This window comes from Balaenoptera borealis (assembly GCF_965194805.1).
Source record: "Balaenoptera borealis genome assembly, chromosome: 7".
NCBI lineage: Eukaryota > Metazoa > Chordata > Mammalia > Artiodactyla > Balaenopteridae > Balaenoptera > Balaenoptera borealis.
The window spans coordinates 52,936,114-54,089,546 of NC_138864.1; the positions used below are offsets into that span (position 1 = coordinate 52,936,114).

The following is a 1,153,433-nucleotide window of genomic DNA, read 5'->3' on the forward strand; positions in this document are numbered from 1 at the left end:
GACAATCAAAAATGTCTCAGGAATGGCCAAATGACCCCCTGGGGCCAAATTCACACACCCACCACTGACAGCCACTCATCTAGTCTACTTTCTAGGAGTTCTATTCAGGTTAACTGAAACTATATTTACAGTATATGACAATTCTGATTCATTGGCTCATCAATTTTTCATAAGCCAAATGTAAAATATGTATATATAACAACCATATATATAATATTTATATGTTTTATAACAACCTATTTTACCAAATATTTTTTAGTATTCCATAGCTTCTTGATTGTTTTTTCAAAGAACCTAAGGCAACTATAATGCCTCATAACCAACAGGAACATCAAGCTACAGGTGTAGGAAAGTGACAGTTAATAGAGAGTGGTGGTTAATGGAGAGTTCTGGAGCGTTCATGGTTTAAAAAACATTTTTTCTTAAATATATTTGCATTTTAGTGAGGTTAACAAAAAATAAAAGTACCAAACTAGTACTCCTATTTCCATCCCCTCTCTTCCTAATTCTGCTATTATCCATTTTGACAGCTGTGGAACAGAGAAAAAAAGAGACACCTAATAAATTACCCAGCCTATATCAGCCAAGAAAAAAAAACAGCTGACAAAGCCCCTACTTTGGTACCAAAAGCATTTCCTTGGCATTTCCCAGTGTGGCCACTTAAGAACATCAAGCGTGTAATCCTACTTGATTTATGCAGAGTATTCAGTACTTTGATAGTCTAGCATTTTTTGGAAACAGAGTTTGTTTTCATCACAATGTCACGCGCTTTGCTCTGCTACAGGAATAAAGAAACCTCCCTAACAAAAGACCTAGAAGTGAGACATGAAAAATGAAACATGGATACCCTCATCAGTAAACTCTCTAGGGTAACTCTTAACTAATTTTAGTAAATGATATATTCTATCAATTACCAGCTTGATTATTCAACGATAAAAATCAGGGGAGTATATAAAATGCAAAGTAAAGAATACAGATGACTTGAAAGGAGAGCTTGAAGTAACAGATTAGGTTAGTTCCCACAGTCGTGTGTGCTGGATCACCTCTCCGCTCTGTTCATCAGAATTCTGCGACTGCTTCTGGAAACAGCAGAGCCAGCTTTACCAACACCACCTACTAAAGCCCGGAGCCTCCCCAGGGAAGACGGAGCCATAACAAGCCCTGTCTATGAAAACAACATTCATACAGTTTTAGCACCGTGTTTTGCCTGTTTTAAGAGGCTGAATCTAGGTTACATAGAACAGATTCTGTTCCCCGATGTGAAAGCCTGTGGCTGAGAATAATTTCATGACCTAAAACACTGAGGGATAAACTCTTTGCATTTTCATAACAAAGATCCACGCCCATGATATGACTGATCCTCCTTCACCCTGCATTTGTTTTCATAACAGACTGATTTCATGTCTAAAGGTCAATACCTAGCAAAGATGATGCAAGAATAAAAACAGTGCCATAAGGCACTTCCTGAATTTGACTGAAAAACACATCCACAAGAGCCAGATTACCCTTGCAGAGAACACATTACTGTCCATATGCAAGGCAAAAATGCCGTGTGAACTATCAAAAGCTCCATGGGACACTGGATGCCCATCCCTGCAAGCCGTCACATCACCTCTTATGCAACTGTCCTAGTGACTACTCGTCAACAAAGGCTGGGCTCCCTTTTTTAAAAGAAAGGGACAGAAAGGGAGGCATTTCTGTGGTTTAATTTTTATTTTATATTGGAGTATAGTTGATTTACAGTGTTGTGTTAGTTTCAGGCGTACAGCAAAGTGATTCAGTTATACATATACATATATCCATTCTTTTTCAGATTCTTTTCCCATATAGGTTATTACAGAATATTGAGTTTAGTTCCCTGTGCTATACCGTAGGTCCTTGTTGATTATCTATCGATATTTTATATACAGTAGTGTGTATATGTGAATCCCAAATTCTTAATTTATCCCTCCCCACCCCGAAAGGGAGGCATTTGTAAAGGAAGTTGTGAGGTCAAAGCGGCACATCCTGGGGACTTCCCTGGTGGTGCAGTGGTTAAGGATCCGCCTGCCAATGCAGGGGACACGGGTTCGAACTCTGGTCTGGGAAGATCCCACATGCCGCGGAGCAACTAAGCCCGTGCACCACAACTCCTGAGCCTGTGCTCTAGAGCCCGCGAGCCACAACTACTGAGCCCGCGCACCACAGCTACTGAAGCCCACGCGTGCCTAGAGCCTGTGCTCTGCAACAAGAGAAGCCACCACAGTGAGAAGCCCGCGCACCGCAATGAAGAGCAGCCCCTGCTCGCCGCAACTAGAGAAAGGCCACGTGCAGCAACAAAGACCCAACGCAGCCAAAAACAAACAAATAAATAAATAAATACATTATTATTTTTTTAAAGTGGCACATCCTGGGTGACTGCAGACTTCAGAGGTGACTATTTAGGAAAAGCCCCTCGTTGTCCCCACACCATAGTCTGAAGCTTGGTTTTCCAAGCCAGAGAAGGAAAGCTCCTGAACCCCTGTCCCAGTCAACAAGGTGTCCTGTAAATTCAATTCATGCCAGAGATGCCTGAAGGAGTCTAGAAAAACAGAGCGGCATGGATTCACTCGCTGGCCCAGACTCAGCGTCTGACTCAGCCCTGCAGTGTCCCCGACTTGCTGGGGTACCTGGGCCAGCTATCTACTGTCGTCATTCCTCTGTCTCTGAAATAAACCTAAGCAAGTGCCAACCACATTCTACATACTGTACAGAACAGACCTGAGGGAATGAACCCCACTCGTCATCGGCTTCAGTACAGTACAAGCTTCGGCTTGGCGAAGTGAAAACCCAGGAAAAGCACTATCATTTCAACGTTTTCAACAAGAGAACGAGGCATCATCCACCGACCCACGTCAAAAAGTAGCTGCACTGCTGAATATCTGGCCAAGGTCACTAGAACAGCTGACCTAGAACAGCAGCATGTGCTGGGGAGGAGGATGGGGGCAGCACCACAGACTGAGGAGTTCACATCTCAGTTCTATCTCTTAATAGATGGGTGACCTTGACTTCTCTGAGCTTCATCTAGAAAAGATTCCTTATTATCAGAAATATTGTCGCTCAGCACTGGGGGAGGGTTAAATGAGACAATGTTTACCAGGGATAATAGTGCCTTGTGTATTGTTTTTCTCCATAAATGAGGCTCCCTGGAAACCACACTGCCAAGAAATGACAAAAAGGAAATCTTGGTTCAACTGGAAGAAGGAAGCCCCCCACATCAGGCTCCCAAATTATTGTGAGGAGAAAAGGAGGCTGTGCAGGAAAACGGTGAGACAGGTGTGTCTAACGCCCCCTCGGTGAAGCTGAAGTCCCACAAGGGGTCGATGTGTCATTGGACAGACTGAGGAGACTCCGGTATGAGAAACGAAGCCGCTTTATTTTCCGTGCACATCTGAACTTAATGGAGTAAACTGTGATCCACCAGAGCTACAGGTCAATGCGGATCTATTCTGGCAGATTTGGCTGAAGAGTCTCAACACAGTGCCGTGTTTTTTTTCACGAAATGTTACTAGTCCCAAAGTCAAGGGTCCTATGAGTTGGGCGAAGGTCAAACTAACGTTCCAATTAGGAACATCTCAGTCCAATCCAATGTTTCTAGTCACTTCTAGGCTAAAACTGAGTCCAATCCAGTGCAAAGCCAAGGTGCCCGTCCCTTCTAACACAGACTGCACCTGTGCACAGGTACTAGTTCCTGCTGTGATGGGGAGGGAAGGGTCTGCTCCACCCTCCCTGCCCCACATGCCGGCTCCATTGAGGATGGCAAGGAGAAAGCAAGGGGGTAGGGTCAGCTTGTGCAGCAGTGGTCTTCATTATGTTGGTCACTGCTGCTTCTCCCTCCTATGCCAGTGACAAGTAGCTGTTGCCATTAGCATAGCGTCTCCCCCTATATGAGTGCTAAATACCGAAGCTTTCTACCACTCAAGTATTCTTGGTGTAGGCAAAGCAGGCCACCAGGCATTGTTCTCTCCACAAAAGCACACAAGATGCTGCGAGGGGAATTTCTGCATCTCCTCTAGACACCAGCAGTGAAAAGAACAACACTCCCTCATCAAGCGTGTGCATCCTCACTTAGCTGGGGTACATCTACCAGAGAAGCCCAACGATGCCTCCCACTCATCTAACGGCGCCGTCCTTAACACGGAGGTCCTGAGGAAATCACAGCCCCCCCCAACCTCCAGTCTGGGGGGATGCTGTAAAGCTCTGGCATGTGGGGCTAGATGCCTCCACCCCCTCCACACCTAAGTGCCCCATCCTCCAGCTCTTCATGCCACGATAGCACGGGACACTTTTGTGAGCTGCCAGCCAGGAAGAACTCCAGATGAGACGTGAACCACCCTCCTTCGAAACCTCCGGTGCCACACACTGGATTAGATGTTCTCTCTGGCATTGGGGCTTGGTTTTGGAGAGGAAAACATGATGAATGACCCTCCCAAGAGGAGGGAAAGACGGGATTACTACATCACAACCTCATTCTCTCCAAAGGCTTTCTATTCCTACATAGGCGAGTGAATAGAGAATTACAAAAGTTCTACAGGTCTGCCCTCTCTTACCAGGCCCTGCTTTGTGGGACTGGTAACACAGTCCTTTCTCTGATGTAAAATATAAGGGCTTACACTCCTCAAAAGAGAATAATACCATCTGCCCTGCAAATTGCACAGTATGACAAAGACTGATGAAGGCATTTTGAAAACTATGAAGTTTTAAAAACACATGTGAATATGCCAACACAGAAACACCACCCTGATTATTTTCAAAGAAGGGTAAGAAGAAGTGAGGTGTTGGAAGGTGCAGCCCTACATTTTCACAAAGGCAAAGACAGACTAACGCTGCAGGGACCAGCTGAACCCACCCTTTTCCCAAGGGCACACATGCATGGTTCCAGCCCTGGTACCTGGGTACTGGTACCTTGGGTCCTGGATTTCTGACGTTATGGCTTACAAATCTCCAGAACCTCAACATTCACTGAGACTTAAGAGCTCAAAAGTGCCTGAAAGCTCTTTGTGGTACAAATGCCTTGTTTTAAAATGAAGGAGCTGGACTCCTGAGCATATATCCAGAAAAGATGAAAACTCTAATTCGAAAAGATATAGGCACCCCAATGTCACAGAAGCACTATTTACAATAGCCAAGACATGAAAGCAACCTAAGCGCCCATCAATAGATGAATGGAAAAAGAAGACATGGTACATATATATACAATGGAATACTATTCAGCCATAAAAAAGAATGAAATAATGCCATTCATAGCAATATGGATGGACCTAAAGATTATCATACTAAATGAAGTCAGACAAAGATGAATATCATATGATATCACTTATATGTGGAACCTAAAATCTGATACAAATGAACTTACTTACAAAACAGAAACAGACTCACAGACACAGAAAACAAACTTATAATAACCAAAGGAGAAAGTAGGGGGGAGGGATAAATTAGGAATTTGGGATTAACAGATACAGACTACTTTATATAAAATAGATAAACAACAAGGACCTACTGTATAGCACAGGGAATTAGTTAGACTCAATATCTTATAAAAACCTATAATGGAAAAGAATCTAAAAAAGAAGATATATATATGTGTGTGTGTGTAACTAATCACTTTGCTGTACACCTGAAACTAACACAATATTGTAAATAACTATACTTCAATTTTTTAAAAAATGAAGGAGCTGGAGCTCTGAGAATAAAGCATTCAATAAAGCATTCTCTCCGAATTCGAGCCGTGCTATGCTGGAGTAACGAGCTGGTTTTTCTCCGAATCTGGGAAAGGTAAAACACAAAGGAACCACATGAAATAACGCAGAAAGCAGCCTCTGCCTCTTTGGCAGGGTCAGACAGGAATAGCGGTGCTGAGGACATGTGCACTTCGCTCAGCAGCTGTGAGAGTTGAACGTGGCTCTAAGGAAGCAGACACCTCCCAGCTTCTCATGTTGCTATAGAGGTTCTTATCTACAAAGCCATCTTAAGAACTAAGTGTGAGGCGCTGCCTGTGCCAGGAGCTCACTAATTGAAATGTATTAACACCATTGAGTCCGATTATCCTTTCAAAAGGGAGAGAGCCAAATCAGGCGTCCAGCAGCAGAGAGGATAATTAAGTAAAACTGTTTCTCACAGATAAATAATGGATATGACAACAGATGCCCCTCTTTCCTGCATGGGTGGGGACAACAAAGGAAGAATGTGCTTGTTTCCAAAATGAATGCAGAATAGCTGCAGGCTAAAGATCAGCCCCCACTGAAACATCAGATCCGAGAATAGACCTGGCCTCTGTGCCCCAGTATGAAATAAAAATCAATGTTTCTACACACGCTACTTATTTCATTATGTATTTGCACTTTGCCTTACAAAAGAAGCTAATACAAATTCAATATATGTGTCCACATTCCAAACATAATGCCGCTGCCTTGTCAGCCAAGGGCTCTCACCACAAACTCTAAGCATCTTTGACGGGCCTATGTACACAAGATGCTGCAGAAACCAACTCTTCCTGGGAGCCTTAAGCCTGCCTGCCCTGTCATTTGCTATTATTCTTGCTCAGCTGCAGTGGATTAGAGATAACAACAGTCACCCAACACATTTTATCCTAACACACACTGTCAAGGTCACGCGCTGATGGCTACTGAAGGCCCACCATCAGCTGCAGGCCTAATTACGGATAGCGCATTTTCACCATGAAAGCCATGGGGTATACTAATGGGAGAGGAAGCCCTAAAACTGCCATGCATGAAAGGTCTAAAACGGAAAAAAATGAGATAATTTCAAGTATTTTCCTCCAAAGAATAAATACTAAGACTACAAAAGAAAATTGCTAACCTTGGGAAAATGAATCCTACACAGTAAGCCAGAGAGAGAGCTATGATTCCTCTTCGCAATAGCCCGGAGCTACTAGTAATGAGATTTCTAAGGCAGCTTCCTAATTCTTCCAAATAGCGGAGGGAATGTACTTACATGTGTGTGCGTATTTTATGGGCTGAGTGCAGGTACCCAGTAAGGCAAATTTCAGCCCTGTCTGTGCTCTACAATGTTTCCAAAGGTTTATGAAATGTGATCACAAAAAGCCAGTTGCCATTCATCCTAGGGGCCCACAGTGAGGCAGCTTACAATAGGAGCTCAAGACATACATGCTGAATAAACGAACAAAAACAAAGGGGGCGGGGGGTGGGGGGGGTGAAAAGCATGCCAATTGCTTCTACTTTTTAAAAATTTGTTTACTATCAGCATCATGGCATATAATACTTCAATAAACATGAAAGACTGATTTATTACATTATTGAAGTCTTTATTTCCTAAACAAGGTGAGAAAGAAATCCTTTTACATTTGCAAAAGGACAATATTGAGAGAAACAAATGGTACATGTGTTAGATCCTAGTGATAGAGGTCACCCCAGGGCGAAACACACACCAACTTATCCTGGCATTTGATGAAGAGAGTGGTCAAACCACAACAAACTATCCTTATAGGTGAAAGCTGAGTAAAAGTTTTTATGAATGCTGCTTAAAATATAAAGTAACAGCTCAATGAAAATCAAAGCCATGTTTGTACATAAAATTATTCCGGGAACTCACATTTACACAGGCAACTGATTGCCCAAACAGTGCCAAAGTAATTAAATGGGGAAAAAAAGAGTCTTTTCAACAGATGGTGCTGGACAACAAAATACTCAGATGGAAAAATACACAAAACTCAACCCCTATGGTTAAAGCAATATAAAAAAATTAATTCAAGATGGATCATAAACCTAAATGTTAAAGTTAAAAACTATAAAACTTTTAGAAGAAAACAGGAGAATATCCTGGTAGGTAAGATTTCTTTGGCAAGATACAGTATGCAACAATTTAAAAAGAAGGAATAAAAGGTAAATTAGACTTCATTGAAATTAAAAATTCCTGCTCAACAAATGATAACATCAAGAAAAAAGAATAGGCAAGTCATAGACTGGGAGAAAATACTCTGGAAACATACTTCTGGAAAAGAATTCACCTTAAGAATATGAGCTCCTACAACTCAATAATGAAAAGAAAAAACAACTAATTTTAAAATCAGCCCCAGACTTCCACAGAAACTTCACAAAGATATACAAATGAGCAATACACATATAAAAAATTTTTTCATCATTGGTCACCAGGGAAATGCAGATTAAAACCACAGTGAGGTACTACTACTCATCCACTAGAAAAGCTACAATAGACTAAAAATTCAGAAAGTTGACAAGGATGTGACACAAATGTAATAGTCATATCTTGCAGATGGAAGTGAAAAGTGGTACAACCATTTTGGAACAAGAGTTTTGCCATTTTTGATACAGTAAAATAAACACCTATCCAATGGCTCAGCCATTCTACTCCTAAGATTTTACTCCAAAAATATAAAAACAAAATGTCCACCAAAAAAAACTCTTGTACAAAAATGCTCATAGCCACTTACTTTATTCATAATAGCTAAAATCTAGAACCCACCCAAATGTCCATCAACAGAAGAATGGATAAGCAAACTGTGATACAATTACACCAGGGAATACTGCTCAGCAATGAAAGAAACTGCTGATATATACAACACTGCAGATGAATCTCAAAAACATGATGCTTAGTAAGAGAATTCAGACACACAAAAGAAATATGTACTATATAATTGCATTTATATAAAGCTCTAGAAATATGTACTATATAATTGCATTTATATAAAGCTCTAGAGTCAGAAAAGTTGTTGCCTCCTAGCAGCAGTGTTGAAGAGAGGATTAACTGGAAAGGAACACAAGAGAGCTTTTTGAGTGATGGAAATATCCTCTGTCTTGACAGAGCTATGTGTCATATGATACGTGCATTTGTCAAAACTTAAATTGTACACTTAGGATTTGTACACTTGATTGTATGTACATTGTACCTCAAAAAAGTAAACACATATTTAACTCTAGTTAGTAGGTTTGCTTTTTCACAGTGGTATGGGCTAGCAATTCTGGAATACTTTCTGTGTGTTCTAGACTTGAGCAAGTGAGTATAAACACTGGATCTACTGAAACCAGGTTTCTCACTATTGGAAAAGGGAGTTACAAATACAGAAAGGAGAAAAATGTGGATGTACTCTGTGTTGTTTAATTGGAATTGAAGTTACCAGCCTAAACTTGTAGTTTTTAATATGAACAGATAAATGTAGAAATAAATAGGATATATATGTATATATGTGCCTGTATATACATACACACAAACACATATTTTCTAGCTTCTTCTACTAAGAAGATCTAGAAAAAAAAAATGTAGAACAAACATGCTTGGCTCCCAGATCTCAGTTTCTAAATACCATCCTCCATTAAATGAATCAGGGTTCCTTGGAGAAATAGCTAATTCAAGGGCTGAAGCAGAAAAAAGTATACAATAAGCCTAGAACATCTTGTGCTACAGGAAGGAAATGATCAAAAAATGAATGGAACCAGTAAAAGTGACACAGTAGCTAGCTTGCAGGGGTTTCAATTGGCAGAATCTGGGTCAATGTGTGAATGAAAATAAATAAAATTACCAACTAAAATAAGATCTATCAGCCCATAAATAAATAAAGCCTTTTTAATTGCAGTATAATTGACATAACATTAAATTAGTTTCAGGTGTACAACATAATGATTTGACATTTTTATATATTCAGAATGATCACCACAATAAGCCTACTTAACAGCCGTTACCACAGAACAAAATTTTTGTGATGAGAACTTTTAAGATTTACTCTTAGTAACTTTCAAATACAGTGTTAATAACTATAGTCACCATGCTGTGTCCTACATTCCCATGACTTATTTATAACTGGAAGTTTGTACCTTTGCATCACCTTTACCCATTTCACCCACCCACCCACCTCCTCCCTCTGGCAACCACCAATCTGTTCTCTGTGTTGATTAGTTTTTTTTCTTTTTTTTTTCTTTTTTTTTTCTTTTTTTTTTTAATATTCCACATGACTTATCTCACTTAGCATAATGCCCTCGAGGTCTATCCATGTTGTCTCAAATGGCAAGAGTTCCTTCTTTTTTGAGGCTGAATAATATTTTGCTGTATTTACATACCACATCTTTACCCATTCATCCATTGATGGACACATGTTGTTTCCGTATCTTAGTTACTGCAAATAATACTGCAGTGAACATGAATTTTCGAGTTAGTGTTTTTGTTTTCTTCAGATAAATATTCAGAAGTGCAATTGGTGGATCATATGGTAGCTCTATTTTTAATTTTTTGAGGAACCCCCATACTGTTTACATACCTACCAACAGTGCATGATGGTTCCCTATTTCTCCACATCCTTGCCAACACTTATTTCTTGTCTTTTTGATAACAGCCTTTCTGACAGATGTGAGGTGACATCTCATTGTGGTTTTGACTTGCATTTCTCTGATAATTGATGGTGATGATTGATAGTGACATTGAACATCTTTTCATGTACGTGTTGGCCATCTACATGTCTTCTTTGGGAAAATGTCTATTCAGTTCCTCTGCCCATTTTTAATCACATTGTTTTTTGGCGTTGCGTTGTATGAGTTCTTCATACATTTTGGATATTGATCTCTCATCAGATATATAATTTGCAAATATTTTCTCTCACTCAGTAGGTTGCCATTTCATTTTTTGATGGTTTCCTTTACTATGCAGAAGCTTCTTAGCTTGATGTAGTCCCACTTATTTATCACCTTTTGTCACCTTTGCTTTTAGTGTCAGACCCAAAAGTATCATCCAAGACTGTTGCCAAAGAACTTAATACCTACATTTTCTTCTAGTTTTATGGTCTCTGGTCTTAACATTCAAGTCTTTTATCCATTTTGAGTTAATTTTTGTGTATGGTGTAAGATAGTGGTCCAGTTCCTTTCTTTTGCATGTGGCTGCCTAGCTTTCCCACCACCATTTATTGAAGAGACTGTCCTTTCCCCACTGTATACTCTTGGCTCCAATAAAGGCCTTCTTATCCATAGAAGCTCAACTAATAAGTATAGAAAGAATAATGAAGTTAGAAAACCATTAATCGTTGCTAAAATAAGTAGGTAAAAGTGGGGTTTTTAAAATTGAGATATAGTTGATTTACAATACTACATTAGTTTCAGGTGTACAGCAAAGTGATTCAAAATTTTTATACATTATACTCCATTTAAAGTCATTATAAAATATTGGCTATATTCCCTGTGCTTTATAACATATCCTTGTAGCTTATTTATTTTATACATAGCAGTTTGTACCTAGCAGGTAAAAGTTCAGTAAGGACCAGCATATTTACAGAGTCTAAATGTATCAACCACAAATTACTAACTGATTCCAAAGGGGAAACAGTAATTTTAGAGTGGAGGGTCCTGGCCAACTTAATGAAATGATCAAAGTTATGTCATCAATACTGGGGCAAACTGATATCACATGTTTCCTGATAAGATGTACTGGGAAGGACATAATATTACATGTGCTATTTGGGTCCAAAACATATAACCTCAATTTAATCATAAAGAAACATCCCAGAAACCCAATTTAAAGGACATTCTACAAAATGACAGGTCTGTACTCTTCAGAAATGTCATAATCAATAAAGACAAGACTGAGAAACTGTTCCAGATGGAAGAAGGCTAACGAGACATGACAAGAAAAGGCAATCTGGAATGCAAGACTATATACTAGATTGGGGGGAAAGTAGCTATAAAGGTCATTCTTCAAACTGATGAAATCTGATTATGAACTGTAGATTACACAGGAATAAAGTGTCAATGTAAAACGTCCTTTTTTGATCATTATACTATGGGTGTGACAGAGAAGGATCTTATTCTTAGGAAAGGGACACAATGTCTCCAAGTTCAGAGAGAGAGAGAGAGAGAGAATAAAGCAATTGGAACAAAATGTAAACAACTAGTGAATCTGGATAAAGGAGTTCCTTGTACTATCCTTTCAACTTTTCTTTAAGTTTAAAATAATAAAAGTAATCAGAGAAACATGAGTAAGCCATATAAAAGCTATTTAATAAATAGAAAACAATATATACAAGTAGTAGTACACTGAATTTAGGATAATTGGGAGGAAAACGAACATACTGAATTCAGTGATTCATGAATTCAAAAAATATTTACATCCCTAATTTTTGTTAAGCATTACTGGGTTAAAAAAAAAAGACTTACAAGACATGAGAGCATTTATCTTCATTACAGGAAAAATAAGACTAACCAATACACAGGATGAATTGTGATAATTACTACAATAAAGGTACAAGTTTAACCAGTACGCAGAAAGGGTATTTCCCTCAGCTAGGGAGATCCCAGGGTGGCTTCATGGAGGAAGGAGAGATCTGATCTATGGGCAGGATTTCAAGACACAGAACAGAAGTAGAGAACAACGGGCAAAGATGTTCCACACAGAGGGAACATCATAGAGAAACGCATTGCGGAGCAAATGTGGGCTTTATTGCGCAAATTGTGAGGAGATAATTTGGCTTGGAGTAGAGAGTATGAGAAGGAGCAGCAGGAGAAAAGACTAGAAAAAAAATGTGAAGGCAGGTCATATAGGAGTTTTGAATGCCAGAGGTGTCTGAATCTAATTTTACAGTCAGTGGAGTATCCCAGCATTTGGGGGATTAAGAATCAAGGGGAAGGAATGGCTATTTCACGCAGAAAGTCAGGCAAGAGGCTAATCTAACAGTTGAGGAAAGCGGGCATAAGGGTCTGCACCAAGGGAAGGTAGAGAAAGAGAGTGGTGTTCCTAAGTCTTTCTCTGGTCTTCTCACCTCTAGCCATAAAAAGACTCAAGGTAACCACCAGCTGTCAAGCGAGCTAATAAGCATGAAGTGTGTTCACAAAGCGTTTTATAAGTTCATCTTTAAAGCAGCCTATTAACAGTCTCCACAGTAGAATGGAGATATTTGTACAGATTTATTAGCTCTTCTGTTTTTCTCCAATAAGCCTAGGAAAAGCTTTAAAGAACATCCTTTAAAATTCCAGTGTATACTACCAAATGTAAACTAGATAGCTAGTGGGAAGCAGCCACATAGCACAGGGAGATCAGCTCGGTGCTTTGTGACCACACAGAGGGGTGGGATAGGGAGGGAGGCTCAAGAAGGAGGGGATATGGGTATATATGTACACATACAGCTGATTTACTTTGTTATACAGCAGAAACTAACACACCATTGTAAAGCAATTATACTCCAATAAAGATGTTTAAAAAAATTGCAGTTTATAAAACTCTTTCTATAAACAGGACCTTTGAAGTCTCTTTTCAAGGAAACTCATTTTTGAAAAAAAGAAGAAAAGCCTAAAATCAAAGCATTTCATTCCTCCAAGTCTTTTTTTCTAGATTCAGAAATAAAACCTATGCCTGTGGCTATTGCCAAACTTCGCAGTAAAATTTACATTGAATATTTCCTACATCTCATCCCTCCACAGCTAATTTTAATTCTTATAAACAAATACATTCTTTCCAAGCGGGGAGGGGAGCAGGGTGGAATTAAAAGCAGGATTCTTGATACTCCCCCGTGCCTCACCAATAGTTTTGCCAACTTTGCAACTGGAAATCTGTGAAATTAGGATTCCAGTAGTGTTAAGCTGATTTTACAGATATAAATGGAGTAAAATAAAGCTCCAAGGTAGGGAGTAGAAACATACTAGCAGAAACACTATCTACAACTTCCACCTGTGCTCATGTTATCATAGAACTAAAATGACAGGCTACATAGGAGAAGGTCCAGCACACTCTCACTTTTGTTTGGGAAAAGCTAAACAATATAGTATTATACATTTCTATTGAAAGCCACCAAGAGCTTTTAAAATTTGAATTCACTGGGGAATTCTCCTGTTTTTAGGAGATTCCATGAGAAATGAACCTTAGGGTAGAAGAGAGGAGAGTCTCGTTCTGCTACCACCTTTATTATTTCTCTAGGGATAATACTACCACACAATTTACACAGTCCATAAGTGGGTGCTATTACAGCTTATAAATATCAAACCAATGGTGCTATTACAGCTTATAAATATCAAACCAATCACACCAATTATATAATACTGCCACTCTTTAAAGTTTTCAAACAAAAGGAAGCATGAAGAATCACAGAGATTTTCATTCATCTTATTACGTTCTATAATTTGGTAACCAACAGCATGATTATGGATTGTCTATCTTTATTTCTCTTAACTCCTGGCCATAAAACTAGTACAGAAATCAGGTGATGGCAGGTAAGGGCGCAGACTTCTAGCAACACCAATCGAGGCATGACTCCCCAGCCTGCCATTTGCCGGCTATACAAGTAACTACGCGACTGTGCAAGTTACTTGGCCTCTCGGAATTTGTTTCCTCGTCTGTGGAAATCAAAATTATAAGTGGTAATAAAAATCATTATTTCTAGTAAAATAAATAACTGCCGTTGGATCTAGTGCTTGGGTAGATATGAAATGTCTGAAAGATAAATTAGCTAATGTATACAAAAATAAGATGCTCCATAGAGAATCCTTGCATGGCTGTGCAGTTTGAACACCGTATAAACACACCCTCCTGAGAGGGAGAGTGGGGTCTTAAACCCCAGCCTGCACGGCCCTGATAGAGTCATGTGTCCTGGTGAAGGCTGCGCCCTCAGAGAAGGCACCTTCTCCTCCTCCTTTTAATTCACACAAAGCCACAGGATTAGATTAGATGTTGTCCCAAATATGCATTCACTGGTACCTATTATTCTTAAACATCATAAAGCCGTGGGTAGGACCAGAAGAACTCAGAAAGCTTTCATTCTCAAGAATATCTTCTAGTCTGTAACTACAATATTTTACTAATGACGCAATAAACCTAAACTTTCTAATTTAACAGATGTAGTTACCCAGGCCTCCTAAAAAAAATTAAGAGAATGAATATTCCTGGGTGAGGGTTAAGGGTCAGCTGCAGAGACGGAACACTAATCAAATCAAGTTATTAAATCAAAGAAAGAAAGCTGGCAAAATGTAACTGTTTTAAAGTCCCCCCCCCCCCGCCTTCCTCTGACCAAAAAAAGATGGAAAAAGCCATATAAAGCAAATAAGGACCAACTCAGACCTCAGTGCTGAGTCTAACTTTGTACCTACTCTACCTCGATGACATTTCAAAAAACACTGATCCTGCACAGAGAAAAACAAACAGGCACCCAAGCTGATCGGTTGTGATGTATAAGAAATTAAACTATCAATTATTTTGTACCAAGTCACTTGTGCCTAATATAATTAATCGAATCTAAAACAAATCCCATAGAACAAATGAAAATCCAAAGACATCCTTATCAAACTGTTGAGAAGAAATGATAAAACTCAAAGTAGCTCTCTGAGGAAAAAATCACAAAGAGCACTGTAATGATCACTAAACCAACATTACTGCTGACCCAGAATGTACTATATTTCCCTCTACAATCAGAAAGTGGATGAACATTTTTTTCATCCATCACATTGTACCAAACATTAAATTTGCCAGCAAATAGTAGAGACTGATTTCCATTGCCACCTAAAAGTCCTTACATGTGCTCTATTTATTGTCTATTAAAAACTATATATTAGTATATTGAATATACATACAATTATGAGACATTACATTAAAATTAGGTATTTATAATTTGGCACTGTCCAAGTTCACAAGAGTAAAATGTTACTTTAATAATTAAGGCTTTAGAAATTTAAAAATACTGCCACAAAACAAGTTGGCAAATAAACCATGTGCTAGATGCTATACCAAGCAAAATAATAAAGGGCAGAACGTTTCCTGTACTGAATCCACCACCTCTGTATACCTGAAAACAGCAGCCAGCTTTTTAAAATGCATAATACTGCTCAGCACTCTGGTAATATTCAATACCTCTTGACTGATAGTAACAAGGTTGAAAAGAATTCATACTTGAAAACAAGGATTGCTGAAACTTATTTCAAACTCCTTTTACCAGATTCTCAACACATTTTTTCCAGTTTCGGTGAGTTCTCAAAATTGCCAGTTGGCTTTTTAACTTCAGCACATAAAAAATATGGTCTCATATTATCCAGCTTTTACTAATTTGGTATCTTGGTAGTTTTCACAGAAGTGCATGGCAACTACCTATAATGAGAAGTGTGGTCAGTGGGTCACTAGGGAGTTGGTCATTGAATAAGCATATTATATTTCTTACCATCTCCTCAACAGGACAACATTACAAATATATTTATAAGAAGGGAGGGAAGATGAGAGAAGAAAATAAGAAATAGGGTCTATACACTGTAAACATCTATACCAGTTGTATATTATACACTATCCAACAGAAATATAAGCTACAGATGTTAGTCACATACATAATTTTAAGTTCCCTAGTAGCCTGATTAAAAAAGTAAAAAGAACAACACAAATGGAAAGATATACTGTGCTCACAGATTGGAAGAATTAATATTGTTAAAACAACATACTACCCAAGGCAATCTACAGATTCAATGCAATCCCTAACAAAATACCAATGGCATTTTTCACAGAACTAGAACAAATAATTCTAAACTTTGTGTGGAAACACAAAAGACCCCAAATAGCCAAAACAATCCTGAAAAAGAAAAACGAAGCCAGAGGTACCACGCTCCCTGATTTCAAACTATACTACAATACAAACCTGCAGTCAACAAAACAGGATGAGGCTGGCACAAAAACAGACACATAAATCAATGGAACACAATAGAGCCCAGTAATGAAGCCACACTTATATGGGCAATTCACCTACAACAAAGGAGGCAAGAAATACAGTGGGGAAAAGACAGCCCCTTCAATAAGAGGTGTTGGGAAAACTGGACAGCCACATGCAAGAGAATCAAATTGGACTACTTTCTCACGCCATATACAAAAACAAATTCAAAGTGGATTAAAGACTTAAATATAAGACCAGAAAACATAAAACTTCTAGAAGAAAACATAGGCAGTATGCTCTTTGACATCAGTCTTAGCAATATTTTTTTGGATATGTCTCCTCAGGCAAGGGAAGCAAAAATTTAAAAATGGGACTACATCAAACTAAAAAGCTTTTGCACAGTGAAGAAAACTATCAACAAAACAAAAAGGCAGCCTACTGAATGGGAGGAGATAGCTGCAAACGATATATCTGTTAAGGAGTTAATAAACAAATTATACCAAAGACTCATACAATTCAACATCAAAAAAAACAAAGAACCCAATTTAAAAATTGGCAGGAGACCTAAATAGACATTTTCCCAAAGAAGACATACAGATGGCCAATAGACACACAAAAAGATGCTCAAATCACTAATTATCAGGGAAATGCAAATCAAAACCACAATGAGATACCACCTCACACCTGTCAGAATGGCTATTACCAAGAAGACAACAAATAACAAGTGTGGTTGAGAATGTGGAGAAAAGGGAAGCCTTGTGCACTGTTGGTGGGAATGTACATTGGTGCAGCCACTATAGAAAACAGTATGGAGGTTCCCGAAAAAATTAAAAAAAGAACTACCATAGAATCTCGCAATTCCATTCCTGGTATTTATCCAAAGAAAATGAAAATACAAATTTGAAAAGATATATGCACACCTATGTTCACTGCAGCACTATTCACAACAGCCAACATAAGAAAGTAACCTATTTTAAATTGACATTCATCCTGTATCCTGATTTTCTATTTTCTATTATTATATAAACAAGTTTCTCTGCTGGCAAAAAAAAAAGAAAAAAAGAAAGTAACCTAGTGCCCATCAACAGATGAATGGATAAAGAAGATATGGTACATATATGCATGCATACACACACACACACACACACACACACACACACACACACACACACACACAATGGAATATTACTCAGCCATAAAAAGAATTAACTCTTGTCATTTGCAGCAGCATGAATGGATCTAGAGAGTATTGTGCTAAACGAAATGTCAGACTGAGAAAGACAAATACCATATGATTTCATTTATATGTGGAATCTTAAAAACAAAACAAATGAACAAACACGACAAAACAGAAACAGGGTCACAGATACAGAGAACAAACAAGTGGATGCTGGAGGGCAGTGAGGTGGGAGGATGAATAAACAGGTGAGGGAGAATAAGAGGTACAAACATCCAGTTACAAAATAAATGCGTTATGGGCTTCCCTAGTAGCGCAGTGGTTGAGAATCTGCCTGCCAGTGCAGGGGACATGGGTTCGAGCCCTGGTCTGGGAAGATCCCACATGCCGCGGAGCAACTAGGCCCGTGAGCCACAACTACTGAGCCTGCACGTCTGGAGCCTGTGCTCCGCAGCAAGAGAGGCCGCGATAGTGAGAGGCCCGCGCATCGCGATCAAGAGTAGCCCCCACTCGCCACAACTAGAGAAAGCCCTCGCACAGAAACGAAGACCCACACAGCCAAAAATAAAATAAATAAATAAATAAAATTTTTTTAAAAAAAGAGTTATAAGGATGTCCTTTAAAAGGATAAAAATGTAAAAAGAAACAGTTCAAATTAATTACAAGAATATATTTTACCCTAATATCATTTAAACAGGTAATCATATAAAACTATTCATGGAAAACTTCATTCTTTTATTTGTACTGTATTTCACACTGACGGCGCGTCTCAGTTTGGACTACCCACATTTCCAGTGGTCAACAGCAACACGTGGCCAGTGATTACAGTACTAAACAGTACAGAGCTATACTTTCTGCATGTAATCAGTTAGTTTTTATTCAATTATATCATGCCTCTCTATCCTGAGCTAGTAATTGTTTTTGCATTTAGAATGTGAATAACACTCTGAACACATACTGCACTGCAACAAAAATATGATGGGAGCTAAATCTAATGTAGGCAAGGATTAAAAGAACATTCCAACTGGATATGTTTCAGATACAAAAGTCGTATCTGAAATGGGTCCGTTGGCAGAAGGTAGCATTAAATCTGCAACTGTTCATAGCAGAGAAGAAAATTCTCACAGCCTGGCACTGCTGAACAGACCAGGGAGTGAGGCACTAGACTAAAACCCAAGAATTTTTTTTTTTTTTTACACTAATGACCTTTTTTTTCCCTAACATCGTTATTGGAGTATAATTGCATTAAAATGGTGTGTTAGTTTCTGCTGTATAACAAAGTGAATCAGCTATACATATACAGATATACCCACATCCCCTCCCCTCTTGCATCTCCCTCCCACCCTCCCTATCCCACCCGTCTAGGTGGTCACAAAGCACTGAGCTAATCTCCCTGTGCTATGTGGCTGCTTCCCACTGGCTATCTATTTTACATTTGGTAGTGTATATATGTTCATGCCACTCTCTCACTTCGTACAAGCTTACCCTACCCCCTCCCCGTGTCCTCAAGTCCATTCTCTACATCTGTGTCTTTATTCCTGTCCTGCCCCCAGGTTCATCAGAACCTTTTTTTTTTTTTTTTTACATTCTACATATATGTGTTAGCATACGGTATTTTTCTCTTTCTGACTTCCTTCACTCTGTATGACAGTCTCTAGGTCCATCCACCTCACTACAAATAACTCAATTTCATTTCTTTTTATGGCTGAGTAATATTCCATTGTATATATGTGCCACATCTTTATCTATTCATCTGTCAATGGATACTTAGGTTGCTTCCATGTCCTGGCCATTGTAAATAGTGCTGCTATGAACATTGGGGTACATGACTCTTTTTGAATTATGGTTTTCTCAGGGTGTATGCCCAGTAGTGGGATTGCTGGGTCATATGGTAGTTCTATTTTTAGTTTCTTAAGGAATCTCCATACTGTTCTCCATAGTGGCTGTATCAATTTACATTCCCACCAACAAGGCAAGAGGGTTCCCTTTTCTCCACACCCTCTCCAGTAATTGTTGTTTGTAGATTTTCTGATGATGCCCATTTTGACTGGTGTGAGGTGATACCTCAATGTAGTTTTCATTTGCATTTCTCTAATAATTAGTGATGTTGAGCAGCTTTTCATGTGCCTCTTGGCCATCTGTATGTCTTCTTTGGAGAAATGTCTATTTAGGTCTTCTGCCCATTTTTTGATTGGGTTGTTTGTTTTAAAATATTGAGCTACATGAGCTGTTTATATATTTTGGAGATTAATCCTTTGTCCGTTGATTCATTTGCAAATATTTTCTCCCATTCTGAGGGTTGTCTTTTCGTCCTGTTTATAGTTTCCTTTGCTGTGCAAAAGTTTTTAAGTTTCATTAGGTCCCATTTGTTTATTTTGGTTTTCATTTCCATTACTCTAGGAAGTGGGTCAAAAAAGATCTTGCTGTGATTTATGTCAAAGAGTGTTCTTCCTATGTTTTCCTCTAAGAGTTTTATACTGTCCAGTCTTAATTCAGGTCTCTAATCCATTCTGAGTTTATTTTTATGTATGGTGTTAGGGAGTGTTCTAATTTCATTCTTTTACATGTAGCTGTCCAGTTTTTCTAGCACCACTTATTGAAGAGACTGTCTTTTCTTCATTGTATATCCTTGCTTCCCTTGTCATATATTAGTTGACCATAGGTGCATGGGTTTATCTCTGGGCTTTCAATCCTGTTCCATTAATCTATATTTCTGTTTTTGTGCCAGTACCATATTGTCTTGATTACTGTAGCTTTGTAGTATAGTCTGAAGTGGGGAGTCTGATTCCTCCAGCTCCATTTTTTTCCCTCAAGATTGCTTTGGCTATTCGGGGTCTGTTGTGTCTCCATACAAATTTTAAGATTTTTTGTTCTAGTTCTGTAAAAAATGCCATTGGTAATTTGATAGGGATTGCATTGAATCTGTAGATTGCTCTGGGGAGTAGAGTCATTTTCACAATATTGATTCTTCCAATCCAAGAACATGGTATATCTCTCCATCGGTTTGTGTCACCTTTGATTTCTTTCATCAATGTCTTATAGTTTTCTGAGTACAGGTCTTTTACCTCCTTAGGTAGATTTATTCCTAGGTATTTTATTCCTTTTGTGCTAGCATCTCTTAAAGGGAAGCTCTGACACGGGTCTGCTGCCCCAGTATTTACATATGGTGTCCAGTCTTGGTGCCCGCTGCACAGGGGATGCTCCTTGATGGCCTTGCTCTGTGGCCACGTGGCTTGCATTCCTGGGTCCCACAGGACTGTAACAATCAGAGAGACAGGTCTTGGCAGGCTACCAGCCCCAGAGCATTGCACAGACAGCAGACTGAAACACACCCCCAACCTTTCTGTGAAAGAGGCCTATTTGCTTGTTCTGGAGTTCAGACTGAGGGGCAAGCTTCAGGTTTGGAATGCATCTGGAGGCCAAGAGGTGCTCTCGGAGAACACAGGCCAGGGGATGCCATCTTTCCACTCTCTCTCTGCTTTGCCACAGCTCGCTGGTACCTCCCAAAAAAGAGCTTCTACACTTGTCTGGACCCCCAGTTTTTACAACTGTCCCACAGGGGGGTCCTCCAGATCACCCCGATCTGGAGGCCAGCAGGACTTATGATTGTGGTCCCATGGGACTGGATATATTTGTAAAAGCTGCTGCCTGAGGGTCTGGCTTCCAATCAGCCTGAAACTAGATGCCAACTGAGATCCCTCCCTTTGGACCACGGACGGGGCTTAGCACACCCTCACCCAATAGGAGTTATTAACAACAAATCAAGTTGCTTGGACAATCACAAAGGTTCGAGAGACACCAGGAGCTAGGGCAAGGGTGAACAATAAGTTTCAGCTCCTCCACAAGGCCACTCCTCCAAGGCTGGGAGAGGCAGCTATTTCACCTAATACATAGAAACAAACACAGAGATTCAAGAAGTGTTTGGCAAACTTCCTCATCAGCTCTGCTATTACACTAAGCTACTTAGCTTGTGTTTCCAGACCTCAGCATCTAGTCTTATAAGATGAAGATAATGTTCTTATAAGCAGGAATGTATGCAAAAATGACCAAGACTCTGCTTTCTATCAGAGTTTTTATACAATCACCAAAAGAAAAGAACAGAGCTCAAGATATTAACTCAAGCTTGAGTGATCCTCCACACTAATCTAATGGCAAAAACTGGCATTCTAAATCATCGCATACAACATGGAAAACAATGTTAACAAAACAAAAGGCTATGAGTCAGAAGGGAAGTAGCTGTTGCAAAGGTAATGTACTGAAGTCCTTTTCTCACTCTCACACTCACATTTATTGAGTTTAACTCATATCTACAAATGATTCTTAATCATTCAATGAGAGTGGTTTTCTACTTCCTCCTAAAATCTCCCGGTTTTCCCTCGGTTATAGGAGACAGCAGATTAAGAGCAGCAAGAAAGGGAAGAAGGGGGTTAGCTACCTAAAGCTGCAACGTGGAGAAGTACCAGCTGCGATGGTGTGAAGGAGGAACAGGTGATGAAGAAGATAATGATAAACCAGGGGTACAGAGTGGGAGTAGCAATGACAGACTCTCAATAAATGTTGGATTAACTTCATAAGCATCTTCATAATGATGAGCCTACAACATCAAGATAAATTTAAATTAAGTTCAATTCTGTTTTATTTTTTTTAAAGTTCTACCAAAAAGAGCTACAGTAGATTCTCATTATTTGCAGATTCCTTACTTGCAACTTCTCCTACTCACTAAAATTTGTCTGTAACGACAAAATCATTACTCATGGCACTTTGGCCATCATTCACAGACCTGGACAAGGCGGCAAAAATTTGAGTCATCCAACATGCATCTTCCCAGTTGAGGTCAAACAAGATGAGGCTCTGCCTTCCTGTTTCAGCTCTCATACTGTAAACAAGTGTCCTTTTCATAGCATATGCTGGGCCAAGTGTTTTGTGATTTTGCCTTTATATGGGTAATTCTGCCCTTTAAAATGGGCCCCAACCACGGCGCTGAAAGTGCTGGCTAGTGTTCCTAGAAGGGTGCGATGTGCCTTATGGAGAAAAAACATGTGTTAGATAAGCTTCAGGCATGAGTTAGTGTTACTGGCCATGAAGTCAATACTAATGAGTTAACAATATATATTAAACAAAATGTCTTTAAGCAGAAATACACATAAAACAAAGCAGGGTGGCGAGAGGGAGGATTTAGACTGCACGAGTGGCTGGACAGTTTCCCATGACCACCATGGCACATGCCCCACCCTGAGCCATGCAACCACTCCAGCCACGTGTGCTTCACCCTGTGGCAATGACTGCCACAGCTGAGGTGAGAGCTCAGCTGTGAGACACAGAGGTGAGGTGGCTCAGACCCAAAGCAGAGTCTAAGCAGGGCACGAGCAGCCATTACTGGTGCTTACACAGGCAGTGCATCAGAAGCACTACTAATCTCGTTCTGCGACCAGACCACCACAGCCCACACCCCAACCAAGCAGAGTGCTGGCATCAGCCCTTCTTGCCCTGCTGCCCTCTGGGTCAAGAGCGCTGGTGCTGGGAGAAAGGAGAGCACACATTTAAAGGGCATGGAGCCAGCTCAGACCCAACCCTCAGGAATTCTGCTCCAGCAACTTGGGATCCGACCCTGTCTCAGATGGGGCAGTGATGGCCACTGAGCAGACGGGAAGCCCTGGTTTACACATGGCTCCAGCCCTAGCTCCTCCACTTCCAGCCCCACCTCCTACCAAGGTGATAGCTGCCAGCACACCCTGAGGAAAGATGTGACTTGTGTTCATATCAAATCCAGGTCTCCCACCAAAGGCATTGGGCACATGCAGACTGTACAGAGACACTCCCGCTTAAGGACACCCCTACAAAGCCACAATAGGTAACTATTTCACCTAATTTCATAGAGACAAGAGAAAGTTTAGCAAAATGAGAAGACAGAGGAATTTGTCTCAATTGAAAAAGCAAGAGAAAACCCCTAACAACAACTAACAAAACAAATTAACAATTAGATAAAGAGTTCAAAGCATTAGTAATAAAAATGCTAAAAGAATTAAGAAAAAGGATAGATGAACACAGTAAGAATTTTAACAAAGAACTAGAAAATAGAAAAAAAAAGAACCAGTCAGAACTGAGGAATACAATAACTGAAGTGAAAAACACACTAGAAGGAATTAACAGCAGATGCGGTGATACAGAAGAATGAATAAGTGATCTGGAAGATAGAATAATGGAAATCACCCAATCAGAACAGTGAAGAGAAAATTAAATTTTAAAAAATGAGAACAATTTAGGGGATCTCTGAAACAACATTAAGTGCACCAACATTCACATTATAGGAGTCCCAGAAGGAGAAAAGAGAGAGAAGAGGGTCAAAAATGTATTTGATGAAATTATGGTTGAAAATATCCCAACCCTGAAAAATGAAACAGATATTCAGGTAAAGGAAGCACAGAGGGTCCCAAACAAGATGAACTCAAACAGACCCACACCAAGAAATGTCATAATCAAAACGGCAAAAGTTAAAGATAAAGAGAGGGACGAACTGAGAGAGTAGCACTGACATATATACATTACCATGTGTAAAATAGATAGCTAGTGGGAAGCTGCTGTATAGCTCAGAGAGATCAGCTCGGTGCTTTGTGACAACCTAGAGGGGTGGGATGGGGAGGGAGGGAGGGAGGGAGTCTCATGATGGAGGGGATATAGGTATACATATAGCTGATTCACTTGTTGTACAACAGAAACAAACACAACATTGTAAAGCAATTATAATCCAATAAAGATATTAAAAAAAGGAAAAAAAAATTTTTTTAATAAAAATAAAGAGAGAATTCTAAAGCAGCAAGAGAAAAACAGTCGTATACAAGGGAACCCCCATAAGGCTATCAACTGATTTCTCTACAGAAACTTTGCAGGCCAGATGAGAGTGGCATAATATATTCAAAGTGCTGAAAGGGAAAAACCTGCTACCTAGGATACTCTACCCAGCAAGATTATCATTTAGAATTGAAGAAGAAATTAAAACAACTTCTAAGACAAGCAAAAACTAAGAGTTCATCCAAACTAAACCTACCCTAAAAGAAATGTTAAAGGGTCTTCTCTAAGTGGAAAAGAAAAGGCTACAACAGGAAGTAAGAATCTATAGGAAAAGGAAAACCCCACTAGTAAAGGCAAATAGAGAGTAAAGGCTAAGGATCAACCACTTAAGTAATCTAGTAAGAAGATCAAAAGACAAAAAATTGTAAAATCAACTATAACTATAAAAATCAGTAAAGGATAAACATGAAGATGTAAAATATGACATCAAAACACAAAAAGTGAGGGAGGGGAGTAAAAAATGTAGATATTTTAGGATGTGTCTGAATTTAAAAGACTACCTGTTTAAAACAAGTAGATATAGTTATAGGTCAACATATATGAACCCCATGGTAACCACAAATCAAAACCCTACAAAAGGTACACAAAAAATAGAAAGGAACCCAAGCATACCACTAAAGAAAATCATCAAACCACAAGGGAAGACACTAAAAGAAAAAAGTACAGAGAACTACAAAACAATCAGAAAGCAAGTAACAAAATGGCAATAAGCACATACCTATCAGTAAGCCCTTTAATATCAATGGACAAAATGTTCCAATGAAAAGACACAGGGTGGCTGTTTGGATTTAAAAAAAACAAGACCCATCTATATGCTACTTAACAAAGACTCACTTCAGATCTAAAGACAAAGACTGAAAGTGAGGGGATAGAAAAAGGTATTTCATGGAAATGAAAACTACAAGAAAGCTGGAGTAGCAATATTCATATCAGAAAAAGAAATAAAAAGTATCCAAAATTTTTTCCAAAGGGAAACACGTCACTATTTGCAGATGACTTGATACTTTATATAGAAAACCCTAAAGTCATCACTCCAAAACTATTAGAATTAATAAATGAATTCAGTAAAGTTGCAGGATACAAGATTAATATACAGAAATCTGTTGCTTTTCTATACACTAATAATGAACTATCAGAAAGAGAAAGCAAGAAAACAATTCTTTTTAAAATTGCATCAAAAAAGAATAAAATACCTAGGGATAAACTTCCCAAGAAGGTGAAAGACCTATATTCTGAAAACTATAAAACATTGACGAAAGAATTTGAAAATGGAAAGATATCCTATGTTCTTGGAATGTAAGAGTTAATAATGTTAAAATATCCATATTACCCAAATCAATCTACAGATTTAATGCAATCCCTATCAAAATACCCATGACATTTTTCACAGAACTAAAACAAATAATCCTAAAATTTACAGGGAACCACAAAAGACCCCAAATTGCCAAAATAATCTTGAGGAAAAAAGAACAAGCTGCAGGTATCATGCTCCCCGACTTTATACTGCAAATCTACAGTATAGTCTAAAACAGCATGGTACTGACACAAAAACAGACACAGATCAATGGAATAGAATAGAGACCCCAGAAATAAACCCACACATTTATGGTCAATTAATCTATGATAAGGGAGGCAAGAATAAACAATGGAGAAAAGACAGCCTCTTCAATAAGTGGTGCTGGGAAAAATGGACAGCTACATGCAAAAGAATGAGATTAGAACATTTCCTCACACCATATACAAAAATAAACTCAAAATGGATTAAAGACCTAAATGTAAAACCTGAAACCATAAAACTCCTAGAAAAGAACACTCTTTGACATAAATCATAGCAATATTTTTTTGGATCTGTCTCCTAAGGTAAAAGAAATAAAAGCAAAACTAAACAACTGGGACCTTATTAAACTTAAAAGCTTTTGCACAGCAAAGGAAACCATCGACAAAACAAAAACAACCTACTGAATGGGAGAAAAAAATTTCAAATAATATGATCAATAGGGGTTAACATCCAAAATATATAAACAGGTCATACAATTCAATATCAAAAAAACAAACAACTCGATTAAAAAATGGGTAGAAGCCTGAGTAGACATTTTTTCAAAGAAGATTTACAGATGGTCAATAGGTTGTGAACTGCAACACTTTAAAGATCGTTGGACACAAATAGGATATCTGTTTTAGAAGTTCTCTGACACCAATTTTAATCCCAGTTCTTTCCTACTCTCTGCCTAAAGTTTTTCCAACAAACACGAACTACTCAATTCCTCACTAGCAAAAACTCTGTTTTGAAAGGCCACCCGTTTCAAATCATTCAAAAATAAAAAATACTTTTCTAATATCAATCAACATCCCTTTATTCCGTATTTCAGATTGAGTGCTTTACACAACAGGTGTTCTTAAAGCAGGTTGTTTGTCCGTTGACAGGCTGCAGTGGCCAGATTCTTCATTAAAGCACTGGACATAACAGCAGCAATTTCCTTTCTTGGCAACAAATCTCTCTCTGAAGGTGTGATTACCCTCATACTCTCAAGTCTTTCCTAAATTAGTGGAATCTGTGCTTGATGATTCACTGTGAAGCTGAAACCTGAGACAAACAAATCTAAACCCACGAAAGCAAACAGGTAGAAAATTCTTTAACCTTCAAAACGCAGAGCCACAGTCACCATTTATCAATGACTTTGATAACAATGACACTGTTCGGTATCTTAGCGTTTAGGTGTAGAGGAATATTTTAGCCCCAAACTATATCTTTGTTTTTGGAATGAGGTTATTTATCACTGATAATAAAGTTCTAAGTTGGAAAGTTTTAAGACTTGCAAGGAAGGGGGCACAAGATAGTCAGAAATCACAGAAAACAGTGGGGCAAGGCCAAAATAACTTACAGTTCATGTTTCAATTGCTTTTGTCAGTTATGTAAGAATTGACCCTACTGAGTTATTGGTCACAACATATCAGGTGACTATCCTGAGCTGCAGAACCTATGCTCTCTCCATCCCCATTATGTTGACCAGCGACTGCACAAGGTGGGCTCTTCATGTCCACAGGAAAGGAGAAGGTTAAAGTTGAGAACAAAGTGGGTAATCATCTGCACACTGTAACACCAACAGTAAAAACTTTTCTAAACGCCAAAGAGACAGACCAGACATGGTCAGAAGAATGTAAACCTCCATTCCAAAAACTTGCCCTCAAAAAGTAACCAAAAAAGAAAAAAATCAACTTTCCAACAAGTATACAGATAGAAAGAAAATCTTCTAGAATTCCTATCCCACTGAGCCCCTCACGTTTGTTTTCCACAGAAGTGAAAATAAATTACAGTGGAAGATGAATTGCCAGAAAGAGACGTGTAGAAAGATAAACAATGTCTTTACAACGAAGAGAAATTTTTATTTCATTTCATGTATTAAATTTGAAAAGACACCTAGTGTAGACTTCTCCATTCCTGACAATCTCATTTCTCAAAAAAAAAAAACTTGTAAGATTCGGAAATTGGATACATTCCATTTTGGGGAATTTGTCCTAAGGAAATATCTAAAGATAAATATCTAGATATAGAAAAGATAGAGCTACAACAATGTGTATTACATAACTGTAATATCAAGAAGTGGAAAACATTCTAAATGACTGACAATGGGGAACTGCTACAATATATTTTGATAGATCCACACAGTGCAAGTCTGGGTACTCATTACAAACTGTGTACATCTACCCCTGATACGGGAATATGTCTCAGGATGTGATAAGTGTAACATGATTCCATTTTTATAAAATGCATGAATGACTGCATATATATGGAACAGATATACACAAAAGTATTAACAGTAATCATCTCAGCATGTTTCGCTTGCTTATATTTCCTGATCTCTTTTATAATAACCATGTATTATTTTTATACAAGGAAAAAAAAAGATCATTCAGAAGTAAAATACAAAAACAAGCAGATAAAGACTAAATGACTTGTCATTAACATCCTCAGCCTACAGTAAACAGATGTTCCATTTCATACCATCGGAAAAGTCACTTCCCATTCTGACATTTAATGCAAGAAAAATGCTAAATGCTTACCTAGGTTGCCATCGATTCATACAATTTGTTTCCCTAAGATATAAGAATATTTTACCTATGTATAATAAAGACAAATCAACTGAGATGTCTAAGAAATGAGGTGTTCTAGTTAAATGATCTTCAAAGGGTAAAAACAATTTCCCTCAAAAATGAATCAGTTCAATTTCCTCTACAGGTGAATAAAGTATAAGGAACAAAATTCAATCTGCCTTTGATGAATGAGGATATGAGTACCTCAAAAGTCAATGCAAGTTATAAGACTCTGGACACAAAAAAACTATGGAGAAAAAACTAAGTGAATTTGTTCTGACTGGAACACATGCCATGGAAATGGGTTCCCTGAATAAATCCCAAATGTACCCTTGTTTTCCAGCGATCTATGTCTGTCTCTAAAGTATAACACAGAAGATCCTAGGCAGATGGTTCAAGAAGCTCTCAGTTAATGGCAGTTTTTTCTAAGTCATTGGAGAAAGTTTGTATATAGCAAAATAAATACAGAGACAAGAAGCATTTGTGAACAATATGTAAGTTTTAAGCCACATTCATACAAGAGAATATAGGATTTTTGCTCATTATCAAAACCATATACCAATCACTTAAGGAAGACCTGGAAAAACATCTGAGCAAGGCAGAAACCAAAAAAAGCAAAGAATGATAGACTTCACTACATAAAGACGTCTAAGTCCCCTGTGACCAAAATACCACGGACAAAATGAGAAGACAAATAGCAAACTAGGGAAAAACGTTTGTAACAGATTGTAACAGATCAAGACTTACATCTTCATTATATACTTTTTAAATTCTAGTTATTAAGCAAAAGACAAATTCACTTAAGGCCATGAAGCAGGCATTCAAAAAAGGACAAAAACAGTAAATATGGTAAAATATTTTATATGAATAGAAATAAAAATATAATATAAATAGTTATCATTCTTGTTAAAATGACAATGATTATGAATTTTTTAAACGAGCAAAAAAAGAGGAAACAGACACTGGAATATTGCCGGTAGGAATGTAAATCAGCCTAACATTTCTGGACGGAAATTTGGCAATGTGCGTCAAAAGCCTTAAAAATATTTACTCTGACAAAACAGTTCTATTCCTAGGATTTTAACCTTAGAAAAGTAACTAAGCACTACTTGACAAAAATAAAGAGATATTCATCATAGCATTACTTTAAATAGGGATCAAAAGCTAAGCTTTTATCACAATAGAGATTGGCAAAAAAATTCTGTTTATTAAAAATCATGATGTACCAGAATACTTATAGACATCAGAAAATATTCTGAAATGTTAGGTGGTAAATACTGCCATAAAACGGAATATATAATATGATTCCCCATTTTTCTTTTTCAAGAAAGTTATTTTTTTACACAGTTGTGTTTTTATATACATATGCATACACGTATGCATTAAAAAAATACTGAAAGGACCTACGCCAAAATGTAAATTGGGATTATTTGCATTTCTGTATTTTCTGAATTTTCTATAATAAATAAACCACTGTTGACAGAAGAAACTATTTTTTAATAAAAATAAACAATTCATAGCAGCACTATTTACAATCCCCAAAGTGTGGAAACAACTCAGGTGTCCATCAGTGGATGACTAGATAAACAAATTGTGAGACATACATAAAATAGAATATTAGTCAGCCGTAAAAAGGAATGAAGTACTGCTACATGCTACAATGTGGATGAACCTCCAAAACATTATGCTAAGTCAAAGAAACTAAACATAAAAGGTCACGTATTATATGATTCCATTTCCATGAAATATCCAGAATAAATAAATTCATAGACACATAATGCAGATTGGTGGTTGCCAGGGAAGGGGAAAATGCGGAGAAACTGACTAATGGGCACAGGGTGTTACTGTGGAATGATAGAAATATTTTGGAACTAGACAGAGGTTTGTTGCACAACATCATGAATATACTAAATGTCACTGACTGTTCACTTTAAAACAGTTAATTTTATGTTATGTAAATATCACCTCAATATTTATTTTTAAAATTTAAAAAATAGTAACAGAAAAAAATTAAACACCTAATCATCATATTCCTCTTTAAAGTTTACCAGATTGTTTCAATCACTTGATACTCTAAGAGACCATTTCCTCAACCAGTGAATTCCAGGTATGCTAGTTTGTCTGTCTGTCCATCAGTCTCTCACTCACTCACTATTTTTATTACACAAATATTAATAACATAAATATAGTACTTACTATGAATTGTTCTAAAAGAGTTCACATACGTTAAGTATACCGAATCATCACAGCAACTCTATGAGGAAGGTATTGTCATTATTACTGTTATTTACTGTTATCTCTCAGATGACAAAGAGAAGCAAAGAAAACTAAAATGACTTGCTCAAGTGACAGCTAGTAAGTGACAGGATTGGTATTTAAACCCAACCAGACTGGCTGCGGAGTCCTATGCTCTCAACTGGTATGTTCTACCTCCTCTCAAAGAATCCATGGGTCTTGGTAGAAAAATTAGAAACAGAGGTTAAGTGTGTAAAGTTGGGGGGAAACTATCCATAATCTTCCCATGCAGGAATAATCACTGTACATCTGTTGCACATTTTTCCAAATCAATACACACATCTAAATAGCTACACCAAAGTCTGCATAACATACTTTTTAATCTGCTTAATATATTGTAAACCTTTTCTATGTAAATATATTAATTACACTGCTATGTCATCACATTTAATGGTCCCACGGTATCCCATTTAATAGAAGAAACAATCTATTAAACCAGCCACCTATTAAATGTTTGGATCGTTTATGAATAATGCTGAGATGAACAACCTTATCCACACATCATCGTTCAGTTAACCAATTTACTTAAGGTAATTATAGAAGTAGATATAAAATACTTGGTGAGAATATGTTTTAAAGTTCTAGACAAACATTACGCAATTGTTTATAGAAAGTATTTAATAGTTTATACTCTCATTTGTAGATTATCAGAGTAACTTCTCTTGTCACACTTCTTTTTCAGAATTTTCCCAGCTGACTTCAAAGATATATTCTATCTTACGAACCTGAAGATCATTTTATTCCCTACTCTACCTCTCCAACAGACACACACTTTCAGTGGCGGGAAACTATATTTGGATCTTGGAGGATTCTTTTAACAGTATAGCTCAATTTGTGGAGCATAGACATCTTTACAATGTTGAGCCTTTTTGTCTAAAAGTATGGTATAACTCTATTCAGGAGTAATTCTTATAAAACATGCCTGTGTGGCATGATCACTTTCAATAAGAAAACAAGGTCTCAGCAGGTGAAGTAAGGCCATAGGTCAGTGAATAAACTAAGGAGAATTAAAATAAAAAGCAAATTTCACCCAAGCCTGCCTCACATCACTAACCTGTGACTCCTTTCCTGCAAAAAAATCCTAGGCTAACTGTCTTGGATTTAATTTACCACTGAGATTGAGTCCTCCTTATTCTAGATCACCTTATAACCCAAGGCAGAATTACAGAAGGCAGAGACCTTCTAAGTCCCCGAAATCTTGTCTTAAGGAATGTTAAGTATCTCATGCTCAATGTCTAAACCCAATTGACTTAGATGACTCAATGAAAATTACAGAACCAGTCATCTGCTGGTAAAAAATGCCAACACGTGTCTGGGTCAGGGTCAAACAAAAGTAGCACAGGCTGGATTCACTAAGCCTTCTTGTTGACTATTTGTAGACAATGCCTATTTTCTAGAAACTACCAGGTTACGCCTCTCTGCCCAGTATGACCATACTGGACATGAAAAATTCCACATTCAACCAAAAGTATCCAACAAGAAGCAAAGATATAATCCCTGTTTCCATAAAATATAAAACTAGACAAAAGAAATTCATAAAATGTTGAGTTTAGAAACGCCTTTACAGATTATCTAAATCAATCTTCCTTTTCCAAATGAGATCAAGTTCAAGAGAAAGCAAGCTACCCAAGGTCACACAGCCAACTAGCAGCAAGAGAAGTCCCATAATTGGGTCTCTTGACTCCCTTGGTCAATGACTATCCCACCACACTTTGGCGCATGCAGATCCAGTTGAACAATACCTCTCTATTAACTGATTTCCAAAAAATAATTGCAATAAATAGAAAGCCTTTCTTCTGAATAATTAAAATTAGACTATACGCTTTTTAAGTTGTTGTAAATTAAGGCTGATTCTGTAAACAATACTTAAGAAACACTAAGCCTTTATCATTAAATAATTTTAATAAAATAAAAACATTTCCTTTCAAACAAAACCAAATTTCAGCATAATTCTCCAAAACTCCTCAATATTCTTAAAATATACATGTTAGACATATAACACATTTTTCAAGGAGCCAATTAATTCACTGAAAAAATTATCAATTGGAAATTGTCAAATAGTGCAGGAATAAAGGTGTACATCTCTGGCAGGCCAGCCTCGGAAAGAGAAAGCAGCAGCTGGTACAAAGGAAAACCTTAAACAAACATATTCTCCTGTTGTATTTGCTTAAATAAACCAGTCTACCAAAATATGAAATCAAGACCTACGCATATATCTGCTTCCATATGCTCTCTGTATTACATCAGTACAGTCACTGAGAAAGCGCTGAGAAAAACATGTCTTTCTACAGTCACTGAACATGAGAAAGTAAAGGGAGAAGCTGGAAGGGTTGTGATTTTGTGAATGCAGAAGAACATCGAATTCAGATTTCACTGAGCTGTGGTCATCGATGAAGTTAACTGTGGAGCCAGAACAAGAATCCATCCTAACAAATCATCTGCTATAATATGGTTAGTATTTGAACTACTGCCAGGTTTAATTTGTGGAAAACCCGCTGAGGAGAGGCCTGCTGCTATTTTACTTTAGAGAAGAACTAGCTTTCTTATTCAGAGGTTGTTTTTTTTTTAATGTTTAAAGTTAAACAATATGAAAAAAGTTGTAATTATTTAAACCAAATATACAATGTTAAAAAATCAAGGCTGTCTCCAAGAGATTCACTCAGTGGTTATCTTAGGGCACTGTCAAAAGTTAGGTCTCCAAGCCAAAAAGTAACTCGAAAAATATTCAAATAAGTACTCTATTTAACGCTAATTTCTGCCACAGATTTTTCTTCATTTTAAAGCATTGTCCTCTGCCTTAATACTGTAAGGAAGTAATAAGCCCACAAAAAATATTTGCTATTCCTCAATTAAATTTACACTTCTCCCTTGCTGCGCTAAGAATTTAGAGCTAATGGGTCCATGTACTGATAACTGCAATCATTAGTTATGAGCTGTATTTTAACAGCTTCCAAATGAAATCCACTATAGTCACAAACTGTTTTATGAGGCTATCTTAATGGCATATATTCCAACTAAAGCCTGATGCTAGAAGAGAAGCAACTCTTTAGAGAGAACAGGATAGCCAGAAATTTGCTGGAAACATTTCATTAGATCATACACCTAGATACACAAATAGAGACAATTTATATGATGCTTTTTCTTAGTGCAACACAAAACTTCTTAAAATAAACAATTTAATTTCTCTGTATAAGGGTGATACATCTTGGGGTCAGATGTTGGCCTTTATTTAGGGTTAGGCTGTTCTGCCATCTTGATAAAAGCAGGGAGATAATACACAGAGTTAAGGTAGGTGTTTTCCTAGAGAAGGCACCTTGATTTATCTCTTCACCCTAAGGTAGACAAAGTTTGCATCTCCTAACGTACTTGTTCTACTACTTTAAACATGAGAGTAAATGAGGAGTCTGAGAAAAGTCTGACCTTGTGTTCATATAAAGTATTTTAAAAAACCACCTCTCTAACTCATTTTATATTTCTTTTCAAAAGGGTGATTCACAGAAGGTCCAATTCAGCACGTGTTTATACATCAGGAAATCCACCTTCCTCGCCCCACTCTTCTAAGTGACACCTACTGCTACCAGGATGACTACGTTAAGTAGCCAATAACTATGCCTAAATATCACCCAGCAGAAAAATGTTAAATATTGTTAGATTAAAACTTCAGAAATGAGCCTATGGGAAAGTAAAGCTGTTACGTGCCCCCCCCCAAATTTTTGAGTCCTAACCCACAGTACCTCAGAATATGAGCTTATTTGGAGAGAGAATCTCTACAGAAATAAACAAATTAAAATGAGGTCGTTAGGGTGGGCCCAAATCCAATATGACAGATGTCCTAACAAAAAGGAGAAATTTGAGCACAGAGAGAGGCAAAGAGAGAAGACAGATGTGAAGAGACATATGGAGAACATGACCATCTACAAGCCACGGAGAGAGGCCTGGAATAGATCCTTCCCAAGAAGGAACCAATCTTGCCAACATCTTGATTTAGGACTTCCAGCCTCCACAACTGTGAGACAACCAGTACCTGTTCTTTAAGCCAGCCAGTTTGTGGTACTTTGTTATGGCAGCCCTAGAAAACTAATACAAAAAGATATCCCCAAGCTAGAGAGGAGGGACAGTCATGTGACATTAAAAAGTGTCTCAAGTTCAAGAGGATAGAAAAACAAAGGTGTGCTTCATCTTCATTCTTAAAAAATAAAAAATAAAACCAGAGTCAGTAATCGTAGAACAAAATCTTGCTATTGGAAAGAACCTTAAGTATAGTCCATTCAGCATTACTGTTGGCAAGTAACCATCTGCACATCCCCCTTCAGCTCCTGCCACTTTGCTCTTCTCCCTTTACCAGCAAAGCTCCTCGAAAGAACTGCCTCTTCTCACCGCATCTGCCTCCTTTCTTCTCACTCTCTCCTGAACCCACTCCCCATCAAGCTGGATGACTGACTGATTGCCTCTACCACTCAACCAAAACTGCTCTTTCAAGATCACTGACGACCTCCACTTCGCAAAAGCCAAGCATCAATTCGCAACATTCCTCTCACTAGAGACAACAACGGTGTTTGATTCAGTCCATCCCTCTCCCCTCTTTCAGCACTTTCTTCATTTGGCCCCCGGGACACCACTGTCCTCCACCAGCTCTCTGAACCCTCCGGATGTGCCCCAGCACTTGGTCACTGACTTCTTTCTCTACCTAAAGTCACTTCCTAGGAGATCTTAGGAAAGCCTATCACCTCTTTCAAATACATAAAAATATATTTTGTACACAAAATATACACCGAATCCAATCGCTTCCCATGACTCCACCCCATCACCCTAATCTAAGCTGCTATAATGCCTCGCGAGATTGTTGTGATAATCTAACTGATCTGTTCTCACCCATGTCTCCAGCATCTATTTTCCACATAGCAGCCAAGTTGATCTTTTTACACATAAAGCACTTCACTTCTTGTAATACCCGTGGAGGGTTTTGAGCACAGAATAAAAAGCAAAGTCTTTAACAGGCCCTAAAAGATGCCATGTCATCTGCCATACCCCATCCAGATGTGTCCTGTGCGTCTGCATCTCCTGTCTTGTCCCCCTCACTCATTCCACTCTAGCCACAAGGGGTCACTCTCCTTTGAAAATGGCAAGAGTACACTCGTCTCACAGCCTTTGCCCTTGCTACTCCACGTGCCTGGAAGCCCTTTCCGCAGATGTCCACATGGCTTGATCCCTCTCTCCATCCAGGTGCCACTCAAATGCCATAGCATCAAAATCCCTTTCCTGACCTCTTAGATACCTCCTGTGTCCCCTCACCTCCCTTATTTTTCTTCTTAGATTTATCCCCACCCATCATATATTTGTGTAATGTCTATTTTCTACCATTTTATAAACTCCATAAGAGCAGAAACTCTGTTTTTTGTTCACTGATGAAGTTAAACAAAAGAGGAGCTGGATAAATATTTGTTCAAAGAGCAAACGAACATTACATGGCCAGCCAAAGAGTAGGTATTAAATAAATGGCATTTTGAAAAATAACCATTAGACAAGTGATTCTTAACCACAGCTTTACACTGGAATCTGTTTCCTGGACCCTGTCCTCAGAGATTCCTAAATTAGAAACAAATTATCAGTCTGTGATTCTAATGTGCAGCCAGGTTGAGAACCACTACATTAGATTATAAACTTCTTGAAGGATTTTTTTTCATCTTTGGTACCTCTGGCACAGTGGTTGGCAAAGTGATTAATAATGTTGATTAAATGAATGAATCCATGAGAAATAGTCATTTATAGTGTTTGCCTGTTTACTTCTATGGATGAAGATCTAAGTAGTTTACAAAGTCCTTTCCATTGCTACACATCTTTAAAGGTTACAATTCTTCCTTAATCTGAAGAAAGATGTTCCTCACTATAACCTCTACTCACTAGCCCCAGGTCTGCTGTTTGAAATACACTTGAAGTCCATTCTCTGAAGGTAGCTGGTCACACATTTTAAAACAATCATAATGAGCCCTTTCATTGGGCTGCTTCTTTAGTCAGGACAAATGAAAGCAAATGTAGGCAGAGTAATGCTCCAGATTCATTCTGCTGGGCAGTGTGTATCTCAGCCACAAATAAGGACATTTACTCCAGGTTTTGAATGATAATTAAAGGTTAGCTGTCCTGGAAAGAGGAAATGGCTTTTCAGACATGGCCATGAGCAAAGCAACCAAGGATGGAAGTGCATGATAATCTCTGGAAACTGAGATTTGTGGTTAGGTTGCAGAATAAGAAAGAGGCTGAAACAGGAAGGGAGTAAAAGGCAGAAAGAGAAAGCTAGAAAGGTTGCCTAAGGCCACATGACAAACAGCCTTGTATACCATATTAAAATGACTTATTGGGCTTCCCTGGTGGCGCAGTGGTTGAGAGTCTGCCTGCCAATGCAGGGGACACGGGTTCGAGCCCTGGTCTGGGAAGATCCCACATGCCACGGAGCAACTGGGCCCGTGAGCCACAATTACTGAGCTTGCACATCTGGAGCCTGTGCTCTGCAACAAGAGAGGCCGCGATAGTGAGAGGCCCACGCACCGTGATGAAGAGTGGCCCCCACTTGCCACAACTAGAGAAAGCCCTCACACAGAAACGAAGACCCAACACAGCCATAAATAAATAAATTTTTAAAAAAAACTTATATAAAATGACTTATTTTATGACTAACTGGATCCACCTGGAGTTTAGAGATGAGAAGAGGACCAATGAAATCAAGTCAACCACTATCAACCAATCAAAAATGAAAGCAAGAAGAAAAACTAGTTTCCATTAGAGAGGAAGATAATGAATTTGGTTTGGGATGTATTTAATTTGAAGTAGTCCAGGATATCCTACTAGAAGCATCTTTGAAGGAGTTGTCAACATGCTTTTGGAACTTGATGGAGAATCAAGCACTGGAGGTTGCATTTAAGAGTCATTTAAACAAAGGTTGTAGGTAAGACAAGCAGTTGAATGAAAAATATTAACAATGGTTCTCCATAGTGGGATTGCAGGTGATTTTTCATCTTTTTTGCTTGTTCAAACTACTCAAATTGTTTATAAGTATGTATTGCTTCTATTTAAAGAAAAATAAGAATTAATAGAGTAAAATATGGATAAGATCATTCAGGGAGGACATGGACACATGCAAAGAGAAGAAGATAAAAAGCAAAAACCTGGGAAAACCAGCATTTAGAAAGAAGTAACAGAAGAGTAGCTAGCTAAAGGAATAAGGATATAAGACTGAGTGATACAAGATTTCAGTATCTCAGAAAACAACAGAGGAGCAGCCTGAAAACAGATCCAAATGCTGCAGAGAAATAGAGTAGGATGAGGATTAAAGAAACCACTGGTAATTAGGAGATGATTACATAACAAGAAATTTAGGGAAATGACTGAGACAAAAGCCAGACTACAGTGAGCTGAAGAGAGAGCAGGAAATTATAGAAATAAAGGTAAAGAGTCTGGTTTTGAAGGGAAGGTCAGAAACAAGTCATAACTGAAAAAAAAGGTCAAGTTAAGGACTAGCCTACCTTTACCTGTGTCCACCTTGGAGACTGCAGAACTCACTACTAGGAAGTCAAGTGAATTACATTCATACTCTCTGTCCTACCAAAGTCATCATCTACTGCTACAGAAGAAATAACCCTAAATGGAACAGGTCAGCCAGTGTCACAATCATAGTTCATATCAGTACCTTCTGTCTTTCTGGAGAAAAAAAAAAAAAAAGACCAGAATATGCAGGGCCACTATTATTCAAAAGAGTTCTTACCTTATTCTAAATGCAAACATGTTAGTCAACCAAATTCCCATCACCTCCCACAAAAAAAGAAAAAAGAAAAGAAACAACTAAACCTAGCTATCTTGCTGTATTTATGCTTAGAGAAATATAATTTCAAGGCTTGTTGTCAAGTCTGTTGACCTTGTCAGAAGCTCGGCGGGTGTCCCTTCTTGAATGAATGAATGAATGAATGAATAAATAAATAAATAAAATCTAACTAATAATGAGTATATTTAGTTGTCCTTCCAAATGAATACAAAGACTGTTCTCATTATCCACAGAGTCTGCAAACGCTCATCACCATAAATGAAAAAAAAAGTCCTCGTTTTAGCCTCTGAATGAGCGGTGGGAGGTCCACCTTTCTCACCTGCACTCTGAGAGACATGTGTTCATTAACTGATAATGAAATCATCCACAGGCAGACAGGCAGGCACGTGGAAGCAGTTCCAACAACAAGTTTATCTAACTGACTGACTAAATGATTAGCTCTTGCAAAAAATCAAGATTTGTCTGAAATAGCACTAAACACTGAGTAAAACAGAAAACTCAATTAACTCCCAGAATATCTCAGAACGCCAGAAGTCCCCTAGTGCTTACACTTACATTTTAGGCTGCTGCTGTTGCACTTTATAAACAACCTATTTGGAGTACTCACTAATGAGTCCTTGATATTCATAGATTACATTATCATACTGGAGCTTCAGAATATCAAGTCCTGTGATGACAACTGTCATGTTAAAAATAGATGGGCGTATGTGGTAGAGCCATACGATGAAATGTTACTCAGCAATAAAAAGGAACAAGCTATTGATACAGACCACAGTGTGAATCTCAAAATCATTATGCTAAGTGAAAAAAGCCAGGCCAAAGAAAAAACAAAAACAAAAACAGTGCATGGTTATATGATTCCCTTTATATAAAATTCTAGAAAATGTAAGAGAATCTGTAGTGACAGAAAGCATATGAGTAGCTGCCTGGGGCAGGGTAGAGGAAGGGCTGCATTACAAAAGGGAAGCAAGAAGCCTTTGGGGGTACTGGAAATGGCTATCTTGATTATAGTGATGGTTTCATGAATGTATACATATGTCAAAACTGACCAAATGCTATACTTCAAATATATGTTGTTTAGTGTACTTCAGTTAGTCTCCAATAAAGTTTAAAAACAGACTGAGGCAATTGTTCAATCTTCCCATAAAATATCTGAATAACACTTTAAAGCAGTATCATCTACATATGAACAATGAATAGACTAATAACAAATGATTATTTTTAAATGCATGAATATGTCTAAATACTTAGAACAATGTCTGGCTCATATAATAGTGATTCAAGTCTTTAAAGAAAGAGGAATAAGAAAAGGAAAACAGAACCAAGATGGCGGAGTAGAAGGACGTGCTCTCACTCCCTCTTGTGAGAACACCAAGTCACAACTAACTGCTGAACAGCCATCGAAGGAAGACACTGGAACTTACCAAAAAAGATGCCCCACATCCAAAGACGAAGGAGAAGCCACAGTGAGACGGTAGGAGGGGCGCAATCACAATAAAATCAAATCCCGTAACTGCTGGGTGGGTGACTCACAAACTAGAGAACACTTATACCACAGAAGTCCACCCACTATAGTGAAGGTTCTGAGCCCCACGTCAGGCTTCCCAACCGGGGGATCCGGCAACAGGAGGAGGAATTCCTAGAGAATCAGACTTTGAAGGCTGGCAGGGTTTGATTTCAGGACTCTGACAGGACTGGAGGAAACAGAGACTCCACTCTTGGAGGGCACACACAAAGTAGTGTGCACATCGGGACCCAGAGCAGGGAGCAGTGACCCCAGGGGAGACTGAAACAGGCCTGCCTGCTAGTGTTGGAGGGTCTCCTTCAGAGGTGGGGGTGGCTGTGTCTCACTGTGAGGACAGGGACGCTGGCGGCGAAAGTTCTGGGAAGTGCTCCTTGGCGTGAGCCCTCCCAGAGTCTGCCATTAGCCCCACCAAAGAGCCGGGGTAGGCTCCAGTGTTGGGTTGCCTCAGGCCAAACAATCAACAGGAAGGGAACCCAGCCCCATCCATCAGCAGTCAAGCGGATTAAGGTTTTACTGAGCTGTGCCCACGAGAGCAACAGCCAGCTCTACCCACCACCAGTCCCACCCATCAGGAAGCTTGCACAAGCCTCTTAGATAGCCTCATCCACCAGGGGGCAGACAGCAGAAGCAAGAATAACTACAGTCCTGCAGCCAGTGGAACAAAAACCACATTCACAGAAAGACAGACAAGATGAAAAGGCAGAGGGCTATGTACCAGATGAAGGAACAAGATAAAACCCCAGAAAAACAACTAAATGAAGTGGAGATAGGCAACCTTCCAGAAAAAGAACTCAGAATAATGATAGTGAAGATGATCCAGGACCTCGGAAAAAGAATGGAGGCAAAGATCAAGAAGATGCAAGAAATGTTTAACAAAGACCTAGAAGAATTAAAGAACAAACAAACAGAGATGACCAATACAATAACTGAAATGAGAAATACACTAGAAGGAATCAATAGCAGAACAACTGAGGCAGAAGAATGGACAAGTGACCTGGAAGACAGAAAGGTGGAATTCACTGCTGCGGAACAGAATAAAGAAAAAAGAATGAAAGGAAATGAAGACAGCCTAAGAGACCTCTGGGACAACATTAAACGCAACAACATTCGCATTATAGGGGTCCCAGAAGGAGAAGAGAGAGAGACAGGACCCAAGAAAATATCTGAAGAGATTATAGTCGAAAACTTCCCTAACATGGGAAAGGAAATAGCCACCCAAGTCCAGGAAGCGCAGAGAGTCCCATACAGGATAAACCCAAGGAGAAACACGCTGAGACACATAATAATCAAACTGGCAAAAATTAAAGACACAGAAAAATTATTGAAAACAGCAGGAGAAAAACGACAAGTAACATACAAGGGAACTCCCATAAGGTTAACAGCTGATTTCTCAGCAGAAACTCTACAAGCCAGAAGGGAGTGGCATGATATACTTAAAGTGATGAAAGGGAAGAACCTACAACCAAGATTACTCTACCCGGCAAGGATTTCACTCAGATTCAATGGAGAAATCAAAAGCTTTACAGACAAGCAAAAGCTAAGAGAATTCAGCACCACCAAACCAGCTCTACAGCAAATGCTAAAGGAACTTCTCTAAGTGAGAAACACAAGAGAAGAAAAGGACCTACAAAAACAAACCCAAAACAATCAAGAAAATGGTCATAGGAACATACATATTGATAATTACCTTAAATGTAAATGGATTAAATGCTCCAACCAAAAGACACAGGCTTGCTGAATGGATACAAAAACAAGACCCATATATATGCTGTCTACAAGAGACCCACTTTAGACCTAGGGACACATACAGACTGAAAGTGAGGGGATGGAAAAAGATATTCCATGCAAATGGAAATCAAAAGAAAGCTGGAGTAGCAATACTCATATCAGATCAAATACACTTTAAAATAAAGATTGTTACAAGAGCAAGGAAGGACATTACATTATGATCAAGGGATCAATCCAAGAAGAAGATATAACAATTATAAACATATATGCACCCAACATAGGAGTACCTCAATACATAACTGCTAACAGCTCTAAAAGAGGAAATCGACAGTAACACAATAATAGTGGGGGACTTTAACACCTCACTTACACCAATGGACAGATCATCCAAAATGAAAATAAATAAGGAAACAGAAGCTTTAAATGACACAATAGACCAGATAGATTTAATTGATATTTATAGGACATTCCATCCAAAAACAGCAGATTACACGTTCTTCTCAAGTGCGCACAGAACATTCTCCAGGATAGATCACATCTTGGGTCACAAATCAAGCCTCAGTAAATTTAAGAAAATTGAAATTATATCAAGCATCTTTTCTGACCACAACGCTATGAGATTAGAAATGAATTACAGGGAAAAAAACGTAAAAAACATGAACACATGGAGGCTAAACAATACGTTACCAAATAACCAAGAGATCACTGAAGAAATCAAAGAGGAAGTCAAAAAATACCTAGAGACAAATGACAATGAAAACACGATGATCCAAAACCTATGGGATGCAGCAAAAGCAGTTCTAAGAGGGAAGTTTATAGCTATACAAGCCTACCTCAAGAAACAAGAAAAATCTCAAGTAAACAATCTAACCTTACACCTAAAGGAACTAGAGAAAGAAGGACAAACAAAACCCAAAGTTAGCAGAAGGAAAGATATCAGAAAATCAGAGCAGAAATAAATGAAATAGAAACAAAGAAAACAATAGCAAAGATCAATAAAACTAAAAGCTGGTTCTTTGAGAAGATAAACAAAACTGATAAACCATTAGCCAGACTCATCAAGAAAAAGAGGGAGAGGACATAAATCAATAGAATTAGAAATGGAAAAGGAGAAGTTACACAGACACTGCAGAAGTACAAAGCATCCTAAGAGACTACTACAAGCAACTCTATGCCAATAAAATGGACAACCTGGAAGAAATGGACAAATTCTTAGAAAGGTATAACCTTCCAAGACTGAACCAGGAAGAAATAGAAAATATGAACAGACCAATCACAAGTAATGAAATTGAAACTGTGATTAAAAATCTTCCAACAAAAAAAAAAAAAAAAAAATCTTCCAACAAACAAAAGTCCAGGACCAGATGGCTTCACAGTGAATTCTATCAAACATTTAGAGAAGAGCTAACACCCATCCTTCTCAAACTCTTCCAAAAAATTGCAGAGGAAGGGACACTCCCAAACTCATTCTATGAGGCCATCATCACCCTGACACCAAAACCAGACAAAGATACTACAAAAAAAGAAAATTACAGACCAATATCACTGATGAATATAGATACAAAAATCCTCAACAAAATACTAGCAAACAGAATCCAACAGCACATTAATTAAAGGATCATACACCATGATCAAATGGGATTTATCCCAGGGATGCAAGGATTCTTCAATATATGCAAATCAATCAATGTGATACACCATATTAACAAATTGAAGAAGAAAAACCGTATGATCATCTCAATAGATGCAGAAAAAGCTTTTCACAAAATTCAACACCCATTTATGATAAAAAAACTCTCCAGAAAGTGGACATAGAAGGAACCTACCTCAACATAATAAAGGCCATATATGACAAACCCACAGCAAACATCATTCTCAATGGTGAAAAACTGAAAGCATTGCCTCTAAGATCAGGAACAAGACAAGGATGTCCACTCTCGTCACTATTATTCAACATAGTTTTGGAAGTCCTAACCACGGCAATCAGAGAAGAAAAAGAAATAAAAGGAATACAAATTGGAAAAGAAGAAGTAAAACTGTCACTGTTTGCAGATGACAGGATACTATACATAGAGAATCCTAAAGATGCCACCAGAAAACTACTAGAGCTAATCAATGAATTTGGTAAAGTTGCAGGATACATAATTAATGCACAGAAATCTCTTGCATTCCTGTATACTAACGATGAAAAATCTGAAAGAGAAATTAAGGAAACACTCCCATTTACCATTGCAACAAAAAGAATAAAATACCTAGGAATAAACCTAACTAGGGAGACAAAAGACCTGTATGGAGAAAACTGTAAGACACTGATGAAAGAAATTAAAGATGATACCAACAGATGGAGAGATATACCATGTTCCTGGATTGGAAGAATAAACATTGTGAAAATGACTCTACTACCCAAAGCAATCTACAGATTCAATGCAATCCCTATCAAATTACCAATGGCATTTCTTACAAAACTAGAACAAAAAAATCTTAAAATTTGTATGGAGACGCAGAAGACCCCGAAGAGCCAAAGCAGCCTTGAGGGAAAAAAGCAGAGCTGGAGCAATCAGACTCCCTGACTTCAGACTATACTACAAAGCAACAGTAATCAAGACAATATGGTACTGGCACAAAAAGAGAAATATAGATCAATGGAACAAGATAGAAAGCCCAGAGATAAACCCACGCACCTATGGTCAACTAATCAATGACAAAGGAGGCAAGGATATACAATGGAGAAAAGACAGTCTCTTCAATAAATGGTGCTGGGAAAACTGGACAGCTACATGTAAAAGAATGAAATTAGAACACTCCCTAACACCATATACAAGAATAAACTCAAAATGGATTAAAGACCTAAATTAAGACTGGACACTATAAAACTCTTAGAGGAAAACATAGGAAGAACACTCTTTGAAATAAATCACAGCAAGATCTTTTTTGACCCACCTCCTAGAGTAATGGAAATGAAAACCAAAATAAACAAATGGGACCTAGTGAAACTTAAAAACTTTTGCACAGCAAAGGAAACTGTAAACAGGATGAAAAGACAACCCTCAGAATGGGAGAAAATATTTGCAAATGAGTCAACAGACAAAGGATTAATCTCCAAAATATATAAACAGCTGATGTAGCTCAATATTTAAAAAAAAACAAACAACCCAATCAAAAAATGGGCAGAAGACCTAAATAGACATTTCTCCAAAGAAGACATACAGATGGCCAAGAGGCACATGAAAAGCTGCTCAACATCACTAATTATTAGAGAAATGCAAATCAAAACTACAACGAGGTATCACCTCACACCAGTTAGAATGGGCATCATCAGAAAATCTACAAACAACAAATGCTGGAGAGGGTGTGGAGTAAAGGGAACCCTCTTGCACTGTTGGTGGGAATGTAAATTGATACAGCCACTATGGAGAACAGTATGGAGATTCCTTAAAAAACTAAAAATAGAATTACCATATGATCTAGCAATCCCACTACTGGGCATATACCCAGAGAAAACCTTAATTCAAAAAGATGCATGCACCCCAATATTCATTGCAGCACTATTTACAATAGCCAGGTCATGGAAGCAACCTAAATGCCCATCAACAGATGAATGGATAAAGATGTGGTACATATATACAATGGAATATTACTCAGCCATAAAAAGGAATGAAAGTGGGTCATTTGTTGAGATGTGGATGGATCTAGAGACTTACAGAGTGAAGTAAGTCAGAAAGAGAAAAACAAATATCGTATATTAATGCATATATGTGGAACCTAGAAAAATAGTACAGATGAACCGGTTTGCAGGGCAGAAGTTGAGACACAGATGCAGAGAACAAACGTACGGACACCAAGGGGGAGAAGTGGCGGGGGTGTGGTGGGGGTGGTGTGATGAATTGGGCGATTGGGATTGACATATATACACTGATGTGTATAAAATGGATGACTAATAAGAATCTGCTGGATAAAAAAATAAAGAAAATAAAATTCAAAAAAAAAAGGAAAGGAAAACATTAAAACAGTTGTGGTAAAATGACAGAACTACAGTCCATCAATTTTTATTCTCAATTGTCTTTGGTATATACTGTTCTTACAACAGAGTTTGACCTTTTATTTTTGAAGTTTTACAGGTCTCCGGTTTAAGATGTCATCAGACTAACACCCCTCGCCCTCAATTTCATCTCCAGGACCATACAGATAAAGATAGAGTCTGAACATGCCCTAGGTCCAGTGCCTGTCATGTGCTGCTTACTGTGGAAAAACTACAGACAGCTCTGTTACTTTAAAATTCTAAAAACATTCTCCTAATCAAGAATCTAGTACAGACAGAATGAGATCCCCTCAGTTGATCAGCACAGCATGGGAAGAAAACGTGCCTGACAGCAGAAGTTGGTCTAGGGACGCTGCACAGATGCCTCATCCCAGAGGCGAGAGGACTAATGGCCACACACACAGCTGTGTGTGGGTTAAACTCAGTGGAACAGGAAGCGCCCCTGGTGAAGACAGGTGCAACACTAACATCTGCCCTGGAGGAGATGGTGGATTTCTGAAACACAGGAAAAGGGGATTAATACCTTGAGAAAAAGAAACAGTCTGAAAATGATTGACTAAAGGAGAAAAAAATTATAAATAGCTGCTTGGTGCACTTTAATAAGATTCAGTACATAGCCTCTTGGAAGCAGCTGTAGAGAGCCATAAGCACAGGTACCAGTTCTGTGTAGGCAGAGTGGAAGGCAGTGGGGTTCTGTGGGGTTCAATGAGGTCTCCGGAGACAAATACATCCCAGCCTCATGGCTCATGAGCTTTGTCATCTTTTGCAAGTTATTAATTGCCTTTCACCTTCAGTTTCCTCATCTCTAAAAGCAGAGGCATGGATTGCTGTGAGGATTACTGGTTTTTTTGTTTTTTTTTTTTAAATTAGTCTTGCAAGATGATTCTTTTCTTTTTTTAATTTATTTATTTTATTTATTTCTTTTTGGCTGTGTTGGGTCTTCGTTGCTGCACGTGGGCTTTCTCTGGTTGTGGCGAGCGGGGGCTACTCTTTGTTGCGTTGTGCAGGCATCTCACTGCAGTGGCTTCTCTTTCTGCGGAGCACTGGGTCTAGGCATGCAGGCTTCAGTAGTTGTGGCACGCGGGCTCGGTAGTTGTGGCGCGCAGGCTCTAGAGCACAGGCTCAGTAGTTGTGGCACACGGTCTCAGTTGCTCCACGGCATGTAGGATCTTCCCGGACCAGGGCTCGAACCCATGTCCCCTGCATTGGCAGGCAGATTCTTAACCACTGCGCCACCAGGGAAGCCCAGGATTACTGTTAATATAAAGTGTTTTACACATTTAATTGCTCAATAAATGGCACTTGTTATCAAGAAAATCGAAGATAATTAACTGACAAAATACTAGAATTAACAAGGCTGCTTTGTAAGAGACTAGGTATGCAGTTAATTTTCAAAACACAATGGCTTTTCAACACAGGGAAAAATCAAAAGGTAAAATGGTAGGGGAAACTGCCACAGAAAACAGTAACAAAAAAATAGGTATACAAAGACTGTGCTGGTGAAAAACACAGAATGCTTCAAACACTGAAGCAGATTCTACCTTCAAATATGAAAATAATACTGTAAAGATGACATTTTTTCCCAAATAAATGAAGAGATTTAACAGAATCCAAGAGAAAATTCCAGGGAGAATTTTTTTTTAATTTTTCAAAATTATTCTAAAGTTGAACTGGAAGACTAAATGGAGTGAGAACAGCTGAGAAATCCTGGAAAGAAAAGCAAAAGTATTGTATAAAATCATATTATAAAACTCTGTGAGCAATCTTGGCACAAAAAAATCAATAGATATAAAGTAGCCCAAAAGATATCAAATAAATGTTTGTGTGTTTATATAATATGCCATATGTTATACATAAAATAGATTATAAAGAATATATGTGTGTGTGCATATATATATATATATATATATATATATATATATACACACACACAAACACCCACACATACGATAGATGGTATAGAAAACAAATCAGTGGAGAAAGGATGGATTATGGATTGTTTGAATACTATTTGTGAAAACTGGCTATTCAGAAAATAAAGTCCAAGGTCTACCTGACAACAAGCACTGAATAAAATTCTACATGAATTAAAATGTGGGAATAAGTTCACAGCATATTGTTAAATGCAAAAAAAAAAAAAAAAGATTATCAAACTGTATGTACAGAATAGTCCCATTTTGTCAACATACATGTAAATTCATAATGAAATACATGCTAAGATATCTGATATATGTGATAGAGGCAGTAGAGCCAGATGGTTAAGAGTGTGGACACTGCGGGGGTTAGCCGGGGCTCACAGTAATTTAACCATGCGGGAAGTATTAGGACTGAGCTCATCAGAGTCTGGAGGATTGGGTACGTGAGTTAATACATGAAATGCCTTTAAACTGTACCTGGCTATTGCTCTTTTTATATGCTATTCCTATTACAAATACTAAGATATTAAGAGTGGTGTGCTTATTCGGTGGAATTAAGGGTGGTTTTATTACTTCACTTTTCTAAAATGCACATATGGGCTGGTGCTGCAGTGGTTAAGAATCCGCCTACCAATGCAGGGGACACAGGTTCGAGCCCTGGTCCGGCAAGATCCCACATGCTACGGAGCAACTAAGCCCCTGCGCCACAACTACTGAGCCTGCACTCTAGAACCCACGAGCCACAACTACTGAGCCCATGCGCTACAACTACTGAAGCCCGTGTGCCTAGAGCCCATGCTCCGCAACAAGAGAAGCCATCACAATAAGAAGCCCGCGCACCACAACGAAGAGAAGCCCCCGCCCTCCTGAACTAGAGAAAGCCCGCACACGGCAACGAAGACCCAACGCAGCCAAAAATAAATAAATAAAATAAATAAATTTATTTTAAAAAATAAGTAAATAAAATGCACATATACTGCTTTTCATTTTAAAAAGGTCAAATGTGAAAAGTGAAACCATAAAAAAAATGTTAGAGCAAGTGATGTTAGCATTTATCTGCTCTTTAGCTAGCGAAGCACTTGCTAGGGTACCAAGCTCAGATCTACTTAAGCATCTACTGATTATCTTGGCTCAAGTTATCTCCTAGTATGCTTTATTGATATGCCCAAGAATTATCATAGAGCAGTCTGTGCTAAACTTACCTTTCAAATGGCCCATTCCTCCCGTTCTCAATTTTAGAATGTTAAACGTCAAAGGGCATTGCTTTATGTTTACAATGTAGCTATCTTAGAATACAGTGCTAAGGATGACAGATTAAGAAAGAACGTGTCCTAAGATTAAATCACCAAGGAGAAAGATTTATCTTCTCACGTGTTACAGTAGGAATGTGTATACATTCATTGAACTGCCCCTTAAATCTACCACAGTAATATAGGCACAGTGCAGTAAACCAGAACTCAGGACAGCAGTGACCCAGGACAGCAGTCTGTCCCAACAAAACAGGAACCTTGCAACTTTCAGAGTTCAAAGCAGCAGCACGTGGCTCTACAGATATAAAACATCTTCTTGGATGAACTAAATTCTGCTTTCTTCTATCTATTACCCACTAACCCTAATCTTGTCCTCTAAATGAGCATTATACCAATGCCCCTTAAGCATGACTGCACTTACTGTTATTTGAAGCTCACTATTACGGTCCCCTTAAGTCTTCTTCAAGCTAAACAGCCTCAGTTCCTTTGATCAGTCCTCAAGTATTTGGAGATACTCTGCAAATAGTTCATCTTCCTAATTCACACCTTAAACCAACATCTCCCTATTTCAATGTCCCTCTTCAAATATTGCACCTAAGTTGTATTACTGACCTGTTAAATGTCCACTTTCTATGAGCCAAGCACTCTGCTCATATTAATAGAAACTAGGAACCCTCCCACCAGCCCATCATTGCTTTTAGCAGCTACATGACATCTGTGGCTTCAAAATTACTTTTTAGCAAGAATTCCTCACCTTATGCTTGAACATCTAAATTTCAGAACCAAAAAGGACAGTCTACATTTTGAACAATTATGTTTGCCCATTATTCTAGCCTTTTGCAATCATTTGAATCCCAGTTCTGCTTTCCAACTCATTAGGCATCTTTCCCAGCTTTCTGACTTTACAAAATTTGGTTAAGCCTTCTCAAAACCAAACTACTGATTCAATAGTAAAAGCAGAACAGTAACAGGACAGAGACTAGATACTAAGACCAAAGGTATTACATTGGAAAACTTCCTTCACCTTAGCACCAAGTCCTTAAATTAATAACCTCAGGGTACATTTGTTCAAATATCCAAGACTCTGCCTAGTTATACCATCATTCAGCACACACTTCTGCATCTTGTCCACAAGGATATGATATTTCTAATGCCTAACCGAACATCAGGAATCACGTGTCTGTATCACACTGCAGATTTACTGGTCATCTATCCCTTCGACCCTCAGCCAGTTTCTGTGCTATCATTCTCTCCTGGTCGTGCCTTTTCCGTCTCATTCTCAATCGCTTCTTGCTCTGCTTGCCTCTTAAATGCTGGTGTTTCCCTGAGCCCTCTCCTCAACACATGGTGCTCACAGCCTAGGTGACCCCATCAACACCACTGGCTTCAACTACCTCTTATGTGCCCCTGGCTCCCAAGTCACCTCTTGGTTATACTTCCGAACATCCAACTGTCTCTGGGAGAGCACTTTAAACTCAGGATGCCAATAATGAACTCATCCTCTTTCTTCCAGCAGCCTCATTCACTTCCTAAATTTTCAGTCTCAATGAAAGGCAGAGCGTCTACCAAGTGGCCCAAGGCAAAAACCGTAGAAGTCGGGTAGACTGAAATTTATCACTCAGCTGTCAAATCCATCACCTAACCTACCCCCCATTCTGTCATTTGCTTAGCTCTGACATTTCTTTCTTCCCCAGGAGAGAGGCAACATCCCCTAACTGATCTTCCTGTCTCCAGTATTACTCCCCTTTTATATCCCTCCACTCGCAAACAGAATAATCTGTCTAATCTAATGTCAGTGGTTCCCCAAAGCTTTTCTCACAAAACCCTCAGTCTCTGCCTTCCTCATAATCTAGTCATCTCTTGTCATTGTCACCCAAGTGCCTTCACTCTAGCCCGTGAAATGGTCACATGATTTAATTCCTCTGTGCAATCATACAATCAGTTTTCTTTGACCGAGATAGGCTGGCCTCTGTGCATCCTGTAAAGCACTTCTAGAAATCTTTCCAAACTCAGCTCAGACAGCACCTCCTCTGAGACCAGGGCTTCTTAGTGTGATGCAGTCCCTCCTCTCTGTGCTTCTGTAAAACTGTCCGTAACTCCACCACAGCACTTAACCCATCTCTACTACAATCATAGACTTCCGTATTATTAGTTTACCTATGAGAGAAATACATGACCTGAACTCATTAAATGCCACAGGAACAAATTAACATATGAATGGCCACTGAAAAAGAAGTAACAGAATGAAGTAGGGCTGTTTTGAAATTTCAAAAGCACACTCTTAGAACAAAGGCTCAACCCAAGCCCGAGAATTCTTGATCACTTTGCAGTTGCTTCAGGATTTTTCTTTGCCAATCACATGAAAGACTTCATATATCATATATATTATATGTAAGTGAAAACACCTAAACAGAAATTCCACAGAAAGTGAAATACAAAAAGCTAAGTCACATAAAAAATACTGACCCTCAGCAGTGATTAAAGAAATGTAAATTACACCAGTGAGATAGCATTTTCCACCATCAAATTAATATTAATAAATAACAGTTTTTCACAGACATAGAAAACAAACTTATGGTTACCAAATGGGAAAGGGGGGAAGGATAAATTAGGAGTTTGGGATTAACATATGCATACTACTATATAAAAAATACATAACCAACGAGGACCTACTGTATAGCACAGGGAACTATACTCAATATTTTGTAACAATCTATAAGGGAAGAGAATCTGAAAAAAATATTTTTTCATATTTTTTCATACACAAAAATAAAATACATACATATATACATATACAAAAAAACATACATATATAACAAAACTGTAAATCAACTATATACTTCAATTAAAAAATAAGTAAATAAATAAATTTTTAAAATAAATAAATAACACTTTTCACTGTTGGCTAGGGTATAGCTCATATTTTTCAACCTAAGATTTCTGCTTCAATTTTATCTTCAATAATCAGAAATTCAGACAACATTCTGTGTTGTTGCTTATGACGACCTTTTTATGCTACAAAGAATTAAAAACAATCTAAGTGCCCAAAATTAAATTTACTCATTCATTCAACACAGTGCCAGGCACTGTTTGAGGTGGTAGGGATACAGTAGCTTATTTAAAAAAAGAAACAGGAAGGGAAGAAGGGAGAGGGGAAGGGAGTATGGAAGGAAGGAAGGAAGGAAAGGAGGGAGGGAGGGAGGGAGGGATTGCCTTGTCTTTATGGATCTTTGCTGAGAGTGGGCTCCTAAAAACTATCAATAAATAATTTAAATGTATATTATGATGGATGCTGAAAACTACTACGGAGAAAAACAAAAGCATGAAATGGGGATAGACAGGAAGAGGCTGCAATTTCAAGTAGGTGGCCATCTTATGAAAAGATGACAACTGAGTAGAAACCTTAAGGACATAAGGGAGAAAGGCAAGCAATACCTGAGAAGAGAGCTGCAGGCAGACGAAAGAACCAGGGCAGAAACCCTGAGAAAGAGCTTCCATAACACGTTCTGGAAAGAGCAAGGAGACAGGGGAGGCTGAAGAAAAGTGAAGAATGGGGGGAATAGTAAGATGACATAAGAGGCTTAAAGGAGGCCAGATCATGTTGGGCCTGCAAGCCACCATCAGAGCTTCGGTTCTGAACGAGGCCTTAGAAGAGCTCTGGGCAAAAGATAACAGCTTTTGACTTATGTTTAATGTGACCTCTTGACTGCTCTGCTGAGCTCTAACTGGAGATCAAGATGGAAAGTTATAGCCATAATCCAGGCAAGATATTATGGTGCTGTGGCCCAGAAGGTACAGGCCAAGGGGTGAGAAGTTCTGACTCTGGCTATTTTGAAGGCAGAGACAAGAGAGTTTGCTACTAGACTGGATATAAGACATGGGAGAAAAAGAAGTCAGGGAGAGTCCAGAGTTTGAGACCTGAGTTACTGGAAGGCAGGACTTGGCATTCAAGGAAATGGGGAAGACCACACTGGAGTCGGCTTGGGGCAGTGGCAGGACCCTGGTTTTGGACGTGACAGGTTTGAGGTACTTATCCAGGCGGAGTCGTCGAGGCTGTGCTTGTCAGGAAGCCACGGGATGGTCCACGCAGGAGACGTAAATTTGAGAGTGGTCCATATGCAGATGGTATTTAAAACCAAGAGACTGGATGACATCACCAAAAGTGTGAGAAGTCAGGGTGACAGAAAAGATAGGACAGGTAAGGATTGAGGCGGGGAATCCTCCATGTAAAGAAGTCAGGGAGACGAGGCGGAACCAGCAAAGACAGAAGGATCACAGTGGAGCAAGAGAAAAACCAGGAGAGCATGGTGTGCTTGAAGCCAAGTAAATGTTTCAGCAGTGACGGAACAGTCAGCTGGGTCCGGTGTTCTAATAAGGCAGAGAAAGGTGAGGAATGACAGCTGGACTTAGCAAAGAGGGGGTCACTGCTGACCTAATAGAGCATTTTCAGTGAAAGGCTGAAGTGAATGGCTCATAAGTAAACAATGGTAGATATTCAAATGATGCTATATTTTGCAATATATCACGTATTAAAATATTTTATAAATATTACCAAAATACTTATAAAGAAACATTAATGTCATTGGGAAATGCTTACAATAAGAGGAAAAGATACAACTTCTCCAAAAAATATGCACTCACTCATGGTTTTTAAAAAGGAAAAAATATATAGGTAGGAAATGTGCTGAAACATTAAATGCAAGATATCCTTTAGTGGAAGAATTAGAACTGACATTTCTTTTTTTATACCTTTGCTCCTCTAAACTCTTCACAATGCACAACTTCCATCGTTAGAAAAAATACGCCTATAAAATGCTTTTGCCAGTAAATAAATTTTCCTACCCACATCCCAGTCCTTTCACACCTCAATCCATCCCCTTAGAAATATAGTGTTCTTAGCTTACACAAGAATAATAATATATGGCAGTGCATTAAAATTTACAAAGCATCTTCAAATACATCAGCTTGACCCTCACAGCAACCCTAATGGGGGTAAGGCAGAAGTTACCATCTCCATCTGCAGATGCAGAAAGACTCAAAGAGGTTCATTTGCTCAAGGCCACACAGGGCTCAGATTGGAATAAGTTCTTCAGTTACCTTCAAGACTACTTCTTCTATAACAAGGAGATGCTTTGCAGTTGGAACAAAACGTAAACAACAGTCCTCCCTCATAAGTAACAAACACTGGAAAACATTTACCAAGAAGGTTAGCCATACCCTCTTAATATTACCATGCTTTCTATTCTAATGTCTATCTCAGAGAGAGGTACTTAATCATTTCCATGTTCGCTTCTTTCCTCAGGCTGTAAGCTCCTAGAGAGGGGTGACCATATCGTCTGCATCCTGTGTTATCACCAGCATCTTGCCTCGTACCTGGTGTATAGAAGATAGTTGAGTAGCGCTTGCTGATGTGCTTCATGGTGGCGGGGAGGAGCTCAAGCTCTATTTGATGGGATTATTTTAGGAGTTTCTAACATGCCCTGCAGAAGGAGGAAGTCAGCAAGGGTTACAGTTGAAGGAATTTTAGCACTAAAACAGGTCCCTGGGTTTCAGACAACTGTATCCCTCACTCCCTCACTTTATACCTAGGGCAGTGGTCTCCAACTTCAGCACGCCTTGTAATCCCCTGGAGAGCTGGCTGTGACAGATTGCTGGGCCTCAATCCCAGAGTTTCTGATTCAGGAGCGTGCGTACGGGGCCTAAGAACTTGCATTTCTAACAAGTGCCTGGGGAATGTTGACAGTCCTGGTCTTAGGATCACACTTTGAGAACCACTGACTAAGGGAAAAGAACCTCATAAAAGTGAAGTTTTGAATAAGTTAAATAGTATCCTGAACTCCAGAGCCATAAATTGACTTGAGAATAAACTTCAATATATTCTGATCACTGGGCTTTTGTTTCAGAGTCTTAAATCTGGTACAATTAAGAGAAGGTGTCAGATATGGGGATATATGTATATGTATAGCTGATTCACTTTGTTATAAAGCAGAAACTAACACACCATTGTAAGGCAATTATACTCCAATAAAGATGTTAAAAAAAAAAAAAAAGAGAAGTTGTCAATCAGGATTAAATGCATTATAAAGATCAATTCCTTTCTATAGTTGAAAAAAGTGGAAGCCACTCACTCTATGATATTTTCAAGGCAGTGATTCGTGCTCCCAGAGAAGAGGACCTGCACCTTACTCATTTTTAAAACCCCCAAAATGCCTTAAACAAAAAAGACAGTTAATCACCGCTTGCTGAATAGGATGAAATTCCTACCCTAATGAGTCTATTATGTGTTGGGTGGGGTGAGGGCCAGGTGTTCAGAGCCTCTGGTAAGGCATATGGCACCTCTGAGTGACTTAGAAAATAGCACCCCCTCTGGGCATATGACTTCGAAAAAGGTCCTCCTTCCTCTGGATGGATGCAGACCTCCTTCCTCTGGATGGATGCAGACCTGTGCCAAGGCAGCTGGCTGGGCACCGGGAACACTGGCCGGATTCCAGCTCTGACGTGACCCCACAGGTGGGCACCACTCACCCAGCTGTACAGGGCGGGCCTGCATGTGGAAAGCCTTTGCAGGACAGTGTATGGATGCCCAAGAGCCAACAATGGGCCGGGACTGGGATCCAGGGAAGGGAAGAGAACATCTGGCTGTAGTACTCCAGGAAAGCTTAGAGGAGCTTAGAGGAACTGACCCAGGCCAAAAGGCTTCCTCCGGATGAGGCATTCTAAAACCGCCACACACAACCGCCTACTCATGCTTTGGGTCTTAGTTTCAACATCTTTTCCTTGGGAATCCCTCCCACCCCAACCAGACTAAAAAGGCTACACATGCCGACTGCACACAGCTCCCATCACAGAACTTATGACAGATGGAATTACCTGATAGGTGGTGTTGTTTTGAGTCTGCCCACATGAGATTATACAGCTCAGTATGGGGAAGGACCACACATTTTATTCAACATTTTACTGCTAGCACCTGGTACATGAGTACATAATAAATATGTGTTTAAGGTAGAAATATTACCTATAACTTCAATTAAGAAAGGCAAAAAGGAACAAGAATTAACCACGGTTTCTTCAGGGGGAAGGGAAAGGCCAGCAAAATTTAACTGGTGTTTTCTGACAAGCAAGAATTATTCTAAGATTCAAGGCACTGCTGAGGCATACACTCTAATAGGAATACGTGCCACTCTATACTATGCTCTGCTATTTCCATCCCTTGCGCTAAAATATGACACTTCACAGATCTGTCAACTCTCGGTTTTATATTGTAAATATTGATGGTGTGAATACTTGCTCACATTTGCCTAAAACATGAGAAATCGTTCTGAGCATAAGAGCTTGAAATGGAAAATTCACCTTCACAAGCATAACAGGCAAGATTAATTATGTTAACAGCTTGAAAACAGAGGCCAAGTCCTAACTTCTTCAGCAACAGTGTGGCTTTAGACTCTCTAACCCCTTAACCCACAGCCCATGACCTTCAGAGACTTCCTGCAGAAAGGCTAAAGATTATTTCTCAGCTATGCCCATCAAAGTCTAAAACAGAAGATATGACCATTTACAAGTCTACTGACTTATGTGGACACGGAAGACCCAAATTCTTACCAAATCTCGGAAGGCTATAATAATAAAATCTACTCTATCACTACTGCCTCCAGTTAATTATTAACTGCCCCCCAGTTAATACCACCCCAACCACTCCACAGGAACCACTGGGGCGTTAAGCACCAGGGAACTGTCAAACTCAATCTTCTCTTCTCAGGTCTCATCTTATTCGAATTTCTTTGGACCACTGACACCACAACCAACCCCTTTCTTCATCAAAGGCATTTCTCCCTTTCCCCATAACTACACTGTTGCATTTCCCTGAAACTTGCCATTCCTTACATGTCACCTCTGTGGGCTGCTTGGTTCCTGCCCCATTTAATGGTGGTAAAACCCAAGTTCTATCTTTCGTCCTTTGTTCTCACTCCCTGGATGATCCCATCCAATCCAGCAGTGTCAACCTTGCCTTTCATTCAAGTGATTCCTGTATCTCCACACCGGCCCAGACCGTGGCCCTGAGCCACTGGACCTGCTACCTAACTGCCTACTGAACTCTCTAAAGGTCAGCTCTCCAGAAGCAAGCTCCTTATCTCATCTTCCTCACGCGCCTCCTCATACAGGGTGCGGGTACCATCCTCTAGACAAGGCAGAACCTTCCATTCCCTCACCCTCCACATCCACCCACTGTCAATTCTATCTTCTAACATCATCCCTCTTTTCCATTCTCACTGCTACTCATCAACCGAGGTTCTGCCATCCTTTACCTGTACTCTTACAATTGCACCCGGCAGGTCTCACCTCTTTCTATTTCCCACCCCTCTCATGTGACCTCCAAACTGTTGCCGAACTAAAGTATACTGCATTACTCCTGATTTTTAAATCCTTCTATTGCGCCCTATCACCTACCAAAAGAAGACCCGCTTCTTAGCATGACAGAAGGTCCCCTATGATCAGGCTTCCGCCTGCCTCTCAGCCTCCTATCTCATTAAGCTCCTCGTAGCATGCAGCACTCCAGTTATATAACTAGTTACAGCACAACTGTTCTGTGCTTCTGCCATTTTCAATCTATGCTCTACGTCAGAAGTATCTTTCCCCCAAACCAGCCCAACCTCACATCTGAGCCTTGTTTGCTTGGCAAATTCCTACCCATCGTTCCAGGCTCACTCACTTCCTCTACAGGGCCGTTTCTGATTCTCCCCACTAGACTTATGGCCCCCTTTTTCTCTCATAGCACCAAATCACTTCACTGCAAATGTTAGTTTACATATCTGGCTCATCCTTAGCCAATTAAATTTTATTTTTTTAATTTGTAATTTCACATCAGCTGCCATTTCACCTGGCACATAGTTTAAGCTCAGTAACTGTGGAATAAAAACTGTTGGCAAAAAAAGTCATCACTGAATCAAGATTCAGAGAGACCAATAGAATCACATTACGTAGGACTGTAGAGAAGTGAACTAAGAATCAAGCTAGTCTGTGATTTAATTTTCCAAATTTAAATAATGCATACATAATCCACTTAGTTCTGTTCTTTTCATGCACTTTTCTCTCACGCAGTCTATCTTCTAATACACTCCAACTCTGAATCATCTGTTGGCTTCTATCTTTTTTTTCCTCTGGCAGCCCCATTAAGTCCTATTCTTCAATGAGTCAAACATTCCATTGCATTCAACTCTTGGATAAGCCTATCCTCTGAACCTCTGAAGTCTCATTGTAGACCCTTCCTGAAACATCAGGATCTAGGTCTACTAATCTAGCAATCATCAAACCTCATATATATACATATGTGTGTGTGTGTGTGCGTGTGTATATACACACATACACATATATGTGTGTGTAATTTCTTTTCCTTTAACTTATCTTCATCCCATCTTATCCTCACAGTAGAGATAGGCAGGTCCCTTTTTACTACTATCATTTTACAAGTGAAAAGTAGATACCCAGAAACCCAGAAGATATTTATCCTTTGTAAGTTCCCCCATAAATAGTTTGAAGAAAATTAATTCTGTACTTTCTGATATCCAGTCCTCATTTTTTTTTTTTTTTTGTTTAAACACCATTTATCAAAGTCACATCCTATTGTTGTCCTTCAACTGCTGACACATTGACTGTACTTTTATTGCTGTCTCCCCTTCCGGTTTGTCCTTGTATGTCCACCCTGCTGACTGGGTCCCCAGCTGAGCATTCCGAAGTAATCATTTTTCTCCCCTTTTCGGCTCCATAATCCAATGACTTTGACAAAGGAAGCTGTATTGTATTTGAGTTTCACCCCAGAGTCCAATCCTATGCAAAGAATCTAAGTGAAACTTTACCCACATCCCATCTGTCTTTTGGAAGGGCCTCTTTTCTGGACTCAGGCAATCATAACTAGATTCCTCCCAGGCCAATTTTCTCTGCTTCTGGTCCTTCCCGTTTTCCTGCTTTCCGCCAAAACCAGGCAAGGAAAATGAGAGTCCCTGTAACTTAGTTAAACGTGATTACTTTTTTAAAAATACTGATAAATGAGGACGAGACTGAAACTACTGGCAGCAATAAGGCTTAGAATTACCTGCGGATTTTCCCTTCAACATCCTCTCCTGTTATTAAGAGTTGGCTTTAGTTTCCAGCCTCAGAACCCTCACTTTCACGGCTTTCACTGTCCTCCCCACCACGTGCTGCCGTCCCTTCCGTGGCGCATTCATGTCCTTTTCTGTTACTAAAGAGGGGAAAGGGATAAACTGGCAGGAGTGGGCACCAGAGAGTTACTTTAACTATGTCCTTGTTCACAGGAGTTTGGCCCACATTTCCATAGCTGTATCTCAGAGGAAGGACCCTCCCTACTGGTAAGCAGAAGCAGACCCTTACCCTCAACACCTGAAAAACACCTGCCCTTCTCACATTCCTCTTAAAAACAGAGAGAAACAATGATCAACTCTGTTAATTAGCTCAGTGGGTTAGACCGGATGCTGAGAAGCAGATTCAGGCCCTTGGCCCCTCCTATGTCCAAAGGAACCTCTAACTCTCCATCATCTTCCAACTGCCTGTCAGTCATAAAGAAGAATATAACTGGATCTGTGCATCACCTTTCTAAAAATACAACTAGCCACAGGCAGGCTCTGGAGCATCCTCCCATATATTCTATTTATTTCCATAAATTCAAAATTGAAACCTCAAGGAACTGAGCCGCATGCAATTTCTAAAGTCAGTACAATTAATTGAACACAGCCTTTCTGAACCTTCCGTCATCTCCCTGCCTCTGGTTTCAAGATTTGTCTCAGGTGGCAGACTCTTACTCCATTCTGCCTGGGTATACAGGGGTAGAACATGTGCTCCCCTAAAGGATCAGTCTAGCTATAGTGGCCAAGCATCACCCCCACTGGCCCTGACTTTCACCTGTTTCAAGTAGAGTCTCCAATACTAAGAATTAATTTTACAAGAATCTTAAGACTTTTCACTTCAGAAAAAAAAAAAAAATAGGTTTTGCATATTGGGACTGGGGGCTGGAGGCAAGGTTTTAAGTTTGTCCAGTTACTATTCAGTCTCAAGAGGCCCAAGAAGCAGCTTTCTGTGGAAGAATGGACTATTCCCAGGTGATAGGAGAATACAGATTAAACAACTAATTATACTAATAAACTCTGAAATTAAACACAGCTGTTCACTGAGTTCTTGCCCTGATTTCCCCAATTATAACACTACTGTGTGCTCGCACACATGCCTTTGATCTGATTCTCTTTCATTTCAGTCTGTCCTGGGACTGAGACTATGGAAGAGGAAGGTGAAATCCATGGATGATGGACGATGTCTAGAACGCAGATATTCTATAATTCAAGCCTGGGTAAAATTCAAAAGTGACACAAAGGAACAAGGTCTGGTCTTGGAACAAGGAACAAGGTCTGATCCAGTAACAAGGTCTGGTCTTGTTTCCCAGAGGGGCTATTAGCTAACCCATTTTTGCTCTGTTAAATTAAAATGACCCATCACCCTGATTCTTAGCAATCTCCCTAAAAACCATAACCACTCCTCATATCCTCCCCAACATAATCACTCAAAGTAGGTCAGAAATGCTGCTTCCTTCCCCTCACTGATTTTCATTAAGAGGATGCACTTTCTGGAACACTAAAGGGAAAGATAAACACCCAATACAAGTACCAATGACACCCCTTGTAAATTTTTGGCATTGTTAAGTCCAGTTCCCCTAAAAGCAGGAAAAAAAAATCACATCACCTATAATTTATCTTTCTTGGCTATATATCAACAATAATCTCAAACTTTAAAATACACAGTAGCAATGCTTCAGCCAGATGATGAACATCTCCCAAAAGGAGCATATTCACTCTGTCTTTTCTAATTTCCTAGATCACCAACCCACCTCTTCCCTAAATACACACTTTTTTTCTTCCTAATTCACATCCACGTTTTGCCAGAAGGATGCCAAGTGACACCACACACTGGCTTAGCAAGTCCCCAGGGCCTTATCTGGAAGCTGAGAGCAGTGGAAGAGGAGGAACGGGCTTGTACACACTGGGGAGTGGAGGGAGGGGGAGGGGGAGGGGAGCGGGACGCCCTCGGCGGCCGTATCTGGCTCTCTGGAAGAGCTGTGAAGTGAGGGGTCTCCAAATCCCACTGGCGAAGCTTCCCCAGTCCCCTGCCCTTGCTGAAAGCTCTCCCTCGGCCCCAGGTCCTCAAGCCTGGCACTCCAAGACGGCGCCGCAAAGTCCTTCAGAGCCCTCAAAACACAGGAGCGCGAAAAGCATCCCCCCAAAGCCAGCAAAGCCACACGCCCTCTCTCGGCCAGCTTCCCGGGTCGGGCAACTTCATCCCTGGAAACAAACGAAAAGCACGGTCCTCCAAGGAAGGAAAGAGGGAGAGAGCAGTAAACGGGCACGACCCTCACCCCACATCTCCCGCGCCCTTCTCTCCCCTCCCCCTCAAACTCCAGGTAAAAGACCAGGTGCGACTCACCTCCAGGCAAGGAGGAAGCGGGCGGCTGGAGGAGGAGGGCAGGTCCCCAGCCCAGGCCGCTTGACAGCCGGCGAGCGCCCAACAGCAGATCCAGGCGGGGCTCCAGGGAGGCGAGAGCCCGCAGCGGGGAGCCCCGGCCGGCCGCCCCCGGCCCCTCCCCCGCGTCGGCCCCGGGCGGAGGAGCAGCATCTCCGTCCCGCTGTGGTCGGCCCGCCGGCCGGCAAGAGGGCAGCTTCCCCGAGTGGGGCGCGCTCCGGCTCCCGGGCCGCGAGGGCTGCGCGCTCGGCTCGCCACTCGCTCGCCCCCTGCCCGTCTGTCCGCTGTCAGCTCCGCTGCGCTCGCGGCCCGGGTGGCCGGCGCCCGTGCTCCCGTCACGCCGGAGGGAGGGACCGCGGGGCGCGGGCGCGGCGCGGGGGCGGGACGCGGGGCGGGGATGCGGGAGCCCTGGAGCAGGTGGCGCGGGCGGGGCTGCGGCCCTGCCCGGCGGCTCCTGCGGGGCTGAGCGGCCCCCGGGGGGGGCGGGGGGGAGCCTCATTACGCGAGAGAGGCCGGGGTGCCCTCGTGGTGTCTCCCGTCCCCAGTCCCCTTGGCCCACCAGGAGGGGCGCTCCGGGGGAGGGGGGGAAGCCAGAGTAAAATCCAGGACATCAGGACATTGTTTTCCGGCGGCGGGTGTTTAAAATCTTCCTACTTCCCGCGTCACACACAAACACACACGGATGCGCCCCAGGAGCTTCCCTTCGTAAGGATCCAAGCTAGCTGACGTCAGGCCGAATTTTGGGTGGTTAGGATTTGCATGAAATGGCGGGGAAGAAAGGGGGAATGAAATTAGATGCAGTTTGTGACTCCGTTTTCTCACCTATTTTATGAAAATAATTACAATACCTAACCCATAAGGTTATTATAAGGATTAAATAAGTTGATGCACGTAAAGCCCTTGAAGAGTGCCTGTCAAGCAGTAGATATGGTGCTTACTGGAAGTAGTAGTAACCGTAATTATTGCTACTGTTGATGTTACTTCATGGGGATAACATGTAAACTTGGGCAAGTAAGTCCTTTTGTTTCTGCAGGAAGCAGGTTCTCCAAATGTACAATGACTGGGGTGGTCTTCATTTTTTCTTTCATTCAAAAATACACTGATCCGGGTGGTGGGCACCAAGTGGTAAGCAAGATGAACATTAAGCCTTTGTTAGTGTCAGGGATCTCAAGGGTCCCTTCGTCTAAAATTCTGTGAATGGGTGAGTTATCCTGTTGTTCAAAAGGAGCACCCGAATTTCTGATAATTATGCACCTGGAGAAATCTACCTAGCAGATCCAATATAAGTTGACTTGAATTTGTGGTACGGTCTCTAACGTCCTTTTTTTTTCTTTTAATTAATTTATTTATTTATCTTTGGCTGCATTGGGTCTTCGTTGCTGTGAGCAGGCTTTCTCTAGTTGCGGCCAGGGGGCGGGGCTACTCTTCCTTGCAGTGCGCGGACTTCTCACTGCTGTGGCTTCTCTTTGTTGCAGAGCGCGAGCTCTAGGCGCGCAGGCTTCAGTAGTTGCGGCTCGCGGGCTCTAGAGCGCAGGCTCAGTAGTTGTGGCGCACTGACTTAGTTGCTCCGCGCCAAGTGGGATCTTCCCGGACCAGGGCTCAAACCTGTGTCCCCTGCATTGGCAGGCGGATTCTTAACCACTGCAACACCAGGGAAGTCCCTCTAATGTCCTTTTAATAAACATTTCCACGTGAAATGTGAAAGTTCTTTTCTCTCTCTCCCTCTCTCTCAATCTCTCGCTCTCCCTCTCTCTCAATCTCTCTCTCTCCCCTGTCTCGTGTGTTCTGGTTATAACAATAATGCATGTTTACTGTAAACATTTTGGAAAATACTGAAGACTATCGGGAAGAATATAAAAATCACTTGGGATTCCACCACCCAGAGATGACACTATTAGTGGTATTAGCATGTTGAGGAATTTCCTTCCTGGTGTTTGTGTGTGTACTGCAAAACGGGAATTATCATTTGTAACCTGCTTTTATTTCTTCCTTAACATTAATATTTTCTCAAGTCATTAAAGTCTCTGACAGCACAACTTAAGTAACCATATAATATATTCTGTTTGGATTATTTGTAAGTTACTTTTGGATATTAGGCACTGTTTCTCAAGTATTTGATGTTATTAATAATTCTAGAATGAATGCCCTAGTACATAATCTGTGCATACATCTTTTAATTTTCTATGATGCCTTTCAGAATTGAAATCACTGGATTACATAGCATGTGCATTTTTTAAGTTTTTGATGAATAGTGCACAAATTCCTTAAAAAAATTTTATGTCAGTTGTTACCAGCAGTTTATGAGTACTTATTTCACAGCATTCTAGATTATAATACTTCAGATATTTGCCATTTTGGTAGAAGAGAAAAATGCTAGTGTATTAATATTTTTTAAATGTATAGCATTTTTATAATTAGTAGGGTTACTGAACTCAGGTTCAGCTGCTCGACGCTCAAAACCCAGTCCTGGAGAGGCAAGTGTTGGTAGAAAGGAAAGGTTGCTTTAATCAGAAGGCCAGCAATCTGGAGAGAAGGTGGACTCGTTTCCCAGAACCAACTCCCCAGATTCTGCTCAGCCATGAGAGTTTTTAAAGGGAAAAGAGGGAAAGAATCTCAGTGAATCACCAAGGCACGAGGTTAGATTCTTCATCATTCTCCACTGCGTGCAGACTGGCTGACTCCTCAGTATCTTTCTTCAGACATTATCTTGCCCATGTGATCTGCCTACAGGATTGCAAAGGGGGCTGCTGGGGGTAGAGAGCTGGTCATTCTTTAACTACTTAATTCTTCATTCTTACTACTTTTAATCTAGGAAAAGAATCAACAGGTTAGCCAAGGCATGGTGTGCATTCAGTAGAACATAAGTCAGGAGTAAAGCTAAATTGCCTAGTGATCTCATTTCTATAATTACATTCTTTTAGGGTTAGAGAGGAACAGGAATGGACAAACAGGAAAGGGGCAAAAGAGCTGCTTTCAGTAACACTGAATAATTTTTCATATATATTTACTGGCTATATATTTCCTTCTCTTGTCAGTGTGTGTGAATTTTTCACTGGCACTCTATGACCATTTTTCTATTGAATTTCAATCTTTTTTTATTGATTTGTAAGCAATCTTTGTAAGTTTTATATATTACACCTTTGCTTACCATATATGTCACAAATACTCTTCTCAGTTTGTAGTCTTCCTTTTAATTTTGTTTCTGGTGACCTTTTCTGCAGAAGATTGTCATTTTTATGTACTTAACTATTTCCTTTTGTGATTTCTTCATTTTATGCTTGGAGGTACAGTACTTCTGCAAGATCAAATAGATGCCTATATTTTCTTATTTTGTTATTACTTTCTTTATATGTTTTTATTATTTAATCCATCCAGAATTTGAGTCAAATTACATTATTATTTTTGTCATCTAAGTGAGACCTAACAACATGGCTAATGGATTGAAAACAATTTCTTTCCTTGTAAAAACAAAGGTCATCCCCGTCAACCTGGGTTAAATGACAATTACAGATTTTCCTAAATGGGACAACTTGCCACTGTCAATAAATGATTTTCTCATAGGATTCTCACCTAGAGAAAACATGTTGACCTTAAGTAATTAAAACCAGCATACAGACTGACAGAGAAAGGAAAATTCCAAGAAAATTTTGTGGTTCCTTTGTAGCTGTTTATTTTAGAATTTAACAGCAGATTATTCAAATGGTTTCTGATTACCTGACCAATAGCTTTATTCTTAAAAGTCTAATTTTATTAAGTACTTTAATAGAAAATTCCCAATGGAATTTTTTGGGGAGAGGTACAACTATGAAGGTTTAAAAAGTTTAAAGTCACTAGATGGTCATCAGTTTTCCACTTTATTTTGTGCCATGTGTACCTGAAAATTGAACCAAACTTTGTTAACAATCAACAAAAGCCATAGCTATAGCCCAGTGATGCTAAACACAGATTTATTTTCTTTTTTTAACTTTAAGCAGATTTTGGTCAAAATAACCCCAACTTTTTAAAGATTGCCTAAGCACACGAAGGTTAAAAAAAATAAAATCTGAATGAATCTAAGTAGCAATTTTTTAAAGTCAATTTTAATCAGTCAAAATGAAAAAAAAAAATAATGGAAAGTGTTTTCTGTATCTAATTAGCAAAAGATAATAATCTTGGCAAATGTATGTTGTGAGTTATACACTCAAGAGAACAGGTATTTCTGGAGAGCAATTTGACAATATGTATAAAGTATCTTTAATACAGTTATCCTTAATTTAGTAATTTTTATTTCCAGGACTCTCATTTAAGAAACCGATTAAGTAAGGAGCACAAAGTTTCTCTATAAGAATACTCACTGTTGTCTAATACAGTTCAAAATGAAGTAATCTAAGTGCCCCAAAATAGGAGACTGGCTAAATGAATTATGCTACTTCACATGGTAGGATTATACAGACATTGAAAATCATGTTTCCCAGAGAATATGAAATGAATTGAGGAAATGGGATCATTTAATGTTAACGTAAATCTTAATAAACAGTATATTCCCAAGTACAGTGTGTGTCAGGGGAAAGGAGGGGATTGAAGAACGCTTTATGGACGGAATATGTCTAGAAGAAGATAAACCTGTTAGCAGTTATAACCTTTTAATGGTGGCATACAGACATTTTTTTCTTTCATTTTTACAGATGTTTTCAATTTCTCCATAATTATCAATATTATATATTATTTTTTTAATCATTATGAATTACTTTAAAAGTTTCTATCCTTTAATGCCAATCAATCCTGCTTGAAAAAATCATCAAAGATGTATACCAGAATGTAAGAACAAAAAGTTTCACCAGTGTTATTGGTAAAAGAAAATAAATGAAACCTAAATATCTAATACTAGGGAAACTTTAAGTGAATACTGATATTTAATGGTATATTATCCCAACACAAAGAATTTTTAAGAAAAGTGTCTGACAGAGGGATAAGCTTTTATGAAAATGCTTTCAATTAAGTGGGAAAAATCATGATATAAAATTTATATACAATAGATACACTCAATATAGTAAAGGTATAAGACATGGACAGAAGGATATGAACCAATTTCAGGACAGTGATTGCCTAGTGGAAAAGACAGGAGAGTGGGACTGGGGAGGAGTATGAAAGGACTTCACTTTCACCTCTAATACTTTATTTCTGAAAAGAAAGAAGGATGAAATGGAGGTACTCTTATTAACCCCATTTTACAGATGAGAAAATAAAGGCACAAGTTGCTCAGCAAGATACTGTGTGAAGTTTCAGACACAGGCAGTCTGATTCTAGGACTCACCCATTTAGGAGGTTGATTTTTTACCCTCTGTATTTTTCTATATTTTTGAAATATTTAAAAATTTAAATTATTATATAGAATAGGATCTTAACTAGGTTTTAAAATCCATATTAAAAAGACTGAAAAAATAAACCAAATGAGGGACTTCCCTGGTGGCGCAGTGGTTAAGAATCCGCCTGCCACTGCAGGGAACACGGGTTCAATCCCTCGTCCGGGAAGATCCCACATGCCGCGGAGCAACTAAGCCCGTGGCCCACAGCTACTGGAGCCCGCATGCCTAGAGCCCGTGCTCCTCAACAAGAGAAGAAGAGAAGCCACTGTAATGAGAAGCCCGCGCACCGCAACGAAGAGTAACCCCGGCTCTCCGCACCTAGAGAAAGCCCACGCGCAGCACCGAAGACCCAACGCAGCCATAAATAAATAAATTAATTAATTTTTAAAAAATAAACCAAATGATTAATAATGGGTGTTTTCTGGGTAAGATGAATATGGGTGATTTTTTTTCTATTTCTTTTTACTTTTCCATATTTCCAAATGTTTTACAGAAAATACATATTAGTTCAATTTTTTAAACAAGAAAGCTGGGGTATATTAAAAAAGTATGATACTTAAGCTATTCTATCATATTCTGCATACTACACATCAATTTGTTCATCATATTTTAAATAACTGTGGGAGAAGAAGAATGAGGAATTAGTGAGGATAAATGGAGAGGATTCTAAAAGCAACAAAAAAGATGATTCAAAAAATGGAAAATAGGTCATATGCGGAAAGGTTAGGGTAACTTGATTTACTGTCTCTAAGTCCATGAAGGCCCTTCACCAGTGAGAAATCTCCTTTGCTCTCCATGTCCTTCAGGCATCAAGTAATAGTGTGGAGTCAGACAAACTTGCTTTTGAAACTGAAACTCCACTACTTACTGGCTGTATGATTTGGGGAACAGTGCCTAATCTCCCTTGGCTTCAGTTTCCTCATCTGTAAATTAGAGCTAAAAATACCTGACACTGTAGGCTTGGTGTGCAATGAGTTAATATACATAATGAGTTAATGTACCCAAAGCATCACCATGCTTATTGGTATATTTGTAGCTCTTTATAAATGTTCCCTTCTTAAACTATTTACACAGTATTTCTCCACTGGAGTCCAAAAACCACCAGGAAGAGGTGAGGGAGGGGTGCCTCCAACGTCTTCACAGGAGAGTAGCAGTTTTCTCTGAAAGTTTTTGTATTTTGTATTTGCACTTTGTTGATAACAAGGAAAAAATTATATATATATATAGTCACATATACAGTTTGATTACTTGTATGTAATCTTCAGCATGAAATGTTAGTACCTTTGTTTGCACTTGACTTTATGATCCCAAAGGCACCTGACTCCCTGCAAGCCAGCCACACTGGCCTCCTTGCTGTTCCTTCAACCTACCAGACATGCTTCTACCTCAAAACCTTTATGTTTGTTTGTTCCCTCTGCCCAGAATGCTCCTCCTTCTTTGGGTCTTTACTCAAATGTCATTTTACCAGTAAGCACTAGCCACGTTTTCTAAAAACCCTGTCATTCCCTATCTCCCTTCCCTGCTTCACTTTTCTCCCTAGCGCTATCATCATGCTGCCCATTTTACTTGTCTGTTTCTCCTTACTAAAATGGAAACTCCATGAAAACAGAATTTGTGTTTGCTTTTAATGGCTATATTTTCAGATCTAGTACATGGACACTCACTAAATATGTGTTGCGTGCACTGATGTGTTATGTAATCACCATAAATGAGAGCAATTAATTTTTTATCGTTAATATGAAATATTTCAGACACACAGCAATTAATTTAATAGGTTCTAAAAATTATCCAAAGATCAATTTGGGGGGAATCCCCAAATTCTCAATTTCAGAAACAAAGGATCAGTTGCAGATAATGGAATCCAGTTTATTCAGTATAAGGAGAAAGGAATTTATTACGCAGTATTGGGTACCTTGCAGATCTTCTTGGAGGGCCAGTAAACAAAGTTTGGATCTATGCAGCCAGGTAAAACACATCTTGGAGTGATACCCTACCACTCACAAAACTACTGTAGAGGAAATTCCACGGCAGCCTTCACATACCACTCAGTGCATGTGACGCCAAGGACTAAACATACAAACCTCTATGCCTACTAGAGCAGAAGAGCCAAATACCCCTGATGCCGTGTCAGCCAGAAAAATAAATCTCGCTCATGCAGCTGCCATCTCATGTTGCTCAATTACCCCTTCTGAGTCTTGTGTGAGTACATTTCCTCGGCAAACCTAGTTTTAATGTAGAATCTAGCTATAAGGGAATCTTGAAAATGTTTTAGCTGTCTCACCTCTTTGGTTCAGAAAGGCACACTAAAAGTGGGACAGTTTGCAGAGAAGTGAGTCAAACTGCAATTCTGCAGCTGTCCACCCTCTTGCTACTCAACATGCATGAACACTCTTATTCCTGCATTCAAGCATCCATCTCTGGGTGATATTCATTTCTCGTGTATCTCAAAGACAAGCCCATTGCGATATCCCAAAATCTATCAGATAAATTATAAAATTATCACCAATCCACCATATATTAAAAACTAGGGGATTACTCTTCAGCAATAAAAAGGAATGAACTATTGACACACCTTATAACTTGGATGAATCTCATAGGCATTATGCTAAGGGAAAGAAACCAATCCCAAAAGCATACATACTGTATGATTCCACTTATATGACATTGTCAAAAAGACTAAACTATCATGATAGAAATCAAATCAGTGTTTGTTGGGGGTTACGGGTGGTGGTAGGGAAGTGTGACTACGAAAGGATACCACAAGGGAAATTTTGGCAGGGGTGATGCAATTGTTTTGTATCTTGATTTTGATGGTGGTCACATAGATGAACATATGTATTAAAAGTCACAGAACTGGGCACCAAAAAAGTCAATTTTCCTGTATGCTAATTTAAAAATTATTTTTTTTAAACAGTACAATTCAGAGAATACTAAAGTTATCAGCCACTAAAGCTGACATTAATTAAGTTCTATAGACGTTAAATATTTATTAATTTTGAAAAAATAGGGAAACAAAAGAGGAAAAGATTAATATGTTAGAACAAGGAAGAAAATATGAGCAGGGACAATCACTTTCATTTCTGCAAATGCTTCTGAGATTATCTTTGGTATTGATAACTTTCTTCCTCCAAGTTCCTCTTGTGCTCAAGACAGCACCTCAGCTGGTCATGGTTCTTTGGCTGGTGAGCTAATCCGAAGCTTAATTCCTGAGTGGTCTGAACCTTGGTGATACTAGCTGTATGGGGTTGCTGTGGTCTGCCGTTAACTTTTGGCACTGGATATTACAATACTAGGAGGCACTCCAGAGGAATCCCTGAGCTCCATCTTAGAAAATTACAGTAAACCACTACAGTAAACTTTTTTTTCCTTCCTGGTCCCTTGGCAGGAGGGGCCCAAAAAAGTCAAATGGCAGTCTCAAATCCCAACTTTCAGTTCAATTTTCTCCCCTGGTGGAATATTTATCCACTGAATACTAAGACCTTCAAAGTAGCAGGACTTGGACTTGAGAAGGAAAATTTTGTGCTTTGGTCATTCAGTGCAATAATGAGAGATACCACCCACACTTTACTCCTCAGTTTCTGGACCAATGTGTCCTGGTTTGGGGAGAAACAGCGTCACACGTTAGTCACTAGTTCAGAGAATGTATTTTATACTGAAGGATACCACCCTAATGTCAAAAGGTGTTATTTCCCAGCTGACACAGTAAATCAGTTCCTTGGATCATTCTGCTATGCCATAAGTCAGGTGCTTTTGGGTGAAGGTTTTATGGAAATACCAGTGAACCCCAAGAGCCCTGAGCTTAATTATTTTGCTGTGAAATGAGTCTCTTGATTAAAAACAATATTCTGTGAGAAAACATGATGTAATAAGGCATGATATAAATAAGGCATTAAGTCAACAGAATCAGCATAATGGCCCAGGAAAACAAACCATAACCAGATTGTGTTTATTCCAGTGAGGACAAAACACTGTTCACTCCATAATGGAGGGGACCCAGTATAATGAACCAGCAGGGAGGCTGGCCCCCTCATTATGTTATGCAATATCAAGAGCTCCCTATTGGTCTCCATGGCTGGCTGATTGGCATTTAGCCATAGTGGGAGAGCCAGGTCAGCCTCAGAGAGAGGCAATCGGTTTTTTTATTGACGCATATGCAGTCAGCATCCCTGCTATGATGGACCACTGTTCATGAGCTCACTGACACAGTAAAGTCACTAGGGAAAGAAGGTGACTGACATCAACAGTGGGTCATCTGGTTTACCTGGTTATTGAACACGCGGTGAAAATTCACATGGGACATTAATATTCCCTCATGCTAGGCCCATTTCAAGAGACTCATTCACATACTTCTTCCCCAATCCTCCTTATCAGCGAGCCTCAAATCCTGTTCTTTCCAACTCCTTCACCATATGGCCGAACCTTTAGCTATCACCCGTGAGCTGGTGTAGAACTGACATCATGTCATCTCCCTGGTTAAGTTCACCATAAGGTTTTGGAGGTAAAGGAGCAGGAGGAGGAGTTCCCTTCATTGTCCTTCAGAGCCACTCATGATTTATTTGTTAATCAACATAAAAGCAGAGGACCAATCCTTGAGTTTTTCAGCACATAATTCTAAGGCCAGGAAGCATGAACTAAAAATCAAAGAAAAATTAAACCACTTGGAAGCAGACTATTACGCTGAGTGAGATACTAAATGTCAATACAATTTTTTCCTATGACATACATTGTGCCAAGAATCCTCTGCAATAACAAGCTTGCCTGTGAACCATATACTCAATATTTGCATGCCTATTAGCTAATATTGATATTAGTTGGGACAGGAGCATTGCTAGCAACTAAAGCTTAGCCATCAGAAATCCTGTGACCTGACAATTCTTTAATCATTTTATCCACTTCCCTACTTTAAAAGAAATGCAAGTATGATTGGCATGCACAGCTTCTGCAAATCCATTTACCCAGATACCTCAGATAAGAGCAGGGAAGGAAATACATTTTAGCCCTTAAAGGTCAGGGATATGCAATTCTTATTTCATGTGAGAGGCTTCAGTCAAATAATTTGGGAGAAAAGACTAGGTGACTGGATGCAGATTTTTTTTTAAGGTTTTAAATGTTAAGCACTGTAAAGAAGTCAACAGCTGAACCTCAGGAAAGGACTGGCCTTTAAAGATCACTGAGCCAAATCCCATCTCAAATCCCTGAATCCTCTCGGCAACTCTCCCTCAAATGACTTTTCAGACTTGAAAAAAAACTTCAGTAACTGAGAAATCACTACCTTCGCAGGCAGCCATGTAAGGAAGTCCTTCCTCAGGGGAACAAAATATCTGTCTCATTGTCAGAGTTCTAACTCTGGGGCCCAAACAGGGCCAGCCCCATTCCTCTTTCAATGACAACCGTTCCGGTAGCTTCTTCTATCATAATCTTCTCTTCTCCAGAATAAATGTCACCAGTTTCTTCCATCATTTTTCACATGACTTGACTTTACATTCACCTCAATTTTCCAATATTCCTCCTGAAAGTATACATTTAAACTGAAGTAGTAGCATAGATTTAGTCTATAAGAGAGAAGTATAATTTACCATGTTCTAGAGAGGCTCTAGTTGTTTTTTTTTTCAGTTTCATATCCAGGGGGGGTTTCTGAAAGTTGCACTAATGTTCACGGTAATTGTTAACATTCATTAGGAGCTCAGGATATGCCAAGCACCTTGAAGAGGGCCTCACATGCATCATCTCACTTAATTCTCCCGACGTCCAACTGTGAGGTAGATACTATTTTATCCCCATTTTCAAACAAGGCGAATGAGGCTTAGAAAGAATAAGTACCCTACCCAGGGTCAAATACCCCATAAGTGGAAGAATTTGGATTCTATCCCAGGATTTCTGGAAAAGTAGTAGCACCTATTGAACACTTAGTATGTGCCATCACTGTGCTGAGCTCTCACCTCAAACTAAGTAGCTAGTATTATTATTCCCATTTTACACATAGGGAAACTGAGGCTTAGAGGGGTATAACAAAATGGTTAGAAATGATGAACTAGGTTATCTGAACAAGTTCACTTTATAAACCCAGATTCAGGATTTTTATTTACCCCTTATAAAATTAATCTTACTAGATTCAGTCTATTACTCTATTCTGTCAAAAATTTTTAGAGATACTGATTTGATCCAAAGTATTTTTATCCCTGCTCCATTTTTACAACTGCAAGTCTTATAGGAAAGTTTTCCATGTGTTCAAATTACCAACAAATTACACTGCATGGAAGGAGACCTAGGAAAGAGTCATGCACAAGCCACTGGAAACCTCTCTCCAGATGCCATCAACGCACTCACCAGACCATATCAGCCAGTCGTTCAACCTTTAATACACTATTTATTTATTTATTTTAAAAATTTAGTTTTATTTATTTTTGGTTGCATTGGGTCTTCGTTGCTGCGCACGGGCTTTCTCTAGGTGTGGCGAGCGGGGGCTACTCTTCGTTGTGGTGCACATGCTTCTCATTGCGGTGGTTTGTTGCGGAGCACGGGCTCTAGGCACGTGGGCTTCAGTAGTTGTGGCATGCGGGCTCAGTAGTTGTGGTGCATGGGCTTAGTTGCTCCGCGGCATGTGGGATCTTCCCGGACCAGGGATCAAACCCGTGTCCCCTGTATTGGCAGGCGGATTCTTAACCACTGCGCCACCAGGTAAGTCCCTAATACACTATTTAATCTAGGCCATATTTCTCCATTTTGTCCACAAGAACACAATTTGTTAAGTGTCCTACTGAAATACAGATTTGTCATCCCAGCTCAAACTTAACAACACTACCAAGAGAATATCATATTAGTGTGAAGTAATTCAGAGATAGTAAATCTATCTTGGATCTTAGTGATCACCATTTATTTCTAAGTATTTGTTATGTTTTCAGAAATGAAACACTAAATTAAATATATTTGAAGTTGCTTTCATGCTCATGATACTATATTTTTATTCGTGTAATCAGAGATAGCATTTTCTCCATGATCAAAATGATGTGTGAGTTCCAGTGTCTCCCCACTCAGTCTTCTGAGTTGATTTTTGACTTGAGTTGATTTTTATAATCCATGCTTGTGATCTTGACCCCTTGGGCATCTTTAAGATTGGCAGTATAATTTTAGGGTTTTGCTTGCATTTCGGATTTCGTTAAGCTGACAGTTTTACTTTTTCCTTAATTGAATTACCATTAACTGTAATTAAATTACCTTCTCCTGCAAGTCATCCAGAAGTTTTTCATAAATAGATGCTTGGCACCTGAGTAATAATCCTTTAAGACTACAAATCTGTCATACAATCTTTCCGGGCTTTGAAATGCCATAATATATTCAGTAGATATGGCAGTTTTCTGCTACCTCTGATTTCATTGCTTGGCATTTAATAGTCCTTCTTTGTATAAAATCACGTTTCCTTTCAGTTCTGTACTACAATGTTACCTCTTTTTAAAATATTTAAAGCAACATTACAGATTCAAACTTAAGTTAATTTAGGCATCCGAATGCTACCACATATGACTGTAATGTTATTCACAAAGATAATGACCACTAAGAAGCATAGGAACTGGGGCATATTGCTTTTGACACTGTTTTTAGGAAACACCCAGATTCCAAGTATGTCAAAATGTGAAAAATACGTAACTCTGATAATTGAAGAAAAACAATAGCTATGCTAATTATTGAGTTTATGTGACAAATTGTGCCCATATTTCAAAGCAGTACAAAACTGAGAATTTTCAACAGTATTATCCTGCCCTCCAGTCCCCATTTACAACCTATAACAGAAGATAAAGATGTTTGATTAGGAAATAAAAAAGGTCAGACATCTAACATTATAAAATGCTTTGTTCAAGATACTTTGTATTTTTCAACTGATTACCAAATTTCCTCACATGTTTTTGTAAATCTGGTGTCCTGTCCCAATTAGTTTTATTTTAAATGTATCTGTAGAGCTATTACCCCTTTGAGAGATACAAAAGGTCACTTTCCTTTTCTAAAACACAGAATTATTCAACAGAGCTTAATAACTGCATTGCTAATGAAATTCTTACTATACCTCTGAAGGAGAAAATGCTCCTTCAGATACATTCGGACCAAGTTTCATTTGTAATGTTAATGTATTTTGCCTGAGAAAGCCTCAGCTGTGTCACTTCCCCACATGCTGGCCAGATCCTAACGAGGTTTTGGTACTACAGTGAAGAAAGACACACATTCTCATTTTTCATCTCAATTCAGAAATAAAAATTACATTAGCCATTTGTAGTATGCCTATTAGTGTTCCTTCGATAATTTTCTGATCCTTAGCATTTATAAAGTAGACCTTGAATTTTGATACTACAAATCCTGATTGACATTTAATGATTCTTTTTCTTATTAATAAAATGGGGTGGCCTAAGAAATTTATGGAGATGCTCTGTTAAACTAATATCATAACCTAAAAAATAAGATAAAATAACCAAAACTATCTGAGCAGGAACCAGCCCGGTTCTTCCTCTTTAAAATGAGGGGGGAAATTTGTTTCTAAATATTGTGTCCTCAGGGTTAGGACTCAGGCTTGAATCTTATTCATGGAAGGAAAAACCAAGATGTGGTTTCAAACCTATTCAGAAAATAAAATTTTTTATAAGCAATGGAAGCAAGTAATTATGTAAACCACATCAAGCCATCGTCAGAAATGGAGATTATTCATATCAGACCCTGAATAAAACACCAACATGTTTCACACTCCCATACTTCATCCCATTCTCATTTACCCCTGTTTATAATTGCTAGAGTTTAGCTAGGTCTTGATTCTACTATTAGCCTCCCATAAAGGACACATTTTAAACTGCATAAAATTGAGAGGTTTATGCATCTATTAATAACTCTCAGTCCCCCTACTAATTTAAGCTCAAATTACATGGCTTAGAATTCACAGCCCTTCTTGCTCTGCCCTCAGCCTAACTTTCCATTCTTGTCATTAACCATTTCCTTAAAACTGCTTATGATCCAGTCAAACATAGTTATCTCGAGCCATTCCATGATTTTTTATCTCTACACCTTTGTCCATGCTCTTTGGTCATTTACTGGAATGAACTTCCACGCAGCTCCCTCTGTCTATCCTATAAATTAAGGTAAAATAACACTTCTTAAATAATTATTTGTTTTAGTTCCCCATTGGGTATGAGCATTTAGTTTATACCATCTTTATTGAATTTATTATTCATACCTATAAATGATATAAATGATCTTTGATATCCAGGGACCTTTCAGTATACTTACTGGCATCTTCTGCAGTGTAACACAGCACCTCATATTACACAGTGCCCAGTAAACATGTATAAGAGAGTGAATAAATGAATAAATGTCTAGTCTATGATCTTACATTTATGTTATCTACTATTCAGAGGATCCCCTGCATTCTTTTCATGCCAATCTAAATTTATTATAGGAATATATTATTTTCGAAGACTAAAAAAATCCATTTTCAGTAATATGACACACAACACCGTGACCAACCCTCCCACTGAAAATAATTAAAATACTAAAAAATATTTTTAAATACACCTTGTATTAGCAAGAAAGTAAGGACCCTCAGAAACCAAAAACTAAGTAAATGTAGGAATCCAGAGAGGTAAGCTGAGCTTTGAATCTGGCTTTCACTTTGTGTACATTTGCCCATGAAGGTGAACTTGAGTTTCTGTATTCACAGGTAACAACTCTGGGAGCTACCTGACCAAGATGAGGCGTCTGAGAGGCCATGCCTTAATAAATCAGGTACCCCAGAGGCCTAAACCCTCAAGGTATATGTGAACTAGAAATAAATCCAGAGGACAACAAGGAAAATGGCCTATTATAAAATGTGTCATTGTAGAAGGAAACACTAAATCGTCCCTTGGAATTCCTACCCACAAGCTGGCTCTCACTTGAGCTTGTAGCCCAATCTCATACTAGCCCAATCTCATATTTTCTGGATATACTCATACATCCAGAAAAATCCTCCGGCAAGAAAATTTACTTTAAACTGTTTCTATTTTGGTAGAGTTCCCCAATATTCGGCAGGAGCAAAGGCAAATAGTCAGTGGAGCTATAAATGACAAACACAGGGCTTAAAAAATTCGAACAGATAAAATTCCCAAACATATGAACTTATAGTTTAAAAACTCACAAAATGCATCAGGAAACAAGCCACCTAGAGTCAGAGGTAATAGAAACAACAGACAGCAAAGTTAGATATGTAAAGATTCCAGATATTGGAATTAGAAGACAAAATATAAATATTAAACTTATCTATTTTAAAAGTTAAGAGGACTCTGAAAATATAAGGGAAAAATAAGAGAATATATTTTAAAAAGACAAAACTGGTTTTAGAGAGAGAGAAAGAAGGAAGGAGGAAGGAAGAGAAGGAGAGAGGAAGGGAAAGAGGAAGAAAGAAAGCAAAGAAGGAAAGAACAGAAGGAAAGGACAGAAGGAAAGAAAAAAGAGGGTGGGAACTACATAGAACACTTAGAAATTAAAACTATTAAAATTGGAATAAAAAACTCAATGGACTCTCCTTTCCCATTCTATTTCCCTTTCTCTTGGTCCAGCTCAATAATTCAACCTTGATTTTTTTTCAATTAGCAAACTCCCCTTACCTAATAAAGAGTACCTACCAAAACAACTACCACTAAATATCATACTTAATGATAAAAACATTCCTTCTGCAATCAGGACAATGACTAGAATGCCCAATTTTTCTCAACTTCGTACTGGAGTTTCTAGCCAATACCAAAAGGGAATAAAAGGAAATAAACAATAGAAAGAACAGAAGGGAAGAAATTAAAATATCATTACTTTCAAGAGATATGAGTGTTATGAACATCCAACAGTACTATAGATAATTTCTGGAATAAGAAGGGTTTAGTAAATTTGCAGGGCAAAAATCTGTTACATTTTATACACCAATAATACAGAGTTGAAAAATATTTTTTAAACTAAAATAAAATTTATGGAATACTCAGAAATAGACTTAATAAAAATATGCAGAATCATTATGGACAAAAATATAAAACTGTACTGAAAAACATTAAAGAAGACCTAAATAAATCAAGAGGTACACCATGCTCATGAACTCAAAGACTAATATCATACAGATGACAGCTCTGTAATTGTTATGTAAATTCAGTACAGTGCCAATAAAAATCCCATCAGATGTGTGTGTGTGTACAAATTAACATGTTGAGTCTAAAATTTGTAGTGAGTTTCAAGGATCAAAAAATTGTCAAGACACTATTCAATTGAGAAGAAAAAAAGTTTGGAGAAGTTGCCTTACTAGATATCAAGATTTTTAATAAAGTTATAGAAATTTAAATCAGGTGGTGTTTACACAGATTGACAATTAGAGAAATGAAATAGAATGAAATGCTTAGAAATAGACTCATCCATTTATCAGTTGATATATGACCAAGGTGGTTTTAAAAATTCATGGGAGACAAATGGAATTTTCAACATGGTACTGGGATAATTGAGTATCCGTAAGGGGAAAAAAATGATAACGTATCCTTACCTGATACCATAAACACTCAATTTCATTTGGATTAAATATCTATGTGACTGTTAAAAATATAATTAAAATACAATATAGGAAAATATTTTCATGACCCCACAGCACAGAAAACTTTCTTAAATGTGCAACATAAAGGAAATGATTGATGGAATTGACTACATAGAAATTAAGAACTTCTGTTTCTCAAAAGATACCATAAAAAGATTAAAAACAAACAAAAAGACACAAACAGAAGAAGATATTCCTGGAAGAAGGATTTGTAGCTAGAATATATAAAGAATTCCTATGAAACAATAAGAATGCATAATCCAACAAAGTTTATTAAAAGTATCCCTCCAACAGATTTAACCTAACTATATACAAAAACTTCCTAAATCTCTACCTCAGTGACCTCTAGCTGTATCAATTTTAGTAAATTTAACATTGAAATAATCTTGTTTTTCCTAAAACCTGAGTCATCCAATCTCAAAACTTGTAGTCACACTTAACATTTACCTTACTTTACTTTCCATATTCAATTATTTACCAAATACAGTCAGTTCGTTTTCTGCAAGTTTTCTCACATTTTTGTCCTTTCCACTGTCATATCACCGTCATGATTCAGAACCTCATTTTCTTGAACTTGTGGTAAACTCCTAACTGGTCTCCCTGCCTCAGTGCTCTCTTTTACATCTTTCCTGCTTGCTGCTCAGCAGATCTAGATTAACCCACCTAAGCCACACTTTATTTTTCAATGCAAATACATTTAATCATAACCATATAATAAAATGTTGTTGAATCTGATCTAAGAAGAGGGCTTTTTGATTATACAAGTCATGAAACCTGATATATGACAGTGTTAGCACCCCAATTTGGTGGAGAATGTAGGGATTCTAATTGGTTAACCATATAGAAAAGAATAAATTATATTCCTAAAGCACACCATATATATCAAGAAAATCGTGTATTGAAAAATAAAACATTTTTTATATAAACAGCTCATGCAGTTCAATGTTAAAAAAACAAACAACCCAATCAAAAAATGGGCAGAAGACCTAAACAGACATTTCTCCAAAGAAGACATACAGATGGCCAAGAAGCATATGAAAAGCCGCTCAACATCACTAATTATTAGAGAAATGCAAATCAAAACTACAATGAGGTATCACCTCACACCAGTTAGAATGGGCATCATCAGAAAATCTACAAACAACAAATGCTGGAGAGGGTGTGGAGAAAAGGGAACCCTCTTGCACTGTTGGTGGGAATGTAAATTGATACAACCACTATGGAGAACAGTATGGAGGTTCCTTAAAAAACTAAAAATAGAATTACCATATGATCCAGCAATCCCACTACCGGGCATATACCCAGAGAAAACCGTAATTCAAAAAGATACTTGCACCCCAATGTTCATTGCAGCACTATTTACAATAGTCAGGTCATGGAAGCAACCTTAATGCCCATCGACAGACGAATGGATAAAGAAGATGCGGTACATATATACAATGGAATATTACTCAGCCATAGAAAGGAACGAAACTGGGTCATTTGTTGAGACGTGGATGGATCTAGAGACTGTCATACAGAGTGAAGTAAGTCAGAAAGAGAAAAACAAATATCATGTATTAATGCACGTATGTGGAACCTAGAAAAATGGTACAGATGAACCAGTTTGCAGAGCAGAAGTTGAGACACAGATGTAGAGAACAAACATATGGACACCAAGGGGGGGAAGCCATGGGGGTGGGGGTGGGGGTGGGATGAACTGGGAGATTGCGATTGACATGTATACACTGATGTGTATAAAATTGATGACTAATAAGGACCTGCTGTATAAAAAAATAAATAAAATAAAATTCAGGACTTCCCTGGTGGCGCAGTGGTTAAGAATCCACCTGCCAATGCAGGGCACACGGGTTCGAGCCCTGATCCGGGAAGATCCCACATGCCGTGGAGCAACTAAGCCTGTGCGCCACAGCTACGGAGCCTGCGCTCTAGAGCCCACGTGCCACACCTACTGAGCCCGCGTGCCACAACTACTGAAGCCCGCACGCCTAGAGCCCATGCTCTGGAACAAGAAAAGCCACCACAATGAGAAACCCGCACACCACAAGGAAGAGTAGCTCCTGCTCACCACAACTAGAGAAAGCTCACGTGCAGCAATTAAGATCCAACGTAGCCAAAAATAAATATAAATAAATAAATAAATAAATTTTAAAAAATAAAATTAAATTAAATTAAAAATTTCTTTAAATGATTAAAATGCTAAAATGAAAAATAAAACATTTTTGAAGATATAAGAGATTATCTCTTCAACATTAGGATAGAAAGGGTTTCTTAACTAAGACACAGTAAGCACAAGTTATACAAGAAGCAATGATAAAGTTGACTACATTAAAATTTAATACTTGTGTTTACCCAAAAAATTATTTTAAAAATGAAAAAGATAAATCATAAATTGAAAGGAAAGATTTGCATCACAAACTACTATCAAATTAGTATCCAGAAGATACGTTTTAAAAAAAACAACAACACGTGTTCAAATCAATGATCAAAAGACAACCCAGTAGAAAACAGGCAAAGATCCTAGAAAGTAACAGAAAAGTAGAAACAAGAATGACCAAAAAACGTAAGAAACAGTGTTTAATCTCATTAGTACTTGAGGTATACTAATTAAAATTACACTGAGCTACCAGATTAGCAAAAGTAAAAAAATGACAATAATAAGTATAAAAAGTGGTTGTGGAACAAATAAAACTTTTACATGGCTGTTTGGAGTGTAAACTGATACAAAACTCACTCTGGAAAAACACTATGACATTATCTGATAAAGTTGATGCAACTTTATTATCTAATAAAGTTGACCCAGCAATTATACTCCTAAGAATATATATCCCCTACAGCAACACTTGCATACATGCACCAGGATACATACATGCAACATTGCATACATTCATACCAGCATTTACTTGTTATGGCAAAAACCTGGAAACAACCCAAATGTCTATCAACAATACAAAGGATAAACAAATTGTGGTATATATGTGCAATGGAATTTCACATACAACAGTAAAAATTAAAGAACTACACCTACACAAAACAATAGGGATGAATCCTAATAACATAATCTTAAACAAAAAAGCAGGCTATGGAAAATGCTTATAATATGACTCCATTCATATAAAGCATAAAAGCATGTACTACCTACATGGATTTTTTTTTTCATTTATCAGTATTGTTGGTTCTTCACAATATGAAGGCAACCAATGTATTTTGCTAAACTGTGAAAATAGTTTCACTATATATTACTTTCCTGGGAGTCAACCAAAGAGCCTCCATCAATCCTTCTCCAGAAACTGATGAGATATAAATCAGAAAGGAAGAGAAAGAGAATGAGAGCGTGAATGGTAGAGTGAGATCTACCATTCTGTGATCAAAATCAATACATTTCAATATTTCACCTTTCTTTGTTTTACCTTTTCTGTGGAGTTCCAGCAAGCAATCTTTTACTCTCCCTTACATGGAGTTATAAAATGTATAAAATATCAACCAGAGATTACAATAATGTTATATTCGTGTCACCATTACAATGCAAAGCAATTTAAAAAAAAAGTCCAAAGACTTGCTTTCCAGTTCCAGTTCCGCAATTAGTCACGTGTCCTTCATCAAGTCATGCAACTTCACTGGGCTTCAGCTTTCTCTTCTGTTAAAACAGGGGTAATCATGCCTGCCTCAGAGCATCCTCGTGAGAATTAAAACAGTAAGCTTATCTAAAAAAAAACAAAAGCACCTTATGGTTCTCAACATATAACAGGCATTCAACAAATATCAGCTCCCTACTACCATCATTGTGCTATCTAAACACCTGAATCATTTATAAATACAAACGGGGGCAGTGAGGGGTGAGCAAAATTGGACCTCAGAAGGCACGCAGGTGCTTAATTTGCTTTCATTCCATAATTACAAGGTCACCAGGTCTTTTGAAAATATATTTATGTCTGTTGCAACAAAATGGAGGTCATGGTAATTCTAACTTATGTTTTCTTTGTCTATTAACGTCACTACATAATAATTATGCTAGTTCCTTTCCCCTCTTACTTTATATAGCAGCCCTTGCCAATTGGATGATAATCATCATGTCCTGTCATTTGTTTCCTGTTCTTTTATATAGTTTTCTCAGGACCCAAATCCCAAGTCCCAACTCCATCCTCCTTTAAGATGTCACTGACTGCTTCATATGCAGTACCTTTTTTATGCTTATGAAAAAAAATTAACCTGTTATACACAAGTTCTTATGACTGGTTAGGTTTGCCCTCTTCAGCTGTTGAACATGGAAAGCAGTCTGCAATCCCTACCAGTGATCTGGGCATCTGAAATTTGAACCTGGAATACATGTTATCTAATACATACACCATAATTTATACACTATTTCTGGGAGTCAAATGTGCCCCTATTTCTAAACAACTAACTCACAATGGAGCTTTGGATTCACCCTATTACTAAATCATTTATTTAACAGAATGAGTCAAAAAGACTTCTTGCCTTAATCCATTCTTTATATCCATGCATAGGAAATTTTGACTCTCTTTTTACTTTCATAGTACCTAATACAATGATATGCACCAAGCTGATCATCAATAAATAATGTTGACTGATAGATTCTTATTAAAGAACATGACAGAGACAATACGAAGGTCACATTTCCCTACTCTTTGCATCTAGGTCAGGCCATGTAACTACTTTTGGCCAGTGAAATGTGGGTGGTCATATACCTCACTTTCTGGCCTGACCCCTATAATATCCCATCTGGTCCTCAACCCTCTTTGCTAGTTAGCTGACCAAATGGAGGGCACTGAAGGACTCTGGAGGCCCTACTGGAAAGTAGAACCACCAGATGAAACAGGCCTGGATCCCTGACTCAACATTGTAGGAGAGAACCCCTGGGAGAGCCATCTGACCTGCTTTGGTCTGTGACATGAGTAAGAAACAAAACTTTTTGTATTATGTCACTGAAACTTGGGAGTTGTTTGTTAGCAACTAATGTTAATTACCCTAACAGCATGAACCACCTTACTCCCTGACAGTGTACATGTCAAAATAAAACACCAAACAGAGCTGTAAAATATTCCTAAAAGAAATTTTGAGAATTCAGGTAAATGCAGTCTTTAGATTGTGATTGTCCTAGTCAAGACCGTATCTGTGTGTTACAAGCACCATGTAGTTGTGGTCTTCCTAAATTTTAAATAGGAAAGATATACAAATGTAAAGTCAATAGATAATTTGGGAAATATTTGGCAGATATCAAACCAAACTATTTTCTTCATAATAATCTCTAGTTTCTGGTAGTTCCAAAGCTCTTATAACTTTAGTCAAGGCTTTAAGACTCTGAGCATAGTTTCTTCCATAATGTAGAACGAATACCCCTTCTACCTTTAAGGCTGAGCTGGGAAATTTAATTGTTATGGTTAAGGATGCGTGCATTGGGAGACAATTCCCCATTTATTTTTGTGTTTCTTTACATCATGTAAGCAGAGGCTATCTTTTCTGGGATGCTTGTGTAGAGAGCAGTCTTGAAAGATAGAGATAGTATGTCCTTCTGGAGCACAAGGTAGGTTTGTTTGGTGTCCAGATACCATTTTGGAAAGGTATAGAAGGAGGGGAAATAAGTTTTAAATCTAAGAATCTGAGTCAATCAGAAGAAAATATTTAAACCAGAAGATATTGTAAACTGGCAAATTTAAGGTTTATATCTCATCCCGTTCTCCCCCCACTTCTTCTATCAGAAGACATAGGAAACTTGAAGCCTTCGTTTTATTGGCACACTGTACAGATGGTCCTTGAACACACAGGTCTGAAAGGCACAGGTCCACTTATACATGGATTTTTTTCAACAGTGAATACTACAGTACTACACGATCCAAGGTTGGTTGAGTCTGCAGATGTAGAACTCGTGCATATGGAGGGCAGACTGTAAGCAGATTTTTGAGTGGGTGAAGGGTCAGCACCCCAACCCCGGTGTTGTTCAAGGGTCAATTGTATTAGTAAATTTGCAACCATTGGTAAATATAGGTCTATAGCAATTCCATTAAAAAAAAAATCCCAGTTTTCAAATCCTAATGTTTGTCAATGATAACATAGCTACAAAGGACTAGAACCTACATGGGTGGTTTGAAAGTCCTCTGATGCAAGAATATGAATTTTAAATTGACCAGACTATCAACTCCTTGAGAATGGCAACTGAGCTTTACTCTGAACCCTCGCAGTGACAACCAAAGCACATAATGAACAAACATTTGAATATAATTTACTATCAGCCTATTACGGATCATTTTGGAACCTATAGCTCCACTCTGTGTCTTTAAGTCTTTGGATTTTCGAAACCTTTTTATAATGTGAAAATATCCTCAGGAGGGTCATTTCTTTAGCTCCTATTACAAAATATTTTATCAGGATTAACCTAAGACTGAGGGTAAGAGAAGAGAGAAGAGTTCTGGGAAAGGATAAGTAAAACTGGAAGGAAAAAATTTGACAGGTCAGACAAATTACATCACCATTTTGCCTTGGGCCAGCCCTGAAAAAGGGCTTGCAAGAATAATAATTTTACTCCTGAAAGGTATTTTACACTACAACAGCTGAAGTAGTAAACTAGTATGACTGAGAAATAGTAAAAGGAAAACAGTATCTCCCCAGTGATTCTGTCCCATTTCAGACATTATCCACTCTTTTGAGTTACAGTATTTGTGGTTGGTAGAATGATGTACCCCACTGGAAAGATGTCCATGTCCTTATCCCTAGAACCCGTGAACATGTTGCCTTAGATACCAAAAAGGACTTTGTGGCTGTGATTAAGTTAAGGATCTTGACCTGGGAGATTATCCTGGATTATCCAGGGTGGGCCCAATGTAATCATGAGAGACCTTAAACGTGAGAGACACATGAGTGTCAGTGTCGGAGTGATGCACTATGAGAAAGACCGGACAGGCCATTGCTGGCTTTGAAGATGGAAGGGGATGTGGGAGACGCCTAGACACTAGAAAATGCAACACATCAGATGCTCCCCTAGGGCCTCTGGAAGAGAACACAGTCCTGCCAACACCTGGATTTTAGTCTAGTGAGAACTATTTCAGACTCCTGACCTCCAGAACTGTAAGATAGTAGATTTGTGTCATTTTAAGCCACTAAATTTGAGGTAATTTGTTTCAGCAGCTATACTAAGAGACCAATCTAGTGTTGACTGAAGATTTTTTTTAAAATAAATTTATATATTTATTTATTTATTTACGGCTGCATCGGGTCTTTGTTGCTGTGCGCGGGCTTTCTCTAGTTGCGGCGAGTGGGGGCTACTCTTGGTTGCGGTGCATGGGCTTCTTATTGCGGTGGCTTCTCTTGTTGTGGAGCACAGGCTCTAGGCACGCAGGCTTCAGTAGTTGTGGCACACAGGCTTCAGCAGTTGTAGCACGTGGGCTCAGTAGTTGTGGCGCACGGGCTCTAGAGCGCAGGCTCAGTAGTTGTGATGCACGGGCTTAGTTGCTCTGCGGAATGTGGGATCTTCCCGGGCCAGGGATCGAATCCGTGTCCCCTGCACTGGCAGGCGGATTCTTAACCACTGTGCCACCAGGGAAGCCCCTGAAGATTTCTTTTAAAATGTTAAGGTAATCCTGGGGAAGAAAAGCAAGGCTGACATAAGAATCAAACTATGATTCAGCCAGTATACCCGTTTAATCCCTTGAGAAGAGGTGTGTGAAACAGGTCTTCAGACAGACATTATCAGGAAGCACTCCATCATGGCATCTCTCCAGAAGACACATCTGACTGAGCAGCCACAGTGGATTTTCCCACGGGAGACAAGAGGCTAGACAAGGGCACTTGGTGACAGAGGCACTGAAATGGAGAAGGATCCTAGGGGCTTTTTGTTTCCCTTTTCCTGAGAGATTTTTTAAGTGTAAATGGTGAAAAAGGATCACAGCAGTAAATATTCAGGCTGGTGGGATAATGAAAAAAATCAGTCATCTCAAAACAACTTCATCTCCAGGGTGATTTCAGTAATTTAGGAAATAATGGCCTGTCTTAGATATGAATAGGTTTTTCTTGACTTTTGGAAAATACATGCAATCTCACATTTCACAAGGTAAAAAGAGGCAGGTGACAACTAATTATTTATTGACTAAATATTCTATAAATATTACATTTGAAGCTAAGCTACAAACAGCCAGAAAATAATGATGCGTCAATTTTTTCTTTCTATTCATTGAGCATTTTTCAATTAAAATTAATGCTAAGAAAGAAACCAAATTAACAATGGTTGTCTTTAGGTGGTTGGTCTAGAGAGTTATGTTTTTTCTTTCTACTTTTTTATACTTTTCCAATTTTACATAATGAATGTGTATTAAATTTGACAAATTATCAGGCCCTAAACAATTAGTGAGGAAAGGTTTTTTTTTTTCTTTTTTTAATGTAGTGAATGTCAATAGTTGAAAAAATAAAGTCACCTCTTAATCATCAGGAGGCAACTTTGCATCAGTGATCTGTAAAAGTTCTCTGTAGTAATTATAATCCTTAAAATATGCTGTGAAAAGGGAGACCAAGTAGCCTACCTTTCTTTAGGAGACAGTCATTCTGCTCTGTCTTCTGAGAACTTTGCCCCATCTTTCCTAATGACAGAGAAATCATAGATTATTTAAATCTACAAGTAATCTACCAACATGAAAACATAATATTATTGAATTTATATTGACAAAAAGAAGGGTGATCATGAAGAACTTAAGCTTTATATGCAATGTTTTCATTTTTGGAGCAGGGGTGGGCAAACTTTTTCCATAAAGGGCCAGAGAGTAAACATTTTAGGCTTTGCAGGTCATAAGGTTTCTGTTGCAACTGCTCAACTCTGCCTTTGGAGTCTGAAAGCAGCATAAACATGCATGCAGCAGAGTTACTGTAATGGACTGCAATTTTTGTTTTTGCATGTTATGGGATTGTCTCTTGATTTTCTACCCATGGGTCAAATGTGAGAGAGAAAACAAGTATGCATGAATATAAATGTGTAAAATCAAAGTGGTCTTGAGTCTTGAAGTACACACCAAAACAATGTGATGAATTTTGGTCTAAATGAAGTTTAATAAAGAAGTCTCAGACCGGAAATCAACATACACGGGCTCTTGTTCTACATCTACTCCCAACAAACTTAAATTTTGGGGGGCCCTCAGTGTTTTCCTGTGTAAAGTGTGTCAAAGCATTCTGAATCCCTCATCCCTAGCCTCCAGAGAACAGCCATCACAGTCACACAGTTATTTTTATAGATGCTGGAGCTCCTCTCACTAATATATTTCTTAATGCCTTAGTGAAGGGAGTAATCGCCGGACGTTCTCTAACATTACAGTGGAGGGAGCAGGGCAGTATGAGACTGCATATGATTAATCCACTCCAAAGTTCCCACCTCCCTAAAACTTTGAATTTCTTCCTTAACATTAGGCCTGGAAATTCTGACATCTCAACCTCAATGAATGTAGACAACCACTGAGTCCAAGTTTCATTCAATCAACCAAGCAAACTGTTACAGCCACTTCCGGTTGCTTGAACCAATGCATTAAATCCAGGCTTTCTGTGAATTCATATCAATAAACTTAGCCTAATCCAATGTTATAGTCCATCTATCTCAATCTAACAAGCAGAAAATCCATTCCCACATAAATTCACCAAGTTTCTGCCAGTATATAATAGCAAATTTTGCAATTCTTTTGAGCATAGCTATGTAAGCAGCTTTTGGCAGGAAAGCGCCCTTTGCAGGAAAGAGCTCTCTGCAGGAGGCCCCTTGGTCTTGCCACTAACCTTAAACCAGGCGCCCCCATGCTCTACTCATCTCCGGCCCTAGCACACCTTTCAAATCTTTTGATCACACAATACTTTGCCTAACTTGTTGGTCTTTCCATAGATCAAAGAAGTAGAAATGCAGAATAAGTAATTAACAGAGGACCAGGTCTCTTCCCTAGCTTCCCCTTCAGTAATCTCGTGAATAAACTGTGTGAACAAGACAGCATCTAAAGATCACAAGAAGTCGACAAGCCTGCACGCAAGGCTGCACGCGGTGGGGGAGGGCGATGGCTCTGACCCCCTACCTCAATGATTAACTGAGGTTACTTCCCTTTTTCTCTTTAATAGCTTTCATGGCTGAATAGAATCTTTGGAGATGGTTTTTGGGGGACACTGAGTCCACCATCTCCTCAGATTGTCAGCATTCTGATTAAAAGCAACTCTCCTTTCTACCAACATTTGCCTCTCTCTTGGGTATTGATTTTCAAGCAGCAAGCAGCCAGACCTGAGTTCAGGAACAGTTACACTCTCCTTGTACTCATCCCCTGTACTTGTTCTGACTTGAGTTGTAGAGGTCATCAGAGATGGTGCTGGTGGGTCTTGACAAGGCTAGGCATCCTTTTTTACTGCAACCAACTTAGGTGAGGTTATTACAGGACCTTGGAATAAGGGAAAGCCAGTTTCCTCAGTTACAGCAGGAAGTAAAGGAGGCTCAGAAAAACTCAGGGGTTCTACACTCTCTGCTCCATCTGAATTCATACAGGTACCCCACTCCAGGTCCCACTCCTTCCCAATCAATGTCTTAACTTTCAAGTAACAGATTGGTACTTTATAAATCCAGCTTTTATTGTAATTCTGCAACCAATTAAATTATGGCCTGATCTTCAGCAAAGTCAGCTTAGTGGCTACAGAAAGTAAAAGATTCTTTTAGGAGAGCTATAGAAACTCTCTGAATCTCCAACAGTGTCTAGTTGAGAGTTAAAAGGTCTGAATTTATCATTTTCTCTCAGTAAGCTCATCAGTTCAATCAAGGAGTTACCCTACCTTCTAGATTTCATAGTTTTCACTGCAACCAAAAAGATATGTATGACAGCCACTTGGTATCCAAGATGTTTGCTTCAGCAAACACTTCATCATAATCAACCACAAGAGATCATTTAATTAATCATGATACTAGTGCATGTCATGGACTATTAACAACTCATTTTTTATTGCCAAGGCATTAAGAAGTAATTCAAGGCCAAGAACATAATTGAACCAGCTCCAGAATTCCACCTTTTAGGATATGTTTCCTGGGACCATTTCTATTACTACAGGTCGGGATCTAGTTAGGAAAAGACACCAAAGTAAATATTGCAAGAGGGACTTAAATATTATATAAGGAATTGGTTACACAGGTATTGGTGGGCTGAAAGGGCAAAAACACTTAAACACTGAGGTAACCCAGAGATAATAACTATAGCTACCACCCCTTAGGCTAGGGAAATACAAAGGAGAGTTTAGATTATCAGAGCCTAGAAGCTCAGAGGAGGGAGACCTGGCTGCTCCAGGAATCTCTAAGCAGACAAAGGAGCAAAATACCCAAAGAAGCTGGAGCCTGGAACGAAATGCCCATGTAGGTGCCTTATCAACAGGAATAGCAAGCCCACAGGATGATAATCCCTTCTCTCCTCCTCCTAACTTCCAATTTCTTTGAAAGGCCTGCTACTCAAGGAAGCTGGCAGGCAAAGGATTCTGGGAAATGTAGTTTGCAAAGCCCCAGCTACATCATCACAGAGCAGACTAGAATAGGTTAAACGTGGAGTGAAATGACAATAGCTAAGTAACTGGTATACTGCCATCTCCCAAGGGTAGACTCATATGAATGAATTCAGGAGACTGAAGCATTAAAAACCAAATGCCCACTTAGTATTATACAGTTTTTTTAATTGCCATATAACTAGAAATGCATGACACCAATAGGATCAGCACATTCTCTCTCTTTAGAGGCAGACTTCCATGAGGGTACACAAAAGAAGTTTTGACCCTCAGTTCCAATTCAACCTTTACACTTAGAGCTTTAGATATGTGTAAATACTAATACCCTCCATGAATGACTCTGGTGTCAAAATCCTGATTCATCTTCTCATTTTTAATTAGTCCATCCAGAATACCGCCTGAGCCTTTGCCCGTTAAAATCAGGGAAATGAAATCTACTACTTCTTCAGTTCTTCAGGTTCCTTGTATTTAACAGAAAAAAAATTAATTTCTCAAATTATGTGGCATGACCAATCAGGATTCTTTGTGGTTAGAAATGACAGAAACCTAACTCAAACTGGCTTATACGCAAAAAGCAGAATTCATTAGTTCATGCAAATCTGTCTATATGTGTCTATCAGGTACACCAGTATTCAGTTATCCAGGTGAAGAATATAAAATGAAAAGCTCTTCCTCATTGTTCTGGCCTATTGTTGACTTTAGCTGCCTGCTCTTGATGCTTGACAGTCTGCCTGTGACCATATAAAAAGGACCTACCACCTCCCGTGCTCCAGTTACCTCCTCTTCCGCCTATGCTCAAGCAAAATATAGTTGTCCCTTGAACAACACAGGGTTGAGGGGCACTGCATTATCCAAGTATGACTTATATAACTCCATTATCCGCAGTTCCTACATATCCCCAGTTCCACATCCGAGGATTCAACCAACCTCAGATGGAATAGTACTGTAGCATTTACTATTGAAAAAAATCCACCTATAAGAGGACCTGCGAAGTTCAAACCCATATTGTTCAAGGGTCAACTGCATACAACCACTAGACCCTAAGGATAGTTTCAGCAGTTCTTTATTCAATGGTTCAAGTGAAAAGTGCCAATTGTAGAGGACAAGGGAGTGAAGGACACAGGATTTGTCACTGAGCCTCCAATGCAACTACCTCATTCCTCTGCACTACAGTCAGCCCTCCATATGTGAGGGTTCCACATGCACAGATTCAACCAGCCATGGATCGAAAATATTTGGGAAAACATATTCCAGAAAGTTCGAAAAAGCTAAACTTGAATTTGCTGCATACCAGAAACTTTTTATATAGCATTTACATTGTATTAGGTATTATAAGTGACCTAGAGATTATTTAAATTATATGGGAGGTTATGCATAGGTTACATGCAAATACAATGCCATTTTATATAAGGAACTTGAGCATCAGTGGATTTTTGGCATCCATGGGGGTCCTGGAGCCAATCCCCAGGGGGTACCAACGGGTGGCTGCACTTAGAGGGGGGAGGCCTCTTTGCTAGCTGGGGCCTCTGGATGAAGGAGGCCAAGCACAGGGCTCTTTCCGTGCTCTCTCCCTTCTCTCCAACAATACCTATGGTCCTCTTTTCACCCTACTGGTGTCGCCAATTCTCTCCATATTCTGAAAAGCTGCTTCCCCTGTCTTCTTACTTCCTACAAATCATGTTGAATACAGAAGTTTTCTCCACCAGTCTCTTGGCTCTGCTAGAGAAGGAGTGAACACAGGTCTCAGGTCTTTTGGCAGAAGGGGTAGAAAGAGGTGAAAACTCTAGCTCTGTCAGTAGAAGAGAAAGAACTGGGAGAGGATCTTCTAAAATCTAAAATCAAGGAATCATAATAATAATTGCTAACATTTATATAATATTTACTATGGGCCAGGCACAGTTGGCTCACAGATACAAATATCAATTCACTTAATCCCCACAAAAATCTCATCAGAAATCCTGGGTCCTCTACCTATTAACCATGGGATAGGCAGGACACCCCTTACATCACTGAACCTCTGCTGAAAATGTAGATAATAGAAGTAGCTACCCCATGGCTCATGGGGTTGTTGTGAGGATGAAATAATAAAATACATAAAACTCTTGGCTGGCCCCTGCCTAGAACAGAGTAAGCACGGAACAAATCATTAACATAGTTTTAAAAAAAAAAACTTATGAAACACATCTTACATTGGCTAATTAATTTCCTTTATAAATTCCCACCTACCTGGCATGAATGAATCTTATAACTCCCCATAGATTCCCCACATTTCTCTTGGAGTTCTGCTTCTCCCAACCAGGGAGTGGCGGGAGGGTAGGAGGGAGAAGGGGTCTTCTTAGGGACACTGATTTTCTTTGCAATCCAGTCCAATTGTATCATGACTTCTCTCCAATCTTTACATTTTTTCCTAAGTTCTTCCCTTTTCCCCCAAAGACCTAAACTTTTGAAACTCAGAACTCAGGAAAAGATTCCTTTGTCTCTGCTATACACTGTTTCCCTCTGAAGGTAGGAGCATAAAATAGTGCCCCTGAGTGCTCAAAGTATGGTCCTCAGACCAGCAGCACTGGCATCTCCTGGGAGCTTGGTAGACACGTGCAGATCTAAAAAAACAAAAAACAAAAAAACAAATCTATGAAATAAAGCAATATGCATTTGGGACTCTGAAAAAAAAAATCTAACTGTAGTCAAATCTAACTGTAATCAATTAAAGTTAAATATTGAGATGAGGGGAGGTTGTTTTGCATTAATATCTGTGATGGTTAATTTTATGTATCACCTTGAAGAGTATTTTTGAATGTGATTCATATTTAAATTGGTGAACTCTGAGTAAAGCAGATTGCCCTCCATAATGTGGATGGGACTTATCCAATCAGTTGAAGACCTGAACAGAACAAAAACACTCGCCTCCCAAGGAAAAGGGAATCCTCCAGCAGACTGAGTTTGGACTTCATCTGCATCACTGGCTCTCCTGGGTCTTGGGTGTACCAGCCCACATTGCAGATTTTTGAACTTGCCAGCCTCCATAACCACGTGAGCCAAATTCTTATAATAAATCTCTGTACACACATAATCAGAATATATATGCATCCTATTGGTTCTGTTTCACTGGAGAACCCTGATTAATACAATGTCTAAGTTAGGAAGTAGATTCCTCCCGGTAAAAATGTTTCAGGGAACCACTCAGTAAAGACCACCATCTTAATGCCACTCCAATGCCTCCTCTTAAACGGCTGAGAGCACCCCAGTCTGCGCTAAATGTCTACACAGATCTCATTTCTTCAGAGACTTTCTACTTTGAAAGCAAAGAGAACTGGAGACAGATTGGTTAATTGATTGATGCTTGCTGATTCTTACAATTTAATTGTGTTAATATGTGTAAACTCCTGCCATTCTACCTTGTTTAATGTTGATTAAACATTAGACTTACAATGTTGGTCATTCAAAGTCAAAATATTCTTCAGATTCCTTCATTGTGATTCTCACTGCAACTTAGATTTTTCCAGCTGTGCTCTAATCCGTTTCTCAATTGTTACAGAATATGTTATAATGCTTTGCACATAATAGGCAAAAAACATTTACTGGTTCACTTACTTCAATCCCATATAAGAAAAGCTCTCCATCTGTCTTCAGTCATTTGATATGTATATATTTCCAGTATAAAAATCCTGAGATGACAAAAAACAAAACAAACTGATTCTTATTCTCCTTCAGTGACTTTCAAATTAGCTTATTTCAAGTTTTAAGGTCCAAAGGCACTCTTTGTTGGAGGAAAATTGACTTTAGGAAATATACTAATACCTCTAAAGTTAACACATAGAAAAGTTTGTCTCATTCATTCATTCACCGAATATGTGTTAAGCTCACAGGTTTGGGCAGCGCACCAGGCTAAATGCTAAAAAGATACCACTAAAGACTGACCCACAATCCCTTATCTACAATTTGGAAGTTCTCAAAACTGCAATTTTCTTCTGAAATTTTGTGCCAAAATTCATTTGGCTGCAAAACTAGATCTCAGCTAACACAAGGCTATTTATGGTCTTTACAGTTTCCACTCAACTTGAATGTTTAGGTATGTCATTGTCAAAATATTTATGTATTTGACTGCAAGGGAAAGATCCAGACCCACCAAGCCTATTTCATATTAATGATTTATGCACCATTTTACCTTTTCAAAAGGTGGGGGTGGGGGAATCTGATTCTGAAACATTTCTGACTCCAAGCATGTCAAATAGGGATGGCAAATCTGTTGTCAAGGAATTTATAGACCTGTGCACATTAGAATCACCTGACCAGCTGTTAAAGCGTGTCAGTGCTCAGTTGTCACTCAAGATCTTTTAAAACAGAAGCGCTGGGGTGGCATCAGTATTTTTTTAAACTCCCCAGGTGATTCTAATATATATCCAGGTTCGAGAACTACTGTAATTGATATATAGAATGATAGGATGCTGATTCGGTGACTTTGGGGGTGCCTGCCAGAGTTCAGAATCCCATCCTTTAAGGGGTATGCTGAAAAAGTGCAGTATGTTGAGAAGAGAGCGACCAGGAGAGTAGGGGGGTGGACATCAGGACCTAAGAAATCATGATATCAGAAAATAACTCAAGTAATTGCAGACATTAGATGGAGAAGAAAAGACTTACATAAAGTGTATGTAACATCAGCCTATAGGATCTGATTTTGTCTGCAGGGTTCCGGAAGATAAATCAAATTCTAATTCAATAAATATTTATCAAACACTCAGTGCTAAGATCTATGACAGAGACTTTCATATATGTCCTCATTTAATTACTTTAATTCTCAGTTAATGCTATTCTTACCACAATATGAAGTAGGTATCAGCCCTCTTTTACAAGTGAGGAAACTGAAGCCCAACAGAAGTAGAGCATTTTGCCCAAGATCACAAAACAATTAGCGAGTGGAGTCAAGATTCAAAACTAGTTTTTCCAGACCCTACATTTACTGTTCTTTCCGTAACTCCCTCCAAGAGCAAAAGACACAAGAAGGCAGATTTGAGGGCTTTTAATAAGAAAAGATTTTCCTAATCATTAAGACGTAACTGGGAATGGCATGGTCAGTCATGGGATATAGTGAGTTCTCCATTATTGGAGGTAATCAAATAGAAGTTTATTGACTATTTAGAAGAATATTGTAGAAGGGTTTTGATGTCAGATAACACATTGGATGACATATTTTGAGACTCTCCCAACTCTGAAACCCTTAAATCTATGACTTTAAAACACACAAGTAGAATGTTAAATAATAAAGCAAGCCAGCATACAACTAGGACCCAAACATATAAGTGACATAGGAGTTTCACAAACAGGCAAGGGTTCTGTGAACAGTGTGCCCAGAAACAACTTCCTGGAGGTGTCTTAAAGAATGGTTTGGGGGACTTCCCTGGTGATGCAGTGGTTAAGAATCCACCTTCCAATGCAGGGGATGTGGGTTCGATCCCTGGCTGGGGAACTAAGAGTTTGCATGCCACAGCTAAGGAGCCCAAGAGCCGCAACTAAGGAGCCTGCCTTCCGCAACTAAGACCCTGCGTAACCAAAAATAAAAAAATAAAAAATAAAAATTCATTTATTAAAAAAAAAAAAGAATGGCTTGGGTGTGGGCAGGGCATTTCATGAGGAGAGAACAGCATACACAGAGGCACGGAGGCAAGGAGATGTGTTTGGGAGGCTAGGATTATTTCAGCCCATCTTGAGTAGAAAGCTCATGTAGAGAGGTAAGATTGAGTACCAAGATTAGAAAAATAGAATTGGCTAGAGGGCTCTGAGGGTTTGTTTTTTTTTTCCTCCTAACAATGGACAGTCTCCAGAATGTTTTTTTCCAAAGGATCACATATGAATAATACATATTTTTTAAAAAGACAAGAAATAGGAGATGGCTACAATCATACAGGGCCCAAAACAGGTCAGTAGCAGGAAGATTAGAAAGAAACTGACAGAAAGAATCATCAGAACTTTTATATGGATTTTAAATGGATGAAAAATGTACTTGTAAAAATGAAACTATGACTGTACTAAAAGAAAATTTAGGTAAACTCTTTTATAGTCCTGAGGTGGAGAAGGATTTTCTGAGCATGATTCCAAAGTAAGAAATAAAGGAAAATATTGACATTTTTGATTACATAAAACTTAACATTTCTGGTTGGGTAAAATACAGCATAAGTTAAAAGACAACTGGTAAACTTGGAAAAATATTAGCAATATGTATATAACATTACTAGGACTTAATATCCAAACAATATCCTTAATAAAAGTGTTTAAAAAACCACTTTGAAACAGATGAACAACCCGAAAGAGAGAATATACAAAGTACATGAATAGGCAATTCACAAAATAAGTGAAATATTCAAAACATCAAATAAGATCTAGGAGAAAGAGGCACTTCCATAAACCAATGGTAAAAGCAAAATTTTGTTAATTTAGCAATAGGAATAAAGTAATAAAATCTGTACATTTTTGGCCCAATAACTTTACTTCTAATAATTTAGCCTAAAGAAATCATCAGTTAAGTGTACATGTATAGAGATATTCATCATGGTGTTGTGTAAAGTAGTAAAAACTAGATATAAGCTAATGTTCTATAACAGGATATTGGTTAAATACATGAAGGTACATCCATTTATTTGGATGCCATGAAACCATTAAAAATTATTTTCTACACATAGATTTATGAACATGAAAAGACATACACAATTCACAAGGCAATTAACAAGTTAAGAAGACTACCAAAAAACATATATAGTATAATCCCATTTTTGAAAACATATTTGCAAGCACAAATGTATACTGTCTGGAAGAATGTACATTACAATACTGAGAAAAGGTATCTCTGGATGGTGAGATTACTGATAATCTTTTACTCTCTTCTCTATACCTGTTAAAATATATGAAATCTTATATCTCAATGAATTCTTTAATATTTATTTTACAAAAGCACAATAAGGCCCTTTTTACTTAGGAGATAGGGAAAGAATTAGCCTGACTTAACAACTGGATATGGGTGACAAGAGAGACAGCAGAATTAATAATGGTACTGAAGTTTTGCCCACAATTAATGTGAGAATAAAGTGGAACTGAAGAAAGGGTGACAGCAAGGGAATCACTTTGGAGTTGAGAAATTGAATTTCATGTTAATCTTTGTGTTCGAGATAACATGAAAGACAGGAGGAACTATCTGGCAAGCACTCTTTCTTCATTTCTCTGGCCAACAACAAAACAATGAATGTGGGAATCACACAGGTTTCAGCCTACTCTGTGTTGAAAGTAGGGTCCTATCCTCAGTGGATGGTTTTGAGGCAGGGCAAGGACTAGGGTGAGGCAAGTGAGATGTAAAATTTAAGGAGTGCCAAAAACCTCAGAGATCAAGATACATAATATTTTATGCAATATTTTAGAACATCAAAAGTATCAAAAAATCCACGATGAATAAAATATCTAAAGTTTAAATAAAGATATGATCTTATTATTAATTTTTCATTCCTTTTGCCCCAGGCTCTGATATGCTCAACACAAAGCTACCACTGTTCCCATCCCTATTTAAACTTTTGATATTCGTTTGGCATTGATTTTTTTGCATTAATTTCAATTTTTTAAATACTGCATGAAGATGTTATGCATATTCATTACTGAAGGGTATTTTTAGTGCCCCTTAAATGTCGTGCCTGAGGCAGGTGCTTCATTTGCTTCACCCTAGTCCCAGCCCTGTTTCAGAGAAACGGAAATAATTTTACCTGTGTGTATTACTTTACTAGCGCTGTCAAAACAAAGTACCACAAACTGGCTGGCTGAAATGAAATTTATTGTATCACAGTTCTGCAGGCTGTAAGTCCAAGATCAAGGTGTGGGCAGGCTTGGTTCCTTCTGAGGGCTGTGCTACAGACTCTGTTCCATGTCTCTCTCCTAGCTTCCTGTGGTTTGCTGGAATCTTTGGTGCTCTTTGGTTTATAGATGCATGACCCCAATACCTGCTTTCAGGACTTCATGGTGTTCTCCCTGTGCCCATGTCTGTCTCCACATTTTCCCTTTTTTAAGGACACTGGTCATATAGGATTAGGGGCCCACCCTACTCCAATATGACCTCATCTTATTTTAATTAGTTACATCTGCAATCACCCTATACCCAAATAAAGTCACATTCTGAGGTACTGGGGATTTAAGACTTCAACATATGAATTTGGGGGTGGGGGAACACAATCCAACCTATAACACCGTGTTTAGTAAATTTTCTATTTGCTTTAGTCTGGTATCCTTTAGAAGCCTCAACACAGTTAATCGCAGAATCTCTGCTCTGCACTCAGTAATGAGCAGGATCGATTTACAGCCTCTGGCTTCCTTTTGACTACAAAATGCTATGACTATTTGGACTATGAAATCTATGTCTGTTGAGAAGCAAATATCTCGTAGGCTGGAGGATATGTACGTGCCGCCTCAGTATTACCTACGCACCAGTCCATTATTTCTGACTCTTACAACTCAGGCTCTGGAACAGAAGGAAGCAAAGAAGAGTTGAAAAGCCAGTGAGCAGCACGAACCCCGGGAGCTATGGGAAATCCTAGGGGGTACCCCAATGCTATCTCCAGTCACACACTCATCCTCCACTCCCTATAGCTCATATCCAGTCTTTAAGAAAAAATGGAAGCATCGTGATTTGCATTTTTACTTTTGCCTTACGTCACTAAAGTAACAATGACCAGCCTTAACTGAGTGCTTTTACAGACGTGACTTGACGTAATCCTCACGAAAGCTCTAAAAAGTAATACAAATGTGGAAACTGAGGCTCAGAGTTCACACAGCTAGTAAGCAGCAGACCCAGGATTTATATCCAGATCTCTCTGACGTCAGAGCCCGGAAACAAGAAACTCTACTGCATGATGGATATAGATCTCCGACCCTATTCTAGAGCTCTGTCAAGAGAGTAAAGCCAGTGCAACCAGGGTCAGACACAGAAGATGACCCTCCAAACAACCCTCACTTCCACCCTTTTCTGCCGCTCACAGAGACTGTCCACGCGCTGACTGCCCAATTACACAGAGTATAAATTTGGAGCCCTTTCGTAGAGGCACTCCTGCTGAGTCAGTAACTTTCTAACAGATGCTTAACAAACACGATCTTAACAGGAAACTAGTATATGTTCCCTGGACAGTGTGATCATAGTTTCCATGAAGGTCAAGGCAGTGAAGCTCTGGCCATAAGCTCACTCAAACTCTATTTGAGTACCAAGGGGTTCACTCTGAGCCAACAATGGTGGAGTTGATCAACTGTGTTTTTATAAAACCTATAATCTATAAGACTTTCTTCTCTTCCCTCATCAAGATCTTTGCACAAATGGTTTTTCATAAAGAGAGTTAGCAAGGATGGTAGATAAATGAGCAGAATGGACAAATGTTTTTCACCTAATATAATTTAACATTTTGTTTGTTTTTAATTTATTTATCTTATTTATTTTTGGCTGCGTTGGGTCTTCGTTGCTGCACGCGGGCTGTCTCTAGCTGTGTCAATGGGCTTCTCATTGAGGTGGCTTCTCATTGCAGAGCATGGGCTCTAGGCGCACAGGCTTCAGTAGTTGTGGCACGTGGGCTCAGCAGCTGTGGCTCACGGGCTCTAGAGCACAGGCTCAGTAGTTGTGGTGCACGGGCTTAGTTGCTCTGTGGCACGTGGGATCTTCCTGGACCAGGGCTCAAACCCGTGTTCCCTGCATTGGCAGGCGGATTCTTAACCACTGTGCCACCAGGGAAGCCCTAATTTAACGTTTTAGTGAAGCCACTTAATGATATGCAACAGATAGCACAACTTGGTCTCTGTAACCCATGATAATTAACTCAAGGGGTAAACAACTAGAATATTAAATAATGTTGGCCCAAGGGAAAAAGAGGAATGAGAGAAAGAAATGCAAAGCTTGAGACATCTCAAGCCATGCTGTGGTATCATTCATTTTTTGAGGGGATTTGCAGGAAGGAACAGCAACAAAATTAAGAAAGAATAGTAAGTGGGCTTATCTCCTTGTTATTTGTTTTTTATTGTCATCCTTTCATGACAACATAAAATTAGACATGGTAACCCTCATGGAATTTTGTTTTATGTATTAAAGGATATTCCATATTTACTCAACTACCTTTACCATGCTGATTTGTATTAAGCTTTGTCACCACTGACATCTTAACGTTGTCATTCTTCATAAATTGTTTGCAAATTCTCTAGAAAGCATTATTCTGGAATGTTCAGGATAGGAGAATGAAATATCCCCTCTTAAAGTAATCTTCTGTCCCGTTATCGTTGCCTCCTTGACGAGTTTTACAATACCTGCTCTCCCCTCCCATTATGCCACCATCTCTCAATCTAGTTTTAGTCAAAGCGTAAGAATACTGTGATGTAGATCTGAAATCATTTTACCACTGTCTGCAGTGATTCCCCAGTGCCTGACGTACTCTTTGATTCTAACCTTCAAGAGATGCACAATTTTTCTTTTAAATCTTTTAGTCAAAAATAATTTTAAAGTCATTTCGGAGCTTTGAAATAGAGCATAGAACCAAAAATTAAGCACGAAAATATGTCTTTGATGTAAAATTTTATTCCTGTAGAGAAGATATATATTCACTATGTACTGTGCTCATGTATGCTCACAACATTATTTCTGATGGGATATCTGAAACCAGACTCAAGAAATACCCTCTTTCGTGGAAGAGTAGCTCCATCCTTGTACTATATGCTCTAGGCTCTCCTTGTCACAAGGAGGGTCATAAAACTCAATCTACTCCTGTTTCCTGTAATATTCACCTCTTTACTCCCTTCCTTCTAGGATAAAAGAGCTGTGACTATCCCTTTCTAAGGTGAAATATACTCAATAATAGAGGAAAAATGTACCTAGCTTTAAAAAAAAAACTTGATAAAATAAAATGGAAACAAACAAAATAGAATAATTCATCAGAGCCCTAATTATGATTCAACTACCTATAAAATTACATTTACAAACTTATAAAATTATGTTTATAAACAATTTTTCCATTATTATTGGAAGGAATATATCTATAATTATGGGAGTAAAGTTTTGGACTTTCAGACCTCACTACTGCCCCATCAGCAGTAAGCAAAGTTATAAAAGGACCTATAAATCATTAACATTAACAATGGGTTCTTTAGAAAAAATTATATTCAGTCTTCCCATTTTGAAGGGAAAACACTACATTATCATTTAATGAGTAAGTAGCTTTTTTATTATAACATCTTGGTGAAATAATGGCAATATTCCCAAACAGAAAATGAACAAATGCCTCTAGTCTCCACTAACTGAACCAGCCCTTTCTTCCTAAGTATCAGGTCCTTTCAGAGTCTTCTGAATACACTATGAAAATAGACAAGAGTCTGGCAGACAGAATCTTTGGAACTATTATGCAGTTCAGTCTACTGTCATCATGGGAATAAATAATGAGATGTTCAATCCTGGCTCAAAGGCAAACATTCCTGCAAAGGTTCATACATAGGTTAAAAACCTGTCCACATTTCATTATATCCTCAAAGTTCAATACTACACTAATTACCATTCAAACCTCCCATAGTAAACACCATGATATAAGAAAATGGGTGAGAAAAAATCTTACACTGTGATTTTCATCTACAATTCTGAAATATTGTCCTGGGTGGGGAGCAAGGGAGTCTCAGCCAGTGACCTCATCTTCTTTCTGAGGTGTTCTGGCAGCTCATGGAACCTTAGCCATTAGCACTGGAAAAAGGCCCAAGACAGATCAGAATACTCCTGACATCATATAACCAAGCATGTTATATACTTAGATCTATATGTGGACTTCCCAAGATCTACTTAAAGAAAAAGAAAGAAAAAGGTATATATGAATATGTAGATACACATGTATTTAATGTAATATATACACATTATATCTGTGTTACATATATATATATTACATTAAAGCAGTTCAGAAAGACAAAAGGGTGAGGAACACAGAACAAGGTGGGTTCAAAATATTCCCTATCTTCAGACTTCTGTTCCTTAAACGAGTTCTAGCATTTCCACTTGGAAAAAAATCTTTTTAAACTTAATCCAGATATAGAAGAGGAGATATATCTGCCAGTCCAACCACCTTATGCCAACCCCTATCTTCTCCCCAAGGAAGGAGGAATTGCTAAACCAGATTGATAAGGCTCAAAGTACTCATTTGGCCACCCTTAAAAGTATAAGCATTCATCAAGCATTTAAACGCATAAGGCGCACACAGATGCTCTTTTGGCCTTCTTTCTTCTTGGGGTTGGGTGTGTAAATAAACCTGGAATTGCCACCAAGGAAAGGCAGGTCCTTCCAGGTCTCAGAGAACTGGTTATTGCTTCTCGCTACGGTAACTTGTGGCTTCCCAAAGGGTAGTGACATGTCAAGATATAGTTTGGGGTTGGGAACAACAGGTGGGAGGCCCTGCTTAGGCTTCCATGAATGCTTTTAAAATAAAGACTGATAAATTGGAATGTGTCCAGAGGTCCAAAGAGGTACAAACGTAACCCTCTGGGAAACACCGACCTAGGCTATTGTGGATCAGATAAATGACCGTGGGCCAGCTGTCCTCCACCTTGTTCTCTCCTCTTGTGAAAGATGAATTGTAATTCAAGGAAGCATCCATGGGATGAGGCAGGAGTTGGTTCTGCGGGCTAACCGGACCCGAGTCTCACATACACTCGGTCTTCGGAAGTGCATCTTATTCCCACCCACAAAGCTCCGCTGGAGGATGGCACCTCTCCTCGCTTCCTGGTACCATCCTCAGGCTGTAGCCCTTTTAAAAACTCTTTTCGCTTTCTGTGTTCCTTGTGACCTGATATCACTAGATTAACAAGGCTGGTGGAGCAGAGAAGGAGACACACAGCATGATCCACCTAGGCCCTGCACCCTTCACCCCACCCCAAGGACTGCCCACTTCCTAGAACTAATAGAAAAAGTACAATCAATAATGCATTAGCCAGCCTTTTGAAATTCTCATGGGTCAGCAAGCATGGGCACTGCTGAATTTTACACTTGAGAAATTAACCAATTCTTGATTTTATTTCAAAAGTCAGAGTAATAAGGAAAATACTTTTTTCTTTTCCAGGAAATTCATTTAAAAATTGGCATCTCACATATAATAATATCACTTACAGTAAATCTGGAGCTAAAGTAAATAAGAACATTTCTCCCTAATCCTCCTATCAATCTTTGAAAATCCTTAGGTATTAATTTTAATTAATAATATCTCCCTCCCACCAGCAATAACAGTCACATAATATGGTGATTCTGATAAAATATTGCTTATGTATGCATCTGAAATATTAAAATTTTAAAATTGAGAGATAAAAGTACTCCAAGACACTAGTATGATTATATTCATTTCTGTATTTTTGAAATGGCAAACTCCTGGAATCAACCTAAATATCCATCAATGGGGGTCTAAATAAACGAATCACAGTACATCCAAGAAATAGTATTACATTATGCCCTTTGCTTTTTTATTTTTAACTAAATTTTATATCCTGGAGATCTTTAAACCGTAAAAAAAAGAACTAGGTAGATCTGTGTGTGTTTTTCTGGGAGAATCTCCAAGACACATAATTAATTTTTTTAATGGTAACATGATCCCATTGTTGTAAATTTCTTAGAGTGTGTGTGTGTGTGTGTGTGTGTGTCTGTTCCTCTGTATGAAAGGCATATTCTTTCGTTCAACAAATATGTACTATGCCCTGTTATGTGCCAGGCACTGTTTTTTTTTTTTTTTTTCGAGATATTGTGGAAACATAGAGGAACAAGACAAAGTCCTTATTCTTATGCAGCTTATTTGTGAATGGAGGAGAAAGACAGTAAGCAAGTAAATAAATAAGATACTTTCAGATAGTGATCAACACCATAAGAAAGTAAAACAGACTAATGGACAAACTGTGTAAGATCATCTAAGGTAACACCTGAATGCTAGACAAGATCGGGGGAGAGTCTTTCAGGCAGAAAAACCATCTGATGCAAGACCCTCAGACAGCAAAAAGCCAGTGAGGTGAAATACGGTTAAAGGAAATGGTAGAAATAGTAGAAGAAGCAGGCAGGGCCAGATCAAGAAGAGTGTTTTAGCTCATGTAAAGGAGTTTACATTTTATTCTATATGCAGTGGAAAACTAACAAAACTGGGATTGGGTGATGCGGGAAATGACTCAAAACGACATACATTTTAAAATGTAAGTCTTAAAAAGTGCATAAACACTCCCCATGCCAGTCCTTAGGATGCATTAGAAACATCTAATATTGAGGGAGAAACTTTTTCTCCATTGTTTTTTTTAACTATGTGCAAATAATACTTAAAATGTTTAATGAAAAAAATGGGTTAATAATGTAAGGTGGCAAACCAACGCTGAGGATGTTTTCTTGCTTCTTTGTTTAATGTGCAATACTTTTTTCTAAGCATACCTGTCTATAATGTCATCAATCTTCTCCAGACTGTGAGCAAGAGTAATGTCATATTAATATCAACTAAGATCTTCAAGCTTCTAAACTCCCCACCAATTCAGGCAAAACTTACTTTTTAAGTTCTCCCTCTCTTCCAGCCAACTCACACCAATTACTTAACCTCTCTGAATCCTAGCTTGGGCTTCTGTAAAGAGAGAAATGATAGCAACCTTAGATATAATGAGTTAATGCAGGAAGCATTCAAAGTTAGGTACATACTAGACCTACCCAAAAAGTTAGTACAAGATACAGAGGCTCACTGAAATAGGATAAGACCTGAACATCTGCATTTTATTGAAAGTTTCCAGGTGATTCTGATACATACCCAAGCTTGAGAACCAGCAAGTTAACATATTTGCCTAATCTAGTGCAATTCCTGGCATAGCAAGCTCCAATAAAAAAGTGTTTGCTCCTCACCCTTCCTTCTTCTGCCTGAACTACAGAGTAGGTGGTTTCCTTTCCATTATCTGTCTCACCAACTCTTCAGTGAAATTAACAGAATAAAAATTAAGAGAGACAAAATGTAAGACCCTGCACAAATAATAAAAAGTCATGTGTGCAAATATTAAGTATTATGTGCCCTACAATTACAGCCATTTAAAAAATATGCATATGCATGAGATGGGTGGGAATAATGTGAGACCTAGCCCTCTCAATGAGTGGTAGTTGATGGTACTGGATTTCCTCCAGGCTCCCTGTGCTTCCTCAACATGGGACAGTGATGCACTTGCATCCAGACTTATCCACACCTTTGGCAGTGTCTCCCGACACCACTGGCTGACTCAGCCTCCCTGGAAGTAAAGGTCAGACACTGATAAGGCTGTCGCTGTGCTCATCATAACAGGGCCACCGAAGTTCCTGTGTCCCACCCAGACCTGGAGGTACCCCTTGAGGCTCTGGCTCTTCCCACCACCTCAGCTCAGAAGAGCTGCACGAACTCTGGGGTTCCCAGTGGAGGGGTCAGATAAACACAACTCAAGGTTACATCCTCTGAGAGATGAGACACAGAAAGGAGCCAGCAGGTAAACTCCTTGCTTTTCTGGGTCCTCCCCCTACCCTCCTATCTACATCGTACCCCCATTCCCCAACCCCCATCCCCATATCAGATTGGCGGTTTCATGAATCAGCCCCTAATGCCATCCTCAGGCCCCCAAATACACTAGAAGTGAGCTGCTAAAACTAGGCAGTTGACCTCACTCCTTGTCACGAAATATGATGGACAAGGAGGATCCCCTACTCCCACCTCAGGAAGAAACAGAGGCATGAATGGAAGGACGGAGGGATTTCCCAGAAAACAGAAACAAGGTCTGTTAGATTGGCAGCAACTTCCTTGACACCCCAGAGTCCTTGCCACTCCTGCTCATCAGGGTTTGAATGTCTGCTGTGGACCAGTGACAGGTGGATGTTTTTACTCTGTCCCTTTTCAAATGGAAGCTTATTTTGCAATTTTTCCTGCTAATGTTTAATTATTGCATATGTCTGTGTTGAAATTAAGAACTTGTATTTAAGTTTTTACATCATTTGATGCTGGGGATACACAAGGAGACCAGGTGGAAAGGAATGAACATCACCCAGAGACCTTGGACTTTAAAGAAGAGAGTGAGAGGGTTATTTAAATGGGAAGAAAAATGTGACATTGGGGTACCAAAGAGGTGGACTATGAAAATTCACTTCTACTAGCGTGATGAGTGTACCCTTGGTTTTTTATCTCTGCTTGCAATAGCTGTTATCCCTTTTTAGATTTTTTTTTTTTTTAAGTACTTGCTAGTCTGGGAGATGTAAAGCAATGTATCAATGTTAGTTTGCATTTTTATGACTGCTAGCACATTAGAGCATCTTCTAATATATTTATTGGCTGTTTGGATTTGCTCTTGTGAATTGCATATTCATATCCCTTATTTTTCTGTTTGTCTTCTTTGTCAAATTTTAAGACCTCTCTGTATGTTATAGTTATTAACCCTTGCTAAATCCATCATCTGCTTTGCAGATATTTGTTCCAAATTGTCTGCAGGCATTGCTTATAGTTTATTTTGCATAAAAAAATTTTAGTACTTATATGCTCAGATATATCCATTTTTAAAAATAGATGCTAGAAAAAATTTTTATTGTAAATTTTTAAAAAATAGATGCTAGGCTTATTTAGTAGTAGCAGTAGTAGTAGTAGTAATAGTAGTAGTAGTAGGGTCTTTCTCTCCCCATAGCCTGTAAATGTTGTCTCTTAGATTTTTTTCTAAAATTCTTAACAATTTAATTTTTATAGTTAAGTCTTTTAACTGGAATTTACTTTTATATATGTGAAACATAGGAATCCAATTTCATTTTCTTATAGATGGATGACCAGTTGTGCCAGCACCAATTGTTAAATAAACCTTTCCTCCCTGAATTAAAATACTCCTGTCATATGCTAAATTTTAATGTTTCCTGCTCTATGTCTGAATGAACAATTTGTCTACTATGCCAGTTTCATATTACTTGGGTTGTAATGGCTTTATACTATGTTCTGATATCTGCGAAGTCTCCCTCACTATTCTTTTAGATATATTTCTTGACGTTTTTAAGATTTTTTTTTCTTCCAAATGAACCTTCCAGTTACTGTGTCCAGTCCCACAAAACAAATGCAAGTTGGTATTCTAATTGGAATTGTATGAAATGTATAAATTGATTTGAGAATAGTTTTTTATAATTAAATCTTCTCATCCAAGAACATGCTATGCCTCTCAATTTGTTCAGACCTTGATTTTATATTGAAAATCTGATAGTTTTCTTCATGTAGAGCCTTCATTTGTTTTGTTAATTTGGAGGGTAAATTGATTGCTTTAATGGCATCATAGAGACCGACTACCTTTCCCCACCCCATGTAACTTGCTTTGTCCAACAAAGGGGGCAGAAATGATAGAATGCTAGTTCTAAGCCTAGGTCTCTATATGCCTTGCATACTTCTGCTTGTTCTCTCTTTTTTTTTTTTAATAAATGGTTTCTTTTTTATAATTTATTTATGTATTTGGCTGTGCCAGGTCTTAGTGGTGGCGCGCGGGATCTTCGTTGCCATGTGTGGGATCTTTAGTTTTGGCATGCGGGATGTTTTCAGCTGTGGCATGCGGGCTCTTAGTTGCGGCAGGCGGCATCTAGTTCCCTGACCAGGGATTGAATACGGGCCCCCTGCGTTGGGAGCGCAGAGTCTTAACCACTGGACCACCAGGGAAGTCCCTCTGCTTGTTCTCTTGTACCTTTCCCATAGCCATGAAAAGAGCTTCCTCTGTAGCCACTGCCCCTTCAACCTAGAGACAGACCTTACAGCAAAGACCATGATAAGCAGGAGGTGTAGGGTTCTGTGACACAATCACAGCAAGAAGGAATAAGTGTGAAATTTATGGGATCCACTTGGGTAACTCTTGGTTTCTCTCTTTCCCAGTTGTGACTATGATTGGAGAAGTGTAGCAACCCTAGCCTGAGGAGGGTATGATTATCGGGAACTCTGACTCTTTGGGAAAGAGGGTGGGGTGTCACACCACCAGGGAGCTCACTAAGACCAGCAGCGATTATATCTGAGGTTGCAAAATGATTCCAATAGAGAAATGTAGCACAAGAATTGAGTGATCAAATGATAGGCATACTAAATTCAAAAGAATGTGTATTATATGGTTCAATACCATATTTATGTTGCAAGTAACAATGTCCTTCTAGGAAAGGAATAGCATCTTTCTCATTAAGTCTTGTTAATTTGAACTGAATTGGTTTTCATTATTTTTTGTATTTAATTTGTGAATTTACTTTGAGATTATGAATGTGCAAGATCTATATGCATAAAGAGCTTAAATCTAGTTTTATGGTTGTATTTATATAATAATATTTGTCATCACTGAGGGTCCATGGAAACTGGTTTCTCTGAAGGAGATTTGTTTTATATTACCGGGGTTTGAGAAACACTTTACACAGCATTAGTACCTGAGTGATGATCTGGTCTCCCTGAGTTTTCTCTGAATCAGAATACAGACAACTTGGAGTCTGAGCTAACACAGCTTTCCAGAGAAAATTACATGACTCTGGGGGGAGGCTAAAAAGGCTCAGCAGGCAGGCCCTGGTCCAGCTGCTGCCCTAACGAGCTTTCTTGATCCTAGTAAAACAAAAGTGATCTGTGACAATTTGGTACCACTGAATGACTGCTACTCAATGTGGAAAGTTTAACTTTCTCAACGTTAACAAAATTAGAAGTAGATCTATTCTTGTAGCCATTCCACATGGACTTTTCTCTCACGTTAAAGTTGAAAAGTTTCATTTAACTCATTTCTGGCAGTAAACCTAAGAGTATTCTCCCATATGAGTTGGAATGTGATCCTTTCAAAAATCCACATAATACTATAATCATCAATGAGTTAATCCATCAAATACTCTGTTTTTCACTTAGATTATGGGCAATTGAAATCTAAACAATTTAATTATGGTCATAAAATATCACTGAATAACACAGTAACACAGCCAAGATAATTATTTTGGCAATCTAAACATAGGACAGATTATGATGCTGAAGAGACTGGGTGGTTATCTACATCACAGCAACTAAAACAGTTGTACATTGATACAGATGTCTCCACAGAGAAAGGTTGGAATGAAAGGAAATTACCTAGGTTTCTCTTATCAATGTGGAATCAGGAATTTAGCAAAACTCAGAGGAAGTTGCATAAATTAAATAAATAAACATCAGTTTCCTATATTCACGCCTAATTTTGTGAGAGAAAACCCACCCCCAAACCTAAATAGTAACTGGCAGAGATCCTTGCTCAGAATCATACATTTAATATCAGTGGGAACAATAAACTTGAGGATCTGTGGACTAGACAAAGAGCTATTTCATGCAAACTGGTACCTAAACTCTTTTCCTAAAATAAATAAATAAAATTACATTGAAATAAAAATAAAGCAACAAAACTTTTCAAAGGACACGTTAGGAAATCCTTTCTTTTATCTAAATTCCCACGTGTGATCATAATATCCCTCTGTTTCCTGTTGATATGTTCACCCCAAAATGGAAAAAAGACAGAGATGGTGAAAGTACATGGGTACTGGTATGGCATTAATACTTACACACTTGACTAATCAGAGTTCCATAGACAAGAAATCTGAAGAAAATGTGCTCACAAGCATGGCAGCGGTTGGAGAAAAGATGACTAGGGTAGAGTAGCTAGCTACTCCTTCAGCTCCCCACAAGGTGGCGTGACCTTGGTAAATGCCTCACAAGTCTTCGCTGTCAGTCTTGAAAGCTCAAAACCCTGATCTGTCTCAAAACTACAATGATGCACCACTTCACACTGGTCAGAATGGCCCTCATTAAAAAGCCTACAAATAATAAATGCTGGAGAGGGTGCGGAGAAAAGAGAACCCTCCTTCACTGTTGGTCAGAATGTAAGCTGGTGCAGCCACTATGGAAAACAGTATGGAGATTCCTCAAAAAACTAAAAATAGAATTATCATATAATCCAGCAATCCCACTCCTAGGAATATATCCAGACAAAACTATAACTCAAAAAGATACATGCACCCCTATGTTCATAGCAGAACTATTCACAATAGCCAACACGTGGAAACAACCTAAATGTCCATTGACAGATGAATGGATATAGAAGACATGGTAGGGACTTCCCTGGTGACGCAGTGGTTAAGAATCCGCCTACCAATGCAGGGTACACAGTTCGATCCCTGGTCCGGGAAGATGCCACATGCCACGAAGCAACTAAGCCCACACACCACAACTACTGAGCCTGCGCTCTAGAGCCTGTGAGCCACAACTACTGAGCCAGCGTGCCACAACTACTGAAGCCCACACACCTAGAGCCCATGCTCTGCAACAAGAGAAGCCACCGCAATGAGAGGCCCACGCACCGCAAGGAAGAGTAGCCCCCGCTCGCCGCAACTAGAGAAAGCCTGCGTGCAGCAACAAAGACCCAACACAGCCAATAAATAAATTAATTAATTAATTAATTAATGAAAGAAGACGTGGTACGTATATACAATGGAATAACACTCATCCATAAAAAAGAATGAAATAATGCTATTTGCAGCAACATGGATGGACCTAGAGATTATCATATGAAGTAAGTCAGAAAGAGAAAGCCAAGTACCATATGATATCACTTTTATGTGGAATCTAAAATATGACACAAATGAACCTATCTGTGAAACAGAAACAGACTAACAGACGTAGAGAACAGACTTGTGGTTGCCAAGGGGAAGGGGGATTGGGGAGGGATGCAGTGGGAGGTTGGGGTTAGCAGATGCAGTAACTTCAAACTACTATATACAGAACGGATAAACAACAAGGTCCTACTAACACAGGGAACTATATTCAATATCCTGAGATAAACCATAATAGAAAAGAATATTAAAAAGAATGTATATATATGTATAACTGAATCACTTTGCTGTACAGCAGAAATTAACACAACATTGTAAATCAACTATACTTCAATAAAAAATTAAAAAACCGGGCTTCCCTGGTGGCGCAGTGGTTGAGAATCTGCCTGCCAATGCAGGGGCACGGGTTCGGGCCCTGGTCTGGGAGGATCCCATATGCCGCGGAGCAGCTGGGCCCGTGAGCCACAATTGCTGAGCCTGCGCGTCTGGAGCCTGTGCTCCGCAACAAGAGAGGCCACGATGGTGAGAGGCCCGCGCACCGCGATGAAGAGTGGCCCCCACTTGCCACAGCTGGAGAAAGCCCTCGCACAGAAACGAAGACCCAACACAGCCATAAATAATAAATAAATAAATAAATAAAATAAAATAAAAGACAAAACTGTAGTTCCCAGAGGCTCTCATTATAAAAAAAATAAAAAGCAAAAAAACCTGATTTGTCAGTACACCATGCAGCATTTCATTAATCCAGCTCGTAAAGACTGACACATAAACTCCATTTCAAGTATATTAATTTGCAAAGGAAAGGTTTACTGCTCCTGGGTGCCATGGCCTACATATCCTTTACCTATAGGAACAATACATGGGAAGCTAAATTATAATCAAAACATTTCTTGGTGACCATAACCTTGGAATGAGTGGTGTCAGTTCTATGCTGCCTCTGGGCCAAAGTGTCCTGTCCCTATGCACAGTCAATCGTTGTTTCTTTTCTGAAATTTCAGGGCTGGCCAAGCCCCCACACCATCTGACTGTCATGTTCTTTCTTTAGCTACTAAATATAGTCAATCAAGTTACAGTTCAATGTTACCTGCTGGGCAACCATCCTTCCTTTTTAGAGAAGATTTTTCTATTCTGTTCTATGATCTTTTTAAAATTTTAATTCTCAACAAACAATCTAAAGTCTTACTGAGAAGGAAGGGAGCTCACCTTCCCTGCTAAGTATTCACAACACACAGAAACCTTGAATTTCAAAAATTCCTCCTTCTTTAGCCTTCCCTCAGATGTCTCTGAACTGTCATCTGGGCAAAAGACTATTTTAAGCAGAAGAGAATTTGTGAGAAAAAGGGGGATGATCAAGAAGGGTTAGTACCTGGATATGGAATAAAAATTAGCCATAGTTTGTTCCCAGATGAATATATCAGAAGCTCAAAAACATATACAAGATGAAAGTAAGGATAAGAAAACCAAAAAGAGTGAGAAACTAGAAAAGCGAACAGAAGTCACAATTCATGCATAGTGAAACCTAGAACATGGAGTCGGTGAGAAAACAGTGCAGGCAGGAACCAAGAGTCAGAGTAGGACTAGGGCTGCCCCACTGTACATTCCAGGGGGTGCCTTTCACATCACCATCTATGTGAATGGTACCTGCTACAGTTTTGCTGTGTGCATGCTCAATATTTACATAAGCCCTGGACATCAGATCAGAAGCCCAGATCAGCAGGAATTAAGGAACTGAAAGGGAAGAGCAAAACAGGCAGGACAGATGTGAGGCCACTGCACTGAGAGGATTTAAAATTCTTCTATCTCTCTGTCTTAGGGAGCTTTTCTATAGTTCTGCCAAGGCAAGAAACACATTCTTTAAGTAAGATTGGTCTATGACAGCAAATTGAAGCCAGCTACATAACCTACTGAAGTGAGGAGGGGTAGGTGGGGAAGATGGCCAATCCCAAGAAATGTTGTTTACAGCTAGCATTTTATTCCATGTCTCACACTGGACGATGTTTCCAAACATATATTCTGATCCAGCCCAATGCACCATGGAAAAAATGCTTCAGTGACTAAGAAATACTTCAGAAATGAGTAGAATGTATTCCCCTGGTGGGAATTTACAATTCTCAATAATTTATAATGACTCATACATAAAAGCCTAATCTAGTTTATCTGGATATGAAATATCTTTCTTTTGTAACACTGACATTCTGTGGATCACGCTTTAGGGACAGGCAATTACTGTCATGTGTGATAACTGCTTAATTCTCCCTCGGGACTTAAAGTACATTTAGGTTTAGAAATACTGTACTCCTAACCAAACAAGATGAGAGAAAAAGAGATCAGGGGAAGTTTATCCATTGGGAAATGGTTTGGGCTGCTAGAACCGAGGCTCAATTATAATAGCTAAAACCCATTAGGATCTCAATCTCTTTCTCTCTCTTCTTTCTCTGTCTCTGTGTTTTACTGTCTCCGTCTGTCTCTCTGTCTCTCTCTCACACATACACACACACACACACAAATTCTGGAGGTACACAGCTGGGGAATGCTATGTGGTCCTACAAAGTTATAAGGAACTTACATTCCATCTTTTAATTCTGCCCTCCTTATGTCATGGCTTCCACACTCAACGTTACGTAATTGTTCCTAGGAAGAAAGAGCAAGACAAGGCATAAAAGGCTCTCTGCTGAGCTGAGTCAGCCCACCACTTATGTATTTTTGTTTTTTTAGTTGGGTTAAATTTTACATACAGTGAAATATACAAATCTTACATGCACAATTCAATGGATGTACTGTATAACCAATTTCCCATTAAGAGAAAATATTTTCATAACGGTAGCAAATTCCTTTGTGTATCTTCCACTTAACTCCAGTCCTCACAGGGAGCCACTGTTCTGGTCTACTTTACCATAGTTTAGTTTTGTCTGTTCTTGAACTTCATGTAAATGGATTCATCCAGGGTATTCTTGTCTGTGTCTGGATTCTTTCACTCAACAAAATGATTTTGAGATTTATCCATGTGATAGCATGATCATTTGTTCATTTATTTTTTGAATTTTTGCTAAGCAACATTCCATTGTATGAATATAGCACAATTTTCATGCACTCTCCTGTTGGTAGACATCTGTGCTGTTTCCAGCTTTGAGCTTTTATGAATAAAGCTCCATAACTACTCTTATACAAGTCTCTTTGAGCTGACATTATAAATTTCTGTCCACTGAGAGGCCTGGGAACAGCAATGTTCCAAGAGTAATGACCACACTTAGTGCCCAGTTCTTGATTTCTAAATACTGCCCTCCACTAAAAGAGAACCAGAGCTTTTTGGAGAAATGGCTAATTCATAAAGTGGGGCAAGGGAAGTACAAAATGAGCCTGGAAAAGAGGTTTGTTTGTTTGCTTGCTTACTGACTTTATAATTTTTATAAATAACAATTTTAAATTTTATTTTATAATCCATAAAAACCCATGAGTCAAAGAAAGAAAGAAAGAAAGGAAGAGAAGGAAGGGAGGGAGGGAGGAAGAAAGAAGGAAAGGGAGAGAGAAAGAAAGAAGGAAAGGGAGAGAGAAAGAAAGAGGGACAGAGGGACTTCCCTGGTGGTCCGGTGGGTAAGACTCTGCACTCCCAGTGCAGGGGGCCCAGTTTCGATCCCTGGTCAGGGAACTAGATCCCGCATTATGCCACAACTAAGAGTTCGCATGCCGCAACTAAGAAGTCCGCATGCTGCAACAAATATCCCACGTGCCTGCAACTAAGCCCCGGAGCAGCCTAAATAAATAAATAAATATTTAAAAAAGAAAAAGAAAGAGGGAGGGAAGGAGGAAGAAGAAACAGTGGAGAAAACTGGCAGGCTCCACCTTCATCAGGTGATAAAAGTGAACATTATCAAAAATAAGTGTGATAGGTAGAATAATGCACCCCTACATAAAACTCCACATCCTAACTCCCAGACCTGTGAATATGTTACCTTAAATAGAAAACGGAACTTGGCAGATGTGGTTAAGGTTAAGGACCTTGAGGTGGGAAGAGTATGCTGGATTATCCAGGTGAATCCAGTGTAATCAAAGGATCCTTAAAAGTGGAAAAGGGGGTCAGGAGAAGGAGTCAGAGAAGAAGATATGATGAAACCAGAGTTCAGAGTGATGTGATTATTGTTTTTAAAGATGTAAGGGAGGGACTTCTCTGGTGGCGCAGTGGTTAAGAATCAGCCTGCCAATGCAGGGGACATGGGTTTGAGCCCTGGTCCAGGAAGATCCCACATGCGCGAAGCAACTAAGTCCGTGTGCCACAACTACTGAGCCTGCGCTCTAGAGCCCCGGAGTCACAACTACTGAGCCCGCATGCCTAGAGCCCGTGCTCCACAACAAGAGAAGCCACGCAATGAGAAGCCCGCACACCGCAACGAAGAGTAGCCCCCGCTCGCCGCAACTAGAGAAAGCCTGCATGCAGCAACTAAGACCCAATGCAGACAAAAATAAATAAATTGTTTTAAAAAAAGATGGAAAGGAGCCATTAGCTGAGGAATGCAGGCAGCCTCTAGAAGCTAAAAATGGAAGCAAACAGATTTTCCCCAAAGTCTCCGGAAGGAATTCAGCCGTGCTGATACCTCCATTTTAGCCCAGTGAACCCATTTCAGCCTTCTGATCTCCAAAAATGTAAAATAAATTTTTGTGGTTTTAACTCACTAAATTTGTGCTAATTTGTTACAGCAGCAATGAATACAATGAGATAAATCAAAGTTTTGTGCCACCTGATAGGATTCAATGAGAGGAACCTGGCATTATTTCTGTGATATTTCTGAGAAAGGCACAGAACCTAAATTTAGTGGTGAGGACATATTAGACAAACACAAACGGTGGGACATTTTATAAAACTGGTCTGTCTGATTCCTGTGGCTAGGACTTCCAATACTATGTTGAATAGAAGTGGTGAGAGTGGGCATCCTCGCCCTATTCCAGATTTCAGCACGAAGGCTTTCAGCTTTTCACTGTTGAGTATTACGTTAGCTGTGGGTTTGTCATAAATAGCTTTTATTATGTTGAGATATGTTCCCTCTATACCAACTTTTCTAAGGGTTTTTATCATGAATGAATGTTGAATTTTATCAAATGCTTTTTCTGCATCTATTGAGACGATCATGTGGTTTTTGTCCTTTCTTTTGTTGATGTGGTGTATCACATTGATTGATTTGCATGTTGAACCACCCTTGTGACCCTGGAATGCATCCAACTTGGTTGTAGTGTATGACCATTTTTACGTGTTGTTGAATTCGGTTTGCTAATATTTTGTTGAGAATTTGTACATCTACATTCATCAAAGATACTGACCTGTAATTTTCTTTTTTGATAGTGTCTTTGTCTGGTTTTGGTATCAGGGTGATGGTGGCTTCATAGAATGTCTTTGGGAGTGTCCCTTCTTCTTCAATCTTCTAGAAGAGTTTTAGAAGGATCAGTGCAAGTTCTTCTTTGTGTGTTTGGTAGAATTCCCCAGTGAAGCCATCTGGTCCTGAACTTTTGTTTGTAGGTAGTTTGTTTGTTTTTTTTATTACAGATTCTATTTCATTTCCAGTGACTGGTATGTTCAAGTTATGTATTTCTTCCTGATTCAGTTTTGTTGGGATGTATGTTTCTAGAAAGTTGTCCATTTCCTTTACTTGTCAACTATGTTGGCATATAATTGTTCACAGCATTCTCTTATGGTTTTTTGTACTTCTGTGGTATCTGCTGTGATTTCTCCTCTTTCATTTCTTATTTTGTTTATTTGGGTCTTCTCTCTTTTCTTCTTGGTGAGCCTGGCCAGAGGTTTGTCAATTTTGTTTATCCTTTTACCAAGAGCTGATTCTTTGAACTAGAATTTGATTTATCTTCTGGAACCCTGCGGACAAAATCAAATCCTATAGGCTGATATTATACACACTTTGCTTAAGTCTTTTCTGCTCCATCTAATATTTCCAATTACTTGAGTTATTTTCTGATATCATGATTTCTTAGGTCATAATGTCCACCCCCTCTACTCTCCTGGTCACTCTCTTCTCAACATACTGCACTTTTTCAGCATACCCTTAAAGGATGGGATTCTGAACTCTGGCAGGCGCTCCCAAAGTCACCCAATCAGTATCCCATCATTTATATGTCAATTACAGTAGCTCTCAAACCTGGATACATATTAGAATCACCTGGGGAGTTTAAAAAAAATACTGATGCCAGCCCAGCACTTCCGTTTTAAAAGATCTTAAGTGACAATTGAGCACTGACACACTTTAACAGCTGGTCAGGTGATTCTAATGTGCACAGGTCTATAAATTCCTTGGGAACAGATTTGCAATCCCTATTTGACATGCTTGGAGTCAGAAATGTTTCAGAATCAGATTTTCCCCCCAACCTTCTGAAAAGGTAAAATGATGCATAAATCATTAAGATGAAATACCCTTAGTGGGTCTAGATCTTTACCTTTCAGTCAAATACATAAATATTTTGGCAATGACATACATAAACATTCAAGTTGAGTGGAAACAAAAAAGACCATAAAAAGCCTCATGTTAGCTGAGACCTAGTTTTGCAACCAAATGAATTTTGGCACAAAATTTCAGAAGAAAATTGCAGCTTTGAAAACTTCCAAATTGTAGATAAGGGATTGTGGACCAGCCTTTAGTGGTTATCTTTTCAGCATTTAGCCTGGTGCACTGCCCAAACCTATGAGCTTAACACATATTTGGTGAATGAATGAATGAACGAGACAAACTTTTCTATGTGTTAACTTTTAACTTTAGAGGTATTAGTATATTTCCTGAAGTCAATTCTCCTCCAACTAATAGTGCCTTTGGACCTTAAAACTTGAAATAAGCTCATCTGAAAGTCATTGAAGGAGACTAAGAATCAGTTTGTTCTGCAAGGCCAGAAGCATAACTCTCCCAAACTTCAGACAATATTACAAAGCTACAGTAATCAAAAGAGTGTGGTACTGGCACAAAAACAGACATATGGATCAATGGAACAGAACAGAGAGCCCAGAAATAAACTCACACACCTATAGTCAATTAATCTTCGACAAAGGAGGCAAGAATATACAATGGAGAAAAGACAGTCTCTTCAGCAAGTGGTGTTGGGAAAGTTGGACAGCTGCATGTAAATCAGTGAAGTTACAACACTCCCTCACACTATACACACAAAAAAACCCTCAAAATGGCATAAAGACTTCAATATAAGATATAACACTACAAAACTCCTAGAAAAGAACATAGGCAAAACATTCTCTGACATAAATTGTACCAATGTTTTCTCTGATCAGTCTTCCAAGGCAATAGAAATAAAAGGAAAAATAAACAAATGGGACATAATCAAACTTATAAGATTTTGCACAGCAAAGGAAACCACAAACAAAATGAAAAGACAACCTATAGACTGGGAGAAAATATTTGCAAATGGTGCAACCGACAAGGGCTTAATTTCCAAAATATACAATCAGCTCATACAACTCAACAACAAAAAAAACCAAACAACCCACACTGGTCAGATGGCCATCATTAAAACCTCTACAAATAAATGCTGGAGAGGGTGTACAGAAGAGGGACTTACACTGTTGGTGGGAATGTAAAGTGGTACAGCCACTGTGGAAAACAGTATGGAGCTTCCTCAAAAACCTAAAAGTAAAGTTGCCATATGATCCAGAAATCCCACTCCGGGGCATATACCCAGACAAAACTATAATTCGAAGGGATACATGCACCCTTATGTTCATAGCAGCACTATTTACAATAGCCAAGACATGGAAACAACATAAATGTCCATCGACAGATGAATGGAGAAAGAAGATGTGATATACATATACAATGGAATATTACTCAGCCATTAAAAAAAGAACAAAATAATGCCATTTGCAGCAATATGGATGGACCTAGAGATTGTCATACTAAGTGAAATAAGTCAGACAGAGAAAGACAAATATCATATGATATCACTTATATGTGGAATATAAAAAAAAAAGGGTACAAATGAACTTATCTACAAAACAGAAATAGAGTTACAGATGTAGAAAATAAATTTATGGTTACCAGGGGATAAAGGGGGGGAGGGGCAAACTGGAAGTTTGGGATTGACATATACACACTACTATATGTAAAACAGATAACTAATAAGGACCTACTGTACAGCACAGGGAACTCTACCCAATACTCTGTAATGGCCTATATGGGAAAACAATCTAAAAAAGAGTGGGTATATGTATATGTATAGATTCACTTTGCTGTACACCTGAAACTAACACAACATTGTAAATCAACTATACTCCAATAAAAATTTTTAAAAATTAGAAAAAAAAACTGGTCTGTAATCTTCATAAATGTCAAGGTCTAGAAAGTGAAGGAAGAGACGAAAGAACTCTTCCATATTGATGAAGAGTAAAGAACAATGACAACTAAATGCAACACATGGTTTGGACTGGATTCTTTTTCTGTAAAGGACATATTAAGACAGTAGGTGAAGTTTGAGGATTAGATAGTAATATATTTATTATGATTATGTAGGAAAATGTCACTGTAGGAAATACACAGAGAAGTATTCATGGGTGATGGTGCATCACGTCAGCAACAGACTCTCAAATGGCTTAGGAAAAAAAGTGAATTATACTGTACATGCAACTTTCCTGTAAGTTTGAGATTAATTCTATTTCAAATAAGAACTAAAACAAAACTACAGAGAAAAACCTTTATCCATAGATTAAGTCTTCAGAACCCTATGAATAAAGAAACTTCCTAGTATGAATTAACTTGCCCAAGAACAGGTAACTAGTCAATGACAGAAGATAACATGAAATGATAGATACAAACTTCTGGCCTAGATTTATAAAGATTTTTCCCAGCTGGAGACAATTCTGTTTTGTTATTTTGGGTCATTTTAAATTGTCCAGTTCTTCACCTCAAAAATTTCAGGTATTTCTGCCTTCAAAGTTGAGTTTAAATCCAGTTTCTGATTCTGTTCTCATTGTGTTGCTCAAAGCAGGCACATGGAGATCATTGATCTCTTTTTCACCCTAAGCCAGTTCTCCAGTAGTGGCAAGGTTGGGGGCGGGGTGGGGGAGGTAAGAGATAAGTAAGGGAGCGTATGCTTTTTCTTCAATTTAATTCTGTCTCTGCTTCTCAGAGCATTCTTCCCACCTCCCATCTCTCCCCAGATGAAAACCCCAAATGAGAGATACGTACCAAAATGTTTTGGGAATGTAGAGTATTGTGGGAGAAAGAACCATTATCTTTCCTTCTCCCCAACCTAAGAAAGTATAATGACATAGTCCATATATCATTCTATAATTTTTTTCACATATTGTAAAAAGTCATTTGCATTATGACTTTTTCATGTGAATATTTAAAGCACCAGTGTTTCCGGTATTCTCTGAATACAGTCCATGAGACAGCGGTTCTAATTTAATATCCTTCCATTTTTGTCAACAGCTCAGCTAAGTACTGACAACTCCAATAAGCAGCATATGCTCTTCATTCATCTTATCCCAAATAATTGTTTGAGCAAACAATTATTAGTCACTAATTTGCCATTTGTCGGAGATATTTTTATTCATGTATTTAACTACCAAATCCCTACTCTGGGGCTCATACTGATATATTGTAACATCTTATCTTATAAGTACCCTTTTGATTCATGAACCTAAATCTCCATCTTTTCCCCTCCCTCTTCCCCAGTCTCCCACCTCTGCCGAGCACTTCACTAGCCCCTTCCACTGCATTCTGTGGCATCTCTGTTCAATTGTAAAAGCTCTCTGCACCCTCAAACTCTTCCAGAAGTATTTTTTCAGCTATAATAACACAGTCAACATCTGGCTTTTCCCTGATGATATCTTTAACCTTAAAATCTGTCATAATGGGATAATTCTTATTTTCTCCAATTTATATGAAAAAAGAGTTAAGCATTTCCTTGGGCTTCCCTGGTGGCGCAGTGGTTAAGAATCCGCCTGCCAATGCAGGGGACACGGGTTCAAGCCCTGGTCTGGGAAGATCCCACATGCCACTGAGCAACTAAGCCCGTGCGCCACAACTACTGAGCCTGCGCTCTAGAGCCCGTGCTCCACAACAAGCGAAACCACCACAATGAGAAGCCTGCGCACCGCATCGAAGACTAGCCCTCACCCTCTACAACTAGAGAAAGCCCACGTGCAGCAACGAAGACCCAACACAGCCAATAAGTAAATATATAAAAATTTAAAAATAAAAAAAATTTTTTTAAAGAAGTGGGAAAAAAAAAAGAGTTAATAAGCATTTCCTTAATTCCCACCACCCTTTGGCTGTCCTCACGCAACTTCCATTTTTTGCCTTCCATGCCTTATGCAACCTGCTCCCTATACAGGTACAGCCTGGCTTTCTAGGCTACACTGGCCTATGATTGACGAGGGTATGTCAAAGGGGCACAGAAGCCAACTCAAATCTGGAACAATTTGAGCAAAAAAATAAAAATTAGTATCAGGTTATAACCCAAAGTATGTAAGTGCCCATGAGTTCATACTGATATAAAGATATTACTGAGTAAAGTAATAAATGGAGAAGAAGAAATAAATCTCCCATGTAGAGCAATTCCAAATAACTGATGTAGATATTCCATCCTCAAGAACAGGGAGAATAACATCCCACTACTTAAGTGTGGGCTGAGAATAGTGACTTCCTTCCAAAGAGTACACGGTTGGGGGCAGGGGGTGTTGGCAGGAGGGTGACTTTACAATGGAGGAACCTGACAAAAACTACCTCAGCCAGGTGATCAAGATTCACATTAACAGCGGGAAGTCATGAGGACAGTATGTACCTTTGATATGTTGAAACTGGCACTTTACCTCTGTGGTCTTCCTTCCAAAAACTCATAAACCAAATCTAACTATGAGGAAAACATCAGACAAATTCCAATAGAGGTACATCCTACAGAATATCTGACCTGTACTCCTCAAAATTGTCAAGGTCATCAAAAACATGGAAAGTCTAGAAGCTTTCACAACCAAGAGGAGACACTACAACTACATGTAATATGGTATCCTGGGATCCTGGAACAGAAAAAGGATATTAGTAAGTGCTAAAGAAATCTAAATAAAGCACAGATTTTAATTAATAATACTGTATCAGTATTGGCTCGTTACTTGTAACAAATATACCATATTAATGTAAGACCTTAATAACAAGGGATACTAAATGTATGGTATATGGGGATTCTGTACCATCGTCTCCATTTTTCTATAAATCTAAAACTCTTCTAAAAAGAGAGTTTTTTGGCTACATCTAAGGTTGGTCTCTAAATCTGTGCCCTTCCTTTCTCACTGTCTACCAATTAAAATTCCAAATTTCTTAGTTTAGTATTCAAGGATCTATCAGATTATAAAATACTGTCCTCTGATCATCTGCAATCCTTCCTACCAAGAGGTGAAGTATTATCTATACATGTGGGCTTGGCCACTGACTTGCTAATATGAAACAACTAGAGGCTTAGAAAGTGAGCATTGAGACTTGTCTTCTTTGCTGCTCTTGGAACATTGCTGCCATTTGGACAATCTGAAGTCAGACGCCTGAAGTGACAACATGGAGGAGAACTAAGCCACAGCAGCCATCAACCTATCAACTAGACATGTGAATGAGGCCACCCAATCCCAGTTAATCTTCCAACTGATTTCAGCTGCAGGAGTAAGCCCAGGTGAAACTGACCAACTGCTGCCAGCCCCAACTGCCAACCCATTAACAGTGAACTAATAACTGTTTGTAAGACACTAAAGTTGGTGTTCTGTGACACAACAAATTAGCCAAGGCTCACCGATATACTCCTCCATTACCTTACCTCACTGAAGTCACATTTCCAACCTTGTTTTCCAGAATTCCCCTATGCTCCACTCAAATTGCAGGGTTTTTATCCTCTAGAAGTGCTTTACACTTTTCTGAATATTACCTCATGAAATATTACCTCCCTCCACCTAAAGTACCTTTACTCTCACATCTCTACTTAAGGAAATGTCACTCATCTTCCCTTTCTACACAAAGTTTAATATATAAATATTAAGAGGGGAGGAAATTTGGTTCATCAGAGTTCTTCTTAGAAAGTGTCTAAGAAATGCCTTGGTGTGAAGGGTAAGAGCTTGAAGGCTTTGTATGGATTAGCATATAGACTCAGCTGCAGAAACAGAAACCCAAAATACAAATAGATTAAGAAGAAGATAGAAGTTTACCTCTCTCCCATGTAACAGGGCATAATCAGTCAAGGACAGGCATGGGAAAAGTCAGGTGTGTGGAACTCCGTCATGTCAATCCATCTTGTCACTCCACTATTCCTATAGCCTTTATCTGTGAGGTTAAAAATGACTCATTACCACCACACCCACATTCCAGCCAGAAGGAAGAGGTGAAAGCAAAAAGGAGGGCAGGCTCATTCCTTTAGGGAAAATACCCTGATGTTGTAAACATCAGTGCTGCATACAACACTTTGGCCAGAGTGACAGTCATGCAATTAAACCTGGCTGCACAGGAGGCTAGGAAATTATTACCAGGAATTATTATCTTGGCACACAAATATTCTACTATTACTACTGAACAAGGGAAGAATAAACATGGGGATCAGTAGCAGACTTCACCACAAGTAAGATCAAGAATATTAGCCTGCTAAAATGCTATGTCTGAGGCAAGAAGAGGAACTGGCTTTGTTCTGAGAAGTAAGAGAGAGAGTAGAAGAGAAAAAGAAGCCAGGCAAATGTTGGAAGGGTATGACTCCTTTCTTAACGTCGCTAAAATCTTGGAATGAGAAGCCCTGTGATAACTGGTGAAGACACTCAATTCTTTAAGGTAAAATCGATGCAAGAATTAAAGGAAGAGAGAACCATGATAGCATAAAACTCTGAGAACCTGCAGAAGACTATGGAAAGCTTTCAATGTAACTGGACTTTGGAACTGGGCATTTGAGACAATCTTACACTGACTTCATGAGATAGGAGACAAGAAACCCTAGCTGACATGTGAGTACTGCCACAGCTCCTTTTATTATTTATTTTTGAAATATAGAAACATTATTTATTTGGAGATTTGCCATGCATGTTAAAATGCATGTTAGCATTTTTTCTTTTTCTCATTAAAGTACAATTGACTTACAATATTTATTAGTTGCAGGTGTATAACATAGTGATTCAATATTTTTATACCTTATGAAATGATCACCACTATAAGTCTAGTTACCATCTGTCACCATGCAAAGTTATTACAATATCACTGACCACATTTCCTATGTTACATTACGTCCCCATGACTTATTTATAACTGGAATTTTGTACCTCTTATTCCCCTTTACCTATGTCACCCATCCTCCCAGCCCCCCCCACACAACCACTAGTTTATTCTTTGTATCAATGAGTCTCTTTCTATCTTGTTATGTTTGTTTTTCAGATTCCGCATATAAGAGAGGTCATAAGGTATTTGTCTTTCTCTGTCTGACTTATTTCATTTAGCATAATACTTTCTAGGTCCATTCATGTTGTCACAAATGGCAAGATTTCATTCTCTTTTATGGTTGAGTAATATTTTATATATATATATATATAAAATATATAATATACATACATCTTCTTTATCCATTCATCCACCAGTGGACACTTAAGTTGCTTCCCTATCTTGGCTATTGTAAATAATGCTGCAGTGAACACTGAGTGCATACATCTTTCCAAATTAGTGTTTTCATTTTCATTGGATAAATACCCAGAAATGGAATTACTGGATTATATGGTAGTTCTATTTTTAATTTTTTGAGAAACCTCCATACTGTTTTTCCATAGTGGCTGTACCAATTTACATTCACACCAACAGTGCACAAGGCTTCCCTTTTCTCCACATTCTCACCAACCCTTGTTTTTTCTTGTCTTTTTGATAATAGGCATTCTGATAGGTGTGAGGTGATATGTCATTGTGGTTTTGATTTGCATTTCCCTGATGATTAGTGATGTTGAGCATCTTTTTATGTGCCTGTTGGCCATCTGTATGTCTTCTTTGGAGAAGTGTCTATTCAGGTCCTCTGTTCATTTTTAAAACAGATTGTTTGTTTGTTTGCTTATATTGAGCTGTATGCATTCTTTAAACATTTTGGATATTGACCCCTTATCAGACAGATCATTTGCAAATATCTTCTTCCATCTGGTAGGTTGCCATTTCATTTTGTTAGTGGTTACCTTCACTGTGCAAAAGCTTTGTAATTTGACATAGTCCCATTTGTTTATCATTTGTTTATTTTTGCTTTTGTTGCCCTTGCCTGAGGGGACAGATCCAAAAAAATATTGCTAAGACCAATGTCAAAGAGCAACCTGCCTATGTTTTCTTCTAGGAGTTTTATGGTTTCAGGTCTTACATCTAAGTCTTTAATCAATTTTGAGTTTATTTTTGTATATGGTGTAAGAAAATGGTCTAGTTTCATTCTTTTGCATGTAGCTGTCAAGCTTTTCCAACACCAGTTATTAAAGACACTCTTTTCACCATTGTATACTCTTGCCTCCTTTGTCATAGATTAGTTGACCATGTAAGCATGGGTTTATTTCTGGGCTCTCTATTCTGTCATTGACCTATGTGTCTGTTTTTGTGCCAGTACCATACTGTTTTGATTATTATAGCTTTGCAGTATAGTCTGAAATCAGGGAAGAAGTAAAACTGTCACTATTTGCAGATTACATGATACTATATATAGAAAACCCTAAAGACTCCACCAAAAAACTATTAGAACTAATAAATGAATTCAGTAAAGTTGCAGGATACTAAATACACAAAAATTGGTTGCATTTCTATACACTAACAACAAACTATCACATAGAGACACCACTACATATTAATAGATAATCAGGGACTTCCCTGGTGGTCCAGTGGTAAAGAATCTGCCTTACAATGCAGGGGACGCGGGTTTGACTCCTGGTCAGGGAACTAAGATCCCACATGCCACAGGGCAACTAAGCCCATGTGCCACAACTACTGAGCTCACGTGCCTCAACTAGAGCCCACGTGCCACAAACTACAGAGCCCACGTGCCCTGGAGCCTGCGTGCCACAACTACAGAGCCCACGTGCCCTGGAGCCTGCATGCCACAACTAGAGAAGAGAAAACCCGCACGCCACAACTAGAGAAGAGAAAAACCCCGCACACCACAACTAGAGAGAAGTCCACGCACCACAACGAAGAGCCTGCGCTCCACAATGAAAGATCCCATGTGCCTCAGCTAAGACCTGACGCAGCCAAAAATAAATAAAATAAATAAATAAATAATAAATAAATCTTTAAGAAAATAAAATAAAACAAAATAGATAATCAACAAGGACCTATTGTATAGCATAGAGAACTCTACTCAATATTCTGTAATAACCTATATGGGAAAAGAATCTGAAAAAGAATAGATATATGTATATGTATAACTGAATCACTTTGCTGTACACCTGAAACTAATACAACATTGTAAATCAACTATACTCCAATATAAAATAACAATTACATTAAAAAAAAAACAAAACTGACCAAGCCTGGCCAGATTAACCCTAAGCCCTACAGTAAAATCTATCAGTCAATAATCTCTCCCTCTGCTTCCTCCCCATAGCTTCTAAACATAGGTTTTCATTGTCTTGGTCTCATGAGACAGAGAGCCAAGGAAGGCCAGGTATTTTAAGAACACCTCCAGTATGAAAGAGAAAAAAGAAACAAGAAGAAAGAAGGAACTTAAAAAAAAAAAAAAAACTACCAAAAAGAGAAATTAAGAAAATCCATTTACAATTGCATCAAAAAGAATAAAATATCTAGGAAAAAATTTATACTCTGAAAACTATACGGCAACTGACAAAATTAAAGATGACACAAATACAGTATGTCCCTTACATATGAACGAGTTCTGTTCCAAGAGCGCATTTGTTCATAAGTCCAACAAAGTTAGCCTAATAATACAATTGGCTATAAAGTACTGTACTGTAATAGGTTTATAATACTTTTCACACAAATAATACATAAAAAACATTTTTAATCTTATAGTACAGTACCTTGAAAAGTACGGTAGTACGGTACAACAGCTGGTATACAGGGGCTGGCATCGAGTGAACAGGCAAGAAGAGTTACTGACTGGAGGAGGAAGAGGAGGTGGGAGATGGTAGAGCTGAAGGATTGTCAGCAATAGGAGATGGAGGGCAAGCTGCAACTTCACTCACACTGACGTTGATGGCACAGGTTCTGGTTCCTTGCTGGATTCAATTCTATCTACCCTCTTGAAAAAACAATCCAGTGATGTCTGGTAGTAGCTCTTTTTTCTCATCGTAGATGACACGGTAGCATTGGATTGCATTCTGAACGGCTGCTGCAACCTTTATGTACTATTCTATGTTCGAGCCCTGTGCCTCAAAAATTAACAATGCCTCCTCAAATAGAACTAACTTACATGACTGGACACATGAACGCATGTTCGAATCTTTGAAAGTTCTCATCTTGAAGGCTTGTATATAGGGGACTTATTGTAAATGGAAAAATATACTGTGCTCATGGATTTGAACAATTAATATTGTTAAAGCTTCCATACTATGAAAAGCAATCTACAGATTTAATGCAATTCCTATCAAAATAGTCATGGCACGTTTCATAGAACTAGGACAAGTAATCCTAAAATTTGTATGGAACCACAAAAGACCCTGAATAGCCAATGCAATCTTGAGAAAGAAGAACAAAGCTGCAGGTACCACAGCTCCTTTTAAAGTCCACAACTTTTAAACAAACAAGGGTTCTAGGGGCAGGATTAAGCATGGTAGAAAAAACATGGTTTCTTTTAAAAAAAAAATCAGTGTAGATTTCCTAATTGTGCTACTTACAGCAACTTTGAAGTTAGCAATTTGAGAGAGCTTTTAATTAGGCTTAACATAGTGTTAGTTTTGGCTACTGGAAATAGACATGAAGTATGAATCACTTTCTTAACAGAAATGTAGGCTAAATGTAACCATCACAGATTTTAAGAACTTCACCTAAATTTCTTCTCAGCCACATTTTCTGTACTGACACCGAGACATCAGTAAAGGAAACAGGATGAACTAGCCAATTTCTGTCTTTCCAAAACAGTCCAAATAGACTATAGTTTATAATGTCAGTGGAAATGACACAGCAGATGGACAACTGCACTTCTGACAGATTGCAACATGCCTGATTACAAAATAATTCGTTGCTGAATAGGCCTCATCACCAGTAGAAGCTCTCATGGAGAAAGTTTCTTTAGAATCAAATAAACATAAAGCAAGAGTCATCAGGAAGCCCTATGTGAGCCTCCATGTGTCATTTTTCCAGATTTAACCAGGTACAAGAAGGCCCTCTTAGAAGAAATTCCTTGTGGAATAAGTTACACCCGCCCTTCTGATGTAAGCTGTGGGAGAAGGCACGTTAAAAATGTCTGGTCAACCAGGAAATGTAGAACATTACTCTGCCTCTTTGAGCTACTGGCGGAACTTCCATTTCCTGCCCAGATATTCAGGTAACCTCTATGTTACTAATTACTGACATGTAGAATTCAGGTAATTTCTATAACTATTTCATATTATTAGTAATGTAATAAATATGGGAACATCTATTGCATCAACATTTCTTTTCTGCACCACCATGGCTTGCAAGTGCTTGCATCAGTTATATTTTAAAATATGTTGAAAGTAATATGTAACAAGAATTTTCAGCTTCTAACCTATAAGATTTTCAAAATCCTAATCTTTTTAATCCTTCATCTCCTGTGAGAGGGCTCAACACCTCTGAACTGTGCCCTATTACCACTTCTGTGCCCTCTTGCCACTGTCTTATCTCCCTATCATTGGAAAGGACTCAGGTGGATACTCCACTTCCAGCCTTTTGAAACCCAGAAGCATCTCTGTAGTCTTTGGAAAGCACTCTGCTGAGTTGCTTGTCTACTAAAAATACTGGTAATTCCCAGGTACATGTTTCCTTCAGTCTCCATTTCCTATGGTACAATTTTGTAAATTGGAACTCCAGTCCTGGGTATACATTCCATACCTCCCAAATTTCAAAATCTATCACAAATAAATAAATAGATAAAAAGATAATGAACTATGACATGTACACATACTTTGTGCAAACTTTTATTATGTAAAATCAAATACCACTTAATATAAATGCTGTATGTTAATTATTCCTTTAGTATAATCATATCTTTGAGCTATTAATGAGTTGCTGTTCCTTCCTGCACTTTCTTATACCTGTTATCCTTCCCCCACCATAAAGGCAGCTTTGATAGTTTTCCATGCTCTGATTCAGAGGAAGAACATACATACAGGCTAGAACTAAGAAGTCAATTAAATTTCTGAATGGATTTTTATAAATTTATGTGAGACCATATTGAAATCCAGAACTTTTCATCTTTAAGAGCCAGGAACTATAAAGGAAAAAAAAGGATTTTTGAGGATTCTAAAACCTTTCATTTAAAAAGTAAGAGAAGGGTCTAGACCACCTAGATCAGAGTTTATATCATGAACCAGAGCATGGGGGAAATGTTAATGATATAAGAGCAGTTTTTCCAACCAAAAGGAAATTAAAATGTTTATAAGCTAACAAGTGCTAATAGGTACCTGAGAAGGACCCCCCATATGCTATTTCTTTCTTGGAGTCAAAATCCTAGGTTAGAGGAAGAAAAAGAAATAGAAACCCCAGGTAAGTCTGTGGGGATGCCAAAGAAGAGGGGAATACTTTCTGGCTTTCCAAGGTTTAATCCAAAAGACTCCATGCTATGGTTAGCTAATGCTGAAAAAAAATTACTCTAAAACATAGTGGCTTCAAACAACAGTAATCATTTTATTACCACTCATAGTTTCTATGGATCAGAATTTTAGGAAAGGCTGGGATAGGCAGTTCCACCTTGCAGGTGTCTCATGCCTTTGCAGTCAGATAATGGTGGGCACTGTAACAATGGATGGAGGGTGCCCACAAATTCCTTCAAAAGGTGGACCCCAATTCCTATCCCCTTGAGTGTGGGTTTACCATAGTGACTCACTTCTAATAAATGGATTAAAATATAAGTGACAATGTGTAACCTCTGAAACTAGGTCATTAAAGGCACTGCAGCATCCTTACTCTTGGATCACTTGCTCTTGGGGAAGCCAGCTGCCCTGTGCTTGAGGACACTCAAGCAGCTCTATGGAAAGGCCCACATAGTGGGAACTGAAGCCCCCAGCCAACAGCCAAGGATGAAGCCTCTTGCCAACAGCCATATGAGTAAGCCATCTGGGAACTAGCTCTTCTAGTCTCAGTCAAGCCTTCAGATGACTGAAGCCCCAGCTGACATCTTGATAGCAAGTTCATGAGAGTCCCTAAGAAAATCACCTAGCTAAGCCCTCTTGAATTCCTGACCCATAGAAACTGTGAGATAATAAATGCTTGCTGTTTTAAGCCACTACATTTTGGGGTAATTTGTTAGGCAGCAATAGATAACTAGTTTGGAGGGGAGGCTGGAGCAGCTAGGGGATCTCCAATCATCCTTCTTTTTTATGTTCTTAGTGCCTCTCCACGTGGTTTTTCTGAATGGGCTAGTTTGGGCTTCCTCACAGTATGGCAGCTGGACTGCTTATATGATGGCTGCTTACTTGTTGGCTGCCAGGTCTTTTATAACCTATCTTCACAAGTCCTATAGCACCACTTCCTACATACTTTATTGGTTAAAAACGGCCACAAAACCTGTCCAGTTTCAAGGGGAGAAGTCATACACCTCCACCTCTTGATGGAAGGAGTATCAAACCGTATTATATGAAGAGCACATTGGATGGGAAATACTGTTGCAGCCATGTTTAGAAAATGCAACTTTCCACACTGTAAGCCTTCCACATTTAAGCCAAGTACCACATCCAACAAGGCATTTGAATAATAGATTAACAGAGTTATAAATTTAGGAGTCATCAGTGTATAGAGAGCAACTGTAGCCACTGGAGTGGATGATATCACTTAGAAAGAGGATAGTGTGAGGAAGAGATGTAGGCCTAGGAGGTCACCATGAAGAACTATGAAATTTAAAAGCCAGGCCAGCTAAGAAGCATTTAGAGAGGCAGAAAGAATGCCAGAGTACTGTATCTCAAAGCCAAGAAAAAAAGAGTATTCGAAGAAGAATGACATAGTCATTTAAGGAGCAAATGCTGCTAAAAATTAAGGTAAATGATAATAGAATATTTTCATGGATTTAACAATGTGGAAGTCGTTAATGATCTTCAGAGGCATGTTGGAGGCAGAAACCAGGCTATAATGGTTGAAAACATAGAAGAAGGAATGAGCATAGTCCTGGGAGGGAGATGAGATCAAAAAACACAAAAGAAGGGATTAGCTTTGAATAAGAGAAGGAACATCTCCAGGATTGGAGGAAAGGAGTTTAGGATGAGCTCAGATGAGCACATAAGCAGGGGTGGGGGCAGCAGGCTGCTGAGGAAGTTAATGCTTAAAAGTCTCTGTAAAGGTCATTTGTTGAGAGAGTAGAACGAATAGCTATTAGAGTCTGAGGAGGTCTCCGAAGGCCTGTTGCTGAGGAAATGACAGACTCATTCATTGCAAACCTATAGTGTATAATCTATGACTTTAAAAAAAGTTACTTGGGGTTGAATTTCACCTTTTGTTTGCTTAAACAACAATAAAAATAAGTGAACTCAACCATTTTGATTCCTATTTTCAATTTAATAAAAATAAAATATCTGATAATATCAGATTTTCCTACCAAGTGAATATGGAAATGGTAGGAAAACACTGGTCACTTATTGCATCCTACCATTAGGTATAAGCCACCTATCCTAGGAATATCTAATTTCTAAATCCTTCATTCAATTTATTACTTTATAAAAGTGTAGTTGTGATGACAAGAGAGGTAGGAAAGGACTAAAAGCAGAGGGTTTCAGGTTTATTTTCATTTTTACCCATTTCAAGAGACAGACTGCTTATACTATACCTACTACAACATTTTCAAATAACATAGTTATTTATAACATTATATATGAGGCACTGTTGTATCACGTATTTCCCTGCAATTGGTCTACAACGGGAAAACAGCATGGGTTCCTCTGAGACTCTTGTGAAAATTTATTACAGGCTCAAGATCAAGAGTGTGCTCAACAGAGAATGATTCCACAGCAGATGGCTCTTTGGAAAAGGAAAAGAGAGAAAAGACTGCAGTATCATGTGAAATGGGCTCTTGTTCAACAAAAGTGAGCTTATCCAATTATAATGGAAATAGAGAAAGGGGTAACAAAGGCTGTAATAGCCTTATGTCTTGCTACACCAGGTTGAACCATCACAGACTAAAATTCAGCATAAATGTTAACCTTCTGGTAAGAAACACAAAAGACACAGGAAGAAAACATTAGTGATACTCTCACTGCTGAAGTTACATATCTTTTTTTTACCCTAGGTTTGCTAATATAAATATAATACTGCTGCAGTGGCTACAATTATATGATTATATATAATAATAATATTCACAAGTCTGAAAGATGGCCCATAGAAACTCTGCTTTCCTAATCCTGTTATTCCCAATTTCATTAAATTAACAATTATATATTACATGTCTTCACCAGGTCTGTCCACTTAAGGTGCAGTTGTTATAACAAAGGTATTACGCTCTGGAATTTAATTTACTATGGTTATACTTAATATAAGATAGATATTCTTTATGAAACAGAAACAGACTCACAGACATAAGAGAACAGACTAGTGGTTGCCAAGGGGGGTGAGGGTGGGGAAGGGAAGGATTGGGAGTTTGGGGTTAGCAGATGCAAACTATTATATATAGGAGGGATAAACAACAACGTCCTCCTGTATAGCACAGGGAACTATATTCAATATCCTGTGAGAAACCATAACGGAAAAGGATATGAAAAAGAATGTATATATATGTATAACAATCACTTTGCTGTACAGCAGAAATTAACACAACATTGTAAATCAACTATACTTCAATTAAATAAATTTTTTAAATATATATATATAATGTAGATATTCTTAAATTAGGTAGGTATTATAAGACTAGGTTGATATTTCAGGTAATTTGGGGGGAGGAATAGCTTGCTTGAAAAACAGTGTTTCCTACTGAGTTTAGATTTTACCTCTAACAATTTCAGGTCAAGAAAAACCTTTACCTTGCATGTGTCTGTATGTATCTGTTGCATGTATATTAAGGGTATCCAATGCATCCTTAAGTAAGAGGCCATATCACTTTCTCTAGTGCTTAAAACACTTTGCCCAGAAACATGAAAACAGGCCAATTTCCAAGAAACAGTTTCAGAGAAACAAAAAATGTAAAACAATGGAACTTATAATATCCCTTTCCATACCTTTCAGCAATAGACTGCCACTATGAAACACAGTTTAAAATAAGTTTAAAAGATATCTAGAAAGACTACTTGCTAGCTATTATGATTTCAATACAAATCTTAATATATTAAAGAATTTTTTATATACCAATCCTCTTCACTGAAATAAAATTGTTGCCCTAAGAAATCCTACTCAACAAATAAGGCAATTCTCTTTTCCTGCTTTTCATTATTTGTTGTTATGATGGATAAAGACAAATAATAATAGCTGACATTTTTGAGCACCTACTATTTGCCAGATATGTTTCAAAGTGCTTTGACTAAGCAAGACCAAGAGATTGGTCCATCTTTCCTAATATTTGCAATTTAGATCAATCTGATGATACTAAGTGATTTGATTCATATTTTGTCTTAATCCCTCATTAAGTTAATTATGAGCAAGTTTCATGGGCAGTTGCAATAATTTAGTAAATTACAAGAGTTAACCAAGAGTTTTGTACAAAGACACGTTGGAAAAAAACTACTATAATGTAAGCTCCTCCATCCCTTGTCTCTCTTGACCACTTCCATATTCCTTATGCCTAGGATAGCGCTCAATACAAAGGACATGCTCACGGAAGGTCTGCTGAATGAAAGGAAGGAATGGGTGTATCACAAATGTGCAAACTTCTGGAAGCTATAAAGGTTACACAGGTTCCTTGTTTCTTTCTCTGTCACTGCATTCTGGGCAAGAGAATCAGATATACATCGAATAAAAGAGAAGGGAATTAATCAATGACAAGTCATTAAATGCTAGAGGGCCTTTCACATTTGAATTTCAAAGCATAATCCCTTTGGTTTTACTATTGTTGAGGCTTGTCATTTGTCTACCACAGCTTATCACTAACAAATTCAAGGCACAGAATTCCCATCTACTGTTGTAGCTACTGGTCTGGGGGAAAAAAAAAAAAAAATCTTGCTGAACAATAAGGACATCTGCTGGTTAAAATGCAACACTTCTATCCTTAAAATACTGCATCTAGATGGACAAGATTTGGGTAATAAAGTTTAGAATAAGGCCGAACATGTGGCATCTTGTTAAAATAACCTCCTTCTACTAGAGTAATAATAAAGGTAACATTTGTTTGTTTCATTCCAGAGTTGCCCGAGTAGTGACACCATCTGAAAAAAGACTGAGCTCTCCTGCCAAAAAATAAAAATGGCTAGGTTTCTGATCTCCTGGTTTAAGACACAATTATCTTTGAACTCAACAAACATCTAAGTGTCTGCTAAGTTAAGGTACTGTACCAGATGCTGGCAAACTGAAGCTATAAGACAAGGCAGAGGCAGCAGATGGTCCAGCCTTAGAGGAATGGGGTATTAAACTCAGTTAACATCAGCAAGAGACTGAGCCTACTACTTACCAGCACTGTGCTCTCACCATTTTATAAACATTATAGACCAGCTGCTTTCTACAAACACACTCTTTCCCACAGTAGCTGAACAAATGCCTTCCCACCTCCCGCCCCCTACTCTGGTAATCTGTCACCTTTCCAGTCCCTGCTCAAGTGTCTTCTCAGAAAACCCAGCTCTGAACTCCCTACATAAAGTTCACCTTCAGAGTTTAGAACTTACCAAATTGGCAATTACCAATTGATTTACCAATATATGGTCCCTCTCCCTTCTAGGCCAGACTATAAAGGAACAGATATTTGAATCTGGGTTCAAACATTCTCCCAATTTTAGTAAAGTAACTTAACTGTTTCTGTTTCATTTTGCCCACAAAATTTTCAAGGACAGAATGAAAACTTCCATCCTCACTTGCTGGGAAGATCTGAAGTCTTACTTCTCCATTCTCCTAACTGGAAGAGGAACCAATTTTTGCTAATGTTCCATGAATAGGCCTCAGTAAAGATCTATTGCAAAAGAAAATGAAGTGAAGAGGTAACCAGGCTGAAAGATTAAAAGAGATGTAGAAGATGAGACACTGACATGAAATGGAGAGCAGGAAAGGGGTTATGAGATGGAGTGCCATAAGTCCCAGACAAAAGCCTGGAGGAGGAATCTCAGACAGAAGAGGACTTGGAAGAGCCTGATGTGTTGGCCTAACTAGGGAGTTCGCTCATTCCTCTCTTAGCACAGGAATCCCCATCAGCTTGCCGGAAATTCTGGCAGGGCTTCCAGCGTATACACATCACTTGTATTAATAGGACTCAGAGACTGTGTAGAAAGAAAATGGGCTACTCAATAATTATATTTTTCATTTACTTTGAACAGAAGTCCTTGCAAACATCTCTTTATTCTGAATCATGACATCCAGGACATGAGACAATTATTAAACAATAAAACCTGCCTCTCAGTATTTGAAACACTTTTATATTAACATATCAACCTTTCAAAAAAGGAAGGTCATTTCATCAATACTCTATTGCTGATGAGCTTCATGAAAGTGTTATAAAAAATCTGAAGTCCAACAGAGTTAATCATAACTAGCAAATGCAGTAAATACCATAACTGTGCTATACTTTTATAATACCTTCTATTTATGAAAAAACTATTCTTCACCATTTTTCTACAAAATATTTAATTACTAATTAGGAAAATCCTACGATAATATTAAAAATCTCATGCATTCCCTAGGTACATATTGACTAAGTAATGAGGTAGGAAACACCGAGAATTATAATTGCAGAAAGTTGCTCTAGGTTTAAACTTATGTTTGGATAGTCTTACGTTGATAATGCAAGTTAAAGATATAGAGGTGTTACTATTATAGGTTCACTTTTAAAATTATGTATTAAACTAATACTAAAATACACTTGTTTTCCCCAAGAAAACACCAATTGACCTTGGGAAAAGGTAATTATGAAAGAAACTCACCCAGAAAGGAAGAATTAATTATGAGGATGCACTTGACTTTTTTTAGGGAATTAACAGCGAAGTGCAGACTAACCTAAGATTTTTCAGAAGAGAATGGGTAGCAACTATAATTTAGATAACACTCTCTTATGCCTCAGTGAAGAAGAATCCTACACTGTAATGCTTTGTGGAAAATGTAGCTAATTAAGAACCAACTCCTCATAAATGGTAATGTTAACAATTTTACATATGTAACTATTATCTCATTAGAACTCCACTTTGAGTAATTTAATTGTTTTTCTGGTTCACGGGTTTATTAGTTTCCATATTTAAGTGCTTACTACATATGACAGGCTCTGTGCAAAGCATGTTGCCTAGATTATTCTGGGAGATAGATTTTAGTATCCCCACTTTTCAAAAGCAAACGAAGCTTAGAGATGCGAAGTACCATACCCACCGCTAAGCAATAAAGTCAAGATTCACACTCAGGTCTGACTTCAACATCTATACCACAACACTCTCCTGCCTCATGGTGTTGGTTACCTATTATTTATGTACTCATTTAAAAATTGAACGATATATGCCATAACCACAGTGGGATGCAGAGATTACCACAAACTGATAATAAAGTTAGATGCAATAACATGCTGCTCTTGACAGTTATTTTTGAAAACTAGTCAAATGTATCCTTCTTCCAGTTCAGTAAAGACTCTGGAAACTGGCTGTAATAATTTTTCATTATAAAAAGACTGCTGCCAAAGTGCACTTTTTGAGCTGCAGAAGGGTAGTTCAGAGCATAGGCTCTGGAGCTGAGGCTTTCATTCTGACTCTACCATTTATTTGCTGTGTTTCCTTGGACACATTCCTTCACTTTTTTGGTTCTTGTCTAAAGTGGGAATCATTTGTAATAACTATACTGAAGCTTTGGCAATTGTGAACATTACATGTGTTTAATATACGTAAAGCATTTAAATGACACATAAGCACTCAAAAAATGTTAGCTAACCTTGTCCAAATCCAGGCCCTTTCATATTTTCTTTTTTTTAAATAGACCTTATTTTGGGGGACAGTTTAAGATTCACAGCAAAATTGAGGGGAAGATACAGAGACTTCCCACATCCTCCCTGCCCTACACATGAACGTTATCAACATACCCCACCGGAGTGGTACATTTATTTGCAAATGATGAACCAACATTGACATATCATTAACAACCAAAGTCCGTGGGTTACATTAGGGTTCACTATCTGTGTTGTACATTGTATGGGTTTTGATAAATATATAATGCCATGTATCTACCATTACAGCATTATACAAAATCATTTCGCTGCCTTAAAAAATCCTCTGTGCTCCACCTTTTTCTCTTTCTCTGGCCTCAAACCCTGGCAACTACTGACCTTTTTACTATCTCCATAGTTTTGCCCTTTCCAGAAAGTCAGATAGTTGGAATCATTCAGTAGGTAGCCTTTTCAGACAGACTTCTTTCACTTAGTGGCATGCACTTAAGATTCCTCCATGTCTTTTCATGGCTCGACAGCTCAATTCTTTTTAGCACTGAATAATACTCCATTGTATGGATGTACCACAGTTTATCCATTTGCCTATTGAAGCACATCTTGGTTGCTTCTAAGTTTTGGCAATTCCAATGAAGTTGGTATAAATATCTCTGTGCAGCTTTTTATGTGGAGGTAAGGCTTCAACTATTTGGGGTAAATATCAAGGAGCAATTAATGGATCACATGGTAAGAATATGCTTAGTTCTCTAAGAAACCACCAAACTGTCTCCCAAAGTGGCTGTACCATTCAGCATTCCCTCTATCAATGAATGAGAGTTCCTATTGCTCCAAAGCCTTATCAGCCCTTGGTGTTGTCAGCGTTTGGGATTTTAGCACTTCTGATTGGTGTGTGATGGTATTTCGTTTTACACTCTTTTTTATGAAATGCAACATTTATGAGTAAGACAGTTACCCCAAAGAATAAATAATGTGGACTACTGGTGAAAACTGTGTACATTTGGCTTAAAATCGAAACAAATATTTATCTATGTAAACCCATTTCAGTGTGTACTTTTTCCCCTTTCTTCAATGAATTAGTGTCACTTCCACTAAGTCTTCCAACTACATTTTGTATTCAAAAGAAACCGGGGTTACAAAAAAAAATTTTTTTATGCCAAAAGAGAGGAAAAGAAATCACTAAGCATTATCAACTTCATTAGTTAAGACCAATTCAAGACGTACGTATACACACTCTTGACGGCCTTCATTTGACCTTTACAACCGATGCTCACTACACTCCCATTGTGACAATGTAGTGTAAGTCTACACATAGTTGCTGGATGCAAGAATATCTGTCAAATCTAATTTCTAAACTCCTCTCATCCCACAAGCAAAAGAAAAGCAGCGTACAATAAATCAATTTTATAAACAAGTGAAATGAATCCTAAGAAGAGTCGTAACAGGGTTCTGACCACTAAATCTTCGGAACTCTTTGGGAGACTGGGTTTGACACATACACACTACTTTATATAAAACAGCTACCTAACAAGAAGCTACTGTATAGCCCAGGGAACTCTATTCCCAACTCTGTAATGACCTATATGGGAACAGACTCTAAAGAGTGGATATATGTACAAGTATAACTGACTCGCTGTACAGCAGAAACTAACACAACATTGTAAATCAACTATACTCCAGTAAAAAAAAAATTAAAAAAATTTTCAGGACTCTTTCAAAAGAAAAATCTCTGCAGGAGTCTCTGGAAGCTTAAAGACTCTCTGGGGGCGGGGCCGAGTATTGGTCTTCCCTGAAAGCTCCCCAGGCTAACTGAAGAGCATCCACTTTAGAAAAGCCATGCTTTATAAGGCGTACTGTGCACTACAGAACAGCATATTCCTACATTCACACAGGATACATTTCACCAAGAAGTGCATCATACGCCCAACGGGTAACACCCCTACGCGCCTACGGCAAGGCAGACCAAGTCAGAAGAGCCAGACAAACAATTCCCAGTTATCGTCTGCACCCAGACCCGGCTTTCTAACAGTTCCACACGCGAGGCTCCCTCCGCTCCGAGGCCCAGAATAATTACGAAAGTCGGCTGGCGAGGCCCAACTGTCGCCGAGCCAGGAAAACCACAGTTGCGCCAAAGAAAGAAGGTCCTCCTTCATGGCATCAGTCAGTACCTATTTCCTTGTAGGAGGAGGAGAAAAGAGCAGACAACGAACAACTCCCACTCAGACGGGGCTCGAAGCTCAAATAACCAGGGACCTTTTTTCGCGCTCCGACTTGGCCGGAAGTGACGCCACGGCCGGCGCGCAGGGCCGCCCCCAGGGAGAGGAGGCCGGGCGGGGGAGCGCGCGGGGGCTGGGGGCGGGGCGCGGCCGCAGCTCCGTTTCCGGTGGCTTGTCGCGCTCGCTCACTCCAGCTGCAGCCACTCTTGCCCGTGGCTGCTTCCTCCATCCTGGTATTTTTTGGAGCCTCCATCCTGGTTCTTCCAAAGTGCCCGGACCCAAAACAGGAAGTAAGTGCGATGGAAGCCTCAGGTCCCAAGCGCCGCTAGGGCCGCTCCGCCCAGTGGAGCCTGTCCGGCCCCCTTGCTGCCCGCCTGCTCTCGCCGGCCGGCGCCAGCTGCCGGCGCTCGGGCACCGCGGGCGGGGTGGGAGCTGGGCCTTCGTGACGCTGAAGCTGCAGTCCCCTCACGCTCACGCCAGGGCCTCCCTCTCGGGGCCGGGCCTGCGGCGGTGGCGTGGGCTGCAGAGCAGGGTAGCGAGCGACCGCGGAGGCACAGCTAGCGATCCGGCGGGGGCGGAAAATGGCGGCGGCTTCGGAGGAGCTAAATGGCGCCGGGACCCCTGGGGGTGGGGTGGGCCGGGAGCTTGGCGAGAGAATCGGGCCCGGGAACCCCGAGAGTAAGGAAGCCCGCCTTGCTTTTTCGTAGAGTTCCTTTTTTACGTTTTTGTTACCTTTTCGGTTTTATTTGGTACAGTGAAGGAGAGGGGAGGTTGGATGGGATCGAGAGTTGGGGCTTGTCTCGCGCCACCCCACCGCACCCCCTGTTTTTCCTCTTACCTTTTCGCCTCTTCGACTCTTCTCCCACCTTTTGGGGTTCACTCTCGCTCAGCTGTTCATGGCCCAAGCGGAAGGGATCGGGGTTGCTCGCCGAACCATCTCTGTCAGCCTGAGTCTCTTTTAAAAGGGAAAGAGAGGAGCTGGAGTGCGGGGAGACAGACCTAACCCGGCAGAGAACAGGAAAATGAGCGTGCAAAATAGGGATTGTCGTATTTTGACGAGTTCTGAGGAAATTTTTAAAATTTTTAATTTTTTTCGTCCTTTAAAGTAGACTTTGAGAATCTTCAGGCAGTCTGCGGCATAGGTTTGAGGGTAGAAGTGGCCAATTCTCTGCAGTTGAATGGTACAGCATGTGTTTTTAGAATAAAAATAATTCGGTGTAGATAAGGAGAGGTGATAAATCTGTGAAATGCAAAAGTCAGGGCTCCCTTTCCCTGATTGAATTTGGAAATTCACATTCAATGGTTATTTTCTTGTAACTTGATTCATCGTTGTGCACCTTCTTTCTGACCGTAGGTGAGGCTGCTTGTTGGGACATTTGACAAAAAGCGTATTCCGTAGGAGTACTTCCTAATGTTCAGTATTTTAAACTTAACAGTAATATCGTTGGGAAGTATTTTATCTTTTACGGATTTTACCTTTATTTTGATTTCCCGAAGACAACCATTTTTAGCTTTTAAGCTCCAGTTCAAGTAAGACATTCTTGCATTGTGTTGAAAGTTTTACAGACAGAAAAACTATTTTTCAGGGAAGGATTTTCATATTTTTCCATTACTTCAGTTTTTTTTCTTTGAGCTGCTCTTAAACTTGTGTTTCAAATAACTTTGAGTGTCGCTGCATTTTTTTTCTATTTATTTATTAATTTGAATAATTTACCAGCATTTAAACGTTTAAAGACCGTGCTGATAATACATCAAAAACTTACCTTTTTACTGTGATGCTGTAGTGGTGGTAAGATACATTTATTAGGTTAAGATTTAGAGAGTTAGTTAAGGTTCAGGAAGAAATTAAGTTTATGTTCCTTACCGTTACAAAAATTGTCAGTCCGTTTGACTAAAATTTGGTGTGAGAATAAAGTTTTTTTCCCTTCATTCACAAGGGACAAAAACTAGCCTGATCATTTCTGGGGAAAAAATTACGTGTTAGTTATGAAGAAAAAATATTTCATGTTTTGTGATAATCTTATTATTTTAACTCCCATATACTAAGTACTTTATGTGCCACCAAACAACCTAATTTTTTTTTTTTTTTTTACTATTTTAGTTGATAGGCTCACCCCAAAATATGCTTTTTGGGACTGATCTAGAACCTGCATATTCTCCGTGAATCTCTTTAATTGATTGCAGTTGAGCTAGATGGTGGAGCCAAAATGCTATTGCCCTGTCTTCATCAACAGTTAATCAGTAAGTACTGGGCATTGCATACTTACATAGAACTTTTAAGTCCACACTTTGAGCAGTTATATGAATAAATATATGCTATATAAACATTTTTCTCTGGGTGTTCAGGTTTTAGAAGTATTTTGAGGGGAAACAGTCATGGGAAATGGTTACTGGTAGAGAATTATACCCCAAAAGAAGGTAGTTGTCTTCTTTAGTCTTTTTTTTTTTTTCTTTTTCCCAAGTTCTCTTCTTTTAACAGGCTTTTTTTAAGATGTAGAACAGTTACCTCATTTCACCCCAAGGCAGCGGGAGAGATAAGTGTATTTGTAAAGTTAGCTAGATGTTACTAGTTAATATTGAAATAAAAACAAAACTAGTCCTTACTTTTCCCACATAATATTTATCTTTCTGCTCACTTATTTATCTCTCCAACAACTACAGACCCTAATTTTTATTAATGTTGTAATAAACTTGTATGTCCTGAAAATAACATCTCATTATTTTAAACAGTTGTTGTTTTCATGCTCCATTAAGAACATTGACTTAACACTTGTGAGGATGAGTAAGATAATGTGAAACAAGTGTCCCTAGGAATTTACAGCCTGGCACATAGATGTTAAAATATTGAGGGGGCGTGGGAGCTGTGTTTTGTTGTAAAGACATCAAAACTTTGAAAAGATGAGGAAGAGTTCCAGTTTTTTAATACCGTATATAGAGGCTATCTATTTAACACTGAGTTGTTAACCTGCCTTGTCAAAATGGAGTTTTCTTTTTTAATCGTTTTCTCTTACCACCATCATTTTTAGCACCGTTTTTTCCCCCTCATATAAGAGGATTCCTTAGGAATTGGTATGCTTCTAAATGCTTTGCAAATTCAGCTCCAAAGCCTTTTCTGTCCTTAAATGGTAGCAGTGACCTGAGAAAGTGATAAACCTATTGCCAAGGGCATTAACTATAAAATACAGAGAGTTATCAAATGTATGTGGTATTTGCTCTCATATTATTTCTCCCCTTCACTTTTTTTCCTTTTGTGAAGAGGATGCTTGTAATAGAAATCACAAGTAGGCTTTGTTTTTTTTTTGATTCCATTAAGGTAAATGATAAACTTAAATAAAAGAAGAAACCTGTCTATCATGTCTCCTTTTTCAAGTTTATAGAAAGATCCCATTCCACGAATGAATACCAGAAAGAAGTTGTCATGAAAAAGCACACTGGAGAGCTCTTTATGAACAATTTAATTGTCTTTTTGTTTGGTGGGGTGTGTGTGTGTGTGTGTGTGTTTGTGTTAACCTTATGCCATTTTTTTAGCTGTCATTTTAGTTGTGTGCACTGTTGTCAAGCCCTTCCAAGTAACTGGTTGTCAAAGCTAATCTTTTTTGACCATCAGGTGTTAGGCAGCAAAAAAATGCTCTTTAGGTTTATTTACTGTCTATGTGTATTTTAGTATCTGTTGCAGAAGTGTGGTTTAAAAATCGGCTTCAGTGTATATCAGAACCATAGTGATAATTTAATGTATTTCCTTTAGAGAGCTTCTGATGATGCCTTGCTTAAAGGGCTCAGTTTTCAATGGCTGAAATCTTAAAATGTAGCCAGATACACATTATATAGCTCTTAAATCGTGCACTGGGTAAAAGACAACATTTTTGTTTTTTAATAAGCAGTATGGTTGTATTGCCAAACCAGGTATGAAATGCTGTACCTTGAAATGAATCATACTACCAAGTAATTTTTTTTACTCTAATAATGTCATTGTTTTCAGTAGTTGGTAATTGAAATCAACATCTTAAACAATTAAAGCCTATTATAATAAACCCTGTTAATATCTTTATTGACGTTTTATGGTATATAGTCATATAATCTTAAAACCAAGCCATAATGAACATTAGTTAGGTACCTTAATTCAGTATGCTTGTATGTTCATTTATAGTTCTCTTTCTCAAACTTTTCCACAAAGTATACAGAAGAACAAATCACCGGGGGCCTGGGACCATAGTCCAAAGCATTCAACCTCAACTGTGAAGTGACCCCATTCCTATATTTAATAAAATCAATATTTAAGATGTCTGTGGCTTTGTCTGTTTCCTGATATCCCTCTATGTCCCCGTGTTCAGGATATAGGATTTTTTTTTCTTATTATTAACTTTCATTATTTTTACTTTAAAAAAATATTTATTTATTTATTTTTGGCTGCGTTGGGTCTTCGTTGCTGCACATGGGCTTTCTCTAGTTGTGGTGAGCAGGGGCTACTCTTCGTTGCGGTGCGCGGGCTTCTCACTGCGTTGGCTTCTCTTGTTGCGGAGCACGGCCTCTAGGCACGCGGGCTTCAGTAGTTGTGGTACACGGGCTTAGTTGCTCCATGGCATGTGGGATCTTCCCAGACCGGGAATTGAACCCGTGTCCCCTACATTGGCAGGCGATTCTTAACCACTGCACCACCAGGGAAGTCCAGGAATTTGTTACCTATTCTCTTCCACTAAGACTTTCTATTTAGCAGAGTTTTCATTCTTTCAAAATAAAAATATTTCAGAACATATCTTTCAGGTTTTTTATTGTATGTTACTAAGCAAATCCCCTTATAAGCATTTCCTAAGGCGTTAGTTACGTACCACTTAAGGTATGGTAGTGGCCAATATGGAGTCTATAATAGCAAGACCTTGAAAACAAAAATGTTCAGTAATAGGTTAATGGTTAGATAAGTTTAGGTACCGTGTACCCATTTAAAGTGCTATGGAAGAATAACTAGTAATATCGGAAAATGCTCCCCATAAAGTTAAGTGCAAAAAAAAAGTTATAAAGGATGTGACAGTATGATCGCAGTATCGTAAAAACAATTAAAAATAGATAGGTATGTTGCTATATGGCTGAAAGGTTTGGAAGATTATCACCAAAAAAAAAAGGAAAATGAGTAATTTTCTTATTATATTGGGGCAGGAAAAAAGACATCTGAAAACTAAATGTTTCCTTACTGTCTTATTAGTTGAATTATGCCAAAAACTTTGCGTCAGCTAGTGTTTCTCAGTCTTTGCCTCATCCAATAAAATTCTGGTGCTTTATGTTCTGTAGCTTGCTTGATTTCCCCTTATAAAACTATTTTATAATACTGAATGTTTTTCACACCATGTAGTCTCATCCCACCTTGCAATGAAGAATCACATCTTCAAGCATCAAGGGTCAGCAAGTGCTCTGTGCTTCTCATGATCTCTAATAATAGAATCTGCCCTTCCCCATTTGTACTAGTCCTGTGCTTGGGAACCAGTAAACATCTATCTACAGAAACTAGTCCCAAAACCAGGAAGAAATGCCACTTTTCTTGGTTCGATCTAGTTTTTAGAAGATTATGACACTTAGTTGCCTGGTAAACCAGGACGATTATGTAGACTCAATTGATGGAAATACCAGTTTAAGATAATCTAATGAATAAAAACTTTACATCAATACTGGAATGAAGTAGAATAAAGGATTCATGTCTTTAAAGTCTATGTTAAGTAACAGATCCAAGAGTAGTAGGTTTTTTGGTTCTACATTGAGTAGGGTCATCTTGTTCATTGGGAGCTATAAATGTAAACAAATACATTTCTCATTTAAATGTGAGTATATATAAGTACTGTATTATAACTGTCCTGTACCACATTTCAGGTATTCTTTTCTTGATTTCACTAAGGTATTATTAAGATATCCACCAAATGATGGAAACGTGCCAGAATGCCATTTCACCAATTAAAATGGCTGTTAAAAATTTTTCCTTTCATGTTCTCACTTCTAGTTGGTTAAAAAAAAAATAGTGCATATGGTATAACCCATTTGAGAGAAAGAAAGGAAGATCTAAATAGGCTGATGGTGGACTTGGCTGATGGTGGACTTCCCTGGTGGTCCAGTCGTTAAGATTCTGCTCTTCCAGTGCAGGAGCCGCGGGTTGATCCCTGGTAGGGGAACTAAGATCCCACATGCCTCGTGGTGTGGCCTAAATAAATAAATATGTAGACTGTCTTTAAAAAATGTTTAAAAAAAAAACAGGCTGATGGTGTGTATTTATTTGCCCCAAAGGGAACCAAAATATTGATGTTAGAATTGGAGATCTTCTTAATATATTTCCCTATTAAACCAAATGCGGAATGGGTTTTGAAGTTAAGCATAGTTTCATGTATAATGAATTACAGTACAAGGCCCTAAATTACTCAACTTTGTACCTTACTATTGTAAGTTGATTTATTTACCAACATTTTTCAGTTACTCTAATAATCATATTAAAATACAGACGTACTCTTCCTATAAATAACAGCTGTCTTGACGCTACCATAGATCTTCTCACTCTGCTTACTTTGAGAGCTAAACCTTGTAAAAGACCTGTTTTGTATTACCTTCCGTACTTCCAATTCTCTGTATTCCAGCAGGTCAGCAGTGTTCTACTTATTGCCAAATCAAGTAGTCACTTCTCCATCTTATCCTCTCAGCAGTATTTAAGTCAGCTACTTAATGCTCCTTGAAAAACACTCTCAAGCCTTTTAAGTAACATCTCTTAGTTTTCCTCCTGTATCCCTGGCTGGTCCTTCTCAGTCTCCTTTCCTTGTTTGTGCATTGCTTGACTTCTGCTTCAGAACTCTAGGCTGTCTTCTCTAACTTCTCTAGGTGATCTTATCTTTAAAAACAATTTGCATGCCACTAACTCAAATTTACGGGTCTAATCCCTGCCTTTTGAATTCCAGCTTCCAACTGGCAACTTGACATCTTCATTTGGGTGCCGTATATCTTAACTTGTTGATATTAACTGTAATAAAAATATTTAATAAATATCTTCTAGTGCCCCAAGACTCAGTCAGTTATTCAAGCCAAAAGTCTAGGAATCATCTTGAAATAGCTCCTCATCTCTTAATCTACTTTCAGCAAATCCTGTCAACACTACCTCCAAAATAAATCCTCTGTCCAGGCTCTTTCCTTTGATTTCTGCCACCTATTCCAAATGACTATCATCTCTTGGACAGCTGCTTGTTTCATGACTTAATCCCTTATCCATTCTCCGTATTGCAGTCTGAATGGTCTTTTCAAAATGTAAATTATATTTCCCAATTTAAAACAGTCCAAGGATTTATAAGCCCTTGTGAGATGTGCCCCTGTCTTTTTCTCCAGCCTTAAATTCAGCTACTCTCCCTCTTGCTCAGAAGCCTCTGCCATAGTGGCTTTCTTTTTTAATCCCCTCCTGCCAGGCCAAATCAGGTCCCACCTTGGGGACTTTGCTATTAATCTGTTGGCTGGCTTACAGTACTTGCTGTTGAAGCAATATAAAGTAGCCATTAGGGTAAGCTTCCCTATTTGTAGTATGATGCTATTTCTGTTAAAAAGTGTATGTAGCAGGGAGGAATATATTGACATATATGAGTAAAATAACTGCAAGGAGGCATGAGAAATTGACAGCATTGTTTACCTCCAGGCAGGGGGTCTAGGGAACTAGAGTGGAAAGTAGGCTTTACCTTTTGAATTTTGAACCATGTAAATGTGTTACCTTAAAAAGTAAATTAAAAATAAAATTAGGTGAGTTTCTTAAATATTAATAAATCCAGACTGTGTAGCTCTAAGTACAAGAGGGGAAAAACCCCAGGAAGGTAAGTCAAGAGCTTATCTTTGGGGGTTAAAAATAAAGTAGCCACTATATCCCAGTGCCTAGAGAGTCCCTGGCACATTGCGCGTGTGATATATATTTGTTGATTGAACAGATATGCTAGTTAATTTGCAAAGCAGTGTAGAAGCATTTACTCATCTCTAACATGAATTATCAGACTTTTTAAAATGAACCTAGATTCCTGATTTAAAGCTAGTACACTGCATGGGATCAACCTCTAACCCCAGTACAGATTATCAAGAATGAAATACTCTCATCTAGCTATTTCAGACTCCTTTTTCCTTGTATCTTACCTTAAGATACCTTTCCTTGTATCTTACCATATTTTCTCAAATCCACCTTTATTTTCTCTTTTTCCCGAAGTTTTAGATTAATTTGGGTCCTAAGATGACAGTCATTAAATTGCTAAACCAGTAACGTTTTGTACCTATCAAATGAGGAGTTGTGCTGGTTTTTTTTTTTGCTTTGTTGTTTCTTTTTAAACAAAAATACTAGTGGCAGGGTATTTTTATTTACTACCAGGAGTAGAGTTTACACCTCAGTGGTTGGAATATAAATTTGTACATCCTTTCTGGAAAACAGACTGCAGCATGATTTAAGAGATTATTTTGTTTTATTCTTTGATCTAATAATTTTCAGTAATTAATATTGTTTAAGGAAATAGTGTATGAATGTTTCAGTGTTTTACGGAAATGAAAAATTGGGAAGAATGTAAATGTCCAGTTATAGGCTATTTGTTGGATAATGTCATGTTTTTTATGCAGTGGAAGTTTTAAACAATACAGAAAACTTCAGTTAAATACCTAGCTTGGTTTCCTTCACATGTTTCAATGTGAATGAACTCTGAAATGCAGGATATAAAATTGCTTCTCCAGTATAGTCTCATACACAAACACACACACATCAACAAGAGTGAAGTATGATTTTGGCAAGTTTATGGGTGGTTTTAACTTCTTTTTTCTTTTTTTAACATTTCATTTCTCCATCTTCTGCAGTAGGTATTACCTTACAAACCAGCTTTTAAGCTTTTTAATGGATTCTGAAGTGAGAACAACATGAAATCTTATTAAATGACTGGATGTTTCTCTAGCAGGGTCTGTACCTGTTGCACTGCAGACTTATTTATATACAGCAGTTCTCAAAGATACCCATCCTAGAGAGGAGTTCTAATTAGAATACTGCAAAAATTAGAATTTTAATCATTGGTTTTTGCTGAAACATCCCCTTGAACCTTAAATCTTACTGTGCTTTTTAATTTTCGGTTGATCCTTTGGGATGAAGATGAGAAGTTTATTGAAAGAAACCTTTAAAAATCAAATCATTTCAGATTTTGTAAGTTTTACAATACATTCAAAAGCTTTCTTGTAATTTATGTTTTCTGGCCTGATTGTTTAGGATTCCTTTTTTCCCCACAGATCCCTGGGCAGAGCTGTTAACAGATATTATATAGTTTCTAATGCTTTAAGATGAAATATGGTACTACATTTAAAGAGAGATGTTAATTGTTATAAAGAAAAATATAGTTACTGGTAATATTTGTGGTATTGTTGGTTGGTATACACCCTAGGTCACGTTACATGTACCCAGGTCTACAGTTCATAGAACCACTGGTGTAATTCAACCTATTTTTTCCGAGAAAGTTTGACTGCCGGATGAGGGGCAACTTGGACTGAGAAACTGCCTCTAAACTGACTTAGTAGGCATAGGATCCCATCATTTCTGCCCTTCACTGGAGAATTCTTTTAGAGGCTGATTTCCAAAAGGTCTACTTACGGAAGAATTCTGGTTTTGTCCTTCCTCTTCTAGTTGAGACGTCACAGAGGCTTGAGGCTAGATTGTCATCAGCATACTGCTAGCACACAGTTGTTTGTTCTCAGTAAGCCTTATTGTATAATGCTGTTACTTTTTCAGTGTTGCAGAGGTAGGAACATGGAGGAGAAACAATCTGGATAACATGAAAGTGATGCTGGTGGCTAAGGGAAGGCAACTCGATTCTGTGGGAAGGGCTATAGCTGATCCATCTGTTTTCTAGGTAAGCATTCCTTTGTTCCAGGGACCTTACCTCATGATTTGCAAATTTTAGTCATAACTAAATCATGACCCCCACTTATCTTTAATTGGGGAATGGCATCTTTACCATTGTAAAATGAATGATGTCCTTTTAAAATAGTAATTTGTACAGTAGAACTTGAGTGAATCAGTAGATCTTCACCATGTAAATGTTAATAGTTCTTAAGTTTTTCTGCTAAGGGAAAATGCATTTGTGTAAATGGCAAATATATGTACAGACTAATATCTTGTATATAGCAACCAAATAAATATTGAATGATTAATACACATCAAGGCTTATGTCCTCTGTATTATTTAGTTGGTAAAAAAGTATGTGGACAAGACCAAAATTGAGTATTGAGGCAAGAACTTCATTGAACATTACAAGGTAAGCCCGAAGACTTCAAGCAGGCCATTGATTACAATTCAGGGCATTTCCCCCTGTCAGCCATGAGATACTGTATTCAAAGTGCTGCTTATTCAGTCTGTCTGAACAAAAGGAAAATTATATATGTGTAAAATAGCAGGTAAAGGCACTTTAAGCAAAATCCAGTTCTCTATTTCAAAAGAAGACCTAGATCCATATCTATTAGGGAAACAGTTTGGTCAATGACAGATATATGTACTTGTTAAATATTATGAAAAAAACAGCAGGAAGAATTATTTAGTGTTCCTGTTTTTCAGATAATAATAGAGCTTAAATACTTGTAAATAGTGTTTTAGAGAAGTAATTCTTAGATTAAGAGAAAAGTTGTGATGGATCTTCTGGTAAAGAATCAGAAGTTAAACACCTATTTGAATATATCAAAGCTGTCAATAAAAAATAACTAAAAAGTGGTGTGAGTTTTTGCTGATATGACAGACAACTTGGAACAGGTTGTCTTTCATTGGATGTGGTAAAAACAACTCTTAAAAAAGTAAATGCTGTAGGTTTTTAATTAATCATCACATTTAGATTCTTGCAGATTATTACAGCTAATTCTAAATAATTGGTATAAACTTTTGAAAAAAAGTTTTGAAACCTGAAGCATCATTGCAGTTTCACATAAAGAATACTATAGGCAGATACAAATTGGGGGGGCGGGGTTCTGTGGGCTACTTTATGTTCATACTTGGAAATAACTTTTTAAACCCTAATCTGAAACCTGTTCTTATACAGATTTGAGTATGAGCACAGTTGAAGAGGATTCTGACACAGTAACAGTAGAAACTGTGAACTCTGTGACTTTGACTCGGGACGCAGACGGGAACCTCATTCTTCACTGCCCTCAGAATGGTAGGAGAACCTGCTGACATAATTGTATTGGGTTGGCCAAAAAGTTTGTTCGAGTTTTTCCGTAAGATGTTACGGAGAAACCCAAATGAACGAACTTTTTGGAAGTTTTTTTTAATTCACTCACAGTATAGGAAGTTGTTTTTTTTTAATAAGCTTCCCATGGTTTTTAGAATATAGTTCAGGTTCTTTAATTTGGCACACAGGCCTCCCATCATCTCAGCTTTCCTTGCAGCCTCATTTCCTGCCACATTTCATGTATCGGTATTCCAGCAGTTCACAGCTATTTTTATATTCCTAACATACTTTAAGCTTCTCGGACCTCAGTAGGACTGCATGTATTACTCCTACTGCCAGTAATAATCATTTTCCCCTGGCTTCTGTTTCGTTTTGAAGTTTAAGACACCTTTTCTAGAAACCTCCCTTCACCTCCAGTCTAAATTAAATGCCTGTGTGCTCATATAACAGCCTCTTCATTCCACCTTCATAGTTCTTATTACACCATCTTGAAATTGTTAGTTTAGTCATCTCCTACACTGTACTATGAGCTCCTTGACAGTCAGGGTATCTCTTATTGTTCTGTTTCTCAAACTTAGCTAATGGTAGGCATTCAGTGAATGTTGTGAGTGAATTAAATAACCGACCCTTGTCTTTACATGTGAAATATTTGGAAAGCCAGGTAGTCAACAGCACAAAAGTGTGATGTTTTAAAAAGTGGCACCTTTGTTCATAGTTCCTTGTCATAAGAATAAGAGCTGAGGTGCTGCAGTAGGCGTAGAGAGGGCAGTGCGTCTCACTTGCACGACTGGCTTTAGTTGACATAGCGAATCAGTAAGAAGATTATTTTACAGTCATTACTTGTTGAAGATTTTGTTTTCTCCCTGTTGGTTTGAAGATTTTGAGATTTTTGTTTTTGTTTTGTTTCATTAGAAGCTGATGAAATAGACTCAGAAGATAGTACTGAACCTCCACATAAAAGGCTTTGTCTGTCTTCTGAGGATGATCAAAGTATTGATGATTCCACTCCTTGCATATCAGTTGTTGCACTTCCACGTAAGTCACTGAGTATTAACATAGTTTCCTTCTGAATCAAAATTTAGATTCCAAGAGATTAAATTGGCATTTCAAGGTAGACTTGGACCCATTATTTTTCTCCTCTTAGTCCAAAAAACCTCCTTTTAACCAGCACTTAATGAGTGCTTATTTATGTGCCAGGCATGGCTCTGAATACTTTTACATATATTGCCTAGTTTAATCTCTCAACCTTTTTTTTTAATTGCCCCCCACTCCTGAGAGCCTTTTTAGACATTTTTTTCATGATCATGCTCTCCCCCATGAAATTGTAATACCACAAATATACTGTTGTTGTTTTTAATGTACTATATATATATGTGTCCTTGCTTTCTTAATAAAGAGAATAAGATCTTTTCACCTCCTCCCAAGAAGCATATTCACCCTCATTGAGAAAGCACTCTCTAGAGTGTTCCCTGTGTTATAAATGAGAAAACTAAGGTATAGAGAGGTGTAGTAACTTGTCTAAGGTCGTACCCAGGCATTCCGGTTCTTGTAGTTTATGTTCTTTTCCTGTGGTATATGGCTAGATGGAAGTTAGACCGAAGCCTAATAAGTTTATTCTCATTAAGAAAGTTCTTAAGGGACTTCCCTGGCGACCCCGTGGTTAAGACTCTGTGTTTCCACTGCTGGGGGCACGGGTTCGATCCCTGGTCGGGGAACTAAGATCCCACATGCCGCACAGTGCGACCAGAAAAAAAAAACCCAAAACAAAGAAAGTCCTTAAAATGTTTATATTCCAAGATCATTTAGAGTAGACTGGTTTCTAAGAAGATGTAGTATTTTGGGTGGAATACTGTTGGTGAAAGACTACAACCCACCAACTGTAATGTTAAATTATATTTCTGGTTTGTTTAGCAAAGAATATGGAATCTTGTTGAACTGTGGTGGCCCTCCAAAGCTGGAGTAGATATCTTAGTCCTTGGCGATGGGGTTGGGGCACAGGGCTGTTGGGGGCACTCTCTGCACAAAGGAGGGTCTTGGCATATCCACGAACTTTTATTTTGCACTCAGCATCAAGCAAGATCACATCATCATCTAGTGGAAGAAAACTAAGACTAGGTTTTCATTGTGGAAAATCATGTCTTCATAAGGAGATATGTACTCTGTATTTGGAGTTAATTGCTTATTGAATTGAGCAGAAAAGAAACCATATTATATAAGTTTACTATGAGACTTTGTTGAAAAATGGTGTTAATGTTAATATTGCTAATATTGCTTCCACTTGTGGAATATACAAGCATAATGTATTTCTAATTAAATGATCTTTCCTTCTAATGATGATTCATATGATTTTTAAAACTCTCTCCTAATTTGACTATTATTATGTTATGACTCAATTTTAGAACATGATTAGCCTATCTGTACAAATACAATCCTATATAGACATTTTCTAAGCTAGAATTTTTTTAATTCAGATATAACTGACATTAACATTATATTAGTTTCAGGTGTACATAATGATTTGGTATATGTATACCAAATCATTATGCATATGTATATGCAAAATGTTCAGCACAATAAGTCTAGTAATGTCCTTCACCACACAGTTATCAATACAGTTGTTTTTCCTGTGATAAGAACTTTTAAGATCTACTGTCGTAACAACTTTCAAATATACAGTACAGTATTATTAACTGTAGTCACCATGCTGAACAGTACATTCACAGGTTATAAAATAAAGTAAAAATATTTAATTAAGCCAGAATTTTTGATTACTTTAATGTAAATTTTGACTGGTTAATTGATTTGGTTAGAGTGCCTTGAACATTATTGTAGGTTTGAACTACACGATATTTTGTTCTATTTTATGGTGTGTTGACATAAAAGCACATGAGCTGTTTGATGTTGGGTCATAGCATCACCAAAGAGGACATTCTGAAGCCTAATTTACAATAAGACTGAATTTATGAAGAGTGACTTGAAGTTCCCTGGATTTGTAAAAAGTATGTTGATAAAATCAACTTAGGAAAGTTTCTGCATTTAAAAAAAGTCACACAAAAGCATGAAGTCCTGTATCCATCACCATCATCTGGGACTGATTAAATGCACGAGTAATTTATGCTGGACTTCATGGAGATGAATATTAGTTTTAATGATTTAATTTTAATATTCAGGTTTTCTTTACATGCTTTATAAAACTGATAAAAAGTTATCTGTCTGAGCCTTAAAAGTTCTCTTAACTCTCATGTTAATCAGTGTAGATAACTTACCACTTCTTTTTGCAATCATCTACACATTTATTCCATTACCTATTCATTGTTAAAACTCTTGGTGATTATTCGTTTAGAGGATTGTTGGAGTTACTAAGCCTCTGATTCCTTTTGTTCTTCACACGGCCTCATTTGTCATTCCCATACCACTCTTGCTATTGCATATTAATTGGAGTCTATTTGTAATCTACTTCAGATTTTGTTTTCCTACCACTAATTCCTATCTTCCAAATTACTTCCTCTCATACTTTTGCGATCCTTTGCCCCACTGGGACCCATTGACCTTACCACTTTTAAATGATTCCTTCTTCACTCGTATCCTTGTTTCCTCCTTACCTAGTTTCAGTTTTCATGGTTAATCATTATAATCATTGTCTTGCATTTACCCTCAGATCCTTTTTTCCTCCCCTCACTTCATCATTCTTTGATGAAACCACAACCCTGTTTCAATTTGTCTGCCTATTTATGTCTATACTGGTACAGCTAACTGAAAGAGATTGGAGAAAGACAGCACAAGTAAGCTGACCAGTCTCACTTTAAATTTATGATCATTAACTTGAAATGGACTCTTAATGTTGCCTGCCAGTCATACCATACTTATCTAGTGTTCTTTCTCCCACTCTAAGATGACTGTTTAATACATTCTGAAATCTCCAATACTTCTTCCACCTTTTTCACTCTCAACTGATAGCTTTGCTTCCTACTTAGAAAATTTAAGTGGCCAGAAAATAATTTCTGTAAGTTTCCACTACCATAGATACACACTGACTTGTATCTATGTCCATATATTCTGTCATTTCACCCAGCTAAGGCCAACCCTTCAGTGTACTAGATCCCACCCCTTTTGTCTACTCAAAGACATAGTTGTAGCAATTCTTTCCTTTCTCCTCTGAATCATCAATTTTTCATTCTCTATTGGATTAATCTCATCAACGTTTATAAACATACTATAATTTCTTCTTCAAAACGTCCTGTTAGCCCACTTTGGGCTCCCATCCAATTTCTCTCCTTCCCTTCAGAGCAGAGATCCTTGGAAGCATTGCCTATCCTTGCCTCCGTTTCTTCTTCCCTTGTTCTGTAAGCCCACTCCAGTCAGTCTTTCACCTCTATCACTACACCAGAACTGTTCTCCCCATGTCTCCAGACACTTTCTTTTTTTTCTTCTTCTTTTCTTCTTTTTAGTTTTTTCCAGAGACTTTCTTGTTGCTAAATCCAATGGTGATTTTTTTAGTCTTTGTCTTACTTGATCTGCTGACAATTTTCAACAATTTTGTCACTCCCTTCTCCCTGAAACATTTTGTCACTTGGCTTCCAGGGAAGACATTTCTCTAGTTTTCTCTCTGTCCATTCCTTCTTAGTCTCTTACGCTGACTTGTCCACATCTCCCCAACCTCTGAATGTGGAGTGCCCCAGGACTCAGTTCTTAGATTGCTTCTCTTTTCCATTTTTACTCACTCCCTAGAATTCATGGTTTTAAGTCCTGTCTCTGGTAATGACTCCCAGATTTATTCCAGTCCAGACTTCTCTTGACTCTAGAGGTTTAGTGGCTATCTCAAACGAATATGTTTAAATCTGAGCTCCTGAAACGTCCTACATTTTTAAACTTGCTTCTTCTGCAATCTTCCCCATCTCATTAATGGCAGGTACATTCTTCCAGTAGCTCAGATAAAAAACTTTAATTCCATCGTTGACTTTTCACTTTCATATTTGGTTTATCCGCACATCCTATTGGCTCTACCATCAAAATGTATCCACAATTTGAACTACTTCCTATCACCCTCACTTGCCTTCACTCTAGTCCAAGCCACTGACCTCTCTTATCTAGATTATTGAATTAGCTTCTTCACTGATTTCCTTCCAGCCTGTGCTGCCCTTCAGGCTATTTTCCCCTTAGCAGCCAGAGTGATCCTGTTAAAATAAAACTCAGTTTATATCACTCCTCTACTCTAAATCTTCCAATGGTCAACCCATTGGAAGAGAGTTAAAGCCAAAGTCTTTACAGTGGTCTGTGAGTCCCCACATAGTATCTTGTTTGGTCTGCTCTGGCCAGCTACACTGTCCTCCTTGCTGTTCCTATGAACAATCTAGGCAGGCCCTCATCTCAGAGCCTTTTTGCACTTGGCTTTCCATCTGCCTGAAGTGCTTTTCCTCAGTATACCTGCATGATATATGATATATGGACTTTATGGATAAAGTCCAAGTGTTGGTGACTTTTCCTGCCCTGCTATCTAAAATTCAAACACTCTCCCCAACTCCCAACACATTTCCTTTCATGCTTTATTTTTTCTCCTTAATACTTCTCCAGCATAATATCCTGTTCATTTTGTATCTTCCCCCCTGGGCTATAAGTGCTGTGAAGGCAGAATTTTTGTTTTTTTGTTTATTGTTGCCGAGAGCAATGCCTGGCATGTATTAGGTGCACAGTAGATATTTGTTAAGCAAATATATGTATATGAATGTATACACACACACACACACACACACACACACACACACATATATATGTGTGGATATATTGGCAAGGAATATGTTAAGAAATTAGATGATCACATACTTGTTCCTTGGGTATATTTTTAAATAATTAGAACCTGCCATTATTATGCTGGAGTTGAACTGTTCTTTTTCTTGAAGTTTCAGAAAATGATCAGAGCTTTGAGGTGACCATGACTGCAACCACAGAGGTGGCAGATGATGAGATTACTGAGGGAACTGTGACACAGATCCAGGTATAGTAAGTCTTTTTACTGGATACAAGAAGAGTATCCTTTACACATACCTTAGGTGATAAAATGATGAGAATACATTCTGTCTGACAAAAGAGCAACCACAGAACAGAGGTTGGACTTATTCATTCAGGTTTCCAGTCCCCACATATGTGAGTCTCAGAATTGTAAGCAATGATAGAATTTTAAAATTTATTCCCTGTAGAGTGGTTCACATCTGTTGAAGCAGATGATGCATGGGCATTCTTTATCCACTTGGAGTGATCTCATTTGAGCTGTTAAATAACTTTAAATTTTATCTACCAGTTATATATGCTATTGATTGGGATATAAAACTTTTTCAGATAAGTTTTACCCAGCAGTTATCTGTAGTGACAGATTTAGAACGGCTCCATGTATTCTCTGCCCTAATGTGAATGAAAGCTGGTTATTTCAAATAGATTTTAATTATAACAGTTGTAGGTAAGGTAGTTCCTTTTGTGCCTGTAGGACTAGATACATTTTACCGCATGTTAAGAGGTTAAGTAATAATTAGCCCTTTTTCCTACATGAACTTCTTTATTTGTCTCATGACTTATTTCTGCCAAAAGTAATCAGAATTCTTTGCTGTCTTCAGTAACCAACAGCTTAAATATATTTTACTTGTAAGTTTATTTCTGGCTGATTGTCCTTTCTTTTTACTAGCTGTCCTTTTGCTTCATCTCTTCATTTAATAAAATACTTCTAAGTAGACAGTAGACATTGTACCATTATTTTTTGTATGTGAAGCATCACAGTGACCCTTCAGTTAAGAAGTAAAGTAGTTACAAGTTGATATGTAACATCAGGGACTAAGGACATCTCAGGTAGGTGTACTGTGAATGGTTTGCAGTGGGGAGCTTCAGAGTGGTTCCAGAATGACAGGATTTCCAGAGAAGCAAGTCTCCAAAATGCTTCAAACAGCTTTGAGCCAGGCTGGAGATCTCATAATCTACCCTTGGGTTTCAGTGGGAATTTGGACAGAAATTTTTTTCTAAACCCTCAGAAATAATAGGGCACATTCTTTCTTCAAAATGGGTCTTGTCAAATTCATTTCAGATTCAAAGACTATGTAGTCTCACTTCCATTCCATTTTTAGCACATTGAAAATAACTATATACATATGTGTGATTTGGTTTACAACCTAGCTATTATAAGGTTAAGCAGTAGCAGTGCTAGTTAGACAAGTTATATGGTTTTGTTTGGATTATTTCTGAAGACTTAATGAATTACAATTTAATATTAACCTCTTGGTTTGTTATTACCATTTTAATGAACAAAATAATTAATAATTTCTGAATTTTTTTAATAAGATTAATATTAGGTTGGGAGTGAAAGTCAGCACAGTTAGATGTTCAGAAATAGTGTGCTTTTTGCTGTGCCCTTTTGTGTCAATCTAGGTGTAGTTATTTCACGTAGTTTAGTAGCTAATGCCCCTTCCCTCATTCCACTGGTGGGATGAGCTTGAAAAACAATTAGAAACTAAAAACATTCCCAATGTATGTAGTACTTTGTGGTTGCAAGAGGTATTTAGTGAATGAAATACTTATTTTTAGATTTCTAAGCCTGTATATATTACAGATAGGAAACCCTACAACCAACTCAAAAAAGCTTCATTTAGAAAGCAACAGCATGCTAATAAAGCCTGAGTAACTTTAAAAGATTTATGTATAAAGTAGCGAAAAATGGGGGTAAAATACTATAAAATTTATTACTATTTACAATACTAAAATACTTACTACTAAACTTATTACTAAGTATAGATAGATAGCCTTTCAGGTACCTAAGTCTCCTTCTATACTCACTTTTATTGACAGTGCTGAATATTACTGCTAAAATTTAATAATTATTTACTTCATTTCCTGGCTTTTCATGTTTAACGTTATATGGTTTAAGTAATAATTGTAAGTCTTCTTCAGAAAAATTTGAGCCATAAAGCATAAAGTGTTTGCCCAAAGACAGTGATTAATTGGCATGACAGATTTCTTTGTGAGATTCATAGAGTGGGCTTTGCTGTATATTTAGACTCACTTTGGAAAATGGTGATTTTATTCTTTTAACGAACTAATTAATATAAGAGATCATCTCAGGATATTTTCTACATTACATTTCTTAAAAGTAGGTATTATATGTATCAAGGTCTTTTGATAGGTCTCTGTATTGCCCTTGATGAATAACTCCTGTGTCAAATCTTACAGAATTGTGATCTTCATAATATAAGAGGCCTTGGATATCATCTTTCTAGTCTGTCTCAATTCTCAGCTTTATAAAGTCCTCTTAATCTTTAAAAGAAAAAGATCTAAAATGTATGATGCATAAATACAGGGTTATAAAACTTTTCATGTTTGTTCCAGTGATGTCTAGCTTTTGCCTATGGTTTTAAAAAACAACATTTTCATAAATACAAAATATTCATTACCACCAAATATAAAAATAAAGTAGGTGACAGTAGAGGCATGGCTTTTCTCCTCATTGTGCTTTGATTGTTCATGGACAATTTCTCTGTTTTCGAAGTGAGATGGGTTTCATATCTTCTTGAAAGTAGAGATCCAGTTTCTGCCTACTCAAAAAACAGTTCAAACTTTGTTAGGACTTACCTCCAGAGAGTGACATAGGTTAGTAGTTGATCCAATCCAGAGACAAAACTGGGTTGAGTGGTCACTAGGCATGTGACTCTCCCCTTATCCTGGTCTGCCTGTAATAGGTTCATACCTGATATGGTAGCACTGTTGCTAAATCTTCTTCACTTACACTATAGCTCTCTTTAGCCCAAGGCCAAGTCTCTTAAAAACAGCTTTGTTCCTGCAGAATTTGCTGGATTAGGTATGTCCTTAATTGAAAATGTACCTGGTGGGCTTCCCTGGTGACGCAGTGGTTGAGAACTGCCTGCTAATGCAGGGGACACGGGTTTGAGCCCTGGTCTGGGAAGATCCCACATGCCACGGAGCAGCTGGGCCCGTGAGCCACAACTACTGAGCCTGCGCGTCTGGAGCCTGTGCCCCGCAACGGGAGGGGCCGCGATAGTGAAAGGCCCGCGCACCGCGATGAAGAGCGGTCCCCGCACCGCGATGAAGAGTGGCCCCCACTTGCTGCAACTAGAGAAAGCCCTCGCACGAACCGAAGACCCAACACAGCCAAAAATAAATAAATAAATAAATAAAGTAGCTATAAAATTAAAAAAAAAGAAAATGTACCTGGTGAGCTTCCCTGGTGACGCAGTGGTTGAGAATCCGCCTGCCAATGCAGGGGACGGGTTCGAGCCCTGGTCCGGGAAGATCCCACATGCCGCGGAGCAACTAAGCCTGTGCGCCATAACTACTGAGCCTGGGCTCTAGAGCCCACATGCCACAAGTACTGAAGCCTGTGCGCCTAGAGCCCATGCTTTGCAACAAGAGAAGCCACCGCAATGAGAAGTCCACGCACAACAACAATGAGTAGCCCCTGCTTGCCACAACTAGAAAAAGCCCGTGCACAGCAACGAAGACCCAGCACAGCGAAAAATAAATAAAATACATAAATTTTTTAAAAAACAAAAGAAAATGTACCTGGTGATAGCTTCATAAATATACTGAAAGCCACTGAATTGTATACTTTACAGGGTGAATTTTATGATGTGTGAATTGTATCTCAATAAAGCTTATTTTTTAACTACACATTTCTCATGCAGACTGTTTTACTACAATAATAATAGAAAGTAGTACCATATAGTTCTTTGAAAGAAGGTACATTAAGGAGGGTAGGAATCAGCTCTAGAGGTTGGCTAAAACAAAGTTGTCAGTAAACAATAAGCAGATCATGATTTTGCAGTAACATCTTTTGAGTTAGCCTGTTAATCCTTTAGATTTAGCAACAGATTACATTACAGATGACTATATATTTAGGTAGCAAACTACCTGTGAGGATATGAATAATCATGACATCAACCCCAGCATTTTCATTTTATTTTATATGTGAGTTTGTTTTACATATATAAACATACAAATGGCTTTGAGTATCCTGTACTGTATTAATTTAAATGCTTAATGGAATCTTAGCCAATATTCTCTAAAATTCAAGCTACTAGTACTGACTTACTTGCTTAAATGAAGGTCATATTTTGTTAATGCAGATAATTTTGTTTTCATACTTGTCTTATTAAAAGAGCAAGAAAATATTTGTCTTTATAAATTCAATATAATTTTATTATATCTAAAACACATGGATTTCACATTATTAGAGTTTTATAGTGCTTAGCATTACAAACAAAGATGAATCAGGTTGGGTATTAAATCAGGCTGCTACTTTTTTTTTCTCTTTTACCTTTTCAAGATTCTACAGAATGAGCAACTAGATGACATATCTCCCTTGGGTAATGAGGAGGTTTCAGCAGTTAGCCAAGCATGGTTTACAACTAAAGAAGATAAGGATTCTCTAACTAACAAAGGTAAGAGATACTGTGAATTTTAGTGTCCAGCGGAAAAAATTGACGTTAAGAAGAGCTTGTAGTCATAAGGATTCTGAGTTGGGCCTTCATAATTATGGTTGAGTAGTTACAGTAATTGAGCCTTTTCTAATTAAATTTGGCTCTGAATGGGACCATGAAACCAATATTCATTTTTCAATAATTGATCATTAGTTCTCTGATATGAAGTAGGTTATAAACAGATGCACAGTGGTGTCATTTAAAAGACAATTCAGTTATTGCTTATGGGACTGGGAAGTCAAGCCTTTTTTCAAAGTTCTGCTACTAACTTTGGTCTCATAAGTGGCTTAGAGGTTTAAAGTAATGGTGTTTATAGTGCTGCTGTGCTCGTAAGGATTGCTAAGGAAGTTACTGCAACAAAGTGGAGGTTGTATATATGCCACTCTGAAGTAAGGAAAGGAAACAAAAAGTATGTAAATTGATTGTTTTCAACCACTGTACAGTAAGTACTCATTAAGAATAAATTATTCACTTCACCCACTGTACAGTAAGTACTCATTAAGAATAAATTATTCACTTGGTATCCAATATATTATGTTTACCTTGTCCTAGAATCTTTTATACATGTTTTTTGCCCATAAAATTTATTTTTCACTGGGGAAATTTTTCAGAAAGTTTTGAGGGTGATTTGGCTTTTGTACTTGTAAGTCCTATACTGCTGAAAGGATAAGAGATGTAACTAAGAGGAAGTGATATTTTTTATGAATCTTTTACTTATCATTATCTCTACTTAGTAGGGTCAAATGTATTCTTTCTTAAAAACCAGAGGTCACAAAAGCAACTTTACCTGGGGATTTTTCAGATTTCAGATGAGTGAGACATTAAATTAGCTACATTTTATTCCTCTCAAGGAATAATATTTTCTATAGCATTACTTGTTTTCTTTTAAAGGACATAAATGGAAGCAGGGGATGTGGTCCAAGGAAGAAATTGATATTTTGATGAACAATATTGAACGCTATTTGAAGGTATCTTATGGCATATTTTTTTGTTTCACTAATTTTTTCATCGCCAATTGCAAAAAATATCAAAGCAGCGTATTGTATATAGTACTTAGGAGCTTTTCAGTAATTAAGTAATGGATGACTGGCTAATATGTTGTAGATTAATAATTCTCAGTTGTATGATTACAGTATATTTTTAAGCACATTTTGAATTCTCAGTTTAAAATAGCTTTATTGCTTTAGTTAATACCCTGAAGTTTAGACAAAATTTTAATAGCCTCTCAGAATCTTAAAGCCCCATCTTTTCAAGCAACCTATAAATTAAGGTTTAAATTTATGTTGTATAAAGTCTAAGATATGCATCTTCTTTGAATGAGTTTATGACATCACACTAGTCTTTCCCCTTTAAAAAAAAAATTTAGTTCATTTTCATATTCAAGCTTATATCCTGTTACCTTAGTCATCCTCTTCATTAAATGTCTGATGAGAACAGAATTTTTGAAGCACTAGAAATGTGAATTGCTTTAACAAATAGTGTTGGCCTTCAAATGCCTGCCAACAGTCCATGTGGAAATTCTGAAAACAGGTGAAGAATGATATAAGGCTCTGTACCCTGTGAGTGATAACATGTTGTTAATTCTTCATGAGAACAAAGAAGGAAGAGTTTATTCTCAGGGTTAGGACAGTTATGGAAAATATTTGGAAGAGCAGGATTTGAGCTAAGTTTTAAAGAAAGGGGTGGGAGTTAGGGGTAGAATAGGGCTGGAGGGAACAGCATAAGTAAATGATGAGCGTCGGGGATTCAGAGTTCAAACCCAGAGTATGTTAAATTAACCGCTTTAACCCGAACCAAGATAACTAGCTTCTAGAACTTGGGCTTTGAAGTCCAGACCAAAGAATTAGAATTCTATCCTATAAGAAATGAGAAGAACTGGTAACTCAGTTTAGGGAGAGTTCGGTCGGGTAGATCTGTGCTCTTCTCAAGGAAATCTTTCCAGAGACTTGCTGACCATCCTAGTAATGGAGTTATGTTCAAATAGTGCATGTTTGAAATGGAGACCATTACCATTGTTTGGGAATGGGAAGTGTACAGAGTTTATTTAACTATTCTCCTCTTGTTTGATACTTAGTTTATGTACAATTTTTTACTATTTTAAATACACTGCAGCCTAGAATGTCCATGTTCTTAAGCTTAATTTTAAGCTGCACTCCTCCCTAAACTACACTTTATAAATTATAAAGAGTAAAAAACTTTAATTCTTTATTAGTGAAGAAAGATCCTTCCCACCAAGCTAATTGTTTTAAGAGAAACAGAAATATAGTGACCATTGAAATGTATCTAGAAGTGTATTAAAAGTTGTCCACTGATCACAAACACTTAAGTTAAAATTTGAAAAATGCTACAGGTATGGATAAGGTAGCAACGAATTGGTAAAAACACTGAATTTGGGGAATTAAGAAGCTGGTTTCTTGTGTAGGAGATTGGAGTAGATGATTTCCAAGGACTCTTTCAGCTTTATGATTAAGACTTTTAGATACCCATTTCAGGTGACCAGGTGAGAGTAGTAAGGACTTTACGATAGTTGAAATAGAATTGGCAGGGAAAGGCAGATAAGCAAGTAGTCTCTAAGGAAGCCTGGTGACTGAATATTGGTGAAGAAGGAAAATGAGGAGTGGGAATAATTAAGGGTTTTTTAAAAATTGAAGATGTTTGGGAGAATGATGATAGAATTGTCAGAAATAGGAAATGTCCATAAAGATATACTGATCTTGGGAAAAGCTAATTTGTTTGATTTTGATTTTTGACTGTGATTTTCATTATGTGGTGCTCTTACAGGAACATTGTGGAGCTATTTTTAAACCAATTAATTAGGTATCATATATTCCATATTTTGGGTAAAAGGATAAGGTATTGTCACAAGCAACAAGAAAAAAAAGGGCAGAAAAATCTTTTCATCTCACTATAATATCATCCCACAACACAGTGCCTTGCATGTAGGTACTTGTAAATATTTAGGTTTAATTGTTTGCAGAATTGAAAATGCGTAAAACAACTTTAGAAAAGATTCTAAATTTTTAAAGTTTTTACTGTGAAATTTAATACATTCAGAAGAGTGTTTAAAATGCATATCAGTGTAATTTTACCTGTTTTGAAATTTACGTAAGTTGATTGATTCTCTGGGTATTCTGTAACTGGCTTCTTTTGTTCAATATTGTGATTTGGAGACCCATCCCCTGTTGATTTTTTTTTTTTAGCTTTCATCATGCAAATATATATACCATAAGTTACACGTTCCACAGTTAATGGTCATTTGGGTTCTTTTTAGTTTTTTGCTATTAATTTGTGTAAATGGTATTTTATTATGGGTTTGATTTTTATTTCTCTGATTACATATTTTTATATGCTTGTTGGCCATTTGTGTTTCCTCTTTGAAATTCCTGTTTGTGTCTTTTATCAGTTTTTTCTGTGGGGTGGTTTATGTTTTTAATTTCTGTGACGTTCTTAATGTATGCTGGATACTAATGGTTTTTTGGTTGTGTTACAGATATCTTGCCCCATTTAGTGGCCTGTCTTTTCCTTCTCTCTAGGTATCATTTGATGAAAGAAGATTCTTAATTCCAGTGTCAAAATTATCATCTTTTTACTTCTGTGTTTTTGCATGCTTGTTTAAGAAATCTTCCCCTGCCTCAAGGGCATAAAGATATTCTCACATATATAGTTTTGCCTTTCACACTAATTTTTTTCCTGTGGGTATGAGATAGGGTTTCAATGTTATTGTGGGTTGTGGTTGTTTTTGTTTTGTTTTGTATGGATGATAATTGTCCCAGCATCATTAGGGAATGTCAGTCTTTTCCCAGTCTACAGTATCCATTCTGTCCTACTCAAACTTCCACAGATGTTTCTAGGTTTTCTAATTTGTTCTTAGGTTCAGTTTCATACCTGCACCAGTACAGCTCTGTCTTCAGAAGTCCCAATACCTGACGGGGCAGGTCTCTTCATGAGTGTCTTGGCTGTTCTTGGCCCTTTGCTCTTCCATTATAAATTTAGAATCAACCTGCAAAGAATGAAAAACTGTTGGAATTTTTATTGGGACTACATTGAATCTGAATCAGTTTGAAGGGAATTAACATCTTTGTAATATTCTGACTTCCTCTTGAAGAACATTTTATAGCTCTCCGTTTTAATTAGTTCCTCTTTAATGTCAGTTGATAGTTTTATGTTTCCTCCTTAAAGGAATTGCATAACTTGCCTAAGATTTAGTCTTAATGCTTTTTTAATTTTGATGCTATTATTAGTGGGAAGTTTTAAAGATTTTTTATGAGCTTTGTCTAGAAATACAAATGACTTCATTGATTTTGTAACCAGCATTCTTGCTAAGTACTCTTAAATAATTTTTGATTATAGATGTTTGGGTTTCTACATATATAACATCTGTAAATGATTCTTTTCTAATCTTTATGCTTTTTTAAAATTGGGGTATAATTGATGTACAATATTATATAAGTTTCAGGTGTACATAGTGATTTACAATATTTAAAGGTTATACTCTGTTTATAATTATTACAGTCTTTATGCTTTTTGAATGTTGGATTTTATGATTGCTCTTTCCATACCTATTGAGATTTTACTTTTTTTTCCATAAATCTCATGTGATTAATTGCTAATTTTTCTGAAATTAATACAAACTCATATTCCTGGAGTAAGCTTACTTTTTGCATTGATTATTAACCTTTTTATACATTACTGAGTTCAGTGTGCTAAAATATTTTGAGGATTTGGGGGATCGATTTTAATGAATGAGCTTGGCCCGGAAGATCTTTTCTGAAACTCCCCTTGTCTGGTTTTGCTATTGAGATTATGCTAGCCTAATCAAATGAGTGGGGAATTGTCCCCGCTTTTTATCTTTTTTTTTTTTTTTTAAATAAATTTATCTATTTTTATTTTTGGCTGCATTGGGTCTTCGTTGCTGTGCGTGGGCTTTCTCTAGTTGCAGCGAGCGGGGGCTACTCTTCGTTGTGGTGCTCATTGCGTTGGCTTCTCTTGTTGCCGAGCACGGGCTCTAGGTGCGCAGGCTTCAGTAGTTGTGGCACGTGGGCTCAGTAGTTGTGGCTCACAGGCTCTAGAACGCTGGCTCAGTAGTTGTGGCGCACGGGCTTAGTTGCTCTGCGGCATGTGGGATCTTCCCAGACCAGGGCTCAAACCCATGTCCTTGCTTTGGCAGGTGGACTCCCAACCACTGTGCCACCAGGGAAGTCCCACCCCCTTTTTATCTTTAGGATAGTTTAAAATCAGAATTATGTTTCTCTTAATTGTTTGGTAGGATTTACCTGTAAAGTCATCTTGGCCTGGTGTTTTCATTGTGGGAAAATTATTAATAACTGATTAAATTTTCTTCATGGTCTGTGTTTATTAGATTTTCTTTCTCTTCCTGAGTCAGTTGGTAAGTTGACTTTTTCTAGGAATTCATACATTTATATAAGTTTTCAAATTTATTGCCATAAAATTTTCACAATGTTCAACTATCTAATCTCTGTAGCATCTCTCCTTAGGTGCCATTTTTCATCTCTAATATAGTTTTGTCCTTTTTTTTTTTTTTTTTAAGTTTTGCCATAAGTTTATCTTTTTGTTTTTATTTAGTCTCATGGATCTTTTCAAAGAACCAATTTTTAGCATTGCTCATCCTTTCTATTCTTGATTTGATTATATTAATTTTGTTCTTATGATTTCTTCCTTTTCTACTTTCTTTAGATTTAATTTTTTGTAATTTTAAAAGGGGTTGGCAGGACTTTATTGAATTATATACAACTTATTTTTGGAACATTTAAGTATCATTGTATTATCTCTTGCAGCATTTTAAAGTCTATATTTGACTTATTAATGAATTATCAATATGTTATTTTTCTAAATGCCATTGATGATTTTAACATAAAAAAACTTTTAAAAAGCATAGTATATCCATATGCATTTTATCAGAAATCCCTAAATCAAAGAAATGTAACCCATTTAGGCACGCGGAATAAAAGATGCTACAGAAATCATCTTTGAGATGTCAAAAGACGAAAGAAAAGATTTCTACAGGACTATAGCATGGGGTCTGAACCGGCCTTTGTTTGCAGTTTATAGAAGAGTGCTTCGCATGTATGATGACAGAAACCATGTGGGAAAGTATGAAAACTTGTAATGCTGCATGTTTTCATGTAATTTAGGGGTAATATTTAAGGAACTATTTTTTTAAATAAAATTATGATCAAAGCCTTAATTGAAGATAGTTATGAATTACTGTTGAGTGATGTTAGTATTTTTATTGTCCAGGTCCATGTTGTAAATACGGTGAAACCTCATTACAATAAGGCCTCTTTTAGAAATTAGAATCTAAATTACTTTATATAGGTTTAAGACCTAGCTGACTTAATACATCAAAGTCTGCTTTGTAGTAAAGTAACATTATAAAAAGTATAGTAGTGGTTAAAGATTTAGGAAGTATAAAAAGAACTCTAAATTCATTGGTAACATTTTTCCTGTTCATTTCTATAGTATAACATTTCCTAGGTCAGTGACTTTTTTTTTTTTTTTTTTTTTTTTAATAAAACCAGAGTAGAAAATAGCTAAATTTCTGGATATAATGCGTGGATTTCTGTTATCGGTAATATCTGTGGGAAGCCATCATATCTTCAATGCAATGATAATATGGTGTTGTTGACATATTTTAAATTTCTCTTTGGGAGTTTTAGGTGGTAGTAGTGTGGCTTACTAGATACTGCTTTTAAAAAGAACATTGCATTGGCTATATTGAGTACTTACCCACTAAAAAGAAAGCCTTTACATGGAGCAAGAATATGTCAGTTGTCCATGCATGGGTAGAGAAAATAAAGAGAACTTAAAATTTTTCAGTGACTTGTGAGAATTGACCATAGATTTTCTTTTTAGCTCCAGTTTACCATGTCATCCATAAGTCTTTCAGAATAACTATGATATTAGAGTACCTAAACCTAACTTGAAATAATGCAAGAGTTAGGCAGCATAAGAGAAAATATGTTTTAAATGTTGAATTTTCCTAGAGAAAATTGTTACAGTGCTCACTTTTATTATAGCTTAAAATATTTGTTGTGGGTTTTTTTAATAGAGGCATTAATTTTGATTTTTATTAATCTACTTTGAAATTGGTTACTTTAAAAATGTTATCAATATGCTAAGTGACTTAACATTTGGCTCCCTAAGTGAAATTCTGATTTTTATTAAGTTTGTTAGCATTCTTTGTTTTAATTGATCTTTTAAAAATTTCTTTAAATTTCTAGATACACACCTGAAGAAATTGAAAAGCTCAAGGAGTAAGTTTAACTTTCTTTTTTTCATTAGTTCTGATAGTTGTGTTTTAATTTTTTAAAATATTTTGTGTTTTCTAAAGTTTTACTTTGAAAATGTCAAGAGATTTTTGGTAGACTGGTATAATTTAATCCTGCTGTTAAGCATAGTTGACCGTGTAAAGAACTTATCAAATCTATATCTGCACAGAGTAGCCATGTCCATACGTTGTCTTCTCTTGTTGTTAGTAACCAAATGAAATGTGTCCTTAGACCACTAATAGGGGTTACAGAAGAGATTAGATCACCATTCTTGGTGACCTGAAGACTAAGTCTGGGGAACTTACATACCAGGATCAAAACCAGGGTTGTGCTAATGGCTTAGTTTAGAATGGCGAGTTGGCAAATGTTTCACTGGCTATCTGGGCTGACTCTACCTTATACAGTCTTATTTTGCAGGAAACATAATTTTGGGACCATAAAGTATGGGTTAATGGATTGTATGGATCATGAAAAAAAAAACCCGAAGGCTGATCCTGTTTATGATAATAAGGACTTGTGAAACTGTTTCAGGTGTCTGAGAAGAGCTTGTTAGGAGTGCTCAAAAGGGAAAAATCTGGGGATTGCCTGGGAGATTGTGTCAATAACCTGAGGGGAAATTTGGTCTTTTTTGAACACATATCCAAGTTACTTATTTCTTCTCTGACCCAGGAAAAAGGCAATTGCTGCCTGTTTTTTTTTCACCCACAGACAACTGTGGACCCCAAAAAAAGGCCACACTTTCAAACTTTGGCTCTCAAAGTATTGCTGCCCACAACTTCCAAACCAGTCAAATGGGAAGAAGAAGAATGAAGAATAAATGATGAAATTAAAAGGGAGAAAACAGTTGAACCAAATGCTGATTGGCAGACTCTTGTTTTAGGCTCCGGATAAAGCATGGCAATGACTGGGCAACAATAGGGGCGGCGCTAGGAAGGAGTGCCTCTTCTGTCAAAGATCGGTGCCGACTGATGAAGGACACTTGCAACACAGGTACTGTGAGTGCCACTGGTGTTTTTTGTCACCATTTGAGCCCCCTGCCCCTTCAGATACTGCTTTCTCTTCTGTTCTGGAAAGAGATTTGCCATTCATTGTAGTTGAGGTTTTATTTTCTAGTGTCCTTTTTCTTTAGATAGACCCAACTAATCCTTTATTTTTGTGCTCTGTGTAGTAAGGTGATATTTTTCACAGGGACACATCTCCTCAGTTTCAAAGGTTTTATTTAGGTCTAGCATGTTTCCATTTTGTAGCAATTCAGAACTGCTCCAGTTGGGGAAGTAATTATTTTTAAGTCTAATAGGTACTTCTAAGGCATATATGTAGGAAGTAATTTTAATTTAAGCCCATCTAACTATTGAACTTATGTTGGTAACAGCTTATCAGCTCATATTTATGAAAAACTGTAGTTCCAGGCAGGTCCCAACTTAGGAAGAAGCTGTGTTCCAGAGGTTTGTATGTATTTTGCTTATTTCAAATTCAAAGTACATTTTTCCGTAGAAAAAACTCGTGATTGGTGTTTCAGACCACAGATGCCCAGTCAATTCGTAATGTATACAGATGTACTAATTGATGATAGATACTGTTAAACCTAACCTTTATATGACCAACAACAGTATTCAGGCTCCACCACCAACTCTCACTTACCTTTCTGAGCCTCAGTTTCCTCTATAAAATGAAGAAGTTAGAATAGATGATTTCATAGTTCCCTTTTTAGCTCTAATTTTTTCTGAAGGATCCATAATCTGTGCTCAGTCTTTCAATTAGAAAAATAGTTCTCAAGCTAGGCTTGAGCTTCCAGGGAATATAATTTTTGTCCTCACCCCCTACCCTGCTGAAGTGGAGTCAGGAACGTTTCCTCCTTAACCACTCCACCAGCACTATTACCTATAAGGCAATGAAAACATAAATTCCACCAACTCTAATTCTGTAGTGAATGACAGCTTAATGAATGAAGCAGGAATGGGAGCTTTAGATCTACGATGGGACCCCAGAGGTTCATGTAAGACACTGAGTATAGAACCCCTTTTGTGAGCATAATGGAAAAACACTATGCCATTCCCTGATTGCCAGCCTCAGGGAATGCTCTGCCTGTTAACTTGCCTTGTTGCTATGTATCCTTTTGGATCAGGAGTTTTCTCTTTGGACCATGCCATGAGATGGCAGTCTGAGTTTCCCCTTCCTTTTTTGCCATGCTAAAATAGGAGAGCAGGACTTTGTCTTGAATCCATGATATCCAGAACGGTGCCTAGCACATAGATATTCAGTATATATTTGTTGAATGAATGAATACCTGAAAGGCAAGCACATAGCCTTTTTGAAATTTTCCAGAAGTTTTCAGCTACTAGTAACAAAATGGAAACAGAGTGGAAGACATTTTTAAGAGGTTTTCTTTTTTTTTTCCTGTTTTTCTGCTTAAGCTTTTTTAAGAAAAAGGCTAATAGGAACATGTGATATTATTAGTGGGTTTATGGGTTCAAAAAAACTGAAATAGAAATATGTTTGGTTACCAGTCTCAGACTTATATTTTATCACAGTAGCTTGGAGTTGGGAAAGGAGATGGTATAAACCTAGTTTTTATTTTTACTGAAATGGGTGGGAAGCCATAGGTGTTACTCTACTTGTCCCTCCTCTTTCATTCCTGTAAATAATGGTCTCTATTGAGCTTATTACTTCACTTCTGCAGAGCAGGGAATCTTAGGTGGGACTAAGAAAAAAGTATGAATTTTTGTGTCCATCAAGCCATCAATGGAACACTTCCCAGTTAGGACTTAGTATAACTTGAGAAAATATAATTTTTTCTAGCTATGTTTTGAGTAGTTTTTCTTTCCTTAAAGAGTCAGTCAGTGCTTTCTATTAGGAGTCTGTATTTTCTTTTGTAGTACTAAGAACCTTACTGGGTTAGTAACTGTCTTAGCAGGTATATGCAGGTTTTCCATGTTTCTTTCAGAAATAATTCTAATACTACTGCATACTTCCCATCAGTCTTTTGAAATACAGGGCTGAATCTGATTTGCAAAACAAGGAGAAGGTAGCAGTGGTAGTCTGGATGATTTCCTTCTTTCAGGGAAGTGGACAGAAGAAGAAGAAAAGAGACTTGCAGAGGTGGTTCATGAATTGACAAGCACTGAGCCAGGTGACATAGTCACACAGGGTGTGTCTTGGGCAGCTGTGGCAGAACGAGTGGGTACTCGCTCAGAAAAGCAGTGTCGTTCTAAATGGCTCAACTACCTGAACTGGAAACAGAGTGGAGGTACTGAGTGGACCAAGGAAGATGAAATCAATCTCATCCTCAGGTTTGTGTCCTAAATCTTTTAATAACAAAAGCTGCTTAATTGCTGTGGCTATCTAGATTGGCTTTCCTCTTTTGGTTTCCATAGATGCCTAATGTCTGAAAAGCATCCTTTCCATAGAGAGCCACTGTTTAAAATCCTAAATATTTCATATTGAGCTCTTTTTTGTTTTGTTTTGTGTTTGTTCCTTTTTTAGTGGATTTAGTGCTCGTGTAAAGTACCAGATTGAAGGCGTGGAGACTGAAGTCCTCTCTATATCCGCAGAACAGGTATGGCACAGGCAGCGGCAGTGCAGCTTTTCCACTGTCCCACCAATGTGCCTCAGTCCTAGCCAAGAGGGACCATGTTGAGGGTAAGAGGGCTATCAGTCTCCATGCCCTTCAATCTTTGGCTACTATGCTAAGATTGCCCAGTCCACAGTTACCCCACACCTTCAAATTGGACCAAATTAGACACTTCCATTTCATACATATCCAAAAATAGCTTTAAGATAATCCCAAGTTTATTTTTTACATTAGTTAGTTTAACCATTAAGACTCAGAAACTCAAATGAGCAAAAATACCAGCAAGAAAATATCTGAGACACTTAAGTAGTAGAAGCTGCTTTTGTGGCTACACCCTACTGAAAATCAAGATCCTGACAGTTAAAACTAGAAAACAAATAGACATTAAAACCCCAAATTTAGTTGTACTATTTTGTATTGATTGTGGTTTTTTGGGTTGCAGCCTGAGTATTGTTTTTATCTTTTTATCACTTCGTTTTGAGTTTCGTTTTTAATATAGTTTTTTCCAGCTAGTCATCTTTATAAATAGTTCCTTTCTAAATAATTTTGTTTATTTTACAAATGGAAAAGCTCAGATCTAGGAAATAACTTATTGTAACACACTATAAAACATTGTAGAACACTATACAACTAAACCTGTCCTTATCTTATTCTAACCTTTAGCTATTCCCTTTCCTTCACTGTGCTTCCTCTGGTTCTGACCATTTATGGTACAGCCCATTGGTGGTACCATTAACAAGGCTGCTACTGTGATGTCATAGCTCTTAGCTCTGGAAGCAGGTCTGCACTCCTGCAATCCATCCTTTCCTGTGTACCTGAACGGTAGCATCTCAGTGACACAACCTGCCATTCCCTTTATTGCCAGTGCCGTCACCTGTAGTTAGAGGAGGGTTCTTATGGAGAAACAGACATCTAACAGATGCTTATTTTGTAACTTGTAGGATAGCAGAGCTTGATGTAGCTGATGAAAATGACATAAACTGGGATCTGTTAGCAGAGGGATGGAGCAGTGTCCGTTCACCACAATGGCTTCGAAGTAAATGGTGGACCATCAAAAGGCAAATTGCAAACCATAAGGATGTTTCATTCCCTGGTAATGTATTATTTGCTTCTTAAGTCCTTCCTTTTGTCTTACTCTATTTAGTCCTCAAGGAATTAGAGGTTAGAAGTTCTTTGCCTCAGCTGAAGAGATATGAATCATAGTAGGTTTTTACTTCAACCTCTGCCCTATTTCTTTGGGTAACTGTCTTCCCCTGAGAAGAGTTGATATGATTTATAATTCTCAAAGCACCAAAGATAAACTATACACATCTACACACATTCTTATCCTCTCACATAAACTATGAAGAGGAAATAAATTTTACATGTATATTTTCACTGTATACAAAGATGTAAGAACTTACATTTAAATCAACTTTTACGAATTGAATAATTTCAGATATCTTAACTGAGTTAGAGAAATTCTGTGGTGATGTATTTTGTAGAACAAAAGCTTGCAAATTTCTAATTTCATTTGTTATGTAAATCTAGATATCTTAGGTTTGCTTAAGTGAGATATAGCATACTTTCCACTTCACTGTCTGCTTTGTTCTTAGACACGGAACTAAATTGTAGAGTCTGTGTGATTTAGGTAATCAGATTCCCTCCCATTGGTATAGTGCTCCAACTTCCATTTTTGCAAAGGAAAATTAAATGCTGAGGAATTTGGCTTGATGAAAATGTGATTTTTTTTCTTTAAATACCCAGTTATAAATTTATATTACATTTTAAAAATTATAAATTCTGGTATAACCAGGAGAGTGAATGAATACTAATGTAACATGAACCCAGCCAGATTGCAGCATTACCTGAGAGGATTGATGTAGTTTATCATGATTAGTAGAGGAGTTGGCTTTCCTGTACAAGAACTCAAGGCAGTTGCATACCGTTTGGAAAAGTTCAGCTGCTACTCTGGAGTTGTAAGTTAGACTCACAGCCAACTGATTATGTTCTTGCAGTGGCTAAAAAGTGCCCAGGGTTGGGGGAGGGAGAGTAGTAGACTATTCATTGCTGAATGAAAATAAGTTAATTAGCATTACCAATATTCTCCCTAAATAGTAAGAATTTTATCAAGAAGTCCTAGGGCATAGAAAATGTCTTATTTCCATGTTCCTTACAATGGCTATTAATTCATCTTTGATGGCAAAAACAGTATCATGTTATGAATTTTTTTAATCTCTTTTGACGGATGTTTCCAAAAATTTCCAGACAGGTTGTAGTTTTTAAATATTTTTATTGTTATTTTGGTAAGATCACATATCCAGTATACAATTATTTATTCCAAATACTTTCCCTCCTTACCCCCCACCTCCCTTGCTGCTTAGATGGTGGTCTGTCGGAGAATCAATGTTCTTTTTGTCTACCCATCTCCCTTCAGTCTTGATAAAAGGTCTTAAACAGTTACATGAGAATCAAAAAAACAACCCAACGCTTTTGGAGAATAAATCAGGATCTGGAGTTCCAAACAGTAATTCCAATTCCAGCGTACAGCATGTTCAGATCAGAGTTGCCCGCCTGGAAGACAATACAGCCATGTCTCCAAGCCCCGTGACGGCCCTGCAGATTCCAGTCCAGATCACCCATGTCTGTAAGTAACATCCAGACTCCATGCTGTTTGAACTATATGATTTCGTTAATGGCTCTGACACCTTTCAGTCTTCTAGAATGTTGACAGAAATTTATCCAAGTTGAGAAATTAAAGGAGATCTAAGGCATTTTATGTTTATTAGCTTGATTAATATTTGCACAAAGGATGAATGTGTGACAGGAAAGACTGATAACCCACTGCCCAGCCATTATAAACCATTTTAAATCATCTTACTTTCTAGGTGTTATAAAGAATTAATGGTTAATAGAAAACTACCTAAAATACAGTCAACTAAGCAAAGACATAGAGTCCCTAGGATGGCACATCATTTGTAGTAATTCACCAGAAGACACACAAATGAAGAATGGATTTGAAGTGAAATGTAGAAGACGTGGGTTTTGGTGAGGTTGAAAAACATTTTCTTCAGAGAGTAAAGAACCAGTGTCCTACGGGAACTGTTCTGTTTACCCCTCTCTTCTCCTTAGCCTGTGACATTTTTTTTGTGCTTAATGAGATGAGAGCCCAGTGATAGTTATAGGGAAAGGAAATTTATTTCCTAAGATCTAAGCCAAGTTGATCTTTCTCCCTTTCCATTACAGAGGGACAGGAAAGGAATGAGGATAAAATTCTCTGAACCATATTATTTTTCACTTTTACCTCACTTTTTTTCCCCTACATAATGTTATTTGCCTATGGAAAGGCCATTGCCAAGAGTTTATCAATCACTTGGTGTTATTCTCAATCAGGGGATTATTGGCATTTTAGGTGGGACAGTTCTTTCTTGGCAGGGATGTCCTCCTGCACATTGCGGGATGTTTAGGGTCCCCTGACCTCACCCACAAAATGCCAACCGTGCTTTCCAGTCAGTATGACAAATACAAATACCCTGCAGATTTTCATATATACTCTATGATCCCATCTGAGAATCACTGGGCCACTTATTGGCATTATTAACACTGTATTTCTGGGAATTCCATGGCAGTCCAGCGGTGAGGACTCCGTGCTCTCACTGCCCAGGGAGTGGGTTCAATCCCTGGTCAGGGAACTAAAATCCCAGAAACTGCGCAGCACAGCAAAAAACAAACAGACCAAAAAAAAAAAAAAAAAAAACAACAAACCTATATTTCTGATGTTTAAATTAATTATGCTTGTCTTATTCTTAAAGTTCTAATTTAAATTTGGTTATTTGCTTTAGCTTTCTACCAGTGCAGTAAAGCATGAAGAATTTATTTTCTTTAGCCCTGCTTGTTTTGTTTGGTAGTCTTGAGCATTGCAAAGCAACTGAAATTACTAGTCCACCATAAATGTGAGAGCTCCTGTTGGCTAAAAATTTTTTGTGCATGGAGAATGTTACAATTTTCCTTGGCTATTGGGTTGACAATACTTATTGGGAAAATAGCAAACATTTTATAAATGGTACCTTAATATCGTTCACAGCATGGCTTTTTTTTTTTTTTTAAGTACTAGAATAATTTTATTTCTTCCAGCAAGAAATGTGAGTATATTAAGAGTTTAACAACATACCCATTATTCTTGGCATTCGGGCTAAAATCTCACAATTGTTTCTTCCTTTAGGTTAGAGGTCAGGGATTAGCAAACTTTAGGGCCAGAACAGTAAATATGAATATATTAGGCTTTGCAGGCCACATAGATCTCTATGGAATTTTCTTTTTGTTTTTAAACAATCCTTTAAAAATGTAAAAACCATTCTTAGCCTTGAGCCACATTTGTCTCCAGCCATAATTTGCTTACCTTTCATTTAGGTTATTTATCTGAAATCACTTCAAATTATTCTAGGTATGATCTTAAGAATCCATCAAATAGTAAGAGAACTAACATGAATTCAGTGCATTTCTTTTAAACTGAGAAGCATTACAGTCAGAGTATAATAAACTAACAAACATTATACATTAAAAGTCAATTTCAGATCATTTTTCACATAGATTTACCTACAGGTGGGACTGAAAACACCAAAAGAGATCACATTTCTTCTCATTAGCCCTAGTTCTGTATAACCTTGAGCAGACACTGATCAAGTCTGAGCCTCAGCTGACATATCTGTAAAGAGATTATACTGTCTGATCTCTGAAGTGCTATTTAGTCTCCCTAGTACGGTCATCTGAAACTATATATATTTCATGTTTCTGATCCTCACAACAACTATATGAGGTAGACAGGGCAGATAAAGTCTCTGAACATTAGTTTGGGTTAAAGTAAGTTATTTGCCCCGGTTTACATTGCCAGAAGTGATGTCACTACAACTAAAGCCTAGTGTTATAGGACACCTATATATTCCAGACATTTATACTTCTTACCAGAAGGTCCAGTAAAACTTACTTTTTTATCAAGTTCCTGTCTCTTTGCAGGTTAGCCTTAGTGTATTCCTCTTACTTCCTAACATTAGAAGTATTTTATGATCTATAGCAGGGGTTAGCAAATATTGTCTCTGTCATAGCTACTCAACTGCCCTCGTAGTGCAAAAGCAACCATAGAAAATACATAAACGAACAGGAATGACTGTGTTCCTATAACACTTGATTTATAAAAACTGATAGTGGGCTGGATTTGGCTGTGGGTCATGGTTGGCTGACCCTTATATCTATGCCATCCCAGACAAGTCCATTAGATTTCTTATCTCTTATAAGAAATTTAAATGACTTTGGGTTTCTAGGCAAATTATTCAATATGAGATTGCCCTCATAATTAATTGAGTACACTAAGAAAATTTATATTTACAAAGTGTTTATTTATTGTCCTTGTTCTTACCACAGCTTCAGCAGACTCCCCTGCTGCTACTGTTGACTCGGAAACAATAACACTAAACAGTGGAACACTACAGACATTTGAGATTCTTCCAGTGAGTAACTACTTTAAAAAGCAGATATTGGCCATTTTATGCATAAGAAAGATCAGTTGGTATCAGTTTTAGAAATGTTATATAGGCAAATGAAATGTAAAAGTTAACCTGATTGTCATTAAGTGTAACTATATCCATGGCTTTGACAGCCAAGATGGTTACAAGACAACATAAATCAGACTTCCACTTTTATAATTAGTCTTTTTTTTTCATCTGTATATAAACCAATAATATGTTCTTTTTATAGATGAAAATGACAGTGCTAACAAGTAGGGTACATGCTATGTATTTTTATTGAGTCATAAACAAATATATACTCAAAAAGTTCATATTGGTTATTTGAGGAAAAGTTTATGGAATGAATTATTTAACGACAGTCAGTAAACACTGTACTAGCCCATTGGGGGATAGAGGATTTAAAAGTCCTAGTCATAAATGATATAGCCACTTAGGCAAAGAATCTTGCAATCCCTAAAAAGGTTAAACATATAGTAACCATATGACCTACCAATTCTAATCCCAGGTATACCTAAGAGAAGTGAAAATATATGTCCACATAAAAACTTGTACATGAATGTTCATAACAACTAAAAAGCAGAAACAACTCATATGTCCATCCGCTGATAAATGGGTAAATAAAATGTGCTGCAGCCATACAAATGATTATTTGGCAGTAAAAAATATGCTACCACGAGGATGAACCTTGAAAACATTATGCTAAGTGAAAGAAATTAGACACAAAATATATAGTGTACGACTCCCATTTATCTGAAACGTCAAAAATAGGCAAATCTGTAGAGACAGAAAATAGATTAGGGGTTAACTATGCTAAGACGTTTTGGGGAGAGATGGGGCATGACTGCTAATTTAAATGTAATTCCTTGGAGGGGTGGTGATGAAAATTGAAAAGAAAAATGCCCCAATTCTTTCCCTGCTTTCTAAAATAGGTAAACCCAGAATTATTAGCTCATTTTTCATGAAGAAAATATAAAGTATATTTTATTTAAATTATGTCAAGATTTATTTGCTGTGAAGAACATAAGGGGTATTAGTGCAAGAGTTTATTTATCCTATCCAAAGCCAAATCTCATAGGAATGGCCCACCTAGCAAAAGGTTCTCTTTTGGAACTCCTACTAGGCCACTTGCTTAAGTTAAGCCTCGGTTTCCTAATCCATTGGTCTCCAAAATACGGATGTGTAAGAAGACCATTTGCCACAGGTAGAAAACAGAACTTCGCTTTACATTTTTTGCCACCTCACCCTCCCTTTCCCCCGGCCAAATAAACAATATATACACATGTATTTAGGGTATGTGTTCAGGTTTTAACTTACAGGGTCACAATCAAATATTTAGAGACTCTTATTTATAAATAAAACATGATAATAGTGCCTCAGCTTCAAAAACTTATGAACGTTAAATGTATTTAAGCATATTAAATAAAATACATGTATATGACATACATGTACATGTAAAGTATTTATTATACTGCCTGATCATATGTGATTAATAAATACAACCTTTAGGAAAACTTTTATAGAGCGGGAGGGAAAAAAGTGAGTTGAGTCCCCAGTGTGTGCCAGGCACAGTCACAATCATTTCTAATCCTCAACAATCCTTTCCATGAGAAGTAGTTACTATCTCTGCTTTAGCATCAAAGAAACCTAGATTCAGTGAGTCAGTAGCCAGGAGCGCTGTTGTGGCCTAAGTCCACAAGACCACATCAGACTAAAGAACCCAGGCTATATGACTTTAACTTCCAGCTCTATTCTAAGTGCAAAAACTTTTCCTTCATAGTGTTAGGATAGACCAAACTCAGATTATCACGTAGAAGCTTATGGTTGTGAAACATGTGTTGTTGTTCAATAGTTTTGTTACACTTTCATAAAAGATCTCAAAAGATAAACGTACTGTCAGTGAACCGGCTTTTCAGTTAGGAGCTTTTTCTCTCAACGAACACTAATTGCTATTTCTATACATTTTCTCTGAACATAAAAAAATTTCCTAAAATTATACTATGAAAAAAATCTATTCAAGTAAGTAAACACTGCCATAGTGCCTTTTGGAAAATGTGAAGCTTTTTTAACTGGGAGACTGCTAGTTTTTATGTGCTACAGAGAAGGGATAAAGAGGGAAGACGAGGCATGCTGAATTACTGTGCTAGAAACAATGGCTTATGAGACCATGTCTTGGACCTGAAACAGATAGCTGAGACCAGACCATAGACATACAGGGAGTGAAGAGTAGGATCAAGCCTTTCCTTTGTTAAACCTGCAGGCCGAGAAATGACTTACAACAGATGAATAGTCCAGAATATTATACCCTTCATTTTATTATTTGCCCCTTCATGATTGGTAAGTACATTTGTGGCTAGTAAATTAAAGTCCCCGTTTTGGATGTCAAGCTAGACTTAATGGGTACTCAGTGGTTTGGCGCACCTGTGTTGATCTTGTTTTTCTTTTTCCTTCAGTCTTTCCATTTACAGCCTACTGGCACTCCAGGCACCTACCTACTTCAGACAAGCTCGAGCCAAGGTCTTCCCCTAACTCTGACTGCTGGCCCCACAGTAACCCTGGCGGCTGCTGCTCCCGCCTCTCCTGAACAGATCATTGTTCATGCTTTATCTGTAGGTCACCTCACTTAAACTCCTTCTTGAGTTTTCTAGTTTCTGTAGAAAAGACTCGCTAACTGATAAGTACCACCCGAGAGGGGCTCATGTGCCTTCAATTACAGTATCGTGGGGGAGGGGGAAATAAATTTTGAGCTCCGTTCAAACACTTTAGTATCGATACCTGTTAGGGACCAGGATTAGTTGATACAAAATATAAGAGCCAATACTAATGTAGTCCATTTATTTAAACAATTCTTCCTACCACTGTTGTTCCAGGAGCAATGTTTTACACCTTCACCGGGGTACATCCCTCCTTCCCTGGGTCTCCTTACATGACATGGACTTCCGTTAGGGGAAAAGGGATATTATGAGAGCGGAGGCCCCAGTGTGTAAAGAATAGGGGTTCTAGAAAAACAGTGATAAGAACACTGAAGTTCCAGAGGTGAGAGAGAGGCATGGAGGGGACAATAGGGTACCACTTATAAATATCATTTGTTGTCTATAACTTTAGTCTGGTGGGTACTTTTTCATTTTGCCACTGATCGTTTTCTTTAACATTTTATAGCCAGAACATTTGTTGAACACAAGTGACAACGTCACAGTGCAGTGTCACACACCAAGAGTCATCATTCAGACAGTTGCCACAGAAGACATCACCTCTTCCATATCCCAAGCAGAACTGACAGTGGATGGTGATATTCACTCATCTGATTTTCCTGAGCCTCCAGATGCCCTAGAAGCAGACACTTTCCCAGATGAAATTCATCAGCCTAAGATTACTGTAGAGCCGTCATTTAACGATGCTCATATATCCAGATTCAGTGACCAAAATAGCACAGAACTGATGAACAGTGTTATGGTCAGAACAGAAGAGGAAATCTCTGACACCCACCTTAAACAAGAGGACGCACCCTCCCCTTTAGCCCGGGCTTATGTTACTGAGGTAAGTTGCACTTAAGGAAATAGCCTTAAGCCTCAAACCTGCAGTTTGGGAAAAGCCTAGAAATTAATTATGGAAAGATGTCCTCAGTACCTCCTATTTTCTTTAGACACACAAAATAAAGCACAGACCCCTACGTGACCTGAAGTATCATTCAACCAGCAGTGTTGCTTTTACCACAGTTCCTCACTAAAACCTTTCCTTCTCCACCCCCTATAGACCGAGAAATGTTTGTTGGAACCCGTGGAAGCATTTTCCTGAGGGTGGTCTGTAACAGGTCTTTGTGGTTCAGTGTAGGAACCTCATCCCACAGTGCTACAGCATTGTTTCTTCTGTATTCAGGACCTATAACTGAACTGGTTCTTTTAAATTATTTTTTGCTAGTATGTAATACATTGGAGTATGAGGTTATCACTTTTGTCCATTTTAAGACCTTAACTTTGATTTCTTTTAATTTTAACTTTAAAGTGGGATAATATTTGAAAGTTAAGTCCCTTCAAGCCTAAATGTGTTTGGGGACTTAAGGAAAACTAATAAGGAATATGAGACAGAATCTCATTTTTTTAATTATTATTACTTAGGATTTAGGGTCTCCTACCATAGAAGAACAAGTTGATCAAACAACAATTGATGATGAAACGATACTTATCGTTCCTTCACCACATGGCTTTATCCAGACATCTGATGTTATAGATACTGAATCTGTCTTGCCTTTGACAACACTAACAGGTACTGTAACTCCCTCGAGTGCCTGATAAATCTTAAGGCGGAAATCTTCTTGTTAAATTTTCACTTTGGTAGAAGAACACTGACTCTAAATTCTTGACATGGATTAGAGGATATATACATTTAAGATTAACTTGAAACTTATCTCATTACAGATCCCATATTCCAACATCATCGAGAAGAATCAAACATCACTGGATCATCTCTGGGCAGTCCTGTTTCAGAAGACTCAAAAGATGTTGAGGATTTGGTAAACTGTCATTAGGTAATTCTTAGGAACAGGTAGTTCAGGCAGAGAAGCCACACTGTTAATTACAACATCTCCAAAGAAATAGGAGCAACCCCCAAGAGGCTTAATTTACCATTCCTCTGGCTTTTAAATAGCTACAGTGCTCAAGCCACATACAGTGTTGCTGCTATGACTTTTTACCTCCTTTAAATATATCATCTGAGGTCTAGTCTTATGACAGAGTGTAGTTGAGTTGGAGCACTGGGGTCTTTCTTAACTGTAGAGATCCTAGTGATTAGTGTTACTTGTCAGCAGGGAATTTCATTCACTTTAGCTGAGAGAAGTTTAAAATCACCAAAGCTTAACTGCTGTTTTAAAAGCAGTAATATTCATCTCTAAAGATCAGACATGGCACTCTATCCAGTCTCAAATAGGCCTGTTTATATTTCAGAGAAGTTACATCAACATGGTCTAGAGCTTACCAGTGACCTTCTCCACAAAGATTATCTTCTAAATAGTTTGAGACTTGGGGTGTGGTGGTTACTTTTGGTTTACCCATTGCTGGCAGTGGGAGCTGATTTAGGCTGGGCAAAGAGGAAAGCATTAAGAGAGTTAAGAAAATTCACTACAGGCTTGTTTGTTTTAACATGGATGAGAGTAGGAAGACAAAATTCACGAGAAGCTAAGAGTTTTCACCCCCTCAGAACCCACTGTCATCAGTTTACAAAGTTAGCACTTTGAAGTAAAACTAAATGGGAAAGGAAGTAAAGTTGCCTGTCCTATGCCATGACCTTTTATGACATGTCTTGCTATATAAGTTACCCAGGAAATAGTTGAGGAGAGGATCAGAGTTTTCCGTTCACTTAGTGCATTAACTGATGGGGGTTTGATATAACTTCTCCCTCTCAGGCAATTTAAAAAAACAAAATTTGCTTCTGTAATGAAAGGAAACAAATCAAGAGTCATTCCTATACCAGAGAAGGTTAAGCCAAAATTAGCCTCTAGGGCTTTAATGAATATGACCCCTATAGAAAAGTCAAAAAAAACTTGTATAAATTATTTTATTTATTATTGTAATTAGATCTACACAATCAAAGTTGTCTTTTCACCGTCTGTGTTTTTTGTTAACGTGAAATTGTAGTTATAAGCAAAAGTTGGTTGCCTAGGGAACAATAATTGTATATTCAGTTTAACAGAAATAAAAGAGTATTTGTCTTAAAATGCAAGATTGTTTGTTACATAGCCTTTCGCCATGCAATTCCATTATAAAAAATTTTAATTTCAAAAGTGAAAATGACTTGTGCTGTTTGAGCTTTAAGGGGGAATGTTTAAGTGCAACATCAGCTCCTTAAAGAAAAAGCAAAGTGATCTAGGATATGTCTCCCCTGCAAGAGGGAATTTAGATTTACAATTAACATGAAAATCATGTATCAGACTTATGCAGGAGATTGTTCAGCATACCTTATCCAGTTCTTATTCAAGTCCAAATATATAGCTTTGATGAAGAGACCTGGTAAGTATTTCTCCTTGGCAGACTCACTTTCCCACATCATGGAAGTACAAATTTGCACATATACATAACATGATGATAGAAAATAAGATATAGTAAATTAGGTTTCTAAATTTCGGTTCTAAGTCTCCTTGTCGATACCAGTAGATCTAAAAGAAGAAGAATTAAAGTTTAAGTAATAGCACTGGGCTGAATATTAAAAATTTTAAATACAACTAATTCTTTTCCACTGTGACCAATTTCATCCATATATACTTTTTCCCCCTAAATTTTGAGACTAATGCAGCCAGAATTTTATTCTTATTCTTTATAATTCAAGTGGTACCAACTGAGTTTCTATATCCAAGACCATACTTTATTCCTGCATTCTCAGTTAACTCTGTTCAATGTTTAAACCAAGAGTCCACAGTCATTTGGCAGGTCATCCAAGAACAGATATTTTAAATATATTTGAGTAAAACGTACAGCTCTTTTAGGTACTGGAAGGGAGGACAACTTTTTAATTCCTTTAACTGATTCAAACTGCCAACAAAACTAGGGCTTCACACGTGCATGTATTTGGTTTAAACTAGATCACTGTCAGTCACTTCTGGCTGGGAGTGGGAGGAGAGCATCTCTGGTAGCTTTTTTCCCAAGGCTCTCAAAGTGGGATGGGCCAATTCTTCCCTCAGGTCATAGGAATATAGCAGAATCATTGAGTTTGAATCTGGGAAATGTCCTCTGGTTTAATTTTAACTCAGATAAGCACAAAGCCTTATGTGAGTCAGAACAATTATGTTTAAGAGTTTACTGTTTTGAAGGAAAAAAAAAAAAAAAGTTTACTGTTTTGATTCTGCCTCTCCTCAAGGGAAATGAAAACAACAGCCAACTAATGAAATGACCGAACACTTGGCAAATACCTAACTGGGAGTCCACCACCATCTTTATTTCTTTACCTAAAAGAAAGGCTTCTCTGTAGTAAAATTGAACATTCTTGTGAAAAGGGTACAACTGTAGCTTTAGGTTTGCAAAGAGATTTTGGTGTTAATTACTTTTATTTGGGGAGATAAAGCTCAAAGATTAAAACAGACTAGTTTTGAAATTATTAGAAACAGAGGAGTAATGGCATTTCCCAAAGCCTGTTGGGCTCTGTATGTAGTTCTTGAAGGAAGATGAATTAAATACATGACATCAAATCTTTGGCGACCTAAGTCTTTTTTTTTTTTTTTTTTTTTTTTTGCTATCAAGGGAGCAGGGTTTCCTTTTAGGGTTACAAGATTACAACTTTGGGATTTAGGAGAAAAGTAAACTCAGATTCAAAAAAAACCCCTGCAATTTAACATTGAGAACTGTGACAGGCTTTGGGGGAGAGGGATGGCATATAATTAGAGACACCCTTTTATACAGATTGTCTACCAGAGCTGGGAATTCTGCCCTAGGCACCTTCAGCCCTCAAGGATACTGAATTTAAATTCTAAATAGTACTCACAAGTATGCAGGCAGTAATACTACTCAAAGAGATGCAGACAGCAAAAAATATATTCAGCGGTTTTGGAGGTAGTTGAGGGAAAACAAAAGCACTGATCAGCGTTACCTGTATGAAGAGAAATTATGTCAGGCCTCAGGAATAATTCTAAGACTTGGTTAGACTGGCATTTAGGCAATGTAATAGTATAAAATGCTCCACATTGTAAAACGATATCTACCACCAGGTTTGCCTTCTGGAATGTTAATATTTAATAAAATATTAAAATACCTTCAATTGTGTTATTTCTTTCAGTATTTCTACTTAATCTTCCTAACCTTTTCCTCCTTTATGAGAGGAGACAAACCACCACAGGACAGTAAAACTGGCTAACCTCAAAATAACCTCTTTATCAAAGATTAGATAGCATTTAAACCTCATCCCCAGGATTAATGACTATACTGAAAAGTTCTAAACTTTTTGTTATTTTGAATACTCCAGCAAAAAAAAAACCAAAACTGTTTTTGCTTAACATGAAAAATTCTAAAAATTAGGTTTCTAATATCCTATAGTTCTCTTTCTACCTTAGATATAACATTTTACCCATTCTTTTTTTTTTTTTTAATTTTTATTTATTTATTTTTGGCTGTGTTATGTCTTCATTTCTGTGCGAGGGCTTTCTCTAGTTGCGGTGAGGGGGGGCCACTCTTCATCGCGGTGCGCGGGCCTCTCACTATCGCGGCCTCTTTTGTTGTGGAGCACAGGCTCCAGACGCGCAGGCTCAGTAGTTGTGGCTCACGGGCCTAGTTGCTCCGCGGCATGTGGGATCTTCCCAGACCAGGGCTCGAACCCGTGTCCCCTGCATTGGCAAGCAGATTCTTGACCACTGCGCCACCAGGGAAGCCCATACCCATTCTTTTTATTAAGAAGTCATAGAAACAAACTTCACTAAAATTCTCTTATATTTAATGAAAATGTGCCAAAGAAATGTCATTCTCAGACTGGGAAATGTAGCTTTGTTTTATTTTATTGTGATAGCACCAAGCTGTAGTATACAGGATGAAAAACTAAAATCTCTTAAAACCAAAGGATAATGAACATGCTTCAAGAACAAAATAAAAGTAAAGGCATTAGCAGAAATGGGGAAGTTGTGGGTTATGTACAGAAGAGAGTTACTGGTAGCCACTGACATAGTACAGATTTACTAGGCAAACCCAGAAAACCAAGTTATTTGACTTGTGCTATTTCACCTTCAACCAGGGGGTGAGAGTGGAAATCAATTAGCTACTCCACTTACCAAGTGCAGTTTTGTTTAAGTGTCAACAAAATTGAAAGCATTACTTTAACTATGATTGGAATATTTCACATGCTCATGTACTGGCCCCTTTTAACTTTTTTTTTTTTTTTGGAGAGTTGATTGAACCACAATATTAAGGTTTTCAAAACTTTGGCTAAGAGCCCGGGTGAGACACAAATAAAGATACTTACTAGAATCAACAAGGATGTTAAGCTGCCAACAACTAAATTGATGATTCTATCCTGAAAGAGAAAAGAGTTTTTGAGCCATATGATAAACCCATGGCACTTTAGAAAGATACAGTGCAAGGCATTATGGTGTTTCAGAATGGAGGAACCAGGATCCTGCCCCTCTGAGCTTCACACAAACACCTGCCAGAAGGACAGAGTGTACTGAGCCACCAGAGTAGAAGAGGTATTTGGGGAAGATGGACAACTAACTGGAGAAGGTTTTTGGTTTTTATTTGGCTGCGCCAGGTCTCTTAGTTGCGGCATGTGGGATCTTTTAAATGCGGCACGCGGGCTCTCTTTGTTGCAGCATGTGGAACTAGTTCCCTGACCAGAGATCGAACCCGGGCCCCCTACATTGGGAGCACGGAGTCTTAACCATGGACCACTAGGGAAGTCCCTGGAGACGGTTTCTTGAAGGGACAGGACATTTTTACATTAGGGCCTTTTGAAGATTGGGAAGGCCTGGATGGGGAAGGGAGGCTTACAAATAATCCACAAGCTGCTGGGAACAGTATGAGCAGAAGCAAAGGGACAGGAGCCCTGGGCTGGCCAGCCGAGAGCCTCGGTGAAAACAACAAGAAACCAGACTTAGATGGTGTCAAGTGCCATCATGAGTTTGGACCTATTTGTGATTCAGCTTAAGTGTCCTTGTTTAATGTAATCTAAAAGTAAATGCAACGTAGAATCATCTGAATGAGGAGCCTGAGGTTCTACCCATCGAGATTTCTTGTTATTCCCATCCCTACCCCAACCAACTCCAAAGAATGGTTTGAAAAACTGATCTAATCCAATCCTGATTTTACAGGTTAAGGTAAATTTAGGTCCAGTGAGTGCTGTTAAATTATTTGCCTAAAATCATACAGCAAGTTAGAAGCAACTTTGAAATAGGATATCTAAATCAGGGTCACTGGTTAGATGGTTTCAGTTATAGGAACTGAAAAGTTAAAGTATCAATAATATATAAATAGTAGTAGTATATACTAATATTATATGTATAATATGTATTAGATTGACAGAACTTATTTACAGAGCTTACAGAATAAGGTGGTAAGGGTTTAAGACCTGATTAGGAAACACTACCTTATGGCCAATGAGAATATCAAGTAATCTTAGTTCTGAAAAGTCAAAGCTGAAGTCTTTAAAGAATCAGCCTTAAAGACTGTGTTGGTAACGTCTGAGCAAAGAACAGCAGGATATGGAATATGAGCAGCCAGAAAACAAAAGCTCAGGGACGGGAAGGGCACAGGAACCTGCACAGAGCAACTGAGCACTCATTTCCAAGTTGTCTGCTTCTAAAGATAAGAATCCAAAGAAGAGCCAGGCAGGCAAAGCTGGGAGGGAAGAGTGAAGCAAAGCCAAGTATATCTGGTGTCTCTGACCTCACCAGGGATAAACCACACTCCAGACCAAGGCCACTGCAGTTCAAATGTTATACAGGACAAAGGAAGCTGAACTACTCCAGCTACACCCTTACTAAACTTGAGGGCTCAGAACAGGTCTTAATCACCACGTCAGCTAGATAAGACAACACAGCAGACACAAGAGTCGGAAACTAGGACCATCCGTTATGCAAGAGACCCAGGGACCAATCACTGATCACTGTTAACTTATTCCCACACAAGACAAATGTGTATTTAACATAAAATGTGTTAACAGACAATCCATTTATGAGAACCCCACTGTTTCTGCCTTGTGAAAAAGTTTCACCTCAACTCTTCTGGTCTATTCTAAGAAGCCAAGAGTATTTGCTCCCATCTCCTTATGAGCTCCAGGTATTTGCAACAGTCTGTAAAGGTCTGCATACCTCACAAGAGCTCTTACCAATAGAAAGAGGCCAGTGAAGAGGTTCAGGTGAGAGGTAGCCAACATGAATCACTATTCTCCAAATGGTACAGCAAGTTTGCCAACCAGGATCGAAATGGGGAGGGGAGAGGGGTATAATGGTGAACAGATGGTGCCTACGCCAAAAGCTTTTGTATATCTCCTAAAAAAAATCCTGGGGTGAAATGATATTATGACAATTCTACAGGTGGCCACACAGGCTCGGGGAAATAGCTTGCCCAAAATCTCAATACCAATAAGTGATGGAAACAGGATTCAATGCAACAGCAGATTCCATTTATACTTCTCAGTGAAACAGCAGCCTAGCATGCTAACTGCTGGTCTAGACAAAGAGATCAAGTTGCAAAGAGCACCCCCATTAGCAAAGTACTACAGTAAAGTGTTTACCTTTCAGGAATGAAGACTTCCTCGTAAGTGGTTGTTTTAGATTGTTGAACTTATCCATGGAAGCCTAACTGGTTTCAATCATTCATGAAAATACATCTAATCTTTAATGAATACTTCTCTGCTTGCCTTCTAGACAGCCCACTGTCTAGAATCCCAAATCATCTTCATGAGTATCAGGTATTCTATTGTTAGGATACAGTCTCTCTGGGACTCCCAAGATGGGACAAACTATTCAGAAGACGGCAGAACTGTTTCTCACAGGGTCTCCTTTCTCCAAGCCAAGGCCTTGGCTTTAGGCCTTCTGCTGTTGAAGTAACCAGGAATCCAGACCAAAGAAATAGCAGAGTTAACTCTGGAAGACCTCCTACTTCCTTCTAAACTCTTGCTACGCAGAGTGGTCTGTGGCCCAGCAGCACCGGCATCACATGAGAGCCTGTAAAAAATGCAGAACCGGGCTTCCCTGGTGGCGCAGTGGTTGCGAATCTGCCTGCCAATGCAGGGGACACGGGTTCGAGCCCTGGTCTGGGAAGATCCCACATGCCGCGGAGCAACTAGGCCCGTGAGCCACAATTACTGAGCCTGCGCGTCTGGAGCCTGTGCTCCGCAACAAGAGAGGCCGCGATAGTGAGAGGCCCGCGCACCGCGATGAAGAGTGGCCCCCGCTTGCCACAGCTAGAGAAAGCCCTCGCACAGAAATGAAGACCCAACACAGCCAAAAATAAATAAATAAACAAAGTAAACAATGCGTTAAAAAAAATTCTAAAAAAAAAAAAAAAAATGCAGAACCTTGGGCCTTGCCCCAGATCTACTGAATCAGAATCCACATTTTAACAAGAGCCTCACATGATCTGTGTGCACGTTTAAATGTGTGAAGCACTGCTCTAAAGTTTTGAGTCTAAGCTAAACCATTTTGAATATTGCTAAGTTCATATCACAGAGTGGAGACCCCTCTCTAGGCCCAGAGATGATTTTTCAGGGCTTTAGCAGCTGAAGCCCTGGGAGCCCTGTTCCCAGTCTCCAAAGATAGAATAAGAGAGAATAATTAAATCGCCCATTAATTACCATTTCAAAGGGCAGTGTTAGAGCTAATAGCTCCAAGTCAGAACCAGAGTTATCTCCACATCAGAAGCTAGTTTCTATTAACTCAGTTTCTCTATGTCTCAGAAAAACTAGCTGTCTCCTCCCCAGTTTTATTATTGCCCTATTTCCATCTAACAAAACCATTCTCCCTACCAGAGCTTTACACTTTGTACTGCTGCTTATTTTCACTCCCCAAGGAAGTTCAGCAGGATCAGAATCAGCCTTAATCTTTACCCACAGAGATGACAGGACAGGGAATTAGTTGTCTTCCCACAGACATCTACTCAGCAACAGGCTGAGAGACAGTCTTACCTCATGTACATGAATTTATATATGTGAGCACTTGAACATAACAACATACATATACAAACATATATAGTTTCAAGAGGGACTCAGCATATATTACCTCTTAAGGCATTTATTTATTCACTTAAACATTATCTCAATAAAGCTGAAAAAAAAAATTATCTACTATATCCCAGATGCAAATACAACCGCAAATAAAACCATCTCTACTCTCCAGAAGTTCGCACAACGCAGAGCGCAAGTGGGCACGAAGGAGAAAGGAGAGGTATCTTGGGCAATCAGGGAGAGACTATGAGAGAAAGTCAAACCTGGAGGGGGAGGACTACCAGGTGGGCAAGGAGGAAAGAAAAGGGAGCTCAGAGTGAAGGGACTCCACAAAGACCCCGGGGAGAAAAAACGTCAAGAAGCTGCAAGGATTACCAGTGGGAAGCGGCCACATAGCACAGGGAGATCAGCTCGGTGCTTTGTGTCCACCTAGAGGGGTGGGATAGGGAGGGTGGGAGGGAGACGCAAGAGGGAGGAGATATGGGGATATATGTAAACGTATGGCTGATTCACTTTGTTATAAAGCAGAAACTAACACACCATTGTAAAGCAATTACACTCCAATAAAGATGTCAAAAAAAAAACAAACAAAAAAAAGCTGCGAGGGAAGGGGCTGGGATGCGATGTACAGGTGGAGAGAGCAGCCTGAGCCCAAAAGAGGCACGTCTTCGTCTTCCTTTGAAATGGGGAAGGAGAAAAAGATGGTTGTGCCTACCAAGTGTCTGTACCTGGGATGAGAGAAGGTTAACTCTGTGAAGCAGTAAGGAATATGTTATCTCCATTTACCAATGAGTAACTAGGTTCAGTCAGACCGATTTGCCCAAGGTCATACAGCCAGATAATGGCAAAAGTCTCCTATTCAATGCTCTTTGCAAAACGCGAGCCTAGTGAGCAGTTCAAAAGGTCTAAGAATCCTTAGACTAATACATATGGGCCCTGAAATGAGAGTTAAGGGACCAAGGTTCTCATCTCACTGACTAGCGAGGTGACTTCAAAAGGATCCCTTAACCCATTTGGATCTATCAAATGAGAGGACTGGGCTGATATCCGGTCCTTTCCAGTTTTAACAATTTATGGTTCTGGATCATCAGCTTCAGGCTGCACCTGGGCCAGAGTAGAAGACCTATTCCCCAGCAATCAAAAAGCACAGGAGGCCCCCCAGATTGCTTGGTCAGTCATTAACCAGCATCCTGATACAAGACAAAGCTCCAAATTCATTTCAAATGCTCCGGTGGTAATCGTGGTTCTGGGAACATCCCAAATAACCAAAAGCTGGCATTTGTCCTCAGCAACCAGGAAAAATCCTGGCTCTGGACAGCTTGGAACGCTAACAAGCAAAATCACGCTTCCATTTCCACAGTAATTTGTTTTGCCTGCTTCCAAAATGGATCTAAAGCTTGGGCTATCACAGCAAAACCCTAACCCATTCAAGCAACAGTAAAAAGAGCATGGCAAAATTCCTAAAGGGATCTGGGGACTAGAAAGAAGGAGTAAAAGGATTTACAAGGAAAAGTCTGAGTAAAGAAAACTTCTCTAAGTTCAAATGTTAGTACTAAGATTCCTGGCAGCCAAGAAGGAAGTACAATGGGTTTCAAAGCTCTCACTAATGACAGTAAGCACACTGCATCATCAGAACAGGCAAACTTCTCCTGGATCTAAGAAGAGTTTGTCGCATGGGTCTATGCAAATTCTGCGAGGCAGAAAGTGCAGCTACTTCATACATAATTGCTTCTTATATTGACACGTAAAAATAGCTGAAGGCATAATGTCCCCAGAAGAGTGAGATGAGGGCTGAGAAGTAGGATGGCTGAAATGCCACACACCCAATTTAACTGCTCATCCTTCAGGGCGCAGCTCAAACATCGCCTCCACTGTAAACCCTTTCTGGACGGCTTCCTTGGGCACTTCTCAGGATGGGAGATGCCCCTGCCTCAGGGCTCCCGGGTCACATGGCCCAGACTTTACACTTTACGGATTCACTGGCCGTCTCCTCCATGAAGACTGGCAGTTAATTAACCATGGGGGGGAAGGCAGCCGGGAGCCTGGCACACTGCCGGCCGGTGCTCTGTGAATGATGCTTAAATAACAGAACCATAAATACAGGTGACCGATGGCATTTTCCTTAGAGCGCCTCTCACCAGGAGAGGCTACTCACCACTCATCCGGGGCCTGACTTGTCAGAAATCTCAGCTTCTGGTCAGAAGACAGCCCGGCCTCACTAGTCCGGGACAGACATGCAACACCACCACAGAAGCCACAGCCTGGCCCCGCAGCCCAAGAGGTCAGGCTCTCACCAGCCACGGAGGCCCGAGCCCTCACGGTGCCTCCCGGGCCAATGACCCCACGGTAATACCAGGAGTAAACCATGGGCACCTCCAGGTCTGGGTTTCCCGAACCTGAGGACAGAAGCCCAGCCACTCACTTCCTGCCACAGCAGCAAGCACTGGTTTCAGAGGCACGACAGCAACTCCCGCCCAGGAGCTGGTCCTTCCGCAGTGCTGCTCAGCACTCCCAGGGAGAAGCCATGCAAAACAGAAAGCTCCTTGCGGGAAAGGAAAACCCTGCGTGGACAACAGCACGAGAACATTCCCTTACACGCCCTGGAGGGAGGGGCGGGGGAAGACTGAGAATTCCAGTTTTGTGTTACTTCCACCTTCCTCTGCGACTCCATCAAAGTCCTCAGACAACATCACAGGCAGCCCTACAGACCCCATCCCTCCCCAAGTGCACTCCGGGTCAATCTTCACCCTCCGCACCTTCGAGTTCTCCGTCAGCCACCCCACCACCCCTTGAAACCCGTTCTGTGTGAGCAAAGTACTTCCTGGACCACACAGAGAGTTCTCCCGCGCCCTGGACTTCCCCTGCTGCCTCTGCCTCTCAACTTTCTCCCCAACAGAGCCTGTGCCACCCACATACTCATCCCAGGTGTCACCGGGCCAGGAAGGAGTCGGGAGGGGGGGTGGGGGGTGGGCAAGGCATTTCCTGCTCCCCAGGCCGGAATGAGATGGCAATTTCAGTAATATCCTCTGCTATGGTCTGAAAGTTTGTGTCCCTCCAACACTGGTAGTTGAAATCCTAATGGCTAATGTTGACAGCAGTATGAGGTGGGGCCTTTGGGAGGTTCGTAGGTCATGAGGGTGGAGCCCTCACGAGTGGGATTCGTGCCCTTATAAGAGAGGCTCCAGAGAGCTCCCTACCCCTTCCACCAGGTGAGGACACAAACAGAAGTCTACAACCCGGAAGAAGGCCCTCATCCAACCATGCTGGCATTCTGACCTGGGACTTCTAGAACTGAAAGAAAGAAATGTTTGTTGTTTGTAAGTCACGCAGTCTGTGTGGTATTCTGTGACAGCAGCCCAGACAGACAAAAACATCCTCTATTTTTAAGATGTATGTCCCTGGCAGTCTCATGGCAACTTCTTCCCTTCCTCTTCTCAGCAAGCTCAATTATTTCAGCACCCGTTTTGCCAAATCCCTCTCCTCCAACCCTCTCCTCCACTGCCCCTGAGCCTGGTCTTCCCCGGCATCCACTGACTAGATCATTCCCAATCTGTCACACCAAAGCCCTAACCTGACCATGGAGCCGGCAGTTTCAGCAATGCCCAGAGCCTCTCTGGTGGATGTGTTCATCTGCTCTTGATGCTTTGAAAACCCAGTCCCGAGTCACTCCCAAACCCTCAGCCACTTCCAGGCTCTGGTGCTAAGCCTTGCTGTGAAGCCTTTCAACTATCCTACCTGTTAACTGCCAGTTTACTTGTCTGTCTCCTCCTCCACACTGTAAGGCCTGGGAGGCTAAGGGCCATGTCCTCCTTGTTCACTGCTGGGTTCTGGGCCACTGCCCATGGCTGAAACCCAGCCCAATGCTGCACTCTCCAAGCTGTGTACCCCACAGGGCCTGTGTCCACCCAGAGGCAGGAGCACCTCTGTCTCACTCAGACAAAGCCAAGCCACGCGGCTGTGGGAGCTGCCACTACCCAGAGTGGAAAGACTCTTCTTCTGAATCTACAAAGCTGCCACCGTACCAGTGGGTGGGGGGAAACCGGTCATTTCCTTCTGCCAACCCTCTAAATATTCCCAGCATATATGAGATATTCAAATATTAGCTGAAAGAACAAACTAACTGTGTTACTACAAATTCATGTATTCAGCTGGGCCTTCACTGTATTTTCATGGCCTTTTATTTTGAGTTGACTTTCGCAGTCGCTCTCCAGGAAGTGGTTTGAAGCTCCACCTCCACTCAGGTTCCCAGTCTCACTCTTGAAGCCTGTCCGTCAGCAGACATCTTTACAAAAAAAAAAAAAAAAAAAAAAGATGCTGAGAAAAAGAAGAACTCCCCCCCACCATTTCCACTCCTTCCAGCCTGAAGAGGACCGGAGGGCAGCCTGTTCCTCTGCCAATCCTGCACCCATTCCCTGGCCTTATTAGTTATCTCTGTCCTCATATCTATGCTGAATCTCTCCCTCATGGAGTCCATCTCTGGCCCCAAAATCTCAATCCCTCCAACATCAGAACAGCCTTCCCTCCATCCTGCTTCCCACCTTGATGTTTGGCATCCATTCTCCACCCTTTTTACATGCTTAGTGTGAGGAAGTTAGGAACGAAATAAAACAGGGTAAATGAAGAGTGACCAGAGTGGAGCTGGGGGCTATTTTTAAAAAGGAGGTCAAGGAATCCTCCTGTTTGAGCGGGGACCTTTTAAAGAAAAAGGAACGAGACATGCAAGGATCTAAGAGAAGTGTACTGCAAACAAGGCAGTGCCCCAGGTGCAAAGGCCCTGAGGCAGGAGTGAGCTCGGAAACTGGAAGACAAAGTAGGCTAGGATGACTGAAGCTTAGTAAGGAAAAGAAAGGGAAGAACAAGGATTTGTGTAGTGCCTTTCTATCCTCCTTGTAGTACATATATGCTCCATGAGAAAAGATGCCCTCTCCAGCCCACGGCACATGCCCCAGGATGCAGTACACACACAATTAAGCATTGAATCAAAGCACACACACATGCACACTCAACAACCGACAGCCTCCAGAAGACAACTGTACTTAGCACAGCACTCAGGGCTCCTCCCCCGGCCCAGGCTTTCCTCTGACCATCCCTCCCAAGTTCTAGAGTCTGCTTGCAATGGAACACTCACAGTTCCCTCCCCCTTCCCGGCACTTTCCTGCTCCCACCTCTTCAGCACAGTTGGACCTCCTGCTTGGGATTCCCAGTCACCTCCTCCTGTCAAATCTTACTCCTGCTTCTGGGTCTAAAAATCAAAAGCAGTCTGACCTGATGCCCCCAGTAGAATTATCCCCTTCCTCCATGCTCCCTGGCACTTTGCTCCTCCTTTCATTAAAGGGCTCGACCCCATGTTCATCTTCCTTGTGCACAAGATCTTCAGGTCCCTGAAGACAGTGATTATCTTCTCTTGTGAGGGAAAGAGAAGAAAGGCAATCCAATCAGCATGTATTAAACATACAAGGGGGGGGACTCCCCTGGTGGCACAGTGGTTAAGAAACCGCCTGCCAATGCAGGGGACACGGGTTCGATCCCTGGTCTGGGAAGATCCCACATGCCGCGGAGCAACTAAGCCCGTGCGCCACACCTACTGAGCCTGCGCTCTAGAGTCCGCGTGCCGCAACTACTGAGCCCACATGCCACAACTACTGAAGCCTGCACGCCTAGAGCCCGTGCTCCACAACAAGAGAAGCCACCACAGTGAGAGGCCCGTGCACTGCAACGAAGAGCAGCCCCCGCTCGTCGCAACTAGAGAAAGCCCACACGCGGCAACGAAGACCCAACGCATCCAAAAGAGAAAGAAAGAAAGAAATTTATTTAAAAAAAAAGAAAAAGAAGAAGAAATGATTGTCCTTTTCTTCTTCCAAGTCCCAGTGGAAAACGTCTTGTCAGGAAAGCTCTGGAAATGGCCCAGTCAGCAGGCTAAGGGGCAGCTGTCTTGGGACAGACACGGTGAGAGGACGTGACACATGGGAGGAGGTCTGGGCCCCTCGGAAGCAAGAAACCTCAGGCCTTGCCAGTGGGTCCCCTCGGTTCCCCCAGAGCTGCGCGGCCCTGAACAGGCAGGAGCTTCCCCCCACGCCGTGGCCGGAGGCAGCGCTGGCGACAGTGTCCCCGGGGTGAAGCGAGGAGACAGCTGGCCTCCCTGGCTGACTGCGAAATGGCGAGCCCGGATCACGGGGCTGCTGTCCTGAGGCTTCGCAGAGAACCCTAGGAGTAGCTGCACGTGAGGAAAGCTTGAGACTCACACACACCCATACTCGCCCACTCTCATGCTCTGAGCTCTCAAATGCACCGGGGTCTCCACGGCTGCCTGTAGCTCTGAACACCGACCTCTCCCTCGGGTCCCTCTAGAGAAGGTACATGTATGGACACTTTGAAACATTTCCCTTATTTCACAGATTCACGTTCTGAAGCATCTTTCAGTTGTGAATATTTCTGTCATACCCACCCTGCCAGATTCTCCTCCCCACAGGAGGAGAATACTTGAAATATATTATTCACAGTTAGGCATATTTGAAATAGATTATTTTCATTGAAGCATCACTTAGGGAAATGAGATCACAGTAAAAATACAAAACAAACCTATTCCCCATGTTTTTTTTTTTTGGTTTTTGTTTTAAAATATTTATTTATTTATTTATTTGGCTGTGCTGGTCTTCCCTGTGGCACGTGGGATCTCTCAGTTGCACATGCGGGATCTTTTAGTTGCTGGCATGCAAACTCGTAGGTGCTGCATGTGGGATCTAGTTCCCTGACCAGGAATCGAACCTGGGCCCCCTGCATTGGGAGCGCGGAGTCTTAGACGCTGGACCACCGGGGAAGTCCATTCCCCATGTTTAAGGACCAAAATGATCCCTAGAGTTGGTACCACAGGAAGTGCCGGATCTTTATGTGCTCCGACCTTCAGAACTGGGAGGCCTACAGCAAGGCCTAGGACGTCAGGAGCCTGACAGACCTGACTTACACTTATTCTCCCACCACATGCCTGCCTGTGGCCTTGGGTAAGCCACTTAACTCTGAAGCCGAAGTTTCCATATTTGTACAAATAAATCCGTATTTGTACAATGGTCGAACACGCAGGGTTGCTGTTAGGAATCGGAGATGATACACGTAAAGCCCTAGAACAGACTGCCATTTAGTAGAGTCAGTAAACGGCTGCTCACGTTAGTATTATTTCTACCTCATCTATTGGGGCATCTTACCAACAAGGTTAGGTCCTCAGAGATGAGTGGGAGTTGAGTGGGCCCCAGACCCTGGCCCCCATTTCTACGGCAGCCCAATTTCAAACGCATTCCATCATCCCCATAGGGACACTCAAGTTTGTCAACCCACGTGTCCTTATGGCAGTGCAGAAAATATGGTCATTATACCTACACATGAACTATGGACTGACCCCAAGAAAAAAAAATGACTCAATTTAGTAGACCCAGTCTATTACCACAGAACTGCAACAACCTTGTCTACAGAGGGAAAAACTCAGCAGACCACCAGCTTCTGAGAGACCAGGTCTCAGTTTAAGTTTTTTCTACGGTACTGTGTTATGTTTACGGCCTCTTTGCTGAAGCTCAGCAAGGAGAGGAGAGAGTGAAGCCCTTAACTGCACGAGAGCCTGAAGCACCCCTTCCTGTTTTGGTACCCAGTGCTCCAGGTTTCTGAACACGAGCCCCTGCCTTCTCCTGATGGTTTAGGATGTCCCAAGAAAGCAGGTTACTTTTTAGTGATGCCAGATGCTCATTTCACTTAAGATTTAATAAATATAACAAAAAAGAAGCAGACTCACAGATACAGAGAACAAACTAGTGGTTACCAGTGGGGAGAGGGAAGCGGGGAGGGGCAAGATAAGGGCAGGGGATGAAGAGGTACAAACTTTTAGGTATAAAATAAGCTACAAGGAAGGAAATATTGTACAACATGGGGAATATAGCAAATATTTTATAATAACTATAAATGGACAGCAACCTTTAAAAACTGTAAATCTCTTTATTGTACACCTGTAACCTACATAATACTGCACATCAAGTATACTTCAATTAAAAAAAAAAAAACTTAATATATATAAAATCCAGAACTAGGTAAGGCACTGTGCCGAGTGCTAGAAAGGCTGGAGAAATAAGGCAACTGGCTCCTACCCTCAAGGAGCTTAGACGCTGGCCGGGGAGGCAAGATCTATACAAATCCCTCACAGCACAAGGAGTAAATACCAGGAGACGTCTCTGACCACCAGGCTCGTAGGAGGGAAGCATGGGTGCAGGCTGGGTTGTGAGGGAGGTTCGAAGGTGGGAAATTAGACTGGGCAGGATTCAGATATGTGGGGAAGAGAGGGTGTCACAGCAAGAAGAAGAGCATTTGCCAAGAGCTCAAGGAAAGGGATCCGTGGAGAGGTGCCAGTCTGGACTGGGTATCCACAGAGCAACGGTGAAGACCAGGGATGTCAGCCTCCCTATGCGCCAGCATCCTCTCAAGAGCCTTCTCAAAATACAAATGCCTGAGTGCAACCCCCAGAGATCCCCAGTCCTCTGGTCTAGGGGTGGGGGAGGAAAAGACTGATTAGAGCAGGAGAGAAGGAAGTCCTGGCGTCTATCATCCTGAACCGTTTCTCCTGCACAAGAAATGGCAACTAAAAGTGGTTTGGCCGCCCGGATGAGAGGCAAGGGGACAACAGATCCGATCCCTTGGGCGACTAGCTCTGCTTTGAGGGAGATAGGTGTTGTGCTCAGAGAATCACCCAGAAGCTGTGTCAAGAGGCCGGAAGCCCGCACCCCTCGGAGGACAGCCTTTGGGGGTCTGGGCAGGGGTAAGGGCGGCAGGCAGACACAACAATCCTAACCCCAGCTTTGTTCTTAATTAAGCAACAACCCTCACCTCCAACCCGAAAAAGGCAAGAAGTAGCATTCTCATCTTACACTACTATTTGCAGAAGCCAAATGCTCCAATTCTGAATGGTCTGAATTCGACTACAGGTCATCAAAAGACCTTGTTTTTCACTGTTTTTGTTTATTTGCTTTTTTTTTTGCAGGGAGGGGAGGTAAGGATCAGGAAAGTGCTTTAGAACATGGAACTTCCGCCTTTGGAACCAAAGATCTGAGCCTCAGGACCCACTAACTTGCTCCCTACACGGAAGGTCCCCCTATATTATCTGACTCCAGTGTATGCGCCTTCCTCCAATGTCACTCACTTTTCTTACATCACATCCAAGTAGGAATAAAGGGACAAGAATGGTCACCACCGTTCTCAGACGATGAATCACTTATTATTAGTGAAAATCAATAGAAGAGGCTGGTCCAGGAACCGGCTTACACTACATTCCAAGGAATGAAGTATTCCCCGCTCGCCCATTCGCAGTAGCTGTCGGATACTGCTTTGCCCTCTTCCCCAGAGAGAACCATCCTCCCTCTCCCCGCTAGGTTCACCAATCCACTGGCTGAAACTGAGTTCGGATGATTCCGCAGCCAGCCAGCAAATCAAGAAATCAAGATCGACTCACAAGCCCTGAGGATAACTTAAAGCCTTTCCATTACCCAGACAGAAAGACAGCCCAAAGGAAATTTTAAAGGCAGCCGTGGACAAGAGTGGTGGGGGGAATACCTCCAGGTTATAGTTCGTACTAGGAAGGGAGGAGCAGGGGATAGATTCCTAGAGTGACATTTCCCGAAGCGGGCTCTGTGGACACTCAGCTCAGACCTGCTGAGGGCGAGGGGCGTGCAAGGTAAGAACGGAGTTAAGGCACTGACTGTGCCAGTGAACAAAAGGCCAGCCGCGGAAACAGCACAGGAAGTAGTACTCGCCCTCCCGCTCCAACCACAGTCTCAGTGAAAATTAGCACATTTTAAAGGTTCTGAAAAGTCCCGCAACAAAGAAAAATGTTTCACGATCGTGACTATACAACCACCGTGACTAATAACTCACTTGCTTTAGAACTGCACTACCGGACACGGGAGTACCAGCTGTATGTGGTCACTGAGCACCTGAAGTAGCTAGTCCAAACTGAGACGGGCTGTAAGTGAAAATCCACGCTGCATTTCAAAGGCTTAGTGCGGAAAAAAAGGATGGAAAAATATCTCCACTTTTCATATTGAGTACATATGGAAATGATAGTATTTTAGATGTATGGAATTAAATAAAGCATAGTATTAAAATTAACTGCATCGGGCTTCCCTGGTGGCGCAGTGGTTGAGAATCTGCCTGCCAATGCAGGGGACACGGGTTCGAGCCCTGGTCTGGGAAGATCCCACATGCCGCAGAGCAACTAGGCCCGTGAGCCACAACTACTGAGCCTGCGCGTCTGGAGCCTGTGCTCCGCAACAAGAGAGGCCGCGATAGTGAGAGGCCCGCGCACATACTTTGTAAATATATGGCTACTAAGACATTTAAAATCACATACATGGCTCATCTTATATTTCTACTGGGTAGCGCTCCTTCAGAAAGTGCTAAGCAACAGCACATGCTCAGAAACCTCAGATACATTGTACTACCGTGGCATTTGTGCCACATTTGTTTTCCCCCGAAAGAGATGTATTACATCCCAGAACTGGGGATGGAATAAAAACAGACGAAAAAAGCATCTGGATATTCTGACCAGGATTGATGCGACAGCCCACCTAGCAATATGTAATTCCAAAGGTATCAAGGAATGAATATGTTTCCTTTTCTTGTCTATTATCCCTTAGATGTTTAAGTAACAACAGAAAACTGTTTTGCTTTACCTTTCGCTCCATGGCTGTGTCTGTAAAGTTATTCCTAAACATCACGCTAAAGACTGAATGAATCTGGAGTTTGGTATCCTTCAGGGACTGCCCACAAGGGTGCTGCTAGGGGCCCACTGGGTTGTGTATTTCTATAGCAGATGCTAGTATCTTTCACTCACTCCATGACTTTGGGCAAACCACTTCACCTACTTCCTGTGGAAGAGCCAAGTATGTGAACGTCCACAGTGACTTCTGGAGCATGTGACCCAGACTGTGTAAGTCACCTCACCATTTACTATCCTAGGCAACTCGTGAAACATCGCCAGAGGAGAGCCAGTTGTGCGACTAAACACGTAGCCTGCTTCGTAGTTCAGCTTCCCTGCGTGTGAAATAGCAGTAACAACACCCATCTCACAGAGGAACTGGGTGATCAAACTAGGGAACGCTGAATGCAGAGCACGCTGCCTGGCACTGAGGAAACACGACTTCCCTCCACACTCTGCTCCGTGCACTTCAGTCATCTCGGCCACAGAGGGAGAGGCTGGACCTAAAGCTCTGGTCCTTTCTAGGCTTAAAATTAAGAGGCTATCTCTGGTCAGTTGTTAAAAGGCAGATAAGATTACTAAAAGCTCAGAAGACCTGTCAGAATAGGACAGGAAGTGGGCTTTCCCCTTTCTCGATTCCCTTCCTCAGAGGCGAAAGCACGCTGGGAGCGCACACATGCAGGGGCCAGTGAAGGGTTTCCCAGGGTCCCGGGGAAGCCTCCCGGCTCTGGCAGTGACCATCCTCCAGCGGAATGGCTCCACTGTAACGTGTCCTATCCTTTCACTATTGAGGCCCCATCCCTGTGCGCTGCCCACTCAGGTCCTCAAAATCATTTGCTGTCATTAAAGACACACGCCTCGGGCTTCCCTGGTGGTACAGTGGTTAAGAATCCGCCTGGCAACGCAGGGGACACGGGTTCGAGCCCTGGTTCGGGAAGATCCCACATGCCGCGGAGCAACTAGGCCCGTGCGCCACAACTACTGAGCCTGCGCTCTAGAGCCCGCGAGCCACAACTACTGAAGCCCGCGTGCCTAGAGCCCGTGATCCCCAACAAGAGAAGCCACAGCAACGAGAAGCCCGCACACCACAACAAAGGGTAGCCCCCGCTCGCCGCAACTAGAGAAAGCCCGTGTACAACAATGAAGACCCAACGCAGCCAAAAATAAATAAATAAAAATAAATTAAAAAAAAAAATAAAGACAGACGCCTCTCCCTCCTCAGATACGGCATCTCAATTTATACAAAACATGATGCTTCTTCCCATCCTCAGACCAGAAGTCTCTCTCCTTTCTCCATTCTGTACAATTTCTGTATGTCCAATCATACTGTCAGCCCCACACAGGAAGCTCAAGGAAGCAATTCTGAGAGATCTGGAAATATATATTATTCTTATTTTTTTTTCCTCCGAGTAGCTGATTCTACTGTTATGATGCCTAAAATTGCCTAAGTAATGCTAGGGGTGTATGCTCTTGGATTAAATAAATCTGCAGTAAACAGAGATACATTTGGAATAGTCAATTTCTTGGATGGGTTTCAAATGGATCATAGGCAACAGGGAAACTTACAGTCATTGACTATTTGGGCCCAAGTGAGTCAGAAACATCAATATTTCTAAGTGTCTCTATAAATCAACAAGTCCCTTATGGAGTCATCTACCTCAGTATTCAAGGGTCAAAGGAGGTCAGAGGTCTGCATCACCCAGAACCCCAACCTGTGCACCAAGGTATGTAGAGGAGACACTGAACTTCTTGGCTCTCAGGACAGCTGGGCAGCCAGATGCCCTGGGTCCGACCCCTTCAAGCAGCTAGCTGCCTCCATTCTCCAGGCCCCAAATCCTCTCCTAATCAAACCCCAATTTAGGGGCATCCATATCTGAAAGCCGAAGGCTACCGGACACTCTGAATGTAGAATCCATCCTCTAAGATCTTCCCCAAGCTTCCCAAACAAAGTGACCACTCTCTCCCCTGTACCCCAACACGTCCCCTCTATGCCCTCTCAGAGCACAGATCCAACCGCATCACGTTTGCTCACATATTTCCCCCATCTACCTGGGTTCCTTGGACACCCCAGGGCCTATCACATAATGCTCAATAATGTTAGCAGACTGGAATTCCCTGGAGGTCCAGTGGTTAGGACTTGGCACTTTCCCTGCTGAGGGCCTGGGTTCAATCCCTGGTGGGGAACTAAGATCCCACAAGCCATGCGGCCAAAAAAATTAAATAAAATTTTAAAAAAATAATAAAATGTTCGGGACTTCCCTGGTGGTGCCGTGGTTAAGAATCCGCCTGCCAATGCAGGGGACACGGGTTCGATCCCGGGTCCAGGAAGATCCTACATGTCACGGAGCAACGGAGCCCGCGAGCCACAACTACTGAGCCTGCGCTCTAGAGCCCACGAGCCACAACCACCGAGCCCGCGTGCTGCAACTACTGAAGTCTGCGCACCTAGAGCCCGAGCTCCGCAACAAGAGAAGCCACCTCAAGGAGAAGCCCGCGCACCGGAACGAAGAGTAGCCCCCGCTCGTCGCAACTAGAGAAAGCCCGCGTGCAGCAACGAAGACCCAACGCAGCCAAAAATAAATAAAATAAAATAAATTTTAAAAAATAAGTAAATAAAAAATAATGTTAGCAGAAACAGGAATATCTACTGGACCAGGGCCGTGCTTCTCAAAACCAGGTGTACTGTGGGCTGGGATTATGCAAAGTCACAGGATAAACAAGGAGCAACTTCCTAGACATAAAGCTTAAAACATTTTCTTATAAAGTCCCTTTGAGAAGAGAAAGCAAAATCCACATGGAGTTAAAAAAAAAGAAATAAAGTAGTAGCCTCCTGGCAGGCTGGCAGCTTCCAAATTCAGGGTCATGCCCCAGGCTGTCGGGTGTACAAGTTCCCTATCCTTTCTGCTAAAGAGGTCCCTGACAAGCTGAGAAACCCAAGAAGCTCTGGACTCCATATGTGCCCTACTTTTTGAGAGGCTGAAAGTACTTTGTCAGGGGTCAAAGATCACCTATGCCACTTTCTAGGTGAAAAAAAAAACAAACAAAACTAGCTAATCTTGCCCAAATGACTCAGAAAGTTAATGTTGGGGACAGGAAAAGAGCTCTCTTCAATTACTGGCCCAGGACATCACATGATTAAGCTTGTAAGAAGACATTATACTTTTTAAAAGCCTAAAATAATGTACTACTAGCTTCTTTGGGCCTGAGACACTTTGATCACTTCCTGGAATGGAGTCCCATCAAAGAAACCCTCATTTCACGCCTCCCTTTTTCTCTGCTCGGCTGCCTCAGCAGTAAACTCTTAAGGGCTCTAGATAAACACGAATCAGAAGCACCTCTCTTGGGCTCTTACGGAAGCCTCAGGTGCACACCTGAAGCCTCTTGAAGGTCAGCACTCCAGCTGGACCAGCGGATGTGCAAACACCATGACCACCTGGCCTTGGGGAAGAGGGCTTCCGCACTCCCGTTTAGGACCCCCAGCAGCCCAGAACTTTCTGAACTTTTCTCCACTCCCCAGCCTTCAAGGCTCTTGGCCAACCCTGTACCAAAGAGGAAGCCGAGGGGCAGCTCAAGTTATCTTGAGAGGGATGAAGCGGGGTTGAAGGCACTTTCTTGCTCCAAGGGCCTTCAGGGGCCGCAGAAGGACCCAGCAGGGCTCCGGGTCGGTAGGGGGCGGGGAAGGGGAGGGTGCGGACAGACCCACAAACACAAGCACCCAGGCCCCGAGTCCCGGACCGCACTCACCTTGGCCGACGTCTCTCCGAACAGTGGTCTGTTGTCGAGGCCACTGGTGCCGTAGGTCCTGTTGGAAAAGTCCTCCATTTTAGGGGTTTCTTCACTGTCCCGAAGCCACTCAAAGCCGAGCCAGCATTGCCTCCCGAAGTCCCGGGTCTACGACTCGCGGCGCCGCCGGTCACCGAGCGCTCATAGCCGAAGCCCAGGGGGGCCGAAGTCCCGGCGGCGGGGGTGGACGCTCAGACCCACGGGACGAGGCCGCTCCGCCCGAGCCCCGCTCCCCTCCTCATCTTGAGCAGCTGCCGCAGGAAGTGAAAAGAAACAAACACAGCGTGGCCGCCCCGCCCGGCGGCTCCCGCTTCCCCAAATCTCAGCGCCCGGGCCGCCGGGCTCGCGCCGCAGCTCGCGGAGCAAATCGGCTTCCCCGGAGCTCCCCGCTTCCCCGCCCTCGCCACTCCTCTCCGTGACACGGTAACTTCTCGTGCTTTCTAAATGTTCTGGTGATCCCTTCACTATCGGGGGGGGGGGGGTAGTTTTTCCTGGGAGAAGGCATTACCAGCCGTCTGCACCGCTCCACCCCTCTCGCCCCAGTGGCCAGCGGCCGGAGAAGTGAAGCCGCCGGAGCAGAGCCGAGCGCTCCGCGCGCCCCTCCCGCAGCGCTCTGGGATCAGGTCGCGGCGGCGCCGAGCGACTCGGATCCCCGCTCAGGTGTTGCCTGTACCCGAGGGCCGGCGCGCCTCCCGCAGCTCCCCTGGAGCTCTCGGGGCAGGAGGAGGGGATCCCGCCCCGGCCCGGCCACCCTCCCGGAAGCGCCCCGCGCCCGCAGGCCAAACCTCGGCATCCCCAGCCGCCCGTTCGCTGGGGAGTCCCGGCCGCACTAGGGAGCACGCGTCCCGGTCCACGCCGACGCTGGAAGGCGGAGCAGAGCCTCCGGGGCGTGGCGGAGCGAAGGACCTTCCCTGCTGGCAGAGAGCCAGCACGCGGGCCGGGCGGTGCGCGGCGGGTCCCCGCTCCGCTCCCCCAGCCGGGACCCGCGGCCACCGTCGCAAACCGACTCGGCCCGCCCAGGCCACGTCACGGCCGAGGCCGCCAATCCCGCGTGCCGAGGCGCCGCATTGGCTGCGGAGCTTTATTTCTAGAGGGGCCAGTTTATTCCCCGCCGGGCGGCCGTTCTCCTCCGCTCCTTGTTTCTCAGCCTCTTAGTAATTAGCGCCTGCGCGACCCACGTGGGCTGAGCAGATTTCGGAAGATAGCCTTGCAGTGGGCTGAAACTTTTTAAAAACAACCAGCCTGCTTTAACCACCCCAGTCTTTGCACCACTAGCACGGAAAGGGGGTCGTTGATAAATATGGTTTGGGGTTGTTTGTATGTTTGTCCTGTGATAGGGAACCTATGTCCTGGACAGTGACGGTCGGGAGGTAATACGTGCTTAGGTATGTCTTGGACTTGTCCACTCATCCTGCTGATGATGATGCTGATTAAGCATATATATGCAGCCACAGAGAACCAACCCGTCGTTATGTCAGCCTCTTCGGGTTTGAGAACGCAGAGAACCGGAGGTGGACAGGCCCCCTAGGCAACATAGCGTCACTCTACATTTGGGATCATTTATAAGTATTAGGAAACAAATGCAACCACGCTAGGTACCCTGGACACTACGGTTCCTACACTGAAGAAAGCTGTGACTACATTTGTTGGCAAGGAGAGCCCGTGTTGCAACATTGTAGCCCTGTGACACTTAGAATCCAAGCAAAGATTCCACGTGGTCCCTCTAGAGTTTGGGACAAAGGATTAGGACAAGGGATGCACTAAGAGCCACAGAGCTACAGATGTGAAATTTGCAACACTGAGTAGAATTGGGCATGGTGCCTATCTGATCTACCAGTTATATATTTTATGAATGATCTTCTCTTTGTTCAGGACTTTTTGTTCTGAGAGGAATGCTACACAATCTTGCACCCAGTTCTATTAGAAGTTTGACCCAATAAATAATTTCAGGTCACTCACATGCTGCCACATTCATTCAACAAATACTTCTGAGAACCTGCTCTGTACCAGGCAACCACCAGACAGGGTAATACAGTAATCAAGAGATAGTCAAGGTCATATTGTTGAGGCTGGAGTACAGATAGAGACACATGATTACAGTGTAGAGAAAGGAGGAGGTACAGTGGAGTGACTAATAGCACAAGCTTTGAGGTTGATCATATCTGCCCTCAAACCCTGATGCCACCATCTACAAGCAATGTGATCTTGGGAAAGTTATCTAACATCTAAACTCTCTTGAGCTCCTTCCTATGTAAAAAGTGAAGATAATAAAAAATGGAACCAGAATATCTAACTTCAACCGTTTTGCTTTTTTTAGATAATCTAATAGAGAATATTTCAGACACCTGGCAAGTAAGTATCCAAATGGTAGTTGTCATCAATGGTGATGAGTGCTGTGATCTGGACACTAGGGGCACCATGGACATACATGGGAGGGCACCCACCAGATTCGGGTGGCAGGGAAAGCTTCCTGGAGGAGCCTTCTAAATCAAGACCCCCAAAGAAAAGCATTTGTTAGCCAAGGTGAGGAGGAGAGTCAAGAAGACAGGTCAGAGAGGCTATATATTCGTGTAGGGTGTATTTGAGGAGGAAGGTTGAATCAGGAATGGTGACCCTTTTGCTCAAGAGCTGCTTATTCTCTTGTCTCATCAATTTCCTGTGCCTCTGTTCCATTGCTTTTCCTAAAAACCAGCTTCCTCGTGACTACTACTCACCCCACACTATAACATACCAGTGGCTTTAGTTTGTTTTTGGTGCTAAACTCGGGGAAAATGGATCTTACCACTCCAGTGCCCACCAGTGCTCAGTGGGCTGAGTCTCTATCTTCGAGTTCAGATTCTCATGAGAAATTTCAACTGGCTGAGTCCAGATGATGGACTGATTTCAAGTTGCATGAGGTCTTCCACCGCAAACAGCCAACAGGTGGGACCAAGTAGAACATATTTTCTAGGGACCACCCCCTTGAGGAGGGTAGGATAGAAGATTGTTTAAATAAGGAAGAGAGTACGTATGTATCAAGTCAATGATAGGATTATCCAGTGTCTTGCTGCTCACAGTGTGGTCCCTGGACCACAAGCATGGCATCACCTGGTAACTTCTTAGAAATGCAGAGCCACCCCAGATCTACTAAATCACAATCTGCATTTTAATAAGATCCCCAGGGGATTCGTACACACATTGAAACGTGAAAAGCGCTTCTTGCATATGCCTCTATTTTTACAAATTGGGCCACAGGCCACATAGATGACCCTCCCAATAACCACCACTTCTTATTTCTTGATCTTCATTGTGCTTCAGCCACTCATTCCAATGCAAATTCTGGACTTTGGCAACACCCGTGTTTGAAATAAGCCCAGATACACCATTTAGTAAGCCTTCTCCTCCAATCCTTTTAAATCTTTTACTCCTGGTCAATATATCAGTCCTTTGGTCACTTTAGTGTCTCTGATCCTTTGGTCTCTTGACTTTTTCTCAGTGGATCTACTCTCCCACTTTCACTTTCTTCCAGCTTAAATTCTGTGTTCTATCGCTGCAATTGATCTTTTGATATCTTCAGTTCCCTTGTCCCATTTATTTTACCACACCTGGGCAGAAAGTCCCCTGAGATATTAATCCTTCTGCTTTCTCAACACCTGTGGCCAGGTGTCTAGCACAGCTGGAGGGGAAAAAAATCATAAATGCCCCTAATTAGAGTAATTTTAGATTTAAGGCAGTCAACCTCAACTGTGCCCTTAGAACCATCTGGAAATCCTGTGTTGCCTGGACAACTCTCTTTTGTGTTGTCTACTCTCCCTGACCCTCAGCAGATGACTCAGCTGCCTACTTCACAGGGAAGAAACCAAAGCCATCCCACGAGAATTCCCTCAACTTCCCAGCAAACCTACACATTCACCTCTGTCCACCCTCTCCTACTCCTCCTTCCGTCCAGTGAGAATGGAAGAGATGCCTGTCTTTCTCTCGTGTTTTACATCCCATTCCATTCCACGGTCATAGGGGTCTCACTGTTATGATTATATTTTTTCTGTGAAAAGCATTTAAACATGCTCAGTTTCAATCATGTTAAAACAAACAAGCAAGAACCTCGCATGAAGCCTGCGTCTCCCTCTGGCTACCACACTCCTTCTCCACACCCTCCTGGAACTCTTGGTTGCCTTGGTAGCCGTCTTACCCCTCCCCCTTCTCCCTTGACAGCAAAGCCTACCTCCCACTATAAAGGGAAAAAACGCCAGATGTTCACTTGTAGCTGGGGGAGGGGAATGTGAGTTTTAGGGCCAGTGAGTCATTAGGGCAAATCTACTGGGGGCTTTTAGGAAGGTTTCCTCCCTGATAAAAGGAGAGAGGCGTGTGAAGAGAGCTATCCCTCTAGACAGTGTCATATGATGATGTGGTATTTAGAGATGCTTCTACCGTCTTATGACCATGAAGGGCGGCCGAGAGTATCCCAGAGAAACCAACTAGAATCTTAACTGTGAACTGCCCACCTCTGGGCTTCTTATATGTGGGGTGTGTGTGTGTGTGTGTGTGTGTGTCTGTGTGTCTGTGTGTTGAATGGGAGTGTCTCTATTGTCTAAGTCATTTTTATCTGGGTATTCCCATGCTCACAGCTGAAAGCATATTGGCACATTTTTAAAGCCAAACTTTCTGTGGAAAGGTCCATAGAGATTATATCCACTTCCTTCCCTCCCACCTTTGCCTCAATCACTGAAATCTGGTTTAGCAGCCTGCTTCCCCGGTGTTCTTTCATGAAGGTTCCCATGGGGACTTTATTGCTGAATCCACTGGACCCTTTTCAGGCCTCCTCCTATCTGGCCTCTCGGCAGCACTTTGCATTTTAAAATTCTGGAAACAGCCTTTACTATAGCTCTTCTGCTCTTCCTCTGCATGGCTCTTAAATATTAGCCCCCAGGGCTCTGTCCTTCGCCTTTTTCTCTTCTCACTACATGTTTTGCAAGGGCCAGTTCACATATATCCATGGCTTCCATTTATATCTCTATGCTAATGACACACAAACCTATACGAATGGACTTCGGCAATTTGTCAGGAGACAGATAATTTATGAAGAAAGCCACTTTTGAAGTTAAATAACTCATTCATTTCAGGTATGATTTAACCATGTTTCTCCTCTTTCATTGTCTCTACAGTAAAGCTCTCCTAAAGAGCAGTGCCTCTCAATTCCGGCTGGACATTAAAATACTCAGGATTTTCAAATACCCTGATGCTTGGGGCCACACCCCAGGCCAATTATATCAGAATCTCTGGAGATGAGACTCAGCAGCAGTATTTTTTAAAGCTCTCCAGATGATTCTGGTGTGCAGCTAAGTAGAGAATCACGGTTTAAGAACAGAGTATTGGGCTCAGAATCTGGGCCTGGGTTTCACTGTGGATCCTTATTATATTATCTGACAAGTCAATAGTACACCCTGTAGAGTTGACAGACCTCGTCTGAATCCTGGCATGATTTTTTTTTTTTTATTAACCAATTCTATTTTTATTTCCTGGGAACTGTTAATGGACTTTGCCAGTGACACTTACATAATTGGTGAACTGGTTTGAGATAGAGCTTCACTTGAGGGGTCATTGGCAGTCATAACATCAGGTCCAATGATTCTAAGTAAGTAGAATAGATGCATGATTTTGAGCCAAGTTACTTAACCCCTCTGGGCCTCAGTTTGGACTTTCGTGAAATCAGCAAAACAATACTTGCCCTGTAGGGTTCTGTGAGAATTAAATAAAATATTTTAAACACCTGACACATAGTTAAAACTCTGTAAATTATGCATATTACACATTTACTACAATGAACATAATGAAGCAAAATGGAAAAAATATGACAATGTTAAAGGGAAAAACTAAATATAAAATAGAATCTTTATAGTATACAGTTGACCCTTGAACAACTGCACCGGTCAACTTATTTGTGGATATTTTTCAATAAACACATATTATACGATCTGTGGTTGGTTGAATCCTCAGATGTGGAACCAGGGATACAGAGGGAAGGCCAACTGTAAATTTATACGCAGATTTTCCACTGCACAGAGGCGTGGCACCCCTAACCCTCGAATTGTTCAAGGGTCAACTCTAATTGTGTAAAATATCTTTGCATGTGAACCAAGACTGGAAAGGAACATGGAAAACATAAAAACAGTTTTTTAAAACTCATCTTTCTCTGGTTTCCTGAATGGTCGTGAAGTTCCAGGCTTTTGGAGAAGACAGGAACACTGGAAATAATGCAGTTGTGCTTCTTTCTTGTTTTCCTTTCTTCCCTTAATATATGCTCTGTAGAAACGGGCATCATATGCTCCTTCATAGCCAAGGGCAACAGTTTTCAGAAACTGAAACTAGATAGAGGTCAGGAAAGGATGAGGCAAGAAGCAGCGTCCAAAGTCAATCCAGGAAGTGAGAACTAGGAAAAAATCAGAATCCAGTACCTGTCAGCAAGGTGGGTTACAGCAGGAATGAAGTAATAACCCCCAGGCCATCTTTATGGTATATAGAATGATTTCAAGAGCCGGATGGAGGAAGGGTCGTCCAGCAGCATTTTGAAGAGATGTGTTTCTCCCTGTTCCCAGGGCTCAGGGACCAGAGGAGGGCGAGGCAGGGAATCCGTGCCTGAGTCTGGTGGGACTGGATGTCCCTTTAAGGGCAGGGCGTGGGAGAAGCACACATCTTCGAAACTCTGCTCTGAGTATGACCGTCACAGCCTCACTCAGCTGACTCCAGAAAAAAGGTAAGGGGGTAAAACAAATCAAGACGGAATAAAGGCTGCAGTACCAAAGAAAAGCAACAAAAGAACAAGAAGGAGGGAGAAAGTGTCTTCCTACAACACGGGGGACCAGATGGAAATAACTTCTGGGGGCCTTTTCAGGTTAAACAGGAGACAACAGGCCCCTAGTGGAGTCACCTGTACTAAACTCCACGTAACAAACCAAGACTTGATACTTAACCTAATTGCAGTTTCGGCCCCCAGGAGTGTAGTCTTTAGCAAGTCCACCTGGAATAACCTGGTCAGCACTGGTGAGGTAATCCCCCCAGAGGCCCTCAGCTTCCCCTTAGGAAGACGACCTTGCCTGAAACAACGCATTCCTTGCTAATAATTTCCTTTTTCCTCCACCGTGAAAAACCTTTCCTCTTCTACAACTTGGTGACAGTCCTTTCTGTTGCTACATGGGAGGATGCCCGATTCATGAATCACTGAATAAAGCCAATTTGAGCTTTAAATTTACTCGGCTGAATTTTAACAAGGCACACATAGTTTGAACAGTCATGTGATAGGAAAATGGATTCACAAATATAAAGAATTTAGGCATTGCAGCAGATTGCACCTTGCAGTCTGAATGTGCTCCCAGGAGTGGGTAGGATCTGTGGGTTTATTGCTCACATTTTTTTGAATAGAAGAATGAGATTTCCACACACCCCCTGCAAATCAGGCAGGTGTCATGAAAGAGCCAGCTCAGTGATCGGGAGTCACTTGCTTGGTCTGAGCTTAAAAAAGTCCGCTTGGGCACTAGATTCCTCAACTGTAAAAGGAAACATTATATTCTACCCTGACAGATCTAAAATGCTAACAAACTGTGAGAATAACTGGAGGATATATTTTTAAAATATTTTTCTATTTTGAAATGCTTATAGATTTACAAAAAACTTCTAAGGGTAGCGCGGAGAGTTCTAGTACATACCCTTCCCCCCAGCTTTCCCCAATGTTATCATCTTACACAACTACGGCACATTTATCAAACCTGAGAAATTAGCGTTGCTATAATACTATTAACTAAATCACACACTTTACTTGGAGTTTCCTATTTTTAAATAAGGCTGCTGTGTAGTACAGAACTGTGGCTTTGTCAGAGGCTCAGTTTTATACACAATAAAAACTAAGGAAGGGACTTCCCTGGTGGCGCAGTGGTTAGAAATCCACCTGCCATTGCAGGGGACACGGGTTCGAGCCCTGGTCCAGGAAGATCCCACATGCCACAGAGCAAGTAAGGCCGTGCGCCACAACTACTGAGCCCGCGAGCCACAACTCCTGAAGCCCACGCGCCTAGAGCCGGTGCTGCACAAGAGAAGCCACCGCACTGAGAAGCCCACGCACCGCACCGAAGAGTAGACCCCACTCGCCACAACTAGAGAAAGCCCGCGCACAGCAACAAAGACCCAATGCGGCCAACAATAAATAAATAAATAAATTTATTTTAAAAAAAAACAACTAAGGAAAATAAATTTCCCCAGAGGATGTGAAAATTAAATGAGATATGGTAGGTGAAATTGATTTTTATACTCCGAAGTGCTATTCATGGGAATGAGTCACACAGGATAAAAAGACATTTTTAGGTGCTTTAATAATTGATTTAGCACTGCTCCTGAAGTGGATAAAATCTGAAACAGGGTCTATTGCCCACAGCTGAAACACTGTTCTCAATGTGAAAGCGCAAAATTTGCACAGAGAAATTAGAACAAAGAAACAAATATGCTAATTTAAGCCAGTCCTCTTGAATAAGAGCAAATAGATTTTTTTAGCCGATGAACAGTTTACTGAAGTTCCTATAATATTGTAACTTCTGAGTTTTAAATTGTGTGTGCGTGTTGTTTTTAACTAATCAAATTCATGATTTAGAAATTTGAAAGCACAGTTTCATGGACAAGGTAAAGAATTTTTTAGGTTTTGAACTAAAATACATTTCTTAAGAAAGCTCAGGAAAAAATGATGGGAATGACATTAGGCAGTTATTTTTTGTTACCATTTCATTCAAGATTTAGAATATTCCTGATAATGATTTTGAGTAAATTATTTAAAATTCAGGCATTTAGCTTTAGGAGAAGTGTGTGCTATGCCCTGGCTTTGTCACTACTTGTGTCACGTTCAGTTATTTATTTAACCTTACCGGTTTCATTTCCTCATTATAAATGAGAACGATGGGACAGATCGCTTTTTAAAGATCTGTGGCACTAACATCGTGTGACTCTTTGGCCATAAGAGAGGAAGTCCTGAAGTTAAAGAGGAGAAAGAAAGAAAAATAAAATGTAGTTCACAGATGCAATGTAGTTGTATTAGCTTTTTATATAGTGACATTGGATATTTTTGATCTTTTGGGGGGGGTCAGAGTTAAGATCCTTTTTCACAAAGGTATTTTCTCTGTGACAATTAGATATTTTTAGGGCCGTAAGCACAGCATCGCACACGCTCAAGCCCTAACCTGCTAGCCTTTCTGAGGGTGCCCTTCCCATGTGGCTTAAATTGTTCTCTAAATAGACCTAACAACGGGGTAATCACACTTCTTTTCTTAGAATAATGTCATTTTAATTTTTTTAAGGGAGACTAGACAGGAATCCAACTATCTCATTGCTTAGCAATCCAGGTTCATAGTGAAAAACATCTGAAGAAGTAAACAGTATCGCTTAAAAAAATATCTATGATGTCTCCTGTTAATAATGGGAAATTTATCAAATTAACTTTAATTGCAAAAATACAGAAAAGTTTAAAAAAATGAAAAAGTTAACCTTTTGTCATTCTTACTTCTGACTTGTGAAATAAAATAAATAGAACATTACAGAACAGGTTTATTTTACAGGGAAGAACTTTAGGGAAGTTTTTTGTTTTTTGTTTTGTTTTTTGTTTTTTTAAAGAAACACATTAAGATGCAAAAGAAAAAAATAAATAACAACCAAGGTAAAGAAATTCTCGTACAACGTGTCCATCCAACAGCACACCCATTCTTCCTTCTTGGAGAGTCATTTATATTCTCCCCCATGAAAATGTTAGCACCACTTCCCCTTGGCTGGATTCCTTGACACTGTAGCAGACATCTGTTACTGAGCCTCTATTTAGGGAAAAGGTATGAACACTCAGAATACACAAAGGAAGAAATCTCATCTATAACACGCAGCATGGTATTTTTCAATCAACCCCATCCCCTAAAAGAGCGATCTGAGCAGAACCTCTGAATATCTGATATAATTAGCTTCTCTTGCCAACAGTGTCTTCTGTTCCCTCCTGTAGTGTGGGTTGCATTGTGGATTCCCAAAAGATATGTTTACCAAACACCTGTGAAGGTGACCTTATTTGGAAACAGGATCTTCGCAGGTAAAATCAAGGTAAGAACCTCGAGATGAGATTATCCTGGATTAACGTGGCCCTACATCCGATGACAAGCGCCCTTGTAAGAGATGAAGGCTATGTGAAGAAAGCCCAAGGTTGGAGTGATGCAGCCAATGGATGCCAAGGGATGTTGGCAGCTACCAGCAGCTAGGAGAGAGGCATGGAACAGATTCTCCCTCAGAGCCTCCAGAAGGAAACAACCCTGCTGACTCCCTGATTTTGGACTTCTGGACTCCAGAGCCGGGAGAGAATAAACATGTGCTGTTGTCAGCCGCCCGGTTTGTGGTTATTTGTTACAGCAGTGCTACGAAACTAATACTGGGCACTTCTACTGGGAGCTGCTTCCTCTCTCACTAGAGATGTTGCAAGAATTTAATAAGGTTGGCAAAGCTCTCTCCTGTAGTAAGTGCCCTAGAAGAACCACTTGTTCCAAAGTGAAGAGGGTCCTAAGAAAACCATTAAGTAGGAGTACAGAGAAGGAAACCTATTGCCTGTAGAGAATGACACTTTCCTGTAAAATAAGGACACTGAATTTTTAATAGACACACAGAACTTTAGTGTCTTCCTACAATGCTATCCTTACACGCTACACCTAATTCAAGTTGCTACCTTCACTCACACTTTTGAAAGTCTTCTTTTGTAATTGGCTTTAGAACCTGTTGGGAAGTTGTATTAGTGTTCTCTAGAGAAACAGAGCCAGTAATTTATATATATATATATATATATATATATATATATGGATAGGGGGGAGAGAGACAGAGAGGGAGAGATTGATTTATTATAAAGAATGGGCTCATGCAATTTTGGAGGTTGAGAAATCCCACAATCTGCCATCTGCAAGCTGGTCGTGTGGTTCGGTCTGATCTAAAGACTTGACAACGAGGAGAGCTGATAATGTAGATTCTAGTCCAGATCTGAAGGCTTGAGCACCAGGCATGCTGAAGGCAGACGAAGGTGGACGTCCCAGCTCAAGTAATCAGCAGGAAGGGCAAAGTTCTTCCTTCCTCCACCTTTTTGTTCTATTTGGACCCTCGACAGGTTGGATAATACCCACCCACACTGGAGAGGGCAATCTGCTTTACTGACTCCACTGATTCAAACACTAATTTCATCCGGAAGTACCCTCACAGACACACCCAGAAATAATGTTTAGCCAAATATGTGGGCACCCCACGACCCAGTCAGGTTGACAGTTAAAATAAAGCATCATACAAGTTATGCAAGCAAAACAATACCATTCATTTATAGTCACAATTCCAATGTTATTATCCAATCTTTCTTCTTAGGCAATTTAAATTACAATTAAAGGAACGAATACTGAACTTGAATCCACACGACTTTTAACTTAAAAAATTAGACAGATAGATAGATCGTCAAAAAATGAAGAAATTTCACTATTTATAATTTTATACCAACCAGACTGGCAAAAATTAAAAGTGTGACAGTACCTTTTTTTTTTTTTTTGGCCATGCTACACAGCAGGCAGGATCTTAAGTTCCCTAACCAGGGATCGAACCTGCACCCCCTGCAGTGGAAGCGCGGAGCCTTAACCACTGGACCACCGGGGAATTCCGACAATATCATTTTTAAGCAAAGATATAAAACTTTAGGACATCTACATCTCTGCTGCTGGCACTTCTACCGGAAAAACTGCTATACTCATTAGGTCATAAAGATGCAAGTGCCAATACTTCTCACCCCAATAATTCTAAACCTAGGTGTGTAGAAGTAGCTCTTACACAAATGCAGCAAGAGACTTGCAAGTTTCAAGGTAACATTATTTGTGATAACAAAAGAGTGCAAACAGCCCAAATGTCCATTAAGTAAAGAATGGATAAGTCAGTGGACCAGATCTATACAATGGAATATAGCACTCAAAGTGAGTGAACCGCAGTTATATACATGTATCAACATGCCAATATGGATGAAGCTCACAACCATAATGGTGAAGAGTAACCAAAAAATGTAAGTTGCAGAATGCTCATGAGTATGTAACACACTGGAAGCGCCCTGCTCATAAACCCTTAGGCCTTATCATTTCAGCACAGGCCAGTCCAACCCCTAACTGTCAGTAATTTCAACCCTTTGCCAGAGGGGTTCCTTTGTTTGCAAAGCCCACTCTGCTTGCACACGTGGCAGGCCAGAAGTGCCAGGGAATTAACACCCTCCAGGAGCCAGCCCTCAGCCAATGATCCACAGGACCTGTGTATAAATACTTGGGAGGATTAATTCCAAAGTGTATACTCTACTCCAGCTCCTCAGTGTGATTAAGATATAGGTGCCCACAGGCCTAGTAACTTCTTTGTTGACTGCTTTCTCTTCCTTGCCTCAGTTCCCCACTCCCTTGCTGGCCTTCTGTGGCTGTGATGGTTAATTTTATGTGTCAGCTGAGCTAAGGGATGCCCAGATAGCTGGTAAACACTTTCTGGGTGTGTTTGGGAGGATGCCTTGGGAAGAGATTAGCATTTGAATGGGTAGACTGAGTAAGAAGGTGGCCCTCACCAATGCAGCTGGGCATCACCAAATCCGATGAGGACCTGAACAGAACAAAAAGGCAGAGAAAGGGCAAATTTGCTTTCTCTGCTTGAGCTGATAAACCCATCTTCTCCTGCCCTTGGACACTGGCGTTCCTGGTTCGTGGGCTGTCAGACTCAGAACAAGATTTACACTATTGGGCCCTGGGTCTCAGGCTTTCAGACTCGAACTGAATTACACCACCAGCTTTCCTGGTTGTCAAGCTTGCAGACGGCAGATGGTGGCACTTCTAAGCCTTCACAACCACGTGAGCCAATTCCTATAATAAATACAAATCACCTCTTATATATATCTATATTTATCCTATTAGTTTTATTTTTCTGGATAACCCTGACTAATACAGTGGCTTGCCACCCAACTAAACTACTTGTATTAGAATCCATGTCTCAGACTGTGCTTCTGGGCGAACAAAACTCAGACAGTAGGGTTCTATTTGTATGTGATTCAAAAATAAGTAGAATGACAATATATTGTCAAGAACAGGTGCAGCAGGGGGAGTTAATTGTAAATCGGTACAAGATGGTGAAGGGGGACGAGGCAGCGCGGGGACAGCAGTCACACGAGGGGCTGCGAACCAGCGACCCAAACACTGGAGTTAACCATGTCTCGTCCACGACCCTCCTCGGTGAGAATTATGAAGATGATGACCTAGTAAACTCTGATGAGGTTATGAAGAAACCATGTCCAGTACAGATTGTTCTTGCACATCAAGATGACCGTAACTTTGAGCTTGATGAAGAAGCTTTGGAGCAGGTATTGCTACAGGAGCACATAGGAGATCTTAACATAGTAGTGGTATCCGTGGCAGGAGCTTTCCGTAAAGGGAAATCATTTCTACTGGACTTCATGCTTAGATAGATGTATAACAAGGTGAATAGTGTCTTTTAAATTGAACTGAGTTAAAAACAAAAATTACCAACCAATGCTGTTTAAAAATAGTAGACAAAAAACAATAAGAGCTGTATCTTTAATTTTATGAAAATACAGTTCTTGATAAGACTTCTCAGTTAAGACAGTAATGTAAGTGTGTTCGAGCTCTTGATTCTTCTTCATCTCCATAATTCCTTTTTGCATGTAGTACATATTGAGGCATATGATTGAGCACCTGTGTTCCAAGCATTGTAGCTCTAACCTAAGATGTCTGAGTATACTCTGAAGTCTCTGAAGCACTGTTCGGTCTCTCGCTTTCTGTTATTTCCTCACACCTTCCCCTTCTTGATCGCCTTTACAACAATGGGTGAAGTGGGCTGATAGAGACTTCTGTAAAGGTATACTTATGCTCCTCAAATAAGTCTCCTTCAGAGACTTTTACTTTTTGAGATAAGGTTCAGTTCCTTAAAGTGACTTCCATGGTCTTCCATTATCTCTGAGGCTCATTCCTTGTCTCTGTATGTCAGGTATACTATAGTTTTTGCAGTTCCTCGAATATGTCGTGTTATCTCTCAAATGTTGCTGTACTATTGGCTAATCTTTTCATAGGAAGCCTTCCTTGGTTTCTAAGACTGTGTTATGACCATACGGCACAGGTCCTATGTTTCACTGATACTACTTTAGTTACTTATTTTTCCTGGCTAGTTTACTGTCAGCAGTGGGCCTTATCTTGATTACCGTATCTCCCATGCCTGGCACAATAATTGGCCCGTAGTAAGCACTTATTTTCTGTTTTGACTGATGAATCACCCTTTCTCTACACATTTTCACTTTTTGATGGTACCAGACAATTGTTATTTCCCTCCCCCTCCCTGGCTTCAACTTTCTCTGCTAAACAAAAGCAAAAAAAAATTTATTTTTTCACTTGAGTCAGAATATTTTTCTAACAGTTGGAAGTTAGGCTGAGGGAATGAGAGTTTGATAGGGACCAAGAAGGAGGAACTGGAAATTTGTAGTGGAGCACATAGGGGGAAGGGCCTTATAGGAGGAGGCTTTAGACATTCAGAAGGCCACATGAAGGTGCTAGAAATAACCCTTTGACAGAATTATGTAATTGTCTAAACATCTGTCAGGGTGTTCACCTTTATGAGTTCTGTGTAAATCTGTAACTGGCTATGCATCCTACTTGAGATAAGTAATAAGGCAAACATTCCTAGTTGACTTTCAGGAAGCTTTTCAATATTCTTTCCATAGGGAGCTCTTCAGGCATGTTCAAGCATGCCTGAGTATCAAGAATGTAGTTCATGATAAAGAACACTATTTTACACAATTTGGAAATTGAGAAAGATATAGTATTTTAAGGTTTTTCCACTTAGACTTGATTATTTTCCAGAATTTTACATCTGAAATAGAGAAATGTATAAATAGTGACTTATTCTTTAAAAGAAAAAAAATCTGTACATTGAAAGATGATAAAGAATTTCTGTATTTTGAGGCTCTAACTCCTTAAGTTAGCTTGTGTATATTGTTTCTATCTGTGTCTGAGCTGTTCACTGCAAATGTATTTGATTCCAAGTAGGTCACAGACAGAATGTTAGAAGGGGCAGGAAGCTTAGATCACTTGTCTAGCAAGTTTCACCTTAGGTGCCATTTCTTATTTGATCTCTGACCAATTAGTAGTGGCTGTTCAGAGGGGGAGTAGCAGGCCACACGTGTCATATTTTTGTAATCTCTGAACTAATAGAATTTCCTCCTTTGTGGGGAAGATACTGAAGCCACAGAATGGTAACGAGGGCCTGAGGCTACACACCTAGTTAGTGGTTTCTAAGCTAAATGTCTTTATTAATTTTCATTCATAAGGTTTCCATATAGTATTCCTGATGTAAATAATCTTATTCTGTTAATTGAAAATCACATTAAACAGTGTTTGATTTGGAGGATTAACAGGCTTCTACTTATACTGACTTAGTGGTGGGTCATGCTTTTCCTAGGAGATGAAAGTAAAGAAGAAAAAACAGTGGGATAGTTTTGGAATGTTTCATTAACCTGTATGCCTGCAAAGATGGGATGGTAGTTGAAGAAGGTAGGAGATGAACAGTGGCTTTATACAGTCGTCCCTAGGTATCCCAGAGTGCAGGAGGGATTGGGGGGGCGGGTGTTGATTCCAAGACCTCCAGTGGATCCCAAAATCCCTGGATGTTCGGGTTCCTTATATAAAATGGTGTAGTACAGTCAGCCCACTGTATCTGTGGGTTTCACATCCGGAGGACCTACTGTACTGACGTCATATGTCTTCTGTATTGACCTGAATCAGTTTATGTAAAGGGGCAGTTCACTAAAGGAGCCAAATGTAAATATTTTACTTTATGATTTAGAAATAGATACATTTTTTTTTTTTAAGATGACTTCCAACTTCCGACCTTCTCTTGTTGCTTTTTTTTTTTTTTTAATTATTTATTTATTTTATTTATGGCTGTGTTAGGTCTTCGTTTCTGTGCGAGGGCTTTCTCTAGTTGCGGCAAGTGGGGACCACTCTTCATCGCGGTGCGCGGGCCTTTCACTGTCGCGGCCTCTCTTGTTGGGGAGCACAGGCTCCAGACGCGCAGGCTCAGTAATTGTGGCTCACGGGCCTAGTTGCTCCGCGGCATGTGGGATCTTCCCAGACCAGGGCTCGAACCCGTGTGCCCTGCATTGGCAGGCAGACTCTCAACCACTGCGCCACCAGGGAAGCCCTAGATACATGTTTTAATTTTGATTAGTTAAGAAAGGAATCATAACAAAGCTGAATGTGAGCTCTTTTCTGCTGGATAAAAACAAAAACTTCAGTAGCTAACTTCTTAAAACCAAGACTATTCTGAGATTGTTACCAAACGTTTCCAAATTACAGGGGAAATTCTGATTTTTAGGTCTTATTTTCTTGCAAAGTAAACAGCTTCTTACACAGGTTTTTTTTTTTAAGCTGCTACTTGTATTATGAAAATAGGTTGTTTTGCTTGAAATATAGGAGGAAAGAAATCAGTCTTTTGTAAACTTGAGAAGTGAATTAAAAGTTTTTCTAGAATAAAATTCCTTCATGTCATGATGGAATTAATCGGTTATTTATTTATTTTATTTATTAAAAAAAAAAAAAAAGAACAGGTGCAGCAGGTAGTTAAGGGTACAGAAGCTAGAGCAGACTGCCTGGGTTTGAAACCAGAGTCTGCCACTTACTAGCTGTGTGACTTTGAGCAAGTCTCTTAACCTCTTTGTGCCTCAGTTTCCCCATTTGCTGATTGAGGATGAAACAATATCTACCTTTTATGGTTGTTGTGAGGACTAGAGTTAAAACATGTAACGAATTTAGAATAGTGCCTTACAAAGACCAAGCTCCCAAAGACTGTTAGCTCTTCCTATTGCATTCGCAATAAAACCATAAGGGAAATTTTAAACACAATATTCAGAACAATGGTTATTTTTGGAAGGGAGAGAGCTTGATAGGTTCAGAGTATATGGGGGTCTCAAAGGTATTAGTTATGTTCTATTTTTTTTAAGTTGGGTAATGGATATATTTTTGTTGTTTTATTATTATGCTTTATAACTTACATATAAATTACATCTTTTAAAATATCTATCAAATAGTGCATAATTTTTAAAAGTTGAAAAAATAAAATAATCTCCACCAAATATATTCAAATTTATATGTCTTTTATGATTTCAGGGTACTCTCTGCTTCAGCTAAGGCCAGTCCTCCCCCCACCAACCCCACCTTTCCCAGCATTCCCTGGAAGCACTGGCCTCTCAGGCTTTACCAGAGTGGTCCCTTTAAGGAAAGTTTGCCAGACACCTGTACCTTGCAATGCCCTCAGGCGCAGCTCACATCACATGATCCTCCTGCAGAGACTCAGCAACCTTGTACTGTTATCTTTAAACATATCTTGGTTTAAAAAATTCTTTCCTGGTACTTTCCTGGTGGCGCAGTGGTTAAGAATCTGCACGCCAATGCAAGAGACACAGGCTTGAGCCCTGGTCCAGGAAGATCCCACATGCCGCGGAGCAAATAAGCCCGTGCGCCACAGCTACTGAGCCTGTGCTCTAGAGCCCACGTGCCACAACTACTGAAGCCTACGTGCCTAGAGCCTGTGCTCCGCAACAAGAGAAGCCACGACAATGTGAAGCCCGCGTACCGCAACAAAGACCCAACACAGCCAAAAAGTTTTTTAATTAATAAAAAAAAAAGAATCGACCTTCCAATGCAGGGGACACGGGTTCGATCCCTGGTCTGGGAAGATCCCACATAACACGAAGCAACTAAGCCCGTGCGCCACAACTACTGTGCCTGCACTCTAGAGCCCGCGAGTCACAACTACTGAAGCCCATGCGCCGAGAGCCCGTGCTCCGTAACAAGAGAAGCCACGGCAGTGAGAAGCTCGCGCACTGCAGCAAAGAGTAGCCCCCGCTCGCGCAACTAGAGAAAGCCCGCGCGCAGCAACGAAGACCCAACGCAGCCAAAAAATAAATAAATAAATAAATAAATCTATTTTTAAAAAAGGTCTAGCTGTGACCGGCTGAGGCGGCGCGGCGGCATAGGGACGGCAGCTTTGCCAGGCTACTGCAGCACTAGGGTGTCAGTTGGTCCCGCCCAGAACACTTCAGTTCTGCCCTGCAAGGATATATTTAATAACTGATTGGTGTGTCCCTTTAATACAAGAAAATGGAAACTGAACAGCCAGAGGAAACCTTCCCCAACACCACAACCAATGGCGAATTTGGTAAACGCCCTGCTGAAGATATGGAAGAGGAACAAGCTTTTAAAAGATCTAGAAACACTGATGAGATGGCTGAATTATGCATATTCTGCTTCAGAGCAAGAATGCTGGGGCAGTGATTGGAAAAGGAGGCAAGAATATTAAGGCTCTCCCCACAGACTGCAATGCTCGTGTTTCAGTCCCAGACAGCAGTGGCCCCGAGCGCATACTGAGTATCAGTGCTGATACTGAAACAGTTGGAGAAATTCTGAAGAAAATCATCCCTACCTTGGAAGAGGGGCTGCAGTTGCCATCACCCACCGCAACCAGCCAGCTCCCGCTCGAATCTGAAGCTGTGAAATGCTTAAATTACCAACACTATAAAGGAAGCGACTTTGACTGCGAGTTGAGACTGTTGATTCATCAGAGTCTGGCTGGAGGAATTATTGGGGTCAAAGGTGCTAAAATCAAAGAACTTCGAGAGAACACTCAGATAACAATCAAGCTTTTCCAGGAATGTTGTCCTCAATCCACTGACAGAGTCGTTCTTATTGGAGGAAAACCTGATAGTGTTGTAGAGTGCATAAAGATCATCCTTGATCTTATATCAGAGTCTCCCATCAAAGGACGTGCTCAGCATTATGATCCCAATTTTTACGATGAAACCTATGAGTGTGGTGGTTTAAAATGATGTTCGATGACTGCCGTGGACGTCCCGTGGGATTTCCCATGCCGGGAAGAGGTGGTTTTGACAGAATGCCTCCTGGTCGGGTTGGGCATCCCATGCCTCCATCCAGAAGAGATTATGATGATATGAGCCCTCGTCGAGGACCTCCTCCTGGACGAGGTGGCTGGGGTGGTGGCAGAGCTCGGAATCTTCCTCTTCCTCCACCACCACCTAGAGGAGGAGAGCTAATGGCCTATGACAGAAGAGGGAGACCTGGAGACCGTTATGATGGCATGGTTGGTTTCAGTGCTGATGAAACCTGGAACTCTGCAGTAGATGCATGGAGCCCATCAGAGTGGCAGATGGCTTATCAACCACAGGGTGGCTCTAGATATCATTATTCCTATGCCGGGGGTCATGGCTCATATGGTGATCTTGGTGGACCTATTATTACTACACAAGTAACTATTCCCAAAGATTTGGCTGGATCTATTATTGGCAAAGGTGGTCAGCGGATTAAACAAATCCTTCATGAGTCAGGAGCTTCGATCAAAATTGATGAGCCTTTAGAAGGGTCCAAAGATCGGATCATTACCATTACAGGAACACAGGCCCAGATACAGAATGCATAGTATTTGCTGCAGAACAGTGTGAAGCAGTATTCTGGAAAGTTTTTCTAAGACTAGTGAAGAACTGAAGGAGTCCTGCATCATTTCTTTTTATCTGCTTCTGTTTAAAAAGGCAACATTCCTCTGCTTCATACGTGTTCTGCATTTGAGGTGTAGTGAAATCTTTGCTGTTCACCACATGTAATCTTTTAGTTCCTTACTAACAGGGTTGGGGGGTGAGGGGGGGTGTGCAAAAACTAACTTTGAAATTTTGAAACAGCAGCAGAGTGAGTGACTTTTCATTTTTGTTCACTGTTGGTGGTTTAAAAAAAATCCCCCCATGTAATTATTGTGAACTCTTTGCTTTGTGGTCACTGTAACATTTGGGGGCGGGGGTGGACAGGGAGGAAAAGTAACAACAGTCCATATGTCCCTGGCATCTATTCAGAGCAGTGTGCACAATGTAATGCTATTTTGTAAGAAATGTTTTATGATTTTTAAAATAAATTTAGTGAACCTATTTTTGCTGGTCATTTTTTTTTTTAAGACGGTCATTTTTCAAATGACTGAATTCCCCACAACCTGCCCCCAAACTAAACACTAAGTTCAATTTTCAGTCCTCTGTTGGATATAAATAAATGCATCTCTTCTTGGACTTAGGCAAAATATCTTGACACATTCAGTTCCGGTGATTTCTTAAGTGATTTCAAAGTCCATTGCTTGGGAGGAAATTCTACCACACATTCATGCTTATAATAAGTTGGGGATTTTTGTTTATTTTTGCAAATGCTTGCCCCTATCTTGCAACACTTTTCTGTTTGTAATTGTGAAGAAGAACCAAGGTGGGGAGCAATACAACAGATGGAGTAGTTGGTATAAGTATATACCAGAAGCCTAATTAATGGCGGCAAGTTTTGTTTTGTTTTGTTTTTTAATTAATTTATTTTTATTTATTTTATTTTTGGCTGCATTGGGTCTTCGTTGCTGCACGCGGGCTTTCTCTAGTTGCAGCGAGCAGGGGCTACCCATCATTGAGGTGCACGGGCTTCTCATTGCGGTGGCTTCTCTTGTTGTGGAGCATGGGCTCTAGGCGTGCGGGCTTCAGTAGTTGTGGCACGTGGGCTTCAGTAGTTGTGGCTCGTGGGCTCTAGAGCGCAGGCTCAGTAGTTGTGATGCACGGGCTTAGTTGCTCCGCGGCATGTGGGATCTTCCTGGACCAGGGCTCGAACCCGTGTTCCCTGCATTGGCAGGCGGATTCTTAACCACTGTGGCAAGTTTTATTAATCAGAATAATACTTGGTTATGGAAGTGACTGATGCTAAATTCTGATTATTTTTTATTAGATAATTTTTCTCCTATAGACTTAAACTGTCAGCTTGGTAGTGTCTATTAGTTAAACTTTGTGAAAAGAAATATATATATATATTCTTGTTTTTCCATTGTATGCAAATTGAAAGAAAAAGATGTACCATTTCCCTGTTGTATGTTGGATCATGTAGGAAATGTTTGTGAACAATCAAAAAAAGATGAAAAAAGTTCCTGTGGATGTTTTGTATAGTATCTTGGCATTTGTATCGATAGTTAAAAGTTCACTTCCAAATAAAACTCCCATAATGCTAGATTTGAGGTGGGTTTGAACAAGGGTTGATTGACACCTGTAAAATTTGTTAAAACATTCCCCTTGTAAGGAAATACAATAATCTTAAATTATAAAAAAAAAAATTCTTTCCTTTTGAATGAGCATTGCACTTAAAACATTTAACTATTAGTATATGCTCATTTTAGAAAAAGAGCTTGTGCAATAAAAAAGAAAAAAGTATTCTCACTATATCATCTATATTCATCTATAACCACTGTTAATATCTTGATGTCTATCCTTCTGGACTTTATATTCTATTATAGATTTTAAAACAAAATTACGTTATAAAGAAGTGCTACTAAATGATATCCTTTAAAAACTTAATATACTGGGAACATCTTTCTTTTTTGTTTGTTTTTTTTTTAATTAGATTCCTTTGCAGGAATAAACAGAAGAGATTCAACAGCTGCTAGATCAGCAAAAGGAAGAAGAGTTTACTGTAAGTATGCCTGGCACTAAGGGATACAGGATCCATGAGACCCTAGAAGGGACACTGGCAGCATGAGCTTGAGAAGCTCCTTCTAGGGTTCCACCGCTAAAGTGACTACACATCAATTTGTATTGGGGCGGCGCTCTCGTCTTTATATTGACAGGCTTCCCTGCCATACGTATCTTTTTCAGGTCCTTATAGCTTCTGCTTCTTCAGTTTCTTCTTTCCCGTGACTTCAACCTATCAAAACCTTTGGCTTTTTCGTGACCCACTATTACCCTTCTAGCCTCTCCTTATCTGGTGGAGTTTCACCTTTAGCCTCACTCTGTCAACCACTTAAATCTCTCTGCAGTTTCCATTTCAGGTTCACAAGACTGAGATTCTGATAGATCCTGATCGTCTCCTTAGGGGTGGGACTCTTGTGTCAGGACTTCAGATACGTTAACGGTCAAGAGACTGGCTGTCCTCGGGCCAGATGCCTGCCCACTCGTGGTCTGTTTGGTTGTGTCCTGCCCCTGCCCCACGGCCTGCGCTTTATCCTTTCCTATAAAATGTCTCTGGTTAGAGTTGTGGTGCCCTGTTGTGGAAACTTTAGGTATTACAGTCACCATAATTTTCTTCTAGAATTGTTTTCAAATTACGGGTGCATTAATTTAGGATGATAAAATCAACTAGAGGCTGACAACCAGAATTTTAAGAATGGAATAGAGTGGAATGGAATGGAACAGAACAGAATGGAACTGAACAGAAAGGAACAAAACAGAATAGTATAGCATAGAATAGAGCAGAATATATGAGTGCATCACACGTCTTATGATTGAGTATTGTTTCATGAAACTTATTTCAGATGTGTGTGTGTATAAAACAATGTATATGATATTCAAAAAAATTTACAACCTGGCATGACACAGGAATAGACACCCACCGTAAATAACTAGTACAATTGAACTGGTGGGAGACAGCTGACCCTCAACCTGTTATGGATGGGCATGGTGTGATAAACGTGTTTATTTCTTAATATCAGTCATGTCAAAAGAATTTGAAAGACACTGTTCTAGAACTCAACGAAGTTATACATCAAAATTTTAATGAGTGCGTCCTATTTGTACAAATGTGCTATAATTCATGCAACCTAATGGTCCTGTCTCTTTTTTATTTTTCCCTCCTCTTTACTCCCAAGGAATACGAAACAGTTCCGCCACTACAAGAGGCCCTAAGTGATTTGGATACACTCTTAGGACACAGCTCTCCTGCATGTGACACACACATTCATTCTCTCCAACCCTCCTTCCTTCCATTCTTCTCCTCCTCCTCCTTCTTCCCCTCGCCACCCCCCTCTCTCTCTCTCACACACACACACACACACACATTGAGCATTACTGTTTTTAACCATTTTCCTATTACTGTCTGTTTAGATTGGCGCAGTGGTGGAGTGGGCTGGTTAAGGGCATGAGCTCTAGAGTTAAACTGCTGGAGCTCAATCCTGGCTCTTCCATTTACTGGGTGTGTGACCAGGTGACTTAACCTCTCTGTGCCTCAGTCCTTCATCTGTAAAATGGGCATGATAATAATAATAGTACCTTCCCCTCAGAGTTGTCTGGGAGGGCTGAATGAATCAACCTATGTAAAGTGCTCAGACGAGTGTCTACGACATAGTAAATACTCAGTTCAATGTTAGCGCTTAACATTATTTAAATTGTGTCCAGTTTTTCACAATTACAAGTAAAAATATTGATTCAATGAATACTTCTGTAGCGAAATCTTTGGAAGCAGACTTTATTAAGTCTACTTAGGGAAATAGAATTGCTAGGTGAAATGTGTACATTTTTAAGGTTTTTTAAGAATTTTGCTATATCTACCTGACAGGATCTTCTACCACCAATGTTTGAGAGCCCATTTCCCAGAAACTCTAGTCAACACTAGGTGTTATGATTTAAAACAAAAAGCTCTGGCAATTTGACTGGGAAATAATGATATCCATTATTGTATAAATTTGCTTCTCTTTGATCACTAGTGACATAGAATAATTTTTCAAGTGCTTATTCGTCATTTACATTGACTCTCCAGCAGAGCACGTTGAGAGTGTGTCTTGATGTTGAGTTACTTTTACATGTGACTATGTCCCCATTAATCTGTGAAAGTCTCACTTTTGAATCTTCCACTCTAGCTGAGCACAAGTCCTGCACACAACTGGTCCCAATACATCTTAGTTGAATTAAGTATCACAGTCACCACATCTGATTTCTGCAATGGATTTTTGAGCAGAATTCTCTAGCAGTCAGAAAAGGGAAAACATCAGATTGATCTACTCCGAACTATCTTAACATGGCCTTGGGCAAAGGGAGGCGGTGTCCTTCCTTTGTGTGTCTGAGAATTGGATGATTACATAAGAGCATTTAAATACATTTCTTTTTTATTACTGCTTCTCTCTGGGTGTTATTTGTTCAAATGTTCCCCTTCTCAAAGAAAAGAGAATTGCTTTCATATGTGAGACTATGCAAAGACTATAGTTCCAAATGGGATGGCCTTTTCATCATCGAAAAATGTGTATAAAGCAACTACTGTGTGCTAGGCATGGAAAAGGTGTGTGTGAGCGTGAGTGTGTGTGTGTGTGCGTGAGCGAGGGCAGGAATGGGTATGTGTACAACGTACAAAAAACATGCTCTTCCTGCAGGAAATTAGCCTTTAGTTGGTGAAGGAAGTAACATAGTGTAGAGAGAATGATGCTGAAGGGCATCCAGAAATTGACATGCAATACCCAGGCAGCTCCAACTTACTTTGTCAACTTGGGCAAGTCCCTTAACCTCTCTGCACTTTAGTTTCTTTACCTGGGAAATTAAGAACAATGCAATTGTGTTTCTAACAACCTCCTGCGAGCGATAGGGTGTAAGAGGTACAGGGATGGGATGAGAGAGACACAGTAAGACTCCTAAGTGGTCATTGTCAGGCAGTGAGAGAAGGGCCAGGCAAGGGAGAAAGGCTTAAAGGAGGGAAAGGGCATGTCCAGGTGAGGCGATCGAGGGGGATTTGTGTGAAGTTAGAATCTGAGCTGACCTGGCCAGTAGAGAAGAGGGTGTGGGAAGCAAAATTGGGGAAACAGCATGAGCAAAGAGCAAAAGCCAAGGTGAAAAACCGCCAGACGTATCCACGGAAGGAGAATGAGCAGTTTGGCTGGAACAGAGGGTTCGTGCAAGTATTCACCGAGATTTCACTGGAAGAATGAAAGTGTTATGGGGGAGGGCCGTGACCACGCGCAGGAGTTCACCCTCGGGGCTGTGGGCCACTTGCAGGAAGAGTGCTTCAGGATTTCCAGGAGCACCGGGTTGAGAAAGGAGCGTGCGTGGGTCTGTTAGTGCATGTGGTCGGGTGAGAGTGAGAGGGAGCAGCAGGGCATGGAAAGGCTCTTCTGTGACACGGGTTTGTCATTTCAGCTATGAGTCCTGGGTTGACTTGAAGGTTTTTTTTTTTTTTTAATTTTTATTTATTTATTTTTTATTTTGGCTGCATTGGGTCTTCGTTGCTGTGCATGAGCTTTCTCTAGTTGCGGCGAGTGGGGGCTACTCTTCGTTGTGGTGTGTGGGCTTCTCATTGTGGTGGCTTCTCTTGTTGCGGAGTATGGGATCTAGGCTCACAGACTTCAGTAGTTGTGGCACGCAGGCTCAGTAGTTGTGGTGCACGGGCTTAGTTGCTCTGCGGCATGTGGGATCTTCCCGGACCAGGGCTCGAACCTGTGTCCCCTGCATTGGCAGGCGGATTCTTAACCACTGCGCCACCAGGGAAGTCCGACTTGAAGGTTTTTGAACAGAGTCAACACAGAGCAGTGTTTTAGGGCAACTAACCTGGGGGAAATACAGAGTAGGCTGGAGAAATAAGAGATCGGAGGAGGGAAGTCAGTTAGGAGGCTATTATAGTATTCAAGGCCTCATGCCTAACTTTGGGTCCTGGCAGTGAACATGAAGAAGTTATGGCTACCAGAGCTGGTTGTGAGGAATGGCTGATCGAAAATTCCCCACAGGAAGTTGGTGACACAGACCCTGAAGGTGGAGGAGGTGAGGAAAGGATCCAGTGAAGGGCAGACAGTGGAATCACAAAACAGGGGAGGGGAAAGGAGGAGAAACACTTCCTCCTCTGAGCTGAGGAAGATTTCCAAAAGGAGAAGGAGGTCACGCCTTTGTCTTTTTCTTTCTTCTCAGTAAAGTCTGGTGCAGTGGGAGGTGATCTCCGGCAGTGGTTCGGGCAGGAGTTTTGCAGTCAGACAGACACAGAATGCTTTTTAGTCATAGATTTTTAGTTAGTGGCTCCACCACTGATGGAAGGGATGATGATCAAGAAGTTACTTTTAATCTAGTTACGCTTCTGTTTCCTCATCTGTAAACGGAGATGTTAACGAAACCGTCTGACTAGGTCCCTTGTGAGAATATTTACCCAGAGCAAAGATAATAAATAATAGCTATTGGTAAAACTGTAATTATTATTTTCATGTATTTCTATTTTTATATGTACTGAGAGTGTAACCACAGAACTAGCCCTCTTCTGAGTTGTTCTTTAGAGACAACAGAACAAAACTGTAAGTCATGCAGCCAAAGTATGCAGAGGTGACAATTTTGACCTCAAACAAGACCTGGAACCAAAGTTTCTCCCCTCACGGAACCAAAGGATCAGACATGACCTGAACCGGAGCACTGGAACCCTTTCAGAAACGAACGGTCCGCTGTCCAGGAAGATCCGGTGCTGAAGCCCCATTCCCGCACCTGACCATAAATGGCCTGCCATTCCAAAGCCTGCCAATCAAAACCTGCCCGCCAGCACTTCCTCATACCAACCCCCTCGCCTAATTCTGTAACGGGTGAGGGGTTCCCAGATGGGGAGAGAGATCTGAGGTTTGCCTCCTGTCTCCTGACTCGGCCGCCCTGCAAGAAAGCCTCTTCTCCCTGCAAAGACCGTTCCCTCGGCATTGGTACCTGGGCATGAAGCCCACTCGCTCCCATACAAGGATTGAAGGGGTTCAGCATTGTGGCTGGAGGTTAAAAAGTGGTGAGGGTTAGACAACCGTGAGGGAAAAGGAAAAGGGAGGGAGACGTTTTGTGATCAAACATCTGATTTCTCCTCTTTTCTCTATGTCTCATTAAAAATTTTTTATTAAAGAAATTTTCAAATACAAATGAATCGGTATACAAAATGGAAACAGACTCACAGACATAGAAAACAAACTTGTAGTTACCAAAGGGGAGAGGGAGGAGGAGAGGGATAATTTTAGGAGTATGGGATTAACAGATACAAACTGCTATACATAAAACGGAGAAGCAACAAGGATCTACTGCATAGCACAGAGAACTATACCCAATATCTTGTAATGACCTATAATGGAATATAATCTGCAACAAACAAACAAACAAACCACAAATCACTATGCTCTATACCTGAAACTTAACACAATGTTTTAAGTCAACTGTACTTCAAAAAAAACTAAGAAAAAAAGGTAAAGAAAATTTCAAACACAAAAGTAGAAAGAGTAGTATAATGAACCCCTTTGTACTTAACACCCAGCTTCAACATTTTGCCAACCTTGTATTATTATTTTTTGGATGGAATTATTTTAAAGCAAATCTCAGATATGATTTCTTGTAATCTTTTAAAAAGAACATGAAAATCAATTCCCAGCAGTATTATGGATGAGCTATCTTTTATATTTTTTTATTTTTCAAAAACTTTATTTATTTATTTATTTATTTTATTTTTGGCTGCGTTGTGTCTTCGTTGCTGCGCGCGGGCTTTCTCTAGTTTCAGCAAGCGGGGGCTACTCTTTGTTGCGATGCGTGGGCTTCTCATTGCGGTGGCTTCTCTTGTTGTGCAGCACAGGCTCTAGGTGTGTGGGCTTCGGTTGTTGTGGCACTTGGGCTCAGCAGTTGTGGCTCGCGGGCTCCAGAGCACAGGCTCAGTAGTTGTGGCGCATGGGGCTTAGTTGCTCTGTGGCATGTGAGATCTTCCTGGACCAGGGCTCAAACCCGTGTCCCCTGCATTGGCAGGCGGATTCTTAACCACTGCGCCACCAGGGAAGTCCCAAGCTATCTTTAAGAAACACTCCACTAGTTTTTTTTTTTATGCTGAATTAAATAAGGGAAAAAAGTCAAAATGCATTGAAGAGTTAGCAAGCAAGAAAGGACTTCTCAGAGTCAAAAAGCTAAGTAAAACTAAAAGTAAGAGAAGTATGCAAAGAACTAAAACTGGTTTTCACCTTGAGGATTTTAACTTAACCCAGCTGAGCATGAGTTTGAATTCTTAGTGGTTTTTAAGAATGCAGGGGACAGTGCCCCAAGCCCAGGATCCACACAAGGCAGGGAGCATAATAAGAGATTTCTATTTTTCCACATTTATGCTGGGTTTGTTTTTGTAGGTCTTTTTCTTCTCTTTGTGTTTCCTACTTAGAGAAGTTCCTTTAGCATTTGTTGTAGAGCTAGTTTGGTGGTGCTGAATTCTCTTAGCTTTTGCTTGTCTGTAAAGCTTTTGATTTCTCTGTCAAATCTGAATGAGATCCTTGCTGGATAGAGTAATCTTGGTTGAAATCTTCCCTTTCATCACTTTAAATATGTCATGCCACTCCCTTCTGGCTTGTAGAGTTTCTGCTGAGAAATCAGCTGTTAACCTTATGGGAGTTCCCTTGTATGTTATTTGCCACTTTTTCCTTGTTGCTTTTAATAATTTTGCTTTGTCTTTAATTTTTGTCAATTTGATTGCTATGTGTCTTGGCGTGTTTCTCCTTAGATTTATCGTGCCTGGGACTCTCTGTGCTTCCTGGACTTGGGTGGCTATTTCCCTTCCCATGTTGGGGAAGTTTTTGATTATAATCTCTTCAAATATTTTCTTGGCTCCTTTCTCTCTCTATTCTCCTTCTGGGATCCCTATAATGCAAATGTTGGTGCATTTAATGTTGTCCCAGAGGTCTCTTAGGCTGTCTTCATTTCTTCTCATTCTTTTTTTTAAATTCTGTTCCAAGGTAGTGAATTCTACCTTTCTGTCTTCCAGATCACTTATCCGTTCTTCTGCCTCAATTATTCTGCTATTGATTCCTTCTAGTGTATTTTTCATTTCAGTCATTGTATTGTTCATCTCTGTTTGTTTGTTCTTAAATTCTTCTATGTTTTTGTTCTTTAATTCTTCTAGGTCTTTGTTAAAAATTTGTTGCATCTTCTCGATCTTTGCCTCCATTCTTTTTCCAAGGTCCTGGATCATCTTCACTATTATTTTTCTGAATTATTTTTCTGGAAGGTTGCCTATCTCCTGTCTTCATTTAGTTGTTTTTCTGGAGTTTTATCTTGTTCCTTCATCTGGTATATGGTCCCCTGCCTTTTCATTTTATCTATCTTTCGGTGAATGTGGTTTTCATTCCACAGGCTGCAGGATTGTAGTTCTTGCTTCTGTTGTCTGCCCTCTGGCAGGTGAAGCTATCTAAGAGGCTTGTGCAAGCTTCCTGATGGGAGGGACTGGTGGTGGGTAGTGGTGGGTGTTGCTCTGGTGGGCAGAGCTCGGTAAAACTTTGATCCGCTTGTCTGCTGATGGTTGGGGCTGAGTTCCCTCCCTGTTGGTTGTTTGTCCTGAGGCAACCCAACACTGGAGCCTACCCCGGCTCTTTGGTGGGGCTAATGGTGGACTCCAGGAGGGCTCACGCCAAGGAATACTTCCCAGAACTTCTGCTGCCAGTGTCCTTATCCTCACGGTGAGACACAGACACCCACCCCGCCTCTGCAGGAGACCCTCCAGCACTAGCAGGTAGGTCTGGTTCAGTCTCCCATGGGGTCACTGCTCCTTCCCCCTGGGTCCCGATGCACACACTACTTTGTGTGTGCCCTTCAAGAGTGGATTCTCTGTTTCCTGCAGTCCTAAGTCCTGCAATCAAATCCTGCTCGCCTTCAAAGTCTGATTCTCTGGGAATTCCTTCTCCCATTGCCAGACCCCCAGGTTGGGAAGCCTGATGTGGGATTCAGAACCTTCACTCCAGTGGGTGGACTTCTGTGGTATAATTGCTCTCCAGTTCGTGAGTCACCCATCCAGCGCTTATGGGATTTGATTTTATTGTGACTGGCCCCTCCTACCGTCTCATTGCAGCTTCTCCTTTGTCTTTGGATGTTTTCTGGTGAATTCCAGTGTCTTCCTGTCGATCATTGTTCAGCAGTTTGTTGTGATTCTGGTGCTCTCACAAGAGGGAGTGAGCTCATGTCCTTCTACTTCGCCATCTTCTGTTTAGGCTTAATTCTCTGTTTCCATGGAAACAGGATTTCTTTATTCTTTCAGAAGCACCTTTAGAAAAATGTCCTGACTGCCTTTATTTTTAAGCTCCTCTCAAAATGAAAATTTGTTCCAACATGGATCCTGAAGGTTCAGCAAAACTGTTCATGAATGACTGGTTTTATTTCATTTTTTTCCAGCTTTATGGAGGTATAATTGACCAATAAAAAGTGTATATATTTAGAGTATACAACTTGATGATTTAGTATATGTATACATTGTGAATGATTACCACAATCAAGTTAATTAATACGTCCATCACCTCACATAGTTACTTTCTTTTCATTTCTTTTTTTTTGGCAGTGAGAACACTTAAGATCTGCTTTCTTAGCAAATTTCAAGTATTTCAATATTATTAACTATAGTCACCATGTTGTGAGATCCCCAGAATGAGTTCATCTTGTAACTGAAAGCTTGACTAGCTTTGGAAACATCCCTTGAAGTTTTAGAAATTCCTATTAATTAAATAGCTATCTCTGGTCTCAAGTGTTCCTTTCATATTCAAACTCTGTGAGTTACCTTATTTTTTTTCTTTAAGAGATGTAGGCTGCGTCTCTCCTTTTTTTTGAACCTCCTTTTATTATCCTAAAAATGTTCTCTTCCCTACAAAAGAGGAATTGCTATCTAAATTATATTCTCCTATGAATCAGATTGTTTATAAATGTGAGTCTGATAATTAATCAGTTTAAAATGTCATTCTTTTTATCCTGTATTTCTAACACTCAAAAATAAGAATTTGTGAGAAGAAACAAATTGTGCATATGATTATATTTAATAATCCATTTTTTTAATTTCAAAATTTGAGCTATAATTCACATATCATAAAACTTACCCTCTTAATTATACAATCCAGTGTTTAAAAATATATATTCACAAGGTTATGCAACCATTATCACTATCTAATTCCAGAACATTTTTATCACTCCAAAAGGACACTCCACTCCCACTAGCAGTCTTTCACCTTTCCACTCACCCCCCAGCCTCTGGTAACTACAAATTTACTTTCTGTCCCTATGGATTTGCTTATTCTACGAATGGAATATTTATGGAATCATATAAATGGAATCTCATGTATGTGACTTTTTTGTTTGCCCTCTTTCACTTAATGTAATGTTTTCAAGGTTAATCCATGTTTTATCAGTACTTTGTTCCTTTCTATTCCAGTCTCTTTATCCATTTGTCTGTTGACAGACTTTTTGACTTGATTCCACCTTTTGGCTACTGTGAATAGTGCTGCAATGAACATTTGTATGTAAGTGTTGTTGGAGTACCTATTTTCAACTCTTTGGGGTATATATTTGGAAGTGATATTGCTGGGTCATATAGTAACTCGATGTTTAACATTTTAAGGAATTGGCAAACTGCTTTCCAAAGTAGTTGCACTATACTACTTGGCCATAAAAAAGAAAGAAATAATGCCAGTTGCAGCAACATGGATGCAACTAGAGATTATCATACTAAGTGAAGTAAGTCAGAAAGAGGAAGACAAATATCATATCACTTATATGTGGAATCTAAAATATGACACGATTGAACCTATCTACTAAACAGAAGCAGACTCAAGGACATAGAGAACAGACTTGTGGTTGCCACAGGGGAGGGGATTGGGGGAGGGATGGAGTGGGAGACTGAGGTTAACAGATGTAAGCTATTATATATGAAATGGATAAACAACAAGGCTCTACTGTATAGCACAGAGAACCATATTCAGTATCCTATGATAAACCATAATGGAAAAGAATATATATAAAAAGAATGTATATATGGGTATAACTGAATCACTTTGCTGTACAGCAGAAATTAACACAACATTGTAAATCAATTATACTTCAATAAAAAAAAATGTAGCTGCACTATTCTATTCCATCAGCAATATGCAAGGATTCTAATTTCTCCACATTTTCCCCAACACTTGTTATTTTGCTTTTTTTTTTTTTAATAGTCATCCTAGTGGGTATAAAGTGGTTTCTCACTGTGGTTTTGGTATGCATTTCCCAAATGATAATGATTTGAGTATCCTTTCATGCTCTTTTTGGTCATTTGTATATCTTCTTTGAACAAATGTCTTTGTAAGCCCTCTGCCCATTTAAAAAATATATATTTATTTATTTATTTGGTTGCACCAGGTCTTAGTTGCAGCAGGCAGGCTCCTTCATTGTGGCAAGCGGGCTCCTTAGTTGCAGCTCTAGGGCTCCTTAGTTGTGGCATGAGAACTCTTAGTTGCGGCATGCATGCGGCATCTAGTTCCCTGACCAGGGATCGAATCCAGGCCCCCTGAATTGGGAGCATGAAGTCTTACCCACTGTGCCACCAGGGAAGTCCCCCTCTGCCCATTTTTTTAATCGGACAGATTTTTAAAAAGTTTTGTCTCACTGTTTTAAGAGTTCTTTATATATTCTGGATGCTAGACCCTTATCAGATATACAATTTGCAAATATTTTCTAACATTCTGTAGGTTATATTTTCACCCTCTTGATAGTGTCTTTTGATGCAAAAGTGTTTTTAATTCTGATGAAATCCAATTTATCTGGTTTTTTCTTTCCTTTGTTGCTTGCGCTTTTGGTGTCATTTCAAAGAATCCTTTGCCAAACTTAAGGTCTTTTAAAAAGAAACCTTAATAGAATCCTTTCTTCTTCCTCACTAGTACAAGCAGTACTCATGTACTAGTCAAGTACTAGCAGTACTTTAGTGGACCTGTGGATCTTTTATTTACATGTTGTTATGAACCGATTCTATCCCTTAAAATTCATATGTTGAAGCCCTAATCCCCATTATCTCAGAATGTGACTGTATTTAGGGACAGAACTTTTAAAGAGACAATTAAGTTAATATAAGGCTGTTAGGGTGGGCCCTAATTCAATATGACTAGCGTCCTGGTAAGAAGAAATTAGGGGGCTTCCTTGGTGGCACAGTGGTTAAGAATCCACCTGACACGGGTTCGAGCCCTGGTCCAGGAAGATCCCACGTGCCATGGAGCAACTAAGCCCATGCACCACAACTACTGAGCCTGCACTCTAGAGACCGGGAGCCACAACTACTGAGCCTGTGTGCCGCAACTACTGAAGCCCGTGCACCTAGAGCCCCTGCTCCTCAACAAGAGAAGCCACCGCAATGAGAAGCCCGCGCACGACAGCAAAGAGTAGCCCCTGCTTGTCACAACTAGAGAAAGCCTGTGAGCAGCAACGAAGACCCAACATAGCCAAAAATAAATAAAATAAATAAATTTATTAAAAAAAAATAATTCTAAAAAAAAGTTCTAAAATTAGCTTATGGTGATTGCATAACCATGTGAATATAGTAAAAGCCAGTGATTTATACACTTTACATGGGGGAACTTTATGGTATGTAAATTATATCTTGACAAAGCTGTTAATTCATGTTCTGTTTAGTAATACAGAATTTTTCTGAGATATAAAGACATAATAGTTATCTTAACTCTTCCCTAGGATTTTGGTGGTAAATTTTTATATACAGTAAATATCACTAAAGGCAAGTCCAAACCACTGTCTAGTACTAAGAAGAGGCCCTTTGTATGCTCATCTGCTGTTGGTGGTGGAGTTCTCGGCATCCAGTATATTTTAATTTGCTGTTAGCTGCTTTGTGAAGTGACTACCTGTCTACTGCCCCCATCCCCTCATTAAAAATAAGAAAATATCACAGAATTATTTCTTCAATATGTTCATTTTATACATTGGGATGAAAGTAGATTAAAGATCTGTCTCATAGGTTAGAGCTATTTATACTACAACTCATTACTTCTTAGAGCCACAAGTCTTAGCAGTAAACTAGCTATGCAGATCAAAATGTAAATTCCTGGTTTTTTTATACTTTTTATGGTGGAACTAATCCAGACTTGTCTATAAGATTTTTGTCTATAGACTTGTCTACAAAGAGCTTTTTCTATTTGTGGTAGACTGAGAAAGAGCTACATAGGATTAAAAATGAAAGATCTCATGGGAGTAAAAATGGAAGATCTTTTATGGCTACTTAAAAACCTTATTATCACCACTGGTAATACTTACAAGTTTTTCTCTAGAAAAATATTTTGACTCAACAATCAATTTTTAATCTTGGGACAACTTCTTGTTAACAATCTATGTCATGTGCCTCCTCACTAGCCACTATCACCCATCCCACTCTAAGAGATGAAAACTAGTTCAAATTTAACCTGAACAGAACATAATTTGGAATCTGCCAATAAAACACATATTATGTATTTTGAAGAAAAATCATTTTAAAATATATGCTTTGGGGGATTATTAGTACCTCTGCTTATCAGTATATTTTCTGTTTTATGATTTTTCAATTTTCTTAATTCTTGTACTTTTTAAAAAAATTAATTAATTTATTTTTGGCTGAGTTGGGTCTTCGTTGCGGTGTGCGGGCTTCTCATCTTGGTGGCTTCTCTTGTTGTGGAGCACGGGCTCTAGGCGTGCGGGCTTCAGTAGCTGTGGCTCACGGGCTCTAGAGCACAGGTTCAGTAGTTGTGGCGCACGGGCTTAGTTGCTCCGCGGCATGTGGGATCTTCGCGGACCAGGGCTCGAACCCTTGTCCCCTGCATTGGCAGGCGGATTCTTAACCGCTGCCCCACCAGGGAAGCCCTTATCAGTATATTTTTAAACATCACCTTTTCTCCCCCTGCATACCCAAGTCTCTGTTCCACTCCTTTTCACTCAGTACCACAGGTTTTTCTCTTTCTAAGAATCCAGGAATCTTTACAGAAATATCTTGTTTCCCTTTAAATAAACATTAAGACTAGGAGAGAGGCAGTGAAGCTAAGTGACCCTAAAGCACCCACAGTCATTAAACATGCATAAACTTTAAGAGGTGCCAAAATTCTCTAGGAAGGAAAAAAAAAATACAGTGAAGGTTTTTTGACTATTTTTAAAATTCTGTTTAAGAATAATATCTTGTAAGCCAATTTGAACATTATCCAGAACACAGAACTTAAATACTATGAGAGAAAAGTTCTTTACCGCACCTTCAGAAATTACTACTACAACTTTACAATCCCTTATCTGAAAACTTTTTTGGCCTGATGTTTCAGAATTCAGAACTTTTATCAGAGAAGTGTGTCTGCCACATATTAAGTAACATCTCCAGCAAGTGGGGAAGCTACACTGTAACCAAACTCATTAATATTTCTGTAGAGAACTTATGAATATTCACACCAAGTGAATATTCAGTTATACATAGCCTCAGTTCCCTTCTGGTCAGATTTTACTATTAAGGGACTTAGGAAAGACAGATAAAGGACCTGTAATGACACGTTAATTTGGAATCCAGTTATTTATATTTGATATCCAGTTCAGAGCCACTGTAAACTATTTGTCTTTTCTTCCACAAAAATGAAAGTGTATTTAAAATGAAAAAGTATATTTCAGGAGGTAAATGTAAAAAGGATTTGCCTGTGAAACTAAGTTAACTATATTATGATCTTCCTCTAGAACTTGCCTAGTTCCCTCTGGTTAAAAACTTCTTTTCTTGGTGCGATAGTAAAAGACATCAGGTCAACCTCAAGCTTGCAGTGTGAGTCCTGGGAGCTTCGAGGACCTTGCGCAGCATGAAGACCTGTGGAAAGGTAGGGACGCCCCGACGGAGCAGAGCGCTGCAGCCTCTCTACGTTGGGCAAATTTCAGCCTCGGTGGATGAAGGAAAAGAGAGGTCAAGTAGGGATTTATGTGGTTACTGTTCTCTTCCTAGGACACGGAGTGAAAAATAGGATTCCTTTTTAAGGCGCTGGTATATATTCTTACTTGGGGGTTACAAAAAGCGTCACACTGGGAACGGGGTAAGAGCGGCTGGTAAGCCATAGGTGGGGCTAGAAGAGGAACAGGGCAGTTGGGTGAAAATGGGCCATCTGTTCCTACATCCGTTCCAGAGGGTTAGGTAACTGCGTGAGCGAAGCACGGCCCTTAGCGCTCTCCGTGTCCCTGGCAATGCGCTGAGCTCCACCGGCAGCAAGCAGTTGACTGCTGCCGGGCTGGGTTTGGACCGTTTCTCTCGTCCGCCCCGCCGAGCCTTTCCGAGGCCCGCAGCCTTGACCCCTAACCCCGACAGAAGACGGGAGGCGGAGCTAGGTCGCACCAGAGCGCAGGCCCGGCCCGCCACCCCCGCCTTCAAGCGCGCGGGGGGTGGGGGGGAGGAACCGTCGCGGCTTCCCAGCCAATCCCCGTTCCCCGGTGCCCGGGGGGCGGGACCCTAGCGGGTCTCCGTCCAATTGCCGCTCCGGGGCTGCCTCAGGGAAGCGGGCCTGCGCAGCTGAGCGCTGCGGCGGCGTTTATCAACCGCTGTGGGTCGGGAGTGGTCGGCCCGCGGAGTAGAGTTCCCTCCCTCCCTTTTTCTTCCCTCCCTCCCCGGCTAACCCTCGAGGGGTGGGGAAAAGTTAAGGCGTTAGAACAGCGTTAAATAGTGGAGAGCGTCAGAGGTGTCAGGACTGGCGGGGGTGGCATCAGGCATCTCGCTTGCCGGGGTCTGAGAGGTATCCTTGAGGCTGGGCCGCTAGGCTGGTCCGTCGTGGTGCTTGGTTGAATTTCTCTCACCTGGTGGCTTCTGGAGTATGCGGAGCTGCCTTTGCGTTGGTGGGAGGAGTCTCCGACCTCCTCGCCCTCTACCCCTCTTGTCTCTAGAGCCAAGCTTTGAACTTGCAGCCCTGCGACAAAGCGCCGGCACCAGATACCCGGGCACCGGGAGGTACATCGTTTCTGGGGACTGTCTCATGGAAGGGAGTGTAGTTGTCCTAGTAGTTAACCTAGTTAATAGTGTAGTAATTTTTATCCAGCTTTCTGGCAGCTGGACTGCGTGTGTTTGCTGTGATTGCCAAAAGTTTGAGGCTTGGGGCCTCCAACCCCTAAGTTGTTTGTCTTCCACCTTCTTTTACTAGTTTCTGTTAATTTTTTACCCCTGCAATTGTTAAACTTGTTTTTCTTCCTGCCCACAGTCACCAGCCCAGTTCAAATCTCTGTGATTCCAAAATAGATTTGTTGCAACACGCTCTTGGAAGTCGTAAACAATTGATCTTGGTGTACCGGTATGTGATAATCTGTTTTACTTGTTTCTGTTTCTTGTTTACCTGATTCTGTTTTCTACTTTGAGTTTACATCTTATTGCTCCCAGGAGGCCCACTGTAATTAAATCTAGCGTCATCATTTTCTTAATGCATTTGTAGGTTAGTTTAGAATTGTATTATTTAATCTTTGTGATTGAGAGTTCAAAACAATCCTCCATGAAAGAATCTGTTAATTCTTGTTTTTACTGTGTACCTTTTGGTGAGTTAAGACTGTAGTGAGTATGGTACTGGTAGTCGTGGTCTCAGATTCCTAGAGTCTAGTGAGTGGCAGGGATGTATACAGAGAATAGCTTATTTTTTTCTATATATGTGTGTTAGTTTCCTATTGCTACCATAACAATTTATCACAAACCTAACAGTTAAAAAAACACAAACTTATTAACTAGCAGCTCTGTAGATGGGAGGTCTCTGTAGGTTTAGCTGGGTACGCTGCTTCGGATCTCACAAAGCTGAAATAAAAGTTATGTTGGTCTGGGCTTTCTGAGGGAGAATCCATCTCCAGGCTCACTGAAGTTCTTGGCAGAATTAATTTCCATGCAGTTGTAGGAGCGAGGTTCCAGTTTCCTTACTGGCTGTCAGCTGGGGCCTCTCTCAGTTCCACAAGACCACCTGCATTTTCAAAGCCAGATAGCACCTCCAATCCTTTTCATGTGTTTAATCTCCCTGACTAGTCTTCTGACACCTCCTGGAGAAAGCTTTCTGCTCCAGAGGGCTCAAGTGATTAGATTAGGGCCACCTGGATAACCTCCCTACTTCAAATAAGGTCAATTGTGCAATAACACCATCACAGTCAAGGAAGTGATAATCTCATATTCACAGGTTCTGCGTATTAGAGGGGTCAGAATCATGGGAGCAGCTCATAGAAATTCTACCTAGCCTGATATGGTTGTCTCAAAACTAGATTATTTTTACAGTGCAGTTTTGCAGGTATTAAAAAAAAAAAAACTAAAACCCTAACAACAACTCTGTCTGATTCTTTGAGTATCCTCTCTACAGATGAAGAAATTCAGGTAAAGTTATTTGTGCAGGGGCATATGGCTAGAAAATGGCGAGTTGGTATTTGGACCCAGATCTACATTTCTATTCGATCTAAAGGCATGTTTACGGATGGTGAAAGTGAAGTGCTTCTTCCTATTTAGAAAGGAAGAAGCAGAGAAATTGAGATCTTTGTTGTACCTCATTTTTGGGGTTATCTTTTTATATTAGTGGTGTAGGCTAAGCTCTTCTCCCCTAACAAAGAAAGCCAAACTACAATGGCGTTAATAAAAGATTTTTTTTTTTTGATATATCTAGAAGAAGGAGTCCAGGGCTAGTAGGAAGATTCTGACAGCCTCAGTACGTGGCTCCTGGAAATGGGTCCAAAATGCTGTTCCAGTTGGGACTTTCCTGATAGGCAGTGAGGAGGAGAGAAAGCACAGGAGAACACCTGTAGTTCCTTACAGGGGAATGATCTGGAGGCAACATATACGTCGCAAAGCCATACTGAGCTCCAAGGGAGAGTAGGAAAGATACAGCTATATGGCTGTCTACCCAGCTGAAACTCAGGATTCTGTTAAGAAAGAAGGGGGAAAGTTATATTGGCTGAAAACAGTCTCTGCCACACCATTGTTTTTTATGATGTTTTATCCTGTAACTTTCTGAGTTGAATATTTTATTTGGCTTTGCTATTAGTTTTAACAAGTAGTATTTGAAAGGACAGGAAATTCTTATTCAATATTAATGTTTCTTCATTTCTCAACTGCTATTTTAATATATAATTTATAAAGGCTTCTTTGAGGAATCTCTTTATTCACATTTTGTATTACTTTGATTTTTCTGAAAATTAATACATCTGTGGAAAATGTACAAGATTGCTTTGGGATACTTGAGATCATTCTGTATAGGCCTCACACCACTGCAGGATTAGGTTACAGCAGCCTGTCATATGATTTATGTACTCTGTAACATTTTGTAACTCTATAGTTGGATGACTCTTCCACAACTTTTCGTATTTTCCTCTTCAAAGTTCTTTCTCTCAGCCCATTATCCTTTTCTACACATCTGAATTCTACCTACCCATTTAGACCTACTGTAAGTCCCCTCACCCACTATCATGTAGCCTTTGTATGGGAGGAAGATTGTGGTCAAACAGATCTGGATTTGAGTTGTTCGTTTGACCTTAGGCAATTTACTAAATCTCTCTGAGTTTCGACTTCTTATGTAAAATGGCAGTGAACGCCACCTTTCAGAGATAGTATGAATATGAGAGAGATAACACATTTTCTATAACACTTATTGCAGTACTTGGCAAATAGTAGGTGCTCAATAAATGATAATTATACTGGTCTCACTGATCACTCCTTGACCTCTAGCACGTTTGACTCTACACTTTTTTTTTTTTTTAATTGGTTTTCTCTCTCTGACAAGTTCATGAATTCCTAAGGACTAGGACCAAGTCCTAGATATACTGTGGTCACTAAATAGTGATGTAGTGAGTTGACACTAGCATCTAAAAGAATATTTATGAAATTGAATTGTGAGGTGAGGGCTTTTTTTTTCCTTTAGTGTTCCTATTGTGATCGCATCATGGAAAATCAGTTGGCTAAATCAACTGAAGAAAGAACATTTCAGTACCAGGATTCTCTTCCATCACTGCCTGTTCCTTCACTTGAAGAATCATTAAAGAAATACCTTGAATCAGGTATGTTTGTAATCTTTTAGCATATATTAATATTGCTAGCAACTTAGAAAACTGCGAAATTATTAGAAGTTGATGAGGGTCTAATTGCTTTTTCCTCTAGGCTTATGATAATTAAAATTATCCCTAAAATGTCCAAAACATTTCTGTCTTTCTCTCTCACGTTAATTTTTCCATAGTTTAAAAAGCCAGGGAGTACCTTTAGGCTTACAATAAGAAGTACTAGTCCTCTGCCTCATTTCCCCCACTGCCAATCCCATGCCCTTAGGCAAGCATTTTCAAATATTTTATCTGCTTCTTGTGTTTACCTCCAGATTTAAACTAACATTCTTATATACTACTATTTCTTGGATTTTTTTTTTAGTCGTAGATGTTATATATTAGTTCCTAAAAAGATGTAGATTTAGCTGTCCTACACCCCCTAACCTCCACCTTCGCTTCCCAACGTTTATGCAGTCTAACATATCCACATTTTCCCTCTCATTTTCTCTGTGTAGTTGTAAGAAATCACCATTTGCAGTTAAATTAGTGTTCACCTGATTTAAATCAGTATTTACCTGAATTGATTTACCTGACCATTGAGGGTTTGTGGTTATGCAGTTATTCACAAGAGACCCATTCAGTGTACAGTACTTTGATTACCTTTTTGCTGCATTTTTGGGTTTTTCCTCATTTTTCATTTGCTTAGTATGCTTTGTATCCACAACTAATTCACTCCCAAATACTTCACTACACCTAAAATCCCTGAATCCATTTAAATACATATGATAGTCCGTCAGTTTTATTTCTTCTTGGAGACATCCCTCCTGGGGCCCCTTACCTTCTTGTTCCAATCAGTGTTCACTTTTCTCAAGCTGACTGGACAACGCTTACCCTGGGGCTCTCCCGTAGCCATCATCCTGGCTGTTCTCTTCACCTTTGTCTCCTGTGTTGTATTCCATGGTTCCTGGGTTCTGTCTTCCTCTTTTATTCCCTTATTTTGGTGAAGTAAATCTTCAGTAGCTATTTGAGAAAGGGTGTCTGGGAGGAAAAGAATGTTATGACCTAAAAATGTATTTATGCTACTCATACTTCACTGTTTGGCTGAGTATAGAATTCTGGGTTGGAAATGGCTTTTTCGTAAGTTTTGAAGGCACTGTTCGTTTGCTCCTCTTGAGAAATCTGATGCCATTCTGGTATTTGATCCTATAATGTGACCTGTTGTTTTTCACTCCCTGGATGTGTTTGGAAACCTTTTCTTTATCCCTGTTATTCTGAGTATCTCAGTGATGTCCCATGGTGTGTAGGTTTTGTCATTTATTTCTCTGAACACTCAGTGGGTCCCTTCCATGTAAAAAATCATGTTCTTCAGTTGTTGGAAATTTTTAAAATTTCATTTCCTTTATAGTTTTCTCCTCCCTTCTTTTCTCTTTCTGAGAGCAACTCCTATTACTTGGATCTGGGTCCTTCTGGGCAAAGCTTTTAATTAAAAAAGTGTTTTCCTTTCATTTTTAGTACCTGTCCCTTTTTGGTCCATTTACTGTTTGATATCATTAGTCCTTTTTTGGTTTGTTCTGCTCTCTGACTGTTATGTTAGAGGCTTTCCTCAAATATCTGGCAATCCTTAGTCATTCATATTTGAGTCAGACCCTGAGAAGCTGACTGGGAGCTCCGTGTGCGTGGGTAGACCTTGGCGACAAGTGGGCCTTATAATGAGCCTTGAAGGGTAATAGGGCAGAGATCTAGCAGTTCCATTGGGACATATCCAAATACCAGTACTCCTTTCTCGTGGACTGATTGATAGCTTCCCCAAAGAAGAATTCTCTCCTCTTTTGTTGAGAAGGCATAAGCCTGACTGCTAGTGTTTTGGGAGCTGAGTGGAGAGGGGCGCAGGAGGGCTCATTGTTCTGGTGTGCACTTTCTTTGTAATCCCTCTTTTTAAAATATGAGCTAGAATCCATGTATTCTGCTTGTTTGGTACAACTTCTCCTAAGAGTAAACCTTCAGATTTCTAGTGCCATGGGGAAGGAGTTGCCTGGCTTTCTAGAATGGAGAAGATCTACAGGGACGTATGTGGATGGGGTGGTTGTCTGCTGCTTTTACCGACCACGTTGAAGCAGTTGTCCTTTTTTCAGCCTCACTTTGTCCCTTGCCTTTAGAAGTCCATGTGTCTTGAATTCTTGAACTTCCCTGGGGTTCTGCTGCAGGAGTTGGCTTGCTTGTTGGTTTGCACCTAACCCTCCCGTCTCCCACTACATTCCACTTTCCAGGCTGTCGATGCTTTCTCCATTCTGCGGTCAGTCACCATTTTCCTACGTGTTTTTTAATTTGTAAAATGTTAACTTGTCTGCTGTCCTCTCTTCTTTCATTTTCTATGTCCTTATGAATTTATGCCTTTTTAATTACTCTCATTTTAGTGAGTTTCTAGAAGTGAAGATAAATTTATGACCTTAGTTCCCTTTGTTTAATTGGAAGCCCTCTGATTTTTTTTTTTTAATTCTTTTTTCGCACCTACTTTCATCTTGGAATTCTAGTTTCTTTTTTAAAAAATTCACTGATTATTCACTTGTGCTCTCTGAATGCAACTATTTAAATTAACTTTAAGAGAAGACTTTGAAGTGACAAAAATAAAACAAAAAGGAAGATATTAATGTCCCTTGATTTCTAATTTACTTTCATCTATAGCTTAATTTTCAGAACACTTGGTTTTCATGGACTAGGTATAATTCCTAAGTATACCCCTGTATACTTTGTGTGTGTGTGTGTGTGTGTGTGTGTGTGTGTGCCTCTGTGTGAGGGAAATCGTTATTGGCCAGAAGGGACCCTACACTGCTCTGGGAAGGCTTTACACTGAAATTTACATACATATTGCACTTACATTCATAATGTTTAAGGCTCTGCTTCAACATTAATGGAAAGAAGCTTTAATTTCTCTCAGTCATGGCTAAACAGGATTTACTTTCCTATTGGACTAGTAGCTAGATGATAGTCCTGTATGTCATTTTAACTATCATCGTCCAGAATGATTTTTAAATAATTTTGGGGGAAGTAGTTATCAGACTACATAGTATCCACTGTTTTATTTTTTCCAGTATTTTGCATTATTGCTTTTCAGCCATTTTCATGTTGTAAACTCGATTATAATTTAGTGGACTGCTCTAATACATAAGTGTTTTATATAACTGAGTCAAGATTTGTGTAAGAATAACTGAGGTGAGTTTGTGGTACTTGATATCTAAGTACTTTAATGCATATTTTTTTCTTTATAGTAAAGCCATTTGCAAATGAAGAAGAATATAAGAAAACTGAAGCAATTGTCCAAAAATTTCAAAATGGTATTGGAGAAAAATTGCAGCAGAAATTACTTGAAAGGGCAAAAGAAAAAAGAAATTGGGTATTTATGTTATTGTACTTAGAATTAGAATATTGATACTTAATGAAAAAAGTGTATCTGGCTTTCTTTTTAAAATTATTACCGTACTGTAAAATCCTTACCATTATTGTTGTCTTTATCATCATCCAAAAGAATGAGTGAATTGGTTAACTCTGGGGAGTTTTAAGTGTTGTGTGTGGGCTCCTCTCCTATTTGGGAACTTGTTAAAATGCAGAGTTCCTGGGACCAGTGATTCTGGTTCAGTATCTCTGGAATGGGGGCCCAGAAATCCTTATTTTAACAACTACTCCATGTGGTTCTGATGCAGGTCATCTGTAGACCATGCTTGAGGAAAACCTTTTGCCCAGATAATCAAAGTCCCACAACACTAAAATACACATCACATTGGTGGCATACAAATATTTAAACAGTACGTAGGAGAAAAGGGCCATTACAAAAGTGGAGTGGAGAATGGTTATGAGTAGTCTGTGTTTCAGTTAGGTAGACTGAGGAGACAGTGGTTTAATAATTACTGAGGATCTCAGTAATTTGCCACAAGGAATCTTCTTTGACTTTTTCGTCTTAACTACTCTGCTTCTGTAGTACAAACCAGAGCATGAGTTTTCATAATTTAAGATATTGCCTTAATCTAGAAATAATTATTGTAACTGTCATTTAGTTTTAGAAATAAAAAGCAAGTTGATCTTCTCATTGTCCTTTGATACCTATGATGGAATAATAAAATTTTATACCTCAAGATTCCTTTTTTCTCAATCTTGAGCCTTGAGTGACTTTAATTAGGGTAAAGGTAAAGAAGTTGTTGTTCTGCCTGTATCCTTTTCACTTATATCTTTTTCCAAATGACTGATTATAGTTTATAACATCAAATTCTTCAAAAAGAGCTCCAGGTAATTTGATGAGATCCACTTACTTATACATGAAATTCAGCTGAATGTTGTGAAAGAGGGACACATAGAAAGTGGTATCAGTGAAAAATCCAAATTAGTTTTAAGCCTACTGAAAAGTTTTCATATTTCTATGAAAAAGGAAATAGGAAAATTATAAGTGCCTTAATAATTGTTATAATTGAGGATTTGTTGAATATCTATTGTACCCCAGGTACTCTGAGAAAACACACCTAGAGTACTTTGTTGGGTACTCCTGGTACTCTGAGTACTTGGTGATTTCAGTATGATCGGTCTGAAGGTGTTTGTTTCAGTGCTTTCTTGTTTCACGTTTTTGATAATGTAGTTGAACTGAATAGTACTTAATTCAGATCCCATAATTCTGAAAGAAAGAAATGATCACAGTACCGTATTTTAATATCTGTGATGATTTAAAACGAAACATGTTTTTAAGTGTTGAAGACTAATTAAAGAAAAAAGGACAAATAGAGCTTTTTTCCCCCAGCAGTTACACACTGAAGTATTATCAGTAGCATTAGGCTGATGTTCTTAATTTCTTTTAGCTGGAAGACTGGTGGCTGAATGTTGCCTACCTGGATGTTCGTATACCATCACAACTGCATGTCAACTTTGGGGGTCCTGCAAGCCATATTGAACACTACTGGCCTCCAAAGGAAGGCACGCAATTGGAAAGAGGAAGTATAAGTCTTTGGCATATCTTGAACTACTGGCAGCTATTAAGAAAGTAAGGATGGTTATGTCAATTTGGTTACATACTTACCCAAGATCTCAGGTCGCACAATGTTGAGAAGCTTAATTTACTCGTTTGGGGATGAATACTATAGGTGTGACTGTTTGGTTTATAAATTTTATAATGATTTCTTGGTCAATATACTTTTTTGGTTTGTTTTAATAGAGAAAAATTGCCTGTTCATAAAGTTGGAAATACTCCTCTAGATATGAATCAATTCCGAATGCTGTTTGCCACCTGCAAGGTTCCAGGAATTACTAGAGATTCACTTATTAATTATTTTAGGACTGGTAAGTAGAAAACAAACACATGTGCTTTTTCTCGTAAAAGCATTGGGATTTGGGTAGTTTTGCTGCAGTTTCTTCTGTGATGCTGTGGAACATCCTTTTTCTTTCTGGCTGCTCCGCGTGCCTTGCGAGATATTAGTTCCCTGATCAGGGATAGAACCTGGGCCCACAGCAGTGAAAGTGCCGAGTCCTAACCACTGGACCACCAGGGAATTCCCATGACACTGTGGAGCATACTTTTTTTTTTTTTTTAATTTGGAACATACTGTTTTGAAAAATATTTCTTACTGGATTTTGACTAATCAGAAGATTTCTATGAACCTTTTCTTTCAGTCATAGTGATTAGCTGGAAGTAATTTTTGGGAATGGATTTTTTTTTTTTAAACCAATCATTTTAGGGATTCTTTTTTTATATAAATTAATTAATTAATTAATTTATTTTTTGGCTGTGTTGGGTCTTCGTTTCTGTGCGAGGACTTTCTCCAGTTGCGGCGAGTGGGGGCCACTCTTCATCGCGGTGCGCGGGCCTCTCACTGTCGTGGCCTCTCTTGTTGTGGAGCACAGGCTCCAGGTGCGCAGGCTTAGCAGTTGTGGCTCATGGGCTTAGTTGCTCCGCGGCATGTGGGATCTTCCCAGACCAGGGCTCGAACCCGTGTCCCCTGCATTGGCAGGCGGATTCTCAACCACTGCACCACCAGGGAAGCCCGGGAATGGATTTTTTGAAACTGTCTTACATGGTTCTGTACAAACCTGTTGCTTATGTTGCATCATTTGAGAGTTTAAATTTTAGTTAAAGGGTAGAATTGTGAATCCGTTTTAGGAGATCTGGAGCATATGATCTGGATCCTTCTCTTTCTACCCTCATTTCTTACATGAATTCTCTTTTTGAGTGTTTGTATGTGCTCATCATGTCCCATTTGTCTTTGTGAGTATGCTTTCCTCCCCTCAACCCACCCCTATTCCTCGTATGAGGTAAGAGCCTGATACCAATCTTCTTGAAGGCACATGAGTTCAGATTGACTCATCAGAGTTTTTGTTTTTACAGTTAGTTTAATGGCACTTTCTGCTTGGTGTCCTAGCATATCTTCAAAGGGAAAATTCTGTTGTAGTAACTGCTGGTTTCCAGTTACTTCAGGAATTTTTCTTATAAATTTAATAACATAGTTTATATTACTGCAGAATGTCATTATGAATGGATATTTTTCTTATATAAAATTTTATTTAAAAGTAAAATTTCAATACCCAATTTTGCTTATAGTGTGAGAAGTATAAGTTTACTTTCATGTAGAACTCAACTTCTTGCATGTAAAACTCTGTAGGAGCTTGAGATATTTAATGTCCTTAAGCCCAGACACATTTACCTTGATGTTGCAAGAGAAAGAATTAAAAGAAAGAATTAGGAACCTGGTTGTTTATGGCATAAAGTTGAACGTCCAAATGTGAATTGAAAAGATGAACAGGAGAAAATTGATAGGAGAATAGCAGTAGCAAAGAGAAATAATAGTTAAGAACTATTATCAGTAGACCTGGTTTTGAATTCAATCTTTTATCGCTTAGTAGGCATGTCTGTAGATAAGGTAAGTTCTTTAAGTTACAGTGCATAAGGTTCATTAATTTAATAATGTACTTCTTGATACAGTGGTTTAAGCTGTCATGGTTAGCATGTTCTTGAACTTACAGTTAGGTGAAGAGGTGCAAATAGGGATAAAGCTGAGGGAATCAGTAAACATGAAAAAATATCATAGAGTTTGTGACAAATGCTATATAGAGAATTCAAATCACATGAGTAACTGGGTGGCTGTTTTAGATTAGGTAGTCAGGGAAGACCTCACTGAGGATCTGAATAATAAGATGATCTGGCACAGTTTTTTTGCTTTTCATTTTTGTTTTTGTTTAGTTCAGTTTGTTGGTGCTGGTGGAGGTAGAGGTGGTAGTGGGGTGTGTGTGTGTGTGTGTTGAGGGGTGAATCTTCTGGGCATGAATAAACTTGGCATGTTCGAAGGGCAATGTGGATGGAGCAGAGTAGGCAAGAAGGAGGGGGCAGATTGTAAAGATGTAAAAGAGTCTGGATCATATAGTATTTTGTAAGCCAACTAAGGTTTTTTGGCTTTTATTTAAAATGTGATTAGATACTCTAAGTGGGTTTTGATAAAGAGAGTGATGTGAACAGTTTATGTTTTAAAAAAGATCATTCTGCCTGCTGTTTGAAGAATAAATTTTTAGGAGAGAGACATGTAGCAGCAGGGAGATGAATTAGAAGCTTGTTTTAGTAGTCCCAGTGAGCCATAATAATGACTTGTCCTAGGGTGGTAACACGGAGGTGGTGAATAGTTACTAGATTCTGGAGATATTTTGGATATGGAGTAAGCAGAATTATTCATAGACTGGTTGTGAGATGTGAGAGAAAAAGAGGAATCAGAGATGACCTCAAGTTACTGGGCTTGAGAAGCTAACGGGGTAGATAGGTGTGTTGGTTCATGAGGTGGGAAAAATTGGGAGGAAATATTTAGGGAAGAAAATAAAGAGTTCCCTAGACTGCATTGAATTTAAGGTGCCTTTTAGACATCTAAGTGGAAATGTAAATAGGCAGTTGGGTACAGAGTTTGGGGTACTGGGGAGAATTCAGGACTGCAGATAAAGATTTAGGAGTCATCATTAGCAGGCATAGAAATCATTTCTACCCCCATAAAAATAGGTAAGATTACTTTTGGAATACATACAGCTGAAGATGATCAGGGGGACCAGTACTGATCCTGATCACAGTCACATATAGTATTTGGTGGTCAGAGAAGGAGGAACCAGCAGAAGAGACCAAAGCAGGAAGAAAACAAGAACAGTGGTCTCCCAGAAGCCACAAGAAAGAACTATTTTACCTCATGCTCCCATGAGGTCAAATGAGGTAGAAATTGAAAGTGACCATTGGATTTGTCAGAGTGATTTGGACAGAGGCTGCCCCTGACAAGAGCAGTGTTAGTGGAAGTTGGGGAACGGAGCTCAGTTGGAGGAGATGAAAGCAAACTGAAGAAGTGGTGGCAGCATTTGGAAATAATTCTTACAAAAAAGGTTGGGATGTGCAGTGGGAGATTTTGTGTGTGTGTGTGTGTGTGTGTGTGTGTGTGTGTGTGTGTGTGTGTGTGTATGTGTTATTTTTTTTAAAAAGATGGGTGATACATCATAGGAATGACGTAGGAGAGAAGGAAAAATTATCTTGCAGGGGAAAGGATAAAGAACCAAAGACATTGAGACTTTAAGAGCAGAAATGGTGGAAGGACTGGTCTTTGGCAGGAGCAAGGATGAGAGGCACTGCAGGAGGTGTGCGTCTAGACGCACACAGATGGGCCGATCTTGCTGTAGGAGGGTGAGGCGGCTCCATGTACTGCTTGTGTTTTCCTCGGTGAAATAAGAACTGAGGTGGGGGTGGAATATTTGAGGAAAAAAGGAGATGGTTTGAAATGGTCATTTTGGAAAGTGGGAAAAGCAAACTTTGTTCTGTGGAAACATAGGGTAGCTAAATAGTGTTGAGATGTGTTTTTGTGAATTTAAAGTTAGACTGTATGGTGTGTTGTGTTTTTTCCTTCAGCAACGGGCAGGTGCAGGGGAAGCGGGAGTTAGGATTTTTGCAAGGGAGAAATTATAATGTTGGCTCTAGAATCTATCCTGGGTAAGGAGAAAAGTGAAGAAATTATGTGTGTTGAGGGGGACGGCAGCACGCAGGCTGCTGCAGATAAGAGGCTAGTCTCAATAAGCAGGCAAGTTAGACCTAGTTTTGTTTTTTGTTGTTGTTGTTGTTGTTTTTGACCTTAAGAGACCATTAAGACTAGTTCCGTTTTGCTTTTCATCCTGTGCACCTCATTTTGCCCAAGAAGTTCAGACTTCGAATGTCATCTCTTGTCATCTAGATTCATGGATTTGTGCATAGCCTAATTTGACTCAAGTTCTCCACTGCTGGGACCCACCCTCCACTCCTTCCCCAATCCCTTCTGCTGTACTTGATGGAGCTCATGGTCAGCAAAATCCATTATATCCTCCACCGTTTCTCTGAACGTTCCCCTTTCCTTCTGAAAGGTGCTGTTCATGAAACCTGGTTATTTTTTTACACTGCTTTTCCTGTAACCATCTCAAATGGGGATTTTGTTTTTCTCTTACACTTTGGTACTGGAGGGCAAGTAGGAGATGTTGGTGTTTTCTTTATTTCCTATTGCCCTTTCCACTTTTTCTTTTCCCTTGCAATTTGAGCTCTTGAAAAATAAAAAATGCTAACAGGTTATGTCACCCCTGCTTGTCATCGTCATAGTGACTTCCCTTTTGATCACTTTCCTTCATTCATTGATTGCTTTAGCACCAGTCTCACTGTCTGTCTCTCCATTACTACCTCAGTCACATTCTTGCTGGCTTCAGCCTCCATTTGTGGATGACCCGTGGCTTCTCCTTCCTTCCTCTCCTTCCTCTCCTTCCTCTCCTTCCTCTCCTTCCTCTCCTTCCTCTCCTTCCTCTCCTTCCTCTCCTTCCTCTCCTTCCTCTCCTTCTCAAGCAGCAACCCACTCCCATGGCCCAGCCATAGACCTTGTTATAATCAAAAACTCTCACCTCTAATAGTGTGGCTGTAGGCATCTCACTCTGACCTCCACCTTCTCTTCACAACTCGCTTCCTTTCGGTACACCTCAGCCATTTCTTTGACCACATCTTGACTTAAAATTCAGTTACTCTGCAGTTCTTCACTGTTTCATTTCTCCCTCCCTGCGGCCACATCTTCACATCTTTCTGTGGTTCTTTACTGTCACCACTCCTTACGTATACATTCAAACTTTTGCTCACCTGCTCCCTCCCCACTCCACCCCCGCCTCAACACTTTAAATTTCAGTCTTCTGTCTTTCCTCCACATATTAAAGACACCTACCCTAGCAATTTACTTGGCCAAAGGAAACCACAAAACATCACTTAACTTTTCTCAGTCAAACCTCAAGTGGACGCAGAGCACTACCTTGCTGTATTCTTTTGTCAAGCTATTCTCTCACTTCCGGAGAAGACTGTTTCACACCCTTCTCCTTCTTTATTCCCAGCTAATGAACTCTCTTATTTCTCAACAAATGTAAAGCAATGTTTCTCTCACCAAAGTTGCCAACCTATCTGGTAGGCAGAATAATGACCCCCAAATATGTCCACTTCCTAATCCTTGGAACCTACTGAATGTGTCACCTTAAATGGTAACGGGGAATTAGGTTGCAGATGAAATTGTTTGCTAATCAATTGACCTTGAGATGTGGAGATTATTCTGGATTATTCAGGTGGGCCCAGAGTAATCATAAGAATTCTTATAAGTGAAGAAAGAGGCAGAGGAGAGAACCAGTGGGATGGAAGCATGAGAAAGTCATGATCCTCTCTTGATGGCTCTAAAGATGGAGGAATGGAGGGAATTCCCTGGCGGTCCAGTGGTTAGGACTCAGCACTTTCACTGCCGGGGTCCAGGTTCGATCACTGATTGGGGAACTAAAACCCTGCAAGCTTCGTAGGGCAGTCAAAAAAAAAAAAAAAAGGAGGAATGGGGCCCTGAGCCAAGGAATGTGGGCAGCCTCTAGAGGCTGAAAAAGCAAAGGAAACGGATTCTCCCCTAGAGCCTCCAGAAGGAACACAGACTTGCTGACACTCTCATTTTAGCCCAGTGAAACACATTTCAGACTTCGGTCCCCAGACCTGTAAGACAATAAATTTGTGTTGTTCGTGGTGATTTACCACTAAGTTAGTGGTAATTTATTACAGCAGTCATAGAAACATTCATTCAAATATTGGCCCATTCTGTAACCTCCTTGCAATACACTACTGCACATTCATATACTTTGTCTTCTCTTTTTAAGAGTGTGGAACTGTTCTGACTCCTAAGGATAACCCTTCTGTAAGGTGCCCTGGGCCCCACCACCTCTTGTTTAATCAAGGACCTTGCTTCTGCATTATCCTTTCTCTCTGTGCTGCATTAACAGTTTTCCCTCTTTAGTGGGTTGTACCAATTTGTAATATCTCCCTTCTTAAAAAGAAAAAATTGACCTCTTGCTTCCTTCAAGTGTCACACCCCAGTCAAAGCCACCATCAACTCTCACTTAGGTGGTTCTCCCCTGGACCACTTCAGTTACCTCCTAACTGATCTTGCTGTATATTTTCTTCCCTCTTATAATCTCTTCTCCATATGGCAGCTAGAGTGCCCTTTGTAAAGTATTACTTAGGTGACATTATTACTGTCCTGCTTAAAACCTTCCATTGGCTTCTTTTCCATCATACTTTAAATTGCAAGCCCTTTCTAAGGCCAATATGGTCGGGCCCCAACTTTTTCTACCATTCTACCCATTTCTCTCTGCTGCAGCTGCACTGACCTTGTTTCCCTTTAAGCAGACCAGCTCATTTTTGTCCTAATGCCTTTGTACTTGCTGTTCCCTCTACCTGGAACTCTCTTCCTGCAGGTATTTCTGTATTCACACCTTTGCTTCATTTTGTTCTCTGCTCAGATATCCCCTCTTATGCTCATCCTGTGGTAGCACCCTTCTGTCATCCTCTTCCCAAATATTTATTGATTAACTTGGCATCAGGTTTATTTTATTTTTTCTTTTGCAGCCTGAAATTTTAGGTAATAGAGGACAGCAATAAAAGGTAGTGGTGGTAAATGTGAAAGGGTATGGAGGTTTTTGAAGGGGAAGAAAGAAGAAATGGTTTGGAAATAGCCATGAGGGACAAAGGAAATACATACCTCACCTACAAGGACTTGAGGAAGTAGGATGTAAGAGAAAAAATAATAGTGCCATCAGGAAATGGCTCTTCCTCTTAGCTGATGAATAGATTTCATTAGATAATCTGTGTAAAACATTTAGCACAGTTCCTTGTCTGTAATGTCAACCAATAAATTAACTTCCAGTGGCAGTATATGTCTTTCCTAACTTTCTTCCTCTTCTTTCTTTTTTGAGAGGGAAGGAGCAGAGATCTTATAGGAAGACCCTTGTCAAAGGGACTAGTACTTGAAAAATGGGACTAAATCAGAGTAGTCTGAGATTTACAAATCTCAAAAATAAATAGTTCTTGGGGAATTAAGATGTGCCAAATGAGTCATAGAATCAATTATCAGTGGCTTACCAGGTGTCATCAGAGCCTTAAGTAATGCTGCAGATTGGGCAAAATGCTTTCTCCTTGCCACCCAGGCATACAGTGTCCTTATTCTACTGAAAATTATTTTATTGAGAAATCACAGCTAGATACTATTGCAGTTAAATTATGTGATGATCAATAAACATTAAAATAATCCCCAAGCAGGACAGGAATAAAGACGCAGACGTAGAGAATGGACTTGAGGACACAGGGAGGGGCAAGGGTAAGCTGGGATAAAGTGAGAGAATGGCATGGACTTATATATACTACCAAATGTAAAATAGATAGCTAGTGGGAAACAGCTGCATAGCACAGGGAGATCAGCTCAGTGCTTTGTGACCACCTAGAGGCGTGGGATAGGGAGGGCGGGAGGGAGACGCAAGAGGGAGGAGATACGGGGATATATGTATATGTATAGCTGATTCACTTTGTTATAAAGCAGAAACTAACACACCATTTTAAAGCAATTATACTCCAATAAAGATGTTAAAAAAAAAAAGAAAAGCCCCAAAAGAAACTTAAATAGCTCTCCTCCAGGATTTCTCTGCGACCCTTTTCTCTTCCCATGCTATCCATAAATAAAACTAGAAAGCCCTGCAATAGTATGGAATTTATATGATTCTTTTTTTTTTTTTAAATAGGAAGTTTTTTGTTTTTTTTAAATTAATTAATTTATTTATTTTTGACTGTGTTGGGTCTTGGTTTCTATGCGAGGACTTTCTCCAGTTGCGGCGAGCGGGGGCCACTCTTCATCGCGGTGTGCGGGCCTCTCACTGTCGCGGCCTCTCCCGTTGCAGAGCACAGGCTCCAGACGCACAGGCTCAGTTGTTGTGGCTCACGGGCTTAGTTGCTCCGTGGCATGTGGGATCTTCCCAGACCAGGGCTTGAACCTGTGTCCCCTGCATTGGCAGGCAGATTCTTAACCACTGCGCCACCAGGGAAGCCCTGTATGATTCTTAAGGTGTACAAATATTTGAAACTTTCGTGGATTTCTAGATGTTTTACATGGACGGGTTTCAAGAACATGTATTTATGACATAATAACTGAAATTTTATCACCTTATTAAAATGTTTTTATTCATGTGACATATTTGATGAATATATGATAGATAAAATATTGGAGGAATTTTTTTTTCTGTTGGATATAAATATGCAACTTTACTCTTGCTTAACTTTGAGAGATTTGAGTCTTCTGTTTTCTTTTTCTTTTTTCCAGAGAGTGAAGGGCATTGCCCAAGTCACGTTGCAGTGATGTGTCGAGGCCGAGTTTTTGTGTTCGATGTAATGCATGAAGGATGTTTGATGACCCCACCAGAGATCCTCAGGTTTTCACACTACTTTCTTTTTTTTTTTTAATCTGTATATATTTTTAAATTTATTTTATTTATTTATTTTTGGCTGCTTCGGGTCTTAGTTGCGGCAGATGGGATCTTCATTGCAGCATGCAGGATCTTTCGTTGTGGCGTGCGGGCTTCTCTCTAGTTGTGGCACGCGGGCTCCAGAGTACGTGGGCTCAGTAGTTGCGGTGTGCAGGCTTAGTTGCCCCGTGGCATGTGGGATCTTAGTTCCCGGACCAGGGATCGAATCCGCGTCCCCTGCGTTGGAAGGTGGATTCTCAACCACTGGACCACCAGGGCAGTCCCTCATCCCTCAGACTACATTCTTTTTTAATTTTATTTATTTATTTATTTTTAATTTTTGGCTGTGTCTGGTCTTAGTTGCGGCACACGGGATCTTCGTTGCGGTACATGAGCTTCTCTCTAGTTGTGGCACAGGGGGCTTCTCTCCAGTTCTGGCGCCTGGGCTTCTGTCTAGTTGTGGTGTGTGGGTTTTCTCTCTCTAGTTGTGGTGCCTGGGCTCCAGAGCATGTGGGCTCTGTAGTTTGTGGCATGTGGGCTCTGTAGTTTGTGGCATGCAGGCTTTCTAGTTGCAGCGCGCGGGCTCAGTAGTTGCCCCGCGGCATGGGGGATCTTAGTTCCACCCAGGCATCGAATCTGCGTCCCCTGCATTGGAAGGCGGATTCTTTACCACTGGACCACCAGGGAAGTCCCTCAAACTACTTTCTTGAGTCTCATTAGGTCTTTTTTTTTTTTTTTTTTTTTTCTCATTAGGTCTTAAGCTTTTGCTTGAGTTAAAAAATAAATGTTCAAAATTATCTTTTTAGAAGGTGACGGTAAGGTGAGAAATAAGAATTTTATATATGCTAATGTTTAAAAATCTGTTTTTATTTTATTTTTAATTTAAATTAACTTTAAATTTTACTAGATGTATATGAATATATTCTCCTTGGAGAAAAGGTAAACATTACAAATATTACTCATCCCATTCCCTGTCCCCAAATTAATCACTTGCTAGCTTGGTATGTTCTACCCTTCCAGATCTGTTGCAGTGAATTTATATGCACATACAGATTTTAAAAGAAGAACATATATGTATATTTTATATGTAGTATATATTACATATATACAAATAGTATGTACATATAATAGTGTATACAGAGAGAGTATTATTTTGTATGTTTTTTGTTTTTTCTTTAATAAATTTGTTTATTTATTTTTGTCTGCGTTGGGTCTTCGTTGCTGTGCGTGGGCTTTTCTCTAGTTGTGGCGAGCGGGGGCTACTCTTCGTTGTGGTGCGCGGGCTTCTCATTGCGGTGGCCTCTCGTTGTGGATCACAGGCTCGAGGCTTGCAGGCTTCAGTAGTTGTGGCACGTGGGCTCGGTAGTTGTGGCTCCCGGGCTCTAGAGCGCAGGCTCAGTAGTTGTGGTGCATGGGCTTAGTTGCTATGGGGCATGTGGGATCTTCCCGGACCAGGGCTCGAATCTGTGTCCCCTGCATTGACAGGCGAATTCTTAACCACTGCACCACCAGGGAAGTCCTGGGTATAGTTGTTTTACAATGTTGTGTTAGTTTCTACTGTACAATGAAGTGAAGTTCCCTGTGCTATACAGCAGGTTCTCATTAGTTACCTATTTTATACATATTAGTGTATATATGTCAATCCCAATCTCCCAATTCATCCCATCCCCCCTTTCCCCCCTTGGTGTCTATACGTTTGTTCTCTACATCTGTGTCTCTATTTCTGCCCTGCAAACCAGTTCATCTGTATCATTTTTCTAGATTTCTGACTTCACTCTTTTTTTTTTTTTTTTTAAAAGAGATTGGAGTTTATTTATTTATTTATTTATTTATTTTTGGCTGTGTTGGGTCTTCGTTTCTGTGCGAGGGCTTTCTCTAGTTGCGGCAAGCGGGGGCCACTCTTCATCGCGGTGCGTGGGCCTCTCACTATCATGGCCTCTCTTGTTGTGGAGCACGGGCTCCAGACGCACAGGTTCAGTAGTTGTGGCTCACGGGCCCAGTTGCTCCGCGGCATGTGGGATCTTCCCAGACCAGGGCTCGAACCCGTGTCCCCTGCATTGGCAGGCAGATTCTCAACCACTGCGCCACCAGAGAAGCCCCTACTTCACTCTTTATGACACTTTCTAGGTCCATCCACGTCTCTACAAATGACCCATATTTGTTCCTTTTTATGGCTGAGTAATAGTCCATTGTATAATTTGTACCACATCTTCTTTATCCATTCATCTGTTTATGGACATTTAAGTTGCTTCCATGACCTGGCTATTGTCAATAGTGCTGCATATGTTTATATTTTTAAAGTTAGTATTATGGAAAATTTCCAGATGTAGCAGGAATTGTATAATGAAGCTCCTCCATGTACTCACACCCAGCTTCAACAGTTATTAACTCCTAGCTTCAACAATTATAAATTCATAGCCTCGTTTCAGCTATACCTCCTGTGCCCCTCCCGTCACTCCCCCATGGATTATTTTAAAGAAAATCTCAGACGTAATATCCTTTCACTATAAATAGTATGACTCTCTAAGATATAAGGAGTCTTAAAAACATAAATATACATTACCATTATCACACCTAGTGACTTGCTTATTCTAAAAAGTTATCAAGAATTCTTTAATATGTTAATATATCAGTACAGTCAGTTGTTCAAATTTTCTAGATTGTCTTCTAAATGTTGAATTGTATGAAGGTATATATATTTTATATTATTTTTATTGAGTATTACAAACATGTACACAAGCACATACAGAAGTACATAGCTAATTACTCATGCAGCCACCACGCAGGTCAAGACACAGAACGTTCCCATTACTCCAGAAATCCCCCTTATACCACTTCCCAGTTACTGGGCTTTTGTTCCTTCTCAAGGATAATCACTTAGCTTGCTTGCAATTTTTATTAGTACAAAAAATGCTGCTGTGAAAATTCCTGTACAAGTCTTTGTTGTATACATGCACGCACTTCTGTCTGATTACACTCAGGAGAGGACTTGGGGAGTCATAGTGTATGTGTATGTTCAGCCTCAGTGGTTGTGCCAGCTTTCCAAAGTAGTTGTGCGAATAAGCACTTGAACTAGTGTGTTCAACACTAGGAGTGTTGTAGGAGTTCCTTATACATTCTGGATATGAGCTTTTCATGGGTTTCAAAGTGTCTTTTTTTTTTTTTTTAAGAATTTCACATTTATTTATTTATTTATTTATTTATTTTTGGCTGTGTTGGGTCTTCGTTTCTGTGTGAGGGCTTTCTCTAGTTGCGGCGAGCGGGGACCACTCTTTATTGCGGTGCACGGTCCTCTCACTATCGCGGCCTCTCTTGTTGCGGAGCACAGGCTCCAGACGTGCAGGCTCAGTAGTTGTGGCACACGGGCTTAGTTGCTCCGCAGCAAGTGGGATCTTCCCAGATCAGAGCTCGAACCCTTGTCCCCTGCATTGACAGGCAGATTCTCAACCACTGCGTCACAGGGAAGCCCCCAAAGTGTCTTTTTGATCAACAAAAGCTCTTCATTTGAATGTAGTCTAATTTATCAATCTTTTACCATACAGATTGTACTTTTTGCGTACTGTTTAAAATTTTTTTTTCCTAACCCAGTGTTAGGAAGATATTTTCTTTTTTTAAAAATTAATTAATTAATTAATTAATTTTTGGCTGCGTTGGGTCTTCGTTGCTGCACACGGGCTTTCTCTAGTTGCAGCGAGCGGGGGCTACTCTTCACTGCAGTGCGTGGGCTTCTCATTGCGGTGGCTTCTCTTGTTGCAGAGCATAGGCTCTAGGTGCACAGGCTTCAGTAGTTGTGCTGTGTGGGCTCGGTAGTGTGGCATGTGGACTCAGTAGTTGTGGCTCGCAAGCTCAGTAGTTGTGGCGCATGGGCTTAGTTGCTCCATGGCATGTGGGATCTTCCTGGACCAGGGATTGAACCTGTGTCCCCTGCATTGGCAGGTAGGTTCTTAGCCACTGTGCCACCAGGGAAGTCCCTTGCCTATTTTTCTTTCTTTTTTAAAGATAGAAAAAAAGAAATAACACTTTATTTCCAGATAATTAAAGAATCTAAAATGATCTGTAGAATTAGAATTAATAAGTGACTTTAGCAAGCTGGATATGAGGTCTTCATATAAAAATTAATATTTCTATATACTAGCAATTAGTAAAAGAAAATTTAAGATAGAATTTACGAAACCTCTTTTTTTTTCCACACACACACACACACACACACACACACACACACACACACACACACACAGACTGTATTTTATTTTTACAAGAGATAAATAAACTGACACCAGGCATTGTAAATGGATGACCACAACAGAAGCAACAATGATTGCAATTACCAAACACGAAACACACTCATACTATGTCATAATATTGACATTCAGTCCAGTAATCCTCCACTGTAACAGCTCCTTTACTTTGCAGTGAAAATTGATTTGTATATTTTTTGCCTCTGAGTCCTTGTGGGATTTTTTTCTTTTTTTTATTCAAACAAAGTCACAAAAATTATAATCATCCTCATCAGTTCACTCACTCCCATGTAATTAATTTTTTTTCATCTTGAAAAAAGATGTTAGCACTTTTATGAATTCATCAGTTTTCCATTAGAGTTCTGAAAATGCTTATTGATTCAGTTCAGCAGTATAGTCAGTTACCAGAAACCTGTACTTGTCAGAGTCTTTTCCATGAATTCCTTGAAGATGAAACCCTTTTATAGGAACATTTTTGCAAAAGCATCAGAGTACACCCAGAACTGTCTGTAAATGACAAAAGACTTAAAAATGACCATGGTTAAAGATTTGATGAAAGTTGATAATAGTGCAATTGACAAGGAAATTTAGTTATTTCTGAGATATACATTTAAAAGTAATAACTAGAATTATGACTTACAACATTATAGCAGAACATAAAAGATTTTTAGAAATTTCATGTAATGTCTGAAACATTTATATTAACATATTTCCATATAAATAACCCAAAGAAAGTTTAGTATTAGTTGTTTTTTTTTGTTTGTGTTTTTATACTGCAGGTTCTTATTAGGCATCAATTTTATACACATCAGTGTATACATATCAATTCCAATTGCCCAGTTCAGCACACCAGCATCCCCACCCCACCGCGGTTTTCCCCTTTGGTGTCCATACGTTTGTTCTGTACATCTGTGTCTCGACTTCTGCCCTGCAAACCGGTTCATCTGTACCATTTTTCTAGGTTCCACATACATGGGTTAATATACGATATTTGTTTTTCTCTTTCTGACTTACTTCACTCTGTATAACAGTCTCTGGATCCGTCCACGTCTCAGCAAATGACTCAATTTCGTTCCTTTTTGTCGCTGAGTAATATTCCATTGTATATATATACCACAACTTCTTTATCCATTCGTCTGTCAATGGGCATTTAGGTTGCTTCCATGACCTGGCTATTGTAGATAGTGCTGCAGTGAACATTGGAGTGCATGTGTCTTTTTGAATTATGGTTTTCTCTGGGTATATGCCCAGTAGTGGGATTGCTGGATCATATGGTAATTCTATTCTTAGTTTTTTAAGGAACCTCCATACTGTTCTCCATAGTGGCTGTATCAACTTACATTCCCACCACCAGTGCAAGAGGGTTCCCTTTTCTCCACTCCCTCTCCAGCATTTGTTGTTTGTAGATTTTCTGATGATGCCCATTCTAACTGGTGTGAGGTGATACCTCATTGTAGTTTTGATTTGCATTTCTCTAATAATTAGTGATGTTGAGCAGCTTTTCATGTGCTTTTTGGCCATCTGTATGTCTTCTTTGGAGAAATGTCTCTTTAGGTCTTCTGCCCATTTTTGGATTGGGTTGTTTGTTTCTTTAATATTGAGCTGCATGAGCTGTTTATATATTTTGGAGATTAATCCTTTGTCTGTTGATTCGTTTGCAAATATTTTCTCCCATTCTGAGGGTTGTCTTTTCGTCTTGTTTATGGTTTCCTTTGCTGTGCAGAAGCTTTGAAGTTTCCTTAGGTCCCATGTGCTTATTTTTGTTTTTATTTCCATTACTCTAGGAGGTGAATCAAAAAAGATCTTGCTGTGATTTATGTTAAAGAGTGTTCTTCCTATGTTTTCCTCTAAGAGTTTTATAGTGTCCGGTCTTACATTTAGGTCTCTAATCCATTTTGAGTTTATTTTTGTGTATGGTGTTAGGGAGTGTTCTAATTTCCTTCTTTTACATGTAGCTGTCCAGTTTTCCCAGCACCACTTATTGAAGAGACTGTCTTTTCTCCATTGTATATCTTTGCCTCCTTTGTCATAGATTAGTTGACCATAGGTGCGTGGGTTTATCTCTGGGCTTTCTATGTTGTTCCATTGATCTATGTTTTTGTTTTTGTGCCAGTACCATATTGTCTTGATTACTGTAGCTTTGTAGTATAGTCTGAAGTCAGGAAGTCTGATTCCTCCAGCTCCGTTTTTTTCCCTCAAGACTGCTTTGGCTATTCGGGGTCTTTTGTGTCTGCATACAAATTTTAAGATGATTTGTTCTAGTTCCGTAAAAAATGCCATTAGTAATTTGACAGGGATTGCATTGAATGTGTAGATTGTTTTGGGTAGTATAGTCATTTTCACAATATTGATTCTTCCAGTCCAAGAACATGGTATATCTCTTCATCTGTTGGTATCATCTTTAATTTCTTTCATCAGTGTCTTATAGTTTTCTGCATACAGGTCTTTTGTCTCCCTAGGTAGGTTTATTCCTAGGTATTTTATTCTTTTTCTTGCAGTGATAAATGGGAGTGTTTCCTTAATTTCTCTTTCAGATTTTTCATCATTAGTGTATAGGAATGTAAGAGATTTCTGTACATTAATTTTGTATCCTGCAGCTTTACCAAATTCATTGATTAGCTCTAGTAGTTTTCTGGTGGCATTTTTAGGATTCTCTATGTATAGTATCATGTCATCTGCAAACAGTGACAGGTTTACTTCTTCTTTTCCAATTTGTATTCCTTTTATTTTTTTTTTCTTCTCTGATTGCTGTGGCTAGGACTTCCAAAACTATGTTGAATAATAGTGGTGAGAGTGGACATCCTTGTCTCATTCCTGATCTTAGAGGAAATGCTTTCAGTTTTTCACCATTGAGAATGATGTTTGCTGTGGGTTTGTCATATATGGCCTTTATTATGTTGAGGTAGGTTCCCTCTATGCCCACTTTCTGGAGAGTTTTTATCATAAATGCGTGTTGAATTTTGTTCAAATCTTTTTCTGCATCTATTGAGATGATCATATGGTTTTTATTCTTCAGTTTGTTAGTATGGTGTATCACATTGATTGATTTGCGTATATTGAAGAATCCTTGCATCCCTGGGATAAATCCCACTTGATCATGGTGTATGATCCTTTTAATGTGTTGTTGGAGTGTGCTTGCTAGTATTTTGTTGAGGATTTTTGCATCTATATTCATCAGTGATATTGGTCTGTAATTTTCTTTTTTTGGTAGTATCTTTGTCTGGTTTTGGTATCAGGGTGATGGTGGCCTCATAGAATGAGTTTGGGAGTGTTCCTTCCTCTGCAATTTTTTGGAAGAGTTTGAGAAGGATGGGTGTTAGCTCTTCTCTAAATGTTTGATAGAATTCACCTGTGAAGCCATCTGGTCCTGGACTTTTGTTTGTTGGAAGATTTTTAATCACAGTTTCAATTTCATTACTTGTGATTGGTCTGTTCATATTTTCTGTTTCTTCCTGGTTCAGTCTTGGAAGGTTATACCATTTTAAGAATTTGTCCATTTCTTCCAGGTTGTCCATTTTATTGGCATAGAGTTGCTTGTAGTAGTCTCTTAGGATGCTTTGTATTTCTGCAGTGTCTGTTGTAACTTCTCCTTTTTCATTTCTAATTTTATTGATTTGAGTCCTCTCCCTCTCTTTCTTGATGAGTCTGGCTAAAGGTTTATCAATTTTGTTTATCTTCTGAAAGAACCAGCTTTTAGTTTTATTGATCTTTGCTATTGTTTTCTTTTTTTCTATTTCATTTATTTTTACTCTGATCTTTATGATTTCTTTCCTTCTGCTAACTTTGTGTTTTGTTTGTTCTTCCTTCTTTAGTTCCTTTAGGTGTAAGGTTAGATTGTTTACTTGAGATTTTTCTTGTTTCTTGAGGTAGGCTTGCCTTATTTTTCTGTTGGCTATTTTTTTTTTCTTATTGATTTGTAGTAATTATATTTCGGAGCACTGATCCTTTATCAGTTATACAGATTGCAAACATTTTCTTCCAGTTAACAGATTTTTTTTGGTAATTGAACAGACATGGTTAATTTTGACATAGGCAAAATTATCCATCTTTTAGGTGTTTTGCTTTTGTGTCTTGGATAATCTTTCTGTACGTTCCAGCTATTTTTTAAAATTTCCAAAGTTGACATAAAATTATTAGATCAGGCTTGTTAATTGTATTACTAAAACCCACTCTCCCAGAAACATGTGATCCATGGGCTGAATTCAGCCTGTGGCCTGTTTTGCTTGGATAACAGAGAATTTACATTACTATTTAAAAATCAGGAGAATTCAGAGAAACATATGGATTTCTGGTTGAATTCACACAAAAATTTTGATTTCTGGTTTCTTTTAAAAAAGTACATCAAAGTGTTGTTCAGATCTTTAACTCTCTGTTGATTCAACTTCACAGGTGGTTTTCTTGCTTCCCTACATGCTCTACAGTCATCTGTCCTATGACTTTAAAATTCATATTTGATTGTATCTCAGTTTTGCTTAATTCTTGAATGGTTTCTTTGGGTCTAGAATACAGTCCCAGTTTATTTATTTATTTATTTTTTAATATTTTATTTCTTAAATTTTTATTTATTTATTTATTTTTGGCTGTGTTGGGTCTTCGTTTCTGTGCGAGGGCTTTCTCTAGTTGCGGCAAGCAGGGGCCACTCTTCATTGCGGTGCGCGGGCCTCTCACTAACGCGGCCTCTCTTGTTGCGGAGCACGGGCTCCAGACACGCAGGCTCAGTAGTTGTGGCTCACCAGCCTAGTTGCTCCGCGGCATGTGGGATCTTCCCAGACCAGGGCTCGAACCCGTGTCCCCTGCATTGGCAGGCAGACTCCCAACCACTGTGCCACCAGGGAAGCCCAAGTCCCAGTTTTTTAGTGGTGGTCTGGATTTCACCTTCACCTGTCCCCTTCAGCCTTGTCCTGCTCTTCCTCCCTGTGCATTCTATACTCCTACCCCATTTTTGCTTGCAGTTCTAACATGTTAAGTTATCTGTGATCTTTGCTTGTGCTCATGCTTTCTGTTTGGATTGCCTTCTCCTGCCTTGTCCACTTCTTTTTTTTTTTTTTAATTTATTTATTTATGGCTGTGTTGGGTCTTCGTTTCTGTGTGAGGGCTTTCTCTAGTTGTGGCAAGTGGGGGCTACTCTTCATCGCGGTGCGCTGGCCTCTCATTATCGCGGCCTCTCTTGTTGCGGAGCACAGGCTCCAGACGCGCAGGCTCAGTAATTGTGGCTCACGGGCCTAGCCGCTCCGTGGTATGTGGGATCTTCCCAGACCAGGGCTCGAACCCGCATCCCCTGCATGGGCAGGCAGATTCTCAACCACTGCGCCACCAGGGAAGCCCTGCCTTGTCCACTTTTAAGTAAGAATTCCTTCTTGTGCTTTATGTTTCTGTTCATAGGTCACCACAAGGTCACTACTTCCTATTTTATGTCCTATTTCATGCTTTCCCATTCCCTTTCTTCTCTTCATGGCCCAAGGACTTAGACTCCTTTAGACTCTCTGTACGCCTCGTATTTATCTTTATTATATTGATTATTAAATTGTATTGAAGTCATTTCTGTATTTTCACATGCAGATGGAGCTCTAAGAGACTACTTACCAGGTCTTTTTTTTTTTTAATTCCCTCTGCTTAGTACAAAGCAGAAGTGTGTGGGTGTGCATGTGTGAGTGAATTGAGTGATTAGGCCAGTCCTATGCATTAGGAAATTTTATTTAGAAACATAAGATACATATTAGAAGTGTAACATAGATTGGTCAGATTCTGAATCTTAGTGAGTTGGAGTCTGAAAAGAGATGTATTAAAATTTGCAGTAATCCAGTAAAGAAGTAAGAGGTTGGGGCTTTAAAATATGGGACACTCTACATGAACAATAAGGTCCTACTGTATAGCACAGGGAACTATATTCAGTATCTTATAATAAACTATAATGGAAAAGAATCTGAAAAAGAATATATATATGTATAACTGAATCAGTTTGCTGTACATCAGAAAGTAACACAACATTGCAAATCAACTATACTTCAATTAAAAAAATTTTTTTTAAAAAGATGGGATAAATGCAGAAAATGTTTTGGAGGTAAAGTTAATATGAATTGGTCACTGGATTTAGAAAGAAAGGAAGCTGTTAAATGTGACTGAGTAAGCAGATAGTATTGTAACGGGAGGAGGCAACAGACGAGGAGGTACCTTTTCAATTTTTTTCTTGTTTTTAATAATAGCTTTGAGACAGTTCACACACCATGCAGTTCACCCATTCAAAGTGTACAATTCAGCATTTTTTAGAATATTCAGAATTGTGCTATCATCTCCACAATCAATTTTAGAACATTTTTGTCACCCCCATAAGTAACCCTGAGCCCATAAGCAGTAACTCATTTGCTCCCCAACTCTTACCCTGTCCATTAGCGGACATTTCTCATATTTCCCAAACACTTCCACCCCACCAGCCCTAGGCAACCTTTCTATCTTTCACTTAACTTTCTATCTTTATGGGTTTGCCTATTCTGGACATTTCATATAAATGGAATCTTAAAATATATGGCCTTTTGTGTCTGCATTCTTTAGTTTAGCATATACGATGTTTTCAACATCCATCCATGTTGTAGCATGTATTAGTACTTTCTTCCTTTTTTTGGCTGAGTAATATTTCATTCTGAGGCTATGCCACATTTTATTTAATCATTCATCAGATGGACATTTGGGTTGTTTCTACTTTTTGGCTGCTGTGAGTAATACTGTCCTGGACGTCGGTGTATAGGTTTTTGTGTGGACCTGTGTTTTTATTTCTCTTGGGTATATATACCTAGGAGTAGAATTGCTGGATCATAACTCTATGTTTAATTTAACCATTTGAGGAACTGCCAAACTGTTTTCCAGTATGACTGTACCATTTTACATTCACATCAGCAGTATTTGAGGATTCCGATTTATTTTCATTCTCACCAGCACTTGTTATTGTCTGCCTTTTTGATTGTAGCCATCCTAGAGGGCATGAAGTGGGATCTCATTGTGGTTTACAGCTGCATCTCCATAATGACAATGTTGAACATATTTTCATGTGCCAGTGACCATTTGTATATCTTACTTGGAGAAATGTCTATTCAAATCCTTGGCCAATTTTTAATTGGGTTATTTGTCTTTTTTATTGTTGAGTTGTAAAACTTCTTTAGATATTCTAGATATAAGTCCCTTATCAGATATATAAACTACAAATATTTTCTCTCATTCTAGAGTTGTTTCTTCACTTTCTTCATGGCCTCTTTTTTTCCAGAAAGTCTGTCTGTCTGTCTATCTATCTATCTATCTATCTATCTATTTATTTATTTATTTATTTATTTATTTATGGCTGTGTTGGGTCTTCGTTTCTGTGCGAGGGCTTTCTCTAGTTGTGGCAAGTGGGGGCCACTCTTCATTGCGGTGTGCAGGCCTCTCACTATCGCGGCCTCTGTTGCTGCAGAACACAGGCTCCAGACGTGCAGGCTCAGTAATTGTGGCTCACGGGCCTAGTTGCTCCGTGGCATGTGGGATCTTCCCAGACCAGGGCTCGAACCCGTGTCCCCTGCATTGGTAGGCAGATTCTCAACCACTGCACCACCAGGGAAGCCCTTCATGGCCTCTTTTGAAGGACAAATGTTTTAATTGACCAAGTCTAATTTATCTATTCTTTTGTTACTTGTGCTTTTAGTGTCATATCTTAGAAACCATTGCCTGATCCAAGGTCATGAGGATTTATACCTATGTTTTCCTCTAAGATCAATTTTTTAAAAATTTGTATTAATAAGGAGGGGTCAGGGAGATAATTTTTAAATTCCAAATTTAATTGGGAATGTTGACAGAAATTGAGGTAGATATATCCAATAAGCATTTGGAAATTTGGTACCAGAAATTTAGAGAGAAAATGGGGTTGAAGTTAGAGATTTGGTTGCCTTTTATATAAAGGTGATGGTTGAAGCTATTAAAGTAGTGGATGAAATTACCAAAGGAGAAACTTGTAGAAGAGGTTGGGGGAGGCCAGTGAGAGAAATTTGGTGAAACACACATTTGGCAGTGGAACGAGAACAAATGGTTAGTGAAAAAGACCAAGTAGTCAAGAGAGTTAGGGAGACCACAGTGGAACAGTGCTACAAAAGCCAAGGCAGAGAGAATTTTAAGATTGACTCCTGGGTGTTAAACACTTTGCAATGAGAAAAATAAGACTGAGATAAAGCTGCTAGGTTTTATGGGATGCCATTGGTAACATTCAGAAACGTACTTTCAAGATAATCACTGGAGGACAAAACCCGATTATGGTAAATTAAAGAATGAGTGGGAAGTAATGAAGGCAGAAACAAGATTATGAGGACATATCAAGGGTAGAGTATTTTAAAAGTAGGTGATTCTGAAATATAAATATTGTTAATACAAATCTTTGTGCTTTTAAATATCAAAAATTGCATGTGTAGCTGAAAACAGGTGCATAGATAGCCAAATTAAAGGAAAAGAGGGGTTATTTTAGTTACCAAATCTGTACCTCTTTTTTTTCTATGAATAGAGAAGTTATTTTTAAACCACTTTTGAGGTATGATTGACATACAGAAAGCTGTACATATTTATTGTGTGCAACTGGATGAGTTTGGAGATAGTTTCATCAGTGTATACTTATCACCACAATCTATGTCCTAAACATATTCATTACCTCCAAAGGTGTCCCGCCCTCTTAATTTATTTTTAATAATTTTTTTTGTGGTAAGAACACTTACGTTAAGATCTCCCCTTTTAGCAAATTTTTAAGTGTACAGTACAGTATCATTAACTACAGGAACTATGCTGTACAGTAGTTCTCTAGGACTTACTCATCTTATATAACTGAAACTTTGTATCCTTTGACTAATGCCTCCTCATTTCCTCCTTAGATCAGCCCCTGGCACCCACCATTCTATTCTGCTTCTAAGAGTCTGACTATTTTAGATTCCACCTGTAAGTGATACCATGCAGTATTTGTCCTTCTGTCTTTAGCACATTTCACTTAGGGTAGTGTCCTCCAGGTTCATTCACATTGTTGCAAGTGGTGGGATTTCTTTCTTTTTTAAGGTAGAATAAAATTCTGTTTGTATGTGTATATCACATCTCGTTTATCTATTCATCCCATCATTGAATATTTAAGTTGCTTTTGCCTCTTGGTTATTGTGAATAATGCTGCAAGGAACATGGGAATGCAGATGTCTCTTTAAGATCCTGATTTCAGTTCCTTTGGATATATACACAGAACTAGGATTGCTGGATCATACAGTATTTCTATTTTTAATTTCTTGAGGAACCTCCATAGTTTTCTGTAGTGGCTACACCAATTCAGAGTCCCGCCAACAGTGCAGAAGGGTTCCCTTTTCTCCACATCATCGTCAACACTTGTTATCGCTTATCTTTTTGTTAATAGCCATTCTGACAGGAATGAGGTAATATCTCATTGTGGTTTTTACTTACATTTCCCTGATGATTAGTGGTGTTGAGCACCTTTTCATATACCTGTTGGCCATTTTTATATCTTCTTTGGAGAAATGTCTATTCATTCCCTTTGCCCATTTTTTAATCAGGTTGTTTGGTTTTTTGCTATTAAATTGTAGGAGCTCCTTGAATATTAACCTCTTATCAGATGTATGGTTTGTAAGTATTTTCTCATATTCTGTAGGTTGCCTTTTCACTTAGTTGTTAACTGTGCTGAAGCTTTTAGTTTGATGTAATCCTACTTGTCTGTTTTTACTTTTGTTGCCTGCGCTTTTGGTATCATGTCTAAGAAATGCTTTCTAAGGCCAATGTCAAGAAGCATTTTTTCCCATGTTTTCTTCCAGGAGTTTTATTGTTTCAGGTCTTACATTTAAGCCTTTAATCTATTTTGAATTGATTTTTCTGTATGATGTAAGATAGGGGTCCAGTTTCATTCTTTTGTATGTGGTAATTTTCCCAACACTGTTTATTTAAGGGGCTCTCCTTTTCCCATTGTGTATTCTTGGCTTCCTTGGCACCTCAGTTGACTGTATGTAAGTGGATTTATTTCTAGGCTCTCTATTGTGTTCCGTTGACCTGTATGTCTGTTATTTGTGCCATACTATTTTGATTACTGAAGCTTTGTAATATATTTTGAAACCAGGAAGTGTGATGCCTCCAGCATTGTTCTTCTTGCTTAAAACTGCTTTGTCTGTTTGGAGTTTTTTGTGGTACCATATGAATTTTAGGATTTTTTTTCCTGTTTCTGTGAAAAATGCCATCGGATTTTAATAGGGGTTGCCTTGAATCTGTAGATCACTTTAGGTAGGATGGACTTCTTAATGGTGAAGATTTGGCAGTTACTATCTGACCTTTTATTATCAAACTTAAAATGTCATTTCAGGTTTAATACATTTTTCCTGGTGATTTCTCTCTGATAATGACTGTTTTTTTATGACGTGGTCCTTTCCCACTGAATATTAAAATGGCTATATCGGGGAGTGGGGAAAAGTTTCATAGTCAAAACTGGTGCTCTCAGGTGGTAAGAGAAGGGCAGCAACTCATACCATATGGAGAAAAACAGTGAGGTAGATTTAATTCCTTAAGCATTCAGAATTTATCCTAGTTATTATGGCCGCCATGTAACCACCAACTCTGTAAGCTTTATTTGTAATTGAAGCAAAATCAGAGTTAGCAAAGACAAGTAAGCAGGAAGAGATAAGGCAAGTTGCTCCCACCATAGATGCAGATTGTTTGGTATAGAAGGCCTCATCTGCTCCACAGGACACCATTAGTTTCAAATAAAGAGGGAGGAATTTTGCAGCAAGGAATTCATTCCTTGAATGATAAAGTCACAAATAAGGGATGGCTACTAGTGGTGCCTTTTGACCATTTATTAAGCTACATTAGCTCACTTTCTAAGAAACCTGTGGAAATGTTTAAATTGAGGTAATTAGCATATCGTATGAGGAAGTAGGGATGAAAATAAGCTGTGGATTTTTGATGAAAATTTCTTTGTGGACGAACCCTGTTACTTACCTGCTATATGTTTAAAGATACATGAAACTCATCAGACTAGGATTATAGAATGCTATGGGGGGAAATAATTTATCCTTAGCTAATAGTCTTTGTAATGATTTTAAGTAAGAATGGCATATGTGAAAACATTTAAAACTAACTACATGGTATTTCTGTTTTGGGGGTTAAGCCCAAGTATTAATTGGGTATAGAATAAGTCCTCTGTTAATATATACACATAGTTTTTAGTTAGATAAAATGTACATAATATTTGTGAGATTTGTCAAGTATACTTACGGTATTAATAGGCCACATAATCACTTTAAAAAAAAAAAGTTGGGTAGGAAATAACTCCATTGCTGTTGAGACCATAATCTCTTTCTTTGGATAACATATCAAAACATTTAAATATGTATAAACTTTATAACCTATTAAAGGCCAAAGTAGCTAGTGATCCTGCCTGTGCTCTTTTTGAATCCTCTTTATTTAATGTTCCAAAGGCAATTGACATACATCCAAAAGAAGTGCCGTCATGAACCTGATGGACCTGGGGTAGCAGCGTTAACTAGTGAGGAGCGAACTCGATGGGCTAAGGTTGTAATTTAATTTTTCTTTTCTTTTGAGCTATAATTGACTTACAACATTATATTCAACTATACAACATAAGGATTCAATGTTTGTATATACTGAGAAATAATCACCACAGTAAGTCTAGTTAGCGTCCATCACCATACAGAAAACTAAAAAAATATGTTTTTTGTCATGAGGACTTTTAAGTTATACTCTCTAGAAGCTTTCAAATATGCAATACAATATTATTAACTATAATTTACACTTTTGGGGTGAGGGTATGCTATTTTTATTTTATTTACATTTGAATTTCAAACACTGAGCTCAAGTATATGCTGTCCCTTTGTTCAGATTTTTGAAATAAAGATAAACGGACAGACAGCTTTAAGCTTTAAGCAGCATTAAATACATTGTACAATATTAAACTACTAGAGAAAATCTAGGCGGTGGCGTAACTTTATACGTTTATGCATTTAGTAGCACAGGTGTAGGGACCAGCCATGCAGTTGGAGGAAAAACCTGTTCAGGAGTCAACACAGAGGTCCTTGAATTCACACTTTTCTTGAAGAACCTTTTCTGTAACTTTTTGAGAACCTATTGAGATTTTCTGGATATTTTGTATTTAATTTGTAACATTTTATTATTATCTCCTTGCCCTTTAGGCACGAGAATATTTGATTAGACTTAATCCAGAGAACTTGACTATGTTAGAAAAAATTCAGAGCAGTTTACTGGTATTTTGTTTAGATGATGGCAGTCCACGTGTAACACCGGAAGATTATTCTCAGGTATTCAACTATCTTGTTTTGTTATTTCTTCCCACAGATTTTTCTGGGGGACTCTTGTGTAAATTGAACATGAGAAGAATTTTGTTACATGCAGGCTTTTTTTTTTTTAAAACCACTTTATTAAGGTATAATTGACATACAAAAAGCTGTACATATTTAATGTATACAACTTACTGAGTTTGAAATATACACCCATAAAACCACTGTGAAACATAATTGTGAAGACAGTTGTTTCCTGTATCTTGGAAACATCTTTTATCTTAGAATGGGGAAGCTAAGAAAAGAAAGTGCAAATACTAAGTCATAAAATATAAATATTTAATGCAGGCTCTTAAAACATTTTCTTAGCTATATATATATATATATATATATATATATATATATATATATATATACACACACACACACGCACAGACACACACAGAGACACACGTATCAAATGAATCTTATACATAAATAATGCTCTGTAAATTCTTGCCACATTGTTTAGCTCCATTTAGACATATCTTACATGTTGTTTAAAGAAGTATGTCTATTATTTGCTTATCAGATGTCAGTGGTTCCCAACCTTTTCATTGATTATATATACAGGAAATTTGCATAAGACGCTAGGCTAAATGAGATTTCATACCAAATGTGACATGAGAACCTACCTATAACCCACACCAGTGGGCCTTGATACCTTAGTTGGTGAGGTCTGTCCTAAGAATTATATCATTCTTGTGATTTATTTTATCATTTGGTTTTATAGAACACACTGACTTTAGTGAATTTAAGGGTAATTGTGGCCTACTTTTTTTTTTCTGGGGCAATATCATTTCCTGGGAAAAAAATAAAAGGTAGTAGTCATATTTGTAGGAATCTCAGAGTCTTTTGAAAACACTGAAGTTACTTCATAATACATTCATCAATATTAAATGATAGAAATAAAATAATATAGGACTGAAAAACCTTGTAGCTAGAAAACAATTTTTCCTCTTCCTTAGATGCATTTTTTTTTTAAGTAGAATCAACAAGCTTCTTGAGGAAGAATGTGTTTTAATGAAGTGTTGCTCAAACTTTTTTGCTGCAATCTACAGTTAGGCATATTTAGATTGCAGCCCATTACACACACACACACGCCCACAAGCGTGTGCACACTTACACATACATACATAATAGAAGTTTCACAAAACGGTAATAATTACTTTGACTATCTGCGATGTACTCTGATATTTATGTTCTATTTTATTCTTTCTTGTAAAGAATGTTTACTGTGGTTTCATGACTCACTTATGGCCAAAACTTACCATTTGAGAAACTGGCTTAGTAGGATATGAATTCTTGAAATATTTTTCTTGTAACTAGACTTTAATGACTAAACTTATCAATGCCTCTTATCCTATTCAAGTTGCAAAAGCCTTGTCCTTTCAATTGTATATTCTCTAAACATTCATGAATGTTGTGCCATCACTCTCTTTTCTGGTAGAATTTCTTGGATTTTGAGTACTATTTAAAGTCAGGGCCAGAATTATTATCTCTTGAGTATAACTAACATTTTATTAAATTTGGTTTACCTGAAGAGGAAAAGTGAGATCATGTGTGTGTGTGTGTGTGTGTGTGTGTTTGTGTCTATTTAAGATATAAATACTTAAAAACCAATATTAAAATCCTTTAAATTTGGAAATATTACATTTATTTTAGGTTGCTACAAAGGTTCTTACTGGAGATCCAACAGTACGCTGGGGTGACAAATCTTATAACTTGATTTCCTTTTCTAATGGAGTATTTGGCTGTAATTGTGATGTAAGTAAACTACTGAAATTATTTTTTCCTTTTACTCTTTTAGGTTAATTTAATGGCAGTAATCTACAATACTTACGCTGTCCTGTGGTAGAATAAGCAAACACTTATTTAGCTTTATGGCATTAGAGTAAAAGGTTTAGTTATGAATTCTCAGTGAAAATAGAGTATAGGACAAATTATTTTCATCTGTAGTCAGGATAACAGTGTGGTGTGTATCTGTAAAGTGGAATTTGCTTGCATTTTTATGTAGTATAAGCTCTTTTAAAATCCACTGTTACCTGTTGTTGAAAATTACAACCTATTTTAAAAGATATAGCATTAGTATTTGTTTTATGCACAGAGAAATGTCTGTGGATATATTTCTACATTTACCTAGTAATTTTGTAACCTTGTAAAAAAAAAAATGACACATGATCTTCGGAACATTATTCACTTCTGGATATTAAAATGTCTGGTACTGAATACCATTTTTTATCTTCTTCATAAAACAAACACATGCATACACACACACACACAACTTTTCTTGTTTCTTTTCTGTTCTCCCATGGTTGTCTTCATTAGCTCTACTTTGCCATTTTCTGATGGACATTCAGGAGGTCTATGAACCAAGAAAATTAAAAAGTCAACCTAAGTCAGAGTTGCAATATATACTTATAACCTCATTATAATACTTTTCATAAAGTATATGATTAGGTATAAAGTAGTATGAGGTAGATATTTTGTTTGTATTTGGGGGCTTTCCTCCAAAATATTGATATGTAGGGACTGTAAGATACTAAAAAAAATCCTGTTACGTTGATCTGGGTTCAATAGTTGTATTAATCAGTATTTATTCAGTTTTAGGTGATAGAAACCTAAGTCAAACTGGCATTAGCTTACGAAGGTATTTATGACATAGGGGTACAGCTAAATTTGGGTAATGCTGACTTCCAGTGTCCAGATGCTTTCATTAGAAATTTCTCTTTCCATTTTTTGGCATTAATTTCCTATGTTTGGCTTTATTTTTATGTAGACTACACCACGTGATGGTTGTACCTACAGTCTCATGTTTTCACAGCTCTCCTCGTAGATTAGTGTTCTCTGTGGAAATAGCCAGCTTTTTTTTTTTTTTTTTTTTTTAACCCCAGTGGTTCCAGCAAAAGACCTGGGAATAATGCTCATTGGTTGTATTGGCCTGTGTCAGTCGTGCACATTCCAGGGAGTTAGCTGCTCTGATTCGCCTGGCCTGGGTCACATACCAAACCTTGGGACCTAGCTGGTAGAATCACTCATTCAAACCACCACAGAGATGTGTGCTGATTGCCTAAAGAAAAGTAAAGTAGCTGTTATTGCCGAGGAAGGTGGTGTGGTTGATGTGCAGGTAATAGAATGTCTTCTACAGTAAATCATCAGGGTGAAAGGTTGCCTTGAGTCATTTTGAAGATTTGTTGTCTGTCCTCTTCCTTACGAGTCCAGTGTTGACAGAAGATTTTGTGTTACTTGCCTCAGCTTTTTTCTCTTCAGCTCCTTGTTTGATTCTTCTTGACCTCCTCAGTTTGGTTCATAGCCTCACTATTCCCTGTCTGTCCTTCGTAAAGTAGCTAACTACCTTCTGGCTTCTTCCCTCCATTTCTCGTTGACTTATCAGCTGCAGTTGGTTCCCTCTTCTTTATATGCATCTGACACTGCCTTCAACCTCCTAACAGTCTTTTCCTGTCTCTGGATTCTAAAACTGAGCTTAATATTATTCATAACCATTTCCCCCTGTGTCTGCTCTTTTCTCTGGTTTAATAGTTTCATTGACCATTTCTACATAGGTAGCTTGCAGTTATATTTTTACAGTTTTTACCTATTATTCTCATCTTGAGAGTTTTGTTTCACCATATGTTAAATTGTCCAAACTGGATGTTACATTGTTACGTAAGGGTTAGTTACTCTCATCATCAAGAACTCATCATCTTGCTTTCCTCCCTCACTCCCAACCCCCTAAAAAAACCGCCTTGCACTACTTGGATTTTTACTGATGGCATCAACATCCTGCTGTTTGCTCAAATTCAGGAGAAAATAACTTTAATGATGTTTCTATCTTTGAATAAAAATACTGGTCCCATAATGAGCATATATCTTTGCACAACTGAAATGCTTTCCTTTAGTAAAGTGTATGGACATGTTTCATGTGTATGCATTGTCACCCATATACTTATCAGATTGATCTGATGATCTCCACTTAACAATATGCTTTTAAAATTCCATGTAGGTTCCCCTTGCAACCTACGATGATTACTGAAAATGCTATTTAACCAATGTAAAACATTATTAGTAAAGTATATATACTGTAAAGTTAAGTTGTTCTTAATCCAAATTCATATTGCTGCTCTCTTCCATTGGTGCTTGAATATATACTTTTGTGATTATACTACATAATAGCATTTCCCTGTTGGGATTAAAAATCCTGGGGTCAACTATTTTGTCTTCCTTATAGAGGCTTTGTTGTAGGCTTTTGTAGAAGTACATAGGAAGCATGTAATAAACATTAGTTGTTAATAACAATAGTTACTAATTATTGCTGTGGGCCAGGATCTGTAGTAAGTACTTTATAAGCATTATTAAAATCATTTTTCACAGCTGCTGTATGCGACTAGGTATTGTTTTCCCTACTAACAGATGAGGCAGTTTACTTAAAGAATTAAGTAACTTTCTCAAGTAACTTACTTGAGAACTTAACTTACTTATGTAGCTAGTAAGTAGTAAGGTTTGGACTCAGAACCAAAGTCCACATTATTAAACAGTATATTACACATATTGCCTCCATATAAATGAAAAAAAAAAGATAAAACTTATGTGAACAAATAAAGCATCAGGAAAGCGTTTGAATTTTTTCTATTTCCTAACATTTTTTTTTTAAATTGATGATTAACTTTCCGCCAGGAGATGAATGGATAAAATTATAAGTCAAAGAGATTTATATCTTTCAGTCATGCTCTTTCTTACTGGTTCCAGTATAATACTGTTGTCTTCAATGAAATAATATATGCAATATCTGTGAAAGTTCTTTGTAAAGCTACAAAGTACACAGTTGTGAGATGCTGTTAGAAAAGGGTCTTGTCCATGACCTTTGAGTCTTGTTATACGTGCTGTTGCTGGCAGGCGGGATGAACTGCTCTTGCATCTTGTACTGACCTCCCTACTAAGCCCTTCCTGGTGCTTTGGTAGCTGCTTACCTGGTAACGGTATACCGTGTTTCTAGGCTCCGTGGGGCTGTAATACAGGGCAGCAAAGCTGTGTAGTGTTAAGGCGATATTTAAGACTCCTAATTACACCCTCTGAAACTGGGCCCAAGTGTGCTGGATTCATATCTTAAACCTCCCTTCTTTCTCTCCAAGGCTAGCGGTGTCGCTTTCAGTTCATGAATGGTAATGGTGTGTAATGTAAAGTGGTAGCCTTAACCCAGAGGGGAAAAACCCCATGTGATGTAATTGTCATCAAAAGAACATGGAGAAGATAAGGCAAAAAGTTTATCCTCCAGAATAAATGATGGGAAAATTCACTAGCCACAGTTCCTGTCTCTAAATACAGCTGTCAAAACTATGACATCCCTGTAACTCAGCGCATCTTCCCCACATTCCTTAAACATTGAGAATTATTTCTGCCACATTGAACACTCTTATAGATATGTACACAAAATCATTATGCTTTTAAATACTTATCTAGTGGACTGTGTGTTTACCAAAAGAAGTTCATACCCATCCTCCATTTAGCCTTCAGATTTAGTCTGCCACCCCCATCTGCTTTTCCATAGTGCTTTTACAATTCCAGAACATTTTAGCATTGTATATGTACATATGTATACCTCCTTTGACTTCCAATACAGATAGCAGTTATTTTCTCTAGATTATTCATGTTTACATCCCTTCCCATTACCTCAAGAGCCCTAATTAGGTGCTTCCGACTTTAAATATTTGTTCTTTCTCAGAAAATAAAATACATCAGTTACTATACTGTGGAATATCCATCTCTTTATCATTACAAGGTGAGGCATTTGAGAATTCTGCATTTTATTATGTGTTAAGAGTGGAGGGAAGGTGAAAATAAAATATTGGGTCAAGTTTTTTTTTTTTTTTTTAGTTAGTAGACTTTACTTTTTAGAGCAAATTCCAGATTTACAGGAAAATTAAGCAGAAAGTACAAAATGCTCACTTGCTCTCTTTCCTGCACCCCGTTTTTCCTTTCATTGATATCTTGCATTGGTATATGTTTTTACATTCAATGAACCAATACTGATACATTATTATTAACCGAATTACATAGTTTACATTGTTTCACTATTTATGTTGTACAACTTTATGGTTTTGCCAAATGCATAATGCTGTTCATTTCCCATTACACTCTCTTTTTAACTCAACACAACCATCAGAGTGATCCTTTTAAATTGTAAGACAAATCATGTTAGTGCTCTGTTCATAACCCTTCAATGTCTTCCACTTTTTATAAAGTAAAAATTTAAAGAGATACTTTGTTTTTATTTTATTTTTTTAAAACATCTAATATTTATTTTTTATTTTCTCTAATTTTTATTTATTTTTCCATTTTAAAAAATTTTTTAATTTTTTTAACATCTTTATTGGAATATAATTGCTTTACAATGGTGTGTTAGTTTCTGCTTTATAACAGAGTGAATCAGCTATACATATATCCCCATATCTCCTCCGTCTTGCATCTCCCTTCCACCCTCCCTATCCCACCCCTCTAGATGGTCACAAAGCACCGAGCTGATCTCCCTGTGCTATGCAGCTGCTTCCCACTAGCTATCTATTTTACATCTGGTAGTGTATATATATCCATGCCACTCTCTCACTTCGTCCTTCGTCCCAGCTTACCATTCCCCCTCCCCGTGTCCTCAGGTCCATTCTCTACATCTGTGTCTTTATTCCTGCCCTGCCCCTAGGTTCTTCAGAACCAATTTTTTTTTTTTTTTTTTTTAGATTTCATATATATGTGTCAGCATACGGTATTTGTTTTTCTCTTTCTGACTTACTTCACTCTGTATGACAGACTCTAGGTCCATCCACCTCACTACAAATAACTCATTTTCATTTCTTTTTATGGGTGAGTAATATTCCATTGTATGTATGTGCCACATCTTCTTTATCCATTCGTCTGTCGATGGACACTTAGGTTGCTTCCATGTCCTGGCTATTGTAAATAGAGTTGCAGTGAACATTGTGGTACATGACTCTTTTTGAATTATTGTTTTCTCAGGGTATATGCCCAGTAGTGGGATTGCTGGGTCGTATGGTACTTCTATTTTTAGTTTTCTAAGGATGGGTCAAGTTTTAACTCACAAAACTTATTCAAAATCTTGTGTATTTTCATTTTAGCATGCTCCTTATGATGCAATGGTTATCGTAAGCATCAGCTATTATGTTGATCAGAAAATTTTTGAGAGTGAAGGAAGATGGACGGTATGTTAGAACAAATATTTCATCCCTTTCTCCTCATAATTTTTTAAATAAATTTATTTATTTTATTTTTGGCTGCATTGGGTCTTCGTTGCTGCGCATGGGCTTTCTCTAGTTGTGGTGAGTGGGGGCTACTCTTCGTTGCGGTGCGTGGGCTTCTCATTGTGGTGGCTTCTCTTGTTGCGGAGCACAGGCTCTAGGCGCACAGGCTTCAGTAGTTGTGGCTCACAGGTTCTAGAGCACAGGCTGAGTAGTTGTGGTGCATGGGCTTAGTTGCTCCACAGCATGTGGGATCTTCCCAGACCAGGGCTCGAACCCGTGTCCCCTGCAGGCAGATTCTTAACCACTGCGCCACCAGGGAAGCCCTCCTCATATTTTTATAGATATAATATTTTTAAGTTTTCCCTATTTTCAGGGTTCAGATGAAGTACGGGATATACCACTTCCAGAGGAGCTTGTTTTCACTGTGGATGAAAAAGTATTAAATGACATCAACCAAGCTAAAGCCCAATATTTCAAGCAGGTAGATTTTTCACTTTTCTCTTTGATAGTAATACTTTATCTTGTAACTACTATATATGAATATTTGGCTATCATCCAAGTATGACGGCATAAAACATTTAAAAATTACAACTTTAATACCTTTCTTTATGTCTGATGATTATTTTAATGCAAATGATATTTTGCTTATCTTTGGGGTATTCTCCTTAGGTGTTTTTTCACTGTTCGTATTTAATTCTTTTTGTTAGGCATCTGATCTGCAGCTTTTGGTCTATGCCTTTACATCTTTTGGCAAGAAGCTAACCAAGAAGAAGAAGCTTCACCCTGATACCTTTGTTCAGCTGGCACTTCAGCTGGCCTATTATAGACTTCATGGACGGTGAGGACCATTCATTTTCCATTTTCATAGTCTTGAAGTCCAAGGCTGTCTTTACTATAGCTATTCTGTCGTAACTCCCCAGTGTTTTTTCTTACGTTTTTCCCAGTTGGCACTGTGCCCTAATTTGTACTTTCATCAACAGTGTTATTAGAGTTTCCATCTGTGACACTTTAACAGTCTTTCCTTGTTTTTCATTACCTTGATACTTTTGAAGTGCCTGCTCTCTTCTGAGAGAGATGTGTCATTCTTTGGAATTCAGATCGCTTGGTTTTCTTGCAGCCTGTTTTCAAGTGGTTTCATGAAAAGGTATGGTTTTATAGATTAGACAGTCTTTACTCATTTTTAGGATAGGAGAGATGGTATGTTATGACTTTCTCCATCCTAAGCAGAAGTGGAAGCTCTTTGATATTCCTTTTTAAAATTTTACCTGAGAATATGTATCTGCAAATGTGGTGTTTAGATCATTTACATTTAATATAATTATCAATAAGGTTGGGTTTAAGTCTACAGTCGTGCTGTTTCTCTTTATCCCATCTATTTTTCGTTTCTTCTTTGTTTTTTTATCTTCTTTTGAATTCCTAGTTTTTTTAAATTTTTCCTTTTATCTCCATTATCAGCTACACTGGTTTTTTTTTTTTCTATCAGTAGGGTTTTACAAAATACATCTTTAAACTTGCAATCTACCTTCAGATATTTTCCACTTAAAGTATAATGAAAGAATCTTAAAACAGAATGTTTCTATTATGCTTACCTCATTCTTTGTGCTATTGTTGTCATACATTATACTTGTACATATGTTAACAACCTCATGATGCACTACTAATTTTGCCTTCAACAGTCAGTTATCTTCTTTTATTGTGGTAAAATATAAATAAAATAAAACTTGCCATTTTAACTATTTTTAAGTATATAATCCAGTGGCATTAATTACATCGACTCTGTTGTGCAACCATCACCACTATCTATTTCCAAACTTTTTTTTAACCACCCCAAACAGAAACTCTAAGCAAAAATTTCCTATCCTCTCTTCTATCCCAACCCCTGGTAATCTCTAATCCACTTTCTGTCTGTATGAATTCGCCTGTTCTGGATATTTCCTCTAAGTGGAATTATACATTATTTGTCCTTTTGTATCTGGCTTGTTTCACTTAGGATAGTATTTTCAATGTTTGTTCTTTTATGGCTGAATAATATTCCATTGTATGAATATACCACATTTTGTTTATCCATTCATCTGTTGATAAACGCTTGGGTTGTTTCTGCCTTTTGGCTATTGTGAATAACACTGCTGTGAACATTCACATACATGTATTGGTTTGAATCCCTGTTTTCAATTCTTTTGAGTCAATAATTAGGAGTGGAATTGCTGGGCTGTGTGGTAATTCTATGTTTAACTTTTGAGGAACTGCCCAACTGTTTTCCACAGTGGATACCGTTTTTACATTCCCACCATCAGTATACAAAGTAATGTACAATTGTTCCACATCCTTGCCAACACTTACTTTTCTGTTTTAAAAAAAAAAAAAAGCCATCCAGAGTACTTGTGAAGTGGTATCTTATTGTGGTTTTTATTTGCATTTCCTTAATGACTAATGAGGCTGAATATCTTTGTGTGTTTATTGGCCATTTGTGTATCTTCTTTGGCAAAATGTCTATTTAAATCCTTTGTGCATTTGGTAATTCGGTTGTCATTTTGTTGTTGAATTTTAAGGCTTCTTTATGTATTGTAGATACGAAACCCTTATCAGATAGGTGTTTTGCAAATACTTTCTCTCATTCTGCAGGTTGTCTTTTCATTCTCTTGATAGTGTGCTTTGATGCACAAAGTTTTAAATTTTGATGTCCAATTTATCTGTTTATTTCATTTGTTGCCTGTGCTTTTGGTGTCATATCCAAGAAATCATTGCCAAATCCAGTATTACAAAACTTTCCCCATATGTTTTTTTCTAAGAGTTTTATAGTTTTAGCTCTTACTTTAGGTCTTTGATCCATTTTGAGTTAATTTTTGTGTAGGGGGTATGGTAAGGATCAAAATTCACTCTTTTGCATATGGATATCCAGTTTTCTTAGCATTATTTGTGAAGAGACTGTCTTTTCCCTATTGAGTGGTCTTGACACTCTTGTCCAAAATCAATTGACCATAGATGTGAGGGTTTGTTTCTGGGTCAATGTGTTGTTCAATGTGTCTCTTCTTGTGTTCATACAACACTGTTTTGATTATTGTAGCTTTGCAGTAAGTTTTGAAATCTGGAACTAATGAGTACTTCACCTTTGTTCTTTTTTTTTTTTTTAAGATTTATTTATTATTTATTTATTTATTTTATTTATTATTTTCGGCTGTGTCGGATCTTAGTTGCGGCATGCAGGACCTTCATTGACGCATGCGGGATCTTTGCTTTGAGGTGCGTGGGCTCTTCGTTGTGGCGCATGGGCTTCTCTCTAGTTGTGGCCTGTGGGTTTTCTCTTCTCTAGTTGTGGCGTGCAGGCTCCAGGGCACGCGGGCTCTGTAGTTTGCAGCATGCAGGCTCTCTAGTTGAGGCACGCGAACTCAGTAGTTGTGGCACACGGCTTAGTTGCCCCAAGGCATGTGGGATCTTAGTTCCCTGACCAGGGGTTGAACCTGCGTCCCCTGCGTTGGAAGGCGGATTCTCTACCACTGGACCACCAGGGAAGTCCCCTTCACCTTCGTTCTTGAAAAGAAGATTGTTCTGGCAACTCTGGGTTCCTTGAAATTCCATATGAATTTTAGGATGGGTTTTCCCATTTTTGTAAAAATGTCGTTGGGATTTTGATAGAGATTGCGTTGCATCTGTAGATCTCTTTTAGTAGTATTGTCATCTTAACAATGTTAAGTCTTCTAATCCATGAACATGGGGTCCCTTTGCATTTATTTATGTCTTTTTAAATTTCTTTCAGTGTTTTGTAGTTTTTGGTGTACAGGTTTTTTTGCCTCCTTGGTTAAACTTACTCCTAAGTATTTGATTCTTTTTGATGCTGTTGTAAATTGTTTTCTTGATTTTCTTTTCAGATTATTTATTGCTAGTGTATGGAAATGCAACTGATTTTTGCATGTTGACTTTATATCCTAAAACTGCTGAATTCGTTTATTAGCTCTAACAGTTTTTTGTGGACTCTTTAGCATTTTATGTATAAGACCACATATCTGTGAATAGAGATAGGTTGGATTTTGTCAAAGGCTTTTTCTTTATCAGTTGCGATGATCATATAGGTCTTTTTCTTCATTCTATTAATGTAGTATATTACATTGATTTTCATATGTTGAACCATCCTTGCATTTCTGGGATGAATCCCACTTGGTCATGGTGTATCATCCTTTTAATCTGCTGCTGAATTCAGTTTGCTAGTAATTTGTTGAGAATTTTTGCATCTATATTCATAATGGATAATGGTCTATAGTGTCTTTTCTTGCAGTGTCTTTGCCTGGTTTTGATATCAGGGTAATGCTGGCCTCATATTATGAGTAAGGAAATGGTCCCTCCTCACCAGTGTTTTTGGAAGAGTTTGAGAAGGATTGGTGTTAATTCTTTAAGTATTGGAATTCATCAGTGAAGCCATCTGGTCCAGGACTTACCTTTGTTGGGAGGTTTTTGATTGCTCATTCATCTTGTTACTTGTTATACATCTAGTCAGATTTCTATTTTTTCTTGAGTTAGATTTGGTAGTTTGTGTGTTTCTCAGAATATGTCCATTTCATCTAGGCTATCCAGTTTATTGTATACAGTTGTTCATAATATTCTCTTACAATCCTTTTTATTTCTGTAAAGTCAGTAGTAATGCCCTCTTTCTCATAGTTGATTGTAGTAATTGGAGTCTTCTCCCTTTTTTTCCTTAGTGTAGCTAAAAGCTTGTCAATTTCATTGATCTTTGCAAAGAACCAACTTTTGGTTTAGTTAACTTTATTTTTCATTTCTGTATTTTGTTTATCTCTACTATAATCTTAATTAATTTCTTTTTTTGCCAGCTTTGGGGCTAGTTTGCTCTTCTTTTTTTTAATTACTTAAGGTGTGCAGTTAGTTTACTGATTTGAGATCTTCTTCTTTAATGTAAGTATTTAGAGCCATAAATTTGCCTCTGAACAGTGCTTTTGCTTTATTCCATAAATTGTGGTATGTTCTACTTTTCATTCATCACAAGGTGTTTTCTAATTTACCTTGTGATTTCTCCCTGAACACTTGGTTAAGAGTTTGTTGTTTTATTTCTACATATTTGTGAATTTTTCAGTTTTTCTTGTTACTGCTTTTTAGCTTTGCTTTTTAGCAAATCCCATTGCCATTGAAGAAGATACTTTGTATGATTCCAATCTTTTTAAATTTATTGAGACTTATCCTGTGGCCTAATATACGGTCTATCCTGGAGAATGTTCTATGTGCACTTGAGAAGAATTTGTATTCTGCTGTTCCTTCGTGGCATATTCTATATATGTCTTTTAGGTGTAGTTATTTATAGTGTTGTTCAAGTCTTCTCTTTCCTTATTAGATCTTCTTTCTATGTGTTTTATCCATTATTGAAAGTTGGGTATTGAAGTCTGCAACTATTGTTGTGGAGCTGTCTAGTTCTCTCTTCAATTCTGTCAGTGTTTGTTTCATATATCTTATAGCTCTGTTGTTTGGTGCATATATTTTTATAATTGTTATATCTTGATTAATTAAACCTTTTATCAGTAAATAATGTCCTGTTTGTCTCATTCAACCTTTTTACTTAAAATATATTTTGTCTGATATATATATACAGCCACTCCTAATGGAAAAAAAAATTGTATAGCCACTCAAACTCTCTTTTGGTTACTATCTTTTTTCATCATTTTACTTTTAACCTCTTACTGTCTTTGTTTCTAAACAGAATCTCTTGTGGACAGTATATAGATGATGTTTTTTGTTCATCTTGCCGATCTCTGCCTTTGATTGGAGAGTTACTGATAAGGAGGGAGAATTCTGCCATTTAGCTGTGTATTCTGTAGGGCATACATGTTTTTGTTCTTCAATTCCTCCATTACTTTCTTTTTTGGTAGTAGTGATTTTGATTTTTTTTGTGTAGTGTACCATTTTGATTTCCCTATTTCTTTGTATTTTTTAAGCCATTTTCTTTATGGCTACCTTGGAAATTACATTTAACATCTTAAATTTATAACAACCTAGTTTGAATAATACCAGCTTACTTTTAATAGTATACAAACACTGTGCTTTTATCCATCTCTGTACCGCCCTCTTTATTTTATCACAGATTACATCTTTTTACGTTGTGTGTCCATTAACATAAATTTATATTACTGTTTTACGTATTTGCCCTTTAAGTAAAAAAAACTGTTAAACATTGTTGTTCTGTCTCCCATGTTTCCTATAAACTGGTAGTTAGATTTGGCAACTTGAGACTAGTAATCGATTATTGTTATTATTTTTTATAACAGTAAATCAAATAGTTAATATTATTTGTTTCCTATCGCATCCTGTTCAGATTGAGGTTGAGTTCAATTGTTAGCCAACATCCATTATAAAGTTTCCTCCCTGATTTTTTTACCTAATGGTTTTAGTGGCCATTGATGATCATTACCAAGATCTATTATTTCATTACAGGTTGCAGAGTAGTGCTTTTTTGTCATTCATTCTTACTGCGTTTATCTTTGTTTTTTAAAGAATGCTATTTTAGTGGTGGTTTAAATTTTTATTTACACTTTCTCCTTCACATTTTGAAAGGATACTATTTCAGCTCAGGGAGACAGTCTTATAGAAACACTGAACAGAGGAGGCTCAATAACTGTTTGCAGGAATTCCCTGGCGGTCCAGTGGTTAAGACCTGGTGCTTTCACTGCCGTGGACCTGGGTTCAATCCCTGGTCAGGGAACTAAAATCCCACAAGCCGCATGTCACGGCCAAAAAAAAAAACTGTTTGAGCACTCTTAGTGCCCACATTCAGACCTTTTACTCTTCCATTTGATTGCCTTAACTCTAAATTCCTATCACCAGGAAAGTAAGAGAGCTTTGTACCAAAAATTGTTATATCATTCTCCACCCCAGGAAAACAGTCATCATTCTAGGGAACTTCTTAAATAATGCTTTTACTTAATTCTAGAGTCATTCATGTTCTGTAGGAGGAAACTAAAGGCCAAGGACTCTGTTACCCCGTATCTTAGTAGCTTAGAACAACAAACATTTATCAACTTACATTTTCTGTCTGTCAGGAGTCCAGGCACAGCTTAGCTGGGTGCCTCTGGCTTCAGGTCTCTTGTCAGGTTGTAGTCAGGGTGTCAGCCAGGACCGTGTCTTCATCTGAAGGCACCCCTTAAAGAGGATCCGCATACAGTCTCACTCACATGGTTATTAATAAGGTTCATTTCCTCCCAAGCTGTTGTCCAGAGGCCTCTCTCTGTTTCTTGCCACCTGGGCCTCTCTACAGGGCAACTCCCAGCATGGCAGCAGGCTTTCCTCAGAGTAAGGAGATGAGAGAGCTCTCTTTGTAACCTGATTTCAGAAGTGACATCTCATTACTTTTGTCATATTCCTTTCATTAGAAGGAAGACACTAAATCCATCCCACACACAGCATGAGGGGTTATACCAGGGCATCTGCAGGAGGCAGGGATCACTGGGGGCATCTCAGAGGCCACCTGCCACAGACGCCAATGTACACAACCTGACAGCAGCCAAGCCTTTGAAACATTTCCTGTTATACCAGGCCACAGTACTTTTTGCTCTTTGATGTTGAAAACAGCCTCGTTGTTATTGAAAATCTCAATCGTAGTCTGTATTGTAGAATTTAGTCTCTGACCAAAGCCAGCTTTATTAGGTAAACTCTCTTTGTAATAACATTAGAGCATTTTCTTTCTCATGATACATTCTCTTATTTTCATTTTTTCTTGTAGCCCTGGTTGCTGCTATGAAACAGCTATGACAAGATACTTTTATCATGGCCGTACAGAGACTGTGCGATCGTGTACAGTAGAAGCAGTCAGATGGTGCCAATCCATGCAGGATCCTTCTACCAGTGTGAGTATTTGAAAAGAAAAAATTAACAGAATTTGTCTGTTCTAAAGGAAACTTGGCTCTTAAATAACTAACTTCTTCAAATCCCTGGATCAGTGAAATATTTTCAAATCTTTTTTTTCTGGAAACTTTCAAACATTTCTTCATTTGCCAATGAAGTGTATACTTGGAAAGAATAAGAAACAGGGAAGACCTGATAAGAAACCCATTTGTGTCATATTCTAGGCAAAGTAACTTCAACACCTTGAGTATTTCACTACTGTTAATCTACCTTTAGATAACACCCATAAAATGTAGACTTTCCTAAAGTGCCTTTAAAAGGAAGCTTTTCTTGATGTGGTTGAACGTTTTTGAAATCAGATTTTTTTTTGTATATTAGAACCAGTACAGCTTTATATGTTTTGTTTTATACTTTAAGCATTTACACAAAAGGGTAGTTCCTTCCCACTGCTATTTTGGTATTGCATTTGTTTCTTTAGTTTTGATTGACATAGTTATGTATGTTAACTTATTTTAATTTCATAGAGCTGCTTCATTATCATTTTTGTACAACTATGCTTTAGTTTTGAAATCGTAATTGCTTCTGTCTTTACACTTCTTAATATCACTTCAGTGCTGCCCACAAGTTTCTATTTTCTCGTTCTGGGAAAGAAATAATCAAGTTGCAGGGCATATAGGAAAGAAAAGGCAGAGGAAAAGGTAAGGGTAGGTAAGGGTAGGGGGGACGGATAGATTGGAAGTTTGGGATTGACGTATACACACTGCTATATTTAAAATAGATGACCAACAAGGACCTACTGTATAGCACAGGGAACTCTGCTCAATAGTCTATAATAACCTAAATGGGGAAAAAAAATCTGAAAAAGAATGGATAAATGTGTATGTATAGCTATATCACTTTGCTGTACACCTGAAACTAACACAACAACTTACAACTATACTCCAATATAAAATAAAAATTAAAAAAGGCAGTGGAAGAAGTCAGGAAAAAGACAGAAAAGTTATACATCTCAAGGTCTTCCTCAGAATCTTTTTTCTCTCCCAAATTACCCAAATTCTAATTACTTTTTTAAAAAATTAATTAATGAATGAATTTTTTGGCTGCGTTGGGTCTTCGTTGCTGTGCCCGGGCTTTCTCTAGTTGCAGCAAGTGGGGGCTGCTCTTTGTTGCGGTGCGCGGGCTTCTCATTGCGGTGGCTTCTCTTGTCGTGGAGCACGGGCTCTAAGCGTGCGGGCTTCAGTAGTTGTGGCACGTAGGCTCAGTAGTTGTGGCTTGCGGGCTCTAGAGCGCAGGCTCAGTAGTTGTGGCGCACGGGCTTAGTTGCTCCACGGCACGTGGGATCTTTCCGGACCAGGGCTTGAACCCGTATCCCCTGCACTGACGGGCGGATTCTTAACCACTGTGCCCCAAGGGAAGTCCTGCCAAATTCTAATTACTTTGAGCTCAGGTTTTTTGTTTGGTTTCTGTACATTTTGTTATTGAAGTATCTCTTGATTTTTAACACAGCTTTTTGAGCAGCAGCACAGGATGTTAGAAGCTTTTGCAAAACATAATAAAATGATGAAAGATTGTTCAACTGGAAAAGGTACATATACTGTTTTTTTTCTGACTTAAAAAAAAATTCTCTTGTGCTGAAAACATTTTTCTAACTTCAGGTTTGGGGTTTTATTGCAGGATTTGACCGTCATCTGTTAGGTCTCTCACTCATAGCAAAAGAGGAATGTCTCCCTGTTCCAGAACTCTTTACAGACCCACTTTTCTCCAGAAGGTAATATAACGTAGTGTTTTGTAACCTCATCAGTTTCTTTCTTCCTGAATGTTAAAAGCTTTTTAGAAACAATGTAAGCTTCTGTAAGCCTAGTAAAATATCCTTTCTTTGTGCCATACAGTGGAGGAGGTGGAAACTTTGTTCTCTCAACAAGTCTGATTGGTTATTTAAGAGTCCAGGGAGTGGTGGTTCCCATGGTACACAATGGCTATGGATTTTTCTATCATATCAGAGATGACAGGTGAGGCTGCTCTTTTTATTTTTTAATTTTTTTTATTTTTTAGTTTAGTATATTTTATTTGCATCTATAAATTTTTTTTTAGAATAGTGTTTTATGTATTTTATTTTATTTTTTTAACATCTTTATTATTCTTAACTGTGCTCACTCTTGTTGTTTGTCTTTCCTACACTGTGATTCTGATGGTGTTGTCATCTGTCACTTGCTGCATGGGCAATTATTTTTTACCACTTAGGCGTTTAATGCGTATTTGTTTCTCTTTCCTGCTTTTGAGACATTTGTCAAATCAGTCCTTTAGGTGTTTTGTGCAGAGCGCTGTTTCAGGTTGACTCAGAGATCACGTCATCATCATCCTCCAAAATCAGTACACATATTACCATATTTGTTCTACCCAAGATATTTGATGACAAGTTCAGATAAAATTTGATGGTCTGTAAATATGTGGTGGTTAGTGCAGTCATAGACAATACTAATGAGACCAAGACACGAGACAAGGTAAATTAATTTTTGTTCAGAAAAGGATGTTTTACCAATTCAGATGCATTTCATTTTGGTTGTATGGGGTTTGACTTAAATTTGTGGAAAGAATGAGAAAGAAAATACTAAAACCTGGTAGGGGAAAGAGAGGTGGAGAACAAGGTAATAGCGAATTGCCAGAAAGGCATGGAAAGTCCCCTTTCACAGAGTCTGGCCGTCTCTTCACAGGGGTCTGTCAGAGCTTGGGAATTAAGATAATGGGGCTACATATAGCACCGTATGAATAAGAAGAGAGCAGGCTTCGAGGCATTTCAGGTGGAATGTGAAAAATGGGAAAAATAATATGTGTGACACCTTATCTTTGATAAAGGAGGCAAGAATATACAGTGGAGAAAAGACAGCCTCTTCAATAAGTGGTGCTGGGAAAACTGGACAGCTACCTGTAAAGGAATGAAATTAGAACACTCCCTAACACCATACACAAAAATAAACTCAAAATGGATTAAAGACCTAAATGTAAGGCCAGACACTATCAAACTCTTAGAGGAAAACATAGGCAGAACACTCTATGACATAAATCACAGCAAGATCCTTTTTGACCCACCTCCTAGAGAAATGGAAATAAAAACAAAATAAACAAATGGGACCTAATGAAACTTAAAGGCTTTTGCACAGCAAAGGAAACCATAAACAAGACAAAAAGACAACCCTCAGAATGGGAGAAAATATTTGCCAATGAAGCAACTGACAAAGGATTAATCCCCAAAATTTACAAGCAGCTCATGCAGCTCAATATCAAAAAAACAAACAACCCAATCCAAAAATGGGCAGAAGACCTAAATAGACATTTCTCCAAAGAAGATATACAGATTACCAACAAACACATGAAAGAATGCTCAACATCATTAATCATTAGAGAAATGCAAATCAAAACTACAGTGCGATATCATCTCACACCAGTCGAATGGCCATCATCCAAAAATCTACAAACAATAAATGCTGGAGAGGGTGTGGAGAAAAGGGAACCCTCTTGCACTGTTGGTGGGAATGTAAATTGATACAACCACTATGGAGAACAGTATGGAGGTTCCTTAAAAAACTAAAAATAGGGCTTTCCTGGTGGTGCAGTGGTTGAGAATCTGCCTGCCAGTGCAGGGGACACGGGTCCGAGCCCTGGTCTGGGAAGATCCCACATGCTGTGGAGCAACTGGGCCCTTGAGCCACAATTACTGAGCCTGCGCGTCTGGAGCCTGTGCTCCGCAACAAGAGAGGCCGCGATAGTGAGAGGCCCGCGCACCGCGATGAAGAGTGGCCCCCGCTTGCCGCAACTGGAGAAAGCCCTCGCACAGAAACGAAGACCCAACACAGCCAAAAATAAAAATAAATAAATAAATAATTTTTTAAAAAACCCTAAAAATAGAACTACCATATGACCCAGCAATCCCACTACTGCGTATATACCCTGAGAAAACCATAATTCAAAAAGAGTCATGTTCCAAAATGTTCATTGCAGCTCTATTTACAATAGCCAGGACATGGAAGCAACCTAAGTGTCCACTGACAGATGAATGGATAAAGAAGATGTGGCACATATATACAATGGAATATTACTCAGCCATAAAAAGAAACGAAATGGAGTTATTTGTAGTGAGGTGGATGGACCAAGAGACTGTCATACAGATTGAAGTAAGTCAGAAAGAGAAAAACAAATACTGTATGCTAACACATATATATGGAATCTAAAAAAAAAAAAAGAAGAAAATGGTCAGAAGAACCTAGGGGCAAGACGGGAATAAAGATGCAGACCTACTAGAGAATGGACTTGAGGATACGGGGAGGGGGAAGGGTAAGCTGGGACAAAGTGAGAGAGTGGCATGGACATATATACACTACCAAATGTAAAATAGATAGCTAGTGGGAGGCAGCCGCATAGCACAGGGAGATCAGCTCAGTGCTTTGTGACCACCTAGAGGGGTGGGATAGGGAGGGTGGCAGGGAGGGAGACGCAAGAGGGAAGAGATACGGGGACATATGTATATGTATAACTGATTCACTTTGTTATAAAGCAGAAACTAACACACCATTGTAAAGCAATTATACTCCAATAAAGATGTTTAAAAAAAAAAAAATCGGATGGGGCCAGATGTGGCAAGGCCCCCAACGGTAACCAGAGCTCTCACCCTTGGTCCACTCTAGGCTGCATTCAGTGTTTAAATGCAATGCTAGGAGACCAGTTCCAGTCTGCTGTACATGATGGAGCCATAAAGTTTTACTGAAGATTTTTTGGAGAAGGTGTGGAAGAAGAGTGACATTGCATACCACGTGGCAAACATCACAGCAATTCCCTTTAAACATCTATATGTTCCATCGGAATTTCCTCTCTAAATATCAGCCTCCTGGGACTTCCCTGGTGGTCCAGTGAGCAAGACTCTGTGCTGTGGTGCTCCAAGGACAAGGGTGCTTCAAGGACAAAGGACCACCCTGCCTGAAAACGTTTCAGCGTCACACCCCCTACTGGACTCTTAATCACCCTCCCCACCATGTTGCGATGGTTATGAAATTCCTGAGCCCACCTGGGCGATGGGACCTGTCCCAAATAAGGAAAGGCATCTGCCCTGTCCCACTCCCACTCTATAGAAGGAAGGTATATGTGCCTCGACCAATCAGTAAATGAAATTTTCACCTCGGACCATTCCTTTGTTCTCTTGCTATAAAAACTGACTAATAGCACATGTTCGGAATAGGAAGTCAGCCCACTGTTCTGGCAGCGACCCTTCCCTCTAATAAATTCTATCTTCTTTAAAAAAAAAAAGGGCTTCCCTGGTGGCGCAGTGGTTGAGAACCTGCCTGCCAATGCAGGGGACACGGGTTCGAGCCCTGGTCTGGGAAGATCCCACATGCTGCGGAGCAACTCAGCCCGTGAGCCACAACTACTGAGCCTGCGCGTCTGGAGCCTGTGCTCCGCAACAAGAGAGGCCGTGATAGTGAGAGGCCCGCGCACCGCGATGAAGAGTGGCCCCCGCTTGCCGCAACTAGAGAAAGCCCTCGCACAGAAACGAAGACCCAACACAGCCATAAATAAAGATAAATTAAAAAAAAAAAAATGTGTGACATAGTTCAGTTTCTAAGGTACTGTTTTTCTATTTTTCCTTTTTTAAAGAGTTTACAGTCAGTGTTATTTTTTCAAAATTTTATCATCTGTCTCCATGTCAAGCGTGATTTGTGCATACCAGGGGTGCTTTTATTCGTTGGCATCTAAGTCTTCATGATGTATTCCCATAGTATTCAGTTTCTATACATTAATCTACAAATTAAAGGTTGAATGATAAAGGTTAAACATGGATCTTATTAGCCATGTTTATCCTTTACCAGGTCCAAAATCATCATCATATACAGAGAATAACTAAGGATTCTAACATATTCTCTGACAAGTCGTGGATGTTACATTGCATGCAGTGATAAGAGTTTAAGCCAGATATGCCTCAGCTCTTTGACTTTTTGGAAAATGTATTTTTAATGATCCTGGGACAGTTTCCATTCACTTATTCAGGAAATATTTAATGAGAACTTACAATGTGCCAAGGATTGTTTTAGGTGGTAAGGACACAAGACAGACAAAACCCCTTTCTTAAAGATAGTATTTTCTACTTGGGAAACAGGAACAAGAGCAAACAAATAAGCAGGATAACTGCAAATAGTGATGAATGTTGTAGAGCAAATAATCAAATTGTTGTGGTAATAGAGACAAACTGGTAGAGAGACAGAGCACTGCTTTATATAGTATGTGGTCAGGGAAGGTGTGTGAGGGAGGGATAATGAAACTGAGATGTTAAGGAGGTGAAGGAATTTGTCATACGAATAGCCAGGAAGACAGTGCTCCAGAATCTGATCCCTGCTTGCTCTCTCCAACTCTGCCACCCTGGCTGAGCCACTGTCTTCTCCCACTTAGGTCACTGCAACAGGTTCTCTGCGGTCTTCTTGCTTCCACCTGTCCTTCCCTAGAGACCATTCTCTACACAGCAGCCCTGATGGCCAAATGGAACTCAACTCATATTGTTCTCCTACTCAGAACCCTCTGAGGGCTTTTTCTTTCACTCACGTAAGATCCAGAGTCCTCCTGAGAGACCCTACATGATCTAGGTCTCATCTACCTCTCTGACCTTGTCTCCTACAAGGCTGCTCCTGATTCCCTTGTACCTTGAACATGCCAGGCAAGCGCCCTCCTCAAGGCCTTCACGGTCGGTCATGATTTCCTTTGCTTAGTAGTCTCTTCCTTGAAATACGTGCAAGGATGACTCCCTTATTTCAGATAGATATTTGCTGTCATCTGAGAGGCCTTCCCTGACCATCTAAGATAGCATTTTCCCCCCTTCCCCACACACACCTGCTGCATTTTAACATTTATAACCACCGTGTGTGTGTGTGTATATGTACTTATTTGCATGTTACCGATCTTTCCTTCCTAGAATACAATCCCACAAACATGGTCTTTGTTTTTGTATCCCCAGCTCTGTAACAATACCTCATAAATATGTTGCACTCAGTAAATGTTTCACAATGACTTTGTTGTTTAATGTAAGCATACAGGTCTGAGGGTAGGGAAGAGCTTGGAATTCTAAGGGACAGAGGCACTATGGCTATACATTAACAGTTGAGTGGGAGGGTGGTAGAAGAAGGGATTGAAGAGCGGTAGACAGGAGCTAAATCTGGTAGGGAGGGCAGTGTTCTCAGCCCTGAGTGCACATGAGAATCACCTGGAGAACTTTAAAAACAGCACTCCTGGAGATACTGATTTGCTTGGGGTGGTCAGTTGATGTAGGGCCTTGTAACATGCTAAGGAGTTTGGACTTTCTCCTAAAAATAATGGGAAGCGTTTTACCAATTTTAAGCATGAAAGTTACATTTGATTTACATGTAAAAAGGATCCTTGGCTGTTACATGCAATATAAATTAGGTGGACCGTACTGTGAGCAAGAATGAGATGAAGGAGATCAGGAAGCATGGATGATACATTGAAGGAGGCAGTTGATACTGAGAGTGGAGAGCAGTGGAGGTATTTGAGAGGTATTTTGGAGGTAGAACCAGTAAGATTTACTGATGGATTGCTGATTCCGATGGTGGCATTTATTGGGATGGAGAAAATTAGGGGGGCAATGGCCATGTTAGGGTAGAATCAACAATTTTGTTTTGTACATGGTGACTTCAAGATTTCTGCTAATACACGAATTTATTATAATTTATATACAAGAGAATATGCCAGTAGGCAGTTGGATATATGTTTGGAGCTCAGAAAAGAGGTCAGATCTCAAAGTGTACATTTATGAGTCATTACTATGTATACACCCAAAATAGTTTTCAAATGAAATAACAATACATGGAAATTCTCTGAAAGGAATTTTTTCATTCACTGTTAAGCTTGAAAATGTGTGACCTAAAGAATATTGGTTTATTTTTGAAATAGCATTTTACTTTATTTTATTTTTAGAACTACAATGCCATGTTTGTTGTGAAGTGAAATTATTTGTTAGAGGAATTAATGAACACCCAGCATGTGGATATTCAGCCAATAATTTTTTTTTGAATTTTATTTTATTTCTTTTTTTATACAGTAGGTTTTTATTAGTTATCTGTTTTATGCATATTAGTGTATATATGTCAATCCCAATCTCCCAATTCATCCCACCATCCCCCGCCCCCCCACTTTCCCCCCTTGGTGTCCATATGTTTGTTCTCTACATCTGTGTCTCTATTTCTGCCTTGCAAACCAGTTCATCTGTACCATTTTTCTAGATTCCACATATATGCATTAATATACGATATTTGCTTTTCTCTTTCTGACTTACTCTGTATGACAGTCTCTAGGTCCATCCACGTCTCTACAAATGACGCAATTTCACTCCTTTCTATGGCTGAGTAATATTCCATTGTATATATGTACCACATCTTTATCCGTTCATCTGTCGATGAGCATTTAGGTTGCTTCCATGACCTGGCTACTGTAAATAGTGCTGCAGTGAACATTGGGGTGCATGTGTCTTTTTTGAATTACGGTTTTTTTCTGGGTGTATGCCCAGTAGTGGGATTGCTGGGTCATATGGTAATTCTATTTTTAGTTTTTTAAGGAACCTCCATACTGTTCTCCATAGTGGCTGTATCAATTTACATTCCCACCAACAGTACATTTGGTGGGAATGCACTGTTGCATTCTCCACACCCTCGCCATCATTTGTTGTTTGAAGATTTTCTGATGATGCCCATTCTAACCGATGTGAGGTGATACCTCACTTTAGTTTTGATTTGCATTTCTCTAATAATTAGTGATGTTGAGCAGCTTTTCATGTGCCTCTTGGCCCTCTGTATGTCTTCTTTGGAGAAATGTCTACTTACGTCTTCTGCCCATTTTTGGATTGGGTGTTTTTTTTTTAATATTGAGCTGCATGAGCTGTTTATATATTTTGGAGAAAATCCTTTGTCCGTTGATTCATTTGCAAATATTTTCTCCCATTCTGAGGGTTGTCTTTTCGTCTTGTTTATGGTTTCCTTTGCTGTGCAAAAGCTTTGAAGTTTCATTAGGTCCCATCTGTTTATTTTTGTTTTTATTTCCATTACCCTGGGAGGTGGGTCAAAAAACACTTGCTGTGATTTATGTCGAAGAGTATTCTTCCTATGTTTTCTTCTAAGAGTTTTATAGTGTCCAGTCTTACATTTAGGTCTTTAATCCATTTTGAGTTTATTTTTGTGTATGGTGTTAGGGAGTGTTCTAATTTCATCCTTTTACATGTACTGTCCAGTTTTCCCAGCACCACTTATTGAAGAGACTGTCTTTTCTCCATTGTATATCCTTGCCTCCTTTCTCATAGATTAGTTAACCATAGGTGCCTGGGTTTATCTCTGGGCTTTTTATTCTGTTCCATTGATCTGTATTTCTGTTTTTGTGCCAGCACCATATTACCTTGATTACTGTAGCTTTGTAGTATAGTCTGAAGTCAGGGAGTCTGATTCCTCCAGCTCCGTTTTTTTCCCTCAAAATTGCTTTGGCTATTCAGGCTCTTTTGTGTCTTCATACAAATTATAAGATTTTTTGTTCTAGTTCTGTAAAAAATGACATTGATAATTTGATAGGGATTGCATTGAATCTGTAGATTGCTTTGGGTAGTATAGTCATTTTCACAATATTGATTCTTCCAGTCCAAAAACATGGTATCTATCTCTCCATCTGTTTGTGTCGTCTTTGACTTCTTTCATCAGTGTCTTATAGTTTTCTGAGTACAGGTCTTTTACCTCCTTAGGTAGGTTTATTCCTACGTATTTTATTCTTTTTGTTGAAATGGTGAATGGGATTCTTTCCTTAATTTCTCTTTCTGATCTTTCATTGTTAGTGTATAGGAATGCAAGAGATTTCTGTGCATTAATTGTGTATCCTGCAGCTTTACCAGATGCATTGATTAGCTCTAGTAGTTTTCTCGCGGCATCTTTAGGATTATCTATGTACAGTATCATATCATCTGCAAACAGTGACAGTTTTACTTCTTCTTTTCCAATTTGTATTCCTTTTATTTCTTTTTCTTCTCTGATTGCTGTGGCTAGGACTTCCAAAACTATGTTGAATAATAGTGGCGAGAGTGGACATCCTTGTCTTGTTCCTGACCTTAGAGGAAATGCTTTCAGTTTTTCACCATTGAGAATGATGTTTGCTGTGGGTTTGTCGTACATGGCCTTTATTATGTTTAGGTAGGTTCCCTCTATGTCCACACTTTCTAGAGAGTTTTTATCATAAATGGGTGTTGCATTTTGTCAAAAGCTTTTTCTGCATCTATTGAGATGATCATATGGTTTTTATTCTTCAATCTGTTAATATGGTGTATCACATTGATTGATTTGTGTATGTTGAAGAATCCTTGCATCCCTGGGATAAATCCCACTTGATCATGTTGCGTGATCCTTTTAATGTGTTGTTGGAGTGTGTTTGCTAGTATCTTGTTGAGGATTTTTGCATATGTATTCATCAATCATATTGGTCAGTAATTTTCTTTTTTTGTAGTATCTTTGTCTGGTTTTGGTATCAGGGTGATGGTGGTCTCGTAGAATGAGTTTGGGAGTGTTCCTTCCTCTGCAGTTTTTTGGAAGAGTTTGAGAAGGATGGGTGTTAGCTCTTCTCTAAATGTTTGGTAGATTTCACCTGTGAAATCATCTGGTCCTGGACTTTTGTTTGTTGGAAGATTTTTAATCACAGTTTCAATTTCATTACTTGTGATAGGTCTGTTCATATTTTCTATTTCTTCCTGGTCAGTCTTGGAAGGTTATACTTTTCTAAAAATTTGTCCATTTCTTCCAGGTTGTCCCTTTTATTGGCATAGAGTTGCTTGTAGTAGTCTCTTAGGATGCTTTGTATTTCTGCAGTGTCCGTTGTAACTTCTCCTTTTTTCATTTCTAATTTTATTGATTTGAGTCCTCTCCCTCTTTTCCTTGATGAGTCTGGCTAAAGGTTTGTCAATTTTGTTTACCTTCTCAAAGAACCAGCTTTTAGTTTTATTGATATTTGCTATTGTTTTCTTTGTTTCTATTTATTTCTGCTCTGATATTTATTATTTTTTTCCTTCTACTAACTTTGGGTTTCGTTTGTTCTTCTTTCTCTAGTTCCTTTAGGAGTAAGGTTGGATTCTTTATTTGAGACCTTTCTTGTTTCTTGAGGTAGGATTGTATTGCTATAAACTTCCCTCTTAGAACTGCTTTTGCTGCATCCCATAGGTTTTGGATCGTCATGTTTTCATTGTCATTTGTCTCTAGGTATTTTTTGATTTCCTCTTTGATTTCTTCAGTGATCTCTTGGTTATTTAGTAACGTATTGTTTAGCCTCCATGTGTTTGTGTTTTTTACGTTTTTTCCCCTGTAATTGATTTCCAGTCTCATAGCGCTGTGGTCAGAAAAAATGCTTGATATGATTTCAATTTTCTTATATTTACCGAGGCTTGATTTGTGACCCAAGATGTGATCTATCCTGGAGAATGTTCTGTGTGCACTCGAGAAGAAAGTGTGATCTGCTGTTTTTGGATGGAATATCCTATAAATGTCAATGAAATCTAACTGGTCTATTGTGTCATTTAAAGCTTGTGTTTCCTTTTTACTTTTCTGTCTGGATGATCTGTCCATTGGTGTAAATGAGGTGTTGAAGTCCTCCACTATTACTGTGTTACTGTCGATTTCGTCTTTTATAGCTGTTAGCATTTGCCTTATGTACTGAGGTGTTCCTATTTTAGGTGCATATATATTTATAATTGTTATATTTTCCTCTTGGATTGATCCCTTGATCATTCTGTAGTGTCCTTCCTTGTCTCTTGCAGCATTCTTTATTTTAAAGTCTATTTTATCTGATATGAGTATTGCTACTCCAGCTTTCTTTTGATTTCCATCTGCATGGAATATCTTTTTCCATCCCCTCACTTTCACTCTGTATGTGCCCCTAGGTCTGAAGTGGGTCTCCTGTAGACAGCATATATATGGGTCTTGTTGTTGCATCCATTCAGCGAGCCTGTGTCTTTTGGTTGGAGCATTTAATCCATTCACATTTAAGATAATTATTGATATGTATCTTCCTATTACCATTTTCTTAATTGTTTTGGGTTTGTTTTTGTAGGTCCTTTTCTTCTCTTGTGTTTCCCACTTAGAGAAGTTCCTTTAGCATTTGTTGTAGAGCTGGTGTGGTGGTGCTGAATTCTCTTAGCTTTTGCTTGTCTGTAAAGCTTTTGATTTCTCCATCAAATCTGAATGAGATCCTTGCTGGGTAGAGTAATCTTGGTTGTAGGTTCTTCCCTTTCATCACTTTAAATATATCATGCCACTCACTTCTGGCTTGTAGAGTTTCTGCTGAGAAATCAACTGTTAACCTTATTGAAGTTCCCTTGTATGTTATTTGTTGTTTTTTCCTTGTTGCTTGAAATAATTTTGCTTTGTCTTTAATTTTTGTCAGTTTGATTACTATGTGTCTTGGCGTGTTTCTCCTTGGATTTATCGTGCCTGGGACTCTCTTTGTCCTGGACTTGGGTGGCTATTTCCTTTCCCATGTTGGGGAAGTGTTTGATTATAATCTCTTCACATATTTTCTCTGCTCCTTTCTCTCTCTCTTCTCCTTCTGGGACCTCTATAATGTGAATTGTTGTGTTTAATGTTGTCCCAGAGGTCTCTTAGGCGGTCTTCATTTATTTTCATTCTTTTTTTTTATTCTGTTCCGTGGCAGTGAATTCCACCATGCTGTCTTCCAGGTCATTATTCGTTCTTCTGCCTCAGTTATTCTGCTGTTGATTCCTTCTAGTGTATTTTTCATTTCAGTTATTGTATTGTTCTTCTCTGTTTGTTTGTTCTTTTATTCTTCTAGGTCTTTGTTAAACATTTCTTGCATCTTCTTGATCTTTGCCTCCATTCTTTTTCTGAGGTCCTGGATCAACTTCACTATCATTCTGAATTCTTTTCTGGAAGGTTGCCTATCTCCACTTCATTTTGCTGTTTTTCTGGGGGTTTATCTTATTCCTTCATCTGGTACATAGTCCTCTGCCTTTTCATTTTGTCTATCTTTCTGTGAATGTGGTTTTTGTTCCACAGGCTGCAGAATTGTAGTTCTTCTTGCTTCTGCTGTCTGCCCTCTGGTGGATGAAGCTATCATTGTGCAAGCTTGTGCAAGCTTCCTGATGGGAGGGACTGGTGGTGTGTAGAGCTGGGTGTTGCTCTGGTGGGCAGAGGTCAGTAAAACTTTAATCAGCTTGTCTGCTGTTGTGTGGGGCTGGGTTCTCTCCCTGTTCGTTGTTTGGCCTGAGGTAACCCAGCCCTAGAGCCTACCCGGTTGTTTGGTGGGGCTAATGGCAGACTCTGGGAGGGCTCAAAACAAGGAGTACTTCCCAGAACTTCTGCTGCTAGTGTCCTTGTCCTCACGGTGAGAGACAGCCACCCCCACCTCTGCAGGAGACCCTCCAACACTAGCAGATAGGTCTGGTTCAGTCTCCTATGGTGTCACTGCTCCTTCCCCTGGGTCCTGATGCGCACACTACTTTGTGTGTGCCCTCCAAGAGTGGAGTCTCTGTTTCCTCCAGTTCTGTCGAAGTCCTGCAATCAAATCCCACTAGCCTTCAAGTCTGATTCTCTGGGAATTCCTCCTCCCGTTGCTGGACCCCCAGATTGGGAAGCCTGATACGGTGCTCAGAACCTTCACTCCAGTGGGTGGACTTCTTTGGTATTATTGTTCTCCAGTTTGTGAGTCACCCACCTAGCAGTTCTGGGATTTGATTTTATTGTGATTGCGCCTATCCTACCTTCTCACTGCGGCTTCTCCTCTGTCTTTGGATGTGGGGTATCTTTTTTGATGAGTTCCAGTATCTTCCTGTCGATGATTGTTCAGCACTTAGTTGTGATTCCAGTGCTCTTGCAAGAGGGAGTGCAACATTTTATTTTAAATGTACTGCATGCTCAATGTAAAAAAATTTGTAAAATATGGAAAAATATAGGAACAAAGTTAACATTTCCATTATAAGACATAAGACCATTATCTTTCTAATCTATAATATACATAGATTGTGTGTAATTATTACAAATTTAGATCATATTGTACATATTTTAGTGTCCTTTTTGTGAATTGCACTCTCACTTAATATTACTTCAAGAATTTCCCAATGCCATTAAATATCCTTTGAGGTATTTTAATGGTTGAGTAATGTCTAGTGTTATGGATTTCATAATTTAACCACTTCCATACTATTTCCAGTTTTTCTCATTACAAATAATGATAATATTATATCTTTCCTTATTTCATCACATCATTGCCAGCTTTAGACATTATGAAGCAGTCTGTACAAATTTTATAGGGAAAAATAACCTAACCTGAATTCTATGAAGCAAAACATTTTCTCTTTGTTTATTGGCATCTGTATATATTCTTCTGTGAATTGGTCATGTAGGAATGATTGTTCTTTCTATAATTTAAAAATAACTGAATTTTTAAAAAATTTAACACATAAATAGAAATCGTTGCTCTTTGCAAAGAAATATTTAGATCTTGCTAAATATTTGAGAAGTATATGCACAATGTAGCTAGAAAATGCCTACTGATCATGAATCACTACGTGAAAACAAGGCAGGACTTTCTGTAGGTTGCTGTATATATTTCAGCAAATATAATCCACTCAAACATTGGTTTCATCATTATATACTGGACCAGAACATGTTTTTATTTTGTTCTGCTTAATCTGAAGTACATGTCAAAGATACGTACTTTCCGGTCTTAATCTTTAGTGATGTGAAAATTGCATGGTTATCCACAAGCTTTACATTACACAACATTTTGATTTTAACTTGAGCATAATGCATGTTTTGCTGTAGAAAATTTGTGTGCCTGGAAAGGGGAAGGCTAGTTCCAGGAGTGTTAGTAGCAAGGTTTCGGCTCTGAGCCCACCAGAAGCCACGCTTCTTTCCTGTTTGTTTCACCTTCCTGGGACCACTTTTATCACCTGCCAGATAGGGGATTTCTTCATCAGGAGGATCTAGAAGGACATGGTGGTGGAAAGCATATTTTGGTTCCAGGAGAGTTTCTCTCTGGTTTTTCTAGAAACAGCCTTTCTCTCCTCTTATCCTTCTTTCTGTATTTTATTATTATTTTTTTACTCTCTTCAAGCACTGTATTCTTCTTCTTTAAAAATAGTTCAAGTTTTATTGCAGACAGTGGCATGAATTCATATTCTAACTCACTCCATTTGGGGCATGTTGGGAAGGTCTTCTATGGGAAGAGGTGAGGTTGTTTAACACAATAAGACCTGACTCCAGAGCACTCTTGAGCTCTGGCTAGTTTTTTGTTTCCTTTTTGTCCTTAGGCTCTAGTCACGCAGTAAATTAAGTGTTCCTAGCATTATATATAAATATGGCTATACTTTCTATTGTGTCAGTTTACATTTACCTAATGTGAGCAATAAATCATATTTCATATGTGAACAGCCAGATGGAATAAAGGTCATGGCTCTATTCACCATCACTATTTGGAGCCTTTTTGTGTTGATTTTTGTGTTGTACTTCATCATTTATTATTTGTGCTTCACAGGTTTATTGTGGCCTGTACAGCCTGGAAATCATGTCCAGAGACTGATGCAGAAAAGCTAGTTCAGCAGACTTTTCGTGCTTTCAATGATATGATGCAACTGATGGACATTGCTCATCTTTAGAGACTAATCAATCATTTAGTAAGCACTTAACAAAACATATCATAAAACTGGATGCCGGGAGTGGGTTGGTGATGTGAGATAGGAAGGGATGTTGACTGAAGGAAACTTGTTGAATGTAGAAATTAGTAGAATTATGCTCTCCAAATTTATTCTGACATAGAAAATAGAAATATTTTTAAGCTTCTTCTGATGCAGCAGCAATGCAAATTATGATATGACTATAGAACTATGCAAACTTGAAGGTTAGCCTCAACAATGCAAATCTACAGATTTTAACAATGCAAATCTAACTTTTAAGTATCTTTGTTGGTACCTGTGTAGGTAATAAATCTTCTCTCTGAACATCATCATAGACTCTATCTTTCAAGCACTTTAACATTTTCTAGTTGCCAAAGGATATGAAATACAGGATTGGATGCTAATTTCCCTGAAATCAATGATTCCACAGTCACCACAGGGATATAAGTCTACTATGTTTGGGAGAGACCACTACAATTTAGTCTAAAAAAAAGTTTATGTTGAACAGACAAAAGAATTAGGTTGTAGTAAGGAGGTTTACACCCTCTGACATACATGAAAAACCCTAAAAAAATTTATTATAGTATATTGTTATAATTAGTTTTGTGAATATGAAATTAAAGCATTTATATTTAAAATCAGTGACTTTAAAAGGATTAAATACTAAATCAGATTCTCAGGATTTATCTTTCCTTTGTTCTGTTTTGTAGTTTCTATTCTCAGAAAATAAAATTCTCAAAATCATATAGCTTCTTGTTTAGTGTTTTAGTAAGTGCTTCATTCCTGTTGGACATTGTACTTTCTGATCAGTTATGTATTGTGTAATAAACCATGCAAAACCTACTGTCTTATGATCATTTCTCGTGACTCTGTCAGTTGGCTGTGCCCATTTGGATGGCTCTGCTTCTGTCTTGCCTGAGTGAGTTATGCCGCTGCCATCACCAGGCTGCTGTGTGAGGCTGGGAAGTCTGAGACAGCCTCACCACTGCCTGGGGACTTACTGGCTGGGACTCTATCTGCATGGTCTTTGATCATTCAGGATTCTAGCCTGGACTTCATACTGGGCAGTGGGAATGTTCCAAGAGTGAAAGGTAGAAGTTGTAAAGCCTCTTTGGTTGTTTTTAAATAATATCTAAAGAATTGGGTATTTTAGAAGCTGATCACCTCCTGCAGAGAAACCTCTTTTCACTCATGCTTTTAACATGTTCCTCTAACCTGCCCGAAGTTACGAATCGTCTGGAATGCTTTTTACATAGAGATTCCTGGGCCTTACCCACACCTACTGAGTCAGAATTTCTAGGAGCAAATGCCCCATGATCCTTACCAGGCAAGATTGAGAATAATTACATAAGAGTAGGTTGAATTCTCACCTTGAGTCACTGTGGTAACGTACCCTTTGCCCCACTCCTCTCTTGGTTAACTGAAATTCAGTCTACTGCTACACATGGTTACATTTGAAAAATTCCTTGGTATATATGATTTATTACATATTGAAGACCTGATTTGGATAGATTACTGACCTAAACAACCTGTCACAGCAGTGAGAATGGTTATTGCTGCAGTAAATTAAGGAAAAAACATTTCAGAGTGGCTAACTTACAAGGGTTGCCTAGAATATTCCTTTTTGGTCTCCAACTAAACATATTCCTTCTTGTTGAAGTGGATCAGTCTTCTGGGAAAATAAAATTATTTGTAAAAGTAATGCAGTTCTATAGAAACAGCATTTTATTGATGTTTCTTTCAAATGTTTCAAATTGCACTGAGATAATATGTACAATTTTTATGAATGTGTTTTAAACATTTAAAAAATATGCCTCTTTCTTGCTTTATATGGAAGAAGTGTGTGCCTACAGTTAGCTCGTCTAAGAACAATTCCATTTTCTCTTGGAATTTGATGATAAAGCTGGGAATACATTCCTTTTTTTAAAACCTCAATTCTCTAATAGAATAACTTGAAAATTTACCAATGAAGAGAGTACACTATTGAACAATATATTTTAACTTTGTAACAAGGAAAATTGTTCCCAAACTACCCTATTATCTACCCAATGAATCAGGACCATAAGAATTTTCCCTATGTCTGTGGCTTCGTCTAATTCTACAGGTTTATTTAATTAATATTTAACTGAAGTATAGTTGATTTACAATGTTAATTTCTGCTGTACAGCAAAGTGATTCAGTTATATATATTTTTTTCCATTATGGTTTATCACATGACATTGAATATAGTTCTCTGTGCTGTGTAGTTGGACCTTGTTGTTTATCCATTGTGTATATAAAAGCTCACATCTGCCCACCCCAACCTCCCACTCCATCCCTCCCCCAACCCCCTCTGCCTTGGCAACCACCAGTCTATGTGCATGATTATGTTTCTTTTTCATAGATAGGTTCATTTGTGTCATATTTTAGATACCACATATAAATGATAACATAATGGTATTTTTGTCTTTCTGACTTATTTCACTCAGTATGATAATCTAGTTGCATCCATGTTGCTGCAAATGGCATTATTTTGTTCTTTTTTATGGTTGAGTAGTATTCCATTGTATATCTGTTACACATCTTCTTTATCCATTTGTCAATGGGCATTTAGGTTGCTTGCATGTCTTGGTTATTGTGAATAGTGCTGCTATGAACATAGGGGTGCATGTATCTCTTTGGATTAGAGTTTTGTCTGGATATATGCCCAGGAGCAAGATTGCTGTATCATATGGTAACTCTATTTTTAGTTTTCTGAGGATCCTCCATACTGTTCTCCATAATGGCTGTACCAATTTACATTCCCACCAACAGTGTAAGAGGGTTCCCTTTTCTCCACACCCTCTCCAGCATTTGTTATTTGTAGACTTTTTAATGATGGCCATTCTGACCAGTGTGAGGTGATACCTCATTGTCCTTTTGAAATGCATTTCTCTGATAATTAGTAACGTTGAGCATCTTTTCATGTACCTGTTGGCCATCTGTATGTCTTCTTTGGAGAAATGTCTGTTTAGGTCTTCTGCCCATTTTTCGATTAGGTTGTTTTTTTGTTGTTGAGTTGTATGAGCTGTTTGTGTATTTTGGAAATCAATCCGTTGTCGGTCGCATTGTTTGCAAATATTTTCTCCCATTCTGCAGCTTGTCTTTTCATTTTGTTTATAGTTTCCTTTGCTGTGAAAAACCCTGTAAGTTTGAATGGGTCCCATTCATTTATTTTTTTTATTTCTATTGCCTTGGGAGACTGACCTAAGAAAACATTGGTACAAGTTATGTCAGAGAATGTTTTGCCTATTATCTCTTCTAGGAGTTTTATGGTGTCATGTCTTATGTTTAAGTCTTTAGGCCATTTTGAGTTTATTTTTGTGTATGGTGTGAAGGTCTGTTCTAGCTTCATTGATTTACATGTGGCTGTTCAGCTTTCCCAGCATCACTTGCTGAAGAGACTTGTCTTTTTCCCATTGTATATTCTTGCCTCCTTTGTCAAAGATTAATTGACCATAGGCGTGTGGGTTTATTTCTGGGCTCTCTATTCTGTTTCATTGATCCATATGTCTGTTTTTGTGCCAATACCATGCTGTTTTTTTTTTTAAACCTTTACATTTAAGTACTTTTTAAAATTAATTAATTTATTTTTATTTTTGGCTGCGTTGGGTCTTCATTGCTGCAGGCGGGCTTTCTCTAGTTGCGGCAAGTGGGGGCTACTCTTAGTTGCGGTGCGTGGGCTTCTCATTGTGGTGGCTTCTCTTGTTGCAGAGCATGGGCTCCAGGCACGTGGGCTTAGTAGTTGTGGCTTGTGGGCTCTAGAGCGCAGGCTCAGTAGTTGTGGCGCACGGGCTTAGTTGCTCTGTGGCATGTGGGATCTTCCCAGACCAGGGCTTGAACCCATGTCCCCTGCATTGGCAGGTGGATTCTTAACCACTGCCCCACCAGGGAAGTTCCACCATGCTATTTTGATTACTGTAGCTTTGTAGTACTCTCTGAAGTCTGAGAGGGTTATGCCGCCTGGGTTGTTCTTTTTCTTCAGGATTGCTTTGGCAATTCTGTGTCTTTTATGGTTTCATATGAATTTTAGGATTATTTTAGTTCTGTGAAAAATGTCATGGGTAATTTGATAGGGATCGCATTGAATCTTAATTCTACAGTTTTATATACCTAAACTCTGCTCTTCACTTTCTCCATATGATTTTTAAATTTTTTTATTCAAGTATAGTTGATTTATAGTGTTTCAGGTGTACAGCAAAGTGATTCCGTTTTTTATATATATATATATATATACATTTTTTTTTCAGGTTCTTTTCCATTATAGGTTATTTCAAGATATTGAATATTGTTCCCTGTGCTATACAGTAGATCCTTGCTGTTTATTTTTATATATAGTAGTGCATACCTGTTGATCTTAAATTCCAAATTTACCCCTCCCCCTTTCCCTTTTGCTAACCATAAGTTTGTTTTCTGAGTCTTTTTCTGTTTTGTAAATAAGTTCATTTGTATCATATTTCTTTTTTAGATTCCACATATAAGTGATATCATGTGGTATTTTTCTCTGACTTATTTCATTTAGTGTGATAATGTCTAGGTCCATCCATGTTGCTGCAAATGGTGTTACTTCATTCCTTTTTATGGTTGAGTGATATTCTCTCCATATGTTTTTGGTAACTCAGAGCTAGGCTGTTTTCATACTTCATCAAGCCAGGTATTACTTTTAACTCCTAAATTTCAAATGCTGTAATATCCAACCCCAAATTGGATGTTCTAAATTGATATGGAATAAGATATACCTATATTTTATGATGACTTAGAAAAGAAGTCTCTAAATCAGAAAAAGTTGTAGAATGATTTGTATTTATTTTTAAGATACACTATAACAAGAGTTCATCAGTTCTGTGTCCCAGCCTGGACACTGACCATAGAGAAATAGATGCCTCTCTGTGCTAGCAGCTGCTGGTGCGTGCCGTGCTCCCTGACTTTGCCGTTCTCAATCACCACTATCAAGTCTGCATTCTGAATGGTGGACAGGCGGTGAGCGATCACGATGCAGGTACGGCCTTCTCGGGCTTTGTCCAGAGCTTCTTGGACAATCTATTGATAAATCAGAACAGAAGCCTTATCTTAAAAATTGTAGAAATAAGTTTTAACTGTAAAGGAAATCTAAATATTTTACCATCTGTACAAAAGAAAATTACCTTTCTTGTCTCATTTTGAATCTTTAGCTTTATGCATGTTTTTACATAATCCATCTTTTTTTTCACACACACACACTGTATTTTATTTTTACAAGAGATAAATAGACTGACACCAAGCATTGTAAATGGATGACCACAACAAAAGCAACCATGATTGCAATTACCAAACACGAAACACACTCATACTATGTCATAATATTGACATTCAGTCCAGTAATTCCTCCACAGTAACAGCTCCTTTACTTTGCAGTGAAAATTGATTTGTATATTTTTTGCCTCTGAGTCCTTGTGGGATTTTTTTTAAAATTCAAACAAAGTCACAAAAATTATAATCATCCTCATCAGTTCACTCACTCCCATGTAATTAATTTTTTTTTCATCTTGGTCTTTTGTTAGCACTTTTATGAGTTCATCAGTTTTCCATTAGAGTTCTGAAAATGCTTATTCATTCACTTCAGCAGTATAGTCAGTTACCAGAAACCTGTACTTGTCAGAGTCTTTTCCATGAATTCCTTGAAGGTGAAACCCTTTTATAGGAACATACTTGCAAAAGCATCAGAGTACACCCAGAACTGTCTGTAAATGACGAAAGACTTAAAAATGACCATGGTTAAAGATATGATGAAAGTTCATAATAATGCAGTAGACAAGGAAATTTAGCTATTTCTGAGATATACATTTTAAAGTAATAACTAGAATTATGACTTATAACATTATACCAGAACATATAAGATTTTTAGAAATTTCATGTAATGTCTGAAACATTTATATTAACATATTTCCATACAAATAACCCAAAGAAAGTTTAGTATTAGTTGTTTTCTTTGTTTTTTTATACTGCAGGTTATTATTAGTCATCAATTTTATACACATCAGTGTATACATGTCAATCCCAATTGTCCAATTCATCCCACCACCATCCCCACCCCACCGCGGTTTTCCCCCCTTGGTGTCCATACGCCCGTCCTCTACATCTGTGTCTCAACTTCTGCCCTGCAAACTGGCTCATCTGTACCATTATTCTAGGTTCCACATACATGCGTTAATATATGATATTTGTTTTTCTCTTTCTGACTTACTTCACTCTGTATGATAGTCTCTAGATCCGTCCACGTCTCAACAAATGACTCAATTTCGTTCCTTTTTATGGCTGAGTAATATTCCATTGTATATATGTACCACAACTTCTTTATCCATTCATCTGTCAATGGGCATTTAGGTTGCTTCCATGACCTGGCTATTGTAAATAGTGCTGCAATGAATATTGGGGTACATGTGTCTTTTTGAATTATGGTTCTCTCTGGGTATATGCCCAGTAGTGGGATTGCTGGATCATATGGTAATTCTATTTTTAGTTTTTTAAGGAACCTCCATACTGTTCTCCATAGTGGCTGTATCAATTTACATTCCCACCAACAGTGCAAGAGAGTTCCCTTTTCTCCACACCCTCTCCAGCATTTGCTGTTTGTAGATTTTCGGATGATGCCCATTCTAACTGGTGTGAGGTGATACCTCACTGTAGTTTTGATTTGCACTTCTCTAATAATTAGTGATGTTGAGCAGCTTTTCATGTGCTTTTTGGCCATCTGTATGTCTTCTTTGGAGAAATGTCTATTTAGGTCTTCTGCCCATTTTTGGATTGGGTTGTTTATTTCTTTAATATTGAGCTGCATGAGCTGTTTATATATTTTGGAGATCAATCCTTTGTCCGTTGATTCATTTGCAAATATTTTCTCCCATTCTGAGGGTTGTCTTTTCGTCTTGTTTATGGTTTCCTTTGCTGTGCAAAAGCTTTGAAGTTTCATTAGGTCCCATCTGTTTATTTTTGTTTTTATTTCCATTACCCTGGGAGGTGGGTCAAAAAACACTTGCTGTGATTTATGTCAAAGAGTATTCTTCCTATGTTTTCTTCTAAGAGTTTTATAGTGTCCAGTCTTACATTTAGGTCTTTAATCCATTTTGAGTTTATTTTTGTGTATGGTGTTAGGGAGTGTTCTAATTTCATTCTTTTACATGTAGCTGTCCAGTTTTCCCAGCACCACTTATTGAAGAGACTGTCTTTTCTCCATTGTATATCTTTGCCTCCTTTGTCATAGATCAGTTGACCATAGGTGCGTGGGTTTATCTCTGGGCTTTCTATCTTTTTCCATTGATCTATGTTTCTGTTTCTGTGCCTGTACCATAGTGTCTTGATTACTGTAGCTTTGTAGTATAGCCTGAAGTCAGGGAGTCTGATTCCTTCAGCTCCTTTTTTTTTCCCTCAAGACTGCTTTGGCTATTCGGGGTCTTTTGTGTCTCCATACAGATTTTAAGATGATTTGTTCTAGTTCCTTAAAAAATGCCATTGGTAATTTGATAGAGATTACATTGAATCTGTAGATTGCTTTGGGTAGTATAGTCATTTTCACAATATTGATTCTTCCAATCCAAGAACATGGTATATCTCTCCACCTGTTGGTATCATCTTTAATTTCTTTCATCAGTGTCTTATAGTTTTCTGCATACAGGTCTTTTGTCTCTCTAGGTAGGTTTATTCCTAGGTATTTTATTCTTTTTCTTGCATTGGTAAATGGGAGTGTTTCCATAATTTCTCTTTCAGATTTTTCATCATTAATGTATAGGAATGCAAGAGATTTCTGTGCATTAATTTTGTATCCTGCAACTTTACCAAATTCATTGATTAGCTCTAGGAGTTTTCTGGTGGCATTTTTAGGATTCTCTATGTATAGTATCATGTCATCTGCAAACAGTGACAGTTTTACTTCTTCTTTTCCAATTTGTATTCCTTTTATTTCTTTTTTTTCTCTGATGGCCATGGTCAAAACTTCCAAAACTATGTTGAATAATAGTGGTGAGAGTGCACACCCTTGTCTTGTTCCTGACCTTAGAGGAAATGCTTTCAGCTTTTCACCATTGAGAATGATGTTTGCTGTGGGTTTGTCATATATGGCCTTTATTATGTTGAGGTAGGTTCCCTCTATGCCCACTTTCTGGAGAGTTTTTATCATAAATGCGTGTTGAATTTTGTTCAAATGCCTTTTCTGCATCTATTGAGATGATCATATGGTTTTTATTCTTCAGTTTGTTAGTATGGTGTATCACATTGATTGATTTGCGTATATTGAAGAATCCTTGCATCCCTCGGCTAAATCCCACTTGATCATGGTGTATGATCCTTTTAATGTGTTGTTGGAGTGTGTTTGCTAGTATTTTGTTGAGGATTTTTGCATCTGTATTCATCAGTGATATTGGTCTGTAATTTTCTTTTTTTGTAGTATCTTTGTCTGGTTTTGGTATCAGGGTGATGGTGGCCTCGTAGAATGAGTTTGGGAGTGTTCCTTCCTCTGCAATTTTTTGGAAGAGTTTGAGAAGGATGGGTGTTAGCTCTTCTCTAAATGTTTGATAGAATTCACTTGTGAAGCCATCTGGTCCTGGACTTTTGTTTGTTGGAAGATTCTTAATCACAGTTTCAATTTCATTACTTGTGATTGGTCTGTTCATATTTTCTATTTCTTCCTGGTTCAGTCTTGGAAGGTTATATCTTTCTAAGAATTTGTCCATTTCTTCCAGGTTGTCCATTTTATTGGCATAGAGTTGCTTGTAGTAGTCTCTTAGGATGCTTTGTATTTCTGCGGTGTCTGTTGTAACTTCTCCGTTTTCATTTCTAATTTTATTGATTTGAGTCCTCTCCCTCTTTTTCTTGATGAGTCTGGCCAATGGTTTATCAATTTTGTTTATCTTCTCAAAGAACCAGCTTTTAGTTTTATTGATCTTTGCTATTGTTTTCTTTTTTTCTATTTCATTTATTTCTGCTCTGATCTTTATGATTTCTTTCCTTCTGCTAACTCTGGGTTTTGTTTATTCTTCTTTCTCTAGTTCCTTTAGGTGTAAGGTTGGATTGTTTACTTGAGATTTTTCTTGTTTCTTGAGGTAGGCTTGTATAGCTATAAACTTCCCTCTTAGAACTGCTTTTGCTGCATCCCATAGGTTTTGGATCATTGTGTTTTCATTGTCATTTGTCTCTAGGTATTTTTTGATTTCCTCTTTGATTTCTTCAGTGATCTCTTGGTTATTTAGTAACGTATTGTTTAGCCTCCATGTGTTTGTGTTTTTTACGTTTTTTCCCCTGTAATTCATTTCTAATCTCATAGTGTTGTGGTCAGAAAAGATGTTTGATATTTCAATTTTCTTAAATTTACTGAGGCTTGATTTGTGACCCAAGGTGTGATCTATCCTGGAGAATGTTTTGTGCACACTTGAGAAAAAAGTGTAGTCTGCTGTTTTTGGATGGAATGTCCTATAAGTATCAATTAAATCTATCTGGTCTATTGTGTCATTTAAAGCTTCTGTTTCCTTATTTATTTTCATTTTGGATGATCTGTCCATTGGTGTAAGTGAGGTGTTAAAGTCCCCCACTATTACTGTGTTACTGTCGATTTCCTCTTTTATAGCTGTTAGCAGTTGCCTTATGTATTGAGGTGCCCCTATGTTGGGTGCATATATATTTATAATAGTTATATCTTCTTGGATTGATCCCTTGATCATTATGTAATGCCCTTCCTTGTCTCTTGTAACATTCTTTATTTTAAAGTCTATTTTATCTGATATGAGTATAGCTATTCCAGCTTTCTTTTCATTTCCATTTGCATGGAATATCTTTTTCCATCCCCTTACTTTCACTCTGTATGTGTTCCTAGGTCTGAAGTGGGTCTCTTGTAGACAGCATATAGATGGGTCTTGTTTTTGTATCCATTCAGCAAGCCTGTGTCTTTTGGTTGGAGCATTTAATCCATTCACATTTAAGATAATTATTGATATGTATGTTCCTATTACCATTTTCTTAATTGTTTTGGGTTTGTTTTTGTAGGTCCTTTTCTTCTCTTGTGTTTCCCACTTAGAGAAGTTCCTTTAGCATTTGTTGTAGAGCTGGTTTGGTGGTGCTGAATTCTCTTAGCTTTTGCTTGTCTGTAAAGCTTTTGATTTCTCCATCAAATCTGAATGAGATCCTTGCTGGGTAGAGTAATCTTGGTTGTAGGTTGTTCCCTTTCATCACTTTAAGTATATCATGCCACTCCCTTCTGGCTTGTAGAGTTTCTGCTGAGAAATCAGCTGTTAACCTTATGGGAGTTCCCTTGTATGTTATTTGACATTTTTCCCTTGCTGCTTTCAATAATTTTTCTTTGTCTTTAATTTTTGCCAATTTGATTACCATGTGTCTTGGTGTGTTTCTACTTGGGTTTATCCTGTCTGGGACTCTCTGCGCTTCCTGGACTTGGGTGGCTATTTCCTTTCCCATGTTGGGGAAGTTTTCAACTATAATCTCTTCAAATATTTTCTCTGGTCCTTTCTCTCTTTCTTCTCCTTCTGGGACCCCTATAATGCGAATGTTGTTGTGTTTAATATTGTTCCAGAGGTCTCTTAGGCTGTCTTCATTTCTTTTCATTCTTTTTTCTTTAGTCTGTTCCGCAGCAGTGAATTCCACCATTCTGTCTTCCAGGTCACTTATCCATTCTTCTGCCTCAGTTATTCTGCTATTGATTCCTTCTAGTGTAGTTTTCATTTCAGTTATTGTATTGTTCATCTGTTTGTTTGTTCTTTAATTCTTCTAGTTCTTTGTTAAACATTTCTTGCATCTTCTCGATCTTTGCCTCCATTCTTTTTCCGAGGTCCTGGATCATCTTCACTATCTTTATTCTGAATTCTTTTTTCTGGAAGGTTGCCTATCTCCACTTCATGTAGTTGTTTTTCTGGGGTTTTATCTTGTTCCTTCATCTGGTATATAGCCCTCTGCCTTTTCATCTGGTCTGTCTTTTTGTGAATGTGGTTTTTGTTCCACAGGCTGCAGGATTGTAGTTCTTCTTGCTTCTGCTGTCTGCCCTCTGGTGGATGAGGCTATCTAAGAGGCTTGTGCAAGTTTCCTGATGGGAGGGACTGGTGGTGGGTAGCTACATAATCCATCTTGCATATAGTTATGTTCTTTATAAGAAAAATGGATTCTCACACTGGTCACAAAATGATTTAAACTTAACTACTTCACTTTTGAGTATTTTATTTCCCAGGTTTTCCATTATTAATGTGCTGAAGCAAATGAAAAGTGCAAAAAATAACATTACTTTTTTTGTTTATACAAGTAATATGTGGTCATTTTTGAAAATATGGAAAATGCTGGAAGGTATTCAAAAAAATATTCTACCTCAAAATAACTGCTATCTACATTTGTTTACTTTTTCTGTGCTTGCCTGTTTTTAAAAATTTTATTGAAATATTTGATTTACAGTGGTGTGTTAGTTTCAGGTGTACAGCAGAGTAATTCAGTTATACATATACATGTAACTATTCTTTTTGAAATTCTTTTCTCATATAGGTTATTACAGAATATTGAGTATAGTTGCCTGTGCTATACAGTAGGTCCTTGTTGGTTATCTATTTTATATAGTAGTATGTACACTTTTAAACCAGACTAATTTATCCCTCCCCCCTCCTTTCCCCTTTGGCAACCATAAGTTTGTTTTCTATGTCTGTGAGTCTATTTCTGTTTTGTGAATAAGTTCCTTTGTATCAGTTTTAAATTAGATTCCACATTTGAGTGATATCATAATGGTATTTGTCTTTCTCTGACTTAACTTCACTTAGTATAATAATCTCTAGGTCCATCCATATTGCTGCAAATGGCATTATTTTGTTCTTTTTTATGGCTGAGTAGCATTGCATTGTATATATGTACCACATCTTCTTTATCCATTCATCTGTCAATGGACATTTAGGTTGCTTCCATATCCTGGCTATTGTAAACAGTGCTGCAATGAACATTGGGGTGCATGTATCCTTTCAGAGCATGTTTTTCTCCAGATATATGCCCAGGAGTGGGATTGCTGGGTCATATGGTAGTTCTAATTTTAGTTTTTTAAGGAACCTGCATACTGTTCTCCATAATGGTTGTACCAATTCACATTCTCACCAACAGTGTAGGAGAGTTCCCTTTTCTCCACACGCTCTCCAGTATTTGTTATTTGTAGACTTTTTTTTAAATAAATAAAATTTTATTTATTTTATTTATTTATTTATGTATGGATGGCTGTGTTGGGTCTTTGTTGCTGCATGCAGGCTTTCTCTAGTTGTGGCAAGCAGGGGCTACTCTTCCTTGCGGTGCACGGGCTTCTCATTGCAGTGGCTTCTATTGTTGCAGAGCATGGGCTTTAGGTGCGCAGGCTTCAGTAGTTGTGGCACACGGGCTCAGTTGCTCTGCAGCATGTGGGATCTTCCAGGACCAGGGATCAAACTTGTGTCCCCTGCATTGGCAGGTGGATTCTTAACCACTGTGCCACCAGGGAAGTCCCTGTTGACTTCTTGATAATGGCCATTCTGACCAATGTGAGGTGGTACCTCACTGTAGTTTTGATTTGCATTTCTCCATTAATTAGTGATGTGGAGCATCTTTTCATGTGCTTGTTGGCCATCTGTATGTTTTCTTTGGAGAAATAACTATTTAGGTCTTCTGCCCATGTCTTTTTTTTTTTTAATTAATTAATTAATTTTTGGCTGTGTTGGGTCTTCATTTCTGTGCGAGGGCTTTCTCTAGTTGTGGCAAGTGAGGGTCACTTTTCATCGCAGTGCGCGGGCCTCTCACTATCGTGGCCTCTCTTGTTGCAGAGCACAGGCTCCAGACGCGCAGGCTCAGAAGTTGTGGCTCATGGGCCTAGTTGCTCCGCGGCATGTGGGATCTTCCCAGACCAGGGCTCGAACCCGTGTCCCCTGCATTGGCAGGCAGATTCTCAACCACTGCGCCACCAGGGAAGCCCTGCCCATTTCCTGATTGGGTTTTTTTTTTTCCCCTGGATATTGAGCTGCATGAGCTGTTTGTGTGTTTATCTGTTTTTTTCATGGTTGACTGCACAAAGAAGTTCTATTTTATAAATTAAATGGGACATGAGGTAGGAGGCCATACCTTTTCACTTTCAGTATCCAGAGCTGACGTAGCTTCATCCAACAGTAGGATTTGGGGGTGTCGGATGAGGGCTCGGGCAATAGCAATCCTCTGTTTTTGACCTCCTGAAAGCTGAGTCCCCTTATCTCCCACTCTTGTTTCATATTTCTGCAAGTTAGCCATTAATAAAGTTAATAAAGTTCTAGCTCAGAAAAATTCTAATGACATACTGAATAAACTTTTACTTCTTAACACTTGATAGTTCTAATTATAAGAAAAAATTACTTAGAATCACTAAAAAGTTTCTGTAATGACTACCAAGTTGTCCATTTAATTTTTTTTTTAACAGGACATTCATTTTCAAAATCAAACTAGAAAATTAATGACCTTAGTTTTCAATGGTATGCTGCAACTAATTCTCCAGTTCCTACCATTATCAAAATGTCAGTTGATCTGCTATCATTGGAGTCCTAAAAAGGTTACATGTTAATGTTTAAGGTATAACATTTTTATTTTATTTATTTTTTAAAAATTATTATTTATTTATTTTTATTATATTTTTGGCTGTGTTGGGTCTTCGTTTCTGTGCGAGGGCTTCCTCTAGCTGCGGCAAGCGGGGGCCATTCCTCATCGCGGTGCGCGGGCCTCTCACTATCGTGGCCTCTCTTGTTGCAGAGCACAGGCTCCAGACGCGCAGGCTCAGTAATTGTGGCTCACGGACCTAGTTGCTCCGCGGCATGTGGGATCTCCCCAGACCAGGGCTTGAACCCATGTCCCCTGCATTAGCAGGCAGATTCTCAACCACTGCGCCACCAGGGAAGCCCTAAGGTATAACATTTTTAATTTGAAATATTCACATGACCCACATGGAGCCTAGTTTATTCTTTTTTAAACTCATTCATTCACTTAAATATTTACCAGCTACCTATCATGCCAGAACTGTGGGAAGTATAAAAATGAATCTCTGTTCTTACACTTAAGGAATATATAATCAAGAGAAAAAAATACATACACAGCACTCAAAATAAGATCAAGTTACTAGTCACTGTGAAAATTGTTTCACTGAACTCTTACTTTTCAAATCCATATTGATTTCACTGCAATTTGGCTATAGTCATAGCTGCTATAATGAGGTAATAAATAGGGAGTGTTGGGGACCGTGGAAATTGGAGAGTACAGGTCCTCTCCAAAGAAATAAAACACTAAAGAAAAACAACGTTATACCAAAATTAACTCAAAATGGAGTGTGAATTTAAAAGTAAAATGTAAAACCATAAATTTAGAAAATAAACAGTGGAGAAAAATCTTCAGGACCAAGGGCTAGGCAAAGAGTTCTCAGACTTGCCATCAAAAGCACAGTCTGTAAAAGGAAAAAATGAATTGGACCTCATCAAAATTAAAAACCGAAGCTCTGAAAAAGACCCTGTTAAAAGGATGAAAAAATAAGCTACAAACTGGGAGAAAATATTTGCAAACTACATTTTCAACACAGGACTAGTAACATGAATATATAAAAATCTGTCAAAACTCAACAGTAAAAAATAATCCAATTAGAAAATGGGCAAAAGACATGAAAAGACATTTCACCAAAGAGCAAATATAGATGGCAAATAACTATATAAAAAATGTTCAACGTCCTCTGCCATTAGGAAATGCAAATTAAAACCACAGTAAGATATCACTATACACCTATCAGGATGGTAGAAAAAATAGTGGCAACAGCAAATGTTGGCAAAGATTCAGAGCAACTGTATCCCTCATACTGGCTGGTGGGAAAATGAAATGGCAGAGCCACCTTGGAAAACAGTTTAGCAGTTTTTTATAAAATTAAACAAGCAATTACCATATGGTCTAGCAATTGTGCTCCTGGGCATTTATCGCAGAGAAATAAAAATTTAGGGTCACACTAAAACCTGTACACAAGTATTTATAGCAGCTTTACTCTTAATAGCCCAAACGGAAACAACCTAGATGTGCTTCAACAGGTGACTAGTTAAAAAAGCTGAGGACCATATAGTAGCTCTATTTTTACTTTTTGTAAGGAACCTCCATACTGTCCTCCATAGTGGCTGTACCAATCTACATTCCCACCAACAGTGCAAGAGGGTTCCCTTTTCTCTGCAAAACAGAAATAGAGTTACAGATGTAGAAAATAAACTTATGGTTACCAGCGGGTAAGGGGAGGGGGATAAATTGGGAGATTGGGATTGACACATACACACTACTATATATAAAATCGATAACTAATTAGGACCTACTATATAGCACAGGGAACGCTACTCAGTACTCAGTAATGGCCTACATGGGAAAAGAATCTAAAAGAGTGGATAAATGTATATGTATAAGTGATTCACTTTGCTGTACACCAGAAACTAACACAGCATTGTAAATCAACTATACCCCAATAAAAATTTAAAAAGCTGTGGGTCATCCAGACCATGGATCCACCCTACTCAGCAATAAAAAGGCATGAACTACAGTTATATACAACAGCTTCAGGGAATTATGCTGAGGGAAAAATCTAATCTCACAAGGTTATATACTGTACATATGTTTACATAACATTCTTAAAGTATAAGATTGCAGAAATGGAGGACAGTTAGTGGTTGCCAGGGGTCGTGGGGAGTAAGGGCAGGGAAGAGGGGTGTATGGCTATAAAAGGGCAACGTGAGGAATCTGTGGTGATGAAAACGTTCCATATCTTGACAGGGGTAGTGGATACATGAGTCTACACATGGAATAAAATTGCATAGAATTACAAACATATACAAATGCAGAGAAGTATAATAAAACTGGGGAAGGGCTTCCCTGGTGGTGCAGTGGTTGGGAGTCTGCCTGCCAATGCAGGGGACACGGGTTCAAGCCCTGGTCTGGGAAGAACCCACATGCCGCGGAGCGACTGGGCCAGTGAGCCACAATTGCTGAGCCTGCGTGTCTGGAGCCTGTGCTCCACAACAAGAGAGGCCGCGACAGTGAGAGGCCCGCGCACCGCGATGAAGAGCGGCCCCCGCTTGCTGCAACTAGAGAAAGCCCTCGCACAGAAACGAAGACCCAACATACAGCCATAAATAAATAAATAAATAAAATTTAAAACAAAAAAAAACTGGGAGGGAGGAGAGAAGATGGCGGAAGAGTAAGATGCGGAGATCACCTTCCTTCCTACAGATACAGTAGAAATACATCTACACGTGGAACTGCTCCTACAGAACACCCACTGAACGCTGGCAGAAAACGTCAGACCTCCCAAAAGGCAAGAAACTCCCCACGTACTTGGGTAGGGCAAAAGAAAAAAGAAATAACAGAGACAAAAGAATAGGGACGGGACCTGCACCAGTGGGAGGGAGCCGTGAAGGAGGAAAGATTTCCACGCACTAGGAAGCCCCTTCGCGGGCAGAGACTGCGGGTGGCAGAAGGGGGAAGCTTCAGAGCCACGGAGGAGAGCGCAGCCACAGGGGTGCGGAGGGCAAAGCGGAGAGACTCCCGCACAGAGGCTCGGCGCCGAGCAGCACTCACCAGCCCAAGAGGCTTGTCTGATCACCTGCCGGGGCGGGCGGGACTGGGAGCTGAGGCTCGGGCTTTGGTCGGATCGCAGGGAGAGGACTGGGGTTGGCGGCGTGAACACAGCCTGAAGGGGTTAGTGCACCACAGCTAGCCGGGAGGGAGTCCGGGAAAAAGTCTGCAGCTGCCGAAGAGGCAAGAGACTTTTTCTTCCCTCTTTGTTTCCTGGTGCTTGAGGAGAGGGGATTCAGAGCGCCGCCTAAACGAGCTCCAGAGACGGGCGCGAGCCACGGCGATCAGCGTGGGCCCCAGAGACGGGCGTGAGACGCTAAGGCTGCTGCTGCCGCCACCAAAAAGCCTGTGTGCGAGCACAGGTCACTCTCCACACCGCCCCTCCCGGGAGCCGGTGCAGCCCGCCACTGCCAGAGTCCCGTGATCCAGGGACAACTTTCCCGGGAGAATGCACTGCGCGCCTCAGGCTGCTGCAACGTCACGCTGGCCTCTGCCACTGCAGGCTCGCCCCGCCTCCTCTGTACCCCTCCCTCCCCCCGGCCTGAGTGAGCCAGAGCCCCCGAAGCAGCTGCTCCTTTAACCCCGTCCTGTGTGGGCGGGAACAGACGCCCTCAGGCGACCTACATGCAGAGGCAGGTCCAAATCCAAAGCTGAGCCCGGGGAGCTGTGCGAACAAAGAAGAGAAAGAGAAATCTCTCCCAGCAGCCTCAGAAGCAGCGGATTAGAACTCCACAAACAACTTGATGTGCCTGCATCTGTTGAATACCTGAATAGACAATGAATCATCCCAAATTCAGGAGGTGGACTTTGGGAGCAGGATATATTAATTTTTCCCCTTTTCCTTTTTTTGGTGAGTGTATATGTATATGCTTCTGGGTGAGATTTTGTCTGTATAGCTTTGCTTTCTAATAGCTTTATTTTACTTCACTGTATTTTATCCTCTTTCTTTCTTTCTTTCTATTTTTTCTCCCTTTTACTCTGAGCTGTGTGGATGAAAGGCTCTTGGTGCTCCAGCCAGGCATCAGGGCTGTGCCTCTGAGGTGGGAGAGCCAACTTCAGGACACTGGTCCACAAGAGACCTCCCAGCTCCATGTAATACCAAACGGCGAAAATCTCTCAGAGATCTCCATCTCAACATCAAGACCCAGCTTCACTCAACGACCAGCAAGCTACAGTGCTGGACACCCTATGCCAAACAACTAGCAAGACAGGAACACAGCCCCATCCATTAGCAGAGAGGCTGCCTAAAATCATAATAAGGCCACAGACACCCCAAAACACACCACCAGACGTGGACGTGCCCACCAGAAAGACAAGATCCAGCCTCATCCACCAGAACTCAGGCACTAGTTCCCTCCACCAGGAAGCCTACACAACCCACTGAACCAACCTTAGCCACTGGGGACAGATACCAAAAACAAAGGGAACTACAAATCTGCAGCCTGTGAAAAGGAGACCCCAAACACAGTAAGATAAGCAAAATGAGAAGACAGAAAAACACACAGCAGATGAAGGAGCAGGGTCAAAACACACCAGACCTAACAAATGAAGAGGAAATAGGCAGTCTACCTGAAAAAGAATTCAGAATAATGATAGTAAAGATGATCCAAAATCTTGGAAATAGAATAGACAAAATGCAAGAAACATTTAACAAGGACGTAGAAGAACTAAAGAGGAACCAAGCAATGATGAAAAACACAATAAATGAAATTAAAAATACTCTAGAAGGGATCAATAGCAGAATAACTGAGGAAGAAGAACGGATAAGTGACCTGGAAGATAAAATAGTGGAAATAACTACTGCAGAGCAGAATAAAGAAAAAAGAATGAAAAGAACTGAGGACAGTCTCAGAGACCTCTGGGACAACATTAAACACACCAACATTCGAATTATAGGGGTCCCAGAAGAAGAAGAGAAAAAGAAAGGGACTGAGAAAATATTTGAAGAGATTATAGTTGAAAACTTCCCTAATATGGGAAAGGAAATAGTTAATCAAGTCCTGGAAGCACAGAGAGTCCCATACAGGATAAATCCAAGGAGAAACACGCCAAGACACATATTAATCAAACTATCAAAAATTAAATATAAAGAAAACATATTAAAAGCAGCAAGGGAAAAACAACAAATAACACACAAGGGAATCCCCATAAGGTTAACAGCTGATCTTTCAGCAGAAACTCTGCAAGCCAGAAGGGAGTGGCAGGATATACTTAAAGTGATGAAGGAGAAAAACCTACAACCAAGATTACTCTACCCAGCAAGGATCTCATTCAGATGTGATGGAGAAATTAAAACCTTTACAGACAAGCAAAAGCTGAGAGAGTTCAGCACCACCAAACCAGCTTTACAACAAATGCTAAAGGAACTTCTCTAGGCAAGAAACACAAGAGAAGGAAAACACCTACAATAACAAACCCAAAACATTTAAGAAAATGGGAATAGGAACATACATATCGATAATTACCTTGAATGTAAATGGATTAAATGCTCCCACCAAAAGACACAGACTGGCTGAATGGATACAAAAACAAGACCCATATATATGCTGTCTGCAAGAGACCCACTTCAGACCTAGAGACACATACAGACTGAAAGTGAGGGGATGGAAAAAGATATTCCATGCAAATGGAAATCAAAAGAAAGCTGGAGTAGCAATTCTCATATCAGACAAAATAGACTTTAAAATAAAGACTATTACAAGAGACAAAGAAGGACACTATATAATGATCAAGGGATCGATCCAAGAGGAAGGTATAACAATTGTAAATATTTATGCACCCAACATAGGAGCACCTCAATACATAAGGCAAATACTAACAGCCATAAAAGGGGAAATCAACAGCAACACAATCATAGTAGGGGACTTTAACACCCCACTTTCACCAATGGACAGATCATCCAAAATGAAAATAAATAAGGAAACACAAGCTTTAAATGATACATTAAACAAGATGGACTTAATTGATATTTATAGGACATTCCACCCAAAAACAACAGAATACACATTTTTCTCAAGTGCTCATGGAACATTCTCCAGGATAGATCATATCTTGGGTCACAAATCAAGCCTTGGTAAATTTAAGAAAATTGAAATCGTATCAAGTATCTTTTCCGACCACAACGCTATGAGACTAGATATCAATTACAGGAAAAGATGTGTAAAAAATACAAACACATGGAGGCTACACAATACACTACTTAATAACGAAGTGATCACTGAAGAAATCAAAGGGGAAATCAAAAAATACCTAGAAACAAATGACAATGGAGATACGACGACCCAAAACCTATGGGACGCAGCAAAAGCAGTGCTAAGAGGGAAGTTTATAGCAATACAAGCCTACCTCAAGAAACAGGAAACATCTCGAATAAACAACCTAACCTTGCACCTAAAGCAATTAGAGAAAGAAGAACAAAAAAACCCCAAAGCTAGCAGAAGGAAAGAAATCATAAAGATCAGGTCAGAAATAAATGAAAAAGAAATGAAGGAAACAATAGCAAAAATCAATGAAACTAAAAGCTGGTTCTTTGAGAAGATAAACAAAATTGATAAACCATTAGCCAGACTCATCAAGAGAAAAAGGGAGAAGACTCAAATCAATAGAATTAGAAATGAAAAAGGAGAAGTAACCACTGACACTGCAGAAATACAAAAGATCATGAGAGATTACTACAAGCAACTCTATGCCAATAAAATGGACAACCTGGAAGAAATGGACAGATTCTTAGAAATGCACAAACTGCCGAGACTGAACCAGGAAGAAATAGAAAATATGAACAGAGCAATCACAAGCACTGAAATTGAAACTGTGATTAAAAACCTTCCAACAAACAAAAGCCCAGGACCAGATGGCTTCACAGGTGAATTCTATCAAACATTTAGAGAAGAGCTAACACCTATCCTTCTCAAACTCTTCCAAAATATTGCAGAGGAAGGAACACTCCCAAACTCATTCTACGAGGCCACCATCACCCTGATACCAAAACCAGACAAAGATGTCACAAAGAAAGAAAACTACAGGCCGATATCACTGATGAACAAAGATGCAAAAATCCTCAACAAAATACTAGCAAACAGAATCCAACAGCACATTAAAAGAATCATACACCATGATCAAGTGGGGTTTATCCCAGGAATGCAAGGATTCTTCAATATACGCAAATTAATCAATGTGATACACCATATTAACAAATTGAAGGAGAAAAACCATATGATCATCTCAATAGATTCAGAGAAAGCTTTTGACAAAATTCAACACCCATTTATGATAAAAGCCCTGCAGAAAGTAGGCATAGAGGGAACTTTCCTCAACATAATAAAGGCCATATATGACAAACCCACAGCCAACATTGTCCTCAATGGTGAAAAACTGAAACCATTTCCACTAAGATCAGGAACAAGACAAGGTTGCCCACTCTCACCACTATTATTCAACATAGTTTTGGAAGTGTTAGCCACAGCAATCAGAGAAGACAAAGAAATAAAAGGAATCCAAATCGGAAAAGAAGAAGTAAAGCTGTCACTGTTTGCAGTTGACATGATACTATACATAGAGAATCCTAAAGATGCTACCAGAAAACTCCTAGAGCTAATCAATGAATTTGGTAAAGTAGCAGGATACAAAATTAATGCACAGAAATCTCTTGCATTTCTATACACTAATGATGAAAAATCTGAAAGTGAAATTAAGAAAACACTCCCATTTACCATTGCAACAAAAAGAATAAAATATCTAGGAATAAACCTACCTAAGGAGACAAAAGACCTGTATGCAGAAAATTATAAGACACTGATGAAAGAAATTAAAGATGATACAAATAGATGGAGAGATATACCATGTTCCTGGATTGGAAGAATCAACATTGTGAAAATGACTCTACTACCCAAAGCAATCTACAGATTCAATGCAATCCCTATCAAACTACCACTGGTATTTTTCACAGAACTAGAACAAAAAATTTCACAATTTGTATGGAAACACAAAAGACCCCGAATAGCCAAAGCAATCTTGAGAACGAAAAATGGAGCTGGGGGAATCAGGCTCCCTGACTTCAGACTATATTACAAAGCTACAGTAATCAAGACAGTTTGGTACTGGCACAAAAACAGAAATATAGATCAATGGAACAGGATAGAAAGCCCAGAGATAAACCCACGCACATATGGTCACCTTATCTTTGATAAAGGAGGCAAGCATATACAGTGGAGAAAAGACAGCCTCTTCAATAAGTGGTGCTGGGAAAATTGGACAGATACATGTAAAAGTATGAAATTAGAACACTCCCTGACACCATGCACAAAAATAAACTCAAAATGGATTAAAGACCTACGTGTAAGGCCAGACACTATCAAACTCTTAGAGGAAAACATAGGCAGAACACTCTATGACATACATCACAGCAAGATTCTTTTTGACCCAGCTCCCAGAGAAATGGAAATAAGAACGCAAATAAACAAATGGGACCTAATGAAACTTAAAAGCTTTTGCACAGCAAAGGAAACCATAAACAAGACCAAAAGACAACCATCAGAATGGGAGAAAATATTTGCAAATGAAGCAACTGACAAAGGATTAATCTCCAAGATTTACAAGCAGCTCATGCAGCTCAATAACAAAAAAATGAACAACCCAATCCAAAAATGGGCAGAAGACCTAAATAGACATTTCTCCAAAGAAGATATACAGATTGCCAACAGACACATGAAAGAATGCTCAACATCATTAATCATTAGAGAAATGCAAATCAAAACTACAATGAGATATCACCTCACACCAGTCAGAATGGCCATCATCAAAAAATCTAGAAACAATAAATGCTGGAGAGGGTGTGGAGAAAAGGGAACACTCTTGCACTGTTGGTGGGAATGTAAATTGATACAGCCACTATGGAGAACAGTATGGAGGTTCCTTAAAAAACTACAAATAGAACTACCATACGACCCAGCAATCCCACTACTGGGCATATACCCTGAGAAAACCATAGTTCAAAAAGAGTCATGTACCAAAATGTTCATTGCAGCTCTATTTACAATAGCCAGGACATGGAAGCAACCTAAATGTCCATCGACAGATGAATGGATAAAGAAGATGTGGCACATATATACAATGGAATATTACTCAGCCATAAAAAGAAATGAAATGGAGGTATTTGTAATGAGGTGGATGGAGTTAGAGTCTGTCATACTGAGTGAAGTAAGTCAGAAAGAGAAAAACAAATACAGTATGCTAACATATATACGGAATCTAAGGAAAAAAAAAAAAGGCCATGAAGAACCTAGTGGCAAGACAGGAATAAAGACACAGACCTACTAGAGAATGGACTTGAGGATATGGGGAGGGGGTGGGGTGAGATGTGACAGGGTGAGAGAATGTCATGGACATATATACACTACCAAATGTAAAATAGATAGCTAGTGGGAAGCAGCCGCATAGCACAGAGAGATCAGCTCTGTGCTTTGTGACCACCTAGAGGGGTGGGATGGGGAGGGTGGGAGGGAGGGAGATGCAAGAGGGAAGAGATATGGGAACATATTGTATATGTATAACTGATTCACTTTGTTATAAAGCAGAAGCTAACACACCATTGTAAGGCAATTATACTTCAATAAAGATGTTTAAAAAATAAAGTTGGAGAGACCAAAAAAAAAAAAAAAAAAAAAAACTGGGGAAGTCTGAGCAAGATCAGTGGATTGTGTCAAAATTAGTATCGTAGTTGCAGTACCCTATTAGTTTTGCAAGATGTCATTGGAGGAAACTGGGTCAAGGGTACACAAGATCTCTGTATTCCTTACAACTGCACATGAATCTATAATTATCTCAAAATGTTTAAAAAAGAAAGTACCATAAGGAATAAAGCAAACATGGCTACAGTACAAACCCAGCCCTCAACCAGCAGTTTGAGGTGACTTAACATGACCTCGTTTGCTTCTCACGACATTTGTACAAGGTAGACACCACGCCTAATTTCCCCGTTTACCAGTAAGGAAACTTGGTATCATGGACTTCAGTGTCTTGTCCAAGGTCACAGTGCTAGTACAGAGGCAAGTTCTGTTACAAGACTTTGAAGCATAACTTTGGGAGCTGTTGGAGGAGGAAAACAGTTTGCAGTTGAGTCTGGTATCAGCCCAGGAGGCTACCAGTTCACTTACTTTGGGTAAGGTCTCGATGAAAGGATGGATGTTGGCTGCTTTGGCGGCACTCACGATTTCAGGCATCTTGACAGACCGGCTGTTGTCTCCATAGGCAATGTTGTCGGCAATGCTGCAGTCAAACAGGATGGGCTCCTGGGACACAATGCCGAGTTGGGCTCTGAGCCACTGGATGTTGAGCTTCTTTGCTTCTTGACCATCTAGGAGCTGAAAACCAAAGTCCACAAACTATAAGAAGGGCTTAAAAAACAAACAAAAAAACAACTAAACAGTATGTTACTAGGAGGACTGTTGCACGTGGGCATCAGCAGTTTGTGAAATACCAGCCCTCACAGCCTGTAAGCTCTTACACTGCTGGAGGCCAACACAGCCAACAAAACGATTTTTTTTTTTTATGTTGACTAGGCCATCCCTTTCTTGTTCTACCTGGGAAAATGGTGGCACGTTTGGCCCCGTCTTTCCACGTTACTTTCTTTGTTCCTACCTGCCCTCATCCAGGCAAGTGTACCGTCCTCTGCCTTTAAGAAGTATGCAGTTAGGTGTCCTGCTCATATCTGCTGTCGCCTGAACAACTGCAACCTTTCACCTTGACTGTATCCCCCTCCTCCAGGCACACCAGGAAAAAAAGCAGATTGGCAGCATGGCCCCAGATTTTGAAAGTTGGTTATCTCCTTTCCTACCTCTACCTCTCTTTCACTTGAGAACTACCAGCCTTCAACTTCCCCCATTTCTCTTTCTGATAGCACTAAGGACAAGAGTTCAATGGAAAGTGGACAAGCTCAAAGGGCAGTATCTTTATCTTTGGGAAACTGGCTTTGTTGACGGTGGTTTTGATTATTTTTTGTTTGCTGTAAGCAGGAGGCATGGTGCTTCTAGGGGAGCCTTGTGATGGGCTGAGAATACAGCTTCCAGCAATGCAGGGGGCACGGTGAAGAAATACACACAAGTCCAACTAGTCTTGCCCTCTAGAGAAAGAAGTTCCCACTGTAGTATTAGCACGGCACACCTACAGAGTACTGTTGAGCTGGTTTGCCCATATTCATACCTTCAGAGTAATTGTAATAGTGGAAGCATAAGATTTTCCCCAAAGAAACAACTCAACAAGGTTTAACATTCTGGTGACTGTCTAAATGGGGGTGGGCTTCCTGGGCTAGGTCAGTGGGTACCATCCCAAGGTAATGGGAAATGCAGGCATTATCGGTAAGAGCCAAGTCTCCACTCATGGAAGAGGGCCAGGGGCTAGACACCACAACATCAATGCTGAAAGCCAAATATGAGAAGGCTGGAGTTCGGGTCAGAGAGAGATGGCAGGGCAGGAGGAGGAGGGGAGGCAGTCCTGGGAGTCTACTCAGAACTCTGGCAGGCCTGTGCGGCTTACCTTTATAACCCAGGAAGCGAGTGAGTGTTCACGCAGGAGGCTCCAGCTGGCTTAGAAGGCCCAGGGCAGGGCACAGATCAACTTCATACTCAGAACCTTCTGAACTACACTCAATTCCTGATGTTCTACCCTGTTGTCCCCATGTATTTGTCTGACTATGGGTGCCACCTTGGGGTTTATAGAATGTGGTCATCGTATCAGTTAGGATTATAGGTCTTGTCCAGTTTTTTCTGTTATGGGAATATTGGTTTAGCCACTTGAAATATTGCCTCAAATCAAGTTACCAATTTAAGAAAGTGTGCTCACCACTGTTCCAGCCAAGGGGTCGTAGAACCGCTCCAGGAGCTGGACCACCGTGCTTTTCCCACAGCCGCTGCTGCCCACCAGGGCCAGCGTCTGGCCCTTCTTCACCTCGAGGCTCAGCCCCTGAAGCACGGGCACGTTTGGCCGTGTGGGATAGTTGAACACGACTTCATTAAGTGTCACATTTCCTTCAAACTTATCCTAAAAAATAGGCATTTTTATGTTGCTATTGTAATTGGTCTGATAATGATTGGAATAAAAAGTATAATTTCAAGGGCTTCCCTGGTGGCGCAGTGGTTAAGAATCCTCCTGCCAATGCAGGGGACACGGGTTCGAGCCCTGGTCCGGTAAGATCCCACATGCCGCGGAGCTACTGCGCCCGTGCGCCACAACTACTGAGCCCGTGAGCCACAACTAATGAAGCCCATGCACCTAGAGCCCGTGCTCCGCAACAAGAGAAGCCACCGCAATGAGAAGCCCGCGCACCGCAACGAAGAGTAGCTCCCGTTCACTGCAACTAGAGAAAGCCCACGTGCAGCAATGAGGACCCAATGCAGCCAAAAATAAATTAAAAAAAAAAAAAAGTATAATTTCAAGGAAGCTTTACCAAACACTATAGCAGAGAAACATACAATTCATATTCAGTACAGGTACTGGCTGGCACCAGTTAGTATTGGTAGCAAGTTGTTATATAAAATGAAGATGGGAGCCAGGGGTACAGGTTAAAGAGAGTCATATTACACAGTTGTTAACTAAACTCAAAATTTCTGGTTCATTGAAGACAAATACTTAGTTTTCCCAACTGATGATTTTGCGGCTGGAGCCAAGTCAATGGCCCAAGGCTCAGAGGCTTGGGGATTTAGAGCAGTTTCTACCTGCCGTCTCAGTGGACAGCCCTTGCCTGCAGCCCTGGTGGCCTCTTTATCTCCCTCACTGGGCACAGCTTTTTTCTCAGAACAGGAAATACCTGGTGAAGTTCCAAAACGGTTGTGTTAAGTCCCCATCGCTTTACCCACGCTGCTTCACCTGCATTAAAACGTGCAGCGGCTTGTGTTATGCAAGGAACACAAAGAACACTGACATCTAAGTTTGGGGATAGTAAAGGACTATTCCTCCTACTCTGAATAAAGTGGACTTCTCACCAGTCGTAACGCTGTGACGACAACATGTGATGAAAGCCAAATTGCTAATGCAGTTACACACAGAGCTACAGGCACATACCTTCCATGCAGAAATGACTCACAATTTTCGTGGAAATTATTCAGTTCTAGTACATCTGGATTTGGGGTTCTTTACTTTTGACGTGCTCATCCTTGCAACCCCCTATGAAATTTGAAAATGCCAGGAAAGTTGGCCAAATATTATTAGCCTTGTAACTATCACAAAGCCAGTGAAGTGAATGTCAGTGTAATCACTACAAATTTATCCTGTGGTTACGACTGCCAACTAAAAATTACCACTTGCCATCTGCCTCTACAAGGACAAAGTCACAGACTGCGGCAGCCGCCAGCCTTCAACACACCCTGAAAGGAGTTCAGGGCGGAGATCAGGAGTGAGGCACTCTGTGCTCTGGGAAAAACTGGCAGAACAGGCCTTCAGATAGATATTTTCAGGAGAAAATTTTATGAACCCAATTTCTTGCATCTTCTCGTACCTAGAAAAGCACTACAATCGTTAATGGGGGCATCTGCTCCTTGTGACCAGTAGCAAGGCTCTGCCAAAATGCGTGCTTGACTGCACGTGCCCCCTTCACTAAAATCCTATGGAACTCTGACCTTCCCCCGCCTCCCCCTTAGGAGCAGTTTCTCCGAGCTCTCTGAGATGCTGTCTCCTGGGCTGCAGTCCTCATTTTGCCCCAAATAAAACTTAACTCACAACTCTCACGTTGTGCCTTTTTTTGTTGGTCGACATGATCTAGCAGACAGCAAACCTTTAGGAAAAAATTAACCAAGTGCTGATCAGACAGCAGAGAACTCACAGGCCTCAGGCCTTCCTCACTGTGGCTGTCAATCAAAGGTTGTCTTTCAAACAGATTGAATAAGTGCGCTGCAGACAGCTTGGCTTTAGCATAGTCTGGAGCAAAGGAACTCGCGTGTCCTAGAGCCACGGCGCCCAACACGATCGCTGAAAACACCCTAGATGGGAGCAGAGGAATTTTAAACATTAATTTATATAATTTAACCCCAGGATGTCTCAAAGCCCAAAGACATACTGCTGGCCAGTACTGATGTTTTCACACCCTTACTCATCCCCCTCCTCCCTCCCCCACACGTCACTAGAAAATTCCAGGACCAAAGGACACCGGGAGGGGAGGCAGCACCGGCTGCCTGAGGGTTTCCTTTTTTCTACTGCCTTCTGGCTTCCTTTAGGAGCTTCTCATTTCCTAGATTTCATGTCACTTTGTAAAGCTCTCCTCTCTCAGGAAGTATCTGCTAACAGAATCTTGAGTTGTGATCGCAGGTAATTCTAGTAACAAGCCACATACCCCGTTTAGAGTTGAGGGAACTGAAGCTCTGGGGGCTGAAGGGACTTGATCAGTACCAGACAAGGAGTGAGGTTTCCTCCTGACTCTACAGCCCTGATCTCCAGAGTGTGGTTTCTTCTGCAGCCCCGCACAAACAATAATTGTCGTCACTGTGGTTAAAGAATTCTTACTGGGCAAAATAAGCCTTTACTACAAATAGCTTTGCTCTTACAAATAAAATAACTATGGCTATGACCCTGAAGAAACAATTAAGCTAACGGTCTATTCTCCAATTAAAAGAATGGATATGGATTATCACTTCTAGGGGGAACTGAAGATTCTGAGATTTATGCCTCCACAAAGTTGTTTACTTCTGGCACCAGAGCTCCCTAGACAGAGGGGAGGGTAGGAAAATCTCTAATAATAGAGAACTTAAAAAAATTTCCCCCAAACTTCTAAATCTAAGATTTTGGGGGGAAACTGTATTTTTTTATCTTTTTTGGTCTCTTTGAGCTACACTCAAATAAGAGAGACCAAAGTTCCACAAGTTTGAAGAAGTTAAATCAAATAAATTACATGCACTGAATATTTTCTGCTTTGCTTCTGTATCCCTGATACAGACCAGATAAATAATTCTGGATTGGGTGTCAGGGCATTTGGCTCCTTGTTTTGGTTTGTAATTTAATGCATTATTTTTTTAATTCTTTTTTTTTTTAATTGAAGTATAGTTGATTTACAATGCTGTATTAATTACTGCTGTGCAGCAAAGTGTAAATCTAAGGTATTAAAATGTATTTTAAGTACATGGGGGGTGGGGGGAATGGTGGGTAGAGTAAGGCTCTCCCTTAAATATTTGATGAGGTTAATTATCAAAAATCAAATTTTAGAAGAGTGATGAACAACTCACATGTAGCTAGCTGCCTAGCTTTCCTGTACAGCCTGTAATGCAGCTTTAGTATGAAAGATTTTAAAAGCTATCTTCCAATTATCCAGAATTTAACATTTTAATGATAAAAACAGTTTTTAAAAGCAGGGCCAATTTTTTCATTGGTATTTTTCTAGACAATGAATGTCTCCAAGTGGTAATTCCCAGCTGGCTATTTCCATCTATCCCTCCAAAACCACTTTCTACTCTCCCATCTCTATCTTATACCATCCTCCTCTATGCCTGACAGGCTGACCTTCAGGGTTTGCATCGAAAGCTTTTCTGGTCCTCTGGCTCCTGATGGGGTTTGGCAAGGAATAGCACAGCAGGGAAGGAGGCTGGAGGAGTGGGACCAGGGCGTTTGTTGTGTTGGTCTCTTTCCTGTTGGAGAGTTGTGGTGTTGGGGTCCTTCCACCAAAGACCACAGAAGGCCCCTGCACTGGCTTCTGAAAATCGTTCCCTCCTCTTGCCCTTTAGGCTTAAGTAAGGTCTTAGTGGTGCCTAGCCGGGCACTGCTGACCTTAATACTTCTCACACCTTTATAAACAGACCCTTTAGCAAACTGTCCTCCATTACCCCATCTGCGGGGCCATTTGTTCCCTGCTGGGATCCTGATTGATGCAAAGATATATATTCTTTTTGCATGGTTATTTTAATTTTGGATGAAAACAAAAGTACAGCTTTTAAACACTTCCACTCTGTCCGTCTTGACCCTGGGTTTTTAAGTTGTTTGCTACTTTTTAAAAATCATCCCATCAGAGCAGAAATACGCCGAAGTGATCTTAAAAGAATGGCTTCCCTTTGGCAAGACTAGACTGCAACCTAATTGAACGTATTTAGCATAGTTTGAAAGACCATTGGTTAGCCTTGGAAACCAAGAAAATAGGAAAGGCTAAGAGGCAACAGTTGGCAGGGTCATCCCAGGGCTGGTTAGGGAACAGAGTGTTTACCAGACTTCAGTCAAGCGTTCCCATCCCACTGTCAAGGCCATCTTTGGTTGCCCTTAAATAGTAAGCTATTATAACCTCTGTTTTGGGTCCATGGTGGCCAGCAGTTTTCTAACTATGATTTATCTCTGCATTGAGAACATTTGCTGTCCTCCTGTCCTTCTATGTATTACTGAAATTCTGGTTTATGATCATTTTCATGAGCTTGGTTGATTTTAGTCCACTCGCATAATGAAACTGTCCTTGGAGTACCGACAACATTCGATTTCTGGGGTTGATTCAACTCTCTGACTTCATCATAAAACAAGTTAGTTTTTCGCTCTACTCCAAACCTTTGCATAGACCTATTGAAACGTTATTATGGAATAATCTCAATAAATTAAAAGTTACTTACATAATAACATCTCTGAAGTGCATATGTCCATTCACAATGAGATAGGCACCAAACCGAAAACAACCGGCATGGGAAAAATACATAAATGCTTGTGAAATACTAAAAGTAATTCCATAGATGTGTGCTTTCCGCACAGAATTCCTGAAAAGCAAATCAGTATATCTGTAACCATTATCTTCAACCTCTCTTAGCACTGGCTTGTACAAAGAGCACAGCTTCTAAGTCTAGTCAACCTGTGTCTAAATTCTGCCCCCAGTTATAATTAGTTTAAGTGACTTAACCTCTCTACGCATCAGTTTTCTGACTTGTAAGAGGCGGATAACCAGTATGATACAGAATTGTTTTGAGATCTAAATAGACAATACAAATGTCTAGCGCAGTACCTAGCTCATAGTGGTTGCTCAAATGATAGTTGCTGTTATTATTACACAGGAATATCTGGGAACTCACACATGATTGTTGTTATCAAAAATAAAGGATGTCAAAGTTAGGACTAAAGTTTGAATTGTCTAAATTCAGTTGTTTAATATTATTATCTTGTCTTCTGTGATGAGTTATAGTCTCTCATATCAAAGTTCACATTTCAGATTCAGAAAAGTAGGGTCACCGAGGTTTATCTAGACACACATCAGAAGTTCTTCCCGGAGCTAGATCCCACCATCCCCAACACAATTTGTTTTGAACCATTTCTAATTAAACCTCTTGCTATCCTCTATTAGTTTAGCTACTTTATTTTACTTTATTATTCTAAATCCTCCAGAAGAACATTAATTTATTTATTTTCAGATTAGAAGGCAGGCACTTGGCAAGAGGAAAAATTTGAAGTATTACTAATCTGGATAGTTTAACTTCTGTGCTGTGAGCATGGTGTTACAATACTTAATGTTACTGAACAATTTACAATGCTACTGACAGATATATGTCAGACATCAAATGACCAGAAAAATGTAATAGCTGCATGAAGTATACATAACTAGGAAGGTGGATACACTGAGAAATTCAATTATCCCTGTTCAAATATGTAAGTGTTCGAAACCATTGTTCTAGTCTACAAAGTTGTGATTCAAATTGTGTTCAATTTTGTTAGTGTTAAAACATATTCATTTATAAGGACAGGCCCTGGTTGGAAACAAGTGGCAAACAGGTGCTGGAGGTTTGTCGAATTGCTCAAGTATAAACCAATCAAATAGGCTCCGTGTCTTTGTTTTCAGAGTAGCACAGATCTGGTCCTCACCCAGACAACAAAGGAAACACTTTAACCCAACAACAAATCTCATCTTTGGTTCAGTCTACACGATGCAAAGAAAACAAAGGTTTGAGCAATTCCCTAAAAGAATGTTCATCCTGAATCACCACATGGGTTGTTTATGTCGCCTGCAGTGGTGAACAAATACTTGTGTGGCCCTCTGTACCTTTTAGCTCTTAGAGACCCAATCTTACTGTTTTTTTATAAGAGATGTAAAAATCCAATCCTGTGGTCCAGCTGCATCAAAAAGTTACTTATTTTCACTGAGATAATTATTGAAAAAAATGTCATCCTTACAATCATCTCATTGTTTGCAGCAGGAACAAAAATTGGAATCAGTAATTCAGCCTAGGAAAACACTACGCTCTTAATAACAATCATACGCTCATTACCTGTAAGCTCCATACAAGTTTTCAACATACATTGATTCAAATTTTCTTTCCTGGGTCAAGGACACAACTGTCCTAATATTTTCTATTGCCTCTGTTGCAATCTGTAATGTAGAACAGATCATGATTAGAAGTGGGGCTTTTACTTCTGAAATAATAAAAATATATATATAAGCCTGAGGGTTCTGTCAAAAGAACCCTGAAGGTTATGTTGACAGGTTTTCAATTCCTTTAAAATTTGGAAAGCAAAGGCATAATGTGTTCTTCAAGACAAGCTCCATGAAAAAACTGGCAATCTTTTTTTTTTTTTTTAATTATTTATTTATGGCTGCGTTCGGTCTTTGTTGCTGCACGCAGGCTTTTCTCTAGTTGCGGCGAGCGGGGGCTACCCTTCTTTGCAGTGCGCAGGCTTTTCATTGCAGTGGCTTCTCTTGCTGCGGAGCACGGGCTCTAGGCGTGCGGGCTTCAGTAGTTGTGGCACATGGGCTCAGTAGTTGTGGCTCGCGGGCTCTAGAGCACAGGCTCAGTAGTTGTGGCGCACGGGCTTAGTTGCTTCGCGGCATGTGGGATCTTCCCGGACCAGGGCTCGAACCCATGTCCCCTGAATTGGCAGGCTAATTCTTAACCACTGTGCCACCAGGGAAGCCCAAAACTGGCAATCTTAAAAGCACCTCTGGTTGTGCTAAATCTGGTGGCAAGTCTTCTATGCCCTATGGTGGGAGACAGACCAGCTTAGGGCAAGAATGGTGGCCCAGGCGCCAGAAGCCTGATTCTATTCCTAGCCCTGCCACCAGGCAGTTACTTGACTGGCTTTAGTCAAACCCCTTTGTGGCTTTGTTTTCTTCATAGGGTAGTAGCTTAGAAGAGAGAATCAGGCTGATTTCTATGGGCCTACTGAAGGTGCCAATCATTTCCTCCTTAAAGCATACCGCTTCTTAGAAAACAATGTTTACCCACATTTGAGAACATCCCAGTTGTAAACATCAGGACCCTGCCTTAAATTCCTGATGAAACCGGGGACAGACACCTGACACATTTAGGCCTTTCGGATTCAGTTTCCTGGACTTGGAGGCAACTGTGTGTCCTGGGAGGCGCCTGCAGATTCAGAGGTTAAGGTCACCAGGGTATGTGTAGGAAGCTGGTCTGAATATTCAGCGACTGAGGAACAGAACAAACGTGTAGACAGACTCTGAGACAGTGCGCTTATGGCTCTAAGAGGGGAGCTGCTGGGGACATTGCAGTTGCCACAAGCCATCTGTACTCCCCACACTTCCGTGTGTCCTTACATCAAACCCCTTTTACCCAAACCAGCCAGAGCAGTTTTCTGACAGCCAAATCACCCCTGACTAATGTTAGTTGTCTGTGATGTGTCTATTTAGTCTAAATCACAGTTTGGCAATTGATTCATCTAAACTATTGGCACAAGGAGCATAAGACAAAAACCCAAAATGAAATCTTATCAGCTTGGAGACTTTTATCCCAGTTCTCAGCTTTTTAACCAGATGAAAGCAAGATATTTAATACCTTAAGCTGAACAGCCTTATATCTTTATTGTATATATTTTAAAATATTTATTTATTTATTTTTGGCTGCGCCAGGTTTTAGTTGTGGCACACGGGATCTTCACTGGGATCTTTAGTTACAGCATGCATGCTGGATCTAGTTCCCTGATCAGGGATCAAACCTGGGCCCCCTGCATTAGGAGGGTGGAGTCTTACCCACTGGACCACCAGGGAAGTCCCTATCTTTATTTTTTATTATTATTTTTTAAATTTATTTTACTTTATTTTCGGCTGCATTAGGTCTTCGTTGCTGTGCGCAGGTTTTCTCTAGTTGCAGCGAGCGGTGGCTACTCTCTGTTGTGGTGCGCTGGCCTCTCATTGCGGTGGCTTCTCTTGTTGCAGAGCACGGGCTCTAGGCGTGTGGGCTTCAGTAGTTGTGACACGCGGGCTCACTATTTGTGGCTCACAGCTCTAGAGCGCAGGCTCAGTAGTTGTGGCGCACGGCCTTAGTTGCTCTGTGGCATGTGGGATCTTCCGGGACCAGGGCTCGAACCCATGTCCCCTGCATTGGCAGGTGGATTCTTATTTATTTATTTATTTATGGCTGTGTTGTGTCTTCGTTTCTGTGCGAGGGCTTTCTCTAGTTGTGGCAAGCAGGGGCCACTCTTCATCGCAGTGCGCGGACCTCTCACTATCGCGGCCTCTCTTGTTGCGGAGCACAGGCTCCAGACGCGCAGGCTCAGTAATTGTGGCTCACGGGCCCAGTTGCTTTGTGGCATGTGGGATCTTCCCAGACCAGGGCTCGAACCCGTGTCCCCTGCATTGGCAGGTGGATTCTTAACCACTGCGCCACCAGGAAAGCCCCCTATCTTTATTATAAATGAAACATCTAACAGTAATTGTAGCCAGACTAGAGAGTACTTACTGGCTTTTACTCTGTGCCAGGTGTTACCTCATTTGACAGCACTGTGAGGTCCATGTTCTTATTCCCGTTTGCACAGGTGAGGAGCCGAGGCACAGTGACTTGCCTAAGACTCTAGAGTTAATAAGCAGGCGGGACAGGATCCCTGCAAGGCTATCTGATGCCAAGTCCATGTTCTTAACCCATTATGCTCTTCTGCTTCCCCTGCTTTGTCATTTACACAAGGAGACACTCGTTGTTAGGACTTTACAGTCAACTCTTGATTTTCTGATCACGGGTTAAGCGCTTTGAGGGTTAATTCTGGTTCAGCAGGCCCCTAATCTGAGTCATCAGGCAGGGCCGGAGTCAAGAGGGTGATTATCCAGCCTCCCTCCCCTCCTCCCAGCCCAGCAATCACACCCTCATTACTAAGCCTTTTCCGGAAAATGAAAATGGGAAGTTATCCCAAATCCCCATGTTCTTGAACCATGATTAATCTGCACCCAGGTCAATGAGAACTTTTTTGTTGTTGTTGAAAAAACAGTGATGTTGGGGGTGGGGGGGGGTTGGGTGGTATCCAAGACCTTTCTAACCCTCATTTTGGATTAATCAGGAGTTGACTGAGTGAACAAAATTGAACTATGATTGAACTGCTGATAATTAACATTTAACATTTCCAATCTCTCATTAAAAAAAAAACAAACCCTTATCAGGTTAAAGTAGTTACTAAAAATATTTCAGACTGATCAGTCTGAGTTATTCATTCTCTGATCCCTGGAACGACAGTGTATTAGCTGAAAGGAACCTGGGACACCATCTGGTACAATTTCTCACGTTACAGAAGTGGAAAGTGAAGACCAGAGAAGCGGGGGGTCTTCTCCAGTATGATATACTGAGCAGCCGCAAGGCCAGGACGGATGGTCCAAGGTGGTGTTTTGTTTGCCAAGCTGCTCCATTCTAACTGCCCTGCTCCTGCCAAAACTCTGGCAACTTTCAGTGTCATTAGCCATTTTTAATAGAATTAAGATTCTATTATCTTAACTAGACTCATGTGACTAGTCTAAGAAAAATTGATCTTCATTCTACCTACTGACAATTTCCCTTCGGAAATGTGAAAAGCGGTAGGGTTCAGGAGGAGAAAGGAAACGAACACTACAAGGTGTTTTTTCAGTAGTTAGTTGTGACAGACAGAAATCAAGGAAATGATGCCCTAAAGCAGGGGTCCCCAACCCCCGGGCCGCGGACCGGTACCGGTCCATGGCCTGTTAGGAACTGGGCCGCACAGCAGGAGGTGAGTGGCAGGAAAGCGGAGCGAAGCTTCATCTGCCTGTCCCCATCTCTCGCATTACCGCCTGAACTACCGCCCCCCCACAATCCCTCTCCGTGGAAAAAGTGTCTTCCACGAAAGCAGTCCCCGGTGCCAAAAAGGTTGGGTACCACTGCCCTAAAGTACCCACAGCCAGCAGCCAAGAGGATCTTCAGGGACTCTGGATACCCCAGAGCTTAAGTGTGGGAATCATGCTAACTGCTTTCTAACCCATGAGCGAGACATACTATCTGGCCCACCCTGTGTAACCATAAATGTATTAAGGCCTATGCAGTATTGTCTGTGAAAGGGCTTTGCAAGTGTTGTGCTAGAGAAACTCTATCACAATTTATATACACTGTCTGCTTCACCTCCTAATGTTTCAATATAGTATAATATTTACATAAATAAGGGTAAAAAAAATTCCCGGCTGTTATCTACATTTAAACATTTAAATACATGTACGTGTAAATAAAATGTTTATATGGAGATTTAGACACATTTAAACCCATATGAAGAGGTAATATAGTAAAGAACTTTGAAATTAGACCAGGACTTGAAACCCAGCCATGCCTTTAACTTGTTTCATTCTCAGGTTCCACATATGTAAAATTGGTGTAACATTAGTATTTGCCTTATAGGATTATTGTGAGGATGAGTTGGTGCATATAAATACTTAGAACAATAATTGGCACAAAGTTAAGTGTGTGCCCAATTGCCATTATAATTAGAACCAGAAATCAGAGCATTACTGTCCTCTGGTGGCTGCCTAGCTTAATTAACTATAGAAATCACAGCCAAGAAGAACAGGACTGTCTTTTAAGTACTGGCAAATGTCCTACTTTGAACAATACACTTACAATTCTCTGCCTTAAGGACTCTTCATCTGTAAAACAGGGGTAACTTCTGTCCTAATAATGGCATCGGTATACAAAGTAAAAGGTAAAATGAACTTTGAAAATTCAGAAATTTTCTGAATATAACACCTTCTATAGGATAAAAGCTTTACATTAATTATCCCATTTTCAAGTTCTAGGCATTGACACAGTAAAATATTTCATGCACAGCGTTGACCATTATTAGTTGTAGGGAGTACTAACATTATTAAAACATGCGTGTTGTAATAAATCAATCAAATAAAACCCATGTCTAAAAACCATACTTATACCAACTGAAGCCGTATTGGACCCACCTTTCCAACAGTTTCCAGTTCTTTTTTATCTCTTTTGGCATTTCCAGCCAGCAGTTTCATTTCAACAATTCCTGATACAGCAATAATTGGAACAACCGATAACATCAAAAGGGTTAATTGCCAACCGTAGACAAATGATATGATAATACCAGTTCCAAGGTTGGCTGTGTTCTGTGCAATTAAAGCCAACCTGGTCCCAGTGGCCTGGAAGAGCAAAAGAAGAGAGGCAGCTGTATTTTAAGTTGCAAATCCATGAGCTGCAGCCTTCAGCTTCTGGGTCAGAACCACGAGAGAGGGATCTGTGCCTGTACTAACATTTGCTCCCTTTTGTTACAATAAGCCCAAGACACCTGTGGGTAACTTGGGAGGCTCTGCAGGTTTTTCTTCGTGCCTTTCAACTCTCCTCCCTCTCCTGCCCATACGGATTCAGTACTGCAGAAGCAAGTCATCAGCTGCTCTGCTTTGGGGAGAGGCTGTGGGGTGCACACTTTTTCATGAAGGCAACATTCAAAGAGGAAACACACCACGGGCACTCTGGTCATTTTAAAGCCTGTTCGCTTCAAATGTGTAAGAGGGAGATTCACGAGCCCCAAGAGACCATCTGTTACCAAGGGTACAGATCCGAAGAGACCATCCCCCCGTAAAGCATGCATAAAGATGCAGTCCTGTTTGCACCAGTCAGAAAACGAGGGCTCTCACAGGGACACTGCAGGGGACTTGCTGCTCTCCTGCGCTATGCAGAAGCAGTGAGTTCCGAGGTAACAGACCTGAGCTCCAGAGCTGGGGAGGGAAGCCAGGAAGATGGCGGCACTCCCTGGGCCAGGTATTAGTTAGGGTTGGGCATGTGACCCAAATCAGTCTTAATTAGATGTAAGGGAAGGGTGTTTGTTTGGCAGTCGAGGCTTAGGTGTGCGCTCTCTTTCGCTGAATGGGAAACAAGGAAGCTTGTAGCTGTGGTTGCTCCTGGCAGCTGCCCTGTGGCCACGAGGGAACAAGCCACAGGATGAAGCCAACCCTGAGGACTGAAAGCCACTCAGAGCCAACAGACAGAAGGCGCCTGAGTCCTTCGGGCCACCTGTGAGCCAGTGGATCCACCAACCCTGAAGTCTAACCTTCCTCTTTATTGTTTAGGCCAGTTTGACTTTTCTGTTGTTTGCAGCTGAAGGCAGCTTAAAGGTTGCAGCTATGCCATATGTTTATTCCAAACCATGTTAAAGAAAAACAGTAGTAGAGTGCAGTCTACATACCCCTTGGACTTGGGAGGCATCCATCGCAAGTCTCGTAGAAAGCACACCAGTACTGTTTTTATGATCATCAAACCAGCTCATGTCCTATGGCACAAAATACACCTTTAAATTCATTCCGAATTAAAACAAGCAGAGAAAATCAGATGAAACATCCCAAACATGCAATGCCGAGGACATATCCACACTTCACTTGGGCGTTGGAGTTGAGGGGAGACCTCCCATGCAGTGGGGAGCTCTAGTCCCTGCCTTGGGCGTACACCTCGGAGCCCCACCAGGACGCAAGCCCCATCCCCACCTGCATCTGGCTCTGCTGTGCCGGGAAAGCACACTGACGGGGGGCGGGGCTTATCCAGATTGCAGCTGTGCTCGCCGCCAGCTTCCCCCGAGCCCGTGGGTGCACGTGGGTCCATCCCCCAGTCCTCACAACTTGTACTACGGATACTCCCGTAGTATCCTGATGGGGTGGTGTCTCTCACAAAGGAGTTGTGCTGGACACGGCTCTTTCTTGCAAATCCTGGGCATGAGATCCATCAGCCCTGGTTTCTCACCACGTTTTTGTTTTGTTTTGTTTGAAGCAAGGATTAAAAGAGTCTATCTTAGATATGATTTTAATTATAAGCCACTCATCCACGGCATCTTTAAGCTTCATATAAAGTAATTTTTCCTCCACAGCAACAGTTTAAAAGACACTGAAAGAGGTCTGCAAATTCAGACTTGCACAAAACATGATACCTGCTCTGTGCCCTTTTGTGAACAGGAATGTAATCAATTCCTGCCAATTGGTTGGACAATATTCTGGCCCTCTCTTGAGCCTTCTCTATAAAAATAGAGAATTCATGTTTGCACATTTTCCCACATGTCCTGCACTGGGCTGTGACCTTCCCAAGAGAGCAGATAATGCATTTTATAGGCCCAGCTACTAGCACACTGTCTGGTACCTAGCGGGTAATGACTGAGTGAATTAACAAGGGAATTAATGTGAAAGCAGAGCTCTAACAAACTCAATTACCAACATTTGGTAAAACCTATAGTTAGTATGGTCAGTCATGGGACAGGAACACTGCCAACCACCCTTTCCTTTGTTGAAAGGCATCCTGGAGTCTCAAGTGACTCACCAGGGCCTGCGTAGAATCCAGAAAACAGACACAGGTCCTTGAAATGAGAGTATCCACATGGATAGAGATAGTTGCAAAATAAGCCCCAAAAGTTACCTAAATTAAGCCTACTCCCACGGAAACCCTGAGAGGTCTTTGGACCAGGACCATTAGCAGGGCCCAGAGCAGTCCTTGCATGAACACCTGGGACACACAACATGCAGGGCAGCACGCCAGCCAGAACAGGAAGAGGCTCGAAAGGAACACACCTACCTGTCTCAGCATTGCTTTAAAAGCCATGGACCGAAGCCTTGTGGTGAGGATCTCGCCAGCCTTCCCAAATGTGAAGCCCTGGGCGAGAAGAAAGGCTTTTGTCCCTTTTGATGATCACAAGCGTTCTGACACAAGTGGGTGTATTCGCGTGGATTTCTATAACATTTATTTATGAATCAACTATTCAAATGACAAAGTCTATGGCCAGATACTAATTCAAAGTTCCAACTTAAAGTTCATGCACTGCTAGATGTAAGCTATTATATATGGAATGGATAAACAGCAAGGACCTACTGCACAGCACAGAGAACTATATTCAGTATCCTATGATAAACCAGAATGGAAAGGAATATTAAAAAAAGAATGTTTATATATGTATAACTGGATCACTTTGCTGTACAGCAGAAATTAACACATTGTAAATCAACTATACTTCCATAAAAAATTTTTTTTTAATTCATATACTTCTAAATCATTGGTATACAATAAAATCCTAAGACCAAAATCCTTAAAAGTATCCAGTTCTGGCTTCTGAAGCATTCTAAATAGACTTCCTTTTCAAAACTCTCAAGGACAACCTCTCAGTGAGAAGAATACTGTATTTAATTACAACGTTCAGTGTGTTCCTAATGCTTTAAGCAAATCAGTCTCCAACAGAAGTAACAAAATTCCATGCAGGGATGCGTTTTGGCTCCTGTAGTGTAGAGGGAGGGAGGGAGGACGTCTGGAGTATCAAGCTCCAGGTGAGTTTGCTGCTTCCCCGTCACAGCTCCACCTGCTCTCAGATTAGCGAACAATTAGGCTACTCCGTCTCCCCCAGCATCCTTGCCAGACACTTTCCCTCTTTCTAATTATATCCTGTTCAAACTGGAGACCAGCCCAGATGTCCACAGCTGGGTTTGCTTCCCAGGTGCTGGCATGGGTGTGAACCTCCAGCCACGTGGAGTGTTGGGGTGGGCACGTGGGGTGCTCTCTGGGGAGGATGCATCCAAGGTCTTCACTAAACCAAGAGGATCAGTGGTCAGTGCTCAGGGTGAGTCTGCCCCAGGGATCCAGGCCTAGACTGCTCTGGTCTCCTCCCGCCTTTGCTGGCAGATTGCTCAAGGCTCGTGAGGGCTCCGTAGTTCCGTCCATCAGCCCACTGTTGGTGCAGCATATGTATGCTCTACTCCCTAACACACCAGGGCTTGCGGCTGCATTGGACATTGAGTTGCTACAAGCAAGGCTCTGATTTCTAAATAAAAAGCTAGGCTTACTTTTACCACTGGCTCGACAATAATCAAAGAGAAGCACACTGGGCATGACTAGGAAATATTCTGTGGCCTTAATGGATTGTACTAGAAAGGCCTGTGTGTACTGGAAAGGCACTGAGTTAAAGAGACAAAAGAAATTTGGTAATTAAAAGTCTAGGTAGACAAGTACAACCAGAGCAAAGTTTACTAGTTCATTTTGTCCGGGTCTACAATTCCTAAATGCAATATAATGTGCATTCTTTCAAACAGTTCATCAATTAAGGAAGAAAATATCAGAGAAGTTACTTGATACTATATGAAGAGTAAAAAAAGAGAATGCTGGGCTTCCCTGGTGGCGCAGTGGTTAAGAATCCGCCTGCCAACGCAGAGGACACGGGTTCGATCCCTGGTCCGGGAAGATCTCACACGCCGCAGAGCAGCTAAGCCCATGCGCCACAACTACTGAAGCCCGCGAGCCACAACTACTGAAGCCTGCGCACCTAGAGCCCATGCTTCACAACAAGAGAAGCCACTGGAATGAGAAGCCCGTGCACCACACGAAGAGCAGCCCCCGCTCGCCACAACTAGAGAAAGCCCGTGCACAGCAACGAAGACCCAATGCAGCCAAAAAATAAAATAAATTTATAAAAAAAAAAAAAGAGAGAATGCTATTGTACTGATTTTTCTCCAGTTTATGACTAGTGGAGTTTAACTGGGACTTATGTTGTCCTGTGAATTCAAGTCTCTTTTGTCCTTGCTAATGAATGTTTGCTGAGGGCCAACTTGTAACATGACGTAATTTAGCACACAGGGAAGTCACAATTCCCCCTGCTGAGGACACTGCCCTCTCAAAGAGCCTTGTGCCAACTGTGTCTGCAATTCATTTCAGTCTAAGATTTGGAAGTTCCAAATCCAAGCTAAGGTTTTGATCACCTGTTTCCTTTATCGGATTTTGATTAATCAATAATTAATCTATATTAACAGATAATTAACAAAAATCTAATTAATAGGTAATTAATCTATATTCTCTAACTGAATATAGACTCGATGAGAAGATCAAATCATAGGTACCCACCTGAAGGAAGAAAGTAAAAAAAGAAATAATTCCCAGACCTAAAAAGAGCAATGAGAACATGTTGCATTTCTGCTGCTTCACTTCATCGTCCCCTGGTCCAAAAATCTACAAAAGAACATTTAAAACACCCACTTTTATTACATGATCTTTGTTTATTCCTCCCATAAACAATGGCTTGAGCATCACATTTTAAAAACTAGGTTTTGAGTACGTGTTTTTTTAACTGCGGTAAAATATACGTAACATAAAAATGGCTAAACGGTAGATTTTAAGTATACTAGGCAGTGGCATTAAGTGTACTGACAGTGTTGTGCCACCTCCACTGCCATCCATCTCCAGAATTCTTTCATCATCCACAACTGAAATTCTGTACTCATTAACCAGTAACTCCCATGACCCTCCCCCCAGCCATTTGGGAGCCTGTCTCTATGAATCGGAGGAATACAATACGAGTTCCGTTCTGAGAGCGCGCTTGTAAGTCCAATTTGTTCGTAAGTCCAACAAAGTTAGCCTAGGTACCCCACTAACACAATCGGGTATATATCAAGAGTGCTGTACTGTAATAGGTTTATAATACTTTTCACACAAACAATACGTACATAAAAAACAAACACGAAAAATAAAGAAAACAGTCTCAATCTTACAGTACAGTACCTTGAAAAGTACAGTAGTACGGTACAACAGCTGGCACACAGGGGCTGGCGCGCGCGTTCACAAGTGGAAAGTTCGCATGTAGCGGACTTACTGTTTGCGGTTATTAACGTGGGTTGAAACACTGCCTGCGGACTGTGTGTGGCTGCACATCGTCGTGTTTGTGCCTCTTCCTCTGCGTTTGCTGTTCCCTCTGCCTGAACTCCTCCCTGCCCCCTACCTGCTCGCCAGCCTCCACCCCACGGGGCCTCTGCCCCGACAGGCCTCTCCTGACCCACCCGCATGAAACAGCACCTCCAGCTCCAGCCCCTGTACTGCCAGACCCTGCTTTTAAAATGCTTGCTATGCTGTGACACATTACGTATTTGCTTTCTGGCTGTGTTCTGTGTCTGTCCCAATAGAAGGTAAACTGTTTGAGGGCAGGACTTAGTTTATTTTGTTTCCTGCTTGACCTCCAAGATCAGCATTTGACACAAAGGAGATGCCCCCAAATATAAATACAATCCACACAAGCTCTCGAATTGCAGGAGAGCCAGGGATTGTCTTATTTTGTAATGTAAGAACGGTTGGAGGGTTCTTCCTGATTTATTTTTTAGCTTGTGGTCTTAAACCAATGTTCAAAGTCACAAGCATAATAAACTCTTAGCAACTACACTCCAATAAAAATTAATTAAGAAATAAAATAAAATAAAACCTTGAAGGATAATACATTATATGAAGCTCAAAAAATAAAGATAGAAAAAAAGCTGAAAAACAGCATAATAAAGTTGTAATGTGATGGAGAATAATTCATCTTTAACAAAAAAGTCTCTCCAATAACAGAGATTGACTAAGGTTATAAAATATAAAATATTAATAAATAAATAAAATATAAATGTTGGATTTTATGGAGCCTTAGATATTTCTGATCACTTCTGATAAATATCCCCCAATGAATTTAACAACTGGATGGTGTAGCTTTTCCTTCTTAGCCTCCCCAAGCCTTGTAAGGATGGCTAAACAATGATGTAGCAATTGCTAAACAATGCTGAACATTGCTACAATTGCTAAACAATGATGTAGCAACTTATTGAATACAGACACTCTTAAATAGTTACCTAAATCATCTCTTAATCCTCAGCCATCCTAGGAGGTAGGTTTATTTTGCAGATGAAGAAACTGAGGTACAGCAAGGGAAAGCATTTGCCCAATTTGCACAGCGATTAAGTGGTGAGGCTGGTCTGTCCCCAGAGCCTGGCCTCTTGAACACTTGAGACTTGAACTCTTCCCCTTCCCCGCCACCCAGCCATCCAGTGAGACATGCATCTCCTCTCCACAAACGGGATGGGGACCATTGCCTGACACCAGTTCATCCAAACGAAGAGAGTGAATCAGAATGCCTTCTTCAGGGATTTTACAGTTTCTAATTTCATTGATAGCATAACTTGCCTATTTTTTCTTTTGCCTCAAACAGCTTTCCTCAAAAGGGAATTAAAACCTTGGGCTTAGTTTAACTTGAGGCTGCTTTACTGCAAAATGGACCAGGTTGGCATGAGAACTGATGTAATGGTGAAGTGATTTCATTCAAGCTGTCCAGTGGTGTTTTCAGACTCACCTCTATAATCTCTGAGAAGATGACCGAGAAGGCCGGCTGAAGCGCCCCGTTGGCAACAGCACACAGAGTTCCCACCACAAAGTAGGGCCATTCTGTTTTATTCAGTTTCAGGATCTTCATAAAAGACACCGGCGGCACAGTTTCATCCTAGAACACATACATATCAGGACAAAAAGGTGACAACACTACAGTCACTGGAGTTTATGGACATAGAGGAGGCCTGGCATCACCCTCAAGGAACTTGCAGACTACATGCAGAGAATGACCAGGCTACAGCAAATTACTAGAGGGTTGGACAGGATGTTATCAAAATGGTAAGTATGTCCACTGACTACACAGCATAAGCTGAGTATGAGTCCTTCACCCAAGAGGCAATCTTCATGGTGTGACCAGCCCATCTCTATTCCAGCCTCAGCAGAGTGAGCGGAAGCAGGAACTGGGCACAAAATGCCCTAGAATTCAAGTCCAATTCAACTCCGGCATGATGTTGGGGTCACATGAGACAAGACCCGTGAATAGATGGGTAAGTGGCCTCACCAACACAAGGCGCCATGATTAACCTGAGGACCTGGGCCTGGTCTCCTCACCCCGGAACCCTGCCCAGCGCTGCCTTTTCTGTGACGTGTTCCCAACACACAAAACTAAAGTAGCTACTCCCCTTTTCTTTCACCACTGTTCCCTCTGCGGACTTCTTCTATTTCATAGCTTAGCTTGTTTTGTGATCCCCCCACCCCGTTTGTTTACATGACTCTGCTTGTTTGTTTGTTTTTAAGGTGAAGACTATGTCTTTATATCCCTACAAATAGCCCAATGCCTGGCACACATCAGGTTCTCAGCAAATGCAGAACTCAGTGTCTGGTCAAGCATGAAGGATTTAGGCCACATAAAGGAGAATATTCGGACTACAGAGGTGGTTTAACAGTAAACTAGATACAAAAGGTGCCTATGGAATCCCATAGCCTTACAGTTGTTTAAATAGGTCATGTTTGCGTCTCTATGAAAAAGAGAACATGGGAATAGTTTCTATTCAGCCGTCTTCTTTCAAGCCACCCATTTTCTCTGTGTTTTAGGGTGTTTTTTTCCTCCCTAGTTAACATTATCTTTTAGCCCTGGTCTCCAGTCTGTTAAACGAACTGAGGCTGCTCTTCACATGCCAGCAGGTCTTCCAGGCCCTTCTAATCAGACTTAATTTCCCCTGCTCCTTGGGCACATCGTTTATCCCTCTATGATGGCACTTAGGACAGTCTTGTTGATGTGTCATTTTCTGACTCCCACTCTTCTCTGTGCATTTCTCCAAGAGAAGTGCTCCTCTAAAATACCAGACTCTCAAGATTTAGCAGCGTAACTGCCCAGATAAATGAGGAAATGAGAAGTAAATACTTCCACAGCCAAAAAGGGGGAAATTGTTTATCTTACGTATGATAATGCAGCTCCACAATAATTCAACTGTTATTCTCTTTCCATAAATACACCAAGATTGAGACCTCTGAGAGAGCCCTCGTAATCTCTGCAGTAAATAACATTGTGGGCAGAGAAAAACAGATGCAGTGAATTCTCGGTAGGATTACTGTCTTCAGGCCAACACAAAAGTAAAAATAAACTCAGCTTTTATCAATAAATAACATCAAAAGGTATTCTCAAACCATTTCTTAAAATCATAAAATATCTTTTCTTGGAATGGATTCCCCTTCTATCAATATTATAAAGGCTTCTGTTAACTTGAATTAGTAACATCCCAAGTCTTCAGGTGAGAGACGTTAAAGAATGTACACTTTGGCTATTTCTGGTAATTCTCCCCTTTTTCTTAGTAAGAGAATTCCAATCTTATTCAGAGTAGCAATGCATATAGCAAAAATATTCAGTTATCTACCCTTCCTTGTAGCTAGGTAGCGCCATGTGATTAAGTTATGGCCAGTGACATATAAATAAAAGTACTGTATTGGACTTATGGAAAATCTTTGTTTCTTCTTGCTGCTTGGAACACAGATGTGATGGCTGGAGCTTCAGGAGCCATTTTAGATCACTGAGAATGGAAGCTACATGCCAGGATAGTGAGTATAAATATGAAAGGAACCTGAATCCATGGTAACCATGGTGGAGTCACCATTCTAGCCCTGGGTTTCTCACCTTTAAGATTTTTTTTATGTGAAAGAGAAATAAAACCTCTTATTTTTCTTAAACTGATATTAATCTGAGTTTCCTAGCATAGAAATCAAAAGTAATCCTACCTAATAGAGCATGCAAATATCAGGGCCTCTTACTTTAGACCAGCCTTATTTATCTCTGGACCTCAAAAGTAAGCGGAGTATCTAGTTTTAATTTCAAGCATCTAAGCACAAAGACTATGTTTTTGGATCTTTTTTTCATTGGAAATCCAATTTTAATTGGAATTGATTTCAATTTTTGACAAATACATTTAAAATTTGATGTTTCCTTTTTTTAAGAAGAGTATGGCTCATGGCAGGAATCCTCTGTGCCTGCAATATACTTGCAAGACTAAGAATTTCAACAGCAAAACTAAACAACTAAAGATTTAAGTGAAAAACAACTTACAAGTTCAATGGTTTCCACATCAAAGGCATTCTGATACTTTCGTGAATTCCTCAGGCTTTTATGAAAAGAACTCCTAACGATGGGATGAGCCAAACCCATGGCAGGTTTTTCATCAGTTAGTGCAACTTTAAATTCTTCTGACTGGATCTGGCTTCCTAATGTCTATAAGAAGAACAAAACATTGACTTGTGTGTGTGTGTCTGTGTCCAGATGGATGTAACCTCCAAGTTTAGAACCATACAGCCATTTGAGTATCACGTGTCAAGACTTTCAGGTTCCGTCACAGCTTCTCAGTCAAAGTTAGCTGCAGAGTGTCAAGAAGTATATCAACACATGGAAGTAAAAGAGGTTACAAAGGACAGAAAGGTTAAATTCAGTTTGAACAATATGAAACCTGGAGTATAAAAATATTCTCTAAAAATTAAAAGGCAAAGTTTTCATTATCCAGCAGGTAACTGGGAATTTCTTCAATACACCAGGATCCAGAGAACAAGTTAGAGACCACCACGGTGCAGAAGAATAAACAGAAACATTACCAAGGGCTCATTTTTACAAACAAGGAAAAGCTGGCCACTGCCCAAGGGAGGCTGTTAATCTGGCTGAGTACCATCATCTTTCTTCCTCAGAGTCCTGCAAAGATTCATCCACACCTCACCCCAGGGGAACAGTCCTGCAGGTTCAGCCTCATTGCCCACTTTGGGATCAACTCTCTCCTTAAAGGGTCAGGGAGAGGGATAATTTAAGGACCTTTAGCTCAATGCTAGATGAGGGAATATCAACCCAACCTTCCTGGAGTCTAACTTTGTTCTCTGTTTGCTTCCGCCATGTCTGAGCCCACATCTTAATGGTTTGTCCAGGACCTCAGTTCTTGTGGTATTGTCTTTTTCCTTTGAGGTCCTGTCCCCAAACCCAATTATCTGGCTAGTGCCTTACTGTACCCACAGAGGCTGTCTATCTTGAGCTCTTGATCTAATCTGATCCTACTTTCCAGTTGTGCTTTCAGCACCTGACAGAATATTGCGCCCTTGTGCCTTGAACCCCACTGCAGGTACGCTCTGCTTGGTGGACTTCCTTGTTTCCTACTGGAACGGTTTCACACCATCTCCCAACAAAAGCCAACCTAGTGGGACTTCCCTGGTGGCGCAGTGGTTAAGAATCCACCTGCCAATGCAGGGGACACGGGTTCGATCCCTGGTCTGGGAAGATCCCACATGCCGCGGAGCAGCTAAGCCCATGCACCACAACTACTGAGCCTGCACTCTAGAGCCAGTGAGCCACAACTACTGAGCCTGTGTGCCTAGAGCTCGTGCTCTGCAACAAGAGAAGCCACCGCAATGAGAAGCCTGCGCACCGCAACAAAGACCCAAAGCAGCCAAAAATAAATAAGTAAATAGATTTATTAAAAAACAAAAAAACAACCTAGCTTAGAGACTTAGTCTTGTAACTGGTCCCTACATCCTCACTTCCATCCACTCCCACACTGCTATCAGAGTCACTTTCCTGAAGGGCAGTCCTGCTCAAATCACACCCCAGCTCAACAGTCTTCCACAGCTCCCCACCACATGCTCAAGCCTGGCTCCCCCAAATTCTAGCACATGGCAAGTCAAACTGAACCACTTCTCATCAATCCTTTTCTTATCTTTTTCTCCTTTTGTCATCTTGTCCATGCTATCTCAATAGACAGCTCTTCCAATAAGCCCATTCTGATTTTAGACTTCCTCTATGACCAAATGCATAATCCCTCTCTCTATCTCATAATATACTTTTCTGTGCCTTACCTAAAGCCCTCATTTACTGGGAGCTGAGGTCATTAAGCTCCAAAGCCAAGATGGCCGCTTTTCACCAGTTGATAAAAAGTATATATTTGAAACCAATAGCCCTTATTTCCTACACCTGGATATACTTCAGCTGCCTCAAATATTCAATCGTAAAAAATAAAACAATAACTGTTGAAAGGAAATATGGGTGAATATCCTAAGAACAACCCCAAATCCTGAAGACATGGAGAGGAGAAATGATAATCTAATTACATACAATTTTAAAGCTTTTTTTATGGCAGCCAAACAAACAACAAAGTGAAGTTGAAAGAACAAAGCAGGAAAAATACTTCCAATACATGCAAGAGAAATGTGTATTTCCTTTTTATGCACAGTGTTCTTATAAATCAATAAGAATATCATGAACAACTCAACAGAAAACAGCCTAATACAGGAACAGACACTTTCACAGAGGAAAATATACAAACAGCCAAGGAACATGTGAAAAGATGCTGAGGACCCATTAAAATGATAGAATCTGGATGATGTGCATCTGAAATGGGAAGAAAAAAGAACAAAATTATGTACATACTAGTTACAGTTATATCAAAGCAAATGTATATACTTTTACAAATATAAGAATCATGTTTACAGAATAACATATTTTTAGGTTATTTATTTTGCAAAGTTGCTCAAGAAGTTCATTCCCCAGGCAATTAAGAATCTCTGTCCTAAAGAATAAGTTCAAAATGTTTTCGGCATTTTCCTCTATTTTCCTCTCCCGTCACCTTTCTCTTTAGAGATTCTTTCAACGACTCTGAATTAAAGTCTCAGATGTATATTTTAGGCATCTTCCTGAAAACTTCTTATTTCTCAACATGGCATTAGCTACGTGATATTTTAATAAATAAAATAAAGAATACTATATTGAGGAGAAAACAGCAGAAAAACTTCCCAAGAGGCAGATACCTGCATGTTAACAAGCCTGAAGTACACCCCTTCCTTCTTCATTAGTTCTTTGTGGCTTCCTTGCTCCACAATGACTCCATCCTCAAACCCAGCAATGACATCTGCATTTCGGATTGTAGACAATCGGTGTGCTATCACTATGGTGGTCCGGCCTTCCCTGGCCTAAAGGGGAAAAGGACAAACATGTAGGGCAGGAGGGTTACAATGTCCCGCACTGTCAATTAACACACAATTAAGCACTTGGATGGAGGTGTTTGCGGATGATGCGAGAATAGCTCACCATCCCCGTGTGATTAGGGCACAAAGGCATCACTCACCTGTGAATGGCCAAAAGGAGACTTAAGTTCTGGACCAGACAGGAGGCCACTCCCTCCAGGATGAGGATGGATAACTGTGGAGGTCTACAACCCTTCTCAAATGTTTTCATACCTGTGTGAGGAGCCCTCGTTCTGAGTTATACGATATGCTAGAGACTTCACCAGAAGCATGTTCAGAAGTTGTTGCCACATACAGTCTTCTCCAGAGCACTTCTGTAGGATTTCTTTTGAAGTGCCTGATTTTGACTGTAATTCTAATGGACTCCATGCAGGCAGCTGAGGTGAAAACATACCCTGGGATCTGGATGGTTCACGTTATGGTTCAAAGACCATCTGAATTACAAACTCTGGAGTGGGGCCATTAACTATGATTTTTAACAAGTGCTTCAGGTGATTTTTATGGATGCTGAAATCTACAAATCACCCCCCCACCCCCCCACCCCCCCGCTAAGTAGTTCCCTGAACTCACATGTTGTTGGCTTGGTGGGTTTATGAACGGGCATTTACAACCTGGAAAATGCCCATCAAACTATTCATGTTATGTCATTAACAATGGTTATTTTTTTAAAATATTCATTAGCCCTATCAAGACTAACAACTTCTTAAGACCACTCCTACTCTGAGGCAATAAAACCACATCCTTAGGATGGTTATTAGAGTATAGCCCAATTCACCTAAGTAGTTAAAAAGATAGAAATGAGAGGCTAGTCATCAAAAAATCTACAAACAGTAAATGCTGGAGAGGGTGTGGAGAAAAGGGAACCGTCTTGCACTGTTGATGGGAATGTAAATTGATACAGCCACTATGGAGAACAGTATGGAGGTTCCTTAAAAAACTAAAAATAGAACTACCATAGGACCCAGCAATCCCACTACTGGGCATATACCCTGAGAAAACCATAATTCAAAAAGAGTCATGTACCACAATGTTCATTGCAGCACTATTTACAATAGCCAGGACATGAAAGCAACCTAAGTGTCCATCATCAGATGAATGGATAAAGAAGATGTGGCACATATATACAATGGAATATTACTCAGCCATAAAAAGAAATGAAATGGAGGTATTTGTAGTGAGGTGGATGGAGTTAGAGTCTGTCATACAGAGTGAAGTAAGTCAGAAAGAGAAAAACAAATACTGTATGCTAACACATATATATGGAATCTAAAAAAAGAAAAAAAAGGTTCTGATGAACCTAGGGGCAGGACAGGAATAAAGACACAGACGTAGAGAATGGACTTGAGGCCACAGGGAGGGGGAAGGGTAAGCTGGGACGAAGTAAGAGAGTAGCATTGACATATATACACTACCAGATGTAAAATACATAGCTAGTGGGAAGCAGCCGCATAGCACAGGGAGATCAGCTCGGTGCTTTGCGACCACCTAGAGGGGTGGGATAGGGAGGGTGGGAGGGAGATGCAAGAGGGAGGCGATATGGGGATATACGTGTGCATATAGCTGATTCACTTTGTTATACAGCAGAAACTACCACACCATTGTAAAGCAATTATACTCCAATAAAGATGTTAAAAAAAAAAAGACTAGATTCATAATAGCCAAAAAGTGAGAACAATCCAAATGTTCATCAGTTGATCGAAAGATAAACAAGGTGGTTTAAACAAGGCAAGGTGGTACATCCATACAATGGAATAATACTGGGCCAGAAAAAGGAATGAGATTCTGATGTGTGTTTCAATATGGATGAACCTTGAAAACATTATGCTAAGTGAAAGAAGCCAGTCACAAAAGACCATGCCTTGTATGATTCTATTTATATGAAATGTCCAGAATGGGCAAATCCATAGAGAGAGAAAGCAGATTACTGGTTGCCAAGAGCAAGCGTGAGGGCGGAATGGAGAGTGACTGCTAATCGGTACAAGGTTTCCTTTCAGGATGATGAAAATATTCTGCACTGAGACTGTGCTGATGGTTGCAAAATCTTGTGAATATACTGAAAAAGCCAATGAATTGTGCATTTTAAAAGGGTGAACTTTATGGTATCTGAATTATATCTCAATTTTTTTAAAAAGAGCATCCATGAAAATTCTGAAAAAGTTAATGAGTATCTGGGTAATATCTCCACCAGATACTAAAACATAAAAAGCTACAGCAATTAGGGCTTCCCTGGTGGCGCAGTGGTTAAGAATCCACCTGCCAATGCAGGGGACACGGGTTCGAGCCCTGGTCCAGGAAGATCCCACATGCCGCGGAGCAACTGAGCCCGTGCACCACAACTACTGAGCCTGCGCTCTAGAGCCCGCGAGCCACAACTACTGAGCCTACGTGCCACAACTACTGAAGCCTGCGCGCCTAGAGCCTGTGCTCCACAACAAGAGAAGCCACCGCAATGAGAAGCCCACGCACCCGCAATGAAGAGTAGCCCCCGCTCACCGCAACTGGAAAAAGCCTGCATGCAGCAACAAAAACCCAACGCAGCCACAAATAAATAAATTAAATTTAAAAAAAAAAGCTACAGCAATTAAAATAGTAAATTCCGGGGGAAGCTATCACGTGAAAAGACAATTTGATCAATAGAACCATATACAGAGTCCAGAAATAGACGTAAAACATTTAAGAATTAGTATGACAGTATGAATAAATATGCTTTGTCTCTCCGTAGAGAAAAGGTGGACTATGGAGGCAATTTCATAGCCACCTGGAAAAAAATAATGTGGTCTTTCTTCTTCAGTCCGTACTCTAAAATAACCAGATGAATCAACTGTGTTTAAATAAATATAAAAGAGTTACACCATAAAAAGAGAGAGAGACTAGAGCATAACCACTGGACAACATTTAAGACTGTTCTTTGATTTTTAGCATATGGGCCCCAAAGAAACATTCATAAATATTTACTGAATTACTGATACGGAAGCTGCATGGCTTTGTCCATGTATGATGAGGCCCAGAGGAAACACTTTGATCAACCTAATAATATTCATGATACTAACAGTGACTGGGTTATCATGATGATCATAATAGGTTGATGCTATATCAACTTAAAAAAAAAACAGAGGGGGGCTTCCCTGGTGGCGCAGTGGTTGAGAGTCTGCCTGCCAACGCAGGGGACACGGGTTCGAGCCCTGGTCTGGGAGGATCCCACATGCCACGGAGCAACTAAGCCCGTGAGTCACAACTACTGAGCCTGCGCGTCTGGAGCCTGTGCTCCGCAACAAGAGAGGCCACGACAGTGAGAGGCCCGCGCACGGCGATGAAGAGTGGCCCCCGCTCGCCGCAACTAGAGAAAGCCCTCGCACAGAAACGAAGACCCAACACAGCCAAAAATAAATTTAAAAAAAAACAAAAAACAAAAAAACCCAGAGGAATCGGAGTCAGACTTGCGAGTAAATGACTGGTGTGCAGGAGAAACAAAGTGGGCAAAGTTGCTAATTTCAAAATTAGCAACTGTCACCCTTGACCGAGATTCTTTGGCCAGAGTAGAGGAGATCTGACACAAAGGACTATTTTCAAAGGGCTATTTTCAAACACCCCAGTGATGACAAAACATTGGCAAATAAATACCCTAGATTCAAGGACACCAACTATTAAGAAATTTGGAACTTCTACTAATTTTGGATGTGTAGGAATGAAAGGCAGGCCCAAACAAAGGAAGTTCTATTCCATGAGCCTTTCTGGAACTTCTGGGAAAAAAAGCATAAAATGAAACTTTTGGCAATCATTTCATTAAATCACTACTCTGGTTCTTTTCTTGCCCCTCCAGTATGGAAACACTATGAGTAGGAGAGTGTGTGTAGGTATGAAACTTTGTGATTATTGACTTTCTTTAAAAAATCAAAATACCAAGTCTGCTTTTCTATTCTTCTTTAAGACCTTATATTGGAAAAACCTATTATTATTTTGATGAATAGCTGCTATCTATTGAGCCAAAAGCAGAAATGGTCATTAATAATTTTTTTAATGTAGACATGTATTATCTCAATGAGCTAGGCCATGGTAATCAATTCAGTAAAAATTTATTTAGGCTTTACTATGGGCAAAGCACTGGAGTAGGTGTTATAGAGACACAAACATGAACCATTTATTAATTCTGTCTTTTAGGGAGTTTATTCTTATTCTTATTATATAAATAAATAGCTAACTACAATAGCTTGGTGCCACAAGAGGTATTGATAAATGTATAAAGGATCCACAAAAGGAAAATATTATTCTTCCAGGCTAGGTAATCAGGGAGGAAAAACAATAACTATAATAGTAGTATATCCTTATGCTCCTCAGAGGAAAAATAATTAATTACAAAATTCAACTTTTCATTGTTAAAAGAGAGGTGGTATATAAATAGATGGACCAGCCAATTGACTGACTAGTATCATTGGGGGGAGTACAATAATGAAGGATTTCCCTTTTAAAGACATAGTTTATTGTCTGCAAAATATATCAGTTTAGTTATCTTGCAATGTATGGAGTCAATTGGGTAGATTATAAACTATTTGTAGCAACTACGGTAGATAAAACATGGTCACAAACACTTTGCAGCTACTCCCTTTCAGAGGTAGAGTCTATTTTTCCACCTCGTCAAATCTGGGCAGGCCTTGTGACTTGCTTTGACCAAACAATATGAAGGAATTAATGCTTGTGCAATTTCTGAAGCATAGACTTCAAGAGGCCTTATAGCTTGTGTGTTTGCCATCTTTGAAAGCTACCTGGAAAGGAAACTTGTCTAGTCTACTTGAGGATGAGAAGCCTGCTGGAGGAGAAGCAAGCTGCCTCAGGCAACAGCCATCACCAATTACCAGGCACATGAGTGAGGCCATCTTGAAAATTCCAGCCCAGCTGACCCTGAGCTGAGAGTAGCTGCCTGGGGAGACTAGGCAAAACCAATAGAGGAGCCACACCAGCCAACCCACTAAGTGCTGGATTAAGGCAACTGATACGGAAATTGGTAATTAGACTGGGGTGCTACTGTAACAAAACCCTAAACATGTGACATTGGCTTTGGGACTGGGTTCTGAGTGGCAGGCAGTGGCTAGAAGGGAGGTGATAATACTGTTAGTGGAGACTGGAAGTACGGAAATTGCTATTGGAGGCTGGAAAGACAGTGACCTGTGTTACGTAACCTTAGAATAACTGGAAAAACTGTTCCCTGTAGTAACTTGGAAGAAAGATATTTTATCTAATGAACTTGTACATCTGGCTAAGGAGATTCCAGAGTTCTCTAAACAGAATGTTGAAAGTGCCAGGCTGTATATGATAAGGTATGAGAAGAGAATGATGAGCTAAAGAAGAAGCCATTTGGTTTGCAAGGTGAATTTAGAGGCTACAAAGAAGACCCAGTACTTGCTGGGTTGGAAAATGAATTGTTAATCATCCAGTCAAATGAGACCAAAGATCAAATCAGGGTGTAGGTGTAAGATTTTTTTGTTAAAATCTCTGAAAAATTTAAGGCAAATTCTAGTAGACACTCTCTGCTACATAAAAGGGCTTCTAAGGCTCTAAAGGGTTTTCTAATGGCAGTTTCATATACAGCCCAAAGTAGAGAGAGGCTTGCCCCCCCCAAAAATTAAAAATGTAGCTTTTGGGGGTTAAGCAAACTACAGTCAAATTCTAAGCAAACTCACGAAGTCTTTAAGAGAGTCCATCAGCTTGGACTAAAAGAGACTGAGAAAATTAAAAATGTAAAGAGGCCTCTGGGTCTCAAATTTCTATGAGCAGAAAGCATGCTGAGAAAGTTACTTAGCTGCAGACATGGGCCATTTCTTATGGAAAAGGAAAGAGCTCTCAGAGGGAGAATCTGAGAGCCCAGAGGTTGAAGCCCCAAACCAAGCAGAAAAAGTGCACTAGGGGACCCATTCTACTAAGGGTAGAATTGAGCCTTAATCAAGGAACATTTCCTTTCCTTGGAGCAGTGGGGTAATTGGCAACATGCATCTGACTGCGTTTCAAAATTGCTATGGAGCAGTAACTGCTATGTGCTTCCTGTTTTCCTTTTTGAATAGGAGTGTCTGCTATAATTAGCCTGTCCCTGCCTCACCATTACACGGTGGGTATATGTGTGGAAGATAACATCTCTTTAGTTCATAGTTCTCTGGATCAAGATAAGCTTAACATGAAGAATCTCATCCATATCTGGACCACATTCACGTCTTCAGATACTGACTTTGAGCCTGATCTCGTAACTGTACGAAAATTTTGAGGGTCTTGGGAAGAGGTGGATTTATTTTGCACTTGGGGAAACATAAATAATTGTGGCAGAGAGTGTGCTGTGGAAGATTAAATACGGTCACAGATCCTTTACAGCTCACCCATCAAGAAACAGAATCTATTTCCTCACTCCTTCAATCTGGGCTAGCCTTGTGACTTTCTGTGACCAATAGAATGTGGTGAAAGTGACATTGTGTGAGTTCTGGAGTCTACGCCTCTAGACGTCTTATAGCTTCTGTCTCTGGATACACTGGCCTGAGACTTCTGTGTAAAGAAGCTGGGTTAGCCTATTGTATGAGTGAGTACAAGCCTGAGTATGAGATGCCCAACCAACAGCCAGCACGTGAGTGAAGGCCATCTTGGACCATTTTAGCTAAGTCAACCCTCCAGGTAAATACAGCCATATGCTCAGGTAAAAATAGCAGAAGATCCACCCAGCCAATCTACAGAAGTATTGTTTTAAGTCTGAATTTGGGTTTGTTATGCAGCAATAGGTAACTGATTCAGCAATCAATAAAATGAATAATAATCATGGTAATGGTAATCACCATAATAATTGCATTGTTTCTCATGGGCAAGGTATGTGCTAATAACTTTACATGCAGTATCTCATTTAATCTATTCAATCATCCTATGACATTATTTCTCCCCCTGCCCCCCACCCCAATTACTTCTGCAATATCTCAGGCTTAGAGGGGTTAGTTAATTTGCCCAAGGTCATGTAGCAAGAAAGAGGCAAAGCCAGGACTCCCACCTCAGCCTGTCTGGCACCACAACCTGTGCTCTTAAGCACCACCCCAAGCTGCTAATGGCTTTTCTTGGAGATTTAAAAAAACTGTGAGTGATTCGTCAGCTATTTTTAAAGTAAATATGTAAAAGGTTATCAGCTGAGGAGTGGGCCATAATCCTACAGAACACAAATTGCTAAAACTGAATGAAGTAACCTGTCCAAATATTAATTAAAACTTGCAAGGCTATAATTTTTGCTGACCGAATTCATATCATGAAAAACAACATCTCCAGTAATTCTGTTCATTTAGCACAGCAAGGGCTAACGTATTGAATGTTTCTATCCTACAAAGTATTAGGACATGGGTCCTAGGGCTGAATAGGACTTTTTTTTTTCACATAAATCTCTCTTATCCTACCTAACTTTATGCTAAAAAGTCTATATATTGACACATGAATGACCATTTATGTGTTTTGAGTTAAAATTAATTGTTTAATTTATGCATGTATTATTTTTATGATTTCTTGATTTAAGTCACTTCTAATTAACTAAGCAAATACAATTCTCCTATGTATTATATTTTGGTTCCTTAATATTGAGACTTAATATACATGAAAGCAATGTAATTGAGTATAAAAATTTGTGAGGAATAATTATCATAATCTTTCATTAATTATTAAATTACATTATATAAGATAAGCCAAAATATTAATCTGATAAACCAGGAAGCATGAATTAACTACAGTTTATAGCACACAAGGCAACTGTGTTTACTTAGGATTCAGGTATAAATTTTCCTGAGAAAATAAGGTTCATACAGTTCATGTCTAAAATGTACGATGATAGATACTATGTATAACTGAGTCACTTTGCTGTATACCTGAAACTAACACAACATTGTAAATCAACTATATTTCAATAAAAATCAAAAAATAAAACAAAATAAAATAGGTCAATTCAAAAAAATAAAATTTCAAGAGGCAGGTTGGATAGACTAAGTAACTTGCACATCTTATTACTAAACTTCCTCAAATCAAATATATTTATGATATTTATGTGTTTGAAACCCATTTACATGATGTCATCTGACTCTGGTTTTAATACTGTGTTGTTATTACAGATGACTTCAGCACTGACCTTGAAAGTGTCCCAAGATAAGGTTCTTCCTTTGAAGCTTTAGTTTAGTAAGGATAACAGTGAGAGATTTAGAAACTCTGAGCCGGGCCCATGAGCTCAGCAGCCTTAAAAAGTGTTGCTTATTTATATGCTTAGACAAACACGCAAGTTGAACTTTATTTCCAGAAAAGCATCCATTCATTTTCATGAATAGATAAAGACGATGTACTGCCTACAAAATAAGGCAAATATTTGAACTGCTTTTCAGCTGGACCACTGCGTAAGTAACCAGATTTTTCTTTGTACATTTTACCACAACTACTTTTGATCAAAGCCCTAGCCTATATGCAAGAAAAAAACAAAGCTAAGCGGCTCACTGCACAGGTTTGGATTAGGGCTCACTGCACCTTGGTCAAAGCAAGCCAGTTAATGGGCTGCCCACCTCTCTCTGCAATGTGCCTTGACAGAAAGGAGAAACCAAGAAAGCCCCACGGGAGAGCTTCATTTGCTCTTATGTTTATGTTTTTCAACCTAGACTCGCAAAGCATTGGCAAGAATTTTCAATAAAGTCTCAACTGGCTGGCCTTCAGGTGTTTAGGGTCCACTGACCTTATCCAAAGCTGCCTGTACCTCAGCTTCACTCTCAGTGTCCAGGGCTGAGGTGGCCTCATCCAGCAGCAGGATCTTGGGGTTGCGAACCAGAGCCCGAGCGATGGCGATTCTCTGCTTCTGTCCACCACTCAGCTGGGCCCCTCTCTCTCCAACCAGGGTGTCAAATTTCTACAAGAGAAAGCATGGTGGAGCTCTTGAAGTATTTCAGATAGAAAAAGCTATGGAGTCTAGAAATTCATGAAGACAACAGGGAGCTTCATTTTGACCATCGTAATGAGTCACAAATTATAATAAAATAAATAATATCGAATTCTGACAAACTACTAACATACTCTGTATAAAATTTTGTATGCTTCATGTACCAAGCTATACGCTCCAACTGGATAATTCAAGGGACTTATCTAGCAAAGTTGGACAACCTTGTACCTCAAACATTATTAGCTTGACCTTTGAAGAAAGAACTCACATGAGTTGAAATTCTCATTTCGAGGGCAACTACATTAACAGAGGCTTTACCTGTGGTAGTTTCATGATAAACTCATAGGCGTTGGCTTCCTTGACAGCTTTCTTTATTTCATCCATTGTTACATTTCCACGGCCATAACGAATATTTTCAGCAATGGTGGTAGAAAATAGCACCGGCTCCTGACTCACCACTCCAATTATTTCCCTCAGATACCTTACGTTAAACATCCTAATATCCTGCCCATCGATGGTAATCTGAAAAAACAAAATACCTCCATTGAATATTTTAAACCTTCTGATGTATAAAGCATCAAGACTCTTTAATTTGTTACCAAAAAAGCCTTAGCTAATATTTAACTTATTTCAGTGGTTAGAAATGAGAATTGGAAATAAAACAATGTGGAAGACTAGAAATAAAAAGTGTATTCTCTCTTTTGATATTTATAATCTTACATATACATTTTTATGGATGGATTATTCCCCATAAGTGATTATATATTTGGTTATACATTTTGGGCATAACTATTAGTTTTGCTTACCATTACTAAATCTGAATAAAAATGTCCCTTTACCTACCTAGTCCACATATCATTTTGATGGCATTATGATGTTTTACTGCATGTAATATATCATAATTTACTTCAGCATGTCCCCCCTGCTGAATATCTGGCTTCCTTCAAGGAACACTGAAGGACAAGCATTGTAAAAGCACAGAAATACCAGGCCGAAGAGTACGATTTATTTTTTCTTCTCCGATAAAAATTGCTTAACTTATACAATGACTGGCATATGTTGGGCATTTATTATTTGCTGAATAAAGGTTGAATAAACAACCCTCTAAAAAGATTTTTAATAATTTACTATGTCAGCAGGAATATATAAATATATATCTGCTTCATTATAATTTATTAGCTTTTATCATTTTAATGTCTTTTCTAATTAATAAGTGTGGGGTGGTAGCTTATATTTATTTTAATTCACATACAATTATAAGTGAGGTTGAACATTTCTTTCAACTTTTTACAAATCTACATTTATTCTTGAAAGATTTGCATGTTCATATCCTATGATAGATTCATATTAATTTCTAAAACAGTGATTATAATAGTTTTCCCACATATATCATAAATTATTTGTTCCAATTTATTGCTTTCTTTTATTATAGTTTTACTGATTTTTACGGGGAGAGATTTAAGGAAAAACTGAATCAGTCAACTGTACCAGTGGGCATTTTTTTCTATTATTTCAGCAGTAAAAAAATGGCTAAATCACAATGTGAACAGTGAATATCTCTGAGTTATAGAATTTCTGAAGACTTTTTTCCCTGCTGACATGTATTTTCTTTAAAAAATGTATTACTCCAATAATAATTTAAAAAATAAGATGTTTTCAAATGCTTATCCTCAATGGTTAGTATTTACTATGTATGTTCTTTTTAAAAAATGAATAAAACTGTTTACACTTGAACCAACCTACAGTTTGCTTTAGGAAATGAGGATGGCCCTATGTTCCTCCTTGGTGTATCAGATTTTTCAAAGAAGGTTTGTTAATTTTATTAAAGTAAATAAATAAATAATTTGTGTATCCTAGAAAACTTTGTATTCATTCCTGCAATCTCTGTTCTATCTCAATGCCTTTTCAGGTTTTTTTGTTTTTCTTTGTAACTTGTAAACTTCTGTTTTCATTATTGTTGAATTATAATACATTTCAATGTCAGGTAAACTCAACGTCCAAAAGTTGGTGCAGCTGAGGAAATTTGAATATATACTGTGGGCTCGTATTGTATTAACATTAAATTTACTGATTTTGATGATTGTTTTGTGATTACGTAAGAGAATGTCTTCTTCTCAGAAAAGGTATTCTGCTTTGCAGTACACCTGAAACTAACACAACATTGTAAATCAACTATACTCCAATAAATATAAATAAGTTAGAATTTATAACAAAATTTTTAAAGGCCAAAAAAATATTCCCTAGGCCATTACTGTTCCCCATGTCCCCAGAAGCTTCTTAGAGACTAACCCACTTTCCCCTTCAGATATTCCAACATTTAAGAAAACTCAACAGCCTTTGATGAATTTAATTACTGTCCTAAGATTTCTTGTGATCCTGAACACAAGGTTATTAATAATTGCTATATGGAATATTTTTGACCAAACTTAGTAAGTCCTCCCAGTGGTTTGGATGACTATTTTCCAGTGACCTAGTGGGTTATGAAAAGCTTAGTTGGAACAGAGGAGAGTGTTGTCTAGCTTCTTTGGCTTTTATCATCTTGAATACTTTTGTTAAAACAGCCCAAGGTTTTGAATGCATTATCCAGATGCACTACAATTCTACAGCCTTTTTACCAAAATTGGATTCACATGCAAATTTGTTACCAAACCAAACAAAGCAAAACAATTTCAAAGGGCTAACTGGTATCCAGCTTCCCACTTTGGAGAACATGGCTCTTCCCACTTACCATGCCCTCTGTGGGGTCATAGAGCCTCTGTATCAGCTGGACCACCGTGCTTTTCCCACAGCCACTGTTCCCAACCAGGGCCACCATCTGACCGCTGTCAACCTTCAAGTTGAGGGCCTTTAAGATCTATGAGGGAAAAGAGAGAAAAAGAACACACTTCACAACAAAAGCCTAAAAGGGGAGTAATCTGATTCAATTTTAGATTTGGAAAAAAAGTACCAAATAAGGGAATATAATCTCAAAAGGAAAAAAGCACATACATATCAAAATAATAGAGACTATGGATTCTTTAAGATGATTAAACAATCAGTCTGAATTAGGAATTCCTATAAACATTACTTACAATACCTTGACATCAGGTCGAGCTGGATAACAGAAATGAACATCTTTGAACTCCAAATTCCCTTTGATGTTATCTGGTTTGTGTCCTCTCTCTGAAAAACTGTCAATTTTAGGTTTCTAAATAAAACAAAATTCAATGACTATTCCATCATAGGACAAACAATTGCATTTTTAAGGAATCTGCTTCAGCAAATTCCAAAAATAGGACCCAGAATGGCATCTCAAGTTGAAGACGGTGTGTGCGTGTTTGTGTGTTTAAGGAAATATTCCTTCTCAGAAAATAGGCTTTTCTTGAAAAGTACATAAGGGATGTATTCATTTCATTTCATACGATATTTCACTTTAAGTTTCTGGCATATCCTCATAAATTTTCTAAATGGTCAAACATGCACATTCCTACAGCTGCAATAACAAAAACATACTATCATGGATATATCCAGGTATTTCAGCATTTAGTGAAAATTAGCTTATTCCTAAACAACAAATGTAATGGACTGGGTTGAGAAGATTGAACAATTGGTTAGAGCCAAGTTATTTAGGAACGATGTAAATTTTCTATATACGCAGAAGCTGAACAATTTTCTCATGACTTAGATTAATGAAATAGGAATTACTTGGATTAAACAATCACATTTCAGTTACCTAGTTTGCATTTTCTCTGTGTAAATGCAGTGACATACTTATGTCAAAATGATTTTCTTTATTTCACCGCAGTCAGTACAACTTATGCAATATAGTTGATTCAAAATTATATCATATGCACAGGGATCTTTTTTTTTTTTTTTTTGACAGGGGGCAACCCACAGCAAAGCATACTATCAATTTTGGTCCCACCAGTAATTTTTCCATCCACTCATCCTGTATACAAATCATAATATTCTTAGTCTGGCTACAAAATGAAAGAGAAAAGGCGGAAAACTAGGAAGACAAACATCTTTGCTTTGAACTCTAATAATAACACACTAGTGCAGATGTACTTTCCCAAAATGAGATCAGTGCTATTTGATTATTTAAAGATAAACTTTCAGAAATATTAATAAGAGGCATTTGATTTCATTCATTACTAAGGAGAGGTTGTTCACTTGGCATAATTTTCACACGACATTTAACCGAAAGCCAGATTTAATTAGCCAGACCTCAAAGAATTTTTCGGCATTAAAATAATAAATGACTCACATTGTCAATAATAGCAAAGATCGCATATGCTGCTCCTCTTGCATTGGCAAAAGCATCAATACAAGGAGCAGCCTGTCCAATGCTGAAGGCTCCGATCATGATTGAGAAAAAGACCTGAGCAAAAAGAACACAAGGAAAAGTTATAAGTCCTATTCTAGAGTCCACCATCATCTCAAATATGATTTGTGTGGAACATACACTACCCAAAGGATCGAGATTAGGTTTATCCCTTTAAAAGTTTTTTGGCAAAAGAGTACAATTTACAAGGTTACTATAGCATTTTATTGCACAAATGGGTTTCTTCAATCTCAAAAATATTTTTTTTGCCTAGCTTGCCAAACTATCTGTTGCTCTTCTCCTAGACTTAGACAAAGTCAGAAAGATTTTTCAAACCTATTTCCTTGATTCTGAAGCTATTGCCACCAGAGGAAAACATTTTCCATCAGTATTATTTTTCAGTCCTATATGATTTTCTCTAACTATGCATGGAATTACACAGAATGTTCAAGATAAAACAGATTTTGGCCCCAAGAAATTTTCCTTAAAAAGTACTATGTTATGTATTAATACATATTTTGGTAAGACTTTTAATATAAAAAGTAATAGTTCACACATTATAAAACACTAAATCACACCTGTGTGCGTTGATTAATAATTCCATTATACAATTATTCTGTACTATAGCACACAAACTTAACACATTTCCCTTTATATTTTTTTCACTAGGAAAATAAATTGACATAGAAAAGTCAACACTATAGCTTCAGGAATCCAGATTATCAACAAACGTTAACTGAAGAAAACATAAATGAAGAGAAATGACTCCTTTATCTCTGGGCATGCTGAAACATCTACTTATAGTTTGTCTTTTCTCAGAAGACGGTAACAGTAACACTTCACATACCCAGAACTCAAATATCTCTCAAATATCTATCCACTATCTGCAATACAGAGAAAGACCACTAAGAGAGCAAAACTGTCTCTACCAAAAGCAATGCTATGAAGTCAATGTGCTAGAGTTCTCAGTCTTTATGCAGAGGGCATCGCTGGGCTCCCTGCATCATGGGTATCACGCTGTAGCCCTACTCGGGAGAAGTCACTGTCTGCATTCTACATATGGGGAGACCAGGCCAGAGAGGGCACACTCATCACAAAGGGTGAATGGCAGAGTCAGGATTCAACCTCCTTTCTTCAAAAAATTTAGCAAAGGAGGAAGTAAAGAGAGGTGGAGAGCTTCCGAGCTGACAACCAGAGAGGAGACCAAAAGGAGAAAACAACAGACTCAGCAATGACGAAAGCTCATCCAGCCAAACAGCCCCAAAACGTCAATGTAGTCTGAAGGTACCACCCTAGAGAACATTTTGAAATGATAAATGTTCATAATGTCCCTAAGTCATCATCAAGGGGTCAAATAGTGCTCCATGTCCTCTGTTTAGAAAGATAGGGAAGTGCAGGTTTTAAAACATGGCTAGTTGAATGGTTACGTGTTGCCCTGACCGTCACTGACGTGGAAAGAAGGTCACAATACATTGCTAGTTTATCAAACGTTTACAAAGAGGTATGCATAATACAATCCCAGTTTTGAAAGGAAAAAAAATCCACATACAGAAAATAATCTGGAAGATATACACCATAAGTTATCATTAAGTATATATGGATTATTAGATCATAAGTAATTCTAAGTAATTTCTAATTTTTAAAATTATTCTAATTCTTTGTATAACTAGTATATATTTTTATAATCATAAAAAGGAAGCTATTTTCATTTTGTAAAAGAAAAAGAAACAAATAACTTTTCATCTTGTATTTGGATAGCTGATGTTTTATATCATGTAAATTTAACATTCTCTCATAGTATGACCCATGTATAATAATGTTTACTTTCTTATATAATGAAACTCAAAGGCAGAATGAGGATGGCGCCAATACATATTTGTTCATTCATAAATTCATTCCATTTTTTAAAATTTATATGCTCCATATGTTTCTCAATTGGTCTATCTACATGTTATGCCCTGTGTATTCTAGAAGGTCAGCTCTGTCCACAGGACAGAGCAAAGATTTACAGAATGAAAAAAGCCTATAACCATGGCTCATCCTTCAAAAAGGAGGAGAATGAAAGAAAAGAAAAGGTAGATGGATAAACAACATTTTCAGATTCTTCATAAATATTAGGAAAACAACTTACCGTCATTGCATTTCCAACAGTGTATTCTTTTGCTATAACTAGAGTGGATGCATACCAGAAGGCCAACGCATAGGACGCGTATATTAACAGGAAGGCGATGCCCATGGAAATGTTCGCCGAAATAGCTTTTTTAATTCCGACCTTTTTGGCATTTTCTAGATGTTTCTGATACCTACCAGAAAATGAGGGGAAAACATGATAATAAGAAAACAATCCATAATCTGAGCCATATTCACCTCCTTGATAGTTGGAGGTTTAAGGCACAAAGCCATAAAAGTAAGAAACCCCTGGTGAGACCCAGCTTCCTGAGAACTCAACCGATTCAGGATCGGCCAGGACTAGAACCCATCTGAGCCTTTTCTTTTTTAAAAAAATTTTATTTATTTATTTATTTTTGGCTGTGTTGGGTCTTCATTTCTGTGCGAGGGCTTTCTCCAGTTGCGGCGAGCGGGGGCCACCCTTCATCGTGGTGCGCGGGCCTCTCACTGTCGCGGCCTCTCTTGTTGCGGAGCACAGGCTCCAGACGCGCAGGCTCAGTAGTTGTGGCTCACAGGCCCAGTTGCTCCACAGCACGTGGGATCCTCCCAGACCACGGCTCGAACCCGTGTCCCCTGCATCGGCAGGCAGACTCTCAACCACTGCGCCACCAGGGAAGCCCTGAGCCTTTTCTTTACTGGCCTGGACCCATCTCCCTTGGTCCCTACCAGTCCCACCAATGTTCCCATAGCTGTTCCAGGATTGAACTCCCATCCCTGGGAGAACCTCACCATCCCTTCATGGCCAGCATCACAAGTCAAGGTAAAGGTGGAAGAAGAGAAACCAAGCCAAGCCAACCAGGAATGATGCCAAAATGTAAATACTATTTGGGACTCTTAAAACAGATTCTTACCACAGGCCAATTTGTCTTCTCCAGAGAAAACCCTCCTTCCACAGCCCCATTGGGTGAGGGACAGGAATTTTACATGTTTGTGTACTTATACTTGGGCTTTTGCTTTTTTGTTTTGCTTTGGTTTGGTTTTTGTTTTGTTTTGGTTTTGATCAGGCTGACCTTCAACTGTCAAGCCTGGGTACAAGGTTATAAAGTGGTCACTACTTATGGGATATAGGCTCTCACTCAACTTTTCTAGATTTTAGTTTCATCACTTGTAAAATGGAGTTACTCTTTTTTTAATTGAAGTATAGTTGATTTACAATGTTGTGTCAGTTTCAGGTGTACAGCAAAGTGATTCAGTTATACATACATATATATATTCTTTTTCAGATTCTTTTTCCTCATAGATTATTACAAGATATGGAGTATAGTTCCCTGTGCTATACAGTGGGTCCTTGTTGGTTATCTATTTTATATATAGTAGTATGTATATGTTATTCCTAAACTCCTAATTTATCCCTCCCCTCCCTTTCCCCTTTGGTAACCAGAAGTTTGTTTTCTATGTCTGTGAGTCTCTTTCGCTTTTGTAAATAAGTTCACGTGTATCATTTTTTTAAAATCCACATATAATCGATATCATATGATGTTTGTCTTTCACTGTCTGTCTGACTTCACTTAGGATGATAAGCTCTAGGTCCATTCATGTTGCTGCAGATGGCATTAAAATATGGAGTTACTAATGCCTACCTTGCAAGACGATTATGAGGTTGACAGATAATGATAGAAAGTTGTTAGTACAGTGCTGGCATACAGTTGGCAAAACCTGATAATTCCTATTCCTATTATTATTACTATTGTTTTAGAATTTAATGTCTTCCTAAATATGGCTCTTTATTATTGTCATATTTTTGAATATTAATTAAAATTCATATTACTGCCTTCTAGGATTTGACATAAAGGTATAAATGTCTAGAATGGTTCTGTCAAATAACATTTTTTCCATCAATTTCAGTTAAGCCTTCCATGCTAGATGCAAAGAGTCTATAAATTTTGATTTTGGCTCCCTAAAATCAGAAAAAAAAAATCCACTGATATACAATGAGACTTTAGAGAAAATACCACATACATTAGAGCGTTTCTATTTCTAACAAAAGACAAACAACATAATATCTTTTTCAGTTTAACCAAATAAGATGTTGAGAATTTGTTCATTTTTTTAAAATGTACGTTGCCACCAAAACTTATGTCTTTCAACTACTTAAAGCACCCTACTCTCCAGTGTTGTTTCCTCAGTGTTGGACGATGCATACATTTAGCTGAGCTGCGTCCCTGGGGAGACAGCCAGCTTGCCATGCCCAGCACTGCTTAGTCCCAGGCGGCCCGGCCGCAAAGTGCGGGCACGTCAGCCCCAACGTGACACGGGGCTCCAGGGACGGTGGTGGACATGCTGTAATTACCTTCGCTGAGGCGGCTCGCTTACTGCTGCTAATGGAGAGGCACTGATTACACTCATCCTGAGGTGCGTGGGCTACTGTGTACAGGAAGCAGCAGTGAGAGAGAAAAAGGAAGAGTCAGAGAACCAGGCATAGGTTGGCTTTGAAGAGGGCTTAAGGAACAGAAAAATAGAAAATGAAAAAGAGGGGAGTAGGGAACCTCTGCTTTTAAGGCTGGAGAATTTCCAGAGAATTTCTCTTTCAGAGTTTTGGGTATCAGGAGTCCCATAGGATGGCAAAAGAAAATACTTCACATGGAGTCATACTTCAGCTATATTAGGGGATGTTATGATTTAAAGAAAACTGTTTGGGGCATTTAAGTAGAGCTGAGTAGCCTTTATTAGGGGGCTTTGTTCTGGCATATAGGTTTTCGCCTATCGAGTTCCTTTAGAGCAGGGGTACTCCACCCTAAATCCCTGGTTAAGGAACTTGAAAGGGAAAAAATTTACATATTTAATTTCACTAACCTCTAACCGGAATTCAGCATTTCCTTCAATTCTCAAGGCAGGCAACAAACTGCTGTATGATTAGCAGTAACTGTGACTTTGTTGCCAAAAGAAATCCTAGATCATTTTCATACCACTGTTCTAATTGTTACAGATATCTTAAAGTATCTTTTACCTGCAATCCTACTTTGAATTACAGTAAATATTTGACCGTATTTAGTTCTCAGTATTTAATAGGTTAAGAATAGAGATATGTAATTACATCATCACAGTTTTAAAATGTTTTGATAACTGTACTTCACTATAATTGGTTTCCTTTGTAATCCTACGTATTTTGTTTTATGCATTTAAAATCATTACTTTTTATTTTTTTAAAAAATTTATTTATTTATTTATTTATTTATTTATTTATTTATTTATTTATGGCTGTGTTGGGTCTTCGTTTCTGTGCGAGGGCTTTCTCCAGTTGCGGCGAGTGGGGGCCACTCTTCATCGCGGTGCGCGGGACTCTCACAATCGCGGCCTCTCTTGTTGCGGAGCACAGGCTCCAGACGCACAGGCTCAGTAGTTGTGGCTCATGGGCCTAGTTGCTCCGCGGCATGTGGGATCTTCCCAGACCAGGGCTCGAACCCGTGTCCCCTGCATTGGCAGGCAGATTCTCAACCACTACGCCATCAGGGAAGCCCCTAAAATTATTTTATGAAGGGAGTCCATAGGTTTCATCAGACTGCCAAAGAAGTCCACGGAACATAAAAAGGTCAGAACCCTGTCGTAAAGTCTGACGTTAAACTCTAGCCATCAGTAAAGGGTGCCTATATTTTGTGGGTGAGGGGTTAACATTAGGTAAAGGAAAGCAGCAGACACATATCACAAACGAATAAGTAACAAAATGTAAAAGTGGGTTCTTTGAACTAGTGGACAAAGAACGCTTCTGACCTTTTCAGCTCTCTGTTCTGGCCTCCAAAAGCTATCACGGTCCTGATGGCCCCCAGAGCCTCTTCTGCCACAGCACCTGCTTTTGCATACGCAGCTAGTTCTTTGTCACTAAATGCTGAGAGTATCTGGAAAAAAGAGAAACATTGCATGCCTTTTGTATGGGGAGAAATGTTAAAAGACAGTCTGATCAACTCTTTCACTTACTTTTTCTTCCCAAACCCTGTCCTTTATCAAACATTGTAGATATGAAGCAAACCATACTCACTGCACCCGATCCAACGGCTGTTTCCACTCCCTACAAGGGGCGCATTTTCCGCCCTGGTGATATGCTCCCCAAGAGGAGTCGTAAGCAGCTTTTTGGCAGGAAAGCGCCCTTTGCAGGAAAGAGCTCTCTGCAGGAGGCCCCTTGGTCTTGTCACTAACCTTAAACCAGGCGACCCCATGCTCTACTCACCTCCGGCCCTAGCACACCTTTCAGATCTTTTGATCACACAATACTTTGCCTAACTTGTTGGTTCTTTCCATAGATCAAAGATGTAGAAATGCAGAATAAGTAATTAACAGAGGACCAGATCTTTTCCCTAGCTTCCCCTTCAATAATGTCGTGAACAAACTGTGTGAACAAGATAACATCTAAAGAAAGATCGCAAGAGGTCAACAAGCCTGCACGCAAGGCTGCACGCAGTGGAGGAGGGCGATGATTCTGACCCCCTAATCTCAACAATGAACTGAGGTTACTGCCCCTTTTCCATTTAAAAGCTTTCATGGCTGAACAGAATCTTCAGAGATGGTTTCTGGGGGACACCAAGTCCACCATCTCCCCAGACTGCCAGCATTTCTGATTAAAAGCAACTTTCCTTTCTACCAACTTTTGCAAGTATTGATTTTTTTTTAAGCGGCGAGCAGCCGGACTTGATTCGGTAACAGAGTCAGCAAAAGCAAATCCACATGTAATTCTCTAGATAGCGTTTCTGGGAATAGTGTCGAGTTCTGTATCTACTACTGTTTTTCCTCTGTTAATTGCAAAATAAACTAAAATAAAACCTTACTGCTTGGAAAGGATGCACCATCCTTTTTTTTTATTGTGTCACGATTTTTAATCACTTTGAAAACCATACTTCCAGATCTACTCACGGGCATTCTACTGAATAAGATGGCTAAACAAGATGTTGCAGGAGAACAGTAAAGGAAGAATCGAAACAAAAGAGATGCCAGAGTCTACTAAGTGCATCATCAACCCCAGAATGAGCAAAAATTGCCAGTAAAGTTTCTCAACTCTGGAGTGCTGGTTGAAATAGAACAGGTTTTGTGGATTTTACTGCAAGGCAAAATTGTCAGAGTGCCATTTAACTGTCACAGGTAACAATTTAAAATAAATAGGACAAATCTAAACTTATTTAAATGTTTTATATTCATGCAGTAGTTTGAAGGAATGTCATATTTTTAAATTATGTTTCCTGAAATAAGGACATGATCATTTATGTAATTTAAATTAGTATGACAGAAAATTTACCTAAAGTAGTAACAGTTCCAAAAACAAAATTTAACTGAGGTAATAACTGTGACATTTTGAATCACTTTAAAAACAATCTTCCTTATTAGAGCACCAGATTAACAACATGCTCCTGGGTGTGGTTTCAAATGACATTTAACATGGATCTGCACAAGTACCAGAATCCTGCATACTGAAAATAACTCTGTCTGCGTGGGTTAACACACATGGAAATGCCCACGCTTCACATACCTTTGCCCAAACAGCTGTAGAGAGTCCCAGGATAGGGCTGATGGCCATTATCACAAGGGTGAGCTTCCATCCTCTGAGAAACCCTACTATGAATCCTGCAAAAAACGTGGCTATTGCTTGAAAGAACATTCCAACCTTGTCACCAATTCCTTCACTGATTTTGGAGATGTCACTAAAAAAGATCACACCTAAGTGGTTACAGGCAGGAGGTCTTCAGTCAGAAAGGTGAAGCAGACATCTAACAAACACAGAGACAGGCAACACTTGTTCAGACTCCTGCAAGCCTCTTTCACAGTCTTAGCCTCTTGAATGACATTTTTCCCCACCTAAATACCGTACAAAGGAAGAAATTCAGGATTAGTTCACGCTTCTAAGAAGTTAACATCATTAAAAGTTGATGCTATTCAATTAGTTAATCCTGTTAGAGAAACATTAGCATTTTGAACGTAGGAGTCAATTTGTTTAAAAGCAGGAGCTAGGAAGGGCATTGCAACAGGAATAGGGAAGGGCTCCTTGCTTCTACCCTTGATGATATTTTCAACCCACTCTATTCTCAGTACAGCAGCCAGTGTGATCCTTTGAAAATGGAAATCTGAACATGCTACTCCTCAGATCAAAAATGTCCAGTGGCAAAGCTGAGGCCAGCCAGGCCCTACATGCTCTGATCCTGCCTCCTCTTGGACCTCATATGCTCACTACCCTCTTGCCAGGACCTCCAGTCAGAAAAAGTTTATCATCTATCTCCCCCTGCTGGAACGTAAGCAACAAGAGGATGGAGATCTTTGTCTCATTCACTGGTATATCACAAACATCTAGAACACTGTTTGGCACATAATAGGCCCTCAAATATTTGTTGACTAAGTGAAGAGTCAACAAGTACTAAGACAAGTCTCTTGGTGAATTCATTCAATCATTGATTCACTCATTCATCCATCTTGAGGGTCATCTTAATATCTGTCAGGCCCGTGATAAATATCTGTTTATCTCCATGAGAGATAAGTAAAGGATGTAAGCTCATTCCTCAAATACGCCTACTACATAACTAAGGCAAAAAAAACTAACAGATAAGGAAAATACACTGCGGCATAGGCTGTAATTGCTAAAGATGGCTATCAGATGATCTATTCCCAATACACACCAAATGCTTAATCTAGGAAAAAAAATTTTTTTCATTTAAAATCTTCCTTTGACAAATTTTCACATACTTAGCAGTTAATTTCTTTATGAAAGTGTGGTGCTAACAATATACTTACTCTGTTAGCCGAGTGTTGAGTTCAGTGGTATCATTGATGTCAAACCAGCCTATTTCCTGTCGTAGAATAGCATGAAAAAACTCTTGCCTAATTTTCTTAATCTGTCGGCCAGCTGCCAAAGTCCAAAATGAAACCTGTATATAGGCAGCAACAAGAACGCCAGCACCTAATCCTGAATAATAATATGCATATCTGGAAAATAATTCAAAAGTTTCATTTAAATATAGTCTTAATCTCTTTGGGGAGAAATATTCAGAACTGGGAATTAGGAAATTTACAGACAGACAGATCACAAAGACCGTGTAGGACATTGTAACAAACACACATTAATTTTTTTTCTCTTTTCTTAAATTATAAGAGGATAATGGCAAATCTATCCACTTGAATTATCAGCCAAAGGTAAAATAAAGTTTTGTGGTTAACTGCAAAAAATATAATGGTGTTCATGAACCATGTTTAAACTGATATTGACAGTTTGTAAACACAATTTGACTCTTTCACAATTCATATTCTAGACTTGCATATCTTACTGTACTGAAAAAGTGCACCACGTTGCAAATACAGGACTAAACAGACTGAGCATGCAAAATGGTTCTTAGTATAAGTTTTCCCGTATTGTTTACACAAAGAACAAAAAACCCTGTTCCTAATTGGCAGAAGTTGAAAGGTGTTTTAAAAAATAGAATGCTAAAATGTCATGAATTCAAACCAATTTCGAGTAAAGTCTTAACTAAATTAGAGGAAAGTTAGTATCTTTATTTTTTTTAATTTAATTAATTTATTTTTATTTTTATTTTTTTGGGCACGCCCCGCAGCATGTGGCATCTTAGCTCCTCTACCAGGGATGGAAATTGTGCCCCCTGCTTCGGAAGTGCGAAGTCTTAACCACAGGACCACAAGGGAAGTCCCAAAAGTTAGTATCTTTAAAAGTAATAAATTCAATTTCAATACTCTCAAATATATTTTCTATATCATTTTACAAACTGTTTCCAGATAGAAGCCTTTCAGGCCTGCTATGGCAAACAGACGGTATTCATTTACGTCAGCAGCATTAATTGATAAGTAAACATACAAACGTTATGTGACAGGCTTTTGGGATTTCTACGAAGAAGGCTGAATGAGGGGAAAAATGCCATAAATGACATTACTGGATCAATGGACAAAATTGGAATACAGATGGTAGATTGGATCAAAGTGTTGTATCAATATTAAATGTACTGAGGTTGATAAGTGTACTGTGGTTGTAAGGAGAATGTCCTATTCTTAGGAGCCATGCTGAAGTATTTATGAGTAAAGGGTCATACTCTGTGCAGCTTATTTAAATGGCAGGGGAGGGGGAATAAATGAAAACAATAGGTTAAAGAGTCTAAAGCGTATATAGGGACCCTTTGTACATTCTTAAAACTATTCGTAAGTTTGGAATTATTTTCAAATAAAATGTTTTTTAAAAGTACACCATAAAGAAGTACATATGTATATATACATATATTAGCCAATTACCTAGTCATTTCTTCTTCCAGAATTCTGGCTGGATTTAGCATTAACAAGGAAAAATTCACTAAATAAAAACAAAACAAAACAAAAATAAGACATTTTTGAAAGGCACTGCCAGGTTTTAAAAATCTTTTTTTCTCTTTCCTTTTCACTCTCAAGTCACTCTTGTCATTTGACTCATGGAAAGGGCCCAAGGGTTTAGGTGCATTTAGGGTCCAGCTAGGGGAAGTTAAGCCCTCCCAGGTTCAGCCCCCTTCCTAGAGGTCTTGTGCCTTTAAGCAAAGCAGCTTCCTAAGGCAGCAGAGAGGAGCTGATGAAGGGCATGCAGAAGGCAGAGGAGGAAAAAAGAAATGGTCCACATAGAAGACACAAGATTTAAGGGGCACTTTTTTTCTTAGAGGCGCAAAGCACTTTCCAGATACTTGCTTCTTTTGATTTTACTTTACTATATGTGTGTGTTTTCCCTTACATGCTTCCTCACGACATAAGTAATAGAAAGGCTGAATTACATTCATTGCAAAGAAAGAAAAATTAAAGAAAAGAAAGATAGCTGAGTTGCTCAAAGACAAGTCAGTGGATCACTGGCGATCAGTCACCATCCTGCATTCCCTGTCCTGGTTATCAGCAGTCCTGTATTTTGGTATTTTTAAAGCAGTATTAACTGGAAGGAAATTGTCTTTTAATTTGAACTAATTTGATAAAAATGTCCATGTGCCTTTTCTGGTTTACATGTTTTAGTAATAGCTAGGATTTATTGAGCATTTATTATATGCCAGGCATTGTTCTGAACACTTTACATGCATTACTTCGTTTAAGTTTCACAGCAACTCTATGAGGTAGGACTATTTCATAAATTCCCATTTTACAGATGAAGAAATTGAAGCACAGGGAGATAAAGTAACTTACCCAAAGTCACACAGCTAGCAAGTAGGCTGAGAGTCCTAACACTATACCATACAGCTCCTGACACTATACTACACTGATTGATTCATGTGGTAATGACTTATTTTCACTTTTTCAAAAACACAAAGTGAAAAAATAAAAAGAAAGCAGCCCATATCTACTGCGTTCACAAAATAATAGGATAAAATGTCACCAAAGCATTGATGAGAAAACACACCAGGGTAGGCATTTCCCATTTACCATGATGCCAGGAGAGAAACTAGTCTTTGTTCTAGCCTTAGATCATGTTTTCTGGGTGCTGTGTTATCATTCTTATCTTCCTCCAAAGGAAAATAAGGTAGAAATTTATTTTAAACTACTGTCAGGATCAATTACCAGGCATGTGGCCCTGATGGTGGCATAATTTTTCCCTCAGGGTTGTTCTTTCTACGGATGTTCATAGTGAAGTGTTTCTACTTATTAATCTAGCTCTTTATCAGCTACTAGATCCTTGAGGAATCAGACCGTATTTTACTTCTGTTCTTATCCGTTCAGTTTTGCATGCTCATTTCCTTCCTGAGTTCATAAATCTGACACCTTTGATATGCCACATTGGAACCCGTGTTTCAAATTAGAGGCAGACAAGCTATCCTAAAGCTGTGGTATTTGTAGAAACCATTGTTCAAAACCACAGGAAACCTGCAGATATATGTGTACCTGGCTATTTTTTCCCCCTGAACGTAGAAATCAGGTGAAATCCTAAAATGAGTTTTACTCTCCTCCAACACCAATATTGCAACTCAGATTGACCCTCCCTCCTAGGAAATAAGAATCTACAAACATTCCAAGTTTGACCTGCTCCTTTCTCACAGTCCCAGGCCAAGAATGGCAATCTAATTCTGGGTTAGTAACCGTAGGAGCCCCAAAGCCCTCAGGAAACCAAGAGTTTCTGCTGCCTGATGACAAAGGTGAGGCAAATGTGTGTTGATGTCTCGTTCCTGGAAGAGTCATGGAATGAAATCTGGAATTCTAGACCTGGAAATCTCATGGAATTAGATCTGGAAAGGGCCTCAACCTGGTCTTCTCAGATGCTACGTATTAGGCTTCAGTCTCCTAAACAGTCTTTAAGCAGTTATGTGGTTGAACGCTTCGCAATGCTGTCTGCCTGTTAGAATCCCATGGGGAGCATGAAAAAATACAGATCCCCAGGCTCCATCCAAGACCAGCTGAATCAGAACCTCTGGCTGAGTCTAGATCATAATTCTAAAAACTGTCCCCAACTGATTCTAATGTTCCAGGATGGAGAACTCCTACTCTAGCCTGCCTGAATGCCTCCCATAATGAGGAAACGGGGAATTCTAGAAGCCGCCTATTCATTTTAGAGAGCGCCCATATAATTCATCCATTTTATAGATGGGGAAACAGAATCTTAGAGTGGCTGTTTCATTTCCAAGTTCTTACAACTAGTTTTCCCCCAATATTTATGTTCCAGACACTTGACATAAATTGCCTCATTTAATTCTATCAGTAGGTCTACCTTTCAAAGGTGAGAACAGTAGGGATTATAGAGGTTAAGTAATTTGCCCAAAGTCATAAGCTGGTAAGGGCCTAAATAATAAACATATACCTTAAGGATTACATGGGGAGACATTACATAAGGTCACTTTGAGTCTCAAAGTAAATCAATGTCTGCCTTCCTTGATTCTGCCCAGCACTTCTTTTATTATATAGAAACACTCAGCACAGGACAGAGTTGGTGCATGTCCAGGCAGCTTTGGTAGTGTGGGTAATTAATTAAGGTAACTGGGGCTCAAAACTGCCTTTTCCTCTCATCTGTGTGGCAAAGGGCACGCAGGGCACATCGATTTCTCCACAGAATCTCCTACATTATTACAGTCACATAGACTTGGCATAAAATATCAGGTTCCTAATACTCTGCAGAAAAACTGTTTCCTATGACTCCATTCTTAAGGTTTGGACGAGGAATGTTTTATGCATAGTTTCCGCACAACCGAGTCATTGTGAGGGAACAGCCTTGTCACGGAGCCTTTATTCTGTTGACAAGGATGGTCTCTGTTCACAGTAAGTCACTGTCAGGCCCTCTTGTAATTTAAACCTTTTTTTCTTCTAACATTCCCTTCTCATTTGGCTCCCATTTAGTCTAGCTGTCCAAGAATCCAACGATTCTAAAGAATAGACTCTAAATAAACATCATCTCTCTGAGATGAGCCAGCGAGCTCTGCTAAGTACAGCTGAATACTCTATCTACTCTCAATCCCCAGGATATTTGCTAAACTCTACAAATGTAAACATACCAATGAGCTCTCTGAGTATGAAATGTAACAATTTCGTCTTCTCCAAAGAGGCACGGGAATACTAAAGAGCGGACATTGGAATTAATAACATCTGAGGGACTTCCCATTCCAAACCCTCCAAGACAGCTAATATGCCTAGTGACAAATGTGGCTGTAGAGGACCAAGTGTCATTTAATTTGGAGGCCACTGAAACTGAGTTGGCAACTCGGGTGAGTTTATCACTCCAGCTATTACAGGTCTGTAAGTGACTTGCTCGTGCCATTCCCCAGAGAGACCTTGAATTTAGCCCTGGGCACAGTACATGGTACCTGTCTGCCATTCCAGCTTCAAAGCGATACGGTTGCATAATTAGAAACACAGAAAAGACAAGCAAACTGCTCCAAATAAGAAAGTTGTGGAATTACTCTGGTGTTAGCAAAAACAAAAATAGGACGAATAAAACCGAACCAAATGCCAACTCCCCTGTGATAAGAGCACTGCATCAGATTTTTAAAAAAATTCAATTGTGATAATATACACAAAACCATCTTAACCATTTTAAGTGTATAGTTAAGTAGTGTTAAATATATTCATGCTGTTGTACAACCCATCTCCAGAACTTTTTCATCTTCCCCCAACTGAAACTATGCCCATTAAACAACAACTCCCCATTTTCTCCTCCCCCACGCCTGCTACCACTATCTTACTTTCTGTTTCTATGAATTTGGCTACTATAGACACCTCATATAAGTGGAATAATACAATAATTGTCTTTTTGTGACAGGCTTTTTTCACTTAACATAATGTCCTCAAGGTTCATCCATGTTGTAGCAGGTGTCTGAACTTCCTTATTAAGGCTGAATAATATTCCCTTGTATGTATATAACACATTTGGTTTATCCACTCATTTGTTAATCTGATTTTTTAAAATCCTGAGTTGAAACCAATTTTTTATTGATGTTCAAATATAGGCATCATCCTACTGTATGTGTGTGTGTGTCTTATAGATCTATAGATCTTATAAGAAGTAAAAGGAAAACAAATAGAAAATTCCTCATTTCCTTGAAGGCTTTTTAAACTATCCTATCTTACTCCAATTTTACCTTTATGGTGTTTGTGTTGAAGTTTTGGCCACTGGTCAAGCACAAGTAATCCATTTAAAACTTTCCCAAACACATTTTTTTAAAGGAGAAAGCTATTTACATTGGCAGTATAATGTATATGGGCATGAGCATGGCTGGGATGGCAGAAAGACCTGGGTTTGAATTCTGCCCTAATACTGTATAATTTTGGACAAGACTCAGTGTCTTCATGTGTCACAGAAAATAATATTACCTGCTGTGTGAGACGGTTCTTGTGAGGCTTAAGTGAAATAACACCTAGCACCTGATACACACAATGAAAGGTTACTATTATTGGTGTTATTTTTATTATAAAGAGGTTCTTCTCAGAGACAATAGTACTGGAGAGTAAATAAACTATTTTTGTAGGAGCTTGATTTAACTTTCGAAGGATGCTTTTACTAGACTTCTAAAAGGCATTAATATCCATCAATGTTTATGTAAAGTACAGCTTTTTTTCCTGTTGTATAAATTAAGCAATCATGTTCTCTTAGGTAATTACAATTAAGTCCTACAATGCTAACCAAATATGTAGTTGTCAATCAGTGAACACTGAAAACTCTTACTGAGTGTCATCTAAATTACAGAGTCCACTTTTTCTCAGATATCTTTACTATGAAAGCTGCCTTTCCTTTATCAGTTGTTTTCCTTCTATTCCACCATCTGTGTGCCAGTAAAGCTTCACTCGGTCTTCTCCAGCCTAGTGCCCACAGGTCTCTTGGGAGGAACTGAGCTATCATGCTTTGTAGAAAGCATGAATATCTTCCTTTCTATGTTAAATCTGGCTAATATGAAAATAACTTTGTCCACTGAAACTGCACTCCAATGCTGTTGACACAGCCTCTCACATAGATGACATTAACTTATGGGATTCCTTTGGCTCTTCAGTAATGATAGTCCTTTGAGTGAGTATCAAAGCACATCATTCTCACATTGAGTCCATTCACTCTTTAGTAAAGTATTCTATCAAGTAACAGTCAACCTTGTTGATCCAAAAATTAGAGACAGAAAGTGGGTCTAATTTTAGCAAAAAGGATGGGGGGAGATAAAAAAGAAAACCAGAAACAGACCTACAAGCTGAGCATAGCTAAGAAGTACCACCACGCAAACTGATGTATTCTGAAGCTCATCAGTAATCACTAATGGGATGGACACTGCCCAGACATACTCTGTTATAGTTCCACCGTCCTCACGTAGACTGACTTCCTTACTTTATTTAAATGCAAAACTTTCTGGAGATGGATATTTCCTTACTCTATATTTAAAGTCAAACAGCATACACCTATTTGTTGAAATTTAAATGAGTATTTGAGGAAGTTTTCTGAGAATGTTACAACCCCTTCTGTGATATCTGGAGTCACCCAGATGTCCGAACCATGAAGCAAGTAGTTGATGAATAGAAAAATCAATTTCTAATCTTCCACTCAGTTAAACATATATGTAAAATACACATATATTTTTTAAATAGAGAAATGCTTACCTGGAAAGGAGAAGTTTCCTCCAATATTAACAAATCTGTCAGTCATTTCTCCAAATACTATCATCATGAGGGGGAGACCTGACCCATGAGCTATGGCCATGATAGTGCCAAAGGACATAAATAATTTATCCTGCCAATCAGAATATCGAAACTAAAAAAAAAAGAAAAAAAAGATAAGAATACTTAGCTTGTGTAACAGGATTTCTCTTTTGTCACAATGATATGTTCTTCAGATTTTTATTTAATGTCAGTACTTTTGTAACGGTTGCAAATAAAGGTATTAGGGAAGAAAGAATTTCAATCCAATCACTGACAGATTAATTTCATGATTCTATTTATTTTGTATTCTGTGAGGAAATCAATCTAACTCCATTTAATCACTATCTTATTTGGATAAGTGCAATATAATCAGAAGGGACAAAGGTTTGGTTCCATTAAGAAATATTGTTTGATTTTCCAGAGCTCCTGAGGTAGTGAATTAAGAGCAACTAGGGGTAGACATCATTTACATACACACACATAGTATGTCCTTTAAAAAGACATTCAGGGCTTCCCCGGTGGCACAGTGGTTAAGAATCCACCTGCCAATGTAGGGAACACGGGTTCGAGCCCCGGTTTGGGAAGATCCCACATGCCACGGAGCAACTAAGCCTGTGCTCCACAACTACTGAGCCTGCTCTCTAGAGCCCGCGAGCCACAACTACTGAGCCCGCATGCCACAACTACTGAAGCCCGCATGCCTAGAGCCCATGCTCCGCAACAAAGGAAGCCACTGCAATGAGAAGCCCGCGCACCGCAACGAAGAGCAGCCCCCGCTCGCCACAACTAGAGAAAGCCCGCGCACAGCAACGAAGACCCAACGCAGCCAAAAATAAATAAATAAAATTTAAAAAGAAAGACATTCAGAATAGTTCAAAGGGAGAATTATAAAGGGGTTGGGGGGAACAGATCCTCTGGGTTTTGAGGATAAGATCCCTTTAAGAGGTTTAAGTTAGCTTTTAGAAGGCAGCTCCACAGTGAAGTGCAACAGACATTAAGGAGTGCATGAGTGTGTGCTTTAGGGAAGTCTTGCTCATGGAGATGACGCTCACTGTAGAATCTTGAAAGGTAAGGGGGGATTAGCTGAAGAAGAAATGGGGAGCTCAGAGGAAGTGGAGGATGTTGAGGCTTAGAACAGCAGGGTGACCAGAAACCACACGAGTGCTCAGGTAACTCCACGCAGTGGAACTCCTGAGTGTACGGTACAAAGCGTGGAAGACGATATTAGAGAAAGGTCTACGAGGCCTGGTGGGCCACACCAACAATCTTGGACTTAGTACCACCTATAGAGGAGAGGGGTGATACCAGTTGTTACAGTGAAGTGCACAACACCCAAGAACTAACCAGCCAATCAGTGTCATAATACTCCAAAACACTTTGTCCCTCGCCATCTTTTTTAGTCCTCTCCAATTTCGCACTTTTTCTCATCATTTCTGATCGACTGAACTATGGCTCTCTCTCTTTGATCTTCTTTCCTCCTCTGCCTTCCAGACTACATCTTCCATCTATAAGTTTTCCGTTTCTACACCTTCCTCTCTGTCCCTTGCATCTTTCCTGTCTTTTTAATCTTTCCTGCTGCCCGTTTCCCTCATCCCCCCCCCCCCCCTTTGGGAGACAAGAATCAATAATCAGGAGAATGGATGATGAGTCAGGCTTGGTGGAGTGGGGTCCTTGAGAGTGCAGGCTGAGTCAGACGGGGTCACTATGCAGGGGCACCCTGAGGTCAAAAGCACAAGGTGGGGAGTGAGGGGTGTGTGTGCAAACTGTTCTCAAAGAGTTCCAAGGGTTCAGTCTGGGAGACCACATTCCATCATCAAGCACACAGGGCAAGCAAGAGTGCTGAAAGAGTCAGAAGCCAGGTGGGGCCTGGAATGGAACAAGGGGAGCAGGTAAAGTCAAGGACAAGTGGGGAAGGGCCCCTAAAACTGCTACAAAAGGGACCAGTGTCCCCAAGGTTCGTTTTATGGCTCCTGGGGAAGGGAGATAGAGCACTCGGGTCTATGGGCCACAGTTCAAGCACAGGAGCAGGTTGTCATATAATGTTCCTTTAGTGAACATTTATGTGAAATTGAGGAATGTTTTAAGTGCTTTTCATGGTACATCTGAAACTCATATAATGTAATATGTTAATTGTACCTCAATTTTTAAAGTTTTTCATATTAATTAAATAAAACTTTATTGTCTCCAAGCTTCAATTTAAAACTCCATGAATTTCACAGCAATATCCTAAGTAAACCTAGATCTGTTTTCAGTGATTTTTCAACAAAAGAATACATTCTAACTCCTATTAAAAAACACAGTTTTGTCCTGAACCTCTATCAGAACAACAGCAAAAAAATCTATTCAGAGGGTGAAAAAGATTACACTTAAATTTAACTTAAGGTTAAACCTTTAGATTCAAATGATTTCTACTTTAACGTTCATGACATTTTGTTTTCTCTAGGAGGCAGATTTAAAACTTGTGCACTGGATTTCCCTGGTGGCGCAGCGGTTGAGAATCTGCCTGCCAATGCAGGGGACACGGGTTCGAGCCCTGGTCTGGGAAGATCCCACATGCCGCGGAGCAACTAGGCCCGTGAGCCACAACTACTGAGCCTGCGCGTCTGGAGCCTGTGCTCCGCAGCAAGAGAGGCCGCGATAGTGAGAGGCCCGCGCACCGCGATGAAGAGTGGCCCCCGCTTGCCGCAAATAGAGAAAGCCCTCGCACAGAAACGAAGACCCAACACAGCCATAAATAAATAAATAAATAAATTAAAAAAAAAAAAAAAAAAAAAAAAAAGAATCTGCCTGCCAATGCAGGGGACACAGGTTCGAGCCCTGGTCTGGGAAGATCCCACATGCCACGGAGCAACTAAGCCTGTGCACCACAACTACTGAGCCTGCGCTCTAGAGCCCGCGAGTCACAAGTACTGAAGCTCGCGCGCCTAGAGCCTGTGCTCCGCAACAAGAGAAGCCACCACAATGAGAAGCCCACGCATCGCAACGAAGAGTAGCCCCCGCTCGCCGCAACTAGAGAAAGCCCACGCGCAGCAACAAAGATCCAATGCAGCCAAAAATAAATAAAAATAAATGAATAAATAAATAAAAATAAAACCTATGCATTAAAACCAGATTTAGTTTCACAAACAATTTATTCTCTAAAGTACTAAATTGAAAAAATGTTACCCTTACTGATACTTTTAAACAAAAACATCACAAGCATAAGGGAGAAGAGAATGAACAGGGGGTTTATGGCGACATGAGAAGAATGTAGCAGGCTCCAGAGTATGGATGTTTTGGTGTCCTCTCATCCTTTACTTCATAAGTTGGAGGTTTCAGCTAACATGCCACTTAATACCAACTTCTCTGCTATCAAAAAATAGCCGGCATAGTTTGAAACACATCATATTCACCAACAGTGGGCAAACACTTTCATGGGTCCCCTCTCTAAGACATATTACAAATGAAAAACAGATTCGACTTCTTCCAAAAGTATGTTGGCTTGCCTTGGACCAGCAGAAAACCACTGAGAATTGTTGTAAACATATCTGAGTCCATAATAGTAACTCCATATTTAATTAATTTTCCTGGAAGCCAACGTGAACATAATAAATTTCTTAATCATTGACAATTTTCTGTAGTTAACAATCTCTTTATATGCAAGCTTATTTTAAACTAAATTTGGGGTTTTTTGTGAAACAAGTGCTGAGATGCATTTTCCTGAAATCGGTTGGTTTGTATGCCGCTACGAACACAAGTCCTATTTTCAATTTCCCAGTACACCAGTAAGCTCTGCTCTCATGGCCAGCCTATCCCTACCTCTTTTATCATCCATCTTGAGAATGTGGGCCATTAACTACAATGAGCCAATCCAGGACAGCACAGGTGCAGCAGGGAAAACCTATTGCTGCCTGTAGACAGTCTTGAAGTACTGCTATGGCTATGGATCTAAGACATCAAATTTAAATGAAGGCAGGAGTTATTCATATTTAATATTTCACAGCTTACCAATGTTAATGGTCCAATCAAATTTACTTTCTTCGTTTTTTCCTTATCTTGTTTGCTGTAAAAAAAAATATAATTGACTGAATTTAAAAACTGTTACAAAATAATTCAATTGAATATAAATTTGAGTAGTTATCATATTAAATATTATATATATATTTAACATCTTTATTGGAGTATAAATGCTTTACAATGTTGTGTTAGTTTCTGCTGTATAACAAAGTGAATCAGCTGTATGTATACATATATCCCCATATCCCCTCCCTCTTGCGTCTCCCTCCCATCCTCCCTATCCCACCCCTCTAGGTGGTCACAAGGCACCGAGCTGATCTCCCTGTGCTACGCGGCTGCTTCCCACTAGCTATCTATTTTACATTTGGTAGTGTATATATGTCAGTGCTACTCTATCACTTTGTCCCAGCCTCCTCTCCCCCCCGCCCCCATGTCTTCAAGTCCATTCCCTACATCTGCGTCTTTATTCCTGTCCTGCCACTAGGTTCATTAGAACCTTTTTTTTTTTTTTTTTTTTAGATTCCATATATATGCGTTAGCATATGGTATTTGTTTTTCTCTTTCTGACTTACTTCACTCTATAGGACAGACTCTAGGTCCATTCACCTCACTACAAATAACTCAATTTTGTTTCTTTTTATGGCCGAGTAATAGTCCATCATATATATGTCCCACATCTTCTTTATCCATTCATCTGTCGATGGACACTCAGGTTGCTTCCATGACCTGGCTATTGTAAATAGTGCGGCAGTGAACACTGTGGTACATGTCTCTTTTTGAATTATGGTTTTCTCAGGGTATCAACATTATACTTTCAAATATAAAAGAGTGATGTCCACAAATTGTCGAAATTATCCAGTTTCGACTGCAAGGCAATCACCAAGTGCAAAGGTAACCGTCCAAGTTACTATAGGAATCTCTGGATAACCGGGAGATGGTCACCTGTCTTGCAGAGCTCATGCACAGAGGGAAGATGAATATGTTAACAATGTCCTCCAGATCAATTAATCCTTCACTTGCTAAAATCATACATACTGATCTAAAATTAGTAAAGGCCAGGACTTCCCTGGTGGCGCAGTGGTTAAGAATCTGCCTGCCAATACAGGGGACACAGGTTTGAGTCCTGGTCACGAAAGATCCCACATGCCGCGGAGCAACTAAGCCCATGTGCCACAACTACTGAGCCTGAGCTCTAGAGTGCGTGAGCCACAACTACTGAAGCCCGTGCACCTAGAGCCCATGCTCCGCAACAACAGAAGCCACCGCGATGAAAAGCCTGCACTCTGCAACGAAGAGTAGCCTCAGCTCGCCGCAACTAGAGAAAGCCCGCGCGCAGCAACGAAGACCCAACGCAGCCAAAAATAGATAAAATTAAATTTAAAAATTTATATTAAATAAATAAATAATAAAATAAAATTAGTAAAGGCCACCCTTCTGAATGATTACAGGGAGTGGTGTCAGGAAATCCTCTCAACTCTGCATTCAAAATACATCTAGAATTCAACCACTGCTCACCAATTTTATGGCTATCCCAATAGCCAGGAGAACTCCTGCCTTGTTTCTCCACTTCCACTTATGCCCACTTTAGTCTTTCCTCAACACAGTAGTCAGAGTAATCATTTAAAAACTCAAGTCATGTGGTTGCCAAGGGATGTGGGGAGAGGGATGGATTGGGAGTTTGCGGTTAGCAGATGCAAACTATTACGTATAGGATGGATAAACAACAAGGTCCTCCTGTATACCACAGGGAACTATATTCAATATCCTGTGATAAACCATAATGGAAAAGAATTAAAAAAGAATGCACATATATGTATAACTGAATCACTTTGCTGTACAGCAGAAATTAACACAACATTGTAAAGCAACTATACTTCAATAACGCAGATTTTTAAAAAACTCTTAATTCATATCATGCTGCTCCTCTGCTCAAAGACTTACAATGGCTTCCACTTTTCTCAGAGTAAAAGCCAAATCCTTACATCAGCCTCTAGGGCCCCACATGATGTTTCCTTGTCACCTCTCTGACCACAGTGCCCACTCCCACTCCTGCTTCCTCTGCCCCAGCCACCCTGCTGTCTCTGTTGTCGCTGTTCTGTGAACATTCCAGCCATGTTCCCATCGCAGAGTCTTTATTACCTCTGCCAGGAATGGTCTCCCTCAGATGCCACACACCTCCCTCCTTTCTTTCAAGTTCTTGCTCAGATATTGCCTTCTCAGTACGACCTACCTTGACCACCCTACTTAAAATTGCAAACGACTTCCTTTTTGCACTCCTGATTTCTTTAGCCTTGATTAATGCTTTTCCATAGCATTCATTACCTTCTAACATTTGCTGTAGTTTACATATTCAGCATATGTATTATTTATATCTATCTTCCATACAATAAATGCAAACTCTAGGAGAGCTTTTTTTTTTTAAAACATAAAATGAATTTATTTAGCTTAAATGTCCAGGTAGGTGATAAAGTTTTACTCATAGGACTTGATCCCAAATTATCTAGAACATTCGCTAAAATCAAAGGACAGACATCTGCAATGAAATGTGTTCAAAAGAATGTGCCATAGGCAATAACAGCATGATTGGAACAAGCATGCAACTAACTCTCAATTTTCCCTAGATAACTGAAGTGAGCTGAACTTCCTTTAATGTATAAGCGTTAGTCTACTTTTTATAAAAATTTGTCTCCTTACACTTAATTTCATAATCTTACAGTTTCAACTTATTCTTAGCTTTTTGTATTTCTCTTTTGAACTGTCCTCTTTCCAACACAAGGCTGTGAGCTCCACTTCTGAGAACTTCCTTGAGTTCTGTTATGTCACTGCATCTTTTGCAGGAAAACCCCTCTGTACATTCATCAAATGTTCAGCCAGTGCAATACATAAATAGCCTTCTTCCAGAAAATGCCATCTATTTATAGATTCACAGTCAATCCCAGCCTAAATTGTCAGCTGACGAAACCCACATTTTTCTAGTAGAAATAATATCAATTATTTTCTAGCAGAAAAAATACCAATTTTATGCGTCACGCCAAACTTTCTATGAATGAATACCATGGTATGTAGAAGGAATAAGGCAAGATCACTGTATGAAGACGTTAACAGACAAAAATAATGCCTCAGTTGAACCACCAGATAGGCATGTTTTCCGTTGACTAATCAGGTCCCTTGCAGCTTGAGGACACACTACAGAACCTGATAAAATTTGTCCCTCGGGGTGATCGCTGGATGACACAGGTCAATTAGTTTTGGGTGGCTTGGCATGAACTCAGAGACCACAACAGCCTCATAAACTGAGGCTGAAGGCGAAAGTGATTCACTATTCCCACGGTGAAAGTGGGACAATGGCAACATGTCATTGACTGGTTTGCTTCTGCCCCTACTAAGGTCCATGAAGCGTGGGCAACAAGGGAACTCTGGGAACCGAAGAGCCATCACAGGAAGAAAGACATTCAAGAAAGAGGTTTCCCCCTTGCATGTGAACAAAAATTTCTTTGGAAGCACAGGTTAGGAAGAATGAGGCTGCCCCAGGTCCCCCTCCCCCCTTCACCCCTCACCACCCACAGGGGAGAAAGAGGAAGCAGCCTGGCGCTGGGAGGAGGGGGGTGGGATGGGTAAAATGAGGAGGAAGAGGAATAACGAGGGGGAGGAAGGAGGCTTCTGCTTCACTACACTTGTTTAAAAAGCACAACCATCAACGACAGATGTCTGATGCTCTGCAGGCATAAAAGATCAAATGATGTTTATGAAAGTTTTTCGGAAAAGTTTTGGGTTACATAACGCAAGGAATGTTATGCCACACATATTCATCGGATCACCCTGCACAAAGAGAAGCGGGCACTTTTAAACACATCCTCTTCTTCCTGAGCCTGTTGCAAAAGAAGCCTCAGTGACATTCCTTGGGTAAGGTCAGAACCTCAGACAAGACGCTACGGAAGCTCCGAAACAAAGGCCAAAGGCATCGTCAGATTTTCTCAACTTCTTCCCTCAGCCAGAGCTGGCCCTGCTGATTCACGGGTCGCGGGAAAGCGGCGGCTGCGGGTTATGTACCTGCTGCTGCTGCTGCCCCGTTCAAATTCGTCCTCCGTTTTCCTGGGGACCCGGACTGTTCCGATCCTTCCCGCCTCTAGATCCATCTCAGCCTAGGTGAGAAACCACAGTCTCAGGTCCAAGAACACCCACCCCAGCACGGGGAGGTCGACCAGCCTCCTCGCAGACCCTGCCCGAGGGATCGGGGCCGGCTGACAGGTCGCGGGGACCGGGGACGCCGCGTGGAAGTCGCGCTGCCGCCGCCCGGAGCCCACTGTCCCCGGAGTCCCGCGGTCGGAGCCGGCGCGCCCAAGCTCCCCTCACCTGGGACCTCGTGTGTCTCTGGCGGAGCTGCTGGGCGCACCAGGGCTGCGGCCGCGGGGCCTGGACTTTGTTCGCAGAGGCGGCCTCGCCCCCGCTCACCCCCGCGCACGCGTCGGCCCCGGGCGAGGGCCCCCGGGCCGCAGGAGCCGCTCCCGCCGCCCGCCCGGCTCACACGGCGGGCCAAGCACGGAGAAGGGCCCGGCGCGCCGCCCTCGCTGCCCGAGGTGCCCCGCCGGCCGCCGCCCACCCGGGCGAGCAGCCAGCCCCGGGCCCGCTGCACCAGCTACTGCTGATAAGCCCTCGACCGGCCCGGTGCCGCCGGGTGTTCCGAAAGCCTCGCCCGGCGGGCCACCCGAGCCCTACAAAGTGACTGTCACACTCCCTCGGCGCTCAGTGTTCTTTTTAAACCCATGCGCGGGACAGTTTCTAGACGCTCACTAATCATGGGACAGTCGAGGACCAAGAGAGACCCCTAGGCTCGCCTCCCGCTTCTGCATCCCCAGGTCTGGTCCCCGGGCCACCAAACCCAACCATCTCCAGGGACGACGAGAGCTGGGCAGGGCCACCTGGAATCATCACATTAAGCTTCTCTCTGTCGGTGCCCTCTTAATTCTTAGAGACACAGAACTTTAGGGCTGGAAGGGACTTTAGAGATCGTCTAATTCAAAACCCGCTGTTTTTTTTTTGTTTGTTTGTTTGTTTTAAACAATAAGAAACTGATGCCCAGAGAGGTTAAGTCCCGCCTGAGGCTGCATCCTCGAGACCAGGGTCCAGTCTCCAGTGTCCTCCTGTGGCATACTGCTCTAATCTTGGACTTCTCCCTGTGCTAAATTATCTCTACACCTAGCGCCCACTTGAGTCCCCCGTGTGGTCTTCTTGTCGCTTTTCATTGACCTCTCCGCACTCCTTTGCAAAGGAAGAATCTAAAACAGGGAGTAATATGTTATCATGGCTTTGAAGCCAGTGGGATTCAAACTCAGAGCTTCACATCTTATTAGCTATGTGACCTTGGACACTTTCTCACTTGTCGAAACCTCAGTTTCCTCATATGTAACATAAGGATAAAACATCTCTTTTACCAGGTCACTGTGAGGAATAAATGAACTAAGAAGGTAAAAGGAGCTAGCATTGAGCCTAGAACAGAATACACTCCATAAATATGGCTTTCCTTCCTCCCAACCAGGTAGCAGGATTACCTGCTGGTCCTTGCTCCTGCTCTGTCTTATTAACACAGAAGTCATCCCATGGCTTTCTTGGGTTCCCAGAGAACCTTAAAGCAGAGGATCCTATAAGAGGTGGTGTTGTCGGCAGACCTTGGAATGAATCTCACCTCTACCACTTACTAGCTGTCTGGGCTTCGGCAGTTTAATTCTTGATTCAGTCTCCGAAACCATAAAACAGGGGTGTTGTTAGGATTAAACATAATGTGTGCAAAGTGCCTGGCATATAGGAGGTACCTTATAAATGACAACTAGCATTAATAGTTAAAAGATCAGAAGAGGCTTAGGAGAAGAGACTGGGATAGGAACCAGCAGCTCTAGCACTCCCTCTTAGATATGCCACTCATCTTCATCCTGCTCTGCCTGTTACCTTGAGCTAGGCAGAAGTTGATTTGAAGAGATGCTGGGAGTTGATTAAAACTATGGCACTGGACTTCCCTGGTGGTGCAGTGGTTAAGAATCCACCTGCCAATGCAGGGGACACGGGTTCAAGCGCTGGTCCAGGAAGATCCCACATGCTGCGGAGCAACTAAGCCCGTGCGCCACAACTACTAAGCCTGCGCTCTAGAGCCCGCGAGACACAACTACTGAGCCCGTGAGCCACAACAACTGAAGCCCGCACGCCTAGAGCCCGTGCTGCGCAACAAGAGAAGCCACTGCAATGAGAAGCCCGTGCACCGCAACGAAGAGTAGCCCCTGCTTGCCACAACTAGAGAAAGCCCGCGCGCAGCAACAAAGACCCAATGCAACCAAAAATAAATAATAAATTAATAAATTAATTAAAAAACAAACAAACAAAAACTATGGCATGCTCTGGAATTATTAGAAATGAATTTATTTACGGATTTTCCTTAAAATATTTTTTCTTCTTATCCCATCCAGCACAATCATGAGGATTCTCTTTGATCAACCAGAATTCCTCTTCCTCACAAGTCTAACAGGTGGTCAGATCACTAGGTTAAAATACTCTGAGATTAAAGCAACTGGAATTGTTTAGCTTGAAAGAAAGCTTGGTGGTGACTGAAGGACATTATAAAACTCCGTAGCCTATAAGGAGATGGTAGCCTGTTCAGTTTCTATAAAAGACAACTTGAGGGAGAGAAAAGGCGGATACGTGAGGAAGTAGGAAGCTTCTGAGCTAAAAACGAAAACAAAAAAACAAACAAAAGGACCCAGGAATAAGATGTGTGTGCCTGTCTGTCTGTCTCTCAGAGTCTATTCACAAAGTTGTCCCTATAAGAAGTGTTCATCACGTGTATTCTGCATCTGAGGCATGTTTGTGGGGAGAGAGGAGCCATGTCCACATGACTGTTTATGTTTTTGCCTGTGTTACAGCCCATTCCAAGGGCCACTTTTATATTTATTTGATAACAATAAAACAACATTACCTGGTGCATCCATGTGGTTGTTCATTCAAAAACAATATTTAAGCCACTATGATACACTGGAGATTTCTCAGTGATACTCAGGCTGTAAGAAATCTTAACTTTCTTTTGTTGGTAGGATATTGAGATACTTCTGCTTTGCTCTTGTTGATGTCGGGTTAATGTCCTTCCCCCACTCTGTCTTACTTTTTCTACATGTTCCACTAGTTCTTTCTTTTCTAATCTTAATTTTTGCTCTCTCTTGGAGTAATTAAATATTTTTATTCTTTGTTTCTTTTCTCTTGATTTATTAAGTCTATAGTCTTCTATTTTTCTATTTAACAGTTAACTCCTTCCTAGAGATTATGACGTATCTTTGACTAATCAGTGGTACTTTTTCCTCTTCCAGGACAATGCAAGAACTTTAGAATTCTCAAACCACATTTATCCATCTCTGACTCACATACTACTATTGTCATGGACTTTAATTTTTTCTTTTATGACCCTTATGAGAATATTACTTTATAGTCACTATTATTTAGATTTATATATTTATTATCATTTTCTTTCTCTTTATTTCTTCCTACGTCTCAGAGCCACTATCTTGGATCATTTTCCTTTTACCTAAAGAACATTTTTGTGTTTCCTTTAAGTCAGTGATACACTTTCTCAGCTTTTTTTTCCCTGAAAATTTAACTCACCTTCATTTTGAAAAATTATTTAAAGATTTGCCTTACTGGGTATCAAGACTTTTATTATGAAACTATAGTAATTAAGGCAATGTGTTTTGGACAGGGATAAACAAAATTAAAATGAAACAGAGTAGAGATTTTATAATTGACACAGCTAGAGTTCTAATCCTGGCACTGTTCTAAGCCACTACATTAAACTAGGGCAGGGAAGTGGGGATAGAGGAGATGGATCAAATGCTTTGGATGGTTAAACATCTTCTTCCCCCAATCCATTGATCTTACCACCTTTTAACCCTTCCTCACTCTTCTGGTGTTCCGTGTTCCACCAATCTTGCAAACATCTGCAACTCCCTTGCCTTCTCTCTTTACCAGGCTTGCTTGGTAAAACTACAACCCTGCTTATTTAAATTATCCAACTACTACAAGCTTCCACCATGCAACAGAACATGGCTAAAGAAAAACACAAAACCATCTGAATGGTCCCACCACGAAACTAAATGGCCCTTTACTATATACTTAATGTATTTATTATGCATATTATTTATTGTCCACTCTGCGGGATGCAAGATTCCTACGAACAAAGGTTTTTTTTTTCCTGTCTTATACACTAGTATATCCCAACCTTTGCTGCCCAACAGCAAATGTTTCCTTAGTGCCTTTACTCTTCCACTTTCCTGGATCATTATTTCATAGTTCCTCTTTCCTCCAACGTCTATCATCCGTTCCATATCTTCACCTTCTGTTTCACATTCCATATCGTCACATGCTTCTTATTTCATTGATGGAAATCGCGGTGCTCAGAAGGGAACTGCCATTGTCTCCCGCCAGGACATGTGCCCGCTTACTAGAGGCTGCACCCAACACTCTGCCTTTCCCCCTGCTTCTCTAAATGAACTATCCATGTGTCTATATGCAGGCAGTCCTTTTGTTTGTACTTTTCAGCGATAGATCTCATCTCCTCAAAAATGACTTCATTAGGAGCCATTACTCCCCGTCTCTCCTGCATCGTCAACTTTTCTGTCCCAGCCCTGCTGGTACACATGCTGTTATTTCTTCCACCTTAAAAACAAAAAATCTTCTTGACCTCACTTTTCTTACCGACTACTATCACATTTCCCTCCTTCTCTTTGCAGCTACACTTCTTAAAAGAGTTATCTCTATCACTTTCTCCATTTCCTGTCCTCCTGTTCTCCCTTAAACACACTCTAATCAGGAGTTTGACCCTTTCACACTACCAAAACTGCCTTTGTAAGTCACTGATAACCTCTACGTTGCTAAATCCAAAGGTCAATTTTTTGTCCTTATCTGACTTGACAAATTCAAGCAGTTGACAAATTTATCTCTCTCCCTTGATACATTTTCCTCACTTGAACTCCAGAACATCACATATTTCTTGGATTTTCTTCTGCTTTACTGGTCACTCTTTCTCAGTCTCCTTTGATGTTGTTCCTCTTCTTTCAGCTTCTCAACCAACATTGGAGTGCTAAGGCTCACTGCTCAGACTTCTCTGTCTATTCTCACTCCCTCTGTAATCTCAGCCAGTCTCAGGGCTTTAAATACCATTGGTATCCAACAATTTCTAATGTTTTATTTACAGTCTAGACTTCCTTCCTGACTTCCTGGCTCATATATATCAATATAACTGCATCTTTGGTGTCTCTACTTGGATGTTTCAAGTGCCCAACCTTGACTCATGACCTTTCCCCCAAACCGGCCCCTCCAGCAGGTTTTTCTCCTTCTCAGTTGGCACCTCCAGCCATCCAGTTGATCAGCAAAAATATTAGAGTCATCCTGCATTCTTCTTTCTTCTACAGCCCATACTCTGTCAGGAAATCTTATTGGTTCTACCTTCAGAATAGATACAGAATCAGGGACTTCCCTAGCGGACCAGTGGTTAGGACTTTGTCTTCCAACGCAGGGGTTGCAGGTTCGATCCCTGGTCAGGGGGCTAAGATCCCACATGCCTTGTGGCCAAAAAACCAAAACATAAAACAGAAGCACTATCATAACAAATTCAATAAAGACTTTAAAAAAGATGGTCCACATAAAAAAAAAAAAGGTTAAAAAATATATATATATCCAGAATCTGACCACTTGTTTCTCTCCAGTTCTACCAGCATGGTGCAAGCCGTTCTCATCTCTCACCTGACTACAAGAGCTTCTTAACAGTCTCTCTGCTCCTGTCTTTACCTCCTCTCCTGCCTCTGTCCATTCTCAAAGCAGCAGCCAGAGTGATTCTTTTGAAAAGTGAGTCAGATCACGTGACGCCTCTGCTCACAATTCCCCAGTGGCCCCCAGTTCATTTGGAGCCATGGCCTGCAGTGGCTCACCCTCTCCGTAACTTCTCTGACCTCGTTTTCTACTGCTCTCCCTGCCTCTCTCCCCGCCAGCCACACTGGCTTCTTGGATGTTCCACAAACAAGAGAGGCAGGGTTCCACCTCAGGGTGTTTGGGCTAGTTGTTCCCTCGGCCCCAAATTCTCTTCCTCCAAATATTCACACGGCTGAAACCTTCACCTCTTACAAGTCTCTTCTTGATTACCATCTTGTCAATGAGACCAGTCCTGACCTCTTTAAAAACGCTTATCCCCAGGACTCCCAATTCCCCTTACTCTACTCCAATTTTTCTTCCCATACCATTTTACACCTTCTAGTACACTATACAATTTATGAAATGATTATGCTTGCTGTTTATTGTCACCTCAGTAGTATGTAAGACCCACAAGAATAAAGATATTTTCCTCTGTTTTGTTCAATGAGATATCCAACATTTGCTGCCCACACTTACTATGTACCAGACCCTGTGCAAGGGTTTGAGGATATAAAGAAAAACGGGGCTTAGCTCCTGCCTCAAAATGAACTGAGAATAAGCCAGTAGAAAAATCAGATCTGTATAGTGTTTTATAAAGTTACAGAGCCCGTCACACATATATATCACCTCATTCAAATCTCAAAAGAAGAAGCATGTTCAAGGAAAACAAGCGAGGCGGTATCATTCTCGGTTTAAAGGTGTGGAAACTGGAATTCCTAAAAAGTAAGTGAATGGAATTAGGACACCCTGGGGAAGACTGCTGCCAGGCAGAGGCCATGCCTATTTCTGGATCTAGTACCCACAGCACGAGAGGCTCATCAAATGTGTACTGAATAGATCAATAGTTTTAAGATATAGCATAAAAGATTTATATGTAAAAAAGAGTGGGGGCTTCCCTGGTGGCGCGGTGGTTGAGAATCTGCATGCCAATGCAGGGGACACGGGTTCGAGCCCTGGTCTGGGAAGATCCCACATGCCGCGGAGCAACTGGGCCCGTGCGCCACAACTACTGAGCCTGCGCGTCTGGAGCCGGTGCTCCACAACAAGAGAGGCCGCGATAGTGAGAGGCCTGCGCACCGCGATGAAGAGCGGCCCCCACTTTCCGCAACTAGAGAAAGCCCTCGCACAGAGACGAAGACCCAACACAGCCAAAAATAAAATAAATAAGTACATAAAAACTATAAAAAAAAAAAAAAAAGAGTGTACTGTAAGTAAGGGCCAAAGGGAAGAGCAAACTCCACCTACCAAAGTATTTTAAAATATTTAATATTTTCTATAGTGTAATAATATTATATTACAATAATTGGATATACTATATTATATATTTTATATTATATTTAAATATAAATGACTTTGCAACAGTTTTCTCTGAAGAGAGAATGATGGACTCAGTTCTCTGTCCAGTCGACCTTTAGCTTGACGGTAATATGCTCTCCGGTCTTTCTCCCACTATATTTTATTTGTGGCTAACAGTTCCCTGACCTCTCATCTCTGAAGAGAGACGGTTAGATGCTATCTTTGACTATTATATTTGCATGTTGCCACACTTTACTACATTCTGTTTCCAAATTTTCTGCCACCAGTACCTCTGCTTAAATCTTCCATCTTCCTCTCAGAGTTGATGGATCTTGATTTCTCCTGTCTTCACTGCCTTCAAACCATGTTACATCTTGTAATTTTCTCCCCAAATTCTTTTCAAAACCCTTCTTAACCTGCGTGAAAAACAAAACAAAAATCTCTCTCCACCTCTGACCTCTTATCTCCTAAAAAATCATTTCCTTTTGGTCTCACTTTTCTTTTCCTCATTATAAAACTCATCTAATTTGGCCCCAGCACATTGGAAGGCATTCATAAGATGTTGAAGATGAGGGTAATGCTGATTTCCAATGAAACTGGTTTTCACTGGTAGTTCCAATGAACTTTTCCAATGAACTCTTCCTTATACCCTCTTAAACCAGGGTAGGCTTGCAAAGGTACCACGACAAAATTTAAAGCAGTTGGGAAGAGTTTGTTATCAATCACAAGGTCATCTCATTTCTACCAGGATAAAGTAATGGCACATTGAGAGTTCCAAGGTCACATTGCCTAATGGAATTCTTGTGCTCTGTGAAAGTTATGGTAACTGTTGGGTGGACAGAAGGGCTGCAGGGTGCCAAGGTCAGAGATTAAATGAATAAGCACCAGCTAGGGTCACTGTGCTTTAGGTCATTAATGTTGACTCTTAGGGTTATTCTAAAACCATACCTTTTCAAAATATTGTACGTACTTTGCTACAGATTAAAATATTTGCTCATATCATACTAAAATATCTATAGATAATATAACAAAGAAGAACAGGAATGTTATGTTGGCATTTGATGTTAGTTCTCACTTACTCACAGCACTATTTCCTAGACCTAAAATTGTGGCATCTTAAGGGCTCTTCAATCACTTTAAAGAGTGTTGTGAAATGTTCAGAAATCTACTGAAGCAAAATTAACTTGGGTTTGCAATCACCTGTGCATTATTTATGGAACCCTACTAATATTAGGTAGAATCTATAATTCTCTTTATCCTGCTCCCTTGCTGCCTTCTTTTTAATTAAATTTTTAATTTTGAGATGTTTATAGATTCACATACAGTTGTAAGAATAATACAGGGAGATCTGATGTACACTTTTCTTAGTTTCCCCAATGGTAATATATTGTATTTTTGTGTCCAAATTGATAAGGGATATTGGTCTGTTGAGTAATATTCCCTTGAAACCTGGACATTTAAGGTATTGTGAGATTCTAGATCTTAATTAAACCTTTTATTTTCCTTGATTTGGGGACACTGCTCTACCAGGGAAAGGGGTATCATTACTGTAAGTGAGGGTAGAAGTCCAGATTCCTCACTTGGTCTCCGCTGACCCCTGAGGTGGGAGGGGCTCCTTGTTACTGCTAAGCAGAGGCGGGGGTTCTGACTCTCTAACTGTCTCCATTGATACTTTCCTAGCTGGGCAGAGTGGGAGTGCATTGTTACAGCTCTCCACATGGTCTCCACTGACACCACAGGGGGGCGGAGGTGGCCTTGTTACTGCTGAACAGGTAAAGTCCTGAGCCTCCACTATGCCCCCTCTAATACCATCCCAGAGGAGAGGGGAGGAGGTACCTCATTCCTGTGGTAGGGATGAATAGTCAGCTCCCTGCTTGGCTTTCTCTGACACCACCGTGGTGGGGCGCAGATGGTGAGGTTAGGGTGCCTTGTTACAGCCTCTCAAGGGTAGAAGTCAAGGCTTGCCACTCAGCCTTTTCAGGCGTGGGCCTGGATGGTGCTATACTTTTTTTCCTATGATGTTTGGCTAGAGTAGAGAGGCTAGAAAATGTCTAAACATTTTCTATCTTGCTGTGCTGCCCCTTTCCTGGTCCTTTGGTTAGAGAGAGCAGGCTTTTGTTGGGGCTCCTTTTTGTCTGTGCACATTGGCATTTCTGGGTTTTCACTTTCTTCAGCTCCAAGTCTGGGATATACGAAGCAAGAATAAAGCAAAACGAGACAAAACATCAGACAAGAAAAAGAAATAAAAGGTATCGAAATTGGAAGGAAGAGGTAAAACTGTCATTATATGCAGATGATACGATACTCTATATAGAAATCCCTAAAGACGCCACACAAAAACTATTTGAACTGATAAATGAATTCAGTGAGGTAGCAGAATACAAGATTAATATATAGAAATCAGTTGCATTTCTTTACACTAATAATGAAATATCAGAAATCAAAAAAAAAATACAATCCCGTTTAAAATCACATTAAAAAATACCTAGGAATAAACCTAACCAAGGAGGTGAAAGACTTATACACTGAGAACTATAAAACACTGATAAAGGAAGTCGAGTATGATTCAAGGAAATGGAAAGATATCCCATGTTCTTGGATTGGAATAATTAACATAGTTAAAATGGTCATACTACCCAAAGCAGTCTACAGATTTAATGTGATCCCTATCAAATTACCCATGATATTTTTCACAGAACTAGAACAATTTAATAATTCTAAAATTTATATGGAATCACAAAAGACCCAGAATTGCCAAAGCAATTCTGAGGAAAAATAACAAAGCTGGAGGCATAACCCTCTCAGACTTCAGACAATACTACAAAGCTACAGTAATCAAAACAGCATGGTATTGGCATAAAAATAGACATATAGATCAATGGAACAGAATAGAGAGCCCAGAAGTAAACCCACACACCTATGGTCAATTAATCTTCAACAAAGGAGGCAAAAATATACAATGGAGAAAAGACAGTCTCTTCAGCAGGTGGTGATGGGAAAGCTGGACTGCCACAATTAATTCAATGAAGTTAGAACACACCCTCATACCATACACAAAAATAAACTAAAAATGGCTTAAAGACTTTATATTTAAGACATGACACCATAAAACTCCTAGAAGAGAATGTAGGCAAAACATTCTCTGACATAAATCATAGCAATGTTTTCTTAGGTCAGTCTCCCAAGGCAATAGTAATAAAAGCAAAAATAAACAAATGGGACTTCATCAAGCTTATAAGCTTTTGTACAGCAAAGGAAGCCAAAAACAAAACAAAAAGACAGCCTACAGACTGGAAAAAAATCTTTGCAAACCATGCGACCAACAAGGGCTCAATTTCCAAAATATACAAACAGCTCATAGAAATCAATAACAAAAAAACAAACAATCCAATCAAAAACTGGGCAGAAGACCTAAATAGACATTTCTCCAAAGAAGACATACAGATGGCCAATAGGCACTTGAAAAGATGCTCAACATCACTAATTATTAGAGAAATGCAAATCAAAACTACAATGAGGTATCACCTCACACTGGTCAGAATGGCCATCATCCATAAGTCTGCAAATAACACAACATTTTAAATCAACTATACTCCAATAAAAATTTTTTTAGAAAGTCCACAAACAATAAATGCTGGAGAGGGTAATGAGAAAAGGGAACCCTCCTACACTGTTGGTGGGAATGTAAATTGGTGCAGCCACTATGGAAAAGAGTATGGAGGTTCCTTAATAAAACTAAAAATAGAGTTACCATATGATCCAGAAATCCCACTCCTGGGCATATATCTGGAGAAAACCATGGTTCAAAAGTATACATGCAGGGACTTCCCTGGTGGTACAGTGGTTAGGAATCTGCCTGCCAAGGCAGGGGACACGGGTTCCAGCCCTGGTCCAGGAAGATCCCACATGCTGCAGAGCAACTATGCCTGTGCACCACAACTACTGAGCCTGCACTCTAGAGCCCGCGAGCCACAACTACTAAGCCTGCACGCCACAACTACTGAAGCCCGCGCGCCTAGAGCCCGTGCTCCGCAACAAGAGAAGCCCATGCACTGTGACGAGGAGCGGCCCCTGCTTGCCACAGCTGGAGAAAGCCCGCGTGCAGCAACGAAGAGTAGCCCCTGCTCGCCGCAACTAGAGAAAGCCCGCGTGCAGCAACGAAGATCCAACACAGCCAAAAATAAATTAATTAATTAATTTTAAGAAAAGTATACATGCACCCCCAATGTTCACTGCAGCACTATTTACAATAGCCAAGACAGGGAAGCAACCCAAATGTTCACTGACAGATGAATGGATAAAGAATAAGTGGTATACATATACAATGGAATATTACTTAACCATAAAAAAGAAGGAAATAACATCATTTGCAGCAACATGGATGGATCTAGAAATTATCATACTAAGTGAAGTAAGTTAGACAGAGAAAGACAAATATTATATGATATCACTTATAGGTGGAATCTAAAAAACAGTACAAATGAACTTATTTATAAAACAGAAACCAACTCACAGACATAGAAAACAAACATATGGTTACCAAAGGGGAAAGGGTAGAGGGATAAATTTGGAATATGGGATTAACAGATGCACACTACTTTATATAAAACAGATAAAAAACAAGGATTCACTGTATAGCTCAGGGAACTATACTCAATATCTTGTAATAAACTATAATGAAAAAAAGAATATATATACATATACATGTATGACCAAATCACTTTGCTGTATACATCTGAAACTAACACAATATTATAAATCAACTATACTTCAATTAAAGGAAAAAAAAAAATAAACCTCACAGGCCAAAAACAAAAATGAAGAACTCACCACCATGTCATTCTTTGGATTCCAAGGTCCTTAGCTGGTTTGTCTTCTTCTCTTCACTTTTCGGAGTATTCTTATGATTGTTTTACAAATAACGTTCTGTATTTCTGGTTGTACTTAGCAGGAGGAATAGGGAAAAATATGTCTACTCCAGCTTCTTGGAAGTTGCTACCAGATTTTAAAAATCCATTTTCTCTAATAGGGTGCCGAGGCAAAGGAAGAAGATTCTAAAATCAAATTAGCCAATCTTTGTATTTGTTCATCAATAGAAAAAGGGATGTGAAGTATTAGATAAAAAGATTTCTCTAACTTATCCACTCATTCCCCTCCTCCACACTCTCTCACCTTCTTAGTAACCTCCAGTAGATCATGGCTACTTATAAAAATCTGTGTTTTTCTATGTAAGACATGCAGGTAGGTGGACATTGTCTCAGTCTGACCTTAAACTTACTCTGCAACAAAGCATAAAGTCAAATGCTGTAACTATAGACCTTGCCACAGAATAACGAGGTACCCCTAAAGAAACCAGGGTATAAGCTCTTTGTTCATTATAGCCTTATGTTACGTTATATTATATATTACACTGCATTAATTATTCTTACATCTTTTTCTTCCTACTAGACTGTGAGCTCCTTTAAGAAAGGGGATGAACTAAATTTAGTACCTGGCACATTGCAAGCACCTGATAAACACTCCACTCTACCTTCTTTCCCACCTCTTTTCCACCTCCAGCTAGTTCAGGAATCAAGGCAGAAAGCCCAAAGGAGAAACTGCATCCGCAATTAATCTAGGCTTGGAGAAGACCTCTAATTGAATATCCATCAATCAGTACCTCAAACTAGATCTTGCAGGAAGTGCTGGCTACCTCCCACTCCACCACGCACACCTTTGAAGATTCTGACACAACAGTCACCGAAGGATTAAAAGGGAAGGGTTGTGGAACCTGTCTTCCACGCCCTGTCTCTTAGAGGTCTGACCAGTTGTGTCAATATTTGTTCATTTGTTCAAGAAATATTTATGGAGGAAGAGAAGGATGGATTTTAAAGATCAAGGTTTTCCAAACTGTGACCCGAGGAGTACCAGCAGGTACTTAGATAACAAGGGTTCCATGGTCAAATAAGTTTGAGGAATGCTGGTTACCATGCTGCTCTCTCAAAGGTCATCAGGCACATCAAACTCTTTGAGAGTTCTATAGTAACAAGGCCATTTAACTTTTTTTAGGTGTGTTTCTTCCCTCCACTCCCAGCCCACAATACCCATTGAAAATACAAAATTCGTATTCTCTAATCTCACATATGAAGTTACATCTAAGAGAAATAATTCTAAAAGTCCAAAAGCAGGGAAATAATACAAAAAATAGATAAAAGTCAAGAGTGGAGCCCTGGAAGGAGGTATGATCTTCATTTGAGGCAAAAGGCAGATAAGGATGTGGTGGGATATGTGAGAGGTTTCATACATTAAGTAGGAATCTAGACTCACAGACATAATTGAGAAGGTTTTTAGAAAGCAATCATTACCTTGTCAAGAATGGTGGCTTCTTTTTGAAATAAGTGGAACTGTCTTTTATCAGTTGAAGTCCCAGGAGGAGAGGAAAGGCACATTTGAATTAGGATATTCAAGGAGGATTTAATGAAGTGACTATTTACAAAGGTAAGGGCAGAACATAGAGTATAGTGGATACACCATAATGGATAGTGTAGTATGTTGGAGCCACAAAAATGGGGTGGGGCACTGCCTTTCCTAGGCCAGCATGGGTGCGGGGAGGGAGAAGTTACCAGAACTTCTCCCTCCCCACACCCTTATGAGTGTCATGTAGAGAAAACTGCTTTGAAAAGGACAGTGATCCCCTCCAACTGTCCCCCAGGTTTCCTTTTAGCTGAACCCACAGAAGTCAATCTCCCGGGCAGAGAGCAGTGTGGAGAGAAGGGAGGAGAGTAAATATGGAAGGGCAAAGGGAAGATATTTGACAAGTCTCAAGGTGGAAGAATCTGGAAACTGGCAACTCTACCATTTCCTGCCTAGCTGTGTCTATTCATGATCCTCACAACACTTTTGAAGAGGGCACATGCTATGTCAAGATACTGCCCTGAGCACAGAGAAGATGTATAGACTACAAGATAAAGACTTCGCCCTCAGGTATATAAAATACCTATAAACAGAGAGAAAAAATAAGCAAATATTTTAAATATAGTGTGAAACATAAACTTGAAGAGGTGTAGAAAGTATATGGGAGTTTGGTGCAGAGGATCTGCATAGCTAACCTATGACCTTGGCCTTGATATGCAAGGCTAAAATTGTTGGCCAAAGTAGACTTTCCAGTGTAAATGCAAATTTTGAAAACTGAAAATGTACTTGAGGGCTTCCCTGGTGGCAGTGGTTAAGAATCCACCTGCCAATGCAGGGGACACGGGTTCGAGCCCTGGTCCAGGAAGATCCCACATGCCGCGGAGCAACTAAGCCCGTGCGCCACAACTACTGAGCCTGTGCTCTAGAGCCCGTGAGCTGCAACTACCGAAGCCCAGGTGCCTAGAGCCCGTGCTCGGCAACAAGAGAGGCCACCGCAATGAGAAGTCTGCGCACCGCAATGAAGAGTAGCCCCTGCTCGCTGCAACTAGAGAAAGCCCGTGTGCAGCAATGAAGACCCAACGCAGCCAAAAATAAATAAATAAAATAAATAAATTTTTAAAAAAATAAAAAAATAAAATGTCCTTGAAATTTAATTTCATCTACTAATAGCCAATAAAAAATTTAGCTTCTCCAAAAACTCACTTTCAGAATTGAAATATATGCAAAAGACTTATTCACGAATGCAAACTTTTATGAAACATCCAGTATTTTATATTTAGCCTCTGACATTCTTCTAAGTATTTGTTCTCACAGAGGGAGTCCATAAAATTGTTTTTTTTCACTTTAACCCAACCATTTCCCTTCAGCATATTGCTCTCCAGGTTTTATCTATATGTACATGTTCCAGACCTGGCCTCCCTGATCCCAAAGAATTCTATACCATTTTTTTTTAGTCTAAGGAGGCAGATTACTGTGGCCATACTGTTTTCTAAACAATTCAGGTAGTCTCAGCCATAGCTTGGCTAGAACTGCCACTTTTCCAAGCAACATAGACAATCCATGGAAAAATGACTCATTGCCTGAGTCATCTATTTAAACTCTAAAGAGTGGGAGTAGTGGGGTCATTGCCCACACTGACAGACACGTTTTGCATAAGAGGGAATTGAACAGGGACAATGAACTCTTTGGGAAATGCAAAAACTGTCATACTCAAATTCTGATAGAACAGGAAAGCCTCAAATGCCAACTGTTTAATAATAGAATTAAATATTAGAAGTATGACTTAATAACATTGTTTAGCTTTCTCTTTCTATCTCTTCACTAAAAAGAAAAAAAAAAAAAAACCCTCTTTCCCTCACCTTGCCTTTTCCCCTCCTTCCCAAAAAGAACAGTGTGATTTCTGGCCTGAGAGGCTAGGATGTTGGGGCCCCTGATGCTTGTGGTTGAAATACTCCAGTCGCAGAAGCTCTCTTGCAGGTTTCCCACATGTGCAAGGGTTACACGGTAGGTTTCTAAAGTGTGTTCTTTTCTTCCTTAAGGAGTTTGTAAAAGGGTGATATGTCCATCTGCATAACAGAAATCAAAGTTAAGTTAAATGTGATTTATTTTATAAAATCTTACTGCACAGGTACCTTTGTAGGAATGTGGACACTCAAAAAAGTAGGGCATATCTCAACTCTCTATTTCAAATAAACCACAGCAAGAATAAAAATACACCTATTCTGGCACACCAGACCCTTCAGGCTTGGTTCCTACCTGACTTCCCAGACTCATCCCGGTGGTGGCCACCACCCACTCCTCCCAACACCCAACACCTGAAACTGAGCACCATGAATCACTTCTGGTCCAGCCTTCCAGGCTGTTTACACTGCTCTCCACATGCATAGATTTTCTCTACTGTCCATCTGACAAGTAGATTCTCAGTTCTCTAGGAAGTTTTTTTTAAACCCTCAAAGCACTCCCAGGAGAAGTGATGGCTCTCTTCTTAGTTTCCCAAGAAGTCTTGTGTTATGACACCTACACACATCACTAAACTTATTTCCTGTCTCCTTAAACCGTGGCTCCTTGTCTTATCATTGTGCTCCTAATAATATCTAGCCCACAGGCACTTAAGATAATTCTTAGGTGAATAAATATAAAACAGAACTTCCTTTTCATGAGAATTGGTGGCCTTGAAGAGCAAGAAACACACGAAGTGAAGGCAACCAACATTTTTCTTTTGCTATATTCTATCTGTTGAGTATTCTCCTAAATACTTTATTATAATATTTAGTGCTCAAGTAATCCAATGAGGTAGCTATTGAAATTCCTTAAGTCCCAATGAGGAAATAAAGGTTGAGAGAAAATAAGTAACTTGTCCAAAGAATCACATGTGTAACAAACAGGCAGCCAGAAGAGAAACCCAGGTTTTCTCGCTGGAGCGCCTTGGTGCTTCTCCACGTAACAAGCGACAATCAATAAGAGGGAAAACATTTAAATTTTGCTGCCTAGTGCCGAAAGCAAAAATGTTCAGTTTCCAATTCAAAGGTCACTTTTCCTTATGACCAAAACTGGCTCTTTTGAAAGAGTCCTGGTAAAAATATTTCATCATGTATCTTTGCCTCTTGCACATATCTGTAAGCACTGCTGCTCTTCTCTTTGCTATTCTGATTTCTCCTGACGCCAAGGGCAGAGGTCTTTCACCTTAGTGTTAGAAGTTCCAAGTGGGACAAAGGACTACAGTTACAGACGGTGCTCCAGAAAATCTGTTGTCTAATCTTTTTTTAAGACTGACAAATCTTTTTTCGTTTTCATTTAACAAAGATTTTTATTGAGGACTTTCTACATCGATGGAGGTGTTGGATTACTACGGTGAACCAGATGCCCACCAAGATATTACAGCCTACAGCATACTTTTGAAGATCGAGAGTTAAGGCAAGCGAAAATCCTTCATAGGCTCTGCAACTAGAAGGGTTATTACTCATTCTAGTTATCAATTGGTTTAAAATAATGGTTTTTTTGATCCCTTATGGTTCTGCAGATTGACTGGGCTCAGCTGGGTGGTTCTCATCTCATGAGGGTACAGTCAGATGCTGGCGGGGGCTGCAGTCATCTGAAGGCTTGACTGGGCTGGATGTCTGAGATACCCACTCATGTGCCTGGCACTTGATACTGGCTGTGGGCTGGGGGCTCTGCTGAGTCAAGTCACGTGGCCTTCCCATGTAACTCGGGCTGCTTCTTGTGGCACAGTGGCTGGGTTCTGAGAGGGAGGGGTAAAACACTCCCGAACTCCACTTTGTCAGGCAGGGCTCCCAGAGGTAGCCGGCCACAGTGTCACATGCCACTCTCCGCCTTGATCAGCCAGCTCCAATGACAACATCCTTCTTTCGTACTTCAAATCCTTTTGGAACAGGCTGTTTCCTCCACCTGAAATGCTGTCCCTTCATCCCTATATCCTGTCTTCCACACTCACACCATTTCCTGGGTAACTCCTCATTTTTCAGATTTTAGCCCAAATTATTATCACTTCAAGAGCAGCAAAATTTTTTTTTCTTGGCCACGCCATGTGGCTTGCAGGATCTTAGTTCCCTGATCAGGGATCGAACCCATACCCCCTGCAGTGGAAGCACAGAATCCTAACCACTGGACTGCCAGATAATTCCAAGAGCAGCAAGTCTCTAAGTAAAGCTTCACCATATGTTTCTCCTATTTCTCTTTTAACTTTTTCTTGTTAAATAATCATAGACTCACAGGAAGTTGCAAAAACTGTAGAGTCCTGTGTACCCTTCATCCAGCTTCCCTGAATGACAGCAGGTAGTAACTATAATACAAAATCAAACCCAGGACGTTGACATTGGTATAATACTGTTATCAGACTACTCTAACTTCTTAAAAGTATTTTTTTCTTTTACAAAATTATGGACACAATTCCCATACAGTTTTCCCTTTTATTTGGTAGAGTAGGTAAAGGTGGGTCACAGGTCTTATGGTAATGATGAGCTTCTCTCCTTATTTTTTATGTAAAACTATATGGCCTTAGATAAGAATACTGTTAATATATCTTATATTAACAAATTACTTTTCAGATGTTAATTTTTGATAAAGCAAAACTGACCCAGAGGAAAGTTCATACTGGATTAAAAAAAAAAAAAATTGGCAAAAGAGCAGACACTGATCCTCGAGTACATACTAAGGATGCTGCCAGACAAAAGAGCAAAGTGATGCAAAGACATAATACTTTCCTCAAAAGGTTCACAAACTAGAAGCAGGCATCTGAAATGAAGATGTGAGTAAGAAAAATGAATCAAAAAGACTTCTTATTATTGAGACCTGGAAACAAGTTGCTGCTTTTTGTGTCAGGAAACAGAAACACACTTTGGCCTGAATTCAGAAGTTCGTTCTGGTGAACAAAATCACCATCATTGTTTAGAGTTGGACAGAGCTGGAGAATCGTAGGATGGAACTAAGAAAATAAGAGTTGAATTCAAGCAAACAGCACACAGGGGACTCATCTGTGTTTAGTTAGTACCCAAGGGCCATACTTTTCAAAACCTTCTACTATGATGTCACCTTCAAGCCATATGAACACATCATCTTCCTCCTAAGAGTTCCTCACCTCCATCAATGTCACAGCATTTTCCTAGCCAGTTTTTTTCCTCCCTCCACCTTTCACATCTAGACTATGGATATTTCTCACAGCCACCCGTTCTTCTCTCTTTTCGCTAGCCCAACTCAGAGCCTCATTACACTTTTTAAAAAAATAAAATAAAATAAAAGCATTATATTTAGCTTTCCTGATTTGAAGCCTGTAACAGTTCCCCAAGGCTACTGTAACCAATTACCACAAATTTGGTGGCTTAATATGGAAAACAGTATGGAGGTTACCCAAAAAATTAAAAACAGAACTACTACATAATCCAGCGATTCCACTTCTGGGTATATATCTGACGGAAATGAAATCAGCACTGCATGTTCATTGTCACATTATTCACAGTAGCCAACATTTGGAAACAATCTAAGTATCCATCAAAGAATGACTGGATAAAGAAAATGTGGTATATACATAAAATGGAATACTGTTCAGCCATAAAAAGAAGGAAATCCTACATTTGTGGCAACACAAATGAACCTGGAGGGCATTATGCTAAGTGAAATAAGCCAGGCAGAGAAAGACACATTTTTTGGTAGAAACTTTAGGACATTCTGTATGTGTATATGATCATATCATCTGCAAAGACAATTTTACTTCTTCCTTTCTGATTTGAATGCCATTTTTTTTTTCTTGCCTGATTACTCTAGCTAGAATGCCCAGTACTATGTTGACTAGGAGTCGGGAGTGGGGACTCTTATCTCATTCCTGATCTTAGAGGAAAACCTTTCAACCTTTCACCAATGAGTATGCTGTTAGCTGTAGACTTACAATATATGGCCTTTATTGTGTTAAGGTATATTGCCTATATAACCAATTTGTTGAAAGTTTTTATCATGAAAGGATGTTGTATTTTGTCAAATTCTTTTTTGCATCTACTGAGATGATCTCATTTTTATTTTTCATTTTATTTAATAAAAATAATTTATTAATAAATTATTGATTTGCATATCTTGAACCACCCTTGCATCCCAGGGATAAAGCCCCCTTGATCATGCTGTATGATCCTTCTAATGTGCAGTTAAATTCAGTTTGCTAGTATTTTATCAAGAATTTTTGCACCTATATTCATCACAGATATTTGTCTGTCGTTTCCGTGTAATGTTCATACTTGGCTTTTTAATCAGGACAATGCTGGCCTCGTACAATGACTTTGGAAGTGGTCCCTCCTATTCAATTTTTTGGAAGAGTTTGAGAAAGATTGGTGTTATTCTTCTTTAAATGTTTGGTAGAATTCACCAGTGAAACCATCTGGCCCTGGGTTTTTCTTTGTTGGGAGGTTTGGGTTTACTGACTTAATCTCCTTACTCATTATTGGTCTATTCAGATTTTTGACTTCTTCATGATTCAGTCTTGGTATGGTGTATGTTTCTAAGAATTTATAAGTTTGTTTTTATCCAATTTGTTGGAGTATAACTGTTTAGAGTAGTCTCTTATGAACCTATTTCTGTGCCATCAGTTGTAATTTCTCCCCTTTCATTTCCAATTTTATTTGATTTCTCTGTTTTTCTTTCTAGCTAGTCAATATTGCTTATCTTTTCAAAAAAAAGTTATTATTTTCATTGTTCTTTTCTTTTGTTTTTCTAGTCTTTATTTCTGTTCTGATCTTATTTCCTTTCTGCTGATAACTTTGGTCTTAGTTTATTTTTCTTTTCCTAGTTTCCTGAAGTGTAAAGGTAGCTTTTCTGAGATCTTTCTCATTTCTTAATGTAGGCATTCATCTCCATAAACTTCCCTCTTAAAACATCTTTTGCTGCATCTCATAGGTTTTGGTATGTTGTGTTTCCATCTTCATTTGCTTCAAGATATTTTTTAAAATTTCCCCTTTGTTTTTTTCCTTAACCTATTGGTTGTTCAGGAGTGTTTAATTTCCATATTACTGTTAATTTTCCAACTTTCCTCCTGTCATTGATTTTAAGTTTCTATCACTGTGGTTGGAAAAGATACTTGCTATCATTTTAATCTTAAATTTACTAACACTTGCTTTGTGACTCATCATATGATCTCTCCTGGAGAATTTTACATGTGTACTTGAGAAGCATGTGTATTCTGCTGCTGCTGGATGGAATGTTCCCTACATGTCCGCTAATCCATTTGGTCTAAAGTGTAGTTCAGATCCAACATTTCTTTGTTGATGGTCTCTTTATTGTTTAAAGTAGGATACTGAAGTCCCCTACTATTATAGTATTGTTGTCTATTTCTCACTTCAGATCTCTTAGTATTTGCTGAATATATTTAGGTGCTCCAATGTTGGGCACATATATATTCACAACTGTGATATCTTCTTGATGAATTGACTCCTTTATCACTATATAATGACCTTCTCTGTCTTTTGTTATTGCTTTTGGCTTTAAGTCTATTTTCTCTGATATGTCTATTTTCTCTGGCAGGCGCAAGCAGATCTGTTCTCTTTTGGTTTCTACTTGCATGGAGTATCTTTTTCCATGCCTTCACTTTGAGCCTATGTGTGTCCTTAACGTTGAAGTAAGTCTCTTGTAGTCAGCATATAATTGGGTCTTGTTTTGTTAACCATCCAGCCACTCTATGCCTTTTAATTGGAGAATTTAATCAACATACGTTTACAGTAATTATTGATAGGTAATGACTTCTTAGTGCTATCTTGTTAATTGCTTTCTGGCTATTTTGTAGTTCCCTTGTTCCTTTCTTCCTCTCTTGCTGCCTTCCTTTGTGAATTGATGATTTTCCATAGTGGTATGCTCTGATTCTCTTCTCTTTTGTGAATGTGCTGTAGGGTTTTGCTTTGTGGTTACCATGAAGCTTACATAAAACATCCAACACATATAATAATTTATTTTACACTGATAACAACTTTGCATACAAAAACTCTAACCTTTTACTCCCCCCTTTTATGTTTTTGATGTCACAATTTACCTCTTTTTTAAAAAATTTATTTATTTATTTTTGGCTGCGTTGGGTCTTCGTTGCTGCACGCGGGCTTTCTCTAGTTGCAGCGAGCGGGGGCTACTCTTCGTTGTGGTGCGTGGGCTTCTCATTGTGGTGTCTTCTCTTGTTGCGGAGCATGAGCTCTAGGCACGCAGGCTTCAGTAGCTGTGGCGCGCAGGCTTCAGTAGTTGTGGTGCACGGGCTCAGTAGTTGTGGCACACGGGCTTAGTTGCTCCGCGGCATGTGGGATCTTCCCAGACCAGGGCTTGAACGCACGTCCCCTGCATTGGTAGGCAGGCGGATTCTTAACCACTGCGCCACCAGGGAAGCCCACAATTTACCTCTTTATATTGTGTATTTATTAATAAATTGTAGCTATAGCTATTATTAATACTCTTGTCCTTTAACCTTTATACTGTCCTATAACTTTTAATACAGCACCATATTACAGTATCAGAGTATTCTGAAGTTGACTACATGTTACTAATTAGCATCCTTTCATTACAGCTTGAAGAACTCCTGTCAGCATTTCTTGTAAGGCAGGTCTTGGTGGTGGTGAATTCTGTCAGCTTTTGTTTGTCTGAGAAAGTCTTTCTCTCTCCTTCGTTTATGAAGGACAACTTTGCTGGACAGAGTACTCTTGATTGGCAGGGCTTTTTTTTTTTTTCCTTTCAGCACTTTGAATGTATCATCCCACTCTCTCCTGGCCTGTAAGGTTTCTGCTGAGAAATCCACTGATAGCCTTATGGGGGTTCTCTTGAAAGTTATAAGCTTTTTTTCTCTCTTGATGCTTTTAAGATTCCTTGTCTTAGATTTTTAACAGTTTTATTATAATGTGTATTGGAGAGGATCTCTCTAGGTTGATTTTGTTGGGTGGCCTAGAACCTTCGTGAATTTGGAGATCTAAATCTCTGCCCAGGTCTGGAAAATTCTTAGCCACTATTTCTTTAAATAAGCTTTCTGTCCTCTCTTCTCCTTCCAGCACACCAATAATTCACAAATTGGTTCTTTGGATAGTACTCTATATATCATGTAGGCTTTCTCATTCTCTCCTCTGACTAGGTAACTTTCAAGTTCTTCTCTTCTGTCTTCTGACTGACCTATTCTGCTACTGATGCTCTTTATTATATTTTTCATTTCATTCACTGTATTCTTCAGCTTCAGAATGTTTGGTTCCTTTTAATATTTTCTATCTCTGTTAAATTCCTCATTTTGTTTGTGTATTGTTTTTCTAATTTTGTTGACTTGTCTTCGTGTTTTCTTTGAACTCACAGAGTTTCCTGAAAACAGCATGTTTGAATTCACTACCAGATAAATCACAGATCTCCATGTCTTGGGTTGGTTACTGGAAGATTATTGTGACCCTTTGGTGGTGTCATGTTTCCTTGATTTTTCATATTCCTTGAAGTTCTGCATTGCTGTCTTCCCATTTGAAGTTAAAGTCACCTCCTCCTGTCTTTATTAACTGGCTTCAGGAGAGAAATATCTTCCATCAGCCCCGCTAGTGATTCTGAGGCTTTCTCAGACCTTCTCTGGTTACACCTGATCCACACTTCTTGCTCCCTCTTGTGGCAGAATCCTTAAGCTTATATGCCTCCCCTTGATCTGCAATGCACCAAGCCATGTATTAGCTGCCTCCCTTTTGTTTCTCAAAGGTGGCCCTAAAGGCTCATTTGTGGTCTCTCCCTGGCCTGCAGATTCAAGCCTGCATTCTTTGTGTGCTTGAATATCACTCACCATCTGCCACATCTTGCTCTCACCACTGCTGCTGGGAGCACACACAGAGAGCCAGCCACAGGGTCAGAGGGTTTGTGTGGGTGAGGCATACTGAGCACTGGGGACACCCGTGAGCCCATTGGAGGATCTCCAGGTGAGGCATTCCCAGCGGCTTGAGGGCAGGCTTTTGGAATGTGGTTAGCAGGCTCTGTGTCCCTTTAACACCCTCTGAGGGAGCTATGTGCCATTCTCCATCTCTTCCTGCCTCCCAGTCATGCGGTGCATGTTTCAGTACTCTGGATGTGGGGAGAGAGAAAGGAGCTCCTTTGGCAGCCTCCCGTGAGCCACGTTTCATTCACAAGCTCTCACTTTCCCTGAAAGAAATCACAGGCTGAGATCTCTCTTGGCCCTAAGCTGTGTCCCCTTGTGGGGAGGGGTGGTGCAAGTCAGGTCAAGCTTTTCCTCTCATCCTCTCAATGCTTCCAAACTCAGAGTTCTTTTGCTCCAAAGGTGTGCTGGAACTTCTCATCTGGAAACCAGGACTTGTACAAAGGCTCTCTGGTCTGTGGGTGATTGTCTTAGACAATGTTTTCCAGGGGCTCCTGGACCAAGGCCAAGGGGGGCTGGAGCCAGTTCACAGGTTACTGCAGGCTCCACAGCCAGGACCCAGGTCTTTATCCCTATTAGTTGACTCACGGGGAAGCAAGACTCCTCTTAGGTCCCTTGGCATATGATGCTGGATCCCACAGCTCCCAAAAAGGTACTTTTGTCTGTGCTTGGATGCCAAATTATGTCACTGAGGGAGAAACAAAGGATGTCTTATTCCGCCATGGGGCTGATGTTACCCCTCAAGGGTTTGTTGTTTTAATCTACATTCCTTTGAGAGTGTGCACTTTCTTTCTCCTGAATTTCTCCTTTGGGATTTACTGGACCATGTCCTCCGCCAATTTTTCCTTGGAGGTGATGGCATTTTTTTCCTTTTAAAATTCTTTATATATTAACAATACCAATTATTTATAATAAATATGGCAAATATTGCTCCCAGCTTGTGACTTTCAATCATGTTTATAGTGCTTTTTGGCTGGTCTTTTTATAGTCAGAGTATCATTTTCTGGTGATATTTTCCTTTTTCATCATGTTTTCATGATGATGTATTTAAACTTATGGCACATTTTAATGACCTGCCGCCAGAAGGATCAACTTTGGAAGAGACCAATTACTGGGAAAAGTGATGCATTATCAAAACAGAAAAAGAATTGTATTTTTAAAAATGCAAAAGTATTAAAATCCTGTAAGAGCCCTTTATAAGAGCAATGCAAGATATTCAATGTACATCAGAGTATACACTTCACAACTGTCCATCCTCTGCCCCATCTCAGCCCCTAAAATCCTGTATTCATCTACGTGGTCGGTTTGACAGCCAGCATAAAGTGGAAATGCAAGAATCAGCAGGATCAAGTCCAAGAGGAATGAAGCCAGATGGCTTTGTAGAACCCAATGTGAAAAGACATGTACAATAGGAATTATTACACTGTTTAACCATTCTTACAAAAATTAATGAGAGTTTTTAAAGAAGTCCTTTTTTTAAAGCGCAGAAACGATCTTCAGTAGTCCAACTGGGAGATGATAGATTTACAGGCACTTTAGACAAGATGACTCCAGTCATATAAAAGTTTAGTTTTATTATAGGCACTTTATGCAAACATTCAGTACTTTTTGCTACTTCTATAATCTTTTAGCAAGGTAGTCAGTTACAGTCTGAATAAGAACATATAAACAAAAATTATACACTTTATTAACAAAATCTACTTTGAATGATTCTATACGTTTTATAATGCAATTCAAACCATTACTTTTCTCCAGTTGATGCTGTTTCTTTCTGTTCCTTCAATTATAGTCCCCGAAGACTGTGAACTGGGTGGAATGATCTTCCACCGCAGCAGGAAATGTTAAATAAGTAACTCTACATAGTTTTCCCAGGGAGTGCTCACTTTTTAAATTTTGATTAAATGCCATATTTTAACACAAATATTAGGCAATATTTAATAGCTCATACGGTCACAGTTCACTGGCGCTTTGCTCCAGCCTGGACACTGACCATGGAGAAATAGATGCCTTTCTGTGCCAGCAGCTGCTGGTGTGTGCCGTGCTCCTTGACTCTGCCGTTCTGAAACACCACTATCAAGTCTGCGTTCTGGATGGTGGACAGGCGGTGAGCGATCACGATGCAGGTGCGCCCTTCTTGGGCTTTGTCCAGGGCTTCTTGGACAACCTGTTCAATAATCACACAAATTAACTCTGATCATGATAATCCACTCCCTTGAATTTCTCCTCCGTAACAAGCCTCACAATTAATTTCTCCAATGATACGTGCTTCTTTAACAGTTGTGTCAATGAAATATAACATAGATTTTACAAAGCAAGGGACCTGTCATATCAGAAGAATACTGAATCCTAGTTTGGTTTATCTCAAAGTCATGACTGTAAATACAGCCTATGCAATCATTTAGAAGCACTTAGTAGTGTGCCCAGCCTTGCGGCATCCTTCTGGTCTAGCACTACAGTAAATTCAGGAAGCCTGAGCACAGGCCAAACACAGCCTCCTTGAATTTTGTTATTTTTAAGATTAAAAAAAATCAGAATGAGTTTATCTTTCAGATACCTGAATACTCAACTTTCTCTCAAACTGAAAACAATTGCTAGTATTTACCTGCAAGTACAGTCAGCTTTTAACATTGTTCTGTGCTTCCACTTTTTTATATAGTTGTTGAGGAAATGCTGCCAGTAGAAATGGGACTATGCCTCCTGAATGCAGCTTCTTAGATCAATACAAAGTGATCTGGGGCTGATTTTTGGAGCACAAGTGTTATAAGACTAATCTGCCTTGTTTCATCTTAGTTCTCTTGAATAACAGCTACTGAAAATGTTTAAATTCCACTGAAAGTAACAAAACTCAGTATCTGGCTGAATTTTGCTCTCTACTGTAGAAGATAGAAGCATAATTTAAACCTTTTAAGGGGCAACTGCTTCAAGTGTGAATGAGTCCACGTTAAATTCTTACCTTTTCACTTTCTGTATCCAGAGCTGATGTAGCTTCATCCAGAAGCAAAATATGAGGCTGTCTAACAAGGGCACGAGCTATTGCAATGCGCTGTTTCTGGCCACCAGAGAGCTGAGTTCCTTTGTCTCCTACTCTGGTGTTATATTTCTGTAAATAGGGTTTTGTTATTATGAAAAGTAGAACTGATAAAGTTCTGAAAGAGAGTTTGCTTGCAGAAAGTAGGATAACCACTTCCATATCCCCAAAAAGTTTAGGTTCAGAAGCTAAGAATGGGTTGAAGGAGAGTTAAACAACAAAAACATAGCTCTAAATGGCAGGATTAACCTCTCTTCTTGAAAACAGACGTTTGGGTCTTAAAAGTTATGCTTTAGTGTAGACAAGTCAACATATTTATGAGGAAGATGACTGTTGCAATGTGAGGCTCTTCCAGCCTTCTGGTTTCATTGCATTTGGGACAAAGATTGGTAGGAGGAAGGAATTTTGATTTTAACAGTCTATGCATAATAAAATAATTGAAACTCATTTTATTTATAACCAGCAGGTGATGCTCTCTGCATTATTTTAAAGTGAGAAAGGACGCATAGAGGGAGGGGATATGGGATGTATGTATACGTATAGCTGATTCACTTTGTTATACAGCAGAAATTAACACACCATTGTAAAGCAATTATATGCCATAAAGATGTTAAAAAAATAAAATGTCAATTATGATAATATCCTTTAAAAAAAATAAAGTGAGGAAGGGAAGAAATTCTTGGGATGCTAGCCTTTTGTTGTCTGTTTTTATAAGACTATCTCCAAAGCTTCAACAATTTTAATGGATGCCATGAAATTCTATTCAATATCTAACTTGAAAAGCTGAAATCTCCTGATTTACTTTTGTTTTCAGAGTTCTCCTGAAATTTTTCACGTATTGTTTCCCAGAGTAGATAATGCTCACTAAGTATCCAATATGACGATAAGGACAGGAATTAATAGGGTATGTAGGGGAGAGCAGAAATGTAATGTGTAACCTAAAAAAACCATATTATCTTTTTATTTTCAGGTCCTTGCCAGGCTGAAATGTTAGTCAAACTGTGGGCTCTGACATCCGGAGTTTGACTTTAAAATTCATGTTCTACTTCCTACACTGTTGGTGGGAATGTTAAGCTGGTGCAGCCACTATGGAAAACAGTATAGCGGTTCTTCAGAAAACTAAAAATAGAATTACTGTATGATCCAGCAATCCCACTGCTGGGCATATATCCAGAGAACACTATAACTCAAAAAGACACATGCACCCCTATATTCAGAGCAGCACTATTCACAATAGCAAGACATGGAAGCAACTTAAATGTCCATCGACAGATGAATAGACAAAGAATATGTGGTACATATATACAATGGAATATTACTCAGCCATAAAAAAGAACAAAATAATGCCATTTGCAGCAACATGGATACAACTAGAGATTATCATACTAAGTGAAGTCAGAAAGAGAAAGACAAATACCATTATGATATCACTTATACATTTCCGGAATCTAAAATATGACACAAATGAACCTGTCTACGAGACAGAAACAGACTCATAGACATAGAGAACAGACTTGTGGTTGCCAAGGGGGAAGGGGGGAGGGGAGGGACAGAGTGGGAGGCTGGGGTTAGCAGATGTAAGCTATTATATATGGAATGGATACACAACAAGGTCCTACTGTATGGCACAGAGAACTATATTCAGTATCCTATGATAAAGCATAATGAAAAATATTAAAAAAAGAATGTGTGTGTATATATATATATATATATATATATATATATATATATATATATATATATATATATATATATATATATATATAGGGCTGAATCACTTTGCTGTACAGCAGAAATTAACACAACATTGTAAATCAACTATCCTTCAATTAAAAAAAAATTCATTCTATGTAGGGTTGCCTGTTTTTACTTGCTACTTCTGGCAACCTTAGTTCTATGGCACTCAACATAGAGCTCTCCACCTGCAGGTGGAGTAAGCGAGCCCAGGGGAGGTTCCGGCAGATGCTAGGGACTGGCCCAACCCAGAGCTGCAGCCACCAGGGAGGCCAGAGCACTGGAGCGAGTCCCATGAGGGTGCAGAGGTTGCCAGGCTGCATTGCCACAGTATCGATCCTGTTGAGGCAGATAAAGGCAGGGCTGTATCCCTGAGAGGAGGAAACTAGACCAGCCCCCTGCAGGGTGAGGTAAATCCTAATGCAAACCACTCAGGTGAAGAAGTAGGTCCTTGGACAGAAAATAGGACTTAAGTGGTTTTGCCTTCTCTTTCCAGGTCTAGACACTGAGGAAAAGAATTATGATGTCTACAGGTATGCTCTGTAGACAGAGCCCAGAGCCCAGAAAGGTAGGTCCCGGTGGTAGACAAATGTGAGAGGGGCAAGGTATATTTCATAAGCTAGATAATAATTACTCTCTGCATTTGCCTTTGTTAACCCCTAGCCCAGTGGTTCTCAAACTTTACCTGCATCAGTATCACCTGGGATATTAAAACACAGATTGCTAGACCCTACCTCCAAGTTTCTGATTCAGCAGGTCTGGGGTCAGGCCTGAAAATCTGCATTTCTTACAAGATCCCAGGTGATGCTGATGTTCTGGCCCACGCCCAGACTCTGAGAACACTGACTTCGCCATGAGTAAAGGGAATTAAAGTTACATGCTAGCCCTGGGAAGGGCCAATTATCCACAGATGGGCTAGAAGGTTAAAGGAGGAGAGGGGACAATGCCTCTTCCCTGGGGCTTATGATGTGTGGTGACAGCAGTTACCCAAAGAAGAGCCTCCAGAAAAGGAAATCTTGGGAGAGGGTTGGGGCCATAAGGCATTGCCATCTTTCCCCATGAGGAGAGGACCTTCTCCGCCAGTTTCAGGCTACTGAGCTTTATTTTTTAAGGGGGGCACTTCCTTAAAATAAAGAACATAAACTGTGATAATGGGGGCGGGTGGGTTAGAGAAGATAGGTCTAGATTGCAAGGCAAAATACAGGACCTAAGAGGCTTAAGAGAGGGCAAGAGGTTCCATTTACCTAACTTCCTAGGAGGAATTCAGAAGGCATCCGTGGGACAACAGCCCAGGGAAGGTTTCAATCATCAGCCCTACAAGCAGAGGTTGGGGCGCATGGAACGTGCAATGGTGAGAGACGACACGACACCACGGACACTCCAATGGCTCAGCCTTACTCAGAGCCTTCTTTCTGGCATGGGGCCAGTTCCCTGGCCTGGCCTGACTCCACAGAGGGAGGTTTGAGGCTTGGGGGAGAGCGGCAAGGAGGTGGAAGGAAGGAAGGTTGGGAGAGAAATGGTGGGGGAGGGTCACGCTTGCTTCTGTGCGCCCTGCATCCAGACTTGGAGGGAAAGGTCTCCCAGGCATTATGTACTTTTTGGTCAGGCTGCTCACAGTGAGTGAGTCGGGTGATCAGGTAAACATCACATCCACTGGGGATGGGAAGTGCGGGCAGATGCTTGTAGACGGGTGGACGTGTGTTTTAGTTGCTCATTTCACCTTTGGGATCCAGCCCTTTAGAAGTCACAAGCATAGGCCAGGGGGGCTGCCACAGGCTCCCAGGCACCTTATTTGGAGAGAGACTTACATCAGGCAGCGTCTCGACGAAGGGGTGTATGTTGGCCTCCTTGGCTGCCTGCACGATCTCCTCCTGTGACACGACCCGGCTGTTGTCCCCGTAGGCGATGTTCTCGCCGATGCTGCAGTCAAACAGGATGGGCTCCTGGGACACAATGCCCATGTGTGCTCGGAGCCACTGGACATTCAGGTGCTTTATTTCCTTGCCGTCAATTAGCTGGAAACAAGAGATCACAGATCATCTTCAGAACCAGCACATTTTTTGAATTTAGGAAAATTAATATCGTTATTTCATACATTAAGACTGCCAAGTTATTATGAGAATTTTGTTGTTGTTTTCAGTTTGGATTGTCAAGGTTAACTGAATAAGGTCATAATTGTATGCTTTGAGGAACCATCATATTTCTTCTGTTTTAACCCTATGCATGTGGTAGGCAGAATAATGCACCTCTCCTCCATCCAAGATATCCATGTTCTCATTCATGAAACCTGCGAATGTTATTCACAAGTGTAGATGGAATTACGATGTAAGGTTGCCCATCAGCTGACCTCAAAATGACAAGGTTACCTTAGATTATCCAGGTGGACCCAACATAATCATAATGGTCCTTAACTGTGCAAGAGGGGGGCAGGAGAGTGGGTATCGCAGTGGAGCAATATGAGGAAGACTCAACCGGTCATTGCCGGCTTTGAAGATGCAGGAAGGGGCCACGGGCTAGAAAAGGTAAGAAAGCAGATTCTCCCCTAGAGCCTCCAGAAGGCACACAGCCCTGCTGACACCTTGACTTTAGCCCAGTGAGATCCACTTCGGACACCTGACCTCCAGAATTTGTAAGACAAATCTGTGTTGTTTCATCCCACTAAATTTGCTGTAATTTGTTATAGCTGCCACAGGAAACTAATAAAATGCATTCTAATTCTGGGATGTATTCTGGCATCCTTATTCTTATGTACTGATTTTCCGCAGGAAAAGTAGCCACCATTAGATTGGAAATAACTAACTGCTATACCATATAATAGGTGTGTAGGTCACGTTTCTGATCTGACCCGTTAGTTAGGATCTAACTGACCTGTTAGTTAGGATCTAAGTTTTTTGAGGACTTAAATGAAACAGAGGCGAGCGTCGGAAGGTGGCTGTTGTATCTCTAAATCACTGTTGACTTTAGGAACGTGGATTAAGGTCTCTTAGCTTCTGTGTGTGTAAAATGGGAATGATAATTCCTAAAGTCGCAGAATTGAGGATTAAATGAAGTCATGTATAAACCCTACTGAGCACAGTGCTGGGCACAGGGTATGTGAAGGACTGGCTGCGATTTGGATGCTGACCCAAAGGGGCAGGAGGGAGAGGCTGCCTTTTCTGTAGTGACCTGTCTCCCCTTGGATTATCCTGCAGAAGCCTGGGGCGTACCCATACAGCCTGGCCGATAAAAATCCTTACTCTCTGATGCAGACGTGTCTTCCCCAAAGATCTACTTTGCAAGAGAACGCTGGCATTCAAGTGAGAGCTGTTCATCCTCGCTGAAGGAGACATCAGTGACTCAGCTTCGAGCTTCTATAATAGTGGTGATGAGTATATTCTGAGCTATATATACACTTTGAATCCCACGTACCTGGCTGGGTGCCTCTGGGAGACAGCTGGCCAGGGGTAGGGTACAGTCTTGGCTGCAGGAAGACAGCTTCTGTTTGTGAAGCTGGCAGGCGCAAAGATGGATGGAAAACACACCCATGACCTTATTCGTACCGAGCCCGGTTGCCATGGAGACTATTCCAAGCATCTATGCTCCAGGCTTCCTCACAGCATTAAGTGAAGGTGGAAAGTAGACAGTGAAGAGAGGAAGGAAAAACCATACAAGGATGTGGCGAAAAAGCAGATCTTGTTAGATAGAACAGTGTGAAAAACGGAAATCTGAGGAAAGAAAGAGTAGTTTTTTAAAAAACTTTTTTCCAGGCTTATACCCCTGGGAGAAAAAATAGACATTGTCGAACGAATACAGTCAGACAAACATGACTGATCCCAGCAAGTTTTAATGAGTTTCTCCATCACACTGCATACAAGAAGATGCTTGGGCCTCCTCATCCCCACGCTATACACAGCAACTACAAACTATTTAAAACCTGTGTTTGCTAAAGAATCCTTTCCTTAGGGAAAACATGTTTAGAAGACCAAATGTAAAAAGATCAACGCAGAGCTTCTTTGGCTGAGGCATGGGTGGCCATCTGAGGGAAGACCAAGGAAGTCCAGGGAGTCAGTGAACACTGCGCAAAAGATACTGGCCCTGGGACTTCCCTGGCGGTCCAGTGGTTAAGACTCTGCACTTCCAATCCAGGGGCTTTAGGTTTGATCCCTGGTCGGGGAACTAAGATCCCACATGCTGTGTGGCATGGCGGAAAAGAAAAAAACAGATACTGGCCTAAATAAAAACTTAAAGTAACACATTGACAATAACAATGAAAGGCCAAAAAACAAACAAATAAACAAAAACAATGAAAGGCTAAATTAAAATGACGAGCTATCTCTGTTCTAAACTTAAATCTACTACCTGATTTCAGTAGCACAATCAAATGTTAAATATGTATGATCCTGCTGTATGTATTTACTCTGAAATGGTAATCATAGATAAAATATTGAGCATTGACTATATTATAGGTCCTGCTGTTAAGTACACCTCATGCCCTCTCTCGTTTAATAGTCACGACAACGCTCGCGAGGTAGACGTGATTTTAATCCCCATTTTACCGATGAGGACATGAGCAGAGTTAAGTCGCTTGTGCAAGGTCACACACTCTTAGTGACTGAGGGAGCTCGGATCGGATCTACACACGACAGGTTGGATTTTAGCAACACAGTGTCTCAGAATTGAAAAATACTTTCTGTCTTCCCTCAAAAGAGCAATGTCTCCATCTTAGCCCAGGTACCCACTGGGTAATACCCAGACAACAGTCTGCTAACTGATGTCCTAAGGGGGAGAGAGAACTCTGGTGGCCGCACATAGCATGGGCTGGCAAGGGAAGAAAGGAAAGGTCAGGGGAAGACTCAAACCAGAGTGGGTCTCAGTGAAGCTAATGAACTTCAGCTTCAAGGACGCCCATTTGCAGGCAAATGCTGGGAGCTGAACGGTGCTCTGGATGGGAGAGAGTCCAGGTCTTCTGGGTAAGCGTTTAGGATAACCTGCCTAAAAAGGGGAGGGACCAGACTCTTTAAGGTTTTAATATTTTGTTGTGAATTTTTCTCATTTGAAGGAAATATTCACTTTCGTATCTAACTGTGTGTTCATAACTTTGTATTCTTTCAAGTAGAGTCCCTGAAATTGTACAACTTTCAGGCCCCACCAAACTTGGAAACTCCACTCTCTGAACAATTCCATAGCTTGGTTTTGCAAGACTCGCCACAATTTGATCTAAACCTTTTAAAGTTATCAGTTCAGAGGTTCTCCACCTCTGGTTGGCATCAGAATCACCTAGGAAAAATCATAAAAATGAAAAGGCTAGGCCCTGACCTTCGTAAATGAGCCGGGGTGGCTGTGTTCTCTATTAGCTCTCTAGGCCATTATGATCCACGCCAGCTTGAGAACCTCCGCTCAGGTCAATGTTTCTCAGAGTGTGATTCGAGGCTCGTTGATGGTCATGAGGATTTCCCGACCTCCTCAGGGTCAAGTCCTTGCTTCAAATGATCATTATGATCAAATGACGTTCAAATGCATAGACTCATTTTTTATGGCAACAAGAACTAATCACAGGACTTCCCTGGCGGTCCAGCAGTTAAGACTCCGTGTGCTTCGGGACTTCCCTGGTGGCACAGTGGATAAGACTCCAAGCTCCCAATGCAGGGGGCCCGGGTTCAATTCCTGGTCAGGGAACTAAATCCCACATGCATGCCACAACCAAGGAGCCCGCATGCCACAACTAGGGAGCTGGCCTGCCACAACTCAGGAGCCCACATGCCACAACTAAGAAGACTGCATGCTGCAACTAAGGAGCTGGCAAGCTGCAATTAAGGAGCCCACCTGCCACAACTAAGACCCGGGGCAACCAACCAAATAAATAAATATTTAGAAAAAGACTCCAAGCTTCCACTGCAAGGGGTGTGGGTTCAATCCCTGGTGGGGGAACTAAGATCCTGCATGCCACGAGGTGTGGCCAAAAAAAAAAAAAAAAAAAAAAAAAAGAACTAATCACTAATAACCTATTAACTGAGTTATTCAGGGTCACTAATTGACATTCATAAATAAAACTTGGCACATTTACTAATGTTTATTGAGGACACTTCCACTAAGAAGTCTGGCTGCCGTGGGGCACTTGGCAGTATTTCGAAGCTCTAGTGTAAATGCACAGGAGCAGATCGTCGTATTCCCTGCAATGGAGGAGGACACTTTGTTTTCAGGGCATGATCAGTGTTGTCTTGAGACGGTTACTCTCCTATACACTCAGCATTCATTTCCATATTCTTCTGTGTCTGTCCTTCCACATATCAAGGGAGTGGAGGACTAAAAACTGTTTCCCAGGCTCGCTTCTGGTTCTAGAAGTAACTGAGGTCCTACCAGTGAGATGCAGTGTGCAAAATCTGGGAGACAGAGGCCGTGGTAAACTAACACTTGTGTTTCGGCAGACGGGAGTTTTTACCACACCCACACTCTGGTCTTGTGTCTTCAGGTTTGGAGCAGCTGTGACGCTGGCCCAATTTCCCGCAACCTCCTGGCCACAGGACCCCCAGCTGCGACGCTGTGATTTGAACGTTGGGAGTGCTGGCTTTTACTTTCACTTCCACTCTTCCAGCCCTTCCAGTGATTCTGCAAGCACCGAATTCCCCTTATTGAATATGTATCTGCTTGAAAAACCTAGAGCAGTTTCTGTTTCCTACACTGAACCATAACTGATACGGTCCATGTTTTAAATTTCGCTCCCCTTGTGCTTCTGTACATGGAGAATAATCATTAATTTCTTTACTTTCTTCTTGTCTAATTACTGCACGTATGTTTACCATTGTTGTTTTCAACTCCAACACTATTAACGCCAAGTGTTTTTTCCCACTACAATGACTGTGAGTGTAGTAAGGGTGGGGAGGGAATTCTTTTGGTCTTTCCTAAGTGGGTTATAATCAAAAAAGTTTGAGAACCATTACTCTAATTAAATCTGCTATTTCAGCCAAACTGGCCTATATGCTGCATTGGGAACAAATCAATCATCAGCCACAGCTCACGTTATCTCTTTCATCGAACGATGTCTTGATTGCTCACCCTTACAACTTTATGCAACCAGCTCTAGTTACCCCTTAAGAACTAGCTCTAGGCCTATCTTCTTCTTTAATAGAACTCATGGAAGGATATGTCCCATCTCTTCAGTAGAAATCTTTGAGGACAGACACCTTCCCCTATAACTCATTAGAGCTCAACATTTAACACACTGCTTAATAAATGTCTCTTAAGGACCACAATCAGTGTCTGAGAGCTAAAACTTCCTCCTCTGATTGCTTCATGTGTCAGCAAGGTTTTCATTGAGAGTTCTCTGTCCAAACTTTAACCACAAAATTGAAGCAGAAAGTCAGAATTCACAGAAAATATAAAACAAGGTAGTACAAATGAAGAACAAAGCTTAAGGAAGAACAAAGCTTCCACAACTGTCAGAGAATGGACTGAGTAAAGGCATAACTGTCTGTGAATACAATATAAGAAATATTTATGATAACCGTGATTACCGTGGGGAAGTGAAAAGGGCCCTGGCCTACAGGATGAAAATTCTATTTTCACATCAATCATTAACGCAAGTAGGGCCCATATAGAACTGGCAGGCATCGCTCTGACTACACAAAGTAGGTGTCCATCCTGGATGGGCAGTGCCCAGGCCCATTCCAGTTGTTGAATATTTTGAATATCACCTCTGAGTTTGACCAGTAACTCAGTGCCTACATAATGAAAATGTTTCCCTCTAAATTCCATTCCTTCCTAGTTTGATTCTTTTCCTAGCCCCCATTATAGTCATTTAAAAATCCACTACTCCCGGGAGTTCCCTGGCGGTCCAGTGGTTAGGACTTCGCACTTTCACTGCCATGGCCCAGGTTCAATCCCTGGTTGGGGAACTAAGATCCCACAAGCTGCGCAGCACAGTCAAAAAATAACAATAGTAATAACATGTCACTACTCCCTTCAAGACTCCTATCTCATTCCCAGTACCTAAGACAGTCCCTGACAGGAACTCACTGACAGTTTATTGAATGTTGCATGAATAAATTTGACCCTTCACTTACTCTTTTAGTTCAGGAAACAAAAGAGAATCCCTCTATGTTCTTTATCTGTTTCCCAAATTTGTTGATCTCGCTTTTTTTAATTTGCCTTAGAAGGTGTTTGAATTCCCTCTCCATCAATGGTTTTATCTCATCCTCAGCCATAAAAATGTTCAAGATTCCCCATGCTAAACATCTTCCCTGGGCTCTGCCTCCCCATTTTTATTTTCCTTGCTTTCTCCTTTGATCTTCTAGTCTACACTTGGCTCAATCCCCTCCTAACCACACCTCAGCCATGCTCAACTGTTTCCTACCACCATCACTTCACTGAGAAGACTGTGAAATGTCAGAAGCAGCCCATTAATTGCCAAATCCTCCCATGTGCTTTCAGTCTCCGTCTTAGCCCATCTCTCCATGGCATTTGTCAGTGCCGACTACCTTCTCCTTGTTGAAACCCTTCCCATCCCTGGCTTCCATCTTACTAGTCTCTCTCAGCACTCCTCCTCTGTCTTTCTGGCTTTTTTTCCTGCAACTGCTCATGTAAACTGAGACCTAACCAAGGGAAGGGGGATGGCTGGTAAAAAGGCTGCTTGCAGAGGAAGGTAGAGTAGCAGGGTTGAGGGAAAGGCTGGAGAAGTTGGCTGGGGCAGTGGACACAGCTTGGAGACTATATCTAGGATGTCAGACTTTAAGTGGGACCGTTGTTTAAAAGTTTGTAAAACCATGGCTTATAGTTGAGAATTAAATACATCTAGGCAGGGGTTTCCCTGACAGTCCAGTGGTTGACACCTTGCCTTCCACTGCGGGTTCGATCCCTGGTCGGGGAGCTGGGATCCCACATGCCTCACGGCCAAAAGGCCAAAGCATGGAACAGAGGTAATATTGTAACAAATTCAATAAAGACTTTGAAAATAGTCCACATCAAAAAAAAAAAAAAACTACCAAAAAAAATACATCTAGGCATTTAGAAGATGAAAAAACTGAAATGAGCTGAATAAGAAAGTGCTCAGAAGTACCTAGAGATTATGACACTAAGTGAAGTAAGTCAGACAGAGAAAGACAAATATCATATAATATCACTTATATGTGGAATCTCAAAAAATAATACAAATGAAATTATTTACAAAACAGAAATAGACTCACAGACATAGAAAGCAAACTTAGGGTTACCAAAGGGGAAACATGGCAGGGAGGAATAAATTATGAGCTTGGGATTAACATACACACACTACTATATATAAAATAGATAACCAACAAGGACCTACTGTATGTGTTCCCTATAGTATAGGGAACTCTACTCAGTATTCTGTAATAACCCATACAGGTAAAGAATCTGAAAAAGAATGAATATATGTATATGTATAACTCAATCACTTTGCTCAGTGATTTACAATACTGTAAATCAACTCTACTCCAATAAAATTTTTTTAAAAAGAAGAAAAAAAGTGTGCTCACCACTGTTCCAGCCAAGGGGTCGTAGAATCGCTCCAGGAGCTGGACCACCGTGCTTTTCCCACAGCCGCTGCTGCCCACCAGGGCCAGCGTCTGGCCCTTCTTCACCTCGAGGCTCAGCCCCTGAAGCACTGGGATGTCTGGTCGAGTGGGATAGTTGAACACGACTTCATTAAATGTCACATTTCCTTCCACTGTATTCTAAAATCAGAACAATAACAGTAAATTTGATTGCTGCAATCCTGAAAATTCACAATTAGCCAACCCTCTCTACCGCCAGGTATCAGAAGGTAGTGAACTTGTATTACAGTCAGGCTTCATTTGTAACTGCTAAAATGTAATACATAAGATCTAGAAGGGTCAGTGTTTTCACAGCACGTCTCGTTAACACAATACAGATGTGAAAACTCAAATCTGTTCCCCAAGAATAGGGTAACCCACATATAATAAAACCTCATTAGCAGGATTTGTGTATAAAATGGGCAGTATTTCTACATCCGTGTGGCTTTGTTCTACAAAAGTACTAGACGTTAACGTGTATTATCAGCATTTACTAAAAATGAACTAAAATGACCGAGAAACTTTCATTTTATTACCACCAAATAAAAAAAGCACAGATTTTATTAAACTTCCACTTAGAATACTAAAATTCATCAGTTAGGAGCAGATCATATAATCAAAACATCAAACTGACCGGCTTTAGGCCTTCCGTGCTGTAGCTGTCGATCACAGGGGTTTTTTCAATGATCATGATGACGTGGGCTGCTGACACTTTGGCCTTGGCATAGTCAGGAGCAAATGAACTGACCTGTCCCACAGCCATCGCGCCAAAGACAATGGCTGAGAACACTCTGCCAACAACAAAGACAAAACGTGCAAAGAGTTAGGATTGCAACGCTAGGAAGGTGACACTCCTACACCCAGAGCACGATCTCAAACAGTCACAACACGTTAGTCAAAAAGTTTCAAAAAAAAACCACTTTTCCTTATAAGTTCATATCAGTGTAACTGACTGATTGTAAAATGACCCCATGTTTCATCTCTCTCTGTGTCCTCACCTTCTTGTAAGTGACTTTGCATCTCCTCTACTGAAGAAGTAGAGTTTGTTTTCCTACCCTTTGAATCTGGTTTGGCCTTGGAATTTGCTTCAGCCAACAGGATGTGGCAGAAGTGACTGTTGCCAGGTCCAAGCCTATGACTCAGGGGGCCTTGCATGCTTCTCTCTCTCTCTCTCTCTCTCCCCGCCACTACCACAAGCCCACCTAGCTGCTGGCAGACAAGGCACAGACAGAAGAGTGCCGTGGGCCCCAGCCAACTAGCCTGTTACTCACTGCACACAAGAGCGAGCCCAGCTGAGATCCACTATGCCCAGATCAGCAGAACTGCCCAGCTGACCCCCAAACTTAAGGGCAAAAATAAATGTTTATTATCGTGTGTCACTGGGGGGGGTAGTGGGTGGCTGTCATGCAGCGTTATTTGTGGCAATCAATAACGGGTATAGGCAGTTTTGCTGGATTACATCAGATTCTTAGAAAACCTGTGAACTGTACTGCAAACAGAGTTCCTTAAAGAGCCAGATATCATGCTGCTCTCAAGATGCATCGACTTTTTTTTCTTGGCCATGCCACACGGCTTGCAGGATCTTAGTTCCCCCACCAGGGATCGAACCCAGGCCACCACACTGAAAGCGCCAGGTCCTAACCACTGGGCCGCCAGGGAATTCCCTTCATCGGCATTCTTTTTTTTTTTTTTTTAAAGGTGAACACTGAATTTCATTTATTATGTATTTCTTTCTTTTTAATTTTTTAAATTAATTTATTTATTTATGGCTGTGTTGGGTCTTCGTTTCTGTGCGAGGGCTTTCTCTAGTTGTGGCAAGCGGGGACCACTCTTCATCGCGGTGCGCGGGCCTCTCACCGTCACGGCCTCTCGTTGCAGAGCACAGGCTCCAGACGCGCAGGCTCAGTAGTTGTGGCTCACGGGCCTAGTTGCTCCGCGGCATGTGGGATCTTCCCGGACCAGGGCTCGAACCCGTGTCCCCTGCATTGGCAGGCGGATTCCCAACCACTGCGCCACCAGGGGAGCCCTCATCGGCATTCTTAATCTACGACATGGGAGTCACAGCAGCTTAAAGTTGGGAAGGACTTCACAGAATGTCAAGTCCAGCTCTCAATGCTTGTGCCAGGGCACATCCCCCCTAAGCTAGCTTCCATCCTTGGTTTTAGGACGGAGGAAGTTTGATTGAGGAAGTCTATTGTTAAAAACTTCCTTTTCAAACCAAGAAAAATGTACATCCTTTTGCATAATACATCCCTTCAAAGTACTGGAATATTATTTTCAAAACCCTTTGCATCTTTGGTAACTCCCTTCACTTTCAATATTTCAGCTGCCCTTCTCTGGACACATTTATCAAAATGCCTTTTTAAACAGTGGACCGGGACTGACGTAATATTAGGAATCTCCCAGAATAATGCCATGAGTCCATCAAGTCCATTCCTTTGGACTCTATTCCTGAGTTAATGGAGCACACAGTGTTTTTTTCTTTTTTCTTTTTAATAGCTCTAAATAAATCGCACAGATGGTTCATCTTGGACTTGTTATCATTTAGACCTGTGGAATCTGTTTAAAATGGACTGCTCTTCAGCCAGGTCTCCCCATCCCTTACTTGGAAGATGGATTTTCCAAATCTGAAAGTCCACGAGTCAGCAATTTCCATCAATTGAATACCTTAACCTCGGAGTAAAGCAATATATCAAATAATTATCTAATCAAAGCACCAATGCCAATGATGCCTGGTTATGATCTTTTGGTTATAGTTATAAATAGTACCTGCATATCAATTATCAGAAAGATGTTGAGTGGAAATTTTAAATCTTCTGTTGGAGTCATCCTGAGAAAACTGTAATGCACGCACAAGTCAATGTCCAAATAGGATGGAAATATTATACTAACACATATTCCCAGGCTTCAATGATGCTGCTTTAAATGTAAAACTGTATCACCATTAATTATGGTATGGTATCAAAGGGCAGCTCAGCCATCACCAAACCTAGACACTCAGAAAAATTACACATAATTTTCACTACCAAACTACATATTTTAGTATTTTAGAAATATAAGTTAAGTCCAGGTCTGTCTTCTGACTGAGGTACAATTTTCTGCATTCACAGTGATGGAGCAGATACTCCAATCGAGCTTTCCTTTGTCATTTCTGCATTTCTCCAGCTCTTACCTTCTAACTGCTTTTCTCTTATGAAAGAAAGCAAATTTATCCTGGAATCTTCTGGGGCTCTCAGAATTCAGTGCTCCACACCCATTCTTTGGCCGCCCTGTTTAGAATCCTTTGAAAGGAACCAGGTACTTGGCTCCGGGTTAGGCTTCTTCCCAAACACCCAGGCCTTCTGGAAACTCCTCATTGAATCACCACCCCAGCTAGCCATGGATTCAAGAAGGTCAAATGTGTGAGTCAGCATCGGGGAGAAGGGTAGACACACATTCCCCAAATGAAATGAGATGCTTCCAGGATAATACGCGGAGACTCAGAGGCAAAATGCCATCTTCTGAATCACCAAAATCTCTTCATGAAGCTTCACAGTAAGGTTTTCTATCCAGGCATGAAACTGTGCACCTTGGTTTGATTTCTAGAGTTTAACTGTAAAGACGACCCCCATACTTACAAGAGAACATCCTGAAAGTCCATGATGCCATGTCCCACCAAGTAGGCGCCAAAACGGAAACAGCCGGCGTAAGAAAAATACATCATTGCCTGGGTGATGGAAAATGTGATCCCAAAGATGTGTGCTTTCCTCAAAGAGTTTCTGAAAAGAAGACATTCTGAAACTTACTTGACTTTCAATTCTCAGTCCTTAAAACGTAACCTTTCATGGGTTAGCAGTGGGGTGTGGAGGTGCAGCAGATAAAAATGGGTTTCGTCTCCAAAACACTAAGTTTGGTCCTCACATCACCACTTGTGAGAATTCAGGAAAATGCCTAGTCTCTGAACCCCAGTGTCTTCATCTTTAATGGAGAATTAACCACACCTCAAAGCACTGAGGTCAAGTTAAAATAAGCCAAAAGACAACAAGAAGAGCTTGTTAGGGATTAATAAATTCCTCCCCTTTCCCCCACCCATGGACATATAATATGTACGTACTCTATAGTGAACATTCGTTCAACACACGTTGACCCAACACCACAAGCTGGAGGGACCACGAAGGGCCAACACAAAGGAACCAGGCATGTTCTTGCCCTTGGGGACCCAGGAGTCAAGTTGGATTGTTATTTATGCAATGGAAGTATCTTATGAATCATGTGTTAAAGGAAGAAAGGAGAAGCACTAACCCTCTAGGGGAGTTAGAGAAGGCTCTGCAAAGGAGTTAACACGTGGATTTTTTTGATCCACATGGAACTGGGCGATGTGGAGGTGCGAGAGGCTGGTAAGGGGGCCGCCTACTCCTGCTTCCATCAGATCAACTTCTGCTTTTATCTGTTTCATATACTGGAATTTCAAGTGAATTTTTTTCCATAAAAAAAGACTCTACTCTCATTTTAAAAACTTTGAAAACCCACTGATAAAAGAAGAAAGGAGACTCAGAGAGGATGGGCTTGCTTATGTTCACATCACTTTTTAGAGCCCTCACTGTGAGTTCATTAAAGGAAGAACAGAAGGTCTGCACGAGAGAAGGGTAAAGAGAAGAAGGGTGTACCCAAGAAGACCACCCCCTCAGGCTCCACAGATACCTCAAATTCCATGTTCCACAAAAAACTCATTCCCAGTGGGAACATGTAATAGCGCCATCACGCAAATGCAGCATCAGGGTCATTCTCAACAACCTCTCTCCCTCCCCTCCCCTCGGTTATCTGCTCTTACAGGCTCTACCTCAGAGATGTCCCTGCCTTAGGTCAGGTCTTGTGATTCCTCTCTTGGATTAATTACAATTGCTTCCCAATTGGTTCCCTTCTAGAAGTCTCTCCACTTGTTCCCTACCTTCTGGCCAAAGTAATCTTCCTGAAAACAAATCTGATGATTGAAAAACTCCCCATACTTCCCTCCCACTCTTCAGTGGTTATTACCTGTATGGTACCTGCAAACTCAGGGCATACATATATTCAAACTTCTCCTCCCGAGTCAAAGAAACAACAGTTCGGAAGTTTTCTATAGCTTCCGTGGCAATCTGTAACAGAGAATGTCCCGTTACTGAAGGCACCAAGGCCAACAGTGGCAATTAGTTTGAATTCCATATAAGAGATTCATAAAATTAATTTTATTAATAAGTATTATTTACATATTACATATTAAATAATATTTATTATGACTCCTGAGTGTCTTTGCTATAGAAAAGGATACCAAGTGATTTATCAAATCGAGATTTAGATCTGGAAGGAAGATGGGCTAATTCAAACTCCTCTCTACAGAAAGAGAAACTGAAAACTTCAACAGATAAAGGCCCTTACCTAAAGCCACATGGCTTTACAGCAGCAAAATTAACCTAAGAACTCAGTATTTTATCTCGATTGCAGTGCCCTTTCTTCTATGATGGTCACATTTTAAGTTTATAATTATTATATATATAAAAGTTATTATAATGTCATTAAATTATAATATTATTAAAATACCTATAAAATGTAATGTTTACATTTTTCTCTGTATAATTGTCATTTGAGACAACTAAAGAATATTTGGAAAATATTGAAAAGAGAGAAGGTAATGAAAAGTTACATACTGGTGTATTTTACATAATAGTTTACATGTTATTTTCTAAACTGTACCTGTTTAACAAAATTGGGCTCAAGTTCTATGTTTGGCTTCATAGCCTTATTTTTTACCTTAACAAATAAAGAGACTTTTCAAAGGTCATTAAATATACATTAACAACGGGATGTTTAAAGGGCCACTTACTATCCCAGCCAGCTAAGCAGTCCTTTATTGCTGAACAAAGCTTTCAATTCTTATTAAAAATAATGTTGTGATAAAATTCCTCATACATAAACCTTTGTCCATATTGAATTATTTTCTTAGGAGAAGTTCTTAAAAGTTAAATTACTAGGTCAAAGGGAATAAACTACTTTTTAAGGAGCACAGCACATATTATCAATTGGTTTTCCAGAAAGTTTCTATCTATATTTTAATTGAATTTAACTTCCAACAAGGCTATTTGACTAGGACAAATACATCCTTTACCACTTTTTGGAGTCTGGGTAAAAGGGCTATGGAAAATACAAAAAACATCAGGGTACAAAATGAGATTTCAGCGTGCATCAGCATGAGACCTTGAAATGCCCTTCTATCTCGTTCTCCTCATCTATAAAATGAGGAGGATGGACAAGAGGGTCTCTGAAGTCCCTTTTAACTCTAATTCCAAGAGAAATAATTTTTAGAATTGTAAGTCTAAATTATAAATCAGTAAGAGAAATTATCCTTATTGTTTAAGATGTTCTTCCTTTCTCTGGCCTCTACACTGGTCGGAACTGATTCTAATACAGACACATTCAATTACATGAGAGTGAGTTACAGCATAAAAAAAATCACCAACCCAAAATCTTACTTATTCTTTACTGAATCCTACACAAATACCTAACTTCAAAGATAAAAGTGGATATTTGATATGACGTTGTTGGTTTTAAAGACTAATGCAAAAAATATTAGAAGAAAAAAATTAATACCATAATCTTCAAAACAAAAACATATTTAAAAAATAAAGTTAAAAATATTATACTCTGACCCAGCAGGCCAAGAAGATTGTACTATGTTTACCATAAGCTACTAACAATACAGGAAAATGTCCAGATTCAAGTTATGTCAAAATATTTTATAAAATTCTTTACATATTATAAAAATAGTATATACTCATTTTAGAAAATGCTAAAAGTGCAGAAAGCAAAAAGTTAGAGGAAAAAATTCACCTCCAGTCAAACCCCCAAAGACAATCCTTGTTCAGACCCATGGTAGAAATATTTTCAATTATAAGGCTTCAAACAAAGAGAAGAGGTTTTTTGCATCAGTAAGAAAATTCAACAAACTATAACAATGTCTGCTGAAAACCAGACTTTACTGTAAATTTCAATGTAATGATTTTAGGAAATATTTTCTGCGCGCATTCTTCTAAGGCAGGTCTGTTTTGTTTGTTATTGGTTTGTAAATGTCATTGCTTTTTAGAGTGAACAGCCCAATAAAAGTGAGAGTTTATGAATTACAGACCTTGAAAAGTGAGTAAAACAATATAATCACTAAACAACTGTCTTTATCTTGCCACACGATGAAGCAATTAGGAAAAGGATTAATTAGTACTCTGCATTCTCACAGCTTCATTTGCTCCAAGACTTTTAAACAGAGATTCAGTAAACACTATGAAGAGAGACAACTTGTAATTCAAGAACAGGAAATAGCACTGTTTTCCTCAGAAACCATCATGTACTAAATAATTTTTAAGAAAGGAAAAAATACATATATATTTCTAGAAAAAACTCACACTTCTCTTCCTACCCTCAAATAAACTGATTACAGCTTTTATTTCTAAAAAGAAAAAGCATCTATTCTATAAAAATGTTCATTCGTCAATAATAACGTGACAAATCGATGGAACACAGATCACAGGCAAGGTAGAGGTTATCAGCTGGCTCTGACATCACACAGTCCTGCTCTGGAATCCTGGGCCTGCTCTGTCCCTCTAAGGGCAAACCAACAGACACGGTCCTGGTCCCCATTTTAGTAGGGAAGACAGACCATTAATCAATAAAGAAATAGGAAAGAAAGTGCTGAGAAGTGTCAGGAATTAATTCAAGGGCCAGGAAAGACCTCTCTGAAGAGTAATAATTCTGAGATATGAAGACCAGAGGGAACCAGCTTGGAGTGTTCTAGGAACTGAAAGCAGGCCCATGAGGCCAGAGCAGGGTGAGGGAGACACTAGTGCAAGACAGGGTCAGAGAAGTCATCAGGGGCTGATTCATGCAGAGTTTTACAGCCCAGGAGAAAGGGCAGATTTTATTGCAAGTGTGATCAGAAGCCACTGGAGGATAAAAGTGATGACTAATAAGAACCTGCAGTATAAACAAACAAACAAACACACAAAAAAACCAACTAATACTAAACTTTCTTTGGGTTATTTGTATGGAAATATGTTAAAATAAATGTTCCAGACATTACATGAATTTCTAAAAATCTTATATGTTCTGGTATAATGTTATAAGTCATAATTCTAGTTATTACTTTAAAATGTATATCCCAGAAATAACTAAATTTCCTTGTCAATTGCATTACTATGAACTTTCATCAAATCTTTAACCGTGGTCATTTTTAAGTCTTTTGTCATTTACAGATAGTTCTGGGTGTACTCTGAAGCTTTTGCAAATATGTTCCTATAAAAGGGTTTCATCTTCAAGGAATTCATGGAAAAGACTCTGACAAGTACAGGTTTCTGGTAACTGACTATACTGCTGAACTGAATGAATAAGCATTTTCAGAGCTCTAATGGAAAACTGATGAATTCATAAAAGTGCTAACAAAAGATCGAGATAAAAAAAATTAATTACATGGGACTGAGTGAACTGATGAGGACGACTATAATTTTTGTGACTTTCTGTTTGAATAAAAAAAAAAATCCCACAAGGACTCAGAGGCAAAAAACATACAAATCAATTTTCACTGCAAAGTGAAGGAGCTGTTACAGTGGAGGATTACTGGACTGAATGTCAGTATTATGACACAGTACAAGTGTGTTTCGTGTTTGGGAAATGCAATCGTTGTTGCTTTTGTTGTGGTCATCCATTTACAATGCTTGGTGTCAGTTTATTTACCTCTTGTAAAAATAAAATATAGTGTGTGTGTGTGGAAAAAAAAAAAGAAAAGAAGCCACTGGAGGAGTTAAAGGTTAGCATGATTTTGTTTGTGTTTGTAAGAGATGAGTGTGGCTTCTGTAAGAGGAATATAGAAAGTAGACAGATCAGTTAGGCTGCTGCTGTGTGACTTTGGGCAAGTTACCTGACTTCTCTGAACCTTGGGTTTTATTACCTAACAGGGATAATTCCAAAGGGTTATTGAGAGTGTCAAATGAGGTAATGCATGTAGAGCTCTTAGCATGATTCCTGGTATACAATAAACAGGCAATAAATGGTAACCTGAGAATTGTGATCAGGTGGGAGTTGATTTTTACTATTTCATGGACCCGCTGGTACAGCAACCACCACTTTCCCTACCTGCTGTTTCCTCTCTCATGAACCACCAATGGAGCAGAACATTTACCTCACCCCCAACCTTTACCTAGAAAACCTGCCACACTCACATGTATCTATTTCCGTCTGCACCCCTTCCCCTGTCCCCTCTGACAGAACTCCCAGAGTCTTAAACCTGATGCACCACTTCGAAGGTGCCAACCTGTGGTTTGCAGTGAATTAGCTTCCGATCTGTCATCTTCTTCCTACGAACAACCTAAGACTCCTTTCTGGGACATTTTGAACACCTCAGTAAACAATGACACTATAAAAGAGTAACGCACTTTCTTTTTATACACATTTTTTCCATCTTCTCATCAGATGAAGAGTCAACACCATAGGGGAGAAACCAACAAAGGACAGGATTAAATGAAGTGACTGGTCACAGGATGGACTCCAGACACCTGGGGGCCGGCACCATCCTGCTGAACCTCGGGACCGGGGCTCTGACGGCCTGAAGGGAAACTTCACGTGAGGTCTTTCCCTCATTGGCAATCGCTGAGAAGCACTAAAGCTGGTCCAGAGGAGCTTCCTGAAGGAATCCCAAGGACACAGGGTAGAAAGTCTGAGGAGATGGCAGGGAGGTGGAGGACAAAGTGTGAGTGGTGATAACCAACCTTCAGGACCCCCTCCATCATCCTATTCGTGAGCTGCCTGGTCCAGAGGCAAAGTACCTCAGACACCTGGGCCACTGGATCTGCCTGGGTCCCTGCCCTGACTCTTAGGAACCTTGAAGGGTCCACTGATAGATATATCCCTATCCTAGATGGTAGGCCCAGTTTTGGGGGTGCTCTGACCACTCATTTCTACAATGATACAGATCACATGATATCAGATTATGTGCCGCCATCTGCAGACCTCTTCGTTTCTTAACAGAGGCACAACTTGGGAGCGCGACTGTCTGGGTTTGAATCCTGGCTCTGAAACTTAAACTCACGAGCTCTAAGGCATTGGTGGCATTACCTGCCTGTGCCTCAGCCTCACCTGAAAAAGGAGCTATAATAGAACCTATCTCACAGGGTCACCCTGAGAGGTAAAGCAATTGCCATATAAGCATTTGTTCAAAACAACAACTCTGCTCGATACTCTGTAATAACCTAAATGGGAAAAGAAGCTGAGAAAGAAAAGATACATGTATATGTATTACTGAATCACTTTGCGGTACACCTGAAACTGACATAACATTGTTAATCAACTATACTCCAATGTAAAGTACAAATTCTTTAAAAAATAAAGGGAGATGCAAAATGCAAATCAAAAACAACAACAGACAAGCATGCAACACCGCCCCTCAAAAAAAAATGTATTAGGGTAAGGGTAAACAGAAATAACACAAAGGGAGGAGGTGTATGAAAGGAAAAGAATGATAATATTTTAAGCCAGATAGAATAAATACCTTTAAGACTTTTCCATTTTTTAATGTCCCCCCTCATATGTAATTAAATGGGCCTCCTTTCCTCAATAAAGCAATGGATTTCTGCTTGCTCCAGAGAAAGAGGGAGAGGAGTGTGAAGACAATCGCCTGAAACTAGAAAAGCCTGACAAAATTAGTTGTCAGTCTGTGAGTCTAAGAATTTGTTTTGCTACTTTTCTTCAGTTTTCAACCCGCTGAACAAGCGTCAAATAAGACCGCTTTGAGGAATGGTTATAAAAACATTCTCGGAGCTTAGGAAGTAGTCGTAACAGAACGACACCGATTAGAATATTTTACTCTACTTAGGTCAGCGATTATACTCCGTCTGACTCACCTTCCCGGCACCTTCTAGTTCTTTCTTATCTTTCAGTGCTTGTCCAGACAGCATTTTCATTTCAATAACTCCTGCTACTGCAATGATGGGTACAATTGCTAACAGTAAAAGTGTTAACTGCCAGCCATAGATTAAGGATATAATAATGCCTGTCCCAAGATTTGCTATATTCTGGGTAATTACAGCAAGCCTGGAACCTATAGCCTGCAAAACAAACAAACAAAACACTGTCAGAGAGACACTTTCATATTTCATATTATCTTTAAAATCCATGCTTATATATTTTCTTAAGGATTATGATAATTCAGCTTCGTGAGAATCTCATCTCCTCGGTTATGAAATAAAAAGTAAAGGTTTACTTATAAGTCTATCTGGTTTCTAAAATGAGGATCTCCACAACTTCAGAATAAATACTAAAAGTAGATCAATAATTCAGAGTTCAATTACATATTTCTCTCTCATCTGATTTTTTAATACCAAGAAAATTTTCATTAAACAATGACACTGTGATCCCTAATGCAAGCTCAGCAAATTAGCAGGATAAAACAGTCTGACAATTATATTCAACTGGGACTGTTGGAAATTTCCAGTGTTAGATATATAACTACCTATAACTTAAGCCTAGTATTTGTCATGGAGGGTATGCAAATATTGGGTTGGCCAAAAAGTTCGTTCAGCTTTAAGTAAAAATAAAAAACATTTTTCATTTTCACGAAGAACTTTACTGAACAATGTATTCACTAACTGAATGAACTTTTTAGCCAACCCAACATCTCTTGGCCTATTTGAGATGCTTATAGTGTTTAGAAAAAGTACACAGAGCTGAAAGTTATGGAATTTAAATTTAGAATATTAAGCAGGCATCAGAACCTTCAGCTTATACGCCAGAGGGAGCCTGAAGCATGATTTTCAGGAGCATGCAGTTATTTCCAACTCAAAAGCCAGAAGTCAAAACATAAAGTCAATTCACTCCACTACTCTATACTTCTCTCCTTTACCCTGGAAACACCCCATGCCCTCAAGCCTTTCCCAATTCCTGCCCTGGCCCCCCGATCTGCTTTTTTGGAAATGGCCCATGTTTTTTCCACTCCCCAAATGTCCTCTGCCTGAGGGGGGCCAGTCTCAGGGAAAGATTATGATGGAGTACAGTCTAGAATGGTCACTGCCACTTCTGTGACTTTGGACAAATTCTTCTCAACCCCAAAATGAGCAGGTACATTGATTAATAACTAAAGCTTCTGTCAGCTCTGAATTTTTAGGACAGAATTCTTTACAAGCCCCGTGTCTCAATATCGACCCTCTGAAATCATTCAACACCTATGTTGATATAAACACCAAACCAGTAATCAGGGGAAAATGCTGTTAAAATAAACTACCAGTAACGCTACACATTAAATTCCATACCAGGGAACTGCACCAGGGCTGAAACAAACAGCATAAATAATAGAGCATTTATTTTTGTTTGATGCAGTCACTGAGCTTATGATAAAGGGATGCTTAGCCAAACTTGGTGTAAGTCAAGTCATCCCCCAAGTTCACGGCAGACGAATTACCCCAATACCTAAGGTTTCACAGATATAAACGTTCAGCTGTGGATGGTAGCCAAGACCACAGAAATAAGTAAAATGTATCATAGATGACAAATTCTTCTTTAGTGTACATGAAAGATGACCTAAAAGACCTAGAACCTTAAGCTGGAGGGAAAGTAAGCCCCTTGGCTTAATGTGATTTAATGCTTCCAGTGACATTGCACTGGTCACCAATCTTTAAAGACTGACACTCACTGTCGCATCATCTATTCCTCACACAGAGAAGGTGTCTCTAGAACGCTCCACGGGAGAGCACGGATTATTAGTAGTAGCCAGGTCATTTTCATTTTGAAAGTAAGAATGAGAGTAGGTAATACTCCAAAACCAGAGCCCAAGAGTGAAGCAAGGTAAGACAAGAATGCTTTAATACCTGAAACCCACTAAGACTCTCCTCACAGTGTCTTTATCCCACTGTGCTATCACATATTTGTAACACTTCCTCTCCCACTCATTTTTCTCCCTGTTTCCCCCTCTCTGGCTATTTATTTCCTCCTCAAAGCACCACCGTATGGCTTGCAGTCCAATTTTAAAATATGTGTGCTTATCGGGGAAAAAAAAGCCTATTTCCTGAAACTCCTTTTGAAATTAAGAACATTTACCTTCATCTTTCCCTCAAATACCTTCTCCCAGGGGGAAAAAAATTTTTATTTTATTTTTTTATTATTCAGTCATCAATTTTATACACATCAGTGTATACATGTCAATCCCAATCGCCCAATTCAGCACACCACCAAAAAAAATTTTTTAATACATAGTTGCTTTTGACGTCTATGTGGCTCTCATTTGCTTTTTCCTCAGAATTCTAATCCTTACATGAAAATTAAATTTAAAAGCCCACAATTTCATAAGCAAAATATTGAAATATATTTTCTTCTGATTTATGGTTAGCAGGATTAAGCTACTTGCTCAAAAATACATCGGAGAAAATGTTTCATTGATGGTGAAGTTAAATAAGAAAAAAATTTACACTTAGATAAACAGCATCACTAACTATATACACACAGACTTGAGTTCACCCTGTTTTAGGTGGCAATGATCTTTGACAGGACTGTTTGGCTTAGGTATTTATATATATAAAAATTACACTACTTCCTACTATGAAATAGATATACACACACACACGTGTGTATGTATATATATGTATATGTGTGGATATATATGTACAAATGTATATACATACACACATGTATCCACTATCATAAACAGGTCAGCTGGTGCCATAAAGGGGATTCAACTGCCCTCTCTCAGCCAATTTGTGGTAACAGCTATATTGGGCTTTCCTGGTTCCCATGATGCTTCCCAGTCTGATTGCCTCCTCTTCCCTGGTCTCTCTTTTTTAGCCCCTGTTTTAACATTCTGGAGAACAGTTCTGACTCCGAGTGGCTCATACAAGGTGTGCAGGTGTCGTCCGTGCTACTGGGGCCATGAAAGTGGGAGTTTGAGGAAACAAGCGAGAAGCAGACGGCTGACCCTGATAGGCAATTAAGCAGAATGGAGTTCCTGGATGTGGTCAAGGCCCTCACAAACACCACTGCAGAGGGGAAGGACTGAGCACTAATTCTACGAACACAGGAAAGGCATGACTTAGAGGAATTATGAAGGCCTGACGGCCAGTGCACAGTGGACAGACAGCATCTGCTCAGGGTTTGGCTGCAAGGGGCTGAATTAGTGTGTTTCCTCCAGCACGTGTCCCCCTGTGCTAAACGGGATGTGGGACGTGTGTGTCGGTGAAAGCACATGAGCGCACACGACAAGGTCTATGTGAAAGGGATACTAAAGTTATGGCAGCAAAGTTTAGCTAGGGAATTCAGGATTGAGGAAATTTCAGGACATAATTTGTCCCCGGTGATCACTATCCCCAGGCAAGGCTCTTCCAAGGAGCTAGCCGAATGGATTAACCCCAAGCTTGTTGATTGATTCTCATGGTAATTTAAATAAAAAATAAAATAGAGTAATACTTTACGTCCTCCTCCACCTACCAACCCATTTCTCTGCCCCATTTACCAGAAAACCCTGTCATGATTTGTCCAACTGTGTCCTAATCCTCTTTCCATCTTTCTCGTAAACCCATTTCCATCAGGCTCTTGTTCCCATCACACCCCTTAAACAGTTCTTGTTCGAACCATAAGCACCGCTGTGTGGCTACAGCATTGTACAATGTTTGCTCGTCCTACAAGCTTATCAGCAGTATTTGAGATCCTAGACTCCTCCTTCCTTAAAATGCTTTCTTCATGTTGTTCTTGGACATTGCCCTTCTCCCTCACTGGCCACTTATTCTTGCTCTTCTTCGCTGGGTCATCTCATAGCCCTGAGCTCAGGGCCCAGACCTTGCCATCTTCTCTATCCTCCCACGCTTCCTTGGCTATCTCCTCCTGCCTCATGGCTTTAAAAGCCACCCATGTGCTGAAAAATCTCCAAATGTGTTTTTCCAGACCAGACTTCTCTGCTAACCTCTAGACTTGCAAATCCACCTGCTGTCTGGACATCTCCACTTGGACGTCTACTGTGGGCATCTCAAACTCAACATGTCCCAGACACAACTCTTTCAACAGGTTCCCGGTTTCATTAAAAATCAACTCCATTTCTTCAGTTGTGCAGGTCCAAAATTTTGGAGTCATCCTTAAATCCCTTTTCTCTAATATCTCGTACCACGTTCAGCCGACCAACAAATTCCATTGGCTGTACCTTCAAACTATACCCAGAATCTGATTACTTGTTATCACTTTCACTATGACTCTCCTAGTCTAAAACACTATCTTCCCTCCCCCTGGATGATTGCAATAGACTCCCTGCCTCTCCCTGACCCCTTCAGCCTATTCACACAGCAGCCTTTAAAAATTTAAGATCATGTCCCTCCTATATTCAAAACCCTACAATGGTTTCTCATATAATTTCAGATATGATGCTGATCTCAACTCTTATGACTTTCCCTTTCACTCATTTTATTCCAGCCACACTATCCTCCTTGCTGTTTTGGGAATAGTTGTAGAAATAAATGCTCCAACCTCAGGGCCTTTGCACTTGCTGATCCTTCTGTTCAGAATATGCCACCCTAGACATCTATAGGGCCGGCATCTTTCCCTCCTTCATGCCTCTTGAATATGTTGCCGCATCATCGAGATTGCGGCCTTTCTTCCCTGACAACCAGCAAGCCCCTACCAGCATATCCTGCTGCCATTTTCTTCCACAGCTCTTATGACAATCTGACATCCCATAAGGGCTCAGGAAGGGCATGGTTGCTGTCTCTTTTAGGAAGTCCCAAGTTATTTCAGGCAGTGTACGTTCTGTTCTGTTAGATTCTGCACAGCTTGAGCTAAACCTCAATTTCTGTTGATTTGTTTGCTTTAAGTATTAAAGCAACAATGCTCAAGGTTTATATTGAGATTTTATAACTGTATCTGCTTCCACATTCATAACCTAATTTATTTTTTACAGAAGCCCCATGTATTAGTTATAAGAAATGTAATCATAGTACTCTTACAGAAAGATTAAAAGCTAAAGATTGCTAAGGTTCAAGGGAGGGAAAGACATGGCAGAGATCACATGCTTTTTTTCCCCCAAATTCCACATCATCCTGTAGATTTTTGTCATAAACAGTTGTAGTTAAAGGAGCAGTTGTCACTTTATCCACAAATCAAAATCTGCTGGTTCAATAGTTTCTAGTTATATCCCTTAAAGAGATTCACATAGTAGCAGAATTTAAGTTTTATAGTCTGAGCGAGTTGTTCCTTCTACCCTTGTTTCAATTTTTTCATGCTCTTTTCAATTCTTTCAATCTTTTTTTTTTTTCACATCTTTATTGGAGTATAAATGCTTTACAATGTTGTGTTAGCTCATGCTGTACAACAAAGTGAATCAGCTATATGTATACATATATCCCCATATCCCCTCCCTCTTGAGCCTCCCTCCCACCCTCCCTATCGCATCGTTCTAGGTGGTCACAAAGCACCGAGCTGATCTCCCTGTGCTATGCAGCTGCTTCCCACTAGCTATCTATTTTACATTTGGTAGTGTATATGTCAGTGCTACTCTCTCACTTCGTCCCAGCTTACCCTTTCCCCTCCCCGTGCCCTCAAGTCCATTCTCTACGTCTACGTCTTTATGCCTGCCCTGCCACTAGGTTCATCAGAACCGCTTTTTAAAGTTTCATATATATGCGTTAGCATAGGGTATTTGTTTTTCTCTTTCTGACTTATTTCAATCTGTATGGCAGACTCTAGGTCCAGCTACCTCACTACAAATAACTCAATTTTGTTCCTTTTTATGGCTGAGTAATATTCCATAGTATACATGTGCCACATCTTCTTTATCCATTCATCTGTTCTGTCAACCTTTTTAAGATTTTCTTTGCTCCCCTCTGAACTTCAGTGCCCCTTAACTTTCTTACAGCAACTACACACATTCTTTTTTTCAGTAGCTATTATAATTTTCTGGGGATTAGCAAAGCATTAAAACAGACTGAACCTTCAAGATATGATGATAAATACTTCCTTTTCTAAATAATTATCCTTCCACATGTATTTTGTTAATAGCATGAATAAGATGGCAAATAACAAAACAAAGCTTATAAGTTATCTATACACTATACAGGGCATGATATTTAAATAGTTAACATTTTTTGCCATAAGGCACATGATATATTGCATAGGTTAAAGTTTAAACATTTTCTTAATGATGATGAGAATTAACTGCAGGGAGAAAATTAGTTTCATGCTGAAATTCAAAATGGCCCATTACGACAATCACAGCAGAAAGGAGGCAGTCAGTACCCCTTGAACTTGAGCAGCGTCACTGGCAAGCCTGGTCGTCAAGGCTCCCGTGGTGTTTTTAGGGTCATCAAACCAGCTCACATCCTGTGACACAGAAAATGATTTCATTATCTTAAAGCCCGATGCATGAGACCCTCAGCTCGGAGGGCAGTGACAGGGTCAGGTTTATTTATCACTTATCCTCCTGCATTAAGCGTTCAGGATTTGATACTGAATAGACAAGAAAGGGACTTATTAGACAAAGTCATAAATAGACCATTTCATTTGTCAAAGAAATTTTTTGAGTGCTTACTTTGTTCCAAACATAATTTCTAAGTGTTGGATCTATTCAACACTGAACAAAAAAGACAAAGTCGCTATTTTCATGAAGCCCAGATTCTAGTGATGGAAACCACAGATAAATATATACCATGCCAGGCGGTAATAAATGGTAGGAAGAAAACAGACTGGGGTAAGAAGGAAAAAAAAAGTGAGGGAAGGCACTACTTTATAGATTGGGAAGGGGACAGAGAAGTCCTCTCTCAGGTGACATTTGAGCAGAGACTTGAATGAAGAGAAGGATGAGAATATCTGAGACAAGGAAAAAAGAGCATGTGCAAAGGCCCCGAGGAAAAGGCATATTTGATCTGTTCACATACAAGCAAGAAAGCTGTAAGGGCTGCCACCAGTCTTAAAAGCACCTCTGGAAAAAAAAAAAAAAAAAAAAGCACCTCTGTGGGAATGTGTAAAGCCGCCTCTTCCTCTGGACAGACTTCTATCCTCACTGGGCTGTCCCTCTCCTCCTCTCATACCCGCATGCAATGAACCAACGGGTATAGAGTAGACTGTGTATGGGAGAGGGGGCGAAGCTACAGGAGATGAGGTCTGAGAGGTAGTGGGGACCACATCGTGTGTGACCTTATAGGTAACTGTAAAGATTCCAGATTTGGGGACTTCCCTGGCAGTCCAGTGGTTAGGACTCCGCACTTTCACTGCTAAGGGCCCAGATTCAATCCCTGGTCGGGGAACTAAGATCCCATAAGCTGCGTGGCGCAGACAGAAAAAAAGGAAATAAAGAGTCCAGATTTTACCCCGACAGATATGGGTAGCTTTCAGCAGGTATGGGGCAGAGGGATGTGATTTGACTTTTTATCTTAGAAGAATGATTCTGGATCTTGGGCGATGAACCCACTGAACTGGGATAAGGACGGAGGCAGCGGGACCAGTTAGGAGGCTGTTGTAATACTAAACAAACTAGAGGAGTCGAGGACGACTCCAAAGTCACTAGCCTGCACAACCGGTAGAATGGAGGTGCCATTTACTGATATGGGGGAGGACTAGAAAAGGAGTAAGCCCTGCGGGGAGGGGAGTCAGAAGTTCAATTCTGGAAATATTCGGTATGAAATGCTTAATAGACATTCACATAGAGAAGTCGAATAAACACATAACTGTGGTTCAGGGCAGAATAAACCAATTGGGTTTAAAAAAAAAATCAACAAAAGAAATCTAGATTAAAATTTAGCCTTCAACATAAAATAGGATTTTCTTTGTAAAACCACTTACACTTTTCAATACAAAAATACTAGAAAGACTGTGAGTTTGAAGTACCAGTTTATGTCTGTTACAAAAATAACTATGGTCCTAAGAAGTTACCTCGATAGTTGATTGGCAATGAAAGCAGTATCTATCATTTTCCCCAAAAATATTGAAGGAAAAAAACACAGCATTATAATTTCTTATAGTATGTATCCATTTGCTTTTAAAAATTGTTCAGTGCTTAAGTGCCTCCCCCACTGAAATGTAACTTCCGTGTACTAGGGACCGTTCTGATGTGAAGGCCTTACAATACCTAGTATTGTGCCTTGTAAACAGAAGGCACTTAATGCATGATGGCTGGACTTAATAATTTATGGAGAGGGCACTACACAAATCATCAGCTCAGCTTCCAAAGAATAATGGACCTTGGAGCTGGCCTGGGGGCTGGCAGGGCAATGGGGCATTTAGCCCTGGACCAAAGCCTTGAGTCTAAATCGAATGTCAGTTATAAATATGGTTTGACTGAAAATCCTAACACAGGGCCCTCCACCAAATAGTGCTCTTTCACTCACTGGCTTCAGTCCTGGCTCTGTCAGTCACAAGCTAGCAATCCCCATGAATATGTCTTCTTTTTAAGTGGCCGGGGTAGGAGTAGGAAAGGACTGAAGAATGAAAGACAGCTGGGAAAATGTGAATGTCATCTAGAAATCAACACAGCCAAGTGAAGCTCCTCAGCCAGGGTTCAAGTACGCCCAGCATATCCGGGGCATCCAGATGGAGCATCTTTGTATTAGTGATTTTAAAATGGAAAGTTATAAAGTCACAGGCAAAATTTGCATGATTGTTAAAGAAACTTTCCCCTTTGAACTGGGCTGCTTTGGGTTGCAAGTCCAGAATCCCCTTCCCCCTTGCCCCAGAAAAACATTCACATCTGTCTGTTGTTAGGGTTCTGAAGGTGTTAAGTGTGAGAGACATTCCATTAAATCATTAACCGCCAGTAACACTGCAGCTGGAATTAATCTATCAGTCTAGCCCCAGCGAAGAACCTGAGCAGCAGGGAACGGGCCATGGGGATGACTTTTGATCTGTGGAAAGAAAGGGTACAGAAGGCATTTCCTGGTGGGAAGAAGCACAAGTATCCTGGGTTTCCCAGGGGAAAGAAGGAAAGAGAGGAAAGGGATGAGGAGCATGGAAGATCGCTTCCACCTACTCTGCCTACAGCTGCTGAGACACAGGCTGGAGGCGAATCTGCCCTGGAGACTCCCATTTGTCTCGCAGGGACCCCAGTCCTTGTGCCCACCCACAGGAGACCTCCCGGGGCAGGGCTCTGAGCCTGACCTGGTGGGCGGTTCACCAGCATCTCTGATATGCGATTGAGGGAAGATCAATACAGGGGCTCTGAGTAACCTGACAGCCTCCCCACGGCTTCCCCACAGGGCACAGCGGGGAGTTCTGCATTTCCCAGGCACAGCCCTCAACAGACATACCTGTCTCAGCATGGATCTGAAAACCATGTATCGGAGCCGCTTGGTGAGGATCTCTCCGGCCTTGCCAAACGTGTAGCCCTGTGAAGAGTAACATGCCCCAAAGGGAAAAGACTTGTCAGAGACCCAGCCGCTGATGACACAGCAGGAGGGGGACTTGGTGTCACTGCTAAAGCAGGACACCAGACAAAGTCAGAAAGCCCGATTGCAAGGCTTGGCTCTCTTTCGGCGACAGTGTACTATGGCGCGTGGCCGCACTGCTGGAAGAGCCGGGAGAGTTTTGAAATCGACACTGCCGCTCCCCAGCCAGCTGGTGGGCCTGTCGGGGATTTATTAGGACGTGGTTTCTCTGTCCCCCGTTCCCCCTCCTGCTTATTTCTCCCCGTGAACCAGGGTCTGTCACTCAGGAAGCTGGGGAGTTGTTCCCAAGGCAGAAGGCACTCTAAACCAGGGGTTTATATTACATATCATCCAAACCAGAACATTTTTGAGCGTGAGAAGGGGGGCTGTATCATAATTACACCAGGACCCGAGGTGCAACCTGGGAAAACAAAAATATACAGCCACCCCAGCCATAAAAGATACAGACAACAAAGATATCAAATTCTTAGTTTCCAAGTTAAAAAAAAAAAAAAAAAAAGCCAAAGTCTAGGAGCGAAATAGTTGGAAAGGAAGGCTTACTGAGAGAGAATTTTCTGCACTGCCCTTCCCCTTTCCCCAAGGATATAATCTGTGTCTGGGAGGAAAGAAGAGTTTTGGGAAAGAAGAAAGTAAGATGTGATTGTACGGCCATGCTGGGCCCTGTCTGGGGAGGAAGGAGGACAGACCCTCATTCCAGTGAGTTTGGGGATACAGGACCAGAAGGAAGCACTGCTCCCCTTTCTATCTGGAGCGCTGGGGAGCGCTGGGGATGAGGCTTGCCACACAATGGCCTGGAGAAAGCAGAGTGGAAATGGCTGGATGGTGTATCAGAAGAGGAGAAGCCCTAATAACAGCCTAGTGTGTTGGACATTACGGAGAGAGAGGGAAGAAACACGTGCAAAGAGCACTCTTCCACGTGGTCCTGACCAACGAAGACAGGTGGGACCATGTAACGGAAGGCCACCAGTCCCTCGGGTCACCAACATGAGGCAGGGGGGCAGCGGAGATGCACAGACCACCCCCCTCTGCCCAGTGCTGTAACGCTGCATAACCCTCCTGCGAAAACAGACACCAGTCCAGGGAGAAGGGGGAGAAGGAGAAACCCTGGATTAACTGAGCTGACGCCTGAAGTTACCAAAATGATTAACTTTACTTGGAAACGACCAGATGAAGGTTTCTGCTATTAGACTGAATGAAATCTGAACTATCTTGCCCACTACAGGAATATTACTGTTGTTATTTTGTTGACAACTTTCATTGTTAAGTACTTCACAAACACTGTAAGGCCTCAGGACAAACCCATAATCACCACTTCACAGAAGAAATGGAGGTTTGGAGAGGCTGGTAAATTGCCAGAGGCTACAGTTCTAAGGTGGCAGAGCTGGAATCTGAATCTTCGTCTAAGAGAATCTTAACCAGAATGAGAACCCAGAGCCTGGGATTGAACCCCACAGTCAGCTCCTTCCTTGCATTTCTAAATGAGGAGTTGGCATTCTAACATCACCGTTAGTCACCGTGCCACCTCTGCACTTCTGAGGTCCTGGGATTCAGAGCCTTTGTTTTCACCTTGGTTTGCCAGGCAAACCAGGCTTCAGTTTCTCTGAGCATCATTATGTTACAAAGGTACCACTTTAACTGCCTTTGCTTCACCAATTCAAATCTCCAGCTCAAAGCCTACCTCCCTCCAAATTTCTTAACCAACTGCACCCTCAGCAATCTCTACCTTCTCCCAACTCCTATGGCATTAATAGTTGGTAAGGCAATCTCGCATACAATTAGTGTCACATTTATTCTAGTATGATCAAATTCCCCAAAGAGACCTGAAGTACTCAGTAACAAAAGAGTCCAGAGCTTTGGACCTCCTATCATGTCCAGAAAAGTGTTCTGTCTGTTCAAAATATGAATACATGCTTACACCATGTAAAATAAAGAGACCTACTGAGAGTTCTATATTAAAAAATTACATGTGACTAATCATTCATTCATTTAATAAGTGATTATGTTTACAACTGCCTCACACAGACCTAGGAACTTAGTCTTATCATCTCTTTTAATCATCAAGCATCAGCTACCATTATCCCCATTTTACAGACGAGGAAACTGAGGCTTACACAGTTTAAGTTACTTACTTGCCCAAGGACACAAAATTAGCAACTGGAGTAACTCATACTTGACCCTAAGCCTGACACCAAAGCCTATACTGTCTTACCATGCTGAGCTTTTTAGAGCACTTAATTCCTTGCAATTTCATCTCAGCCAAATGATTTGCAACTTGTAAAATCTGACTATTTACAAATGGTTCCTACAGTTTTTGTTTGAAGACTGACATTTTTCCATCATTAAAAGCGTTCCTTCTCCTTTAGCAAAAGATAAATGATAAACTCTTCAAACATTTTTAAAATCAGTGTAACTGGCTTATGGGGTTCTGGGTTTTGTTGTTGCTTTTAGAACATTGGAAGACATTTCTTTAAGTATTTAAACTGACTGGCAGTACTTATATCCAAACATATGTCCAAGGCTCCCCTAAATCCCATTTTTTAGAGCCTAGTGTCAGCAACAAATTGGTACTTGCCATCTACCTCTACAAGGATTAAATCCTGCTGCAGCTGCTGACTTTCAACACCCCCTGAACGGAGTTCAGGGTGGAGAGCAGAAAGGAGGCACTCTGTGCTCTGGGAAAAACTGGCAGAACAGGTCTTCAGATAGATATTTTCAGGAGCCAATTTTATGAGCCCAATTCTTGTATCTCCTCATATCTAGAAAAGCACTAAAATCCTTCATGGTGACAACTGCTCCTCGTGACTAGCAGAAACCTGCAAAAAAATATGTGCTTGATTGCAATGTACTCCCCCTTCACCAAAATCACATATATACTGACCTTCCCCCCTCCCTCCTAGGAGCAGTTTCTCCAAGCTATCTGAGATGCTGTCTCCCTGGCTGCAGTCCTCATTTTGCCCCAAATAAAACTTAACATATGGGACTTCCCTGGTGGTGCAGTGGTTAAGAATCTGCCTGCCAATGCAGGGGACACGGGTTCGAGCCCTGATCCGGGAAGATCCCACATGCCACGGAGCAACTAAGCCTGTGCACCACAAACTACTGAGCCTGCACTCTAGAGCCCGCGAGCCACAACTACTGAGCCCGCGTGCCACAACTACTGAAGCCTGTGCGCCTAGAGCCCGTGCTCCACAACAAGAGAAGCCACCACAATGAGAAGCCCGTGCACCGCAACGAAGAGTAGCCCCCGCTCGACGCAACTAGAGAAAGCCCGCGTGCAGCAACGAAGACCCAACGTAGCCAAAAAAACTTAACTCGCAACTCTCACATTGTGCATTTTTTTAAGTCAACACCAGCTTTCATTTCCAATCACCAGATTAGATCAAATACTCTCTGCTCCCTCTGACTTCATTAACATTTCCAGTTGGGGGAGGAGAAGGTGGGAAGGAAGTAAGCAAGGGAGCCAGAGGAAGCAAAACATCTTTGTTTTAAAAATGTCAAAGAAACTGGCTGCTAACAGCCCAGCAACCAGAGGAGCAATTCTACTAAAAAGCAAGTTATTACACAGATGTTTAATAAATTCCCCCAGTTGAACAACGGTACATTTCTCAAAGTGAAAATGTAGACACTTACCTGAAGGAAAAACGTAATAAAAGAAATAATTCCAAGGATTAGAAACAAGAGTGAAAACAAGTTACTATTCTGTCGTTTGGTTTCAGGATCGTCATCTCTGGTAAAAACCTGTCAAGAAAATATTTAAAGGGTTTTCAGTACCACTGAATAAATCATTCAAAGTCTGACCCATTTTGCATCTAGCAGAGTATTCGGTCGGGGTCAAGGGAGCCTTAGTATGTGGCGGTCAGGCTGGCTTCCCTAAAGGGGGACATATTCTGCCTTCCCTGGGGACCAAGAGTGGGCCTGTCATTCATCAGTCTATCCAGCTCTTTGTCTGCTCATATTCCTTCTTGGAGTAACGAGCGCCACAAGGGAGCGCCACACCCACCACAGCAGAATTGGGAACAAATACTCTCCTCTTCCTTTGATGGGAAACTACGCTGTATGGTCATCTGTTGTTTTACAAGTTGGACATTTCGAACTGTCCCAAGGTGTCTGGAGACACATCTGCTGATGTGGTTTTGGTGAACCCAGGAAAGGTGCTCATTCATTCAGCCCAGGCCTCTCCAAAGAAAGGAGGTTCCTTGAGCCAGCCTCTGTAGGATGGCCAGTTAGATAGCCAGTGGGGAACTGCAGCCAGCTGACCTAGAACCACATGTGGAGATCTGGGTTAGAAGAGCTTACAGGATGCCCTGGGCTTGAAGAACAGAGAATAACCACGCCACAGGGAAAGAAAATCACCCCCCTTCACAGTGGGCCAAAATCAGTCTTGTGAGAGCCATATTCCTAAGCCAACCCAGACAACTTTATTCCTTATAAAGGAAAAAAAAAAAAAGCTTTTTGGAAGAAGTTAAATTAATTTTTCTTGATGAGTCATTCCAACAAAAATAAGAGCCAACAATCAGTGAGCTCTTACTCTGTACCAGACGTTATTGTAAACAAACTCACGTATATTATCCTTTACCCTCACAACCACCTCCTGAGGTTTGTTATAATCACCATTTTACATAGAGGGAAACTGAAGCACAGAGAAGTTAATTAACTTGTTCAAGGTAACACAGCCACCAAGTGATGACCCAAGACTATACCCCCAAGCAATCTAACTCAGAGCCCACAATCCTAAATTCTGTGTTACAAACCTTCAATGAGGCAAAGAGCTTGTTGCCTACCCAATATCTAGGAGCTAATGTGTCTGCCTTGGACCACCTGTTTGCAGGTCTATTGTTACATGAGGAATGAGGAAAACATCAAATCTGTAAGTTTTTGTTATACACAGCCAAACCTATTCCTAACTAATCCAATTCCTTTTTTTTCCCTGATGATGCCACTGTCTACCCCTGTGCCTGCAAGACCAGTGTTAGAACAGGGACTGGCCCCAGCCAATCTATGGTGGCTACGGAACACAACCATGATCCTTTGCTTCTGAATGGTTACCTGTGCACTGCAATGGCAAGGCTGAGCATTTGCAACAGAGACCATTTGGCCTGCACAGCCTAAAATATCTACTCTCTTAGCGTTTATAGACAAAGTTTGCTAACCCCTGGCCTAGAACATATGCTCCATGTAATCAGACACATCCTCTCTTTCCTGGTACTTTTTCAGCACCTAGAACAGTACGTGGCACAAAGCAGACACTGAAGATATTCCTTGAAGGACTACATCAAACATGTGAACGTCAACCTGAAATAAGTTAGCCAGGCACAGGTGGACCGGCATATTTATGTATCTTTTAGTATAATCAAAAGTTAGCGTTTGGTCTATATTTTGTGTAGTGATCCATCTCTTTCTCTACAATGTTTCTAGCAGTTATGGCAAAGGTGTCCTCAGCTTAATGTCTGAACATTTGCCATTAACAGAGGGCACTCCTGCCTGGATTGTAACTTTTTTGTTGAAAATGCCAAAATGAAAAGCAGGTGCAACCAGCATCTGTCAGCCTCAATCTTTTGGAAGCCATCCCATTTGTTTTCATCTTAACACGTGGGACGGACACCTCACAGAGGCCAAGCGCTCGGCCTGCTCACGTCCTGACAAGCACATGAGTCAGAGAGCAGCTCTCTCTTGAGCCGGTGTGATGAACATACGAGGAACTCTCTTCGCACCCTGGTGATAGGACAGTTCCTGAGGTTGACTCAGAGTCCAATGATGGCAGGTAGGGGACAGTCACCTAGTCAGTTTCATGCACTCTTTTTCAGGGATCTCGTTCCCAGGGCCCTAGGATAGAAACCAACTGCCACGACAAAGGAAGCTTTGAACAATTAGTTTTCCTATCACAAACAAGACTTCTATTCCTACATCTACAAGCTGCTTAGTGTCATATGAAGGTGAGCTGCATATTTTTGTGGTTTCTATATAAAGTTACAAATACAAACAGTTCATTCTTTAGTCAGGACTCACAAGTAAATCTCCAAAATGGACATAAACACTTACCCCTATAATCCTTGAAAATATTACTGAAAATGCTGGTTGCAGACCTCCATTTATAATGGCACAAAATATACCAACCACAAAATAAGGCCATTCAGTTATATTCAGCTTCAGAATCCTCCAAAAGGAAACTGGAGGTACATTTTCATCCTGGAGAATACAAAATAATATAACAGACTGGTCAGGAAAAGAACTGATACTTAACTGATTTCATTGCTGTACAGTTCTTCTGTATGCACAAAAATTTTTAAATGAATATATCTTATACCTACTTCCTTATCAATTGATGGCTATTTACCTTTAAAAAAAAAAGTGCTGACAGATCCTGTTATATTGTTCCTTTATTTCTTAAGAAATAAATGATGATTCCATAAACATTTAAGTCTGACCTGACAGAACGTGACAAGTATATTTTATAAGTAAGGATGAAAGAACAGAAATGTTTGTATTTGAAGACCCACTATAACCTATCTCTTTACATTATAAATTCTAATTCTAAAATTCTTGTCCTATAAATTCCAACTTGAGTCTTAAATGTTGAGATTTGAATTTGTGGAATAGGCTAGGGGATAGGACAGGAGGATTCTGGATAAGCATTTCTTGTTCCCACTCGTATCCCAGCCTTAGCCCAGCAGCCTCCTCCATACCAAAGTCTCTTCTTTACTAAGCTTTCTGTTTTGGCTTTGTGGTCCGTGGATACTCTTGCGAGTTGATTTTCTTCTTATTAGACTGGATCCTAAATCTTTGGGGGACATGTCCAAGGCATCAATTTCACTTTTGGATCCACCAGCTGCATTTTCTAATTCAATTTCATTTCCTTTTGTCTAAAATAAACAAGAAATATTCATAAGCTGGTTAGGCTCAGTTAACCAACAAAAAACTAGTCGCTTAACAGCAAATATCAAGGAAAATGGCAATTTAAGTCTTTATAGGAAAAGGATCAAGTAAAACTGCTATTTTCTGGTGTGATTATATTTGAAAATTAAAACCACTAAATGAGTATTCCCATAAAATATGCCGTTCCATGTTATCTAGTCACATCCTTTTTGTGGGTGTTTCTGGCTCAATCATATTTGCTTTGGACCAGTGTTATCAACAGAAATACGGTGCAAACCATACTGTGAGCCACAATTTTCTTCAGTAGCCACGTTAAAAAAAGTAAGAGAGGTAAAATCAATTTTAATTATATATTTTACCTAACCTAATGTATCCAAGGTATTAGATCAACATGTAATCAGTGTAAAGACTTTTTGAGATATCCTGCTTTTTTTTTTTTTCTTTTTTTTTGGTGGACTAAGTCTAAGTCTTTGGACTCTGGTATGCACTTTCAACTTACAAACACTTCAATTCAGATTAACCACCGCTGAAGTGCTCAATAACCACATGTGGCTAGTGGCTACTTGAGTGGATAGCTCACTTCCAAGCCTTTTTTAACTTTACTTTTCTCTAATTATCCTTCTTTATTTTCCCTCCTTTCAAGAGAAAGAAAAAACCTCTAAAACACTGGTCAGATCCTGAATCCCCCCCGCTTCCCACCCAAGTATTTTTTTCCCTCTTCTCAAGATAATCAACGGTAACATTTATTTATAGCACTGAACACAGCAAAATCAGCTTATGCCTAACATACTGTGCTTTAGGAAAATGCCAGAGTTAGACTATACCTGCATTGTGACAAGTTTGAAGTAAATGCCTTTCTCCTTCATGAGTTCATCATGACTGCCCTTCTCCACAGTGACTCCATCATCAAGACCAACAATGACATCAGCATTACGAACCGTGGACAAACGATGCGCGATCACAATGGTGGTCCGGCCTTCTCTGGCCTGAAGAGAGAAAAATTTGGTTTTGGAATACATGAACAATTATATGGAAAAACTCATTAATTCAATTTATATTTACTGACCACCAATGCCTTGGACATTGCAAAACGGTGTAAGCTATGTAAGATAGTCTCTGCCTTCAGTAAATGTACAGTTAGTGGTTTAAAATGATGTTCTATTATAACTATAAACACAAATATTTCATTGCAGCTCTATTTACAATAGCCAGGACATGGAAGCAACCTAAGTGTCCATCATCAAACGAATGCATAAAGAAGATGTGGCACATATATACAATGGAATATTACTCAGCCATAAAAAGAAATGAAATGGAGGTATTTGTAATGAGGTGGATGGAGTTAGAGTCTGTCATACAGAGTGAAGTAAGTCAGAAAGAGAAAAACAAATACAGTATGCTAACACATATATATGGAATCTAAGGGAAAAAAAAAAAAAAGGTCATGAAGAACCTAGTGGCAAGACGGGAATAAAGACACAGACCTACTAGAGAATGGACTTGAGGATATGGGGAGGGGGAGGGGTGAGATGTGACAGGGTGAGAGAGTGTCATGGGCATATATACACTACCAAACGTAAAATAGATAGCTAGTGGGAAGCAGCCGCATAGCACAGGGAGATCAGCTCGGTGCTTTGTGACCACCTAGAGGGGTGGGATAGGGAGGGTGGGAGGGAGGGAGAGGCAAGAGGGAAGAGATATGGCAACATATGCATATGTATAACTGATTCACTTTGTTATAAAGCAGAAACTAACACACCATTGTAAAGCAATTCTACTTCAATAAAGATGTTCAAAATAAATAAATAAATAAATAAAAGCCCTATCTATGGTCAAAAAAAAAAAAAACACAAATATGATAGTCTCATATTAATATTATGTAAGCCTCTAAGTATTTTACTCAATCTCTCGTAGCCTGTTTATAGTAATAATCGGGGGCTTATACAAAGTAAAACACCCTACAGCCCAAGAATTGGTCAATCAGAGCAGGTACAGGCCAGTTGCTATACTGGTGCATACGAGCTAGCATCAGTCCTGGGAATCACCATGTCCTATCTAACAGGACATTTGGATGATCAAGACACATAATAAATGTGAAGCAACAAAGTGCAGACTTCAGCGTTACATTGATCTGAACTCAAATCTTAGTTCTGCCATTTATGAATTCCAGGATTTTATACAAATCTTTTAACCTGTGTGAGGCTCAACTTATTCATCTATAAAATGGGGATAATAATATAGTGGTAATTTTTAGAGTAGTTGTGATAACTAAACACAATAATGCACAGGAAGCACTGTGATGTACACAGTAAGTGCTTAATAAATGATGCTTATTCCTAGGGAGAAGCATTATGGAAAAACTGAAGAGCTATGTAAATGCTTTAAATGCCCAATCTCATTTTTATTTTCACTTGGAACAGAGCCAGAGAACTAGAACTCGCCTGAGATTTCTTTAACCTTTGTAACTTTCCCAGTGCTTATAATGTTTGTTACTCTACATTTCTCTCCGGAAACTAGCAATAAAATTCTCAAAACAAACTAACAAAAAAAAGTTATCAGGATCAGTATGAAAACGAGAAGTGAAAAACTCTGAGAAGAAAAAAAAATACATGTCAGAAAAATACTCTCTAGGTGGTAGCAACTAGAAAGTAGAGAAGACAATGTATCAGCTCCATGGATGTTTTCAAAAGTTGGGGATGTGGTATTCCCCCCCCCCAAATGTGCATGCTAAAGAAAAGGTATTTTTAAATGCAACCTTTCTAAATTCATTTTATTTATAATTTAATACATAGTGCCATGGTAGAATTATAAGAAAATACAGATGTGAAACTATAGATAAGCAAAGTGAAGGGGGAAAACGCAGCCACAATCCCATCTCTTTCTATTTTGGTTCACAGAAGTTTTAGTGACCTGCTTTTTCTTCTCTCAACAATCTATTACTCACTATGACAGGATGTTTAGAGAAACAGTGTTGTTTTGTTATTACAGAGAGGAGGAACTGGAGCAAATATGAGTTCATCTTTGAATTCTACTGGGACACTTCAACTCGGAGCACTTATGGGTTAAAAGGTTTCCCCGTTCCTTGTCCTCACAGAGCTGGCCTGATTACCATCATACACCAGAGACCAAGCACACAGTGCCTGGCACAGCACGAGCACTCAAGTCCAAACTGGTGAATGAGTCACACAGACTCGAGAACTGCTGGGAGGTCAAACTCTGTTGATGGTCAAGGACATTTCATGGCTCAGGTAAGCTTCCAACACTCGCAGCTCTCCGGCACTTTCCTGAAGATAAGAGGTTTCCCACAGAGTCTTCAATAGGCATTTAACATCTTGGAAACTGTAAACCTTCCCCTCGTTGACAACAGCAAAACCTCACAAAACCTAAATAACAGGGTCATCGCTAAGGCTAATAAGTTTTCAAGATCACAGCGAAGACCAATTTTCATCTGAGTCTTTATTTCTCATTGTTCAATTTTAGAAATTCGCAAGTAGGGACTTCCCTGATGGCGCAGTGGTTTAGAATCCACCTGCCAACACAGGGGACACGGGTTCGAGCCCTGGTCCGGGAAGAAACCACATGCCGCAGAGTAACTAAGCCTGTGTGCCACAACTACTGAGCCCGTGTGCCACAACTACTGAAACCCGCGCACCTAGAGCCCGTGCTCTGCATCAGGAGAAGCCACCGCAATGAGAAGCCCGCGCACCACAACAAAGAGTATACCCCCCTCGCCGCAACTAGAGAAAGCCCGTGCGAAGAAATGAAGACCCAATGCAGCCAAAAATAAAGAAAAAAAAAAATTTGCAAGTATCTTTCAATGAAAGCTTATTCATCTCTACCTAAAAAAATACCAGAGAAATAAAGAGAAGTTAAACAAACAGACCCAAAGAGGCCTGATGGTTTTAATAGCTTAAAGAATCACTTTAGAAGAGATTTTTTTAAAAATATTAAGAAGAATTAACAACAGAATGCTCTTGTGCTTATAAATCAGCTAGGTTTGAAATGAGGTTCACCCACCTTATCCAGGGCCACCTGAACCACCGCTTCACTCTCAGTGTCCAGCGCTGAGGTGGCCTCATCCAGCAGTAGGATCTTGGGGTTGCGAACCAGGGCCCGAGCGATGGCGATCCTCTGCTTCTGTCCACCACTCAGCTGGGCCCCTCTCTCTCCAACCAGGGTGTCAAATTTCTACAACACAGAAACCACAGGAGGATTAAGCAACAGAATAAGCTATCTCAGCTCAGATTTTAAGATGGCAATCTTCCCTGGTGGTGCAGTGGTTAAGAATCCGCAGGCCAATGTAGGAGACCCAGGTTTGAGCCCTGGTCTGGGAAGATCCCACATGCCACGGAGCAACTAAGCTTGTGCGCCACAACTACTGAGCCTGCGCTCTAGAGCCCACGAGCCACAACTACTGAGCCCGCGTGCCACAACTACTGCAGCCCACGTGCCAAGAGCCTGTGTTCCACAACAAAGAAAAGCCACTGCAATGAGAAGCCCACACACTGCAACAAAGAGTAGCCCCCACTCGCCGCAACTAGAGAAAGCCCAGGCACAGCAACAAAGACCCAAAGCAGCCAAAAAATAAATAAATAAATAAATAAATAAATTTGTTTAAAAAAAAAAAAAGATGGCAAGCAATCCCATAAACAACCCAAGCTTCACAGGCAGTATGGTCCAGTTCCTTAAACTTAGTAATAACCAACCCTAATTAAAAAAAAATATGTACATCTACTACTAGTTGATGCTGCTAGAGCTTTAAAATCTGAAGTCATCTTGACTTCCCTTCTTAGGAGGTTTCTCCCATTTAGGGTCATTTCCTAACTTCCTATGCATCAGGCCAGCATTTTATAACCCTCTAGCATGACAAAGATCGAGAAGGACTTACATTAGGCAGTTTCATGATGAAGTCATAGGCGCTGGCTTCCTTCACAGCTTTCTCAATCTCATCCATGGTTACATTTTCACGGCCATAGCGAATGTTCTCAGCTATCGTGGTAGCAAACAACACAGGTTCCTGACTCACCACACCGATAATTTCCCGAAGATACCTTACGTTGATGGTCCTGATGTCCTGTCCGTCAATACTGATCTGAAATAAAAAGTAGGTGTGATATTCACACACTGCAGACTTGTGACGTATGATCTGCAAAGGTAACTCAGTGCCGCAGCACCTAGTTCAGCAAGAGTCATCTCACCACGCCCTCCGTGGGGTCATAGAGCCTCTGTATCAGCTGGACCGTCGTGCTTTTCCCACAGCCGCTGTTTCCAACCAGGGCCACCGTCTGCCCGCTCTCTACCTTCAAGTTGAGGCCCTTCAAGATCTATCATGATGAATGAGAAATAAACTTAGAAGCAATACACAGATTTTGGGACTATGAACTGACAGTTCAATTCACAACTAGGTTTAAATACACTTTTTTTTTTAAACAATCTCTAAAGGAAAGTATCAGAAACTCTTCATCCAATACATTGTTGAATCACTGATTAATCATTTATCACTGTACCTTAACTTCGTTTCGAGATGGGTAATTGAAGTGAACATTTTTGAATTCCAGATTTCCCTTAATATTATCGGGTTTGTGCCCACTCTCCGAATAGCTGTCGATGCTGGGTTTCTGAACAGAATAAAATTTCAGAAGATGACGAGGTTACAATAACTACTTTTAGTGACATCTGTGGAGAGTTGAATAAAGTGATAAAGGAAATCGACTTTTTTAGACAGATAGATAAATGGTCAGCCCAGACTTACGTTATCAATGATCTTGAAGATTTCATAAGCTGCTCCTCTTGCATTTGCAAATGCCTCAATGCTTGGAGACGCCTGTCCAACACTAAAAGCCCCAATTAATACAGAAAAGAAGACCTGAGGAATGTGAAGGAAAAACATCAAGTTACTTAGTGTTTAGTACATTTTTTTTCATACTTCTTCTAACATCGCTAATTAAATTTTTAAATGGCAAAGGCAACATATGAATACTGGCTGTTAAAAATATTTTTTAAGTTGAAGTACTTTTCAGTTTAGAATGCTGAATTAGTCTTACCGGCTCAGTGAAACAATAAATTCTATATGACTAAAATATTTTTATATGTCTTCAGTGGCCAAGAATTTTGGTTTAGGTCATCAGTAGGGTACAGTGGAAACAAATCCTATTATGAGAGTCAGAAGCCCAAAGTCTGAATCCTGGATTGAGCACTGACTGGCTTTATGTCTTCAGGCGATTCTCCTAGATCTTTGGGCTTCAATTTCTTTATTTGCAAAAACAGGCAAGATTCTATCTGTTTTCCCTACCGGGCAACCTTAGTATTCTTGTATCAACTGAAACGGTACATATGAAAATACTTTGTAAACTATAAAGCACACATTCTTTATCAGATGGAGTCTTTCTGCCCTCCACCAGATTGTATTCTCTTTGAGGTCTGATGAACCGTTTGTTTTTGTTTGTTTTTTTTTCATTTTGCCCAAATCAGTTTCTTATTGGTAGACTTGACACTGTTTTTCTTCAGGGGTTAAAGGGAACTAATGTCACTATGCATTTCTTTCTAAATCACACAGTAGTTATATTACCCAACAACTTATATAGAAGGAATTTTGCTAAGTGATTCTATATTCATGTTCTCGGTTAGTCCTTTACAACAACACTAAAAATTATGGCACCTTATTCCTGTCATTTCCATTTTGCAGAAGAGGTAATAGAGTCTTGAAAAGTCTACGGGGCTGAACCAAATCATACAGTTAGTTAGTAAGTGGCACAGCCGGAATTTGAACCAAGATGGCCTGATATCAAATCCCAGGCTCTTGCTCGCTATTCTTTGCATTATTTAATAATTCTTCGAAAATATATTCTCCAACAGTAAAACCAACACTACTAAATTTCATTGGCATTTTAATAGTGAGTCATCTCTTAATATAACATCACTTACAGTGAGTACTTGTCCAATAGAATATTCTTCTGAGAGGACTAAGGAGGTCCCATACCAGAATGCCAGAGCATATGATGCATAGATCAACAGGAAAGCAGCACCGATAGAAATGTTGGCTGTAACAGCTTTCTTTATTCCAATTCTTTTAGCTTCTTCCAAATTTTTGTTGTACCTGGGAGAAGTAACAAAAATTAGCACACATACCTATAAATCTTATGAAACGGGTCAATACAGCATGATGGTTATTGCATAAACAGCATGTGCCACAGCCTGGGGGAGGTGTTTCACATGTCTTTTCTCCTTTTGTCCACACACTGATCCTATGATGTATTATGTTAATCCCTTCTTGTAGAAGACGAAACTGAGGCCTTATGGAAATTAAGTAATTTGTCGAGGGATGTTCTAAAAAGCACCTTCTCTGACTTTAGCAATAGTGAAATAAATGAAGTAATACTTAACGAACTTCCAGAACTTGCATCATTTCATACGTAAAACAAAACAGAAGCTATGAAAACACTTGTGTTTTCCCTTTAAAATCTGCATGTGTTTTAAATGTACTACTAAAATGAAGATATAATGCTAGAAAGTGCTCAGTACAGGTGAGTCCTTTAAACCTCTGAACATCAAGTCTGCTGCCCGCCCTGCTTCCCCCTGGGCCTGCTGGAAGAACCAAATGAGAAAATACATGTGTGAGAGCATTTTAAGAGCTCTGAACTGCCATCTAAGACTTTTTACATGTAAATAAACTGTCTAGTTTATCTCACTTCCACAGATGTTTATTTTAAAAATCACTGACCTGAAAACATTATTTGGCTTTAAAAGTATATAATAATCCATCACTATGTATCAGTGTCCCCCTCCTCAGCCTTTCTATACGTTGCCTACTACCCATCCCCTCTGTCAATGCTTCCGACGTTGGTCCTGTCATGGCTACTCACTGCTGGAGGGAGGGGCTCTCCCTGGTGGCTTGGGCCACCCAAGGCCTTCTGGCTGCCTCAAGGACGGAGCAAATCAAGATCTCAGTACTATAACCCTGTAATCTGTTCACAGCACAAAAATCTGAACTACATTAGCCAAACTTGGAGAACACCTGTTAATAATTCTTACAGCAAATACAGGGAATTACACAAAAGAAGGCAAAAGCAAGGAAGCAAACAAAAACCAAAGCAATGTTAGAGACCAGACAGATATTTCTCTCTCTTTCTAATACGTATACGTAAAGGCAAGGGATAGAGATTTTAAACTGGATTCGATTCCTTTAATGATTATAGTTCAACTCAAGTTTTCTTCTTAAGAGAATTTTAACCTACATTTTTCTGGGATATTGTCTATTTCATCAGGATTTTACAATTTATTGGTATAAAACTGTAATTTTTAAAATAGATTTTAAAAAATCTGTAGCAATTTTTTCCTTATTCATTCTTATTTTGTTCCTCATTAAACTTGCAAAGGGCTTCCCTGGTGGCACAGTGGTTAAGAATCTGCCTGCCAATGCAGGAGACACGGGTTCGAGCCCTGGTCCCAGAAGATCCCACATGCTGCAGAGCAACTAAGCCCATGCGCCACAACTACTGAGCCAGCATTCTAAAGCCCACGAGCCACAACTACTGAGCCTGCGTGCCACAATTACTGAAGCCCGCGTGCTTAGAGCCTGTGTTACACAACAAGAGAAGTCATCGCAATGAGAAGCCCTCACACTGCAATGAAGAGTAGTCCCCACTCGCTGCAACTAGAGAAAGCCCACGCGCAGCAACGAAGACCCAACACAGCCAAAAATAAATAAATAAAATAAATTTATTTTAAAAAACTTGCAAAATACTACTTCATTTTTTATCTGTGTTTTCAAAGAATTAGTTTATGGATTTTTGTCAACTCTGCTTTTTTATCTTTTTTTCTATTAAATTATTTTTATGCTCTTATCTTTATTATTTTCTTCTTGTACTTCCTGTTCTCTGTTGTTCTTTTTCCAAGTCCTTTATGTGGCTGTTTGGGTCATTAATTTTCAGCAATTTAAAAATTTCTTCTACCAAACACCCTAGTGGTAGCACTGGACTTGGATTCATTTTTAATGCGAAATCCTCAGTTTTAGGAAGAGATAGTCCACAGAGTATTAGAAATTCAGACTCTAGCAGCACCTGAAGGTGAGCCTGAGACTTTGATTTCTATGGAGAGATGCTTTCCCCCAGCTCAAAAACTAGGCAGAAGCAGATAGACTTTGTTTGTCTCCCTATGCTGGTGGATGCATTCTTTTCCTGGTCCACCTTTCCACTGAGGAAAATTGGAAACAAATCCCAAGTTTAAAACCTCATTCTGGGGAGGGTGGGAGGGAGGGAGATGCAAGAGGGAAGAGATATGGGAACATATGTATATGTATAACTGATTCACTTTGTTATAAAGCAAAAACTAACACACCATTGTAAAGCAATTATACTTCAATAAAGATGTTTAAAAAAAAAGTTATGAAACAGATGTACAACATCATAAAAAAAAAAAAAAAAAAAAAAAAAAACTCATTCTGGGGCTTCCCTGGTGGTGCAGCGGTTAAGAATCCACCTGCCAATGCAGGGCACACGGGTTTGAGCCCTGGTCCAGGAAGATCCCACATGCCGCGGAACAACTAAGCCCGCGCGCCACAACTACTGAGCCTGCGCTCTAGAGCCCGCAAGCCACAACTACCGTAGCCCGCGCACCTAGAGCCCGTGCTCCGCAACAAGAGAAGCCACCGCAGTGAAAAGCCCACGGACTGCAAGGAAGAGTAGCCCCCGCTCGCTGCAACTAGAGAAAGCCTGCGTGCAGCAACAAAGACCCAAAGCAGCCAAAAATAAATAAAAATCAAATAAATAAATTTATTAAAAAAAACAAAAAAAATTTCATTCTGTGTCTATTCAAACATTAACTATTCAGAAAGGACTTTGCTGAATAATCTCCCTAAACAGTAAAGACCCCCCACTATGACTCTCATAGAGTATTTTATTTCCCCAAATAGTATCTACCCCAACTGGTATGTTAGATATTTTGTTCATTTGTGGTTGTTTGTACCTGTCGCCTCCACCACCAAGAGAAGAGGGGTTTCATTTAATTGGATGTTTGCCAGGTAATTAAGCAAGACTTCACATTTTATTAGTCAGGCATATTTTAAGGCAAAAGCAAAAACCTTAGCAAAAATTGAGATAGAGCACAGATATTACTTTCCTTTGAACTATGGTAGGTACATAGCCATCACAAATTATTCTCAGAGGATATCTTTGTGGGTATGAAATATATCATATGAACAAAGTGCACTCCAAACACATATATACAGTTTAAAGAATATACAGTGAACACCCACATAAGCACAACTGAGGTCATTGTGCACAACTGAGCAAACCGTCAGACCCACAGATGCCCCCGGCCCCGTGTCCCTCTCTTATTACCAACTCCTCATCTCCCCCAGAGGTAACCATTATTCTGGCTTAATGACCCCATAGATCTAACACAAAATACTCATTCATTCTTAGAGAATCAAGAATTATTATGTTTCAGCCTTAAGGAATTATTTTATGTCACTAACGACCTAGAAGACTCTAGAAAATGCTTTGAATAAGCAGATACAAGAAGAGTACAATTAGAATTACAACTTTTCCAGAATATTAACTATGCTGTAATATATCCATGAAGCTACTTAAGGAAACATATATATCAGAGAGTACTCTTACAGTCATCACCGTCAACCGGAAGGGCATATAAGATGACAGAATTTAACACCTCTATGAACTTAAAAAAAGAGACTCACACCTTTCAAGTTCTTTCTTTTGTCCTCCAAATGCAATCACAGTTCTAATTGCTGCTAAGACCTCCTCGGCTACTGCTCCAGCTTTTGCATATGCCAAGAGTTCCTTGTCAGTAAATGAAGATAGTATCTGTTAAAAACACAATTGCAGATAATTTAAAATTTAACAATTGTATCTTTTGTAAAGAAAAAATAAATATATACACAACTGCTGCTTGTATGTTACTGTATATAAATCTTTTACTCATCTTTGGTCATCATGTCCTACTTTTTAGTATACATATTATAAGGCACTTCAAATTCTTTTTGGACTGAGATGGTATACAACAAATTAAATTAAAATGTTTTTTTTTCTCACTATACCCCATGGATCCTCATATAAATAAATAAATCTGGGACTTTAAAGCTCAGAAGGAGGTGTATACTATAAACCAATATAGCAAAAGGGGCAGTACATCAAGGAAATAGGGTGTGTACTCAACACAGCAATTGCTAATTGTACTCTAGCTCAGAAATATCAAGGGAGGAGGCCCGAAGAACGCAGGGGACCAAGTACTGAGTAGTGACAGGACTTCAGGAAGCTTTCACATGCCAGGGAAGCAGAGTTCTCTTTGCCGATGTTTCTGAGCAATACATTAAGCCACCAGGAAGGTCTCTGTTCTATGGACGCGCTTTGATCCTTCTGTTTGGTCCCTGAGCATTTGTTCTGCGGAAGGAACAGTACTGGGCCCTTTATATACACAGGATCTCACTGATTCTTCCCATTTGCACAGTGAAGTAGGTATTATTTTCCCCATTCTATACATGAGGAAATGGAGGGATGAAGAGGTCATTTCCTAATATGTGAAATATCCAGGATTCAAGGCTTCAAAGCATGAATTAACAGCCACTGGAGTGAATCTCTCTCTAAAACCAGCCACTGACATGTGGACCCCTCTGGGATCCCAGAGGGCCCTGTGATAAAAATTGGATCAACTGGCATGGGCAAAGGACTAAGGTTCATATTTTAACCTGGAATACCTGACTAGTCAACCACCTCACTAAGTATTACACACAAGCAATTCAAATAAAATTCTGAGTAAACAGTATTACACTCTTTCAGTAAATAATTTACAGCATTTGTGGACTCGTTTGTGTACGTAATAACAGTCTATTCCTTCATGTCATAAAAAGCTCAAAGTTATTTTGATTTTAATCGTGTATCTCTTCCTTTGCTGTGTGTGAAAGTAAAAGGAGCTATGATAGATGCAGGAATGGGTGGGTGAAGGCAAATGAACATTTATTAACTAGATTCTATGTGCAGATGTTGTGCTGTATGTACCTTCTTCTTTGGGACCCAAAACAACAACCCACTGATGCACTAGACCTTCCTGACCTCTCAAAGTGACCTGCCTAGGGCTGCCCCAGAACACTTGCCAGAATCACTCACAGCGCTGGGGCTGAGTCAGGGAGGTCATTGTCATTCCTGAACAAACAGGTCTGCATAATGCACGAGGTGCATACAATATGCTTTGGCTATTTTTCTCTGCTCCTTTGAAAGCTCACCCCACAACTATCAACCACACCAGAGGCAGCTGACAACAGGAAGATGACTAGAAATATTTTTGAATTAGGAGTTTCAAAACATGCTATTTTAATTTACTGTTAAAGTATCAAAGTACCATTCCAATTGATTCAATATACCTGGCTTCTCTACGACCTTCCATAACTCTAAGCATATGATTAGGCAAGACTATGGTAGAATCTTCATTAAGTGTTTTGTTTTGTTCTTTGTTTTTTAAGATACCATGCCTGTTGAAAGAAAAAAACCTCCAAAATATTCTGAGGGATATGGAAAGCCAACTTGCTGTTCCTCTAGTATAAAATAATAGAATGGTGACACTTCACAATTACCCACATAAACTATATAAAATATCACTAACTCATCCCTTATTCCAAAGGCTGTTAATTTCTTAACAAGGCCTAATTGTATTAGTGTGAGACACATGAAATTGTTATTCCTGTTAAGTTAAAATCTAATATAGGCCACTTTATATTGTTCAAATTAATATACTCAGAAGCAACAGTTTTGACCACTACAGATGTTTTGACCTTCATCTTCGTCCCTTTTTTCCAATTCTCAATGTAGGTTTTTGTTTTATTTTGTTTGAGATAATTTATACATGGTTTATTTTTTTAAACTTGTTATTTTGAGATAATTGTAGACATAAAAGCAGTCATAAGAAACAATACAGTCGGAGCCCATATCCCCTTCATCTAGTGTTCCCCAAATAATAACACCTTCAAAACTTCAGAACAATATCACAGCCAGAAATTTAACATTTATTAATCCATCAACGTTATTCAGATTTACCAGTTTTACATGCACTCGTGTGTGTGTGTGTGTGTGTGTGTGTGTGTGTGTGTGTGTTTAGTTCCAAGCAATGTTATCACCTATGTAGATTCGTATGACTACAGTCATGATACCGAACAATTCCATCACAAGGATCCCTCGGTGCTACTTTTTGTAGTCACAGCCTCTTCCTTCCCTACTCCTCACTTCTCCCCTCCCCACCATCCCTAAGCCCTGAAAACCGCTAATTTGCTCTATCTATAATTTCGTCATTTCAAGAATACTATATAAATGGAGTCATAAGGTATTTGACCTTTTGGGACTGGCTTTTTTCACCAAGTACAAATCTCTGGAGACTCATCCAGATTGGTGTGTGTATATCAATACTTCTTTTTATCACTGGATAGTACCCACAGTATGGATGCACCACAGTTGTTTAACCATTAACCTGTTGAAGAATATCTGGGGTTGTTTCAGTTTGGGGCTATTACTAATAAAGCTTCTATAAACATTTGACTATAGATTTTTACATGAACATGATTTTCTTTTCACTTAGATAAATGCCCAGTACAATTTGCTGGATTGTATGGTAATTGCATGTTTAGTTTTTTTTTGTTTTTTTGGGTTTCTTTGTTTATTTATTTATTATTTTTTATTATTTTTGGCTGTGTTGGGTCTTCGTTTCTGTGCGAGGGCTTTCTCCAGTTGCGGCGAGTGGGGGCCACTCTTCATCGCGGTGCGCGGGCCTCTCACTATCGCGGCCTCTCTTGTTGCGGAGCAGAGGCTCCAGACGCTCAGGCTCAGTAGTTGTGGCTCACGGGCCCAGTTGCTCCGCGGCATGTGGGATCCTCCCAGACCAGGGCTCGAACCCGTGTCCCCTGCATTGGCAGGCAGATTCTCAACCACTGCGCCACCAGGGAAGCCCGCATGTTTAGTTTTATAAGAAACTGCAAACTATTTTTCAGGTTGCTGTACCATTTTACATTCCCACCAACAATCTATGAGTGATCCTGTTTTGCTGCATCTCAGCAGCATTTGGTGTTTCACTATTTTTTAGTTTAGCCATTTTGGTAGATGTATAATGATATCTCATTGCAGTTTAATTTGCTTTTCACTGATGGCTAATGATGCTAAACTATCTTTCATGTGCTTACCTGCCTTGTGTATATCCTCTCTGATGAAATGTCTGTTCATGTCCTTTGCCCATTCTCTAATTGGTTTATTTGGGTTTGTTTGTTTTTTTTTTTACTATCGAATTTTAAGCGTTCTTTATATCTATATTATAGTCGATACTAGTCCTTTGTCAGATATATGATTTTCATATTATTTTTTTCCTAGTGTGTAGCTTGTCTTTTCATCCCCTTTACATGGCTTTCAGAGAGCAAAAGCTATAAATTTTGACGAAGTCTAATTTATAATTTCTTTTTAAGGATCAAGCTTTTAGTATCAAATCTAAGAACTCTTTGCCTAGGCCTAGATCCCGAAGATTTTCTCCTATTTTCTTTCTAAAAGTTTTATAGCTTTACATTTTACATATAAGTCCACAATCCATTTTTAGTTAATTTTTGTGTAGAGTGTGAAGTTTAGGATGAAGTTTTGGTCTTTTTTCTTTAACCTCTGGATGTCCAATTGTTCCAGCACTATTTTCTGAAAAGACCTTTCTTCTGCCATTGAATTGCTTTCGTACCTTCATCAAACATCAGCTGGGCATATTTGTCTAAGTATATTTCTGGGTTCTCTATTGTTTCATTGACCTATGTGTCTATCCCTCTACCAATATACTATAGCTATATAGTAAGTTTTAGTATCAGCTAGACATATTCCTCTCACTTTAATCTTCTTTGTCAAAATTGTTTTAGCTATTCTAGAGCCTGTATCTTTCCATATAAATTTTAAAATAAACTTGCTTACCTATGTCCACAAAAAAACCTGTCTGGAATTTTTTATAGGAAATGCCTTAAACCTACAGATCAGTTTGAAAAAAGAAATCAGCATTTTACTGTGTTCAGTCTTCTAATCCATGAACACACTATGTCTCTCCATTTCTTTAGCCTTGATTTCTTTCATCACATTTAATAATTTTCAGCATACAGATCCTATATATGTTTTGTGAAAGGTACACTTAAGCATTTCATTTTACTTGGAGTGACTCTAAATGGTATTAATTTTAATTTAACATTTAAATATTGGTTTATGCATGTTCATTGTTAGTATGTAGAAATGCAATTGATCTGGTATCCTCTGACCTTTCCAAACTCAGTTATTAGTCCTAGGAAATTGTTTGTAGATTCCTTGAGATTTTCAACTTAGAAAATTACATTATCTATAGTTTTATTTCTTCCTTTCTCATCTATATGCCTTTTATTTCTTTTTCTTGCCTTATTGCAGTGGCTAGAAGTTCCAGTACTTTGTTGAAACAGTGGTGAGCATGGCCTTCCTTATCTTCCTGATTTCCAATTTTTTTTTTTAAACTGAAGAGAGGGGTTGTTTATTTATTTATTTATGACTGTGTTGGGTCTTCGTTTCTGTGCAAGGGCTTTCTCTAGTTGTGGCAAGCGGGGGCCACTCTTCATCACGGTGCGTGGGCCTCTCACTATCGCGGCCTCTCTTGTTGCGGAGCACAGGCTCCAGACGCGCAGGCTCAGTAATTGTGGCTCACAGGCCCAGCTGCTCCGCGGCATGTGGGATCTTCCCAGACCAGGGCTTGAACCCATGTCCTCTGCATTGGCAGGCGGATTCTCAACCACTGCGCCACCAGGGAAGCCCCTTATTTCCAATCTTAAGGGGAAAACATTAAATCTTTCACTATTAAGCATGATATTAGCTGTAGAGTTTTTACAGATGATCTTCATCAAGTTGAGGTAATATCTTTCTATTCTTCACTTCCTGAGAGTTTTTTGTTTTCATCATCAATGTGTGTTAGGTACTGTCAAATGTTTTTTCTCTGTCAACTGATATGATCACACAGGTTTTCTTCTTTAGCTTATTGATATGGTAATAACATGGATTCATTTTTCAAATGTTGAAGCAGCCTTGCATAGCTGAAACAAATTCCACCTGGTCATGGTACATTATTCTTTCTATACATTGCCAAATCTGGTTTGCTAATATGTTATTGAAGAATTTTTATTCTTAGTCCATGAAAGATACTGATCTGCCATTTTTTTTTTTTGTATTAACTTTGTCTGGTTTTGGTATCAGGTTAATACTGGTTTCATAAAATGAGCTGGGAAGCATTCCTGCTTTTGGGGGAAAGAAGAAAAAGTCTTCTTTCTTCTGGGGGAGACTGTATAAAATTGGTGTTAATTCTTCTTTAAATGTCTGGTAAATCTTTCCAGTAAAATCATCCATGCCTGGAGAATTCTTTCTCAGGAGTGCTGAAGTTACAAAATAAATTTCTTTAATGATTATAGGGCTATGCAGATTGTCTATTTCATCTTAGTTGAATTTTGGTAGTTTGTAGTTATCAAGGAGTTGATCTCTAAGTTTTCGAATTTATGAGTATAAAGTTTTTTGTAATATTTCCTTTACCTTTTTAATATCTGTGGGATTTGTAGTAATATTCTGTATTTCAGTCTTGATATTGTGATTTGTGTCTTCTTTTTGTCAGTCTTGCTAATTTTATTGATTTTTTAATTTGAAGAACGTACTTTCTGTTTCCTTGATTTTCTCTATTACTTTCCTATTTTCAAGTTCAGTGATTTCTGCTCATACCTTTATTGTTTCCTTATTCTGCTTGCTTTTGTTTTATTTTGCTCTTCTTTTTTCTAGTTTCTTGAGGTAGGAACTTATACTATTGATTTTAGATCCTTGCTCATTTCCAATGTAGATATTTAATGCTATAAATTTCTCTCAACACTTCTTTAGCTGCATCCAAATATTTTGGTATTTTATGGTTTTGTTTTCATTCAGTTATACGTTTTTTCTTTGAAACTTCTTTTACAATCCATGGATTATTTTAAAATGTATTGTTTAATTACCAAATATTTAGAGACTTTCTCAGTGTTATTTGTTTCTACTGGGATACCACTGTAGTCATAGAAAACACCTGATGGTTTCAATTCCTTTCAATTTGTTGAGGTTTGTTTTACAGCCCAGGATATGATTTATATTGGTGAATGTTTAATGTGTATCCTACTGTTGTTGGGTACAATGTTTTATGAACGCCAATTAGATCCTATTGGTTGACTGTGTTGGTCAGATCTTCTATAGTCTAGCTGATTTTTTGTCTAGTAATTCTATCAATGCTGAGCAAGGATAATAAAATAATTGTGGTTTTTCTATTTCTCCCTTCAACGTTCTCAGTTTTTGCTTCATTTATTTTGAGTCTTTGTTACTTGGTGCATACATATTTAGAATCATTATGTCTTCCTAGTGGAATGATCCCTATTATCATTATGTAATGTTCCTCTTCTTTGTAGTAATTTTCTTTGTTCTGAAGTTTATATTATCAGATATTAATATAGCCATTCCCTAAAAAAAATGTTTGCATGTATATCTTTTTCCATCCTGTTACTTCCCTCTACCTATGTTGTTGAATTTGAAGTTTCTTGTAGGCAGCAGATAGCTGGTAGGTCATGATTTTTAAATCAACTCTGCCAATTTCTTTTTTGATTTGTATATTTTAACTATTTACATTTAAGGTAATTAATATGTGAGCCATTAAGTTTACCATTTTAGTATCTGTTTTCTATATATTTCCTCTGTTTCTCATTCCTCTGCTTCTCTTTTCTTGCCTTCCTGAGAGTTATTTGATCAAGTTTTAGGATTCCATCTTGATTTATTTATAGTGTTTTTGAATATATCTTTTCGCTTAGGTTTTGTAATGGTTGTTCTGGATATTATAATATTCATATGTGACTTATAAAAATCAACATTTTACCACTTATAATTTTTGGTTCAATCATCAAATATGATTTAGAAATCTCCTGGAGAAGGAAAAGCCCAAATTTCTGTTCTTTCTGTTGTTCCTTTTCCCTTCCTGATGCTCCAGTATTTCTTATATCACTTCCCTTCTGTTTGAAGAACTTCACTTAGCCAGTCTTTAATAGGAGGTATGCTAATGGAAGCTTCTTCTATAGTTTTCCATGATCTGAGAATGTTTTTATTTCCCCACCATTCCTGAAAAATACTTTTACCAAGTATTCAGTTGACAGTTCTTTTCTTTAAGCACTTGAAAAATATTTTGCCACTTCCTTCTGGTCTTTTGTGGTTTCAGATGAGAAATATATTGTCATTCAAATTGGTGTTCCTTAGTAGGTAATGTGTTGTTGCTCTTTAGCTGCTTTTAATTTTTTTCTTTGTCTTAAATTTTCAGTAATTTAATTACGATTTGTTTAATCATGGATTTCTTTGAGTTTATCCTGTTTAAGGTTAGCTTAGCTTCTTGGAGCTCAAGGTTTTTTGGGTTTTTTTTTATTTTTGGCTGCATTGGGTCTTCGTTGCTGCATGCGGGCTTTCTCTAGTTGTGTCGAGCAGGGGCTACTCTTCGTTTCGGTGTGCAGGCTTCTCATTATGGTGGCTTCTCTTGTTGTGGAGCACAGGCTCTAGGTGTGCGGGCTTCAGTAGTTGTGGCTCACAGGCTCTAGAGCACAGGCTCAGTAGTTGTGGCACATGAGCTTAGCTGCTCCGCAGCACGTGGGATCTTCTCCGACCAGGGATCGAACCTGTGTCCCCTGCATTGGCAGGCACATTCTTAACCACTGCACTACCAGGGAAGTCCCGGACCTGAAGGTTTGTCTTTCACAAATCTTGGAAATTTTCAGCGATTATTTCTTCCAATACTCCATCAGCCTTACTTTTCTCCTTTCTTTTGGGACTCTGATGGTAACAAATATTCTATCTTTTGTTATTGTCCAACGGGTGCCTGAGGCTCTTTTCATTTTCTCTGTTTGGGGGTGGGAGTGTGTGTGAATTCTATTGTTCTACCTCCAGGTATACTGATTCTTTCATGTCATCTCCACTCAACAAGATTAAGCCCATCCATCATGATTTTTATTTCTGCTGCTATATCTTTCCGTTCTCTAATTTCATTTTGTCCTTTTTTCATAACTTCTTTTTTCATTGCTAGTATTTTCTATTTTCTTTTGTTTCAGGAGAATGTGTAATTGATCAGTGAAGCATTTTTATGATGACTGCTCCAAAATCCATGCCAAACAATTCTAACACATGAATTACCTCAACAGTGGTCAGTTAACTGTTTTTTTCTCATTCAAGCTGTGATTTTCTTTGTTCTTGTGTTCTTCAAGTGATTTTTTATTATACCCTGGACATTTTGTCTATTATGTTAGGAGACTCTGAGTCCTATTTAAATCTTTTATTTTAGCAAGCAGTTACCCTGTTTGGGTTTAGCATGCAATTCTTGACCTACTTTTGTGAGCTGTGGTTCCAGTAGCAGTTTTACATTCAGAGTCTTTCTGGTATTATTTTTTGTCAGCATGGTTTATCTAGAGTTGCTGGGGCTCCTGCTTCTGCTACCTGAGGGAGTGGAAGTGGTTTCTTAAGGTCAGACCACCAGGTATCTCTTGTAGGGGCAGGATACGGTAGCTTCCCCTCCCTGTGCCCTCTAGCTGACCCAGTGTCTCTGGGTGGGGTTAGAGAGTTGCATGCAGAGATCAAAAGAGGCTTCCTGGAGTAGGAAGCTTGCTGGGACTAAGTCCCTTCCTGTTCTACACTCTTGCACTGGTGCCTCTGGGTTAGAGAAGACAGCCTCAGGCTCACAGGAGCTTCCTAAACTGGGCCACGTTTCTTTTTTAATATGGTTGACAACCAGATAATTTAAGAAATTTGTTTGAAACCATACCAAAAGCTTATGGCAGAGTAAACTTAGGTCTCCAGCAATAAGCCTAGGGCTCCATTTATTAAATAAATAGTTTCTGAAGCAATGCACAATTACTTATTAAGAGATTAACTTCCTGCTTTTCCCCGTAACTTAACTAGAACAAACATGAATATATTTTAAAACTGTTTCAGCAAATCCTGATATGAAGCATCTGCCACCTGACTTGCTTAATATCCTAGGAAACAGGAAAATCAATTAACACAAAAGCTTTTGCCAAATATTTCAACAGACTAATGCAGAGATACAATTTAGCCACCAAGAACACCACTTAAACACTGTGTTAGTCTCAGCAACAAATAACAGAGTTCTCAGAACTTCAGTTTCTTCCTCCATTAAATGAGATAATATCTCTACTTCAGAAAAATATGTATTTCATGCCTTTGAGGAAGAAGAAAAGATAATATGATAGAGTGAGGGGAAAAATATTCTGTAATATTCTACAACCTCCTTCTTCATATATAGAAAATATTACAGTTAAATACTGCAAAAGGCATAATATTTGCTAATTCCGGGGGAGATTAAAATATGTTGTTATTTTATTCTCTGAAATTCCCTGGGATTTTTTACACTAAAAAGCGGGATCTGGATGACAAGGTCCTATTGTATAACACAGGAAACTATATTCAATATTCTGTGATAAACCATAATGGAAAATATGAAAAAGAATGTATATATATGTATAACTGAATCACTTTGCTGTACAGCAGAAATTAACACATTGTAAATTAACTGTACTTCAATAAAATAAGTTTCTTAAAGAAGAAAAATATGTATTTGCCTGACACAGTTGATACTAAAAAAACGGCAGTTATTGTTTACAATAACAGAACAATATCCACCCTACAGCATTAAGTTTTTTAAATTTCTTAATATTTACAGCCTGATTTATTTTGTGTTAGGCTTGGCTTTGGCTGGCCCTCCGTTATTTTATGACCTTTTGCCACATGAATGTGTAGTGCTTTCTCTAATTTTTCTTTTTCTCTAAGAAATTACATACTGGGCCAATCTCTCCACTGCCATCCACTCTTACATGAAATCAGTTTAAAATGAACACCACACCCAGTCTTGAAAGAGAAAGGCCTGTGTGCGGAGGTAGGGAGGGCCATTTGTACTGCTTTGCCTTTGTGACTGGGAGAAAGAACTGAAGACTCTGGATTACATGCATATGGGACTAGAAGATACTTCTTTTTAAAAAACTGTTTTCACACCAAGGGATTTAAGTATGTATAAACACAGTCATTTGTAACGCTGACAAAACTGTTCAATCAATTTTCAAATTAAATAAAATCTATAAAAACATTCAAATCAATAATGGTTATTGAATGGGACCTATGTGTTGTTCACTGAACTTGAAGCTCTTCCTGGATCTCTCTACTTATGAATATGGAACTGCCTACCAGGGAACACAGCTCGCCAAAAGCTGAGCATGCCTTTTACATGAAGGCAGAGGATGAGATGGGAGAGCTACTTCCTTCTTTCTCATCCCTTCCCCAAATAACTGCAGGGCAAGGACAGCACAGAGTCCTGGTAGGTATAGGACTCAGGGAGATTGCACCTGCTTATTCCCACTGATTGTGAAGAGAAGGTTAGAAACCAAGTATCAAATATAGAGTCAGGGTCATCATGTGAGAAAAACAGCCTTCCGCTGCGTGGAGTTATGGGGTGTCTCGGGAGTGGAGACAGCTTAAAATCTGGATTCACAGGCTTCACCTACCTTTGCCCAGATAGCAGCTGACAGACCAAGAACAGGACTGAGGGCTAAAATCACAAGGGTTAACTTCCAACCTTGTGTAAATCCTACTATAAAACCGGTGAAGAATGTTGCCATTGACTGAAAGAATATTCCAATTTTGTCACCAATTCCTTCATTAATTTTGGAGACGTCACTAAAAGAAGAGACAGTGTTAGAAATAAACATCAGAATTGTGAACACAGAACTTTTCTCCTGAATCTAGCTGGTTTTTTTGTTTGTTTCAGTGTGGGGTAAATTAGTTTACATCTAGGATCTTGCACAGTAATGTCCCCAGCAAGCATCATGTTGCTGCTCTAATGCACACTCCCAGAGGATTTTCCTGAGTCTGGCAAGTCCAACCCCTCATTCACCGCTAGTCACGCGGGTCCCCTCATACCCTGCCAGCGTTCTGGGAATGAAAAGATGAGTGAGACACGATTGCGGCTCAGAAGGAATTTCGTTTCATAATTACTTCTGAGGGATGCACTAACGTCTCCTAACAGATCTGATGACTTCTCTTTCATTTTTTAAGAATAAGAAGCACGTCGGAGTTCGACATAAACCCAGGTACTTACTCTGTGAGCCGGGTGTTAAGCTCCCCAATGTCATGCACATCAAACCAGCCTATCTCCTGCCGCATGATAGCATGAAAAAACTGTTTTCTAATTTTGTATACTTGTCTTCCTGCTGCCAGGCACCAGAATGAAACCTGGATGTAAGCGGCGACAAGCACGCCAGCACCGATTCCACTGTAATAATAGGCGTACCTGAAAAACGACAAGAAAACTGCACATGCTCTGCTTTCTCATCAATGCACCTTTCCACAACAGACCACTCATCCTGCCTTTTTTGGTTATCTGGCTATCTTGACCTCCTTCACAAGCAGAGTTGATGGTCGGCATCCAACTATGGCTGCCCTGTTACAGTGTAATGGTTAAGAGTGTGGTTTCTGTTCTGGCTCAAAGCCCCGCTCTTCACTTAACTGCTGTGTAGCCTTGTTTAACCTATCTAAGCCTCAGTTTTCTGACTGGTAAAACGGAGATAAGAACTATAACACAGACACAACAACAGTCAGCTCTACCCACCACCAGAGCCTCCCATCAAGCCTCTTAGATAGCCTCAACCACCAGAGGGCAGAGAGCAGAAGCAAGAAAAACTACAATCCTGCAGCCTGTGGACCAAAAACCACAGTTACAGAAAGACAGAGAAGATGAAAAGGCAGAGGGCTATGTACCAAATGAAGGAACAAGAAAAAACCCCAGACAAACAACTAAATGAAGTGGAGATAGGCAACCTTCCAGAAAAAGAATTCAGAATAATGATAGTGAAGATGATCCAGGACCTCGGAATAAGAATGGAGGCAAAGATTGAGAAGATGCAAGAAATGATTAACAAAGACCTAGAAGAATTAAAGAACAAACAAACACAGATGACCAATACAATAACTGAAATGAAAACTACACTAGAAGGAATCAATAGCAGAATAACTGAGGCAGAAGAACGGATAAGTGACCTGGAAGACAGAATGATGAAATTCACTGCTGCGGAACAGACTAAAGAAAAAAGAATGAAAAGAAATGAAGACAGCCTAAGAGACCTCTGGGACAACATTAAACGCAACAACATTCGCATTATAGGGGTCCCAGAAGGAGAAGAGAGAGAGAAAGGACCAGAGAAAATATTTGAAGAGATTATAGTCGAAAACTTCCCTAACATGGGAAAGGAAATAGCCACCCAAGTCCAGGAAGCGCAGAGAGTCCCATACAGGATAAACCCAAGGAGAAACACGCCGAGACACATAGTAATCAAAGTGGCAAAAATTAAAGACAAAGAAAAATTATTGAAAGCAGCAAGGGAAAAACGACAAATAACATACAAGGGAACTCCCATAAGGTTAACAGCTGATTTCTCAGCAGAAACTCTGCAAGCCAGAAGGGAGTGGCATGATATACTTAAAGTGATGAAAGGGAAGAACCTACAACCAAGATTACTCTACCCGGCAAGGATCTCATTTAGATTTGATGGAGAAATCAAAAGCTTTACAGACAAGCAAAAGCTAAGAGAATTCAGCACCACCAAACCAGCTCTACAACAAATGCTAAAGGAACTTCTCTAAGTGGGAAACACAAGAGAAGAAAAGGACCTACAAAAACAAACCCAAAACAATTAAGAAAATGGTCATAGGAACATACATATCGATTATTACCTTAAACGTGAATGGATTAAATGCCCCAACCAAAAGACATAGACTGGCTGAATGGATACAAAAACAAGACCCATATATATGCTGTCTACAAGAGACCCACTTTAGACCTAGGGACACATACAGACTGAAAGTGAGGGGATGGAAAAAGATATTCCATGCAAATGGAAATCAAAAGAAAGCTGGACTAGTTATACTCATATCAGATAAAATAGACTTTAAAATAAAGACTGTTACAAGAGACAAGGAAGGACACTACATAATGATACAGGGATCAATCCAAGAAGAAGATATAACAATTATAAATATATATGCACCCAACATAGGAGCACCTCAATACATAAGGCAACTGCTAACAGCCATAAAAGAGGAAATTGACAGTAACACAATAATAGTGGGGGACTTTAACACCTCACTTACACCAATGGACAGATCATCCAAAATGAAAATAAATAAGGAAACAGAAGCTTTAAATGACACAATAGACCAGATAGATTTAATTGATATATATAGGTCATTCCATCCAAAAACAGCAGATTACACGTTCTTCTCAAGTGCACACGGAACATTCTCCAGGATAGATCACATCTTGGGTCACAAATCAAGCCTCAGTAAATTTAAGAAAATTGAAATCATATCAAGCATCTTTTCTGACCACAACGCTATGAGATTAGAAATGAATTACAGGGAAAAAAACGGAAAAAAGACAAACACATGGAGGCTAAACAATACGTACTAAATAACCAAGAGATCACTGAAGAAATCAAAGAGGAAATAAAAAAAATACCTAGAGACAAATGACAATGAAAACACGACGACCCAAAACCTATGGGATGCAGCAAAAGCGGTTCTAAGAGGGAAGTTTATAGCTATACAAGCCTACCTAAAGAAACAAGAAAAATCTCAAGTAAACAATCTAACCTTACACCTAAAGAAACTAGAGAAAGAAGAACAAACAAAACCCAAAGTTAGCAGAAGGAAAGAAATCATAAAGATCAGAGTGGAAATAAATGAAATAGAGACAAAGAAAACAATAGCAAAGATCAATAAAACTAAAAGTTGGTTCTTTGAGAAGATAAACAAAATTGATAAGCCATTAGCCAGACTCATCAAGAAAAAGAGGGAGAGGACTCAAATCAATAAAATCAGAAATGAAAAAGGAGAAGTTACAACAGACACCGCAGAAATACAAAGCATCCTAAGAGACTACTACAAGCAACTTTATGCCAATAAAATGGACAACCTGGAAGAAATGGACAAATTCTTAGAAAGGTATAACCTTCCAAGACTGAACCAGGAAGAAACAGAAAATATGAACAGACCAATCACAAGTAATGAAATTGAAACTGTGATTAAAAATCTTCCAACAAACAAAAGTCCAGGACCAGATGGCTTCACAGGTGAATTTTATCAAACATTTAGAGAAGAGCTAACACCCATCCTTCTCAAACTCTTCCAAAGAATTGCAGAGGAAGGAACACTCCCAAACTCATTCTATGAGGCCACCATCACCCTGATACCAAAACCAGACAAAGACACTACAAAAAAAGAAAATTACAGACCAATATCACTCATGAATATAGATGCAAAAATCCTCAACAAAATACTAGCAAACAGAATCCAACAACACATTAAAAGGATCATACACCACGATCAAGTGGGATTTATCCCAGGGATGCAAGGATTCTTCAATATACGCAAATCAATCAATGTGATACACCATATTAACAAATTGAAGAATAAAAACCATATGATCATCTCAATAGATGCAGAAAAAGCTTTTGACAAAATTCAACACACATTTCTGATAAAAACTCTCCAGAAAGTGGGCATAGAGGGAATCTACCTTAACATAATAAAGGCCATATATGACAAACCCACAGCAAACATCATTCTCAATGGTGAAAAACTGAAAGCATTTCCTCTAAGATCAGGAACGAGACAAGGATGTCCACTCTCACCACTATTATTCAACATAGTTCTGGAAGTCCTAGCCACGGCAATCAGAGAAGAAAAAGAAATAAAAGGAATACAAATTGGAAAAGAAGAAGTAAAACTGTCACTGTTTGCGGATGACATGATACTATACATAGAGAATCCTAAAACTGCCACCAGAAAACTGCTAGAGCTAATTAATGAATATGGGAAAGTTGCAGGACACAAAATTAATGCACAGAAATCTCTTGCATTCCTATACACTAATGATGAAAAATCTGAAAGAGAAATTATGGAAACACTCCCATTTACCATTGCAACAAAAAGAATAAAATACCTAGGAATAAACCTACCTAGGGAGACAAAAGACCTGTATGCAGAAAACTATAAGACACTGATGAAAGAAATTAAAGATGATACCAACAGATGGAGAGATACACCATGTTCTTGGATTGGAAGAATCAACATTGTGAAAATGAGTATACTACCCAAAGCAATCTACAGATTCAATGCAATCCCTATCAAATTACCAATGGCATTTTTTACGGAGCTAGAACAAATCATCTTAAAATTTGTATGGAGACACAAAAGACCCCGAATAGCCAAAGCAGTCTTGAGGCAAAAAAATGGAGCTGGAGGAATCAGACTCCCTGACTTCAGACTCTACTACAAAGCTACAGTAATCAAGACAATATGGTACTGGCACAAAAACAGAAACATAGATCAATGGAACAAGATAGAAAGCCCAGAGATTAACCCACGCACCTATGGTCAACTAATCTATGACAAAGGAGGCAAAGATATACAATGGAGAAAAGACAGTCTCTTCAATAAGTGGTGCTGGGAAAACTGGACAGCTACATGTAAAAGAATGAAATTAGAATACTCCCTAACACCATACACAAAAATAAACTCAAAATGAATTAGAGACCTAAATATAAGCCTGGACACTAAAACTCTTAGAGGAAAACATAGGAAGAACACTCTTTGACATAAATCACAGCAAGATCTTTTTTGATCCAACCTCCTAGAGTAATGGAAATAAAAACAAAAATAAACAAGTGGGACCTAATGAAACTTCAAAGCTTTTGCACAGCAAAGGAAACCATAAACAAGACGAAAAGACAACCCTCAGAATGGGAGAAAATATTTGCAAATGAATCAACGGACAAAGGATTAATCTCCAAACTATATAAACAGCTCATTCAGCTCAATATTAAAGAAACAAACACCCCAATCCAAAAATGGGCAGAAGACCTAAATAGACATTTCTCCAAAGAAGACATACAGACGGCCACGAAGCACATGAAAAGATGCTCAACATCACTAATTATTAGAGAAATGCAAATCAAAACTACAATGAGGTATCACCTCACTCCTGTTAGAATGGGCATCATCAGAAAATCTACAAACAACAAATGCTGGAGAGGGTGTGGAGAAAAGGGAAACCTCTTGCACTGTTGGTGGGAGTGTGAATTGATACAGCCACTATGGAGAACAATATGGAGGTTCCTTAAAAAACTAAAAATAGAATTACCATATGACCCAGCAATCCCACTACTGGGCATATACCCAGAGAAAACCGTAATTCAAAAAGACACATGCACCCGAATGTTCATTGCAGCACTATTTACAATAGCCAGGTCATGGAAGCAACCTAAATGCCCATCAACAGACGAATGGATAAAGAAGTTGTGGTACATATATACAATGGAATATTACTCAGCCATAAAAAGGAATGAAATTGAGTCATTTGTTGAGACGTGGATGGATCTAGAGACTGTCATACAGAGTGAAGTAAGTCAGAAAGAGAAAAACAAATATCGTATATTAATGCATGTATGTGGAACCTAGAAAAATGGTACAGATGAGCCAGTTTGCAGGGCAGAAGTTGAGACACAGATGTAGAGAATGGACATATGGACACCAAGGGGGGAAAACTGCGGTGAGGTGGGGATGGTGGTGTGCTGAATTGGGCGATTGGGATTGACATGTATACACTGATGTGTATAAAATTGGTGCTTAATAAGAACCTGCAGTATAAAAAAACAAACAAAACAACTAATACTAAACTTTCATTGGGTTATTTGTATGGAAATATGTTAATATAAATGTTTCAGACATTACATGAAATTTCTAAAAATCTTATATTTGTATTTGTATGGAAATATGTATGGAAATATGTTAATATAAATGTTTCAGACATTACATGAAATTTCTAAAAATCTTATATGTTCTGGTATAATGTTATAAGTCATAATCCTAGTTATTACTTTAAAATGTATATCTCAGAAATAACTAATTTTCTTGTCAACTGCATTATTATGAACTTTCATCAAATCTTTAACCGTGGTCATTTTTAAGTCTTTTGTCATTTACAGACAGTTCTGGGTGTACTCTGATGATTTTGCAAATATGTTCCTATAAAAGGGTTTCATCTTCAAGAAATTCATGGAAAAGACTCTGACAAGTACAGGTTTCTGGTAAGTGACTGTACTGCTGAACTGAATGAATAAGCATTTTCAGAACTCTAATGAAAAACTGATGAACTCATAAAAGTGCTAACAAAAGATCAAGATGAAAAAAAAATTAATTATATGGGACTGAGTGAACTGATGAGGATGAGTATAATTTTTGTGACTTTCTGTCTGAATTAAAAAAAAAAAAATCCCACAAGGACTCAGAGGCAAAGAATATACAAATCAATTTTCACTGCAAAGTAAAGGAGCTGTTACAGTGGAGGATTACTGGACTGAATGTCAATATTATGACATAGTATGAGTGTGTTTCATGTTTGGTAATTGCAATCATTGTTGCTTTTGTTGTGGTCATCCATGTACAATGCTTGGTGTCAGTCTATTTATCTCTTGTAAAAATAAAATACAGTGTGTATGTGTGAAAAAAAAAAAAAAAAAAAAAGAACTATAACACAGTGGGACTTCCCTGGCAGTCCAGCGGTTAAGACTCCACGCTTCCACTGCAGGGGGCGCGGGTTCGATCCCTGGTTGGGGAACTAAGATCTTGCATGCCGCGAGGCACGGCCATTAAAAAAAAAAAAACTGTTACACAGTAATGTATGAATACACTTGGGCCCATGCCCAGCACATAGTTAGCACCCAGAGAATGCCGGTTATTGTGAAAGACTTGTGTGGTGCCTTGAAGCATCACAGCATCAGGTAACCTACCACTGTCATCCTGCGTACTTGGATTACCTCCATATCAGCTGATGAGCACTTGGGGTGGTTTCTGCACATTGGAGAATGGAAAGAAGTGACAGAATTTGCCAGAAAGTGGAACCAAGAGATGGAAATGGTCCCCTGATCTTTTGGGTTATTAATCTGGCAGAGCTTACGTGCCACGAGACAACTGAAAATGAAAAGTATTTTTATATCATCTGCCCAACTGGCCATCATAAGTTATCCTGAAATGCTTAATGAATCAAGTAGCAGTCCTTCCAGTTTAAATTCTAAAAATAAAGAACATGAGCATCTTCTAAACCCAGACCCTTGACCATCTAGAAATGCTAAATTTGTGTTTCCTCATCTGAGTCTTCATGCTGAAAAAAGCAAGCAACTCATGGGCTTCACTAAGCACTTACATTTTAGGTAAAGACAAACATGCTAAAATGAAATACAGGATTCCAAAATTCCCATTTTTAAAAGTTCACTACTTGCCACCCTCAAAGAAAAATGCTTGTATAAACCATGCAGAAGCTATAAAAATGGCAGTGTGAAAAAGAAACGAAATTGAGTTATTTGTAGTGAGGTGGATGGACCTAGAGTCTGTCATACAGAGTGAAGTAAGTCAGAAAGAGAAAAACAAATACTGTATGCTAACACATATATATGGAATCTAAGGGAAAAAAAAGAAAAAAAAGGTCATGAAGAACCTAGGGGCAAGACGGGAATAAAGACACAGACCTGCTAGAGAATGGACCTGAGGACACGGGGAGGGGGAAGGGTAAGATGTGACAAAGTGAGAGAGTGGCATGGACATATATACACTACCAAACGTAAAACAGATAGCTAGTGGGAAGCAGCCGCATAGCACAGGGAGATCAGCTCTGTGCTTTGTGACCACCTAGAGGGGTGGGATAGGGAGGGAGGGAGGGTGGGAGGGAGATGAAAGAGGGAAGAGATATGGGAACATATGTATATGATTCACTTTGTTATAAAGCAGAAACTAACACACCATTGTAAAGCAATTATACTCCAATAAAGATGTTTAAAAAAAAAAAATGTCAGTGTGATAACCAGATAGTTGCTGATGTCAATGTTTGCAACTTGGTGTAAACATATCTTCCCCAAGCTATACCTGGTAATTTACAATGTATTTATCAGGGAAGATGTAATTAGAATACTAAATTTTAGTTAATAGATAACAATATTTAATTATTATCCAAGTGTTAATGATATAGCAAGAGATAGTTAAAAAGAAACCTCATTTAAGAAGTAGAATGCGTGCTTTGAGAATGAATTAATGTATTGTAGGCCGTCAGTCTATGTTTACTCAAAACACACTTGTGTTTAAGCATTTATAAGATGATTACAAGACATTCTGTTTTTCATCAATATTTTTAAAATGCCTCTCTATAGGAATATTTGGAGGTAATTCTCATCTTTCAAAATATGGTCAAATATCTCCATTTTCCTCAAATCTACAGAACCATTTATAGGATAATGTGGAATAATCATCTTCTGAATCACCAACTAATACGTTTGGACATGTTTTATAAGCTGTTCTGAGAGCAAACTTCAAGATAAGCAAATCATTAATGAAAGCTTCCCCAAGGTGAGTTAAGGTTAAAAGGACTATATTTATTCTGGGATGCCTTGTTTCACTGTTTAGAATTAGACGCTGTGTTAAAAAAAAAAAATCCTGTTGACTGATCTCATCATGTCACGACAAAATATCCAGGAATCAAACTAATAGTTACAAAGCCATTGCAAATAATGTGATTCTTAATTTAACTGCATTTTAAATAAGGCCACTTTGAACTCCTCTAATTTCCCTATACATGATATTCTATATTTACTAATGCATACATCAGTCTAATCCAGGCTGAACCTTAACTTTAGCACATCTTACGCAGCAAATTATTTTCTTCAAACAAAAAATCCTACATTGTATCCTCCTAGAAACAATGATGTTGCTCTCCTCAAAACTTTGAATCTTTATTATAATAATGCAAAATTTTAAACATTGCTACAATTGGATTGAGACTGAAATGCTTAGCAATAGTAAGGAAAACATCTACTTACGTGGTCATTTCCTCCTCCAGCTTTTTGCCAAAATACGTACTGTTCTTAAAACCTAGATCACCACAAAGCATATACCGTTATGTCTCTTTGTTTTCCATTAAAAATAAGCATATAAAAATGAATCAAACTTGTGTCACTTAACAATTTACACAAAAATAGGTCAAACTGATTTAATTTCAATTATGTGTAAGCACCATGGCATCCATTCAAATCTTTTACTACCAGCTGTGTGCAACCACACACACACTAAATTCAATGAAGCTTATTTGCAAGAAGAAAGCCACACTGATTAAGAAGGAGTCTGTCAGCAGAAATACTAGTGTCCCTGGATTAAAATATTTTATGAAATATCACTGCAAGATGACATAGAGAAAAATCCTTTCTAGGTGCCTTTGTCCTGATAAATATCAGTGCAGACTTGACACTAAAGCGCTTAGTATTTCAAATCGAACACTGCATTTCTCCAGTTTTTATTTTTATTTGAAAAATATAAAATACAGGGACTTCCCTGGTGGTGCAGCGGTTAAGACTCTGAGCTCCCAACACAGGGGGCCCGGGTTCGATCCCTGGTCAGGGAACTAGATCCCACATGCATGCCGCAACTAAGAGTTCACATGCCACAACTAAGGAGCCCGTGAGCCACAACTAAGGAGCCGGCGAGCCGCAACTAAGGAGCCCACCTACCGCAACTAAGGAGCCAGGGAGCCGCAACTAAATAAAAAAATATAAATAAAAGAATTGCTAAAATAAATATATATATATAAAACACAAAGAAAAATGTCATAAATACCAGTCGGCTCATCATGCAGTATTAGCAAATGTTAATGTTTTGGGACAAGGTACATTAAAACTTTAACACCCCGGCCTAAATACACACACACACACACACGCACGCACGCACGCACTAGCCACTGTTCATTATTCTGGGGTGAATTCTTTTCAGATTTTCTTTTCTGTATACAAGTACACACATACACATATACACATACATGCTTAAACACAGTCCACACTCTGGCCGATTTTCCACGTCAGTATGTGTGTATATATGTGTACCTTTATTTTTTCTAAGTTGCATCTATTTCAGTTGCTTCCAATATCTTACTTTTACAAGCAATGCTGCATTAAACCTGTACCTATATATTAAATACGGTGAATATTTTTGCAGGATAAGTTGTCATAATCAAGATGGCTGGATCAATAGGGAGGCACACTATAAATCTTGTAGTCATTTCAAAAGTTACAGTATAACGTGAGAGAGCCTGGGTCAGATGAGTGTGATTTTGACAGGTGTGGGAAAGAGGAAGAAAAGTTTTTCTGGCAAAGGGAACGACATAGACCAAAGTTCAGTGCATGTCTGAAGAATGAATAAGCCGCTTTGGCGGTGGGGTGGGTGTGTTGTCTGGATGGAAGCAGGTGGACATATGGTTGAAAGATAATCTAGGCTCCACAGGTACGGTGTATAAAAACTAGTAGGCATTCCGTGGTTTTGAGCAGAAAAGGACAAGAGTAGAGGTTTGGTCTAGGATGACTTAGCTACCAGAAATGTGTAAGTTTAACTGGAACGGGGGAGACTGACAGATGGAGCTACTGCAATTACGCAAGGAAAGAGGGTGGAAATGAGAATAGGAAAGAAGGAAAGTACCCGTAAGATTGAGAGAGTGAGAAGTTACAGGCTCTAGCAACCGATGGAACAGAAGTAGCTAGAGTAACAATAAAAAACGACCAAGACCTCGAGTTTAAGCATCGGGAGAATGGTGATGTCGTGGTGGGAAATAAGAAGTCAGCAAAAAGAGGAGATCTGGGCAGACGTGAGCAGATTATTAGTTCAGTTCTGAAGATCTTTATTCTGTGGTACCTGGGACATTCTACTGAAGATGTCCAGTAAGTATTCAAACTGTGGCCCTCCAGTTCTAGACAGAGTTAGGTCTTAAGATGTAGGAGTCTCACATCTTAAGAGGTCATAGCTAAATTCAAGAAAGAAAAAAGCCATCTATTCTCATCTGTGAGGACAGGATGGCAGGTAGGGAGGAGATGACAACCAAGCACAGGACCCCACGGAAGACTGCATTTAGGAGTAATAGAGAAAGTAGGAAGTCATACAGAGATGCAGAGATGTAGCAAAACATGCAGGAGAGAAACTCGACAGCTTTCACCTTATGTCAACTGGAATAAGTGTACAGATTAATTTCTAATCAGTTATGAGATTGCCTCTGCTCCATATTTTCAAAGATAAAACAGGATATTAAATATTGATAGCTAGGTGAGGATTTTTCTCCAAATCAGTCTCAGAAGATCTCTCATTGCAGATGATCTAGGCAGGAAAAGTCAATAGTTTGCATCACAACCAAATCAAGATAAATTTTCAAGTCTAACTAAATATCTGTTTTCTACTCATTGCTACTACCGGTTTTCTCAATTCTAGAGATAAGGGACCAAGAGAATTTGAACAAACATTCTTTGGCAATGGTGGCTTCTAGGTCTACTATCACATTTATTCAGCTCAGAAAGTAAAAATTATGTTCAAGGTCAAAACTGAGTCCTTTATGTTTATGTGTACAATATTCTCTCTCTCCAAGTGTGCGTGTATGTGTATATATATATAATTTCACGGGGGCTTCCCTGGTGGTGCAGTGGTTGAGAATCTGCCTGCCAATGCAGGGGACACGGGTTCGAGCCCTGGTCTGGGAAGATCCCACATGCCGCGGAGCAACTAGGCCCGTGAGCCACAACTACTGAGCCTGCGCGTCTGGAGCCTGTGCTCCGCAACAAGAGAGGCCGCGATAGTGAAGAGGCCCGCGCACCGCGATGAAGAGTGGCCCCCGCTTGCCGCAACTGGAGAGAGCCCTCGCACAGAAACGAAGACCCAACACAGCCAAAAATAAAATATAAAAATAAATAAATAAATATAATTTCGGTCATCAGAAACCAACTCTTGCACCAAGTACCTTTTATTTGTGCTTCGGTGCTGTCAAAGTGCACCAGTAAATTTAAAAATGGAGCATTCAAGTCCTCTGACAGACATGATCTCTACTCACCAAAGAATGAAATAAAGATATGTTCTTTAGACTCCCTCCAATCAACTTTTCTTTTCCTCCAATCAACTTTTATTAATTAAGAGCTCTCTGGCCCAGAGATTTTTCTTTCCTCTATGAGCCTCTCATAAAATTCTTATCCTGAAGCATTTTTTTTCAGAAAACCAAAACTTTTAGGCCGAAATGACTTTAGAGATCATATAATCCAATAACTTTTTACCTGTGTGGATCTCAAAGGGTTACAGCCCAGACCAACCGTTATAAAGAAGAATACTGGAAAAGTATCCAAAAATTATTATTATTTTTCAGTGAGAAAATCCAGAAACTCTCTGGGCTGTATAACAATATCAGCCAAATAATCAGTAGAGAAAAGCCAAATTTTTTTTAATCCTAAAACCAAATCTTTTTTTTTATAAATTGAAGTATAGTTGATTTACAATGTTGTATTAGTTTCAGGTATACAGCACAGTAATTCATATATATATATATTCATATATATATATTCATATATATTCATATATATATTCATATGTATTCATATATATGTTCATATATATATATATATATATATATATATATATATAACTCTACTCAATATTGAGTAGAATTCCCTGTGCTATACAGTAGGTCCTTGTTGGTTATCTATTTTACATACAGTAGTGCGTGTATGTTAATCCCAACCTCCTAATTTATCCCCACTCCCCCAACAAGAAAAGGCAAACATTTCAGTGTAGCTTTTATTTTAATGAAATACTTGCTTAGACTCTTGACCACTTTCTCCTCTTCTGGCTTCCAGAACCTCATTCTCCTGGTTCTCCCACCACTCTGACCCCTCTCTCTTGGTCTCATTCACCGGTTCCTCATGCTCTCCCTCCTCTCCCCATGCTGGTGTCTCCCAGAATTTTATGCTCACTCCCAGGATGACCTCGACCACTTCTGCAGCTTCAGTGACTCCTGCATCTGTCCTAAAGCCACTAAAATGCTCTGCGTCCTCATGGCTAGCGCTCTGGTTCAGGTCTCCGTCATCTCTTACCTCTGCTCTAACAAGAGCTTCCTAACTGGTCTTTCTACTCCAATCAGATCTTTATATTGCCACCAGATTTTATCTTTGAGAAGAAGAATATAATTATATTGCTTCTGTTAATAACCTTCAATGACAGTCCACTGCATGAAGGATAAAGTCCAAGATCCATCACATGCCCTATTGGTCCCTTTGCAATCTTACCACAGTAAGTCACACAATGACTTTCCAGATGATTTTTAACCCCACACTTTTCTCCTCATCCCAGTAGCCAGGGCACTGCGCAGTCACCATCTCGGGGTCGGGGTCGGGGAAGCTGCAGCATAAAAGAAAACAGTGCCCAAGTCTCTGCTTGACTGTTGTGTTCCTGAAGCCTTTGCCCTTGGGGACTAGAGAGGAAACCGGGTACGACAAAATATTTTGCTTAAATTTCATGAGACTAAGCTCCGCCCTTTCAGACTAAAAACTACTTTCCACATACTAAGACGAGATGCAGTAGAGAAGTGATGACAGCTTTCCTCCTCCAAGCCTTTATTCGTTCTCCTCTCTCTACCCTTTTACCACGATCTTGCTCCTGGAAAAGACCTCTCCTCCATGAACGAGCTCAATATGACCTCCTCCCAAGTGGCTTACCCCCAAATAGGGTGACTGACAGGATTCCAGAGTAACTGACACACGATTCAATTTACTAAATCAACACTAGAATAGACATATCATGGTTTATATCCATCTCCTCCTTCCATTCCCATTGGTGTGAGCTCCTAGAGAACAGGAGGGTACATTTATCTTTGTACCCTCAGTGCACACCCTGCTCTATCTGCTGTACGCAAGCTTGTCCCAAAGATGTACAAGGGTTTCACAGAGCTACCACACACACAGACCATTTATCAAAATACTCCAACCAACCATTCTCTTATTTTGTACATGTGTCTCACATGTTGTAGAATTAAACAGAAATACAGCAGACCACTACCTTACTACCTGGGGTAAGGAAAGCCTTTTCTAAAATCAAGTAAGGGACTTCCCTGGTGGTCCAGTGGGTAAGACTCCACACTCCCAATGCAAGGGGCCCAGGTTCGATCCCTGGTAGGGGAACTAGATCCCTCATGCATGCCACAATTAAGAGTTCACATGCCGCAACTAAAAAGTCTGCATGCTGCAACTAAAAGATCCCGCATGCCGCAAACTTCCTGTTTTACCTGGCAAGCATCCATGACAGATGTAATTTACACCCAGGGACTCCCTGATTAAAGACGTTAGTAAACCACTGCTTTCAATGGTCTGCAAGGTCCGTTCTAACTCAAGAATGCTAGGATTCCAGTTTTCCCAGTCTTGTGCAGGAAACTCCATCAAACACAAGCAAGAGGATTAGGACTGACATATATACACTACCATATGTAAAATAGATAGCTAGCAGGAACATGCTATAAAGCACAGGAAACTCAGCTCCGTGCTCTGTGACGACCTAGGTGGGTGGGATGGGGGGGAGGGTGGGAGGGAGGTCCAAGAGGGAGGGGGTATATGTACACATAGAGCTGATTCACTTCATTGTACAGCAGAAACGAACACAACATTGTAAAGCAGTTATACTCCCATTAAAAAAAAAAACACACACAAGCAAGAGGAATTTGGACCTTCTGCCTGGATCAATCCCTCTGGCACTTGCCTGCCACTCAGTGTGGCTGAGCTGACTGCAGGTGACAGAGGTGACTCTGGGAGCCACAGTCACCTCACGTGTGCTGCTTTCACACTGGCCTGAAGAGCTGTGCCTTGGGGCTGACCTGCCTGATATACCAATACGTAAGCCTACAGGATGGCACCTTAGGGAGAGAAAAGACCAAGTGAAAAGTACTAGCGTTTGCTTCAATTTTAGGCAGAGTTTGAAACCACAAGTAGAGTGGGAAAAATACCAGAATAAAAGGCAGGATTCCTGACCCAGGAACTCAGCTCTGTCCACTAACAAGCAATTCCATTCTGGTCACTTTGTCTCAACTTCCTGAGCATTGGTTTCTACATCTATCAAATTATGGGTTTGGGCCAGATAATTTTCTAGGCTCTTTTTCACCTACAAAATTCTGTGATTCCGTCTTTCATTTATTCATCCCACTTCTTAAGCACCTATAATGGGTCAGGTGTTGTCTATCTTCATTTTTTTTGCTGACTTTTATAATATATTGTAGAGATTACATTCTAACTAATCTACTTTTTGGCTCGAGGAAACATTTCCCCAATAGTAACCAAAAAAAAAAAAAAAAAAAAAAATCTGACCATACTACACTACAACTACTATTCTAGAAAAACTAGTCATATTTTAAGTTTTAACTCAAACTTAAAAATAAACTACCACACTGGGACTTCCCTGATGGTTAAGACTCCACGCTCCCAACGCAGGGGGCCCGGGTTCAATCCCTGGTCAGGGAACTAGATCCCACATGCATGCCGCAACTAAGAGCCTGCATGTCACAACTAAAAGATCCTGCACACCACAACTAAAGATCCCACATGCGGCAACTAAAGATCCCGCACGCAGCAACTAAAGATCCCACGTGCCATAACTAAGACCTGGTGCAGCCAAATAAATAAATAAATAATTTTAAAAATAATGAAATAAATAAATAAATAAACTGCCACACTAAACAATATACTTCTAAATATTCTGTCATTATTTGGTACTCAATTTTCCAGAAATTTATCTCTCAGAATTTTTCCCATGAAATGGTTAGCAGCAGAGGAAAGCCTTGAGCAAATGAAAAGAAAACATCCATCACAGAAATTTTTATGAAGTACTTACAACTGAAGTATTAGCTAACATTCTAGTCTGGAGAATACTCATAATGCTAGCCTTGAGGACACAGATGGCAATGTTTTTCTGTTTACAACACCAAAGTCTTGAAACACACATTCAAGATCTGCGCGTGATTTATATGCTCATAGTTTAAGCAGCAAAATATAGATATTATTTTGAGAACTGGCATTTTACAAATAGTTTCCATGTTCCTCATATGAGTTTTAGAGAAGTGAGAGTAGAAATGGTAAATGATAAATATAAGTTATAAATATAATACAAATATAAATATATTTCCACATTTTCCCTTTTTCTCTGAATTATTAACTTGTACTAGAATTTGAGTATCTCATTTGCTCCATTCCTCAGCCCACAATCTGGTAGGAGACTAAACAGAACCAACCATGATACAGTTATGGAGAAAGAGGGAAGCCATTCATGTGGCTGTACCATCAACTGAACCATTAGAGACAATAAATAATGAAGAGTTTATTTGAAGAGTACTTCTGGGTGTTACCCACAATGAGGCATGGCAGATCTCCCCCACGTACTTTCATTTCTCGATTAACACATAATCCTCACTGTCTTCCTTTCTGGGTGTCCCTCTGTCTCCTTCGGTGCATGGACTTGGGACTGGTCTGCATGGGTTCAAATACTGACTAATTACTAACTCTATGACCTCAGGCAACTTAAATATACTCAACCCTCTGGGCCCTGGTTTCCTCATCTGTAATGTATAGATAATAATAGTATCAACCTCATGCCCATGAAAGAAATAAAGGAGTTAATATATGTAAAGCACTAAGAACAGTGCCCGGCACATATTAAATGCTCAATAAAAATTGGCTTTAGTTATTGCTAAAAACTGAGTCTTCCTCAAGGCTTAGAACTCCCCATTCCTTTTACTTTTCTCCATATCCTATCCCAGGAGATTTATCATTCCTTCAACTCAAAATCTCTAGTCCAATTCTTTATGCCAAGATTCAGTCTCATTTCTTAAACTGCCTGGATATCATTTACACTTGTACCCAACTTGTCACCTTTAACACAACGTGTCTAAAATCACAAGCACCTTTATCCAGGCTCATTCGCTTGAAGAGAAGCAGACTCACAGATACAGAGAACTAACTAGTGGTTACCAGTGTGTGTGGGAGCAATATAGGTGTGGAGGAGTGGGAGATACAAACTACTAGGTGTAAGATAGGGTCAGGGATGTACTGTACAACATGGGGAATATAGCCAGTATTTTGTAACAACTGGAAATGGAAAGTAACCATGAAACATTGTACAAAAAAAATTTTAGGGGCTTCCCTGGTGGCGCAGTGGTTGAGAATCTGCCTGCTAATGCAGGGGACACGGGTTCGAGCCCTGGTCTGGGAAGATCCCACATGCCGCGGAGCAACTGGGCCCGTGAGCCACAACTGCTGAGCCTGCGCGTCTGGAGCCTGTGCTCCGCAACAAGAGAGGCCGCGACAGTGAGAGGCCCGCGCACCGCGATGAAGAGTGGCCCCCGCTCGCCGCAACTAGAGAAAGCCCTCGCACAGAAACGAAGACCCAACACAGCCATAAATAAATAAATAAATTTAAAAAATTTTTAAATTAAAAAATAGAAAATAAAAATAAATTTTGAAGACCAATCCACATAGCACAAGTAAGTTTACTGTGGCCCATCCAAGTTCAGCTCTGCTAGCTTCAGGCAGCCATGTAACAGTCTACTCTTCCCAGACTGGGCCAATTTTCAACAGTTGTGTTAGCAGCCCAATATTTCCTGATGAACACAGCCGAGTTCAGCAGCTGGCCCTCCATGGGGTGCATTCAGGTGCACAGCATGACAAGTAGAACACCTCCCACAGTTAGATCAACGTGTGTGTCTGGGTTTCATAAAAAGTGGGTAGGATCAGAATGGGCATAGATGTACATATAAAGTCAGCTGAGCTACCACAGAGCCCTGAAAAGCGGTGAGAGAATCAACTCCAAAGAATATTGCTAAATTATAGCATGCCTGGGAACCAATGAACTCAAGAGAGCACCAAGCGCTTCCTTCTGGTGAACGGTATGAAAGAAAGGTGCCAGTCCAAATGTGGTACATCTTTTGCCAGGTCCCTTTGAATGCCATGAAGGGGCATAATACATGCGTTAAGAATTTTACAGAGCTCAGACATACTCTAAAATTTTCTGGCCCAATTCATTACCTGTCTTCACAGAACTGAAGCAGTCCCGCCTCAGGGTAAACAATGTGCTCTTCAGAATCACAAAAAAGAGTTCCCCGGATGCACAGACAGGTCTCAGAGGATCCATAAATACCCCCAACTGGCATGCATATTTACTGGCATGCATATTTACTGGCATGCATATTTTCTGGGGGAAAGGATTCATAGTATTCATCAGAGACTTAAAGATCCTGCAAAAGCTACATCACTTTATTCTCCGGTGTGTTCTCAAACAGGCCTTATCAAGGTTTCTACCCCTTGACTGCACAGCAGGTTGCAAGTCTTCGGGTATGCTTGACCAAACGTGACTTGGGAGCTCACAGCTATCAACCAGTCCCCTCTTGAATCAAGTTCGAGAGTGTGAAAGTGTGTGTGCGTGACACCCTAGTCCATTCACTTTCTCACTCTCCTAAGAAACTTGTTTTAATTTTTTCTTTTGGCCAAGCCACAAGGCTTATGGAATTTTAGTTCCCCAGCCAGGAATCAAACCCAGGCCCTCAGCAGTGACAGCGCAGCGTCCTAACCACTGGACTGCCAGGGAATTTCCATAAACTTGTTTCCGATCTCCTTTCTTTTTTCAGCCAAATGTCTTACTTTTTATTTGACTGAGAAAATTGAAGTTATCAGAAGAAAAGTTCCACAAATTCTCATGTCCTCGTCTACCCACCTTTGGGCACTGACACTCAAATACTCTCTCTCCCCACCCGTTATTGTGGGTGAACTATTTGTGCTCCTACCTCAAGCAAGTATTCCATCTTGAGCATAAGATTCCATCCTTTCTCAAGGATATCACTCAAATTTCTTTCCTTTCTCGCAGAGCACCACTTTCTCTTCTCTTTTGGATCATTTCCATTAGCATACAAACAAGATGTTATTTCTCTCATCCTAAAACACACACACACACACACACACACATACAACTTCTCTTGTCCCCATTTCTCCATTTTCACATGTTTCCAAGGAGTCTAACCTGGGACTTCCCCAGTGGCGCAGTGGATAAGACTCCAAGCTCCCAAGGCAGGGAGCCTGGGTTCGATCCTTGGTCAGGGAACTAGATCCCACATGCATGCCGCAACTAAGAGTTCACATGCCGCAACTAAGAAGCTGGTAAGCCACAACTAAGGAGTCCGCAAGCTACAACTAAGACCTGGTGCAACCAAATAAATAAATAAATGGTTTTTAAAAAAACAAAGAGCCTAACCTGTGGCAAAGTCCAAAATTAAATTTCTGGTGTGTACTGCCAAAATACTCTCCCCTCCATCTTTCTCATCTCAACTGATGGTAACTGCATCCAGTTTATCCAGTTTCTCCAGCTAAAAACCATTGAATCATCTTAGACTCCTGTCTCTTATACCCAAATCTGATATGTCAGAGAATCTCGCAACTGATTCCTAGTTATCATTCAAAGTCCAGATTAGGTTCCTAAACCTCCTCCTGAAACTGCCTGGGATATTTCTGACTTCACAGAGCTCTCTCTTTTTCTATATATCTCTATCAGCACTTCCACTGTATACTCTAATGCTTGTGAATATTATCTTCTGGGATTCATTACAAATATGAACTATAGCTCAGATCCCTCCACAGCACTAAACACACTACTGCATATTTAGTAAGAGCTCCACAAACTTCATTCTGAGCGAATGATTTTTCTGCAAAGATTCCAACAAAATCAGTACAGCAAACAATACTTACTTCCAGCAGTTACTTTTGAAGTATTTAGGTTTCCTAAATTTCCTGCATTTGCAAAGCTATCCGTCATGTCTCCAAAAACCAGCATCATGAGGGGGAGTCCAGCTCCGTGGATGATGGCGGCCATAGTCCCCAACACCATATACAACTTATCAAGCCAATTCGAATAGCGAAACTAAAAAATGAGAAAATACAGAGAAGAGGAACAATTAGCACAATTTCATGGATGGTTAGCTCTACTTTCCAAATATATCTGAAATCTAAACAGTTCTCAGACTGCTACTGCGACCACCTTGGTCTGATAACCTAATTAGAAATAGGCATTTGGGACTTCCCTGGTGGCACAGTGGTTAAGAATCCGCCTGCCAATGCAGGGGACACGGGTTCAAGCCCTGGTCCAGGAAGATCCCACATGCCACGGAGCGACTAAGCCCGTGCGCCACAACTACTGAGCCTGCGTGCCACAACTACTGAAGCCCACACGCCTAGAGCCCATGCTCCGCAACAAGAGAAGCCACTGCAAGGAGAAGCCTGCACACCGCAACAAAGAGTAGCCCCCACTCGCCACAACTAGAGAAAAGCCCACGCACGGCAATGAAGACCCAATGCAGCCAAAAATAAATAAATAAATAAATAGACAAATAAATAAAAATAAATGTATTGAGGTAATTAAAAAAAAGAAAAGAAATAGGCATTTGTTTCTTTTTTTGAGTTCTGACCTGCTTCTTTATATTGGACTCACTCTGTCTTCTTTTTTTATTTTATTTTATTTTTATTTTTATTTTTTTTTAATTTTATTTATTTATTTTTGGCTGTGTTGGGTCTTCGTTTCTGTGCAAGGGCTTTCTCTAGTTGCGGCGAGCGGGGGCCATTCTTCATCATGGTGCGCGGGCCTCTCACTAGCGTGGCCTCTCTTGTCGCGGAGCATAGGCTCCAGACGCGCAGGCTCAGTAGTTGTGGCTCACGGGCTCAGTTGCTCCGTGGCATGTGGGATCTTCCCAGACCAGGGCTCGAACCCATGTCCCCTGCATTGGTAGGCAGATTCTCAACCACTGCGCCACCAGGGAAGCCCTGTCTTCTTTTTTTAAATTGAAGTTTAGTTGATTTACAATATATTAGTTTCAGGTGTACAACAGTGATTCAACAATTTTATGGATTATACTCTATTTAAAGTTATTATAAAATATTGGCTATATTCCCTGTGTTATACAATATATCCTTGTAGCTTATTTATTTTATACACAGTAGTTTGTACCCTTTTAATCCCTACCCCTATCTTGTCCCTCCTACCTTCTCTCTCCCCACTGATAACACCAGTTTGATCTCTATATCTGTGAGTCTGTTTCTGGTTTGTTATATTTATTTGTTGTATTTTTTAGAGTCCACATGTAAGTGATAACATCCAGTATCTGTCTTTCTCAGGACTGACTTATTTCACTAAGCATAATACACTCTAGATCCATCCATGTCGTTGCAAATGGCAGAACTTCATTCTTTTTTATGACTGAGTAGTATTCCACTGTGTGTGTGTGTGTGTGTGTGTGTGTGTGTGTGTGTGTGTGTATACCACATCTTTATCCATCCATCTGTTGACGGACACTTAGTTTTGCTTCCATATCTTGGCAATTGTAAATAATGTTATTAAGAATACTGGGATGCATACATCTTTTCAAATTAGTGTTTTTGTTTTCTTTGGATCTATACCCAAAAGTGGAATTACTGAATCATATAGTAGTTCTATTTTTAGTTTTTTGAGGAACCTCCATACTGTTTTCCATAGTGGCTGCACCAATTTACAGCCATACCACCTTGAACATGCCTGATTTCATCTGCCTTCTTCTCTTACATATGCGGGTTTGATGAGAAGCATAGGACATTCTGGGAAATTACAAAAATCTATAATGGCACAATAACAGAAAGATTGTATTTGTGACTCTGATTTCCAAGAATGGAAGCGACTTTTCAGCTCAAGATTTTTCAACCAAGAAAAATCACCATTGAGGAAACATGTGTTGTGGCTTTAAACAAGTGGCTTGGGTCAAAGATCTGCTGCCTAACAGCATTAGCACAAATGTGAAATGATGTTAATTTAATTAGGTCTCCATAGTAAGAAGGAAAAGGAAAGAGTTAGATGCATGCTTCCCAGAGACCAGTACAGATGTGCATAATCTCTTTAATTGCAGGCAAATTGAAAGAAAGACGGGAGGAAAGGAAGGGAGGAAGGGAGGGGGGGAGGAAGGGAGGAAGAAAGAAGGATTTGTAATCAAATGAGCTTAAATTAATGACGTATTTTCCATAATCTAAAAACAGCCTATTTACAAATTAAAACCTTTAAGGGAGAATATGTTTTGCCTTTTTTTCGTATTTCATTGAAACACAGGCTAAATTTTGCCACTATTTACTTTGTCTTAACTAAGCGTTCATCCACCTAAGGAAAAAAAATAAAAAGTAGTTAGAGATGAGCAGAAACCATTTAGTATCTAGTATTTTCTATCAGAGACTATAAAATGGACAAAGTATCAAATTCCTCAGTAGAGGAAGAGAAGATGGTTGATATACAAGGATTTCCCTCATCACCAACCCCACAGGACATTTTACCTCGAAAACTAACACTGGCTATTATAATAAAAGCAAGCAGGCCATGAATATAAACATTTACTAAATGCCTACTCAATGACTGAAAAAAGCCAGAAATAAATACCAAAGTTACAACTCCCACTTCCAGAGTGTTTAAAGGATGAAGGCAAAGCAAAAAAAGTATATTCAATATATATTCTGCATGCCTTGACAGCATGGTATACAGAGTAGAGCAGATACAAAATTGAGCGAATGGGTCATTCCCTCCTTTGTGGAAAAGCTTCATAGAGAAGGTGATGCTTCCTCCCAGCTTTAACAGTTTAGCAAGGGCTTAAAAGCAAGGAGGAAGGCATTCCAACCAGAAAGGACAGTTAAGTTGAGGCAAGAATGATCACAGTGTGCCCAGAGAAGACTGGGGTCTCCCAAGCTTGGGGTGTGAGGTATAGAAGCAGCAGGAAGAAGCTAACTGACCAAGAAGCACCCTTCACTGAGACAGGGCAAACCAGAATAGGCAAAGATATGGGGGGAAGGGGACAGAGAAGGGGCAGAGAAATCTCATTCGGTCCTGTTTCATGCCCATCCAGGGAATACATGTAGAAAATTCAGTTTGAAGAGTACTTTTGTGACACTAGCGTATGTAGCAGAAGTCATGGGCGTGGACAAGATCATCTAGCAAGAAATAATGAGTGGGATTAAGAATAATTTGGAGACGAAGTAAAGTAGATAGCATGCTGACTGTCCTTTTCATGATCTTGGGACAAAAGCAAGAGAGAGAATGGTTACTAGAGGGGGATATGTCAAGGGAAAACTATTTCGTGAAATCATATACACATTTATAGGTAAATCAGTCAAAGAGACCATTGGTGAAAACACAGGAAGAAAACTGAGATAGAGCAACGTCTTAGGAAATAAGAGAAGTAATTATTTCGAGAACCTGGGGTGAGGGATCATCAATGGGCACGATAACTATTAGGAGAAACAAGATATCCCCTGATGCCCCAAGACCCCACATAGTTGCAAAGGGGTAGACATCCTTCTACAGTCGAGGGATCCAATCTGTCATCACCTTCACCAAGTGATCAAACTTGGTATCATAGAAAAGTAGAATACCCTGACATTTGATGTTTCCAGGTGTGATGAGACATGAAGTACACAGCATCCCCTATACAATTTCTTACCAAAAATACTTAACATGAGTGTATTAAAACCTTTAGACTTAACTTTTAGCATATAAGAAATGCAAGGCATGGAATAACAAGTTAAATGACACCATAAGGAAGTAATAAAAATCACCCAGAAAGTGAAGCGTTCTATAGGACAATTGGTACCTCGTTTCACAGGTCAATGTCATTTAAAAAGAGAAGAAAAATTTGGAATTCCCTGGCAGTCCAGTGGTTAGGACTCCACGCTCTCAATGCCAAGGGCCCAGATTAGATCCCTGGTCGGGGAAGTAAAATTCCACAAGCAGTGCAGTGCAGCCCAAAAAAAAAAAAAAAAAAAAAAAAAACAGGAGAAGTGTTCTAGACTCAGGAGACACAGTATTCAAATATCATCACTGACTGGATCCTGTTTTGAACAAATCAACTGCAAGAGACATTTGGGGGAGCTAACTGGAAAAATGTGAATATAACTGACTATTAGATAGTATTATGGAATTACTGTTCATTTTGTTAAATATGATCATTGTACTATGTTTTAGAGGAAAATGTTTGGTAGGAAAATTTTTAAGAGATGTAAACAGAGGTAGTTACTTACAAAACATCATGAAATCTCTAATTCCAGGTGAAATGTGTGGCAAAATGTTAACCATTATTAGTTATAGATAATGGTTACATGAGTATGAATTTTACTATTGCACCTTTCTATATGTTTGAAAAATCAAAATAAAACTTTGTAAAAGCAGGATGGTTCTCCAACAGACAAAGGTATGTCTGTCTCTTCATCTCAGGCTAGAAGAAATGAGCTAAAAGTGAGCACAGATACAAACAAGTATCTGAGAACGAGGACAAAGTTGAGAGAGTTCAAACCTCATATTTATTTGTGAGGTGAGGCAAGACTGATTTCTGGAGGGAAAGTGGCAAGAAGATTTGAGGAAAGTGGTAACATAATGCTGAGTAGGACAAAAGCCTCAGTGCAATGTCCCACCTCTGTTATATACTAGGAAGGAGACTCTGGGGAAAAAAAAAATCTCTTAATAACCTTGAGCTTCAGTTTCTACATTTATAAAATAAGGAAAATACTCATATACACAGAAAGCTTCACATAGCTGTAATGAAGCTAAAAACGATACTTAATGAAAGAAACTTTATTAGGCATAGGATATAATAATATACAACACAAGCAGGTACTGTTATCAGTTTTAGAAACGTAAAAGTTAATAAAACTTTTCAGGAGCTTACAGTGAGGGAGCAGGTAGACAAAAAAATGTTGTAACACATCAGGTGAAATGTAGAACAGGAGTTTCATTATAATCAGAGCCCCTTTAAATACAAGGAAATGGAAACTGTTTGGTCAGATGTTGACAGGGAAGAGAGGGGGTGAACCAGAACCATACAGGAGGAAGAATGTTCAGCAGTGAAAGCCAAGGGATGGACTTCCCAGGGCAAAGAAGCAGAAGGTCCTGGCAGGGGAGTGGTTTAGGTAATATTCAGCAGGCAAGAGGGCAAACATGATCTTACCATGGTGCCTGGGAGGAGGCAGAAGTCAGCGAATTCATTCATTCATTCACTCAACATTCAAAACATATTTATTAAGCACCAAACAGGGATCAAGCTCCGTTCTAGGTACTGGCAACAAGTAAGACAAGCTAAGACAAGCTAAGACAAGCTTTACGAGGACAGGTAGCTTGAGTAAGACAAGCTACCTGTCCTCATAAAACTTACATTACATTTTACTAGTATGCAAATAGTACAAGAGGGAACAGACGCATTCGACAGTCATTCAGTATCTAAGTACCTATTAAAGTTCCAGGCACTGTTCTAGGTACTTGGAGCACAGCAAGGAAGAAATCACACAAAACCACCTGCCCTCATGGAGTTTAGATTCAGAAAGAAGACAAACATAAACAAGAAATCAGACAGTGGTTAAGTATTCAGAAGAAATATCACACAGGATGATGTGCCACAGTGACAGGCAGCGCCAGCGGGTTCGGATGGGCTGGGCGGGGAAAGTCTCTATGAAAAGGCAACATCTGAGCTGAGTCCTCAGTGACAGGAAGAAAAAAGTCATGTGACAATCTGGGGACAGAGGTTCCAGGCAGAAAGAACAAATGCAAAGGTCCTGGGGTGAATACAAGCTCAGTGTGTTTCAAGGACCAAACATAATTACCACTGTGGCAAGAAGAGGGTGAAGGAGATCTGCCTGCCATGAAATCAGAGATGAGACAGAGATCAGATAACAGATTACAGAGACAGAGGTCAAACTTCAGCCAGAGGAGGAAGTTTGGTTTTACTGTCAACTTCCCATCTATGTGTAAAGGAAAGGCATTCGAGGGTTTGAAGGATGGAACGGAGGTGATCTGATGTGGCTACTGTGGGTAGAATAAGTTTTAGAAGCGCTAACATGGACGAGGGGCACTAGGAGGTAAGAGAGTGGTTGAGAGAGTCAAGTCTTGACCAGGTGTAGGAGGGCAGAAAAATGCTCCGGCTTCCAAGCATGTGCACGTCTTAATCCCAGGGACCTGTGAATATGTGTCCTCACATGGTAAAAATGACTCTGCAGACATTAAGGATATTGAGATGAGCAAACTATCCTGGATTACCCAAGTGGGCCCAATGTCATCATAAGCGTCCTTATAAGAGGGAGCCAGGGAGATCAGAGTCAGTAGTAGGAGGAACACTAAGTAAGAGGGTGGAGTGAAGTAAGGAAAGGGCCACAAGTCCAAGAAGGCAGGAAGCCTGTAGAAGCTGAACCAGGAAGGAAACAGATTCTCTCTTAGAGCCTCCAGAAGAATCCAGCCCTGCTGGCACCTTGACTTTAGCCCAGTGAGACTTTGGGCCCCAGAACTATAAGACAATACATTTGTGTTGTTTTAAGCCGCTAAGTTAGCGGTATTTTGTTCCGACAGCAATAGAAAATGAATACACAATGTCAAAAAATGGATAATAAGGAACAATGGCCAAGCAAGAAGGATCATAAGCAGGGGTAGAAGAAGACATCCATTTGAGTTTACAGCATTAGAGGTGGGAGTCCACCCAGATGATAAACCAAAGGTCTTTGTCCACAGTGTAATTTACTAAAGGAAGGCAGGGATGAAGGTTGTTGGAACTGAAGAGGTCAAAGAATGTGGAGCTTAGGAGGCATTAATAAGGTTACCAAAACAGAAGAATGATGAGAGCATAGGCGAACGAAGTAGAAGCAATCAAACGACAAGGTCCTCAATGGAGGAGCAAAAGTAACTAGAAATTAGTAGAGGGTATCACTGAAAATGGATAGAAGGTATTATAATTGTCCAGAACCAAACTCAAACAGGGATGGAGTTTTGCATGAAAACGATTTGGAAATGGTCATGTGAAACTAGAGAACTGCCAACACTATCACTGGCCCCTGGGATTAGGGGTTGAGAACTCTAAGTTCACCGGCAAAGATGACACAAGAAAAGAACCAAAGAACTGGGAGGAAAATGAGCAGACTGTGGCATCACAGATGCAAACAAGAGGAATGAATACGGTGCACAGTGTCAGGTGCTACTTAAAGGTCAGGAGAGACTGTCCACTGAATTTGGTGAGTGTTGGAGATAGAAGCCAAATTATAATATGTTAAGAAGTGATTTGGAGGTGAAACAGAGAGCAAAGGCAGCTCCTATTTGTGAAGCAAGCTAGAGGAGATGGCTTTAAGGAGGACATGAGTGACATGAAAGACAGGTGACATGTAAATACCAATTGGAAAGACCCAGATGAGAGGAAGAGATTGAGGATACAGAAGAGAAAGGATAATAATAATAATAACGTAAGGTCCTTGAGAAGGCAGAGGATATAGGAGCCAAAGTACAGTGTACAAGTGGGTGATTAGATTTAAGAACCAAATGTTTCCTGTTATAAGAGGAGGGAAGGAAGAAGCAACTGATCCAGGTACAGGTATGTTTGTCAGACTGGGAGAGAAGACCTGAGGAACTTCTGTCAGGTGGCTTCCAATTGGTTTGTGAAATAAAAAAAAGAGGTCATCCACCAAGAGTTGGGGTTAGGTGGGGAGAAGTGGGAAATTTGAGTAGAGGTTTAACATACTCAGCGAGAAGAGGAGGAATAGGATTTGTGTGGGATACAGCCTATTGCGAGATTTTTCTCCAGCACCAATCAGCTGTCGGGGTTCAGGCACCAAGAAGGCAGATGGCTGATTATGCCTGGGCTGGGCATGACAAGTGACAGGTGAAAGGAAGTTTATAGTTCAGGCAAGAGTATCACTAAAGTGATGACCATTGCTCTAAACTGATAAGAAAGGGAATGGAAACAGGAAGGGGCTGATGGGAAACTGATGGGTCAGTGGACTCAAGATCCAAGGAAAACAGTGAGCATACTGAAGAGAGATGAGATGGCTGGCTAATTCAATCTGGCTGCTTCAGAATGGCACTTTGGAGGTAGAACAGTTCCAAGTAACAGCAAAATCCAGGATGTGAGTGGGTGGCTGGACTAAAGGGGAGGGAAAAATTACTGCCGCTGTGAAGGTCAAAGAGCGGTTATCCTTATAACACCATAAAACTCACCCAAGATAGTAGGAGTACCAGGGGTGGAGAGGGAGACACTGAGCAAGGTGGTAAAGTCTCCAGTGAAGAATGACCAAGTGGCCAGAAGATAACAGCATCAACAAAGAACCCTTCAATCCCAGGCAAATAAAATTTTAACCAACCACATACTATCATAAATGATTAAAGTTGTTAAAAGCTCTGGATGTAGCGTAAGCAGATCTTGGCAAAATTCTGGGCCTTTCCCCTTACTAGCTATGTGACTGTGTGACTGAATACATCGCTTAAACCTCTCTTGAGTCTGTTTCATCATCTGGACCATAAGAATAACACAAGTTCCTACATCACAGGGTCACTGTGAGGATGAAGTTAAATAATACACATGGGTGCTTAACAGATGCCTGGCACAGAGGAAGCACTTAACATTGCCACCTATTCTCTATTTAGAAAAAAAATTAATGTTTCAGTAAGATACATAAAGTAGAAAGATCAGAGTTGAATCTGCAGCAAGAGTGTTTGATCCTTAAGGAGTGCTTTGTGTAAGAAGTGTAGCCCAACTTGTATTTTTTCCGCCCTAATTTCCAGTTGTCCCATTTCCTCACTTGTTTTAGATTTTATCCAACTTTTGTGTTTCTGTAAATGTTGAAACAAAGCCTGACAGAAATAAAATAAAGGCCAGTAGAAAAATTTGAATCTATTCCTTACCTCTTTTTCATCATTTTTCTCAAGACTGCCAAAAAGTCTTCTAGTAGAAAAAAGTTAACAGGGATGGTATACAGAAAACAGTGAACGTTGCAAGCCTGAGACTGCATTCAAGGTTAGCCCTTGGCTGGCATCTAGAATTTGGATTTTGGGGAGAGTAACCATAACCCTAACTGATAAAAGTGGCCAAACTATTTGTACAAACAATGTGCTTTATGCTGAAGGTCTGCCTTCGTTCTGTGAGTCTGGAATTTTGGTACACGCTGCGTCTACATGATCAGCCCCCAGTCAAAAACCCTTGGGCACTGAGTCTCTAATGAGCTTCCCTGACAGACAGCATTTCACACGTGTTGTCACAACTCATTGCTGGGGGAATAAAGTTGACTCCACTGGGATAAGACATTGGGGGCTTCTCTTGGACCTCTCCCTCTTTCCTATGCCCATTGCTGATTTTGCTGTAAATCTTAGCCACGAGTATGGCAATATGCTGAGTCCTGTGAGTCCTCCAAGTGAATCATCAAACCTGGGGTTCTTGGAAAGCCCCAACACATATCAGTTTTTGTCTTAGCTGGAAATTTTTATTAATCAGCAATGCCAATAGCATCAGCATTTTACTGTTAAATGTTCTTAATATGTCCCTGTCTATATGGGTTTTATACACAAGTTCACAGTTAACTATGTCAGCTCTTCAAGAAAAAGGCATGAGAAAAAGCCACTTAAATAGTATAGCTTTTCCTCAAAAGGCTTAGAATATATTCCTTCTATGCCATCCTGAGCACTGAGATTTACAACATGAATTTCCTAGGTCTGAATCTTGGCCCTGTTGAGGATTCTTGGGCAAGTTAGTAAGACTCACCTCACTTTCTTTATCTGTAGAATTAGAATAAAAATAGTATCTATCTTCAAGGGAGTTGTAAAGATTAAATGCGTTCATATAGGAAGTACTTAGTGCAACACATGGCATAAAGAGCTGTATTTATGTTATAATTATTAGCCTTCAAACTCCAGATGTTTACTCTTTCGTGGGCTCAATTGTATTGATAGTTATTACTTCTATATATTAGGTCTGTTAAATTTTCTAAAACAGAAGACTAATTTTTAAAGTTACTTATAAAACAAAATTACAAAAGAAATATTTTGGTCTCCAAGTGATAGAACGGAAATTAATAGAACTTGGCAATAAACCCTATTTTAACATCAAAGCTTCTTTTAGTATAAGAATGAAATCTAAAACAAATAAAAACTGTCACTTGATTATTCAAGTAGTCTTTCTGAGAAGGACCCAAGTGCATAGCCTCATTTCCCCAAAATTCCAAAGAGAGTGGAAACAGACTCAAAGGTGGAACTTTAGCAAGAGCAATTGCAGCGCAGGAAGAGGAAGTTCAGAGTGCTCAGTGTAAAAGGCAACTCTTTTTTCCTGCCTATAAGCTTTTTTTTGTTCAATTTACTAATATTCATTTTACAAGATGGACTATCCCCCCTAACACCACACACACACACATTTTAGAATTGTTTGGTGTGTTATGCCTGAATTATAAAGTGTGCACTCCAAGACTTAATTGGTTCAGTAGTCTTCCAGGTTCTACTTGCACAGTTCACCTAAATCTGTATTCTCAGGGAGAAAAAAAAAAAAAAGGATCCAGGTAGAGAAAGACCATCAACCAGCCTGTCTTAATCCAAATCTGATTAAAGAAAAGCTTCTAAGCAGCTACATGAAACCAGAAAATAAGATAAAGAATTAATTATATTCCATGAAACCAGAAAATAAGATAAAGAATTAATTATATTAAGGTTTTCAAATTCCAGATTTTCAATTATTCAGCACAGAAGAATAATGATATGTACTAAGTCATACTAATAAATAATCCACCGCTAACTTCTATCATATGAGTGTCTGGGACTTTGACCTCAAACCCGCCAGGATTAGAGCCCTTGTCGACAGGGTACCCCGTTTTTTCTTTGATCCACGCTCCACATGGCTGGTTTCCTCTATCTAGATGGCTGAGACCATCACTGGGAGAAGTGCTTGCATAGGTAACATATCACTGGCGACATAACTAACTAGGAGAATACTGAAATCCAGGCTAGGAAGGGTGAGTCTGGAGGCTCAATGTACACGGCAAGTTATGATTGGCATTCCCCTGAAAACAAACTAAATTAAACGAATTCATTTTACCTCTCCATTAACAAATACAAACAAATTTCTCTCCAAGAAAGTATTATACCAGATGAAATACCTCTTATCTAGATCAGGAGAAGTCAAATTTCCAAAGCACTTTGAATAGTGAATACATTCAAACTCACCACTGCAAAAGTACTGACAGTTGGTTTCTTTTCTTTCTTCTCATCTTTTTTACTGAAAAACCTAGCAATAGAATTACATAAAACTTTAAAAACTATATAAATCTTTAATTACCCAATTAACATAGAGCTTATATTTAATAACAAATAGGACAAAGAAACATGTCTACAATGTTATTAAAAAAACAGGTTATAATATGATCCCATTTATGAAGTTTAAGTATGTTTACATATACCTTAGAAATCTATACATGTGGTTATCACCGGGTGTTGAGATTTCTACCAAAATATTTTCTTCCTTGTGCCTTTGATATTTCCTAATTTTCTATGGTGAATACACAGAGACACAAGACTTTTGCATTAGAAAAAATAATACTAAAAAAAGAGAGCTTCCTGTTTTTCTTCTAATTAGAAAATCATTCATGCTCTCCAGACTTAATCCCCTTAATTATCATCTGAGTAATTCTAGCAGCAGACAGCTAGTCTATCTATCTACCTAGATATTATCCTTAATCATTCCCTTTACCTAGTGGAGAGTAGTGGCAAACAGATGCAGGGCATAAATTATCCTGAGAAAGGTAATTAAATCACTTTCCTTGAGTAAATCTAATTCTGAAAAGATGTCTGGAGCCCTAAATGGACCATTAAGGCAATAAATGCAACCTAGAAAAACTACCATCAAAAAAGATGGTTTGTAAACTGCAAGAAAGCGGTCCTCAGGCAGAGATAGGAAGGTGAAGTATTTTGAGCGCAGATTCAAAACTCTGTAACTAGTTTTCTATTCTATGTAACTGCCACCTAGCATATGAAAGCAAACCAACCAAAACTAGCCTCCGCATCTACATTTTCATATTTATAAAAGAAAGACTACTTCAGGGAAGAATTACATTATTTTTACACAGCTTTTCAAGTTCAAAAAGTAAATTCATTTTTGTCTTTGTTCTTTACGCTAAGCAAAGTCAAAGAGTTGAAGCAACTTCTAAAGAAAAAAAAAAAAAATCCAGCGTCTACCCCATATTTGGCTTTGGAGTAATGTTCGAGGGACATAAAAACACACAAAATACACAAACATAACTCTTCAGATTTGGTTCCACCCTATTCCCAGTAAAGGCTTGGTTTCAGTATCCCTGGAATCAGGATGAAAGGAAAAAAATAGCCATACATAATTGAGTTTTAGCTCTAAGCTTTTTATTTATTTTTTCGTTCTCTAAAACTGCAGCTACTCTGAAGATTTATAATGTTCCAGACACTGGCTAAGTAAACACTTCCCATACAGGACCTCATTTAATCTTAATCTCTGTGAGGCAGGCACATTTTTGTCCTTCCTTTAAAGACAAGAGAACTGCAGGTGAGAAGAGTTAACTAATTTGTCCAAGGTCACACAGCTAGAACAAAGCCAAGATTGAAACTGAAAAGTCTAACTCCCAAACACCAGGCTATCTGGTGCAACCTCAGAATTCTGAGACACTGCCTTGCAAGGAAATGCACATATAAACTGACTCTCACCCCTCCTAGAAGACTCATTTATCCCCATCCGCTCAAACACAGTGCTGACAAATAGCAAAAGTTGCTTATCAAGCCTCATTTTAATAAAGAATCTTAACAAATACAAATATGCCAAGTGGTACTACTACCCAAGCATTATACCTATTAGCAAAGCCACGTGCTTCTTTATAATTTCAAATATAGTTTAAAAAAAAACTCACAGAAAAAGAAATAAGATTTGTGGTTATTAGAGGGGGGAGAAGGGATGAGAGGCAGCTGGTCCAAAGGTACAAACTTCCAGTTATAAAATAAAAAAGTGCTGGAGATGTAATGTACAAGAAGATGATTACAGTTAACACTGCTGTATGATATATATATATATATATATATATATACACACACATATATATAGAAGTTAAGAGAGTAGATCCTAAACGTTCTCATCACAATAAGAAGAAATTTTTCTTTTTCTTTTATCTACATGAGATGATGGACGTTTGCTAAACTTGTTGTGGTAATACTTCACAATATTTATAAGCCAAACCATACGCTGTAAACTTTAAACTTACATGGTTTTGTAGGTCAATTATATCTCAATAAAACTGCTCAAAACTCAATAAACTATATATATAAAAATATATAGTTTTATTAAGAACAGATTAAAATCAGTAATGGTGAGCACAATTTAATAAGAGCTACTTAACCAAAAAAACAATTTCTAGTTTGAAAAAAAAAAGTCTGTAGGCCATGATAAGAATCAACAATAAAATGAAGGTATGTGCAGGCTCAAACTAATCTTTTTTCTGTTTTTCAAAATATGGACTCTATTTTATTTTCTGAAGAATAAATATAAGTAAATGTCCCACAAATATTTATTGAACATCTTTTTCAAAAATGGAGGTGTAACTGACATACAACATTGCATTAGTTTCAGGTGTACAACAGAATGATTTGATATTTGCATATATTGTGAAATGATCACCACAGTAAGTCTAGTTAACATCTGTCATCATACATAGTCACAGAATATTTTTCCTTGTGATGAGAACTTTTAAGATTTTCTCTCTTAGCAACTTTCAAATATGCAATATAGTATTATTAACTATAGTTGCCATGCTGTACATTACATCCCCATGACTTATTTTATAACTGGAAATTTGTACCTTTTGACTCCCTTCACCCACTTTGCCCCCCTTTCCTCCACTTCTGGAAACCAACAACCTGTCAAATGTCTTTATCATTTCCTTCCACATACCCTTAATACTTCTTACTCCAATATCCCTAAGTGTTTGTGTCAAAAATACATAGTTGTTTAAGGTACCAAGTTTAAAAGTCAAAAACAAAATGGGAAATATCTACCTTCCACTTTTTGTAATCTATTTTCTTTTTGTTTATTTGGGAATTTTTTATTACGCAAATTTTCAAATAAACAAAAAAAATCAAAAGAACAGTAATAAGTCTACCCATAAATTCACCTAGATTCAACAACTGTGAACACTTTGACCATATTTTCTTTATCTGCATAACAAAGTATACATTAGAACTGTTAAAATTTTGCTGAACTATTTGAAAGTAAGCTGCAAACATCATGGCACTTCACATGTTTTCCTACCATTATCACATATAATAAAATTAACAGCAATTTGATATCAGCTAATATCCAATCCACATTCAAAATTTCCAAGAATGTTTTCTATAGGTTTTTCCTTTTTTGGAACTGATGTAATAAAGGCTCACACATCACATGTGGTGGTTTTGTCTCTTTAGTCTCTCTTTTAAATCTAGAAGTCCTCCTCCCCACCTACCCCCGCCAAACAATGACTTTTCATAGTAACAAAAACAGACGTCTTATAAAATGTCCCACATCTTGGATATGTCTGTTTCAAACTTAGTCCAAATTGAGACGTGCAGTAAGTATGAAATACCCAGATTTGAGGACTTAGTATGACAAAGAGAATGTAAACTCTCTTGTTAAAAATTCTGATTACATGTAGAAATTATAATATTTTGTATATACTTGGATCCCTAAAATATATTTTCAAAGTTAATTTCACCTGTTTCTTTTTACTTTTTAAATGTTGCTATTAGAAACTTAATAATTAAAAATGTGGTTCACATTATATTTCTATTGGACAGCATTAGTCTGGAAGCTTGATTGGATTCACTGAATGATTTGCAAACATACTTCCCTGGTGATGTCGTGTCACTTAAGTCTATTCCACCATGAGCCAGGCCAGGTCTGATCACTTGGTTAAGGTTCCTAACTGCAAAATCTCTCCACTGGAAAACCACACTTTCCTTTTTCCAATTAAGAATTGTGGATAATTCTTAGATTCAACATTTCTCTGAGCGCTTTAGGATGCATTAAAAATCCTTGCCCAAATCAATTATAACAATGCAGGTTTCAATATGATAGCTGGCATTTTTCTGTAAAGAAGTTTTTTTTTCTCTCTCTCTCTCTACTTCTCTCACCCTTAGTTTTCCTCCTCCTCTCAGAATTTTATTAAGAATTCATTTATTCAGTATTTCACAATCAAGTACAGTCATTATTCTTTTTGACGCTCAAACTGTCCCAGATTCGGCCAGTGGAAGCCCCTTCAAGCCAGCTCCTGGGTCCTTTTTGACAACTGCCCTGAACTCCACTAACTGTTTTCAGGTACCACAAAGATACTCCAGGCTCAGGCTCAATTGGTATTAGCCCTTTCTCTATGGGGCGCAGATTCCTTTTCGTAATGAACGATATTGAGAAACCAAGATCTGACACTAAGTGTGCGATTTGCCGCTATCCCTTTCAGTGGACAGAAACCGAACTATTAAAAAAAAATCATGAAATCACACTGAAGTTTCTAATTCAAATTTAACATTGTTTTTAAAAAGCTTATTTAATGACCACATTTGTATTTCTTTTCTCTTACACTGCAAAGCTTGGTTTCTAATAATATTAATATATTTACTAAATTGTTTTATTTTACAATTTATTACTAACAAAAAGCTTATTGAGCAAAAGTTTAAATTTCATGTACAGACACTGCATTGTGATCAAAATTCACTTAAGACAGTTATTTTCCCTATGTGGTGACAGTACCAACTCTAAAAATAATCAGGATAATTTCACACCATTCTAGTAACTTCTTTGGTAGTACACTCCTCTCACAATTTCTTCTACAAGGGTCAGCTATTCATTGCCTTAAAATAAAAATATGCTTAAATGCAGTTGTGGCTTTCTGTCTCATCTGCCATGCCACAAACATGCAATGTTTATGTGACTGCTTTACCAGAAGGAACAAAGAACCACAAAGCAGAACACAAGCAGCACATGATTCAGGCTCGTCGGCGACCAACATCACTTGTAAAGCAGAAGGTTATAAAACACCCAAAAGGAAATGAGCACTGGCCTGTATGGGACCAGAAAGCTGAGGCAGAAGCTCACCATGCAAATGCTGTGCTCAACTCAGCCAGCCAACTTCTGCAACTGCTTGCATTTAAGATAAACATCATCATCATCATCAGCTGATCATTTATTTCAGAGCTGGAGGCTAGAAACAAATTTCCCAAATCTCTCAAGCCACGTAAAGTCTGAAAATGAAACAGACTACCTTTTCTTGTCCCTTTTCAAGAAGTTGTCCCCCCCTTCTCTTCCACTGCGGCCTTCTTCAAGATCCATCGCGACCTGAGGAGAAACCACAGCCGATTAGCCAAACGCAAGATTCGCAGAAGGCGGAGGTGAGGCTGAACTTGAGTCCCGCGCGAGGAGCGGAAGGGCGGGGAGCTCGCCCTGATGCTCCAGCCGCTCGTAGGCGCGATGGTCCCCGCAGAAACTTGCCTCCGCACGCGAGCAGAGTTGCAGGGGTGCGGCGCGGCCCGGACTCTGCCCGCCTCCACTGCGTCTCTGCCTCCCGGTTCCCCTCGCCGTCCACCAGCCCGCGGGCTCAGAGCCCGGCTTCCGACACCGCGCTGGCTCTGCGGGCTCAGGGCAGCACACTCCAGGACGCGCGTGGCTAGCACCGAAAACTAGGGGCTGGGGTGCCCCAGGAGCTCCCCGACTGAGAATAAGTCTCACCTCACTTGGTCCCCTTAGACTTGCCAAGTGGAATCCCCCCTCCCTCTCCTCCGAAGCCCTCTTCCCACAGGGACCAAGCTCAGGAAATTGGAGAGCCCACCCTTCCCGCGAACCGTCTCCCTCGAGTCCCCAGCCTCGCGCTTCCCTACCTCGGGCTTTCTCTTGGAACGTCCACTAAGACGTGAATCTTGGAAGAAGAGATTCAGACTCCAGCGGAAAGTCGCGGCGGATGCGGGCAGCGGCCTCCACCGCCGAGCCTGGAGGAGCCGCTACTCAAACGCCTCCGGGCTTCCCGTGGCGTAGAGAGCGCGCAGACCACACCCCGGTGCTCCGCTCCCCAGCCAATCAGCCGGACCGCTCGGGACCGCTCGATTGAACGCAGATTGCTCGACAAGTTACGAAACAGGTTGGAATTGCTGGAGGAATGTCCTCGCTTCTGTTGCCCCTCAGCAAAAGGGTGAGTAGAGGAACGCTTATCAGCTGACTCACCAAGGACTTGCACATTTACAGGGTCCTGTCTGTACAAGTCCAAACAAGTCTCCATATCCACCCAAGTATGTGTAGATAGATAGATATAAATGTGAATATACAATTCGCTCCTTGTGGCTCGAGTAGATACTACTGCCCATTCTGTAGTTAGAACGAGTTAAAATTCCCTTCCAAGTAGCACCTTTAAAAAGGCCAGGTGAAATTTTTCTGCAAGTCTTTCTTCAGTATGTTAGACAGTTTCTAAGGTGTATCTGTTCATGTTTTATTTGAAGAGAAATAGAAATAGGAAGATTTTTTTTTAAAAACGTATAAGTCGAAACGGACATTTCAGGGTGGAAATGTAATTATAAAAGAATGTAATATTTTCGGATTGTAGCCATCAGGGGAATGTCCATGTTTTTCTCAAGGCGTTTTAAAACTCATATTTTAATTCGGATTCTTTAAGTGTATTTTAGCATATTACGTTAGTGGTAATTTAATTCCATATTTACTGTTACCATTTACAGTTTTTTCTGGTCCTCTCTTTTCCTCAAGTTGTTGAAAAGTAAGTGCTATCTTCACAATTCAAATTCATAAAGCAGAGTTAACTCACATCGGAGCTTTTCATACTTATCAACCCAGGGGAAATGGATGTTGTAACCTTTTGTCTGCGGTCTCCAAGTTACAGGAGTTACTCTCAGCTCAACGCAAAAGTATAAAGGAAGAAAATCCTTTTATTTTTTTACTGCATAGTGTATTTTCCGTACTTTCTCTAAGTAACTCATACTTCAAAGCCATAATTTTCTTTCCATCCTTTATTCCAGATTTTCCTTGCCTTGATTTTTTTTCTTAGCCATGCGATAAGGTTTCTTTCTTTACAAACTGTTAATTAGACCCTCTAACAAGCCACTCATTTTCTCTGTGTTCTAATTGTATATGTGTGTGTACAGCATGGGCCCAACTATTTAAAGGCATAACGCCAACCCTGTGTTCCACCTGGGGCAAATGTATGAAGAGTTCCTCTTTCTCCCATGTGTTCTTAATCTGATTCGTGCCTCTGCTCTTTGTTTCCAGTTCTGTTTTACCTTGTCCCACCTTTAGTTTATGTGATCCTTTTATACATTTTGTATTCTTGAAAATGAATCCCCCCTAAATCCTCCCTAAAACAATGCAGGATTTATTTTTAAAATTCAAGTATAGATGATTTACAATGTTGTGTTAGTTTCAGGTGTACAGTAAAGTGATTCAGTTACAGTTACATATATATATTCTTTTTCAGATTCTTTTCCATCATAGGTTATTACAAGATGTAGAATACACCTCCCTGTGCTATACAGTAGGTCTTCACTGTTTATTTTATATATAACAGTGTGTATATGTTAATCCCAAACTCCTAGTTTATCTCTCCCCCCTTCCCCTTTGATAACCATAAGTTTGTTTTCTATGTCTGTGAGTCTATTTCTGTTTTGTAAATAAGTTCATTTGTATCATTTTTTTAGATTCCACATAAAAGTGATATGACATTTGTCTTTGTCTGACTTACTTCACTTAGTATGATAATCTCTAGGGCCATCCATGTTGCTGCAAATGGCATTATTTCATTCTTTTTTTATGGCTAACAGGATTTCTTTTAAGTATTACATATATTATGCTGATTGCACTGTTTCTACAGGCTTGAGCTTCAAGTGAAAATCTCTATCAAGGACATACATAGTTTAAGGATCATAATAGCCCAGAGAATTTTTAGTAAAGCTCTGTCTTTCTACTATATATATATATATATGTTATGTATATATTTTAGTTGCTTTGCTCCACCGACATGAAGATATGGACATAAAATACAATGGACCTAAAACAGTGGACAGTTCTAGCTACTCCCAAGCCACAGGCCTTGACTGTAAAGACTTTGACTCCTGTCTCACATTACTGCCAGCCACTCCTGGTAATATCAGACAGCTGGACTAAGCACTTCCTCTATGAGCCTCATTAATTTCCGGTGAAACCCCTTAGAAAGCAGCCCCTTTGCAAGTCTTGACTCACACACCTTCACACAAGCAGCTATTTTTCCTTTCTGAAGTGTGCTTCCCCATAATTCTGTACCTTCCTGCCCTCCACTGGCAAGTAGTCCTTTCACCAACTTGTCTGTACTCTCCCAACACTCAAGATTTGCATCCCTGCTGCAGTCTATTCTGTACGTACCTGTGGGAATAATAATAACTAACGTTGAGTAAGCACTGGCCGTGTACTAGGAACTATCCCAAGCGCTTGAAAGAGATTAACTCATTTAATCCCCACAATTATCATCTGACATATGTAGTATTATTGTTACTAACATTTTACAGTGAAAGAAACTGAGGTTGACATTGTGTGCCCAAAGTCACACAATTGGTAAGCAGCTGACCCAGGACTTGAAAGCAGTCCAGCTCCCAGCCCTCATAAATACACTCTTAACCACTCCTACACCATGGTACACTACTATAGTACACTCTCATACACTGCCTTTTCGAGCCTCCCACCCCACCCCCGTGAAACATTTTTATCTTATGACTCCATCTTAGAAATCCTACAATGGCTCCTTAATACCAACTATATCATATCTGAGAGTCTCCTCTTGGCTTTTAAGGACTGTAGCACACTCTCTCTCTCTGACTATCTTCATTCGCCTCACTTCCTTACACTCTCTCCCTTGCCCCCGACACATCCATGGGTGTTCACTCCATTTCAGCCCAACTCACCTCCCAGATGATTTGCTCTTTCTTTCACTCTGCTTTTCCACATGTAAATCTTTAAATTAATTTACAGCAATTTTCTTTTTTGGTACCTGACTCCACAAACAACCTGGACTTAGATTCAAGTACTACTTCTGCTGTTTTTGCCGTGTAAGTTTGAACAGGTTACTTAACTTTTCAGTCCCTGAGTTGCCTCTTTGGTAAAAAAAGAAAATAGTAATGATACCTCATAGAGTTATTGCAAGATTAAGTGATTTGTGTATTTAAAAGGCTTGTACAGTGCCTGAAACATGTTAAACACCCAACAATTGCTATGTATTAGTAATAAAATCCCATCCTCAGTCTATTTTTGCCCTTCCTTGGCATTCTTTAGCACTCATGTATGTAGCTACATTTATTTATTCCCTGTTACTTTCAAAGAAGCAAAAGAGGGGAAAAAAACACTACCTAAATAATAAAGAAAATGAGTGAATACACTATCATTTCACACCTTTATTGCCACTTTCCCCAGCATCTGTCACCACAAATATTGCAATAACTTCAAAACTGGTCTCTATTTCTACCTTTACCCCTATTTTTTTTTCATCTCCCCTGTGCTGTTTATTCAGAAGAAACAGGAAAATGTGCTCCATAAAAACAAAGATGTAAATCGAGGAAAAGAAACTCAAGAAATCCAAAAAATGCACAATTCAATACCTTTACCCTCTTTAACAGTCCCTCTCCACCTTCCCCTCCCCAGGGTCTATTGTTAAGAGTAGGTCAAGTCAATGGTTTCCCCTCTCACTGAGAGTAAAATCCAAAGTATTTCCTATGGCCTATAAGTCCCTCCAAGACCCGGCCCCCTCTCACCTCTGACCTCATCTTCTATTACTCTTTCCTGGGTTATTCACCTCCAGTCTCATGAGCCTTCTGTTCTTTGATCATCCAAGCATGCTTCTTCCTCAGGGCATTTGTAGTAGTTCTAGCTACTCCCAAGCCACAGTCCTTGACTTTAAAGACTTTGACTCCTATCTCACATTACTGCCAGCCACTGCTGATAATAAAGAGCTGGAATAGACACTTCTTCTTTGAGCCTCATTAATTTCCAGTGAAACCCCTTAGAAAGCAGCCCCTCTGCATGTCTTGACTCCTTTAAGTTAGCTGTACTGTATGACTCATTTCTTCATTTTTTCAGGTCTTTACTCAAATGTCAAGCTATTTTGTTTGAAGAACCTAGAAACAGTGTCTGGCACATAGTAAATGCTCAGTAAATATGTTTTAAGGGAATAGAAAAAATGAATAAGCAGGTTGACTCAGAAAAACGTGGACTAAGTATAAAATTATATAAAGGATTTTGGGTCTTATTTTTATGCTGCTTAAATTTTTAAAAATTATTTATGCTTATACTTACTGGAATATTTCTTCATAATTCTGGGCCTCAGTTCAGTCAATATTTGTTCCACAAACATTTACTGAGTGCCTGCCATAAACCAAAAACTGTGCTAAATTGTAGTGATAGATGGTGTAAACATTATATTCTGCCTTCAGGGAGACAGTAGATTATTTTATTTGTACAAGTTCTTCTGGCCCAGATAGACTGGGGTTGTGTGTTTTATTGGTTTTTTGTTTGTATTGCAGTTCATGTAGTGCTTTTCCTGTGGCAGAGATATCATAAATACCATTCTCAGGCTAGTTGCCTTATTTTCTTTGAAACTGTTTGCCATCCAAAGTAGCATTGACCTCGCTCTTTGCCTCCTTAAAAACAGCAGATGGCGGATGAAGCCAGTGCTGGGGAAGGGCCCGGAGGTGGGGGGGAGGGGGCCTGGAATGGGAGGCCGCGGAGCTTGCTGAGGCAAGGCGGAGAGGACAAGGAGTGGCTCCCTGTCACCAAGCTGGGCCGCCTGGTCAAGGACATGAAGATCAAGTCCCTGGAGGAGATCCATCTCCTCTCTCTGCCCATCAAGGAATCTGAGATCATTGACTTTTTCCTGGAGGGCATGCCTCAAGGATGAGGTTTTGAAGATTTTTCCTGGCAAAAGCAGACCCGTTAATAATTCAATAAAAATAATTAATGAAAAAAAAAAAAAAAAAAAGCAGACCCGTGCTGGCCAGCTGACCAGGTTCAAGGCATTTGACGCCACTGGGGATTACAACGGACATGTCGGTTTGGGTGTCAAGTGCTCTAAGGAGGTAGCCACTGCCATCCGTGGGGTCATCATTTTGGCCAAGCTCCCCATCGTCCCCATGCGGCCAGGCTACTGGGGGAGCAAGGTTGGCAAGCCCCATACCATCCCTTGCAAGGTGACTGGCCACTGTGGCTCTGTGCTGGTGTGCTTCATCCCTGCCCCCAGGGACACTGGCATCGTCTCAGCCCCTGTGCCCAAGAAGCTACTGGTGATGGCTGGAATTGACGACCACTACACCTCTGCCAGGGGCTGCACCACCACCCTGGGCAACTTTTTGATGCCATTTCCAAGACCTACAGTTATCTCACTCCTGATCTCTGGAGAGAGATGGTGTTTACCAAGTCTCCGTATCAGGAATTCACTGACCATCTTGTAAAGACCCACACCAGAATTTCTGTGCAGAGGACCCAGGCTCCAGCTATAGCCACCACATAGTTTTCTATGAGAAGAATAAAGTGAATGAAGCCAGAAAAAAAAAATTAACCTCTTCTGAAACATACCTTTTTACCCTACGTCAAACAAAACTAATATGCAAAGATCTACCAAACAGCTCAATCTTTTTTTATTGCAATATAATTGATATACATCATGTATTAATTTCAGGTGTACAACATAATGATTCAATATTTGTATATATTGTGAAATGATCACCACAATTAGTTAACATCTGTCACTATGTATAGTTACAGAGTTTTTTTTTCTTGTGATAAGAACTTTTAGGTTTTACTCTCTTAGTAACTTTCAAATATGCAATACAGTATTATTAATGATAGTCAGCATGCTGTACATTACGTCTTCATGACTTATTTATTTTATAACTGAAAATTTGTATCTTTTGACTCCCTTCACCCATTTTTCCCACTCCCACCCCCCACCTCTGGTTACCACCAATCTATTCTCTGTATCTATGAGCTTGTTTTTTTGTTTGTTTTTAAGATTCCACATACAAGTGAGATCATCCAGTATTTGTCTTTCTCTGTCTGACTTAGTTCACTTAGCATACTGCCCTCAAGGTCATCCATGTTGTCAAAAATGGCAAGATTTCATTCTTTTTTTATGGCTGAATAATATTGTGTTGTATGTATATATATATATATACCACATTTTCTTTATCTATTCATCCATCAATGGACACTTAGGTTGTTTCCATATCTTGGCTATTGTAAATAATGCTGCAAGGAACATGGGTGTGTATATATCTTTTTGAGTCAGTGTTTTTGGTTTCTTCAGGTAAATACCCAGAAATGGAATTGCTGGGACCATACGGTAGTTCTATTTTTAATTTTTTAAGGAACCACTGTACTGTTTTCCATAATGATGGCACCAATTTACATTCCAACCAGTAGTACACAATGGTTCCCTTTTCTCCACATCCTCACCAACACTTCCAGACAATTCAATTTTAAATGTAAAGTGTATTTGCCATATAAGTCCCATAAACGGTGAGTTTCTCTCAGTGCATTGAAATATTAGATATTAGATGTGGAACCACCAGTATTTTAGCTACTTTCATTAGTTCCCTTTATCTTACAGCCTATTAAACTACTCACAAATGAATCTTAATTCCAATTCCTGGCTTTTTAATTTCTGTAAATGTGTTAATAAATATTTTTATTTCTTTAATGTAGAATTTTCAGAAGTTTTAAATTCCGCCATTAATAGAAAATCCATTACATGTGTTTCTATCAATCAACAAGCATTGACTAAAAATGTATTCTGAAGAATGTAAAGGCTCTCTGGTTGTATATTTAGATGAACATTTATATCCTGGCTCCCTTAACCCTTCATTATCTTTTCAAGCCACTCTTACATTTTATCTATTATGCTTTCACCTACTTTTCCTTCTTCTCCTAGGAAGAGAATTTTTAATTCTTCAGGAGGTTCTTCTTCCCATGACTCTTTTGTTGTAAATCCTGTGTTTTTCTTTCCCTGGTCTCTCCAATAATTCATTTCTCCTATTTCTCCTACCTCTTCTATTTAGCCAATCTGAGTGCGAAATGAAGCTTCACTATTCTGTAAAAAGGAATGCAAATTCATGTTGATGAACTCCATTGACCTGAGCCAGAGAAAGAATACACCTGAAGTTTCAGGTCCAAAGAGCAAGACAAATCACAGCTGTTGCAACAATAATCAAGGATCCACACACTCTCCACCCATTTATGTGTAATTAATTTCATGTACAAAGGATGTATGACTATCTTAATGACAGGGGACATTGAATGACTGTACCTGAACTCACCCTGGATTACATCAGATTGTTTCTATGCATGCATGCACTTAAAACAGAAGTTCTTAATGTGAGTATATTGCTCTCTAAGGAGGTTATTTCTCCTGACATTGTTTAACCAATGGATGCAACAGCCTTAACTTGGGTGAAATGGTGATTAGAAGATAACAAATTGACTTAATTTAAAACTAAGTGATTGGACTTCCCTGGTGGCACAGTGGTTAAGAATCCGCCTGCCAATGCAGGGGACACGGGTTCGAGCCCTGGTCCGGGAAGATCCCACATGCCGCAGAGCAACTAAGCCCGTGCGCCACAACTACTGAGCCTGCGCTCTAGAGCCCGCTCACCACAACTATAGAAAGCCGGTGCACAGCAACGAAGACCCAACACAGACAAATATAAAAGTAAAATTTAATAAATAAATTTAAAACTAAGTGATTTAGCCATGTATCAAGTCAATGACAAACAGAAGCCTGAATTTTACTCCTCTGAGAACCCTTCTCTGTCTATACTAACCAGAAGTGATTTTTACCCACCCCCATCCTACGCCTAATTATCTATACCTCTCATTTGGTATTCATTACTACTGTTTTATATGATTAGACATTTCTTTTTATATTTTAATAGTACAGCAATTTACACAAATAAAGATTCAACACATGCTTGTTGAGACCAGTAAGTGCTGAGTGTCTTAGGTCAGAGACAACTTTATAGAAATCAGACCAGTGGGTCAATGGCTTAAGTTGGTGCTTTGAAAGTTCTATAGCTTTTATCAGCCTCTAGTAGCATCTTTAAAACTCCATTAGTGAATCATCCCTCTGAGTAAGTCTCTGTCTTCTATTAAAATAAAGCTCCCTTAATAGCACAAGAAGAATTTTTAAATTAATTGCAGAATTATTGGGAGAGAGGACATGACAGTAAGATCAAGGGAAAGATGAGAATGAAGTGAAGCTCAGGAGGCTTCGAATTCTAACTGCATCACTTGTCGACTGACTGGCTTTGGACAGGTTACTCAAACCTTGATTTGTGAGTTGTTAAAATGGAGACAATAGCAGAAGCCACCTAAGGTTTTTGTAAGAAGTAAACTGGGTAAGGCTTGAAAAGTGTTTGGTATTGAGTAAGTAGTATTATTACCCAGATAGCCTAATAAAGATGATAAATGGAATAAAACAGGAATAAAAATTAACAACTTGAGAGTAAAAGTGTTATGTCTGAAAAGGGCTAGTGATGGACACAAAGTAAATAATGATATGGAAATAATTATAAATAATTGTTTGAAATAAAGCTAAAAAGAATGTAAAAATTATCTTGAATAAATTCAGATTTAAAGGCAACAGTTAACCAAATAGCTCTTCATTGTAAATATCACAATGGATTAATATTCTTAATATTTAAAGAGTTCATATAAGTGTATAAGAAAATTCAAAAGCCCAGATAGAACTGGGCAAAATACACAAATAGGCAATTCACACACAGAAAGGCAATAGTACTTTGGTGAACAAAGTAGGACATAGTGAAATGTTCACACTAACTACAAAGAAATTCAAATTAAAACAGCAAAGATATTTTGAAAAATGAGTTTATCAAGTGTTCACAAAAGTGAGGTAAAATAGGTAGGAAATGAAAATTATTAAAATGAATAAGGAAATAATGTGGCAATATATACTCTAAATGTTTGACTCAATTCAATTTTAGGAGATCTGTTCTAAAGAAATAATCCAGGGACTTCCCTGGTGGTCCAGTGGTAAAGAATCCACTTTCCAATGCAGGGGACGCAGGTTCGATCCCTGGTCAGGGAACAAAGATCCCACATGCGGCGGGGGAACTAAGCCCACACACCACAACTACTGAGCTCGCGCACCTGAATGAGAGAGCCCATGCCCCACAACTACAGAGCCCACGTGCCCTGGAGCCCGTACACCACAACTAGAGAGAGAAAACCCTCACACCACAACTAGAGAGAAGCCCAAGCAGACCGCACGCCATAACGAAAAGATCCTGCATGCCTCAACAAATATCCCATGTGCCACAACTAAGACCCTATGCAACCAAAAAAAAATAAATAAAAAGGAAAATAAATAAACAAAATAAATAAATATTGAAAGAAAAAATAAAGTGTAATGCTGAGTTTAAAAAAAAAATCCAAAGTACAGGAAAAATATCAGGCACAAAAATGTTAATTGCTGCTTTATTTGATAAGTGAAAAATGAGAAGTAACCTAAATACTTAGTCACATGTGAATGGCTGAGCAAATTATGATGCATTCACTTAAGGAGAGTATAATATAAAATGTACAGCTAGCATCATACTCAACAGTAAAAAGCTGAAAGCATTTCCTCTAGGATCAGAAACAAGACAAGGATGCCCACTCTTGCCACTTTTATTCAACATAGTTTTGGAGAGAAGCAATAGTTTTGGAGGAATCAGAGAAGAAAAAGAAATAAAAGGAATCCAAATTGGAAAGGAAGAAGTAAAAGTGTCACTGTTTGCAGATGACATCGTACTATACATATGAAATCCTAAAGATGTCACCAGAAAACTGCTAGAGCTCATCAATGGATTCAGTAAAGTTGTAAGATATAAAATTAATATACAGAAATCTGCTGGATTTCTATATACTAACAATGAACTATCAGAAAGAGAAATTAAGGAAACAATCCCATTTACCACCACATCAAAAAGAATAAAATACCTAGGAACAAACCTACCTAAGAAGGTAAAAGACTTGTACTCAGAAAACTGTAAGATACTGATGAAAGAAATTGAAGATGACACAAAGAGATGGAAAGATATACCATGTTCTTTGATTGGGAGAATCAATATTGTTAAAATCACCATACTACTCAAGGCAATCTACAGATTCAATGCAATCCCTATCAAAATACCAATGGCATTTTTCACAGAACTAGAACAAAGAATTTTAAAATTTGTGTGAAGACACAAAAGACCCCAAATAGCCAAAACAATCTTGAGAAAGAAGAACAGAGCTGGAGGAATCATGCTCCCTGACTTCAGACTATACTACAAAGCTACAGTAATCGAAACAATGTGGTACTGGCACAAAAACAGACACATAGATCAATGGAACAGGATAGAGAGCCCAGAAAGAAACCCATGTACTTATGGTCAATTAATGTATGACAAAGGAGGCAAGAATATACAATGGAGAAAAGACAGTCTCTTCAACAAGTGGTTCTGGGAAAATTGAACAGCTGCATGTAAAAGAATGAAATTAGAACATTCTCTAACACCATATACAAAATTAAACTCAAAATGGATTACAAACCTAAATGTAAGACTGGATAGTATAAAACTCCTAGAGGAAAACAGCGGCAGAACACTCTGACATAAATCTCAGCAATATTTTTGGATTCATCTCCTAAAGTAAAGGAAATAAAAACAAAATAAACAAATGGGACCTAATTAAACTCAAAAGCTTTTGCACAGCAAAGGAAACCATTGACAAAACAAAAGACAGCTTACTGAATGGGAGAAAATATTTGCAAATGATATGACCGATAAGGGGGTGATATTGAACATTTATAAACATCTCATGCAGCTCAACATCAAAAAACAAACAACCCAATTTAAAAATGGACAGAAGGACTGAATAGACATTCTTCCAAAGAGGAAATGCAGATGGCCAACAGGCACATGAAAAAGATGCTTAACATTGCTAATCATCAGGAAACGCAAATCAAAACCACAGTGAGATATCACCTCACACATGCCAGAATGGCTATCATGAAAAAGAACATAAATAACAAAAGTTGCTGAGGATGTGGAGAAAAGGGAACCCTTGTACACCATTGGTGGGAATGTAAATTGGTGCAGCCACTGTAGAAAACAATATGGAGGTTTCTCAAAAAACTAAAAATAGAACTATTGATACCATATGACCCAGAAATTTCACTCTTGGATATATAGCAAAAAAACCCAAAAACACTATTTCTAAAAGGTACATGTACCCCAATGTTCATAGCAGCATTATTTACAATTGCCAAGATATGGAACCAACCTAAGTGTCCATCAACAGATAAACGGGCAAAGAAAATATGGTTTATATATACAATGGAATACTACTCAGCCAAAAATAAAAATGAAAATTTGCCATTTGCAGCAAAATGGATGGATTAGGAGAGCATTATGTTAAGTGAAATAAGTCAGACAGAGAAAGACATGTACTGTATATCACTTATATGTGGAATCTAAAAATACAACAAACTAGTGAATATAACAAAAGAAGAAGCAAACTTACAGATACAGAGAACAAACTAGTGGTTATCAGTGAGGAGAGGGAAGGTAGGAGGGGCCGTGTAGGGGATTAAGAGGTACAAACTATTAGGTATAGAATAAGCTACAAGAATATATTGTACAACACATGGAATATAGCCAATTTTTATAATTACTGTAAATAGAGTATAATCTTTAACAATTGTGAATCACTATATTGTACACATTTAACTTATATAATATTGTACAGCAACTATACTTCAATAAAAAATAATTTAAAAAAGAAAAAGTGTACCTTCAAAAATTTGCAATAACACTGGAAAGTACCTATGTCAATATGCAAAGAAAAGGTCAGGGGAAAATTGTGACAGCATGATATTAACTATGTAAAAGAAATTAATTGATGTAATATTAGAAAGAAATATATCAAAAGGTGAAGAATGGTTGTTTCATAGTAATGAAAGTTATGTCAGTTTTTTTCTTTAAACTTTTCAGTATTTTACAAATTTCTATACTAAAAGTATATTATTTTTACAATGGAAAAAGTGGTATTTTGTGTAAAGCATGGAGATGGGCATAAAGAAGAGGTTCCAGGACCCCGGCTATTGTTATCCATCTTTCGGGGGGGTTGCTGTTTATTAAGGAGCAGACGGCCACATTTAGTGAAGGGCAAAATTAACTGGCTAAAACAAGTAACATGGAGAACTCCCAGTATTCTACATTTCTTCAAAAATTTCTATTTCTGAAAATTCCTTTAAAGAAAGAGAGAAAGGGGCAAGGGAGAAAGGTAGAGGTAAAAACGGAGAGATATTTCTTTAAGTGGTAAGAAAACATATTGTAGACTGAAATAACTGGATTCTAGCTTTGGTTTTGCCATCCACTCTGTGTAACATGGGTACATTTTATCTAATTGCTGCTTCACTATCAACATCAAAGTGTAATGGAGAAGACCAAAGACCTAGAGGTACTTTTCCCAACTAACCACCATGTATCTGACCTGAGGAAGGTAATAAGGAGGAAAGACCATTTAGGGACTTAATTGTCATTCCCCTGAAGAGTGGAGCTCCATGAGGGTAGGAGTCTTGTGTCTTTTTTTTTTTAATTGAAGTATAGTTGATTTACAATGTGTTAATTTCTGCTGTACAGCAAAGTGACTCAGTTATACACATATAGGCATTCTTTTTTCATATATTCTTTTCCGTTATGGCTTATCACAGGATATTGAATTTTTTTTTAATTTTATTTATTTATTTATTTATTTATTTATTTATGGCTGTGTTGGGTCTTCATTTCTGTACGAGGGCTTTCTCCAGTTGCGGCAAGCAGGGGCCACTCTTTATTGCGGTGCGCGGGCCTCTCACTGTCACGACCTCTCTTGTTGCGGAGCACAGGCTCCAGACGCGCAGGCTCAGTAGTTGTGGCTCACGGGCCCAGTTGCTCCGCGGCATGTGGGATCTTCCCAGACCAGGGCTCGAACCCGTGTCCCCTGCATTGGCACGAAGATTCTCAACCACTGCGCCACCAGGGAAGCCCTGAATATTTTTTTTATGCCATACAGCTAGTGCCTAGTACAAAGCACGGCACAGATAGTAGGTACTCAATTTCTGTCTGTTGAATGGACTTAACAGAAATCCCCATTAACAGCATTATTCGACTTTTTTTTTTTTTTTTTTTTGGTTTTCGGTTTTGTTTTTTTTTTTAAATTTTTGGCCGCACTGCGCAACATTGGGGATCCTAATTCCCCGACGAGGGATCGAACCCGTGCCCCCGGCAATGGAAGCACAGAGTCCCAACCACTGGACTGCCAGGGAAGTCCCTATTTGACATTTTAAAACATATCCAAACAAATAAAGATAGACTTAACTGGAACAACTATTTCTTTCTTGAGTCTTCTTTTCTTTACTTAAAATTTGTATTGAGCACTGTGTGGCCGGGGCTTTGCTAGATGCTGGTGATGGGAAGAGGAAGGAGCACAGAGTCCCTCAAGTTGTGTATGTGTGTTTCCAGGGGTGAAAATTATTAGCATAGTTTTAGTATACACGACAGATGCTTTGTTTTTGTTTTTTACAAACAAAACTGAACTTTTACATTTAAAATGACCACTATCCTCTTCAAAGTAGGTACCCAAGGAGACTATGAACCAATTTCAATGATGCCTGCCAAGAAATAACATCGTTTGAACTTTTGGGGGGATTTGTCTTCAGATTCTACTGACATATGCTTTGAATGTCCTCAATAGTAGCAAATATTGTCTTATGCTGATAAATTTAAGTTTTAGAAACAGGTCATTTGACACTGGACAATGTATTTATTCTTACTGCAACTGAAATTCCTCATTTTTAAAATTAGACAGTGAATGTAGAGCAGTTAGCTTAGTACCTGGATGTCTAAGTTCTGAACGTTTACTTCTGTTGTTCTCATTATTAGTAGGCCAATAGGTGACTTCCTTGAGAGAAGTTTCAGCTAAAAATGAAATATGGCTATAAAGTAACGAGCCCAATTTTCTTGTATGCTTAGCAAATTTGTTCTGAAGATTATTCCTAAAGGGAAATCCCTTCAATGTTCAGTGCTTATTTGGTTGAATCACTCCTAGTATATATCCATTTAATCATTCTCTTATTCTATAGCCAAAGCTTTTGCCCTCAGACATCAGTACTGAGGAATTCCTAACACAATAATAATGTTACCTTAAATGGTTTTTGAACTTGCAGAGTTCATAAAAAATGTCACTTTTTTTTAGTTTTTTAGTTACCTTATGATTCATCGACTTTGAACTTGCCTGATCTTAAATGAACTCTCTCCTGGGAACAAGGTCAAGTCAGTTCAACAAGCTGATATTCACTCACTTATTTTTTCAAATAGGTTTTGTATTATTTCAGAAGACAAATCTACTTAAGATATACTTCCACATGGAAGGAACATGGTGCTAATAGACTGATGGTAGTTGGTTAGATCTGATTTTGAAACTGTAACTTAAGTTAGGAAATGTTTCATTTTACATTTGTAGTGAGGATTCACTCTTGCATCCATTCAACAATATTAACTGAGCAATTTCTGTATGTCATGTGGTATTATATGTGCTTCGCATCCATCCAGGAACAACAACAAAATCCCTTCCCAGGTAAAACTTACATTTGGTGGAGGGGTAGGCAGATCAACAAAAGCATAGATAATGAGTGATTTAGTATGTTAAAAGGTGGAAAATGCTTTGGAGGAAAACAGAGCAGAGGAAGGAGACTGTGCCAGTCAGGGAAAGATTAGAATTTTAAATAGGATGACCTCATGTGACCGAGACAGGATGAAGCTGAGGAAGGTTTTCAGTGATGCAGTTAAGATCTTGGGAATCCTTGAATATTAATGCTTTTAAAATTATTTCTATAAAATAGTTTCTACTGTAGGGTAATTTTCATGCTCCGGTGTTTCTTTCTAGATTCATGGATGCTTAGGCTTGTAAGAGCATTTAGAGGTCATCTTATGCAGGTCTGTTATTACACTGAGTCTCTGAAAAGCTAAGGGACTGGACTGAAGTCCATATAATCAGAAAGAGGGTCATTAACGACATGGCTTTTCTGACACTGACTTTGCTGTTCTTTCTATCATACTGAGAGGGAATTCTAATGGTGAGGATTCAGACTGGCTAGTGTGGGATACGTGTTAGGGGGACAGGTGCAATCAGACTCTAGCTGTTTTACTTCAGCTTTGTGTGAAGTTTCTCCCACTTTGATTTTATTTTTGTCCTTGACCAGTTATGTTACCGACCAGGGTTCTTGCCCTCCGTGATCAATAGAAATTGATAAGAGACCCGTCAAGAAATTCAAGCAGGGACTTCCCTGGTGGTTCAGTGGTAAAGAATCCGCCTCTTACAAGGCAGGGGACGTGGGTTCGATCCTTGGTGAGGGAATTAAGATCCCACATGCTGAGGGGCAACTAAGCCCACGCGCCACAACTACTGAGCTCATGCGCGCATCAACGAGAGAGCCCACGTGCCACAAACTACAGAGCCCAGGCGCCCTGGAGCCTGCACGCCACAACTAGAGAGAGAAAAAAACTGCACCTCACAACTAGAGAGAAGCCTGCACACCACAACAAAGAGCCCAAGCACACACACACACACACACACAAAAGAAACAAAGAAATTCAGGAGGGGCTTTATTGGAGCTCATGCTGCAACAGAGGGGAGCGAAAACAAGTAAGAGCTTCCGTTGCTTGCTCGCTTGCTCCCCGAGGTGGGGTGAGTTGGCTCTTTACATGCGGTGAGGGTAGGGATGGGTCCAGGGGTTGGGCCGGAGGGGTGGCTTAGGTAGTTTGCCCACCCCTTTGGTGGCGCTGTGTGCAGAGGGCATGCATAGTACCCTGCTTTTGCTTCCGACCCTTCAGAAGTGGCAGCTGGGTTTTTGGTCTCTTTGTATCATGTTGTCTGTAATTTGCCCCAACTGCACATGCACGCAGTTATTTTTAGTCCCTTATAGTTTCTTTGTATTTTGTTGCTCAAGAAGACATTTGTCCAGGTGCAAACACTGCAGCAAAGTGTCCTAGGTCCCAGGTCCCAGCCTGTCTCAGGTAGACTTGCCTGTTTTAATCATCATTTTTCAGGACCCAGGAGAAGGGCTATAGATTCTAGAGTACACTATTTTTTTTATTTGTTTATTTATTTTGGCTGCGTTGGGGCTTCAATGCTGTGTGTGGGCTTTCTCTAGTTGCGGCGAGCCAGGGTTACTCTTCGCTGCAGTGCATGGGCTTCTCATCGTGGTGGCTTCTCTTGTTGCGAAGCACGGGCTCTAGTTGTGTGGGCTTCAGTAGTTGTGGCTCATGGGTTCTAGAGGGCAGGCTCAGTAGCTGTGGCTCACGGGCCTAGTCACTCCGCAGCATGTGGGATCTTCCCAGACCAGGGCTCGAACCCGTGTTTCCTGCATTGGCAGGCGGATTCTTAACCACTGAGCCACCAGGGAAGTCCCCACTCTATCTATTTGCCTTAGTAGTGTCTGAAGTCCAATTATCTGGGATTCTAAAGCTGGCCAACTGAGGCCCAGGGTTTATTTTACTGTGCATACTTAAAAATGCATGAAAGAAATATTGCTCATTACAAGTTGCATGTTTGTTGTAATTCATAATTAAATTATCTATTAAGATACCTTAAATGATATTAACATTTCTAATATTATTAGAAAATGAGGACATAATGCTAACCACAGTAGTGTAAAAGAAGTTGTAAAACTTGTAATTTATCGCATAACCTTTCCTTGAGACACTGATGAATTCTGATTCTTATCTTTTAGTTGGTTTCCCTTGTGTTAGTCCTTCCTAGTGAGGAATTCTGTAATTCTGCCAAATATTTGACTGTATTTTATCTGTTGCTTGACATAGCATGCCATGACCTTGTAGCTATTGTGTTGCTTTTAATTGCCATCATACTGCAGTGTTCTTTTCCAGGAACTGGAAATTTAATTTGCAATTAATATTCTGCTCTATCACCTCTAGGTTTGTTCCTTTTATTTTATTGATTACTATGCATTACAGTCAAATAGTCCTCACCCAAGCCAAGCATATTATCCTATTACCATTTCATCACATGTCAAAGGCGAACCTTCTTGCTATCCTAAGTCCGGTTTTTCTCACTCTCCATCATCTTTGTTACTCTTAAAGACAGTAAATTCTGAAGATCATGCTTTAGAATTGCCACCTGGGTGGCTCAATTCATCTCACATTGAGCCCTGAACTGATCCTGTCCCCAGATTGGCTTCTCTTTCAGATGGGCATATGAGTATCCAACACCACCATTTACTTTGTATGAGAAACCTGGGGAGAGGGGAGGAGTCAGCGTTGTCACACACACACACACACACACACACACACACACACACACACACACACACACACCTGTCTCCCTTACTTTCTATGTCAGAATTGAATCCATTTTCTTCTCAACAGTGATAATAACCTTGTCCAAACCATTATAACCACTGTACTCTCTTACTTGGGCTACTATGAAAGCTTCCTACCTAGTTTCTCCATATCCATTCTAGAACACTTCTAATTCACTCTCCATACAACAGCCAAAGTAACTCATAAAAATGCACATATGGGACTTCCCTGGTGGCGCAGTGGTTAAGAATCCGCCTGCCAATGCAGGGGACACAGGTTCGAGCCCTGGTCTGGGAAGATCCCACATGCCGCAGAGCAACTAAGCCCGTGCGCCACAACTACTGAGCCTGCCCTCTAGAACCCATGAGCCACAACTACTGAGCCCATGTGCCACAACTACTGAAGCCTGCATGCCTAGAGCCTGTGCTCCGCAGCAAGAGAAGCCACCACAATAAGAAACCTGTGCACCGCAATGAAAAGTAGCCCCCGCTCGCCGCAACTAGAGAAAGCCCGCGCGCAATTGCAATTTTTGCTCGTTACAAAATGTGTCTTTCCCATTGAGATATAAGCTCTATAAGGGCAAGCCATCTCTGCTTTGTTCTTCTGTTTCCCAGCAAATGCAGCATAGTGAGCACTCAGTAAATATTTACTGAATGAAGGAATGACTAATTAATATCATTGCTCATCCCCTTGCTTTTTCTCTCATTATATTGGGCACTCCTCTTTTTGAATCATCGTTCCACATTTGCAGAACAAGACTGCAAGATCTTATCTGGAAAGCATCACTACGTTCATTTGACATTCTCAGAAAAATTCCTTTAAAGATAAGGAAACTAAGACTCAATGAAGTTAAAACATTACTATCTTTCTGAGACTATGAAGAAAATAGAGCATTAATATACTTTTAAAAATGCTTAGGTAGCCCTCGCACAGAAACGAAGACCCAATGCAGCCATAAATAAATAAATAATTAAATTTAAAAAAAAAAATGCTTAGGGCATGTCTGAAATTCTTCGTTCTATGTAGATTTGATTCTCAGTTTTGTGTACACGTTGCAAATAAAAACCAGGACATTTTAATTTTATTTATTTATAAATAAAATAATTATTCATGAAAGAATAATTTTTGATTTATGACTCTTTGTATATAAAAATGTTACAAAGGGGGAATTTCCTGGCACTTCAGTGGGTACGACTTGACACGTTTGCTGCCATGGCCTGGGTTCAATCCCTGGTGGGAGAACTAAGATCCTGCAAGCCATGTGGCGTGGCCAAAAAAAAAAAAAAAAAACTTACAAAGGTATAAATTAATCATGTTTAGTTACACATAGAGCAAATCACCTTTACCGAAAAGAAAGGTTTGGAAATTTTTGGAGAGTCTTATATGATCAAGATTCTTGACTAGTATTCGAAGGAATTCCCTGCTCTTCGTCACCACGTGCTATGCCCTGGTAATCTGGTGCCACAAGAAATACATTATTTACAAATTTTTTTAATAGCAGTGCTGCAGATGGTTCCCTCAGATCTAAGGATCCCATAACAACAAAACTTAACAAATATTTATTGAGAAATTGTACTGAACACGCTAGGTATAAAGAGAAATGAGTTAGCCCTTGCCCTCAAAAGAGCTCCTAATGTATTGGAGGAAAGAAGGTAAAAATAATGACTAATATTTATTGAGCTCTAAATCAGATGTTTTCACACTTAATCCTGACACAAGGAGGGCTATAATTATATTTATTTTAAAGAAAAGGAAAATAAGACTCGGTGAAGTTACAAAGCTATAAAATCACACCCAGTCAGTGACTGGCAGGACAGAAATTTGAAGCCAGGATCCCATATCGAAATCTGAACTTTGGAATCCACATCTTTAACCACTTTTCTATGATTCCTCAGGTTCACAATGACATTAAGTGTTTAAAAAGCAGAACTGAGATTTTTCTCAGGCATCTATTGTGCTACTTAAGGACATCCTTTTTTTTTCTTTTTTTTGAGAACCTATATATCCACATTTGATTTTTTCCCTAAATAAATCACATAGGTTAATGCTAAATGAAGCTATATTAAGAGTTTGAGAGGATGAATATTTGAGGTGCATGTTTTGTTGTTGGAAAGGTACTTAAAATAGTCTCCATCAATGTGCCAAGGAAAGCAATTCAAGTTCATGAAAACTTCAAACCAACCTGCACCAGCAATTGTTATATATTGTCAACAGTTTCTTAAAAGTAAAATCAGGCCTGTTAAAACTACTGAGCTGGAGCGTGTTTGAATGATTTGGTAGGCAGGTTTCGGAGCTAGTTTCTGAATGACATGGCTCTCAGCGTAGCCTTGGGACATGGGAAGATTGGCAATTAAATCCAGAAAGGTGTTGTCATAGCCTCTATGGGTGGAGTGTGTGTGAGAAGAGTTTTTAATAATTGCTGTTAGCTTGGGAGTGATGGCAGGAAACCTTAGTTTATGTTTCTGGGTTGTACAATTCCATGTGTTCCCTGATGGTTTTTTTTTTTTCTCTTCCATTATGGTTTATTACAGGATATTGAATATAGTTCCCTGTGCTATACAGGAGGGCCTTGTTGTTTATCTACTTCATGTATACTAGTTTGTATCTGTTAATCCCATACTCCTAACTTCTCCCTCCCGCCCCCGCCCCCCATCCCTTTCCCCTTTGGTAACTGTAAGTCTGTTTTCTATGTCTGTGGGTCTATTTCTGTTTTGTAAATAAGTTCATTTGTATCATATTTTAGATTCCACATAGAAGTGATATCATATGATATTTGTCTTTCTCGCTTGATGTTTTCTTGAATGTAGACTCCGAGAGTATCTTGTCTACTGATTCTAGGATCGTGAAGAAACACCAGTATCCTACATGATGAAATTCTAGAATTTAGCAAGGATGGATAAGAAACAAAATCCTGGAGACTTAATTCCCAGTGGATGTCGGTTTACTCAGGGTATTCTTCCTGTAGTCCTTCATCCCTAATGCTAGGCTCATGGCGGGATTCATAAGCAAGTATAAAGGAGTTCTTACCCTATGTGGCAGTGAGAAAATTCTACTCCAAGAATCTTAATATTATAATAAATCTTCAGGAAAATTTGCCTGATCTGTTCTGATGAGGCAGTACAAACCAGGATATAAATTAAATTAGACTTTAAAAAAGAAAAATATCTCTCCTTTCTAAATAAGTCTTGTACATCAAAAGGATTTCAGGATTTATGTGGTTATTTCCTTTAAAGGAAGCAAAGGAAGTGTCTAGGGAAATGGGGATAATTGGAAGAATGAGGAAAGACATGGAATGGGAAGGCATGGATGCATGTATATTAAGACTTTTTCTTTTTTTTTTTTCCTCAACATTCAGATGTTCCTTAAGCCCATAATTTTCACAAATGAGTTGATGGACGACAATGTTTTTACATAATACAGTGAAGAATATCACTGTCCCAAGCATGGTGTATAGTAAAAAGGAAAATTTCAGCCAAAAGTATAGACCTTTTCTCAAGGTATATATATATATATATATATATATATATATATATATATATATATATGTATGTATATATTCTCCTGGAAATTGGTCTTAGAAAAATAATCCTAAATACAAAAAGCTTTATGACAAACTTGATTATCATAATGTTATTTGAAGTACAAATAATACACTGGAAAATAATTATTCAACAATAGGGGAACAAAAGTGAATTATGATTTGTGACCACTTTCATGTATAAGAGGACTGTGGAATAACATAGCAAGAGTTTACCGTATAAATAAGGAAAAACACAGGACACAAGGTTGTTTTTACCATGTGATTACAATTGTATAATACTGCTTGCACATAATGAAAAGCCCTGAATATTTGGGTAAAGAAAACGTGAGTTGTTATTTCCAAAATTTAAAAATATGCATGTTCTATTATTCTATAAGTACAATAGCATGATGTATTTCTATAATAAGTGTGACACTTTTTTCACAGACTTTACTGAAAGTAAAACTTGCACTTTTAGTTTTTGACTTCTATAAAGTTTTATCAGAATACAAGGGATTATCATTTAGAATAAAGAATTTGTATATTTTTAAAACTCTCTATAATGTCACGTTTTCCATTTAAATATTTGATTGTATGTTACGTGCAAGGCATTGTGCTATGCACAATGGAATAAAAGAATAAAAATTTGTTCTTGGCTTTAAGAAACTCACAAGTAGTGAATAAGTAAAATCTTGCCATACAATAACATTTATGTTTTACAGTTAAATTTAGCACAGGGTATACTATGGACAACTCAGATAACAAATTTTTTTTCTGAGTTATTGAAACATAGACTAAATTTTGCACAGTATAATGGGTGATTTGTCTACCTGTAGATATCACGTCAAGACTTATAGGGATACGTGGAAGTTATTACATTTATGTTTGGTGGAAACTCACATATCCTATGTCTATGTGCACAGTGGAGAATTACCTGCCACCAGAGGCATAGGGGCACCTTGGCTGAGGACACTCCTCCCATGAATGGGTCTCCACTCGGCACTGCCAACGCTTACTTACAGAAACAACAGGATTTTATGGCTGATCAATCCAGACTCTTCCAGTTGATCCCATTTTTTCCCTTTGATTTATTACGACTTTTACAAATATTGACTCTGTGTCTTGCTTTCCTAGCCATATGTTTTAAGGTACTTTGGTATATTTCTATTTTGATCCATTATATATAGGTTTTGAAATTTAACTATCAGAGGGTAATCTGATTTCCAGGTTCAGTGGGAAAACTTCATCACAGCTCCTGAGACAGCAAATACTTCAAACGCAACTATTCCCAGTGAATTTTCTCTATATTTTTCTTCTTTCTTTTCATCTTTTACCATTTATTTCTCAGAAGTAGCTGAATTATATTAAAATGACTTTATTTTAAAAATTCTTCCTTCAGATATTAAAACCTGAATTTCTTTCATCAAAAATTGGATCTAAGAAAAGGAAGATTTGTTTTTGTTTGTTAACCTATAAAAACTTCTGTTAAATTATCCTTTGGGTTCACGATAATATTTAATATCTTCTATTTACTTGCTCCTCATTTTAACCAAACTATTCTAAATGGTTTAATAACTTTTTTCTTTATGAAGTTAGTTCTCTACCCAAACCAAAAAAAAAAAAATTATATTATGATGAAAGGAAAAACCCTGACTGATATTTATGTACTATAGCTTATGGTATGGCCCAGTTTATAGCATTTCAAAGTTCATGCATGACCTTGCATTACAAAGCATTAGATCAAATAAAAATACTCTTCAAGGTGAATGTTCATTGTGTAAGAAGAGTGTTGCAATCTAAAATAAAGCAAACTAAAATGTGTTAAAATTCACCAAGTTTAAATATAATAATTACTATTGGTTTTGCCTTTTATGTTTATAACTTGTTCGTTTCCTACTGCTACACTGTAAATTCATTAAGGAAGGAGCTCTGTCTATCCTGTCTGCTTCCATAATCCCCAAAAATCTGTGCCCAGAGTAGGGGCTTAATCTGTATGGGTTGAATTAATGAATAAATAAAGTTGGGCTGTGTCGTCCACTGAGAGTTAATGAGAGGCCTAGGAATGAAGAAGGCAAAAATGAGGAATTACTCTAAGAAATTCCACCTGCTCTTCGCCTCTGGTCTCAATCCCCTCCCACTCAAATTCCAGAATGATCTTTCTAAAGTTGCCAGAAAAACAGATCTGACTGTGACACTTTCCTGACTAAAACCTTTCAGTGACTCTCAGCTGCCTAAATAATATAGTTCAAATTCTTTTGCACACAAGGGCTTCCAAATTCTGGCTTGTGTTACCCTTTTCAGCCTTCTCTCTTGACACCTCTGCTCCAGTCTTACTTAACCAACTGCAGTTCTGATACCCACATCCTTACTCACCACAGATTTTGTTTAGGCTGTACTCTCTGCTTATAATGTTCTTCCCTCTGAAGCCCACTCACTGAACACCTACTCAGCAAGTCCCTTCCTATCTCCAGCGCTCAAGTAAAATTACTTGTTCCCCCTTCGATGTTCTAATATGTACTGTACCAGGTTTCATTATGAGAGTACCTATCAATGTGTTTTTTAAAATTAATTTTTATTGGAGTATAGTTGATTTACAATGTTGTGTTAGTTTCTGCTGCACAGCAAAGTGAATCAGTTATACATATACAAATATCCACTCTTTTTTAGATTCTTTTCCCATGTAGGTCATTACAGAGTACTGAGTAGAGTTCCCTGTGCTATATAGTAGGTTCTTATTAGTTATCTATTTTATTTTATTTTTTAATAGATTTATTTATTTATTTTTGGCTGCGTTGGGTCTTTGTTGCTGCATGCAGGCTTTCTCTAGTTGCGGCGAGCGGGGGCTACTCTTCGTTGTGGTACGCGGGCTTCTCATTGCAGTGGCTTCTCTTGTTGTGGAGCATGGGCTCTAGGCACGCGGGCTTCAGTAGTTGTGGCACGTGGGCTCAGTAGTTGTGGCTCACAGTCTTTAGAGCGCAGGCTCAGTAGTTGTGGCGCATGGGTTTAATTGCTCCGCAGCATGTGGGATCTTCCCAGACCAGGGCTCAAACCCATGTCCCGTGCATTGGCAGGCGCATTCTTAACCACTGTGCCACCAGGGAAGTCCCTATTTTATGTATAGTAGTGTGTATATGTCAATCCCGATCTCCCAGTTTATCCCTTTCCCCTCCCCCACCCGCCCACCTCAATGTGTTGTAATGATTGGTGTGCGTGCAGGTGATCACTTTGACAGAAGAGGTTGTCATTCATTTTTGTAACCCCAGCATAATACCCAGATTATAATGTGTTTAATAAATGAGTGAATGAATAAAAGGCAGAAAAAGTAGGAAAAGAAAACTGAGGCTGGTTTCATCAATTCAAAAATAATAATTAAACACCTATAATATGTCAAGCATTGTTTTATATCAGTGAACAAAACCTACAAAAATTTTTTGCACTGATGAAGTTTTACATCATTGTGAGAGGAGATAGAAAATGAACAAATGGATGAGTGGAAATTATTGTATTAAGATGGTGCTATAGAGACAAACAAATCAATGAAAGAGGATAAGGAATTCAGAGCAAACAGGTTTGCAGTTTGGAGTGGTACTGGGGAAGGCTTCACTGAGTAGATGATTAAAGTAGGTAAGAAAATGAGCCCTGCTCTTATCTGGGGTATAGCAGTGCAAAGGCCCTGAGGCAGGAGCATCGCTGACATGTCCAAAGAGCTGCAGGAAGCCAGTGTGGTCCGAGCAGAGTGACCAAGAGGGCTAAGAGGTAGGAGATGATGACAGAGAAGTGACAGTGACATATGATTCGGTCCTATAGGGCCTTTTACTTGGAGTGAGAGAGAAAACCATTGGAGGATTTAGAGCAGAGGTGTAACATAATCTTATCATTCTGGCTGCTAAATTGAAATCAGACTATAGAGAGGCCACGGGAAGAAGCAGGAAGTCAGTTGGGAAGCTGTTCCAATAATCTGGGTCATCCCAGAGGAGCAACAGTGGGAGTAATGAGAAGTGTTCAGATTCTGGGTATACTTTGAAGGTACCAACACCAAGATCGTAGACGGCCCTTAAATGTCATGATAACATAATTTGTAGATGTGTGTAATAAAGTTGCTAAAATAGGCTATTAATAAGAAGTAATCAAGGGAGGAAAGGGTAGGAGGGCATGAGGTCATACCCGAATGTCCAGAGTTTATAAGTTTGAAAAGGTACATCTATCTAATTTTATATTGGAAAAAACTGATTTTTCAGTACAGATTACAGAAAGTAAAGATCTGCAAAATCTTCTTGACTGGTGGGGATGGAGAACACTCAGAAGATTAAGGAAGATGGCATTGAGAGAGAGTCTAGCAATTATCCTTGTTCTTAGCTTCGTTAATGAGTAAGTTCACAGTCAGTAGAAGGTGTAATTTATACCTCTTTGGCTATTGCTTCAGGTAAGTATAACATATTTAAAGGAGAGTAGATTTTTATAGAAATGAGGTAAAAGAACAAGAAGCATCTGCCCTGTAAAATTCTGTACCTGAGTGTTATTTATATTTTATATTAGTATCGTCTATTGGAATAATAAGGCATCTGAAGTGTGATCATATTCTGGGCTGTTACTGAATTTTTTCGATTTCTGCATTGTGAAGCCTTGGAAGTCTTGTGCAGCATGAGAATGTAGAAGAAAAGGACAAAGATCATTCGAAATACCCTATCAGACAAACCTGAAGAATGACAGAGAATTCTTTTTTTTTAAGTTTCTTTTTTTTTTTTAATTTATTTATTTATGTATTTATTTTTGGCTGCATTGGGTCTTCGTTGCTGTTCGCGGGCCCTCTCTAGTTGTGGCGAGCGGGGGCTACTCTTTGTTGCGGTATGCAGGCTTCTCATGCGGTGGCTTCTCTTGTTGCAGAGCACGGGCTCTAGGCACGCAGCCTTCTGTAGTTGTGGCTTGTGGGCTCTAGTGTGCAGGCTCAATAGCTGCGGTGCATGGGCTTGGTTGCTCCGCAGCATGTGGGATCTTCCCGGACAACGGCTCGAACCGATTTCCTCTGCATTGGCAGGCGGATTCTTAACCACTGTGCCACCAGGGAAGCCCCGACAGGGAATTCTTTGTGAGAAAGAAGAAATGCCTGATAAAGAAGTATAGATATTATGCTATCTTCCTGGTGGCACCGTGGTTAAGAATCCGTCTACCAATGCAGGGGACATGGGTTCGAGCCCTGGTCCGGGAAGATCCCACATGCCGCGGAGCCTGTGTGCCACGACTACTGAGCCTGCGTGCCTAGAGCCCGTGCTCCACAACAAGAGAAGCCACGGCAATGAGAAGCCCACACACCACAATGAAGAGTAGCCCCCGCTCACCGCAACTAGAGAAAGCCTGCATGCAGCACCAAAGACCCAACACAGCCAAAAAATAAATAAATGAAAATAAATATATAAATAAATAAATTTTTTTTAAAAAAAGAAAAAGAACCTGAGCCTCATTAAGTCCTGAAACCAGGTGTGTGATCCCAGTTGGAAGACTGTGGGTTTTGGCCAGGTTCGAGTCCCGATCTGAGTTGAGGCTGGGTTCAAGTCCTGGCATGTGGGTTCAAGTCCCAATCTGAGGTGCACGGTTTCTCCACCACCTACGACAGTGTCTGTCACATAGTGGGCAGCTGTGATAGCTAATTTTAACCTGTCAACTTGACTGGTCTAAAGGATGCCCTGATAGCTGGTAAAACATTATTTTTAGATGTGTCTGTAAAGAGTGTCTACAGAAGAGATTAGCATTTGAATTAGCACACTGAGCAAAGAAGACTGCCCTCACCCATTGGGCATTATCCAATCTGCTGAGGGCTGGAATAGGACAAAAGAGAAGGAAGGCAAATTCAGTCTCTTTGCTGGAGCTGAGACATGTGAGCTTTTTCCTATAATAAATCTCCTCTTATGTCTATCTTTATATATACATATATATATACTATTGGTTCTGTTTCTCTGGAGAACTCTGACTAATACAGCAGCTAAAAAAATATTTATTGAATGAACAAGAAAGACAAATGTTGCTTTCCCAAGCTATGGAGACCGCCAGTTGATTAATGGTCTCTTTGAAGTTAGGTGTATCAAAATTCTTACAAGGATTTCAATGGAAATGGTTTGGAGTGGGGAGGTCAATGCCAAATTAACAGACATTTAGCAAAATAACTCTTTTAAGGATTGTATTGTTTCTTTCACCACTGCAGTGGGCAAAATCCTGAGATGGCCCTTATGATATCTGCTCCCTGGTGTTACTCCTGAGATTACATTATTGTATGTGGTATTGATGACAAATTAATCCGTTGACCTAAGAAAGAAATGGCAAATTTTATTCCAGCCAAATCTGAGGGTTTTACCCTGGGAAGAGTGTCTCAGAAAACTCTGAGAACTGTTCAGCCCTTTAGAAGTCAAGGCACAATTACCCAAGTTTTCTGAGACAGAGGGCTGTACATTAAATGACGTTTTACGGACAGGTTACACAATCCAGATACGAGCGTCATCATGGCCCCTTACAAGATCACGAAGGAATGTTATCTTTTAAGGAATTCTCTTATTGCTGCTACGGGAATGTTGCTGTTTATGGTTGAGCAGGTATTTCTGCCGATGGGGAGGTTTGGTCGAACGCATAATGCAGATACACAGTGTACAGTAGAAGGGACATAGGCGGTCAAAGGGCAGAGAAAATTTTTTATGTTTAAATTTTTTGGTCTCACCATAAAATGTGAATTTTATTTCACAGTGACATAAGGGATTTTGCAGATAAAGTTCAGGTTACTAATCAGTTGACCTTGAGTTAGGGAGATTATCTAGTTGGGCCAAACCTAATTGCATGAGCCCTTTAAAAGCAAAGTTTTCTCTGTCTAGTGGCAGAAGAGGACATCAGAGCTTCAGAGCATGAGAGGGCTTCAGTGTCTGTTGCTGACTTGAAGATGGAGGAAGCCATATGAAAAGGACTTGAGGGACTTCCCCGGTGGTCCAGCGGTTAAGACTCCACGCTTCCACTGCAGTGGACACGCGTTCCATACCTGTTTGGGGAACTAAGATCGTGCATGCCCCTCGGTGCAGCCAAAGAAAAAAAAAAGAAAGAAAAGGACTTGAGAGTGACCTCTAAGAGTTGAGAGCAATCCCTGGCCAATAGCCAGCAAGAAAACGGGGACCTGACTCCTACAATGGCAAAGGACTGGATTCTGCCAGCAACCTGAAAGAGCTTAGAAGTAGATTCTTCCCAGAGCTTCCAGATGAGCACACAGCTTCGCTGATACCTTGATTTCACCCTTGTGAGACCTGAGCACAGAACTCCGTCATATTGTGCCAAACTTCTAAACTACAGAACAGAGAGTTAATAAATGCACGTGTTTAAGCCAGTAATATTGTGGTAATTTGTTATATAACAATAGAAAACAAATATAACCACTTAAACTTTGGCTTCCAAACTCTGCCAACCATACCTGAGCAAATATTAACCTCTTTATCAAGATCCATTATATGAAACACAATAAATTAAACATAAGCTTGGTAAAGACCTGAATGATAATCATAGCATTCTTCTTTTCCGTATGTTACTGAGCTCAGGTTCAGCTGCTCACCGCTCGAAAGCCAATGATTGTGGGACAAGTGTCGGTAGAAATGAAAGGTGCTTTATTCAGAAAAGCCGGCAGTCTGGGGTAGAAGGTGAACTCTTGCCCAGAGACCAACCCCGAAGATTCTGCGCAGCCATAACAATTTTTAAAGGGAAAGAAGGGTAACAATCTCAGTTAATCATTAAGGTAGGAGGTCAGATTCTTCATCATCTTTCTGTTGCATGCAGACCTGCTGACTTCTCCTGATCTCCCTTTGGACACTATCTTGCTCCTGTGGTCTGCCTGCAATTGGATTCTCTCTTGCCAGTGTAGTCTGCTGGCACCCATGGGGTCTGCCTGCAAATTTACCAAGGGGAATCTAGGGGTAGACAGCTTAATTCTTCTTAATTAACTACTTAATTCTTCATTCTTACTCCTTCTAATCCAGGAAAGGAATCAACAGGTTAGGCAAGGAATTGTGTACACTCAGTAAAGCAAAAATCAGGAGCTAGGTTAAATGTTAACTAGTTACCTAATCATTTTTATGATTAAGGTTTAAGGGGAACAGAAATAGACAAACAGGAAAGGGGCAAAAGAGCTGCTTACATATATGGGCAGAGCGGGCTACAATTATTCTAATGCCCACAAAGATATAGATTATTATGAGCAATAGTGTTAATCTCATTCTTTCATCAGACACTGAGTCTGTGACTCTGTTGTCCTAATCTTTAACCGCTTGGGCCTGTTCCTTTGTGACTCTGAGAGGCCTAGGAGACTTCAGCTTTTCTACAAAATAGAGGCAGGGGACATAGAGGGGTTTTGTACTTGGGGGTGACCCTGCAGGGTACTGCTCCGTTCCACTTAACTTTAGGTTCATTGGTTGGCACAGGGAAATATACTTGGCTAGAGTTGAAGGATGCAGCTGTCCAATTTTTGAACACCAAGCAGCGATCTTAGTGGTCATAAGGTAGTATATATGTATATATATAATTATATATATACATATATATATACACACACACGTATATATAATTATATATATACATATATATACATATATATATATATATATATATATATATATATATATATATGTATATATATATAATGAAACCAAGCAAGACCCTGTGAGGCCCTCCTGGGTACAAATCCTTTCCGTGTCCTCCCCACCCCCTTTCTTGTTTGTTGAAAATAGGCTTCATTTGGCCTCCTTGACATTCCCTGAGTTCCAAAGGGCAGATCCAAACATATGCTAATTTGGGAAGGGAGGGAATGCAGAAACAATGGAAGAGCAGTCAAGAAACAATAGTACAGCAATAAAGTAGGGTCCTGGTTCCTCCTCAAGGGATATATATAATAATACCTTTGAGTTTTTCTGCAGGAACTAAGGCCCCACTCAGGTGGAGGATGGTAACTTCAGGCTAAGTACAAGATTCCTGGAACACCGCCCTGTTACTTCACCACCAACCAATCAGAAGAAAGTCTGCACACAGTGGAAGATAATGAAGACCATGACCCCCTCCCCAAATGAATCTCCCTTTAAAAACTTCCATGGTCAAGCATAATCTTCAGAGTTGGTTTTTGGACACAAGTCTACCTTCTCCCCAGGTCGCCAGGGAATAAAGCAACTTTTCATTTCTAACCAACATTTGTCTGTTGAGTACTGGCTTTTGAGTGGTGAGCAACCAGACCTGAGTTCAATAACAATATGATTAACATGACCCTGAAAATTCAGGGAGGCAATCATTACTGTCATTGTCTTTTTGATATATTTTAAACATGTTTACACAGAATTCAACTGTGGACATAGTAAACTGGTACCAAAACGTATTTTAATTCTCTTAACTTTAAGAATCTCTCAAGAAGGACATCCCTGGTGGTGCAGTGGTTAAGAATCCACTTTCCAATGCAGGAGACGTGGGTTTGATCCCTGGTCAGGGAACTAAGATCCCACAGGCTGTGGGGTTACTAAGCCCACACGCCACAACTAGAGAGAAGCCTGCTCGCAGCAACAAAGAGTCGCCATGCTATCCTACGTGCCTCAACTAAGACACAAGGCAGCCAAAAATAATAAATAAATATTTTTTTTTTAAAAAAAGAAGCTCTCAAGGAGAATTTTCTTGAAAATTGTTTTAAGCTTAAGAAGTCTCATTTAGTATACCTGCAGAAAGAATTAAAGCAGTATATATATTTTTATATCCTTGACATCATAGTTTAAAATCCTATTTGGAAGTTTGTAAGTAACCCATTTCTCACTGATGTTTAGCTTTTGCCAAATATCCCCAAGATGATTATTTTTAAAGATCTTACATTTAAATAAGTTAGCTAAGATAACTTGCAGAAAACTACTTTATAGAATTGGCATTCACACAGTTTTAGCTATGAAAATGAATTCTTGATATTAAAGAGATTTGTGTGTTACTTCACTAACTTCACTATTAATCTTTCTGTTTTTGAGCTAGTATCTTGCTATTTTATAGTATGTTTTTATATACTTTACAGTAGATTTTAATATCTGATAAAGCAAGTCTTCCCTTGTTACTCTTGTTTTACCCAATGATCTCGGCTATATATGCATGTTTATACTACCTTTAGATGAAACTTAGAATGATTTTGCCAAGATCCAAAAATGTAAACCTACTTACTTCATCATGGACAATTTAGTCTTTCTAATAACTTACTAATATAAATAATAATAATCATAATAATTATATCTAATGGTTATTGCATACTTACCAAGTGCCTGTCAATATTATAAGCGCTACATGAATAAACTCAGATGATATAACTGTTTACCTGGAAAACTAAGAGAATCTGCTGAAAATATATTAATAACAATAAGCACACTTAAAAAGATAATTGTGCAAAATTAAATATCTTTCCTCTGTAAAAATTATAACTAGTTAGACATATAATGAAAGAAAAAAACCTAGTCATACTGTCACTGGAACTTTACAACAAAAGCTCCACGAGTGAAATAAAAGAATATGCAAGGAAATGAAGACACACACCTTGGTCTTAGAACATTGCAAATATTGCAAAGATGTTTATATTTTTTAACATAATCTATTAATGCAGTGCATTCTTATTAGAATTTCTATAGCCTTTTGGGGGGGAAGAATGTGTCAAAATGATTCTAATGTTGTGAAGAACAGACATTCTAAAATTGCCTAAGAACCTTCTGAAATATACTAATTAGGAGATAAGCCCTACTAGATATTTAAAGTAATTATAAGGCTTCAGTACTTATGAAATTTTGGTACCAGTAGTTCACAAATGATAAATCAGAGGATCAGAATAGAAAATCCAGCAATAGACTCAAATATATATAAACATTTAGAATCTAACAAAAGTAGCATTTTATATCAGTGGGAAAGAATGCATTATTTAACACCAGTATTAAACTATTGGTCATTTGGAAAAGTTATGCTTTTTTACCAAATGTCTCTTACACCAAGATAAGTTCTGTAAGTATCAAATATACAAATGCAAAAAAAATAAATAAATAAAATAAAAAAAGGAAAAACACACTACAGAAAGATAGGTAAACATTTTTATAATCTAAGCATAAAGAAAAGCTTTTTTAAGCATGAAAACCCAGAAAACTTAAAAATAAGAATACATAAATTTGACTGTATAAAAATACAAAATTTTTGAAAGGAAGAAAACTTTGTAAACGAACACATACAAATAGTCACAGGTGGTGAAAATATATATTGACTGTATGTAGCATGAGCCCATCTGGATAAAATTCAGTATGTATATCTGTATTGTGTGTCTGGAGAGATATCTAGAAAAAAACTGCTGTGAAACATTTATGAAACGTAAGTTCATTGTCTCTGTGGATTTATTATCATGAGCACAAATCTTTATTGCAAATGCAAAATTCCTATTAAAATTATTGCATGATAAATTTAATATTTCAAATCAGTAGGGAAAAGATGAATCATTTAATAAGTAGAATTGGACAAATGGCTAATCATTTGGAAAAAATAAACATATATCCTAATTTCACACCTTCATGTATTTCATATATATGAATTATCTTTTTCATTCAAAAAATATTTATTGAATATTAAAAACAATGTGCCAGATGCTAAACATGATGAATGTGATATCTATCTTCCTGGAGCCACAGTGTACATAAATTTTTAGAGAAATACGGTTTTTTGGTTTTTTGAATTTTATTTTAATTATTTTTTTATACAGCAGGTTCTCATTAGTTATCCATTTTATACATTCTAGTGTATACATGTCAACCCCAATCTTCCAATTCATCCCACCACCACCACCCCCCTGCCACTTTCCCCCCAGAAATATGGTTTTAAATGAGAACAATAGACGAACTATTTTTGATGTAAAAAAGAAACCATAAAATATCTGTATAATCTTGGGGGTGGCAAAGGCCTTTCTAATATGACCAAAGGAGAGACCAATAAAGGAAAAGAACGATGAATTTAATTTATATAAAACATTTTCAACATCTCTCTATACAATAACTCTATAGGCACCATAAACGAGGCAACAGCAAGCTAGAAAAAGTATTTACTATACATACAATAGACCAATACGATAATCACTATAAAAAAGACTCATACTCTTTTAGAAAAAATGGTCAAAGGACATGAATAGGCAAACCCAAAGACAAAATATAAGTGACAAATAAGCACATGAAATAAATGTACAATTTCACTACTAATAAAAAAAGTTAAGGGACTTCCCTGGCGGTCCAGTGGTTAAGACTTCGCCTTCCAATGCAGGGGGGTGCAGGTTCGCTCCCTGGCCGGGGGACTAAGATCCCACATGCCTTGTGGCCAAAAAACCAAAACATAAAACATAAGCAGTATTGTAACAAACTCAATAAAGACTTTAGAAGCGGTCCACATCAAAAAAAAAATAAAATAAAAAGGTAAAATTTAAACAAGGGACCTCCCTGGTGGTCCAGTGGTAAAGACTCCGCCTTCCAATGCAGGGGACGAGGGTTCGATCCCTGGTCGGGGAACTAAGATCCCACATGCCTTGGGGCAACTAAGCCGCGCGCCACAACTTGATTCCAACTACTGTATTATTTTAGACAACATCAGCATTGCAACATCTGTATATCCACAATTTCTACTTTAAGAGAAATTGTTGCATACAGTTAGTTGTGCACCTCAATGAGAGAGCCCACCTGCTGCAAACTACAGAGCCCACACACTCTGGAGCCTGCGTGCCACAACTACAGAGAGAAAACCCGCACGCCACCACTAGAGAGAAGCCCACGCACCACGACGAAGACTCGACGCAGTCAAAAAAATAAAAAGAAAATAAATATTTTAAAAATTTAAATAAGATCTTGCCCTTTGCATATTATATGGAAAAACAGCAAAAAGAATGATAGTTCCCAGAATAGGGAAGGGTTTAGGAAAGCTCTTTTATGTACTGTTAGTAGAAGTGTAAATTGGTAAGACAGCTCTAGAGAAAAATTTAATTTCTAACCATTAAAATTTTCATATCCTTTGACTCAGCACATAGTTGAGTGTATGCAACAATTTCTCTTAAAGCAGAAATTGTGGATATACAGATATTGCAATGTTGACGTTGTCTATAATAATATAGTTGGAATCAAGCTAAAAGTTCAACAATGTGGGGTTGATGGAGTAAATTATGATACAACCACACCGTGAATAGTGTTTTGTTATTATGATGGTGTAGAAGAGTTTTTATTGTTGTTAAGATGACATAAAAAAATGTTGATGATATGTGATAGAAACACAGAAGAGGAGGGGACTGGGTAGAAAACAAAGTTAATGTACTGGCAAATGCTGACAACAGTTCCCTTTGGCACAATTTCCTTTGGCGTAAAGTAATTCAGTTTGGTGTAACATGAGGCTAAGTTTCTAGTCCAAAAAGAACAGTAAAAGGGAGGAGAGAAATGAAAGAACTGCTGCCCTCCCTAAGTTGGTCAGGTGACTTTCTCGCTGACTCCAGTGGTGAAACGCATTCTATATTTCTTATAAAGCATTATGGAAGCCTGAGCTCTGGTGCTCTCAACTCCCTGGAGACTGTATTCCACGAGGGATGCAGTTGGTCATTCCCTACCATCCTTCTTGATTCTTAAGTACTCTGTGTGCAAAGCAGGGGTTTTATGTTATGCCTTACCTGGAGCTACTTTCTCAAAAATGTAGTAAACATGTTAGGAAAAAGAATGGACCTTTGCACCCAATAGATCAAGATTTCAATCTCAGCTCTGCCACTTATTTTGTGACTGTGTTACTTAGACTCTCTGCTTCCTTGCTTGTAAATGGGAGAATATAACTACCTATATCAGAGAATGGCTCTGAAGATTCATTGATATAAACCATGCAGTGTCTGGAGTCTGTAATTTTTGGTTTATTAACACCCCTCTCCAAGACAAAAAAAAAAAAAAAAAAACAGAAGAAGGAGAAGAAGAAGAAGAAGAGGAAGAAGAAGAAGAAAGAGCCCATATTGCCCTCCTCAAAGAAACTGTAAGACCAAATCCAACTTGTTTTTATCAACCTTTATTCAAAGAGTAAGCCTTTTCACACAGAACAATTTGTGAGACCTGTCAAGGTACTCTTCAACATAGCCTGTAACGCCAGCCTCACCATCCATACCAACATGTTTTGCACTTCCTTGCCCTGGACCTTGTCTGCCACCCTCTTCCATCATGCCCTCTGGAACTTTTGCTGTATGACTAAGACTACCTTGTATCCTCCATGGGTACAATGGAAACATGGATCTCCCATAAGGATTCTGCTTCCCTTGTCAAACTCTCAAACGGATGTTTTTGTTTTGTTTTGTTTTGAATAATTTTCATCCCTTTTATACCTCTGGCCCAGAGGAGTAGTGTTTTTCCTGGTTTCTACTGCCACTTCTAGACCATTATTTCTCCACCTTCTTGTAAAAAGCAAGCAAACCAACAAAATTTGCTCTCAATGCTTGAGGCTTAGGTAATTTGACAGCATTGTTATCTACTAATCTCCCACGTATTCCCACTGAATTATTGAAGATAACAGTGGCTACTATGTATTCTAAATCCTGCCGTAATTCTGGATGACTTCATAACAGCATAAATTGCCATTCAACACTCTGACTTCTGAATTTTTCTTTTTAACCTCTTTTCATCACCAGCTCTACTCCTCAACCCCTCCACTGGTACGTATTACCATGGTTACAAACCTTGGATTTTGTCATCACCCATAACTGCTCTAATTCTAAAACTGCTATTCAAGCGTATCACTCTCTGACCACAATCTCCAATCTCCTCTCTTACTTTGCTTATCCAACTATATCCATTATGATTATTCTTTGGACTTAACAGATCATCCAGGCCTTTGATCCCTCTTCTCTACCCCAACCCATCATTTCTCTCTTTTCGTCTTTCCCTCTGTGTCCAACCTAAAGTGCTTTAGAATCGCACTGTTCATATCCCAAACTTCCTTGTATTTTTGTCTTTTCCTTTTACCCTTTCATAAAAATCTCATTCCTGCATGAAATCAACATTTTCCTTATTACCTGCATGCCAGCAGTCTAATCGTTCTGGGCTGAATGTTGTGTTCACCCCAAATTCATACACTGAGGCACTACCCCACCCCCACCCCCCGCCCCAGTGTGATGGTATTTGGAGATGGAGCCTTTGGGAGGTGATTAGGGTTAGATGAGGTCAGGAGGATGGGTCCTTATAATGGATTAGTGCCCTTCTAAGAAGAGACACCAGAGAGCTTGCTCCCTCTCTCTCTCTCTCTCTCTCACACCCGCTACCCAACCTTCTGCACACAAAGAGGTCTTGTGAGCACACAGGGAGATGGCGCCACCTACAAGCCAGAAAGAGAGTTTTCACCAGGAACCAAATTGGCACCTTGATCTTGGACTTCCCAGCCTCCAGAACTTTGAGAAAATAGATCTATATTATTTAAGCCACCACACTATGGTGTTTGTTACGGCAGCCTGAGATGACTAATACACTAATAATATCAAGGAAAGTCACACAATAGGATGGATATGTCCATTGTAAATTCATCATCGCCAGTCTTAAATAGGTCCTCAAACACTGACCTGGAGTCCTAAATTTAATTAGTCAACTCATTCTACTATTCACTGTAAGATGGACTGTTTGAATCTTTCAGCTGGTGACTTTGTCTTTTAATTTGCAGATAAAGCACAAGTTACCAGATGGGAACTTCCTCAACTTCTAATAATAAATGCTTAAAACTACTTATGTTTGCACCTGTGCTCCCACCCTTCTCTATGGTTACAAATGAGAATTAGTACCTTTAACCAAAGCTCAATTCATGCATCTGTGTCTTGGATCCCAGTGCTCTTCCATATTCTCACTTCTGATCATTTTTTCTCTCTCTTGCGTTTCTAACGTTTCCTTCCCAGTGGATTCATTCTATCAGCTTTAAAATGTGCTCAGGTCATTTCCATGAAAAGTAACAACACAACGATAGGGATAAAATACCAATATCCTAAGTGAGTTGTGTGATTCTCACTTCCCACTCTTTTAGTCTCTCCTATTTGGCTTCCACCTTCATCATTCTACTGAAACTGTGCTTATTGATCCGCAGGAACATTGTGTATAAAAGGAAATTAGCTTTTTGTCCATGATGAGAATGTCAAATATCTTTTCTCGGTCTGTCATTTTTCCTTTGTGTTTATGGTGAAACTTGCTTCATGGATTAAAAAAAAATTGTCTCTTCAATTTTATCAATCTTTTCTGTATGGCTGCTGGGTTTGGGCATACACAGGAAGTCCACTTCTTTGAGGGACTTCCCTGGTGGTCCAGTGGGTAAGATTTCACGCTCCCAATTCAGGGGGCCCAGGTTCAATCCCTGGTCAGGGAACTAGAGTCCTCATGCATGCCACAACTAAGAAGCTCGCATGCTGCAACTATGAGCCTACATGCCACAATTAAAGATCCCGCGTGCTGCAATGAAGATCCTGTGTGCCACAACTAAGACGCCATGCAACCAAAATAAATAAATAAATACATAAATTTATTTTTTTTTTAAAAAGAAAGTCCACTTCTTTGAGATTATAAATGATGCTTTGGTAATCTCTCTGGCTTGTAGCATTTTAGATTTGAGGACATTTTATATGTCACAGTTGTAATTTTGTCTCTTTTTAAAAAAATTTTTGTCTTTTTTGATGGGGAGAACAAGGTGATTGGGAAAATAGTGAATGAGTATGACCTGCCCATTCAGTTCTACAGAATTCTTGTAGGTTAAATTCAGCATCTACTGTTTTCATTATTTTTGTTGTGTCTTTTTACCTCTCTGAATAACCTTTGTGCAAATTCTTGGATAAATAAAGAATTGCAATAGGTGCCAAAAAAAGTTCAAAAAGTAATGTGAAAACTCATGTGGCTGTATAGTAGTATTGTACTTCGCACTGCATATAATTGATTAGTTATCACCGGATTAGTAATCTGGAGAAAGAATGAGACCCAGGACATATAGCTCAAGATAATTAAGAAAAAAGCTTTATCACATAAGGCCCCCATGTGGCAGTTTAATAGCACGCTGTACATAGAAAAGATGCTTTAAGGCAAAATCTTCTTCAGCAAGTGCCACTGTCAACTGAATCCCCCTAAAAGTTAGCACTTGAAAAAATAACATTATCACCTAATCATCTAAGATGGAGTTTTACCAAGTCTTCAGTCATAAATATAAATTCGTAGTACAAATAACATGAAAATGTACTTGAAAGGCTAGAAAGCCAATTTTGAGAATAATGACACCTCACTTTTCCCTATTTGACATGACCACTCATTTTTGTCTTCCTGATAAGTGTTTCAGACATATGTGTTCTCTCACTCGTGCAGGACAAACCAGCATGGAATTTTCTTGATAATTGATGGCTTTCCACTGTCTTTTCTATGCAGTTTTCATCTGTGTTTAAACAACAGTTTCAATTTGAGTAGGGTAAACCTCCTTACAAGCCTCTATGTCACCATAGAGCCGACAAGAAATGTTTGGCAACAAGTGCACTGACCTGGAAAAACCTTCTACTTTTATTTATGTGAAAGATAATGTTTAAAATCTGTCTGAATTGTTTCTTATAATTTTAATATCTGAATATTTATCATAGTAAATTAGTTAAGACAGTTTTTTTTTTCTACATGTATTTTCATTCCACTATGATTAGGATGAGTGGATGAAAGGGCTCAGTCTTTGCCCTGATGATTTCATTTAATAGAGCTTTAAAATTTTTTACAACCTCGGAAATTAGTAACCTACAGCTTTAATATACATAACTCTGTTTTAAAAGCGTTCAACATAGAGTAACAGTAACCTCCTGTAGTACTTTGTATAATATATAAGAAGTACAGAGATATCTACACTATATCTATATATCTATTCTATAATATTCTTTGACAGAAATGTCAAAACCAGAGCTGGAAGTTTAATGGATTTTAGAACCACCAAAACTGTAAAATTAGAGTAAAATAATTCCAAATGTGACTTCCAGTTAAATTTAGTGAACATTTGAGAACCTGTTCTATGCACAGCACCGTGCTAGGCTCCACAGGGATAGCTGTCAATAAGGATTTCACTCTAAAATCTGCGCATATTCATTTGCAGCAACATGGATGGATCTAGAGATTGTCATACTGAGTAAAGTAAGTCAGAGAAAGAGAAATATATGATATCCCTTATACGCGGAGCCTAAAAAGAAATGATACAAATGAAGTCATTCACAAGACAGAAACAGACTCACAGACTTAGAGATCAAACTTATGGTTACCAGAGGGGAAGGGGGGGGTGGGGAAGGGATGGTTAGGGAGTTTGGGTTAGACATGTACACACTGCTAAATTTAAGATGGATAACCAACAAGGACCTACTGTAGAGCACAGGGAACTCTGCTCAATGTTATGTGGCAGCCTGGATGGGAGGGGAGTTTCGGGGAGAATGGATACATGTATATGTATGGCTGAGTGGCTTTGCTGTGCACAGGAAACTATCACAACTCTATAATGGGCTATACCCCAATATGAAATATAAAGTTTTAAAAAAATCTGGGCATATTGATGCAAAGCGAGGTGAACGACCGACCTAAATGAGCACCAGAGAACTCGGGCCGAAGCCAGGACCTCCCTGCTGGTAAGGCCGGAGGGGTGGAGAGGCTCTGGGAAGTGGGCGCTAGATTCCAAACACTGCCCGGAGGCTCACCGGCACCCCCCCACTAATTCCGGGGGCACTGCCCAAGACGGGAGATGGGTGAAAGGAGCAGAGTGTACACTCGCACCGCTCTCGTTCTTCTGTGGGTGGTCAGTCCGGGCTGCAGGCCTTGCTGGGGGCTAGGGTAGGAGCGAAGTGGCGTCAAAAATCCCACCACCAGACGCCGCAAGAGGGATGTTCTGGGGGCAGTTTCCCTCTTTGGGCTATCTGTAGCTGTCTACTAGGCCAGGGGAGGGCGTTAGGACAAAAGAAAATCTGCTCCTTTCCTGGGAGTTAGCCCTGGGTCAGGTGCGGGAGCCGCCGCTGCTGCTGGCTCGGCCTTGTAGCTACGGATGCCACTAGGCTGGGGAGTCGGATTCTGGGCACGGGATCAGCCGTTAGAGCTAGCGATCCCAGCCGTTAGCTGGGCTCCGGGCAAGGGTCGTCAACACGCCCCGAGCACTCCCGAGTCCCGCATCCCACAATCCCCAGGGCAGCTGCGGCGCTGCTCCCCTGAGGGCCGACTGCCTGCGGCTCACCGGCTGCGAGCGCGGGCCCGGCGTTGACAGCTACCCACGCGCCGGGGCGGGGCTCTAGCAGGTTGCTTTAAAGATCTGCGCGGCCAGCCCCGCCCCTCGCGCGCCGCGATTGGCTCCAGCTGGGGCGGCATTGGCCCGATAGGGGCATGGAGGGCGGGGCTGCGCCCGTGAGGCCCGTGGCTCTCTGCGGTGCCCGCAGCTGGGGCGCCAGGGGCGTCCGACCGCGGGTGGTTGGGCCTGCGGGGCCTGCGGGGCCGGCGGGCACGCGCGTGCGCGGCCGCCGAGGTCCCTGGGGGAAGTAGGGGAGCTGCTGACGCCGACCTGCACGCGCTTCCCGGCGGCTGGCGGCGCGCGCAAGGGCGGGGGTGGTGCGTGCGTGTGTGTGGTGTGCGTGCGTGTGTGTGGGGTGTGTGTGTGTGTGGAGCTCTGGTGCGGAGCGCCAGCCGCCAGTCCCCGGGTGCGAATCCCTCACCGTCCTCCACACCCTCCCTCCGTTCCCCCCTCCTTCCCTTCCACCCTCCCGCGGCCCCACGGCCGCACGCCGAGCGAGAGCCCAGGGAAGCAGGTGTGGGCAGCGGGCGGGGTCGCACGAGACAAAAGGGGCGCAGGGGTCAGCCCGCCATGGCCTCCCGGAGCCTGCGGGGCCTGGGCGGGAACCGCGGCGGGGGCGGCGGCGGCGGCAGGAAGAGCCTGAGCGCCCGCAACGCCGCGGTGGAGAGGAGGAACCTGATCACGGTGTGCAGGTACGGCGCGGCCCGCCGCTTGGGAGAGGAGAGGGGGCCGCCGGCGCCGCGGGCTCAGGGTTGGGGCGAGCGCGAGCCCCTGGGGGTCCCGGAGATAACGGGCTGTAGCCCCGGCCGCTACCGCGCCGGGCGTGTCCGCGGCCCGGAGCGTCCAGAGAGGGGCCGGTCTGGGTACCGCCAAGGCCCCGGACTTTCCATCAATTTCAGTGCTGGGAGCAGCTGAGGGTAGGGCTTGGGGCGGGGCTGGGGGAGGATTTGTTTCGAATGTGCAATCTAGTGTCTGAGTAAAAGAGGAGGGCAGGGAAAAAGAGCTCTTTCATTTAGTGCGCGTTAAGCTGTCAGGCAGCTGTTAGTAAAGCAATCGTTATTGTGATTGTTTACTGTGTTGCCTCAAAATCGGAGTGCGTTTTGTTTGTGTTTTGGCTTGTTTACATATATATTGTCCTTTCGTGCCACATATTAAGTGCCTGCTACATGCTAGCTAAGTGTGTGTGTGTGTGTGTGTGTGTGTGTGTGTGTGTCTGTCTGTCTCTCTCCGTCCGTGTTCTCTCCACTTTAAATTGCAGTGTTAGTGCTGTTTCTGCAGTTGAAAGCAAGAGTGGGACTGTCGAGGATACCTATTCAGTGATTTATTTCAAGGTCTGCCTTTCTTTAATTGTTTTCTAACTGTAATTGTAGTATTCCCTTGCTTTAGAAAATGTAGAAACATAAGAGGAATAATGACTTTCAGCCAGCCCAGTATTCAGAAATAACTGACTTTTAACATGCTGACATTTTCTTTAAGTCTTGTTTCTGGGTATTAAAAAAAATTGAAGTCCTAAGCATTCATTCCTTAGGAACTTCTTTAAACCATTAAGTTGTTGTAAAATTACATTGTTCCATCAAACCCCTCCTCATCAGCTGTTGAAAATCCTGTAAGAATGAGAGAATGATGAGACCTTTTCCTCCTTTGCAATTTATATCTGTATTTTTTCTTTTCCTTGTGTAAATAATGTCTAGCATCTTAAAACAGAATATAGATATTTATACTAGGACTATATTCAATAACTTTCAGTGATTTTTTGTTTTTTTACCTTGGACTATTACAGCTGTTTGCCCACTTAGCAGGAAGACCTGCCTTACTGACTTATATGGCACTTGGAGTTATAAACAGTAAAATATTAATATGGAATCTGTTGAATTTACCATTTGTGCTGTCTAGGACGCAACCTTTGGAGGAAGATAGGTTGTGTGAAATTTTTTTTACATCTAAGCAAATTTTTAAAAATTAGGTAAATAGAACAGTAAGCAAGGCTGATTTTCTTACCTTTACATGTATTAAAAAGAATTATTTTTTAAAAAGAGGATGTTTTCAAGCAGACCCCAACATATACAGTGATTCTTGGGGTGATGTATTTCATAAAGGCTCCATAAGTGTTAAGCTTCACAGGGCAGCGACCATGTCTGCTTTTTGCTCAGTTTTCTTTTTTGTTTCATTCTTCCTACCATAGCATCTGACACTCAGTAAATATTTATTATATGAGTAAATCCAGTGGAGGGTAACAGTTTTTGTTTTGGGGAGTTTTGTTTTGTAGTAGTGGCAGCTGAAGTGATTTTGAGTGTTTGCAGCATGGTGTTAATTAACCAAATTTTTCAACCTAAAACGTTAACACCTGGGCTGACATATATTGCTCTGAATCAGTGTGGCAATCTTCGAAACGGTGGATGTTGAAGATTTGGGGTAAAACACAGTAGATGGGAAGAGGTTTTATGCTGTACTCATTTTTTAAGACAGAATAAAAAAAAAAATCAGTGGAGGGTACTGTTCCCTTTGCATCTCCATTTTTGTCACGGCATCAGAGGCAGTTCAGAAGAAAGGGACTTGTACCTCAACCTTATTTAAGTTACATGTTAAGTTATGTTTTAAGAAATTTCAGTCACGTCACACTGATTTGTGTGGACTGTTGTCTGGGCTAGCTGTATTTTTTGTTATGTTTATTTGTCTAATTCTTCTTCTCTACTCTGAAGTTAGTATAAGTGCTGACTTTAGTTACAGTTTACATGTAAACTTAGTATTGTAGCTAAAATATATTTCAGTTTCTGGCTTAGATTTCAACTTGTGTATTTATTTATGTGGATAATACTACTAACACTGTTCTTCATGTCCAGATAGTTGATGGTGCATATAAATTATTATCCTTGTGTAGTAATGGGATGTATTTGATAGGCTTTGTCTAAAAGCCTTTTAGTTTTTGGAAAAAAGTCACTGTAGGCCATTTGGGTGTTTTAAGTATCCCCACCTAAATTCAGCAAAATGAGCAAATCAATATTTATGCATTTCTGTCGCTTTTCACTTTCAGAGTTACCAAACCCTGGGTATCTCACCCATGTCTCTTAATGAATTTATTTAAAAATTTTTATGTAGCAGATCAGACGTGATTTGGTATTTAAGTTGGGAAGAAGCTGGTTTAGTGGACATATAATTGAGTTCTAAGTTTACTTTGTCATTAATTGTGTGCCTTTTAATAAGCCCATTTTCTAGTTTCCTCATCTGTAAAATAAACTTGGACTAGATCATTGGTAATCTTCAATGACAGCCCTGAAACTAATAATAGTCTTCAAGCAGAATGAGTTTATATTTGGTTTTGAATTTCTCCAAACATGAGCAGGGTAATGGTGGACATATGTTTAATGGTAGCTGGATGAGGCATGTGCATTTTTCTCTGTAAACAAAAACATTTTGAATTGTGCCTTCCGTATTGTGACTCTCTGCTGATATTCCGGAAAAATGGAACAGTATAGAAAGCCAAACCAAACCAAAACAAACTCCCCCCACCCCCTGACTATCATTCTATTATGTATATTAATACTTATACAGTAATGATTTTCATTACTCCTTAAACAATTTAGGCATACTGTGCTCTCAGTTTAGGTTTACAACCTTATTATGTAACTACACAATTTTTTCAGTTTAAAAGCACCTTATATAAGAACAATATTATTAGAGTTTGAACTTTGGACGTGAGTTATTTGGTTAGGTGGGATAGTCAGGAATTGAATTTTGGTTCATTGTGATTGCGTATGTAATTAGTTCATCAGTTGTATTTTTTCATGAACATTTATATATTATAGACTAAAAACACTTCGTACTTATCTCAGCAAGTAAGTACTCTTTTATCATATTTTTCACATTGTGGTGGAGAGAAAGTAGGTCATTTGAGGTCTCTAAATGTTCCACACTCAACTCAAAATATTCATAGACTGACTTTAGTTCTGTGTACCAACTAGTATTTTCCCTGCATATTCTCCACCATTTAGAAAAATTAAATTGTTAAAGTCCTTCAGGATTTTTTTTAACCTGCATTTTTCATCCATAGAAAATCAGGTACTACTCATTTTTTTTCTATCATTTTTAAGCTTCATAGGTTATTGAAAAACGTACATATTCCTTTGATTTTAGTTCTGGTGACAAGGAGAATTAAAATATAAATTCTCTTTCTGTGGGTTAACGTCAGTTTATGAAAAATAAATTATTAAGATAAACATTTAAATATACATGGATAAATATTTTAAAATAACATTTGTTAAACATTTAAACCAGTTCTTTAAGAGAAACTCCCCACACAAAGTCATAAGTTTCCCGTCTTGTGCATGGAAAGGATTAATGAGAGATTGAAAGAGGTAGTATGATGAGATAAGCACAGTGGAGACCAATGATGATTTTCAAAATTAAAGTACTTTTAATAACATGTACATAGTTCTTAGTTTTCTATAGGTCAAGATATTATTTCATAACATGAATGTTAATTCAAATAACAGTACCACCTCATTTCCTCAGTGTTTTTGGGAAATGAGATGCTCATATTTTTCATGTAACTGATGTTTGAGTTAAAATTCTCCTATCAACTGCAGTGCTTTACTCAGCATTTATTGTGGTGTGCAGTCTTCCGTATAACTGAAGCTTATAAATTAAGTGTTCAGATTTAAACTATAATCAAGAATATTTTAAACATTTTGGATGAACTCCTTTTAAAAAAGGATTATGCAGGGACTTCCCTGGTGATACAGTGGATGAGGCTCCGTGCTCCCAGTGCAGGGGGCCTGGGTTTGATCCCTGGTCAGGGAACTAGATCCCACATGCATGTCACAACTGAGAGTTCGCATGCCTCAACTAAGGAGCCGGCGAACCGGACCGAAGGAGCCAGCCTACTACAACTAAGACCTGGAGCAACCAAATAAATAAATAAACATTAAAAAAAAAAAAGGATTATACATTTCTCTACCTTATTTTAAAAAACTCTACGTAGTATAATATAATCCTTATCAATGACTTTACTCTGGATCTGTTTCCGTGAATATACCCTGTGTAGTGGTTGCCCTTGGAGACTCTTGAGGTACATAGAGCTGTTTGCTACATGGCCTCAGAAGATTGTGTGTTTGGAGTTCTTGGTCTGTTTTTGCATTTACTGTCTCTTCCTACCAAGTTAGCTGTTATTTCTTGCAACTCTGCCTGTTTCTACCAGCTTTTTTCTTTGTGCTTCTCATCCTGACTTGCTCATTGTAATTGGTTGTGAACTAGGAAAGCAGAGAAGTAAATTTATTTATTTTTGTTAAAAAAAAAAAAAAAAGTCACCGAGAGGCCTGAGTTCAGTGAGTGAGCTTTAGCACTCTGAACTTCTTAACATTCTGGTTGCTGAATAATCGGGAAAAAAATGATCTATTCCTATGCTTAAGCAGGGTGGAGGCATTGCAGATATGTGAAGTATTACCGAGTATTACTGGTGGTATAATCCTCTAAATAACTTTAAATTCAGTGACTTACTTTCCTTGTTACTATTGATATTTGCTTGAGAATGCCCTTTTAAGACTGTTCATACCTTGCCTATAGTGATTATATTTTTGGCTAAAGCTCTTTTAGTCAAGCTATACATAGTAGAACTTTGGGTTGGGACTTTGAGCAACATTACCTGTACTGTATTGCTTTGGAGAAGGTTCAGTATCATTTCTAAAGATTCTTAGAGCCCTAATAGTAGGTTTTCACAATGGAGGTAGGATGATCATCCCACCAGTCGGAGGTAGGCTTCTCAGCATTCACGGAAGGTCATTATCTCTTCCCCTAGCTTAACTGGGTTCATATTCAACTGACAACAGAGAATAGCTGTCCCCTACACATTTATTAGAGGGTATTATCTTTTTTAAAAATAATTAATTAATTTATTTATTTATTTTTGGCTGTGTTGGGTCTTCGTTTCTGTGAGAGGGCTTTCTCTAGTTGCAGCAAGCGGGGGCCACTCTTCATCGCGGTGCGCGGGCCTCTCACTATCGCGGCCTCTCTTGTTGCGGGGCACAGGCTCCAGATGCGCAGGCTCAGTAGTTGTGGCTCACGGGCCCAGTTGCTCCGCGGCATGTGGGATCTTCCCAGGCCAGGGCTCGAACCCGTGTCTCCTGCATTGGCAGGCAGATTCTCAACCACTGCGGCACCAGGGAAGCCCTAGACGGTATTATCTTAACTTCACTGCTGACTGATAAACGTCAGAAGTCAGGTGAGAGATATGATATTGAGGGGGGAGATCTGTGAAGCTTATCCACTATTATATTCAGTCTTACAGGTTTATAAAATGTATCTCTGGATCAGTCCAGATCATCAGAGAGCAGTTGAGTATGTAGACTGCATTGCTTTGCACTCTCCTATCCCAGTTGCTTTTGCCCCTATCGTGCATTGATAAGATTCCATCAGCCTACCTTGAGAGTCAGCAGAAGAAGCAATTACAGAGGATCTTCTTGAAATTGTTGTCAAAAACATTGTTTATTATGTCAAAAAGTATCTTCTTTTGTGAAGATTTTTATGAGAAATAGCTGTCTTTTTTTTGTGCCAAGAATTGTAGCTTTAGGCAGTTGATTTATTTGTATCTACTGGGCATGAATGTGTAACTGACAACTTCTCTTTTCTCATACAGCTATTAGAAGTCTTAGTGTTAAATCTGTGGCCAACCTCTAAAACACATGTAGAACATCATAGTGATGTATCAGTATTTAGCCTCATTTCTAGCAACAATTTTTCTATATGCATATAAGTCAATTTTTATTGACTTATAGAAAAGTACACACAGCATAGGTGTATAATGAATTGTTTTTGCAAAGAGAATACAACTTTGTAACCAGCACCCAGGTCAAGAAAAAGAGCGTTACCCAGAGGAAATGAAATCATTATGTCAGAAAGGTATCTGCACCCGCATGTTCATTGCAGCATTATTTCCAGTAGTCAAGACATGGAAGCAACTTAAGTGTCCATTGATTGATGAATGGATAAAGAAGATGTGGTACATAGATACACAATGGAATATTACTCAGCCATAAAAAAGAGGGAAATCCTGCCATTTGCCACAGCATGGATAGACCTTGAGGGCAGTATGCTAAGTGAAGTAAGTCAGAGAAAGACAAATACTGTATGATCTCACTTATATGTGGAATCTTAAAAAAATCATACTCATAGATACAGAGAACAGATTGGTGGTTGCAAGAGGCAGGGGGTGGAAGGTTAGCAGAAGGGTGAAGGTGGTCAAAAGGTACAGACTTCCAGTTTTAAGATAAATAAGTTCTGGGGATGCAATAATAATAATAAAAGAGAGTATTACCCAAATCCCCAGAAACCTCTTCCTTGCCTTCTTTCATACTACCCTTATGAAGGGTAACCATTCTCCTAGCTCTCAACACAATTGTTTAGTTTTACCTTTTTCTGAATTTGAATGTGTTGGGTCTTTGTCGCTGCATGCCGGCTTTCTCTAGTTGTGGTGAGCGGGGGCTACTCTTTGTTGCCTTGCGCGGGCTTCTCATTGCGGTGGCTTCTCTTGTAGTGGAGCACGGGCTCTAGGCGCGCGGGCTTCAGTAGTTGTGGCTCATGGGCTCTAGAGAGCAGGCTTAGTAGTTGTGGAGCACGGGCTTAGTTGCTCCGTGGCATGTGGGATCTTACCCCACCAGGGCTCGAACCCGTGTCCCCTGCATTGGCAGGCGGATTCTTAACCACTGTGCCACCAGGGAAGTCCGTGTACCTTTTTCTATTTAGCTTATTTTGCTCAACATTATGTTTGTGAGATTAACCGTTTTTGTTGCACGTAACTGTAGTTTGTTAATTTTCATTGCTGTATCTTTTTCCATTGTATGAATATACCGCAGTTTATCCATTCAGCCTAATGGACATTTGAGTTGTTTTCACTTTTTGACTATTACTAATTGAATATTCATGAATATGTATTTTGGTGAATATATGTACATATTTCTGTCAGAGATATACCTATGAGTGGAGTTCCTGGGTTATATGGCATGCATATGTTCAGCTTCAGTGGATGTAACAGTTTTCCAAAGGCATGGTACCAGTCTGCATAGTAGTGAGCAGTGTATAGTTGACCCTTGAACAATGCAGGGGTTAGGGGTGCTGACCCTCAGCGCAGTCAAAAATCTGCATGTAACTTCACAGTGGGCCCTTTGCATCGGTAGTTCTGCGTTCTCAGATTCTACCAACCGCTGCTTGTGTAGTACTGTATTTAGTGAAAAGAAATCTGCATAAAAGTGGACCTGTGCAGTTCAAACCCGTGTTGCTCAATGGTCAACTGTATAAGAATTCCAGTTGCTCTACATGCTCACCAACACTTGAAATTTTGTATTTCCCTGATGTCTATTGAAGTTAAGCACCTTTCCATAAGTCTGTTGGCCATTTGGAGAGTCTCTTTTGTGAAGTGCCAGTTCAAGTCGTTCATCACCTGGAATATCTGACTTTTTGATTCCTCTGATGTGTAACTCTGTACATTCTATGTGGGTCTTTTGCTGGATATATTTAAGGCAAGCATCTTTTCCCATTTGGTGGCTTGATTTTTCATTCTCTTTGTAGTGTGTTTTTATGAACAGAAGTTCCTAATTGTAAAGTAGTCCATAAATTTCCTTCATGGGTTGCTTATTGTGACCTGAAATTGGCAGTAATGAAAATATTATTCTGTTTTCTTCTGAAAGATTTATTGTTTTGCTTTTTTACATTTATATCAACAATCTACCTGTACTTGATTTAAATATTTACCTTAGGAAAATCAGTTTGACCTGGTACCATTTATTAAAAAGACCATGCTTTTCCCACTACACTCAAGTGTCACATTTATCGGAAGTCAGGTGACTGGATCATTTGTCTGCTTCTGCACTCCCTTCTTCTGTTCCATTAGTCTATTTGTCTGTCCTTGAGCTAATATCATACTGGCTTAATAACTATAACTTTATAATATGTCTTGATGTTTGGTAATGTAAGTTCTCCAGCTTTGTTGTTCAAGATTGTCTTGTCTATTCTTGGGCTTTGCAAACTAGATTTCGAATCAGCTTGTCAATTTCCATTAAAAAATCTGCTGGGATTTTTATTAAGATTGCACTTAATCTATAAATCAATTTTGGGAATTGTCATTTTTATGAGACTTAAATGCAATCTATGAATATACTATATCCATTCCTTCATGTATTTAACTATTCTGAAATTTTTCTCAAAGATGTTTTGTAGTTTTGAACACATAGATATTGTATCTCTTTTTAGATTTGTCCTTCCATATTTGATATGTCTGTATTATTATAATAGATAGTTTAAAAACTTTTTCGGACTTCCCTGGTGGTGCAGTGGTTAAGAATCCGCCTGCCAATGCGGGGGACATGGGTTCGATCCCTGGTCCAGGAAGATCCCACATGCCGCGGAGCAACTAAGCCCGTGTGCCACAACTACTGAGTCCGCACTCTAGAGCCTGCGTGCCTAGAGCCCTTGCTCTGCAACAAGAGAAGCCACTGCAATGAGAAGCCTGTGCACCGCAACAAAGAGTAGCCCCCGCTCACCACAACCAGACAAAAGCGCCTGCGCAGCAACGAAGACCCAACGCAGCCAAAAATACATAAATAAATAAATTTATAAAAAAAAAAACCCAACCTTTTCTTTTCTTTCTTTTTTGCTGATATATAGACATGGAATTTACCTTTTAAAATATTGGTCTTGTAATCTAGCAATTTTATCAGATTTACTTATTAAATCTAATAGATTTTCTGCAGTTTTTTGTTTATTTGTTTTAGCATTCTGAGTACATTGTCATGTCTTGTGCCTGTTTTATTTCTTCCCTTTTTAAACTTTATGTCTTTTATTTTTTGTCTTACTGCACTGGCTAGGACCACAGTATTACAGAAAGCATTAATAGTTTTACCTTAAAGTAGGATGTTTGCAGTAGGTTTTTTTTAGTTCCCTTCTACTTGTAGATTGCTGAGAATTTTTATCATAAGTGAATACTGAATACTCTATTAACAAATATTTTTTCTGTCTATCAGGATGAACGTATGATTTCTCTCCTTTTTTCTTTTTATGTAGTGAATTACATTGATTGACTTTTTAGTGCTAAACTACCCTGGAATAAAAAAACTGGGTTGTGCTGTATTATCTTTTTTACATATCTTTACAGTCAGTGAGTTGATATTTTATTTGGGATTTTTGCGTATTTGTTCATGAAAGTGATTGGTCTGTAATTGTTCTTTCTTATGGTGTCCTTGTCTCGGTTTGTTGTTAAAATTATCTGACCTTACAAAACAAGTTGGGAAATGTTCTTTTGTGTTCTGTAGCAGAATTTGTGTAAGATTAATATTATTTCTTTCTTAAACTTTTGGAAGAATTCACCAGGGAAGAAATCTGAACCGCAAATTGTCTTTGTGGGAAGTCGTTTAGTAACAGATTCAATTTATTTAATAGATACTGAACAATTGAGATTTCCTGTTTCTTCTTTTATCAGTTTCAGGGAGTTCTTCAAGGAATACACCGATTTCATGTATGTTATCAAATTTAAACTTAAAACTTTTCTTAATATCCTCTTAATATCTTTCTATTGTTTAAAAATCTGTAGTCATTTTCCATTTTTCTCTCCTGATACTGGTAATCTCTGTTTTTCCCATGTTTTTTTTTCTTACTAGGAGTATATAAATTTTATTAATATCTTCAGAGAACCAGCCTTTGGCTTTGTTAATTTCCTCTGTTGTATATTTGTTTCTTAATTTATTGATTTCTCTTCCCGTCTTTATTTCCTTCCTTCCACTTTTTTTAAAGTTCATTTTCTTTTTCTAATTTCTTGAGATGGGAGTTTAAATCATTGTTTTTCAGCCTTTTGTCTTTCCGATCTATGCATTTTAAGACTGCACATTCCCTTGTTTGACGTTGCTTTGAGATAGCAAACAAGATTTAAAATTTGTATCTTCACTATTAATTAGTTTAAAATGTTTTCTACTTTCTGTTGGGATTTCTTTTTTGACTCATGGGTTATTTTAAAAGGTATTGTTTAATTTTCAGACAGCTGAGGATTTTCTATTTTTAGTTATTGAATTCTAACTTAATTCCACTGTGCAGAGAATATTCTAAAAGATTTTAAAGTTTTGAATTTTTATTTATGTTTGCTTTATGATGCAACATATGGTTAATTTTGATAAATATTTTATATGCATTTGAAAAGAATATAAACAGTCCTCTGTATCCACCGGTTCCACATCCGCCAATATGGAGGGCCAACTTTAAGGGACTTGAGGATCTGTGGATTTTGGTATCCTCAGGGGTCCTGGAACCAATTCCCCACAGATATCGAGGGACGACTGTATGCTGTCATTGTTGATTGCATGTATGCCAATTAGATCTAGTATGTTAATTATGTTCATATCTTCTGTATCCTTACTAGTTTTTTGTGTGCTTAGCCTGATATTAAGAGAGATGTGTTAAAGTCTGTCTCTATGAGTATAGATTTGTCTGTCATATTTTTAAAAATTTATTTATTTTTTTATTATTGTTATTATTTTTCTTTGGCTGTGTTGGGTCTTCGTTGTGGCATGCGGGTTTCTCTCCAGTTGCAGCATACGGGTTTTCTCTCTTTAGTTGTGACGCATGGGCTCCAGGGTGCGTGGGCTCTGTAGTTTGTGGCATGTGGGCTCTCTCGTTGAGGTGCACGAGCTCAGTAGTTGTGGTGCGTGGGCTTGGTTGCCCCGCGGCATGTGGGATCTTAGTTCCCCACCAGGGATCGAACCTGGGTCCCCTGCATTGGAAGGCGGATTCTTTGCCACTGGACCACCAGGGAAGTCCCTGTCATTATTTTGTTGTTGTTGTAAGTATTTTGTTGCTCGATTACTAGGTGGGTGCAGATTTAGAATTGTGATCTCTTCCTAGTGATTTCATTCCTTTGTTATCATGAAATGTCCTTCTTTATCTCTAATACTGTTCCTACCTTAAAGTCTATTTTTTTCCTGCTATTAACGTAGTTAAAACAGCTTTCTTGTAGTTAGCATTTGTATGATGTACTTTTTCCATTCTTTTTTTCCCCTTAATATTTATTTATTTATTTATTTATTTAGGCTGGGCCAGGTCTGCGTTGCAGCATGTTTAGTTGCAGCATGCGGGATCTTTTAGTTGTGGCATGCAAACTTCTTAGTTGCGGCATGCATTCAGGATCTAGTTCCCCGACCAGGGATCGAACCTGGGCCCCCTGCGCTGGGAGCGTGGAGTCTTACCCACTGGACCACCAGGGAAGTCTCTACTTTTTCCATTCCTAACTTTCAGTATTTCTGGGTCCTTAAATTTAAAGTGTCTCTTGTAGGCAGGATAGAATTGAATTTTGCATTTTATCTAGTGTTTTATTTAGAGTATTTAGCCCATCTCTATGTAATGTTATTACATTTGGGTTTATGGCTACCATTTTACTATTTATGTTCACTTTTTCTCGCTTCTTGTTTTCTTATATATCAGTATTTTTTATTATTTCATTTATTCCACATAGAGTTTTTCTCTCCATGAACTTGTTGGTCATATATTCTTTTCTGTTTTCTATACAGTTGACCCTTGAACAATGTGGGGGTTGGGATGCTGACCCTCCACAAGTCAAAAATCCACGTGTAACTGTGCAGTCAGCCCTCCATACTTGTGATTCTGCATCCACAGATTCACCCAGCCGTGGATCATATACTACTGTAGTATGTATTTATGGGAAATAAATGGTCCATGTATAAGTGGACCTCTGCAGTTCAAACCTGTGTTGTTCAAGGGTCAACTGTTCATATATTTGGTTTCTATCCTTTGGGCAGTTACCCTTGATTTATTACATATAATGCAAATTTAAATTTTATTGCCTCTCCAGTAGTGTTAGAACCATTTATCCCCCCTCATCCTAAAACATACTTTTAAATAAATATGACTCTCATTATGCTGTAATCTAATTATCTTTTTGTCTCCTATTAGAATGTACATTTCTCAAGTCCAGGAATCATAGTTTATTCAGCATCTGTTTTATTCCCAGCATCTAGTATGCAGTGGGCATGTTTATCAAATGAGGTAATTCTCCCTAACTAGTGAAGAATAATAGCAGTGGACATTTCCAAAATAAGGTTGAAGGTGAATTAAAGAACCATCCTCACTTATTTTTAAACAGTCACCCTAATGACTAATCTCAGTAATGACTAATGACAGTAGAGTTTTAAACATCTAATAGCTTTAGACTCACAGATATAGAGAACAAACTAGTGGTTACCAGTGGGGAGAGGAAAGGGAGGAGGAGGGGCAATATAAGGGTAGGGGATTAAGAGGTATAAACTGTTAGGTATAAAATAATCTATAAGGGTATATTGTACAACACAGGGAAGATAGCAAATATTTTATAATAACTATAAATAGAATATAACCTTTAAAAACTGAAAACAAATAAAAAGCGTTCAAATTTAAAAAAATCTAATAGCTTCAGTAGTAGAATTGTCTGTCTAGTTTACTAGATAGCTTACCTATGTTAAAATATATTGCTTGAATATTTTCATTTGTCAATGAGTAAAGAAGAATTGGATTCCAAAGGGATATGTGATCCAAGTGTACAATGAAAGTATTCTTTATTAAAATGATTTTAATTGGGAGTATTTCATATAAGAAGTCAAATGAGTTATTATAAGATGGGAAATTTTCTTGGTTTAAATACTTTGCAATTTTAAATAACTTTTTTAAAATTGTCCTTTTTTTTAAAAGATAGTGCTTCAATGTTATTTTTCATGTTGTGCAATCTTGCTCTCATCAGTCTGCTTATATAGCAGTACAAGATGTTAATAATATACTATCTCAGCCTTAAGGTACTTAGATTAACAATTGTCTTTTGAAAGAAATTTTGACAGTAGAGGTGGGGAAAATATTTTAAAATATACTTCTCTCTCTCTCTTTTTTTGATTTTTACATTGAGCAAAAGTTTAAAAAATGTTAAACACTGCCAAAATAGACTTTTGAATTTCACAGTATATATTCCAGATGGTTGGAACTTTTTTATTCTGTGTTTAAATAAAACTTTATTTACAGAAACAGGCAACTGGTTGGTTTTGGCCTGTGGACAATAGTCTACAGACTCCTGCTAAATGGATATATGAAAAGTATTTTTTTCTCCTTACAAAGGAATTTAAATTATAGAAAAAATAAAGGGGAAAATACACATGATGGTTGGGAGTTCTTAACTTGCGTAAAGCTGGAAAAAAGAAGGCAAATTGCTGATTCAAAAAGATTTCGGGGGTTTCTTTTTTATTAATTTAATTTAATTTTTTTTTATACAGCAGGTTATTAGTCATCCATTTTATACACATCAGTGTATACATGTCAATCCCAATCTCCCAATTCATCACACCACAACCCCCACCCCCCGTGGCTTTCCCCCCTTGGTGTCCATACATTTGTTCTCTACATCTGTGTCTCCATTTCTGCCCTGCAAACCGGTTCATCTGTACCATTTTTCTAGGTTCCACATATATGCGTTAATATACGATATTTGTTTTTCTCTTTCTGACTTACTTCACTCTGTATGACCGTCTCTAGATCCATCCACAACTCTACAAATGACCCAATTTCGTTCATTTTTATGGCTGAGTAATATTCCATTGTATATATGTACCGCGTCTTCTTTATCCATTCGTCTGTCGATGGGCATTTAGGTTGCTTACACGACCTGGCTGTTGTAAATAGTGCTGCAATGAACGTTGGGGTGCATGTGTCTTTTTGAATTACGGTTTTCTCTGTGTATATGCCCAGTAGTGGGATTGCTGGGTCATATGGTAATTCTATTTTTAGTTTTTTAAGTAACCTCCATACTGTTCTCCATAGTGGCTGTATCAATTTACATTCCCACCAACAGTGGGGATTCCCTTTTCTCCACACCCTCTCCAGCATTTGTTGTTTGTAGATTTTCTGATGATGCCCATTCTGACTGGTGTGAGGTGATACCTCATTGTAGTTTTGATTTGCATTTCTCTAATAATTAGTGATGTTGAGCAGCTTTTCATGTGCTTCTTGGCCATCTGTATGTCTTCTTTGGAGAAATGTCTATTCAGGTCTTCTGCCCATTTTTTGATTGGGTTGTTTGTTTTTTTAATATTGAGCTGCATGAGCTGTTTATATATTTTGGAGATTAATCCTTTGTCCATTCATTCGTTTGCATATATTTTCTCCCATTCTGAGGGTTGTCTTTCCACCTTGTTTGTAGTTTCCTTTGCTTTGCAAAAGCTTTTAAGTTTCATTAGGTCCCATTTGTTTATTTTTGTTTCCATTACTCTAGGAGGTGAATCAAAAAAGATCTTGCTGTGATTTATGTCATGGAGTGTTGTGCCATGTTTTCCTCTAAGGCTTTTATAGTGTCCGGTCTTATATTTAGGTCTCTAATCTATTTTGAGTTTATTTTTGTGTATGGTGTTAGGGAGTGTTCTAATTTCATTCTTTTACATGTAGCTGTCCAGTTTTCCCAGCACCACTTATTGAAGAGGCTGTCTTTTCTCCATTGTATATCCTTTCCTCCTTTGTCAGAGATTAGTTGACCATAGGCACGTGGGTTTATCTCTGGGCTTTCTGGCCTATTCCATTGATCTATATTTCTGTTTTTGTGCCAGTACCATATTGTCTTGATTACTGTAGCTTTGTAGTATAGTCTGAAGTCAGAGAGTCTGTTTCCTCCAGCTCTGTTTTTTTCCCTCAAGACTGTTTTGGCTATTGGGGTCTTTTGTGTCTCCATACAAATTTTAAGATTTTTTCTTCTAGTTCTGTAAAAAATGCCATTGGTAATTTGATAGGGATTGCATTGAATCTGTAGATTGCTTTGGGTAGTAGAGTCATTTTCACAATATTGATTCTTCCAATCCAAGAACATGGTATATCTCTCCATCTGTTGGTATCATCTTTAATTTCTTTCATCAGTGTCTTATAGTTTTCTGCATACAGGTCTTTTGTCTCCCTAGGTAGGTTTGTTCCTAGGTGTTTTATTCTTTTTGTTGCAATGGTAAATGGGAGTGTTTCCTTAAGTTCTCTTTCAGATTTTTCATCATTAGTGTATAGGAATGCAAGAGATTTCTGTGCATTAATTTTGTATCCTGCAACTTTACCAAATTCATTGATTAGCTCTAGTAGTTTTCTGGTGGCATCTTTAGGTTTCTCTATGTATAGTATCATGTCATCTGCAAACAGTGACAGTTTTACTTCTTCTTTTCCAATTTGGATTCCTTTTATTTCTTCTGATTGCCGTGGCCAGGACTTCCAAAACTATGTTGAATAATAGTGGCAAGAGTGGACATCCTTGTCTTGTTCCTGATCTTAGAGGAAATGCTTTCATTTTTTTACCATTGAGAATGATGTTTGCTGTGGGTTTGTCGTATATGGCCTTTATTATGTTGAGGTAGGTTTCCTGTATGCCCACTTTCTGGAGAGTTTTTATCATAAATGGGTGATGAATTTTGTCAAAAGCTTTTTCTGCATCTATTGAGATGATCATATGGTTTTTCTTCTTCAATTTGTTAATATGGTGTATCACATTGATTGATTTGCATGTATTGCAGAATCCTTGCATCCCTGGGATAAATTCCACTTGATCATGGTGTATGACCCTTTTAATGTGTTGTTGGATTCTGTTTGTTAGTATTTTGTTGAGGAATTTTGCATCTATATTCATCAGTGATATTGGTCTGTAATTTTCTGTTTTTGTAGTATTTTTGTCTGGTTTTGGTATCAGGGTGATGGTGGCCTCATAGAATGAGTTTGGGAGTGTTCCTTCCTCTGCAATTTTTTGGAAGAGTTTGAGAAGGATGGGTGTTAGGTCTTCTCCAAATGTTTGATAGAATTCACCTGTGAAGCCATCTGGTCCTGGACTTCTGTTTGTTGGAAGATTTTTAATCACAGTTTCAATTTCATAACTTGTGATTATTCTGTTCATATTTTCTGTTTCTTCCTGGTTCAGTCTTGGAAGGTCATACCTTTCTAAGAATTTGTCCATTTCTTCCAGGTTGTCCATTTTATTGGCATAGAGTTGCTTGTAGTAGTCTCTTAGGATGCTTTGTATTTCTGCGGTGTCTGTTGTAACTTCTCCTTTTTCATTTCTAATTTTATTGATTTGAGTCCTCTCCCTCTTTTTCTTGATGAGTCTGGCTAATGGTTTATAAATTTTGTTTATCTTATCAAAGAACCAGCTTTTAGTTTCATTGATCTTTGCTCTTGTTTTCTTTGTTTCTATTTCATTTATTTCTGCTCTGATCTTTATGATTTCTTTCCTTCTGCTAACTTTGGGTTTTGTTTGTTCTTCTTTCTCTAGTTCCTTTAGGTGTAAGGTTAGATTGTTTATTTGAGACTTTTCTTGTTTCTTGAGGTAGGCTTGTAGTGCTCTAAACTTCCCTCTTAGAACTGCTTTTGCTGCATTCCATAGGTTTTGGATCATCATGTTTTCGTTGTAATTTGTCTCTAGGTATGTTTTGATTTCTTCAGTGATCTCTTGGTTATTTAGTAACGTACTGTTTAGCCTCCATGTGTTTGTGGTTTTTTTATGTTTTTTTTCCCTGTAATTGATTTCTAATCTCATAGCATTGTGGTCAGAAAAGATGCTTGATATGATTTCAGTTTTCTTAAATTTACTGAGGTTTGATTTGTGACCCAAGATGTGATCTATCCTGGAGAATGTTCCATGTGCACTTGAGAAGAAAGTGTAATCTGCTGTTTTTGGATGGAATGTCCTATAAATATCAATTAAATCTATGTGGTCTATTGTGTCATTTAAAGCTTGTTTCCTTATTAATTTTCTGTTTGGATGATCTCTCCATTGGTGTAAGTGAGGTGTTAGAGTCCCCCACTGTTATTGTGTTACTGTCAATTTCCTCCTTTATAGCTGTTAGTAGTTGCCTTATGTATTGAGGTGCTCCTATGTTGGGTGCATGTATATTTATAATTGTTATATCTTCTTCTTGGATTGATCCCTTTTTCTTTATGTAGTGTCTTTCCTTGTCTCTTGTAACATTCTTTATTTTAAGGTCTTTTATCTGATATGAGTATTGCTACTCCAGCTTTCTTTTGATTTCCATTTTCATGGAATATCTTTTTCCATCCCCTCACTTTCAGTCTGTATGTGTCCCTAGGTCTGAAGTGGGTCTCTTGTAGACAGCATATATATGGGTCTTGTTTTTGTATCCATTCAGCGAGCCTGTGTCTTTTGGTTGGAGCATTTAATCCATTCATGTTTAAGGTATTTATCAATATGTATGTTCCTATGACCATTTTCTTAATTGTTATGGGTTTGTTTTTGTAGGTCCTTTTCTTCTCTTGTGTTTCCCACTTAGAGAAGTTCCTTTAGCATTTGTTGTAGAGCTGGTTTGGTGGTGCTGAATTCTCTTAGCTTTTGCTTGTCTGTAAAGCTTTTGATTTCTCCATTGAATCTGAATGAGATCCTTGCCAGGTAGAGTAATCTTGGTAGTATGTTCTTCTCTTTCATCACTTTAAATATATCATGCCACTCCCTTCTGGCTTATAGAGTTTCTGTTGAGAAATCAGCTGTTAACTCCTATGGGAGTTCCCTTGTATGTTATTTGTCGTTTTTCCCTTGTTGCTTTCAATAATTTTTCTTTGTCTTTAATTTTTGTCAATTTGATTACTATGTGTCTCAGTGTGTTTCTCCTTGGGTTTATCCTGCCTGGGACTCTCTGCGCTTCCTGGACTTGGGTGGCTATTTCCTTTCCCATGTTAGGGAAGTTTTCGACTATAATCTCTTCAAATATTTTCTCGGGTCCTTTCTCTCTCTCTTCTCTTTCTGGGACCCCTATAATGCAAATGTTGTTGCGTTTAATGTTGTCCCAGAAGCCTCTTAGGCTGTCTTCATTTCTTTTCATTCTTTTTCTTTATCCTGTTCCGTGGCAGTGAATTCCACCATTCTGTCTTCCAGGTCACTTATCCGTTCTTTTGCCTCAGTTATTCTGCTATTGATTCCTTCTAGTGTATTTTTCATTTCAGTTATTGTATTGTTCATCTGTGTTTTTTTGTTCTTTAATTCTTCTAGGTGTTTGTTCTTTAATTCTTCTAGGTCTTTGTTAAACATTTCTTGCATCTTCTCGATTTTTCCCTCCATTCTTTTTCCAAGGTCCTCGATCATCTTCACTATCATTATTCTGAATTATTTTTCTGGAAGGTTGCCTATCTCCACTTCATTTAGTTGTTTTTCTGGGGTTTTATCTTATTCCTTCATGTGGTACAAAGTCCTCTGCCTTTTCATTTTGTCTGTCTTTCTGTGAATGTGGTTTTCCTTCCACAGGCTGCAGAATTGTATTTCTTCTTGCTTCTGCTGTCTGCCCTCTCGATTGGGGGGGGTTTCTGATGTGAAATATGAGAAAAGAAATAAGCCTTCCTTCTAATGAACATATACCTGAATACTGTGCTCATTATCATCCATAGTCACTATTTTACATTACATTTGGGGTGGATTGTATCTTATCTCTTGGCAGCAGATGGCTGCCAAGAGATATGATACAATCCTTGTATCGTATCTCCTTGTTGATTATTAACGGTAGGTATTATATTAATGGCAGAGGATCATTACCCCCACACCTTGGTAAAGACTGCTAGTGATAATAATATGTTATAAGGAATCCTATAAATTTGGTGTGAAGTAGTGGAAAGAATTCTCTCTTACAATTTGGATACTTATGTTCTTTTTAAAAATATCACTCTTATGAATGACTATATACTTTTCTAAACCCCTTTTAGTTTAGTTGGTTTTTTTTTTTTTTTGGCTGTGTTGGGTCTTTGTTGCTGTACGCAGGCTTTCTCTGCTTGCAGCAAGTGGGGGCTATTCTTTGTTGCGGTGTGTGGGCTTCTCATTGCAGTGGCTTCTTTTTTTTTTTTTAAATAAGTTTATTTATTATTTTTGGCTGTGTTGGGTCTTTGTTGCTGTGCGCGGGCTTTCTGTAGTTGCAGCGAGTGGGGGGCGCTACTCTTCGTTGCAGTGCGTGGGCTTCTCATTGTGGTGGCTTTTCTTGTTGTGGAGCATGGGCTGTAGAGCACATGGGCTTCAGTAGATGCGGCATGTGGGCTCAGTAGTTGTGGCTCACGGGCTTAGATGCTCCGCAGTATGTGGGATCTTCCCGGACCAGGGCTTGAACCCGTGTCCCCTGCATTGGCAGGCGGATTCTTAACCATTGCGCCACCAGGGAAGCCCTGCAGTGGCTTCTTGTTACAGAGCATGGGCTCTAGGCACGTGGGCTTCAGTAGTTGTGGCACGCAGGCTCAGTAGTTGTGGCTCACTGGCTTAGTTGCTCCACGGCATATGGGATCTTCCCAAACCAGGGCTTGAAGCTGTGTCCCCTGCATTGGCAGGTGGATTCTTAACCAATGCGCCACCAGGGGAGCCTCCCCCTTTTAGTTTTGAAATGTGATGATTCTGTATGCTTTTATGTACTTTACTTATCTTAAGGTATATTTCCATGTAAAGGGATATAACAATATAGATAATAAAATCTCATTTTTGTGAAATGAATTTTTTTCTGAAGCATATTTGATAAATGGTTAAGATTACATAAGCTTGTTTTAAAGAGATGGGGGTACATTTCTTTCCTACTCGATTGCTCTGTGTATATGGGACTACATCTGTGTATATTAGTAATGCAGGAACTAAATATTAAAGATGAATTTTCACTCTTTAAATAGTTTCTTTCCAATAAAGAGTGTACATATTTAACACAGTAAGTTATTTTGGCCTGCAAGAAAATTCTTTTTTTATTATTGAAGTATAGTTGATTTACAATATTGTGTTAGTTTCAGGTATGCAGCACAGTGATTCAGATATATATATTTAGATATATATATGTCTATATGTATCTATATATAGATATATATGTATTACTTTTCAGGTTGTTTTCCCTTATAGGTATTACAAAATATTGAGTATAGTTCCCTGTGCTATACAGTAGGTTCTTGTTGGTTATCTATTTTATATATGGTAGTGTGTATATGTTAATCCCAAACTCCTAATTTATCCCTCTGCCCACCCCCTGTTCCTCTTTAGTAACCGTAAGTTTGTTTTCTATGTCTGTGAGTCTCTTTCTGTTTTGTAAATAAGTTCATTTGTATGATTTTTTAAAAATTTCATATATAAACAATATCATATGATATTTATCTTTCTGTGTCTGGCTTACTTAGTATGATAATCTCTAGGTCCATCTGTGTTGCTACAAATGGCATTATTTCATTCTTTTTTATGGCTGAGTATATTCCATTATATATACATACTACATCTTCTTTATCCATCCGTCGATGGACATTTTGGTTTGCTTCCATGTTTTGACTGTTGTAAATAGTGCTGCTATGAACATTGGAGTGCATGTATCTTTTTGAATTATGGTTTTCTGAGGATATGTGCACAGGAATGGGATTGCAGGATCATATGATAGCTCTGTTTTTAGCTTTTTAAGGAAAAGTAATTTTATTTTTGACTTTATTGTGACATTTTTTGCTTTTAACTATTCGTTGTTACAGTTATGTTACAAACTTATGAGCTGTGGAAGGAATTAATATGGGTGCAATGAAGATTTTTTTAAACGTAGTTTTGGTAACCATCTCATCTTTCTTGGTATGTTTCCAAAGGGAGAAAGGTAGTTCCTGCTTTAAGTTTGATGGTTTTAGTCACATTTTTTCTTATTTCTAAGATAACAAACATTTCCTTTGGACTTTGAAGGTGGGAAAGAAAATCTTTTAAGAGAGAGACGTTTCAAAAACCGCACTTAAGGGCTTCCCTGGTGGCTCAGTGCTTGAGAGTCTTTCTGCCAATGCAGGGGACACGGGTTCGAACCCTGGTCTGGGAAGATCCCACGTGCCACGGAACAACTAAGCCCGTGCGCCACAACTACTGAGCCTGTGTGTCTGGAGCCTGTGCTCCGCAAGAAGAGAGGCCACGATAGTGAGAGGCCCGCACACCGTGATGAAAAGTGGCCCCCGCTTGCCACAACTAGAGAAAGCCCTAGCACAGAAACGAAGACCCAACATAGCAATCAATCAATCAATCTTTAAAAAACAAAAAACAAAAAACCGCACTTAATTAAAAGACCCTTTCATGTAAATTTTTGACTTTTTAATTCTTATGTAAAAGCTGTTACTTAGACTTGATTTGGTATTTTTAGACATCCATCAAATTGTCATTTCATTATTTTAAAATCAGTCCTTTTTGGGAAATAGATGACTAATATTGTCATCATTATCAGGAAATAGCTCAGCATCTGTGTGATGTTTTTTGGATGTATTGAAATTCTTTTTACAGGTTTGGTTTTTATAGCATGTCTTAGTTACTGTGTTATGGAGGAAAAGATTCTCACTATTCTGGCATAATGGAACTAGCCACATGATTCTAGAGAAGTAAATGTTGAGTGGGAAGACTTGGCTAGCTAGAAGTAAAACATGGACTCTAAGGAACTAATTTGCCTTCTGAGGTTTTGATTTCTGTTGACAGGAGGAGAGTAGGCTATAAATGATAAAGCAATGCTGGGAAACATTATTTTTCTTCATTATTAACCTTGTTATAATAGAAATTATTTAAAAGGCTTTCTCACCCGTAAAATATCTTCATGCTTAGAAATAACAGAAATTCTGTCTAATGATATGCTTTGGGATATTTGCACTTTTGTTTTAGTTTTTAGCCAGATACAGAGTTACAAGTAATATAGTGCTCTGAGATTCACCATTTTAGGTTTTCATCATGCAGATAGTGTCTTCTAGAGGAGATGATGCACTAATAACATGATAGAAAGGCATATTTTATTGACTACTGATTGATCTGTACATGGCTCTTGATGCTACAGAGATATATGTGTTACTCTCCATGGCTTTTCCTTCCTATTACATTTACAAAGAAGAACATTTGTTAGGTAATTTTGTGTTATTCCTGGAGGACATTAGTGGCTAAAATGTTACCGGGCTGTTACAGGTGGAAATTGAGTTCTATCTAGCTCTTTTTGATGAAATAAGCACTCTATTATTTTTATCTTTAAATGTAATTTTCAGTTCATTTCACCTATGTGCTTACTATCTTAGATGCCATGCTTTTTTGAAGTGGTAGATTACGCCTACCTTGGGTGTGATTGCAGAGTTAGATTTCCCATTCCGTTCTATCTGTTAAAGATTAGAGAGAAACATTCAGAAGTTTCCTTATTTTTAGGTCAAAGGTGGAGGTGGAGACTGTATGGTTTTTGTTTACTCATTTTAGGAACACTTAGCATTTCATTCTTTTACTGAATAAGAACGTTATACTTATTTATTCTTATTAAAAGTTTGCTGAAGATTGGCAGCACTTTTCTAGTGTATTGTCAATGAAAAGGGCATAGGACACAAAAATGAGTTTTCAAGTCCCTCCTTGAATCTGGTTTTGGTTTACCTTGTTTTTGTTTCTATTCATTTATTCATGTGTTACATGTAGTATTTATCTAACTTGACTATTAGGTGCAAGATACCAACTTCGTCAGAGTTACTTCCTAGTTCTTTTTTTCTCTCTCTCTTTTACATAATGGCTCCTCTGTTGAGCTCCACTTGCTGTTGTAGATAGCATTATGTAGTTGAACATTAATCTGTCTCAGCCTTTCTCCGTTAGAGTTATTCGTCTGAACCAAAGAAGACTGAAAATTATTTGAGTAACTGTTTTCTCAAGGATATGTAATTACTACCATTCTAGTTGCATTGTTATTTAATTACATACAAAGAATGCTGTAGGGTAGTGGTTCTCAAAGTGTGCTCCTGGCCTCAGACCCTTTTGGAGGTCTGACGCGTCAATAATATTTTCTTAACAAGTCTAGGATATTATTTGCTTTTTGTTCCCATTTTTAAGCAAGTGCACAGTGGTGTTTTCCAGAGACTACATGGTATGTGATATTAGAATAGCTTGAATGCAGAAACAGATGTGAGAATCTAGTTTTCTTCTTTTAAACACAACATAAAAGATATTTGCAAAGATTTAAATAATACTATTGCCACTTTTTTTGTTTTGGAGAATATAGTTTTAATAAAAATATTTATGCTAACATGTAATGGGTTTATTTGTAATTAATCAGTAAGGCAGTCTTCACTTTGCACAGTTCCAATTAGCACTAATTTTAGTTACGACAGTTTAGTTAAATAATACCAGTCCCACAACAACATGGTTCCAATTTGACGACCACTGTATATTAACTGTGAGTAATTGCATAAAATAAAATTTTGCGGGTAGCTCTTTAGTCCACGGGTCACTGTGTAAATAACAAAATGCACATCATGGTTAGTGACCAATCACATCACTTCTTTCAAAGCCTGTCTAGGATTGGTCAGTGTGCATCTGTTACGAATTCATACATAGAAATCAAAACCTGCAGTTGTGTTGCTTCCTTGTCTCCTGTTTGTAAACCCACATGTCATTTTATGAAAATGCATATTTGAAAGAGTGAATTGGCCAGCAAAGATGAAACTGTGGCAAAGAAACAGAAAGTGCTAATCTGGAAGTGAAACTTGAATGGAACATAAATGGAGCCATAGAAGAAATAGTTGATCATGGGAATATTGATACTGCTGCTGTTCAAGATAATTTAGATATTCAGTCAGAGGAAATTATTGAAGGCGAACATATTAATATAAATGAGCAAAGTGGTTGTGACCAAAGGATGAAGATGTCCTAGAAGAAGTGATGCTGAAAAACCCCTTCACATTATAGGACCTCTCAGACATTTTCACAGCTTTGAAAATGCAAAGAATAAAATGTTGGAAACTGATTCAAACTTAGAAAAGAATATGACAATTTACCCAGGCGTAGAAAACATGTTCACTTGTATTTTAAGTTATACAATGAGAAGAAAGCAAGCAGTGTTCAAAATACTCTAGATAAGTTTTTTTTTTACAAAAAAGACACTTTAATTCTCAGTATTGCTAATGTTCTAAATTACAGTGTAGTAAATAAATACGTTTGACTGTTTTTTTCCATTTCCCTGTAGATAATAACTGGCAGTGAGAGAGTTTTTAATATTTTGACAAAAATTTGTAAAGGGCACAGAATAATTGTAATTCTTTCCATTGATTATTGGGATCACTTTTAGACATTACTCAGTTCTAATATAGTAAATATTGATAGATATAACTCATATAAACAAATCTCTTTATATTTGCCTTTATACTTGTCTCCTATATTTTTTGTCCTGATTGAATAAGCATTGCCAATAAGCCTAAAACCTAAGGAACAATTTATACTCCTTTATCTCCCTCATAGTTTACATTTCTAATGATTTAACAACTCTCATCGTTATCCCCTTCTCTTCATACCCTATTGATTGTCTTTACTTAGGCACTCACATATCACCCTTCATAGGGTATGACTGTAAAGGGATGGTATGGTTATAAAAGGATAGCATGAGGGAAATGCTAGGGGCAACAAAACTGTTCAAGATCCGGATTTTGGTGGTGGTTACAGGAAGGGTATGCATGTTAAAAATCATAAACCTTCTTTTTGTCTTGCTGTGACATTGGCCTTTAAATGTTTCTTTGCCATGCCTTCAAAATAGGTCTTACAAATAAATCAACAAGTACTTACAGAGTACATCGGTCAAGGCATTGTCCTGTGTGCTGAGGAAGATATAAACACACAGAAGCTATGTTTCTGCCCTGGAGGAATTTATATTCTAATAAAATAGAGTTAGACAACACAAGTAACAGCAGTAAGATAAATTGTAATCATCTCTTAAAGGAAATACAAACAAAATACTAGTCTGTGCTAGGAATATGTAGGAGGATAATTCTTCATTGAAGAGATGGCATTTAATCTGAGTCTTGGAAAATGCATTGGTACTTGGCAGTCAAAAATAGAGACAAAGGACGTTCTGAAGAGAAGGAAAAATATAGTGCACTTTACAGAGTTTTAAGTTTTCCTATTATAGCTCATAAAAACTTGGGATCTACACCTCATGAATGCTCACATCCTGTTTTATTCCATTTTGTGCTCCAAAACTCTTAGAAACATTTTGGTCTGACGCTGCAGTCTCTTACAAGTAGTGTTATGACTTTCAACTTAATAATTTCGTTCATCTTTTTTATTCTGATTTTAATGGTTCTGTGGACAGTGAACTATTTCTAAGTCTTAATGTAGTCAACAGATAGTAAATATATAAGTGAAAAGTCTGATATTTCTGTAGAATTTTCTATTGACAGAGTGAATTTGAGTAAATGGAGTTTTCAGAATATATAATCTTTTTTTTTTTTTTTAATTTTATTTATTTATTTATTTTTGGCTGCGTTGGGTCTTCGTTTCTGTGCGAGGGCTTTCTCTAGTTGCGGCGAGTGGGGGCCACTCTTCATCGCGGTGCGCGGGCCTCTCACTATCGCGGCCTCTCTTGTTGCGGAGCACAGGCTCCAGACGCGCAGGCTCAGTAATTGTGGCTCACGGGGCTAGTTGCTCCGCGGCATGTGGGATCCTCCCAGACCAGGGCTCGAACCCGTGTCCCCTGCATTGGCAGGCAGATTCTCAACCACTGCGCCACCAAAGGAAGCCCCAGAATATATAATCTTATAAAGTATTTCTGTAATACTTCTCCAAATTGCTTTCCTCTAGTTTTTCCTATTTAGGTGAATGAATCAAGTCTACTTAAAAGCAATCGTAATCTCTTTTTTTCCATAGGTTTTCTGTGAAGACCCTGATTGATCGGTCCTGCTTTGAGACAATTGATGATTCTTCTCCTGAATTTAACAATTTTGCCGCTATTTTGGAACAGATTCTAAGTCACCGGCTGAAAGGTAATAGCGCTAATGTATTATTTATTCTGCCAACAGCTCTCTTATTAACAAGGTTGAAATTTTAGAAACCATACAGTATGGTGTATGTAGCAGCCAAGCAGCATCTTGAGAAACATAAAACTGATTTTAGAAGGTCTAATCTTTTGGCTGTGTCCCTGTAAAGAATCTCTATTCTTGGATTTATACCCATTTCCAGGATGCATTAAAAATATTGAATATATTAATTGCCACATACAAGAAGCAGGATCACTTTCTATATGTAATTAAAATAAAAGTTTAAATTAAAAGGTAGCCCATCTTCAAAGATTACTACATGGTATTTTAATTAGTTTACAGAGAAGCATCCAGGCATTAAGTTTGTTTGCTTAATCTTTTCTTCATTAAACTCAGAATCTTTGAAAATTTTTTAGCTGTAAGTAGGTTAAAAAAGAGCTATGTAAAAGAGATGCTGGACTTAAAAAAAAATAAATCAGTAAATGTATTAATGTCAGAAATGTAAATCTCTTAAAATTTAAAAGGGAAGATGGGAGCTGTGTTCTCTCAGAATTATAAAATATTTTTAAATTAAAAATATACATCTGTAAAATATAGCTGATAACATCAAGAACTATTATGTAGTATAAATTTTAGTAATAATAAGTAATAACTTTATCACATTAATTCCATTATCTAGTTTTCCTAAAGGAGACTTGATCATTAGATGTTTTCACTTAAGTTTTTATTATCTTTACAATCTTAATGGTATAGTAGTTTCAAATAAGTAATCTGTGTGGTAATATAATTTATGAGAATCTCAAATTTAATCTGAAGGTTAATCTGTTTTGTGCTTTATGATGCTGAAAGCATCAGTTGAGCAGTCCTGTGGGCTTATAACAAATGGTTGGATTTAATAAATGGGGAAACAAAACCTGAATTCATTCAGCCCTTTGCAATTTAAAATGGGATCCATAAAAATCACTGGTGCTTTTCTGTTAAAAGTTTGTTGTTCTCTATTTTTAAAGGGTTATTTATTTTTCTTATTTTGCTGTTCTGTGTTTTCTAAAATTTCTGCCATTAACGTGTTACCTTTTATGAGAAAATAAGTTTTTATGAACGCAGAGCGTCTGAAAGTATTTTGAAATATTGTCATGGTTACTGTATTGTGTGGTGATCGTGTTTTAAAATTTTATACATAATTTTATAAATAATACTTTAAAACACATCAAATACAGCAGAGCTTGATGTATCTTAATGTTCCAAGGGTTTTATCATAAGACCTCAATTCCCTTGATTTAGTGTACCATTTAGCATTTAATTCTCTCACAAAATAACGTAAACAACTGCAACAGAAAACAATTAGACTGTGTTGATATAGCCGTGCTGAGTTATGGGGTTGACTAACTACCGCATAAGTGGACCCCTCCTGCATACCTGTGTGCCATCTTCTGAGTCATGCCTCAGCAAAAAACAGATCATAGGCCTTTAGACTTACTTCGTCACCATGAACGTTATTTCTGAGAAGCCAGTGAACTACTGTATTGAGAATAGAATCTCTAGTTGATTTACGGATAAGAATTCCACGAGTATGACAGTAAGACAGTAAGAAAGATGATCCAGTGAGGTTAGTGTGAATTTTTTAAGCTAGGTAAGATTAATAATTCAAAACATGCTTTTTAAAAAAAGTTCCTGTTGGGACTTCCCTGGTGGTCCAGTGGTTAATACTCCACACTTCCACTGCAGGGGGCACGGGTTCGATCCCTGGTCGGGGAACTAAGATCCCACATGTCAAAAATAAATTTAAAAATTTTAAATAAAAAAAAAAGTTCCTATAGGTCGACTATGGTGGTCACTGTTATTACTATAGATATGAATTATGAAATGATCTGTAACTCTCAAGATGAGGTAGTTTATTAAAGATTCAAGTGTCTAGAAACTTCATATAATATTGCCCATTTTTTGGTATTCTAATATGTAACAAATTGCTTTTACTTTTGGAGAAGTTATATAATTATTTGGGAGGTTTTTATGTTTTGGTTTTTTGGTTTTTTTAATATCTATTTATTTTGGCTGCACTCGGTCTTAGTTGCGGCAGGCGGGATCTTCTTTGCGGCATGTTTAGTTGTGGCATGCAGACTCTTAGTTCCGGCATGCGAACTCTTATTTGCGGCATGCATGTGGGATCTAGTTCCCCGAGCAGGGATTGAACCCGGGCCCCCTGCATTGGGAGCACAGAGTCTTACCCACTGGACCACCAGGGAAGTCCTGAGAAGTTATATAATTATTTCAATAGTACAGTGTGTTCACTTAAAATTTAGTTATTATAACAACTCATTTTTTCAATGTTTTTCTTGATAGAGGTACAAATTTAAAATGTATAACTTCATGGGTTTATAAGATTTACTTTTCTCTAACTACTTTTTATTTTTGAAATAAAAGGGTGTTTAGTTTATCAGTTTTTTTCAGAGAAAACCAAAATTCATCCCCAGACACAATATAGGCTGTGCTGACACAGGGAGAGCTTCATTCATTCTAACAGCCCCATTATTGAAAAAAAAGGAGGCTTTTAAAATCACATATATTAATCTTGTTTGCAGTAATTCCTTAATAAGTTGATCTTACTTTTCTGGACTATATTTGAGAACTAAGAATTAATACACCACCAAATGTAAAATAGATAGCTAGTGGGAAGCTGCTGCATAGCACAGGGAGATCAGCTCGGTGCTTTGTGACAGCCTAGAGGGGTGGGATAGGGAGGGTGGGAGGGAGATGCAAGAGGGAGGAGATATGGGGATATATGTATATGTATAGCTGATTCAGTTTGTTATACAGCAGAAACTAACACACCATTGTAAAGCAGTTATACTCCAATAAAGATGTTAAAAATAATGATAATAAATAAAAACTATTTCCTTTAAAAAAGGAAAAAAAAGAATTAATCACAGAATATAAAATTCAAAGAGGCCTTAGTTCATGTCTTCAGTTCAGTCATTTTTGAACTTTTACTTTAAAGCATAATCCTTCTCTCTAGCCCACTCCCACCTCCCCTAATAAAAGACACTGCAGATGCTAGACATATAAGTGGAAGGTCTGGTTGAAGCTGAGTAGGGAAATCGGGCATTTTGTCAGCTCGGCAGCAGTCACACCCCAGTTCCACAGCACCACTTCAGGCAGCGCCGTGAATCATAGCTTAAAAATCACTACTCTAGTTTCCCTCCTACTGAAGCCATCCACTCAATGATAATTTCCAACCGGTGGACATACAGTCTTTGCTTTAATCCTTCTGATATTGGGGAACTTAGGACAGTAAAGTAGGGCCATCAATTTTGGGGCAGTTCAGATTGTTAGGAAATTCTTATGTATAAGAAGCCAACTTATCTGACTGTGCTTTTCTGCCTCTTTTTAAAATTGTGAGCCTCATAAATATTAAAAGATTGCTATTCTATAATCCTTTCTCCTTAGTTACCCTTTTTCTTTCTTCCAGGTAAAGTATCTCTAGTTATTTCGATCTTCTGGAACCACTATAGTCTTAGTTATTCTTCTGGTTTATCACTGGTTTACCGAGATCTTAAAATGTGGTACTCAAAGCTGAGTAAAGTGCTTCAGATAGGCTAACTTCTGTAATTTTAGATTACAGTGACTTTTTGATTCCCACATCACACTTTTGTTCACATTGAAATTAAGGCCAAGTAAAATCCCAAGGCTTTTAAAAAATTGCTTGTTTTATGTTTTAGATTCTCTAAATTAGTTGCCTGAGATCAAGTTTGAAAAGAATAAATGCAGTATTATTTTCTTCATCATTCACTTTAGAGATAAATGAGGTGGCTATAAAAATGAAATTCTACTTCCAGGAAGATAAAGTGAACATACTTTCCCCTATTTCTCCCATTTACTATAATCCAAAACCCTGGACCTATAAAACACAAGACTCTGAAAGGTAGGGAGAAGAAGTCTAAGGACTTCAGGACCTTAAGAAGGGCATGGTGGTGGGTTTCTTGGATTTTCTGGTTGCTTTACATCCGACACTGAGTACTGGATAAGCGAGTAGCTTGCAGACATCAACAAGCGCGTGTACACACACACAAACACACAGTCTCACGAGGACCTACTCGTTCTAGCTAAAGGACCAGGAATAGAACAGCCTGGCAAGACAGAACACTTTTAGACAGTATCTGCTCTACTTTAGCCAAATATCACAGAAAAACTGTGGCACTACCCCTAGCCAGGCCTGAAGAGGCTGAATGGAGAACCTAGAAGTCCACCCTCATGAGACTGTAACAGAGTATCTCAACACCACCACAGTGTGGTATCAAAAAAGACCAAGCAGAGAGCTGGCACTTCTTCCCTCTTCGCTGGTTGTGAGCCTTCTCTTCTCACCTACCCCCACACCGTGTCAATGGAGAGCCTGGACTTTCATCCCCACCCAGCAGTAATGAGGTTGTGTCAGAAGAGGTGTATTGGAGAGTTATATCTTTGACCATCACCCAGCAGGTGACAAGGCTACCCTCAGTGCATTGTCAGTCAGCCTGTACTCCCACCTCCACCCAGCGGTAATGAGGACCCCTCCTTCAAGTGTCAATGAAGGCCAACCGGGAAACTTGGACTTCTCCCTCCACTTGCCAGTAATGAAATGTGGTGCCCTCCACCCTCCGACCTTCCCCTGCTGGAGCAGTGTCATAGAAAGCCAGTTAAAACAGAAGGTTTAGGAACTTCCCAGATGGCGCAGTGGTTAAGAATCCGCCTGCCAATGTAGGGCACACGGGTTCAGTCCCTGCCCCGGGAGGATCCCACATGCTGCGGAGCAACTAAGCGTGTGTGCCACAACTACTGAGCCTGCGCTCTAGGGCCTGTGAGCCACAACTCCTGAGCCCGCGTGCCCCAACTACTGAAGCCCGTGCACGTAGAGCCCATGCTCCGCAACAAGAGAAGCCACTGCAATGAGAAGCCTGCACACCGCAACAAAGAGTAGCCCCGCTCTCCACAACTAGAAAAAGCCTGCACGAAGCAATGAACACCCAATGCAGCCAAAAATAAATAAATGATTTAAAACAAACAAATAAACAGAAGGTTTAAATAAAATCATAGTCTCATAACATAGTATGAACATATCCAGGTTTCATTTGAAGATCACTTTTCATACCAAGAACCAGGAAGATCACAAGTTGCGTAACAAAAGACAATAGATGTCAACACTGAAATGATAAAAGGTGGTAGAATTACTGACAAAGATCACAAATCAGTCATGATAAAAATGCTTCACTGAGCAATTCCAAAGACACTTGAAACAAGTGAAAAAATAGAAAACCTCAGCAAAGAAATAGAAGGTAAAAAGAAGAAGCAAATGGAAATTTTGATATGGAAAAGTACAAAACCAAATTAAGCTCAGTGGATAGGCTCAACAGGAAAATGGAGGGGAAAGAAGAAAAATCAGTGAACTGGAAGACAAAACAATAGAAATTTCCTAATCAAATAACAGAGACTCAAAATAATCTAAAATTAGAAATAAGAGACTGAAAAAAAAAAAAAGAAAGCCTCAGGGATCTGTGGGACCATAACAAAAGATCTAAAATTCCTGTCATCAGAGTCCTCAAAGGAGAGGTGAAAGAGGAAAAGACTGAAAATGTACTCAAAGAAATAATGGCTGAAATTTTCTCAAATTTGGTGAAAGAGGTAAACATACAGATTCAAGAACCTAAGTGGATCACCGAGTATATCCAAAGAAATACATGCCACAGCACATTATAATTAAACTTTTTAGAAATAAAGACAGAGAAAATGTTGAAAAGTAGCCAGAGGGAAATGATACCTTGTCTATAAGGGAAAAACAATTTGAATGATAACAGATTTCTCATCAGAAACCATGGAAGCATTTCTGTCAAGTGCTGAAAGTAAAATGTCCACACAGAATCCTATATCCAGCAGAATTAACCTTCAGTAATGAAGGGAATATCTAGACATTCTCAGATGATGGAAAACTAAGGGAATGTATCGCCAACAGACTTATTCTAAAACTGTGGCTAAAGAACCCTCTTTAAGCAGAAGTGAGTCATAAAAGAATGAACTTTTAAAAGGAAGGAAGAACATGGTAAACAAGAATGTGGGTAAATACAATAGGCTTTCCATTTTATTTTGTAGTTTTCTGTTTGTTTCCTCTGTTTTTGGCTTCTCCGTTCCCTTTTTCCTATTTTCCTGTGAGTTACTTGAAAATTTTTTCGAATTCCATTTTTATTCATCTCTAGTCTTTTTGAATGTATCTCTTTGTGTATATTTTTTAGTGGTTGTTCTAGGTATTACATTATATATACATAACTTGTCACAGTCTGTTAGTGTCATCATTTTCCAGTCTGAAATTTAAAAACCTTACCTTTCTTCATAGACATTACTCTCCCCCATTTATAATTGTTTTAGATATTTCCCGTACATACATTTAGAATTAGTGTTATAATTTTTGTTTCCACCATCAAATTTAATTTAGAAAACTCAAGAGGAGAAGGCAAGTCTGTTGTTTCAGGTTGCTGCTTTGTCCAGCACACAGTCTGGGATAGACAAGGCAAAGGGACTTAACTGCTGTGTCATTTCTTGAGTTCCAAGGTCCCTAGCCAATCTTCCTTTTATTCTCCACCTTCAGAATCTTCTTACGGTTTTTTTTTGCATGTAATATCCAGGGTTTTTGGTTGTATTTAACCGGAGGAGAGTACATCTGCTTTATCTTTTCCGGAACCAGCAGTCTCCTTTAATTTTGTAATGTGAAGAATTGCATCAACAGTTTTTCTAATGTTAATTCATCCATGTATACTTGGGAAAAATCTAACTTGAACCTCATGTATTGTTTTAGTATACTTTATTTAGGATTTAGTTTTGATTCTGAGTTTATGAGCAAAATTTGTCATTTTTCTGTTTGGTACTTGTTTTGGTTTTTGTTATCAAGATTATATCACCTCATTAAATAAATGAAGGTGTTTTATCTTTTATTATTCTTTGGAAGAATTTTGCATGAGCTTGGAATCGTCTGTTAGGGAGAATTTGCCAGTAAAAACTCTGGGTCAAGCAGCACGGGGTGGTGTGCATGCACAAGTGCACTTTAACGGCTAATTTACCTTCTTTAATGCTTATAGGTCTGTTTAGGTTGTTGATTTCTCTATTCTATGTTCTGTTCTACAGTTGTCAATTTCTTCTGTATCCTCTTCATTATTTACTTTCTAGTTAGTTGCCATTTTTCATTTCAGTGTGACACACTTAAAGTAGATGAATTCAACTGTGAATGGTTTAAAAAAGTCAAAGCTCACTGAAGAGATCTAAAGATAAGTCACATATTCATTCTTATGGCATTGTTAAAAGCTAAGATTCTGCTTTTTAAAAAAAACCCGCTCCCTACCCTCATCGTTTGCCAGCTGTCCCCCTCCTCTGAAGGATATGGTATACAGTTGTTCTTCAATATCCATGGAGGATTGGTTCCAGGACCCCCTGGATACCAAAATCCGCAGATGTGCAAGTCCCTTATATAAAATGGTGTAACCTTTGCATATAACTTACGCACGTCCTCCCGTATAGTTTGAATCATCTCTAGATTACTAGTAATACTTAATACAATGTAAATGCTATGTAGATAATTGCCAGCACCTGGCAAATTCAAGTTTTGCTTTTTGGAACTGTCTGGAATTAAAAAAATTTTTTTCCATGCATGGTTGGTTGAATCCATGGATGCAGAGGGCCATCTGCATTTAATTCAGTCTGCTGTTAAAGAACGAAACAAAAGCTCCATTAGTGAATACCTGGTATTATTTTCTACACAGATGTCCCCTTTTGCATCCCTAATATTGATTATTAGTTATTTTTCTCTTTTTTCATGAGCACTATTGCCAGAGATTTGTTCATTTTTTCAGTCTTTCAAATAATTAATTTTTGGCTTTGTTGATTTCCTCCTCTCCAAATACTGCTTTGGCTACATTTACAAGTTTGGATATGTATTATGTTTACTAATATTCATTTTTAAGTAATTTCTACTTTTCATTATTCATTTTCATTATTATTTCTTCTTTGGCTTATGTGTTATTTGGAAGTTTAGTTTTAATGTTTCTGAAAATAGGAGCTTTTAGCTTTTCATTTTTACTTCTATGTTAATTGAATTATGGTCAGAGAATTTGGTCTGTATGGCAGATTTTTTGAAATTTGTAAGATTTGCTTAATGGCCTAGTTTATGATTAGTTTTAAATAATGTTCCATATTGAGAAGAATGTTTATTCTCTAACTGTTGATTATGTTTTTCAAATGCTAGTCACATTTTTGTCAGTTTGATCTGTTAATAACTTAGAAATTTTAAACTATTTTATTATTCTGATGGATTTATCAAGTTATTCTGGTAGATATGTCTATTTTTGCTGTCTGTATTTTGAGTCTATTTGATGCCAGTTTTAGGGTTTTTGTAAATTCCCTTATTTTCTGTTTATTTTTCATTTTTAGCCTCTTAAGTATTTCTGTGGGTTTCTTCATGTGCTTGCTGTGTTTAAAAGCGTATCTATTATATTTTATCCAGCATTTCTAATTTTCTTTTGTTTTGTGTTGGGAGGAAAGATTTTCCTAAAATTCCATGTTTCCCACTTGAAAGACCAATTCTTGCTATCGCTAAAGAGAGTTCTAAAACTTTCTCTTCTTTTCTTTGAAAATTATCATTGCCCTTTGTTGTTGATTTGAGTGAGCAGTTAAACTTAATGGTCAAAGTGTATAATGTTGAGGTAAAACAAGTCTGGCACCAATAGTAAGTATTCATTAGTTCCTTTTAGATAGTTTCTATTGTCATGTAATTAAAAAATTTTTTAATTAAAAACTCAGGTGTATATATCTGTATATTATATATCACAATGCTATAGTAATATATAATCACTACATTATATATATTCATATTTAGGTAATACAGTATATAATGTATTATATATTTTTTTACATTTAGATCCTACCTTTTTCCTATTTCCCTTTTTATACATAAATTCACCCATTTCCATCCTCTAGCCCTGGCTTTTAAATACTTTTTTGTTCCTGTAGATATAAGGTTTTTTTCTACTTGACAATGAGGTCTATTCCTGGTTATTACCCCCTGAAACTATTACTTGAGTAACCATTTCAATTTCCACTTCAGTTGCACTCTTCTGTTTCCTCTTTATTCCCTTCTAGCCAGTTCTTAATAAGCTTTTCCTACAGGTGGTTTTTCTCCTTCCTCTTCTATGTATTACTGCATTCTAAACTCTCTATTTCGTTTTTCTTAGCTCTGGAAATCTTCCTAAGAAAACTTGCCTTATTTTTCTACTGTATCCTTTTTCAGACAGCATGGGTTCTGTTTATCTTATGTCTTTTAGTATGCCGTACACTTTAGCATACTATAGCCTTCAAAAAGTTACAATTCAAAAAGTTAACTCAACTTATGATGCTAGAGAAGGTGGAGTAAGTCCACTACTACCCTAACTCTCTGTCTTAGCATGCTTGGGCTGACAGGACAAAATACCACAGACTGGGTGGCTTAAACCACATAAATTTAGTTCTCACAGTTCTGGAGCTTGGGAAGTCCAAGACCAAGGTGCTGGTTGATTGAGATTCTGGTGAGAACTCTTTTCCTGGCTTGTAGATGGCTGCCTTCTTGCTGTGTCCTCAGATGGCAGAGAGAAAGAGAGAATGAGAGTGCTTTCTGGTGTCCCTTCTTATAAGGACACTAACCCTACAGGATCAGGACCCTACCCTTATGACCTCATTTAACATTAATTACCTCTTTATAGGCCCTATCTCCAAATATAGTCACATTGGGTATTAGGGTTTCAACATAAGACTTCGGGGGGAATCAGTTCAGCCCACAGCACTCTTCTACCGACTACAGCTAAAAACTCTGGACAGAATACAAAAAGCAACTACTTATATACTTTGGAAAGTAAACAATAGCAGCCAGCTTGGGGAGAGAGATCAAAATTTGAAGAAGAACCATCATAGGAATGAGTGTCCTTTGTATTTTTTTCCCTCCTATGTCCTCAGCCTTGACCTGAGTGAGGGGCCCTTTGTCTTTAATTGTGCTATGGCTGCAGACAGCAAAAACTCCAACAGTAACCTTCTCTTCCTGGCCAGAGTATCCGGAAGAGGTCCCTCTGTGAGCCAGAGAGTATGAGGCTTCCCATTTTTTCTCTTTTTTCTTGCTGCTTTCCCCCAAGAGCAGCTTGAGTTGCCGAGGATTGTGCCATTGCGTGAGAGGTTAAACCTCTAAAACTTTTTATTAGGCTAGAGTAATCAGGAAGAGGAAGGATCTGGGGGCTGGAGAGTCTATCAGGGAAGAGAGCACTGGAAAGGGGAATGCCCTAATTCTGTATGTAATGATCAGCAGAAGTTCTGGCCTCACACCCAAGAATGTGAGGACTGAGCTAGGATACAAACCACCACCCAAATCCCAGAGCGGCATATGTATCAGTAAGGCCCAAAGAAGCATAGCTAAGGCTTTACAAACTGAACTTACATTGTAACCACTGCCCACATAAAGCAAGAAAGAACTTGGTTATCTGAATCTAGCTGGGTCGATTGCCTACCAAAACAAAACAAAACAAAAATCAATGTATTTTAGGGATTTTAATAGGATTTAGAGTCTAAAGATAATATTTAAAACATCCAGTGTAAAACTTAAAGTTACTTCATATACAAAGAACCAGGAAAATATGACCAATTGTCAGAGGAAAAGACAATCAAAGATGCCAATCCCGAGATGAGTTATCAGGCAAAGACGTTAAATCAACCATTAAAACCATGCTCCATGATGTAAGGTAAATATCCTTGAAATGAATAGAAAAATAGAAGTTCTGAATTGAGAAATAAAAACCTCATAAAGGACCACATGGAAATTTCAGAACATAAAAGTAAAATATCTGAAATAAAACATTTACTAGGTGGGGTTCTATAGCAGAGTGGAGATAACAGAGCTGTGTATGAATTTGAAAATAGATCAATAGAAATTATCCAAACTGAAGAACCAGAGCCTCAGGGACCTGTTGGACAATAGCAGAAGATACAATGTTTGCATCATTGGAATCCCAGAAGGAGAGGGGCAAGAGATTGGTGCAGAAAATACGTTTAAAAAAAAAAAAAAAGCTATAAGTTCCTGGATCTGGGAAAGGCATAAACTTATTCGTCCAAGAAGCTTAGCAAACCTCTGAAAAGGTAAACTCAAAGTTAAGCACTCCCAGATACATCATAACTAAACTTCTGAAAATAAAAGATAAAAAATCTCTAAAGCAGACAGAGAAATATAGTACATTATGTACAGGGAGCAACAATTCAAATGACTATAGGTTTTTCATCAGGAACCACAGAAGAGAGGGGAAGAACATCTTAAAATTCTGAAAGCAAAGAACTGCCAACTCAGAATTCTGTATGCAGTGAAAACATACCTCAGAGATGAAGGCAAAATAAAGAAATACTCAGATGAAGGAAAAGTAAGAATTGTTACCAGTAGACCTGGTCTAAAAGAAGTGCTAGTGAAAGTTCTTCAGACTAAAAGGAGATGATACCAAGGAAACTTAGAACTTTGTGAATGAAGAAAGAGCAACAGAAATGGTAAATGTCTGAGAAAATATAGCAGTTTTTTTTCCTTCAAGATTTTTAAAATATAACTGTTGAAAGCAAAAATTACAACATTTCTTGAGAGGTTTCAATGTTTGCATATATAATGTAAATGACATTTAAAACAAAGAGGGGAAAGTAAAGGGACCTATGTGGTCATATATTATACTTGAAATGGTAAAATATTAACTCTAAGTAGACTGTTAAAAGTTAGTTTTTTTTTAGATTGGAATATAGTTGATTTACAGTGTTGTGTTAGTTTCAGGTGTACAGCAAAGTGAATCAGTTATACATATACATATATCCATTCTTTTCCCATATAGGTTATTACAGAATATTGAGTCGAGTTCCCTGCACTATACAGTAGGTCCTTATTATCTATTTTATATATAGTAGTGTGTTTATGTTAATCCCAATCTCCTCATTTATCCCTTCCCCCCACATTTCCCCTTTTGTACCATAAGTTTGATTTCAAGATCTGTGAGTCTGTTTCTGTTTTGTGAATAAGCTCATTGGTATTTTTTATTAGATTCCACATATATGTGATATCATATGATATTTGTCTTTCTCTGTCTGATTTACTTCACATAGTATGATAATCTCTAGGTCCGTCCATGTTGCTGCAAATGGCGTTATTTTGTTCTTTTTTATGGCTGAGTAATATTCCATTGTATATATGTACTACATCTTCTTTATCCGTTTCTCTGTCAGTGGACATTTAGGTTACTTCCATGTCTTGGCTCTTGTAAATAGGGCTGCAGTGAACACTGGGGTGCATGTATCTTTTCGAATTACAGTTTTCTCTGGGTATATGCCCAGGAGTGGGATTGCTGGATCATATGGTAGTTCTATTTTTAGTTTTTTAAGGAGCCCCCATACTGTTCTCCATAGTGATTGTACCAACTTACATTCCCACCAACAGTGTAGAGGGTTCTCTTTTCTCCACACCCTCTCCAGCATTTATTGTTTGCAGATTTTTTGATGATGGCCATTCTGTCTGGTGTGAGGTGATACCTCATTGTAGTTTTTTTTTTTTAAGGTATTTTAAAATTTTTATTTATTTTATTTATTTATTATTTTCGGCTGCATTGGGTCTTTGTTGCTGTGCACGGACTTTCTCTAGTTGTGGTGAGCAGGGGCTACTCTTCATTGCGGTGCACGGGCTTCTCATTGCGGTGGCTTCTCTTGTTGTAGAGCATGGGCTCTAGGCGCCCGGGCTTCAGGAGTTGTGGCTCCTGGGCTCTAGAGCACAGTCTCAGTAGTTGTGGCGCATGGGCTTAGTTGCTCCGTGGCATGTGGGATCTTCCCAGACCAGGGCTCAAACCTGTGTCCCCTGCATTGGCAGGCGGATTCTTAACCACTGCGCCACCAGGGAAGCCCCTCATTGTAGTTTTGATTTGCATTTCTCTGATAATTAGTGATGTTGAGCATCTTTTCATGTGCTTTTTGGCCATGTGTATGTCTTCTTTGGAGAAACGTCTATTTAGATTTTCCACCTACTTTTTGATTGAGTTGTTGTTTGTTTTTATATTGAGCTGCATGAACTGTTTGTATATTTTGGAGATTAATCCCTTGTGGGTCGCTTTATTTGCAAATATTTTCTCCCATTTTGTGGGTTGTCTTTTCGTTTTGTTTATGGTTTCCTTTGCTGTGCAAAAGTTCTTAAGTTTAATTAGGTCACATTTGTTTTTTTATTGTTTTTATTATAAAAGTCAGTTTATTTTCCCTTTCTGTGTTTTGTATTTTCCCTTTTTGTCAGTAATGAGCAATTAACTGATTGGGAATCGGCTTGATTAAATAAATTAGCAAGTTCATAAACACACCACATTTAAGAGTATAAAGCAAGAGGTTGAAAAATATTCCATAACCCAATGCAAATTAGGCAGCCCTCAAAACTGCACATTTTTCGCCTGTTAATTTCCATAATTTAAAATATATATACAGTATGACCTTAAAATATTGATAATTAGTATAGAATTCACAGCCTTGAAGACATATATTCTACAAACTTCTAAAGAATAGATACCTAGAGATGCCTCAGGCCCTAGTAATCCATTAATGTGATTCAGTGTCACATACTTAATGCTTATAGGGCCAAAAGATCTTTCTTCTTTCTCTAATTCTAGTCTCCAGCTGAGGTAACGCAAGGAACCCGGTTGTGACAGAGATCAATCCTCTGAAAACAGCGCTAAGCCGGTTACCTTCCTAGTGGATCCTAAAGTTCCCAGAGAACAAATCTGGGGTTGAGTACTTTGGTTGTAAATTACACACTGGAATGTTCACAATTGAGGTATCTTATGGTCCTTGAAAGGAAGACTAAAGACTTCCAGGAGTCAAAGGGAATTCTGAATGAAGAAGACGGAGGAGAGCAAGTTGGCAATCATTTGAAGGTATTTCTGCTTCTGGAGCTGAATGACTTCAGAGCAGATACAGAGTGAGAGCCAATCAGCATGTAGTGTGATTTTTTCCCACCGTGGTTAACAAAGGGATTATCTGTCCAAGGCAGGCTTACACTGGGCCTGGCTGGAGTGCTTTATCCGGATTTGATGCGTCAGAGATGAGCCACTCTCTGCAAACTCGTGACCAAGCAAAATGCAACGATCCTTTCTGTTTGTGGAGCATGTCGTTGATACAAACCATGCATGAATGCCTCGTGGTCACTCAGCTTTCCAGGCTGGAGAACTAGGGTCCAAGTCCAATACAGCATTTACGTTTAAAAGGATAAACCTCCACAGGCCAACAAAGACGCTGGCAGATTCATAGGCCATTCAGTACATTCATGAAACAACAGCGATAAAATTCATTAACAATAATTGCTGTCGTGTAGAAAAGCAGCCCAGCCTTCACTCTGGTCAGCATCTCTGGTGGCTGACACTGTTGAAAGAGGCTTGACAGTCTGAGGTTATGTTGGAGCTCTTAAGACAACCCCAAAATAAGGTGAATGAAAAGAAATAGTCCTGATGTGTCTCCTATTTTTCTTGCTCTTTTGTGGGCACTGGTCACTCACTCAATATGCGAGCTTGTCGTCCTTGCATAAGATAGCATATTTCCCTCACTATTAATGGTGAAATAAATAGAATTGTGCAAATAGTCGTAAGAATGAAAAAGTAGAAAACCCACATCCATCCTGGGTTGTCCTGGATCAAAGACACTAAATACTGCCTCACCGCAGCTCCAGTGCTCCCGGTTCCATCAACTATTCTGTGATGATCGCCAAAGCCTCACTGCTCCCTTGGATCAGCTCTTGATGACCCAGGTCCTCAGAAATAGCAGAGCTAATCATATTAGAAGGTCCACCAATAAAAAAATCCTGTGACAACCATCAGAAGTGCATTGATAGATTTATTGTTTGGAGAATGACTACATCCGAGGGACCTGACTGCCAGAAGCAGACTGAGAGCTAACACTGGGGCTCTCTTCTGTAGCACATCGGAGATGAAGCCTTGCAGAGTTCCACCAATAATTCCTCCAACATTGTATCAAATGGACAGCTTGTCGGCTTCAGGCTCCTTCCATCTGAAGTTATTACTCAGATAAAAGGGCAACCAGAAGAAGAAGGAGTATTTCACTAACTTGAAGCAGGCACAGGCCAGTGAATATGCTATAACTCCGGGAAGGCAACAAGCCTGGTAAAAGCTTATCGCCTTGACTTTGGTAACACTCTTGCCTTCTTGGATTGAATAATTAGGATCAGCTTCGTCTTCATTTTCAGCACCATTAATTAATGGCCTGTGCAAGTCTTCTTCAAAATCTTCTGCCTCAATACCTGGGAGACCAATTTCTTTGGGTGACACCAGGAGTCTAAAGAAGATGATGATCCCACCAGCAAACTGCACAGCCACTGTCACCACAAAGGCATACTCATAACCATACTGCAGAACAGAAGAAGCTAGACACGCTCCCAAAATATTGCCCACTGAGGCACAGGCACTCCACCGACCAAAAACAACTCCTCGTCTGGCTTTCCCAAACCATTTGCTCATAACAGTAACCACACAGGGCCAACCAGTGGACTGCAGCAGGCCATTCACGATCCACAGGCTGCAGTACAGCCCCTTGTTGTAGAAATGCAGCCATTCTGTGAGAGTACCAGAGACAAACACCACTAATGCAGAGGAGCACATGCCAGAAGACAGAACCCATCACAAGTTAAGCTGATCCCTGACGATACCGCTGATGAAAAGGCCCACAGCGCAGGAGAGGAAAAGAGTGGCTTCCTCTGCACTGGGAAACAAAAGGTTGCTGCTCCAGACCTCTACAGGCAGTTCAGTTGACTTGTTAAAGGCACTTGGGGTCCACTGCTTAGAGATACTGACTTTGACATTGCTAAGTGTTTTTCTTGATGCATGGAGCAACGAGTAACTGAAGAAGGTGAGCAGGAACATGAGCACATGATGATGGCTGAACCGGGAGAGAAAAGTTCCTCTTTGAAAAATATTTGGCCAGGCCATGTTCCTCCTGACCTTCCTTCTCACCTTGACCTTAAAGGCTGGATAATGAATCGTTTACATCATTTCTTCTTTCTGAGTCCTGCAGTAGTCGTTGTGCTCCAGCCGGCTGCTCCGCTCACTCCACTGCGCCTGCAACCTCGCCACTCACATTTGTTTGTTTTTGTTTTTATTTTCATTACTCTAGGAGGTAGATTCAAAAAGATATTGCTGTGATCTATGTCAAAGAGTGTTCCGACTGATTTCCTCTAAGAGTTTTATAGTATCTGGACTTACATTTAGGTCTTTGATCCATTTTGAGTTTATTTTTGTATATTGTGTTAGAGAATGTTCTAACTTCATTCTTTTACATGTAGCTGTCTAGTTTTCCCAGCACCACTTATTGAAGAGACTGTCTTTTCTCCATTATAAATTCTTGACTCCTTTATCAAAGATAAGGTGACCATAGGTGTGTGGATTTATCTTTGGACTTCCTATCATTGTACATTGATCTATATTTCTGTTTTTGTGCCAGTACCTTACTGTGTTGATTACTGTAGGTTTGTAGTATAGTCTGAAGTTAGTTAGCTGATTCCTCTAGCTCCGTTTTTCTTTCTCAAGGTTGCTTTGGCTATTCAGGGTCTTTTGTGTTTCCATACAAACTGTAAAATTTTTAGTTCTAGTTCTGTGAACAATACCATTGGTAATTTGATACAGATTGCATTGCATCTGTAGATTGCTTAAGGTAATATAGTCATTTTCACAATATTGATTCTTCCAATCCAAGAACATGGTATATCTTTCCATCTGTTTGTGTCATCTTTGATTTCTTTCATCAGCATCTTATAGTTTTCTGAATATAAGTCTTTTGCCTCCTTAGGTAGGTTTATTACTAGGTATTTTATTCTTCTTGATGCAATGGTATACGATATTTGTTTTTCTCTTTCTGACTTCAGATGCAATGGTAAATGGGATTGTTTCCTTAATTTCTCTTTCAGATCTTTCATTGTTAGTGTATAGGAATGCAGGAGATTTCTGTGTATTAATTTTGTATCCTGCAACTTTACCAAATTCATTGATGAGCTCTAGTAGTGTTCTGGTAGCATCTTTAGGATTTTCTACTTAAAGTATCATGTCATCTGCAGACACTGACAGTTTTACTTCTTCTTTCCCAATGTGGATTCCTTTTATTTCTTTTTCTTCTCTGATTGCTGTGGCTAGGACTTCCAAAACTATGTTGAATAAAAGTGACAAGAGTGGACGTTGTTGTCTTGTTGCTGATCTTAGAGGAAATGCTTTCAGTTTTTCACCATTGAGAATGATGTTAGCTGTGAGTTTGTCGTATATGGCCTTTATTATGTTGAGGTAGGTTCCCTCTATGCCCACTTTCTGGAGAGCTTTTATCATAAATGGATGTTGAATTTTGTCAAAAGCTTTTTCCGCACCTATTGAGATGATCATATGGTTTTTATTCTTCAGTTTGTTAATGTGGTGTATCGCATTGTTTGATTTGTGTATATTGAAAAATCCTTCCATCCCTGGGATAAATCCCACTTGACCATGGTGTATGATCCTTTTAGTGTATTGTTGGATTTGGTTTGCTAGTATTTTGTTGAGGATTTTTGCATCTATGTTCATCAGTGATATTGGCCTGTAATTTTCTCTTTTTGTGGTATCTTTGTCTGGTTTTGGTATCAGCGTGATGGTGGACTCATAGAATGAGCTTGGGAGTGTTCCTTCCTCTGCAATTTTTTGGATGAGTTTGAGAAGGATGGGTGTTAGCTCTTCTCTAAATGTTTGATAGAATTCACCTGTGAAGCCTGGACTTTTGTTTGTTGGAAGATTTTTAATCACAGTTTCAATTTCATTACTTGTGATTGATCTGTTCATATTTTCTATTTCTTCCTGGCTCAATCTTGGAAGGTTGTATGTTTCTAAGAATTTGTCCATGTCTTCTAGGCTGTCTGTTGTATTGGTATATAGTTGCTTGTAGTAGTCTTTTAATGATCCTTTGTATTTCTGCGGTGTCAGTTGTAACTTCTCCTTTTTCATTTCTAATTTTGTTGATTTGAGCCCCCTCCTTTGTTTTCCTTGATGAGTCTGGCTAAAGGTTTATCAATTTTGTTTATCTTTTCGAAGAATGAGCTTTTAGTTTCATTGATCTTTTCTATTGTTTTCTGTGTCTCTATTTCATTTATTTCTGCTCTGTTCTTTTTGATTTCTTCCAGTAACTTTGGGTTTTGTTTGTTCTTCTTTCTCTAGTTGCTTTAGGTGTAAGTTTAGGTTGTTTGTTTGAGATTTTTCTTGTTTCCTGAGGTAAGACTTTATTGCTATAAACTTCCCTCTTAGAACTGCTTTTGCCAGGTCCCATAAGTTTTGGATCGTTGTGTGTTCATTGTCATTTGTCTCTAGGTATTTTTTAAAATTTATTTATTTTATTTATTTTATTTTTGTCTGTGTTGGGTCTTTGTTGTTGCATGCGGGCTTTCTCTAGTTGTGGCAGGCGGGGGCTGCTCTTTGTTGTGGTGCATGGGCTTCTCATTGCAGTGGCTTCTCTTGTTGCAGAGCATGGGCTGTAGGCACACGGGCTTCAGTAGTTGTGGCATGTGGGCTCAGTAGCTGTGGCTCGTGGGCTCTAGAGCGCAGGCTCAGTAGTTGTGGCGCATGGGCTTAGTTGCTCCGCAGCATGTGGTATCTTCCTGGACCAGGGCTCAAACCCATGTCCTCTTCATTGGTAGGTGGATTCTTAACCACTGCACCACCAGAGGAGCCCTCTCTAGGTATTTTTTAATTTCCTCTTTGATTTCTTCAGTGATCCATTGGTTGTTTAGTAACATACTGTTTAGCCTCCATGTGTTTGTGTTTTTTATAGTTTTTTTCTTGTAATTGATTTCTAATTTCACAGCATTGTGGTCGGAAAAGATGCTTGATATGATTTCAATTTTCTTAAATTTACCAAGCCTTGATTTGTGACCCAAGATGTGATCTATCCTGGAGAATGTTCCATGTGCACTTGAGAAGAAAGTGTATTCTGCTTTTGGATGGAATGTTCCATAAATATCAGTTAAGTCCATTGGTGTAATGTGTCATTTAAGGCCTATGTTTCTGTATTGATTTTCTGTCTGGATGATCTGTCCATTGGTATAAGTGGGTTGTTAAAGTCCCCCACTATTGTTGTGTTACTGGTGATTTCCCCTTTTATGGCTGTTAGCATTTGCCTTATATATTGAGGTGCTCCTATGTTGGTTGCATATATATACAATTGTTATAACTTCTTCTTGGATTGATCCCATCACCATTATATAGCGTCCTTCCTTGTCTCTTGTAACACCTTTATTTTAATATTTTAAAGTCTATTTTGTCTGATATGAGTATTGCTACTCCATCCTTTATGTGATTTCCATTAACATGGAATACCTTTTTCCATCCCCTCACTTTCAGTCTGTATGTGTCTCTAGATATGAAGTGGGTGGCTTGATACAGCATATATACAGGTCTTGTTTTTGTATCCATTCAGCCAGTCTGTGTATTTTGGTTGAAGCATTTAATCCATTTACATTTAAGGTAATTATTGATAGGTATGTTGCTATTGCCATTTTCTTAATTGTTTTGGATTTGTTTTTGTAGGTTTTTTTTCTTCTGTTCCTCTTTTTGTCCTCTTGTGATTTGATGATGGTCTTTAGTGTTGTGTTTGGGTGGGTTTTTCTTTTTTGTGTAAGTATCTATTGTGGTTTTTTGGTTTGCAGTTCCTGTGAGGTTTTGATATAGCAGTCTCTATATATACAAGGTTGTTTTAAGTTGCTGGTCCCTTAATTTCAAATGCATTTCCCATTTCCTGCATTTGTACTCTCCTCTTATCATGGTTGTTGGTTTTGATATCATATTTGTGTGTGGATAATTTCCTACCTTTACTGTATGGCTGCCTTTACTGGTGAGCTTTCACATTTGTGATTTTCTTGTTTCTAGTTGTGGCCTCTTTTTTTATTTTCCTGCCTACAGAAGTTCCTTTAGCATTTGTTCTAAAGCTGGTTTGGTGGTGCTGAATTCTCTTAGCTTTTGCTTGTCTATAAAGCTTTTGATTTCTCTATCGAATCTGAATGAGACCTTGCTGGGTAGAGTATTCTTGGTTGTAGGTTTTTCCCTTTCATCACTTTAAATATAGCGTGCCACTTCCTTCTGGCCTGCAGAGTTTCTGCTGAAAAATAAGCTGTTAACTTTATGGGGATTCCCTTGTATGTTATTTGTTGCTTTTCCCATGTTGCTTTTAATATTTTTCTTTGTGTTTAATTTTTGTCAGTTTCATTAATATGTGTCCTGGCATGTTCCTCCTTGGGTTTATCCTGTATGGGACTCTCTGCACTTCCTGGACCTGAGTGTTTCCTTTCTCATGTTAGGCAAGTTTTTGGCTATAATCTCTTCAAATATTTTCTCAGGCCCATTCTCTTTCTCTTCTCCTTTTGGGACCCCTATAATGCAAATGTTGGTGCATTTAATGTTGTCCCAAAAGTCTCAAAGGTTAGGTTTTACATTGTAATCCCTAAAGCAATGACTATAGAACAGCTAAGAGATCCAGCAAAAATCCAATAGATAAATTAATATGGAATGCTGAAAATATTAAAATTATCCAAAGAAGGCAGGGGGAAAAAAGGATAAATGGAAAACAATGAAATGGTAGACCTAAATCCAATTGTATTATTAATTACATTGAATATAAATCATCTAGACACACCAATTAAAAGAGATTGTTTGGATAAAAAAAAATGTTAATTTTTTTAAAAACCTTTAATATAGTGATACAGATAGTTTAAAAGTAAAAGATATAAAAAGATATTTTTATAAAACAGAGCTTCAAAAAGCAAAAGCTGGTAGAACTGACTGGAGATTAAAGACAGAAAAATTCACAGTTGTACTTATCAACTACAGCACTCTTCTCATAATAATCAGTAGGTCAAGTAGACAGGGTATCAATAATATAAAAGATCTGAACAGCATTATTAACCAACTGACTTAATTGACATTAATAAAACACTCCACCCAGTAACAGCAGGTTGTATGTTCTTTTCAAGGGCAAATGGGACATTCAAAAAGATCTTATTCTGAGCCATAACACAAACCTTAGCACATTTAAAAGAATTAAAATCGGGCTTCCCTGGTGGCACAGTGGTTGAGAATCTGCCTGCTAATGCAGGGGACACGGGTTCGAGCCCTGGTCTGGGAAGATCCCACATGCTGCGGAGCAACTAGGCCTGTGAGCCACAACTACTGAGCCTGCGCATCTGGAGCCTGTGCTCCGCAACAATAGAGGCCACGATAGTGAGAGGCCTGTGCACCGCGATGAAGAGTGGCCCCCGCTTGCCGCAACTAGAGAAAGCTCTCGCACAGAAACGAAGACCCAACACAGCCAAAAATAAACAAATTAAATTTAAAAAAAAAAAAGCTGTATAATTACTATAAAAAAAAAGAAAAAAAGAATTAAAATCATTCAAAATATGTTCTCTGACTGTAACAGACTTAAACTAGAAATTAAGAACAGAAAGATCTGAAAAATCACCAAATATTTGGGAATTTAAAAAAACTGTAAGTAACTCATGGGTCAAAGAGGAAGTCTCAAGGAAAATTAGCAAGTATTTTGAACTGAATGAAAAATGAAATGCATCATATCAAAGTTTATGGGATGCAGTTAAAGCAGTGCTTAGAGGGATATTTAAGTCATTAAAAGCTTATATTAGAGAAGAAGAAAGGTTTAAAGTTAATAATCTAAGATTCCACCTTAGGAAACTAGAAAAATGAGAAAATTAAACCCAAAGCAAGTGGAAAGAATAAAACAATAAAGATAAAAGCAGAAATTGATAAAATTAAAAACAATAGATAAAACCAATCACGTGAAAGGCTGGGTTTTTTTTAAAACATCAATAAAATTCATAAACCTCTAGTTAGAGTGACCAAGAAAAAGAGAAGACGCAAATTACCAGTATCAGGAAGGAAAGTGGACATATCGTTATAGACCCTATATTCAAAGGATAAGTAAATTCTATGAACAGCTCTTAACATAAATTTGACTTGGATGAAATGGACCAATTTCTTCAAAGACAAATCCTAACAAGAGTTACAAAGAAATAGATAAGTTGACTAGTCCTATATCTATTAAAGAGATTGAATAGGTAGTTGAAAACCTTCCAACGAATGAAACTCCAGGCCTACATGGTTTTACTGTTGATTGTGACCAACAACTTAAAGAAATAATAATAATCCCACTCAATCTTTACCAGAAAATAGGAAGGGAGAGAATATTTCCCACTTCATCTTATGAGGTCAGCATTAGCCTGATGCAAAACTAGACAAAATATTACAAGGAAAGGAAACTATATATCACAACCCCTCATGGAAATAGATACTGGAATCCTCAATTAAATATTAACAAATCAAGCCCTGGAATGCAAGGACATTTCAGTATTTGAAAATCAATTCATGTATTTCATTTCATGAACAGACTAAAAACATTAATTTATGATACAACTACTCCATAAACTAGGTATGAGAAGAGAACTTCCTTAAATGGTATAGTGCATTTGGATTACATTAACAGAATACCATAGACTGGATGGCTTATAAACAACAGAAAGTTGCTGTGTCTTCACATGGTGGAAGGAGTGAGGGCTCTTTCTTGGTCTCTTTTATAAGGCCCTAATCCCATTCGTGAGGGCTTATGATGTGATAACCTCCTCAAGGCCCCACTTCCAAATACCATCATATTGGGGATTAGGTTTCAATATTGGGGAGACACAAACATTCAGTTAGACACAAACATTCAGTAGCAGGCATCTACAGATGTCTACAGCAGGGTTTCTCAACCTTAGTACTATTGACATTTTAGACGAGATAATTCCTCTAAAACTCAACATTGTTAACATGTCAGTTCTGTCTGTATTGATCAATAGATTCAATGCACTTTCATAATCTTAGCAGGTTTTTTTGTAGATATCAAGCAGATTCTATAAATGGCTAAACAAAGTAAGTAGAAAAGGCAAAACAATTTCACAAGGGAAGAACAAAGTTGGACACTGAAGCTCTCTGATTTCAAGACTGTCAGGATACAGTGATTAAAAGAGTGTGTTATTGGTGAAAGCTTTTACATATAGATCAGTGGAATGGAACAGAGTCCAGAAACAGAGGCACACAAATATGCTTGATTGGTTTTGGCTAAGATGAAAAGACAATTCATTGGTGAATTGATAATCTTTTTCAACAAATGGTGCTGGAACAATGGGATTACTGTATGCAAAAAGTGAACTATGAGTCATACGTCACACCACATACAAGAATTAATTCAAAATGGATCATAGACTAAATGTAAAAGTATAAAAACCTTAAGAATATGAAACATCTTTGTTACATTCAATTAGGCAAACAGATTTTAGATAAAACAATAGAAGCATGATCCATAAAAGCAAAAAACAATGAAGTGTTGACCTCATCAAAATTAATAACTTTTGTCCTCCAGAAGACATTGTTAAGAGAGTAAGACAAGCCATAGGCTGGGAGAAAATAGTTGCGAATCACATATTTGACAAAGGGCTTGTGTCCAGGATATCCCAAGAACTATAAACACGTAATATGAAAAGAACTAACCCAATTTAAAAATGGGCAAAAGGGGACTTCCCTGGTGGTTAAGACTCCAAGCTCCCAAAGCAGGGGGCCTCGGTTCAATCCCTGGTCAGGGAACTAGATCCCATATGGCACAACTAAGAGTTAGCATGCTGCAACGAGGATCCTGCACGCAGCAATGAAGATCCCGTGTGCTGCAACTAAGACCCAGCACAGCCAAATAAATAAATAAATAAATATTAAAAAAATAAAAATAAAAATGGGCAAAAGATTTGAACAGATACTTTACCCCTGAAAATAAACGATGGTGGGCTTCCCTGGTGGCGCAGTGGCTGAGAATCTGCCTGCCAATGCAGGGGTCACGGGTTCGAGCCCTGGTCTGGGAAGATCCCACATGCCGCGGAGCAACTAGGCCCGTGAGCCACAATTACTGAGCCTGCGCGTCTGGAGCCTGTGCTCCGCAACGGGAGAGGCCGCGATAATGAGAGGCCCGCGCACCGCGATGAAGAGTGGCCCCCACTTGCCACAACTGGAGAAAGCCCTCGCACAGAAATGAAGACCCAACACAGCCATAAATAAATAAATAAATAAATAAATGAATGAATGAACGAACGAACGAAGGCAAGGAAACACATGAAAAGGAGCTCAATATCATTAGGCACTTGGGAAGTGCAGTTAAAACCACAATCAGGCACTACTGCGCACCTATACCAAGTTCTAGTGGGGATGTGGAGAAATTGGAACTCTCATGTGTTACTGGTGGGAATGCAGAATAGTTTCCCAGAAATCTCACTCCTTTACTCAAGAGAAATGGAAACTTATCTTTACACAAAGACCTGTTCATAGCAGCCTTATTCATAATCACTAAAAACTGGAAACAGCCCAAATGTCCTTTATGTGATGACTAGATAAACCAACTGTTATATATCCACACAATGGACAAACTGAGCGATAAAGGAAAAAACTTCTTTCTACACACAACAACCTGCTTGAATCTCAAATGTATTATGCTAAGTGAGAGAAGTGAAACTCTTAAGGTTAGATACTGTATGCTTCCATTTATATGACATTCTAGAAGAAGCTGAACTATTGTGTTGGAGAAGAGGTTCAGTGGTTATCAGGGGTTAGAGTTTGGGGGTGTTGATTATATAGTGTCAGCATGAAGGAGTTTTTTTGGGTGGTGGAACTGTTACGTATCTTACGGACATGGTCACATGACTGCTTGCATTTAAAAAAAATCATAGAACTGTATACCAACAGTAAATTTACTGTAGGTTAAAATATATATTTATAACTCCCTCAAATTTTATCGCTTTCCATTAAAACATTTTAAAATGGCGAGGATCCCACTCTTTCATTGTAATACTTAAAATTACCACTCCTTGATCCCGAGTTACTTTAGGAAGTTGAGTAGTTTTTCATAGAGCACAGTAGAAGGAAACCCCAAGGAAAATCCCTTTACCATCAGCCCTTCACGTGTTTCTTGGCTAAATGTAACTCACTTTTCCTCTGCTTTGGAAATGAGTCATAGTGTGAGTTCTCTATACTTTTTCTGGAGCAGATGCTTTAAATTTGACATTGTACGAATGCCTTCCTCTTTTTTCCCTTTTCCCCTAATCTTTTCCACACATACACACCCTATTCTCTTTATCCCATTCATTCTCTTATTTAGCAGTCCATCTAGGCCCTGTGCTAGGGAATGGGATACGAAGATTAATCAGGCATGCTTTCACGTGAAACTCAGTTTTGGAGGGCAAAGGGAGGATACATTAACAAATAATGATGTATATTAGTGTCGTTGAGTCATAGTAGAAGTGTTAATGAGCGTGATGTAGCGCAAAAAGATGAATAATCCTTTCTGCCTGGATGGGTCAGGGAAGGCTCCACACAAGAAAGGGGCATAAAAGTGACTCAAATAAAAATTAAAATTTCCTTTTTTATGGGAGATTGAAAAAAATAAAAAATAAAAATAAATTAAAAAAAAAAGAACGACATAATGGCATTTGCAGCAACATGGATGCAGCTAGAGATTACCATACTAAATGAAGTAAGTCAGAAAGAGAAAGACAAATACCATATGATATCACTTATGTGTGGAATTTAAACTATGACACAAATGAACTTATCTATGAATCAGAAACAGACTCACAGACATAGAGAACAGACTTGTGGTTGCCAAGGGGGAGGGGGATTGGGGAGGAATGGAGTGGGAGGTTGGGGTTAGCAGTTGTAAGCTTTTATATACACAGTGGATACACAGCAAGGTCCTACTGCATAGCACAGGGAACTGTATTCAATATCCTGTGATAAACCATGATAGAAAAGAATATTAAAAAAAAGAATGTATGTATGTATAACTGAATCACTTTGCTGTACAGCAGAAATTAACACAACATTGTAAATCAACTATACTTCAATTTAAAAAAAACTCGTTAATCATTCTTTTTAAAAATTTGTTAAACTTATTTTCAAGGAAAATGTTATATTTATGTCTATTCACCATCTCTGGACGCTAGGAGAATGTTATATTTATGTCTATTCACCATCTCTGGATGCTACTTTGGTAAATGCTATGAAATAAAGTCTGCTTCTTGTAAAAAATAAAAAAATAAAAAAATAAATCTTGCCCAAACATACTGAATTCTTTGTTGATTAAATTACTCTAATCTCCCTTAACAATGTTAAGCACAAGATATATGTAAATATCAAGAAGGATATCACTTTTCTAGAAGAAAGAACATTTGAAATATTCCAGTTCACCAAAAAACTAGTCAAGGTAAGAAACTCAAAAATGGACAAGTCGTGGTATAAAATATCTCAACAGTCATTTACACATAGAGTTAACAGTCATTAAAATGTTTATAAAATATAGCAGATTTCTAAAAATACAAAAATTTCATTTTTTAAAATGTCATCTGTGACTTTGATTATAGTCGTATATTGTATACCAGACAGTTTAAGAAAAATATGTCAGAAAAAATCTTGAAAAAAAAAAAAAAAGAAACAATCTTATAAACTTCAGCTAGGTGGTGTGGGGATGGGATACAGTAGTGAATTTCATAAAGGTTATAGGGAAAATAACTGATTAAAATGAAAAATCTTCTGAGTATCATAGAGGACTAAAGCCCATCAATTAGCAATACACTACTAATTGAAGAAAAAATGACCAAATATAATGAGATACTATTGAATATATCAAATTTCCTATGAATTAATCTGCTAATTATGCTTATTAACATTGGGCTTGCTGACTCACATTCAGTTTAGATGTTTGTCTTGATTCTAAATATTGTTTCCCCATTATACTTATGTACAGAGAATCCTTTTTTTGTTTTTAAATTGGTGTGCTCTAGCCTCATGGGTCTTTTCCTTTTTCTTGACTATACCAGACACATTGCTGTCATAGAGCACCACTGCACTTCTCCTAGATATCCAAATGGTTAACTCCCCATCTGTTTCAAAACTGCTCATTGAAGCCTAAATCCTTCCAGCATATTTTATTTTATTTTATTTTTTTAACATCTTTACTGCAGTATAATTGCTTTAGCAGCATATTTTAAATTATAACTCACCTTTCCTCCTTTCACCCCAAGCGCTCCTGACCTCTTTTCCCTGTCCTACTTTTTTTTTTAATTAATTTATTTGTTTTTATTTTTGGCTGTGTTGGGTCTTTGTTGCTGCGTGCAGGCTTTCTCTGGTTGTGGTGAGCAGGGCCTACTCTTCATTGCGGTCTGCGGGCTTCTCTTTGTTGTGGCTTCTCTTGTTGCAGAGCACGGGCTCTGGAGCGCAGGCTCAGCAGCTGTGGCGCACGGGCCCAGTTGCTCCGCAGCATGTGGGATCCTCCCAGGCCAGGGCTCGAACCCATGTCCCCTGCATTGGCAGGCGGATTCTTAACTGCTACATCACCAGGGAAGCCCCTGTCCTACTTTTTTTTTAAGTCTTAGCTTCTAACATATTATGAGATTTACTCATTATGATCATTGTTTATTATATTCCTTTACCTCTGCTAAAATGTAAGCTTCGTTAGGGTAAAGATCTTTGTCTGTTTTGTTCTTTGATGTATCCCACATTTCTATAACAGTGCCTGGGATATGGTAGGCACATAGTGAATATTTGCTGGAAAACAGAACTGAGAAATTCCTACTTCTTGATCCCCAGAGTACTAAACTCTGGGTTGGTTTTTTTTGGGTTTTTTGTTTTTGTTTTTTTCTCTGATAGTATCTGGATTCAGACTCTTAAAATAAGGTAGAACGCCTGTGACTTGACATTTTAGAATTTCTCCAATCCAGTTGAACTGTTATGATACCTAAGCATTGTTCAGGAACACTGGCTTGAACCTCAAAGCTCTTCCTGACTTAAATGATAAACAGTTACCTCCCCATGAGGCCACCTTTTGAAGTGTAGTAATAACACTTTTAGAAACAATGGGTAAAGATAAACCTATCCATTTGGCTTTTGAATTTTCTTTGTTCATTTTTGAAGGTTTTCCAACTTTTGATTCTTGGTGTGCACACAAAATGAAACTTGAATTGTTTCTGTTGTAACATAAGAACACAACTCACCCAATAAAACCCACCTACTCAGGCCAAAAAAACATGATACAGTAGATAAGAAAGTGGCTCCGAAGGTTACCAAAGTTTGGCTTTTAGACAGTGGACAAGGCCACTTTGTACTTGGAATGTACTTCCATTATACACTTGGAAATGTAGGAAACCTTCAGCAGATTTTGTATCTCTGGAAATCATAATATTCAAAAAATTCTTGAAACATCCAGGGTTATATGTAGTATGGTAAATTTGGTTCAGTGTCTTAAATTGTATAGGAAATAAAATTAACCTCTATATAATATAGTAAATTTAAGGTTCGGTAGTAAATAAACAACTATGTAGATTCTAAAAACAGAGAGCTTTAGTCTCTGTTTAACCATACTCTGCAAGTATGGTTAAAACAAAAACGGTAACTGAAAAAATTTGTGTCACTCAGATTTCCATGTTCCTCATGTAGCTTTTTTGATTAAAATCATATTCCTAAACTTTTATTTACTTCTAAGCTTATAGCCCTTATCATTTCTTGTTTTTCTGATGCCTTTTGAAAAACCTCTTTCTTCATTTTAAGATTTTGTCCCATACTGGCCATGTAGACTACTTGACTTTGCATTCTTGTTAATGTTCTACTGTGTTTTTTAAAAAAGAAGGAAAGAAAGAAAATCATAAAGCTCTAGCATGATTCCTTAATTTAACCCCTTTCTGTATATATATACTTTTTGTCTTCTTGGACTGCCAGTCATTTTTTGCCTTCCCTCTTACCCCTACTCCATGTAAAAATAACAAGAAGTTCAAATATAAAGCCATAGGAAGTATTAATAAAAGCTTCCAGAAATACCAGATATAATTGCAGCTGGCAACTTTTTGTATATCTGTCATGTAAATTATCTGTGTATATACATATGAATGTATATACATAGACAATATGTGTATTTTCTTTGTTATGACCTGTATTTTGCCCTTAGTATTGGCCATACTATATTTTTCCATTTCATTTTGTTTTATTAGTATTTTGACTTGAAATTAAATTCACATAACATAAAGTTCACCATTTTAACTACTTTAAAGTGTACAATTCATTGGATTTTCGTATATTCACAGTGTTGTAAAACTATCACTACTGTCAGTTCCAGAACATTTTCATTACATTGAAAAGAAACTCTAGGGAGTTCCCTGGTGGTGCAGAGGTTAAGAAACCGCCTTACCATTCAGGGGACGTGGGTTTCATCCCTGGTCGGGGAACTAAGATCCCACATGCTGCTGGGCGACTAAGCCCGCACTCCGCAACTCCTGAGCCCTCGCGCTCTGGAGCCCGCGCTTCGCAACCAGAGAAGCCCACACACGGCAATGAAGAACCTGCACGCCACAACGTAGACCCAGCGCGCCGCAACGAAGACCCAGCGCAGCCAAAGTAAAAAAAAATAAAATAAAACGGAAAAGAAAATAAAGCCCAGTTTTTATTAAATCCCTCTATTTCAAATTCTTAGAATAAAATTAAATTTCTTTAAAAAAAAAATCTATATCCACTAAGCAGTCACTTCCTCTGCTCTCCTCCCCACCATTTCCTGGAAGCCACTAATACACTTTTGGTCCTTATGGATTTACTTATTCTAGACATTTCATGTAAATGAAATCATAAAATATGTGGCTTTTATGTTTGGCTTCTTTCATTTAGCATGTTTTCAAGGTTCGTCCATGTTGTACAGGTACCAGTACTTCATTCCTTTTTATGACTAATATTTCGTTATATAGACACACCACATTTTGTGTATCCATTAATCATTTTAATTAATTTATTATTAATATTATTTATTTATTTTTGGCTGCATTGGGTCTTCGTGGCTGCATGCAGGCTTTCCCTAGTTGCGGTGAGCGGGGCCTACTCTTCCTTGCGGTGCGCGGGCTTCACATTGCAGTGGCTTGTCTTGTGGAGCACGGGCTCAGTTGCTCCACGGCTTGTGGGATCTTCCCGGACCAGGGATCAAACCTGTGTCCCCTGCATTGGCAGGCGGATTCTTAACCACTGAGCCACCAGGGATGTCCCTCCATTAATCATTTAATGGACATTTAGATTGTTTCCATTTTTTATCTTATAACTAGTACTGTTGTAACATTCATGTACAAGTTTTTGAGCATCTGTTTTCTATTCCCCTGTGTATATTTCCATTTCATTTTTAAACAAATATATAATATTCCATTGTATGAATGAACCATAATTTATATCCTTTTTACTTACCAAAGTTTTTTACCAAATTTCCCTTTCATAAACATGCTGTCATATATCACTGAAAAAATTTTTTGCATAGTTTTCTAATTTCTTTAAAATTATTTTATATTAATGATAATAGCTAATGAATTCTTAGAACTGTAATTACTGAAATTAAAGGGTATGCACATTATGATATATGTGCTATGTTATATTTAATATATGTTGCTATATTGTCTATCAGAAAGGTTGTACCAACAGTAATATATGTGGTTATTTTTCTCATATCCTCATTATATTATTATATTAATATTTTTAAGTTTTAATTTGGTAAGGGGAAAACATCTTTTTTTGGTCTTCTATTAATATGAAATATATAAAACATTCTGTTATTTTAATTTGTTTTTATTTACAAATGAGATTGAATGTAAGTTCATGTTTATTAATCTTTTTTCCTAATATTTTGATTATGACCTTTGCCTGCTTCTTTTGTGGAGTTCTTTTAATTTTTCTAGAATAGAAAAGAACTAATTATTTACATCATGTGGAACTAGTTTTTATATAACCCATTTTGATCAGTGACCTTTTTCTCCCTTGATATTAGTCTTCTTACGTGATTATTATTGGTAGTTTATTATTTTACTCTTATTTTTCATTTGAGAGTTTATTTCTGTTTTGAAACGTCTGAAATATTTTTCTTATCTTAGTTTCATAATACTTTATATGGTTTTGAATGTCTAAAATTCTAAAACAGACTATTCCCACATACTTGGTTATTTGCTTCTTTTTGGAGCTATGTGATTGTCATAGTACTCTTAATAACTGTATTTGTTGTAGGCATTTTTGGGTGAAGAGCAAGAAAAGTATCTCAAATATTTGTACTTATTAGGAGATATAGACTAAACAGTTTTTATATTTTGTAACCAAACCATAATTTTCAAGGAGTCATTTTAACCTCCAAATTTAAATATTTTCTTATTTATAGAAGGAGAGATTTATTGATGGTTTTAAACTTTGTTATCCCTGGAGAATTTTTCAAGTTTACTTTACATGAACTTCACTTTCAAAACCCCTTCAACTTAAAGAATTCCAATTTAGATTTGGCTTCTGAGAGGGAGTAATACATAGAAAGAAAGTATTATGAAAAGATTAATTAAATAATAGCTACTATTGATAAAATTGCCTAGGATATTTTTAGTGTTTTTTTTTAATATATGAGAGAGTTAAAACAATTTATGATTCTACCAGGTAATCCAAATTCTTGGATTTAGCAGGAATTGATGGTCTCTGATGGTAGTTTATGTTTGTTTATCTGTGTTTGTAGCCCTTTGAGTTTCTGCCAGAAGAATAATGGGACATTTCCAGTTTGACCTTATGATTTTTGCAAATTAGCATAGAGCAACTTACAGTACTTGTAATAATCAAATCATAGTTTGTTTATTTTCAGTAATGGAAAGTTGTTTTCTTGAGAAAATTTTTTGTTACATAATTTCAGCAACAGTTTTGATCACTTTTAATGCTCAAATATTGCTCATTTAAAGGAAGTAAATATTTCTCATTTTATAGAACATGGAAAATATTGCACAATATAATGTACTTTAATTCATCTTTGGAGAACATCATAATTTCAGTTCCTACACCTTTCTGATTTTCTAATCTCAATGAGTTGTTGATGCATATAATCTAATATTTTTATTCTTTGTACATTCCTTTTCTTTCAAGTCACTATGACTTTTCAAATGTAAAATATTTGCATGATTTTGGTGCTCAGTTTTTAAAAATTGTTGAATCAAATAGCCAAATACTTTTTCTAATGTACCTAGCATCTACCTGTAAATGGCATTTTAAAGTAAACTTTTAAAAAGTTTAAGATAAGTCATATATAATATTAAATTTTAATTTCAGAAGCTATTAAAAAATGGAAAATGGCTACATAGAAAAGAAGATAATATTGTTTCCTTGTTAGCTTAATTACAGTGCATATTGCAGTTGTAAATATTGCTTCACTGAATGATTTTTCTCTTAATATAAATACATGGTTGAAGATTCAAAATGTCAAACAATAAGAACTTGCACATTATTATTATCAATGACAGAAGAGACTATATGCTATCTGGTATTGCCAGTTTAAAAAGAAAACTTGTGAAAATTCTGACTTACTATTTGATCATTTATAATCAGTTTTGTTATTTGCCTTATAAATAGCAATCAGTTTACAACTCAGTCCATCTAGGGATCTTTTCAGGAATCCATCTTGAATCACATAAAAATAAAGTCATCTACCTGTAGCCTTATTAGCAGAGTATATACACAGAGAGAAAGAAAATTAGACCAAGTACAGCAAAGGCAAAAGGCTCACCTTCTACATAGTTGTCAAATTTTATCAATCATGATAATGTAGCACAGTCGTCAAAGAAATCAAAATAATTAGAAAGCTGAAGTTGTAACAAGGGCTAACATGAAAAAATGGAAGAATAAGTATCATATTTATGGATTAGAATTATATTCAGTCTTATCACCAAGGCTGATTCATGTGTTTAAAGCCATGGTCAGTAATCTTTTCTGTATGATGGCCATTTTCCACCTTAATACAAAGATTATAAAGTTGATTTACTTTCATTTATTTGTTTTTGAAAAGTATATACTTTTTGAGTCAGAAAACACGGTATCTTCAGTATGATTAAGCATTCTTTTATTGCATATCTATTTCTTTTTTTTAAAAAATATTTATTTATTTATTTATTTTGGCTGTGCTGGGTGTTGCGGTGTGTGGGATCGTTGCATGCAGGATCTTTAGTTGTGGCTTGTGGACTTCTTAGTTGTGGCATGCATGTGGGATCTAGTTCCCCAACCAGGGATTGAACCCAGGCCCCTTGCATTGGGAGCGTGGAGTCTTACCCACTGGACCACCAGCAAAGTCCCCGCATATCTATTTCTGAGTAGATTCTTCTTTTGGCTGAAATTTCAGAAACTTAACACCTAATATCACAATATATTATATAATTATAATGGTACATTTCAGTGAATTTTGTTCTTGAACAAAACACTTTCAGTTTATTTGGTCTTGTCTCAACTGTCTTAACATTATATATTTTAAATATGTAAATAAATTTTATGTATTTTATATATTAATATACCTATATTTTATATGTGATATTATATGTATTTTATGTTATAAATATTTAATATTGTATACTTTAACAAAAGTTTTAATTTCAACTACAAATGAGAACGTTTTCTACTAACAAGCACTCCTTGAGCCACTTTGAAATAATGTAAGCTTTGTCGTTCATTTATATATATATTTTGGGGAGCAACTAAACTAAGGCTTTAAATTTTATATGAAAAATATTTACCTCATTCACAGTGCATGTTTACTGCCCCATTATTTTTCCTATTTCTTAGGCTGTAGTGAGAACTCATATCCAACCAGAAAAGCCAGCTGACTGATTCTCTCCATCTGTCAGATCTTGTCTGTAGCCAACGAGTAGATCAGTATGAGGCTGCAGGGAACAGGGGTGTGCTTGGGTCTAGGCAGGCTCTCTCTGGGCCTCTCCTTTCCCATCTACAAAACAAGAGTGGTGTTGAAATTTGACTACAGATAATTTGGAATCTTGTGGATTGTCATTTGGTCTGGATGCTTCTGGTTGCTTATAACTGAGCTAGAGTGAGATATTAAATTATAATTAAAGCAATTAATGCCTACAAATAAGTGAAAATGTTTTAATTGTTAAAATTTTTACATGGTGTCCTATAGCCAGGATCAAAATAACATGCATAACCAGGGCATAAAGGCTAACATATTAACAGCTTAAAAAAATCCCTAAACTATAAATTGAGCTTCATAATAGATTCAGTAGTTGTTTCCCATTTTGTACCAAGGATTGATTAAGCCATGACATAAATCTGGACATGATACATTTTACTTGATACATTTTTTGAAGTGAAATTACTTTAAGTACGGTTTTCCTGGAAATTGTTTTTACTTTGATAACTTTTTGATTACGTAAATGACTACAAATAAGATACATTACTTTCAAGGCAGAGCTAGTAAATATGGTTTAAACATTAAGAATTGGTATTCTTAATATTTTCAATGAAAAGCATTCTGTTCTGATTTACATTTAATGCAGAGAGATTTTCATTTTGTTTGTTGTAGTTGTAGAAAGAGCATTATGTTTTAACATGGGCTTCAACTAGGGTACCTTCTGGTTATAGATCCTTTTGGATATGTGTTTCCAAATTTAATATTCATTTACAGTGATACAAATGGACATAGGAGGATAGAGGTGAATAGTAGAGACATAGAAGTGACCAATAGCACAACTATATATATCTCCTTCCTTTCACTTTTTTAACACTACTGACTGTGTTTGGTTGGTTGGTTTTTGTTTAGTTTCATAAAAGGTCTAAGTATTTGGAAAGGTGTGGAACCATGTCCTATTGGAGATTTCAGTGTTTGCTTATGAAACAAAAAGATATCATCTGTTGGGAATATGACTTCAGAAATTTGGCTTTGGAGTTTTCCTGTATAGGAATTGCCAAACAACATAGGCAAGAATTTATAGTACTTTTCCAGATGGTGATTGTTAAACAATAATTGGAAGCTGTAGGAAAAAACAGTATTTTGCATGAAGTAGGCATTTAGTCAACATTGGTTAAACTGAAGAACATTTTACTAGATATTTAAGTGCTGTTCTCATAATTCTGAAAAAAAAAAAACCATACAAACTTTAACTCTGGTTAGACCAAAAAAAGAAAGAACTACTCTTCAAAATGAATTTTATAACTTTCAGAAAAGTTAACAGTAAAAAAGGTATATTTATTTTTAAAGTTGAAACCTTTCTAAGCCATATAGTTCAATAAGTGAGTAATTTTTCTAACCAATTATATGAATTCTGAGGTGCAAAGCTAGCAAATTCAGTCAGGCTTCTTTATGTTTGGGTAAGAATAATGGAGGTGAAAGTAGACAGGGAAAAATAGCTTCTCATTTATTTCTGTGACTTAAAGACATCCTAGCCTCTCCAACAGAATAGGCTACAAGGGACCAGCTTGATTTCCGTGCTGAGTAGAGCATGAGCTCAATTCATCTTAACTGAGTTCATTTTATTTATTAGGTAAAAGTGGTGTTTACTGCATCAAGATTATGTGTAGCCATCTTATTGGGGCCGTTCAGCTTGCTATTGTAAACTTGATGTCAGGTTTCTTAAATATCTGTGTGTTGTTGTTGTTGTTTATTTTTTTTAAAGAGATTTCCCAAAGTTGCCGATGGCTGGCTCATCTCCAAATACCTCTTCAAGGTACTCTATGCTGGTGATGCCTCCCGCCACTGAGCTGCGCGGGAGCATGGAATTGACTTACTGGGGAGGGCTGTATCAGTTAAGTGATCTTTCTTAGTACATTGCATGGGTTTTGCAAAGCTTTCTATTTTTGTTTTTGTTAATCCAGAGGGCAGAACTATGCTTTATGCTAATTTTTAAATTAAAAGCTTTTTGTGAATCCACACAATATAATAATCCATTTGCTCTCCTCCTTCTCCTACATGACCCCTCTATATTTCTATTAAGTTTCATGGTTTTAAGCACAATTTTATTAATCATGCATCTCTGTGTTATTTATATTTTATTATAATGATAATATAAGACTTATTGGTTATTTTGTCAGTTTTGTAAGTGCTGTGTAGTAATATTTGTATTACATGCAAACTGGGTCTCAGGGCAGCTGTGTGAATTTCCAGAGTTACTCAGTAAAACATACATGGGCGCTGTCAACAGTAACTGCTTCACTGTTCTTGAACCACTAGTGGGAATATATTCCTTAGTTTCCTTTCTTCCAGGTAGAATATATGCCTTTATTCACTTATTCAAAACTTTTTTATTGAGTTCCTGTTGTATGCAAAGCACTGCTAGGCCTCTGTGCTAATGACCTAGCCTTTTATTATATTTTTCACTTAGAAAAGTAATACATAGTTATTATTTTTAAAGATTACTTATAATAAGAAAGGTAGAAAGTAGAAAACAAATGTCTTCTCATTTCCTCAACCCTGATCCCCACAAACAATCACTTTAAACAATTTAATGTCCCCTATGTATAACCTTAATCACTACTGAAACACATTATGCTTGATTTCTTCAGGGCTACACATTTATGCGTGGCTCTCTGTGTGGACGTCAGCCCTCGGTACTCCAGTTCAGTCTACTGGTATTCTAAGCTTTATGTTAAAAAATGCTGGTGGAAGAAAAAAACAAAACCTTTGTACTCTGCTTAGAAAGATGGTAAAATTACTGGGATAAAAAAGCCTATTAAGTAAAATTCAGTTTTCAGATTTTGGGTGAACCTGGTTATCTTAAGTTTTTTTTGTTTTGGAAGATTAAGAATTGACTTAATTTTTATGGTATAGATACATACTTGAGATGCTTGTTTGTGATAAATTCCTTACCAGTGAACAAGACATTAATTGTCAGTACCAAAGGGTAGTAATTACATTTTATAGATTAGTGACTGTGATTCATAGTCGCTAAATGATTTACTTGAGGCATCTTGTAACATACAGAGCTAGCAGTATAAGTACAGTTGAGTATCTAATCTAGACTCAGACTTCTTCAGATCAGCTGAAAGTGTAATTAAAGTTTTTTTTAAAAGTGTTTATATTTGTTCTTTTTTTTAAAACATTAACATGAGACTTTATCTGGAAAATTAATCAAGGTCGTAATTTTACTTTCAAAGCTGGGTGATCTAATAAGTATAAGCTTCAACTAATAGTAGTACTTTTTTAAAAGGAAAAGATTCTGACCTTTTGTTGAAATGGGAATTTTCTCTATTCAGTAAAAAGATAGTAGAAAATATTAAACTAATTTTCATAAATTAGCAGTAAGAAATTTAGGATTGCTGCTATAAAATTTACAGTGAAAAGTTAAATACTGAAATATTAATATATTGGCAACAATAAATCCATAAGTAACCAGTTTCAAGTATCTGAAACTTTTGCAATATCAGAGTAGTTTATTAAAATTAAAATGGGACTGTCTTTTATTGCTTGTCTAGATGAATAGCAGCTCCAAGGTAATAGACTTTGTTGTTATCATCTAGGTGATATATTGTAGCACTAACAAAACTTCAGCTTGTGAGACCAGTCTTACACTGGCTCTTTACATAGCGAAGTACTAATACAAAGGGTGGAGAAAGGAAGTCACTTAACAGATTCATTTATATTTTATATTATCAAAAGATGATGTGTCATTAGCCACTACTAAATAGAGAACCACTTTGGAAAGTTTAGTTCTTGTTTTTAGAAGGTCTCATCTTGCCATAAAATAAGATAAAAGCAAAACGCGAGTATATTGCATGATGTGACTGTATTATTTAAGTTAGATACCTTAAATAATATTAAGGTAGGTATCTAAAGTAATATTAAGTTAGGTGTCTAAGTTAAATAATGTAGAAGAGTAATTTTAGAATAACATTGGATCTTAGAGATCACAGGCCATTTTAAGTTGCTGAAAATGAGGCAGTTTAGTGGGAAAGACATCACATGGCTAGTTAGTAGCAGATCTCCTTTTAGTCTAGCAAACTTTCACCATTTATTTCTGTGCCCTAAAATGAATTAGAGTTGGATTGATGGGTTGGGAATAAGTTTTGAAAAGCTTGTTTAACTTTGTCTTTGGTAAAAAGTCAACTACTAAAAACATGTAAAATTGAAAGCACTTTATACACTTACACTTGTCAGCAACATTAAAAAGAGAATTGTTAGTGACAGCATAATTCTTCTCCTGAATAAAATTTCTTCAAAATGTAGGCTAGTCAGTTTCTTGCTATGTGATTTGCTTTTGTGGTTCTTTTTAAAGGAAATGAGAATATCTTTGGAGTGATTATTTATTACCTCAATAATTATTTTTAAAGGCATGATCAGCCTGTAGCTTTGTTTTTTAATTTTCCTGTTGAATATTGGTTGCAGACTAATAGCCCAAGTACATCTTTTGCTAGCAGTTAGTCTGTGTTTAAGTAAAAGTGATGTTCAAGTAATAATATCTCAAATAACCAGTTGAACACTTCTGTTATTTTTAATTAACTTCAACCTTTTTCATAGATGCAGAAATTATTTAATTATTTAAATAAAACCCTAGGATACATGAACAATTTACATGAGAGTTCATTTGGAGGTTCTAACAAGGGACTCCACCTTCTCTTAACCCACATCCTTCTGAATGTGAAAAATTCAGGGTCTTGATTTAAAAACTTCATTTTGGAAATGATGCACATGAAAGAGAAGGGAAGGCAGAATCAAGCCAAGTCATCTTCTCATCTCGTTTGTTGAGTAGGTAGCAGTGTTGTGAAGATACTACTGGTATACTTAAGGCCCTGCAAGTCATGGCAACATGTCATTTTGCTAATTGTTTAGTTTCTCAGTTTGTTAGCTAGGAAATCTTGTCATTATCTCTTGGGTGAAAGTCTTGTAGACAGCATATCCTACACATAGCAGGAATCCTAAGGATTTAGCGCCCATTCCTTCTCTGTTTAACCTAAGCCTAGATATTTAGTTTCTCTATATCTTTGTTTCCTCTCCTCCAAAAGGGGGCTTTGTTATATTCTTTTGGTTTTCAACAGCTCTACTTTGAAACTTCTCATAAATTAATTTCCTCAGCCATGTCAAACTCATGAGAAAATTTAAAATAAAGTCACCAGAGAAATCTTGTGATTCTCCTTTTGAGGTCCCTGGCAGTGTGTGGTACTCCATTTCTTGAGGGAAGTGTGGTAGCTATTCCTCATTTTTAAATTGCAGGACAATCCCAATTAATAGAAGCCAAGGAAAATTAGTCAAGACTAGATTTTAGGGAGGTAAATTTAGAATGGTTGATATGGTAAAAGGTTGGATTAGGGAGTAAATTTTAAAGATTTTTCTAGATTCTAAGCAAGTTATGGGAAAAACTTCACTGTGCATCTCATTCCCACTTTGCAATGCAAGGGGACCTTGGGTCTCTTGACTATTTGTATGATAATAGTAATAACAGTAGTAATCATTGTTAATATTTGTATTAGGCTGTGTACTAATTGCTGCACATACATTATTTAATCCTCACAACAGTGTTATCATGTAGATACCACCATTATTGTCAATTTATAGAAGAAACTCAGATTGGTAGAGTGCAGTTAAGTCATTTGCTTAAGATTGCACGTCTAGAAAGTGATATAATTCTGGTCCACCAGGCTCAAAAGCTCATATTCTTACCATTAGGCATCGTGTTTCCTCTCCAAATGGCTAACAAATTGATAACATGAAAATTGCCCCAAAGACAGACTATACTGAGATCCTGTTCTAGGAACTTTTTTTAACTAAAAAGAGAGGGGGCAAAGAAAAGTGATGGGGAGAGATTGAGAAAAAGAAGGAAGATTATAAACATTCCTATAGATTTCTATTTTTTGGTAGTAAGATTTAATTATTAAGGAGACATTTGAGTTATATAGATGTTTGAGTAAAGATTTCTAGATGCTTTTGTAGTTTTAGTTATTTGTAGACAAAGCTAAATGTATTTGTCCAGAATATTTGATATCTGTGATCTAGCATGCAGACATCTTGATACCAGCTTGTCATTGAGCTGTTTCTGTAAAAAGATACTAATTAGATTTCTTAAATTCAAATTTCTATATGCATTGCTATTAAGATCTTGTTTTGTGCTGATTAACCAGTTGATTTGTTTAGTAAATATTTATTAAATGCCTGCTATGAGCCAAGCACTGTGTCAAGTGCTGGAGATAGAATTGAGGACAAATAAGATACAGTCCTTGCCTTAGTGATCTTACCACCTAATATGTGAGACAATCAAGTAAGCAGATAATTATAAGGGTAAGTAAGCTCAGGGTGATACGCCAGCACGTAGGGAGGAGTAACTTACTGCAGAGATCACACGTGGCTTACCAGAAGAGGAGCCCTTGGAAATGTCCTGCATGATGAATAGGGGTTACCTATCATGATATGTGAGCTTTCTGTTGGTTGAGTAACCATACTATTAGAAATACCAGGGGGATCTTTTAAAAAATACCAGTGTGTAGGCCCACCCCGCAAGATTCTGATTATTTAGTTTGGGTGGAGCCCAGACATGAGTACTTTTTAAAAGAAGCCCCGTCATTCTTATGGGCTGCCATGGTTGGACACCACTCAAATATTTCAGGCATTGTTCCTAAAATACTGCTTGTGGACAAGAACACTTTAACTCTTTTTGATGTTGCTTAGAGAGAACGTGTAACTGGGGAAAAGAAGATTGAGATAAATATTAATTGAAAACAAAGAAGCAGAGATTTTAAAATATAAAAGCTAATCTTTCTTCATTAAGATTGAACAACTTCCCTAGGTAAGAATAATTATTCCAGACACCTGAAGAAATATTAAGATGTCTCTCATGTCCCATTTAAAAATATTCAGAGTAAAAAATTGTTCTCCTGGACCTACTACTACTCAAAGTCCTGCAAAGAAATATTAATACTAATATAAGATACACACAAAAGAACATTTGTTCTTGAACAATACATAATTACCCAAATCTGGAAGATTAGAATAGTAAATGCCTGAAGGACTTGTCACAGGTTGGTGACTAGAAGAGAGCAGATGAATGACAGTTAGATGAAGGCTTGGGTAGAATGGTAGTGAATGGGTGGGAATGATTAGTGAATGTAGGAGTCTCACTGATTATAGGTACTTACAGACCACACATTGTTTCATTTCTTTGAAGTGTCCCTCTGAAGAGGAGAAAAAGTGTTGCCTTTTAATTTTTTTCTGTTATTCCAAGAAGAGGAAGCTTTAGGATGCAACTGGTGACATTTAAATTAATGCTTAACTAGAACCACGAGGAGGCATACCTGCGTGCTCTCTGAAAGACTGTGTTAGAATAACAGGATATTAACCTATAAGAGATTTTTTAGCGTCTAGACCCTTTTTGCTTCATTTAATTTAATTTTATTGTTGAGAAAACTATGATCCAGATACATTAAATAAATTGCCCAAAGTAACACAACTAGGTAAAGGTAGAACGGGACCAGACTTAAGGCTTTTTGACCCCGGGTGCCCTTTCCACAATCGCACACTCTACTGACATTTATTTCTCAGAGTTTTATTGTTCTTGCATTTTGAATTTCTAGTCTAGTTTTATTTTGTATTACAATTTGTCTCCTGAAGGTCAAGTAACCTGGTTTGGTTATGAAAGTCCTCGTAGCTTCTGGGACTATATCAGAGTGGCTTGCCGGAAAGTTTCACAGAACTGTATCTGCAGCATTGAAAGTATGGAAAATGTCAGTTCCTCTAGAGCTAAGGTAAGACATAAATAATAATGTGCAGTATGTGTAATCTAATCCTAAGCAGTTTTGACCCAAATAGAAGATTTTGAGCTCTTTGCTATATAAAGTCTTTCTTTTCTTTGTTGGAATTAAGCACTTGACCAAATTTAACATCTTTCAGAGGCTTGTTTCATTTTTTATTTCTGGTAGCATGTAATTATTTTAGAATGCCCTTGAATCTTCACTGTTGCCTTATAAATAGCAGGAAGGTATGAAGCTAGTAACTATGAATTTCTTTTTTGAGAAGCACAGTCAAATATTTCCTAGTCTGTGAAGTTTCTACATTTCTTGAATTACCTAAATCAGTGACTCTTAGTGTCCTGCGCTGGCAGTCCATAATGTCAAAACTATTTTCACATAGTACCAAAATGTTATTTGCCTTTTGCACCGGGTTGATATTTGCACTGCTGATGCAGAAGCAATGGTGGGTAAAATTAACTGGTGCCTTAGCATAAATTAAAGCAGTAGCATCAAACTATACTAGTAGTCATTGAGTTCTTCCTCACCATACATTCAGTCTTAGAAACAAAAACCAAAACCAGTTTCACTTAGTGTCCATGATGGTGAAGTAAACATTATTAATTTAATTAAATCTCAACCTTTGAGAATCTGTCTTTTTAATATCTTGAGTGACAAAATGGGAAGTATGTATAAAACATTTCTGCAGCGTATGGAAATGTGATGGTTGTCTCAAGGAAACGTACTCATGCAGTAGTTTGAATTGTTAACTGAACTAGACACTTGTGTCATGTAATACTATTTTTACTTGAAAGAAAAACATTCAAACTATAGCCTTTTTAGACGTAGGCATTTTGTAGACATTTCATAAGTAAAGATGAATGAAGTAAACCTGTTCCTTCAAGAAAAACAGCTTGACAGTATTTGTTGCCAATGGTAAAATTAAAGCTTTCCGGTAAAAATTAGAATTTTGGAAAACTTGTAGTGTACTCACCATCTTAAGCTCGATAACTTCCTAGTACTTAAATGCTTTTCTGATAACGTTGATGTTGATATTAACAAAAATATATTTATATTATTTAATGGAATGTGTCAGTATTTTGTAGACCTGCATAACTTATATTTTTTAAATGACTGATGTGTGGAATAATAAAATCATGCATGGGTAAAAGATCCATTCAAAGTGTAAGAATGTAATACAGTATGAAACATTCATTGATATGGTTATAGAGTCCATGTTGCAATTAACCTTTAAGAAATTATCACTTACTGACTTTTGATTAGAACCAAAGGAGAATATCGTCCACAATTATCTGAAAAGGCTATTAAATGATTCCTTTTTCCAATTATGTGTCTATGTGAGGGTAGATTTTCTTCACATGCTTCAACCAGAACGACCCATTGTAACAGATAGAATGCTGAAGCAGATATCTAGTTCTCTTTTATTAAGCCGTACATTAAAGAGATTTGTAAAAATGTAAAACAGAGCTCCTTTTCTCTCTAATTTTTTTTTAGGGAAAGATAGTTATTTTTTCATAAAAATATGGTTTTCAGTGTTAACATATAATGAGTTCATTATTTTTTAAATTACTATATATTTTTAAAGTTTCCAGTTTTGACTTGTAGTGCAGTAAATATAGATAGATATAACCTATGTAAAAACCCTTTGGAGTCCTCAAAATTTTTAAGATTGTAAAGGTCTGAGCTGGTGACATAAGCTATATCAGCTTTAGTATAGTAGTTTATTTATTTTTATTGGTTTGTCATAGTAACTTTCCTTACCATTTTTGACACTTAAGAGTTACAGAATGAAATAAAAATGAAGTAGAAAATAAAGGTTGAAAATACTAGATATGTACAGTTTTAAGATCGACATAATTTAATTCAATTCATTATTTGACAATCATAACCTTATAAATTACATGTCTGTATAATAAACAAAAGTATAACAATCATCTTTCAACAGTGTAGTTTCTAAGTTTATTGTTCCTGTATCCATTTTTATTTAGAAATTTTTTTTTCTTATGGAAAATTTTTGGTTAGCAAAATTGACACATATATTGAAATTAAATATTTTGTAAAACATGGACCAAGTACCTAAAGTTTTAAAAATTTATTTTTACTTTTTTTAATATAATTTTTAAAGGTTACTTTCCATTTACAGTTATTACAATATATTGGCTCTATTCCCTGTGTTGTATAGTGCATCCTTGTAGCCTATCTTACACCCAGTAGTTTGTACCTTCCACTCTCCTACCCCTATACTGCCCCCCCCACCCCAGTGGGGGGGGGGGATAACATTATCCTATTGTTAGGATAAGCAACCTTATCCCTTGTTCCTTCTATAATGTAAATTTAACATATTAGACCAATTTCTGAATATACTACTCACATCAACCATTCATACATCCATGCATCCTTCCACCTGATAAATTTTTACTGAGCTCCTATACCATGACAGAACTGTGAGTGTAGTCTTTAATACATCCTTATGACTTATGTCCCTAATCCTTCCTAGTTATTCCTGGTCTCATCTTCTTGTTTACTTTTTCCTTGTTCAGAAGCTGGCCTTGTCAGTGCTTTGTCCCAGAGGCTGGTTAGCCAAATTTGCTACTGAAAGAGGCAGAGGCAGAGAGAGGGTGTTAATTACAGATACACCAGAATTACCAAATACTAGAACTTTGCAAGAAGATACAATATTGCAAAGAGGCCATTTTTATGTTCATTTTCTATTACTGATTCACAAATCTACCTCCTCTTTTAACTACCACTCGACTTTTCCTATCCCTAGTTCTTTAGTGTGATGGCCCCAAACCTGGAAGTCAAACAAATTGGAGGGGCCCTATAAACACTCCAGGCTTTTATTTGTGACGCCAGAAAGGCTATACCTTGGGAGTAAGGGAAATTCAGATGAAGACCAGCCCCCAAAAGACCTAAAAGTGGTGTCCTTAAGTGGTACAAGGTGATTTTCAAGTACACTGTCTACCAGAAGAAAAGTAAATCTACTCTAGAGAAAGGTAGCATTAGAGTTGCTACAAATTTTCCTCCACAATGTCCATTATTTAATCAGAAATCACCAGGTATATCAGGAAACAAGATTAAATGAACAAAACTAAGAAATATAAAAAAGGCAATTGAAACAGACCTATGGGAGATGCAGATAATGGACTTTTAAGTAATTATGATATAAATAAAGAAAATATAGAGATGAATAATACTAGAGAAGTGGAGTATATAAGAAAATCAAAATAGGAAACTACAGGATATTCATTCTTATAGAACTTGTACAAAAATCGGTCGTTTGCTAAGTTGTAATTCACCTCAATGAATTTCAGAGGATTGAAATATAAAGTATGTTCTCTAACCACAGTAGAATCAATAATAAAAAGATAACTAGAAAATGCTTATATAAGTTGAATTTGAGAAGAATTTCTAAATAACTCATGGATGAAAGAAGAAATTGCACATGAAATTGAAAAATATTTGGTAAGTAATGATAATGAAAATATATAAAAAATTGTGCTTAGAGGAGAATAGATAGGCTTAAACAGGCTTTTATGTATTTTTTTTAAAGAAAGGCTGAAAAATCAGTGATCAAAGCTTTCATCTCAAGAAGCTTAAAAAAAAGTAATAAACCCAAAGTAGAAGGAAAGAAATAATGAAGAGCAAAAATTCAATTAAATTGAAACAAATGTACACTAGAAGAATATCAACAAAACCAAAAGTTGGTGTTTTTTGGTTTTGTTTTTTTTAATTTATTTATTTATTTATTTTTGGCTGCGTTGGGTCTACGTTGCTGTGTGCTGGCTTTCTCTAGTTTCGGCCAGCAGGGGCTACTCTTCGTTGTGGTGCGCAGGCTTCTTGTGGCGGTGGCTTCTCTTGTTGCAGAGCGTGGGCTCTAGGTGCGTGAGCTTCAGTACTTGTGGCATGCGGGCTCAGTAGATGTGTCTCACAGGCTCTAGAGTGCAGGCTCAGTAGTTGTGGCACATGGGCTTAGTTGCTCCGTGGCATGTGGGATCCTCCTAGACCACGGCTCGAACCCGTGTCCCCTGCATTGGCAGGCAGATTCTCAACCACTGCGCCACCAGGGAAGCCCAGGATGGATTATTAATAGCTTACAATTTACTTTTAGACACCTGAAGTGAAAAATTTGTGTATGTGTATCTCAGGGGAGATTATTTAGCATATCTGATAAAGTCTAAAATCTTAAACCTAATTTTCAGCTTTTCCCCCTTTATGGTCCCAACAAGCTTTATATCTTCTGTTTCTTTTCTTGAAAGAAAAGAAACTGTTAAAATCAGCACCATTTATTATGACAATATAACAAAGAATTCCACAAACGTCTAAGGACAGGAAACTAGGTGCAGCCCAGTTTTGTGTGGATTGAAATTAATAAATCAGGAAGCAGGACTTTCCCCCATATTTCTTATCTTAACAATAGCACAGTCTCCTGTGTCTAACTTTCTCTGGAGAGTAGCTTTTCCCGCTTCTGTTTAAGAATGTAGCTTTTTGATTCAAGCCACTACTACTAGTCTCTGTGTCTTTTAGATGAAATTTTAAGAAACTTGAGACTGGGAGCTGGTGCTTGCCTCTTCCTTCCTCTGTTCCAATCCGCTACAACTAACTGTAGGTTCCCCTGGGCTGACTCAGCAGAAACAATAGACTGAGCACAGGGCAAGCTAAAGAATTTTTAGGTTAAAAAAAGGTGGGCAAATTGGTGGGCAAACTGACTGGCATGCTAACCACACCCATATCATTCCTTTATTTCCCAACAATACTGCTGCTTGTGGCCTGCTAGGTTTGTTTTTTTTTAATTTATTGTAATTTATTTTTGGCTGCATTGGGTCTTTGTTGCTGCGCATGGGCTTTCCCTAGTTGTGGCGAGCAGGGGCTACTCTTTGTTGCGGTGCGCCGGCTTGTCATTGCGGTGGCTTCTCGTGGAGCACAGGCTCTAGGTGCACGGGCTCAGTAGTTGTGGCTCACGGGCTCTAGAGCACAAGCTCAGTAGTTGTGGCACACGGGCTTAGTTGCTCCGCGGCATGTGGAATCTTCCCGGACCAGGGCTCAAACCTGTGTCCCCTGCATTGGCAGGCGGATTCTTAACCACTGCACCACCAGGGAAGTCCTAGCCTGCTAGGTTTTTCCACGTCTGGATTAACTCCGTTTTGATCCTTCTGTCTGACAGTTTTGGTGAATTCACTAGAGTTGTAGACATTTCTACAACTGTAGACATTTCAGTGCTCTTTTTTCTATACTGGTAGTCGACCATCATATATATTGGTTAGTGACACCTTTATTCTTAGCTGCCATTGCAGTGTTTTGAATTTCTATATAGTTAATCTTCATAGATTTTCTGGAGATGTGTGAAAGGGTTGAGTGAAAAGGAAAGTAATTGAATTATAAAATTCTCACTAAAAAATATAATCTTTATAGTCTTTCATTCTAAACAAAGAATCCAGAAGAAATGCTTTGGATTATAAAAAAACTTAACTGGCTAGTCCCGACTATTGAATGATGTTACCTCTTTTCAAAAGTAAAATTAAATTTTTCATATTTTGTTAGAATTGTGTGTTTTCTGTGATTTTGTACTAGAGTATGCTTCTGGGTGTTTTTGTTGTGTGTTTGTTTTTTCTGGTTTAAATTTTTGGTAATAGTCTTCAGAATGCTGTGGAGGCACCAAATTCAGTAACTCATGATTTGGATGCATGATAAATAATGAAATTTGGTTGTCTGAAACCTTCCTCTGGAAAGACTAAGCAAGTGGTATGAGGGTGATTATTTTTATTAATGAGAACGGACTCTTTTCTTCATGTTTTATAAGGGAACTCATTTTAATTGGCATGTTGATTTGGGCATTGAAGTAAAGAGGTATGTCTTGTGATTTCCTTATATAATTCACAAGAAGTCTCTAACCCAAGTTAAGTCAATATTAATGGTTATGTCCCTTCTGAAGCTAGAAAGTTAATCTGACATGATCTACCCTGCACCTTCAGAGAACAAAGTATATACTATATATAATTAAAATTTACCTCATCTTATCTACTTAAATATTTTTTAGTCTTTATCAAATGCATATTTTGAGTGAGTTATTCTTTGCATATTAAAATGTTTATATTTTTATGACATAGCAGGCAAAATATATTTTAACTTCTAATTTTTTTTTTTCGTGTTTGATTCTTTCTTCTTCCTTTTAGGGTAGAGCCTGGATCAGAGTAGCACTCATGGAAAAACATTTATCTGAATACATCTCTACAGCTCTGAGAGACTTCAAAACAACCAGGTTTAAAAGTCCTTTTAATTTTCAATATATATTTAAAAGATTTACCTGAAGACTTAGAAGTAAGAATAGATGAAGACACATTTGTTTTTAAAGTCCTCGCCTATTTTATTTCCTCCTTTTTGTACTTCTCAGATAAATCCACTGTCTTCTCAGGAAAATGCAATTTCTCAACTAAACATACATCTACCTTGGTTTATCTTTTCAGGACTCACATTATGCCTGGAATATCTTTTTTCTGAACAATTTCTGATTCTTACTTTTTCAACACGTGAAGTTTCATTCTCTCCACAGACTTTTTTCTAACTAATTTGAAGAAAAATCTGTGAAATTCCTATAGCATTCTTTCTCTTTCCACACCACAATATTTATTTCATTGCTTTTAAAGAATATAAATGAATCACTCACTTCTTTAATTCTTATATAATATAATTAATGATTGTTCAATTGTCTTTTTAGGGCAGTCTGTACCAATGTTCTTCTTGGGTTGTAAGATGGTACATTGTGCAAAACAGGACTTTAATAATTTTTTATGATGGTCGAGAAAAGGTTCATATTAGGACAACAGTCATTCCTACTCAGCTGTGGTCTGCTAATCTATATTTATAGCTTTTGTTAAAGAAACCACTTTTTTTCCATTTCAATAGTATTTGTAAATGAAAATATTCAATATTTTCAATATCCTAGATATGTACTATTCAATACAGTCGCCACTAACCACATGCCACTGTGTAAATTAAAATTGAAATTAAGTAAAATTACTGGGCTTCCCTGGTGACGCAGTGGTTAAGAATCCACCTGCCAGTGCAGGGGGCACGAGTTTGAGCCCTGGTCCAGGAAGATCCCACATGCCGCGGAACAGTGAAGCCTGTGGGCCACAACTACTGAGCCTGCGCTCTAGAGCCCACGTGCCACAACTTCTGAAGCCCACGCACCTAGAGCTCATGCTCTGCAACAAGAGAAGCCACCTCAGTGAGAAGCCCGTGCACTGCAATGAAGAGTAGCCCCCGCTCGCCGCAACTAGAGAAAGCCCGCGCACAGTAACGAAGACCCAGCACAGCCAAAAATAAATAAGTAAAATAAATAAATTTATTTTAAAAAAAAGTAAAATTACTGATTCAGTTCTTCAGTTGCTTTATCACATTTTAGGTGTTCACTGGCCTTGTGTGGTTAATGGCAACCAAATTGGACAGCACAGATATAGAACAGTGCTTCATAGCAGAAAGTTCTATCAGACAGCACTGCCTTAGACACTTCTGAATTACCATACTTATTTCTACCTTGTTAATCATATATCTTAAAGAAGAGAGTGACTGTAAACCAGTTTTGACAGAAAGTTAGGAGTATACATACAGAAGTAATGTATCTGGAATCTTAATTTCATGTCCTGATGCCATATTTGACATTTTGGATTTTGAGAAAATCTGGGCCTTTATTATGACACATTCTTTTAGCTAACTAGCTGATACAAATTACAATATCTTTACTTAGGTGTCTCTATGTTTTTAGGTAATAAAACAATAAATTTTTTATTTGGAAGATACAAAGAAAAAATTATCATTATAAATTTGACCAGGATACAAAGACTTTTAACTCCAAGAAGTATTTGCATAAAGTAAATCTGATATATGTGTATTGAATTCTTTTAAAGCAATATGATACTCTTGAGATATTTCTAAAGATAGACAGTGAGATGATGATAAACTCTTAGACATTTGAAATAAATCTTATGTAATCAAACATTTGTTTTATTTATCATCACTAGTAAATACATTTAATTATGAAAGATACTAAATATTGAAGATAATAAGGCTTCAAAAATAAAAGTAGTATCAGAATCTCATAGATCAAACCTAAAAATCCTAAATTAATGAAATCAAAACCAAGTTTATACCATAATTATCTCCTATACAATAACAAGATAGTCTTTTCTAAATAGAAATTAAAGCATTAATAATCTCTCTAGGGTTTCCCTGGTGGCGCAGTGGTTAAGAATCCGCCTGCCAATGCAGGGGACACGGGTTCGAGCCCTGGTCAGGGAAGATCCCACATGCCGTGGAGCAACTAAGCCCGTGTGCCTCAACTACTGAGCCTGCTCTCTGGAGCCCACGAGCCACAACTACTGAGCCCACGTGCCACAACTACTGAAGCCCATGTGCCTAGAGCCCGTGCTCTGCAACAAGAGAAGCCACTGCAATGAGAAGGCTGTGTACCACAATGAAGAGTAGCCCCTGCTCGCCGCAACGCAACGAAGCCCGTGTGCAGCAACGAAGACCCAGTGCAGCCACAAATAAATAAATAAAATAAATAAATTTAAGAAAAAAAAATCTCTCTAAGTTGTTAGTCTTGTTTCTTAGTTTACACAGTTGGGTGGGGTAGAAATAGTACTTGAATAGACAATTTTTAGAGTGAGTAGCTTACATTTTTTAAGGGAAATCCTTTTTGCCTTGTTTTTAGGTATTAGCTGGGTTTTTTTGAAAAAAGGAAGTGATTCAGCTGTAAAAAGTTCATGAAGTAAAAACATTCTTGTAACAATATATAAACATATTATTCAAATAGAAACATGGCTTAGTATATGTTTATACACACACAGAAATACATCATATTTATATACACACATACATGCACAGTATTTAAATGTGACTATGATGGCTCTGTAATTATCAAGAAATGAAGTAAGTAGTTACTTCAGAACTCTCATCCTAAAAGTTAACTAAAAAAATGCAGTTGCAAAAAGACAGTCTTTTTTTTTTAACTATTTACACTACTTTTTTTTTTTTTAACTGAAATCAAACCAGAGAAACTTCTTAATTATAAATAAATTTGATTGTGAACCCCTAGCGAAAACATATGTATTTGGAAGATTAGGTTTGTAAAATAACATGCGTACTTTTGGCAAGAATAGTTATCTCTTACCTTTTTGTCTGGATGCTTCCTGACATAAGTGCTTGTAGAACAATGAGAAGTGATCTCTAATCCTTTAGGAATCTTGAGAGTATCTGAATCAAGTGATTTCTTCTTGTTCTACTCTTCACAGATAAAGAGTAATGAGGTCTTTTAAAATGGGGATACAAGTGTTTACCCCAGTACAGGAGGAGCTACATGAGCTAAGACAGGCAGCTTGAAAGTACTAATCAGTGAAAATCCAAGGATAAGATTGGGTAGAGGAACTGTGGGGCCCACAACTACAATAAATCTTCTGAAGTACGTGACGATCGCTCCAAAGTATTAGAGAAATTCATGTGATCTTTTTGCTACCGTGGAGTATATCTTGGTGAGCAATTGAAAAAATCCTTGGAGAGTTTCACGGTTTAGAGATTGGGGTGTTATTGGGAAAGAGCCAGAGGTGGGAAGTTGGCAGACTCAAGAAGAGAATCCAAGCTAAAAAAAAAAAAAAAAAAAAAGGAATTATTTTGGTAGGTTACTGGGAAAACCTAGAGATAGAGAAGTAAGGTAGAAACTGAATAATTTGCTCAAAGTTTTACTTTCTCCTCACCGGCAGCCTGAAAAATAAAAAGTTAAGCTAAAGAATACAAATGTGACATTTGAAACAAGATCGAAAATATTCTGGTTAAGATTTTGAAGTAACAACTGTGGAAAGGATAAAGTAGAGAAAAAATTACTGTGCGGAATCCTGTTTATTACTTTGCAGTTGCACCACAATACTTCATTTATGATGACAAAAGTAGTGTTCAAAGAACCGTTAATCTTCTCGATATGATAGTAGTAAGAGAAGAGTAAAGTATAAAGTAAAACTTCAAAATTACTGAGCTGTCACAAAGGGGGAAAAAAAGGTGTGGATGAACAGTTTTCTAAAGGATAGAAGAGTAGATAGGGTAGTGATAAATTACCACACCTTTCAAGAACTAAGGAGGCCTTTAGGAATTTGAATCTGTTTAAACGTTTTACATTATTAAGATGAAAAAAATAAACGTTATTAAAAGGTGCTTATGGACTGCTGCCACACAGCACATATAAAGTTAACTCAAAATGGCTCAGACCTAAAAGTAAAGCTCTTAGAAGAGAACATAGATGTAAATCTGCATGACCTGGGATTAGATAGTAGTTTCCTAGACATGTTACTAAACACCCAAGCAGCAAAAGGAAAATAGATAAATTGGACAGAATCAAAATGTAAAGCTTATTGCTTTGAAGAATATCTTCAAGAAAGTGAAAAAAAAATCCACAGAACTGGAGAAAATATTTGCAAAGCCTATATCTGGTAAGAGGCTTGATTGTGAAATATATATAAAGAACTCTTACAACTCAGTAATAAAATATTTTTAAATTTTAAAATGGGCAAAGAATCTGAATAGACATTTTTCCAAAGAAGGTACACAAATGACCAAGAAACACATGAAAGATGTGTAACATCAGTAGCCATCAGGGAAATGCAAATCCAAACTGCAAGATACCACTGCACACCTGCTAGGATGGCTACGATCAAAAGAACATATAACAAGTGTTGGCAAGGATGTGGAAACATTGCAACAGTTATACATTGATTGTGGGAAAGTAAAATGATGCAACCGCTTTGCAAAACAGCCTGGCAATTCCTCATAAGGTTAAACGTAGAGTTACTATATGTCCCAGCACATGACTCCTAGATAAATAGATACAGATATCCAAGAGAATTAAAACCATATGTTCACAAAAAAAACATGGACACAAATGTTCATAGCAGCATAATCCATAATTAGCCAAAAAAGGCGAGAGAACCCAAATATCCATCAACTGATGAATGAATAAGCAAAATGTACATTCCATGCAGTGGCATGTTATTCAGCCATAAAAAGGAATGAAAAGCTTCTGCCGCTGCTCCTGGTGCTTGCTTATGTGCTTGTTCTGTGGGACCTGGGACCTCATTTGTGAAGTGGTAGCTGAGGGGGCTCTGGAGCTCGCCACGGCCGTTGAAAAGCCCAAGGAGTCAAGACTGAAGACAACAATCATATTAACAATCAAGACGATCATTTTTGTTGTGATGGAATGTCTCTCCTGTCAGAGGCTGCTTTCTTCTAGATCCTATCCCCATTCACCTCTTCCTTTAGTTATCACCTCTCTCTTTCCTCATCCTCAATCTCTTTCCCATTGCTGGATCCTTCCCACCCATGTAGAAGCATATACTGGTATCTCCTACCTTAAAAGCAAAAACTTCTCCCTTGAACCTGTGTTTCCCTCTCATACTGCTCATTTCCATGTTCTGCTTCATCACCAGACTTCTCAAAAATCTTGACACACTTTCATCTCCTTACCTGAGAGTCGCTCTTTATTCTCGTCCAGCTTCTGCCTCTCACCACTCCACCAAGGATAATTTTAAAAGAATACCAATAATCCCCAAGCTACCCAAACGTAATGGACATTCCTCTGTCCACATTGTACTTCATTGTACAGCTAAAATAGTTGAAAACTTCCTCTTTCTTGAAAAACCTCTCTGCTTTTAACTTATATAGCGTTCCCTGGCTTTTCTTTCTCCCTCTATAATTGCTCTTTCTCAGGCTTCTTTTACGCTTCACAGCTTCTTAGTGTCAGTATTCTCCGGGCTCAGTCCTCTATTGTCTGCCCTTCTTTCTCTTCTCAGAATTTCATCCATCTCCCTGGAACTTTAAATACCACCTGTATGGTGGTGGCACCACATTTAAACCTCTAGCCAGATAGTTCAGATTTCTTGATTCCCTGCCCCACCCCGTCCTGCAACCCTGTTCATCCACTTCTTGGCAAATGGTTTCGCTGCCCTACTTACATGGCTGATGAAGTCAGAATCTGAAATTCATATTTGATTCCTTTTTCTCCTTCATTCTTTTTTTATATATAAATTTATTTTATTTCTTTCTGGCTTCATTGGGTCTTCGTTGCTGCACGCGGGCTTTCTCTAGTTGCGGTCAGTGGGAGCTACTCTTCGTTGCTGTGCGTGGGCTTCTCATTGTGGTGGCTTCTCTTGTTGCGGAGCACAGGCTCTAGGCACATAGGCTTCAGTAGTTGTGGCACAAGTGCTCAGTAGTTGTGGCTCACGGGCTCTAGAGCGCAGGCTCAGCCATTGTGGCGCACGGGCTTAGTTGCTCCGCGGCATGTGGGATCTTCCCGGACCAGAGATCGAACCCGTGTTCCCTGCATTGTCAGGCGGATTCTTAAGCACTGCGCCACCAGGGAAGCCCCTCTCCTTCGTTCTTTGCAGTCATTCCAGTAGCAAGTCTTTTCGATCCTATCTCCAAAATCTATCTCGAATCTACCCATTTACCTTTATCGCCATGGCTGCAAGAGTAATGCGTACCTCTCTCACCTCTTGCTTATACTCCCCTATTGGCCTCCCAACTGAGATTCCAGTTTGCCCCCTCCCAGTAGCCACCCAGCTTCCAGCCAGTCTTCTTAAAAGTAAAAGGGATCCTGTCAATTCCCACTTTAAACATTGAAATGGTTTCTCATTACTATAGCCAGCAGGCTCTGCAGATATATTCCCTGGAGTCAGACCCTGGATTCGCCACTTTCTGGCTGTGGCATCTTGGGTAAATTGCTTACTCCCTCCATGGCATAGTATTTCGTGGAAAAGTTTAAACAAGATAATTCATGTAAAGCACTTATAAGTGTGCCTGGCACTCAGTAAATGTTTACAATTATTGTTAATGTTATATGGCCTACAGAACCCTGTGTGATCAAACTTCTCTGGGCCTAAGGTCTCAGACTAAACACTTGAGAATGTCTTTCCTAATGACTTTCTTCAAAGTTGGGTTCTCCTTTAATTTTTCTCTACCTCAACAACTTATTTATTTACTTTATACTACTTACCATCTCTGATTATCTTTTTTCAGCCTGTCCTCTCGCCTAGACTATAAGCTCCATAAAGAGGGGTCATGTTTACCTTATTCACCATTTTATCTATAGTGTATAACACAGTTCTTGCTATATTATGTATTTATTGATAAAAATAATTAAAGAATCTCACATTCTTTTGGAGATTTATTTTTTGGCCAGTTTTTCATTCTGATTCCGTTTGACTTAGAATAGAACATTTCTTTATAATGCTGTAATTTGTTTTGTATGTCATGAGGGAGAATCTTCTTTATCTCCTCCCTTCAAGTTTCTTATGTAAGGACTAAACTGGGGAAGAGAACAAGATGTTGATAAAGAAATTTCTTTGGTTTATAAGATAAGCTTTCTCATATTTTAATATTGTACTTTTAGCGTGTGGAATAACTTATGACTCAAAAAAGGAAATTTTGAAGCATGATATTGTGCAGTATCAACATAATCTATTCTGGTTGTTCACTTTGGATCCCACCCAAAGGATATTTGTTATTGAAGTACCTGAAAGGCCTTAAAATAATCTTTCAGAATGAACACTAAGGATGGCATTATAGAGACATATTTCAACTAAAATTAAATTATATGTGTTAATAAAAAGAGTATTATTCTTATTATGGTATTATTTTAAATACTTTTCTAGTTTCTAATATATTTCTAGTCAACATACAAATAATTGGAAAGAGTATACCTAATAGAAAGTGGGAGCTTTTCTTCCAGACCACAGTAATATCAAATAGTTGCTCACAGTTTTCCTTTGCTTCTAAAATACAAAACTTCTTTAAAGATATAGTCTACTACATAAATCTTTAAACAGAAGTTTTTAATATATTTTTCACCTTGGTACTTTCAATATTTATAATACATTTTTGCAAGTCAGTATGCTCTTTTGGTTAGATCCTGCTCATAAAAATATTTTCTTTAGAACAAAAAATATTTTCAACAAAAAAAAGGGAATTTTTTTAGTATATACCTTACTATTATTGGATTAGTCATCTTAGACTTTGCTCTTGGCTCATTGGTTACATAATCTTGGTTATATAAGCAAACTTTTTTAATGTTCCAGTTTTTCTATGAGATAAAATGAAGAAGTTGAAAGCTTACAGTCTTTAGAAGTCTTTGAAAATATTGATAACAGGAATCAGATTTTCAGTCAAAATTATTGATATGTTGGTTTGATTAAGGGAATATAAAATTAATTTTTCCTAATAGCTTCTGCCTCTCTAATATACATGAATGAGTGTGTTGTCTTTGATTAAATGATAGAAATATAATCTTTTTCAGATCACTTCAATTCAGTATTCTTTTAAATATTGTTATTTTTAAAATTTGTTATCTCAAACTTAGAAGTGCATTTACTGAAGATTTTTTGTTTTTTTAACCAGGACTAATAATGAAAAGTTCAGCATACAATGGACAATTCTCTTAACTAGCCTTTCCTCTTCCATTTGTCCTCCCTTCCCCTCTGGTGCAGTGAAGACTGTTAAATTAAATCAGGTCTATGCAGCATTATGCTTCATGCTTGGTTTTATTTGAGTGGAATTATTGATTTCACATATAGCAAGCACTTCACTTATATGGGTTAGCTTAAAAAAATCAGTAGTAAAACAAAAGCCAAAAAACCTCAGTAAATCAATATGATATACACACATATAAATGACCTTTAGGCTTAAAAATTTTTCTAAAAACCAGTTAGTTTTTATTTGTTTCAGGTATTTTTCATTAGTTCCTAATATAATATTAACATTAGGAAACAAGCAAGAATAGTTTTGATCTGACTCCTAGAATGTACTTTAAAACATGGTGGGCTCAAGGTGGCAAATAAAAGTAGACCTTTTCTTATATAGGGAAGTACTAGGAATAATGGGTGATTGCCAGTGTCAAAAGCCAGAACAAACACATGTGTCCCATAGAATGTGGTGGTCTAGAACCATTGGAATCACAGTTCTTCCAGGAGTTGATAAAATATTCTGCCAACAGCCAATTTAGCCATTGGGGCAGGGACAAGATCTCAGATGTATAGATTTGTCTAAATATCTTTTAGACAAATCTGTATATCTTAGATTACCTTTTTGTGGAACACCTCAGTTGAATATGTAGAAATTACTTCCCTTTATTTTACTAATCTTTGTTAGGCTGGAACTTTTAGTTTTTCTCCTTTTATGTAAATGAATAAAAACAATTCCCATATTTCCGAGGAAACAGAAAACATCTAATCCAAGCTAGTCTTCCCACCATGTTTGTTGGCAGCCTTACATCTGTCAGAGGGTAAATAGTTGTCTCTTATTTTTCTTTGTACTTTTTATTCATATAAAATTCCTTAAGGTCCATAACAGAGGTTAAATTCTCTTTAAATATTTTTGTTTTAAAAGAAGTATTATGGTTTAATAGAAAATATGTAGAACTTAAAGTAAGAAGGATTGGTTTTCCTCCTTGATAAGTTTATCAGCATAAGCTTGGGCAAATTGTTTTAACCTGACTCAGTTCTTGATGGTGCATTTGAAATGAATGACAATTCCTTCAGCATTTACTTCATGGGCTTTGCAATTATTAAATAGTATGATTGTAAAAGTATTTGGTAAACTGTGGACTATTCAGTATTGATGATAGTATTATAAACTTTACATGCAGCCTTTATAAACTCATGAATATGGAAAAGAGCAAGACAAATTTCATTTAATAAGAAACTTTCCTTTTAGTTAGTGGGGTGTTATAGAGTGGTGTTCACTGTGTGTAATATAAATAGTTATAACAATTTAATTATCCCTGTTACTGAACATAAACCAGTTTTTGCATACTATTATTTTTAAAAAGAAGTAAATTCAATGATCTTACATTCTTTTGTGGAAAAATACCTTAAGCCCATATTAAATAATATTTTTTTCAAAATATTTATTTTAAATATTTTAAAATAAAACTTTAGTATTTTAAAAATTAACATTAACCAAAACAGAAGGCTTTCCAGGAATTAGCACAGATAGATTCATATTCACTTTTTGTCAAAGATATGATGAATACTTTTTTTTCATAGGCAGCCACCTTGCTAGCCCATCTGCCCTATTAGTATTGTAGTGTTAAAGGTTAGCATAAATTACTATTAATCACACCTTCCTAGTTCTTAATTTAGTTAATAACCGTTGGAATTACAGAAAAACAGAATGTATGTTTGTTTTTGTTCTATGTATAGAATAATAATCTACATAGTATTGAAAATAGACCAGTATAAATGACTGTGAATTTACCACCTTTCAGTTTACATTTATATTGCTTCACTCTTAGAGAAAAATGCTAGACACTGTAGACCCCTTGAATGCGTCACTTTGGGGATTCTTTTTAAGAGAGGTTTAAGCACTTAGAATGATTTTCTTTGTTACGGTGGCAGCTTTTTTTTTCTAAATATCTGCAAGACTTGAGTGATCCAAGTATGTTCTTGTTGTGACAAATTAAATAAAATTTAGTTCTTTCTACTTTCGCTTGGGCTCTAAGTGATTTCTGTAGATGAAACTTCAGTCAGTTTTTAATATTTATGTGTTCACCCATTTCACTTTTTAGGAGATTTTATGAAGATGGAGCAATTGTCTTGGGTGAGGAAGCAAATATGCTTGCTGGCATGCTGCTTGGACTCAATGCTATTGATTTCAGGTATTTCATCTAACTACATGCATTATGACTTAAAGTTTTTCTACCTCATAATAGTTTCTACTTATGATTCTTTTCCTTCAGTTTTCTAAGTAAAGCACACAGTTGGATATTGATTTGATTTATGTTGTTCCCTTTCGAATGAGATCAGTTTTCTAAATAGGTTTGCTCTCAAAAAAGAGGCTGTCTCAAACTTAGGGAATTAACTGACAACCTTGCTCTCTAGTTCGGGTAAAAAGAAAGCTTGGACCACATCCTGCCAAGCAGAGAAGTCATGCACTCTGGTAGCACTGAAGGAAGGTTTTGGATCTCATCTCTTAGTATTTTTCAACTACTGCTTTAAAATGAAAAAGAAATACACTAAAAGAAAATTCAAAACCAGAAAGATTTTCATTGTCTCATGTGGTGAGATAACGAGGATATTGACAGACTATCTTAGGTATGTTATGTTTCTTGTTTTGTATCTAGACTATTAAAAATTTTGTTAATATTTGCTTTTATTATCAACAAGATGAATTGATTTCAGAATAAGATTACAAGTACTAAAAATGGACATTGTAAGTTCTTTTTAGGTTGATGGCAGTATCCTTTTGCATTTCTTTAATTGATCTAAGATTTTACATTGTACTAAAAGTAAAAGGTTTGTCTAGAAAAAGAACTCAAACATGAGAATGAAGGAAGTATTATATTTTTATTGAAATATATCACTTAAAAATCCAAGAATGTTAACAAATAAGTATAAAACTTAAATGAAAATCTACTTTTAATTTTTAGTTCATTTTTGAACTAAAAAATAATGCTACCCAGTTTCACTGAGGTTAACTTTTTCTAGTAAATCACTTCTTTTGCAAAATACTTTTCACTTTGTAAGTGTAACTTTCCTCTATTTAAAATTTGATAAGTGGGATTGGGTTAATTAGCCTAATTCTTTATGATGAACCAGATGGATGCAGTTATGCAGGTTGTCTTTATGATCCCTCTAAGGGTGTTAACTTTTTACATGGCATGTTGCTGGCTCTGTCCAAATACTTTACAACTTAATTTATTTTTTAGTTGGGAAAAAAAAATGGGATAAGAATCTAAACTCTTGGCTTATTGTAACCCATTGATACTGTATAGAGAGCAGGTGTCTTAAAGATGCATTAGTAACATTTCTATAAATGAAGGAAAGCCCAGGTAAAATGTTGCCACTTTGATTCTTTCCTCATTCAATTCTGGAAAAATATATACTGCACCCTTGATAATAACATATTAGAACAAGTATTTCAACAGGCAAATTTCCCAAAGAAACCAGAAGGTAGTGGTTCATATATGAATTTTTTTCTTTCTTTTTTTTTTTAAAATTAATTTATTTTATTTATTTATTTTTGGCTGCACTGGGTCTTCGTTGCTGCTGGCGGGCTTTCTCGAGTTGCGGCTAGCAGGGCCTATTCTTCGTTGCGGTGCGCGGGCTTCTCATTGCGGTGGCTTCTCTTGTTGCGGAGCACGGGCTCTAGGCGCGCGGGCTTCAGTAGTTGTAGCACGCGGGCTCGGTAGTTGTGGCTTGCGGGCTCCAGAGCACAGGCTAAGCAGCTGTGGCGCACGGGCCCAGCTGCTCCGTGGCATATGGGATCTTCCCAGACCAGGGCTCAAACCCACGTCCCCTGAATTGGCAGGCTGGCTCTCAACCACTGTGCCACCAGGGAAACCATATGAATTTTTTTCTAATTAGACCTTTTTAGGAGATATTAAGTGTCACCTGAGAATTTGTAAATGTGAACAACAAGGCTTCATTTGAAAATTCTCTAGCGATGTCTTAAGAATTTAATAAAGACCAAGATAGTATGAAATAAATAATGTTTGAACAGATTTCTCAGTAAGTTTTACTTTTGCATGATATATTTATGTAACAGTGTTATTAACTCATACAAGCCTTTGTTATTGACATGGAAGGTAGAATATCTTTATGAGGTGTTTATAACAAGTCACATTTAAATTACAAATAAAAAATTCACCTGCAATTTGATGAAACAAATGTCTCTAACAAGAGATTGTTTATAACACTTTGATTTAAATTTTTATGTATTAATATATTTACTGTCTATTGTCTTAGCTTCTGCCTGAAGGGAGAAGGATTAGATGGCAACTTTCCTGCTGTAATAGACTATACACCATATTTGAAGTTTACCCAAAGGTATTTGACATTTTGAAATATGTTATTGAAATCTTAATTTATAATTGAATGTCTTGTTGTGCAATATATTCATCTGATTAAAACTACTTTTTATAAAACATTTATTTCAGTATCAGAGATCATTCAAAAATATAAACTCCAGTTGTGTTTTTAGTATATATGTAAATATATAGTTTTTACATAATTGTAATCCCTGTGTAAATATAGTTTTTAAAAAATAGCATGTATTTCTACTGCTGTAGTCAATATAATAACTTTAATAGCTCTATAATAGTCCATTGAGATTACAAAACTATAATTCATTATTTAGATTGTTTTTCATTTATCTCCATTATAATGAAAAGAATAATGAACATTTTTGTGCAAATAAATTTTCCTTTTGTTTCTGTTGTGAATTTATAGAGTTATTCAGGTAAGTACAGTAAAAAATTTTGTGGCTCTTAAAGTCTGTTCTTAGAGTTGTATCAGTTTATCCTACTACCAGTATTTTGTGAGAGTTATGGATTTTCCGTAATCTCATCAGCATTGAAAATTAATCAGATGAAATCTAAAGATATTCTGAAGATCTTCTCGCATAATTGATTTCCTGAATAGAATAATGATCTTTATATACTTCTTTTTTTTTCACATCTTTATTGGAGTATAAATGCTTTACAGTGTTGTGTTAGTTTCTGCTGTACAACAAAGTGAATCAGCTATATGTATACATATATCCCCATATCCCCTCCCTCTTGCGCCTCCCTCCCACCCTCCCTATGCCACCCCTCTAGGTCGTCACAAAGCACTGAGCTGATCTCCCTGTGCTGTGCCACAGCTTCCTACTAGCCATCCATTTTACATTTGGTAGTGTATATATGTCAGTGCTACTCTCTCACCTCATCCCAGCTTCCCCTTACCCCCTTGTGCCCTCAAGTCCATTCTCTACGTCTGTGTCTTTATGCCTGCCCTGCCACTAGGTTCATGAGTACCACTTTTTAAAATGCCATACATATGCATTAGCGTACAGTGTTTGTTTTTCTCTTTCTGACTTACTTCACTCTGTATGACAGATTCTAGGTCCATCCACTTCACTACAAATAACTCAATTTTGTTCCTTTTTTATGGCTGAGTAATATTCCATTATATATATGTGCAACATCTTCTTTATCCATTTATCTGTCGATGGACATTTAGGTTGCATCCATGTGCTGGCTCTTGTAAATAGTGCTGCAGTGAACATTGTGGAACATATATCTTTTTGAATTATGGTTTTCTCAGGGTATATGCCCAGTAGTGAGATTGCTGGGTCATATGGTAGTTCTATTTTTATTTTTTTTAAGGAACCTCCATACTGTTCTCCATAGTGGCTGTATCAGTTTACATTCCCACCAACAGTGCAGGAGGGTTCCCTTTTCTCCACACCCTCTCCAGCACTTATTTTTCTAGATTTTTTGATGATGGCCATTCTGACCAGTGTGAGGTGATATCTCATTGTGGTTTTGATTTGCATTTCTCTAATGATTAGTGATGTTGAGCATCTTTTCATGTATTTGTTGGCCATCTGTATATCTTCTTTGGAGAAATGTCTATTTAGGTCTTCCACCCATTTTTGAATTGGGTTGTTTGGTTTTGTGATATTGAGCTGCATGAGCTGCTTGTATATTTTGGAGATTAATCTTTTGTCCGTTGTTTCATTTGCAAATATTTTCTCCCATTCTGAGGGTTGTCTTTTGGTCTTGTTTATGGTTTCCTTTGCTGTGCAAAAGCTTTTAAGTTTCATTAGGTCCCATTTGTTTATTTTTGTTTTTATTTCCCTTACTCTAGGAGGTGGGTCAAAAAGGATCTTGCTATGATTTATGTCATATAGTGTTCTGCCTGTCTTTTCCTCTGAGAGTTTTATAGTGTCTGGCCTTATTTAATCCATTTTGAGTTTATTTTTGTGTATGGTGTTAGGGTGTGTTCTAATTTCATTCTTTTACATTGTAGCTCTCCAGTTTTCCCAGCACCACTTATTGAAGAGGCTGTCATTTCTCCATCGTATATTCTTGCCTCCTTTATCAAAGATGAGGTGACCATATGTGCGTGGGTTTATCTCTTGGCTTTCTATCCCATTCCACTGATCTATATTTCTGTTTTTGTGCCAGTACCATACTGTCCTGATTACTGTAGCTTTGTAGTATATATAGTCTGAAGTCAGGGAGCCTGATTCCTCCAGCTCTGTTTTTCTTTCTCAAGATTGCTTTGGCTATTCAGGGTATTTTGTGTTTCCATACAAATTGTAAAATTTTTTGTTCTAGTTCTGTGAAAAATGCCATTGGTAATTTGATAGGGATTGCATTGAACCTGTAGATCGCTTTGGGTGTAGTACAGCCATTTTCACAATATTGATTCTTCCAGCCCAGGAGCATGGTATAGCTCTCCATCTGTTTATGTTATCTTTGATTTCTTTCATTAGTGTTTTATAGTTTTCTGATTACAGGTCTTTTGCCTCCTTAGGTAGGTTTATTCCTAGGTATTTTATTCTTTTTGTTGCAGTGGTAAATGGGATTGTTTCCTTAATTTCTCTTTCTGATCTTTTGTTGTTACTGTATAGGAATGCAAGAGATTTCTGTGCATTAATTTTGTATCCTGCAACCCTACCAAATTCACTGATTAGTTCCAGTAGTTTTCTGGTGGCATCTTTAGGGTTTTCTATGTATAGTATCATGTCATCTGCAAACAGTGACAGTTTTACTTCTTCTTTTCCAATTTGTATTCCTTTTATTTCTTTTTCTTCTTTGATTGCCATAGCTAGGACTTCCAAAACTCTGTTGAATAATAGTGGCGAGAGCGGACATCCTTATCTTGTTCCTGATCTTAGAGGAAATGGTTTCAGTTTTTCACCATTGAGCATGATGTTCGCTGTGGGTTTGTGATATATGGCTTTTATTATGTTGAGGCAGGTTCCCTCTATGCCCACTTTCTGGAGAGTTTTTATCATTAATGGGTGTTAAATTTTTTTTTAAATTTTATTTATTTATTATTTATTTTTGGCTGCATTGGGTCTTTGTTGCTGTGCACAGGCTTTCTCTAGTTGTGGCGAGCGGGGGCTACTCTTCGTTGCGGTGCATGGGCCTCTCATTGTGGTGGGTTCTCTTGTTACGGAGCACGGGCTCTAGGTACACAGGCTTCAAGTTGTGGCACGCAGGCTTCAATAGTTGTGGCTTGCGGGCTCTAGAGTGCAGGTTCAGTAGTTGTGGCGCACAGGCTTAGTTGCTCCGCACCATGTGGCATCTTCCTAGACCAGGGCTTGAACTAGTGTCCCCTGCATTGGCAGGTGGATTCTTAACCACTGTGCCACCAGGGAAGTCTCTCTTTATGATTTCTTTCCTTCTGCTAACTTTGGGTTTTCTTTGTTCTTCTTTCTCTGATTGCTGTAGGTGTAAGGTTAGATTGTTTATTTGAGATTTTTCTTGTGTCTTGAGGTGAGCTTGAATTGCTATGAACTTCCTTCTTAGAACTGCTTTTTCTGCATCCCATAGGTTTTTGGATCATCGTGTTTTCGTCGTCATTTGTTTCTAGGTATTTTTTTATTTCTTCTTTGATTTCTTCAATGACCTCTTGGCTATTTAGCAGTGCGCTGTCTAGCCTCCATGTATTTGTGTTTTTTTACCGTTTTTTTCCTGTAATTGATTTCTAATCTCATAGCATTGTGGTCGGAAAAGATGCTTGATATGATTTCAATTCTCTTAAATTTTCCAAGGCTTGATTTTTGACCCAAGATGTGGTCCATTCTGGAGAACGTTTCGTGTGCACTTGAGAAGAAAGTGTATTTTTCCGCTTTCAAGTGTAATGTCCTAAAAATATCAATTAAGTCTGTCTGGTCTATTGTGTCATTTAAAGCTTGTGTTTCCTTACTGATTTTCTGTCTGGATGATCTACTGGTGTAAGTGGGGTGTTAAAGTCCCCCACTATTATTGTATTACTGTCCATTTCTCCTTTTATGGCTGTTAGCATTTGCCTTATGTATTTTGAGGTGCTCTGTTGGGTGCATAAATATTTATAATTGTTATGTTTTCTTCTTGGATTGATCCCTTGATCATTATGTAGTGTCCTTCTTTATCTCTTGTAACAGTCTTTAATTTAAAGCCTATTTTATCTGATATGAGTATTGCTACTCCAGCTTTCTTGTGATTTCTGTTTGCATGGAATATCTTTTTCCATCGCCTCACTTTCAGTCTGTATGTGTCCCTAGGTCTGAAGTGGGTTTCTTGTAGACAGCATCTATAAGGGTTTTGTTTTTGTATTCATTCAGCCAGTCTGTGTCTTTTGGTTGGAGCATTTAATCCGTTTACATTCAAGGTGATTATCGATATGTATGTTCCTATTACCATTTTCATAACTGATTTGGGTTTGTTTTTGTGGATCTTTTTCTTCTCTTGTGTTTCCCACTTAGAGAAGTTCCTTTAGCATTTGTTGTAAAGCTGGTTTGGTGGTGCTGAATTCTCATAGCTTTTGTTTGTCTGTAAAGTTTTTGATTTCTCCGTCAATCTGAATGAGATCCCTGCTGGGTAGAGTAATCTTGGCTGTAGGTTTTTCCCTTTCATCACTTTAAATATGTCCTTCCACTCCCTTCTGTCTTGCAGAGTTTCTGCTGAAAGATCAGCTGTTAACCTTATGGGGATTCCCTTGTATGTTATTTGTTGCTTTTCCCTTGCTGCTTTTAATATTTTTTGTTTGTATTTAATTTTTGATAGTTTGATTAACATGTGTCTCGGCGTGTTTCTCTTTGGGTTTATCCTATATGGGACTCTCTATGCTTCCTGGACTTGATTCACTATTTCCTTTCCCATGTTAGGGAAGTTTTTGACTATAATCTCTTCAAATATTTTCTCAGACCCTTTCTTTTCCTCTTCTTCTTCCAGAACCCCTATAATTCAAATGTTGGTACGTTTAATGTTGTCTCAGAGGTCTCTGAGACTATCCTCAATTCTTTTCATTCTTTTTTCTTTATTCTACTCCCCACCAGTTATTTCCACCATTTTATCTTCCAGCTCACTTATCCATTGTTTTGCCTTAGTTACTCTGTTATTGATTCCTTCTAGAATATTTTACATTTCAGTTATTGTGTTGTTCATCACTGTTTGTTTGCTCTTTAGTTCTTCTAGATCTTTGTTAAACGTTTCTTGTATTTTCTCCATTCTGTTTCTGAGATTTTGGATCATCTTTACTATCATTACTCTGAATTCTTTTTCAGGTAGGTTGCCTATTTTGTCTTCATTTATTTGATCTTGTATGTTTTTACCTTTCTCCTTTGTAACATTTTTTTTTGGCCTGAGGCGTCCAGCACTGGAGTTTGCAGGCAGTTGTGTAGAGCCAGGTCTTGGTGCTGAGATGAGGACCTCTGGGAGGCCTCACTCCAATTAATATTCCCTGGGGTCTGAGGTTCTCTGTTAGTCCAGCAGTTTGGGCTTGGTGCTCCCACCACAGGAGCTCGGGCCAACGTCCAGCCTGGGAACCAAGATTCCGCAAGCTGCATGATGTGGCCAAAAAAAAAAAACAAAAACAAAACCAAGTAGTACAATAACAAAGAATAAAAAATAAAATAAAATTAGAAAGATATATTAGGAAAAATAAAAATATAATTGAAACAACTGCAACAAGGTAAAACAAAACCACAACAGAAAAAAGAAAATAAATAAACAAATAAATTTAAAAAGGGGGGGGAACAAGCCAAAAGGAGCAGAGCAATAACAAAGTATAAAGAATACAATAGGGCTTCCCTGGTGGCGCAGTGGTTGAGAATCTGCCTGCCAATGCAGGGGACACGGGTTCGAGCCCTGGTCTGGGAAGATCCCACATGCCGCAGAGCAAATAGGCCCGTGAGCCACAATTACTGAGCCTGTGCATCTGGAGCCTGTGCTCCGCAACAAGAGAGGCTGCGATAGTGAGAGGCCCGCGCACCGCGATGAAGAGTGGCCCCCACTTGCCACAATTAGAGAAAGCCCTCGCACAGAAACGAAGACCCAACACAGCCATAAATAAATAAATTAAATTAAATTAAAAATTAAAAAAAATAATAATAATATTAAAAAAAAAGAATACAATAAAATTAGAAAAATAAAAGATTTATTAGAAAAAATAAAAATATAAATGAATCAACAACAGGGTAAAACAGAACCCCAACCTAAAAGAAGAAAAAAGAAAAAAAAAGCCTTGGCTAAGTGGGGCAGAGTTTAGATGGGGTTTGGAACATAGCCAGGGGTGGGGTTTAGGGTGGGGTGGGGCCTTGGTGGGGAGTGACGTTTCAACGTGGGGCAGGGCCTAGGCTCAAGACCCATACCAGCTGGAAAAGGCCTTGTGGGCGGGGCCTAGGCGGGCGACGTTCAAGCGTAGGGCGGGGCCTCTGCTTAGGACCTGCACAGAAGGGGAGAGGCAGCACGTTCGAAGAAGGGCTTCTGGCGTGTGGGGTTCTGGAGTTTGGAGGCAAGGTCCTGGGTGAGGGTGTGTGGGTAGGGGTTAGGCCCAGCGCATTGGAAGGGGTCTCTGAGGGGGTCTCCGAGCCTAGAGGTAGGGCCCTGGGTGGGGGTGTGGGGGCAGGGCTTGGGTTCTGCGGCAGGAGGGAGGCTCTGAGGGCAGAGGATTAGGCCCGGGAGCCCAAGAGGCTGTGCCTAAGTGGACAGGGAAAGCCTGGCCCCGTTCCCTTCCGTTCCTTCACGCCCCTGCCCCACCGTTTCCCGCAGGGTCTCCCCCATCTCGTGGGTGTGTCCCACTGGGTGTAGGAACTCCTTCCCTCCCCCAGCTGCCCCTCAGGGGCGCCAGTCCTGTCCCGCCTCCACTTCTCCTACCCCCATCCCTACCCCCACCCAGGCCCCACGTCCTACCCAGTCGCTGGGGGTTCCTCCTGTCCCCTTAGGTGTCTGTGGTCCCCCACTGGTGCCGGGTAGGTGCCCTAGTTGTGCGGGAGATGCGAATTTCACGTCCTCCTAGTCTGCCATCTTGACTCCGCCCCCCTCTCTTTATATACTTCTAAAATGTTATTATCAGGCCAAAGCTGTAAGGGAGATAGAGTGAGTAATATATGTATATATATAATATATGTATGTGTACACACAAACATACACACACACTTGAGATACATTTATTGAGTGCCTAAAGAAACTTTCCTAGGGATACATGCATGTCAAGAGTATAGGAACTTTGTGAACTTCTAAAAAGGAATGCAGTCCCTGTATCCAAGATAATCACCATCTAGTAAGAGAAGTCACTATGATTTCAGAGCTAGGAGTGTGAAGCTATTTTAGGTGATGAAGGAGAAGGAGGAATAGAGTATTATGGTACAAAGATTTCTAACTTAAGTAAGTGGATCCCTTGGGAAAAGGGATAATTCTGTTACATTAGATCTAGAAAAGAAATACACCAAGAAGATGTTTTAAACAGGCATAAAATTGTACTGTTTTGGGATATGTTCGGATTATAGGACATTTTGTGAAGATAACGGATAGTTCAAAACAGTACTAGTAAAAATATCAATACTATTTATTGCATGTTTATTATATAGCAAGCATTGTTCTAAGTCCTTTACTTCTATTAACTCATTAATCTCCTCAAAAGCCAGTGAGGTAAGCACCACTGTCCTTATTTTTAAATGAGAAAACTGAAACACAGAGAGGTTAAATACCTTGTACGTAGTCACACAGCTAGTTTGTGCAGAGTGGGCCTCAAGTCTGAAATTAAAGAGCAAGGTGACAGTTGGAGATAGGAGTTTGGTCATCAGAATGCAGATAGAAAAGCTATTTTTAGTGATTTAGGAAATAATTTAAATTAAAAAATGAAGAGAAATATAAATACAGATTTTTCTCTTTTCTTACATAAGAGACTGTAGTAATTATTACAATGCTTTTATAAAGATACGATAATGAAACCTTCTCATCTGGTGCCCTCAGAATGAGTTTAATGATCTATATTCTATGTCCCCAGCTGCTTAGCCACTTTTGTCTGATTTTTTGTGCAGCTTCCTCTTTCTTTAATGCACTAATCCAAACATATATGTATACCTTCCTCTTCTTTATATACTAAAGGATCCCTACTATCTTGTTATATAAAGAATACTAAAACAAGAAAGGAAATACCAATTCAACCTAGTCATAACCCAGTTAGCATTACAGACCATGGAGTTTTTCTTTTTACAAAGATTTAAACTATCCTAACAGTCATAAGGAGCCAATATTTTTTAAATTGAATTACTTCCACCCAAATGTACCTGTAATTAGACACAATTTTTAAAAATTCTATTTGATGCCTAATTTAAGAAACCGTAAGAGTCTCTCCCTCCCCAAATTACTGCTTTTAACTTATTTGGAAAATAAGTATTTATTGTAGAATAATTGGAAAATACAGAAAGGTAGAAAGTAGAAGAAAGCTTAAGTCACTCATCTTACATTTAAGGAGCAACTGCTAGAAGCATTAACATTTTAATGGATAGCTTTCAGCCTTTTCTGTGCATAGGACTATTTTTTAATTAAAATGGAAGCATAATATACATGTAACTGTTTCCCTTAATACTGTATAGTGAACATTGTTGCATGTCTTTAACTATCCTTCTATAGCATCATTTCCTAAAATGAATAGAACTCATTATTTGTATAGTATGTTAACCCAGTTATTGTTGGACTTTTGGAGTGCATTTAGTTCCCTGTCGTATATAGTATTGCAGTTAATATCCTTGTAACTACATCTTTTTATGCAGAACCATCATTATTTCTTTAAGTTAAAATCCTGGAAGTAGGGGCTTCCCTAGTGGCACAGTGGTTGAGAATCTGCCTGCCAATGCAGGGGACATGGGCTTGAGCCCTGGTTCGGGAAGATCCCACATGCTGCAGAATAACTAAGCCCATGCACCACAACTACTGAGCCTGCGAGCCACAACAACTGAGGCCGCATGCCACAACTACTGAAGCCCACACGCCTAGAGCCCATGCTCCGCAACAATAGAAGCCACCGCAATGAGAAGCCCTCACACCTCAACGAAGAGTAGCCCCTGCTCGCTGCAACTAGAGAAAGCCCACATGCAGCAACGCAGACCCAGCACAGCCAAAAATAAATTAAAAAAAAAAAAAATCCTGGAAGTAGAATTTCTAGTATATATGTTATTGAAACTTTTGAAACATGCTGTCAAGAGAGCATGTCCAGAGAGGCCATACTAATTTAGATCCTATCAGCAATATGTGACAGTGCCTGCCTCCACAATTTCCAACTTAAAGGTGTGGCTAATTCTGTAAGTAAAAAAATGATATCCTGTTGTTGTTTTGGTTTGCATTTATTTGATTGCTGGTGAAGTTGAACTTTAAAAAATATTTATTAGCTATTAGTCTTTTGAAATAGAGTTTTATCCTTCTGAAGCTAAATATATGAAATATGTTAATAGAAAACATCCTAAAATGTATTTCATATTTTAAATTGGTTTAATTAAGTTTTAGGTTGTGTACCAGTGAGAAAAGTTTTTTCTGAGTTACTGCTTGGTGTAACTTTAAACATTTTTTTCTTGAATGGATTTTAGGCCAAAAAAGGCTAATACTAGCCAATGATTATTGGTCTTCTATGATGCCTTCAATTTTTCACTTTAAAATATAGCATTCTAATAGCTAAGTCTTTATACTTAGAATGATTATTTCCTAAAGAGGTAAATTTCTGCAAACAAAATTGCTGAGTGAAAGAGACCATAAACGATCAAGCATGCTGTTAAATTGCCCTTCCTAAACGTAGCATTCCATATACTGTCCATATCTGCAGGTTCCACATCCTTGAATCAACCAACTGTGGATCAAATGTGTATGGGACTTGTACATATAAGGGACTTGAGCATCCATGGACTTTGATATCTGGGGGGGCTCCTGGAACCAGTCCTTCATGAGTACTGAGGGACCACTGTACTCTGCCTTTTCCCCCTCTTAGTAGGGAGAAACTAATCATTTGCTACCAAAGGCCAGTCTTTTGGCCTGTGTACTGCATCCCATCCTGTCTTTTCTGTTTAAGGTCTTAGCTCCAGCAGTTGTCCCCTTCCATTAATTTTTCCTTTTCTAGATCTTCCCACACATCACAGCATATAAGCATGTTGTTATTTTCCCCATCTTAAAAAATGAAACAGAGAAACTTTCCTAACCCCACATTCACTTCTAGCTGTTTCTCAGTACCCCTTCCTTTATGACAAAACCGTGCCTCCCTTTTTTTTTTTGCCTCCATTCTCTCTTGAACTATTCAAATGAGCTTTAATACCTACCACTGAAACTGCTCTTTTCAGAGTCACCAGTAATTGTCTTGTTGCCAAATCCAGGGGTTAGTTTCCTCACTTTACTTGACCTTGGAGCAGTTGTTTGATACACATGACTGCTCTTGTCAGCACTCCTGCTTTTCCTCCTTTTTGCTCCTTCTTACTCTCCTTCACTGCTTTCTCCTCATTTCCCCAACCTCTCAATGTCGGAGTGTTTCAGAGATCAGTCCTGAATCATCTTCTCTGTCTATACTAAGTAGTTTCATCCAGTTTCATGGCTTTAAATACTATCTATATGCTGCTTCTTTCCCAAATATATACTTCCACCTGGAACACTACTCTAAACTCTGAACTCATACATCCAGCTGCCAACTTGATACCTCCACTTGGATGTGTAATAAGCACCTCAGATACAACATGTACAATAATGAACTCCTAATCCCACCACCCCACACACCCCCTCACACAAAAACACTTTCCTTCCTTTAGTCTTTGCCATTCCAAGAATGGTAGTTCTGGCATTCCAGTTGTTCATGCTCAAAAACTTTAGAGTCATTGTTGAATTCTCTCTTCCATAATCCACATATGATCCATCAGCAGATATTTTTGCACCACTGTCACCTCCTAAATTTAAACCTGGAGATTTGCAAGGGTCTTCATGCTTCACCTCTGACTCCTGTAGCTTATTTCTCCATAGAGCAGCCAGAGTGATCCTTCTGAAATAGAAGTCAAATCACTTCATTCCTCTGCTCACAACTCTCCAGTAGTTTCTTTCCTTCGGACCCGAAGTGAAAAACAAATTCCTTAGCTGGTCTGGCCTCCAGTACCTCTCTGACCTCATGTCTTACTCCCTGCCCTGTTACTCTCTGTGCTTCAGTAACACTGGCCATCTTGTTATCCCTTGAGAACACTGGGCACACCTGTGCGTCTTTCTGTTCTCTCTACCAGGAGCACAGTCTCTCTCAGATATTTGCATGGCTAGTTTGCTCATCTCTAAACCTCAGCTTAATACCACCTTAGTAATGAAGCCTCCACTGAATGTTCTGTCTAAAATAGTGATACCAGTTCCCCTTACTGGTGTGACCTCAAGCAATTGCTTATCTCTTATTCTCATTTTCTTCATTTGCTGAATGAACCTATGAAATAGTACAGCAGTACCTCATGGGGATATCATGAGGATTAATGAGGTGATGTATGTGAAGTGTTTATACAGTTCCTTGGACCACCATAGTCAGTATTTATTTTCTGCCTTGCCCTTATAAGGAACTTCCTTGTTATCAGTTCTCCCTTTCTACTCTTGGATGTTTTTATTTATTTTTTGTTTAAAAAAATTTTTTTGTATTCATTGCTTTTTTCTTTGTTTCCATATATATATAAATTTATTTATTAATTTATTTTTACTTTTGGCTGCGTTGGGTCTTTGTTCCTGCACGCAGGCTTTCTCTAGTTGTGGAGAGCGGGGGCTACTCTTTGTTGCGGTGCGCGGGCTTCTCATTGTGGTGGCTTCTCTTGTTGCGGAGCACGGGCTCTAGGTGCGTGGGCTTCAGGCTTTATGGCACACGGGCTCAGTAGTTGTGGCTCGCGGGCTCTAGAGCACAGGCTCAATAGTTGTGGTGCATGGGCTTAGTTGCTCCGCAGCGTGTGGGATCTTCCCAGAACAGGGATGGAACCCGTGTCCCCTTCACTGGCAGGCAGATTTCTAACCACTGTGCCACCAGGGAAGTCCCTCTTAGATGTTTTTAAAACTTACTGATTTATTTATGATCTTTCCAGTTTCTATTATTGGTTCAGTTTTGGTAAATTATATTTTGTTAAAATTTTCAGAATTTTATATCGTGATGTTCAGAGAATTTCTTTTAATATCTTTTAAATCTCTTTTCATCTCTAGTTATATTACCTTTTGCTTTTTGTTATCGTAACTTTTATTTTTTTGTCTTTTTTAAATCATCCTTGCCAAAGCTTTATCAATTTTGTTAGTCATTAAGTGTTTGCTTTTCTTTGTTGATCCTCTGTTATACCTTTGCCATCTAACTCATTAATTTCGGTTTTTATCTATACTATTTTGTTTCTTCTACCTCCTTTGGGTTTGTGATGATCTTTTCTTACTCTTTTGTAAAATCAACTTTATTGAGGTATCATTAACAAGTAAAATTCTAAGGTATTTAAAGTGTACATTGTGCACGCTTCCCTGGTGGCGCAGTGGTTGAGAATCCGCCTGCCAATGCAGGGGACACAGGTTCGATCCCTGGTCTGGGAAGATCCCACATGCCACGGAGCAACTAAGCCCGTGCGCCACAACTACTGAGCCTGTGCTCTAGAGCCCGTGAGCCACAACTACTGAGCCCGCATGCCACAACTACTGAAGCCCGTGTGCCTAGAGCCCGTGCTCCACAACTAGAGAAGCCACCGCAATGAGAAGCCCGCACACTGCAACGAAGAGTAGCCCCTGCTCGCAACTAGAGAAAGCCTGTGCACAGCAACGAAGACCCAACACAGCCAAAAATAAATAAATTAAATAAATTTATTTTAAAATAAATAAATAAAATTTTTTTAAAAAGTGTACATTGTGGTGATTTGATGCCATATTTTGATAATGTATACTTTGTGGAAGGATTTCCCCCATGTTGTTAATTAACATATGCATCACCTCACGTATTTATCTTTTTGTGTGTGTGTGAGAACATTTAAGTTCTACTCTCCTAACAAATTTCAATTGTACGATACAGTGTTATCAACTATAATCACCATGTTTTACACTAGATCCTCAGACTTTATTAATCTTATAGCTGAAAGTTTGTACCCTTTTAACAACCTCTCCCTATTCCTCCTCCTCACCCCTGGGAACCATTTTCTACTCTCTATTTCTATGAGTTTGACTTTTTTTTTAAGATTCCACATATAAGTGATATGTCCAGTATTTGTCTTTCTGTGTCTGGCTTATCTCACTTAGCATAATGCTCTCAGGATCCATCCATGTTGTTGCAAATGGCAAGATTTCTTAACCTCTCATGGCTGAACGGTATTCCACTGTGTATATGTATACACCACATCTTCTTTATCCATTCATTTATTGATGGACACTTAGCTTGTTTCCATATCTTGATTACTTGTGCTGCAGTAAACATGGGAGTACAGGTATCTCTTCAAGATTCTGTTTTCATTTCCTTTTGATACATTCCTGGAAGTGGGATTGCTGGATCATACAGTAGTTCTATTTTCAATATTTTGAGGAAACTCCATACTGTTTTCCATAATGACTGTATCGATTGACACTCCCACAGCAATGCACAAGGGTTCCCTTTTCTCCACATCCCCATCAACACTTATCTTTTTGATGCTAGCCATTCTTTTTTTTTTTTTTTTTTTTTTAAGATGATAGCCATTATGACAGATGTGAGGTGATATCTTGTGATTTTGATTTGCATTTCCCGGATGATAAGTGATGTTGAGCACCTTTTTATGTACCTGTTGGCCATTTGTATGTCCTTTTTGGAAAAATGTCTATTCTCTTCCTCTGATTATTTTTCAATCACATTGTTTGTTTTTTGGCTATTGTTTGAGTTCTCTATATATCTTGGATATTAACTCCTTATCAGATATATGATTTGCAAATATTTCCTCCTATTCTGTAGGTTGCCTTTTCATTTTGTTGCTGGTTTCCTTTGCTGTGCAGAAGCCTTTTAGTTTGATGTAGCCCCACTTCTTTATCTTGCTTTTGCTTTTTTTTTTTTTTTACTTTTTTTTCTTTTTGGTGTCAAATCCAAAAATCAGTGTCAAAATTGATATCAAGGAGCTTACCCCTTATGTTTTCTCCTAGGATTTTTACAGTTTCAGGTCTTACATTCAAGTCTTTAATCAATTTAGAATTGATTTTTGTATATGGTATAAGATAGGGTTCCAGTTTCATTCTTTTGCAGGTGGGTGACCAGTTTTCTCAGCAACATTTGTTGGAAAAGCTGTCTTTCCCCATTGTATATTCTTGGCTTCTTTGCCATAAATTAATTGACCATATATACATGGGTTTGTTTCTGGGCTCTCTGTTCCGTTCCATTAATCTACGTATCTGTATTTATGCCAGTACTGTACTGTTTTGATTACTGTAGATTTGTAATATATTTTGAAAGCAGGAAGTGTAATGCCTCCAATTTTGTTCTTCTTCCTCTAAATTGCTTTGGCTATTGGGGGTATTTTGTGGTTCCAATACAAATTTTAGGATTGTTTGTTCTATTTCTGTGAAAAACGCATTGGAAGTTTTGTAGGCATTGCATTAAACCTGTAGATTGATTTAGGTAGTATGGACATTTTAACAATATTAATTCTTTCAATTCATGAGCACAAAATATCATTCCATTTAATTGTGTCTTCAGTTTTTTCATCAATGTCTTACAGTTTGCAGTGTACAGGTCTTCCACCTTCTTAGTTAAATTTATTCGTAGGTATTTTATTCTTCTTGATGCAACTGCAAATGGGATTGTTCTCTTAATTTCTCTTTCTGGTAGTTGATTATTAGTGTATAGAAATGCAACTGATTTTTGTATATTTATACTATATCCTGCAACTTTACGGAATTTATTTATTCTGACAGTTTTTTGGTGGAGTCTAGGGTTTTTATATTTAATATCATGTCATATGCAAATAGTGACAGTTTTATTTCTTCCTTTTTGACTTGGATGCCTTTCATTTCTTTCTCTTGCCTATTTGCTCTCTGGTTAGGACTTCCAATACTATGTTGAATATAAGTGGTGAGAGTGGGCACTCTTGTCTTATTCCTGATCTTAGAAGAAAAGCTTTCAGCTTTTCAGCATTGAATATGGTGTTAGCTGTGGGCTCAACATACATAGCCTGTATTATGTTGAAGTATGTTCCCTCTATACCCAGTTTGTTGAGAGCTTTTATGATCTTTTCTTTCTCAATACTTAAATTTACTTCTTTTCTTATGAGTAAATAAGGCTTATAAACATCCCTTGAAGTACTACTTTAGCTGCATCCTAAAAGTTTGATAAGTTATTTTTTATTTTAGTTGTTTAAAGTACAGGTTCCACTATAATTTTTTGACCAAAGGTTACTTGGAGTATAATTTTTAATTTTCAAATATTTTCAGTGCCTTTGTTATTGTTGTGATTAGTGAATGTGGTCTACATAATAATAGTTCCTTGAAATCTGTTGAGAAATGGTCTAGGATCAATGGTATTCCAATGATTGGGTCTAATATTCATTAGATTATGCTTGTTAATGGTGTTGTTCTAATACAGTATTTTATATCCTTTCTCATTTATCTTTTTTCATCTTTTTAATTATTGAAATAATGTAGTAAATTCTTCAGTATGATATTTGATTTCTCGGGTTTTCCTTGTGATACTTTTAATTTTTTAAACTAACTTGTCAGATGCATACAATTATAGAATTCTTAATTTATCCTGATGTAATGAATTAGTATCAATATGTAGTAACCACAAACATGTAGTAATTTTTTTAATTCCTTGAAGTGTATTTTGTCTGATATTAATGGAGTCTAACCAGTTTTCTTTAGGTTAATATTTTTCTAGTATCTTTTTTTTTTAACCGTATTTGATCTGGCATGCCTTCCATTTAATATGTGAGAAAATGGTTTCACAGTAATAGTAATGTGTCATTGGTTGTAAGTTGTACCCTGATTTCAGATGTGTTAATATGAAAAAATGTACAGCAAGAATTTATGAAATAAGAGTTCTTTTAACCTTTCTGTGCCCTTACGTTTTTAAGTATATCTTTTAAAATAGTACTTAACTTGAGTTTAGAAACTCTAGTCTGATGGTCTTTATCTTTTAACTGAGGTGCTTAGGATATTTACTGATATTTTTGGATTGATATCCACTCTATTGCTTTTTTACTTTCTATTTGTCCTTTCTTTTTCTACTCTGTCTTGTTCTTCTTCTTGTTTTTTTTTTTTTTTTTGGATTGACTTTTCCTCTCCTCCCATCTCATTCCTCTACTAGTTTATAATTTACATACTTCTCTTACTGGTACTCCACTAGTTTTACTATGCATATTTAAACCTTAACAAAGGCTAAATTTAATATCTTTACCATTTATCCTGATAAATGAAGACCTTGTATTGTTTTAACTCTGATCATTTCATTCTTGACATATGCTATTATTGTCCAGAATTTTAGATCTGTCATTGATTTATTTAAAACTCCATAATCTAGACATTATTGTTAGTGTTTATACTCTCACTATTTGTTTAGGTTTACTCATAAGTTAACTATTTGCTTAGTGTTCTTTCTTGGATCATTTTCCTTTTTCCTGAATTATGATCATTAGGAAGTTCTTTTAGTGAGAATTTAGTTTAGGTACATCCCTCAGGTTTTAGTTTTCTGAAAATGTGCTTGTATTGCCCTCTTTCTGGAAAGATGATTGTGCTGTACATGCTATCCTAGTATAGCAGTCATTTTTTCATGGCATTTTGAAAATCTTTAATAAATGTTATAATTTCTTCATATCTACCTTACATTTTACTAATTGTCTACTTCAATTTTATCTGCTTTTTAGCTAATTCATTTAATTTTTAATGTCAAATAACATCTTTTAAAACCTCTATTCGTCTGTTTTTCAAAGCTGGAACTTTATTATCAGCCACTGCTTTCTTTTCTCCAAGCCACCCAAAGCCACAAATGTGACAGGCAAATTTCATTTGGTGTGTGTTTGCTTATTGGTTTGTTTACGAGATCATCAACTGAGAACATCTCCTTGGTTGGACTTTTATGCGGAGGTCTCTAATTCAAATCTGCAGCATGCTTGGACCTGACAGATGCAAACACAGATCGTGGAGGATAAAACATATAATATCTTTCTTTGATCCTTATCATATTTTCTACCATTATATCTATGTTAACTTACAGAATTACAATTTCTGACCTGGAATTCTTCTGGTTCATATTTTCTTGGTGTGTTTCCATCTTTTTAATTTTATTTTTTCTGTATTCATGTGTATCTTGTAGACAACTTATTGTTGGCCCTTATTTGTCTTAATCAAACCAGAGCATCTGACTTATTGGTTGTTGAGTTTAACCCATTTAAGATTTTTGTAATTTCTTTTGTATTAGTGCTTATTCTGCCATCTTATTTTTTGTTTTAAATTTACTGTATTTTCTTATTTCGCTCCTCTGATTAATAGGGTTTCTTTGTAGACCTTCAAGCTTATACAGACTGTTTTTATGCTCTGCTTCTTAAATGTTAATATCATTGCTGATTTTAAAACTTATTTTCCCTGTTCCTTTCAAAGTATATTTTTCTTCTAAACTAGACTCATCTTAGCACACTTTCCTCTCCATTATCTAGTTTCTCTCCTACTTTTTTTCCCACCTTAGTCTGTATTTCTCTACCATACTGATATCATAAGGAGTTTTAGATATGGATTTTAATGGATATTTTCTCTGCTTCACCTCTGCCTCTCCTTCTTCTGCCAATAGAAAATGTTTAGGTCTAATCACTAGTTTTTCTGAACTGCTTGTTATCTTCTCTTTGTCTGACTGCTCAAGATCAGTCCCTGATATTATACCCAACTGGCAGCACACTTGTGGTGCTGTTTTCTGCCTTACAGTAGAGATTGGACAGGCAGTGATCTACATGGGACAGTAAAAAGAACCCAGCTAGGCAGGTCTTCTCAGCACATGTGGAGTTTCTCATTCTCTTCTTTAGAAGTGTTTTCTCTCTCCTCAGGACAGTCTCACAGTTTCTGTGTTAATGCCTTAGATCTGTAAACCTCACTTGAACTTCTGTAGCATCTCTAGGCTTGATGATAATATCATTATTATTCTATAGTTAGTGATGAATATTTTGGAGCTTGCTCACCAGTAGCTTGCAAATACAGAAGTATTTCTAAAAAATCAAAGTGGAACATATTATGAATTTTGTTTCTTTAAAAAATTTTAATCTTCTCAGTTCTGATAGTATCAGCAGTGATGAGGAAGAGCTAAGGACTTTGGGAAGCAGTGGTAGTGAAAGCAGCACTCCAGAGAACGTCGGGCCTCCTTTCATCATGGATGAGAATAGCTGGTTCAACAAGTGTAAGAGAGTCAAACAAAAGTATCAGCTAACCCTGGAACAGAAGGTATTTATCAGTTGTCAAAAGTCATTTAATTTGGTTCTAGTTACTACCTTTAGTCTGTCACTACCAAAAGATCTTTTAGCTGTGTAGAAGTATTTACCTATTGCTACTTCCTTTCTGTTCTTGGATTGTCCCCCTTTTAATTAAAAATCAGGCCCAGTTTTAGGAGAGGCTTTTGTTTCTTAAATAATTTTATGTTTTAATATATATAATAAGCCATTTATTCTTCTGTATGCAGTTTCATTTGTTTGAGGTATTAGTTTCTATGATTAATTTTATAAAGGATTATTTGGTTTGTGAAAATGCAGTGATTGCCTAAGAAATTCCATATATGTGTCTCACTCTTTTTTTTTAAATCGGGTATTTTAGCAGCTCTTGTGTGTTAAGCGCTGTAGTAGGCAAAGTGGGGTACATAACAGAATGGAATATAAACTCTATCATCTTGAGTTGTAACCTCTTCTTTTTCACTGTATTATTTATTTTCCTTCCTACCCTTCCTTTCAAATTATCATTATTCATAGGTGACCTATGTAGGGAAAGCCCAATGGAATTATCAATAGAATTATTAGAACAATAAAAAATACACTGAGGAAAATGGTTACAAAGGAAATTTACAAATATGAAGAGATTTCCTGTAGACAAACAGCTGCTAGTTAGAAATATAAAGAAAACTTTAATACCCTGTTAAAGGAGAATTCTGGTACCAGCTACCAGCAAGAAGTCACACTAAGATGACTGAAAGCCTTTACATTGCAAAAATCTGAAAATGCCAAGTAGAATAAAATTTTGAAAGAGTTTCATACAGAGCTGCTCTCTCAAAGAATAGGAGCTCACTAAGGACTGTAAACAAAGAAGGGCCTAAAAAATAGGAGCTCACTAAGGACTGTAAACAAAGAAGGGCCTCACTAAGGACTGTAAACAAAGAAGGGCCTGGAATAAGTCATGAGTTAAAGTCATTGCAGGCTTCTGGGGTGGGGGTGAGGGGCCATTCCCTTAACCTAGGTACTTGTGTTTTAATACCAACAGGAGAGCAGCAAATCTAGGCCCACTGTCATTCAAGTTGGAAACTGAACCTAGAAGGCAGGATGCAATGCAAAATGGCAGAGTAAGCACAGAAATTGGCAAATAAACCTTGACTACATGAAACAGCAACAGCAATATTAGTGACCATTACTGGGTGGCAGTGGTGTTCTGGGATATGATTAACAACTGGCTTTGCAGAGGAATTAGATGAGCCCTGATTTGTAGCATTTGCTGATTTCTCTGGGATAAATACTCCCATCATGGCCAACTTAAAACTACCAATTTGATGTCACGGAAGGCAGAATTAGGAAGAGAGGCACAGTAGCACACCATTATATAGTTTTTCTACCAGGCAGACACAGTAAATATAAATGACTCGAAGAGCACAGATAGTAATAGTAAAATATAGTAAAACACTTGGGAAATGATAGATTTTGAGTAGTTATTCTCTTGTTTTTTAATATAATTTACTTAATGGTAAGTTTATAAAATTTAATTTTTAATAATAGCAGTGTTTTAACAGTTGAATTACAAAATATCTGAAGCTTAACAATTAGTTCTGGCTTCAGCCTACCCTGGGAAGTAAAATGGAACTAAAACACTATCTAATAGTATCAGAAAGAGTGAGAGAGGGTGATTGAAGCTAAAGCCTTTTGAGGTCTTTGTATTACAGCAAAGGAGTGTAGACACATTTTTTAATGTGTATGCCTGTTTCCAAGGTTGCAGTTAAAAGAAATAGAATATTTAGTTTTTAAAGTAATAATAAGAAAGAAAAGAAATAAGGAAAATTGATTAACACAATAGCAAAGAGCAAATGAGAAAAAATAAGGATGGTATAAAGAAAACACAAAATAAAGTGGTAGAAGTAAATCTCAATATAACCAAAAGAGTCAACATCACCATAAAAGTAAATGGTGTAGGGCTTCCCTGGTGGTGCAGTGGTTGAGAATCTCCCTGCCAATGCAGGGGACATGGGTTCGCGCCCTGGTTTGGGAAGATCCCACATGCCGCAGAGCAACTAGGCCTGTGAGCCACAACTACTGAGCCTGCGTGTCTGGAGACTGTGCTCCGCAACAAGAGAGGCCGCGATAGTGAGAGGCCCACGCGCCGCAATGAAGAGTGGCCCCCGCTTGCCGCAGCTAGAGAAAGCCCTCACACAGAAACGAAGACCCAACACAGCCTAAATAAATAAATAAATAAATAAATAAATAAATAAATAAAAGTAAATGGTGTAAACTTGCCAGTTAAGACAAAATCTTGGGAATTCCCTGGCGGTCCAGTGGTTAGGACTCTGTGCTCTCACTGCCGAGGGCCCGGGTTCAACCCCTGGTTAGGGAACTAAGATCCACAAGCCTCATGGTGGGGCCAAAAAATAATAATAATAATTTTTAAATTAAGAGAAAAAAAGACAAACTCTTAAATTTATGTTATAAATGATGAATTTTAGTTATATGCTGTCTGTAAAAGGCATACATAAAATAGTGACACAAAAAAGTTGAAACTAGGAGTATAAAAATAGAGTAGGCAAATACTAACCAAAATAATTCTATATCAGTATCATTCAAAATAGACATTAAGGCAAAAAGCATTTTTAAGACTAAAGAAAGAATTGCCTTTTTAAAAAAGAACAATTCACCAGGAATGTTGTATAACAGTGCTGAACTTACATGCATTTAACAATGTAGCCATGAAAAATATGAAATAGAAATTATTAGAATATCCATGAGAAATGGATAAATCCATAATTATAGTAGAAAATTTTAACATCCTAATAATTACAGATTAAACAGACAAAAAATTGGTAAGGATGTAATGAACTTGAACAACACAGCTAGTAAGCTCAATCTAAAATATGTAAAAAAATAATAATAAAAAAATAAAATATGTTAAATGCTAACAATTAGAATACACATTCTTTTCAAGCACACATGGGACAACTATTCAGTTTTTATGGACTATACTAGATCACAAAACAAATGCCCGTAAATACCAAAGAAATGATATAACAGTGATCACAATGCAATAAAGTTAGATTGAATAGAAAAATTTTACCACCCCCTGAAGTACACCAATGGGGATTTAAAAAAAATAAAGTCTTCTAAATTATGGGTCAAAAAAGAAATGTGGAAATACTTAGAAATGAACAGGAATGAAAACAATGCATACTCTTAGTACTAAAGTTGCAACTTGTTCAGTGCTTGGAGAATTGCTTATCTTAGAAAAGAAAGAGTGAAAATTAAAGAGCTAAGCATCCAGGAAGTAAAAAAAAACAACCAAACCAGTTCAAAATAAGAAAAATAATAAAAATAAGAGCAGGTATTAATGAAATAGAGATATAGAATTAATAAAACCAAAAGCTGATTATCTGTAAAAACTAATGAAATAGACAAATCTCAACCATAATTAAATTTTAAAGAGTTAAGGCACAGATAGACAATTTTAAGAGTTAAAAGAGAATAGACAGGGACTTCCCTGGTGGTCCAGTGGTTGAGAATCTGCCTTCCAGTGCAGGGGACACAAGTTCAATCCCTGGTTGGGGAACTAAGATCCCACATGCCGCAGGGCATCTGAACCTGTATGCCACAACTAGAGAGCCTGTGTGCTGCAACTACAGAGCCCACGTGCACTGGAGCCCGCACGCCACTACTACAGAGCCCACGCTCCGGAGCCCGCGTGCCACAACTACAGAGACCGTGTACCCTGGAGTCCACGCGCCACAACAAAGAGCCTGCGAGCCACAACAAAAGATCCCACGTGCCGCAGCTAAGACCCAATGCAGCCAAAATTAAATAAATAAATATTAAAAAAAGAATAGGCAGCATAACTATAAATGCAGTGGAGACCCCCCATAATTATTAACAAATAATTCTAGCAATTTTATGTAAATACCTTAGAAAACTTAGATGAAGAATCTTTATAAATATTACTTCTCAAAACTAATAGACCTATAATCATTGAAAAAACTAAACAAGTAGTTTAAAATCTATTCCCTCCTCTCCCCAGAATCACCAGACTTGTTTGGTTTTTGAGGTAGATGATACCAAATGTTCAAAAGACAGTAATTCCTATTTTATACTGACTGTTCTTGAGAATAGGAAAAGAAGGAATATTTTCCAATGAATTTAGGAACTCAGTATAACTTTGATACTAATATAAAGTCATGTGAATTAATACAGGATGTGATTAATATAAAAACCATAGTATGAACAATTTGGTGTTATCTAGTAAATGTGGAGATATGTGTGGCCTCTGGCCCAGCGACTCTGCTCCTAGTCATGTCTCCTAGAAACTCTCAGATGTGTGTCCCAGGTATCATATAACTGACTGTTCACAGGAATATTGTTTATATTAAGACAAATCTAAAATAATCCATATGGCCATTGATAGGAGAGTGAATAAATAAGCTGCAGTATTCATGCAGCAGAATACTATCCACTATAGAGAGTGATGAAGGAACTATAGTTAGACTCATCACTGTAGATGAAAAGGCAAGTTTCAAAAGAATATAGATAAAACCCATCCAAACTAAATATATTGTTTAAGATGACATACATTTGTGGTAACGCTAGAAGGAAAAGTGAAGGGATGATAAACAAAAATCTCAGGGTATTGTTATCTTTGCAAAGGAGGCAGGGGATGTGAGCAGGGAAAGACATTATAGGGGCTCTGAAAGTATTGGTAGTTGATCTAGGTGCTGGGTATTTAAGTATTGTTTAATTACTGATGTTTATAAATAATCATATTTATATAGTTTATATTAAGCTGTGTATACCTACAAAATTTCATTTGTAAAAATTAACTTTAGGTTTTGAGATTTTATTATGGAAAAAACAAATATTTGAGAATTGTCAGGAAAAAAATCTGAAAAAGAAGTGCAGTAACAGGAACAGTGTTAGTTACTATGAACATGTATCATGAAGCCAAAATAGCTAAAGCAGTTTGTTAATGGCACATGAAAAGGATAAGAAATGGAATAGAAGGATACTTTAAGAAAAAAAGATTCTAATTAATATCCTGAGAGGAATTTTAAAGCACACTGATCTAAAAAGAATAGGATGCCATGAGAAGGGAACAGTCAGAAAACACACAAAAAAATTGGAAATGAAAAATAAGATTCCCTGAGTTCAAAAATTTAGTATAAGGATTTGGAGGATAAATTCAATGAAGACTCCCAGAAAGCAGAGCAAAAGGACAAAGAAACAATAAATGAGTGAAAAGATAAGAGAGGATCTGTTCAAAAAGTCTCATATCTATTAGGTATCTGCTTATAATAATAGCTAGGAATTATACATTGCATACAGGGTACCAGCTAGTATTCTAAACACTGTATTAATTCATTTGATCTTCCTAGCTAGGTACCCTTGTTGTTCCCACTTTTTTAGATGATGAAAATAAGGCACAGAGAGATTAAGTAATTTACCCAAGGACACTTAGTTTATAAATAGTAGAACTGAATATGACACGATATAATCCCTAAGCCTGCAGGCCTAACCTAGACATTATACTGCTTCCCACTAATTTGTTGACGCTAAAATGTTAATAACTGTTTTTGAACAATAATCACAGAGAGGCAGCTTTATAATTGATCATTCTGTAATTAGGTCTGTATTTTGAAGCTAGGAGGCATTTAGAGTGTTTATCACTGTTGTGGAGCTTAGAAATTATAATGTTTTAACTAAGTTTTACGTTAAATTACAAACATTTTATTGAACTTTAGAGAAGAGCTTTAAATAATGGAAAACATATGTTAAATTTTTAATTCAATTAAAGCTTTTTCTATTTCTTCAGTGATACTTTGAAATTGTTTCATTATAATATAGATAAGAATAACATTTAAGCTACTCAGCATTTGTCTTCAAGATACGTATTAGAATTTTGTGCTTGCTATATCTTGGTGATCTGTATTTCCAGGGTTATCTTGAAGAACTCTTACGACTTCGAGAGAACCAGCTGTCTGAATCTGTCGCTCAGAATAAAATACTACTACAAAGGATTGAAGATTCTGATCTGGCTCATAAATTGGAGAAGGAACAATTAGAATATATAATTGTGGAGCTTCAAGATCAGCTGTAAGTGAGTCCTTTTGGAAAAATTTTGGCAGTATGTAAAGTTAAGAAAAATGACATGTGTGGCGTAGGATTCAAGTTCCAAGAAGTCTGATTGCCTTCTGTTTAGTTCTTTTTCGCTTACTCTTTTTTAAAAGTTTACTTTTTTCTTATAAAAGTAATCATGATCACTGTAGAAACTTTACAAAATATGGGAAGAAAGTAAAAATCATCTTCAGTTGTGCTATCCAGAGTTAACGGCAATAACTTGGTGTGTATTATTCCAAATGCATATGCATAATTTTAAAGTATTTATTTAGTGGTTGATTGATAGATTGCAAAAAGATGGTATATAAGGTCATCTATTAGTACATCTAATAGTACACTGTCTTTATAGAAACTCTTTGTTACCAGGTTGTGCCAGAATGTCACTAAGCACAGTTTAGTAGAGCTGACTTTTTTCCATAGCAAGACTTTTTTTGATGAAGGAAACTGTGTATTGATCTACGTTCTGGTACAGCTCCTTAACTTATCACTGTTCAAGTCACTTGCACTAACCATACCGTTTTGTCAAACTTAATTTTATCAATTAGTTGTTTATGGTGAAAATCTTCTCATATTAATATTTACTTAATCTTAAGGATGACTTTTAAATTTTTTACTTTGAAATAATTTCAAACTTTCAGAAAAGTTGCAAGGATAGTACAAAATAATTCCCACATGCCCCTTCTTAGATTCACCAATTTTCAGCATTTTCCACATGTCATAATTCTCTCCCTCTGCTTGTATATACAAACATTATTTTTCGAACTACCTGAGAGGTTGCATACATCATATCTCTTTACCCCTTAGTACTTCAGTGTGTTTTTCCTAAGAACAATGACGTTATCTTAAATACCCACACTTTGGCTCTCATTTTAAGAAATTTAAATCAGTAAAATACTTCTTTTACCTGTAACTCATATTTCACTTTCATCAGTTGTCCAAGTAATGTTTCTTATTGCTTTTGGTTTTTTGGTACAGGATCCAATCCAGGATCACATTTTGCATTTGGCTGTCATTCTCTTTAGTCACTTTTAACTTAGAATAGTTTTTCAGTGATTGTCTCACATGAGATTGATATTTCTGAGAATGCAGGCTAGTAATTTTATAGACTATCCGTCAATTTGAGTTTGTTTGCTTTTCCTTGTGATTAGAATGAACTTATCCATTTGTGGCTGGAATACAGCGTAAGCAGTGTGTCCTCAGGATGTCACATGCAGAGGTCCATGAAGTCTGTTGGCCTTTTATTAGTGATGTTAATTTTAGTCATTTGGTTAAGGTGTTTTTCTCTTCTGTGTAGTTACTGTTGTTCCTTTTGTAATTAACAAGTAATTTGCAAGGAGATACTTTGAGACTAAAAACATATTAAAAATGATTTTTTTAAGTAAAGTTTTATTAAGGAAGATAAAAATTTAATGTTTTCTGGGAATTTGTATCTTGATAAAAAGAATTATGTTCGCATATTGTTTCTTACTTTTTTTCTAATTTTTTAAAAAGTATTTTTAATTTTATTTTTTGGCTGCATTGGGTCTTTGTGGCTGCATGTGGGCTTTCTCTATTTACGGCGAGCGGGGGCTACTCTTCGTTGCGGTGCATGGGCTTCTCATCGCGGTGGCTTCTCTTGTTGCAGAGCACGGGCTCTAGGCACGCGGGCTCAGTAGTTGTGGACCCGGGCTCTAGAGCTCAGCAGTTGTGGCACAGGCTCAGCAGTTGTGGCGCACGGGCTTAGTTGCTCTGCAGCATGTGGGATCTTCCTGGACCAGGGATTGAACCCGTGTCCCCTGCATTGGCAGGCAGATTCTTAACCACTGCGCCACCAGGGAAGTCCCATTTTTTCTAATATTTTAAAGAGAGTGTGTCGTATGGGGTATCAGTCACTGAGGGGCATATTAATACCTCCCGTAGCCCCTCACTACTATAAGCAGAGAGAAAAATATTATGAAGCAAACAGTAGAGATTTCTGGTTATTTCTTTACAATTAAAAGATTAAGAAAATAATTTTTCTTTTGCATATAATACTGGTAGTTTGTCTAAATGCTTTTAACTTATAAATAATTATGTAATCAGTTTTTATTTCATCACAGAGATATTTTCATTTGAAGAATTAAATTTGACTGTATCACATTTATTTTGCTTCTGATAATTTAAAGGAAACAGTCTGAAACTTTTTAGCTTGAAAAAGAATCTACGAGTTATGGTTTTATCTTACTTTTGTGATAGAAGTGTCACTGATCTTTCTGATTTTGCAAAGAAACCTTACAGTTATTTTTAATCTCTTTAAGTTACTAGAGCAAAAAATAAAAAATTAAGGCCACTGATGAGAATTAGACCATTGAGTTTAGAGGTTAAAGATTTATTTTCACATACCATGGCTACAATCTCTGGCTAGGTTGTAAATTGGTGTCTTACAAGATTCCTTTGTACAAAAACCATTACAAGAATACTTAATGGAAGAGTAAGATACATGCCTTCCAGAATGTTTACGATTTACTTCGTTATCAGCATCATATTTAAGGTGCAGATAATCTCTGGCCACCTTGAAACTATAGGGAGAGAGTGGACATTTTTTCCTTCCTGATATTTTTTTTACCAACAGTTAGGAAGGCCTGCAGTCAAAGTTGGGCACTGAAATTCCCTTTGTTAATCCGGAGGAGATAAAAGTGGCCTTGAGAAGATTAAAATGTATAATGTATAAAGAAAAAGGTCAGAAAAGGAGCATTAAATAGAATATGAAGCATGAAGTATTTGCTTCTACATTATGTTGATTAGCTTTTCCTGGGTGATTTAAATAATTTGTCACTTAACTTTTAATATATTTCTCAATGGTTATCTGTGTTTTTGAATTACTGTTAAAGTATGCTTTAATAATGTCTTTGAATACTCAAAATATGAACATCTTGTAGTTTTGGCAATAGAGTGCACAGTGTGATATGGTAGAGGGGTCTCCCAAAGCTTTCTTGCAAATCAGGACTGTGTTCAGATACTGGCTCTGTGCTTGCCTAATATGAGCTCAGTCTTTTTTTTTTTTTAACATCTTTATTGGAGTATAATTGCTTTACAATTGTGTGTTAGTTTCTGCTTTATAACAAAGTGAATCAGTTATACATATACATATGTTCCCATATCTCTTCCCTCTTGCCTCCTACTCCCTCCCACCCTCCCTATCCCACCCCTCTAGGTGGTCACAAAGCACAGAGCTGATCTCCCTGTGCTATGCGGTTGCTTCCCACTAGCTATCTGTTTTACGTTTGGTAGTGTATATATGTCCATGCCACTCTCTCACTTTGTCACATCTTACCCTTCCCCCTCCCCATATCCTCAAGTCCATTCTTTAGTAGGTCTGTGTCTTTATTCCCATCTTGCCACTAGGTTCTTCATGACCTTTTTTTTTCCCCCCTTCGATTCCATATATATGTGTTAGCATACTGTATTTGTTTTTCTCTTTCTGACTTACTTCACTCTGTATGACAGATTCTAACTCCATCCACCTCACTACAAATAACTCCATTTCGTTTCTTTTTATGGCTGAGTGATATTCCATTGTATATATGTGCCACATCTTCTTTATCCATTCATCCGATGATGGACATTTAGGTTGCTTCCACGTCCTGGCTATTGTAAATAGAGCTGCAGTGAACATTTTGGTACATGACTCTTTTTGAATTATGGTTTTCTCAGGGTATATGCCCAGTAGTGGGATTGCTGGGTCGTATGGTAGTTCTATTTTTAGTTTTTTAAGGAACCTCCATGCTCATGCAGCTCAATAACAAAAAAACGAACAACCCAATCCAAAAATGGGCAGAAGACCTAAATAGACATTTCTCCAAAGAAGATATACAGATTGCCAACAAACACATGAAAGAATGCTCCACATCATTAATCATTAGAGAAATGCAAATCAAAACTACAATGAGGGCTTCCCTGGTGGCGCAGTGGTTGGGAGTCTGCCTGCCAATGCAGGGGACACGGGTTCGAGCCGTGGTCTAGGAGGATCCCACATGCCACGGAGCAACTAAGCCCGTGTGCCACAACTACTGAGCCTGCGCGTCTGGAGCCTGTGCTCCACAGCAAGAGAGGCCGCAATAGTGAGAGGCCTGCGCACCGCGATGAAGAGTGGCCCCCGCTCGCCGCAACTAGAGAAAGCCCTCGCACAGAAACGGAGGCCCAACACAGCCAAAAATAAATTAATTAATTCATTAATTTAAAAAAAAAGAAAAATCCTGCTTGATAGGCTGGATTCATTTAAAAAAAAAAAAAAAACTACAATGAGATATCATCTCACACCAGTCAGAATGGCCATCATCAAAAAATCGAGAAACAATAAATGCTGGAGAGGGTGTGGAGAAAAGGGAACATTCTTGCACTGTTGGTGGGAATGTAAATTGATACAGCCACTATGGAGAACAGTATGGAGGTTCCTTAAAAAACTGAGCTCAGTCTTGATTAATATCTTGGAGCCTCTGTTTCCTTATTTGTAAAATTGAGATAATATTCACCTTGTGGATTATTATGAGTATTAAGTGGTATCATGTTTAATACAGGTAGGACAAAGAAGGTAGTCAAGATTATTAGCCTGTTTTGGCTTACAGAAACCTTAAGATATCCTTGATAAATTCACTCGGATAAATAGTGAGTTTAAAATGCTTTACCTTATCATGCCCAGACAATGAATTTGGACTTGATTGTATTATTCCTGAGTATCACTTTTGAGATCTAGTTTCTCTAAATGGTAGTTGGATTAATATTTATAATAATATTATAGATCTGTGATAGACCTTCAGATAGATGTTCTACTGTACAAAAGATTCTTTGTAAAACACTGATTGCAGACCTCAAGAATAGACAGCCTCAGAACAGTATGCAAAAGCTAAATGCTTTGTCATGGTTAATACCAATAAAATGTGTAATAGGGAGTCTTTTATAGTTAGTTGATGAAATTTTTCTATTCATGATCTGAAGAATAGGAATAGTAAAATGTCTTACAGGGCTCCCTAGAGAAGGAACTGAAGAGTCTAAATAGTAGAGTGAAGAATCATGCATTGCTAAAACTAAGCCATTGTTATAGTTCAACAGCCAATTTGGTGTAGTTCATGGTGAGTAGTGATGGTGTGATCTGTTGGCCTGCAAACCAAAAGTCAGTGATGCTATGGCATCCTGGTTCACAAATTTTAGGATGAGTGGTATGGATTCTAACAGGAGAACGCAGTGATGTCATCATAGCCCAGTTAATAATGGACAATCATGACAGTTCCTGGTCATATATATTTTTGGCAGGTAACAGTTATTAAAATATTAAATTACAATCATGCTAATATATATTACATACTCTATTATCCATATAAGAACAGAAAAGTCAAGAAAATGCATCCAGAAGAGAAAAAGGCCAGGTACCAGATAGGTAGAACCATTTCTATTGTATTTTCTTGGTATTAGTAAGAAATTATATATTACAACAGGAAAGGGGTACTTATTTGATATGAATGGCATTTCATTGCCTTCAGTCATGATGTTAGATTAAAACTGCTGGCAGATTCTCTTATAGAGCAGATGTCCTTATATCTGGGCCAGGGGACTACAACAGTTGGGACTGCCCTACAAATTTCATGGAGAAGTGACTCATTTTATTTGGCAAATGTTTTACATTGAGTACATGAAAAAGGGAAGCATCCCTAAATTACAATTTATAAATAAGACAATATCACTATTAACATATAAATATTGTTTTATTCAGTTATTTCTGTTCTTTAGCATTTAACACTTATAAAATTACAATTAGCATTTAAATTCTGAAGCTATTAATATATTTTTAATTTTTTATTAAGAAATTTTCAAGGGACTTCCCTGGTGGCACAGTGGTTAAGAATCCACTTGCCAATGCAGGGGACATGGGTTTGAGCCCTGGTCTGGGAAGATCCCACATGCGGCAGAGCAACTAAGCCCCTGCCCCACGACTACTGAGCCTGTGCTCTAGAGCCCGCGAGCCACAACTACAGAGCTCACGTGCCAAGAGCCCATGCTCTGCAACACCAGAAGCCACCACAATGAGAAGCACATGCACCACAACCAAGAGTAGCCCCCGCTCACTGAAGACCCAAAGCAGCCAAAAATAAATCAAAAATAACTAAATTTATTAAAAAAAAAAATTTTTCAAGTATCCACAAAAGAAAGAATTGTATAATAAACCCGATTGCCCGTCACCCAGATTGAACAATTACCAAGAATTTGTCACATTTGCTTTACTTGTGTTTTTTCTTTTTCACTTTTTGCTGAACGATTTTGAAGCAATCATGCCCTTTGATTCCTACGTACTTCATTGTACATCTCTAAAAACTATGGATACTTTCTCACATAATTTCATAATCACACCTGATAAAATTAGGGACAATTGTTTTTATCATGGAATGTGCTTTCATACCAAATTTCCGTAATTGTTTTAAAAGAAACTTTTTTGTAGTTGATCTTTTTCAAGTCAGGATTCAAAGTCATACTTTACATATAGTTATGTCTCATAAGCCTCTTAATTTAGAACAGTTTTCCCCACTTTTACTTTTCCTGTCATTGTCTATTTGCAGACTTTTCCTGCACAACTTCCAGCATTCTGGATTAGTTCTTTGTGGTTTATTTACCTTGTTCTTACATACCTATGCCTCCCAGTACGTAGCCATTAGCCACATGTGACTGTTGAGCACTTGAAATGTGGCTAGTCTGAGCTAAAATAGGCTGTAAGTATAAAATCCACACCGGATAGTGTGAAATAAAGAATGTAAAATGTCTCATTCATAGCTTTTTATATTGACTACATATTGAAATGATAATGTTTGGGATGTATTGGGTTAAATAAGTGCATCATTAAAATTAATTTCACCTGCTTTTTAAGGTGGCTACTAGAAAGTTTTAAATTCCATATGTGTCTCTTCTTAACTGGTGTTGGACAGCTGTATTCTCTGTACTATATCCTCTCTTCTCATAGTGGACTGGTTACATTTGCATCGTCTGGGAGCAGATTCTCAGGCCCCTCCCCAGACCTGTTGAATCAGAATCTGTATTTAATAAGATCCTCAGGGGATTAATTGACACATTAAAGTTTGAGAATCACTGCTTTGTACTGTTTATTCTGCAAAGTATATCCTCTTAACTCTGGATTAGTAGTTCTCAATCCTGGTTGCACATTTAGAATCCTTCAGGGAGCCTTTTAAAAGTATTTTTTGAAAAATGAGGATGCCTGCCTGAGCCTTACCTCAAGAGATGTGGATTTAATTTGTCAAAGGTGGGACCCAGGCAAGTGTACAAGTGTTTAAAAAGCTTCCCAGGTGTTTCTGATGTCCAGTCAGCATTGAAAACCACTGCTCTGAGGTGCTGGGCTAAATTTGAGTTTAACTTTATGACAAGAATATTTTATAGGTAGTGCTCAATGCTTCATACTGGGAAGCACACAAGTTGTCCCACTTTTATTGATCTTAAGATAGGACAGTGGATTTAGGTGGTTACAGCCTTATTTCTCCTTTGTGTAAGTTCTCATCAGCCTTTCATCTAATGGCTTGACCATGGATGAGCATTACTTGGAGCAATTGATTCATTAGGATTTGTAAAATGGTGATTTCCTAATTGTTATTCCCTCCATGCTTAAAGGCTAGAATCATCTATAAAGAACTTTTCCCTATCAGGGCTATTTGGTGGTTACCATGACAGTTCTTATAGGATATTATTAATTTTCACAGTAAGATGCTGATGTCCTACTTAGCTACTAATGAAATGAAGATTTTGCTTTGCTTTCTCTCTTTTGAGATTATGAACTTGTTATATATAATCTCTTCTATAATGTGAATTAGCTCATACAAGGTTCATAAATAAGGGGATGATGTCAGTATAGCAAAGAAATCGCCTTGATTTATAATTGGTTTTTTCCTAGAGGTTAACATTTCTCAAAAAGCAACACCAGCAGGGACTTACCTGGTGGGTAAGACTCCAAGCTCCCAATGCAGCGGGCCTGGGTTCGATCCCTGGTCAGGGAGCTAGATCCCACATGCATGCTGCAACTAAGAGTCCACATGCCACAATTAAGAAGCCCGCACGCTGCAACTAAAGATCCCGCACGCCACAACTAAGACCTGGCGCAGCCTAAATAAATAAGTAAATAAATAAATATAACACTAGCAGAATGCAAAATACACTAATACAGGCAAATACTGCAGGCCACCAACAGATGGCACTCTCTCACTGTATATAATACTCTCTCACCATGCTTTCCTCTAGCTCAGTTGAGCTAGAACTTGGAGGTGCTTGTTCTGTAGTTGTCCTTGCCCCCATGGCAAGCCTCAGCCTCAGCAGCCTTGACCCTTCCTTGCACCCTCTTCCATCAAATGGCTTTTACTTTTTTGTTGTTGTTAAAGCTGTTGTCGTTGTAAAGTTATTGCAATATTTCTTTAATTAATAGGAATTTAACAAATATTTTAAATTGGGTTTGAAGTTTTATTAGGTTTGTCACAGTTTTTCTTAGTGTTCTAGTTGGAATGTTGAAAAGACTTTGAGTTGTCAGCTCCTAACCCTGTTATCCCCATAAGGCCAGCTATTTTCAGTGTGTAATTGCAGAACACTGTTTTGTTTTGTTTCTGCATTATAGCAGAAATGCCTATATTCAGGGTATTTCTGTCCCATAAATTTATTTTTCTTTTTGATGCTCAAATTGTCCTATCTTTGACTAATGGAAATGCTTTTATATTCATTCCTGTGTCCTTCTGACATGACACATTTGTCTTTGCTAATTTTCTTGCTTTCTGGTACAAGATATCCCAGGCTCATCTTGTATATTTCCTGTCCTGGAATCAGCCATTCCCCTAAGGAGCCAGGGTTTATCTTATATTTTAAAATGAGAGGGAAAAGGAAGCATTTGAGGGAATTCCGTGGCGATCCAGTGGTTAGGACTCTGCGCTGGGGGCCTGGGTTCAGTCTCTGGCCGGGGAACTAAGATGCCACAAGCCACACAGCACAGCCAAAAAAAGAAAGAAAGAAAAAGAGGCATTTGAGTGTTTTTCGAGGTTCTAAATTACTCATTAGGGCTTCCCTGGTAGCGCAGTGGTTAAGAATCCGCCTGCCAATGCAGGGGACACGGGTTCGAGCCCTGGTCCGGGAAGATCCCACATGCCACGGAGCAACTAAGCCCGTGTGCCACAACTACCGAGCCTGTGCTCTAGAGCCCGCGAGCCACAACTACTGAAACCCATATGCCACAACTACTGAAGCCCGCGTGCCTAGAGCCCGTGCTCTGCAACAAGAGAGGCCACTGCAATGAGAAGCCCGCGCACCGCAAGGAAGAGTAGCCCCGGCTTGCCACAACTAGAGAAAGCCTGTGCGCAGCAACAAAGACCCAACACGGTCAAAAATAAATAAATAAAATAAATAAATTTTTAAAAAAATTTTAAAAATTAGAAAAATAAATTACTCATTACTGTTTCTTTCTTTTCAAAAGATACTCTCAAGTTAAGGTCTAAAGTACAACCAGGATAAAATAAATAAGATACAAGGATGTAATTTATAGCACAGGGAATATAGTCAATATTTTATAATAATTTTAAGTGGAGTATATAATTCACAAAATATCGAATAACTATGCTATATACTTGAAACTAGTATAATATTGTAAATCAACTATACTTCAATTTTTTTTAAAGTATAAACAAGGTTGAAAAGCATTTAAGAGACTTTGTTAGATTTGGGGTTAACTTTTTGGGCAAGAATACTTCATAGGTAAATAATTTAAAATTTTTGGATATCTGGCTCCTTTTTAGGCTTCTTCTTTCAAAATGTTTTATTTGAAGGGAAACAATTGTAAAGTGATACAAAGTGAGTCTTTATCCTATGGCTGTGTCTAAAATTAACAAAAAACAAAACACATAAAGATTTATTTTTTTAAAATATTTATTTGGCTGCGTTGGGTCTTCGTTGCGGCGTGCAGGCTTCTCTAGTTGCAGCGCTTGGGCTTCTCTAGTTGAGGCATGTGGGATCTTAGTTCCCAACCAGGGATTGAACCAGCATCCCCTGCATTGGAAGGTGGATTCTTAACCACTGGACCACCAGGGAAGTCCCAAAGAAATTTTTATATTAAAATTATGAAGAAATTTGGATATTCACAAGCTATATAAGCATTTTCCAATTCTGGTAAACTTTAAATGAAGAAGAGTAGGGACTTCCCTGGTGGTCCAATAGTTAAGACTCCATGCTTCCACTGTAGGGGGCACAATTTTGATCCCTGGTCAGGGAACTAAGATCCCACGTGCTGTGCGGCGCAGCCAAAAAAAAACCAAAAAGTAACTCTCATTATTTCCTTTGGTGCTAAATTGCTTTTGTAACTTCTCTGGCATTTATTCATTCATTTGAGAAATAAATATTGAGAATGCCATGAAGAGCCAGGCCCTGTTTTAGGTGCCGGTGATTCAGGAGTGAATAAAACAAAGTCCCTGCCCTCATAGAGTTTACACTGAGTGGACGGCAGCCACCAACACCGACAGTAAACAAATAGTGCCTGAGTGGTGGTCCTGTTCCTCTTCCAAGGTCGTCAAGAGAGGCTGGGAGGCGGTAACTCTCTTAGCCTGTGTTCCTAGGAGAGTGAGGGGTGGAGTGTATCAACACCTGGTGTGCGGTGGCTTTCCCTTTCTGGAACTTCAGTGCTCTCGACCTCATTCTCATTATTCTCATTATTAGTCCCAATATTATGCTCATTAGCATAAAATTTTGCATTCCTGTAGTCATGCTATATTAGATCCTTTATTTTCATGAAGATTGTAGCCTAAGATTTTCTCAGTGTGCCCTGTCACAAATAGTACTGGACTATATCCTGAGAATTACAGTACATCAGGAAATAAATAATAAGTGGGAAGTAACAAAGGTGTGCAGCAGGGGTGTTGGGCATTTGCTAGACTCACTCTCAGAACTTGCCTTGTAGCCATCGGCTTCAAATGTATTGACTTATCAGAATTAAAAATTGCCTCATGTCATGGACCTTTGGGATTACTTAGGAATACGTGGAGTCACAGATATTAAATGCTAAGTGCCAAGGGCTATATACCTTATGTATATCTAGAGGCTGAAAGTAAAACTTCATCATCTGAGGTAAGTGGGAAAGGAGCAAAGTGAGGGAGAGAGGATAACCCTCAAGTTTGGAGACACAAGATAAAGAATCAAATAAGTGAACAGAATAATGTTGATAGATTTGAATTGACTAAGCACTGCTATCAAAATATAGAGTATGGTATTCTACATCTTTTAAAAGAGCTTGTAAGTAGCAGTAGACTTGAGCCTAATCTCTGAAAGGAAGGAAAGAGACCAAACTGGAAATTTCATCTTTTTGTCTTTCATTAAAATAATGAATGTAATATTGAGGGCTCAAAATAATGTAAGATCTCGTTTTTGAAGCTAGGGTACTCTGGCTGAAACCCTCACCTTAAATACCATCTTCAGCTAAAGACAAAAGAGCGTAGGATGTTGAAAGTAGTGGTTTGGAACTTCAGAGTGGAGGGATGAAATTTACATGGAGATGAGAAAGTAAATGTTTGGTAAACAAATGTTTGCTTGACCATGCAGAGATAGTGGGACGCAGAGTAGACTGTGATCTCTCCCTTACCACACCTAGCCCATATTCTTTGCAGGTGTCTTTGGTGATAGCTCTATTCCTGGAACAGACCCATTATCTAAATTCTTTAGGTAGCTAAGGGGATGGTAAAAAGAAAGACTTCTGAGTCTTCTTTTTCTTAAAAACAATCATCCTAAATTAATTCTTATGCCAAAAAGATGTATTTTGGGGTGGCAAACATTGCTCCCTTACAGAGTTAATATCCAAAATATGTAAGGAACTCGTATAACTCAATAGGAACAAACAAAAAAACCAATTAAAAAATCAGCAAAAGACTTGAATAGACATTTCTCCAAAGAAGACATACAGATGACCAACAGGTACATGGAAAGATGCTCAACTTTGCTAATCATCAGGGAAATGCAAATTACAATCACAATGAGATATTACCTCACACCTGTGAGAATTTCTGTTATCAGAAAGACAGTAGATGATAAGTGTTGGCAAGGATGTAGAAAGAAGGGAATCCTTGGACAATGTTGTGAGAATGTAAATTGGTGCAGCCACTTTGGAAAACAGTATGGAGGTTCCTCAAAAAATTAATAGAACTATCGTATGATCCATCAATCCCACTTCTGAGTATCCAAAGGAAGGGAAATTAGGATTGTTGTCAAACCCAAGTTCATGTGCCCCATGCACAGTGAGGCCAGACAAACTGAAAAGTTGGAGTTTGGAGCAGAGAAAGGTTTATTGATCGAAAAGGGTGCTGAAAAGATGGGAGACAAAGGTTTGTCTCAGATCCATCTTACTAGCTGGCTAGGGCATAACGTTTTTAAAGGCAACATTTGGGATGAGGGTTGCAGGGGACTTGACTTTCTTCTGATTGGTTAGTGGTGAGGTTACAGGGTGGTGTTTCAGGAATGTTAATCATCAACCTTCTTGTTCCAGCCAGTCTGGGGTCCAGTGCTTGTGCCCAGCCTGTGGTCACCGTCCTCCACCTAGGTGGGGGGTGGGGGGTGGGGGGGTCTTAGTTCCTACAGAACAGCTCAAAGATATGTGTCAGATTGTTTTGTATATGCCTCCAGGAGGAATTCAGACTGTTTTATCACTGAGCTCTTGTTTCTTGACTGCTTTTCCTTTGTTTCTGCATTCCCTCACTTCTCTAATTAACAACTGCTTGAGTCTCTTCTTTGGGACTCAGGGAAGGCCTAGGAGACAAAGCCTTTTTCTACAAACAAGAAACTGGGGACACGGAAAGCCTTTTGTACCCAGGAGGACCCCTCAGGGTCCTACTCTGTTTCAGAACCTTGAAGAGATATCTGCATTATTGTGTTAATTTCAGCATTATTAACAGTAGCTGAGAGGTAGAGGTAACTTCAGTGTCCATGTGTCCATGGATGAATGGATGAAGAATATGTGATATATATATAAAGACCCTGTGTCTGTATACACACATAGAGGCACAATGGATGATAATTCAGCCTTAAAAATGAAGGAAATCCTGCCATTCATGACAACGTGGATGACATTATGCTAAGTGAAATAGACTAGATGCAGAAAGACAAATACTGCACGATCCCACTTATATGTGGACTCTGAAATAGTCAAATTCACAGAAACAGAATAGAATGATTGTTACTAGGGCCTGGAGAGAGGGGAAGTTGGGGAGATATGGTTCAGGAGTACAAAGTTTCAGTTACGCAAGATGAATAAATTCTGGAGATCTAACGTATAACAATGTGACTATAGTTAACAATATCGTATACTTGAAATTTTCTGAGAGGGTAGATCTTAAGTGTTCTCATCACACAAAAAAGAGGTAAACTATGTGAGGTGTTGGATGTGTCAATTAGCTTGAGTGTGGTTATTATTTCACATTGTATATCAAATCATCAAGTTGTACACTTTAAATGTATAAATTTTAAATTGTCAATTATACCTCAGTAAAGCTGGGGAGGAAAAGATTGAATTATGTTTGTGTATGTGTGTGTGTGTGTGTATGTGTGTGCGTGGCCAAATTCCTAAATAATTCCTACTGAGAATCTAAAGAGAAAATAGCTGACTATCTCCCAGTTTAGAGGTAGATACTACAGGAAAGTTCTTAAAATTAGCTGGAATACATATATGATTTCTACTTTCTTAGTAAATTAAACAATTTCCCCTTAGTGTATTTTTCTGTAGAATTATTACCTTAATGAGAGAATGTTAGATTGACTTATAGACATAAGTGACAAGTAGTATCTATCTCATATGGAATGATTTAGTCTTTAGATTAGCTCAGTAGTGTTAGCGTTGGTTAGAGTTTTAATTAGTTAAATGCTAATTATCACATAGTTTCACCTTTAATTTTGCACTATGAAATAACAGTAATTGTTGAGTAATTTAAGATGAACCTATTTTTAAGCTTGGCCAAATGAGGAGAAATTTCCTCATTCTTCGTATATTAACATCAGTTGGATTACTGTTGAGTAGGTCTTGAAGTTAACTTGGTACGTTTTGCTTGTTCTAAGGTAAGTAATGGGATTCTTTGATTGCAAGCAGTTGCAACCAACTCTTAAAGCACAAATGGAATTCATTAGATTTATATCAGTAACTCATGGAATGGATAAGATACTGGGAAAGTAGGCCTGGAGAGAGGTTGGCTGAGCTACTTCAGAGGGTTGGGAAGTAGGAACATCAGGAATATCTCTTTGCTGGTACATTTTGGTCAGGACCTCACTGCTAGAACAAATAAACTGCTTCGTCTATTTATTACTCTAAATGGACTCAGGTCAAGATTCAGAATTCAGGGATGGGGTTTTCAGCCTAACTTAATTCACTTGCCTGCCCCCTAGTGTACTGGAGTGGTGAGAGAAAGGGCCTTCCTTACACAGGATCCTCCAGGAAGCTTTCCTTTTCATAGTAGCAACGCAAGTGCCAGGATTTACTGTGTCCACATTCCTCACAAATGGTGGAACACAGATGTGGCATGGATGAAAACTAGACCTATTCAATACGCTGAGATTTCTTATCTCCTGTTTCAGAGGACCAGGCAACTTCCCATAGAAAAAGGCAATACCTTAGTTCGTCATAGGGCAAAAATTCTCCACAGGCAAATAGTGTGTAAAAACTTTTGTGAAACTTCAGTTCCTTTTTCCGTTTTATATGGTGTAAGGTTTTCACTTTCCAGAAAGAATATATTCTGAAGTGGAGATCGTTCATTTACTTATCATTGAGTTCTACCAATGTCGTTTCCTCAGATGCACATTTGCCTTTCTTCTGTTCTGCTGTGAATATTTCCTGTAGGCCAGTTATGACATTGGAATTGAGTTCTCCAGAGACATTCACTGGGAACCCTACAGAGGGAATATGTGAAAGAGAGAAATCTAGTAAGAGAACCCAAAATAATGGTAGTTTATTATAATAGATTCTCTGGCCAGTAATCCCCATTTCTGCTTTATACGATTTTTCTGTCAATCTTAGAAGTTTTCTAATCACTCTTCACTGTTTTCATAAAAACCGATGTTAAAGTACCTTAAAAGTCTTTTAAAATTTTTTCATTCCTTTTCTAGTGAAATGAAATCATTGGACCTAGCCTGAAGGAATATCTTAACGGGAGACATTCTCACTGATTTCTGCCTATTTCACTTCTAGTATTCCATTCCATTGTAAGAGAGAATCTAGTGTTGACATCAGATAATGTTTCTTTATGGACATAGTGGAGCAAATATTTTTAAATGCACACAGATATTCTATAAAATAATAAATATTTGTATGGAGCTTGCTAGAGACATAAAAAAAAATGGGATTATTCCATTAGAATCATGGTTAATAGCCAGAGGTGTTGTGCAGGCTGATTTTCTCCAGTGTAGGAGCGTCTTGCTAGCGCACCACTGACTCTCTGCCACCCACAACGAGACTATGGTCTCTGAAAGTTAGTGGCAGGCATGTTTTACTTCCTGCTTCTGAGCTGGTGGGTTAGAACCTTGGAACACTAAAGTCATGGACTCCTGTTTGAGAATGCAGGTTGCCTAGGTGGTATTTTAAGGCATTATAGAGGTAGAATAAGAGTTTTCCAAACAGAATTATGCTTTTAAATGAACTACCAGTTCAAATGTTGAATTAGTCTTGTGACAGTTGGTTTGTGAAATTGAAATCTTGGCAGAAAACTAGTTCTTTTGCAAGTTGTTATTGACGAGTGACAGCTCTACAAAAATGAAAGTAAACCATGAGTTGTTATAATGGCTTTGTTCTGTAGTTGAAATATTTCCAGTAGATTATATTGTTCAATGTAATTGTCATTGATATGATTATTTTCATGAAGATTTATTAGTAGTCACTCTTATCAAAAACAATTACAATGGAACAAAAACAATGGATTCTTAATTTTATATTTTTCTGTATTAGTTTTATTTTTATTCATTTTAATTGTTTTTGTTTGTTTACTGAGTTAAATTACTTCAACAGATTGTGAATTTTGAAGCTAGAGAATCATACACGTAGACTCTTTACTCTCTTTTATATTTTAACTGACGTCTGATCACCTGTAACTCTAAGATATCACCATTGTTTTTTAGTTAAGATGTAAAATGCAGCTTGAGTCCCTTAATCCTTTAGTAATATCTCTGGGGAAAAGATAGGAAGTCTGAATTTCACAGGTAGTGATTTATTGTAGCCAGTAGAGAAAGAATGAAAAATACGTATTGCAGGAGACGAAACAGTCGTAGCCCCAAGTAGTCTTCCTGTAGTTCTATTCACATTCTGTTAACATACCATTTTAAAAAGGTGAATTTGGGGGCCTAAGTTGATACCATTAGGTTCCTGTGCCATTGCAGAACAGTGAAGACAAAAGCACTCACCATCTTAATATTCACAGGACTGTGCTAAAGAATAATGATTTAAGATCAAGACAAGAGTTAACTGCCCATCTCACCAACCAGTGGCCTTCCCCAGGAGCTCTGGATGTCAATGCTGTTGCCTTGGATACGTTGCTTTACCGAAAACACAATAAACAGTGGTATGAGTAAGTGTGATACTTTTTTTTCCAACTAATTACGAACTTAGTTGTACCAAACACATGGCTATCCACTTTGGTTTCTCATTCTTCTTTCTGAATTCGTTATTAGCTTAGAGCAAAAGTAGGATTTAAGACTATTGTGGCTTAGTAAGGTTAGATAAAGGCAGTGACTGTGGTAATGTTATGAAGCCAAGGCACCCTGGAGAAGTAAAAAAATTTGAGAAATCCTTATGCGATATTACACCAGCTACCTACTTCTTCTCTAGTTAATCTTCAGGCAGTCCTTCAGTTAAATCTGTGAGCATGTATTTTATGAGCCATCTATTTTTTAATTGTAGCTTTGGTGTTTGCGTTAGGATTAATTTTCATGCTTGTTATAAAACGTAAAATTTCATCTCATGAAAGGGTAGAAAGAAATTTACTTGTTCTTGATGGGTCTGAAAGACTTTTGTTCATTTTCAGTAAATCTAATTTTGTGGGGATATTGAAGATATAATCACTCTACCTATAGGCCACAAGATCCTTCTCCTATTTCTTTGTCCCAATGTTCAGGACTATTTCGTTTCTTCATTGTTTCCCAGTGTTGAGAGAGCAGCAAAATTTTAGGATCTCTTTCTTTAGGTAGTCTTCATTTTGGAACTTGTAACTTGTATTACCTTCTTTTGGCTTTTAGCCATTTCCCATCATGATGATTTTTTTCAATATCTTTATTTTCCTATTTGTCTTCAGCTAATTTTCTAATTATTTTCCCTGCTCTCCCTACAACTCCTTCTGTTCTTTCCCTTCCCTTCCTCCCTTTCTTCTTTTGTCCCTCCTTCCTCTCCTTCCCTCTCTTCTCTTCTTCCTCTTTTTCTCTCTCTGTTTTTCTCTCTGCTTTTCTTTTAGAGCCCTTGCTTTAAATTTCACTGGTAGAGCAACACACTTCTTTCCATGCTTCATAGGGTGCCTTTCACTAGGTAATTAGTAGCTAGACTGTTTCTACAAGGAATGTTTTAGCATAGACATAATTTCTGCCTGCTTTACTCTGTGATTTTTTTTCATTAATCAGAGGTAGAACTCAAATTTTACCTTTCATTGTTTAAAAAAAATTGCTAGAGGCTTTCATGTTTGTTTCACTGATTGTTAGAGATAAGTAGGGGAATATGAGCCAGTTATTTACAGAATGAATCGGTAGAACTCTCTTCAGCATCTCCTGCACCACACTTAGTATGATTCAAGGTGTTGACTGGGCCTTTCATGGATTGGAACTGAATTCCCCTTACATCCTTAAGAAAGTCATAAATAACTGGAATATATCTCATTATGCTAGTATATAATTTTATCTTTCTGTGACATATTGAATGAATGGAAGAATATTAGTTTATTTGTATTTCTGATTTATAATTGAAAAACTGAATTTATAGCAATACTTGGTAGACTTATCTATGTATAACCTATGATACTCCAGCTTTTTTAACTGCAAAAATATTATAATATTATATCCTGACAAGTTAAAAGACTAATAACTATGCCTTTTTATTGCAATACCTACATGGTCACTTTAGACAGTGGGAGGTAAAATATTTTAGCCAAAAGACATGTATGTACCACTGCCTGCCCATAGAGCTACCTACTGAGGAACCAATAAGGACATCTAAGTGGAAGATTTATTTCCAGATTACCTTTGCATGCAGTAATAGTGACTTTTTTACAAAATATTGTAGCAGCAACAAAAGTTATTGCAGTCTCAGAAAAGAATGCAGTGAAACTGCCTGTTTGTGTGTTTAGAATGGATCTAGATTTTATACCTCTTGACTCAGTTGCTTCCTTAGTTTAAGAAGGGGCACCCTTTCCTTCCCAGCATCATCCTTTAATCTAGCCTGGCCTCAGATGTTGGTATTGCTTTTCTGTGGCCCTATTGCCAAACTGATATCCCTGAACAAAAAGTACGCACGAGGGGGTAGTTCTGAGATCCCTGGACCTACAGTTTAAAGTCAGGACTTAAAAGTATCTCTGCTGCTTCCTTGCTGTGTAACACTAAGCATCACTTCCTCTCTCTTTTTTTTTCTTAATAAATTTATTTATTTATTTTTGACTGCGTTGGGTCTTCTTTGCTGCGCGCGGGCTTTCTCTAGTTGCAGCGAGCAGGGGCTACTCTTCGTTGCGGTGTGCGGGCTTCTCATTGCGGTGGCTTCTCTTGTTGCGGGGCACGGGCTCTAGGTGCGCGGGCTTCAGTAGTTGTGGCACGTGGGCTCCATAGTTTTGGCTCGCGGGCTCTAGAGCGCAGGCTCAGTAGTTGTGGCGCACGGGCTTAGCTGCTCCGTGGCATGTGGGATCTTCCTGGACTCGAACCTGGACTCCAGGGCTTGAACCTGTGTCTCCTGCATTGGCAGGCGATTCTTAACCACTGCGCCACCAGGGAAGTCTCACTTCCTCGTCTTACCTTCTGTTTCTGCACATATAATACTGGAGGGTGATGCCTATTTAAACAGAATTGTAAGAATCATATGAGGTAATAAATTGCCTGGCACCTAATCATTTCCTGGTAAATCTTTATTTATTTATAGCCTATATAATCTTTTTTGTTTATACTCTCACATAACCTTGTATCTTTCATGTTTGGAGAATATACACTCACCCAACATCCCAAGCTCTACTTTCTTAGAGAGCTTGTAAAACCCTATATAAAATTAAAATGACCAGCAAATCCCCAATTATTCAAAATACGTAATACCAACTTTTTCATGTAAAAATGGAGACTTCGGATTTTCAGAACAGAGTAGTGCTGTATAAATCATGTTTGAAACAAATCATAGCCTTTCATCAGGATCCAATTTTTGCTGTCTTCAAATTTATAATATAAGCCAGAGCTCTCGAACTGACTTGATAACTAATTCCTCTTCATTTGACCAATATCTTAAATAAGTCCAACACATGTTTATGAGAGACTGCACATTATGGAGGAGGTAGCCAAAGCCTCTTTAATAAGGAGTACTAGTTCTCTTGATAATATGGAGAAAGAAACTGGCCCTGTAATGAGTCATTATAATTTTCTGCTAAGAATATGGGATGTCTATAGTTATTTCTCTGGGGGCTCTGGAAATTTATTCGCCCAGTTGGCTTTGAGAAGAAAGAGAGTGCACTGTTTTATTTAATGAATTTCATGGATTTGTTGACATTTCTTAAAATGAGCCAGATAACTTGGCTATGGTCCCCTGGTCATGGAAGGATCCCTTTCACAATCGATCTTAAATTTATTTCCATTTACTATACTGTTTATAAAACTTTAAAAATATCATCTCCAGTTTATTTCTTGATTACTTAGACCTGGCAAGATTAGTTATGATGGATTTTATATATCTTTTCCTTTATTTCAAACATAGGAATATCATGTTTGATATTATAACATTATAGGCTCACTGTAAAAGCCCAACAATAAATAAATATGTAAAGCACACTCCCAAACACACATAGAGCAATTGATTCTTTTTTGTCTCCAATAAATTCTGTTTTAATATGTATCTTTTTATGTAAAGTCTAGGCCACATGAGCTTGTTAGATATTTGTTATATAATCTTGTTAGATTATCCGTTATATAGCCTTGTTAGATTATTGCCTAACCCATCATCCCCATCCCAAAAGATGAGATTCATTTTCACCATATTTATATTTTCTACTTAAGCTTTTTTTAGTCTTCTAAATTTATCATTGTCTCCCAATTTGGCTATCATTCACAAAATTATTAAGAATTATGAGCCTTTATATGCCCTTTAGGATCTATCATTTAGGCCTACTTTTCTTAATGACTCCGATGCATCAGATGTAATCACTTCAGGTGTATTAGAGGTTCTCCTTCCCTTGTGTGTCTTTCCAGTCTTTTTAGAGTAGGACTCCCTAAAGCACTGAGGCTGTAGAAATCTCTTACAAATAAGTTTTGCATCGACCTGACTCACATATATCCTCTTTCAAGCTCCCTTGCATCCTTCCATTGTGTAGTAAATCAAGACTTTATAGATGTTTTGCTATAGCCAATGGTTAGTTTCTTCCTTAAACATACTTCTACGAAAATCAAACCAAGAATAAAAAGAATGGTATATTTCTGTTTCCACGCACAGTCATGTGCCTCTGTGTATACAGTGCACATGTATTTGTTTTTCTTTTCTACATGTGGATAGTTTCTTCTTCTATCTCTCTGTTGCCCAATGACTACCAGATAATGTGAATTATCATTGACCTCAGTATGTTTAATGGGCGAATAAGTAATGTAGATTATCCATATCATTGCATCTGCATTGATATAAAGTATAAGATTGTAGAAAAATTTACTTATAATTGAATTCAGCCCTGTTGCTCAGTTTCCTTTTAATTTGCCTTTATTTGGTACCCAGTTCTATGTATATAAGTCTGAATTTGAGTGATCTTATTTTATTTTTTTTTATTTTTTATTTTTTCGCCACGATGCATGGCTTGTGGGACCTTAGTTCCCCGACCAGGGATCAAACCCGTGCCCCCTGCAGTGGAAGCGCGGAGTCTTAACCGCTGGACCACCAGGGAAGTCCTGAATTTGAGTGGTTTTAAAATGCTTATATAGTAAGATATTGAATGCAGTGGATTTTATTATGTCCCAAGTGCTCATGACAATTCCTACAAGTTTAATTTAAATTATATTTAACAATGTAATGGCATAGATTAAACTGCAAACTTCTATATAGTCATAATGCATGACTCTTACTGTCTTGGGTTCTTATTTTGATTAAGCTCTTGCCGTTTAAAAAATTATACTCTGTGAGAAACAGAGACAGATGTAGAGAACAAATGTATGGACACCAAGGTGGGTAAGGGGGCTGGTGGTGGTGGTGTGATGAACTGGGAGATTGGGATTGACATATACACACTAATACGTATAAAATAGATAACTAATAAGAACCTGCTGTATAAAAAAATAAATAAAATAAAAATTTTAAAAACTGTATCAACCCCCAGCAACACATTAAAAAAAAAGAAATTATACTCTGAGAAATAGGAACAGACCGTTAACTGGTTTGACGTATTTGGTGGGTTACACTTAAATCTTGCAGTGTGTTTTTAGTGAGTCTAGAATTCTAAGATAGGACTTAGTGATGACTTTTTAAAGACAGAACTCCCATAGGCAGATAGTTTGCTCCATAACAACAAAACATTTATCAGATGGAGCTGCCGGTCGCATTGGAAATATGGTAAAAAAATGAGGAAACCAAAGCCATTCTTTGTCATTACTGAAAGCAGCTGAACTAGATTCCTACCAGGTGGTGGGAAATAGTTTCATGCAAGGAAGATATTGTATGGTACTATTGTTAATATCTTATGAATAATGTGCTTAGTTTGGGCTTGGAATTTTTATTTTTGCTTCAGAACATCAGAACATCATTGTCTACCAAATTTTATTTTTATATTCATTGACATTTGGTTAAGTAAATAAAGCCAATAAACTCAGAGTTTATTCACTAAAGGCTAGAAAGGTCCCTAAATCACTTTGGGTTTAGAAGTGTGGTATTCTAAAAGGTACTTCAGTAGGTCACACAGAAAGCTCATTTTGTGTTGCCATTATCATAGGATGCTTTCACATGCTTTCCTCCCTCAGTGGGTGAGTCCTTGAGAGTCTGTAAATGTGTGCTGTCAAGTTCTCAGTCCTTACTCACCAGAGTCTTTTTTGCTTCTGGGTATTTTGTTTGTAAATACTTCTATGCATAAATTTTTAAATTTAATAATATTAATATTAACAAGTTTCCTATAGTGAAATATCAGTGTCAGAAACTCATCTTAAGCCCTTCATTTTTAAAAGCAAGTCTTCTACCTATTAGGCACAGAAAAATAATTTGGAAAAGAAACTTATTTATAACTTCCTTTATTAAATTCCTCTGTTCCTGATTTCTGCTATAGCTAAAGAAATAAGATTTTACTGGAAATCAAGTGAAATTTTCAGTGATTTGATTAAATATAGTATAGTTTACATGGTCTATCTCAGCAAACAAGGCTATTCTTTAAGAAGGGTTTCTAATAAAATAGGAAGACAAATCTTTTCTTCTTACACTAGAGAGGAGATAGCATAGTAGTTAAGGGGATAGAATTAGAACTAGGCTACCAAGTTCAAATCTCATCTCTTGTGCCCAGTTTCTTCTGCTGTAAAGTGGGGATAATAATAATTCCAACCTCTTCTGGTAGTCGTGAGGATTAAATAAGTTAATGTATATAATATATGTAGAACAGTGCCTAGCATTTGGTAAGTGCTATATAAATATCGGGTATCATTTTTTTGTTACATGTTGTATAGCTTATATATGTGTTATCTATTATAATTATCAGAAGTTTCCTACAGTAGACTTTCCTGCTACTTAAAATTATAATTAAGAACTTTTATACTCAACATTTAAAAAATCATGTTATAAAGTGAGAATGCTGCTCGCATTGTAAGCTGGGAAGGCTATTCCATCACCTCATCCTTCACCTCATTTCTTAGAGGAGAAAACAAATAGATGCCTGCTGTATATATCCCCCTTAATATACATACACCTGATAAATTTGTAAGTCTACTCTTATGTGTATGAATAGAGAATAGCTATGTAATAGATATATGTTTCCTATAACATTATCATAGACTATATAACATTTCTAGGAAATTAGATAGGGTTTGGCTACCTTGGGAAATAAATTTTGAACCTGAAAAACGTATTCCCTTTCCTGGATCATTTATATTTAGAAATAAAAATGAATTTTATTCACGTACTTGAAATGTCAGTAACACCAAAGCTGCATATACCTCTTGAGTTGGTTTTATGTTGACAAATCAAATATGAGGAAGGTTTAAACATTTGCACATAAACATTCATTAACATTTAAACATAAATATTTATTAACTTTCCATTTATAGCTGAATTTTTCATCTATTATAATTTATTTCTAGTGAATTTGTTTACTAGAAAATGAGCTCACAGTTATAAATAGATGATGGAAGAAGGTTAATTATCTTGATGGTGTATTAACACAAACAGGTATTTTACTACCCAACATTTTTTAAACTTCTGAGTTACAGGAATTGATAACAATAATTTGTTATTATTTTTATGTCATAACCATCTGTAACGGTATCAAGGCACTGTGCTTAGGAGATACACAATCATCACTAAGTTATGTCAGTTTTGTTTCTGTATTAGGAGAGATGTAAGATTTTCTGCACCTTTGACAATTGATAATGACCAGAAGTCCCTATTTCTTAGCTAACTTGATCATCAAAAATTGGTGTAAGGAATTCAGTTTGTTTGACAAGTGGTTTCTCTTTTCCTTTTTTAGTGGATTAAACAGACCTCCAAAGAGGGTGGAGGGAAAAGGATAACGGAGATTCTATTGCCGCCATGATAAAGACAGTTTAGGGGGGAAATTGGGGAGAAATTAACCAGAAACTCAATAAGTTGGAGAAAACCATTAAAGAATATTTCTAGAAATTCTTTATTGTGAGAAGAAGGTAAAGTAGTATTTCACCCTTGTTTTACAGAAAAAGTTGTCAAAGTCTTGACCAGTTGTCAGCTGAAGTTAGCCTTTCTCAGACTTCATTGGATCCAGGTCAGTCACAAGGAGATGGAAAACAAGACACATTAAATTTAATCAGTGAAGGTAAGAAAAAAAATATCTATTTGAAAATTACTTTTTCCTGAACTATACATATTTTGGTTGCAGAGGATTGCTAAAGAATAATAGTGACATTTCTGTGAAGCATGCTAGGAATTAAGCTGCCATTATGATGAAAAATAGTCTGGTCTTGTTTTTTTCTCATGTGTTTGTAGCTAACCTTCTCGAAAGATATTCTGTAATTGTTACCTTTATTTCCTCACTTCCAGTATTTTTTACCCACTCCAGTTGGGCTTTTGTGTCTCTACCACTTATTAAAATGACTTTTATCAAGGTGATCAACCACTGCAGTAGTGCTGACATCGGTCCTCTGTCTTCATTCTTTTAAACTTCTCAGCAGCTTTTGATCCAACTGATCATTTCCTCATTCTTGAGTCACTTCTGGTACTTCATTTTCTGAGTATTCTGAAAAACTTGGGGAACAAACATAAAAGAGTTTTTTTTCCTGTTACTGCTTTCAGCTGTGTTCTAACCACCCCTCTTTCCATTGGGTTGCATCTTCCAGAACAACATATTGATCCAATTTCATAAGTTTTCAGGCCACTTTCAATTATATGATCACATTTCAGTTTCTAAGACACAGTCTATTCATTTTTAAACTTCAATAAAATAGCTGGTTCAAAATCTTTTCTTCCCGTCCCCCCCTCTCCCCCAGTATAGGCTAGATCTGTTACTCTAGCACTTTGGATTGGACAACTGGTGCTGATATGATCTGATGCTCACATATTTTACCTCTCCTTCTTCCCAGTTGCACACCTGCTGGTGTGTGTGAGGGCTAGGGAAAGACAGACAGTTCCTTACCTCAGAGGAACCTGTATTCCTCTATGCCTCCTTTTCTTCTCTGTCTTCTCCATTGCAATAAATGACCACCATAGGCATTATCTTAGACACTACTCTTTCCCCTTATAACTGCAAGTCAGTTTATTAGCAAGTCCTGTCAGCCTCCCATACAACACATGCTGTATACATTGATTCATCATCTCCATTACTACAACTCTAGTCTGGGCCACCTGGATCAAGCCTCTGGGATGGACTGCTTTCGTCTCTCATTCCTGCCTCCTCAGTCCATTCTCCATGTAGTGAACAGTGATCTTTGAAAACATAAATCAGAATCTACTGTACGCCCCCCTTAAAATTCTCCAGTCGCTCTCAGTGACAATCAGAATAAAATCCAAACTGCTTATCTTGGATGGCTTCCATCATAATCTTGTCCTTACCAGCTTCTGCCTCATATCATACCATCCTTTTGTTTGTTCTCTACACCACAGCAAACTGACCTCCAAACCCTTCTTCCAAGCTGGTTTCTGCCTCAGCTATCTTTACACTTGCTTTTCCCACTGCCCTGAAACTACTTTCTTAAGGTCTTTGCATGGTAACTTCTTTATCAGGTCTCTGTACAAATATCAACTCTTTAAAGTAGTTTTCATTGGCCGCCACACCTTAATTAACCACCCATGTCAATGTCCACCCCATCCCAGGCACCTTACCATATTGCCATACATTATATTATGAGTCTTGTCTATAACTCTCCACTAAAATAGAAGCTTCATGAGGGTAGGGTATCTTATCCATATTTTCGCCAGCATATTATTAGAGTCTGACACATAATAGACAACCGTTAAATATTTGTTGATGGAATAAGTATATAATGAATAGCTATCATAGAATATGAGGAACAAGTTACAGGTAGTATAAAGTAAAAATTCAGTTAACCAGAAATCTCAGGCAATGGGAAAATTGTGATAAGATGAATTCTGCTTCCTTTAAGATGGTTGTTGAAATGTTCTCAAAGGGCCTTAATCTGTTTTACTAGCTTAGTAAATAGTGTATATTGACTACAGATGAATCTTTTTCTTGCTTATGTGGATAATAAAAATAGCATATTAGAGTGTCTTAGTGGCACTAATGTAAATGGGAGAGAGTAAACTGATTGCCATTATTTAGAATATGTATATTTTAAAAAACTAATCCATACTCTGAGTGGATTTCTTTGTGATGACTTTTCATATAAAAATACATTTATTTAGGATTTTAATCTAATTTCTAATTATATGCATTTTAATATCAATAAGACAAGATTAATAATGAATATTTTTATACTATAAAAACAAATGTGGGACTTCCCTGGCAGTCCATTGGTTTAGACTCCGCGCTTCCACTGCAGGGGGCACAGGTTCGATCCCTGGTTGGGGAACTAAGATCCTGCATGCCGCGTGTCATGGCCAAAAATAATAAAATTTGTTTAGAATAAACAAATGTATGGAGGAGGAGGGAGGGATGAATGGGTGGAACATACAGAATTTTTAGGGCCATGAAATGGCTCTGTATGATACTAAAATGGGGGATACATGTCATTATACATTTGTACAGCTCATAGAACATACAACATTAAGAGTGAACCCTAATAGGTATTCTGGGTGATAATTTTGTGTTCATGTAGGTTCATCCATTGTAACAAATGTACACTCTAGTGGGGGTGTTAATAACAGGGGAGACTATGCATGTGCGGGGGTAAGAGGTATATGAAAGCTCTCTGTACCTTCATGCTCAGTTTCTTTGTGAACCTAACTACCCTAAAAAATAAAGTGTATATATATATATATATATACATACATACATACATACATACATACATATATATATATATATATATATAAATAAAGTACTGGCTTTAAGAATTCAAGCTGGTTCTTCAAAAAGATAAACAAAACTGATACACCTTCAGCCAGACTCATCAAGAAAAAAAGGAAGAGGCCCAAATCAGTAAAAATCAGAACTGAAAAAGAAGTTACAACTGACATCACAGAAATACAAAGCATCATAATAGATTACTATGAACAACTGTATGCCAGTAAAACGGATGACCAAGAAAAAATGGACAAATTCCTAAATGTACAATCTGCCAAGACTGAACCAGGAAGAAATAGAAAATAGATGAATTACCAGTAATGAAATTGAATCAGTAATTTAAAAACTCCCAACAAACAAAAGTCCAGGACAAGATGGATTCACAGGTGAGTTGTACGAAACATTTAGAGAAGAGTTAACACCTATCCCTCTGAAACTATTCCAGAAAACTGCAGAGGAAGGAACACTTTTGAACTTATTCTATGAGGCCAGCATCATCCTGCTACCAAAACCAGACAAAGATATCACAAAAAAGGAAAATTACAGACCCATATCCCTGAAGAACATAGTTGCAAAACTCCTCAACAAAATACTAGCAAACCAAATCCAACAATCCATTAAAAGGATCATACACCATGATCAAGTTGGATTTATCCCAGGGATGCAAGGATTTTTCAGTATCCACAAATCAATATGATACACCACGTTAACAAAATGAAGAATAAAAACCATATGATAATCTCAGTAGATACAAAAGAATTTTTTTTAATAAAATTCAATATCCATTTATAACAAAAACTCTCCAGAAAGCAGGCATAGTGGTAACATACCTCAACATAATAAAGGCCATATATGACAAACCCACAGCTAACATCATACTCAGGGTGAAAAGCTGAAAGCATTTCCTCTAAGATCAGGAACAAGGCAAGGATGCCCACTCTCACCACTTTTTTTTTTTTTTTTTTTTTTTTGGCTGCATTGGGTCTTCGTTGCTGCGCGCGGGCTTTCTCTAGTTGCATTGAGCGGGGGCTACTCTTCGTTGCGGTGCTCGGGCTTCTCATTGCAGTGGCTTCTCTTGCTGTGGAGCACGGGCTCTAGGTGCACGGGCTTCAGTAGTTGTGGTGCGCGGGCTCAGTAGTTGTGGCGCACGGGCTTAGTTGCTCTGCGGCATGTGGGATCTTCCCGGACCAGGGATCGAACCTGTGCCCCCTACATTGGCAGGCGGATTCCTAACCACTGAACCACCAGGGAAGTCCTCTAGAAATTTACCTTGAAGATATATACTTAAGTAGTACAACTATGTATGCACAAGGTTATTCTGCCCACTTAGTATTTGTTCACGTTCTGTACTTTTCCCCAATTATCACTTTAAGGAATTTCTCTAGCTACCTCCTTTTTAAAATTTAACTTTTTATTTTGAGATAATTATAGATTCACATGCAGTTTTAATAAATAATACAGAGAGATCCATGTACCCTTCACCCAGTTTGCCTCAGGGGCAACATCTTACAAAACTGTAGAACAGTATCACATCCATGGAACTGACAGTACAATCCACTGATTTCACACAGATTTACATGTACTCAGTAGTGTGTATGTTTTTAGTTCTGTGTAGTTTTACCACATGTGTAGGTACATGTATACCCCACCATAGTCAAGACATGGACAGTTCCATCACTACAAGGATACCTTGGGCTGCCTTTTTATAACCATACCCACCTCCTTCCCAGCCTTGCCCTATTTCTGCCCCTTCCCTAACCCATGGCAAGCACTAATCTGTTTCCTATTACTGTAATTCTGTCATGAAATTATGAAGAATATTATATAATGAAATTACGAAGAGTGCTGAATAAGTCAGATAGTATATGGACTGTTTGGATTGGATTTTTGTACTCAGCATAATTCCCCTGAGATCTTTCCAAGTTGTTATGTGTATATTCATTCCTTTTTTATTGCTAAGAATATTCCATGGTATGAATGTACTATATCATTTTTGTTTTGTTTCTGAACCAGTCACTGCATTTTTGTTTTGTTTCTGAACCAGTCACTGAGGAACATTTGGGTTGGTTTACATTTGAGGGCTGTAAAGCTGCAACTATTGACTGAATGTTTGTGTCCCCCTAGATTCATATGTTGAAATCAAATCTCTAGTATGATAGTATTAGAATGTGGGCTTTGGGTGGTGATTAGGTATGAGGGTGGAGGCATCATGAATGGGATTAGTGCCCTTAAAAAGAGGCCCCAGAGAGCTCCTTTACCCCTTCAGCCATGTTAGGACACAGTGAGAAGACTGCTGTCTGTGAACCAGGAAATGGACCATCACCAGACAGTGAATCTGCAAGCACCTTGATCTTGGATTTCCCAGTCTCCAGAACCGTGAGAAGTAAATTTCTATTGTTTATAAGCCACCCAATTTATGATATTTCTGTTATAGCAGCCCAAAGGGACTAAGCTGCTATGAACATTTGTTTATAGGTTTTTGTGTGAACTTAAGTCTTCATTTCTCTGGGATAAATACCTAGGAGTACCGTTGCTAGGTTGTGTGGTAGTTGCATGTTTAGGTTTTTAAGAACCTGCCAAAATATTTTTCAGAGTGACTGTGCCATTTTGCATTCCCACCAGCAATATATGAGTGATCCAGTTTCTCCACATCCTTGCCATCTTTAGGTGTTGTCACAATTTTTTATTTTAACCATTGTGATAGGTATGCAGTAATATCTCACCATGGTTTTAATTTGCATTTCCCTGATGTCAAATGATGTTCATCATCTTTTCACATGCTTATTTGCCATCTGTATCGTCTGGTGAAATATCTCTTCGTGTCTTTAACCTATTCTCTAGTTGAATTACTTTTTTTTTTTAACTGTTGAGTTTTAAGAGTTCTATAGATAATTCTAAAATTGATACACTCAAACTTGATGGGTAAAACTATACATTTTTTCATGCTCTCGCAACATAGGTTACTCTTTCAAAAAATATTAACTCTTGAGGAAAAAAATTTTATTGGAAGTTCAGCATTGCTTTTCCTGGCCTTTTCTTTTATTGCATTCCCGTAAAAATAAAATGAAACTTTTAAATTAAAAGACACTCACTGACATCATCCCAATTTTATAATATTATGTGTACCTACTTTTCTGTGTGAATGTAAGCTGGATGGTAAGTTCATTAAAATTTCTTTTGTGCTTTGCTGCACTGATTAAATTTTTATAATGGACATGGCATTTTTACAAACATAACAGATGTGTCTTCCCTTCTAAAAACAAACACTGGAAGTCAAATACACCACATGTATTGTTCGAAGTGGTTAATTTAATGCTAGAACTGTAAATGATTGTTACTTTTACATATTTTACGCATTTTTAGTTAAAAGTGTTATTAACATCTCCGTATGAAGAGTCTTAAGAAATAGAGATTTGATACTTACTACTTGAAAAAAAAGAAATTTATCCTTGTACTCTAAAACTTGGTTCAAGCAGAAAAACCTTTTATGCCTTTATATAGTCCCTTACATTCCTCAAGGCTATATTTTAATGTATGGTATAGTAAAAAAGGTATAAAACAAAAAGCAATTCTATATTCCTACTGATTATTAAAAGAATTTCAAAAAATTTCGTAAGTTAAAATGCACCATAATTGTTGATAGGAAGGGTGAGAAGTTGTCATTTTTCTCAAGAAGCATGTATTAAGTCCTTCTTATGTGACAAGTATTATGCTGGAAACTACTAGCAGCTACCATACTTCATCAAATCTAATCAGATGCCTTAGGTTTTAAGATAACACTCATTTTATGTACCACCAAAAGAAAAAAAGGGGGGGGGGGCAGGGAGGAAGGAATATGCCAACAATTAAACTATAACACATTGTCTCCATATCCTGTAGCACTTTTATCTTAAAAGATCTTTTAGACTTTTAAAAAACTTTTATTATAATTCTCATAACATAAAATTCACCATTTTATAAAATAAAATTTTTTAAAAAATTCACCAGTTTAAAGTGTACGATTCAGTGGTGTTTAGCATATTCACAGTGTTGTGTGTCCATCACCACTGTCTAATTCCAGAACATTGCCAGTAAAGAAACCCTGTTGTACCTATTAGCGTTCAGTCCCAATTCCTCCCTCCCCCTCCCCTTGGGTAACTACTAATCTACTTTCTGTCTCTTTGGATTTGTCTATTCTGGACATTTCATAAAATGAAATCATACAATGTGTAGCTTTTTTTTTGGTCTGGCTTCTTTGACTTAGCATAGTATTTTCACAGTTCTTCCATGTTGCAGCATTTATCAGTGCTTCATTCCCTTTTATGGCCAGATAACATTCCATTGCATGGATATACCACAATTTGTCCATTCATCAGCTGGACATTTGGATTGTTTCCACTTTTGGGCTTTTATGAATACTGCTACTATGAACATTCATGTACAAGTTTTTGTGTGAACTATAGTTTTATTTCTCTTGGGTATATAACTAGGAACCGAATTGGCTGGATCATATGTTTAACCTTTTGAGGAACTGCCAAACTGTTTTGTTTTTTTTTTTTTTCCAAACTGTTTTTTGAAGTGATGGTACGTACCATTTTATAAGCCCACCAGCAATTAGGGTTTGTTTCTGTATACCCACAGCAACACTTATTATTGTTTGTCTTTTAATATAGCCATCCTGGTAGGTGTGAAGTGGAATTCCATGGTTTTGATTTGCATTGCCCTAATGAATAATAATGTTGAACATCTTTTCATGGGCTTATTGGCCATTCAGAGAAATGTCTACTCAGATCCTTTGACCATTTGAAGATTGCATTGTTTGTCTTTTTATTGTTGAGTTGTGATAGTTCTTTGTGTATATTCTGGATGGTAGACCTTTATCAGATACACGAATTGCAAATATTTTCTCCCATTCTGAGGCATGTGTTTTCACTTTCTTGCTAGTGTTCTTTGACTCACAAAGTTTTAAGTTTTGTTGAAGCCCTATTTATCTAGTTTTTCTTTTGGTTGCTTGTGCTTTTGGTATCACATCTAAGAAACTGTTGCCTAATCTAAGGTCATACAGGTTTATACCTATGTTTCCTTTTAAGAGTTTTATAGTTTTAGGCCTTACATTTAGGCCTGTGATCCATTTTGAGTTAATTTTTTGTATATGGTGTGAATTGAGGTTCCAATTTCATTCTTTTGCATGTGGATATTGAGTTGTCCCTGGACCATTTGTTGAAAAGACTATTCTTTCCCTCACTGAATGGTCCTAGAACTTTTGTTGAAATCCATTACCCCTACATGTATGGGTTTATTTCTGGATTCTCATTTCTATTCTCTTGGTCTATGTGTCTATGACAGTGCCACATTAATCTTGCTCCATACCACACTGTCTTAATTACTGTAGCTTTGTAGTAAGTTTTGAAATCAGGACATGTGAGTCCTACAACTTTGTTCTTTTCCAAGATTGTTTCAGGTATTTGGGGTCCTTTGCCTTTCCATATGATTTGAGAATCAACTTGTCATTTCTGAAAAAAAGGCAGTTAGAATTTTGACAGGGATTACATTAAATTTGTAGATCAATTTGGGAAACATTGCCATCTTAACAATATTGTCTTCCAATCCATAGAAATAAGGGATGTTTTTCCATTTATTTTGACCTCGAGTTTCTTTCAACACTATTTTGTAGTTGTCAGTGTACAACTCTTGCATACTTCTGGTTAAATTTATTCCTAAGTATTTTATTTTATTCTTTTAGGTGCTATTGTAAATGGAAATGTTTCTTGATTTTATTTTCTGATTGTCCATTGCTTCTTTCAGACTTTAAGCATAGGTTTTAAAAATTAATTTCACTCCTCTGTATCTATAGAAGGGAAAATAAAAGTGAATTCAGTTGCCAAGAACTTCTTCATGTTCAGAGTCCATCTCTTCTGAACCATTTCTTAATCCAAATTGTCAGTAGCTATGTCTTTCCTCACAGTATCATCCTCTGTTCTAACAGTGAACCGTTTCCTAACATAGTACTCCACTGCTGTAGGGATTTTCTTTCAAATTATCAACAAGTATCCTGCACATTTTTAATGCAGACACTTTCCTATTTGCCTTAGTTTCATTTTCTTCCTCAGTTAGATCAGATGCTTCTGAAAGTTAAACAGTGTCTCTTCAAAGACCATAGGAATTCCATGATAAACTGATGTTTGACATCTTAACAGATATCCTGCATGATTCATGAATCAGTCACATCAATTGCCTATGCTTCAAAATTTTTTATCTATTCTGAGGGGTTTCTTCTGCCTTCAGTTACATGCCTGGCACATGAGTGAGCAGTTCTTTGCGTATGTCACGAAGCTTCATCATCTTCCCTGGTTTTTCTCTTTATTACAGATCTCTTTTTTTCACAAGCACTTTTATGCTGTTTTACAAGAAATTATGAATTGCACTGATTCCTGTAATGAGTATTTGTTTTACTAATATGAAACTTATATCCTGCTGTCTGTTTTCATGCTTTTCTATGAACAAACTCTTAATTTTAAGGGCAAATTATACTACAATGTTTTTGAAGGTGTTTTAAGCAACATATAAATACAAGTAACTCAAAGTGATACCCGTACGAATACCTGTGACCAAGTTCATGTACGTTCATGCAAAAACAACTATGTCACACTCCCTCTTGGCTAGCTACAACCACAACACACATTAGTTCCAGTATTTTGAAATTCTATTGCATAAAATGATGACCACCCATTTTCTTGACTGTTGATCTCAAAAAGGTAACGTCATCCTTGCACAACAGTTTAATGTAACATTTTCTCTATGGGTATATGATAGTGGCTAAGTAATCTCTTTAGGCATTCCTTAAAATTAGGATATGTATTTACTTCCTCTTCATTTCTGCATTGACCCCTTTCCTCCCTACTCCAAACTTCTCTTCCTTATTATAATATTGATGATCTCACCATTCACTTATCAGTTCTCATAATCTACTGAATCATTCATGGCTCCTCCCACCTAACATTTTGCCTTCACCAACTCCTACCAGTTTAACTTTCTGAAGATCTCTACACGTGTTCCATTCTTTGTGTCCCTTCTACTGCTAACATGGTTCAGGTAGCTGCCATAGCCTTCTTACTGGTTTCACTATATCCATTTTATTTCCCTCAAAGTCATGTTTCACAGAGTCCTCAAGTATTTAAAATACAAACTAAGCATGTAATTCCCTTATGTAAAAGTCTTCAGTGGCTCACTTCCGTCTAAGAGTACGATTAAGAATGTCGTCTCTGAATTTGAAGACTTGATTTCAAGTCACAACACAGATGTATTGTTATGATTACAAGATCCTTTCCAGGCTCCTTAACATCAACTCTCAAGTCTTCTGTGGCCTTTGTCTATTCTTCTAGTCTCATTTCTTGCTTGTAGCTCCCTGTACCTTGGGTGCTGATTCTTCCCTCTCTGCCTTTGTTCATGCTGTTCCTCTGCAGAGCCTTGTCTGATTTTTGCCTCCTTGGGCATGAACGTCCACTAGGGTTCAGTTTAATGGTCACTTTTTCCCTGAAACTTCCCTAATTACCCCCCAACCCATACCTTCTGATTTGGTTTGGACACTTGTCCTTTGAGCTTCCATAATGCCCTTTACTTATTATTCTTATACTTACTGCATTTGATTATAATTTTCTGTTTGTGTTTATTTCTATCATATTCTAAGTTCCCTACGGGCAGGAAGTGGGTTTTATCACTTCAGGATAGAGGACACATAGAGAATACCCAGTAAATTGGGCTGAATGAATGACTTCTAATTTAATAATGTTTGTATTAGTACCATCTGAAGACGTGTATAGTCCAGACTCCATATCAAGACATTTAAAACAAAACTGATCTTTCTTGGTATAAAACAAAAATCCATTTTCTGCTCCTGATGACTAACTTATTTCTGCTAGGAACTACCACTCTCCCAGCCGTCTGGGCTAGAGAGTTTCATTGACCTTGACAAGTTCTTTCCTCCCCATATCAGTAAATTGCTTTTAAAATATCACTGTTAACTCAGATTTTAACATGCTTGTTATTTTTAATCGACTGTAGTAATTTTACATGCATTTAGGTCTATGCATATATGTATACATTAGCTGCTGTTGACATTGCAACAATATTGAAGAATATTTTGGAATAATCACCTGTCATCCTCTACCTTAATACAGCTTTGCTTATTTCCTTTTATAAGCGTAGTTGCATAGCTGCAGTCACAATGAACATAACCATTTTGGATCCTTATGCACCTTTTTAAAATGTTTTATTTTTAAATGAAGTGTTGGAATGAAGCTTGTTTTTGGGTCCCTTGAGGGCGCCGCACTGCCCTGCAGGCTCCGTAGGATCAGTATTTTCAGAGGTCAGCTGTAGGTCTTTGAAGGCTGGGATCTGTAGATCCCCCCGTGCTTTCCTGGCTATGCCACTCAGCTCTGCTGTATGGTTTGTTTCCTTAAGGCATAGCTGAGGACTTCATGTACCTTGCCTGCTTTCCCCACTCCAACTTTTTGTTTTGGGTAATTTCAAACCTACAGAGAAAGTGAAAGAAAAGGAGAATGAACACCTATATATGCTTTACCTAGATTTGCCAATCGTTAACATGTTACCACACTGCTTTATCTTGCTCATGTGGGCACATGCTCCCTCCGTTTACTCATGTATGTGTGTTTTCTGTTTTGCTCAACCATCTGAAAGTAAATTGCAGATACCATGACACTTTATCTCTAAATACATCAGCATGTATCTCCTAGGGATAAGGATGTTTTCTTACAAAGCCGCACCATTATGACCTCAGGAAATATAACCTTAGTACAATATTACCTGGTAAGTATTGAATGTTATGATTTCTCCACTTTTCCAGTAATATCCTAGGTTTTTTTTTTTAGGTCCAGTCCAATCAAGGATCCCACAGTGCGTTTAGTTTTCAATCTCTTTGGTGTCCTTTCATCTAGCAGAGCACCCCCCAACTTTTCTTTTTCTCGCACTTGACATTTATATATTTTAAGCACCCAAGCCACTTGTTTTGTTAAATGGCTGACAATTTAGATTTCTCTGATTGTTCATTGCTATCATATTCAGGTAAAACATATTTGGCAAGAATACAACATAAATAATTATCTTTTTCGGTGTGTCTCATCAGGAGGTCACTGTCCTTTTTGGACACTGAGAGACCCTTATGAAAAAGATGGCCCCTATGTCCTTTTGACATCCTGGTAGTCTGTCACAGCTTCCTTGCTCTGTGTAAAACAAGATGTTCTGAGTTGCTTTGGTATATTTCATGCCCATACCCAGGATCAGCTATTTCTCCAAGAAGTCCTGTTTCCTTACACTAGAAAATGATGTTAGAGAACATAATCTGGGCCATAGGGGTGCCTGTTGTGATTGAATTGGTCATTGTTTCTAACCCTCTTCACTAGACAGTTAGGAATTTTTTTTAAAGAAAAATGTACCTTAAATTTATCTTATTTTGTACTTCACACATAAGAGTCAAGGTTTCCATGTACTTGATTTTGTATTTTTATATCTTATGATGAGAATATTGGTTCCTAATTTATAGGAACATAATTGCTTATTTGCTTTTTCCTATTATATGTTTTAATTTCAAGCTAATAGTATCTATATTACTAAGATAGGGTAAGTTAAAATAGCTTAAGATTTGTTTTTAATTATTTTATCTTGAGAATATATCCCAGAGTCAAAGTACTATGCTTAAACTTCACCTCAACTCTGTTCACTTCTACTTTCGTAAGTAACCATTTTTATTTTTAGATTATCTTTCTGTTGATCTTTAAAACATATGCAAATTCAAATAAATTCATATTCCTTTTTAAGATAAAAGGTAACATACTATGCACTATTTCACACTTTGCTTTTTCCACTAAATAGTATATCCTGGAAATCACAACACAGCAGTACATAGAGATCTTTCTCGTTCTCTTCTACAGCTGCATGTTACTCCACTGTGTAACTATGTTAGACATTTAGATTTAGTCTTTTGCAATTACTGTGTTATAATCTTTATATTTTAAAAATATGTGTAACCTAAGTATATACTCTCAAAGAACTGAAAACAGGATTCAAACAGATACTTGTGTGCCAGTGTTTACATCAGCATTATTTCCAGTAGTCAAAAGGTGGAAACAACCCAAACGTCCATACAGATGAATGGAGAAACAAAATGCAGTACATACATACAATGGAATATTACTCAGCCATAGAAAAGGGATGAAGTTCTGATACATACAACATGGATGAACCTTAAAAAACATTATGCTAAGTGAAATAAGCCAGACACAAAAGGGCAAATGCTGTATGATTCCACTTATAAGAATAAATCTAGGATGGGCAAATTCATAGACAGAAAGTAGATTAGAGGTTTCCAGAGACTGAGGGGAAGGGGAGAATGTAGAGTTACTGTTTAAAGAGGGTAGGGATTTTTTGTTTGGGCTGGTGAAAATTTTTGGAAATAGTGGTTGGTGATGGTTGCACAATACTATGAATGTAATTAATGCCATTGAATTGTACACTTAAAATGACTAAAATGGTAAATTGTAGGTGACATATATATTTACAATGAAGAAAATAGTTATATATACATACATATGTATATGTAATTAGTAGTAAATCTCTTTAAAACATTACAGGTCAATAATTAATTAGAAATTTGGGAGAGACTATCCAAAGCAGTTGCGTTCCTGGAGCATTTAGCAAGAACTCTAGAGCTCATTTTGGCCTGAAATAGGTCTCTAAGCTTAGACATTAAAAGGGTTCTTGAAACATCTGTATCTTTTGATCCTGACATAAGATGATAAAACATTTGAAACCTGAATGTGACAATTACTCTTCCATATCTTTTCCTAACACCGTTGTATTTTCCTGTATTTTTTAGTCAGCAAAACTATGAAGTTAACATTGTCATCTTTTGGTACCTGTTCTCATTTTACAAAGAATAGGCTCAGAGAAGATGCCTTTCCCCAGGTCACATAGCTGTAAAGAACACAGGAGTTCTTTCGTGTCCCAGTGCAGTTCTTACTGAATTATCATTAATTACATAATTATTTAATGAGTGTCTACTGTGTGCTAGCACTGGGAATATAATAATGAATACAACAAATTCCATGTCCTTTCTCAGAGCCTATAGTTTAATAAAGGAGAGCGCCCCACAGTTATCATACAGTATGACAAGGTGGGTTAAAGTATTAATACGACAACTATGAGAACAGTGCAGAGGGACTGTTTGAAACAATGTATAATATTCAGAAACATCTGATATCTGGTTCAGTTTATACTTCTATAACCACGTGAGTAAAACCTAAGCTTTCCATCTTCTTTGGAAAACTGCTAGTTTTCAAAGACCTTATTAGCCTTTCGCAGCCTCAAACCAGCCACTTATCGCTAGTATTTGCACACTGTGGGTTGAAACTTATTCAGCTCTGGAAAGAACTTGTTTTCCCCGGCTGTGGAAACAGATCTGCCATTCCGCCTTCATGGGCCTACTGAAGTCCAGCACTGTGTAACAATACTCCTGATGCAAAGTAGGTGCTGAATAAATGTTTATTCAGTAAGTGAATAAAGACTTCCCAGATCAAGCCCTCCAACTGAATTGAAGCAATTCTGCTTCTGCTGTATTACGTTACCTGCACACGGATTTCCTGGTATTCCTGTGGCCTGGACACTGGTATTGTTACTTTATTTTTTGTTATTCTTTACTAATTGAATATGATCATATTCTCCAAAAAAAGGTCAACTTTCTTGTTCCAAAACATCTCAAACTTCCATATCTAGAACTTTTACAAGAAGCACAAATATTCCCTCTGTAATGTTTTATAAGGGTACCATTGAAACTACTGAAAGATCAAACATGTTAACATATAGGTGTTTGATTTTATAGTTAGATATGTTTGTACTGTTTTGTAGAGTATGCAAGGTTTTAATGGTTTTAGGATCTTTTTGGTATTATGCTTCAAGGGAAATTAAATATTTGTTATTTTATCCTAATTTTCAGGTAAAGAAGATACTCCCTCATTACTTGGTCTCTGTGGGTCTCTGACATCAGTGGCAAGTTACAAATCTCTAACAAGCCTAAAATCTAATGACTACCTTGCAAGTCCTACAACAGAGATGACAAGTCCAGGTCTAACTCCATCCTGAAAAATTTTATGTAAAAGCCAAAAGTTTTTATGTTGCAAATGTTCTATTTATGTAAGTTTGACTGCTGGGAAAACATCCGGAATTTTATATTGTTCTGGCACATGTCTGGAATTGTCGCTTATATTAGAGAATTCAGTCCACTCCATGTAAACTTCTGAGTGAAAAAAAAATGACTCTGCCACTTTTCATTTTAAAATTCCTATATTTGTCACTGAGGAAGTTTAAAAATGAATAGGCTTAAAAAAAACTTTCAGAGATCCTCTAAGTTAATAATCCATGGCAAATTGTACATATTTATTATTCAGCTGATTTTCATATATTTAAATGTATCATAATTGCCAGAGACCGAGTTCAAGGCTTAAGCTACGTATTTTCTTTTGCTCTTTTATTCAGTGATTAAATTTTCTAAGAATGAGTTACTTCATTTTTCATGAATTTCTTCCCAGGTTCTGATATTTAAATGCCTTGTCTTTAAAGTGAAGAGAAAGGTTCTTAGCTGCAGTTTCACAGTGGCTTATTCAGTTTTTCTTTAACAGTTATCATTTGGCATCAACCTAACATTCCACTTAACATTTTATAAATTTTGTAGGATGTGTCGTTAGGCAGTTACTAAATTTGTTAGGGTCACAGGGGAAGTATTTTACAGTATTTTAGACCATTAAGGTAAAGTGAATACATTTGTTTTTGTTTTTCCAAGATTTTCTTAAAAGTTTATCAATTTCAGAATTGATAAATTTATGTCTCATAAACTGGAAACATTTTAAAATGTAGAACAGATGTTGAAAAAGTATTTAATTGGGAAAGAGTTCAAATTCATTTAAGGATCTGAGACGCTTTTAAAGTCAGGATCAGTAGGCTAATCACCATACTTAACAGTATGTCTGACGTCCAGTGCTGTTTTTCTGCCTCGTATGCAAGAGTGAATTGTGTCATACATGCTTTACAGTTTCTGTCATTAATCATACCATAATCTCATTTTTAAATTGATGTTAATGTTAAAAAATTACTCCACTTCTACAGGTAAAAAATTAGTTTTCTTTTTTTAAAAAGCCATGAGCCGTCTTTTAAATTTTTGCAAATTTTGGAACAACTGTACATTTGTCCCTAAAAACTCCACCATATTGAAAGAGAAAAGGTATGAAGTATATTTTCTATAGTAAGTAATATGAGGAAAACATGATCAGCTGTGCCAAAGAAGTTTTATACATTGTTTACATGAAGAGGCTACTACAGTACTTATTGGGGACTTCATATGCTATATTTATTTGTTAATAAAACATTACATTCAAACTTAGTAACTTCAACATATAGAAAGAATGTTCCTCCTAAAATATTGTATTGAGAGGAGACAAGCAGCACTTGTTACAGTCATTCTTTGTATTAGAAATGTGGGAGTGTCGTGGTTCTCTGAAATATTTAGAGCTTTACGCTCGTCATTTGGAATTTAAGATAATAGTGACAAGGCTAGTCTTATATGTTAAGACCATTCAAACAGTGTCATTTCAGGGACAAAGGCAGCCTGAAATCCCTTAAAATAAATTATCTTAGATGTACCAGAACATGTTCAGAGCTTTATTCCTTTAGCTTGAGGCTTTAGTACTTGCAGTAATGCAAATATTGAGAAATGGTACCTTTATTCTGTACACATTATTGTGAGTGAGAGGTATCTAAAGCAATTTGTAATCAGCATGGGGGAACAGAAGGAAGGTTTAAATGAGGACAGTGGAAACCTTGGGAGGAGGGAACGAGAGAACGGTCAAGGAGGGGAATTTCAAAAATTTTAGGCTAGCCTTAAGCACTATTGCTGCTTTCCTAACAGCTATCAGAACGTTTAAATGCTTTCACTCATGGTCCACTCTCAAATGTCATTTATTATCCTTCAGTAATTAAAAAAAAAAAAGTCATTGTTAAATTTTTTCCATACATTTTTATAATATAGAAAGGAAATACAAGGTTCCATAATTGATCAAATTTTTCAGATTTGCCTAATGTGTACAATAACTTGTGCATCTTAACATGCTGCTAAATGCAGATTTAAACATGACATCTGAGGATAGTGACTTTTTCTCCTTTCTTGGAGCTCTTGGTATAAAATTCATCTGCTAATGTGACTTCAGGTTTCTACACAGTTCATTTCACTAGTTATAGAGGTAGCTTGTTAATGTTTGCACGAGGTATGTCTCAATCTTTAATTTTAGGTGGTAGTGTTTCTTGTTCACACACCCTCCCCTAAATAGAATGCTGAACTATATTCTACTATTTCCATGTGTATTTTGTTGCCTTGATGTACGATACTTGTTGCATGTATATTAAACATTTTGTACCATGCAGTAGTAGTCTTATTTTTTCCATGACAAAAAGTTACTTTATTCAAGGTGTACAGTGAACTTTCGTTTCATCAAATGTGGTAAGTGTATATTAACACCTAAAATACTAATATGGAAATGGTTTCGGAGAAATCCTCATTTCGCATCAAATTAAATACTTTTTATTTTTTTGAAAATGACATGATATGCTTTAAAGCTGACAACATCTGCCGAAGTGGTACGGTACAGTAGTGGTTTTGGCAGTGTTCTGATTTTATTATGTAACAACCATGTTTGTTTTCTCACCTGTAAAATGGAAACATCACCATCTTCTCAGCACCTGCCTGATGGCATCAGGATGTCAACATTAAATAACATCATATGTATAAGTTCATAAGTGGTAAGTACCAAATACAGACTACTATTAATTATGATTGACAGAAACCTTAAAAATGCAAGTAGACTCAGCTGGTTTTTATTTAAGTCATCTTTATTAGATTTACATACAAGTTTTCAAGTGGTTAAAAATGTTTCTCAAATTTACAACTTATGTAAATTCTTTGTTAAATTTCCTATTGTTATTATGACATAGTATGAGTGTGTTTCATGTTTGGTAATTGCAATCATTGTTGCTTTTGTTGTGGTCATCCATGTACAATGCTTGGTGTCAGTCTATTTATCTCTTGTAAAAATAAAATACAGTGTGTGTGTGTGAAAAAAAAAAAAAGAAAATTTGGTTTTAGTAGGGGAAAAGATGTAAATCACTCATGGGGGAGGGGCGGGTGTTGGAGGGCAAAGGTGGTGTGAGGGCAGGGGTTATTGTTTGGAAAGAGACTCAAGTGAGGAAAAGGCCAGTTTAAAAAAAAAAAAAAAAAAAAAATTTCCTATTGTTGGTTACAATTTCTAGTTTTGATAAACTAATACATTGGATTACCTTGGAAATGTCACATGACTGCTTTGAACATCAGGGCTCCTTATTTTTTTTTAAACTAATCCACTTTGCTCTTCTGTAAGCAAAGCACCTTGTATTTTGCTTTAGCATTTGTTTTACTTCACTGATAGGAGAGAGAAGATAAAATTATACCAATGTCACAGTGGTACCTTTTAAAAATATATTTTAATCCAAACCAAAACTTTTGTTTTTAAATAGATCACCTTATTATAAGTCACCTTTTTCATACTGCCAGTTATTTTTCTAAAACCCAACTAAAACCAAAGTTTCACTACACAGCACTTGGCCTTAACACGTGACCCATCCCGGTGTTTTCTATTCTATGCTGTGCTAAACTGTGCTATCCTATTTTCTTTCAGTTAAAAGAAAATACTGGTCTTGGGGGAAAAACAAAACAGAACACAACTCTTTTAAAGCTGTGCCAAAAATACTTACTTGGCTCCCTCTTGCTTCTTGTTCCTCCTTTGGCAGACAAGGCCCCTTGGACTCCATTTCCAATCTTATCTCCTACCACATGGCCATGTATACTCTCTGCTCAAGCCACTGGCGCTAAATACCACTGCCTGATTGAAGACTCCCAACCTCCAGGTACGTTTAATTGGATCGCATGTCCTAATCTTAGAAGCATTTCCTGACTAGTCCCTCCGCCACAGGCTGAGGGGAGAATTCTTCAGCTTTTCCATCACTCCTTTTGCATACTTGTAGCAATCACAGCTGAAACCTGAAGGCCAGTGAGAGTATTTGAAATGTCATCTTATCTCCAGTGCTTTTTATACTGCCTACCACATAAAAGGTCTCAGTAAGTGTTGAATGATAGATTAAAATATAACAGCAGTAATTTATTTTTAAAAGTTCATTTTGGAAACAAATTTTAAAGTGATACACTAAACTTTTCCACATCCCTGTAATTTGTGCCCCAGAAAAAGAGGTTAGGATTTAAAGTAGTCAAATGTGGCTAAATAAGCATAGTGAATAGTCTTCCTAGAAATAAAAGAAAATTTTACTTTAATTCCATATTACTTTTTTTAAAAGTCAAACTTGTATTATATGAAAGGTAGCAAACATGTAATACTTGCATAAGACATTTTTCTTAAAAAATTTAAATGTGGGGCTTCCCTGGTGGCGCAGTGGTCGAGAATCCGCCTACCAATGCAGGGGACACGGGTTCAAGCCCTGGTCTGGGAAGATCCCACATGCCGCGGAGCAACTAAGCCCGTGTGCCACAACTACTGAGCCTGTGCGTCTGGAGCCTGTGCTCCGCAACAAGAGAGGCCGCGATAGTAAGAGGCCCGCGCACCGCGATGAAGAGTGGCCCCCACTTGCCGCAACTAGAGAAAGCCCTCGCACAGAAACGAAGACCCAACACAGCCATAAATCAAAGAAAAAAAAAAAAAAATTTAAATGTGTATGTTAGAAATTAACATTAACAGAATGAAACTGTTTCCTTTAAGAAACATTACCAAGAACACAATTTGTAACCAAATGCTTTTCAGTTGCTACTATTAATGCTTCTGGACCACTTAAGTATAGCGAAAGCTTCAGTTCAGCCTTCTTTTCATTCAGATACATTGCATGTAATGTATGTTAGAAAAACTGTAGGGCATTAGATTTATTTAAGTTATTCTAGTCATAAAGTAAGCATTTTTCACAAGTGCAGTCCGTAGTGGGGTGGGGGGAGGATGAAAATTTCCCTTCCGTTGTTTATAAGTGACATTAAGTTGAAATATGTGACCGCTTTTTGAGAGCATTTCAAAACCTAAATTTTTCTGCCTTTTTCTACCAGTTATCAAAAAGAAGCATAGCAGAACCAAGGTAAATTTAAATTTAATACTGTTAGACATCAGTGTTCAAGATAAACTTTCATGTGTGTGTGTTTTATATATATATGTGTGTAGTATAGCATTAACATAATGATTTTATATGAAAATATTTAGCTAGAAGCACAGTGATATTTTAAGAAAGCACAAAATATTTTAATGAAAATATAAGTCAAAGTTATATTTACATTTTTATGGATATATATGTTGCAAACTTAAAGTAAATCAACAGAGGATAAAATAAACACAAAAGGTTAAATACAAACCCTACAGAGTTTATTTCTGGTGAAACATAAACAGTTTTCTACTATATTAGAAAATACATTAATTCCTCTTCCAACACTAGAGATTTGTCACTTAAATATATTACTCTATTTTAGGGAAAAATATGCTTCACATTTTCATAAAATTCACATAGACTGCAATAAAGTGCTTTTTCTCACAGGATACAGATCTTGAGAAAAACAAAAATATTAAAAAAATATTGTTTGTCTTGAAATCATATCCTTTTTATTTCATTCTTACATTCATTAACTAAATTATTTAGGCATTAGCCTCCAGTGACCAAAAGCTCTTTCTTCAAGAAAACTGCTGCCTGTTCAGTTCTTGGTCTAGCATATTAATGTGAGATGTGTAAAATCAAGGGACATTTTGGAAATATTCTGTGACTGATATTGTAGTAATAGTCTCAATTTTGTTAGAACAAGCCAATAGAAACGACCTAGAGAACTCCACAAATGGTGATACTTACATTACAGGACAGCTGAAACAGCATTTTTACTGGTCTGAATACAATGTGGTTTTCCACTGCACACCCAAGTTTGACTGAAGTGAACATCTGATACAGGCAGTAAAAGCTCCCTCTCTCTTGCAGAGACAGTAGATAACACAGGGTCTTTAGTCATCAAAAATAGCAGCATCAATACCATACAAATTATTTTTGGTTCATGAAGATAAAATAACCATACACCTCTGATCAGAGAAATCCTAATATTCGTGAGGCCTTAGAACAGTAACAAGGTAAAAAAACAAAATACCAAATGCATGTGAATTAAAGAAAATAACTAATAGGTAATATGTGGTATATGTGAATAATGTTATCTAAAGACTGCCTTCCATTATCTACTTTGCTGAAATACTTAAATATCTATGCCCGTGATTTAAATGTGTATAAACGATTTGCGAATTTTTCTTTTAGACTCTGTACATCATTCAGCACACAATTCAAAATGTTCTGTTGTCTCTGACACACTCTCAATAGGATTAACTTACACCGAGATTTGTTATCAAACTCTGAGATTATTGCTTTCAGTGTAGAATAATTCTTCTTTTCTTTACAAGAATGCTCAATGGTGATGATTTCTGGAATATCTTTTTCAAAATCTCAAAAATTAGGATAAAAAATTTATTTAAAAATTAGGATTATGATTTAAATGCAAAGTAGAAATTTACTATTCATTTAAATTATAGATAAGAAAGATAAAAAATCATTGTAAGATAATGGTGAAAAAAAGCTCTTGTCTAAGATTCTCCATCTTATTATTTGGTCATGGTGGTTATTTCAGGTTGAAATAGCATCTCTAGTATTGCTGTCTTCGAGCATTTTGTTTCTGGAAAAAAGACTTTCCAAATTCATATGTACTGATCATAACAGCACAAGCAGGAGCAATTTTAATTAAACGAGGAATTAGGCCTGAAGAGAGAACAGAAAAAATTCACAACAAATATTACCTTATTTTTTTAAATGTAACTTATTTGGTTTCGTTCTGATAGTTATCAAAGTAAGTGAAGTGATATATGAAATACTGTCCCATAAACTGTTGTCAAAGAAGAAGCCAAACTGCTTATTCCTCACCTCCTCTAGAAATATCAATAGTAAATCTACTGTTATTTAACATTTTTAAACTTTTATAGCAAAGATATTTAGGAGGAAATAGTAAATGTGGAATATTTTCAATAATTTCCTGCTGAAAGGTAATTTAGGAAGGTAATAGATTTAAAGGTAAAAGTAATCATTTTAGTCAATGATTTGATAAAGGAAATATTTTTACCTGTAAATAATCCGGAAAATCCATTCTTAGCAACAATGGTCTTCATTATAGCCCATGTTGACATTTGCAAAGGCATAGAAACTAAGTGTTAAAATAAAGAAATGATGCTATTGTAAGTAAGTTACCACTTAATTTCTAATACAGATAAAACACATAAAACAGTGTTTATGGCCTTTGTGGTGTATCATTTCACTATAGTAAGAACAGATCTGTTTACCTAAAGAGCTATTTTAAATCTTATTTTTAATAGTTGGATTCATTAAAAAGAAAAAATCATAAAGGCAATAAGTTTTAAGGTACATAGGACCAGATGCAATCAAGGAGGAATATACATAAGACTTTTTCTGAATTGATGATGTTTGTTTTTTAAGCTTGGTGGTATGTATATCCTTTGTACTTTTTTCCACATCTTAAAAATCTTTCATAATGAAAAATTTTAAAGATGTACAGAAATCTTCATGGGGTTCCCAAAGCCAAAGTAAAGCCCTGATAACCATTTTTCATGAATTTTTATTGTATACATTAAAAAAAATTTTTTTCCCCAAAAAGAGGTTTTGAGGACAATAGCTCCTTCCTCCCTAGTGAGGTCCTGCTTTATTAAAACCTTTCTGAATACTAGATGTACCAGTCTTGAAATAAATTAAAGCAGTGCTGTCTCCTCCAAAGGGAAGATTTTTCCTGTAACTAACAGTAACATCTCACTTATTTGCAATTACTCAAATATCTGGAACACCGTAAAAACTAATTTATATATCTTTTGAAAACAGCAAAAATAGATGTTACTGAAGTTCAAACATAAACCTCATGAACGAGCTGTTCATACATAAAGTTTGCTTACCTTCATTTTACACGATTACAAGCATCTGGCGTAGCCCACAGACTACTAGATGCAATAGGTGAAAAAAGTCTGCCAAGAAGTAGGCATACTACCATGTGAAGACTGTGAAGCTGAAGATGTCAAAGTCGTGGTTTGAGACCACTGGATGATGGGCAAACACTCCTAAGTTATCCTCACTAGCTTCTGAGAGCTGCATTATGAAACTCTACAGTAATCAACGTGTACAATGATGACAACTTGCAGTCATTAAGAAAGACTAAAGTACGTATTATTAAGTATGCCTAGGGAAAAAGGGAAAAGTAAGAGAAAGATAGCTTTCAAAACAGCTTTTTAGAATTTGCCACTTAATGAAGAGGGGCTCATTATCTCAAAATTTCTTTTATGTAAAATATCAGATTCTCTGCCTATGAAGATAAATGAGGCCTTGTGATTTACTTAAGAAGCTAAACTATCTATATAAATAGTGTAAGTATAAATATACTAATTACATACACATTTTAAAACCAAGAACAAAATATTTATGACTGGAATTTAACTTTCTAAAAAAAGTCAATGACAAAATCTTTACAAGTTGGTAACTTATACTTCATGTTTAAATTATTTCATTTAAATTCTGGAAGCAACTGGTAAAAGAAAGGAGGCCAAGTAGCTGGGTATTTCTAATCTTATAGAACTCTCAAGTCCCAGACTTCTATTTTTAATAGCAGGGTGAAATTAATGTAAAAGAGAAAGAACAGAAAGAGTTATCAACTGGAGGTAAGCCACTGCAGAGCTCTAACAGAACCTCGAAAGTATCTCCTGCCTAAAGATCCAACATCAGAAGAGCTAATCCTACAGGTGATAAGCAACTTCTTACAGTGTAAGGAAACACTGTGATTATTAAATATTTCAAGCATAGACAACAGTAAAATAAACACTCATCTACTGACCATCCAAATTTATCAAATCCTAACAATTGTATGTTTCAGAAACAATCGAAGCCCCATTTCCAGTGGGCTTGCTATACTTTCTATAATAACGACAGAATGGATCTAGTAGAAGCAACTAAGAGTATGCTTTTGTTCTAGAAGAAATTATAGGTTACAAAGAAGTAGATGGGATAGTAGGCAGAAAAAACACATCAAAAGAAGGGAAGCTAAAAAATAAACAACAACAACAAAATGTGTATGCATACTAATGAAACAAGATGCACTAAGAAAAAAGGTTTCCCAGTAATTGCCTATCCTTCACCCTGGTTTGCCTACATTTATTTGAAAGACTACTTACATAATTTAATCTTCTATATAGCAGGTATGAGACTTAACTCATGGCAGGCAAAATACATAGTCTTTAAGATTTCTTAAATTTTTTGTTTAGGTTTAGAGTATTTTTTTCTGGGTATTCCATTCTAACAGTGTATTAGTTTGAGTTAGATAAAGAGTAAGGTAACAAAGGAAAAAAAAATCTTGTTTTCCCTATTTTAGATATTCCTAACTTAGTATCTGGAAAGAAAAAATTTTTCATGGCATCTTAAAAATGTTGTAAATTAATTAAACTTACTTTTCCGACTTTCATATATCCAAAGTTGTGTCTGCTTTTGTGTTTTCACCACATCAAATGGCAAAGTTACAACAGCTGCAAACTAACAAAAAGTAAAACTGATTAATTTAAATCTATTTTTAAATTTTTCCTGAAGTATTTTAATATTCTGATTAGCACATTACTTAATAAGGATAGTAATAAAAATCATAACTAGCACATTAGTTAATAAGGATAGTAATAAAAATCATAACTAAACTGAAACATAAAATGAAACCAGAGGTATTTAAAAGAAGTTCTATTAAAGAAAACAGATATATGTCTTATGTATTCCTCCCAAAATTCAGGAGTAAGTAAACAGTCTCAGAAAAGTTCCCCTATTTTCCTGAGGTCACACAACTATTAGTGGCAGAGTCAGAATTCCAACCAGACCTCTTTGACTCTGAAACCAGTATTCACATTTTCTGATGTTCCTGTGTGTTCCATTATTCCTTTACTACATATGAAGGTATAATATTTTAAAGTGGAAATTCTCAAGTATCTAGTAAGCATTTAAAATTTTCCAACAAATGTTTTTGAAATAAATATTATTAAAAATTTAAATAAAATGTACTTTTAGTTCTACATACCTTTTCTTTATAGGTTTCAACATATTTATCAAATGTAGCTCACAGATCACATTTTTAAAAACTTACCTCAAAATGAATCAATTTAACAATTATTTTCATAATGCCCTAATTAAGCAATGAAGGTTTTTTGTAAGAATAAATTCCCTGAGGAATGTCTCATAATATTTGATACAACAATCATACAAAGTAAAACCTGGTCTCTATTTTTTGCTTCCCAACTCACATTTGGCCAATATGCTCATAAAATACCCTTTAAAATCATTTACATTTATTTCACCTGTCAATGTTAAAAGATTTAAGTTCTTGAAATCAGTTTCAAAGATCTCAGGTAAGATAAAATCAATTGTTGTGTCTCCATGTCCACAATCTAACACATACAGTTGTCCCTTAGTATCCGGGGCGTATTGGTTACAGATACCCAAATCTGCAGATGCTCAAATCCCTTATATAAAATGGCGCAGTAGAGTCGGCCCTCCATATCTGCGGTTCTACATCCGTGGATTCAACAATCAGGAATCGAACTGGTTGACTCTGCAGATGCAGAACCTCTGGATAGGGAGGGCCGATGGGAGTATCAAAGGTAGCAACAATGTGGTATGAACCTGACACCTTCTAAAATGATATGGTTTAGGCTATTTTGTTTTCTGACAGAAAACCTGGACATTGTCCCACTGATGTGCTTTTTCTGCTGTTATTTGATAAGTCAAAAGGCAGCAATATTTTCTAAATCATTAAAATTTTTTAAAATTAGTTTTCTGTGTTAGGCAGACGTAGTAAAATAGAGAACGTTCCTTCATATTACTGGAAAGCTGGAACAACAACCTATAGCCATTATTCAATGGCTATAGGATATATAGCCATTTTTTTTTTAAGATATAAAGCATTAAGTACAGAATTGGTTCTACAATTCCAACTGTTATGAATCTCTAAATATAAATAGTACTTGTTTTTCTTCATTCGTGCTGGATTAAGATATAAATAAAATACAATTAAGTTACTTTTAATCACCTCACAAATAAGAAAGATAATGAAAAGATTTTGCTGGTATTCTAACTACTTAAATTGCTAAAAAGAACTGCTCTTTTACCTCAATAGTTTTATACCCCACTAGGCTTAATTTGACAGATCTCAGACCCGGGAATATTCATGTCTAAATTTTGAACACGATCTCAGGGGCTTCCTTAGCCTAGGTTTTCTGACACAGTTACTCCAGTACTTTTCTGCAGGTCTCCATGACCTCACTATGCTCCTTCACTCTTGTTTTCATTTGGTTCCAATATGTCAGCACATCACTCTGTGTCATCACAAATTCACTTTCTAAGTATGTGGGTATAAGAAAGCTCTTTGTGGCCAAGATCATGGTGATAAGAATCTGCATAAAGGAAGTCCACTACACAACTTTTCATTATGTGGAGGGGTGGCAAAAGGTGAACTCTCTACTACCCAAAAATGGTCATTTGAGATTTCTCCCTTCTGACTATAACTTTTATTAAAATTCTTTTAAGAGGTACTCAGCCAAAATGTTCCCAAAGAAACAGGAATTAGCAGCAAAGGATGAAATTACTTCTATTCAATCCGATTATACATATGAGATGACACTCTATAAAATATTAAATAACCAGATCTACTGGCATTTAATGACCAAATTGCCAAATACCTTGTAAAGAATAAAGTACTATTTAAACTCTTACCATGATCACAACTGTAATGATCTAACAAATCTAAAAGATTCAGAAAAACATAATGTATTTGTAATATAATAAAAACATATAAAATGCATTTTAAAATATTTAATGGCTAGTAATTTATCTTCAAAATAGGGTAGTAAATACTTATAAAAATCTTAAAGCACTGCAGCCCCAAAGCACTATGTCAATAGACATGAAATGCTACATAATATTTTGTTTTATTTTAGTAAGACAATTATCACTATTGTGGAATATTAACAAAAGAATAAACTTACAGAACCAGATAATGCCCCTGAAGTAAAGTTGATCATAAATGTTGGTTCATATAAACCAGATTTTGCACACAACCACTTCTTTAAAACTTCATAGTTATACCAGTACATTGCTGTAAAAACAGAGAATGAAATGAACACATATTTAGAAATGAAATGTGGACTTTAAATAGTTAAGGAATACTGTATGTTAAAGAAAAGAGAATTCTAGTCTTGACACACCTTGCTTTCTGCTTAGACACATACTAGGCGAGATTTAAAAAAAAAAAATCTCAATAATATTCTAGTAGTCATAAACAAAAACACTATGCATCAGTAAAAAGTAGGACTTTAATTTCAAAACCTGACAAGGACAGGAGAGGAAAGGAAAAGTACAGTTCCATCTCATTCATGTACACTGATGTAAAAATCCTAAAAAATAATAATCAGCAACTGAAGCCAGACTATCTCATAAACGATCACATGCTATGACTAAACTGAGTTATCTGATGAATGCAAAGGTAGTAAGTGCTTTAGATGCCATATACCACATTAACAGAATTGTATGATCATCTAAAAATGATGGAAAAGCATTTTATAAAGTTCTATACACTTTCATTTAAAGCAAACAAATTTCTGGGCTTCCCTGGTGGCGCAGTGGTTGAGAGTCTGTCTGCCAATGCAGGGGACACGGGTTCGAGCCCTGGTCTGGGAGGATCCCACATGCCACGGAGCGACTGGGCCCGTGAGCCACAACTACTGAGCTTGCACGTCTGGAGCCTGTGCTCGACAACAAGAGAGGCCACGATAGTGAGAGGCCCATGCACCGCGATGAAGAGTGGCCCCTGCTCGCCGCAACTGGAGAAAGCCCTCGCACAGAAACGAAGAGCCAACACAGCCAAAAATAAATAAATAAATAAATTTAAAAAAAAAAAGCAAACAAATTTCTTAGAAACCTAGGAATAAAAGGGAAATTCTCCGACTTGATAAAGGATATGCATCAAGAACTTGTAGCAAAAATTATTAATGGTGAAACAACAGAACTCTTTCCTTTAGAATGAGGAAAATGATAGGGATGCAACACTATCGTTGCTGCTATTCAAAATTGTACTAGGCAGCACAGTAAGCACAGTATTTATAGAAAAAAGCTGTAACTATTAAAATATGAAGAAATAAAGTAGTTACAATTTACATATTATTGTCTACATAGAAAACCTAAAAGATAGGCAAATTAGAATCTTATTATAAGAGTTTACAAGTAGCTGAATATAAGCTAACAGACAAGAATTGACGGTAACACTGCAGCAGCCACAAAGATTTAGACAGCTTTTTTTTAAACAGGTCTTTTAAAATAGGCACTAAAAGTTGTGGGTGAGTGGTACCTATAAATGAATGTTAGAAAAAGAGGTTGTATATGTAACCTTTATAAAGAAGATTCTAAATCTCTACTAAAAGACTTTAAGAGTTATAAAGAAAAAGGATGTTCCTACGGCAAAAAAAAAAAAAGGTAACATGATTTTTTTATTATGCACTTTAATTTAGACAGTACTGTACTGTTAGCACAGGGTTAAACAAATTGGCCAGTGAAACACATCCATGCATATATGAAACTTTGATACGACAGGTGACACAACAAATCCCTGCAGCAAGTATGGTTATTCAGTAAATGATGCCTGGATAACTATCCATATGAGAAGGAAATGAATACTTATTTCAGCCGTAATCCCTAATCAATTATGGATAAATAAATGTCCAATGAAAGTGTCCAACCTCATTAATAATCAGGGAAATATAAGTTGAAGTGAGATACCACTTTATATTACTAGGTAAACAAAAATTAAGAACTTTTGGCAATAAAAGTGCTGGTGAGGGTTTGAAATGAAGCAGCAGGAAGCTAGTGGTTGTGATCTGCACAATCACTTTAGAAAAGGGTTTAATATTACCACATAAAATTTAAAACGTGTATATTTACATGAACCAGCAAATCTAAAACTGACGAGATTCTTATACCCATACACGTTAAAAAAATGTTCACAGCATTGTTTACTTGTTTTCTCAAGACATAAACACGAGTGAAAACAAAACAGTTACACATGAAAACCAAGAATGAATCTTACATTTTTGAGTAAAATAAGTTATAAACCTCAAAAATAGGCAAAAGTCAGTAACATTATTTAGCAGTAATACATACATGGTAAAACTACTTTTTAAAAATCAAACGATAAAAATTCAGTGTAGTGGTTACCACTGAGGATGTGACAGTGGAGGTGGACATACGTGGTTTCATGATTATATAAATTCAATATTCTAATTCATATATTGAAGTGGTGACTTAACAGGTTTCCATTTTATTAGTACACTTCATAATTTATATCTTCATTACTTTTTATATATTAAATATAATTTAAAAAATGGAAAAGTATTGGTCTAGGAATCTATAATGTTTCTAAAAAGCATAACTGAACACAAAACGTTGAAGAAAAATACTAATAGAAAGGGAAAGATGCAGAGATGTGAATGACAGCCCAAGAAAAGGAGTAACTCAAAGGGAAAAAGGAATGTTAATACAAGGGTTCTCAATAATTATTTCTTCCAGGTTTTATTTTTTATTTTTTTAAGATCTTTATTGGAGTATAATTGCTTTACAATGGTGTGTTAGTTTCTGCTGTATAACAAAGTGAATCAGCTATACGTATACATATATCCCCATAACCCCTCCCTCTTGTTTCCCTCCCACCCTCCCCATCCCACCCCTCTAGGTGGTCACAAAGCACTAAGCTGATCTCCCTGTGCTATGCAGCTGCTTCCCACTAGCTATCTACTTTACATTTGGTAGTGTATATATATATGTCCATGCCACTCTCTCACTTCTTCCCAGCTTCCCCTTCCCCCTCCCCGTGTCCTCAAGTCCACTCTCTACTTCTGCATCTTTATTCCTGTCCTGCCCCTAGGTTCTTCAGAACCATTTTTTTTTAGATTCCATATATATGTTAGCATACAGTATTTGTTTTTCTCTTTCTGACTTACTTCACTCTGTATGACAGACTCTAGGTCCATCCACCTCACTACAAATAACTCAATTTCACTCCTTTTTATGCCTGAGTAATATTCCATTGTATTGTATATATGCGCCACATCTTCTTTATCCACTCATATGTCGATGGACACTTAGGTTGCTTCCATGTCCTGGCTATTGTAAATAGTGCTGCAATCTTCCAGGTTTTAAATGGAAACTTCTGAGATTCACGAGAGAAATACTGGGCTGGCCACAGGATTTTCCCATAAGATGTTACCAAAGACCCAAAAGAACTTTTTGGCCAACCCAACACTACTGAAGTATGCACATTCTACAAGCTGTTATTTTTGCACTTCTTTTTCATGATTTTTCTCCCTTTGCATAATTCAATGATTAGCACAATCTCGAATCTGATTTATAATAGTCCCTACAGGACACTCAGTGGGGCAGATTTTTATCTTTAATAACTGAAAAAAGTAGGAGTCAATATAATTCACAGGTGGTCTTAAACGTATTTTTATTTTATAAATTTATTTATTTATTTATTTGTTTGTTTGTGGCCGCATTGGGTCTTCGTTGCTGCGCACATGCTTTTCTCTGGTTGTGGCAAGCGGGGGCTACTCTTCGCTGTAGTGTGCGGGCTTCTCACTGTGGTGGCTTCTCTTGTTGCGGCGCGCAGGCTTCAGTAGTTGTGGCACGTGGGCTCAGTAGTTGTGGCTTGCGGGCTCTAGAGCACAGGCTCAGTAGTTGAGGCACATGGGCTCAGTCGCTCCACGGCATGTGGGATCTTCCTGGACCAGGGATCGAACCCATGTCCCCTGCCATTGGCAGGCGGATTCCTAACCACTGCACCACCAGGGAAGTCCCTTAAATGTATTTCATAATATCTTGATTTGTAGTACTTTACTTATCTTACTAATTATGACTTAATTTTAAAGGTACTTTGCATTATCTAACTATGAATACACACCAATTAATGTTTAAAAAGAAATTAAACATAAACACAAAGAGAAAAGAAAGCCAGGCTTGAATTAGAAACTGTTCATTCAATAAATACTTATCAAGATCTGAGAGCCCAACACTGAACTAGGAGTGTGTGGTCACTAAAGAAGATAACTTACCTTTAGCCTTAAAGGGTTTAAAATTTACTTGATTTAAAAGTGATATGTAAGGCAAACCTGCAGATAAACCCTACCTGAGAATGGTACATCTCTAAGAACGGTAGGAGCCCAGCCCCTCCAGAGGGAAATCCAGCCATCTTCAGACACTTTCTTGCTGACAAGTTGATGCAGTTCCTCGTAAGAAAACTTCTTAGACTGCATCTTGGTTCTAATCAATTCCAGTGGACTTATTACAGTTACTGCACCAACTAGTACAAACAAGCAAATATAACAAAAACAAAGCCATGCATTATGGAAACACACATGCAAAAATTAATATTTCATGCATTTTTGTATTTTAAGCTTTTATTCTGAAATGAAGCAAACCTTAAAATCAAATATCTTATGATACCAACCATACTGGCTCAGATTTTTTTCTTGATAAAGGTATTTCACATACATTACTCTTTCTGGTTTCAACTCTTTCAAGAGCAGTTCCACAACCCTTACACATCAACGAGGACTACTACAAACCTCACTTCCACTGCACAGAGAAAAATGTCCTTCTGTGCAGAGGCAAATTTCCTTATGATTAAACTCTGAATCTCAAAGTCTACAAGGAAAATGATTAAAGACGTTGGCATTAATTTGACAGCTATCTGTTATCATCCTAAAATCTAGAATCTAAAGTCTAAAATCTCAAATCTAAAATCTCTGTCCAAGATTTGACAGGGATAGGCTGATCCCATCTCATTCTGATGGCAATCACCATACAATATGACTTCTAGAGTATAGATATTAACAAATTAGTACAAACTACAATGCAAAATATATCTTTACCAATACTCTGTATTTTAAACAAATTCTCTATGAATGTCAGAATTTTAAAACAAGCGTTAAGCAGAAATCAGAATGAAAATATAGTAATTTATTACTTACCTCTGGCCAGAATTCCAGCAACAATTGGTATGCGGCTTTCATTTTCTCCTAATTTAGATCTCAGAAGAGCAGTTAATTGGTCATAGCAGGTAAAATAAATAACTGTGGCAGGAACTGCCATCACTCTGTTAGAAACACAAAAAGATTTGTACAACATTATCAAAGGCTTAAGCATATTCTTATTGTTAAATATAAGATAAAATCCTTCTATTTTATATAAGCTGAAAACCACAACAAATCAGCCATGAGATAGATTTTTTTTTTTTATTTAAAAAATTATTAGTGTTTAACTTAGTCAACAAAAAGATGTAAAGTAGGTATCTGCTCTCCAAAGGTTTATATTGTAGTTGAGAAGTTAAGTTACAGAGCACCCAGTCAGGTCATAAATAGGAAAAGACAAATGAGGACACCTCTCTTTTTTTTTTTTTTAAAGAAATTCACGTTCTTTTATTTATTTATTTATGACTGTACTGGGTCTTCGTTTCTGTGCGAGGGCTTTCTCTAGTTGTGGCAAGTGGGGACCACTCTTCATCGCGGTGCACGGGCCTCTCACCATCACGGCCTCTCTTGTTGTGGAGCACAGGCTCCAGATGCGCAGGCTCAGTAATTGTGGCTCACGGGCCCAGCTGCTCCGCGGCATGTGGGATCTTCCCAGACCAGGGCTCGAACCCGTGTCCCCTGCATTGGCAGGCAGATTCTCAACCACTGCGCCACCAGGGAAGCCCCAAGGACACTTCTCTTATCTCCTTGACTTATTCTGTTTCTGGTCTTCCTTCCCAACTACATTACGATAACATGAAAATCACTGAAGTAAAAAGTACAAGCACAAGTGTAAAATTCTTTTGAACTGTGGACCATATACCATACCTGCTTGTAACTGAAAATAAATTACAATTAATGTCGCTGGAATTATATATACTAGAGTTCTGAGGAAATTCCAATGACTTATTCTTTCAAATGAAAATATCAAGAGGGAGTTATTAATTAAACACAAAGTTGCAGGTACTGTCATGTCATAAATATTAATGCAACAAAAAACCAGTCTCTGTTTATGGCCTAACCAAGGACATTCACAGACCACACATGGAAATGCCTAATGTTCTACGGTGAAGTGTGACGATGAGAATTTAGGAATAAGACCGACTGCTGCTCTTGGATCTACCGCTAACTTTATAACCTCAGGCACTGTTTAGAATATATGCCTCAAAACTGACTAATCTGCTCTATAAAAAGATAAATTAGAAAGAAACGAGGCAGACAAAGTCAAGATATTATGGGATTTTTACATTCAGCCTTACTAGCTTGTCATGTTAATTCATATAATAGCTAGTTAGTAGAGAATTATAATTATCTGGAAAAGGAAAGTATACATAGCACAATACCTCTCATTATTTTAGTAAAATAAACAGTCAAATGAACACTAAATTCTTAATTTCTGAACATGAAAAAAAAATTATGCTTGTGCACCAAAGTGAACACAGCAGGCCTAGCTGCTCTAATCTATATCTTCAGGAGGACCTATCTGTCTGCTTGACCTTTGGTCACCCCCAAGGAATTTAGCCCTTGGAATATTCCCTATAACAAGGTTTTTCTGTATGTCTGGAGCACTAAACCAGCTTGTCTAGGTTGATTTGTGCAAATGATGTGATTTTGGGTAAACATCTGCTTTCTTTTTGGGGCGCTAGGGTTTTGGTAATCACAGCTGGTCACAAACAGAATGTGCCTACATCATCAGCCCGCAATACAAGCCCTAGACTCAGACTCCAGGGCTGCATGAGACGGAAACACTGCGTGTGCCACTGCAGCTCAGTGCCGGGAGAAGCAGCACACGCTCTGCAGTGTCACACGGGAGGGCTCAGGGTGCCTTTGCCTGGTCGACTCCTGTTGTGTCCTTTCCCCTTACTGATTCTGCTTTGTTTCTTTTGCTGTAATAAACTGCAGACATGAGTATCACTTCTTTAGGTCCTGTGAATCCTTCCAGCAAATCATCAAATGTGTGGACAGCTGTGAGATTCACAAAAAAATACTCTAGAAAATGAAAAAGCACTAATATTAAAAATGCATGATGTTGTCCAACGAGGCTGATTATAAGGCAAAATAACAACCATCATTTAGTAAGAAAAATATTAAATTTCAACTTACAAGGTAGGAGGAAGGCCACTCCACAGGGACTTAATTCCCTCATTTCGAATGATTTTCAAAAAGGCATCCTAAAATTATAATAGAAAGAAGCGGTCAAAATAGATACCTGAACCTTATATACAAAAAAGTTTATGGTGATAATTGATTGGTAATTTGCTTCTTTCAAGCATTTATTTCTAAAATAAAAGCTTCACAGTTTTATGTATGCCCATTCTTTAAAAAAAAAAAGGAATTTTTCTCAACTTTCAAACACAAGTAAAGTATTTCTGGATGATACTTCCTGCTTACAGAGTAAAATCTATATTACTCAGCTTGGGATTGTTCTACTTAGGGCTTAGAAGCAATGTTTTTCAAAGATTATTATAAAAAGGAAGTGGACGAATGGCAGACATTAACTCTCCTGTCCAATTATGAAATCTGAGAAAATATTACTTAAACCCAATGTCTGAAATCTCTGGAGAAGAACCAAAAGCAAGTAGAAACTATAGGGAAGCTTACTGTTGAAAGACAAAGTGCAATGAGTGAGATTTGCAAATTTACAGCTTTTTGCCTATGGGAGTTGCAAGGAAAAGCACATTTACTTGCTTGAGATGGCAAATATCAGAGTTCAGGCTGGGACTAATCAGAAAGTTACAAGGGAAATCCTAGGAAAAAAGGCTGCAGAGGATGTAAGCCTCCAAATTTAGAGACAAAATCAGCCACAGAACGTGGCTCACCACTAAATTATGCAACACCAGGAGAAGAAAAGAGAGTTCTGGCAAAAACAAACAAAATACCCCCAGCAACTAAAGGCTGGGTAGAAATTTCAGCTGCAGCCCACCACAACGGTACCTGAGTGTGAAGGCTGAATCCAGCCAAAGTTAACTGCCCTCTAGAACAGAACCGACTCTTTAGAAGAATATAAAAGAATCCACAGTCTTTTTTTTTTTTTTTTTTTTTTAATTTATTATTTATTGGCTGTGTTGGGTCTTCGTTTCTGTGCGAGGGCTTTTTTTTTTTTTTTCTAGTTGCGGCAAGCGGGGGCCACTCTTCATCGCGGTGCGCGGGCCTCTCGCTATCGCGGCCTCTCTTGTTGCGGAGCACAGGCTCCGGATGCGCAGGCTCAGTAATTGTGGCGCACGGGCTTAGTTACTCCGCGGCATGTGGGATCCTCCCAGACCAGGGCTCGAACCAGTGTCCCCTGCACTGGCAGACAGATTCTCAACCACTGCGCCACCAGGGAAGCCCCAAGAATCCACAGTCTTTACAAAGCATTCTTCATAATGTTCAGTACCCAATCAAAATTCATTAGACATAAAAAGAAACAAGAAAATGTGCCCATACTCAAAGAAAAAGTAGTCAACAGAAACCAACACTGAGATGATTAAGATGATGCAATCAGCAGAAAAGCACTCCAAAGCACCTATTATAAACACGTTCAAGAATTTAAAAGATGATGTATGCATAATGAATGGACAAATTTGCAATTTCAGCAAGGAAATAATTACTATAAAAAAACTGCCAAATGAAAATTCTAAACCTGAAACGAAAAATTCACTAAGTGGGCTTAACAGCAGAAAGGAGACATCAAGGAGTCACTGGAGTTGAAGACAGAACTTATTAAATCTGAAGAAGGAAGAGAAAAAGAATGAAGAAAAATGGGAAATTCCTGGCAGTCCAGTGGTTAGGACTCTGCATTTTCACTGCCAAGGGCACAGTTCAATCCCTGATCAGGGAACTATGATCCAGCAACCTTTGCGGTGTGGCCAAAAAAAGAGAATGAAGAAAAATTATCAGAGGCTCAGAGCCCTGAGGGGAAATATCAACACAGGTTTATGTGGAGTCATAGAGGAAAGGAAACAGAATAGAACAGGAAATTACCTGATGAAATGATGACCAAAATCTTCCCCCCAAAATCTCAAAAAAATCCCAACTGAATAAACACAAACAGGGACTTCCCTGCTGGCGCAGTGGTTAAGAATCCGCCTGCCAATGCTGAGGACACGGGTTCGATCCCTGGTCCGGGAAGATCCCACATGCCACGGAGCAACTAAGCCCGTGCACCACAACTACTAAGCCCGCGTGCCATAACTACTGAAGCCCATGTACCTAGAGCACGTGCTCCACAACAAGAAGCCACCGCAATGAGAAGCCTGCGCAGCACAACAAAGAGTACCCCCTGCTCGCTGCAACTAGAGAAAGCCCACACGCAGCAACGAAGACCTAACACAGCAAAAAATAAATAAATTTAAAAATAAATAAATTTTTAAAAAATGCTGTGAATTCAGAACACGATAAGAAAAATTATTTAAAAAACCAAACCAAAACAAACAAACAAAAAACAAAAGAAAAATGACAAAATACATATAGGGAAAGGATGATAAATGAAGACTAACTTCTCATCAGACACATGAAAGGCCAAAAGACAATGTAATGACATATTTAAGGTGCTGAAAAAAAACTAAGCCAGAAGTCTATATGCTGCCAAACACACTTCAAAAATGCTTTATAAGGACATTTCTGTAAGAACAAAAACTTAGAGACTACACTGCCAAAATACCTTCACTAAAGAAATGCTGTAAAAAGTTCTTCAGGATAAAGGGTCATAATGGCACATTGCAACTACAATCTTCAGAAAGGCAGGAAGTACAAAAGAAATGCTAAGTAAGTGGTTACATATAAAATATGTATTTCTCTCTTTTCTCTTTTTAACTATTTAAAAGACATAAGACTATTTAAATCAAAAATTCTAATTGTGAATTGTGGAATTTGTAAGGTAACAAGATGGACTATCAATGAAGCAATAGCACAAAGGAAGAGGAGGGAGTAAAAGGATGTCAAGACTGTAAAGGGTCTGAGATTTCATTCTACTTGCTAGTTAACAAGTCAGCCTGCCACGGTATCATGAGAGACGGTAAAGACAAAACTCTCTGGGGTGAGACATAAAGTTTATTACTTGTGGCAGTAGCAGCAGCCAGAGTATCAGCATTTTGATGCCTGTTTCCTGAGCCCCAATTTCCACAGGGCAATGTGAAGAAGGCTAGATGACACCCGAACACACAGTGGGACTGCATTACAGGAAAGGAAATCTGACCTTAGGGAATCCAAATCCTTTCTAATAGGAAGTAAGGATGCCATCCCCTTGCTCTAGAGGGAAGCACTGTATCTTCCAAGGTTATTCACTCTACAAACATCCTTGAAAAGATGGTCAGGATCAAAGGGCAGCCAATGCCATGCTCACAAGATATGAAGAAATGTGAAACACTTTTGAAGAACTGTCTCCCTAGAAATGGGAATAGGGAAATCAATGTAATATTATTAAAATTCAAATAATCCAAAAAAAGGCAAGAAAGGAGGGAAAAAGGGAGCAGTTAGGGAAAACAAAAACCATACAGAGATAGTAGATTAACACCCAACCACATGAAAAATTACATTAAAGGACTAAATTTCCCAATTAAAAGCCACTATATCAACAGGCCTCCTGTAAAACAACAGAAGATCCCAGCTAAAAGAACTGCAAAAGTCTCAGATCCTATCTGAGGAGACTCTAGGGTAAAAGAACAAGGCACAACTATATCACTGTCTTGGAGTAAAAGAATGGAAAAAGAGGCCATATAAACACTAATATGAGAAAGCTGAAAGGTGGCTATATTACATACAGATAAAAGACTTCAAGATAACATTACTGGTGATAAAGAGATTTCATTATAATAAAAACGTATCAGAAAACATATCAAGTGAATGTTCCTAATGAGAGGTTCAAAACCCACGAAGCAAACCTGACAGAACTAAAAAAACAAAACAGACAAATCCTCAATCATAACTAAAGTTTATTACATCCTCTATCAGAGAATAATTTTAAAAATCTGTAAGAATTCAGAAGATCTAAATGAAGCATCAGCCACCCTGACCTAATGGTTTATAGAATACTATACCCAACAACTGCAGAATACAGGTTTTAAAGTGCACTAAAAATAGTCACCAAGACAGATCATACGTAGGGCCATTACACAAGACTCAATAAATTTCAAAAATCTGAAAACTTACAGAGTATGTTCCTTCGACCACATTGGAATTAAATTAGAAATCAGGAACAATAAGATATCTAGAAAAAAATCCAATTATTGGGAAATTGAATATTAGACTTCTAAATAATCCATGGCAAAAAAAATTACAAAGGAAATTAGAAAATATTTCAACTGATTGATAATGGAAACACAACACCAAAATTTGTGGAACACATCTAATTTAGTGCTTTGAAGGAAATTTATGGCTTTAAATGCTGAGTTGAGAAAAGAAAGGCTTAAAGTCAATAATCCATGTTTCCACCCAAGAAAGTAGAAGACAATGACCAAAATGAATCCAAAGAAGAATTCTGATTTCTGGTCCCATATGTAAAGAGCTTTTAAGTCGTCACTTCCGTCCTCACAACAAAAACCCTGAATAAACTGAAAAATCAACAACTCCTCTTAGACTGATCAGAGAATCGAGGTCACAGGTCAAACTGCTGCCTTGAACATTGGAGAGACAGACAGACAGATACAGAGACTCACTCACAGCTTACTAGAGTAGAAGCCCAAAGTCAGAACCAGGACCAATAGGAAAACTTTAAACTATAATTGACAGATTGCTCAGTGTAGACTAACTCAAGAATCAAAAACTCTGAGGGGGCTACTGTAGGAGGGTCCTTATGCTTTCATGACTTTCAGTTCCATGAGCCCTACCATGTTCTCACTGTTAGGATCAGAAAAAAATCCCCTCCTGTTTCCAGCAGGGTAAGGGGAAAAGTAACCATTTTTGAAATATGCCCCAAATCTCTATTCTCCTTAAAATCTTACACTCAAGGGAAACTATTTTACTATCTGAGGGGTCTCCAGGAAAACCCAAAGACAACAGGCAAGACAAAAACTAGGACAGTAGAGGAAATTTTAGTCTCTGACAACACAGCTAAAACAAGAAGTAAACATAGCCTAATGTCTAGCCAGATAAACTTAAAGCTCACATTAAAGGTCTATCTACCTCAGTCTTTTAACCAAATACATCATGTCCAGCTTTCAACGAAAAGAATTACAAACCATGCTAAAAGGCAAAAAATATAGTCTGAAGAAACAAACCAAGCATCAGAACCAGATTCAGATATGGCAGAGATCTTGGAAGGATCGGACTGGGGATTTTTAAATAACAATGATGAATATGCTAAGGGTTCTTACAGTGGTATCAGAGAAGGAGTAGTGGAGAGTCAGGACTTTTACCATCACCTGACAGTAATGAGACTACCCCCCACCAGTGGCAGTGGAAATCACAAGGGGAGTCAGAAATTCCACTCCCACTGTCTTAGTCTGTTGAGGATGCTTAACAAAACACCACAGACTGGATAGCTTATGAACAACATAAATTGATTTCTCACAGTTCTCAAGGCTGGAAGTCCAAGATCAGGGTGCTGGCAAGGTCAAATGAGGGTCCTCTTCTGGATCTCAGACTTCTCACTGTGTCCTCACAAGGCAGAAGGGGCAAGGGAGCTCTCTGGGGTCTCTTTACTAAGGGCATTAATCTCATGAGGTCTCTGCCCTCATGGCCTAATCAACTCCCAAAGGCTCCACCTCCTAAAACAACTGCATCAGGCATAAGGATTTCAGCATATGAATTTGCGGGGGATACAAACATTCAGACCATACTGTCCAACAGCAAAGAGCCCTCCCCCACATTCTATGTGTCAGTGGAGGCTGAGTGAGGAACCTGGACTTCCAGTTCTGCCCAGACATAACAGGGTGGCACCTCTCTTCCTCTGAGTTAACAGTGTCAAAAAGGCCAATTAAATAGAATGTTTAAATGAGATTCAAAGTTGCATAACATAATACTCAAAATTTCCTGGTTTCAGTAAAAAAAAAAAAAATCACTTGTCATTTTAAGAAGCAGGAAGAGGGAATTCCCCGGCGGTCCAGCGGTTAGGACTTGGCACTCTCACTGCCAGGGGCCCGGGTTTGATCCCTGGTTGGGGAACTAAGATCCCGCAAGCCGCACAGCGTGGCAAATAAATAAGCAGGAAGATGTCAGACTGAATGAAAAGAGACAATAAATAGATACCAACACTGAGACTGACAGAAATTAGAATTATCTGACAAAGATTTTAAAACAGTCAACATATGAATCATTGAATGATCACTTACAAACATGTCTGAAACTAATGAAAAATTAGAAAGCCTCAGCAAAGGAATATATACACAAAAACCTATAAATCAAAATGGGATCTTACAACTGGCACCGCAGAAATACAGAGGATCATAATAGATTACTATGAACAACTATATGCCAGTAAAATGGATGACCAAGAAAAAAATGGAAAAACTCCTAAATGTACACTCTCCAAACAATGAACCAGGAAGAAATAGAAAATACAAACAGATGAAATGCCAGTAATGAAACTGAATCAGTAATTTAAAAACTCCCAACAAACAAAAGTCCAGGACCAGATGGCTTCGCAGGTAAATTCTACCAAACACTTAGAGAAAATTTAACACCTATCCTTCCAAAACTATTCCAAAAAATTGCACAGGAAGGAACACTTCTGAACTCATTCTATGAGGCCAGCATTGCCCTGATACCAAAACCAGACAAAGATATCACACCAAAAAAGAAAATGACAGGCCAATATCACTGATGACATAGATGCAAAAATCCTCAATAAAGTATGAGCAAACCGAATTCAACAATATGATAAGCAATGATCAAAAGGGATCATACACCAGGATCAAGTGGGATTTATCCCAGGGATGCGAGGATGGTTCAATATCCATAAATCAATCAATGATACACCACAATAACAAACTGAAGAATAAAATCCATATGATCATCTCAACAGATGCAGAAAAAGCTTCTGAAAAAACTCAACATTCATGCATGATAAAAACTCTCAACAAAGTGGGTATATGGTTATAGAGGGAACATACCTCAACATAATAAAAGCCATATACAACAAGCCCACAGCTAGCATCATACTCAACAGTTAAAAGCTGAAACCATTTCCTCTAAAATCAGGAACAAGACAAGGATGCCCACTCTCACTACTTTTATTCACTATAGTTTATTCAACATAGTTTTGGCAGTCCTAGCCACAGCAGTCAGAGAAGAGAAAAATAAAAGGAATCCAAACTGGAAAGGAAGAAGTAAAACTGTCACTGTTTGCAGATGACATGATACTATACATAGTAAATCCTAAAGATGCTAGCAGAAAAATACTAGAGCTCCTCAATGAATTAGGTAAAATTGCAAGATACTAAATTAATATACAGAAATCTGTTGCATTTCTATACACTAACAACAAGCTATCAGAAAGGGAAATTAAGGAAATAATCCCATTCACAATCACATCAAAAAAGATAAAATATCTAGGAATAAATCTAAGGAGGTAAAATACTGAACTCAGAAAATTATAAGAAATTGAAGATGACACAAACAGATGTTCTTGGATTGGAAGAATTAATACTGTTGGGACTTCCCTGGTGGCGCAGTGGTTAACAATCCACCTGCCAACGCAGGGGACACGGGTTCGATCCCTGGACCAGAAAGATCCCACATGCCGCGGAGCAACTAAGCCCATTCGCCACAACTACTGAGCCTGCGCTCTAGAGCCCATGAGCCACAACTACTGAAGCCCGCGCACCTAGAGCCCATGCTCCACAACAAAGAGAAGCCACTGCAATGAGAAGCCCACACACTGCAATGAAGAGTAGCCTCCGCTCACCGCAACTAGAGAAAAAGCCCGTGCACAGCAACGAAGACCCAATGCAGCCCAAAATAAAAAATAAATAAAATAAATTTAAAAAAAAAGAATTAACACTGTTAAAGTGATCATACTACCAAAGGCAATCTACAGATTCAATGCAATACCTATCAAAATACCAATGGCATTTTTCACAGAACTAGAACAAATAATCCTAAAATTTGTATGGAGGGCTTCCCTGGTGGCGCAGTGGTTGAGAATCTGCCTGCCAATGCAGGGGACACGGGTTCGAGCCCTGGGCTGGGAAGATCCCACATACCGCAGAGCAACTAGGCCCGTGAGCCACAACTACTGAGCCTGCGCGTCTGGAGCCTGTGCTCTGCAGCAAGAGAGGCCTCGACAGTGAGAGGCCCGCGCACCGCGATGAAGAGTGACCCCCCACTTGCCGCAACTAGAGAAAGCCCTTGCACAGAAACGAAGACCCAACACAGCCATAAATAAATAAATAAATAAATAAATAAAAATTTAAAAAAAAAACAATTTGTATGGAAACACAAAAGACCCTGAATCATCAAAACAATCTTGAGAAAGAACAACAAAGCTGGAGGTATCATTGTCCCCGATTCCAAACATATTATAAGGCTACAGTAATCAAAACAATATGGTACTGGCACAAAAACAGACACATAGATCAATGGAACAGAATAGAGAGCCCAGGAATGAACCCACACTTATATGGGCAATTAATCTATAATAAAGGAGGCAAGAATATACAATGGGGAAAAGACAGCCTCGTCAATAAACAGTGTTGGGAAAACTGGACAGCTACATGCAAAAGAATCAAACTGGACTACTCTCACACCATGCACAAAAAAATATTCAAGGTCTTCCCTGGTGATACAGTGGTTAAGAATCTGCCTGCCGATGCAGGGGACATGGGTTCAATCCCTGCTCCAGGAAGATCCCACATGCCACGGAGCAACAAAGCCCGTGTACCACAACTACTGAGCCTGCGCTCTAGAGCCCGAGCAACAACTACTAAGCCTGCTTGCCACAACTACTGAAACCCATACGCCTAGAGCCCGTGCTCCACAATAAGAGAAGCCACCGCAATGAGAAATGAGAAGCCCATGCACCACAACGAAGAGGAGCCCCCGCTCGCTGCAACTAGAGAAAGCCCGCATGCAGCAACGAAGACTCAACGCAGCTAAAAATAAATTAATTAATTAAAAAGAAAAATTCAAAATGGATTAGACTTAAACTTAAGACCTGAAGCCAAAAAACTTAACAGAAAAAAACATAGGCAGGGGACTTCCCTGGTAGTGCAGTGGGTAAGACTCTGTGCTCCCAATGCAGGGGGCCTGGGTTCAATCTCTGGTCAGGGAACTAGATCCCACATGCATGCCGCAACTAAGAGTTCCCATGCCACAACTAAGAGGTCTGCATGCCAGAACTAAGAAACCCACATGCCGCAACTAAGAGTCCACATGCCACAACTAAAGATCCCACATGCCGCAATGAAGATCCCGCGTACCGCAACTAAGACCTGGTGCAGCCAAAATAAATAAAATAAATAAATAATTTTTTAAAAAGAAGAAGAAAACATAGGCAGTATGCTCTTCAACACTGGTCTTTGCAATATTTTTTTGGATATGTCTCCTCAGGCAAGGGAAACAAAAGGAAAAACAAACAAATGGGACTACATCAAACTAAAAAGATTTTGAACAGCAAAGAAAACTATCAACAAGACGAAAAGGCTACCCACTGAACCGGAGAAAATATTTGCAAATGATATATCCAACAGGTGGTGAATACCCAAAATATACAAAGAACTTATAGAAGTGAACATCAAAAAAACCCAAAAAAACCTGATTTAAAAAACTGGCAGAGAATCTAAATAGATATTTTTCCAAAGAAGACATACAGATGGCCAACAGGCACATGAAAAGATGCTCACCATCACTAATCATCAGGGAAATGCCAATCAAAACCACGATGAGATATCACCTCACACCTGTAAAAATGGCTATTATCCGGGCTTCCCTGGTGGCGCAGTGGTTGAGAATCTGCCTGCTAATGCAGGGGACACGGGTTCGAGCCCTGGTCTGGGAAGATCCCACATGCCACGGAGCAGCTGGGCCCGTGAGCCACAACTACTGAGCCTGCGCATCTGGAGCCTGTGCCCCGCAACGGGAGGGGCCACGATAGTGAAAGGCCCGCGCACCGCGATGAAGAGCGGTCCCCGCACCGCGATGAAGAGTGGCCCCCACTTGCCGTAACTAGAGAAAGCCCTCGCACGAACCGAAGACCCAACACAGCCAAAAATAAATAAATAAATAAATAAAGTAGCTATAAAAAAAAATTTAAAAAAAAAATGGCTATTATCCAAAAGACAACAAATAACAAGTATTGGCAAGGATGTGGAGAAAAGGGAACTCTTATGCACTGTTGGTGGGAATGTAAATTAGTGCAGCCACAATGGAAAACAGTATGAAGTTTCGTCAAAAAACTTTAAACAGGGCTTCCTTGGTGGCGCAGTGGTTGAGAATCTGCCTGCCAATACAGGGCACACGGGTTCGAGCCCTGGTCTGGGAAGATCCCACATGCCACGGAGCAACTGGGCCCGTGAGCCACAATTACTGAGCCTGCGCGTCTGGAGGCTGTGCTCCGCAACAAGAGAGGCCACGATAGTGAGAGGCCCGCGCACCGCGATGAAGAGTGGCCCCCGCTTGCCATAACTAGAGAAAGCCCTCCCACAGAAACGAAGACCCAACACAGCCATAAATAAATAAATAAATAAATAAATAATTAAAAAGAATTAAATCTTAAAAAAAAAAAAAAAAAAACTTTAAACAGAAGTACCATATGACCCAGCAATTCCACTCATGGGTATGTATACAAAGAAAACAAAAATACTAATTCAAAAAGGTATATGCACCCTATGTTCACTGAAGCATTATTTACAATAACCAAGATATGAAAGCAACGTAAATAGATGAATGGATAAAGAAAATGTGAGATATAGATATAGATACCTATCTATCTAATGATAGGTCGATACACAGATAGATAATGGACTATTACTCAGCCATCGAAAAGAATGAAATAATGCCATGTGTGACAACATGGATGGACCTAGAGGGTATTATGCTAATTGAAATAAGTTAGACAGAGAAAGACAAATACTATATCATTTCCCTTATATGTGGAATCTAAAAAAAACAAATGAACAAACACAACAAAACAGAAACAGAGTTATAGATACAGAGAACAAACAGGTGGTTGCCAGAGGGGAGGGGGAGGAGAGAGAGGAAAGAAATAGGTAGTGGAGATTAGGAGGTATAAACTTCCAGTTACAAAGTAAAGGATTCAAGGGGATGAAATGTATCTTGTGAGGAATACAGTCAATAACTATGTAATATTTTTACATGGTGACATACAGTAACTAGAATTATCATGGTAATCATTTTGATATGCATAGAAATATATCAAATCACTATGTTGTGTAACAGGAACATAGTATTGTAGGTTAATTATACTTCAAAAACAAACTCATAAAAAAGAGATGAGATTTGTGGTTACCAGAGTTGGGGGGTGGGGGGAAGGGAGAATTGGATGAAGGCCAAAAGGTACAAACTTCCAGTTATAAGATAAATAAGTACTAATAAATGATGTACAACATGATAAAGATAATGAACACAGCTGTATGTTATACACTGAAGTTGTTAACAGAGTAAATCCTAAGAGTTCTCATCACAAAAAATGTTTTTTCTATTTCTTTAATTTTGTATCTGTGAGATGATGGATGGTGATTATTCTGGAAATCATTTCATGATGTATGTAAGTCAAATCATTATGCTGTACACCTTAGACTTATACAGTGCTGTATGTCAATTATATCTAGAAAAAAAAACAGACTGGAACACTCAACACAGTAAAGATGTCATTTCTCTCCAAATAAGACATACAGGTTTAACACAATTCCTATAAAAATCTCATCAAGATTTTTTGTAGGTATATACAAGATTATTCTAAAATTTATAGGCAAAGACAAAGAAACTTTGGAAATAGCTAAAACAACTTTCAAAAAGAAAAATAAGAATAAAGTGGGAGGAATCAGTTTACCTGATTTCAGGACTTATTCTATAGCTACGCTAAGACCGTGTGGTACTGATGTAGGTAACAGACAAATGTTACAGAATAAACAACCTAGAAGTAGATCCACACGATATGCCCAAGTGATTTCTGACAATGTGCAAAGGCATCTTAATGGAGGAAAGATAGCCTTTTCAACAAACGCAACTGGACAAACACATGCTAAAACAAACAAAAAGGATCAAACTTCAACCTCAAACCCATACATTATATAAGAATGACTCAAAATGGATCAAGGACTTTAAAAACAGGAGAAAAATCTTCAGATCTTTGGGTAAATAAAGAGTTCTTAGATTAGATTTGACACCAAAAGCATGATCTATAAAGAAAAAATTGACAAATTGACAAAATTCATCAAAATGAATAACTTTTACTCCATGAAAGACCCTGTTTAAGAGTATAAGAAGGGAAGTTAGAGTGAGAAAGAATGCTTAGTAATCACATCTTCAACAAAGGACTCGTATCTAGATAGTATAAGGAGCATTTAAAACTTAACAGTAAAAATACAAACAGTTCAATTAGAAAATGGGCAAAAGACATGAAGAGCCATTTCACTGAAGAGGATATACTGATGGCTAATAAACATATGAATAGGTTTTCAACATCACTAACCACTAGGGAAATGTAAATTAAAACCACAATGAGATATTACTACACACCTATCATAATTGCTAAAATAAAATTAGTGACAACACCAAATGCTAGTGAGATTGTGGAGACGTTACATCAGTCATACATTGCCACTGGGAATGTAAAATGGTCCTACCAGTCTCATAAACAGGTTGGCAGTTTCTTAAACCCTAAACATGCAACTACTATATAACCCAACAACTGCACCCATGGACATTTACCCCAGAGAAATGAAGACTAACAGTGATATTATGATTAATAATAAGAAATATACATTTTGGCCTTAATCCATGGTTCCTGGCACACAGCTCCAAAACTCTTATAATTTCCTAATTAATACAGAGCAAAGGAAGCATCTTTTGTTGATAATTTTTGGTCTTTTGTTCCAGTCCTGAAATAGCTCCAGAGGATAAGAGGTGAAAGTAGTGTCTTTTGTTATTCACAACAAGCCTCTTTCAACCACACCTAAGTTTATGTTAATGACGTGATTTTTGGAAAGGCCCTAGAGAACCAAAGGATGGGGGCTGGTTGCCAGGAGGAACCAACCACTTGACTAGAAGGCTGGAACTTTTAGTCCCACCCTCCCCACCCTCCCCCAGTCCCCAACCTCAGGGGCTCTGGGAAGGGAGGCAGAACTGGAAGTTTAGTCAGTCACCAAGGGCCAGTGATTTGATCAATCGTGTCTATGTAATGAAGCCTCCATAAGAATCTCTAAAGAATGGCATTTGGAAGCTTCCAGGTTGGTGAACACAGGGAGGTGCTGGGAGAGTGACACATCTGGAGAGGACATGGAAGCTCCACAGCCCTTCCCCCAAGTCTTGCCCTGTGCATCTCTTCTACCTGGCTGTTCCTGAGTTGTAACCTTTCATAATAAACTAGTAATCTAGTAAGTAAACTGTTTTCCTGAGTTCTGTGAGCTCTTCTAGCAAATTACTGAACCCAAGAAGGAGACCTTGGGAACCTCTGATTTACAGCCAGTCAGTCAGAAACACAGGTGTCAACCTGGACTTGCGAGTGGCATCTGAAGTGGGAACAGTCCTGTGGGACCTGACACTAACTCCAGGTAGATGGTGTCAGAATTGAGTTAAATTGTAGAATACCCAGTTTGTGTCCCCTGGAGAGTTGCTTGGTATGGGGAAAAAACCCACATATCGGTTCAGAAGTGTTCTAAGTAGAGTGTTCAGAGAGAAAAACCGTGAGCAGTTTTTTCTTACACTTACTTTCACACAAAAACCTGTGAATGAATGTATGTAGCAGTTTTATTCAGAGCCAAAAACTGGAAACCACTCAGAAAACAAACTGTGGTACATCCATACCATGTAATACTAGTGAGTAATAAAAAGGAACAAACTATTGATACATTAAACAACTTGAATGAATCTTCAGATAATTAAGCAAAAAGTGCCAAACCCAAAATGTTCTATGTTATTTCATTTATGTAACATTCTTAAAGTGACAAAATTATATTAATAGAAAACAGATTAGTGATTGCCAGGAGTTAAGAAGTGTATGTAGCTATAAAAGGGAAATAGGAAGGGTCCTTGCGGTGATGGAATTGTCTGTATCTTCACTGTATCAATGTCAATATCCTGTGGTCGTATTGTACTCATCTTGTCACATGTTACCACTGGGGGAAACTGGAAAAAGGGTACATAGGGTCTGTCTGTATATTTTTCTTAAAACTGTATATGATCTGCAAGTATCTCAAAATAAAAAAGTTAAAAAAAACCTACTCCCTAAGCATAAACAGATGAAAATAAACTTAGCAAAGAATTAAAAGCAAAAAAAGTACTTTCCCTTTCCTGCTTCAATGTCTACTTTTTAACTGTGGATAAGTGTGCTAACTACCTGATGGACATTTTACTCTCCTGTAATCGTTAAATATTTCATATACAAGAGTAAATATTAGAATAGAAAACATACTGTGATTATAAATAATATCTCTTTACCAATGTTCCCTGGAAACGTCCTGGCTTCTTATACCATGCTTTGTTGCCTTCCTCTTCACAGACACATAGATGATCCATAAGTCCATTACTATATAAAAAACATTTTCCTAACAAGGAAGATTCCAATAGTCAATGATTATTTCACAAAACTATTATTTTTACATATGAACAAAATGAAAGTACGCTGAGCAGGCTACACAAAAACATAACTTTGTCTTCACCTTTTAGGATGAAACATAAATAATTTGATTTGTTTAATGACAGAGCACTGGGCTCTAAACTCACAGTGGTAAAAAGCAATTGAGTTAAATTAGTGGATTATGTTTTCAGGACTGCAGTCAACAAATGCACACGGAAATAAATTCTTTTCGGTTATCTGAGGGAGTGGAGAGGGAAGACAGAGGAGAAAACCTGTTTTGAAAAGACAGCATGGGTGTACGTCTTCTCTGTTTGACCAGAAAAAAACCCTGTGGTATGTAAGGGCAATTCAGACAAAAATATATTATGAAATCTAATGTGTATCTGAAAGTTGCTAAGAGAGTAGATCTTAAAAGATCTCATTACATGGAAAAAAATTTATTAACTGTGAGATTATGAAAGTTGACTAAATTTATTGTGGTAATCATTTTTCAATATATACATATATGAAATCATTACAGTGTACACCTAAAACTAATACAATGTTATACATCAATTGAAAAAATATGTTTTTCTCAACCAATGTAAATAATGCTGTGCTTTGTCCCTTTCTCTGTATTTATACTGCTCAATCTAGACATTTGTCAGCTCCCTCTTAACTGACTACAACTTTCTCTAATAACGATCCTTGCCATTATTGGATTCATTCTTGCTGCCAAAATTGTCTTCTCTATTCGACCATATATAATTCTGTCAATTTCATAACACATTGGTCTAACTTTAATGTACAGGAAACTACTTTTCAGTCTCTTCCTACAATCCATCTATCCTTTCATCCACCTGAAACAATGCCTGATGTTCATTCTGTCTCACTGCTATGCATTCAACAGAGTGGCATTTATGTCTGTGAGAAAACTAGCTTTCTCACAGTCTGTTTTCTGCTATTTAAACATGTTTGAAACAGCATTATCTTTATAAAACCGCAAAATATTGATCAAGGAATCGCTATTTTTGCCCATCTAATAAAAACATATAACTACTCTTCTCAAAGTCCACATAAGCTATAATGTCCAGCAATTAACCAAGCTGCCTGGTAAAATGATGACTTTCCTATCACTATTCAAGCAACAATTAGATGACTGTTGGATGAATACTGTAGGATGAGCACAGCTCTTGGACTAAAGTAGGAAGCTAGATTCTAAGATGCCTTACAAGTTTAATTCTGTTCTTACTTGTGAGGCATACACTCAAATATAAAATTGTCCTCTGCTTTAATTAGTAGGTTCACAAAAGTGTTATATGTTTTATACACACACATACACACAGGCAGTTGACCCTTGAACAACACAGGTTTGAACTGTGAAGGTCTACTTATGCAGATTTTTTTCAATAGTAAATACTACAGTACTACACAATCTGCAGTTGGTTGAATCCAAGGATGAGGAACTGCAAAAACAGAGGAACTGTGGACACTGAGGGCCAACTATAAATTACAGGCAGACAACTGTATGGACAGTGGGCAGTGTTAACCCCCTCAGTGTTCAAGGGTCAGCTGTATTTGTTTTCTGCCTAGACCTCATCATGTACAATTAAGAAATGAGAAAATGTTTCTGCATGAGGACAAAGGCATCAATTTTTAAAAACTAATAAAAAGAGAATATTATTCAAACAAAAATGAATACAGCGACATTTAAAAATCTAACATAATGTTTTCAGGATAAGCAGAACACATACCTTTGGGGAATGGGTTGTTTTGGGCTTGGAGTCGAATTTTAACAACATCAAAGGGTGTCACTATGAAGATACATAAATCTCAATTAACAAGTGATACCTATAAATTGTATAGACATTTGTCCAAAGAACACAAAATACACCGAATGATACTTTCCTCATGACTACATAATGGGTAAGATTATTTATCTTAAAGTGGTTTTGAGTATTAACATTCTAATTTTTTGCACTTGAATTTTGTTTAAAGAGTACCAATGAGAAAATGTAATTACTTCTCTCACAAGTACTCAACTCTCATTTATAATATTTCTACAACTATAATTCCATTAGCACTAGTATTTATAAGAAAATATGTTATCTAAGGTAAAGAATGAAAGTTCCAAAAGTCCATTTAAATATTTGAGAATAACTCTGTATTACAAGTAATCAATAATCAAACAATGTAAGTCTTCCTATTCTGTTAAATTCACTTATATCAAACAAAAACTATAGATAATGCAAATTTGAGTAAGCGAGTCATAAATCATCCTTACTACCACATTGTGTTACTCTATTTGGGAACAGTGCAGCAAAGGAGAATGGTTTTAATTTGCATGCTGTATTTCCTCGTCTGAGAATGAGGAAGTCACATCAGAAGATCTCTAAAGCCTTTACAACCCTAGCATTCTGACCTAAAGACACTGCATTCTAAAGCAATTAGTTTACATTTTTTCTATTCATCTGCTATCTTATTTGAATAAACGAGCCAACTTAAAGTCATTAAAACGCTAAACTATCACCTAACTATGTCATTTGGCTGTGTCTACAAGAAATTCATTAAAAAAGACAGAAAAATGTGGTCCAGAGGAATTTAAGCAATTCACTGTTACTAAAGCAAAGTAAAATATAATTTGAATTTGTTGCTACTATACGTTGTCCAATTTCTGTATTTTTCATTATGCTAATATTTTATTCCATATTAAAAAAATGATAATAGAGTCATAAAAGTTTAATATTGATAGGGACCTCAAAGAACTCCTGATCTAAGCCCCTAATTTTAGAGATGGAAAATTAATTTCAAAGAGAATAAGGACTAGCCCAACGTGCATTCACCCTGAGAATGGCAAAGCAAGGACTAAAATTCTAGTCTCTTGATTCTCTGTCCAGGGTTCTTTTCATGTTATCATGATGAAGCATGAATGATAATATTATCATTATTTCACAGATAGTAAAACTCAAATGAAATCAGTGATTCATTCAGTTACATAATCTACATATTATTTTACCCATCAGTGATGTCAGTATAGCTCCAGTACAAGAGGCAAGCATTTGTTGAAGAGGAGTCACTTTGATAATTGGTGGTCCCTCTGCTTCAGGATCCATATTTTTAACTAATAGAAGAAAAATCTGTTAAAGAAAAGCAAGATGTAAAATAAAAGTGTAATAGAAAATGCCCTCAAAATCAACAGCTAAAATTTAAATAAACTATACAAACAATAACCAGTATTACTATCAAAGCACATGTTGTTGGACTTCCCTGGTGGCGCAGTGGTTAAGAATCTGCCTGCCAATGCAGGGGACACGGGTTCGATCCCTGGTCCAGGAAGATCCCACATGCCGCGGAGCAGCTAAGCCCGTGCGCCACAACTACTAAGCCTGCGCTCTAGAGCCCATGAGCCACAACTACTGACCCCATGTGCCACAACTACTGAGGCCTGCACGCCTAGAGCCCATGCTCTGCAACAAGAGAAGCCACCGCAACGAGAAGCCCGCACACCACAATGAAGAGTAGCCCCCACTCGCCAGAACTAGAGAAAGCCTGCGTGCAGCAACGAAGACCTAATGCAGCCAAAAATAAATAAATTTATTTTTTTTAAAAAAAAGCACATGTTGTTGACCACTATCAGAAGTAAACATGTAAGTTCTATACCCCAATGCACTAAACAATCGTCATTAATAGAACATGTTCTCTATTTTCCAAAAATGGTAATGTACTTCAGCTAAGCTATGTGAGCAGCACACATGTGTAAGACAATTATTAGAGCATTAAGAAAACGGACTCTGGCCATGTAAAAGAATGAAAGCAGCTGACCAACAAGGCTCAAAATCTGAATTTAGCCTCACAAGAACTACTCAGGTACTCAAATCTAGTACAGAATTATCAGCAAATATAGCACTATTTTTATTGCATATCAAACACTGTTGCAAAGGTACAAAATAAAATCAAAAACATAACCTTCATAAGAAGCGTTATCTTACAAAACTTTAATGAGAAAAGCAACATATACTCTTGAAAAACTCAGTTAACACAAAAGTATAAAAATCACTTATAAACTTATTTTTAAAAAATAACCACTTGGGGCTTCCCTAGTGGCACAGTGGTTAAGAATCCGCCTGCCAATGGAGGGGACACCGGTTCGAGCCCTAGTCCGGGAAGATCCCACATGCCATGGAGCAACTAAGCCTGTGTGCCACAACTACTGAGCCTGCACTCTAGAGCCCGCGTGCCACAACTACTGAAGCCCGCGTGCCTAGAGCCCGTGCTCTGCAACAAGAGAAGCCACCGCAATGAGAAGCCCACACACTGCAATGAAGAGTAGCCCCCGCTCACCGCAACTAGAGAAAGCCCACAAGCAGCAACAAAGACCCAACACAGCCAAAAATAAATTAATTAATTAAAAAAATAAAAATAAAAAAATAACCACTCATGGCCAAAAAAATAAAATAAAACAAATTTTTTAAAAAAAGGGAATTCCCTGGTAGGCCAGTGGTTCGGACTCCATGCTTCCACTGCTGAAGGCCCAGGTTCGATCCCTGGTCCAGGGACTAAGATCCTTCAAGCCGTGCGGTGCAGCCAAAAAAATAAAATAAAACAAATGAAAAAGTAACCACTGGCAACATACAGTATCATCTTTCCAAATGTCTATGTGCATAAAAACACATATATGTATATGTATAATATATGTATACAGACAGGAAGATTACATCTAACTAATCAATTACAAACATTCGTATTATCTGTGTATATGTATTCCTGTATCTGTGTATATGCACCTTTTTTGAAAAACAAAATAGATTAATACTACTCATATTGTTTAGTAGCCAGCTTTGACACTTAAAAATATATTACAAACATGCCAATAAATAGATTTACATTATCATTTTTAATGCTTACATGGTTTTTAATTATACTTATTTAGTCATCCTCATATTCTTATTTAGGTTACTGACAATTTGTCATTAATTCATTAATTTCATAAACTCTCATGTAAATATCCTTATACATACATCTTATTGTAGTGTTCCTACAATTACTATAGAAAAAAAAGTAAGATTGCTGGACTAAGCTAAAAACTTGAGACAAATTGCCAAAATGCTTTCCAGAAAGATTGGACCAACTTATACTTCCACATTGGCAATAAATGAGTTCCTATTAGCCCATAAATTAACCAAGCGCCCTCTCATATTACATATCACTTATTTTTTCTAAACCATTTGGAAGTAGATTGCCATACATCACACCCCTTTCAGCCTAAATACCTCAGAATATTCCTATATAATCAAGGTACAATTATCAAATTGAGGAAACAACGTTGATAGTATCCTACAGTTCATTTTCCAATTTTGTCAATTATCCCAATAATGACCTTTATAAAAATGAATGGTAGCTGTATTGTTTATTTTTTTTATTTTTTATTTCTTAAAAATTTCGTTATTTTATTTTATTTATTTTATTTTTGGCTGCCTTGGGTCTTCGTTGCTGTGCACGGGCTTTCTCTGGTTGGGGCGAGTGGGGGCTACTCTTAGTTGCAGTGTGCAGGCTTCTCATTGTAGTGGGAGCACGGGCTCTAGGCACATGGGCTCAGTAGTTGTGGCTCGCGGGCTCTAGAGTGCAGGCTCAGTAGTTGTGGCGAATGGGCTTAGTTGCTCCGTGGCATGTGGGATCTTCCCGGACCAGGGCTTGAACCCGTGTCCCCTGCATTGGCAGGCAGATTCTTAACCACTGCACCACCACGGAAGCCCTGTATTGTTTCTTTAGACTTTTATTATTTACCTACCTGGTTTAAGTCTTTTCCTCAACTCTATGTTCCAATATTTTGTTTGTAACATCAGTAGCTGAAAATCTGCAGTGAAAAAAGAAAGTTAACTGTCTTATCTTTTCAGACAAGAAAGGGATAACAAGCCTAAAGGAAAGGAGTATATAAAAACTTTAAAACACAAATCAACAAATATTTATTAACTATTACTTTTAAAATATTTCTATTAAGTGCTTTGAGGAATATGAAGAGCACTCCACAAATGTTATCATTAGAGTTACAAAAGTATTTTCACAAAAAAATCTTCATATTTTCCCAGTAAATATACTCTGCTTTAAAAACAATTCTAAACCTGAACATACAGACCCATCTTAGTATCAACAGAAGTTGAACAACCAGATTTTGTGACACTTACAGGAAATTCAGAGACTAAAGTAACATGGTAAAGCTTGACATAAAATATAGAAGAAGGTATAATACTCTGGTATACAGGACTACTGTCTTAGTTTCTTCAACAAGTGAAAGTAGGGTGGGAGAAAAGGTGGCAGGGGAGGTATAACCGTTCTAGAATAAAGGAATCCAACCAAATGAATCCTGGTTTGAAAAAACGAACTTTAAAAAGCCAGTCTGAAAGTAACTAAAGAAATCTGAACGTGGGCTGGATATCAGATAATATATTTAAATTACTGTTGATTTTGTTAGTGAGATGTTATTACGGTTACGTACAAAGTGTCTTTTTTAAAGAGGTTCAAACTGACATATTAAGGGCTGAAATGTTATGATAGCTGTAGTTTATAATAGTCCAGAAAAAATATATTATAATGTTAATGATCTGTTAAATCTAGGTGTTATTTCACTCTTCTGAATTTTTCTGTCTATGGGAAAATTCGCACAATAAATTTTTTTTTTAATTCCTGAAATGTATGTAGAACCTTCAAATCTAAGCACCTACTTCTAACATTTATTTGAACACAGGTCTTTTAAGTGGAAAAATAACACACATATGCTACAATACAGGTATATGCCTCCTCCAGAAAGGTAAGAAGACCTACAGTGCTTTATTTTGGCACCATCCTAGCAAAGTTGGCAACCTGAATATTCTCACCTTAAATTAAGGCTAGAAAAATTGACATATTTCTAGCAATTATTTAGGATGTAAGGGGAAAAATCCAAAAATTAGATGTAACTTTTTAGAACCAAAAATTAAGGTTATTCAACTTTTATTTCTTAACATATACATATTTCAGAAAAATGTCATATCAACAATCTCTGAAGATCATAACATGAATCTACTTATGAGGTCTGAAAAATTAGTCTCCTTTTCAAAATATTGTGGGTCAAATGGATAACATACCCAAAGATTCAGTAGAATATGAAGAAAAAGTGGCAAGTTATATATATAATCTTAGTGGAATGTCTAGAACTCAAAATGTATTCTCCAGTGCTTTAAATTCCCTCCAGTCCAGGGGGACTTCCCTGGTGGTCCAGCGGTTAAGAATCCATCTTGCAATGCAGAGGACGCCAGTTCGATCCCTGGCTGGGGGACTAAGATCCCACAGCTACTGACCCCGTGCACTGCAACTACAGAGCCCACGCACCACAACTAGAAAGAAGCCCGCGCGCCACAACGAAAGATCCCGCATGCCGCGACTAGGACCTGATGCAGCCAAAAAATAAATAAATAAATAAATTCCCTCCAGTCCAATCAACCTACTTCTCTTTTTTCTTTGTATCCACTCTTCTATGTGGCAGGTACCATCCCTTTTTCAGGGAGCACACAGACTAGTGAGAAAGATGACTTTAACATTAATATCTCCTTTAACTTTATGAGTCTTAAACAAATGTTCTACAAGAATAGCTTCCTTGCTCAACTATACAAAATTCTTATACAACTATACAAAATTCCTCTTTTCTATACTTTTTCTGCATTCTGTACTCACTTAATATTAATGATTTGGTATACCTGGCCAAGGTGGACTTCAAATATAAATGGCAAACACTCTTAACATGAATAATCAATGAGCCCCTCTTGGGGGAAGAAAGCTACCTGACGACAAAATCTACTCAATCAAGCGATGAATGAATGCTTTAGTAAAAGGATTAGAGCAATATCCAAGTCAGAAAATAGTAAATCAATATATACTTAGTATCATCAGAACTTTAAATTTTTTCCATCAAATGTGTGTTAAATGCGATCTTATTATAGTTTTATGTTCCTTGGTCATTAACGATGCTGAACATCTCTTCATATTATTACCAGTATGTACTGCCTCTTCTGTACTATGTCCGTTCATATCTTTTGTCCATTTTTCTCCTGGGGCATTTACTTCTTTTTATTGGTTTGAGAAATTTTTTATTCTTAGTACAAATTATTTGCAGGCTGTGTGAACTGTCTCTTCTCAGAGTCTATGATTTACCTTTCCACTTTCTTTAAAGCATATTTTAATAAAGTTCGTAATTATTTTTTGTGGTTAAAAAAGAAACACAACATGAAGTCTACCTTCTTAACAAAATTTTAAGTGTACAGTACAGCACTGTTAACTATATGCACATTGTTTTACAGAAGATCTCTAGAACTTTTTCATTTTGCATGACTGAGACTCTATACTCATTAAATAGCAACTCCTTATTTCCCCCTTCTTTTCAGGCCCTGGCAACAACCACCATTCTATGTTCTTCTGCTAAGAGTTTGACTACTTTAGATATCTCTTATGATCAGAATCATGCAGTATTGCTCCTTCTGTGACTGGCTTATTTCGTCCAGCATAATGCCCTCAAAGTTCATCCATGTTGTAGCCTATGACAGGATTTCCTTCTTTTATAAGAAGTATATAATACTCTATTGTATGTATATACCACCTTTTCATTATCCATTCATCCACTGATGGACATTTACATTGTTTCCATTTCTTGAATTACGCATATTGCTACAATGAATATGGGAATACAAATATCTCTTTGAGATCCTGATTTCAATTCTTTTGGATAAATATCCAAAAGAGGGATTGCTAGATCACATAGTTGTTCTATTTTAAGTTTTCTGAGGAATCTCCACACTGTTTTCCATAGTACACCATTTTACATTCTTACCAACAATGCACAACGTTCTGATTTCTCCGCATCCTCACTAGCACTTGTTATTTTGTTTTGTTTTTTAATAATGGCCATCATAACAAGTGAAGTGACAACCTTGTGATTTTGATTTCATTTGCTTGATGATTAGTGATGCTCGGTGTCTTTTCATATTCCTGTTGGCCATTTGTACATCTTCTTTGGGGAAATGTCTATTAAGGTCTTTTATCCATTTTTAAATCAGATTATTTGTTTCTTTGTTGTTGTGTTGTAGGTGCTCCTTATATATTTAGAATGCTAATCCCTTATTTGATATATTGTTTGTATATATTTTTCTCCCATCCCATAGACTGTCTTTTCACTCTATTGTTTACTTCCTTTGGTGTATAGAAGCTTTTCAGTTTGATACAGTCCCACCTGTCTTTCGTTTTTATTGCTGTGCTTTTGGTGTCACAGCCAAGAAATCATTGCCAAGATAAATGCTATGAGGCTATTCCCCGTATTCTTCTAGGATTTTTTTAAATTGCGGGTCTTATATTTAAGTCTTTAATACATTTTGAGTTGATTTTGTATATGGTATAAGGGTCAAAATTCTTAATGTAGCCAAATTTACTGGCCTTTTCCCTTTTTTTAAAAAAATAAATTTATTTATATTTGTTTATTTATTTATTTATTTATTGGCTGTGTTGGGACTTCGTTGCTGTGTGCAGGCTTTCTCTAGTTGTGGCGAGCAGGGGCTACTCTTCATTGCGGTGCACGGGCTTCTCACTGCGGCGGCTTCTCTTTGTTGTAGAGCACGGGATCTAAGCGCACGGGCTTCAGTAGTTGTGGCACGTGGGCTCTGAAGTGCAGGCTCAGTAGTTGTGGCGCACGGGCTTAGCTGCTCTGTGGCATGTGGGATCTTCCCGGACCACGGCTTGAACCCGTGTCCCCTGCATTGGCAGGCGGATTCTTAACCACTGCGCCACCAGGGAAGTCCCAGCCTTTTCCTTTATGGCTAACACTTCTTTTGTGTTTTCTTTAAACAATCTTGCCCTACTCAAAAGTCCAAAGATACTCACCCATATTTTCTCCCTAAAAGTTTTAAACTTTTGCTATTGACAAATTTTAAGTCCTTAATCCATAAAGAGAAGTATTTTAATAGTACGTGAATTAGTGATCTAATTTCATCTTTTTCCATGTTAAAATAGATAACTACTTTATCCAGCTCCAAGTATTAAATAATCCCTCCTTTCTCCTTTCAACTGACATACTACTTGGTCATAACTAGGTTCCATTCCTGTGTGGAACTGTTTCTAGTCTCTCTATTCTATTGGTCAACTTATCTATCCTTAAACTGTACCACACTGTATTATTATTGTGTCCTAATACGTCCTCATATTTGGTAGGGCCAGTCTACCCTCCCTGTTCTTCTTCAGACGTGTCATGATTATTCTTGGCCCTATGGTCCTTCATGTAAGTTTAAAAATCATCTTACCATTTTCCTTGAAAAACCTCTTTGGGATTTTGATTTGAACTGAATTGAATCTACAGATAAAACTGGAGAGAATCATTATTATTGATTTAATATCTTTCTTCTTTTTAAGATAGGCTTTGTAGGGCTAAAAATTCCCTTCCAAGCACTGTTTACATTGCACCTCACAAATCTGGATATACTGTGTTGTCATTTTCATTCTGTTCAAAATATTTTCTAACTCTCTGGTGTTTCTTATACCATACTTATTGGGTTTTGGTATCAAGGCTATGCTAATCTCATAAAATTAGGTGGAGAATCAATTACTGAGCCTGCGCGTCCGGAGCCTGTGCTCCGCAACAAGAGAGGCCGTGATAGTGAGAGGCCCACGCACCGCGATGAAGAGTGGCCCCCACTTGCCACAACTAGAAGAAAGCCCTCGCACAAAAACGAAGACCCAACACAGCCAAAAATAAATAAATAAATAAATTTTTAAAAAAAGAAAAAAAATTAGGTGGAGAATATTTTCTTTTAGAAGAGTCTGTAAGGTTGGGATTATTTGATCCTTAAATATTTGATAGAATATAACTGTGAATTATAATTGTATCTGTGAATTTCATTTTGTGTTTTCAAAATATGCATAATTTTATTATTTGTTAAACAGATACTCAGAAAAATTCATGCATTTTTTTGGTGATGAAAATGCTATGATTATTTTGTATATAAACAATCACCAACCTTACCACAAAAATGTAATAACATCTACTAAACCAAAGAAGAAGAGAAATCCTCATTGAGTTTTATAATTTTTGTGTGACATTATCAAGCATACCAACCTACACATAATGAGAGTCCCAGAAGGAGAGGATAGAAAGGGACAGAAAGAATACAAGCCAAAAACTTCCCAACTTTGATTAATAGGGGAGGGGGGGGAGGAGAAAAAGGAACTATACATCCAAGAGGCTCAACAAATTCCTGGTAGGATAAACTGAAAGAAAGCCACACTGAGAACATTATAATCAAACTGCCAAAAGCCAAAAAAATGAGAATTCTGAAAGCAGCGAGAGGAGCAATTCATTATATTAAAAGGATCTTCAATGATTAAAAAGCTGATTTCATATCTAAAACCATGGAGACCAGAAGGCAGTGGAATAACATTTTCAAGCAGTGAACAAAAAAGACTGTTAACGGAGAATTCTACATCTAGCAAAATTATCCTCCAAAATTGAGAAAAAAATTAAGATATTCCCAGATAAACAAAATCAGATAGAAGTTGTCACTAGTGATCTTGTCCTACAAGAAATACTAGGAGGAATCCAGTCAGGCTAAAATGAAATGAAACACACCACTAGATAGTAACTGGAATTCATATGATGAAACAAAGAGCACTGGCAAAGGTAACAACATAGATGAATACAAAAGAAAACTGGATAAAGCAATAAAATAAATCTTTGTTGATACGCATTCAATATATAAAGATGTAATTCGTATGACAACAATAGCACAAAGGAAGGGAGAAGAGAATGGAGCCATATACTGTTGAAGTTAAAATGATACTAATCTGAACCAGACTGTTATAAATTAAAATACTAATTATAATTCCCTAGGCAACCACTAAGAAAATACCTCAAAAAAATATAATAGAAGAGACAAGGAAACTAAAATGGTATATGAGAAAGTATCTATTTAAAACAAGTGAAGGCAGCAATGAAGGAAGAATGTGACTAAACAAATGTATAGAAACAAATAGAAAAATGGCAGACATAAATTCTTTTAAACGTAAAATGGATTAAACAATCCAAAAAAGGGCAAAGATGGGCAGAATTTTTTTAAAAAATCAAACTATACCCTATCTATAAGAGACCTATTTTATATTCAAACACAAAAATAGATTGAAAGTAAAAGAATAGCACATAAGTAAAGGCAACTACATACATAAACATAAGAGTCTGCATTAATGGATTTTTGGTTAGTAATTCCTTTTTCCCTTCTAATGACTTAAAATACAATTATATACAACAATAATTAAAAATCTATGTTAATCACTGCCATTTATAACATTACGTTATTTGTAACATACAATGTCATTAACATTGCATATTTGTTAATATATGTTATATGTTTACTATATATATCAACATAACATATACAAATATATTTGTTACATGTTTATAATATACACATTTAAATGCACATTACATATGTGCTTATATTATACATATTGCATACGTTATATACGTTATACATACAACAGTAACAATATGTCATTTATAACAATAACAACATAAAGGGGTTGGGGGAATGGAGTTATACAGGAGTGAAGTTTTTGTATACTATTAAAACCAAGTTGGTATTAATCTGAAATCACTGTTATAAATGTGAATTGTAATCCTCAAGACAACCACTAAAAACATAACTAAAATATATACAGAAAAAATGAGAATGCAATCAAAACAGTACACTAGAACATCTAACACAAAAGAAGGCAGTGACGGAACTGAGTAACAAAAATATATGACATACACAAAACAAAGAGCAAAATGGCAATGCAAGTCTTCTATTTGAATAATTTCATTAAAGATAAATGGATTAAACTCTCTAAGAGACAGAGGCTGGAAGATTAAATATAAAAAGGGATCTAACTATATGCTGTCTATAAGAAACTCATTTTAGTACCAAATACACAAATAGGTTGAAAATAAAACTGTAAAAAGAGATGCTATGAAAATAGTAACCAAAAGAGAGCTAGAGTGACAATACTAATATCAGACAAAATAAATTTTAAGACAAAAATTGTTAAAGTAAACAAAGAAGAATGTTATACGATGATATAAGGGTCAATCTATCAAGATAAAAAAAATTATAAACATATATACACCTAACAACAGAGTCCCAAATTATAGGAAGCAAAAACTGACAGAAGATAGCCCAACAACAGTTGGAAGCTTCAATATATTTCATTTTCAATAATGAACAGAACTAGACAAAAGATAAACAAGGAACTAGAAAACTTAAACAATACTATAAACCAACTAGACCTAACAACGCACAGAATACTCCACCAAACAAGAGCAAAATACACATTCTTCTCAGGTGAACATGGATTATTCTCCATGAGAGATCATATGTTAGGGCACAAAAAAAGTTTCAATAAGTTTAAAAAAACTAAAATAAGACAAAGCATCTTCTCTGACCACAGTAGAATAAGAAATCAGTAACAAAAGGAAATTTGGAAAATTAAAAAATGTTGAATGAAACAATACACTCTTAAATAACCAATAGGTCAAAGAATCCATTACAAGGTAAGTTAGAAAATACCTTGAAATGAATGAAAATGAAAACACAACATATCAAAACTTAAGGAATGCAACAAAAGCAGTGCTAAGAGGGAAATTTATAGTTTTAAAAGCCTACATTAAAAAATAAGAAAGATCTCTCCAATCAATGACCTAAAATTCTCCCTTATGGAACCCAAAAAAAGAAGAGTTACCTAAACCCAAAGCAAGAAGAGGAAAGAAATATTATAGATTAGAATGTAAATAAACAAAATAGAAGAAAAACCATCGAGAATCAATGAAACCAAAAGTTGCTTCTTTAAAAAGATCACCAAAGTTAACAAACATTTAGTTAAACTGACCAAGAAAAATGAGAAGACTCAAATCAGTAAAATCAGGCATGAAAGTAGAGATATTACCATCAGCTTTACAGAAAAAAAAATTATTATAGGAGAATATTACAAACAAGTATCTGTCAACAAATCATTTAACCTAGATGAAATAAACAAATTCCTAAAAACATACAAAGTACCAAAAGTGACTCAAGAAGAAAGGGAATACTTTCTAACTCATTCTATAAAACAAATATTACTCCGATTGGGCTTCCCTGGTGGCACAGAGGTTGAGAGTCTGCCTGCCAATGCAGGGGACACGGGTTCGAGCCCTGGTCTGGGAGGATCCCACATGCCACGGAGCGACTAGGCCCGTGAACCACAGCTACTGAGCCTGCGCGTCTGGAGCCTGTGCTCCGCAACAAGAGAGGCTGCGACAGTGAGAGGCCCGAGCACCGCGATGAGGAGTGGCCCCCGCTCGCCGGAACTAGAGAAAGCCTTCCACAGAAACAAAGACCCAACACAGCCAAAAATAAATAAATAAGTAAATAAATTTATTAAAAAAAAAAAAATCTTCCACCATCTTGGACCTAGTTGGTTTTAACCAGTTTATGTCGTATCCTCAACGGCTCTGTCATTCTTTAAGAGTTGTGCCCTGCCTGCTTCCCTCCTGTTTCATATGTACATATAAGATACATTAGTCTGTAGTTGTCAAGTGATGTCTTTTTATGGTCACGGAGCGACTAGCCACAATTACTGAGCCTGCGCGTCTGGAGCCTGTGTTCCACAACAAGAGAGGCCGCGATGATGAGAGGCCCACGCACTGCGATGAAGAGTGGTCCCCACTTGCCGCAACTAGAGAGAGCCCTCACACAGAAACGAAGACCCAACACAGCCATAAATTAAAATAAATAAATAAATAAATAAATAAAATTTTAAAAAAAATATTACTCTCATACCAAAGCCATAAAAAGACATCACTTGAAAACTACAGACTAACGTATCTTATATGTACATATGAAACAGGAGGGAAGCGGGCAGGGCACAACTCTTAAAGAATGACAGAGCCATTGAGGATGCGACATAAACTGGTTAAAACCAACTAGGTCCAAGATGGTGGAAGATTCCACTTCCAATAGACCTTGAGCCTCATCATACGCTCATTGTAATACATTAGCATGCTAAATGACACACCCACGGGTGTCATGACAGTTCGGAGGCTGACCATAAGAGGATAAAAAGTGGGCGGCAGCCCAATTCCCAGAAATCCCCGCCCCTTCCCCGATATAGTTGGAATAATCCTATGAAATTACCTAGCCCATAAAAACTAACCTCCCCATACTTTGGGTCACTCTCACCTTTTGAGACAGACCTCATTCTGTCTATGGAATGTGTATCTCTCTAAATAAATCCACTTCTTATCTATAAGTTTGTCTCTCACTGAAGTCTTTCTGCAATGAGACAAAGAACCTGAGCTTCATTAAGTCCTGAGACCAGGTGTGCGATCTCAATTAGAAGACAGTGGGTTCGAGTCCCAATCTGAGTTTTGGCTGAGTAGAAGTCTCAGCCTGTGGGTTCAAGTTCCAATCTGAGTTTTGGCTGGGTTCGAATCCCATCTGAGTTGTGCAGTTTCATATAGATGCAAAAGTTCTCCACAAAATACTAGTAAGCCAAATCCAGCCTTATATTAAAACAATTTACACCATGATCAAGTTGGATTTAACCCCAAACATGCAAAGGTGGTTCAACTTATGAAAATCAATCAATGGAATTCACCATACTAATTAGATAAACAGAACCATATCATGAACTGTTAATACAGTAAAAATTGAAAAAAAAAATCCAACATCTTTTCATGATACAAACACTCAACAATGTAGGAAAAGAAGGGAATTTCATCAACATGATAAAGGGCACCTATGAAAACCCACATATAACATCATACTTAATGGAGAAAGACTGAAAGCTTTCCCCCTAACATCAGGAAAAAGACAAAGACATCTGCTTTCTTGCTAATCATGGAAGTTCTAGCTACAGCAATTAAGCAATAAGAACAAACAAAAGCATCCAGATTTGAAAGAAAGAAGTAAAACTATCTCTATTCACAGATGACAAGATTTTATATCTTGAAAATTCCTAAGAATCCACCAAAAAAACCTATCAGAGCTAATAAATAAATTCAGCAAACAAAATCAGCATATAATAATCAATTGTAATTCTATATAGCAATTAACAATCTGAAAATTAAACTAAGAAAACAATTCCAGTTAGAAAAGCACCTGAGCATAACTTTATAGTTATGCCTTCTGGCCTCCTGTATCTGAGGTTCCTTGGATTCAAACAACTGCAGACCATGTAGTACTGCAGTACATATTTAATGAAAAAAAAAATCCACATATAAATGGACCTGCACAGTTCAAACGTGTGTACAGTGAAAATTACGGAACACTGCTGAAATAAACTAAAGCGGACCTAAGTAAGTGGGAAAACATCTTGTGTTCATGGATAGTAACCCATAATACTGTTAAGATGGCAATACTATACAAATTCAATGCAATCACTCTCAAAATTCCAACTGCTCTTTTGTAGAAATGAATAAGCTGAACCTAAAATTCATATGAAATTTCAAGAGACCCTTTCAATAACCAAAACAATCCTGAAAAAGGAGCACAAATTTAGAGGACTCAGACTTCCCAATTTCAAAACTTACTAAAAGGCTACAGTAATCAAAGCAGTGTGGAACTAGCTTAAGGATAAACATATAGATCACGGAATAGAACTGATAGTCCCAAAACAACCTCATACATCTATGGTCAACTGATTTTCAACAGTCTTTTCAAGAAATGGTGCTGGGACAAATGGATATCCACATGCAAAAGAATGAAGTTGGACCCTTAGCTCACACAATATACACAAATTAACTTAAAATGGGTCAAAGACCTAAGCTAAAACTACAAAACTCTTAGAAGATAAGATGAAGTAAAGCCAAATGACCTTGGATTTGGCAATAGGTTCCTAAATATGACACTAAAAGTACAAGAAACAAAAGAAAAACATAAAATTGAATTTTATCAAAATTAAAACTTTTTTGTATCACAGGACACTGCCAAAAAAGTGAAGACAAGCCACAGGATTGGAGAAAATTTTTGCACATCTCTCTGATAAGAGTCTACTATACAAAATCTTTAAGAACACTTACAACTCCACAACAAAAAGCCAAGAGCCCAATTAAAAAATGGGCATGGGGCTTCCCTGGTGGCGGTGGTTGACAATCTGCCTGCCAATGCAGGGGACACGGGTTCGAGCCCTGGTCTGGGAGGATCCCACATGCCGTGGAGCGACTAGGCCCGTGTGCCACAACTGCTGAGCCTGCGCGTCTGGAGCCTGTGCTCCGCAACGAGAGAGGCCTCCATAGTGAGAGGCCCGCGCACCGCGATGAAGAGTGGCCCCCACTTGCCGCAACTGGAGAGAGCCCTCGCACAGAGACAAAGACCCAACACAGCCATAAATAAATTAATTAATTAATTTAAAAAAAAAAATAGTAAGGTTATGATGCTGGTATATAGTATTAAAAAAAAAAATGGGCAAAGGACCTGAAAAGACACTTATTCAAAGAAGATATACTAATGGCCAAGTAACACATGAAAAGATGCTCAACATCACTGATCATTAGAGAAATGCAAATCAAAACCACGATGAGATACCACTTCACAGCCAGTAGGAAAGCTATAATTTAAAAAAGAAAAAAGGAAATATAACAAGTGTAGATGAGGATGTGGAGAAATAGGCAACCTTTTACACTGCTGGTGGTAATGTACAATGATGCAGCCACTGTGGAAAAGCTTGGCAGTTCCTGAAAATGTTAAACTTTAATTATCATATGACCCAGAAATTCCTAGGTATATACACAAGAGAACTGAAAAACAGAGTCTAACAAAAACTTGTACACAAATGTTCACAGTGTTATTCATAACAGCCAAAAGTAGAAATAACCCAAATGTTCAACTGACGAATGGATAAATAAAATGTAGTATAACCCTACCAGGGAATTTAATTTTATTCAGCCATAAAAAAAAGACTGAAGTATTGATACATGCTACAATGTGGATGAACCTTGAAAACATTATGCTAAATGAAAGAAGCCAGGCATAAAAAACACTTATTTTATTATGCCATTTATATCAATACGAAATGTCCATAATTGGCAAATCCATAGAAACAGAAAGCAGATTAGTAGTTGCCACAAGTTGGGGGGAGGGGGGAATAAGGAATGACTGCCTAATGAGTACCGGGTTTCTTTTTGAGGTATTGAAAATGTCTGGAATTATATGGTGGTGATCATTGCACAACACTGTGAATACACTGAAAGTCACTGAACTATACACTTCAAGATAGTTTAAATGAATTTTATGTTAGGGAATTTCATCTCAATTTTTAAAAAAACTACATGAGATAACCAGTTCACACCCAGTGAGTGACAAGGATGTTTAACAACTGGGACTCTCCTACATTGCTGCAAGGAACAGTTACTAAAAACGTCTGTACTTTCTCATCATGTTAAATATTCAGTAAACATATGATCTATCAATTCCAAGAAAAATAAAAGCCTATGTCCACAAAAAGACCTATATACAAATGTTCGTAGCAGCATTATTCATAATGGCCCCAAATTAGAAATAACCCAAATATCCATCAAGAGGGGATGGATAAACTGTGGTATATTCACAGAATGGAATACTACTCAACAATAAAAAGGAATGGACTACTGATACATGTAGCAACATGGATGAATCATGAAAATATGTTATGCAAAATAATGAAGATGCAAAGCATATAAATTATATGATTCCATTTATAGGAAGTTGAAATACAGGAAAAATTATTTATGATATTAGAAATCAGAAGAGTGGTTACCACTGGTGGGAGAAGGGAGATTGGAACAAGGAGTGAAATAACTTTCTGTGGTGACAGAAATGTTCTTTATTTTGATGGGGGGTGGTAATTACATGGATATACATATTTGTTAGAACTCATCAATCTGTATGCTTAAAATGGGTGCACTTTATTTTATGTGGATTATAAAACATATTAGAAAATTTTAAGACTTACATGATGAGACTTCAATGGGAGTCTTAAAGTAAACAAGTCTCACTGGGCCTAGCCCATTGTAGGTGCTCAATCAATATAAAAGGAAAGAAAAAAGTGGGCTAGGAAGGTAGATTGTTTTATAACCATGGCTGGGAGTTCCCTCGTGGTGCAGTGGTTAAGAATCCGCCTGCCAATGCAGGGGAAACGGATTTGATCCCTGGTCCGAGAAGATCCCACATGCCGCGGAACAACTAAGCCCGTGCACCACAACTACTGAGCCTGCACTCTAGAGCCCACAAGCCACAACTGCTGAGCCCACGTGCTGCAACTACTGAAGCCCACGCGCCTAGAGCCCGTGCTCTGCAACGAGAAGCCACCGCAAGGAGAAGCCCGTGCACTGAAGAGTAGCCCCCGCTCGCCGCAACTAGAGAAAGCCCACACACAGCAATGAAGACCCAGAAAAGCCATAAAAAAAAAATTGCCAAATATGTATTGTGTAATATCCTAAAGGAATTTACAATCTAGTTCAGGATGTAATACAACCTCTGAACCAACTCATTATCCTTAACAGCTCCGACAGGTACCACAGCAGCCTCTGAATTATACTGTCTCAACGTGATTCACTCTCAAATTTTGAATTTTCCTGTCTTGCTTATTCTCCATTTTTGACCCTTCACTTAGGTTATGTTCAGGGACTTGATATGCTGAATTTTCCTTGGCTTCCCAGCCCAGCCTCACCTGAGACACGGACTTCAGCGCCACAGCCACTAACCAACTCTATCCCTTCATACGCTTAGCTTGCAAAACTAAGAACTAAATCTCAGAAAAACCTTAGGCCCTCCAATTCACCAGGGTAATGAGACTCTAAAATACGAAAATTAATTAATAACAATAGCAACAGAACACATTTCAGGAGATAATATATCAATAGCTGGCAAATAAATCAAACTGGACTATTACTGAAGGCCCCAAATGAGCAGGAGATAAAGGCTGAGTCTAAGTCAGGCTTGCTATGAAAAGGAAAGAGGAACAACTGTGAGCCAGGTGGAGAGGCTTAAGGAAAAGAAATAAGAAAGGAAAAAGGTACTGCAGAAGAATGAATAAATCCATTTGTCTAGATTCTAGAATAAGAATTATATTTGTATATTCATGAGGTAGTCTGAAAAAGCAAATTAAGGCCTCATTTGATAATTACAAAAAGTTGTGGGGTAGACAGAGCACATATTATTTGCATTTACAGATGAGGAAATTGTAGTATGGCAAGGTTAGTATTTGCCCAAGGTCATGAAACTACCTAGGAATAGAGCCAGTACAGAATGAAATTCATTTTCTCTTTATTCACAGTCAAACGTTCGTTTACTTAGACCATGATTCTACTCAATGTTTTCCAACTTTGCTTAATAGAATTCTTTAACCAACTTTTCACAAGTAACGCTGCCCCCATTTATTTCTTCTTGCATGTATACCTTTCACCTGAAGCACATCTCAAGACATACTTTAAATAAATCTTATTCTTTGACCAACAGCCCTGATTATTTGCATGATAGTAAGGAGGTTTCTATGTTTACAGGCCATAGATATATGACCACACCCTTCTTCTGGTGGCTACTACAAGATTTGAGTTCCAATAATAATTTTTTTAAATTGTCCTTGGGTTACAGATCGGAAAATTTCTAACACTGTCCAGCAAAACAAACTTTCTGCTTATTCACAGCTTGACATTATTTCCTGCAGTGCAGTCAAGGGTGTGTCTAAAAGCCTAGGGTGCCACCATGTTACTGTCCTTCCTCATTATAGTAAATAAGAAAGGTACCTCATCTTTCACTGGAACATAAAATGGGCTTCCTGTTTTTACTTTCTTCAACAGAAACCTATCTTTCCCATATCCCCTAAACCTTCCAAAGACCCTATCTTCCCTTCCTATCATGATAATTTCCTACACTGACAAATTTTTTCCAAGAGTATAGTCAACCCATCTCCACTTCAAGCCCATCATTTTTATCTAGTACTCACCTTAGCCATCGCCTGAAATTCTAAGGAACCAATGACATCTTAAACACCAGAATCGAAGGCCTAGTTGTCAAGTCTTAGCCTTTTGGAAGGTTTGAAGATGGAGAGAGGCTGATATAGAGTTCACCAGGATGACAGCACTTACTCAGCTCTTACTCTGCGCCAGGCACCGTACTAATTAAGCTTCCAAGAATGTTCCAATTAATTCTCACAACATCTGAGAAGTGTTTATTACCTCCATTTTCAGATACTAAAATTTAGGACCAAAATTACCCAAAACCATACAGTTAGTGAAGCCTGCACGATCCCAAAGTTTGTAATTCTGGGACATTTGAAGATTAGTTCCCAGTTCTCTTCCTAACTCTGTGGCCTTTTCTCCGTCTCCTTCACCAGTTCATCATCCTCCGCTCATCACTAGTTCTCTTATTTCACATGCTCTCCTGGGCAATTTCCATTTCCTCCCGTGGCTTTAGCTACCTTCTGTACTAGTGTTTCTCAATCTTTTAAAACTTTTTATAAACATAAAAATCATGTGCTCTTTTGGTAGCTTACATTTTAAAAACAGATTGTTTTTCCCAAATAGAAATTCTAGTGTTGTTCAAACTACACCTCCTCCTGCCTTTTAAGATCTGATAACCTCTTAGGCATCACCCCATGACTGAGAATCAGCAATTGGTCTGTATGACATCTCTCAAATCAGTCTTCCCTCTCCTGACCATCCCCACTCTCTCCCAGACATCTCTCCTGAATTACAAATATTACGAGGTGTCTAATAAAAAGAGATCCATTATCGTCTCCCCAGGCCCTTCAAACTAAGACCATCCACAGCAAAACTCATTTCCCTTAGCAAACATGAACCACCTCTTTGCGTTCTCCATTTTGGCTAAAGGAATTACAATCTACCCTTTTCTATACTTTTAAGGTACCTATTTGTGAAACGGCAACATTGGCACTAACTTCCCTTAGCTACTAAGTTAAAAATCAACCATCAAACAACGAGACATTATCGTGGCCAGGAGGGAAGGAATGTGAAGTATGGTACAAGATCTAACGCTTTTACTCCTTACGAAGTTTACAAGAAGAGACACACCAAAATCCATTTTTTGTGTGTGAAGCGTTTTCCCACTTACCGAACAAAATTAATTTACTTTTCAAAACATTTAAATGTAATCCTTACTACAAATCCCATTTTAGAGATGAAAAAAACTGAGATTCAAAGGGATTAGGTAATTTAACCCAAGTTTTAGAAGCTGGTCGGTGCAAGGTCCAGACCCGAAACCCTAGACTTGAGATTTCAAATTCCCTTTCCTGTTATTGTTGAAATAAACTTCTACACAATAAAATGAAATCAGGGGTGTGCACAACAGAGGTCAACAGAGCAGCGCACGCAAGTACCAGAAAGCACAAGGCACCCTAGACACGCTCTAGGCCGGGGGCCTCCTGGCCCAAGCCTCGCTCCGACGCCGCCCGGCCCCTCTCTCCCCGCTAAGACCTTCTGCGGCCTGCCTCCAGCCGGCCGGGTGACCACGGGAAAACGGCGCTCTGAGAATCGGGGCGCGCTGGGTAGAGGCTGCCGCCGCCAACCCGCCCCACCCCAATCTGCGTCCCGGCTCGGCCGCAGCCGCCGCGCCTCCAGCCGCCGGGACAGCCGAGCCGGGGAGAGCAAGCGTACCTGGTGGAGGAAGCGGCTGGAGGGCAGGCAGTCCCGGCAACCTTAGAAGGCGGGAATGACCTCGGAGGCGAGTTGGTCTGGCTGACGGCGCTAACTGCATTCATTCCGTTTAGCCACCTCGGAGCCACATGGCGGATCTGAGAGCGAGAAGGCGTCACAGTGAGTAGGGCGCAGGGGCGGAGACGCGACCCGTGGGGGCGGGGCGCAGGCGCGAGGAGGCGGGGTGTGAGGGGCCAGATGCGCAGCGCGAGGAGGCGGGCACCAAGGGGCTGGGCACGCGACGCGAGCACGTGGGGCAGAGCGTGAGGCGGGGCGCGCGGCGTGAGAGGGGGCGGGGCGCGCGGCGTGAGAGGGGGCGGGGCGCGCGTATCGGCGCCGCGGCCGCGTGACGCGTTTTCAAATCTTCAACCGCCGCAGCCCACTCGTTTGTGCTTTCCCAGTTCCTCCTTGGCGCCCTGGGGCCGAATTCTGCCCCCGGAAACCCGGGGGACAGACGCGGCATCTCTACTGCGTGGGTGTGGTGGCCCGCTGAAGGGGAGCGGCTACCTGCAGGTCAACGGGCCTCGAGGAGCTGTGTTTCCGCGGCCGCCCGGCGCGACACCCTCACCGGACCCAGCATGTAGGTGCCGGGCGGTTGCCATGAACTCCAGAGCCATGAGGATCCACAGCCGAGGACATTTCCAGGGTACGAAGCCCCTCCTCCGGCTGCAGTCCCTTTAATCCTTTCCTTCCCTCCTGGTTCCATAATTGATTCTTAAGAGTTCTCGCGCTGGATTTCTGCTTCTTTTTTCTTCTGACACGTGCATCCTTCTCTGGCCTGAAGGAGGGCTTGCTTCAGGGTTTTGCCTCAGTAAGGGAACGAATCCCGGCCCGGCCCCTGGCGCTCTCCACGCTCCAGCCTCGGCCGCAAATTCCTCGTAGCGCCGTCGGTTATAAAACTAGAAGACAATGCGGGACCCGGGAACCCGCCGGGGCTCCCACAGATGCTGCGACCCTTTGAGGCTGCCGCTTGAGCCTCGATTTAAAAGCAGATGTGCTCGGGGCTTTTCGCTTCCTGATTAAACTGGGTGATTATGGGTGGATTTTTGGTCTTACTCATGAAGTTGAGGGAAAGTGTTTGTATTTCAAACACACCGTTGCTGTTTTCAACATTACAGGCAGAAACAAAAGCAAACTTTCATTTTCAATCTCTTCTATTTGGTAAAGCATTACAGCCTGTAAGTTTTTCTTTTTAACATGTATAGTGTGTGTGGGTATATATTGATATGTATAGTGTGTATATGTGGTCTCCTACTTATGAGCAGATGGAGTTCTTAAAGTTAATTTTTAAGCAGCTGTTTGGATCTGATATGTTTTCAAAGGAAAGAATGAAATGAATGGTGATTTGGTTCTTCAAATGGACCATTTAGTTCTTCTTAATATATACACGGACTCTATGTGAAACTGAACCTTGAGCAGTCAGGAACCTTTGAGGTCTAGGTCATTCTGAGTAACAGGTTTCTTGCATTGCTAAATGTTCAGCATTTTAAGTACCAGTTGTGAGTGCTCAACAGAATGGCAGACGCTCCATGAGTATTTGTTGAGTAAATACTCCATGCAGTTTACATACTAGGAAAACTCTTTCAAATTGGTTTTACATAGTTCACTGCCTTAATGCATAAAACACGAATAAACACATGAATATTTCCTGCAGAATCAACTATTGACTGTGAACAACAGTCATTTTGCGACATATAGCATCTGTTAAAATAGAGTATTTTGCCTTTATCCTAAGTGATACTACAAAGAAATATATTAAAATGTTAATGACTGCTAAATTAGTAGGATTATAAAGATTTTTCTCTCTGTGATATTATCATATAAACAAATATTTTTAAAACAGTAGAAATTTTCTGTCTGCGTAAAACATGATCTAATTCTAAATTTTTTAAACAATAGGTGGAATCCAAGTCAAAAATGAAAAAAAACGACCGTCTTTGAAATCTCTGAAAACTGATAACAAACCAGAAAAATCCAAATATAAGCCACTCTGGGGTAAAGTATTTTACATTGACTTACCTTCTGTCACCATATCTGAAAAACTGCAAAAGGACATTAAGGATCTGGGAGGGGTAAGTCAAAACCATACACTGTAACAAAAAAGGAAAACTTTCTAATGTGTAATCATTTATAATTTTCCTTTTGGAAAAAAACTTTTATAAGCACAAGGCTTAAAATTTTTATCAGCTGTTTATCGTTAATGAGCAGTCATTTGTTTTAACCTTTTGTAGGCTGACAAAACTTTCAGGTTTCTGTGATTATTAGTCTGGTGTGAAGCTCACAAGTGTGAGAAATGAGACTCCCTTGTCCTGGAGGAACTGCTGATTGCCTTCTCGTTTTAATGTTGGGATGTCCTCCAGATGGCAGGAACTCCTTGATTATGATTATTGGGAAGCTACATAAAAATAAGATGTTATTTACAGAACAAGGAAAACATGTTCAAACCACAAAGAGTTAAAATTTCTCTTGACTGATACCGTGTCAACAGAATGAATGTCATTAAGGGAACGATTTTGGATTATAAATGTGGAAAACATGCTTCTTTCCTACCTTATACATTGAGTAAATGATTAGGAAATTAGAAAATTTGGGTAAAATTCTAAGATTTTCTTAGGATTAAGGGTGATACTGGGTAAATTTTAGCAAGGTTAAGATTTTGTTAATTTATTTCCTGATTATTCCTGTTTCAAAGATTTCTGCTGCACTTTGAGTTTGTCATGGTTAACATTTTTTGAATAATATGAACAAATCCTGCCATTACTAGAATAGAAATTTGCAGAACAGGTAACAAGTTTTTTGGAATCGTTTATTGATACGATATTTTACTTAATTGTCTTTGAAAAGCTATTCTACTTTTTTGCTATTCATTTTCTTAAAATAAAACATTGTCACACATTTGTCATAGTAGTAGCATGTACCATAATGACCATATGACTGCATTCCTAAAGGTCATGTTTTATAACCTGCCATCATTGAGTAAAGATCCCTTATTTTAAAAATTAAGTACTTAAGTGTCCAGAGAAGTAAGTGACTGACCCAGGGTAGAATCAGCCTAATACCTGGACTCACATGCTACTGCACCATTCTGTTCCTCTAGTAATCAGTGGCTACAAAGTAGCTATCTGATACAGTTTGAGAGCTTTCTTAAATATGATGGAAAAACTCATTAACCCTTCTAATCTAAATCAGTAATTTTAGATTTGTGTTTTTAGCAGTGGAACCCTTCAAACAAAATCATGTTCAGAAGTCCAATGTGTAAAGCCAATAAAAAGGGAATTGCTGTAGCTGAAACAGCAGTATAGAAGCTAGTGCAGAGACTGCCTGCCCTACCCCCTTTTTCTCTCTCCTCTCATCCCCATAGCAGTTCCTGGAGGCACTGTGAATTTTGAATTCACTTATGTGTTAGATAATAGCTGAGAGAGAGCTGAAAGTTGGTTTTATACACTTCAAATTTTTATCCTAAAATGGTTTGAAGTAGGTCAATGAAATGAGGAGCATATTAATGTCATAAGTTTCCAAATTTTTCCCCAAAGCTGTGGATTTTCAACTGAATTTGATTTATTGACTTTATTCTTTAATTTCTCCTAAGATTTTTTTTAATCAAATTCTCATCTCCCCCCACACTATCTTTCCAATAATTCATGATGTCATGATTTCTGTCTCTAGCACAGTACTATTTCTATCACTGAAAAAGACTGTTAGAAGATCTCGTATGGGAGCTATAAAGGAACTTTGATTTCCATACACTAAGTTTTAAGATTCAACTTTAAGAAATGTGTAGTTAAATATTGATAGATCTTCCTCGAAAGGACTGTGCTTATTACTTAATTTTTAGGATTACTTAGATCCTTTAACCATTTGTAATTTGTTTTGCCTCAGGTTATTAACAGTGTTCTCTTTTTTTAAACTGTCCATTTTATGCATTTGTTTTCTCTAGTCTGAATGAAAACATCTAAATACACCTTTTATTTGGAGAGTACACTTCTGAAAATTCAACCACTGAGAGCACATCAGTGAAGTGCTGACATGATGGGGGAATATCTCTAATAGTGGCAAGAAAGGTTGCTGTTGCAAAACCAACCATGCTTAGGCCCATATCTAAACAGTGTGGGCTAAAATAAGACAGCTGGAGAAGAAAAGAGATGTAGGGTCAGATACCTTGGCATAGTTCTGTCCTCATGAACTTGAGGACAGAATGACTTGTTTTTGATGTTCAGTGTGACCTTGAGTCATCAGAAAATAAGTTTTGAATTTACTCTTTTAAAGACCTAGATTCCACAGTAGTTAATAAATTAAAGGCCATGATAAAACTAAGTCAACAGTACAGGACACAGTATTAAGTATTTTGGTAGATTCAAAAATGAATCTGATGTCCATCCCACCTCAATTTCTAATCTAAGCAGAGATGGCATTGGTACAATTAATTGTAATATAGAATGTTATGAGGGAAAGATTACTTCCAGCTAAGGAATCTTGGAGGCCATTGTACAGACACAACTTGAACTCAGCTTTGAAGAATGGTTATGATTTGGGCATATGGTAATTCATTCAGAAATTATTCCACCAGTGTCTCCCATATGCTAGCACTATTTTAGATGCTGGGGAATGCAAAAATAAGATATAGTCTAATCCTCTAGGAATTCTCAGTCTATGGGAACATCAGACACCTAAATAAATAAATTACAGTATAGCATTGTCAGTGCTTTAACAGAAGTTATGTAGAAATTGCCATTAGAATACAGAAATGGAAATACTAACTCTGCCTTTTGGATTTATAGCAGCAATAAAATTTGAGCTGAGTCTTGAAAGCCTAGTAGGAATATACCAGGTAAAATGAACAAACTAAATAGAGGAAAGAACATATTTAAAATATAGGTCTGTGTGGTTTGTTTGAGCAACTGCTAATATTAGAGTATGACTTGAGCTTGGGATTTAGATGGGGGATATGGCAAGAAACAGTGTTACACTGGGACCAGATTGTAAAAGATATTTGTTCATTACTAAAGACTTATAACTCAAGGTACAGGAAATGGAAAACCAAGGGAAATGTGTCATATTAGCATAAGGACAAACATATAGACCAATGCAATAGAAGAGAGATCCCAGAAATCCTCTCATATAGTCAGTTGATTTTCAACAGGGGCACCAAGACCATTCAGTGGGGAAAGGATAATCTTTTCAACAACTGATGCTAGGAAAACTGAATATCAACATGCAAAAGAATGAAGTTGTACCCTTAACTGTACATTATGTGCTACAATTAATTAAAAATGGATCAAGATCTAAAATGTAAGAGCTAAAACCCATAGAGGAAAGTATTGGGAAGAATCTTCATGACGTTAGATTTGGCATTGAGTCCTTGACCATGACACCAAAAGCACAGACAACAAATGAAAAAATAGATAAATTGGACTTAATAAAAATGAGAAGATTTTGTGCATCAAAGGACACTATCGAGAGAGTGAAAAGACAGCCCACATAATGAGAGAAAAAAATATTTGCAAATCATACATCTGATAAGGGATTAATATCTAGAATATAAAGAACTCCTACAACTCAACAAAAAACAACCCGATTGAAAAATGAGCAAAGGACTTTAATAGACATTTTTCCAAAGAAGATATATATAGATGGCTAGTAAGCACATGAAAAGGTGTGCAACATCACTAATCACTGGGAAATACAAATCAAAAACAGTGAGACAGACATAGAAAACCAACTTATGGTCACCAAAGGTGGGGGAGGATGTAAATTAGGAGTTAGAGATGAGCAGATAGAAGCTACTACATACAAAATAGGTAAACAAGGTCCTACTGTATAGCATAGGGCACTATATTCCATATCTTGTAATAAACTATAATAGAAAAGAATATGAAAAAGAATATATATGTATGTGTAACTGAATCACTTTGCTGTACACCAGACACTAACACAACATTGTAAATTATATTTCAATTTTAAAAAAACACACAGTGAGGTACCATCTGACATCCGTTAGGATGGCCACTATCAACATAGGTGTTGGTGAGGATGTAGAGAAACTGGAACCCTTGTGAACTGTTGGTGAGACTGTAAAATGGTGCAACTGCTATGGAAAACATTATGTTGTTTCCTCAAAAAATTAAAAATGGAATTACCATATGATCAAGCAATTCCACTTCTGGGTATATACCCAAAAGAATTGAAAGCAGGGTCTTGAAGAGATACTTGTATACCCATGTTCATAGCAGCATTATTCACAATAACCAAAAGGTGGAAACAACCCAGATGTTAATCAGCAGATGAATGGATAAACAAAACATGGTTTAGACATACAATGGAATATTACTCAGCCTTGAAAAGGAGTGGAATTCTGATCCATGCTACATCATGAGTGAACCTTGAAAACATTGTGCTAAATGAAATAAACCAGACACAAAAGGACAAATACAGGATTCCACTTATATGAAGTACCTAGAGTTATGAAATCCATAGAAACAGAAAGTAAGGATTAAAAGGGGCTGGCAAGGGACTTCCCTGGTAGCGCAGTGGTTAAGAATCCACCTGCCAATGCAAGGGACACAGGTTCAAGCCCTGGTCTGGGAAGATCCCACGTGCCGCACAGCAACTAAGCCCGTGCGCCACAACTACTGAGCCTGCACTCTAGAGCCTGCGAGCCACAACTACTGAGCCTGTGTGCCACAACTACTGAAGCCTGTGCACCCTAGGCCCCGGGCTCTGCAACAAGAGAAGCCACCGCAATGAGAAGCCCGTGTACCGCAACAAAGAGTAGCCCCCACTCGCCGCAACTAGAGAAAGCCCGCGCACAGCAACTAAGACCCAACGCAGCCAAAAATAAACAAATAAATAAATTTACTTAAAAAAAAAAAAAGGGGGCTGGCAAGAGGGGAAAATGGGGAGTTATTTTTTAATGGGTACAGGTTCAGCTTAGAATGATGAAAAACTTCTGGAAATGGATAGTGGGGAAGGTTATACAACATTGTGAATATACTTAATGCCACTGAATTGTACACTCAAAAATGGTTTAAATGGTAAATTTTATGTTACGTATTTTATCACAATTTTTTTTTTTATATGTAGAAAGAGATTTATTCTAAAGAGTTGGCTCACACAGCTGGGGATGCTTGGCAAATTCAAAATCTAATAGGGGAGGCCAGCAGGCTGGAGACTCAGGAAAAACATTCAATTCAAGTCCAAATGCAGTCTGCTGCAGAAATTCCTGCTGCAGAAATTCTGCAGCAGTCTGCTGTAGAAATTCCTCTTTCTCACAAGAGGTCAGCCTTTTGTTCTACTCAAGCCATCAACTAATTGGCTTTCTTTTTTTTTCTTTTTTTTTTTTAATTTTATTTATTTATTTTTCACACACACACACTGTATTTTATTTTTACAAGAGATAGACTGACACCAAGCATTGTAAATGGATGACCACAACAAAAGCAACGATTGCAATTACCAAACACGAAACACACTCATACTATGTCATAATATTGACATTCAGTCCAGTAAACCTCCACTGTAACAGCTCCTTTGCAGTGAAAATTGATTTGTATATTCTTTGCCTCTGAGTCCTTGTGGGATTTTTTTTTTTTAATCATTCAAACAGAAAGTCACAAAAATTATAATCATCCTCATCAGTTCACTCAGTCCCATGTAATTAATTTTTTTTTTCATCTTGATAATTTTTTTTTTTTTTTTAATGGGTGGGAGATTGGGCTTCTCTTGAAAAACTGGAAGCTCTGGCAGTGCTGGGGCCACATATTTACGAAGATGAAAAGAGTATTTGACGTGTAATCGTTCGTTTGTATTCTTGCTGGCCCTTGTAGGCATTTGAGTATGTCATCCTTAGAATATATAAATGTACTTTATTTACTGGTGGATGAAAATGTTACTCAGAAAAAAAGGAAGTAGTGATTTGCATTTAACCAAGGCAGCTGCTGGTCTTAGCAACAAATTGTGCTTAATGCTTAGATGAAATTAACTCGTTACATACTTTGCTTCACTTATTATCTTCATTTATGTTGTGAGACCCTATAGAAATTAGATACAGCTGCTTAAAATAGTTTGAGTCTCTCATTTATGCAAATAGTTAATGATTAATAGTATTTTTTCTACTTAATTTTCCTACCTTTGGATGGCAGTGATTTTCAACACTGACTTATTGACTTTGGTACATGTGTTTATAAATTCAGACATTTAAGCAGTGGTTTTCAAACTAGGGAAATTCTCTTCAAAACAGTCATACACTTTTTTTGGGGGGGGGGGGCTACGTTGGGTCTTCATTGCTGCGTGCGGGCTTCAGTAGTTGCAGCATGCTCAGTAGTTGCGGTACAGGGGCCTGAGAGCCCTCAGGCTTCAGTAGTTGTGGCGCACAGGCTCTAGGGCCCCCAGCATTGGTGGTTGTGGCACTCAGGCTCAGCTGCTCCCCCAGCATTGGTAGTTGTGGCACTCAGGCTCAGCTGCTCCGCGGCATGTGGGATCTTCCCAGAACAGGGATCGAACCCGTGTCCCCTGCATTGGCAGGCGGATTCTTAACCACTGCACCACGAGGGAAGTCTCAGTCATACACTCTTAAAAGTAAGGGTTTCCTACCTTTTAATAGTTTAAGTCTTAAGGAAAAATGTTATAACTTTTTAAGTTTGAATTGTGCTATCCAGTATTGTAGCCATTCGCTACATGTGGCTATTGACATTTAAGTTAATTAAAATTAACACAGTTTAAAATTCAGTTGCTCAGTCACATTAATTACACTTCAGGTACTCAGTAGTCACATGTGGCAGTTGCTGCCATATTGGACAATGCTGATAAAGAACATTTCCATCATTACAGTGAGTTCTATTGGACAGTAGTGCTTTAGAGCATGGATATGAAACAATACCTATGTTCACACAACGCTGTAAATCAACTATACTTCAATTAAAAAAAAAAATTAAGGTTAAAAAAAAAAGAGTACCTGTGTTCAAATTCTCTTACTACTGGTGTAACCTCAAGGCAAGTCACTTAACTTCTGTTTTCTTCTCCACAAAATAAGGATAATATTAGTATTATGGGTTGTTATGTGGATTAAACTAATTACGATATATAAACTACATGCTGTTGTTGTGTTATTAGAATTCTCATTGTACTTTCTCAGAACTCTAGGTTCAGAATAATACAGTATAGAAATTTAGAATATTAAAATGCATCAAATTGGCATTTTCTACTGTGTCTAGCATATGAAACAGTTTATGGTTTATATGACTTACTTAAAAATACTTTGTTTTCCTTTAGCGTGTTGAAGAATTTCTCAGCAAAGATATCAGTTATCTTATTTCAAATAAAAAGGAAGCTAAATTTGCACAAACCTTGGGACGAATTTCTCCTGTACCAAGTCCAGAACCTCTATATACTGCAGAAACCACATCACCTCATCCCAGCCATGATGGAAGTTCATTTAAGGCTCCCGATACAGTAAGTCTCTGAAATATGCTTTGAGATTCTGGGAAGGGCTATAGGATTTTATAATTTTCAAGAGTGGGCTGATAGCAGAGTTCACTTAGGTAGAATAATATCTACATTAAGTGTGGCTTTCCAGTTGTTAATAAGGTTGCTGTTGCATATAGAAAGGTGATTTTTCTCCTAATAGTGCTTGTGTAGTCACACACTGATTCCTAAAATGTGCCCTTGCATTTAGTGATGGCTTTTATTTTTAGAGTAATTTACAGCTAAAGAGTGACAGCAGATCATTTTTTAAAGAAGGAATAGAAACCTTCTTTTTGTTTCAGAGCAAGGGTAAGCAAACTATGGCCCATGGGCCAAATCCAGCCTGCCGCCTGTTTTTTACAGCCTGCCGCCTGTTTTTTACAGCCTGCGAGCTAAGCATGGATTTTACATTTTCAAGTGGTTGGGAAAGAATTCAAAAGAATACTTTGCGACAAGTGGCAATTATGTGAAATTCAAATTTCACTGTCCATAAGTAAAGTTTTATTGGAACAGAGACATACCATTCATTTACATATTGACTGGTTGCTGTACTGCTCTAAAGGCAGAATGAGATAGTTTCAACAGAGACTATATGGCCTGCAGAGCCATATAAACATGTACTGTCTGGCCCTTTAAAGAAAAAGTTTGCCAACCACTGTTCTAGAATTAGTAACATCACATCCCTACCACTCAGTTGCCAGTAAGTTGTAAGATACAGTGAAAGATAAATTAAATTGGTTTAATTGGGTATGAAAAGGGGAAGAAATTGAAAAATAGTGTTTATCTCATTTTTAGATTGAAATTAATTATTTTAAAATATCCTCCCCGGGGCTTCCCTGGTGGTGCAGTGGTTAAGAGTCCGCCTGCCAGTGCAGGGGACACGGGTTTGATCCCTGGTCCAGGAAGATCCCACATGCCACGGAGCAACTACGCCCGTGCGCCACAACTACTGAGCCTGCACTCTAGAGCCCACAAGCCACACTACTGAGCCCACGCACCTAGAGCCCGTGCTCTGCAACAAGAGAAGCCACCGCAGTGAGAAGCCCACGCAACGCAACAAAGACTGAATGCAGCCAAAAATAAATAATAAATAAATAAATTTTAAAACAAATTAAAAAAATATCCTCCCCAACTTATCTACTCCAGCCGTTTGGAAAGCAGGGAAAAATGGGAGCGGGGGAGAACAGGTAAAATAAATGATTGTTATACAAAACATACCTCTTGAAAAAAAAGAGACAAATACGAAGAAGAAAAAAAGTCAAAGAAGAAGAGACCAAGGAAGCCTCATACATTCTTGCAGTTAATGCTTTTTTGGAGGAACAAGGTTGTACACCAGTGACTAGTTCCAACTTAATTGCTGCTATTAGCATTTCAACTGCTTTTCCTAGTGTTTTGTTTAAAAAGTGAAATACGTAAAAGTGAAATATGTAAAAACAGTATATACGGTTTACTCATATCCTTAGATCTTTGGTTAAATAGGAAATTAAAATATAAACTATTTAATTATAGATAGAGTTTCAGATCAACCTATTTTATTTTTCATGTTGAATAACATTTACTACAGAACTGACCTTGGGTCTCATTAAGCTGAGTTTAGGCTCTACCAAAAAAAGAAGAAACAAACTTTTTAATAGGAGATCTTATTACAAACAAAGACCCTAAGGAAATCACTTTTTACTGTACATTTATTATGTTGATGGTCATTAAGACTTGTACAAATAAACTTTATGTATTTTAAATTTCATATTTATATTAAAATTCATCTTTAAATTTTATCTACTTGCTTTAGCTATTTTATCTTTTTAAAATTTTTTCCAATGAGGCACTATGTTATAACTTGATCTCTGGTCTTTTTATAGGTGTGTTTGAGCAGAGGAAAATTATTAGTTGAAAAAGCTATCAAGGACCATGTAAGTAGGAATTTTAAAAATTCACAGTGTATATTCTATGACTAAAAACTGAAGTGTAAAATAGAGATGTTCTTGAAATCTTTTCCTCATTTTTCATAGGAAAAGCGTAAATATCAGCATGTATCTCATAAAGAACAGAATCTGCTTTTCATGAAGAAACGCCTCCATCTTGTGGCCTTTTAAAATATTACTGGACACTTCTGAAGCCTGTGGCATTTTTGTGTCTTTAAAAGAGATAATTTCTTGAAACTATTAACTGTAAGGCTACAGGGTACATTAATTGTCAAGAATATGGGAGTGTATTAAACAGAAATGGTTTTAGAAATTTCAGAAGAAAAAAACTGATGTCCTCACAGCTATTGTAACTGTTTAGGGTCTGTTCTGAATAACCATCCCAGTGACATTAAGCTTCAGATAATATTTTTAATTTAGCTCATTTAAAATAGTAATTTCCTAGAAAAAACTATCAAACTTTTTTTTTAACAGGATTTTATTCCTTCAAACAGTATATTATCAAACGCCTTATCATGGGGAGTAAAAATTCTTCATATTGATGGTAAGTATTTTATTATTGCTTTTGACAATATTTGTTATAAGTGTCTGTCTCTTCATTCCTAATTTTAGATAGAATTCTGATAGCAAGAGATACCTGTAAGGGTATTTCTTTCATCTAAATTTACTATAATTATAAGAAAATAGCAGCATTTAACTCCAAAGGTAAAAATGCTAATCTTAAACCCTTCTTTCTTTTAATAAAGACATTAGAAACTACATTGAACAAAAGAAAAAAGAATTGTATTTACTAAAGAAATCAAGTACTTCTATAAGAGATGGGGTATGTTATTTTCCTTAATTTTTAAACTAATTAAAGAAAATGGTAAGCTTGGTTTTTATTTATGTATCTAAATTTTTTTGCCAAGTGGAAAATATTACTGCCAGAATATCCTAGGGGTAATCCTGTGTACTATATATGCATGTTTCTGTTATTTGAATAAATTCTTGCATATCATTTTACTTTAGGATTTACTCATGAGGTAAAAGTTGTTCCAGGGATGGTGGCATAGTTTTGTTTTCTTCTTTGGTTGCTGCTGCAACCAAGAAAACATAGTTTTGTTCATTCTGAAGGAAAACAGCACAATTAAGATATTACATGAGAAGCTCCTGGTATGTATAATATACTCCGTTTGGGAACATAAATAGGAAGTAGGCTTACTGTTCAACTGCTCTATAAATCTTGTCATATAGTATGACTGTGTGGCCTGACCACAAAATATTTGTTAAACAAGTGCATTGGGCATTGTCATCTGTTAGACCTAATGTTCCATATTTTCAGTTTCTTCCCTTTTTACTAGCTTCCTCCTCAAACCCTCTAAATAGAATCAAGCCTCTTCTATCCTTTAAAACACGGGTCCTGTTAGGAACCAGGCCGCAGAGCAGGAGGTGAGCAGCAGGCGAGCAAGCGAAGCTTCATCTGCCGCTCCCCATCGCTCACATTAGCGTCTGAACTGACAGCCCCCCACCCGACCCCTGTGGAAAGATTGTCTTCCATGAAACCAGTCCCTGGTGCCAAAACAGTTAGGGACCTCTGCTTTAAAACAAATACAATAAAACCTTCCTTGACCTCTCGTCCCTACCGACTATTCAGTCTTTATATCATCCAGACATCTCACATTTCCACTTTTACACTTCCCATTCACTCTTCAACCTATGAGGTATAAAACTACTGACCAAGTTGGCAAATCAAGTGTACACTTTTTAAAACCAGTCATATTGGTTCTCTCAGCTATTGTTCACTTCCTCCTTGAACTTACTTTCCTCTGGAACTTCTCTCGTCCCTTTGCTTTCTTATAGTTCTCATATCTCAGAACATTCTTGTGTGGTCCACTGTTTCTTCACCTAATCCCTAAATGAACCTAAAAGGTAAATAAATATTATAGAAGAATGCATATAAAGACATGAAGCCATAAGTAGGATGGCATGTTTTGGAAATTTTCTGCAGTATAATACAACCTGATCTTTGAGTGGGAAAGTGACAGGAAATGAAGCTAGAAAAACTAGCAAGTTCAGATGGACCTTGCACGCTCTATAAAGGAGTTAGATTTTATCTTGAAGGCTTTGGAACATTATTGAGAGATAATTAATAGGAGAGTAACCTGGTTGGATAGGTATTTTGGAAGGATGCTGTGGTTGCCAGTTAAGAATATTTCCTGGCAAGACTGATCATTTTACTGTCATCATAGTTCTACTTTTTCCAGAATACCATATAGTTGGAATCATACAGTATGTAGCCTTTTCAGATTGGCTTCTTCAGTTAGTAATAGGCATTCAGAGTTCCTCCATATCTTTTCGTCACTTGATAGCTCATTTCTTTTTATCGATGAATAGTCCATCATCTGGATGTGCCACAGTTTACCCATTTACCTTTTGAAAGACATCTTGATTGCTTCCAAGTTTGGCTGCCTGTGGCACCTTTACAGCTGCAGTTTCGTACCTGGGGCCCACTCTCAGGTCAGAACTGTGGGAAAAAAGAAAGAGGAAATAATACAGGGGCGCAGTGGTTGAGAGTCTGCCTGCCAATGCAGGGGACGCGGGTTCGAGCCCTGGTCTGGGAAGATCCCACATGCTGTGGAGCAGCTGGGCCCGTGAGCCACAATTACTGAGCCTGCGCGTCTGGAGCCTGTGCTCTGCAACAGGAGAGGCCGCGATAGTGAGAGGCCCGCGCACTGCGATGAAGAGTGGCCCCCACTTGCCACAACTGGAGAAAGCCCTCGCACAGAAGCGAAGACCCAACACAGCCATAAATAAATAAAAATAAATTAAAAAAAAATAATAATAATACAGGGATTCCCTTTGTACTCTTTGAACGGCAGGAGCCTCTTTCCTGATTCTTTGTAGCCAAAAAGATAGGGTTTGTATAGGAGTAATCGCCACTGGCTCTGCTATTGCTGCGAATCTCATGACTAGAGGTCCATTCTTAAGGAAACATTGCAAGAGAAAAGGGGGAGAGGGGGATGGGAAATGTACCCCCTTAAAGTTAGCTTCTCCAAGTTTTGTCTTCCTTCTGCAATATACCTGCTTTTGTTTACTTTTAGTCCTCAAGTAGTTGCTTATTGAATTTTGTCCAGAGTTTTTATTGTCATCAGTGGGGAGGGACCATATTGAACGTATTCCTTCTTGGCTGGAATTGACAGGCTAATAAATTTTTTAGTAATTCCTTTGATGAGTTTATCACAAAGGTTTTGCTGAATGAGGGCATAAAAATAACTTACATGACTATTTTTAGATTATTTTACTAACCATGCCTTTTCTTTATTGGTTGATTTCTTTCTGTGAAGACATTATAGCTAAAATGCAAAATATTTGTTGGGGGTATTGTAAAAGTGAGCTTGTATTACTAAGTTCCATACCACTGGCTAAAATCTTTAATTCCTGAATGATCTTTGTTTCATTTATTTGGTTGAGTTGATTTTGAAAAGCAGCTTTTTCTCTTTTTTTCCCCATGAAACTGCAATAATCACCCTCCCTTTATTTAGTTGTTTTCCTGTATGATTTTTTAATCTTGATGATATTGAGCAATTGCAGTAGCTGTTTTCACTGTACTTTCAAGCCCAGTGTTTTCACCATATATATGTTTATATATATATATATAAATTTTTTTTTAGGGGAAAGGAGTAAGTATTGGCACACAGAAAGCAAGAAGTAAGTATTTTGATTTCCTTAAGTGTGTTTGTTTTGCTTTTAGAAAATAGAATAAAACATAAAAATCTTCTAAAAAATCATGTAACCATCCCTTTAAATGACTTTTTCAGTGGTTCTTAGCCTTTTTTTTTTTTTTTTCTTTAGAACACTGACCCCTATGGCAGTCTGGTAAAGTCTATGGACCTTTGCTAGAATAATGTTTTTTAAAACATTTTTTCTTATCATTATATTACTAAGAAAATGAATTATACTGAAATTCAGTTATCAGAATATTTTTCAGTATAAAATAGTTACACACTTGTTTTTATTACACATTAAAAAGCTCTAGCAGTGATTATAATTGCTCCTGTAATTTTGTTTTGAAGTGATGGGTGTAAATGATGCTTTGAGATATTTGTAGTAACTAATATGATATGAAAATATGTTTCAACTGATATCAAAATTACAAGCACTGGGCCTCCCTGGTGTCGCAGTGGTTGAGAATCCACCTGCCAATGCAGGGAACACGGTTTCGAGCCCTGGTCTAGGAAGATCCCACATGCCGCGGAGCAACTAAGCCTGTGCTGTAGAGCCCGTGAGCCACAACTACTGAGCCCGCGTGCTGCAACTACGGAAGCCCGCACGCCAAGAGCCCATGCTCCACAGCAAGAGAAGCCACCACAATGAGAAGCCCACGCACCGCAACAAAGAGTAGCCCCCACTCGCCGCAACTAGAAAAAGCCCATGTGCAGCAAGGGAGACCCAACACAGCCAAAAATAAATAAATAAAATAAATAAAAATTACAAGCACTGCTAATACTACTGTGATTCTTTTGCTTATATGCAAAATTGAAGGACATGTTAAATTTCAGTTAGAGATTAGTGAACATAAAAGTTAAATTTTTTTTCCTGTTCTAGCTCAAAATCCTCCTGAATTCTGCTTATAGATCCTTTAGGAGATCCATTCAGTTTAAGAATCGCAGAATATAGATAGAACTTCTGTCATTTTGGAAATGGATTTATAATTGTAGGCTACCTTACCTGAGGCTGAAAACTTCAAATTGAAATGAAATGGATAATGGATACATAGTTGGATTATTTTAGCCAGAGTAGTTTTGTTTGGAAAAAAAAAAACTCTGGATTTGTAAGCATCTAATATCATGTTTTGTATATTCCCAAGCAGGTAGACTCAAAAAGCCTTTTGTAAAGGTGGAAGATATAAGCCAGTAAGTATCTTAAATTCAATCTGTATGATTTAAATACAATATTAAAGGAGAAAATCTAACTAATTAAACTGTTCCCGCTAATACTGTTAGGTCCCTTTACGTTAGATTTATATGATATTAATAATGCGTGTGGCACAGTTTCAAAAAGTAGCATTACTTACTTTGTGCTCAAGGACTGAATTTAGTTTCAGTAGGTTTTAGATAATGCTTCCTTGAAAATCTAGTTTAGAGCAATCATGAGACCAACTCATTTTTCAGTATTTCAAATAACCATTCTCTGGCTAAAGGTAATACCATATGATTTAGAACTACTACTTAAAGACTGCATCTACATTTGTAAAAAAGAAATTATTAGTTACTACTTGGAAATACAAAATCTGAGTATAACATCTAATTTGGTAGTTTTCCCAAACTCATTCTGAAGCTCTGTAGAATAATCTTAATGAAGACTACAGATATAAGTAGGCTAATTTGGCGTGGGAGAATTAGATTTCTTTCTCTTGACATTCTAGTTACTCATTTAGACATGTGTGATTAATTCTCTTGGGTGCTCACTGAGGTGACAAAGATGTGTTGAACGCTTTTTTTTAAATGTGCTACTGTGAGAAAAAAAGTACAATTTAAAATTAGGCCTGGAGGGACTTCCCTGGTGGTCCAGTGGTAAAGAATCGTCCTTCCCATGCAGGGGACACAGGTTCAATCCCTGGTCGGAGAACTAAGATCCCACATGCTGCGGGCAGCTAAGCCCTCGCACCTCAACTATAGAGCCTGTGTGCTGCAAACTACAGAGCCTACATGCTCTGGAGCCCACGCGCCACAACTAGAGAAGAGAAAGCCCGCATGCCACAACGAAGAGCCCACGTGCCACGACTGAGACCCGACACAGCCATAAAAATAAATAAATAAATATTTTAAAAAATAAAATTAGGCCTAGAGAAGCATCAATAAGTGGAAAGACAGCCCATGTTCATGGATTGGAAGACTTCATATTTTAAGATGTCAGTACTACCCAAAGTGATCTACAGGTTTAATGCAATCCCTATCAAAATCCCAATGACTTTTGTTGCAAAAAGAGAAAAATCCATCCTAAAATTCATATGGAATCTCAAGGGACGCTGAGCACCCAAAGTAATTTTGAAAATGAAGAACAAAGTTGGAGGTCTACACTTACCAATGTCAAAACTTACTGCAAAGCTATAGTAACCAAAACAATTTGGTACTGACATAAAGACAGATGTATAGACCAATGGAATATAATAAAGAGCCCAGAAGTAAATCTTTATATATATGATGAAATGACTGCTGACAAGGATGCCAAGAACATTAATTGGGGAAAGGACAGTCTTTTTAATAAACAGTATTTGGGAAAACTAGATAGCCACATGCAAAAGAATGAAGTTGGACCCTTACTTTATACAATATATAAAATTAACTCAAAATGAGTCAGAGACCTAAAACTATACAACTCTTGGGAAAAAAACACAGGGGGAAGCTATATGACATTGGAATTGGCAGTAATTTCTTGGATATGACACTAAAAGCAGAAACAAAAAGATAACTAAATTGGACTACATCAAAATTATAAATTTCTGTGCGCAAAAGACATAACACAGTGAGAAGGCAACCACAGAATGGGAGAAGATAGTTGCAAGTTATATATCTAATAAGATAGTAATGTGAAGAACTCAACAACAGAAAATCAAATGACCCAATTAAAAAATGGGCAAAGGACTTGACATTGCTCCAAACATACCCAAATTGCCAACAAGCATATGAAAAGATTTTCAACATTACTAATCATCAGAGAAATGCAAATCAAAACCACAATGAGAAATCTGTTACCTCACAACCATTAGGATGGGTTCTATTTTAAAAAGAAAAAATAAGTGTTGGTGAGGTTGTGGAGATATTGGAACTCTTATGCACAGTTTGTGGGATTAGAAAATGGTGTAACCATTATGGAAAACCGTATGGAGAGTCCTCAAAAATTTTGAACTGCTTGCTGTATGATCCAGCAACTCCACTTCTGAGTATATATCCAAAAGAACTGAAAACAGGGTTTAGAAGAAGCACTTGCACATGCATTTTCATAGCAGCACTATTCACAATAGCCAAGAGGCAGAAGCAACCCAGATGTTGATCAACAGATGAATGGATAATATGGTATATACATACAATGGAATATTATTCAACTTTAAAAAAGGAATGAAATTTTGACACATACCACAACATGGATCAACCTTGAGGACATTATGCTTAATGAAATAAGAGGAAAATACATGATTCCACCTAATGAGGTACCCAGAGTAGTCAAATTCATGGAAACAAGGTAGAATGGTGGTTGTCAGGGGCTGGTGGGGAAGAGAGAATGGGGAGTTACTTATTTTATTTTATATGTGGATACAAAGTTTCAGTTTTGAAAGATGAAAAGAGCTCTAGATATGGAAAGGTATTAATAGTTGTAAAACATTGTGAATACACTTAATACAACTGAACTGTGCACTTAAGAATAGTAAATAGTTAAGATAGTAAATTTTAACTGATTCCTATTGTTTGTTTCAGATTCCAGGTGAATTACATGATTTTGAAATATAAGACTTCAAACATGTTTTCTTTCATCATAAAGATTCTCATGTATTTGTCTTTTTATTCTTTTAGGCTTTATAGGCCATTTTATCTTCAGCTGACCAGTATGCCTTTTATAAACTATTCTGCTCAGAAGCCCTCCAGTCCATTTGATGTAGATAAGCCATCTACCACCCAAAAGCAAACTCAGGTTAAACTAAGGTTGGTTTAACCGTCAAGTAATTTTTTATCTTTTTAAACAAATATTTAAAATAATTCATTTAATGCCATGGTGTGTGTGTGTGTGTTTCTAATCACTGTTGTGCTTTCTCCCCTGGATATTTGTAATGCCCCTTTGCTAGATTTAAAGTCTGAATCTCTTTTTAAAGTGTGTCACATTTAGACACTTTAGATGGGGGCGGTGGGGGGGAGCTTAAAAATATTTGCAAATAATTGAAATGTGTTGTTTCTCTTCAGTGATCTGAGATATTCTCCAGAATAATCATTACATTCTCAGTTTGCTTCTCAATTTCTTAAAAAGAAAAATGGCTAAAAGTATTTGTTTATATAAATCTCTGCAAATTATGGCAGATGCTGTTTGATAGTTGAGGACTGTAAATTTTGTTAAATTACTCCTTACGTTCAGCGGTTAATCTTTTACCATATATTTCTATCAGGATCCAAACAGATGGTGATAAATGTGGTGGAATCCCAGTTCAACTCCAGTTAAAAGAGAAGAAAAAAAAGGGATATTGTGAATGTTGCTTGCAGAAATACGAAGATCTCGATACTGTAAATGTGATTTTGTATTTAGAGGGTTGATATTTCTAAAACTATGAATAATATTTGCTGTTTAAATTTTAGCTTATTCTTTTGATTGTGGTTTACAACTTGGTAATTATTAAATAGTAGATACTTCTTTTTGATAGAATTATCTTGAACTTTAAGAACCCAAAGTGGGGAAATGTGTATTGAAAAATCATTTTTGTCCACTCAACAAATATTTATTGAGCACCTGCTGTGTACCAATTACTGCTCTGGGTGAACAGCATTGAACAAAAGTGACCAATTCGCAACCCTTGTGAAGATTACATTCTGTGGAAGGGGAGGAGAGAGAGCTAACCACAGGATAAAAGAATAGTGAAGTATATAGAGAGAACATTCGATCAGCGCTATGAGAAAATAAAGCAGGAATGAAGGTGTTGCTATTTATTTAGACTAGACAAGGAATACCTAACTGATGAGGTGGTATTTGAGTAGAGACCTGAGAGAAGTTGAGGGAACAAGACTTGTGAATATTGAAGTAAGCAATGCAAAAGTGCTAAATGAAACTGACGGGATCAAAGAACAGATGCTGGTGGACTGAGCAATGGTGGTAGAAGTCAGTTTGCGGATATGATTGTAAAGGCAGGGCCAAGAGGATTTGCAGTGGATTGGATGTTGGGAGGGAGAGAGGATGGGTCATGGGTCACTGCATGCTTCAGGCCTTAACATTAAAAAAATGGGCAAGTGATTTACTAATGGGAGGATGAGAAGAAAGTGGAGACAGTTCTTTGAAATAGCAGAAAGAGAAGTGGTTGAAAATATATATGGGATGAAGAGAAAGTTTTAAAAATGGGAACAATTACAATTTGTAAACTGATGAAAAGAGCAAGAGCTTTGGATCCAGGCTAACCCAAGTTTGAATCCTGTCTTCCTGTCTGTCTATGAGACTTTGGACAGTACCTGGCACTGTGCTTATTAAATATTAGCTGTTATTGTTTGAATTGTTAATTTTTAAAATACTAGGACGGTCTGGTTTGGTGCTTGGTTTTGGTAGAAGATGGTGGGAAAGTTGAGAAAAAATATTTGAAAATATCTGATTCATTAACTACCTCTGTCTTCAGATTCTAAATTGGAAGTTTGTTTTATAACTGAAAGTTTGTGTCCGTTTTTTGTGTTCAGCTTATATAATAAAGTAGAAAAATACAGTTAGTTAGTTTAAAATTATTTTTAATCATAAGCTGAACTTTCTCGGAAATATTTGCCCTTCCCAAAAATCATTTTGAAAATTTAAATTGTAGATTGGTCCTGAAATTCTACGTTGCTGTTGCAATAAATTAATCTAAAATGGATGTTTTCCTTAATATCATTTTGTGGATCCTAGTTTGATGCTCAGAGGATGTTGGGGCTAAAAATCAACCACAAGAAAGGAAAATCAAAGTAGAGGCTGTGATGGATATTTTTAAATTTTTATTTATTTTTTTTTTATTTTTATTTTTATTTTTTTACAGTTTTTCATGTATATGATCCCTAGTCACTAAGAATAAAGAAAATATTTTGTTTTTTGAAACTTTGATTTCACAGTGATTCGGTTCCACCTGTGTCAAGGCATTCATTTAACAAATTTGATCACAGGAAATTAAGCAGCAAACAAGGCAGATACATTCCCTACCCTTTTACCATCTTATGGTCTGACAGAGGAAATAGATATGAAACATGTATTTGCAAGTAGGATGAAAAGTGAAGTATGAAGTGCAGTGGTAATAAATAATGAGAGTACTGAATGTAGAATGAGGGCAAGGAAGGCTCAACTGAGAAAGTGACATTTAAATCAAGACTTAAAGCACAAATAAAAAGAGTCAGGTGGAGGTAGAGAGGAACTACACAAAAGTTGGAAGTTGTTTTTCTTAGTTCAGTTAGTTATTTTTCCTTCCAAGAACATGAATAAACAGAATCTGAACTTACAAAGTTAATGTTTTGTTTCTTATTAGTTTTAACATTACTGGGCATGCATAATTTGTATATGGTAAATTTTGCAAGCAAGGAAGGAATACGTTTATATTCCAGAACACTGTATTTTTTGTGACCAGTGAAGAATTTCGTTTTTGGAATTAAAATCAAATAATTGCAAGTTAAAATTAGTGCTTGCTTCGGCAGCACATATACTAAAATTGGAACGATACAGAGAAGATTAGCATGGCCCCTGCACAAGGATGACACGCAAACTCTTGAAGCGTTCCCATGTTTTTAAATAAAGATGTTAAATAATAAAATAAAATGGATAACCAAAAAAAAAGTTAAAATGATATGAAACTAGGGAAACAGAAATGAGGTTCTTCCATGATCACCTTGATACAGGCTTCTAGTTACAATTCCCTGATCAGCTGATAGACAAATGATAGAATTAGCCTGGAGATTCCACCTATTCAGAAGGTACTTAGTTTCCTCTGAGTTTTATCCCAATACACTGAAGTTGTTGACTTTTGTTCTTAACCACCCTTAAGATTGAGAAAAGCTTCTCCGTACTCAGTCATAAGCACTGGGTAATTGAGATCATTTATTCCCTCATTCTCAAAATTTTTTTTATTCTTCCCAGCATTAGTTGTACTTCATCTTTTTATACTTAATCTCTCTTCTAGATTCTTGTTTTAGATTCTTGTATGTTACATAACATTTCATGTATTTAATATTTTATAAGCCCTACCTTATTACTTAGTGGTAATTGCATAAGGATAAAATAAAGTAGTAAAGAGAAGTGTTTTCATAAATATTAGCATACTCTAAATGCTATATGTTACTGTTGTTTTTCTTCAGCTTTATCTTCATTTTCTGATGGAGCTCACTGGTTTTCAGTTCCCTTAAACTACTAATTCATTAGTACTTGACTTTTCTGATTGAAAAATGGAAGACTAAAAACCAAAGTACTTTTAGTGGTTTCTCAGCAGTTACTTTTATTCTACTTATTTTAAGTTCTGCTAAAGGATATTTCTTTGGAGTAGTTATTAGATACTTAATTTTAGGGGCATGAGAATACTAGAAAAAAGTATCTATTGCTTTTAAAATATAATTATGATTTATATACTTTTTTGTTTTATTTTAGCATCTTCTAAGTGAGCAACACAGAAACTTTGCACAGAGTAATCACTATCAAGTTGTTGATGACATTGTATCTAAGTTAGTTTTTGACTTTGTGGACTATGAAAGGGACATGCCTAAAAATAAAAGGTAATTTATCAACGCAAGTTTTAAATTTTACAAGAATATTAAACCATTAAACTAAAAATAAATGCAATGTTTTCTGTTCTTAGAAGGATTATATTTTCAGCATAGAAATATGGTTAAGAACTGATTCCTTCTTTTCTCTCTCCCTCCTCCACCACCACCAAAAATGCTTACCTTATTATTACTTTTAAGGCTCTCTTCTTAACATAGTCGAAAAGGGGAGTTGGCAAACTTTTTCTATAAAGAACCATATAGTTAATATTTTAGGCTTTGTGAACCACAAGATCTCTATTGAAGCTGCTCGGCTTTGCCATTGTACAATGAAAGTAGCCACAGACAATATGTAAATGAATGGGTGTGGCTATATTCCAGTAAAACCTTATTTAAAAAAATAGATGGCAGACTAGATTTGGCCCGAGCTGTATAAAGTGTGAATACAGTGATGTTCAGTATACAGTAACTGTACATTGACAAAATGAGCCTCATTAAGATTATTCCCATAAATCTAAAAAAGAAATGCTTTCATATGAATATACCCTAGAATTGGTAATAACTCAATAGGTTGTTAAGTCCTTATATCTGTTTTTAGACCAATCTTAAGGCATAAAGAAGACTATAAAATATGATACCAAGCTACAGCTTCTGAAAATTAACTAGAAAGTTTTTTGGCTGTATCTGGATAGAACAGTTCCTAAACCTCTTATTTCTGTAACATTCAGAATGATTGTTCATGACTGATTTAATATTTGGAGAGGAAACATATTTCCAACTATTAAAACTTATATGGGCTACTGTAAGAATTTAGAATTCCCTAAAAACTCATTCTGCAGCAAAATTCTGAATTAGTACTTATATTTAAACTGGTTTATTCCTTAATTATCTTATTATCTGCACAGTTTTTATCTCTATAGACAAGTCACTTAAACATCTCTGGACTTTGAAGAAGAGTGATGTTGGACTAGTGTTTTTACATTTTATATCCTCCATTTGTTCAAGAGGAGTCTTAAGTATCAACAAAATAAATAGAAAAGGAACCATTCTGGTTTTGAAGGGGCAGGTGGAATTCTATATTTCTCTTCATTATCTGTGACATGTATAACATAAAACATAATTAGTGAGCTGTTAAGTTTTTTTCTCTTTGTAAGTAGTTTAGGATTGTCTAATACAAACTAGCATCCCAAGGATATGAAGAGGCTCCATGAAGAAGAGAGTTTCAGGTCAAATATGTGTGTGAAACTTAAGGATTACTAACTTGTCATCTTTAGAAGTATAATGATATAAGGTTTCTGGCTCACTATAATATTGGATTGTTTATTTTTAAATATAAATAAATATCCATTTCTGCCTTAGGTTTCCCAATACTCATTCTCCACATGCTAAGTCAACATTAATGTAAATCAAAGCATAGAAATTAAGAAATTTTTCAGGACAGTGAAAAAATTAGGAACAGACCCAAATCCCTTTACTATCATCTTTCTTTGATTTATATGATCAAAGTAGTTTTAAATACCAAAGTCACGATACTGTTTACCTCTGGGAGGAAGTGGAAGAATGTGGATGAGGAGTGGTACACTAGAGTTTTTAGCTATATCTGTAAAGTTTTATTATTTTAAAAACATCTAAAGTGGACTTCCCTGGCAGTCCATTGGTTAAGACTCCCCACTTCCACCGCAGGGGGCATGGGTTTGACCCCTGGTCGGGGAACTAAGATCCTGCATGCCATGCGGCGCAGCCAAAAAAATAAAAGCATCTAAAGTAAATTTGGCTAAATATTAAAAGTTCTATATTTTTGTAGCGTTTTCTAAGTTAAATAAGTTTTGTAAACAGTTTTTAAAGATTTTTACTAATTTAGTTTTTAAATACTCAGGAATTTTTGATAGCAATTTTAATTTTTTTCTTTTCTTTTTCCTCTAAAGAATAAAATACAGTGTTGGATCCCTTTCTCCTATTACTGCAAATGTCTTGAAAAAGTCTGAACCTAAAGAGAAGATGGAATTACAACATACTTCTCAGAAAAACTCCAGGGAAAATGTACAGGTGATGGAGCACGGTTTCCTGTATAAAGAAACCCAGGAACCTGAACAAAAGTTTATGTCTACTTCAGAACACATCCCACACCTTTCAAGTGAATTAAGAGGACATGATGATAAAACATCTAATAAATGTTCCATGTTAAATCCAGCTGAAAATGACATAAAAGAAAATTTTATATCTCTAAATTTTATATCTCTGTCTCCACATAAAAATAAACAGGAATGCATTCTTGATGTTCCTGAACATAAATTAATTATAAATGAAAATGACTTAGAAGTAAGGGTGGATCACTGTCCACGTAGGCAACAGGCATCTGTACAAGTTTCTCATTTCAGTACGGATAATAGTGCATCTCAGCCAAAACAAAAGTCAGATACTGTGCTTTTTCCAGCAAAGGATATGAAGGAAAAGGACCTTCATTCAGTATTTCATCATGATTCTGATCTGTTAGCAATAAACAGTTCACAGGCGCACCTAACAATTCAGGCAAAGGCTCCATCCCAAAGCCCTCCTGAGGAAGCCAACCCATGTGACATCAAGAATATGGATAGTTTACCTTCTGGTAAAATCCATCGGAAAGTGAGAATACTATTAGGAAGAAATAAAAAAGAAAATCTGGAACCAAATGTGGAGTTATATAAGAAAAGAACTGAATTTCTTACTATACAAGAAGAAAACAGAATTTGTAACTCATCAGTACAATCTCTACTGGACTTATTTCAAACCAGTGAAGAAAAGTCAGAATTTTTGGGTTTCACAAGCTACACCGAAAACAGTGGTATATGTGATGTTTTAGATATTTGGGAAGAGGAAAATTCAAATCTGTTATCAGTGTTTTACTCTTCCCCTTCAACTTCTACATTTTCTGGTTTTTAGATTTAAAAAAATAAATACCTTTCAGAAGCAATGAAGATCATATTGAAATTTTTATAAATATGTATAAAAATTCTTAGTTTTGGAGGTGAGGTTTTGCCAATTTTGTTTACAGAATGAAATGTAAATATTAATAAAGGTGATGTTTGCATTCTTCTACAGAATTGAATACCTATTCTAGAAAAATTGTAGAATAAACTTGTGACTCATCTTATTTTGCATACTATGTTCATAATTGTTTTCTAAGAACTATTATGAATAATAAGTTTGCTTTATGTCAGTGAAAACTAATTTCAAGGGAAATTTTGAGAATATCAAAATTTAGCATTTTAAATTTAGATATTCTAGTTATATCTATTGTCTATTAAAACAGATTTCCACGATAACATGATAATATTGCTTTTAAAAACCTAATTTTCATACAGAAAGGAAAAATTGTATTTCAGTGTCTGAGTTCTGGAAATCATTATTACCAGAAACATTGACACATGAGGGTGAACTAGTTGGACCATGCTAGGGTGTTGGCACTGAGGAGTTAGGTTATTTGTAGAGATAAATAGAAGCCATGAGGAAAAACTTAACCAGGCTAGCATGTGGAATGAAATAATTTTTCCACTGTTCTTATTTACCTTTGGAAATAATTTCTTCCAAAAATGACTCTTTAATCCCTAATTTGGTATCAAGAAAGGAAAGGGAAAGGATTGCAATGAACTAGATATGTTTTGAAACATGCAGATTGCCTTTGATCAGTCACTTGGCGATTCAATAATTTAGAGAAGAGAAAATTCAAATATCAGGAAAATTTCAACTCTTACCGGTAGATGGTTCACAATAAAAATTAGTGCCAATGAATATTATATGAATACACTGTCAACTAAAATTAACAATTTTATTGTTCATGGCTGTACTTAAAGGAGGATCACTGAAATATCCTTTATAGTGCATACATGCGTTTATGTTTTAAACAAAAAATCCCTTGGAAGATTTTTACACAGGACAGAAAATTCCATTTATAAGTATGAGGGTTCTTATATAATGACATATTTTCAGTAGTAAACTCATGTAACAACAGACAAATAGCCATTTTCAAAATGCTCTCATATCGTGACCATTTCAAAAGCAGTTCTCTTATTGTTAACAAACATCTTTAACTTTGAAGGGATAAATTAAATGGTTGGTTTTTCGTTTTTTGTTTTTCAAAAACTCTTTGAGGCTCCCAAAGACCACATTAGTTGCCCCTAATAGTAATCCCATAAAATCTCTTTCTTTACCTTGTCTTAGCACTTTCAAACAGTATAAAAACTGAGTCGTAACGGCAACTCATCACAGGTTGGGTTCCCACAGGAAGTAAACTCTATGATGGAGTTTAGCATGCAGGATGTTTTCTAACGAGTGCCTTTGGACATAGTTGACCCCACAAGAATCTCGCAGTTGCTAGGTGAAGCTGACTGGTAAATCAGTGAATGGTTCAATGACCACTCAGATGGGGCATGACCGGGCAAGGAGGCTCTGCAGATGAGAATTCCTTCAGGAGCTGACAGCTGTAAGCTGTCTACTGCCTGTACTCCCAGCAGCTGGGGCAGCACGTTCTTTATTAAAGATGGATCGGAATCAATTACTCCTACCAGGATGGTGACTCCCTGTCTGCTGGTCTCTTGGAACAAGGAACCCAAAGGGGCTAGGTGGTAATTGCAGCTTATAGTTCAACAGGAATTGATAAAATGGGAAGCACAAATTACAAGAGGGACACAGGAATAATAATGGCAAGTAGGGCCACTCCTGCTTCCACCTGTTGGTTCCCAGACCCATGTATTCTTTTATCAGAGACATAGCACCATATAAACGTTTTGAACTCAAAGTGTATCCTGCATCCTAGGTGATACCCCATCCTCAAAAATATCACCTCCACACCTCCAAGCTAATGCTACAGCTGTGCCTTTAACAGGCCATTCCAATACTCTATCATTTAGGAAGCTTCTGGGTGATTCTATATGAGTTAAGACCGTGGACCACGTGCCCATGGGCTCACTCCAACACCTTCGCCATACAGTCAACCCCCTGGTGTAACAGGAAATTATGTATGATGCCATGCCAATAAGTCAAATCCTCAAAAAGTGATGGCATGAGCAAGAAAGACAATCTCCTACCTGGAATATGTTGTTACTGTGCCTAGCGTGATCAACTTGTCATCAAGTGCCAGGTTGGTCTCCTGGAGGGATTGTGCCATATCAGGAGCTCAGTGTTGGTCGCTGTTTCTGGCAAGTTGAACTTCAGGCAAAAGCAGAAACACTAGATCAACTTAAGTGAATAGGAGCCCATACCATTGAGCCCATACGTGGCTTTCATCCCTGCCACCATAGCCCTTTTGCTTATGTACCCATTGTGCCAGCATTAGGGTGGTATTAACGTATGACATGAAGATGCTCACAACTTCATGCCCACTCCCATATGCCACGTGCCTCTACCCCCTGACATGCAATCTTCCAATCTTTCTCTCCACAAATCACTTAACAGCCAGTCATTTCTCACTGCCCAAGGGTTCACATATATTCTGAACTCAGGCCACTTCTCTTTCCACACAAAGGGGGTGACTTCAAGCTTCACCTCTTGAAGCTCTGCCCATTGGGAAGATTTTCCCTTGTGACTGGCTTTCAGTACCACCCCTGAGTGGAGCTGTATGGAGGATGCTATCTATTTCCAGCTTGCAACCACAGAAGCAACTAGTCCATGAACCAAGTTTGGGTTTTTCCTCCTTTTTGCATCTGGTCTTAAAGGATGGCCCATACACCTGTAGGTGTGACCCAAGAGACAGGAACTGATACAACATTGATGGACGACATGGGGGTCTGGGCTGCCTGCTTGTGCAATTCCCACAAACCCTCGGGTCCTGCTCTTGCTCAGCCCTGTATGTACCAGTTCCATCTTACCATGGATTATTGCTGCACCTGCTCCAAGTTATGACTGGATGGTTCTGATAGAACCCCAGCTCAAGATTGCCAGTTGTAACCACATGATGATTTTGCCCCATGGTCAGGTAATTCATCTCTCATACATCATCATCTCATACAACAAACTATCTTCATTTTTCATAAAGTATATAGTTCTCCACTGAAGATGGCATGGCCTTATTCTAAAACCCCCAGGGCCTCGGTTGTGATTCCCTATTGGTGGTTGCCATAAACTCCAGCTTTCCTACCACTGAAGTCTCTAGAACCTTTGAACCTGCCTGGTTACATGACTGCAGAGCCCTTTTCTGCTTATAGCTGGCAGCCTTTCATGCCACTGGGTGGAAGCAGTATTCCCAGTTGGAATATACTGCCTCCAAGATCTGAAGAGGCCTACTAGGCATTATGCTACCTTTTTCATGTTTAGGAAGTTCAGGGTGCAATAATTTGTCCTTTACTTTGGATGGCATGTCCTGGAATGCCCCTGACCAATGGAACTCTAAAAATATTACTGATGTGACAAGGTCCCTGAACCTTCTTACGGTATCTCTCTCACCCTCTAGGGAGGGTGTCTTATCAAAGTTTCCAATATGTTAGCGACTTCTTGCTCATATCGTCCAATAAATATGTTACCATTGATATAATGTATTAATGTGATGTTCTCTGTGGCATCCTCTTCAACTTACTGGATGACAAAGGACAAGAAAGTTTAAATAGCCCTGAGGTAAAACTACAAAGGTATACTGTCATCTTTTCCCTGTGAATACACACTGTTTCTGATCTTTTATTTTCCTAACGGGGATGGAAATAATGCATCTACCCAATCAATGTCTGCCTACCAGGTACTTGGGAATATGTTCACGTGCAATGGAAAGGACACCACATCTGGCACTTCAACTGCAGTTGAGCCTATGACTTAGCACAGTTTGTGGCAGTCTGCTGTCATTCTTTACAACCCAGATGATGGGAATCAACCATCTTTTAGATACTTCACAGGCTCACTAATTTCCTCCACCACCACCCCAGGTTAAGATAGTGTTTTTGATTTATTATTTGGCTGAGGGATAGAGGCAGTTTCAGAGATTACCACTTACTTGGTGTTTTCTTTTCCTTTTCCTTCTCTTCTCTTCTCTCTTCCTTCTTTCTTTCTTTTTTTGTCTCTCCCACTATAATGATCCTTATCCTGTAGGTCAGGGACACAACGCGAGGGATTTTATGAAGTACTAAGTATTCGCTCTAATAAAACATTCAGAGGCTAAACAAATGACATTGTTGACCCACTGTGAGCCAAACCTTGGCCAGGACTCCATTTATTACCTGGCTGCCATATGCACCCATTATACGAGGTGCTTTGGATCCCAGGTATCATTGTGAATTCAGACCCTGCATTCAACAAATATTGGGTTATTCTTACCTTTGTCCCCAGTGCAATTACTCAAATAGCTGGAGGTAAGTCCCTTTGGGGAAGGACTAGGGGAATCATTACCACATGTATTTGACATGTGTTGCAGTGTCCTTCTCCTGGGGACATGACTTTTCCTCAGTCAATGGTTTCTGGGTTGAAAAACTGACTCAAGTTTGGAAACAGAACAAGAGAGCATGACTTTATTGGAGCAACTGCTCTCAGCCTCCTGAGGTGGATTTATTTTAATGATACATATTGAGTAGATTCCTTTGTTATTGTCCATCCATTTCACTCCTAAAGGAACTGTGTTCTATTAACCAACTCCACAACTCTCTGAGGATCAGCCCTCCTCTGGCTGCCTCTTTAACCTTGCCAATTATTATTATGGTTATGTGCACATGGCATCTGTATATGTGATGGGTTTCATTCAAATATATACAATTATATATAGATATATAGAACAGGCAAGATGTGGCCAGAAGCACACAACTGCAACAACTGTCAAAGGAGATTAATATGATACACCACATAACAAAATGAAGGTTAAAAATTGTATGATCATCTCAACAGATGCAGAAAAAGCACTTGACAAAATCTGAAATCCATTCATGATAAAAACTGTCAACAAACTAGGCACAGAGAGAATGTTACTCAACATAAGAAAGGTCATATATGATAAGCTCACAGCTAACATCATACTCAGTGGTAAGAAACAAAGTTTTTCCTCTAAGACCAGGAGCAAAACAAACATTCCCACTCTTGCCACTTTTATTAAACATAGTACTAGAAGTACTAGCCAGAGCAATTAGGCAACAAAAAGACATAATAAGGATCCAAATCAGAAAGGAAGAAGTAAAACTGTCTCTGTTTGCAGATGACGTGATATTATATATAGAAAACAAAGTCCAAGCAAAGTCCTGAGCTAGTTTACTTAGCTGAGGGTTCTAAAGAATGCATCAAGAGTTCTGTAATAAAGCCTTCCCTGTCTCTAGTCTATCAGGGACATTGGAATAATCAAGGAACTACAGGAATTGCTCCAAGTCTTTCCAAGTTAGGGAAACCCCAGCCACTTTCCACCACGGGGTCTGTAGAGTAGACAGCAGAGCCTCAAATAGGTCACCCTGCATGTCTTATCAAAAAGATCCTGGCTTAACAACTAGCACTTCAGGGGTTCTTTCCAAGTTCTATCTCCATTCGACTCTGAACCCACTAGCTATATCTGGCCGGGCAGATAGTAACAAAGAAGTAAGATAATGATTCTGGGAGATGTAACCCAACGAACAGAGAATGTTTCTGTTATGGTGGAGAGATATCTCACTGGCCTTTACTAGGGCCTAGGACAAATATTCTAGGCCAATTCCCAGCAAACAACTTTCTGATTCAAAATTTAGCATCTCAGGCATCTTAATACCAAAAAAGTAGGACCTAGGAGATTCTTAGCACCATGAGAAAGGAACAAAGTTCACTCTAAATGAACAAAGTAGCATTTTGTTTAAATACTAGTCTCAAGTAATACTAGTACTTAGTACTTATACAGAGCTTCCTAAGTACCAGGCACTATTCTCAGAGCTTTGTATCTATTAACTTCTTTTATCCTCATAACAATCCTATGATGAAGTAGGTTCTGTCATTATTGTTCTCATTTTCCAAATGAAGATAGTAAGGCATAAAAATGTTTGGTAACATATCCAAGGTCACATCCGCTGGTAAGAAGTGGCAGAGCTGAGATTTAAACCCAGACAGTCTGGCACAAGAATTTGTTTTCTTAGCCATTCTGCTATTCAGTGTGGAATCTACCCCCGGGAGACCTGCCAAGTTAAGGCCAAAGCCTAGGACGTGAAGTTCTAACACATATGCTAATCCGAACAAGCCCTGCCAGCACTCCAGCCCTTGATAATAACTCAATCAGATGATTCCTCATTGCCTAAGCCAGATCTTTGTTTGAATATGGAAATACAGAATGTGTGGTAGATGATGAATAAATCAAAGGCTTATAGAAAAGTTCTCACTAATGCTCAAATCATTTCAGAGTTCAATGTCTTTGCATATGCTGGCAATATTCTCCACTCTTCACCATGCAAACTCCTCCCTACCTTTCAAATTCAGAACAACTATCCTGTTCTCTGGAAGGCCTTCCTCATTCCCAACTCCAAAGGCAACCCTTCCTCTGCACCCTTTCTTGTAGCATTTAGCACTTTATATTCTATCTACTGCTACTCACATCGCTCTAGATGGTAAACTTTTTGAAAACAGAACTCTCTGGAAAGCCTCTGTTCCCTCATTGGAATACTGAGAGTAATAAAATTACCTCTTTCGCGAGGATTAACTAAAATAATCTCTGTAAACTTACTTGACATTTAATTAGCACTCAGTGAAGGATAGCCACTGTGAAAGTATAGTTTTGTAACCGTGCGTAGTTGGTACAGTGTTGACATACAATATACAGTTAGTAAATGTTTGTTAAACAAGTACAAAATAATATTCCAAAATATCACTGAGGAAAAAACAAAAACAAAAAAATCACTGAGGATGTACTTCAAAGGTCTTAGTTAAAGGTCTTGAATATAATGCTAGCCCTGATTCGTCAGTTTTGCCTATTGAAATTTCACAGCTCAAGTTGTCACATACCTTGTTCGTGTCATTTCATTTTTCCTGTTACAGTTGAAGGGATGCTGTGACCAAGACTGTTTAAAATTAAAATAGAATTTGCAAGTATATTCAGATAAGGAAAAGATACCCTTGCTTTTAAATTATTTCATTGGTACATTTAGTCATCTTACATTTTAAAATGAAGACAATAAATTAAAAATATTCCTTTCTCGGGCTTCCCTGGTGGCGCAGTGGTTGAGAATCTGCCTGCCAATGCAGGGGACACGGGTTCGAGCCCTGGTCTGGGAAGATCCCACATGCCACGGAGCAACTGGGCCCGTGAGCCACAATTACTGAGCCTGCGTGTCTGGAGCCTGTGCTCCGCAACAAGAGAGCCGCGACAGTGAGAGGCCCGCGCAACGCGATGAAGAGTGGTCCCCGCTTGCCGCAACTAGAGAAAGCCCTCGCACAGAAACGAAGACCCAACACAGCAATCAATCAATCAATCAATAAAATAAATAAATAAATAAGAACGTGAATTTCTTTAAAAAAAAAAAAAATATTCCTTTCTCATTTTTCCTTTTTTTGGTTCCTTTCCCTCCTTCACAGTTTTAATTTTAAATAAAAAACAATGGCTGCCTTCAAAAGTTATTTTATAAACAGACCAAGTTTTGTTTCACTAACACAAGAAAAATTTCAGTGTACTCAAAAAAATTTCTAAGCTCCTTGACATAGCCCACTTTACTGGGTTACCATGAATACAATAAAAATGCCAGACTAATAAAAGAATTTGGAAAATTCCTTGGAGAAACTGGATATTATCTACTGGATAAAAAACATTTCTGACCCTTAAGTAAGTCTTGGTCTGTATTTTGTTTACTTTCTTGAATATCTCCTAAGTATCTCTAAACTCTCCATCTTACTAATTATGCAAATATATAAAAATTATTTAGTATAAGGTTATTTTACCTTAATTCCTTTGAAGGGAATAAAATAGCTATCTTATATCATTTTATAAAGCATCTGTTTCCTCACGCAGGGAATTTCATGTAGTTATAATTAAAGTTGATTTTACTCTAATAATTTTTATCCTTTATATATTTAGGAAACCTGAACCTTACTGCAGATGAAGTCAGTATTGAACTTAACATAATTACCTGCACAATCTATAGACATCCATTCCACAAATTGTTACCAAAAGCCCTATGCTGTATAAGCATTATGCTAGGTGCTCAGGATACAGGAATACAAATTAACAAAACACAAGTCAGTAGTGATAAGTATTACAAAGAAAAAGAAAGCAGATTAAGGGGATTAGAGAGTGAAGGGGATGAGGTGTTATACAGATCAGGTAAATATCTCTGAAGGAAACAAGAGAGTGAGTCACAGGACACTGAGAAAGGGACCTCCAGGCAGACAGGTTAGCAAGTGCAAAGGTCCCGAGACAGAAATGTATTCTGCTTGTTCTAAGCAGAGAGATCGGTGTGGTTGGAGTGGTGTGAGCTAAGGAGAGGAAAAGGGACCTCCCTGGCGGTCCAGTGGTTAGGACTCTGCGCTTCCACTGCCGAGGGCCCAGGTTCAAGCCCTGGTTGGGGAACTAAAATGCCACAAGCTGCGTGGCCAAAAAAAAAAGGAGAGAAAAAAACGTAGGAGATGAGGTCAGAGAGAAAGCATGGCCACAGATCCAATGGAAAGATGATGTGAGCCACATACAAAGATCTTCTAGCAGCCATATTTTTAAAAATACAAAGAAACAATTTTTTTTTTTGCCACGCCACTCAGCTTGTGGGATCTTCCTCGACCAGGGATTGAACCCGGGGCCACAGCAGTGAAAGCACCAAGTCCAAACCACTAGACCACCAGGGAAGTCCGAAATGAAATTAATTTTAATACTGTATTTTATTTGAAGCACCATATCCGAAATATGATTTCAATACATAATCAATATAACAAAATATTAATGAGACATTTTTTCTTTCTTAAGAAGTCTTTAAAATCCAGTGTGTATTTTATACTCACAGCACATCTACATTCAGACTAGCACATTTCAAGTGCTCAGTAACCACATGTGGCTAGTGGCTACCATATTGGTGCAGTTATAGACAACTGTAAAGCCTTTGAAGAGTTTGGATTTTGTTTTATGTATCAAATATATACGAAAATAAAAGAACAATATAATGAATTTAAAGTTGCCATCACTCAGTTTCAACGATTAGCAATACATGGCCATCTATACCTCTATCCACCTTCCCCAAACCTAGATTATTTTGAAGGACTGTACTGGAGAGTTTTGAACAAAGGAATGACTTTTAACAGCTCACTCTGACTGCCAAGTAGAGAATACCTTGTAAAGAAGCATGGATGGAAACAGGAAGACCTGTTATGAGGCCATTACAATAATCCAGGTGAATTTACAGCAGCTTAGTGGGGGGTGATGGCAGTGGAGTTGGTGAGAAATGGAGGATTGATTGGATTCTTAATATATTTCAAAGGTAGAAGCTGACAGGATATATTGGTGAGTTGGGTACAGGATATGTAAGAAAAGAATCAGAGATGACTTCAAGGTATTAGGCCTGAGCAATGTGATAGAGTTGCCATTTACTGAAACAGGGGAGACTGCCAGAGGAACAGCTGGATGGAAATTGAGGGTTCATCTTTGGATATGCTAAGTTTAGACATCCTATTAGACATTCAAGTGCCAATAGTGAATAAAAAGTTGTATATCTAGATCTGCAATTCAAGGAAGAAGTCCAGGCAGAGATATAAATTTGTGAGCGATCAGAAAATAGGTGGTATTTAAAACCATGGGACAAGACGCATTCACTAGGAAATGAATATAAATGGAGGAGAGGTCCTGGTACACTCCAAAGTTAAGAGCAGGAAGAGGAGGAGGAACCAGGAAAGGAGACTTAATCGAAGCCCCAAGTGAGACAGAAAAAAAAATAAAAATAAAATGCAAGAAAAAGTAATGTCCCAGAAGAAAAGTAAAGGAAGTATTTCAGTATAGCAATATATGTTATTATATACAAATATAGTAATATTCAATATAGCACAGGGAACGATACTCAATATCCTATAACAACCTATAATGGAAAAGAATCTTAAAAAGAATATATATATGTACATGTGTATAACTGAATCACTTTGTTGTACACCTGAAACTAACACAACATTGTAAATCCAACTATAATTCAATAAAAAAACTTTTAAAAGAACTGTTTCAAGAAGGAGGTAGTAAACAAAACACAAAACTAAATTTAAGAAAATAAAAACCAATGCCTAGAAGTTGAAAACAAACTGAAACAAATGAACCTAATGGTGTATCAGTTTGGTAACAAAATCACACAGAGAAAAGAATTATTCCAATTGATCTCAGAACAAAATATTTTGACTACACAGTTTTTAGTGCAATACGTTCCTAGGACAAAAATATTAAAAGGGCAAACAAATCTTAAAATACCTAATGTCACTTAGTATTCTTATTGTTAATAGTAACAATTGTATTATTATTAACATGTATATATTTTAACATAATACAACTAAGAAACTATGTTAAAGCTGCTAAGGACTAATGTTCAGCATCAAAATGTCAGTTGAAAAACCTTGTAATTTTAAATTGTGGTTGTAAATATCAGTATAAACTTGTAACTTTATTTTTTAAAAAGTACTTATTTTCTAACTGTCCACTGAAAGGCCAAGAAGCAATGATAATCAAGTAGCAACAAGAATTTCATACTCTGGTCTCAAAACACCTTCACACACTAAAAGGACTCAGGGTTATTTCTGAACAGTCAATTCCAGGAAATGTACCAATTGAGCTTGGGATATCACATTATGATAGAAAGCAAGGAAGCTATCAAAAGCTAATATTGCCATATTAAATAAATACAGAAAACATCAAAATGCTTCCCCATGTGCCCAAAATAAAATAATGTGAGTATCAAACAACTACAACTGATAGAAATACATTGAATGTGTAAAGCCATGAGTTCGTAGTGACATGCAAAAAAGGAAAAAGACAGAGAGAGAGATTCTTTGGACATCATGGAGGTTGCTAGGTAACCAACACATTACTCTGAAATTGGATAATTTAAAGGAAATAATTAAAGATCTCGCCTGTCTTTTCGGTATGAACACTATTTCAGGGTAACCAAATAAGCCTAAAGGATGCAGAAAAGTTTTTCTATACAGAAGACTTGTAGCTAATAAATGTAGAAGTAATGATCAAATTAGAAAATCACCATCTTGCAACCCCTATTTCAAAATGAATCAGACAATAGTCATCAATAGATATTAAAATCATTAGTTAAAAGACTGTTGGGAAACTTCATAATGAAGGAACTAGGTTGTCACCACCTGAATTAAGCATTACTAAAAACGTGAGACAATCTGACACTATGTGGTTCTCCAGGTGATGAAACAATATGAAGTCTGTAACATCACCTACAGCTAGTCTCGTCAAAACTTGAAACAGAATTTAATCAAGTCTTTAGATCTCACTTCTAGACAGCAGGACTACTGACCCACTTTCTTCAAGAAGTAAATGGAATAAGGGAGGGGAAAAGGAGCACTCCTCCAGATGAAAAGAGATCCTAGAGACCCTAAGAACCAAATTCAAGATGTGGACCTTGTTTGGACTCTGATCTGAAAAAAATAATTGTAAAAAGGCATTTTTTGAGACAATCGGAGAAATGTTAATAGTTTGTATTAAAACTTCAGAAATGTTTTATTTCCTTTGTTAGATGTAAAAATGGATTTGCGGTTACCTAAGGAAAAAAAATTTTGTCTTTCAAAGCATAATGAAGTGGCTGGGTTAAATAGCATGCCATCTAAGATTTGCTTCTAAATACTTCAGCAAAAACAAAAACACACACACAAAAATAGAAACAGCTCCAGTTATCAAGATACTCACTTACCCCAGCATAAGAGCTGCGAGTTCTTCAACAGCCATAGAATACTGTCCCTGCTTCAGCAACTCAGATACTCACCATGACTCAAGAGTTGTCGAGTAGAAGCATGGAGGTCAGGACTGAACTGGGCAAACGCAGCAACCTCACCATAGGAGCCAATTTCAACTTCATGGTGCCTGCACCTGCTTCACAGACCTGGTGTGGGCAGCAGATCTAACACAGGACACAGAAAAACCAATGTAAATGGTAGGGCAGATACCTTTGTAGAACAATTCTGTTTCCAAGAAGATCTGTCCATCACGGATAGGAACGATATTCGTTGGAATGTAAGCAGACACATCACCAGCTTGTGTTTCTGGTAAGAAGTCAAGGAGCCACCACCAAAAGAATCGTTCATTATGTCTGCCCTCTCCTGTAGATGAGAGTGTGAGTAGAACACATCATCAGGCTGGGCCTCATGAGTAGCTGAGTGGTCTGCAGATCAGCAGAGGCACCAGCCTGTTTGGATAATTCATCATAGATGATCAAAGCATGTTTGCCATTATCCCTAAAATACTCTCCCACGGCACAGCAAGAATAAGGAGTCAGGTGCTGATGGAGGGCAGTGTCAGCAGCAGTGGCTGAAACCACACTGGTGTTCTTCATGGCATCCACATCTGTAAGTGTCTTCACCAACTGGGCAACAGTGGATCTCTTCTGACCAATAGCAGTGTAGATATAGTAGAGCTTCTTCTTTCCATCAGATCCATCACTGAAATGTTTCTGGTTAATAATTCTGTCAATCACTGATGTTTTGCCAGTCTGTCAGTCACCAATCGTCAGCCTGTACTGACCACAACCAATCAGCACCAAGCTATCCACAGCATTAATGCCAGTCTGCACTGGTTTCTGCACAGAGATTGGAGAAATGATGCCAGGGGCTTTCAGGCCAACTCACCAATGGGTCTTGGAACCAACTGGATCCTTGCCATCAGTGACATTACCAAGGACATCTACTATACAACCCAGTAGCTTCTCACCAACTAGAACATTCACAATGGCTCCAGTCCTCTTCACAATATCTCCTTCCTTAATTAGTTTATCATGTCCAAACACAACAAGACCAACATTGTCAGTTCCCAAGTTGAAACATACCCTTTAAGCCTGAAGAAAACACTACCATTTCGTCTGCTTGAACATTCCTCAGCCCATGTATTCAACCAATACTATCACCAATACTTGAGACACACCCTGTTTCTTCACAGTCAACAGAGGTTTTGGCTCCAAGATTACGCTCTTCAAGAACAGAGGATACCTCAGCAGTGCCAGTCTTCTGAAGACAAGTGTTAAGAGGCATGGAGGTTCCCTGTGGCAACGAAGGATGATCCCAAAGCATTCTGAAGACCAGTCTGGCCTGCCAAGGGAGGGTGCAAGCCACAGCCCAAGACCACGTGTCCAGACAGCATCTTTGCAGCTCTCCTTGGGTGGTTCCTCTGCAGCTGCAACCTCTGGACCAACTTCCAAGCAAATATTAACCAAAAGAAATTACACCAGAAATTCCAGTATTTTGAGATACTATGTAAGAGGATTATGAGATAATTATATTAATAGCAGACAAAATATGTTGTTAAGGGAAAAATCCTTATTATGGATAAAGTCACATGTAAAGATAAAATAATGCAAGAATAACTCACTAGAAACATAATATACATGCTTGTATAATTTTTTAATTTTTTTACTTTTTATTATGAAATTTACAAACATACAAAAGTAGAAAAAAATAGTACAATGAATGCCTATAAATCCACTAAGATTCAGCCATTGTTAACATTCTGTCATATTAGCTTTATTGATTTATCAATCTATTTCATTTTTTATTATTGTGGTTGAGCTGTTTCAAAGTAAGTGTCACACATTATGACATTTTATGCCAAAATACTTTACACTTCTAAAAGAAAAAAAAAATTCTCCGATCTAAATACAATGGTATTGCCTCCCCAACATGAAAATAGCTCTCTAGTTTCATCTCACACCCATTCCCATTTACCCACGTCCTCAAAGTGTTATTTATAGCTCACTTTTTCATAGCAGGATCCAATCAAGGATCATCTACTGTATTTGGTTGTTATAGCTCTTAAATTTAATCTATAGTTATTGCCCCTCCCCCATTTTTAGGAAATCCCATTTCTAGAAATCTATCCCAAAGATAACACTAGCAAAAAAATTTTTTAATTAATTTTTTGAGGTATAATTGACATACAACTTCATATGTTAGGTACATAACATACAACTTTATATGTTAGGTACATAACATAATGATTCGATATTTGTATACTCTGTGAAATGATCACCACAGTAAGTCCAGTTAACATACATCACCATACATAGTTACGGAATTGTTTTCGTGACATGAGCTTTGATGATTTACTACTCCCTTAGCGATTTTCAAACATGCAATACAGTATTATTAACTATACTCGCCATGCTGTACACTACATCCCCACGACTTATTTATTTTATAAATGGAAATTTGTACCTTTCGACTCCCTTTACCCATCTGCCCACCCTCCAACTCCCGCCTCTAGCAACCACCAATCTGTTCTATCTATGAACTTGGTTTTTGTTTTTGTTTGAGATTCCACATATAAATGAGATCATAACCAGCAAGTCTGTTTTAATACATACATACAAAGGTATTCCCTTCAGCACTATTTGTTATAGTAAGAAGACTGAAAACAAACCAAACATTCATTAAAAGGGGACTGGAGGCATGAACAACCACACAATGAAGTCCTGTGCAACATTTAAAAATGAGAAAGACTCTTGATTACTGCTATGAAGTGATCTCCAGAATATATTTTTAAATGTATAAATCATGTCACAGACAGTGGGCATAAAATGCTACCTTTTATCTAAGAAATAATTGAAGAGCAAAGCAAAAACTAATATAAATGAAAGGCAACATCATTAAAAACCATGCAGTAGATATAAAAAGGACAATAAGATATTACCAACAGCTTTATGCCAATACACTTGAAAATTTAAATGGACAAGAAAAATAGAGAAAAAGCAACTTACTAAAATTAACACAAAAATTAAAAATAAATCTAAATAACCCTATACCTATGAAAGAAAATGAACCCATAATTAAAGACCTTCCCCAAAAGAAATCTCCAGGCCATATCACTTCACTAGTGACTTCTAAATTAACAAAGAAATAATATCAATCTTATACATGCTCTTATAGAGAATACTTTTCAACTTGTCTTATGATGTCAGAATAAACTCAATACCAAAACTGAAGGGCTTACAAGGACAGAAAATTACAGACCAATTTTTTTCATAAATCTCATAAATCTATTGATTTAAAAACCCCTAAAACAAAATAGTAGCAAATTGAATCCAATAACATAAAAAAGAAATAACACATTACATTTAATGCAATGTTGGTTTAATATTTGAAAATCAATCAATGCAATTCACCATATTAATAGAATAAAGAAAAACATGCAAACTGACAGGAATATGGAATGGAAATTAAAAACCCATTCTACAGGTACCTGAGAGTTGTGCAGTAAATCTACAGTACAAGAAAACATATATACACACACACACACACACACACACACACACACAATTATTCCCAGGGAAATAGGTAGCAACTTGGTTTAGAATATTGCCAGAGTTACTCTCTCCTCTGGGCTAGGCCTCACTTTCTTTAAATTAGCAATGAGATAAGTTTGTGGACACCAACAGACAGAGACTGGTCCAAGGGTCCTTCTATTAGTCCCTTTATTCTCTGCCTTGAAGACAATGTTTTTTCATCCTTCTGCCGGTAGAACTTTCTTTTTTCCATTGTGTGCATGAACAGTTCGGGACCTCCACTCACACGACGTTACGCGATTGCTCACCATCTACAGCTATGTCCTGTGGGCACAATGGAGCAACTGTTTCAAAGGAGTGAGGTGTTATGGCCCTGCTATTTCCTCCCTGAGCGTGGGCAAACGTGGAGGCATCTAATCAAAACTCTGCTGCCAGTGAGAGTGCCAAATGCACAACCACTTTGGAAGACACAGTGCATTTCTTAACACACTTACCATATGACCCAGTAATGTCACTCCTAGGTATCTATCCAAAAGAAATGAAAATTTATGTTCACAAAAAAGACTTCTGTAAGAATGTTCATGGGAATTCCTGGTGGTCCAGTGGCTAAGAATCTGTCTTCCAATGCAGGGGACGTGGGTTCGATCCCTAGTCAGGGAACTAAGATCCCACACGCTGCGGGGCAGCTAAGCCCGCGTGCCACAGCTACTGAGCCCGTGCACTCTAGAGCCCATGTGCTGCAACTACTGAGCTGGCACACCGCAACAATGAATCCCACGTGCAGCAACTAAGACCCAACGCAGCCAAATAAATAAATAAATATTTAAAAAAAAAGAATGTTCACAGCAGTTTTATCATAATAGCCCCAAACTAGAAAGAGCCCAAACGTTTATCAATAGGAGAAAAAATATACAAACTGTGTTACGTTCATATAATGAAATACTACTCAGCATTAAACAAATTACACACGCAACAACATAAATGAAAATCAGAAACATTATGATGAGTGAAAGCAGCCAGAAACAAGAGCACACACTGTATGGTTCCATTTATATGAAACTCTAGAATAGGCAAAATTAATTTATGGTGGAAAAAACTGCCTTGGGGTGGGGTAGGATTTGACTAGGAACGGTATAAGGGGCCTTTTTGGTGGGATGGTAGTGTTCTCTATATTAACAGAAGTTTGGGTAGCAGGCTAATGAATTTGTCAAAACTCAGCTAATATATGCTAAAAATGTGTGCATTTCATTGTATATAAACTTTACATCTAGAGAAGAAACTTTAAATACTGAACTTGAGTTAATGACGTGCATGTTAAAGTACTTAGGGAAAAGTGGCTGAAAACTGTCATTTGTTTCAAAGAGCATAAAAAAATCAGATGGTTTAATGGATAGATGTGGCAGAGTATAACAAAAGAATTAATGGTAGAATCTAGATGGTGGGCATATTCTTTCAACCTTGCTGCATGGATGAACTTTCATAGTAAAATGCTGAAAATAAATGTAAAGCTCTGTCGCCTCGTTTGAAATAGGTTCAGTGAGGAAGCCTTCCTCAGGTAGATATATTAAGTAGCAAGTAAGCATAATTTGAAGAAAGAGAGGGACTTGTTACAGGAATTTGAACAATATAAATTTTCATTCCTTTTAAGCAATATGTAAAATTTGTCTTCATGATAGGATATGCACAGTTCTTGGTGTGACTTAAAAACATTAGTTGATAGTCATACTTTGACAGTGCCATTTGTTTCCTATAAGAAATGAGAAAATCATTAATTGCACAGTATGAGGGGCGGTAAGCTTATAAAGAAAAATTTGACCGGGAAATTCCCTGGCGGTTCAGTGGTTAGGGCTCCATGCTTCCACGGCAGGGGGCATGGGTTCGATCCCCGGTCAGGGAACTAAGATCCCGCGTGCTGCACGGCATGGCCCAAAAAAAAAAAAAAAAATTTGACCAAGGACCTCCCAAAACATGACTTGATTAGTAAAGCAGGTGTATTTTAGTTTCTTCTAATTACCTCCCCAACCGGGGTTGCAGTGGGGGGAGTCCTATACAGCTTTTCTGGCATAGAATTCTGTTATTTTCCTTGCTGCTAGCAGCAAACTAGAATTCTGTTATTTTCCTTGCTGCTAGCAGCAAACTAGAATTCTGTTCCAATTATTTGTCTTCTTAAATCAAGCAAAATGAGAACAGCTCTGTGTAAATTATAATCTGTATAATTATATCAGTGGCCTTCAAAACTTTTTTTAACCTGAACCTACCAAAGAAATATATTTTACATCATGACCCAGGAAACACACACACACAGATATATGAATCAAAAGTTTCAGGAAATACTGTTATTACTTATGATGCCATCTGATATTTATTTCCATTTTATTCCATTACTTCAAAATGCTAGTCATAACCCATTAAACTGATATCCTATCTCCCTAATGGATCATAACCTGCCATTTGAAACACTGTACCATGTAATAGAGTTTTTCAGAAAACTCTAAGTCCTGGATGTGGACTGCATTGTGACACAATCTAAGAAATGTAGAAATGTAAAATATCTTCCTATTGCTTTTTAAGTGCAATTCCACAGACTCCTTTTCTCGTGATAAATTAATAAATATGTATTGAACCAAGTCTGTGCAAGGCCTCGTGCTAGGAACTTGGGATGAACAATTTCATTATACTTCTTTTATATATACTGGTGGCGCCCTGGTGGCACAGTGGTTGGGAATCTGCCTGCCAATGCAGAGGACACGGGTTCGAGCCCTGGTCCGGGAAGATCCCACATGCCGCGGAGCAACTAAGCCTGTGAGCCACAACTACTGAGCCTGCGCTCTAGAGCCCGTGAGCCACAACTACTGAGCCTGAGAGCCACAACTACTGAAGCCGGCACGCCTAGAGCCCGTGCTCCGCAACAAGAGAAGCCACCACAATGAGAAGCCTGCTCGCCACAACTAGAGAAGGCCCACGCGCAGCAATGAAGACCCAACGCAGCCAAAAATAAATAAAATAAATAAATTTATTTAAAATATATATATATATATTTTTTAAATATATTTCCTTTTATATATTTCCTTCCTAAGAACTCAAAGGGTTTTAGATATACTCTGTTTATTGTACCAAAACCCCATGGGGTCACAAAGGATAGGCATCATCAATGCTTTGGAGTTGAAGGCACTGAGTCAGAAATCACATATTTGCCAAAAGTCATACTATTAAAGTAATGGAAGTTAAGAAACAAATTTTCTCAACTTCAACTTTAAAAAGCTAGAGTATTTTAAAAAATCAACTTCAAAAATCATATTTATTTTCTATATTAAAATACATGATGACTTTTTTGCATAGAAATAACTGGATTAAAAGTTTGATCATGTCTTATTTAAATTATATCCATCTATCATAATACAGTCAGATGTGCATTAAACACTGTTTAAAGATAAACATTTTTCTCAAGATCCCCAGAGAAAAACTAGGAGAAGACCACAGAGAATATAGCAGTCATTTCCTGTTTACTCGTACTACTACCCTTGAAACATACCCTGGCATCCCACAGGTTTCATCTACTAGCATGAGTTACTTTCCAGAAAATTTCTTAGTTCCTTACGTAAGCAGACATGCATCGCATCTCTTCTGTTTATGTCTCAATTCTGGGAGTTATCAAAGTGTTTGTTCTTTTATTTTTCTATATGCAAGTAATAAAAACAAAATGTAAAGAGATACTATTTATAAATTACATCTAGTAATAAATATTGGGTGGGCCAAAAAGTTCCTTCGGTTTTTAAGTAAAATAAAAGACACATTTTTCATTTTCACCAGGAACTTTATTGAACACATTCACCGTTTTGTTCCACTACCTTCTGCCATTTTTCAGGCAACTTCATAATTCCATCTTCCCAAAACTTTTAATCTTTTTGAGCAAAGAACTGTTCCAGGTGCCTTTTACAGCCTTCCAGGGAATTCAAATTTTTTCCATTATGAGAATTTTGTAAAGACTGAAATAAATGGAAATCCAAAGGTGCAATGTCTGGTGAACAGAGCGGATAAATCAGAACTTCCCAGCCAAGCTGTAACAGCTTTTGCTTGGTCATCAAAGAAACATGTGGTCTTGCGTTATCCAGATGGAAGATTATGTGCTTTCTATTGACTAATTCCGGAACTTTTTGTTGAGTGCTACTTTCAGTTGGTCTAATTGGGAGCAGCACTTGCTGGAATTGTTTGGTTTTCTGGAAGGAGCTCATAGTAGAGGACACCCTTCCAATCCCATCATATATACATCACCTTCTTTGGATGAAGGCCGGCCTTTGGTGTGGTTGCTGGTTGTTCATTTCACTTGCCCCACGATCTCTTCCATTCCACGTTATTGTATGGTATCCACTTTTCATCATGCATCACAATTTGTTTTAAAAACGGAACTTTTCCTACGTTTAAGTAGAGAATCGCATGTGGAAGTACTGTCAAGAAGGTTTTTTTCGCTTAACTTATATAGAACCCAAACGTTAAAGCAATAAACATAACCAAGCTGGTGCAAATGATTTTCAACGCTTGATTTGGGTATGTTGAATATGTCGGCTATCTCCCACGTGGTATAATGTTGATTGTTCTCAATTAATGTCTCAATTTGATCGCTATCAACTTCAGCTGGTCTACCCGACCGTGGAGAATCGTCCAGCGAGAAATCTCCAGCACAAAACTTCACAAACCACTTTTGACATGTTCGATCAGTCACAGCACCTTCTCCACACATTGCACAAATCTTTTTTTGCATTTCAGTTGTGCTTTCCCTTTTCTCGAAATAATAAAGCATAATATGCCAAAAATGTTGTTTTTTCTTCCATCTTCAATATTAAAATGGCCACACAAAAATCCACCAATTTTGATGTTTTTCTTTTCAATGCACGCTGATATGACAGCCGTCACAATACAATCTAAAAAAATTGTTTTGAATGAAGTTAAAGACAACTAAGCGCTACTAGAACCATCGTAGGGAAAAACCCGAACGAACCTTTTGGCCAACCCAATACAACAAAACACATATAAAGCCTCTGCAAGGAAACTTACAAAAGTTTACTGAGAAACTTTAAAGAACACCTTAATAAATTTTGAAAGTTACCATATTTGCGGAATGAAAGACTCAGTATTTTAAAGATTTCAATTCTTTCCAATTCATAGTTTGAATTTATTCCCAAAGTTTTTGTTCTTAAGCTGAAAATCATTACACATTAAATTGAAATAACAAATAAATTCATTTGTTAACTCATTCAACAAACATTTACTATGTGCTAGTTACTGTGCTGGGTGCTAGGAACCTGACGGTCTCTGAATATACAGAAAGGCCTCCTACTTTAGAATGGTAGTGAGGGAAGGTCTCTCTGTAGAAGTGGCATTCAGTTCAGACTTGAAGAATTTCTCCAGAAAAAGCCACTCGTGCAAAGACCTGGGAGAAGCGTAATCGGACAGAGGGAACAGTGTGAATGAGGGACTAAATGCATGAAGCAGGGACAAGTCAAAATGGGATTCCAGAGAAAAGGGCGATCTCTTAAGGCTGGGAACAGAAAACTTGGAATACTAAGTAGGTAAAACTTGAAAAGCACATTGGAAAAACTAATCGTACTCAAACCAAAGAGAGTAAGGGAAAGGCATTCCAGGCAAGGAAATGGAAAAGAACAAATCTGAACTACATGATATAAAATAGGGCAGCCAAAGCCTGACAATAGCATTGTTTCATAGTTGTGACTATTTCTGGGCTCGGCTTCATCTGCTTGGAATTCCAACAGGACATTGTAAGATGGCAAAGGGTCCCAGCTGTGCCTAGAATTGGGACACTACTTTTATGCAGCCAGTCCTCATGCCTTATCATCAGCAAGAAATACTAGTTATCTTGGTTTTGCAGAGGCAAAGAATACTTTCCATCTAGCCTTCTGGGTTGTGAAGAAACCAATTCTCCCCACCTTAGCATCAGTGTTATGTGAAGTGAAGACTCTCTGAAGAAAGGTGTAGAAGGTATAACTTAAGTCTTCCCCAAGCTCATTATTTCCCTGATAAAGTTAACTGAGCACTAATCGACAGTAAGAAAAACTTCCCCCTTTCAGAGCTGTGGCCTTGGCTTCCTTTTTAGCCTTAGGAAAAATTTATTTCTAGAAACAGAAGGCAGAGTGACCACTTATGCAGTCTCCAAGCCCCTCAGCTGAGGCTCTGTTAGAAGTCACTTGTTTTAATCAAAGAAAGAGCTACCTGTCTTCTGCTGTTAACCATGGTTACTTAGCACTGTATTTAAACTCAATGTTGTTTTTAACACATGATATTTAGGAAAAAAGGTAAGAAGAATTAAGTCATGTGAAGAGACAGAAAGTGATTTTTAATTAAAACTATCAATATTCATACCACCTTGCCTGGGAGAGTTTATTTCCAAGCACCACTTAGGTACCTTCCAAGGCAGAAAATGACAGCAGCCAGCAGAGAAAAAGAAAACAAACTGTATTAATATGTCAACCCTCCAACCCTCTACTTCTGCCTGCCTTTCTCCTCCAACTGTGTCTTCGCCTGGAAGCTAAAAGGAGAAGGCCATTTTTAGCTAAAATGCACTCTTATAGTTCACAACAAGCATTCTTTACATTCATTCTAATTTTAAATACATCAGCTTCAGGGGAAGACCAAAGAAAGAGATGCCCTTTTATTATATAGGACAAGTAATAATGAAGATGCTAAAAAGAGGATTTCCATGCAAGTTTTTCCTCGCTTCTCCATGGAGAGATCAATTCCAGTCTGATTATCAGTGCATGGACCATGTGCAGTAGGCAGCAGTCTTCCAGAGAAAGAAAAAAGATGGACCCAGAGCTTCCGCAATTTAAAATGCTCTCAAATCAACAGGGAAGCTTTGGAGAAATGGCTAGAGGTTTTTTAGGCTCAGACAGTATTTTAGAAAACTCAGAGATATTCTGTGAAACGCTTAGGTCAGACATATCAAGTCAATATCAAGACAATCTGAGGCTCCTTTACAAGTCATCAAATGATACATCTGTGAAACCCAAAGACATTACAAAGGGCAAAATAATAGACCAAGAATGTGGTCTTGAATCCCACTCTGTCTAGCCTCCAATAAGTGGAAATATTTTGGCCCCAGAAAGTCCCTAACCTAAGCCTTGCAAATAACATCTTAGTACTAGACTTGACATTGATGGAGAACTGCCGTAGGTGAGTTGATAGTGCCCTGAATCCCATGCTGGATACAAAAAAAATGGCCTTAATGAGGAAACTGAAGATTCTCTTCACCCTGGAGAATATGCACTAAGCCGATTCCTGGCTTCCCTTTATTCCAAGACAGGATGTAAGAGCCGCTATCGTGGCAGGCGTGTTCATAAGCTCCCAAATACCATGGCATGTGTTCATCTCCCGTCATCCCCAAACCCAGCCATCCTGGGCCATCAGCCTGGGTGGGGTTACCACCAATGCCTGGGGGCCCAACACATACTGTGTGACGCCTTCGCAGACTCTGTGCGCTCTGCTGACCCAGGCCGTTGAGGACACAGTGAGGAGATCTCTCTTGGATCAGAGCAGAGAAGTCTGTAAGTCTCGGGGACAAGATTAGGGGAGGGAAGGGGAATGCTTGAGCTTACTTAAGCCCAGATTGGCAGAACAGCTGGTAAGGCACGGTGGTCAAGAGCACAGACTCTGTAGACCAACCCTTCTGGGTCTGAATCTCTGCTGTGCAGCTTAAAAGATCTGTGAAAATGGGGGTAACAGAACCTACCTCACAAAGCTGCTCTGCATATTAAAACAAGACATTGTACAAGATGAGCACAGTGCAGGGCACAGCCCTTAGTAAACGCTCCATAACTGTTACCGTGATGATCTCATTACATGAGGGATATTATTAAAAATAAATTCTCCAAATCCTTCCTGCTCTAAATCCTTCCTCCCAGAGCATTTTGTGGTTTTGAACAGTTTTAATATACAAGCTGTAGAGTCTCTTTCAGGAGGCAGGGGCCAGTGGCCCCTCTCACCTGGCAGAGGGCCCCTTTCTGGCCTCTCCTGATTCAATCATCCACTCAAGGTTTAGGGCCTGAAACTCCTAGTTCAGATTTGAAGAAAAGAATAACAGGGGATTTTTTCCTCCTTTTCAAACTCATGAAGATGAAAAACAAACAAGCAAACAAAAAACACATTTACCTCAAAATTGAACATAATCTGTTATGGGTAAATTCCCAAACACCAGTGGTTCAAAATGTTTCCTCTCCTCAAGCTTTCTTATTATATCTCATATCACCATCCCACTTAAAAACAATCCTCAGAACCATAGTTTACTTCTTTGCCTGAAAAAAATCAGTATTAACTATGAATGTCTAATCGGTATGAGACAGTAAAGAAAGAGTGGGTGGGTGGATGAATTAAGCACCTGAGAAAGCTAAATGAAAAATAATGATTTATTTAAATGAATGATGATGCTAATCAACATTTAGAAGCAACGTGAAGTTACACTTGACCTAATAAGGACTCACTGGAGGTCCTAAACTCATTCAGGAAAGATGTCTGAAAGATACTAACATTGATAAAATCCAAAAAAAGAACAATAATTTAAAAAAATCTTTATGGCTTAACTTCCTTACCTAAATACACACTAATATTACTGATTCGTTTTAAGCCAAAAGCTATAAAATAACCTGATCTGATTAAGCACAAGTTTGACTACTAACCAATCCCCTCCCCGTTCTCTAACCCTCAGTCTTTTCCTTACTTCGCAAAATGGTTCTAGCCTGCTGCTCATGATATAAAACAAAGCCTGAGGATGATCACCAGTTTTGGATTTTCTCTGTTCTTCCAGTAGAGATATTTCAACACTTTATTTTGTCTCCCCCAAATGGATATTAACCACACTTTATTAGGTTACCCTCTAGCATCTAGACAACAAGGAATAATGGAAAGAGGTCAGGCTTTAGATTTGTCCCACACCAAGGTCTAAATCTTTTATATGCAACCAAAGTGCCCAATAATTGAGTGAAAGGTATATCAACTGTGATATTCATTTCACACAATGAAATAACCATGAAAGTTATACACTTACTGACTTGGAAATAAGTTCATGATATGTTGTACAAAAAGAATGTCTTTTTTTAATATAAAGGTATAGATGCACAAAGCAAAAAGTGTAAAATGGCTGAGGAACTTGTATTAACAAATATTTATCAGGCACCTATTATGTGCCAGACACATAATGTATATGTGTACACAACTGTATATGCCCAGGTTATATCAGTGAATTAGACTCTAATTCACTCGAAAACCTATGCGACACGGCAAAAGCAGTTCTAAGAGGGAAGTTTATAGCAATACAATCTTCCCTCAGGAAACGAGAAAAATCTCAAAAAAACAATCTAACCTTACACCTACAGCAACTAGAGAAAGAAGAACAAACAAAACCCAAGTTAATAGAAGAAAGAAATCATAAAGATCAGAGCAGAAATAAATGAAATAGAGATGAAGAAAACAATAGAAAAGATCAATGAAACTAACAGCCGGTTCTTTGAAAAGATAAACAAAATTCATAAACCTTTAGCCAGACTCATCAAGAAAAAGAGAGAGAGGGCTCAAATCAATAAAATTAGAAATGAAAAAGGAGGAATTCCCTGGTGGCGCAGTGGTTAAGAATCCACATGCCAATGTAGGGGACACGTGTTCGAGCCCTGGTCCAGGAAGATCCCACATGCCGCAGAGCAACTAAGCCCGTGTGCCGCAACTACTGAAGCATGCACGCCTAGAGCCGTTTAAAACTTACTGTAGCCTTAATGTACAGAACAAAATGACTTACAAGCAAATTTTGTTAGCAGCAGCTAGAGAATGGGTAACTGACCAGTCTGGTGAATGTAGTGGTAGTCCCGCAGCTGGTCCTTCTTGTGGCGTTTCTAAAAGAGCTCCCAACGAAGATCCACCTTGTCGACTATCAGGTAAAATAAAAGAACATATTCTAGAAGAAATAATACCCACAGGACTAACAAAAAATGCCGCCGGAAAGTGTAGAGTCTGCTCTTCCAGGGGAAAGTGCAGTGAAACACAGTATATTTGTAATAGATGTTCTGGTCCCCTGAACAGAGGTGCCTGCTATACTACCTATTACACTCTAATGAAGTATTAGAACGCTTTAGTATGACATGTACGAAGTTTCAAATAAATACATTAAGTGCAAAAAAAGTTGTTGATATTTACTCAAACGTGGGTGTTTCAATATTCACTTACATTACAAATCGCCAGCCACAGGTGTTAGTTTCTGCAAAAATCCCATGGTCAATAATGTGTTAATACACAGAAATTGGTTGCATTTCTATACGCTAACAACGAAAGATCAGAAAGAAAAATTAAAGAAACAACCCATTTACCATCATATCAAAAAGAATAAAACACCTAGGAATAAACTTACCTGAGGAGGCAAACAACCTGTACTCCGAAAACTGTAAGATGCTGATAAAAGAAATCAAAGATGATACGAACAGATGGAGAGGTATATACCATGTTCTTTGATTGCAGGAATCAATATTGTCAAAATGACTATACTACCCAAGGCAATCAACAGATTCAATACAATCCCCATCAAATTACCAATGGCACTTTTCACAGAACTAGAACAAAAAATCTTAAAATTTGTATGGAGACACAAAAGACCCCAAATAGCCAAAGCAATCTTGAGAAAGAAAAACAGAGCTGGAGGAATCAGGCTCCCTGACTTCAGACTATACTACAAAGCTATAGTCATCAAAACAGTATGGTACTGGCACCAAAAACAGAAATATAAATCAATGGAACAGGATAGAAAGCCCAGAAATAAACCCACGAACCTATGGTCAATTAATCTATAACAAAGGAGGCAAGACTATACAATGGAGAAAAGACAGTCTCTTCAATAAATGGTACTGGGAAAACTGGATAGCTACATGCAAAAAGATGAAATTAGAACATTCTTTAACACCACACACAAAAATAAACTCCAAATGGATTAAAGACCTAAATGTAAGACTGGATACTATAAAACTTTTAGAGGAATATATAGGCAGAACACTCTCTGACATAAATCACAGCATATCTTTTTTTGATCTGTCTCCTAGAGTAATGAAAATAAAAACAAAATTAAACAAATGGGACCTAATTAAACTCAAAATCTTTTGCACAGCAAAGGAAACCATAAGCAAAACAAAAAGACAACCCACAGAATGGGAGAAAATATTTGCAAACGATGCAACTGACAAGGGATTTAATATCTCCAAAATTTACAAACAGCTCATGCAGCTCAATATGAGAAAAACAAACAACCCAATCAAAAAATGGGTAGAAGACCTAAATAGACATTTCTCCAAAGAAGACATGCAGATGGCCAAGAGGCACATAAAAAGATGTTCAACACTGATAATTATTAGAGAAATGCAAATCAAAACTATGATATCACCTCACACCAGTCAGAATGGCCAACATCATAAAGTCTACAAAAAATAAATCCTGGAGAGAGTGTGGAGAAAAAGGAACCCTCCTACACTGTTAGTGTAAACTGGTGCAGCCACAGTATGGAGGTTCCTTAAAAAACTAAAAATAGAGCTACCATAAGATCCAGCAATCCCACTCCTGGGCAAATATCTGAGAAAAACATGGTTTGAAAGGATACATGTGGGACTTCCCTGGTGGCACAGTGGTTAAGAATCTGCCTGCTAATGCAGGGGACACGGGTTCAAGCCCTGGTCCGGGAAGATCCCACATGCCGCAGAGCAACTAAGCCCGTGCGCCACAACTATTGTGCCTGTGCTCTAGAGCCCACGAGCCAGAACTACTGAAGCCTGCATGCCAAGCACCTGTGATCTGCAACAAGAGAAGCCACCACAGTGAGAAGCCCGTGCACTGCAATGAAAAGTAGCCCCCGCTCGCCGCAACTAGAGAAAGCCCACATGCAGCAACAAAGACACAATGCAGCCAAAAATCACTAATTAATTAATTAATTTTTTAAAAAAAGAAAGGATACATGCACCTCAATGTTCACTGCAGCACTGTTTACAATAGCCAAGACGTGGAAGCAACCTAAATGTCCATCAACAGAGGAGTGGATAAAGAAGGTGTGTTAGATATATACAATGGAATATTATTCAGCCATTAAAATGAATGAAATAATGCCATTTGCAGCAACACAGATGGACCTGGAGATTATCATACTAAGTGAAGTAAGTCAGACAGAGAAAGATAAATATATGACATCAGATTATAAGTGAAACCTAAAAAAAAAAAAAAGATACAAATGAACTTATTTACATAACAGACACAGACTCACAGACTTAGAGAACAAACTTATGGTTAACAGGAAGGAAGGGTGGTGGGTAGGGACAGATTGGGAGTTTGGGATTGACGTGTATACAATGCTATTAAAATAGATAACCAACAAGGACCTACTGTATAGCACAGGGAACTCTGCTCCATACTCTGTAATAACCTAAATGGGAAAAGAATTTGAAAAAGAACATATACATGTTTATGTATAACTGAATTACTATGCTGTACACCTGAAACACATTATTAATCAACTATACTCCAATATAAAATAAAAATTTAAAAATTTAAGTTTAAATTTAAAAAAACTCAACAGTAAACTTCGATTTGACAGTACAAGCCTAAGAACAACCTCCAAACACAATCCCCAGATTTGTTCCCATCAATCCCTAAACTCAGACTCTCCTAACCTGAACAAGGCAATCTTCCATTTTTCTCTTTTGAAACAGCTATCTGGAATTCATGGAACAAAACCCAAATTATCTAAGATTCCTTTTAATAATTTACCATTTATTAACTGCACAATCACCATTAAAGAAAAAACTTATGATAATACTTTAAAGTACAAATAATACATTTTATTTCATCCCTGAAAACAAAAACAAAAAACAAAAATGTCAACATCTAATGAGAGACTGAACAATTATTCCAAACTTTACCTGGAAATGGTATATAAATAATTTCTTCACATAAAGGTAGGGTACAGGGAAGAGTCTGGAAAGATACCTTTCATGAAATATTTTCTCATACTTACTTTAATAAAACATTATAATTATTGCTACTATGTCTGGTAGTACATTGTAATAATGAACAATACAATATCTAAAACTAAATTCAATACAGTCTAAATCTAGAAGCTAGCTGCACTTAAGCAGTTGTTATAGAGAATAAATACTATGAAACATAGGGCACCATATGGCAATTAAATTTGCTACAAGGTAAATTTAAATAAAGGTGTACTTTGCTCTATAGTAGAATTACCCAAGATTAAGATCTCCTGTGCTATATAGAATAGCTGTTTTCCTGAAAAGATAGTCCATCTTCATAATTTAAATTATATTTTAAACATTCTTAATTATTTTTAAGTGTTCATTATATAAAATGAATATCTAACGTATCTATTATACAAATCCAAAATTTCATAAAGCAGGATATTCTACGTACTATAATGTTACCATTTTCCAAGCAATTTAATGCAACACAAATACTTTTATTATGTACATCTGGCTAAAGTCCTTAAGAGTCCCAGTCTCACAAGTATCTCAGTTTCTCTCTCCCTTGCCAATATAATATAAGCAAAAATTACCAAAATATGGAAATAATGTGCTTTCTTGACAACATAATCAAAGGGTTACACTTTTAAATTAACATTGTTGTACATGAAAATCATGAATTAATACTTATTTTTAATCTCATCATAAAAATCTTTTATTCTTCAGAACATAAGTATATAAGAAAATGTTACGTATGAGATTAGAGATTACTATTTAATGTTATTTAATTGTCCCAATGTTTAGAATAGGTTATGAACAGTGGCTACTACCCATTTCAAGATTATACTCTTATAAATGTAATTTTTAAAAATATACAATAATTAACCTCCAGTTATTCTGAAGGGATAGTGCAAATGAAGACATTCTTTGGGTCATGATTTCAAAACATTATTTTCAACATTATACTTCCTTTCTCTCTGCTCATAATCTGAATAACAAAATATAGTAAGTACTGGAAGTAAGCACATTTTCTAACAGTATTAGTCAAACAGTCACATCTACTGATAACAAATGACAGAATGATTCAGTAACAATATTCTTCACTTGTCTGAAAAACGTTATATATTTAAATAAATATTTTATAGAAATGAATCCATGTCTTTCAGTGTTTTTGTTTCAACTTGATCTCAAACACAAAGATTTATACAAAGATCACCTACCTGCTTACTACATCAACCATGTTACCAAATTCCCTTTAAGGATATAGTACAGCGTTGAAGAGTTGTGCCTGAAAGCAAACTAATAACTTTTAAAATTTATATACAGAATTAGAGTTCCATGAATCCAGCATATTCCTTGAAAATGCGTAGAGGTTTTATTGTAAAGTATTAACTCTATGCTAGCCAGCGATATAAAAGCTTTTCTGCCATAGGATATAATCCACGGTGAACGTAGCAGCACAAGCTGATCTTCAACTGCTATCTAATGCTGCCTGATGCATTTATCCTTTTATTTGTCGTCACTGGCACCAGATTCCCACTAGTACCATTGGTAGTGTTGGTTGCTGAGCCGTTCACAACAATATAGTCGACTTTGTTCTCCAGCTTTACCAAACGTTGTAAAATGTCATCCAAAAGGACAGCAATTGTTCTTTTTAGATCAGCTAGGGGAAAAAAAAAAATGAGAATAAACCATATTAAATACTGATAGAGCACTTAATATTTGTGTTTTCATAGTATGAGGGGAAACGTGAACAATTATCGAGTCATCCAAAAGAAAATATACGAGAGGGAAAACACTCATACCACACATAGAAAAAGCCTAACTGTTTTAAAGAAGAGCATCACATACAGAGCTTCTTAATGGAATTTCAGAGTTATAAATGTGGGGAAACTCACTTTTCTAGTGCAATAAAACAGATTTAAAGGCTGGTTTAAAATGTTAGTCCCTCTGTAAGGAACCCATTTACTTTGAGTTTCTTAGTCTGTAAAGACGACCGTGGACTAGGCAGGTAAGGTAAAAAAACTAGCTGAGCTAAGTGAGAAATTCAAGGAAATGCAGAAACAAGAAACCTGGAACCTCCACAGGTTGAAGTGTAGGGGCAGCCTAGGATCCAGAGCAGATGCCAGGAACCTGATCAGTGCAGTACAGATACTAGTTCTGACTAGAAAATGATGGGGAAGACTGTATCTTCTAATCTCTCTGCGAGGTTAAAGGGTTTCAGTAGAATTTACCTGATAAGAATGAAATTTTGACCCTTTGCTTCCTTAGAATCCTCTTTTCTCAGGTTTCCCAATGGCACCTAACACATATTATGTATTCAGTCAGTGGCAACTAATATTGTTATTTTTTGTTGATCCTGGACCAAAAAAGGCAGCTCAAACCCTAATCTGTGATCAGGAGAAAAATCATTTAACAACAACTCATAAAGTTGCTGATGGTTCTGTTACTAAGCTATCAGAAAAAGCAGAAGCAGAAGAAAAAACAGATAAATTGGACTTCATCAAAATTTAAAACTTTTGGACATCAAAAGATATTATCCAGAAAGTAAAAAGACAATCTAGAGAATGGAAGAAAATATTTGCAAATCATAGATCTGACAAGGGCTTAGTATCAAGAACATATAAAGAACTCCTAAACCCAACAACAAAAAGATAAACCACTCAATTTTTAAAATCAGCAAAGGACTTGAATAAACATTTCTCCAAAGAAGATACGCAAATGAACAATAAGCACATGAAAAGATACCCAACGTCACAATGAAATACCACTTTACGTCTACTAGGATGGCTATAATCAAAGAAAAGGAAAATAAGCATTGGCAAAAATGTGAAGAAATTGGGACCCTCATACACTGCTGGTGGGGATATAGAATGGCACAGCCACCATAGAAAATAGTTCGGCAGTTTCTCAAAAAGCTAAACATAATACGACCATATGACCCAGTAATTCCACTCCTAGGTATCTACCCCAAAAAAGTGAAAGCAGAGACTCAAAGAGATACTTGCACACCAATGTTTATTTCAGAATTATTCACAATAGCCAAAAGGTGGAAACAACCTAAGTGTCCATCAGTAGATCAAAAGATCAACAAAATGTGGTATTAACATACAGGGAACATTATTTAGCCATAAAAAGGAATGACGTTCTGATACATGACACAAAATGGATGAACCTTGAAGACATTATGCAAAGTGAAATAAGCCAGACAAAAAAGGACAAATACTGTATGATTCCACTTATTTGGACTACCTAGAATAGAAAAACACGTAGAGACAGAAGGTAGATTAGAGGTTATCAAAGACCAGGGGAAGGGGGGAATGGCAAGTTACTGCTTAATGGTAAGGTTACAGAGTTTCTTGTTTGGAGTGATGCAAGTTTTAGGTAGTAGTGATGGCTGTACAACATTGAATATAATTAATGCCACTGAACTGTACACCTAAAAATGGTTAAGATGGAAGGGCTTCCCTGGTGGTGCAGTGGTTAAGAAGCCACCTGCCAATGCAGGGGACACAGGTTCAAGCCCTGGTCTGGGAAGATCCCACATGCCGTGGAGCAACTAAGCTTGTGCACCACAGCTACTGAGCCTGCGCTCTATAGCCCGCGAGCCACAACTACTGAAGCCCGCGTGCCTAGAGACTGTGCTCTGCAACAAGAGAAGCCACCGCAATGAGAAGCCCATGCATCGCAACGAAGAGTAGCCCCTGCTCACTGCAAGTAGAGAAAGCCCGCGTGCAGCAACGAAGACCCAACGCAGCCAAAAATAAACAAATAAAATAATTTTTTTTTAAAAAAATGGTTAAGATGGCAAATTTTATGTTACATACATTTTACCATAATTTTCTTAAAGTGAAAAAAGCAAAACAGATTTCAGAAAGGAGTAGTGAGAGTAGTGGTAGCAGGTGGTTGTAAAAAGTGATTAGAAATAAATCAACAAAAAAATCAATGTAATATAAAGTGAGGGGAAAAACTATTTGGAGAAAGTCCAGTGATGGAGGAAATCAAGCAGTGTATCTTTCGGCATCATTCATCATGAACACTTAAATATTCTAGTTTAGTGGGTATGCACAAGAAGAAAAGTATAAGAAAAATTCTTTGATAAGAAGTATTTAGGGATAAAATGCCATGATATATACAACTTGTTTCAACTGGTACCCCCTAAAAGCATATATATTTGTATAGAGAAGGAAAGATAAAAATACAGAAAACTTTTTAGCAAATGATGAATCTAGAGAAAAGATATATGATGTTTACCCCACATAATTTTCCCTAACTTTCTGTAGACTGAGAATTTTCAAAATAAAAGATTAGGGAGAGGGGGCGTTTCTTTATTAAGACCTTTCAATCAAGAGTTATAATAGTATTTGGTAAGTTAAAAAATATACATTTTAAAGAATCTTCCAGCAACAAGACTAAAAGATAACTGCTGGATCTGTTTTTCCCTGGCAGCCACCTCATGTATAATATTTGAAGAAGTAGGCAACCCAGGCCAGAGAAGTCTACATAGCATAGACTGGGGTGGGGCGCTTACCATCATGTTAACATAAAATGAAGCGAAAGCTCTCAGAGGTTTGACACCAAGCTGAAGTGCGACATGAATTATAAAGGTACAGCCTCCTCACTGATTAGTTATAGTTAGGAATAGCAATTAAAGGAAAAGTTGGGGTTCTTTAAAATCAAATACAAACAAATTTATTGTAATGTATGTGTATTTTATATATATATATATTTGTGTCTGTATATATATACATATATATGTATACGTGCACATCAGGGTTTTTTTTTCATACATTATTTAATATTTTCATTAGTAATGAGGATTAAATGATACATAAGGCTTAGCTCAATGTGTGGTACACAATAAGGTCTCAACAAACCTTACTTGTTATTAGTTGTTGTAATATTCAGTAAACATGTCTATTTTTTTCCGTATAAAATAGATTGAAAAAGTAAACATTTTTAGCAGGTAGGAAAACTAGAATTCAGACCCCAGTCTTTCGCTTCCAAGGCCCCAAACTCAGGGTTCTCCACTACAACACAGATGCAAAAAGAATACATATATATATTTTTACGTCTATGGTGTCTAAATGGTGAGTAGATATACTGTATCTCATGATTTTTTTTTTTAACATTTTCAATGTTTTTAATTTTGGAAAATTTCAAACATACACAAGCAGAGATAGAACAGTATAATGAGTACTCATGGACCTAATTCTCATCACTTGGCTTTCACAATGAACAATATTTTGCCATTCTTGGTTCATCTCTCCCCTTCCACCTTTTTTCTCCAACAGTATTTTAAGTCAAATCCAAGACATCATGTCATTTCACTGTAAATTCTTCAGAATGCACCTTTAACTTTTAAAGAACTTAACCATTGTGCTATTATCATGCTTAAAAAAATTTATAGTAATTTCTTAATTTAAGTAGTTTAATACCTGGTCCATATCCAGATTTTCCTGATTACCTGAAAAATGTCTTCTTACAGTTGATTTGTTTGAATCAGGATTCAAATGAAATCTACACATTGCATTTGACTATTGCTTCTTTAGAGGAAATGTATATATATCTTCAGCCTACCACAATAATTTTTCCCTTTTATGTTATTACTTTCTACATGCATACACTTTTTTTTTTTCCACACACACACACTGTCAGGTTTTTTTATTACAAATAATTTGGGTTATAACAGTGACAAAGGCCACTACGTTTCCAATCTAAAATCCATGTAGCATATATCTGAGCTTCCTGCTTATATTTTATTACGATGCTGCAGAATAGTGGTGTCCACAGCCTTTGATAAATGCTTACACCAATTCTCTTTGGAAAAATTCATTTTATTTTAAACTTATAATTTGTAAGTTAAGTAATCAGTTTTCCATCAAAAAAGTACTCAAAGGAAAAGTTGGGTTTAATCAGAAACAACTATATATTACTTTAACAATGTTCTAAATTATCATATATCCTCCTTTCAAATTTTCTAAAATCAGTTGTTTTAATAAAATATTTTAGAAGACTAAGAAATCTAAATTACTTTGCTTGATGATATAAAATCAGTTAGTTGAAAAACCACAATGATCCCTTTGAACATAACAAAACTCACCCTTTCTCTAGATTCACATTACAATTTTCTGTTTACATTTCATGTGACTATATAGTTATGGGAACTATATGTTTACACTATATGGGAGTCCACAGTACTTCCCCACAAAGCCCTATCACTGAAAGTGCTAGCAATAAGAACTCCTACCACGGGACCCGGTTCAGAACCCCTAAAAACAACCTGGAAGTGGAAGACCAAACTATATCCTTTTACTCAGCTCATCCAGCTTGATGCTTTATCACATAGTAGACAGTCAACAAATGTTGGAAATGAACATTTGCTGAATGTCTGATTCATGTTTGGTAGGCGGTATCATGGTTGAGACTAACATGAAGAATCAGATTTAGGAAATAAAATCCTTTAAGGTTGCTCTGCTCCTGCTTTAAGTTTCCCTTCTCTGGGAGAAGAAATCAAATAGTTTAAGGGAAAAACAACAAAAAACAGGCTAATACAAAGGCACATAAGAACACACATACTATCAAAATAGCACCTAGCCCAATTATTTCACAGTATACAAAAATCAAAAGGAGGATATAATGGAATCTAAAAAATAAAACAAACGAATGAATATGACAAAACAAAACAAAAAAAGAGGTTACAATGCTATTAAATATACTAAAGATATTGGATATAAAAAGATTCTTGCTACAATAAACATAATCAGAGATTGTGAGGCGCAGCAGGAAGCCACTATCATCCCAAGCCTAAGGAACAGAGGGAAAAATCAGTAATGTTACAACAGCCCAAGTCCAAGGACACCTAGTGGAATACAGAGCCAAGGAGTCAGTCTGGCAGAAGCTGGCGCTACAAAGGAGACATCACCTGAGGCAGAAAGGGAGAAAAATACCCTAGCTTCTCTTTTCCTCCTACATTCCGAATTCCTGCCAGTACTTCTCATTGGCTGAACCCAGGCAGTAGCTAGTTGATTTAGGAACTGAGAAAGTGCCACCTACTAGAATCACCCTCCCTTGAGATACAAAACAGAGAAAAGTAAAGGAATAAATCTGAAGGCAACCAGGAAAAGGACCAGCACAAACACCAAGTACACATGCCTTTGTGGACTTTATAGGTCTCTGTTGATTTATCTCTTATTTACATCTCAATAGGTTTTATTATTTGTATTCCTAATGTGAAGAGAGGCAGATACAAATAAAAATAGCCATGTGTACACAAAAAAGAAATTCAATTGTAGTAAAATGCAAAAATGACTAATGAAAATAAAATACATAAGTGTGGGACTTCCCTGGTGGCACAGTGGTTAAGAATCCACCTGCCAATGCAGGGGACACAAGTTTGATCCCTGGTCCAGGAAGATCCCACATGCCACAAAGCAACTAAGCCCATGAGCCACAACTACTGAGTCCACATGCCACAACTACTGAAGCCCACATACCTAGAGCCTGTGCTCCACAACAAGAGAATTCACTGCAATGAGAAGCCAGCGCACCTCAACGAAGGGTAGCCCCCGCTCACCACAACTAGAGAAAGCCCACACACAGCAACAAAGACCCAAAGCAGCCATTAAAAAAAAAACAAAAAAAACAGAAGTGTTTAAAGTATCTAAGTCAAAAACTTTTCCTTATTAATATTTTTCAAACTCAAATTAATATTTTACCACCACTAACATCTGCTTAATTGTACAAGGGAGAAAACTTAGAAGTCACTTCTTGATTATCAAAGTGAATTACTCACTGTAAAGTTTTATTATGAAGCTAGCAATAAAACAAGAATGCTTCCTAAGCAATATGAACGAATTCAAATATCAGAGCAAACTGCTAGGTAAAAGTGGTTTCAAAAGTCTCATAAACTCTGTAATTAAATGTACATTAATTGTTTAGTCCTTTACATTTTTAATACAGCTACCTTCTCCTACTGAGTGCTGAATAAATTATATCATTCAACAAATATTTTATTACTTCCCTACTTAAGGCTGCAAGGCACACTGTTTAGGTCTCATGAGTAGATCGACATGTTCTCATCAAACTTTAAATACAAATTAAATGCCTAGGTACATAAAATAAGCCTAATTTTTCTTAAGTGAGAAAACAAAAGCTAGATAATGGATTTGACTAAATAATACAAATCATGAATAATCTACATTTTAAATAGCCACATTAAAACCACTTCTAATAGGAATTCTGAGATTGACTTCCCTCTAACATGTTTAGAATATAAGGACTATTCATTTTACAGGTTTGTTTAGTCTTTTTCTTAATTGGTAAATAACTTATTTTGAGATAACTGTACATTTACATATAGTTGCAAGAGATAACAAATACAGAAATTCCTGTACCCTTTACCCAGTTTCCCCCAACAGTGATATCTTGTAAAACTACATACATCACAACTATAGTACTGACGCTGGTACAGTCAAGATGCAGAATATTTCCTTCACCACAACAATCCCTGTGTTGCCCTTTTACAGTAACCCCCACCTCCCTCTCATTAGCCTGTTAATATGATGGAATACACTGATCGATTTTTTTTTTTTTTTATGCCTGCCATGTGGCATGTGGGATCTTAGTTCCCCGACCAGGTCTCGAACCTGTGCATTGGAAGCATGGAGTCTTAACCACTGCATTGGGAGCATGGAGTCTTAACCACTGGGCTGCCAGAGAAGTCCCTATACTGATTGATTTTTGAAAATTAAACCAGCCTTGCATCCCTGGAATAAATGCCACTTGGTCACAGTATTTAATTCTTTTTTTTTTTTTAGGGTCATACATATAACCTTTTAATCACTTATTTGAAATGCATATAAAATAAATTGCTGTGGTGGCCCCCAAGCTGTAAGCTTATTCAGCTTTCTGCTTTGCGGAGAACTGCTTGTCTCTTTCTTGGTATGCACTCCTGACGCTGCGGTATTGAGCGTAAAAAAGGAAAATGGCTTGCGGCCAGTTTCGTTCCAGGTGCCTGCTCTGGATCTAAGAGCCCCTGGTTGCTCCCCAGAAGAAGGACGTGCTGCCCTGAGGGGGAAGTCTGTATCTCCAAAGAACGGCCCATAAGGCATGCTGACGCATAGATAGTGATGCATAGATAGTGATGCATAGATAATGGCGCATAGATAATGGCGCATAGATAGTGGCGACAGAATTATGTGGAAATACAAGGTTTGCTGATTTGTTGTCTGGTATTCGTTCCGTACTAAACCTATATATACATTCATGCTCTTTGAATAAACTAGCCTTGCAACCATCAGTTGTCTTGGCCCTTCTGACCCCATACTGGTGCTTTTCAGTTCCTTACCCCTCACCGCCAGGAACTTCTAGCTTTCTGCAGCCGGTCTGCGGCAAGTGGCGCCCGAACAGGGACCTGAGTGCGTGAGGCATTTCGGAAGATTTCAGGTAAGTAGAACTCTCGAGTGAGATAGTGTGGCCACAAGAAATAATTTCGTTTTTAGGACGGTAACTCGAGAAAGAGTCAGAAGTAAAATAAAATGGGACAAAAGGGCTCTAAGGAGCGTGATTTATTTGCTCAGGTTTTGCTTTCAATGTTAAAAGCCCGTGGAACTAAGGTAACTACCTCACAACTTCTGGAATTTTTGCAATTAGTATATGATGCTTGTCCTTGGTTCCCTGAAGGAGGATCAGTGGACTTAGCAATTTGGACTCATGTAGGAGATGAGTTATCTAAATATCATGAAGCTCATGGACCATCTTCTGTTTCAGTTTCCATTTTTAGCTTGTGGAATTTAATAAGAGATTGTTTTAATCCAATTTATGATTCAGTTCCAAAAGTAACAGCTAAATCTGTAGAACATATTGCTGCAGTAGCTACTGCTCCTCCGTTGCCACCGAGGATAAAGAGTGTTAATTCACTTGATGATGATGACTTTTCTTTTGATTTAGAGGGTGAAGAAGCCAAATATGAGGCTGAAAAATATCCTGATGAAAATATTCTTCCGCGGTTACAGCAATTACATGTCTCTGTCCCTATCCCTCCTAAGCTTAGTCCTTTACAACAAGCAGTACGGGGAGCTCTTAATAGAGGGGAGGATCCTTTATTCTGCTGCCCGGTGGTGGAACGACCCAATCCTCAAAATCCACAACAAAATAATCGGGAATATCAGCCTCTCTCCTTTAAGGTTTTGAAAGATTTAAAAGCAGCCTGTGCACAATATGGGCCTATAGCCCCTTTCACTATTACTATGTTGGATACTATTGCAACAGAAGCATTGCCTCCAGCAGACTGGAAATCTATTGCTCGTGCTTGTCTCACTGGTGGCGACTATTTACTTTGGAAATCAGAATATTATGAAAAGGCTGCTGAACAAGCTGAAAGAAATACTGCACATAATGTGCTAGTAAATTATGAGATGTTGATTGGGGAAGGACAACATCAGTTATTACAGGATCAATTAGCTTTCCCTTTTGTGGCTTATGCTCAGATCAATCATATAGCTCTACATGCATGGAAACATTTACCTGCCTCCACTAGGACTGAAGACCTTGCTAAAATAAGGCAAGGGGCAGATGAACCTTATGCTGATTTTGTGGCTAGATTATTACAGGCTGTTAATAGAATTATATCTGATGGTCCTTCTGGAGCAATTATCGTCAAACAATTGGCTTTCGAAAATGCTAATAATATTTGTCAAGCAGCTATACGTCCATGGAAAAGGAAAGGAAATTTAGAGGATTATATTCGAGTTTGTTCTGATATTGGATCATCTTACTTACAGGGAGCAGCTATAGCTGCAGCCCTAACTAAGGCAGGATTTGGGCCAAATGCTAAAAGTAAAAACTGTTTTAAATGTGGGAAGCCAGGTCATTTTGCAAAAAATTGTACTGCTGATACTCCTAATATGCCTATCGTAAATTCTGTGCCTCAAGGTAAATCTCCTCCTCCCACAATTTGTCCCCGATGCCAAAGAGGACGGCATTGGGCTAAAGAATGTCGATCAGTGACTCATAAAGATGGAACTCCCTTGTCGGGAAACTTCCGGAGGGGCCTGCTCCGGCCCCATCAAACAATTGGAGCAATGTCAATAATCCCCTCACAACCTTCTCTACCGCCTCCAGCTCAGACCTTTGTTCCTCAGGGAATGGAATCTCCTCCCTTCAAAGGGCCACGCCAAATAGTGCAGGACTGGACCTCTGTGCCTCCACCCAATTCTTATTAACCTCGGATATGGGACCCCAAGCCCTTCCTACGGGAACTTTTGGGCCTTTACCCCAGGGAACGGTTGGTATAATCCTTGGAAGAAGTAGTATGTCTATGAAAGGCTTAACTATTATTCCTGGGGTGATTGATGCTGATTATGAAGGGGAATTAAAGGTTATGGTTCAAACATCAAAAGGATCTTTTCTTATCACGCCCGGTATGCGAATAGCTCAGCTTCTATTAATTCCATTCATGCCAGAAGGAAAAATTTTACAATATAACAAAAGAGGAACTGGGGCTTTCGGTTCCTCTGATGCAGTTTACTGGATTCAACAAATTGGTAGGGAAAGACCACAATTGGTATTAAAAATAAATGGAAGGCCTTTTTCTGGGTTATTAGATACTGGTGCTGATGTTTCTGTTATTTCGTTTATACATTGGCCAAAAAATTGGCCCGTGCACCAAACCATTACACAGTTGCAAGGTATTGGCCAATCTAATTCTCCACAACAAAGTTCGCAATACCTACATTGGCAGGATGCTGAAGGTAATCAAGGAATATTCAAACCCTACGTATTGCCTGGATTGCCAGTTAACCTTTGGGGAAGAGATATATTACAACAAATGGGAATCCTATTGCTTAGTCCCAACCCTACTGTAACTAATATATTGTTAAATCAAGGGTATGATCCTAGGAATGGTTTGGGAAAAAATCAACAGGGAAATAAACTACCCTTACAGACTGATAATAAACGGGATAAAACAGGCTTGGGTTTTTTCTAGGGGCCTTGGATTCTCCTCCACCACATGCTGACCCTATAACTTGGATTTCTGATAATCCTGTCTGGGTGGACCAATGGCCCCTTTCTAAGGAGAAATTAATGGCGGCTCATAATATAATTAATGAACAGCTTGCTTTGGGCAGACTAGAAAAGTCTAATAGCCCTTGGAATACTCCTATATTTGTTATAAAGAAAAAATCGGGAAAATATCGTTTATTGCAAGATTTACGTGCTGTTAATCAAACTATGGTAATTATGGGAGCTCTGCAACCAGGTTTGCCTTCTCCTGCAGCCATACCTAAAAATTATATGATTATTATTATTGATCTTAAGGATTGCTTTTTTACTATTCCTCTATTTCCGGCTGATAAGTTGCGATTTGCTTTTAGCTTACCCTCTTTAAATTTTATAGAACCTATGCAACGTTATCAATGGAAAATGCTGCCTCAGGGTATGGCTAATAGTCCTACTTTATGTCAACAGTTTGTAGCTCAAGTTATTGCCCCTATTCGTAAACAGTCCCCTCAGATATATTTTATTCATTATATGGATGACTTATTACTTGCTTATTCTGATAAACATATTTTACTTAAGGCTTATAATTCCCTTCAAAGTCATTTGTCACGATCAGGACTAGTCATTGCTGCTGACAAAGTACAGATGAACCCACCTTTCTCATATCTTGGTAAGTATATCACAAATTATAATATTACACCTCAGAAGATAGAGATACAGACTGACGTTCTTAAAACTTTAAATGATTTTCAAAAGTTATTAGGAGATATTAATTGGCTGCGACCTTCTTTAAAATTAACTACGGGTCAATTACAGCCTCTTTTTAATATCCTAAAGGGAAGTCCTGATCCTTCTTCCCCTCGTATTTTAACTTCTGAAGCTCAACAAGCACTCAAGCTTGTAAACAAAGCAATACAATCTGCTCAGCTAACTAGAATTGAGCCTTCTTTACCTATACTATTAATAATCTGTGCTACGTCACATACCCCTACCGCCTTATTATGGCAAGAAACAGGAATTCTTGAATGGATTCATATGAAAAATACGCCTAATAAAGTCGTTACACCTTATTATGAGTTAATAGCAACACTTGTTCAATTGGGTCGTAGAAGAAATATTCAGTTGGTAGGATATGAACCAAATTCTATTATTATACCTTATACTACTTATCAATATTCTTGGCTATTATTTGTCTCTGATTTTTGGGCTCTTGCTTTTGCTGGATATTCAGGAATTATTGATAATCATTATCCTTCTAATAAGCTCCTTCATTTTGCTACTCAACATCTATTTATTTTTCCAAAAACTATCTGTTCAACTCCTATTCTCAATGCCCCAAATGTTTTTACTGATGGTTCTGCCAATGGCATCGCTGTGGTTATTTCTGATGACTTACTTCATAAAGAACAAACAGATCATACCTCTGCCCAACGAGTTGATTTCCTTGGCTTTTCAAATCTTTTCACATTGTTCTTTTAATCTCTATACAGGTAGCCATTATTTGGTTACTATTTTGCGTAGCATAGAAACTGCTATAATTGGCAATACTGTTGATTCTCAATTGTTTCAGACTTTCTTTCAACTACAAAAGATTATTCGTCAGCATGACTTTCCTGTAGCCATATTACATATTGGAGCCCATTCAGGTCTCCCTGGCCCATTGTCTTTGGGAAATCAATTGGCTGACGAAAATACAAAGATTATAGGCTTAAGTTTATCTCAACCTCAGGATCTTGCTACTCAATCACATAATTTACATCATCAATCTGCTGCTATGCTTCAAAAACAATTCTCTATTTCTAGAGAAACAGCCCGATACATTGTTAAGTCCTGCTCTAAATGTTTACCCCACCTTCCTGTTCCACAATTTGGAGTCAATCCTCGGGGTTTACTCCCTCATCATCTTTGGCAAATGGATGTTACTCATATTCCCTCTTTTGGTAAATTACAATTTGTTCATGTAACTGTTGATACTTACTCTAATTTTATATGTGCTACGCCTTTGGCTGGGGAATCTACTAAATATGTAATTACTCATTTATTTCATTGTTTTGCATCTATGGGAATTCCTAAAGCTTTAAAAACAGATAATGCTCCAGGATATACGAGTAAAGCTTTTGCCAATTTTTGTGCAACTTTCCATATTTCACATAAAACAGGCATTCCCTACAATCCTCAGGGTCAAGGTATTGTAGAACGTGCCAACCGACAATTAAAAATTACATTACAAAAAATAAAAAAGGGGGAATATGATAGATCTCCTCAGATTATGCTTAATCATGCTTTATTTATTTTAAATTTTTTAACTTTAGATGCATTTAGTCACACGCCTTATGAACGATTGTTTACAGGTCTTTCGGGAACCCCTACTGAAAAAGCGCTTGTTAAATGGAAAGATCCCATGACTAACCTTTGGCATGGACCAGACCCTGTTTTAGTATGGGGCCGAGGCCATGTTTGTGTTTTCCCTAGGGAGGCAGACTCTCCGCGGTGGCTCCCGGAGCGCTTGGTTCGACATTATCATGCCATCACCAATAAACACCCTGACTCGAAGAATGCGTTGCCTGAGGCTCTCGCAATCGACCACAGCACACCCCAACCGGTTCCCCCGGCGGACGAGAAGAATGCGGCGATGGAGTAGGAGACAACTTGTCAGGGAGGCGAGGGGAGATCGAAATCAAATTACTTGGTATCAATTGCAATGTTTAGTATTTCAAACACGTAGGATTATGGAGGAGAGTGCTCATCCTCGCTCTCCTCTTACCTTTTTTTTAGCCATGATAGCTGTATTGGCAGCCCCACCTATAGAGGCTAAATCTTATTGGGCTTATGTACCCGATCCTCCTTTATTACAACCTGTTACATGGTCTGAAGCTGACCTTCCAATTTTCTATAATGATTCTACTTTTGGAAGAGTGCTAGGAAATTTGCCTATTACTAATACTTCTGTTAACTACTCTAATTGGTTTAATACTCCCCCTGTTTGTTTAAGTCCTATGAGTACCAATTCTGGTTGTGTTAAGGCTGTTGCTTTAGAACATGCTATTTCTTACCAAACCACTGTAAATTCTCAATTTTTTACTCATTTACGTAAAAATTATAAAGCTGTGGGATCTAATATTTGTCTTCCTTGCAAACAGACTGTTCCTAGACGAGAAGATTTATCCACCTTTGTATTTTGGTATAAGGATAACGTTCCCATTCACATGAATGCTAGAGTAACTAAGCTTGCTTCTAATACTTCGTTGGATCATTCTCTATGCATATATCGCTTGAGGATTGAAGATACTGGACATTATTTGTGTATTGAAACTACCATAGGTAATCAAGGGACGTTATTAGCTGGACATCAAATTACGGTCGTAAAGACTGTCACAGGACTACAATTTCCTGCTTTTATGGCTTCTGAATTCCCGCAGTTTGATTTTCCTGTTTGTAATGATACATGGACTAAAGCCTCTGTCTGGTGTACTTTAGATTATGATAATGGCACCATACTAGTTTCTTCTGTCCCCGTTAATAATAACAGCCTTGTTTTTTACAAGCAATGGGAATTCTGGAAACTTGCCTTATCCTTTTCTTATAGACCGGTGATTACTTGCGTCGCTCCTCCTTATGCTTTATTGATTGGAGATTTAATTGTAAAAAACACTATGAATCCTATAGGTTATAATATTACTTGTGTTAATTGTATCTTTAGTAGTTGTGTTTTGCCCGTTAAAGGATCTACATCTGTTATGATTATGAAGCAACCTTCTTATATAATGTTACCTGTTAATTTGTCTGAACCATGGTATCATAACACTGGCGTGCAAGCCTGGCTGGAATTGACTGAAGCATTAAAACGACCAAAGAGATTTATTGGTGTTCTAATATGTGCAATCCTAGCCTTAGCAGCTTTAACTGCTACTGCGGCCACTGCTGGGATTGCTCTTTCACAAACTATTCACCAGGCTCATTATGTTAATCAGTTATCTAAAAATATTAGTGTAGCATTAGCCCTACAAAGTCATATTGATACCCAACTAAAAACGGAAGTAGATGAATTAAAAAATGTTCTAATAGGAATAGGGGATCAAGTTATGGCTTTAAAATTAAAAATGCGTTTGATTTGTCATGCCAAATATACCTGGATTTGTGTAACTCAACATTTATATAATGATTCACAATGGGATTGGGAAAAAGTAAAAATGCATATATTAAGTGTATGGACTGATGGACACATTAGCCTTGATATTCAAAAGTTAAATGCCGAAATACAAGCTATTCAAGAGGCCCACCTGGACGAAGATGGACCCCAGAATTTGATTCAAGGATTATTAGATCAACTACAAGGGCTAAATCCGATACAATGGATTCATGGAGGGCTCTCAGGCCTGATATCAATTGGTGTACTACTTTTATTGGTGATCGGTTTATTACCTTGTATTGTTAGATTTGTAATGGGGCGCTTCGCTGTCTTGCGTCAGGATGTTCATGGCTTAAAACTACATTATCAAGCTTTAAAAAATAATAAAAAAGGGGGAAATGTGGTGGCCCCCAAGCTGTAAGCTTATTCAGCTTTCTGCTTTGCGGAGAACTGCTTGTCTCTTTCTTGGTATGCACTCCTGACGCTGCGGTATTGAGCGTAAAAAAGGAAAATGGCTTGCGGCCAGTTTCGTTCCAGGTGCCTGCTCTGGATCTAAGAGCCCCTGGTTGCTCCCCAGAAGAAGGACGTGCTGCCCTGAGGGGGAAGTCTGTATCTCCAAAGAACGGCCCATAAGGCATGCTGACGCATAGATAGTGATGCATAGATAGTGATGCATAGATAATGGCGCATAGATAATGGCGCATAGATAGTGGCGACAGAATTATGTGGAAATACAAGGTTTGCTGATTTGTTGTCTGGTATTCGTTCCGTACTAAACCTATATATACATTCATGCTCTTTGAATAAACTAGCCTTGCAACCATCAGTTGTCTTGGCCCTTCTGACCCCATACTGGTGCTTTTCAGTTCCTTACCCCTCACCGCCAGGAACTTCTAGCTTTCTGCAGCCGGTCTGCGGCAAATTGCCATAATTTTTTTTTCTTAAACAACAGAAATTTATATTTCCCCAGTCTGGAGACAGGAAGCCCAAGATCAAAGCTATGGCCAGTTTAGTTTCTCCAGAGGCATCTCTCCTTGGCTTGCAGATGGGTATCTTCTCACTGTGTCCTCATGTGGCCTTTTCTCTGTGCATGCATCTCATGTCTATTTCTCTTCTTATAAGGACACCAGTCCTATTGATAAGGGTCCCAAACTTCTATGTGTGTCATTATATCCACAGTGAATCTCTTATAGACAGCATATAATTAAATCCTGGGTTTTTTTAAAATCCATTCTGCCAATCTATGTATTTTGATTAGGGAGTTTAATCCATTTATTTTTTCTTTTTTTGATTTTTTGATTTTATTTTTTTAAATTTCATTTTACTTATTTTTTTATACAGCAGGTTCTTATTAGTCATCAATTTTATACACATCAGTGTATACATGTCAATCCCAATCGCCCAATTCATCACACCACCACGCCCACCCCCCACAGCTTTCCCCCCTTGGTGCCCATACGTTTGTTCTCTACCTCTGTGTCTCAATTTCTACCCTGCTAACTGGTTCATCTGTACCATTTTTCTAGGTTACACATATATGCATTAATATACGATATTTGTTTTTCCCTTTCTGACTTACTTCACTCTCTATGACAGTCTCTAGATCCATCCACCTCTCTACAAATGACCCAATTTCGTTCCTTTTTATGGCTGAGTAATATTCCATTGTATATATGTACCACAACTTCTTTATCCATTTCTCTGTCGATGGGCATTTAGATTGCTTCCATGACCTGGCTATTGTAAACAGTACTGCAGTGAACATTGGGGTGCATGTGTCTTTTTGAATTATGGTTTTCTCTGGGTACATGCCCAGTAGTGGGATTGCTGGGTCATACAGTAATTCTGTTTTTAGTTTTTTAAGGAACCTCCATACTGTTCTCCATAGTGGCTGTATCAATTTACATTCCCACCAACAGTGCAAGAGGGTTCCCTTTTCTCCACACCCTCTGCAGCATTTGTTGTTTCTAGATTTTCTGATGATGGCCATTCTAACTGGTGTGAGGTGATACCTCATTGTAGTTTTGATTTGCATTTCTCTAATAATTAGTGATGTTGAGCAGCTTTTCATGTGCTTCTTGGCCATCTGTATGTCTTCTTTGGAGAAATGTCTATTTAGGTCTTCTGCCCATTTTGGGATTGGGTTGTTTGTTTTTTTAATATTGAGCTGAATGAGCTGTTTATATATTTTGGAGATTAATCCTTTGTCCGTTGATTCGTTTGCAAATATTTTCTCCCATTCTGAGGGTTGTCTTTTCCTTTACGCTTTCCTTTGCTGTGGAAAAGCTTTGAAGTTTCATTAGGTCCCATTTATTTTTGTTTTTATTTCCATTACTCTAGGAGGTGGATCAAAAAAGATCTTGCTGTGATTTATGTCAGAGTGTTCTTCCTATGTTTTCCTCTAAGAGTTTTATAGTGTCCACTCTTACATTTAGGTCTCGAATCCACTTTGATTTTATTTTTGTGTATGGTGTTAGGGAGTGTTCTAATTTCACTCTTTTACATGTAGCTGTCCAGTTTTCCCAGCACCACTTATTGAAGAGACTGTCTTTTCTCCATTGTATATCCTTGCCTCCTTTGTCATAGATTAGTTGACCATAGGTGTGTGGGTTTATCTCTGGGCTTTCTATCTTGTTCCATTGATCTATATTTCTGTTTTTGTGCCAGTACCATATTGTCTTGATTACTGTAGCTTTGTAATATATTCTAAAGTCAGGGAGTCTGATTCCTCCAGCTCCGTTTCTTTCCTTCAAGACTGCTATGACTATTTGGGGTCTTTTGTGTCTCCATACAAATTTTAAGATTTTTTGTTCTAGTTCCATAAAAAATGCCATTCGTAATTTGATAGGGATTGCATTGAATCCATAGATTGCTTTGGGTAGTATAGTTATTTTCACAATACTGATTCTTCTAATCCAGGAACATGGTATGTCTCTCCATCTGTTGGTATCATCTTTAATTTCTTTCATCAGTGTCTTATAGTTTTCTGCATACAGGTCTTTTGTCTCCCTAGGTAGGTTTATTCCCAGGTATTTTATTCTTTTTGTTGCAATGGTAAATGGGAGTGTTTCCTTAATTTCCCTTTCAGATTTTTCAACATTAGAGTATAGGAATGCAAGAGATTTCTGTGCATTAATTTTGTATCCTGCAACTTTACTAAATTCAATGATTAGCTCTATTAGCTTTCTGGTGGCATCTTTAGGATTCTCTATATATAGTATCATGTCATCTGCAAACAGTGACAGTTTTACTTCTTCTTTTCCAATTTGTATCCCTTTTATTTCTTTTTCTTCTCTGATTGCCGTGGCTAGGACTTCCAGAACTATGTTGAATAATAGTGGTGACGGTGGACATCCTTGTCTTGTTCCTGATCTTAGAGGAAATGCTTTCAGTTTTTCACCATTGAAAATGATGTTTGCTGTGGGTTTGTCGTATATGGCCTTTATTATGTTGAGGTAGGTTCCCTCTATGCCCACTTTCTGGAGAGTTTTTATCATAAATGGGTGTTGAATTTTGTCAAAAGCTTTTTCTGCATCTATTGAGATGATCATATGGTTTTTATTCTTCAATTTGTTAATAAAGTGTATCACATTGATTGATTTCCACATATTGAAGAATCCTTGCATCCCTGGGATAAATCCCACTTGATCGTGGTGTATGATCCTTTTAATGTGTTGTTGGATTCTGTTTGCTAGTATTCTGTTGAGGAATTTTGCATCTATATTCATCAGTGATATTGGTCTGTAATTTTCTGTTTTCGTAGTATCTTTGTCTGGTTTTGGTATCAGGGTGATGGTGGGCTCATAGAATGAGTTTGGGAGTGTTCCTTCCTCTACAATTTTTTGGAAGAGTATGAGAAGGATGGGTGTTAGCTCTTCTCTAAATGTTTGATAGAATTCACCTGTGAAGCCATCTGGTTCTGGACTTCTGTTTGTTGGAAGATTTTTAATCACAGTTTCAATTTCATTACTTGTGATTGGTCTGTTCATATTTTCTGTTTCTTCCTGGTTCAGTCTTGGAAGGTTATACCTTTCTAAGAATTTGTCCATTTCTTCCAGGTTGTCCATTTTATTGGCATAAAGTTGCTTGTAGTAGTCTCTTAGGATGCTTTGTATTTCTGCGGTGTCTGTTGTAACTTCTCCTTTTTCATTTCTAATTTTATTGATTTGAGTGCTCTCCCTCTTTTTCTTGATGAGTCTGGCTAATGGTTTTTCAATTTTGTTTATATTCTCAAAGAACCAGCTTTTAGTTTTATTGATCTTTGCTATTGTTTTGTTTCTATTTATTTCTGCTCTGTTCTTTATGATTTCTTTCCTTCTGCTAACTTTCAGTTTTGTTTGTTCTTCTTTCTCTAGTTTCTTTAGGTGTAAGGTTAGATTGTTTATTTGAGATTTTTCTTGTTTCTTGAGGTAGGCTTGTATAGCTATAAACTTCCCTCTTAAAACTGCTTTTGCTGCATCCTAGAGGTTTTGGATCGTCCTGTTTTCATTGTCATTTGTCTCTAGGTATTTTTTGATTTCCTCTTTGATTTCTTCAGTGATCTCTTGGTTATTTAGTAACGTATTGTTTAGCCTCCATGTGTTTGTGTTTTTTACGTTTTTTCCCTTGTAATTCATTTCTAATCCTATAGCATTGTGGTCAGAAAAGATGCTTGATATGATTTCAATTTTCTTAAATGTACTGAGGCTTGATTTGTGACCCAAGATGTGATCTATCCTGGAGAATGTTCCGTGCGCACTTGAGAAGAACGTGTAATCTGCTGTTTTTGGATGGAATGTCCTATAAATATCAAATCTATCTGGTCTATTGTGTCATTTAAAGCTTCTGTTTCCTTATTTATTTTCATTTTGGATGATCTGTCCATTGGTGTGAGATGTTAAAGTCCCCCACTATTATTGTGTTACTGTCGATTTCATCTTTTATAGCTGTTAGCAGTTGCCTTATGTATTGAGGTGCTCCTACGTTGGGTGCATATATATTTATAATTGTTATATCTTCTTCTTGGATTGATCCATTGATCATTCTGTAGTGTCCTTCCTTGTCTCTTGTAACATTCTTTATTTTAAAGTCTATTTTATCTGATACGAGTATTGCTGCACCAGCTTTCTTTTGATTTCCATTTGCATAGAATATCTTTTTCCATCCCCTCACTTTCAGTCTGTATGTGTCCCTAGGTCTGAAGTGGGTTTCTTATAGACAGCATATAGATGGGTCTTGGTTTTGTACCCATTCAGCAAGCCTGTGTCTTTCGGGTGGAGCATTTAATCCATTCACATTTAAGGTAATTATCGACATGTATGTTCCTATGAACATTTTCTTAATTGCTTTGGGTTTGTTTTTGTAGGTCCTTTTCTTCTCTCGTGTTTCCCACTTACAGAAGTTCCTTTAGCATTTGTTGTAGAGCTGGTGTGCTGGTGCTGAATTCTCTTAGCTTTTGCTTGTCTATAAAGCTTTTGATTTCTCTGTTGAATCTGAATGAGATCCTTGCCGGGTAGAGTAATCTTGGTTGTAGGTTGTTCCCTTTCATCACTTTAAGTATATCATGTACTCCCTTCTGGCTTGTAGAGTTTCTGTTGAGAACTCAGCTGTTAACCTTATGGGAGTTCCCTTGTATGTTATTTTCCATTTTTCCCTTGCTGCTTTCAATAATTTTTCTTTGTCTTTAATTTTTGCCCATTTGATTACTACGTGTCTCGGCACGTTTCTCCTTGGGTTTATCCTGTATGGGACTCTCTGCGCTTCCTGGACTTAGGTGGCTATTTCCTTTCCCACGTTAGGGAAGTTTTCAACTATAATCTCTTCAAATATTTTCTCTGGTCCTTTCTCTGTCTCTTCTCCTTCTGGGACCCCTATAATGCGAAATGTTGTTGTGTTTAATGTTGTCCCAGAGGTCTCTTAGGCTGTCTTCATTTCTTTTCATTCTTTTTTCTTTATTCTGTTCCGCAGCAGTGAATTCCATCATTCTGTCTTCCAGGTCATTTATCTGTTCTTTTGCCTCAGTTATTCTGCTAGTGATTCCTTCTTGTGTAGTTTTCATTTCAGTTATTGTATTGTTCGTCTCTGTTTGTTCTTTAATTCTTCTAAGTCTTTGTTAAACATTTCTTGCATCTTCTCGATCTTTGCCTCCATTCTTTTTCCGAGGTCCTGGATCATCTTCCCCATCATTATTCTGAATTCTTTTTCTGGAAGGTTACCTATCTCCACTTCATTTAGTTGTTTTTCTGGGGTTTTATCTTGTTCCTTCATCTAGTACATAGCTCTCTGCCTTTTCATTTCGTCCATCTTTCTGTGAATGTGGTTTTTGTTCCACAGGCTGCAGGATTTTAGTTCCTCTTGCTTCTGCTGTCTGCCCTCTGGTGGATGAGGCTATCTAAGAGGCTTGTGCAAGTTTCCTGATGGGAGGGACTGGTGGTGGGTAGAGCTGACTGTTGCTCTGGTGGGCAGAGCTCAGTAAAACTTTAATCTGCTTGACTGCTGATGCACGGGGCTGCGTTCCCTCCCTGTTGGTTGTTTCGCTTGAGGCAACTCAACACTGGAGTCTACCTGGGCTCTTTGGTGGGGCTAATGGCCGACTCTGGGAGGGCTCATGCCAAGGAGTACTTCCCGGAACTTCTGCTGCCAGTGTCCTTGTCCCCACGGTGAGCCACAGCACCCCCCCCACCACCGCCTCTGCAGGAGACCCTCCAACACTAGCAGGTAGGTCTGGTTCAGTCTCCCCTGGGGTCGCTGCTCCTTCCCCGGGTCCCAATGCGCACACTACTTTGTGTGTGCCCTCCAAGAGTGGAGTCTCTGTTTCCCTCAGTCCTGTAGAAGTCCTGCAATCAAATCCCACTAGCCTTCAAACTCTGATTCTCTAGGAATTCCTTCTCCCGTTGCCGGACCCCCCAGTTGGGAAGCCTGATGTGGGGCTCAGAACATTCACTCCAGTGGGTGGACTTCTGTGGTATAAGTCTTCTCCAGTTTGTGAGTCACTCACCCAGCAGTTATGGGATTTGATTTTACTGTGATTGCACCACTCCTACCATCTCATTGTGGCTTCTCCTTTGTCTTTGGATGTGGGGTATCTTTTTTGGTGAGTTCCAGTGTCTTCCTGTCAATGACTGTCCAGCAGCTAGTTGTGATTCTGGTGTTCTCGCAAGAGGGAGTGAGAGCACGTCCTTTTACTCTGCCATCTTGGTTCAGGGCTCATCTTAATTCTTTTTATGTGTTGTTGAATTCCGTTTGCTAAGTTTTTCCTAAGGATCTACACATCTATATTCATGAGGGGTATTGGTCTGTAGTTTTTAATTACCTATACTGTCTTTGGTTTTGGTGTCAAGATAATACTAGCTTCATAACTGAACTGGGAAGTGTTCCCTCCCCTTCTATTTTCTGAAAATGACTGTGTAGTATTTATACTAATTCCTATTAAAAATTTTTTTAATGAAATTAAAAAAAAAATTTTTTTTTAATTTATTTTTGGCTGCGTTGGGTCTTCGTTGCTGTGTGTGGGCTTTCTCTAGTTGTGGCGAGTGGGGGTTACTCTTCGTTGCGGTGCACAGGCTTCTCATTGCAGTGGCTTCTCTTGTTGCAGAGCACGGGCTCTAGGCACGCGAGCTTCAGTAGTTGCAGCACATGGGCCCTAGAGTGCGCGGGCTTCAGTAGTTGTGGCGCATGGTCTCAGTAGTTGTGGCCCACGGGCCCTAGAGCACAGGCTCAACAGCTGTGGCACACGGGCTTAGTTGCTCTGTGGCATGTGGGATCTTCCCAGACCAGGGATCAAACACGTGTCCCCTGCATTGGCAGGTGGATTCTTAACCACTGTGCCACCAGGGAAGTCCCCTATTAAAATTTCTGATAGAATTCTCCAGTGAAACCATCTGGGCCTGAAGATTTCTTTTTTGTAAGTTCTTGAACTATAAAGTCAATTTCCCTAACAGTTACAGACATATCTCGCTTTATTCCACTTTGCAAATATTGCATTTTTTACAAATTGACAGTTTGTGGCAACCCTGTGCCAAGTGAGTCTATAGGTGTCATTTTTCCAACAGCATCTGCTCTCTTCATGTCTCTGTGTCACATTTTGGTAATTCTTGCAATACTTCAAACTTTTTCATTATTACTGTATGTGTTATGGTGATCTGTGATCAGATGTGCAGACGTGGTAGCAACAGCAAGAGAACTAGAATTAGAAGTGGAGGGCTTCCCTGGTGGCGCGGTGGTTGAGAATCTGCCTGCCAATGCAGGGGACACGGGTTCGAGCCCTGGTCTGGGAAGATCCCACATGCCGCAGAGCAACTAGGCCCGTGAGCCACAACTACTGAGCCTGTGCGTCTGGAGCCTGTGCTCCGCAACAAGAGAGGCCGCAATAGTGAGAGGCCCGCGCACCGCGATGAAGAGTGGCCCCCGCTTGCCACAACTAGAGAAAAGCCCTCGCACAGAAATGAAGACCCAACACAGCCAAAAATAAATAAATAAATAAATTTAAAAAAAAAAAAAAAGAAGTGGAGACAGAAGATGTTAACTGAAATCATGCAATCTCATGATAAAAAAAAAACTTTAATGAATGAGGAGTTGCTTCTTATGGATGAGCAAAGAAAGTGGTTTCCTGACATGGAGTCTACTCTGGGTGAAGACGCTGTGAAGATTGTTGAAATGACAAAAAAAGGATTTAGAATATTACATAATCTTAGTTGACAAAGCAGCAGCAGGCTTTGAAGACTTACTCTAATACTGAAAGAAGTTCTGTGGTGGGTAAAACACTATCAAAGAGCATTGCATCAAACAGCATTGCATGCTACAGAGAAATCATTTGTCAAAGAGTCAAGTGATGCGGCAAACTTCATTGCTGTCTTATCTTAAGAAACTGCCACAGCCTCCCCACCCTTCAGCAGCCACGGACATCAAGGCAAGACCCTCCACCAGTTAAAAAAAAAAAAATCCTGACTTGCTGAAGGCTCAGATGGTTAGCATTTTTTCAGCAATAAAGTGCTTTTTAATTAAGGTGGGTACATTTGGTTTTTGGTTTTTTAGACATAATGCTATTGCACATTTAATAAACTATAAACATAACTTTTACATGCGCTGGGAAACCAAAAACTTCGAGTGACTTGCTTTATCGCGGTAGTCTGGAACCGAGTATCTCTGAGGCATGCCTGTATACGGCTATTCAAATCATCTGTTCCATACTGGGTGAGTATGCTGGTTTGTGGTTTTTGAGAAACTGACCCCTTTCATGTAAGTTATAGTGTTTACGTGTAGAGCTGTTCATAATAGTCTCTTATTATGCTTTTGATGTCTGCAGGGTCTGCAGTGACATTCACTTTTTCATTCCTGATATTGGCAACTTATCTTTTTTTGTTCAGTGTTGCTAGAAGTTTGTCAGTTTTTTTCCCCACCTTTCAAAAGAAAAGCTGTTACACTGATTTTCTCTGTTTTTCTTTCCATTTCATTTATTTCTGTTCTTATCTTGATCATTTCCTTCCTTCTGCTTTGATCTGTTTTGCTCAAGAACCTAGGTTCTTGAGGTGGGTGGGAGCTTAGAATATGGATTTAAGACTTTTCCTCTTTTCTAAAGTATGCACTCTTTTCTAAGGTATGTACTTTTCTAAAGTAAACTTCCCTCTCAGCATGCTTTAGCTGTGTCCCACAATTTTTATGTTGTATTTTCATTTAGATCAGTGCATTTTTTAAAATTTCCCTTGAGACTTCCTCTTTAACTTACAGATTATTTAGAAGTGTGTTATTTAATTTCTAATTATTTGGAGATTTTCCTATTATCACTCTGTTATTAATTTCTAGTTTGAGTTCACTGCAGTCACAAAATACACTCTTTATGATTTCAATTCTTCTAAATTTGTTGAGATTTGTTTTATGGCCCAGGATATCTATTTTGGTGAATATTCCATGGACTGTTAAAAAACATGTATATCCTCCTGTTGCTGATGGAGTTTCTGTGTATGTAAATAAGATTCCACTGATTAGATTGCGTTCTTCAGATCTTCTATATCTTTGTAGATTTTCTGTCTAGTTCTATCAGTTCCTGAGTGAGGAGTGTTTAAATTCTCAACTATAATTGCGGATTTATCTATTTTTACTTTCAGTTCTATCATTTTTGTAGATACATTTAGGATTGTTATTTCTTCTGGGTGGGCTGACCTTTTTATGATTATATAATTTACTTCTCTGACTCTGGTAGTTTTCTTTGCTCTGAAGTCTATTTTATCTGTTATTAATGCAGCCACTCCCGCTTTCCTTTGATTAATGTTTGCATGATATATCTTTACCCATCCTTTTACTTTTAGCCAGCCAATATCATTAAATTTGAAGTGAGTTTCTTGTAGACAGCACATACTTGGGTCATGTTTTTTAATTCTGTCTGCCAATGTCCTCTAGTGTATTTAGAACATTTATAATTAATGTAATTTTGATATATTAGGACTTAAGTCTGACATTTCATCTTTTGTTTTGTTGGTTCTGTTTTTCACTTCCTTGTTTTCTTTTTCCTGCCTTCCTATGGGTTACTTGAATATTTTTTAGAATTCTTTTATTTTTCTGTAGGGTTTTAAAATGTCTCTCTCTGTATAGTTTTAGTTGTTGTTCTAGATATTACATCATATACATAATGTGCCATAGTCATTTTACCAATTTGAGTGAGCTTTACCTCTCTTTACCATCTGTGATGGTTCATTTTGGGTCAGCTTGGCTAGGCTATGGTACCTAGACAAATCTACCAGTCTAGATGTTGCTGTGAAGGTAGTTTTTAGATGTGATTAGCATTTAAACCAGTAGACTTTCAGTAAAGCAGATTATTTACCATAATGTGGGTGGACTTCATCTAATAAGCTGAAGACCTTAAAAAAAAAAGACTCAGGTTCCTGGAACAGGAAGGAATTTTGTCCCCAGGCTGACTGCCTTCAGACTCAGGACCGCAACACCGGCTCTTGCCAGAATTTTCAGCCTGCCCTGCAGATCTTGCCCCCAGGCTGACTGCCTTCAGACTCAGGACCGCAACACCAGCTCTTGCCAGAATTTTCCTGTCCTGCAGATCTTGGACTTCCCAGGCCCACAACAGCATGAGCCAGTTTCTTAAAGTCCATCTCTCCCTCTCCCTGCTCAGTTTCTATCAAAAACCCTAATACACCATCCTTTTACCCTACTTCATTTATAAGATACTGCCTTAAATATTTCTTCTACATACACTTAGAATCACATTAGGCAATGTTATAATTTTTGCTTCAACCATCATAGTTTAGAAAACTCAAGAAGAAAAGGAACCTACTGACCTACCCTTATTTTTATTTACTGTGTTCTTTCCTTCCTGATTGTTCCAAGGTTCCTCCTTTTTATCATTTCTTTTCTGTTGAGAGAACTTCCTTTAGCCTTCTCTTAGAGTAGGTCTGCTGGTGACAATTTTTTTCCTTCATCTAAGAAATATCTTTGATTTCCCTTAATTCCTAAAGGATATTTTTACTGGGTATAGAATTCTGGAATGATAGTTCTTTCCTTTAAGCACTTAAAACAAAATATGCCACCTATTTCTGGCCTTGATGGTTTCTGATGAGAAATCCACTGTCATTTGAATTGTTTTGTCACTATAAGTAAAGTGTCATTTTTCTCTAGGTGCTTTTTTTAAAAAATAAGTTTATTTATTTATTTTTATTTTTGGCTGCATTCGGTCTTTGTTGCCGTGCACAGGCTTCTCATTGCGGTGGCTTCTCTTGCTGCGGAGCACGGGCCCTAGGCGCAAGGGCTTCAGTAGTTGTGGCTTGCGGGCTCTAGAGCACAGGCTCAGTAGTTGTGGTGCACGGGCTTAGTTGCTCCGCGGCATGTGGGATCTTCCCAGACCAGGGCTGGAACCCGTGTCCCCTGCACTGGCAGGCAGATTCCTAACCACTGGGCAACCAGGGAAATCCCTCTAGGTGCTTTAAAAACATTTTCTTTTCTAGATGCCCTTTTAAGTTTTCAGAAGCTTAATTACAATGTATATTGGCATGGGCTTTTCTGAAGTTATCCTACTTGGGGTTCACTCAGCTTCCTGAATCTGAGGTCTATGTCTCTTGCAAAATTTGGGAAGTTGGTAGTCATTATTTTTTTGAGTACTTTTCCAGCTCTGCCCTCATTCTCTTCTCCTTCCAAAACTCTGACAACACAAATGGTATAATCCCACAGGTCCCTAAAGCGCTGGGATTGTTTTTTTTTTAAGTCTATTTTTTAAGTCTATTTTCCCTCTGTTGTTCAGATTGTGTAATTACATTATTCTACAATCCAGTTCACTGATTCTTTCCTCTGTCCTCTCCTTCCTGCTTTTGAGTCAATCTGCTGACTCACACATTTTATTTCAATGGTATTTTTCAGTTCAAAATTTTCCATTTGGTTTTCCTTTATATGCTCTATTTATCTGCTGAGACTTTCTATTTCTTTGTTGATGCTTTCTGTTCTTTCACTTGCTTTGTGTTCATTAATTCCTCATTGAAGCACTTTTAATGCTGACTACTTAAAAACTTTTTTCAGATAACATCTGTCATTGGTTGTCTTTTTTCATTCAGTTTGAGATTTTCCTGGTTCTTGGTATGACAAGTGATTTATACTTAAAACCTGGACATTTACATATTTTGTTATGAAAGTCCAGATCTTATTTAAACTTCCTATTTTAGATAGTTTTCTCTGATATCACTGTGGCAGGGCAGAGGGCTGTCACCTTGTTACTGCCAGGTGGAGGCAAAAGTCCAGGTTCCCACTTAGCCTCCACTGTTACCTGAGCTCCTCATCACTGCTGGATGGAAGTGGGAGTTCCAGGTGCCCTCGTACTCTTCACTGACATTGTGACGGGGATTGCTCTTTACCACTGGGCCATGGTAAAAGTCCTGACTCTCCACTAGGATTCCTCTGACATCACCCCCAGAGGGAGGGAGATGAGCACCTCATTACTGCCATGCGAGGGTGGAAGTCCTGGCTCCCCATGTGGTCTCCACTGGTACCATGTGGTGTGGGGGGAGTTTGGATGCCTCATTATAGCCTCACAAGGGGGAAGTCTATGCTCCTCACTTAGCCTTTGATCATGTGGTTGGCGGTGCAGTCACCAACTTTTTTCTGAGGTGTCTGGCTGGAGGAGAATGGTTTCCTGTCCAGAAGTTTTCTGTCTTACTAGGCTGCCCCTTCTTTGGCTACAGAGAACAGCCTTCTGTTGGGGTATTTGTTTTATTTTGTTTTGTTTTTATCTGTGCCTGGTAGCATTTCTTAATTTTCAGAAAGCATTTAAATATTAATACTGAACTGCTCTCCAATTCTCTGAAAATATTTTTGGAGTCCACTTTTTTTTAAAGTGTTCAGCAACCACAGTAGATAGTAAAACTAAAACTCTTAAAAGAAAGCAGGGTCTGACTTCGGATGGGAAAGCCTGAGGTGTTAAAAGACTGGTGTTGCTGTACATTCAGGTGTAGGAAACCATGTGTCAACTGCAACGCGTTCTACAACAGTCACTGGGCATCAGAACAAGAACCCCCAATTCATTGTTCTAGACAAACCCCAGAATCCAAAAGAGATGTTACATGGGAAGAAACAAAAATCTTCTTTCCTTAGGGAAAACTAAGAATGCTGAGAATAAGACATAAGACAGTTAGAAATGTTATCTTAAAGAGAAAGCACAAGTTACTGCTCAAGATTTACAGACAGTAATCTTTAGAGTTGAATTGATTTGTTCATGGCCTTTGCAATAGTAACAATTCATTGTAGACTAGCATTTAAAAAAATATATTAGCTTATGTTTATTTTACCAACTAGGAAAATCACGTTAAATAGCTCAAGGGAAGACCATTCAATAAATATTTTTGATGGACTAGCCTTTTTGTATAGTAGCAATGAAAGAAATGGTTTTTATAGATGGCTGAAAGTGCAAGTTCTCCAGAACTCATGAAATTCCCATCTTATTGTCATTCCAAATTAATGGAGGAAAGGATAGAATTTAAGTAATGAAACTGAAATAACTGGCTACCTAGTTTGGAAAAAAGACCCTGCATCTCTTACTGCTTCCATCAGAAATCTCAACTATATTACAGACAAAAACGTTAAAAAAAAAAAAAAAAAGGTAATATATTAGAATGATTAGAATGTAAGTTTTGGAAGAAACATTTTAAGCATATAACTAAACCATAAAAAATGATGGACATGTTTTACCACAAGATTTTTAAAAACAATATACCAAGTTGTTAGACAACTGAAAAATCAGAGGAAAAACATTTGCTACGTACACTGACAGCATGAATATCTTTATAAAAAATCAATTAAGAAACTTCCCAGCAGAAAAACTGACAAAGGATACAAACAATTCATTCTCACGTACAAGAAATACAAATAGCCAACAAACAAGAGAGTCTTTCAACCTCTCCTGTAAACAAAGAAATGCAAAAGCAAACAATTAGAAGCCACTTAAAATTAAATAGAATTGGTGTAGTGGGGAGCAACTGGCACTTTCGGAATTCCCTGGTGGTGCAGTGGTTAAGAATCCGCCTGCCAATGCAGGGGACACTGGTTTGAGCCCTGGTCCAGGAAGATCCCACATGCTGCAGAGCAACTAAGCCCATGCGCCACAACTACCGAGCATGCGCTCTAGAGCCCACGAGCCACAACTACTGAAGCCCGCGCGCCTAGAGCCTGAGCTCCCCAACAAGAGAAGACACTGCAATGAGAAGCCTGCGCACCGCAACAAAGAGTAGCCCCCATTCGCCACAACTAGAGAAAGCCCAAGCACAGCAATGAAGACCCAATGCAGCCAAAAATAAATAAATAAATAAATCTATTAAACAAAAAAAAAGAAAGAAAGAAACCGGCACTTTCACTCTGGTGGGAGAATGGTAGTAGGCCGGTAGGGCCACCCTGGAGGGCAATCTGACAAGTGTCTATTAAATTTAACAAGTGTCTATTAAATTTAAGGTGCATACCTTCAGCCAAAAAATTCCACCTTGAGAAAATCTATCCTTCTGAAACATTCACACAAACATAAAATGCCCACACATTTATCACTCACACATATATTTCATATACACAGACACACATATATCACAGCACTAAATCCAGCACACAAGGTTAGCAATAAATTATCCATTACTACAGAATAAGCAGAAAAAAACGAATATTTATAAAATGAAACAATGTTGTCATTAAAAAGATGAAACAGACCTATCTGTAATAACATGGAAAGATATCTACAACAATTAAGTGAAAACAAATAAGCTGCAAACTAGTATATATAGTACAATCCCATTTTCAAAATAAAACAATGTGCTTGACGAACAATGTGTCTGCAAACTACGGCTGGCTGGCTGCCTGTCTTTGTAAAAAAGTTTTACTGGAACATAGCCATGTTCATTTATTGAAAAGGAGACCACATGACCCACAAAGCTGAAAATATTTACTATTTAGCCCTATAAGAAAAAGTGTGCTATCCCCGATATATGCCAAATTAACTGACATTCTCTCTCTGCTCTACTTTTACTTATCTATGTTGTACATTTCTATAATATTTGAATGCTTATAATTTTTTTATAATCAGAAATAAGCAAAAAACATTTCAGAGAATTGGTTAAATACCATGTGGCCATTAAATGATGCAGGCATATATTCATTGATATTGAAATATCTCCACCATATATTAAATTTTAAAATACAGTTTATAGGATACCATGTGTACATGAGTCTCATTTTGCTTTTAAAACTGAGTTGTTATGCACAGTTGGGCAGCATAGAACAGCTACCTTTTAAAATATCACAGTTATTTTGCTCAAGCGGAAAGAACTTTTTTCCAAGTATTTCTCCTGTTCCAAAAGAATTGCTTCTTCATTGTTTCTATCAGTGCCCTTGGACTAAGCAGAATGCAAAACAACACAACATCTACATGTCTATCTGCCACAAGTACCTCCATCTCCGTTTACACCAATTCCTTCATCTCTAGTCATCGATATTTGATCCTAAAGAGCCAATGCAGACTAACCCTCATCACTTCAAAGACACCATCATAAGTGGCAGAAGAAAAAACAGAAAGTGTCTTGGGCATTCCCAGATAAAGATGGTAAACTCAACCAAGGCACTTAACCTCTGCTGACTCTGGCTACCCTACCAAAATAGTAAAGGTGTTTTTTTCTCTTTTTTTTTAAAAGCATAAATCCGTGGGGCCAAAACAAAGATAGCAAGAGAGGAGACAACAGCAACAGAACTCCAGAAGCTGGAAAGCATATGGATGAGTGTTAACTGATTTAGCAGACCTGAAAAACTTGGATATTAAAAGAGAAACCAAAAAGAAATTGAAAATAATAAGAAAAATCAAAGAGCAATTCATTTTTCTCCACAGAAGCCCATCCCTAAAAGGTCCAGAAATAGCTGCATCAGGTACCAATGAAAACAGGGTGAAAAGGGGACCAAAAACAGAAGGACTGGGTGAAAATTTATCTATAAAGCAATTTGGTTTCTAAACTTTCTTTACCACTCCAAACTAGACAACAGTCCCTCCACCATTGCAGAAAATCTGAGATGTGTTTTTGGAAGCCAGTAAAACATTTAAGGGCCTGGGCACCAAACTGAAAACTGGGGAAGTAAGTGAAAGTTCACATAGTGAGTGCTGAGGCTACCCCTCCTCCCCCACCCTTTTCCTCCCATTCAGATCCCACAACACTTGGAGGCATATACATCCTGCAAGAGACTGGAAGTCCTTCTCTAGAGAACCTGACCAGCTCAAGAGAAAAGACCTAAATATACTAATATATACCAAAAAAATAGACACTGATACTATGTAATAAAGAATTTGGCTGGCCTTTGTCCCAGGTGCCTGGGAGGTAGCCTCTAAATGCCTGGAAGTTCCAGACTGATTGTCTTTGTTATTCATGGTGGGCCCCTAGATAGTTTGTGCTGAGATAACTCAGAATGGGGGTTCGCCATGTCAGAAAGACCAACCCTGCGATTAGAGGGTTAGGGCTTTTCAGTTGGGGGAGGCAGGGGAGACAGGGAAATTGAGTTCAACCAAGTGGCTAATGATTCAATCATACCTACACAATGAAACATCAATAAAAATACTGATTATGTAGAAAAAAGTCATTATTTTAGAGATACATATGGAAATATCTAGCAGTGAAATGTCACAATTTTTAATTTAAATATTCTCCAAAAATTGGAGAAAACAAATATTGCAAGATGTTAAAATTGTTAAAATCTAAGTGATGGATATATGGGTATTTATCATGTTTCTATTTTCAGTACATTTGAAATTTTTCATAATAAAAAGTCAAGATAAAATTACTTTGGGAACACCTGTGCGTGAAGTCGTGAGTTGGATTTCCATGACTATCTTTAAATGGGGACAGGATGAAGAGGAGAAAACTAGGAATATTCTACCGTTATCTTACCATATCCTGCCATAGAAGCGCCATTCTCGACATCCACTGTGTTCTTATTTTCCTCTGCTAGAGCTTTAACGTATCTTTTGCTTAAATCTAGTATTTGTTCACGTAACTTGACACTGCTTTGATGTCTTGGTTGTTGAAAAGTATAGTGCAGTAACATCAATCCCCAAATGAGTCCAAAGACAAGCAACAGTAAACTCAATTTCTGGGACATATTTTTTCTTGAGATTGTAAAAATCATTTCTGATGAAGCAAACAGACTCAACTGAAAAATGGTAACTAGAGGCAAGCCACCAAACAATCAAGACTTTTGAAAGAAGAAAGAAAAAAATCTCCTCCTCTAATGTATATTCTTCATCTTCAGCAAGGTTGCCTCCAACTCTCAATTAACTCTGTAAAATTGAGAAGAAAAAAGGTGATTAGTCTTAACCTACATCAGTAACAGAATAGACAATGATAGATAAGAAGAGATTCTATAAACAGTTTTTATTTGGAACTGTATCATCTTCTTTGATAACTTTCTCTACCACTAAATAAGATTCCGGGTCTTTTATCAGCTCCATTTACACAGCTCTTCAACAATTTAAAAATAGAAATAAATGTCAGTTCATTAAAACTACCTGAAAGAAATGCCACCATGGTCACAAAATTCTTTGAATGACTTCTCATCATTTGTAACTAAAACTATGGATATATAAGATTTATAGGAGATCTCAGTCTATTCAAATACAGGTCACCAACCTAAATGTGTAAAAGCAATTCCTCCTCCTCCTCCTTTAAAAAAAAAAAGAGGTTGATGCCAAAATGAAAGTAAGAAATAAGGAAAGGTGAAACAGATGGAAGATGAAAAAGGCTGTCTGACTAAAAAAATAAAAAAATTAAAAAATAAACCCACATATAAGAATGCCAGTATTTGAAAATGTCACTAGAAAATACTACTAATGGCAATGAGATAATCTTAAAAAGCACCCAATCTAAGATGAAAAATAAGTTGTAATTTCTAAGTTCACACTTTTAAGTTTATACCAGACATGACATGTGCTAAAACAGGTAGAAAATTTTTTTTACCTTTCCAAATTTACAATTCTAAATTTTAAATAATGCAGGTATTTTTATAATTTATAAAATTTTATAATTTTTATAATTTAAGGAAAAATTGAAAGGTTATACTTCAATTTTTTAAAAAAGAGAAAGGTTAATGACAATCATGGAATCTTCAAACACCTGGACAGTAAGAATGTGCATGGGGGCTTCCCTGGTGGTGCAGTGGTTGGGAGTCAGCCTGCCAATGCAGGGCACACGGGTTCGAGCCCTGGTCTGGGAAGATCCCACATGCCGCGGAGCAACTGGGCCCGTGAGCCACAACTACTGAGCCTGCGCGTCTGGAGCCTGTGCTCCACAACAAGAGAGGCCACGATAGTGAGGGGCCCGCGCACCGCGATGAAGAGTGGCCCCCGCTCTCCGCAACTAGAGAAAGCCCTCGCACAGAAACGAAGACCCAACACAGCCAAAAATAGAAATAAACAAATAAAATTTAAAAAAAGAATGTGCATGAATCACCAAAGTGTCCAGTGAGGAAAACTCTTCAATTACGTCTAATGGAGTCAAATTCTTTAGGAAGAAATATACCTGGAGTCAAAAAGTGCATTTAACAGCTTAATGAAAATAATCTTAAGAACTTTTTAACTTCCTAGAGTAGTATGGTCAAATAAAACATACTAATTCTAACCCACTTAATAGGGTATAATCAGTGAAAATCTAGTTAAAAAAATCTAGTTTGAGGATAATAAGACTAGAAATGAATACAGTATCAATACAGGCAAAGCACTCAATCATTTTCAACACATATTTATGAGCCAGCATATATGCTAGGCAGTAGGAAAACCATGTTTTACCCTAGAAATTTGCTTTCCGGCATAGGTGCTTTCAAACCTTTTTAAAAATAAAATAAGAAAGTATTTACTCAATAATCTTATGCAAAATATCAAAACACAAAATACATACAATCAAAGTTTCTCTAGCAGATGCATGTGTGTTGAGGTATGTGTAAGTGCGGGACCTCCTGCCCTGCCAATTCTTGTTCAGAAAATGACCACTCTTACTCTCCCCCACCCTGCTACCTAGTCCCTGACACGCGTCTAATAAATCCTGGAGCTCCAAGGTCTGAAGAACACCAATCTACTCTTGTTGAAGTGTACTCATCCTGCCAAACCTCACTACAAGCATGACTACACCACTAACTAGGTATATTAATTACTATGGTAAACTAATAACAGTATTAAAAATTAGGAATTAACTCATTTTCTAATTTTCTTCCACTTCTGCTTTTTTCTTTAGTTACCATGCACACAATAAATCCCCTCAGATCTCACTGAAACAAAACCATTAATATCAATACTGGATTTTACTAAACTTTGCTTAGCAAAGTAAGGTAAACGTTAGCTAATAATTTTTTCTACAAAGATTTTTACATTTGAGTTCAGAAAGTAGAAATTCTGGATTCTCAAGCAAAATTTTAAAACATTCTTTGATACATGTATGTTAAATGTATTCTTTTATAAATCTTTACAGGCTCCTATGTCTTTTCAAGTTTGACGTATATTCCTTAATGAGGAACCAGGATACTGCTTTAATCGCTGCAGTACAGTTTCTTGATTGTTTCTCCTTTGTCTCTGCATACCCATACTTCCCTGATTAGCAACTGTTTGAATCTGCCCTTCGAAATTCGAGGAAGTCTAAGAGGCTGAAGTCTTTACCCCACAAGTAAGAAAAGGCGGACATGGAAAGGCTTTTGTACCCAGGTGGGCCCCACAGGGTCCTGCTCAGTTTCAAAATCAGGGACTCAAAGAGGAACTTGTACACCCGTGTTCACTGCAGCACTGCAAGGTGGAAACAACAGATGAACAGATAAACAAAATGTGGTGTATATATATATATATATATATATATATATATATATATATATATACAATGAAATACTATTCAGCTTTAAAAGATAATAAAATTCTGATACAAGCTACAACATGGATGAAACTTAAAGACATTATATTGATACTAAGTTAAAGAAGCTAGACACAAAAAGACAAATATTATATGATGCCACTTACATAGGTACCCAGAAGAGGTAGATACAGAGATAGAAAGTAGAAAGGTAGATACCAGTGGCTAGGGGGATGAGAGAATGGAGAGTTATGGTTTAAAGTTTAGAGTACAGGGACTTCCCTGGCAGTCCAGTGGTTATGACTCCACACTTCCACTGCAAGGGGCCAGGCTGGATCCCTGGTCAGGGAACTAAGATCCCACATGACGCGTGGCACAGCACAGAAAAAAAAAACAAGAAAACAAAAATAAAGTTTAGAGTACAGAGTTTTACTTTGGGATGAAGAAAAAGTTCTGGAGATGTACAGCAGTGATGGTGAGGTAGGAGGTAGATGGGCTCCTGGGCTGGGCAGCTGGAGTTTGTCAAGCGGAGTAAATCGTAGTTTGTTTTCCCTGACACTTCAAGGTAAGAGTTAATGGCAGAAGCTGAGCTCTGCTGGAGTAAAGAGATAAGATGACCACATCTATCACTACTGAGGTCAAGGAGACCTCCCCTGTTGCACGTGCACAGGAAGGCTCCTCAGGGGTCAAAAGGGAGGGGACACTACCCCCATAATATGTGCTGTCAAATTTTCCCAGAGGCCTCCACACTGGAATCCATCTTGGCTAAAAGATGCACACACATATTGGATAGGGCCCTGGGACAGGTCAGATGTGGGAAAATAGCCAAGATAATTGGCCAGAGGAAAACAAAAACCCTGAAGAACTGCCCCATGTAAGGAATTTAAATCACCTTTCTGGTGCACTCCTCATCAGGAAGGATAGCCACACTCTTCTCTGGGTGTGTATTTCTACTTTGCTTCTGCTCTAAATAAGCTGCTTCTTTGTTCTCTTTGCACATACAGTGCCTCCAATAAACTCTGTGCCTGCTTTACAATGTCTCTTTGTGGAATTCTTTCTTCAAAGAGGACAAGGACCAAGGTCCTCTCACCTGCCGACATCAATGGTTGCACAAGAACGTGAAAGTACTTAATGCTACTGAACTGTACACTTAAAAATGGTTAAAATGGTACATTTTATATTATATATTTTACCACACACAACCCTTCAACGCACTATGGAGAACAGTATGGAGGTTCCTTAAAAAACTAAACATAGAACTACTATATGATCCAGCAATCCCACTCTTGGGCATATATCCAGAGAAAACCATAATTCAAAAAGATACATGCGGACTTCCCTGGTGGCACAGTGGTTAAGAATCCACCTGCCAATGCAGGGGACATGGGTTCGAGCCCTGGCCTGGGAAGATCCCACATGCTGCGGAGCAACTAAGCCCATGCATCACAAATACTGAGCCTGTGCTCTAGAGCCCGCGAGCCACAACTACTGAAGCCTGCGTGCCTAGAGCCCCTGCTCCGCAACAAGAGAAGCCACCGCAATGAGAAGCCCGTGCACCACAACAAAGAGTAGCCCCCAGTCGCCACAACTAGAGAAAGCCTGCGCACAGCAACAAAGACCCAACACAGCCAAAAATAAATAAATAAATAAATAAATAAACTTATTCAAAAAAAAAAAAAGATAACACGCACCCCAATGTTCACTGCAGCACTATTTACAATAGCCAGGACATGGAAGCAACCTAAATGTCCATCAAGATGTGGTACATATATACAGTGGAATATTACTCAGCCACAAAAAAGAATGAAATAATGCCATCTGCAGCAACATGGATGGACTTAGAGATTGTCATACTGAGTGAAGTAAGTCAGACAGAGAAAGACAAATATCGTGTGGTATTGCTTATACGTGGAATATAAAAAAATGGTACAAGTGAATTTATTTACAAAACAGAAATAGAGTCACAGATGTAGGAAACAAACTTATGGTTACCAAGGGGGAAAGGAGGGGAGGGATAAATTGGGAGACTGGGATTGACATATACACACTACTATGTATAAAATAGGTAACTAATAAGAACTTACTATATAGCACAGGGAACTCTACTCAATACTCTGTAATGATTTACATGGGAAAAGAATCTAAAAAAGAGTGGATATATGTATAACATTCGCTTTGCTGTACAGCAGAAACTAACACAACATTGTAAATCAACTACATTCCAATAAAAATTAATTAAAATAAAAAACTCTTCAACAGTTTCCCACTGTACTTAGAATAAAATTAAAACTATTTACTGAAACCAAGCAGGACCCTGTGGGGTCCTCCCAGGTACAAATGTCTTTCCATGTCCCCCCCCCCCCCATTTCTTATTTGTAGGGAAAAGGCTGCAGCCTCCTAGGCCTCCCCTGCGTTCCAAATGGCAGATTCAAACAGATACTCACAAAAGGCAGGGAATGCAGAAACAAAGGAGGAGCAGTCAAGATACAATAGTGACGGGCTGCCCTGGTGGTGCAGTGCTTAAGAATCCCGCTGCCAATGCAGGGGACACAGGTTCGAGCCCTGGTCTGGGAAAATCCCACATGCCACAAAGCAGCTAAGCCTGTGCACCACAACTACTGAGCCTTTGCTCTAGAGCCCACGAGTCACAGCTACAGAGCCTGCATGCCACAACTACTGAAACCCATGCGTATAGAGCCACTGCTCCGCAACAAGAAGCCACTGCAATGAGAAGCCCACGCACTGTGACAAAGAGTAGCCCCCACTTGCCGCAACTAGAGAAAGCCACACACAGCAACGAAGAACCAAAGCAGCCAAAAATAAATAAATTAAAAAAAAAAAAAAAGATACAATAGTGATAAGCACAAGATTCCGGAGTTCAGGGTTTTTGAGCAGGAGCTGCCCATTCTCCTTGCACAGTCCTTGCAATAAACCTTTCCTAGCTCTGAACTCACATTGGTTAGTTTGGCCTCACTGTTCATCAGGCATACAAACTTGTGTTCAGCAACACGACCACAATCCCGAAGGTTCTGCATAGCTGACTTCTACCCTTATCTCTGTCTGTCCTAATCTCACATCACTTCCCCCTTGCTCACTGTGCTACAGCCCAGCTAGGTGAAACACACCAAATTCTTTCTGAACTCAGGGTCTATACAACTGCTATTCCCCTGCTTGAAATGCTCTCCCCATGGCTTATTCCTTTTCATCCTTTAGTATTTAGCTCAAATGTCACCTCTTCAAAAAGTAGCACTCCCACCCCTACCCCACCTCCAGCCTCAAAGAACTCTCTATCAATCTCCATATGAAATTATGTATAGTACAATCCTCCCTCAGTATCTGCAGGGGACTGGTTCCAAGACCCCCAGTAGATACCAAAATCCACAGATGCTCAAGTCCCTCATATAAAGTGGCATAGTATTTGCATATAACGTATGCACATCCTCCTATATACTTTAAATCATTTCTAGATTACTATAATACCTAATACAATGTAAATGTTATATAAATAGTAGCAAATTCAAGTTTTGCTTTTTGGAACTTTCTGGCATTTTTATTCAATATTTTCAATCCACGGTTGAATCCGCAGATGCAGAACCCGCAGATGCAAAGGGGTGACTATATTCTATCTTTAAAACCTTAACTAAGTTATTTTATCCCCCTATACCCTAATGTCCTCACTTATATCATGGAGACAACAGTACCTATGTAATACTGGTGAGAATAAATGACACCTCATACTACTAATGTCAATAAACGTTAACATTTATTATTAGTATCAGGTACTTACAAAGCAATGCCAGTAATTCTTAACAATCTTAGTAACCTGAGTTAATACAGGGGATGTTTTACCAGACCCAAATAAAACTCCTGATTAGCTCTCATGTCCCTCCCAGAAACCAGTCCCCAAAGACAAAATTTACTTCCCACTAATCACAGAAATATCTTCCCCAATCACGCCAATCTCTGTCTCATTCAGTAACAATAATAATGATACTCGAAAACTGGGTTCGCCTTTTGATGGGTGTTGAGCCAAAAGACACAACCAAGCCGAAGATCAGAAGGAAGGATTTATTATCACTTGCAGCAAGTAAGGAGGGATCTTACCCAAAGCAGTGTCTCTCGGAACAGCAAAATTGGGGAAGTTTTTTTTTTTTTTTTTTTTTATCCTCTCCCTCCCGGGGAAGTTTTAAGCTAAGAGTATGTGCATATTCAGGAAAGGGCTTGGGCAGCCCACGCTTTATTTGATTTAAGTCAGAAGGATCAGAAAAGGTCAAAGTCATCCCTTAGGTTCCAGCTGATCTGGTAGTTGAGCACTTCAGGCTAATCTTCACCACTGAAACAGAACTTGGAGCCTTTACAACTGATATCATTATCTTTGCTTGAATGTTTCTGCATTCTTCTGTGCCCTTAAGATCATTCATTACTGAGACCTGTTCAAGGGCAAGCATTATGGCTAGGCTTAGATCACAAAATGGCTTAGGCCAAAAATGGCTTCTCTCATGTCAAGAAAGCCATGCCTGGTTCTCTTCCTCCAGGGACCCCCTACCCTATCTACTTACAATAATACCTTACATTTATATAATATTTTTATTTACCAGATATGTTTCCTTACATCCTCTCATTCAGTCAGTAGCAGTCAGGCTGCAGTCTTGAAAAAAATTTCTTCGCAGAATTTTTGGACAACATGAAATACCGCATTGGTAGTAGTCACTGAAGAATTACCCAGTCCTCAAAGATGACATAATAGCATGCTGTTGATGAGAACAGTTCCTCTTCCATATAGCCTAAAATGAGACTAGAGTATCTGCTTAAATGCTACCTGCGCCAGAAGGATTTCAAAACCTCATAACCTTACTCTAGCCCACTTTGGCCTTCTCTCACATCTCACAGCACATTACTTTATACCAACTGATTTTACACATCATATCACTCAATCACGCGTGTGAGCCTTGTCTCTTTAAGTCCCAGGTCCTTTAAGGGCAAGAGTAACATGCCCTACACTGCAGCCACAACTCCCACACAGCCTGGAGAACAATCAGCAGAGATGCCTTATATTTAAGCACACCCCTGAGCCTAACCCCAGCATCTCCCAGGCACCAATATGACCTCCCTGCAATGTTTCTGGGGGGTAGAGGGGCAGAGGAGATGGGAATTTCAAGATAAAATTACAGTCGGTGGGTTGCATATCCACAGATTGAACCAACTGCAGATAGATAGAAAATATTTAAGAAAAAGAAATTCCAGAAAGTTCAAAAAGCAAAACTTGAATTTGCCATGCACCGGCAACGATTTACATAGCATTTACATTGTATTAGGTATTATAAGTAATCTAGAGATGGTTTAAAGTACACAGGAGGACGTGTGTAGGTTATATATGCAAATAATATGCCATTTTATATAAGGCACTTGAGCATCCCATAGATTTTGGTATCCATGGTTGTGCGGGGGTAAAGGTGGAGGTGGACCTGGAACCAATGCCCTGAGGACACCGAGGGACAACTGTATCTTCAATTATCCATTTCTAGGCTGGAAGGACCTGAGAAGAAATCTAATTCAATCTTCTCACATTTCAGATGAAAGAAGTAAAGCCCAAAGATGTTAACTGTCCTGCCTAAAATGAGGCAATGAGTTAGTGGCAGAAAGTGCACTGGTCCTGAACACAGGTCCTGACTCAGTATTTAGGTTTTTCTCTATACTATACTACCTCCTGTACCTCCATTAGAAGGATTGCATTTGTAAGTACTGAATGAACTGTAATATTAAATGAACCATGTTCTTTTTTGCTTTAAAGGAACGTAACAAGAAAACAGTAATGGCAGTTTAGGGCAATGATCCTAAAATTCTGAAGATGTGTAATTTGGACTGTTCTTTAAATTATCAAGTTCACATATTAAAGTTCAAATATGTTGATTCACATAAATCAAAGTATTACAAAGTTGCTACAAGAAGAATTTAAGAAATCTTCGATCTCTGTTTTATTTTTTTTAACATAGGCAAAAAACTACAATAGAAAAAATATGAAGTAAAACAAAGATAAATACAAGGTCTTCTGTATGTAGATATCTTCACCATGATCAATAAATACAATGATAAGAAAGAACACATTTCCAGAAAAAAAAAGGAACGGAGTAGGGGGGATGCAGAAAGAGACATATTCAAACACAACCTTTACTACGTGCAGTTTCATTTAAAGCATGAAAGAACTTGATTTATTCATTCATTTGCTCACTTATTCATTCACAATATTTATTAAAGCACCTACTATGTGCCAGAAACAGGAGATGTAAAAGATGAAACGAGACAGGATTCCTGCTCTTCTGGAGATCATGCTTTAGTAGGAGTGGGATGGTAACAAGCAAACACAGAAACAAGCCAATTGCAGCTTGTGATAAATTGCTATGGAAAAAATAAACAGGGTGATGTGAGAATGTGTGAGGAGTCTACATGAGGTATGAGGGCAAGGAAGGTCCTCTAAGGAGGTCTGATCTGAGAAAGAAGAGGAAGTACAAAGTCTGGTTCCAATTTCCTTCTAACTAAAACCTTTAGAACTCCAACCAGAATCTTGGGAGGAGGAGTAAATTCCTCATTCCTAGTCTCCTCAGTACAAACACAGGAGAATGAGAGGGATCCCAATCCCCACATGGAATGGCCTGGTTTGGAGAAATCGTCCAAAGTGAACAAAAGGAAACTCACAAGCAAAGAAACCTCTATATTCGCCTTTCTTACGAAAACGGCAGTTCCACTGTGTGGTAACATATGAACAGTAATGACCTGACACGGTGGACTTTACACAGAAAAACATACTCTTTTTGGTGTTTTCTACTATGAAGAGGGCGGTGGTAAGATGAGGCAGGAATAAATTCTATATAGCAATCCACTGGCATGTTACTTTACAACTGTTATTAAGCATTTTAAATACAATTTTTCAAACTCTAAAATATTCCTGGTTAAAAAACACAAAAGTAGAAAAACAAAGAACATGGGGAAATTTTTTTCTTGATTTGTATATTTACTGTGTTACAGGTCTTAATGTATTCACTCCAATTTACAAGATTTACACATAAGCAAAGATCTGTTCAAAGCTCTATTATGCCACCTGCCAAACAGCAAACATGCAAGCAACTAGATGTCTGAGCAATTTTTCAGTGGTTTCTCCCTAGCCAAAGACCTAAAGACAATTATGTTAGTACATTATTACTAGGGAAGAGTAAAGATGGAGAATCAGTGAATATTTAAACCAGAACACCCTCATTTTAAAGATAAGGAAAGTGAAGCACAAGGATAATGACTACCCAATGTCAAAAGAATGGGGGAAATTAGGCATCCAAACTCTCAGCTCAGGACTCCAGCGCTATTTCAAAAGCAAGGAACAAGAATCTACTTTTCAACTGGCACTTTTTAAACAAGATGAAACAGAAACCTTCAGAGTAGGTTGTACACAATACAGATTTTGTTTTGTGAAATTTTTTTCATTTTTTTTATATATACATTTTTCATACACAGATATGCACACACAGAGTTACATATCTATGGAGTCTTGAGGTAAAAAGATCTCTTGCTACGGGTTGCAGTCAAAAATATTAAAAACACTACATTTCACACTGCCTATCTTGAAATACTTCCTTGTATTTATATTTTTATGCAAACGTTGCAAAGAGCAAGGCTGAAAACATTAATGGATGGCCAGTCCTACCTTGGAAATCTCTCCTTCAAATCCCATTTTTGCATTCATTCAGTGCTCTACTTTTTGTGCCGTTGACTACAGCTAAAGTAACTATCGACAGCGATAGCAGCAACTAGCAAGCACAGAAGCTCTCATTCAGCCAAAGGTGCTGGAAGAATCACTGCCTATTGGTCTGGAAAAGCAGATATTTATTACAAAAAGACACCACCGTATGTTCACTAGAGCGCAGAGGTTCAGAGAGTTCTCTCCAAGAAAAGAAATAAGTACGCCACAGACTTGCCTTTGAATGTAATTTCAGGGGAAAGGCTCATTCCTAAAATATTTTCTATTTTCTCTACATAATATTGCCTGAGGCTAACATCTAGGGGAAAAAATTTAACATAGGACACAGCATCCACTCCTAATTAGGTCTAAGATTTAAAATGTGAACTGCCTTGGGAGAAGCTACACTAAAATTCCAGCTAAGATACAGAAATATCACATCTCAAGATACAAGATCATTTTTCGACGGCATACTGGGGAGAGGCAAGAGAAGACAACAACGTTGAAGAGTATAAAGACAGATAAAAGAAAATGGGTAAAATAAGTCAAGGTTAAGAAGAGAATGTCAGAGCAAAAGGGAAACTACCCAATCACTATGTCACAGTAGAAGTTTAATCCAAAATATATCACGCACTACTAGATATTTCCGTCTCGGAACCTGACCTCCCCACTGCCTCAGCCAATCATATTTTGTGCCACATGACCCCATGTCCCCTTCCACAGCTAACTAGACTAGCACTGGGCACCTTTGCCTGAGGCCTCCAACAAAAATTGGCCCCTAAAAAACCCAATATGTTGGGAGTAGGAGCAAAAAGTAAAAGAAATCACACAAAAAAACAATGAAGTTGAATTAGGGATTGACAAACTCAAGTTATATAAAAGCAAGCATAATAAAGAGGCTATGAGTCTGCCTGCCGGTGCAGGGGACACGGGTTCGAGCCCTGGTCTGGGAAGATCCCACATGCCGCGGAGCAGCTGGGCCCGTGAGCCACAACTACTGAGCCTGCGCGTCTGGAGCCTGTGCATCTGGAGCCTGTGCTCCACAACAAGAGAGGCCGCGACAGTGAGAGGCCCGCGCACCGCGATGAAGAGTGGCCCCCACTTGCCACAACTAGAGAAAGCCCTCTCACAGAAACGAGGACCCAACACAGCCATAAATAAAATAAATAAATAAATAAATAATTTAATAAAGAGGCTATGAGTAAAAAAAAAAAGAGATATGTAGTAGGGAGGAAGAGAACTAAGCATGTCAAAAATGCAGAGAAAACATGTGCAGCTCATGAAAGAGGGATGAAGTGGTCAGGAGAGATTTTTGTTTATGGCAGCTTTCTAGTTCTGTCGTGTATATCCCCTTCCTCAAGGTGACGGGAAAAAAAAAAACCTAAGACACAAATAAATAACTAAAAGGGTTTACATCATTTTTTTTCCACATTAAAAAAGCTTATCATTGCAAAGTCTGAGTTAGAAGAGTCCTTGGAATCAGATCAATTCACTATTTGAGAGAGAAGGAAATTGAGGACCGCAAAGGAAACTAGGGTTGTATAAATAGTGACAGAGCTAGGACAAGAACCAAGGTCTCCTATTTCCATAGTCATTACTCTCTGTCCTACACAGCACTAAATATCACCAACAGAGAAAAATTTTTACTCAAAACGAGTATTTCTGCCACACATTTTTAAATGAATCAGAAATCTTTATGTGCTTTATGCCATCTCCCACAGTTTAAATTTTTCACTTATTTACTCTCTGGTTCTCTGGTATTCTTATGAAATACATTCATTAGATTTCTCCTTTTCTTTGTAAAGGTTTTTTTTTTGTAATGCATGTGTCACTCAAGACATTACACAAAATTCATCATGCTCCACTGGCTTTTCCCCACCGTACCTTCAAAAACAGCATTACTCAGAACATGTTATTTCACAGACTGCACAACAGTGCTTGAACCCAAAAGTAGTACAGAACAGGGCTTCCCTGGTGGCGCAGTGGTTAAGAATCTGCCTGCCAGTGCAGGGGACACGGGTTCGAGCCCTGGTCTGGGAAGATCCCACATGCCGCGGAGCAGCTGGGCCCGTGAGCCACAACTACTGAGCCTGCGCGTCTGGAGCCTGTGCTCCGCAACGGGAGAGGCCGCGACAGTGAGAGGCCCAGCACCGCGATGAAGAGTGGCCCCCGCTCACAGCAACTGGAGAAAGCCCTCGCACAGAAACGAAGACCCAACACAGCCAAAAATAAATATAAATAAATTAATTTTTTTAAAAAAAGTAGTACAGAACAGACATTTTAACTGAAAACAATTTCAACTAAGGACCATAACGATTTCCCTGAAGAAAAACTCAACACCTATGTCACTAAAGTTCAGAGAAAACAGTGCAAGAACAATCGAAACTGAAGAAGAACTAATGTGAAATGTTTCAAGTCATTCCTTATAAAATGTATTGCATGCAATCATTCAACTTATCCTGAGACCAAAAACTACAACTTGGAAACACAAATCCCAAAGAGGGGAAATTACTAAACAGTGGGAAAGTGTAGAGAGAGGAAGAAAAGAAGTTGACATAGGGTAAAGGTGGTGAAGCCCCAAGTCAGGACTACAGCACACCTAAACGCTTATTCTGCCAGAACAAACACTTAAGCTCCTCTAAGGATCCTCTACAGGACACAGCTGGGGGTGGGGTGAATAAGTCCTTGAATCTAAAGCTGATCCACAGAAAAGCAAAGTCATCAATTTCCTAAGAACATTCTCAGCCATCTTAAAACAGCGGAAATTGAGAAGACAGCATATTTTAAAGAATTCTTTGCTTAGGTTTAAGGTGAACAAGGTATATATAAAGTGAAGAACACACAACCTAGAGTGCTAATGATTAAACAAGGAAAAACACAAAGCTCACCAATCTAGGGGCCACTTCAGTATAGCTAATGTATCATACTCAAAAGAATTTTTTCGTCAAGCGAAGAATTCATGGCGTTGTAAGCATATTACTTCTTATTCTAGCATCTTAAAGGTGTGTACTGTTACCGCCATTTGGTGAGAAAATTCAGGCTTAGAGCCTTTAATTAACCAAGGTCACTAAAGCCAGGCAGTGCGTCGATCGGGATTGGAACCCCGGCTGTCTTAACAAGGCTTAGCGAGAGTATAAGCCGCAGTCGACACAGCTGTTTAAGTTCATCCTTACCAGTCACCCAAGAGCTGAGTTTTGAAGAGGAAATTTTAAAAGGGCATTTGACTTTCTCTCTCTCAAAGTAGAAGAGAACTGAGCTGTCAGAAACAGAAAGAGAAGTGAGTGCGGCTGCCGCGCGGGCGCTCCATACCCCCAGCTCAGGTCAGTCGCTCCCCAGCGCCAGCGGCCACGGGACCGAGCCCGCCCTGCTCGGATCACGCAGCCCGAGCCACGCTCGGTTCTCCGCCCGGGGCCAAGGGGGCGCGGCTGTCAGACAGACCCTGAGGGGCAGGGACAAAGAGCCTCCCCGGCCGTGGCCCGGGGCTGCGGGCCAGTGGCCGAGCCGGGGCTCCGTGGACGCCCGGCGGCAGCGGCCCCGATGGGGCGGGGTGCGGACCAGTGCATAGCGCGGCGGAGGAGGGGCGGCCGCCTGCCTGAGGGGCTCAGCCAGAGACGCGGACAGGGCGAGCGGAGACGCCTTCCCTCTCGCCCTCTCCCCATTACCTTGTTTGTGGGCTTCTCGTCACAGTCGCCGACGCCAACGGGCTTCCAAGCCGGGGCGGCGCAGCGAAAGCCGATTAGCGGGCGTCAGCAGCCTCCTGCGCCTGCGAAACAGCCTCCAGGTCGGGATGGAGAAAGGCCGGGGCTGGGAATCAGGGATAAGGTTGGCTTCCAGCTGCTGGAGATTTTACTCCTCTCGTCCCTAGCACTCCGCTTCCGCTCCGCCTCCTGGCCCGGCCCTTCCCCCACTTCGGAGACCAGCCGCCCGCAACGCGCGGCATTGTGGGGCTTGTAGTCCCGGAATGCGGAGGAGGCGGCACGTGTTTCTAAGCCGTCGGCACCTACTCCGGGTCAGGACGACGCCGTTGCACAGCAACCAGAGGCGCCAGCAGGCTTCTTTTTCGGATGAGCTTAGCTTGAGGGAGGAGTTCTCTCTGCCTTCATTCGCTGCGGGCGCGGAAAGGAGAGCGTAGGCGTCTCACTCATACCCTCCAGCTGGGAACTAACAGTTACACGCTGTTGGCTTGAGGCAGAAGGGCTTAGTAGTGATTAAAAGTGTACTACTGACAAGAATGCCCGTTTTTGCCCCGAATGTCCGTAGCCAACGGAGTAAGGCAAAAATAACCGACTAAAGATTGAACAGGAAGAAACAAAATCGTTATTTTTCATAGATAATATCAATACTATGTATGTGGCAAATCCAAAAGAATTTGCAGATAAATTGTTACAATTAATAAGAGTTTAACAAGGTTAATAGACACAAAAATAGTATTCTTAAAAAATACTTATTTCTATATTCCAGGAAAAAAAAGAGAATTGGATTTTCTTTAAGTTAGAGAATTTGAAGCTTACAATACCCTCAAACCAATATCAGATATCTAGGAATAAATCAAAGAAGTGCAAGACCTATATGAAGGAAACATTTTAAAAACATTGAACAAGACCTAAACAAATAAGAGATAATAACACGTTCACAGATTGAAAGATTCCATACTGAAAGATGTCAAGCCTCCCCAAATTAATCTGTAGACCCAGGCAATTCCAGATAAATTTCAGTAGATTTCTGTGTGTGCGTGTGTGTGTGTGTGTGTGAGAAAGAGAGAGAGAAACTTAACGAGCTAATTTAAGTTTATGGAAGAGCAAAGACAAGTATATATGAGGAAGAGGAGGAAATAAAACAAGTATAGATGAGGAAGAGGAGGAAGAAGACTTGTGCAACCAGATATCAAGCTTTATTATAAAACCATAGTCGGGCTTCCCTAGTGGCGCAGTGGTTAAGAATCTGCCTGCCAACGCAGGGCACATGGGTTTGAGCCCTGGTCTGGGAAGATCCCACATGCCGCAGAGCGGCTAGGCCCGTGAGCCACAACTACTGAGCCTGCGCGTCTGGAGCCTGTGCTCTGCAATGGGAGAGGCCGCGACAGTGAGAGGCCCGCGCACCGCGATGAAGAGTGGTCCCCGCTTGCCGCAACTGGAGAAAGCCCTCGCACAGAAACGAAGACCCAACATAGCCAAAAATAAATAAATAAATAAATTTTAAAAAATAAAAAAATAAAAAATAAATAAAACCATAGTCATTAAGGCAGTATGGTATTGGATCAAGGATGCAATATACCAATAAAACAGAATGAAGAGCTCAGAGATGCGCCACGGCTTCAGTAGCGACAGCCGCTCCCAACGATAGGTCTGAGCCTCGCCAGCCCCTCCCCCAGGAGACCGATGCAGTCGGCCAACCCCTGATATTTAAAAAAAAAAAAAAAAAGAATAAAGAGCCCAGAAAGTCTCATCTGTACATGGAAGTTTGATTTACGTTGTCATGATGGCGATGCAGAGCAATGCCTAAAGGATGGTTTTCAATAATTGGTGCTGGGACAAATAGATTTCCATTTGGAAGAAAAAAAATGAAATTGGGCTCTTTACATTACACACCAAAATCAATTCCAGGTGGATATTAGACATAAATTTGAAAGGCAAAACAATAAAGCTTTTAGAAGATAAAATAGGAGCAAATATCCTTGACCTCAAGAGTAGGGGACAGACTTTTTTAATTAATCCAAAAGCACTAATTATAATAGAAAAACTGATAAATTGACTACATTAATATTTAAGACCTGGTTTCATCAAATGACACCATTAAAAGAGCTAAAAAGCAAGCCTCAGAATCAAATAAGAAATTACAGCATTATGCTGTACACCTTAAATTTATACAGAGCTGTATGTCAGTTATCGCTCAATAAAGCTGAAAAAAATTTACAGTATATAGAACCAAGAGAAGTCTTGTATCCAGGATATATAAAGAACTACAGTCATAAGAAAAAGAAATGAACAGGCAAATTACTGAGGAAGAAATCTAAATAACCAGTAAACCTGTGAAAAAGTGTCAATCTTATAAAAGAACAGGGAAATTTGAACCGCAGCAAGATAACACTACACCACCGACCAGAATGGCTAAAATGAAAGAGACTGACAATTACAAGTGTTCACTAGGAGTAGAGCAACAGGAATTTTTCACTTTACTATAGGGAGAGTAAATTAATAGAGCAGTTTGGAAACATTGTTGGCCTTATCTACTAAAGTACAGAGGCCTGTGTATGACTAAGAACACAGGCCTGTACATGACCAAGCATGTCACTTCCAGGTATATACCCTAAGAAAGGCTCATGTGCACCAAGATGCATGTGCAAGAATGTTAACAGCAGTATTGTTGTTATAGCTAAAAACTGTAAACAACCCAATGTCCTCTATCAACAACAAAATGGATAAATTGTCATATAATAATAGACATAGAATATAACAGAAATGAACAAACTACATGCAATAATATAGATGAATCTTAAAATACAATGTTAAGAAAAAGAAACCACTCTCAAAAGAATATATAATGTATTATTCCATTTTTATAAAGTTCAAAAACATGAATAAAGAATGCATACTTAGGTGCTGAAACAGTAAAGAAGAGGAAGGAAATAGTTACCATATAAAGGTTAACGGCTACCTCTTAAGACAGAAGGAACCCTATGGGGAGAGGATTGAGACTGGGAAGTCTCTTATGGTAGGGGGAGGGGGGAGAACACAAATATACAGAAAGCCACAGTAGAATGTGGTATCTGCTATATGTAGAGAAAAAACATTTCTATCTGAGTGGGAAAAGTCCACATGGTAGCCGGGCACAAAGGAGAAGAGGCAATACAGGTCATGTATACAAAACATGGGATAACCTGGATACAGATTACCTGAGCTGTCCAGTACAGTAGCCACTAGCCATATGTGGCTTTTGAGAGCTTGCAGTGTGGCTAGTCTGAATTGAGATGTGCCGTAAGTGTAATATACACACCAAATTTTGAAAATTTACTACAAAAAACATTAAATTTCTCTGATAGTTTTAAAATACCGATTATATGTTAACACGATAATATTTTGGATATATTGGTTAAATAAAATACATTATTAAAATTAATCCACTTGTTTCTTTTTACTTTTCAAATACAACTACAAAGAAAAATAAAACTGCATATGTGGCTTGCATTATATTCATATTGGACAATGCTTCTATAGAGATACATCAAACAAACAAACAGACAAACAGAAAGATAGGACAGAGCAAAAACTTAGAAGGCTTAAATGCCAAACTAAGAAACTTTTACTTAATTTGAGGAGCCACACAAAGTTTTAAGATGGGGAGATAATTATGTATTTGTCTGTGAGATTCTATTTTGTTATCTAATATGTTAAACCAATCTCCTCTATTAGATTATAAACACATTACTATCCACTGTTTCCAGACACTGGTAGAAGGCACTCGGTAAATATATGATGAATAAATAAATCTTCCTACTGGCCTCATACACAAATCTCTGGATGCCATATATATTTAATAACTGCTGTTTGATAGAGGTTTCCCTGGCCAAAAGATTCATCTATTGTTATTTTCAAGATTTCTCATCACCTCCATTCTATCCCACATCTGGGTAGACAAAGAGTAAATTAATTTGGAATGTTGAAGGTAATAATTATTATTATATTTTATAGCACTTTACAACTTAGAAATCTTTTTCTTAGATGCAGTGGGATGTATTGCCAAACTCCGCCCACTCATCTGTCAAAGGGAGACCTAGAGTCAAAAGAATGCAATCAGCTAAACTCTGGGCTAAACCTGTGGGGAAATGGTGGCTCTTTCCTGAGAGTTTGAAATATAGAGACCAGGAGGAGGGAGAGACACAGGTCAGAAATGAAGGGAGCCTCCCTGAAGGACGCTATGGTTGGGAAAGCCTAAAACTGGAAGCACCTTCCACTGGGCTTTGAGGGGTACATTCAAGTTAACAGAATCTTTGCTCTTCCTACATTGTGATATGTTTCTGTGATATACCTGACCCTTCGTGGACAGTTCTATTTTTCCACATAGTGGTCCAAGGGTTTGGTCTGGGGGAGTCTGACAGGCTAGGCAAGGGAGGCCCTAACCTGCCCTTCTCTGGGGTTTGGGAATGTGAGAGGAGCCTGCTAACCATAGGAAAAGCTCCTAATCAAAAGTGTAATAAAGGGGCTTTCCTGGTGGCGCAGTGGTTGAGAGTCTGCCTGCTGATGTGAGGGACGCGGGTTCAAGCCCTGGTCTGGGAGGATCCCACATGCCGCGGAGTAACTGGGCCCGTGTGCCACAACTACTGAGCCTGCACACCTAGAGCCCGTGCTCTGCAACAAGAGAGGCCGCGATAGTGAGAGGCCCACGCACCGCGATGAAGAGTGGCCCCTGCTCGCCGCAACTGGAGAAAGCCCTCGCACAGAAACGAAGACCCAACACAGCCAAAAATAAAAATAAATAAATAAATAAATTTTAAAAAAGAAAAAGTAATAAAGAGTTTGGACCAAGACAGGTTTTTTGTTTTTTGTTTTGTATACAATATATGTTTTTATTTAAGTATGTGTCTTTGTATATGTATATACACATATATATCATTTAACAGTATGTAGAAAAACCTATATCAAAATAAAAACAATGTTTAGTTTTTTTTTATTGTATATGGGAGTATAGTTGATTAATAATGTTGTGTTAGTTTCAGCTGTATAGCATAGTGATTCAGTTACACATATACATGTAACAATTCTTTTTCAAATTCTTTTCCCATTTAGGTTATTACAGAGTATTGAGCAGAGTCCCCTGTGCTGTATAGTAGTTCCTTGTTGGTTATCTATTTTAAATATAGCAGTGTGTACATGCAAGACAGGTATTTTAATTCTCTGCCGCTAAGCTATGTCCTGTGACCATTAACTGATTGCACAATGCAGGTTGCTCTTGCCAATGAATAAATACAGCCAAATCCAGCAAGAACTCATCATATCTTGCCTAATTCAAATTTAGACTTTCCTTTATAGAAAGCAGATCTTATTTATTTAAACTCCCAGATGTAAACTGCAAAAATGCAAAGATGAGCATTCAAATTATCAAGATCATAAAGACCATTATATCTCCTAGCAGGTGCTCACACGCAGGGAGATAGATTTTAACCAACCAAAAGGGCAAATATGTATCTTTTTTTTTTTTGCTAACTTGCCTAACCACAAAAATTACCTATATTTTGTTCATTATTATAAAATTCAGAATAATTACCCCATTAAAGTAAATGAATTGATGAATGCTATTGCATTCAAAGCTCATTACTATACATTTTTTCCACATAAGGAGCTAGATTTAGAAATTAAAGCCTCCGGATATTCTAAATTAGATTAAATGGATTCAATTTTTAATAACCATGTTTGATAAATCCCAAGGATTAAGCCACTTTCCTTGGCTATGACTTAGTTTACCCATTCATTAAAAAAATGTTTAGGTATCTCTCTACTTAACTCTTCCTCAAATAGATTATGAGATCTTGTCAATCAAGATGTATGACATTGCAAATTTAGAGAAAAGATGTGACACAGTGCAGAGTTGTATTAATATTTTGGTCTAAGCATTACCCAACTTTATTGCGTTTTAATTCTTACAATCCCAAGAGCTTTGTCTGTCATAAGTTCCACTTTAACATGTACTATAAAATTCACACATCCCAATACCTTCCCCATTGTACACTACTCAGATCAATCCTTTAGCAGAACAGATAGATGCAGCCTTAAAACGCTAGTCCCTGTCAGATCCATCTATTCCCACCCACATCCTGTCAGCCATCTCTCTCAGATTCCATAAAAAGTGAGAGGGAGGAAACAAAGAAAAAGACTTTAATGCAGGCATTAACTACAGTCTCTCCTCATTTCCTGCCTCCCTATTCCTATGGCTGATGATAACAAACAGGGCACACACTCCGTTATCATAAAAATAAACTTATCCATTCAATTATTCCATCAACAGGTATTTATGGAGCACCAACTTCCCACCTTTATACCCAGTGCCTTGGAGAACACACGGCAAGAACAAAACAGGCCCGTGATTGATGATTTTATGAGGAGGTTGGAAAAACAAGTTAACAAGGAAAGTCATTAAAGAGCAATATAGATATTACTAAATATGATACCAGTAATAAGTGTTATAGAAATTCAAGGTGATATAATGTTTATAATGTTCTTAACTCAGACCTGGTGGTAGATAAGTCCAATCATAAAAGGACATTATTAACTTTGGAACACTATTCTTCTGTTACTGTGACTGTTGGGAACACATAACCAAAGTGTTCTAAACAATGTGTAGAAACTATACGATCTGTGGGCAAAACACAGTAGCTGACATTTGTGTAATTTTCAAAACATTTTTGCATTATTTCTTCTAATTGTTATAACTCTCCGAGAGGTACACAGAGAGGATACTATCTCAATTTTTTTTGAGGAAACTAAGGCTCAGAGTAGGGACATGACAGGCCCAAGAAGACAAAGCCTGTAGGTGGCCAAGGCAAGATTAGAAATTAGGTCTTTTGATATCTCAACTAGGACCCTACCCTTACAATAATAGTACCAATCTGTTTTCAAGATACTTGTGAAATGGAATGAATAAAGAAAGAAGGCATTTCCCTCCCTTTTCCTGTGTATGGGATTAACCACAAGAAAGTCAGAGACTTTAGTTTTCTTTCCTACAGACTCTTAGCACCTACACCAATGCCTGGCTCCTATTAGGTATTCTCAGTAAACATTTGTTGAAGATGTCAACTCTAAACATTTTGGGGAAAGCTTGATTTGTTTAAAGCAGAGGTTCTCAGAGACTCATCTATAATTCAGCGCCTGGCTGTCTAAATATGGATGTTAAAACTATAGATCTCAGAGACCCATTTGTGGAAATTTTGATACAGGGGGTCTTGAGTGAGACCCAGGAATCAATGTTTTTAAAATGATCCTGTAATGATTCTAATGAGCCACTAGGTTTAGAAACCTCTGGTTTAAACCATCTTGTTTCTCTATTCCTCCCTCCCTCCATCTTAGTCTGTAGGGAGAAGCCAAAAAGCAGATGGGAAGAGAAAGGTAAAGATGAACAAACATGTGGCCCTAGAGACTGACCCTTAGGAGAGAAACTGCCCCAGGTCCCGATAGTTTTCCGGTTTTCAGTTGCAGTCCCTTATGAGCCTCGGTTCTCTTTCATTTATTTAAGTATTCATTCAGCAATGTGCCAGGTGCTGGGGAAATAGCAGCGAGCCATCAAAGTGCCTGCTCTCATGGACTGAGAGTCCAGTGAAAGCAATGAACAAACGGATGCTATGTCTGGAAATGATAAATGCTATGAGGAAAAGTAAAGCAAAATAAGAGGATGGAGAGTGGCAAGGGGGATGGCAACTATTTTATACAGGGTGGTCAGGGAAGGCCTGTCTGAATTGTTTCATGAGACGCCTCTGTATCCCTATAATAAATTTGCCTTGCCTGAAGCCAGCTTGATTGAAGGGATCAGTAGCGTTTCTTGACTGCAGACAACAGAAACTAACTCTAATTATCTTAAGGAAAAAAAGAAAATGTGTCAGGGGTTCAATGAATAGAAAAGAGGCTATAGAACCAAACTGAGAAGATGGATAGGGACTGAGGCATCGTTGGAATGTCCAGTGGCCCAACAATTGTCTTTTAACAAGGATAGGCTGGCCAGAACACCATTACCACTGCTATGCAACACTGCCAGCCTCTGAAGGTACCCTTAATGAATCTTAATGACCTCTTACCTTAGCATCGTTTGCTCCAGACTTAAGGCTCCAGGTAGGAGAAGCTGTAAGGTCAAGTCTAAGGCCACCTGCTCCAGCTGCAAAGTGTTAGGGAGGAAAGAACTCTCTTCTGGGGCAACCAAGGAGGGGAACACAGCATGGACTCCCCAAAAGCTGCCATCTCATGAGAGAGTCCCCAGGTGAAGGCCTTGGATACTACACTAACAAAAAAGGATGCAATTCCACTATAGTTTCTGTGTTTTGCAACTAAATTAGCCTTGACATACCCCCCCAGAGGAAGGCTGTAACCTAAGACCAAGTCTGAACACAGAGTGTAAAATTCTATCCTGTCCTTGGACATTTAATAAGCATTAACTAGGCCCAGTGCCAGGATGTTAAAGACCCAAATGTGAGAAAAAAAAGAAAAAAGATTCTTGACTTTATGATCCTTAAGGTCTAGATGGGGAGACAAAACACATAAAAAAGAAATTTCAAAATAAGATAGCATATGAAATGGGCCAAAAAAAAAAAAAAATGTTACTGCTAGTGCGAAGCAGTTCAATGTAGTGCTTTAAAACCCTTGCTCTGGGACTTCCCTGGTGGCGCAGTGGTTAAGAATCTGCCTGCCAGTGCAGGTGACACGGGTTCGATCCCTGGTCCGGGAAGATCCCACATGCTGTGGGGCAACTAAGCCCGTGCGCCACAACTACTGAGCCTCTGCTCTAGAGCCCGTGCGCTGCAACTACTGAGCCCACTTGCCTCAACTACTGAAACCCATGCACCTAGAGCCTGTGCTGTGCAACAAGAGAAGCCACCTCAATGAGAAGCCTGCGCACCGCAACAAAGAGTAGCCCCAGCGAGCAGCAATGAAGACCCAATGCAGCCAAAGATAATAAATAAATAGATTTGCCTTAAATAAATTAATTAATTAAATTTAAATAAATAAATAAATAAATAAAACTCTTGCTCTAAGGCTAGACTGCCTGTTTGAATCCTGCCTCCATCCCTTAGTAAGGGCAAAACCCTGGGAATGTTAGTTTCTCTGAGCCTCAATTTCCTCATTTGTAAAAATGTGGATAATAAACATACCTACCTTGTAGAGTTCTAGTGAAGATTAAACTGAGATAATCCATGTAAAACCCTTCATACCATGCCTAGTCAACACACAGTAAGCACCAATGCAGGTTAGCTAAGTTAATGGCTATTGTATCTCATCAGTATCAAGTGATGCCGTCAATTGCCGTCATTATTTTATAAATTACAATGAAAGAAAATCACTTCCCAATTGTCTCTGTGATTCTCTACCACTCTGTCAGTCTATACATCAATTACATCAATTACATTCAACACATGTGGTACCAATAATGCCTTTAACTCAGTTGAAGTGTTGACAATTTGAAAAGCTATGACCATAATTACTGATAATAACATCTATGTCATAACTGCCACCTGGCTGATGGTGAATGCAGACACATCCTGATTTCAGAGATGTTAATGTGTAAAAAAAATGGGTGTCTTAGAATTTTTTTAATTATTACAATTTATAAAATTCTAAGGGACTCAGAAGAAGCCAGGAGTTTGTTCAGGAGCTCAAACTCTGCAGTTTTATAAACCAAAAGGACAAAAAAGCAATAGTTTTGACAGACGTTTGCAATGAATCATCTTTGTTGCTGTAAACTTGTAGAAAACTGTTAAATTGTTACCATAGTGAATAGTAAAAGGAAAGCATTTTCAGAACTACCAGGCCAAACTGATGTGCAGAGAAATTTTCTCAGAATCCAAGAACTATAAAGGTGTAAGGGAATCATGCGACACTTGACTCTATTCCTTCTACATCACCCTGACATTTAAAGGTCATCCAATCTTTTTAAAAAATTCCTCCAGTGATAGTAAACTCAAAACTTTCCAAGGAAGTTTATATCATTTTAGGGAAATTCTGCTCAAAGTTCTTCTGCATATTAAAAAAAAAAAAAATCTTACTTCTGTGCCAACTACCTCTTGGCCGTAGTCCTATCCTTTAGGCCCATACCCTCAAACATAATCACTCTTCATTCCACCTCAAGTGCCCTCCCAACAGCCTTCTCCTCACCTCCCCACCCCTCTTGGCCACATCTTCTCTTTTCCAAGGTCCATCAATTCTGAGGGTCAACAGTAAGAGCTGAGCTCAGCTGTGTGATTCTTCTTCCAGGCATACTTGGAATCACACAGCTGTGATCATCTGGCAGCTCTACTGGGCTGGATGGTCTAAGATGGCTTCACTCATGTGTCTAGTAGTTGTCCTGGCTGTCAGCTCCAGGTCTGTCCACACAGTCTCTCGTCCCCAAGGTGTCTAGACTACTTTACAAATAGCGTCAGGACAGCAAGAAAGCGAGAGCAGAAACTGCAAGGACTTTTAAAACCTAGGCTCAGAACTCCCATAATGACGGCTCTCCCACATTCTCTTGGCCAAAATGAGAAACAAGCCAGCTCAGACTAAAGGTGGTAGATAAACAGACTTCACTTCTTGCTAGGAGGAGAAGCAAAGTCACAATGCAAACAGGTGTGTATACCAGCAGGTGCTTATTGTTTTATTTGCATTATCTCACTTTCCTCAACTATGTATGGAGTAGGCACTATTATTATTTCATGTTAGATATGAGTATGGCTCATACACTGATAAGGTGGGACTTCATAAGTCATAATTGGAAAAACTACTGTCTTTCTTTTCTCCACTTTCCATTCAAACCGGTTCTGTAGGGATGAAATCTAAGGCAAATCCTGTGACTTTTGTGGTCACCTTTAGAAAATAAGAAGTCTGCTTTTTAGCCTTCTGAAACAGTCTTACCTCAGTAAATAAAATATCCAGTGCCACATAAAACTGACTTCCAACTTTTCACTTTGCAATCATTATGACACTAATTGATCCAGACAAGAATCATCAGTGGATGCTAAATATAGTTGGTGAAAGTTTGATGAGGAGAAGGAGATTTATAGTGTCTCAAAATATCTCCCTTCATGGCTTCCCTGGTGGCGCAGTGGTTGAGAATCTGCCTGCCAATGCAGGGGACACGGGTTCGAGCCCTGGTCTGGGAAGATCCCACATGCCGCGGAGCAACTAGGCCCGTGAGCCACGACTACTGAGCCTGCGCGTCTGGAGCCTGTGCTCCGCAACAAGAGAGGCCGCGACAGTGAGTGGCCCCCGCTCGCCGGAACTAGAGAAAGCCTTCGCACAGAAACGAAGACCCAACACAGCCAAAAATATATAAATAAATAAATAAATTTATTAAAAAAAAAAAAATCTCCCTTCAAAATAGTTACTCATTACAAGTGGGAAAATTGTCACTTTATAGTGGAGAAATCTGGCAGACACCACCTTATGTAAGCGATCAAAGTTAACATGAACAACAATGGGACAAACTGACACCATGTGCCTCTTGATGTGGTGTATGAAGAAGAGCACAGCATCAGTTGTGAAACATTCCTGCTAAGAATGCAAATTTTTCAACTAATCATGAGGAAATGTCCAATAAACTCAAATTGAGGGATGTTATGCAAAATAAATGGCCTATAACCTTAAAAGTGTCAAGGTCATGAAAGACAAAAACTGCTGAAGAACTGGCCAGATTAAGGGAGAATAAAGACACATGAAATGAAATGTAATGCCTGAGAGGGACCCACATTGGGGGTAAGACCTCACAGGATACTGACAATGACTGTTCTCTCCAACATCCTCTTCTAATTACCAGCCTTCCCCTTGGGATAGGGGTATGGTCAGCTAAGGTTGGGAAATCTGCTCAACCACCTCCTCTCCAACTCCTGATTTGGTGATCTTATCCATCATTTTGGAATTTGGGATAGTTGGTAACATTTTGGGGGGACTCATTTAAAATGGAAACAAGAAGCCCTATTTTAAAATACCATTGTGTGAGGAAACTAAGACTTAAAAGTTTAAGTAACTTGTCCTAGGCCACGGATAATAAAAAGGAGAGCTGGGATTCAAAAATTAGTATCAAATTTATGCTTACAAATTTTACCTTAGTAGCTTTGGCCTGTTGTTCTGGGCTGTTGTATCTTTTTAGATCCTGATTAAGTTGTTTAAGAAATTTGCTCTACCTGCTAATAATTATTTATCAAGTGCCTACTGTGATGTGCCTTACATACATTGTCTCAGTTTATCTTGTATAACTGTAACATGTAGCTATTATTCCCATTTAAAAGATGAGAAAATTGAGGTTGAGAGAAGTTAAATGACATGCCCAAGATCTCACAGCTGGTGAGGTGTAAAGCCAAGATTCAGAGCCATGTGTATCTCCACTCCAAACTCATGCTCATATCCAAAATGCTATTCACCTCCCCACATTCACTATATACATTTATCTCCAGCTTTTACCTTACCTCTTTGACAAAGGATTTGAAACAATTTTTAGTGAAATATAATACAAGGATGCATATCAGCCACAAAGTACAAGGGAGAAAAACACTCAACTCAGGAGTGGGAAATCAGTGGCCAGTTGAGATGATGAAGGTAAAGAAGATGATTATACCAAAACAAAAAACAAAACAAACAAAACAACAAAGAGAAGAAATTCAAAAGGAATACAAAAGGGTTCTGAGTTTTCTGGAAGAGAAGGTGGAAAGGAAAATCACCATGAATCCCATAGCTCTCACGGTAAGGTAAGGAGAAGAAATGGCAACAGTCTTACCAGATCATAAGGGGGTGTGTGTCCAGTTATCTGTTATTGCTTAACAGATCACCCAAAAACTTAGTGGTTTTAAACAACAACCACTTTATTAACTCTTAGGATTCTGTGGGTCGGCTAGGCTCATCACCTGGGTGGTTCTGGTGTTCTACATCTGGGGGCTCAGTTGGCCTAGAGAGATTCCAGATGATTCACTCATAATTCTGACACCCTGTCAGGCAGCTGAGAAAATGACTCAGCTGGGATTCTGGAAGGGCTGGGGCTCTCTTTCTATCCATGTAGTCTCGGAGCCTCTGCCTCTCCCTCTCCATCGATCTTCTCCACTTGGTCTCTTCACGTGGCCTCTTCAGCAGGGTAACTGGACTTCTGACATGGGGGCTCAGAGCTCCCCAAAGAAGCATTTCAAAAAACTAGAGGTGGAAGCTGCCAGCCTTCTTAAAGGGTAGGCCTGGGATTAGCACAGTGTCACTTTTGACATATTCTATTTGTTAACACAAGTACCAGGCAAGCCGGATTCATTGTGGGAGGGTCTACTACACAAACATGTGAATATCAGAAAGCATGGTTCATCGGAGCCTTTCTATGGAGAACGACTACCACTAAGGGAGATCTACTTTTTTTTCCTAGCACTTAACTGTAATGTGAAATAATTATATATACTTTTTTTTTTTTTTTTTTTTTTTGGCTGCGCCTCGGCATGTGGGATCTTAGTTCCCCGACCAGGGATTGAACCCACACCCCCTGCATTGGGAGTGCAGAGTCTTAACCACTGGACTGCCAGGGAAGTCCCTTATGTATACTTTTATAGACATTTTATAAAAAATACAAAGGTATACTACCTTCGAGCATGACTTTTTATATGACTCCTAAGAAAGTCAAAATATAATGTAAAATGAGAGAAAAGGTATGTATTTCCGACAGAACCCAGGGTAATACACTCCAAACATATTGCTTTATGATAATTTGATTGATATAGGGGTAAAACTTATGGAATTTATAGAAATGAATGTTTAACATTTCTCCCAGGTTATGCCACTTAAATACCTATTGTTTCAACAGGAAATATTTTTTGCAGATAGGAAACAGCTAATAATTGAAAAACTAAGATGACTGTCCCAATGCCCTCCAGCCAAAAGATCATCAGAAACCTATGGTCGAACAATATTAGATGACATCATGAGACAGAAGCAATTATGATTAGTTATCTTAATAAGCCTTATCTAGATGTAGAGAAGACTAGAATGAGGCTAAAGCTGTATTGGTAAAGAAGCAGCAAACACTCATATTTTACCAGGATAGGGAGATGTTTGGTCATTTTTGTGATTTGGACAATGTACATGTTTTGTCTGTGTTCAGATATGATTAAGAAGTGGTCTTGTTTTAGTTGCCATATGATCCAGCAACCCCACTCCTGAGCATGTATCCGGAGAAAACTCTGATTCGAAAATATACATGCACCCCAATGTTCATAGCAGCACTATTTACAATAGCCAAGACATGGAAACAACCTAAATATCCATCGACAGATGAATGGATAAAGAAGGTGTGGTAGGGGCTTCCCTGGTGGCGCAGTGGTTAGGAATCCGCCTGCCAATGCAGAGGACACGGGTTCGTGCCCCGGTCTGGGAAGATCCCACATGCTGCAGAGCGGCTAGGCCCGTGAGCCACAACTACTGAGCCTGCGCGTCTGGAGCCTGTGCTCCGCAACAAGAGAGGCCGCGATAGTGAGAGGCCCGTGCACCGCGATGAAGAGTGGCCCCCGCTCGCCGCAACTGGAGAAAGCCCTTGCACAGAAACAAAGACCCAACACAGCCAAAAATAAATAAATAAATAAATAAATTTTTAAAAAAAAAAGGTGTGGTAGATGTATACAATGGAATACTACTCAAGCATAAAAAAGAATAAAATAATGCCATTTGCGGCAACATGGATGAACGTAGAAATTGTCATATTGAGTGAAGTCAGACAGAAAAAGACAAATATCACATGATATTACTTATATGTGGAATGTAAAATATGATACAAATGAACTTACTTAGAAACAGGCTCACAGACATAGAAAACAAACTTATGATTACCAAAGGGGAAAGGGGGAGGGGGAGGGATAAATTAGGAGTTTGGGATTAGCAGATACAAACTACTATATATAAAATAGATAAACAACAAGCTCCTACTGTATGGCATGGGGAACTACATTCAATATCCCATAATAAACCATAATGGAAGAGAATATATATATATACATATATATGTATAACTGAATCACTTTGCTGTACAGAAGGAACTAACACAACATTGTAAATGAATTATTCTTCAATAAAATAAATAAATAAAAACAATAATAAAACCTAAAAAAAGAAATGGTCTTGTTTTGTTTTGATTTATCACAATCACATAGTAGTCTTATCTGATGTGAGTGTTGTATGAAATTATTTATGTTCATCAGGAAAACACCAAGGCCTGGCTGTGCCAGGCCGGCTTACAGCAACAGCAGGTGCTGATAGTACTAACATCATAAGCTGATAGTACCAAACCAGGGCCTCTCTTCCTGTCTCAACTATAATAGCAAAAAAACAAAACAAAAAAAAAACTACTCTTTCTTAATGTCTAATTACAAGGGACAGATAAAAATAAGTTATGAAATTGTGCATCCATATAATGGAATACAATGCAGCCATTAAAATGATGTAATGAAAGAATATTTAATGACATATAAAGATATTCTCAATACACTGTTAAATTCTCAATACACTGTTAAGTGAAAAGACTGATTACAAACCAGTACTTAGAGTGTAATGATAGTTTGGTAATTATATACACATATGCATAGAAAAAAGATTAAGAGAACATAAACAGCAGTATTAAAATTGGCATATCTGGCTGCCGAGATTATGGACAAATGTTATTTTCCAAAGTTTCTCAATGCAGGTGTATTACTTTTACAATGGGAAAGGACTGTTTTGTCGTTATTGCTGTTGTTGTTTAACAAGGCTCACAACATGAGTGAACACTCAGAAGCAGGAGTCATGGTGAGACGGCAAGGACCTTGAAGAGCCTCAGGAATGAGCATTTAGGGAGCAAGATTTACATTCCAGTATGCAAATTAAGAATGCTGACTCGTATTTCACTCCAGGTGGGGGTAAAAAAATAGCTTTGGATTTGCTCAAAAGGTTTGGCTCAAAGTCCTAGATTTCTGCATCATTAAGCAAAGAATAAGTGACCAATTACTTTCTGCCAGGCACTGTTCTAAGCACTCTGCATATATTAAATCAACTAATCTTTAAAGTAACCCTAAGACATAAGGTTTATAATTATTCCCATTTTACAGATGAGAAAACTCATAGAGATCAAATAACTTTCCCAGTGTCCTACAGCTAAAAAGTGGCAGATCAGCATTTAAATCCAGACCTTCTATTTCTAGAATCTGTGTTCTCAAGTTCTGCTTGAAAGATGATGATGGCAGAATTTAAACGTATTAGTCATAAATTCATATAAATATTCCTGTACTCTCCTTAGACTTTTAAAAATCTATATGGCATCCCAATGGGCCAGCCCTAAATTTCTTAAGCCAGGCAACTGACAAAAATGTTAGGCAGCCTCAAGGATAGAGCCTGGAAGATTTAGATGGAAACCTAAGTAGTAGAGTTAATGTGCAATGTTGTGTTAGTTTTTGGTACACAGCAAAGTGATTCAGTTATACATAAACACATATATATTCAGTTATATATATACGTATTCTTTTTCATATTATTTTCCATTATGAGTAACCATTATTCTTATCTCTATCCTCATATACCATAATGATATACCATCATGTTCAAAAATTATAATGCATATGATAAATTATTATAACAAAAAATATTACAAAGTATTCATTTTACCATATAAATAGTTGTCAGTTATATTGCCATTTTCATTATCTACATTTCTAGAGAAACATAGGTCCCTAGAATATTCCTTAAGTTTTTCTTCCAAATTTTCAATGCTTGGATATTACAAAGAAAACCAAAACTGGAAGTATGCTAATCGATTTGTTCAGATCGCTCTTCAGTTGAACTACATCTTAATCTATCATGGCCAGAAAACATGTTCTATGGAAATTAGTTTGATGGTTATTTGTACAGGAATCTTCTTATTTATGAAATTTATATAAAACCTTTGTTTCTTTGCTCTAATTTCTTTATATTTTATTGAATGACATCTTTGTTAAAAACCTTTTGATTTAGAAAAACTATTTTCTCTAAAATTAAAAAATTAATTATTTTCAAAAATGAAACTTAGCTAAGTAAGGGGTTTTTTGTAAAGCTTTTGCTAATATTAGTAATAACAGTGAACAGTTTATACCAAATCACTGTGGCCAGTACAACTTCAAAATAAATTTCATTTTCCTGCAAAGGCCACAGTTGCTCTTTGCTCAAAATCTATTATTTTGTTTAACTTTTCTAATGCATCTTGTATCTTGTCTAAATTAAATGCAATTAGTTTGACAAAATTTAGGAAGCATTTTCCTCATGTGGTCAAGAGTGATTTTGTATATGCTTCATCAAGATGTTCAACGTTTGGGCAGATCCAGAATGTTGTAGGTGATCTTTGATATGTTCCAAAGAATATGACTGCTGTTGACATGATTAACAGATTTGAACAAAGTTCAGAAGTGGTTTCATGAATGTTTCCAGATTGGGGCTAAATTATGGCATGTGCACTTTATTTTTACAGGACCTTTATCATAGGCTTTATCATGCATGGAGGGGATCACAGTCATAGACTTACACCACTAGTGCCACATGGTACATCTATTAACATAGGATTTACTGGTAGAGCATACACAGTCCCCTGAACTCTCACTACCCCACAGCACAGGCCTGGCATAGGTGTTCTCAGCGCACCTTGGTCAAAGTCCCTGGCACCTGTCTGAGGCAAGGGGTTAGTCGGCACAAACGCCACAAACAGAACTCAAGGAGAAAGGACTCTGCCCCGTCTCTGCGTTACATATTTATCAAGTGGAGTAAGAGAGTGTAGGGAATATCTAGTTTCTCCAAGAAACAAGAATATATCAAGGGATTTGGAGCCCAGGAAGAGTGTTAAGGAGTGTGTAAACCTAAGGCTGAGGTGTTATACTGACGGCCTTGAGAAGAGCCTTGAAGCTCTACCTGTAGGAACACTGGCACCGGCGGCAGCCTAATCGTCCCTCTGCAAACAGGCTCAGTCCCTCTGAGCCAGCCCTCTGCTAACCTACCAAATGAGGGAAAGAAACATACCTCCAGGACCATCCAGATTTGTTTCTTTTTTTTTTTTTAGCTTGTTCTTTTTTTTTTTTAACATCTTTATTGTAGTATAATTGCTGTACATTGTTGTGTTAGTTTCTGCCAGATTTGTTTCTTAGCAGACCTGCCTTCAGCAATCTTTTCAATCAATGCTTAAAATTGAAAAATGTTTTTTTAGTTCTTTACTTAAGCCAAAAGCCTATACTTTTTTATATCGGGGTAATACTAATGGAACATTCCTTAATTTTCCACTTTTTTTTTTTTTGGTAGTTCAAATGTGCGTGCATATAAAATTATTCAACATGACTTTGTACAACCTAGTTGAAGTTGATAATACAAAGATCTGGGGTATTTTATATTTGTTTTCCTCTCTCGCTTTGCTAACCACCAAATTAATAATCTTATATTTAATTTTCCATCCTAGATAGTGATCATTATCTGTCTTAAATTTTGAGCCATTCTAGCTTCAACTTTCAAAATCATTTATTCTAAATCTAGAAATGTTCCACTATTCTCTGAAATGTTGTGCTGTTAAAATAATGTTACTTTAAGAGTATTGTAATAACGTCCTACATCAGTGTTTACTTCTGATGGTGAAGCTATCATCATTTGCTGTTTATTCAGCCTTTTTTTTTTCCAGTTCCAGTAATAGCATGTGTGTTTTTGTATGTGTCAGTGACATTTCTGTTCTTTTATTCAGGAACCTAAATATTTCCAGTCACAAATACCTTCATTAGTCAAAGCTGACCTTGAAAATTGGTTGTGAGATGCCTTACAGTATAAAAACACACATAGCCTTAAACTTAAAGTACAGGGACTTCCCTGGTAGTCCAGTGGGTAAGACTCCGTGGTCCCAATGCAGGCAGCCCAGGTTCAATCCCCGGTCGGGGAACTAGATCTCGCATACGTGCCACAAGCTGCAACGAAGATCCTGCTTCCAACAACTAAGACCCAATGCAGCCTAAATAAATTAAAAAAAAAAAAAAAAAAGCATAACTCTTTAAACTTAAAATATAAAATACTATTTCTAGAGTTTCTAAATTTCAATTGAAAGCATTTTGGTATAAAATGAATTACTAAATTTTTTGCTAAGTGAAAATAGAAATGAAAAATTATAATGAAATTATATCCATTTCAAACAGAAGAGTGTGATTATCTAGGATCATTTTTCAGGATCATTGCTCAACAAACATTGAAAAGCCTCAGGCTTTTTCTTGATCATTCAACCTGTTGATTTCATGTATAATTCTCTATTCATTTGAATTGCTTTAGCTAGTCATTAAATCTTCATTAATAAAGAATGTGAAATTTCAGAGATTCATTTGGCCTGTTAAGCTGTGAATCTGAAGACAATAATTTTCTTCCTAGCTTCATTGCATGGATCAGTTATCAAATCTCCACTAAATAAAAGATTGTAATCTCCTATTCAAGAATCTCATGGGGGTCATTCTCAACAGAAGTCCTCCTGCTTTCATTGTTTCCAATTTTTAAAAATTTAAGCAGACTGCCTCTCTCAAAGACTTTCTTTTCTTTTCAGCTCTTTTTTTTGTTTTTGAACTCCACTTTTATATTTTCTATATTTATAATGACCTTGACTTATATTCATTCTCAAGGGTCCAGATTTAAAAATAATCTGTAATATATTGACTTTACACAACTTAAATGTATTTTCTTTTTAAAAGTAAACTAAAATACATGTAAAAGTAAAAATTAAAATGAAACTTCATGTATGTTTTTCAAAAAAGTATTTTTCTTCTAAAATATTCAGACGTATTTAGTACATTAAAAGGCAATATATAAATTACAATTAATGGATATCAGAGTATTCAGTCAAAAAATGTTTAAATAAAGCTGAATTTTAAATTCAGTTTTCTAAAACTTTAACTAAATCTTTTAACATATTTTTATAAAAATAAAACTATTCATAATTCTAATATTCGGTGTCCATTTAGTTGCCAATGTAAAGAATCAGTTTTCTATTTTACACATGGTATGTCTAAACCACACATTTAGTAATATGAATTGTTCGCTATTACAAATGTTCCTCAGCTGCTATATTTATCTGTTGCAAACACAGTGCTAATGTATGACAAACTACAAGTTGGAATACGGAGAAGCAAAGAAAGGGATGCTCAGCGCTACTGGGAAAGGACACTGCATTATGCAAGAATCTATTGCATTGTAGCATCTGAGAGTAAGGATTTGATAAGTAAGTAATTTGTCTCCTCCCTTACCTAAGCATTTTTTGCCACTCAGGTGCTCCCAGGCCTCCATGTCCATCTCCAAAGTTGGCCCAGTACACCCTACAGATCTTCACAATAGTCTAATTCAGTGCCACCTTTTAATCTTATTTATTTATTTTTTTGGCCATACCACGCTTAGTTCCCCAACCAGGAATGGAACCCGGGCCCTCGGCAGTGAAAGCACCAAGTCCTAACCACCGGACCGCCAGGGAATTCCCTCAGTGCCACCTTTTTAAAGGACATAGGACAAGATATGTGGATGCATTTCCCTGGAGCCTGAATATCATTAGTCACAAAAGAGGGTATGTAGGTTACAGGTCAGGCCCTGCCGCCCTAAGTACCAAGTCAGAGACCAAGGTGCCCATATGTACTTTAAGAAATGTACTTTTTGTATCTACGTGATATTTGAAGACTTCTAAAGTGCAGGGTCCACAGCAGAGGCCCCTCTTGCTCACACCTAAGGTCCTGCCCCTATGTTGCTTCGTATTCTTTGCTACAAACAAAACCATGATAAACTTTCTCATTTCCATCTCCTTAAGGATCTGTGAGGAGTTTCTGTGGAATACATACTCAGGAGTCAAACTGTTGGATTATAAAGTATACCATATTTTTGGGCTTCCCTGGTGGCACAGTGGTTAAGAATCCACCTGCCAACGCAGGGGACACGGGTTCAAGCCCTGGTAAGGGAAGATCCCACATGCCACGAAGCAACTAAGTCCGTGCACCACAACTACTGAGCCTGCGCTCTAGAGCCAGCGCGCCGCAACTACTGAAGCCTGCGTGCCACAACTATTGAGCCCATGCGCCTCAACTACTGAAGCCCACGTGTTCTCGGACCCGCGAACCACAAGTACTGAGCCTGCTTGCTGCAACTACTGAAGCCTGTGTGCCTAGAGCTCATGCTCTGCAACAAGAGAAGCCACTGCAATGAGAAGCCCACGCACCGCAACAAAGAGTAGCCCCTGCTCCCCGCAACTAGAGAAAGCCCACGCGCAGCAACGAAGACCCAACACAGCCAAATAAATAAATAAATAAAATTTAAAAAAATAAACTAAAATAAATTAAAAAATAAAACTGTTCTAGGCATTGGGGAACCCAAAGACAAATGGGGCATAATCCCCTACACTCAAAGACCTTGGAGTCTGGAAGACGTGATGAGACACCTATTCCAAAGCCTTGCAAAAGTCAAGATTACTCTCATTTTCATTTCTTCTTCTACAAATTCATTAATATTGTCAAAAGAAAGGAAGTTAATCTGAAAATACATGTCTCTAGCAAACTCTCACTTCTAATGATGTGTTTACTCTGTAAGAGCACATAAACAATACCTTAAAAAATCCTTTCCTGAGTCTTGCCCAGGATCAAATTAGGTGTGGGTTCTCCACCTTCTCCTTTTGGAAAATTGCCTCTGTATTCACCAATATCCAATCTTGATTTCATTCCCCCTGATTTTCAAAATAACATTTGTTCAACCACTCATTCTGGGCTGTCTGAGTATGCTGGACATAATTCACGTAGTCCAGATGATTGAAATTATTTAGATCTCTGCACAACTTAGATACTCTCATTCTTCTAACCCACTTTGGTTTAACCATTTTCAGTATGAAGAGCATTCTCCTTGACATAGAAGACAGACTCAGAGCTCTGCTCACTCTGTCACTTGTTCACATTACACAGCTGACCCCACGCATCACCTACAAGCAACGATTTTCTTTTTCATGGGCAGTAGAGTGGCTAACAGCCAGTGACAACTGTTTTGAGGAAAGACCTGTGCCCTTTCCAAATGGAGAAGGTGCTATTCCATGTAAGAGAGAGAATTTGAAGCATCTTTAAATCCCCTGCTTACACATCCCCTTGGGTTAGAAATTCTAGTTGTTTTGTTCTTGATATAGTTGCCTGTAAAAAAACACATTGAGAGGATCTATTTTCTGTGTATCTCAAACAAGATTAAGAAAGTTATTGTGATTGAATGTTGCCATGAACTCACAATTTCTCCCCTTGGGAAAGTTGTAAAAGGAGGACAAATCCTTCTCCCTGCTCCCTTCAAACTTTGCTGATAATAGCTCAGCTGTCCCCGTGGGTGTCCATGACATGGGCTGTGGGCAAAACCCATCAGGGACCACTTGCAGCCAGTTCCAGGCCCAGAGCCATGAATACTATGAAAGAATCCAGACTTCAGCAGGAATCTGAGTACTTGATGGGTAATGTCTAGATATCGCTTTGCTTTTTATTTGCCAAGGAATTAAGGGGACATGAACCCTGCTAATTAGTCTTTGTTATTTCCATCCTTTAGTCTCTGTCTCACAGCAATCGAGGGAACTGAGATGTGTTCCTGTCCAAGAGGGCAGGCAAACCCAATTTGGGTAGTTCTTAAAACTCTGGTAGGAAATATTAAAGCAACTAATTGTTCCAAAACCATATGTTTTTTCCATCCTGTATATAACTTTGATATTTTAGATGAAATATAGCCTTATTTTGACACCATAGATAAATCTTGCCATTAAAAATTTGTGCTACAGGACTTCCCTGGCGGTCCAGTGGTTAAGACTCCACGCTTCCACTGCAGGGGGCGCGAGTTCAATCCCTGGTCAGGGAAGTTCTGCATGCCGTGCAGTGCGGCCAAAAAAAAAAAAGGAAAGGAAAAAAAAAATCTGTGCTGTATATTGTATGATTTGATTTATATGAAATGCCCAGGATAGGCAAACCCATAGAGACAGAAAGTAGATTAATGGTTGTTAGAGAATGAAGGGAAGGGAAAATGGGACATGACTACTAAATGGGTATGGGGTGGCTTCTTTTTGGGGTGATACAAATATTCTGGAGTTAGATAGTAATGATGGTTGCATAACTTTGTAAATATACTAAAACCCACTGAATTGTGCACATTAAAATAGTTTAAATGCTGATTTTTATGTTATGTGAATTTTCCCTCAATGAAAAAAAATTTTTTAATCTGCTTTGTTCTGCTCCAATAAATTAGTATTGTCGAATGTAAGGGAAAATATAAAGCAACAACTTATATAAAGCTGCAGAAGACTAATGTTAATAAAAGATGAGTTGACCAAAAGAAAAAAATAGGGAAATGTGTGTGTTTGGGTCACCCACCTGCATGCAGAGACCCCAGTATCCCGGCTCCCTGACCTCGGTTTTCCAACACGTTCATACTGCCACCTGGTGGCTTTGAGTCTCCAAATCAGGTAGGGTCCAACATTTATGACTGACTGCCATCTCTTACCTATTCTTCTCTCCAAGTTTGCCCTCTTCTGGTGGTAAAGGATATGCAAAATGAATTCCTTAATGACATTTGAAAATCCACGTGGGTCAGTATATTAAGATCTACTAAGCTCCCAAATAGCTGACCGAGCAACATGTTAACTCAGAGAACAGCAGAGGTAGAACTTCAGGCACACCTCATTCATTCCATCAAATAAATATATATTGAGGGGCTTCCCTGGTGGCGCAGTGGTTGAGAATCTGCCTGCCAATGCAGGGGACACGGGTTCGAGCCCTGGTCTGGGAAGATCCCACATGCCGCAGAGCAAATAGGCCCGTGAGCCACAATTACTGAGCCTGCACATCTGGAGCCTGCGCTCCGCAACAAGAGAGGCCGCGATAGTGAGAGGCCCGCGCACCGTGATGAAGAGTGGCCCCCGCTTGCCGCAACTAGAGAAAGCCCTCGCACAGAAACGAAGACCCAACACAGCCATAAATAAATAAATAAATAAATAAAAATTAAAAAAAAAAAATGTATTGAGCCTGCTTTGTACTAGGCACTGTTCGAAGCTCTAGGAATATAGCAGAGAATAAAACCAACGAAAATCTGTGCCTTTGTGGAGTTTATATTCTTGTGGAATGGAGCAGGACAATAAAAATTAATGAACTAGAGTTACAAATATCAACCTGAATACATCTCATAAACATAATGTTGTAGGGGAAACATTTTATCAGAAAACATACTATATTAAACCAGTTTTACAAAACTTTTTTTTTTACAAATTTTTTAAAAATTTATTTATTTATTTGTTTATATTTTGGCTGCGTTGGGTCTTCGTTGCTGCACGCGGGCTTTCTCTAGTTGCGGTGAGCGGGGGCTACTCTTTGTTGCGGCACGTGGGCTTCTCATTGTGGTGACTTCTCTTGTTGGGGAGCACGGGCTCTAGGCGTGCGGGCTTCAGTAGTTGCAGCACGCGGGCACGGTAGTTGTGGCTTGCGGGCTCAGTAGTTGTGGTGCATGGGCTCAGTAGTTATGACACATGGGCTCAGTAGTTGTGGCTCACAGGCTCTAGAGTGCTGGCTCCGTAGCTGTGGCGCACGGGCTTAGTTGCTCCACGGCATGTGGGATCTTCCCGGAGCAGGGATTGAACCCGTGTCCCCTGCACTGGCAGGCGGATTCTTAACCACTGGGCCACCAGAGAAGTCCCTTACGAAACTTTAAATGTGCAAAACAACATTATATATATTGCTTAAGGTATATTGCATAAATAGGCAAGGAGTACTTGCTTCCACACCTGGAAAGAGGAAGAGGAAGAGCACCAATTTTTAGCATTTATTGATTTCCATAAAATAACCAGCTCACAATATTCCTGAAATATTAACAATCAGCCCTTGTGAGCCTATAGGAGCAGCTCCAGCACACTGCTGCTGGATGAGTTGGCCCTGTCTAGGAGAATGGATGATTCATTCCTAGTAACAGAAGGGAAGAATCATGGCTGGTATGATGGGTGAGTAGATGGGGTAGTGGGAGCTTATGAAAAATTCTCATTTTCCTAGGATATAGGAAGCAAGTGAGTTTAAGAGGGAAAAGTTTTGAAATGAAAAAGGAAAGAGGAAGGAGGGATCAAGATGGTGACATAAGAGGTTCCTGAACTTGCCTCCTCCCATGGATGCATCAGATATACAGTTACACACGGAGCAATTCCCTCTGAGAGAAATCCAGAAACTAGCTGAGTGACTCCTGCACATCAGACAAATGAGAAAATACCCACATCAAAATGGGTAGGAAAGCCTAAGACACACTCTCACTATAAACCCTGACCCTGGTACAGCACCACACAATTGGGAGGGAATCCCCAGTTCCATTTCATTAAGGTCTGTTCTCCCTGAGGAGAACCAGCTCTCTCTGAGGAGCAAAGGGTTTGGATCACACATCTAGTGTCCCAACTTTTAAGGCTTCTACAGGAGGGATAGGCCCCCAAATCACCTAACTCTGATAGTCAATGGGGATTGCATTCACAAGAGCCACAGGACTACAGCAGACATAGAAGCAGTTTTTAAACGTGCAGGAGACTCCTCACCACTCCCCCTGCGGCTATACACCTGGGCTCAGTGCAGAGGGAACAGGCAAAAATGCCCATCTCCCAGTTTCTTCCTGGAAGGGGTTTCACTCCATCCTTTCACAGCTGTGGCCTGAGTGGTCCAGCTTCTAATTAGACTGCATCTAGGCGCTAACTGTGATCCTTCCCTTTGGGACTCTGTCAGGTCTTGACACACCCTCAACTATTGGGAGCCACTAAGAACAAAAATGGCAGACTGGACAATCACAAAGGTTGGAGAAGCAGCCAGGAGCTCGGGCCAGGATGATTGGACACACACAGAATGAAAGTGAGAGGATGGAAATAGGTATTCCATGCAAATAGAAACCAAAAGCAAACAGGGGTGGCTGTACTTGTATCAGACAAAGCAGACTTTAAGCCAAAAACTATAAAAAGAGCTGAAGAAGGTCGCAGTATAATAAAGGGGTCAATCCTTCAAAAAGATACAAAAATTGAAAATATTTATGCACCCAACATCAGAGCACCTCAATATATAAAGCAAACATTAACAGACCTGAAGGGAGAAATAGACATCAACACAATAATATTAGGAGACTTCAGCTCTCCACCTTCAACAATGGATAGATCATTCAGACAGAAGACCAATAAGTAAACATTGGACTTAAACCACAAGTTTGTTTCTGCAAAGTAGCAGAAAATGAACACCAGCAGACGTGGACCCCTCCCGGATAGATTTACCCACCAGGGAGAGCCAGTCAGTTGGCATTGGAGGAAAAACACATTCCCTGTGGCTGCAAGCACAACTCTACCATCCTGTCCGTGATGCCAACTGTTATGATTTTATTAAATCAGCATTTGTTACATAGAGCCCTAGTGAGCTGTGGTTCAACAAAAGAAAAATTGAGGTAGAGAGGTTTATTACTCACAGGTCCTTGGGAGGCCACTTGTTTTCCGGTCCTTTGTGCTGCAGCGTACCACCTAGGTGGAGTGTACTGCAGCTTCCCATCCCAGAGGGCACACTCCAAAAGAAGCAACCAAAGCATCCCAAACCTCAAAGCACTGCTCATCGGAGCTGGTTTGAAGTGCCTCAGATGTGTTTTCCTTCTGTTAGCGCCCTACAGCACGTAAATTTCCCCAGTGGGTGTTAGATTTGGGGTCTATTTCCCGACTGTATGCACAGACCCAGCTACTATTAGAACTGGCTAAGATTTCCACAAGGTCGCATTGTATTTTTCTTTTTATAAATTTATATATTTTATTTTATTTATTTCATTTTTGGCTGCGTTGGGTCTTCGTTGCTGCACGCTGGCTTTTCTCTGGTTGTGGCGAGCGGGGGCTACTCTTCATTGCCATGCGCAGGCTTCTCACTGCAGTGGCTTCTCGTTGCAGAGCATGGGCTCTAGGCGTGCGGGCTTCAGTAGTTGTGGCACACGGGCTCAGTAGTTGTGGTTCGCGAGCTCTAGAGAGCAGGCTCAGTAGTTGTGGCGCACAGCTTAGCTGCTCCGTGGCATGTGGGGTCTTCCCAGACCAGGGCTCGAACCCGTGTCCCCTGCATTGGCAGGCGGATTCTTAACCACTGAGCCACCAGAGAAGCCTGGTCGCATTGTATTAATGGCGACTCCTGTCCAAGTGTGAGCTCCTCAAGGTGCAGAGCAGTGACTTTAGAAGGAGGAGAAGGAGACTCCCCTTCCCTGACACCCCATGTTTGCGGACGGCCCCAGGACTCTGAGTTTTAACCAGTGCAGTAGGGACACCTTTGCCGGACAAGTCAGGGCTCCTTGCGAACGCAAGTGCGGCTGGGGCCAAGGTCCCTCTGTCGCTGCATACCTTGCTGCTGTCACACTTCATCCTCTGACCCTATGGGATATCATGGGGTCACTTCTGGTGCGTGGTAGCACAAGATCTAATGGTCTGCTATCAACATTCCTGGCTCTAATAGACAGAGGAGTCTAAATCACGGTAACTCCAGGTAACCCTTCTAAATTTCCCAAGCAAACCTCATACAGCCTACAAGGCATAGCAGGTAAAACTATATAGAGTACAAATTAAGCTACATGTGTCTTTTGGCACCATATTTCTTAAACAGTTAGTGGTGGTTGCCCCTGGCTCTCTGTTCCTAGTATCGGTATGGACGCCCTCACTCACGGACACACCTGGTGGATTAAACCCAAATTGCTGGCCTTTCTCGTGGGAGCTACCAAATGGGGACCTGTCCACCTGCCTCCTCCAGTGAAAACAGTAAATACACTACAGTATTGGCTGAAGCAAGGTACAGAGGGCCTTTGGCTCATCCTTAGAGATATGCTTGACCCCAGGGTCATTAGGCCCAGCATCTCACCCTTGATAAATAGCCATATCTGGCCAGTGTTAAAACTGGCCACCAAGGAAAGGAGATTAACAATTGACTATCGAAACTTAAATGCACGGATTCCCACCACTAAGGCTCTCATTGCCAATATTACAGAGATGATATATAACATCCAAAGGGCTCAGGGCCCCTACTTTGCTGTCCTAGATTTAGCCAACATGTTTTTACCCGGTCCCACAACCTAAATTTGTTTTCAATTTCAGGGCACCCAGTAGACCTTTACGCAGCTGCCCGTGGATTATCTATCTGAATAGCTCCTCCATCGCACATAACCTATGCAGACAAGATCTACATTCACTCAAACCAAACCACTGCTGCCTTGACGTCCGATAGATGACATTCTACTATAGGGCCCCTCTGAGGATGCAGTCTCGGAAGACTTATACCTAGTAACAACATTTACAGCACAGAGGACGGGCCATTACCCCACATAAAATCCAAGGACTGACCACTTCTGTCAAGTTTCCTCATGATCAAGCCTCCCACTACCTACGGCAGGCACAGCACATATGGGTCCTCTTCCCCTTTGGAAGACAACACATTCCACACTTATCCCTTCTACTCAGGCCTGTTCATGCTGTTTCATGCAAATCGGCTTTTTTCTATTGGGGAGAACCTCAACAAACTGCGTTATGGCTGGTGCAGCAAGGCACACCGCAGCCCCTGCCCTCAGTCCCACCAGGCTCAGACTGCCAAGTTGAACCACTGTCGATGCCTCACTATGGCTCACGGAGTCTCTGGACTAAGGACAGCTCTACCTAGCTGGCCGTGGGGTTCAGGACCAAACATCTGCCCCAAACAGCAGCTGGTTACATAACACTCAAGCACCAAACTGTGGAAGCCTACTGGGTTCTTTTAGAGACAGAGGTGTTAATAGACTCACAGCTTTACATACAAGTCCCCATGCTGCCTTGGGTTGGGGATTCAACATAAAGAAGCTCATCGTGGCCACTGAAGCCTCACTGTTAAAATGGAAATGGTACCTTCGGGAAAGAGTGAAACCTGATGTAAAGGGCATTTCCAAATTACAGGAGGGTGTGGCTTCCCCCATGCTCGGCCCCTTGCCCACTGACACTGAGGCGCAGCTAGTGGCACCCTCACTGCCGGCCTAACATTTTGGGGAGCCCCTTGGGATGGAACTATCTGACATGGAAAGGAAGTGGGTGATCTTCACCGATGGCAGCACCACCAACGTACACAGCGCAGCCTGATACAAGGTCACAGCATATCAGCCTGCTAGCAGCATCTCACTAGTCCAGAAGGGTTCTCATGGCTCAGCCTGACTGACGGAGTTGGTGACAGTGTGCCTGACTCTCCAATAGGCCATAAAAATGAGACTCCCAAGGGCACACACTTTTAACTGACCCTGGGCAGCACCCAATAGGCTCACTGTCTGGTCTGGACAATGGCAAAGGGATAATTTCATGATTCAGAGAAAGCCTATCTGGGTCCCTCCACTCAGAAAGAGATAACCATGCTGAATATGGTCACTCATGTCTCTGCCCACACAAGCCAGCAAACACCAGAAGCAAATTATAATAACGTTGCCAACACCTTATCCAAAGTACACACCTGTTCCGGGGCCCCCAGTGAGCCACCTCCCAAAATACCCAGACATAGCCCTGGACACAACTATTCCTCCAGAGACGTCATACCCACTGGCAGAGTGAGCCCATATTCCATCAGGCCATAAGGGGAGTGACAGCACTCACTGATGGGCATATACAGTTGACCCGTGAACAATGTAGGGGGTTGGGGCGCTGACCCTCACAAAGTCAAAAATCCGCCTATGACTTTACAGTCAGCCCTCCGCATCTGTGGATTCAGACAACTGTGGATGGCGTGGTACCGTACTGACTGAAAAAAATCCATGCCTAAGTAGAGCCACACCGTTCAAACACGTGTTGTTCACCATCCCCCTCACCCCCAACTCTAGCTGAAGTGGTGGTTAATAATTGCCTCCTTTGCTCCCAGTCAAAACTCTGAAAGGCTCTCACGTGGGGATATGAACCCCTGGGCAACAGACCCTTCTCACAAAGGCAGATTGATTTTATCACGCTGCTGCTGCCCCCTGCTGGAATCATAAGCACAGGACCATCGTCATCCACACCTTCATGGGACTCCTGCTGGCGGCTTCCGATCATGTAATCTTCTTAACCAGGTATCTGCTCGTCCCCTTTGGCCCACCAGACATCATAAATTCAGATCAAGGTACCCGTTTCACCTCCCAAGCTGTGTAGCCCTGGGCTCTAGAACACGAAACCTTGGGGGATCTCCACTTGCTTACCGGTCCCAAGAGGCTGCACTTACTGAGCACATGACCTACTCAAACACATGCTCCTCAAGCTTTTTAACAATAAGTGGTCCCCCAATTGGCCAGCAATTGTACCCCAGCTCTAATACCGCTTTATTCCTAGCCCCCAGGTCTCCAATCCCCCGAACATCAACTACCAGTCTTCTCCAAAGACTCCCCTGCTAGTACTCACAGGGAGCCCCCTCTCCTTTGACATCAGAGAGGATGTCGTTCATATGCATTCACCAGATGAATGCTCCCCTTACCATTTTCATGCTTCGATCCTCTCACCATCTTTCACATGCTGGTGACCCAACTGAGGGCAAATTGTGCAATATATGACCCAAGAGGACAAACCCCCTACCCAATTGCATGGAGAGCATGATTATACAGATTTTACTGGCCGAGACAATGATCCAGTACCAACCTGGAAGCTGAGGCCATAGGCTTTGCCTCATTATTTGGGTTATAAAGGCTGATTAATTAAGCCAAATTCATCAAAAATTTTGCAGAAGGTTGAAATGATAGCTCCAGCACCCACTAATAGAACTGTGTGAATCTCAGAGGGAGGAAAAGAGGACCTCTATCTAGTGGATACCAGCCATTTTTGGAAATGAAATCCAAGCAGAAACACTGGCATCTACTGCGCTATCAGTACATTCAGGACAGGTCCCTACCCCACCTTAAAGGAAGAGCTAAACAACTCTTGTTCCAAAGCAAGTACATTCAGCCTTTGGTTAGTATCCAGAATGCTCACCGGAAGGAGGCCCTGCAAGCTACTCAAATGCAAATACTCTCCTTTGCTGTGGCTATTACTCTTATTGCCTACAGCCTGGGTAATAGGTTGCTAGTAGACCCCTCGGTCCTAACTCTGTCTTGGGAGATGTGCAGAAGCCAAATCAGCCAGGTGCACAGCTGCATCACAGGATAGCTGAGCACCAGATGCTGGCAGGCCCTGTTAAAAGGGCTACAGTGAGTGAGCCACCAGGTGTTGATTCGGACCCAGAGCTCACGTCCCTCTACATTAAATGGTACCAACAGAAGCAATGCTTCGATGAGTCACTCCCTCATTACACCATGCTGAAAATTATATCCCAGGCAGAATGGCCCTCCCAATGTAGCCAGATCAAACTCATTGGGCTGGCAGATGTGTACCCTAATGAGCTTACTATAGTTTTAATGGGGTGATCTCTACATTGTAAAGCTGCTGTACACAGCATGTCCCTACAGTTAGCCTATCAATGTGCCCAGACTATATATAAATTGTGGATGGAGTTCCCACAAAGCTCAGTCATGGAGATCACATGCTGCTTTGCAAGGTACACCCCTGATGGAGATCATTGAGATCCTCTCAACCAGCAGTAGAGTCCATTCTTGCAGTTTCATCCTGAGGCAGGCCTCTAGCATACGTACTCAGAATTTAACCCCAGCCAGCCATTCTTACCCTTCCTGGATCTCTACCTGGCAAGGAGATCCTTCCTTGAGCTGGTCTTTGCCAGTCCCAAGCACACCAACCCCTCAGACAACGTGGCCCCAGTCCAAGAGCTCATCGTTGGAGATGACGGCATCTCAGACTGTGACTCCACAACCCAAGAGAAAGTCGAGGAAGGCGATGTACTCCAACCCCGCTGGACACTGGGACTTTCCCTTCCCAGATCACCTCCACACCAGGAGGGAAATTACTATGGTGACTGTTAACTTCCAGGCTGAGTTGCAAAAATGTTTTCAGTTGATCAACACTGAGGACCCCATAGAATACTACTTCTCTGAAATAGCTCATTGCTGGCCTCGTGAACCTTGCGTCCGTATCAGAATGCTTGCAAGACTGTACGTCCCCCGGCAGCGCTAGACATCGTTTCACCTTGGTGGTAAGCCAAACCATGTATTCTAAACCACACTAGCCACAATGAGGGACTTGGACACAACGCCCTTAGTTTGACCTACTTAGATCCCACGGTTAGGGACCTCTTGCGGCTGTGTTCACTGCTTGGCGTACTAGATTACAGCTTTTGCTTTCCACACGATGCACCCATGACAGACCCAATTTCTCTTGTTATTCCCACCATGACTACCAGCACCTCCTCCACATTCGAAATTGCTACCTCCACTCCTGTCCACATATTATCCATAAGCTCCTCACCACGGCATGCGACAACCCTGCCCCGCACAACCAAGTGGGCCAGGTCTGACATGACTATATTCATACAAATCTCCAAGAGAGCAGCCCAGGCCTTGCAAGTAAAATGAAGTTGGACGTGTCACCCCACAGGGTCACACCTACAGCCCATTTAGAGCTATCTATACTGCAGTTCTTCCTAGCGATCAGCCCTTGGACTAATTCCCTCCAAAACATAGCAAACCTCATTTAGGCTAAACCAAACCTCTAATCTAGACCCCAAACAGGGTACCCTGTGGGTAAGCATCAAAATTATTAACCCTCCACGGCGATACTTTCTACCAACTCTACTAGAACATAAAAGGCTGGACTTCACCCTGTATACTCACTGCCCCTTAATGATAAATAACATCTCACTTCAGTTTTATCGTGGACCTAACTCAGGAGGCCAGTATCAAGTCCACTTGACTCTGCCCCATCTGCAAGCAATCTGCAGAGATAACCTTTATTACTGCAACACTGTCACCTTTGATATTCTAGCCACCTTTTAACCTCTTGGCATTTCTCTGCTAGAGATGCGTCTGGCTCACGTACCAATAGAGCCATTCTTATTCCTATCCTGTTGGGACTGGCTATCACCAGGCATAGGAACATGTGCTTCTACCCTAGCCCAACAAGATCAAATATTAAAAACCACCCAGCAATTATCAGCCACCCTAACCAACTACAGGCAGATGCTACACCATACTCTGAGTCTGATGCAGCAACAGTATGACTCACAAGCACAAAAGATGACGGATAATTGACTGGTGTTAGATTTCCTCTTGGCAGAACAGGGTACAGTCTGTTCTTCACAAGGCACCTCTTACTGCAGGTACATTAACAACTCAGGACAAGTACAGCCCGACCTCCACAAGCTATGTCAAGGTTTACAGATCATGCATCATATAGTTAAAATATTTCAACAAATTCCCACACTCCTCAAGGTCCCTGATTTGTACTCATGGCTCTCTCCATCCACCTGGGCACAATGGCTAAACTGGATTTCAAACAGTAGCAAGCCTATTCATCATAGGCTTCATCATTATTGCCCTAGTTAAATGTGCTTTTTGATGACTTCTGAAAACAATCCCTATGTCCCTTAACATATCAGCTACACAGGGGATTGTATTCCTAATGTTGAGGCATCACAGGATGGATTGTTGAGAGTTTAGCTACTACATGGTATTGCTGCCTTGGCATCCATTTTGTTTGGCCAAATGACCTGCAGGTGCTTTAAAATGACACAAGCCCCTCGTTCAGGTGCATGCCCCAGATAACAACCCATGGAGTACAAACAAAAGTTCCAGATATGACTCCTCCAACAGCCCTGTGATAAACAGTTTCCCTTGAGTCCCAGGGCCTTCTACCTTAGATAAGACCCCTGATAAAGTTTATCAAAATTCCACTCATTTTTGTTTTAATTGACCAATCCAGCCTTAACCCGAGAACTCCAAAGCACATCACCTTTGGACCCTAATAAAGGTATGTTCCCCAGGTCCTGTCATTCTCTCTGCCTACACCCTGCCTTGATCTCTCCATATGGCCTTGTGAGGCATCCTTTCTCCAGGACCCAAGAGTAATAAACTTCTCTGTTTCTTTTGTGGTCTTTTATTGAACTATATGTCACCCTGGGGCTCTACTTAACAAAAGTTGATTTAGCAAAATCATAACAAAGCTCCTGCACAGCAAAAGAAACCATCAACAGAAAGAAAGGCAACTATGGAATGGGAAAAACTATTTGCAAACCATATATCTGATAAGGGATTAATATCCACAATATACAAGGAATTCAGAAGAAAAAAAAACCCCAAATAACCCAATTTAAAAACGGGCAAAGAGGACTTCCCTGGTGGAGCAGTGGTTGAGAATCCGCCTGCCAATGCAGGGGACACGGGTTTGAGCCCTGGTCTGGGAAGATCCCACATGCCGTGGAGCAACTAAGCCCGTGCGCCACAGCTACTGAGCCTGCGATCTAGAGCCCGCGAGCCACAACTACTGAGCCCGCGTGCTGCAACTACTGAAGCCCACACGCCTAGAGCCGGTGCTCTGCAACAAGACAAGCCACTGCAATGAGAAGCCTGCGCACCACAACGAAGAGTAGCCCCCCGATCGCCACAACTAGAGAAAGCCCATGTGCAGCAATGAAGACCCAATGGAGCCAAAAATAAAATAAAATAATAAATAAATTTATAAAATAAATAAATAAATAAATAAATAAATATATTTTTAAAAATGGGCAAAGGACCTGAACAGACATTTTTCCAAAGAAGACTTACAAATGGCCAACAGGTACATGAAGAGATGCTCAATATTACTAATCATCAGGGAAATGCAAATCAAAACTGGAACGACATGTCATCTCACAGGTGTAAGGATGGCTATTATCAAAAAGACAAGAGGGCTTCCCTGGTGGCGCAGTGGTTGAGAGTCCGCCTGCCAATGCAGGGGACACGAGTTCGATCCCTGGTCTGGAAGGATCCCACATGCCACGGAGCAGCTAAGCCCATGCACCACAACTACTGAGCCTGTGCTCTAGAGCCCGTGAGCCACAACTACTGAGCCCACGTGTCACAACTGCTGAAGCCCACGCACCTGGAGCCCGTGCTCCGCAACAGGAGAAGCCACCGCAGTGAGAAGCCCGCGCACTGAAGCAAGGAGTGGCCCCCGCTCGCCACAACTAGAGAAAGCCCGCGCGCAGCAACAAACACCCAACACAGCCAAAAATAAATAAATAAATAAATAAATAAATAAATAAAAAGACAAGAGATAACAAGTGTCGGCAAGGATATGGGAAAAAGGAACCTTTATACACTATTGGTGATGTAAACTGGTACAGCCACTATGGAAAACAGTATGGAGTTTCCTCAAAAAGTTAAAAATAGAACTATCATATGATCTAGCAGCTCCACTTCTGGGTATATATCCCATGTTCATTACAGCATTAGTCACAATAGTCAAGGCACGAAAACAACCTAGGTATCCATTGACAGATGAGTGGATAAAGAAAATGTGATGTATATATACAATGGAATATTATTCAGCCACAAAAAGAAGGAAATATTGCAATTTGCAACAACATGGATGATCCTTGAGGTTATCATGCTATGTGAAATAAGCCAGACAGAGAAAGACAATACTGCACAGTATAACTTATATGTGGAATCGCAAAAAAAAAAAAAAAAAAAAAAAGAAGTCTTACTCATAGAAACAGAGAGTAGAATGATGGCTGCCAGGGACTGGGAGGTGGGGAAATAGGGAGAGGCTGGTAAAAGGTACAGACTTTCAGTTATGAGATCAGTAAGATCTAAAGATCTAATGCGTAAGATGGTGACTATAGTTGATAATACTATTGTATTTTATAGTTGAAATTTGCTAAGAGAGTAGAACTTAAGTGTTCTCACCAAGGGAAAAAAAGTAAATATATGAGGTGACAGATGTGTTAATTAACTCCACGGTGGGAATCCTTTCACAATGTATACGGATATCAGATCATGTTATAGGCTTTTAATATATTACAACTTTATTTGTCAATTATACCTCAATAAAGCCGAAAAAAAAGAAAGTGAGGAAAGAAATAAGATAGTTGTCTAGAAAAGGAGAGTAAAGAGATTAGGGAAATATATTGTTGGGTAGCATTAAGGGCCCCCTTGAGGTTAGTGGTCATAAACTTGAAGAGAGAACAGTTAGCATAATTGAATGCTTTGGTTCGGCCACATTCAGCTGCATGGTGTAGGCTCTGGGTAGATGGATAACTGGATTTCACCAGGGACAAGTAAAAGTTGTGAGGAACCGTAGATTGATTGCCCTCATCAGATCAAAGGTTTGTGGAAATCAGACTGCTAGAAGGAATGGGCTAAACTGACAGGAGGTGGCGGTCAGAAAATGGACCGCGTGAATTGAAATGATGGAGACATTGCAATTAAAGTCAATGAGAAACAATGATAAGTGAGCAAGTGACTGAGGTAGGGTGGAGAGCAAGATTCTTGCAGGAGAGGAATACAAGGAACTGAGAGTCTAGGATGTTGGATGGATAGAGAAATCACCAAGATTTAAGACAGCTGCAGTGTTGAAGAGCATGACAGTGAAAGAGGAGCTCAAATCAGTAAATGACTGCAGTAAAGACAGGAAGTGAGTGTCAAGCCTGATAAGAAATTCACAACTAAACTTTTTCTTAAGGATTTAGGGGAAGGGGTGGGGGGTGGGGGGTGGGGTGTTCGAAAGCAGCGAGAAGATGAAATACTTCCCAGTCCTGTTACAAGAAAACACAGACACTAGTTGAGAAGGCTGCAGGTGAAGCAGTTCCTCCAAGACAGAGTCAGGGCATCTCGACCCGAGCCCTGCTGATGTTTGAGGCCTGAAGATTCTTTGTTGTTGGGGGCTGTCCTGTGCACTGTAGGATCTTTAGCAGCATCCCTGGCTTCTAACCACTAGTTGCTAATAGCATCACCTCTAGTGTGACAACCAAAAGTATCTCCAGACATTGCAAAATGTCACCAGGGAGTGGGGCAAAATTACCCCCATTGAGAACCACTGAACTAGAGCAAGAAGGTGCAGGAAATATTCAAAGAAGAGATTTAAAACATAAGGGCGGGACCTCCCTGGTGGTCCAGTGGTAAAGAATCTACCTTCCAATGCAGGGGACGCGGGTTCAATCCCTGATCGGGGAACTAAGATCCCACATGCCGAGGGGCAACTAAGCCTGCGTGCCACAACTACTGAGCCCGCACGCCTCAGCGAGAGAGCCTGTGTGCCGCAAACTACAGAGCCCACATGCTTTAGAGCCCGCGCACCACAACTAGAGAGAGAAAAACCCGCAAGCCACAACTAGAAAGAAACCCGCGTGCCGCAAGGAAGAGACTGCACGCCACAACAAAAGATCCCGCATGCCTCAACAAAGATCCCACGTGCTGCAACTAAGACCCAACGTGACCAAAAAATAAATAAAGAAAAGAAAAAAAAAAAACATAGGGGAGTTTTGCAGATGATTAACCATGAGCCCCAGAAGGCAAAGAGGAAAAGGTGGGGATAAATTTAAGCTGAAAGTTCTTCTGTGCACCAGTCAAATCATACCACTGGCAGCTGACAGATCAAGGCTGGTCCTATCAAGGTGTTTAAAGATGAAGTGAAGTTTCTCTGTTTTCTGCAAAGGTGTGTCTCTGCTCTCGAAGTTGCTCTCTTTGATATCACCATTGCCTAATGAAGTTTGGTGACAGGGACAATAAGTTAACAGACCTTGGTATTCCTGCAGCTCTTAAAACTTAAGCTCTACATCAGTGCAGGTCCAACTGCCAGTGATAAAATTCCATGGTGCATTGAGGTTGAAATATCCAGCCAAGAATGTCATCACAGAAAGTTCTGAAAACTGGAAAAGATGCTATAAATTGAAATTAAGTTTAATTTGATTATCCTGTAAAAATAATGTTGGTGGTTTAAAATATTTTTTGAGTAATCAATACATTCACATGATTCAAAATTAAGAAGGTACTGAATGGTTTATAGTAAAAAGACTCCTTTCACCTAGGTCTTTCAGTTCCCCCCACCCCAGGGAAAGAATGATATCAGGGTTTTTTATATTCTTTCAGAGATACTCTCTCTATATACAAACTAATATGGATACTGAATAGATTTTTTTTTTAAACAAACCTCTTATTTATTTATTTATTTATTTGGCTGCGTCAGGTCTTAGTTACAGCACTTGGGATCTTTGTTGTGGTGAGCGGGCTTCTTTCCAGTTGTGGTGCACGGGCTCTAGAGCATGCGAGCTCTATAGTTGTGGTGCATGGGCTCCAGAGGGCAAGGGCTCAGTAGTTGCGGCATGCGGGCTCTCTAGGTGTGGCAGGCGGGCTCTAGAGTGTGCAGGCTTAGTTGCCCCACAGCATGTGGGATCTTAGTTCTCTGACCAGGGATCGAACCTGCATCCCCTGCAATCCACCCTGCAAGGTGGATTCTTAACCAGTGGACCACAAGGGAAGTCCCATGAATAGATTTTTTTTTAATGTATTATATTAGACATGATCACACCACTATCATATTCAAACAATTATAAATGATATTGTTATATACAGCAAGTTTAAAACTCATAATTTATATATCTGTATTAACAGTGTGTATAATCGATTACATATCATTTGATAGATCACACAGCATAATAACTTTTTTTAATTAATTAATTTTTATTTTTGGCTGCATTGGGTCTTCTTTGCTGCGTGCAGGCTCTCTCTAGTTGCGGCGAGCGGGGGCTACTCTTCATTGTGGTGTGTTTGCTTTTCATTGTGGTGTCTTCTCTTGTTACGGAGCACGGGCTCTAGGCGGGCAGGCTTCAGTAGTTGTGGCCCGTGGGCTCAGTACTTGTGGCTTGCGGGCTCTAGAGCGCAGGCTCAGTAGTTGTGGTGCACGGGCTTAGTTGCTCCGCGGCATGTAGGATCCTCCCAGACCAGGGCTCGAACCCCTGTACCCTGCATTGGCAGGTGGATTCTTAACCACTGCGCCACAAGGGAAGCCCTAATAATTTTTATATAGGGTCCTTCTATTACTTGTTTATAACACTTGACTCATTTTTACTGCCGCAATAAATTGAAAAGGAAAAAAAATCATCATCACAGGTTCATTGTTGCTTCATTGGGGCAATTTTGTCTGGCAGCATTTTGGAACCACTTAAAGTGATTAAGGGTCAACATAATGGTTTCACATTCCAGATAGACTGTTTAGCTTTCTCTCTCTTTGTTGATCTTTCTTTTCTTTCTTTTTTTTTTTTTTTTTTACTTAACGGCATTTTAAAATTTGAGATATACTTCATATAACATAAAATTCACTAGTTTATACAGTTCAGTGTGTTTTGGTATATTCGCTCTGTTCTGTAACAACCATAACCACTATCTAATTTAGAACATTTCCATCACCCCACAAAGAAACCTTGTACCCATTTGCAGTTAGTCCCCAATTCCCCCTTCTCCTCATTCTCTGATAATCACTAATCTACCTTCTGTCTCTATGAATTTGCCTACACTGACATTTCACATTAATAGAATCATACAATATGTGGACTTTTATGTCTGCCTTCTTTGAATTTGTGTAATATTTTCAAGGTCCATCCACATTGTAGCGTATAACATTACTTCATTTTTTTATGGCTAAATAATATTATATTGTAGAGATATACCACATTTTGTTTATCCACTCATCAGCTGACACACATTTGTTTTGTTTTCACCTTTTGGCAGTTATGAACAATGCTTCTATAGCTATTTGTGTACAAATTTTTGTGTGAACACACGTTTTCAATTCTCTTGGGTATACACCTAGAAGTGGAATTGCTGACTCATATGGAAATTCTGTGTTTAACTTTTTGAGGAACTGCCAAACTGTTTTCCACATTAGCTACACCATTTTACATTTCCACCTGCAACGTATGAGAGTCCCAACGTCCAATTTCTCTGCATCCCTGTAAACACTTGTTATTGTCTGGTTTTTATTTTTTTAATCTTTTATTTTATATTGGAGTAGAGTTATGGTTTTGAAAAATTATTATTATAACCATCCGAGTATGTGTAAAGTGGTATCTCATTTGTGGTTTCCGTTTGCATTTCCCTAATGACCCATGATGTTGAGCATCTTTTCATGAGCTCACTGGCCATGGGTATATTTTCTTTGGAGAAATGTCTATTCAAGTCCTTCGCTCATGTTCACATTGAACCATTTGGGGTTTTTCTCTTGAGTTATAAGAGTGTTTTATATTGTCTAGATACTAGACTCTCGCAAATATTTTCTCCTATTCTGTGATTTGTATTTTCACTCTGTTGATAGTGTCCTTTGATACCCCAAATTTTAAAATTTTTAAATTTTTGGGGGGGCTTCCCTGGTGGTGCAGTGGTTAAGAATCCGCCTGCCAATGCAGGAGACATGGGTTTAAGCCCTGGGTCCGGGAAGATCCCACATGTCGTGGAGCAACTAAGCCCGTGCACCACAACCACTGAGCCTGCACTGTAGAGTCCGTGAGCCACAACTACTGAAGCCCGCGCTCCTAGAGCCCATGGTCCGCAACAAGAGAAGCCACTGCAATGAGAAACCCACGCACTGCATCGAAGAGTAGTCCCTGCTCTCCGCAACTAGACAAAGCCCATGCACAGCAACGAAGACCCAACACAGCCAAAAATAAATAAATTTATTTTTTTAAAAAAAGAAAGAGCTCTTTTAGCACCATCTGCTCGCCATACCGCTTTCTGCTCCTCCCGTCGCCGTCCTGAGTCACTGCCTGCACAGCTCCTGCCGCCTGGCTCCCCATGCTAGCCACCGATATTTGGCGCTCATACAACATGGCAGACATCGACAACAAAGAACAGTCTGAACTTGATAAAGATTTGGATGATGTTGAAGAAGTAGAAGAAGAAGAAACTGGTGAAGAAACAAAAATCAAAGCGTGTCAGCTGACTGTTCAGATGACGCAAAATCCTCAGATTCTTGCAGCCCTTCAAGAAAGACTTGATGGTCTGGTAGAAACACCAACAGGATACATTGAAAGCTTGCCTAGGGTAGTTAAAAGACGCGTGAATGCTCTCAAAAACCTTCAAGTTAAATGTGCACAGATAGAAGCCAAGTTCTATGAGGAAGTTCATGATCTTGAAAGAAAGTATGCTGTTCTCTATCAACCTCTATTTGATAAGCGATTTGAGATCATCAATGCCATTTATGAACCTACAGAAGAAGAATGTGAATGGAAACCAGATGAGGAAGATGAAATTTCAGAGGAACTAAAAGAAAAGGCCAAGATTGAAGATGAGAAGAAGGATGAAGAAAAAGAAGACCCCAAAGGAATTCCTGACTTTTGGTTGACCGTTTTTAAGAATGTTGATTTGCTCAGTGATATGGTTCAGGAACATGATGAATCTATTCTGAAGCACTTGAAAGATATTAAAGTGAAGTTCTCAGATGCTGGTCAGCCTATGAGTTTTGTCTTAGAATTTCACTTTGAACCCAATGAATATTTCACAAATGAAGTGTTGACAAAGACGTATAGGATGAGGTCAGAACCAGATGATTCTGATCCTTTTTCTTTTGATGGACCAGAAATTATGGGTTGTACAGGGTGCCAGATAGATTGGAAAAAAGGGAAGAATGTCACTTTGAAAACCATTAAGAAGAAGCAGAAACACACGGGACGTGGGACAGTTCGTACTGTGACCAAAACAGTTTCTAATGACTCTTTATTTTTTTTGCCCCTCCTGAAGTTCCTGAGAGTGGAGATCTGGATGATGCTGCTGAAGTTATCCTTGCTGCGGACTTTGAAATTGGTCACTTTTTACGTGAGCGCATAATCCCAAGATCAGTGTTATACTTTATGGGAGAAGCTATTGAAGATGATGATGATGATTATGATGAAGAAGGTGAAGAAGCGGATGAGGAAGGGGAAGAAGAAGGAGATGAGGAAAATGATCCAGACTATGACCCAAAGAAGGATCAAAACCCAGCAGAGTGCAAGCAGCAGTGAAGCACGATGGTCTACCTTCTGCTTCCCTGGAAAGGATGAATTTGCATCATTTCACAAGCCTATTTCAAGTTTTTTGTTGTTTGTTTGCTCGTTTTTGTTTTTGCAGCCTAAAATAAAAATGTCAAATATAATGAAAAAAAGAAAAAAGAAAGAGAGAGAGAGGGAGAAAGAAAGAGAGAGAGTGCTTGCTCCGGCAGCACACATACTAAAATTGGAACGATACAGAGAAGATTAGCATGGCCCCTCTGCAAGGATGACACGCAAATTTGTGAAGCGTTCCATATTTTTGAAAAACAAATACCATATGCTAACACATATATATGGAATCTTAAAAAAAAAAAAAAGGTTATAAAGAACCTAGGGGCAGGACAGGAATAAAGGCGCAGATGTAGAGAATGGACTTGAGGACGCAGGGAGGGGGAAGGGTAAGCTGGGACGAAGTGAGAGAGTGGCATGGACATAGATACACTACCAAATGTCAAATAGATAGCTAGTGGGAAGCAGCTGCATAGCACAGGGAGATCAGCTCAGTGCTTTGTGACCACCTAGAGGGGTGGGATAGGGAGGGTGGGAGGGAGACGCAAGAAGGAGGGGATATGGGGATATATGTATACGTACAGCTGATTCACTTTGTTATACAGCAGAAACTAACACATCACTGTAAAGCAATTATACTCCAATAAAGATGTTAAAAAATAAAATAAAATAAAATAAAAACAAAAATACACCTTTAAAAAAGAAAGAAAGAGACAGAGAGAGGAAGGAAGGAAGGGCGCGGAAGGGAGGAAGGGCAGAAGGGAGAAAGAGAAAGATAAAGAGAGGGTAGGAAAAATTGGATCATTGTAAATAAAAGAGATTAAAGACAAAATGAGAAAAAGCAATCTTGGTGCTTGATTAGATCCAGATTTTAACAAAAAAATTTAAACGAGTTTTGGGACAATAGTGGAAATTCGATGATGAACTATTAGGTAGTATTAGGCAATTATTGTTAAAGTTTAGGTGTGATGATGGTATTGTAGGAAATAATATTGCAGTTATATAAGAAAAGTCATTTTTAAAGAGATGCATGTTGAAACAGTTATGCAATATCAGAATATTTCAATTTAATTTAAAACACTTCAGCATTATACCAGACTCTCTTTTTTGTGTGCATGTTTAAAGCAAACACTAAAACTCTGTATGTTAAAAAAAGCTATCACTGCAAATAATGACCTTTTTGGACAGTCCTGCCGCACTGTCAAAACAATATAAACTATTCTGTGTGTTTGCTTTTACTTTGCTTTTATGAAAAGTTTGTGTGATCTCAACACTTTAGTTCTTAGTTAAAACAAGCAAGTTTTGAGTGACTGGACATTAATCTTGGATCTGCTCACTTGAGCTCTGTATCTGCAATGCCAGAGGCTTGCTGGGGGCACTGGAGCCTAAGTGGTTAGAAGTGTTAATCCGCCCAACTTTAAATCCCAACTCTGCCTTGTGCCAGCTGACTGGCTCACCTTGAACAAGTTACTCTACCACTCTCAGTCTCAGTTTTCTAAAAAATGGAGGTAATAATATTAATTATTCTTCAGGTTGCTGTAATAAGTGAGATAAACTATGTTGATTTCTTAGTACAGTGCCTGATACATGGTGAGGACCCAAAGGTATTATTATTGCTACAAGACCTTGGGTGGGCCACACAACTTCTGCCTCTGTGAAACCAATAAATTGGATTAGATTATTTCTAAACTTGTTTCCATCTCTCTGTTGGTGTAAGTGACTTCCCCTCCCTGAGCCTTCATGTCTGCATTTAAAATGAGGAGACTAGGGACTTCCCTGGTGGCGCAGTGGTTAAGAATCCGCCTGCCAATGCAGGGGACACGGGTTCGAACTCTGGTCCGGGAAGATACCACATGCTGCAGAGCAACTAAGCCCGTGTGCCACAGCTACTGAGCCTGCATGCCACAACTACTGAGCCCACGTGCCTAGAGCCCGTGCTCTGCAACAAGAGAAGCCACTGCAATGAGAAGCCTGTGCACCACAACGAAGAGTAGCCCCCGCTCACCACAAGTAGAGAAAGCCCACGTGCAGCAACGAAGATCCAAGGCAGCCAAAAATAAATAAATAAATAAATTTTAAAAAATAAAAGTAAAATAAATAAAATGAGGAGACTAGAGGAATTCCCTGGTGGTCCAGTGGTTAAGACTCAGGCTTTCACTGACAAGGGTCTGGGTTTGGTCCCTGGTCAGGGTACTAAGGTCCCTCAAGCCGCTCGGCACAGCCAAAAAATAAATAAAACCTTTTAATAAAAATAAAAATAGGGCTTCCCTGGTGGCGCAGTGGTTGAGAATCTGCCTGCCAATGCAGGGGACACGGGTTCGAGCCCTCGTCTGGGAAGATCCCACATGCCATGGAGCAATTGGGCCCGTGAGCCACAACTACTGAGCCTGCGCGTCCGGAGCCTGTGCTCCGCAACAAGAGAGGCCGCGACAGTGAGAGGCCCAGCACTGCAATGAAGAGTGGCCCCTGCTCGCCGCAACTAGAGAAAGCCCTCGCACAGAAACGAAGACCCAACACAGCCAAAAATAAAATAAAATAAATAAATAAATTTAAACAAAATAAAAAAATAAAATGAGGAGACTGGAGATACCATCTATTTCTAACATCTCTGACCATAAAGGATCCTCTTCTAAACTTCCATGAACACAGATCTGAACAGGGGAGTTAGACTCAAATAACCAAAACCTCCTCACCTGCTAAGACTGAGAAGGTAAGCCTGGGGAGAGGAAAGATACTTACATACTTTCAACTCCTCCCAAAGTCTGCCTGAGTTTTGATGCTTTATTAAATGAGAAAATGTGCATAAAATGGTTAGTACATAGACGGTATAGCTGGTATGGATGACACCATGATGATAGCAGAGATGGTATGATGATGATAATGAGGAGGGAACTAGGAAGATTGCTCTTTTCCTTTGTCAGGAAGTCAGTAATAAAAAGGTATCATTTCCCCATAAAATGGATAGCGGTTACTGAGGCTAACTTTAAAAATATATAAAAATGTATAGGAAGGGGACTTGCCCTATCAGACATTAAAACTTAAAAGTGTTTATAATTAAAACAGCGTGGTACTGATGCATGAATAGACAAACAGACTGAGGGAACAGAATAGAAAATGCAGAAATAAAATTTAATGCATAAGGAAATTTAGCATATAATAAAGGTGGCATCTTACATCACTGCAGCAAAGATGAGATTTTTAATAAATGGTGCTGAGACAACTGGGTAGCCATTTGGAAAAAGGTAAAATTAGATCCATATGTCATACCGTACATGAGAATAAACTCCAAACGGATCAAGAACCTAAATGTAGGGACTTCCCTGGTGGCACAGTGGTTAAGAATCTGCCTGCCTGCCAATACAGGGGACACGGGTTCGAGCCCTGGTCTGGGAAGATCCCACATGCCGCGGAGCCACTGGGCCCGTGAGCCACAACTACTGAGCCTGCGCATCTGGAGCCTGTGCTCCGCAACAAGAGAGGCCGCGATAGTGAGAGGCCCGCACACCGCGATGAAAAGTGGCCCCCGCTTGCCGCAACTGAAGGAAGCCCTCGCATAGAAACGAAGACCCAACACAGCCATAAATAAATAAATAAATAAATAAATAAAAAGAATCTGCCTGCCAATGCAGGGGACATGGGTTCAAGCCCTGGTCCGGGAAGATCCCACATGTCGCAGAGCAACTAAGCGTGTGCGCCACAACTACCGAGCCTGCGCTCTAGAGCCCACACACCTAGAGCCCGTGCTCTGCAACAAGAGAAGCCACTGCAATGAGAAGCCTGTGCACTGCAACGAAGAGTAGCCCCCACTCGCCACAACTAGAGAAAGCCCGTGCGCAGCAACGAAGACCCAACGCAGCCATAAATAAATAAATTTATTAAAAAAAAGAAAGAAAAAGAACCTAAATGTAAAATATGAAACTACACAGCTATTGGAAGAAAACATGAGTGAACTCCCCTTTAACCTCAGTGTAAGGGAAGGTATTCTATGATTCAAAATCCAAAGGCAATAATAAGAGAATAAATCTGACTATGTAAAACAACTGTATGCAAAAAATACCATAAACAAAACCAAAAGACAACTCACAAACTAGGAGAAAATTCTTGCAACATACATCACAGATAAAAGGGTAATATTCTTAATACATAAAGAACTCTTGAAAGTTGAGGGACAAATCCAATAGAAAAATGGAAAAGAGACATGAACAGACAATACACAAAGAGACCTAAATATATATGTTTAAACATAAAAAAATTTAAACTAACTCATAAATAGAGAGTTCACTTAAAGAGACTCTCTATGGACAAATCTGGGACAATTTGAGTAACAAAATAATGATAGCAATAGATTAGAACACAGAATAAAATAAATAGCCATGAGCTCATACTGATAAAAATGAATAATAAATAAATTGAATGAATAATGGGAGAAGAGAGAAAGATCTTCCTTAGAGTAGAATTCCAATTAATAAATGTAGAAGGAATGATGGCAACAGAAAACCATTTGACAAATAGCGTGGTAATACTTGTTGCTGGCAAGAAAGTATTAGGAGAAGCAAGGTATTTAGTCTCAAAAACATCTCCCCACAAAACACTCTTTTTCATTACAAAGAGAAAGAAAGTGATTTTACAGTGGAGAAATCCAGCAAATATCACTTGATAAACAGTGATTGAGGTTAACATCACCAGTAGTGAGACATACTGACATCATGTATTGTACCTTCAGATATGATGAACTGAGATGAACGCAACATAACTTCTGTGATATTTTTGCCAAAATACATAACCTTAAATTAATCAGGAGAAATGTCAGACAACCCAATTTGAGTTATGTCTACAAAACAGCTGGGCAGTATTCTTCAAAACTTTCAGTGACTGAAAGTAAAAGACAAAGACTGAGAAGCTATCCAGATTAAAAGAAGATAACAATTAAATGCAATGTATAATCCTGGATTAGATCCTTGCCCAGAAAAGGGTTATTAGTGAGACAATTGATGAAATTTAAATAAAGTCTGCAGATGAGTTAACAGTATGTCAATTTCCTGGTTTTCATGATTATACCCATGGTTATGTAAGCCAAAAATACTTGGGGAAGCTGGGTGAAGAGAATTCTTTGTACTACTCTTACAACCTTTTTTAAAAAAAAAAAGCTTGGAATTATTTCAAAATGAAAAGACAAAAATAGAACTTGTCTGTTCAAATAATTATTATACTTCAAAGTACTGTCTCTGAGATGTTATTTATCGTAAGGTTGTGAAAAACAGTTTTTGACTTTTTCTTTTGAAAGTGCTTTCCATATCAGTTTATATATATATATTTTTAATCTTATTATTATTTTTTTGGCTGTGTTGGGTCTTTGTTGCTGCATGCAGGCTTTCTCTAGTTGTGGCGAGCAGGGTCTATTCTTCGTTGTGGTGTGCGGGCTGCTCATTGCGGTGGCTTCTCTTGTTGTGGAGCACAGGCCTAGAGCACACGGGCTTCAGTAGTTGCAGTGCATGGGCTCAGTAGTTGCAGTGCATGGGCTCAGTAGTTGCGGTGCACGGGCTTAGCTGCTCCGCGGCATGTGGGATCTTCCCAGACCAGGGCTTGAACCCATGTCCCCTGCATCAGTAGGCGGATTCTTAACTACTGCGCCACCAGGGAAGTACCCCGTATCAGTTTAAAATGACACAAGAAAAGTAATTTCTTCCAATATTTTTTTAAAAACTATTATGGAAAATTTTAAACAAAAAAGTAGAGAGAATAACCCTTTTGTTTCCATTATGAACCCTGTGTACTCACTACTGAATTTTAGCAGTCATTATCCTCCCCATATTCACAATATTTATTTATTTGGGGTTTTTTTCTGGAATAATTTAGAGCAAGTCCCAGATATGTCATTTTGTGGTAAAGATTTTTTTCTTTAAATATATCCACCATACCATTATCACATCTACTAATATTAATTCCTGAATACCATCTAATTCCCAGGCTTAATTCAAATTTTCCTGTCTTAAAATAGTTGGTTTGAATCAAGATCATGAGGTACGTATTTGATTATGTCTCTTAAGACTTTTAGTCTTTTTTTAAATTAATTAATTAATTTATTTATTTATTTATTTTTGGCTGTGTTGGGTCTTCATTGCTGCGGGCTTTCTCTAGTTGCAGCGAGTGGGGGCTACTCTTCGTTACAGCACGTGGGCTTCTCATTGCGGTGGCTTCTCTTGTTGAGGAGCACAGGCTCTAGGCACATGGGCTTCAGTACCTGTGGCATGCAGGCTTCAGTAGTTGTGGCTCGTGGGCTCTAGAGCTCAGGCTCAGTAGTTGTGGCGCATGGGCTTAGTTGCTCCGCGGCATGTGGAATCTTCCCAGACCAGGGATTGAACCCGTGTCCCCTGCATTGGCAGGTGGATTCTTAACCACTGTGCCACCAGGGAAGTCCCGACTTTTAGTCTTTGATAGTCCACCTTCCCTCTTACACACTTGTTTTTATTGATTTTTTTTATAAGTATTCTTTCTTTCTTTCTTTTTCTTTTTGGCTGTGTTGCGTCTTCGTTGCTGCGCACAGGCTTTCTCTAGTTGCAGCGAGAGGGGGCTACTGTTCGATGCAGTGCACAGGCTTCTCATTGCAGTGGCTTCTCTTGTTGAGGAGCACGGGCTTTAGGCGTAAGGGCTTCAGTAGTTGTGGCGCACGGGCTTAGTTGCATCCACAGCATGTGGGATCTTCCCGGACCAGAGTTTCAACCTGTGTCCCCGGCATTGGCAGGCGGATTCTTAACCACCCTGCCACCAGGGAAGTCCCTTGTTTTTAAATTTATTCAATTTGTTGGGGAAATTAGGTTATTTGTCCTATGAAACCTGATTACTTCTTGGTGTTTTGGTGCGCTTTTTTAAACTTCTTTTTCTATTCCCTGTATTTCCTGTAAACTGTTGGTTAGAGCTAAGGCTTAATTAGATTTGAGTTCAATTTGGAGGAATCATAAATACTTATAGAAGGTGCTTTGTAGTTTCTATTGCATCACCTCAAGAAGTATACCACGTCTGATTATCTCACTTTTTTTTTATTATCTCACTTTTAATGGTACTAAGATTGATGGGAGGTTCAAATGGTATATGCCTCATTAAAAGTTATGGTATATGATTCCCTCATTAAAAAGTTCAACATCTTTTTAAAAAGTAGTTGTTATAAACAAACAACCCAATCAAAAAATGGGTGGAAGATCTAAAAAGACATTTCTTCGGCTTCCGTGGTGGTGCAGTGGTTGAGAATCTGCCTACCAATGCAGGGGACATGGGTTCGATCCCTGGTCCGGGACGATCCCACATGCCGTGGAGCAACGAAGTCCGTGCGCCACAACTACTGAGCCTGTGCTCTAGAGCCCACGAGCCACAACTACTGAGCCCGTGTGCCACAACTACTGAAGCCCGTGTGCCTAGAGACTGTCTCCGCAACCAGAGAAGCCACCACAATGAGAAGCCCGCACACTGCAACGAAGAGTAGCCCCCACTCACCACAACTAGAGAAAGCCCGCGCGCAGCAACGAAGACCCAACACAGCCAAAAATAAATAAATAAATAAATTTATTTAAAAAAAAAAAAAAAAGACATATCTTCAGGGAGTTCCCTGGGGGTCCTGTGGTTAGGACTTGGTGCTTTCACTGCCGCGGCCCTGGGGTTCGATCCCTGGTCATGGAACTAAGATCTTGAAAGCTGTGCGGCACGGCCAAAAAAAGAAAAAAAGAAAATAAAATGAAAGCAGTTCTGAAGGCAAAATTCTATGTATAGTGTGTATATGTTCTTTAAAAAAATTTAAAAATTTAAACATAAAATAAAGAGACATTTCTCCAAAGAAGACATACAGATGGCCAAAAGGCACATGAAAAGATACTCAACATCGCTAATTATTGCAGAAATGCAAATCAAAACTACAATGATAACCTCACACTGGTCAGAATGGCCAACATCAAAAAAAAATCTATAAATAATAAATGCTGGAGAGGGTGTGGAAAAAAAGGAACCCTCCTACACTGTTGGTGGAAATGTAAATTGGTAAAGCCGCTATGGAGAACAGTATGGAGGTTCCTTAAAAAACTAAAAACAGAACTACCACATATGATCCTGCAATCCCACTCTTGGGCATATACCTGGAGAAAAACCGTAATTCGAAAACATACATGCACCCCAATGTTCACTGCAGCACTATTTACAGTAGCCAAGATATGGAAGCAATCTAACTGTCCATTAACAGATGAATGGATAAAGATGTGGTATATATATACAATGGAATACTACTCAGCCATAAAAAAGAACAGAATAATGCCATTTGCAGCAATGTGGATGGACCTAGAGGTTATCATACAAAGTGAAGTAAGCCAGACGGAGAAAAGACAAATATCATATTATATCACTTATATGTGGAATCTAAAAAAATGATACAAATGAACTTATTTACAAAACAGAAATAGACTCACAGTCATATAGTTTTGCAACTTGTAGTTACCAAAGGGGAAAGGGGGGGAGGGATAAATTAGGAGTTCGGGATTAAAATATACACACTACTATATATAAAATAGATAACCAACAAGGACCTACAGGGAACCATACTTAATATCTTGTAATAACCTATAATAGAGAATGTACAAAAAGAATATATATTTTTGAATCATTTCGCGGTACACCTGAAACTAACACAACATTGTAAACCAACTATATTTCAATAAAAAATTTTTTTAAAAAGTACGTGTTATATACGTTTAGCTCTATCAATAGCAGACACAGTCAAATCTTGAAATCTTGCCCTGGGGTAGCGATCTTCATAAAAATGTTTTTCAATTACCTTTCCTAACATAAAACTGTGGTTGAAGGTTCACATCAACCTTTCCATCACAAAGTATTATGGAAAAAAAATTTTATGAGGAAACTAAGTTTAAAATTGCAAAATACAAATAAAGCTCATATTCACCTCAGAAATTACCACCATGATTGGGAACTAAGTAGATAGATTTGGGAGGTCTTGGCTATGAAGATATAAGGAAATATCTAAGTCAAAGATTAGAGAATTAAGGGGTCTTCCCTGGTGGCGTAATGGTTAAGAATCCGCCTGCCAATGCAGGGCACACAGGTTTGAGCACTGGTGGGGGAAGATCCCACATGCCGCGGAGCAACTGAGCCCGTGCGCCACAACTACTGAGCCCAGCCCACGTGCCACAACCACTGAAGCCTGCACACCTAGAGCCCATGCTCCACAACAAGAGAAGCCACTGCAATGAGAAGCTCGTGCACCGCAACAAAGACTAGCCCCCCGCTCGCTGCAACTAGAGAAAGCCCGCGTGCAGCAACAAAGACCCAATGCAGCCAAAAATAAATAAATTAATTAATTAATTTTTTTAAAAAAAGATTAGGGAACTAAGTCAAATAATGCTTAGTTCCCTAAGATTAGTAGGGAACTAAGCATTATTAAAAATAAAATTGACACAGTTGTCTCAGGGAGGAGTGAAGCAAGGAACTGCGACTTTTCATTATAACCCCATCTGTGCATATATTACTTCAGTAGTATTACATAGGGCAGAGAAAAGTAAGAGTAAGGAAAACATTCAAAATAAAAAGCCTCCTAATTATGTAGGCGATTCCAGTTTTTTCTGTTCCATCAGAATCCACTTGGAAAATATATAAAGGGACCAAGGTCAATAAACGCTTATCTGGTGACTGAAAATCTTCAAAAGGACTGACGCGTTGGAAGGAGTCTGAAGTTCGCAGGTCTGGCGGGCATTCGGTTCGAAGACGCGGAGGGTCAGAGCCCGGACGGCCCGCGTTGCTAGGCCGGGGCCACCACAAAACCTCGCTGGGGGCGGGTCCACTTGGCGTCACAGAGACGCTCCTCCTCCTTACGTCGCGCACTCGGGAGGCCAGAAGGTTTCTGGCGGCACCGGCGCCATTTTGCCGGAGCCTGCGACCGAGTGGGAGTGGAGTGGAGCGGCTGTTGTTGCCGACTCTTTCCTCCTCCCCACGGTCCAGTCAGCTGGTTGATTAGGCCATCGGCCCTCAAGCCGAGACCTGTCTCTTATTTAGTTCTGGGGAGTGCCTGGCCGACATGAGTGATGTAGAGGAGAACAACTTCGAGGGCAGAGTGAGTACAAAGCCGCGGGAGCCGTCTTCGGCGGCGGCCCGATGCTCGGGGTTTCTCTGGGACGAGCGCGGTCGGGCGGGGTTGCGGGGAGTTCTGCGGGGGCCCGCGGGGAGCAGCCTGTGGAGCCATCGAGGTCGCTTCTTCACATCCCAAGATGGCTTCTGGGTTACACTCTTGCCCCAAACACCACGGATAACCTCCCCTTCCCCCTTTCTTTGGAGACTGATAGCTGGACCCCTGGGTCCGATTTCCCCCAGCGGTGCGCCCTGCCTTCTCCCCACCCCGAGGCTTCCTTATCTCTGTTCCGAGGTGTGGGTCCCGGTGGGGCGGGAGGAGACGGCAGGGAGTTCCCCCCGGCTGGATAGTGGTAGGTGCTTCCTGCGGTGGCGTTTCTGGCGACCCCGAGCATCGTAGAGGGTCTCGGGGTCGAAAGTGCGCGGGGCTGCTGTCCGGGCGGGGAGAAGCTGGCGTGGGACTAGCTGGGGCCTGTGTCTCCTTGGCTCTCTATTGCAGTGAGCGGCCGCGTCTCTGTTGGAACCGGCGGCGTTGCGTCTATAAAGGCGAAAGCCTTGAGGTTGAAGGTGGGACGAGCCTAATGAAGTGGTTAGTCAACGACCGCACCGACCCTTAAGCGTTCTTAAGACGAGAGCTGTGAGGGGAAAACTACGCGAGGAGCCCTTTTCCTTTAATGTCCCTTCTGCTTTCCTTTCACTTCAAAATGAATGTGGAAATGCTGTAACGGCTTATTTTTCTAATTCCTTGATGTTGGGCTTTTTTTTTTCTTTCTCTTCTTTATATCTCACCTTCTAATGCTTTTCTTCCTATGATCTTTCACCTCAACACTGACCACTCCTTTACAGGTTTTTACGGTAAAAAAAACAAAAAAACAAAAAAGGGAATCTTCTGTCTTAATCTTACATAACTGAACAAATTTCATGGCTCAGTATTTTTACAGTAGTTAATGCTATTTTCTTAACTCAAAACGTTACCTGAAAATTACAGGCCTTCTGTCTTCCATTTCTCTTCTCAACCCATCCTCCAGCAAAGAGGGCTCGAAGTTTTTCATTATTTTGGATGTGATGAATATAAACATCACAAAGATACGTTATCCTCAGCTTAAAGATACTAGAACGTTTAGCAGTGATTGGGTTATATTTCCGAAGTTACCCTCGTAGTGAAAATTGATGTGAGCTAGTGTAGAACCCTGAAAAGAAAACAGTCCCCAGGCAGCATTTTCCGGCTCTTGTGTTGGCATTCTGGTCACTAGGGGAGACTCATAAAAAACACTTTAGGTGTATGCTGGATGGAATGAGTTTTTTCTTTTTTTTAGAAGTTCATAAGATAAGCATCTGGAACCAGACAGTTAAATCAGAAGGTCAATTTAGGCTTTTCTTTTTGAGGTTACAGACAAAGCTATCTTTAATGCCTTTAAGATTGGATTTCTCTAATAAAATCTGGAGCGTAGATATTAATGAATAGTTGAACCTGCTCATTTTTTAGGATGGAGTATTGATTGTCCCAACAAAAGTTTTTAAAATCATGTAATGTTATTTAGGTGGTAGTTAGTCATAAGCTGCTTCTTGTTTTGAAAATGTTAGGTAGTTATGGGAAGAAATTTTGCTGTCAATCTTCAGTTACCGTCAGTACAATTTTGGTCAGTTAATGTTTATTTTGGTTTGTGGTGAAGTGAAGAGGACTACTGTTTTGGACCTTGTTTTCCTTTAGGTTCTTATTTTTTATGTAGTCATCAGGTTGAATTTGTCTAGTTCTAGATAATTGTTACCTTACCCATCTGAGAAAGAAAGAAATGTAAGATTCCCACCCAGTTTTAAGCTAAACTGCATGTAGGCATTAACAATTTATTTTAGTAGAAAAAGGTTTTTACCTTTTCCTCTTCTTTTAGAGTGTTTGTGGTCATAGAAAATATTTTTTCACATGTGATACCCAGATGTGTTTTAGTATTAATGAACTCCGATTGTGTAATAAATACATTCACCTGTTACTTTTTTTTTTTTTTTTTGGTAGGTTGAGGTATTTGTTTTTATTCATAATTGGGTGAAGAATTAAAATGCCAGAGACTTCTGAGGGTGCATGTTTTGTTGTTGTTGTTGTTCTCTTAAAGCAGTTTCATATTCACCAGTGCTTTTGGTTTTTAAACTATAGTGATATTTTATCAGCTAACCACAAACCAATTTAAAAAGGTTTTATAGAATACAGTTGTTGTGTTATCTTTTTTTTTTTTTTAATTTATTTATTTTTGGCTGCGTTGCGTCTTTGTTGCTGTGCGTGGGCTTTCTCTAGTTGCTGCGAGCGGGGGCTACTCTTCCTTGCGGTGCGCGGGCTTCTCATTGCGGTGGCTTCTCTTGTTGCGGAGCACGGGCTCTAGGCACGTGGGCTTCAGTAGTTGTGGCACGTGGGCTCAGTAGTTGTGGCTCAGGGGCTCTAGAGCGCAGGCTCAGTAGTTGTGGCGCACGGGCTTAGTTGCTTCGCGGCATGTGGGATCTTCCCGGACCAGCGCTTGAACCCGTGTACCCTGCATTGGCAGGCAGATTCTTAACCACTGTGCCACCAGGGAAGCCCTGTGTTATCTTTGTATCTAAATGTAGTAACCTTTTAGAGAGCCTCAGAAAAAGGATTTTCAAATGATGTTTCTGAGGTGTTTTAAGTAGTTATTATACTTCAAACTTTTTGACAAAAACAAAGTAGAGAAAACATTGATAGGTCAGTATTCAGATTTCATTTGCTTTATGTACAGAATAAACAACACATTTTAACCCCATCTTATTGAAAAGATATTTAAAATTAGAGGGTAAGTTCCTAGAGACTGCGGAACATATTAAAGAAACAGGACTCGTACTAATAGTTCCTACTTCTATAGCATTTTAGGATCTCCTCCCCTCCCCGCCATCTTTGACATATTTTCTCATATACTGCTCATAATCTTGCAAGGGCTGGAGAACTCTTAGCATTTTAAGAAATTAAAAACTGAGGCCCAGAAGACCATGCAGCCAGAAATCTGTACAAGTCCCAGTCCATTGCTCCTTGTGTACTTAAACTATGCGGTGTATATTTTGATTACTTTTTTTAAAGGAGTACAGTGCACTTCAGTGTCTCCGAGCCATTAATGGAGTTTGCTAAAAACAATGACAGGAGCTTAATTTTCCATTATATATTAATATTTCTTGCATTTTCAAAGGACTGGAGTAAGAGAGCTTTAGGAAAGAAAATGTAATTGGCTGAATTTTGTTATAAGTAACCCTAACAGTTAAGCAACCAATTTCCCTTCTGCCTGGGGTGAAACTGTTGAGCATCCGCTACCTTTTTAGTAAAGGCCAGATGTTCTTGAGGGAAAGAGAGCTTGGAGTCTGATTTGAGATGACTGACAGCTCAAATCTGGGTAAAAGTAAGTATATAATCAAGTGCTGTGTGATAGAATTAATAAGGAATTCAGAAAATAAAGCTGAGCAGTTTCGTGAGCTTAGAGGAAAGGGAAAGCTTTATCTAGTATGTAAAACTTATGCTGGACATTATGATAAGGGAAATAACGAATATTGATTATAAGGATGAGACAAGGAAGAGGTTGCTGGACTAATGAGACGTGATAGATTTGACTGTGTAGTAAGATAATGGAGGATTTTGAATTTTAGATTTAGGAATTTGGACTTAATCCAATATGCAGTAAGGAGCCATCTATGGATTTTTAATTCTGGGAGTGGCGAAATGAAAGGAATTTTAGCAAAGAACAGAGACTAATATAGGAAGAGCAGCAGGGCACACTTGAAATATTTAAGGAAGGAGCTTATGAAAAATCTGATCTAAACTGGACAGCAGTGAGATGTAAAGAATGAGGGAGACATTTTTAAGGGATTCAGGAGAATAGTGGTTTCATTAAAATAGCAATAAGTAGGTCCATTAAAGCAGTTTGCTTGGGACATGTATATCAAGTTAACAGAAGTTTAAGCGGAAATGTCTTTTGGAGCTGAGAGTGAGGTTGGCACTTGATCTATGACTTCGAATGTCATCTTCAGAAAAAGAATACAACTTCAACTAAAATTCAATCTCAAAAAATTTTAGTGTCCTTGATAGAAATTAAGGGGAATGGAAATTAAGACTTTCTTGTTATTTTACTTATTCCCCTTTACCCCTAATTTTTTTTTTTTGAACGAAACTTAGAAAAACGTTAAGTCCAATTTTTTTCTTTGACAGTGACCCAGTGCTCTTAATAGAGGTTAAGGATTCGCTATCTTATAATTCCACAATTGTCTATGCTTTGTAAAATAGTTCAGAATAGTTGAAGAGGAAGGATAGTACTTATTCTGGCGTCCTTTTTTCAGAGCTTATTCTGGCTTCTTGAGTAGCTGGAATATTTTAAAGAGACTCCTTAGTGTTCCCCTTCTTAATATATGAGATGATTACCTGGATGATAAAAGTGAAGAGCAAAACATAAATTCATCTGTATCAGTTTGGAATTTAAATTTGTGTGTGTTAAGATATTTTGTTGAAGAATAGCAGAAATGGGGGAAGTTTTGTTTTTTGGGGTTTTTTTGCTTCTTTGAACCCTGGTTTGTAATAATAATGAGGGTGATGGCTATGCCATTAAAAACCCAGCTTGGTGACTGGCTCCTTTTTAAAAAAAAAAACAAAACAACCCTGTCTTTTCTTTTTTTTTTTTAGAATACAGTTAAGATTGAATCCCTGTTACAGATTAAGAATGTTAGCACTTTAGCTTAAAAAAAAAAAACTTAGTTCAGCTTCTTCAGCAATTTAATTTTATATATCTCATCAATCTGTTGCAAAAGGGTATGGCTTCCTTTTAGTAGGAGTGGTATTAAACTTGGGGGATAGTCTTATGTGTCTTGGGTTTAATTTTTTTCCCTAAAGTACTATGGTTTATCCAGTTTTAATGCTTTTTTATTCCCCCATCCATTTAAGCAGAGAATTTGTAAAACTTGAGACATTTTAACACTCAAGTTTTTGTATTTGAGATTCACTGAAGGGTGCTAATTTGCTCAATATAAGCAGAAGTTGGGATTTTTTAAAAAGAGCAGTGCAACTAATCATACCCATGGTGCCTAACTAATTTTACAGATTTGTCGTAGATACTTATTATGATTTGTACCATTCCTAAAACGAGTATAAAGAGTCTTGGGATCTGAAAGAATATCAAGAGATTTAAATATTTAAGAATGAGAGTCGTTAAAAAAAATACAGATAAACTTTGTTTATGGACTTAATTTTGTAAATGAACTGGGGTTACTTACACATGGTATAGTGTGTAATATAACAGGTGTGAAATAGCCGTGAGTAATCAGCATAATAGTTTTTTAGAACTTGTGAACAGTACGAAAACCTCTTTGATAGCATCAGTGGATGCTCAGGCATCAAGTAACTAACCCTGGGACCTTTATAAAAGGTATATATCCACAAGCTGAGTGAATTAATACTGATTATTTGTTCACACGTCATAATCAATTTAGTAGGACTGAAGTGGAGCTGAGAAAATGGTAGCGATCAGATGGGGGAAAGAATCAGTAAACACTAAAAAAAGAAAAGTTGAGAAGGGAATAACTGAAGGAAGTGTGGTTTCCCCTCCCTCCTTTAAGTTACTGCTGTATGTAGTTCTGTATAATCCTTATTGTCTCATGATTTTCACCAAAGTGTGAGTGACTAGGCCTGACCAATCTGAGGTAGAAGAAAAGTTATGATTTTTTTCCTTGAAACTAGAGCCTGTAGTCTTACTTATTCGATTTGTTAAATACTCCATGACATTAGAAGATGAGAACATAAGTAGGGAATTCTGTAACAGGTTCTTAGTAGTTTGTTTTAGTATAGTTAAACCACTTTAGTCTTCTTACACTTGTTTCTGTACCTTTGAAGTTGCCACTTATACACTAGCTTTTTGGACATTACAGTTGATCATGGCATTATAAGCCGGCCGGTTTATGAACCACATTTAAAATTTGTACAGAAGGGAATTCTCTGACAGTCCAGTGGTTAGGACTCCGAGCTTTTACTGCTGAGGGCAAGGGTTTGATCCCTGGTCAGGAAATTAAGATCCCGCAAAGCCCTGTGGCACAGCCAAACTAAATAAATAAATAAATAAAATTTGTATAGAAGATTTGTAGATTTTACAGGTAATTTCACAGTGTGACATGAGTTTAAATTTGATTAACTGCCAATTCCTTAATAATTTGTCTAACACATTGCCAAAATTATTCCAAACTTTAGAGAATATAAAGACATACAAGTTGGAATGTGTGAGCCTTTGTAGATACAAAGACCACTTTAATCTTACTTAGAATGCAGCATACTGGTATGACTTTAAAAAAGGGGAAATTAGCATTTAAAAATAGCTAATGTTATGAGCAATCAGTATTTTCTTTTTAAGAAATTGCTCTAATACCAGTTATGGATTAAAAAGAGAGTGGAAGTATTTCTTTTACAAGCCTAAGGATGAATCTGTAAAGGAAGCAGTCTATCATACTCGAAAGGAAGGAGGCAGAACTGCTATTTCTGTAGACTGAAATGAAAGAATTGAGTAAACACAGAAGGTTTCCCTCAAATCCTAAAGAATGAAGTTCTTAGTACAATAAATATAAGTTATTTGGGTAATTTAAAATCCTCCCCACTCCCACATACAGTTTACCTAAATGCACTAGTATGTTTCTGTGGAAATCTCCAATTTTACAAAGTAGTAGAGAAATATAATTTTGAGAATTTGTTTTAAAAGCTTATACTATATTCATATAGACTTGAATTTCTGTAAACTTGGCACTGTTACTTGGCATTTGCCTTGCCCCAATATTAGAATGGGTTACAGCATAGCATTTATATTGGTGTATTTTAATGGGCTTTAAGTATTGAGCATACATATGGTCAGAATTTTTTTCCAATCTATAATATACTAGCTGTATTACAAGACCCTGCAGTTATTTTTTGCTGTAGGAATCGTTCATGTTTGACAACATGAACATATTTAAAACCTTTCTCCTGGTTTAAAAAATAGTACATGGTTATACTATTTTTATACATAGAAAGATAGTTCTTTGCTTGTTTTGGATACACTATAGTACTTTCTTAGGAATTGTAGTTAGCGCCTTCTTTTTATTTTTGGCTGTGTCCTTCAGCTACCACCAGAGGAATCTTGTTGATAAAAAATAGTTCAAAAAAACAAACGGACACTATTTAAGCAGGTAGTACTGTGAGAACTTTCTGCCTAGCTCCTGGTTTATAGTAGGTAAGGTAGACTGGAAGCCTCCTTAAGATATATTTCTGTTAAAATTCGTGATATGATTTGGTTGAGTCATTAATTTGCCCATTTCAAGTAGGCACTATATATTTTTTTTTAATAAATTTATTTATTTATTTACTTTTGGCTGCGTTGGGTATTCGTTGCTGCGCGCAGGCCCTCTCCAGCTGCAGCGAGCAGGGGCCACTCTTCATTGCAGTGAGCGGACCTATTGCGGTGGCTTCTCCCAGTGCAGAGCACGGGCTCAGTAGTTGTGGCTCGCAGGCTCCAGAGCGCAGGCTCAGTAGTTGTGGAGCACGGGCCTAGATGCTCCGCGGCATGTGGGATCTTCCCGGACCAGGGCACGAACCCGTGTCCCCTGCATTGGCAGGTGGATTCCCAACCACTGCGCCACCAGGGAAGTCCCGACACTATATTTTTAATGATTGGTGGGTCTAGATGCAGGTTACTGAAGAATTTGCAGAACTTTTTGACTGGACAGCTTTAAGAGCAGGTTAAGTAGTCTCTAGTGAAACAGGACAGATAACACCCCTTCTCAATATTTATTTTTCTCTTCGCAATTTCAATTCTGTTTACAAATTCTGAATAGTTGTATGAATTTCTTTGGAAAAAGTTGAAATTACCATTTCATAATGAAGACAAGTCAAAGGTAGAAAAGGATAATCTAGCATTTGTCCATAAAGGGCTTATGGTTGCCTGATTTCCAACGCACAGTTTGGTGAAAGTGGCATTTATTTGGTTATCAGCCTTTGAGGAATGTTATTTTAAAACGGTGAATATGACTATGTGTGTTTGAAGACTAAACTACCAGTTCTTTACAATGACAGGCCTTTTGTTTGGTATTATAGTAAAAATAATTATGAAGATTAAAAGTTTTTTATACTTTGCAGTTTATTCTTTAAGTTTACTGACAGTTACTGATTTACTTTTTAGATAGATAAGTCACTAAATTGCTTTTGAAAGTTAAAATTATTGACATCTTTATAAGTTAAAGGGAAGTTACTCTTTCTTAATCTTGAGTGATTCCAGGAAAAAAAAAATATGTAGTTTGAGGTTTCCCTGATATAAAAATTGAAGAGTAGGCAACAAAAGAGGTTAGGTATTTGTGACACCTTGGATAATAAAAAGCAAGCCTTCTTTTAAATTTACTGGTGTCTTTTGAAAAGATATTCTGTCATATCTTAATGCTTTTGTTAACAAACTAAAAGGAAAATCCCATATTTTCCAGTGGGTTGCTACACCAGAAATGGGATTTAAAATTTAAATTTTAAGTTGTTACGGAGTTACCTTGTTAACATTAATACCTAAAAAGTGGTTATTTTCAGCACTACTGAATAATTTTCAACTATTGTTTTTATGATGGAAGGCTTAAACCTAATATATAAAATTTTGATTTCTATCCTAAAAATTAAAGGTTTTAGAGTGTCACAGAACACACAGCTTTCTATATATATAACAAAGGCTGTGATGATGTTTGTAGATTTATACCAGGGGATCTGTTTTATATGAGGGAAAGCCAAAAGGGAGAGGGGAATATATTTTTACCTAATGAATTATAGGTAATGAACTGGCCTGTGAGACTTCAATTACAAGTGAATTAGCCATACTTTTGTTTTGTTTTTGTTTTTAGTCCTGAATATGCTGCTCTTACAGTTTCAGTGAATGAAAAAGCCTCAGTTGCTGTGCCTGCTCCAGGCATCTGTCCAGAAATTTAGAAAGTATCTGAGATGTGGTGAAAGACTTATTGTAGGTAAATAGATGGGAAAAGCTGATGTTGAACAGAAAGGTAGCTATATATTTTGATTTTGTTTTCATCTGAAAAACATAAATAGGCAACATTAATACTGTCCTTGATGAATAAGTCTTTTGACATTAAACCTGAAGGAAAACTTTAAGGAAGTTGCATGATAGTCTTAATAGCCTAAATGATAATTGGTGCTAATAATCAACGCTTAAGTGGACAGAGAAACCAAACTGTCCATCCTACTTCGGTCATAAGTGCTTCATATGTCTATCAAATTTTTAAAAAAACAAGCTTTTAATCAGTTTTTTTATATCCAACTTTTTCAGAAGCCAGTCAATTTTCTGATAAAGGATATAGTTACTGAAGGGAGTATAAGTATGCATAGCTGCATAAAATATACAAAAACTATGAACAAAAGAGGTAGGATAAACAATAAAGACCATGATACTAATTTTATTATGTACTTCATTGGATAAAATACAATTTTTTAAATGGCTCAGTTGCAAAAATACATCTACTACTAGGAATTTACAAGCCAAAGGGGAAATTTTTTAAATTTCATGCTTTCTTTTCCCCTTGGTTTTTTCAGTATGCTTGTTTTATTTCAGATTGTATCTTTCTGGTTAAGTCAGAGGGAGCAAAGATAGTGGTCAAACAGAATCAGGAGACGGTAGTGATTTTACTAATTTTTTTTACTTCTTTGAACCTCAACATGTGTCCTATAATGTGTGAGTTTAGATAGGTGTGTACAAATATTTCAGCCTATGATGCTTTGCTTTAACTATATCTTGATATCTTAGCATGGCTTAGTGAAAGCTTATTTTAAGATCACTGGGAATCTTCAGGTTATAAATTAGTGAAAACTTAAGACATAGGTGGGGGGGTTACAGTTTGTTAGAGTTATGCTTGAATTAAGTATTTATATTAAAATTGTTCACGTTTTAGGAGCTAGGATGAAACATGAAAGGGGAGGAGGGTGAAGAGTATGGTAAAAACATTTAGAGAAATTCAGTAAATTCTCTTTAATTGTTAGAAACTAGACTTTTGAACAACTTTAAAGATTATAAAATTGTTTTTTTAATAAACTAGTTATTTGCACTTTACCTGCTGGCTTTTCCATTTGGTAGATAACATTCTGAACTCCAGCAGAGTTTTATAATCCCCACGTGCTTAAATATACTAAATGTTCTTTTTCCATTAAGGTTAATGTTCGTGAAGAAATTGAAGAGTTTTTTCCAAGAATGTGGAAGATAAATCAAGATAAAAGAAGGCTAATGAAAAGTATTAAAGATCAGAAAATTAAAATTGAATGGGGGAAAAAATTGAACAGAAGATTGGTCAGATAGAAGCACTTGAATATTTTTTTTTAAGGCTATTTTGAATTGTTTGAATTGGGGAAGAATACACGAAGTATGAAAAATGAAAAACTCAATGAAGAATGAAGAGAAGTAGAAAGCAAGAGTGAAGTAGAATTAAAAGAATCTGGAAGAATGAATGGGTCCTAGGTTAAGTAAATGTATGGTTTATGTTCCAGTGTCTGTATGATCAAGTTGTAGATGAATTTGCATGATTACTTAGTTAATAGAGAATTGGTGATCTGGTTCAAGTAGGGAATTATTGAGGACAGTTAGCAGTATTAACAATGGGTTATTAATGAGCTGAAATTTTCTGGAGGGTGTTGCCTAACCATTTGTTTTTCAGGAGCAATCAATATAAATAATTACGGTACTTTAAATGTTAGGTGTTAGGCATCTACGTGACCAGTGCCATTTGTAATACTGTCTTCTTTGTTAGGAGTCTCGCTCTCAGTCAAAATCTCCAACGGGAACTCCTGCTCGTGTAAAATCGGAGAGCAGGTCAGGATCTCGTACTCCATCAAGAGTTTCCAAACACTCTGAATCCCATTCTCGATCAAGATCAAAATCCAGGTAAGTGTGTTTAAAATAATATGTAAGTATGTTTAAAATGCTTTTCTTGGATTTTTCAGGGCAAAGTGGTTTTTACCAAATCCCTCATATTTGTTGCATTTTTTGTGGAAATTTCACTGAAGACTCAAAATCATGAAGTTGTCTTTTTTTTTAAGCTATGGTTTAGAAATGAATGATACGTAATAGATACAAAGACTTAGATAAGGTAGAATCTTCCTTTAGTCCATTAATCTATCTGATGCTAGCTTTTAATACAAATTAAATATGTGTTGTTTGATTTAAATGTGCTTGGCATTTGAAGGTTAATGTTTGATTTTATTTTAATAATATTTGCACAACAAAAAGGTAATTTTCTCCATTGGAGACTTGGCATGCAGTTTAGTGCAGAGGTGGTTGGTGTATGTATGTTGTACTGGTTATCAAAATGATTTGAGAAGATTTTTCAAGTTTTACCTTCCAGCTACATCCTTTACCTGAAGATTCTAACTAATTAGGTCCAGCGTGGAACTCTGGTCAGATACAATTGGCAGGAAGTGGTCCTGGAGTGATTCAGAGCCCCAGCCACTACCACTTACACTGATTAAAACAAAAAGTCTAGTGAGCCACTGCAGGGCTCACTGTATCAGATGTCCCAGGTGTACTGGTGTGCGGAAAAAACAGTGAAAAACAACCTGGGACTTCCCTGGTGGCGCAGTAGTTAAAAATCTGCCTGCCAATGCAGGGGACACGGGTTCGAGCCCTGGTCCGGGAATATCCCACATGCTGCGGAGCAGCTAAGCCCGTGCGCCACAACTACTGAGCCTGCACTCTAGAGCTCACGAGCCACAACTACTGAAGCCCGTGCCCCTAGAGCCTGTGCTCTGCAACAAGAGAAGCTACTGCAATGAGAAGCCCGCACACTGCAACGAAGAGTAGCCCCCACTCGCCACAACTAGAGAAAGCCCACGTACAGCAATGAAGACCCAACACAGCCAAATAAATAAACAGACAAATAAATAAAATTTAAAGTAAATAAATAAAAACAACCTGGACAGTTGGTTTGATAAGTCATTGTAATTTCTTCATTAAAGAGGTAATTTATGTCTTTGAATAGAGTGTGATTGCAAGGGGGCATGAGACAGAAGAATCAATTAAAAGGCTGTACTTTTCGTGCGATCCACAGCTATGTCTTTTTCTCTGTTGGATCCAGGATCCAGCCTAGTGCTTGATTTGCTAACCACTCTACATATTTAATTGAATCCACATGTGCAGAATAGTGCTCGATAGAATTCAGGTGTAGAAACAGAAGTGAGCACGTTTTCATTTTAGTACTTTTTGCACTTGCTGCCCTTAGCCTAGAATTCTCTTCCATCAAGATATTCTCATATCACTTGATGCAGTTCTTTGCTCTTGTATCAATAGAGAACATTAAATACCATGCACACTCTTTATTCCCTTATTCCTAATTTTTTTCGTAATATTTATCACTATCTGACTTAGAGAAAAGGTAAGCAGTCCTGAAAGCTTTTAAATTAACGTCACTTTTTGTTACTATAGTCCTGCCTCAGTATCTGTTGGGGGAGGATTGGTTCTCCTGCTGATAACCAAATCCTTAGATGGTCGAGTCCCTTATATAAAATGGCATGGTACAGTCAGCCCTCCACACGAAGGACCAACTGCATTTAAATGTAACTATTGGGCTTCCCTGGTGGCGCAGTGGTTGAGAATCTGCCTGCCAACGCAGGGTACACGGGTTCGAGCCCTGGTCTGGGAGGATCCCACATGCCGCGGAGCAACTAGGCCCATGAGCCACAACTACTGAGCCTGCGCGTCTGGAGCCTGTGCTCCGCAACGAGAGATGGCGATAGTGAGAGGCCCACGCACCGCGATGAAGAGTGGCCCCCGCTCGCCGCAACTAGAGAAAGCCCTCGCACAGAAACAAAGACCCAACACTGCAATAAATAAATAAATAAATGTAACTATTGATATTTTATGTGACAACTTGTCTTATTAATGTTTTTTATTTTTTAATTTGAAGCTATAAATTGGTGCTAAGGAAAATAGGAAATATCCTGTTTGGTATTTGTATAAAACACAGGTTTTTTTCTTGTTTCTCCCCCACCCCGGCCAGTGATTAATTTCTTGTAGATAGTAGGCCGTTCGTATTATTTTCATTCCCACTCAAGATTGTTTGCCTCCTTTCAATAAAGCTGTACTCTAAGCTTCATACACAAGATTTGTCCCAGTCCTTTCATCATCTTCATTTTCATTCCTTCCTTTATAAGTATCCTAATTCCTAGCAGATTATACTCTTTTGCAATTCTCTAATCTCATTTCCATGTCTTCTTGCCAAGGAACCTTTGTTCTTGGTATTCCTAGAACACTTTTCCCCTGTCTGCCTAGTAAAATCTTATTAAGTCTCCTAGCTTTATTGTTTAAACTTTCTGGCCCTTAGCATTTATATCATTTATTGAATGCCTCATAGAAGTTTTTTTGTATGACTGTCATGACTACTGGTCTGGGTGTTTGAGGATAGATCATATGAATAGTAATAAGAAATGGCATTTTCTTTGCAATAATAGGCAGAGAAAAAGGATAGTGAGCAATTGGAAATAATCAGATAGGAGAGGAACTAGGGAATCAGCAGTAGAGAGATTGGTGAGATGCTGTAGAAAGCTTGAAGAATTGAAGACCATTAGACATGAAGACTATTAGTTTAGTGGGGACTTAGGTTGTGATGGGTTAATTTAGCAGATGCTAGATTGCAGCAGGCTAAGGAAAGACTGGAAAGGAAATGATACTTAACAGTGGAGGGAATATAGGACTATTTTGAAAATGTGATAATAATCAAGCGATTTTATTGTGATGGTAATGGTAGTTGGTGGTTTGTTTTGTCTTTTGTGTGTGGTGAAATACACAAAATTTATAATCTTAACCATTTTTACGTGTATGGTTCACTGGTATTAAATGCATTCATATTGTTGTGCAACCATCACAACCATCCATCTCCATAATTCTTTTTGTCTTGTAAAACTGAAACTCTACCCATTAAATAATGACTCTCATTCTCCTCCCAGCCGCTGACAACCACCATCTTACTTTCTGTCTCTATGATTTTGACTACTCTTAAGTACCTCATCTAAGTGGAATCACACAGTATTTGTCTTCTTATAACTGGCTTATTTCACTTCGCATAATGTCCTCAAGGTTTATCCATGTTGTAGAATATTAAAGAATTTTCTTGCTAGTGCTAGTTGATTTTTTTCTTTCTAAAGAAGGTGGAGCCTTAACATGTTTGTAAGGTAAGGTGGGAAGAGTGAATTTAGAAGGGATAGACTGGGAACAAGGAGGAGATGTAGTGATTAAGAGTACAAGAGGAAGAATACTTTTTCCTCTGAAAGGGAAAACGAGCTGAGAATAAGCAGGGATGTATATACGTATAGGTCCTTGGCATTGTCAAAAGTTCAGAAAGCGAAAGTAAAACCAATGAATCATGAACATAATTAGTAAAAATTTACCGTACACATACCAAAAAGACACTTTGCAAACTGGGAGCACTCTAGCCAAACATGGAATGAGGCTGAGTGGTATGTTGTTACAAAGCAGCTTATATGGTGAGCAGGCAGTGTCTTCACAGTATTTGGTGATTAAGCTAAATTAATGACCTGGTTTTGTCTGCTCAGGGAACCTTCATTTGGTGTCCATTTGCTTTTGATTTTAACAGCGTTAGCCATTTTGTTCCAGTATTTTTACCTAAATTTATTTCTCTCAAAGGTCGAGGTCAAGGAGGCATTCTCATAGACGTTACACTCGATCCAGATCCCATTCTCACTCTCATAGGAGACGATCTCGAAGTAGGTCCTATACACCAGAATACCGGCGTCGAAGGAGCCGAAGTCATTCTCCAATGTCTAACCGGAGAAGACATACAGGCAGCAGGGTATGTGTTTTTTAAAAGTTAATGAGGGACTTCCCTGGTGGTCCAGTGGTTAAGAATCCACCTTCCAACGCAGGGGATGCAGGTTCGATCCCTGGTCGGGGAACTAAGATCCCACATACCGCAGAGCAACTAAGCCTGTGCTCTGGAGCCTGCACTCCACAACAAAGATTCCGAGTGCTGCAACTAAGACCTGACCCAGCCAAATAAATAAATTTAAAAAAAAGAAAGTTAATGAAAGCTTATTTTGTATTTCCTGTGTATTTAGTCATAGTATAACATCTTTTATGGTACTCCAGAAACATCCTTGGCTATATGAATATTGTTTATATGCATTCAAGTGTGTTTTCTTTTTTTGACTTTTGAGTTGTTAAATGAAATTTGGGGGCTTCCCTGGTGGCGCAGTGGTTAAGAATCTGCCTGCCAATGCAGGGGACATGGGTTCGAGCCCTGGTCCAGGAAGATCCCACGTGCCGCAGAGCAGCTAAGCCCTTGTGCCACAGCTACTGAAGCCCGCGCGCCTAGAGCCCATGTGCTTAGAGCCCGTGCTCCACAACAGGAGAAGCCACCTTAGTGAGAAGCCTGTGCACCGCAATGAAGAGCAGCCCCCGCTCACTGCAACTAGAGAAAGCCCATGCGCAGCAACGAAGACCCAACACAGCCAAAAATAAATTAATAAAATAAATAAATTTATTTTTAAAAAAGAAAGAAATGTGGGAAGAAGCAATATGTTCCAAGAATTGAAATGAAAAGCTGAGTTGAAAATACTGAGATTAAAAGTTTTACCATGAGAAGGGGGTAGCAAGGAAATAGCAAAAGCTCTGTAGTAATAGTAATAGCTAACACTTATATTGAGCAATGTGCAAAGTTCCTCAATGAAGTAATACTTTTAATCTCTTTTTGAGTCAAGTTACCTTATTATTGATAAGGAAATTGAGTCTTGGATATGTGACACTGAGGTTTGTTTGTATTTAACCGTGGTGGAGTCTGCTATTATTTAATGGTGTTTTGAAATCTGCACGTTAATTTTTCAAATCTGGATTGTGGGAACCTTGAAAGATCATCCTTGCTAAAGAATGAAAATTGAGGAGAATCTAATCAGCAATTGCAGATGAAGTCAACATTGAGTACAAATCTATAAGGGATATAAAACATTTGAATAAACTAAAAATATGGCATTAAACTAAGGATGAATTCTTAGGATACGTTCTGAAAATTGCTGGGCTAGAAAGTTAGGGACATTTTTATTCAGGATGCAACCTGAAGTATATTCTAAAGAAGGCTTGAGTGTGCCATGAACTGTAAAATATAGCTCACCTGTTTTTTTTTCTTTTAAATTCTTGTTTCCAAGTGACTTGAAACAATATAGTCTTTGTGTATTGGGTGAAGTGTTCTAAGCAAAGTATTTCTGTGTGTTTTTATTTTAATTTGGAGCTTAAAGTTAAATAACATCTTTATTCAACAGGCAAATCCAGATCCCAACACTTGTCTAGGAGTGTTTGGCCTCAGTTTGTACACAACAGAGAGAGATCTTCGCGAAGTATTTTCTCGATATGGACCATTGAGTGGTGTCAATGTGGTTTATGACCAGCGAACTGGACGATCACGAGGATTTGCTTTTGTTTATTTCGAGAGAATAGATGACTCAAAGGAGGTAATTTTGTTTTTGTAATTATTTGTCATTTTGAAAATTTTCTGATGTGCATTATTTAGTATTGAGTTACTGTTAAAAGCTGATTGATAAACTCCCAGTTCCATAAACATTATGTCCTCTTTCATTGTCTGACATGATTTAAACTCCACCTCTCAGTATTAGAATTGGAATGGCCAGTTTCACTTTCCAGCTAATACTCTCTGGTATAGGCACATCTTTATTGAAATCTGGCTTTGTAAAGTGTGGTTATGTGTTTGAGTTAATGGAAAAGGTGAAGTACATATAAGTGTTCTCTTTTGAAACCCTTATTCATGCTCCAAGCAAATGATTACATTGACCTTTTAAAAGAATTGTGTTTAGGGCTTCCCTGGTTGCGCAGTGGTTAAGAATCCACCTGCCAATGCAGGGGACACGGGTTCGAGCCCTGGTCTGGGAAGATCCCACATGCCGTGGAGCAACTAAGCCCATGTGCCACAACTACTGAGCCTGCATTCTAGAGCCCGTGAACCACAACTGCTGAGCCCGCATGTGACAACTACTGAAGCCCGTGTGCCTACAGCTCGTGGTCCGCAGCAAGAGAAGCCATCTCAGTGAGAAGCTCGCACACTGCAACAAAGACCCAATGCAACCAAAAAAAGAAAAAGAAAAAAAAAAAAAGAATTGTATTTAGGTTTAATCTGTTTAATTTTTGTAAGTGTCTAATTAGCTCCCTGTCTATACAGAGCTTTGTTTATTCTCTTAAAATTCATGTACCATTCTGTTCTATAAATGAAAAATAATACATGGAAAGAATTGGTACTTTTTCATTTTTGTTTAGTGCCATTCTTAATTTGCCTAACAGAATGATCCTAATCAATGTCAGGGATTTGAAATAGTGCTATTCTAATGTACTAGATAATGGATTATAGAGGAAGCAGTAGGCTTGCCTTCTCTATATTAAAAGTTCATGGTGACTGAATTAGAAAATTCCATTTTAAGGAATTTTTGAAGGTTATTTGTTAAAGAAATAGAAGGTACTGGCATTTCTTTTTTGTACCATTTTACACGTGACAGTAATTGGCTATAGGTCATTATTGCTCTTTGCATCAACAATGTTTGATTGTGGTATAAGCAGTCGTAATAAAAGAGTATCTTTCAAAAATAATAGATGCTATTGATACTTGGTGGTAGAGGCCAGGGATGATACTAAACATCCTACAGTGCACAGGATAGCCACCCGCAACACGGAATTAGCAGGCCTCAAATGTATCAATAGTGGTGTGGCTGAAAAACCCTGGATAATTCTAACAAAATAATGCTCTGAGTTGAAGGCATTTATGTTATAGACATTCTGATAGACACAGTAATGGTTTTTTTACTGTTACATGTTTGTGATTGGTTTATTCCTGTTCTCAATTAAGGGATAAAGGTGTAAATTTAGAAATACCAGGATATCTGACCTGAAGTGAAAGTTTGCAAAGTGCAAACAATATCATAATTAAACATTTTTTTAATATGAAACTTGTTTGTCTTTTCACACACCTCCTCCTCTTAGGTTTATTTCTGGATAAGATAAAATGAAAATGGCAACTTTACTTAGTTTCTGAGAATGTCTTAAAATGTGTTAAAGTGGTTAGATTCATTTTTGCATTTATTGGTATTAGTACCAAAGGGCAAAGTGTTGTGGAATGTGAGCACAGACATAAAGACAGCACTTGCTGGCAGATTAAGAAGTTCCTTTATATTTGGAGTTCACTAGGTGGCAGTGTGTTACTTAAGGAATGGCTCGACAAGTTTTTAAGGAATGACTTGTCCACTGAGTTGCAGTTTCTGCTTTGAGTTGCTCAGACTGAAGCTAGTTACTGAAGCCTCAGAATTCTGCAGGCTTCCCTGGGTTGTGTGGTTCCTTCTTTATGGCTGTAGCTGCCCCTAGTCTTTCAGGAGAGGCCTGCTTAAGTGTCCATGTGTACGTTGAAAACTCAGTACTATCGACATGCGTATAGCAGGGATTAATACATCAAATCCTAGCCCTTCTTACTTGAGAAAGAAGTGTTTAGAGAATTTTAATTTTTGAAATTTCAAATGAAAAATGTGTTAAATTTTTTGCAGTTTTGATAGTTTCTCCTTGGTGAATTATGCATGACTTCCTGTGTCTGTTCTCCTTTATAGGCTATGGAAAGGGCAAATGGAATGGAGCTGGATGGTAGAAGAATTCGTGTAGATTATTCTATCACCAAGAGAGCGCACACACCTACACCAGGCATATACATGGGCAGACCAACTCAGTAAGATTTCAAGTTTCCTAAGCTGAATTTTAGGAGCCAGAAATCCACCAGAAATGTGTGCAAAATTTTGATTAATCAAAAGATAAACTTCTTTTCTCTGTAATTTGAATTGAAAGTTATTTAATATGACTATATGTATTCTTTGAATCGTTTCATTTCTTTAATTTTTTATATGTATATTTGAGCAGGGGGAGAAATTAAAACTATTGAAGTGCATTCCTGGCTATTTTCTTGTACTACAGAAATAGAAAAATATTAAATACTAGGAAATTGTTGTATGCTTTTAAATATTGTTTTAACGTTTGTGTGACCTTGGAAGCCTCTGTGTATATGGAATGATTTTACTGATATTAATGTTTGTTTTTTAAAAAGCCAGTTTTGCATTGTGTACAACATAAATAGGGAATTTTATAAAAGTTTTTTAATATAACCAAAGGCAGTATTTCTTAAGAGTGAAAGAAGAAATATAGGCTTTCATTTAATGTGAAGCCTCTTGAGAAAATATAGGATGTGACAAGGAGAGCCTACTGAAAATAGTAGTAACAGTGAAAATAATGTCCCTATGATCAGGAGTTGGGAAAACAGCAGGAAAAAGAGGGCTTAGAATTTAAATTCACTGCCAGAGGTTTGAACACGAGACCTTGAAATTTTTTTAGCGCAGGACCTCAGTTCTCTTTGGTGTTCAGGGTTGGTTACTTTTAAATTCTTGATATTTATTAACTGCTTTTGAACTAGTCATAGGACATACATCTTAGCATTTTGGTACTTTTTCACCTTATGGAAAAAAGCACGATGCTTTTTTCACCTTATGGAAAAGGTCTTGCTGATTTGGATAGTGCATTAATAGAAGAGCATTTTATAGTTTGGAGAGTTTCATGAAATTATTCCGGGTTATTTATGTTATAAATATGAAGCAAAAGTAGAATACCATGGGAGTCAGCAAAGAGACGTGGAAGTAATTGGCATGAAAGGGTTATGTCTTCTCTCTCGTCTCTCTCCCTTCTTCCATTTTATTTAAGCATCCATTTATATTAAATGATGATAGAAGGTAATCATTCACATTGATGTAGAATTTTCACATTTTTCTGTAGTAGTGGTGGTGGAGGCGGTGGAGGAGGTGGTGGAGGTGGAGGAGGTGGCAGACGTCGAGATTCTTACTATGATAGAGGATATGATCGTGGGTACGACAGATATGAAGACTATGATTACCGGTACAGGTAATGTTTTAACTTATGATTTCTGTTCTAAGTTAGATGATAGTAGTAGTGTTTGGCACTTTTAATTTATGTTTAATGTGTATTAATAAAAATATTTAAAATATGGGGCTTCCCTGGCAGTCCAGAGGTTTTGGCTCCACGCTTTCAGCACAGGGGACACAGGTTTGATCCCTGGTCAGGGAACTAAGATAAGATCCCACATGCTGCACAGCGTGGCCAAAAAAAAAAATTAAATAGATTTTATGTGATGCTTTCTTGAAAGTAGGAAATATGATTTTTCTCAAGACCAAGAAAAGAGGTTAATTATCTGTATTGGCCAATACTGTTCTAGTATTGTTGGCACATGGAAAACTTAATAACTTTCATCTTAGGTCCATTATTATTTTGAATGATGGAATTTTTGGTTTGATCTGCCTCGGTGTAGTGATTATGTAATATGCTAAATAATCTTTTATTTCCTACAGAAGAAGATCGCCTTCTCCTTACTATAGTCGATACAGATCACGATCAAGATCTCGTTCCTACAGCCCAAGTACGTACACTTTTGCTTTTGTTGCATTAAGAACCTCATTTCTAATTAATGGTTTATTTTAGAAAATTAAGGTATATAGTGACTGTTAATAGTTGGGAAAATATTAGGCAAGTCAAACTATAATTCTCATTTGACTAAAAAAAATTTTTTTTTTTTACTCTTTTCCAGGACGCTATTGATAAACAGAGTGGTTGCAGTTGAGGACATCTTTTTCTCTCTTTTTTTTCCCTTTCTCTTTTTTTGTTTAATTCTGGATTTCCCCAAGCTTCTAATCCTTCCTACTCCTTAAAAAGAGCCCTTAAAAACATCTTTGGTTTATTTAGCATCTACACTTTGTCGATTGTATTGTTGTTTTCACCCCTTTTATTATATTCTTAAAGATGTAATTGTTGTCATTTTGAGTAGTTAAACATCTTGAGTTAAAAAGGAACCCCCAGTGTTATGCTTTTGTAAATGGTTTTTTGTTTGTTTTTTGCTTTTACAGAAAATTAACTCCTGCCTAATTGAATGAGGAAAGAAATGATCTTTTTAAAGCTTCTTTTGTGTTAGATATTGTATTAGACATGGTATTAGAGAGCTGCATTTACTACAAACTCCTTTTCTAACTTTCTTTTGGGGAAGTTAGTAACATAAAGTAGTTCAGTCATGTCAGGTTTGTCTGGGATGGCATGGAGCAGTCAAATAATTGAGTGTAGAAAGTTTGAAGCTATAGAAGAAAACACTTGGTCATTTCTTTTGAAGAACGGAATTTTTGAACCCTAAAAATTGTCGTTTTTTAGAGGTGAAAAGCTTGTGGACTCCTACAAAACATGTTGTATTTAAAATACATTTGTTAAAACTTAAAAACGTAAAGTTTGATTTTTGTGTTGAAATTAATCAGTGAAGGACAAGCCTTATTATTTATTATTTAGAGCAGTTGTATGCTTTGCTGTTAGAAATTTTGGTATTGGGGAAATGGTTTAAGTAAGCTGTTGTATAGAGTCCTTAGAAATAGTGAGGGGAAGGGTAGTGTCCTTTCAAATAAAAGTTAATTTCTTCGAAAATGGGACTGTCTCTTTATTGTGGTACAATGGGAAAATATAACTGGATTAATTTGGATTTCCTTTTTCCTAACATTTTTGCTTACACCTGAATGTATAATCTGTGTCTCTTTTTCAGTCTTGCAAAACCGTTTTCTTTCCTCCCTTTTTTGGTCATCAACTTGGAAATATTGAGAGTGTTCTGAATCAAACAATATGCTGAAGGAAAGATAAATAATATGGTTCATTTCTTCAAGAAGCCCACATTCTAATAGGAAGCACACTTAAATGACTGTAATGTAATGAAAGGGGAGGCTGTTAGGCTGAAGAGGTGGATGATTTTTCAGGTGACCTTTATAAAAAGGTATAGGAGCATGAGCCTCCTTTGTTTTCTCCCTCAAAGCAGTGAGAATAAAATTAGATAATTATGATCTATATAATAGATCAGTGGGATCTATGGAACTGAAGTACCTCAGACGCCTTTATTAAAAAGCTAACTCTTCAAAATGTGTTTAAAATTTTTTTTGCCAGTAAGGGCTATCCAGAGAATGAAGCCGTCTCTTGTTGCTCCCTAGAGGGTTTTTGTTCTTAAAACCAGGTTATTTAAAGACGAAATCATTGCCCTAAAGAGAACATTAATTTGTTGACCGCAGGAGTACTTTAAAGATTTAAGCTGTATATCATCAACAAAAGTAAAAACGTTGGCTACAATGTGGAGGAGAATTAATAGCCATATAAAGAGATAGTGAACATAATTGAAAACAATATGTAGGGAATTCCCTGGCAGTCCAGTGGTTAGGACTCCGCACTTTGAATGCCGAGGGCGCGGTTTCGATCCTTGGTCAGGAAACTAAGATTCCACAAGCCCTGCGGCACAGCCAAAAATTTAAAAAAAAAACATAAAATGTATTACACATAAATGTGTTACATATGTATTACTGGAGAGAAAGCAGGGAAGGAGAAAAGGGGAGTAAGGGGGATAGAAGTTTTAAATAGGCCAGTCTTTGAAGGCTTCCCTAAGAAGGTGGAATTTCAGTAAAATTTTAAGGTGAGGAGGGAGGGAGCCTTGTAGATATGTGGGGGAAGAATATATTAGGTATAGGGTACAGCATGCGTAATGCCCTTAAGGCAGTTACATACCTGGAAGTGTTGGAGGAGAAGAAAAGAGGTCAGAGAGGACAAAGATAACCAAGGGCTCGGCACTGCTGGGAAGAATGGGTTCACCTATAGTATTAAAGTAAAAATCCAAGACAATTTTTTCTTTTCTTTTTGTATTGAAGTATAGTTGATTTACAATATCGTCTTAAGTTTCAGGTGTATAGCACAGTGACTGTTTTATATATATGTGTGTGTGTGTGTAAAACATATATATATATTCTTTTTCAGATTCTTTTCACTTACAGGTTATTGCAAAATAGTGAGTATAGTTCCCTGTGCTATACAGGTTATCTATTTTATATATAGTAGTGTGTATATGTTCACCCCAACCTGCTAATTTATCCCTCCCCCCACCGCCCTTTCCCCTTTGGCAACCATAAGTTTGTTTTCGGTCTGTGAGTCTCTGTTTTGTAAATAAGTTCATTTGTATCATTTTTTTAGATTCCACATATGAGTGATATTATATGATACTTGTCTTTCTTTGATTTCGTATGGTAATCTCTAGGTCCATCCATGTCGCTGTAAATGGCATTTCATTCTTTTTTATGGCTGAGTAATATTCCATTGTGTGTGTGTGTGTGTGTGTGTGTGTGTGTATATATATATACACACACACACCACATCTTTATCCATTCATCTGTCGATGGACATTTAGGTTGTTTCCATGTCTTGGCTATTGTAAATAGTGCTGCAATGAACTTTGGGGTGCATGTATCTTTTTGAATTATGGTTTTCTCTGGATATATGCCCAGGAGTAGTATTGCAGGATCATATATGGTAGCTTTATATTTAGTTTTTTAACGAACTGTTCGTCATAGTGGCTGTACCAGTTTACATTCCTACCAACAGTGTAGGAGAGTTCCTACAGTATTTTTTTTTTAATTTTGGCTGCATTGGGTCTTCATTACTGCATGCAAGCTTTCTCTAGTTGCAGGACATGGGGGCTACTCTTTTTTTTTTTTAACATCTTTATTGGAGTATAATTGCTTTACAATGGTGTGTTTCTGCTTTATAACAAAGTGAATCAGCTATACATATACTCTTCGTTGTGGTGCACGGGCTTCTCATTGCGGTGGCTTCTCGTTGCGGGGCACGGGCTCTAGGGGCACGGGATTCAGTAGTTGTGGCTCGTGAGCTCTAGAGCGCAGGCTCAGTAGTTGTGGCGCACAGGCTTAGTTGCTCCATGGCATGTGGGATCTTCCCAGATCAGGGATTGAACCTGTATCTCCTGCATTGGCAGGTGGATTCTTAACCACTGCACCACGAGGGAAGTCCCCTACAGTATTAAAGTAAAAATCTACAATAGTGTTTTTAACTCACTGAAAGGTAGAAATAACTTTGGGTAGTGGTGGTGGTAGTGGTGGTTGTTTTGTTGTAACTCCTTACAACAGTGGTTCCTGCTTAATCTTACTTGGGTCATGGAGCCGTTAAAGATCTGAAAAAATGGAGGCTTACCTGGTGGTGCAGTGGTTAAGACTCCGCACTCCCAATGCGGAGGCCCGGGTTCAATCCCTGGTCTGTGAACTAGATCCCACATGTGTGCCACAACTAAAAAGTTTGCGTGCCACAACTAAGGAGCCCACATGCAACAACTAAGACCTGACGCAACTAAATAACTAACTAAATAAATAAATACTAAGAAAAACAAGAGGCAGGCATGTTCCTGACTCTTTAAAAAAAAAAAAAAATCTGAAACATACTTGCCAACTGTCTTCCTAGGTAAAGTGCACATATAAAACAATATAAGTTCACAGACATTGTGCATACATCTCTTTTAAGGTAAAAACACGTAACATACAGACATCACCCATGGATTCAAGAAGAATAATTGTCTTTCCTCGGCTGCTTTTGTTTAGGATATTACTGCTTAGAACATTTGAATTTAATAGCACCTTGAGAACTATGAAGCACACATGTATATTGCTTCATTATGGCAGTTAAGAGACTGTTATTTATAATGTAAGATGAAGGTTTATTTGTTCTAAATAGGTCTACCCCAATGTCATATTTAATGTTTTGAACGTATGGATTTTCTTCTTCCCACTAAACTGAATTTGAAATTAAGTGGATTCAATGATTAAAATCAGTGCATTTTTTTATTACACAAAAGACACATTAAAAGGTAAGATGAGGGCTTCCCTGGTGGCGCAGTGGTTGAGAATCTGCCTGCCAATGCAGGGGACACGGGTTCGAGCCCTGGTCTGGGAAGATCCCACATGCCACGGAGCAACTAGGCCCGTGAGCCACAACTACTGAGCCTGCGCGTCTGGAGCCCGTGCTCCGCAACAAGAGAGGCCGCGATAATGAGAGGCCCGCGCACCGCGATGAAGAGTGGCCCCCACTTGCCACAACTAGAGAAAGCCCTCGCACAGAAACAAAGACCCGACACAGCCATAAATAAATAAAAATAAATAAATAAAAATTAAAAAAAAAAAAAAGGTAAGATGAGAGAGATACCACCGAGGAGTAATGAATATAGAAAATGAGAAAGGTTTAAGTAACTTCCAAGAAAGCAAATACACAAGTAAATGGAATAACAGGCTTTGCCAGTTTATACTCCCACCAAGAGCATGTGAAAGGGAGGTCTTCTCTTGAAACAGAAGGTATTGAGATATTACTGAAGGAAAATAAGCTTGTATACTCTGGAATTATTTACACCACAAAATTATTTCAAAATGAAATTAAGGTAACAATTTTCAAAAACAATATGGTGGGACTTGTGGAGCAGTGGTTGAGAATCTGCCTGCCAGTGCAGGGGACACAGTTTGAGCCCCGGTCTGGGAGGATCCCACATGCTGCGGAGCAACTAAGCCCGTGTGGCCAAGAGCCCACATGCTGCAACTACTGAAGCCTGCGTGCCTAGACCCCATGCTCTGCAACGAGATCCCACCGCAATGAGAGGCCCACGCACTGCAATGAAGAGTAACCCCCACTCGCCGCAACTAGAGAAAGCCCGTGTGCAGCAACGAAGACCCAATGCAGCCAAAAAAATAATAATGGCGAGATAACTGATAAAGCTAAGGGGGAAAAGTAAGACAACATGATAGTGGTACAAAATATGCATACTACGGAATCCTGTATACTTAAAGTGATTTCACTAATTCTGCCCTACACATGCTTGCAAGTGACCCTAGAAGCTATCCAGTCAGGAAACTTCAGCACGATGTTCATAAGGTTAAAAAGAAAGTTATGAGTCCTCACAGGACTCTGAAGTGCGATCTAGGTATGTACAGTTCCCCATTTATCCTGGGGGTATGCATTCCAAGACCCCCAGTGGATGCCTGAAACCACGGGTAGTACCTAACCCTGTACTACACTTTTTTTTTTCTTTATGTACATACCTATGATAAAGTTTAACTTATAAATTAGGCACAGTAAGAGATTAACAATAATAAAGTAGAACAGTTAAAAGAATATACTGGAAAAAAAAAAAAAAAAAAGAATATACTGGGACTTCCCTGGTGGTCCAGTGGTAAAGAATCCTTCCAATACAGGCAACGCAGGTTTGATCCCGGGTCAGGGAACTAAGATCCCACATGCCGCAGGGCAACTAAGCCCACACGCCACAACAAAAGATCCCACGTGCTGCAGCTAAGACCCAACGCGGCCAAAAAACAAAAACAAAAAACAATATGCTGTAAGAAATTCCATGGTGGTCCAGTGGTTAGGAGTCCACACTTTTCACTGCTGAGTGCCCGGGTTCAATCCCTGGTTGGGGACTAAGATCCCACAAGCAGTGCAGCATGGCCAAACAAAAACACAATATAAAATAAACTGAAAGTTACATGAATGTGTTCTTCAAATACTATACTGTAATTACACTTGTGATAATATGAGATGATAAAAATGCCTATGTGACGAGATTGAGGTGAATGACAGACATTGTTAGGCTACTGTTGACCTGATGATAGGTCAGAAGGAAGATCATCTGCTTCAGGTGATGCTGGATCTTGGATCTATGATGACGTTGATGTTTGGAGATTCTAGGCAGGACGGAGCAGGATGGTGCAAGAGTTCATCACACTACTCACAATGGCATACAGTTTAAAACTTAAGAATCGTTTGTTTCTGGAATTTTTTGTATTTTTGCATCATGGTTGACCTCAGGTAATTGAAACTACAGAACGTGAAAGGAGGGACTTCTGTATCTCTCTGATGATAATTTAATCCAGGCATACATTTTCATGGCATAATTTTCAGACTACTACACATATTCTTTGTAAATTTGAGAGGATACTTCCTTGATACAGGGAATGTAACTGGCAACGTACTTTAACGATGAGTTGGGGATAAAATTGACAAACTTGGAAAAATTAAGACTCTTCAAAGAGAGGGCCTAAATAGACTATCCTAGTCTATTTATCCTAGTCTATCCTAATCAGAGGTGAACATGGACACATGAGTAATTGAAGCATGACAGTTTTAGAACATAGAATGTGGCTCTGATCACTTTAATTTGGAAAAATTAAAAGGACAAAAGGGGGAATAGAAAGTGTTAAATTTGAATAGAGTTTCAGTTGGAGAAGATGAAAAAGTTGGAGATGGATGGTGGTGATGGTTATACAACAACGAATGTGTTCATGCCACAAATCTGTGCACTTAAAAATGGTAGATTTTATGTATAGTTTACCATGCAGAAAAAGGGACATAGTGAAAACCCCCAAAGCCTAACAGATCCACACATATCTAGCTTGGTGCTATTTCTCTCTGGTGTATCCTGCAATTTGAAAATAACAAAAATGATTAGGTAACCAATGAGGTTATAGTTATAGTACCTATAACTCCTGATGGAGTAAGTGTCCAATAAATATATGTATAAATGAGTGAATTAACATGGGGAAATAATTGGTGAGGCCTATCATGAAATTCCCAGTCCAAAATTTCCATCAAATTAAACTGAAAAGCTGAAGTATAAAAGGGGTATGACAGAAGGGGTCCAGGCTGAAACTATATTCAATGATGATGACCCTAAATAGGGATTAAGAATCACATTTAATATAAATCTGTTTAATAAAGGAAGAGAAGAGGCAATTTAATAATTATGGAATTCACTGGCAGTCCAGTAGTTAGGACTCAGTGCTTTCACTGCATGGGGCCCAGGTTCAACACCTGGTTAGGGAACTAAGATCCTGCAAGCTGCACGGCGCAGCCAAAAAAAAAGGAAAAAAAAAAATGATAAAAGTATTGGAGCTTAAGTCATCTTGAAAATTCATTTACCTGAAACACTGGGATCCCTGGTGTCAGATGAGTGAAGCATTCTATTTGATATTTACAAAATCAAGTGCAGAGACATCACAATGGCAAATGTTTTTTGAAATGTAAAAAGGGACATGAGTTTTATTTTCAAGTACTGTTACATTAAAAATTATTTGTGAAGGGCATACACATCTAATTGAACTTGTAATACAATTTTAAATTTTAAATTATGGTTTGTGTGATCTGGTTTCTCAGAATTATTTAGGGTTTACACTTGTTAATATAAATTTAGTAGGTGCAAAACTCAAGAAGAAATGAGGAAAACTAAAAACATTTGTTGTCTTGTATACGTGGATCCTGAATCCATTTATACATTACTGAATGGGAAGACCTAGTAGTACTAGTATAAACATTCCAATCCTTACCCAAAATATATATATGTATAAACATGCAAAAGGGGGAAGGGTTTTGTTAATTGCTTATAATAACCCCTACGAGTTGGCAGTTTGGGAGGAGTGGATGAAATTATTCCAAGGACCACATAGAAGAATGTATGTAGGGATGAATAAACGGGGGAATAGAATCCAGAATAGATCCAAGTACATACGAGAATTTATAAAGATGACATTTCATTTTGGTAGAAAAAGGACAAATCAAGATGGTACAATTGACTATTTGGAAGAAAATAAATTTAGACCCTTGCCTCATACTACATTACCATGAATTACTGGTGGATTAAATATCTAAATGTGAAAAATGAAGCTGTAAATTACCACTTGGGAACCATGATAGTATTAACTAAGACAAGCAAGGCTCTTTGATGGGTGCCAAAACTAGGGTAAAAGTGTGAGGAATAATGAAAAAAACGTAGTATGAAAATCTCTCCCCAGAAGATACATTCTAATTACAAAGGGAAAAATCTTGTACAGTTGACCCTTGAACAACATGGGGTTAATCTGTGTATAATTTACAGCTGACCCTCTGTATCTGTGCTTCCTCTGTATCTTCGGATTCAACCAACCAGAACCATGTAGTGCTGTAGTATTTATTACTGAAAATTATCCATGTATAAGTGTACCTGTACAACGTGAATTTGAATTGTACAGGTACACTTATACATGGATAATTTTCAGTAATAAATACTACAGCACTACATGGTTCTGGTTGGTTGAATCCGAAGATACAGAGGAAGCACAGATACAGAGGGTCAGCTGTAAATTATACACAGATTAACCCCATGTTGTTCAAGGGTCAACTGTAATTGTACACTGGAGAAGTCTGGCAGACACCCCTTAAACCAAGTGATCAAAGTTAACATCACAGTAATGGGACTGATGAACATCACGTGCTTCCTGATATGAAACACTAAGGACAATATCACTTTTGTGACATTCCACAAAAAATATGTAACTTGACTCTAATCATGGGAGAAATGAGTTCACCCCCAATGGAGAGGCATTCTGTAAGTAACTGATCTGTTTGCTTCAAAAATGCCAATGTCATGAAAGGTAAGATTGAGGAATAAAGGAGACTAAAAAGCCATATAACAATGCAAGCCACGATCTGGGATTGTGTTTGATTCTTTTTAAAATATGATTTTTAGAGAAAAACGTATATATTAATGCATATATGTGGGATCAAGAAAAATGGTACAGATGAACCAGTTTGCAAGGCAGAAGTAGAGACAGAGGGCTTCCCTGGTGGCACAGTGGTTGGGAATTCGCCTGCCAATGCAGGGGACACGGGTTCGAGCCCTGGTCGGGGAAGATCCCACATGCTGCGGAGCAACTAAGCCCAAGCGCCACTTCTACTGAGCCTGCACTCTAGAGCCGGCGAGCCACAACTACTGAAGCCCGCGTGCCTACAGCCCATGCTCTGCAACGGTAGAAGCCACAGCAATGAGAAGCCCGCGCACCGCAAAGAAGAGTAGCCCCCACTCACCGCAACTAGAGAAAGCCCATGCACAGCAACGAAGACCCAGTGCAGCCAGAAGTGAATAAATTAAACAAATTAATTTTTTAAAAAACTATTAAAAAAAACAAAGTAGAGACACAGATGTAGAGAACAAACATATGGACACCAAGGGGGGAAAGCGGGGAGGGGGGTGGTGGTGGTGGGATGAACTGGGAGATTGGGATTGACATACACACACTAATATGTATAAACTAGATAACTAATAAGAACGTGCTGTATAAAAAAATAAAATTTTTTAAAAAATAAGTTAATAAAATATGATTTTTAAATGGTTTCAGGGACTTCCCTGGTGGCACAGTGGTTAAGACTCCATGCTCCCAATGCAGGAGGCCCGGGTTTGATCCCTAGTTAGGGAACTAGATCCCACATGCATGCCACAACTAAAAAGCCCAGGAGCTGCAACTAAGGCCCAGTGCAACCAAATAAATATAAATATATTTTTTTTAAATAATAAAAAATTAAAAAATAAATGGTTTCATTGTTTTCAGTCATGGGGATTCATACTATTGATTAATCATTCCTCTAGTTCTTCTTAAACTCAGCTTTATTGTACAGTTTACATAAAATTATATTCACCACTTTTAAGTGTACAATATGATTTTTGACTAAATGTGTACAGTCAGGGTTTATATTAATTTTTAATCTACTTCAGCAGTTACAGAGCACAGAAACCTTTTCATACCAACAATTATTCTTAGTACTTCTTTAGTACTTATCGTATTAGAGATTTGATTCTGTAAACTGACTTTCCAGACAGACTGAATTGGTGTGAAAAAGAATGTTATGTTTGATTTTAAATAAAAGTTAATTAAGTTCTCACTAAGCTAAGGGTTACTCTACTTTTAGGTGACAGAGATGTGTCATGAGAAAGCAAAGTGCTAACCAAAATCTTATTTAGTGAAACAATTTTCATTCCATGACCTTTAGACTGTTTAGTAAACGTCCTATAATTTCCACAATAAAATACAATTAGACTTAATTTTAAGGTGTGTGAAGATTGTTAAAAAGTTGTTTATTGGATTAAAAGCAGGAAGCTAACACATTTAAAAACCTTACTTCAAGAGTTGAAATAAAGGACTTTCTTACTAAAAGTCAATTAATGAGAAAATTCAATTAACCAGATCACTCCAACAGCTGATCAAAACTTTACTAAATCTTCCCCGGTGGTCCAGTGGTTAAGACTCCACACTTCCATTGCAGGGGGCATGGGTTTGATCCCTGGTCGGGGTTAGATCCTGCATGCCACGAGGCGAGGCCAAAAAATAAAAGATAAATAAATAAAACTTCACTAAATCTTAACACAGATCTTCATAGAAATGGGCCAAAGTTTGAGTTAAATGTGTTCGTAATATATGGTACTCCAAATCTGAATTGGACTATTAGATTTAGAATTGTAAGTCATCTCTGGAGAACAGGACACTAATACATTTTAAAAACCAACTGATATTTTAAGTTGAGTTTATATCTTAAGATATACCCAAATATATACACTTATTTTACCTAATAATTGCCAAACTAGTATGAAAAATTTGCTTTTAAATTTAAATAGCGGGAATTCCCTGGCAGTCCAGTGGTAAGGACCCTGCACTTTCATTGCTGAAGGCCCAGGTTTAATTCCTGGTCAGGGAACTAAAATCCTGCAAGCCCCACAGCAAGGCCAAAAAAAAAAAAATTGCTACTTCTAGAAATATACCTTAGATATACATGAACATGGGCACAAATATTCACATATGAAACTCCTTATTGATGCAACTTAAATGTCCATCAACAGAAAACTAGTAAAAGTGTATTATGGGGCTTCCCTGGTGGCGCAGTGGTTAAGAATCTGCCTGCCAATGCAGGAGACATGGGTTCAAGCCCTGGTCTGGGAAGATCCCACTTGCCGAGGAGCAGCTAAGCCCGTGCGCCACAACCACTGAGCCTGCGGTCTAGAGCCTGCGAGCCACAACTACTGAAGCCCACGCGCCTAGAGCCCGTGCTCCGCAACAAGAGAAGCCACAGCAATAAGCCCACGCACCACAATGAAGAGTAGCCCCCGCTCACCGCAACTAGGTTAAAACCTGTGTGCAGCAACGAAGAATAGCCAAAAATAAATAAAATTAAATGAATAAATTAATTTTAAAAAGTATATTATGGCAACCCATTCAATACTGTCTAGTTATTCAAAAAATGAAGAAAAACATTAACATAATGATACAATCTGTATGTACTGATATAAAAAACCATCCAAAATATATAGGTAAAGTGAAAAACAAGGTGTAGAATAGTATGTATTCTATGCTGCCATTTGTGTATCTGTATTAGTGTAGTGCACGTGTTCATGCATGTAATGGAAATATGTACGTATCTGCTGTTAAGTACTTTGGAAATATATATGACATGGACATGATAGTTTCCAGAAATTAGTTGACTGCAGGTCCCATATTGAAGGGAGGCTTAAATTTCACAGTACATTTTTTAGTACTGTTTGAATTTTTTAAAACATACATGTTTTTATCTATTTAAAATAATGTAATCAAATTGTGACTATTTTTTATCTCCAAAGATAGAATGTATAATTTAAAAATACGGAGTGATACGTATACTTCATCCAATTCAGTGAAAAATAATTCTCAATATATGGGAAAAAACCAAATTTTTGTAGAAAATTATTCAAAAGAAAAAAAGAGAAGGAGAGAGAGAACTTCTTAACTTGGAAGAATCTCTTATTTACCATTCTTAAATTCGTATAGTCCTTTAAAATTGGTCATTTGTGTAAGTAGTCCATAAATGCTTGATCAGTCGTTCATGCTGTATTGTTTTGTTTTACCATTCAGTTAAACATTCTAGATTGGAACCTCAGGGTTGAGTAATGTCTTAAAATGATCTAATCCAACTCTCCATCTAATAATTGAATCCTTTCTAAAACATGATACTCCTTACAGTAGGTAGTTTAAGGAAATGAGTCTTAACCTAGGGTCCTTGGTTAGGGGGTAGTGAATGAACTTTAGAGAGACCATGAACCTTTGAATATGTATTCAGAACTAGATGTGTTTCTGTTTATTTTTCTAAAGAAAGAGTTTAGTGCTCCCATCAGATTCTAAAAGGTGTTCATAACCCTCCCCAAGTAAAAAAGCGTGGTCATTTAGGCTAATAGAATTGAAGCTGTGTATGATTTGAAAATAATGAGTGGAAATATGGATGTTGTTGGGAACCCATATTTTTCATTTTGTGAGAGAAGGAAGATAGAAATATAGAGTAAGGGAAGGTGAGGAAGATCTCTGTTGTGTTGGATCTGAATTGGAGGTATCAGCATGAACTTACTCATATTGAAATATGCTTCCTTTTATCAGTGTTGCCGTCCGTAGAGACAGAAAGCTTAAACAGACCAATTTCTAGAAGAAATAGATACATTTATTAAATAATTAATTCAAGAAAAAGCGCCAGGCCCACATGATTTCCAAGGGTAATTCTGACAAGACTCCAAAAACCAGATAATACCAAGATTATCCAGATTGTTTCAGGGAATTTTTTAAAAAATCCAAATTGTTTTGTGAAGCAAGTTTCACACTGATATCTAAACTTAAAGGTGGCACGAAATAGAAAAGTACAGACAAATTTCATTTAAGAATAACAATGCAAATATTCCGAATGAGATACTAGCAAGTAGACTCCAAGAGCACATTTCAAACAAATACACCAAAGGGGATTTATTCTATATATATAAGAATGTTTAATAGTAAGTAATACATTAATATAATTCACCATATTAATAGTCTAAGGAGAAAAATCGTATGATTATTTCCAGTTGTCTAACAGCTCTTGACAAAATTCAATAACTATTCTTTTTTTTTTTCCCCTTGGCCACACCGCACGACTTGTGGGCTCTTAGTTCCCGGATCAGGGATTGAACCCGTGCCCTCAGCAGTGAGAGGACAGAATCCTAACCACTGGACCGCAAGGGAATTCCCTCAATACCTATTCTTGATTTTTCCAAGAAAAACTTAAGAAAACGTAAACATAAGTTGATACTTTCTTAAGATGTATGTGTGTATATATATATATATATATATATATATATATATATACAAACAACAGCCTTAAAGTCTTAAAGCCAGCATCTTACTTAGTGGAGACATTCCCATTAAGGTCAGAAACAAGGCAAAAATGTCTACTATCTCCATTACTATATAACTTTGTATTGGAGGTAGTAAATGCAGTTAGGCAAGAGAAAGTTAGAGGCATAAAGACGGGAAAGATGAAGTTAAAAAATCTCTATTTGGAGGTGATATGAAGGTGTACTGTACATAGAAAACCAAAAAGCATCAATGATAAAACTAACATAAACAATAAGAGAATTCATATATAAGGTAGCAACATATAAAATCAAAAATGCAAAAACCAGGGGTCTTCAAATGTATAAACACATCCAGTTAGAAAATATAATGGAAAAGAAAATCCATGTGCAACAACAATAGTAAAGATTAAATATGTAGGAATACTTAGGAGAACTTTACAACCCTCCTGAAAGACATCAAAGTAGGAAAAGAAATGCTTTATTCTTGGATATAACATCATATAGATGACAGTTCTTCCCAAATTCATATATAAATTCAACACAACTCATCCATTCTAACAATTTTTTTTAATTAATAAACTTTATTTTTTAGAGGTTTTTTGTTTTGTTTTGTTTTGTTTTTGGCTGCGCAGTGCGGCATGCAGGATCTGACCAGGGAACAAACCCATGCCCCCCCACATTGGGAGCACAGAGTCTCAACCACTGGACAGCCAGGGAAGTCCCTAGAGGAGTTTTAGGTTCATAGCAAAATTGAGTGGAAAATATAGAGAGTTCTCATATACCCCAGTCCAAGCTGTTGTTTTTTTTTCCCCTTAGAGATAGATAATATGATTCTAAAGTTTATTTGCAAAACTAAACCTGCTGAAATAGCTATGAAAACCCTGGGCATGGGGGCAGCAAATCGAGACTATCCTTACCAGATATTAAAACATACTATAAAATCTCCATAATTAAAACAGTGTGGTACTAGTCCATGAAAATAGACACACAGATAAGTGAGTGGAACAGAAAGTCTAGAAATAGACCAATTTACGTATGGAAAATTGGTATATTAAAGAGGCAGCCTTCTGAAATCACTGAGGCAATGATGGACTTTTTAAGAAATGGTGTTGGGACACCTATGAGTATACAGTGAAACACAGAATTAATCAATGATTTTTTTTCTATTTTTTTTTTTTGCCTCGCCACAGGTTTGCAGGATCTTAGTTCCCCAACCGGGATGGAACCCAGGCCACGGCAGTGAAAGCGCCAAGTCCTAACCACTGGACTGCCAGGGAATTCCCAGAATGAAGCAATGAATGAAGCAATGATTTAAATGAAATGAATGAAACCATGCCAGTTTGAAAAGAAAACATAAGTGAATTTCTTTATAATCTGGTGTGAGAGAATCCTTGCTAATTATCACTCAAAATCCATTTGCAATAAAAGAAATTGATAAATTCAATTACATAGAAACAAAAAATGTATGACAAATATTATAAACAAAGGTGAAGAGAAATGATAAACTGCAGAAAACATTTGTAAATATATTACAAAGGGTGAAACTCCATATATATGTGATATAGACACACATCCCCACAAACTCTTAAAAATGAAGTCAAACACAGACGCGTGCGTGCACACACACACACACACACAGAGAAGGAGTGGGAAAGTTCTTTACAGGTGAATGACAGTAAATGTATAACTGATACAATTAGGAAATCATTCTGCAGCCTTCAATATAATAACAAATTTAGACAGAAATTATCAATGGATTCTAAAACCTTTGGGTGAATGTTTGTTGGAAAAAAGGGTATTTGAATGGACTCAAAGTATCATGCTACAGATTACTTATTAATCATAAAAGGAATATTCCTTTACAATGGAGAGATCTGGCAGTCATCACATTAACAAGGTAACCAAATTTAGCATCATCAATAGTGGAACAACACATGTGCCTCCATGAACCTGTATTGTAATACAACGTAAGGTTTACAACTTTGCTTAAAAGTATTCTTGCCAAAAGTGTTTAACCTGAATCTAATCTGGAGAAAATAATCTGACAAATTCAGAATGTGAGAAATTCTACACACAACCAGCCTGAAAGGCTGGGGTGGGCGTGGAGTGGTCTAGATTAAAAGACACTGAAAAGATATGATTTCGGTATGCTGTACTTAAACCTTGACTGCATGCAGGATCTAACAAATAAATATCCACAAAAGTTATTTGGGTCACTTTGGGAAACTGAATTTGAACTATGCATGTTAGCTAATGTGACTGAATGAATGTTAATTTTCTTAGCTATGAAAATAGCATAATGATTCTATGGGAGAATATCATTATTCTTAGAAGATGCAGACTGAAAGGGTGAAGCGTCAAGATGACTGCAACCTTTTTCAAATAGTTCAAACAAAAAAACAGTGTATATACAGATACAGAGTTAAGTCAAAAAGCTGTGTGGATTCATGCACTGTTCTTTCAGAGTTTCTATAAGTATAAATTTATTTAAATAAAAATTGAAATGTTTCCAACCTATAATTTGAAGAGGAGACAACTGTGGCTAAAGCGTATTTAATTATAATTTTTTAAAAACTGGGAAAAGGGACTTCCCTGGTGGCACAGTAGTTAAGAATCCGCCTGCCAATGCAGGGGACACGGGTTCGAGCCCTGGTCCGGGAAGATCCCATGTGCCACGGAGCAACTAAGCCCGTGCGCCACAACTACTGAGCCTGCACTCTAGAGCCCGCGAGCCACAAGTACTGAGCCCGCCTGCCACAAGTACTGAAGCTCGTGCACATAGAGCCCATGCTCTGCAACAAGAGAAGCCACCACAGTGAGAAGCCCATGCACTGCAATGAAGTGTAGCCCCCACTGGCCACAACTAGAGAAAGCTTGCGCACAGAAACAAAGACCCAACACACCAAGAATAAATAAATAAATAAATAAATTTATATTAAAAAAAAAACTGGGAAAAACCTCAGCTTTGAAAGTAAAAATGATCCCAGTTTTCAGCACCAAAAAAGTAAAACGAAAGGGAGATGACTGACCCAATTTCTCAAAGAACATTTCTACAGTGTATACAGTATGAATTACTACTCCTAGGCTTGCTAGCACAAGGAATTTCACCTAGCTAACTACAATGCAAGTAGGTTTAGAATCTTTTTCAGCAGATTAATCCTTTGGAAAACAAACTATGGTCTCATAGGGTGAGAAAAGTGCAACTAGTAGCAAACTGTGTACTACATAAACAGAAAAGTTAAAAAAATTTAAAAGATCACCCGTTAGATAAAACCATAACATAATAGACAAGAATATATTGACTTCAGATTGATTGTATATCATTATTTAATATTCTATGTATATTTAAGTTATTAATTAGTTTTTATTTCTTGAATCTTTATAGTTTCAGCCTACAGAAGGTGAAAGTGAGTACTAAAGTTTGGCTAGAATTTATGTTTAGTTTTATAAGTAGTAGAACCAAAAGAACAAATGATGCAAGTGTCCATGAAATGTTTGCTCCCTCTGTCCTTAAAAGTGGTGATAGGTAGGGTTTCCCCTTGGGATGACAAAAATGTTCTGGAACTAGGTAGTGAGGATGGTCACACAACATGGGGAATGTACTAAATGTCACTGAATTGTACATTTTAATATGGCCAAAATGGTGAATTTTTGAAAAAGTGATGCTAAAATTTCTAAAGGCTGGTGCATGGGGGATGAAAGCCCACTCACTCTTCCTCTCACCCGTATGTATAAGTGAGATTTTTCAAAAAATGAATTCTGCTACGATTACAACTCTCTAGATGGAAATTTATTATCCTTTAGCGTATTCTGCATTTCTTCCCAGAGAATTCAACTTATAAGTCTCCATGTTGGCTGTGATAAAATTTTCTCTAGACACTATTTAAATACTAAATGGCAACAAATAAGCTATAAGCAAAGTCAACCTTGGGTAGCAATTTCCTGTTTCAGGAGAATCAGTAAAATATTAGAGCTCAAAAGGGCTTTAAAGATCACTAAGTCCAGGCCAGTCATTTTCAAATCAGGGAACAGCCAGATAAAATTATAAGGCTAAACTTTTGTGTGACATCATTGAGATGAACCTGATCTGTTTAATCATTAGTGGGTAAGAGTATCATATCTGTGGGATATGACAGTGCTGATGATTTCTACTCACCACTTTAACGCACTGGTTAACAGTTATCTATTCTTTTCCTCCATCCATTCGCCCAAGAACATAAAGAGTACAAAATAAGCTTCAGTCTAGGTAAGAGAAAAAACGAGGGGCTCTGCTCCAAACAATAACCAATACCTCGGGAAGAGATTGAGGAGTTAGTGTGCATAGTTGCATTTAAACAGCAGCCTGAGATACAGGTCCAAAAAGCCTGAAATCTCCCCACCCTGGGTGATACTCACACATCACTGAAACAAGATGGAAAACAGAACTTCTCCTTTCATAAAATCATAGTGAACCCCTGCCTGGATGTTGAATATTGCTCCAAAAACAGTGAAAGGAAGACAGAAGTCTGGAAAAGGCAACAAATGATCAAAGGCATCCATCAATAAGTATCTTAAGAGACCAGGCTCAGAGAACCAGGACACTATAAACTAGAACGTTAAAATAAGAGGATATATGATTGAGGTTCAAAAATTCCTGAAAGGAACTGGTGGGATGTGTGTGAACTTGTTTGGTATTTAGAATTAGAAAGCATACTTTCAATCTTGAGAGATCTTTGGAAAAAAGAAAGTTCTTTAGAGGGTAGGTAGTGAGTTTCTTGTGGCCCTTTACTGTCAATCTCTGTTAGGACATGATGAACCAAGAAACCTCTGATTGAGAAAAAAAAACTAAATAGTTTATTTGATAGAGTCATTATTTTTTGAAGGCACTTTGATATCTTTATATCATTTAGATATGTTCAAGAAGGGTTTGGATGGATTTCTAAATACAATCTTTAAAATGGGCCATTAAAGAAAGTTAAGGGCTTTTGGGGTGCATCACTGACATTTTTAAGGGCTGCATAAATGGCATTTATATGCTGCCTTTTATGGGGTGGTGAGCAAGGACCACACCTTATGCATCAATTTCTGCCCTCCACAGTGCTCTACACCTTTGGGGGCTCAAATATTTGTTGAATAAATAAGAAAACATTATTTCACCAAATGTTTTTTGATGACATTTATTAGAGAGAGAATTGTAGACATGAACAAATCCAGTTCAAAGTATACCCAATACACTAAAGTCTTTACAGAAAAATGTATCTGCTATATTCATTATTTTCAGAAGCTAGTGATTCTATAAATCATTTTTGTTAGCTAGCTACATAATTAAAACTTATGACATTATATTACTACATTTTGGATAATGCTAACTATTTGATATTGGCCATTGTGAAATGAGAAATGTAAAAATTAAAGATTCCATAAAAATCAAAGCACAGATTTCACTATCTGAAAATCATAGCTATTTCAAAGTAGAAGGTGAAATGGGTTTATTGTAACTTCCCAGAATCCCACTTGATAATTTGTATGAGGTTCTCAGCCACTTTACTTTTTTAACTTGAAAATAATTGTTTAAGGAGTTTTAGGTCATAGACTTGCTCTTTTTCTGGACAATTTTACCATTTCTTCTCTTAAAATAGGACTGTATCATAGGGCTACTTAATAAAAACCTCATGTTTACTCAATATACGTTGCCAAATGTGACAAAAATCATTCATACATAGTAAGTCTCAAAAAAGTTTCCTTTAAATTCAATTATACTCTCTATTATTTTTTAGAAGTTAGTCTGTGTATGAAGTGATTAAAGTTTATGATGCTCTATCTGACATGATTGTACTGATAAGAAATTATGATCAAAGGCTTTTCAGCACCTTCACAAAACTGGAAACGATAGAACTTTGATGTATTTTGTTGCAGAATTAGTCTATATTCTCAATCCCAAAGTAGCTAGTTTTTTTCTTTGAAACAGGGTCACCACATGCCTTTTAGAGGGTAGGATGAAGTATGCATTTGCACCCCAAAAGCCCCAGCATTTATATGTTCAACAACTTTAATTGAGGGCTTGCTTCACAAAAGCCTGGATGTTAGATAGTATCGTGCATTCATTCAACAAATATTTATTGAGTATATACTATGTGTCAAGCACAATTTTAGGTATTGGAAAATCAGCAATAAGCAACATAGACTAAACCAAACCAAACAAAAAAACCCTGCACTCATTGACTTTACTTATATACAAGGATAAATCAGGCTTTCTAATCAGTTTACACTCTAACAGAGGAGATAAGTGTAAAAAAATTTTTTTAATGATAAATGTCTTGCAATATATGAAGTGCTATGTCAAATTCATGCTTCAAAATTCTAACATCGGAGGAGTAAGAGGTAATTTCTAGTGTCAAGGATCAGGGAAGGCTTCATGGAAAATAATGACTTAGTTGAGACCAGCCTACATGTGTAGTCTAAGTTATGAATATGTCATACATAATTACTTTAAATTAAGTTCATTATATTACAAAATAAAAAGAACAAAGAAAAGTGAGGTAAGTTTAAAATATACAGTGCACAATGTGTCTACCTTTGAATGTGTCATGGGCATGAAAGATTTTCAATATGAAAAACACAATAGCACAAAAAGTAAAAGGAAAAATCAACCCAAATTTGATTGGCTTCCTTGTTTTCAAACATTATTAGTTCTGCTTTTAGACTATAAGGACTTTTTTTTTTTAATTAATAAATTCATTCATTAATGACACATTCTTTTCCCAGCCCTAACTTCATCACTGCCAATTGTACTTTTTTATTTTTTAATTTTATTTATTTATTTATTTGGCTGTGTTGGGTCTTCGTTTCTGTGCGAGGGCTTTCTCTAGTTGCGGCGAGCAGGGGCCACTCTTCATCGAGGTGCGCGGCCTTTCACTGTCGCAGCCTCTCTTGTTGTGGGGCACAGGCTCCAGACGCGCAGGCTCAGTAGTTGTGGCGCACGGGCTTAGCTGCTCCGTGGCATGTGGGATCTTCCCAGACCAGGGCTCGAACCCGTGTCCCCTGCATTGGCAGACAGATTCTCAACCACTGCACCACCAGGGAAGCCCTATAAGAACTTTTCTTGTTAAAAATATATTTAAATTGTTGCTGTGGAATAGAAGTTTTATAAACTTCTAAGTTTTATAAAAATCTCTTCTATATTTACATTATTAATAACTTCAAAGTAGCAGGACAAGATTAAAAGGCTTTTATTTTTATGAACACTTGGAGGTATAAACTAAATAGGCTAAATAATCTTTTCTGCTGTTATCATTGAGAGTCTTCATTTACTTTCACATTGTGAAATTTTTGTTAACAAAATAGTTTTCAATTTGCCTAGCCTCTAAAAATTTTAGTCTCTGCAAAAATTTGAAATATCGTACGTGAAAAGCACAATAAATTCCAATAAGCTGCTTTTTTTCTTTACAATTTATTATTTTAAATAAGTGAGAAATAAGAAATGGCTCCTAAATCACTCAGTTTGTTCCATCAAGCTTCTCTCTCCTTCGTTTTATGAGAATGAATTAAGCAGATAGAATGCACAGGGATACTCATAATCACAGAGTATTAAAGTTGCATTATAGGGACTTCCCTGGTGGCGCAGTGGTTAGGAATCCGCCTGCCAATACAGGGGACACAGGTTCGAGCCCTGGTCCGGGAAGATCCCACATGCCGCAGAGCAACTAAGCCCGTGTGCCACAACCACTGAGCCTGCGCTCTAGAGCCTGCAAGCCACAACTACTGAGCCTGAGTGCCACAACTACTGAGCCTGAGTGCCACAACTACTGAGCCCGCACGCCTAGAGCTGGTGCTCCACAGTAAGAGAGGCCACCGCAATGAGAAGTCTGCACAACGCAACGAAGAGCAGCTCCTGCTCGCCGCAACTAGAGAAAGCCCGTGTGCAGCAACAAAGACCCAACGCAGTCAAAAAAAAAAAAATAAATTTATTTAAAAAAAAAAAAAGCTGCATTATATAACTGTGCTTATTTCAAATACTGAAAATAAAGATTCATCCGCAGGATCTTTTTTTCTCTTAGAGCCCTGCTATTCCCATTATTTTTGGAGTTTTTCAAGTGCACCACTGCTAAAGCTATTTAGCATGAAAGAGCAACTATGCTGAACTTCTTTAATTCTATGGAAAACTTTCTCTTGAAAATGTTGCTCAAATGAACATTTCCACTCTAGAGGGGGAAAAGCCAAGCCAGGGATAGTCACTGCAGCACAAACAAAAATTTTATGTCTTTTTTCTAAGTAATTCTTACAGAATAGTTCAAGAAACCACCAGGAAGAGAAGTAAACATAGATATTTTAACTGAGCACTTTAAATTCTTTAAATCTAATATACATGGTCTTAATCTAGTGATATTTTGTTTACCTTTAGTTTGGTCTAGTATATTTTCAATATAATTGGGCTCAAGAGGCTCAAGTTTTTGTTCTAATCATCTTAAATTTGTTTCTATAAAATTAAAATATCCAAATTGATTCATTCTTCAGAAATCTAAGGGAAGTACTTCCCTGGTGGTCCAGTGGTTAAGTCTCCATGCTTCCAATGCAGGGGGCATGGGTTTGATCCCTGGTCAGGGAAGTTTCCCACATGACTCGCCCCCTCCCCCCCCAAAAAAAATCTAAGGGAAGCAGTTAGAAAATTAATTTAAAGGCCAAATGTAGTTATCAGTAAACATTCACACTGACTGATCATCTAGTAATTTGACATTTGACTCATCAGTTTCAAAATTTTTGACATTTTTGGTTTTCTGTGTTAATTCTCTTTTACCTATAAATTCTGTATTATGGTAATAATTTCTTATCTAAGTTCATCTGAAGCATGAGGTTCTGATTCTAACAGAAGGAAACCATTTATGGAAATAAATTGTTTTACTCGGAGAGCTGAGACAAATTTCTTACAACCTCTGGTCGGGACATTGGTTTGTTTTGGTGGCTGGCATCAGTAAGGGAGTCCTTTACAGGGGATAGTTTTTCATTTTTGTTCTGCTTTCCCTACCAACTCTTCTTACTTAGCTGTGGTATTTAAATGAGCTTTCTTTTCTCTGATACTGGTTCTATATACACAAAATATCCTACCTGCATTATTTTCCAGTGTCAAGCAATAATCCCTTCCCCTCTTGCATTTGATAGAACTTTCTGAAGTGGTCCAGTAACTTCATTGCTATTTCCAATCTTAGTCCTCTTTCTGAAAACTAAATTCCACAAGTATTTGTAGAAAGTCTCCTCGGTGCCGGTTGTTGTGGAAAAGGTAAAGGATGGTATAAATAGTTTAATTCTCTTTACAACTGCGGAAACCAGACCAAGGAGGTGAAAGAAAAACTGACCCAGGGTCACAGCAGGGTCAGCGACACACAGAGAAAACAGGCGCCTTTGTGGCATCCACAGTTTATGAAGATCAACAGATTTACAGGTAAATGAAGTTATTTAAGTGCAGCTTTTAATTCAAAGGCACAGCCAGGGACTTTGAGCTCTGCGAACAGGCCATGGTTCATGTCTCTAGTTAGGGTTGGGAAGCCAGAAGGATTTATGGCCTGTGACCACCGCTCTGTCCCGTTGTGAGCAAATAAGAGAAGGGCTAGTGGCAGGGGGCGCTTCTGCCAGCTGTTCTTCACAGTGCAGGAGATAGCAGAGGAGGGAAGAGTTTGAATTACACCACGGGGAGATAGATATGCAAATATATGCACGTGTATATGTATATACACATCTCCCCCCCTGAAATTTCACTAAAGCAAAAAGAAAACAAAATTCAAACCCAGTGATAAACTATTGTTAATTTGGACTAAATCTGAACATATTTTTAAAGTTTGATATGAGGAGGAATTTCTTAGCTTACTGCTAAGAGTGTGTGAAGTGGTTGTTAATACAGATTCCTTGGCTTCTGGAGGTTCTGATGTGGCTGGGCCTTGAATCAAGCTTTTGAGAGAAGAAAAATCATGGGATCTTCTTCCATATCAGCCTTTCATATTAAACTGAGTTTACATGTTTGGGGTCGTTTAAATGAAATCCTGGGTAAAGTGACTGAGATGAACCAGGTAATTTTTTTTTCAAGGTCTCTTCTACCTTCAAGTCTTTTGTCTTTAGCTTTCAATGACATGTAGAACTTTTGGTCTGGATAAATATTGGTGTTTGTTTTTTAGAAAGTAATGCTATTGGGTCTGGGCAAACCTTACCTTGGGTCAGTTTTCTTACCACCAAAAATAGGAAAAAGTATTTTTACTACCTTCCACTCAGGATTATTATGTGGTATCATTCTATGATAAACACAGTCTCAGCCCTGCCACCGAACTAGCTGTGTGTCTACCTGCTTTGACCTTCCCTGGCTTCAATTTCCTCAAATGTAAAAGGAGACTCTAGCAGATCCCTAAAAATCCTCTCAGTCCTCAAATTTTAGAATTGTTTTATAATGAAAGAGGTTCAAATGAAAGACATATAAAAGAGATGATACTCTGCACAATCCCCTAATTAAACACACAAACGAAAAGCCCAAACTTCTTTATACAAAGTATCCAAGAATTTGGAATATATAAAGGGCTATTTTCCCACTTTGAGTCTTTTAGGACTAAGTTCTAATATGAACTGCTGCAATCTCTTTCTCTTTCCATTAGATAAAAAAGTGCTAACAGTTTACATTTCCAAAGACCAAATCTTAACTACCAGAATTACATTTTAGAGAAATCATAACTTACTATTTACTATAGTGAATCTAGATATCTTCCAGTTCACACAGCCTTTTCCTGTTAAAAGTGCTTCAAACACTTTGACTTCCCTTTACACCACAGAGTCTGCTTTTTTGGCTTCACATCCACCCTAGCCTGGGCTTTTGAAAACAATAATTTATTTGCATATTTATATTGGTATATCCATAGTAGAATTTAAAATCCAGAGTCTATACCTCATTTTATATAGCATAATCACTTTGGTAATGCCACTTGGTGGCAATTTGCTTAAATTGTATTACTTTCAAAATGAATTTCTGTTTAAATGTCCAACTTCTAATTAGTTACATATACATAAATCAAATTCTCTAATATCCTTAAATTATCTGTAAGACTATTTTTAAAAAATTCAGCAAAACTTGTTTTATGACTTTGTAAATGCCATTGCATCTCTTGGTTTTTAATAGGTTATTATTTCAAGCTTTCATGGAAAAATTAGATGGAAAAGACCATATTTTAACCCACAGATAATAGATTTTAACAAAATAACTAGTAGTCTTCAGCTTAACTTTCATGTTTTCAAACTTATTGCAAAAAAATATGAAAACATGTTTAAAAAACAAAGTAATTGGTTTTTATATTACATACAAAGTTACATTAAATGAAACCACAAGCTGTTAAAGAGATTCTACCTATGATAATTAGTAGTAACTGCAAACCAACAATACATTCATATTTTAACTGTTATAGACTTTAAACAATAAAAATTATAAGCCAGATCACTGGATTTGGTTGTGGGAAGATACTTTAATTTTTAGCTTAATCAAGACATGCTGATTTTTATCTTTTTCTTGCTTATACAACTTCTTTGCACTTTGGTTGTAATATATTTATTTCCATTAACTACCACATCTGAGAGTAATTCAGCTTATTACTATATTAGCAGAACATTGGTATAGAATAGGAAAGAAAATAAATGCATCACTTATTACAACAAAAAGACACTGTTTTATTTAAAAAGCAGTGGTCCTTCTTCATTTGTCAAAAGCTCAAAGTGTTAAAAATATTTGGTTATCCTAATGTAACATGACTTTCCCCCAACTCTGTAATGAAATAATTTAGGGATATTTAATAATCAAGGAAAGAGAATCTCTTCTGAGAATAGTAATAGGAAGGGGCTATCATTGATTGAAACAACATCCTTTATTTATAGCCACTAAAAACTTTATTGGTGGTCAGCCCTGAAGCAATATTACAGTTTAATCCATTCCCCTATCCCTCAATAAATAGAGAAAATGCAGTAAATAATAGGACCCAGCTTTCACTTAAAATCTGAGTTTCCTCTCTATATTTAGGTTTCAAAACACATTGTTGTTTTCACAATAACAGCACACCATATCTTTGGCTTTTTTTTTAATTAGGGACATTTTCTCAAATAATGTTATTTACTTTGATTAAAAGAAACCATCCATATATGGATCATACTCACAAATGGAAGTGGTAGAACAATCCGACAGAAATGATTTATGATAATAACTTCATATTTTTTGAGTAAATTTAACACGTATAATTTTCAAAATATGTGATATTATTCTAAGTTTTAAAATTCATTACATGTATGTTTTAATAATGTTATTGGATATTTTTAACCTATATGTAATAGTTTTTTAAAAATAGGAAACAAGACAAAGAAAAATAGAAAATTCCAAACATATTTGTATTATTTAAATTCTAATGTTGATGTACTAATAGCATCTTAATTCCAGTTCAGTCTGTATTATTACTCTTCTCTCCCCACCTTTAAAAGCATCATATTGAAGTATTCTGATGGTTAAGGAAAAAACTTAATAAAATAATGCTTACCTTGCTTGTTTTAACCTGCAACCTCAGAACTGAACACAAGTTCTATCTTGCTTTACTCCACAAATCTCCACAAAGGGCTTCTCAGCAGGAACATGTACATATGTTCTCCTGTCCAATTGCACACACTGACTGCATTCCACACCTTCCATACCTGACAAAACTGCCCTCAACTGGAAGATTTGTTGATATTGAGGGAAAAGAGTAATGTCACCTTTAACCCTATTGTCTATTGCACTGGATTAAAACATTTTCTCAACTTCTTTTGCTGTTGTTTATTAATATTTAAAACAAAATTCAATTTAATCTGTTTTTAAAGGCTATGATATTGGCTGTGGATTAAAATACAATTTGAATATATCTCTATGGTTGCCAGAGATAAGCATCTAGAGTGTACTACACCAAAATTTAAAAAAATTTTAGTTTATTTTCTATTTGGCTTTTTATAGATGGCCATTCATTTAAATCAAAACCAAAAATGGCATTTGAATCTTGGTAGTAAAGAAATATAAGAGCAGATAAATTACCATAAGAGATATGGTAATATTTAGAATGAAGGAGCAAAATTCTAGGCAATTTTCAACAAACGAAAGCAAAAGATGGTGACATCATTCAGTATTTAATTGTCCCAGAACAAACTGTTAACAATATAACAGAAATCATACCTTTCCTTGATGTAACAAAATTGATTTTTTTTTGGTATTTATGACCTTTGTTAGTGTCCTTTTTATGAATTAAATTTTTAGTAGCTGGATTTGAATTAGAATGGGTTAGAATTAAAAAGAGGGGCCATACAGTTATGTTAGCTTAGTGGAAAATATTCAATAGTAATATGTTTCATACTTCTTTGTATCAAATTATACACATTTTTAAAAGTTTTAATAATATTTACAGAGTAAGATTTAGTTACATTTAAATTTTTCTCCAAGTCTTGGAAAATGCTAGGAAAAACACTTTTAGATTACAAATAAGATATGAAGAGTTTACAAAGAAAAATAACTTAAAAAATAGAAAAATTACTTCAGTGACTGGCACAAGACTCCCCTCCCCCAAACCAAAATTAAATGAGGGGAAATTATCAGTTTCAATTATTGATATTAAATTTAAATCCCAGTTCAAGCAAAATTTTGCCTTTGAGAAGGCACTAGCACTGTCAATTTAAAAATAATTGATCAGTAAATTTAAGTCATTTGAGAAAAGCAACAAAAAATACTACCAACTTTTATATTTTTAAGCAACCTACTACAAAAAAGAAGTAAATGTTTCAACAGAAGTGTGTTAGGCATGAATTTTAGCACAAATCTTTATAGGGTCTATTTTGATAAAGATTTTAGACTAGGTTTTGTTTTTTTTCTGCTGTATCTTATATTCTCAGATTCTTATGAATTTTAGCTGAGATGTTTTGAAATAACAATAAAATCCTCACCCAGCCTGTTGTTTCCATCTTTAAAGCTGGGATCATCACGCTAGAGAAGTTCAGGACCAAAATGTAAACAGAACTCAGAAGGAATGAACTTTAAAGAGTCAAAGTGTAAATGATAATGACCTACCATTATTCCTGCAAGTAAGGAATTTATAAATATACTTTGCCTTATTATATCTAAAAACTGTATTTTCATATATAGACAGCATGAAGGATTCATCAGTTTATCTCTAAAGGAGCTGATTTGTATATCCATGTCATGAAATCTCCATAGTTCCTTTTTTTTTTTTTTTGAATGGGATTCTGGAAAAGAAATGGCCAGGAAAACAAAAGGTCCCAATGTGAAAATAGTAACCTAAGATGTGTCTTTTAATTGTATGTGTTAGAAAATGCTGAGAACTAGTTATAACCTCAGCATGTGCTTTGCTTTTGGATTATTTTAGTGGGGAGAGAAGGTTCTTATTGTTCTCTCCAGTGGGATTTCATGCTTGGATTACTGTCCCATTTTACTCCATCAGTCAATACATTCTCTCTCTACCACCATCCTTACACCCTTAGCAGGAAAACCTGCAGGATAAATTAGTTGCAACCAAGAAAGAAATTTAAATATCCAAGTCTTCTCAGCCTCCCCATTCCCCTCCCCCCACAAACAAATGTCTATCTTCTTTGTTTCCTGTGGCTGGTCTGCAAATACTTATGTACACATCAATTACCAAAGAGTCTTTTCACTAAATGTCTCATCTCCCCCACCCCCCAGAGTAGCAATAATAAATGAATATTTTTTTAAAGTTTCACTCATGTGAAGCAGTAAAACAAAGAATATAATTGCAATTAAAGGAATCATGTTTATCTACTACTTTAATAATTATGTTTTAAGTTACCAGATAGATGAAAATTCTGATTCTTGACTTAGTAGTTGAAAATTAAAAAAAAAAATAAATTTCTCCAACCAGAAAAAAGTTTTCTGAAATAAAAATATTGGTTATATAAATCTTTGAATTCGAGAAAACATTTGAAAATAGCTCAGGTTTTAGAGTTTTGGTTTGTCCAGATTATTTTGGAACTTTTTTTTACAATTGAAATTTACTCTAAAAAATTATTTTTTCTACTGTATCATTTTCAAAATATAAAAGTTACACAATATAGAAAACCCAATCTAGGGTCATTTTACAAATAATCATGTCTTCACATTTTAAATTTCTTAGGTGTTTAAGGTTTATATAAATTATTAACTCTGTAATCGTCAGTATTTACACTATAAACTTAGTCTCTAAGCTTTCATTAATTTGTGCAAGTGAAAATAAACCATTTGTAAGTTACTCTGGTTTCTGAGAAATAATTTTACATGAAAACTTAAAAAATACATTTTCTATTAACCATATTAGTGAAATGTAGTTGAATTACACAAAATGTAAACAGAATGTATTTTAGAACAGTTTTTCTTTACTAATTAAGCCAGTTTTTAAAATTTGTTTTAAAGAGCTGCTCAAATAACTTTGCTTTAGTATCATGGTACATGGCATTTATATTCCTTCAATTAGTTGGTTTTTAGAGACTAAAAAGAAAAAGTACAGAACTAAATAAATAGTTTTTCCAAATGAACTTAAGAGGATGATAGGATGATGTAACTTGACTACTTTAAAATATTTACTGGGGAACTATTGTTTTACTAGTTTTAAACCAAATCAAGTATTTTGTCAAGACTTCAAAAAAACAACTAAATTATCTGTGAACAAATTATTGTTATATTTCTAACTGGTACATTTCCTTTTCTTTAGATAATCAAAGAATTGGAAAGTCTGTCATGAAATTAGATATACCAAACAAATTTATACTTCCCTCTTTTCTGTAATGGTCAGAGTTCTGATTTTTAATTTATTTTTGAGACCAGTAGCAACTTACGTATAAAATTACAAATGCATCCAAGACACCACTACCTAGAATACACCACTGTAGCTGTTAGCTTTTTATTTAATCACATTAAATACGATCATTCGTTTGTTTTGTGCTTTTCCAAGCCAAATTCATATTTATTTTTTCTCACCGTCTCCACCAAACGTCAGTAAAATTAGAACATTTCAGCTACAGAAATCGCTAATCCTTCAAGGTCGGTCTCAGCTCCTAGGTCTTAGGGAAGCTTCAACGAAAACGTGGTCTCGGCATAGTTGATTTTACCCGGAATTTTTCGTTTGCTTTTTTTGGAGGGATTGTTTGGTTTTGCTTAAAACAACCCTGTGGACCACAAAGGGGGTTAGGAAAGGAGGGGGAGGAATGAGTCAGTTTCTCTAGAAGCCCCGGAAAAATCAGGCACCTGGAAACGTTATTTTGTTGTTTTAACTAAAAAAGACGTATAAATTCTAAGGTGCCGGAATCGAGCAGGGAAACGATGTGACTCCAGCAGCTGAGCATGGAGCAAACCTACGACCTCTGGGCGCTGGACGTTGGGGGAAGGGAAGGGACTCTGCGGGCACCACGCGGTCAGCCCAAGGGGCGGAATTCGCACGCACACGCACAACTATTTTCCATTCTTTCTCAGTTATCTCCCTCTTTCCTCCTTGGGGGTTGGGGTTGGGGGCTCACAGTTAAAGGGCAGGAAAAATGAGAGCAAGAAGAGAGGAACCCAATCTCACCCCTCAACAAGAACAAAACCAATGAGAGGGAGCAAAGGGTTATTTTCGCGCCACAAAAGATGGAAATCCAAGGGCTGCTCGATGGCCAATGAATGGAAACTAGCAAACGGCTCCGGCGGAGGCAGCCGACGGTGATAGGTTCCCTCCGTCCACCAATCGGGTGAGAGAAGCCCTCACGCCCCCTCCCCAGCCAGGGGCGGCGTCTCTCTCCAAGCTGGTTGCTCAGACTCGGGCTCAGCGAGTCGGCCCCACAGAGCGCGAAGCCCCGCCCCGGAGCCGCGTTTGCGCGCCCAGTGCACCCGTCTCACCGCCCCGCCCCGCCCCGGGCATAGGCGGAGGGTTCAGCGAGCTCTCCTTGCTGTCTTTCTCCGTGGGTACCGAGCATCCCCCAGCTCCAAGGAGCCCCTGGCACACTCGAAACAGGCCGGAAGTGCGGCAGGGTCGCCAGAGTCGCTGCCTGGTCCGCCCCGGCAGGCAGGGGAAGGACGAGCTCAGGTGGGGTAGTGCCGCGAGGGGGACGAGAGAGGCTCCCCTGCCCTGGCCCCCACGTCTAACCCGTCCACGCGGCTCCGCGCGGAGGGACAGACCCCGAGGCGGAGCCAGAAGGCGCCTGTCCCGCGGCAGGGCTAGGGCGGACGGGTGGTCTAGGGCCTCCGAGGCGAGCAGCGGCCGACGAAGGATCCCGCCCTCTTTCTCCCGGCAGAGCCAGGGGAAAAAGGAAACATCTCCTAGGGCACCATTTTTTATTTTAAACAAAAATAACTGAAGGCATATTCTGAAGAGAGGGCAGAGCCAGGTTACCACTTATCACGCATCTGGTTTTAACAGATTAGAGTCCAGGAGAGCTGTTCGAAGGAGCAAGAGAATGTTAAAAAATACCTCCTATGAGGCCCAGGCGACGCGGCGGGCATTGCGTGCCCACCCGCGTTAAGGACTTCGGCTCTGGGCTGGTCTCAGAGGAAGCCAGGAGTTAGGGGTAGCAACAAGAATGCCCCTTCTCCCTCCTCTACGTGATAAGCCGTCGCTCATAACCTGTGGATACAGCAGGGGTAACTGACCTTCTAAACATGGTTTTTCTCCTTTAATATTACACTGACCCTTAAGAAACATTTTTATTGCCTTCAGGTCAGGAGATCAGGAGGAGGTGCAGCTGTCCAAAGAGTAAACAGGCTGCAGTTGGAAAGACTCAACCGCATCAGAGCACATACAATGGGTGGGAGTCCTTCGTGGAGTTAACATTAATTAGGAGCTGCAGTTGCTTCAGGAGGAACTTGGAGTAGCCCATACACACGGTTAATTTCTTGTGTGAGAGTCATTCAGACTGGAGGTTACATTAACCTTATATTCATTCTTGAAAATCCACCGAAGATATTTTTACACTTGAAATGCCAGTTAAAAAAAAAACAATTACCCATGCCCTTTCTACTCAGCCATTGATTATATACTTATCCCTCAAATGCTTGGAAAATTCGAAGTGGAATGGACAGTATTTACCTCCCTTTTTGATGTCTGAGCTTATATAACTCGTGTATGTTTTTAAGGTCCTAGACGGAGTATCCAGTTTGTTATAATAATACACAGATTAAATTCACAAGAGCCCCAGGAACATATTTCATCAAAACAGCACACACTTGTTTTAAATTCCAGCTGTTAGATTTGTTTGATAGTGACAGACAGGCACGGACTAGTATTTATGGAAAATAAACATTTTACCCCCTGCTTTAGAAGTAGATATTTTCTTAGGTCTCAGTTTTAATAAGAGCAAGTACAGTCAAGAATCCAGAAGGCACCATTCAATTGATTTTTGAAAGCAAGTTGAACATATAAAATTGTTCTTATGAAAAATTACTAAAACTTAAATGGTCAACAGACTATAAAATTTAAAGAAAAGCAAATATTACTAAGTGAATGAAAAGCATATTTCTCCAAATAGCTTTTTTTTCAAATAGCTTTTGATCACATGCAACAGGTAAATGAAAAATAAATTCATAATTTGATATTTACATTTTGAATACCACAGAAGTCATAGAGAATACATACATTTTTTCCCTTTTTTTAGAACGAAGGTTCTCTTTTCAAAAACATGAAAAGGAAAAATAAGTAAGCTCTTTTTAAAAGCTAAACCTAACCAGAAACTTAAAATTTCACCACCAAAACGTTCTTTTAAGATATAGCTCATAACGCAGTTCTAAACATGATTACACAAGAACATGTTTGCCCCCTCCGTGTCGTAAAGTAAAAACATTTCACTAAATTAAATATGAATGAAAATATTGTGAAAGTGAGTTTACGTTTAAAAAGTTGGATTTGCTTGCCAGGAAAAGAAAAACCTGTTAGAAAGAAACAGTTGCATTTAAAATGGATGATCTGACACCTTCCGGTTTCTTAACACAAAATTATGTTCCTTTTAAAAGAAAAAATGTAAATGCTCTTTAAACCATGCAATAATTCCCACATATTTAAAAAATAATCCGCCATTCATCTTTCGATTGGAAGTCATACACCTTTAAATGCCATATACGGATTGGACCAAAAGAAATGAACTATATCAACTGTCATAATTACTGAAGATGATTCAGTGTAAACAGTATTTTCTCTGCTACTCTATACATTTTACTAAATAATAAGAGTATTAAGTCATTAAAGATTCTTGCTTATAGTTCCATCCTATATATAATTGCAATCACTTTTAAAAAATAAGCATTCTTTTCCATGGAATACCTGTTAAAAATAAACCTCAAGTATCCTGGTGCAAATGAAGCCTTTGAGTGGAGTACACAATCATGAAACACTTGAAGATTTCCAAAAGAACCCCAGCACTCATTTCCGTATTCCTCGTCTCCAGTCCTCATTTTGTCGGCCCAGTAAGGCTCCACCGGGCCCAGACCCTCCCCCCAACACCCACCATTGTACTCGTTACACACAGGGGAAATTATGAATGGTTCTCTTGGCCAAATGCGGGCAGAAAAGAAGCAGAAAGAGACTCGAGCAATTTTTCGAGTGCAAATACCACCCAGGGGTAAAGCAGAGCGGGCTTCCTGTTTTAAGAGTCCCAAGTTCTCCAACTAAAATTCTTTAAATAAAAGTACCAGCCTACCCCACTCCTCCTCCTCCTCTGGAAACTACAGGAAGAAATGGTTTCCGTTTAAATACCGACTTTTCCCACTCTGAATTCTCGGCTCTGGCCTCCGAGGCTCGGGACGCCCCCATCCCCACGCCAGAAACCTCGGCCCCTGCGCTCCCCTCCCCCACCGGTGGCCAAGCCCGCCCCCGGCCTCATTGATCCCGGAGCCTTTTCTGAATCGCGCAACCAATGGCAAACGCGAAGCCCAAAGCCACCGCGAGCGCAGGCGGAGGCGGAGGAGGTGTCGCCCAGACACCCGCCCAGGACGCCGCGGGCTCCCATCCCCCATCCCCCTGGCTCGGGGCCGCCCCACTTCCCCGGTGCCCGCGACTGTAAAGGGTGCACAGGGTGGGGCGCGTCTGCCCGCCTCTCCCGCCCGCACCCACCCAGCCAGCCACCCCCTCACTGCGTTTCCGTCCCTGCCAGCCCTGGGAAGGTGCTCGCGGCTTTGCCGAGGTTACACTTGTGTCATGAAAGCCACAAGGCGAGTTCGGAATGGGGACTCTTTGGCTTTGTTAATTACCTCTTTTTAAAAATCGAACATTTAAAACTCCGGTAAATAGAGCTGAGGAATTGCCTAGTTAGCACCCCGACTCCTATCTCATTAAAAAAAAAAAAAAATCAATATTTCTCCCCTCCCCCTCCCCTCCCCCTCCGGATCCGCCCCGACCAGATAACCCTTTCTAAACTCCGTGGTGACAATCTGCTCCCCCGGCCGCGCTCCCCTCCGTGCCTCGGCTGCGGCTCCTTTAGCATTTTCCGCCCCTCTTCCTCCTCGCCTTCTCACGGTCCCTCGCCCAATCTCGTTTCCCCTCCCCCTCTTCCTCCTCCTGCTAGCTCTTTTTTTCCTGCGAAGCCCACTCTAATTGAGGCGCTGGGATTCCTCACGTGAGACGTTGATTTGTAGTTTGAACACGTGGCTCATTCAAAAAGCCGGACACTCGGAGCGGATTTTTTCCGCCTCCTGCGCCTTCCTCCCTCCACCCCTTTTCCCCTCCCCCCTGCCAGTCACCCTTCTGGGTTTTTTATGGGGAGGCGGCGCCTGCCCTCACGTAGTGTGATATTTTCACAGTCCGCTGGCCGATGCCAGAGGGGTTGGGGAGTAAGAGACAAAAAGTAGTTTCCCCCCCCCCTCCTCGCCTCCTTTTTCTCGCTAATCCCGCCTCCTCCTCCGAGTTAGGAAGACTCGTTGATGCGTTTGGGTTGTAGCAAGGCTTTTTCTTTTCTTCTTTTTTTTTAATACCTAGAAAAGGAAAAACAGAAACCCTCGGATCTGATTTTTCGCTCCTCGTTCTTGTCCTTGGTTCTTAGTGTGTCTGTGTATTTTAACGGCGAGAAGAGGAGGGGAACAAAACCCGCCGGATCCATCCATCGCTGTGGGTGGTTTTAATTTTTCGTTTTTCTCTTAATTTTTTTAAACAACCGCTCTTCACAATGAACAAACTGTATATCGGAAACCTCAGCGAGAACGCCGTCCCCTCGGACCTGGAAAGTATCTTCAAGGACGCCAAGATCCCGGTGTCGGGACCCTTCCTGGTGAAGACTGGCTACGCGTTTGTGGACTGTCCGGACGAGAGCTGGGCCCTCAAGGCCATCGAAGCGCTTTCAGGTGGGCCCCGGCCGGGCTCCGCCGGGACGCCTGCCCAGCCCCGCGCCGCTTGCCCGGGCCTGCCGGGGTCGGGCCGCGGCTGACACGGGGTTGTCCACACAGGGCCCCGGCCTGGGCGGGCGGGGGAGAGGGGACGAGGCCCGGGCGCCTGCACGCGTGGGTCGGGGCCCTTCTCCCAGCCCGGGCGCCTACCCGGCCCCCGCGGCTCCCCTCCCCCGCCGGGCTTTGAGGGCTGAGAGCGAACGCGCTGTCAAGAAAGCCCCGGCGCGGGCTCGGAGGGGGAGGCGGGGGGGACTGTGTGGCGCCTGGGAGCGGGGCTGGAGGAGGGGGGTGCTCGCCCCGCGCCCCGCCCGGGCCCAGGCGCGTGCTCCAGGCTCCGGCACGCCGGGCCTTGCTTGGGGGCCGAGAGCGAACGCCTGTTTCTCGCTCCTTCCTTCCTCTCCCTGCCGGTTATTTGTGGTGTTGGATTCGCTGCCTCCCCTCCCGCCCCAGAACCCGGTCGCGGGAGAACTCCAAGTGGCCTTGACCCGGCTGCCGAGCGAGGCCGCGGGTGGTGCCTAGCACGGGCGGCCCCGCGCTTCCCCTCAACCTTGCGGGAGGCGGGCGAGGGCGACCCGGGTTATTTGCTCGACCTTCCCGCGTACAACGAGCTAGAGGGGCAGGTGGGCGCGGGCGACCAGGGGTCGCCTCGGAGCGAGTCCCGCTGTGGCGCCGGGCTGCCAGGCTTCGGGCCGCGGCCTCCGGGACTGGTGGGGAGCGCTCGGCGAGGGCGGGGGGCCGTGCCTGGCGGGGAGGCGCGCGGGGGGGGGGACGCCCGGGGCAAGGCTGTGTTCAGGTCCCACTCCGAGCCACATGCCTTTCGGGGTGGCGGGTGGCGCGCCGTCCCTCGCGCGCTGTGCAGTCCGTGCTGAGCTGCGCCTCTGGACGTTCGCTCTTGCCGCGCCTGCCCTGCGGTCCTCGAGCCTTTCCCGCCGCTCACTGCCAGTTCCCGGCGGGCCTGGGCTTGAACCCGGGAGAAGGGCCTGGGCGCCCCCTCCTGAAGAAAGACCACGTAGCCCCTTCCCCCGAACTTGTCTTCTGGAGTCTCTGGGGAAGCGGACGTGGGGGGGGGGCGGGTAGAGTGTTCCCCAAGTAGTGGGTCAGCCAATTGATCCCCCTTCCCACCCATCTGTAAGTTACACACACGCAGCCTCCAGGGGCTCAGCTTCCCACCCGCGCGGGGCCGGTTTCTCTCTCGGCTTTGAGCCACGTCCGGGTGCCTTTCGGGGTCTCAGGAGGCCACTCGTGTCGCTGCTTAGGCTGTGCGGGTCCTTCGGGCCCAGAGAGCCGCTAAACCGGGCCAACTGCCCCTCCACCTCTTGTGTGTCCGCAGGTAAAGTGGAACTGCACGGGAAACTCATAGAAGTTGAGCACTCGGTCCCCAAAAGGCAAAGGTGAGCTTACTTATTATGTTCTCATTGATTCTGTTCTCAACCATTGGGAGGAGAGACTCAACACAGCTGAAAACAACTTTTCCTCTTACTGTTATTGGGTTGCTGTATGACTTGGCGTTTCCCGTCTTTTGCCTTTTAAGTTTCTGGCAGGTTAGTGGGTGTGAGTGTGAGTGTGTGTTGGTACTGCTGTGAAGGAATAGACGACTTGTCTGTGGCCCCTGCCACTGGATTATTGTTACTGGTATAAAGTCGCTTAAGGAAGCTCTCACAGCTACATGTTCTCCGGCAGAGTAGGTCAAGTTGCTGCAACAGGAAATCAAAGTCTCAAAGGGCAGTTTCTGGGCATCTGTGGGAATTAGGAAGCAATGGGTGACCGCTGCAGCCCGCCGCCCCCCACCTGAAAGTGCAGGATAGGCGAAAGCAGCTGCAGACACGCGCGGGTGTGGCGTGCCTTTCCTTCTCTGTCCCGAGTTGGCGGCGACGAGTCTGAGAGGCCTGGGAGGCCGTCCGCACATCTGAGAGGAGAGGAATTTGCCTTTACCCTGGTAGCTCGCCCGCCGGGATTGGAACACGTGAGTGAACGCCTGGGCTTCTCCTGCCCAGAAGCGCCTTTCAGTCACTGCAGAGTAAGACAGCTTTCTGCAAACCCGCCTTTGTCTCCAGGCCTTCCCCCTACTCCCCCCACCCCCGCCCCCATTTAAAAAATATTGCTTACAGATAACCACCAAGAGATGGAGAAGACTGAAGATTTTTGCTACTTAAACAAGGGGGGTTGCACTTTTCGGAAAGCATGTGTAGTGTGTCAGTTTACAGAATGTTTGGAGATTGTGTTTTAATCTCTGAAGTATTTTGGAGAAATGGCTCCCTTCTCCAGGGCAGGCCAGATCCCGGCTCTGTAGCACTGACTTGAAAGGCTCTGCTTCCTCCCGGTGGTGCTGGTGTTGGCTTATGCGTCGCTGGGCTTTGCAGGGTGGGGTTAGGGTTTCTTCCTTTCCCCACTCCCATCCCCCACTCCCAACCTGGGCCAAGTAGTAAGCTGGAAGTTAATTTAAACTAGGGCAGCCAGAGCGTCTGGTTAGATATTGGTGAGGGTGTGTATGCTGGAGGGTGGAAAGGGTTTGCTGTGCATTTGCCTGGTGCTTGGCTGGGAGAGATGCCTACCTAATAGGTCATCCTATGCCTATTTTTATTTTTTAAATTTATTTTTAAATTATTTTACTTTATTTTAAAGGGTGGTTTTTTTTTTAGTTTCTTTTTAAAATCAATTAATTAATTAATTAATTTTTGGCTGTGTTGGGTCTTCGCTGCTTCACGCAGGCTTTCTCTGGTTGCGGCGAGCGGGCTTCTCATTGCCGTGGCTTCTCTTGTTGCGGAGCACAGGCTCTAGGCGCCTGGGCTTCGGTAGTTGTGGCTCGCGGGCTCTAGAGCGCAGGCTCAGTAGCTGTGGCGCACGGGCTTAGTTGCTCCGCGGCATGTGGGATCTTCCCGGACTAGGGATCGAACCTGTGTCTCCTGCATTGGCAGGCCGATTCGTAATCACTGTGCCACCAGGGAAGTCCCTATGCCTATTTTTAGATTGAGCTCCCTTCCAGGTAAAGCACTTTCACAAATTGTGTTTTTGTTAGCGAGCCTGTTTGGATTTTTGTGGATTTCTCTTCTCCATGTGCTTAATTTTCATCAGGATAGTTGGAAAGGGATTTGGCGTGGCCAGATTTAGTTCTAGTGGGGAATTTTGGTAGGGGTCAAGTTATTTTATATAGCAGAATGGAATTCTCTTTTAAAAGCTAAAACAATAGAATGTGTACTGAAGACTATCTAAATTGATCTCAGTTTAATAAACGATTGAAAAATTGGGGGAGAAGTCATAGCTCCTTAAAAAAAGGTTAAAGGCATAGTCTGAATTGTTTACCTACTGGAAAAAAATGTAAGCACATTCTTCAAGTTCTAATTGGTTTCATGTTTAGCCACTGTATCTTAATTTTCTTCAGATGTTGAATAAGAAATAGGCAGATGGTTGTGTTGAAGGACAGGCATTTTAACATTTGAGAGTTTCTAAATTTAAACATTAAATGTCTTGACCTGTGTGTAAATGCAATAACTTTGCCTTACTCTCCTGATTTTCCTTCTCCAGGCTGGTGTGAATTTGTCCCCCATGTGTAGGGAATTAAAAACATTGTCTGGTTAATAGACTGCCTGTTTTATTCTTAAAGGCTTTTGCCCAACCTAAAAACATACTTAGTTTACTTGTTACTTTATGACAAACAGGAGTTGCTGCTTAGGAAATCACATAAAGTAAAATGTTACCAGTGGCAGAAAGTATTTATCAATGGAAACTTCTTCAGTTTATTAACAATGTAGATTAAATTTTGTAGCTGATTTTCATTAGCATTAAAATGCTGAGGATTTTGAATGATATTGTCTTACTAGCAAATAAGAGTGAGTACATTGGAGACAACTTTTTTTTTTTTTTAACTGATTTAGAAAGCAATCAAGTAAGTCCTTTGCTTGTACAGAAATGGCTAAAAACAACAATAGAGCTTGCTTTCTCTGCCCAGGGATTTTTAAAAAAATTTTTTAATTTAAATTTTTATTTCATTTATTTATTTTTGGCTGTGTTGGGTCTTCGTTGCTGCACGCGGGCTTCTCTTCGTTGCGGTGCGCGGGCTTCTCATTGCGTTGGCTTCTCTTGTTGCGGAGCATGGACTCTAGGCACGCGGGCTCAGTAGTTGTGGCTCGAGGGCTCTAGAGCGCAGGCTCAGTAATTGTGGTGAACAGGCTTAGTTGCTCCGCGGCATGTGGAATCTTCCCGGACCAGGGATCGAACCTTTGTCCCCTGCATTGGCAGGCAGATTCTTATCCACTGCGCTACTGGGGAAGCCCTACCCGGGGAGATTTGCTGGAAATCTGTGTTACAATTTTGTTCTAACTGAACCTTGGAACTGTGTTGTAGTTTTCCTTATCTGGACTGTTCCACTGTCTGAATAGGCTTTGGGAGAGGGCAGAGAAGGCACCTTGGTGATCCACATGCCCAGCACCTATAGGAGGGTCAAGAGGTGGTACTGGTGACAGTGAATTGAATGCCGCGGACCAGTCCTTGCCAGTGAGCCTGCTGGACTTCTGGGTGGAGTTCTTTGTGCTTAGCAGTCATTGCATTCCATCCCATCATCATGTGGGCACCTGAGGCAGGCATACCCACATATGCAGCAGTGACCTTTATACCTGCTGTGCAAGGCATGTTGGGAGCCCGGTGCTGAAGAATGCTTATGGCAGCACTCTGAGATGGATCAATGGGCTTGCAGCAGCTAAACAGGGGAGCAGGCCCAGGGGGTGATTTGATGCGTGGTAGGATGGCCCACCTCTGACGGGGAGCAGAGCTGGGTGGGACCATTTCAGGAAGGGGCATTGTTGAGTTTGGTTCAGACCAAGCTTAGCTCATGATTACCGAAGTCACAAGGGAATGTGGAAGGAATGTTGCTTTTCTGCATTCAGATACCCCCCAGTTGGGGAAGATTATAGCAGTGCTTCACAGAGTTTGAGGTTCCCTGCATCCAGAATGAAGAGAAGATTGCACTGAGTACCAGTGATAGTGTTGTACTTTTTGTTACAGATATAAAAGATACAGCACATGAAGACTTGGCTTCACTCTGGAGGTATAAGCTTTAAAAAGAATTTCCCTCCCTCCTTGGGGGTGAGGGTGGGTGTGAAAATTGTTTTTACTTTGGAAGACGGTAGCTGACTTTGGTTGGAAGAGTCACTGGTATCTTGGGGAACCTTGTGTGTGCCCCTATATGATTTTGTAAATAGCACCGATTTCCTTTTTGTTATGTTGTGGGCTCTTGGGCATGGGAGGGGTAACAGGAAAGTTGCTGACACTGGGGAACTGAGCGGATGGTGGTTTAATTCGTTTTCCATTACTTTTTTAAATTATGAAAATTTGTGTATTTTCCAGCTTTTTCTAGCTTAAACTTTCTCATGATTTAGCTCTTGGCCTTGATTAGAATTGTATGTAGCCAAAACATATTTGAATGAAAGAGAAAAAATAGTGGGATATCATAGTTAATATTTTTCCAGGAAGGATCCGTTAAAACAGACTGTGGTGCCTAAGCTCAAATGTCTTTGTTTCTTGCTTCCTTAAAATTAAAAAAAAAAAAAAAAAAAAAAAAGGAAATAAAATGAACAGCTTATTTCCGTATTAGAATCTTATGTTTAGCATATAAATGGGGTAGAGCATGTATAAAAATTACTGTGGTTTTAAATATATCTTACTTCAAATGGCCATTTAAAAGCTAGTGCTGTCTTTTAAAAGCTGTTAAGTATAGAATAGGATGGTGCCATGACTAGCCATGTGCCCATTAGCCAGGGCATAAGACCCTGTTGTCTCAGGACAGAAGCTGCTTTTAATGCTAAATATTTTAACAGGTATGCCCCTGGTTTATCAGTGGTGGTACAGGTGAATCTTGTGAATTAGGGGAATTTCTCAAACATGCATAGCCCTGAGATTCTGAATGTTAGGAAACTTTCACGGCTGGTAAAGAATCATAGGCAAGGTTATCTTTGCAGTGCTCGGTTTAAGATCAGTAATGCATGACTGCTTAAGTGGTTGTAGCCAATGAGATTTTTCTTGATTTCACGTTGTTTTCTCAGTACGGTTTGAGAAAGTTTAAAAGATTTCTTACTTTTCTTTCTCACTTTATTAGAATTAAAAAAAAAAACGTTGATAAGTAGCTTCTGTGTGGCTGTCCATGATAACAAGGAAGACGTTATGAAAACGTGACATGTGCCTGGAGCCAGTGGGAACTGAGAATCTTGGCTTCTGTTTCTGGTTTCCTTTTGATTTGTGTGATGACTTACATTCTCTGTTCACGCCAAATGCCATTATAATAAACTAACAGGAGGCATATTTTGTTCTGAGTTTTGCATTCTGCTTGAAATAAATGAGTTACCAGCTAAGGTTTAAAAATATATTTTGGAATTGCAGAGAGCTGGGCTTTTCCCTGTAAGGAACTTGACTTGTATTTCTTTTCTGTAGTATGGTAGTTCGGTTGCTTTTGCACGTGTACCTCTTTTGGGCAGTCAGCAAGAGGGACATGATCTTTGCCATACTTTGAAATGCTTTTGTGAGCCACACTACTGTAGTTCATGTGTTGTTATAGGTCTGGGATTTTGTATTAAAGTGAAGCTGTTGAGCCACCTTGATATATATTTTGAAGCAACTCCATTTTAATAGTCTTTAGCAGCATTCAGACAGCAACTTTTCTAGCAGTAACTAATTTTGAAAAGTGTGAATTATCCATTCAGGAACGCTGGTGGTTGGTTTCGTCTGGGAGGAAGGAGAGAGTCTGTGCTATTCTTAGTTGAGTTTCCTTTATCAACTGTTGACTCTGATTCAAGCTTCTAGAGTCATAAGACAGGAGGTGGCAGTGTGGGAGCAGTGACCAAGGGATAGGATTGGCATTTTTATTTTTAAAAATTTTTATTGAGTTATAATTTACATACCATACAATTCACTTGCTTTACTTGTGCAATTCAATGATTTTTGGTATATTTACAGAGTTGTGTAACTATCACCACAGGCATAGAACTTTTTGTTGTTGTTTGTTTGGTTTTTGTTTTTGTTTTTGTTTTGGCCACGTGGCATGTGGGATCTTAGTTCCCCGACCAGGGATTGAACCCGTGCCCCCTGCATTGGAAGTGTGAAGTCTTAACCGTTGGACTGCCAGGGAAGTCCCTGGATTGGCATGTTTACTTAGGATCTCTGCCCCATAAATCTGATGTTTACAAATGGGCTTTGACTACAGAGTTTTGCTTGAAAGCTGGTTGCAAACAGTTTTCAGTGTTCTATTAAGATTTATCGTGGTCTGAAATTGCTGTTTGGTAAGTATTTGGTAAATAAACACAGCTATAAATATCAATATAGTATAGGAATTTTGTTGCCCTGAAGGGGAGTCCATAGTACATAAATTATGTGTTTGAGAGAATTATGCTGAGGCCATTTAACTTGATTAGGAAAAGGTTTGAAATTATGGAATTATTGTTTCCTCAAACCAAACTTTGAAATGAAAAAAAAAAAATGCTGTTAAAATCTAGTGGAACTCTAAGCTGAAAGAGGCCTGAGTCCTTAGAATATCGGCCACTATCACTTAGTTGTTTAGGATGTTGATTCCATTGTGATCATGGTGTTTCAGTTCTCTGTCGCAGCACCCTGAAAATTGGTGCCTCGAAACAACAGCGACTTACTTTTTCCTATGGTCATATGGGTCTGTTAGGTGGTTAGTTCTGTTCCACGTGGTATCATTTTGGGTCATTTACTAAGCTGGGCTCAAAGGTCCAAGAAGACTTCACTCACATGTCTGGCCTCTTGGTGCTTATCCAGGTCATCTTTCTCTACTCTGTGTCTCATCACTCAGTAGTGGCCCCTGGCTGGCTACCCCAAGTGAAATCAGAAGCTGCTGGGCCTCTTAAGGGCTAGGTGCAGAATTGGCACATTGTTGCTTTTAATCCCATTCTATTGATAAAGGCAGGCCACGAGGCCAGGACAGGTTCAAGGGGGGTGTGGAAATAGCTTCTCTCTCTTGATGGTGGAGTGGCATGCATGTACACAGAGGAGGAATTGATGGTGGCCATCTTTGTAGATTTCCACAAACTGGAGGAGGGGAGCATTTAGGCTTGAAAATGCTTAGAACATAAAATACCTGAAAATAGCATTTAGCACTAGAAATGGGGAGCCAGTCCCCTTGTAATATGCTGGTAAGAGGATGGTGTTAACTTTTGAGGTAACGAGTAGTGGTCAGTCTCTGTTTATTTCTACGGAACAGCTAATAGGGTTTGCTGATGGATTGGATGAGAGGTGTGAGAAGAGGAAAGGATGACAAGATTTTTTGACCAGAACAACTGGTTGGAAGGTGGTGCCATTGACCAAAATGGAGAGTATTGTGAGACAAACAGGTTCTTGGGTGGAAGTCAGGAGCTTTACTTTTGGCATATTTTGTTTCTAATGCTTATTAGAAATTTAAATGAGGAAGTCAAGTAGGTAGTTGGATATATTGATCTGGAGCCCAGGAGAAGGTAGGAAGCGGAGGTGAGCATTCGAGGCTTCATTAGCTTGTGGTATTGACATCATGGAATTGGACAAGATCATCAAGGAACTGAGCCTGGAGCTCTAGGAGGAAGGAGGGACCAGCAGAGGAGAGTGAAGGAGGCCAGTGATTAGCGGAAGTCAAGCACAGCGAACTGTTTCTGAGAGAGAAGTGAAGAAAGCCTGTGGAGAAGGAAAGTAATCAACTGTGTAGCGTATCACTGAGAGTTTGTGCTTTAGATGGATGAAAAAGTGAGTGGGAGTGGTGTTAAGTCTCAGCCTTCTGGCTGTGCTGTAAATAAATGGAGAGCGATTTACAAATTTTGGAGCAACCTGGAATACAGCCTTTCTTCCAGGATTCATTTATTAGGCTTTTAGTTCATTTTTTTTTTTTTTTTTTATGTTCCAGAAACATCTATAAGTATGTTCTATTTTTAAGTTGCTAGAGATGGAAGCAGCTCCTAAGGTTAGTAGATCCTCCTCTTGTTCAGTGGGCAAGACTTGTTGGTAACAGTTGACCTACACTCTGGCGTCTGTTTTGACACTTCTGGTGACTGTGAGCTCACTTTCTCGTGGACAACCCATTCTGCTTTTTATTAGTACATATTTGGTTCCAAAACAGTGCAAAGTCCAGTGCTTCTATGTGCTTGTCTAAATACTTGATTAAAGACAAGCAAAGGCTGACACTAATGGCCACAATATTTTTGAATATTATGGGCGAGGTTTAAAATACTTTAATCACTTTGTTATTTTAGTATACTTGAATAAAGCATTCTGTCCATTTTATTCATAAAATTTAAGTTATAAGAAATATAAGAAACCCTTGAAGTGCCCTAAATTCTCTCATTTTTGCATATTAAAAAATCTGGTCCTTGGTAAAGTAGCCTCCTTCTCAAATTATGAATACTGTCTTTGGCCACAGGAGTCACCAAAACAAGGTGATATGTTAGAGCACTTGATTTTGAGGCAGGTGACTTGGTCTGAATAACTCTTTTAAGACTTTCTTTGTCTATGCAAGTCCTTTGATTAATAAAATGCTACTTTCAGAATGTGTTAAACACCTACTATTTTAAGAGAGAAAACTAATAAAAATGAGATAGCACAATAGGGTTTTTTAAAAATGGTATTAGTTGCTTTACCAAAGGATTTTCCGTAAAGCCCTGGGAGAAGAAGTGACTTGCCCATGGCGCTGCAGGTGATTAGTGGAACCCATTTCCAGGTCCTGTGACTCTGCCCTGTCTTCATTTCTCCCATTTAAAGTTGTCAAATCCTCAAAAAGTAGCTTACACAGCAGCCTGATCTTGTTTGCAGTGGCAAGTCGGAGCAGAGATGTCCTGTTTCTTGCTTTCTCTGAAGAAAAAAGAAATCTTGTTTGGCTTCTTTGAAGGGTTGATTTATTGTCTTCCTGCAGGGAAAAGACAGGTACAAGTAGTCTGGAATCCGGGGCTTACTGCAGAATAAAAATATCCGGACATCCTGTTTTAAGACAGAAAATGAGACTACTTTTTCCTTGAAGGTTTTTTTGTTTTTTTGTTTTGCTTTGTTAAGCAGCTTCATCTTAGTATAAATGAATTGCAGGGAAGTTGGAGGGGGCCTAAGGAGATATGAGTCTAGAACAGAGGGCATGAGGAGGTAGATGCCATGGCTTTATCCCAGGCAGGTGATTGTGATTCACAGCATGTGTTTTAGATGGCAAAAGAGGTAGAGGTGTCCTGTGTGGAGTCCATGGTGCCTGGTCGTCCCGCCTTGTTACCAAGTTTAGTAGGATCCTGCCTCGTGGAAAGAAGTCTCTTAAGCTTGGGATATTAAGGACTGGGAGAGAGTAGGAGGGGGAAATCGTACTGAAACATCTTGATGAGGAGCCCTGACGCTTGCCTCATGTGCTCTTGTTGAACTGAAGGGTGTAGCCAGAAGAATGTTACATCTGGGTTTGAATCCCAACTCTACTTTCTGAATTCATGATGATAAATGTTTAAGGATGAGGAAATCAAATTTGGGAGGTTAGAATGGAAAGGATGCCTCAGGATCCTGGGGATGTGTATATAAAGCATCAATACAGCATCACCCAGTAGTCACTCCCATGGCAGCTGTTATATTTTTTCCTCTTGAGATTCAAATGTGAAGGCTGGATGTATATTATATTTGGTGGTGATAACAGAAATATGAAAAATTTTTGTTCTGTTTGGGATATGGGCTCATAAAAGTAGAAATCTTTGGGTGGTGTCTTTTTGTTTTTATCTTCATTGAGTATTTATTACTTTAAAAAAAAAATTAAGGTATAACCTAGGTACAATAGAGTATATGAATATTAAATAAAACATCTTGATGAATTCTTAACAAATGTATGCATGTAAATTAATTCAAAACACATGAATTGTGAAAATATTTGTTCTTTAATCCTCCCTATCCCCGTGTATTTCCCATGTCTTATAGCTGGTAACTTGGTATATTATTTTTCAGAAATTTTTCTGTGCATGTATCCACACTTTTTAATTTAATAATCAAATCATACTGTTTATTTTTTGTGCTTTTACTAAATAATGTATCCTGAAGAATCTTCAGTGTAGGTACAAATAGTTCACTCTCCTTAAACCAAGTTGCATTGCAACAATATAAATAGTTGCAACAATTTAAATGTTCTTTTCATAGTGATTTCAGTGGAGCATAAGTATATGTATGTCATAGGACTCTTGGTTGGATATATATATATTTTTTTTAATAAATGTATTTATGTATTTATTTATTTTTGGCTGAGTTGGGTCTTTGTTGCTATGTGCGGGCTTTCTCTAGTTGTGGCGAGCGGGGGCTGCTCTTCGTTGCTGTGCGCAGGCTTCTCATTGCAGTGGCTTCTCTTGTTGCAGAGCACGGGCTCTAGGCGCGTGGGCTTCGGTAGTTGTGGCACATGGGCTCTAGAGCACAGGCTCAGTTGCGGCGCACGGGCTTATTTGCTCCGTGGCACGTGGGATCTTCCCGGACCAGGACTTGAACCCATGTCACCTGCATTGGCAGGTGTATTCTTAACCACTGCACCACCAGGGAAGCTTGGTTGGATATTTCTATAAGGTGAATTCTTAGACTGAAAATTGCTATGTCAACAGACATGCACATTTAAATTTGGAAGTGCTCTGCCCAAAACATAAGTTTACTTATTGACATGGTTAGTCATAGTTTGACAACCAAGGAGCTGTTTTCAGTGAATTGTGCAGTGAGACAGTTTGATTAAAAACTGTCTTTTCTTTCTTTCTTTTTTTAAAAAAAAATTTAATTAATTAATTAATTTATTTTTGGCTGTGTTGGGTCTCCATTGCTGCACGTGGGCTTTCGCTAGTTGTGGTGATTGGGGGATACTCTTCGTTGTGGTGCACGGGCTTCTCATTGCAGTGGCTTCTCTCTTTGTGGAGCACGGGCTGTAGGCTCATGGGCTTCAGTAGTTGTGGCTCACGGGCTCTAGAGCGCAGGCTCAGTAGTTGTGGCGCACGGGCTTAGTTGCTCCACGGCATGTGGGATCTTCCTGGACCAGGGCTTGAACCCGTGTTGCCTGCATTGGCAGGTGGATTCTTAACCACTGTGCCACCATAGAAGCCCGTAAAACGGTCTTTTCAAGCATGGAGGACTGTATCATTCTAGGAACAGCCTTATTCTTTCTACCATGGATGTTCTGCTGACTCTGACAAGTTTAGGTCCCGATTCATTTGTGTCCCTTGCATGTAAAAATTAAGTCAAAGCTATAAAGATTAAATTCTGAAAACTTAAAGTTCGAATACCTGAGGTTTATGTTCTCTTATACTTACCACCTTGAATTTTGGATCTTTTTTTTTTTAATTAATTAATTAATTAATTTATTTATTTATGGCTGTGTTGGGTCTTCGTTTCTATGCGAGGGTTTTCTCTAGTTGTGGCAAGTGGGAGCCGCTCTTCATCGCGGTGCGCGGGCCTCTCACTATCGCGGCCTCTCTTATTGTGGAGCACAGGCTCCAGACGCGCAGGCTCAGTAGTTGTGGCTCACGGGCCCAGTTGCTCCGTGGCACGTGGGATCTTCCCAGACCAGGGCTCGAACCCGTGTCCCCTGCATTGGCAGGCAGATTCTCAACCACTGCGCCACCAGGGAAGCCCTTGAATTTTGGATCTTACCTCAGAAACTAACAATACTTACTTGCAGTGGGAGCTTTACTAAATAATATTTTGAGGAGAAATTTGATTAAGAATTAGTTTTCAAAGCAAAATAAGCAAAGACAACAACAAACAACAACAACAACAAAAAGAATTAGTTTTCAAAACAAAGTCCTCCTCAGCTTGCCACTGGAACTGGGCAGATGATGATTGGTGAGCTTATTTAAGAAAACCTATGATGATGATTGAGTTCTCTCCAGTGATCCCCAAATGTTTACTACTTTTTTAAAGTCAGCTGTTCTTGCAAAAATGGAGAAGCTCTTGGTTTTCTTTGGAGAGATAAGTGTGGTTGGAAATTTTAATTTCTGTATTTTTGGTGTGCAAGTTTACCTATTTCTGCATTTTGTTTTTTGAGTTTCAGAAGTGAATTCATTCCTTATGGCTTATAAAAAGTTTTTAGTTTAACAAGCATAGATGGAGCACCTGTGCTTGTAGGCAGTTCCATACTAGGTTTCAGGGGCTAGAAAGATGAAGAAGATACTTGTTCTGAAGAAAAGTACATGGAGTATAGTGACTTGTACTTTGTTCTGTCTCAATCCCTGAGTGATATTTTTGTCTTCAGCACTAACAGTGGCTCACGGTGCCAGTGATCCCAGAGGTGGATTAATATCTCTGCAGGTAGAGAAGGGGTAAATACATCACGAGTTATGTATGGGATGCCCCAGAAACACAGGAGGCGCGTTGGGCTTAGCTGAGTGTTGGTGCAGCCAGCTAGGCATAGGTTCAGAGAGCAAGGCATGTGAAGGCAACTGAGGCTGTGTGCAGTGGGGATGGGAAAGGCAGAAGAGACAGCAGGAGGCAAGGCATGTAAGTGTGAAATACCCTGGTGTGTGCGGGGGAATGGCAAGCTGTTCGGAATTAGAGAGGCCCGAGTGTGAGGCAGGATTGTGGTGGAGCCTGAGCCCATAGGGGCAGCAAGAGCACCCCGTGTTCTGCTAGGCTCAGGAGATCTGATTCTTCATGCGTTTAACTTTAGGGGTTCACTCAGTTTAGTTAATGTCATTTACCAGATGGTTATTTGGGATCATCTCATGCAAGACTTGGTGCTTGGGTTAATTTGGGGATCTGCTCACCAGCAGATTATGTTGAGCTGCTTTTACCTCTTAAGTGCTTCCTGGAAACGGCTGTGCCCCAGAACATTACATGGGGCATGGAGCTGTTCCCAGGATACCCTCTGACAGGGTGATTAGGGTAAATCGTGAGAGGACTAGGAACCCTGTAGTAAGGCTGACTGAGCCTATGCCGCTTTTTTAAGGTCAGTTATGACAGTCATAGTTTTAGTCAATGGTAATGATTAAACCACCTGGTATTATTTGATTTTATTAAGACATCTCAAATGATATAATGAACCTTTGGAGAAAAATGAGACCCTTCTATGTACACACACTATTTTTTTTTTTTTTGGCAAGGCAAGAAAAATTTATTTTTTTATTTTTATTTTTATTTTTTGGCCATGTCGCGTGGCCTATGGGACTTTAACTCCCCAATGAGGGATCGAACTTGGGCCCTCCGCAGTGAGAGCGTGGAGTCCTAACCACTGGACTGCCAGGGAATTCCCAGGAAAATTTAAACATAAAAAAATGTTCTCTGGCCTGTGGCCTCCCCTCTCCCCGCACTGTGCATCGTGTATCTGCATTAGGCATTGACCAAACCTCCCCCATCAGCAGAAATACCTGCTCAACCATAAAGAGCAGCATTCTCCAAGCGTCAACAAGACAACTCCTAGATCTGCCATTTCTTTCTTAGATCAACTAATTTTTCATTGATGTGTACTTAGTCTTCTGTTTTTTTATAAGTCAGTTTAGATGATATCTACCTCCCTCCCTAGACTAGAATGATGAGATCAATGTTCTTATATTACCTTTTACCTTCTTTTCCCATTTCTCTCCCAATTTTTTTACTTTTATAATTTTTAAAAAATTGAAGTATAGTTGATTTACAATGTGTTAATTTCTACTGTGCGGCAAAGTGATTCAGTTATACATATACATTATTTTTTATATTCTTTTCCATTATGGTTTATCACAGGATACTGAATATAGTTCCCTGTGCTATACAGTAGGACCTTATAGTTTATCCATTCTATATATAATAGTGTGCATCTGCTAATCCCAAACTCCCACTCCATCCCTCCCCACCCCCTTGGCAACCACAAGTCTGTTCTCTGTCTGTGAGTCTGTTTCTGTTTCGTAGGTAGGTTCATTTGTGTCATATTTTAGATTCCGCTGTGCACACACTATTAACTGAGCAAAATTAGGGGCAGCAGTACACAAACTGTTGGGAGGGTCAGTGGTACCTTGCTTGGAATCACACAGACGTCAGTTAGAATCCTTGCTCATCTCTGTGATCCCAGGCAAACTGATGGTACTCTGGATTTCTCCGCTTATCTGTAAATAGGGGCAATAAAACTTATTGCGCGAGGTTGTTGGGAATTAAATGATAATGTTTGTAAAGGACTTCTTGGAGTATCTGACACCTAAGTGGTGTTGTCTTATATTAGTAAGTGTGTGTATTTACAAGTGGAGATTGAAAATAAGAGTTGAGTGTATCTATTCCTGCATAATCCCATAGTTTGCTCTCACATGTACAGATACATAGAAATGTTTCACACTTCTTTGTAGAGTACGAGTTATGCATTTTGAATAAGTTAAGAGTTTGTATTAAAAAAAAAAGTTTGTACTTTATGTCTGGATGTGTAGGTCTTAGCATCCCTAAAATGTGTCCAGTTAGGAAATTCTCTTAAGAGAGATCATATTATTTAAAAAAACAAAAGACTAGGAGATAAAGAACTCCTGTTAATCTCAAAAAGGTAGACAACATACTACAAAAATGTACAAAGGATAAGCAGCAGTTCAGAAGGGGTTATCTGAAAGGCCAATCTACTTAGGAAGAGATACCCTATCTCACTAGTCATTAGGGAAATGCCAATTGTAATGGCATTTTTGCCTATCAAGTAGGGAAAAATGAACAAGATTGATAATACCTGGTGTTGGCAAGAGTGTGTAGGAATGGGCATTCAAACGGCTAGAATGTAAATTGGCAAAGACTTCTTGGCATGCCATTTGGGAGTATCTGTTAGAACTTAAAATGTGAATACCCTTCAAGTATCATGGAACACAACCTAGTCTTCATAGTTTTGTGTGGTCTGTAAGCATAGTTTTAATCAACAGTATTGTAAAGGGTTGAAATCACTAGGCAGGACTTGGTAAAAAGGTCTTTGGGTGGGAGTCCAAAATATATGCAGATAAACTTTTAGGTTTTGTTATATCACTCATTACATTTTAATAGGTATTATCAGGTAATCTGGAACTTTCGCCATTGTCTACTTTCCAAGCAAAGAGGATCCCTAGCCTTAATTTGACTGTCTGGGACATTTTGAATTTACTCATTTTTGAGCTTTAGAGGGTAGATTTTTAAAAAAAAATAAATTTATTTATTTATTTTTGGCTGCATGGGGTCTTCCTTGCTGCACGCAGGCTTTCTCTAGTTGCAGCGAGCAGGGGCTACTCTTTGTTGTGGCGCACGGGCTTCTCACTGCGGTGGCTTCTCTTGTGGAGCACGGGCTCTAGGCACACGGGCTTCAGTAGTTGTGGCACGTGGGCTCAGTAGTTGTGGCACACTGGCTCAGTAGTTGTGGCTCGCAGGCTCTAGAGCGCAGGGTCAGTAGTTGTTGTGCATGGGCTTAGTTGCTACACGGCATGTGGGATCTTCCCAGACTAGAGCTCGAATCCGTGTCCCCTGCATTGGCAGGCGGATTCTTAACCGCTGCGCCACCAGGGAAGTCCCAACCCATTACATATTAACAGATTTTTGTAACAAAACAAACTCATCTAAAACCAAAATAAAAATTACGAAAGTGGAATTGCTTTACATATTTGCAAATTTCTTTAATGTTTGACCTAATTGACAGCTGGACACTCATAACTACTTTAACATTCAGTTTGTTGCGATATATTGTTTTGATTGAAGTATATGAAGAAAATCTAGCCTCACACAGATGAACAGTTAGAAAAGGAGAGGAATATTTTAGTAGTCTTTTTAGATGATTCTGGGTATTTTTGTTCCTATACCAAAACTCTGCAAGTGGAAGTTTTTAAAGGTTAGTTGAATTGTGGAATCTGAAATCCTATCAGTAAATTTTTTTGTACTTTGTTACATTAAAATCCATTGGTGGGCTTCCCTGGTGGCGCAGTGGTTGAGAATCTGCCTGCTAATGCAGGGGACACGGGTTCGAGCCCTGGTCTGGGAGGATCCCACATGCCGCGGAGCAACTAGGCCCGTGAGCCACAACTACTGAGCCTGCGCGTCTGGAGCCTGTGCTCCGCAACAAGAGAGGCCGCGACAGTGAGAGGCCCGCGCACTGCGATGAAGAGTGGCCCCCACTTGCCGCAACTAGAGAAAGCCCTAGCACAGAAACGAAGACCCAACATAGCAATCAATCAATCAATCAATCAATAAATCTTAAAAAAAAAAAAAAAAAATCCATTGGTCTCACGAAGTGAACAAATGCTGTTGGAAAAATGGTGCCAAAAGACTTGCTCAATGCAGGGTTGCCACAAAACTTCCATTTTAAAAATTTTTAAATTTTTAAATTTATTTTTAATTTATGTTTGGCTGCGTTGGGTCTTCATTGCTGCGTGCGGGATTTCTCTAGTTGTGGTGAGCGGGGGCTACTCTTCATTGCAGTGCGTGGGCTTCTCATTGTGGTGTCTTCTCTTGTTGTGGAGCACGGGCTCTAGGCGCGTGGGCTTCAGTAGTTGTGGCACGTAGGCTCAGTAGTTGTGGCTCTCGGGCTCTAGAGCGCAGGCTCAGTAGTTGTGGCGCACGGGCTTACTTGCTCCTCGGCATGTGGCATCTTCCCGGACCAGGGCTCGAACCCATGTCCCCTGCACTGGCAGGCGGATTCTTAGCCACTGTACCACCAAGGAAGCGCAAATTTTTAAATTAAAAAAATTTTTTTTATTGGAGTAAAATTGCTTTACAATGTTGTTAGTTTCTGCTGTACAATGAAGTGAATCAGCTACATGTATACCTATATCCTCTGGCTCTTGGACCTCCCTCCCACTCCCCCCATCCCACCCATCTAGGTTATCACAGAGCACCAAGCTGAGCTCCCTGTGCTATACAGCAGGTTCCCACTAGCTATCTGTTTTACACATGGTAGGGTATTTATCTCAAACCTAATCTCCCAATTCATCCCACCCTCCCCTTCCCCGCCTGTGTCCACATGTGTGTTCTGTACGTCTGTGTCTCAATTCCTGCCCTACAAATAGGTTCATCTGTACCATTTTTCTAGATTCCACATATATGCGTTAATATACAATATTTGTTTTTCTCTTTCTGGCTTATTCACTCTGTATAGCAGACTCTAGGTCCATCCACATCTCTACAAATGACCCAGTTTCGTTCCTTATAATGGCTGAGTAATATTCCATTGTATATATATGTACCGCATCATCTTTATCCATTCATCTATCGTTGGACACTTAGGTTGCTTCCATGTCCTGGCTATTGTAAATAGAGCTGCAATGAACATTTTGGTACATGACTCTTTTTGAATTCTGGTTTTCTCAGGGTATATGCCCAGTAGTGGGATTGCTGGGTCATATGGTAGTTCTATTTTTAGTTTTTTAAGGAACCTCCATACTGTTTCCCATAGTGGCTGTATCAATTTACATTCCCACCAACGGTGCAAGAGGGTTCCCTTTTCTCCACACCCTCTCCAGCATTTATTGTTTCTAGATTTTTTGATGATGGCCATTCTGACCAGTTTGAGGTGATACCTCATTGTAGTTTTGATTTGCGTTTCTCTAATAGTGATGTTGAGCAGCTTTTCATGTGTTTCTTGGCCATCTGTATGTCTTCTTTGGTGAAATGTCTATTTAGGTCTTACGCCCAGTTTTTAATTGGGTTGTTTGTTTTTTTGATATTGAGCTCCGTGAGCTGTTTGTATATTTTGGAGATTAATCCTTTGTCAGTTGCTTCGTTTGCAAATATTTTCTCCCATTCTGAGGGTTGTCTTTTCATCTTGTTCATGGTTTCCTTTGCTGTGCAAAAACTTTTAAGTTTCATTAGGGCCCATTTGTTTATTTTTGTTTTTATTTTCATTACTCTAGGAAGTGGATCAAAAAAGAACTTGTTGTGGTTTATGTCAAAGAGTGTTTTTCCTATGTTTTCCTCTAAGAGTTTTGTAGTGTCCGGTCTTACATTTAGGTCTTTAATCCATTTGGAGTTTATTTTTGTTTATGGTGTTAGGTGGTGTTCTAATTTCATTCTTTTATATAGGTAGCTGTCCAGTTTCCCCAGCACCACTTATTGAAGAGGCTGTCTTTTCTCCATTGTATGTTCTTGCCTCCTTTGTCATAAATTAGGTGACCATATGTGCGTGAGTTTATCTCTGGGCTTTCTATCCTGTACCATTGATCTATATTTCTGTTTTTGTACCAATACCATACAATTCCATTAAAAAAAAAAGGCAATTTAAAAAAAAATCTGCAAAGTGCAGTAAAGCAAAGCACAATAAAACAAACAAACAAACAAAAATCCATTGGTCTCTCTTGCATTTTTATCCCGAAGTATTGGGAAACTGTCAAAGCTCAAGGTGATAGATATATTTGCTGAAATTCTGATTTTTACTTAAAAGCTTAAATTCAGTCATTGGCAACAAATGCTGTTAGTTTTTCTTGAATTAACTGGTTGATTTTGTTCTCTTTTGAGAAAATGTCCACCAGACATTCAATCTTAAATAACCACAGTTAGTGTATAGCTCTTTCAAGTAAAAATGGTGCTCCGTGAAAAAAAGTGGCTGGTTCACTCTTGCACAGTGCTTTTTCTGCAGACAACCAGGTAGCCCAAGTGCTTCATGTGTACTGCTCTTCTCTTCACATAGATATTAACAGGATGTGTACTCAAGGGTTATTTAAGAAAATTAATAATTTTTACTCTTTCATTAAGGACATTTAAAAATGAAATAAATTAACTTTCACTGCAAGTGCTGGTGAAGAATACAATGATTATGAGTACCACAGGTTAGTGCCATTGCCTTGATTCACGCTAAGGTGCCAGCCAGTTTACCCACCATTGTTTTTGCACCATCAGGGCAAATGTCCACCCAGTGAAAGAGGCCGATAACATCTTAGTAGCATTATAGAAATAGTTTTGACTTCTTGGACCTCTTTGAAAATGTCTCAGGGACCCCCCCGCCCCCGCCCAGGAGTCCACATGCTGTATGTTGGGAATTGCTGCTCTACAGTAATGTGATGTTTGAAATTATTTGGATTAGGTATTCCTGTGAATGTGTATTTACATCATAACACAACAGATGGCAAGAGCAACTGAGGATTTTATTCAACTCCATGGCATGTTAGCCTTGAGAGGGAATTTTACACAAGTCAGTTTGTGAAAAACAGGTGTGGGAAGAGAAAAAAAACAAATGGAAAAAAAAGATAAGAAACTAAACACAAAAGAGAAATCTAGGTGTATAAAAGACAGATAGTTAGGGAGCATTTCAATGTGCATGAGCAAAATGAAGTGAGTTTGGGCGTTTGGGCAGGCACAGTTAGGCTTTAAGTTCCTCAAACCAAAGTGAACCCTACATGATGACTACAAGTCTTGCCTAAGAAAACGAACGGCCTTCAGTACCTTCAGTATGATAACCTTTGGTTATTCCTAAAATGTTAAAGAAAACTGACTAGAATCTAAGAGCACCATCAAAGTTTCATTTGACAATTTATATGTTTTGAGGCTGGAAGCTTGTGCTGATTCATTGTATTTGTAAGGATGACCAAGTAAAGAGTCAAGCCTCTGACACATTTCAGCCAGCTTTCCTTGCCCTACGTAAGTTAGTTAAATTTAGAAAATAACTACTTTTGTTCCTATCGCAGGAGAAGTAGTTTTCTTCTCTTAGGCAATGATTTTTTTAAAAAATTTATTTAATTCATTTATTTTTGGCTGCGTTGGGTCTTTGTTGCTGCACGTGGGCTTTCTCTAGTTGCCATGTGCGGGGGATACTCTTTGTTGTGGTGCTCAGGCTTCTCATTGCGGTGGCTTCTCTTGTTGCGGAGCACAGGCTCTAGGCACCTGGGTTCAGTAGTTGTGGCGTGCAGGCTCAGTAGTTGTGGCTCACGGGCTCTAGAACGCAGGCTTTGTAGCTGTGGTGCATGGGCTTAGTTGCTCCGCGGCATGTGGGATCTTCTCAAACCAGGGCTCGAACCTGTGTCCCCTGCATTGGCAGGTGGATTCTTTCTTTCTTTCTTTCTTTCTTTCTTTCTTTCTTTCTTTCTTTCTTTCTTTCTTTCTTTCTTTCTTTTCTTTCTTTTCTTTCTTTTCTTTCTTTTCTTTCTTTTCTTTTCTTTCTTTCTTTTTGGCTGCGTTGGGTCCTTGTTGCTGCACGCGGGCTTTCTCTAGTTGCGGTGAGCGGGGGCTACTCTTCGTCGTGGTGCGCGGGCTTCTCATTGTGGTGGCTTCTCTTGTTGCAGAGCATGGACTCTAGGCACGCAGGCTCAGTAGTTGTGGCTCGAGGGCTCTAGAGTGCAGGCTCAGTAGTTGTGGCACACGGGCTTAGTTGCTCCGCGGCATGTGGGATCTTCCCAGACCAGGGCTCGAACCCCTGTCCCCTGCATTGGCAGGTGGATTCTTAACCATTGCACCACCAGGGAAGCCCCTAGGCAATGATTCTTTTCTTTCCAAGAATTAAATACAACAGTGACCTTTCAAGGTATTTCACAAGTCTTTTCCACTCCTTATATTTTTATTGGTTTGAGAAAGCTTGGTAGCTTGCCATTAAGTTTTCTTTTTTAAATGGCTTTGTTTTGCTGATCTTGGCAGTTTTTAAATGATCCATTCAACAAATTGTTGAGTGTTTATTACATGCCAGCTACTGCTTTAGGTTCTTGGGAGACAGAAGTGAACAGAAGACAAGAACTTGCTCTCATGAAGCTTAGGGTCTAGGACTGCGCTGGCCACGCTGGCTATCAGGCAGTCACAATGTGGCTAGTCCAAACTGAGATGTCTGTGTGTAAAATACACACTGGATTTTGAAGACTTGGTTCAAAAAGAGAATATAAAATATCTCATGGATGTTATATTATAATTTACCTATTTATAGGTAAATTATAATGTAATATAACGTATATTTTCAGTTTGTGGAAAAAGAGGTGTGGGAAGAGAAAAATAACTGGAAAAAATGTTCCTGTTTAATCTTAGATCTGTTGGTGAGTGGTGTGCATACTAAAATCAAATGGATCTTAAACTGTTTTTTTTTTTTGAGATACTGTATTTTATACAGAACACCCACAAGAATCGAGCAAAACTTGTTTTTTCTATGGTAATTTAAAAAGTTGGAAGATTAAAAAAAAAAAACATAGTATACATGGCAAAGTTTAAACCATAAAAATGATTAAAATGATTGAAATGATCTTTTTCTCCTTCCCCAAATGCACCCACTTTGTAGTTTCTTGTGGTTTTGTTGTTGTTGGGGAGGAGACTTCTATACATACACAAAAATCTACGATTGCATACTTTTTAGAAAAGTGTAGTTTAGTTCTGCCGCGTACCATTTTGAAGTTTTAAAGAGCAGTTTTAATGGTGCTTTGGAAGCTGGGAGGGGGGAAAATCGTGATAATATAGTATGTTCAATACTATTAAAATAGTGGAGTGTTGAGTTAGGAGTAAAGTATATTTACCCATATCTGGGCTGCAGATTCATTAAAGCTTGTTTAAATGTGTTTGTTATGAATAGAATATTAACAGTATGTTAACGTTTCATTATTAGTACTTGTTATAGGTTATTCTAATTTTCTGAAAACTCCAGCATGTGGTTTACCCCATCATCAGTTACAGAATGAAGAAATGTGTTGTGCAATGTTAAACCAAAAATCAGAAAAGAACAAAAAACCCACCAAACCTCTGAAAAACCTCAGAGTAGTTCTTTTAAATAGCATGTACATAATGTATTAGATTAACTGGAACTAGTTCAGTGCTCTAAATTTAATTCTGATTCTTTTCCCCCCAACATTTCTGTTTGTAAAAATTTCTTTAAAAATCTTTAAAACCTTTAATTTTACTTTTAATATTTTAGTTTTTTCTTCTTTTAAAATGGTGTTCTTAAACTGCTTTTTTGGATGCCCAAATGGCTGTTTATTTTTAAAGTTAGGGTTTTTACAGAGAAAACTTATCAAAATACTCTGGAAAATACTGAAACTGATTTGTAAGTTAAAAGATAATAGTTCAGGATTTTAAAGAAGGAAATTATTTTTAGTTTTTAAACTGTTAATATAAATATTTTAAAGTGAAGTTACAGTAATGAATTTTTCACAGATGAAATAATGGTGTGTTTTAATTCCAAATGGAAGTCTAAGACATTTAGTGAACATCAGTCTGGCTGATTCTGAATTTATAGACTTGTTTAATAGGTCTTAAATAAACTACATAATTAAATGTTACTAAGCATCTCATAATAGAATTACAGCTAGTAATTCATTACTGCATAATATATCTAAGATTAGTTGTCTTGTATTTTAAACAATTAAGTTTATTTTAAAATATTACTGTTTATACTGTAAATACGTAGATCTGACATATTTTAGTTTTGCTTATGTTAGCTTTTCATATGGGTATTAGTATTTAACTTTTTCAAAACAAGTTTTAAATTTTATTAATTTAAAATTTAACAAATTAATTAAAAAATTAATTAATAAAATTAATTAAAATTAAAATTTCACTAAACTGCTTCTGAATGGTTTGGTCAGATGTAAAATTCTAGTTAGCTAGTTTCATTGTAATTTTTAATTTGGTTTAAATACTGCCACTCTAAATCTCTATATTTATCAAAGGACTAGATGGATATTTTTATAACATCAGAATACCTAAAACAAATATTTAACTTTTGATTAAATTTGAAACACTAAAACCTCTCAGAATCTGGAATTGGTTTCAGCAAAGTCTGAGTTTGCGTATGTATATTTCTTGTTTTTCCAATAATGAAGAAAACACAAAAAAATGCTAAGAATTGAGATATTTGAAAATAAAATTTTAAATTACTGATTGTGCAAAACTTAAAAAGGCATCCAAGATGCCTTTAATCCAGAGCCAATTGATAATAAATCTTCTTCAAGAGATTGCATTTTAAAACTTCTGTGGCTAATTTGCAGTTTTGTTTTCTTTCAACTTACCTGTTGAGTCCTGCCAGTGACCAGTGTGCCCAGGTGCCAGAGAGACAGGAAAGCGTTAACTTAAAATTTTGAAAGAGATTAACATTTAATTAATTAATTTATTTTAAAATTTATTTTATTTATTTATTTTTGGCTGCGTTGGGTCTTCGTTGCTCTGTTCGGGCTTTCTCTAGTTGCGGCGAGTGGGGGCAACTCTTCGTTGTGGTGCGCAGGCTTCTCATTGCGGTGGCTTCTCTTGTTGTGGCTCACGGGCTCTAGAGCGCAGGCTCAGTAGTTGTGGCATGCAGGCTCAGTAGCTGTGGCACACGGGCTTAGTTGCTCCGCGGCATGTGGGATCTTCCTGGACCAGGGCTCAAACCCGTGTCCCCTGCATTGGCAGGCGGATTCTTAACCACTGCGCCACCAGGGAAGCCCGCGATTAACATTTTATAGTAATCTTATTCAATTAAGGAAGCAAATTTATAAGAATGATATGTACATTAACATTTTTAGCTATTGTCGTAATTGGCAGTAACTTTAAATGCATAGCTGGGCTGAGTTTTTCAGACGGTCTGCTTAGGTAATTTGTAGTTTCTGGAAGACATGAGAGCTGTTAAGATTCTGAAATTATATATATATATCTATATATAGAGAGAGAGATATTTAATCTACAGAATTTTAAGGTATGTGTGTTGTTACAAGTAAATCAGATCTGGTTCTGGTTGGTTGTTTTGAAGCTATTTGTTTGACCTCATAACTGTTATGACTCTGAATTTATAGGCTCTTGGAAAGATAGACCAAGCTGCATATATAGTATTTTTCCTGTTGCTTTTTATGCTTGTATGAGAATGAAGATAGAATTCTGTAGCTAGTTTTAAAAATTTACCCACTACATATTTAAAGCCTTCCCAAGTCCCCAAATACCTAAAGTTATAAACATAGGAGTAAATAACTATTTTAATGACGTCCAGCAGATAAATCTATAGGGGAAGGTATTTACGATCTCGAATACTTGTAACTTTTTTTTTTTTTTTTTGGTCTCACCGCGGGGGCTTGTGGGATCTTAGTTCCTCCACCAGGGGTTGAACCCAGGCCCTCGGCAGTGAGAGCGAGGAGTCCCAAGCACTGGACCGCCAGGGAATTCCCTGTAACTGATACTTTTACGTTTAAGATGTGTTCCGGATTTCGTCATCAGTAGAACATGCTAAATGTAGGTGAATGTGTGTGATGTAGAACCTCTTAGAAAAAAACGTTAAAACTTTGACCTAGGTCTTTCCCCAGCCCTTCTGAAGCCTGTGTTAAAAACAACAACAAAAACAAAAAACCTGATACGTGAACAGATGGTGGTGAGAGGTGTGTCAGATTCCGGGTGTGCTGCCCCCTGGTGGACGATCTGTCCCTATCGCTTAGGTTTTTGCACTTGTTTCTACAAGTCGGTCTTTAGGCAATTAATTAAAGTGCTTGGCTGTTTAACACGTTCTTAAGTGTTTTGAAAATGCATACGTTTTTATTTCAACATTTTTACAAGGTGTTAAAGTCTAAAGTCCAGCCCACTAAAATTTAATGTCCTGTACAGATTGTTAATGACAGATTCAGATGGTTTTTCTGATAGTAAAGCTTTCAAAAGGGTTACAACATTTTGGAAGGTGGGGAGAAAGGGCCATTTTAAACTCTTGGTGTCTGTGTTATAGAGAAAGCCTGAGGGCAGGTAGATGAGTTCCAGATACACTTGAGGGTAATTACTCTGCAAAGGTGAGAGCCTTTTATACCTTTTGGTGTTCAGTGTACTCTCTCCTTTTGGCTTATGTTAAACTTTTTGGCCAATCATATCTATATAATAAAGATGACCAGGAGTTTCTTCCTTTGAGAGACTTGTGTCCTCCATGGGCATGGAGATGTTAGTCATAGTGTGTTTTTGTGTATAATGATAGTGCAAGATTATCTGCAAAGTCTAGTATGGTTATATCTTGGAAGAAAAGAGTTGAGTTGTCTTTGATGAGGAATGTCAGAGATATTTGGATTAAACTTATATATCTTTGTTTTCTTGCTACATGACAAACCACTATATATAAAATAAACAACAAGGTCCTACTGTATAGCACAGGGAACTATATTCAATATCTTGTAATATCCTATAATGAAAAAGAATATGAAAAATAATATGTATAAATCACTTTGCTGTACACCAGAAACTAACAACAGTGTAAATCAACTATACTTCAATTAAAAAAACACCCAAATCAGAAAAAAAAAATTCTTCAATTACATAAAACAGAATTTTCATACTGATTCTCTTGCAAGCAGTAACAATTGTTATTTTATTTGCTTGATTATACACAATATTAAAATTAGAAATATAAACCATGTGAATTGTATAACTCTACTTCTTAGAAACAAGAAGGCATCTAAACTTCATTGTTCAAACTGTCAGGTGTACTGGGATTGTTGTAGTTGCTAAAGTTGATGAGAAGATGATATAACTTGATAATGACCAACTGTAACTTTCTCACTTAAAAAAACAAAACAAACAAAAAAACAAATCCAAGGATTTGTCTTGGGTAAGGACCACGTCCAGGTATCAGTAATGTGAAATAAAACATTAATGTAGAGATACCCCTATGTTCAAAATACAGCACTTTTAAAAATTTAGTCCTCTTAAAACACCTCTTCTTGCAGGTATAGTTTACTTAGTGATGGGGACTTTTATATGGAAAATAAGTATTCCATATAAAATGTTGTATGATCCTGAAATTACCTTGATAAATGGAAATAAAATTCAATTAATCAGTTTTGCCTTTGAGTATCAAGTATACTACATTTTAGATCAGCTCTGTCCAGTTGAAAGATGTGAACTATGTATATGTAATTTAAACTTTCCTAGTAGCCACAGGTAGACGTAAAAAGTAGCAGGTGAAATTAATATTTTATACAATCTAATCTAGAATTTTAAATTTTTTAACATGTGATAACTATAAAAATTGTTGAGAAATCTTATTATACTCCTATTTTTGTACTGTCTTTAAAATCTGTTACATGTGTTGCAATCATAGAACAATTCAGTTTGGACTGGGCTAGCCACACTTCAAGTGTTCAGTAGCCTCATGTGACCAGTGAATATTCCATTGGACAGAGCAGTTTTAAGATACACAGCTTGTGGGACTTCCCTGGTGACGCAGTGGTTAAGAATCCACCTGCTAATGCAGGGGACACCGGTTTGAGCCCTGGTCCGGGAAGATCCCACATGCCGCAGAGCAACTGAGCCTGTGAGCCACAACTGCTGAGCCCGCGTGCCACAACTGCTGAAGCCCGCGCGCCTAGAGCCCGTGTTCTGCAACAAAGAGAAGCCACTGCAATGAGAAGCCCGCGCACTGCAATGAAGAGTAGACCCTGCTCCCTGCAACTAGAGAAAGACTGCGTGCAGCAACGAAGACCCAACGCAGCCATAAATAAATAAATAAGTTTATTAAAAAAAAAAGATACACAGCTTGTAAAATCACTTGTTAAAAAATATGATGAGTCTTGCTGGGAAAAAATGTAATGGTATTTATAAAATTAGTTTAACTGTGTGAAAACATGGGAATGATTATTTTTCAATTTGACTCAAATATATTAGAGGTTTTGTATCTTAGTACTTCATTCCCTTGTGACCACCCTAATTTTCAAGGAATATATATGTATTTGCTATATTGTGTTAAAGTTACACTTTTGAAAGAGTCATACAGGCACTGGGTCTTTTATTTAAATAGACACTGTCCCTGATGTTCAACTACATGCATTTCTGTGGTTGGTTGAAATACTTGTGGTGACTTTTCTGGTTTAAGACACATTTTCAGATTCTCAGTGTGAAGACTAGAGAAATCTTTTGGCTATTCAGGAATCAAGGATCAGTTTGTGTCCTATTAATTCAACTATTATTTTTCAAAGTGATCTGTCATCTTGCCTTGCATATATCCTAATGAAGGTCAAGAACTTTATATTCCTCCATTGAAGGAACATGTAGTCTCCTACAAGAAAAAGAGATAGTGCGTATTTGCAGGCATTAGTAATAAGAACAGCACATAGAAGAACATTCAGCCTTTCCTGGACTCTACCAAGTTTCCATCCATACACTTAGGGCTGTCAGACTCTTCTACATAGATGAAGATGATAGTGTGCACCTTTAAAAGATAAATACCTCTGTTTTACTTAGTGCGACATGGATATTATTCCCATGAAGATGTGGGAGCTGAGGGATGAGAGAAAAATCACCTTAGATTCTCACTTAGAAATGTAATGTTAAAAGAGACTTTTGTTTCTTTATTCCTTGTTGAAGCGTTGTTGAGTAATTGCCTGTTATGAACCAGGAAATCTTCTAAGCACTGGAGTATACAGTAGTGAATAAGGTAGAAATGACTTGGCTTTCATGGGGCTTGCCCTGTTAAATAGACCTCAGTGGCCACCAAACTTAAGTGTGTGTGAAACCACATTTCCCTGCCCCATCCCCAGAGACTGTGATTTAGGAGGCCTGTATTAGGGCCTGGGCATTTTCATTTTAAGTAAGCCCTCCTGGTGATTCTAATGTAGATGCTCCTTAGACCACCCTTGGAATAACATCTCTTTATTTTTTAATTTTATTGAAGTATAGTTAATTTACAATGTTGTGTTAATTTTTGCTGTACAGCAAAGTGATTCAGTTATACATAAATATATTCTTTTTCGTATTTTTCATTATGGTTTATCACAGGATACTGAATATAGTTGCCAGTGCTATACAACGGGACCTTTTGGTTTATCCATCCTATATGTAATAGTTTGCGTCTGCTAATCCCAACCTCCCAACTTTCCCTCCCCCACCCCTTTCCCCCTTAGGAACCACAAGTCTGTTCTCTATATTTGTGAGTCTGTTTTTGATATTTTATTTATTTATTTCTGGCTGCTTTGGGTCTTCGTTGCTATGCGTGGGCTTTTCTCTAGTTGCGGCGAGCGGGGGCTATTCTTGGTTGCAGTGCGCGGGCTTCTCATTGCTGCGGCTTCTCTTGTTGCGGAGTGCGGGCTCTAGGTGCGTGGGCTTCAGTAGTTGTGGCACGCGGGCTCTATAGTTCAGGCTCAGTAGTTGTGGCGCACGGGCTTAGTTGCTCCGTGGCATGTGGGATCTTCCCCGACCTGGGCTCGAGCCCGTGTCGCCTGCATTGGCCAGCGGATTCTTAACCACTGCGCCACTAGGGAAGTTCTGGGAGCGCAGTCTTAACCACCGGACCACCAGGGAAGTCCCCGGTGCAATGAGTATTGAAAGCTATATATACCTCTGAAAGTACACCCACTATCAAGATGTGGAATACTTCTATCCTTGACGTAATATATATATATATATATATATATATATATATATATATATATATATATGTTTTGCAGGGGTACTTTTTTTTTTCCTTTGAGCTTATCCCTTTTACCTGGACATTTGGGTTCTTCCCAGTTTTACCTGTTTACAAACTTATAGCTAAGTTTTTGAGTCTGTTGCAGCTTTATCTAGAGAGAGACTGTAAGGAGGAGAATGCTTGAGAGGCTGCATTTCTAGTCTGAGGATTTGATAAGAGACTGCCGAGTCAGTCATGAGGCAGGGTTATGCCAGTTGACGCTTATCACCAAATCTGAAATGCATCATTTGCCCTGGTATTCATCTACATGGAGTATTCTGCTTTAAAAAAAAAATTGAGGTTGACCTTTTAAGGAGCTAATTCTTAACTGTATAAAACAAGCAAGGATAGATGTAATTACAGTATTGAATATTGCAATTAGTACAAGTAATTGTATTGAATTTGGCCAGGTTGAACTTCCTCTTTGGGCATAGTTTGTGTTGGCTGGGCACAGCTAAGAATGAAAATCTGCAGCCGGTTCAGAGTGCCTGCAAGTGACAGGTTGAAGAGGCCAGGCCATACTGCTCTGAGTCCAGAGGCTTGTCTTTTTATTTGAAAATGACCAGTACACATATGGACCATGTGTCCCAGCTCTTCGTGTAAGAGATCAAGGCTAAGAGGAAAATGTTAGAAGTTAAGTTAGACTTGGTTTTCTCTTCCTGTCTTCAGCTGGTATTAGCTGTGTTAGATGATGATCCAAGCCTCGGCCTCTTTATATCTGTGAAGTGGGAAAGTGGTGATTCTTTTGATTTGTATAAGTGATAGTAGAAAGAAAGAAAGAAAGGAGAGATGGCCTTTTGGGAGAAACAAGAGAAAGAAAGTGAACATTTAGGACTTACAGGTGGTTTGGATGGAAGGTTGCAAGTCTATACACTTGTATGTCTTGCACTACGACTTAGCATGAAATGACTAGCTTTAAGGGCCTAGGTGCCAGGGTATGCAATTTTCATAATATCTTGAGGCAGTTGAATTAGCTGTTTCCAGCATAGTTGGCTTTCTTGGTATTCATATGTAACCTTGTCCATTTAATGTCAATATTGAGTTTTAGTATGTGAATTGATTGTATGGTTTAAAGCTGTGGAGCAAAGTGAAAATTTTGCTTGAGATTGGCATATCTTTGACCTTTGGGTTTAACACGCAACCTGTAATTTTTCTGAAGTTTTTTGGATAATGGTTACGTTATTGGTTGGATTATAAGTGAAATCAGTTAGATGGAATATAGTTAGGAGGATAGACTGTGGAGCCAGAATGCCAAGAGCTGGATTCTGACCCTGCCACTCATTAGCAGGGTGTGTTTGGGCAAGATGAACTTGTGCTTTTGTCTTCGAATCTATAAAATGCTGACTGGGAGGGTTACATGAGATAACAGACATTGTCTTAGGCAGTGTGGGCTGCTGTAATAAAATTCCATAGACTGGATGGCTTAACAGATGTTTATTTCTCACAGTTCTGGAGGCTGGGAAGTCCAAGGTCAAGGTGCACGAAGATTCTTTGGGTTCTTGCTGAGGGCCCCGTTCTTGGCTTATATAGACAGATGCCTTCTTGCTGTGAGGTCACATAATCTTTCCTCAGTGTGTGCAGTGAACAGAGCCCTGGTCTCTCTTCTTAGAAAAACAGTAATCCCATTATTGGGGCTCCATGCTTATGTCCTCACATTAGCCTAAACACTTCCCAAAGTCCCCATCTCCTAACAGCATCACATTGGGGGATAGGGCTGCAACATATGAATTTTTTGGGGGGGAGGACATAAACATTCAGTCCATAACAGACATAAAGCATTTTCTTGTTTATATTCTTATTTATACCTGGTGTCAAGCTTTAATGTGGAAAAAAGATGTAAATATCAAAGACTTTTGGCAAAAACTTAGTAATCTAAAATTTGAATTGAAAATAACAGTTGGCCCTCCATATCCATGGGTTCTGCATCCGTGGATTCAACCCACTGTGTATGAAAAATAATTGGGGGAAAAAAATCCAGAAAATTCCATAGGGCAAAACTTGAATTTGCCTTTTGGGGGCAACTATTTACATCTCATTTATATTGTATTTACACCTATTTGCATAGCATTTACATTGCATTAGGTATTATAAGTAATCTAGAGATGATTTAAAGTATATGGATACTACCCATTTTATATAAGGCACTTGAGCATCCGTGGATTTTGGTATCTGAGGGGCTTCTGAAACTAATCCCCTGTGAATTTGGAAGGATGACTGTAATCACCATGGACACATGGTTTATTTCTCTTTCAAACAAAATGGGTATTGTCTAGCTCTGGCCTAGGAGTGATAACCAGCCCAATAACAGTGAGCACGCAGGTTGTGTCTCTTGTGTCTTGTTGTATTATTTCTGACTAAAAGGAACCAGTGCTCCATGTAGATGAAACTGGTTGCAGATGGGGGCAGGAAGTGTACAAGTTGAACCTGGATTATCATAACAGAAAGCAAAAAAGCTCTCAAAGATTGCTGGAGTCATTTCAAAAGATACAGGATCAGTGTGAAGAGGCCTCCACTGATTAGCCAAAGATGGGGCAATTTGAGCATCAAAAGGAATTAATGCAGCGGGTTGATACACACCAAATATTTGTGAATCCATAATGTTACTGAAAAAAAAAAAAGCATTTGGTCATCTTTGGACAATGCCAGGGGACCAACTCATTCTGAAAAGTTTGAAATAATGATGTCTTTGAACTCCTGAAAGAAGACATTGAAATGAGGATTTGCATGAAGCTGGTTTATTTTGGAGATGGTTTCAAGAAGCAAGAGTGAGGGAATGGGGAGAGTGAAATGGGGGGGTTAGGACAAGCCAATGAAGGGCACTTTATTGAGGTTGCCATAAGGAAATAGGACCTTTGAGAAATGTACAGAATGCTTCCCAGGTGGAAGACTGAGGCATTTATCTACTGGCTCCCAACGGTCTCCTCTGTAAATTACAGATTGTCTTGAGGGTTTCATCTCTCTTCTGTTTCTGGGCTGTTCTTTTTTTTTTTTTTTTAAATTCTCCCTTTTGACAAAGGGTGTTTTATTTATTTATTTATTTTAACATCTTTATTGGAGTATAATTGCTTTACAATAGTGTGTTAGTTTCTGCTTTATAACAAACTGAATCAGCTATACATATACATATATCCCCATATCTCCTCCCTCTTGCATCTCCCTCCCACCCTCCCTATCCCACCCCTCTAGGTGGTCACAAAGCACCGAACTGATCTCCCTGTGCTATGCAGCTGCTTCCCACTAGCTATCTATTGTACATTTGGTAGTGTATATATGTCCATGCCACTCTCTCACTTCTTCCCAGCTTACCCTTCCCCCTCCTCGTGTCCTCAAGTCCATTCTCTACGTCTGCGTCTATTCCTGTCCTACCCCTAGGTTCTTCAGAACCTTTTTTTCTTTTTTTTTTAAGATTCCATATATATGTGTTAGCATATGGTATTTGCTTTTCTCTTTCTGACTTATTTCACTCTGTATGACAGACTCTAGGTCCATCCACCTCACTACAAATAACTCAGTTTCGTTTCTTTTTATGGCTGGGTAATATTCCATTGTATATACGTGCCACATCTTCTTTATCCATTCATCTATAGATGGACATTTAGGTTGCTTCCATGTCCTGGCTATTGTAAATATTGCTGCAGTGAACATTGTGGTACATGACTCTTTTTTTTTTTTTTTTAATCAGTCATCAATTTTATACACATCACTTTATACATGTCAATCCCAATCGCCCAATTCAGCACACCACCATCCCCACCCCACCGCAGTTTTCCCCCCTTGGTGTCCATATGTCCGTTCTCTACATCCATGTCTCAACCTCTGCCCTGCAACCCGGTTCATCCGTACCATCCTTCTAGGTTCCACATACATGCGTTAATATACGATACTTGTTTTTCTCTTTCTGACTTACTTCACTCTGTATGAGAGTCTCTAGATCCATCCACGTCTCAACAAATGACTCAATTTCGTTCCTTTTTATGGCTGGGTAATATTCCATTGTATATATGTGCCACATCTTCTTTATCCATTCATCTGTCGATGGACATTTAGGTGGCTTCCATGACCTGGCTATCATAAACAGTGTTGCAATGAACATTGGGGTGCATGTGTCTTTTTAAATTATGGTTTTCTCAGGGTATATGCCCAGTAGTGGGATTGCTGGGTTGTATGGTAGTTCTATTTTTAGTTTTTTAAGGAACCTCCATAGTGGCTGTATCAATTTACATTCTTCTGGGCTGTTCTTGAATTCTGCTGAGGCTTTGGTGAAAAACCTGAGGTGAAAGAGAGATGCCTAAGGGTGTGCTTAGGGGTGGAAGGAGGCGGGACAACTTCACTGTGCTTGGGATTGTCTCCCACAGCTGTGAATGAAATCAGAGGTGAGCAAGGGGATGTGATAAGCAGCACAAAACCAACTGCAGAAGGGAAAGAATCAAATACTTATCCTGCCTTTACTATACTTACTGCGGTTCAGCGTATCCAAATATGTGATAAAGGAAAGTTGTTCTTTATGGAAGAACTCCAGCTAAATTAAAAAATACGGGGCTTTCCTGGGGGCTCAGTGGTTAAGAATCCGCCTGCCAATGCAGCAGACACGGATTCAAGCCCTGGTCCGGGAAGATCCCACGTGCCGCAGAGCAACTAAGCCTGTGCGCCACAACTACTGAGCCTGTGCTCTAGAGCCCACGAGCCACAAGTGCTGAGCCCTTGTGCCACAACTACTGAAGCCTGCACGCCTAGAGCCCATGCTCCGCAACAAGAAAAGCCACAGCAATGAGAAGCCTGCGCACCGCAACGAACAACAGCCCCCGTTCACTGCAACTAGAGGAAGCTCGCTCAGCAGCGAAGACCCAACGCAGCCATAAACAAACAAACAAATAAATTCACTAAAAAAATATGGAAGGCATGATACAATGAGAAAATACATTTTCAACCTTTATGAAACAGTGGATTTAGGCAATGATCATTAGTGACTGCAACATCACAGGAAGACAACCAGGGATAATGTATCTTTTCATGGAAGTATAAAACCTCCCCGTGATAGTTTATTGTCTCTCCCTAAACAACAGCAAAAAACAAGTCAAATTTTCAGATCTAATTACCACTTTTATAGGAGTCAGAATAACATCATATTAAACACCACCATGGGAGTGTAAGTAGCAAAATCCAGGCAGTGAGAAACCAGGAGACAAATGACAGGTTTGGGATTTTTTTATTCTCTGAATAAGTTGTAAGGATAGAAAGGGAAACATGTAGCTTATGAGGCTAGAGTCATACTGAAGCATGTGCAGTGTATGGCTCTTTTTTGATACTGATTAAACAAACTTAAAAAAAAAAAATATTTTTTTAAAATGGGGAAATGTAAACTGACTAGATGTTCAGTATGAAGTTTTTATCCATTTTTAAGGACAGATAATAGTATTTTGTCTACTTAAAGAGTCGTTTAAAAGAAGATGCTAATATAAAAGGCATGAGAATGACAAAAATTGGGGGTGATGGTTACTTTCTAGGAGGCAGGCATTAGGGTGAGGGAAGAGCATGGTAGCTTCAATTGTCTTGTTCTGATTTGGTGAGGTGGGTTCATATATGTCTTATGCTTTGTAATGTAAAGATATTACACATCATTGTATATCAAATTCAACATAGCAAACAATTATTTAAAATGACACGAAGAGGATGCAATGGGGAAAACCCAGAATGAGTAATTGCACAGGATTTATTACCTGGACCTCCAAATAAATAGCAGGAAAACAGAATGAAGGGGAACTCTTATATCCAAGAGACCTAAGAGATGTTGACTCTACACGTGTGGGCATATTGTTGGGATCTTGATATGAACAGACCAACTGTAAAAAGATAGTTATTAAGCAATTGGAAATAAACAGAGTGTGGGTATTTGTTCTCAAGGAATTTTTGTTAATCACTTTTAGAAGCAATAATGGTGATATAGTTAATTTTAAACAAAAAAGGTCCTTTTGTCAGTATTTACAGATGTACTGTAGTATGACAGGCCATGTAAGTGGGACTTGTTGGTACAGGTGTGAGTGTAGATAAACAAGATCAGGTGATCATACTTGGTAACTGATACAGGCATATGGAGATTGATATGATTTTTCTGGTTTGGTGTCAATTTGAAAACTTCCATAAAATCAATTTAAATCAGTTCCATTTATTACTAAAATTTTTGAAGATGCCCTTAGGAGTTTACATGAGCTTTATTGGCTTTTTATCCTGTAATTAAACCAGCTTTTAATAAATAATGAGGGACTTCCCTGATGGCACAGTGGTTAAGAATCCGCCTGCCAGTGCTGGGGACACGGGTTCAATCCCTGGTTTGGAAGGATCCTACATGCCTCGGAGCAACTAAGCCGGTGTGCCATGACTACTGAGCCTGTGCTCTAAAGCCCACGAGCCACAACTACTGAGCCCGCAAGCCACAATTACTGAGCCCAAGTGCTGCTTCTACTGAAGCCCATGCGCCTAGAGCCCGTGCTCCGTAACAAGAGAAGCCACTGCAATGAGAAGCCCACGCACCGCAAGGAAGAGTAACCCCCTCTCGCCGCACCTAGAGAAAGCCTGTGCACAGCAACGAAGACCCAGTGCAGCAGCCCCCCCCCCAAAAAAAGGGCTTCCCTGGTGGCGCAGTGGTTGAGAATCTGCCTGCCAATGCAGGGGACACGGGTTCGAGCCCTGGTCTGGGAAGATCCCACATGCTGTGGAGTGACTAGGCCCGTGAGCCACAATTGCTGAGCCTGCACGTCTGGAGCCTGTGCTCCGCAACAAGAGAGACCGCGATAGTGAGAGGCCCGCGCACCGCGATGAAGAGTGGCCCCCACTTGCCACAACTAGAGGAAGCCCTCGCACAGAAACGAAGGCCCAACACAGCCATAAATAAATTAAAAAAAAAAAAAAAAAGTACTGAATTTTATTGCAACTATTTCAAGCACAGTAAGCATTTTTTAAAGGTTAAATGAGAGCTTAAACTTTACCTCATTTTTCCCTGTTGGGGGAAAACCCTTAAATTCTATATGATTAACTTACAAGTAGATTGTGTGGAAGTTTTAAAATAGCACAAGAGATTAAATCGGTATTTTCCTGTTTTTGTTCTCAAACTTCAGTGTGGCTATTGTTCTTAGCACTCCCCCATGAGCTGTAATAAAATCATGTTAGTTTCTGGATGATGGATCCATGAGTCTTGTGTTTTTTTTCCCCCCCTCTATGTTATAACAAATGTTAATTTAACTATCAATTGAGTGCTTCTCAGGTGCCAAACACTGTTCCAGACTCTGAATGCAACAGTGAACAAGACAGCCTAACGAGTCCCTGCTGTTACAGGGTGTGATCCTTGTTACTTTGTTACTACGTAACAAATCCTTGTTACTACCTAAGTGTGTTTTAGGAGGAGGTGAAACACAACTTACTTTGCTGATAGTTAAATTGAACTCTAATGAGTGGGTAATCAAACTGGAAAACAGTATCCGTTTTCTTGACTCCTAAGTATTTAGCATCAAACCCAAATATAACCTATTTCTAAAAGCTCAGATGGGAGATGGGCACTAAGAAAACAGGTGATAGTGTTTTTTTTTAATTAATTAATTTATTTTTGGCTGTGTTGGGTCTTCGTTGCTGCATGCGGGCTTTCTCTAGTTGTGGCGAGCAGGGGCTACTCTTCATTGCAGTGCGCGGGCTTCTCATTGCGGTGGCTTCTCTTGTTGCGGAAGAAGGGCTCTAGGGGCTCGGGCTTCAGAGTTGTGGTGCATGGGCTTAGTTGCTCCGAGGCATGTGAGATCTTCCTGGACCAAGGATCAAACCCGTGTCCCCTGCATTGGCAGGCAGATTCTTAACTGCTGCGCCATCAGGGAAGTCCAGGTGTTAGAGTTTTAACTGTGTATAGCCAACTTGATTAGTACAGCTGAGTGGGGTCGTTTTTCTCAAGTACCTTCCGGGTCAGAGGTTTGTGTTTATGTACTAGATGAGAATTCATGCCTTTGCTTGGACTTTTTTAATGCTGGGCCTTTTGGCTCTTGTAGTGATGAGTGGACCATGGGGTGAGGAGCTAGAGGTGAAACTGCAGAGTTTAAGATTAGTTACTGGGTAAGTGGGAAAGAACACTGCTAGATGTCAAAACACTAACTGTATGAAAATAATCCTGCTATTTGTCTAAAATGAAACACGAGAGAATCAGGTAATGGAAAAGGGACAGCCATTTAAGGGAAATAATTATTCTGGAGTAACTTCTAATAAGTAAATGGGTATCGGATGTACATTTTGAAGAACGTGTGGGGAAAACATGCCTAATGGATTACTTCTAATGTGCAAAAAATAGTATCCTATTTAAAGAAGTTCTTGGGAACCCTGTGAAGTAGGTATTTGTTGTTTTAATAATGAATAATTACCTGCTAGGTGACCATAACTCTCTATGTACACTTCTGTGTGTGCTTTTGGGAAAATTTTTTGGTAATATATATACCCAGAAAAATGAGTCCAGTAGAGATGAATACTTAGTTTCTTAACATTGTGCTGTAATTTATTACTGTGTCAGATGCTTGATTAAGACAGATTAGTACTTGGAATGTATAGTAAATAATTCTTACTTACTTGGTTACCCAGGGTAAGTATTTACACAGTGTGAGTAACTTTTCTGCTAGCTAAAGCAATACATGGCAGATTTGAAGTCTATGTTTTAGGAATGTTTTTATTAGGGTACATTTTTTAAGGCTTTTATAGAAAAATATAAAACTTACACAAAAGCAGAGATACAGTACACATCCTGCAGCTTTAACAATTATTAGCACATGAGTTTTTTTTTTTTAGCACATGAGTTATTTTTGAAACAAATCCCAGAATAACATGTGTAAATTCTAAGACTATGTGGTGTTTGAAAATTTTTTATTAAATTGGCATTCTGTCACTATCTCTTTGATATATTGCCCTTGGTGATTGTGCTTTGTTTCACTGTCTCATAAAAATAATGTAAAAATGATTTTTCCTTCATCATCTGTTTTATCATTATAAACAGGATGTACCTGAGTTTGTTAATCTACATGTTCTTTAGAGTTCCATAAGGGATAGGCAGTGTCTGTGGCATTTATTTGTTCTTAAGCTTTGGGGTGAATGGGAGGAGACAAAGGAGTAGGCTGTGAATGTAGTCCCAGCTGGTGTTTTGCTGTGGTACTTAAAAGTGGATCGTTTGACCCAGAAAAGGAAATTAACTATAGATCTAGAAGTTAAAAAATTATTTCACTTGAGATGTCATGCCCAATTGCTGGTCTCTCTTTTTTTTTAAAATAGCTAGTTGACTGTAAATTCCTTTCCCTCTAAGAGTGTGACTGGTATGTGGTATCCCTAGTACGGTCTCACATAATTCATGTTCCTTCCTTCCTTCCTTCTACCCTCCCTTTCTTCTTCTGCTCTCTCCCTCTGATAGTATTGAGGAGGGGGTAGAAGAAGAGGGATGTATATTATAATAGATTTTATTATTATATAAAATACATATTGTGTTTTATATACATAGCATATGTATAGGTATATGTGTAGGCATTCGAACTAAGGTAGGGGATTTTTAATGTTTTTTGTGCCATGGACTCCTTTGGCAGCCTGAAAAGTATGGACCTCTTAAGGTATTTTTAAGTGCATAAAATAAAACACATGGGATTATAAAGGAAATTATTTTGAAATACAGTTAGAATAATGTTAAAGCTCGTAGTAGCATGTGTTTCTTAACATAATAAGGAAAAGTTCTAGCAACGCAGCTAGCTTTCACAGTAGTGATTATACATGATATTTAAAGATCTGCAACAACGTAAGTGATATGAAAATATCTGATTTATTTTAATGTCAAAAGTACAAGTCATATAATTCTACTGTTGTTTGATGCCAACATCCATAATTGAAGGTGGTGCTAAATTTCAGTTAGGGGATAGTGAAAATAAACATGTGATTTCCCCCATACCCCACCCCTCCTATCCAAGTTCCTTGAATTCTGTCCATGGACCCCTTGGCTGTGATCTCAGATTAAGAACATCTGGACTAAGGCTTTGTTTGTGTTCTGGGATGCTTACTTCGAGGCTAAAGGGTTTGAACTTAGAATATAGTCATCAGATGAAATGTTTTTCAAACGATGTATCTGCCAATTTTAGTGGCTTTTAGAATAAGCCATAACAATCCAATGATGCTAGATTTCCAAATGGTCTCAGTATGCATATTGTGATAACTTCTCTCTCCTTTTTCCTTCTTGGGCTGCCTTTTCTTATTATATATTAGTTTGTAATTAATATAAAGTATTTTAAGTAGTTTCTAAGCATCCATGTTGGCTATTAATATCTTCTGCTTTTACTTTTTTTTTTTTTTCTTTTAAAAAACATTTTAATTCTTCTGCAGGATTCGGAAACTTCAGATACGAAATATCCCGCCTCATTTACAGTGGGAGGTAAGAATTTCTATATTTAAAACTAAGATTTTAGTATCTAAGCCTATTGGTAGTTTTTCCGAAGGTTTTTCTCCTTCCAGCTCTTGGATGTGCTAGAACACACATGGTTCTTCTCTTTTATGGTCTGTGTCTTGCATTGGGCTTTTCTTTGTAAGAGTATACTATATCTTTGAAAACAATCTGCTCTTTGAGATACTTAAAGTTGAAATAAGTTCTGGGGTAACTGGGTAAACTTGCTCATTCAATCACATCCCACAGAATCTTGTTTGAGATCTTTCTGATGAGTTTTGCTAATTGTATTTAAATATGAAGTTCCCTCCTTGGCAATTTTTTAGAGAGCAAATACTGCTATTTATGCTTTATTTTAAAATGTTACTATGCTTTCTTTTGCTCACATGGTGGCACTGTAGTAATTGTATTTAAACACAAACCTTTTAGCACAATTGAATAGCCTGTGTCAGCAATTTCCAAACCATGTTGATGATGTCATGGTGAGAATTTGAGACCCCAGTAGTTGAAAAGATAAAAGGAAATGTCTGTTGACTCTTCCAGATGATGGACCTGAAAATTCTTAAAAGCTAGTTTGGAGAAGGTGATGCAGGGAGAACTGCTCAGCTTTTATGTATTTTTAATATAAAAATCAAGAGTAACTAGCTTTGTGTGTTTCACATTAGTGTTCTGAAATGACATTTGAAGAGTCGCTAAACCAGAACCTTCATCAAAATGCAAAGAAAGGTTAAAAGGTTTCTTTGGTGGTGAGTTTAGGAAAGCTGGCCTGAGGTCTGATTCTCCAAGGTCCCAGTTGGTAACAAATCACTTATGCTCAGAATATTTTACAGCACATTTATTTTCAGAACAATGTTATTGAATTTAATCTTTGCAGGACTTGGTTCTTTGGTCTCTGTTGAATATTTTTCAAGTTATATAATGTATAAAAGGTATACTTTTGTAGATAGAAACAGTGACATTAGATTAAACAATGCATTTTCTTGTTTTAGTTTCACATTTGTTTAGGAAATTCAGTATCTTGGAGGATGAGTCCCTGAATCAAGTGTCATGGTATCAAGATTACTGGTTTAATCCCCTTTTTTATTTATGTTTTTTTTTTTAATTGGAGTATAGTTGATTTACAATGTTGTGTTAGTTTCAGGTGTACAGCAAAGTGATTCAATTTTATATACATATATATACACATATATATTGGGTTGGCCAAAAAGTTCATTCTGGTTTTTCCATAACCTCTTAGGAGAAAACCTGAATGAATTTTTTGGCCAACCCAATATATACATATATTCTTTTTCAGATTCTTTTCCATTATGGGTTATTACAAGATATTGAATATAATTCCCTGTGCTCTACAGTAGGTCCTTGTTATTTATTTATAGTAGTGTGTGCATGTTAATTAATCCCTTCATTTTAACATGGGCTATGTTAAATATGATTTTCTATTTGGGAACTGTATCTAGTGTGATGTAGCTTTCAATGAAAGAGTCAAATGGTGGCAGCCAATTTTAAGTAAGTGAATTATTAGTGTACTAGCATATCAGCTATAGGCAAGTGGTAGTTTCCTTATAATTCATTCATAGTATCTCTTCAAATTTAGATTGCAGTGGCTTCTTGAGCATTGTTGATTCTAGTTTTGGTGGCTTCTCAAGATTTTAGTTCATTGCATTCTTCCTTATTCTGGGTAAAATTTAATCTATGAGAATAAGTCTTTATTCGCCACATCTAATTTTTTTTTTTAATTTCATTTTACCCTCCCCCAGAGTCCTTTGAGGTAAGGTGAAGTTGGTGACATTATCTCCATTTTCAAATGGGCAAATACGGGCCCACAGGGTTCAAAGAATTAAGCAAGAACAGATAGTGAATTTAAAGAAGCGTGGAACTAGACTTTGAAACTCTTGACCTTTGACCCCTTTACAATTTAAAGGATGGTTTGAAATACTGATTAACAAAAACTATTGAGGGCTTGTTAGGAGTAGGATGAACTATTTGGATATTTCCTTTCCTTGAAGACTTGAATGACCACCATCTGTTATTTCCTTTTTGAGGAGTCACTTTGTGTAACATTTTATTTGTATACACTGAGCCTGCTGGTTGTCTCGTGCCAAAGCCTTACAGAAGGTGATAATTTTGCAATTATATGTCTGGACTCCCTTTATAATGGAAAAATTAGACTTTGAATCCACTAATTAATCTTAGAATCACTGAAAATGTACTGACCAGACATTACGTGCCTCCTGATTTGACGCAATAGGAAATACATAGCAACGTAGATGAAATATTCTTGTCAAAAAAAAATAGAGGTTTGACTGGATTCAATTTCAATCTGACTTTGAGTTTATAAGAAGTATAGAAGGTAGAGGCACAAATGAAATGATGCCATGAAGAAACACCTAGCCAATTCCAGAGTATGGGACATTCCACAGGACAAATGACATTGTTTAGTAAAGTGATGGCATATTAAAAGGGAAGGGGACTGTTACAGAATAAGACCTATGAGGATAACAAAAAAGCAAGCATACACCTGCACTAAGTTATTTGTGAACTATGTAAACAGTCCTTAGGAGCAGCATGGAGTATCTAGAAAAGCCTTAGAGTTTTTTGCAGGAGGCTTTTGGTGTCAGACTTGGAATTACATCCCAGCTCCACTGCTTACTAGATATGTGATCTCTGAACCAGTTTTTAAAATTCTTGAAGCCTCATTTTCCTCCTTTCTAACATGGGGATGATAATAGCCACTTGCTTGGGTTGCTATGGGCTTTAGTAGGATTATGCATGCGCAAGCCCTTAAAAAATGCTTGGTACGTATACGTGCACCCTACATTTTAGCTATGATATGAACAACAAATTCATTTCCTCCCAACTTAAAGTTCTTGTGCTTAACTCAGATGCAGCCTATAGCACACACAAAAAAACAGGTATTATACCAGGGGGAATTTAAATGTGGAGAACTACACAGGTGCTAGAGGGCTGAATCGGCAAAGACGGAATCCACAGATAGTGACTATAGCAGCTCCCACCCTGAGGCTGAGTGGGGAGGAAAGGGGTCAGTGGAACAGGGTGAGGTTATCAGATCCTAGAAGCTTGAAGGGAGGGCTCTGAGTAGCTGAGAGTGAGCAACGGATGCTTCCTGGCTGTGGCTGGTGCCTGGGATGGGGGAAGAAGGGAAGTGATGAAGCTGGTTCTGGGAATGCCCAGAGCAGCTAGAGTCCGAAACCCATGGCTGTTAGGATGACGCTGATACGAACAGCTGATAAATGGGAAGGAACATGTGTCATCTCCGCTCCTGCTCTCCAGTCCCCCTCTTGTGCATTCTGTCAGCAGAAACCACCAGGGAACAGCTGGCAAAGGTGCGATAATAGGGCAGAGTCCCAGCCCCAGCATCACGGAGTTGGAAGGTGTATTTGGCATTGAGAGCTTAATTTCCAGTCGAAGTTCTATCCCAGAAGTGAAAATTCCTCCCCTGTTCTGCCAGCCCTCTTCTAAGCCATTTTCTGTGAGGTCATCAAAGAAATGACAGAATCTGGGACCATGGCAGAAACACCATGAGATAACAGTGCTATAAGGCGTTTTATAAGGTCTGTAACTGGATTGTTGATTATCTTTATACCACTGTGATACTTTATTTTATTTACATTACCTTTTTACCACTAGATCCTGCTGAATGACACACGGGGATTCCTCTCAAGTTCCTGGAATACCACATCATGCATGCTTTGTGTGTCATGTGGGGCTTAAATGATTTCTAGTCAATTAGTTTTGGTTGATGGTAAAGTGCACTCAAGTGTTCTGGACTGGCTAAATGTTTCACTGCTTAAGTGTTTTGGCAGATAAAGATATGGGGAAACTAACTTTTGGAAGGACCTGCTGCTGGAGAATTAGGTAGGTTTGTTTTTTCCCCCAAATAGGTGGAATGTAGAAGGGAAATAGAAGAAATTGTTTCTTCTCCCCCTCCAACCCTCTTGCCTGAGGTACTTGAAGAATAGATCTGTGGTGTGACCAGAACTGGAAGGGCTCCTCTATAAATAGTCCTGATGTTGGACAGATCTGGATCCTCAGATGCCCTAAGGGATGTAAACGTGTGTGATAAGGGTTTGAGGGAACACCCTGGGCAAATGACAAAGAGGTGAGGAAGGGATAGAGCCCCAGAACACTTGACTTTAAACACCTTTGAGAAGAATCCTTTTTCTTTTGCCTTACTCAGTGTCTTAAATTGGCCCCATTTTCTGAATTTAAGGGGTGTCTTTCTTCATTTAAAAAATAAATTGCCAAGGCCTTAGGAAAGGACTTCTCAAAGAGAGTTTTTCCTAATCTCATCATCTTAATACTGCTCTCCAATCAAAGTTATTAGTACTCATAGAATGTTAAAAGTGAATACCCTCCCGGAAGGGAAATGTAACACCCATTAATTATGTAAATGAAGGGTCTAGAGTAAAGGGCAAGTTAGGTTCTCATTTGGGGGTCAGGTATTGAAAGTAGAATGATGCTTCCTCAGAGGTTAGTGTCTGGCAAAACAGACTGAGCTACTGAGTTAGTGGTTTGCATCATAAAGCCCTGACTGCCCATGCCTGGAGTGACTGTATTTTCTGAGGCAAAGTTTTGAATATATGATCTGACAAATACTTATGGGGAATGCATAATTTAAAATTACAACTTGCTGGAAAATGCAGAATGTATGTTGGCCTGGATATCAGATTTTTCCTGGACTTAGTTGAGGTGAGAAGATGAATATCTTGGGAAGAAACTCTGAAGAGGTTTCCACACTGTAAGATCCATTTTTCTGCCACATGTGTTGTCTGGTGTGATTGAATAAAGGAAGTGGAAGCTGTCTCCTGGCCTCAACATAGGGGAGTAAAGGGGGGCTCTTCATAACTAAAGCATCCTCAAATTGCATCCAGGCTTCTGACATACCAGGGGGTTGGTCTCTGGTTCTTGACATGGAAAGCAAGTAACCAGTATGCTGAAAATGAAAGCCCAAAACTACAAGTTGAACATCGCAATGTAAAATATGCTTTGCTTTTTTTTCTCAGCAGAGTTATCTTAATGATTTCTCTTTCAAAGTTCTTTTTGGTTGTTCTGTGTAAGCTTGAGGCAATTTTTGGAAGTAAGTACATCTTGTAGGAAATCTTAAAGGGCTTTTTCTGTTGGGCCATAGGATTGCCCTAACAGAACACTTTCTTTATTGAAACACTTTGGCTTGTTAGTTTGAACCCACCCCCTAGAAACCAGTTTGGAGAAAGTTGACTTCTAGGGCATAAGGAATGTTAGAAAGCCTTGGCTTCTTTCATGATGAAGTTTTTTCTCTGAAGTTTGGGGGTGGGGAGTGTGGCATGAGTGGTAAGATGTAGTGGGATGAGGCTGAACTTCCCTGTAAATTACACTCAAGCGAGTCACATCCACTCTCTGGCGGAAGGGCTAAAGCTTTAGAGAGATGCCTGTGTTTCAGACTGTAATGAAAAATACACCGTAATAGGACACCTTGTGAGATGAGGCTGGTACTTATTTTTTTTTTAATTTAATTTAATTTATTTATTTTTGGCTGCATTGGGTCTTCGCTGCTGAGTGTGGGCTTTCTCTAATTGTGGCGAGCAGGGGCTACTTTTCGTTGTGGTGCACGAGCTTCTCGTTTCGGTGGCTTCTCTTGTTGCAGAGCACGGGCTCTAGGCACGCGGGCTCAGTAGTTGTGGCACATGGGCTTAGTTGCTCCGCGGCGCATGGGATCTTCTCGGACCAGGGCTCGAACCCGTGTCCCCTGCATTGGCAGGTGGATTCTTAACCACTGCGTCACCAGGGAAGTCCCTTAAAGGTTGCCTTTTGCAGCAGACATCTTGGAGTTGTAATGTAGTAGCAGAAAAACACTGTTCTGGGTTGGTGATTTTCAAAGTTCTCTCTTTTCTTCGGAGGAGATGGTATGGCAGAAACCTGGTATGTGAATATAGATAAAGTTAGAGTTATTCAAAGGTGGCACAGAACCTTGCCTGCTGGTTCCCTCTTTGGCCCCCAGGGAATCCCTTGGGTGCAGGTGTGATATTGTGGTTTATAATAAAAATATGTATTTGCTCTTGGTCCGCTTCTGACCCAGAGCTCCTTAAAACCCTTGGAATTTCGTAAGTGGTGAGAGTGATGAAGAGTGATGAATTCGTTACGTTAATGATACGACTTTTGGAAACCACCTAAGGGTGAGAGCCACTGACCAGGTGATTAGAGGGTTAGAACTTTGAGTCACAGTGTGCTGTCACCCACCTCCACCTCCGGGGAGGGGAGAGGGGGCTGGAGGTTGAATTAGTTGCCAATGCGAATGATTAATTGATCATACCTATGTAATGAAGCCTCATAAAAACCCCAAAGGACTGGGTTCAGAGAGCTTCCTAGTTGGTGAACATGTGGGGAAAGTGGTGAAGTGTGGGGATTTGAATGGTGCGCTGGAGAGAGCATGGAAGCTGCACACCCTTCCCTCACACCTTGCCCTGGGCACCTCTTCCATCCGGCTGTTCCTAAACTATATCCTGGTGATCCAGTAAGTAAAATGTTTCTGTGAGCTATTTAAGCTGCTCTAGGAAATTAATCAAACCCAAGGAGGGGTTGTTGGAACCTCCTGTCTATAGTTGTTTGGTCTGAAGTACAAGTGACAACCTGGGCTTGCAGTTGGCTTCTGAAGGGTGGAGGGCAGTCTTACAGGACTGAACCCTTAACCTGTGGAATCAGATTCTATCTCCAGGTAGATAGTGTCAGAAATCAGTTGAATTGTAGGACGCGCATCTAGTACCTGAGAGTTGTTTATTGGTGGTGTGGGAACTGCCCCCCTCCACACTTTGGAATTGGGTCCAGGAATCCGAAAGAAGAGGTTTTGTTGGACTGGTTTGAAAATCACCATGGCTTCAGTGAATTTGAGTATGAACAGTTGTTAGAAGTAGTTGATCTCGATCAAGTAATTTTTTTTTTTAATAAATTTATTTATTTATTTATATATTTTTGGCTGTGTTGGGTCTTCGTTTCTGTGTGAGGGCTTTCCCTAGTTGTGGCGAGCGGGGGCCACTCTTCATCGCGGTGCGCAGGCCTTTCCCTGTCGCGGCCTCTCTTGTTGGCGGAGCACAGGCTCCAGATGCGCAGGCTCAGTAGTTGTGGCTCACGGGCCTAGTTGCTCCGCGGCATGTGGGATCTTCCCATACCAGGGCTCGAACCCATGTCCCCTGCATTGGCAGGCAGATTCTCAACCACTGCGCCACCAGAGAAGCCCTATCAAGTAATTTTGAAGGAACTTATACAACAAGTATGAGACCGTTGACGCTGATAGGTGATCTTTCTTCTCCATGGCCTGACTCTGAGCACTGGCCAATAAATAGCTGACTCTTACTGAGCACTAATGTGCCGGGTGCTGAATTAACTTGTTTTAATCTTCACCACAGTCCCATGTCCCCATTTTACAGATGAGGCAGCTGAGGTCAGAGAGGTGAAGTAACTTGCCCAGGGTCATGCAGCTGGAAAGTGGTAGAGTTTCTGCTCTTAATCAGGTTACTCAAACAGAACACTTCCCCTGAAAGGTAAGTTTCTATTTCTTAAAATTATCATCATTTATTTGCTTTCACCACGCCCCTGAAGGCTGGACAGTGAACCCAGTAGAAACTGGATCCTCCCTAGGTCTGGAGGAAATATGTGGTTATGAGTGATGAATGGGCTTGGACAGATTATTTGGGGAAGTTATTGGTTAACTGTTCCATTTAGAGAACCGAGGACGGTAGAGTTCTTCATGCATCGTCGCTCTGGGATGGGCCAGGCTTTGCCTCGTGAGAGATGAGCTGGTGTAAGGTGTTTGGGGAATACCAGTGTTTCCCTGTGACCCCTAGATGAGTGGTTGTACGAGGCACGCATTTCTGGTCCTTATCTGCTCTCTCCCCGTGTTTACCACGCCCTTGTACTCAATGCCTGGACTTGTGTCCTGTGCTTCATAGTTCTTCTGGGATGGTCACCTCAAAGATCTCCATGCCCTTTATTTAAGCTTTTTATTATGAAAAATATCAAACATAAACAAAAAGAAAGGCTAATATAACGACACTCAGTTTCAACCATTATCAATATATAGCCAGTCTCTTTTTTTTTTTTTAATAACTCTAACCTCTTCATCCTTTCCCAGACTGTTGTACATAAAATACATCCTAGACATCGCATCACTTAATTCAGTAAATACTGAATGCATCTCTAAAAGTTAAATGTCTCCAAATTAGTTTGCTAGGGCTGCTGAACAAAACACCACAAACTGGGTGGCTTAAACAACAAACTTTATCTCACAGTTCTGGAGGCTAGAAGTCTGATATCAAGATGTCAGCACATTTGGTTCCTGCTGAGGGCTGTGAGAGAAGGATTTGTTTGAGGCCTCTCTCTCTTCAGGTAGTTCCTCGGTTTGCGACAGTGTAAATCCACCCTTCACGTGGTGTTGTTGCTGTGTGTGTCTGTGTCCAAATTTCTCTTTTTTATAAGGACACCGGCTCTACTGGATTAGGGACCACCCTAATGACCTTGACTACTTCTGTAAAGACCCTGTCTCCAGATACAGTCGAGCTGTGGTACTAGGAATTAAGACTCCGTCCTATGAATTTTGGGGAAGACACAGTTCAACCCATAACAGTCTCTTTAAAAAATACATGTATTAAATGAATAGTAACTCTCACATATCAAATCTAATCATTTCCTTGATTATCTTTTTTAAAAAAATTATTTGAGTCAGGATCCAAATAAGATCTTTTTCTAGACATTTAATCAATAGGTACGTCTTTTTTTTTTTTTTTTTTTTTTGTGAGAGGGTTATGTAGTGTATTTGTTGAAGTTGGTTTATTCTGCAGAATGTTCCACATTCTTACTTTGCTGAACTACATCCATGTGTGGTGACTTACCATGTTCCTCTGACCCTTGTGGGACTTGGATTAGACTCAAGTTCACTTTTGGTTTGTTTGCACAAGACAAAGTAATAGGTGGTGATGTATTCTTACATCAGGAGGTACATAATGTCTGTTTTTGGGTTATGAAATGCCACTGATCATTGCTTAGATTCATCATCGTGTGGCTGCAGGATGGTCATACTCTAATTCTACAATTTCTTCATGTATTAGTTGGAATGCGTTTGTAAAGAGGAACTTGTCCTTGCTAGCTATTGAAGTACTCTACTGAAGTACAGTTTGTGTAGGAGAGATAGGAAAAATACTTGATTCTTTCCACTTATTTACTACCTTATAAATATTGGGTGCCTTGGCATCCTACAAGGGTAACCAGTGAGTTGTTTTTGTTTTTAAATCAGTGAGTTTTTGTGTAACTATGAGCTCGAGTTTAAACATACTTGGGTTTCAGAATTACTGGAATCATTCTTTTTTAAATTAACTAATTATTTATTCATTTATTTTTGGCCACGTTGGGTCTTCGTTGCTGCACACGGGCTTTCTGTAGTTGCAGCAAGTGGGGCTACTCTTCGTTGCAGTGCGTGGGCTTCTCATTGCGGTGGCTTCTCTTGTTGTGGAGCACAGGCTCTAGGCTCGTGGGCTTCGGTAGTTGTGGCACGTGGGCTCAGTAGTTGTGGTGCGCAGGCTTTAGAGCACAGGCTCAGTAGTTGTGGTGCACGGGCTTAGTTGCTCCGCGGCATGTGGGATCTTCCCGGACCAGGGCTCGAACCCATGTCCCCTGCATTGGCAGGCGGATTCTTAACCACGGCGCCACCAGTGAAGTCCCTGGAATCATTCTTATTGATACTGAAATTATCCTATCCTGAGAGGCCTGTCCTTTTGATGCTTCCTCAGTAGTTGATAGCTTCCTTGATTGTTGGTTTAAGAAATTCCAGGTTTGTCATGTACATTTCCTGTTTCAAGGAGTGGAATCGGCCCTTTCTTCAAAAGGCCTGCTTTCTTGGGAAATGGTATTTAGAGATCACAGTGTGATCATGCTTCTCTTGGGACCACATGTGTTGGCATTTCCTTGGTTGTTCATTTTCTTTCTTTTTTAAAAATATTAATTAATCAATTAATTAATTGGCTGCGCCGCGTCTTAGTTGTGGCAGGCGGGATCTTCGTTGCTGTGTGCGGGATCTTTTAGTTGCCGCATGCAGGTTCTAGTTCCCTGACCAGGGATTGAACCTGGGCCCCCTGCACTGGGAGCGCAGAGTCTGGACCACCAGGGAAGTCCCGGTTGTTCATTTTCTTGGCAGCATTTATGCCCTCAGTTCCTTTCCCTGCAGGTTTTAGTCATGGTTACTCTTGTGTATTATTCCCCAACATGTGCTTCTCCATTCTTAAATGTGAACATTTCTGTGCACTCTTTGTTTTTCCTCTCTTAGAAGTTCCATTTGTTCCTAGTGTTTTTGTTTTTGCTTTCTACTTGGAAGCAAACATTCACTTGAATACCCATTGAATTTAAGCTGTCTAAAACCGATTTTTTTTTTCCCTCTTGAATCATCGCTTTGCTTTCTCTGTGAAATTTAATATGACTTAGGTCATGTGGGCTTAGCCTTGAGGTTATCCTTCATTCTCCTCCCTTCATTCATTTGCTCTCTGGCCACAGGACACCCGGTGTCCTTAAGGTCCCCCCACCCCCACCCCATGCTGCCTTTGGTGCGCTTTCCTGTACCCATGGCCACCACCCTGTAGAGGAGTCAGTCGTACGTCAACCAGTTAAAGCATCTCACCAGTGGTAAATGGGAAAAACAGCCTGTAGGCGCAAGCAGCCTATGGAAGGGTGGCCATGGAGGGCTACTGTTGTGTGTTCTCAAGCTTTAAAATCATCTTTAGAGGTGCCTGAGCACTAATTTTAAGATTCTGTGTTAGTGCCAAGTTGTGAAATTGCTCTTTCCATTTCATAATCTGCAAATGAGTCCTGTAACTCTTCAAATGAAAACAATTGGTCCTTTCTGTCTGAATTACATTAAACTATCCACAACCACAAACAGATTACTTATGGTTGTAAATAGGAAAGGTCATAAAAAAAGAGGTTTCTGGTTTCAGCAGTATTCACTTGAAGTCATGGGAGATTAAAGAAGAAATAATTGGTAAATCTCTGTTTCTGGCTTTTTTTTTTTTTTTTGACTTAAACAAGAGAAGCTTATTCTCTCACAGTTCTGGAGTCTGGAAGTCCAAGATCAAGGTGTCAACAGGATTGGTTTCTTGCCTTTCTCTTTGGCTTTCAGGTGACTGCCTTGTCACTGTGTCCTCACATGGCCTGTCCTCTGTGTGCACACATCCCTGTGTCTCTTCCTCTTTTTTTTTTTTTTTTTTAAATTGGAGTAAAATTGTTTTACAATGTTGTGTTGGTTTCTGCTGTACAATGAAGTGAATCAGCTGTATGTATACCTATATCCCCTCCCTCTTGGACCTCCCTCCCACCCCATGCCACCCATCTAGATATTCACAAAGCACCAATCTGTTTCTGTTTAGATTGGCGATTAGGAATAAGTGTGATCCCATGAATAAAGACTGAGAGGAAAAGAAGTTAACTACTAGGGGGTGGGAGATAACGTAATAGTTATCCAAACTTCAATGCTCCATGGCTGAACAGGCAAACAAAGTGACTTTTAAAAAACTTAGAACATTTTTAAACTTTAAATCTTTTTTCTGCACAGGATCCAATAGATCTTTGTTTTAAACTCTCAAGAGCCTTAAAAATACTTACCCTTGTTCTTTTCTGTGCAAAATGGTAACCTAAGTGTGAAGTAAGAGCCTTGTTGGCTTGATTGAGAACATCGAGAGAGAGAGGACCTTTGTCATTTTCATTGACAGCGTTTCTGATATCAGATACATGGTGTCTTCTCCAATACCACTTCTCCGACCCTCCAACAACAACTAGGTGTCCTACAATTCAATTCAGTTCTGATGGCTAACTATGGGATTTAGTGTCAGACGCCACAGGTTAAGGGTTCCGTCTCGCAGGACTGCCCTCATTTCAGGTGCCAGGTGCAGTGGGATGCCAAGGCTTCTCACACTTGTGCCTGGCTGACTATAAATGTGGATGGAGGGTCCCACAATGCCCCCACTCCCCTCTGATAATTCACTAGAATGGCTCACAGAACTCAGGAAAAGTGCCTTACTTACTACTACTATAATTTACTATAAAGGGTACAACTCAGGAACAGCCAAGTGGAAGAGACGCATAGGGTAAGGTACGGGAAAGGGGCGTGGAGCTTCCGTGCTCTCTCCACGTTTCCCGTTCTCCCCACATTGCCACATATTCACCAGCCCAGAAGCTGTCCGAACCCAGTCTTTCTAGGTTTCTGTGGAGACTTCCGTACATATGTGTGATCGTTTAAATCACTGGCCATTAGTGATTAACTCAGTCTCCAGCCCCTCTCTTCTTCTCCAGAAGTGGAGAAGTGAGGATGTAAGTTCCAGACCTCCAATCATGCCTTAGTCTTTCTGACGACCAGACCTTCATCCTGAAGCTATCTAGGGGCCCACTGAGAGTTGCCTCGTCAGAATAAAAGACACTCCTGTCACTCCTATCATTCAGGAAACTCTTTGGGATTTAGGAGCTCTGTGTCAGGAACCAGGGGCAAAGACCAAATATGTGTTTCTTATGCCACAAGAGACTTATCTTATCCTCAGTGCCTGGCATCACTTGGCATAAAACTTTTCGAAGAATGAGTGGTAGAATAACAAGTCGAATTGTAATCATACACTTTATTCTAGAAGGGCATTCAGGTAGTTTAGAAGAAGGCATTTATAAACCAAGTAGACTACCAAGTAGCACAAGTTGATAAAGGAGGCCAAGAAAAAAAGAAACACCCCAAAACAAAAAACAAAAACTCTGGTGGGATCAAAGATGATTTAGGAATAAGGTTAAAAATCACCCTTGTGTCCTACACAGTACTTTGGGCTCTCCCTCTCCTCTCTACCTCTGCTTCTTGCTTCTACCTCTTGCTACTGTTACCAGTTTATTATGAAGGATCCAAGTCAGGAATAGCCAAATGGAAGAGATGCATAGGGCAAAGTGTGGGGGAAACGGCATGGTGCTTCTTGCCCTCCTATATGCTTCCCTTTTCTGTCTCCCTCAACTTTTTTTTCTTCCTGTTTTTGAAAGCACAGAAGTACATTTAAACAAAACAAAACTCCGAGTCCCACACTGAAGTTTTTACTTCTTGTGACGCCTATTAGACAGCAGTTGAACTGAATCAAATGTGAGTTTTATTGTATTAACACTGTGATGTGTACAATAGTGGATCAAACTCAGTGGATATCAAAATGAGGTGTGAGAGTTAACCTTTAATTTACTGGGACATTTGTGTCTCTCCCCCCCCCACCGCCCCCCCACAGTGAGGGTTTCTTCTTTAAACAATAGTGAAGTGAATTCCCTGGTGGTCCAGTGGTTAGGACTCGGCACTTTAACTGTGGTGGCCTGGGTTCAATCCCTGGTCAGGGAATTAAGATCCCACAAGCCGCACAGTGTGGCCAAAAAAATAAAGAAACAAAAAACAAACGAACAAACAAAAACAGTAGTGAAAACTTCAGTCTAAGGAGAAAATGAGTCAACTATTTCAAAATACTGAAAAAATTAAGAATGTTTAATTTACTCATATAAACCGTTTAAGAACACACATAAAAGGACAAGCCCAGAAGGGCAAAAGTCAAAACACTAACAGTGGTGTGATAGGTTTGTAGGTAACTTTTATTTTTTTACCTTCTTCACAGGAGCTCTGTTTTCATCATTGAGACCCTTTTCCTTCTCTTTAAGGGGATTTAACTTAAATACTTTGATTGGAAACTAAGATTGAGTGTATTTTAGGGATGAATATAGGGCTCATTTGATAACCAAAATAGGGGTAAGTTACTGAGTCCAAGAAGAAAATGGAGGGAAATAAGCCTGATTTTAAAGAAGAAGCTTTAAGATTGATGGTCAGGGACTTCCCTGGTGGTGCAGTGGTTAAGAATCCGCCTGCCAATGCAGGGGACACGGGTTTGAGCCCTGGTTGGGGAAGATCTCACATGCTGTGGAGCAGCTAAGCCCGTGTGCCACAACTACTGAGCCTGCACTCTAGAACCTGCGAGCCACAACTACTGAGCCCACACGCCTAGAGCCCATGCTCTGCAACAAGAGAAGCCACCACAATGTGACGCGTGTGCACCGCAGTGAAGAGTAGCCCGTCTCGCTGCAACTAGAGAAAGCCGCGCGCAGCAACGAAGACCCAACGCAGTCAAAGATAAATAAATAAAGTTATTAAAAAAAAAAAAGATTGATGGTCAGGAAAGCTTACAATACTCTGTCAGATACAGGTAAACTACTAGATAGGAAATCTCTCTTAACATCCTTCAAAATAAATGAGTATTGAAATCCATTGGAAGTGGCATGCCATTCAGATAAACTGGGGGCCCCTGGTTTGTTCATCCTAGAAAAAGGGAGTCTTCAGGATTCAGACAGGACAGTATGTTATAGAGACTTGGGTTACAGGGTGAGGAAGATGTTAGTCTTGTTGTTTTTCTTTATGACTCTATCATGTTTTTTTTTTTAACATCTTTATTGGAGTATAATTGCTTTACAGTGGTGTCTATCATGTTCTTGATGTCTTCCTGCCAACTAGCTTATTATAAAAAAAAGTATGGAATTAAATATGATTGAAAATGGACTTTTTTGGGGGTAGAAATTTCTTTGAGTTTTAACATGTATATATTTGTGTTCTGCCATCGCAGTCAGGATACAGGGTAATCCTATTGCACCAAAAAAATCACCCCCATGATAACCTTGTGGAGTCATATCCACCTGCCCCCGCCAACAAATAGAGTTGGTGTATGTCATATGATAAATATGTTTAACTTTATAAGAAACTGACAAACTCATCTCCAAAGTGGCTGTACCATTTTTACATTCCCACCAGTAATTTTTTTTTTTAACATCTTTATTGGAGTATAATTGCTTTACAATGGTGTGTTAGTTTCTGCTGTATAACAAAGTGAATCAGTTATACATATACATATGTTCCCATATCTCTTCCCTCTTGCGTCTCCCTCCCTCCCACCCTCCCTATCCCATCCCTCTAGGTGGTCACAAAGCACCGAGCTGATCTCCCTGTGCTATGCGGCTGCTTCCCATTAGCTATCTATTTTACGTTTGGTAGTGTATAGATGTCCACCAGTAACTTTTCAGTGATGCAGATGGTCAGCCTCATCACCAGCATTTGGTATTGTTGATGTTTTTTATTTTAGCTACTCTAATAGGTGTGTAGTGGTATCTCATTTTGGTTTTATTTACGTTTCTGTAATGGCTAATGATGTTGAGCATTTTTTCATGTACTAATTATCTTCTGCATATTCTCTTTGAAATGTCTGGTTACCTCTTTTGCTACTTAATTAGGTTGTGTTCTTATTATTGGGTTTGGAGAGTTCTTCATCTGTCATGGATACAAGTCCTTAGTCAACTATGTGATTTGCAGATATTTTCTCCTGATCAGTAATTCTTCCCATTCCCTTATCATTTTCTTTATCAGAACAAAAGTTTTAAACTTTAATGAAGTCCAATTTATTTATTTCGACCATCCCCCCTTTTTGCATAGTACTTTTGGTGTGTTGTCTAAAAACTCTATACTTAAATCTAGCCTATGAAAGTTTTCTCTTGTTGTGAAGTTTTATAGCCTTTTTTTTTTTTTTTTTAAATCTAAATTTATTTATTTATTTATTTATTTTTGGCTGCATTGGGTCATCGTTACTGCACGCGGGCTTTCCCTAGGTGCGGCCAGAAGGGACTACTCTTCATTGCGGTGTGTGGGCTTCTCATTGTGGTAGCTTCTCTTGTTGCAGAGCACGGGCTCTAGGCGTGCGGGCTCAGTAGTTGTGGCTTGCGGGCTCTAGAGCACAGGCTCAGTAGTTGTGACGCACGGGCTTAGTTGCTCCGTGGCATGTGGGATCTTCCCGGACCAGGGCTCGAACCCGTGTCCCCTGCATTGGCAGGCGGATTCTTAACCACTGCGCCGCCAGGGAAGTCCCTAGCCTTATGTTTTACGTTTAGACCTATGATGCATTTTGTATTAATTTTTGTATAATGTGTGAGGCTTAGGCAGACACATTTTTTTGCATATCGATGTCTAGTTAATCCAACACAGTGTGTTGAAAAGACTGTCCTTTCTCCATTGAATTGCCTTTGCATTTTTGTCACAGATCATTTGGCCATGTTTGTGTGAATATTTCTGGATTCTATTCTGCTCCATTGATTTATATGTGTATCCCTTTGTCAATACTATACTTTCTTGGCAGCTGTGGCTTTAAATAGTAAGTCTTAAAATTGGGTAGTGTTATTCTTCTAACCTTATTCTTTTTCAAATTGTTATATCTATTCTAGTTACTTTGCCTTTCCATATATATTTTATTTAGTTATTTATTTATTTTTCCCATTTTTTTTTTTTAATTTTAGCAATTTCATGTATCTTTATTTATTTATTTTATTTATTTATGGCTGTGTTGGGTCTTCGTTTCTGTGCGAGGGCTTTCTCCAGTTGCGGCAAGTGGGGGCCACTCCTCATCACGGTGCGCAGGCCTCTCACTATCGCGGCCTCTCTCGTTGCGGAGCACAGGCTCCAGACGCGCAGGCTCAGTAATTGTGGCACACGGGCCCAGTTGCTCCGCGGCATGTGGGATCCTCCCAGACCAGGACTCGAACCCGTGTCCCCTGCATTGGCAGGCCGATTCTCAACCACTGCGCCACCAGGGAAGCCCTCCATATATATTTTAGAACCAGTTTTTGGTTCTAAAAATTCTGCTGGAAGTCAACAAGTCCTACGTGTGTTTTGTGAGATTCATACCTATGTATTTAAATTGGGGGGCCTGCTGTTATAAATGATTTTTTATTTTAAACTGTAAGGTACACATAAAAATTCACCATACTAACCATTTTAAAGCATATTGTTCAGCAGTGTTAAGTATATTTACACTGATGCTAAACTAATTAGTTCTAAAAGTTTTTTTTAAAAAAATGTTTTGTTATAGTTTGTTGGCTGCTCTGCAAGGCTTGGGACTTTAGTTTCCTGAGCAGGGATTGAACCCTGGCCCTGGAAGTGACAGCTCTGAGTCCTAACCCCTGGACCGCCAGGGAATTTCCCTAAAAGTTTGTTTTCTTAATAGATTGTGTGAAGTTTTCTACTTAGACAATCATGTCATTGCAAGTTGGCATAGTTTCACTTCTTTTCCAATCTATATGCCTTTTGTTTCCTTTTCTTGCCTTGTTACACTGCCGAGTTCTTTGAATGAGAGTAGACATGGTTGCCTTTTTCTTACCCTTTGTGAGAAAACATCCAGTCTTTGACCTTTAAGTAAAATGTTAGCTGTAGGGTTTTTGTAGATGCCCTTTATGTGGTTGAAGATATTCTTTATATTCCTAGTTTGCTGACCATCTTTATAATGAGTGAATGTTGGTTTGTGTCAAATGCTTTTTCTGCATAAATTGATATGATCATACATTTGTTTTAGGCTGTTACTACAGTGGATTACATTGTTCTTCAAATATTGAACCAGTCTTACATTCCTGTGATAAATTCCACTTGGTTGTGGCGTTTTATTCTTTGAACATATTCCTTGATTCAACTTGCTCACTTTTTGGTTGACGACTTACTGTATTTCTCTTGATTAGGGATATTTGTTTGTAGTTTTATTTTTTTGTATTGTCTTTGACTTTGTTATCAGGGTAATACAGCCTCAAACTGTCTTGTGAAGTGCTTGCTTATGTGTTCTGGAAGAGGTTGTGCTGAGTAGGTGTTATTTCTTTAAATGTTTGATAGCATTTGCCAGTGAAACCACCTGAGCATAGAGATTTCTTCCTCAGAAGACTTATTTTTTTTTAGCTCAAATTCAGTCTTTTAAAATAGTTACAGGGCTTTTTTGGCTATTTTATCTTGCGTAGTTTTGGTGATTCGTAGTTTCTGAAAAATTGGTTCATTTCATCCAAGTTGTTGAATAGAGGTGCATAAAGTTTTGCAGTATTCCCTCATTATGTTTTAATTGACTTTGGGGTCTATAGTGTTATCTCCTTTGTTCCTGATATTGGTAATTTGTGATCTCTCGCTCTCTCTCGCTCTCTCTTTTTTTCTCTCTCTCTCTTTTTTTCTCTCTCATCATCTTCGTCAGTCTGGCCAGAGGTTTATCCATTTTATTTATTTATTTATTTTCCTCCAAAGAAACAGCATTTGGTTTCATTGATCTTTACCTTCTTTCTTTCTTTTCATTGATTTTGCTCTTCAGTATTTTATTTATTCTGCTTGTTTTGGGTTTATTTTGTGCTTCCTTTTGCTAGTTTTTTAAGGTGGAAGCTTGGGTTATTAATAGGAGACCTTTCTTTTTTTTCTTTGTCTTCACACAGGTTCCAAATGCCTCTTTTTATTTTTATTTTTATTTATTTTTATTTTTTTAAATTTTTACAAGAGATAAATAGACTGACACCGAGCATTGTACATGGATGACCACAACATCTTTTTTTTCTAATGTAAACATATGATGCTATGAATTTCCCTTTAAGGCACTTAATCCCATAAATCTTGGTATATTTTTTAAATTTTTTGTTCAGTTCAAAATATTTTCTAATTTCCCTTGAGACTTCCTCTTTGACCTGTGGATTTTTTTTTTTTTTTGGACTATGTAGTTTAAATTTCCAAATAATTGGAGATTTTCTAGTTATCTTTTTGTTATTAACTTCTAGTTTAATTCCATTATGGTTGGTAAACATACCTTATATGTTTATATTTCCTTAAAATCTGTTGTTACTTGTTTTATATCTTTGTTTTAGACAGATACAGTATATCTTGGGAAATGTTTCATGTTGGGTAGCGTGTTTGTCCAGTTGGTTGATACTGTTCAGTTCTTCTGTATACTTGGTGATTTTTGGTGTCTTGTTCCATCCACTCCTGAGAGTGGAGTATTGAAATCTCTCAGTATAATCATAGATTTGTCTATTTCTCTTTTCAGTTCTGTTAGTTTTTGTTTCATGTATTTTGAAACTCTGTTGTTAGGTCTATATACACTTAGGATTGCTATGATGTAATGTCCTTCTTTATCACTGTTAGCTTTCTTTGCTCTGAAGTCTACTTTGAGATTAAATACCACTTCAGCTTTCTTTTCATTAGTGTTTGCATGATATCTTATTACATCATTTTTTTACCTTGAGGTTATTTGTAACATTATAGTTTGAATGAGTTTCTTTTTTTTTTTTTTTCCAAATTTTTAAAAAAATTAATTAATTAATTTATTTATGGCTGTGTTGGGTCTTCGTTTCTGTGCGAGGGCTCTCTCTAGTTGTGGCAAGCGGGGGCCACTCCTCATCGCGGTGCGCAGGCCCCTCACTATCGTGGCCTCTCTTGTTGCGGAGCACAAGCTCCAGACGCTCAGGCTCAGTAGTTGTGGCTCACGGGCCCAGCTGCTCCGCGGCATGTGGGATCTTCCCAGACCAGGGTTCGAACCCGTGTCCCCTGCACTGGCAGGCAGACCCCCAACCACTGCACCACCAGGGAAGCCCTGAATGAGTTTCTTAAAGGCAGCACATACTTGGGTTTTGTAGGCTCATTATTAGCATCCTTAGTCTCTACCTACTAGATACCAGCAGCTCCCTGCCTCCCCAAGTTGTGATCATCAACAATGTCAACAGACATTGTCAAATATCCTCTTGGGGACAACATAATCCCCAGTTGAGAACCACTTTCCTGTAAGTAATGTGTTATTTTTCTCTGGCTGCTTTCAAGGTTTTTCTTTGTCTTTGATTTTCAACAGTTAGTTTCTGATATGTCTGGAGATAGATTTCTTTGGGTTTATCTTGTTTGAGGTTGTAAAGGGAAAGAACCTAGTTTTCCCCCTGTGTTGGGAAAAACCCAGTTCTTTCCTATTATGTGTGTTTTTTTTTTCCTGTGTGTCTCCTTTATTACTCAGAACACTTCACTTCTGTCACTCTGGTCACCCAATGTGTGGAGATGTTTCCCTTCAACAAGCAATCCTCTGCAACACCAGCTGAGTGTCCTACAATTTTAACTGAATTTTTAACACTTTCTACCTGGAGATAATGTTAGGTCCCACAGGTTAAGGGCCTCTGGTCTCAGTAGTCCCAGAAGACTACACCCTGCCCTCGCCTTGCATGTGTCAGTCACAAGCCTGGGTTACCATCACCTGTGCTTCTGACCAACCAGCTATAGATAGAAGGTTCCAAAGACCTCGCTCCTTGGGTTTGACTGATTTGCTAGAGTGGCTTACAAAACTGAGGGCAACATTTACTTACATTTACCAGTTTATTAAAGGATATAATAAAAAATACAGATGATCAGCCAGATGAGATATGTAAGGCGAGGTCTGGGAGAGTCCTGAGTTCAGGAGCTTCTGTCCCTGTGGAGTTGGGGTACCTCACCCTCCCTATGTGGATGTGTTCACCCACCTTTAGGCTCTCTGAACCCCCTACTCTTGGGATTTTATGGAGGCTTCTTCTTGTAGGCATGATCAATTATTAACTCCATTTCCAGCGCCTCTCCCCTCTCTGGAGGACAGGGGACGGGGCTGAAAATTCCAGGCTTCTGATCATGGCTTGATCTTTCCGGTGACCAGCTCCCAGCCAGGAGCCATCCAAGAACCTACCTAGAGTTTCCTGAGTAGAACAGGAGATACACCTAGTGCTCTTATCACTTAGGAAATTACAAGAATTTTAGGAGTTCTGTGCCAGGAAGAGGAGGGGTTGAGGCTGGGAGACCAATATATGTATTTTCTATTATCTCACAGGGGTTCGCTGAACTTTTTCAATCTATAGGTTTATATCTTTTGCCAAATTTGGGGAATCTTCAGTAACCATATATATATTTTTTAACATCTTTATTGATGTATAATTGCTTTACAATGTTGTGTTAGTTTCTGCTGTTTAACAAAGTGAATCAGCTATATGCATACATATATCCCCATATCCCCTCCCTCTTGCATCTCCCTCCCACCCTCCCTATCCCACCCCTCTAGGTGGTCACAAAGCACTGAGCTCATCTCCTGTGCTATGCGGCTGCTTCCCACTAGCTATCTATTTTACATCTGGTAGTGTATATATGTCAATGCTACTCTAGCTATCTATTTTACATCTGGTAGTGTATATATGTCAGTGCTACTCTCTCACTTCACCCCAGCTTACCCTTCCCCCTCCCCGTGTCCTCAAGTCCATTCTCTCTGTCTCCATCTTTATTCCTGTCCTGCCCTTATGTTCATCAGAACCATTTTTTTTTTAGATTCCATATATATATGTGTTAGCATATGGTATTTGTTTTTCTCTTTCTGACTTACTTCACTCTGTATGACAGACTCTAGGTCCATCCACCTCACTTCAAATAACTCAATTTTGTTTCTTTTTATGGCTGAGTAATATTCCATTGTATATATGTGCCACATCTTCTTTATCCATTCATCTGTCGATGGACATTTAGGTTGCTTCCATGTCCTGGCTATTGTAAATAGAGCTGCAATGAACATTGTGGTACATGACTATTTTTTTGAAATATGGTTTTCTCAGGGTATATGCCCAGTAGTGGGATTGCTGGGTCATATGATCGTTTTAATTTTATTTTTTTAAGGAACCTCCATACTGTTCTCCATAGTGGCTGTATCAATTTACATTCCCACCAACAGTGCAGGAGGGTTCCCTTTTCTCCACACCCTCTCCAGCATTTATTGTTTGTAGATTTTTTGATGGTGGCCGTTCTGACTGGTGTGAGGTGATAGCTCATTGTAGTTTTGATTTGCATTTCTCTAATGGTTAGTGATTTTGAGCATCCTTTCATGTGTTTGTTGGCAATCTGTATGTCTTCTTTGGAGAAATGTCTATTTAGGTCTTCTGCCCATTTTTGGATTGGGTTGTTTGTTTTTTGGTACTGAGCTGCATGAGCTGCTTGTATATTTTGGAGATTAATCCTTTGTCAGTTGCTTCGTTTGCAAATATTTTCTCCCATTCTGAGGGTTGTCTTTTCATCTTGTTTATGGTTTCCTTTGCTGTGCAAAAGCTTTGAAGTTTCATTAGGTCCCATTTGTTTCTTTTTGTTTTTATTTCCATTTCTCTAGGAGGTGGGTCATAAAGGATCTTGCTGTGATTTTTGTCATAGAGTGTTCTGCCTATGTTTTCCTCTAAGAGTTTTATAGTGTCTGGCCTTACATTTAGGTCTTTAAGAAATATGGAACGCTTCACGGATTTGTGTGTCATCCTTGCACAGGGGCCATGCTGATCTTCTCTGTGTTGTTCCAATATTTAGTATATGTGCTGCCGAAGCGAGCACTTCAGTAACCATTTATTCAAAGATATGTTCAGCAAATATTTTTCCTTTTTCCTGTCTTTCTGAGATACCGATAACGTAAATTAGGCTTTTGTTATTTTCCCACAGGGCTTCGAGTGTCTGTACATTTTTTCTCTCAGTTGTTCAGATTGAATAATTGCTATTGATCTGTCTTCGTGAGCAGTGACAGTTTCCTTTGTTGTTTCCAGTCAGCTGTTTTGTTCATCCAGTGAGTTTATTTAGGGTTATTGTGTTTTGGTTCTAAATTTTTATTTCTTTTATACCTACTGTTTCTTGGACATTTTCTTTCTGTTCTTTTCAAGAGTGCTCACCCTTTGTGGAACATTTTTATAATAGTTTCTTTAAAGTCTGTCAGATAATTCCAACATCTGTGTCATTCTTGGCATTTGCATTTGTTGATTACCTTATCCCCTACGACGTGAGATTTTCCTAGCTCTTTATATAAGTAATTTTGGATTGTACCTTGAACATTTTGAATATAATATTATGAGACTCTGGATCTTGGTTCAAATCCTATGGAGAATGTTGGTAATTTCATTTTAGAATACAATTTGACCCAATTGGCTTCAGGCTGCAAGTTGCAGCCAGCCTTCTGTGGATTATGGTTCCAATTTCACTTCATTTTTGAAGCCTTTGAAGTACTCTTTGGATCTGTCTCATGTGTGTAACAGCACTCAGTGGTGGCCAGTTTGGGACCTGGGTGATGATCTCTCCCATGGTTCTGCTCTCAAAGTCTTGGGTATGCTGTTTGTTTTCTGATGCAAGCATGTGCATATTGGAGCTAAATCCAGGATTTCCTAAACAACTTCATGCAGTTGCTTTCCTGAGCTCCTCCCTTTGCATGATCTGATTAGTACTTTGATTCCCAAGGGCTTCTCTTTCTGGTTCTTCAGCCAAAAAAGATAGGGCCTTAGTTACCCTGCTTGGTTGTGCACTTCTCATGACTACACTCATGTCTGGGGCTAAGTGGCAGGAAGACAGGGGCAAAAAAGCAATAGGATTCAACCCACCCCCTTGGAACCATAGTTCTTCCCCTTCATCAGAGTTTTAGGTACCCCTTTCCTGCTCTTCAAGCCAGAGCTACAGGACTTCTCCTCGAGTTCTGTCTGTGCTCAGTAACAATTTCCAAGTTTTAAACTGCCCCAAGTCCAGGCTGGGGCATACCAGAGGGAAGAAGGGCAGAATAAATCATCTCACGTTTGGTGGTACTTTAAATTCCCCGCTCCACCTGCTATCATCTACTTTTCTTTTTAAAAAAAAATTAATTTATTCTTTTAAAATTTATTTTTGGCTGCGTTGGGTCTTCGTTGCTGCACGTAGGCTTTCTCTAGGTGTGGCGAGTGGGGGCTACTCTTCGTTGCGGCGTGCGGGCTTCCCATTGTGGTGGCTTCTCTTGTTGTGGAGCACGAGCTCTAGGCGCGTGGGCTTCAGTAGTTGTGGCTCGTGGGCTCTAGAGCGCAGGCTCAGTAGTTGTGGTGCACAGGCTGAGTTGCTCCGTGGCATGTGAGGTCTTCCCGGACCAGGGCTGGAACCCGTGTACCCTGCATTGGCAGGCGGATTCTTAACCATTGCCCCACCAGGGAAGTCCCTCATATACTTTTCAGAGTCTTCAAATAGTTGCGTCATACATTCTGTCCAGATTTTATCATCATTCCATGGGAGAAACAGGGTAGACTATCCCCACTCAGTTTATAGTTTTCTTGTTACTTTGAAATTTCAAGAGGTGAAATTATCTCTTGAGAAATAAATGATATTGAATCATTTATTTCTTTTTTTTTATTTTAATTTTTATTTATTTATTTATTTATTTATTTTTGGATGTGTTGGGTCTTCGTTTCTGTGCGTGGGCTTTCTCTAGTTGCGGCGAGCGGGGGCCACTCTTCATCGTGGTGTGCGGGCCTCTCACTGTTGCGACCTCTCTTGTTGCGGAGCACAGGCTCCAGATGCGCAGGCTCAGTAGTTGTGGCTCACGGGCCCAGTTGTTCCACGGCATGTGGGATCTTCCCAGACCAGGGCTCGAACCCGTGTCCCCTGCATTGGCAGGCAGATTCTCAACCACTGTGCCACCAAGGAAGCCCGAATCATTTATTTCTTAAGAATAGAGCAACTATTAAGTAACTTGCTTTAAGGTTTTTTTTTTTTCTCATAGGTAACCCTTGGTTGAATTAAGGCTGAGCAGGCACTTAGCTATCATTTACAAAAAGAAGCTTGTATTCAAACTGTCCATGTGATCCAGTACTGGAGATGTGTGTGTAATGCTAAAAGAGAGATAATTTCACATTTAAATTTATAAAAGCCTTCATTTTTTGCTCTTTTCCTATTGCTTCCCACCTCTGACATTAATGAACAGAATATTCAAGGTTAACATGCGGGAGGGAGAAGTCCCCAGGCAGGGGGTTTAGAACAGTAAACCAACTGGGAATGGCAGGGCACTCTTAATCCTGTTTCTAATTTTAGCATCAGCAACCAGAGAGGCAGGGTTGCCTCAGTACTCGGGGTATTTTTTTCCCTTTTGTACTTTTGTATTGCTGAATGGCCTACTTGGTCTTACCCAAAAATACAGTCTTACTATTTAGAGTTATTCTCATGTGGGGATGAGAAAGGCTGTAATTTTCTGTGGTCTTCCCTAGATGTGTAGTATACGTGCACTGACATCTTCTCAGGATTCCTCAGTTGTTGGTTCTTACACACAAAAGGAGGTGTTCAGTAAGCATTAGTTGAACTGATGAAGTCATGTGATGCTTTTCAGAGCATGACCATAACCCAAATAGAGATCAGTGTTCATCTTGATAGATTCTTTCTTGGCCTAATGTTGTTTTGTGTCACTCTTCCTCCATGTACAAGTGTGTATAAAAAGAATTAAAATCGTTTCATTAGCTTAGTTGGATTGATGGTAGTGAATTGATATTTCAGTCTTTTTTCTTTTTAACAAGTCCTATATTTGATTTGTCCATTTTCACTCATTTTTAGGCTCACAATTACATTCCTAGCTCTTATTCCCCTCTTTTCTTTACTACTCTGCCTTTAAGTTTTAGATCAACTTAGTAGCATACACGTGGGGGGCCCTGACCATGGGCAGGGCAGGATGCTAAACTCTTCAGGAGTCTCATTTGATTCATCCAGTCAACCCTAGATATCGAAAGGAAATAGTGCTATCCTGACTTTAGGGGGGTGGAGGGGAGGTAGCTGAGAAATGGCGAGACTTGCCTAGGTTTTACAGCTAACATTGGATGAGTGGGATTCAGACCAGGCAACCTGACCTTAAAGCCCCCTTTTTAAACTGCAGTAGTTCTGTCATCTCATATGTAAAAATAAGAATGTGACCTCTCACTTCCCCTGCAAGTCTGTTTGTGACTTGGACCACTAACTTCATCAGTATGTTTTTATTTAGATATACTATAATTTCTTACTATGTTTGGCCTATAATGAACACTGAGATATTTAAATAAAGAGACTTGCATTTTCAACCCTCAGACCTGCACCCTCTGTTTTTGTTGTTTGCTTGCTTGCTTTTATTGCTTATTTTATTGTATTTTTTTTGGCCGCACTGTACAGCCTGTGGGATCTTAGTTCCCCGATCAGGGATTGAAACTGGGTCGACGGCAATGAAAGCCCGAGTCTTAACCACTGGAACACCAGGGAATCCCCCTGCACCCTCTTTTTAACAAGCATTTTCTAATGTCCCAATTACAGTCCTGAAGTGAAATTCACAGAAAATATAATTATATATGTATTTAAATACTTTAAAATATGTAAAATTTAAAAATCAGTATAATATCCTAGTGATACCAGAAAGAAGAAATAAAAGGGAAATAGTTTATACAAAATAATTTTTCAGTACATAAACACTTGGGCATGACCAGAGCTTGAGGCATAGTGAAATAATCAAGTACTTGTACAGTACTTGTATTATTATAGACTAATCCTCAGCAGACCAGTACTGGTGCTGATAATATACAGGTATGACATGGGCGACTCAACGTTGTGTTGCTCTCAGTTAAGCGATTTTCTATAGTGGTGATAAGCAGGTCAAAATATAATTGTATATTGATTTACATGGTGGTTGCAGTTTTGGAAGATAGAGTATATATTAAAACTGAGCAATAAATACTTAGGGTATATGCTCAGAAAAATTGGGCTTTTTGTGTATATGAATGTCAAGGACCTTGAAGAACTGTGCAGGGCGGGGGTGTGTCCGCTGTGTGAGGTTGCCCTGCACAAATCAGGGTGTGTGACACGTCTGGTCTCTGCCTGTCCAGTGTTTGTGAGGCCCTCTTTCCCCACCCCAGAGGACCCACAGTTTTCTAAAACCACCCCCGAAGTGGTCAGGTTTTCTCCATTGAGAATTACTGCTCTAGGTCATTCCTTCCCCAGCTTCATGGAAGGATGAGTTGTTTGTTTGTTTGTTTTATTGTTTTGTTTTGTATTTTGGCCACACTGTGTGGTATGTGGGATCTTAGTTCCCCAACCAGGGCTTGAGCACAGGTCCCTTGCATTGGGAGCGTGGAGTCATAACCACTGGACTGCCAGAGAGGTCCCAAGGATGAGGTTTTAAAATTTCTAATCAATCACTGACATTTTATAAAATGCAAAATTTGTTAGAAAAATGAAATTTTAAAGTCAGTCAAAAAGACAAGTCCTGGTCTTTATTCTTAGATTTAGCAGACATAAAATTCCTGGCAATCTGCCATAAAAATGTCTTTCTTCCTTTCTCCCTCTCTCTCTCCCTCCCTCTCTCTCTCTCTCTCTCCCCCTCTCCCCCTCTCTCCCCCTCCCTCCCTTCCTCCCTTCCTCCCTTCCTCCCTTCCTTCCTTCCTTCCTTCCCTCCTTTCTTTCTTCCTTCCTTCCTTTCTTTTTCTCTTTCTCTCTTTGTCTCTCTCTCTCTCCCCCTCCCCCCCCTTTCCTCCTTCCTTCCTTCCTTCCTTCCTTCCTTCCTTCCTTCCTTTCTTTCTTTCCTTCTTTCTTTCTTTCCTTCTTTCTCTTCTTCCCCTTCCTTCCTTCCTTCCTTTTTCTTTCTTTCTTTTCCCTCCCTCTCTCTCTCTCTCTCTCTCTCTCTCTCTGTCTCTCTGTCTCTCTGTCTCTCTGTCTCTGTCTCTGTCTCTGTCTCTCTCCCCCCACACCATGCAGCTTGTAGGATCTTAGTTCCCTGACCAGGGATTGAACCTGTGCCCTCGTCAGTGAAAGCGCTGAGTCCTGAGTCCTAACCACTGGACTGTCAGGGAATTTCCCATAAAAATTTCTAAATGTTTAATCTCTACTTCTGAACCTACCTTGCCATGGTGTGGTCTCTTTATCTCAGTCTTTCTTTCCCTGAAGTCACCCAAAATGAATGTATGTATCTGAAAAATTCTTCCTCTTGGAAGATTTTTTTAAAAATAAATTTATCTTATTATTTTTTAAAATTTTGGTCTGCTTGGGTCTTTGTTGCTGCACACGGGGTTTCTCCAGTTGTGGCGAGCGGGGGCTACTCTTCGTTGCAGTGTGTGGGCTTCTCATTGCAGTGTCTTCTCTTGTTGCAGAGCATGGGCTCTAGGCGCACGGGCTTCAGTAGTTGTGGCTCGCGGGCTCTAGAGCACAGGCTTAGTAGTTGTGGCGCACGGGCTTAGTTGCTCCGAGGCATGTGTGATCTTCCCAGACTAAGGATCGAACCTGTGTCCCCTGCATTGGCAGGCGGATTTTTAACCACCAGGGAAGTCCATCTTGGAAGATTATAGTTGCATTCTCCCTAGCCAAATGCTCAAATGTTTTATTCCCAACACCTCCTTTGTTGTCCATAAATATTACTTTTTACAAAAACTCTTGTTTAATGATGGAAGTGAACTTAACTGCCTTCACTATCAGGGATGCTTTTTTATTCCATGACAGAAATTTGCGGTGTAATTTAACAGGCGTATCTCAAACTGGTTTTGATTTCTCGTTAGCTTTATATACTTAAAATCCACCGTGTTTTCTCCATGCACTTCCACAGAGAAGCAGTGACTTTTCCAACCTTAATTTCAGAAGACTTCCTGCAATGTTTTTCATACCGTGAAGAGTCTTAGTGATTGAAAATATTTCTTATAACAAGCCAAGAAGGGTCCTGGATCATAAAATGCCACAAGCAGTTCACATTGGTGACGCTGATGACAGAACACCCTCAGCAGGGGGCCTGCACCTGCTTCTCCTGAGAATCTGTGGGGAGACTGAAAGTACTGCTGGAGAGATTGGATGCTTTTGGCACGGTGACTGAATCTTAAATGTGACCAGCTTGTTCTTCCTACTTTTGGGTTACTCTGGAACAGCAGAACAATTGTCTGATTTTTGTAGGGACCTTCCTTCCAGTGTGAGTTAAAAATCTGAGTTTTGATAGCATCCTGAATACCTCCCCTCCTCCAGCTGCCTCTTCACACGCGGTCCTTCTGCTGTGATGCATACAATTGGCTTTGGCCTGTGTTTGTGTAAGTGCCTATGGGGTGGACCCAGGCACAGAGTCACGAGGTGGCCTTTGAAGTTGTTCTCGAGTGAACTGGAAATGCTTGGGCCTTGGGGTGTTTCTTAAAATTTTTGGTGCATGTAGCAAATGCAGTTTGGTGGAAGGACATGACTCTATTGTCTATCTTGCTTTGTAAGGCTTGGTCAGCCTAGTTGGAACAGCCGCCTGTGGTTGTGATAGCTGTGTGGCAGAGGTGGTGGTATGCTTTGGGAAAGCTCTGTTGACAGCACCAGCTCTCAAGATGTGTGTCCTGAGGAGCAGGACACAGTCATCTGGGGCTCTCTGAGACCAAAACCACCTGTTCAGATATAGCTCAGATACATTTTGTTTTTTGACTTCTACAGAGTGGAGATGTGTTCATCATCTTAGATAGATTTACCTATATATGATCAGCCAGAAAAGCAATATAATAATTCGGGTGGAGAATTTTTGGACATTGTCTTATTCCATGATCCTCTATCCTAGAGAAATGGGATACAGGAGACATGAATGCTTCTTCAGTTGCTCAGTTCCCATGTGCCTCTCATACACACTGAGAACATGTTTAAAGGTGCATACTTTTTGTCACGTGTTCCATAACCACCAGTCAGTAATATGATATGGTGTTTGACTAAAGAAATAACAATTTGTTCCAATGTTGGGGGGAAAACTGGTTCATCTGGATTTAGTGGGTGCTGTGGACTGAATGTTTGTCTCCCCAGAACTTATATGTTGAAGCCCTTATCCCCAATATGATGGTATTAGGAGGTGGAGCCTTTGGGAGATAATTAGGTCATGAGAGTAGAGCCCTATGAATGGGATTAGTGCCCTTATAAGAAGAGACACAAGAGATGCTTTCTCTCTGCCATGTGAGAATATAGCAAGAAGGTGACTGTCTATAGATCAGTAAGAGGGCCCTCACCAAGAACTCAACCAGGCTGGCACCCTGATCTTAGACTTCCAGCCTCTAGAACTGTGAGAAATAAATTTCTGTTGTTTAAGCCATCCAGTCTTTGGTATTTGTTACAGCATCCTGAGATGACAAAGATGTTGGGGAAGGTGTCGACATGTGGTATCTTCCTTAGGAATTTTATTTTATAGCTGAATTTTTTCAGTTTAATTTTTATTTTATATTGGAGTGTAGTTGATTTACAGTGTTGTGTTAGTTTCAGGTATACAGTTAAGTGATTCAGTTATACATATGCCCATTCTTTTTCAGATTCTTTTCTCATATAGGTTATTACAGAATATTGAATAGAGTTCCCTGTGCTATACAGTAGGTCCTTGTTGATTATTTTATATATAGTAGTGTGTATAGTTAATCCCAAACTCCTAATTTATCCCTCCCCCGACATTTGTTTTCAAAGTCTGTTTCTGTTTTGTAAGTAAGTTCATTTGTATCATTTTATTTTTAGATTCCACATATAAGTGATATCATATGATATGTGTCTTTCTCTGACTTACCTCACTTAATATGATAATCTCTAGGTCCATCCATGTTGCTGCAAATAGCAGTATTTCATTCTTTTTTATGGCTAATATTCCATTGTATATATGTACCACATCGTCTTTATCCATTCCTCTGTCGATGGACATTTAGGTTGCTTCCGTGTCTTGGCTAATGTAAATAGTGCTGCGATGAAAATTGGGGTGCATGTATCTTTTTGAAGTATGGTTTTCTCCAGATACATTCCAGGAGTGGGATTGCTAGATCACATGGTAGTTCTATTTTTAGTTTTTTAAGGAACCTCCATACTGTTCTCCATAGTGCCTGCACCAATTTACGTTCCCACCAACAGTGCACGAGGGTTCCCTTTTCTCTACACCCTCTCCAGCATTTATTGTTTGTAGACTTTTTGATGATGGCCATTCCGACTGGTGTGAGGTGATTCATTGTAGCTTTGATTTGTATTACTCTAATAATTAATCACGTTGAGCATCTTTTCATGTGCTTTTTGGCCATCTGTATGTCTTCTTCCTTAGGAATTTTAAAGTGACTTTTAAAATTCTGTAGTTTGAAAGATTCCAAATATACACATATAGAGAAAATAGTATAATGAACCCCCATGTACCCAGCTTTAAAGATTATCAGTATTCTGTTCTTGTTTTATCGATATCCCCTAATTTTGTTGGTTTTTTGGACTATTTTAAAGCAATTCAGGGGGGATTACTGGCACAGAAAATTTGTTTTTCATGCTAACATAAATGTAGGTATATTAGTTTCCTATTGCTGCTGTAAGAAATTACCACAAACTTGGTGGCTTAAAACAACAGAATTTTACTTTCTTACAGTTTGAGAAGCCAGGAGTCTGAAATCAGTCTCAGAGGTCAAGGTGTTGGCAGGGCTGGTACCTTCTGGAGGTGTGGAGGAGAATTCATTTACTTGCCTTTTCCAGTTTTTAGAGGTTGTCTGTATTTCCTGGCTTGTAGCCTCTCCTCCAGGTTCAAAGTGCATCACTCCAGTCTCCGCTTGTGTTGTCACATGGCTTTCTCTTTGACTTTGATTCCTCTAGTGCCCCTTTTATAAGGACCCTTGTGACAACATCCGGCCCACTTGGATAATTGGGGATAACCTCCCTAGCTCAAGATCCTTAGTTTAATCACATCTGCAGAGTCTCTTTTGTCATGTGAGGTAACATTCACAGGTTTCAGGGATTAGGAAGTAGACATATTTGGAACCATTATTCAGCCTGCCATAATAGGACCACACTGCGGTCAGCTCTCAAATGTCAAATAAATGGTAGGGCCACGATCTCAAGAGTGGGGGCTGTAATCACAGGGAAACACATGAAGATTAAGCGCTTCAAAACCTAGCGAGATTTCTATTCAGAGTACAGCTTGTCATTTTGCACAGCAGATGTGCCATTCCTGTCAGAAAATGAGGAAGAGGGAGGTACATGTTGCTGAATAACTGGTGCCTTTTCGTACATAACAGAAAAGATAGCTACAGTCCAACATCAGATTCAAGGTGATACTGGTGCATGCCCCAGCTCCGGCTTGACCTTGTCCAGCCCACAAAACTGTGGACCTAGGGTCATTTTTATCTCTCTTCCCTGAGCTGCAGAGCCTAGCCCCTCCTTGCCTCTGCTTCTCTTGTTATAAGCCTTTATTGAACTTATTTGCATCCCTACTATGTGCTAGGGCTGGATCTGCTGCATGCATTTTCACTAAAGGTTTTCAGTGCTTTGCTTATTCTCCACATAAATTTGAAGATGTGTTTTCATAGAATATAAGGAAGAGGTGATGGGGCTTCCGTGTCTGAACATCAAGCCCCAGAATGATGGATAGGAAGACTGGGGGCTTTGTGCGAAGGTGACTCAACCATACGGAGCCTTTTTCCCATCTGTGGAAAAGAGATTAACAGTATGGCCCTTTCAGGGTCACCATGAGAACCAGCAGATAACACAGGTGCCTCACCCCATAGTTTATTATGAATTAATAAACTTCTTCAATGGATTTTGCCCTTTGGCTGAAATTTTCATCCTTTGGCTCTGCTATAGTGAAGTAACTTTACTTTTCCTCAACCCCATCACTCTCTTAGTATCAGGGCTTTTGCATACATGTTTTCTCTGCCTATAATCCATTTGGTTCTTTCTGTTTTTCTTAATTCCCATAATTACTTAGCCTTTAACTTAGATGTAATTTCTTTCACAAAGCCTTATATTTTTCTGCCATACCTGGATTAGGTGTGTCCCCTATATTTCTCTTATACTTAGCACTATAGCACCACTCAGCACTTGATATTTTAATTGCCTTCTGACTTGTTTCTATTCTCCCATCGGACTCTAAAACTTAGGAGCCAGGGGCTGTGTCTTCCCCGGTGTTGTCATCAAAGACCCAGAACAGAGCCTGATATAGACGAATGGTCAGTGTTCACACACATCTCTTGGTTGGAAACTTTTTCAACTCTGTAATAGATTTAAACATTTTTTTAATAGTTAGTTTGCTGGATTTTACGGGGGGTGGGGTGTTGGGAGGGATGGAGAGGGTAGGTAGAAGAAAATAGGATATAAGTTTTTTGTCTCAGGTCATTGAGTTTGCTGAAGGAGAAATCAGTCACTGAAGTCTTCTAAAAAAATGGTGTTGAGTTGTTTGTTGTGTTTTTTGTTTGTGGATTGTGGGGTTGGGGGGGGAGCAAATTGAAATCTTCCTCCAAGCTATGTTGGGCTCTTTGCTAGCAGGGCACAAGTTGTGTTTTAGAGAGAAATCTGGTATTTTATCTTGCTTTGGCTACTTGTTTTATAAGTAGTTCAAGTGTTTTCGGTTAGTTTTTCTAATAGTATTTTACCTTAAAATACAGCTTTCTAGTTTTTTTTTTTTATAACTTTAAAAAAAATTTTTATTATTTTTGGCTGTGTTGGGTCTTTGTTGCTGCGTGCGGGCTTTCTCTAGTTGTGGAGAGCGGGGGCTACTCTTCGTTGCGGTGCGCGGGCTTCTCATTGCGGTGGCTTCTCTTGTTGCAGAGCACGGGCTCTAGGCACGCGGGCTTCAGTAGTTGTGGCACACGCGCTTCAGTAGTTGTGGCTCGCGGGCTCTAGAGCACAGGCTCAGTAGTTGTGGCGCACGGGCTTAGTTGCTCAGCGGCATGTGGGATCTTCCCGGACCAGGGCTGGAACCCTTGTCCCCTGCATTGGCAGGCAGATTCTTAACCACTGTGCCCCCAGGGAAGCCCCCAGCTTTCTATTTTGGGTAAAATTCAGTTTCTTATTTTTTTCTTTTTCAAAGAAAAACATCAGACCTTGTGTTGAAGAAATGAGTCACAGGGAAGTTGGAAGCATCATTGAGTGATGCTCCCTATGGCTGTTACTGCGTGGGCTGTGTTCCCAGATGCCGGCCTCATTAGGATGGATTAATGCTAAGTCCTACTAAGTTTACACCCATTATTATCCACGTTCTCCTTTCTCAGCAAATTTGATGCCCATCAGCTCTGAGCACGTTCTGTGCGCTTCCAGTATTGTTGAACATTACTTGAAGTGGCCCAGCTGAACAAATATTTCTGATTTTAAATACTCTTCATGACTTCTTTTCCATAAGACATGACTTAATCATGTTTCTTTCCTGCTTAATTAAACATGGGCAAGTCTTTGATCAGACACAGCTTTATTTCTGTATGCTAGAAATTTTATCCTGACTTGATATTAATTGATGCTTGTTTAATAAGAACCTTTGCTCATATGCTTCCCTCTGCTTCTAGAGACCGAGCTTTGTAGTACACGATAGTACCTTACTTTCTACTGGATGCAGCTTGGTGTTGTCTGTTACTGAGCTTCAGGGTCACCTCTACCTTATAGTGTATTTTATGGTTTTAATTTTACCACTGACTTCATATTAGTTTTTTTTTTTTTTACATACACACACTGTATTTTATTTTTACAAGAGATAAATAGACTGACACCAAGCATTGTACTTGGATGACCACAACAAAAGCAACAATGATTGCAATTACCAAACATGAAACACACTCATACTATGTCATAATATTGACATTCAGTCCAGTAATCCTCCACTGTAACAGCTCCTTTACTTTGCAGTGAAAATTGATTTGTATATTCTTTGCCTCTGAGTCCTTGTGGGATTTTTTTTTTTTTTTAAATTCAGACAGAAAGTCACAAAAATTATACTCATCCTCATCAGTTCACTCAGTCCCATGAATTAATTTTTTTTTTCATCTTGGTCTTTTGTTAGCACTTTTATGAGTTCATCAGTTTTTCATTAGAGTTCTGAAAATGCTTATTCATTCAGTTCAGCAGTACAGTCAGTTACCAGAAACCTGTACTTGTCAGAGTCTTTTCCATGAATTTCTTGAAGATGAAACCCTTTTATAGGAACATATTTGCAAAAGCATCAGAGTACACCCAGAACTGTCTGTAAATGACAAAAGACTTAAAAATGACCACGGTTAAAAATTTGATGAAAGTTCGTAATAATGCAGTTGACAAGAAAATTAGTTATTTCTGAGATATACATTTTAAAGTAATAACTAGGATTATGACTTACAACATTATACCAGAACATATAAGATTTTTAGAAATTTCATGTAATGTCTGAAACATTTATATTAACATATTTCCATACAAATAACCCAATGAAAGTTTAGTATTAGTTGTTTTGTTTGTTTGTTTGTTTATACTGCAGGTTCTTATTAGGCATCAATTTTATACACATCAGTGTATACATGTCAATCCCAATCGCCCAATTCAGCACACCACCATCTCCACCCCACCGCAGTTTTCTCCCCTTGGTGTCCATATGTCCATTCTCTACATCTGTGTCTCAACTTCTGCCCTGCAAACCGGCTCATCTGTACCATTTTTCTAGGTTCCACATACATGCGTTAATATACGATATTTGTTTTTCTCTTTCTGACTTACTTCACTCTGTATGACAGTCTCTAGATCCATCCACGTCTCAACAAATGACTCAATTTCGTTCCTTTTTATGGCTGAGTAATATTCCACTGTATATATGTACCACAACTTCTTTATCCATTCGTCTGTCGATGGGCATTTAGGTTGCTTCCATGACCTGGCTATTGTAAATAGTGCTGCAATGAACATTCAGGTGCATGTGTCTTTTTGAATTACGCTTTTCTCTGGGTATTTGCCCAGTAGTGGGAGTGCTGGGTCATATGGTAATTCTATTTTTAGTTTTTTAAGGAACCTCCATATTGTTCTCCATAGTGGCTGTATCAGTTTACATTCCCACCAACAGTGCAAGAGGGTTCCCTTTTCTCCACACCCTCTCCAGCATTTGCTGTTTGTAGATTTTCTGATGATGCCCATTCTAACTGGTGTGAGGTGATACCTCATTGTAGTTTTGATTTGCATTTCTCTAATAATTAGTGATGTTGAGCATCTTTTCATGTGCTTCGTGGCCGTCTGTATGTCTTCTTTGGAGAAATGTCTATTTAGGTCTTCTGCCCATTTTTGGATTGGGGTGTTTGTTTCTTTAATATTGAGCTGAATGAGCTGTTTATATATTTTGGAGATTAATCCTTTGTCCGTTGATTCGTTTGCAAATATTTTCTCCCATTCTGAGGGTTGTCTTTTCGTCTTGTTTATGGTTTCCTTTGCTGTGCAAAAGCTTTGAAGTTTCATTAGGTCCCATTTGTTTATTTTTGTTTTTATTTCCGTTACTCTAGGAGGTGGATCAAAAAAGATCTTGCTGTGATTTATGTCAAAGAGTGTTCTTCCTATGTTTTCCTCTAAGAGTTTTATAGTGTCCAGTCTTACATTTAGGTCTCGAATCCATTTTGAGTTTATTTTTGTGTATGGTGTTAGGGAGTATTCTAATTTCATTCTTTTACATGTAGCTGTCCAGTTTTCCCAGCACCACTTATTGAAGAGACTGTCTTTTCTCCATTGTATATCTTTGCCTCCTTTGTCATAGATTAGTTGGCCATAGGTGTGTGGGTTTATCTCTGGGCTTTCTATCTTGTTCCATTGATCTATGTTTCTGTTTTTGTGCCAGTACCATATTGTCTTGATTACTGTAGCTTTGTAGTATAGTCTGAAGTCAGGGAGTCTGATTCCTCCAGCTCCATTTTTTTCCCTCAAGACTGCTTTGGCTATTTGGGGTCTTTTGTGTCTCCATACAAATTTTAAGATGATTTGTTCTAGCTCCGTAAAAAATGCCATTGGTAATTTGATAGGGATTGCATTGAATCTGTAATCTGTACATTGCTTTGGGTACTATAGTCATTTTCACAATGTTGATTCTTCCAATCCAAGAACATGGTATATCTCTCCATCTGTTGGTATCATCTTTAATTTCTTTCATCAGTGTCTTATAGTTTTCTGCATACAGGTCTTTTGTCTCCCTAGGTAGGTTTATTCCTAGGTATTTTATTCTTTTTGTTGCAATGGTAAATGGGAGTGTTTCCATAATTTCTCTTTCAGATTTTTCATCATTAGTGTATAGGAATGCAAGAGATTTCTGTGCATTAATTTTGTATCCTGCAACTTTACCATATTCATTAATTAGCTCTAGCAGTTTTCTGGTGGCAGTTTTAGGATTCTCTGTGTATAGTATCCTGTCATCTGCAAATAGTGACAGTTTTACTTCCTCTTTTCCAATTTGTATTCCTTTTATTTCTTTTTCTTCTCTGATTGCCGTGGCTAGGACTTCCAGAACTATGTTGAATAATAGTGGTGAGAGTGGACATCCTTGTCTCGTTCCTGATCTTAGAGGAAATGCTTTCAGTTTTTCACCATTGAGAATGATGTTTGCTGTGGGTTTGTCGTATATGGCCTTTATTATGTTGAGGTAGGTTCCCTCTATGCCCACTTTCTGGAGAGTTTTTATCATAAATGGGTGTTGAATTTTGTCAAAAGCTTTTTCTGCATCTATTGAGATGATCATATGGTTTTTATTCTTCAATTTGTTAATAAGGTGTATCACATTGATTGATTTGCGTATATTGAAGAATCCTTGCATCCCTGGGATCAATCCCACTTGATCGTGGTGTATGATCCTTTTAATGTGTTGTTGGATTCTGTTTGCTAGTATTTTGTTGAGGATTTTTGCATCTATATTCATCAGTGATATTGGTCTGTAATTTTCTTTTTTTGTAGTGTCTTTGTCTGGTTTTGGTATCAGGGTGATGGTGACCTCATAGAATGAGTTTGGGAGTGTTCCTTCCTCCACAATTTTTTGGAAGAGTTTGAGAAGGATGGGTGTTAGCTCTCCTGTAAATGTTTGATAGAATTAACCTGTGAAGCCATCTGGTCCTGGACTTTTGTTTGTTGGAAGATTTTTTTTTTTTTAATTAATTAATTGATTTTATTTTATTTTTGGCTGTGTTGGGTCTTCGTTTCTGTGCGAGGGCTTTCTCCAGTTGCGGCAAGTGGGGGCCACTCTTCATCGCGATGCGCGGGCCTCTCAGTATCGCGGCCTCTCCTGTTGCAGAGCACAGGCTCCAGACGCGCAGGCTCAGTAGTTGTGGCTCACGGGCCTAGCTGCTCCGCGGCATGTGGGATCCTCCCAGACCAGGGCTCGAACCCGTGTCCCCTGCATTGGCAGGCAGACTCCCAACCACTGCGCCACCAGGGAAGCCCCTGTTGGAAGATTTTTAATCACAGTTTCAATTTCATTACTTGTGATAGGTCTGTTCATATTTTCTGTTTCTTCCTGGTTCAGTCTTGGAAGGTTATACCTTTCTAAGAATTTGTCAGTTTCTTCCAGGTTGTCCATTTTATTGGCATAAAGTTGCCTGTAATAGTCTCTTAGGATGCTTTGTATTTCTGCGGTGTCTGTTGTAACTTCTCCTTTTTCATTTCTGATTTTATTGATTTGAGTCCTCTCCCTCTTTTTCTTGATGAGTCTGGCTAATGGTTTATCAATTTTGTTTATCTTCTCAAAGAACCAGCTTTTAGTTTTACTGATCTTTGCTATTGTTTTCTTTGTTTCTATTTCATTTATTTCCGCTCTGATCTTTATGATTTCTTTCCTTCTGCTAACTTTGGGTTTTGTTTGTTCTTCTTTCTCTAGTTTCTTTAGGTGTAACGTTAGATTGTTTACTTGAGATTTTTCTTGTTTCTTTAGGTAGGCTTGTATAGCTATAAACTTCCCTCTTAGAACTGCTTTTGCTGCATCCCATAGGTTTTGGGTCGTCGTGTTTTCATTGTCATTTGTCTCTAGGTATTTTTTGATTTCCTCTTTGATTTCTTCAGTGATCTCTTGGTTATTTAGTAACGTATTGTTTAGCCTCCATGTGTTTGTGTTTTTTACGTTTTTTCCCCTGTAATTCATTTCTAATCTCATAGCGTTGTGGTCAGAAAAGATGCTTGATATGATTTCAATTTTCTTAAATTTACTGAGGCTTGATTTGTGACCCAAGATGTGATCTATCCTGGAGAATGTTCCGTGCGCACTTGAGAAGAACGTGTAATCTGCTGTTTTTGGATGGAATGTCCTATAAATATCAATTAAATCTGTCTGGTCTGTTGTGTCATTTAAAGCTTCTGTTTCCTTATTTATTTTCATTTTGGATGATCTGTCCATTGGTGTAAGTGAGGTGTTAAAGTCCCCCACTATTATTGTGTTACTGTCAATTTCCTCTTTTGTAGCTGTTAGCAGTTGCCTTATGTATTGAGGTGCTCCTATGTTGGGTGCATATATATTTATAATTGTTACATCTTCTTCGTGGATTGATCCCTTGATCATTCTGTAGTGTCCTTCCTTGTCTCTTGTAAAATTCTTTATTTTAAAGTCTATTTTATCTGATACGAGTATAACTAGTCCAGCTTTCTTTTGATTTCCATTTGCATGGAATATCTTTTTCCATCCCCTCACTTTCAGTCTGTATGTGTCCCTAGGTCTAAAGTGGGTCTCTTGTAGACAGCATATATATGGGTCTTGTTTTTGTATCCATTCAGCAAGCCTGTGTCTTTTGGTTGGAGCATTTAATCCATTCACGTTTAAGGTAATTATCAATATGTATGTTCCTATGACCATTTTCTTAATTGTTTTGGGTTTGTTTTTGTAGGTCCTTTTTTTCTCTTGTGTTTCCCATTTAGAGAAGTTCCTTTAGCATTTGTTGTAGAGCTGGTTTGGTGGTGCTGAATTCTCTTAGCTTTTGCTTGTCTGTAAAGCTTTTGATTTCTTCATCAAATCTAAATGAGATCCTTGCTGGGTAGAGTAATCTTGGTTGTAGGTTCTTCCCTTTCATCACTTTAAGTATATCATGCCACTCCCTTCTGGCTTGTAGAGTTACTGCTGAGAAATCCGCTCTTAACCTTATGGGAGTTCCCTTGTATGTTATTTGTCGTTTTTCCCTTGCTGCTTTCAATAATTTTTCTTTGTCTTTAATTTTTGCCACTTTGATTACTATGTGTCTCGGCGTGTTTCTCCTTGGGTTTATCCTGTATGGGACTCTCTGCGCTTCCTGGACTTGGGTGGCTATTTCCTTTCCCATGTTAGGGAAGTTTTCGACTATAATCTCCTCAAATATTTTCCCTGGTCCTTTCTCTCTCTCTTCTCCTTCTGGGACCCCTATAATGCGAATGTTGTTGCGTTTAATGTTGTCCCAGAGATCTCTTAGGCTGTCTTCATTTCTTTTCATTCTTTTTTCTTTAGTCTGTTCCGCAGCAGTGAATTCCACCATTCTGTCTTCCAGGTCATTTATCCGTTCTTCTGCCTCAGTTATTCTGCTATTGATTCCTTCTAGTGTAGTTTTCATTTCAGTTATTGTATTGTTCATCTCTGTTTGTTTGTTCTTTACTTCTTCTAGGTCTTTGTTAATCATTTCTTGCATCTTCTCAATCTTTGCCTCCATTCTTATTCCGAGGTCCTGGATCATCTTCACTATCATTATTCTGAATTCTTTTTCTGGAAGGTTGCCCATCTCCACTTCGTTTAGTTGTTTTTCTGGGGTTTTTTCTTGTTCCTTCATCTGGTATATAGCCCTCTACCTTTTCATCTTGTCTATCTTTCTGTAACTGTGGCTTTTGTTCCACAGGCTGCAGGATTGTAGTTTTACTTGCTTCTGCTGTCTGCCCTCTGGTGGTTGAGGCTATCTAAGAGGCTTGATGGGAGGCTCTGGTGGTGGGGAGAGCTGACTGTTGCTGTGGCTGGTCAGAGCTCTGTAAAACTTTAATCCACTTGACTGTTGATGGGTGGGGCTGGGTTCCCTCCCTGTTGGTTGTTTTGCCTGAGGCAACCCAACACTGGAGCCTACCTGGGCTCTTTGGTGGGGCTAATGGCAGACTCTGGGAGGGCTCACGCCAAGGAGTACTTCCCAGAACCTCCGCTGCCAGTGTCCTTGTCCCCACGGTGAAACAGAGCCAGCCCCCGCCTCTGCAGGAGACCCTCCAACACTAGCAGGTAGGTCTGGTTCAGTCTCCCCCAGGGTCACTGCTCCTTCCCTCGGGTCCCAGTGCGTACACTATTCCGTGTGAGCCCTCCAAGAGTGGGGTCTCTGTTTCCCCCATTCCTGTCAAAGTCCTGCAATCAATTACCACTAGGCTTCAGAGTCTGATTCTCTATGAATTCCTCCTCCTGTTGCCAGACCCCCAGGTTGAGAAGCCTGACGTGGGGCTCAGAACCTTCACGCCAGTGGGTGGACTTCTGTGGTATAAGTGTTCGCCAGTCTGTGAGTCACCCACCCAGCAGTTATGGGATTTGATTTTACTCTGATTGTGCCCCTCCTACCATCTCACTGTGGCTTCTCCTCTGTCCTTGGACGTGGGGTATCCTCCTTGGTGAAGTCCAGTGTCTTCCTGTCGATGATTGTCCAGCAGCCAGTTGTGATTTTGGTGCTCTCGCAAGAGGGAGTGAGAGCACATCCTTCTACTCCGCCATCTTCCATATTAGTTTTTTAAACTCTTAATTTCCCCTGGCTTTATTTTTCTCTCATGGAATTAATTTTTAAAATGTTGTGTTGTCTTTTGTGAGTTGCTTCACCCTTTTGGGAAGCAGTTATTTTTCAGTCTTGCAGGTTTTTCTGTAGCTAGAAGACCTTGGTGTATGAAGTAGATTCATGGTTCCATACCTTTAGAAAATGAGACTCAATAACTCTAAATAGTTTTTATTTATTTATTTATTTATTTATTTATTTATTTATTTATTTATTTATATTTGGCTGCATTGGGTCTTTGTTGCTATATGTGGGCTTTGTCTAGTTGTGGCGAGCGGGGGCTACCCTTCATTGCAGTATGCGTGCTTCTCATTGCAGTGGCTTCTCTTGTTGCGGAGCATGGGTTCTAGGCGCGTGGGCTTCAGTAGTTGTGGCATGTGGGTTCAGTAGTTGTGGCGCACAGGCTTAGTTGATCTGTGGCATGTGAGATCTTCCCGGATCAAGGAATGAACCCGTGTCCCCTGCATTGGCAGGCGGATTCTTAACCACTGCGCCACCAGGGAAGTCCCTCTAATTAGTTTTTAAAATCAAACAACCCATATATACATCCAAAAAAAATATGGTACGCACATAGTGTAAGATTCATTGTTTGTTCAACTTGCCAAAAATTCATGAAAACATGCATGGATTTGTTTACCTCTTGCAGTAACTCTACGGCCTTTGAAAAATCCAATCCAATGATTGAGGATCAATGGTGGGAAATCCATGATACTTGGGTTGCCATGCCTCCTTCTTTCCACAGCAGGAGGGACTCTCTGAAAGAGACCCTTTTCCCACTGAGCCTAGATTAAGCCTCAGAATCCTTCTTACACAGTGCTCTTAGATAGTCACAACCAATTGTTTGCAGCTGGAATGTGAGAAGAACATTGTGTGTCTCCTTGGACAAGATGATCTTTTAACCTACTATCCATTTTGACTTCCATAAATCCTATTTGGTTCTGCTCTCTTGAGCAGTTGCCTACCTCCTTCACATATACAAAGCCTCCCAGTATGTGAAGAGAGCTCATATAGGGGGTACGTTGTTTATCTGAGATGCACTTTTCCAGATCACTCAACTGTCCCTCCTCTATGTTGCTCCTCTGACCCCTCACAGCTTGTTTCCTGCTGGGGGCATGGTTTCTGAGTCTCTGAGAGGAGGGTTCAGAACTGAGTGTAGTGTTCTGTATGGATGTGCACTGTGCTTACTGCAGTGTAGGACCTTTCTTCTCCTTGACATTTGTTCAGTGAGGGGAAGATTACATGCCCACAGTCCCTGGACACGAGACTCCTGTTGATTACAACTGAACTAGCTTTTTGTTATTAAGAATGTTAAAGTAGGGCTTCCCTGGTGGCGCAGTGGTTGAGAATCCGCCTGCCAATGCAGGGGACACGGGTTTGAGCCCTGGTCTGGGAAGATCCCACATGCCGCGGAGCACCTGGGCCCGTGAGCCACAGCTACTGAGCCTGCGCGTCTGGAGCTTGTGCTCCGCAGCAAGAGAGGCCGCGATAGTGAGAGGCCTGCGCACCGCGATGAAGAGTGGCCCCTGCTCGCTGCAACTAGAGAAAGCCCTCGCACAGAAATGAAGATCCAACACAGCCAAAAATAAATAAAAAAATAAAATAAATAAAATAAAACTAAAGGAATTCCTTTTAAAAAAAAAAGAATGTTAAAGTATTATTGATCTACATGTTAAAAAGTATATCTGGGGAAGCTTCTGAGCCTGAGGTGTTTGACTTGAAAGGTGTTGCCTGGTGCAAACATGAAGGACCAGTTGGTGATCAGTGGTCAGGTGATGGGCACAGACTTTCTGTGGGACAAGGGCTCTTCTGGGGCAGAAGACATGCTGAGATTAGATGACAGTTAGTAGTCCTTGGTCATGGAAGCTGGGGTGGGTTAACTCTAAGCAATGTGACAAGACTTGCTGAGTGCCCCCTTGAGGAACTGGGTTATTCTCACTGTGAACTTCTAAGAAATTGACCATTTGCCTTCTTAAAGCAACAAGTGTTGTCCACTTTAATTTTTTAAATTAAAAATTGTAGGAAAAAATCAACCAAAAAAAAGAAAGTGCCTGTAATGCTATCATCCAGAGGTAACTATCATTACTAGCTGAGTATTTTTGTTCATCTATATAAAGGGTGAGCTCGTTCACTGTCCTTGGATTTTTCCTCCAGAACGGTCTTCCAGGTGTAGGAGTACCACTGAATGAATCAGCTTTTCCTTGAGCTGAGCCTTTGTGCTGTCTGGGGCTGTGACAAATTCACTCCAAGTGTTGCCTTTCTCTTTTGAGCCTTCGCCAGGCATTGGGAATTATTCTCAGGTCAGGGAGGAAGGTACTGCAGGTCTGCCTTCTTTTTGGCTTTGGCCACATCTGCCCTATTGTAGGCAGTATTGGCCAGCATTTACAATCAAGCAGCAACTGTGAATGTAGAGAAGAGCATTCTCTTCCTTTTTTTTGTATGTCCCCCCCCCCCGCCCCCCCAAATCATTTCTGGACTTGAATACTGTCTCTCTGTATTTTTGTAGGGCTAGCTAAGCTGGTTAGGGGGTGTAGCAGATGACACCGGTGTTGTGTATTTTAATCTGAATGCACTGTATTTTATGTCGTGAACATCCTAGAATGGTCAGTAATGAGATTTATTGTGTTTTTTAGCTTTGTTTACAGGTGCTTAGCAATGTACTTGTTCTTGAACTTAAATGCATTTGAGGGTAAGGGTTAGAAGTGGTGGATGATGGGCATTCACATGTAAAATCAGTAACATTCTGAGGCAAGTTCTTACTCATCTTGATTTTATTGTTCTACTTTCTACGTGTTATAATTTAGTCAGCCACAGTATGTATTTGGCTTGTCTAGAGACAGCTGTTAGTGTTGGCTATTTTTATTTCTACCCACAGAAAAGTTTTTTTGTTTGTAATTTTTGAATGAAACGTTTCTCTCTTATCCTGCCTGGTTTTGGTGATGTATTTGATTCTAAGGAAGGCATCTGTAATAATACCTTGGTCACTGTAATGCAATTCCCAGTTTTGTATTTTGTTGGGGGCTCAGTTCTGAAGGAGTTAGAAGTGGATAGCATGGGCTTCCAGTAATAGGTCTGGGATAGTAATGTCTGAGTGTTTTTAAAAGCCCATCATATTGTCAGAGCTGTCCTTGAAGCCCCTGGAAAGTGAAACTGTTGTGGAGAGGCCCACCCTCCATTTGTGGGTGACATATCTTATGTCAGTAGCCACAGAGTTGAGATAAGAAAAGGCAGATATAAACCCAAAGTAACAAACAGCTGTGAAGTTTTTAGGCTTCTTTCCAAAAATGAGAGTCTGTGCACTATAAAATTGTGGTTTAGCATCTGTACTGCATACACCGCCCTGAGGAGGGACGAAAGGGGGTAAGGATGGCTGTGTGCTTTCAGATTCTGTATTCAGCTCTAGCTGGCATCAGAACCTGAACGAGGGATTTCGTTCATGTGCAAAAATGGGATGTCCTGGAGGGGTTGCTTGCTCCCTGAATCTTCCAACTAGCTGCTCCTGATAGAGGTGTGGTGGTTTGCCCCATTCTCATGGTATTTGCTTGCCTCTGGCTCAGTGGCTTCATCCTTCATGTCCCGGCCAGTCAAGGGACAGATCAACTCTTTTTTCACTTGGTATTTTGATTTGAGCTGCTTTTTTGCAGAAGCTGCTGTTAAAGGAATGACTTAAATACCCGTCCCCCCCATTAAAAGAAATTCAGATTCATTGGTTAAAACTTGGAAAGTAAAGTACAAAATAGTTTTAGTATACCTTTTATATTCCTATGCAGGAATATGCATACATTGAATTAGCAGATCAGAGTGTGAATTTTTAGGCCATTTGCTGTTAGAAAACTTACGTAGAAGTTTTGTGCTCCATTACACTTCCCCCATGAATAGATGAGACTATTTGTTCACCCATATCCTCTCCAACGTAATTCATGTTAAAATAATTTAAAATGTTAGCCAATTTTACCTGCAAAAACTAGCATTATTATTTCAACTGGCATATTTACCTGACTTTGACCAACAGTGAAATTTTTAAAATGCATTTTAATCATTTTTAGCTGTCAGTTCTGTTCATGGCCCCTTTCCTCTAATTATGTCTGATGATACTTTTCACACTTGTTGGGCAAATGGTACTTACAGTGTGTCAGGATTAAAGATTTATCATCCAATTTTTTTGTTTCTTTTTTCCATTTCTGTAGGATTACAATTTTAAAAAAACAGTATCTATCCTATTGTATGTAATTTAATTTCCTGCCTTTGTTTTTCCCTCTTAAACCTTAGACAAAGAACAATAGAAGAAATTCAAAAACAAAAAAAGATAAAAAATGTAAATAATGATAGGAACAAAAAATAATGAAATAGAAAAATGAAGATATAATAATCAACAAAGACAAACATTTCTTTGAGAAAACTAATAAGGCAGATTCGTCTCTGGTAAGATTGAGGAAGAAAAAAATGTTAAGGGACAAATAGCTAATTTTAATATGGGTGAAACTCAAAACATAAATGTTGAATAGAAAAGAGAAATCACGGAATACAAAAAAGTTCAAAACTGTATGAAAATATATTATTTTTATATAAATACATATGTGATAAAGCTTTAAAGAAGAATAGGGGAATGATAAGCACAAAGAATAAGGGAGTAAGAGGGCTTTCCAAAGTGGCTTTGGATCCATGGGTTTGATTTATTTCTTAAAATGGATAATAGGTATTCAAGAATTAATTGAACTACTTTCATTTCCTTTAATATGTGAAATATTTTGTAATAAATTAAACATTCTATACGTTAAAAAAAAACCCACCAAAAAAACAAAACAAAACAAAGAAAACCTTAGAACTTTTTCCTCATGTCAAACATTGGGAGTAAATCTCATTTTCTCAATTTATAACAGTGTAAGCCATATTAGTAAATTTTTTCTAACAGCTTTATTGAGGTATGATTGACATACAATAAATTACACTAATATCTTTAAAGTATACACTTTGATAAGTTTTGACATAAGTATATACCTGTGAAACCATCACCACCAAAAAAAATAAATAAAAATGAGCGTAACTATTACTGCCCAAAAGTTTCTTTATGCCCTTTTGTATTCCCTCCTGCCCCTACCCTCCAGCAACTTCTGCTCTGCTTTCTTTCACTATAAATTAGTTTGCATTTTCTAGAGTTTTATATAAGGAGTCATATAATGTATACTCTTATTTGTCTGGCTTCTTTCAGTCAGCATAATTTAAGTTCTACTCATGTTATGTGAATCAATAGCTCATTTCTTTTTATAGCTGAGTAGTATTCCATTGTGTGGGTATACCACAATTTGTTTATCCATCTGCTGATAGACGGTTGGCTTGTTTCCTGTTTTGATTACTATTAATAAAATCGAATGAGCATTTATGTGCGGGTCTCTGTATGGATGTATGATTTTGTGGGGACTCGCTTGGACCTCCAGTGTTCATATGAAGCTTATTTTAAACTAAAGACTTTTGAAATTTAACACATGCAGAAAGAAGCCTATTCAGAGCTTTCCTTTTCTGGCTAAAGGCAGAAACTTGTGGCGGTGAGGCTGCCATAAATACCCTCTCCAGGGGAGTTTAACTGGCCTGAAAAGAGATGAAGACCACTCTTCAACCACTCTTGTGAGATAAACAAACATCATCACAAGCTTTATCTCCCATTTGTGTTTCCTATGAAACCTCTTCTCTTCCCTCCTTCTCCCCCAACAAGTTAGGTGTATAAATGCCCATCTTTATTTAGAGAGCCACTGCTTTTGTGTACTTTCAACATGCATATATCAATAAACTTTGTATTTTCTCCTGATAATCTGTCAGTTGTCAGCTAAATTCACAGGCCTCCAACCACTGAACCTAAGTTGGGAGAGGAAAAACTTTTTTCTCCCAACACTTTGATTTCTCTTGGGGGAATTCCAGGGGTGAAATAACTGGGTCATAAAGTAAGTACATGTTTTAACATTTTAAGAAACTGCCAAACTGTTTTCCAGAGTGTTGTATTATTCTATGTTTACACCAGCAGGGTTTGAGAGGTCCAGTCCTAACGTGTGCAATTCAGTGGTTTTTAGTATATTCACTGAGTTTTGGGACATCACCACTGTGTAATTTTAGAATATATATATATTTTTAACATCTTTATTGGAGTATAATTGCTTTACAATGGTGTGTTACTTTCTGCTTTATAACAAAGTGAATCAGCTATACATATACATATATCCCCATATCGCCTCCCTCTTTCATCTCCCTCCCACCCTCCCTATCCCACCCCTAGAATATTTTCATTACTCCAGAAAGCAACCAGTTAACACTCACTTCTCACTTTCCCTTCACACTAGCCCCTGACAACCACTAATCTATTTTGTGTCTTTATAGATTTGCCTATTCTAGACATTTCATATAAATGGAATCATACAATAAGCGACTTTTTTGAATAGCTTCTTTCACTTAGTGTGTTTTCAAGGTTCTTCCATGTTGCAGTGTGTATTAGTGCTTCGTTTCTTTTTCTTATTTTTTTAATAAACTGTTTTAGAATAGTTGTAGATTTATAAAAAAAAAAAAAGGAAAAGATCGTATAGAGTTCCCATATACCCCACAGCCAGTCTCCCCTGTTATTAACATCTTTCATTCGTATGGTGCATTTATCACAGTTAATGAACCAACATTGTTGGGTCCTAGTTGATAATGAACCAGCATTGTCGGGTCCTAGTTGATAATAAACTAAAGCTCATACTTTTTAGATTTCCTTCGTTCTTAGCTAACGTCCTTTATCTGTTCCTGGATCCCATCCAGGATACCACATTACATTTAGTTATCATGCCTCTTTAGTTCCTCCTTACTTTTAAGTTTTAGTTTCTGAGGCTCTTGTTTTTGATGACCTTGACAGTTTCGAGGAGTATTGATCATGTATTTTGTAGAATGTCCCTTAGTTGGGACATGTCTGAAGTTTTTCTCGTGATTAGACTGGATTTATGGGTTTGGGGAGGAAGACCAGAGAGATAAAATGCCATTCCTATAACATCATATCAAAAGAGTACATACCATCAGCATGACATCACTGTTGATGTTAACCTTGATGAAATAGCGTATGTTAGATTGCGCCACTGTAAAGCTACGCCCCACCTCAAACCCCTTTTCATACTGTAGTCCTTGGAAAGAAGTCAGTGTACATAGCCCACACTGGGGGAGCAGGAAATTATGCTCTGCTTCCTTGAGAGTGGAGTCTCTACATCAATTATTTGGAATTCTTCTCCATGGACATTTATCTACTCTCCCCCATTCACTTATTCAACCATTTGTACTCATGGATATTTATTTTGTACCTTGGATTATAATCTAATATTTTGCTTTATTGTTCTAGCTTTTGTTGTTGGGAACTTTCAGTTGGCTCCTGTGTCCCTATGGTACCTTCACTCACCATGGTGTGTGTGTGTGGTAGGTTTTTTGTTCGTTTGTTTTGTTTTTTCAAGCACTTCCTTACTTTTTGGCACTAGAAGATATTCCATAATTCTTGCTACAGTCCTAGAATCAGCCATTTCTCTAAGGAGGCTTGGCTCCTCTTATTTGAGAATGGTATTAGAAACCAAGATCTGGGCAGTAGGTATGACCATTGCTACTGGGATGCTTATTGCTTTCATGTTCTTTCAGCTATCAGAGCAAGGAAATACATGTGTATATACTAACCTGTGTATATACATGTCTATAAATATATCTATATGTAGCTATCTGTGTTAAGCTAAATATTACTGATACTTGATTCCTTTTAATTGCTAAATATTCCATTGTGTTGCTGTACCACATTTTGTTTATCCATTCATCAATTGATGAACATTTGGATGGTTTCCACTTCTTGAATATACAAATAATGCTGCCATTGAACAAGTTTTTGTGTGAGCAAATAGTCTCAGTTCTCTTGATATAGACCTAGTAGAATAATTATTGATGGAGTTGCTGAGTAATATGGCAACGCTGTATTTAATATTTTGAGGAACTGCTAAACTGTTTTCCAAAGTGACTGGGCCATTTTACATTGCCCCTAGCAATGAAGGTGGGTTACAATTTCTCCATATCCTTGCCAACAGTTATTTTCTGTCTTTTTATTTTAACCATCCTAGAGGGTGTGAAGGGGTATGTCATTATAGTTTTGATATGCATTTCCCTAATTGAACATTTTTTTCTTGTGTGTATTTGCTATTCTTAGATCCTTTTTTGTGAAGTGCCTTGTTTAAATCTTTTTTTTTGAATTTTTGAATTTTATTTATTTTTTTATACAGCAGGTTCTTGTTAGTCATCCATTTTATACACATCAGTGTATACATGTCAATCCCAATCTCCCAATTCATCACCCCACCACCCCACCACCACCACCACTTTCCCCCCTTGGTGTCCATACGTTTGTTCTCTACATCTGTGTCTCTATTTCTGCCCTGCAAACCAGTTCATCTGTACCACTTTTCTAGGTTCCACGTACATGCGTTAATATACGTTGTTTGTTTCTCTCTTTCTGACTTCCTTCACTCTGTATGGCAGTCTCTAGATCCATCCACGTCTCTACAAATGACCCAATTTCATTCCTTTTTATGGCTGAGTAATATTCCTTTGTATATATATACCACATCTTCTTTATCCATTCGTCTGTTGATGGGCATTTAGGTTGCTTCCACGACCTGGCTATTGTAAATAGTGCTGCAGTGAATATTGGGGTGCATGTGTCTTTTTGAATTATGGTTTTCTCTGGGTACATGCCCAGTGGTGGGATTGCTGGGTCATATGGTAATTCTATTTTTAGTTTTTTAAGGAACCTCCATACTGTTCTCCTTAGCGGCTGTATCAATTTACATTCCCACCAACACTGCAAGAGGGTTCCCTTTTCTCTACACCCTCTCCAGCATTTGTTGTTTGTAGATTTTCTGATGCCCATTCTAACTGGTGTGAGGTGATACCTAATTGTAGTTTTGATTTGCATTTCTCTAATAATTAGTGATGTTGAGCAGCTTTTCATGTGCTTCTTGGCCATCTGTATGTCTTCTTTGGAGAAATGTCTATTTAGGTCTTCTGCCCATTTTTGGATTGGGTTGTTTGTTTTTCTAATATTGAGCTGCATGACCTGTTTATATATTTTGGAGATTAATCCTTTGTCCATTGATTTGTTTGCAAATATTTTCTCCCATTCCAAGGGTTGTCTTTTCGTCTTGTTTATGCTTTCCTTTGCTGTGCAAAAGCTTTGAAGTTTCATTAGGTCCCATTTATTTTTGTTTTTATTTCCATTACTCCAGGAGGCGGATCAAAAAAGATCTTGCTGTGATTTATGTCAAAGAGTGTTCTTCCCATGTTTTCCTCTAAGAGTTCTATAGTGTCTGGTCTTACATTTAGGTCTCGAATCCATTTTGAGTTTATTTTTGTGTATGGTGTTAGGGAGTGTTCTAATTTCATTCTTTTACATGTAGCTGTCCAGTTTTTCCAGCACCACTTATTGAAGAGACTGTCTTTCTCCATTGTATATCTTTGCCTCCTTTGTCATAGATTAGTTGACCATAGGTGTGTGGGTTTATCTCTGGGCTTTCTATCTTGTTCCATTGATCTAAATTTCTGTTTTTGTGCCAGTACCATATGGTCTTGATTACTGTAGCTTTATAATATAGTCTGAAGTCAGGGAGTCTGATTCCTCCAGCTCCGTGTTTTTCCCTCAAGACTGCTTTGGCTATTCGGGGTCTTTTGTGTCTCCATACATATTTTAAGAGTTTTTGTTCTAGTTCTGTAAAAAATGCCATTGGTAATTTGATAGGATTGCATTGAATCTGTAGATTGCTTTGGGTAGTATAGTTATTTTCACAATATTGATTCTTCCAATCCAAGAACATGGTATATCTCTCCATCTGTTGGTATCATGTTTAATTTCTTTCATACAATTCTGCATACAGGTCTTTTGTCTCCCTAGTTAGGTTTATTTCTAGGTATTTTATTCTTTTTGTAGCAGTGGTAAATAGGAGTGTTTCCTTAATTTCTTTCAGATTTTTCATCATTAGTGTATAGGGATGCAAGAGATTTCTGTGCATTAATTTTGTATCCTGCAACTTTACCAAATTTCATTGATTAGCTCTAGTTGTTTTCTGGTGGCATCTTTAGGAGTCTGTATGTATAGTATCATGTCATCTGCAGTGACAGTTTTACTTCTTGTTTTCCAATTTGTATTCCTTTTATTTCTTTTTCTTCTTTGATTGCCATGGCTAGGACTTCCAAAACTATGTTGAATAATAGTGGCGAGTGTGGACATCCTTGTCTTGTTCCTGATCTTAGAGGAAATACTTTCAGTTTTTCACCATTGAGAATGATGTTTGCTGTGGGTTTGTCATATATGGCCTGTATTATGTTGAGGTAGGTTCCCTCTATGCCCACTTTCTGGAGAGTTTTTATCATAAATAGGTGTTGAATTTTGTCAAAAGCTTTTTCTGCATCTATTGAGATGATCATATGGTTTTTATTCTTCAGTTTGTTAATATGGTGTATCACATTGGTTGATTTGCATATATTGAAGAATCCTTGCATCCCTGGGATAAATCCCACTTTATCATGCTGTATGATACTTTTAATGTGTTGAGGATTCTGTTTGCTAGTATTTTGTTGAGGATTTTGGCATCTATGTTCATCAGTGATATTGGTCTGTAATTTTCTTTTTTTGTAGTATCTTTGTCTGGTTTTGGTATCAAGGTGATGGTGGCCTCATAGAATGAGTTTGGGAGTGTTCCTTCCTCTGCAATTTTTTGGAAGAGTTTGAGAAGGATGGGTGTTAGGTCTTCTCTAAATGTTTGATAGAATTCACCTGTGAAGCCGTGTGGCCCTGGACTTTGGTTTGTTGGAAGATTTTTAATCACAGTTTCAATTTCATTACTTGTGATTGGTCTGTTCATATTTTCTATTTCTTCCTGGTTCAGTCTTGGAAGATTACACCTTTCTAAGAATTTGTCCATTTCTTCCAGATTGTCCAATTTATTGGCATAGAGTTGCTTGTAGTAGTCTCTCAGGATGGTTTGTATTTCTGCGGTATCTGTTGTAACTTTTCCTTTTTCATTTCTAATTTTATTGATTTGAGTCCTCTCCCTCTTTTTCTTGATGAGTCTGGCTAATGGTTTATCAATTTTATCTTCTCAAAGAACCAGCTTTCAGTTTTATTGATCTTTGCTATTGTTTTCTTTGTTTCTATTTCATTTATTTCTGCTCTGATCTTTATGATTTCTTTCCTTCTGCTAACTTTGGGTTTTGTTTGTTCCTCTTTCTCTAGTTCCTTTAGGTGTAAGTTTAGGTTGTTTATTTGAGATTTTTCTTGTTTCTTGAGGTAGGATTGTATAGCTATAAACTTCCCTCTTAGAGCTGCTTTTGCTGCATCCCATAGGTTTTGGATTGTCGTGTTTTCATTGTCATTTGTCTCTAGGTATTTTTTGATTTCCTCTTTGATTTCTTCAGTGATCTCTTGGTTATTTAGTAACGCATTGTGTAGCCTATAGTGTGTTTGTGTTTTTAAGGGTTTTTTCCCTGTAATTGATTTCTAATCTCATAGCGTTGTGGTCAGAAAAGATGCTTGATATGATTTCAGTTTTCTTAAATTAACTGAGGCTTGATTTGTGACCCAAGATGTGATCTATCCTGGAGAATGTTCCACGTGCACTTGAGAAGAAAGTGTAATCTGCTGTTTTTGGATGGAATGTCCTTTAAATATCCATGAAATCTAACTGGTCTGTTGTGTCATTTAAAGCTGTGTTTCCTTATTAATTTTCTGTGTGGATGATCTGTCCCTTGGTGTAAGTGAGGTGTTAAAGTCCCCCACTATTACTGTGTTACTGTCGATTTCCTCTTTTATAGCTGTTAGCAGTTGCCTTATGTATTGAGGTGCTCCTATGTTGGGTGCATATATATTTATAATTGTTATATCTTCTTCTTGGATTGATCCCTTGATCATTCTGTAGTGTCCTTCCTTGTCTCTTGTAACATTCTTTATTTTAAAGTCTATTTTATCTGATACGAGTATAACTAGTCCAGCTTTCTTTTGATTTCCATTTGCATGGAATATCTTTTTCCATCCCCTCACTTTCAGTCTGTATGTGTCCCTAGGTGTGAAGTGGGTCTCTTGTAGACAGCATATGTATGGGTCTTGTTTTTGTATCCATTCAGCAAGCCTGTGTCTTTTGGTTGGAGCATTTAATCCATTCACGTTTAAGGTAATTATCGATATGTATGTTCCTATGACCATTTTCTTAATTGTTTTGGGTTTGTTTTTGTAGGTCCTTTTCTTCTCTTGTGTTTCCCATTTAGAGAAGTTCCTTTAGCATTTGTTGTAGAGCTGGTTTGGTGGTGCTGAATTCTCTTAGCTTTTGCTTGTCTGTAAAGCTTTTGATTTCTCCATCGAATCTGAATGAGATCCTTGCTGGGTAGAGTAATCTTGGTTGTAGGTTCTTCCGTTTCATCACTTTAAGTATATCATGCCACTCCCTTCTGGCTTGTAGAGTTACTGCTGAGAAATCAGCTGTTAACCTTATGTGAGTTCCATTGTATGTTATTTTTCATTTTTCCCTTGCTGCTTTCAATAATTTTTCTTTGTCTTTAATTTTTGCCAATTTGATTACTATGTGTCTCGGCACATTTCTCCTTGGGTTTATCCTGTATGGGACTCTCTGCGCTTCCTGGACTTGGGTGGCTATTTCCTTTCCCACGTTAGGGAAGTTTTCGACTATAATCTCTTCAAATATTTTCTCTGGTCCTTTCTCTCTCTCTTCTCCTTCTGGGACCCCTATAATGCGAATGTTGTTGCGTTTAATGTTGTCCCAGAGGTCTCTTAGGCTGTCTTCATTTCTTTTCATTCTTTTTTCTTTATTCTTTTCCGCAGCAGTGAATTCCATCATTCTGTCTTCCAGGTCACTTATCTGTTCTTCTACCTCAGTTATTCTGCTATTGATTCCTTGTAGTGTAGTTTTCATTTCAGTTATTGTATTGTTCATCTCTATTTGTTTGTTCTTTATTCTTCTAGATCTTTGTTAAACATTTCTTGCATCTTCTCCATCTTTGCCTCCATTCTTTTTCTGAGGTCCTGTATCATCTTCACTATCATTATTCTGAATTCTTTTTCTGGAAGGTTTCCTATCTGCACTTCATTTAGTTGTTTTTCTGGGGTTTTATCTTGTTCCTTCATCTGGTACATAGCCCTCTGCCTTTTCATCTTGTCTATCTTTCTGTGAATGTGGTTTTTGTTCCACAGGCTGCAGGATTGTAGTTCTTCTTGCTTCTGCTGTCTGCCCTCTGGTGGATGAGGCTATCTAAGAGGCTTGTGCAAGTTTCCTGATGGGAGGGACTGGTGGTGGGTAGAGATGACTGTTGCTCTGGTGGGCAGAGCTCAGTAAAACTTTAATCTACTTGTCTGCTGATGGGTGGGGCTGGTTTCCCTCCCTGTTGGTTGTTTGGCCTGAGGGGACCAAACACCGAGCCTACCCCCGGCTCTTTAGTGGGGCTAATGGTGGACTCTGGGAGGGCTCTCGCCAAGGAGTACTTCCCAGAACTTCTGCTGCCAGTGTCCTTGTTCTCACAGTGAGACACAGCTGCCCCCCGCCTCTGCAGGAGACCCTCCAACACTAGCAGGTAGGTCTGGTTCAGTCTCCCCTGGGGTCGCTGCTCCTTCTCCTGGGTCCCAGTGCGCACACTACTTTGTGTGTGCCCTCCAAGGGTGGAGTCTGTGTTTCTCCCAGTCCTGTTGAAGTCCTGCAATCAAATCCTGCTAGCTTTCAAAGTCTGATTCTCTAGGAATTCCTCCTCCTGTTGCCCAACCCCCAGGTTTGGAAGCCTGATGTGGGGCTCAGAACCTTCACTCCTGTGGGTTGACTTCTGTGGTATAAGTGTTCTCCAGTTTGTGAGTCACCCAGCTAGCAGTTATGGGATTTGATTTTATTGTGATTTCGCCCCTCCTACCGTCTCATTGTGGCTTCTCCTTTGTCTTTGGATGTGGGGTATCTTTTTTGGTGAGTTCCAGTGTTTTCCTTTCGATGACTGTTCAACAGTTAGTTGTGGTTCTGGTGTTCTCCTAAATCTTTTGAACATTTAAAAATTTGTTTTATCATTGAGTTTTGAGATTTCTTTTTTTTTTTTTTTTTTTTTAAAGTTGAGTTTTAGTTGTGTTTTCTTGTTTATTTATTTATTTATGGCTGTGTTGGGTCTTCGTTTCTGTGCGAGGGCTTTCTCTAGTTGCGGCGAGCGGGGGCCACTCTTCATCGCGGTGCGCGGGCCTCTCACCATTGCGGCCTCTCTTGTTGCGGAGCACAGGCTCCAGACGCGCAGGCTCAGTAATTGTGGCTCACGGGCTTAGTTGCTCCGCGGCATGTGGGATCTTCCCAGACCAGGGCTCGAACCCGTGTCCCCTGCATTGGCAGGCAGATTCTCAACCACTGTGCCACCAGGGAAGCCCCCGAGATTTCTAATATGTATTCTGATAAAAGCTTTTTATCAGAGATTTGCTTTGCTTCCAATCTCTAGTTTGTGTTCTTGTTTTTCTAAAATGTCTTTCAAAGACTGTTGGTTATAATTCTTATTATTGTATTGATTTGTATGAACTGTATGCTCATTCTTTAGCCATATTAGATCTTTTAACTTCAAACATGTTGCATATTTTTAAAGCTTTCTAAAGTGGATAGTTGAAAGCATATACAAATGTAAAGAGAATAGTATAATAAACTACCCCATGGATCCATCACCTAACTTCAACAATTATCAGTTTATGGCCAATCTCATTTCCTCCCCCTGTCAGATAATTTTGAATAAATCTTAATAAATAATTTTACTGATAATTATTTCAGCGTATATTTCTAAAAGATAAGAACTTAAGAAAATAAAACCAATATCATCACACAAATTGTTATTATAAAATGTGAAGTGTGTTCAGATATTTTAGTTGCCCCACATATTTAAAAAATAATTTGTTTGCATCAAGATCCAAATAGGTCCATACTTTGCAGTTGGTTGATTTTTCCCTTAAGCCTCTTAATCTTTGGATACCCACTCCTTTTTCTTTCCTGTTTGCTTGCAATTTGTTGAAGAAACTGGATTTTTTGGTCCTGTCTTGTCTACATTAGCTGATTTCATCCTTGTTTGTACTTTTGTTTCTCAGTCCTCTAAATCCTGTGAATTGGTAATTAGATCTAGAGCAGTGATCTTAATCTTGGCTGCATGTTAGAATCAATCGGGGATTTTTATAAAACATCATAATGTTCAGGCTATATTCCAGACTAATTAAGTCAGATCTCCAGGGTATTAGGGCCCAGGCACCAGTATTTTAGGCTTCTCAGGCGATTCTACTGTGCTGTCAAGGTTGAGAACCACAAAAGGCTTGATCACATTCAGATTCCCTTTTTTCCTCCCTCTCCTTCTCCTTTCTCTTTAAGGAAGAATAATTCATAGGTGGTGGTACAGACTTCTGTCAGGAAGCACATATTTGGTTTTCTCTTTCTGTGATATAGTAGCCATAGATTTTGAGAAATTCATTATTTCATGAAAGGAGGCAAAATGGTGATTTTCTGATTCTATTATTTTATTTATTAATTGAGCCACTTTTATAAAGAGAAACTTCTTCAGATGTACTATGTGGTTCAATTCTTACAAAAATGGCAAGATAAATATTTGATTATAGCTATCAATATTTATCAGCTGTCAGCTCTCTAGTGGTAAGTGATACTTTTCTTTAAATACTTTGAGTTTATAACACTTTCTGTTTCAGTCCATTTTTTGTTAGCTTTACTATGGTCAAATTGTTCCATTTTTAGCCAGTGGGAGCTCTTTCAAGTTGGTTCCTGGGTCCTGGAGCCAACCTGGAAAATATACCTGTCATCTTTGGTAATAAAGCAAGGAAGTTGGCATATAAATGACACCATGAACTAAAAGTTTTTCTTATTTTTGTAAAGAAAATACATGCTGCTTATATAAAAAGCCAAACAAAAAGTCAGAATTTCTATTGGCTAGGGGATTTATTTCAGAACTTTCTGAACATCCTTTAGTTTTTGGCTATGCACGTGTGGTTTACACAAAAACAGCATGACACAATCGGTGCTGTTTTGCAAGCTAGTTGTTAGTACCTACCAGGTATGCTATAGAGAACCATTCATGGCCATTCTTTTTTAATGTCTGTATAATTGGTAAAGACTTATTTATCTTATGTTGTTTGTATAGATTGTTTCCAGTTTCTTATTCTTATAAATACCTCCCCCCATTGTTCTACAGTTTTGTTGAACTATAGTCCACATATCAAACAATTCATCTATTTGAAGTATACAAGTCAATGTTTTTTGGTATATTCAGATATGTACAACAATCACCACATTTAATTTTAGAATATTTTCATCACCTCACAAAGAAATCCTGTATCCTTTAGCTATCACCCCGTCTTCCCATCCCTCTTAGCCCTAAGTAATGTGTAAACTTTCTGTCTCTGTAGATCTGCCTATTCTGGACAGTTTGTAAAATGTAATCGTTGTAGTCTTTGTGTCTGGTTTCTTTTAGTTAGCAAAATGTTTTCAAGGCTCCTTCAGGTTGTAGTATGCATCAATACCTCATTCCTTTTTATTGCTGAATAATATTCCATTGTATGGATATACCACATTTTGTTTATTCATTCATCTGTTGATGGATATTTGGGATGATTGTACTTTTTTGACTATGGTGTGTGATACTGCTATGAACATTTATGTACAGTTTTTTGGTATGTGAACATATGTTTTCATTTCTCTTGGGTATATACCTAGTAGTGGAATTGGTGAGACCGATGGTAACTCTGTTTAAGGTTTTGAGGAACTGCCAAACATTTTTCCAGAGTGCCTGTACCGTTTTACACTTCTTACCAGTAGCATGTGAGACTTCTGGTTTCGCCACACCCTTTGTCGACACTTGTTATTATCTAACTTTTTGATTATAGCCATACTAGTGGGTGTAAAGTGATATTTCATTGTGGTTTTGGTTTGCATTTCCCTGATGACTAATGATGGATGTCAAGCGTCTTTGCATGTGCTTTTTGGCCATTTGCGTATCTTCTTTGGAGAAATGTCTATTCAGATCCTCTGCCAATTTTTAAATTGTGTTATTTGTCTTTATTATTGAGTTTTAAGAGTTCGTTACATATTCTAGAGTTCTTTACATATTCTAGATACAAGTTCCTTATCAGATAAATGATTTGCATGGTAGCCTGCATGTAAACATGTAAATCCATCAGGTCACCTGTCCTAGTTTTTCTCCCAACTTCTATCAGTATTCATTGTATGTATGTAATAATTACTAAAGATTTATTTATCAAAATGATCAGTGCACTTAGCGTGTTTTTGCACATGGCTTTGCTTAAGGAAAATTAGTGAATTTGTTACAGGGTTCTGGTATTTTGATCTTTATTTTTTTTTTACTTTTTATTTTTGGTTGCATTGGGTCTTGGTTGCTGCACGCGGGCTCCCTCTAGTTGTGGCGAGCGGGGGCTACTCTTTGTTGTGGTGCACGGGTTTCTCATTGCAGTGGCTTCTCTTGTTGCGGAGCACAGGCTGTAGGCGCACGGGCTTCAGTAATTGTGGCTCGCGGTCTCTAGAGCGCAGGCTCAGCAGTTGTGGTGCACCGGCTTAGTCGCTCCGCAGCATGTGGGATCTTCCCGGAGCAGGGCTCGAACCCGTGTCCCCTGCGTTGGCAGGCAGATTCTTAACCACTGCGCCACCAGGGAGTTCCCTTGATCTTTATATTTATCTGAGGTATCACTAATGAGTAGGGCCTTTTCATTTCACAGTAGAGGTTATAATAGAACAATTGTATAGAAAGTGGTGGGAGGATAATTACTGAGATGACAGATGATGCACTGGTTGTGATATGAGTGAATTTGAATTTAAGCTAAACTTTTGGTCATGATTTAAATTCTGACAGATACAGTGCGTGATTTTTTTTTTTAATTTTAGAAAAACTGCTCGAAAAACTAAAATTTTTTTTTTGTCTGTAGAGTATAAAAAAATGAGAGAACATTTTTCTTAGAGCATAGTTGAAATACTGGGAAACTTAATCTTGGAAAAAATAAATCTGGTGAGATATAGTTTTATTTTACTCAGGAAGTCTTCCCTGTTCTCCGAAATTCAGAGAAGCAGCTTTTCTGTGAACCTGTCCTTGGTGTATTCAGAGATAATGACCTGGGTAGTGTCTATTACATACTGAAGTTTTAATGAATGGTACAAATATTATACCTTTGCCCAAGGATTGTTAAAATTGTTGAGAAGTACTGATACTTTGAATTGGACTTAAAAACTCAGGCATCACTTCAATGAGTATGAAGAACTTTGATATTTTCTCTACTTATATATTAGCATATACAAGTAGAGAGTATATAATGAGTCCCCCTGTGCCTGTCCGCCAGCTTCTACATTTATCAATTTTCTTCCCTTCATGTTGGTGTGAAAAGCTTTTGAAGAAGCCTTTTCCATTTGAGATGGTGGCCTTCTGAGAAATGGATGGTGTGATGTAATGAGCACTGGCTTTAGAGTTGCGGGGGGTTCCAAATCCTGACTCCACATGTCTTTGCTCTCTGACTGGGCATGTGGCCTTTCCTCTTAGAATCTCAGTTTTTGCATCTTGAAAACAGGGTTATTATCTACTTTTGACGGTTGTCTGGATGATTAAATGTGCTAATGTTATGTGAAGAATTGAAAGAATATTTGAAGGTTAGTTATTGTGTGTACACAGAGCTGCCAGTGACATGGGTTCTCTGTTGCCGTGTTGGATTTCCGAAGTCTGTAATTGTGTGCTAAGTCCTAGTCAAGATAGAGCACTGAGGTAGAGTCTAATTCCAACGTGGACAGATAAACGGCCTATTATAGTAAAGACAAGACCCAGAGTTAAGTACAAGGTGTTTACTGTGGAGGATGGGGAGTGTATTTGTTTCATGAAGCTGCCGTATTGAATTCCCACAAACTGGGAGGATTAAAACAACAGAAATGTGATCTCTCACAATTCTGGAGGGTAGCCGTCTGAAATCAAGGTGCTGGCGAGCCTCTCTCCTAGCTCCTGGTGGTTGCCAGCAATCATGGGTATTCCTTGGCTTGTAGTTGCATCATTCCAGTCTCTACCTAGGTGGTCATGTGGTGCTCCCCCTGTGTGTCTGTGTGTACAGTTTTTCCTCTTATTAAAAGGGTGCCAGTCATTGGATTAGAGCCCATTCACAGGTACTGGTGGACATGAATTTTTAAAGGACACTCTTCAACCCAATACTGGGGGTTAACCAAGACCGGGAGTGATCAGGGATTGCATTCTAGAGGATAACAAGAACCAAAATGCCATTTTAAAGATGGTTATTAAGGAATTAGTTGGGATTAGATGAGAGATGAGGTTGTAGAGCAATACACGATAATGTTTTGAACCATATTAAATTGCCTGGATTTTTTTCCCCTAAGAGACATGGGGAAGTTCAAGGGTTTTAAATTTAAAATTCACATAGTGTAGTGGCTATGTTTGTTGTATTCATGGCTGAATATGAATTTTGAAATAGCTTTTCTGTATTTGAGGAAATCACCAGGTTATGAATCTTCCAACCCATCTTAGAAATTGGTGCTCGAATTTTTAGCACCCCCTGCTACTAGGATGTGGAGAGCTGACCATGGTTTTGCTTCTAAAATACACCCATATAAGACTTCGATTCACTGAGCAGTAACAGAGACGCGGAGTTGCCATGTGGGGAGCAAGTACCTGGAGGTATGTTTTGAAGCGACCGAGTAGAAGTCACAGAGCATACAGTTTCCAAACCAAGTATGTGCTGGGCGTGGTGAGTTGTAGACAGGACTCTGGGAATCTCTGCAGTTGAAGAAGGAAGCAGGGAGGAGTAGTTTGAAGATCAGAAAATTGAGGACCCCCTCCCCACCCCCCCACCCCGGACCCCCAAGATCTTTTAAAAACCCGAGGTAAACTTGGTTGGTGACTAAAGAGAGCCTCTAAGAGGTGAGCTTGCTATTTTATAGACTTGATTTCCTGAAAAGTTTGCAGTTAGCTAAATTGTCTTCCTCTAAGTATAACTTCTCCTTGTTTACTGATGGACCTTTGCTACTTATTAAAACCTTTACAATTACTTGAGCCTGTCTATTTCCAGTCCCAATTTATCAGTAATAGGTGCTATTCCAAGTTGGTGCTCAGATCTTTTCTGAACAGCATGAAGCAGGATCATGTTACAGTCTGAGGCATGGGATCTGGATGAAAAGCTTGTGCAGTAGAATTTGGTGCCAAAAGCAATACTCAAGGGCTTAATTAGCAGTTTTTAAATATAGCAAATACATGGCTGGGCTCCAAGTAAAGCCTTGATTTTGAACACACACTACCAGAGACTGAGAGCAATGGGTGTGAGGACACCCTGGTGGATCCTCCTGCCCCACCTGACCAATGCATTTCAGAATGGAGAAATGTCAAGGACATTTGTATGGGCTGCTTTTGTCACTAGTTTGACAACGCTCTGATGACTTGTCCACATCACTGTTCAAAAGCAGCTAAACTTATGACATGCATGTCTGTCACAGGAAACACGTAGCAGTGGAGGGAAGGGATTCCACTTGACTTTTGTCCCCAGGCCATTCTCTTCTAGCACCCTGACCTTGTCTTAGCACTGTTGGTTCAGGGCTGCTACAGTGGGTTGGTGTGCTTAGAATCTTTCCTTCCTCTGCCCAGTCCCCAAGTAATTCATGCGTTTGGCTTTGTCATTTGTTCAATTGAACCAAAAATATGTTCCATTTTAAAGATGGTTATTAAGGAATTAACTAATTTTTGGTTTGTTACTCCAGCATTGTCCAGTGAGAGCCTTAAGAATAGGAGAGGAGAACACTCATTTCTTTTATGTTTTTTTTGGCCGTACCGCACAGCGTGCGGGATCTTAGTTCCTCAACCAGGGATCAAACCCGTGCCCCCTGCAGTGGAAGCGTGGAATCCTAACCACTGCACCACCAGGGAATTCCCAACACTCATTTCTTGGCATTACCTTTTTGGAAAACAATGTAAAGGCCAATATAATCCAATTTAATGATCTCATTTTTTTTTTTCCTGATTGCAAAATTACATGGTCATTGTAGAAAATTTAGAAAGTCACAAGGAAAGAAGAAAAAACCTTTCTCCCAATGGTTACATTGTAATGTTAGACTCTCAGTTCAGTCTAGTATGATAGGCGCTTTTCTACAAGGTTGGCTCATGTCTAAGTTTATATCCTGTTATGTCTTAAACATTTTCTTCTTTATTGGAAGTTTGAGCTATAATTGACATACCATAAAATTCACCTCTTTGAAGCATACAATTCAATGTTTTTTAGTGTATTCACAAGGTTAGGAATCACCACTAATTCTGGAACACTTTTATTATCCCAAAGAGTAAACTCACAGCATTAACAGTCACTGCCCTTCCTCCCTTCCACCCTCTTCCCAGCCGCTGGCAACCATTAATCTTTCTGTCTCTATGGATTCACCTATTGTGGATATTTCATGTAAATGAAATTATACAGTACGTGGCCTCTTTCACTTAGCATAATATTCTCAAGGTGCATCTATGTTGTAGTATGTACTTCATTTCTTTTTATGGCTTGATGATATTCCAGTGTGTGAGTTTACCACGTATTGTTTACCCATTCATCAGTTCCAGATATTTTATTACAAGGCCCCATGGAGCCCAGTAGAATGACTGCTGCACATCTGAAGGACTAGTTCTTACGGGCAAATATTTTTATCAGTATTTACTTTGGAACCAACCCCTTTCTTTATTTTTCTTCTCCAGACGCTGTTGTCTTTTATTTTTAAATAAGCTTTAATGGGGGCAGTGAGATGGTCTGCTACCACTTTTGGAGGCCACTACAGTTTTGGATATTTTTCACCTCATTTAGACAAGTCACTTCTTTTTTTTCCCCCCACAGGAATTCTGAAAAGTTTTATTTTACTCATCCCCACGAAATAAGAAAAAAAAATTTTTTTTTCTTTTTTTTTAAACGTAAAATGCACCATGTACTGTATTCCTACAGGAGAGGCCTTTCATTTTGAACAGACAAAATGGGAACCTAATTCTCTGCTTACAGTTTTACATTCTTGACGCTTGGAAAATTTTTCTACTGGCTAGTTTCTCGTTTCATATACCCCACACCTGGTTTCTCCTCCACTTACTACATAGGTCTAAGGAAGGGGGCTGTAGGTGCATTTGTGATCCACGTGGTCCACACTCTCTAGCCCTGCACACTTTGGGTCAGATGTCTGGTGAGGTGGCATAGGGTGGTAGGAGTTTTTCTGGAGGCTAGCAATTTTTTTTTTTAAATAAATTTATTTATTTTTGGCTGTGTTGGGTCTTCGTTGCTGCACACGGACTTTCTCTAGTTGCAGTGAGCAGGGGCTACTCTTCTTTGCGGTGCACGGGCTTCTCACTGCGGTGGCTCCTCTTGTTGGGGAGCACGGGCTCTGGAGCACAGGCTCAGTAGTTGTGGCGCACGGGCTTCTTTGCTCCGCGGCATGTGGGATCCTCCTGGACCAGGGCTCAAACCCGTGTCCCCTGCATTGGCAGGCGGATTCTTAACCACTGTGCCACCAGGGAAGCCCTGGAGGCTAGCAATTTTAATATAACCATAAGCTGTATGATTGTGAATCTTCGGCTGTCCTGTTAGTCTCAAACTCAGTGTCTGTCCAACCAGCTCCCTCTAACTGGATCCCCCAAGGGCTTGCTTCTATTCCAGCACACTCAACGAGGGGATACGTGACACAGGTGGATTCCAGGTGGAAATAGACAGTGGTCTATTTGTTGTGTTTATTTTAATCACCATATATATTCCTTTTGCAAGTTTAAGAAAAATTAACTGTATGGCCTATTGCCAGGGTCCTTCCTAGGGCCTAGAGAGCGTTCATGCAAGCAAGCACTTAGAAGCTTAAGGAAATTACTGGGAAATTGGACTTGTGATACTTATGTTAATGAGGATGGAGGCAGAGATTGAGGGAAAGAGAAGATATGGGCAACTTTTTATTCCAGCGTGCTCTTTTTGCCTTGGGTTGAAAAAGATAGATAAGTCACTTCTTAATTAGTGCCTTTACCCAGAATTATGTTGGGATCATCCTCAGGCTTTTGAACTCGTGTCTTCCCCCTTTCCTCTAGTAATTTGTAGCTGTTCGAAGTGGTAACCCCTGCCACATTTTATTTATCCACTTGGATTGCTTCTACCTTTTGGTGATTGTGAATAATGTTGCTATGAACATAGGTGTACAAATATCTCTGAGTCCCTGCTTGCGGTTCTTCTGGGTAGGTACCCAGAAGTGAAATTGTTGGATCATATGGTAATTCTATTTTTTATTATTATTTTTTGAGGAACTACCATACTGTTTTCCATAGAGGCTGCACTATTTTACATTCCTCCCAGCAATGTATGAAAGTTCTAATTTTTCTACATCCTTGCCAAGACATTTTATTTTCATTGCTGTTTTTTTAATTATAGCCATTCTAATGGGTATGAAGTGGTATCTTATTGTGATTTTGATTTGCATTTCCTTAATGACTTATGGTTTTAAGCATCTTTTCTTTCTTTTTTTTTTAAATTAATTTATTTATTTTTGGCTGCGTTGGGTCTTTGTTGCTGCGCACGGGCTTTCTTTAGTTGAGGCGAGCAGGGGCTACTCTTCGTTGCCGCGCGCGGGCTTCTCATTGCGGTGGCTTCTCTTGTTGCAGAGCACGGGCTCTAGACACGCAGGCTTCAGTAGTTGTGGCGTGCGGGCTCTAGAGCGCAGGCTCAGTAGTTGTGGTGCACGGGCTTAGTTACTCCGCGACATGTGGGATCTTCCCGGACCAGGGCTCGAACCCATGTCCCCTGCATTGGCAGGCAGATTCCTAACCACTGCGCCACCAGGGAAGTCCCTAAGCATTTTTTCATGTGAAACACATACTTCTAAAAACGTGTGGAGAGACCCACCAAACTGACAGTGGTTTCTTTTAGCACTTGGTGGAGTAACTGGTAGGGAAGTTATTACCTAGTCAAAAGGGACCCTAACTTTGCGTTATTTAGAGTGTTTTTTTTTTTAACCAGTATTTCTCTTAGTAAAATATAGAACAAGTTAATGCTGGTTAATATCTTCATCTGATTGAGGTACATAAAAATAAACTGTTGAGCACTTGGAACATGGGTGGGGAAGTTTATTGACCCTGGGAGTTGATAAAGTTCTTTGCCTACCAAAGGATGATTTTGATCTTGCGGCAAAGTAAGGGTTAAATTGCTTTCAGTCTGTACCATTATATTTTATTCTAATTGTGTGGGGAAATGCGGTAGCTTACTTGACCAAGTGGTTAAGAGTGTGAGCTCTGGAATCTGACAGCTGAGGTTTAAATCATTTCTCCATCACTTAACCATCTATCCAAGTTGAAATACTGTTTAACTTCCCCATGTCATAACTTACCCATCTATAAAATAGGATGTTACTTCATGGGATTTGTGTGGATTAACTGAGTTAAAACAGATTAAACATTTGGGACAGTGCTGCTGCTAGAAAGCACTCAAATGTTATCACTCATAATTTATTACTAAAAAAAGGCCAGTGTTGTTGGAGAGGAGAGAGTGCCATTAGATGATGGGCAGGTCACATGGGACCTTCAGGGCACTCATTAGAGACTTTGCTTTTTTTTTTTTTTTTTTTTTTTTTTGGCCACGCCATGTGGCATGTGGGATCCTAGTTCCCCGACCAGGGATCGAACCTGCAGGGATCTTAACCACTGGACCACCAGGGAGGTCGTCTTTAGGGACTTTGGATCCTATCCCAAATACAAAGGGAAGTTCTTAGAGTTTACAGCAGGGGTATGAGTTGATTAGCTCAGCTTTTAAAAATCCATCTAGCCCAATACTATCCAATAGAAAGCTAATTCAGGCTTTCTATTGGATAGTTTAAAATTTTCTAGAAGCCATGTTAAAAAAGCAAGAGAGAAAACAAGTGAAAATTAATTTTGATAATATTTTATTTAACGCAGTATATCTAATATATTACAATTTTAATGTGATCAATATTTTAAAAATTGAGATTTTATATTTTTTGTACTAAGTATTCAAAGTCTGCAGTTTGTTTTACACTTAAGCACATCTCAGGTGTGGATTAGCCACATTTAAAGTGTGTAATAGCCACATGTAGCCAGTGGCTGTGACCCTGGATGATGCCGGTCTGTTATGAGAACAATTAGAAACAAAATGAATATGGGAGACAACTTAGGAGCATGTTGCCGTAGTCCAGAGAGAGATGCTGGAGGCTTGGTCTAGGGTGGTGGCAGAAGAGAAAGCAGCTGGCAGGCCCAGAGCAATAGGTAGGAGGTAGCATATGTAGGTGGACTTTTATTGATGAGCTTGAGGGAGATGCAGGTGCAGTTAACAAGGTTGAATGCAACGTTCCTGGTGTACGTAACTGTAGATGGTGTTGCCTCTTACCGTAAAACACAGTAGCAGAGGAGAAAGGGACTCAATATTGGGCTTGGGCACAGGTGTCAGGTCTCAAGCATTGCCTGAATAGGGTCCCTTCTGGTGTTCATCTTTCTCTGTGACTTTGAGGTGTGTGTGAGTGGATGGTAGCTTGGACTGTTCTCTCCCTTGGTCACTCTGATCACATAATTTTATGGAATCCTAAATTATAGTCTCCTCCCCACGTTAGAGGATGTAACTTGTGAAAGTTGAGGATGACTAGAAAGTTGGGAGGTCTGGAAGGTCTGTGTGTTACACTGGAGGCTGAGATTCCCTCTGGGTGGTTTTTTTTTTTTTTCTTTTTTCTTTTTTTTGGCCGTGCTGTGCGGCTTGTGGGATTTTTTGTTCCTCAACCAGGGATTGAACCAGGGCCCCGGCAGTGAAAGTGTGGAGTCCTAACCACTGGACTGCCAGGGAATTCCCTCCCTCTGGGTTTTATCAGTGATGAAGGTGATGTGCAACATGGCTTGTGAGGTTGTCAGGGACCTGGTCTGTGTATGTTGACCTCCTTGAGTTGAAAGTCCTTTTCAGAGGGAATGGTTTGAATGTTATCCAATTATAATGGTAACATTGTATAACAATCTACATTAAGGTAGATATTTCTAAAAACTACCGTGTATTTGAAATTTGTACCATTATTTATTAGAAATGCTATTGGGATGTGCAGTATAGAATTGTTCTTTGTTTATTAATGTAGCTGGTCTTCTATAGATAGATGTAAAAGAACAAAGCTCCCGGGATGATTTTATCCGTATCTGGCAACAACTGGTTCCTGTTTCTGTATAATGTGTTGAGCTGTATTTGAAGGAAGCTCCCTTCATCTCCGATGGCTTTTCTCCTGCCCCTGCTGAAATGAGGAATATGCAGAATGACTTCTTTCTTGTAACCCCTCCTCAAAGTCTGAGTCTGGTTTTGGTGTTCAGGAGATTACTGGTCTGTGTGTATGTGTGTGCATGCGCGTGAGTGAAAGGTGTGCTGGGGCAAGAGAGTGTTAAATATCCTGCTTTTAATTTTAATTTTACTGGTTTTTAGAATGCTTGTGACTTTCCACGTCTGCATCTTTTTTATATGAATTTGTGATAAATTCCTACTTGTTTATATCACTATGGACTTTTTATTATTATTATTATTATTTTTACTATGGACTTTTAAATGAACCTGGAATTTGTTTCCTTTGCTCTTAGGACCAAAACTATTCTGTGGCTTCTTTTTAACCCCTCCCTTACCTTTTTTTGTTCCTCAGTGTTTGGCTCACGGGTAACTAAGACACGGTCCCTTCCCTTACGAAGTTTAGAAGCGAGTGCAGCCCTGTGTGGAGGAGCCACACTGAAGGGGGCGCCTGAACTGTAATGACCAACACTGTCCCATCATCTTCTAAAACACATGCGTCCAACAAGGAGGATTGGGGTCTATGATCATACACATATAAATTATCTGGAGTATGGAAGCCAGTATAACTGTTAGGAATAAGTTACTTGTGACACACCTGACAAATAATCACATCACTATGGTTAAAAATCACTAGTCTAGTGGGAGAATAAAGATCGGTGAAGAGATTATAAAATGACATTGCTTTCATCTCGAGGATTAGGTCAGCTAAGGTGCTGTGGAAATGGGGATGCTAATTTACATACAATAAAATTACCATTTTTAGTGGATAGGACTGTAGTTTCTAATTTCTAGAGATTTTACACATGGGACAGTTGACAACAATAGCATTTATTATTACTTAGAATGTTTAACTCTTACAAGCAGTTTTGTTTTGAATATACTAAACTTTATATATAATATATGCAGTGAAAAATTTGACGGACATTTCCTCAGTTTTTTTCAAGTTAAAAATTTACTTGTATTAATTGTGTCTGTGTGTATATATATATTCACATATAAATATATGTGTCTATTTGTGTGTATACATATATCAATGTATATATAATTCATATATCACTTTGCCAGTGGGCCTTCTGGTGGCATTAGTTTCATTAGCATTATTGTAGGTTTAGTCAACATTGTTTATAACATGGGTATTTAACTTTTGTAGTGTTTTCTCTGTAGTAGTAAAAGTTAATGTAGTGTAAGGTAAGCTACATGGAGACTAACGTATTTAGTGAACAAATTGCTTTTAGGAAGAATTAAGAATGATGTTTATTTAAATTAACATCTATTAAATTGGCACTTACCCCCTACTTCCTACACGCCTCCTCCACCATCTCTAGCTGCCTCCGTACCTCTGCCCCTCAAGGTACCCAAATTTCATAAAGCTCTACTATTGGAGTGGCTTTCATTTAAAAGCTAAATTTTAAATGGTAGATGTACCTTTCCTGCTGCTTTAATTATTTAAGTTGGAATGAATACCTTGTTAGAATTTTTTAATTTACACAGAAAACATTTATTGGTATTAAAAATTTTTTTTTTAGTTTTAAAAATATAAGTAAATTGCTGTTAAATTTTTAAAGGCATTACATGTTGCATACTATCTATTTGCATGGCATTGTGAAAGGTTTCCTATTTTTTGGCCTTTATAAATTAGGTCTCTTACCATTACATTCACAGCAGACTTACCTCTAAAACAGGTGAGCACTGTTATAAACAGTACTGTTCCTAATAAGCTATACTAGTACTTCCTCCTGAGAATGCTTCACTTCATTTATGAACTATTTGAATGTCCTTTTCTGCCTGTATATTTTATGTGCTGGGGCTAGTACAGTGAACAAAAACTTCCTGTTCATGCTGAGCATGCATTCTAATAGCTGAGACAGACAAATGAAATTTTATGTAGTCAGTTCAGTGTTCTGAATTAAAAGTAAAAAATTAAGCTTTATGATTTAAGCAGTAGCTATAATTTGAGACAAAGATCATTGTGCTTCTAGACCTCACCCACAGGAAATTCCCCATGTCAAAACTTACCTATGAAAATACTAACCATTCCATTCACAAATAGGTGTTAACCTTATTTAACATGGAAAAAATAAATAAATAAAAAGTTCATCTCCAGACAAACCTTGCTATAGATTTCAGTCTGGACTCAGCAGACAAAATAAAAGCCTGAAAGGTACCACATAAGATAAACATTGCTTTAGAAGAATTTGCTTAAAGTTTAGTAGGAAATTACCATAAAAACTTATTTATAGTGAGTTTCTTAATGGTTTACTGTGTCCTGGGGGCCAGAAAACATTCTCAAGGGAGTGTCCTTCAAATTTTGCAATTAAATTGATGAGTAAATGGTTCACTATAAATTAATAGAAGTTTATTTTGTTTTACTTGTCAAGAAAAACCTGTTACAGTTCTTGGAAGCGAATGATAGTTGAATTTGGTTTATACGGATGAGATGTACACCTGCAGTTTATACTATAATAAAATTCAGTTGCTGTTTTAACAGCCTTTCATTAGAATAACATGCATGTGCAAATAATGCAGCTACGGGAAAGATAGACAGTTTCCAACTGTACTTTTTCCAACTCAGTGTAGGCTTAGAAGACTGACAGCACAGACTCATTTCTTTTTATACTTTCTACTGTCCAAGAATTGATAAACCACTTAGATTAGTCTTTAGTTCAAGACTCCAGGCAGAATATCTTTCTTCATTTTGCTAGCCTGCCTTGAGAGTAGTCTGTTTCGATACATCTGTTCCAGCTGTAAAAGGAAGTTCTTTGAAAAGGAACATCTTAAAGACAAAACTTAACTTGGGCCCTTGTCTTGTGACTTGCTATACAAGGAGGAAGTGTGATGATGTGTCGGTGGTGTGTGTATGAGAATTACATGCTTGCTTGTCCTCCGGCCTCAGGAACCAGCAGCTGTAGCTTTGAATGTTTTGCTGAGCCCCTATACTTCTTGGTTAAATCTGCTCGAAGTCAGGGACCTTGGGAGAGGCAGAAGAGAAAAACCCACTGTATGCTCCCTATGGGGCCCTTCCCTCACTTCTGTAGGCCCAAACCCCAGTTATTATTTTTTTTGGGGGGCGGGGGACTCATTTCCATCACAATTCCTTTGTGATTTTAAAACCTATTCCTGCCCTTGTTAATAACGTGGGAAATTGAAAATTTGTCATTTTCTCTCCCCCTCCTGCTAGGTGCTGGATAGTTTACTAGTCCAGTATGGAGTGGTGGAAAGCTGTGAGCAAGGTACATGTCTTCTCAATTGCTTTCAAATTTGTAAAAGGAAGAAAGCAGAAAGAAAACTAACCTTTTTTTTCCTCTTCATTTTTTTTCTTCCTCTAGTGAACACTGACTCGGAAACTGCAGTCGTTAATGTAACCTATTCCAGTAAGGAGCAAGCTAGACAGTAAGCAGTTTGAAACTTTTAATCTCTGTGTAATAACTAGGTTAAATATAGTACTTATATTTTGGGCTGGTGGGTAGCAGACATAAACTTTATTTTGCAAAGTTTGACCTTGCAATTCTTAAGTTTGAATGTCTAATAAGAACCTACATTGGTTAAAGTTTTTATTACATTTTCAGTATATCTTTAATGCCAAGAATATAGTGACATAGTATGAAGCTGAATTGCATCCTGTTTGCAAAAAGCTCTGGGCCTGGGTATCATTGCCAAATGACATTAAAGACTTTTTTCCCCTTATTATTGGTTATGATAACATATATTGTTGCTGTTTTGCCCAAAGCTGGTAAGTTTATCATGTGTTAAACTAACAACAGTGTTAAATGTTAAGTTTTCTTGTTCGCTGATTTTTCTGATTACTGTTGTCATTTAGGAGTGTGCAGAAGTGGGATTAATGTAATTTGGTGGAAAAAAATATATTCCGATGCAATAGGCAAAGTTTCACAGATCAAAAAAATCTTCCTTAGGAAAAGGTAATTCTGTAGGCTTGGGAATAATCTAATGAACTGATTGACCACTAGAGAGAGGAAATGAGGATCCCACCAATACTGCTTTTGACTGATCTGCTCAGAACACAAACGTGGAGGGATGGCATGCAAGGTGCCCAGCAGTGCTGAGTGTCAGCAGACCATGGAAATTTTGACCACCGCCAGCTCAAGTGCAGGCAGGAACAGACTGTCTGCTCTCTGTGGGAAAAGAAAGGACCGTGCTGGCTGACCCTGAGCCCTAAAGGGGAAAGGCAAAACCAGCAGCAAGAGTGGGAATACAGCCAGGTTACCAAAGGCAGTACCCATGCATGGAGGGACTATGAAAAGAAAGATAGGGGTGGGATAGAGTTGGAAATTTGCATAACACAAGTGGAACTTTATTTTTTTAATTGGTAATATTCACATGGTTCAGAATTTTAAAGGTCTAAAGATGTATGTAGTGCAGATCTTCCTCCCAGTGTTGTTCCCACCTACCTTGTTCCCTTCCTTGGAGATAACCATGTGGAAGAACAGTACGTGTGTGTATTCTTCCTCCTTTTTACCCAAATGATAGATACCATAACATTTGAGTGTTTTATACATGTAAATATATCTCTTATAGTTGCATAGAATTTGATTGTATGGATATGGAATGACTTATTCCCAAATTGGATTTTTAGTTCTCTTGCAGTTATGAACAATGATGTATTGAATTCCTTTTGCAGTCATTTTGCAAGTGTGCGAGTAGAGCCATAGGTTAAATTCCTAGAAGTAGATTTGCTGAGTCAAGATGGATGTGCATTTAAAAAATTTTGTTTGATATTGATGGGTTATCCTTCCTAAAGCTTGAACTAGTTTAAATTCCCATCAGCACTGTGAGTGAGTCCATTTCTCCTTAATTCTCCCTAACACAGGGCTTTATCAAACTTTGCCCATCAAGTGGGTGAAAAGTGGTATCTAATTATGTTAATTTCACTTTTCTTTCTCAGGAGCAAGACTCGAGATTCACTTTTAATGTTTTAAGATGAGACTCTTAATATTTTTTTTGATTTTTTTAAATTGAAGTATAGTTGATTTACAGTGTTGTACCACCTCTGCTGTACAGCAGAGTGACTCAGTTTTACATATATCTACATTCTTTTTTTAAATATTCTTTTCCATTATGGTTTATCCCAGGAGATTGGATATAGTTCCCTGTGCTATACAGTAGGACCTTGTTGTTTATCCATTCTAAATGTAATAGTTTGCATCTACCAACCCCAAATTCCCAGTTCATCCCTCTCCCTCCCCCCCACCCCCCTTGGCAACCACAAGTCTGATCTCCATGTCTGTGGAGGCTCTTAATATATCTTAAAATACTCATTTTTTCCTTCTGTTTGTATTGTTCATTTATTTTAAAAATGTTAACAGTTTATGTGAGGACATTATAGAAGTTGTGGTATATGTTGTAAAACAAACTCATTTCTCACAAACTTTATTCTTCAATCATGATATAAGAGGAATAACAAGAAAATTTCACATTTTTTACCCGAAGTAGATTGGGGGTAAAAGTGAGCAGTGAGAACACAGGGGTTCCATTCATTTACATGTTAATCTTAACAAAGACTGTAATAAATATTACTTGGTAGAGCCAACTCTCTGTTAGATGGGAGATAAGGGACAGCATGATAAACCCAAGGATATCTGGAGATTGTCAGAGGCCTGTCCCAGTTGTGTCATTTGACAGTTTATGTGAGGCTAGCTGGGTAGAGGGGAAGTGTCTAATTTAACAGTTAACACGGCTGTACGGGAGAGCGCATGTTGGAGACAGACCCACATAGCTTTGCAGATGTTTGGAGTGAGCCTTCATGGGGACTGGCTGACATTTAGCACCCACAACCCCCTGTAAAAATTCCGAAGCATTAAGAGTACAGGCATGGGAAGGGCAGACTGCTAGCCAAGGCAGAATGACTGCTGAAGGTACTCTCAGCGTGACAGCAAGCTGAATGTGGAGGCATTTTAATTCTAAAAGCACTTTGTAGTGATAGAGATTGTCAGGATCCTGTTGATCACAAGGAGGGACGAAAAGACTGTGAGGAGTTTGTCGTTTAGGCAGTTATGTAATCTAAACAAATAAATTGGGCATTTCAATGAATGAAAAATCATCATGTCCTTCATTCTAGTAGTCAACCCGTTAACATTTATTGAGTACCAGTTATTGACCAAAAGTTGCCAGTGCATAAAGGCAAAGTCTCTGTCCTCAAGGATGGGCCTTCCAGTGCTGGGAAAGTATTTGGAGAGGGATCACCTGATTTAATTCCTGTCCAAGTTGAGTTTCCTTCTAGGAATACTGGGTCATCTCCCCCTCAAGAATTCCAAAGATCAAAGAGAATTAGAAAATAAGTGAGTATTCAGAGAAAGTTAATAGATTTAAAGAATGGACAAATCAATTTTGTGTACAATGTTATGAAAACTATTAAGTTTTCTAGTAAGTTATTTTAAAAAGATGTGAAGTGCATTATCATTCTTTGAGGAGAATTAATTTTATTTGAGAGGCATTCGATGTAGTGGAGAAAGCATGGACCCTGAAGTCAGGCAGCTCTGACTGTAATCTTGACCTCTCTGAGCTTCAGTTTTTCAGCTACAAAATGAGGGCTGACAAGAAACTAATATATTCATGCATATATGCTCATATTTATAGACAGTGGTCTCATCAAATGTAAATTTGATAATTTACAGTAAATAATAATTTACTGTAGATAATAATTCTTGTTCAACCCACTGCTTCTGGGCACCTAAAGAACAGCTGGATTTGGCTTGAGCTGGGGAAGGCTGGTCCATCCAGACCTTGCTCTGCTGAACCCTGAGAGCCTGTTCTCTGAGCTCCTGCAAGACTGTTGCCTAAACTAATCTGGCATGATTTCTTCTTGCCTTTTCCATTGCAGCCATCCATAGCTCACTTCTTCAGGTGATAAGGGCTGAGGTGACATTCTCAGCTGACTTCTTTTTTTCCATAGCATCTGTTACGTGGACATCTCTGTAACTGGGATGTGCTTGTGCAGGAGTGAGTAGAGCGTGGAGATTAAGAGGATACATTCCAGAGTCCAATTCCATGGAATGGACTTCCTGTGCCACTTCTCTAGCTGTGACTCTGGTCAACTTAAACTGTCTTAATTCAACCCTATGTGTAAAATGGGAAGGTGGTAAGAGTTCCTAAGTTAGCAACTATTACACATTTTCCCAACATTTTTCACTGCTGTTGATAACACCCCGTTATTGTACAGGATACTTCATTTCAGATAATGACTGGCCACTGACCCTCAGGTGTTAGGGACCAAGTTCAAAAGCCTCTTTTTAAGCTCTATGAATGACACTTTTTAGAGGATTCTTCAATAAGGCTATGTCTCTAAGAATTTAACATGGAAATTCCTGCCACCTTGTGGCTAAGAAAAAAATCAAAGGTTAACAGTGCCAGTATTACTAGGAAATGCATGCATTTGCTTTAACCTCGAGCCTCAAATTACTAATTTACTAAAATAATACATGAGTAAAAATAATGAAAACTTAAAAAATAAATTATTAAAACCAGGAGTATGGGGCTTCCCTGGTGGTGCAGTGGTTAAGAATCCACCTGCCAATACAGGGGACACGGGTTCGAGCCCTGGTCCAGGAAGATCCCACATGCCGCGGAACAACAAGCCTGTGCACCACAACTACTGAGCCTGCGCTCTAGAGCCCGCATGCCTAGAGCCTGTGCTCTACAACGAGAGAGACCACCACAATGAGAAGCCTGCGCACCACAATGAAGAGTAGCCCCTGCTTGCTGCAACTAGAGAGTGCCCACGCACAGCAATGAAGACCCAATGCAGCCAAAAATAAATAAATAAATTTTTAAAAATTAATTAAAAATATGAATTTTAAAAAAAGATCAAAGCACTTTATTAAAAAACAAAATAACAGGAGTATTATTTAGTGTTTCTTGTTCCTGGAAGCAAGAGAGACTTGGGTCTCTGGAATACCTATTCCTTGCATCTTCCAGGGATGCTCAGATAATAACAAAGGCAGCGTTCATTGGAAGATTTGTAATGGGTGACAAAGAAATAACCCTTCAGAATTTGTAGGTGTTTAGTTCTCTTTTTTTAGGGTTCTTATTTCTTTTCTTTTTTTTGTAGTTGGGGCTGTTTATTATCTGAGGAGCTTTTTCTAAAGATAAATTTGGCATTTTATTTTATAAAATTGAAGTGTAGTTGATTTAACAATGCTGTGTTCATTTCTGCTGTACAGCAAAGTGACTCAGTTATATATATATATATATATATATATATATATATATATATATATATTCTTTTTTATGTTCTTTTCCATTATGGTTTATCCCAGGACATTGAATATAGTTCCCTGTGCTATACAGTAGGACCTTGTTGTCCAGGGGGGTTCTTATTTCTGGTGTGTGTTTTTTTTTTTTGTTGGGGAATAGGAATATAGTTTATATATTGAAGCTATTATTGCATATCTTTTTATATCAGTTTGAAGATTTGTATTGGGTACACACAGAAGTGTTTGAAACAACTTGGCTGATGGCTAAAGGGAGGATAATTTACCCTTAAGCTTTGAAAATTATGTAAATAGAAGATTTATTCTGGAAAAAGAAACAACAGACCAGGTAGTGAGACAAAGAAATTTGTTGCCCTTTTTGCCGTTCAGAGATAACCACTGTGAAATTTGCCATCAAGTTTGTTTGACTTTGTCCGTGCGTTACAACTTTCAAAATGCTGAAGATCATTCGGTAGCGTTGTGCAGGTTGTCTTTGCGTTAACGATATTTATACCGTTAGTAATCTCCATCTGGTATTTCATCCCTACCACAGTCTATGTAGTCAAGTCCTCTACTGGGCATCTAGGTTGTTTGCCGTTTTTTTGCCTTTAGAACTAGTTTAGTAATGAAGTCTTTTGTGGGTAAATATATGGGCTTTGTCCGTAATTGTTTCCTTAAGGTGCATCCCTGCAGTGGTATTATCAGGCTTTTGGTAATTATTGCTGAATTGTATGTCTCAGCCTCTTATTCTTGGTACAAGGAGAAAATGGAATGGTGTGACTTTTCAATAATGGCTAAGCCTCATTTTGTTAGGATCTATGAGATACCCAGCAGTGGGGTCTAGGAATAAGAAAAAGAGATCTTAGACATGGAATTTAGAGTTGAAAGGGACCATAAATCTAGGCTAATGCCAAACAACAGAACAACTTTTCCAGGGTTCTATGGCTACTTAGTCTTCAAGCTGGGCTAGAATTTGGGTCTCTCTTTTTCACTGCTCAGCTCTGTATGTGTGTACCATTGGATAAATTTAACTTCTCTGGGTCTCAGTTCTTCTTACTCTCTCATCCTTGAGATAAACTACTTATTCTTTCTCTCAAGGCCCTTTCAGTCCTACACTGTGATCTATCCCAATAAACATAGCAGTGCAATTAAGAGCTACCACCTAGCAAAACTACTCACCATCTTCTGAATGACTCTTAAAATTGCATCAGAGCAGAGGCAAGTAATGATGAGAAACAGCATCCTGAGTAGTACACATGTGGGATAAACATCCTTGAGTTCTGTTGAGCTGAACGCATATGTCTTGAGTAATTATGATGACAGTTGTTGATCACACGTCTTGCATGTTACAGTAGGGTTGGTGAAAATACTATTAAGGTTTCCCCTGAACTCAGCAGACCACCAAATGGTATAGCTGAATATTAAGCTTTGTGCATAGAAAGGTTATAGTGGTTGACTTAAAATTCAGAAACTTGGAATCTTCAGTCATGAGAAAGTCATTGCTTGCAGTTAAGTTACTCCTGTACCTTCAGCTAGCTGTGTCCAAGTTTGGAGCACTGTGGGCTGAGGGGTTGGGAACCCTGCTTCCTTGGCAGTTAGCAGTGGGATATACACAGTGCGTGCTGTCTGCTCTCTGACAGGAGCAGCCTGAGTTTAGGGCCTTTGGGACCCAGACTGCGCACCGGGTCCTGGAGCACTGTGCTATCTGACCTCCCAAGTGAGAGAATCTTTTCCTTTCCCCTCCAAGAAATCTTTTTAAAGCAGCACAGTGAAGTTTGGAATTACAGTTTATGCCAATTTGACAGAGTTGTCTCTTGGGACACACATGACCGTATCTGGGTAGCCCCAGAATACATAAAAGCATCTGGTGACTTACATGTTTATCTCTGTTTATTCCCGTGGAGAAGGACGTCTGTCTGCCTGCCTCTCTCACTCAAGAAAGAAGCTAATTACTTTTTTTGATAACATTACTGACTTAATTCCAGAATCAAACTTTACTTACCCTCTTCTGAAGCTGGCAGTACTCAATTTTATAGTGGGAAAGGATGTTACTATGGACTGTATTGCCTTTTATGCCTGTAGGTATAGTTGATTCCTACATTGGGCTTGGCTTTCTTTATGTCTCTGAAAGAACCTTCAATGATCTGTTTCTTCTGGGCTTTTAAAAGGTTTAAAGTTGCTTTGAATGGGGAATTCCTTGGCGGTCCAGTGGTTAGGACTCTGCGCTTTCACTGCTGAGGGCACTGGTTCGATCCCTGGCTGGGGAACTAAGATGCCACAAGCTGCCCAGTGTGGGCAAAAAAAAAAAAAAAAGGGTTACTTTGAATGAATATCTAATTGGTTGAAACTTCTGTAATTCCAACTTCCTGTAATAACTATACATCATTGATATTAATAAAATCACTCAGCTGTTGTCTTCCTTTAGAAATAGCCAAAATATTTTAGGGCCCTTTATCCACATATTCCTTAAGAAAAAAGGGGAGAGGGAAGAAGCAACGAAAAATGTGTTAACTTAAGGTTCTTGTATCAGGGCATTGGTAAAACAAGTTTTGCTGTGTGCCTTCTATCACCTGTGAAGCTTATGAAAAGAATGCCATCTTTAGCTACTTTTTAAAAATTGAAGTATAGTTGATTTACAATGTTGTGTTAACTTCTGCTGCATAGCAAAGTGATTCAGTTATATATACATTAGAAAAGAATGCCCTCTGATACAAAAATCACATGGAAATATCCCAAGATGTATTGTATTTGGAAAAAAAGCAAGTCACAAGACTATGTATATCATGATCTCAGTTATGCTTTTAAAGAGGGCACTGAACACGTACACACCTGTGTGAACATATGGAAAGAACTGGCCCGTTTGCAGAAGTTATCACAGTTCACAGTTACTCTGGGAAGGGTCTTGGAGGGTTGGCAATGGTGACAGAAATTTCTTGATAACTTTGTTTTCCTGTATGATTGGGATCTTGTTGGTCTTTCCTATGTGTCCTTCAAAGGAAAAGTGCAGGTCGGGGTGGGGGAAGTGTTACGTGTGTGCTGGGTTTGCTACTTCTTGAGTGGCTTTATTCAGAAGTTTTAGAGCCAGTAATCCTGAGTGGAAGAGGTGGGTATTGCTTTGCTGAAAGGTTTGTTTTATAGCTCGGTTCCTCTTCCCGCCCCCTGCTCCTTGTCAACTTCCAGAGCTTTAGACAAACTGAGCGGATTCCAGCTGGAGAACTTCACACTGAAAGTGGCCTACATCCCTGACGGAACGGCTGACCAGCAGAACCCCTCGCAGCAGCCCCGAGGTCGCCGTGGGTTTGGGCAGAGGGGCTCATCGCGGCAGGGGTCTCCAGGATCCATGTCCAAGCAGAAACCGTGCGACTTGCCTCTGCGTCTGCTGGTTCCCACCCAATTCGTTGGCGCCATTATAGGAAAAGAAGGTGCTACCATTCGGAACATTACCAAACAGACCCAGTCTAAGTGAGTATTCCTGAGTGTGTGGGGGGCCTTCATGCTTTCCCCTTTGGATCTTAATAACAGAGTAGGTTGTCTTGGTACTTCATGATGATGATGATCCCTTCTTGTACGGTACTTGGGAATCCGGGAAATCTTTGTGATTTGATATACTTTTTATTTTTGATAAATCAATAAAATAAATGCATTTGTTTATTTATTTATGGCTGCGGTGGGTTGCACGTGGGCTTTCTCTAGTTGCGGTGAGCGGGGGCTACTCTTCGTTGCGGTGCACAGGCTTCTCATTGCGGTGGCTTCTCTTGGTGTGGAGCGCGGGCTTCAGTAGTTGTGGCTCGAAGGCTCTAGAGCGCAGGCTCAGTAGTTGTGGCGCACGGGCTTAGTTGCTCTGCGGCATGTGGGATCTTCCCGGACCAGGGATCGAACCCATGTCCCCTGCATTGGCAGGCGGATTCTTATCCACTGCGCCACCAGGGAATTCCCGTGATTTGATATCTTAGTGTTCATTTCATATAAACCTGGGGCTAAACCTTAATCTCAAAGGGAACTTCAAATTTTCACACATGAATGGAAAACAAATGATACTTAATCCACTCCTGATGAGGGAGGCCCTGATAAACAAAAGGGCAGCTTCTAGGTTCTCTGCTCTCCCATCTCCACTCTGACCTCCAGTTATAACTGCCTTCAGTGCTTTTGGAAGTAATTTTCTGGGTCCAGTACAGAGATAGTTTTTCAGTCTTGCTTTACTTCAGTGAAGAATCATTCAGCTATGGTCCATAGTTATCCTGTGTTTAAGTCATGTAGTTAGAATGGTTGTTTCTTTAGGATGTTGTTTGATAGTTTTAATTTGCAGATTTTGAGGAATTAGAAGATTCTCCATCAAACCTTTGACGCTAACTTTTTAGGAGTAGAAAGCAGGAGCTATTTGTTTTTATTTACCACTGTAGCCCCAGTGGTGGGCATGTTGCCTTATATGTAGGTGGGTCTCATATTTGTCAAATGAGTGAAATAACTATATGTGAATTATATTTAATGCCCTTAAAATACATCTAAGGGACTTTCTCAGTTTTGAAGCTCCAGTGATTATATATTCATTGTTTTGCTTTAGTAACCATCCTGTTTGCTTTAGTAACCATCCTGTTATGCTGTAGTGAAGATTTTGACCCAAAGAAACTTGGTAATGAATTCTGTCCTCACCCTTAGTTCTGTAAATTGCTACCAGGCACATCTCTGGGACAGCTGCTGCCATATTTCCTGAAGAACTGTGGGTGTATTAGGGAGAAAAGGCTGTGTGTACAAACCTCCCTTGTGTCATTCTATACGAAAGGGTAGGGAAATGGCCCCTGGGCCAGCTACAGAGATGACTGTGGATCATTTTGCTTTTTAAATTTAGTAAGAAAAATTATTATTTTGTGTGGTTCAAGGAGTTAAGCAGAGTCTTTTTCAGAAAGTGCGACTATACCTTGTGCTGTGTATACCTTGCCTACGTGTTTGTTCCAGCAGGCTTAAGAGGCTATCCATGTTCATCACAGGCACCATGCCTGCCTTGAGCTGGCTGACTCATTTCTCACGCAGAAACAAACGAACTGTGTCTAGTGGTGGTTGCGTACCCACTCCCCTGTGGAGTGACATCTGGTCCTGCCTTCCCCTGCTTTGAAGCAGGAGTTGCTGGGTGTTGGTTACCTTTGTGCAAACTCAGTGGCTTTGACTTCATAATGTAGAGTGTGGGGAAGACAACTGAACCATAGCCTAATCAGTTTTCATCTTAAATTTGCCTGGTTTTAATATTAAAATTTAAGGGCTTCTTGCTTCCCTTGATTCCCTGTTACCTGCAGAAACTAATAATTCAGTGGTTTACCATCCTTGTCACATGGCAGATTAAAGTTGTTCCTTTTAAAGCTACTCATTTCCTTGTCGGAGGAAAGAGCTTCTGTGATTTAAATTGAACTGTTTGTTTTATTTAAGCAGGAAGATGGAGGATGGAGAGGGAAGGGAAGCAATTTTTGTTGTATCCGATGATTCACTTGCAGCTCTGCCAGCGGATTTAATTAACTCTTGCCATTGAAACTAGTCATTATCAGATCTTCTGTTTCTGGAATGGCCTCGCAGGGCTACCCTAATCTGAGACAATACTTACAGTGATTGGGGATTGAAACCAGTGACTGCAAAGATGGTCCCTGAGATCAGAACCGTTATCTAAGATACTTTTTTTTATTGGTTATTTCTAGATATCTCTTATTTGTTTCACTTCTACATTGCCCTAATTTTTAGTTACAGGTTTTAATTCTGAGATAAATCTTCAGTTTTCAATCAGACATTTAGGAAAATGAAATCCAGGCCTTGATTTTCTTGGCAGGATGAAGTGGTCCTTCTCATGACCACGAGTTACACAGCTCTTCATCTAGTGTTTGAGTGGCCAAGGGAACTCACCAGTACTTAATTTTCCCTGAACACAGTTTTTTTTTTTTTGATAGTTGATTTTCTTTCTTGTACTTTTTAAACAGAAGACTTATTTTTGTATTTAATTCAAAACATACAAGTATGTACATTAAAAAAATAAAAACAAAGAGCTAATCTTCATCTAACCCCCAAGGTGACCATTGTTAAGTTGAGGATATGTCTTTACAGGACTCGTTCCTTGTAGCTACTAACATGTGTAGCTTTAAATGAGAAATCATACCATGGTATGTATTGCATTTTTTTTCACATAAGATCAAGGACCTCTAACTATGTTGGCACCTGTAATTTAACCACATGTTTTCAAACAGCTGTATAGTATGGATGTAATGTTATTTAACTGTTTCTTCCTGAGAGGTATTTCAAAGGTAATTCCAACTTTCTTTCTGTTACAAATAGTGCTACAGTGAACATTCCTGCACTAGTGATTTTCAAGCAGTAAGTGGTCCCCCCTGCAGACGTTCGGCAATGTCTGGAGACATTTTTGGTTGTCACATCTGCATGAGAGGGGGGGTGCCACTGGCATCTAGTGGGCAGAGGCCAGGGATGCTGCTGAACGTCCTACAATGCACAGGACAGCCTCCACAGCAGAGCACTAGTCTGATCCGAGATGTCAATACTGCAAAGGGTGAAAAACACCCGTCTTGGCCCATGTATGAGACTACATCTGTAGGAGGCGTTATGAGAAGTAGGATTCTTAGGTCAAAAGATCATAAGCACGGGGGCTTCCCTGGTGGCGCAGTGGTTGAGAATCTGCCTGCCAATGCAGGGGACACGGGTTCGAGCCGTGGTCTGGGAGGATCCCACATGCCGCGGAGCAACTGGGCCCGTGAGCCACAACTACTGAGCCTGCGCGTCTGGAGCCTGTGCTCCGCAACAAGAGAGGCCACGATGGTGAGAGGCCCGTGCACCACGATGAAGAGTGGCCCCCGCTTGCCACAACTAGAGAAAGCCCTTGCACAGAAACGAAGACCCAACACAGCCAAAAATAATAAAATAAAATAAATAATAATTAAAAAAAAAAAAAAGATCATAAGCAGCTCAGCTCTGAAAGGTCCTGGCGGTTTGCTCTGTACTCTGCACCGCACCAGAAGGGTGGCCATGCCCAGATGCACATCCTCTTGCCAGCACTTGATTTCATCCATTAACGTGCTCGCAGGCCTAGAAGAAAATGACACCTTGTTTTAATGACCGGTGAGGTGGAACATCGTTTTGTGTTTATTGGCCATTTGCTTTTCTTTGAAGTGGAATTGCCATCTCTTTGGGTTCCAATCCCATCACTATTTGTTATGCACCTTCCTCTCTCAAGGAGGCAAAATGTAGAAAGAGCCCTGCCGGAGGAAACAGAGGAGCGAAATCCCCACATGTGACGGATGGTGGACATACAGTATAGAATCAGAAGCTCCACCTGGCTTGTGGAATTCCAGCCCCAGTCCTCTTGGCTTGTGTTCCCGTCCCCCTTGGTTTTAGAGCAGAAGAAAGCCTTTTGTTTGAACCCAGGCTCCCGGACGTGAGATGTGTGACCTGTGGCACCTAAAAGGAAAATTAAGCACATGCAGCTTGGGCAGAATGAAAAGATGCCCCTGCATGAGCAAAGAGAGGGGAGTACTCCTGGAATTAAAATTGGTCTCATCCATGGTGACAGCTTATCAAGACTTGATGCTTTTGAGGGGAGTGAGTCATCCACTCTTTGCCCGGAAGTGCTGTGACTTCAAAGTTGGTAATTACAGACTCTATTGTGAATACATGCTTACAGCTCTTGTTTTCCTCTCCCTTTGTGCCCACCGGAAGAATTGATGTCCATCGTAAAGAGAATGCAGGTGCTGCTGAGAAGTCAATTACTATTCTCTCTACCCCTGAGGGCACCTCGGCGGCTTGTAAGTCTATTCTGGAGATTATGCATAAAGAAGCTCAAGATATAAAATTGTGAGTAAAGAGGATTACCCCGGGAAGAGGCTGATATTTACACTGTCTTATTTTGGAATTCTGTGACACAGTTCTTGGGAATTGCCAACAGAGAAAGAGAAATGCTGTCCCAAAGAGCGACAGAGGGTTGGCACTATTGATTTGGTTATAAAGCATAAGTCTTTTAAATATTTTGTTTTCATTCATGTTTGGGTATCTTGTGAGTGGTGTAATGGGAACCGTCTAGCTGTAAAAGAAGGCAGTTGGGTGTCACAGGAAGCCCACCTAAGGTCCAAGAAGTATCCCCGGGATTTACCCAAAGCAGGGACCCCAAATCCTCACTCCTTTACTTGGAGCTCACTGGAGCTCTGTCCATGTCTGCCCAGCCTCCCCCTGCAGCAGCAGGGGGTATGGAGGTGAGGAAATCCCTAACCTTGTGCTACGGCAAACTGGGGATTGACTGGGGCGTTTCAGGTTGAAACTCTAGGTATCTTTTGCACAGGAGCCTTGAGCAGAGGTTGGGTTCTCTGCTGCTTGTAGCATCCAGCACAGAGGTGTGCTGAAAGTAGGATCCAGAGTAAGATGCTGGACTTAGCTTGGGGACCTAATGACTAGCATTTAATTTGTAGGGACCTTTGAAATATATTACATCTATTTTAATTGTAAGTTATATTATATGTTTCTGTACTATAAGATTAAAATTCTTTTTTTAGTACAGAGAAAAGTAAAGAAACAGCCCACCATTCAGATAACCCCAATGACATTTTCAAACAATGCTACATATATGACTTGGAAATTCAGAAAGGTACAAGATGAAAAGTGAAAGCCGTCCCTTCCTGCCCTTATACTCTTCCCCCAAGGTGTAACCACTGTTGAGTTTCTTCTGTTTCCCTCTGTAAATTGTGCATGTTACCTCCAGCAGTGTATTTTAAAATTATTCTGAAGTCACACTGGTTTGCATTTGTACGTGGTGTTCTGGTACTCAGGGTTTCAGAATATGGGTTTGAGTAAGGTGTTTTCAAAGAGCTAACAGAATCCATTTTTGGAAGACATTCCCTGAGATGAATAAAAGGAAACTTTTAAAAATTAACTCCTATCCAAATACTTGTCAGTGTTTTTTCACCCCCTCTATTCATGCATTGCTAGAATGTAGGCTAATGGTCAGCAAACTTTAAACTATACCTAGCAGAATTCTTCCTATATGGTAGGTAGGAAGTAAATGTTTAATGAATGAATATTGTCTTTTTACCCTACAGTAGGTTTACTTACCCTGATTTGGTGGCCTTTTTATTTGTTTCTTTCTTTCTTTACAGCACAGAAGAGATTCCCTTGAAGATTTTAGCCCATAATAACTTTGTAGGACGTCTTATTGGTAAGGAAGGAAGAAACCTTAAAAAAATTGAGCAAGACACAGACACTAAAATCACAATATCTCCGTAAGTGCTGGCTTGCTTCCTTTTGAATCAGAAAACTTTCACACACCGTTTCTAAGCTGTAGGTTATATATTAAGCATTTTACAACTCTTGGAGCTGGCCTGTACCACCATACTTATACTTCATTTCTCAAACTGAGTCTGCTGCCTGCTATCTGTTTCTAACTCATAGTGAAAGCATTATCTGTTCCCACTAAAAAGGCAGGACGCACTAAATACTTTACGTTCGTACTTCCTAGCTGAAGTCTTGGTCAGGTTTTCTGGCATATACTCCCAAAGTTGGAATATATAACCCAGTGTATTATGCATTGCTGTGTAACAAATTATCCCAACACTGGACCGCTGACGACGAGGGTAAGCATTGATTGCTCACCTAGTTTCTGTGGGTCAGGAATTCAGGAACAGCTTAACTGGGTGGTTCTGGTTGGGGATCTCTTGATGTTGCTGAGAAGCTGATGCCGGCTCTTGGAGTGAGGCCTCAGCTCCTGGGCCTCTCCACAGGGCTGTTTGGGTGTCTTAAAGACACAGCAGCTCTCTTCCCTCAGACTGAATGATCTAGGAAAGAGCAAGACGGAAGCGGCAGTGTCTTTTATAACATAGCCTCAGAAGTCACACTCTTTACCATTTTTCTATTGTTGTTGACATGTTGGCTCTAGTTAGTGTGGGAGGAGACTGCCCATCCCTGGGGAGTGGGGATTTGGAGGCTGGCCCCCATGTCTAGGGCCATGAGTGCTCTGAAATTATATGGAAAGGCCTTTGTCTTCTGAGGGTGACTTTCCTTCATTTCCTTCAGAGTACCCCAAAAAGTCGAAGAATAGTAGAGAAAGACTGGGGCAATATGTTCATGCAGTAAGGAGTTTTCAAAGAAGGGGGTGGAAAGGAAGTGGGAGAGTTGTGCTTTGTGGGCAAGAAAGGAAAAACTGCACAGTGTTAAAAATAACAAATGATCCTACCCTGTCTTGAATTTTATGCTCAGAAAGGGGAGGGTTTTAATAGAAAATAATCTTAAAATCTATTCTGGAAGCAACTATTTTAAAAATTGTAACAGAAAATGCTTGGCAGGGAAGAGGTGGGTTGAGCCTGGAGATGAGACATATACTTGTTTAAGTAGTCTAAGACAAATCATCTTCATTGTGTAGATGTCTATATTTTTAGCGAGTTTAGGAAGAAGTTAAGGAAAAATATCCTATTCATCTGGCTCAAGTCTAGCTTGAGACATTTTGTTAGTAATGAAAATGAGAATTTTAACCCTAGGAATATGAAGGGGAGCTGTCTTAATATTCTGTATCCTTTCCATCTGTATATTTAGTTTTATTTCCATAGTAAGTATCTCCCACTGGTTTCCCTTCAAGGCTGTTGACTGGCTCAGGCTTAGGGTGGTCTCAGATGTCACCTGAATGGATTTTGAAACTTCAGCAGGAGCTGAGTCAAGCAGGGAGTTTCTGAATACTGCTGTTGCATTCTAACTTTTTAGTTGTCTAAATGGTCATCGAGGGACTATTTTAAAAATTTAGTCAAAATGGATTGATTTGTATTATTTCCTGAAGCCTACATCAATCTAAATTCTAAAATTACCGTCAAAAATTAAGTTTAGACACGTGAATCCTGGCTTGCCCTTTTGGAATATTACCGTGCTTATTCCTTGCTTGGCGACCCAGAAAATGCAATTGCATGGGAATGCCAGTTAACGCCTCGAATTGGTCAGTGCAGACTAGGAACATACTTATTAAAGGTTATGTTCATTTGGTTCTTGGTTTCCACTAAAACTGTATATTCCTCCGATCATTTTCTTTACATTTCACTGTTAAATAGTGAAAATAGTTCACCTTAAGTGGTCAAGAAGTGCACTCTATTTAAAACATGGACTTAATCGAACTGTGCAGCGATGTTTATTGAGAAGGTGGGAGGGGCAGTATTTTCTTCTCTCATGCAGTTTTACAATTCTTGGAGTCATGTCTTTTGGGGCTTACTCATTTTTCATCATGTCTAACCACCCACTTTTACATATTGCCAGCCTCCACAGTTGGGTTTTAATTGCCATCTGTGGCTGAACTATTATCAGCTGTCTTCCTCCTATAATTTCCAGTCTTTTTCTTTCCCCTCTGTTTCAATCTGCAGGTTGCAGGAACTGACGCTGTACAATCCAGAGCGCACCATTACGGTTAAAGGCAGTGTGGAAACATGTGCCAAAGCTGAGGAAGAGATAATGAAGAAAATCAGGGAGTCTTATGAAAATGATATTGCTTCCATGAATGTTAGTTTTAATATGAAGGAAATGTCTTTATTTTGATGAACAATCAAAAGATGTTTTCAATTGCATTAACATTGATTCCTTTAATGGTGTCATTGTTAGATGTGGTTTCTAATCGATTTTTAGCACCACGGTGAGTGCCCTGGGATAGTTGGCAAGACGCAGACTTTGACATCAGGCTTGGCTAGCTCTGTGATTTTAGCCAACTTCGAGCCTTAGCTTCCTCACCTGTGACGTAAGGCTAATACCTCCCTTAAAAAGGTTAATCTCTCCCATACCATGTGAGTTGGAGGGAGATGATAGTATTATAGGAAATGTGGGCTTTAGCGGTCTGTGAACTGGGTTTGAATCCCAGCTCAGCCATTTATTAGCTGTACCTCTATTCTCTTGGACAACTTATTTGGTCTCTCTGAGCACCAGTTTCCTCATCTGTAAAATGGGGATACTGCCTACATGGCATGCGTATTAGGATTATAATAGATACAGTGCATATAAAAGCTACTGTTATGAATACAAATTTAAAATTTGGTTACTCATAAACCTTGGAGATAAAAGAATTTCAAATGACAAAACAATCTGTGTAGTGCAAGTGCATTGCTGACATTCCTTAATGGATGGAATGGTGCAGAAAATGCAGCGCTTCCAAAGTCTGTCTTGAATTTTCAAGTAAATGATTAAAAAACAGTTCCTCAGTTGGGCCTGTCATCTGAAACATTACACCTAAAAGAAGGGAAAATGTAAAAATGATATTACCTTTGTGAGAAGAGCCTGGAATGCTAATCATTTTACCCCCACATGACTGCTGCCTACCTACCTTCCTTCACATTATCACTGCTCATCCAAATGTTTCAGAGTCGCCTGGGGGTAAATTCAGCCCTACAGGCCTTTAAAAAAGATTCTTGAGTGTGCTCAAGTCTGAACTCTGTAGTCCCCACCTTATTTCCTTAACCCTTATCAAATTAAGCCAAAACAAAATCCCATTTCTGGCTCCTGGATCCATTCCAAAGATAGGTTTAGTTGTAGAAGACATGGGGATGAGACCTGATTTCCAAAGGGCTTGATTTTGTTTTGGGTCTTTAGACTCATGACTGCCAAATTTTTTCCATGGCGTAAAGATCTCTTAATATCTGCTATCTGGTTTGCTCTTCGATGAACAAATCTTGTTTGCTTGTTTCTTCAATTAATGCAAGGTTTTCAGTCTCTATTTACTGTGTGCCCAGAGTGTACAGATTACATATACGTCTGAGCGCTGTGAGCTGGTCGTAAAGGCAAGAAAGCTGTGTTCCCTGCTTTGAGGAACCTAGCATGGCTTCAGGTCAAAGAGGAGGCAGACGGCACATGGATTTTAAAATATCAAGAATTATAAACAGACATAACCTACATACTCAAGTATAATCACATGGAACATCTGCTTTGTTCTAAAATTTGAGTCATAAAACGAGGTCACAGTCTGGATATTATCACATATAAATGCTCACTTACACTTGATCTTGTAATTGTAAAATGAAGGGACCTTTTTACCATTGCAGCTTCAAGCACATTTAATTCCTGGATTAAATCTGAATGCCTTGGGTCTGTTCCCACCCACTTCAGGGATGCCACCTCCCACCTCAGGGCCCCCTTCAGCTATGACTCCTCCTTACCCACAGTTTGAGGTAAGACAATGTGCCTTGGCTTTCTTTATGGTTGAGGGGGATGAAGTCAAAGGGACACAGACTTTGTTGCCCTCGAGTAGTGTGACATTAAATGCTAATTGGGAAAAATCTTAATGTAAAACCTGGTCCCCGTGTGATCTCTCATCAGTTAGGAGCCCGCACAGGCTTTTCAATTCTTGTCACTAGAACCTTCTTATCTTTGTAGAGTAGACCCGTGAGTTACTTCTTTTGAAGTTCTTGAGTGGTAGGGTTGTCAATGTATGTTTTCAGATATCAAAAGAAAAGTTTGAGACTTTGAGGAGGGGGAAAGAGGTTAGTTATTTTTAAATGTTGAAGGAAAGGATTTTTAAAAGGCTTCCTTCATCTTGAACTTCACCTGAAAGTTTACTGCTTTGAAAGGTCAGTAAAGACTAGACACGTTTTCCACTTTGAATGTTTTTACTTATTAAACAGCTCAGGCAGTCGTGCCCACAAATCTATTGTGCATGTGTGTGTTTGTGTGCAAACATTAAACAGCTTTTATTTGTTTTGTAAACAGGTGGATTATGAAGAAATAATACTTTTTATATTTGCTTTAAGAGTTGCATTTTTCCTGAGGTCAGAAGTAGGAGACCGGTGATAGTATGAAAATAAATGCAGCCTAGCAGACACTGTATACAATAATTTTTTTTGAAAGAAGTGCACAATTCAGTTGCATCAACAATAATAACTGGAGGTAGACAATCATGTGAAATAAAATTAACATTCTAGGATCTTCCTTCTTGAATTTGTTTTTACATCTCTCCCTTCCTGTTTGGCTCTCGTATCACATAAAGTTGTGAGTGGTACCTGCTACACCAAATTTAGGGAAATGTCCAGGGAGAAAAGGTGGGGGACTCCATTCCCTCAGTGCCTAGAATACATGTAGAGTAAAATGCGACTGGAGTTCTACAGAGAACACAGATCGCTGAGATTGTTCATATTTTATCCCTATGAGAATGAGAATTTCCTTTGCCCGTTCTTGAAGCTACCAGGCTGTCAGGTGTGCTTAGCTTTTGCCGTGGTCTTGCAGTGTGTGTGTTTCTGCCTTTGCTGTCGGCGACGTTTGCATCTTCCCCTGCCCCTCATCTGCCACTTCAAACCTCTTTGGGCCTAAAAACCATGTAACAAAGCCCATTAATCTAAAGATAGACATCAGAATTTCACATCAAGTGTGAATAGATTGATGATTTGTTTTATAAAGCTTTGCACCGCAGCTAAAGGTGATGTGAAGTGGCTGACGTGTTTGTACCTTGGTGCTAAAGGAGAAGGGTGGAAAGAGAGAAGAGCCAGCTCTGTTTGTGTTAGTCTCCTCTTCGCTCTGGGTTTCTTTTCTTACCCACGCAGTGAAGAAACCGAGATAAATGAATTATCTCTAAGGACTCTTCTTTCAGGTCAAACATTACTAGTTTTTACAGAGTTCGATTTTGTTTCTTACAAATTGAAGGTTGCAGCAACCTGCATTGAGCAAATCTATTGGCGCCATTTTCCCAATAGCATTATTTTTAATTAAGTATGTACATTTTTTAGACATAATGCTACTGCACACTTAATAGATGACAGTTGTATACAGTATAAACATAATTTATATGCACTGGGAAACAACAGAATTTGTGCCACTCACTTTATTGTGATACTCGCTTTAATGCAGTGGTCTGGAACTGAGCCTGCAATGTCTCTGAGGTATGGCTGTATTTAAAAACTGGGTTAGAGAATTAAAGGTTGGCAGGTGTTTGCTCTCAGCACTTTATGATACTCCTCCATTGCATTTACAGCTGCTGCTGAGAAGCTTACTGTTCTGCAGAAGCTCTCACAGAGAAGTCAGGTTACTCACTAAGATAGTCTCTTTATCCTTGATTCCTGTAGGTTAGCAGCAAATCTCTGCTTTTACTTTAAATATATATTGCCTGGCAAGGAGTAGGTTTTGATGACTAAATGGTTCAAAGACTATTTTCATGTATTGCTTCCTCTTTTAGAGTTTCATTTTTTTTTTCTACACGTTTTCTCACTTCTGCTTTGTAACGTGAAAGTAGAATTGATGCATCCTGTCTTTGGATAAATCCCTTGTCGCTGTGCTAGTCCCGAATTTTGCCCATCCCTCCTCCTAAAACATACTCTTCTTCCTGGAACCTGCCAGGTTGATTTTTCCCACAGAGCCAAAGAGTTGGTTCTTCCAACAGACAAAAGTCTCTACTTCCTGCCTAGCAGCTGGCTTACGCAGTACTTCATTGGCAAACTTTGAGTTTATAAATGACAGGAAATGCTCCTTTCAGAAATGCTCAAACAGTAGGGAAGAGGCACTTGGCAGCTAGTGAGCAGAGTAAGAGCTGGAATTGGCATTGCACACAGCAACATCTATAGCTGGATGGTCTTGGCAGCTTGCGTTGGGGTTGGGAGACGTTAGTTCAGGCGCCGTTGTCTCCATAATTCTGATAGCGTCTTCGGAGTCTCCCCAAGTCTCTAGAACAACAGTGTAATCTGAAAATTGCTAACTTGGCTGCTTATGGTAGAGGCAAGAAAGGGGAACACTTCTTCTTAGGTCTTACCTAGTTTGAACTGCTCTTTAAGAAACAAAATATAATTTGAAAGGGACTGTTAGATCAAATGACTCTCATGGAGTCTCGTAGTCCTACTCTTTAGGATTTCTTACTGTGGGTGCAGCTCTTTTGTTAGTAAACAACTTCAAAGTAAATAACTCGTTACATATATTTATTATCTCTCAGAGGTCTTGGTTACTTAGTTATAGGGAGAAACTTTCTTTGCCTTTTTTTTTTTTTTTTTTTAAACTTAAACATTCTGTTCAGGTCATGAAGTTGAGTAAACCCAATTTCAGTTCCAGACCAAAATCCATTAAAACAAAACAAACAAAACAAAACAAAAAAACCCCAGGAGTATGTATTTTACAAGCCAAAGGGAGACACTGGCATTCTTCCAGATTCCTGGAGGCTGGTCTTGTTGGCTGGCATGCATGTCGCCGTGCCTTTGTGATGTCTTAGATTCTGTTCCCCACAAAGTAAATACACTTAACCTTACTGTTTGCTCATTCTTGTATTTCCTCATGATAGATGATTAGGAATTACTCATTGGCAGCCTTCACCAGTTATGCAAACTTTCAGTTGAGCAGCTTTGTTCTTCTATTATTTCAAGCTATAGCGTAGGGTCTGCCAAGAAGTCCAAAGGAAGTTTTGCCAATAGGCATCTGGCAGAAATCCACTGGGAAACAGCTTGTGACCTGAATATCTTTCACCTCTGAAAGTTTAGGAAGAAGGGTTCAGGATAATGCAGCTGAACATTAACTTACATGCAAAGAATGTGTAACGCCATAGGGTAATGCTGATGCGTTTTTTTTAAGCTCATCTCAGAGTCTTAGATTCACAGGTGAAAGAGACTTAACATAACCCATTGTTCTGGCTTCTTAGTTTTATATGTAAAAATCATGTTTATCTGGGTGTTCTAATCCTGAAAACATGGCTTACTACACAGAATCCCATATAAGAATGGGCCAGTTTAATGACTGTCCAGTAGACAGGATGTTTATGCGAGGTGCCTTATATTCCCAGAAGAAAGTTTCCTTGAAAAGAAATTTATGGTCAGGGATGTGCTTGGTGGATATAGAACTGGAACAAAGGGATTTGGGTGGCGTTTAGAAACGTCTTCATCAGGCTTCAGACACCCGATGAGCCACCTTTTCATTAAGGTGCTATTGCCAATAGTACACACCGCGGTCTGTCAGTCCAGGACACCGCCTCCTGGCATGCTTCATTTACTTCCCTCTAACCTCCCAGTGTGGAACTTTTTTCTGTCTGCATACTGATGCTTCCTTTATGTCTTTGCCCCTTCTTTCCATTATAGTTTGGTCCTTTTAGCCCTTCTCTACTGTCCACCATTCCTTTTCCAAATCTTCACTCAACTTTTAAATTCACTCTTAATCTCCGTACTGGATTTGTTACCTCCTACCCCACCTCCCCAAAATCAGTAAAACAAAAGCATCTATAGCCTCTCATCCATGACTGTATCAGAAAGATGATTTTGCTTTTGTTCAACTTTTGAGACTACAGCACACTTTCTGCCCGTGAGCTTTTCTCGTAGCCATGGTCCTCGGTATCTTCTAGGCGGAGACGTGCTCAGGCTACATTTGTGAGGCTCCGGGACTTTTGCTCTGAGGATGATGCCTGTTACATTAGGCCTCTGAGGACATTCAGAAGTTGCTCTCTGGGGTCAGTCCCAGGAAAAGTAGTTTTTACTAAACAAATAGTTTTTCTCAAGATGTGGTAAATCATGTAACTAATTGTTTTCTTTAATCAGCTGCTATGAAGCTTAGAGCCAAATTTGTATAATAACAGCATTTCTGGTTTTATCTTTTCTGTTGAGGTCCCTATGCTCATATTTCTTCACCTCCCTTGTCTTAACTTTCTAGATTTTGTGTATTTTGTAAGCAGCATAAACTATTTCTGGAACATGGCCCAGAAAGCAAATAATTATATAGTCATGGCAAAATACAATGGGGCAGACCTGGGTGAGTTACACATTAGATTTAGTCTGATCCTTAGGTCTTTATTACTGCCAGCCCCCTGACTCCTCCCACCCCCCTAAAAAAAAGTTTATTATTCAGAAGAACATTACATGGATGTTCTCAGTGAGATAAAATAGTTAGATCCTATCTTTACTTTAAAAAATTGGTTCAGATTAACATACCAGTTTTAATATAAGGACCAGAATGACAAAATAAATTGATACTAACCTTGAGCACAGTTTATGGGCAATGTCAGCATTAATTCATTTCTGTCCAGTTATTAAAATAAGAGAGGCCTTAAAGTGTCCCTCTGCAATAAATGGTATGTGGTAATTGCATAACACCCTAGCAGGCTGTGAGGTACAGTGCTTTCAAAAGAGAGGCGTTGTTCTTATGACTTAAAATTATTTCATTCTTCAGTATTTCCATTTGGTTGTTCTTCGCTGATGAATAGCAGTAGAAGTTGACTTGGCCAAGCTGTGCCGGATAGGCCTCTTTCACAAATATCCACAGTCAAGAGTTCAGTGGGAAGGCAAAACCTCTTCTGATATGTGTGTTCCAAGAATGCTTACAGAGCCCCAAGGGAATCTTCATTAGACTGACAGCTGTATTAAGGCCTGCAGTGTGTTACAACATCCTAGGAAACATACCAAAGATATACCAATTTGTAAAGAATATAGCATGCACATCTATTTATACAGATGCTGAAGAAACAAAATGTACAATGGTTTTTGTCAAGAATATTTTCTGGAGTTGAATTTTAGATTAACTTGTATAGGAAATAAGGAGGTACGTGGTGGGGTGTGGTTACAGATAAAGGAAGAGACTTAGAAGAGCAGAGTTCAGATGATTTTTATGTGTGGGAAATGAGACATGGGGTCTAGAACCACACACTGCTTAATATTTGTAAGTGTGAAAGGCATGTTTCGAACCAAAATGACTTCCCCTGTCTTTTACACATTTATTCACCCTAAGATAAATTAATTAGCATGAGAATTTGGAAATATCAATTTTAAATGTTCGTCCTCTGATCTAGCATTTTTATTACATAAAACCTTAGAATTATTTGTACAAGGGCACAAGATTTATGTTTAAAGATTTGATTGCAGCATTAGACAAATTGGTGAAAAATTGGAAACCAAACTTTCTAAAGGTCTTTAAAATAGCATCCTCAGATACAGCAAAATAACTGTCAGGGAAAGATGAAGGAATTGGGGATTTTTTTTGGACAACTTTTCTGTGATGTGGTTATTTTATTCTCATAGTGGAAACAAACATTGAAACCCTTAAGTTTCAGTTAAAAGTGTCTTACACATGCTTAAGATGGATGTATTGCAGGTGAGACAACAAACCTGTTGATTTCTTTTCCTTGGTCTAGTAGAGCATCTTGTCCTCTTTTTTGGTGATTCAATTAAACTCATCTTTTTTGGTAAATTTTTAAATAGAGGTATAATTGATGTACAACATTTTCAGGTGATCCAATATTTGTATACACTGCAAAATGATCACCACAGTAAGTATAGTTAGTTAACATCCATCACCGCACAGTTACAAACATTTTCTTAACTGTGATGAGAACTTTTAAGATCTACTCTTAGCAACTTTAAAATGTGCGATACAGTATTAACTGTAGTCACCATGCTGTACATTACATCCCCAGGACTTATTTTGTAACTGGAAGTTCGTACCTTTTGCCCTTCTTTATATCATTCTTTGGTTTTTTTTAACATCTTTATTGGAGGATAATCGCTTTACAATGGTGTTAGTTTCTGCTGTATAACAAAGTGAATCAGCTATATATATACATATATCCCCATATCTCCTCCCACCCTCCCTATCCCACCCCTCTAGGTGGTCACAAGGCACCCAGCTGATCTCCCTGTGCTATGCGGCTGCTTCCCACTAGCTATCTATTTTACATTTAGTACTTTACATCATTCTTAATCTTTAGTTTTCCTTATTCTTCAAAATAAAAATGTTCATGGACTGTCTCTGATGCCCCTTTCAGCATGTTGATGATCAAAGGCTTAAGCTTTTACCACCTACACATTAACAAATTTTTTTGACTCACAGAAGTCAAACCAACACAGATGGAGAGAAGAGTGATACAACCAGGGAAGGGAGCACTTCCCTGAGAGCTCTACTGGATTTTTTTCTTAACAGTCATTCCTGCAGCTCTATGTATATTGCAAAGTACACCCATAGCTGTTGGAATTGGGGTATATACTCATTTTTTGTGAACATGGCTTAGGAGATAGAGAAGCCCAGGTTTAAATCTTGGCTCCAACACCAGTCATTATATGACCTTGTGCAAGTAATCTCTCTGGCTCGGTTTTCTCATCTTTAAAATGGTAATGCTCTTAGTTTCTATCAGTTGGATCAGTTGTGAGGTGTAAATGAGGAAACTCACAAACTCTCACCACAAAGGATTGCTATGCACACCTGCCCCCGATCACAGTTATCTTCCTCTTAAGCCTGAGTTTACCTCAGCATGCTTTTTACCCATCTTCCACTACTCATAAAAGACACAAAGGTAGCATTCAAATGTTCCATGAATGTCTTAACTGGAATTCCATCATTCTGTGTGGACTGAGTGGGAACCTTTCTGTATGATAATTCGATAATATTTATCAGTTTTAAGTGTTCAGGCCCTTTGACTCAGTAGTGCTAAGAATTTATGCAGTAGAGGTATTTGTACAAGGGCACAAAATTTTTTTGTACAAAGATTTGATTGCAGCCTTACATGCGTTAGTTGACAATTGAAAACTATACACATACATAACAGGGATGAGATCGATCCGCTGTTGTGTCTCCCTCTGAAGGAATACAGTTCATAGAATGAGGTAGGGACATAGGAATGACACAGGAAGATATCCAAGGTTATATTAAAGTAAAAAAGCAAATGAGAACATGTTATTTGCAGTAGGCACCCGTTTATTAATTTATTTCATACACTTTCCTCCATGAAACAAGTCTGCCTGTCCTTTTCTAGTTTCCTATTTTCCTTTCACTGGGTTTTTGTCATTCTTCCTGTCTGGCTTGAAAACAAAAAATCAAATCTATTTGGGCTTGGCACTTTATTTAGGTAACTAGTTGATTGCAGGGTTAACAGTTATTTGGTCAATGTAAGTTTTTCTGATTGATTTTGGTAATTCTAAGCAAGTCGTGGACATGTTCAGATTTATTGACATTGTTCTATCTTAGTTTTGTCTTGTGTGATATCCTTTCCTTTTTCTCATTCCATGTTTATAATTGGTAAATTGGCAAAAGGTTTTCCTTTTATTTAAAGAACCAGACCAGCCTTCTGTTATTACTAGTGTTTTTATTTACTAAAAAAAAACAACTTTGCTTCAGAGGAAGGAAACTAAAGACATAGAAAAAATTCCTACCGAATAGTGTGAGTAAACCACGTCATATGGAACAGCCTCTGCTAAGGAGGGACAAGTAAGTGGAATGGCCCCTGCCGCTGAGCATCAGGGTCCCTCTGGAGGGCTGTGGCGCTCAGGGCTCCGTGCTCTCTGCCTCCACGCTGAGCTTACGGGGAGAAGAGGGAGCTGTTATTGCCACTAGGAATTGTTGTGTGGTAAGAGTGGTGGTGTCATTTGGTGGACCAATATTAAGTGGCACAAAATTTGTTCTAAATCTGTAAACTTGAGGAAAAATTGTAGAGAAAAGTGATGTTTTAAATGCTAACACTTCCAGGATGAATGTGAGATCTTCTCGACCTGTTAGGTAAACTCATACCAACTTACTGTGGTGGTTTTTCCTAAAACTCTCCTCATATTTCTAACAGTATGAGAATGCCCCTATCCCTATGCCAGTGATACAGCCTGATTTGTATCCAGTAAGCATGTATGTCCTGTCTTTCTTTTCCAACAGCAGTCAGAAACAGAGACTGTTCATCTGTTCATCCCAGCCCTGTCTGTCGGCGCCATCATCGGCAAGCAGGGACAACACATCAAACAGCTTTCTCGCTTTGCAGGAGCTTCTATTAAGGTACTGTTCTGCCAGCTGTGGCTCTCCTGGTGCTTTAAGGACAGCAAGTTACAGAAATGTGAGTCTTCCTGCCACTCTGTAATTTGAATTGAATGTGGCAGTCTATACTGGGGTTACGTAAGTGTGTGACAAAAAACTCCAAACAAACAACACTAGCTTAAACAAGGTAAGTTAAATTCTCCAGAAAAAGTAGTCTGCAGATATGCAATTCAGCGTTAGAATGGTGGTTCTGCCCCATCACATCCCTGGATATATATTCCTTCTAGCTCATCTTCCCTGGGCGTGGCTTTGGTCCCTCACACTTCCAAATGACGCTATTTACTGCTCGATCAATCAAGGCTGTGGTCCTTTTAAGGAATATACAAATTGACAAAGGCTTGATAGGAAAACATCAGTCTATTGGGGGGTTTATTTTGGTTATATTTTATAAATATATATGTAAATAATTTTTTATTTTTGCCTGCGTTGGGTCTTTGTTGCTGCGCACAGGCTTTCTCTAGTTGCAGCAAGTGGGAGCTACTCTTTGTTGCGGTGCGCGGGCTTCTCATTGCAGTGGCTTCTCTTGTTGCGGAGCACAGGCTCCAGGCGCGCGGGCTTCAGTAGTTGCGGCACACAGGCTCAGTAAGTTGTGGCGCACGTGCTTAGTTGCTCCGCGGCGTGTGGGATCTTCCTGGACCAAGGCTTGAACCCGTGTCCCCTGCATTGGCAGGTGGATTCTTAACCACTGTGCCACCAGGGAAGTCCAATTTTATAAATATTTTATGAAATTTTTAATTTGAATATAGTACCAAAAAAACCACACTGCACTCAAATGTTTATAGTATCTTTATTTATAACTGGGACAAATGTTCATCAGCTGGCAAATGCATAAACTGTGGCCCATCTATATAATAAATATTACTTAGCAGTAAAAGGGAGGGAACTATCGATACCTACAACAACTTGAGTGAATCACATGTATTATGCTAAGAGAAAGAAGACTCAAAAAGGCCACATACTGTATGATCCCACTTATATGAAAATTCTGGAAAAGACAGAACTATGGAAATGGAGAAAAAAAAATTAGTGGTTGCCAAGAGTTTGAGGTGGAGGGGTTGAAAACAAAGGCAGCATGAGGAAATTTTGAGTGACAGAATTTGTTACCAAAGGAGTGAGCTTTACTGTATGTAAACTACACAGTTAATAAAAAAGCAAAACACACAGGAAAGCCCTCATATTCTCTCTTGTAGCAAAAGATAACAAAATACGTGAGCAGAAAATGTAGCCAAAATAAATAAATGGGTAAAGGAAAAGACGTGATAAAAGACCAAGCAGTGAACTAACTTTACCATCCTGTTAAGTTTCCTGATTACTGAGTTAATCTTTAAAACATGCTCACACATGCAAAAAGAACCTAGCAGCTTTGTTTTGGAAAAACTGCAACAAACATTTCATGAACAAGAAGAATTGGGTATTTAGACATTCGGCTCTTTTTCTTTCTGGCTTTAATGAAGGTTTTATGATGAGGTTAAAATATTTTTGTTTCCAGGAAGTCTGAAACATGCATAATCTGAAAGATTCATCAGCGCTCCTAACACTTTGCTAGATTTCCATAATGTACATTTCCATGTATGTACTTACTTTAATAGGCATATATTTGGTATTACCAAACCATAATCATTTGTGTTAACTTACTGGACATTAAGATTGTTCCTTAATTTATCCTGCACAGGGGTAGACAAAGTTCTTTTGGTCAAATTGTCATTTATAACCTCATCCTTTAAAAGTGGATTTGGTGAGTCACAGGGCATGTGCTTTTTTTCAGTCTTTTGAGAGATTATAGCAATTTGTACTCCTAACCTCAGTGTACGAGTGCCCTCAGCCCCAGCCCTCTATCACCAGTGTTGACAAAGATCCTTTTTAAAAAAACCAAACCTTAGTCAGAAAGATGAAGAATACCACCTTCTTTTTGGGGTTTCCTGTGACTAATTCTAAGAGTGTGGTCTAAAAGGAAGTAATTATTGGCTTGTTTTACAGACTCAAAATTAGTGCCCAGCATAAAGTAGGAATAGTATTAATTTGGGTCTAAGTAACAGAAATGTTAGCTTTATTTTGAGGGAGGGAGAAAGCATGAGTCTATTAAAAGTAAAAAAACATTGTTTTGATTATAAACGTGTGTGGAAGGGCCTATACTAGACTATAAGTAATTGACAGTGATCATACTGAGTGGTAGTTGGGATGGCTTTTATTGTATTTTTTGCTTCCTATTCTCATTATTTACTATAGGGAATTGCTTCTTGCACAGCAAATATCTAGCAAAATTTTTTCTTTTAAAACAATTCCTACCAGCCAACTCCCCAAATTCTTTCTTACTAGGGGAATGCTGGTTTCCTCTCCCTTCAACAGTCTCTGCAACATTTCCCCAGCCCAGGCTTTTTGTGTGATTTCACACGCTCTGCCAAAATAGAAAAGTCTGAGTTTACTTTTCTTCTGCCAAATTAATGTTAGTTTATTCCATATGTTACTCCAGCGAGCGTACTTTGGGGGAATGTACCAGTAGTCTTAGACTGGGGAACCTAGCAGTTTTGTGCACATACAGGAGGCCCAGGGTGTTGTGATGCGCATGGGCCAAGGACCACCCTTTGAGCACCCACTGGTGTAGTGACGAGGAATGTGACGGCGGAGCCAGACCCAGCTCTCCCTCCAGCTCCACTGGCCTGTGTGATCATGGGCCAGGTGACTCACCTTCTCCAGCCTCCGGTCTCTCCACGAGGCAGTACCTCATCAGGAAATAGTGAGGGTTAGGTAGAGGTTGCATCTGGACTTTTACATTAGGGCCAGGCACAGTGTAAGTACACAGTATATAGCAGGAGCCATAACTAATGAATCCACATTAATCACTGCCTCTTTGTAAACTACCTTCCAGAAGGCTTTCATTCTACATTTCAGTAAGTCATGTGCAAAATGACAGGCTGGTTGGTGTAACGTTTCTATTAGTGGCACCTGAAAGTGTCATAACCCATTACTGGGTCTGTTACAGATCGCTCCAGCTGAAGCACCAGATGCTAAAGTGAGGATGGTGATTATCACTGGGCCACCAGAGGCTCAGTTCAAGGTATGTGCTCTGGAGTGTGTGCACAGGTAACAAACGAATGGATGTCTTCTTTTCGGAAACTCCGTAACCTGGCTTCTCCTGTAAATAAATCTAATAATCAGTAGAAAGAATCTCTCAATGGAAATTTCTAAGACTAAGAACAGAGTAGAAACATACCGCAAATTACACTTTAAAAATAAACCAAAGCCTTTGTTCAATTTTGAGAGTTCTGTAATGGTTGTTGGTTTTGCCTGTCTCCCAAAGGAGAATTTGCTCAATGTCCTGTTAGCATGTGTGAAGGTGAGACCTTAAGACTGAAATTTACAAGTCTGATTCACATGCCTTGTTGTTCTCAAGTTTTTCCTCTTGTCCCAGAGAGGCCTCAACCTTGAATTAAAATGTCCCCGTTTGCTCTTACCCTTGGGTTAACTGTTAGCCCTTGTCCACAGTTGGTCAACAAGCCACTCTAATCTTTTGAATTTTAGAGGTAGAAATGGCAGGAACTCTTACGGGATTTGTCCTGGTGTGAACCATTGGTCATACTGGGGTTTGGGGCCTTTGGGGCTGGAATGCCTCCCACCGTGTCCTGAGAGGTGCTGTAGCAGGGTGGTGAAGAGCAGAGACTCGGTAGCCAGGCTGCTGGTTCAAATCCCAGCTCTACCATTTACCAGTGGTGTGACCTTGGGCGAGTTACTTAACCTTTCTCCGCCTAGTTCCTTATCTATAAAATCGGGGTTAAAAACACCCACAAAGTTTAAACAAGGTTCTAAGGTTTAAACAATATATAAGGTTTAAACAATATGTGAATTACTTAGAATAGTGCCTGACACATAGTAAGTACAACATAAATGTGCTGGTGGTGGTGCCGAGCAGACTCGGGATGAATCAGACTAAGACCCTGCCAGATCCTCAAATTCACAAATATACCTTTGAGTATGTGATTTCTCTCATAAAACTCCGTAGGGTGTCTTGTTTGTCACAGGTAAAAGCAGCTACTCAATTCAGTGTAATTTATCCAAAACCCCTGCCTTGTTCCTACCACTTAGCAGCTGTGTTAACAGGGTAACTCTTTAACCTTAAGCCTTACTTCTCTTAAGTTAACAAGTGCCCACCTCTTCCCTCCTTTTAAACCATCACTTTCTTTGACCTCTATTTTTCCATGGGCCATTTTTCACTAAAAATCCAAAGCTTTTTTCACTTCATTTATAGGAAGAACAGGAAACAAAAGGAGGTGCTTTGAGATGTGGGGTACAGTTGGCTAGACTCAAACTTGGGTCAAGGAATGTACTTCCTCATACCAGCCCTGTGGTTCCAGGCAGTTCAGATCAAAACTCAGAGATGCTGACAACTGCTTCCTATCCCAGACTTACAGAGCCAGTCACTTTTAGTTTGAAATACTAAAAGATAAATACAAACATCAATTATGGTCTTATTATCCTATAAATGGAATTAACTGTCTAGCAATTTTCATAATGCTTGTATGCTGGGGAATTCAGAGTTTGTTTCCCTGTATCCTCCTATGCCTGTGTTGTTCAGTTGTCTTAAATGGGATGTTTAAGAAAAGCTATAATGCTTAAATGTCATTTATGTGATCAGTGATAATTACAAATAAATTATTTTATTTTAGACATCTAAGTAATAGTAAACCTCCTAACCCATATTTTTTCTTATGAATTCAAGAGCTTGTTTCGGAGGACAATGTATATCCGTTGCGTCCTTTGACTGTGTTGATAGCTACATCTGTGGCCTGAGACTTTGAGGATGAATGGAAGATAGGGTACAAGATGGATTTTTTTTTGCTGTAACCCCCTAAAATGAGCTTATCATTTCTGCACCAATGAAAACGTGTTGGGTACTTTTGTTTTTGTTCTCTGCTGTGGCAGCTTGTCAGATGAAACCAACTCTGACTTCTTTTTCCTTTGGTGTATACCAGAGCAAATTAATGGTTGTACATAATAGGAGAGGTATACTATGTATAACTTCTAGTTGTATGCAGCAAGTGACAGGATATGTTTGACTGTAACTGTCAGATGTGCATGTTAACTTGATTTTGTAGCCTTAGTCGAAGTAGAAACCATCTGGCTAAGATGAAGAAATGTTTAAACTAGAAAATTCCTTGCTGGCCCATTTAGACATCGGCTTGGCTTCTTGTGAGCCTCAAATAGGTGGCTCTGTAGTTCCTCTGAAGTCTCTTACTCAAGAAAAATGCAGTTACTATCTTACTGCCAGCAGGAGAGGTTTTACCTTTCAAGTCTGGAAAGCAAATGGTCATTTGCAAAAATTTATTTATTTTAGTTAGGCTGACTGCTAACTTATTGCCTTTAACCGTTTTTGTCAGAAGAATATGGTTTAATCTTATTTCATCAATCATTCAATTGCCTCATCTGTGATGTATATCTGTGATGTATAGTTATTATTGTTGTCAACCTCTTCTAGGACTTCCTTACTTTTCCACCTCTTGTGCAACGTTCCACAATCTATCAAATGCAGATGTATCACTGCAAAGGTCTGTTCCAGTGGATCCGGGCCATCTTTAAAGTTAATGGACCTTTTTGCGTTTCCTACATGAATGACACTGATGAGATATGTTCTCATCTGTAGGCTCAGGGAAGAATTTATGGAAAAATTAAAGAAGAAAACTTTGTTAGTCCTAAAGAAGAGGTGAAACTTGAAGCTCACATCAGAGTGCCATCCTTTGCTGCTGGCAGAGTTATTGGAAAAGGAGGCAAAACGGCAAGTACTTCAGCAAAACCTGTGCAGTGGTATGAAAGGGAAAGCGTTGAAAGGTACTTAGGAGTTCCAAGTCCCTAAATTTTGGCTAACTTATAAAAAGCAGGACCGCCCGGGCCAAGGTTTGGAGAAGATTGCCTTTTGTTCCTCCTGAGTGTTGGTGTCAGCTACCAGTGAAAGCAGTGCCTCTCTTTCAGACCACTTTGTATGGGAGAACTGTCTCATATTTATAAGGGGCATTTTGCATTTCTGTTGATATGCATCAGCTTTTTACTTTTATTGTGCAAACAAGGACATGAAAAGAAACTTTAAAAAATTTCATCTACATTTATAACTTACACCTCTGTAACTGAAAAAAGCAAATGGTTTCCAGTTTCTCTTTAACACATAAAACTTCCAAGTCATTTGCAAAGCTATTTACAATTCTGAAGTGATTGAAAGTGTGTATTTTGGAATCAGATTTTCAGGGGTTAAATCTGGTTTTGTCATTAACTTATGCAACTGTGGGCGAGTCAGTTTCTTTCACTAAGGCTTAGTTTTAATTATCTTGAAATGGGGACAATACTAATAAACGGATAGAATTATTAGTATTATTAGATGAGATTATAAAGCCAAAGCTCAGTATTTTGGTACATAGTAAGGAAATGGTAATTTAAAAAAAAAAGAACAACTCCACTTAACATGATTTGTATTTATCTCCTTCAGGTGAATGAGCTCCAGAATTTGTCAAGCGCAGAAGTTGTTGTCCCTCGTGACCAGACGCCTGATGAGAACGACCAAGTGGTCGTCAAAATAACTGGTCACTTCTATGCTTGCCAGGCAAGTGGGCTCTAGTGTGATAAGTGAGCTCTCCTGCTGCTTTCTTCTTCCTGAGGGATCCTCCTCCCATGCGTGTCCCCATGTCATATAAATATTTCAGGCTGCTTGGTGCTTAACACTTTTAATCCCCCTTTTAGCAGGTGATTTCAGAGACTCTGCTAGGAAACTATTAAGTATGTATCTTCTAATCTTCAAATAAATTTCAATTTGAAGTTGTTGAAATGGAAGAGTAAATTAACTTTTGGTCATACTTGATCAGGCAGAAATTTCAAAGCTCTCTCCTACTGCAGGTTGCCCAGAGAAAAATTCAGGAAATTCTGACTCAGGTAAAGCAGCACCAACAGCAGAAAGCTCTGCAAAGTGGACCACCTCAGTCAAGACGGAAGTGAAGGCTCAGGAGACAGCCCACCACAGAGGCAGATGCCAAACCAAAGACAGATTGCTTAACCAACAGACGGGCGCTGAACCCCTATCCAGAATCACATGCACAAGTTTTTACCTAGCCGGTTGTTTCTGTGGACCAGGCAACTTTCGAACTCCTGTCTCTGTGAGAATGTATACTTTATGCTCTCTGAAATGTATGACACCCAGCTTTAAAAAAAGAAAAAAATTAGGGGGTGAGGGAGGGAAAGAGAGGAGCTCTGCACTTCCCTTTTGTTGTATTCTCAGTATAACAAATATTCTAATTTTTCTTAATATTCATTCCCCCATAATGCCAGAAATTGGCTTAATGGTGCATTTACTAAATTCATCAAATAAATAAAAATAGATTGCTCCTATGTCCAATTGTTAAAATTGGATCAGAATAGAATTATTACAAGAACTTAAATGTTAAGCTATTAGCATAGAAAAACTGTTCTCAGTTTTATGTAACACTAACACAAATAACCTAAGGGAAGTGCTGAATGGTGTTGGCAGGGGTATTAAATGTGCATTTTTACTCAACTACCTCAGGTATTCAGTAATGCAATGAAAGCAAAATTGTTTTGTTTTTTTCTGAAAATTTTATATACTTTATAAAGGTAAGTCCAACTGTTTTTTAAAAAATAAAATTAGCTAACAGGCAAATAACTGAGAAAAAAATTTTACTTCTGGCTGGTGACAGTAAAGCTGGAAAATTAATTTCAGGTTTTTTGAGGCTTTTGACAGTTATTAGTTGGAAAATCCAGTAAATGTTCAGTGATACGGAGCAGTGCCTATATTTGGAGAGCAGCAAATACCATTTATTTTTTTGTTTATGGTAGGGAAGTTTTTGATGGTACTAACAGAGCAAAGTGGCTGCAGGAGGTTTTGGAACGGCTAGTTTTAATAAATGGCTTCAGGAGACTTCAGGGTTTTTTTGTTTGGCTATGTGATTGAATGCATAAATGCTTTGTGCTTTTGACTATCACTACCTAAAGCAAGTGTATCTACGGAGACATGCAGCTCCTGTGAACTTTAAATTGATTGGTAAGAAGAAAGCTTCAGCTTGCCTTACAGGATGCTTAGTTTGCCAATATATTTCAGATCAGTTGGTCTATGCTTGGAGCAGACCCCAAAAGAATTGCTTTGTGAAGACCAATGGGGCAGTCAGACGGTGTGACAGTGTTTAAAGGCAATAAAAAGGCTACATCTGCCCGTGCCAGGCACTGTCATGAGCCTCACACTAAGCTATTTTGAAGATTTTAAGCAATGATAAATCAAGAAGAATGAAAGGCCACCTAGAATATTACATAAATTGCAGCAGGATTTCTGCATTCTCTGCAACCAGTTATTTGAAAATAAGTCAAAAGGTAGAAAAATACAAGAACAACTTTTGGAATATAATTTGAGTGACTGTGATACAATACATTTGACCTTTGATACTGAACGCACTCACCCATTCCCTAACTTGATGGCAAAGCCTGGTGTGTACAGTCATGTGGGTGTGGGTGGTCTCCAAGGCCACACTGCTCTCAGAATTGTTTCTTTTGTTCATTAAATGATCACAGTCGTCATACTATACTAATCTGAAGGGCATATATAATAACCCTTAAATCATTTTGCTTCATTTGTATTTCAAGATGAATTTCTACAGACTAGGTATAAGTTTTTCTGAAGATCACTGTATCATTTAAACATTTTGAAAATGACTTGAAATGTTTTCCTAAATGTTTTCAGAAAATCAGTTTATTTTGTAGTTTTAGCCAAAAAGTGCCCTTTTTGTCACTGAATTCATCTAGCATTCATCATTTTCTTCCATACAATGAATTGCTTTAAAAAAAAGTAATGGACTGGCTTTCTGGTTGGATTTTGGGTAAAATGTGCTTAAGGCCAGAGCTCTTCCTCAGTATTTGATTTTTCCAACTTTTTTTTTTTTTTAAATACAGATAGGTGCTACATTTATATCTGCCTGTTTAAATTCTGTCATGTTTCACTTCTAGCCTTCTAGTGTGGCAAATCATGTTTTACTTTCAATTAAGCATTGGTAATGGAGTATCTGGTAATACTAGGAAATAATTCTGTTGTAATTGAGTTTTGTACTCACCACATATGGATCATTCCTCATCTGTAATGTGCCCCAAATGCAGCTTCATTTTCCAGATACCTTGATGCAGAATAAAGTGTTTCATTATCAGGTGCAGCCTGCTGTGTAGTATGTTTTATTTTTGGCTTTTCAAATTAATGTGAATGTCCTGAATTTGGTCAAAGTGTAAACTTAGATTTTTAGTAATGCTATGTCAATCTCAAGGTAGGCACCAGTATCTACCAATGTCCTTACTGTGAACCTAGATAATACTGTTGCATATGAACTGAGAATTAAAGGTTTTACGTTACAGGACCAGTGGGGTGGCTATGTTTTCTGCTTTATTGTTTTAAAATTTTTGGCTATACTATTCTACAGAATAAGATTTAAACTTAAACTCTGAAAACACTTTGCTAGGCCTGGGAACGAGCATTCCTAGCACTGTGGAATGAAATGGTCATGAAATGCCCCCCAAACCATGGTCAAATTTATGACCACGAAGGAGCCCTGCTGACTGGAAATTGGCGCTCGCCATTGGCACTTGCTGTCTGCCTCTACAAAGATTAAATCATGAGCTGCTGCAGCTGCTGACCTTCAACACCCCCTGAAAAGGAGTTCAGAGTGGAGAACAGGAATGAGGCACTCTGTGCTCTGGGAAAAACTGGCAGAACAGGTCTTCAGATAGATATAGATAGATATTTTCAGGAGAAGATTTTATGGGCCCAGATTCTTGCATCTTCTCATACCTAGAGAAACACTAACATCATTAATGGCGACATCTGCTTTGGCTATATTAAGGGGAATATTACAATTAAAAGTCAAAATGGAGTAGCTATGGTTTAGACATCCAAGAAAATAACTAGATGACACTGTGGGTGTGATTTCAGGCAAGTCCCTGTATTGCTAAGAACTTGAGTTTTCTGAGCTGTGTCAGACTTGGATGCCACCAGCCGTTCTCAAAATAATGTCTGCTGGCAGCTGGTAACTGCAACCTTACTTTTTAAAGGTCTCCTCTTATAACTACTACATTTTTAGACAACGGAATTGCTTTAGATCATACATTAACAAAAAGAAGAGACATGTTTGATGACCAATAGCACCTGTTATCTATGTGTTAATACCACATTAAAAGTTAAAACCTACCTCAAACTAGGCAACTGGCTACGTGGCTACAAGTCTCCCCAAAGCACCAGGTCCAGACTGTGTTTCAGGCTTATTCTCCTGAAAAGAAATGACGTTTATTTTGCCTATTAAAATCCCGTTGTCACTCCTCCAACTACTTCTCATTGGGTCTGTTACACCAAAATGGCAGACCAAGGGATTGAGATTTTAATCATACAAGACTCAGATCCAGGACTCGGGAATCAGAAATATTTCCAGTCCAGTGTCTATTCTCCAAATTGAGGCAGGACTATGCCCTATTGTAGCACGAAGTGGCCAGCACTGTTGTCGCCCAGTTCCCTGAACTGGAACTGGGCAGGACTCTGGGGGGCTCCAGAGTACAAAACCTTTCTCTGTCCCCTGTTTCTTGTTTGTAGGATATAGGCTTCACTCAGCCTCCTTGACCTTCCCTGAGTTCCAAAGGGCAGATTCAAACAGTTGCTAATCAGGGAAGGGAGGGGATGCAAAAACGGGAGGAGCAGTCAAGTAGTGGTACAGCCTAGGAGCAGGGTCCTGGTTCCACCTCAAGGACTATGCATAACAATATCTTTGAGTTCTGCAGGAACTAAGGCCCCCACCCAGGTGCAGGATGTTAACTTCAGGCTGAGGGCAAGATTCCTGGAGCACTGCCCTGTTACCTCACTACCAATCGATCAGAAGAAAGTCACACACCCTGCAGCCCTCACCCCAAATTTTGCCTGCCTTTTCTGGGCCTGGCGATGACCGTCCTGTTAGGCCTCCTGTTTGGCCCTTGTCTGTTTCAACTGCTTAAAAGGTTCATCCCCCACAGGGTCCAACAGTTTCAGCTAAACTGCTGTTACTACAAGGATGAACGCCAGTTTCGGGCACAGAATACCTCAATTTACATCAGGTAGAGAGAGACTTCTACTCGGACTTCTACTCTACAGGACTACGCCAACTCTCAGCAGGAAGTAGTTACAGAAGAAAGTGACCTCCGCTCCAATTCCCAAGAATTATCTTGAGTATGAAGTCTCTCATGGAGGAGATGTTAGGGGAAACACTGAAACTGCCTGCCCTGGCCAGGCAACATAGTAACCACTTGCATGAGTTATCTTAAACAGGAGGTCCTGGTAAGGAATGCAGAACTAACAAGCTACTACCAACTGGAAGAACTCAGGAAAGGTCAAAAGGAGAGAGGAGACTCCAGTCTATATGTCCTGCCAACCTCCCAGAATCCCTCTCACTGGAATCCACCTTGGCTGAGCCATGCGTGCGCCACCGGGAAGGACCCCGAGCCAGAATGACTGGCCAGAGACAACCCAGAAACTGACCCCATTCCCATAAAACACGAGACTGTGAGCCATGTGGTGGAGCAGTCCTCCTGGGTTCCTTTACCCTCCTGCTCTCCACCTGGGTGCCCCTTCCCAATAAAGTCTCTTGCTTTGTCAGCAAAAAATAAAATAAAAATAAACTCTTAGCAGAGAGCTCAAGTAAAACACAGGGGCCAATGCAACTTCCAGGAAATCCTGCTGAGATCTCAGGAACAAAGATAATATATTAATTTTAGTTTGAATGTACTGATTCATGGTGTGAGAATTAGCTCACTTACCTACAATTTCCATGTGTCAGTTAGGATTAGTGTCCATAGATAAGACTTGTTTTGACAACAACCAGCTAGGCAGGGTTTAGGAGTTATAAGTGACTCAATCCAAATCTGAAATGACTAAAGCAGTTCATATCATTTTATTCACATTTAAACTCCACAGGAGCCAGAGATGAAGTGTCATCTTCTATTCCAAGAATGAAGTCTTCAGGTAAGGTCTCAGGTGCTATCTGAGCTAACTGGTCATCATAAGAACGAAGGGTCCATAATTTCTCTAATTCATAGGTTTCTCTGGTTTCTGGAAGCATCAAATGAATCACCATGCTGCCTATCAAGGACAGATAAGACTTACAATGAAGAAGCAGTTCATTTGCCTTTACCCTTGTGATCTCATAAACCTCTGTGACAGTAAGAACAGTGGTTCTCAAAGTGTGAAACCCAGATTAGCATTATCTGAGAACTTGTTAGAAATGCAAATTGTGGACACCATCCAGCAAAAATACCACAGAAGTGATGCTGTGCTTTTCTCAGTGCATCATACAGGAGGTATATGATATCAATTTGTAACATTACTCGTGATGGGTTTCGCTTGGGAGACAGTCCTCCAAGGGTATCATCACATTTCTGCACAGCCTGTGAGCAAAGCACCGACAGGCTTTTGTTCTGGACTATTATTTTTAAGGATGTTGGCAAATATTCTCAGAACTACTGTCTCCCTCTGGATCAAAGCGCAAGTGTGCTTACAGCAGTGGTTTTCAATCAGAGACATTTTTGATTTTCACAGTTGGGGGGGTGGAGAGGAGAAGGAGAACATCCTACAATACACAGAATATTCCTCTGCACCTGAATTACCTGGCCGAAAATGTTATTAGTGGCAAGGCTGAGAAACCCTGACATACAGCCTTGGCCGAAAAAGTGTTTTCCACCAGAGCAAATGCAGGCCTGCTTCCTGCCCATTACAAAAGATGTGGATACCCCAATCTCAGGGTTCTTCTCGTGGAACTTTGTGTGCAGGTGCCATCTGGTCTTGTGTTGCTCAGGGACCCTGGTGCAAAAATGCTGCTTGATGCTGGCTACTGCTATTGCTGAGTAACAAACTGTGCTTCATCAAACCTTGACTAACTTGTTAGCTTACAGGTAAGATAAAATCTCAGACCCTTCACAGTTCTTCAGTTACTGTTTTTCCCTTTGTATTAACTATCTTTTGGGGAAATAATTTGAAACTATGCATGCATTAATACCCAAATTTGTTAAATCTTTTCAAAATTCTAGTCCTCTGCTCTTGTCCTTCCCTGTGACTAGAATGCCCTTCACCTTATCTGAGTTATTTACGGCCAAGATTATGTGTACCCCAAGGTGCCTTCCACCACCACTAGGGGATCTCTCCCATGTTATCCATCCTGTTCTCCACCAGCTTTCTGACCTGTATGACAACTCACATACATACCATGTGAGATGAGGATTTCACATGTGAATAAGACCAACTAAGTTATAAGAAAACTTATTTTAGACACACTTCAAAAATTGTATGCGGAGATAAGAACCTGCTGTATAAAAAAATAAAATTCTAAAGTTAAAAAAAAATGTATGTGGAGAAACACTCAGATCTCAATCCTTTTACAACTGAAAATAGTTCAAGATTAGTGCAATATCAAATATTTATCTGTAAAATGTGCCAAAATAACTTACCAAAGTCCACACAGAGCCAGTCATCAGTGTCCTTCCCTTCGATCTTAACATGAGGCTCACTTTTACATTTCAGATATTTGTACTGAAAAAAACCAGACCACATATTAAAGGGGAAGAGAATAGGGAAAATCTCTGTTCTTACTGAGGGTCTGGGGATATTTTTCTTGGTCTTAATTTGGCAACTAGCTTATTCATTCCTCACAGCTACACCATGCCCCTTAATAACACAGGGAAACTATTTTCCCCCTTAAATCCTACCCACCTCCTACACCTCTCTCCTGAATCCTCCTGCCCAAACCCTTCTGACAGGGCCACCTCATTCATTTACCAAGGTGCCTCAGAGGCAGGCCTAAACTCTCTCAATATCCACTTCTCACATACATCATCCTTTCTGTCCATCCCAGCTTCCTTTCCCTCTCAGGGGAGACAGATGCTGCCTTCCTGTTTTAAGGCTAGGTCTTCTCAGTTCTAATGATTCCATCTCATCTACTTTCATGACAATGTTAATGGGATTTTATCATCCCATAATCTCTATTCCCAGCAAATTCCATGAATAGTCTAAAACAACAAATACACTGTTAGAAAAAATACTATTACAAGACAAAGACATTATATAATGATAAAAGGGTCAACCAACCAAGATGACATAACAATTAGAAACATGCACCAAAAACCAGAGCTCCTAAATATATGAAACAAACACTGACAAAATTAAAGGGAGAAACAGATAGCAACCCAGTAATATAGGAGAGTCAATACCCCATTTGCATTAATGGATGGAAGATCAATAAGGAAATAGAGAACTTGAACAACACTACAGACCAAGTGAACCTAATGGACATTAACAGAACATTCTACCCAACAACAGCAGAATACACATTTTTCTCAAGTGCACATGGAACATTCTCCAGGACAGATCATACGTTAGGCAACAAAACAAGTCTTAATAAATTCAAAGATTAAACTCATATAAAGTATATTTTCTGATCACAATGAAATGAACTAGAAATCAACAGAAGTAAAACTAGAAAATCCACAAATATGCGGAAATCAAACAATTATTTTATTACCTTAAACAACTGATCAAAGAAGAAATCACAAGGGAAATTAGAAAATATCTTGAGACAAATGAAATTATAGAACGCAGTGAGAGCAGCAGTAAGAAGAAAGTTTGTAGCTGTATATGCTTACATGAAAAAAATAGTTCCCAAATCAACAACATGAATTTATACCTTAAAGAACTAGGAAATGCACCATCAAAAAATCGACAAATAATAAATGCTAGAAAGGGTGTGGAGAAAAGGGAACCCTCTTGCACCATTGGTGGGAATGTAAATTGATACAACCACTATGGAGAACAATATGGAGGTTCCTTAAAACACTAAAAATAGAATTACCATATGACCCAGCAATCCCACTCCTGGGCATATATCCAGAGAAAACCATAATTCAAAAAGACAGATGCACCCCAATGTTCACTGCAGCACTATTTACAACAGCCAAGACATGGAAGCAACTGAAATGTCCATAGAGGAGTGGATAAAAATGTAGTACATATATACAATGGAATATTACTCAGCCATAAAAAAAGAATGAAATAATGCCGTTTGCAGGAACATGGACCTAGAGATTATCATACTGAGTGAAGTAAATGAGACAAATATCATATGATATCAGTTATATGTGGAATCTAAAAAAATGGTACAAATGAGCTTATTTACAAAACAAATAAAGTCACAGATACAGAAAACAAACTTATGGTTATCGAGGGGGGAGGAGGGATAAACTGGGAGATTGGGATAGACATATACTGTAGATACTACTATATATAAAATATATAACTAATAAGAACCGACTGTAAGAATTAATAAGAGTATTGAGGGAACTCTACTCAATACTCTGTAATGACCTATATGAGAAAAGAATCTAAAAAAGAGTGGATAAATGTATATGTATAACTGATTCACTTTGCTGTACAGCAGAAACTAACAACACTGTAATTGAACTATACTCCAATAAAAATTAATTTAAATAAATAAATAAATGCTAGAGAGGGTGTGGAGAAAAGGGAACTCTCCTACAGTGTTGGTGGGAATGTAAATTGGTACAGCCACTATGGAGAACAGTATGGAGGTTCCTCAAAAAACTAAATACAGAACTACCATATGAGGGACTTCCCTGGCAGTCCAGTGGTTAACACTATGCAGGGGTGTGGCTTCAATCCCTGGGTGGGGAACTAAGATCCTGCACACCATGCGGCATGGTCAAAAAACCTACCTTAAGAGATATAGATAGATCTAGATACAGATACAGATATAGATAGATATATAGATATAGATGTATATAGAACTACCATATGATCCAGCAAGCCCACTCCTGGCCATATATCCAGAGAAAACCATAATTCAAGAAGACACATACATCCCAATGTTCACTGCAGCACTATTTACAATAGCCAAGACATGGAAGCAACCTAAATGTCCTTTGACAGAGGAGTGGATAAAGAAGATGTGGTACATATATACAACAGAATATTACTCAGCCATAAAAAAGAAAGAAATAATGCCATTTGCAGCCACATGGATGGACCTAGAGATTATCATACTAAGTGAAGTCAGACAGACAAAGACAAGTATCATGGTATTGCTTATATGTGGACTCTAAAAAAAATGGTACAAATCAACTTATTTACAAAGCAGAAATAGAGTCACAGATGTAGAAAACAAACTTATGGTTACCAGGGGGGAAAAGCGGGGGAGGCGGGTGGAGGTGGACAAATTGGGAGATTGGGATTGATACATACACACTACAATATATAAAATAGATAACTAATAAGGACCTACTGTATAGCACAGGGAACTCTACACAATACTCTGTAATGATCTATATGGGAAAAAAATCTAAAAAAGAGTGGATATATGTATAACTGATTCACTTTGCTGAACACCTGAAACTAACACAACACTGTAAATCAACTATAGTCCAATAAATATTATAAAATAAAAAGAACCAGGAAATGAAGAACTAATTAAACTTAAAGCTGGCAGAAGGAAGAAGTCAATGACCAAATTAAAACAAAATAGACAAAAATCAATGAAACCAAGATTTCGTTTTTCAAAAAGATCAACAAAATTGACCAATAAGCCCCCAAATAACTAAAATCAGAAATGAGTGAGGAGACATTAGAGACAAAACAAACTGGAAAACCCAGAATAAATGGACAAATTCCTAGAAACACACAACCTACCAAGACTGCATCATGAAGAAACAGAAAGTATGAATAGCCCTATTCAATAATAGCAACAGGATTAAGTCATTAATCAAAAACCTCCCAACACAATTGTATCTCAAAAGAAAGGGTCGGGTATGGAGAAAAGAACACACAGAGAAGAAGGAAGGAAAAAACCTCCCAACAAAGAAAAGACCTGGACCACACAGCTTCTTCACTGGTGAATTCTACCAAATACTTAAACATAAGCTGACATCAAATTTTGCTAAAACTCTTCCAAAAAAACTGAAGAGGAGGGAACACTTCCTAACTTATTCTATGGGAGTAGCATTAACCTGATACCAAGACCAGACAAAGACCCTATAAGAAAAAACTACAGACCAATATCCTTGATGAATACTGATAGAAAAATCCTGAACGAAATACTAGCAAACCTAATTCAATACCGCATTCAAAGAATTATATATCAACACCACATGGGATTTATTCCTGGAATGTAAGGATGATTCCACATGAAAAAAATCAATGTAGGGACTTCCCTGGTGGCACAGTGGTTAGGAATCCACCTGCCAATGCAGGGGACATGTGTTCGAGCCCTGGTCTGGCAAGATCCCACATGCCATGGAGCAACTAACCCCGAGCGCCACAACTACTAGAGTCTGTCTGTGCTCTAGAGCCCATGAGCCACAACTGCTGAGCCCACGTGCCACAATTACTGAAGCCCATGTGCCTAGAGCCTGTGCTCCGCAACGAGAGAAGCCACTGCAATGAGAAGCCTGCACACTGCAACAAAGAGTAGCCCCCACTTGCCACTACTAGAAACAGCCCGCGCACAGCAACGAAGACCCAACACAGCCAAGAATAAATTAATTGAAAAAACCAATGTAATAAACCACATTAACAAAATGAAAGACGAAAACCATAGGATCATCTCAAATTTATGCAGAAAAAGCATTTGACAAAGTTCAATACCCTTTCATGATAAAAACTCAACACAGATAAGGAAAAAAAAAACAAACCTACCTTAAGGTAATAAAGGCCATACATGAAGAGCCCACGGCGATTAGATATCATCATACTTGATGGCAAAAAACTGAAAGTTTTTCCTCTCAGATCAGGAAAAACACAAGAATGCCCACTTTTGCCACCTTCTATTCAACACACTACTGGAAGTTCTAGCCATGGCAATTAGAGCAAGGGAAAAGAAAAGAAAAAAGTAACAAAATTGGAAAGGAAGAAATAAAATTGTCTCAGTTTGCAGATGACATGATCTTTATACATAGAAAACCCTAGGGCTTCCCTGGTGGCGCAGTGGTTAAGAATCTGCCTGCCAACGCAAGGGACACGGGTTCGAGCCCTGGCCCAGGAAGATCCCACATGCTGCAGAGCAACTAAGCCCGTGCGCCACAACTACTGCGCCTGCACTCTAGAGCCTGCGAGCCACAACTACTGAAGCCTGCACGCCTAGAGCCCGTGCTCCGCGACAAGAGAAGCCACCGCAGTGAGAAGCCTGCGCACAACAAAGAGTAGCCCCTGCTCGCTGCAACTAGAGAAAGCCTGCATGCAGCAACGAAGACCCAACACAGCCCAAAATAAATAAATAAATTTATTTATTTATTTTTTTAAAAAAGAAAAGAAAACCCTAAAGATTGCACCCAAAAAAACCTGTTAGAAAAAATGAATTCAGCAAAGTTGTAGGATATTAGATCAAAACCCCAAAATCAGTTGCGTTTCTGTACACTTAATAAGCAACCTGAAAAGAAAATTAAGAAAGCAATTAGGGAACTTCCCTGGTGGCACAATGGTTAAGAATCCTCCTGCCAATGCAGGGGACATGGGTTCGAGCCCTGGTCTCAGAAGGTTCCACATACCGCGGAGCAGCTACGTCCATGCACCACAACTACTGAGCCTGTGAGCCACAACTACTGAGCCTGCATGCCACAGCCACTGAAGCCCGTGCACCTAGAGCCTGTGCTCCACAACAAGAGAAGCCACCGCAATGAGAAGCCTGCACACCACAACGAAGAGTAGCCCACTCACTGCAACCAGAGGAAGCCCGCGTGCAGCAACGAAGACCCAACTCAGCCATCAATAAATAAATTTTTTTTAAAAAGAAAATATTTCTATTTACAATAGAATCAAAACGGATAAAATACTTAGAAATAAACATAACCATGGAAGCAAAACTTGCACAATGAAAACTAGAAAGCATTGCAAAGGTGCCACCAATAAGCAGACACTCTCTATCCATGAATTGGAACACAATATTGTTAAGACTTTACCTACAGATTCAATACAATCAATCTCTATCAAAATCCCAGTGACATTTTTTTGTACAAATAGAAAAATCCATCCTAAAATTTATATGTAATCTAAAGAGACCCCAAATAGCCAAAAACAATCTTGAAAGGGAAGAGCACAGTTGAAGATCTCAAGCTTCCTGATTTAAAAACTTACTACAAAGCTACAGTAATCAAAACAGTGATTAAGATAAACTTATAGACCACTGGAATAAAATAAAGAGCCCATATGGTCAAATGATTTTTCAACAAGGGTGCCAAGTCAATTCAATAGGGAAAGGCAGTCCTTTCAACAAATGGTGCTGGGAAAACTAGATTATCTATATGCAAGAGAATGAAGTTGGAGTCTTTATCTGACACCATCTACAAAAACTAACTGAATACCAAAGACCTAAACATGAAACCTAAAACTATAAAACTCTTAGAAGAAAACACAGTGGATGAGATTGGTTCAAGATGGCGTAGAAGGACGTGCGCTCACTTCCTCTTGCGAGAGCACCAGAATCACAACTAACTGCTGAACAATCATCGCCGGGAAGACACTGGAACTCACCAAAAAAGATACCCCACATCCAAAGACAAAGGAGAAGCCACAATGAGACGGTGGGAGGGGCACACTCACAATAAAATCAAATCCCATAACTGCTGGGTGGGTGACTCACAAACTGGATAACACTTATACCACAGAAGTCCACCCACTGGAGTGAAGGTTCTGAGCCCCATGTCAGGCTTCCCAACCTGGGGGTCCAGCAACGGGAGGAGGAACTCCTAGAGAACCAGACTTTGAAGGCTAGTGGGATTTGATTGCAGGACTCCAACAGGACTGAGGGGAACAGAGACTCCACTCTTGGAGGACACACACAAAGTAGTGTGTGCATCGGGACCCAGGGGAAGGAGCAGTGACCCCATAGGACACTGAATCAGACCTACCTGCCAGTGTTGGAGGGTCCCCTGCAGAGGCGGGGGGCGGCTGTGTCTCACCATGAGGACAAGGACACTGGCAGCAGAAGTTCTGGGAAGTACTCCTTGGTGTGAGCCCTCCCAGAGTCGGCCATTAGCCCCACCAAAGAGCTGGGTAGGCTCCAGTGTTGGGTCACCTCAGGCCAAAGAACCAACAGGGAGGGAAACCAGCCCCACCCATCAGCAGACAAACGGATTAAAGTTTTACTGAGCTCTGCCTACCAGAGCAACCCCCAGCTCTACCCACCACCAGTCCCTCCCATCAGGAAACTTGCACAAGCCTCTTAGATAGCCTCATCCACCAGAGGGCAGACAGCAGAAGCAAGAAGAACTACAATCCTGCAGCTTGTGGAACAAAAACCACATTCACAGAAAGAAAGACAAGATGAAAAGGCAGAGGGCTATGTACCAAATGAAGGAACAAGATAAAACCGCAGAAAAACAACTAAATGAAGTGGAGATAGGCAACCTTCCAGAAAAAGAATTCAGAATAATGATAGTGAAGATGATCCAGGACCTCGGAATAAGAATGGAGGCAAAGATTGAGAAGATGCAAGAAATGATTAACAAAGACCTAGAAGAATTAAAGAACAAACAAACAGAGATGACCAATACAATAACTGAAATGAAAACTACACTAGAAGGAATCAATAGCAGAATAACTGAGGCAGAAGAATGGATAAGTGACCTGGAAGACAGAATGGTGGAATTCACTGCTGCGGAACAGACTAAAGAAAAAAGAATGAAAAGAAATGAAGACAGCCTAAGAGACCTCTGGGACAACATTAAATGCAACAACATTCGCATTATAGGGGTCCCAGAAGGAGAAGAGAGAGAGAAAGGACCAGAGAAAATATCTGAAGAGATTATAGTCGAAAACTTCCCTAACATGGGAAGGAAATAGCCACCCAAGTCCAGGAAGCGCAGAGAGTCCCATACAGGATAAACCCAAGGAGAAACACGCTGAGACACATAGTAATCAAACTGGCAAAAATTAAAGACAAAGAAAAATTATTGAAAGCAGCAAGGGAAAAACGACAAATAACATACAAGGGAACTCCCATAAGGTTAACAGCTGATTTCTCAGCAGAAACTCTTCAAGCCAGAAGGGAGTGGCATGATATACTTAAAGTGATGAAAGGGAAGAACCTACAACCAAGATTACTCTACCGAGCAAGGATCTCATTTAGATTTGATGGAGAAATCAAAAGCTTTAGAGACAAGCAAAAGCTAAGAGAATTCAGCACCACCAAACCAGCTCTACAACAAATGCTAAAGGAACTTCTCTAAGTGGGAAACACAAGAGAAGTAAAGGACCTACAAAAACAAACCCAAAACAATTAAGAAAATGGTCATAGGAATATACATATCGATAATTACCTTAAACGTGAATTGATTAAATGCCCCAACCAAAAGACATAGACTGGCTGAATGGATACAAAAACAAGACCCATATATATGCTGTCTACAAGAGACCCACTTTAGACCTAGGGACACATACAGACTGAAAGTGAGGGGATGGAAAAAGATATTCCATGCAAATGGAAATCAAAAGAAAGCTGGAGTAGCAATTCTCATATCAGATAAAATAGACCTTAAATAAAGAATGTTACAAGAGACAAGGAAGGACACTACATCATGATCCAGGGATCAATCCAAGAAGAAGATATAACAATTATAAATATATATGCTCCCAACATAGGAGCACCTCAATACATAAGGCAAATGCTAACAGATATAAAAGAGGAAATCGACAGTAACACAATAATAGTGGGGGACTTTAACACCTCACTTACACCAATGGACAGATCATCCAAAATGAAAATAAATAAGGAAACAGAAGCTTTAAATGACACAATAGACCAGATAGATTTAATTGATATATATAGGACATTCCATCCCAAAACAGCAGATTACACGTTCTTCTCAAGTGCGCACGGAACATTCTCCAGGATAGATCACATCTTGGGTCACAAATCAAGGCTCAGTAAATTTAAGAAAACTGAAATCATATCAAGCATCTTTTCTGACCACAACGCTATGAGATTAGAAATGAATTACAGGGGAAAAAACGTAAAAAAGACAAACACATGGAGGCTAAAGAATACGTTACTAAATAACCAAGAGATCACTGAAGGAAATAAAAAAATACCTAGAGACAAATGACAATGAAAACACGACAACCCAAAACCTATGGGATGCAGCAAAAGCGGTTCTAAGAGGGAAGTTTCTGGCTATACAAGCCTACCTAAAGAAACAAGAAAAATCTCAAGTAAACAATCTAACCTTACACCTAAAGAAACTAGAGAAAGAAGAACAAACAAAACCCAAAGTTAGCAGAAGGAAAGAAATCATAAAGATCAGAGCAGAAATAAATGAAATAGAAACAAAGAAAACAATAGCAAAGATCAATAAAACTAAAATTTGGTTCTTTGAGAAGATAAACAAAATTGATAAGCCATTAGCCAGACTCATCAAGAAAAAGAGGGAGAGGACTCAAATCAATAAAATCAGAAATGAAAAAGGAGAAGTTACAACAGACACCGCAGAAATACAAAGCATCCTAAGAGACTACTACAGGCAACTTTATGCCAATAAAATGGACAACCTGGAAGAAATGGACAAATTCTTAGAAAGGTATAACCTTCCAAGACTGAATCAGGAAGAAACAGAAAATATGAACAGACCAATCACAAGTAATGAAATTGAAACTGTGATTAAAAATCTTCCAACAAACAAAAGTCCAGGACCAGATGGCTTCACAGGTGAATTCTATCAAACATCTAGAGAAGACCTAACACCCATCCTTCTCAAACTCTTCCAAAAAATTGCAGAGGAAGGAACACTCCCAAACTCATTCTATGAGGCCACCATCACCCTGATACCAAAACCAGACAAAGATACTACAAAAAAAGAAAATTACAGACCAATATCACTGATGAATATAGATGCCAAAATCCTCAACAAAATACTAGCAAACAGAATCCAACAGCACATTAAAAGGATCATACACCATGATCAAGTGGGATTTATCCCAGGGATGCAAGGATTCTTCAATATACGCAAATCAATCAATGTGATACACCACATTAACAAACTGAAGAATAAAAACCATATGATCATCTCAGTAGATGCAGAAAAAGCTTTTGACAAAATTCAACACCCATTTCTGATAAAAACTCTCCAGAAAGTGGGCATAGAGGGAACCTACCTCAACATAATACAGGCCATATATGACAAACCCACAGCAAACATCATTCTCAATGGTGAAAAACTGAAAGCATTTCCTCTAAGATCAGGAATGAGACAAGGATGTCCACTCTCACCACTATTATTCAACATAGTTCTGGAAGTCCTAGCCACGGCAATCAGAGAAGAAAAAGAAATAAAAGGAATACAAATTGGAAAACAAGAAGTAAAACTGTCACTGTTTGCGGATGACATGATACTATACATAGAGAATCCTAAAACTGCCACCAGAAAACTGCTAGAGCTAATTAATGAATATGGGAAAGTTGCAGGATACAAAATTAATGCACAGAAATCTCTTGCATTCCTATACACTAATGATGAAAAATCTGAAAGAGAAATTATGGAAACACTCCCATTTACCATTGCAACAAAAAGAATAAAATACCTAGGAATAAACCTACCTAGGGAGACAAAAGACCTGTATGCAGAAAACTATAAGACACTGATGAAAGAAATTAAAGATGATACCAACAGATGGAGAGATATACCATGTTCTTGGATTGGAAGAATCAACATTGTGAAAATGAGTATACTACCCAAAGCAATCTACAGATTCAATGCAATCCCTATCAAATTACCAATGGCATTTTTTACGGAGCTAGAACAAATCATCTTAAAATTTGTATGGAGACACAAAAGACCCCGAATAGCCAAAGCAGTCTTGAGGGAAAAACACGGAGCTGGAGGAATCAGACTCCCTGACTTCAGACTCTACTACAAAGCTACAGTAATCAAGACAATATGGTACTGGCACAAAAACAGAAACATAGATCAATGGAACAAGATAGAAAGCCCAGAGATTAACCCACGTACCTATGGTCAACTAATCTATGACAAAGGAGGCAAAGATATACAATGGAGAAAAGACAGTCTCTTCAATAAGTGGTGCTGGGAAAACTGGACAGCTACATGTAAAAGAATGAAATTAGAATACTCCCTAACACCATACACAAAAATAAACTCAAAATGGATTAGAGACCTAAATATAAGCCTGGACACTATAAAACTCTTAGAGGAACACATAGGAAGAACACTCTTTGACATAAATTACAGCAAGATCTTTTTGGATCCACCTCCTAGAGTAATGGAAATAAAAACAAAAATAAACAAGTGGGACCTAATGAAACTTCAAAGCTTTTGCACAGCAAAGGAAACCATAAACAAGACGAAAAGACAACCCTCAGAATGGGAGAAAGTATTTGCAAATGAATCAACGGACAAAGGATTAATCTCCAAAATATATAAACAGCTCATTCAGCTCAATATCAAAGAAACAAACACCCCAATCCAAAAATGGGCAGAAGACCTAAATAGACATTTCTCCAAAGAAGACATACAGACGGCCACGAAGCACATGAAAAGATGCTCAACATCAATAATTATTAGAGAAATGCAAATCAAAACTACAATGAGGTATCACCTCACTCCTGTTAGAATGGGCATCATCCGAAAATCTACAAACAACAAATGCTGGAGAGGGTGTGGAGAAAACGGAAACCTCTTGCACTGTTGGTGGGAATGTAAATTGATACAGCCACTATGGAGAACAATATGGAGGTTCCTTAAAAAACTAAAAATAGAATTACCATATGACCCAGCAATCCCACTACTGGGCATATACCCAGAGAAAACCGTAATTCAAAAAGACACATGCACCCGAATGTTCATTGCAGCACTATTTACAATAGCCAGGTCATGGAAGCAACCTAAAGGCCCATCCACAGACGAATGGATAAAGAAGTTGTGGTACATATATACAATGGAATATTACTCAGCCATAAAAAGGAACGAAATTGAGTCATTTGTTGAGACGTGGATGGATCTAGAGACTGTCATACAGAGTGAAGTAAGTCAGAAAGAGAAAAACAAATATCGTATATTAATGCATGTATGTGGAACCTAGAAAAATGGTACAGATGAGCCAGTTTGTAGGGCAGAAGTTGAGACACAGATGTAGAGAATGGACATATGGACACCAAGGGGGGAAAACTGCGGTGAGGTGGGGATGGTGGTGTGCTGAATTGGGCGATTGGGATTGACATGTATACACTGATGTGTATAAAATTGATGGCTAATAAGAACCTGCAGTATAAAAAAACAAACAAAACAACTAATACTAAACTTTCATTGGGTTATTTGTATGGAAATATGTTAATATAAATGTTTCAGACATTACATGAAATTTCTAAAAATCTTATATTTGTATTTGTATGGAAATATGTATGGAAATATGTTAATATAAATGTTTCAGACATTACATGAAATTTCTAAAAATCTTATATGTTCTGGTATAATGTTATAAGTAATAATCCTAGTTATTACTTTAAAATGTATATCTCAGAAATACCTAATTTTCTTGTCAACTGCATTATTATGAACTCTCATCAAATCTTTAACCGTGGTCATTTTTAAGTCTTTTGTCATTTACAGACAGTTCTGGGTGTACTCTGATGATTTTGCAAATATGTTCCTATAAAAGGGTTTCATCTTCAAGAAATTCATGGAAAAGACTCTGACAAGTACAGGTTTCTGGTAACTGACTGTACTGCTGAACTGAATGAATAAGCATTTTCAGAACTCTAATGAAAAACTGATGAACTCATAAAAGTGCTAACAAAAGATCAAGATGAAAAAAAAAATTAATTACATGGGACTGAGTGAACTGATGAGGATGAGTATAATTTTTGTGACTTTCTGTCTGAATTTAAAAAAAAAAAAAATCCCACAAGGACTCAGAGGCAAAGAATATACAAATCAATTTTCACTGCAAAGTAAAGGAGCTGATACAGTGGAGGATTACTGGACTGAATGTCAATATTATGACATAGTATGAGTGTGTTTCATGTTTGGTAATTGCAATCATTGTTGCTTTTGTTGTGGTCATCCATGTACAATGCTTGGTGTCAGTCTATCTCTTGTAAAAATAAAATACAGTGTGTGTGTGTGTGAAAAAAAAAAAAGAAATAAATGAAACAGAAACAAAGAAAACAATAGCAAAGATCAATAAAACTGAAAGCTGGTTCTTTGAGAAGATAAACAAAATTGATAAACCATTAGCCAGACTCATCAAGAAAAAGAGGGAGAGGACTCAAATCAATAAAATTAGAAACAAAAAGGAGAAGTTACAACAGACACCGCAGAATTACAAACCACCCTGAGAAACTACTACAAGCAAAACTCTATGCCAATAAATTGGACAACCTGGAAGAAATGGACAAATTCTTGGAAAGGTATAACCTTCCAACACTGAACCAGGAAGAAATAGAAAATATGAATAGATCCATCACAAGTAATGAAATTGAAACTGTGATTAAAAATCTTCCAACAAACAAAAGTCCAGGGCCACATGACTTCACAGGTGAATTCTATCAAACATTTAGAGAAGAGCTAACATCCATCCTTCTCAAACTCTTCCAAAAAATTGCAGAGGAAGGAACACTCCCAAACTCATTCTATGAGGCCACCATCACCCTGATACCAAAACCAGACAAAGATACTACAAAAAAAGAAAATTACAGACCAATATCACTGATGAATATAGATGCCAAAATCCTCAACAAAATACTAGCAAACAGAATCCAACAACACATTAAAAGGATCATACACCACGATCAAGTGGGATTTATCCCAGGGATGCAAGGATTCTTCAGTATATGCAAATCAATCAATGTGATATACCATATTAACAAATTGAAGAATAAAAACCGTATGATCATCACAATAGATGCACAAAAAGCTTTTGACAAAATTCAACACCCATTTATGATAAAAACTCTCCAGAAAGTGGGCACAGAGGGAATCTACCTCAACATAATACAGGCCATATATGACAAACCCACAGCAAACATCATTCTCAATGGTGAAAAACTGAAAGCATTTCCTCTAAGATCAGGAACAAGACAAGGATGTCCACTCTCGCCACTATTATTCAACATAGTTTTGGAAGTCCTAGCCATGACAATCAAAGAAAAAGACATAAAAGGAATACAAATTGGAAAAGAAGAAGTAAAACTGTCACTGTTTGCAGATGACGTGACACTATACATAGAGAATCCTAAAGATGCCACCAGAAAACTACTAGAGCTAATCAATGAATTCGGTAAAGTTGCAGGACACAAAATCAATGCACAGAAATCTCTTGCATTCCTATACACTAATGATGAAAAATCTGAAAGAGAAATTAAGGAAACACTCCCATTTACCATTGCAACAAAACGAATAAAATACCTAGGAATAAACCTAACTAGGGAGATAAAAGACCTGTATGCAGAAAACTATACAACACTGATGAAAGAAATTAAAGATGATACCAACAGATGGAGAGATATACCATGTTCTTGGATTGGAAGAATCAGTATTGTGAAAATGACTATACTACCCAAAGCAATCTACAGATTCAATGCAATCCCTATCAAATTACCAATGGCATTTTTTACAGAACTAGAACAAAAAATCTTAAAATTTGTATGGAGACACAAAAGACCCAGAATAGCCAAAGCAGTCTTGAGGGAAAAAAATGGAGCTGAAGGAATCAGACTCCCTTCAGACTATACTACAAAGCTACAGTAATCAAAACCATATGGTACTGGCACAAAGACAGAAATATAGATCAATGGAACAGTATAGAAAGCCCAGAGATAAACCCACACACCTATGGTCAACAATCTATGACAAAGGAGGCAAGGATATACAATGGAGAAAAGACAGTCTCTTCAATAAGTGGTGCTGGGAAAATTGGACAGGTACATGTAAAAGTATGAAATTAGAACACTCCGTAACACCATACACAAAAATAAACTCAAAATGGATTAGAGACCTAAATGTAAGACTGGACAGTATAAGACTCTTAGAGGGGGCTTCCCTGGTGGTGCAGTGGTTAAGAATCCACCTGCCAATGCAGGGGACACGGGTTCGAGCCCTGGGCCGGGAAGATCCCACATGCCGCGGAGCAACTAAGTCCATGCGCCACAACTACTGAGCCTGCGCTCTAGAGCCCACAAGCCACAACTACTGAAGCCTGTGTGCCTAGAGCCCATGCTCAGCAACCAAAGAAGCCACCGCAATGAGAAGCCCACGCACCGCAACACCGCAACTAGAGAACGCCAGCAAGCAGCCATAAATAAATAAATTAATTTAAAAAAACAAAAACAAAAAAAAACTCTTAGAGGAAAACATAGGAAGAACGCTCTTTGACATAAATCACAACAAGATCTTTTTTGATCCACCTCCTAAAGTAATGGAAATAAAAACAAAAATAAACACATAGGACTTAATGAAACTTAAAAACTTTTGCAAAGCAAAGAAAACTACAAACAAGATGAAAAGACAACCCTCAGAATGGGAAAAAATATTTGCAAACGAATCAACGGACAAAGGACTAATCTCCAAAATATATAAACAGCTCATGCAGCTCAATATTAAAATACAAACAACCCAATCCAAAAATGGGCAGAAGACCTCAATAGACATTTCTCCAAAGAAGACATACAGATGGCCAAGAAGCACATGAAAAGCTGCTCAGCATCACTAATTATTAGAGAAATGCAAATCAAAACTACAATGAGGTATCACCTCACATTGGTTATAATGGGCATTATCAGAAAATCTACAAACAACAAATGCTGGAGAGGGTGTGGAGAAAAGGGAACCCTCTTGCACTGTTGGTGGGAATGTAAATTGATACAGGCACTATGGAGAACAGTATGGAGGTTCCTTAAAAAACTAAAAATAGAATTACCATATGACCCAGCAATTCCACTACCGGGCATATACCCAAAGAAAACCGTAATTCAAAAAAGACACATGCACCCCAATGTTCATTACAGCACTACTGACAATAGCCAAGACATGGAAGCAACCTAAATGCCCATCGACAGACGAATGCATAAAGAAGATGTGGTACATACATACAATGGAATATTACTCAGCCATAAAAAGGAACGAAATTGAGTCATTTGTTGAGACGTGGATGGATCTAGAGACTGTCATACAGAGTGAAGTAAGTCAGAAAGAGAAAAACAAATATCGTATATTAATGCACGTATGTGGAACCTAGAAAAATGGTACAGATGAACTGGTTTGCAGGGCAGAAACAGAGACACAGATGTAGAGAACAAACGTATGGACACGAAGGAGGGAAAGTGGCGGGGGCAGGTGGTGGTGTGATGAATTGGGAGATTGGGATTGACATATATACACTAATATGTATAAAATGGATAACATAAGAACCTGCTGTATAAAAATATAAAATTCAAAAAAATAAAAATGAAAAAATAAAGTAATTCCTCCCCCCCCCCCCAAAAAAAGAAGAAAACACAGTGGAAAAGCTTCATGACATTGGATTTGGCAATGATTTCTTGGATATGAGACCAAAAGCAAAAGCAGAAAAATTTAAAACTTTGGTGCATCAAAGGACACAATCAACAGAGTAAGAAGGCACCTACAGAATGGGAGAAAATATTTGCACATCACATAGATGATACGGGATTTATATCCAGAATATACAGAGAACTCCTACAACCTCACAATAAAAAAACAAACTCGATTAAAACATGGGCAAAGGACCTGAATAGGCATTTCTCCAAATGTACACAAATGGTTAATAATCATGACAAAAGATGCTCAACATCACTAATTTAGGGAAATGCAAATCAAAACCACAACAAGGTACCACTTCACGCTCATTAGGATTATTATCAATATTATCAACAAACCAGAAAATAACAAAAATAACAAGTGGTGAGCATGTGGAGAAACTGGAACACTTGTGCACTGCTGGTGGGAATGTAAAGTGGTGCAGCTACTGTGTAAAAGTGTGATGGTTCCTCAAAAAATTAAACACAGAATTACCATGATCTGGCAATTCCACTTATGAAATTAAAAGCAGGGATCTGAACAGATATTTCTACACTCATGTTTATAGCAGCATTATTCACAATGGCCAAAAGGTGGAAGCAACCCAAATGCCCACCAATGGGTGAATAAGATAAAATGTGGTATATACATACATTAAAATATTCAGTCTTAAAAAGAAGGAAATTCTGACACATGCTACAACACAGATGAACCTTGAAAAATATTATGCTAAGTGAAATAAGCCAGTCACAAAAGGAAAATTAGAGTATGATTCTGCTCAAGGAGATACATATTGGTGTAGTGAAATTCACAGAGACAGAAAGCAGTATGGTGGACGCCAGAGGCTGGGGGAAGGAAGAATGGGAAGTTATTGTTTAATGTGTACAGTTTTTTGCAAGATGAAAAAAGAAAAACGTTCTGGAGATGGATAGTGGTAATGGTTGCACAGCAATGTGAATGTAATTAACATCACTTAACTGAACACCTAAAAATGGCTAAAATGTTCAGTTTTGTCATGTATATTTTACCACAAACAAGAACAAAACTTTCTTGACCTTGCATTTTTCTCCCTCATCTAAAATTTTTGCAAAAGGAATTTCTGTTCCCCTCCCTTGCTCTTCCACAGAAACTTTCTCTGAAAAATCTCTCATTCTTTTTATATCTCCAAGTCCAATGGTCACTTCTAAGTCTTACTTACTCTGTCTTACTATTACATCTGACAGAGACCCTAGGATCCTGCCTTTTAACTTCTCCATGCCCTCCTAGTTCTCTTAGTCTCTCCAACTACCCCCTCTTTTTGAATCTTCCTTTGTTCTGCCATGTTGCACCAGGGTTTTGTTCTCAGTCCCCTATTTTACCACCCTTCTCTAGGCAATCCCAGCTATTCTTTTCGTCTTAACTGTCCCCTCTCTGACCAATTTTCAACAGGGTGAAAGAAGTATGTTCCCCTCTAGAGTGGTATCAGAATCAGCTTCCAAGTACACTTTCTTCCTCATTCTGATTCCTATTCAGTCTAGTTGGAAAATGAACTGCCTTCTGTTTCCTCAACTAGACCTGTGAATTTGGAGGGCAAGAACTGATCTTTTTCATTTTTGTCTTCCCAATACCCAGCACCGTGCCTGGGAACACTGGACATGCTCAAACATTTGAATTAAACTCTAGGCCAGCACTACCCAATAGAAGTTTCTGCAACTATGGAAATGTTTTATATTTGTGTCCAGTATGGTAGCCATTAGCCACATGTGGCCACCAAGCACCTGAAATGTGGCTAGTACAACTGAAGACCTGAATTTTTAGTTTTATTTTATAATTACACAGCCACATGGTGCTAGTGGGTGTCACACTGGACAGTTTTGCTCTAGAAATCCCTCTGGGTTATACTGTCTTCTAGCCTGCCTCAGGTAGTTTTTTTTTGTATTATTTTTCTTGTCACAAGAGACAAGAATGTAAAATATCCTGACCCACTAAGGCTAGATATTGGTCCCCATAACTTTCACTATCAAAGAACATAAAACACTCATGCAAATTCTAAAAATCTGGGCTTCTTATATAATCTTATGTGAAGGGTTTACTTTTTAAATGTTGCTCTTCCACCTGATGCATTGACACTATTCCATTAAGTTAAAGGTTCCAAAGAAAAAGAAAGCATCCTACCATTTTCACAATGTAGTAGGCCATGGCATGTAAGTGTCGAGTAGAAGTTCCACTACCAATTACAAAGTAATCTGTATATTCCATTTCTGGAGGAACCTTGATGACACAAATGTCTCTTGCATTTTCTTGCCTCAGAAGTGAAACCAGCATATCGATGTCAAACTTGGGACCAGTATGATCTGAAATGCATAAAGATTTGCTTGTGTCAGATGGCCAAGTAAAGACAGACACAATATGCACCCAGAGATGCGGGCAGCTGACAGCGAAACTGCTCCTCCATGAAGGTGTTCAGGCCTCCTGGAAGTTGAAGCTGGGCACTGCTTTCATAGAGCACTGCTCAACTTATGGGAAGGGTGCGCAGGTCACAGACAGCCACCACACACATCCTTTCCCATTAGCACATGCAAGAACCACCAGACATCAGCAACGATGGCTTTCTGTTCTAGTACCTGAGGAAATGAGTAACACAGCTCAAGCAGAGAACTGCTATACAGAGAGAGGAAAACGGGAATTCCCTGGTGGCGCAGTAGTGGGGAGTCCACCTGCCAATGCAGGGGACACGGGTTCGAGCCCTGGTCCAGGAAGATCCCACACGCCGCGGAGCAACTAAGCCCGTGCACCACAACTGCTGAGCCTACGCTCTAGAGCCTGCGAGCCACGGCTGCTGAGCCCATGCGCCACAGCTACTGAGGGCCGCGTGCCTAGAGCCCGTGCTCTGCAACAAGAGAAGCCACAGCAGTGAGAAGGCCGCGCACCCCAGCAAAGAGTATCCCCCGCTCGCCGCAACTAGAGAAAGCCCATGCGGAGCAACAAAGACCCAACACAGCCAAAAAAAAAAAAAAGGTTAATAATAGTAATTTAAAAAAAAGAGAGGAAAACATGAGCACCATTTGGGGAGGTGGTAATATCTTGGGGCATATTAAATTGAATTCCAGCCATAAAGGGTCACAGAATTAGAACTGTGAACTGGAAGGGCTCTTGGGTAGTATTTGTCCACAACCTTCATTTGAGAGAGAAGCTCAGAACTAGCTGAGTTAAGTGTGTGGCCCCAAATCTACCAATCCGAGGGTTAAAATTTTAACAGCAGTTCTCATTTTGAAATCTCAAGGTTTTCTTACGATGCCAGTTGGGTTATGTAACAACTGTTATCTGTGAAAACCGTTTTTTGTTTTTTTTTTTCCTCTAGAGATTTAGATATTCAGCTCTTCACCGTGGTGTATTAGAGCCTGTGGACTTAACAGCTCTCTCCAGTTCTAAAGCTCACTCCCAGGGCCCTAGTAGCTAACCTCTCCCTCTCATACTTTATCCTTTCACAGGTGTGATCTATTTACCACCTCTCAAGTTTCTAAAAGCTTACAATACTTAGAGGCTCTTAAATTGGTCCCATCTCCTATTAGCGCTTCTTACGCACCCCTGAGCCCCCAGACCCTGGCTCTTCCTCAGAATCCTCACGCCCCAACACTCCCGACAAGTCCATTTCTCGGAACCCTAGACAGAGTGGGAAGGGGGATGAGGACGGTGAGGTTGTGATGCCAAGGGTCCGACGTGGCCGTTCGGACAGACGCCTGGGGTTTGGGAGACTTCAGTCCATCTCTTGATCTCACTGTGAAATGCAAAATTGGTGCCGACAACCTTTGCAGTCCCTTCCAGTTCTGCTCTGTAGGAGTTTTGTGACCCCACGAGAAATGCAAAAAGAGAGGAACTCATTCTCCTTAGCTGGGACCCGGCTCCCTCCTCCTCGCCCGTACCTGCGGTGCATGACTCCGGGCGCCCCTCGCCGGCGGTTCCCTCAGCCCCCTCCTCCAGGCCCGGCCCGCCGTGCAGGCCGCGCGCTCGGTCGGGGGCCGGGCAGACCCTGCCGAGCGTCGGTCCCACCGGAAGCCGCCCCACGGACAGCAGCCGAACCCGGAGCCCCGCGGCCGCCGCGGGCCACACTCCCGGGGAGAAAGCCCGGCGCCACAGCAGCGCCCCGAGCCGCAGCGCCACGCAACCCCACGGCCCCATCGCCGTCGCCACGCGTCGACTCACGAGGCGGGGCTTAATGGGGCTCGAGCGGGCCTGCGGCTTTCCATAGGCCAGGTCGACGCGCCAGGGCTTGGAAAATTGACGTCAGGAGCGTGGGCGTGGCCAGGGCCCGAAGGTGGGGCCGTGGGCGGAGAGGGAGGAGGAGGGTAACCTGACAGTGACCCGGAAGAATTTAGGGATTAGGGATTAGGTTTTGTAGGCGTCAGAGGACTGGGATTTCACTACTTACCTTGCGTTTCCCTGCACCGTACTGACGCACTGTGTCTTCCTTGAATTGTTCTTATTTTTCCTTGATGGTTCCGTTCACTGGAATGTAAACAGCATGAAGGCAGAAATTTTTGTTTTTATCTGTTCTCTCCACAGCATCTAAAGCGGAAAGTACGGAAGTTGCTTCTGTTGATTAGACTGGAATTAAGACATAGCCCATTACCAAAGAAGTTGTCAAGATTCCCTTGCAAATTTGAAATCCCATGAGGAACATCTGTTATCCTGGGCGGGGGTTGGGTGGGAGGCAGAGATTAAGGACCATATGGAAAACGTTCTTAGTAGGTCAGGCCTTCAGGGACACTCCCCGAATGGAGTTATTTTATGCTAATGTACTGCGCTGTGGCGCTCACCTCGGTGAGAATAAGGAATGCTGAGTTGCAGTTGCAGTATTGAATCCTAGGATGTGAGAGCTGAAAGAGACCCAGGGAGGGAAAATGACTTGGCCTGTGGCCAAGCTGGAACCAGAAGCTGTTTCTGAACTCCAGCCTGGTAACTTCTGAAAGGAAGAGGCTAGTAGAAGGGGGCAAATACCTCGGATGCCTGGAGCAGTGCCAAGCACATAGTAGGTACTCCAAATGCTTGACACATTAATTTCTTTTAAAGAAATAACTCCAAGCTTAATTTTTAAAATTAAAAACCACAGAAACTAATACAAGCACCTGTGTGTACCACCCTGAATATTCACAATTGCTTCAAGTTATTTTTGAAAATAAGAATAAAGTGTTACAGATAAAGTTAAGTCTCATCCTTTTCACTTCCATTTCCCCATAGGCATGGATTTGGTGCTTCTCCCAGCATTTGCCATCAGTTCTGCGTTTCCACTATTTTTTCTGAACACCCCAAACCTGCTTTACCACCTGTATTTGCCATCTCGTTTAATGGGTCATCATCCCCCCCAAATCTCCTAAATTCTGGACTGCAATCACTGCAGGATCTTCCTGCAACAACTAGTCCATTCTCAAATCCTGCTTATGCTACCTTCAAAATATTTTTTGAATCCAACTTCTCGTCTACATTCCCACTGTTCCTTCCTTAGTCTGAACCCTCAACAGCTTTTGGCGAATTACTGGGACAGCCTCCTACCTGGCTCTCCTGTCTCCAATCTGTCTCAACTCTTTCCATCCTCCATGCTGCCGGCTAAAATTATTTTAGCGTCATCTGCTTTTTGCTGTTTTCCAAACACACCATAACCTTTCCATGCTGAGTTTTGCACATACTATTCCATTCCATTTTTTTACAGTGCCCTTCTTCCACCTTTGCACATGACAAACTCAGAAACTCCTTCAGAAGCCCTTCATCCCTTTGTTCATAAATGTCTTTAACATTGACCATGTTCGATTGGATGATAACCCATTGGAAAAGACTTAGATTTATTTCCAGCTCTTCTGTTCACTAGCAGTGTAAGACTGAAGTGACTCAATCTCCCTGCGCCTTATATTTATCACTTCCTCTCAGCTCCTTCTCCAGCTCCTACAGAACTGCTGATGTGACCCCACAATATTTTGGACTTTCAAATACAAATATATGATACCGATGACATTTACTCTAATCATCATCTCTCCTGTCTGGAAGCTCCCAGTGGGCAGGGACTATTCACTTTTCCCTTCCCTGCCTTAGCCCAGTACCTGGCACTGGAATGTTTGTTGGCCTTGGTGAGGGTCCTTGGGGAGGTCGTGAATCACAAGTCTACTCAGAATGACCCATTGTATGCAAACTGCACATCAATGTGAGAAGAAAGTACACCCTTCATTGTGAAGATGAGTACAAGTAGGGCTGGTAGCCTTCAGGTCCCTACCAATTCCTGTAGGCTGTGGGAGAAATGATAGCCTGGGTGCCCAGAGGCCCAGCTCCGGATTGAGCAATGGTTCTGAGATCTGAGGAAACAATGCTGCAAGAGGTGGGAATGTGAGCTTGCACTTTGGTCCAACAAACAGGCTCATTGCAGAAATGGTGGAGGAGGTTCTTCCCACATAGGAGCCTCCTACTTGAGAGGCCCCTGGCGGGGCTCTGGGATGCCCTCAAACCACAGGCTCCATGCTTCCTGGGACACCAAGAATTCATCGCATTTTAGACCTCAATGCCCACTCCAGGTTGGACCCCCTGTCCTTACAGCACAGAGGGCATGACTGACAAGCCAACAGAAAATATATGAGCAGGCAGGCAATGCAGACTCCACGCTCCACTGGGAGCTTGGGGTAAAGAGAGACAGACAGTGCCTACCCCTAGGGTTATAAAACAATGAGTCCCTGTTGCTGAACTTCTACTTAAAAGGATTTTCCCTCTTCCAACTAGGAGATCTACAAACAGGAGGGCAAAATAATTTTTAAATAGAAATACACAAACTTAGCATATCTAGAATTAATTAGATTTATAAAAGAGGTAATTTTAATCCTAACTCTTCCCTCTGCAAGGTCTCCTGAGGGCAGAAACAGTACAAAGAGAATGGAAATCCGAGAAAAAGGATGAAACTTAAACGAGGCAGGGATATTCACCAACGGCTGCAACTGCCCAGTTGTGGAAGGAGCTGCCGTGTGAGGTTGGGAAGGGTGGCTGAGCTGGAGAGAAGTGGTCCCCACCTATTTAACGATAATGAATAACTAAAAACTGTGGCTCTCTGAATATTAGTCATTGAACACAGGCATGACAAAAAGGTGTTGTGAATGAAACATTTTTAAATAAAATTATATTGAATTGCAGTACATTCTTTGCAACCAAAAGGTCCAGAGACTAGGAAACACAGATACAAAGTAAACCCATGCATGGGGTAAGCAAAGGTTGGACTTGATAAACTTCCTAGTCCCCAAACTATATGCATTTAATCATTCATTTATTAAACAATGACGTGCCAGTTGCAGTGTTACGAGCCCCAGAGTCAAGTGTGGGAACACCAGGAAAGCTTGCTCAGCCTTTCTCTAGTTCAGCCTGCTCTGTTCTTCCTCTCTGTTCTCTTTGAAGCACGTCCCTGAGGTACCTCTAGTGTCATCTCCCAAAGCAGCACCCCTGCCCTCTCCGCAGTCCCTGGGGCTAGCTGAAGAGGACATTTCTGATTGCAGCTTCCCACCTTCCTACCTTCCCATGAAGCTCCAGGAAACAAGTTCGGGAACCTCTTGGCTTTGCTACTAACAGAACAAACAGGAGGCTCCTCAACTAACACACCAAGGATGTTATTAAGATCCACTGACTTAAAAGTCCTTGTATGGCCTTCCCTGGTGGCACAGTGGTGAAGAATCTGCCTGCCAATGCAGGGGACACAGGTTCGAGCCCTGGTCCAGGAAGATCCCACATGCCACGGAGCAACTAAGCCCGTGAGCCACAACTACTGAGCCTGTGCTCTAGAGCCCGCGAGCCGCAACTCCTGAGCCTGCGCTCCAGAGCCCACAAGCCACAACTCCTGAAGCCCAGGTGCCTAGAGCCCGTGCTCCGCAACAAGAGAAGCCACCGCAATGAGAAGCCCGCTCACCGCGACCAGAGAAAAGCCCGGGCACAGCAACAAAGACCCAATGCAGCCAAAAATAAATTAATTAATAAATTAAAAAAAAAAAATCAACCAAGGACTGAAAACAAAGTCCACGCTCAACAGCAGATGGCTCTGTTTTCAAGCGGGGGTATTTTGCATTTCTGAGAACCTCTCTAATGGGTCTTTTCCCCAGAGTCTTCTTTTTTTAAATATTTATTTATTTGGCTGCTCAGGGTCTTAATTGCAGCCTGCAGGATCTTTAGTTGCGGCATGCAAACTCTTAGTTGCGGCCTGCAGAATCTAGTTCCCTGACCAGGGATCTATCCCAGGCCCCCTGCACTGGGAACGCGGAGTCTTACCCACTGGACTGCCAGGGAAATCCCTCCCCTGAGTCTTTACCAGGTTGGAAGGAAGACCTGTAAAAACTGCTTTTGTTAATTAACTTTAAGGACTTGGTGCTGACAAGCCTGGTCTCCAGAATCAGAGATCATGAGAAACTGCTGTTTTGGAATCATTTCAATGAGAAAGGAACATCCCACTCATGCCTGAAGAATGGGAGGCATGTGGGTCATTCCACACTGAGAGCGGTTTTGGTATCTCACCTTCTCTAGGAGCAGCACTTCAGATAAAGGGCTTTCAGAGACAACGCTCCGCATTTATCTCAGCTTTGCGTGTCTACTGAGCAACGCCACAAGTCTGCTTCTCAGCCCTTCTGGTAATCAGACGGTGAAGTTCCTAAAGGAACCTGAAGCAGTATTAACACCAGTACGTGCTTCTCCCAGACTACACAACCCTCTTGAATGAGTGACCAATGACACCCCCAGCCCCGTGAACCTCCTCCGTGGTATTAAATAATGACCAGAGGCTCTGTGGCCCTCCTGACCCCCAAAACCAAATCAGAGCCCCGCCACTCCACCCCGCTGACAAGACCTTGGGTTGTTTTCTTTCAGCCCAAACCTGATTTTTGATGAGCCTCTGATTTCTTCTGATCAGATGCGTTGACGACCCAGTAAAGAATCGGCTCGGCTTTTCCTTTTTTTGATCCCAGTTTTATGAGTTTCCTCCCTTTTGTTTATTCCAAGACTTGAGTAAATCGGAAGAGCAGATAAGTGTAACCCCTGACGGCTAACCTCCCAAGGGGTGGTTCAGAGCAAACAAGCTCAGCCTCCTCAGCAGTAGCTCCCTTCCTCTGATTGGATCCCCAACTTGGGTTGCTTTCAGTCTGGCTCCAAGTCACCACGGCAGACGGGTGCCTGGAGGAGCTGAGGGGACACCTCACAGAGTGGTCAGGTTTGAACCTGAGACCTCACCTTTACAATAGCGCACCTTTGGGCCACACCTGAGGACAGCAAGTGACAATACACATTCATTCCCACTGTTGCAGCAGATCAATCCTCCTGTCTCCTTGGTGGCTTCATAAATTCATGCCACAAAAAATTCTGAGAAGTGTAACCTTGAGTTTAGGAGCACTCCAGGCTGATCCATTCAGGCTTCTTAAAATGCAGAGGGGCTTTCTCAGCTCCCTGGGAGTCCAGTCATCGTGTGAGTGGTTTTTGGGGATCCTGCATTTCCTTCTGGCTCTCTTGGTCGTTACTTGCTACTGATGCAGCTGCTGCTGTCAGGATCAAGGTGACAACATCAAATGCATAGTCTTTTAGGGACCAATAACATTTCTAGCATTTGCAAGGCTTTATTATATTCATTTATTTATTCTAAACATACTTTTCAGTACCTACTATATTCCAGGCACTGTTCTAGGTGCTGCAGACAGGATCCTTGGCCTCAAGAGGTTTCCTTTCTAGTTGGGGAGACAAATAAACAACAGCAATAACAACAAAAGCCAGGCAATTACCATCTGGTGGGATAAGTGCTATGATGGGTATAAATACAGGCTGCGATGGGAGCACTTAGTAGAATTACCTAACCCAGACTGGGTGGGTGAGGTCAGGGAAAGCTTCCCATCTTGAAAGCAAACAAACAAACAAAAACCCAAGGTTGAAAAATCGTTGAAGCTAGATTAAGTCTTTAGAGTGGTTTCTCTCTCCTTTTGTATGCACTTGAAACTTGCTACTTACAAAAGTAAACAAACAAAAAAGTAAACAAACAAAACAACAGTAACAAACTCTGCTCACTGTTTCTGACTATAAGTATTATGATTCTCATTTCTAGAAGCTTTTGCGAAGAAGTCCGTTTAGCCAATGTTGATTGTTTCTTATTCCCTTAACACGCTTTCAATTTCCTGTTCTATAGCATTAAGTGTATGACACATAATAAATTTATGTTTTGTATCTGATCATTCCAATATCTTCAGTGGTTGCCAGCCCGACTCTTTTATCATTTCTGCTGACTCATTCATGAAGGATTGTTTGCACATGTGTTTAGCGAGTTACTGTTTTCTTTTGGTTTGGTTTGGTTTTTAAATTTTTATTTATTTATTTTTGGCTGCGTTGGGTCTTCGTTGCTGCGCGCAGGCTTTCTCTAGTTGCGGTGAGGGAGGGATACTCTTTGTTGCCATGCTCGGGCTTCTCATGGCGGTGGCTTCTCTTGTTGCGGAGCACGGGCTCTACGTGTGCGGGCTTCAGTAGTTGTGGCACATGGGCTCAGTCGTTTTGCCTCGCGGGCTCTAGAGCACAGGCTCAGTAGTTGTGGTGCACAGACTTAGTTGCTCCACAGCATGTGGGATCTTCCCGGACCAGGGCTCGAACCCGTGTCCCCTGCATTGGCAGGCAGATTCTCAACCACTGCGCCACCAGGGAAGCCCCGGGGCCACTTTAATTGAAATGTTTAACTACGAGTTGTTTTCGGTGTGAATACCAATTCTAAAACCACATGAGTACAGGCTTGTGGTTAGGAACTCTCTGGGGGGACTGTTCATTTCATTCCTCACCTCCACGCCCACCACCAGAGTTGCTAGCCAGCTTGACCAAACATCCCCACTCTCTACCTCAATGGGGTAGATTTTTCTCTATTTCACCCATCAAGGATATCATTCCAGAATTCTGGCTTTATGCACGAATGTGGGGGAGGAGAGTGTCCTCCCATCCTGCCCCGGTCTTCATTTGTTTATCTTTAACCCAAAGAGCAAGTCTTTAAACCCAAGCTCTAGCTCCCTAGGGGTGTGGGCGTACCCCCGGAAAGAACTCTGGTTTCACTGCTTGATTTCTACTGTTTTCTCTAGATCTGCATTTTTTGAGATAGGTTCTGGTCATGAAAGCATCTCCTTAGTTTCCTGCCAGCTCGATCATACATTAAAAACATGTTTTTATATCTTATTCAATATTTTCAGTTGAGTTGTAGTGGGAGGAATTTCTTTGAGCATCTGGTCCATCTTATTGCTGGGAACAGAATTGACAATTGAGATTTTATCTTTTTTAGTCCCCCAAAGAGTCACTTTCGGCTGACACTAAAGATTCCCCATTACATGGGGAATAGCAGGTAACCCCTCTCGATTTGTCCTACCTCGATTTCAGCCGCGCTGTGCTGAGGAGAGGCCTTCTGAAGAAGGAACCTGGGCCCTGCACCCTCAGACAGTTCCGGCTCCTGTAAAAGTCCCCTTGTTGTAGGACCAGTCAAAGGTCTTGGAATCATTTGAAGAGCCGTAGTGCACTGAGTTGTTGTTATTGTTCTAACTCGATAAATTGTGATTTTCTTCCAGAAAGAAAAACTTTCAAATTGCCAAATGTTAATCCCCATTTCCAAGGATAAAGTTGCCCTGATTGCTTGCGAAAAACAAGAACTTAAGGAGTACAGATGTTTTTATGGCTCTAGATTAATTCATTATTCTTCTTTCCAATACTTTACCAACGCTTAGAAAAAAACCTTTTTCTTTTGGAAAATCAAGTGTATATGGTGTCTGAAAGTTAAAAAAAATATATATCAAGTTTACATGCATAGTAAAACAGGAATGCAGCGGATGACCTTGACATTGAGGAAATTAGACCATTTTCTACACTTAGAGAATCATCCAAAGTCCAGAACTAAAACCCAATGTCTAATAGTAAGGGTATACTTTTTAACTCTTTTTCTTTAAACTTAAGGAGGTACCAGGCAAACAGGATGATTCTTAAATAATCAAGAAGAATCTTACACCCTGAGAAAACCATAATTCAAAAAGATACATGTACCACAATGTTCATCTCAGCACTATTTACAATAGCCAGGACATGGAAACAACCTAAATGTCCATCAACAGATGAATCAATAAAGAAGATGTGGCACATATATACAATGGAATATTACTCAGCTATAAAAGGGAACGAAACTGCGTTATTTGTAGTGAGGTGGATGGACCTAGAGTCTGTCATACAGAGTGAAGTAAGTCAGAAAGAGAAAAACAAATACCATATGCTAACACATATATATGGAATCTAGAAAAATGGTACTGATGAACCTAGTCGTAGGGCAGGAATAAAGATGCAGACGTTGAGAACAGACTTGAGGACGTGGGTGGGGGAAGGGTAAGCTGGGACAAAGTGAGAGAGTGGCATGGACATATATACACTACCAGATGTAAAATAGATAGCTAGTGGGAAGCAGCTGCATAGCACAGGGAGAGCAGCTTGGTGCTTTGTGACCACCTAGAGGGGTGGTATAGGGAAGGAGGGGATATGGGGATATACGTATGCATATATGCATATATCTGATTCACTTTGCTATACAACAGAAGCTAACACAGCATTGTGAAGCAATTATACTCCAATAAAGATGTATAAAAAAATTAAAATGTTGAAAATAAAAAATAAAAAAAAAGGGCTTCCCTGGTGGCGCAGTGGTTGAGAATCTGCCTGCCAATGCAGGGGACATGGGTTCGAGCCCTGGTGTGGGAAGATCCCACATGCCGCGGAGCGACTAGGCCCGTGAGCCACAATTGCTGAGCCTGCGCGTCTGGAGCTTGTGCTCCGCAACAAGAGAGGCCACGATAGTGAGAGGCCCGCGCACCGCGATGAAGAGTGGCCCCCACTTGCCGCAACTAGAGAAAGCCCTCACACAGAAACGAAGACCCAACACAGCCATAAATAAATAAATAAATAAATAAATAAACAAAAATTAAAAAAAAAATAAAATAAAAAAATAAAATAAAATAAAAGAATCTTAATCTACCTCATGTCAGTATGTAGGAGTTTTGTTTAAAAAAAAATCGGAGGGGGGCTTCCCCGGTGGCGCAGTGGTTGAGAATCTGCCTGCCAATGCAGGGGACACGGGTTCGAGCCCTGGTCTGGGAGGATCCCACATGCCGCGGAGCAACTAGGCCCGTGAGCCACAACGACTGAGCCTGCGCCTCTGGAGCCTGTGCTCTGCAACAAGAGAGGCCGCGACAGCGAGAGACCCGCGCAACGCGATGAAGAGTGGCCCCCACTCGCCACAACTAGAGAAAGCCCTCGCACAGAAACGAAGACCCAACACAGCCAAAATAAATAAATAAATAAATAACTTTCCCTTAAAAAAAAAAAAATCGGAGTGTTTACTTTGCTCTTCGTTTTCTACAAAATATGATTCCTAGGAAGACGGCTTCCCCTGTGAGGGGCTTCCTGACTTAAGCCACAGTGGGGATCTTTGCTTCCTTCTTTTTGCTCCCATTTGCTCTCTTTAGGGCTCTGAAATAACATGGTTATGATCAAATTAAGACCGAAACACTTCTCTCGGGGATACATTGCAAAAATGTTAGAGTAGCTACAGCTGTGACAAGACGTCCTCATGTTGGGCAAATCAGAGTGGCCTGGATTGACCGTAAGACAATAAATTTAAGGCAACAATCCTAAACTGAAAGGATCCCAGTTGAGAAGCATTCTAAGCCTGTGTTCTCTTTCACAGAGCACCCCCTGCCTCCACTTTTTTCTCCCTGAAATGTCCAGGCTCTAGGCTGCACACGCAATGACCACGGGAAAAACACTCAACAACACGGTGCTTTCAGCTGCCTGAAACACCCACGCTTTTCACGCTGAAAAGCCACACAAAGGCTCTTCCCTTGATGGAAGACAAAATGAGACTTGAACTCTGCTTTGCTTTTGTTTTCACACTGGGTCTGCTCTCCTCTGCCAGATGACCACATCAAAAGTGGTTCCTCTGGAGAAAGCAGAGGCAGAACAGTCTTTGACAAAAATCGAAGCTCTTTTTCGATCCACCTCCTACAGTAATGAAAATAAAAACAAAAATAAACAAATTAGACTTAATAAACTTAAAAGCTTCTGCAAAGCAAAGGAAACCATCAACAAAACGAAAAGACAACCTACAGAATGTGAGAAAATACTTGCAAACAATGCGACCAACAAGGATTAATCTCCAAATATGCAAACAGCTCATACAGCTCAATATCAAAAAAACAAACAACCCAATCAAAAAATGGGAATAAGATCTAAACAGACATTTCTCCAAAGAAAACATACAGATGGCCAAAAAGCACATGAAAAGATGCTCAACATCCCTAATTATTAGAGAAATGCAAATCAAAACTACAATGAGGTATCACCTCACACCTGTCACAATGGCCAACATCAAAAAGTCTACAAACAATAAATGCTGGAGAGCGTGTGGAGAAAAGGGAACCCTCATGCACTGTTGGTAGGAATGTAAATTAGTACAATCATTATGGAGAACAGTATGGAGGTTCCTCATACAACTAAAAATGGGACTACCATATGATTAAGCAATCCCACTGCTGGGCATATATCAAGAGAAAACCACGGTTCAAAAGGATACATGCACCCCAGTGTTCATTGCAGTGTTATTTACAATATCCAGAATATGGAAACAACCTAGCTGAATTTAACTGAATCACTTTGC

General features: G+C 38.9%; 14 protein-coding genes, 5 long non-coding RNA genes and 5 pseudogenes across 114 annotated transcripts in view; 12 read left to right on the plus strand and 12 right to left on the minus strand.

Annotated features, from left to right (window-relative positions):
* The window catches only part of ELAPOR2 (endosome-lysosome associated apoptosis and autophagy regulator family member 2), a 745,385-nt gene extending 683,258 nt beyond the window's left edge, over nt 1-62,127 (minus strand). For all 12 annotated transcript variants that reach the window (XR_014246402.1, XR_014246403.1, XR_014246404.1 and 9 more), the window contains exon 1: nt 61,771-62,127. Coding sequence is in view for 1 of the 12 variants with exons in the window: in XM_082398228.1 (XP_082254354.1) it covers nt 61,771-61,959 (189 nt within the window). In the remaining 11 variants the exon portion in view is untranslated. The remainder of the gene's footprint in view (nt 1-61,770) is intronic.
* An 18,921-nt stretch (nt 62,128-81,048) lies between these two features.
* Nucleotides 81,049-141,253, minus strand: LOC309631750 (uncharacterized protein; the record flags this gene model as incomplete). Of its 31 annotated transcripts, XR_014246490.1 has the most annotated exons (11): nt 81,049-82,433; nt 85,946-86,321; nt 87,258-87,314; nt 92,455-92,828; nt 93,133-93,284; nt 93,820-93,893; nt 104,766-104,837; nt 108,638-108,806; nt 113,388-113,452; nt 123,003-123,117; nt 139,114-139,233. XR_014246490.1 is itself a non-coding variant. In XM_082398660.1 (3 exons), the coding sequence occupies 3 exons, from the start codon at nt 139,412-139,414 to the stop codon at nt 82,344-82,346; spliced, it is 381 nt and encodes a 126-aa protein (XP_082254786.1). In that variant the 3' UTR covers nt 81,049-82,343. The 31 variants fall into 31 exon arrangements, 2 of the variants coding, with proteins under 2 accessions (XP_082254786.1, XP_082254785.1); XR_014246485.1 differs by lacking the exon at nt 123,003-123,117 and having other exon boundaries at nt 139,114-139,240; XR_014246491.1 differs by lacking the exons at nt 108,638-108,806; nt 123,003-123,117 and adding an exon at nt 116,132-116,678 and having other exon boundaries at nt 139,114-139,232.
* DMTF1 (cyclin D binding myb like transcription factor 1) lies at nt 139,325-182,872 on the plus strand. Of its 4 annotated transcripts, XM_082398315.1 has the most exons (20): nt 139,331-139,451; nt 141,263-141,402; nt 148,907-149,027; nt 149,364-149,432; nt 150,204-150,320; nt 151,248-151,370; nt 156,233-156,327; nt 160,651-160,765; nt 161,696-161,772; nt 166,758-166,915; nt 168,046-168,078; nt 168,974-169,083; nt 171,155-171,383; nt 172,606-172,757; nt 174,081-174,290; nt 177,062-177,147; nt 179,616-179,771; nt 180,322-180,699; nt 181,278-181,425; nt 181,578-182,872. In XM_082398315.1, the coding sequence occupies exons 5-20, from the start codon at nt 150,212-150,214 to the stop codon at nt 181,685-181,687; spliced, it is 2,289 nt and encodes a 762-aa protein (XP_082254441.1). In that variant the 5' UTR covers nt 139,331-139,451; nt 141,263-141,402; nt 148,907-149,027; nt 149,364-149,432; nt 150,204-150,211; the 3' UTR covers nt 181,688-182,872. The 4 variants fall into 4 exon arrangements, with proteins under 4 accessions (XP_082254442.1, XP_082254444.1, XP_082254441.1 ...); XM_082398316.1 differs by lacking the exon at nt 141,263-141,402 and having other exon boundaries at nt 139,325-139,451; XM_082398317.1 differs by lacking the exon at nt 149,364-149,432.
* TMEM243 (transmembrane protein 243) lies at nt 174,248-205,389 on the minus strand. 7 transcript variants are annotated; one of them, XR_014246512.1, is made up of 6 exons: nt 205,087-205,329; nt 204,263-204,552; nt 186,094-186,144; nt 184,630-184,734; nt 183,113-183,310; nt 174,248-174,362 (listed from the first exon to the last, which is right to left on the minus strand). XR_014246512.1 is itself a non-coding variant. In XM_082398672.1 (5 exons), exons 1-5 carry the CDS (start codon nt 205,092-205,094, stop codon nt 183,188-183,190), a joined length of 345 nt encoding a protein of 114 aa, XP_082254798.1. In that variant the 5' UTR covers nt 205,095-205,332; the 3' UTR covers nt 182,699-183,187. The 7 variants fall into 7 exon arrangements, 5 of the variants coding, with proteins under 5 accessions (XP_082254798.1, XP_082254796.1, XP_082254800.1 ...); XR_014246513.1 differs by lacking the exon at nt 174,248-174,362 and adding an exon at nt 182,699-182,813; XM_082398672.1 differs by lacking the exon at nt 174,248-174,362 and having other exon boundaries at nt 182,699-183,310; nt 204,263-204,320; nt 205,087-205,332.
* Nucleotides 205,390-222,279: 16,890 nt separating this feature from the next.
* On the plus strand, nt 222,280-227,213 carry LOC309631682 (heterogeneous nuclear ribonucleoprotein K pseudogene; annotated as a pseudogene). The gene has a single exon. The product of its transcript is annotated as a heterogeneous nuclear ribonucleoprotein K pseudogene (transcript).
* A 13,198-nt stretch (nt 227,214-240,411) lies between these two features.
* Nucleotides 240,412-346,250, plus strand: CROT (carnitine O-octanoyltransferase). Of its 8 annotated transcripts, none has more exons than XM_082398371.1 (18): nt 240,412-240,846; nt 241,094-241,183; nt 243,767-243,902; nt 247,148-247,272; nt 248,720-248,901; nt 249,073-249,197; nt 257,537-257,645; nt 273,379-273,472; nt 274,111-274,236; nt 275,920-276,021; nt 281,379-281,462; nt 281,875-281,982; nt 282,209-282,339; nt 289,216-289,339; nt 290,844-290,922; nt 291,012-291,105; nt 291,227-291,346; nt 295,770-299,573. In XM_082398371.1, the coding sequence occupies exons 3-18, from the start codon at nt 243,788-243,790 to the stop codon at nt 295,897-295,899; spliced, it is 1,848 nt and encodes a 615-aa protein (XP_082254497.1). In that variant the 5' UTR covers nt 240,412-240,846; nt 241,094-241,183; nt 243,767-243,787; the 3' UTR covers nt 295,900-299,573. The 8 variants fall into 8 exon arrangements, with proteins under 8 accessions (XP_082254497.1, XP_082254503.1, XP_082254504.1 ...); XM_082398377.1 differs by lacking the exon at nt 295,770-299,573 and adding an exon at nt 345,845-346,250 and having other exon boundaries at nt 240,413-240,846; XM_082398378.1 differs by lacking the exon at nt 295,770-299,573 and adding an exon at nt 320,830-320,924 and having other exon boundaries at nt 240,413-240,846.
* On the minus strand, nt 265,111-269,158 carry LOC309631820. Its single transcript, XR_014246581.1, has 2 exons — nt 267,245-269,158; nt 265,111-266,938 (listed from the first exon to the last, which is right to left on the minus strand). It is a non-coding gene; the product is annotated as an uncharacterized lncRNA (long non-coding RNA).
* ABCB4 (ATP binding cassette subfamily B member 4) lies at nt 309,839-416,692 on the minus strand. Of its 7 annotated transcripts, none has more exons than XM_082398205.1 (28): nt 403,853-416,692; nt 391,838-391,929; nt 387,779-387,833; nt 383,753-383,903; nt 377,981-378,038; nt 376,481-376,672; nt 375,228-375,399; nt 373,484-373,608; nt 369,738-369,909; nt 367,550-367,663; nt 366,380-366,490; nt 366,032-366,157; nt 363,622-363,825; nt 363,103-363,273; nt 354,174-354,335; nt 351,448-351,609; nt 348,895-349,041; nt 346,650-346,754; nt 344,343-344,420; nt 342,976-343,059; nt 341,729-341,932; nt 336,831-336,931; nt 335,193-335,333; nt 332,441-332,597; nt 330,466-330,663; nt 328,782-328,988; nt 318,142-318,288; nt 309,839-310,092 (listed from the first exon to the last, which is right to left on the minus strand). In XM_082398205.1, the coding sequence occupies exons 1-28, from the start codon at nt 403,856-403,858 to the stop codon at nt 309,889-309,891; spliced, it is 3,846 nt and encodes a 1,281-aa protein (XP_082254331.1). In that variant the 5' UTR covers nt 403,859-416,692; the 3' UTR covers nt 309,839-309,888. The 7 variants fall into 7 exon arrangements, with proteins under 7 accessions (XP_082254331.1, XP_082254332.1, XP_082254333.1 ...); XM_082398206.1 differs by lacking the exon at nt 403,853-416,692 and adding an exon at nt 392,141-392,240; XM_082398207.1 differs by lacking the exon at nt 391,838-391,929.
* A 128-nt stretch (nt 416,693-416,820) lies between these two features.
* ABCB1 (ATP binding cassette subfamily B member 1) lies at nt 416,821-515,835 on the minus strand. Of its 2 annotated transcripts, XM_082398191.1 has the most exons (28): nt 515,512-515,835; nt 514,899-514,972; nt 509,821-509,881; nt 498,564-498,735; nt 487,824-487,875; nt 479,000-479,191; nt 478,407-478,578; nt 467,525-467,649; nt 463,751-463,922; nt 462,579-462,692; nt 462,334-462,444; nt 462,025-462,150; nt 461,715-461,918; nt 460,844-461,014; nt 457,651-457,812; nt 456,637-456,813; nt 455,993-456,139; nt 453,584-453,691; nt 449,816-449,893; nt 446,814-446,897; nt 440,456-440,659; nt 434,574-434,674; nt 433,178-433,318; nt 430,195-430,351; nt 429,504-429,701; nt 421,842-422,048; nt 418,225-418,371; nt 416,821-417,435 (listed from the first exon to the last, which is right to left on the minus strand). In XM_082398191.1, the coding sequence occupies exons 2-28, from the start codon at nt 514,964-514,966 to the stop codon at nt 417,229-417,231; spliced, it is 3,858 nt and encodes a 1,285-aa protein (XP_082254317.1). In that variant the 5' UTR covers nt 514,967-514,972; nt 515,512-515,835; the 3' UTR covers nt 416,821-417,228. The 2 variants fall into 2 exon arrangements, with proteins under 2 accessions (XP_082254317.1, XP_082254318.1); XM_082398192.1 differs by lacking the exon at nt 479,000-479,191 and having other exon boundaries at nt 515,512-515,793.
* A 642-nt stretch (nt 515,836-516,477) lies between these two features.
* LOC309632664 (small ribosomal subunit protein uS5 pseudogene) lies at nt 516,478-529,001 on the plus strand (annotated as a pseudogene). Its single transcript has 3 exons — nt 516,478-516,543; nt 518,633-518,709; nt 520,458-529,001. The product of its transcript is annotated as a small ribosomal subunit protein uS5 pseudogene (transcript).
* Nucleotides 529,002-530,772: 1,771 nt separating this feature from the next.
* LOC309631811 lies at nt 530,773-555,845 on the plus strand. Its single transcript, XR_014246570.1, has 3 exons — nt 530,773-533,964; nt 534,043-544,322; nt 545,497-555,845. It is a non-coding gene; the product is annotated as an uncharacterized lncRNA (long non-coding RNA).
* Nucleotides 555,846-556,017: 172 nt separating this feature from the next.
* On the plus strand, nt 556,018-708,839 carry RUNDC3B (RUN domain containing 3B). Of its 7 annotated transcripts, none has more exons than XM_082398483.1 (12): nt 556,018-556,560; nt 582,498-582,613; nt 618,204-618,254; nt 624,122-624,255; nt 630,432-630,517; nt 640,862-640,951; nt 643,041-643,121; nt 661,273-661,441; nt 667,373-667,530; nt 683,970-684,116; nt 691,618-691,736; nt 706,366-708,839. In XM_082398483.1, exons 1-12 carry the CDS (start codon nt 556,439-556,441, stop codon nt 706,509-706,511), a joined length of 1,419 nt encoding a protein of 472 aa, XP_082254609.1. In that variant the 5' UTR covers nt 556,018-556,438; the 3' UTR covers nt 706,512-708,839. The 7 variants fall into 7 exon arrangements, with proteins under 7 accessions (XP_082254609.1, XP_082254608.1, XP_082254613.1 ...); XM_082398482.1 differs by lacking the exon at nt 706,366-708,839 and adding an exon at nt 696,646-698,898; XM_082398487.1 differs by lacking the exon at nt 683,970-684,116.
* Nucleotides 588,315-598,639, minus strand: LOC309631677 (sugar phosphate exchanger 3 pseudogene; annotated as a pseudogene). The gene has a single exon. The product of its transcript is annotated as a sugar phosphate exchanger 3 pseudogene (transcript).
* Nucleotides 708,840-711,159: 2,320 nt separating the features above from the next.
* Nucleotides 711,160-763,155, minus strand: SLC25A40 (solute carrier family 25 member 40). Of its 3 annotated transcripts, none has more exons than XM_082398522.1 (12): nt 762,979-763,155; nt 746,098-746,163; nt 743,326-743,430; nt 742,064-742,123; nt 740,192-740,298; nt 725,759-725,826; nt 723,617-723,741; nt 722,773-722,946; nt 718,586-718,695; nt 716,015-716,096; nt 713,638-713,718; nt 711,160-713,279 (listed from the first exon to the last, which is right to left on the minus strand). In XM_082398522.1, the coding sequence occupies exons 1-12, from the start codon at nt 763,076-763,078 to the stop codon at nt 713,167-713,169; spliced, it is 1,191 nt and encodes a 396-aa protein (XP_082254648.1). In that variant the 5' UTR covers nt 763,079-763,155; the 3' UTR covers nt 711,160-713,166. The 3 variants fall into 3 exon arrangements, with proteins under 3 accessions (XP_082254648.1, XP_082254649.1, XP_082254650.1); XM_082398523.1 differs by having other exon boundaries at nt 743,326-743,446; nt 762,979-763,051; XM_082398524.1 differs by lacking the exon at nt 746,098-746,163 and having other exon boundaries at nt 743,326-743,446; nt 762,979-763,107.
* A 209-nt stretch (nt 763,156-763,364) lies between these two features.
* DBF4 (DBF4-CDC7 kinase regulatory subunit) lies at nt 763,365-788,780 on the plus strand. Of its 6 annotated transcripts, none has more exons than XM_082398335.1 (12): nt 763,365-763,663; nt 764,917-765,089; nt 772,285-772,464; nt 774,336-774,386; nt 774,873-774,942; nt 775,145-775,221; nt 778,049-778,085; nt 779,245-779,290; nt 781,949-782,077; nt 782,533-782,647; nt 785,718-785,842; nt 787,756-788,780. In XM_082398335.1, the coding sequence occupies exons 1-12, from the start codon at nt 763,618-763,620 to the stop codon at nt 788,747-788,749; spliced, it is 2,043 nt and encodes a 680-aa protein (XP_082254461.1). In that variant the 5' UTR covers nt 763,365-763,617; the 3' UTR covers nt 788,750-788,780. The 6 variants fall into 6 exon arrangements, with proteins under 6 accessions (XP_082254461.1, XP_082254462.1, XP_082254463.1 ...); XM_082398336.1 differs by having other exon boundaries at nt 779,248-779,290; XM_082398337.1 differs by lacking the exons at nt 774,336-774,386; nt 774,873-774,942; nt 775,145-775,221; nt 778,049-778,085; nt 779,245-779,290 and having other exon boundaries at nt 763,646-763,663; nt 764,917-765,012.
* On the minus strand, nt 775,427-800,781 carry LOC309631772. 2 transcript variants are annotated; one of them, XR_014246520.1, is made up of 6 exons: nt 800,602-800,781; nt 792,786-792,874; nt 790,894-791,014; nt 786,014-786,076; nt 776,808-776,901; nt 775,427-776,299 (listed from the first exon to the last, which is right to left on the minus strand). It is a non-coding gene; the product is annotated as an uncharacterized lncRNA (long non-coding RNA). The 2 variants fall into 2 exon arrangements; XR_014246521.1 differs by lacking the exons at nt 786,014-786,076; nt 800,602-800,781 and having other exon boundaries at nt 775,427-776,901; nt 792,786-795,911.
* Nucleotides 798,951-802,040, minus strand: LOC309631678 (ATP synthase subunit alpha, mitochondrial pseudogene; annotated as a pseudogene). Its single transcript has one exon. The product of its transcript is annotated as an ATP synthase subunit alpha, mitochondrial pseudogene (transcript).
* A 10,845-nt stretch (nt 802,041-812,885) lies between these two features.
* CCDC126 (coiled-coil domain containing 126) lies at nt 812,886-865,278 on the minus strand. 2 transcript variants are annotated; one of them, XM_082398652.1, is made up of 4 exons: nt 865,005-865,278; nt 858,212-858,344; nt 850,680-851,068; nt 812,886-818,838 (listed from the first exon to the last, which is right to left on the minus strand). In XM_082398652.1, exons 3-4 carry the CDS (start codon nt 850,915-850,917, stop codon nt 818,654-818,656), a joined length of 423 nt encoding a protein of 140 aa, XP_082254778.1. In that variant the 5' UTR covers nt 850,918-851,068; nt 858,212-858,344; nt 865,005-865,278; the 3' UTR covers nt 812,886-818,653. The 2 variants fall into 2 exon arrangements, with proteins under 2 accessions (XP_082254778.1, XP_082254777.1); XM_082398651.1 differs by lacking the exon at nt 858,212-858,344 and having other exon boundaries at nt 865,005-865,277.
* A 1,034-nt stretch (nt 865,279-866,312) lies between these two features.
* LOC309631829 lies at nt 866,313-883,096 on the plus strand. Its single transcript, XR_014246590.1, has 2 exons — nt 866,313-879,322; nt 879,635-883,096. It is a non-coding gene; the product is annotated as an uncharacterized lncRNA (long non-coding RNA).
* A 22,452-nt stretch (nt 883,097-905,548) lies between these two features.
* Nucleotides 905,549-907,009, plus strand: LOC309631692 (nucleosome assembly protein 1-like 1 pseudogene; annotated as a pseudogene). The gene has a single exon. The product of its transcript is annotated as a nucleosome assembly protein 1-like 1 pseudogene (transcript).
* Nucleotides 907,010-916,775: 9,766 nt separating this feature from the next.
* TRA2A (transformer 2 alpha homolog) lies at nt 916,776-940,149 on the plus strand. 3 transcript variants are annotated; one of them, XM_082398564.1, is made up of 8 exons: nt 916,776-917,000; nt 927,788-927,921; nt 931,675-931,840; nt 933,303-933,491; nt 935,640-935,755; nt 936,826-936,972; nt 937,437-937,504; nt 937,673-940,149. In XM_082398564.1, the coding sequence occupies exons 1-8, from the start codon at nt 916,965-916,967 to the stop codon at nt 937,681-937,683; spliced, it is 867 nt and encodes a 288-aa protein (XP_082254690.1). In that variant the 5' UTR covers nt 916,776-916,964; the 3' UTR covers nt 937,684-940,149. The 3 variants fall into 3 exon arrangements, with proteins under 3 accessions (XP_082254690.1, XP_082254691.1, XP_082254692.1); XM_082398565.1 differs by having other exon boundaries at nt 916,777-917,000; nt 936,847-936,972; XM_082398566.1 differs by having other exon boundaries at nt 916,777-917,000; nt 936,850-936,972.
* A 30,722-nt stretch (nt 940,150-970,871) lies between these two features.
* Nucleotides 970,872-1,118,358, plus strand: IGF2BP3 (insulin like growth factor 2 mRNA binding protein 3). Of its 2 annotated transcripts, XM_082398391.1 has the most exons (15): nt 970,872-972,215; nt 973,588-973,648; nt 1,011,811-1,011,859; nt 1,082,428-1,082,479; nt 1,082,576-1,082,639; nt 1,090,634-1,090,915; nt 1,095,155-1,095,289; nt 1,096,582-1,096,704; nt 1,098,820-1,098,955; nt 1,100,482-1,100,607; nt 1,109,018-1,109,134; nt 1,112,154-1,112,228; nt 1,114,809-1,114,940; nt 1,115,643-1,115,756; nt 1,116,047-1,118,358. In XM_082398391.1, the coding sequence occupies exons 1-15, from the start codon at nt 972,041-972,043 to the stop codon at nt 1,116,143-1,116,145; spliced, it is 1,740 nt and encodes a 579-aa protein (XP_082254517.1). In that variant the 5' UTR covers nt 970,872-972,040; the 3' UTR covers nt 1,116,146-1,118,358. The 2 variants fall into 2 exon arrangements, with proteins under 2 accessions (XP_082254517.1, XP_082254518.1); XM_082398392.1 differs by lacking the exon at nt 1,100,482-1,100,607.
* Nucleotides 989,377-998,297, plus strand: LOC309631845. The gene is made up of 2 exons (XR_014246606.1): nt 989,377-993,433; nt 996,361-998,297. It is a non-coding gene; the product is annotated as an uncharacterized lncRNA (long non-coding RNA).
* On the minus strand, nt 1,017,342-1,142,956 carry MALSU1 (mitochondrial assembly of ribosomal large subunit 1). 9 transcript variants are annotated; one of them, XR_014246448.1, is made up of 7 exons: nt 1,142,653-1,142,955; nt 1,140,905-1,141,083; nt 1,122,656-1,122,737; nt 1,118,263-1,118,322; nt 1,108,528-1,108,672; nt 1,106,491-1,106,632; nt 1,103,354-1,105,775 (listed from the first exon to the last, which is right to left on the minus strand). XR_014246448.1 is itself a non-coding variant. In XM_082398607.1 (5 exons), the coding sequence occupies exons 1-4, from the start codon at nt 1,142,906-1,142,908 to the stop codon at nt 1,118,273-1,118,275; spliced, it is 567 nt and encodes a 188-aa protein (XP_082254733.1). In that variant the 5' UTR covers nt 1,142,909-1,142,955; the 3' UTR covers nt 1,017,342-1,017,784; nt 1,118,263-1,118,272. The 9 variants fall into 9 exon arrangements, 6 of the variants coding, with proteins under 6 accessions (XP_082254733.1, XP_082254736.1, XP_082254735.1 ...); XR_014246446.1 differs by lacking the exons at nt 1,103,354-1,105,775; nt 1,106,491-1,106,632; nt 1,108,528-1,108,672 and adding exons at nt 1,017,342-1,017,784; nt 1,096,538-1,096,657; XR_014246447.1 differs by lacking the exon at nt 1,108,528-1,108,672.
* Nucleotides 1,142,957-1,153,433: the final 10,477 nt, after the last annotated feature.

Excerpts from the sequence above, each read along its gene's own strand:
- DMTF1 (XM_082398316.1), top strand. The coding sequence starts at position 150,212 with ATGAGCACAGTTGAAGAGGATTCTGACACAGTAACAGTAGAAACTGTG. Across the intron at positions 160,766-161,695 it reads GGATTCTCTAACTAACAAAG|GACATAAATGGAAGCAGGGG; the intron begins GTAAGAGATACT and ends TTTCTTTTAAAG. Across the intron at positions 172,758-174,080 it reads TAAGGATGTTTCATTCCCTG|TCTTGATAAAAGGTCTTAAA; the intron begins GTAATGTATTAT and ends ATCTCCCTTCAG.
- TMEM243 (XM_082398670.1), bottom strand. The coding sequence starts at position 204,340 with ATGGAGGACTTTTCCAACAGGACCTACGGCACCAGTGGCCTCGACAAC. Across the intron at positions 186,145-204,262 it reads TCGGAGAGACGTCGGCCAAG|GATAGAATCATCAATTTAGT; the intron begins GTGAGTGCGGTC and ends TTTCTCTTTCAG. Across the intron at positions 183,311-184,629 it reads GTATTACTGCCTGCATACTT|ATCTACTGGTATCGACAAGG; the intron begins GTGAGTACTATT and ends TTCTTCTTTTAG.
- CROT (XM_082398371.1), top strand. The coding sequence starts at position 243,788 with ATGGAAAATCAGTTGGCTAAATCAACTGAAGAAAGAACATTTCAGTAC. Across the intron at positions 243,903-247,147 it reads AAAGAAATACCTTGAATCAG|TAAAGCCATTTGCAAATGAA; the intron begins GTATGTTTGTAA and ends TTTTCTTTATAG. Across the intron at positions 290,923-291,011 it reads AGATTGTTCAACTGGAAAAG|GATTTGACCGTCATCTGTTA; the intron begins GTACATATACTG and ends GTTTTATTGCAG.
- ABCB4 (XM_082398205.1), bottom strand. Across the intron at positions 375,400-376,480 it reads CTCAACACTCGGCTAACAGA|TGACATCTCCAAAATCAGTG; the intron begins GTAAGTATATTG and ends GATCTTTTTTAG. Across the intron at positions 351,610-354,173 it reads TCAGGCTTGTTAACATGCAG|ACATTAGGAAGCCAGATCCA; the intron begins GTATCTGCCTCT and ends TTCTTCTTATAG.
- ABCB1 (XM_082398191.1), bottom strand. The coding sequence starts at position 514,966 with ATGGATCTTGAAGAAGGCCGCAGTGGAAGAGAAGGGGGGGACAACTTC. Across the intron at positions 461,015-461,714 it reads TCATCATGAAACTGCCTAAT|AAATTTGACACCCTGGTTGG; the intron begins GTAAGTCCTTCT and ends TCTGTGTTGTAG. Across the intron at positions 449,894-453,583 it reads TTATTACGTTTTTCCTTCAG|GGCTACACGTTTGGCAAGGC; the intron begins GTAAGTGTCTAC and ends TACTCTTCACAG.
- RUNDC3B (XM_082398482.1), top strand. The coding sequence starts at position 556,439 with ATGGCCTCCCGGAGCCTGCGGGGCCTGGGCGGGAACCGCGGCGGGGGC. Across the intron at positions 556,561-582,497 it reads AACCTGATCACGGTGTGCAG|GTTTTCTGTGAAGACCCTGA; the intron begins GTACGGCGCGGC and ends TTTTTTCCATAG. Across the intron at positions 691,737-696,645 it reads ATTAAATTTAATCAGTGAAG|CCATGTTAGGACACAGTGAG; the intron begins GTAAGAAAAAAA and ends TTACCCCTTCAG.
- SLC25A40 (XM_082398522.1), bottom strand. The coding sequence starts at position 763,078 with ATGCAGTTAGCGCCGTCAGCCAGACCAACTCGCCTCCGAGGTCATTCC. Across the intron at positions 725,827-740,191 it reads GACGTTTCCAGGGAACATTG|GATGCCTTTTTGAAAATCAT; the intron begins GTAAAGAGATAT and ends TTATAATTTTAG. Across the intron at positions 716,097-718,585 it reads CAGGGGCATTATCTGGTTCT|TTTGCAGCTGTTGTAACTTT; the intron begins GTAAGTTTATTC and ends ACTTTTTGTTAG.
- DBF4 (XM_082398335.1), top strand. The coding sequence starts at position 763,618 with ATGAACTCCAGAGCCATGAGGATCCACAGCCGAGGACATTTCCAGG. Across the intron at positions 765,090-772,284 it reads ACATTAAGGATCTGGGAGGG|CGTGTTGAAGAATTTCTCAG; the intron begins GTAAGTCAAAAC and ends GTTTTCCTTTAG. Across the intron at positions 782,078-782,532 it reads CAAACTCAGGTTAAACTAAG|GATCCAAACAGATGGTGATA; the intron begins GTTGGTTTAACC and ends TATTTCTATCAG.
- CCDC126 (XM_082398652.1), bottom strand. The coding sequence starts at position 850,917 with ATGATTTTTACAATCTCAAGAAAAAATATGTCCCAGAAATTGAGTTTA. Across the intron at positions 818,839-850,679 it reads CGCTTCTATGGCAGGATATG|CTGATCTAAAAAGAACAATT; the intron begins GTAAGATAACGG and ends TTTTTCCCCTAG.
- TRA2A (XM_082398564.1), top strand. The coding sequence starts at position 916,965 with ATGAGTGATGTAGAGGAGAACAACTTCGAGGGCAGA. Across the intron at positions 917,001-927,787 it reads AGAACAACTTCGAGGGCAGA|GAGTCTCGCTCTCAGTCAAA; the intron begins GTGAGTACAAAG and ends CTTCTTTGTTAG. Across the intron at positions 931,841-933,302 it reads GAAGACATACAGGCAGCAGG|GCAAATCCAGATCCCAACAC; the intron begins GTATGTGTTTTT and ends TTTATTCAACAG.
- IGF2BP3 (XM_082398391.1), top strand. The coding sequence starts at position 972,041 with ATGAACAAACTGTATATCGGAAACCTCAGCGAGAACGCCGTCCCCTCG. Across the intron at positions 1,082,480-1,082,575 it reads GGTGGAAAGCTGTGAGCAAG|TGAACACTGACTCGGAAACT; the intron begins GTACATGTCTTC and ends TTCTTCCTCTAG. Across the intron at positions 1,098,956-1,100,481 it reads ATGATATTGCTTCCATGAAT|CTTCAAGCACATTTAATTCC; the intron begins GTTAGTTTTAAT and ends TTACCATTGCAG.
- MALSU1 (XM_082398611.1), bottom strand. The coding sequence starts at position 1,142,908 with ATGGGGCCGTGGGGTTGCGTGGCGCTGCGGCTCGGGGCGCTGCTGTGG. Across the intron at positions 1,122,738-1,140,904 it reads CCTACTACATTGTGAAAATG|TACAAATATCTGAAATGTAA; the intron begins GTAGGATGCTTT and ends GGTTTTTTTCAG. Across the intron at positions 1,121,295-1,122,655 it reads CTGGCTCTGTGTGGACTTTG|GCAGCATGGTGATTCATTTG; the intron begins GTAAGTTATTTT and ends TGTCCTTGATAG.